Source organism: Carettochelys insculpta, chromosome 8, assembly GCF_033958435.1.
Source record: "Carettochelys insculpta isolate YL-2023 chromosome 8, ASM3395843v1, whole genome shotgun sequence".
Taxonomy (NCBI): domain Eukaryota; kingdom Metazoa; phylum Chordata; order Testudines; family Carettochelyidae; genus Carettochelys; species Carettochelys insculpta.
In genome coordinates, this window is record NC_134144.1 from 1,257,819 (window position 1) to 2,279,767 (window position 1,021,949).

A 1,021,949-nucleotide genomic window follows, 5' to 3' on the forward strand; every position below is an offset into this window, starting at 1 on the left:
GCTCCCTGCTGCCCAGCCTTGACTTGAGTGGATGAATAACAGCCCCTGGGGACGGCTGGTTCAATGCATCACTAAAGCCACTTTTCCACAGTGACTAAGTGCTCAGAAATAGAGAGGAAAGGTTTAATTGGAGCGTTAGCCGTCGGAAGGCCCGGCTGCCTGGGAAAAGAGGGGGCTGCAGCCGGCAGGGCTCAGGCAGCACACAGCACTTTCCTCTGGCTTTGGGGCTGCCACCCGCTCTGGGCCCCACTGGCACGAGTGGGGCTTTGCTGGGCCTAGTCCCAGGGCGCGTCAGGGACCGGAGCCTGAATCCCCCTTGGAGGCGCCGAGCGAGCGCTGGGAAGGGACTCGCTGGGGAAGCAGGCACCTGGAAGGACAAGGGGGAAGTCCACGGGAGCCGGTCCATTGACTTCCCTGAGCTGTGGTCAGGCCCTTAGCAGGGCAGTTCAAGGTGACGCCTGCGACTAGGCCCGCTCAGCCTTGGCAAGGGACTTAGCCAGCCTGCGGGTAAATGCACACACGCAACTACAAGGGAGCCCCGCATTTCACACAGCTGGAAGAGACCTGGACTCCAGCACCCTGCCCTCACGGCAGGGCTGAGCACCGGCCCGTTTTCTGCCCCAGACCCTACATAGCCCCCGCCAAGGGCTGAGCTCACAGCCCAGGGCGTAGCAGGCCAATGCTCACACTGCCAAGCTATCCCCCTGCCCAAGGGCTGTGCTTCTTGGTAATTGTAAATAAATAGAGACTAAGAATATTACTGTGTGAGGCTTTTTGAGTGGCAAAGATCCTGCAGACCCGCAGGGAATTACGCCCTGACCCTTAGGGATTGGGTAAGGGTGGGAGTTTAAATTAACAGAGTCACGCCTGGAGCTCTGCGGATTGGGTAAAGATGTGTATGTCCCTGAGTGTGGAAGGGATGAGAAATCTGTGCGGGTAACAGGGGAGCCAATGGAGGAAAGGCCTGTGCCCGCCACCGACCTGACATTGGTCAGGCTACACTCATTAGCTGAGCTGGGCACCCGGAGATGCGCTCGCAGCCTTGTTGCGCCCGGGGGAACGCCCCTCCCCACCTGCTCTCTAGAGCCAGCAGCTGAGTGTGCCAGTGTCAGGAGAGCCATCCCAGCACCGCCAGCCGGCATGGCCTCAAACCCTGCCCACACCTGGCTTCAGGCTGAAATGGCCGTCGCTTTCACCCACGCGTCTCCGATGCAGGAGCTGGAGCGTGCCCCAGAGGTGGGGGCTGCACTGGGAATGAATGGAGCCGCCAGGGGACACCTGAGCCCTGGATGCTGGGAGCTCTACCTGGGTACACAGCGCCATCAGCCGGACGCATGGCCGGCCCTGACGGGGCTTCATGGGCTGTGCTTTCTGGCTGAATCAGCCTGGTATCTGCCGGGCTCGCCGAGTGGCATGTGGCCGGGGAGCAGTGGTTTGGATTGTCTTGGTGACAAGCCAGGGAGCCCTGCCCGGTAGCTCTTGGGGTGTTCGCTCCCCAAGCTGCGGCACAGCACTCCCTGTCGCGGCGGTCAGTCTAACACACACCCTTCTCCCCACGAGGCACCTGCTCCCATGTGGATCTCGGGCTGCCCCTGCTGCATTTGGGCCTCGCCCTGGGCAGCAGGTGCTCGAGTTTTCTCCCCAGGGCGTTTGGAATTAAAACGAAACCTTGGCAGCACACGGCCGCCTGCTCGGCGGAGCCTGTCAAACTGGGCCAGAGAACCTGCCCTGCTGTGCACCAGCTGAGGCTGGCCTGTGCTTTTCCAAGCAGCGCCTCAGGTACATCCCTGTGCGCAAAGGAGCTGAGAGTCGCGTGTAGCACCTCTTGGGAGGCAGGAGAGCGCCCCCAGAGCAAGAGGTTGTCACTCCTTCGCCTGCGTGGGTGGATGCTGGGGCACGCAGGGCTCCGTCTGCAGGCCGGGGCAGGCAGGTTTCACCTGCAGTGCCTGGCGGACAGGCAGCGGGGTCTCAGATGGTGACAACTCAAACCATCATTCTCTCATTGGTGAAAAAATGGTCTGGCACTTCCCATGCCGCCCCAGCCTTCCCACTCCGCCGCTCAGCAGCCCCACGCAGACATGCGCACCCACCAGACTAAGAAGGAAATCCATGAAGTACCAGGGCAATTTTGCCACTTGTCCTATTGGCAGGAGTGGGGCACAGCCTGTTCAATTTGCTTTCTTAACTGGTCCAGTCAGTGGCAGATAACCCATCTTCCCGTCCCACTGTATACCCGGATTCTAGTTTTCTGCCCCAGTCATCAGAAGTGAGTCTTACCCACGAATGCTCCTGAGCTAAGTCTCTAAGGCTACGTCTACACGTGCACGCTACATCGAAATAGCTAATTTCGAAGTAGCGACATCGAAATAGGCTATTTCGATGAATAACGTCTACACGTCCTCCAGGGCTGGCAACGTCGATGTTCAACTTCGACGTTGCGCAGCCCAACATCGAAATAGGCGCAGCGAGGGAACGTCTACACGCCAAAGTAGCACACATCGAAATAAGGGAGCCAGGCACAGCTGCAGACAGGGTCACGGGGCGGACTCAACAGCAAGTCGCTCCCTTAAAGGGCCCCTCCCAGACACACTTTCATTAAACAGTGCAAGATACACAGAGCCAACAACTAGTTGCAGACCCTGTATATGCAGCACGGACCCCCAGCTGCAGCAGCAGCAGCCAGAAGCCCTGGGCTAAGGGCTGCTGCCCACGGTGACCACAGAGCCCCGCAAGGGCTGGAGAGAGAGTATCTCTCAACCCCCCAGCTGATGGCCGCCATGGAGGACCCCGCTATTTCGATGTTGCGGGACGCGGATCGTCTACACGTCCCTACTTCGATGTTGAACGTCGAAGTAGGGCGCTATTCCCATCCGCTCATGGGGTTAGCGACTTCGACGTCTCGCCGCCTAACGTCGATTTCAACTTCGAAATAGCGCCCAACATGTGTAGACGTGACGGGCGCTATTTCGAAGTTACTGCCGCTACTTCGAAGTAGCGTGCACGTGTAGACGCAGCCTAAGGGGCCAGAGGACTGCTTGTTATGGAAGTAATCTATGTACATTGTCTCATCACAGAGGCAAGGGCTGACATGCAGCCAGGAATCTGCTCCGAGACATATGCTTCCTATTCCTCAGACCTGACCTCTGCGCTTTGGTCTGAGACAGGAGTGGGAAAGATGCGTCACAATGGATTCTTCTGGGAGGCTGTGTTTGTGGGGCTGGAATGTGGGGGACCCCTCACCAGCAGGGTTCTGCAGAACTCAGACCTGCCAAGTATTGTCGATTTTGGCTAGAAAATTGAGGTTTCCAAGTCTTCTGCAGAAGTCACAAAGCTCTGCATGGAAACAGGCCAAACATTTCAAGCCTCTTTTTAAAAGAAATGGAATTGGTTACCTCCGGGCTGTGTGGAAGTGAAAGGAGCCAGGGCCACACCCCCGCCCTGCAGCCCTAAGGCTGGGCTCTGCTCCCCGCCACCCCAGCTCTGCTTTGGCCTCTGATCAAACATGAGAGGAAAGTGAGGGGCGATTTGATAGCAGCCTTCAGCTTCCCGAAGGCGAGCTCTAAAGAGGATGGAGAGAGGCTGTTCTCAGTGGCGACACGGCAGAACAAGGAGCAATGGTCGGAAGTTGCAGAGTGGGAGGGGTAGGTCGGATATTAGGAAGAACTGTTTCCCCAGGAGGGTGGTGAAGCCCTGGTCCTGCTCTGTGTGGGGGACTGGACTCTTACAGCACAGAGCTCTCACTCTTGCCTTTGGCTGGGGCCAGGCTGGCCCAGCAGCCCCTTTGTGCCATTTCCAGTACCCTCCTGGCCCTCCCCTCTCGTCCAGTGCCAGCTGCTGGCAGAGAGGGGCTTAGGCACCCCCAGAGCTGGGCTCACATTTCTGCCCACTCTCAGCTTAGTCTTTTCTGAGCTCAGGTGCGAGTCTGGCTCTGGCCCTGGCCGCGAGTCCCCGAGTGGCTGCGTGGGGTGTGAAGCAGCACTCACGGCCTTTTGCCTGCTTTAAACCTGCCGCCCGTTCACCTCACTGGGCAACCCTGAGTCCTGTGCCATGGGACTGGGTAACTCCCTGACACTTCCTTGCGCGCTTTCCCAGAGCAGCCGTGGTGTTATAGACCCTCTCCTGTTCCCCTGGGCGTCTCTTCCAAGCGGCGCAGTCCCAGGCCTTTTAATCTCTCTCAGCCGGACGCTGCTCCGCACAGTGTGCCTATAACACAAAGGGCCTGAGACGAGGACTGGCCTGAGAACACTGAGATGGCAGGTCACCCGGTTTGATTGCCCGGTCACCCACGTCTGAGGGAGGCCCTTGTCACGATGCGCTGGCCGCCGGGCACGTACCTGTCTGCAAATCTCACTCTCACCCTGTTCAGCCAGTTGTGAATGCGCTGCACAGCCCAGGCCCCGGGGCAAGCGCCCGTTTACCTGCCTCCAGCATGAGAGCACAGCAGCTGGCGCTGCCTCGGGTTTGCTCTCTTTGAGGCGTGAGCGGCCGTTGCAGGACCGGCCCTCTGCTCCCAGCTGGCGCTGCTCAGCAGGGAGAGCTGCTGTAGCTGTGTTTGGTTGGGATAGCGCCTCTCCCCAGCAGACACTGGGCCAATAGAAGCTCTTCCTTCACCCACCCTCTCTCTGCTTTGCCAAAGGACCAGCAGGCAGGGACCTGGGCAAGGCCCATGCACACGGTATCACCCTGCCCCAGGCCTGCGGCAGCCCTGGCTTCCTTCACACCGACGATGCACACAGACCAAGCCACAGGCACCCGGCGCTGGCAGCCCAAAGGACATCGCACCTTGGTGCCTGGGTGCCCTGGGCCACCCGCTCTGTGCTAGAAGGACCCTGGTGACTCTCTGTGAGCTCACCCTGGCCAGGGCGAGGGGGGGGCGTGTGCTTCCTAGCCCGCTGTTGGAAGCGTTTAACCTCCAGCCCCTCCCTCTGGGCCGGGGCCGCGCTGTGCTGCTGCCTGCCTGGCTAAGCTTTTCCAGCTGTGTGTTGGTTGGCGGGAAGACGAACGCTCCCGGCCATAAATGGAAACAGTCCCCAGGCCGCCAACTTCCTGGGAAAATGACTAACCAGCTCGATTAAAACAAGCTCCGGCCCCTTGGCGGGAGGGCTGCTGCCGCCCTACCCCACATGCTGCTACCCCTGCCTGAGGACGCTCTGTCCTGCATGCCGGGAACGTGCCTCGCCGCCTCCAGGGGAGGCTGGCAGCCCCCAGAGCCTCGCCCAAGGGGCTGCTCGAGCGTGGACCTCGCCCACGGCCTGCTTGGAATGCTGGGGAGTGAGGAGGGAGAGCGCGGCCTGTCTCCAGGGCCCAGCCTGTGCCTCGGGGGGGGGGTGAGGCGCACCCCAATTACCCCACTGGCCTCTCTCACCCCACCCCAACGCTTCTCCACGACCTCGCTGGGCAGAGGTTTGATGCTTCCCTGCAGGCTCCAGCTGGGGCGGCCGACAGCCCCCACCCTGTGCTGGGCACCGGTCCCTTGCAGCAGCTCAAGGCAGACAGCACGGTGGGTGCCTGGAATGGGGGTTCTTAGCACCAGCCTAGTTCCACGTGCAAGCACCCCCCCATCACGACAGCAAACTCCAGGGCCACTTGGCACAGGCCACGGCTAGACAGGTGTGTAGCTGCGAAGGCTGCAGGCAGCAGTGAGTGGAAGTGGCAGTTGCGCTACCCTACTGCCTGCCAGGGCGCTTGGGTGCAGCTCTGGGGGGGAACGCGGGCGGCGGCCCAGCTCTGCAGGTGACCATGGCAGGCTGGGCCTCACTCTGACCAGGAACAGGGAGCGAGGGCAATTGCTTTCACGCCGGTGTCCGAATCCCTGCAGACTGGTGAGCGCTGAGTCGCTTCAGCACCGTTGGCCTCGCAGTGGCAGGGCTGTCACAGGGACAGCTGCTCCCTGAATAAGCCGATGCAGAGGCTGTAAGTGTCCGTTTTTAAAAAGGTAACAAAGCAAAGGGACTGTGAACTCGCCTAATGGCAACGCCTGCTTCCTGTGCAAAATGTCCAGAGCATCTGCTCTGCTCGCACAACTGCAGCGCAAATGTGCCCGAGCATTCCAAGGGCGAAGGACCAAGGCTTTGCTAAAGGCGACGCCCGGGGCCAACCGTTCTTCCACTGAACCCACCCCGCCCTGGGCTCCGATTTCACAGCTCTGCAGGGAGTGCTTGCCTTTTACCGGCTTTGGCTGCCAGGAGCCAAGGAGAACAGGAAGCAGAGACACGCTTCTTCCATGCAAGCCAGGACTGGCCGAGGTGCTGCTAACCCACCCAGAAAATAGCGAGTAACGAGCCCCACGTCCCTGCATGACGGAGGAGGCCAGTCACACAGTGACCAGGGGATGGAGACCTGGGCTTTCAAACCTGCTCCCGTGAGTCCTGGAGCCTGCGTCTGCGCACTGGGGCTCCCTCTGCAGAGCTGAGACCAGCTGGGTAAGCGCCGGGGCTCACACGCAGCTGGGGCTCTGAACCCACCCTGCCCCGGGCTCCACAGCCTGAGCACCCACCCAAGCCCCACTGCAACATGGCTCTTTGGTGCTGTTTTAGTCTGTCGGCCCAGACTTGGCGACGCACTGCTGCGGGGTCTAATGCCCAGGGCAGCTGTACCCTGCGGCACTGGGGAGCCGGGCCGAGCCGGGCTGCCAGCGCGCCCAAGCCTCAGAGTCCCGGGAGCGGTTCCTTCCCCACAGAATGAATGTTCTGAGCTGCCCTCCACCCCACGGCACGGGACAGTGCTTGTGCGTGCGGGGGCAGCTCGGGGTGGGGTGGCGGCGAAGCCAATGTGCAGCAATGGGTTCAGCTCAGCAAACAGCAGGTCACTGGCCACGGGGCTCTGCTTCTACTTGGCCCTGGAGGGGCCTGTGCCCTGGCCCATGTCATGGAGCCAAGAGTTGGCTCAAAGTGTAGCCTCTCAAGGTGCCTGCTGTGTACTCGGGGCCTCTCCCGCTGGCCCCGTGCATGCAGCTGGGGGCTCTCATCCACAGCCCTTTCCGAGGCTGTGACAAACCTTCCTGTCCAAGCCCCAGGGCAGGTGTGACCTGCCAGCCAGCCCACCCGCGGGCAGCTGTCTCTCCCCATAGGGCGCGCAAGGGACGTCCTGCCAAAGTGCCCGCTGAGCCTCCGCCCTCCTGCGCACGGTCCCCAGAGCGCCGGGCACTGCCCTGGCTGGGGCACCCCTGCAGGCTGGTCTCCAGTGCGGCAGCCACCGTCGGTTGCATGGCAAGTCCCTGCAGGGGGGCGTATCAGAGAAACAGCCTGTCACGGAGTGAGGGGTCGCCAGGCCCTGCACCCCTCCGCAGTCAGCAGCCAGCACTAGCCAGCCTGGGGCGAGGGGTCCCCTGGCCAGGGCCCAGCCTCCTTCCTCCCTCTCCAGGTCCCCCTTTTGGAGGCGTTTTGCCAGACCAGCTGGCTGGCGTCTGCCATGCAACAACTGGTGGGGAGCCCCGGCCTGCTGTACCCACTGGGGTCCAGCTGGGGCCCTGCACCGAGCAGCCAACGTGCACAGTCCACCCTGGCCAGCTGTTTCCATGGGCCTCTTCCACCTAGCACCTCCGGCTGGGGGTGACCCTTCCGTCAGGGCCGGACCCCCGGTGCCAACTCCCCGACGCTCCCCAAGAGTGACCTCAGCCCGCCTGCTTGCAGCTTCTCCGGCTGGCTGGCCTGGCTCTTCCTCCAGGTCCAGCCAGGGACCCCCACTGGCCTGGCTGGCCCCATTGACCCCTCCAGGGCCATCACAGCCCCCCCGCAACACTTTGGGACAGGGTCAGGGTTTGTCCTCACGCTGCCACTGCTGAGCTAGTTGTGAGCCTGGAGCAGGCTCTGTGCAGTGTGTGCGGATGAACACACGAAAGCCCTGCACGTCCATCTTCTCCCCTGCCACGGCCCTCTGCAGTAGGGCTCCTCCAGCTAGTCGGAGAGAGGAATGCCCAGCAACGCCCACGGCAAAACTGAGACACAAGCCGCCTCTCTCTTCAAGTTAGTCCACCACAGGGGCTCTGCCCTCCCAGTGCCAGCTGGGGGAGCGATTTACAGGGGGCGAGCTTCCTAGGCCCCAGAGACAATAATTATCTTGGCTTACACCACACCAAGCCTCAGCCTGAGTTTGATTTACCACGAGAGCAATGGGGCCTTCTCCCCACTTTCATCGTGGACATGGAATTAGTGCTGCTGCAGAATTTCAGTGGCGTTTTCCAGACAGCTCACTGCATGGAAGTGGCAGCCACAAACCACGACACACATCGTTGGAGATGGCAAAACGATTGAGCTGCCTGCAGGTCTTTGTGCATTGAACGTTGTCGACTACCTGGCTTGCGTGGCCACATAAATAACCATGGCTGGGTGAAGGGTAGCCAGACCTAGCCGTCAGAGCCGGACTCTGCAGAGTGGACTGAGTCAGGTGACTTGGAGCTCAGAACCACGTCAGGCCCGGTCCGGATGCCGGAGGGGCAGAGGCCAGAGCCACGCTGGAAGCCAGAAACTACTGCACTGCTTTTCTTCAAAGGCAGCTTATGTTTTCAATGCCTCCGAAATCTAGCAAATCACAGACAGACCCAGGCCTGCAGTTCTGCATGTAGGCACCAGACTCATACTCAGCGAATACGGGAAAGAGCACTCTGTCCTGGAAGATATAATTCACAAATGGCTCAGGCAATTTAGCTCACGGTTTCGTATTTAAAAAAAAAAAAAAATTTCTGGGCTGACATCAAGTGAGGACAATTTCAGCCAAAAAGGGATTAGTTAGAAAATGCCATCAATAACTGAACGAGTGGGGAGGAGAGGGAGTTGGAATAGACATTTCAACTTCTTCATAGTTCTTGCTAATTTAAAATGTAGTTAAGTCTGATAAAAGTGTTACAGAGATCTCAATATATCAGAATATGAAGTATCAGATTAAGACACTGCTAAGGGGGAAACACATGCCATTGATTTCAGGCTAACACGCCTCACAAGAGAGCTGTGATTGTCCTAAACCAAGAGTTCCAAACCAGGGACTGTCCAGACTAGGATGAACTTAAGAGCTATCCAGACAGCACACAGTGAAGACACACACGTTGCATGAACACACAACTGAAATGGGCGAGAATTTTCCATGGCAATGACCTGACAACAGATAATAACATTTCTGCTAAAAAATTTCCACTGGGAAATTCAAAACACAACATTTTGTTTTGTTTTTGTTTTTAACCCAGCATGAAACATTTTGGTTTTAGCCATGTGCTACGAAGCTGCTTCTGCTCCCTAGGGACGAGCTGCTCGGCCAGAATACGCCGTCCGTGACACACTGCTCTCCTGTCTGAGCGAGCTGCGAGCGACCTGGGAGCGGCGCATTCTGGGTGCCGTGGTGCTGCCAGGCAGGCTCACTCAGAGGGGACAGATGGGCACCCAAATGGAAAACTCCCATGAGCTGCCCCGGCACCGTACGGAGATGCAGCCGTTGAACTGACATTTCCAGACAGACTTTGTTGAATTTCCCCCCAAAGAATGAGTGAACAAAGTTTCAGCTCAGTGCCTCAGTTTGGGACTGTCAGCCACCAACCCTTCGTCCTGGGGCTCGGGCCTGTGCTCGGCCTTGCGAGGTCCAGGCCCCGGTCTGGCAGGCAGCAAACGAACAGCAGTCTGGGGGAAAGTCCTCGCAAGGCCCAGGCGTGTGCCTTTGACGGTGAGGGGGCGCCTGCCATCTCCAGGCTAGGGGCAGCAGGGAGGCGCAGGTCCCTCCCGGCACTGCACCCGGCCCAGGGCCCTAGTAGCCGAGAGCAGTCTGCCATGGGGGTCGGTGGGGACCCACTTCAGAGCACGCTGACCCAGCGATCCCTGGGGCCCCTCCAAAACGCCCCTCTGCTCGTACCTTGCTGGGTGGCGGGTCCAGCCCCTCTGGGGTTGGGTGGAGTGGGGGCTCTCCTGGCTGGTAGCTCCTCCTCCTCCTCAGTGAGGTCTCACTGGGGGCCCAACGGTCAGGGCCAGTCTGCAGCTTCTTGCCGGGCAGGGTCAGCTCCCCAGCAGCATCTGGCTCCTCTGGTGGCTGGGACCCAACTGGGCTTCTGGCTGGGGCTTTTAAGGGGTAGTGCTGCCCCCTCCTTGCAGCCAGGTGAGGGGGCGGGGCTAGGTTCTGTCCATCGGGGTTCAGGGCAGGGTCCTGCCCCCCTTGTTCAGTGAGTGGCCACCCTGGCTCAGAAACAAACATCCACATGCTGGACTCCCCTCCGGGGGCGGGACAGGTACCAAGGGCTGGGCAGCCTAGCAGTGCAAGCACACGGCTCTTAGCTCACTGCGTGGTTGAGGAGCCCCAGCCTTTAAGGTCAGGGAATAGGGGGACCCAGGCCCTTCCTCTCCATTCCAAGGCCCTGTGGGAGTCAGTGCCTGAGCAGGGGCGCTCCCTCCCCGGTGCCCCAGCAAGGCTACGGTGTGGGGAAGTCACCTGGCCTCCCTCTTGTAGTGTCGTGGTACTGGCAGTTGTTTCTGACCTTGCCTGGGCTGCTGCTTTTCTCATTGCAGTACCGGGGTCACCCTGACTTTCAAATGGGGAAATGCTGCTTTACTGCCACTTGGGTGTGTGCTCAGCCCAGCCTGTTCTCTGCCCGTTGTTCCTCTACAACAGTTGTCACCACACGGTCGACTGCGGCCGACTCTTTGATCATGGAGCCTCTGACAGCCGACCTCAGGCTCAGTCGAGGGTCGCCTAATCTCCCAGCTTGGTCAGGAGTCTCCCAGAATCAGGCTCAATCTCCTGGAGGCTCCTGCAGCCCCCACAGGAGCTCAGCCACTAACAGTCCAGCAGTGCAGTGGGGCTAAGGGCCCTCAGGCTGCTGGGAGTGGGTCGGTGTGGGCGGGGGGGGTCTTTTGTACTTCCCACTCCTGCAGGCACCACCTCCTCATCTCCAATTGGCTGCAAACAGGGAACCAGGACCAAGGGGAATGGTGGGGGTGGTGCCTGCAGACAGGGCCAGTGCATGGAGACCCCTGCCGCTCCGCCCAGGATTTGTAGCCAGACATGCCATTGGCCCCCAGGAGCAGTGTGGGGCCAGGGAAGCGGGAAGCCTGTCTGAGCCCCACTGTGCTGCAGTGGCACCCGGCCAGAGCTCATGCCCTGAATCCCTACGGCACTACATCCCACTGCCATGGTCCTGGAACTCCCACACCACACTCTGCCCCAGAGCCTGCACCCCTCACCTTCCCTCACCCCAGCCCTCTGCTCCTGCCCAGAGCCCCACCCTGCTCCTCCTGTGTTTCCATGGTGGGCTATGCATGCATTCAGTCTTGTGCCTGAAGAGGTTGCAGAAAACTGAGCTACAGAGGTGAAGAACCGGGTCGGAACCCCCCACTCAGCTGATGGGGTGCCTCTTTGCGGTGCTGGGAAGGGGCCTTGTTTTTCTGGGTTGGCTCTGGCACTTGGGCTGTCTCCTGGGTATGCCAGTGGTCTCATCCTCAGGGCATCCCCTGGGTTCGAGCTCCAGTGACATGCCTTTCTTAACCCCTGGTTGGCCAGCTGTGTTTGGGCTGGGGTGTGAGCTGATCATACCAGGTTTCTGGGCACAGAGACCTTGAGGGACCCTAGCTCCCTGGGCCATGTCTACATAGCGACTGCTAGTTCAGGATACAAATGGGAAGACCCCAGCAAGCGGTGTGACGACCCTATTGCAAGTCTGGCTTGTGAGGGGGTAGCCGTACTTAGCAGACAAAGGGCCTACAGGTACCAGTCCACATTAGAGGAACTTGACTGTAAATTCGTTGTCCAGCAGATGGGCAACAGCCGCTTGCCTAAAGAGGACTTGAACAGGTGACCTGCTCATGGGACAGTCTCCTCCTTGGAGTACGCTCTTACGCAGGGAGCAGGGTGGAATTCCCCCCACAGGCAGGTGGGAGAAAGAGCACCTGGGTTCCTCCGTTCCTCGTCTGCAGCCTGCCTTGGGAATTTCCCGACACATTCTGTGAAAACAGGAGACGCAGGGCAGGGTCAGATCACTTCGGACTTGAAGATGTCACCTGAGATGGAGGCAGCTCTTTAGGGTAAGGATGCACAGGTAACGAGATTTTTAGGGGAACAGAACTAGCTGTGTGTGTTCTTCTCTCTTTGTTTTGTTCTTCTCTAGAACCTCTTAAATCCTACTGTTCTGCTTAGTAAAAACTCCTTTGTTTCTGACGGCATCCAGTGCACGTTGCTGTTACTTGAGGAGGGTTCCCACTGCACAGCTCCCCCTTTCGCTGGTAGAGGCGCTTACCTAATGAGTCCTCACTGTGCAAATCTTTTGCACAGAAGGGGGCAAATTTATTTGGGGTTTGATTCCTTTGGGGGGTTGATTTCCCAGGTGCTGCACCCTAGAACTGCATCCGCCCAGAGCTGTGGTTAAACAGTGTCTGTGTTGCTCTGCAGGGGGGTGGTAATTCCAACTCTGTGCTGTGGCTGGGGAGACCAGAGGACCTGGCCCAGCAGACCAGGGTGGTGGAGGAGCCCCAAAGAGTGAGAAGGTAGGTGAGAGTGGCATGATCAGCACAGGGGGGAACATCCCAAAGGGTCTCCTCTGACTGCCCCCGTCACAGCACCCCCAGAGGGCACTGCTGCCAACTGGAGCACAGCTGGAAGATGTCCAAGGCACCAGGATGGCTCCCTTGACATGTGTATGGCCTCGGGACTCACCATGGCCTAACACACAATCCGGTAGCAGGGCTGCCCATTAACCGCGTGGCACTGAGCTACCACAGCCGCGCGCGTTACCGAGAAAGTCTCCGGATCACCCTCGGGTCCCATCTTGGTAAGCCTGGTGGGGGCCTCCGTCCCAGCTGGGGTGGAGGTGGCTGGCTCTGCTAAATTGGGTGGCTGGAGTATTCTGATCTCCTGCCGGACCAGCTGTTTCTGTTTCTGCTGGGCTGCTGTCCCCCAGACCAGCTGCTACTGCGTGTGGGCCATGCGTTGAAGCAGTCGTTGTCGTTGCTGCTGGTGGTCGGCGTGTTGTTTGGCCAGCCATATTAGTAGCTGCTCCACCTCCACGCAGCAGGGTGGGGTTTTAGTACTGGTGGCTGTGACAGAGTCCTGAGCTATTCTTTATGGTCCTGCGCTTTGTGGCAGTTAAAGGGGTGCCTCAGAGGCTCGCTGCATCCCTTTTTGCTCTACCTCCCAGTTTTCCCAGGGGCGGAGCACGGCCTATTGAGCCCTTCTCAGTGGCACAGTCATAAATGGGTAGAGGTCCCCCATAGATGCTGGGTCTTCTCCTGCCCCTTCCAAACTGCCCCAGAGGGTGTAGGACATCTGGGGAGAACCTGGTTCCCCTCCCACTCGATCCAGGTTCCAGCCCAGTGACCCTGGGTAGCTGCTGCTGGAGAGGCTGTCTCCCTCAGACCGAAGTGCACCAGTCTCTTCCCTGGGCCACTTCCCCAGACACTTTCCTCAGTACCCTCTACTGGCTGCTGCCCTTCCCTCTTGCAGGCTCTCCTCTGCAGTTCTTCTCTCCTTACTACCTGCATTAACAGGGGTGTTGTGAACAAGACATGAGGAGTCATTCTTCTACTCTACTCTGCGCTGGTTAGGCCTCAGCTGGAGTATTGTCCCCCGTTCTGGGCACCGCAGTTCAAGAAAGATGTGGAGAAGTTAGAGAGGGTCCAGAAAAGAGCAACAAGAATGATTAAAGGTCTAGAGAATGTGACCTATGAAGAAAGGCTGAAAGAATTGGGCTTGTTTAGTTTGGAAAAGAGAAGATTAAAGGGGGACATCATAGCGGTATCCAGGTATCTAAAAGGATGTCATAAAGAGGAGGGAGAAAACTTGTTCTTTTTGGCCTCTGAGGATAGAACAAGAGGCAATGGACTTAAACTGCAGCAAGGGAGGTTTAGGTTGGACATTAGGAAAAAGTTCCTAACTGTCAGGGTGGTCAAACAGTGGAATAAATTGCCAGGGGAGGTTGTGGAATCTCCATTGCTGGAGATATGTAAGAACAGGTTAGATAGATGTCTATCAGGGATGGTTTAGACAGTACTGGGTCCTGCCATGAGGGCAGGGGGCTGGACTCAATGGCCTCTTGAGGTCCCTTCCAATCCTAGTGTTCTGTGATTCTGTGGTTCCTGGTCCATCCCCTTTCTTCTTCCACCTCCTTGCCTGAGGGGAGCCTTATGAAGAGGTTCCAGAGGCCTTAATGGGCTGCAGGTGCTTGATTAGCCCCAGGCGCTGGATTCGTCCCCAAGTGCTGCAGCCTGATCCTTGACAAGCCTCAGGCCCAGGGAAACCTAGAGGCACTGACCCAACAGCTCACATACTTGCCCTCCCTAAGGTGACTATAGTGTGCCGTGGGCTGTGGTCCCCCACAGGGCTTAGGAGTTTTTTCCTCTCACTTTCCTCCAGTTCCCTTTTGAAGGAATGCAGACATCCGCCTGTGTTCTCCACCAATCTGTAGTAGGTGGCTTGGAGAGCTACTCCTGGGCTAATCCCTACCTGTGCCTGTCCAGTTTGGAGCAGGGCTGCTGTAGTCCACTGGGGGTGTGCAGCGTATTTCCCACAGTGACCTCTTGTGGGTTTGCTCACCCAGTTCTCTGGTGCTGGAGGATCCTAGGTCTCCTCTGCAGTTTCCCTTGGCTGGAGAGACAGTGCTCACTCCCAGGTGGCTGCCTTGGCTGACAGGCTAGTGCCCCCAGCTGAGCCAGGCTCCCTCCTCTTCCCCCCGCAGGTCTGGCTTTGGCTCAGGTATACGGGAGTGGGACTAATTGGGCCCACCTTTTCTGTGCCGGGAAGTCAGCTTCTCTTCTTCGTCTGCTTTTTGCTCAGCTCTCCTCCATAATGATTCCAGTTGTGCTGTTCTCATGCAACATTCCAGCAGTAAGAGCTGTGGGAAACAAGCCATCACACCAGCTGAGCAGGATTCCCTATGGATTAGCTGAGATGACTCCTCATGACCACGATAACTGGTATTGGATAAATCACAATACTGGCTGGTTACAGAGGCCACGATTGTTAATGAGGCTGTACTGAAATACTTCGCAGGAACTTAATGAATTCCATTACGAGCAATAAGAAGGTTTTGGAAATTGCATAGTGTTTGCTGGGTCAGCGGAGCATTCCTTCCAGAGGGGACCAATACTGCGGGTCCCACTGTTTAACTACTGACTTCGTAGGAAAAGAGGTCCTTCCAAGTACTTGTTAGAGCACATAGGACGTGCTCCCTCCTGAGTGCAATCCAAAGCAGTGTGCCTGAAGCAGTGGGGAATGCACTTCAAACCCCGTTGCTGTCCTTCAGTGTATGCAGGAGCCAAAGCAAAGGCAAGGGTGCTAGGAAAGCTGGCTGAGCTCAGGAGGCCTCGGGTTCTTCCACTGAAATAGTCTCTTCCAAGTGACACTGGGTAACTCAGCTCTTTGTTTCAGTCAATGGCTTATCTCCTAAACCCACTGGAAAAATTGCAAACTATGGCTACGTCTACACGTGCAGCCAACATCGAAATATTCTATTTCGATGAATAACGTCTACACGTCCTCCAGGGCCGGCAACGTCGATGTTCAACTTCGACGTTGCTCAGCCCAACATCGAAATAGGCGCTGCGAGGGAACGTCTACACATCAAAGTAGCTCACATCGAAATAGGGATGCCAGGCACAGCTGCAGACAGGGTCACAGGACGGACTCAACAGCCAGCCGCTCCCTTAAAGGGCCCCTCCCAGACACACTTGCACTAAACAACACAAGATCCACAGAGCCGACAACTGGTTGCAGACCCTGTGCCTGCAGCATAGATCCCCAGCTGCCGCAAAAGCAGCCAGAAGCCCTGGGCTAAGGGCTGCTGCCCACGGTGACCATAGAGCCCCGCAGGGGCTGGAGAGAGAGCATCTCTCAACCCCCCAGCTGATGGCCGCCATGGAGGACCCAGCAATTTCGACGTTGCGGGACGCGGATCGTCTACACGGTCCCTACTTCGACGTTGAACGTCAAAGTAGGGCGCTATTCCTATCTCCTCATGAGGTTAGCGACTTCGACGTCTCGCCGCCTAACGTCGAAGTTAACTTCGAAATAGCGCCCGACGCGTGTAGACGCGATGGGCGCTATTTCGACGTTGGTGCCGCTACTTCGAAGTAGCGTGCACGTGTAGACACAGCTTAAGTGTTACAACAAACAGACAAAAATGTCCTTTGCCAGAAAAAAATCCCAAAACAAAACTCCAGAAGCCTGATGAGAAGGACCTAGTGTGGCTGAATTCTCCTGATTTCCAGTCGCCATTCCTCTCTCCCTGCTAAAGATAATGTTTGGAAAATTTTCTCCAGCTGGCTTTTTCTGGCCTCTGTAGCACAAACCCTGCTCACTTGGAAGCTGAACACAAGCATTTCAAGGGGAACATGAAAACACAGCATTTCCTGTTAGCGTTTACCACAGCAGCCGATGGGACTGGGAGTTTTGTCCAGCGGGACTGTAAGCAGGTGGAACTATTGCTTCTTGTGCATTTGTTTACTGGAATAGATTGTGACCTTACTTATTGATCCCTGGTGGAAATACAGCATAACTCTCTTGGCATGCTTTGCTCAAAGGCATGTGATTGTTCCTGAGTCATAGGGAGATGCCACTTATGGTTTGGCCATCTAAGAACTCACTGGGCCCCAATCCTGCAATCTGATCCACCCTGTAGGGCTGCTCTTGTACAGGGCTCCATGCGGGGGGCTGCCCGTGTTATAGATATGGGGCTCAAGCCACAGCTGTACACCATCAATGCCAGGCACTGCTGGGGATGGAGAAGACCACAACAGACACTGACAACTCCTGGAGCTGGGAGCTGTCCTGTCTTACTCCAGCTGACTGCCAGGGATGCATCATTTCCTTGTGACCACACCCTGACAAGCCTCTAACGCTAGAGCCTTTATGGGGTTTCTTCCTGTGGAGTCTGGTTGGAGAGGGTAGTGTCGAGTCAGAGGCAGCAGAACACCAGTGCCCCAGGATTCTCCCAAGCCAGGAAAGCTGCAGCTGATACAGTATACCAGCTTCCTGCCCTACGCACCTCCAGCACCCCCAGGGGCTGGACTGGGGCTGGCGAACTGGCGAACGCACTGTCGTTTGCACTTGCATGTGGAGTACCTGGAGTGAAAGAACAAGCCACTCACAGCAGTCCCAGTCTCCGGCGTGACACTCCAGTGTCACAGATGTAGCGAGAAGTGTAGCACTTTAGCAGGGTGAGCGCAGGGTGGAAGGATGTGGTGGAAGCACCAGACGGTCAGTCTGTGTGCACATGGCTGGAGTGCTGCTTGCCAGAGCAGCAGCCTTCTCAACAGTTTCCTTCTTTGTTGAAGAGGACAAGCTCTGGTGCAGATAAGCCTGAGAAGTGTGACTTCTTAACCAGCTCTTTCCAGAGCGCTAAGATCCATACACTGACTTGGATGGCCTTGCAATTGAGTATGCTGCTTGGGAGTGCACAGTAGGGTTGTGTGTGTGTGTGGCAATGGAGCTAGGAAGCCCTGAGATGGAGCTCCCTGAGCAACCCTCCCCCCAGCATTTCCTAATATTGTGCCCAGTATTGTGTACATATCTGGGGCTCAGATGTGACTCTGACTGTGTATTAGTACCTGGTTCTCACAGCCCAGCTGTGAAACACTATTACAAACTCTTTAACCTCTCTCCTTGAAGCTAAATAGGTTGCGCTCTTTGAGTCCATCTCACTAAGGCAGGTTTTCTAACCCCGTCATCTTCTCCGAATCCTCTATCATTGAGCAGCATCCTTCCCCTCTGCCAAGTCTCTTATAACTCAAAAGCCAATGATCAATGTCTGCACAGACAAAGCACGGGAGGGGGGCTAGCTGGCATTTGGCACAGACCCCAGATGCCACCAGGGACCAGGATAGAGATCCACAACATGTAGGAAAAATGCCATGTGATTATGAGAGATTTCCAACTGGAGGGCTCATGCTGCCCATTCTAAAACAGCCTTGGCAATAAAACCAGTGGAAGAAAGGGGAAGATGCTAGTAATGACTAGACATCAGAAGCGAGGCATTACAGAACATCGATGAGGAAAGCCCAGGGCCACAAGAAGAAATCTACAACCAGCGAGTTAAGGACAATAAGGAGATTTTAAAAAGATATTCAGGAACAAAAAGAATGCTGACAGTGTATCGATCGTTTACTGGATGGAAATGAGAGAATTATCAATAGTAACAGAAAAGGCAGAGTGGTAACCAAGAGACAGCCGTGTTAGTCTGTATTCTGTCAAAACAAACCAGCAGTCATGTAGCACTTTACAGACTAACAGAATAATTTATAAGGTGATGAGCTTTCGTGGGACAGACCCACTTCTTCAGATCTACAGCGCTACCAGAACAGGCCTGTTCTCTCCTATAGACAACGTCCTAACCTTATGAGGATTCTCAGTAGCAACCATAGGTTATACCACAATAACTAATCCTGGAACTTTTCCTTGCAACTAGCCCCCTTGCCAGCTTTGTCCACATATCTATTCTGGAGATACCATCACTGGAAATAACCACGTTAATTACAGAATCGGGCACATTCTCCTGCTCCTGAACTAATGTCATATATGCCATTGTATACCAGCAATGCCCACACACCATGTATATAGGACAGACTGCAAACAACCTTCACCAAAGAATGGATGGACACAGAGCAGACATCAAAAATCTCCAAATACACAAACCTGTCAGCCAGCACTTTGATGGAGTGGGCCATTCTGTAAAAGACCTGAGAGTCTGTGTGTTGCAGAAGAGAGTCTTTAACAGCCGCACAGAGAGAATGCTGGGAGCTAACATTCGTATTCATATTGGACATAACAACACGTGGTCTGAACGGGGACAGCTGTTACCTGACTCATTGTAAAGACTCTTTTACATACCTTGATGTTTGATCTAACACTTAACTTTCCCACCCCCAACTCCCCATTTTTGCTCTTCTATCTGATTTGCCAACCTGGATAAAAATTTGTGGCCCTTTGTGCTTCATGTATTGAGTTTGTTCTGGCATGGCTGTGATCTCAAGAAGTGGGTCTGTCCCATGAAAGCTCAGCACCTAATAAATTATTTTGTTAATCTTTAAAGTGTTACACACCTGCCGTTTTGTTTTGCAAGAAAAGGCGACGTGTTCAATAAATATTTCTATCTGTAGTCTCATCATGAGGTGATAACCTTCCTTCCCGTCTACTCAGATCTCTGGAGTATGTTAAATAGAGGCTATTGAAGTCAGACATTTTTAAATCAGCAGCTCCAGATACCTTGGCCCCCAAGAGCTTTAAAAGAGCTGGCTGAGGACCATTAGCACTGATGTTCAGTAAGTCTTGGAGCACTGGGAAAGTTCCAGAAGACAGGAAGAGAATGAATGGTGTGACAATTTTTGAAAGGGTGCCTGAGATGACATGGACAATGATATAATAAATAACTATATAATTACAGAATAAATGTGTGTGCCACATTCATTTCATAACGTGCCAGTTTTGTACTCAAAATGTCGTAGGGTACCACATCCCAGGCCTTCCAGGAGTGTTGGGCTGTTGTTAGCACATCACTCTCATCTTTCTTGACCAAACGTGCAAGTGCCTCAGAAACCCATCAGGTTAGCTTGACAGGATGCGGAGGCCAGACACCCACGTTGATTTGCATGAATTACATGAACCATCTCTGTGTTTCATTAACCGAGTTCCATGTCAGCCTGACATCAGTCCCTCCTGAGCCTGCACCCCAGCCCCCACGTGCACTCAACTCCCTCCCAGGGCTGGCTCCCAACCCACAGCCTCCTGCTCCAGTCTGGAGCCTGCGGCCAGCACCCAAGCCCTGCCAAGAGCCCAAGCCACAGCTGTCCTGCCCCAGGTGGCTCAGGGCAGCTGCCCCAAACCCTGCACTTTGGGGCCCCTGTGGCAGCTGCCTCAATCGTGCTATAGACGGGCGCCAGGGCACCCCAGGATCACTTGGGGGAAGCAGCCTGGTGCGGGGCTGAAGCAGGGTTCCATCCCCATTCACCAGTGTGGCAGAATCTGGAGAGACCCAGCAGCCCGCTCCATCTGCTGCCCAATCCCAGCCTGCTGTGCTCCACTCCCCTGCCATGCTGGGACCACAGCGCCCCAGCCCAGGGCAGCAGCGTGTGGGGGGCAACCTGCCTGCCACCCTGTGCCAGCCCCCCCGCCCCCCGGCTTGCATTGCATTGTCTGGAGAGAGTGTGGGACAAGGGCAGGGCCTGGGGAAAGGCTGGAGTCGGGGCATGGAGCTGGGGCGGGGCAGGGGGCTGCCTTGGGCCCCACACCTGGGGCACTGGCAGGGTTGCCACAGGCTTCTTGCCCCCCTAGGGGCAGCCTCTCTCCCACCCAAACTCCGCCCCAGAGCCCTAGCAGGCGAGGGGCAGGGGGAGTGCGGGCTCTCTGCGTTCTGGGCACCACCATAACTTCTGCAGCCCTGCCACTGCTGGGGCGAGGTGAGGGGTGCTGGGGCGGCTGCTCAGCGCCTGTGAACAATAACTGTGCTCAGCGATGGCTGGGGCTGAAGCCAGGCCAGGCCGGCTGGCAATCGGGCAGGTTTTGAGCAGGGGGTGGGACGAGGGGCGGGGGGCTGCGCGCTGGGCATGCGTGTGGGCAGGGCCCTGGCCTGTGCTGCACAGGAGGGTGGCCCAGGTGCTCGCGAGGCCCCTTCTGACTGGACCTCTGTGAAGCGCGGGAAGGAAGAGCAGCGGTGGCAGCAGCATCACATGAGCTGAGCTGTCACGGCGGGGCAGTCCTGGCAATTCGCTGTAACACGCCTGCACAAGTGGCCGGCGAGAGCCGGGAGGCCTGTGTTGTCAGCTTTCCCCTTGAACCTTCCCCGCTGTCTCCACAGGTGTGGGGCACCTCAGGTTGTGCCCAGCGAGTTAGTGGACACTTAGGACCTCAGCCTCTCTGTGCCTCAGTTCCCCGTCTGTAAAACAGGGCAAATAGCTTCACAGGGGAGTTGCTTTCCCTGCTGTTTGTGAAGCAGTCAGACACTGGAAAATGAGCACCACAGACAGCCCAGAGGAAACGAATAATTCTGTCTCCGGCGCAGGATTTGAACAGGGAGCCATAAATGAGCTCTGGGGCCACCCATGGAACAGTGAGGAAACAGAACACCTAGCAGCTGCTTGGTCAGCAAGCGCCGGCCCTCCTGCAGGCTGAATGAGGCAGGGAGCCTCAGCATGCAGACACAAAAGGGGCCGGATCTGAGCTGCACAGCACTTCCTTGGTGCCTGGCTTTGCGAAGGGAACGTTCCTGGAATGGACTGTGTGCGCCAGGAATTCACTGAGGAATGGATCCCTGGGACAGGCATTGAACACCCTCTCTGAAATGAGGAAATCCAGCAGAGCGCCGTTCTGCGAGCATGAACACCCATTCCTCCGCCTGCGTCTACCCACAAAGTTCCCAGGCAGCTCTGTCGAGACTCACGGATCACCACAAACTCCCGTGTGACGGCCTGAGTCAGCCACACTTTCCATCCAGCGGCTCCTTCCGCAGGTTACGGAAGTGCCAAGCCGGGCCCCTCTCCCTGGGTTACGCGCACACACAGACAGCCTGCCAACCGGACTGTGGAAAACCATTTATTTGGACAAACTCTTTAAGTGGGCACATTTCAGTAAAACAGGCGTAAAAGAAAATGAACTGGTACAATGGGTCTTGGTTACAGCGTAACATAGACTGAACCATTGATGTCATCAATGCCATTTCCTTCTGAAGCAGATGATTTCCTAGCAAGAGTACCGCTGGGAACGTGGGGCGAAACTCCAGGCCAATCTCCACCATCAGTGCAGTCTTGGCAATTACCATGTAAACATATGGGGCTGGAACCCCAGGGAGGTGTAGCACCTTTATTTGCTACCACGTCTTACAGGGCCAGATCCAAAAGCCACGGAAGCTGACGGGGATCTTTCTGCAGGAGGGCACGCCACCGTGTGCTCTGACGGGGCATCTAAAGGAGAGCCGGGGAGGTAACAGACCAGAGGGGCACTGGGGGGGTTTCCAGCTTGGTTACCTCCGTGGGAATGACATTAGTTAGGAGAACCCGTTCCCCACTCTCGGACAGGCCCGATGGGCTCTGAGTCGCTGGGTGTGGGTGGGAGAGCAGGGCCCAGAGAGGGCCGCTCTCCGTGCTGAGCAGAGTCCAGCCCCGTGGCACTGAGAATGGGCTGCATTTTGAACCCTCTTCCCACACCCAGATGCCGAGGATGATTTTAAAACCCATTTGTCGTCCCCCCCCGGCGGAGCAGGAGTGAGAAACAACCCTGCTGGCCGCGACCAGGCTCCCACAGCCCTAGCCGAGGCTGGCACTTTAACCGTAAAGACAGCCTTGGCGAGGCCCTGGAGCATGGGGTGAGCACAGAACGAAAACCAAATACCGTTAAGTAAGTTGTGCGCTCGAGCCCATGAAATCGAGTTCTTAGTGGTCATTGTCACCTCAGCCTCTGATGCCCATGGGCTCGGCATGTGCTCTGCTGGCTGGTAGCCAGGCTGCCCCGGGTTTGTCTGCTGGGGACTCAGAGGTGGGGGAGGCAATGCAAACCCACGGGGATGAAGGGGAGCTCCAAGCAGGGGCAGGGCTATGGCTTTACATAGAAACACTGGTTCATCATGTATTGCTAACTGTATAATTTTTCAGAGATGCAGAAAGCGTACACAGCCTGTCCTCGGGGCGGGGCGGGGCGCAGCCTCCCTGCCGCTCAGTCCAGGGAGAGCCTCCTGGAGACCGTCTGGTAGAAGACGCCTCGCAGCAGGGAGTTGTAGTCAGGCACACGGAAGAGGTGACGCTCCCCATAGGCCACGTCATACTCCCCTCTCTTGCCAGTGACAAGCACCCGGATGTTGCTGTCGTTGATTTGGCTGCCCACCACCACCAGGTAGATCTCAATGCCCGCCTGGCGGGCTTCCTGCACCGCCCTCTGTATGGCAGTCTCGGTGGTCCCTTGAGAGTGGCCATCGGAGAAGAGCAGCACCCTTTTCTTGGCACCGGCCCGGGAGGACTGCCGGTACAGGTTGGTGATGTACCGGAGGGCAGCGTTGACATCTGTGGCATCGTTAATGTACTCCATGTTGTCGATCACACCAGCGATCACGGTGTAGTTGTACAAAAACTGGGCCTCTAGTTTCTGCTGGTTCTTGCCACTGTACTGGACAACAGAGACGCGCACAGAGTCCTCCGAGGGCTTGCTGGCCGTCAGGAACCGCTCCGCCAGCCGCTTCACAAACTTCTTGGTGGTCTCAAAGTTGCGGCTCCCGACGCTGGTGGAGCCGTCCACCACGAGAGTGAGGTCAGCAGGCGTCGTGAAGTTGACTGCGCAGAGAAAGGGGTTTTGTTATGTGCTTTTCCTCCGTCCCCGCGCCCCATCCCCCACCAGAGGCCAGGAGCTCACTGGCTGTCTCTGGCTTCCTGCTGCAGGAGACTGAGTGAATCTGGGCTCTCTGCCCCATTGCTCTTCCCTCTACGCTGCCGGGGCTCCAGCTCACCTCTCTCCCGCTCTTTTCGAGCCGCCTCTCTGGGGTGGATTCTCGGGCCCGTGCCGAACTCAAATGACCTACAGTGCCCGGTCCTTTCAGTGTGCCTCTCCTGCTTCCTGCCTGCCCAGGAGGGTGCGTGCCCCGGGGGGCTCTGGGGAGGCTGTGCTAGCAGCCTCCCCGCTGGTTTAGGTGGAGAGAGTTTTGGATGAAACTCCGCATTAAGGCAGCCGCTTTTCTAAAGGCAGCTGGCACGGTGCTAGTTCCTGTGCCTTTCGCTCCCTGGGCATTCTGAACTGGACTCCGCCGGGGTCACTGCTAGCCCCAGTTCAATGCTGCCTGTGTTTTAACGCCGCTTCTGGGCGTCACTGAGGAATAGGTCTGGAACGCCTCCACCAGCTGCTCCGCGGCCGACTATTCAGACGTCTCTGGCCCTTACTCCGTGATCCCATTTACCCCATGCATCTCGGGAGAGCTTCGATCCCCTTACTACCGATTGTTTAGCTGCCTCTCCCCTGCACTGTGCGCTCTCGCCAGGCCAGCACTGCAGCCTGGCAAGCCAATACTCGTTGTTTGGATGGGGGATTTGATCCACACAGATCCTACGGTGTGGGCCTCTCTGCTCACAAATGGGATCTCTGGCCCCCCCTCGGCACAGCGCTGTGGCCCCTGCCCTACCCCGCCCCCCATCTGGGCTGCCTCTCGCCTGTCGGAAATACTCACTGGGGCAGGTGTAGTCAGGACATTTCTTCTCTGCAAGAGAAACGAACAAAACAGACCAGTTTAAATCACTGCCCCGCTCAGGAAGGGTCACTTCTGTCTCCACACCAGGGCAATGGCATCCTCCTGCTCCCACCCCCACCCCCACTCTGCCCCCAGATTTACCAGCCCGCAGAGCTCCACCCTGAGCTCAGGGACTTGCAAGGGAGAGCCGGGGCTCCCTGCTGCACACCCGGCAGCCGGCAGGGCCCGATGCAGCGCCTCGCTCTTCCTGCCCACTTCGCCGCACGGTGCCGGCTTGTACTTCATGGGCACAAAGGCAGCAGCTCTTGGGATGCACCACTGTGGGATGCCCAGTTCTGCTCCCTGGGGTGCCTGGCAGGGCCGGAACCTCAGAGACAGGCTGGAGCCCAGCCTGTGGGCTCTGCCCTGCCTGTGCCAGGAGTGGCCCAGGGGTCGTGCTGCAAGCTCAGGCAGCAGAGCGTGTGTGTGCCCATGCCAGGCGGCAGTGCCAGTGAACAACCTGGCTGAGCCCAGCTCTAGGGAGCAGACGTTGCTGGAGCAGGGAGCTCTCCGCTAGCCCTGCTGTAGGAGGGTGAGAGGGAGGCCAGGCAGGGCAGGGGTTAAACAAGGCCTGTTGGCCCAATCAGCCCCACCCCGGTTCACCTGCGGCCAGTGTCAGGCCTGGAGGGGTGTAAAGGGAGGAAGCCAGGCCAGCTGGAGCCTGGAAGCATGGCCGCACCAGCAGTGAGAGGACAGCCACTCACCTCGGCAGATATACGAGGTCACGTTCTGGAGGAAGGCGTCATCCAGCAGCTCCGCGTAGTTGTCCCGCTGAACGGACAGCCCCGGCTGGTAGGCGGTGCCCTCGCACGCAATGACCCCCAGCTGCTCCGAGTTGGGGGACGCTCGGAAAATGTCCCCTATGCCCAGGGAGACAACCTACAGGGCAAGCGCAGGCTCGGTACTGGGGTTGCTCTGGCGCCCGCTTGGCCAGGGGCTGCCCGGGCAGTGTGAACACCTGGTGTTTTCTGCCTGACGGCAGCCGGGCGGTGGTCCCAGCACACGTCGGCAGACGCAGGGAACAGGTCATTGCTCCTCAGCTGCACTAACCCCCCTCTCCCCGGCTGAGTGAGCAGAGCCAGTGTGCCCTGGCACCGGCACCGCAGGCGGCAGCGTCTCTGTGCTGCAGCGGGCGCCAGCCTACCTGGGTGTTGATCTCACAGAGCGAGGAGAGCGGGGTCAAATCCCGCAGCGTGTCCGACCGCCCGTCGGTGATGACGATGGCCACCCGCTTGCTGGAGGCGAAGCGCGACAGCAGCTGCTCCTTGGTGAACTGCAGGGCCTCCCCCGTGAAGGTGCCGCCCGCGATCCAGTTCAGGTTCTTCACGGCCCTGCAAGCCAGTGGCAGGGACAGGTCAGAGCCCACAGGCCAGGCTCCCCGCAGGCCTCACCGCCCCACGCTTTGCAGGCACAAGGCGGCTTTCCCACGGACTGGTGGGTTAGCTGGGCTGCTTCATCTCTCAAGCAAAGGCCTCTGTTCCCAGGGCCAGCGCTGCTCTGCTGGCGGACGGCTCTGCTGCAAACGCTGCGTTCTTAGCCCGGCAAAGCGGCGGGCACAACCCACTTGCACACCCAAGGGACCCTCCTCTGGTCTCTCCACTGCATGCAGGGAGACACCGAGTTGCACAACCTGGGGAACAAGCAGGCGGTTGGCCTCTGCCAGCCCCACGCTGAGCGCCCACCCCCAGAGAGTGCGTTCCAGACCGGCATGCCCAGCACAGGCCAGGCCAGGGCCACTCCTGGCAATACCCGGAGACCACGAACTGCTGAGCAGTGCGGGCGGGGGCCCTGCTGAGAGCTCAGGCGGGCTGTCTCCCCAGGGTGGAACTGAGCTGGCAGGCTGAGCTAAGGGCAGTGCCACTGGTGGGTGCACCTGAGCTAAGCAAATAGCCCATCGCCCCCCCACTCATCTCAGTGCATCGGACCAGGCCTTCCACGGCCCGGCTGCTGGCTCCGCGGGAGCTGGGCAGGCTTGGCCACGCCCTGGCCAGGGCACAATAAGCGTGTAGCTGCTTGTGCCATGGGCTGGACGGGGTGATACAGACACACGGCCGTGCGACGGGCTGGACGGGGAGACACAGACATGTGGCCATGCCACGGGCAGGATGGAGGGACACAGACACGCGGCCGTGCGACGGGCCGGACGGAGGGACACGGACACGCGGCCGTGCGACGGGCCGGACGGAGGGACACGGACACGCGGCCGTGCGACGGGCCGGACGGGGCGACACAGACGCGGCCGTGCGACGGGCCGGACGGGGCGACACAGACACGCGGCCGTGCGACGGGCCGGACGGGGTGACACAGACACGCGGCCGTGCGACGGGCCGGACGGAGGGACACGGACACGCGGCCGTGCGACGGGCCGGACGGAGGGACACGGACACGCGGCCGTGCGACGGGCCGGACGGGGCGACACAGACACGCGGCCGTGCAACGGGCCGGACGGGGCGACACAGACACGCGGCCGTGCGACGGGCCGGACGGGGTGACACAGACACGCGGCCGTGCGACGGGCAGGCCGGGAACGGCTCCACTGGGCCCCAGGCCTGGTGCCCGAGCAGCCGAGGGAAGCCCAGCTCCCAGCCCTGCAGACTCACTCCTTCAGGGTGCCGATGTTGTTGATGTTGGCGTCGCCCATAGCCACCAGCTCCTGGGTGTTGCTGTGGCTGTACTGTACGACGCCCACGCGGGAGTCCCCGGGTTCAAACTGCAGAGCAACGGTCAGACAGAGGTGGAAGCTGTGAGCTGGGCAGGGAGTGATCTGCACGACTCTACCTATCACTGGGCCCAGGGAAGCTGCTCAGCTGACACAGAACTGAGCAGGCCTCTGCTCGAGACGCGTGTCCCCCTGGGGTCCGAGCTCCCGTCTGTCTGGTGTTGGACGCGGGACCCTGCTCCTCTCCCCGCGCCTCCGCAAGGTGAGCTCCTACCGCTGGGCAGGAGGCCCATGCTGGTCCCAGGAGCGCCCGACAAGCTGGCTTTCCAGCCGCCCTGCTGTGGCACCAGCGTCCCTTGAGGGCAAAGAATTGGTGCTCTCCCTGCGCCACGGGAGATCAGCCTGGCACCACTAGGACTGGCTGGAAACTCCACGTGCGGCCGAGCCCCAGAGGCAGCGGGAACCCCCAGACTGACGATTAACTCCTCGCTGCAGATGCGGCTGAGCGCAGCCCAGGGACAAAAGGCATCAGCAGCTGAGCTCGCAGGGCACACGGACACAGCAAAGCAACCCGGGGCTGGGGCTCGCGCTGTGGCTTCCATTGCTGCACGGACATCTGGGGCAGGCTGGAGCTGAGCTCTGGGGCCCACCACCCGTGCCGAGTCCCAGAGCCTGGAATACATGGCAAGGAAAGGGCCTCCAGGTCTGAGCCCTGGGGCCAGGGTTAGGAGCTCACCCGCAGGGACTCATGTCTGAACATCTTGCCCACACGCGGATAGCGAGAGAGGTTCCTGGACTCAGCCAGCCAGCACACGTCTCCCCGTTCCTCTGCTCCAGCCGCCAGAGCGCTGCTCAGAACACGCGTTACCAAGGGCAGAGTCCCCCAAGAACCAGCTACTCAGGGCACATGCGTGTGAACCCAGCCCTCACCTTCACGCGCTCATCTTTGCTCAGCCGGTCAATGACTTTGATGATGAAGTCCTTGGCAATCTGGAAGTTCTGCAGGCCGATGCTCTCTGAGCTGTCCAGCACGAAAAGCACATCGATGGGGCCGCACTTGCATTCTGCAGCAAAGCACAGACCCGGAGGGGCGTGTCGGATGGGCCGGCTGCTAGGACACAGCTAGGGCAGCTTGCGTGGGCTGGGGAACCTGTTCCTGCCGCGAGCTCGCTTTGCTGCCGGAGAAGATGGCACCCAAACGAGAGCGGCAAGGGCTGGCGGTTTAGCTAGTTCTTTCTTTTGCTGCCCCGGCCCCGGCACCTCTCTTGCCCTTTACCTACTCTCCCCTGCTCAGAAAACACACACACAACATTTTGATCAGCCCGGACGGCCCTCACCAGGCCCCAGACCTCCTCCGTGCAGCAGAGACCCAGCTGGCCTTCCTCCAGGCCCTGCTCTCCACCGCACATGGACTTGGCCACCTGGTTTTGAGGGGGCAGTTCCACCGGGGGGAACAATTTTCTCAGCCCTGCAGCCTTTGGATTCCTAGCCCCCTCCATCAGGACACTGCAGAGGGGAGCCAAATGGCAGTTTTCCATCCCCACCTTCCCGGCAGAGCCAGATTTACAGTGTGAAACGGTCTCCCAGAGCCCTGCTGGCCATGGGTCATCGGGACAGTTGTCCTCTCCGGACCCAGCGCAGACGCGGGCAGGCCGACTCCTCACGACAAGTGCCAGGGGCCCTCCCGCTTTCCCTGCTACAGTCCCTGCGTGGCTCCCAGGCTGTGTTCTCAGTGCTCTCTTGGCAGGAGCGGACTGCACTGCTGGCTGGGGACTGTAGCTCTGGGTGCTGGAGCAGGGAGAAGGCAGGATGGAGCCGAGGAAAAGCAGCAGCGAACATTCCTGGAGCGTTTGGGAAGTGACACTCACCGCAGCAAGCTGGAAGAAAGTGGGGAGAGAGAGAGTTAAGCCGAGTGTACGGAACGTTCTCCTGCCCAGTCGCTCCGGCAGCGTCTCCCTGTGCGAGTGAATTACACCCAGACACAGCGAGGGTGCCCTCGCCTCTGGAGCATTTAAAACCAGCTCCTAGATCCCGGCGCGTGCCCTGGGGGGTGTGATGAAACGCCCGACAGGCCTCGGGGAGGAGTGGAGACTCTGTCGCTACCCGAGCCTCTCAGGGAGCGTCCAAACACGGGGCTGCAGCGCTGGGACTGGCCAGTCGCTTTGTACAGAGAAGGGGGGTTGAAGAGACTCTCCCCAGGGAGTCCCGCTTCCTTGGGCTGAGCACAGGCTGGGAAACGTCACTGCAAGTTACAAAAGGAGGTGCCATCGCCGGGCACCGCACACTTCCCTAAGCGCTGTAGGTCCCGGCTCAGATCACGTTCCACAGCTCTGGGGGCACTCGGCACTCGCCTTGAAACAACTGACTTTGCCAAGTTCCGTTCCTGGGCCCAGGGGTTTGGGACCTTTCAGACTATAGGCATTAAGCCCAGAGAGATTAAGCAGCTGTCAGTCGAAGTGCAGAGTCCCCAGATACTGCTGGCCAGGGTTCCTGGGCCCTGCCCACAGGGAAGCAGGTATCATCTCCCTGGTGGTCACAGGAAGAGACATTACGTCCTTTCTTCAAGGAACAGCCTTAGGGGCTTGATTTTTAAAGTCAGGGCAAGCCTGCATTCAGAAACGCACGCACCACCCTGCACAGCTTGTACGTGTAGTTCCAAGAGCACTCACAAGGGCAGTGGTTGCACAAGCAATACAGGTGTTCGCACGTCTCACTGGCCGCCACCAAACACCCGATTTGCACGTGCAGCTGCCAATCCAGGATGTGTAAAGGACACGTGCCTTTGCACAGAAGGCACTGGAAATCAGGCCCTGACACTCCGGGTGCCCCCGGCTGGCCTTGCACAGGGCGACAGATGGGTGTGAGTGCTGCATTTTGCCATGCTCCCCTTGACTGCAGAGCGCGCCTGCTGGCTCTGCAGTGTGGGGGGCGGGGGCATGGCCTCCCTGTGCTCAAGAGCAGGGCCCTGGGCAGGGCTTGTCCAACTCAGCCAGAGCGGAGCAAGGCCCGAGTGCTGCTCCAGAAGGGGCTTTGCTCAGGCTGCTGCCCGTGAAGCAGCTCGGGTGAAAAGCTGTTGAAAAAGTTTCTCCCTTCCCACAGGGCTTGCTCTGCAGTGAGACGGGCGGTCGCGTGGGCTGGGCTGGCAGGTCCGTGCCCAGTGGCCAGTCCCAGATCAAGGCCTTGCAGGTAGCTATGGGACCGTGCCCGCTGGCTGGCAGGCTGCCCGCCCCCTCCCCAGCCAGCACCAACAGGAGCGGGAATGGGCTACTCACAGCACATCTTCATTATGATGTCCAGAATTTCACATTCCTGGAAGAAAAAGGCAAAGAAAGGTTGGTGGGCCAGGCCCAGACTGACTCTCACCCTGCTGTGCAGGAGCGACCATGCTCCTGAGTGTGCGTCACAGACCTGGGCCCACGGCTCTCGCCTGGCCTGTGTCTGCTGGAGAGCAAAAAGGGGAACTGGGGGGCAGGTGGCTTTTTGGAGCGCGCAGCAGGTGACAGACACGGCATCAGTGAAAATCCATCTCAGCTGCTGCCTGGGCCAATGGCAGCGGCTACATGGCTGTTTGCATCTTACTTTAATCCCTAGAGCAATGGGTCATATACATTGCACATGGCTGCTAGCTCCTCCCCTGCTCCAGCCGTCAGCACATACAAAAGTCTTCAGTGTACTTCGAAACCATTCATCTCTGTGCTGCACCTCCTCCGCGGGAGGAAACCCAGGCCCTGGCGCCTTCGTGAGCAGCTGGGGCCCCAAAAAGCGGAGGGGTTGGAATTGGAGGGAGGGCATGTGGGGAGGGAGACACGGCTGGGCCTCGCCTGCGTGTACACAGGGGCGTGCTCCCCCCACATGCTGCTCTCGAAGAAGCTTCTAGAGGCATGTGGCCCCTGAGGGCAGCTGAAGGACAGACAGAGGAAAGCAAGCAGCGTACAAAATCGGTCACTCACATCTGGCCCAGGAGGTCCGGGGGGTCCGGGAGGCCCCTGTCAGACAGAGCATTGACAAGGCAGTTCAGTTCAGTTCAGTCAGTGCACAGGGCAGAGCCGGGAGAAGGGTGGGGGGCCAGGACTCGGCTGCTGGCGCTGAGCTTGCAGCAGGTACACCTGCCGCTCTGAGCACGAGCGATCAGACGCTCTTTCCCAAACTGCTCCCTTTGCGCAACGAGGAGCCACGGGCCGGGGCAGCTCCTGGCTTCCGTCACCAGCCTTAGCTGCAGGACGTATGTAGCCCGGCCAGCCCAGAAACGGGCGACTCCACACAGTGGAGTTTCTGCGAGCGGGGGTGGGGGTGTCCCCTCCATCTCCGCCAGAGCTGGGACCCCACCCCCAGCTCCCTCTCCTCTCCCCCGATGTCACAGCTGGCAGCCCGCTAGGCATAGTGTCCCAGCACCCTTCTGGGGCAGGTGGTAGCACACTGCCAGCAGCCTGGCTGAGTGCCGAGGGGCACCAGCAGACCTCCCTGTGCCCTGGGGCAGGAGCTGGCCACCGGGGTCCCCGATGTGCACAGCTCGCCTGTGGAGAAGACAAGGCTGTGCACTGTCACCAGGAAGGAGCCTCTGTCCGGGAGGGGCTTAGCGCTGACTGCCCCAGGCCAGAGCGAGGACAATGGGGCCATTTGTTATCTCACTACGCAAACCACCTCCGGGCCCCAGGTGTGCCGGGGCCCCAGGGCCGTCCTTATGATTTGTGGGGCCCTATGAATACTATTGAAGTGGTGCCCTTGGGCCCCATGGTGGTGGAGGGAGCAGTTTTTCAGAGCTGGGATTTTCTATCCCTCCTGTGGGCCTAACGCTCTGCGTCTCACTCAGCACCACTCGAGTGGCCGCTGCCGAGGTCACGGAGCTCTGTCACCGCCCGGGCTCCAGCAGCTGACCGCTGGGTTCTGGACTGGACACAAGAACCTGTCAGACTGGCCTCCGGCTCAGCACCCACAGGCCAGAAGAGCAGCTCAGAGTGGCCCTAGCGCCCCAGTGCTCTGCCCCTCCAGTGTGCTGGGCTTTTCCACACAAGCACTTTCCCAGAGCTGGCTTACTTACCGGGCGGCCTTCCGGGCCTCGGTGACCCTTGGCCCCTTTCAGCCCACCCGGACCAGGCGTGAGATTCTGGAAGCAAAGAACACGGGGTTACCCAGGGACCGGACTGCGGGGGCACTGGCAGCTCATGCGCGTTCGCTGGGCTTCCAGCGCCGCGGCTGACTCGGGCCCCACACCTCCTCCGCGGAATTAACACTCTATGGAACCCTCCTGTCCCGCACTCAGGGTTACACTCCAGCCACGCGCTCCGGGAGTTCTGCTCCCAGCTGAGGAGCACACCAGCAAGGACTTGCGAGACACAGGGAGATCACGGCACTGAGGCTTGGTACGCGGAGGCTGCCGGAGAGCCAGGCACACTGCTCAGTCCGACACCGTTTCCTCTGCCGCGTGCTCGTGGGAAGGGCACTGAGCTCTGTGCTCTGGGAACTCCCAGCTCTGAATGGAGTCCAACGGGAGCGCAGGGAGTGGACGCAGCCTGCGGTGCAGAATGCACACAGTAACGGCTGCCCTACCGGTCCCCTGGGAAGTCATCCGCCACATGGGAGGATGAGGCAACCAGTCTCTGCCAGCCATGTGTGCTGGCATGGGGAAAGCCAGAGGGATGGGTCCTGGTCTCGGAGCAGGCCAAGAGAAATGGTGAAGGAGAAGGAGGGTATTTCTCCGTGTGGTTCCTCCACATGAGACTGGGGCTTGCAGCAGCTCTGTGCGTGTGGCTGGGCAGGTGATGGCTGCAGGTTACGAGATGCTCCTCGTCCTGCTTCAGGTCCGGCACTCACAAGTGCTGGGAAAAGTTCCTTGAGAACTCAGACTGCACGGTGATGTTCCCAGCCATTGCCCAGCTGAGCAAGCAGGGTCCCCAGGCCTGCCAGCCACGTGCTTCTCCCGGCACATAGGGCACTGGGTACACGGCTGGGCAAGCCTGTCTCTTATCCACGTCTGCACAGGGACTGCACCACCAGCGTCTGCTCCAGGGCCCCTCTGAAGCTCTGCTTTGCTCCAGGGAAAGAGAACTAACAAGGAGCCCCTGACACGGTGGCTCCTGTCTGCATTTACAGTGTTGCTGTGGTGGAAAGCAAACCTGGCAGATGTGGAGCTATTACCTCCACGCCCCCCCACCCTCCCGCCGGCTATTACACTAGGGCAAAACGCACTCTGGACACTGGGCAGCTTCACAGGGTGGCAGCCGCCTGCACCAGAAGCTTAGAGGGGGCAAAAGCTCTGGGTTCATGTGCCAGGGGAAACGAGCCAGCTTGAGAAAGAAAACACGAGGCTTCCTCTGAACTCACGTCGTTCCCAGTGTCTCCTGCCTCTCCTTTGTCTCCCTTGGGACCAGGGTAGCCTCTCGTGCCCTGAAAAGGGACACCAATAACACTGCAGATTAAAATCCAGGCATTAGGGGAACAGGCGTTCTCGATAGCCTATGTGGGGAGTGAGACCTGCCCACGAGGTGGGCATCCCAGAGAGGTGTCACAGCCAGTCTGCACTCCTTGAGGCTGAGCTACCAGACATGCAGGTCATTAAGATGGAGACCTTCTTCCTCGACGTGTCGTCATACTGCCCAACAGAACGTGTGCTGGCAGTTCCCATCAGCTTTCGTGACCCCATTCCTGCATTATGAGCAGCAGGTCTGGGGTCACCAGGGCCACCCCAGCCTTTTGGAGGCCTGGACTTTGGCATGGGCTGGGCTGGGCAGCCATTGATGGGAAGCCCAGTTCAGAGCATGGTCAGCCAATGGGCCCTGGAGACAGCAGTCCAACTGTGAACACTTCTAGGGGCCGTCACTAGGACATGTTGCGTAGGCAGGTTTGTGCTTTACAACCCAGCAGGGGACCCGGAAGCAGACTTACATTACCACCAGGATTTCCTCGGTTGCCTGGATAGCCCTGAGAGGGAGGGAAGATCACATGTTAGACCCTAGGGATGGAAGTCCTGCTCAATTATTGTGTAACAATTTTCTCTGTACCAAATAAAACTCACCTGGAAGCCTGGCAAGCCATCTGTGCCGTTTCCTGGAATGCCATCCGCTCCCTAGCAGGAAGGCCAAAAATAAGTGAGGTGTCCAAACCCAACCAGTTAGCACGCGTCTCAGCACATCCCACTTGCCCTAGGAGGTGGCCACTCACCCGCAGTGTGGTGTCCACAATGTTCCCCTGATCACCACCCCACTAACTTCTCACTGGGATGGGACGTGGGGAGGTCAGAACCCTACAACGGTCCCCCTGGCCTGCTCCAGAGCCACAGCCTGGAGGAATGAGGTGAAGCCCTGGGTGATGGGCCAGCTGTCAATATCGATTGCCATCAGGCACACGAATCACAAGGGCTAGCTGCCACTTCTGAGTGCAAGCTCTTACGCCTTGTGCACAACAACGATGAACCCACTACAATCCTCCTGTGCACAGGCTGGGTTTGTGAAAGGGACTGATGTGGAAATCAGAGCTTTACTGGAGCCCAAAGTGGTCATGAACTCTGAACATGATGCTGCAAGAGACTGGCTCAATACAGAAACAAAGAGCTTTTCCAGGTTGCTGTCATTAAAGATGCCCTTTAGCTTCCATAGATGGACCCAAAAGTACTTCTGGTGTAACTACGATCGGAAAAGTAACACCCTGGCATCTCCGCACCGAACAGATCCACCCACTGTCCTGCCTGCAGCGGGGTTAGGCTCCAGTCGGTTCCTACATGCAGCACAGGGCTGTGAGAAGCTGAGCTGGCTTTTCCTGGGGCGTGGCCGCCTGCCTGGCTTTTCGCTGTGCCTCCATTCGCATTGGTCACGTCTCAGCTGGACTTCCAAACTCCAGCCTGGTTGTGCAGTCCTGGCAGCAGAAAACTTCCCTACCCATAAGCTGAGTGTGTTTGAGCTGGAGCCAGAGACAAGAGGCCTGGATGCTCCCAGTGCCATTCTTACAGGCTCATGATTCAGGAGCCACCCAACTCATATCTCAGCCAAGTTAGACGCCACTTTTCCTGCCTCTTCTCTCCAGAAGCAACACCTGCTTCCCCTGTGTCTCTCCTGACTCCGCTTCCCACACAAACTCAGTGCTACAGCCCCACAAAGGTGAAGAGAGCCATGGCTGGGGGTGCGGTGACTGCTCTCCCCGCTCTCCACTGCCAATGCCCGTCTGCCCGCTCAGCACCTCTCCGCGCGCAGCAGGGGCCGGGAGGCGGGAGAGACAGGAAGGCAGAAGCTGCTGTTGCAGTTTCACAGTGATGGGACATTTCAGAGCTCAGGTGTGCAGGGTTTGGCCTTCGGAAAGAGGGTGCAGCCAAGTGCCAACACACGTACGTGTCAGACACGTCCCCGGAGGGGAACCAGCTGCTCTGGCAGCCCTGCAGTGGTTTGAACCCCACGTCCTCTCCTGCAGCGGGGACTCAGGGCGAGACTCTTGAAGCCTGCGGCATTGAAGGGCATAGTGAAAGGGCTGGCCAGCAGCAGTGTCGCAGACAGGCGGTTACTCCTGCCTCCCCTGGAAAACGTGTCGGCCAGACAGGCTGTTTTTCCTCCCATGGATTGGATGGGTCATGTTACCTCAGTGAGCCTCCCCTGCAGTGCAGTGACAGAATTCCTTCAGGGACCTGCTGCGGAAGGCTGCAGTCTGCGAGCGAGAGCGAGCTGCTCTCCCACAGTAATTAACAGGCTCGCGGGTCTCAGTCATACGTACACCAGGGAAGCGGGACGGGAAAGGTTCAGCGAGAAGGGATCAGCGAAGGAAGGAAGTTTGTGGCTAAGCTACCGGAGGGGAAAGCTGCCTGTCTGCTGGTGCAGAGTAAGGTTGCCAGATGTCCTGCAATCTGCAGGAGAGTCCTGAATTTCCATGGAAAGTCCTGCGTCCTGCACTGACACAGAAATGTCCCGTCGCAACATTTTTGTGTAAATGCAGGACCTCAGGACTTGTTGTGGAAATGCCCAGCCCTGGCCGGAGTTCCCATGGCTGGGGCTGCCAAGGGGCCCTGTGCCCCAGATGGCTCCCAGCCACGGGAACCCTGGGGCGGGGGTAGGGAGGCAGAAGGACCCTGGCAGCCCTGCGGCTGGGAGCTGGTTGGGGTGTGGGGTGCCCCACGCCGGCAACAGCCTCCCAACCACAGCAGCCTTCCAGCCATGGGACTGCTGGGGTCACCCCCAACCTCCCCAGGCAGGGATCCTCTGGCTGAGGCTGCCTGTCCTGCAAACCCTCCCCAAAAATCTGGCAACCCTAGCACTGCAGAGGCTGTGCTTGGAATGGCTCATTGCTTTTCTATGCAAACTAGACCCACTGCCAGATGATCACACTGCCTCATTGAGCTCCACTGAGAAAATACTCTGAACGCCTCCATGGAGAAAAATGGATCCTTCCCACCCGCCCACAGGGCAGCACATGACTTTGTGCACAGAGCGAATCGGGCTGTGTGTGCAAAACACCAGGTGGGTGAGAACGGGAGACCCTGAGCCTGCAGATGTGAACGGAGCAACCAGCCGGCACCACGGGGGACAGACTGCAGGCCGCTGAGTGTGACGGGAGGGTTAGCGGTTCCCGGCTTCTCTCTTCCAGGGCAAAGCGAAGCCAAGTGAGTGCGCTGGCCTGCTAAAGCCTCCGCCCTCCCTGCGAGCAGACGTGATGCGTGAGGCCCTCTTCTCCGCACACCACGCAGCACAGCTGGAGGCCAGCTACCGGCATGGGCCGACCCTTTGGCGGCTGCCAGTCCCATTCTCTGGCTTCGCTCCGGCAGCGTAAGTCTGTGTCCCACTGGCGTGGAAGGACAGCCCCCGCCTGGGTGTAAGCGAGCATCTCTCCCGCTAAGCAAAGGAACGATGGTGATTTTCACTGGCTGAGGCTCAGCCTGGGCACGTGCACTCAGCAGTTCTGCCGTGAAAGCCCATGGGGAGGGGCCTTCCTCTCGCAGAGCTCCAGAGCTGACCCCCACCTTTCACAAGTCGTCTTCCACGCCGAATGCCACTCACCCGTTCACCCATCAAGCCGGGGTCACCAGGCAATCCCAGGGCTCCGGGGGATCCTTTGGGGCCCTGGTGGGAGAGAGTGAAGTGGTGAAAGGAGGCGAACGCCTGGCAAACGCCCCCTTCGAGGGCAAACCAGCACCAGCTGCATCCCTGCAGCATTGCGACCCCCCCTCAGGGTCCCCAGGCACTGAGGCTCCAGCGGGGTGCATTGCACGGCTCCCAGCCGAGGCGTGCGCTCCTGGGCAACGTGGGAGGGGACCTTTGCTATGGTTTCCCTTGGGGCACTGGGGCAGGCCTGCCCGGTGGCCCATTCCAGGCTAGCATCAGACAAAATCCCCAAGCTGTGTGGCCGGAAAGATCCAGGCCCGGCTTGTGAGGTGGGACTCGCCACTAGCAGGGCCTGACCCGCCTCTGCATGCGGTAGTGTCCTCACTGAACAAGCCGGAGAGCGCAGACCGGCGGCTGTTCGGAAGAGTCACTCACTGGCTACCGGCTCTGCTCAGGAACCTGACCCCAGAGACCTGTGGGCCCACACCGAGGACGACCTGTTTCAAATCCCACCACCCCGTCAGGGCTGTGTGTTGCTGTGTATTGTGGAAACCCAGCCTCTCTGCTCTGCTCACAAGGGCACCGCACGGTCCTCCAAGACCCATGAGACGGGCTCGGCCCCCTGCCCATCGGGAGGTGGAGAGAAAACCTTTTCTGGTTGCTGCTTTCTGGTGTATATGCCGCACAGCCAGTCCTTCCTTGAAGACACAATGATAAAGGACACTAACCTCAGGTCCCATGGGGCCTTCGTCTCCTCGGTACCCCTTGGGTCCAATGGGGCCACCCTCGCCCTGTGAAAGCACAAAGAGAACTCAGGACTGCACGTTTCCCTCTCTCGCTGGTTACGCTCCCCATGGGCACTGCCCAGAGGCACACACATCCCTCTCCCACACGCTGGGGCCTGGCCTGTGCAGAAGTGGGGGGATACAGACTATTGACTCTCCCACCCTGCTAAGGGCCCGGACCACGTCCCCTCCACATCACAACCTCACCTGGGGTTCTGAGCTTCCAGCCAGAGGGCTGAGGAGTCAGAGAGGCCGTGGCTGGCGGCCCAGGTTCTGCCAGGTGACTCATGCCCAAATTTCAGCCTCACAGACCTTCTATTCATGGCCCAATTTAGCTCTCCGGGGGCTGGGAAATATTTCTTCATTTCATGACCCACAGGGTGGAGGCTGGTGCCTGCTGAGTCCCTGGTATGCCAATGGGGCATACCCAGCTCCGTCATACTTTATCTGAAGGTTTCCATTTACAACAGCGGCTCCGCAGTCATTAACTGACTCAGCGCGGGGAAGCAAGCAAACACGAAGTAACTCGCACCGGGTCCAAGGGGCGAGAGGGGCTGCATGCCAGGCAGAGAACTCTTCCCCTCAGTTCCCGGCAGTTTTTAAACCAATACTGGATCTTTTGAAAACACACGGAAGGAACTATTGAGGCAGGTCTCTGGCCTGTGCAGGCAATGGGTCGGCCTGGGGGATCACCACGGCCCCATCTCTGACTCTGGCTGCCCACCACACACACTGCCCATAGCAATGACGCGCTTAGGAGCCCATTTCCAAACGGCGCCTTCATAGAACGTGGGGCCTCCAGCTCTTCCCGCTAGCAGCAGCCGCCCTCGAGAGCGCCCATTACTGTGACTGCTGGGTCTGACGCTCACAGACTCCCAGGGCAGACGGGACCACTGTGACCCTCTGCTCTGACCTCCTGCCCGCTCCCTCTCACCTCTGGCTGAGTTACTGCACTCTAAAGTCCTGCTTTAAAGACATTAAGTGGCAAAGAATCCTGTATTTACGCCAGTTGAAACCATGAAGGGACCTGTGGCCCAGGCCGCAGAGCAAGGTGAAAGCTCCCCAGGTCCTCTGCCATCTGGACCTGGGGGCACTTCCCCAAATGCTGAGCAGGGGGGCACGACCCCAGGCAGAGCCCTAGGGAAGAATTCTCTGCCGTAACACCCAATCAAGTGTCTCGCTCCTGGCCATGGGAGATATCTCCTGCCAGCAGTCACAGCTGGGGTACCCCATTGTGGGCAGCCCCCCCATGCATTTAGAAAGCCCAGTCTTGAAATCAATGAGGTTTTTGGGCTCCCCCTACTCCCACTGCTCCCCTTGAAAGGCTACCCCAGAGCTTCTCTCCTCCGATGGCTGTAAACCTTCACCTAACACCACCCCTCAATCCAGGGTGGACTTTCTGGTCAGGCCTGGCTCTGCCCCCAGCAGAGCCAAGAATGAGGGCACCCACCACAGAGGCAGAAGACCTGGCTGGTTCTAAGCAGGGACGTAAACCTGAGTCTCCCACGTCAGTGCATTAACCATCCGGCTGTGAATTGTTCTGGGAGGTGGGCTTGTCAGTCTTCCCCACAGGACTGTTCCACTTTCTGTGACTAATGACAGGCTCTCCATAGCTGTGGCCTGAGGGGTGCCTGGGAAATCCCACGAGCCTGGGGATGCTCCAGCCTGTCAGGCTGGGTGACAGGAGCTTGGCCGCTCGGGGGCATTAGCCTGTGGCTCAACAGCAGCCACGGTGCTCCAAGCTGGTACCGGTGATCCTCACCATAGTCCGATATCATCACAGGGCGGTGGCCAGAACCATAAACAGGGTGGGGAGCGCGGCCAGGAAGAGCTATTCACCCTCCTTCCACAAACGGGGTGGGGAGCGCGGCCAAGGAAGAGCTATTCACCCTCTTTCCACAAACGGGGTGGGGAGCGCGGCCAAGGAAGAGCTATTCACCCTCTTTCCACAAACGGGGTGGGGAGCGCGGCCAAGGAAGAGCTATTCACCCTCTTTCCACAAACGGGGTGGGGAGCGCGGCCAAGGAAGAGCTATTCACCCTCCTTCCACAAACGGGGTGGGGAGCGTGGCCAAGGAAGAGCTACTCACCCTCCTTCCATAACGGGGTGGGGAGCGCGGCCAAGGGAGAGCTATTCACCCTCCTTCCACAAACGGGGTGGGGAGCGCGGCCAAGGAAGAGCTATTCACCCTCTTTCCACAAACGGGGTGGGGAGCGCGGCCAAGGAAGAGCTATTCACCCTCCTTCCATAACGGGATGGGGAGCGCGGCCAAGGGAGAGCTATTCACCCTCTTTCCATAACGGGGTGGGGAGCGCGGCCAAGGAAGAGCTATTCACCCTCCTTCCACAAACGGGGTGGGGAGCGCGGCCAAGGGAGAGCTATTCACCCTCTTTCCATAACGGGGTGGGGAGCGCGGCCAAGGAAGAGCTATTCACCCTCCTTCCATAACAGGGTGGGGAGCGTGGCCAAGGAAGAGCTATTCACCCTCTTCCCATAAACGGGGTGGGGAGTGCGGCCAAGAAAGAGCTATTCACCCTCTTTCCACAAACGGGGTGGGGAGCGCGGCCAAGGGAGAGCTATTCACCCTCCTTCCATAACAGGGTGGGGAGCGTGGCCAAGGAAGAGCTATTCACCCTCTTTCCATAAACGGGGTGGGGAGCGCGGCCAAGAAAGAGCTATTCACCCTCTTTCCATAAACGGGGTGGGGAGTGCGGCCAAGGAAGAGCTATTCACCCTCTTTCCACAAACGGGGTGGGGAGCGCGGCCAAGGGAGAGCTATTCACCCTCCTTCCATAACAGGGTGGGGAGCGTGGCCAAGGAAGAGCTATTCACCCTCTTTCCATAAACGGGGTGGGGAGCGCGGCCAAGAAAGAGCTATTCACCCTCTTTCCATAAACGGGATGGGGAGCGCGGCCAAGGAAGAGCTATTCACCCTCTTTCCATAACGGGGTGGGGAGTGCGGCCAAGGAAGAGCTATTCACCCTCTTTCCATAACGGGGTGGGGAGCGCGGCCAAGGAAGAGCTATTCACCCTCTTTCCACAAACGGGGTGGGGAGCGCGGCCAAGGAAGAGCTATTCACCCTCTTTCCACAAACGGGGTGGGGAGCGCGGCCAAGGAAGAGCTATTCACCCTCTTCCCATAAACGGGGTGGGGAGCACGGCCAAGGAAGAGCTATTCACCCTCTTTCCATAAACGGGGTGGGGAGCGCGGCCAAGGGAGAGCTATTCACCCTCTTCCCATAAACGGGGTGGGGAGCGCGGCCAAGGAAGAGCTATTCACCCTCTTCCCATAAACGGGGTGGGGAGTGCGGCCAAGGAAGAGCTATTCACCCTCTTTCCACAAACGGGGTGGGGAGCGCGGCCAAGGGAGAGCTATTCACCCTCCTTCCATAACAGGGTGGGGAGCGTGGCCAAGGAAGAGCTATTCACCCTCTTTCCATAAACGGGGTGGGGAGCGCGGCCAAGAAAGAGCTATTCACCCTCTTTCCATAAACGGGGTGGGGAGTGCGGCCAAGGAAGAGCTATTCACCCTCTTTCCACAAACGGGGTGGGGAGCGCGGCCAAGGGAGAGCTATTCACCCTCCTTCCATAACAGGGTGGGGAGCGTGGCCAAGGAAGAGCTATTCACCCTCTTTCCATAAACGGGGTGGGGAGCGCGGCCAAGAAAGAGCTATTCACCCTCTTTCCATAAACGGGATGGGGAGCGCGGCCAAGGAAGAGCTATTCACCCTCTTTCCATAAACGGGGTGGGGAGTGCGGCCAAGGAAGAGCTATTCACCCTCTTTCCATAACGGGGTGGGGAGCGCGGCCAAGGAAGAGCTATTCACCCTCTTTCCACAAACGGGGTGGGGAGCGCGGCCAAGGAAGAGCTATTCACCCTCTTTCCACAAACGGGGTGGGGAGCGCGGCCAAGGAAGAGCTATTCACCCTCCTTCCATAATGGGACGGGGAGCGCGGCCAAGGAAGAGCTATTCACCCTCCTTCCACAAACGGGGTGGGGAGCGCGGCCAAGGGAGAGCTATTCACCCTCTTTCCATAACGGGGTGGGGAGCGCGGCCAAGGAAGAGCTATTCACCCTCCTTCCATAACAGGGTGGGGAGCGTGGCCAAGGAAGAGCTATTCACCCTCTTCCCATAAACGGGGTGGGGAGCGCGGCCAAGGAAGAGCTATTCACTCTCTTCCCATAAACGGGGTGGGGAGTGCGGCCAAGGAAGAGCTATTCACCCTCTTTCCACAAACGGGGTGGGGAGCGCGGCCAAGGGAGAGCTATTCACCCTCCTTCCATAACAGGGTGGGGAGCGTGGCCAAGGAAGAGCTATTCACCCTCTTTCCATAACAGGGTGGGGAGCGTGGCCAAGGAAGAGCTATTCACCCTCTTTCCATAAACGGGGTGGGGAGTGCGGCCAAGGAAGAGCTATTCACCCTCTTTCCACAAACGGGGTGGGGAGCGCGGCCAAGGGAGAGCTATTCACCCTCCTTCCATAACAGGGTGGGGAGCGTGGCCAAGGAAGAGCTATTCACCCTCTTTCCATAAACGGGGTGGGGAGCGCGGCCAAGAAAGAGCTATTCACCCTCTTTCCATAAACGGGATGGGGAGCGCGGCCAAGGAAGAGCTATTCACCCTCTTTCCATAACGGGGTGGGGAGTGCGGCCAAGGAAGAGCTATTCACCCTCTTTCCATAACGGGGTGGGGAGCGCGGCCAAGGAAGAGCTATTCACCCTCTTTCCACAAACGGGGTGGGGAGCGCGGCCAAGGAAGAGCTATTCACCCTCTTTCCATAAAGGGGTGGGGAGCGCGGCCAAGGAAGAGCTATTCACCCTCTTTCCACAAACGGGGTGGGGAGCGCGGCCAAGGAAGAGCTATTCACCCTCTTTCCATAAACGGGGTGGGGAGCGCGGCCAAGGGAGAACTATTCACCCTCCTTCCACAAACGGGGTGGGGAGTGCGGCCAAGGAAGAGCTACTCACCCTCTTTCCATAAACGGGGTGGGGAGCGCGGCCAAGGAAGAGCTATTCACCCTCTTCCCATAAACGGGGTGGGGAGCGCGGCCAAGGAAGAGCTATTCACCCTCTTCCCATAAACGGGGTGGGGAGCGCGGCCAAGGAAGAGCTATTCACCCTCTTTCCATAAACGGGGTGGGGAGCGCGGCCAAGGGAGAGCTATTCACCCTCTTTCCACAAACGGGGTGGGGAGCGCGGCCAAGGGAGAGCTATTCACCCTCCTTCCATAACAGGGTGGGGAGCGTGACCAAGGAAGAGCTATTCACCCTCTTTCCATAAACGGGATGGGGAGCGCGGCCAAGGAAGAGCTATTCACCCTCTTTCCATAACGGGGTGGGGAGTGCGGCCAAGGAAGAGCTATTCACCCTCTTTCCATAACGGGGTGGGGAGCGCGGCCAAGGAAGAGCTACTCACCCTCTTTCCACAAACGGGGTGGGGAGCGCGGCCAAGGAAGAACTACTCACCCTCTTTCCACAAACGGGATGGGGAGCGTGGCCAAGGACGAGCTATTCACCCTCCTTCCACAAATGGGGTGGGGAGCGCGGCCAAGGAAGAGCTATTCACCCTGTTTCCACAAACGGGGTGGGGAGCGTGGCCAAGGAAGAGCTACTCACCCTCTTCCCATAAACGGGGTGGGGAGCGCGGCCAAGGAAGAGCTACTCACCCTCTTCCCATAAACGGGGTGGGGAGCGCGGCCATGGAAGAGCTACTCACCCTCTTCCCATAAACGGGGTGGGGAGCGCGGCCAAGGAAGAGCTACTCACCCTCTTTCCACAAACGGGGTGGGGAGCGCGTCCAAGGAAGAGCTATTCACCCTCTTTCCATAAACGGGGTGGGGAGCGCGGCCAAGGAAGAGCTATTCACCCTCCTTCCACAAACGGGGTGGGGAGCGCGGCCAAGGAAGAGCTATTCACCCTCCTTCCACAAACGGGATGGGGAGCGTGGCCAAGGAAGAGCTATTCACCCTCTTTCCATAAACGGGGTGGGGAGCGTGGCCAAGGAAGAGCTACTCACCCTCTTTCCACAAACGGGGTGGGGAGCGCGGCCAAGGAAGAGCTACTCACCCTCTTCCCATAAACGGGGTGGGGAGCGCGGCCAAGGAAGAGCTACTCACCCTCTTCCCATAAACGGGGTGGGGAGCGCGGCCAAGGAAGAGCTATTCACCCTCTTTCCATAAACGGGGTGGGGAGCGCGGCCAAGGAAGAGCTATTCACCCTCTTTCCACAAACGGGGTGGGGAGCGCGGCCAAGGAAGAGCTATTCACCCTCTTCCCACAAACGGGGTGGGGAGCGCGTCCAAGGAAGAGCTATTCAGCCTCCTTCCACAAACGGGGTGGGGAGCGCGGCCAAGGAAGAGCTATTCACCCTCCTTCCACAAACGGGGTGGGGAGCGTGGCCAAGGAAGAGCTATTCACCCTCCTTCCACAAACGGGGTGGGGAGCGCGGCCAAGGAAGAGCTATTCACCCTCTTTCCACAAACGGGGTGGGGAGTGCGGCCAAGGAAGAGCTATTCACCCTCCTTCCACAAACGGGATGGGGAGCGTGGCCAAGGAAGAGCTATTCACCCTCCTTCCACAAACGGGGTGGGGAGCGCGGCCAAGGAAGAGCTATTCACCCTCTTTCCATAAACGGGGTGGGGAGCGTGGCCAAGGAAGAGCTACTCACCCTCCTTCCACAAACGGGGTGGGGAGCGCGGCCAAGGAAGAGCTATTCACCCTCCTTCCACAAACGGGGTGGGGAGCGCGGCCAAGGAAGAGCTATTCACCCTCCTTCCACAAACGGGGTGGGGAGCGCGGCCAAGGAAGAGCTACTCACCCTCTTTCCATAAACGGGGTGGGGAGCGCGGCCAAGGAAGAGCTATTCACCCTCTTTCCACAAACGGGGTGGGGAGCGTGGCCAAGGAAGAGCTATTCACCCTCCTTCCACAAACGGGGTGGGGAGCGCGGCCAAGGAAGAGCTATTCACCCTCTGTCGCAGCTAATGAACTTACCTGTGTTGTCCTTAGCCCCCGTTTGTGAAATTCTTAGGGGGTAGGGAGAAGGCGAAGCCGCACAGCTTCCTGCACCCTCAGACCCAAGTCAGTCTGAGACGCCAGCAGCGAGGAGGCCATGTTTGTAAGGGAATCCAGCATTCCTGTCCAGCAGTCGGGCAGCGCTGAACCCTCCTGCTAGGAGGCTCCGGAAGCTCCTCCAACAGGCTCCAGTTTGTAGCTACTCGCTGATCGCTCCCTTTGCTGCTGTGCAGCCGGTTTGTGCAGCTAGCTTCTCCGCAGCAGTTTGTCTTCTCTGAGTGCTCCTTGCGCACCTGTCAGCCAGTGCCCCCCCAATTGCCTGGGCCGCTTCTTGCCACCTGTTGTTTGAGTCATTTGCTAGTTGTTCTTCAATTTCTTTCTGTTCAAAATTTTGTGTGCGCGCCTGGCTGAGCTGCACTTTTCCAGGTGACGTGCTGGAGTTCACGTTCCTCTCCATTCTCCTGGGAAGGAGTTCACTTCCAAACATAAAGGATGCTTTTTGGCCTCTAGCCGTCTCTTTTCCTCTTTCGTTTAGTCGAGGTGTCATTGTTTTGGTCCTCTTCTTTTAAAAAACAAAGCAAACGACCAAACCAAACCAAACCAACACACACCAAGGAGGCAGATATGGAATTTGAGTTTTTATGGCGGTATTGGTAAAGCTTCCACTGAAGCCTGCAGGCATTTCAGTCTCGTGACTGTTCCTTTTTACTTCCACTTAAGTAGATTCCTTATTTTTGTGTTGTTCCCCTTTCTGAAGGTAAGTGCCTCTCTGGTGGGTTTCTGTGGCACCCTCCTGGCTCAGGGACGTTACCCTTAATTACATTACAGTCACTGTTACAGAACGATCCAGCTGTCCTCGCCTCTTGGAGCAGAGCTTGTGCTCATCTTAAGAGTAAGTCAAGACTGATCTCTCCCCTTGGGGGGTTCCAGGCCCAGCCGCTCCAAGAAGCAGCCAGGAATGGTGCACAGAAATGTTGCCTCCCTGTCTGGGGCTGAAGCGACTTGGGGTTAGCTGAAAACTTGCAGAGGGACCAGTCTGTGATGCAATCTCCCTGCCCCTCAAATTATCTGGGGCACCCTGAAGACTTTCTTCCACAGGAAACTGTGTGGCCACTTAATCACACAGTTCCTCACAACCCTCCCTTCTGCTATCTCACTTTAACGTGTCCTGGCCACACCTTTAATGGCATCCCCTGAGCTGCACGGCTGGCGTCTGAGTTCCAGCAGTACAGTCTGCTTCCTGCACAGTAGCAACGTTGCATCCTCTAAACAAACTCTTGCACCAGGACAGGAATAGTGTTGGTCCATACAGGGGGCCGCGTTTTGACCGAGGCCAAGAAGTTCATATCCCCTCACACGGCCCTTGTCTACTGCAATGCAGCTTGTGACATTTCTGATCCATCTACATCCAAGGTGCCCCATATGCTCCGTGGCTGCCGCATGCAAATGGGGCAGCGCAGTGTGCCGAAATGCAGCTCAGGAGAGCCGCACACATGGGTGCCCCTCCAGCTGCCCTGCGCACACGCCCCACCGTGCGCTGGGACAAGCGTGTGGTGGCAGCGCCAGAGGCGGCTCCTCCGGCCCTGTGGGCTTCAGCCCCGGGTGGCTTGTGTGGCTCCAAGTGAGTAATCTCATGGGGGAGGGGTGCCTGGCTGGGGTGGGGGGCCTGTGGCGATGGGTTAACTTTCTCTTGGACACCACCATCTACATGGAGCTGCTAGTTTGCTGGTGGAAGGCTGGAGCAGAGCCAATCAGGCACGACTGACATCCTTTCTTTTGGCAGATCATTGGCTCTCTTCAGTCTGTCTTGAAGCTCCCTTCTGACCTCTCTCAGCAGCTGCGCTGAGTGACTTGAATTCACGTCTGACTGTTTCAGCCCATTTAGAAGGAGTTTCTCCTGCAATCACGCACATCTGTCCGATCTGTGGGCTGGAGGAGTAACCTGTGTGGGTTCACTGCCCAAGGGTGGCTGGCTACTTCCTTGGGGGCAGAGAACCATGTGTCAGCTTATGTGAGTTAGTTGACAGTTTGTTTTGCCAATTCCTCTCTTTGTGTTTCAGTCCCTGGCCACCACACCAAGCTCCTGGCCAGGACGTCCACTTCTACAGCTCCCAAATGGCCTCTGTGTAATGCTCGGGGCACGCAGGGGCTGCGAGCCGAGAGAACTATCCTGGGGCTGCATCACGACGCATGCAGAACTCTCCTTTGAGCAGAGAAAGGTGGGTGCAGTTGTTTGTGTGCGGAATTCCATCGTGCCGAACATCACACGTCTCGGTCCGTGCCGGATTGGTCCCGTTTCACATTGTTCTGTGGCCTTTGTTCAATTTGTTCATCACAGAACGGACCGTCTCTGGTCCTAGTCAGTGGCCTGACCCTCCACGTTCAGCAGCCAGTGTGGCAAGCCGTCGTCATGAACACAGCGACTGGCCTTTGCAACCAGTGTTGGAGCAGCAGGCACCCAGGAGTATTATCCCATGACTGGGGCTAAAAGATGAAGCTCTGTAACCAGAGTAGAGATGGAGAGTGGTGAAATTTTAACCCCTCAGACTACAGCTCCTCCATCAATGTGGCTGCAGGTGTGTTCTGCTGCGGTAAGCAGACACTACAGATCTTTCCTGTGCCGTTCCACCGAGGGCATTACTGCTCCTATGCCACGCGGGGAAGGGTCAGGAACAAAGCTACCCGTTAGCAGGGGAGGGCCCTTTCCTGGCTTCCTCCGAAGCCTTGGCACTCCAGAGGCTGCAGCTCTGTCTCTTGTCAGGCCAGAACCTGTGGAAATCACAGCCCAGCCCTAGAAAAAACATCCTTGTGATGCATTCAGAGGCTCCAGCTTTCCCCTGTGATCCCTTTCTCAGAGGCGCAGCCTCAAAACTCACCGAGGCTCTTGTGATCAGCAGGCCAACCTCGTAACTCTGCGCCGGGAACGGCCGCTGATGCTCTCGCAACGGCTCGCTGCCGTGAAGCATGCAGCAACGCTATTCCAGACACGACCGTGTTAGAGTGAAACAAGCCCCTGTATGCGCTGTAATTGTAGATGTTTCTTGTCACTGTCTCTGATTTCCAGTGGACTTGGGCCTCACCAAGGATGGTCTTGGAGAAAAGCTACCAGCAGCAATGAGGCAAATATGCCCTCTCTTCTAGGTACAGGGTCCCGACCCACCTGCCAGGGTGGGCTAATGGAGCCTGGAGATCACCATGGAGAAGGGCAGTGCCATGGCAGCGCGCTCCTCTCACTTCCGTTCACCTTGGCTGGAATTCCAGCGCCCCACACATGCTGCTGCTCTGCCTCGGCCTTTGCGCCGATCGCCCAAGGCACTGCTGTCCTGCCCCAAGGCCCAGCTCCCTCCAGTCTGGGGCTGGAGTTCTGGTTTTTCAAACCTGCAGGTGTGTTAGGCTTTGCCAGTCCACCGCACCCTCTCCCAGCTCTTCTTTACCCAGTCGCGCAGGACCTCCTTGCTTCCCGACACAGGGCTCTGCAAGACACTGGTTCTAGTCCCGTGCTCCCTTCGCAGTAACAATGCCCAGGGATTTCCCTTGTGCTGTCTGAGCAGTACAGAGGGTGTCCGCCAAGTCACCCTGTTCAGTGGTCTCTGGTAATCCTGCAGTGAAACTAGCAAGAGCAGATGCTGTACTGCAGCTCCATGTTAAATTCACTCTTCCCACCCGAAGGGCAATGCCCATAGAATACCCTTTGCGGTCTTCCCAGTGTAACAGTTGCAGAGGTGGGCTCCATGCTGCCTTCGCTGGTTGTTGGGTCGTTTGCTCTTTGCATGAGAAAAACAACACAAAGGAGCCACAGGAGCCCAGCGGGGTCCCCCACAACCTTGTTTACTGAACGGACACAAACACGCAAGGCCTAGCTACGTCTGTGCAGCTGCTCTGGCTGGGTTCCAATGACTCGCAAAACAACGCCGTGACTGCCACAGGGGGGCTAGTCCTGGGGATGCCACCGTACTCCTGTGCACTGCGAGAAACCTGAACACAAAGAAAGCTGGGATGCTGGCAGTCATGGAGAGACACATCTGTCCGGCTCTGTGCTGCCAGGGTCCCTGACCAAGAGAGTCTTGGCTTGTGCTGTTCACGCCATTTCAACAGACTTGGTGCAGTGCCTGGCCTGCGTTTAGGTTCCTGCAAATCTCGGTCAACTCCTACCCTCTCTTTCTCTGTGTGTGTGTGTGTGTGTGTGTGCATTGTCTAACATGGGGGTATCACACACACACACACACACACACTCTTGAGGACTTCTGAAGAGATCAAGGGAAGAATACAGTGACCTCTGGACTCTCTCACAGACATAAAGAAAGAGAAATGGAGTCAAAGCTTATCAGGAGCCCTGCACTCAGCCAAGAGCAACACATTCAAGAGCCAGAATTTGCAGATAACGAGCCTTGAAAAACACTGCTTGCCAAGCCCCTTCCCAGTACCAGCCACACGTGTGTTTCCTCTTTGGCTGAGCACAAGCATCTTCTCCCGGAGCATGGAATAAACGTCCGCAAGTGCAACTGCTTTTGCAATCTCGCGGGGCCCCTGCATCCATGTTAGCAAGAGCCAAAGCAGGCACCCGAAAGGCTCCTGCCGTGGAAGGCTCAGCATGCCCGGCACTTCTGAGAGGGGACTGCTGGGCTATCCCATCTTCCGCGGAAGGAGGAGATGTGTTCCCTCCACGCCCTGCAGCACAGAGGCAGGCGGCTGCCTGGGATGCTCGCTCAGCCACGGTGGATGCATTTATGGGGGCGAGGCAGGTAAACACGCTTGTCCTGACTAGAGCCATGGCAAGGAGCCCACCCTCAAATCTTGGTCTGACAGAGGTGGCATGTTAGTCCCCGGTGGCTGTAGCTTGTCCACAGCAGCCCCCTCGCGTGGCTCGGCTAACCCTGGCTGCAGCGACTGTCTCTTTCCTGGAAGGACCCACCGTGCACACTGTGTGCCCCCCCCCCAGCTGCACGCATCGTAAAAGAGCCTGACGTCCAACCCTGCCGCCGATGCCTCCTTTCCCATCGGTTGCTGGCTCGTCCGGTGGAGGCCTGGCTCTCCCTGCTGAGTGGGAGGACAGGCCTTTGCGTGGCCCTGGAGCTCAGCTACCTGCCGCTGCTGCTCCTCCTTCGGCCAGGCTCTAAGGAAGAGCCACGGCAGCCAGCTGGCTTCCCCGGGCAGGGGCCCAGTCGCCTCCGTTCGCAGAAGGTGGCTGCTGCGCTTGCAGACGTCGGGGGCTGGACCAACGCTTTGGGCTTCGCTTGGGAAAGGTAAAGGGAGGGCAGAGCCCGGCTAGAGCAGGCCTCTGCTGCAGAGGGGACGGGGCCGGGGCCGGGAGAGGCACAGGTAAGCGCTCCGGGGCCCTTTCAAATGGCTGCTCCTGGCAGAAGCTTTTGCAAGGGACAGGTCGCTGCCAGCACAGGGCAAATGTCATGAGTGCTCAGCAAAAGGAATTGCTTTCTACAGCCACAGTCTCCCATGCACCCAGACCCTTCCAAGCCCACCGCAGCGCAGGGCCGCCTAAGGCAGAGCGGGCAGAGCCTCCTGCCCTCGGGGAGTTAAACACGCTGGCTGCAGCAGGAGCTTGGCTCTGTTCAGGGCAGCTGGCCCTGGCCCCTGCCCTGCCACGGCTAACGGGATTCAGCGCCCAGGGTCGGCACACAGCCGCTGCCTCCCAGGGCCGCTCTGGCGTCAGCACTCGCGCTTTGCTGGTCTGTGTGGGCAGCTGCCTTCATTTACGCCCTGTGTTGGCGGGGGGGAGGGGGGCACTCTGCCGTGCCTCGGGGGGGTCTCAGGCTCCCGGCACAGGCTCAGGGGGAAGGGCGGGGGGCTGTCGTGGGTGCGGCCATGTTCCTCTCCACACTGACCTATCCCTGGGGGACACCACCCCCAGAAGGCAGGGCAGAGTTGGCCCCACAAACCTGGGTTCCCAGGGGTCCCTTTGGCTGAATGCTGCCGCACAGGCGAGCCACTGAGTGGGCCCCAGGCATTCCTACCCCCGGGGACTGGGGTGATGTATCGGGCAGGGCAGCCAGGACCTGATTTAGGGTGGACCTGGCCTGCACCCGGCTGCACCAGAGCTGGGTGTTCCTGGCAGGCAGGTGTGTGTGTGGTGTCTTACTCCACCCATCGCCTCGCTGTGCCCTGGGACCCGCGCAGGCGATCAGCGTGGGGGTGCCCTGCTTGCCAACCATGCCTGGCGCATGTTGGGCCGCGGGAGCCTGCTGGCAGGGACAGGGAACGCTCTGAAAGTCAGGGGAAGCTGCACAACTCAGCTGGCAGCGCAGCACCCACACACCCCTGAGGCGCCCACCCCTCTGGGGAGACGACCAGCCCTGCCTGCCCCGGGAGCTGCTTCCTGTGGAGGGAGGGGCACGGGAAAGCTCCATGGGAGAGCCCTGGTCCCACAGCCAGCTGCTGTGAGCCCTGCCACCTCACTGCCCTGCGCACAGCTTTGGTGCTGGAGGGGCAGAACTGCTGGGAGAGCAGGCTGGAAAGCCAGGGCTGCCCCGCAGAGGGGCCCGCCAGCCTCGCATGCCTTAGAACAAACCATGCAAGGAGGCAGGACTGCTCGACAGCAGTGCAGGGGCCAAACCGCAGCCCGGCTCCCCGCACGGGCTCAGGGGCCATGAGCGGCGGGGTCCCGCCCCCAGGCTCAGCGTTCTGTGCCCTGCTGGCACCTCCTTCTACCAGCAGGACGTGGAGTTTCTCAGCCCCACACAGCTGCCAAGTCTCCACTTGCTGGGCTTCCCCAGGCCCCGGACTCGGGCTTGCCCCCTCCCATTGCCTCTTGTCTTGGGGCACGAATCCAGGCGGGGCGCACACCACCTCTGGCCCACCCCCCGTCTGCCGCTGCCCATGTTCTTACAGGGTCTCCAGGCGCCCCAAGTGGTCCTTCCCGTCCTTGGTCACCCTGTGGGCCAGGTTCACCCTGAAAAGGCAGAAAGAACAGGTAAGCCCTGGAGCCACCCTCAGAGTTCTGGGCACTGGGGAGCAGAGAGAGACTGGCGCAGCGCAGGGGGCAGCAGAGGGAGTAGCTCGGTCACAGACCATCACCCGCTCGCCAGGCACAGGGAGCACTGGCCGCCGAGCGAGACAGGGCTGCAGCGCGTGGCTCGGGGGGAGAAGCCAGTGCTCCAGGGTGCTCCAGGCCGCGGGCAGATCAGTGGGTGGCTTCCGTCCGGCAACAGCAAAACAGACCAACGGCCGAGCTTCTCCGTGGCCAGGAGAGGTCGGTTTGGGCCAACTTCTGCCTTCGCCACTCCCAGGAAGTTTCACGTATGGTCGTCAGTGTGTATGGCAATGGCCCCCTTGTCCCCAGCCAGGACAGGCCCCTGTGCTAGGGGCTGTATAACCAGCTGTGGAGATGTGGTCCCTTCCTCAGTGCTCGGACACTCAGGAGATCTTCCCGCCCCTCCTGGCTCGCTGCTGGCGGGCGCCCTGCAGTGCGCAATGGCCAGGTGCTTTTCTCTGCCTACATGCAGGACCTGTGCCTACACACAGAGCAGAGCTGGGGTCCTAGCTCCCAGACCGGGCCCTCCTGGGCGCTGCGTGGGGACGATGCACTGGGGACATACGCACCGGGCCCCCATCCCTGCTGGCTGCTTAGGGACTGTGCTAAGAAGGGGGCGGGACAGGGCTGGCCAGTTACAGACCCAGGCTCCCTGCTCGGTACTGCATCAGCGACAAAGGGCCTGGCTCAGTGAGAAGCAATTCCCAGGGCAGACTGTGAGCTGGGGGAGGGCGCCTGCAATGCCAAAGGCCGTGGCTCAGCACCTCTGCTTTTCCCCAGGCTGCTGGCTGCACAGGTGGCCAGGGCTCGCCAGCAGCACAGGAGAGCAGTGGAGTTGGCAGGTGGTGCCTGGACCCAGGGTGTGGGGAGGCTCCCGGGAGCTAAGAACGGTTAAACTCATCCCACATGGGACATGGCCGATGTGCTGAGCTGGGCGGTGTGCCTGGCTCTGCATGTCGGTGCATGGAAACCCACGGGCCCCTTGGCAGCCCTGCCTTCGGCACTGCACCCCAGCACTGCTGCTTCCAAAGCGCTCAGCGGCAGGACCAGTGTCATGCAGCTCCAGGCTGCCCGGAAAGCAGAGGCCTTGTCCAGTGGCTCTGCACGTCCGGACCCTCTCCCCACAGCACAGCGCAGAGCACTGCATGAGGGAGAAAGTCCAGAAATGGTGCTGCCCCTGCCTGCTGGCCGGCCACCCTGCAGCTCAGGATGTGCCAGACCGAGAGAGGAGAGCTGCTAAGGTGTGGCACTGAGCAGCCAGGAAGTGCCTCTTCCCAAGGTCCCCTGGGAGCCAGAGGCATGGAGGTAAGTGGCCAGTCTCTGCACAGCCCAGCCAGCTCTGCTCCCACACAACACACAATCCCCTAGCTGCATGCACTCGCCTCTGCCCTGCGGTCTGCCAGTCCGGCCAGAGGAGCGTCTGGCACTTCTTCCACCTGCTCTGCTGGCCGGCACGGAACCCGGCCGGGCCACGCTATGCTCCGGCACGCTGAGAACTAGCCAATAGGATCGGTTCTGCAGCTCTTCGTTAATGATCTGGACAAGGGGCTGGATTGCACCTCAGCAAGTTCATGGATGACACTAAGATGGGGGGAGAGGCAGATGTGCTGGAGGGGAGGGACAGGGTCCAGAGTGACCTAGATAAATTGGAGGATTGGGCCAAGAGATCTGAGGAGGTTCAACAAGGAGAAGTGCACCTAGGATGGAAGAATCCCAGGCACTGTTACAGGCTGGGGACCGACTGGCTAAGCAGCAGTGCAGCAGAGAAGGACCTGGGGATTACAGTGGATGAGAGGCTGGGTGTGAGTCAACAGTGGGCCCTTGTAGCCAAGAAGGCATATCGGGGTGCATTAGGAGGAGCATTTCCAGGAGATCTAGAGAAGTTGTTATTCCCCTCTACTTGGCTCTGGTAAGGCCACCTCTGGAGTATTGCGTCCAGTTCTGTGCTTCCCAGGATAGAAAGGATGTGGATGCATTGGAAATGATCCGTTGCAGGGCAACCAAATGATTAGAGGCTGGAGCATGTGACCTAGGAGGAGAGGCTGTGGGATTTGGGCTGATTTAGTTTGCAGAAGAGAAGACTGAGGGGAGATTTGATAGCAGCCTTCAACTTCCCAAAGGGGGCTCCAAAGAGGATGGAGAGAAACTGTTCTCAGTGGTGACACATCACAGACTGAGAGAAATGGAACTCAAGTTACAGAGGGAGAGGAGGAGGTTGGATATTAGGAAAAACTATTTCCCCAGGAGGTGGTGAAGCACTGGAATGTGTTGCCTTGAAAGATGGTGGGATCCCTCCAGGTTTTTAAATCCTGGCTTGACAAAGTCCTGGCTGGGATGATTTAGATGGGGTTGATCCTACTTTGGGCAGGGGGATGGACTCAATGACCTCCTGGTGTCTCTTCCAGCCCTCAGATTCTACGACTACATCTGCCATCACTTTTATACTTGGCTTTCCACCTTGCCTATCAGGCGGGGACTATGAAAATCAAAGCAATAAGGCCCTTGTTTGCTAGCTAGAAGCTTCCATAGGGCCAGGTCAAGCAGTAGATATAAATTGTAACAGTGCGAAGGTCCTGGCTACTGATGGAGACATTTCTGGCAGAGCGCTCATCCCTGGAGCCAGACTAGAGCCTTGGACATTCACCTCTGCCTCTTTCTTAAGTGTTTCATTCCACAGCACTGTTGTAGCTTCCTGCTTAGGCCTGTTTGCCCTGCAAGCTGCACACAGCAGAGCTGCTGTTCCCAGGATGCAGCATGTAAACAGGAAATGACAGTTCTGGCATTTTCCAGCAGTCTGGAAGTTTCCACCTGGGCATGGCTGGATGTGGGTGGGCCTGGGTATGCCTGGATGTGGGTGGGCATGGCTGGATGCAGCTGGGCGTGGGTGTACCTGGGCATGGCTGGATATGGGTGGGTGGGGTGCACCTGGGTATGCCTGGATGTGAGTGGGCATGGCTGGACGCGGCTGGGCATGGGTGCACCTGGGCATGGCTGGATATGGGTGGGTGGGGTGCACCTGGGTATGCCTGGATGTGGGTGGGCATGGCTGGACGCGGCTGGGCATGGGTGCACCTGGGCATGGCTGGATATGGGTGGGCGGGGTGCACCTGGGTATGCCTGGATGTGGGTGGGCATGGCTGGACGCGGCTGGGCATGGGTGCACCTGGTCATGGCTAGATGTGGGTGGGCATGGCTGGATGCAGCTGGGCGTGGGTGCACCTGGTCATGGCTGGATGCAGCTGGGCGTGGGGGCACCTGGTCATGGCTGGACGCGGCTGGGCGTGGGTGCACGTGGGCATGGCTGGATGTGGCTGGGCGCGGGTGCACCTGGGTACAGCGGGATGCGGCTGGGCGCGGGTGGGCGCGGGTGCAGCCTTGTGGCTCTCCCGTGAAGCCTGCAGGAGCTGGGCACGCGGCAGGGCTGGCAGGGGCAGGACGTACACTCCAGCTCCCCGCCTGCGCAGGTCTGTGCCTTTGTGCTGAGCGGGCGTGGCTAGCACAGCCAGCCAGGAGCAAGACCGAGCTGCGTACATGTGCGTACTTACCCTGTCTCCTCTGGGCCCACGCACGCCAGGGGTGCCCAGCGGCCCTCGCTCTCCATTGCCTCCCTGTTGGGAAAGGATCAGAGAGCATGGTCAGAATCGGTGCTGCACGAGGGTCTGCGGCCCACCGCATCATTCAGCAGGGGCCCCGGCTGCCCGGCCCCAGGACAGATCAGCCTCTGCCACATGAGAGAGAGGGGTGTCTCCTCCACCTCGCAGCGGCCACTGCAGCCGCAGGAGCGGGAGGGACTGCCAGGGCAGGGCACAGGGCTCCAGAGAGGCCAGCCAGGCTCCCATGAATACCTGGGCATCTCCCAGGTTCGGAGATGGGTCCAAACCCCTTCCTCTGAGGGGACAATGAAGGGGGATCTCCCGAGAGCCTGCTCCTCAAGGAGGCACAATCCTGCTGCTTGTTCAGAGATTCCCCTGGCTCCTCGGCTGTCGTCTCCGAGCGCCGTGCCGTGTCTCCCACTTCAGAGTGAGAGCGGCTTAGGGAAAAGCCGTCTGCCTGCACGCGGGCCTGCCCAGCACGGGGACTGCCGCACGGCCTGGGGCTCCTGGCGCACAGGGTTGTCACTGCACAAATGCACCCGCCCGTGCCCCCGACAACACACGCAGAGGGAGAGACAGTGCTGTGTGCAGCCAGGGGAGAGGTGATGACAAGGGCTCTCAGCCAAGCGCTGGGAATGCGTGACCAGCTCCCTGCCTGTCCCCCGCGTTACTCAGTCTGTGGGAACAGGGTCCACTCCCTGGTTTAAAGAAAGGTGCTCAGATTGCCTGTGAGCCCTGCAAGACCAGCCTGGACTCAGCTGCAGACCTCCCAGGGCTCGGGGCCGACTCACTGCAGGGAACTGCTGAGCGGGTGCAGGATGTGTCTGGAGGGGCCCCCATGGTTCTCCGCCAGTCCCCACCTGTCATGTGAACACCAGCTCCCCTCTGCTCCCGCCCCCAGCCCCTTGGAGGGCTCCCCTCCCACCATGGCTTGTGTCACTGGCGCACTTACCCTTTCTCCGGGTGGACCGCTGGGGCCTGGCGCCCCCTGCGCAGACATAAAAGCAGGGTTAGTACAGGCGGGCCTGCCAGCTGATCGGAACCACCCCCATCCAGGTGTGCACATGGGGGACTCACCTCATCCCCCTGCTCCCCTTTCTCTCCAGGGCTACCAGGACTGCCGGCTTGGCCCTGCACAGGCAAACCAGACACAAGCAAACAGGGTGAGTCACAGGTGTTGGGACAGGGCCTGGGTGCTAGTGACGCAGCTGCAGGCTACACAGTCGGTCTGTCCTTCGCGCAGGCTGGGGCAAGTCTCCTGGCTCCGGCGGACGGGGTGAGGCCACAGGGGCTCGAACCAGGGGAACTGCCACCTGATTTCCACCACGTCCAGGGGTTACAGTCTGGTCCGATGGCTCTCAGGCCAGCTCCCCACCCTGGCTGTACACACTGTTCCAGCCCCTGGGTAAGGCCCTGAGGTGGTAAACGCTATGCAGAGGCCTAACCTCACTTGCTTGTCGCGCGGCTCCTCGGGTGGGGCAGTCGCACCCCAGCACAAGCGTTCTGGGGACAAGGCCCGGGCGGCCACATATCCCCTGGAGGGGCCCACCGCTGGCCAGGGACCCAGAAAGCAGCTCCGTAAGGAACCAAACATCCCCCCACCAGTGCTACTGCCCCCGCGCGCCCTGCTTGGTCCCCGCGGGCTGGTGAAAAGGCAGCTGCTTTCTCCTTCCCGTTTGACCTTCACGAGAGACCAGCAAGCAGCAGCCAAGTGCCGTCCCTGCCCCGCCGTGGCTAGGAAGTCACATCACAGCTCTGGCCAGCAGCAACGGGGCAGCAGCCTGCAGACAGCTGGTGGGAGAGGCAGTTTACCTTGTCTCCAGGGTTCCCAGGATTCCCCAGTCTGCCAGGTCTCCCATCCTGCCCGGGTTCTCCCTGGAGAAAAGACAGGGCATTAGGAACACAAAGCACCGCTCCCAGCTCACACCCGTTCCCCTGGCTCCTGGACCCTTGGACAGCTGCCAGCCCTCACCAGAAGCCATTTTCCCCCCCCCGGTGCCAGGCCAGTTCTGGGATCGGCCCCAGAGAGCTCAGCCCAGGTGAAGCTCAGGAGGGCACTCGCTGCAATGCTGACAGGGCTTCAACCCCAGAGATTCGCCCACGCGTGCCGGCCGCCTGCCTGGGAACTGGCCGCCCGGGGAACAGGTTGCAGGCACTGTCGGCAGTCCAGGCTGCGAAGTGGACGGGTTTCTCTCTCAGAGGAGGGAGGTACGTAGCAAAGAGGAGATGGTTTTACAAAACCAAGAGGCTTCCACCCTTCCATTTGCCCTGCTCCTCAGTCTGTGCGCGTTCCCAGCTGCTCTGCACGCCCTCCTGCTATCCCAGCACTGGGAAGCTGCAAAGGGGCTGCCAGTGCTAACAGGGCAGCAGCCCACCCATTCTCACTGCCAGGCCCCAAACTATCAATCTCAGTCTGCTAAAACGCCCGTCTCCTCCTGGGAGCGGACTCCGCATTCACACAACCTTCCCTCTCTCCTCGGGCCTGGGCCCCCAGGACGAGCCTTCCCGACACAAAGGTCTGGGGAGAACTTCCAGAGAAGCCCTGCAGTATCGCACAGCTGCACCAGTGGCCCGTTTGGCACCCTGAAGGTGTTCCAGGGACGGCAGCTCTGAGACACCCCTGGCAGCAGCACAACACGCAGCCCCATGCGTTCTGGTGAGCTTGGGCTCAGACCACGCTGAGCCTGGGGACTGGGATGACGTGAGAGCTGCAGCGTTACGTCCCCTTCCCCGGGACGCAGCCCAGAAGGTGCTTGCAGCTGCCAGGAAAGGTTTCTTCCCTTTAAACCACGGGCCATGCGAGCCACAGTAAAAGCTCTGACAGGAAAGACGATGCCCTGCAAAGAGCCTTTCGGCATCTTCTTAGGCTGGGTCAGTCTGCGCCGCTCCGCAGGGAGTGGGAAACGGCACACGGAACCACGGCGCCTACCTCTAACGGCTGCCATTTTACCCCGTTCCGTTCCGGGCTCACCGGCCTCCGCCAGCCACACCCGTCTCTGTTACCTAGACTCACCAGGCCTATGGCCACAACACCCCTCGCCATTTCACAGCCCTCCGGACGCACCAGCCGCACTGTGTTCATCGCCGATCTAGGGGCAGCCCTACTACCTCGCCCAGCGACCTGCGCTCCTCCCCGCACGGGCAGACTCGCCGGTGGGAGGGCGCTGGTGAGGGATGCACAAGTGAGCAGCTCCTGCACCCCTCTCCCACGGCCCTGCCAGCATCTGAGACAGCTCACCAGGGGCTGGCAGGGCTAGTGAGCGCTGACCGCTGCTTGGCCTCTTACGGCGCAGCTCATTGCTGTGCAGGTGGGCAACGTTCTGCTCTCCGACCCAGCCCAGCGTACGCAGCAAGGGGCATTTATGTTCCTCTCTTACAGAGCGTGGCACGTAGGGCTCAGTGGAGGAAAGAGGACAGTAGCAAAACAGAGACCACTTGCTTTCCTAGCCCTGAGGAGTGAAACGTGCTGGGTACCACAGGCTGGCTCCCACGAGGCGCTGGGCACCTGCCGCTCCACTGGCTTCAGCCTGGGCTTTGTGCCAGGTCAGCCCTGCACACTGCCCATAACGAAGGAGGAGTTGGCCCATCGTTATTCGCTTTAGAGCAGGGATTTGCCTGCCCAGGGAACTAGCAACGATTAACGACGCCTCACACTCGGTGAGACAATTCAGCCCCCTTTGCAGGTGGCAGGCGGAGGACAAAGCCGGAACCTCCCCTCTACTGCTACTAGAAGAGCCAGTGGTACAGGCAGCCTCCCAGCAGCCCTCCAGCCATGCACAGAATGACATGGCTTGTTTCAGACCGCCTGTGACTCACCTTTGCGCCTTTGGTTCCATAAGGACCGGGATCTCCTTTAGGACCGGGAGGGCCTTGGGATCCCTGTTAACAAACAGCATCTTGTCAACACACGCAGCAACTCCAACATCTCAAACTCCCCGAAGAGCCTGTCGAATTCCGGGGCCTCGGAATTCGTTATTTAGCTTGTGCAGGGACTCCGAGAGGTGGGTTGGGGAAGTTTAACATAGTCTCGAGCTGGATATCACTGGGGTCATCACGGCCGCCTTCCAAAAGGCTGTAAGCTGCGACCCGCTCTGGGAATTAAGAGTAAGTTAAAGCAAAGGCACCTCTGCTCTCCATTGGTGGAGCCCAGTGACAGTGCTTATACCTGAATGCTGTATCACCACCAACGAAGAAAACGAGCTGTGCCATGAGCCAGCGGGAGGTGACTGGTCATGTAACTTCTGGCCAATGGAACAATTAAGAGACTGAATAACTTGGCATCCAGAAATGAACAGGCAAAGGTTATAATAAAGCCATTAATCACAATTAAAAAAGGGTCCTGCCCACTTCAGTCCATCCAAGGGAACAGATACCTTCCCCATGCATCTGTGATCTATTATCTCTAGATGGCCCTTCTCCAAACCAGAAGAAATGAGATCTGCCTATTTATACTGTTTCTGGTTTGGACAGTTCACAAGCATTTGTTAGTGGAACAAATTCACTCTAACTTTTAAGGTTTAATTTAATTTCTTAATCTGCCTGCAAAGCAACAGAACAGCACAATCTACAGCCTGTCTAAAGTGCAGCTAAATGGCACACGCATACAGCCAATGGTTTTGTTCCGTTTTCGGAGTGCACCTCCTGGGTGAATAACAACCCTCGTGGGGTGAATGATGGAACCTGACCATTCCAGGCACATCAGGCTATTCAGGCCTCAGGCTTTGAACATTTTGTTTTAACAAAATTACTCTTCTTGGCCAACCAGACAGACTTACACTTCACATTACATCGCTCAAGCCACACTGAGCTAGAAAGGGGGTCTGCCCGCACGGAGGAACAGAATCCCTGTAATGCCCAGCGGCTTGGGTGAGCCAGGATTTTCCGGTGTCTTGCAAAATATTTCCTGAACTTCAGACCCTGCCTTGTGCTCCAGGGAAAGCCAGAGCCTGACACTGCAGAACCAATGAACATTAGGGCTCCCTAGGCATTCCTTGCTCATGCAGAGCAGGCTGAAGACTAGCCCCGTGCCAGACTTCCCTGTTCTCTCTAGAGGACGGTTTATCCCAGATCTGCAGGAAGCTGGGCCCTGCAGCATGCCCAGGTGGCTTCAGGACTTTCACCCAGCAATCTGCACCTATCCTGTGCCTTGCAGTCTGTCTGGGTGTTCACACTGATCACAAACCACAGATACTGCTGTACATATTGTGACAAGGTCAGGCCCGAGGGCTGCTCCAGAGCAGGGAAAGGCAGCTCCGAAAGGGTGAAAGGCCTGATAATTAGAGGCAGAACACTGCAGGACAGCCAGAAGAAGCTGGCAGGGAGCTGTCCTGCTCGGAATGGGCCAGCTGCCTCCACTTCAGGCCTGTTGGAGTCCTCTAAAAGCCTCCCCAGTTAGAAGGCAGCTGAGGCCTATGAAAGTATGAACAGTTATAGACCTAGGAGCAGTGAGGGTGAGGCGAGGGGACCCCGGAAGGAGCGGCTGGGCTCTCTACCCCAGAAACCAGCTGCAAGCCCGAGCCCCTGGCAAAGGGGAGAGGCTGTCAGCCCACATGCTGGCCAGGAAAAGAGGGGCCCTGGCCCCAATACCCTCTTACATGAGCCCCTTTCGCCTGCGCCCTGAGTGCGCCGGTCTGCCTGGCTTCCCCCCTTGGCTCCACTGCCCACAGCGCCGCACTTGTGATGCAAAGCAAACCAGCCACGTACGTACATCAGGTCCCTGGGATCCCTTGCAGCCCGGCAGTCCGGGAAAGCCGCTCTCGCCCTGGCAGGGAAGGAAAAGGCGGGTGATGAGCGCTGTGCTGGGAGAGGCTGCGCCCGTGGGACCAGAAGGCAGCCGGACCACAGAGCCCCACTCCGCAGAGCAGCAGCCTCCTGCAGGGAGCCCTGAGAGACGCAGGGCTGCCCAGAGGGGTGCCGGGCAGCTGGAGGACTGGGCACAAGTCTCATGCCCGCGGCCTGGCCGCCAGCCCTCTGCGCACTGGGAGCAATGCTGGAAGGAGAGCAGGGTGGGATCTGGGACGGGGGCCAGCCGGGAGCACAGGCTGCGACACAGGGGTCTCTTTACCTCACCTGGCGTGCCCTGAGGCGGCTGGGATGGGCCCCATGTGACAGGCTCCAGCCAGGAGCGCCCGCCCCCAGGGCAACCGGAGGGGCAGAGGGACCAGGAAGAGCTGGGCCACCAGGAACCTCCCTGGTGCATGGCCCCTTCACTCTCTGTGAGCAAGGCTGGCCTCAGGCCGGGGGCCGGTGCCGTCAGGGGGAGCCCGGGCCTGGCAGCCTCCTTGGCTGTCTGCCTTCCTTGCCTGCCCCGTCCCAGGAGCTGCATGGCTCTAGCACACCCCAAAGCCAGTACCCCACCCCGACCGCTCTGTGCCAGGCCCCCTGCCGAGGGAGGGCGCCCACCGTGCGCCCAAAGCCCCATGGCCCGTCCTTCCCGCCTCAGGCTCCTGGTGTCTCTGCGGTAAGCGGTGTACGGAAGGAGCCCTCCCAGCGCGCCATGCCCGGCACAGGACTCACCTTCACGCCATCGATGCCGTCGACGCCACGCCTGCCCTTCTCCCCCTGGGACGAGAGAGACAAGAAAGGAATGCGGCAGCCCTTCCCGGCACGCTCCCCCCACGCCACGCCCAGACGACCCCAGCACCAGCTCACCTTGGCACCTTTGGATCCTCGGGAGCCCTGTGTGGGAAAGGAGAGGAGAGGCTAGTGCTGGCAGCCCGTCACGCTCCCCTCCAAGCCACGGGACAGCCGGGTGCTGGCCGGGGCAGATTAACATACGGGCACCAGGGACTGTTCCCCAGGGCCCCAAGGCTCCGTAACTCCATGTTGTCCAAACAATTCACTTCCACGGCGCAAAAGAGCTGGGGCGGGTCACGCTGATGTGCAAATGCACTTCCGGCAGCTCTGTGGCTGGCACAGGCTCTGATAGGCCTGGACGGCTTGCGAAGCACAAGTAGCGAAGTTACCCCAAAGGAAGGCTGCCTTTCTTGTGCCCGGGCCCCACCTGGTGCGCTGACTGGCGAGGACAGCAGACACGGGGTGCCAGCCCCACCCCAGGCAACGCCTGATTCTCTGCACTCCCCTCAGGTGAGCCTTCTGCGATGAGTGTCACCAGGGAAGCAGTGAGCCACCGCAGCGTGTGCGCGTCTGTGTGTGAGCGTGAGTGAGAGAGCCGCTACCAAAGCCTGGCGGAGCCGGCGAAGGAGCGCAAAGGTGGATAAACGCGGCCAAGGGATCCCCCTTCGGCATGCCACGGCGAGGGCAGTGTAAGAGGCCAGTCTCCAGGAGACAGGCGAGCGCTAAAGCGCCTTGCGGAGGGAGGTTGCGCAGGACGCTGTGGGGAAATGTAGGCACGCCGCATGCTGCACTCACCTTCTCTCCCCGGGTGCCTTTTTCTCCCTACACAGCAAAGGGAAAACAAACCAATTCACAGGAGGCCATGAAATGTGCCTGGGCAGGCAGCCCGGGAGGTCAGGGCAATACTGCCCCCGCCCAACTGCCCGCAAAGGGAGCGGTACATACCTTCATCCCCTGGTAGCCGACGGGTCCCAGGTCGCCTTGCTTGCCCTAGGGTACAAACCCCAACATATTAGACCCCTCCCTGCAGGAACCGTGCAGCCGCGTGCTGGGGGTGTGGCTGGGGTTGCCACACGCCACTTCCGACGGACTCCTCGGGTTTAAAACAAATTCAACAAAAGCCCCACACGCACCACGAACTGTCCACCTCTGGCCCCTTCACCTGAGCTGCAGACTCAGCAGCAAGCACGAAGGAAAAGGAGGCCCACTTGATTTATTTCCACTAAGTACACCTGAGTGTTTCAGTGCAAATCTTGCTGCTGCGTTTCAAACACCAGCTTTGGCTGGGAGTCACACAGGTTAATTCCTCTTCACAGGTAGATATACAGGGATTAACTCAGCATCGTTTGTGCTGCCAGCATCTAACCCTCTCAGATGCTATTTGGAAGGAAAGTTTGGTCTACAGAAAAAAACTGCCATGAGGAAAATATTGCAGTTGCAGGCTTTCCAGGGTGAAAACACAAGCTGACTGTGCTCTGATGGGCGTGGGAGAAACACACATCCCAAAATAAACGTACCTAATAAAAAAGGGAGGAGGAAAAAGGATGTTGCACACCTCCCTGTAACACTGCCCCGTCTATCCCCAGACAGGCACATCAGAGCCAAAGCCAGGCAAGCGCCCGTGGGCTGGGTGAGTCAGAGAAATACTGCAGGAAACTGGCTATTTGGGGGCTGGAGCGCCAAGGCCTGGTGGCCATTGGCTCACAGCGAGGAGATGAAGGGTTCCTCGTGTGTCTAGGCAGAGCTGTCATGGGAGTTGTCCCAGTGTGTGTGGGGGAGCCCTCCTTGGCCCATCTACTGTAAACTCTTTCATATCTAGCGGCCCCAGGAGCAGGAAGTTGCTGGATTTTCAGATATTCTGGATAACAGAGAGGTATGCCGACCAATGCTGAACACTAGAGAAACACAAGACCAGATACTAAAAACCAAACAGAAACATACCCAGAGTACTTTACGGACCAACACCAGTGGTGGTGCACCCTGTAAACTGACACTGCATTTGCTGTATTTATTTGAATTTGCTTTCTCTATATGGTGCGTATGGAAAGCGTAACTGCTGTACATATGCCAGGTGAGCCTCCTGGATGAGAGGATGCTGGATAGGAAAGAGTTTACTGTGTTATTCTGTTGTAACCACTCAGGTGTTGCTACAGGCTTCTTCCCCCTCTGCTCCGAACTCTAGCTGTGCACCCAGCATGGGAGTCAAACTCCAGCCCTTAAGAGGAGCTGAAGTGAGGCAGTTTCAGGCCAGCTACCCTTGAACCACTGCGTCATCACTGGAGCAGAGCTCTGTGCGGAATCGGGACAATCAGGGAATCAGCCAGCACATCACCTGGGCTTAGCTTGCTGACTGACCCACGAGCACTCCCAACCCATCTCCTGTCTACTGAATTGGCTCCTTTGGTTTGGTTCCTGGATGGCCCGGCCCAGGGCTGTCCTTCAGAAAGCCACAGAGAGCAGCCAGGGCACTCCAGCGGCTGGGTCCGTGCAGAGAAGACAGCGGGAGAGCCACAGCTCTGAGTGGCCTATTGGACAGCAGTAGGGAGGGTTTGTTTCCCACAACCCCTTTGCCTAGGTCCCTAGAGACATGGGGAGCAGGGGACGGAACAGAGCCCAGATGGGTCCTGATAAGGGGTATGAGCCAGCAGAGTGATGTTCCCACAAAACAGGGGCTGTCCTGTCTGCTCTCTGGAGCCCAGTGCCTCAGGCTTCCTGTGCCGCTGGCCCAGCAATGGCTAGCGCTGTGAACACCTTAGCTCAGCACTGCTGGTCACCACTACAGGGCAGAATTACATCTGGCTGCCGGGCCAGCAGCATACTGCCCTGGGCCCTTGTGAACCAGACCTGGGGCACTCCAGGCCGGTGCAGACCTCACTGGGCCTGACCTCCTGAAATGGAAAAGTACTTCTCCGAACATCTGCTGGGAATGTAACAAGCTAGCCCGGAACGGGGTGACTGTCCAGGGCCATGGCACATGCAGCCAGCGCACAGCAAGGCAGGCGTACCATAGGGCCCCATTCCAGCACAGGGCTAGTCCAAAAGGAGTGAGCGTAGAGCCAATCGTAGCATGATGGTGTTAGCCCACAACCCCGCGACTGTCTAGCGCCACCCTACAAAGGAGTTAGCCCACAACCCAGCGACTGTCTAGCGCCACCCTACAAAGGAGTTAGCCCACAACCCGGTGCCTGTCTAGCGCCACCCTACAAAGGAGTTAGCCCACAACCCAGCGACTGTCTAGCACCACCCTACAAAGGAGTTAGCCCACAACCTGGTGCCTGTCTAGAACCACCCTACAAAGGAGTTAGCCCACAACCCGGCGACTGTCTAGCACTACCCTACAAAGGAGTTAGCCCACAACCCGGCGCCTGTCTAGCGCCACCCTACAAAGGAGTTAGTCCACAACCCGGCTCCTGTCTAGAGCCACCCTACAAAGGAGTTAGCCCACAACCGGTGACTGTCTAGCACCACCCTACAAAGTAGTTTGTCCACAACCCGGCTCCTGTCTAGAGCCACCCTACAAAGGAGTTAGCCCACAACCCAGTGCTTGTCTAGAACCACCCTACAAAGGAGTTAGCCCAGAACCAGGCTGGAGCCATCTCAGTCCGGAGGGAGGTGAGTATGCCGTCCCACCCACCCCAGAGTGCTGTGCCTGAGGTGCTAGAGCATTTCACAGATAACATGGAGGGTCAGAGCCCAGCCTCCCATGCGATCTCCCCCATCGAAGCACTGTGTCCGTCGTCACTCACCGGCTCTCCAGCAGCTCCTTTCTCACCAGGAAGACCCGGCTTCCCTCTTTCCCCCTGAAACACAAAACACGCATTGATGGAGGGCCCAATCTCTGTGCAACAGTAGCTTTACACACCGCAGTGATCCGAGCACTTCCCCAGGGCCACCCCGGGAGTGACTCTCGAGGGACAGGCAGCCTTGGGCACGCTCATTTTCACTCCCTTCGTGGTCATGCTCAGCTAGACCCCATGCTAGGCTTGGGGCCTAGCGCCCAGGGGCTTCACTTGCTCTGGGTGGCTGACAAGCAGTTCAGCTGCAAGGAGCTTTCTGATTCATGAGCCAGGAGACCTCTGGCAAAGCCGCTCCCGAGCTCCCATGAGAGCAGCGCGCTGCCGCTCGCAAACGAGGAACTGCAGCAAGTGGAGTTGCGGGGTGTTGCTCCAGTCCTCACACGGCTGGTTCCACGTGCTCCGGTCTCGAGGGGAGCTGGAGGCCAGCAGACATGCTGCTGCCATTCTCAGGCAAAGGAAAGTGAACCTGGCAGCGCCAGCCCGGTGAGGCTCACTCCGGCTCCTGGTGAACTGCAGCTAAGGGACTGCACGGACCCCTGTGACCCAGCATGGCTGCAGGAGTCCCAGTGCTTCTGTGGCCCCAGGGAAGGTGCGTTCTGTCAGGGGCTCTAACAGCAGGACATGGAGTTAAAGCCACAGTGGCCGTCCCCTGCTGAGAGCTTAGGTCTGCATGTGCTTGTCCCAGGCAGCCTTGCTCTGAAAGCTGCAGGGCCAGGCAGAAACCACACGCTGAAGGTGTGACTGTGCCACAAATATCCCTGCCCAGTGGCCTCTCCACATCCCTCCAGTGGGGCCTCTGCTCCGGCATCCCCATCTCAGCCTTGCTCACGCGGCAGCTGCTGGATGCATTGGTGTACTAACCTCATAGCCCGGATCGCCAGGTGATCCCGGAGGCCCTCGAGCAGGCTGTAAGAGAAGGGCAGTGCTCAGAGCAGGGCCACGGGCGCACCCACAGAGAAAGCCGTACTCGAGAGAGCTCATGGTGGGCCCCTAGTGCCCCACTCACCTGGCACTCGAAGGAGCAGCACTGCCCAGAGAGAAGGAGAGAGCACAGTGTTAGAGACATGGCAAGGCTGGGCCGCCTCAGGTAACCCGGGCAGAAACTGAGATGCTGAATCACCACCCCACCCCTGCATCAGCCCAGGAAGCTGGCTCAATGCTCAGCCCGGGGGCGTCCCAACGGGCCACACCAGAGGGTGACTTACGCTGTTCTGAGGCTGAGAGGCGCCTTGACCCACCCGCTTTGCAGGCGAGCTGCTCTCCCTGCGCGGGGAGGCCGACGGGAGGAGACGATAACCCCTTGTCCCATCGGGATGCTGGGCCCCGGGGCCTGGCAATACCTGGGTGCACGCGTGGCTGGGCTGCAGCCCACCAGCACTTGCAGGAGAGGGCACAGTGCAGCTGTGCCAGCACGAGTCAGGAGTCCTGCCTGCGCACTCCCCTGCTTAGGGTGGGCACCTTTGGGCATGTGCACTTGGCCTGGGAGAGGTGCACAGCCTGGGGAGCAGGAAAGGCTTGGGGGTAGCTTTCCAGCCCCGGCCTGGCTTGTTCCCTGCTGCCGGGGAGAGGTGCACAGCCTGGGGAGCAGGAAAGGCTTGGGGGTAGCTTTCCAGCCCCGGCCTGGCTTGTTCCCTGCTGCCTGGGAGAGGTGCACAGCCTGGGGAGCAGGAAAGGCTTGGGGGTAGCTTTCCAGCCCTGGCCTGGCTTGTTCCCTGCTGCCGGGGAGAGGTGCACAGCCTGGGGAGCAGGAAAGGCTTGGGGGTAGCTTTCCAGCCCCGGCCTGGCTTGTTCCCTGCTGCCTGGGAGAGGTGCACAGCCTGGGGAGCAGGAAAGGCTTGGGGGTAGCTTTCCAGCCCCGGCCTGGCTTGTTCCCTGCTGCCTGGGAGAGGTGCATAGCCTGGGGAGCAGGAAAGGCTTGGGGGTAGCTTTCCAGCCCCGGCCTGGCTTGTTCCCTGCTGCCTGGGAGAGGTGCACAGCCTGGGGAGCAGGAAAGGCTTGGGGGCAGCTTTCCAGCCCCGGCCTGGCTTGTTCCCTGCTGCCGGGGAGAGGTGCATAGCCTGGGGAGCAGGAAAGGCTTGGGGGTAGCTTTCCAGCCCCGGCCTGGCTTGTTCCCTGCTGCCGGGGAGAGGTGCATAGCCTGGGGAGCAGGAAAGGCTTGGGGGTAGCTTTCCAGCCCTGGCCTGGCTTGTTCCCTGCTGCCTGGGAGAGGTGCATAGCCTGGGGAGCAGGAAAGGCTTGGGGGCAGCTTTCCAGCCCCGGCCTGGCTTGTTCCCTGCTGCCTGGGAGAGGTGCACAGCCTGGGGAGCAGGAAAGGCTTGGGGGTAGCTTTCCAGCCCCGGCCTGGCTTGTTCCCTGCTGCCTGGGAGAGGTGCATAGCCTGGGGAGCAGGAAAGGCTTGGGGGCAGCTTTCCAGCCCCGGCCTGGCTTGTTCCCTGCTGCCGGGGAGAGGTGCATAGCCTGGGGAGCAGGAAAGGCTTGGGGGCAGCTTTCCAGCCCCGGCCTGGCTTGTTCCCTGCTGCCTGGGAGAGGTGCATAGCCTGGGGAGCAGGAAAGGCTTGGGGGTAGCTTTCCAGCCCCGGCCTGGCTTGTTCCCTGCTGCCGGGGAGAGGTGCACAGCCTGGGGAGCAGGAAAGGCTTGGGGGTAGCTTTCCAGCCCCGGCCTGGCTTGTTCCCTGCTGCCTGGGAGAGGTGCATAGCCTGGGGAGCAGGAAAGGCTTGGGGGTAGCTTTCCAGCCCCGGCCTGGCTTGTTCCCTGCTGCCTGGGAGAGGTGCACAGCCTGGGGAGCAGGAAAGGCTTGGGGGTAGCTTTCCAGCCCCGGCCTGGCTTGTTCCCTGCTGCCGGGGAGAGGTGCACAGCCTGGGGAGCAGGAAAGGCTTGGGGGCAGCTTTCCAGCCCCGGCCTGGCTTGTTCCCTGCTGCCTGGGAGAGGTGCACAGCCTGGGGAGCAGGAAAGGCTTGGGGGTAGCTTTCCAGCCCCGGCCTGGCTTGTTCCCTGCTGCCGGGGAGAGGTGCATAGCCTGGGGAGCAGGAAAGGCTTGGGGGTAGCTTTCCAGCCCTGGCCTGGCTTGTTCCCTGCTGCCGGGGAGAGGTGCACAGCCTGGGGAGCAGGAAAGGCTTGGGGGTAGCTTTCCAGCCCCGGCCTGGCTTGTTCCCTGCTGCCGGGGAGAGGTGCACAGCCTGGGGAGCAGGAAAGGCTTGGGGGTAGCTTTCCAGCCCCGGCCTGGCTTGTTCCCTGCTGCCGGGGAGAGGTGCACAGCCTGGGGAGCAGGAAAGGCTTGGGGGTAGCTTTCCAGCCCCGGCCTGGCTTGTTCCCTGCTGCCGGGGAGAGGTGCATAGCCTGGGGAGCAGGAAAGGCTTGGGGGTAGCTTTCCAGCCCTGGCCTGGCTTGTTCCCTGCTGCCTGGGGAGGGGGAGTCGCGCTGTGTGCCTGGGCTGCCTGTGGGCTAGAGACACGGCCTGGCAGCTGAAGTGCCCTGGTGCTGGCTCCATGTGGTGCGGTACCCAGCGAGAGCCAGCTCGGCCTGTTGGCAGCTCCCAGGAGACCCAGCCTGGCCCCGGAAGTGAGGGGGGCGGAGGGGAGGGCCTGGGAAGGGAAGGTGTTCAGACGGAGGGGGCAGCGGTCCCAGCTGCACAAACGACCAGCCCAGAGAACACCAGACTCACCGCATGCTCCACATCCTTTTTCTGAAACAGAGAGAAGCAGACAGGTGTTGAGAGCTGCCGAATCCCCCACCACAGCGGGCTGGGCCGGGCCGGAGGGAACGGGCGCCCGGAGCACGGGCGGGGACAGCTTGGCAGTACTCACAATCATGTCTATGATGGTGTCTATTGTGCTGTCAGTGTCTACAGGAAACTGAATCAGGCTGGTTGCTGTGAAGTTGCGACGGTAGTTGTGGTCTGTGGCAATAACACTCAGCCGGGATTCCTGGGGTAAAACAACCGCAGAGCAACCAGGTTGGACTCCGAGGCAGCTGGGCACTTTGGCATCTCCAAGGTGCCCAGCGCAAAGTGAGCGCTTTCCTGCCTGCGCTGCCCTGTGGCTGGAGCAGGCCTCCCGTGTGGGGAGAGACTCCACGCGAGCACAGCGGGCTGACTGTCCCTGCAGCCACCTCCATCGTGCCCAGCTGGCACTGCATGCTTTGGGAAAGCCTCACGTCTCAATTTCACCTCAGCGGCTGGGCCTGCGGGGAGCTGACGCTTTGGCCCACCCAATGGTAGCAACAGAGTTGACCAGAACATTTGGCCGTCCCAGAGGGGAGGTGTCCGTGTCGGATCTTGGAGTTTGTTTGGGGACCATCTCTGTGGTACTTACAGGCATTGGGCCAGACTCTTTGCTGGTGTAAACTGGCTTAGCTTCACTAGTGCTCTACTTCTTATAAATCTACTTCCCTCCACTTTAAACTCTGTACTCACTGGCTGCCCTTCCTGGAATTGCTGCAGGACACGGCCCTTCCGCACCAAAGACAGGCTTAACTGGCTCCACCAAGCAATATCCTGTTTCTAGTTTCATTCCCTCCCACTCCTACTGGGACAGCCCTAATGAGGGCCACGTTTGAGCAATTCATACCAGATGGTCAGGAGAAATGGCAACAGAGAACACTTTGATCCCCAGATGTTTTGCTTCATTGGCAGCATCTTCCAGTCCTCCACAAGGCTCTTTGTATCCTTCCAAGGGGTGTCCATCAGTCACCACAATCAGGTATTTGTTCTCCTTCTGGTGGGAGCCACTGGAACAATTCAAAATGTTTAGCTGGACATGTGAGGCTTTGAGGAGCGCCCTCACTACTATCCTGACACAATCTCTGCTCACTTTCCACAGCATTACTGCCAAGTCTGTCTGGGGGCCATGGCTGTCTTTGTGATGGAAGGGCTAATGGCCCAGGGGCAGATGGCTCTGGACGAGCACAAAGGTCAAACGCTTGGCAGCTCAGTCTGACTGCATGGATGGTGACGCTTGGTGGAAGAAGGTCACAGTGTTTTTTTCTGGGGCTTTCCTTTTGAGAAAATGTTTGCTTTGTTTGTAGGACAATAATAATGTATCAGCATTTAGCATTTAAGTCATTAAATGATATCACAGACTAAACTCCTCTGAAACCCTGCATTGTCAGTGATGAAATCCCAGTACCACAGGGATCACAGCCCCACACAACCAACCATCTCCAGTGCTCTACAGATAACATGTGTGGGGCAGGGGGATGAGGCTAAGAGTTCATAAAAGTGATTCTCCCTGTGTAGGATAGTTTTACCGCTTCAACCTGAACCTTACTTATCCTGCAACATGAATGTAATACAAAGGATGTCGGAAGTGGGATTAGGCTTTCTTGGGTGATGGTTTAATACCGTATCTAAAGACACTTCTACATGGAGAACCTGGATTATTAAACCCACACCACACCCAGAGCCAGACCTTTCCCTTCTCATGTAACTACAGCAGGAAACAGAAGCAGTCAGATAAATCAGCCTTTACTGATCGTTTGCAAAGACCACATACACTGTGTTTCAAAAAGAAATACGAGGCTCGTCATTTAACCCCCAGAGCATCTGTACGCACAGCACAGTATCGCTAAGCTCAGATCTGCAGGCAGTGGCTGGTGTGTGCAGCAGCTCAGCTTCCAGAAGGACACCCTTCCCATGAATGGAGTCGGAGGAGAAAGATGAGTACCACACTTGCTGTGTCTCCTGCTTGTGTGCAGACGCTCCCAGGGTCTGTTGGGAATGCTTTGGTATGGCTCTTGGCAAACAGCTGCAACCAGCTCCCATCGGAGCCTCAGGCAGGTGCCTGTTGACGCCGGGAAGGGCTAAGCAGGGCCAGAATCGACACAGGCTTTGTGATGTGCAGTGGGGACTTTGGTCAAACTCCAGTTCGCCTCAGGAAACCCTTCCGAGGCACCAGCAGCACAGCCTGAGCCCGGGGTGCAGAAATCAGGAGCCAGCCCCCTGAAATGCTAAGACTGGCTTACAAATCACAAGGGCCTATGAAAGAGCCCTCCTCGCCTTCTGCTTCTCCCCGGCTGGCTTTGGCACCTTTGGGTGCAGGTTTCCAAGCTCTCCCCTGCCACCAGGAGGGCTGAGCACCTGACTTGTGTCCAAGCCAGAGTCTCACCTCTCCCCTGACTCCAGGAGCTGGGGCTTGCATCACCAGCCGATTTCTGACAGTTCACACCACCACGCTCTTGTCTGTGGGTAGAGGCATGTCCCCCTCTCTGCAGCTGCTCGCCGACAGGCTGGGTTAGGAATTCGTGAGCCGGGATAACTTCCCACTGGCAGTGGCTTTGGCAGCTGCCCGGACAGTGCTTATCCCGCAGCTGTCTTGCAACAGCCCTTCCTGGCCCTGAGAGCTTGGCTCCCTACCTGCCATTACCTCCATGGAAGGGCTGTGTCAGCACTTTCCTGCTGCTCCCCATGAGTGCAGGACATGTCAGGGCAGGCTGGCATGACCCCAGTGCCCTCGCACCATCCCGGCTACCTCCACGGTGACAGTGGTGTAGCTGGGATCTACCGCCTCCTCAGCCTGGTGCTGAGACGTTCGTGTGGTGCTGGGCCATGCCCTGCCCTGGGGACAGTGGGCAAATGACAGGGCTTGAGCTCCGCTAGCTCCTAGGAGACGGTGCTTTTCCTGAGTCACCCCAGGCAGAATATCGGGTTCAGCCCTCCCCTGGCCAGCTCCCAGGGACCCTGCCAGCACCACTGGAGAGATGTACCCACAACCACTCCAGCCTAGCACCCCCCCGCTAGCTAGCGACCCCAGCTCTTCTGAGCACCAGGCTGCACTGCCGCCGGGGGCTGAGACCCAGGGTCTCTCTGAACATGGCATGTTTCATCCCGCTGTCCTTCCTGACAGAAAAGCCACAAGCTGCTTTGGCCAGTACCCCGGCTGGAGCCTCCCCAAATACCTCCTCAACTTGCTCTTGTGACCGGGCATTGCTGAGGTACCGGGAAAGAGGCAGGCAGGCGAGAGAGGCCTGTGTTCTGCCTGGTGCTGGTGGGACTCTAGTCTCCTCCCGCGAAGGGCTCTGCCAGCATTGCTAACAATCTCACGGGCGGGGGCCACCTACTCGCTGCTCACTGACTGGGTCCAGTTAAAGCCCTCTGGGGAACGGCCACCGACTGCAGGGCAGGGTGTGGCAGTGAAGCCCTTCATCCACCAGCCAAGGTCAATGTTCTCCCCGCTCCCTCTCTCTGGTTTGGTTCGGTTCAGTTCAGGGAACTGGCTTCACCCACGGCCGCCTCGACACAGAACGTGCTTTCCTCATCTCACGTCAACTTGGCCAGATCTGCGAAGGCTGGGGAGAGCCTCCCGGCTTCCCCTGAGCAATCCCCAATGTCCCCACCGCATTCAGCCTCAGCCCGCCTGCCGGCAGCCCGGGAAACATCCATTTCCAGTTCTCGTCTGTGGGCGAGCAGCCTCAAAGCACCGAACACCGACCCGCTCAACCCCACCTGTCCTGACTGGGCTCGGGGCAGAGTGGGGAGCCCCGTGCTGGTGCGGGTGGCTGGGGGATTTGGTCACGCTCATGCTGAGATGCAGGTGTGGTAAGTGCTGGCCTGTCCCCATTACGTAAGGCTGTACGCTCAGTGGAGACCATCACATTGCTACAAGGTGCTCTTGAACCTGGAGCGGAGTCTGCCTCCTTAGAGAACGGGACCCAAGTGTCACAAGGTGAGCTGGTTAAAGGGGCTGGCTCCTCCTGGAGCTACATGAAGGAAGGCTCCTCTCTCATCCGTTCAAGAATCCCATGTGCTAGTGGAGAAAGTTAGCAAATATTCACAGCACTTTAGCTCCACATCGGGGCAACGCTGCTTCAGCACTAACCCGGGCTGCTGTCCCAGCCACGGGAAAGGGAGCAGCACGGATTTGAAACCAGCTTCAGGAGAAGTGTTTGCACAAAACTTTTTGGCAAAAAACACAGCGGCAGGAACATCAAAAGGGTGTAACTTTGTGTAGACTTCGCCTGATTGTTTTGTTTAACTCGTCCCACAATTCCAACTTTTCTTTTCCAAATGACCTTCAGTGTTATTCAAAACCACCCAAAACAGCTTCTGCAGAAATGTCACATTTTGTTTGACTCCCCCACACACTTTTTTTCAGTTCACTTCAAATTTCAATAACATTTCATTTGAGGTTCGACTTGAAGCAAGTTTCCCAGAGTTGCAGGCAAGTTGACTCTTCCGTTATTTGCCCACCTCTCCCTGGGAGGCTCTGACCTTTGAACTGTTTGACAATGACTTGCTCTGTAATTGTTCTATACCCTCTGTCCTTGTCCCCAATCCCGTTGCACCAGCCTCTCCCGGGACTGCAGAACAGTGGGTGGAAAGAACTGGGGAAATTTAGTTCGACTTTTCCATCACTCCAAATGTCGGTTTTAAAAATAGAAATAATTGAGCAGAGAAATGGGAAAGTTCTGCATGGACCATGCCCATGTAACTGGTTTGCGTTAGTTCTGTAGATTCAAGGTGAGTGCTCTCTTGCACTAGGGAACTCTATATTCTTCTTGGGGTACACTGGCCTCCCTTTTGCTCTGTCTTGCCCCCATGGGGGTCTTCTCCTCACCTAGGCCCTCACCCTGCAAGTGCTCCTGGACAAACTGAATGCTGCACCTGTGCAGATCCCTTTCTACAACTGGGACCTTGAATTGCAAGCAGCCTGGGGAGGAGCATGTGTCGTTTGTTGGTACCTTTCTGTAGGGTACTTAGCACAAGGGGGGAGCTACCATCATACAAGCAGTGAAGAAGGGTTTCCAGAGGAGCCATGTCCCACATGCAGATGGGAATCCCTGGGGGAAACACAGAGTTCTCTAGAGAGACAAGGAGGGATGTAATATCCGTTCCTGAACCACCACCTCCCGGTGAGAAGGGACAAGCTTCTGGGCTGACCCAGAGCCCTCCTGCAGGTCCAGGAAAGGGGCTCAGAGTGGCAGGGCTACATACAAGGTGGAAGAGATTATTTAGTAGAAGTAGTTAATGCGTATTTCAAGGGACCATTCAGGTGAAGTGACCAGTTTGTTCTCTAGTCAATACCCAAGGAGCATGCGACACTTTTCTGGCTACATTAGGGTGGCCTTATAATTGGGTACAAAAAAGAATTAGGTAAGTTCATGGAAGTTTGGTCTACCAAAGGCTATTAGCCAAGATGCTCAGGGACCCAACTGCATGCTCGGCATGACGCTAACCCTCCAGTTGCCAGCAGCTGGGAATGAACAACAGGAGGAGGGGGTATTATTATTGATCTTGGTGCAGAATGCCCTCAGGGTAGCTGATGTGTGTTTGCAAAAACAGCCTCTAGTCAGTGTTAGTGGTACAATTTTTCCACTTAATTAACAGCAGGTACAATTAATTGCACCCCTCACTATGCCCACCTAGAGCTACAGCCACCAGAGAGCAGCGGAGCCAGGGTGAGGCACAGGTAAACGCGACATGGGCAGATCCCTTGCTGGCGTCCACTGTCAGCGTTCCCTGCAGAGTTCCACCAGCTGAGGCTCACCCTGGGTTTGACAGCGTGGCTGGGGGGAGGAAGCGCCCTGGGGTGGCTGTGGTGAAGTGGGACGGTCACGCCTCTCCAGAGCGGCTCAAAGCCCCAGCATGGCACATTGCTGCCAAGCTCTGCCGAGCCAGCCGGCAGCCGAGAACGCATGTCCCGGAGCGAGGACCCGGCTCTCCCAGCCCACCTGCTGCCGTGCTCCTTGGACACCGCCCTGCAGACCCTGCCCGCTCACCTGATGAGCAGCTCCTCGATCCCTCTCTTGATGGCGCAGTCCGTGTAGGTGCCTTTCCCAATGTAGTCCACAGCAGACACTCTTCTCTTTAAATCCGCTTGCCCAGCCGGCATGCGGTTGAGCCCTTTGATCAGCACGACCTCATCGCTGTAATGCAGCGCTCCAGCGTTCCACACCAAGTTCCGGTCACAGCGGTAATACCTGGCCAGACAAGCGGGGACACCCAGCTTCAGTGTCGCTGCCCCCAGGCCTGCAGCACTCCCCTCACCCCAGCCCCGCACGTCTCTGGCTCAGCCTCGCGTGCAGCGGAGAGGTCCTGTGGAAACCTGCTTCTCTCTCAGCACCTCGCACATGCTGCCCTGACCCCGCACCCGACTGACTTGCAGGCGCTTTCTTACTACCAGCGCGGCCTCTGCCTTGGAGTCCTGCTTTACGCTCGCTCCAGGAGCACCGGCTGTGCAGCTTTGCTAGTCTGTTCAGGGACTGTCTGGCAGCCTGTAAGTATCAACGTGGTGAACCGGAGGTTGGCCAGAAAGGCCTCTTCAGTCCGGCAAAGAAACGCACGGCAAGGCCTGGAGGAACAGTGAGGGCAATTCCCCACGGCAGCAACTCACCTCCAGTGTGCGGGGCTCTCCATCATGGGAGAGCTTGAAATCAGGGGCGGGGATTTTTTTAAAGAAATCTGCTGTTGTTCAAACTGGAACGAATCAGGGAAGTCCTAGCCCTAGATGCTCAGAAAGACACCCTTCCCTTCATCGTCCTGGAATAACCCTGGGTGCGGAGTCAGCGTCTTAGGCACGTTTTTAAGGTTGTGTGTGTCTCGTGTTCCGATTCTAAATGAGAAGGAAATTCTCTGTGTGTAAATGTGTGTGAGCAGAGGAGCGTAAATGCAACGGGTGTAAAGATGGAGGAAAGCAGAGGGGTGCAAATGCCTGGGTGTGAAGATGGGAGTGAGCAGAGGGGTGTAAATGCCTGGGTGTGAAGATGGAGGAAAGCAGAGGGGTGTAAATGCCTGGGTGTGAAGGTGGAGGAAAGCAGAAGGGTGCAAATGCCTGGGTGTGAAGATGGAGGAAAGCAGAGGGGTGCAAATGCCTGGGTGTGAAGATGGAGGAAAGCAGAGGGGTGCAAATGCCTGGGTGTGAAGATGGAGGAAAGCAGAAGGGTGCAAATGCCTGGGTGTGAAGGTGGAGGAAAGCAGAAGGGTGCAAATGCCTGGGTGTGAAGATGGAGGAAAGCAGAGGGGTGCAAATGCCTGGGTGTGAAGATGGAGGAAAGCAGAAGGGTGCAAATGCCTGGGTGTGAAGGTGGAGGAAAGCAGAAGGGTGCAAATGCCTGGGTGTGAAGATGGAGGAAAGCAGAGGGGTGCAAATGCCTGGGTGTGAAGATGGAGGAAAGCAGAAGGGTGCAAATGCCTGGGTGTGAAGGTGGAGGAAAGCAGAGGGGTGCAAATGCCTGGGTGTGAAGATGGAGGAAAGCAGAAGGGTGCAAATGCCTGGGTGTGAAGGTGGAGGAAAGAAACACCTGGGTGTGAAGACAGGGATGGGTGTACCTGTAAGGAGGGGGTGTTACGACCACTTGGCCCCTGACTCATCTTTATGGCAGCAGGCACTGTCCCGCCTGACATGAGGTGCCTCCATGGAAGGGTTGCACAGACAGGAAGCTGACGTGGCCTTTCACGTTTGATTTCACTCCCACTTCTCCACCCTGCTCCATTTCTGTCTTTGTAGGACAGTCCCCTGCCCCTCCCCTCCCTTGGAAAACCCTGTCTGGACCCTGAGCGCTGCCAACCCCTCATTCACGGGGCCGTCTTTCCTTGCCACCGCCGCCCCCTGCCAGGGTGGACTGGGCTGGAGGTGCATCGGCTGACCGTGTGCATGGTGCGAGGCAGGAGCCCCCGGTGCCCTGCAAGCCACGCTGGCCCCGGAAGAAACCTCGGCTCTGGCAGAGTCCCACGAGAACTGCCAGGTCAGGCAGGGCCTGTGTTCCAAATGCAGGGGAGCTCTCCTCACTCGGGCTGGCCAAGCACAGCCCACCGCAGAGCCCGCCAGACAGGGACCCTGCCCCCCAGCAGAACTGAGATCTCCCGAGGACATGGCCAAAGGCTGGGATGATGGCAATCGGAGCCGGGAGGACCAGGGTCTCGCCGCGCAGGTCTGCTGCCCAGGGTGCACTGCAGCAGGGCAGCCGCCTGGGCGCACACAGCCTGCTGGAGCCGGAAGGGTGTGTAGGAGAGGAGAGATGAACACCACAGCCCCGTTCCTTCGATATGCCCCACCCCCAGCCAAGCTCCGTCACCGGCCGGCCAGCCTCCTCCTCTCAGCACCTGCCGTCACTCCTGCCTGCTGCTCAACCATCCTCCGCCCAGCACAAGGCCTTGATACCCGCGACTGGTGCAACTGCAGGCACCGCCTGCTTCTGTCCGTGAGCCTTCTTCCCAGCTCCGCCAAAGCCACGCTTAACGGCAGGCAAACAACCCCACGTGGCCACGGACGCCCGACTCGCCAACACACCTGCCCTGGCTGCAGACAGGGGCCATGAGCTGCGCTGGCCGGGTTCGCTCTCTTCGCCAGCACGCTAGGCCACAGGGGTAGGGGCAGGTAAGCCTTCGCCAGAGCACAGTCTGGATAAAGAGCTTCCCTGCCAAAGAAGCCAGATGGTCCCCAAGAGCCGCCCTGATCCCCATTGCTGCCAGCATGGGGCAGCCCCACACCAGACCGAGAGCACAGGCAAGTCCCAGATGGCTTTAATGGAGCCACTTCAGCACAGGAGTGAGCTCCCCACACCTGCCCACCCACCCAGCATCTGGCTGCACCCAACCCCTGCAGTGCTGTCACTATGGGGTCTGGGGCTCCAGCCTGGCCCAGCCGCAGCCATTCGCTTTGCTCCCTTGCCATGGGATCAGTAACAGAGAGGGAGCCAGGCTAGTCCATATACTGTCAAAACAAAAGAGCAGCCCAGTAGCACTTTAAAGACTAGCAAAATAATTTACTAGATGATGAGCTTTCGTGGGACAGAGCCACTTCTTCAGCCCACAGCCAGACCAGAACAGACTCAATATTTAAGGCACAGAGATCCAAAACTAGTAATCAAGGTGGACAAATCAGAAAAAAAAATTATCAAGGTGAGCAAATCAGAGAGTTGGGGCGGGGGGAGTCAAGAATTAGATTAAGCCAAGTATGCAAACGAGCCCCTATAGTGACCCAGCAAATTCGCATCCTGGTTCAAACCATGTGTTAATGTGTCGAATCGGAATATAAGAGAGAGTTCAGCAGCCTCTCTCTCCAAAGCAGTGTGAACATTCCTTATCTGTAAAACACAAACTCTTAAGTCATTAACAGAATGGCCCACTCCATTAAAGTGCCGGCTGACCGGTTTGTGGATCAGGAGTGTTTTTATGTCTGTTTTGTGCCCATTAACTCTTTGTCTAAGAGAGTTTGAAGTCTGTCCAATGTACAAAGCATCTGGGCATTGTTGGCACATGACACAAACCCATGGGAGTGTGTCAGTCCTGCAGCTTGCACAGCATGGCACTGCTCTCTGCGCCCCTCGAGTGTGGAACCCCTCCCCAATGGGCACAGGAGTGAGGGGCTGCCCAAGGGCACACCCAGGCCTCTTACGCCTCCAGGGGACACCCAGTACCACCTTGGGAATAGAGCCAGAGCTGACAGAGAGAGCCCTGCAGGGCTAACGGCTCCACGGGCAGCGATGGAGTTACCAGTGGGGGACAGGCTCCCTGGCACAGGCCCAAGCTCACAGAGGCTGCATTTCTCTCCCTTCCTCCCTGCTGCACTGTGCAGGGAGAACCTGCAGGGCACGATGGGGGAGCCCCAGGCACCCTGGGAGCTGTAATCCCTTGGCCAGCTCCCTGACTACAGAGCTGGCCCCAGAGCAAGAAAGGGACTATAACTCCCAGCACAACCATGGGCACTAGCCACAGGACAGGCAGGGGGGAGCTGTGAGCTGCGCTGTGGAAGGGGCTGGGGCTACGAACAGGGACACGTGCATGGGGAGCAGGAGGCATTGGCCCAGATCTCACCCCAGAAGCCTCTCCCAGGCTGGTGGTCTCGGCTGGCTGCCCCCCAGGAAGGAATGGGGTGCACTCGGCAGACAGTGCGCCTCTGTCTGAAGCCTGGCGAGGGAGGAGTGGTTGATATGGTAAGTAAGGGGCGTGGGGGCTCTGTCAGGGGCCTGAGCAGCTGTGGGTACCGTTCCGGGCCCAGGCGGATTTGACTCAGTGTCCACAGCCAAGGAAGCAGAAATGGGCTTTTCCTTTCCAGATGTACCCAGTACTCAGAAAGGGGATTCAGCACCTGTCTTTCAGCCTGACCAGGAGGGCTCCAGGTGAACCTGAGCGCCTGTTGCATCATTTCTCAAACCTGCCCCACTGTAATTTGGTGCAGGGCAAAGCTGAGGAACCAGGGTTGGCATCTTCCCCACGCTACCTGGGCAGGGAGTTGCTGTGTTCAGCTGCCACTGCCAGTTCTTTTTTAAGTTTTCTTCTTTGAAAAAGCAGACAGCAGCGCTGTACTGGCGCTTTCTCCACAGAAACGAAGAGTGGAGCAAAAGACCTACAAAGGCCCCACAACTTTTCTTCCTTCTGCAGGACAGTCATAAAAATACACATGTGCACAAACCCGTACGTAGCTCACAGGGCTGGAAGGGACCTCGAGAGGGATCCAGACAGCCTCCAGTGACACCAACTGGAAAGGTCCCTCCCTCCCGGGGGCTGGGAGAGGGAGCTGGCGGCTGCTGGCAGCGGAGCATTACTGAGGTGAGGCCAGGACGCAGCCAGTGACTGGTGGAATGGGGGTCCTGGGGACATAGCTACAGAACGTCTGAGTGAGGAAGGAGATAAATCCGGGGGGTGTTTTCCCTCATCACTGACATTTCTGGTAAACCCCCCTGGGTGCACAGTGCAGTGACGTACAACTGGATGGGGAGCTGTGGGTGGGGGTTTAAATTCTGGCTTGACAAGGTCCTGGCTGGGATGACTGAGCGGGGTTCATCCTGCTTTAGGCAGGGGCTGGACTAGAGGACCTTCTGAGGTCCCTTCCATCCCTCAGGAGCTGTGATTCTCGGAGTACATACCACCATGCAGAGGCGTATGGTCAAAACGAAATGCCCCGAGACTCAGTCTGGGATAGCCACTAGCACCGCCGCACCAGGCCCACACTCGGAAGGACAACGACTATGTGGGGGCTGCATGTATGGGCAGGGGGCCCACCAAATGCTAACCAGCCCTGCTGACGGGGGCGGGGGGGCTGCTGCACACCCAGACAACAGCCTTGAGGGGTTAACCCAGTGGGGAGCCTCTCGCTGTGTCTTAGTGGGGCCCTTCGCCTGGGGTGCCTTTCCAGGCGCCAGAGGGGAGACGCTCCCAGCTCCAGGAGGCAGAGGCCTGTGGTCAGGCAGAGGCATTACACCAGAGACGCAGAACGGGAGGCTGCAGGCTCAGCTCTGCATCTGACCCCAGCCACTGAGCGGCTCTGCCTCTCGCGCCCTCCGCCCACCACGCCAGGCGTGGGCAATCCCTTCTGCGTGGCAGCCACTCCACGCACTGTGACAAGAGGCCACAGGCTGCGCGTTTCAGCGTGGCTCTGGGGGGCAGTTTGGGTGCGGGAGGGAGCTGCAGGCAGGTGCAGGACGGGACACAGGCTCTGGGGGGGCAGTTTGGGTTCAGGAGGGGCTCTGCCCGGGGGCTGCGGTGCAGAAGGGGGTGCAGGCTTTGGCCTGGCTGGGAGGCGGTTGCCACAGGCAGCTCTCATCTGGCAGCACAGCACAGCACAGCACAGCGCTCAGGTCGCCTGCTTGCCATGGTGGCCCCTTGCCGCTCAGAGCTCCTGGCTGCTGCTGGCAAATATGGCTCTGCGCAGCCCTTGGGGCAGGGAGTTAGATGGCGGATCTCTGGGCAGTGCCTGCACCAGCAAGCACCACCCCTGCAGCTCTCATTGGCCGGCTTCCTGGCCTGGCTCTCAGACACGCCCCCCGGCAGGGTGTGCGATCACAGGACACTGCACTTACCCAGTGGAAGGGCTGCAGGGCACAAGCCACTGCCTGTGAAAGCTGCGTGGGGGATAGCTGAGGGCCCTGTTTTAGATCTGAGAACAGGCCTGAGTTACTCCAGGCACTCGGCTTAAGCCCTGGGCCTTGAAAATGATTCTGGAGGGTCCTTCTGCCCGGGAAACACGACAGCCACCTTCCCACCCCTGCCACAGACCCCTGAGCCAGTGCGAAACAACCCGCGGGGCAGCCAACCCCTCCGGCAGTGAGCACAGCTGAAGGAACACTGCCACCTGCAGATGGGCCCAGGGCAGCGCAGAGAGCGCCCTGGCACACGGGGGAACCCCGACTTCGCGGGGGTCCCAGAACGGGAGCACTCCCTCCCCGGTGTACTCTGCCTTGCTGCAGACACGTTCTCCTTCTTTGTCACAAAACCATGCCCCTCACATTCCTCTTACGCACACACTGCTCACCAGCGGGCAGCCTTCTTGCGAAACAAATACAAAGTCCCAAGCAGAGCCCCAGCCTTCCTGGTGTGCCTTTTTCTACTCTGGTGAATCTACTACGTGGCGGTGCCCATTGTGAAGTCAACTCAAACAACGAGTGCAGAATACTAAAAGCTTCCAATACATTTACCTGTCTGTTAGCTTGTCAATGAAGCGGTTGGTAAATTCTTTCACCTGTGACACTAAGGCTCCAAAAGGCTTCACCCTTAAAGCAACACTTTCTGATGTATCCAGAACGAAAAACAGATCTACAGGGCAATCTGTGCAAAAACAGAGACAGCATGTTTTAAACATGGTGCGCCTGCATCTTCCAGTCGTGCTACAAGATATTCCAGAGTGCATGGATCTTCCATGCATAAGGAGGAAGCATGTGTATTGAAAAGAGAGAGCTAATACCTTTTCTAGAGTACATCTGCAGCATCTTTCTCTATTGCAGTGTGACATTTTTATACAAAGTTGATGCTTACAGCTTGCACATAATAATTCACTGTGTCAGAATGACAAACATACCACACATACATATTTGCATGGCATTTGTGCTAGGTTTGACTGAAACTGAACATATATGTATTAGAGTAAAGCCAATGAAAACACAGCTCCAAAAAAAAAAAAAAGCCCCAGACCCTTTTCTTTATGTTTATTGTTGTAATTTTAAAAATCAGAGGCTGTTTTCCTAGGCTTCTCAGCTCTATAGCTATTTAGAGATGAGTGAGATGAGTTAATTCATCCCAATAAAATATCAGACAGATACTTTTAAAAAATAATATCCAGATATAGTGTTAACTTTTATCTTGTAGATATTTTGTATTTAAGGAACAATAAAGATCTTATAACAAACAGTTTTTTTCAACAGGAACACAAGGGATTGTTTCAAACGAAGGAAAATCTAGAAAATGTTTGTACAGATTTTGATAAAATTCTAATCAATTGTTTTGAAGTATACCAGAATACAATCCTCTGTGAGAGTTTTTTTGTATCCTCTTTCTTTGTTAAATACAAAGAAAAAATGAACACATATGATGTGGGACAGAGCTGAACATTGCTTCAGTGGAGTGGAGAAGGGGTGAGTGAGGATTTCCAATATGCCCTTAAGGAATAACTAATCAAGAGACATTTAAAACACATCTTGTTTTAAACGTTCAGGCAAGCCTAAAGCTACAACAGTACAAACGACCTGAGACTTCTGCTCCCCAGGCGCGCAAGGCTGAAAGCAGATCTTTCTTTTAACTTTATAGGAAACGATTAACACAGGAAAGGAAAAGAAAGTGCACCACTGAGTGACAGACTCACCTGAGTGAAAGACTTCGACTCTGCTGCCTAGTTCTGTCTGCTGAGCCAGCGCCCCTCTCCAGAGGAAACAGACTTGAAGTAGGAAAGTGAACAAAAAGTTTGCTAACTTCATCTTGCTAGTCTGAAGTTTACCATTGAATACTCAGGGAAAGGAAGGGAGGCAGAAACTGAAGGAGACAGAGGACAAGTATTGCGGCAAGGAATTTTTATCTGAGTTGGGAATTTTTTCTAATTTTCTACTCTGTCCCTGAGTTTCTTGTGGAAGGAGGCTCAGGAGAGGGAGTTAAGAGGCGGAGGAGATGTGTGTAGCTGGTTCCCAGCTCCAGTAGTGGGAGGGATCTCAGAATGCCAATTTCTGTGGAGCCTCAGCGTAACCAGTGAGTTGCTGAAACACACATGCTTGTCTTGGGGCCATTTCTTCTTTTCCACTATTGTCACACCTGCAAACATCTTGATCTGCATCAAAACGTCATTTAGTTCTATTTCAAATGTATTTGGCATCCTCCCCACACCCCGGCATGCCTTGTATTTACGTTGGCCAACGGTTAGCGGAAGAGCCACACTGCTCCCATTCTAAACGGAAGAATGGGAATGTCACAAGTCTAAAAGAACTCTCGGCATCATTTCTGAGCTGATGGCTATAACCTCACATTTGGCCAGTTCTGGCAGCACTGCTCAAAGTGGAGCTAGAATGTGGGGGAGCTTTGTCAGTGCAGGGACTGTATGACTGGGCCTTCAGCATGTTTTCTTATTGGCTCCTCTGTGGCCTTGTTTTGCTGATTGCTATGTGGCCAGCACAGCCATAGTTACAAAGCAGGTGAGAGAAGCCCATCCATAAAATGGAGACACAAATGCTGTCCACTGCAGTCTAGACACACCCTGTCCTGTCCTATCAGCAGGGAGGAGAGAGATTCCTCATGCACTCTGTGATTTGCCTCCTCCATGAGGGGAAGGACATGGGATACAAATTATGAGTGGGATGGAGGAAGGAAAACATGGCTTCCCTGAAGTGTCAGATAAGAGTTTAATCACAACAGTCAGGTGGTTAAAATATATTTCAGAGCTTCAAACTTGGGAGCCTGAAGACAGGCCCTGAAATCCCACATGTAGACACTAAAATGGTCTGATTTCCCCAGGTACTTAGCACTGCTCCTCACCCGCACATCAGTGACACTTGGAGTTCACGTCTCTTTGCTGAGTCAGACCACTTTTAGTGCTGGTGATTGCAAAAGGCATTAGGCATTTCAAGGCACGCCTCCAAGACGTGATGGCTTTGGTCACAAACAGAAGTGCCTGTGTACTAGGGTGAGATGCTGAGCACCGCAAGTGGTGACCGTAAGCCCTGTCTTGGAAGAGCCCTGTGTATAGCCAGGCTCTCACGTGGCCACTGCAGGGAGATGTCCCAGCAGGACTGAGGTCCCCAAATGTTCCCTGCACAACAAGGCTCAGGCTGGCAGAGTCCCATGCAATGTGAAAGTGAGGTGTGAATGGGCGGGCAGGGAGCTGTCTAACTCCAGCCAAGCTCTCTTGCTGAGGCAGAGCAGTAACCGTGGCTCATGGTTCTGCATGCCCTGTGCCAGCCTCACTGCTGAACAAGAGGGCCCTGAAGAAAATAAGTATTTGTAGGGTCGTGGGCCGAGCTCATGAGGTGGCTGAGAACTTACAAAGAGCAATAAAAGGTCAGGTCTCATCATAGCAAAGGTGCCCCAAATTTCCATGACAGGCCACATGGCGCTTAACCCATCTGTAACTCTTCTGCCGGGGGGGCAGTTCTCAACATTACCAACAGAGCTGGCTCAAGGCCTCATCTGGGGAATAGGAAACACTAAGCACCACCCCAGGAGATCTCTAAGGGACCATAGTTCCCTGCTCACATGCCCTGGGGCTATGTACAACAAAAGAAAGTGTTTATTACAAGGGAGACCGGACACAATCATTCTGGAAAACGTCACAACAATAACACAAAGGTGTACACACCACAAACATGCCTGTGCCCCACAAGACCCTGGACAGGGCCTCCTGCCTCAGTTTCTCACTTGGCAGTGTGAAAGTCTGACAGATGAATGTCCCTTTAACACCCTCCCGCTCCTTTTCCCATCACTGCACCCATGGGGCAGTTGGCTGTCCATGGTCAGCAAAGCCCCAGTCATGTGACTCCAGCCCCCAGCGGAGGATGGGTTGGGGGAGTACAGAGGAAACACCTCTGCTGCTTACCGCTGCCCGCCCGTGGTGCTGGTGTTTGTCTCTGCTTGCTGCCTGCTAATGCTGCCGCCTCCAGCTGGGCAGCCGTGTGCTGAGGTGCCACCACTTCTCCCAGTTCTTAGTGACCTCAGCAGCTGCTGGGGAGCTCCCTGCCACGGCTCCTCCTGCATACCCCTTCGCTGCACCACTTTCCCCACCCCAGGGCTAAAGTGCAGCCCACGAGCCCTGCTCCTGGGTTACTGCAGGACTCGTGAGGATGGAGCAGAAGCCAGGAGCCTCCACTGACTCTGATCACAGTCTAAATATTGAAAGACCAGGATTAATGTCATCTAGGACTCTGTAAGGACCGCACACCACCACACAGAGGCACCTGTCTCCCCCACCCCCTCCTTTCCCTGGGGCTTACCTGCCCCGGTCAGTGAAGGAGGCACCATTGAGAGCATCCCCCTTCAGCCAGGGCATGGTATGCAGCGCTCCACTGCCCTTTGGTCATACAGCAAAGAGAATAACAGCCCAACACGCCACACCCAAGATGAAAGCAAATGTTAAGCCTAACAGCTCAAAGCCACCACTTTGGCCATGCAGGTCCCCGGCTCAATGCCGGTGGAAGGCCAGCTGGGCATGTCTATGCAAATAAGGTCTGCTCCTGAGGTCTTCTCCCACGGTTCATCACCAGATGGCAGGGGAGAGTCCTCTCTGCCCTTGGCTTACATGTTCACCAACGACCTGGAAGAGGAAGCTGTGAGGTGGTGAAATCTGCAGATGACTCAAAAGTGTTTGGGTTATTCAAGACCAGAGGTAACAAAGCAAGGGGCCGGGCAGCACCCTGGCAGATGCAGTTGAGTGCATTGCAAAGGATACAAGGAACTACCGTCGCATCAGTCTTCAGGGCAGAGGATGTGAGGGAGGTTCCCACACCTGAGCCAGTCTTTGTAGGTGATAAATCTGAGGAATTGTCTCAGACTGAGCTGCCAGTAGAGGAGGTTTTGGAACAAACTAATCAACTAAACAGTAATAAGTCACCAAGACCAGACAAGATTCTCCCAGGATTTCTGTTCACATGTGAACTTGCAGAACTACGTACTGCGGCCTGTAACCTATCATTTCAATCACCTTCTGCACCACATAACTGGAGGACAGCTAATCTGATGCCAATTTTTTAAAAGGGCTTCAAAGGTGATCCAGGCAACTACAGGCTGGCAAGCCCGGCCTCAGTACCGGGTAAACTGGTTGAAACTACAGTGAGGAACGGAACTCTCAGAAAAAAACCATATTGCCTCTGTCTGAATCCCTGCTATGTCCACACCTTGACTACTGCGTGCAGCTGCAGTTCTTCCATCTCAGAACAGATCTGTACCGTTTTTTACCAGCAACTGCAGGCAATCTTAGTGAAACCGCGGCGAGAGGTCGGCGTGAGTCTGGGTGAGCGTAATGCCCAGGGAGCAAAGTGTAATGACAGCGGCACACACAAACTCGGGAAGTTTGGCATTGGGCTGTACAAGAGTGGGCAGAGGCTTCAGGCATCGGTGGCTGCCGGTGACCTGGTTTGCACTGAGCTGTTTGTCCATCCCCCGCGGGTGCATTGGCAGAGCTGTACATGCCAGACGGTGGTGCTAGAACAGTTATCGTCCATGGCCTCATTTACACGCATTGGCCATCAACGGTCACAGGCCTACCGGAGCACATGCCGCTGAACTTGGCATCAGCCTCTGTTGACAGCTTTGAAAGCAGCCAGTGAAGGGGCAAACAAGCAAGAGCTCCTCTTACAGCCAAGCTGCCAGGCAACTTGCCGCTCCGGCTTTGGGCTGCTGGAGCACCAGAGACTGTGCTCTTGCTCCCTTGACCCTCTGATGAGGAATGCATTGTTTCCAGTCATCAGTGCAGAGCACTGCCCGCTCAGTGCTGGGGCCTGTGCCCTTCAGACGCCACCCACAGACCAGTGCGGGGACACTCCCTGCTGTGGAGCTAAGGAGACACCAAGGCTACGGTTTGAATCTTCAGAGGCACGCTTGTTGAGCGCCAATGCAAAGCCGAATGCTGTTGCCTTCTGCCTGTCCACAAGCCCTTGTGTAAGAACAGCAAGGGACCTTGGCAGCTGAGTCCAGAGCAGCCACAGTCTCAGTCCAGCTTTGCAATGTTGTCAGCCTCCAGTAACGACTTGGGATGCCAGCAGCCGCCAAATCAGGTACACCAATGTGAAGATACACTTCAAAACATTTCCAAATTGTGTGTTCCCTGCAGCTCCCCTTCCATGTGAGGCAGGAGGAAGCCCCTTCTGACAGCCAAGAAGGGATCCAGCTCAGAGCCCACAAGCTGATGCCTGGGAAGGCACCGGGGCCTCTGAGAGCATGGTGGTACTGTGGCTGTGTCAGGCCCTCCAGACCCCTCGTCACACTAGTACCACCTCTAATGATGGGAAAAGGGAGTTATTCTGCCTCTCATTGAGCGACTCCAGAGGTATCACTATTGCTGGTCCCAGGGAAATCTTCCCTTCTGTGCTGGTGTGTCAGATCACGGATGCACTTTGTGGCAATGGCTGGGATACCTGATATGGCTCCAGACCTCGTCTGTCCCCTGTCGACCGAGTCCTCATCTGGACACAGCTTTTGAGACAGTGGCTGCACTTAATGAGCCATGCACAGCAGCTCGTACAGACTTCTGCCAGGCCTTGGAGGCAGTGCATCGGACAAGTCGTGGGGTCCGATGAGGACACCTTGGCATGCCTGGGAAGATTGAGGGAGTCATGGATAGAGCGCTGTAACAGGACAGAGAACTGGGTTTGAGTCACGGCCTGGCTCCCTCACTGCCTGGGACTTCAGAAGGCCATGCTCTGTCACTGTCCTTGTTCAGGCCTGGCCCCGAGGGGCGGGTGGAGACACTGGAGGAGGCAGCTCTCGGGGCACTAAGCCGATGGCCAGGCTGCCTGGGATCTTAACTTTGCCAGTGATGTTTGTTGGTGGACCCAGCTTGGCGACTCACGGCAGCTGATGGCCATTCCCAAGTCAGCAGTGTGCATTGCTCTGGCTATTAACCCCAATAAAACAAAGTCCCTGGCTGTTACCCTCAAACAGCACCCCCCAACCCTGATTGCACCCAGTTCAGTGTCAACCTCTCCGGCAGGACATGAAGTGGGGGGTCCAATGTTCGGGCAGCTGCACAGTAGATGCTATAGGACACGGCTCCATATCAAGTGGCAGGAAAAAGTCAGAAACAAGGAGATTTGAAGGTGATCCCTCCCAGCAACACCAGTTCTGTTTTGGTAGCTTTTGTGGTATGGACGTATTGCAGGAATGGAAGAACAACCCCAGATTCCAAAGAATGTGTCTCGATGAATGCTGCCACCTGGCCAGCACTCACATGGGTGTCAAAACCCTCAGCAGCTTGACGAGATTAGTCAGCTTATGTCCATTGCTGGCATAGGCTCAGCCCATCCAACACACCTGGCCAGGCATGGATTGGTGGCACTTAACTCACGAAGAGACCTTGCCCTGGTAGGATTTTCCATCATAATGAAGACAGACTTTGCTACCACTGTTAACCTTTAGACCAGGTATTAGAGTTGGTTCTATCAAAGCTGAAATAACAGCAACTGGCATACGTGATGGAATTCCAGAATCGTTAGATGAAAAGTGCAGGTTTTGCTGGGTAAAACACTGTGCTATCCTACGCGTTTGGTTAATTCCCTTCTCAGAAACAAATCGTACAATGCAGACCACGTGCCTTTGCTGGCAAACCTGCGTAAAGTTTGATAAAATGGGCTCACATAACACCACCATGGAGCAGTAGGCTCTTAATTGTGGGAAGAGCCTTCTCCCAAGGTTGCGTTCTTACAGTTAGAGTGTAAGTAGTCCTTCTCCTCTGACCTCCTGGATATCACAAGCGAGAGACTGTCGCCTGGAAGCCCTTACTTCCTTCGCTTCCAACAGCAGCCGGACCCCGCACAAGTGGTCTCGTGCAGAGTGGCTTTGCCAGTTGAAAAGACTGAACTGGCTTAATTCCACGTCTGAAATGAGGTGGCCCCGCTGGACCTCTGATCTCGTTCAGCGTGGGAGAAACGTTACAGGTGCTGCCATTGTACTCAAATAGTCCCACCCCTCTAGTCTGCCTTTGATCTGAGGCAATGTCCTCACTGGGGCTAACTAAAAAACGCCCCTGCTGTGGCTTTTGGAAGGAGCTGAGTGGCTGTGCTCCTCCGGGCAGTGTCTGCGAAGACAAAGACCCACTTGATAGCCCTGTGGAAGGAGGGGACCACTGACCAGATAACACTGGCGCAGGAAGTTGACACTGCCCCATCAGTCAAAACTGTATTTTTACTGTAGTGGCTGAGTGCTGGTCAGAATCATGCTCCCTAACCTTGAAGAGGCAGGAAAGAAAATAAGCTAAAGTGAGAGTCAGTCTCTAACAATCAGCAACAACACTGAGTTCCCTCAAGAGACATTAGCCCCGTGTTCAAATTCTGGGGAAAGTGGAGCTGGCAAAGAGCAGGCCAGCAAAGGAAAGCCAAGCGAGAGACTGGGAGACACTCGGGTTATTGGCAGTTTCCTTCACAGGACGGGGGTCCTGTTGGGGAGCTAGCTTCTCCCCGCAGAGGGCGCAGCGGCTGCCAGCCATCTGAGGCAGCCCTGTCCCAGGCGCCCTTGGTAGCCAAACAAGGCTCCTTCCCGTGGCTGAAGGGGAATCATGTGTGGCACCACGCAGGGAGCTTAGTAGCCAGTGGGCTCTGCACGGCAGCAGGTGGGCTGGGTGGCAGGGAAGCCTGGGGGTGCCAGGGAGCGGAGAGTCACACAAGGGCACGATGCTCCGAGACAGGACTCCTGTCTGCTCCAGGTCCATCCGCCTGAAGCCCACTGCGGAGGGAATTCCCTGTGGCTGGAGGCTCACGGTGGCAGGCAAAGGGGGAGCACAGCCGCTCCAGGGAGAGGCGCTGTGCTCACATGCACTGGGGCGTGTGCTCTCTGCGGAGCCTGTGAGTGAAGGAAAATTACTCTCCCTTCCCTGACACCACACTGGCTCAGAGCAAGGGAGCAGTGACGAGCCAACCCCTGGCTATTCCAGGAGTGATTTGTTGTCAGGAAGAACAGCCTGAGGGCCCTGTGTCCATCCTCGCTGCCTCCCCTCCGGCGGTACACTGCAAAGCCAAGCGGCCTTTGGCCGCATTGTGACGTCCCACCGGGGGAAGCAGCCAAGGACTTCCTGGTAATGGTATGGCCTGTGCCGTACAGCTGTGCCCATATATGGCCACTGCCGCACATCTGTAAGTGATCACAGGCTCAAGCCCTGCTGTGCGCTGCAAACCAGCCCTGCCCAGGAGCAGGGCAACAGCGCCATCATGGCTGTGCAGCAGAGAGCTGCAGCCGGCTCTCCCTGCCTGCAATCTCGCAGGGGCTTTGCTGCCGGGCCCCGCTCCGTCCGGAAGCGCCGCTCTCTGGAGAACTGGAGCTGCACCTCGGCTCTCCGGGGTTTCGCTGTTCCCAGGGCCAGAGGCTGCGCTTTTCCTCCGCACACCACGGCATGGCTGTGCGACACGGCAGGCCTGAGTGCCTACAAATGCGGGGGACAAGAGCCCTGGCCTGCAGGCACATAAGCCAAGGAGCAGCCTGGGCCTGGCCCTGGCTCTGACTGCCCAGCGGCATCTGCCAGCCTTGCGCTGACCTGGAGCCACAGACTGCGGTCTGCCCGCGCCCCAAGCACAAGCCCTCCTCCTCGCTGGCAGGGGAGACTGCAGGAGAGAGGGGGCAGCTCACCCACCCCAGGAGTGTGCCGGCCCCGGGGGCCACTGCCTTGTGTGCCTGGACCAAAGGTGCTGAGGGAAGCGGTGCCCTGGGGCAGTGCAGGCTGCCCATTAGGAAGAAGAGGGCAGACAGGGTCGTAGCACTCAGATCACCGAGTAGGTCCCTGCTGGGCAGTGCTCTGCCGCATTAGTGGCTGAGCGTGCTGCAGAGACCCCAGAAAAGCAGCACCCCTGCCTGGTGAATCCTGCAATCCCAGCCGGGTGCTAGAAACCCCCAGTGCAGCATCTGTCAGGGACGAAACTGGTCTCCAAGAGGGTCTTAGCCTGGGAGATCGACTAGCTGCTGCTGCAGATTCAAGGCAGGCTTCTCTCCTCAGGCCCAGCATCTGTTTATTTTAAATAAAGATTAAAAATGAGAAGCTGCCTCGCTGAGGCTCTGGGTTTCTTAACATCTTTAATTGCACAAATCCAAGCAGCATTAAATAACCAGCCCAGAGGACGAGATGAAAGTGCCAGAAAATGCCGAGAGAGCTGTACAGAGCTGCAGCTGAGGATTCTGCAGCACAGCTGGCCAGCGAGTAATGACAACCATGTGAGAGTGGGCTCGCTGGCCGGCAGGCCCGGGATGGCGCAATCCTCTGCATACCAGCGTGCTGGGAGGGACTGCCCTGAAACCCAGTTTAGCTTCCCAAAGATCTGAACCGAGCCCCCCGACTTCCCCAGGCCTCCTCCGGCGTGCAGAATTTTTTGGGAAATGAGCTTGCAGCAGGGGATGAGTTTCACTAGCCAAAGGTCATTCCCACTGCTGCTTGCCGGGGGAGGGGGAGCCAGCTGTGGGAGTAGAAAGGGCTGTGGGGTGAGGGAACCATTGCTGCCCACCCCAAGCCTGGAACAATCCTGAGACTGACCCCCCCAAAGAAGAGGATTTTGGAAAGGCTGTGTCCCTGTCTGGCTGCTGTCTGTTGAATTCCCTGACCACACCTGCCTTGTAGAGACAAACACCGGGGGGAGGGGACATTCAACCAGAGAAATCCCAGAAAAGCTGCAGCTGCGCAAATGCAGACCACAGCCCCCTCGACACCCACCCCCTTCCTCCTCTTGCTGAGATTCATGGATCCGGGAGCAGGAGCTCTGAGAAAGACACTGGTTCTCACGAGAGTCGTCATGAAATCACGAGACATGGCTTTCTTGCCTCTTGCTTGGGAGATGGCAGACGTGACACCACGAAAGGCGGCAGAAGAGTCATTGAAAAGTAACGGGCCAAAGAGGATCACACTGTAAACAAGAGGCACTGACTCCAGCCACAGGCTCTCAGGAGCAGAACCGGGGAGCTCACCAAAGTGGTGACTTCATGCTGTGAGTCAGGCGTGGGTGTTAATGGGCTGTCTGTCACTGAGTTCCAAGCAGAGACTTTTTACCGAGCCTGTGTTGGAAACGAGTGGTCCTGTGACCATGGAGATGAGGAAAAGCAGGCTGTTTGGAGAAAGGAAGGGGCCTGGGTGGGAGCATCACTTGGCTGAGGTCAGCATGGTAGAGAGCCCTTTGTGCACGGTGGTGCTGTTGTCCAGGAGACAGCCAGGGCTGGGTTCGCCCCAGGACATTAACCCAAGGGTAGAGTCACAGATCTCAAGGCCATAAGGGACAAGCGTGATCATGCTGATCTCCTGTGCAGCAAGCCCGCATGGCGGCAAGCTGTGCATGCCTAGTGCAGAGCTTCCAGAACGCTGCCCGGCTGGGGAAATTGTCCCAAGGGTTGGTGACTCCCCCTGCTCAACATCCACCCCTTCATTCCCGACGGAGTTTGACTGGCTCCCGGTTTGCGCTGGATCTGAGGGGCTGCTGTGGAGCACAGTGCTGGCTAAGCAGCCAGCGGAGCTAGCGAGCAGCAGCAGCGAACAGGGGAGTGGTGAGCGAGCTTAGAGGGGAAATGTGAGCACCAGACATCCCAAAACACGTATTCTAAACTTAGCCCAAAACCCCCATCCCAAACCAAAGAACACCCCCTGCAAGAACAAGAATCCCGCAGGCAGCAGGCCAGCAGCCAAGCCGGGCCAGCCTCTGTACCGCACTGAATGAGCACGCATTCCATGCAGGCCACCCATCGCCTGGGCTCTGGAACCAGGAATGGCTGAACTGGAGGAGCCAAGGGAGGCACACAGACCAGACTCTCAGGGATACGGACCCACTGCCTGAGGGTTGCTATGGAGGAGGAAGGAGACCATCACGCCAGAGCTAAGGGAAACAACCCCATAGCCAGGACCCTGCTTATAGACGATGTCATGGGATCCTCCAGCACTGAGAACACTTCTCGGGCAGAGGGAAGCCCAGTTAACAGGGAGACATGGGCAAGAGCAATGGGGGTGATTACAGATACACACAGCTGGGTTTGCTATGGCTGGCAGAACCGCACGGTGACTCGCCTGCTGGGTGGGAAGTTTGCAGATCTCTTGAGACATCTAGACCAGTTAGGTACCAGCACTGGGAGACAGTCGGTGCGGTCATGGTACATGTAGGGGCCAGTGACACGGGGCAGACGCCCCCTCTCCCATGCTATAAAAGCTTCACGTCCCACCCCTGCCACAACATCTGTTTTTCTGCATGTCAAGGCCAGACCCAGCATTTGGGGATAACAAGCAGGGCCACTGCCCGGGGGTCCCTGCTCTGAGGGTCAGGAGGCTAAGAGCACCCCGCCCTGCATGGAATAGCCAGATGGCCCATTCCATCGTCAAGTGCCCCGGAGGTGCAATTTATTCTGGTGTGGCCCAGCAGCCACGTCCCAACCCTCAAAGACAGAAGGTACAAGGAGCAAGAGATTGTGACTCAGGGGTGTGCGATAGGGTGTTCAACCCTGACCAGCCTTGAAACGGTTAATGAGGCTGGAAAAGAGCCAGTTAACTTGCTCGGCTGCCCCTGAGGGGAACCGGGCTGGTTGAAGGACGCCTGACGGGAATGGAGAAGGAGCAGGTGGGGTGCGCTAACGCTAGGCAGATCGCCGCAGACAGGGGCTGTAGCGTGCAGCTCAGCAGTCTCTCTCCAGGCGTGGAGGGGAGAAGCCCTGGTGACCCAGCCCGGAGGGAAGGCGTACCAGATGAGGGTGGAGAAAGAGCCTGGTGGAGGCAGAGAGCCAGCCAGAGGTGCAGCAGGAGCAGCCCAGGGAATCAGTAGGAAGGTTTGGGACCAAGCAGACCTCTGCAGCTGGTGGTAGGTACCTCGGCTGGAGCCTGGCATGGTGGGTAAGACTGTGGTCCCTCTCAGCCCCCGAGGGAAGTGGAACAGTGGGGTGGCAGACTGGACAATCACCCAGTGGGGCTTTGCTACCCCAGAAGGGCAGAATCATCATAAGCTGGCCGCAGGCCTGAGCCTTGGAGTACCCTGAGTCCCAGAGACACCAAGGGGTGCAGAAAGGGGCACCAGACCCCAGTGGAGGCAATCCCCAAGGAGGGGCCCCAGCAGTGAGAGAATGCACAGTCCTTCCTCAGCTAGCGGTGGGTACATGCTCCCAATGGTGCCACTGCTTCACTGCTCACGCCAGATTCCACAAACAGAATCACAGAATCCCAGGGCTGGAAGGGACCTCAGGAGGTCATCGAGTCCAGCCCCCGGCCTAAAGCAGGATCAGCCCCCATCGAAATCATCCCAGACATGAGTATGTCAAGCCGGGACTTAAAAACCTCTAGGGATGGAAATTTTACCACCTCTCTTGGTAACACATTCCAGTCCTTCGCAACCCTTCTGGGGAAGACGTTTTTCCTAACATCCAACTTACACCTCTCCCTCTGTAACTTCAGACCATTGCTCCTTGTTCTGCCACCTGTCACCACTGAGAACAGTTTCTCACCCTCCTCTTTAGAGCTCCCCTTCAGGAAGTTGAAGGCTGCTATTAAATCACCCCTAAGTCTTCTCTTCTGTAAACTAAACAAGCCCAGATCCCTCAGCCTGTCCTCATAGGTCTTGTGCTCCAGACCCTTAATCATTTTTGTTGCCCTTCGCTGAACCTGCTCCAGCAAGTCCACATCCTTTTCATACTGGGGGGCCCGAAACTGGACACAGTATTCCAGATGTGGCCTCACCAGTGCCAAATAGAGAGGAATAACTACTTCTCCAGATCTGCTTAAAATGCTCCTCCTAATGCACCCTAGTATGCTGTTAGCCTTCTTGGCTACAAGGGCACACTGTTTACTCATATCCAGCCTCTCATCCACCGTAACCCGTAGTTCCCTTTCCATTGTACTGCCTGTACTTGGGATTCTTCTGCCCCAGGTGCAGGACTTTACACTTCTCCTTGTTGAACCACATCAAATTTCTTTTGGCCTAATCCTCCAATTTATCCAGGTCACTCTGGATTCTCCCTCTACCCTCCAACTTATCTACCTCTCCCCCTAGTTTTGTGTCATCCACAAACTTGCTGAGGGTGCAACCCAGTCCCTCATCCGGGTCATTAATAAAGATGTTGAATAACACCGGCTCCAGAACCAAGCCTTGCGGCACTCCACTTGAAACCAACCGCCATCCAGGTATTGACCACTACCCGTTGGGCCCGGCCATCAAGCCAGCTTTCTATCCATCTTATAGTCCAAGGATCCAATCCATATTTCCTTAACTTATGGACAAGAATGTTGTGGCAGACTGTATCAAAGGCTTTGCTGAAGTTAAAGTATATCACATCCACTGACTTCCCCATGTCCAGAGAGCCTGTTACCTCATCATAGAAGCTAATCCGATTAGTCAGGCAGGACTTGCCCCTGGTGAATCCATGTTGGCTACTTTTGATCACTTTCCCCTCTTCCAAGTGCTCCAAAATGGATTCCTTGAGGATTCGCTCCATTATTTTCCCAGGGATTGAGGTAAGGCTGACGGGCTATAGTTCCCTGGATTGTCCTTCTTTCCTTTTTTAAAGACAGGCACAACATCTGCCTTTTTCCAGTCATCCAATATCTCCCCCAGTCTCCAAGAGTCTTCAAAGATAATGGCCAAAGGTTCAGCAATGACTTCTGCCAATTCCCTCCGTACCCTGGGGTGCATTAAGTCCAGACCCATGGACTTGTGCACATCTAGTTTTTCTAGATAGCTCAGAACTTGTTCCTTCTCCACAGGCGGCTGCCCTCCACCTTCCCATACTGCATCATCTAGGACCATCACGTGGAAGTTGATTTTGTCTGTGAAGACTGAGGCAAAAAATCATTGAGAACTTCAGCTTTTCCTACATCATCTGTCACTAGGTTACCTCCCTCATCCAGTAATGGCCCCACATCTTCCCTGATAACCTGTTTATTGTTCGCATGCCTGTAGAAACCCTTCTTGTTACTCTTCACATCCCTTGCCAGCTGCAGTTCCAATTGTGCTTTTGCTTTCCCGATTACTGCCCGGCATTCTCCAGCCGTATGTTTATACTCCTCCTCAGTCAACTGTCCACGTTTCCATTTCTTGTATGCATCCTTTTTGAATTTAAGCTGACTAAGGTTTTCCCCGTTAAGCCAACCAGGTTGCCTACGACGCATTTCTTACTATGCAGCAGGATAGTTTGTTCCTGTGCCTTCAGTAAGACTTCTTTAAAATACTGCCAGTTCTCTTGAACTTTTTTTCCCCTTCATCTTCGTTTCCCAAGGGATCCTGCTCGTCCGTTCTCTCAGGGAGTCAAAGTCTGCTCTTCTGAAATCAAGGGTCTGTACGTTACTGCTCACCTTTCTTCTTTTTGTCCGGATCCTGAAATCTACTATTTCATGGTCACTGCAGCCCAGGTTTCCACCCACTTCTATTTCTTCTACTAGTTCTTCCCCGTTTGTGAGCAGCAGGTCAAGTTGCACATGGCCCCGGTCAGTTCCTTCAGCACTTGTACCAAGAAATTATCCCCAACATGCTCCAAAAACTTCCTGGATTGTCTGTGTGCTGATGTATTTGTCTCCCAACAAATGTCTGGATGATTAAAGTCTCCCATGAGAACCAGGGCCTGTGATTTGGAAGCTTCACTAAGCTGCCTGGAGAAAGTCTCATCTATCTCCTCTCCCTGATCTGGCGGCCTATAACAGACACCAACTACATCATCACCTCTGTTACTTCCACCTCTGAGCTTAACCCAAAGACACTCAACTGGATTTTCTGCCTCCGTATGCTGGAGCTCTGAGCTATCACACTGCTCCCTCACACAGGGCGCAGCAACTCCTCCTCCTTTCCTCCCCTCTCTGTCCTTCCCGAACAGTTCACAACCCTCCATGACCAGGCTCCAGTTATGCGAATCGTCCCACCAAGTCTCTGTTATTCCAACCACCTCTTACTTCTTCGACTGTGCCGGGGCCTCTAGTTCTTCCTGTTTGTTCCCCAGGCTTCTGCCATTAGTGTACAAGCGTCTTAGAGAAGGGGCCGATTGACCCACTTTCTCTTCCTCGCCCCACTGAACGCAAGTGTGAGTCAGAGTGACTCAGCCTGGCCTGCTCCTCTCTCTGGAGCCGCACAGACACAGCCACAGCTTTCCACTGCTGCATGTCTGAAGCCAGTGCTGGCTGCTGCATACGTACTTTCCTTGGAGACGCTAGAATTTAGCAGGTACCTGAATTTCCCTGGTCACCCACACACAACACAGAAATAATCTGTGTCCATCCCCCAGCTTGTCTGAGTCACACTACTCTTCCTGGTGAAAGAAACCGCCACAGCTTGACGAGTGCTCAGGGTGACAAACGTGGAGGCGAAAGAAGCAGTGTAATTTCCTGGCATTCGCTGTGCTACCCCCACCTGTGCAAGGCAGGGCTGGGGACACACCCAACCCCTGCAGTTGCAGAACGATGTCCATCAGTAGAATTAATCGTGTTCTCCCAGATTTTCCTCTAATCGTACCCACTTGGCTCTTTGACTGGCTGACATTTGCTGAAGTGGTGCTACAGTTACACGCCAGCACCTATAATCTGCAGAATGGGACCAGCTGTGGTTTTTTGACTCAACATCAATTTATGGTTTCAGCTCTGCCAACCAGAAGCCCATCGAAAAGAGTATGGTTCTGTGGTCTCTGCTCAGATGGCAATTAAACTTCCCACGACATTGTCTCGGCCATGGCTCTCTCCACTGAAGGGAGTGATGGAGAAATGCGCCCATTGAGCAAAGAAGCAAACAACAGAGAGGCTTGTGTGGCCAGGGACACCTTAATGTCAAAGTAAACATTGGGAAGATGTTGGGGTGTGAGAGTGAGATTTTGCTGTTCAATGAAACCCTTCGCCCCGGGCCCCCAACGAGCATCTCCTTGGCACAAACGTACCAAAATAATAGCAAGTGGCACTGGCAAAGAAGAAAGCCCAGGTGCACTCTGTGCCTGGGCAGTACTGGCTAAAGCACAGAATGAGATGCAAAATGGATAGGGGCACAGATTTCTCAAAGCACAGTTTACATGAGTAATTCCCTGTGTCTTAGAGAGTCAGTCACCACCTCGGTGCGGACTTCCCCTCTGCTGAGACAGAGCAGTTTCTGAGAGAAAGGTGTGAGTCACATCGCAGGGCACCCTTTGGCTGGAAGGGAGATTGGGTTGGTGGTTTGAACATGAGCCCAGGCTACCTAAAATGTGGGTCCAAGGCTTAGACTAGCCCCTGGAGTCCGTGTATGTGGCTGAGTGAGTCACTCTTTCTGTATTTCCAACCTCCACCTTCGCATGGCAATGGCAAGTTGTGGACCCCCAGGCAAGAGGGGACCACTATGCTCATCTAGTTTGACTTCCTGCCGAGCACAGGCCAGAGATCTGCCCCCAAGTAATTCCTAGAGCAGAGCTGTTAGAGAAAAGCATCTTGATTTAAAAATTGCCAGTGGCAGAGAAGCCAGCACAGAATCATAGGACTGGAAGGAAATGCAAGAGGTCGTCAACTCCAGTCCCCTGTACTCTTCTCAGGACCCTTGACAAACTGCCACTGCTTAATTACTCTCTCACTTTGAACTTTACACCTTATTTCTTCTTTGCATTAACCTTGCCTCCATGCCCAGCCCTGGGCTCCTGCTATACCTTCCTAGAGTTTTGTCCTCCACAGGCAGAAGCCACAAGAATCCATGTCCCGTTAGGGTGTCCAAATCCTTCAGAGTCCCAAATTTACATTTGTGGGCATGTGTTTCAGACGCTTCCTCAATGCATTGTGCCATACCACTCTACCACCGGTTACAGGCACTCTAACAGACCTCTCGATCAGTCATTCAAAACTTTCCCATTTCTCTGCTACACATTTTCACCTTTTGTCACTGACACAACTTTCACCTGACAGTGGATCCATTTTGCACCAGGCCTCTTTCTTTCTCACCTGTAATTTGAAGGTATCATCTGTAATCCCACATGGGTTTTTTTTCTTTTCTTAAATCCCAGTTTTTCTCCAGCAAACACTGTGAGAGAATCCTAAAATAAAGTCCATTCTTCTTCCATGGTAGAAAGCTGGTGCCCCAATGTAGAATATTTGCAGACTGTATGGAATTTAAGATATTGTGGACAAACAAACAAAGCAAAGCAAAGCAAAGCACACCACCTCTAAAATGGAAATGGTGGCCTGGGAACAGTATTTTCCAACAGCAATGAACATCAAATGGGTGAATAGTTGTAGCAGTCTGGCTAGTTGGTTAACAGCAGATAGTTCTGTATGCATATGTAAGAAGTCACTCATGTGTCTGACATTTTATCAACTTCAGAGTCCTCTTTTTGGGTGGTGGGACGCCTGTGTGACAATAAGAAATAAGAAAGAAGTGTGCAGTGTGGCAGTGATGACAGTAGTGATGCAGAGAACGCCTGCTAGGATCATCAGGGGAATGGAGGGCTTAGCCAATGACTATGGCCCTACTGAAGTCAGAGTCCATTTCAAGGTGATAGGATTTTGTTACATTCTCACTTTTCTGATTTCAGCTATTTAAATCTCAAATTTCAGGGTGCTCTAGCTGTGAGAGTCCTGGCCCAACAAGGAGTTGTGGGGAGTCACAAGGTAACTGTAGGGGGATTGTACTTCTATGCTACCGCACACGGTGGTGCTGCCTTCACAGCAGGGCTGCTGGAGGGCGGCAGCTGCTGGTCAGTGTTCCAGCTCCGAAGGCGGAACTGCTACAGCTGCAGTGCAGAAGTAGGGATGGCCTGGTATTGTAGTGCCACCCTTAGCTTTGTGCTCCTGCCTGCAGCGCTGGTCCCTGAGTCAGCGGCTGCCTGCTCAGAAAGCAGCAATGCAGAAGTAAGGGCGACACGGGTATGGAATTGCCACTTGTACTTCTGTGCTGCTGCTGGCAGGGCGCCATGGTCAGAGCTGCAGGCATGGCCACTCAGCTCCCGTGGCAGTACCCAGGTCTCCCCCCTGAGATCTGTGCAGTACAGGGTAACAGCACGCACAAGGCCAGATGTCACCATACACTACGCATTCTTCATGGCTGTGAACTTGGCAGGCCCTGCTTGCCCAACGAGCTTGGCAAGGAGCACCCAGCACAGAGGGTCAGGAGAGGATACGCTTGCTCTCTCCAAGTACTTCAGGGAGGTGAGTGAATCATTTAGGCTGAAGGACAAAGTTGGCATCAGAACAAATAGCCATGCCCATCAGAGAGGCGAGGTGCTGGGACAGCCTCTCAGACAGCCCTGTGGGGCTCATCATGCTATTACTTGGCAGAGCCAGCTGGACAAAAGCAAGCATGGGACTGTGTGATGAGAGGGTTTCTGCTGGGGAGGGAAGGGGTCAGCAGCCATATGGCCCTATGCCTCAGGGTTTCAGAGCAGCGGTTGTGTCAGCATGAGCCTACGGACTGGGGGGCCTTGCTCTTTATAGGGCACTACCTGTCCTCAGGGCCTGTGGCCCCCGCGTGTGGCTGGGGGCGTAACTGAGCTGAGCTGAGCTGCAGTAATGGAGGTAACTCGGAAGGCGTGCGTCAGACAGCGGACAGCTGTTTCGATGAGCAGCCACCTCTGGGAGCTCTGGAAGATTAAATTAAGCAGTCCTCCACCAGCAACGCAAGTTCAAGGGCTTGGGGGCCTGGGGAGTTTGGATTGGCTTGAAAATCGTAGCTAAATCCCAGCCATCCTGGCTCCCCTCCTCGGGGTCCTGGGGAGCAGCCTATCAATCACGCTGCTGCAGGGGCTCCAAGGCCATCCTGCTTTGCAGATACGCTGGCCCAGCCAGTGCAGGGGTGAGAAGACACGGCCATCCCACTCCCTCCTTTCCCGTTTGGGATGGCACCGCCATGCAGCGCGGAGGCCAGGACACACCACTCAGGCAGCCCAAGCAGTGGGCTGCGGGTGAGCTGGGATCCACTGGTGGCTTTGGATGGGTTAATGTTTTCCGAGTTACTTCATGTTGGCCCCTGGGTCTATGGAAAAACAAACCATCTGGTACCAATATTTCTGTAATAGCTGTCTGAGTCTGTGGGAAAGTTTGGCTGAAGCTCTTCTAAAGCAAGCACCGAATTCATTTGCACGGCCCGCGAGAGGCAGGGCGGGAGGCTCCGAACCAGGCCTGCTGAGGCTGGGAGGGGGAGGCGGGCAGAGGAAATGGTCTTCAGAGCCCTTTTTCTGGCTCTGTTCTTAAAGGGCCAGGACCTCAAAACTCAGGCGGCTCCCCAGGGTGCAGCTCCGTGCGTGCACAGAGGGGCCTGGGCACATGCACAGGGTGTGCCAGCAGTGGGGTTCCCCCTGCGTGACTCACAGCTGCTCAAAAAGCCTTCAGACATGGAGCGAGTACCCCCAGCGCACCTGGCTGGGACCCCGGCTAGGCCACATACGGGAAGGCAGGTGGAGGTCTCTCTGCGTGATAAAGGCACTTGCCCTTTGCACGAGCACAGCAGGAGAGACGTAACGTCCGCTCCCTGGGGCACTGCCCCCCCCGCTCTGGGCGGCAGGTCTCCAGCAGGGGATTGGCCAGGACTGCCCCCTTCAGCCGTTAGACTTGACCTCAGGAAGAGAGTTTTGAGGTCCTTGCCCTGCCCCAAATCCGCTGCACCACGGCTCAGTGGCCAGCCCCTTGTCCCACACACGATGCCCCGGCCGTGAGGGGGAGCTGCTGCTTGGCCTGCTGCACGCTGCAGGGGTGTTCGGAGAGCTGCACGCACACAAGGGAGGAGAATCCGCCCCCGGTTCTAAGTGACCTAGGAGCTCAGCGTGGCACAAGGACTGCAGGAGCGCCCCTGCAGACTGCACTGGCTCTAATGGCACAGCAGACAGGCACCCCCTGCGGGGAGCCCCCAGAGGCCCTGTGCCTACCATGGGGAGGGCTGGGGTGCCCCCTTCACTGCTGGGAAAGGTGATGGTTTGGGGACCACCCAGACCTGCAGGGGCCCCCTCACCACCTACCTTGTAAGCCTGGGTGCCTTGAAGCTGCACAGTTATAGCCCCATGCCCCGAAAGCAGTAGCCAGTTTCCTAGCACAGAGGTCTCAGTGTGTGGTGGTCCATGAGCCCCACAGAGGCTTCAGTTTGTGGAATCCAGCCCAGCCTGTGTTGCAGTTAACAAGTTCTTTGATTTGCAAAATCTGTGTATTTGCCACAATCCATGTTTCTGTGCTCCTGCTGCATCCATGGCCCCCAGCACCAGTGCCCCCAGGTGCTTGACAGGAACGAATGAACGTATCCTCTTGCCTCATAAGGACAACTCAGGGGAATTACAAACCAGCCAGGAACGACAATGGAGGAAACAATTACGGAATCCATCTGCAGACATCTGAAAGATAATAAGGTGATAGGTAACAGCATGGATTTGTGAAGAACAAATCACGTCAAAGCAATCGGACAGCTCTCTTTGCTAGGACAACAAGCCTTGTGGATAAAGGGGAAGTGGTGGATGTGGTATACCTGGTCTTTAGTAATGCCGGTGATACAGTATCACATGACCTTCTTATCAGTAAACTAGAGAAATGCAGCTTCGATGGGGGCTACCATCAGATGGATGCTTAACTGGCTGGACAACCATTCACAGGGTGTAGTTCTCAATGGTTCACAGACAGGCTGGAAGGGAATGACAAGTGGGGTTCTACAGGGGTCAGTTTTGGGGCCAGTTCTGATCAATATCTGCATCAGTGATTTAGATAATAGCACAGAGAGTACACTTACTAAGTCTGTGGGTGACACCAAGCTGCGAGGGGTGGCAAGTACCTTGGAGGATAGAGTCAGAATTCAAAATGATCTGGACAAACTGGAGAAATGGTCTGCAGCAAATAGGACAAAGTTCAGTGAGGATAAATGCAAAGTGCTCCACTTAGGGAGGAGTATCAGAGAGGTAGCTGTGTCAGTCTGTATGTTCAAGACGTCCTGTGGTACCTTATAGACTAACGGATATTTTGGAGCATAAGCTTTCGTGGGCAAAGACCCGCTTCATCAGACGCATAAGGAACAATCACTTCAGTCCACTTAGGGAGGAACAATCAGTTTCACACACACAGAATGGGAGGGGAGTCCCTGGGAAGGAGCACTGGGAAGGGGGTCGAGGGCCACAGTGGATCACAAGCTGAGTGTGAGTGTGGCACAGCTGCAAAAACTCAAACGTGTTTGTAGTCTGTATTAACAGGTGTGCTGTGAGCAAGTCACGAGAAGTCATTCTTCTGCTCTGCTCTGCGCTGGTTCGGCCTCGGCTGGAGCACTGTGTCCAGTTCTGGGTGCCACGTTTTAGGAAAGAAGTGGAGATACTGGAGAGCGTCTAGAGAAGAGCAACTAGGATGACTAACGGTCTAGAAAATGACCTGAGAGAGAAGATTAAAAGAACTGGGTTTGTTTAGTTTGGAAAGGGGAAGACTGAGTGGGGACATAAGAGCAACTTTCAAGTACCTAAAAAGGGTGTTACAAGAAGAAGGGAGAAAACTTGTTCTTCTTGGCCTCTGAGGATAGAACAAGGAGCAGCAGGCTTAAACTGCAGCCAGGGAGGTTTAGGTTGGACATTAGGAGACACTTCCTGTCAGTGTGGTGAAGCACTGGAATAAATTAACCCGCGCCCCTGCCAGTGGCACGTCCACACCACGTTCCGTGACAGAGGGCCCTTCCCTTTGAGGGGACAGCGCTGGCTATGTTGGGTTGGGTGCCAGCTCTGCATGAAGGCCGCCTGATTCCGGTTGCTGTAGTGCCACTTCTCGCTGGGCGGACGAGTGCGATATTTGCATTTCTGCCCGACTTGGGCATGCCCCTGCCTGGCTGCTAGAATAGCCAACGCTCTTCTCTGTCCGTCACTCTCCTTCTCTGGCCCTGCCACACAGCGCATCCCAACCCCTGTCTGTAGGCTGGTCTCCTGGCTGCCAGGCCCACCGAGTCCGGCTGAAAACAGTCTGGCAGCCGTCATGTATATACAGCCTGTGTCTCCTGCCCTGGCTGTGTAGGAGAGCCCCACCACTTTGGCCACCCGCAGGGACTGCTTGGGCCAGAAGCGTAACTCTGAACAGTTGGCGCAGAAGGAGTCAGGCTCTGCGACAACTCACAGCTGGTGTGTCTCGAGCACAGAGGGGGGACAGCGCACGCTGACCTGTGGGTCTCACACAGTCTGTGAAAAGTGGGGCACAGTGCCTTGTCTACTAAGATCCTGGTCCATAACTTGGGCCCTTAGGTGCTACGAAGAATAACCAAGAGCCAACCCTTCTCTCTCACTTTCTGTGCCTGACATTTAGCTTTCTGGGCAGATTTTGATGTGTGTCACACCTTTCCAGTTCTGAAACTGGCTCGTGGGTGTGTTCCCAGGGACGCGCATGGTTTGCCGCTGGTCGTCTGTTCATTCTATTCTTTATCGCTTCCCTAGAACTGGTGAGAGAGCTAACACCCCTCCTTGGACATGGGACCTTCACAGCCCGTTCTGAGCCGGCGCTGGCTTTGGCTCTGGGACAGGCCCTGGAGAGCAGCTGGGTCAGTCCTTCCATGCCACTGCCTTGCTGCTGGAAGACATGACTAGGGCATGAAGACCTGTCACCCCACAGTCTCTGCTCTTCTGGAAGGGTCAGCAGCAGAGGGAGCAGGAGATAAGCAGGCAGCACATTCAGCACCAGGGATGCTACTGAGGAAGCCATGTTAGCCTGGGGCTTCCGTTGGTGGCCAGAATCCATCAGACACTTGCCAGCACGAGGGCTTTCCATGCAGGGGCACTGGAACAATTTGTACAGGGGGATGGGGACGAGGGCGGGCTGAGCGCCACCGAACCGAGCCATAAACCCTGGATGTCACAGAAATCATTTCAAGCCAGGGGATGTAGCAAGGCCCTGCCCTGCCCCCGGCCCAGCACCCTCCGTTCCAGCACTTACATCTGCATGCGGAAAGATGCCATAGTTTGCCAGTGAAGCAGGTTCGACGCCTGGCTTGCCGCCCAAGTGAGCAACAGGAACACATTCTTGCTGTTCATGCGTGCTATAAATAGCAGGGAAACGTGGAAAGAATGAAGTGTGAGCACAACTCGGGCCTGGCCCTCTCCTGTGCTGAGACAAGAGCTCCTCCCAGTGGCGGCCTGCTGGCATTCCCAGCTGCTGGAGGAACACCGCCTCAGGCAGACAGCCTCACAGAAGACAATGTGGCAGAGCGCTGGACTGGGATTAAACGTGACAGAAGATGGAAAAAGTGCTCCTCCCTGTAGCGCATCTCTCTCTGCTCCTCTGGGACAGCCGTCCTGTCCTGAGCTGCCGTCCACAGGCCTCTGCCCTCAAACCTTTCCGTACCGCCACCACTTCCAGCACTCCTTCCTGCCACCGTCCCGTCATAGCGAGCCGCCCCCGCCGCCTGTGCTTGCTTAGCTGGGCTAGCAGCTGTGTGAGGCAGGGGCTGCAGCTTTGTTCCCAGAGTTCCTCGTGTCACTCTCTGGGAGCTAGCGTATCCCGTTTACAGCCCCAGGGAGCGAGGTGGGCGGAGTACTAATACCCCTGATGATGGTAAATCAGTGGTGTGCAAGCTGTCCAGACACCCATGCTGTTCAGGGGATGAGTTTAGTGCCCCAGAACACTCCCAATGAAAATCTGCCTGCGTGATTTGTTTGTTTCCTGCAAGCAGAGGGCCGATGGGAGCTATGAGCATGATGTCGCTGAGAGCCAAGCACGCTGCTGCATTTCGCTTGCATATGTCTTGCAGCGTCAGACCTCCCTGGGCTCTCACACACAGCTCACATTGCTCTGCTCTGGTCCATAAAGTTACACAGTGCAACTGCTCGCCTGGGTGGATGAGCTGCGCAGAAGCCAGCATTTCACACCTCCTGTAGATGGAAAGTGGCTTCTTCAAAACCAGAGGCTTTTGCAGGAAGCTTTTCATGTGTTTGGGCTCTATGGGACAGAGCCTGGCGCTGCACATGTCGTAGAACTGAAAGGTCGCTTTCAGCCAGCGTGCAGTGGAATGAGTGATGTCTGGGCGGGAAGGCGGTTCTTTCATGTTTTCTTTTTCCCAATGGTTCCTTTGCTGCTCTGTAACTTTGCAACGCTTTCTCCGTGTCAGAAAAATGATGGTGTGACGAAGGGAGAGATCCCCACATGAGCAAGTGAAAACTCCAAAGCCAACCGCCCAGCCTCACTCACCCTCGTGCATTTAGCGGTGAGCGTGGTGAACCAAAACCCAATGACCTGTCAGACTGGTGAGCACTCCGCTCTGACTGGCCTTCGCTGGGTGAGCCCTTTCGCAATGAGAACGGCTCTGACAATTGTCACCAAACTCTCCTGCCTCTGCCCACTCCCTGCTTTGACCCACTGTCTCCAGCCAAGCCCTGAGAAGTCTTCGTCAGGGTTTAAGCACAGACCACTCCCGCTGGTGTCTGTCTGGGCCTGGAGCCCAGGCAAGAGGCGTCCCAGAAGCTGGCTGAGGAGGGCGGGGATGCTGCTGAGGGCCGCAGGGGTGCTACTTTCTGCCAGTGACCTCACAAGATCCACTAAGGAGCAGGGGCTCCCAAGACACAGACCTGTGTCTGTTGAGTTCTGCAATCCAGGCATTGGCTGGGGTGGGAAAGGTGGGACCCTCCCTGCACAGATCTACCCCCTGCTTCTGGGCAAACAGGCTCAGGGGCTGGAGAGGACCATTCCCCTTCCCCTCAGACCCCAGCCAGGCCATTCCCTGGCACTGCCTTTAACAAGGGCCTGGCCAGGGACAGCCCCCGGTAGTGTGGCTCCAACACAGCGGGCCTGTGGTGCCGGAGGCAGTGCCAAGAACAAGCACAAGCACACGTGGCTATGCAGACAGCCCTGGCTCCCAGCAGGCCTCACATTGCGGCCAGGCCCCACTTCCTTTGCTGCCTGGGGACAAACTCCCCCAGCTCCCCCTGTGCAGCTTGGGAAGTTCTCAGCCAGTCTCCCCGTCACACAGGAAAGAAGAGATCGACGGGCTGCCAGCCAGCCTCACTCGCCCTCTCCATCAGCAGGTGGGCAGCAGGGGAGAGGGCAGGAGGCAGTGGGGAGGGCAGCCTGCCTGGTGCAGGGTTCCAGGCACTCTGTCCTGCCCACACCTGTCACCCACACAGGGCCACTCCAGCATGGCCAGGCCACCCAGGCGCATCTCGTCAGGGCTCTGCTCGTGCCTGAGGCAGCCGGGTCTGGTGTGGGGAGCTGTGCGTGTCCTGCAGCGCTAGTGAGGCTGCCAGCTGGACGAAGTTGTCGTCGCATGGTGCCTCTGCAGCACTTGCCTTGAAGCCTCTTGCTTTTCTCTGGGAGCTCTGCAGGATCCTGGGGCCGGAGGGACACTTCTGAGGAGCTGTCACCAGGTGCGATCTCACCAGGGAGCAGCCCCAGGGGAATGGCACTGGTGTGCTGCTGGGTGCTCTACCCGCTGCATCCTTGCACGCTGGTGCACAGCCGTCAGACCTGCCGCATTCCCGTGGGAACAGCAGGATTCAATAGCTGCTCTCAGTAACTATGCAGCCTGCAGGATGCCTCACAGCACCCGGGGCTGGCCTCTGAACCGCAGCACTTCGGGAGCGCTAAAGGCGGGCTCACGGAGGGGTTCCAGCAGACCCTCCTGTGTCACTAAAAGTCCAGCTTCCACCCACAAGGGAGCGATTTGCACCACTAGTGACCCGCAGGTGTTTGTGCAAGGCTCCTCTTTCCCTGGGGGTGGAAACGGGGCTGGGACTAGCAGGGGCACATGGGGGGCTCACTAGATGGGAAGAGGAATCTGAGTGCTCACCTGGCTCACTGTTGTACTTGCCATTGTATTTCCAAGGGATATCCAGGGTGCCTCGTGCATATGACTAAAGGAGCGATTGGAAAGTCCTGTCTGCCATAGGATGCCAGGCAACCTTGATTCCACAGGCTGGCTCAGCCTATGCCTACGGGCTTGTCTGCACTGCAGACTTGTGCCAATGCAGGCTGTCGGCATAAAGCCGCCGCAGTCAGTATCCCACCTGTGCGTGTACACACACTGTGCTCACTGTTTCTAGAACTGAACAAGTGGGGCTGCCCCACGAAAGCTCATCACCTAATAAATCAGTCTCTTGGTCTTTCAAGTGCTCCAGGGCTGCTTTTTGGTGCTGTGCCTTGTGTCACCACCAGGGGCGTCACCAGGAGTGCTGGAGGCGATGCCCAGTGCAGAGCACCATGGATAGGCATCCCAGCGTGCAACCTGCTTCCTTCTGGACACTGTCTCCTGGGAAGTTTTGGCAGTGCCAGGCGGGGCAGAAATGAGTTGTGCTGGGGTGACTGGGAGCCTGGTGTGATGTTCCCACAGTGCAACATTCCCCACCGCTGGTCTGAAAATCCCTCAGTTGGTCCCTTCCAGCCCTAGGATTCTATGACGGTGCTGTCTCCCACCTGCGGCAGAAGCCAAGGGCCCACACAGCTCTGAGCTATTGTCATGAGCCTTCAGTATTCACAGAGCCGCAAAAAGAGCTGTGGGAACGTGGTCTCCTGATGCTCAGTTTGCTGTGGGGCAGAGCGTGGTCCAGGTGAAGGCGGTGAGTGTTCGTGGAGCTGGGGCTGCAGCACTTCTGGTGGCACCAGGCCACATTTCTGGCTGTGTGTACTGAGTTTGCCCCAGTCCTCCACAGCCAGGACACGAACATGAGAGCTGCACCGGCCGTGGAGAACCAAGTGGTGACCACACCCGGCTGCGACCACTCAGCGGGACGCTGTTTGGGAGTGGAAAATAGCCACTGTGTGAGGCTGTTGTCATGCACCTGTACAGGGGCACGAGTGTCTCCCGCTGTGCCAGGCTGCGACTCTCAGCCACGTGCAGGACGTAGTGTATGGCTGTGCGGCTATGGGGATCCCGAGCTGCTGTGTGGCCATAGATGGCCACACAAACACCTTTATCCCAGCCCCACAGCACACCAACAGAAAAGGCCCCTTCTGAGGGCTAGGGGTCACTGGCGATGTTCTCCCAAAATCAGCGTGGGTCATTCAGGGAGGGGGCACGATGCACCTGTCTTCAAGAACATGGGGTTGTTCTTTCCCTGCCACTGGATCACTGCGGGCGATGAAGAAATACGGGTAGTTACCCTGGGCAACTTGGCCAAGCCCTTCCTACCTGGGTCACGAAGCCACATACTGGCTACCTCACCTGCACCAGAGCGAGACTCCTCTAGTGGTGCTGCAGCGCCGAAGGGCAGGTGAATGTGCTTTTAGCAGACTGAAAGGACACTGGCTGTGTTTACTCACCAGGTTAGATCTCAGTGAAGAGAAAAAACATCACCATGGTTATAGCTGCCAGCTGTGTCCTGCAGAAGGTATGTGAAGCCACACGGGAAAGGTTTCTGCCAGGCTGGAAGTGGAGCGCCTGAATTTGAACAGCCAGACGCCAGGGTGCTGGAGTTCAGAGCAGAGCTATGCTGCTCAGGGTACCTTACAAGAGCGCTGACAGCGAGGCACAGGAATGCCCTGTGGTGGGCTGTGCTCTGCCTGGTGCTGCACTTTGGGGACCTGTCAGGAACTGTGATCCTGTTGCTGCACATATGTGACTAGAACATTGACAACACACCTCTGGCTTTTGTGGTGCTTGCGGTACATTAGTGAGCATCACCCTGTTTTCCCCTGACACTCTGAGTTGTGTCACAGTGCACCGCAACAGTACTTGGGTGTGTTCCGTGCCACCAGCCTTCTGCGGCGTAGGCTGGGAAGCAATAAAGTGGACTTGTTATTCGAACTATAGAGTTTTACTGAGTAACAAAAGCACAATAAATTCTCTGCAAGTTAAAAGCAAGTAAGTTAAAACCTTGACAAATTCCTGGACTACGGCTTAAGGAAGGGGGTGGAAGCTGGTGTCCGTTTTCGCTACACATATGTTGCCAGTGGCTCACACAGGGCATATGGATCTGTGGCTGTCCATGAGATCCCTGGGGTGGAGTCAGAGGGGAGGGATGAGCTCTGGAACGTCGAGGGGCTGAGCCGGGAGTCACTGTACTGGCGTTCTCCACGGCCTGCAAAGGGAGCTGAGCCTGGGCTTGCTGACTTTGTAGCTCCCCAGTCTGTTGCTGTGTGTACTGGTGGAGAGGCTCATTATGTCCAGATGTGTCTCCTTCTCCTTTGCCTGTGCCCATCTGCTCTTGTCTCTTCCTTCTCCGTGCTGCCTGCAATGCTCGCCCTCCGGGCTCTCTGCTCACCGTTTCACACAGCGTTGTCTTGCAGGGTCTCACTGAACACATCACCTCTTCCTCCTCCTCCTGGCCCGGCTTGGGCATTGCACGGGCATGGACAGGGAGCTCCAGGGGGCTGCAGAGGACGTGCATGGAGGTCCCAGGGCAGCATACTCACAGCAGAAAGAGGACGTTAAAATTCCAAGCTCCCCCTTCTCTTTGTCCCCGAGCGCAGAGTGGGCAAACGACGCCCTGCTGGCCAGGTCCAGCCCATCAGCCATTTTAATCTAGCCCTTGAGCTCATCTGGGGAGTGGGCGCTGGGGCTCGCTGTGCTCCGTGCTTCACGGCTCCCAAAGCAGCAGCACGTCCTGCCGCCAGCTCCTACATGCAGGGGTAGGGTAGCCAGAGGGCTCTGTGTGCAGCCCCATAGCCCCTGGGCATTGCCGCTCCCCAGCACAGGCAGAACTCCCAACCAGCGACGTGCCAGCGTGTCTTGCAGTAACGCCGTGTCGCCACTCAGCACACTGTGTTCTCTGTCCCCGTGGATGAGAAGCCGCAGCTGCGGCTGCTCTCGCCATTTCCTCTTGGCTCCCGGCTCTGCTGCTGGCCCCGAGGAGGGTCTGACTGCAGAGCAGGCAGACGGACCCCAGGCTGTGCCAGTGGGCCTCTCCCGGCCCCGGCGGTGGCCATGGCTGCACCACGCTGTTCACCAGACCAGCCAGCCGGCCCCTTCGCTCAGCGCTCAGCGCAGCTGTCCCATGCCTGACGCTGGAGACTGGCTGCCGGCAGCAAGAGCTGCTGCTTTTCCATAATGCACTTTGTGGCGGGGCCTTAAAAGTGGGGGGCCACCGGTCCCCAACCATAGCCCTGCCCCATGCTGCCCCTTCCCCTGATCCTCCTCCCCCGCCACTCACCCTTATGTCCCTTTAAAAGGGGGGGCATGGCACCCTGGCTCCCCCACCCCCATGTCAGTGCCATAGTGAGGTGCCAGTGAAAGCCCAAAGCCACAGACACCTGGGGCCAGACGCCAGCCCAGCGTGCACGGGCGCTATTTCCCTGCAGCGATGCTCACTGGCGAAGGACGCTCCATTCCGGACACCCTGCTCCCCAGGCGCAGCTCCGAAGCGGCTGTCGCAGGACGGATCCAGGCAGACAAGCGGTGCAGGCATGCTCCCTGGGGCTGGGTTCACCAGCGCTGCAGTAACTGACGCTCCACTCCCCAGCCAGTGCCCGGGTCGCTGCCAGTGCCTGCTGCAGTGTCTGCCAGGGGCTGACAGTCCTGAGTTACAGTGTGGGAGGGGTCCCCCAGCAGGGGGACCAGAGGTGCTGCATGGAATTGGCCCCGGTGTCTGGGCTACACCCTTTCCTTGCTCTGCGCTAGTGGCTGCTTTCTGCGTGGGAGCCTGCTCTCCTCGGGGCCTGTGCCAGGGCTGATCCAGGCCGACGCTGGCCCATGCACTGCGAGGAACATCTCCAGGCACCTTCGCTCTCACAGCCAAGCTGGACACTCACTCCACAGAACACTGGAGCACCTGTCTGACTGACTTGGCAAAGGGGTCCTGGTCACTGGTCTGCCCTAGAGATACAGCTTGGGAGGGGCTAAGCCAGGACCCAGGGCCACCCTGCTAATGCCTTTCACGTGGTGAGCTCCACCTTGCAGCGGGGTCATGAGTCAGTGCAGCACATTCACGGCCTGCTTTTCCTGGGACTGCCGCCAGCCGGCTCATGAGCAAAGCCCTTTGACGAGTGCATACACATGCCCCACCATAAACGCCAGGCAGAGGCTGCAAGGCTGGGGCCCCCCAGGCCCCTGCGTTCGTTTCTCCCCATCCCGCTCACGCACTCTCTCCTGCCGCACTAAATTAGCAGTCACCAGTCAAGAAAGAGATTGTGGGGTCATTGTGGGTAATTTTCTGAAAACATCCACTGAATGTGCAGAGGCAGTCACGAAAAGCAACCCGGATGTTGGGAATCATTCAGAAACGGACAGAGAATAAGACAGAAAATATCGTAGTGCTGCTCTATAAAGCCACGGTACGCCCACATCTCAAACACTGGACACGGATGCACACAGATATATCGGCCTGTGGAAAATTGGAGAAGGGCAATAAGCGATCGGGGGCTTGGTGTGGCTGCCATCTGAGGACAGGTGAAGACGGCTGGGCTTTTTCAGCTTGGAAAAGAGATGACTAAAGTGGGGAAGTGACGGAGGTCTATCAAATGATGATGGGGTGAGAAAGTGAATCAGGAATTGTTATTTACTCCTCAGAACACATGGACTAAACGAAACAATTACTTTCACCAGTCGAAACTCATAGGCAGCAGATTTAAACCAAACAAAAGGAAGTGTTTCTTCACACCAGGCACAGTCCAGCTGTGGTGCCCCTGGCCGGAGGATGTTGTAAAGACCAGGACTTCAACAGCACTCAGAAAAGAACTACAGCCGCGGTGTCCAATAGGAATTCAAAGCTCACCATGCTTGTGGTTGTCATCTTTCCATATTCACCACATTATATTATACAAAACTTAATTCACTAATACAAGAATATTGGTAGCTAAATAAATGCCCACCCCCTGCCCCGGAGCCAGGCACCCCCCTCCCCGGCTCACCGAACGCCCTGCCCCGGAGCCCGGCACCCCCCCTCCCCGGCTCACTGAACGCCCTGCCCCGGAGCCGGGCACCCCCCTCCCCGGCTCACCGAACGCCCTGCCCCGGAGCCGGGCACCCCCCTCCCCGCTCACCGAACGCCCTCCCCCAGAGTCGGGCACCCCCCTCCCCCACTCACCGAACGCCCTCCCCCGGAGCCGGGCACCCCCCTCCCCGCTCACCGAACGCCCTCCCCCGGAGCCGGGCACCCCCCTCCCCCGCTCACCGAACGCCCTCCCCCAGAGTTGGGCACCCCCCTCCCCGGCTCACCGAATGCCCTGCCCCGGAGCCGGGCACCCCCAGCCCTCCTGCTCTAATTCAACACTGGTGACTCACTAGAGCCTCTGGGGCTGCCGCCGGGGCTCCTGCTGGAGCTGCCATGGCCACTGCCAAGGCTACTGCTGGGTCCACCGCTGCGGGGGCTGCTGCCAGGGTCACTGCTGCCACGTGGTTCTCCCAGCAAGTGGTGAGGCATGTGCATGGAGCGGGCGAATGGCCGTCCCCACGTCTTCCCTTCCGGAGGAGCCACGTTTAAAGGCTCCAAGAGCTGCAAGAGGCTCGAAAGCCGTGGCCTGGCCACGCTGTCTTAGGGGGTAAGTAGGCATGCGCGCCCCACAGCACAGTGTGCTGTCTGCCACACGTGGCAAGCAGCGAACCTACTGGACGACACGGAACTAGACAAATTCATGGCGGACAGGTCCATCAAGGGCTATTGGGCAGGGCTGGCCAGAAGACAGGATACTGGGCTCGATGGGTGATCTGAACTGGTGTGGCCTTTTGTATGTTCTTATAGTCACTAAACAAACCCCACTTTTCCAGTCTTTCCTCGTACATCATGTCAACCATCTAGACCTTTAATTCTTTTTATTCCTCTTCACTGGACTTTCTCCAATCTGTCCACCTTGATCACCTTGATTGATTGGTTCCTCAGGCCCCATATAGATTACACTGATCACAACACGTCTTCCATTCTTCTCATACCCTGGCCTTCCTTCTCCACGTGTGGTCATGTCTTTTCACAATAAAATCTGCTCATCTCTTCGTAGGTCAGCCTCGGGGTCATTTCCGTGCCCGTGGGTAGCACTCAGTGACAGCTGCAGTCCATCGATTGCCAGTGAACCTGACCATATGCCTGGCCCATCGCAGTTTACTAAACCTGCTCTCAAAAACACCACCCTGCACTCCACTCCGCTGTCTGATCGCTTCACTGGGGACACAAATTTGTTCACATCTGTCCTGAAATGTGGCGCCCAGAGCTGGACACAACCCTCCAGCAGAGGCCTAATTAGTAGTAATTCAGATGACTTGATGTTTAATTCTGACCACTTCCTCCCACCTTCCCAAGCACCTTCATGTTTGCAACTAATTCATCCCTGCTGCCCCGACTTAATGACTCATCTGCTTCCTCTTCCTGATTTAACGGTCTGTAATAGATCCCCACTACATCATCACTACTTTCTCTTCCCAAGTTATCCTCACCCACAGACTCTTCGTGGGTCTGTCACTTACTTCCCCTGGGATCTCAGAGCAAATGGCTACATCACAACATCTCGTCTTTTCCACCCCAGCTGCCCTTTGGGATGAGCTGTATCCCTCAGCGATGGTCCTCCAGTCATGGGAGGCATCCCAGCAAGTCTCTGACACGCCAGTTGTCATGTTTTATTTCACACACCTTCCTCGGTGTGTGTGTTGTGCGTGCGTACGTGTGTGACAGAGCACAAAATGTTTGCCCAATAAACAGATTTCAGTTTATAATTCCCAGATCAGCGTGAAACAAATGAGCAAAATAACTTCAAACAATCACTGTCCCGACCGAGGTGGCAGGACTCACATTCTTTCACAGAGCCACTCTTGTACAAGAACCAGCTGACTGCAGCTTCTCTGAGAAGCCAGCGGCACTGCCTGCTCTTGGACAAATGCAATTCACAAGGCCACTTTTACTTTGCCCTGATTTCTACGAAAACCCAGACTAGCCACTTTATAAACCACCATTAGCAACAGCCAGAACAGGCGCCCAACTTCTCATTCACAAAAACCCCTAAAAAGTCCACTTTGGATCCGCTGGCTTTAAACCAGTTGATGCGGCTCTGCAGAGGAATTAATTAGCCAGTGCAGTCTAATTAACCTTGGGATTTATTTTAGAAATATTCAGTAACAAACTGGGACGTTGTCATGCCAGCCTGAGTGCCATCTAGCCCCGAGGAAGGCAGGACACTGACCTTTCACCTGTGAAGGGCCAAATGAAAGTTCTGCCAAGGTCCTACACTGTGGGTGTGGGGGACCTCCCTTTGCCAGCTTGGGGCATGTTGGTCAGGGGCAGCTGAGCCAACCAGGGCATGTCACAGCAGTGCTCACATCCGAGCAAGGCCTTGACACAGCGCCGGTCAGCGTGACTGTCTCCCTCTGCTGAGCGTGAGGCACTCACAAAGCGGAGAAGAAGCAGGGAAGCCCAGCAATCAGGCTCCGAGACGTGGGAGGTGGGTGAAGCGCTGGCTTGGGGAGGCTGGTCCTGCATCCCTCCCCTTGTGCCAAGGGTCCCCCCGCTCCCACCCACCAAAGCCCAGCCCTCACCAACCTCCCATTGCCACCGGCCTCTGCATCATGCTAGGGCCCCAGCCTCCTCCCAACGTCAGAGCTCTGGGCAGTGCAGCCCCAGCCCCCGCTGATCGCAGGGTGCTGAGACACAGGGAGCCACGGTAAGTAAACCAACTAGAAAACAAGGTTTTGTGCAAACAGCAAAGAGACCATCTGATCCCAACCCCCCTAGCCCCCGGGGGACAGAGGGGGAGAAGGCTCAGATAACTGCCGAAAAGGGGAATCTCTGCTCAAAAGTCCCGGTGGGAGCTACTGATACAGGGTATCCCCCGCCTTGAGACAGAGACAAGCAACAGCCCTCAGACTTTGCCTGAGCACGTTACCCCAGAAGGGTTAATATTGAAACTTGGCCCTGAAAAGCCCTGGAATAAACTGGAGCCTATAAATGGTCTGTAGGAAAATGCGCCTCAGAGTCCTGGCTCTGGTCTGTCTCAGGAAACGACAGCGCACAGGAGCGGAGCTGCCAGGAGGCGAAGAGGGCGGAGGAAAGTATGACAAAGATAATCAAGAGGTTTTCCACATGCAGCTGAACAGCAGGGCCCGGATTCGTTACCCACCAGGAGGCTGTTCGTAGCAGTGTGAGTCACAGCTGGGCCCTGGGGGCGAATACCCTCCAGCCACCCTGCAAGTGGGACCCACGTGACTCCCAGAGGCGGGCCAGAGACAAGTCACTTCAGCCCCCAACTCAGCCTGAAATGTCTAATACAACGGCAGCTCTGCAAAAGTCTCCTGCAGCTCCCACGCCCCGGAGCCGAGGGGAGACGCCAGGAGCCAGAGGCTTTTCCAGTCCAACAGCCACTCTCCTGCAGTGTGCATTGCGCCCAGGGAGCACTTTTTAACTGGACACCTTCACACACGTTCAGAGACGTGGCTTAGCGCACTCACACCACGCTGCAGAGCCAGAGGAGTGGGGAGGGAGGTCCGCCCCCGCTGCAGATGTGCCCTATTCCACGCAGTAATGGAGGTGATGGGAACTCACTTGTGAGTGATCTGAATACTGCTTACAACACTGCCACAGACCCAAACGCCTCAGAGCTGCTCAGCGCACAAACACACCTCACCATCCTGCTACACTGAATTCTTCCTGCAAAATCTCCCACAACCAAACACAGCTCACAGCTCTGCCACAGCCAACCACACCGCACATTACAGTCACACCCAGAAAAACCTCACAGCCCTGCCACAGCCACCCACTCCGGACAGTACAGTCACACCCAGACAAAACTCACAGCCCAGCTACACAGCCACCCACTCCTAACATTACAGTCACACCCAGACAACACTCACAGCCCTGCTACACAGCCACCCACTCCGGACAGTACAGTCACACCCAGACAAAACTCACAGCCCAGCTACACAGCCACCCACTCCTAACATTACAGTCACACCCAGACAACACTCACAGCCCTGCTACACAGCCACCCACTCCTAACATTACAGTCACACCCAGACAACACTCACAGCCCTGCTACACAGCCACCCACTCCGGACAGTACAGTCACACCCAGACAAAACTCACAGCCCAGCTACACAGCCACCCACTCCTAACATTACAGTCACACCCAGACAAAACTCACAGCCCTGCTACACAGCCACCCACTCTGGACAGTACAGTCACACCCAGACAACACTCACAGCCCAGCTACACAGCTACCCACTCCTAACATTACAGTCACACCCAGACAACACTCACAGCCCTGCTACACAGCCACCCACTCTGGACAGTACAGTCACACCCAGACAAAACTCACAGCCCAGCTACACAGCCACCCACTCCTAACATTACAGTCACACCCAGACAACACTCACAGCCCTGCTTCACAGCCAACCACTCTGCACATTAGTCACACCCAGACAACACTCACAGCCCTGCTTCACAGCCAACCACTCCTAACATTACAGTCACACCCAGACAACACTCACAGCCCTGCTACACAGCCACCCACTCTGGACAGTACAGTCACACCCAGACAACACTCACAGCCCTGCTACACAGCCACCCACTCCTAACATTACAGTCACACCCAGACAAAACTCACAGCCCAGCTACACAGCTACCCACTCCTAACATTACAGTCACACCCAGACAACACTCACAGCCCAGATACACAGCTACCCACTCCTAACATTACAGTCACACCCAGACAACACTCACAGCCCAGATACACAGCCAACCACTCCTAACATTACAGTCACACCCAGACAAAACTCACAGCCCTGCTACACAGCCAACCACTCAGCACAGTACAGTCACACCCAGACAACACTCACAGCCCTGCTACACAGCCACCCACTCCTAACATTACAGTCACAACTAAACAGGGCATCATCAGCTTTTGTTTGACACCTCACATGGCACCCCGACAATATTTGGGGCCAATATCCACACTAGGCATATACAATGGTTTCCAGAGCCAAAATAAACACGCGCACGCACGCACAAAGATGGGCAGTGCCCTTCTTGCGTCCAAGGTACGTAAACATTGTTCGCTTGGAGAGGTGTGAGGTTTTGGGTAAAATACTGGTAAAGAAATGCCCTGATTAACATGAAATGCGGAGACCACCTTTGGTGAAAACGCAGGGTGAGGTCTCAGACTAGCCTTGTCCTTATGAAACACTGTGTACAAGGGATCCACTGAAAGTGCTCGTAACTCTGATGCCCTTCTGGCTGAGGTTACTGCCACCAAAAATGCTATTTTGTAACTCAGAATCAGCAGGGAACAGAAAGTCGGGGGTTCGAAAGGGCCCCCCCGAGCTTGGCTAACACCAAACTGAGATTCTCATGGGGGCAAAGGTGCCCAAACCTGGGGTTTGATTCTTTCTAAACCCTTCAGAAACTTTGACTACCAGGTCTGAGACATTCCATGGCCTGGGGGGAAGACTGGAATGGCTGCCGGGGGGCACCCTGGCCAAGGGAAGGGATAGACCCTCCTGTACTAAGCCCCACAGGTAGTCTGAAATTATCGGGATGGGGGCTTGTAAGGGAGAGCACCGGCTGTGGGTCACTCACACCGAGAACCTTTTCCACTTAGCCACAAAGGTCACCCTCGTAGAGGGCTTTCTACTGCTTAACAATACTTCCATTATGGGATCTGAACAGGCCAGCTCCTGGTCCCTCAGCCACGAAGCATCCATGCCATGAGGTGCAGCGACTGGAGACTGGGGTGTGGGTGGATTGGCAATGTCATCGCTTGCAAATCGACAGGTGCAGGAGGGTTGAGTACCAGTGCTGATGGGCCCATGTCAGCGCCACCAAGTTTATCAACGCCCCGTCTGACCGAATCTGGAGGAGGACCCTGTGGACTAGTGGAATTGGAGGGAATGAATGCATCAGCAGGCCTCACCAGGGAACACTGAAGGTGTCTGCCAAGGACCCCAGGCTCTGGTTGCGGTCAGAACAAAACATCCTCCATTTCGCGTTGAGGTGGGAGGCGAACAGGTCCACCTGGGGATGACCCCACTTCTGGAAAATGGACTGAATGACCTCCGGGTGGAGTGACCACTTGTGATCCATAAAGGACCTGCTGAGCTGGTCCTCTAGCGAACTGTGCACCCCAGCAGGTAATGGGCCCACAACATGACACTGCACTCTGTGCAGAAATCCCAGTGCATCGTGGCCTTGTGATACCAGGGAGAGGCGCGTGCACCACATTTTTTATAGAATACATTGCTGTCATGTTGTCTGTACTGACTGACATGCAATGCTCCACCAGATGGACCCTGAAGGTCACACACACAAGTCTGATGGCCCTGAGCTCCCTCACATTTATGTGGGGTTGAATGTTGGAATCACTCCATAGAGCTTGTGTTCAGAGCTGACCCAAGCGTGTTCCCCACCCATGGCCCAAGGCATCCGTTACTACGGAAAGGGAGGACTGCTGAGGGGTGAAGGGACTCCTCTGAGGGTGACCTCCTCATCCAACCACCAGTGCAGGGTTGACAGAGTCTTAAGTGGCACCGTAACCATCAAGACTAACCTGTCTCTTACCGGGTGACGCACCGACGCCAGCCACAGTTGCAGCGGGAGCATTCTCAACCTGGTGTGCTGAACCATGAAGGTGCAGGCTGCTATGTGACCCAGCAGGTGCAGACAACATCTGACCGTCATGGTGGGAACTGCCAAGATGTCATCGATAATGACCCCCATGGCTTGAAACCTGTTGGCAGGCATGAAAGCCCTGGCTCACTCGGCATCCAGCTGGGCTCCTACAAACTCTGTTGTTTGAGACGGTAGCAATACGGACTTTGCCTCATCGATCAGAAGATCGAGGCTTACAAATGTTTGTCAAATCAGCTGTACATGCTGAAGCACCTGGTCTCGGGCATGACCCTTGACCAACTGGTTGTCTAGGTATGGGAACAGCTGCATCCCTTGCCTGAGTAGGTGCACTGCTACAACTGCCATGCATTTGATGAAGACTCTGGGGCTGCAGACAGACCGAATGGCAGTACTGCGAACTGGTAATGGGTTCTGCCTGCCACGAATCTCAGGAACCTCGTGTGAGGGGGTAAATGGAAATATGCATCTTATAAGTCAAGAGCGGCGAACCAATCCCCTCGTTCCAGTGTCAGCAGAATGAGATGCAGGGATATCATACGAAACCTTACCCTTTTTACAAACTTGTTCTGTCCTCTTCGATCTAAGCTAGGTCTCAAACCCGCCTTGGACTTTGGAATTAGGAAATAACATGAGTAAAACCCCTGACCCTTGGAGGGACCTCTCTGGCCCCAGAATCAAGGAGGGATTGCTCTTCCTGCCATAGCACAATCTTGTGAGAGGGGTCCCTGAAGAGGGATGAGGAAGGGGGCTGGGAAGAGGGGTATGAAGAGAACTGAATGGCATATCCCCTCTCTACCGTATGCTGGACCCACTGGTCTGTGGTGATGCTGCACCATGTATGGTAGGAAGGGACAGATGGAACAACAAAAGTGGGGATGCTGGAATGGGTGTAGTAGGCTCAGTGCTCCTGACCGAGCCATCAAAATGGTGGCTTGGGTCCCTCTGGGCCTTGTTTATGGCCCTTTGCCTGAGAATGTTGGCCAGAATGGTGGCTGCCCATCCTGTTCTGCCTTCTGTCATCGTCCCTTTGCAACTGTGGGAACTGTCTTGGCTGTGGACGGGGCTAAAGTGCCTGTGCTGAACAGCAGGTGCATGTAGACTCAGCAAGCACAGGGTGGCCCTGGAGTTGTTTGGACTACGGAGTCTTCTATCACTTTTCTCTGAGAACAGCATTGGGCCATGGAAGGGGAGGTCCTGGATTGTTTGTTGGACGCGTATGGCAGGGCCAAGACCTGCAGCCATGCCTTCCCGCGCATAGCAATTCCGGGTGCCGTAACTCGAGCGGCAGCACCCGGTGCAGCCTGTAATGCCTCCCTGGAAACAAACTTGTCTTCCTTCACCAGTGAGGTGAGTGCGTTTTGGCTTCAGGCGTCAGCAGCTCAGAGAACCTGGAGAGGGCACTAACGGAGTTACAAGCACATTGGCTAACGAAGGCCTGCTGGTTAGCAATTTTCAACTGTAACCCACCTGTCGAATAAACTTTCCTCCCACACAGATCCAAGTGCTCAGCGTCTCTCTTTTTTGGGGAGGGGCCCTGGAACCCTTGGTGCTCTCAATGATTTGCAGTGTCCACTACCAGGGGGTCGGGCATGGGGTAAGAGAACAAATGTTCGTTGCCCTGGGATGGGACAATACACCGTCTGTCATTCCTATAGGCCATGGGAAGGGCAGAAGCAGGGTCTGCCAGCCTGTTTTTGCCATGGTGGCAATTGTCTTGATAATGGGTAGAGACACGCTGGAAGGACCCACAGAGGACAAAATGTCTCTGACTGGGTCCATCTCATCATGGACCTCCTCTGCCTGGACCCCTAAGTTTTGGGCCACTCTCCTAAGAAGCTGCTGGAAGGCCCTGCCATCCTGCTACCATCTCGTCCGGGGAAGATGAAGAGGAGTGTCCTTGGACCTCTGTCTGGAACGGGAGGGTAGCTATGCCCTGTCCATGCAATTGGCTCCCAGACGACACTACTGGGAAGCTGGGTGGCGTCGTGCTTAACGGGGCCAAGGGTGGTGATTGGCTGGGAAACCCCATGGCTAGTGGCTGAGATGGTGCAGACATGGGCCCTTGCCCTTGGGCCTGATCAGGTGCCTGAGATGGTCCCTGGGTTTCCGGCACCAGTGGTATCAGCACCGTGGTTGTTGGTGTCGACAGAGTCCAGCCCTGTTGCGATGGGGCCGACAACGGCACCGAGGTCGATGCCAATGACAGGGAGGCAGGTGGCTCCGAGATACTTGCTGGGTCCTGCTGTTCCAGTGAGGGGGTACCCAGCGATGCTGATGGTGCCCAGCGTGGAATCAGCTGGGCCCCCAGCACCCTGAATGCCACTGCTGTGCCCTGGGTTTGCACTTTGTGAAAGGCCCACCAGGTCCAAAAGAGGCACTGCTGCGCACTTTGTGAAGCTGGCGGCCAGACTGTACTATCCGAGTGATGACTGTGGTGCTTGCAATGGCTGTGGCGCAACGCTCGTGTGCTCCCACTGAGACCGAGCTCGAGTTAGAGAAGTCCAACTCCTCTAATGCCGACTCAGATGCCTGAGACCACGGTGGAGCCACTGGCATCAGTGCCGACAACGCTGGTGATGATGGTGCCTGTGTTGCAGCACAGAGCACCTGAAACTGGCCCATCATCGCTCCCTGATGGAACGGCACCGCAGCACTTGGCATCGAATGAGGTGTTGGTGCCGGCGTCAATGTCAGTGCCAGAATCGGCACCATCCTTACCTCCATATGCACTGGGCATTCTTCTGCCTCGGCGCTATGGCGCCAGTCCTCCATGGACAGAGAAGGACCCGGCCCCATCATTGGGAGTAGCCCTTGGGCCGGTCGAAAAGCTTCTGGTGTTGAGGGCAAGTCCAGAGAATGGGGGGCTCCACTTCAACGTCCACGCCTGCTGCCCCTTGGCAGGGAACAGTGGAGTCACGGACCTGTGCCGCTCGTGCCTCCTTTTCTTCTTCTTCAGCGCCACAGACCGGCTCCTACGTTCCACCAGGGCAACGGTGCCGGCACCTGCGCCCGGCGCTAGGAGTCCTTAGTTGGCATGGTGGTGGATGGTGCCAGTGTGCACTCTGCACTGAAGGGGCCCCACTTCCAGCTTCCGGTAGCAACTCCTAGGGATGAAGTGCTGCTTCCATGAGGAGGACTTTGAGGTGCTGGGCCCTATCTTTCAAAGTCTTCGGCTTAAATGCCTTGCCAATTGAGCAGAGGTCACGTAAATGTCCTTCCCTTAAACAACTCGGACAAGCTGAATGGGGGTCTCTCCTGGCCATACATTTACCACACTTAAAGCAAGTCTTAAAGCCTGGAGAGACAGGCATCCCCCGGTCCTGAGAAGGACAGAAAGCCCCATCTTGGCTCTCACAAGATGGGAGAATTAATTAGCTAACAATAAAATTATTTACACGCACTTAAGAACTATTTACACTATAAAAACAGGCTAATAGCTGACGAGTGACTAGAGACTGGCAAGAGGTCCAACGCCTGACAGAAGGCTGAGAAGGACCTCACAAGGGGTGGGTTGGGTGGTGCTCATATTGGTCACCATATTGTCATCTCTCCAGGGGGCAACGCACCAACCCTATGGCTACCAGGCAGGGCAAAAAGCTTCCGATGACTGGGCTTGTGCCAGCTCATGCCCAACTTGGAATGCACGTGAGCAATCACTCGAAGAAGCTCTGCTTATTCTGGAGCTGGCCTTCCTTCCCCGAGGAGATCAAAGTCATTCACGCTAGACTCATCACGTGTGGGGAGATCAGTCTAAATCCGCAGGGTGGTAAAAAACATTAAAGTCATACTCCAGATACAATTAATTTTTCACACTAGCCACAGTCAGTTTTCCTCTTTACTAATTGCTCTTTGAGGGCTATGGATTGTTCAGTTGTTTGGTCAGCTACTTTTGCTTTCTGTTCATAGAAACAATAAAATGACAAACTCCTGAGAACCAATGTGCATCTGCGGTGAAGTTGCATAAGCTGTGGTATGGGAATTTGCAGACATGTGGGCTGTTTTGAAATAGTCAAGCAGACTATTTGTGCTGAATTTTTATTTGTTTAAGGATTATGCCTCTCTGTAGACTGCTGTTTTATATTGCAGGACCACAATGGAGGGGGAGCAGATGCTCTTAATACCATCAAGGGAATTGCACGAGGCGCAGCTTGCCATGTTACCCTGTGATCTCCCTTGAATGGGGATGTCATGCGCAAGGCGGGACACAGTGGATGAAGAAATGTGATAGCCTTTTTAGAGAGAAGAGGAAAACAGCCTGGGGCAGAGCATGTGTCCCCATTGCATGTAGTGTGAGGAACAGGGATAGATGGAGTCACTGACTTCTTTGTGCAAATGCCTCTGTCCTCAGCTCTCTGGCAGTGTCTGTGTCAACCACCAATATTCCCCAAGTGAACCAGAAAACCCCTGCCTGTTCCACAGCTGAAACACCCGAGAGCTTTGCACCCACAAACCCAGCCAGTGTTCAGAGTCTACGTCTTGCCGTTCTTCACGGTTCCCAAGCACCTGTCCAGCTGGAGCTCCCAGAGCACCCCGAGGAGAGGTCGTGACGTGTGCAGGGGTCTTTTGTGGAGTAGCATCTTGGATTGCCAACTGTGCTGAGCCACTCCCCAACCATCACTGATGCCTCCCCTCTGGCTCATCCCTCCTGCTGCTGATCCTGACCTGCAGGACAAACCCAGGAAGCGGCCATACCGGTTGTGGCCAGCACTCCCTTCTGCCCAGTAGCTCCAGGCTGGGAGACAGGAGATTGTGAGTTCTGGCGCATGGCACCCAGAGCATTGGCACTACATGAGAGGGCAGGGAGAGCATGGAAGGGTTGCACAAAGGCACTGGCCATTGCCCAATTCCATGGGACCTGTGGCTGAACCTCCTGTTCCTCCATTACCCCACCAAAACGTTGGGGGTGCCACGCACAGATGACAACAACAGTGACAGGGCTTACAACAGGACAGCTCCCAAAGCAGTGGTGGGCGACCTGCTGCCCATGGCCAGCCTGCTTCTGTGTCTGGCCCGTGAGACATTCTAGATACACAAGCGCAGTTCACAAGGCGACTCTATCCTAAGTGACCGCCTTGGTTACAGCCATCCTGTGGCCCACTGAGATGCCAGGCAGCCACTCATGCGGCCCAGTCGCTAGCCTGGGCCGCCTATTTCTGTCCGAGAGGTCACATGTCTCAGAGGAACATCTGCAGGCGCGTCCCCTCAGCTCTACCAGCAGTACTGGCGTAGCTGTCTCTGAGGAGCGTGGTCAGTTTCTACAGACACTTTGGAGGAACTGGGTTTTGTCCAGTTTCCCTGCAGCATTCTGGAAAGAATTCTCCACGGGCGTAGGAGGCAGCGTGAGACATTTTAGACAAACCGATGTCTGCAGCAGGTTGGAGGCTGAGGGTTAAAAGGAGGCGTATAATGGACGCCGTCCCCTAAGCTTCATTACAGAACCATGGCTGCAGCCCCAGGGCTCTTCAGATAGAATGAGTGTGGGTGCACAGAGCTCTGTGTCCTGGAAGGTTTTAAAGGATCTTGTGTCTATCAAACAAGCAGCACAACGTGTTCATGTGTCTTCAGATTGCCCCCACTGGAGGGAGCTGGGAGCTGACGCAAGGAGCTGTTTCAAACACAGGCAGGGCGTGCCATCTGGTGGGCAGCGAGACGCACCGCCACAGCCATAGGGAGGGAGGAGGATGAAAAGCTCCTGGCTGGGGCGGGGGGAGGAAGAGGGTTATTACAGCCCGCCCCCACCCCAGCCCAGCTGCCAGAGTCCGTATGCACATGTAGAATCCTACCAGAACAATCGCGCTTGCAGCAAAACCACCCCCAAGCTTGACGGGCCCAATTCCGTATTTACTCAGTCCCTGTGGCAGTCTCTCTGGCTTCAATACCAATCGGACAGTCAATTGAACAAGACAGGGCCCGATTCTGCTTCCCTTACTGAGTGACACCTTCTGCCAGGATTACCCTACTGGGGCCAACAACTGCATGCGTGCAGCAAAGCACGGTTCATGCCTGAGTGTGTCAGAATCTAGCACCTGCCCTGATCCAGCTCTGCCAGAGACAGGATCTTTCCCCTGACGCCAAAGGGGTGTGGCTCAGCTCCTAGGAAAGTCAGGGGTGCCCAGTGCTCCCTGGAGAGAATGCAAAGAGGTGAACGCTTCCCTCTCCCAATCTGATAATTCTCCTTAGTCCTGATCCGCTAAATCCTGTATCAGCCCAAATGCACAAGCCTTGGAAATGGGCCCACATCTCTCTTCATTGTGATATGCTGTGCTCTCAGCATTGGGCTTTGTTTCATCCAAGCCTAATTAGCACTGGCAAACTGCACACTTGTTTTGTATAAGTAGGGATAAATAGGAAGATGCAGCCCACTGATTTCCGTATGTGATACAAGCCAGGACTAAGATTCAGGTCTTAGCATGTATAAATCTAAAAAGCTAAAACACTGAGCCAGCTACCCTAGGGCTGAGTCCTGCCTTGGGAACAGAGAGGGTTATTTTTCTTTTGCAGTTCAATGGGTCCAGGGAGTAAGACTCCAGAAATAGACTCAGTGCCTATATAACTGATCAGATTTAGTAGGAGGTGGACTTCTTGGGCTTCCAATCTTGCAAATGCAATGAGAAAAGCTGTCAGAAATATTTTGTACAGAACCAAAGCCATCCTTCCACCTCTGTGACCCTGAATAAAAATGATTAAGGCTCCATTTACCCCACATCTCCCTGTACAAAGGACTCCTGCAGGCCTAATTCCAGAGGCACTGGAGGGAAGAATTACACTTTCTAATGGACTCCCTGTTTGAAAATTAGAATAAATGGAAGTGACTAGTGTGAATACACAAAAAGCTGCATCACAGCTAAAGCAGAAGCAGTTCAATGTCAAATGTCACCTTGGTGAAAGCCACTTTCCCAGAGGGAAAATCATCTCATTTTCTAAACCCTTTGCCAGTTATCGATTGCATTAGAGAGAGCATAGTGCGCGTGCAGTACAAGAGAGTATGTGCTTAACAATACATGAAATGCTTGGCCTAATTTCTGAGCTTGGACTTGACACCCATTCAGTGGAGTAGGCCACAGAGTGCTTGGATGGCTTCCACGTTCCTTCCGAGCATGAGCTAAGCAATGCCAGCAACTGTAACCGGAAAGCATAAGCAAGCGTACAGCCTGCTTGCCAAAGTGTACCACATTGTCAGCTGCTTTTGTGTAAACTAGCCGACGCCAATCCAGCGTCTCACCATTCTCGAGCTCTCTTCTCCAGTGTGATTTGACGGGAAATGTCGGAGCCTCCATTTTGCTCAGCCCAAGTGTACTAGTATGATAAAGCTCCGCCAAGTTTGCAGGCTTCCAGGACACAAAGCAGGATGTGATTTGTGGTGTGACATTTTTCTCACTGCTGTTTCTGTCATGACGCGAGACCAATTCTTCTCTCTCCTTTTTGTGTAAAGCAGGTTTCCCTTTGTCTTTCTGCATGGGCTGCAGTCTTTTTATCTTCATGCTCCTTTGTGCTGCCAGGAAAACGAGATGATTCCCCAACACTTTCCTCACATTTCCATTCTTTAGCATCAGGGAAATCTGCTAGTTCCTTAGTTACAGGACATCCATGATTTACGCTTCCCCTCTCAATTGTTCTGCCCCAGGGAAGGGCTGGAAGAATACCCCTCCACTCCCGGCCATACCTCCCCCTGCCCTTGCTCTGACCCCTCCCCTCCCTCTCTCCACCCTCGCTTTACCTCCACAGCGACCAGGAGCTGGCACCAGCAGCAGGGATCTGCCCTTCCCCCTGACTCACTGGCAGGCACCACGTCCCCCCCTCCCATGAGTTCCCTCTCCCCTACTGCCTGGCTCCTTGCCACTCCTGCTTATGGTGTTCGGGGACACGTGACCTCTTGCACCCCCCACATCACTCCAGCACACCCCTGCAGGTCCTGTGCCGTAAACGAGCCAGGACCTGATGCAAGAGAGGGCTGCTGTCGTGGGGAAGGCTGTTGACAGCAGTGCAGAAGAATTGGGTTCCATACTTGCCTCTGACATGGAGTTGCTATCGATGGGCGCTTGCCTGTTCAGTGCTGCTAGGTATACAGAACAATGCACTCGGGGGGGAACAAGCACTGAACTGGAAGGGAAAATGTTCTGATCCTAGCTCTGCCACAGGCACTTACAAGCTGAGTGGCTGACCAGTGATGCTTGCGAGCTAGCACAGTCTCTGAGGCAGCATCAAGGAGACCTGGCAAGTGTGTGCTTGTGCAGGGGCAGGGAAGGGGAGAGCAGATCCAGCCGTTCAAAGGGAAAAAATAACACGCTTCCCATGCATTCTAATACACAAATGTATTGCACAGAGCTGGTGTCAGCTCTTATGACATTTTGTACATGTGTCGTACATGAAATACAGGCCCTACGCTTTGTACAGTATGAAGCTGTTATTTATGGAAAAGACACGGGTTTCCCACCTGGAGGAGAGGGTAGTGATACCAAGACAAGACTGTGGGAGCAGAAAGAGGGGCTAGGTCTGAAGAACAGGAGGTAAGAGCACAGCCCCTCATCCCATGTCAGATTTGTGTATGGGGGGTTTCACTTCACAAGAGGTAAATTGATCTTAGGGAAAAGCGGAACCATCCTGCAACAGCAGCACCTTCCTTTTATAAAATCCTTGGGGCAGTTCCAAACTCTCCAAGAAATGCAGCAATCAATGGGGCTCTTAAAAAAACAGATCAGAAGGTTTTGCGGATGACCCCAGATTTCTTCAGACAAAATGGAAGGAGCGGAAGGGGAGGAAAAGCCCAGGGTCAGGATAGACACTCCTTTGGAGAATGCAGGGAGAAGAACAGAGGCAGGAAGTCAGAGCTCATTGGTAGCAGAGCTGCACAGATATTTATTGAATACAAACAACGGCAAACACAGCAGGCTCACAGAAATTTGAGCTTCCTGAGCTAAGTCCAAAATTCACTATTGGCTATTGTCTTACGAATGCTTTTAGAGGTACCTGTGGCTTTGGATTCCATATCACTGAATTCCCCCACTCACCTCCAGCCCCTCCCAATTACCTGCAGTTAAAGATTTTTTTTTCATTCATTCATAATAAAAATGGCTTGATCGGACCCGGCCGTGTTGGAAAGAATCTATTCTGTGTGGAGACCAATGGCACGCGTAGGTGCATTCGTTGGCTCCTGCACATCCTGCTTCCAAATTACATGGGGTAAACCATGCCACATTCTCCAGACATGGATTCCAGGTTTAAAAGGTGAGCTGGGAGAAGCAAAATGAAACCTGGGCATTGCAGTGGGATCATTGTGAGAAGAGCATTTCAAAGCAAGCGCAGCTCTAGCTGGCAACATAAATCATACGCTACAGGAAGTGCAGTTAAAATGCCAAAATAAAACGTTCAACTAGCTAAGCTAAGCCGACACCAGAGACCAAGCCTTCTTCTGAAGTCTCACCAACCGAACCCCCTCAAAAGAGCGTTAAAATAATTAACACCGTATTTCGAAAACATGGACAAGCCTGGGACCGTAAATGAATAGTTGAGGAGCAATATCAGGAGCACAGTATGGACTGTATAGAGAAGCTTTGCATGAGTTGGTGTGTGTGCGTAAATATATTTGTTAGTAAAGAAAAAAGTATCTATGGAAGTAAGGGGAAGGCAGTAAATATACAGCTTGTACAAGCTGGGTGGAGTATCCTTGGCTGGAGGGGGTCAGGTGACGCAGAGTGAAAGCTGATGGGTAGGAATTAGAGGGCACCCATTCCAGTGACCTCAGACGTCAGCCTAGAATAGACAAAGGGAAAGAGAAAGGGAAGGGGGAGAGAGAAAAGCAACAACAGGGTTAGAAAAGAAAACAAAGGTTTCGTGGCATACTCACAAGTCCTCGTTTTCGCTGTCGCCTGCTCACTCTTCCCTTTCTGCAGGAGTGCTCATTCAGCAGCCTGGGAGGGACACCAGTCATTCTAAAATGGGTCTCACTTGGGGCACCTGTGCCAGCCAGTCTTTAAGAGCATGTGGTCAGTCGGTGAAATGTCTGAGTAGCCTTTTTGGGTTCCTTCCATAAATTCCTAATGGATAATCTCTGAACTGGACCCAAATGGCGGCATCTGCACGGTGTTTCTCCCTCAGCTGCTGCACCTATACTGTCGCAAAAGTCTGCATCCCCTGAACCTACAGAAACCTCCTTCCCAATGGAGCACTACAAACCTCAGAAATGGACACGCCAAGACTCCCTTGTGAGGCAGTGAGTGTTGCTACTCAAGCATCACACTTGACATAAGCCCACAACAAGGAGATGCAAAGTTAAACTGCCTCCGTACCTCCACTGAGGCGCACACCTTACCACTTTCACATCTCCACACGGCAGATCTCAAGCCCCTGCTTAACTCTGCCCCTCAGGGATGTTAGCCTTCCAAAATTCTCTTTTGCTGGTGACCTTTGCCCACACTACCCTCGCCTATACGAAAAAAACTACCCATAACCCTGGTGTTGAATTGAAAACAATCTGGTTAAAAGTGTGTATCAAAGTGCAAAAGGAAGGGGCAGACGTAAGGTTGTGATGTACATATCTGTTAGGTGACTTAATTTTCTATTTTCTGGCTTTTGCGAGCTTGTCTCAGATAGCGCATTCTAGTCAACCATAACTGCTTCATCACAAAGGGGTTTGCTTAGTAAAGTTCCTTTTGGCCTTTTCATATTGCCACTGATCTTTAAAAAAGTGAGCGAATGATTTACAAACGAGTCAGGTGGCCCAACTGTTGTTATTAATAGCCCCACCTGCAGTGAAAGCGTAAGTTTTTAAAGAGGAAGTTAGAGTTCGGAGAGGTCTGCGACAGCCACTCTCACACACAGCTTTCAACTGCTGCTTTGCAGCTAGGGAAGACCATGCATCTCCTGGGAGATTTTCAGTAGCTTGTGAGTCTCTGCTCAAGGGAGAGGTGTGACAGATCAGAATGGAGGTGCTGCGGTACAGCAGAGTGGGAACGAGGGGTTGAGCATAGAAGGGCAGCAGTTCAGACGGGTCAGAATTGAGGTTAGTTGGCATAGGCTAGGGTAGGGCAAGAGCGCTTGCACTCTACCTGACCTAGCCAGTGCGATCAGCCCCTTGCCTGAATGAGCACCAAAGTCATGGAGTTACTAGAGGAGCATTCCTGTGGGGGCATTCTCACAGCACTTCCATCCTGACAGTGTGATGGGGCACGCGGAGGCACTCGGATCAGAAGGTCATAAATGGGCAGGCTACAAGCTAGACCCTCAGCGAGCTCTCATGATTGGCTAACCTGGGGCAGGCTCTGCCCTGTGTGGAAAGAGATGATCACCAATCTAGCTGTAGGCATCCCTTCTGCACTGGGTCCCTTTCCAGTATTACAGTGACGCATTGTTCAAGAGGTTCCTAAATAGAAAACTCTCACATTTCCTCTTGGATCTGGCCCCTGCTTCCCATCTCAGCCTCCATGTACTTGTATTCAGACACAAAAAGTCTCGCTCAATCCCCTTTTCCTCCTCAGGAATCTCAGCTTGCACTCCGGGATAAACTCAACCAACCACACCCAATCACAGGCTTTACTCACTAGCCCATACTTGCACCTTTGTGTTTGCACAACTAGGCTTTCCTCAGAGCATCCTCCCCCCAGTGAACCATAGGCACTTATTATGACACCAATTTGGGTCAGTGTTGATGCTGAGCATTCACCCCGAGTTCAGCTCCTACTTGTCCTTATAAAACCCTCTGTTTCAAATGTAGGGCGTGTGTGCTATTATCAAAAGAAAATGAAGAGGCTGGTTCATTTTGTTTAAATGTATTGGTCTAATCTTTTTGGAAAAGGAAGACATTTCTGAGTCCTGGAAACACATATCAGAGGCATCTGGGACTTTTTGTTCTTTATATTTCTGTTATGTGGACAAAGTGGCTAAACTAACTATTTGCAGACTGTGCCCTCTCACCAGAACCAATAACTTTCCATACCCTGGCTGAGAACTCACCGTGCTTTTGATGGAAAATAGAATTACAGCCGAACTATAAACTCCTGCCATCCAGGGGACAACTACAGAGGTGTTAAGAGACCCATAATTAGAGCAACGTGTAACGTGAGGCCCTGGGTTCTAACCCTGAGACAACAGCAGGTCTGTCCTTAGGAAGGGTGTCCTGAGAGAAAGGCCCAAACCAATGGTTTCATATCCCCACTCACTTTGAATATTAACAAACAATAAATAACCAGCATGCTAACTTCATGCACTGCCCTGCAACTTAATAAAGTAACTCCTGTGGAAGCAACGCTGTAGTATAGGTGACTGAGTTTGGTGTGACTTAATCAATTGTCCTCTCTCTTTGCAGGAAGGTCATGAGCCTGCACTGGATGAATGTGGCCTTGATTAGCACTTCTCACCTGGCATTGATGAGGTATTGGGCCAGGCTGATGTTAGCGGGGGTTCCTGTGATGGTAATTTGACGTTCCGATGAACCTTCTGTGGCATTGGCGATTTTGATCTGTGCTCCAGACATCTGTCGGATTTCATTGATTTTGGTCCCTTGGCGTCCAATTATGCAGCCTATTAGCTAGAAAAAAGTACGGAGGGAATTTCTTAGAGCAGGTCCTTGGACCGTAAGTTGCAGGATGCAAGAATGATCACATGACGACACTCTTGGGGTTGGCAGACAACTCATCACTTCTGCTAAAGGGTGAGTGACTTTAATGCTCATGAAGGCAAGAGACTAAAAGCACTGGTTTAAGCCACAGGTAATATAAGCAATTTCCTGTTCAAAGCTCTGCTATTGTAACTTCATCCTGACCTGCAACAGCCTGGTGCCATTTCAGGCCTTTGGTTCTCTTGAGCAGACATGCCAATTGTATTGATTTTATGCCAAGTAGGGCTGACGACTAAGATGCAGACACACAGCGTTATGTCACCAAACTGATTTTGAGTTATGTCTGTCCTCAGCTGGGTTGGAGCATACCAGACGTGAAGGGTATCTAGCCACACTGTGATTCTAATAGATGGGAGTGCTACTGAGTTTAAAGTGCTGAGCTACTGAACTGCTGCCAATAACCAAAGACATCATCTGCTTCTCTATTCTTCCTCACTGCCTTTCAATCACAGCTACACTTCTAATCGCAGTCACACTGGTGTCTTCTGCCCCTGACCCTTTCCTGGGTCAGACTGCTTCTCCACACTGGATCAGTCTCATGATAAGCAGAACCTACAGGTATCAGCTGAAGCAGGTCTGAGCTACTCTGAGCTCACAAAGGTGAGCATGGGAGAGAAGGTGGCGCTATTTTGTTTGGAGTTAGTGCTAAGTCACAGGTTGACAGCACGAGAGCCTGATGTTCTGTGGTCCCAGAGGAGAGACATTACAGACATAGGTTTCACACCTCTCCTCAGCCCTTTTCTCACCTGTAGGGATGTGAAGGCAGGTTAGGTCCCCATGCACATGCCCTTGATTACCTCTCCCATCAGACTGCCATCAAGGGCGAGGTGTCTACGAAGGAAATCCGGTCTACTTACAATGGCAGTGAGTCACAGACTGCCCTTGTGTAGGCCACCAAGGGAGAAATGCATTGGTGGTCAGAGGAAAGAAGAGACTAACCAAGTGAGGTGGGGCGGGGGGAAGCAGGAACCAGGAAAGGGAGGGAGGGTTTGTGAGTGTGGCTGGGTTATTCCTAAAGAAAATCCAAACAACGCTGCCACTGTTTGCACATGGAAGTACGGTATCTGTCTCTAGCTCTCCGGTGCTGTGCTAGAAGCACTCAAAGAGAACGAGCTCACTTGGGCCTCAGAAGTGCTGGTGAGACTCACAGTGACTTGTCCACATTAAAGATTTGATTTTTCTGCCTTGCCTCCTGGATACTCCCTTTGACACGATGAAAGGCACAAGAAACAGGCAGAGGATAATAGGAAACTCAAAGGTAACATTTTACTTCTGTTCTGCTCACAAACTACACAGTGATTCTCAACCTATTTGCCACTGTGGGTCACATATGCAGCACACGTCTTTTATAAGAGCCACATCTAATGCTACATGGTTGGCCCAAAGGATGTCACATGTGCCACAGCTGTGTGCTGATCAGGCTGGGAGTAGCACACTGAGAATCCTTGGTCTATGGTATCTGAATGTCATTGTCAACTGTTGCAGCGCTGAACATTTTAGCAGAAACAATCAATGGCCTTATTTAGGTAACGCATCATTGGGCTAAGTAGGCATTAGAGTGACTGCGATAGCCAACCCACAGATCTGACAGGATGACGCTGTATATATTCACATTTAAAAATAACTTTACAAACATGAGGGCAAAAAACCTTTTGCAGAGGAAGTGGTGGTGCGGTACTCCACAATGCCTCACCTCCTTCTCAGCTCTGACTGTGAACGCTGACACGTTCAGGGACTACACAGTTAACCCTAGCCTGGAGGAGGTTCTCTGTGCCTTCAGGAAGGGAGAGCAGTGGCTGAGGTACAGTTCTACCACTTGCACTGGGATGAAAGAGTTTTCTTTACATCCGTCAGACTAGACGGGTATAAAGAATCCATCACTGCATGCAGTTGCTAGATCAGTAACAAAGATAGGAACACAAAGTTTCGATGTGTTTTGATGCAGTGTGGAATCTGCAATCTTTAAAGAAAAATGCAAATATCTCTGGAGGGTCACCTGGCTCATTCCCAGGTGAATGGCACTAATCAATTTCTCATTAGCATAATCCACTCTTTTTTATTGGGGTCAAATTCAGAGCCAAGTGCCTTGGTTTTACAGTCCAGTAAGTTCAAAGGAAGAGAAGTCCCCTGTTACCAGGTGGCTGGAAACATGCAATGCCTCTTACTGGAATGAGGGCTCCTGCATATGCTGCTGTTCTAAATGTCATCAGTTCTCAGTCCCAAAGAATTCTCTCAAAGGACATTCAGCCCTGAGGTTCTTCGGGACCCACATAGTTGTGCTCAAAATCTCAGTAGTGCCTTCACTGCTTGGTGAACTGAGTTCTGATCAATTAGTGATGAAACAAAGTCCTGCCACCTCATTCCAGCTAGGACTCGAAACTAGAACTGAATGGTGTTTTACCTGTTCCCAGCCAAACAGAAACAGCTCTGCAGAGCCATACACTTGGAAGAAAACAGGCAGGTCACTTACCATTGGAGTCATCAGGAGCTGCAGCGACACATTTTCAGTTGTTCTCAATAATTTCTCCTACCCTGCCCCACTGATTTCCTTCCTCTCTGACTGCCTGGGCACCAGACCCAGACTAGGATAGCGAGCAGCCTGACAGACTCTCCAGTATGGTTCTCAAGAAATACAGGACTAGCTCCTCAGGTAATGTAAAGTGGCCTAGCTTCATTGACTTCAACAAGACTTAAGCAATCGCTTTCAACTAAGGTGGGTCTTATGTCCCTTGCTGACTTGGGGGTCTGAGTTGATAAAAGTCAAAATTGTTATGGGGAAACTGTGTATATTTTAAAATATGCTTCTCTTAAAAGGTAGAAAACCAGCTCTTACTTTATATCAATTCTTAAGGTGGCATTTGCATGAACCAACAGGACTTGTGTGTACAAATCAATTAGCTGGCTAACGATGAGATTTGATGTGCGTTAAGCAGATTAGTGTGTGCACGTTCTATTTGGCCAAGCAAATTTAAGTTCACTTTCAAGAAATTGGCCTTGAAATTCTGCATTTCATGCATTCAAATGGCAGCTGCGCTCACTCTGTCCCAGTCTGTATAAGTGGTGACAGCGTCCTAGCTGAATGTTAGGTCTTTTGCAACATAGAAGCCATATTAATAGATCTTAAAATGTTTTGTGCTACTTTGTAATTAGATTTAGTCTATTACTGTGCATATTTCCTCTTATTACAGACATCACGGTTAACAGAGAATGGCTGCTGAGGGCAAATGATTGAGAGAGAGACCCTGCGGTGTTAATCTATGCTGTTTTCCCTTTGTATTCAGTGGCTGCACACCACATCACAAGGTCAACGGAGTTATCCTGGTTATAAAAGGTGGAATAGAAAACATTAGGCCATTAGAATGCCTCTTTGAAACCATAATTGGAGGCGACTCCATCAATGAAATGCGTCTTAGCTCTGCAGACTAGGAGCCACCATAGAGATAATGATAACCTTACTTCATACAACAACATTAATCAAACAGGCTAAGGTGCCATATGCTGGAATTCAGAAACTCAGCAAAGAACACAAGGTCCTGGTGGTGCTGAACATGAGCTCACAGTGTCATGCTGCAGCTAAGAGGCCAAACGGGGTTCCCAATGTAATATCAGAAGAACATTGAACAGCATCATGAAGCTGAGACCATGAGTAGACTTGGTGTCCAGGTCCTGCATCCACACTCCAGAAAGGATGCTGACCCGTTAGAGAGGATTCCACGGGAGCGACCAGAATGACTGGAGGTCTGGAAATGCTGCCTTACAATGCGTGACAAAAGAAGCTCAATCTGTAGTTCATCCAAAAGGTTAAGAGGTGACTTGGATCATGGTCTGTAAGGACATGCATGAGGGAGAATCTGACCACAGAGGATCTTTAATCCGCTACCAGACAGAGGTGTAACAATGGCTGGGAACTGAAAGCAGATCAATGCAGAGTGGAGAAAAGGCAATCATTTTCAGCAGGGAGGGTAACTGCCATTGGAACAATGTACCAACGGATGTGATGCATTTCCATCAAGACTAGATATTACTAGGTCTGATGCAGGAATCACAGAGTGACTTTCTCTAGCCTGTGTTATACAGGTCTTCTGACTAGATGATCCTGCCAGCTGCTCAGGCCTTAAAAAAATTATGAATCTGATAATCTCAAGGCATTACTTGAGAATACCTTATTAGATAGCCAAAAACCCACAAACCCATAACTGAGGCGGCGAACTGTGCTGGGCAAAAGACAAAGACCTAGCTCAAACGGGAAGTGAAGGCAGCTATAACATTTTTTTTAAAAATAATATATAACAAATGCAAGAAAGGGAAACTGAGAGTAACTAACATAAACCAGCAGTTACACATTTTCTACAACTCCGAAGGGTAGCAAAAGGACACAAGGAGAAGTCTATGGCCAGCGTAATTCAAGCCAATAAGAAAGAGTTCTTTCAATAGGAACAAAAAGAATCCTACCAATGGTATTGGTCCATTGCCAGCTGGAAATGGTAGAATTGCCAAAAATAATGCAGAGTCAGCAGAGTTCAGTAAACATTTCTGTTCCTTATTTGGAGAAGAAGAAACCCAGATGATATCATCTGATCACATGGAGACAAGAACACTCTTTCCATTTCACTAGCATCCCTGAAGGATGTTCAACAGAAGCTACTAAAGCTAGACATTTTTAAAATCAGCTGATCCAGATAACTTGTATTCATAATTTTAGAAGAGCTGGCTGAGGAACTTGCTGGACCATCCATATTTTCGGTAAATCTTGGATTGCCCGTTGAGACAGGAATAAAGCTAATGTTGTGCCCATATTTAAAAAGGATAAATGGGATGATTCTGGTAATTATAGACCTGTCAATGTCGGATCAATTCTGTGTGAGATAATGGTGGGGCTGACATGGGACATGAGTAATAAGAATTAAAGGAGGAGAATGTAATTAATGCAAATCAACATGGCTTTTTAGAAAATAGATCCTGTCAAACTTGATATATTTCAATTAGATTGCAAGTTTGGTTGATAAAAGTAATAGTCTTGCTGTAAGATATTTAGACTTCTGTCCAGCATTTGACTTGATATCATATGATGTAGTGGGGGATACATGTGTGTACGTGTGTATCTCACACAGGGCGTGGGGCTCCTGCTGAGGGTAACCTGGCGACCAGGTGACACCTCTGGACTGCAGACAAAGCAGGAGATGGAGCCTGAGGGGTTTGAGTTGGAACTGGGAGTTGGGAAGCAGTTAGTCTGGGCTGGGAGAAAGAGAGACAAAGGAGGGGGCGAGGCCCCAGCTCCAGGGGCCCCTCAGGGCCTCCTCTCCCCAGCATGGATTGGACTGGCTGTCTCTGCCGGCTGCACTGACTCCTCTGTACTGAGCTGTGCCTCTGTTGACAAATAAACTTCCCATTCTACCTGCTGAGTGAGAGTCACTCCTGCCTGCAGATGGGGTGCAGCACTTGAGGACCCCAAACCCCACCACATATCATACGACATTTTGATTTAAAATTAATGTGGCATGCATTAAATGGATGCAAAGCTGGTGACCGCGAGTGAGAAATTGTCATCGAGCAGGTGCGTTTCCAACGGGATCCCACACGGGCCAGTTCTTAGCCCTATGCCATTTAACTCATTTCTCAAGAAACTGGAAAGTGAAGCTTGACGAGTTCAGCCTGTAAGTCAGGCATAAGGTTTTCAGTCTAACTAATAACAGCAATTCATCATTAATGAATCATTGGAGCAACTTACAAGGGTTGTGCTGAGTTCTCAGTCCTGAGGAATTTTTAAATCAAGATTGGCTGTTTTTCGAAGAGCTCTACAGTTGGAATTACATTGGGAAACTTCTCTGGCCTGTGCTATACAGAGGATCAGACTAGATGACCACAACAGTCCCTTCTGGCCTTGGAAACTACAAATTATGCAAATACTAACAACAGAATTAAGCCTCACAACATCCCTGCAATGCAGGGCTTGTGTCTTGCTCTGCCACATTTCCTTTGTGCTACCTGTTCTCATAAGCATGGTTTTGTTTACCAGAACCTGGCGTAAATATGTCAACAATTCCTGTGGTCATCTCTCTGCCTCTGAGCTACTGGAATAAAACTTCCCCAACTGGAAATGAAGATGTAGCTGCTTGGGATCAAGGGATGGTTTTGACGTCCCCCAGAATACCTTGAGAGCATTTTGCTCCTCCAATATATTTATCTTGAACCTCCAAGTGCCTCTCTCACTACTGATTGAGGACTGATGCTATATATCCAAAAGAAATGTTGGCTTGGCCTCATCCACATGTGCTACAGGAACAAAGAACCCTAATTTATAGACCAAGTTTCATGGCTGACTTTTAAAGCTTGAGGTGGAAGGAGTATGAGAGAGGTCTTCTGCGTATGTGACTGCAGGTGCTAGCCGCAAAGCATCAAGGACAATGATGTTTCTTTCACTCAGACCTGGTATATTAAAAGCTTTTGCTGTAGGCCCAGGCAGTGATAGGGAGTGTTTGCTGGCTGATTCTGTGCTCCCCATTCTGCCACAGCTCAAAATTTCCTGTAGTTTTTGCCTACAAAGAATCAAACAGAGATGGGAGCGTCCTGATCTGGGGATTTTGAAATACTTTAAGTTTAAAATGATGTTTTGATGAGCAGAGTGATTTTGAAATGAACCTTTTCGGTTCAAAGAAAATACTTCACTCTCTGGCACTCTCTCAACTCTCCCCAACCTGCCAAACACAATTAAGAAGGAGCACCAATGAGTGTATTAAACCATCATTAGTCACAGTGAGTTTCCAAAGCAGGGGGCCTTCATCCCTTAGCTTCTGGCAATGACTTCCTCAGTAATACAAGAAAAGCTCGTCTACATTCCCTAAAACGAGCTGTTAGGCTATTTGCCTTAAGATACAGAAGGACATGTGAGCCCTTTCTTGTTCAGCTGAAGAAATAAGAGGATTTGAAAGCTTTCAAAACAGACTTTCTTGGCCAAAATTATCCTGGTCACCCAGTGGCAAAGAAAAGAAAAGGATATTTTTGCCTATTGGTAGAGAGAGCAGCTGTAGATACCAAGCAGGAAGTCAATGTCTGACAAAAGCTGTGGGAGAACAAGTTTAGTATCTACTGCAGATAGCATGCCGGCAGCAATTTACAGAGCCTGGAGCTCCCAGCCACCACTGCTGCCACAGTAGCAGCACCTGGGAGCTCCAGACCCCTTGCAATGGCTGGGCCTGGTGCAAAAGCCGCCTTTATTCCCCACCCACCTCTATGGGCCTGACTGGATTATTGTCTTTTCCAGAGCTGTCAACCAGGCATATTTCATGAGCACTAAATTCACCGTAAAGAAAAGACACATCCACAGATTTCAAATCAGCAGAGACAAAAAAGGGGACAGCCAGACAGACCCGTTCTTGACTTTCTTTGTTTTATTTTGCACATTAAGGCTGGCACTCATACTAAATGCTTTGACAAAACACAGTCAAACCACATGGCTGAACTCGGTGAGCTGGCTGGTAGAAAGCTGTTTGTTGGATGTATACGTAGTGTTTATATTACTTCCTAGTACAGAGAGCATTCAAAGGTGCTATACTCACATCATTGGGAATGGTGAGTTCATGAGTACTGGCCGGGGGACTGGCATCCAAACCTGAGCATGTGCAAGGGAAAATGGTTATAGCTTGCAGAGAAAGCACTGTGTAGCGCCTGGTATTTTATCAAACTAGCAGACATCACAAAGGGTCCACACTCCTTCGGGGCTTGGGGGGGGTAAGCGGAAAAAACATTCTGGTGGAATGACAAGGAACAAAATGACTGACTACACTCCTGTGGCTGGTTACCACTGTTCTTCAGGTACCCTGAACCCGCCCAACTAGTTCTCATTAGGAGGTTCACAGCTTCCAGACTAACACCCAGTCACTGTAAGTACCTTCCCATCACTTTGTCTTCCTTCCAAGAAACAAGGAGGAAGAGCTTCATGTTACTGCCGGATGGTCCATGCTTCCTTTCCTTGTTTTAACACTCCCTAAATTCCTGTGAGCCATTTTGCAAAATTACAGACCCACCTGGGAAATGCTGAAACAGGTTAAGCAAGCAACATCCTTGTATTGCTTGAAGTCTGCCAATGAAAGGCAACATACACCTTTTGTGCAGGAAGTCTATAGGCAAGCACTGGATAGTGAGAAATCACAGGGCCCACGACAATTTAGAGATAGCGAATGCACTATAGGAAGCATGCTTTAGCATCATGTTAAGGATGTCAAGGGGTAAGTGGTATATGTACTACCAACCTCTCTGATCACAATAACTACAGCCAAAAACAACCATGGTGAGGATGTATAAGACAGATCAAGAATGGTCTTTGCGAGGACATGAGGAAGTGCTATGTTACATGATGTCATATTTCTGCATGTCTTTCTGGCAGCAGGCTTCAACAAAGGCTTACAAATTATAGTGAAAATGGAATTCTGTGTCACAATGCATCAGATAAAACAGGAGCCCAGTGCTGCAAAAATTCCTTATGTTTACTCGTTTGTGTTCTGCAATGCAACTCTGGGAGTCAAGCATGAATTTACATTCAGCCATGAATCAAAGACATAAAATATAAAACATGAACTGGCTAGCTGAATTCAGTACCCATCACACTCTTACTCTATCAGAAAAACAAGGCATGTAGTAAAAGAGCCTGCATTATTGCATGACCAGCGAGAAACATGCTGTGGCTCATGACCGATACGTATAGACACACGTATTTCCTTTCACCTTCCCGGAAGAGACGAAGAACACTTGCCATTAATATGGAAAGTGGAGGAATCAGGGGACAAATCTATGCAGCTTGAAACATAATCAGTCAGTATTCCAGGGCATTCTCAGTACAGGACCAAGCAAATATCACCAGTAGTTTCTCTAAACAAGATCATTACATCTTCACTCATTGCTAAAATAGTGACATTCATGCCAATATTCGCAGCATTGGGAGAGTGAAGCTGTGTGGTAAGCACATGAATTAATAGTTACTCACTCTCAAAAAATCGTAACCATTGTACCAGATAAACTACAAGGGCATTTATGTGAAAGAAGATAAATGAGTTCAAGAGACACCAAGGTTTGTGTCTGGAGAAACAAGGGAGTTAAGGGCATGGAGAAAAAGCACATGGAAAGTAGGATTAAAAGGAAACAAAAGAAAGGGCAGATAGGCCTTATGCTGTCTCTCAAATGCCTCATGTTTTATCTTCTTCCCCACTTAACAGTGATGAAGCCACTTCCTTTCAGGGTTGCTATGAAATAGCACAGCTGTATCACCGACCTCTACCATGGAAGTCACAAAACAACCTCACACCAGAACTGCTGTTGCATGCTGTGTGGTTTTGTGCAGTTGCTCCAGAAGGAATACATAAACAACACAAGTAATGACCTAGTGTTGCCATCCTTCAATCCTCTCAATGTTTCCTGCACTGCTCAAGACTATGTCCCATCTAATTTTGCTGATAACAGAGCATGTTTAGAAAATGAATGAACCAATCACAAGTGCTGCAACCAAAGGTGCTGGCTTGAAGTGGTTTCTATTGTTTACAGTTTGGTTCAATGATGCTCAGTAATGCCTCTACGGTCTACACAAATTTTTCCAGAACCCTGGAACCAATAAGACATACCCTTTGGCATCACTGTGATTTCAGAATTCAAAACAGAGCAACCATAGTTACAGTATTAAATCCATCACAATGACTGATGCCGCTGCGTTAATAACACAATGAAGAGTGAATATATGGAAAACGTCTTAAAAGAATGTGATGTATCCTTAGCATGCAAGACTTGACATGATGCAAAGTACTTCTCCCCAGGACTGAATTCTATGAACATACTGAAAAGTAAAGCTTTAACTTTAAACAGGCATTTTGGAGACTTCTCCTGGAACTAATCAGATGGTATTGCTTTACAATGCTAGGAGATAAAGCACTTCCTACACATGACTGAGTTTAGCCTTGTAGCCACCCAGGAAGCCAGGGAAGTACTGCACCCATCTCACACAAGAGGAAATTGAAGAAAAGGCAAAGTAAGGCCACAATTTTCAAACTCAAGATTGACCACTAAAGGGTCCAGATTTTCAGATGTGATGAGATCTCACTAGCCCCAGAAGCTTCCGAGGGATTTGTTGAGATCCTCAGAAAATCAGGGCACTTGCTTAAATGTCAAAATCTAGACTTAGGTGCCCAATCTTAGGTCATCCCCATCCCAAATGTGAGTCTTTTTGACATAAATGACTAGGCCAAGGACACAAAAGATGAGAGAGGAAGAGCTGGGAATCTAAGCCAGGTCTTCCATTTGCCAATCATGTGCCTTACCCATGAGAAATCCCACCCTGCTGGGAGGTTCTGGTGTGAGCATGAAGCAGTGTTAGCCCTTGACTAGGTTAACAGCACCAGGGACTGTCACCGCTGGTTTAATACTGGTTTTACTGATCAGCAGTGGCCTCCTACATGCCAAGGCTTAGTGAAAAGCACTTCTCACCAGGCAGACTTCCAGAGTGAAGGGCTCCCTAAAATAGAAACAGCCCTCTTTTATAGTACTCTGCACTGCCACTAACCCTCCCTTGCTCTCCTGTAGCACCTTTAAGACTAACAATTACATTTATTAGGGTAAGACCCATGGAAACTCATTACCTAATAAATATAATTGTTAGTGTTTAAGGTGCTACAGGACTGCTTGGTGTCTTTGTGAAGCTACAGACTAACATGGCTGCCTCTCTGAGACTATCCTCCCTCTATGCGTTAGCAAAGCCACCCCCAGAGGGGCTATGGGAAGGGCAAATTGTAGAGGCAAAATAGTAGCTGACCCGAACATGACCCCAACCCTTTGTTCAAGTCTGGGCAGATTCGCTCCTCCCCACCCATTCCCTCTCCTCCTTGCTCCCAATTTCGACTTTCCTGACTCCATGGATCTCTCTTCACTGTGCCTCTGTAGAGCCTACTCCCCATTCAGCTTGATGCTCCCATACGTACATCCTCTCCCACAGTAAGCATTGGAAGGGCCAGCAAGTCTGCCAGCTTCCTCGCTGGGTGCCACCGTATCATGTCCCACACGCTGGAGTCCGAGTTGTGTCTGTGCCTTGCTCCTGGGAGTACAACACACAGCAGTGCTGGAAAGTCCCAGGGTGCAGGGCGTGAACTCTCTACGGGGTTCTCAGACACATTCTGAGGTTCCATTTGGGAACAGTTGGAATTCCTCAGGTGACGTTTGCTGAATCTCTGTGTTACCGTTACAATATAGAACATTTCCTGAAGGATGGGAAGGAGGCTGGAGAGGGAATGCTATCTAATGAAAGGTCATGAGCCAGCCCCTCAGCTGGCGTGACTCACCCTATCTTTTGTGGGCTTCAGAAGGGTTGTGCTGGCTTACTCTGCCGAGAACTTAGCTCCTATGTCAGAGCGAGACTGACTCTACTGGGACATGAACACTGAAGAGCATACGTGAATTCTTTCCTCATTGGCTAGCACACTTCTGGCTTAATACTACACCAGGACCTCCCTAATCCTGGTGTCCCTGATCCAGGAACACCCGTGGCTTAGACCCTAGCAGGGAATGGAAGAAGCAGCTCTGTGCACTGCTGCTTGCCCACCCTGCATCTGGAGGAATGCTAGCACAGCAACTTGCTTCTCTGGAGGCTTTTCTCCTACCCTTCCCACAGCAGCGTGGGTGGTGCCCGGGAGCAGCAAGGAAAGTGGAGCCACATATGTCGCTGGGTGTGGGGTTCCAGATAAGTACCCCACATCCCTCAGACACAGTCCCTGCAGCACCTTCCATGGCCTGGAATAGTCTGTAATCTGGCATACTCTATTTCCCAGGGTTGCCGGATTAAAGGGGTTTGAGTGTATTAGTAAAAAAAGAACAGTTTCATAATTTTCATGATCAAGGTGTAAAAACATCCTAAAACTATCTTGAAAAACAGGCATTTAGTTTACTGAACAAAATTCCCCCTGGGAAACGTCCATGTAAATCCCAGTGGTTTTAATAGGAGACGTGCACAAAAAAATGGTCAACATTTGTCCAACTACTACAAAAATACTAAGCCCAGAAATGTAATTTTGTGCACATCATTGTTATACTTTGTTGGGGGGAGCAAGGTTAATTCTTGCAAAATCCATTCCAGTTCTCTAAGTTTGCCTCTTTGCCTAAGTGAGGTCATCAAAATACTTTGCAGTGTGGCTGATGTATGTTCATGATGTCACCAGGCCATATTTACATATGTGGTTTTGTGTGCTTATAAACACAGGGTCACAGACATGGTGCCACTGGCTTCATGGAAGTTAAGCTGATTTACTGAGCTGGGGCTATAACCCATCACATAGACCCATAGCGCTTTAACAAAATGTAACTCCACTCACCACCAAGAAAGATTTCAATACAAGATCTCAAAAATGCATTTCAATGGCACGAAGAATACAATATCTTTCATGAGAAAGTGCATTAACTAATTGCTCTAGCTTATGATTATTTTCCAACTGTATATATAAATTAAAAGTATTTTGAGTTATGTGAATGCCAAAAATATTTTAAAGTGGTCAATTTCTTCTATCATTTACTCTCAAATGCCAGAACATTCTGATTTGACTGCCTTTAAGATACAAACAATTTTATTAAAGAAAATCTGTACTTGCATGTGATTGCTTCTGAGCCAACTGTTAGCATAGAAAGCTTGAAATGGGACTTTATCAGGAATGACAGGTTTACTCGGACACTGAAGTGGACCGTATAGGTTAGAAAGCTGTTTTACATTGGATAGATTAAGAAAGCTACACTCAGAGTGATACTCTCTCTTGCTTCCCACTGGTGTTCTTCTGTTGTCTCATGGAGAACATTATAAAAATCAAATACAATAACATGTCATAATTCCGTAATCTTCTTAACCACGCATAATTTCCGTGAGCATGAACGGCTGTTACACGCATGTCCAGAGACTGCATTAACAGACTGCTGAAGTACAGTGCAGGCAAGCTTATTCCGCTCACTGGACACACTGTATAATGTGAATGGTAGATACTATCCTGCTCCATGTGCTCTCGCCCATTGGAAGTCAGACTGTCTTGTCCAAACAATAAGACAATTTATGTAAGATTACAACAATGACGGGGTCTTATTCAAGAAGTACTGCAATAGAGGCCTAGTGTTTCCCTATAGCTTTGATTTTACCTGATGATTGGCCCATCAGATTTTGAGCTTCTTCGGAGGAATGTAAGGGCAGCTTTTCTCCTGAAGAGCAAAGAAGAAACAGATTTAATGCTTTTGCCTTCAAGGAGATCAGCAATGTCACTTCATCTAGGAAGCTCAAAATATGATGGACAAAATGGCAGAAAAGGAATTTCCAGTTGGCATTTTGACCACCGCGTGACATGAAGGATTTTTTACGTATTTTAATTTCCTGCACTGTAGCTGCTACCCTAACTCACAATGAAAAATTTAAACTGTATTATCAATTTGAATAGCAAAGTCTGAGACACAATAGCTCAAACTAGAGTTCTGAGGGTCCTCCATTGCAGCATATTGCTTTCAAGGCCTCCCTCACCAGAGGACAGGAATTCTCCCTCGAATCATGTCCATTTCCCACCACTCGTCACAAAGCATGACACAAAGAGGCTTCACATACAGTACACTTCTCTTGATATTCCTGCCCAGTGATCGACATCAACCAGGAGAGCCAAAAGGAACTTATATAGCCTTTACGGAGTTTTGAATCTGCAGACAATGCTCAAAATATGAAGCACTGTCAACGTCCCTGAACTTCTCCCAAAGGACATACCAACCCATGGCAGTGAATACCCACTGTGCTAGAAAGGGCCCAGAACCATTAGTTTTATCACAAGGTTGATTCACTGCTAGTCAAGTAACTAGCCACACGGGGAGCAAATACACTTGGCTTCCCAAGAGCAGGCTGTACACGCACAATTACAGTGAACTGAGCCACAAGGAAAATCACTTTGAAACATTAACCTTTGTTCACGTTTCACCATTGACTTTTGCAACTTCACTTTACTTGTCCTATTTATTTCCATTAAATAAAACAAGTTTAGAAAGAGAGAGAAACTCTACAGGTCAGAAGAGAAGGAAATCTGTAAAGGGCATCTGGGTACGTACCAGGGAAAGCAGGGGTGGTCTGTCCAAGGGGAGTAAAGGGGGTTTGCTGCATAGCCAACTGGTGGAGCTTGGTCAACTGCTGAGGGGTAGGAGGGACATTAGAACTAAGAAGGTTATTGTTATAGAATACAACAAGTCACACCAAAAAAATTAAGAACAAAATTATAATTAAAAAAAGCAAAGCAGGACGCCATGTTAAGACATGGCAAACACGACATTAACGGAAGGACTTGGCCTGGGTAGATACAGTAAAGCCTGAATCTTTAGCAAACGTGCTTGATCAGGGTCTGAAGTACAATACCAGCAGCAAGCCCAGGTTTGGTCTCTGTCCCTAGCTGGAATCATTTAAATCTGTCTAGGCAGATCTCACCTCAGCCTGCTGGCTCACGGAGAGCACCCTCTGCCCTGACGGAACAGGAAGCTGCAAATGCAGGTGGAAGGGTGTCAAAGCAAAGCCATCCCAGCTCAGCTTGGCTGACCAGACTTTGTAACTCACTGCCACTGAGAGTTGCTAGCCAAGAAGAATTGTAAAAACATCTGAGCATGTAAAATATGCTGCCAGGTCTATAACAATCACGTTCCAATACTTAAAAAAGTCTGGAGAGTTCCTGGGATAGCCTAAAAAAGTACAGTAAATGGCCATTTTCTTCCATTACCCACTGGAGGTTCCCCTTGCTTGACTCGTATACTTCACATTCTAAAGGAAAATGTGTCTAGCTGCCGAACCAACTGCAGCTCTTAAAGTAATGTCTTGTTCATACTAACCACCTAGCAGGTGGCCAAACTTGGGCTTCAGCCAAAATAGGTAAGTATTTCAGATCCTGCATATCCCTTGTTGTGCTCTGAGTCTTTTCCTGGCCCCTTCAAAAGGGACCTCAGGAAGTAAAGTATCTTTAGAATACATTTTGTGCTCCATTTTATCACAAAGTTAAGGAAATGGAAGAGGTAGTGATTTACAGCCTGATAAGGACCCCTTCGAGATTTTGCTGTGTATGCCGGAGGAGTGCCCTGTAGCGCTCCCCTTCATTAATCTTTGAGGTGGCTTTGAAGGCTTAACACAATCATAGATCTCAGAAGTGGAAAAGACCTGCTAGATCAACTAGTCTAGTCCCCACACAGGTGAATGGGGAAATGTCATTTAAATCTGTGGGTAAAACAATATCCTGGCTCCTGCAGCACATGTGAGGGAGGGGGTTCAGGGGCGTCTAACAGCAGTGGTGAGGGGAGACACTGGAGGCAGAAGAAAACAGGTGGGAAAGTGAAGAGGAGTTTTGGAAACAGTCTGTTGGTCACCGGAGGGCTGGCAAATGAGGACATGAGAAGCATGTGGCATGCAAACTGCCAACTTTTAAACCATCTAGCAGTGAAGAACAAGTCAGATTCAACCAACCCGAACGGGCAAGCTTGCACCAGGCATTCTGCTGCCATGACAGTCATGGAGCATCAGCTGTTAAACTCTCACGAGCTTTTCCTGATCAAGGGGGCACAATGTCATGCCAGCGCACAGCGAGCTTTGTGTGCAAATCCCACGGAATCAGAGTGACCCTTAATGCCACATGCAGTTGGAGTCCAGCAAACCAATACACAAACCAGGAGATAAGAGGTGTTAGTCCACTGAGCATGACAACTCTCGGAGAATAAAAAGAACGGCATTTTTTAAAGAAGGAACTTATCCTGCTTTATGCTGACGTGGAGACCAAAAGAGTCTGCTTGGGTCACTCCAGAGTTAAGGATACAATGGCCACTGGTTCTAAGGTCCTTTGCTGTCCTCTTTTAAAGGTGGCATCTCCATGTCTCCTTATGCCCTCTGAAGGGCAACTGTGAAATCCGGTGCATGGCTCTGGGCACACAGGATCAGGTTCAACTATGCTCAGACAGTTTCTATGCTTGTCACACCCCAAGAACCCCCAGCATCCCAGTCCCCACTGGCTTCTCCTCCCCTCTCTTGCAAGTTCCAAATGGAGACTACCTGTCTTGAGCTGTATGGAAAAGCCCAAGGGCCCTCCTGACCTCCTTCCTGAGACAAAACTCCCATTGACTCAAGGAACCAATTTATCCACAGGAAACCTGAGAGGGGAGTTCCAGGGTTTGCCCTAGATATACTTATTCAGTCATTACAGATAGTGCCAAATCTCCAGTGTAATGATGCAGCTGTCACATCAATAAAAAGGGGAAGATCAAAGACAAATGTGTATTGCAGCAAACACAAGACATAAAACTACCTAGTAAAGTTGTTTTCATGTTTCCATTAACTCAATAATTACACGTTGTTTTAACCAATAAAGCTTTAATAGAGACGAAAACGCAAAGTCAAAATACTCAGGCATTAACTAAGAGCTCTACAAATTCTGCAGGATTTGGCCACAAGATTTTTGAACAAGTCAGAAATATTAGTTGCCTGCCCCTGACCAGAGTACAAATGCTTCCACAATACAATATATACCATGGGTTTTGTTCCTCTGTCAGACAGCAGCATCCTGACAATAAGAAATACAGCCTGAGTCAATGCATGGGTGTGCGAAGGATAATTAGGAAAATGGGCATGTTGATCCAACTAGCAAAGGATACACAGTCTATTTAAGGAGAGAAACTGAAACATACTAAAAAAAAACTTAGAAAAAAACATACAATGCTTTGTGAAAGTGGGTATGTTGAAAAGCAAATGGGTTGCACTTTGCTCTCTGTTACACGGCGCTAAGACAGTGCCACTAAACATAATTTGACCTTATCTCTGTATTATGACGCTATGTTTGGCTGCAGAGTACACATCATTTCAGTAGTTTCCATTTTCAGAAATGTACTTTTGTGACACCATAAAAGCTCCAACGTATACATTGTTATGCCAGGAGGACTCATGCACGATAGACCCTCCCACCAGAAATAGAAATGCCAAACTATATTGATTATTGAAGACCAGGAGATTTTCAATGGCTTGTTCCATAGCAGGCTGCACATCATACAGCGATGGGGGATGCACCTAAGATTCTTCGCAAGTCTGGGAGAATTAGGTGCCCACATCTAACTGGCTCTCACTGGGAGCTGGGGACCTAATTCCTGGTGGATTCTTTGCCAACAGCATCTGCCAATGGTTCACGCAGAGGGCTGTCAAGAGACTACCACTGTTTGCCCCCATGCAGAACTCAGAGGCAACTGTGGCATATTTTATCTTTAAAATTACATCTGCTGCACAAGTGACATGAAGCACTGCACATGCCCGTCACAGGTATGGGGCAATCCATTCCAGTAGGGCACATATTCAGGAGCTGCGTGAGCACGTTAGAAGAGATGCTGGTGTTGTGAAACACAGGTGAAGGGGACACAACTGAAACTGTCCATGGAATCTTAACAACCCTGACCATGCTGAGCCAGATCGCCCACTGTAGCGTTGCCAGTTTACACCAGAGGAACATCTGCCTCCTTGGCAGCTGTGCACTTTAACATCTGTCTCCACCTTGCAGCAAAGCAGTCTCTTCATCTTACTTCTCTGTTGTTTTTGTAAAAGTATAAAACATTTTTAACAAATCATGTTTTCTTTTGCTATCAGGTCAAAACAATGTCGCAATATTCATGTGCATGTATGCTTTCTCCTCGAAAACCTTCTGTATCCCTTCATCCCCATCTCCCCTCCAAACTAATCAAACTAGCCAACAAATGCAAATATTGGCAGAAATGAATAAAAGTTGCAAAAGTTGATGTGGACAGTGCAGTCTTGCACAAAATATCCACACAGCTGTCTGCCAAATGGAAAATTATCTTTATCGCTGATTGACACTTTCCAGGGAGACAGGAAAGCAAAACCAGTCTGGTTATCTAACAAACACTAGGAGAGACTTGTATCTTGTTACCAGCTTGTAAGAGCTGAGGTCAGTAAGCAGCCATCTGGTACACAAAGGATAAATGTATTCCTCCTCCCTCACCTGGCCCTGACCTCCCATCTAAGTACTAACCCCTGCATACCTGCTTAGTATTTAAATAAAAGTATCAGGACAATCAAGCATAGGGATAACAGCACAACTCCATTCTACCACACACCTAGCCACTAGCTTTTCAATTGTCACCATGCTCTACATATTTCATAAAACGATCACCAACTACAGCAAAAGCAAATCCTGCAGCCACCTCTGAGTACAAGCTGACAGCCTTCAAACTGTGCACAGCAGAAACATACAACACAGGAGGCTGGAAAGGGAAGACTGTTACAAGCAATGTAGTGCTGTGGATTTGGGAGTGTGGAATTTCACCACAGCACTCATTCTGGGGGAAGGTCCCAAGGCATTTCTCCCAAACTCTGCTTATGAGAACCTCAGTTTTTTTCTCACAGTGCAGAATCACTAGCACCATATGCAGTGCTGCCTCAGTGGGAAGAGCTCCACCACTGAACCACCGGCATTACTTCCCAAAGCACCTACGGGTATGTGTCACAGCTGGAAGCCTCCCATCCAGGTACTGATTAGAGCCCGCCTTCATAGCTGACAAGAACTGACCAAAAGCACTCCACAAGGATCTTCAGACTAAAGGTGTATGAGTGTGGTATTTTACACGTTCACCAGGATCCGTATTCGTCTCTCTCATGCGTTCATCATATCCTGGATTGTTTGCGAAACAGTGCATATAAACAGACAACATGGAGCTCATCTTTGGCAACAGCCCGACCACTGAAGGCAGAGGATTATGCCTTCATCCCAGTTGAATCAACACTTCCTGCAGCAGGGCCTTTCCACAAGGTTAATGCAGCAATGGACAGTCTCTAAGGGTCTGGGGACCTTAACTGATAGACTTTAAGGTTGTAGGGACCATTCTGACCATTAGATCCAACCTTCCGCACCTTCTGCCAGGCCCAAACTCTCACCCCCTCACTCCTGTAGCAGACCCCCAACATCTGGCTGAGTTACTGAATCCACAAATCATGATTTAAAGTCTTTAAATTACAAAGAATCCACAATGGACTCGAATGTAAATCTGCAGGTGACCCGTGCCCTCTGCTCCAGAAGAAGGCAACCCTCATTCCCACAGTCTGTGCCTATCTGACCGGTAGGGAAATGCCTTCCTGATCCCAACTATGGCCATCAGTTATACCATGTGCAGGTGGGGGAGACCCTCCAGACGGACACCTGGGAAAGAATTCTCTGCAGTAACTTTGTGCCCTCCCTGTCTTATGTCCCACCTCCATATTTTGGGGATTTTTTCATTAGCAGCTGGAGATGAGCCACATGCCATTATAGGTCATCTTCTGGCGCCATCTTCTCCATGAACTTATCAAGCTCTGTCTTGAAATGAGTTGGAGTTTTTACCCCCATTGCTCCCTTTGAGAGGTTGTTCCTGAACTTCACTCCTCCAATGCTCAGACAACCTGTTGAAGACCAGTTTATGTTCACTTGTGCACGTGCCGACACTGGCACTTAACGTCTCTCCCTCCCTGGTGTTTGTCCCACTGATGGGTGTGGAGACAGCAATCTGCTTTGATGTCTTTACAGAGAGGTCGGACATCTGCGCTGACACTACTAGGTCTGTCCATGGATTTAGGTACTAGGAACTGCCCTTGCTGCTGATCCAGCTGCTCCTAGGAAGCTCCACGTACTTTAGGGGAGTGCCTGCTGTGTTATCCCTGTCACTCCTCTCCTTCAGCATCTGCGTAAAACCACGGGGGAAGGTCATAAGGACCTCAGAGCCATAGTGTCACCAATAGGCTGATGACAGGCAGCCCTGTCTTGCCTCCTCTTTGAATCTGGGCAGGACCTTCTCCTTGCTGCCCCAGAAATGGACTGGGTCCAGGATGGAAGCCAACTAGCTTAAATGACTGTCCCAATGAGCACACTTTTTTGTAAAAGTGGCCCCCAACCTTGAGCTCTGACTGGACTCACTCTCACTCACGTGCTCCCTGAGAGCTGTAGAGCTGGAAGGTCTTCCTTCTGCCTTTCAAAGGCTAAGTCATCATCATCATCATCATCATCATCGACTGCGGGCTCAGCGCCCTTTGGTGTCTGATGCCTCTCTCACTATTTCCTTCCATCTTTCCCTCTCCACTGCGGAGTGGCTCAGTTTCTGTAGATTAGCTCCGCACCAATTGACTATATCATCTACCCATTCTCTGGGGGGTCGGCCTCTCCTATTCGAACCGTCCATTATGCCAAATACCAGGGTCTTGATTTTTCGTTCATCTTCATTCTGCAGATACGCCCAAATAGTTGTAGCTTCTGTTTTATAACCTCCTGCAGCAGGTTCTCTTTTGGCTGTATCTTTCTATATAATTCCTCACTGGTGACCTTCTGCATCCATCCTCTTCTCAGAATCTTTCTATAACAACTCCTTTCAAACACCAATATTCTTCTTTTTGAATCTTTCGTTATCACCCATGTCTCCCATCCGTACAACGTGCTGCTGAATACACACGTTTTCAAGACGCTCAGCTTCGTTCTTAAGCTAGTTGCTTTGCTTTTCCCGATCTTATCCATCGCCTTCAAACTTGCTCTTGCTTTCACTATTCTGCTTGCCTCTTTTCACGTCTGCTCAGTGCCCTGGCCTGAGTTCACGCCCACCGTTATAAAACGTACAGTATAGACTTATTCTCACCCTCTCCTCCCACTAAGGAGGGAATGCCTCAGAATGACAGAACAGCCTCGCAAAGGACAACGTGGAACAGGCCTATGCCCAGGAAAGGGTCCATTAGCTATCCCACCTTCCTTTAGAGGATCGAATGAGGAGGGTAATTTTAATGTCTGCTGAGGGCTGCATACAAGCCACTGGGATGAAAGCTACCGAGGGGATATGTTTACTCCCTGCTCATCAGCAGCCATTTTTTCTCACTAGAAACCATTATAAACCAGGAGTGAATTTGGCACAGAACCTCCTTTTCTTTCTTTCCTCTATCATCTCCCCAGACAATTAACTAAGATCGACAGACAAAAATCCTCAACCTTATCAGAAAGGAGAGAGGACCAAGGCTCTTCCTGCACTGTCCTGGCAAGAAGCCTAACTCAGCACCGAAACCTGTGCTGACGTTCGTTCCTGGGGGTCTCTTGGGTGTTGCTTGTAAGCCATGGCAAAGACAGTGGTTGCAACATTTATTCCTTTCCACCCAAACACAAGGAACGTGTGCATCTATATCTAGGCTACTGAACCCCTGGCTGCCAAATCAATCACCAGTCTAAAATAATAGCTGGAAAGTGGGGAGAGAAATCAGCAAGCCCAAACAGATTTGCTCTGTGGTAAAAGTGAGAACATACCCAATGACAGACCAACATGTGGGAGGCCAGGGCTTTTAGAAAGCAAATTCTTGGAGACAGCCCTCACCCTAATCATAAAATCCCTGGGCTGGAAGGGACCTCAGGAGTTCATCTAGTCCAGCCCGCTGCTTCAAGCAGGATCAACCCTGACTAAGTCATCCCAGCCAGGACCTTGTCAAGCTGGGACTTAGAAACCCCTAGAGATGGAGAATACACCACCACCCAAGGCAACGCATTCCAGTGCTTCACCACCCACCTGGTGAAATAGTTTTTCCTAATATCCAGCCTACTCCTCTACCTCTGTAACTTCACACCATTGCTTCTTGTTCTGCCATCTGTCACCACTGAGAACAGTTTCTCTCTATCATCTTTAGAGCTCCCCTTCAGGATGTTGAAGGCTGCTATCAAATCACCCCTAAGTCTTCTCTTCTTTAAACTAAATAAGCCCAAATCCCTCAGCCTCTCCTCACAGGTTATGTGCTCCAGCCTCTTAATCATTTTTGTTGCCCTCCATTGAACCTGCTCCAGCACGTCCACATCCTTTTTATACTGGGGATCCTGAAAGTAGACACAATACTCCACATGTGGCCTCACCAGTGCTGAACAGAGGGGAACCACCACTTGTCTAGATCTACTTGAAATGCTCCTTCTAATGCACCCTAATATGCCATTAGCCTTCTTGGCTACAAGGGCACCTTGTTTACTCATATCCAGCCTTTCCTCCACCGTAACTCCTAGGTCCCTTTCTGCTGTAATGCTTCTTAGCCAGTCAATCCCCAGCCTATAACAATGCTTGGGATTCCTCCGGCCCAAGTGCAGGACTCTGCATTTGTCCTCATTGAACCGCATCAGATTTCTTTTGGCTCAATCCTCCAATTTATTCAGGTCACATTGGACGGTAGAGATAGGAGCCAGAGTATCTACCTCTCCCACTAGCTTTGTGTCGTCCACAAACTTGCTGAGGGTGCAACCCAGTCCCTCATCCAGGTCATTAATAAAGATGTTGAACAGCACCGGCCCCAGAACAGAGCCTTGTGGCACCCCACTTGAAACCGACCGCCATCCAATTATTGATTCATTTCATTAGCAACATTGTATGGAGAGGGAGACACAGAGGGAAAAGGCTATTTTTGACCATTCTCTGAGGCACAAAATGCATATAGGGTTTATATCTTAGTAAAGGGATAGCACTGACCCATACAAATAATTTAACATCAGGCCAAGTCCTCAGTATTAATAAAGCTTAGTGCTAATAGGTTAAAAGGCTATTCAAGGTATTACAGATACAACACACAGATGATACTTTCAGATTATGGTATTAATATTATTGTCTAATATTAATATTAGTAGTAATTAATAGAATCATGCAGGTGACATACAAGAATGTAATGGGTATAAGAAAAATGAGGGTAAAACTCACATCCGGGTGTGGAATTGCATATTGTCCCTGAATGGTATAGGCCTGCAAAAGAGAAACATGTGTCATTAGACTGGGATGAAGTGTCCATTAAGCCCTGTCTCAGCTGCTAATCCCTTCCCCATTTCACAGCCAGTCTGAGAAGGGAGAGATGTCCCTTTCCATTTTTATGTATAAATGAAGACAAGGTACCCACCCCCTCCCATAAGGAACCTTATCATCACCGTTAAAACCGCTCCTGTCACATCATTGGCAACACTGGATTGTCTGGACTGGCCACTCTAAAACACACAGCGCCCCAGACTGCTATTAACTTTTGCATTATGAATAGGTTTCTGTCCTGGGGAGAAGTGCTACCCACTAAGGTGTGCCAGAGCCGACATTTAACAATACCCAATTACAGCAAACGTATAAAAGTCCCCAAGTGCCTCTCTGCGGATTACAGGATCCCCCTCTTTAGAGGTCAGCACTGGACTGTCACTGGGTCCAATGCACAAATAGCCCTGAAGCTTTCTGTACAGCTGTATAAATACACAGCAGCAGCTGGTGAACTTGGAAAATCCCTTGTCATGCGACCACTCCCAATCACTCCATTGTCAGTCTGATTAAATAACTCTAAGATTCTGAGTGGGACCCTACCATGGCCCATTTTGATCAATTCCATGGTCAGGTGGTTTTTAAATTGGTCAATTTCAATGTTTTCGTCTGTTTACATCTCAAATTTCTTGGTGTCCTAAGCCCACGCAGAGCTGCCTTATCCAGAGGCAGCGGCTGTGTGGATTGGAAAAGCCCTCCCATACCACTGTCTGCACCGGGAGTTCTGCCAGCATATCCCAGAGCTCTGAGCAATGTTGCTATTCCAACATAAGGTCGCAGGGTAGACCAGGCTGGGAGGTCACACCTACAGACACCTTTGAGTGGAAAGCAAATCCATGTATTTCCTCTGAATTTCAGGCTGGGCCACAAACACAGCTCCTGTATGGTTCATGTGGGTTATGCTACATCTTTTCCATGTGAGTGTCATAGGAGTCAATGAGTATTCCGCACTCTACGGAACTGAGACTGGTGCAGCACTGAGGCCACGTCTATGCTGCAGCTGTGGAGGGTGAAGGTGGGCATGCCGGTTCTAGCGTTAATGCAGCTAGCTCACTGAAAACAGCAGCCAGGACATGGCCACATAGGCTGGCTACACCTGCTTGGCCTCCCTGGGTATGTATGGGCATTGCTAGCCTCCACTGAAGCCCACACAACTGTGTCCTTGGTAGTACACTAGCTAGATGAAACCTGCAGCAGGTACTTCTGCCCAAGCTGTAAATCGCAGCATGCTGCAGAGACCTACCCTGAGAGCGAGTATGGCTTATGGTTCCAAATTTAGTTCTCAGAATTTTTTTCTTGTCTCTAGAGCCCTTCCTTTTACAATAGCCCAACTCTAGTTTCAAAGTTGCACAGCTGAACAGACATCACATCTATGTGCCTGAGGCACCTCTCCTGATCAGCCTGATCCCTCAGTGACTGGGCATCTGACAGGAGCCTGACAACCTCAAGTTAAAGCCTTGGGGCAAGCTTTCAGAAGGGCTGGGCCCTAGCTTTCTAACAGCTTGCTTTACATACTAGCTTTGTGCTTGGGGTATCTAAAGTCACAGCCCACAAACGTCACCATCACTTAACATGCAGCAGATATTTAGAGAGTCAGTATTAACTGGGGCTCCAAATTTGCCAGCTTGCTACTACGGTTGTGGTCTGAGCCGTGCAATGTTCGCAGAAAGTACCATCTGCAAATGGCACCAATTATTTCCTGTTTCCCCTGTGCAAGGTCTACACACCTATGCAGAATAGATCATTATGAAACCGCACCCTGACAGCACAGATATCTTTTTCTTACTCCAGACAGAGTCACTGGGAAGTGAGCTAGCAGAACTGAACCCGTTAGTTGTAGTCATCTACTCGGTAAATGTTATGGCTGGGATTTGCAAAGCCACGTAAGGGATTTGGCAATTCACTTTCTCTTATAGTTAGCAGGAACTGGACATCCAAAACCCACACAAAAGACTTCAAAAGTCTCAGCCCATAAACCTACTAACCCTACAAAGCAGGGTATTTAGTGAAAGACAAAATAAATTGGTCCACAATCTATAACTGGTGCCAAGGAAATATCTCTGCCCTTGGTGCTGATTTCAACAGACAATTTTCCCCTGGCCACTATAGGTAAATTGTCTCTATCGAATGTCCCAAAGGGACACAGCAAAAATCACTGAAACAGCAACTTTGTGCAGAGTGAATCTGACTCGCTGCTTGTGCCTGACAAAGGGTTTGATGAGCCTTGCAGCTCAAAAGAGTTTGTTTAGCAAGAAAGCCTCGAATCAGTGACAGAATGTGTAGAATTAACAATGAATGGCCTGATTCTGTTTTATACCAGCTATGGTGAGCAAGAGCAAAATCAGACCCTAAATCCTTCAATTATTCAGGTCTTTCTGATGGCTTTGTTTTTTTGCAAGGCTAATACAACATCCTGCTCTCAGGTCTTAGAAAGTGAGAGAAATATTTTGTTTAAAATTGTAAACGTCCAGTACTTACACACTTTGACTCTGTAGATACACGATGTTACTACTACATGATGGAATGTACTTTGGTGCAGAGATGAGGCAGAAGTCTATTGTGCTATTTATGTCTCACTTCTGTCCTCGAAATAGAGCATACATGGCACGTAGGCCCTGCGGTAGCTCTGCATATCGCAGTGAATTTCACCCTCTGCAGTTCAGAGTTCAGTGTTTCCCAGTTATCTTGACTCTTTACCAAAATTTTATAACAATCCTTTAACGTGCTCTTTTTATCACTTTGAAAACAAGCACTATTCTCTGTCAGCAGCTGTAAAGTAGATGTTCTCATGCTAAGGTGCTTACCGGGTAACAAAACATATCTGATTAATTAAAACATTTTTCAGATGATTCTAAAATAAATGGCATAAAGGATGGAAAACACTTTGTAAAGGGAGAGTAAAGACAGTGAAGAAGAGGAAAGTCTCAGGCCCAGACAAGTTACATCACTGTTTGCAAAGTCATTGACAGCCTCAGCTGGGCAGGGCAAAGACCAATAATTAGTGTAGACAAAAAGCCAATCCAGTGTTTTCTTGCCATCAAAAATTCTACTCTGATTCTCAGAACTGTGACAAAGATAAAGGGGATGGGATAATATCTTTTACTGACATTATACAGTCTCCAGAGGGTTCCATTCCCATTGCCAATTTGTTTGTTCCCTGGGCTGTGTTCGCACAGGGTACAGTAACAGGACAGAAAACAGACTGAGGGTGTTCGCTAAATTGTTCAATTTTTTTCCTTTAAATTTCCATTTGCTATTTTGCTTTCATTTTTTAAATGGTCAGGCTCTGACATAGGTCATTGGCATGTGTCCATGTCAGCTACTAATTACACACCAAGTCCAAAAGGATCTGTAAGGTACCTACTTATTTCTAGTGAGGACTTGGTAATGATTAATGTTTAAATGAAAAGTGATGCAATAAGCATAACATTAAATAATGTCCAATTTAACAGGCCAGCCTCTTATGGAGCTTCTGTGACATCTTTCAATGATTAAATACATCATTAGACACAGATAAGATGGTGTCTTGAACAGATTCAAATGCATTTTCTTAAAAAATAATCCAGATAGAAGAGCTGTTTTTAAAAGACAACATTTCCCAAAGGAGACCCCAGAGATACTGACAATCAAACGCACATGGGAAAACAATTGGATGTTAATTGCTAGAAAACACTGGCAAGTTAATGGGAACCACTGTAAATATATTTGCAAATACTGGAGTTTTACAAGTCAAAATGCGTCTTGAATTGATCTGCATGCAACTTTCCATCCCTCACCACTTTGCCCCAAAGCTGACCTCCCCTGCAGTTCTGCATGGCATACCAGTGACCCACAGGGGCGCAACCCTCCAGTGCTTTGGTTCTGGAAGTTGTGTGCAATCCGTCAGGTCTGAGGCTTCCCTTCCCTGGAGAGAGCGGGTGTGTGATCCAAGCTAGAGAACCCCCTAGGTCTTGTGCCATCTGTGCAGAGAGCTGTGACCCACGAGTGGCTCCTGACAGAGCTGTGCTGCTCAGAGGTGGGTGGCTCTCAGATGCTGACGGTGCAGAAGGCACTGACCGGTATTACCTCAGTGATGGGAACTGTGGGATCTGGAGTGCCCAGCCAGCCCTGGCCCTGCTCCCTGCTAACCTGCCAAGCCTTCCTCTGCACAGTCCCAGCAGAGGGGCTCCCAAAGGGTCAGAAGCAGGCTGTGGAAGCAGCACTCCCCTCTCCTCTTCTCCCCACCCAGAGGCAGAGCTACCACGTCCTCCAAGGTGCCATGTCTAACCAGGGCCAGTAACTGGCTCTCCTCGGGGTACCCCGGCCTGCGGTGGAGGCTGGTCAGACAGACGAGTGAGCAGTTGGGGAATGGGCAGCCTGAGGTGGGGGTGGGAGAGCCCCAGGGAGCTGGGGGGACTGTTGGGGAAGCAACGTACCTGTACGAGCACCATAGCTGGGGATGGGAGAACGGGAGGCTGCCAGTGGGGGTGAGGTTTTTGCAGGGGGGTGGCACCAAACACCTCACATTGCTCAGCCCTGCTGCACACATGGGGTGAGCAGAGGCAGTGGCAGGTGTGTTGGGGGTGGGGTGGGGTGTTTCTGCCGTGCATTTGTTCTTCCAGTCACAGGAAAAGGGACCTGCCCTTTCTGAGGCAGAGCCCTTGTTGCTCATGACTTCCTATGCGGGAGCTAAGCAGGGTGGCCCTGCACGCTCTCTGGGAGGTGATAGGCTGAGGGCCGGATTTTGTGTGCACATTAAACCCAGGGGACTCTGTGATGCACCTTTACACAGCCAGGGCAGATTTCCCACTTCTAGAGCCCCACTTCTTCCCTTGAAACAAGCCTCTGCTCAAGGCACCAGCCATTTAAGAGCAGGAGGAAGGTTCCCGCCATCTTACTCTCCCTTTGAGATGATACGATTCACTGTACAGCTGAACCCAGAGCTTTTTGGCAGGACTGCTTCTCAGAGGATGGTGACACACTCAAGTTACCAAGGTTTGGTGACGGGTTGAAAAGTCAGGTGCGATCTGCATTCTGCTGGGTGCCTGTGTTTGGTTTGCATTTCTGCTGGCAGTTATCAGTTGGGGGCACAACAAGCTTTCAACAGGATTGTCTTAGAAGGCACACAGATAGTGAGCTACCACAGGGATATAAATTGGCTACTAACACCCTTTTATCCACTGGCACATACTGGAGTGGTACACAATGGAGAGGCTCCATTTTTGAGCATTGAACTGAGGCCTGGCTCTCAAGATGCCTTCTGGAAATCAGGCTTGAATCCTTTAAACTAAGCACCCAAAAGGATGTTTTAGGAATTTTTGGCCACATATTATTCTGTTTACTCCTATCTGTCTGTCCTCTGTTGGGAGGAATTCCCACCCTACTTAGCTTCTTAGATACAACAAGTCCTACAGAAAACCAATTTTATTGGAGACAGCTAGATTAGACAGATGCTGTAAGTGCCATTAATGTCATTGTAAGCTGGCCCCAAAGTTGAGAGTATGGCTACCTACACCTCTGAAAATGCCCTGAGCACTTAAGCCCTCTCTCTACAAAGCCTCTTGGTTTTAATTCAAATTGGGTTTTGAGGCACATGCAAAACGATTTCAGGGTTTCCAGTCAGAGGTTTGTATCAGTTTAACTGACTCTTTAAAGTGACTTCAGTTAAACTGGGGTGACCAGCTGTACCAAGCAGCCCTCTGAAGCCAACTCCAGCCTGAATAATTGGTGTGTCATAAATATAGCAACGTAGGTCTCACAAGGGCCTTGAGGAGCGATGAGAAACCACAAGGCTACGGAGGAGAGTAGGAAGCTGCCATTTACTTCACATTTTATATCTGTGTTTAAAATTCATGTAATTCCTGATACTTGTCTGTTTTTAAGTGCATTGATTATCCTAAGCAAAATCAGTGCCAGTGACCCAGAATTCAGACTCTCTTCAACTCTCTGGCAGCCAGCATTGGGAAGTGTCAGGAACAGCACTGGTTAGTAAGAGAAAGACTGCCCTTTCGCTTGCAAAGGGTTATTTATTATAAACACATTCAAAATTCCTTCACTGTGGGCCAGACTCCACGCTGATTTCCAAGCACTAAAGCCAGCACAACACTGGCTATTATTTTTCAGTCTCTCCATTAAAAACAATGGTGATTATGTAGTGACAAACATTACGGGGCAGCGTTAGCTTCCAACAGCAGTGTAAAGAATCAGAGAGGTAGACGTGTTAGTTTGTATCTTCAAAAACAACAAGAAGTCCTGTGGCACTGTTAGTCTGTAAATATCTGCTAGTCTATAAAGTGCCACAGGATTTCTTGTTGAGTGTAAAGAACATGCAGCACCTATCTGTAGCGTGAGTTTTAAAGCAAGGGCCAACTCAGACAAATCTTTACTGAGAGGGTTGTATAAATAAGGGCTTAGGATCCAATAAGGACCCATGGGGCTGAGTTTTCTCTCAGAAGTGCTGCACCCCCTAGTGCCAAGTCCGGTCCAACTGATACTAAAATGATGTTTCACTAGAACTATGTGAAACGTTTTGATTGAAACAGAACACATTGGAAGTTAGAAATTTTTGAAATCCTCTGAGACAATATTAACAGGCCTGTCGCCAGAGGAAAGGGTAATTTTTACTTGCAAATGGGAAAATGTGAATGAAAACAGTTTCGTTTTTTGTGCATCCAAGGGTGAAATGCTATTCAGCACTGAGCAGAATAAAAGAAAACTAAATCTAGGGACAGCAAAGATGGGGCTGCAGCAACACCAAGCCAGAGGGTGAGGTTTTAAATCATGAATGGTGTTGCAACTGCATTAAGTATTCCAAACAAGAGTGAAAAGCATTCCCATTCCTCCCAGCCCTGGTCTAGCAGGACAAGGGGTCAATCCTGTAAGGTGCTCGGTACTCTGAGACAAAAGACAGAGCACCTCACCATGTGCTAATGTTCCTTCCTGGATCAGGACTAGGGGGCCCAGGCCAAAAGTGGGGGAGAGCACATGCCACGCAGAGTGCTGCCTGCCTGTTAAGAACATGCAGCCGGCCCTTAGAACCCAGACAGCACATGAGCGGATTGTAAAATTCATTCCTATTCCCAGCAATCTGGCTGGAGGGAGAATTTTTCATCTCCTCCTCCCAGGGATGGAGCAACCAGGCCAGGTACTCGGGGAAGTTAACCCAGCACAGTGTAGCAAAGAGCTTTCAGTCCAGCTGCTTTGGCATGAGATGAATGGGATGAAACCATGCAAGTGAGAAGGCGAGAAAACCTGAGTGCACTAACGGGCAGCGGCTGGTGCTGCAGTAAAAGGCTGAGGTTGGCAGTGGAGGCCGCAAGCGGGTCGGCTCTTACCTGACCACCTGCAAAAATGACAGGGGTGGAGGCGGGCTTTGGGCGGTAGGGAATGGTGGCACCTTTCGGTGGGGACTAGGAAAAGGGACAAGGAAAGGGAGAGAGAACATTAGAACAGCGGTCCTGAAACATCAGTAAAAAGAGAGTTAGAAAGCAACCAAGCCAACAAAGGTCATGAGGACACCCTGATGCACACAGATTTGAGCTGACTGTCCTTGTCCCACAGAGCTCCCTCCAAAAACATTAACACACATCAATATTGGGGCAGGACAAATATCATTTCCAAATGGGAGGAGACAAATGAAATAGTCGTATGAACGGGGGGGAAGACGTTCAATTAAAGGAGAGGAGGGGTCCCAGCAATTCCCTGTCCTACGGGTTGTACTCCAATGCTCCTTCTCAGCTTAGTCTGTTTCAGTCTCCTCCATTCAACACCACAGACCCCACACATCCTTCCAGTGGGGTGGCCATGGTAATCTGTCGCTTCACAAACAACAAGCAGTTTTGAAGCACCTTAAAGACTTTGTCTCTAAGGTGGTACAGGACTGCTTGTTCATTGTACATGCTTGTTTCTCTGTTAACCTGCATTCCTAATGCACCAGGCTTTTGAGCACACGAGAATATTGTAGCAGTGCCGCCCTCAAATCCTTACTGGAGAGCCTGTGCCCAGAGACAAAGGGAAACGGCAGGACATGTTGGCTATGGGACGTGCAGTGGAGTTGCTGGGGAGATGAAGCCTTTGGAACACATGCAGAGAAGTTTTCTTCATATCACAGCCTTTGTTACCATCATCAAGCTATGCTGTATGTACCAACAGCTGACGACAGCATCACCTCGGTGATGGCAGGCATTGCTTTGATGCCATGGCAATATCGTATAGCACACTGGGGGTGCTGGAGGGAGCTTAGCAGGAGTGAGATAATTGTACTTATAGATTGAGCATCTTTGTCTTCTCCACCTAAAAATACCTTTTAGTTCCTCCAGACGTGGTTAGGCCACCACTGCTACTGGCACTGGGTTTTATTGGTTGTGTGCCGACTTGTACAGCTAACACTGCAAGGTCTTCAGGGCAGAGACTGTCTTGCTGCTACATATCCACAAAGGATAGTGGAATGGAGCCTCTCGTGAGGTACAGTGGTAGCAATAATAACGAACTGGTGAATGTAATATACATACACGGGGCAGCGTACCAAGGATGCCCAGCAAAGGTGTGGAAATTACCCTGCCTCTCAAATGGTCTCCGTATTTTAGAAGAAAAGCATTTTATTATTAACCTGCCAATCAGCAGTGATATACAGTGTACTCAGTGGTAAGTGATTTCCCTGGAACAGTTCCCCTGGTTTACAAAGGAAATGGCATACAGCTATTGGGATCCTTTTTGATGACGCTACCGCATTTACAAAAGCATCATGCCGGGGGCACGAGAGATTCAAGTCCTTTGCTATCCACACAACAGGGACAGTACCAGTAGCAATTGTGTGAGCCGCACCCTCGCTCCCCCCGCCCCAACAATGTGCTGTGGGGAATGAGTGAACGGTGACCACAGAGCCACCACATAGCCATTGGGAGTGTTCTTCTTACACAGCCCCTCTGCCTCTTCATTCTGCCGCAAGTCAATGTCGTGCGCCAGCTCAGTCCCTGTCTCAGTCTCTGTTGTGAAGGTGATGCAAGAGCTGTATACGGAGACTGTTGCTTTTAATTGTTTTTGTGATATGCCAAGTTCTGTCTGACAACCAAATCTTTGTTAATGCATGAAAGAAATCTTGTGAAAGCCTCTTTCAATGACATTTCAGACCAAAATGTTTGATCAGAATGAACTATATACAGTAGTCACAAGTCTGCTTTCTCTCAGACTGCATTAACAACACAGGAGAAATGAGAATCTCACTGGCTAGGGAGTGGAAAGGTGACAGGATTGCAGTGAAAGGCGTTGTAAAGCATTACAATAATTACTGAGACTTCAGCTCCCGAGCTGAGCTCCCACTCGGACACAGATTTCCCCTTTGCCCCTACAGCCATAATGGGTACTGGATTTTGCATCTCCTAACAGGCATCTGGTGTTGCAAACCTGTTGCTTAGGCAGCCCTGCCTCCCTGCTGCTGGAAACTCACCCCTGCCAAAATCCTTCTCCCAGCAATTCCCTTTCCCCACATCCTCTGCGAAGAACTCCCCAGTGTGCAGATGGCTGATTCCTGCTGATTCTCACAGGAATGCAGAGACCATGTTGCTCCTGTCCTCGGAAAATACTGTTGCCCCTTTTGTTTCAAGATCCAATTCAAAGTGATCCTCCTACTTTTTCAAATGCTGGGCTGGCTCCCGCTTATGTCACAGATCTCATTTCTCTCTATGCCCTTCCCACTCCCCTTGCTTTTCTAGTCCCTAGCCTTCAGTGTCCCACTCCACAAGCTCTCCCATCCAAGGCAGAAAGCCTACAGCCTACTAATTTTGAAATCAACCTTCTTGTGACTCTACCGCTGACTGTCCCTTTTCCTCACTTCAAATCTCCACAGAAAATGTCATGTTCCACTTAGCTCTTCCATTGGGGTTCAGCCCCAGATTCCATAGCTAGTAAATTGATGGAATGCATGGCTGGGCAAGAGCACATGAGGAAGGTTTTAGAAGAATGGTACCAGGAAATGTCTCCAGTCCAGTAACGGAGGGTGAACAATAACAGCACTAGCTGTTCCAGGGTTTTCACTGCACTTTGGCTGTTGGTAGCTTTTCCTAATACTTTACCCCCATTGTTACAGACTGTACCTCCAGCATCACCACACAGATCTGTTTGACACACTGGATAATTGCATCGGGTGTCCCTGAAATTGTCACTGCCCGCTCTGTGGAATTGGGCAGCATGTCCCCTGCCACTTGAACCTGAGCACCTGTTGACTGGAGAAAGCAGGAAGGCAGGGCGGGGGCGGGGAGAGGGATGGGGAGAGAGAGAGAAGAGTAAAGTTGAATGCACAGCAGCTGTAAGGATGAAAACACCTAATCATCCCTTCCTTAGCAGTCAGCTGCAACTTCCATGTACTTGTGTTTTAGTTGATTAGACTACACCAAATACTTAACGATAAATTGCTGGCTTTGCAAGCATCCCATGACACTACTCACCCTCCCTCTTGCCACACCATGCACACAGGGATTATGGCAGGCTCTCAGCCCTGTGCAAGTCAAATGCAAAGCTGCGTCAGTACTGGCAAGAGCCCTTGTCGGTTACATGGCTGGATCCTTAGGAAATCAAAAGTCCCAGTTTAACATTTCTGAAGCAGTGTCTGGTGGCTGGGACTTTGCTGGAACTGACAGTTTTTGAAGCTGGCTGCACATGCATACCCACGGCAGAGGCTGTGAAGTCAGTTTCCATTCCCACGAGTTAAATGTGGCTTCTAAATGGTACACTTACAATGGAAGTTTAAGTAAAGGCTCTGCCTTACCTCCCTGATTTCCTTTATCTTGGAGCCTCCTTTGCCAATCAGTGACCCACACTGGCTAGCAGGCACGACCAATCTCAGGGTTACTGGTGGTTTGCTGGTAGCTGTGCTGTTACTCATTGAGTTGATTATGTCCTTGGGAAGAGGAAATATTAAAACAGGCTTTAGTATTTTGCCGTACACACCTTATCCCAACTGATGAAAGTATGAAAGGAAGGTGACAGCTTAAATTGACACAGGATCCAATCATGCAGTCAGAAACCAAAAGCACTGTCAGGCAGCTATTTCCATAGAGCACCGCTCTCTGTCCTAGGCGTCAGGCTGGGTCCAGTCACTGCTCTACACCCGTGGCTGTCCCCAGACAGTACTGCCCAGTTTGGTGGAACCATCTGATATGCTCTCGACTAATAGCTCAGGCATCTCTATTTCCGGTGGGCTGTTGTGGTGTGTGAGAGATGAGGAGAAGACAGCACTGATACCCGTCACGTAAACGCTCAGCACGAACGTCCAATACAGCCCTTACCCCACACCTCAAGCCCTGTCTGGAGCTCTCACAAAGATGCTTAGGAAATCTTGGGGCCATGTTGCTCACCCCCCATGAATGGCAGTGCTCGAAAATCCCCTGAGTTGAAGTGTGTGACCAGTCCTCGGAAGCTCTAAAATACCCCTGTTAGTGGGAGCGCAGCATTCACACAGACTGAGGAGCCACCAGCAGGATAATGCACTAAGTTATCTTGGAACAGAGTCACAGATGCCAAACACAGAAGGGACCATTGTCATCATTTGGTCTGACCTCAAGCATAACACAGACCAGAGACCTGCCTCCAAATCATCCCTTTTGTACTACAGTAGATCTGTTCACTATTTAAAATTCCCAGCCACTGCAGCCCTTGGCAAATTGTTCCAGTGGCTAACTACTGTTACTGCTAACAGTGTGCAGCTCATGTCTAGTCTCAGTTTGTCTAGCTTCAGCTTTCAGCCACTGGATTATTTTATACCTGTCTCAACTAGGCTGAAGAGCCCCTTTTTAAATATTGAGCGCTTCCCCGTATAGGTAATTATAGACCATGAGAAGGCTGCTGCTTACCCTTCTCTTTGTTAAACTAAAGAGACAGAGCTCCTCAACTCTGTCACTATCAGACATATTATACACTATCCTTTAGTCCCTCCCACAGCTCTCCAATTTATTAACATCCTTCCAGAACAGGGAACCGGCATGCCAACACCAGGCATGCCCATGCCAATACAGAGGCAAAATAATTGCTCCGCTCCTTGAGACTCCCCTGTTTACTCATCCCATAGCCCCTCATTGGAAGCTCTTGATCAGCTGATTATCTATCATGACTGCCAATCTTTTCCAGAGTCTCCATTGGCCAGGCTCGAATCTGTCACAAGTAAGACTCCTGTGATCCTGTATTATTTGTTCTTAGAAGTATTTTCTCCAAATCACCCTGTGGTTCATAAAAATAAAGTGCAAGATCTTCCAGTGGTGACACTCAGGTCCTTAGCCAAAGCTGTGAATAAGGGGCAGAAGATTTTCTGTTGAGCAGCAGAGGCGGTTTTGAACGCCATGCATGTGCGTACATGGGTGTTAAGAGCAAAGGAATATTTAGGCCTGATGAAGGTCTGTGAGAACAAGGAAAGGTAAAATCATTAACAAGCTAGAAAAGCTCGGTTTGAACTGCCACCAAACCTGTACGCATGGGGGAGTGTTCACATGGAAATCAGAGAGTAAGACATGTGCATAAGAAAAGATAACAAGCTCTAGCTAATCTGTGTGACAAAGGGAGGTTGCAGCTGCACTGTCTGGTGCTGGCAGTGACTGTGATGAGATTGCCCTAATGAAGGCTCTACTTGCAAATAACAGACTGCCACTTGCGAGTGTTGTCCCAAGATATTTGTTAGACCTGTCTGCTGAGCGAGTGACCCTCAGAGCAACAATGTGTAGCACGCGTACAGATACAGGCTGAACCTCTCTGGTCCAGCAACATCCCTGGTCTGGCAGTATCATGGATGTTGCTGGACCAGAGAGCCCTGGATGCTGGCCCCGAGGAGTGCAGAGACTGGGGGCTTGGGCCAGTAGCAGAAGCCAGTGGTTGGAGTTGGCAGCAGAGCCTGGCCAGGGGCACAGAGACAAGAGACTGGGGACAGACCAGGTAGCAGAGCCCAGCTGGGGTCAGGGCTGGCATCAGAGCCAGGCCAGGGGTGAGAACCCGGCAGCCAGGGCCAGAGATCGCACTGGAGCCTGGCAAGGGCACAGAGCCCAGTGGCTGGGGCAGGACCCCAGGATGTTGGATGAGGGAGGTCTGACCTGTATCTCTTCCCTATTTTCTCCTGCTGCACCAACAGGAGAAGGAACCTCAGAAAGCACTTTGTACCCCTCGTGCACCACATGCTCAGGCGTAGAAACTTTGTCCAGCTGCTCTTAGCCCCAGCACTGAGGCAATAGCTGGGTCCTGACATGACATCGCCAATTCTGACAATGCCAGCTAATGCTACAGCACACCACCGAGCTGTCGGCATGGCAGCACCAGACACAGGTGTGCACAGAGCCCCAATGGTCTAGGCAGCATGAGGGACAGTTCCCCAGCACTGGAATTCTGTCAGAAACCAGCTCAGTTTCCCCTTCTGCAAAAGGAGAGTGTGTGTTTCCTTACCTCCTCGAATTTGTAAGCGATCATGGCAAAAGCCTTGAAGATGGCATCAGTGGGTCCCGTGATGGTCACAATTCTTTCTGGGCAGTTTCCCTCTGAGATGTTGATTCTTGCACCACTCTAGTAAGAAAAGAAAAATCTTCTCAGCCCTTTCAAGAGCCTGTTGAACTTCACAGCCCCACCGAAGCATTAGCCGGCTACTGACCTACGCAAACAGGCTAGGGTTTCACCAGGCCCCCAGCTCTGACCCTGCAATCTGATCAGTACATGGGGGTGGCCCTCTCCGAGATAAAGGGATGCTGGCAGGGCTCTGGTTCTTATAGAAACACACACCCCTTTTAGACAGTCGTGACGGCTTCTGTGCACAAAGTGCTTGGACAATGAATTTGTAGGCATGTTACTGGTTCAGGCTGATAACCCTGGAAGCTCATGGATCTTTCCTGACTATGGCTCGAAGAAAAACAGACAAAGGGCCTCTGGACATAGCCTCCTTTTATTGTTATCCAGCTTGCTTACAGCTTTCCAGTAATGGGGTCAATAGTCTACAAGTGAGTGAATGCCTACACGCATGCTTTCTCACAGATCACAGTAAGAATCTGAGAAGCTCTAGGTTCCAACACACTGAAGCCCCCAGAAAGCGGGCAGTAGTTGCAAGGCCTTTATGTTGTTTTCATTAGAAATGATGTCAACCGCCCGGGCATCTCACCTCCTCCCGCATCTTTTTCACGGTCTCTCCTTTCTGAAATTAGATGCAGAAACACAACTATTAGAATATTGTCAATCGCATCCGCTGAACACGTCTCCTGAAACTGAAACACGGGGACGTTTCTGATGGCTTTTATAAAACACAGATTGGAGTTTGGAAAGCTGTGAGATGCACTCACGCCCTGCCCCCACCTCCTGACTTCCTCTCTGCTTCAGTTTTTAAGTGTACTTGTATTCTGGGAACAGAGTATTGGCAATTTCCTTTGCATACTCCACAGATATTGTCCCTGCATGTATTGGAATCAAGTCTACTCACTTAACTGACAAAAGAGCATTCAGTTGATTCACCATGAGTGTCGTCTTTTCTAAGTGTCCTCCTCCATGGATGAAGCTCAAAGACATTTGCAGCCATATAAAAGTTGACCTTTAACGTGTTTCTTAAACAATCCGAGTTTGATTTAAAAAGAAATAAAGACCAAAAAAAAAATAAAGGGAGGGACAGGCATCCTCCCTCTTCCCATTCATAGTTGTTACAGTCCTTCTTCTTGCAACCCCCTCCCTCCCAGCAGTAAACACACTGCAGCCTTTACCAGTAGTGGTTCTACAGAATGCTGTAACAACTTCACAAGCATTGCTCCTTGGGGCCAGTACCACAGAAAAATCATGGCACTTTTCAGAAAGGTCCAGTAGGGTAAAGGCTGCTGTATGGTCAGGGCTGTAAGTGCCATCCAGTTGTGAACTTTCACACACGAGCACCTTTCCTGGAGTCCTGCCTGTTTTCCGGGCACTGTTTACAGGTCACCATTTTCCTGTAACTGAGGACTCTGCCATGGAAGAATTGTAGGAACTTCATTGTTGCTATGCTAATCTACCAAGGCTGTGAAGACCAATGTATTTACTGACATTTTGCTGCTCTTGTGATGAGCTTAATCTTCTTCCTTAACGTAACAGTGGGGACAAAATTATCCCCACCCCAGAATGAGCATTAGCCAGAGTGATGCAGCAATAGTGACAGACTGGGAAAAATGACAGCATTTTAGATGCATTTTGTATGGTGAACATTCTAAGTGCGTCTACACGTGCATGCTACTTCGAAGTAGCGGCACCAACTTCGAAATAGCGCCCGTCGCGTCTACACGCGTCGGGCGCTATTTCGAAGTTAACTTCGACGTTAGGCGGCGAGACATCGAAGTCGCTAACCTCATGAGGAGATAGGAATAGCGCCCTACTTCGACGTTCAACGTCGAAGTAGGGACCGTGTAGACGATCCGCGTCCTGCAACGTCGAAATTGCTGGGTCCTCCATGGCGGCCATCAGCTGGGGGGTTGAGAGATGCTCTCTCTCCAGCCCCTGCGGGGCTCTATGGTCACCGTGGGCAGCAGCCCTTAGCCCAGGGCTTCTGGCTGCTTCTGCGGCAGCTGGGGATCTATGCTGCAGGCACAGGGTCTGCAACCAGTTGTCAGCTCTGTGGATCTTGTGTTGTTTAGTACAAGTGTGTCTGGGAGGGGCCCTTTAAGGGAGCGGCTTGCTGTTGAGTCCGCCCTGTGACCCTGTCTGCAGCTGTGCCTGGCATCCCTATTTCGATGTGTGCTACTTTGACGTGTAGACGTTCCCTCGCTGCGCCTATTTCGATGTTGGGCTGAGCAACGTCAAAGTTGAACATCGACGTTGCCGGCCCTGGAGGACGTGTAGACGTTATTCATCGAAATAGACTATTTCGATGTCGCAACATCGAAATAAGCTATTTCGATGTTGGCTGCACGTGTAGACGTAGCCTCTGTGATCAGATATGAGAATAATCTGATCATTCAACGGAGCAATAGCCACATAATGAAATTTGAAGAGGTGCATCATGCAATAATTAAGAGCTGTAAGAACATGGGCTGTAGCTATTGTACAGCTAATATGTTTGAGGATTACAGTGAGAGGATTTTTAAACATGGATGTGAAGAAATATTTACCTTCCCAATGATGCTGCCAACTTCCTGTAAAAGACCCAAAGACAAAGACACAAATTACAGCACTTCAGAAGCTCCAGCAAAATCTCCCGATGACATACAGCAGCTGGTGCGCTCACTGAGCTCACTAAGCCACATGGAATGATTTTCAAACAGACACCTTGGGAAGTCAGCTTCACCCCTGCCAGGCCTGGCAAAAGCAGGGTGCAGGACACCCACCCCTCTGAATCCCAGCTCCGTCCACGGCTTCCCCTGGAGCAATGCAGTGACAGGGCTGCCCCTCGCTGCGGGCTGGGGTCAATGGCTCCATCTAACACTGGCTGTGTCCCTGTGACGGGAAATGTGGCTGAAAGGAAGAGGAAGAACACACAGGCCCGCGGTACCTTTCCATGCATGAGCAGCCGGATGGTGAGAGTAACATTCAGGCCCCCTTCTGAGACTTTGGAGTCCATTTCCTGCCACTTACAGGAGACGTGAGGTCAGCAGTGGGCAGGTCCCCAGGAAGGACAAGGCAGTCCGCAAACAAGCACCTGGAAGGAGAGAGAGGCACAGCTGGTCAGGGCTCCCTACTTTCCTAATCAGAGAAGTCTGCCCATTGAGTTCACTCCTTCTACAACACCTGCCACCAACGGCTGGGGCGGGGACATGGCCCTCAGCTGAACAGGAGCAAGTTGACTGCTCACAGCTTGCTATGAGACCAGGAAGGGTTGTGAGATCGAGAGCCAGCTCAATTCTACCCCACTCCAGGGAAAGGGATGGGGCCGGGAAAGAAGGAAGCATGCTTTGGGGCTGTAGGGAGCATGTGCCAGGGAAGGAAGCATGCTCTGGGTAGCCCAAAGGTCAGACAAACACAAAGGTGCTGTCCCCGGTGGTTAAAGAGAACAATTTATCCTCCTCCTCTGTATGCACCTTTTATTAAGTAAAGACTTATCAAGTCCCCCCTCAGTCTTCTCTCCAGACTAACCAAACCCAGTTGCTTCAGTCTTCATTCCTGGGTCATGTTTTCTAGACCTTTACTCATTTTGTTGAGCTTCTCAGAACTTTCTACAATTTCTCCATATCTTTCCTGAAATGTGGCACCCAGAACTGGACACAAAAGTCAATCAGAGGCCTTATGAGCACAGATCAGAGCAGAAGAGTTACTTCTCAAGCCTGGCTTACAGCATTCCTGCTGATACATCCCAGAATGATGCTTGATTGTTTTGTGACAGTCAAAACACTATTGGCTCATAGTTAGTTTCTGATCCACTATAACCTCCAGATCCCTTGCCACAGTACTTGTCCCTGGGCGGTCATTCCAATTTTGTATGCATGCAACTGACTGCTCCTCCCTAGGAGCGCTTCTTCGCATTTCTCCCTGTGAATTTCACCCTCTCTTTAGTTGGTCGAGAACTGAATTTTCATTTTAACTCTACCCTTCAAAGCACCGACAACCCCTCCCGGCTCTGGTCATCCTCAGTCTATACAAGTGTTCTGTCTATGCCTCAATCATTGACCAAGATATTGAACAGAACCAGACCCAGGGCAGATCCTTTCAGCCTGACAGAACCACCGATAACTCTGCTCTGAGGTTCTCCAGCCAGTTCCAAGCAACCTCTGCCCTTGATCCTGCCTCCCTTCCCACTTCCAACCCACTGCCCTGTCCCACTTGGCCCTGCCTCACCCTCCTACTGCCTCCCCATCTCTAAATGCACTGGCTACTCTATCTCCTAGCATCCCCTTGCGTTGCTGACCCCCATCTCCCCTTGCATTTGCCCTTCCACTCTGGCTGCTGTCCTGTCCAGCCCACTGCACCCATCAAGATGTCTAACACTCTAAATCACCTTTGTACCTCCCCTATCATAAGAAACCATATCGCATTGCACAGAGCAGCTTTCCAATAATGCAGTCACACGTGCAGCGCTCCGGCACGCTGGGCCATACTCCCACTGCTCTCTTGGGAGGTGGGCAGCATAGAAAAGGTTGTATGAACTCTCATTGCACTCGAGTGCCGCCCCCGGCCCGGGGCTCAAGGCATGCTGGGACAAGGTGGGTGTGGCTATTGCTTTGGCCCACCTTCCTCACCCCCTCAATGCAACAGCCAGCAGAAAGGAGCTGGTGCAGGGAGCTGGTGCAGATGAACACCCCTACAACAACAGGTAAACACCAATGTGCCGACTGTAGCACAGGACCAGAGGAAAAGGACAACATAGCCCTGAACAGCTAGTTCACAACTCACGTTTAAAGGCTACATTGAATTTGCCATTGTTCAACTGCATGATATGTGCCATAACATACATACGAAATGCAAAGGCAAGGAACGGGTTAGCAAATCCTCATCAGAAACATGTGTCCAGGCTGTAACCAACTGGGGGGAATTGTCTGCTAATTGCAGTTTTTCATTCCTTCCCCCATACCCAGCAAAGGCAGAACCCTGAATCAGTCGGTTATGTAAATGTTTCCAATTGATTGAAAAAGTGGGTCATGTGCTAGCCAAATGCTCCTGGCTTTTAAGATTTATCAGTGTTATTAAATTAAACATGCTTCATGCTTCCACGGGCAGCAAAGCTACATTGGCCTTTTCTTAATCATACTGGTAAAAGGTAAGTCTTTTATCTCCAAGTTCATAAACTCCCTGAAAATGTGGGGGATAGTAGAGCTGGGGCACTGACTTGATCTGTGTGCCTTTCACCATGTGGGGAATTATCCACAGAGACAAAGGGCTTAAAATGCACCTTCCTCCTGACTCCTTGCAAAATGTTATTGTGGATTTCAGATCAATGCATTCTAGGTTGTACCCACAAAGAGCAAGAGGCCATCTCAAGCGTCTCCTCTTCAGAGGCCATCATCTTCACCTTATTTCAAAGAAACCTTGAAATTGCCTCTGTCTTTCTGCTTGAAGGTGCTGGAGACCACTATGTCCAGTCCAATGGATCAGAAAGCTCAGGAGCCAGAGCTGGACCTGGGTAAGTGGGTGCACCTCTACTAACGTCAGTGGCTTTGCGTTAGCTTGCAGAGAGGCAAAATCTGGCCCAATGACTGCAGAGCCGTAGTGACCCTCAGCTGTAGATTGGAAGCTGAGTGGGCCTGTCAGTCACAAAGGCTTCCCTGTGTTAGAGGGGCTCCTCAGCCCCTCCATTCCCCAATAAAGGGATCTAAGTGTGCAGGAGCGAGCTCCTTCCTCCAATGGCCAACTGTAGGTTGGGCGTTCCCCCTGCTGACCCAGCTCTGGGCACCAGAAAGGGCACTTACCAATGGGAACATGGGAAGAGCCCCTTGAGTACCCCTACATGGGGGGCAGGCGGGGCCCTGGCAGCACCCAGCAAGCAGGGAAAGCAGGCAGATCACCAGCCTCCTGGCCTCCCCCGCTTGTTGGTGCAGGAGTTACAGTGCAAACACCCCCTGGTGCTGCTAGCCTGGGGAACAATTGGCAATGGTGTCTGGGTGCAGTATATGCCACTGTCCATCACTGCAGTGCAAGGATGCTGAAAGCCATCTGGGGCACTGCTTTCACCCTCATGAGGTGTCCGTAGTTCCATACCAGAGCAGCGTGCGGGGGTATCACTACTAAAACTGGTCACAAGCTTCCAGCGCAGGGCTCTGCTCCACCCTCTGCCAATGACGCAGACAAGCCATAAGGAACCTCTTCCTGCACATTAAAATAAAGCCTCATCTTTTGTTTGGCATGTTCCTATCATGCAGTTCTCTGGAGAGCAGCAAGTATGGTCCCAGCTGAGAGCTAGGTGAAATTTTCTTCTTGGTGCTCAAGATCATCCGTTTTTAAAATCAATTTCTTGGATTTTCAACCAGAGAAACTGACAAAAGGAGGCGCCCTTTTGAGGACAGGTACAGACCCCCGCCACCCCCCGCAAGAAGCTGCCAGCAGAGGGTGGTAACAGCAGAAGGAAAACGGGGGAGAACAAGGAAACCCAAACAATGAAACTTTTCATTTCCCCCCTGCCACAACACACATATTTTCATCACCATTTGGGGTGAATGGATTTAATCAGAGGTGCAGTTTGGTGGGGGCATTGCGTGGGCTTTTTCATTTTTAATTTCAACATTTTTAAAAGCCCTGTTTGGAAATAAAAGAAAATATTCTGTTAAAAGAACTATAAATATCACTCAAATGAAATTAAACATTAATGAACGTGGTCAAAAAGCAAAAGCCTATCTGGATATAAAAACAAACCAAGATTCAGGAGTCCGCCACCCCCAGCCCTCCCTAGTTGAGAGGACCCAGGAGACAGAAGCAGGTGAGAAATGAAGAATTTTGATTGGTGCTCCACAAAACATATTCAGTCTGGCTCATATGTCAGGCATGCAACAAAGCTCCAGGGTCTAGAACAGAAGCCAGATCCATGTTTGAAGGGAGCTGAGGATGTATGAGCTGTACAACCCACTCCCTCCCCAAATCTGAGGGGTACTTTCTTGGAGGACACAGATGAGTCTATTTGCACTGTCAGCTGCAAGGCACTTGTGTTAGTGCTGCACCACATGAATCTGCATTTGCCTGAGCAACCTTCACTTGCATCCAAGCCCAATTTTGGAGCACAAAGGGCTGACAGCAATGTGACTTGGAACAGGTGTCACCTATTTTAAACAACAGCTGGCTGCAAATTTTTCTCGAAAAAGGCTTTTACGGTTTTTGGATTATTCATAAAAAATGACAGTAAAAAACCTGATGAATTTTTTGTTACGAAAAATGTTTGCATGTTTCAAAGATTTCAAACTTTGGATTAAATGATTCTAGGTCATTTTTGTTTGTTGGCTTCAAATCATTTAAATGAAAATTGGGAAATTCTGCAAAATTCTGTCAAAGAAATCAGATGAAATGAAACCTGTTTTGTTCCAGGTAAGTATGTCTCCACTGAAGTTATGGTGAAGATTATCACTGACTCTCTGTGGCTTCGGTCCAGGCCCCTAAACCTCACTCTGGGCGATCCCAGCTGTACGTGACAGGTCTACCGCTTGGGGCAGAATCTGGGCCTCGGGGCCAGGGATGGGCAACGGCTGACTGATTTTCTGTGATCAGAAAGCTGGCAGCCCTAGACATGGCGGAGGGCCCTGCAGGCTAGCACGTCTTGCTCTTCTGTTTGCTCTCTTGCAGACACTTATAAAGGCTCTGCATGGAAATACTGATGACCTGGCACCTTCCAGCACCCTACGTCTACAATGGCACCAGCCTGTTTCCTTCCGCACACTCATTTTCATTCCCTGGGGGCATTCGTCACGTGCCAGCAAGCGCTTGCCTCTCTCAGGCTACACAAAGGAGGTAAACCACCCAGTGCTGACCATCAGGACATCATCAAAGGCAGCTGAACCTCTGTGGAAACCTGCTGCCTTCTCATGCTAACCGTGTGGCCGTCTGCACACTGGCTAGAGTGGCGCTCGGTGGCAGGTGCTCCTGCTAGCCCCTCCCCAGAAGTGCACAGCATGCCAGCCCCACATGGCAGAAGCACACACAGGATTTCAACCTGGCGCTCCAGTAGACAGCGACGTTGTGCTACAACCCTATCCCCCAGCATCCTAACCACCCGCTCCCCTGTTTCAGCCGTGCTCCCAGCCGTGGTCTGCAGGCAGCACTACCCTGCTGGGCCCTGGGCACTCTGCTGCGTCTAGTACTGCAGCTCCAGGGCCTGGGCTCCATGCTGCCTCACAAGCCCCTGCCTCCCCCGTCCCTCCCTGTCCAGCACAGGCTCTCGACGGATGGCATCCGAGACCTGGCCCACTCACATCCTGAGGCCATGACATGTACTGATCGTCAGTCCCAGCTTTCCCTAACACCAGCTATGGCTCCAGCTCCCCGTCCCCCGTCGGCCGCACCAGCTGCTCGTCTATCTCACGATTCTTGTACTCCACCCCAGCTACACTAACTTAACTAATAATTGCCCTGACCCTGTAGTATCACTGAAGTGCAAGTGTTTTAGATCTGCTGCATTTCATCAGAACATGGAGAACCAGGATGGGTGGCTGTAAAAACACTTCATGGGACTGTGGGGAACTTGGCCACTCCCAGGATAAGTGACTACCCAGCTACCTAAAGTCATGCCGGATTATGGATGTCGCCAGACAAGACAGCCAACCCATATTGTCTGTGCCCCCTGTATCAAGAGAACCACCTCACTCTCCATCCGTGACCTGTGCTCTTCATTATTTACCACTTCCGTGATTTTTGGATCCCCTGCAAATTTCATGAGTGATTATTTTATGTTTTCTTCCAGGTCATTAATATAAACATTAATTGGCAAAGGACCAAGAACTGAACCCTAGAGAATCCCCTTTCCCCACCCTGGAAACCTCACCAGAAACACAGCCTCTCAGCAAGAACTCCACATTTCAGTTACGTTCTCAGACCTACCCCTTAGGAAGCTTTTAAGCCACTTATGGTGTTCAATGTTAATTTATATCTTTTGGGTTTTTTTAATCAGTGTCCTGAGATACCAAATGAAACGCATTACAAAAGTCTAACTGCATTCTTTTCTCAACCAAACCCGCAGCTTCCTCAGAAAGACATCAAGTTCATTGGAGGCCCAATTTTCCATAAATCCATGGGGATTTGCATTAATTACGTTACCCTTCTTTAAATCTTTATTAATCCAATCCCTTAACAGCCACTCCATTATCTCGCCTAGGACTGATTTCAGGCTGACATGCCTATACTATACTTACCTGTTCAGTCCAATTGCCCTCTTTCAATATTGGCACATTAGCTTTCTTCCAGCCTTCAGGAACTTCCCTGTTGCTCCAAGATGCCTTGAAAATCAACTTTAGCAGTCCAGGGAGTTCCTCAGCAAGTTCTTTTAAAACTCAGACACAAGTTATCTGGACCTGCTGATTTTAAAATGTCTATCTTTAGCTGCTATGTTTTAACACCCTCTTGAGACATCAGTCAAAAGGAAAAAATGTTCTCATATGATATGACTAGATCCTATGCTGTTCCCACATACAAAACAGAAATGTTTATCACATTATTATTAATAATTTTACCATTTCCGTCCAATATTTTACCAATACCATCATGGTTAGGATTCTTTTTGTTCTTAGTGTGCTAAAATACTCCTTATTGTCCTTAATGATGCTGGTCATAGATTTAGCCTTGTGCTCCTTTGCTTCCCCTGATCAATATTCTACAGTTCCTAGCTTCCACATTATATTCATTCTGATCAGCTTCCCCTTGTGTTGCACGCACAGACACGATTTTAGTTTTTGGCCGTGTTCATTTCCCCTCTAAACCACTTTGGCCTTTTTTCCTCAGTCATGACACTGTGGATTTTGAGGCAGCTAACAAAGTGTTCATAAACATGCTGACCCCAAACGAAAAATTAGGTGGAAAAGGGATTGCTTTGGGGTTTCTTCCCCTGTATTTTACATACTCCAGTTCTTCTCTGGATTGATGATTTTTATTTTTGTTTGAGTAAGAGCTTTGTCTCTTGCTCTCCCCACCTCCTCCTCTGCAGCTTGATCCTGCCATTAAAACCTAATCCAGTAATTTTCAGCATCGCACGTTAGCAGCTGGGAAGAACTAGGATGCAACAATTTCAGGATTATGACGTCAATACAGAATAACAATCAGGCCAGAGATGAAAGGAGCAGGAAAAAAGATCACTGTGACAAAAGATAAATATGGAGTTATCCTTGCAATGGGGACTCTGTACCTAGAAACAGACCCAGAGTTAAACATTGTTCTGTGCTGTGTTACAGGTGGAGCAGTAGCAAGATGCCAAACTCCTCTGATTAAAACTTTGTGTTTTCAATTTATATCTGATTTTGGCAAAGCTTATCTAGTGAGGCTGAAATGGCCTACTGCTGATCTCTGACCCAAGTTGGAAGTGTGAGCAAAAAGGTGCAGTAGTTTACAAGAGGAAGCTAGTGAAAAATTGCTTGTTTTACCAATGTTAATCTTGCTAGTTTTTAAAAGCCCTTCAACACTCTGATTTGGAGCTAGAAGATAGGAACAGCTCCCGTCCTTCTAGCTCTACCGTTCTCTCCTTCCAAAACCTTATTCTAACGTTTACCCAATTGCTTGCTTGCTTTCTTTCTTTCCCAGAAGAGGCTGCCCACTGCTCTGATTCCATCCTCCTCCACTTGGAGTCCTGAGCCTTTGGAACCCAAGGTCCTGCACACAGGTCATTCACACTTAGTTATTAATAAAACATCCTAGAGTAAAATCCAAAGACCTCAAGTCTCTGCATGTTGTTGCTGGACCCATCAGCCATTGTGGCATTCATTACAACCAACCTCTTCATTGCCTCAGCAGACATTTGGCTGGGTTCTACGTGCTTCTTGTCTGATTGATCATTTAAAGTGGCCTGCAATCAGACTCCTCCTGGCTCCACTGGATGGGCATCTTGGGGGCTCTCTTTTCAGTCACTCTTGTCTCTTTATTGTTCCCTCTCGGCACTATCTTTGCACATAAGCAATGACATAACTGGTTCATTGCTGACCAGCAATTCTGTCCCACCGATCCTCCCTGGCTCTTGTACAGCGGTAATGCTGTTTCAGCTGAACACGCCTCCAGGGCCTTCTGGATGAAATCCAATTACTTCAGTTTCGCCAGTGGTGATCTGAAATCTTCTTCAGACACTTCAGTCACTCCAAATTTATGCCGCTTGCCTAATGGTGGTTCTCCGTCACTGTTTGCTGTTCTCCCCCACAAGTGCCTTGACTGAACTTCACCAGCTTCTTGCCCATCAGCCTCTGACGTTTGATACCATCATCTGCCCCAGCCCGCCCTCCCTCCCTCCCCTTTGTACACTGCTCCCACTCGTTTTCTGCCTTTGTTCCTTGTATTAATATCTCTTTACCCACCTGTTCTTGCTCTCTAACATCATACCTGCTCCATGCTAGTCCCAGGCAATGGGAAATCTCTTTTCCCTCATTTCCTTTGGGCCAAATAAGATCTTCCTACAGATATTCAAGGTTGGAATGACTTTTTTATCCTGTCCCAGAGCTAGCATTCTCTCCATCTTATATAGCCCCACTATTACTTTGTTAGCAGTGAGTTCTGGAAATCACACTCAAAAGCCAATTCCCTTAAGGTTTTTGCTCCATCTGTCATCTGCATGCTTGGGCTTCTTTATAAACAAGGTCTCATAAACTTTTGCGCTTCACTTGTCTTTATTCCAACTACACCCTGAGAACACAATTCTGTCCTGCATAGTACAGGAGCAAGAGGAAGCCACCAGGGACAGTTATAATGCCCTTGATCTAGGGGTCACGTTTCACAGGCCCAGTGGGAGGCCACATTGGTGAGGGGGGTTTGCCTTTCCTCTTGGAGGCCAGGTCAATGAAGACTTCTCTTCCTTCTTGTGTGGTCCCAGGCTGATTATTCTGTGGGTCAGTGGCCCTGGACCCAAAACTTATACAGTAAATAATGCCACCCCAACTTATAAGGTAAATGATGTCACCAAACCTGTATCAGACAGTCACAGCTATGATAAAGCTTTGCCCCTCAATGTAGGCCACTGTCAGTTGTTTTCAGTGGGTGTTTTGTGCATACATCTCTGGACTGAATTGGACTCACTGATTTCCCTCCCCCCCGCAATCAGCCAGTTTGCATAAGTCATAAGCCTTCATTTGTGATCCTCAGCATCTTCTGCAGGGTCCTTTATTCTAAATTTCTTGTGTACCAAAGAAGCCCTCCTTGCTGTTTTAACTACAGTGTAGCCTGATGTATGCAGACTAACGTGAATGGCAGAAATACGGTGTTGTGTACCTTCAGCTAGAGAACACTCTGAGGAAATTCATGTAAATAACAAACAGATTTCATCTCTCATGAGCAGATGTGATAGGAAGCTACACACCATTACACTTGCTGTCATGAACCATGGAGATACACTTGATGAACCAAGTAGGTGAAGCAAGAATCTCAGGTCAGTTACAGAGAGCAGCACAGCTGTACAAAGCCCCAGCCAGCCCATCTGAACAGCGTGGTACCCTGCCCCATGGTGCTGCAGGCCAGTGTGTGCTAACATGTGACATGCACTGAGTACCACAGCAACTGGGACAAGAGGACACAACCTACCCATGCAGCTAGAAGAAAGTAAGCGTTTCTCGGCAGGCAGAAGGTGCTTTGTGCCATGTGCTATGCTGCTTTACTGGCTCCCATTATTCCAGATTCTTGTTGGATACTTTCTGGGATTACAGACTCTAGTCTATGGGACAATAGTCTCAAAAGTGGTGCTGAGATGTGTCAAAGTTCCCGTCACCCTTATTCGAGGAAATGCTCCCTGATGGGTATCAATGGCTTTTACTTTACTAGCGCTGAGGTCTTCCCAATACTGGGCCTGATTTTGATGAGAAATCTGGAACTGGCCCCAATGAAATCATAAGGGGGCCCATTCTGTCACCTGGCATTAGATGCACCTTTTGTCAGAAACAGACCACAGTGGGATTGGAACACCCAACAGAGCTAAAATAAGTGTCCCAGGGCAGTGAGCTCCCATGCTCACCAAGCTGAGCGGAGCTGCAAATATTCATGCTAATTACAGGGTGGATAATGTAACTAGGGCAGAACAATAACCTCATCTGACTAAAACAGTAAGCAGCAAGCGAGCATGATTAGCATTCGTTCATTTTTCCAGTTCTCATGTGCATGATAAGCTGGGGAATACTGATTATTTTACCATTGCTGGGCATATGATTTTAACAACTGAGAGAGCTCTTCGTCAGGGCGGCGTGGCTCAAATGCTTACTTTTCACACCAACAGAAGGTGGCCCAATGAAAGATATTACCTCACCCTCCTTGTCTGCCTCATACCTTGGGACTGGCATCACTACAACCACTCTGCATAGCTTAAGAACCCCCTGTGTGCTGCCAAGCATTTGGTGGACCACTGAGCACCGCTTAATCACTAAAAGCACTGCCACGTTTTAAGCACAACACAATGAGCGCACATAGACCTCCTGATTAGATGATCTACCAAAGCTGTGAAGAAATGTTCATCTACACATTAAGGTTCTGGAGCGTGACTGCAAATATCTCACTTGCAGACACCCCTAGAAACAAGATGCCAAGAGGGGAGGCAAGGGAGAGGAGGCGCTACACCCACCCTGCCAGGGACTGAGGGGTCTCCTCAGCCTGGGCCCATGGAGGAGCAAGGCAGGAAGCTTGGCTGTACTGTACTCAGGGGCGGGTGCAGGGTGAGGAGAAGGGTCTCAGCTTGGGGCCAGAGACAGAAGAACCAAACAGAAGTACAGAAAAGGGATGGAGTAGCTGGCCCCGGTGCTCCGAGAAATACAGGCAAGGAAAAGACCCACGTGCTTGCAATGGGACCTGGAGGGGCCCCTCGGAGAAGCAACTGAACAGCCAATGGTCTCAAAGGTAGAAATTAAAACAGACTAAAATCTTGCTTGTGAATGTAGCACACGGGGCCAACAGTTGTTGGTCCAGTTATCTAAGAAAGTGATCAATCCAACTGATCTACATATATTCCTTTCCCACAACCGATGCTGTGAACCCGTGGAGATATGGTATCGACCTTGACTATGATGAAGGTGTCCCGGGTTTGAATCACGTGACAGACAGCAGTTTACACACATCTGATTAGTTCCAATAAGAACGAAACCGGTCACGTGCTAATGTGATTTCATCAGAGCCTTATTCTAATAACTATAGTCAACTCCGATTGGGGCCTGCTTACAGTTCACTTGTTTGTGAACATAGCACATGTGGCCAACAGTTGTTGGTCCAATTATCTGGAAAGTGATCAATCCAACTGATCTATAGATTAAAACCTATTTGAGAAAAATAAGTTCCAGGTGTCCCTTTAAATGACGGAACTGGAAGTGGCCAAGATCTGGCCAATAGGCAGTCTGGGCTTGGCCAGGCCGACGCAGGGGACCTGCAGAGCTGTAATTACTGATGCCTTTGCCCCACTGACACAACCCCGCCACAATACGTTCCAGCATGAGTCACAACCACCCCAATTCACTCCTGCCAGGCCCACTGCTCAGCATGTTCATGGCCTGTGTTCTGTGGTTCACAACTCGGTGCTGGGTTGTGGTGCCCTGCACAAGCCCCAGCCACCAGGGACTGTAAACCCTTAAAGGGCCGGGGATGGACCCAGACTGAGTTTGGAGCATTGCCCATTCGCATTATAAAGCGGTTTTCATGAGCCAAAGCCTGGCCCCATGGAGTCAGTAACAAAGCCGACACTGATGCCAATGGGACCGAGATCTGGCCCAGTGGATGGCCACTGTCTGGCCAGCCCTAGCCCCAGCGTGACACTTCCCTTGCCTCCTTGCTCAGGCTGAAACCTCCAGCCTGGTGTTACAAGGGAGCTGCTGGCAGGGTTTCTCTAGGAGTTTGCAAGAAACCAGAGATGGGGGCAGAACACAACCACTGGTGGTCATCTGTTTGGGCAGGGCTGTGACAGGCCAGCGTGCTTACCTCATCTCCACAAGGCACACACGTTGTGCCTGATGCAGAGAGAATTCCGGCAGGTGGTGTTTGCCCTTGCAGTCCCCACAAACAGCACTGGAAACAACGTGAGGGGCAAAATCACGCCCAGCTCCAAAAGGGAGAGTGAGTTCTGCAGGGGATTGGTTTAGAGGGGAACAGTAGTCTCACCCGCAGGAGACAGGCTGCTAGGAAAGCAAGCAGCCCAAGCTGTGCACCCTGGGGCTGTCTCCTACCAGAGCACATGTCAGTCATTGTCAATATAGCACCAAAACCCTGGCCTTAGCTGTATCAACAGCAGGGGGGGACCACTTGAAGGTGGCCACTCTAATCTTGCCCCCACTCTAGAACAGCCATCTTGGTCTCCCCCTTTCCCACCTGAAGTTAGTCCACAAAGCACTACTGCGTATGGGATACACCTAGGATAATACTGTCCCCTTCTGCTGGGAAAGCCATGGGAGAAGGCAGCGAGAGGCAGGTAGGGGAAACCTTTCCAGAAGCTTGGAACTGAATTCCCTAGAACCCCCAGGCAGAAGCAGCCCTGAGTGCATGATTGCTTCCACCTGGCTCGCTTCCCTTCCCTTGGTGCTTGTAGCGCAGCTGCTGCAGAAGCTGCGCTGCCCTTGGCTGAGTTGCATGCTAGCTGGCAGCAGGAGCATGGAGGGAGCCCACAGGGAGTTCACAGATCTCCACGTGGATTTCAGTCAGGAAATCTGTTGGCTCTGCAAGAAGAGATTCCATGGAGCGTGACTAATTCACTGATGCAAACCCCATCGTAGGTGTACACCAAATCTTCCCTAGCCAACTAGCCTGAATTTCTGGAAAGCTGTTACTGCTTCTATGTCAACCAGGAGGTGAGCACAAGAACCAACCAAAGCCTGATCTGCCTGCCTGCCAAGGGACACGCCGGCACGCACAAGGAGCCCTGCTGGTACCTGTGGGGTTAGCCGGAGAGCCAGGGTTTTCCAAAGCCAACACTGGTGATGCAGTCACGCTCAGAAGACAGTGCACATGAAGCTGATTTCATCTCCCCCAGGAGAGCAAACTTGTACAGAATATTCACAACCCAAAAGGAAATTCACATGTGGAGCCAGAAGATGGGGTTATAGGGTGAGATTGCTGGGGCCATGGGGAATTCAGAACAATAAGGACATAACAGTGGCCACACTACCTCAGAGCAAAGGTCCATCCAGCCCAGTGGCCTGCCTCTCAACAGAGGCCAATGCCAGGTGCCCCAGAGGGAGTGTACAGAACGGAGAATCACCAAAGTGATGCCTCTCCTGAGGTCCATCTCCAGCCTGTGAAAGACAGAGGCTGGGGCACCATCCCTACCCATCCTGGCTACAATAAATGCAGATGACTGCCCACAACTGCCCAGCAGGCTCCAGATCAGGAAATAGATTGTGTGGAATGGGCTCACCTGGCCTTAACGGAAACAATGAAAAGCTACGCCAGGCCTGTGCCAAGACTCACTGCAGTACGGGCTTTGAAAGGGGCCAGTCTCCACGGGGAAGTCCCATGAGAGAAAATCAATTCCCACTGGATCGTCGGAGCTGCCAGACAGGCTCAGACCCATGACTGACCTCGGGCCCTTGCCTGGGAGAGGAGTTCTGAGGCGAGTGGCAGGGGAGGATGATGCACGAGAGTGGAGAAGGCCAGGCTGACCTCAGACTGCAGTGATACAAGCAGGCACCACTCACTACCAATCAGTCAGTCAGTCATTCATCGCACCCCAGGGCCACTGCCACTCCTCCACCCTCAGAGTCGCGCTCCCTTCCTCCTGGCTGTGTGGGGAGGGGAATCGCGCTACTGGCCTCCAGCCAGACATACCACCACCACACCCCTCCCAACCACCTGGAAGCAGAATGCCTTCGCCCACACCGTCGGCACACCTCTGTTTGCACTGGCCGCCTGCCCGAGGGGCTGTTCGCTGCTGGGGGTGCCCGTGGTCAGGGCTCTGTGCGATGCCGAGCACTGGGGCAGGCTGTGACTTGTTCCCATGCAGCAGGGTCTGTCTGTGGAAATGCTGACTCTGCTGCACAGGGTTTCAGGCTCCTCCCAGGACCACCCCTGAGCCGGGCGCTGGCTTGCCTTAGGTGCCGACGCACGGGCGACCCCTCCCCTCCAGCCACAGAGGGTTTTCTTGTGGAAACAGCCTCTGCTTTAAGCTTTGGGCAGATGGCTCCACAGGAGCAGATCGAGGCCAGGAAGCTGGGGCTCCCCATACGGTGTGAGTCAAGAAAGAGTCTCCCCTCATCCTTACACCATGACCTCGGGAGGCGCTGGACAGAGTGGGTCCTGAGCAGAGGCCTCAGATTCCAGCCCTGGGCTGGCAGAACGGCATCAGCCCCATTCCACCTCCCACCTCGACAAGTCCAACCTTCAGACATCCATTCAATTTCGCTTCCACGGCTCAGCTGTGTTCTGCGCACTGCAAGGTGCCCCTTCCCCCACGCTGCCCCCACCCCCATCTGCTGCCAGAGAGGGCAGGGCGCCAGCCAGTGCGAGGCTGTACACAAAACAGACCCGAGCGACCTCCCCATCTGGGACTCCCCCATTATTTCACTCAGCTGGAACTTGTTCAACAGTCTCATTTTAATCCACAGGCAGCAGCATCCTGATAATCTTCCTGGGCTTTCAATCCACTGAGCAAGCGCTGTTCCTCAAATCCGCTCATCCCGAATGCCAAGCAATCTTTGCTACCTCGTTTCATCTCGCTTGGTTTTTAATCCCTGGAAACAGGGCCCAGGCTCCGAAGACACGTGCCAATTTCACTGCGGAAACCAGGACAAGATGGACCAGATCTAAGCACTGCATCCCAGTGCTCTGGGTACAAGCCAGCAGCTCCGAGTGTGCCGGTGCCATCTCCAAAGGCTGCCCTCTCCAGCCGTCACACAGGCCGGTGTGGTCCACCTGCTTAGGAAGGGAGTGCGGTCACTGCAGATAAGTGAGATGCTGGACCTTGGACCTGCCACTCATCCAGGGCTCAGTGCCCCTGCTCCTGCATCTCTGACTGGTGTAACATTTTCTGGGGAAGGCGGGAGGGAAGGAGTAACTCTGCAGTGGGCGGAGGGCCAATCCCCTGCTCCCCTGGGTCTTTAACTGTTAAGCGCTGCTCTGAGAAGTGGAAGGTTAGAAGTGTCCTTGGCAGAGGCTGGGCAGCGTGCAGGATGCAGGGCAGAGAGCATGAAAACTCCATTTCAAACCATGGTGACATGTTCCCCACCCTGACACGAGAGCTGCCTGATGAGCAAAGAGCGACACACTGGAGGCACACTCCCATTCTGAGTTGGTGCATGTGCACACTCACGCACACGTATGTGCCCTTTCATCACCGGGGGTTTCTCAGTCTGCTTCTCTGCATGGTCGCCCCTACCACCAACCCAAGGTGGCTGGTCTATGTGGGGCAGAAGTGTGGGTTCTCCAGGGGCTCTTTGAGCCTGGCTTCTTCACAGAATCTTCCCCACCTGCAGAGCACAACCAGCGAGGCAGGACTGTGATGCAGCCCTGGGAGCTCTTCATTGCTTCTTTGTGGGAACCAGAAATGACCCTCTGACCTACCAGCACCCTGGCTGTGCTTGGAGTGATGGCTCTGCCCTCCCCCTGCACATCCCTGCAAAGCCCACTAACCCTCTTCTGGGAGCTGCAGGTGAAGGGGCTTTGGGAAGCAGGTGCTGAAGCCTCTTCCTGTACTCGAGGTGCAATGAAGGAGGGAACCAAAGTTCTCTTCTTGCCTGTTCAGCAGGCGAGCCCAATGCTGCCTGGACCCAGCAAGCCGCTCCTGCTGTGCAGTGGTGCGAGCAGCTGGCTGCAGGTCAGGTTGCCAACAGGCTGGCTCATCCCTGCAGGCTGACCGTGACCCTTTGTCTTACCACAAGGGCAGGCACAGAGGCCCTACTTTGCTTTGTAGCTCTGTTGGAAACAAGAAGGTTGGACCTCAGGAAAAATAGAGGGAGTCTACGGATATGGGCCCTGCCACAGGCCCGCCAGGTCTCTGTACCTTACACCTGCTGTCCATCTCATTTCGACTGTAAACACTCTGGGGCCAGGACTACCTCTGTGTGAGGGGATGGCACTGGCCTCCTGTGAGCACCTGCATCCAGTTCGGTGCATGCACCTACACTCACTCAGCCCTGTGGCCGAGTCACCCCGGATGTCCATCAAACCGCTCCACATGTAAGAGGTGCCCAGCCTGGTGCCTCCGCCAGTTTCCATTTCTCTCGGGTTGTTTCCCTGCTCAGAGAGCGGCGCCTCTGGGAGGCAACCCCTTGCCCTCAGCTCAGGGCTTTCCTCAGTACATTCCCCACGCTGGGCTGAGTGGTGTCTCCAGGGATTCCCTGCTGGGGGCTGCTCCTGGTCCCTCTCCCACCCCATTTCAGTCCCAGCCAGGGGGCTGGGTCACTAGCATCCAATGCGTCCCCACCCCACCCAGATGCCCAAACCCGGCAATGCCCTCCCAGTTGCTAATGGTGAGTTGGAGGGGGTGGTTCGGCCTTGACTGCAAGCCCAGTCCAGGGACCCTGTAGATAGCAGCTACCTACGGGGTCCTAGCGCTAAGCTCGGGCCCCATCGCAGTCCGGTAGTGCATATTGACAGGCATCAGCCTCTCACCAGCCTGCCACAGGGAGCTCTCCATGGTGCTGTCTCGCCTTCAGGCAACTGTCTGCCCCCTGGTCTTCACCCCCCATGTGCTCCTGAGGGACTGAGCTGGCTCTGGTCCCGCAGCTCTTCATATTGGCCTTCCCGGGCCCTGATTGGTCGCTTCCTTGGGCTGACACTCTAGCCTCACTTGGAGACTTTCTGTAGGGTTACGGGGATGGGGTGTGTCAAGGCCATAAGCCTCCAAGCAGCGGGTTTCAGAGCCCAGATCACCCCATCACACTCGCACGGTGTGGTTGTGCAGCTCCTGGCTGAAACGGACCCTGATCTCACTTGGGGTTGCAGGGCACTGCTGAAATACTAAGAACCAGCATCTTAAACAGCATTCTTCCATTTTCACATAGGGCACCCAGCATGCTGGGTGATCAGCCCTCAGTGTAGACTCTGGATGGAACCAAAATAAACACACGCCTGCTAAGCATTGCTATTAACCTGGGAGAGTGGCTCTCGCCTCCTCAGTCTGCGGAAACCTTCCTCTGTGCCTGCAAAACCCCAGATCCACCTGCCCCTGGACCTGCTCAGGTTGGGAGCCAAACTTCTCATGGATTTTACCTACATGTGAGAAAACAAAAGATGGCTGTGAAGGGCAGAGTGCGGGGATTTCTCCACGAGACTTACACTGTCTGTGAAAAGAGGGCCCTGCTTCCCCCGAGCATAAGTCACAAACTCTACCTTCATTTCAGAAGGATGCCATGGATTGAGTCTGCAGACCCTCATTCAGCAAAACTTGGAGATGTCACACAACTCATCTGCACACACTCGGCCCCGGTGGCACCTGCCACGTCCAGCCTGTGAAGCAACACTGAGCTGTGCACCTCTGCTCAGGAACGAACGCACACACCCCTGACCTCCCATCTACAGTGAAATGGGGCACGCCAGAGAGCAGGAACACACTGCACCTCGACGCCCCAGGGACACCACAGAACAGGGTATCAGGAGTCCCTACCATTGGCGGGGCACCGAGAAACTCCCAGTGGTGGGCAGAGGGGTTAACTGGGGAGCCCTGAACATGGGCCAACACAGCCACAGAGCCCTAGCATGAAAGGACATGAGGCAGTAGCCATCCATCTGCTGCCACTGCCTGACTGCCAGACAGCACAGAGACTTGTACCACACCCACACGCCTCAGCTGCCACAGCATACAGCACCCAGCATCAGATTCTTACCTGCACTGAGGTTTGCTCTGGGCAGAGGGCGAGTGTCAGGAAATTGGTTACTGCACCCTGAACTCCAACTACCCACACCCAGGCCCCAGGGTGAGTTAGGGCAGCCTGGAAGAGTGGCTTTATTTATGACAGCTAGCACCAGGTGCCAAGGGACCACAGGGCAGCTGAGAATTGCTGTGCCATGCCCCTTTCCCATGGCTCATGCCCTGTGTCTGGGGTCAGGGCAGAGAGTTACTGGAGGAAGTAGTTCCAGCTGATCATTCCCTTCCATCTAGGGAGTTCCCAATGGCTGGTTGCAGCCAGATTACACCCTTGACACACCATTCAGGTACTGCCGAGAGGACACATTTAGAGCTGTTATCTGCAGGAGAGTGGCGGAAAACACTGCCCCTGTGAAGGGTCTGTTTGCTACATTCGTCCCATTAAACATGGAACACAACTGGCTTTGTATCGATTAACCTTTGGCTGGCCCGGGATCTATCAGGTCTCTGCAATGAAACACTTGTTTACTGCCTTGTTCTGAAGGCTGGGAAACGAAATCAGATGGCCCAAACATCACTGCAGCATAATGCACCAAGAAGCCTGCCCTGCAGAAACCTCACTGTACAGAGAGATCCCACCAGAGGGCCTGGAACACTTCGTACAAAGGTGGGTGCTGAGAGCCAGGGAACCAAACTTCGTAAACACGTACATGATGAAAACCACCTCAAACCAGGGACTGCTACCACATCGCCAACACCCCTCGTTCCCACACCTATGGAAACGTGTGGGTATTGGTTTGTCCTGGCCAGTCTGTTGCCAAAGCAGAAAGCAAGGGATGCTGGCTACAACAAATGAATGCAGTCCTTCTGGGGTTGGGTGGGCAGCCCTCGAGTAGGTTGGTCAGTAACTCCTAGAGCGAGGGCTGCATTTACCAGAGACTCAGTTCAGCTCAGTGCATTTGTAAGGTGCAGGTCATACAGCAGGGCAATGCAGAGCCATCCAAGCAGTGGCAGCTCCCTGAGACATCATCATGTCTGGATATGGCTGGCAAGGGCAATGTATCTGGAAGTCATTATGCCCCCTCAGCGGCGGCGGGTGCGTGCACCAAGCGCGCTCCACGCAGGCCCTGACAGCAGGCTCTAAAACTGTCACTGCAGATCTGTTTTCACTTCAGCTAAACCTCAACTTCGATTAAAATCAAGAGAAGATTTTGTTTTCATCTTTCCTTTCTCCCGTAGTGGGCCCCGTACACCCCCGGGTCTTAACAGTGAGCAAAATGGACCACTGACTAATTAGTCTGTTTGCACAATCGGCTTCACACCCATTTAGCATCCAGAAGACGGGCCCATTCTCCCCTGCTCACCTCTTAGACCATTGGTCCCTGGGGCGGGCTAATTAGCAATGCTGGGCATACATTAAGGGGCAGCATTGGGTTCAGTCCTGTGGGAATTTGCCAGCTGAAGTGAGGGAGTATTCTCATGGGTAAGGGTTTCAGGATCCAGCTTAGCTATTAATTTGAAATGCTGTAATGTGGCCAACACCATAGCCTGTGTGCAACTTTGCTCATGCAAACAGTCCCCTGTGGCTGAAAGGGGATTACTCGCACAAGTAGTTACAGCTGTGCTGAAGCGTCTGCAGGATCATGGCCTCAGACAGTGCTTCATCCTTAGCTGATACAGAGGAAGGAAGCCCATCCGTCTAAGGTCCTTGCACAATGCAGTCCCTGCAGCCCAATGACCCAAAGAGGGAGGGGAGAAGATGAAGCTGTGTATCTGATACCATGTCCCAAATGCATCAGCACTGAGCTTACTGATCCATGTTCTCAATACAAATGGAATCTGTGTATTACCGGCTCACGCAAAGCTGAAAAAGTGGGGGAATTTTTATACTGAAGCTGCTTCAGATGAAAAAGACTGATTTGAGTCAAACATTTCACAAATAGTTACTGATTTTTGTAAGTCGTTTTAGTTGAAGAAAAAAGCCTCTAAAAACAAAATCTCCTTAAAAGTTGTGTTTTGACATTTGCAGAAGGCAGCATTTCAGCTACCTGGAAAGGAACTACTTCTCATTTTGAAATTACCTCTTTTTTTTATAAAGAGGAAAATGCTCAAAATCAAAACAAAGCTTTTTCCTACTTTTTTATTCACCAAATGTTTTTTAAAAAAAATCTGCAGGTTGCACCAAAATAATTCTTGTTCAGAGTGTTTCAAATTAAACCCAAAAAATCAATTAGTTGCATAACTATGCGTTATGGAAAAGACAGGGCAGAAGGAAACAACGGTTGTGACTTTCATGGTAGGAGCCCCAAACACATACAGCTTTTATGTGCTCACATTAATTAGATCCAACTATTTTCCCTTCTCAGCTTTTAAAAGGAGTGCAGGCGGTAATTTGTAAATTTGAGTCCTTCATGCAGCAACATGCCATTATAATCCCATTGCCTGTGTGCACGCACATCTCCAAGGTATCCTATGTTTCTTCAGCAGCTCCTTATTCCATTTTCACCCTTGCTGTTGGTGTGGCAATGTACCCATTTAGCCAGTAGGCACAATCAGAAATATTCTGTTGGAAAACAGTCCATTGTGCCATTAACGGCTAAGGAACTGGGTGGTAAAACACATCTGCAGTGTTCCAGAATTCATATCTCACACACGCAAAGCGCCCTTCTGCATTCTCCATGGCAAAAGTAAGACCGAAACCATCATCCACTAATGACATTCTACCCCCAATGGGCTTGAATATAAAACTTATGGTTTCAAGCTAATAATCCAGAAAAGAACACAGATTTTGGCTCATCGTATACTGCTTCATTTACGTACTAATGCCCTTTGACACATGAGTCACGGAAAACAAAGATCTAATAACTAGAACACCGATGAGAAAGCAACACAAGCCACATTTTAGCAATTGTCAACATTTCACCTTATTTCAGCAAGCAACTCGCACGATTTGAGGGACAGGAATCACCTGGGTGCTGTACATTTCTAGCATAAGGCAAACACTGTCTCATTCTGCTACATTCTTATTTCTAGAATAAAAGAGGGCCACATTTTTAAACTCAAAACTAAAGACCACATCAGTCTAGACCTGAAATTTAATTTCTCCACCAGGAGATATATAAACCATCCCTGATAACAGAGCAGTTCTTGTTTTTTACTTAGAAAACATTTTGCAATTGAAGAAATGTGTCTTTTTGCGCTGACATGATAGGCTTATGTAACAGTATCTCTGTAAACTCCACTTACACTTTTTCAAAATGCAATTTGTTAATGTGCCATCCATATTATAAATTATAGTGTGCTCATATTTTGTGTCACTTTGTGCTTAAAAACTAGTCTGTTGGTACAGAAAGACGGGGGAATGAGAGACTTTGCATACCCACTATAAATACAAACTTAAAAAATCTTCAAGCCATTTTAAAAAGGTTTTTTTTCTTTTTATTTTGATGAAACGAGCTCACAATGAAAATAATAGTTTGAATTATCAAATCATATTAGAAAAATGTTTATCATAACACTCTGGACAAAGAAATTAAAACTTAGACTTAAATCACAGAACATTAAAAATGTTCAGAAAAGGAAAATTCTTAAAAAGGGGAAGTCTGAGATTCAGGAGTTTAAAAAAATTATGACCCAACACAGAAATCGTGTAGCCATGAATATAACACAAAATGTCTTCCCAAGGCTACAACTTTTCAGGATTTTTCAATTTGGAAATACAAAGATACGTCCATCTAAGATTTTATCAGTCTACAAAATCATTGACCTTCATTGTTTCTTAGGTCCAGTGCTGAAGAGCGATTGTTTCTGAGCTATTTTCACATGACTTCTGAGTGTTGGAATATAATAAAATGTACTATTTCATATTAAAATTAAGTGATGTACTGTGGAAAATTTGAACTACAGCAAAAAATATTTCTTCAAACAATTGTCTAAAAATCTCCGGAATTCACAGCGACATTTTTGGATTTCTGAACAATTGAGCTAATCAACACTATCGAAAAAATAAATAGATGACTTTTTGAAATTTTAACATAAAAGTTAAATTTACTTGTCATGAGAAAATGTAATAGGAACACACTGGAATCAAACAATTTTTCTAATGTATGACTTTTAAATCAAAAGACCCTTTCATGACCTATTTTAAGCAAAATAGAATATTAACAAGAACGTGCATCTTTTTTTCAAAACCTAGTAAATATTTTCCCTCCATGTTTGAAAAAATTTATAGGGATGGAGTCACAAACAAAGATGGTTAATAACAAAACTTTTTGCATGCATTTCAGAAAGACAAAAGGTTTTTAATTTGCAAGAGATACAAGTCTCATACAGACAACATACATGTTTTGATTTGTATGTTGTCATACCAAAAGTAATTTCCTTTTTACTGTTTCCACTGTACAATATATTAATATTGTCATTTCTGTTTTCATACTATTTTTGCTCCATATATCCATATTAAAGACGGTATGAAAGGAAGTACTGTAAATTATGCCAAATAGGCATATTTAGCCTTTTCTAATTTAACAGTTAGGACAGGTCATTTTATTACCTTATTATATTATCTTTATTATACCAAAATATTGGCTAAGATTGTGGATTATGGAAATAAATTATACACCATACTAAGGTTAAACAATTACTATTTTCACTATTCAACTTGGTTATAAAAATGGTAAAAGAATAGCTATTAAGTTATCTAAATAGTTCAAGCAGCTAATTTTATATCCGTTTTGTTCTCTTTAAAACTGTGACCATTTTAAACCTACACTACTATAGTTATCTTATGAAAAACCTTCTCAAGAAGTTCACTTAAGAAGCCTCTTAAAAGATTTCAAAGCTCTTTTACCCCATTTGGTACAGAAAACTACCTCTATATTTCATGCTTCCCACTAATTTTTATTTCTAAGAGAAGTTATTTAACAGCAGTGTTTTTTCCACCAAAATGATCTTTTAAATCTTCTTACCTCCAAAACCCAGCTGCTTTAGAACGATCTAGTTTGATGTGGGTTTCCGACAGATGGCCAACCCTTTTCACATTTGGAAAAGAAGTAAAATGCTAAGAGAAAAAAATTACAGAGATATTTTGTTCCAAAGCACAGAGGGCTCTAAACCTCATTGGCCTCAGGATGGGAATCACGTGACGTTGGACAAAGAGCATGTGACCTATTTTCTCCCAAAGCCCCTGGTTTCCCTTGAAATAGGAGGCACCCAACTCTGATGTTGTCATTTCCAATTTTTTTTAAAATAAAAAAAAAAAAAAAAAGGCCACTGAGCAAATCAGGTTGCCTTGAGGCCACAGGGAAGAACCAGCCAGGGCTTTCAACAGGAAAAGGGCTCTAATATTAATCAGACAGTACGCTTCTGAGTGTCTCTCTCTTCTGCAATTAGACACCCATGGATGGTCCATGCCAGCTGACTCGGGATAAGGGGTTGTTTAATTGCACTGTACACATCTGGGCTAGCCTGAGGCTCCAGACCCAGCTCTGAGGCCCTTCCACCTCCCAGTGTCCCAAAGCCCAAGCCCCATTGCCTATACCACAGTTAAACAGTCCTTAACCCTGGTCCCTTTGTCTGAATCACCTGGTGTCTAATTACAGTGTAGACAGCCCCAAAAAGCAAGAATTTTCTACCATACGCAGCACGTGAAATTGGAACAAACTTCTCCCGTAGATCCCCTTTACAAAGCGCACACAGACTGGGCAGGCGAACCAGACAAAAGGGACAAATATCATTACAATCAAAAGCAAGGTGAACCTGTCTCACCCCATTTCACTGCATGTCCTTCCCCTTCAAGGTCCAGTCTTCCCCACCAGCACCCAAAACACACAAATCCATTGAATGCGCCAGTCCTTACCGCCGGGGCATGCTTTACTCTTACCTTAATGGTAAATGCCAGGGGGCTATGGAAGCACTTGACTTTAAATAGGGGGTTCACGACCCTGGGAACCCTGAGAAACACAGTCCTGGGTAATGGCCATGAGAAAGGCAGAGGAACTGAGGAACACTCCCAGCTGGATCAAGAGGGCATTCATGGAAGGGTGCACATGTGATTACAAGAGCACTAGGGAGTAAGGAGATCTGTCCGCTGCCACGTGGCACAATGAGGTTTGAGAATGGCCACTCCCACTGAGTCTTGTACTAAAAATAATTAGAAGGATCAAAAATCATAAGATTAAAAAATGCAATGGGGTGGGGGCAGGTTGTGAGGTGGCAGGAGGACTTCTGGCTTCAGACCCTCTAGGAGCCACTGTGCTGAGCTTTTCTCTGCACTCACCAGAGCTAGAGATGATAAGATGCTGTTTGCACAGTTCTGCTTGTTCCTCAGGACTGTCCATGGGGCTCTGCATTTTCTCCCTTGGGGCATCTGCTGTAACACAAGTAATATGGATGCCAGGATCATTCTCCTACCTTCCCTCCCAGGAGCGGGCCTCTCAGGAAAGCTGAGCTCCTTCTCTGTGTGTAACACCGCACATTTCTGACATACCCTGCCTGCTACAGTCACCGTAACTAGCGCGCAAGGTGCAAATTGATGAACATTCTTGCCAGGAAAAGAAATGAGGTCAGCGAGCTTTCTATGGGTCAGTCCCGCTCTCGCTGAGCCAGAAAACTGCCTTTGGTGGACATGGAATGGGGCCCTAACCCCTTCTCCAGCCTCTTTTTAGCATCATCACCATAGCCAAGTCGGATGCGGGTCCTTAGCATTTTCCAACCCCCCACACCGGTAGGACACGGAAGGGCTCGGCATTCCACAGGCTGGTCTAAGCCACACACTGCCTCTTGCTTCACCCGCTGTTGGGTTTCAGTCTTCCTGCCATCTTGTCACAGAAGAAGAAATCACTCAGTGAGAGGGCCATGTTGTTAGCTTTTCTGAGAGGAGCACAGTGGAGTGGAGGGCACAGCTTGCAGCCTGCAAGACTCAGTTATTCAGAATAACATACGGGACCTGATCCTGCATCATGTGGCCGTGATGCCAGTTATCACTGGGGTAGCTCTGGTGTCACAAGGGTTACAGCTTCTCAGCGTGATGGAAGAGGAGCTAGACCAGTGGCACTGGGAACCCCACAGCACCACCCCACGTGCTACAGCTATGCCCAGACTCAGGGGCACTCAACGTCAGTAGCCCCAACCTCAGCCAGTCTCACAATGGGTGGTGGAGACTCAGGACTTCTAGGCAGAAGAGCATGGAGCCCCTGATCTGGGGGGCTGCATTCTGCCACGGAGCTGGAGGGGGGGAGTGGGCAGGTCCACCAATGTAGAATGTGAGCATATGTTGAATGTCTTTGTATTGCAAAACTTGATTCCAAACAGCATTTTCGATGGGACTGAGGCAGCGCCACGCCGCTACACGGTTATCTCGAGCAGTGTTAGTTGTGGGGAGGCTGCGCCACAACTGGCTATTAGAAAAACTCCAAACCATGCAGCACAACCAAACCTGGCTCAGCTAGCGTAGCTCAGCTCTCCCCTTCCCTCTACCTGGGCCTGGCAACAGCCTCGTGCTACCAACTGCACTGAGCAGGAAGAAAAAGGGAAACTACCCCTGTTTCAAGCATCCTTCCCCTCACTCTGCCACTCCACATCAACACAATCTTTCACGTCAGCACAGGCAGTTACACCTGGCTGCCAGGAACCTTCCCGACAGTCATATATGAGACAGACACAGATGGCAGAAGGCCCTCACAGAAGGCAGGTGGGATTAAGGGTTCCCCACAGTGCTGGGATTAAAATAGTTGACTAATTTCAAGACAGATTCTCTTTCGATAAGCCCTGCAGCTGTGGGGGGCAGAAAAGGGATTTACAACATTTATTCCAGACTTTATTGGACTCAGGTTTAGAAAAATCTAGTCTAGAGAAAATCACACACACTAGAGACACTGAATCAGCTGCTGTTCATGTTTAGTCTGTTATGTTCCCTGGCTGGTCTAAGGAAATTAGTTTCTCAGACCACGTGGGCTGTCTTTACCTCTCAAGGGTCCCTTGACAGCCATGACGTGATACCTCCAGTTCCAGTACTTCACAGGTACCTGTGGAACTTAAATTAACCAAACAGCAGTTGTCTGTCAGTAAAAGGTCAGCTTTCCTGAGGCGTGATAAGCAAGTGGGGGTGAACAGAAACTGTCTCCATCACACGAAATGTCTCCCTGGGAACACAGAGTGGCCCTTCAGCTGTAATTGCCAATGTGGCAAGAAAGTTCGTCTTTACAGGAGCCCAAGAGGGAGCTGAACATCAACCCAGTGCTGCCTTCGAAATGCTCGTACACAAACCGACAAGCGGCTGCAGCACAGTGAGCAATGGCCAAGCTGACCAGAGAGGAGAAGCCTCAGTGGGTGGGAGGTGGGACCTGCCCATGGACACAACAGGCACACTAGTCTTTCCACCTCTTTGCACTGCCCTGCGTGTGAGCTCACCCATGGCCCCCAGCAAGGTTACCCATGTTTGCCCAGCGAGGGGTGCCGGGGCAGCCCAGGCTTTCTGACTAATGGCTTCAGAAGGGCGTGAAGGGGAACTAGGAAACAATGGTGAGAAAGGGAGCAAATGTTCAGGGTCTGTGGTTCCCCTCAGGGCAGGGCAATGTGCAAATAATCCACTTCCTGGATCAATGCAATTAACTTTACTGGTTCCCCTTCAAACTCAGGCGAAGCAGAAGGGTCAGATCATGGAAATGTGGTGTGGATGGCTGGCTCCCTCCGCCCTCCGCCCTGCAGAGCAGTAACATGCTCACCTCTCCAGTCCTGGCCATTTTCTCCCCTTCAGCTCACAAAGCCTTGCACTCCTCACCAGGCACATCCCCAATGGCCCTCGGCCCCAGACCAAAGCGAGACAGGCCAGAAGCAATTTGCCAGTGGACTTGCATATAAAACAACCCTCAAAAGGAGGAACCATCTACTGACCTGCCGCCTTCTCCTTCCTTTTGCCTAAAAAGACTTTACAGTTTTATTTTGAATTCATTCCCATGCCACATTCTTTTCACCCAGCCTCTAGGCTCACTCCCAGTCTCTAACAGACAAATAATGCTGGGTCTGCTTGCTTTTCAGAAAGCACTGGCTTCAAGGGGGTACAAGGCAGAGATTTTCCCTGGTGGGTGCTGGTACATACAGGTCCATAGGTTTTGAAACCACAATGCTGTAAATTTGGGTGGATTTGAGCTATATTCATCCCAATCTGACCAGACAAATGGGATATCCCTGCCCAGCTTGGCAAATTTGTCCAGTTCTTCAATTTCTCCTTTTCTTTTCCGAACCTGTTGGTATCCTGGCCTTTACAACAGCCTCTGCAAAGACTTCCACAGGTGACTGTGCACTGTGTGAAGAAATACTCCCTTCGGTTTGTTTTTAATCTGCTGCCTATTCATGTCACGTGGTGACCCCTAGTTCTCGTGGGATGGGAAGGAGGAAACACCACTTCCTTATTTACTTTCCCAACACAATTTCATAAATCTCTATCGTACCCCACACCCCCGCCATCTCTTTTCCAAGCAGCAAAGCCCCACCCTGGTAACCTCTCCTCATATGGCTGCTGGCCCAGGCCCCAATCATTTTTGTTGTCCTTTTCTGAACTTCTTTCAAATTCAACGTATCTTTTTTGACGTGGGGTGACCGCTCCTGCGTGCAGTACTCAAGTAGTGGGCGTACCGTGGATTTCCACAGGGGAAATGTATTTTGTCTTCTTATCGGTCCCTCTCCTAATGATTCCCAACGTTCTGGTAGCTTTTTGGATTGTTGACACAAGCCAGTCCCGTGTGGGCAGCATCGTTCCTAAGGCCTGGGGCATGGGGACAACGGAGAGCACCGGGGCAAGGTGGGGCTGTGACCCGTGGGCCACAACACTTGGAAACCCTCGGAGAGCAAAAGCCCAGCAGGGGCGTCAGCCGCGCAAGCTCACCACCGAGCAGAGAAGCTGTTTGAGTCTGGGGGAACAGACCACCCCCAACCACATTACAACCAGCCGCTCTTAGGAGTGTTCAGCTTTTCCCAATCCCAGCCACCTCCTCTCTGCTCCTGAGCAAACGGGCAGAATCTCACCTCTGCCCATAAGCGTTCAAGCCTTGTGCGCTAAGGCGCGGCATCACCACCAGCAGTTGGGGTTACAGCCAGCCAGATTCCGCTAGATTAGGCTCCAGTAGGAGGTGTTTGGCTGCTTTAAGGACATGGCTGTAGACCCTGCTAACATAGTACCCTTTCTGCAAAATCTCTCTTCCATTCCCACACACCCAGGGTTGATCTGTCACAGCACCGTGCGTAGCATCTACCCGAGAGCAGGGCTCCCCTGGTCCGTTCTGTCCCAGGGCCTGGCATATTGGGGCCTGGCTCACCAGCGAGGGACAGGAAGGAGAGAGAAGCTGATGTGTCTGGCTTGGTTTTCTATCTGCTTCGCAGCATGAGGCTCTCACCCTTCTGGGAATGCGAGCGGGCCGGGCCCCCGCCTTCTCCCTGCTAATGGAAAATTGTGCCCTGCTGCCCATTTCTGGCCATCAATAACTTGGATAATAGGACAGCCTGAAGCCAAATCGGATCTCTCGCTCCGGTAACAAAAGCCAACCTGCGGATTGGAACAAACCTCAGCCTGTGTGCCCCCGTGTGGGGCTTTATCATTTCACAATGCAGCCCTCCGACGGACATGGGGTAAGGCACAAAAGCCTGGAGGAGACAAGAACAGAGACGAGGGAGACGAAATCCAGGAGATGTTGCCACAGGCTGATGTTTCCAAAGAGCAAACCCATGATTAAAAGGGCCCGAAAAGCCTGAGAGCTGTGTAGCTATTTGCTGAATGCTCAGCCAGCCAGAGACAGGGTACACTCCACCCTACGCACAACAGGAAAAGAGCACACCACTATTTTCCACTGGCCACACCAACTGCTTCTTCCCCCGAGGGACAGCTCACCTCAGACTCAAGGCGCCACAGCCATTGTCTGGATTCATCCAAACCCCACTGAGCCTGGAGCTAACAAGCAGAAACAGACTAGCTCTGGAGGGCCCCTGGTGTCTCCCTGCCCTGCATGCCCCGTTTTTCAGTCTCCTCGGGTGGCCAGCAGCAGACAAGACGGTTCAGAGACACACGACTGATGCCACGGGAGTGCTAAGCTTACCTTCTGGAGCAGTTGCGTGGTGACCCTGGCACCACCGGAGGTGTTGCACTGACAGGAAACCAGCAACCTGCAGCATGACTGCACAGCGAGGGCCTGAGGAGAGAAGCCAAGGGGAGGGTTGGACATACTCAGCCTGCCCAGTGCGAGGGCAGTTCAGTAGACAGGCTGCTCATGCAGGCCTTTCGGGGAGCCCGTTTCCTTCCTAGCTCCCCCAACCGCCTTCATGACGCGGGGCAAGTCGCTTGTGGTTTCTAAAACCTGCAAAGACAACCTAGTGTGACCCAAGGCACTGAGCCCACTGGCAGGGGAGGGACACAGCTCTGCTCTGCAAATGTGGGTGAGGGGCAGCTGGCTTATCACTTGTGCTGTAGAGCACAGGCCTTTAGCGTCTAAGGTCGCAGGTTCGCTCCCTCCTGCTGATGACCAGGGCTTGTCAGCCTTACATAAGCATGTACCACTCTTGGGATCCTCCCAAGGACCCGGGCATCTAAGTCAATGAGCTTGGGCTGCTTTGGGGAAAAAACCTTCGCCATGCCTAAATGCCTTCAATCAACAGGCTCCTTAGTGCCTTGCTCCCCTGGTTGTAGGGATAACTGCAGTAACTAGTGCGAGCTGCTGCAGTGAAGGGGACAGAGAAGTTCTTCCCAAGTCAGAATGTCTGCGGATCAGACCACTGGGGCACACAATTCCAAAATGATTGCACCAAAAAAATACACGTCCAGGTGTCCTGCAAAACCCTGGGAGATAGAATGCTTAGATGGGGCCTGGCCACCCCCAGGAGACTGCCCTGATACGAGGAGAGGGATGGCTCCCACGTCTCTGAAATCTGGCACATTATGATACAACCGTATCACTGGGTATCTTGACAAGCAAGGGTCAGCGCCTAGAGGCAGCTGCAGTTGCTTCCAAGTGGCAATTCATACGGAAAGCTGGAAGGACAGGCAGAACGTCTCAGGGTGAGAGGGAAGGCTAAGGGCTTCCTGACAGTCAGTGAGCTCCAAACCAAGCGGACAAGTATTCTGAAGAGATACATTTAATGAGAAAAGCTGAGAGAGGCAATGACATGGATGCACTGCAAGGCCCTGGTAAGGGCGTTGTAGGGACCTTAACCTCAGAAAAGTGATAATGGTGCAATTTTAACATTCTTAGCTCACATTGCCTTGTGGTGCATTTCCTGCTTTCGAAAGAGTGACATCACAAAAAAAGCAAACCACAGACAGTGAGAGGCCAGTCTGCTCCGAGGTGCAGCATCCCTCTGTGACCATCCCCAACAATGCCTGGGAAAGGGTGAGGGCAAGAGGAGGCTAAGAAAAGTACACTTCAAAGGGGCACTGGGCAGAGCAGATGCCTGCTAGAAACCAAAAGAGTTTGCTTGTCTGGATTCATTGCTACTCTGGCTGAGGAAAGGACAGCTCACCTTGTCTCATCCACAGTCATGCCACAGAGCACACAGGAAGGGTGGCCTTTGCAAGCCCCCTGCTGTGGTTTCCTGTATAACTAGCCAGCAAAAATTCATTCTAGGCATAAACCTTGCTACCCACTGCCCTGATTTCTTACTGCAGGGTGAGTCCTGGTTTGATACGTTTTAAACTCTAGCAACACCAAGTGCCAGTCACGGTAACTAAACAGAACTCACAGACGAGAATTCCAGATAAAGCATTTGCCATTGGCTTCAAGGGAGTGGCTGGCCTTCTGAGGGCACTTTTCTTTGCAGCATAGTATTCATGGCTCACCCTCCACTTTTAGTAGGTTGCTCTGTTTTCTAAAGTCAGTTCCTCTGCTTGGAAATGCACAGGTTTGGGTAACTACATGGCAAAGCGTGCTCCTCTAGCACCAAGCAAAAGTCAAACCAAAAAAGCAGTCAGGTAACACTTTAAAGAGTAACAAGATAATGTAATAGGTGATGAGCTTTCATGGGACAGACCCACTTCTTCAGATCTGAAGAAGTGGGTCTGTCCCATGAAAGCTCATCACCTAATAAATTATTTTGTTGGTCTTTAAAGTGTTACTGGACTGCTTTTTGTTTTGCTAGAATACAGACTAACATGGCTACCTCTATGTCACTGTTCAAGTAAAAGTCAAGCATCATTGCTGATTAACTACTGCACCAAGAGAAAGTAAAAAAGAAAGAACGGTCTCTAGCTCTCTTCTAGCTTGCCTCTCACCGATTACAGGTAGCTTCCCGCATACAGACACTGATCAGAATTATTTAAGACTCCACTTTCCCAGTTCCTCATGCTATTTTGTTCTGTGCAACCTCTATGGAGGTCCCAACAGAATGAATAACAGATGAACACAGAGTGTCAATTAAGGTTCCAGATGTTTTTCAAAGTACGAGCAAGAAAGCCCCCGGAGGCGTGGGGGCTTTGGCTTGCACATTTTTGTTAGCTCTGTGTCGGTGGGCTGTAAGAAGGGTAGATGAGTTAGGTGTGAGAGCTGCCATGTGAAGGGTTATTACAACAGTGCTTCAGACTCAGACTTCCAGGGGTAGCAATGCTAGTCTTTCCACAAACACCCCTGTGCAAAGGGAGGGAGGTCTGTTGGGCACAGAAATCTAATTATGGAGCTGACAGAACCAGTCAAGCACGACTCAGTTATGTCAGTGTTGGGGTGGGATGATTGGTTGTTAGCTTATTTTTGCTGCTTTCTGAGTAGGTTAACTGGCACGCGCTCAGCCCCGCCATGCAATCAATAGAGCAGCCCGAGCAGCTAATAAGCTGAGGGCTAGAGGGCAGGAAAGAGTACTTATTACAAAACACAGAGGTCAGCTCTTAAGACATAGAAGGAATTCTCCAGTCCCTGCCTGTTCACCCTCGCTGGCCTGACTTGGAACTGGGAGCTACAGGTATCTAACCAGCAGTGGTGCTTGGTGTCTTACCCACTGGAACCAGCAGCTGTAGGAACTGATGTTCTGTGCAAGCCCACTGATGAGTCTGCCCCTTGACACAGCAAACTGAGGCATATGAGTCCAACCGGCACCTGTCAATAGGAGCCTGGCAGGGGCAAGAAGAAGGGGGAAAACCCCCTGCCCAATAACATGGCATGAATGGCAACATGTTTTGGGTGAATTTCCATGTGTATGTTAGTAAATTACAAAACAAAGTCCTTTTCAATGGCAGCGGGTTGGACTGAGGCAAAGAGGTACCAAGACAGTAACTCAGAACCCAGCAAAGATAACACAGGGTAGCATTGCCAACACAAGTACAGCTGGTATCACACCTCTCTACCTAAATACTGGACAAGGATAGGACTTTCTGCACCCTCACCATCTTTAAGCACTGTCCAAAAGTTTATCGCTCAGCCCAACATTTTCACAGAACAAGCACATGGACGAGGGGGAATCCCACGTACTTAGATTTCCAGAGAGCTTTTGTCAAAAGCTCTCAAGCAAGGGAAGTTGTCATGGGATAAGAGGGAAGGTCTTCTCCTGGGACATTAGCTGGTAAAAAGATAGGAAACAAAGGGGAGGAATAAATGGGCAGCTTTCAGAATGGGGCAAAGCAACTGGTGGTGTCCTCCAGGGGTCTGTACTGAGACCAATGGTATTTAACACATGGCATGTGTCAGGCTCTGCCCCTGCTCCCCTACTTTAGGCCTCCAGTAAAACACCCCTGCCTGCCACATCAGGCAGCCAGACTTCCCTCAAGCCGGGGTTCAGGCTCACCGCTTTCCCTGTGGGCAGAGCACCCAGCCTGCTGCTGTCTCCAGCTCAGCAGCTCTCTCACACACCTCCTGAGAGGGGAGAATTTAAAAGGTCTCAGGCAGTCCTAAAATGGAATCAGCTGATCCCACTTGGGCCAAGGGAGCCCTGTCACAGCTGATCCTGGTCTGCCTGGGACAACTCTCTTTTCAGCAGACCCCGATTGGCCTGCAGTGAATTCATTCCCTAGTTAATGGGAAAGTGGGCCTCTTACCCTGGGGGTGCCTTGTCTCGCTCCATTGCAGCCTTCTTGCCTGACTACCACAAACTCTCAACGACACAAAAAGAAAGCAGACAATGAAATGGCAAAATTTGAAGATGATACAAAACTAATCAGGATAGTTAAGTCCAAAGCAGACTGTGAATGAGACTTACAAAGGGATCTCACTGAACTGGGTGACGCAGCAACCAAATGGCAGATAAAATTCAGTGTTGATATGTGCAAAGTAAGGCATATTGGGCATCGTAGGCCCAGTTCTGCATATCAGATAATGAGGTCTAAATTAGCTGTTATCACTCGAGCAGGAGAGGATCGGAGTCACTGAGGACTGTTGTCTGAAAACACCCATTCAGTGTGCAGCGGCATTCAGTAAAGCTAACCGAATGCTGGGCCATCATTAGGAAAGGGATAGAGAACAAGACATAAAGTATCATATTGCTTCTCTACACACCTAGGGTGTGCCCACAAGGCGAACACGGAGTGGTCACCCCAGCTCAAAAACTAGATTTATTGAACCTGTAAAAGATGCAGAAGAGGGTAACAGAAATCATGAGGGTCTGGAACGGCACCCTCATGAGGAGAGATTACTATGACTTGCAGTGTTCAGCTTGGCAAAGAAGGATGTGATAGTGGTCTATTACATCATATGACTAAAGTAGATAAGGAAGTGGTGTTTATGCTGTCCCATAACACAAAAATTAGGGGTCGCCACATAAAATTAACAGGCAGCAGATTTTAAATGAACAAAGGACGTATTTGTCACACAGGACAGACAGAGGATGGTTGGAAGGCCACGGTACTACCAGGGTTCAAAAAGAGCTAGATAAATTCATGGAGGACAGGTCCATCAAAGGCTGTTAGCCAGGCTGAGCAGGGATGGCTGGGAATGGGTGAGAGGGGATGGCTCACGTGTTTATTCTATTCATTCCCTCTGGGGCACCAGGCCATTGGTCACTATCAGCAGAGAGGACACTGGGCTAGAGGACCTTAGGTCCTGATGTGTGTATGATCAGCCAACTCCTGCCTCATGCTTTCTTTTCAAGTATCCGTTTTTCTTTGGATCAAACCAAGCATTCGTGTGAACACCAATATGTTTTCAGGGATTTCCGTCCCTCAGTCAGTGACGCACCTGGCTTCTCTGGTGCACAAAAATAGCAGGGTTGGTCTGGGACATACTCTGATCACTGTCTAGGGTCTTAACCCTGAGACCTCCCCTCCCCTGCACCTCGTCCTTCAGCTTCTGCCTCATTCACAACACACCTTCGAACTTCTGCAACAAACAAGGCAGGGTCCTACCACACCCGCCTCCTTCACTGCACAGCCTTGACTCCTCCCCCAGCACATCCATCCTGGGCACCCAATAAGGCAGGTGTCCCACCGGAAAAGTGCGAGCTCATGTAATGAAAGACTGGGTCAGAAGGCATGTGCGCAAGGGGGCCAGTGAAGCTTGCACAGGCAGCCGGATTTCTGGCACTTCCTAACTTCAGGAAACGGCTTTGCAAGCTTAACAATGGTCATTCACTTCATTTCTTTTGTGGAGAGGCCACAGTCAGGACTGGGCCCAGTTCTGCCCAAACCTCCATGGAGTCGTTGTCCTTGCCCTAAGGTCTTGCAGTCTCTGGTTTGGTTTGAAATCTGAGCTGGCGAGCGCACAAACCTCGGCTGGGATTTTTTAGTTCTTGTTTTAAAGTAAAACAGGTGTTGTTTCGAATATCTGTCCAGAGAGAGGGCATCCCCCAGCAGTGCCGTGCAGCACACAGTGCCTGGAGGACAGGCTGTTTTTAGCCTAAGCAGGTTTACAGTGTACCTTCAAGGCCACATTGCTGCCATAGAACAAGTCCAGGTGAAATCTCTTCTATAAAATGCATGTTCTCTAATAACCATCGAGTGCCAGTGTGTGCCAGGACCGATCTCTGACAAGTCCAATGCTGTGCCCACCTGGCACTGATAAGCAGTGCTATAGCCTACAGGTGTCACTACTGGGGAGGTAAGGCAGAGGTATCAGTCAAGGCACTCATGCAAAAAGTCCACGGTCTTCAAAGCCTGTAGGCCCCTAGCTTACCCAGATTAAAGCACAAGGCCCCTAAGCCTTAGCCTCAGGAACTAACCAGGAGTAACCCTTGCCCATGAGATACCCTACGCCAGAATTCTGTAGCACACAAGTATGGCTGAACTGCTCACAGGTCTCTGCAAACGCCAGCTGGTGCCAGCTCTGTATGTTTTCAGAGAGGAACAACAGCAGCTGTTCAATCACCAGAAGGCTGTGGGAATCAACTGAGATAGAGGCTAATCAGCGCGAGGCGCATGGCAGTAATAGCTGAGGAGAGGAGAGTTCCCTCACCTTATCAGGGTGAAGACACTTACATATGGTTCACAGAGGCTCAACACCCTTCTGAATATTCATGGTTTCCACGTAACCCTATATGAAAGTTAAGCCCAGTCTATGCCACAGAGATCTGTGTGGCATACCAGAGGTGAGACTGCTCCTGGATCACCTGCCTTATCCGCCAGAGGTGCCTGCCTGGGATGGGGTGGGTATATGAATGGTAGCTGGCCACTCTGTATGAGCGCTACCTACTTCTCTTGTGATTTTGCTGAGTGTGCAAATAAATATATTACCAAGTCAAAAGGCCTTTCCTAGGTGGGAGTGTCTCCCCCATGTGCAATCGGGGGTCTCATCAGAGTAACTACGCTCATATTCTGGGTCTGGGCCAGAGCCTACGCTCCCTGTAAGCTGTGCGGCTGTGCAGCAACCGACCAAGTGTTGCACAGGCCTTCAGGCAAGGTGCCCAGCCTGGACTTGCCATCCTGCCCATGACCCCCACTGCAGCTGGAGAAGGGGCACCTGTCCTGTGGCCCAGCCCTGGAGCTGCTATGGCAGAGAAAGGGGCCTCTCCCACCAGCTCTGGTCTGCTGCAGGGAAAAAGAGTTGGGAGAGTCCTGTCTCCGTGCTGTAGCCCCAGGACAGCTTGCACCCCAAGCCTGGCCCCATGCCAGAGCCCCCACCCCACCTCTGCCCTGAGCCCTTCCCACACTCCAAATCCCTCTGCCCCGCCCCACCACAAGTATCTTATCATGTGCCCCAATGTGGAGGGGATGTGTCACCCCTCACCTCCTTATCAGTGCACACACCCACGTGCATTGTGCCTGGGGCAGGACAAATGGAGGGAATGCTGCTCAGAAGCCTGGAATGCTATACCATGCAGTGTGTGTGTGTGTGTGTGTGAGCCTGCAGTGATCTCTCAAACCATAAAGCCCCATGTGACACTGAATTGTACCCCCTACACCCTGCCATGGTCGCCCCAGTGAAGACGAGGTTTAGGAGCCATAGTTGTGTGCTAAGCGGTTTGGATGAACAATCCTGTCCTGACCTGGCTTCCCATCACTCCACTTACTGGGTGTGTTACACAGACAGAGGCAATGATTTTAATGTCCCAGTGAACAAGCCGTCAGAACAGATCAGCTTCAAAGGGCAGCCTTCAGTGATGGCGCATCCCCGCCTGGGCACAGCTCGGCCGAGAAAAACCTATTCAGCCGCTGCACACACACACACACGCGCACGCACCCGCACGCGCACACACATGCATGCACACACACTCACACATGTCACTGGCTTCCATTGTGTTTCACCCTTTTAATGACGCTTCCTCAGAGCACTCAAACACAAGCCAACGGGGCAGGTACATTTCCAGCTGTAGGAAGCAAAAAGAGGCTGCCTGCATCTGAGGTTTCTCTGCAAACACACCCACGGAAACGCAGGCAGACAGGGCGCCTCGCACTAAGCAGCAAATGACATGATAGGGAGTGAGCGGGCTGAAGCCATCACGGTCTCGGTTGAGATAAGCTGAGAAAGGCCAGGCGTCTGCCTGAGCTAAACTGACATCTCCCCCCTGGGTGGGCACCTAATGAACAGAGACATTGTCCATTTGGGGAGAGGAAAGCAAGCTAAACGAGTTCCAAGCTGACACCTGGCTGTCTCCATTGGTACTCCTGTCAGAACCAGCCCTGGGACGAGAGCGGAGGCTGGGGAATAAATCCCAGCCTCGCCAGAAAACTTTGCAGATGGTAGCTAGAGAAGCACCGGAGCGGTGAGCGAGGCAGGACAGTCACCAGGCTGGTGCGGGGAGCATTGCTACAGCCAGGCCTCACTCACAGACCCATTCCCCTCTTGGCTGTTTTCTGCCACGTACTGAGCTGGAGGATGGGCACGTTGTCATGGAATGCATTACACACCATCTGAAAAGACAGGCACTCACAACCATAACATACAAACTTGGCTTGAATTTACCTCTCAGACAGAGCTACAGCCCAAGTCAAGGGTGAAGAGATTCAATGGAAGAGTTTTAGAGGGGGATATTTTGATCCCACATCCTCTGAATCTGGGGTAACTCCAGAATAACTCAATTTAAAAGAACAAGTCCTGTGGCACCTTATAGGCTAACAGATATTTTGGAGCATGCTCGGGGGTCTCTGTTAGTCTATAAGGTGCCACAGGATGCTCTTGTTCTTGTTGTTCTCGAAGATACAGATAAACACGGCTACCTCTCTGATACTTGTCACCAGTTTAAAGCAGTCATTTCCACTGAGTTCATATGTGTGCTGCAGTAAAGTCCACAGTAATTCATAGACTCATAGGCTACGTCTACACGTGAAGCCAACATCGAAATAGGCTATTTCGATGAATAACGTCTACACGTCCTCCAGGGCTGGCAACGTCGATGTTCAACTTCGACGTTGCGCGGTACCACATCGAAATAGGTGCAGCGAGGGAACGTCTACACGCCAAAGTAGCACACATCGAAATAAGGGTGCCAGGCACAGCTGCAGACAGGGTCACAGGGCGGACTCAACAGCCAGCCGCTCCCTTAAAGGGCCCCTCCCAGACACAGTTGCACTAAACAACACAAGATACACAGAGCCTACAACTGGTTGCAGACCCTGTGCATGCAGCATAGATCCCCAGCTGCCGCAGCAGCAGCCAGAAGCCCTGGGCTAAGGGCTGCTGCCCACGGTGACCATAGAGCCCCGCAGGGGCTGGAGAGAGAGCATGTCTCAACCCCTCAGCTGATGGCCGCCATGGCGGACCCCGCTATTTCGACGTTGCGGGACGCGCAACGACTACACGGTCCCTACTAACGTCGAAGTAGGGCGCTATTCCTATCCCCTCATGGGGTTAGTGACTTCGACGTCTCGCTGCCTAACGTCGATGTTAACATCGAAATAGCGCCCGGCGCGTGTAGCCGTGACGGGCGCTATTTCGAAGTTAGTGCTGCGACTTCGAAGTAGCGTGCACGTGTAGACACGGCTCTAGACACATAAGCACAACAGTATTGCCTGGAGTCCTGTGCCCCCCAGTATAGAAAGGATAGGGATGCATTGGAGACAGTCCGGTGGAGGGCAACCAAAATGATTAAGGGGCTGGAGCACAAGACCTGTGAGGAGAGGCTGAGGGATTTGAGCTTGTTTAGTTTGCAGAAGAGAAGAATGAGGGGGGATTTAATAGCAGCCTTCAACTTCCAGAAGTGGAGCTCTAAAGAGGATGGAGAGAGGCTGTTCTCAGTGGTGACAGATGGCAGAACAAGGAGCCATGGTCTGAAGTTACACAGGGGGGAGGAGCAGGTTGGATATTAGGAAAAACTACTTCCCCAGGAGGGTGGTGAAGCACTGGAATGCGTTGCCTAGAGAGGTGGTGGAACTTCCATCCCTGGAGGTTTTTAAGTCCTGGCTTGACTGGGCCCTGGCTGGGATGAGTTAGTGGGGATTGGTCCTGCTTTGGGCAGGGGCCTGGACTTGATGACCTCCCGAGGTCCCTTCCAGCCCTGGGAGCTGGTGAGTCCCTGTGGACTTACATGACTGCAGCAGCGATCAAAACGGGGAGCACAGCCCTGCACATGTACAGGCAAACCACCACCTCTTTGCACCAGCCCTGAGTCTGAGCTGATCTCAAGGCTCACATGGTTCAGGTTTCCAGTCGGAGGCAGCTCTGTGTGCTCAGCCAACTGCTCAACCGCGCTACAAACAAGGAGCGAAATGGTTGTTATCAGCAGGCTGCAGGGCTAGACCACCCGCAGGTATAAACATCCGTTGAACTCATGTGGCAAACCCTTAGCTGATGTCAGTCCGCACTGACTCTTTGCTATGCCTGGGCCAGACCCCCAGCTGGTGTAAATGAGCAGACCTCTATCAAGTTCCGGGAGCGTGGTCAGCCCCATGTGTTGAGGGCCCATCTTTAAAACCGCTGTCCCAGGCTGTTTCTGACATGCTTGTTAGCAGGATGCAGCCTGTTCCTACCCCACCTGAACTGAGCCACCTCTTCCCCACCAACAGGACCCTGCACTGAGTGACGTTAGCCCATGGTAAGGGCCTGCCCCTGCCCTTGGCACAGGCTGTGGCAGGGCAGGGGAAGAATCAGGCCCGCGTTTGAGACTCAGAACAATTAGCTGGGCCAGGCCATTGGGAGGCAGGTCAGTACCGAAGGCCGGACTACCAGGTGCTTGGGCACTGACCACTGCAGACCGGCACCGAGGCACCTCTCAAATTCCCTAGGCACCAGCCTGCCTCTGTAAGGTCTAAACCCTCTTCCACATCTGGCCCAAAGTGCCCATTAACCCTGGGAGCCGCCAGCCCGCTCGGAGAGCCCCAGGAGCTCCTTTTCAGAGGTGCTGAGCGTTCACCAGCGCCAGCCTGGCCATAGGATGGTTCAGGGTGCCTGGCCCAGGCCCTACGCTTGGGGGGACCCCGTGGCGGCAGCCTCAACCGTCCTATGGACTGGCCTGACGTGGGGCAGCAGCTGGGGTCACCCACCTCCAGCCCCACCCCTCACCATGGCAACGGGAGCCAGAGCAACCCAGCAGCCTGCTCCGCCCTGCGGCAGGAAGCAGAGCGCCCCAGCCCCATGGTGCACCGTCTCCCGCCGCTGTGGAGCAGTGGGGTGCAGCTGGCCAGAAGAGGGCAGTGGGTTGGGGTGGAGAAGGCTGCCGGCCTCCTCCAGCTCCCCCGTTGCCATGGTGAGCGTGTGACCCCTGCCAGGCCCCCGGGTAAGCCCCCAGACTGTATTTCTCAGGGCAGGGCTTGGGGATGGACAGCATGGGGGGGATGCCCCAGGCTCTGCGGCAGGAGTAGCGGGGTGGGTTGCCTCAGGGACAGCCCTGGTATTCACCACTCCCCCCGACCCCTGCAGAGACAGGGACATCTTGGGAAAGGCAGCCCTCAGCTAGAGTCCCACAGGAAGTCCTGCCATGGCCCAGCATGAACCCAGCCCCTGCAGGTCTCAGTCCCACGCCCTAGCCACAGCGCCTCTGCTTGCCTCCCACTCTGCGTTTGTCTGAGTTCAGAGGCACCGGTCACCACAGGCGGGTGGATTGAACACTGGACCACTCCCTCCCTGCCCAGCACTGACTGACACTGAAACCCAGCTCCAGTTTGTGAAGGTGTTAAGGTAATTAAGCCTGTCTTCCCTTTCACACTAGCACACCCTCACACTGGCTCTACTTACCTGACACTCTGGTGAGCCCGCACTATTTTACACGCACATTCACGAGGGCTCACTTTCCCCGACACACCTGGGTGGGAAAGTTAGCTGGCAGACAAGTGGCTCCTTCATACCATTTGGATCATGGTCCTCTAACTGCACTGATCCATCTGACAGAGCCGCTCAGCCTGCAGCAGAAGAGAGGATGTGTTCCTGTCTCTGCGAGAGTGGTGCTCCCTGGCGATCAGCGCAGAGGCTGCAGGCAGGCAGCCAAGCTCAGGGGTCCGCCAGAGCTACAGCTCAGACAGCGTATCTGGGGGATGAGAGCTGGCATGTCTGCCAGAAGCAATCCAGAGTCTGAGCCAGAAGGGACCACGGCGCTCCTCTGGTCTGCCCTGCACAAGCATTCCCAGAGCAGGCTTTTGAGAAAAACACCCAGTCTTGATGTAAAATTGTCTGTGGCAGATGACCCGTGCTGAGCAGTTCCAATGGCTCCCTGGTAAAAATTTACCCCTTCCTTCCAGTTGGAACCGGCCTGGCTTCAGCTGCCAGCCACTGGACACTTCTAGACCTGTTTCTGCTCACTGAAGAGGCCACGTTTAGATATTGGTTTCCATGTAGTTATTTATACATCGATGGAGGCATCCCTCAGCCTTCTCTTGGGTATGCTACAGGTGGCAAAAGCTTTGTTATCCATCCTGCTGCGGGACGGGGAGTGCTGGTTGTCAAAAACCCCAATTATCTGGGCGTTACCTGAGAGTCGGGGCTCGGGCCAGGGAGTGGTGCGGGAAGGGCTTGGGGGCACAGGATCCGGGCATCGCTCACCTTGGCAACATGTCCCTGCTGCTCCGAGGCAGAGGTGCAGCCAGGCGGCACTCTGTACTGACTCCACCCCCTGGCGCCAAAGCTGCAGTTCCCATCTGCCGTGGCCCCTGGCCAATGGGAGCTGTGAAGCCAGTGCTCAGGGGTGTGAGGGCCAAGGAGACCAGCACAAAGAGCCATCTGGCCACTTGTGGGAGCCACCCAAGGTAAGCTCTGCCCAGATCCAGACACCTGATTGGCCAATGTGTATTGGGAGATATCAAAAATGCTGGTTTCTAGAGCTTTCTGGCTGGGAAAGCGCCAGCTAGCAGGGTGTTTAACGTCGGCTGAGCTCCCTGAGCTGTCACCCTGAGGCGGGCTTCCTAGTCCTTTACATATACTCAAGGCTCTTCACTGAAGCCCACTCAACTTTCTTCTTGAATTGTGGGCACCAGAAGCAGACACACAAGGTTCCGGCAGCGGTTGCAGCAGTGCCAGATCCAGAGGTGAAAGAACAGCTGGGAACGCCTGCTCAGCTGACTGTCCATCACAACTCCCAGCTCCCTTTCAGAGTCCCGGAACAGCTGACGCTTCGTTCCTAGGCGTACACATTCGCACCGAGCGTACTGAAACAAAGATTATTTGTTGGCTCCCAGCTTATTAAACAATCTTTCACTGGACCAGCTACGTGTGACGAGAGAGACAAGCTTTCAAGACACACAGAGCTCCTCTTAGGCTCTGGGAAAGATGCTGCCCAGCTCGCAGCTAAATGCCGGATGGAACAGATGTTTGGCGTGAGTAGTAAGCGCATGTTCTCAGGGATCGTTCAAGGTAGACTGTCCACCTGCAGCTGTGAGCCTCAGCGCCTGCATTCACACGTATACACATGGTCAGCACACATCCCAGGATGAGCCCTGCAGCACTGATGTCTAGCTGTGGGTTGTGAAACCTACCATTTAACCAACTCCTACTCCATTTGAAGTGTGCTGGGTGAAATGTATCACTGGCTGGTTAGTTAATCACAATGCCATGCGGTAGCAAATCCAATGCCTTACAGAAGTCTAAAGAGATCACATCAATAGTCTTTGTCAACCCAAACTTGTAACCTCATCAAAACTGATATCAAGTTCCTTTGAGAGGCTCTATTTTCCAGCAGCCCCTATCGACTGGCATTAATTGCACTTCTCTCCTTTCTTTGTTTCTCAACCAAATCACAGGCAGCTGCTCTACTACCTTGCCCAGAGTCAGTGTCAGGCTGACAGGCCTCTCATTACCCAGGCCATCTCATTTAAACATTGGCCCAACCTCCCCTTCTCTCATGGGATTCCCGGGCCCGTAGGAAGCACCAGCTAATCGTCCCTCTGGTGCTTTCCGGGTTAGACTGCGGCCCAGCAGCATTCCACAGCAGTTTCATCCAAGTCACCAGCAGCTCAGAGAGCGGTGATGATGCCATTCCTCCTCCGCTTCTGTCCTCTTGAGCCTTCCTACACAGGGCACAGCCACTGGTTTTTAGCATCCCAGGCATGGGGCTCCTGGCACCTGTCTCAGCAGTACCACGAATAGGCCTTTCCAGCTCCCCTGTTTGTCAGCCAGTGCCTAGCATCAGGGTAGATTCAACTCAAGCTTGTTTTTCTCTTCGCAGCCAGTGACGCTTATGCCCCAATAAATCTGTTAGTCTCCAAGTTGCTACGGGACTCCCTGTCATTTTCACAGAGAAAGACTAACACGGCTGCCCCTCTGGATCTTTGTTTTCAATGTTTCCCTTCTGCGCTGAGCGCCCAAAACTTGTCCTCTTCTCACCCTTTCCCTTCATGGTTAACCTAACACTCTAATAGACGAACCCTGCCAATCATAGCCCTCCCATCCCCAGGGAGACTGGCCCACTCTACTGAACTGGAGGCCAGGCGGCTCTCCAATCTTCTCTCCCCATTGAAGGTGGGCCCCTGTTCCACAAAACCAGAACCCTCCGTCTCTCACCTAACCCGCAGTACTGAATCCCCAGTAACAATTGTCTCAAAGAACAGGAAAACTCTTCTGGGGCACAGCTGATTTTCCTGCTGGTTTGGCTAACCTGCCCTCCAAAGCAACGCCCCACACACGTCTCCATTCCCTGGGGCCAGCCAGATTGAAAGAGATTTTCCATAGTTTTCACAGTGAGGACCTGGAATCATGCAGGAGCATCTAACTGTGTGGAATTGCTCCTTATGGCTGTCTCTCTGCAGGGCGCAGAAAGCCCCTCCTTGTCTATCTCCAGCTGTTCAGAATGCCACCCTGCCCTTCTGCCACTAGTGAGTATGAACCACCAGGCCTCCTCTAGGACTTCCTCTCTCCCCGACTGCTTGGTGGCCAGCTCCAGGAGGCCTTGAAGCAGGAGCCCTGACATTTCCTGCACATGGTTGTCTAGGAATGTCCCAGCAGCATCACATTGCCCTTCCAATCCCTTCTCCTCCAGCAAAGCCATCACCTTGCTCCTTGGGCACACAAGGTCCTGTCTAGCTTCAGGCAGGAAAGAGAACACGGCATATCCATTCTGCTCTCAGGCCCAGAGGGGCTGGAGTGTGGGAGAGGGCCCCAGGCTAGGGAAGGGGTTTGGGTCCAGGAAGGATTTCAGGCTCTGGAGTGGAGCCAGAAATGAGGGTTCAGAGTGTGGAGGGAGCTCCAGGCTGGGGCATGGGTTGAGATGTGTGCAGGTGGAGGGCTCTGGTGTAGGGTTGGATGAGGGATTTGGAGTGCAGCAGGGGGCTCTGGGCTAAGGCTGAAGGGTTCAGGGTGCAGAAGGGGCTCAGGGAGGTGGCACAACAAGGCTAAGGCAGGCTCCCTGCCAACCCTGCTCCACGTGGCCTCATTCCAGCTGAGGGACCCCTTGTTACTGGGACCGGCGGGGAGTGTTACTGTACCACTTTAACGCGGCTTTCTTTCCAGGTCAGTGTTTATCGCAGCAGTGTGCCTCAGACCAGGGCACTTGCTTATTCTGAACCCACCAAGAATTTATGAATTTGTTCAGAGCCACCTTAACACACAATCAACAGGCCAGCACACAAGTACAGCTGCAGCCAATGGCTGGCCCTCCACACACAGCACAGCCCGACAAGCAGCAATCACACACCAACAGTGGGAGCAGCGCAGATTGCCAAACTGCATGTTACAGTAATTATGATCAGTGAGTCTCAGGTCTTTAGTATCTAACTTGTTTGTCATGCTTCCCGGGGCATATGGCCTTTTAGCACTTTGCAAAGGATGGTTACTGCTCTTTCGTTAAACTGTTCAAAAATGACAAGTTTAGAACATTAAAAGCGATTGCTTAAAGCAATTCTTGTCCATCTCTCTTAGGCCTGTTTTCTAGGGTTTATAAAGGAGCTAACACCTTTAGAATACAGCTCCTTGAGGTCTCACTAGAGAGAGTAGGTCCAGCAAGATAACTTACAGTTACTTCTGTTGAGGCATACGAGGGAAAGTACATGCTTCGAAATGAAATCTCACCACTTCTTACCATTAAACCTTCCCATGTGGCTGGTCCAGGCGTTGGCTGCATTCAGGATTCTGCACTTTCTTGTCCTGGGTTCCATCAGCTCCCCTGACCACATGGTGACCCCAGTTTCAGAGCTCGTTGGAGGGGGCCTGGGCCAGCCTCTGTCTAATACGGGACATGTGTCAGTCAAGCAGGTGCCAGATTCCAGGTCTCTGTTTCCGTGCTGCTTCCATTGGTCTCCATTAGATGGTGCTGCAGCATAACAAAATTCCTTGATCTTTTTTCTGGAAGCTTTTTGTGCTTGAATTAATTCACAGGTTTTACTGTATTATTTGCCCCGTTGGGATTGCCCCAAATTCCCACCCCCACCTCTGCCCACCCCCCAGCTTTTTCCACCTCCCCCCCACTCTCGCCTTCCCACCAGCCCATCCTGCATCTTGCTGCCTTTGATATTTGCATATCTTCATCACGCGATGTGAACGAGACACATCCAATCTGACTTAATTTGCTTCATCAACAAGTGGCCCTACTAACGATGGGGAGCTTCTCGTTCTATTTTGCTGCTATATATATATATACCTGGATCCTGTAATTTCCACTCCAAATAATCCAAGGAAGTGGATTTTATGCACAAAAGCTCAGGACCTAATACACTTGTGGCCACAGGCCTACTTGCTGCTTTACAAGTTCCAGACTAACATCCCCTCTGAGATGGCTTCAGATAAAACAGAGCCTCATCTGTGGACAAGACTGGGAGGTGGAACCAGATGGAGTGCAAAAGAAAGTTGGAAGATACCAGCGAGGCCCTGCACAGGTTTCCCTTTCCTGCCTCGTAGAGTAGGGTTCCCTCCTTTCAGGCTGGTGCGCAGCTGGCTGGCTTCACAGGAACCAGACCCAACTGTCCTGAACCCTTCCCCTGCCGCCTCCAGCTCCACGAGATGTTTCCCTTGAGCTTACATGGAACCAGTCCTTAGTCTGTATTCACAGACAGCGCCATTCCCTGTCTGGTCTAATGTTCCCTTTTCACCCCGTGGACATTCAGCCCTTTGAGGTTGTCTCCGCTGGTTTCCATTGATGGGCTTGGGGTGGCGTAATGGGATAAGAATCAGCCCTGCCTTGCACCACTGGCTAACAAGGGCATGAATGGCCCATCACCCCAACACATCACCCCCGAGGAGCACTCCTACTCCAGGGCCCCAAAGCCTCCATCTAGTTGCGTTATTCTTTAAGCACATCCCAGATGGCTTCTGAGTCTTGCACAGTGGTGGGCTTTGCACAGACACGTCACACGTTACCCCATCTGGACACACCCTGCAGGGCGTGCAAGGGGTAATGAGTTTGTCGGGTCTGAGGTGAGAGTGGTTTCCACAGAACAGTGGATCCTTTAGCCCAGTGGGGCCCCAAGCTGGAGGACATCAGGGAAATTCTAGTCTCTGCTTTGGAGCGGGACCCTTTTGGCCCCTTCCCAGCACGCTCACCTGCCACAGCCTCAGCTGTCCCCAGCCCCGCAATTCCCCCCCGTCCCTGTCATTTCCTCCCAGGATTTATCCTTCTTGGCTGCTCACCCCCAGCCCAGGATTCCCTGCTCCTTGCTGCCCCTTTCGGACCCACTGACCTGTCCCCTCCTCACCCCAGTTCTCCCTCCTGCCCCCCAGTAACTTGTCCACACCTCACTGACCCCAGCCCCCTCCTCCAGGCCAGGGTCAGAAGCACAAGGCAGCTCTCTCGGCAGAGCCATGCCCCAAGGCAGCAGGGCACCACTAGAAGGTGCCACAGGACCTGTTTCCCCATAATTTTACAGTAAGGGCAGGTTTCCCGGCAGGCAGCCACAGTCGTTTGTTTCCGCAAACACAAGAAGGCCTCCAGTGGCACCTTAACGTGTAACACTTTCCTCGTGGCATAAGACGTCGTGAGCTGCAATTCGCTTCGTCAGACAGAGGGAGGGAAAGAAAAAGAAACAGGCCATAGACATACAGAGAGGGGAGTGTCACACGCGAGCTAAGACAGGCGGGGGGGTGAGGGTAAGACAGGGAAAGAGCCAGTCCTAGTCCTCATTCGTGTCAGGGATTTTTCATCCCTCGGGCATAATCGTCCCCATGGGCCAGGGGAAACAAGCCTTCGGCCTTTTAATATCATTACAGGGGCAGGTAGACTCAAAAAGGTACATAGGCTGCCAGTTAGCAGCCCCCTGTAACGGTCACTCTGTGTCAGTTGGTTTTACCGGTAACCTGAACTCACAGACATTTCAAAATCATGGATTTGAAATCCAGGCTCCTCATTGGACAAAGGTGAGGTAGCTTCTAGAGGAGGACCTGTTTGAAAGCAGGACCTTCAGAATGTTCATATGTAAATAGTCTCATGAATAATGTATGAGATCAGGGAATATAAGGCAGCGCCCCACAGAGTTCAGGGCACTTGGTACCAGCTGCCTCTGAGGTGAAGACTTTTCGAAGAGCTCCTGCCTTTTCGAAGAGCTCCTGAAACAATTCCACCTCCGCCCGGCAGGGTCCGCCTGCTCAGGCACTCGCTGTATCACTGACACAAAAAGAGCTGAGGCAGCAGCTCTGAGGTAAATTGGGCGGGAGGCGAACTGGCCTCACCCCTAGGGTGAGGTACTGCGCTCCTGCCTGTTAGCACCCAGAGCCTGCCATCACTGCGGCACCCTCGACCCCGCCGCCGACAAGCGGCTCAAGAGTGGATCTGGTGTGTGACGAACTGGCCTCACCATTAGGGTGAGGTACTGCGCACACGCCAGCTGAAGCTTAAGAGCCTGCCACCTTCGCGGCACCTACGCTCCCGCCGCCCGCCATCTTGATTCTTCACCGGACTGGACTTTGACCGAACTGGACTTAGACACGTAAACTTACTTTACTTTTATACGCACTCCCACCTGGGAACTTGGGACCCTCTACGAGGGAACGGAGGGTGGCTCCTCTGTTGTTCCCTTCCCTGACGAGGGGAGGGAAGTACCCGGGGACTTGGCCATCTGTGGCCGGGTCTGGACATTCCAGGCAGGGATTACCACTGCAGCCAAATACCGGCACATTTAGTTAATAATTGAGGTACGTTGTGAAGGTTTAAGTTGTTATGGTTACATTACTCTTAATAGAGCAAAGTATAAATTTTAACTAACCCTCTTCCTTTATCCTTTCCCCCTTATCCTTGCTCACCCCTACTCCATACACTGCAGAAGAAGGCACTGCCTCCCTGTCTCCCTATCTGTTTATCCTACCCAGTGACCTGGGAAGAGCACAAGCCTCCCAGGAACATGCGTTGGGCCCATTAAGAGGGTACCGGGGACCCCTACAAAATAAAGGGACAGTCCTGACTGGCTCTCAGGTACCAACCCCTTGGGTCGGGCTAGCAACTCGACCCCGCACGGAGGTGGGGTTTAGCACCCCCACCCCGGCTCTGTAAGGAAACAGCAGGGACCTTCTATAAACCTCTCCCCCTCCTCTTTTATCCCAATAATCAAATCCTTTTTTTATTTTACGGAAAAATAAAAACCAGTTCAAGACTTAAGACCAAGCTGTCAAATGAATACTGTTATGAATGTACGTATCATTAGAGTATAAGAGAGTTACATTTAGAAAGTTGTTACTTGTTATAGATTTAATCCTGTTGTGTTTTTAATAAAGCTTGTAGTTACTTTGTTTAAACCAGTCCACCCTTGTCCTAGTCTCACTGTTCCTGCTGGCCACTCCCTTCCAGGAGGCTCGGGGCGAAGCCCAGGCGCTCACCTGTGTGGGCATTATCTGGGCTGGGTTTTGTAGCAGGGTTTTGATTTGGGTCCCGGCGTCCAACGCGTAGGGAGTCCGCTCCCTTGTTCAGGGACTCATTAAAATATTCTTAATTACTTTCCCATCCAGAGAGTCCCGTCAATTCGCACCCCTGCTGATGGGGTCAGATTTGCACCTGAATCCCAGCTGAGCCGTTTCACATTGCAGTCTGGTGTTGGAGGCTTTTGTTTTGCAAATGGCAACTTTCAAGTCTGTATCCATGTGTCCAGGGAGGGGAAAATGTTCTCCTGCTGGTTGTTGTATGTCCCATTCCTGAGGCTGAAATAAAGAGCAGTGCCCTGGGTTTTTCACGTCCTCAAGAACAGTTTTCAGGCCTTATTTTGCATCTCTCCCACTTCTTCAGCACCCAGAGTTTAAGAGGCCCTTAATTTCATCCTGATGAGCAGGGTGAGAGATTTACTTGTGTCATTGCTTGCTGATATCATTACTGCATTACTATCATCATCATTTGGGGCTAAAACATTTGCCTTGGTTCAGCTTCGGTCACAGTCTTTGTCTAGTGCTAGCAGCATATTTCCCAAATTGTTTGCCAGTGACACTGCACAGAAAGAACAAAACTTGGCTTGGGAAAAAATGATTGTCTGCTGTTCTCATCATGAGTGTGAAAATATCTCCTGTGGATGCAGTGCTGTACTGGAGCCTGGGAAAGAGAAATTACAATGGACCAGAATAACCTTTCTTTCTTTCTTTCTTTTTCTTTCTTTTTCTTTCTAAAAAGGTGTAATCTAGCATCCTGTTTGTTTATTTTCCATTATTTCTTACTCCTTCATAGGAGCTCAAAAATAACATTTTCTCTCCATATGTTGGTTTCCCTTCACACTGTAAGTGAAGGAAATGGAAACAAAAGCTGCTGTTTAATCACTTTGTTTTCGATAACCTCAGTCAAGCCAAAGTGTCTCTGTTTTGTGCTGGTTCCGCTGAGCCCTGTTTGGCAGACCACTTTTGCTAGATAACTACTGTTGCAGGGGAAGCTGGGCAAGCCCAGGGCCACAGCAATCCTAGGAAATCCTTGTAAGTGACGGACCTGAACATCAAACAGATTTTTGATTACCTTTCCTGCATCAGACAGTAATGTTGGCTGGATGCGTCTCTGCACAGGAAAGGAACTGTTGAAGGGAGTCTAGTACACCACAGAGCTGCTCCCCCTGGGTGGAGCCAGCAGGTAATATAACCAGGCTTTCCTGTGCAAACTGAGCCAATTGGACCTGGAAACCCAGAGAGAAACAAACCTGGGGCCCTGGCAGGCTGTTTGAAAATAAGTCATTGCATTTTCAGGTCCCATAGGTCAGCTTAGACTCTGAAAAGCTCCTGCTGAGTCTATAAAGGAAGGCGCGAACATCTGGGCCAGCAATCAGAGAGGAAAATCTGCTCTGGGCACTAGGCCAGGACTTGCAAAAATGCTCAGGAGTGAACAGTTGCAGACTAGCCTGGCTGAGCCCTGTCGCATGTCTTCCCACACCCGGACTTGCCCATCGCTGGGTATGTTCTCCCAGGCCAGCCCATGGGAAATGCCCCTGCCGGGTCCATGGGTCTGAAGGAGCCAAGTCAAACAAGCAAAGCATTAGCTGCAGCCTTCTGAACTCCTGCTTGGTTCTCGTCTCTCAGGTGCTCATCCAAGACCTTCGGTAGGTTTTGGGGATACAGACGGCAGCGCTGCTCGGAAGGCCCCAGGGGAGACATGTTCGAGCTGCGTGGAAATGAGATAAACACATGAAAATGATGCTTCGTCTTGCTTTCTCGCACACTAGCAAAGATTGCCCCTCCTGGGCTGCCCAAACCATTGCAGGGAGATGGTTGCTGGTGGCGAGGGCTCTTTTCTGTCGTGGACAATGGCCCAGCGAGGCCCAGTGGCTGGACATTGAAGTTAGACAAATTCAAACAGGACAAAGTGGTGACTCCCTGGTGAGGGGCCTTTGGGAGGGGTTCTGACTGGTGGAGAAGCTCTGGGTTTGCCTAGGGTGGGCGTGCATGAGTAGGGCCTGGGACCTGTCAGGGAGGGCAGTTAAGGTCTGTGGGGTGATAACTTGTTCCTGCAGCCGATTCAGTTGATGGAGGAGCGGGCTGGGGAACAACGACCAGCATGGGGCCAAAGGACCGCAGCCACGCTGCCAGTTGGGAACTGGCATGTCCAGAACCTATCCACAGCCACGCTGCCAGCTGGGAACTGGCATGTCCAGGGCCTATCCGCAGCCGCGCTGCCAGCTGGGAACTGGCATGTCCAGGGCCTATCCGCAGCCGCGCTGCCAGCTGGGAACTGGCATGTCCAGGGCCTATCCGCAGCCACGCTGCCAGCTGGGAACTGGCGTGTCCGGGGCCTATCCACAGCCGCGCTGCCAGCTGGGAACTGGTATGCCCAGGGCCTATCCACAGCCACGCTGCCAGCTGGGAACTGGCATGTCCGGGGCCTATCCACAGTCGCGCTGCCAGCTGGGAACTGGTATGCCCAGGGCCTATCCGCGGCGATAAAGCTCAGCTGGGAACTGGCATACCAAGGGCCTATCCGCAGCTGTGCTGCCAGCTGGGAACTGGCATGCCCAGGGCCTATCCGCAGTGATAAAGCTCATCTGGGAACTGGCATACCTGCGGACTATCTGCAGCCATGTTGCCAGCTGGGAACCGGCATGCCCAGGGCCTATCCATGGTGATAAAGCTCTGCTGGGAACTGGCGCCTATCCACAGCTGTGCTGCCAGCTGGGAACCAGCACGTCCAGGGCCTATCCGCATCCACGCTGCCAGCTGGGAACTGGCATACCTAGGGCCTATCCACAGCTGTGCTGCCAGCTAGGAACCGGCATGCCCAGGGCCTATCCGCAGCCACGCTGCCAGCTAGGAACCGGCATGCCCAGGGCCTATCTGCGGTGATAAAGCTCAGCTGGGAACTGGCATACCTAGGGCCTATCCGAGGTGATAAAGCTCAGCTGGGAGCTGGCATACCTAGGACCTATCCGCAGCTGTGCTGCCAGCTGGGAACTGGCATGCCCAGGGCCTGTCTGCAGTGATAAAGCTCAGCTGGGAACTGGCATGCCCAGGGCCTATCCGCGGTGATAAAGCTCAGCTGGGAACTGGCATGCCCAGGGCCCATCCGCAGCTGTGCTGCCAGCTGGGAACCGGCATGTTCAGGGCCTATCCACGGTGATAAAGGTTGTGGCCAGTTGTCAGGTGCAGTTCCTGGGGAGACCCACGGACACTTCAGGAAGCAGCCGGGGCCATCCCCAGCTCCAGTGCAGCGCGGGCCTGAGGGTGAGGCCAGCCTGTGCAAGGACCACAGCGGTGTTGTACTCTAATACATAACACTGGGTGTGAAGGCGGTGACAACCGGCTCCCCCACCCAGCTGGGGCACAGCGCCCTTGACAGCTGGGGCACTGGGGGCCGAGGATCCAGAGCGGTGGGAAGAGGAACTCCGGGGAGGGCAGGGGATTGCTCTGGCTGTGCTGGGGAGGGAGGCAGCAGTGCCAGCGTTCCAAGCTGGTGCTCCTTGCAGCTCCTTGACCCACAGCCAGCCCCTCACAGCCCAGTGCTGCAGGACAGCCTCTGCAAAGGGGCAAGCCCCGATTGATTGGCCTGGTGTCCCTTGCTGGCTGGCTGCTGGCTCATGGGGAGCTGCCTGGAGGGGCAGGTAGCGGAGCTGGGGACAGCAGGGCCCAGTGGGAGGTGGCGCTGTGTCTGTTTATCTAACCCACAGCTTCATCAAAGGCACAGTGTCACTGAGGAGGCGGCAGGGCGGGTCCCAGCCACCCTGGGAGAGGAACCAGGGCAGGCCTAGAAACGAGAAGTGACACGTGAGAGCCAAGTTCTTGCCTGAGACCTGGACAGTGGTTTGAACCGGCAGTGTCCCCTGGGGTGGAGGCGGGGATACTGGCCAATGGGAGCTGCGGAGTCAGGGCGGGAGCAGAGCATGCAGACCATCTGCCTCCCGCTGGCTGCTTCCAGGAGTGGCGCTGAGTCAGGGCAGAGGAGCCCACCTTGGCCCGCCTGCTGTGGGACTGTTAGTGCTCACCGTTTCCCAGTTTGGCTGACGTCCCACCTCCCCCAGAGCACTTCCCCTGCAAGAACCGGAATCTCACACCAGCCAGACACATTGCACTTTTTGCCAGGGAAAGCAAAGACGGGACCATGACAGCTCCTGGTGAGCGCAGCCATCTCTGGCAGAGAAACTCTTCCGCTGTTGCTGGCGGCTGGATGGAGGGGCGAGGGCTGTGGAGCCAGAGAGTCTGGATCTGAAGTACATGCCTCTTTGCCCTGCTCTCTCGTGGGTGGGAGCAGCCCTGCACCAGCACTTACACCGCAAACCAGAGACGTACCACAGATAAGGAAGCAAACCAAACTGCAGCTCCAGCCTGAAGCATCGGTGCTCAGCAGTCACAGCCCCTCTGTGGCCCAGGCACCAGGGAAAGCGCTCATGAGACAAACGGGGTTCGGGTAAAGTGGAAGTCTGTCTGCTCTTGATCTCTGAGGGGTGTGTTCCAATTCAAGCTTTGCTCCTCCAGACTCAGCTCTACGGGCAAGTGTCGTGGGGCCGTCCCTGCTGGAATTCGCTGCTCAGCTTACTTGTTTTGGACCGCGCATCATTTGGTTTTGGCAACAGCACAGACACTTTTGCAAGGGCATTCTCCACAAAGTTTTAAAATCTTCTGCCCCTCCCCATTGCTGATTACAATCAATACCCCTTTGCTTGACGTTGGATTATGCTCCTTAAATTCAGATTGGGGCTGTTTGTGGTGGAGTGGGACAACAGGCAAAAGAGTCAGGGAATTGTCCTGACCGGACTGGTGGTGAAGGTTCACTCGTGTGGGTTGGGATCGTTCCACCCAGGAAGTTTGCCTTTTTGCAAAATCGAGTCTGTGGGAAAATTTTAATATTGAAAAACAATTTCAATTGCCACCAGGGAAATGCAAATGACAGCGCAGCAGCTTCCCGCCAGACAGCTCTGGTCAGTTTGACTCCTGGAGAAAGAGAAATTGACAAGGAGCTTCCAAAGGAGCACATGAAAAATTGTTTCAGGTCTCCTGAAATGGAATTGTCCTGGAAATCCCGTCCTGGAGAAATTTGGTATTTCTAACTTTTTATCCTGACTCAAGACAAAACCTTTGTCAGAACTGCAACGTTTTTTTGTGGGCAGGGATTTCTGTTTTCCCACCACACAGCCAGGCCCAAACTCTCCTCCACTGAGAACTCCACTAACATCCACATGAGACAGCAGGAGCAGCACACTAGACACCAAGGGGTGCAGTGGAAGCTGTGCACAAGAGCAGTGGTTATCAATCATGGGTATGTGCACCCCTGGGGGTGCTCCGAGCTCTGCCACAGGGTACATTATTTCAGTGTTTCTCAACCTTTTTTATTAATAACAAATTGGACTTATCTTATGTTCATCTAAATTGTGTGTGTCTGAAAATTGTAGGTAGTGGGGTACTTAAAATTTTTTGAAAAGAGGTACTTTATAAAAAAAAAAAAGGTTGAGAAACACTGCACTACCGCTCACATGAGGCAGTGAGAGTTAAGGCAGCGTGAGCATTTAGTCAGAGTCTGGCTGTCCAGCACACCTGCAGGGTTAGAGAAACTTGTCAAGTCAGCTGTCGAGAAAGAAGGTGAAAAAATGAACCAAGCATGTATATTAGAGAAAGGGGAAGTTGACAGGAGTGTATATAAATTGTAATCTGCACACTGTAGAAAATGGATAAGGGAAGCAAAAGGAAACAAAGAGAACTACATAGCCAGAAAAGTCAATCATATTAAGATTTTTCTATAGATTTTTTCTATATATTAAAAACAAAAAAAACCCCGAGAAGTATTATTGATCCACTACTAAATAGAAATGGTAGCACTGACAATAATAATGCAAATATATATATTCAATACATATTCTGTTTTGTATGTGGCATGGTGATGATGAAACACTTCCCATTCCAACTCCAGAGGATGTTAGACAGAAGCTATTAAAATTACATATTTTTAAATCATCAGGTCAGAGTGATTTGCATACAAGAGTTTTAAAAGAGCTGACCATGGAACTTGGTACATAGTTAATTTTGCATAGAACTTGGAACACCAGGGAAGTCCCAGGAGACTGAAGGAAAACTGACATGGTATGAAGGTGTAAGAAAGATAAATGGAATTACTTGGGCACTTGTAGACTTGTGTTATATGAGTCCCAGGCTTAATAATGGACCAGCTGATACAGGAGTCAGTTAATAAAGAATTAAAGGAGAGTAATACAATTTAATGCCAATCAACATGGTTTTATGGAAAAGTCTTGGCAAGCTAAAATAGCAGCTTTCTTAGATGGGATTATGTGAAAGACTGAGTTGTGGGCAGTCTGGCCTAGCAGTTGGAACAGGAATTGAGTTTCCCAGTTGGAGCTGAATCACAAGGTCCGTGATCTTATCTAGGCGTGAAGAACTAAAGCCTGTGTGGAAGGGGGAACCAGTGCTGCAGTCAGAAGACAGAGGTGAGGGTCAGAAGTTGCTGAGGGCTGGAAGAGGATTGGGCTGGAGCAAGTGTGGAGCCAGCGGCAGCAGGGAGAGGACCAAGCACCGCTGAAGGCAGCCGATGGTCTGCTGCCGTGGGAGTGTCAGCCGGCTGCCTTCCGCCACCAGCCGGAGGTGCAGTCAGTTGGAACGCTGTGTCCAGGCCAGCTGTGCTCATTGCCAGCTCTGCTGCAGGTGAGGCCCTGGCCCTGGGTGTTTTAACCGACTGGATGTAACCTGGCAGGACGCAACTCAGGGCCTTAAAGAACAAAGAATGGCGGCCATGTGTACAGGGTGTGGGACAGCACCCTGCGAAGCAGGGACGCAGGTGAAGACGTGGGAGTCCTGGTGGGTCACCAGAACTTGAGCTCCCAGTGTGACACTGGGCCAAAAGGGACACACAGCACCCTGGAAGGCACCGGGGGAAAATCCCAAGCAGGAGTATCTGTATTTGGCCCTGGTGTGACTGCTGCATCCCATTCTGGGGCCCACAGCTCCAGGAGGGGGCTGACAAATGAGTGAAAGGTCAGACACCAGCCACAAGACTGATGAAAGGATGAGAAAACCTGTGACTCATGGAGCCCTGTGTATTTAGTGTAACAATGAGAAGGCTGAGAGGTAACCAGATCACAGCTTGGAAGCACCTACATGGGGAACAATCCTTCTTACTGGGCTCGTGAATCCAGCCCCAACAGTCATGCTCCAGAAGGAACAATTTACCAAAGGGAACTCCATGGCTGGCCATCGTTACATCAGGATGGGCCGTCTCAAAGCTCTGCCCTAGGAATGGCTGCAGCAGGTCTCTGGCCTGTGTTGGACGGGTCAGATGGGGTGTTCTCAGAGCTCCCTTCTGGCCTTGGGAGCCATGAAGCTCTGGAACAGCAACCTCTTGGCTCCCTCCCTCCCTTCTCCCTGCAAACACTGGCTCTGATGGTTTCTCACAGCAGCGAAAACAGGCAAACACGGGTTGTGGCATATGAAACCTCCCCGGCAAAAGGGCAAGCGCAGAGGGGAAGTCACCAGAATGAAGCTGTATTTAATACTTTCCACAGCAGACACCATAGCCTTCCCCTGCTTTTCCATATCTTTGCGACAAGGGCCAAGGGACCTGAAGGGTGTGACTGCGTTGGAACTAAGCCCGGAGCCAGACTGAAGAGTGCTGCCCCTCTGTCGCTTACGGCCCATGTACTGCATTTCAGTAAATACCAGGGTGTCTCTGGAGGGCGGGCGTGACACCCTGGTATTTACTGCACAGGCCAGGGCAGAGGGGGTGTAAGAGTTTCCCTCATTCTAATGGTCTCTTGGAGAGCTGAGCCAGCCCCAGGACTAATACTTCTGTGTGCTGGATGCAGGACAGTGCACACAGGGAACTGGCTATCCTGCCAGCGCGCCCAGCATGGCACAGCACACCAGCCTGGGCAGGAAGGGACTGAACTCGGAGCCCTAGGCACCAGGAGATGCCAAAGCAGCGAACGCCTGTCTGCCCTGCTTCCGCTTGTACGCAGAACTGGGCTTGCGCCCGGCACGCTGGGCGAAGTGGACGCTCTCTCCCCGCGGGGGAAGGGTTGCACATGGCTGATGCCCTAAGGAGGGGACTTGGGATAGCTCAGACCAGTAGACCTCCTTGCAGGCACCCACCTGCCCCTGAAAGAAACATTCCAGGCATGGCTTCGCCATGCGGAGGAGCCGGACGACCGCATGCATGCCGGGCCGGCCCAGGAGAAGGGCCTAAGGGCAGTCCGCAGTTGCCTGTGGTTGTTCTTGGGATAGCAAAACCCTGGATTCGCTCAGCACAGGGGGTTTAGCACTGAATGCGCCTCCCGCTGGGCTCCCTCCAGGCAGGATGGCAACCTGCACTTGCTGCCTTGTCGGTGGGTCTCCCAGGCACTCCATTTCCAGAGACGCCTGGAACCAAGACAGGGCCTGGGTCGAGGAGAGCCTCTCCCTGCCCTCTGTGGTGTCACCCAGTGAGAACAAACAGCCCCCAGCAAGCCGAGTTGGAAACAGAAACAGGCTTGTCAGCACTCGTCGGAAATCTCCCTCCGACTGCCTTCCCCTAGCTGGAGAGAGCGCCTTATCCTCAGGGCCCTCCCCAGTCACAGCCACAGGCTGGGAATTGAGCCACAGAGCCATGCTGGCCATTGGACAGTTCGCAGCAAGCCAGGGGCCTGGCGCTGGCAGCATGGGTCAGGCCTGTCCCCCCTGCCCCAGCCCCAGCCTGCTCTGGGGGGCTGAGGGAGGGGTGGACCAGCCCCTGCACTCACTGGTGGTGGTGGGAATGGGAGTGACAGGGCTGGGAGCCGGGGGACAGAGCTGGGTGGGGCTGCGTCACTCCACCTCCTGCCGCTGCAGGGGAGTGCGGGGGGCCTGCCGCCCACCCAGGCCTCTTGCTGAACCCCCGGCCACATCACTCGGGAGGGGCCAGGGGATGGGAGCGGAGCAGGGCAGGGACAGGGCCCAGCACAGGTTGGGGCGGTGTTCCTGTGTCCTGCATGCCCCCAGAGACGGCCCTAATGTGGAGGGGGTCACAGTACAGCCACGCTGGCTTCCACGGCCCCTTCAGACCTGGGCGGCTGGAGCGGCCCCCGGGCCCCTACTTTGGGTTGGGATTCGCACAGGGATAGCCCCCGAAAGTTCAGAGTTCAGCACGGTGCCAGGATGAGGCCAGCGGTGTAAGGTGCAAGGGGCAGCCCCGGCAAGCACCGAGCACGGCAGCACTCAGGCGTTTCACAGGCAGGGCGGGAGCAGCTGGGAACCAGGGCCGGCTGTCCCACTCAGGCTGCCCCCGGCCCTTTAAAAGCCTTCCCCCCAGAAAGCGTGGGGCGGGGGGCGAGGGAATGGGCGGGGGCGAGGAGAGGAGAGCAGGCCAAGCCAGGCCAGGCCAGAGCAGCCAAGGAGAGTACCAGCAACATGCGAGAACAGCGGAGGTGAGCAGCTCCCGCAGGGAGCCTTTGGGGCTCCCTACCCCGGTAACCTCAGCGCTTGGCCCAGGCTGGGGGTGGTGGGGACTGGTTACTCAGCCCCATTGGACCGGGGCCTCCTACCTGCTGCCCTTGGAGCCCAGGGCCTGAAGCCCGAGCTGCTGCAGGGGCAAGCGGGCCCCGTACTGGGGGACCAGAGGTCTGGGGCCCAGGAGTGGTACTGACCCTGTCACAACAGCTAAAGGTTTGTTAAACCCTGTGCCCAAGACATTTAATGAACAGCCCAGTAATTCAGTAAGGCCCTAATTCATTATTATTATCTTCAGCTGGTGTTGTCAGCTGCAGAGTTATGGTGGAGCCCCCTTCACCCTTGGCTCCTGATCCAGGCTGGGCAGTATCAGCCACTCTGACACCCAAGAGAGGGGAACTGGAGCAACGGCGTTGGTCTCCGGGCCTGCGCTCAAGGGCCGAGGAAGTCTGAGGCCAAGCATTGCCCTGGCCTTACCCCAGTGTCAGCGGTGAGCCGGACTCTCCACCGAGCTCACTCCGTGTGGAAATGCCGGTTTGCACCCGCCGGGGATCTGGCCCCTGGGCCTTCCTCACGCTGCTCACCAATTCCTTGCGGCCTGAAGGTCTGTGTGGTTCCCATATTACCTGAGGTCTGTGGGCCTGCTGGGTCAGCTGGCTGGGCTCATTTCCCACTGACGTCTTGCAGCGGTGACTCGGAAAAGAGCGGTGCCTTGTTTAAATTACTCCCTACACGCACTCGTCAGGCAGAACAAGCCCTCCCATGCCAGCAGCCTACAACTCTGTGTGATGATGCACAGAGAAAGCATCTGTCCTCTTCGCTTTCCCATGCAACTATTTTTGTAGCTGCTCTTTTAATGTTTGCAATGATTTCTCCAATGTGTGGAATGAGTCACAGACCCTTGGTGTCCAATCACTCGTGCACAGTAACAGCTGAGTGTGCCCCAGTGAGAGGCGTGCGAGTGCACAAGCACTCGTGCGTGAGATGATGAATGTTGGGTGTGGGGGGTCATGCGTGGAGACCATGCGGAAAGAAGGGGCTGGACTCACCTCTGTGTTACACTGCTGCAGCCCCACGGGAGCCAGGGCGGTTCCCTGGCTGTTCTCTTGCCCCCATCCAACCCACAGGAAGGGGCCCGTGAGAGGCGATGTCCATGAACCCCTTGTTGCAGGAGTCCTCCCAGCTCCCATGGGGTCCCTGCCAGGTAATGGCCATCGAGGTGCTGCGCTGCTGGGCTGGGCTTGCCCCCAATGGCTCCATGGAGGCTGGAGTGCCTGGAGTTCCCACTGCTGCAGCTGGGCTGAGCAGAGGGAAGTGGGGCTGACGTGGCACTGCTCAGAGCACCACGGCCTCCTCCCTGACGGCCCCAGGCCAGCTCCGGAAAGCAGGCGGCACTGCTCCAGCCCCTCAGGCGCACTGCAGAGCCTCGCACTGCTCCCCGAGGGCCCCTACCTTCCCCCACCTACCTGTGAATTGAGCCCCATGAGGCAGCTCGGCACGACCCCCACACCCAGCACTCCCCCCATGTTTGTGACTCCAGCAAGACCCACGGCTCTCCACAAGCTGGGCCCCAGTTGGCGGCCAGGGCCACCTTGCACCCCAGGCCAACGTTTCACAGGAGGGCTCGCCTGGGCTTCCCGCTGAGCTGCCTCATGGGGCTCAATTCACAGGCGTGTTATCTCTGCAGCAGTATGGCAAACCCCCACCTCCTCCTGGGCTGAATCTGGCCCCCCTGATTTAAGTGTGAGCCAACGGTGCGAAGCTCGTGAAACACCAGGCGCAAACCTGCCTCAGGTCACTCACAACTGCTCGCTCGCCCCACGCAAGGGCGTTGCTTTTAAAGCTCTGTCTCGTGGGTTAGCTCTCTTGGAGGAGGCAGCCCGCAGCCATCACCGGTTGCACCTCTCCTCCCAAGGGCTGGTGAGCGGCTGGTGCAGGGTGGGGATGGCAGCCCCGTGAGGACATGGGTGGAGTACCAGCGTCTGTACCAGTCCCCCGCAGGGGTCACGGTACAGTGCCCTGTGCCTCGGCAAGCCCCAGGCAGCAGTGATGTGGGGCAGAAGGTGACCGCAGCCCCCAAGACTGCAGCGTGGATTCATTTTTACTCTCCCAGGGAGCGAGAGAGAGAGAGCAGAGCAAAGAGGGCTCTTCCTTCTGTCTCCAGAGACTGGGGAGAGAGAGACCAACGGGTCGCTCAGCAGGGAAGGGAACTGTGAAACCTTCCGTCCCTCCGGCTCCTCTGCTGGGAAGGAGCCACCTACGTTCTCAGCTCAGGGCAGCTGCGCAAAGGAAGTCTGCAAACCTCATAGCTGGTGTTGGCACCACTCAGGGCCGGGGGGGTCCTGTGGGAGGCTTCTCCTTGGCAGCGTCCCCCTCACTCCACAGCAAACCAGTCTGTAACTTGTAACTGGAACCTCCAGGCCTCCCACACAGCGATCAACAGTGCACCCAGACATGGAACCGAGCTCGGAGGCAGCCCAAAGGCCCACACAGGATTTTCCACCTGGATCTCAGAATGTCTAACCTGGGTTTAACCCCTGCTCTTCCCTCGCTGTCAGTGGCTCTCTTTGTAATGCAGCCGCACCACGTCGCATGGCTGGCAGCACATCTCTAGCTACTAGAGAGTCACCAAGGGATAGTTCCAGGGTTCCAAATAAAGGCCTCCTGCTGGCTCTTCGCCACTACCCGTTGGGCATTATGCTGCTTGGGATGGACATCAGGCTAATAGTGCAGAGCTGGTTTTACCTGCGTGGGATATTGGCTCTCCTACCGACGGCCAGCAGCCCTCCAGGCCTCTGGCAGTCCCGTTTCTCAAAACGAGCGAACAATGCTGGTGAGTGTTTTGAGAGCTGCTCTGTTTGTTCCGTCCAGATCCTCGGCTGTAAATTATCTGAGCCTCTTGATCTGAGAGTGTTTCACTTGAGTAGCTGCTGCTGCAGCACATTCTTCTCTTTTTTTAAACAGATGGTAAACTTCCGATGCCATCCACAGCCCCATACAGACGGAGACAACCTCCCCCTCCATTCCACACACTGACCAGAAATAGCTATGGGCCATGTCTGTCTTTTCAGCATCACTACTTACGGTTTTACTGCCTGCATCTGGTGATGGACCGGTGTCTGAGCAAGGGCTGGCTGAGTTCCTAGGATGTGTAAGGAGTGCCTTCTTAGTATCTTCAACACTACTGACCATCGACAGTTAACTCCTTTGGCTTCCCTTAGCAGATGTCTACACTTTTAACCTGTAACTTGGATTTGGGATCATTTCCTTCCCCTTTTTTCTATCCTTTACATATTGATTTTTAATGGTTTATTGACACTTCTGCATGTTCTGTTAACTAGGAAGACTGCTTGCCAAGTATAACCTTTTCTCATGTCCATGCCCAGGACTTTTAGGGCCTCTAGTAGGAGGGTTAGAGGCTGAGACTTCTCCATAAGGCAGAGAAGATGCAACCTGTTTTCTGCAGATTTTCTTGAGTCACTGAAGCACAGGGCTCAGTGCCTGTGGAGGGCCACCTTCCCTGCATGCAATGTCTGCAGCTCACCCTTCAGCCGCCCATCCGGGCAGGGGGACTGTGCCCATTTCCTCCAGCACCTCTGGCGCGTCTATGAGTACGAGAGACTGGCGCTCGCTGTGCTCAGGGAGCGGGGGAGCGCTCTCCTCTCTGAGGATGGTGGGAGGGTGTTTGTGGAGCTCGGCACAGCTCAGCCTGCCCGGGGTTCTCTGATGAGGCTGGAAGGGGTCTGCAGCGCCGAATGTGAAAGCAACTTGCTCTCTGGGCAGACGTCCCTTCCTTCCCAGGCATGTCCATCGGGAGATGGGACCAGCAGCATGAACGCTGGTCTGGGACAGAGGAGAGGGTCTTGGGGGACCTGAGAAAGAAGAAGGAGAAGGAGCCAAACAAAGTACTGAAACGTCCTCTCCTGCCCTGTCCTGGGGCAACTTCTTCCAGCTGCTCCGGTGCTGGGCCTGCAGCCGTGCCTGCAGCAGCACAGACCGCCCTGTCCGAGGAGCTGCCCAGACACGCCGTGTGGCCTCCTGGCGGACAGAGAACTCTGGATTCCGGGCGCTGAGACTGCAGAGTCCCTTCCCCCAACGCTGCTCATTCTGCAGGGCTCATCCTGGCGGACTCTGCACCCTGCAAGTCACACTGCCGGAGCCGCTTGTGCCGGGGCGAAAGGGCGTGGAGCTGGCAAGGACAGCATGCTGAATGGCACCACGCGCCACCTGCTTGGCTGCCCACCGAGCTGCTCTTCAGGCCAGCTGCAAGGGGGGCTGCGGGTTCCAGCGGAGAAACATGGAGAGAGTCCAGCCCGGGCAGGAGGGAAGTGGGACCCTGGCGGATCTGTTCAGGGCCTGCACGTGCTGAGGCAGAAAGGACAGCAAAGCCTGCAGGCAGGAGGCCCTGCTGGGCTGCGCTCAGCTCAGGACCGGGGATTGCAGAGCCCGGTTAGGCATTAACAGGAGCCCGGCATTGTCTGTCCCTGACAGAGCTGGTTCTCCGAGCACAGCCGTGCTTTGGTTCGCTCCGCACCATAGGCGACGGTCTTGACATGCGCTCTGAAACATTCAGCACGGGGTGGAGCGCTTCCCCGGGCCGTAGCTGTGCTAAGGGGCCTTGGCGGCTCCTCTGAGCGGCCGTATGGGAGTGCTGGTGCCCAGAGTGGCCTAGTGCAGTCGATGCTACAGGAAGGGGCTCAGAGAGGCCGGGGATGGCTGCTGGGGACACGCAGAGGCTTGCAGGACAGACAGTGGCTGTTCTGTGCTAGCTGTTCATCTCTGCGCCTCGGCCCTGGGCTGAGCGTTATTAGAGGAGAGCCCTGGGAGGAGGCGGACAGCAGGTTCCCAGCAGCTGCTCCCTCCCCTGGGATAGCCCTCGTTAAGGGCACGAAGGACAGTCAGGTGCAGACTGGGGGTAGGGCCCAGCCCCACTGCAAGCAAAAGGAGTGACCGTCGTGCAGGTCGTCACATCCAGGCCGCTTTGACCTAACGAGCGGGGAACACACCAGCACACTCCCTGCTAGCCAGAGTCAAGCTCGCCCGCGCTGCCCCCGCCCCCCCTGCAGGGCAATCACACGGTAACCGGCTGTGCCGGTCTGCACCCAGTCCAAAAGGGACCCCAGCCCAGAAAACATGTGGGAGTGAGCTGGGGGGCCTTGGAGAAGGACCGGGACTGTACTTAGGCAGACCGGTCCCCCACTGCCCCAGCTGGAGGGGAAGGGGCCCTCACTGAACCCTCCCCCATGCCCTGCTCAGCCTTCCCGCTCTCAGCCGGTGGGTGGGACAGGACATGGGGAATTGGGCTGACAGGCTCAGGTATGGCCCAGCAGCGGGGGGAGCTGGATGCCTCCCCTGAGCTGGGGGGCTGCGCAGACCTCTGCCAGAACCACCAGTGCCTTTGGCAGAGCCGAACCCAGAGGAGCCGCAAGCCCTGGCAGCGGCCCCCTTTCCCATTGCAGGACGGCTGGCTACCAAGCCAGGTGTGCCCAGAGCAGGTTGGGAATGGCCAAGGGGTAGCCGACCTCCTGCAAGGAATGTCAGCATTTTGCGGTCAGGACCTGCTGACCCAGGGCAGCTGGCTCTGCCACAGCTGGGGCCCTGGGCTGGGATGCAGGGCAGGGGGTAGTCCTGAGACCCCCCTCCGGGGGTGGCAGTCGGCACCTTCCCTAGGCATGAAGCCTCCGCTGGTCAGCTTTCTGCCAGGGCTGTCTGGGGCTCTGCCCCAAGCGAGGGCCAGGCCTTACCGGCTGTTTGCTGCTCTGCTGGAGCAGTGGCTACAGCCCAGTCCCTGCCTACCTGCTGTGACCAGGAGCTGGGGCTCCAGGCTGTGTCGGCTGTTTGGCTCTGACCAGTTGCCCCGTGATTGCCCACATCCCTCTGATGATGTCATGACCTGGCGGGAAACGGCCCTCTCCCCCAACGGACCGGCGACCCTCTCCTCTCCACCAGCAGCTCAGGGCGGTTGGCCAAAGGTTGTGGGGCAGACGAAGAGCCTGCAGAGTGAGCAGCCAATTGTTTCAGGCCAGCCTGGCTGCTGTGCGCACCAGTGACCGGGTGTCTGCGTGTCAGCCGCTGTGCTCCAGGGAAAGCATCCGCGGGGTCTGCGTCACAGGCCTGCCCATCTGAACATTGCGGCATCATAGCAGACGGAGCCAGCCCAAGTGGGACTCAGCTGCCCAACTGGCCACTGGCTGTGCCCCCTGCTCTCATGCCACAGAGCTCTCCAGCTGCCTCCCAGCCTGACTTCCCGGAGGGCCTGCAGCCGTGCTGGAATTCCCTGGGGTCGGCCCTTCCCCTGGAGCAGCTGGAGAGGAGCCCTGCAGACAGGAGCTGGCAGGTCTGTGCGCACGCTCTGGCGGTGGAAAACGCCAGCAGCCAGCACCTATGTTTTGACGGCACATCAATCCAATGTCAGCGCAGTAAGTAACAGAGAGGCAGCCATGTGAGTCTGCATTCAAACCAACGAACCAGCAGTCCTGTAGCACTTTAAAGACTAACAAAATAACGTATTAGGCGATGAGCTTTCATGGCACAGACCCACTTCTTTGGCTCAACAGACTGACTCAGTCTGTACTGGAAATACGACTGATCTGAAGAAGTGGGTCTGCCCCACGAAAGCTCATCACTGAATAAATCATTGTGTTAGTGTTTAAAGCGCTGCGTGGCTGCTGGTTAGCTTAGTAAGCAGGCGTTCGACGCTACTGCAGCCGAAAGCTCCAACGCAGAATTCCAAAGAGCCAGCTGAAGAAAGCCTCAGTACAGGCTGCAGCCCTGCGTGACCCGGGTGTCTGGAGCGGCCCTCATGGAAAATGCCGAGCTCAGGTTCGCTTTGTCCTCCCGCTGTGCAGGGGGCTGGACTAGATGTCGTCAGACCCTTCGAGCCCCACACATCTGTGTTCCACACAGAGGAGAAGAGGGGGACGTAGCTGGGAAGTGCCAGCCAGGCCTCATTGTCTCACTTGACTGACTAGGTTCTCGGACCCCTTTCCTGTCAGCAGTGGCCCCAGCCACACCTGTTTGTTTGGGTGGAGTACTCCAAAGTCATCGCCACCAGTGACGGACTCATTTCCTGGCTCTGAGTCGTGGTTCCAAATGTTATCTGCCTCTCCGCCTCACTGGCTCATGCCCTGCTCGCCCAGCAGCAGCATCCAGCATGGGCTTCATCCCCCCTTGCCAGCCTGGCTGTGAAACACTTCTCCTGGACCGCAGACAGGTTCACACTGCACTGGGAGGACTGTGGCAGGGGTTCGGATCAGACAAAGGGAGTTGGTGGGTGCCCAGTTCTCAGTGAAACCTGGGGGCGCAGGGGTGCCTTAGGGAGCCCCTGGAGAACCCCAGCCTGTAGGTATTGTAAATGCACAGCTCCCGCCGTGCGCGCTGCTTTCTGCATGGCGCCAGTGCCCAGGAGAGAAGGTAACCGGGAAGGAAATCCAAATGCCTGACGATGTGCCGACCTACTCCGGGTCCCGTTTGTGCGCGTGGGGTTTGATACAGTGGGGGGAGTCGGGTTGCCCAGGACCGACCACCCCACCTTTATAGCAGCCTGATATAGTGTAGCAGCAATATGTGATTCAGTGTATCTACTTTAAAACCTAGGTTTCCACAGTATTATGAGTACCAGGAACAATAACACTCCAACTGTGAACACCACAATGCCCTGTGGCTGTTCTAAGTCCCAATAATTCTCTATAGAGCCCCAGCTAGTCCAGCTAGTGGTATTTACCAATAGTGATTGATTCATTTATTCGTAACTACAATTACTTAACACTTGTTTTATTTATATATATATATATATATATATATATATATATATATTTATTTGGCATAGGCTAAACACTAGGTTACATATAGCTGTATATAATTACATGTGACTTACCAATAACATCCAATGTTCCCACATCCCACCACCAACTACGTTACAGCGGCCCTTCAAGTCAGAGATACGGCTTGGTTGGGACCTTTCGTGGCAGTGACGTCTGGGTGATCAGGCTGGGGTCTGCTGTCTGGACTGGAAGTTGCTAGCCTCCGCCTGGTGTCCAGGAGCCCACCCCCTTGTCCCTGCTGAATCACCTTTTATACTGTTTCTTACTTGGGGGTTCGATACCTGGCCAATTAGAGCGTTTGTTACCTAATTTGGGCTTTCTATCCTCCCGGCCTGTCAGAACATGTTACAAGATTTCCTCTGTCCTTGGTCTTTTTCTGAACCTCCCCCCGGGACCCTCTGATGTTGTGCAACCAAGATGTTCTCTTTGGGGGCTTCCAGCTACTTGCCCCAGCTGTTCTCTTTGGGGACTTAGTATCTGCTTGTCAGGATGTTCTCTTTGGGGAGTCTCCAAGTAATTGTCAACTTTCTGATCTCTTTCTCCTGGCCTGGCTTCAGCCCTTCCCGCCGTTGTACGATAGCGTTCCAAGATGGAGTGTGTGGTCATTCTGCCTTGCGAGTGAGGCCCGGCCACCAGGTGCTCGTGCTCCCACAATGCCAAGTCAGAGATGAGCAGTGTGCCCTCAGCAGTGCCTGGGGAACCGCTAACACAGGCGCAAGAGGAGGTTTTTGGGCCTATGTATTCCTGTTACTGGTGAGGTCCTGCTTAGCTGTTTGGCCCCGTGTCACTGGGGGTTTTACAAACAGGGGCTGATAGTCCCCAACCCAGAGTGTTTGTGCCGACCAGCCGGAAACCCTTGCACAGTCCTCTTTCAAGTGATTATTCTCGAATGGAAGCTGCATCACCGACCAAACCCCACTGCCAGCACGGGAAGAGCTATTTTCAACATGTGCCGCAGGTTCTGGGGTTTGAATGCCTGAAAGAGGGAGCCAGCGGGCGCTGAAATGCAGCAGAGCAGCACAGGGCGTGTTTCCACAGGGTTAGAGGAGGCTGGAAGCAGCAGGAAATGAAAGTGCCAGGTTGTACGAGCTGGGACCTGCCTCTGGCATTACATGAGAGGAGAGGAGGTGTGCGAGACACGTGGGCCCGTGTGCTGGTGTGGCACTATGTTAACAATGGTCTGTCCTAGAGGGCTGTGCTGTTGTGAAGGCCTCTGTGCACCGAAACCCATCCTGTTGCTGTTGTGGAGACGTGTCTCCTGGGCAGTACGGTACCTGCTAAGACAGCGGAACACAGTGCGAACCGCATGTTCCAGGTTAAGTGCAGCAACACCAGCACAGTGGTATAGGAATCGTTGCTAATTGTGCAATCAGCGCTGCACCGGAGTGCAGAGCAGGGCCTAGCAATGCAGGGGGGTGCCCAGGTCCCGCCTTCTGCGGCCCAGCTTGGCTTTAGCCAGGAGGGCTAACGAGTACTTACCAAGTCAATGTGCCACTTCACCCTTTCCTCCCGCCTCCCGGCCCACAGGTTAAATTAACTCCACACCTCACAAAACAGGGGCTCCTCCTCTGGTGCCTGGGCCCTCCCACAGAGTCAGAAACATAGAAGTGTGTATCTTAGCATGCAGGTGTGGTGTCACGGGAAGATTGTTCATGAAATTAAAGTGGAAGTCTTGGAAAATGGCCTCTCAGTTCCTCTACCAGGACAGCCAGGCTCAGTTCTGAAGTCATCTCACTTTCATATGGCAAGGGAATTTGATTCCTCTTCCTTCTGTGAGTCATACTCACCCTTTGGTGTGATAAAACTCTTTCAGACAAGAACAGGAATTCTCACAAGTTGCAGCTGATGCTCCAAACCACAGGATCACTACAAATATTTCAAGAATACATGAGAGCCTCCTTTTTTTCCTTAGCAGCATCTAGAACGTCTTCAACTTCTTTGCAATGTATCTTACCAGTGGTTCCAATACAGCCATTTCAGTCAAAGCATTCCAGTTTCCAGGAGTCTGGAGAGCTGGTGGAAATGATTGCTGAGAGGGTATTGTGCAACTTGGAATTCTTCTCAGCAAATCTCCTTTGTAATTCACGAGGCTCATTTATACCTCAGAATAGGATATTCTCAGTGACTGTGGAATCTTCAAATTCTGGGGCAAACACTTTGGCTCATTTGGTGATATATCTCCATGCTGATGCTTCATCAGCTGCATCTTTCCAGACAGAGTGGTTGGATGAAGTATCTGAGAAGAAAAATCTCCAAATGTCTGTCTCCTTTGTTAGTTTTCCACAGACAACTGCCATCCGTTCAGCTCTTTTAGCAAAGTGCATTAGTTCCTTTGGAAGGTAACTGCTCCCAGGAACAACACTTGCAAAATCACTGTCACAACTTCAATTAGGGACAGGAATTTGGGTAGTTCTGTCACTTCCAACAGTCCCCTGGCTTCAACTGACAAGTCTCCGTACGCACTCACAAAGTTTGGCTGAAGACTTTCAATCGCCTCCAAATTATGCAAGCACAATGTTTCCAAGGTTTCCAGGTGACCAGTCCATCTTGGTTTGGAGTCTTTGCAGGTGGCTTTGTACACCGCACTCATATCATTCCTGCAAAAAATTGTACAGAAACTTACAATTTGAGAACCTATCTGCCACTACTGAGCTCCTTTCTCACACACAGGTGACCACCAAAGGTAACTGGTGAGTCGAGCAGAGTGTGCAAGGGATTTGCCAATGTCGTTTCTGTCATGAGAGCCTTTGTACACCTCCTTTGCTCTCTGACACAACACTGGCACCACCAAAGCAAGATAAGAAGTTTGAGGGTCAAGACCTAAGTCCTGCAGGTCTTTCAGAACCTGTTGTGTGGTGTCTTCAGCAGTGAGGCTGTGCTGTTGAGCAGGATCAGTAAATCTCTTCTTGGCTTTGTTATCAACAGAGTGGCATGTGGCACTCCCTCACCATTTTACTGGTTATCTTCAACAAGCCGTCTTTTTCATGAAATCAGTTATTTCATTGCGACTTTCAGCAGATGTGCACTTTGCATTTTTGGAGTGGTTTTCTGAGCCTCTTTGGATTTCGGGTCTTGTCCAACTGTAAACCTGATTAGCTTGGGGAATATTCCTGAATGATTATTTAGAGAAAACTCTAAGTCCATGACGTTTATGATATCCTGATCTTCTCTCTGAGGCAACTAATATAGTACAGCAAACTGGATGTTTTTTTGCCAAAATTTTTAGTAATACCTCTTGTTTTCAAATTGTGAGGATGACATTGGGCAGCAGTTGTAGCACCTTAAAAAGGAAGTGATGATAAAATAGACATCCTACTCAATTTCATAATTTGACCACGTGACAGAGAGAGAGCCGTGTTAGTCTGTATTCTACCAAAACAACCTTGACAATAATTTTTCTGATTTGTCAACCTTAATAACAATTTTTGGACCTCTGTGCTTTATGTATTGAGTCTGTTCTGGTAGGTCTGTGGATGTGAAGAACTGGCGCTACCACTTCAAGTCTTTCCTCAAGATGAAGGACTCAAAGTTTATAGGCATGCAAGAGCCTGGTCTCAGAAAGCTCTCTCTCTCTCTCTCATTCTCTCATTGGCTCGTGCTGATTCAGGCTGCGCAAGATCCACTGTTTTCTTAGCTCTAGTCCACACTCCCAAATGTATAACTGTGTCTCGCTAGGGTGTGGAGAAACAAGCTTCTCCCCTCGTCATAGACTGAGTACCTATGCCCATGGAAGAGACTCTCCCATCAGCACATGCATCATCTTCACAAAGTGCCACAGCGCTGTCAGTGCAGACAACACCCTAAGTTCTCCATGACTCGGATTTTCTTTTCACTTTCAAGTTGTTTGAATGTTTTCCTGTTAACTTTCATCTTGTCTGACCTTTTCCTGGGTTGCACAATGCTAGGGCCTTGGCTGTGGAGGGGGTCCCCGCTGTGCCTGCTAGTATCACCTCCCTGTAGCGAGCTGGAGCAGCACCAAGTCGCATTACAGCTGTGCATACAGAAATTCGCAACCCTTGTGTGAACACAGCTGCTAACCACCATTTGGTGCACAACATGACAAGCTTATCTAAGAGACCTTACTTGATATCTGTTGTACACAACCCATTGTTTCAATTGCATATCCCTTGGGATTCAGAGCCCTGCTTCTGCCTTTGACCTGTCTGGAACCTGACTGTCACAGAAATGTAGAAACAGAAGAAGACTTGCTGGTAGTGTCTCTTTTTCTTGCTGTTTTCCAGCCAGCTATTGCATTCACCTGGGCTCCGCAGTTCTCATGTTTGGTCAGCCCTAGGCCTTGCGGGAGCCTGGTTTTCCAATTGCAAAATCCAGGTTTGATAAAACCCATATCAGTTCCCATTCCCCCAGCGGTGCCCCCCAGGAAAACGAAAGGCCGGCCAGCTTTCACAGCCAGGGGCTGTCAGTCTAGGGGTCCCCTGCATTCTGCAATAGCATCCCAGGCCCTGGACGCGCCATCTATCGCTTCTGGGCGCCTGAGGCGTGTTCCTGTTCTAGCCAGCGCACCTGCACTCTCCAAAGGGAGCCTTTGCAGCTCTCGTTTGAAAGGAGCTCTGTCCTCTCCTCTCCCCCTGCCGGCTGGGCCCACTCACAGGCGCTCCCGTACAGAACCCGGGACGTGTCGCCATCGCACTGCTGTGCACCCTCTCTGCAGAGGCCCTCTCACCAGGGTCCCACACCTGGTAGTAGAGCCTGTAGGCAAGGCAGTGCCCGCAGCACCAGGCAGTGTCTGCAGTGACCGTGGGCAGTGGTGCAGCCGCGGCAGCGGCTGTGCTGCGACCCCCGGCCTGGGGCCGAGGGCCTGGGCCCTCCACTGGCTCATCTCTGCGCCTGCCCGGAGCCCAGGCAGTGAGGGGCAAAGACACGTGGGGCAGCGATGCCCGGGGCCTCAGCTCGCGCACAGCGAAGGGCGGAGGGAGGGTCGCAGCCCGGGGCGGGGTCACACACACGGGGGCGGGGCTCTGAGGGGCGGCGCTAGGACCGCGCGGCCGCCTCCCGGCTCTGCCCAGCCCAGCCCAGCCCTGCCCTGCCCGGCCCGGCCGCCACACGCCGCGCAGCCCGGCCGGAGCCGCAGCGCCCAGCCCGCCATGCGCGCCAGGTGAGCGGCCGGGGCCGGGGCCGGGGCCGGGGCCGGGGCGGGTTACGGGTACGGGTACGGGTACGGGTACGGCTCGGCGCTAACCTCCCCCTCCCCCTCTCCCGCAGGTGCCCCCCGCGGCGGCTGCCCCGGCTGCTGCTGGGGCTCTGCGTCCTGCTGGCGGCCGCGGCCCCGGAGCCAGGTAGGGGCAGGGCAGGGCAGGGCGGGGCGGGGGTCCGCGCCGGGGCTCGGGGCTGGTGGTCCCGGGGAGCCCCTCTCGCCCAGGGACCGGCCGGCCGGGGGCCCAGCACCAGACCCGGGGGGGGGGGGGGGCGCGGCGCGCTGCGGGGGGGAGCCGGGCCGGGGGCCCAGCACCAGACCCGGGGGGGGGGGCGCGGCGCGCTGCGGGGGGGAGCCGGGCCGGGGGCCCAGCACCAGACCCGGGGGGGGGGGGCGCGGGCGGCGCTGCGGGGGGGGGGGAGCCGGGCCGGGGGCCCAGCACCAGACCCGGGGGGGGGGGGGGGCGCGGGCGGCGCTGCGGTGGGGGAGCCGGGCCGGGGGCCCAGCGCCAGACCCAGGGGGGGCGCGGCGCGCTGCGGGGGGGAGCCGGGCCGGGGGCCCAGCGCCAGACCCGGGGAGGGGCGCGGGCGGCGCTGCGGTGGGGGAGCCGGGCCGGGGGCCCAGCGCCAGACCCGGGGGGCCTTTGGGTGGGGGCCGCGTTGGGCACTGCCGCCCGCGGCTCCCGGGAGCGCTCCGGTGGCTGGCAGCGGCGGGCGGGTGCGGAGCCCGCCTGCCCCCGGGGCCTTCCCGCCGTGCGCTCTGCAGAGCCGGGGTGCAACGCCCGGTCGGGCCCGGCCCGGCTCGGCTCGGCCCGGCCCCGCCCCGGGGCTGGCGGCCGGCACGTGGCGCCGCTCAGGCAGCGGGTGCGAAGCGGCGGGGCGGAGAGGGCGGCGCGGAGCGGGGCCGCTGGCGGGAGGAGCAGCCCCGGGCCAGGCAGGCGGCGGCGGCGGCAACGCCCTGGGACTCCGGGCCGGGCAGGCGGAGCGCCCGCGGGGGGCCAGGCGCCGTGGGCGGGTCTCACCCCGAGGGGCAGCAACGCCCCAGCCAGCTGCGAAGGGGGGTCGCTCTGCGCGGAGCAGGGCACAGTGCTGGGGGGTCGGGTAGCCCCCACACCCAGCACCTCCGCGGAGCCGGGGCGCGGTGGGGTGGGGTGAAAGGTCTCTGAGCGCCAGGCTGGGCTTAGGAAAAGAAAAGGGTATTGTAGGGTGAGTGCACCGGGTGCGCCCTTCCCCCCAGTATGCCATGGGAGGAGCTGGGTGACTTTCTGTAGGGTCCGTGAACTCTCCTTTTCATCCCTTGTAGTCCAGGCTTTAATTATCTGTGTTTTGGTAGGAAGAGACCCAAACCTACCCTTGCTGGGTGCTGGGCCCCTGACTGCCGGGGCTCCGTGTGCCTCAGGCGTTGGAAAGAAAACAAGCCTCTGGAAGACGATGAGACCCAGTGCTTGAGCCAGGTGCAGGCTGGGCTCCCATGGGAATCACTCCCTCCCCTCCCTCCTAGGCCTTTCCTGTTCCTGGGGCCACCAGGTCCCCTCAGCAGGCACCTTGCTCCCCACCCTCTCTTGCCTGGTTCTCTCGCTCACTGCGTGAATGAGCAGCAGCAGCCTGCAAGGTCTGCCCCCTCTAGGGGGAAGCCTTGTCTTCTCTCCAGGCAGGGCGGAGGCCTGGTCCCCCTCCTACCATCACTGGAGCTGCCTTGTGCAGACCTGGCACGCAGGCACAGAAAGCTGCAGTTGCAAAGGGGGTGTTTGCCCTGCTCTGCACCAGCACAAACTCCCCACTTTCAGCCCTGGCTTTTCTGGTTGGCTCACAGCTGCCGTGGCAGCTGTAGTCGGGTTGCGTTGCCAGCGCAGGATAGGGCTTTGCCCCCGCAGGGAAATGCTTTCCCCTTCCAGCAGGGCCTCAGCTCCACTGCCTGCTTCGGTCCTACGTGTGGCCCTGTCTGTGGCTGGCCCTTCCCGCTGGGGCAGTTCTGGCCAGTGCAATGGGACAGAACCCCCTGTTGTGGGGTGCAGGCCTTCAGAGGCTGGCTGACCACTTGGAAAGGGTGACTGTAAGTGAGCAGAGTGCTGGTTGCTGCCGCTGCCTGTGCCTCGCACCCCTGGTGCAACTGTTGCTTACAGTCATGGGTTCCTGCATTATCGCGCAGCCTGTGAGAGACCCATGTGGGAGGTCTGGGGCAGTTGTACTCCAGCCTTGGGGATTCATAGCAGGCACGTTCCCCGAAAGCCACAGCTGTGGAACTGACCTCTGTGATTGGCTCATACCTTAGTGCGTGCGCCCCGATTGGCTCGTGCCATAGGTGGTTAATTCCATCACACAGGGCTTTGCTGTCTGATTTAAACAGCCACTTGTGCTCCTGAGCTCAGTCTGAGCCTCACTGACTGGCCTAGGGCAGACCACGAGGCTGGCTGAGGGTAAAGGGCCGAGACATGCAGTCACTGGGAGGGGGTCTGGTTCTCTGCCCTTTCTCCCTTCCACAATGGTAACCTTCAGAGCTGCATGGAATGAGTGAGAGTAAAACACTTTGGTGCCAAAGCATCAGGTGGCTTTAAGTTGGCTGCGTCCCCTTCATCAATCAAAGCCACCCAGCACCTTCTCCTGTGAACTCTACAGTGAGCCTGCGTGGTCTTGTTCTGGCAAACTGAGAGCCGGAGCAGGGAGCCCCTGGCCGGAGCCCGGCCTCATTTGGTCGCTCAGTTTTCTTCTGCAAGGGGGTTACAGAAGCAGAACACGCTGTGGGTAGAGCAGACGGTGATGCAGAAAGCACAGATTGCTTGGGGCCTGTCCCAGTGCTGAATGGAAATAACAGATGACACACCAGGGCCGGTTGCTTTCAAAGGGTTAAAAAACCATCGGTTTCTGTTGACACCCTTCATCCACAAGAAAACAGCGTCTGCTTTCAGCTTCTGTCTTCTCAGCCTGCCGGCCACACTTGTGCTTAGAGTAGCATGAGTGGGAAGCCTGTGAGCACAGGGTGTCGGGGTGAGCTAGCAGCCCCACGTTAGAGGGGGGGCGGTGGGTGGTAGTGGAAGGAGAGTAGGAAAGCAACTGTCTGCTGGAGCAAGGAGCAGCACCCCCTGTGAATGGGTGGGAAAGCCAGAGCCAGAGCTGGAATGTGGCCTTAGGGCTTCAGGAAGCACATTGCTCTGGGAATAGCTCAGCGTGCTGGGGCGGGCGCCCCATCCCGGACTGCAATCCACGCGGGTCACTGGGTTTGGGCCTTGGTGCAGCGAGACACAGGTGCAGGGATGGTGCATGAGACCACGAGCCCCTAAGGAGCTTGGCGCCTTGACTCCCAGTCCTCTCTCATCTGGCATGTTCTTCCTCTGGCTGTGGTGGCAGCCTGGCTTCCTGCCCAGAGTAGGGACGGGCCCACGGAAGGTGGGGACCCAAACAGAGCAGGGAAGGGGGCGGACAGCTTCCATGGATGCCAGTGCCTGGTAAGACTCTGTCGTTTGGCTTCTGGCATAGCACAAGCCAGCAGACCTCGGCCCATGACCTCTGCCTCAAGCCCACGAGCTCTGGGTGAGCAATGGCAGTCTTTTCTGAAAGCTGGCCGATCTGGACTTAAGGACTTGGAGTGATGGAGCAGCTGCCGTTTACCTGTTCATTGCTCAGTTGCCTCGGTTGAATCCAGGTGTACCTAATTTCAGCTGTTGGCACTTGTTTTGCCTCTCTGTGCTAGATTAGAGGGTGGCCCTCTGCTGCCAAGCATCTCCCCCGCACAGGCATTCAGTGCCCAGGACAGGTCTCAGCCGGGCTCTTTTTGTAGGAAAGGAAAGGTGTTGGAACTCAGGTGGTTCCTTGGCTTTTCTGGATGAGTTCAATAGAGTGAGATTCGTACGTTTCTCTGACAGCGGTGGCCCAGGAACCCTGCAGCACGACTGGCCGGGGGATTACAAGCAAATCCTGACTCTGCTTCGCAGGAGGTGTGACGTAAAAGCCAAGGTGGCACTGGGCGTTAATACTGTGAAGATATGATGGCTGAGAGTGGCTGTGCTGAATCAGACCAATGCTCCTTCTAGCCCAGTTTCCTGGCTTCTGACTGCAGCTTGCTCTGGGTGCTCAGAGGGAGTGCGTGGAACAGGCAGTCATCAAGTGACCCCACCCTCCATCACCCTGTCCATGCTGCTGGCAGTCGGAAGCTAGGTATGCCTAGGCCCCCGAGTTGTATCCCTGCCCAGCCATTGCTGGGCCCGTCCTCTAGGAACTTGACTGATTCTCTTTTGAACCCAGTTACGTGTGTGGCCAGCCCAACACGTCCTCTGCAGCTAGTTCCCCAGGTTGACTGAGCACTGCGTGAAGAGTTACTGCCTGTGATAGCTCTGTCAGCCTGCTGCCAGTTAGTTTCATTGGGTGACCCCTGGTTCTTGTGTTGTGGACAAATAATGAGCACTTCCATATTCACTTTCTCTGTGATTTTTTTTCTAGCCCTCTCTCCTGTCTCCCCTTAGTGTAGTCTCTTTCCCAGGCTGTACAGTCCCCATCATTTTAGCCTCTCATAGGGAAGCTGGCCCATCCCTCGTGCCTTTTCTGTTTCTGGGGCCTCTCTCCTGAAGTGGGCCGACCAGCGCGGCGTGCGGTGTTCTCGGTGTGGGCATGCCAGGGGATCTGTGCAGCGGCACCAGGGCGCTTGCCAGCTCTGCAGCTATCCGTTCCTGGAGGATTCCTAAGGTTTTCGCTGGTTAGCGGTTAGCTAACCCCCGTCCACAGTACCCAGCTGTGCATTTTACAGGCTGAGGCAGAGCTGAAAAACAGGTTTTCTGTCCGCCTCTCTTTCAGGCCTGTCAGTTAAGCATTGTAAGTGAGCACAATTGAATCGCTTGCATGCAAAGTCAGCGGGGGGTGTGACATCACTGGAATCAGCCTGGGGGTGGGAGTGTCCTGCCTCTGGGTACAGGCGGTGCGCTGTGGGGGCCAAGGCAAGGAGGCCACCTTTGCTCTGTGCTGAGACAAGACTTTGTAGGTCAGGGGAGCAAATGCTTTATGTCAGGCCCCACTTTTCATCCCTGTGATTAGCCAGGGCCCCCCACCTGTCTAACGTAATCCAAGTTGGCGGGAATTTCAGTCACATGCGTATGGGGGGGAAAAGCCCAACCCCTTTTGGCGTGTGAGGAAAGTCTGCAGAACGTATAAACTTTATTAATCGGTTTGTACATGTGACTGCACAGACGTAACAGCGCCAGATTTCAACATGTCTACTGAGCTGCACAAGCTGAGACCCAGCCGCCGGTCGTGCTGTGTCCCCGTATGTGTGGTCTCTGGGGAGCTTGTTCTGCCATCCCTTGCCAGGCACAGCAGGGTCTAGCCTAGTCTTGAGGAGAGGGCGTGGGTGGCACCCCCAGGAGCACAAGCCGGGCCCCACTCCTGGTGGCCGGGGCAGAGCGAGGCGACTCAGGCCTGGGCACCATCGCGAGGACCGGCTGCAATATCTCCCAGAACCACAGAGCTGGCAGCTGTGGGCTTCCCCCTGACACAGGCATTTCACGTGGCCTAAGTCAGTGCAGGATGAAGACGAAGGGCCATCCCCCTGAGGGCGTGGAGGGCGGAACCTGGTAAATGAGCGGAGACAGCATCCGAGACTGTCTGTGTGTAGCTGTGGGGGGTGAGGTGCAGGGCGCACCAGCCTGCTGGTGGTAAGTCCCCCAGGTGGGCGCCGTGAGTGTGAGACGAAAGGCGGCTGGTTTTCTAACTTATTTCTCGTCAAAGGGCGCTTTGTGGGTGAGAACTATGGTATCTTTCAGCTCGCGCTGCACCGTGCTAGGTGCAGGGCGCGGTAGCAGGTACAGACCCTGGGCGGCTGTTTGAACAAGGTGTACGTTACCAAAGAGACGACCAGCTTTCCTGACCTCCACAGGTAGAGCCAGGAATAGAGGCTGGCTCCCTTCCGAACACCTCTCGGCTCGGCACAGCGTGCCTCAGAGCCAGGTCTGAGCTGTGTCTCCCAGGCCTGTCGTCAGTACAAGCTGACCAAAGAGGTTCTGCCATTTCCAGCTCCTTTCTATGGGTGTGGACGTGTGTGTCCTGTTTATATCACACACGCATGTGCGTTGACTCCCTGCAGCAGTCTTTGGATGCGTGTCTGGCATCGTTTGGAAAGGGAAGCGAACATACCCTTTGGCAGGTAAGCAGAGAAACTACGCGCGAGCTGATTACAGGTTGTCTGAACGCTGTCAGGAGCCCACCTAAAATATGAGTTAGGTTGGGTGTATGATGCTCCCTTTGCTCGCTGGGTGCCTTTAGCCTTCACCCCGCCATGGAGATGAAATGCCAGCCCTAGCTCTCCAGAGACAGCCAGTTAGTCTTGTACAAGGTCCAGGATATGCTATTTAAGGAGCTGCTTCAAAATAGCACTGCTGACATCTGGGGCCAGGGACTGTTTTAATCCTGGGTATCTCAGAAACCATCCAGGCTGTGTCTGACTCTGCCACCCACAAGCTACAGACTCCTCTTCTTCCTATGGCCCTGAGCATTTGGTGTTAGCCAGGAGGGCTTGTGAGATACAGGGTACTCAGGGGTTCCTTTGTCAACAGACAGTAACTCTGCGGAACTCCTTGGTGCATGTTATTGAGGTAGATAGCTTCGGACAGGAAACAAACGGGATTAAGTGAGGTGTCTAGCAGAGCAGAGAGCCTCCTGAATTGGACCCCAGTGTGAGAGTGGTCCCCTTTCCTTTTTCAGGGCACGAGTTCGGTGGGAACCTTTCCTTCCTAGTACATCGTGCAGCTGTGCATGTCAAAGGGTTGGTAGCCTCCCGCTGGTGGCAGTTAGTCCGTGGGGTGAGTAGGACGCTGGTCTGGGCGAATCGTTGGTCTGCTCTGACTGTTCCCAGGCCCCTCCTCTCCAGCTTCCTGCACTGCTGGTGGGAGAGAATCACTCGCCATGCAAGGAGCAATGGCCCCTTTCTTTCCAAACACCTGCAAACTGCTCCCATGTCTCCACGCTGGCCCTGGAGTTGGCTGCTTAGATACTGCAGGCCCTCAGTGGCTGTCTGCCCTCATTTCCTGTGCAGTGCACCACAAAGGGTTTGGAAGCTAGTTCTTCGGCCCATGAATGCGTTCAGCTCAGCCTCAGAGGGCTGCAGGTTGCTCTGCCTGCCTTTCGTTGCTGGGCTGGGCTGTTTGTTCTGTAGCATGCCGGTGAGCTGGAAGGTTCTCTGTCCCTTGCGAATGCCACTTCCCTGTCTGGATTTTGGATGTGCTCTATTACAAGGTCTTCAGATATGTATGGGAGGTCTGAGTTCCAGTTGTGCCAAATGCACGTGCGATAGGCCATTCCTGGAGACAGGTGTAGCTGATGTCCATTGGTGGTTTGTGTTTATCTCATTTACTAGCCTAGTTTGCATTTTGGACATAGTTGTTGTGGTTGCTTGTTGCTAAATGAGGTAAATCCAGTGGTTCCTGAAGGGGTCCTGAGACATTTCAGTGGGAGCGGGTCAGCACATAGGCAGACATCTTTCCTGCGAGGCACTCTTCTCACGGTTTTACTGGAAACGAAGTCCCTCTGTTATCAGCCATAGTGCTGTTTGGCAATGGAAAGGGCTGGGCGGTCTGAGAGTTACTTCAGTCATGGCGTTCAGGCAGCACGATGCATAACTGGCACAGGGAGGTGACCAAAAGTGTGCTAAGAATACATCCTAAAGGGTGGACATGCATCAGGTCAGTATCTGAACACTCGCCCAAGTGTGTGCGTGCAGCGTATTTAATGGATGCCTCGGAAATGGGCTTCTGGTTTTTAGATTACAGGTTGAACCCCTCTCATCCAGCAACATCCATAGTCCAGTGTGATTGTTGTTTGCTGGACAGCCACTTATCATGGGTGTGACCAAGTTTTCCTTGGTCCCATAAAGTTTGTTTCCGGCCACCAGTCCTGGCTCTTGGTGTTCTGTGCTGTTATTTAGCTGTAATTTACCCTAAAGGTCTTCTTGGAGCCCAGTCAGCTGTGAAAGTGTTGGTAATGCTGCTGGACAAATTGACCTCCCATGGTCTGTGGGTCCCGAGAGTGCTGGACTGGGGAGGTCGAACCTGTAATAGATCTGCATCTCTTGTCCTTATCTTACATATTCTTTTGCTTCTGGCCACCCAAGTATGAATTGGCATGTGCTCCTGTGTGCTGGTAAAGTGTTATATTCGTGGCAGAGGAAAACCTGTTGGGTTGTTCTGAAATCTGTCAGTTGCAGCATGCTGTCAGCTTTGCTGTGCCCTCAGCATAGGGCTGGCCTGGTTAACAGCCTGTCTCCGGACGGGAGATGTCAAATTGATGTGTCCTCCTCTACTTGGTCTCTTCCTGGGGCTTGCTCTGTAATTCTGTTTACTGGTCTTGGGAGCACCCGAGGCCTCTGCTAGAGGCCCAGGCAGCTCTCAGAAGCTATTGGGCAGCTCACCTTCCTGCAGTCTGTGCGGGTCTCCCTCTCCCATGTGCCAGTGTCCGGGTTCTGCCAGGCGGGGTACAAAGAATGGTGCTTTACTTTTGGTCTGTGGCCTGTTTGATTATTGTGGCACTTTTGAGAACCTAAGAGCTCAGCGGGAGGGGGAGTGTTAGTTTCCTGTTGTAGGATTGAACTGTTTAGCACTGATTGGTTAGTAAGGGTGGTGCGGACGAGGGTGGCTCAGAATTGAAATGTGGGGTTGTGGAAGGTGATATCCCAAATGCAGAGTGGTGGGAGTGGGCCGGTTCTGGGGCTTGGCGTGGTGGTTTCAGTGTTACTCTGTACGTTGTCACAGCTGGGGCACAGGGAACTGGGCTGGAGGCGGCGTTGTGTAGGGAAACGGGCTTGTACACTATGCTTCATGGCCTCCGGTGGGAGGGGCGCAGTGTGTGATGGCTGAAGACAAGGGGGAGCAGATTGCTGAGCGTTAGGCATTCACGCAGCTTGTAATATCCCATCCAAGTTGAAGTGCCCGTGAACACTGCTGCGCTCCTGGGACGTATGGGAGAGTCGAGGTCACCGATTGTTGTAGTGACGTAAATCCAGGGCCTGTGTTCAGTGTCTAGATGCTCCCAGCTTCACCTCGTACGTGCGTTGTGCTGGTTCCCTTTGAGGCGGAGGACAGAGGGGCCAGATCCGCAGGGATTGTGTTGTGAAGTGGTGCCCCGCAGGTGAGAGGGTGTTTGTCTTTTGTCCTCTGTGTTCCTTGGAGAGCGCTGCCCTCGCCAGGTTTCTCTGGGCAGTCAGTGCTCTGGCCAGGCGTTCTGAGGACCCGTGGCTCTTGAGAGGTATGTTGCAGTGCCGGACAGCAGTCAGAGGGCTTTGCAGCTGCTGTTTCGGTTAGGCTTAGTGCTGCTTAGAGTTGCTGTGCCCAGGTCTGTGGGGAACTGCTTCTGGTGACGAGCGTGGTGCTGCTGGGGGTTGTTGGAAAGCCTCGGAATGGGGCCTGGAGCTGACAGCTTGAGTCTGGAAAGCCTCCTCTGAGCAATGTAAGCAGTAAGCTGCCTGGAGCGTGTTCTCTGTCTCCCTGAGCCCTCCCAGCCTAGCTCCCAAGTCCTGGCTGCAGGAGGTGGAATTCATCGCGGCTGACACTTGGAATCCCCAGTGGTCCGTCAGCAGGGAATGTTCGCAGCTGCAGTAGGTACCTTCCCTGGGAGACAAAATGCTTCCTGCCTGAGAGCCTCCTGCCCTGTGCAGTGCGCCCTGAGCATCTCGCAGCCCCTGTGCGAGGGCGTGCTGCTGGGATGTGTGCCCGTGCTGCTGGAAATTCCCTGTTGTGGTGCAGAGGAACATCCAGGACCTGCCTCTGTCTGTCCGGCCCAGATTGAAACAAAAACTTCCTCCCACACCGGAGAGGTGGTGCTGGGCAATGTGGCGTGTGCGTTTGGACACTGGCCCAGCAGAAGGCGTCCTTGGATATGTGCATTCCTGAGCCCAGGCCTGAATCACTGCTGTGGTTCTCATGCTCCGGAAAGGTGCCTCTTCTGACCCAGCGCGGGGAGGGAAGGCATGGAGTTGAGAAGGCAGTCGTACGTCAGTGTGTGCCAGTACCTTCCAGCTGCGGATGCTGCATGCTTCATGAGCCCTGCCCAGTGTGGTGTCAGACTCCCGGCGCAGCGCGGGGAGCAGCTGTTGTACGGATGGGGCTGGTGCTCTACAGAGCGGTTTGTTCTGCTATTGTCCGGTAGCTCTCGGCTCGCTCGCGGAGGAAAAGCACACGGTATCCCCAGTACTAAGGCTTGTGCTGCCCCAGGGAGGCAGGAGCAGGTGCGCATGTTTACAGGTGGGGAAACTGAGGCATGGAGGATTTAAGGGTCTTACCCAGATCCAACCTACAGCTTGTCTTTGGTGGTCATGAGTACAGCTCGTTTCTCCTGACTTCAGCTCTGCACCTTCATCCTGTCTCCTCCTCCGCCTCCATGGGATTGTCTGGCAGAAGTGGCAAAACTCCAGGCAGGCCAGGTGACCTTGCTGGCTTGCACCCAGCCCTCAGGAGCCAGAGCTCTAATGAGCAGTTGGGTCAGCACCTGTGAAAGTAGGAAGTCTGCGCTGTAAAGCAGCTGGGAGAACATCTTCTCCCCTGCCCCCAAAACGTTTGCACTGGGGGGTGCAGAAGGGTGGAGCCATTAAGAGCAGCGCTCTGCCCAAGTGTGTCTGTTATGTGAGTGTCGTAAGGGAAAGCCATCCCCTGAGCAGGGCAAAATGACTTAAATCAATGGCAGTTTAAATCATCCCAAATCAAGCTCCGAGGAAGCCCAGGCTGACTGTGCTCAGAGGGCCCTTCGTTTGGAGTAAGCCCCTTTGAACTCCCTGGCATTTCTGGGTTTTCAGAGAACAAGTACAGAACAGGCTTCCCTTGTAAAAGCTGAGTTGTGCTGACGTAAAATAGGGACTAGGCTTGTGGCATCACCAAAAGGGTCTGGGGCCAGGACATTCCCCAATAAGGAGGTGTATTATGTGATATTAAAATAAGACAGACAGCTCTCCATGGCAGCTGGCCACTCTGCCTAACTATACTGGATACTTGGGTGGTACCATCCAAACCTAGTTAACTAAGTAAACAAGCCAGAAGGATTAGCTAAGCTAAACTGTTTTTTCTTTTCTAGCAACATCCAACACAGCTGACAGCGTGGGAATTTACTTGTCCCATCACACTTATGCTAAAAGGCCTGGAGAGAGTCTTGAATGATGCATTGCACAGTGAATTATTTACGTTACTAGCCAGTGGATCCACTCAGCCATGCCCAGGTCTTCATCTGTGTCACATTCTTCCAATAAGCAGTTTTCCTTATGGTGGTTCATTCTTGCGATTAAGGCTGCCTCTCCTCCTTGCACTGCTTACACTGGCTGTTTTCTCCTTTCCTACCCGGGAAGAAATGTCTTCCAAATATTCCCAGGTAGGGTCTCTGTTACACCCAGAAGCCAGGGCAGATTTTCTGCATGAAAATTGCACAGGAACATAGAAGGCTGTGTGTGTGCTGAACGATGTCTTTCCTTTTTCTTTCCAGTCCGCTCCAGTGTTCCTTCCTGTGCTGCCTCCCTCCTTTCCTATATGTTCTCTTTGTCTTAGAACAGTGTCTTAACTAACTCCTCTGCTGTGCTTGGCTGAGGTCCACCACCACATAAGCACAGCACAAAACCAATCGCATCCAGCTTGTGTCTTTCTTCCCTGTTAGTCAGCCAAGAAACAGAAGCGGAAAGCCCAGCAGTTTCAAGACGGAAGAGCTAGTGGTCGGGTGTGCCTTGCAGCGCTCTGCTCTCCTGGCAGAGGCTGTGGCCAGGGCCTCCGTGGGTGTCGGTCAGCCAGCTCGGTTGACTTTGATGGAGATCGGCCAGGGGAGGATCTAGCCTGGTATTGCCAGGGCTTGAAGAATGTACCTCAGGCCTGTACGCCCAGGAACTGAGGAGGGTTCTAGGTCCAGTCACCCCGCCATGCCCTCTCTGCACGGCCTGCCCACAGCAGAGGGTCCTGTCTGTCCCAGGCAGCTGCGCCGGCAGCTGAGCCTGAGGAGTCACACGCTGGCGCCGACAGCCGTGGCCCAGGCGTTGGAACCGGGATGTGTGCATGCGTGCCGCTCTGCTTCTTTCCCGGCTGCCCCTTTGGAGTCCTGCCCAAGGAGGAGGAGCTCTGCCTCCCTTTGCCGCTGCTCTGCGCTGTCCCCGGACTGCAGCGCACGCTGCCCTTCACCTGCTCCCGGCTGGGCTTTGTGCGCTTTGCACCGTGCCGGGGGTGGGCGAGTTAGAGCAGCGGCTGAGGCGCTGGAGCAGGCTGCCTGCAGACTCAGGGAGGCCCCAGGGTGTGTGCGTGGAAGGTTTGCTTCCAGGGCTGGAAAGAGTCGATGGCCCTAGGAAAACTTTCAGCTTGATGGAGGCAAGAGGACGTCTCATCCCCTCCCCTCCAGGTGCATTTTACAGTCCTGAGCCGCGTCCCTGCTCTGTGCGGAGCTAACCAGGAGCCGCTGCTGCCTGCCCCCTTGCCGGGGTCTCTTCCTGTCTCTGGCCTGATGGGGCACAAGGCCGGACCTGGACCTGGGCTGAGGGCGTCTGGGAAGGAAATGGCCCTTTTCTTCCTCTGTCCTCCAGCCCTCTGCTTTCCAGAGCCCCGGCTGCGAGCCCGGGGCCTTGCTGGAGGCAGGTGGAAGGCGTTGCCTTTCGGCAGGGGCTGAGCAGCCGTGCTTTGCTCACGCAGCACAGCGCAGAGCGGACAGGTGGCTATGGAGGAGGGTGCTGCCGCTGGGCTGGTACTGGTGAGCCTCGGCGAAAGCCCCCTTGGTCTGCTCTGCCGGGAGCGAGAGCGGCGTCGGTCGTGTGGGCTGCTTGGAGCAGCAGGTGCCTGGCCTGGCCTGGCCTGGGAGCAGCATGCAGACAGGTCGTGTGACCCTGCTGTGCTCTGTGCATGGGGCTGCTGGCACGTAACCCTCCCGGGCGCCCCCGGCCCAGCGTCAGCGGTGCCGCGGCACTGCAGGCTGGTGGTGTGCGGCGTGGTAGGGAGCGTGGCAGGCTGCGACATGTGGAGGCACCCCAGGGCTGGTCGGTCCGGTCGGTGGGGGGAGCTCTGTGTCTGAGCCACTGCGTGTGGCCGGGTTGCCGAGGGGGGCGGCTGTGGGTGGAGGGGGTTGCCCGACTGCGGCAGTGCGGCTGGCGTGTGGGGCGGTGGTGTGTGTGTGCCAGTTGTGTCAGCAGCTCTCGGTGTGCAGAGCTGGGGGACAAAACTCCCTCGTCCTGCTGGGCAAGGAGAGGGGCTGAAGGGCCAGGCGGGGGTTACTGAGAGCCTGGAGCCGAGCTGCAGGGTGCTCCCCAGGCAGCCCTGTGCCCCAGGGAGCGGGAGCCTCCCTAGTCCGCCCTGGAGTGGCACTGGGCGGTATTCTGGCTTGGGTGCTGGGTGCAGTTTAATCAGCGGAGGTTCTTGCACCATTTAATTCCTGTTCTTCAGTGATTCCCCAGTGTGAGCTGTCACGTCATCCCACCGCTGACAGCAGCTGTCATGGGGTTCAGGGTCCCCATGTTGGGGAGAGGAAGCCCTGAGGGGGCCCCGGAGCCGGGGCCTTGCCCCCTCCTTTGTCTCTCTCTCTCCCAGCCCAGACTCACTGCTTCCAACTCCCAGTTCCAGTTCAAACCCCTCAGGCTCCACCTCCTGCTTTGTCTGCAGTCCAGAGGTGTCACCTGGGCGCCTCAGTGAGCCCCCTACCCTCTGTGAGCCATACACACACCTATCTCCCACTACATCACATCTCTCCCCAGCTTCAGACCGAACCGAGTGGGGTCACTCAGCCAGTGACCTGGGGAAGTTCGGGGCCCTCCTCTCGTGATAGGACATCGGCTGTACCCTCAGTGCTCCCCTTGAAGTGCACCACCTCCATGTCATAATCCTGCCAGGGGAGGCTCCACATCAGGAGGTTGGTATTGGCCCCTTTCATGTGATGCAGCCAGACAAGACCCGTTGGTTCTCTTGGGTTGATTGGTTGGTCTTCCTGCTTCGGCCTCTGGTCCATCAGCCACGTTCTCAAGTCGGGCAGGCAGAGCCCATACAGCTGCTGTAGCACCAGCAGATCAAACAGTTCTTCTCTGGTCTGGGCCCTGCCCTGTCTGCCCACCCACCAGCCCACACAGCTGCTCCAGCAAATGTTTGGAATTCAGTCGCTGTCCAGTAAGTGGAGGTACAAAAGCTTTCCACTCTTGGCATTTAGCCAGACCAACATGGGTTTGTGCCTCAGTTTCCCCTTCCATACCACGCAGTATGGAACCTTGTCACGTGAGAGGTTGCAAGACTGGCTATAGGGAACAACGGTGACATTTCAGAATTACAAACTCTGTCAATATACAATTCATGCTTGTACATCAGTGTCAACACATTACAGGTTCTTTCCAAATGTTCAGTATGTGGTACAATCCTACAGCTTCTGGTAGCAGCACCCATTGGTTACAGCAGTCAGCATGAGTAACAAGAACAAACCCACTGCAATTGTCAAAACAAAAAGCAGTCAAGTAGCACTTTAAAGACTAGCAAAATAGTTTATTAGGTGAGCTTTTGTGAGACAGACCCGCTTCTTCAGACCATAGCCAGACCAGAACAGACTCTGTATTTAAGGCACAGAGAACCAAAAACAGTAAGCAAGGAGGACAAATCAGAAAAAGATAATCAAGGTGAGCAAATCAGAGAGTGGAGGGGTGGGGGGGATGGTCAAGAACAGGGTGTTCCATCCCTGATGCCACCACAGCCAATCTGGTGTCTGACCTCTGTTACTTTGTCCTCACGCACAATCATTTCCGATTTGGGGACAACTTGTACCTCCAGATTAGTGGAACTGCTATGGGCACCCGCATGGCCCCACAATATGCTAATATATTTATGGCTGACCTGGAACAACGATTCCTCAGCTCTTGTCCCCTATTACGCCTCCTCTACTTAAGATACATTGATGACATCCTTATGATTTGGACCCATGGTACAGAGACTTTAACAATCTACACCCCACCATCAACTTATGCCTCGATTACAACAAGCAAGAGATACATTTCCTGGACACTACAGTGCTAATCAAGGATGGCCTGATCAGTACCACACTATGCCGAAAACCTACTGATCGCTATACTTATCTACACCCTTCTAGCTTCCATCCTGCACACGTGACTAGATCCATTGTTTACAGTCAAGCTCTCAGATACAATCGCATTTGCTCTGATCCAACTGACAGAGACCAAAAACTACAAGAACTTTACCAAATATTCATAAACCTGAATTACCCACCAGGAGAAGTGAAAAAACAAATCGACAGGGCCAGACGAATACCCAGAGACCAGCTATGCCAAGATCGGCCCAAAAAAGCCAAGAACAGAACACCACTGGTCATCACCTACAGCCCCCAACTCAGACCACTGCAACGAATTATTAAAGACCTACAACCTATCCTTAATCAGGATGCTACACTCCAGAAGGCCCTGCGTGACATGCCTGTTCTCTCCTACAGACAATCTCCCAACCTCATGAGGATCCTCACTAACAGCCACAGTCTATACCACAGGAACACCAGTCCTGGAACCTTTCCCTGCAACGAAGCCCGCTGCCAGCTTTGTCCACATATCTTCTCTGGAAATACCATCACTAGACCTAACCAGGTTACTCACAGAATCACGGGCACTTTCTCATGCTCCTCTACTAACATCATATACGACATCATGTGCCAACAGTGCCCAGATGCTTTGTATATTGGACAGACTTCTAACTCCCTTAGACAAAGGGTCAACGGGCACAAAACAGACATCAAAACACTCCAGATCCACAAACCAGGTAGTAAACATTTTAATGGAATGGGGCATTCTGTCAATGACCTCAAGGTATGTGTGTTACTGAAAAGAGATTATAGCTCCTTTGTAGAAGGGGAAGCGGACGAATTGACATTTATATTCAAATTCGGCACATTAACACATGGTTTAAATTGTGATGGGAACTTTCTGAGTCACTATAGGGGCTTGTCTGCATACTTGGCTCAATCTAATTCTTGATCTTCCCCCCCCCCCCCCACTCTCTGATTTGCTCACCTTGATTATCTTTTTCTGATTTGTCCTCCTTGCTTACTGTTTTTGGTTCTCTGTGTCTTAAATACTGAGTCTGTTCTAGTCTGGCTATGGTCTGAAGAAGTGGGTCTGTCCCAAGAAAGCTCACCTAATAAACTATTTTGTTAGTCTTTAAAGTGCTACTTGACTGCTTTTTGTTTTGATCTCTCTGGGTGTGCCCGCCCGTCTAACAAGAGCTAGGCCATCGCAGGTCCTCAGGAAGACCACCACCTCCTGCTTTCTGAAACTTGTTTTGTGAGTCCCAGATGCAGAATCCACATGAAGGAATCCCTGTTTATCCCTTACTGGCCCACCAGTCCCCCAGCTTCTTTCTCCTTCCACCTCCCACTTCTGCCTCTCCATGGAATCAGAAGTGGAGTCCATTATGAGAATACAAGTGTTCCCAGAATCTGGAGATGAGGAATTGCTGGCGCTCTCCTGCAAGCGACCTGCCTCAGGACCACGCTCCCTGTACGTACACCCAGTCACTTGGTTATCACAGGGCTGCTCACTCCCTTAAAGCTTTCACTTTACATGGACCACCTGAGACACCTTTACACTGCCTGATCCAGACTCTTGCACAGCACAGCCAGTGGTTTCGCACCCAGGCAGGTCCTGGTCAACAGGAGCTGAAAGAAACTTCTCCGCAAGCAAACTGCTGCTTTCTGCAGCCGAGCAACTTTCCTGATCACTCTTGTTTACCTTGCTCCCATTGCCTGCAGTTACCACAGACTGCTCAGTGAAACTTCCAGGGGGAGCCCCTTCCTCAGCACTTCCCTCAAAGGGTGCAGCTACCCTTGCATTCCTCTTTCGAAAGAGGTATGCAAATGAGGTGTAAATTTGCATATTTGGCACCTCACTTGTATATTCTAATTTTGAAAGAGCGTCTTTCGAAGGAAGAAAGCCGGTGTAGATGCTGCTCTTTCAAAAGTAAACCCATCTTTGAAAGTCCTTTTTCCCTTTTTATTATCTAATGGGAAGAAGCGTTCTTTCAAATCTGGGTTTCCTTTTGAAAGAGCAGCGTCTACACTGGCATTCTTTCGAAAGAAGCTCTTTTGAAATTAGAATATGCAAATGAGGTGCCAAATATACAAATTTATACCTCATTTGCATTTTGATTTACCTCATTTGCATACCTCTTTCAAAAGGAATGCAAGTGTGGATGCACCCAAACAGTTGACCTCCATCTGGCTTTACAGGGGCCCTACTCCCTTGAGCACAACCAATTCCTTCTGGGCTTCAGCCGCACTCAGATCCAACTCTGGGATCCTGTCACCATAGGCTCGGCAAAGAGCTAGCGTCCGCAGAAGCAGAAGCACCTTCCTTGCACCAAGGATCCTTACCAGGGATGCCACTGCCCATCCCAGAGCCATTCCCTGGTTCCAGCACCTGTGGCTGGATTCAGAGTCCCACCTGGAATGCTCTTTCCTGGTGGTTCCCTCTCCAGCCACCCCAGGCTGGGGGTTGTCTCCCTCAGACAATGGGCTAGTTTCCTCCTTGGCACCTTCTCCAAATGCCGGCTCTGCTCTCTCCCCAGGCCTATTGTTACAGTTCAGCACAGACAGACAATCGGAGGCACTCTCTCCTCTGTCCCAGCGCCCCGGCTGATCTCCGACACGCCCAGAAGGTGAGGCAGCTTCTCACACAGACAACGTGCCATTCCCAGTGGACAAGCTGCCTTCCTGCCCAGACACACAGGCACCTTCCTCAGCCCAGGCCTGGAAAACTCTTTGCACGCCTGTCCTGGCCGCTAGTAGACACTGGGTTGGAATCGCTCCTTCCCTCCTTGAGCTGTGGCAGAGCTCCATGCAGTCCAGGGTTCCCTGCCCCCATCTTGGCTCACCTCTGCAGGAGTCTCCTTAGCCCTCAGCTCTGCCATTGCGCGTTCATGCTGCCGCTCTCTTTCTCTGTTGTTACCATCCTTTAATCTCAATCCAGTTTCCAGACATCACAGAGCAGTTGCTGAGCGTGGTTGCAGACTCACAGTCCACTGCAGCTGCACCCCACAGTTCCTGGAAGAACTCCTTCAGTATGACAGACTCTTTGTGAGTCACTTGTTCCCGGGGGTCAGGTCCTTGGCCCCTCCACCTTCTGGGATCCATTCCAATGGACATCCAGGAGTAACCCCTCCTTGGGTGTGACACCCAACTCTCAAGGACCACGACCAGTCTCTTGGGAAGAACTCATGCAGCGTGTCAGCCTCCTCACGGGTCACTCGTTGCTGGGGGTTAGGCCCTTGGCCCGTCTGCCTTCTGGGGCCGACTCCAACAGACTCCCAGGAGTTAACCCCTCCTCGGGTGTGACACCCCCCTCTCGAGGACCACGACCACAGTTGTTCAGGTTCAGCCACAGGCCCCTCTGCTTCAGGGAACTGCACCTCACTGCCTGTCAGCACACCTGGGTCACGCTGGCCCCCCTTCTTCCTCCTGGGCCCCAGCTACTTACTGCTGGATGCTCCATCCTTAGGGTGCAGTACATCCCACTGCTGACACCAGTGTGGTGGGGTTCAGGGGTCCCCAGGCTCTGCACCCCATCCATAGGCAGGAGTGAGTCTCACTTGGCAGGAGAACAGCGGGTTTATTAGCCAACAGGGGACAGGGCCATACAGAGGAGTCAGTGCAGGAATCCAGAGACAGCAAGAAGTCCTGTGGCACCTAATAGACTAACAGATATTTTGGGGCATAAGCTTTTGTGGGCAAAGACTCACTTCATCAGATGCATGTGAGTGTTTCCAGCATCTCCAACTGGTGCATGCGTCTGACGAAGCAGGTCTCTGCCCGCGAAAGCTCATGCTCCAAAATATCTGTTAGTCTATAAGGTGCCACAGGACTTCTTGTTCTCGAAGATACAGACCAACACGGCCACCTCTCTGATACTTGTCATCAGAGACAGCCAGTCCAATCCATTCTGGGGAGAGGAGGCTTTGAGGGGACCCCCAGAGCCGGGGCCTTGCCCCTCATTTGTCTCTCTTGCCCAGCCCAGACTCACTGCTTCCAACTCCCAGTTCCAATTCAAACCTCTCAGGCTCCACCTCCCCCTTTGCCTGCAGTCCAGAGGTGTCACCTAGTCCTCTGTTACCCTCGGCAGGAGCCCCACACCCTGTGTGAGCCGCCTCCCCCCCCCCACGTATCCCCTGCTACATCACATAAACGTTGCATGTGAGCGGTCGCAGAGTGTGCGCTGTTTATTTTAGTGGTTTGATAATTTACCGAGAAGAGAATTGAAGCTGGAAGTTGAGAAAGATAAAGGAGACTTCAAAGATTAAATAGCAGACACAGAGTGGGGCCTGGGGCTATGGGATTAGCAAAGCACTGAATGAACTTGGGGCATGTCTGACACTTGGGAATGCCGCAGAGGTGAACATTTCCTAGCATATGGTTTGTGTCTATGACCCTGGACAGTCTCAGGCGAGAGGCGCTCCCCGGACAGCTTGGGAAAGTAGGTGCTGTTCAGTCTCTTGGATTTAGAGAGGAGCGTCACAAAATTGGTTCTGTCCCCCCTCATGGGTAGGTGTTGTATACTCATTGCGATGTCCAGGTGCCTTTCGTACGGTCCACGGCAAACCTGGGGCCTGGGGTTTAGAGTGAACTAAAGCCGGGGGCATGGAGGCTCTGCTTGGACAGCGTAGAGACAGTGACACAACAAGCAACCTGTGGAACTCTCTGCCACAAGCTCTTGCGACTAACAGTTCCAGATGTATTAGCAAAGGGTTAGCTATTGTATGGTAAAGAAGAACATTCACGTGTGTAAATCCCTCACAGTCTAGTCATGCTTCAGAGTGGAACTCAGCCTCTCCTTTCTGGGGTAGAAGAAGTAGTAGTTTACATCTGCATAACAAACTCTCAGTACTCGCTGCCAAAGATGTCCGAGACCAAGAGCGTAAGAGGACTCCAGAAAGGACTGGATGTTAATATGGATGGGGAGACCTTCCAGCCCCTCAGTGCAGTGGACTGGAAACACGAGGTGGAGAGCGATTGTGGGGCAGACCGAGGATGTGCTGCGCCCGGATCCAGTAGATGGCAGAAAGGACTGGGAAGAGATGGCGGGTGGTGGGCTTTCCTGGTAAGGGCTAAATCGTTTATCTGGTGCTTTTTGTGGTACCCAACCAGCCCCGAGTCGAGTAGGTAAGTATTGCTTGGCACATATGCCACACGGCTGTTGGCAGAACCCCTCAGGCACGTTCCTTTGCTCAGCCCGGTCTAGCAGCAAGCGTTCATTGAGTGAAGGTGCTGGGTGGTGTGTTGTAACTGGGTACCTGACCACTCCTGTGCGGTGCCTTTAAAGTGTTGGGGGCCTTCGGCACTGGGAGGAGATTCCCTCGGGCTCAGTGGTTGGGCTAGCAGGGGTGAGGCTGGCGTTCTGCATGTGAGATCTTACTTTTACCCACACTCATGGGAGGTGAGAGTTCTACCAACGAGTTACTAACTGTTGTGTTGTGGTAGCTGAGAGTAAATCCCATTGTGCAGTTCTTACTTCACTGTTCAGACCAGCTCGCTATTGCCCGGCTCCGTTTGATTGTGCGCGCAACTTGATACAGCCCTTTGGGCAAAGTGTGAAGCACCAAAGCTTGGCTTCCGAGCCCCCCATGGGCCGTGCCCGCAGGCAGAAGGCCCACAAGTCCTGGGCTGGGAGCCACGCTGGCGAGAGAGCATGCCAAGTGTTCCGAGCAGGGCTGCGTGTTTTGTTGCTGTTTCCTTTGTTTGCCCTGAACAGAACTCTTGTCAGCTGTTCTGCCCCCCAGACCTTTCCCTTCCCCTGGAAGGATGAGTACGTGCCTGCATGTGAATGGTCTTTGTCAGCTGGGGGTGCTGGGGAGTGAGATGACGGCTTGTGGGGTGTCACGCTCTCAGGATCAATCTGTGGCCAGAGGCTGGTCACTCTGAAGAAACATGTCTGCCTAAGGTGCTGGGAGCAGGCCTGCTCCGGGTGCAGCCTCCCCATGGCCCTCCCTGGGCAGTGGAGTTTGGGCACTGGCAGATTTGCAGGGGAATGGTGGCGTGGCCGGTGAGTCAGCCGAGCTCCTTGCCAAGGCGGACGGCAGGATGTGGCTGCATGGACAGGGCAGGGTTTCTTGTTGCTGGCGTCCAGTTCTGGCATCCCGACACACCTGATTGGAAAGGGGCCCTGGCAGCCGTTTAAAGCCCACTTGCACGTGCTGTGGGGCCCGGGCAGACTAGTCCCCACCTGTCCAGGCACCGTGCTGCGCCCCGGAAGCCACCAGCAGGTCCGGCTCCTAGGTGGGGGCCAAGGGGCTCTGCATGCTGCCGGCACCCCAAGCACTGGCTCTGCACTCCCATTGGCCGGGAATCTGCCACTGGGTGCAGGGGAGATGGCTGGCGCCTGGGGGTGAGAGCACCGCACACGGCCCCCCAGCCCGGTCACAGCGTGTGTGTGTGGGGAGGGGTTCTCCTGCGAGCAGGGCTCAGTTCTCTCTGGGCGTTGTTGTGGTTGTCTGGTGTGACGTGAGCCCTGCTCCCATTGCTTGAAGGCAGCTCTGCACAAACGGCCCCGTCTTCCCCCAGGGACCTGCCCCGGTGCGCATGGGGCTGGACCTGCTGACTCCTGACTGCCCTCCGGAGCCTGCTGTGCTCTGGGGGTGGTGGCTTCTGGGCCGCCTCGTGCATCCTGCGCGCAGAGAGCTGCTGGGGGCTGCCCGCTGTGACACCCGTGTGCTCTCTCCTGCAGGAGTGGGTGCAGGCTTGCCCTGTGGGTGGATTTGCAGTGGTTATGGTGAGCTTGTCCTTGCGCCCTCGGTTTGCAGGCCAGCTGGGCAGAGAACCCTTTCCACGCGCATTAGCTGAGCGAGTGGGGCCTGGAGTCGCCCTAAGCTTAAGAAGCCTGAACACGGAGGCCCTTGCCGGAGAGCCGCGCCCTGTGCTCTTTGTGTGGGACAGGCCGGCGGCGGGAGGGAGAGGTTCTGGCTGGGCACATCTCACTGCTCTGCCTCCGCGGCCAAGCGGGCTCCAAGGGCTGTGGAACGGATTCATGAATGGCTTGGGAGCCCGGCTGGGGGCTGGGCAGGGCAGACCGGCTGCGAAAGGCCCTGGGCTGTATGTGCTGCACTGATCCTTGTGGCCGTCCGGTCTCGGGGCCCAGCTGCTCCCCGCTCTCCAGTAGGACAGGTGCGTTCCAAATAGAAACCTCTGGCTCCACCGTCATCTGGGCCGGCTGGGACCGTCTCTGCGCCGCCTTGGGGAAGGCAGTAGTGCTGGGCTGTGCTAGTCACTGCCTGCCTGAGACACGAGCCCAGGGCCCCTCTGCAAGCACTTACACGCTGCGTGCTTTGGCTTCCCTGCGCAAAGTCGTGCTCGGGAGTGAGCCTCCAGGTGCAGTCCTGTGCAAGTCCCGCTGGCAGAATCTGGCCCCAGAGTGAGCTAGGAGGAGCAGGGTGGGAGTCAGACTGCCGGCCCCGGCTTTTCCTCTGAAAAGGGGGGAATGGGCACAAGGCTTGCGCAGGTCTGCAGACCGGGCTGAAGGAACGGGAGCCAAGGCAGCGCTTGGGAGCCAGCCGCGGCTGGCGGAGCGGCTTGTTTAACAATGGCCCCCCAGGAGTGCTGCTTTACACCGGCTTGTTTCGGCTGCGCCCTCGGGTTCGCAGGCGTGCGCTTGCCTGCTCCTGTCGAGGTTATCTGCTGGATTGCCAACCAGCTGCTCCTGAGGCAGGCAGTGAAAAGCGAGAGGCACGCAAGAGTTGTTACGGGGGCTTGGTTTCACCCCAGGCCTCGGGAGAGAAACCCGGCTGTTTGTGCAGGATCTGGTACCTGGCCAGCTGCTGGAATCGAGAGCTTGGGGTCAGCTCTGTTCCTGGGAGGTCTTTGCCTGACACCTGAGCTTTGCATGTGGGTTTCTCTGTTAGTCAGGAGGGCCCCAGAGAAGCTAAAAGGGAGCAGAGAGCCATGCTAGTCATCAGCAGAACAGCTTTGCCGGGGATCTGACCCCTTTGCCCACGAAAGGGGCCCTATCTGGCAAAAACTAATCATTTTAAAACCTATTTCCTAAAGGGCGCAGACGCCAGCCTGCCGTGCGCTGGGTGTGGCGGGCCGAACCGCGGGAAGCAAGGGATTGGAAGGGATATGCAGAGCCCTGGCCCCCCAGAGAGACTTCTGCAATTCTCTAGCTGCCAGCACCGCCCGAGCCCTGCCCAGGAGGCAAAGGTGTGTTCCAAGGTGTCTGTCCACCCCCCCCGTGCAGCTTTCCCCAGGAAAGCTGCTGCCCCTCGGACTCCGCCAGCCAGCTGCCGCGTGCCGGGCACTGGGCTCTGGAACCTGAGGCAGCTTCTGAAATACGTTCACCCAGCGAGCCACAGACTGCCCAGGGCCCTGCGCTGACTGCCGCATCGGCAAGGAAGCAGCCAGAGCCACCGACCGACGCTGGTGTCTGAGCCGCGGCCTGGCGAGTGGGGCCTGTGGGCAATGCTTGTGCCCCCGGCGTCTTCCCCACCAGGCAGCTTGTGCCGTGCCGTGCTGCCTCTGGTAAGTGCCTCTGGGCTGGAACCTGCATCTCATCCCCCTCCTGCACCCAAACTCCCTCCCAGAGCCCTCACCCAACTTCCTCCTGTGCCCCAAGGCTCTGCCCCAGCCTGAATCCCCCTCCTGCACCCAAACTCCCTCCCAGAGCCCCTATCCGACTCCTTCCTGCGCCCCAAGACTCTGCTCCAGCCTGAATCCCCCTCCTGTGCCCCAAACTCCCTCTCACAGCCCTCACCCGACTCCCTCCTGTGCCCCAAGGCTCTGCCCCAGCCTGAATCCCCCTCCTGCACCCAAACTCCCTCCCAGAGCCCCTATCCGACTCCTTCCTGCGCCCCAAGACTCTGCTCCAGCCTGAATCCCCCTCCTGCACCCAAACTCCCTCCTGGAGCCCCTACCCGACTCCTTTCTGCGCCCCAACGCTCTGCCCCAGCCTGAATCTCCCTCCTGGAGCCCTCACCCGACTCCCTCCTGCGCCCCAAGGCTCTGTCCCAGCCTGAATCTCCCTCCTGGAGCCCCTACCCGACTCCCTCCTGCGCCCCAAGGCTCTGTCCCAGCCTGAATCTCCCTCCTGGAGCCCCTACCCGACTCCTTTTTGCACCCCAACGCTCTGCCCCAGCCTGAATCCCCTGGCTGTCCCCAGACCAGACTCCCTCCTGGGGCTTGCAGGCTGTGGCCGCCCCCGCCATGGCTCCCGTCCCTGTTGACTGGTGAAGCCGGTTTGTGCCACGTCTTTCTCTCTGGTCTCGTCACAGGGCTGCAGTCCCACTTTCTGCCTTTTCCGAGTTGCTGCGTGCGCCAGTGGCTGGCACTGAGGGGAAGCCCTGGGAGGAACCAGCACTCCCTCTGCTTTTCCATCCATGGCAGAGTACATGTTGTGTGCGCCCCGGCCGCGCACCACACGCTGGAGCGGAACCCGACTCTCCTGCACGGCCCTGGAGCACTGGGTGCAGCCCCCATGGGAGCTGTGCTGTGTGCGCTGGGCAGGCGACAGCGGGGTGTGTGGCCAGAGCCGGGGCCCTGTTGTGCTGGGGGCTGTGCAAACACAGGGGGGCTTGCCCTGGAGAGCGCACACAGCCCCTCTCGAGGCTCAGCTGGCTGGGCTCCCGGGTTTCCTTTCCCCGGGGTCGGAAGGCCCTGGTGCACAGCCCCCTTTGTGGGCAGCGCCTGCGTTCCCAAGCTCCCGGCCTCCCTCCCACAGCTGGCGCGAAGAGCTAAAGGCAGGGGGCTGGCAGTAATCTTTCAGTCCCTTCCTGGCTAATTGAAGAGCTGACATTGTCCCCTTCATGAAAGGGCCCTTTGTCAGGCCCGGTTGCTGGGCAGATCCTGGGCTTGGCCGCAGCCTGCGAGGACCGACAGCGTTTCTTCTCTGCACATCACTCTGCAGAAGCAGGTAGCTTAATGGCCTTTTCACTGCAGGAATGTGTGGCCCTGCCTCCCCCTCCCCCAGTCCCAGCCCCGCACGGGGGGACTACAAATAACTTCCTTTTCTTGCAGCCCTAGCGACTCGCCAGGCCCCGAGTTTTGTCCCAATTATATCCAGCAAACCAAGGGAAAGGTCACGTAGTCTAGACACTAATCCGCAAGTATGGCATGGCTGCCTCCGCTGGTATCCCGGCAACTCGGATTAAGGCTTTGGAAGGAGGGCGGCGCTCGCGGAGGCTTGCTGGGGCATGCTGTGCCCCTCTCTGGGGCAGGCTGTTCCCTTCCCAGCAGGGGTCGGGCAAGTGGCAGGCTGGTGTGGGGTGTCGGCCTCGCTTAATGGAGGGGGATCCGGTTCCACCAGGCGGGCAAAGCACGGGTGGGTCAGAGCGCCTGTACCAGCTGTGCTGGCTTGTGGTAAGAACCCTGGAGGGTGTCCTGGGTCGGTGCTGCTGCTCAGCCAGGGCATGCAGACGTGTGCCGTACAGCCGGCTACGTGGAAAGCACCACTGGTTGCATCCCTGGTCCAGCACCCTCGGGACCTCGTTGGTCCTGGCTGCCCCACTGGCCGGCTGCAACAGGCTCCCCGGCTCTGTGCAGGGCAGCATCCCAGCCCTGGTCTCCTGCAGGGCTGCCAGGAGGGCAGTTTAGATTGCCCTCCTGCCCTGGCCCTCTGGTCCAGGAGCATCCCTCGCCCTGCTGGATGTTGCTGGCCCAGAGCGTGATGGTTTTGGAGGCACAGCCTGTAGTGGAGTCCGTACAAACAGGAGTTTCATGCAGTGAGCCGTTCGTGCTGGTCTGTGTACTAGATCAGTGTTTGGCGGCAGGCGTGGCTGTTTGTTTTGTAACTTCATGGTGAGAAGGGGAGAGGCAGCCGTACCGAGCAGTCCTGTGGCACCCTGCAGACCAGTGTGTGATGTGTTTTTAGGTCTGGTTTTTCCAAGCAAGTAGTTAAGTGAGGTGAAAAAGGGGGTATGCAGGGCAAACCGGCCTTTTAAAAGGGACCCTGTAGACTGGGGAGTCGAGGGCCACTGGGTGCCTGTCACGCAGTTCTCAGCTGCTTTGCAGAAGCTGTGCCTGCTGGGCGACTTCGCAGGGCGGCTGCTGCTCAGTGGCACAGCGGTGGGAGGCCTAGTTAAAATGCTTGAGCCAGTCCATGTTCACGCCGAGCTGTCTGGCCCTGGCCGCCCTGTGTGTGCATCTTTTCAGCCTGTGTTTCTGACGCTTTCCGAGGCCACAGGACACACACGAGAGGTTTTTATGCGGCACAACTGAAAATTTTCGTGAAAATAAAATGAAAGGCAGCCAGACCAGACCAGAACAGCGGGGGAGGGACGGGATGTGTCCAGCAAACCCAAAAGGAGGTCGTTTAATCCGGTCTCCTAAAGCGTCCGGTGCAGCGCTTGCGGAACACGCTGCCCGGCAGAGCACAGCTTAGGAACCGCTGCTCCAGACCGGGGTGAGCAGACTGCGTGTGAGGCCCCGCTTTTTGGCCCTGTAATTAGCCAGGCCCCCCACCCTGTGGAAGGCCCACAGGAAGGGATGAAAGAGTGCGAGGGGAGGACCCCAGGCGGATACGTGAGGGACTCAAGGGGATCTCTGGGGGACGTCGCAAAGGAAGGGGCTGGGGGCTCAGCTGCATCCCCCCCTCCACCTCATAGGCGCTGCTGGTCTGGAGCTTGGCGCAGCGCCGTGTACTTGTGCGGCAGTGGCCCCCGGGGAAGGCAGCCCTGCAGGCAGCACCACTCGCTCCACACCAGCCTCTTGGGTGGTCCCTGGGGCCAGCATGATACAGGCTCTGGGGACCAGTGTGGCCGCCTTGCCGAGCCAGGACCTCACTGTCTGTCCCTGCCACCTGGCTCGGCCTCTGCACATCGGATTTGCTCAGCGGCAGCGGGGCGCCCTGGTCACCGCCAGCGGCGGAGGCTGCGGTGGAGGGGCGGAGCCAATCACCCTGTGCCCCCCACTTTGCACTGCCCCAGCTAAACCACGAGCACGGTGCTCCCGTGGGCGGGGTGTGGCCCAGGCGCTCTGCTCAGCATGATCACAGCAGCGCACGCGCGCTGTTGTGGGCTACCAGCGCCACACCTGGGATCAGGTGTTACTAGGTGGGTCGACACTTACTTCCCTGTCGTCGTTACCGTTCCCCGTGTCGGTTCACAGATGCGCACGGCCCTCGTGCCTGGGAGGGCCGGGTGTAGCTCGAGCTGTGTGATGCAGTGCCCCTTCCCAGCGAGGGTGGTGGGAGGCAGTTTGCCGAGAAGGGCGCAGTGGTGTCTGTAGCGGGGTAGGCGGCAGCCTCGCACTGGCGTGTGAGCACATGCTGGGGGCCTTGCGAGGGAGGCGACTGCGTTAAAAAATGGGGGAGCAGAGAAAGTGAATCTGTACCCAGAGCACTTCAGTGATTACAAGCAGTGGGGAGGGAACAGCAGCGTGGGTCTGTTGGCACTTGCTCTGTGTTTGATCTCTGCTCCCTGGGAAGAGCCCGCAGTCGGGGAGTGCAGATTGTTCGGGGGGAAGTAATGGCCGTTCCTCCGAACGGGGAATTATTCCCTAGGCCTGCCTGGAGTGCAGGGCAGTGGAGTAGACCTGCACCTCCCTGGGGCTACCTTGCTGGCAGGTGTGGAAGGCTTTAGGAGCAGGGCAGGTTTATGGTAGTGGTGTTCAGTCTGGTGGGTGTTTTGCTTTCTGGCGCTCAGTCCATACAGCCCTCAGTCTGGGCTCTGGGCATAGAATCATAGAGCACTAGAAAGGGAAGGGACGTCGAGGTCATCAAGTCCAGTTCCCTGCCCTCTTGGCAGCACCAAGCACCATGTAGACCATCCCCGACAGGTGTCCATCTAACCTGCTCTTAAATATCTCCAGTGATGGAGGTTCCACAGTCTCCCTGGGTAATTTATTCCAGAGTTTAACCACCCTGACAGTTAGGAAATTGTTCCTAATGTCCAACCTAAACCTCCCTTTCTGCAGTTTAAGCCCATTGCTTCTTTTTCTATCCTCAGAGGCCAAGGAGAATAATTTTTTTCCCTCCTCCATGTAACCTTCTTTGAGGTACCTGAAAACCACTATCATGTCCCCTCTAAATCTTCTCTGTTATAAACTAATCAAGCCCAGTTCTTTCAGTCATCCCTCAGAGCTCATGTTCTCTAGACCTTTAATCATTCTTGTTTCTCTTCTCTGGACCTTCTCCAATTTCTCCACATCTTTCTTGAACTGCGGTGCCCAGAATTGGACACAGTACTCCCACTGAGGCCTAACCAGCGCTGAGTAGAGCAGAAGAATGACTTCCCATGTGTTGCTCACAACACTCCTGTTAAAACATCTCAGAATCATATTTGCTTTTCTTTTTTGCAACAGCATCACACTGACTCACATTTAGCTTGTGGTGCACTATGACCCCTAAGTCCCTTCCGCAGTACTCCTTCCTAGACAGTCGCTTCCCATTCTGTATGTGGGAAGCTGATTGTTCCTTCCTAAGTGGAGCACTTTGCATTTGTCCTTATTAAACTTCATCCTGTTTACCTCAGACCAGTTCTGCAGTTTGTCCAGATCATTTTGAATTCTGACCCCGTCCTCCCAAGCAGTTGCAACGTCTCCCAGCTTCGTATCCTCTGCAAACTCAGTGTGAACAGTCGAGCACTCAAGTGCGGTGACTCCCCTGTGTGGATGCTGGGGGCCTGAACTTACAGGTTCCTACTCCCCTTTAAACTCGACTGCGTTCATGTGAATTGGGAATGTTGGTTTGTGTCTGCGCCATCCGCACGGGGAAGTTACTGCACAGCCCTTTGCTGCATTTGGCTGTTGAGTCCGTAGCGCAAACCCAGGGCTGTGTGGAGAGTCCTGTGATGGTCAGGTATATTTCTGCATGGAAAGCCTGTCCAAGGCTGGGCCGTCGAGTTCCACACGGGTTGGGTACCATTTCTGTTGGTCTGGTTTTGCTTGGCACTCAACACTTCCATTACTGGTGCCCAGGAGGAGGCTTGATCTGCAGCCTCCGCTCAGGTGACTCCTCTTGTCACAGTAGCACTGCTTGCCTGGCCTGGGGCTTCAGTGCGGGGCACTGCATTTGTAACGCCCTTCGCCTGCTGCTTCTTGCTTTTCCCTCTCCTCTCTCCCGTCCAGGATGCCTGAGGATCGCGTGGCCGGTTGTGAGCGGTGTGCCTGAGGTCAGGTGCCTCTAGGCCTATGTGTTATTTCAGTACCGGGGCCTACTTGGCCAAGATAATGGAGTGGCTGAGGTGGGACACCATTACAAAGAATTAAGAGGGCAGCATGCCGCATGGTCATCACCGTGCATTTATGGAGCATGATCCTGTCAGACCAGCTTGCTGTCTCTCTGGATGAGATCATGAAATTTGGCTGGTAGAAGTAATGGTGTTGAAGTAATAGCCGTAGGCTTGTGTGGCTGGATCTTTACTAGACGTAGAAGTCGACCACCAATACGCAATTTTAGCTATGCCAGTTGTTTCTCCTGTTGACCTGCCTTATTCCTCGCCACTCACGAGCAGCACAGGGGGTTGACATCTGATGCATGCACGAAAAGAAACCCCAGAAGATGGACCCTCGGCAGGTCAGTTTTCTGCTGTAGTGCGGCTCTAGCCAAAGGCGTTTGACTAGGTATCGTGTGCCAATTTGATTAAAAAATGCAGATCTAACATGAGCGTAGCACACGCCAAGCAGATTAAAAGCTGACTAACAGCTAGTCTCCAAATGCCAGTGAGCAGGGCTCATCTCTGGGAGGCTGTGATTGTAGTGGGATCCCACAAGGGTCTGTTCTTGGCTGTGTGCTATTTAACACTGTGATAATGACCTGGAAGAAGACAGTCATTACTGATCACCTCTGCAAGGGGGACACAAATTGGGGTTGTAATTGGTAAACTGGGCGCAAGCAGTCAGGGTGTGTTTATAATATGGTTAAATGTAAGTGGAGAAAGTGGTGGATGGTCCATGCATCCCTCACTCCAGCCTGTACTTTCTTTGCTTGTATTGGCTTCAGCCTCAGTTCCTTCTTGTCCTTTCTTTTCTTTTCATCTTTATTTGTATTTCGATAACACACAGCCCCAGCTGGGGTCAGAGCCCCATTGTGTTGGGTGCTGTGTGCACACAGATGTGATGTTCCCTGAAGACTTTGCAATCTAAATGGGTGGGCAGTGAGAGCTAGACCAACGGGGAAATGCATTTTGCTGAAAGTACAGTGAACGTCCTCTAAAACCTGCTTCAGTGGTTTTTTATACTGCAAAAAGACAGAGGGAAACCTTTTAAAGTAGGAAACTGTGGTTGTAGTGCTATGCAAATTGGCAGTGTGACTGGAGGGCAGGGATTATTTGCAGTGGCTTTGGGCTTTTTTTTTTATTTGGTCACATTTGAAGTTCTCCGTGTCTGGTTACAGCCAGAGCTAAGTGGTGTGGCTTGTTCTTCTACTCACGTGGTCAGATTGGTTGTGGTACTGATGCACAGGACTGGCAGAGGAGTGTGGCTCTGTCAGGTCTGTTGGAGAAGGGGGTTTTACTGTTTGTTTACTCACCTAGTACATTTATTAGTTTCTGGGGTGCCACAAGACTGCTTTGCTGTTTGGTCTGCAAGCGTACGAGGCAGAGATGATATTCACCTTTGACATGTACCTAACGTGGTCACCTGAGTTAGGGCAGAGTCCTTTGGCATTGCCGTTGCATTTAGCTAAGTGGGAAGTGAGCTAAAAGCAGAGTACGCCACTTTCCCCATGAAAACAGATGCAGTGGCAGTTTGTTAGTGGTCTTTTCTGCTACTCGGGCTGCATGGAAATGAACAGCCGGAGAATGTGTTTCGCGGGCTGGTTTGTTTTCTTGCAAACTCTTTAAGGTGGGCGTTGTGCCAGTTTGCACCCCAGCCTGGGTTTGGCAACGTTGGGTTTGTAGTCCTGAGGGCCCTGGTTCAGCCCATGGGCTGCAGGAGTTTGAGTACTCACTTGAAAGGGAGCGTTCTGTGTGCCTTGTTTCTGAAGAAATGCTGAAGTTGGCAGTTCTCTGCTTCCCTTCTTTGAGTGCTGCCTGGGATTGCACACTGCAAGTGTCCACATGTTCTAATCAGAGTGGCTGCAGGACAACTGGCAAGCTCTCTTGGACGGTGAATGGCTGTTGTCCCGATGCACTCTGTCTGGGCCTTTGTAGGCATGCTAAGGCTGGTGTAGCATCCCATGGCAGTCTTCCTGTTTTCCTGCAGAGGTGGGTCTCTGTCCAGAATGCCAGTAGATATTTCTAGACACTTCTGTGGCCTGGGGAGTTTGCACAGTCCTGGGAGTCTAGTTGCAGAGCTCTTCATGTTTAACCCTCCCACCGGAGCATCCGTAGTGACGGCAGCGCTCCCTGCTGGTGCCTGGAGCGGGCGCGGGTGGCATATTTACTGGCAGGTCTTGAATGGAATGATCACTGTCTTTAATCAGATCTCTCCCTGGTGCTGCTGTTGGGCGTGTGCAGGCGTAGGGGTCTGCCTGCATGGAGCAAGCTGCAGGACTTTCTCTCTCCCTGGAGCATGAAGCGGATGGGAGCTCAGCTTGGTTCTGCAGAACTCTGGGTAGTACCCCTGTGTTGCCGTTGGTAAACTAAGCAGGTAGGTGACAGATGGTGGGTGAGTTAATATCTCCGATTGGACCAACTTCTGTTTCAGATGGGAAGCCACGTGCACCTCTGCGTCAGGTCTGAGAAATGCGCCATGATGTTCTGAGTTGGTCCAACGAACGATATTCTCTCCCCCCAGTCTTTAAAATCCTGGCTCTGACCCCAGCTCCCCACCGCAGCACAAACACCGAGGAGACAGACCCCTACGGAAGCGTTTTTCCTCCAGCTGTGTCGATAGCACGCTGGTGACCTTGGTTACAAAATAAAGGGCTGGAGAATTCCACAGGCGCCTGGTGATCTCGTGGGTTGGTATGAGCAATCTCCTTCCTGCTCGTTGAGAAGCGCACACAGTGGAATATAACAAATGTGTTTCAAAGGAAAACAGAGCATGGCCAGCGCCCGAGCATTTTTCTGGGACTTGCTGCTGATGTCCATGGAGTCTGTGCTGCTGCTAAACATGAATTAATTAGCTTTGAAAAGGAAACGTCCCTCACTTCTGCTTCCCAGGAACGCATTTAAGCTTTGCCGAAAACGTTGTTCCTTACTGTTGTGAATTTCAGCAGCTTGTGTGCTGATCCGATATCCGGGGAACTCGTTAGGAGCCTTTGCTTGGCTGGCCTCATTACGCACCCACACAGAGCCATCTTCTAGCGTGTGCTCCCCTTGGACTGCGTGCGCATGGCCAGACGAAAAGGTCATCAAAAAAATGTTAGTGCAGTCTTAGTAACTTCTAAAACATCCGCTTAAGGGAAAATAGCTGAGAGCTGCTTCTCTGTTTCCAGCCAACTAGAGTTCCTCACTGTCTCTGGCCCGCTACAACGGGGCTCTCAGCTAGTGGTACGTGGGGGGTTAGGGTGAGCTTTTGGATGGAGGGCTCAACTCATGGCAGCGTCTGCCTAGGTCGACCACTGGCGACATAAGAAATACTGGCGGAGTCCGTGTGAACTTGTCGTGCCCCGACTTGGCTGTGCCGCTCTGTGTATGCAAGGCACTGCGGTGTAAGTGCCACGCTTCTGTTCCACTGGGTGTGTTCTCTTGTCGGACGGTCGGGGTGAGCCAGGAAGCTGCTTGTCAGCAGCCGGGTGCAGTGACGCAGGCTTGCACTTTACATCTGGGTGTGTGAGCTTTAAGTGAGGTGAAGCTGGGGGCTGGTCAGCCTCCCGAGAGGGGTTGCAGTTGTCTGGAAGGATTAAGCACTGCTGTCCGGCCGTTCTGCAGCGGTGGGGTTACAGATGTCACCTGGGCTGAGGGCTCCAAACATCCCTGGTGTGGTCAGTCTGGGGCACGGTGCTGTCAGTCCGAGGGTGGTTGTCAGCACCTGCATTCCCCAACCTTAGCACTGGGGCCAAGTTGGCCTGAGGGTTGGGCCGTGTTCCCCACGCCTGCACCCCTTGGCGCCAGCTGCAGCAGCACAAAGCAGCACCATTCGGTAGGTGAGTTGTGCGTCCCTGTTGCGCTGGCGGAGCCAATGACATGCAGTTTACTGCAAAGGCCCATTGCCCCTTTAAATTAATCCTGGGGGCCTGCCGTGGGCTGAGGACTCCGAAAAGTGGCTTGCACCGTGCCGCAGGGGAGCGGCCCTCGTCGGCCCTTCCCCAGGAGTCACGCACAGTGCCGGGAGGAGAACTACCCTGGGTTGGCTGCTCAGCCGCTTGGGGACAAAGAGTCCCCTGGATAGAGTGCAAAGAACCACATGTTACACGGACGGGTGGATGGGTAGATAAAAATACATAACACATGGCTCAGTGCCCTCCCTGTCCCCCAGAGCCAGGCACCCCCCACGCTAACCCAGTCCCCCTAACTCCCCCAAACCAGGGGCCCCCCCAAGCTAACCCAGTTCCCCTAACTCCCCCGAACCAGGCACCCCAACCCAATCCCCCTCCCCTCCTCCAGAGCCAGCCCCATGTTCCCGCACTCTCTAACTTGACACGGGTGACTCTCTGGAGCTGCCACTGCCGCCGCCATGCGCTTCTCATGCCAAGCGGTGGGTGTGTGCTTGGGGCGGGCGGCACTCCCGGCACGCGGCTCTGAGGAGGAGCCGCATTTAATGGCTCAAAGAGCCGCACATGGCTCGGCCACCCCGGACTGGGTTATATTAACCTGCCACGTTGCATACGCAGCCGTCTGAGTGCGGCAAGGGGTACCTGTGACCCCTGGGTCCACAGAAGGCTCTCGGCCGTGCCTTCTGGCAGATGAAAACGAACCTGGCCGCTCCCTCTCGGTCCCACGCCCCTCCCGACAGGAGCAGGCCCTTTCCTTTCGATTGCAGTTCGGAGCCCTCCCCGGTGAGGGTGGGGCTGATGTCTTTTCTCTCTGTGGAGACTGTCTGAAGCCCTGAGTGTATTGTTAACTGCCAAGTGGTCTGGGGCACTTGTGATGTGTCAGTACCTACGTCACTCGGGTGTCCTGTCCGGCTCCCGCACCTTGCTGGGAACCGAGCAGGAGAGCAGTTTATCTAGGAATCTGTGGCTTTACCCTCCCACCTCCCCACACCTGCATGAGGAGGGGGACCAGGGCACCAGCAGGCAGCCAGTCCTGCTGCTGCTCCGGAAGAGGGGAGGTTTGCGTTTGCTCTGTACCCGGCAGCCATCTGAGCGCCGGCACAGAGCAGTGGGTAGTGTGGGACCGGGAGATGGGCCCTTAGGAAAGGAGGAGGGAGGAGAGCTAGCCCTGCACAGCTCCGTCCTGTGGGAGGCTGTTGCTGACTGCGCCTGCGCCCTCCCCTTGGCCCCCGCTCTGACAGATCCCTGCAGGGCAGAGGGGGTGTGAGCTGTCGAATGTCTGGGCCGCCTGGGCTTGCCCTCCGTGGAATGCCGCCCGCGAGAGGCGGGCGACGTCCCTGCTCTCGGCTTGCCTGACCGCTGAGCTGAGCTCAGCGCAGCGCCTCAGCCGAGGGGCCTCATCTCCTGTGGGCGAAACCTGGCCTGCGTTAACGCGCTGCGCTGCCCTGCCTGGCGTCGCAAACCAGGAATGTCCCTCCCCAGGAGACCCCCTGCCCCGTGGGCTGGTGACAGGCGTTCCGTGGCCATGCCGTGGGACTCCGCATGGTGCTGGAACTCCTGCACGGCAGCCCATGGTACGTGGCCGGATTCGGCTGTGAGGAGACCTGTTGTACTGGCACGCACTTGGCAGGAGAGGCCGAGGCAGCGCAGCCTAGAAATGGAGGGAGACGGTTCTCGGCAGCATCTCTCAGGCTTTGGCGTGTGAGACGCCGGCGTCTCTCGCTGGGAAAGGGGAGTCGTTGCCAGCCAGCCGTCTCTGGGCTGTAGGGCGGCTGTGTTGGTGCGTCACTGGCCCCCTGTGCTCTTGGGGACGTTCAGCTCTCGGAGTGAAGAAGCAAACCCTATCACCGCGCGTGCCCCCCGTGTACAGCCCAGGCGTGTCTGAGTCCCATGGGACAAGGCCACGTCCACTCATTGGAGGGAAGACCGGCTCAGCCAAGCCTTGGTTGTGCACACGTAAGGGTTGGGCTGGCGTGTCTGGGCAGGGCTGGGTGCCCGGTCGCTGTGCCTGCGCCGCACAGACCTGGGAATGGCTGCCTGTTTGTTCTTGTGGGGAAGAGGTGGCAGGCACAGTCAGCCCCCGCCGTGCCCACGGCTCAGTGTGTGCCCAGACTCGCTAATGGCAGAGCGACACAAAGGGCAGCTGTCTGGTAGCACCTCGGCAACTGCCAAGGTGAGCGGGTAATGAGTCTCCCTGGATAGGGCCCGCTCCTCTCCTGTTCAGGTGCTGAGGGGTTTCCAAGGCGGGGAGGGAGTGAGAAGCTGTGAGGTTTCTAGCTTTTGGGGTGTGGCCCGTGGGGCTGCTGCACAGCTTGGCGAAGGCCTGTGGGGGGAATCGGAGCCTGTCTCCCGTGAAGCACAGCCCTGTAATTAGGATGGCACGTGTGTGCTAGGCTGTATTGTGGGTAGGCCTGGGCTAGCACAGACCACAAATCAAGGCCGCAGTTGCAGCGTGGCCCTGAACACAAGGCAGACAGCCACTGCCTGTGGCCTGTCCTTGGAACAGACATCTGAGAGAAGCAAGAAGGAGCCACAGTGCGAGCCCCGTCCCTTGCTCTGCTTGCATGGGGGTGTGGTGCTGTTGGCAGGAGCTTACACTTGACTCAAGACACACGCCCACACTGCAACAAGAAAGGTCAGATCAGGCAGAAGCTGGTGGCCATTAGAGTCCCGAGCCACCTTCCCTTCCCATCTTCCGCCTGCTCACTGCCCCATCTTTGTCATCCAGGGCCCTGTAGGGAAAACGGGGTCAATGGTAATGGAATTAGAGACCAGAATTCCCTAAACCTATTTTGAGGATTACCCCCGGGGCAGCCATGAAAATCAAACCAGTGATTGTGTGGTAGAGCAGAGCACAAGGGACAGAGTTAAGGGGACACTGGCAAACTTAATCTGGGCCCTTCCTAACTTCGAAAGGTTTGGTATTGCACTTAATTCGCGCGTCGGTTAGGCGTGTAATTTCTGAGGTGATGTGCAGCGGTGTGGTACCCTGCTGCTTTCATCTTCGCCAGGGTCTGAACCTCCAGTAGGTCTCAGTACAAATGTGCTGGTGTCTGCGTGTGGCTCTCCCCTTCTCCCTGAAATACTCAATTGGCTTTGGGACAACCAGAACGAACATGCACAGCTGCACATCCAAATCGCTGCACCTGACGTGTTGCTGGCTAGTGAGTCTGCTGTGAAAAGTGGTATTAAGAGCCCTGTAGAGTCGGTGCTGAGCAAACAGCAGACTTACTGCGCTCTGGCAAGCCTGGGGGCAAACGGAGCCCCAGGTGGAGGGTCCGGGAGGCAGTGGGGGCCTGGGCAGCCGGGGGTTGGGAGCTGGAGCCTGTCACCTCACCCCTCCTAAACTGAAGCCCAAAGCCCGAGTCCCACAACCCTGGGGAGGCTGCCTGCTCCCACACTGTTGTGCCCCAAGGACCCCAGCAACTAATCGCAAGGGGGTGGGGCGGGGAGAGGGTGCTAATCCCCCTTGCCCTCTCCCTGGTCGCCGCCTCAGGCCATGCAGAGCAGTACGGCTGCAGCCGGGGGGTAACTGCAGACGCCGGCAGCCGACTGGCATTGCAGTCGAACCCGGAGTGGATGCGACTGAGCAGTCTCTCCCCCAGGCCGTGATACGAGCAGCCCATCAGGTTTCCCTCCCCAGGTTACAGATCCCTGGGCTTGGGACCAGCACTTCCCGCGGGCCAGGCCTGGGCCTCGCCCGTTTCCCGGGGTGTCCTTGCATGGCGAGTCAGACCCCGGGGCGATGTCACGCCCTGGCTCAGAGCTTTACCAGGTGGCCAAAGCCCTTTGTTCCAACCTCGGTTCCCACCCAGTGGGCAGAAGAATGCCCGTACCAAATCGTGTGGTCTGGTCACATGCCCTGGCCGAGTCCTGGTGGCCATTTCTTACAGGCCAGCTAAGCTTTTCCACAGCCGTTGGCTTTCTCAATGAGCCCCTCGTGTTGTCGAGCTCCGTCGTGGGCAACCTGTGGCCCACAGCCTCTCCCTGCCCACTGGGGTGCTTCCTGCGGGGGCCACCCCCATGTGCCTCTCATGCACTAGTGCTATACTTCCCCGGCCTCCCGCCTCCTTCCCAGCGCTGCTGGCACCACGCGGCTCACCCGATTCATGCTCCGTCCCTCCCGGCACCAGAACACCGCAAATCAGCTGCCCGGAAAGTGCAGGAGCGGGCAGGGGCAGTGATAGCAAACCGGCCCACTGGACCAGCGCCAGAGAGCACACCTAGGAAAAGGGGATTCCCTCGTGCGAAGTGCTTGGGTGAGCTGCCAGCCAGGAGGGGTGAGTTTAACTCCCCCTTTACCTGCAGGAAATGGGTGCTCCTCAGGCTCCTGTGCTCTCAGCTGGAGATGGTTCATTGCTTGGCAAACCATAATGAAGCCTCCCAGTGAGTGTTCTAATGAGGTCCATCCTCCTTGTATGTAGGGCAAATCCCAAATGCGGACTGAGGCCATGGTTGGGAAAAGTGGCTGCTATAAGGCTGCCCCATTTTCTGTGGTGCTCGTAGGCGACACCTGGGGCCCTGCATGGCCCAGACTGGAGGCCCCCCACCCTTACCTGCTGGGCTGAGCTGGAAGAGGCATTGCTGTGTCATCCCTCTGGGGTGTCCTTGGCAGAAGTTGGCGGGGGAGAGGGGTTACAGACCCTGGGCTCTCTTTCTTGGCAAAGGCGTGGCTGCTCCCCAAGTGAAAAGCAAACCCCTGATGCAGAGACAACGCCCCCCCGTGAAGGTGCCAGCATTTCCCTGGTTAAGGGTCCCGAGGAGGCAGACGTTCCAAGATGCAATTAAACCCTGACCTGCTGTTGTGGAGGAGTGGCGGGAGTGCTGACGTCGGTGACTGTAGGATTTTATTCCCATTTATCCTTTCCAGGGAACAGGTACGCTGCAGGGAACTCAGCCCTGCTGCGGTTTCCCCTCCAGGTTCGATTTAGCACACCTGGTGTGGGAGCACTAAGTGGAACTGGCAGGGTGTCCCATCAACTGCAGTACTGCCCTGCTTAGGCGTCAGGAGCTCCCATCGACCTCCCCTAGCGGAGACGGCGGGGAAGCCTGAAAGAAGGTACGTCGACTTTAGCTAGGTGACTGACGTGGCTGGAATGGCTCTTCCCGGGGGCGCAGACCTGCCCTGGCGACATCGGTGCTTGTGGAGTTCTGGGTGTGTTGTGACGAGGGACGCAGCGGGCTGGGAACGCCAGCGCCTTTCAGCCTGGAGATAATGAGCAGTTGTCCGGGGAACAAAGGCAGCATTGTAGCCCAAGGACTCCAGTCTTCTGCCTGACGTTACAGTTCCGCTTGTGCTGCTGCAGCCTCCTCCCCCGGCCCCTGGCTGAGAGGTCTGTTCCAGAACGCGAGGTGCGCCTGGCACAGTAGTGGCCCTTGGACCCTCGGTGGGCCCTGCCCACGCTGTCGAGGGGCATGCAGCCCCCTTCTCCTGGGACTTGCTGCACCTGCCACAGTTGTGGGTAACCCCGGGAGTTCAAAGGGCCAGACACGTCTCCTCCGTTCATTTCAGGTCACTGGCTCTGCCTACCACAGCATGGGGAGCACAGACGCTTTCCCGGTGGCTGCTGGGCTGCCAGCCTGTGGGAGCTCTCCTGGCTTCAGGGGAGGTAGACAGCCCAGCCTGTGTGGGTCTCCCAGCCCTGTGAGAAGGGAAAAGGAGCTGGTGAAACCACCGTCCTGCCTGGCCTTGCACTGCTCGTCTGATGAAGGGCAGTCGGAGCGTTTTCCCTGCGACCCCCTCCTCTCCTGGGGCTGTCGCCTCTCCAAAGGCACCTGTGGCCATGTGCTGCAGAGCATGACAAGCCCTCCATAAGCATCAGGGAAAGCTGCAGCTGGGCTTTGTCCCGGGGGTTCCTTTGTCACCTCTGCCCCGGGCCCAGCAGTTCAAATGTAGGACACCGAGACCCTCCTCCTAAAAACTAACCCCACCCGCTTGTTCCGCAGCCCGAAGAAGCAAGAGACGCTAGAGACGTATTTTCTTGCTCGTGGTGCAAGGGGCTTTTTCATAACCGGAAACGACCCAGGTTTCCAGAGCTTGGATTGCATTGGACGGGTGCGGGGGAGGGGCGGGTACTTGCAGGAGCCGAAGGGGGGGCCCCATATAAAACGTTTGCTCCCCTGCCTGAGAGCACTGCGTGCGGCTCCCGCGTGAGGAGCCCACGTGTCGGTCTGATTATGGGGGTCTCCACTGCTGTACTCTGCGAACGCTCTGACCTGCATCAAGTCGCCCCAAGACTTTCATTGTGTTCGGTTATTTACTAAATTACTTCCCCTTGAGGGTTTTTGCTCTTTCGTTGTTGCGACCCCAGGGTTTGATCCCCAGGTGCACGGTCTGGTTCAGCAATGGGCAGGCTAGGCTAGCGAGTGGGCCTCCATCTCAGTGGGGGGCCACGAGGTTCTCCTAGCCAAGGTGGCCTCGCAGGGCAGGCGGAGCTGGACTGCGTTGGCCGTGCCGTGCCGTGCCGTGCCGATGGAGCTGTAGCCGGGAGTCCACAGTCAGCGTTGAGCAGTCAGCACGCATCTCCCTTCACGTGGGTGTCACTTCGCTAACACCCGCAGGCCTTGTGGTTTGAGTGCCCGAGTCTCTACTGGACAAGCTTCTCCTCCGGGAAGTCCCCCTCGCGACGCGGTACTCGCTCCCCTCATCGACTCTCTGCAGGGCACGGGCACATCCCATACTGCTGCAGTGGAGGAAGTGCCAGCCTCGCAGGGCCGAGCCTGCTCCCGCCGATAAGTGCCTGATGCTGCAGGAGGGCAGGGCCTGGGAGCTCTGGTCTCTCCCCGCTCTCTCTCTCTCGTCACCCTTCTGGGAAATGCCCTTTGCAGCGGAAAGCTCCTTCGCTGGTGTGGTCGCCCCGCAAACGAGACAGGCCCTCAGGGTGCTGGGAACAGCGTGCGCTGTAGGCTGAGCACGTGGCGGCTGCCCAAGAGAGATTCAGGTGCTGCCCAGCTGATGGGCAGAGTGCCGGCTGCCAGGAGCGTGTCTGTCTGGGTGGGGCATATCCGCTCAGGCCTTGGGGCACATAACATTTATTTTGCCCTTGGGTGGCAAGATGCAGCGGGACCCTGGTCTGGAGGCGCTGTCTGGGTCGCAATTGCCCACCCTCAACACGCGCCTTTGTCGCGCTGGGTTTTCCTTCTCTCTGGCCGTTTGACCAGGCGTATTCCACGGCAGTGCACCCCAGAGGCCTGGCGGGAGCCGGGGGTGCTTGTGGCCCAGCCTGCGGCCCATTGCTTGCGTGTGCTGTGCTTTCTCCTGGCTCTCCTGAGTCCTGCTCCCCGGTGGTGCGGGCGATCACTGCTCCTTGGCTTAGCTTGTCTCTCGCAGCCCGTGCTGTGTCTGCTACAGAAGTGCCGCAGTTCTATCTAAGTGCAACAGTCACAAGCCCTCGAGCTCTGGCTTTCCTCCCGTCTAGCGCCGGCCCCTCCCTCCGTGGCAGGTGAGCGCGTGCTTCCCCGTTGCGGGTTTGACGGTGACTGTGTGCCAGTAGCAATGGGTGGGGCTCACGTGTCCTCCTCCCCCCTCATGCAGGAGAGGCTGCTTGTGCAGAAACTCCCCCTTGCCCCTGCTTGTCGCTGCTCGGCTGCTGCCTGCAGCAGCTTACGGGCGGTGGGACTCGGTGGCGGAGCGGGTTGTCGTTGAGTGCCTGGTGCTGGAACTGGCCCCGCAGGGTCCCAGCCCACCTTGCCTGCGTGTGAGCGTTTGTAGGATGCGGTGTGGGGGGGAGCTCCGGTGTCTCCCACCTGGCCGTGCAGGTGTTCGTGGGAGGTGGGTTGGCCTATCTGCTCGGCGCGCTCGGCAGCAGCGGCAGGCAGTCCACGGGGTGGGGCTGGGAGCCAGGTAAGCCGTGTGCTGACACGATGGGCCTGCCGGCACAGACCGAGCATGTGAAGGGGAGTGCACAGCCAGATCTGGCACGCGCAGCTGGAGCTTGACGAATGGAGGAAACGGTGAGTCACCCAGCGATGCCAGCGTGCCCGCCAGGCAGCTGTGGATGTGATGTTTAATTTCCTTCTGTGCCAAGCTCCGAGCTGCGCTGTGTGCGCGGGTAGGGGCGGGGTGGGCCGCACGGGAAGCGGTGCCAGGGTGTCCAGTTCTTGCTCTTGGTTTCCCAGGCTGCCCTGCCCTGCCCTGCTTCCTCTGTCAATTAGGTTTTGCCCTCCTCCTGCGGAGGACCTGGCCGATCCTTCTGCACCTGGTCTCTGGTGAGACAGAGTCCCAGGAGTCCCCTCTGCGTCGCCGCTGGGCACAGGGCCGGTTTGTGTCCTTTCTCTCTCCGGGTCGGGCCTTTGCCCCTTGGCTTCTGTGGGTCCGGCAGCCCCTGAGGCACAGGCCCCACCATGCACGGGGAGCTCTGAGACGCTGCGTACGAAGGATTGCCAGGCCAGCCAACGGACCAGCAGTCTGCCGGGGCGGGGAACGGGCAGGAGTGAGACAGCAGCACTGTCTCTTCCCTGCCACCCCGGCCTCGAACCCGCCGCTGAGCTGCACTAGCTGGGTGAGGCGGCTGCTCTGTCTGGACCCCCAGCCCCTCTCCAGGCGCGCCCCACATGCTCACCCCCGCCTCGCTGGGCCCAGAAGGTGGGTGTGTGGGTGGGACTGCCTGTGTGGGACCCGGCATCTCTGCCCAGCACGGCGCAGGCGAGGGGGGTTATCAGGGAGCCCTGGGGCTGACTCTGGAGGAGGTCACATTCCAGCCTTATCTCTGAGCTGTCGGGTAGCCTGCGAGCAGAGCAGCCCGTGAGGTAACCCAGGCCCCTGCATCCTTCCTTGGAAGCCAGGGCAGTGGAACGCTCCCCCGGCTGGCTGCAGGGGCCTGTTCACAGTGCTGAGTGCAGCCCTGCAGGAGCCGAGCGGGACCCAGGGCGTAGAGGCAAGCGTGGGACAGTGGGGGAGGTGGCGGCTGGGGGGCCGTGAGCAGGGCATGAATCCCCTGTGGCCCCACAGTGAAATAGCCGATGGGTGGGGTGGGGGGACACATCTGGGTGCCAGGAGTCCCTGTTGTCCCCTCCCAGGTTGTCGTGTGCTTATGCAGCTTCTGAGCTGCAGTCTCTGCAGACCCTGGAGAGGGCTGGGGCGTGCCCCCGGCGTGCTCTGCTGCGCACAGGCCGAAGGGTTGGCTAAGCGTGGATGCACAGAGCCTGTGTGCTACTGTCCTTGCCCTGCCTCTGGCTAGTGAGCTCTCCTGGGCACCTGGGGCTGACCCTGCCTGGTGTCGTCCATTCGGAGCTCATCGCTGACTACGGGCAGGAGCCTCCGCCCTCGGGGCAACAAAGGGACAGAGCTTTCCAGGGCTGCTGCGGGACAAAACCCTGCAGAAAAAGAACACTTGGAGGAGAAGTTTGTAGAGCTTCAGGAGCTGTAATAGCCACGGTGTCCACATCCGTGGTCGCCCCTTCTCCGAGGGGCTGCACCTGGCACGGGTAATTCCCAGCTGACCTGGGAGCGTGCCTGGAATCGGGGTCTCTGCAGCGCCAGGCACAGAATCTTGTGACTCTCTAACTGGCACGTGGGCACATGGCTGCAAATGTCCCCTGGCACTGCTCTTGTGCTCTCGCACCAGTGCCAAGCCTCACGAGTGACTTCCTGGGCACCTGCGCGTGTCCTGAGCACGCTTCCCATCCATGCAGAGTTGAGCTTGAGAATTCAGCTGAATGGAAGTTAAGAAATTAGGAGCTGGGACCCCCAGTGCTGCTCCACACGTACAGGGCAGTGTTCTGAACCCACTTATACCCAGCCCCCCCTTGGAAACATAAGTGCGCCCCAGGAGCTCCTCTGCCCCTTCCCCAAGCCCCCCCCTTCTCCTTCCACAGCCCCTCCTGCTCGCTTTCCCCACCCTTGCCCATTTCCTGGGGGGCGCTGGAGTTGGGGAGGTGGCACAGGCTCTGGGCTGTGGCAGAGGGGCTCACAGTGTGGGACGGGATTCTGGGTTGTGCCTGGTGCAGGCGTGTGTGGGGTGCAGGTTCTGGGAGGGAGTTTGGCTGCAGAAGGGGGCTGAGCTGCGGGTCAGGGATTTGGGTTCAGGCGTGCGTGGGGTGCAGGTTCTGGGAGGGAGTTTGGCTGCAGAAGGGGCCCAGCTCTGGTGCAGGAGTTTGGGGTGCAGGAGGGGGCATGGGTTGCTGGCCCTGGGAGGGGGGCTGGGGTGTGGGCTCCCATCTGGGAGGGGCTCCTGATTGGTGGCACACAAGGTTACTGTGAGGCAGGCTCCGGGCCTGTGCTGGCCCCATGCTGCTGCCCTTTGGGGAGCACATGGCCTTGTGGGCTGCCCCTGTCTGCAGGCTTCCAGCCAGTGGGAACCAGAGCTGGGGTTTGCAGGCAGGAGCAGCTCACAGAGGCCCCCGCCGCTGCGGGGTGTGCTGGCAGCTTCAGGGAGCAGCCTGGTGCCGGGGCAGGCGGAGAGTCGGCCTTAGCAGCACCCCTACCGCACCACCAGAGACGGCCATCGGCTGGGAGAGTCTCCAGTTGATGGCGGTCGCCAGGTTGGTGACCACTGGTGTGGGATCGCTGCAGGGCCAAACCGAGATTTTAACCCCGCAGAACGTTCCTTGGAATCCAATGCTGGTTTCTTGCTCCAAGGACAAAATTAACCTAAGGAGCAAGGGGGCGAGGATGTACTCGGACCGAAGCGTGTTTCGGTACGAACCAGCACCTGACGGCTTCGGTGCCTGGTGCACACAGCCACCACGGGAAGGGTGCAGAAGGTGCACGGCTCTGATAAAGGAGGCAGGATAAACAAAGGAGGTTGGCGCTCGCCTGCCTGTGTGATTAGCAGGCATCTCTTGGTGCTAGAGAGCAGCTGGCCTGCGTTTGGGGGCTGCCCAGGGAAGATTTCAGTTCCCTGCTGCAGTAGCGACGTCCTCGTGGTTTGTTTTATCCAGGGCTGTGGGGGGTGCTTCCCTCTCATGGGGGTGGCAGTGCAGTCCCACGGGGGCGCAGCTGGCTTAGCATAGTCGGGAGCAGTGCTGGACTGAATGCACTACTGGGAGTCCCTCTGACTCTGTGCAGCGAGCGGGCTGGCGTTTGTGCGTGGTGCTCATCCCGCCTTGGCTGCTAGGCTCCTGTGGCTAGTGGGGCCTGGTTTGTAAATCACTGCTCTGGGCTGGGGGCTCTTGTGTACCGGGCCTGTAGCTGCAGCGCTCGGGTGTGCCTAGAGGTCAGAGACCTTGTGCAGCAACGTTCAGAAGAAGGGTTCTTGCAGTGGCTAAGATTCCAGGTTTGGGGGTTCGTCAGCAGTCCCACGTGGGCAGGCGTTGGCTCTGCAGGCGGACAGGGCACGGAAGTGGTGGGTGGCTGTTTAAAGCCAGGTACGTGTGCGCACCGTTAGTGGGGATGGGCCAGCGTTAAACTGCTGTCGGCATTCAGGCGGTATGAAGCTAGTGCTCTTGAAAGTGGCTCCTAGGTGGCGTGGATGGAGGATGAGCGCTGGCTGTAACAAAGGGTTAATGAGTGTGTCTACCTGGCCTGCAAGCAGAGCCCAAAGGAGCACCGCGACCGCAAGCGGGATGTTCTTTGACTCATGGCGCGCTGCCTCCTCCCTGAACCGGTGCTTTGCGTCTGCGCCAGCAGTGTCCCCGTGCAGAGATGATGCTCAGTGTCTGCCAGGCTGCGCACAGCCTTCATTTCCGTACGAGTCAGGAGCCTGACCCTCACGCTGGCGGGCCTGGGACAGCTAGCGGGAGCCCGTCCGTGCTGTGAGCACAGAGCCGTTTGACGTGCAGACGTGTCCCATTCCGGCCGGGACTTGGTCGGTTCCAGCGTAGCGTTACGTGCTCTCCTTCGCCCTCTGCGTGCGACGGGGAGGGCCTGACCCGGCCTGGCCTGGCCTGGTCTGAGGAGCCGCCTCGGAGGTTAACTTGTTCGCAGGATGAAACCCTGCTGGACGGGGCACTCCAGCTAGCCGAACGCCCTGCGTAGGCTGGGCCTGCTCCAGAGAGATGTCCCACACCCTTCCCTGTGCTCTGCTGCTGCTTGGCTACAGGCTGCTGCGCTGTGGCAAGGGCTGCCCTGGTTTTGTGACTGGGATGAGACCAAGAAAATCCAACGGCCTCCCTCTGCTTCCCCCGCCCCACCAAGCAACAGACTGACTAAAACACAGTGGCAGAAGACCTGTTCCTTTCCTGCCTGTACGTAGCCTGGCCTGAAGCTGCCCGCCTCTTGTGTGCCAGACACGTCCCGCGCTTTCCCCGCTAGGGGCTAGTTCACGTGTTCGAGTCCGCGCGAGCTTCTCCCTGTCAGCCTCTGCATGAGGTCAAACGCTTCAGCTGTAGCCACTTCCTCGGGGTCGTTAGTAAATGAATGAATAAATAAATACGCTCTAATGAGTGTCTGAGCTGTTTGGGATTTTCATCCGCTCGTCAGCTGAATAACCAAACACCCCTACGTTTTAAAGATACCAGCTGTCTCTGAAATCCAGTTACTTCCTCTGTCATTCCCAGTGTGTAAACACACCTGAGCAAAACCATTTATTTTCTGGGTGGTCACTTGTGGTTGGAAGTGTTCCTGAACTGCCAGGCACAGGTCTGGTGGTGGTCGTGGGGATGGCAGGGTGTTAACTGCTGCCCTTAAAACTTCAGAGCCAAAATATCTATCTCAACCTCAGGGCATTCCTGGCAGGGGAGCAAAGCTGCCGCTCGTGTTCTGGCTCTGCAGCCCTGAGCTCTGTATTTTAGATAATCGCTGTTTGCGATTGTGGAGCCTTGTGCGTGTTGGATGGCAAACGCATGAATGGATTCTCACCCTGGTAGTATTTGCCATTTGTGTTGTTTTAACAGAATATGAATTGCTGTGGGCTATGCCCAGGTTGGGATTACAGACAACAGGCTAGCGTTAATTTGCATAATTTTTACAAGGTTGTACAGGTTCCTGCGTTACGGAGGATGATCTGGCAATTTACATTTTCCCAGGAAATGGCTTCTGGCAGTGCAATCAAATGCTACTTGCTCTGCTGAGCTAGAGACCTACTCCTCTGCCTCTCTGGGATGTGACTGTGCCTACACTGTGCAGCTGGTGGCAGGCAGGGTTGTCTAAATGTGTGTGCAGCCTCCAGGCTGAATTTTCTTCCAAATCAGCTGAGGTTAACCCCCAGGCACCCTCTCTATTGCTCTAGCCCAGTGTTTCTTAAACTGTGTTCTGTGGAGCACTGGTGTTCCACAAACAGCTCACAGGGGTGCTGCCGACGGCTGACACGGTTTTGATATCGCACACGGCTGGTCTATATTTTCTGTTCAAGCCAGATTCAATGCTACTACTTCGCTGCTACAATCCCTGATTAAATTACTTCCTTCTGGTTTTGCTGTAGATGTTGCTGTTTGTGGGTTTTTTGTCTGACAGTTGTTTTGAAAAGAAGTCACAGATGTTCCGCATAACAAACATAGTTGTTCGGTGTTCCGTGGTGTCTCAAAGTTGAAGAAACACTGCTCTGCTTGATGTCACTCTATGGGTACTGCTGGCTTGCTGTTTGGGCCCCAATCCTGCAAATGCTTCAGCATGTGCTTTGATTACTCACGTGAGTGAGGATACCTGCCTGTTTAAGAATGTGCCAGCTACAGGCCTTGATGCTGAGTTGTGTTTACTCACCGCTACTGAGCTCAACTTCAGGAGCGTGTTATGAAACACCAGATATGAATTGCACAGAGGCATGCGTTTGTGTTCGACTAGTGTGCTAGTTTCCATAAAAGCTGGTTAGTGAAGTCTGAGTTTGGCCCTGAGATGGGTTGTGCCCAGTTAATTATATCAGGTCAGAGAATCATGAAATGTGAGGATTGGAAGGGACTTTGAGAGGCCATCAAGTCCAGCCCCTGGCCCCCATGGCAGGACCAAGTACTGTCTAGACCATCCCTGACAGACACTTATCTAACCTGTTCTTAAATATCTCCAGCAATGGAGATTCCACAACATCCCTTGGCAATTTGTTCCCGTTTGACCACCCTGACAGTTAGGAACTTTTTCCTAATGTCCAACCTAAACCTCCCTTGCTGCGGTTTAAGCCCATTGCCTCTTGTTCTATCCTCAGAGGCCAAGGAGAACAAGTTTTCTCCCTCCTCTTTATGACACCCTTTTAGATACCTGAAAACTGCTATCATGTCCCCCGCCCCCCCAATCTTCTCTTTTCCAAACTGAACAAGCCCAATTTTTTTCAGCCTTTCTTCATAGGTCACATTCTCTAGCCCTTTAATCATTCTTGTCGCTCTTTTCTGGACCCTCTCTAATTTCTCCACATCTTTCTTGAACTGCGGTGCCCAGAACTGGACACAATACTCCAGCTGAGGCCTAACCAGCGCAGAGTAGAGCAGGAGAATGACTTCTCGTGTCTTGTTCACGACACACCTGTTAATGCATCCCAGAATCATGTTTGCTTTTTTTGCAACAGCATCGCACTGTTGACTCATATTTAACTTGTGGTTCACTATAACCCCTAGATCCCTTTCTGCTGTAGTCATTCCTAGACAGTCTCTCCCCATTCTGTAGGTGTGAAACTGGTTGTTCCTTCCCAAGTGGAGCCCTTTGCATTTGTCTTTATTAAACTTCATCCTGTTTACCTCAGACCATTTCTCCAATTTGTCTGGATCATTTTGAATTGTGACCCTATCCTCTAAAGCAGCTGCAACCCCTCCCAGCTTGTTGTCATCTGCAAACTTAAAAAGTGTACTTTCTATGCCAATATCTAAATGGTTGTTGAAGATATTGACCAGAACCAGTCCCGGAACAGACCCCTGTGGATCCCCACTTGTTATACTTTTCCAGCAGGATTGAGAACCATTAATAACTACTCTCTGAGTACCGTTATCCAGCCAGTTATGCACCCACACTATAGTAGCCCCATCTAAGTTGTATTGCCTAGTTTATTGGTAAGAATGTCTTGCGAGAAGAAAGGTATTTGCCCCGGATGGCTCCCTCAGGGATTGAGCTCATAACCCAGAGTTTAGCAGGCCAGTGCTCATACCACTGAGCTATCCCACCCTAAATTTGTTAAATTGGTTAAATTTGCGGGTGGTTAAATGTGTTGGAGATTTTCATCCCGAGTGGAAGGAGACCTGTTTTCTCGCTGTGCATGTTGGCGCCCATGGAAAGACACGTGTCGCTCAGCAGAACCACCGATGTCTGGGACAGCACAGCCTAGAAACAGCTCTCACACTAGTTTTCTGCTCCAGGAAGTCGTCAGCTCGGGTCGAGCTGTGACGGTACAGGCTGGGCTGTGCCGTTTGCGCCCTGCTGCCCCAAACCTGTAATGAGCCCCCCATGGGCACAGGGCAGCTCGTTGTAGGACTAGCGACTTCGTTCTCATCACACTGGAAAAACTGCGCTTAGGTGTGACCTGCACTAGCCACGTCGGTTGGCCTAGTGACCGCCTCCTAAGCGGTGCCGTCACAGCAGCCAAACTCCCGGCACCGACAGCCCTGTTGCAAGGGGAGGGCTTCTCTCGTAGGCGGAAGCCCTGCCCCAGGGAGACAGTGCACTGCGCCGAGGGGAGATGCTCTGCTGTTGGCGTGTGCCGTCTCTTCCTGAAACGCCACAGCTGTCGGCAGCTGCGGCAGTGTAAGCGTAGGCCAGGCCTCCGCCTGCCGAGCGAGATGGGCCTCAGCCGGCATTGTGTTGACACTGGCCAGAGGCCTCGGCCAACAGCCGCACTTCCACAGGGCGGCGAGAAACGTGAAGGGTCATTTCCTGAGAGGTTCTGCACCAGGCAAGAGGGAGTTGGGTGGGTTCATCTCACCCTCCTCCCCCCCGCCCCCGTCCCATGGGCTGTTAACCAGTTCTGTGTGTTTCGTGCTGGCTGTGTCTTGCATAGGGAAGTGTGTCATGTCGGCATCTCTTGTAAATTGCAAGCCCCATTGCTCCTGGCTTGCCCTTCAGTTGCTGCCCCACTGCTGCCCGAGCCCTGCATCTTTCAGGTGCTCCCTCGCCTTTCTGATGGGCGAGGCTAGCTGGTTACAGTGGCCATACCTGGCTGGAAATGGATAGGATCCCATGGGAGCAAAGCCTGCCCCTCATCTTGCACGCTCCCACCCATGGAAACCCCCGCGTGTGTGCTCTTTGGAAGAGGGGCCCTTGGGTGTCAGTGGGAATGGTCAGGTGGGTTTGTGATCTCTTGCTGCTGGCTTGTCCGGACGCAGGCTGAGCCCTCCGGGGAGCCGGCTGACAGGCAGGTGGACTTAGGAATCTGAAACTGAAATGCTGCTTTTTGTTCTTCCCCAGCCGTAGCATTCCTGAGCCCTCTCCTGGCAGCGGGGGGGTCGGACGTTTGCTCAGTGAGACTCCGCTCCCTTTTGCCCTTCACCAGGTGTTTCTTGGCTGAGGCCAGGAGGGCTCCCAGGGTCACGGGGCTTCCGCTGACCCCATCCCGTGCAGTGCTTTGGATGATCTGGCTGGGTGGGGAGGAGGCACCCAGCTCCCGCCCTTGCACAGCACTGAAAACGCTCCCCAGCCCTAGCAGTGCTTTTGCCCCAGAGGCAGGAGCATCCGCAGACGGTACTCACCCTGCTGCGGGGTGGCCGGGGCTGAGCATTGCTCAGGGAGGGGCTGGAGCCACGGCAGAGAGGCAACTGTGGCTTTGCGACCCCGGGGCTAGACGTGGGGGTGTCCGTGCAAAGGAGGAACAGCCCGGGGCTGCCAGAGCTGTGAGCGTACAGGGGAGGCCGCTGGGGATCCCTTCCTGGCTGGGGTGCACCGGCCGGCTTGACTTCAGGGTCCCTCCCCTGCTGTGGTGGCTGGGCTCCTGCTCGGCCTGTGACCCTGCCATTGCCTGTTCTCGGGGCCTGTGGCTGAGCCGCCCGCCCTCTCCTTTAGCAGCAGGTTGGGGATGTGCACGGCTGCCTTCCACACCTCTGTGCGTGGCTCCGGGTGCCACTGGTCCCTGACCCCTGTGGCTGTGGCACCAGAGAGGCAGGGACCTGGGGCTGGGAGGTGATGGTACCTTCCTGTGGCTCTGCCCCATTGGCTGCATGGGCCCTGAAGAGGTACCCCCTTGGGCTCCCTGCGAGCCCTTAACCGCCTCTTCCCAGGCCTGTGTGACCCTGTGGGCAGCCCCGTGGGGCCGTGGCAGACTGAGCTGTGCGGCGCCCTGCGCGGGGCATCCCAGGCAGTGATGACACAGGGCTGGGGCGGGTGGGAGTTTGCTGCAGACCCGTGGGTGGCTGGAGCTAAAACTCTGGGGTCCGTGTTAAATCCGGGGTGCCCAAAACCAGTGGAATTCAGCACAGATGGGAGGAGCTGCCCGGAGGAAAGGCAAACCAAACGGCACAGGTACAGCCGGGCAGCTCAGCAGGGTCTGGCAGCTGTGGGGTCTCTTCTCGGGGCTGGGCCCTTGCCTAGGGGGAGGGCAGGGCTGTCTGGGAGATGGGCTGTTCTCCTGTCCCTTGTGTCTCTGCCCATCACTGTCCCCGGGGGCTGCCAGCCTCTGCCGGGGGCTTGGTGCGTGCTTTCTCCTTCCTTTGCTGCTTCTCCCTGCTGTCGGCTGCCTCCTTGCCCCATCCCAGCTCGCGCTCTCCTCCTGGGCTCGGGCGGCTCTGCCCATTGCCCAGCACTGGGCCAGACACAGCCTTGCCCAGCCGGGACGCTGGATTTCCAGGGGTGATTTTCAGTTCTCCGCAGACGTTCAGTGAGTCGGGGTGTTAGTGGAAAACTCTTCTGTGACTGAGCGGTGTTAAGAACCGAGGCTGACTGGGAAATCATCAGCTGCCCTCGAGCTGGGAGATGGCAGCCGTGGCTGCTGTGTGTTTGCACAGGTGGGCCGTTGCTGCCCAGACCCCCGGAGTCCGGCAGGGCAGCGCACGCAGTTTGCAATGGGCTGTGCTCGGTAGGCAGGAACGGCCGTGCGGTTGTTGGAGTTGGCAGCATTTGGCCTCGCTGCTCACCCCAGTGTGGCGCTGGGCAAGGTTGGAGTCGTGCTGGCTCCTCTGGCGCACGCCACTTTGGGGGCATCTTGCCCTCCCGTGGGGAGCTGGGGACTGGCCAGAGGCTTTCGGCAGCACAGACCATTGCTGGGTCTGCTCTCGGCTGGCGACGGGCGGAGGGCAGGGCACAGACTCCCGCAGAGACGCTCGGCACGTGGCTGGCTGTGTCTCAGGCTAAACCCTCTGGGGCGCCCGTAGGTGGGCAAGTGCGTGCGGGGAGAGGTCTGGAGAGCCGTCTGGCGTCGGGTCAGACTCGGGGGTGATCTCGTCACCTTGGAGTGCCACAGGGGCTCAGAAAGACACTGCTTCTGCCCACTGGCCCTGTCTGAGTCCTCCCCGTCTCTCCGTGCCAGGCAGGAGCCACGGGCAGCCCTTGCGGCAGAGCTGAGTGCCTGGGGGCACGTGCCCACTGCTGCACTCTCCCTGCCAGTCGGGCGTAACGGCTCAAGAGCAGCGGCTACGGCCAGTACCAGTGTCTCCCCCGTGGTCTCCCGGCTTGAGTTCTGCCAGGCTGCTCTCAGCTGGGCCGTTGTGGCATGGTGGGGAGCAGGAGAGTTGGTTGCAGAGGAGCCGAGAGAGAGAAAACCCGTGAAAGTTGTGTGCGCGGTGCGTTCTGCCAGGACTCGTGTGGGGCTTTGCGGTAATGGGCTGATATTTTGAGTCTGTCAGGCTGGCACATGCCACGGGCCACAAAGGGTCAGGAAACGGCTTTTCTCCCCAACAGGGGCTGCTGCCTGGGGCTGCCGAGAGGGGCCACGGGAAGGGAGCTGGGAGCTGCCTGCATCCCATCCCTGCCAGCAGTGGCTCGCTGGACACACCAGGGCTGATTGCTCTGTTAGTGCCATGTCTCAGCTTGCCCCACCCGCTGAAAGCACCGATTGCTACACCTCCCCCCAGCCCTTCCAAAACGCCTGTTCCCCTGTGTCTCTGACCCGGGCGGTGCTGAATTCCAAAGCTCGGCTGTATGGCATGGAAAGAGAGATTTCCTTTCCACCTCCCTCTGCTGCTCTCTGACTACCGCCTTGGTCTACGCTGGCCGGGCCATCAGTCTGTTACGCACCTTCAGTTACCTGGATAACACAGTTAAATCAATGTGTTGAGGTACTTAGATCTCCTTGCTGCCGTGTCTTCTCTGCGGGAAGTCGACAGCTGCTGGTCTCCACCTGTGTTGCTGGTTGTGGGACAGTGCTCAGAGGTGGATTTATCGCTGCTAATGCTAAACCTGAGCACAGGAGCCATGCGGCAGCAGCTGTGCCATCCCAGTTCCATGGGGCAAGATCGAGCCGTTAAAAACACCCACTAACAGCGTCACTCGCATTCCTAATGTTGGAATTGTTCAATTTAACTAGGGAGCTGTGTTTTGATTAAATAGAGGTTTTCAAAACAAACCTATTTACAATTAAATGTGAAATTATAACACTCGAAACCGGGCCATAAACATTCTGTCATCATTAAAATTAAATAAAAAAATCTTAGCGGTTCATATTGTTACCAAGTTTTAAAGAAAGTCAAACTGCTGTCTTGGTGGAAGTTACAGGCAGAGCATCTGGAGCCATGGCTGAAGTGATCAACAAGTGGTCAACAATGATGTTCTCGTCACACCTGTGGTAGAGCCCATTTTTCCATTTTGGTTTGTTCAGATGCTTGCGTCAGAGACTAAATTTGTTCAAAGTTAAGGAACCGGTTTGGAACTGAGAAATCAGAAAAAGCTCCCCCCACACCCCGCCTTCCAGTTTACAGCTAGAATCTAGGGGAGAGAGGGCAAGTTCAGTTACCCAACTGTTACCTAATTTCAGCTCACGCTTCCCTTGTTTTAAAACAAAAAATCACTTCATTTTTAACCCTAGTCACTCAGCCTTTTGCACGAACTTTTTCTTATCCAGCACATCTGAGTTATTTTGATTTGGTTTAAATGCGTTTTCTCATTTGTATTTGTACCGTCATCCAGATAGTTGATGCAGATCCCAACATAAACAGTTTTTATCCACTAGTAAATAGGAAATGAATGATTCACCATTCTCTAATATAATAAAAGTGCAAGAACGAAGAAACTGAATAAATGTAAATAAACGCTCATTGTTTAAACAAACATGGGTAGATCTAACGTACCCTCCTGCTGAGCAAAAATACTGAATTCTAAAGTCTGTATTTATTTGCAAACGACCGTGCGTCAATGGCAGCAACCCGTGAGAATCAACCTTTAATAAAAGGCGCTGTTGCAAAACATGATTCAAAGCAACAGTTGTGTGTTCAGATTTGCCATTTGTTGATTCAAATCCCGTAAGATTAGTTATTTAAACTGCGTTTAAATCAGCCACCCGGCTCTTTGGGGATTACTCAGAGCTGAAGAACTCAGTGTAGCTCGAAAGCGTGTTTCTTTCAGCAGCAGTTAGTCCAGGAAGAGTTATTCCCTCCCTACCTGGTCTCTCTCTCATCCTGAGGCATGCCCACAGCAGCGCTGCAGACGATCGTTTCGCGAGTCACGCGTGCACTGTTACACTTCTGCCGTGGCGACCCCCCAGCAGGCTGCTCTGTGGGAGAGACAGTGGTGAGCCTTGTGTCCGTTCAGCACCGGCACTCGGACATGCGCCGCGTGTATTTCAGCTGAAGTAGTTATGAGGGCAGGTCTGGGTACTGCAGCCGGGGCCAGCTCCTGCTCCAGCCAGCGTTGAGGTGTGTTCCCAAAGCAGTGCCAGTGTCTGGGACCGTTTCCTTTATCTTCGTGACCGCTGCAAAGAGACTTGGTATGAGGTGACGTGGACTTCCTAGCTCCCTGTTCAGATATTTTGCGGGCGACCTACTGGCCTGCCCAGGGAAAGAAAAGTCCATATCCAAGTCAGCCCCACCCTGGATGGTGCCTGTGAAACAACGGCGGTGGGGGGGACTCTTGGGATTTAAACTGTTAACTCCTCCCAAGCTGCACTTGCGTCATTGCACAGGTAGCCGAAAGCCGACGTCGCCAAGCCCGACAAACGCAGCTTGTTCCCCGAGCTGTGCCCAGTGCCGCTGGAGCCTGCCCTGACCGGCTTGGCGTCGGGTGCCCTTTTGGGGGGCGTTGGATAGCCTTGGGCGTGGGCTGGGTCGGCAGAGCTGGAGGAGGAGTGGAGAAAATCGGTGTCCCTGCCTGTCCTGCCCATTCCGCTTTCCTTAAAACAGTAAATTTTGCCCATGAAATGACTCGTTGGGGGGCGGGGGGAGGGGAAGGGGCTGCTGTCGCCGTGAAGGAAGGTCTGAGCCTTTGCGAAAGACAAAGTTCTGCGTAGATTTGCCCTGCACTGGACAGCTGGCATCCTGCACGCTGTGGCTGGCCGCTCAGCTGGGGAGCACCTTGTGCCCTAGGGGAAGTCTGGCTATTATATTATCTTCTGACGTGCACATCCTGGGTGGTAATTCTTGTGCTCTCTGTGTGGCCAGAAACCTGTGCAGACTTTGCTGTGCGAGTGTGCAGGGCCTGCCCCGGCTGAGACGAAAGCACACCCCGGAGACTGCAGAGGTCCCCGCTCTGGAGGCTGGGGCCACATTGAAGGCCATTTCTTTTTTGACAAGCTACAGGGATTTTCAGCTTTCGGTTTCGCTCCGTGCTCTTGCTCTTACTGTTGTTGAAGGAGACTGTAAAAAATAACCCAACCAGCCCAACCCTCCCCAAAGCCTGGGCACGTGGGGCTGCTGGACCCTTCTCTCTGCTGTAGGAGAATTCTGGGGCTTTTCACCAAGGCAGGGTTTACTCGGGTCTGTGAGCACTCGATTTCCTCTGCAAAGCATGTCCCATTACTCAGCTCTGTGGCTCCCTCCCGTGGCTGGTTCTCTCTGCGTAGCGATCTGATTTTCAGTCTCTGCTAGCAGCGTTATCCGGCCGGGGCTGTTTGCTCTCCAGTTAGTGGTGACTTGGGGTCCGTCTGTGTGCTCTGCTTTTGAACTGGCAATGTTGAGCATTTCCTGTTAAAGCCGTTCAACACGGAGTTCCTTGAGTTGCGCAAATTCAGACTCCTTTGGAGTAGGCACTGCGGTCTTGTGCCAAACCCCCACCTCTACTGCAGCTCCCCAGAGTGGACATTGCAGGAATCTACTGTTACCCACTGAGGTGCGTGTCCTCGTCCATCAAGCTGAGCTTAAGCCTGGCCTGGAAGCTGGTGCATGCACCTCAGCCGCACCCCAGCCCACTCTTCTGTGCCCACGGCAGCCTCCTGCCCCTGCCTGTCCCGCGCAGGACGCCTGTCTTGCTTTCTCCAAGAGTGGCCCTTGTGTCACCCCAAGCATGGGAGCACAGCAGTGCTCATACCGCTGCAGCGAGCACGGCCTAGGCGGGGGCGAGAAGTCGCCTCCAATGTGCCAGCTCATCTACCCTCTGTGTGCGGTATAGGTTGTTACGTGTGCCACCAGGAGAGAGAGGAGACCAGCCGCGGGCGCTCTGCTCCCCAGTCCCGCCGTTGGCTGGAACTGCCCCTGCCCCGCTGTGCGCCTGCGTGCGACTGGGATCCCTGTGCCTGGACTTGGCTGCCCAGGCTGGGCCAGATGTGGCCCTGTGCACTGAGCTGCCATTGGGAGAGTGCAGAAACGGAGCTGAGACCGACCGTGGCCCTGGCAGTCGGCCGGACGGCCGCTGGGGGACAGGCGAGAGGCCGCGACCCCACAGCTGTGCTGGCCTTGGCCAGGACGGGCCTGTTTCTCCTCACTGATCCACGTGGAGGGGCAGAGGAGCCCCTGCCAGGCCTTCTCCCTGGGCACTCCCAGCCTCGCGCTTTCTGGCCAGTGACTGCATTCCCAGCCCGACTCGTCCTTCCCACCCCAGGAGCTCCGAGCTCCCCTCTCTCTGCCCGCAGAGCTGCATGGAACAGGCCGCCAGAGGGTGCCCGTGGGCCCGGGACTGCGGCCGCTGCGAGGGGAGCAGAGCCTTGCTGCATTGCAGCCAGTCTTAGCAAGGTGGCCCTGACACGTGCACTGCCCTGCAGAGCCCTGTTTGCCAGCCTGTGCCTGGGTGTCCTCCAGCCGCCCTGCATGGTGGTTCGCTCGGCTCTCGTGTGCCTCTTTCTCCCCTGCCCATCTCCAGCTGCTCTGCCAGGCCAGCCCAGCCCTTTCCCGAGGGCGAGGGGGTAGGGCTGTTCCCAGAGTGTGCAGAGACAAGGGAGGGGGCTGTTGAGGTTCCCCAGCCAAAGGCACGGGGCAGGGGAGAGGGAGCGGGAGCAGAATGTCTCTCGGCCCAGCGCCTGGGCAAGGAGAAAGCTCATTAACTGCGGCTCACATCTCCCTTGTCTGAAATCACGTGGGTTTGAACCGTAGTCGCTTGACCTCTTGGGTGAACTTTTTCTTCCGGACGTGTCCAGCGCATCTCAGGTATTTTTATTTGGATTAAATGGTGCAGCTCTGCTCCCACCCGGCGGTCCTGCCCAAAGGGCCCTCTCGTTTCCATGTGACCCTGGGCCTGCTTCTGCCTGTGTTCTTCCCCAAAGCACATACCACTGGTAGGGAGCGAGCCTGAGGCGCCTTGGCTGTCAGGAGGGCCTTGGCCTGCTACGCTGAACGCACCCAGTCATTTTGTGAATCACCACAACCCTGCATGGCCATTGCGGAACAAATGCTGGGCTACCCAGCTTGTCTCTCTTCCTGGAGCAGGAGGCACTGGCCCAGATCCCAGCTCCGGCCCAGCAGCTCATCCCACCAGGGCACCAGTCCCTAGTCAGGACACCTGCAGAGTGGTGACGTGGCCCTCCATCCGCGCCTTGGCCCCACTACTCCATCCCCCTGCTAACCTGAGGTCCAGGAAGTGCATTTGCGCCTTTGAAATTGGCTGCCAGATGCACAGGGTCCTCACCTGCTAGGGGTTAGTTCTTCTAGCATCAGTCTTTGCACCAGGCAAAGCGTGTTTAGTTTTGTTTAAATAAATACCTAGAATTTGAGGAAGAATGCACAGCAGAGCAAACTGCAGGAACAAATAAACAGCAGGCCAGGACCTTCCAGATGGGAAATGCATGGGACACTAAGTGCTTTTCAGCTTTGCCTGGAGAGACTCCAGCAGGGGAAGCCACCCTTGCTGTGCTGTCTCGGCGGATGTAGTTGCATGCCAGGGTTGCAGTATTCTCCCCATTGCCATGCAGGCATTCCTGCCGACGTGCAGACGTTAGGCTCCAAGCATCGTTTTCCTCTCAGTGCTACAGTGCGTAGAAGAGAAGGCCCAAAATCTTGCTTCTGTTTGTGGGTCTCAGCAACATCAAAGTGCAACCCAGTGTCTATGAATTGGGGGGGAAACAGTTGTCTACAGCTGGGCCACTAGAACAATTTAGCCGCTGTTCTGGGGAGCATTGGTGCCCAGGTCGCTTCCCCAGTGGCCGTTGTGGGGCATGAGGGGGTAGGGGTTTGCCCACTGCTCTGGATCCCAGGCCAAAGGCCCTAGAGAGCAGCTCTCTGCTGAGTCCCTTTAAATAACCCTGCATCACAGCTACATGCCTTGGGCCCCAGCCCCCGCGCGTTCATCACCCTAACCTCTGGGCCGTGTCCTGGTGGAGTCTCGGCTGCAGCCTAGAGCTGCTCCGTCTCCCCCCAGTTTCTGCCAGCACTGCTCTGTGTGGGTCCTGCGTGTCCCACAGCCAGCCGGGCGCACCATCCGTGTGCCTGCAGCTCCAGCCGGGAACTGGGCGCGCTCTGGCCCTGCTGCTCTTTTTGTACGAGCCAGCAGGGTCCTGATTGGCTGCTCCCTGCAGCCTCCTCTTATTGGCCGTGTCCAACACAGTCGCGCTAGGCAGCCTAGAGCGCGCGCTGTCACTGTCCTCCTCCGGGGGGGGGGGACCCACCAGGCCTCCAGCAGAGGTCCCGAGGCCCCCCGCCCCCGGGAATGACCGGAGTAGGGAGTTGTCATCTGGTGAGATGCTGGCCGTGCCCACGGCGGTGTGGGTTGGCTTGGGGGCATTAGAAAGAGCCAGGGCTGGCGAAGGGGAGAGGCCAGGGCTGGCAGTGAGGCAGTTTGGTTTGAGGGTTGCAGGGAGAGCCGGCGTGCCTGGTGGTGTGCTGGTGGTTTCTCTGCTCACCATGCCCTGCACCTGGCCAGGCGAGGTGTGCGCTAACTCAGGCCCTGGTTCTGCAGCGCAGGAGGAAATGGGTCAGGCCTGGAGCGAGAGGGCTCAGGAAAGGGGACCGCACACCTGCACGAGGGCCTCGTCACCGTGCTCAGTGACCCTGCAACAAGGCTGGGCTAGTGCTTCTGCCGTCCAAAGCACGGCTGTGGGGTTCTGCCAGTCAGCCGGGCGCCGCCTGAATCCCTCCGGGTGGTCGCCCAAGCGCTTGGCTTACAGGGAGCGCTGGTCGGTTAAGCGGGTGACTCCCTGCGTTCTAGCCAATGGCTCTGGCGGCTCTAGACGCGCTTCCTTCGGGCACAAAACACCCGTTTCTGTGGTGGGGAGAACTAACGTGTGTCCCGGGCAGAGGGTCCCCGGTGCCGTGTCCCTGGGTGCAGCCTGCAAGCCAGGGTGTGAGAGATGCTGCAGAATCAACTGGTTCCCTCGTTGGCTTACCCTTCTCAGCATGGTGCTGGGCTTGGTTCATGCTGGTGACCCCTGGAATGAAGCAGGCTGCCCTTTTAATTGATGTGCATGGGAAAGGAGTGCCTGGTGTTCATTCTCACAGAGCGGCTGCCAGGGTATCGCTGCCAATCCAGCCTTTCCAGGCCCTCTGCTGCAGGGAGCAGCTGTTCCACCGAAACGCAGCAGATTACAGAACACGTGGGGAAGCCAGAAACAGCTGCGGTACCCCTGAGAAGGCGGAGTGGAGGGTCAGGCTGCCCCTGGGAAGAATGCAAAAAGGTGCATCTATCAGACCAGGGTTAAAAGCCAGCCGGGGGTGTTTGTTGGGGCTAGCTGGTTGCTGTTTGGGCGAGCGACCCTGTGAGGGGGAGAGTTCTCTGCAGGCTCTTCTCCGGCGGGGACCTTAGCATCAGAAGCATCTGCAGAAATATTACAAATGTGTGCAGGGGCCCTGGCTGTTAGTGGCCCCTGCGAGGGCTCTAGAGTGAATTAAAGACCCAACCAAGTATTGGCCAGCCAGAAAAGGCAGAAGGGTTTGAGAAGTACAGCTGGTCTGCCTTTGGGGAAAGGGCAGATGTTGTCCAACGTACCAGTATCTATAAAGGCCAAAATGGGACAACCCAGATAGTTCAGGGAGCAACTGACCTGTCTCTCCCTTGCAGCCCCACTGATCCGGGCCTGCCAAGCCCTGGTTTCCCCCCAGAGCTCCTCTCCTGCTGGCAGCTTTCTGCACAGCATCCCTCCTTACAGGCCACTGTGGGCAGCTGCCACCTCCTACGCTTCTCCGTGTTAACCCAAAGGGCTCGAGTTGCATGAGCCCGTCGCTGCAGGTCGGGTTTCTAGGCAGGGTAGAAGTGCTGCAGCCCGCCAGGCCTGTTAGCAGAACGTGGCACCTGGGAAGGAGCCATTCCAGGGGAGTGAAACCACCTCACGGCGCGTGCCCACTCCAGGCGTAGCTGGTTGGTGTCTGAGCGACTGTCACCCGATGGGCCCTTAGTTTAAATATTTCATAGTGTGGTGCTAAAGACTGTAAAATTACATCTCTTGAAAAATTCCCCCGCATCCTGAAGCCCCAGACAGTCGTTGGGCTCTGGGCACCAGTTTAATAGTACTGCGGAGGGGTCCATAAATCCAAAGGGCGGGCACCCTTCTCCACGGTGCCACGCGGCCCCTGCGCCAAGGCATGGAACCCTTCCCGCAGGCCTGGGCCTCAACTTGCCCTCCCAGGCTGCCCCCTCTCTCACCGGGCGCCAAGCATTCCTCTCCCTCCAGTCAGATGAATGTCCATAACCCCCGGCCCGTCGCTTTCCTGTCCATGCACCACTGGGCAGCCAACGGATCCCTGGTCTGGGAGGGAAGTGAATGTGTCGGAAGAAATTAGAACTTCTCTGCGGTTAGTGAAACTAACAGGCTGGGGAAGCGACAGCTGAAGTTAGTGGAGAATTTGAAACATCAGTTGTGTAGAAGGATTCGTACTCTGCTGCTTTGCTGTCTCTAGCAAATTCAGGGCACCCGCCATGGTGCTAAGCCTCAATTATACCATAATTCCCAGCGCTGGGAGTTTGGCTCCAAGCCCTTTCATAACATCCCTTGTCCCACTCTGTCCTAGCCTGAGGCCGACTCCAAAGACTGTGCATTGTGTTTGTGAGCCGGTGTCAAGCCAGGGGTCCTCAGCCTCACTTCTTAGTGAGCAGGGGTCTGGAGGGTTAAGTGAGTTCCTGTTTCCCAGGGCGTGGCCTTGGATTCTGACCCACAGCCGATGTCTTCGGCAGAGCCGAACCCTCCTCCTGGTTCTTGAGGGCGTGTAGTTTCCATCTGAACTTTTCACTCTAAGTGGAGTAGCTTGAATGTGCAGCTCTGTGGCTCTGAAGGAGCTGCTCCTCTGCATCTACTGGCCAAAGTTTATCCCACTGGGGAGAGGGAATCTGGAAAGCTGCTCTTAGAGCTGAGGCTTGTACTGAGCTGATCTCCATCTGGGTCATGACTCAAACAGTATCGCTTCTTCCTAGTGGGAAGATAAACCAAGTACTGTCCAAGGAGACTTGACTCCCGCAGCTGGGAAACCACTTTCCCTTGCAAGGGACCTGTTGCTGGAGAAACGTACTTGGGCCAGTTGGAGAGGCTGGTGTGACTACGGCCTCGCATGGCTTCCCTGTTGGGGGAAGGCTGTTCTCACCAGTAATAGCTGTAACACAGCTCCATCGTCCGGGGGGAGGCTGCTTGGCTCAGCTTCTCGTTGGGCCCCAAGAGAATGGAGTAAGCTCCTAGACCTTGGTGAGAAGGGATCGGAGTTAGTGCCTGAAATTACTCACTGAAATCTTGAGAACACCGAACGCCCCGATGAGCTGTCAGGTCAGTAATGTCCTCTGAGATGTGCACAGTGCCTGGCTTTGGCTGGGCCGCTCTCGCCTTCCCCCTACGGGAAGCTAAGGATGGGCTGTCGGGGCAGAGCCTGGAGGGCTGTCTCAGGCCTTGCGCCGGCCGTTGGCAGACCAGGCTGGGCTGAGGCCAGGCTGCTGGGGGTGGTGCAGTGCTGTGCATAGCTGGCTAGGCTCCCTCTGTCATGGGGATGTGAGCAGCCTGGAGAAGTAGGGGCTCAACCCCCGCATTTCCCCTGTTTTCCCAGCGGGGACTGCAGCTCCCTTCTCTGCATGAGAACGTCCCCCTGGGCGGGGCACAGGTGAACCCCTGAGGGGAACCCAGGGCCGGGTCACTACCCCGTGTAGAGCACTTAGGCAGCGAAAGGAGGAGTCTCTGCCGCAGCCTTTGGCGGGAGCCAGTGGGCGTTCAGCTCCAGCAGGAGAGGCTCCTGCACTAAGCTCCAGAGGTCCTGGGTGCGAGTCTGCCTGTGGAGTACGAGCCCTTCACACGCGGCTCCTGTTCTCCAGCCCAGCCAGAATATTCCAGCTGCTGATCGGTTTGCTCAACACACCTTCTTCCCCGCTCCCAGCCCCTGGCCTGGTGAAGCACTCAATGGCAGGGCCTGCCAGAACCGTGCCGTACCTCTGCCCTGGAGCATGGGTGTTGCAGCTCAGCCTGGGCCTCTGCATGGGGGTGAGGGGCTTCCCGTGGCAGCCTGACTGTACCCTTCGGCAGGAAGGTGAGTTAGGTCAGCCCTGGCTGAATTAGGGCTGCTGCTTTGAGCGCACAGCCGTTTGTGGTGGCGTGGCTGTGTACCCGTCACCTCTGCAGGCGCTGCTAACGCACCTCCCTCTTTACCCGCTGAGGCCCAGAGCAGAGGGATGCACACACCAGCTCATGCTGGATTCTCCCGGGTCTGCAGGCAAAGACCTTTGACCAAAAGCCTGGGGTTTAAGCTGTTTCAGGGACTCAGCAGAGGGTCCGCACAAGTTGCTGGCTCGCCCATAGGACTTGGGGCTGGTTCTGAGCGGCAGCTCTGAGGCAGCAGCCGGAAGCCACTGGCATGGAGTGACGCTGGGAGAGTTCATCAGCACGTGTGGAGGTTCTGTTAGGGTGTTCGGTGTGCTGTCTGTGATGCCTTGTGTGTGAAGTGGGTGTGCTTCGCAAGAGCTGGGGGTGAGACGTCTCTGGAGCGATCCCTGCAGAGAGCACGCAGGCACTTTAGGCAGTGTCTGATTGCTGGGAAGGGTGCAGTGAGGGGGACTGGACGTGCCTCAGTCTGGAGGGAAGGAGAGGCACGTCTCCACCGTGAAAGGCCGTGGGTGAGGAGTAGATGCTGAGAGAGAGGTGCCCTGGCTGGACCACGGAGTGGAAACAGGCAGTTGTCCTGAGCTGTGGCACTTCTCCATTGTGGCAGGATTTCGTACGGCCGTGCTGTGCGTTCCTACTCTTCCTAGTGCGCCTTTTCTGTGCCCTGCGTCACGCTGCCTGGGTTAGAATAAGTATCGGAGGGGTAGCCATGTTAGTCTGGATGTGTAACAGCAACGAAGGGTCCAGTGGCACCTTATAGACTAACAGAAAAGTTTTGAGCATGAGCTTTCGTGAGCACAGACTCACTTCATCAGATGCTGGTCTTGGAAATCTGCAGGGCAAGGTATAAATAAGCCAGAGCAAGGGTGGGGATAACAAGGTTAGCTCAGTCAGCAAGGGTGAGGCTTACTACCAGCAGTTGATCTGGAGGTGTGAACACCAAGGGAGGGGAAGCTGCTTCTGTATTTATCCAGCCATTCGCAGTCTTTGTTTAAGCCAGAGCTGAGGGCATTGAATTTGCAGATGAATTGTAGCTCAGAAATTTCTCTTTGGAGTCTGGTCCTGAAATTTCTTTGCTGTAGGATAGCTACTTTTAAGTCTGCTACTGTGTGGCCTGGGAGATTGAAGTGCTCTCCTACGGGTTTTTGTATATTGCCATTTCTGATATCTGATTTGTGTGCGTTTGTTCTTTTACGTAGAGACTGTCCAGTTTGTCTGACGTATATAGCAGAGGGGCATTGCTGGCACATGATGGCATAAACTATATTGGTAGACGTGCAGCTGAATGAACCCACGGTGGTGTGGCTGATCTGGTTAGGTCCTGTAATGGTGTTGCTGGTGTAGATATGTGGGCAGAGCTGGCAACGAGGTTTGTTGCATGGATGGGTCCCTGAGTTAGAGTGACTGTGGTGCGGTGTATAGTTGCTGGTTACGATTTGCTTCAGGTTGGCAGGTTGTGGGCAAGGACTGGTCTGCCTCCCAAGGCCTGTGAAAGTGGGGGATCATTGTCCAGGATGGGTTGTAAATCCCTGATGATGCGCTGTAGAGGTTTTAGCTGAGGACTGTAGGTGATGGCTAGTGGTGTTCTGTTGGTTTCTCTCCTGGGCTTGTCCTGTCGTAAGAGGCTTCATGGCACACGTCTGGCTCTGTTGATCTGTTTTTTCACTTCCTCAGGTGGGTATTGCAGTTTCAAGAATGCTTGGTAGAGATCCTGTAGGTGTTTGTCTCTGTCGGAGGGGTTGGAGCAAATGCGGTTATATCTAAGTGCTTGGCTGTAGACAATGGATTGTGTGGTGTGTCTGGGATGGAAGCTGGAGGCGTGAAGGTAGGCGCAGCGGTCAGTTGGTTTACGGTACAGGGTGGTATTGATGTGGCCATCGTGTGTTAGCACCGTGGTGTCCAGGAAGTGGATCTCCTGTGTGGACTGTTCCAGACTGAGGTTGATGTTGGGGTGAAAGTTGTTGAAGTCCCGGTGGAATTCCTCAGAGTCTCCTTCCCATGGGTCCAGATGATGAAGATGTCATCAATGTAGCGTAAGTAGAGACGGGGTGTTAGTGGACGAGAGCTAAGGAAGCGCTGTTCCAGGTCAGCCATGAAAATATTGGCATATTGAGGGGCCGTGCGGGTACTCATATCTGTGCCGCTGATTTGAAGGTATATATCGTCGCCAAATCTGAAATAGTTGTGTGTGAGGATAAAGTTACAGGCTTAGCCATCAGATGTGCTGTAGCATCATCAGGGATACTGTTCCAGACAGCATTTATTCCATCTTCATGTGGGATGTTGGTATAAAGAGCCTCTACATCCATGATGGCGAGGATAGTGTTTTCTGGTAGGTCATCAATGTATTGCAGTATTCTCAGGAAGTCGGTGGTGTCTCGGAGATAGCTGGGAGTGCTGGTGGCATAGGGTCTGAGGAGAGAGTCCACGTAACCAGACAGTCCTTCAGTGAGAGTGCCAATGCCCGGGATGATGGGGCGTCCAGGATTTCCAGGTTTGTGGATCTTGGGTAGTAGGTAGGTAGAACGTTCGTGCGGAACGCACTGCCATCCACAGCCTCGGAAACGACCCTGAGGGTCGTCGGCCCGGAGGTTTGCTTTGCAAAGGGCTGACTCTTGAGGTGTTCCAGCATCTGGGGCGGAAGGCAGCGCTTCCCTTCTGTGGCTGGCGGACGAGAGGCCCTGTCTGGTGGGACGAGTTTTGTTTCCTTTGCCCCCTGCGTTCCCTGTTTTCTGCTCTTTTCCCTTGTCCTCCCCTGCCACCCACCAGACACCGTTTCTCAAGCGGCAGTGGGACCCCCAGCAGTGCCAGCCCCTCTCCCTTCCCCCAAGTGCTGCACTGCTAGTGCTGGAGCCAGACGGATGGAAACCCACTTCACGGAGCAGAATCGACTCACTTGCAGGGGCGGTGGCTTTAAAAGGAAACAATGACTTTGTCCCTTGCTGTTACACGGCTTCCCGTCTCTGGGAAGGCTGATTTTGTCGTCAGCCTCGTTAATTAGAGCTGCCAAGACTGGAAGTTTGAAATTCCCCCTTTTGCGTATTAAACTATTTTGACTCCTCTGAGAGAGTTTATGGCTCAGCCTCTCTGAGCTACGCTGAAAACTGTGCACCTGACCTAGAAGGAAGGGATCATTGTCATTGTCTGACCTGTGTGACGCCGGCCAGAGCCCTCCCCCAGAATAATTCCCAGAGCAGACATGATAGACACACACCCAGTCCCGAGCTGGGAATTGGCAGGGCTGGAAACTCCCCCACACCCCTTGCCGAATTGTATGAACGGCGACTTACAGTCAGTGCTAAAAATGACACCTCTTTTCCCGTCTGAGTTTGTGTACTTCCTGCTTCCAGCTGTCGGACTGTGTTGCAAAGCCCACTGTTACGTACTTGCTCCACATACTGGTACTTATAGACTGGGACCAAGTCACCCCTTAACCTTCTCTTTGTTCAGCTGAACAGATGGAGCTCTTAGAGCCGAGCACAATAAGGCAGGGTTTCCAATCCTTTAACCCTTCGCGTGGCACGTCTCTGAACCTCTCCAGCTTATCAAAGTCCTCGTTGAATTGTGGGTCCAAGACCCAGACACAGTACAGGAGCCGCGGTCGCACCAGTGCCAAATATAGAGGGAAGAATTGCCTCTCTGCTCCCAATCAAGGTTCCTGTGTTTTTGCATTCTCAGGGTCGTGTTAGGTCTTCTGGCTGTGTCTCCCTTCCTCGTGCTCTTTGTGTGTGTGTTGTGGTGTGAAACTGTGGCAGGTGATTTCAAACTGTGCACACAATTACCATGGATCTTAACTTTAAGTTAATGCTGGACGTTTTTATGTTGGAGACCCAAGTTCCACTGAAAACCAGATGTTACTTCTGGTATGTGGCCCAGTGTTAGAGACAATGAGCTCCATTGCTTAGCTCCAAGGGAGAGGAGAGATTTCCTTAGGAAGCTCAGGCCAGGGAGATAATATTTCTTACTCGCCCAACTCTCTGGGTGCAAGAGAGAAGCCTTCAAGCCTCCACTGAGATCTTCTACAGGGGCTACTAATGCACTTGCAGCTACGTGCTTCAAAGGCAGGCAATGTGTTGACCTGAATTGAAGAAGTATGTGGTCGATTTGGAGACCGGCTGCTTCAGGTGATGGACTCTCCCCTTCTGTATCACTTGGGGATGGGCTGAGCCGAGCCAGGAATTCAGGCGAGCGGCCAGGCGGGGGAGAAGCAGAGTGGTAGAAGCCCCAGAAGGCTGAACTGGTGGTACTGTGTAGTGGGAGGAGGCAGGAGTGGGGGTGTCGGGGGATTTGGGAAGAAGGCTGTCACTCTACAGGAGAGAACAGAGAACCAACACTGAGTGAGGGAGAGTGCAAGGACCTGGAGGCAGAGCTTCCAACTGGGGAAGTCTTCCTGGAGCTCAGTGACAAGGGGCCCCACTAGTGTCAGAACAGGAGTGCTGAAAGCCGACATGTGACAATTGCCTTTCTGGGTTTACTACCCTTAGAGAGGATTGTTGTTTACAACCATTTCACGTTGGATTGTCCGAGTACCAGGCGATTGTGCTCTTATTAGGAGCTGTCCGACATTGAGGTATCAATAGGGATGGTTTAGGAACATTAAACGGTAATAAATCACCAGACAGATGGGATTCACTTAAGCTTTGAGAAGAACTCAGGTAGGAAACAGGTCACCTAACAGTTATTAGTTGTGTACTCTCTTCCATCAACTTCTGCACCAGATCACTAGAGAGAGAGCTAACCTGATGCCAATTTTTAAAAAAAGCTCCAAAGGTGATCCTGGTGATTACAGGCTAATGGGTCTAACTTCAGTATCAGGTAAAGTGGCTGAAACTATAATAAAGAACTGACTTATCAGACTTCTAGATGAACATGAACGTTGGGGGAGAGTAAATATGGCTTTTGTCAAGGGAAATTGTGGCTGACCTACTTACTGAGGAAGTTTGCAAGAGTGGGACAAGGGTGATCCTCTGCATATAGTGTACTTGGACTTTTGGAAAGCTTTTGGCAAGGTACCTTACCAAAGGCTCTTTAAGCAAAGTAAGCAGTCATGGGGTAAGAGGGACCAATAACTGGTTAACAGATAGGAATAAATGGCCAGTGCTCACAGTGGAGAGGGGTAGCTGTGGTGTCCCTCGGGTGTGGACTGGGACCAGTGCTGTTCAACATATTCACAAATGATCTTGGAAAGGGGTAAGGAGCAATGTGGCAAATACTGGCAAACGATACCAAATTACTCAAGATAGTTAAGGCTGAAACAGATGGCAAAGAGTTACAGAAGCATCTTGCAAAACTGGGTGATGGGGCAACAGAGTGGGAGATGAACTTCAGTGTTGATAAATGCAAAATCACGCACATTGGAAAACACCCTGGCAACTTGATCTATAAAATAATGGGATCTAAATTATCTGTAACCACTGCAGAACGTGCTCTCGGAGGCATTGTGCATAGTTTTGTGAAAACATCCATTTCCTGCATGCCAGCAGACAAAAGAGCCAACAATGTTAGGAACTGCTAGGAAAGAGAGAGAATATGGCAATAAATCTCCTAATGCCATCACAGAAATCTGTGGTACACCCGCTCCTTGAATGCTGCATGCTGGTCTGGCCTCCCAGTCTCCAAACAAGATACCATGGAATTGGAAAAGGAGCAGGGAAGGCCAGCAAAAGAGATTAAGGGTATAGAACAACTTCCATGAGAGGAGAGATTAAGACAACCGGGGAGCTCTATAAGGTCGATTTTTTTTCCACCCCGCTGTCCATTTTATAAAATCCAGTGGTAAAAGTCAACTTCAGTACGTGCAGCGTTATTTCGTAGTGCAGCCGGAGCCTTGGGGGAGTCCCAGAATGGGGGAGGATGGCAGCACTGGGCTCATCGAGGGCAGAAACAGGCTGCCAGTTTTAACCAGAGGGAGAGACTCCTAAAAGAAAGCGGCGAGGTGGCCAAAACGCATAGAGAGATGGTACTGGCATCCCTCTGGCAGCCGAGCCCCATGTAACTACCAGTACCAAATAGCTGTGTGATCGCAACAAGCCTTTGTGCCCATCTGGCTTTGTGTGTAGGAACGTGCTAGCTCGGCTGCACTTTCAGATAACCCAGTGCACGGCTGTGACGGGGAAGGAACGCAGACACCCTGTCAGAAGGTGATTGTAACACAATTCTCTTGTCATCTGATGGAAGAAACCTGTGGGTTGAAACATCTGTCAGATTACTTCTCAAGGTGTTTTAAAAGTTTGAAGAATTCGTTTCCATGACCTTTATAGTGATTTGCCAGGATCTCAAACACATGCTGTTTTCCCACCCTCTGTTAAGTGGTCTGAGCAGCATAAATGTTGATGGGATTTCTATAAAGAAAACCATGTTCGGTATTCCATTAATTGTACCCTATTTCATGGTTTGATGTATTTGTGACAAAAAATACTCTAGATGTGACATCATTTTCAATCCCTCTTCAAACAAAGCAGAAATGCAGCATTGTTACTATGCCAGCTAGTATTTTAATCAGCAAGCCCATTCAAACTGTACATGAAAAATGCAGTGGAAAATGTCTTCATGTAAACTAGGATTTCGTGTTCTGTCTGACTGTGCCATGGGAGCGGTTTTGGAGTGTTGCCCAAGGCGTACATTAAGCTCTAGCAAGTTGTAAATTTAATGTTTAAATTGATCTCTGGTGCCTTTTCGAAGCTGAGTGAAGGACAAGTGATACTCTAGAAACAGCAGGCTGCAGCCAGGGCAAAGGGGCTGCTCAGGGTGCCTGAAGAAAGCACGTGGGTAAATCTTTTGCAGGCGTAGCTGTGGCGAGGAGGAGGGGATAAGGCGTGGCTGACCGTAGAGGACACCGGTGTGGCACAGCGTGGTTCGGTTTGAGGCTTGCATCCTTCTTTGGCTTGTTTACTTTTTTAAAAGTATGAGTGTAAAGCAGCTAATTTTAGACATGGTGAAAATAGCCTGGAAGGAAACAGGCAGAGGGCCATCTCGTGCCCTGCCAGCCGTCCCCGAGCGGCGAGTAGCTGGTGTAACTGGCCAGCACAGGGTATAGGTGCACTGCAGCTGGGAGAGGCGTCGTGGTGCTGGGTTTCTTTGCCCTGACTCACTGAGAAGAGCGGCACATCACGGCAGCCAGGGCTCGTCGCCCGTGTGTAGACCTGGATGCTGGGTGGGGCTGTGTCCTGCGGTGGGTCTCTGCAGCCGCTGTGCCGGCGACACTGCTAGGCTTAGTGAGTCTGCTGGGTCAGAGCTGGCATGGCTGTGTCTGCAGGGCTGCTCTTCGCCTCCGGCTTGCTGTGCCTGCCGGCTCGAGGGCCTGCAGGCTGGTGGTGCTCTTGCACCGCTCAGGGAGGAGTCCGGGCAGGCCTGCTGTGCTTGGTGGTAACCAGGGCTGCACGCAGGGCTCTTCCTGGCACGCGTCGGGGGAAAGGTGCTGGCCTTGGGTTGGTGGGTGTCAGCAGCGCCCCTCAAGGGGCCTGTGGTTTCCCCTCATTTGCGTGCCACGTGCACCTTCAGCCTCTTGCTGCGGCTCTGGCTGGCACTCGCCCCTGTAGAAGCTGAAACTGGATACGTGGGACGTGCGCAAGCATCTGCCATGCTGAGCTGTGCCTGGAGCCCATCACACCTGAGAGCGGAGCTCACCGTGAAGGGACTGGGTGCGCCCGTTTCCCAACACCAGTGTTGCCAGCCGTCTTGAGTCCTCAGAGCACCAGGGCAGGGTCCTTCTGGGCTGCTCAGTCAGCCCTGGCCAGGTGGGGTAAGTCGTGCCCCCGTCCTGGGCAGCAGGGCTTTGGCCGGTGCTTCGCCAGGGAACTGAGTGGGCGAGGCGGGTGGCTTAGGCTGCTGCAGCCCTGTAAAAGGACTCTCCGAGGGGACGTGGGATGAGTATTTAATGCACAGAATCCTAGAACCCCAGAACTGGAAGGGACCTTGAGGTCATCAAGTCCAGTCACTGCTCCCGCAGCAGCACCAGCATTGGCCAGATCATCTTCAACAGAGGCCTACCCAGCCTCCTCTTAAATCTCCCGTGTTGGAGATCCCACAGCATCCCTAAGCCACTTATTCCAGTGTCCAACCCCCCAGACAGGAAGTTTTCTCTCAGGACCAACCTAGACCTCGCTGGCTGCAGTTTAAGCCCATTGCTCCTTGTCCTGCCTCCAGACGCTATGGAAAAGAACTTTTCTCCTTCCTCCTTGTAACGTCCTTCTGGGTACTTGAAAGTTGCTCTTATGTCCTCTCTCAGCCTTCCCCTTTCCAAACTAAACAAACCCGGTTCTTTTAACCTTCTCTCCCAGGTCATATTTGCTACATCTCTAATCATTTTTGGTGCTGTTCTCTTCAGTTTCTCCACATCCTTCCTAAAACGTGGCACCCAGAACTGGACACAGTGCTCCAGCCGAGGCCGAACCAGCGCAGAGCAGAGCAGAAGAATGACTTCTCGTCACTTGCTCACAGCACACCTGTTAATACAGACTACAAACACGTTTGAGTTTTTGCAACTGTGCCACACTCACACTCAGCTTGTGATCCACTGTGGCCCTCGACCCCCTTCCCAGTGCTCCTTCCCAGGGACTCCCCTCCCATTCTGTGTGTGTGAAACTGATTGTTCCTCCCTAAGTGGAGCACTTTGCATTTGTCCTCACTGAACTTTATCCTATGTGCTGCAGACCATTCCCCCGGTTTGTCTCGCTCTTTTGGAATTCTGACCCTATCCTCCAAAGTACTTGCCACCCCTCCCAGCTTGGTGTCCTCTGCAGACCTACCAAGTGTACTCTCTGCCAGTACCTGACTCACTGATGCAGGCATTGAACAGAACTGACCCCTGTGGAGCCCCACTTGTCGTTCCCTTCCAGCCTGAGTGTGAACCATTGAGAGCTGCACTCTGTGGATGGTTCTCCAGTCGGTTACACATGCATCTGATGGTAGCCCTAGTCTAGGCTGTACTGCTCTAGTTTACCGGTAAGGAGGTCATGCGATGCTGTACCAAGTGCCTTCCTGTGCTTTGCCTGGCAAGTGGCCCTTTCTCACCAGCGTGGGGGTCCCCAGCGTGATGCTCCTGTTGAAAGGCAGCATGTGGAGCAAGCAATATGTGCAGCGCCGTGCACCCTGTCTCTGGGAGGCCGGGTTCATTGTGACGTGGACAGGGGACGTGACAAAGACAGGGGTGCCCCTGCGCGCACGGCTGTACAGGCGCTGTCTGAGCGACCAGCCGAGTCTTGTTTCAGTGCATTAAGGAGCCGGTCACAGAGGTGCCTGTAGCGGCAGAACACCTTGTCAGTCGCGGGTGTGGAGTGAGCAGCCTGCCAGGGCTCCATGGGGCAGAGCATCTTGCAGGCTCGTACCAACTTGCGTGGCTGCTACGTTTCACTGTGTGACTACAGGCGGTCAGGGCGCAGGTCCCACGGGCTGGCTACTTACAGGAACGAGTCCGAAGTCAGAAAAGTGCAGATTCTTTCTTTGGCCTGCTATGGGCTGGAGAACAGACCAACCCCTCGAGTCCTTTGGGTTTCACGGTAACTAGACCCAAGTAAATGGCCACTGCCCACAGCATGTTATGCCACTTTTCCTTGTGGTCTGCACTGTGAGCAGAGCTGAGCTGTGTTCCTCTGTGGCACTGTGGCTTAAAGGGCCCAGAAAGCAGCTGGCGCCCCCATGCTGGGACATCTTGTGCCCTGGGATTGAGAAATCCCCTGTGCCATGTTCCGCGGTGAAAGGCCTCGCAGCTGATGCGCGAAGGTGGATGCCAGCGGAGTTCTGTAGCCCTCGCTCCAGAATCCCTCCTGCTGCAGCCCCGGGGAGCCTCTCGACTCCATCATGTATCTGCTGCCCCCGCGAGGCCTGGAGGGCAGTGTCGGCCGGGGGGTGCGAGTGGGGGCCCAGCAGGGGCACACGCTGCTGCAGCCACTCTTGCTCTAGGAGGGCCAGGGCCAGTAGTGCAGCCCAGAAGAGTGGGGCTGGCCAGGACACCTGGGCTGTGCTAATGTGCCTTGTTGCCGGAGCAGCCTGTGCCTGCAGGGACCGTGGGGACCCGGAGCAGACTCTGCCGGGTGCCACAGAGCTGAGGGGAGAAGGAAGGCCAGGAAATGCCCCTGTCCCCCGGCCCCCCAGCCCCACAGTGCAGGACCAAAACCCCTGCGTGGAGCTCGGGGGGGCGAGAGAGTGGGAGGCTGTGTGAGGAGAGGTGGAGTCTGGAGGCTGAAGTGAGCGACTGCAGGTCCTTCCTGTTGGCTCTCTGACAGCTGCCCGTGCTTGCCGCAGGCCGGCCACCGCTCCTGGCCAGCAAGCAGCCGGCGTGCTCCGTCCGTGCACCGGAGAGGAGCTGCTGAAGGGCAGGCCTGCAGCCGGGCAGGGGCAGAGGCCTCGACAGGCTGAGCTGTGGGCAAGGAGGAGTTAAAGGTCTCTGGCTAGTGGGTGGGTGCGGGAGGGCTGGGGCGACGGAAGAGATCCAGGTGTGCTCTGAAGCCGGGGTGGCCCTCTGCCTGCCTGCCTGCTGCCCCGGAGGGAGAGGCTGGCTGGCTGGGAGCAGGCTGGCCACACCTCCCTGCATTTTGTGCAGGCTTGGGGAGCTGGAGAGCACAGACCCACGCGAGCGCTCCTGGAGGCTGGCCGGCTGCAGCGCGCTGCTCGCCCCGCTTGTACTCACCATGGCTCCGGCGGAGCGGTGTCTGGGCTGCCTGCTCTTGCTCACCTACAGCTGCTGCTCCTTGGCGGACGCACGCTTCTTTGACTGGTTGTGGGGAAGCCCCCAGGCCCCCATAGCGCCACCCCTGCCCTCCATGGAGAGCCCTGCTACGGAAGGACAGACGGTGGAACCACTGGCCTCTCCTGCAGCCACTGTGGCACAGGCGGCTGTGCCGGCAACCCCGCAGCCCAGGGACCGCGGATGGAGTACAGCCCCCGGCGCGACGCAGGGGTCTGCTCTGCTCCCGCCGGCAGGGCGCCAGGGCCAGGAGGCGAACATCGCGGGGGTGGGGGCCGAGATCCTGGACGTTGCCAAGGGCGTCAGGAGCCTGATCCAGCGGTGGGATGAGAGGACCACTCGGGGGGCCGGGAGCACAGGGGATCCCACAGCTGCTGCTGCTCAGACAACCCCTCGCACCAGCCTGGCTGCTCCTAGCTCTGCCGGGGGGCTGGCCGGCCCTGGGAACACCACTGCCAATTCGACGGGGGATGGCCCCGGGCAGCCAGAGGTGTCGCTTACAACGCCAGCAGGGCCTCCGCCTGCCCAGAACAGGACACAGGCGCCTTCACAGAAGCCTGCAGAGGCTCCTCCAGGTAGTGCTGCTTGCCCGCTGCAACTGGGTGGAGGTGCCCGCGGTGAGCTGGGGGCTTCCCGGGGATATCTCTCTGCAGAGGGTCAGGAGGGTGCTGCCCTCCCCCCGACAAGGGCTGGCGGGGCCGTGGCCTTGGAAAAGAGAGGAGGTGCTCAGCCGGCACCAAGCGTTCTGGACTGGCAGGAGCGGCAGACCGATATCGGCGTGCGTGCCAGGACTCCAGCCCCACTGGCAGCCGCCTTAGGCAACCGTCTCTCCCAGGCTATTGCCCACATCCACCAGTCGGGGTCTTACGGGGGAAGTACCCCCCACAGCAGCCAATCAGTGCAGAGCCCCGACCCCCCCGCTGTGCCCATGGGGCCAGCCGTGGCTCAGGTCGATTGGAACCACGCTGCTGGTGCATCTAATCCGAATGCAACTAACTCGGTGGAGTTCCTTCCCGCCAATAATGCTGACTCTCTCCACTTTGATTTACTAACCTACAGTATGCAGCTTCATGGCCATGGTAGCATGGGGCTCGCTTCCTTCTTCCCCGGATTGACTCCTCCGGCGGGTCGCTGCTTGCCCTTCCCGGCCGACCTGCCGTTTTGCAACAGCCTGGGCCTAAAGCATTTCCGCTTACCGAATTATCTCCGTCACGGCAGCGAGGGGGAGATTCGGGCCGCTTTGCATGAGTGGGCGGGGCTGCTTACCTCGCGGTGTCACCGCTACCTGGAGTGGTTTTTCTGCTTGCTGCTGCTCCCCGGGTGCAGCGCCTCTGTTCCCATCACCCCCCCACCGTGCTGGGGCTTCTGTGAGGCCCTGAGAGATCTGTGCTGGCTCCGTTTGAAAGAGGGGCGCCTCCCCGTCGCGTGCGACTCTCTCCCCGCAGAGGATTCTGGCTATTCTTGTGTGCTTGTTAATGTGTCCGCAGGTAATGGTTACGGGGTAACGCCTCCCCCTCGGGGGCTGAAGCTGCATGCTTGGCAGGTGCTGGGGCTGTGAGCGGGGAAAGCTGTCAAACTGCCCCGCTGCCCTCTCCCTCCCTGGTCTCCGCAGGGGCTGGAACAGGGCGGCTGGGGCAGCAGCTGGTGCCCCAGCTCCTCTCCAGGCCCAGGGAAGCTCTTGAGAGCGCTGCTGCCTGCTCTGCCTTGTGGCCAGGCCACTGGCCCTGGTGCCCAGGCTGCACCGCTGGCGAGACCGGTGCCCTGCGCCCGATGCCAACGGAGGTGACCAGCGGACGGACTGGGGAGCAAGGGCCACCTCTGCCTGGCCCACATCTTCTCTCGCTTGGGGCCGCAGGGTGGGGAGGAGCAGAGTCCCCTCGGACGACAGGTACTGGGTTAGGTGGGCCGTTGGTCTGGCCTGGTCTGGCCCTTTGTATGTCCGCAGCCATGCGTTGTCTGCAGTCCCCACCCGACGCTGCTGCTGCTGCCTAGGCTGTGCAAGGACTGACACCCTGCCGCTGTCCTGCTGCTGAGCTGAGCGCGTCCTGCCTCCCCTCCCCCAGGGTCACACTCTGATGGGCCTGGCCAAGAGAGCCCTCCAGCATTGCTCTGCCTGTGGCTCGCGGGAGAGTTCTGGGGCAGATTCCCAGCCCTAACGTGAGTTTTTGTCCTGCCGCCAGCTCTTCAAACCACTGCCTTAAAATGGCCCCGCTCTGGGGCTGGGCTCCCTCCTGCCGCACTCACTGCTTGGGGGAGCTGCAGGTCCTTAGAGCTGGTCTGCTGGGCTGGGCACAAGGGAGGGTCCCTGAACCAATCTGCTGTGGGATGTGGACGCTTTGAATGTGTGTAAAGTCTAGAGATGGGCATTTGCCTATGGGTCCATGGGCCCTTCCCTCCGCCCCACACGCAGCAGGGGGACGGCCTGGGCAGAGTCTAGAATTCAGCCCTTGCAAGAGCGGCTGAGGTGGGGCAGGCTCGCAGCCGGCCTGATGGGGAAGCCTGCAGTGACACTTACAACAAAGGAGGCCGTTCTCACCCTTTCTGGCTCGGGCTTTGGGCAGTCTTAGTCGAAGTTGGTCTGAGTTCTGCTCTCGCGCATACGTATTGCTGCAAGGCGTCCTTGCTTTCTGGGCAGTGCCAGGCGCTTCCGCTGTTCGGGCTGCGAGGGGTTCAGACGTGCGGGGATTCTTGTGGTGGGAGAATGAGTCTCGTGAGGCTTGCTGGGCTCAGCCCCTTGTCTGCTTGGCACCTGCGTTGAACACTGCACCAGCGTGCCTGCCGTTCCCACAGCCTGGGCGCGCTGGAATTGCACGAGAGATGGAAGTTTTAATGGGCATGCACGTCCCTTCCCTGTCCTGTTCAGCCACCACCCGCGGTATGTGCTGAGCTCTCCCTGGGCCTGCCATTGTTCTGCACTCTCTTAACAATTGCTGGGGCTGGGCCTACCCACCGGTCCTTGGCTGCTGGCTGCCCACGCTCCTCCAAGGGCTGCCGCATCCTTGTGAGGTGCAGGTGCCCCCCGCTGAGCAGGGCCGTGCCTGGCACTGTGTGCGCCTCCCGCAGGGTGTACGTGGCCCGGGCAGCTGTGCTGGGCGGCGCGGACAGACTGCCTCTTCAGCAGCCACTTGGAGCCCGCCAAGTTCTTTTCCTAATGATCTCGCATTCATAAGGAGCCAGTCCTCCCGCCTTCACCTGCAGTGCGAGTGCCCACGGCCTTCAGACGGAGCCCTCGCGCTTGTCCGGTCTGACCTGCTTAGCACAGGCCGGCTGGCGTCAGAGAGCTCTGGTCTCTGCAGAGGGTGCCGTGCGCTGACCTGCCTCCATTGGTGGCTTGTCCCGCCGATGAGAAGGGTGGAGAGCGCTGTGCTGTGCAGCTCAGCTCAGCTCAGCTCCCCCCGGCCAGGGCGCTGAATTACTGGCAGCTGTAGCCCAGGCTCTGCTATGTCCATGGTGTACCCGCAGCACAGGGGCCAGGACCTTCCCCGTCTGCACGGAGCTCTGCTTCCACCTCCGCTTGGACCCCCGCTGGTGTTCCGGGGACAGCTGGCTGCGCTCCATTGGTTGTGGTTCATTAGCTACACCTCCGCAAACATTGGGTTCCTGGCATTAGGGATGCACGTGTCTGTTCTCTTCCTAGCGTAAGGCGCGCCTGAGAGGAGTGTGCGGTGCCTGGCTGGAGACACGCTCCCCTCCTGTACAGTACGTGCCTGCCCGGAGAGCAGGAGCTGCACGCCGGGTTTGGAAACGGACGTGTGTTCTAGCCCCGGCTGCTCTCAGCGCTGGGTTAGAGCAGCGGAGCCGGGAGCGTGGCTCATCTTCCCTCTGTGAATGGAGCTGCTGATGTGTGCACTGGGTGTTTGCCCCAGAACACCTGGTAACTTGAACAGAGCATCGAACTGCGCCAGGCAGCCTGGCCAGCCGTCTTGGAGGCGTCTGCAGGACCCTGACATAGCAGGGCCTCTGTAGGTGCCTTGTTCCTCTGGTGTTCGTCATATCTGTGGTGCTCGTTAGGGTCCGTGGATTACAGCTCCGTTGCAGGGACTCCGAGGACCCGTTTTAAACAGCCATTCTTTATCTCTACCCATCAGCCAGTGCATCGGGCGCCAGAGCGCCTGGCAGCCGAGGGGCAGGAGGTGAGCACAGTGAGAGCCGGGACCCCTCGTGGGTGCGAGGAAGGTTCCCGGCAGGGTTTGGCCTTTCGTTACTAACTACCCTGATACCGAAGAGTTCCTGTTTCGGGCTGTCCCTCCAGGGCACACATGCAGCGTCCTCAGGGGTGCTTTGGGCTGTTCAGCGCCTGCACAGCTGAAAGTTCCCAGGCTGCGTCCCAGGACAGCCGAGCAGGCTGCAGCAGCTGCTGCTGGCGAGCTTGGGGATGTGAGGCCGTGAGCCAAGCAGCTGAGCTGCTGGCCTGTGTTTACGGCAGTGCTACCTGGGGAGCGGACTCTGGGTTGTGGGTCTCCCCAGGGATTTGTAGGGCAGCGGGGCAGTGGTGTCGCTGCTTTGTGACCGTTCAGCTGCCCCAGCTGCAGGCTTCCCACCTGGCTGGGGAATTCCCACCTGGGGAGAGCACAGGAGGAGATTGGGCTGGGCGTCTGTCTCCCGCCTGGCATGCAGCGTGCCCTGTCTCTGGCCGTTCCTGGCTGCTGCGGGACGTCTGCCCCCGTCGGTGTGTTCTGCCTCCCCTGTAACCTGGCTGTCAGGGCACTGGCAGGGGCTCGCGTCTCGTGCAGAGACCAGACTGCTTTGTTTTCTGTCTCTCGTTTGCCAGGCGCGACGCTGGGGCACCGTGCAAGGCCTGAGTCGTGGAAAGCGGCACCACCGGGGTTGGCCATAAGGCCTGGTTGGGCAGGGCCATGCGTGGACCTTTCCACCCTGAATGTGTCTGAGGACAGCCCTGCCGGGGAGTCGGTGCTCTCACGTGCTTGGGCACGGCTGCCCTCTGGGCGGGAGGGAACCTCCTGTGAGAGGCAGGCCAGCCATTACACACCCAGACCCACATCCCTGGTGCCTGCCTGGCCCCCGGTCAGCCCAGCAGGGCAGCCGGACCAGTGGCGGGGGTGACTCAGTGCATGGCTGGAGTGTTGCCCACAGCCTGGCAGGCCCTGCATCAGGAAGCCACAAATGGTATCCTCTGCCGCCATGTTCACGCAACCCAGTGCTCTGCTCGCTGCACGCTTGTCGCTAATGGCAGGCAGGCCGGCGCTGTCTGCAGAGCAGGTCCTCGGGGCCTGGCTAGCGCTGTAATGCCGTTGTGCCGCTGAGCCAGGACATGGCCCAGCACAGGACTGGGCGAGGGCTCCTGGCTGCAGGCTGCTGCCGAGTTGAGGAGCTGCGCTCCTCGTCGTGGTTCCTTTCTCTGGGTGGGATCGCGGCTTCCTTGCTTTGGCCCCGTCCCAGGGCTGGGCTCTGGAAATGGGTGCGGCTGTGGGGCAGCCCTCCTGGGGCAGTCAGTTTTCTTCCTGCCGGCGCATCGAGTTAGGGGCCACGCCTGCATTTACATCTTGCTGCTGCAGTCGTGCGCTGACTGAGGTTCTTCGGGGCACTCCAATACAGCGTGCTCATCGTCCGCGCCTGCGGATGCAGCTGCATGGCTCGTTTGCCATTCAGCGAGGGTTTGGCCAGGTCTCCCGGAGGCGTCCCTGCCGACAGAAGTCCACGGCGGGCGGGTCAGTGACAGACCGTAGCGAGGGGTCGAAATGCTCCACGTGACTCTCGTGAGCCTCGGCACTGGAGGTGGGTGTACGGGTGTTGGTGTGCTTCCGCAGAGGGCTGTGGGGTTGTACTCTCCTGCTCGTGCTGCAGCAGGATCCCGGCCTTAGGTTGGCAGGGCTAAGCAAGGGAGACGGCTGAACAGCTCTTCTAGTCGGCAGCGGCTGGATGTGCGGCAGGACCAGGAGCCAGTCAGGCGGAGCTGATTTGTGTCCCTGACCCCGCGCACGTAGCGTTGTTGAGCTGAGACCACCTGGGCGCACAGACATCGCCTGCAGAATGTCCCCAGGCAGCTGTTTCCTTTCAGAAGGTCTGTGGCCTGGCGCCCAGGGTGGGAGGCATGAGTGGGGCTCCATTGCAGACCTACAAAGGTGCTGTGCTCTGCAGTCTCTGGCTGCGCCTTTGCACCGCAGTGGGGTTCCTGCAGGGCCTGACTTACCAGCGGCTGGGTCCCAGGAGCTGCTTGTGCTGTGGGGACGAGGGGCTCAGAGCCTGAGGAGTGTACTTGAGTGGTGCCAATTCTTGGTGATGAATCTCTTCCTGAAAGCCTCAGCTCTGGGAGTGGTGTGAGTAGGTGAGGAACTGATCTGTGCTCCCGTTAAGAGACAAGCTTCTAGCCCTGGCAGAGAAGGTTGTAACGGTAGCTGGTGCCTGCCCTGGGGGCTCAGAAGCCAGGAGAGAGATGCAAAAGCCAGTGGAGCTGATTTTATAACTCTCGCGGTTTTTAAGCCAGCCTCCTGTGTTCTGAGGCCTGACTCGGGATGCTTGAAGGACTGGGGTTCCCCACGGTGCTGTTTTTGCCTCCATACATCCCATGTCAGTGCCCTGCTGTGGCATCGCCTCTTTCCGTTAGCACAGACTCACTGCTGTGGGACCTGGGCCTGCATGGAGAGCCCTGCAGCATTCCCTGCCCTGCCTACAGCACTGCTGAGCTGCTTTGCCATCGCTGATGCAGTGAGCTGTGATTCCTGGTAAGGGCGGGTGGCGTTGTCTGGGATCTCGTGTCGTTTCCTTATCCATAAAGCAGCTGTTCCCATTCCATGGGCCAAGGCTCCGAGCAAGGCCAGGAGGGCTGTGCCACTTTGCACCACCGCTCTCTGGAGGGCAGTTAGAAACGGTTTTAGGTGTATCTGAAGTGGGTTCAAACACTGCCCCACAAAGCAACGTGCGCCCGCTCTCCTTGGCGCGCTGGAGGAGGTGCAAATATTTATCTTGATTGTACAATCAATAATTTCCAAAGGTTGATGGTTCGGATGATAGTGCACCCGCTTGGCTGGCACTCGTTCCAGTCCTTGGTTGCGTGCAAGGTGAGCGTTCCCACTTCTGGTTGTGTGCTTTGAGAGGCAAGATGAGCATTTTCCATGAACGGAAAGATCCCTCTTCTTATCCTGCAGCCTGCAGCTGGCATTCCAGCCCTGCTGGCAGCTCTGGTTAAGAGAAACGACGTGCTTGGGCTTACACCTGCAGTTCTTTCCCTGGGGGTTATGGTGGCTTGTCACCCGGCCTGCTCCCGAGGTGGATGCTTAGAATTGGGCTGTTCTCCAGAAGTGAAAAAGTGACCCCCTTGCTGTGGCTTCAATCCTCCCGAGAACGACGACGCCGTGGCCGCGGCGTTCCTCATCTGTACCTTGTACAGAGGGATTCCTTAATTGGAGACCCAGTTTTAGAGCCTTCTGTAGAGCGTCGGTGAGGGAGATGTGAAGCCACAAAGCTGAGGCTGTACGTGTTCATGACAAGACCCCGCTCCTCTCCCCACTCTTCAGTTCAAGCTCCCCCTTCCCTTGTGCAGGGTGAGAAGGGCGACTAACGTGAGTGGGGGGTGGGGGCGGAACAGCTTCCACATGGGGCGAGATTAAACCCGACGGGGGCTGTTCAGCTTGGAAACCGGGCCGAGTGTGGCAGCGTGGAGGTCTGTCCTGTGTGGAGCAGCAGGTTTAAAGTGTTTCTTCACACAACACACAGTCACCCTGGGAGCTCTTGGCAGGGGATGCTGCAAAGGACAGGACCGTCACAGGGCTCAAAGAAGAGTTGGATAAGTTCACGGAGGACAGGTCCATGAGTGGCTGTTAGCCAGGCTGGGCAGGGCTGGGGTCCCTGGCCTCTGTTTGCTAGACACTGGAAGTGGGGGGCGGTATGGATCGCTTGCTGGTTCTCTGTTCTGTTCGTTCCCTGTGGGGCACCTGGCGTGGGCCCCCGTCAGAAGACAGGACGCGGCGCGAGATGGACCAGTTTGGTTCGATACCCCGTCGGATACGTTCCTTTGCGAGAACATGAGAAGTGTCATGTAAAGCCAAGTACAGGTCGACCCTCCCTAGTCCGGCAGCACCGTGGTCTGGCAGGATTTTAGTTAGCCGGACGACCACTTGTCCTGGGTGTGGTCAAGTTTCCCCTGGTTCCATAAAGTTTGATTACAGCCCCCAGTCCTGGCTCTCAGTGTTGCTATTTAGCTGTAATTTACCCTAAATGTCTTCTAAGGGCCCAGTGAGCCATGGGAATGTTGGTCATGTGGTAGAAAACATTAACCTCCTGAGTGCCGCCAGTTCTCTCTCAGCCCCGGGCAGGTGCTGAGGGTGCCGGACTAGAGAGGTTCAACCTGTATTGTCTCTGTACACACAAGTGTACCTGAGCTTTGAGTACACTTTGAGAGTTTCAGGGTTGTCTTGCACTCCAGTGACTCCATCACTACTTTACTTAATGGTCCTAGGACCTCAGTGCTGCTGACTGCCTCCGGTGCTTTGCAGGTGAGGAGGGATGTTGGTCAGTTCTGTGCAATGCGTCGCCGAAGCGATTGTCTGGTTGAGGCCAGTCGTGCTTTGAGAGAGGCAGGCAGAGCTGGCAATGCTCGCGTGGAGCCGCTCCCAGCCCTGCAGGGAGAGCTGGGTGGCCCAGTGGCTGCAGGATCTGGGCCGTAGACGGCTCTCAGGGAGCGCACCTCCTTTGAACAGTGGCCGTGCACCAAGCTGAACGAAGCAGGCCAGGTGTTGGCCTCGCTTTGAGTAAGGTTCAGTCACTGGTTAGCGTTCGGCGCAGGGTGTCGGGCCAGCAGGACGCCCCAGCATCCAGGCTCCAGAAGCAATGGGCACATTTCCCTACCGTCAGCCTGAGGTGTTTGGGAACCTGGAGTTGGCCCCCCAAACTCCTAAGTGTTTATAATGTAAAAGGTTCTTCCGCCTGGGTTCGGAGCTGGTCAGCGGCGGCGTGGGAGTTGGGGACACAAGGCGCTGGGGGGAAGTGAAGTATAACTTAATTCTGAGGCTGCTGCTGGACACCCGGCGTCCCTGCATGGCCACTCCTCAGAGGCACCTCCAGCCTGGCTCCAGGCTCCAGATGGCGTAACTGGGACCCCTCCCTGGAGCGTCGCCGGAGACAGGAGGATCAGGGCCGGTGCTGTTCAAAGGCAGAACGGCTGTCACCGTGAGCTCGTCCCTGCGCGTGCCTGCCAGAGCTTAGCTCTGCCTGCTGCTCCCTTCCTGGGCGGAAAGGGGCTGTGTTTCTCTGACTGCTGCTCTGGGGGACTTATGGGATGGGTCGTTTGGGCTCCAGTGGGCAGGGCCACGTCACACCTCAGCACCTTGTGCCACAGCCGAGGATCCGGAGGCTCAGTGAGACTGTCTCATGGATTCCGAGGCAGCACAGCCTTTTACCAGCCGCCGTAGGGTGCTGCAGGGAGTTTCAGCGCTGAGGGGATTTGGAGCAGTTGCTGTTCTGTTCATGGCACGAGCTCAGGGGCAGAATATTTGCACTGCATCCCAAGCTTCCTGGCATTCCTTCGTTGCACTATGCCCAGCTGCTGGCGGCTGAGGACAATAGGCTGCTGTGGTCAGCAGCTCTGGGGAATCTCTTGGTCAGCTCTAGCAGTGAGCACAGCTCTGTGCAGTCTTTCCTGCTGAGTGCAGCCACCCACCCTGCTGGCAAGCTCGGCTGCTCCCCCTCCCCACCCTCCAGCGCCAGCCTGCACACACCGCCGGCTTGCCCCTCTGTGCCTGCTTTGATGTGCCGGCCGGGAGGTAGGCTCCATCTCTGCTTTGGATACCTTCCCAGAGACATGGCAACTTCACTGTGAGCCAGGGGCTGGGTCACAACATTGCAGCCAAAGGAGAAGCGTTTCCATGAGTTAGTTTGCCAGAACAGCTGCCTGCACCTTTGGCTTGGGATGGCTGGTCGCCCCTTCCGACACAGGGTGTTCCAGGACCCCAAGTCTTTACAAAAGCTCTCTGAGTTACTGGTTCTCCAGAGGGTGGAGATATTTTTGTTTACCCCTATTTAGATGACTGGCTACGGAAGGCCTCTTTGCCCAAGAACCAATTTAAACTTTATCCCCTTCACAGCCAATCTCTTTTTCAGACCTCTGGCTCTTTCTCAACTCTGCAAAGTCTGTCCTCTGCTCTTCTCAAAGAGGCCCTTCAGATGCCCCCTGCTAGACTCCAGGGAATGTAGTGTTTTCTACCAGAGGGCAGATTTATCAAGGTCATCCAATACCCAGTTATGTGCAATTCATTCATTCTGTGTCTTGTGGGTCTGATGACAGCTGCTACTTATAGGGTCCTATTTGCCCATCGACGCATGAGCTGTTCCCCATGCTGGATATTTGGGGTCTACAGGCCAGGCCAGGCCAGCCACCAGGCAGCATCATCGTGCCTAAGAATCTCGTCGTGTCTCTAGCCTGGTGGTCAGTCAGAAGGATTGTGCTTGGGCGTACAGTGCAATCATCCAGGTTCATCCTGGACAGTGACTTCATACACCTGATGACAGGGTCAGCGAGAGCATCTGAATCGCTTGACAGTTCAAGGGTACTGGTCTACAGAGGTGAGATGCCGGCATCTGGGCTGTGCTGATGCCAACAGATGACACGTTGTTGGTGTGTTACATCACCAAGCGGGGCTGGGGGCACTGTCTGCAGAAGTGCTATGTCCATGGGCTGGGTGTATTTGACATGTCATTTGTCCTATGCCCAGCATCTGGCAGAGGAGCCGGCTCAACAGCGACAGCTGTCAGGTGTAGGAATGGCCCCAAAGAGCCATCTGGTCCAGACGATATTCTCCAGTTGGGCTTGGCTGGCTCTGGACCTGTTCAGAGAAGGGTCAACAGAAAGCGTCGCCTCTCTGGCTCCAGATCCCTTTCTCACGCCAGGGTACGGCTTTCTGTACACGCCTCCCCTCCCGTCATGCAGGAGTGGTAAGTGCAGTACGGCAGGAGAACGCACAGGTACTGCTCGTGGCCGCGGACTGGCCCTGTCAGCAGTGGTTTGCTGATCTCCTTCAAGCTCTGGCGAAGCTCTAATGAGCATTCTCCTGTCCCAGCAGAACCTTTCATTTGAAACCACAGTCTCGCCTGAGGGCATGGGCGGTCGGATTCTGTTGCTGCCCGTTCTTGAGCAGTCTGCGTGGAACGTGTTAATTAACTCATGAAAACATCGTTTTAGAAACTATATCCAGCTCAAGTAGTCCCAGCACCAGACTTGGATGAAGGGGTGGCCTGTTTCTCTTGTCTCTGCTCCATTCCTGGCATTCTGGAGTACCAGACATACTTCGGGCATCGGAAGTTATCCAGCTCATCGTCAAAAGGTTCCGGGGGCAGCCATCTTCACACATCACACTGTAGTTTGTGGTGGATCTCTCTTGGTTCCTTGTTCCGTTAGATGGTTTATGACCCCCAGGCTCTTCTCCTGGAATGACTGGCACTTGGGGCATTGATGCCTCACTCATGCATATTGTGCAGCACACAGCATGTGGCAGCGCAGTGTACTGAGCTCTCTGGCAGACCTGGCCCATCCCGTGGGAGCAAGCCGGGCTGCAGAAGCCCCATCGGCATCATTCTCTGCCTTCCACGGATGAACGCAGCAGGATGGGAGCAGTCAGGTTATTTTTCGTGTCTTGCTGAGCAAGGACTGACACCTGCACGCCTTCTGCAGTGTGCCATCTACATGCATCCAGCGTTCCGACCGCCCTGGGGGATCAGCCCGTGCTCAATCTTTGGGCTGGGAGGTCTTTGTGTAGTGCTGAACGTGAGTCTGACAGTCCCTCAGGGCTCAACTTCGACTCCTCTGGCAGGAGCTGGAGCGATCAAAGGAAGGTGACCATGCCAGGAGCAGCAGTGGTTGCAGGATAAAGTGATCCCTGCTTGGATTTGTTGCTCACGGTACACTGGGAGTTAAATGTCAGTGCCGTGTAGCTCCCTGGCTCCAAGCTGGCACCCCGCAAGAGCTGACCTGCTCGAGGAAGAATCTCGCGCCCCTTGCATGGGCGCTGGGGAGAGGATGCTCAGCCTTGCCAAAGCAGCAGGAATGTCCTGCCAGCTGTTGAGCTGGGGCTGGTGGGAGAGACCCTTCTGGCTAGCAAATCAGCAGGAGTAAAGGGCTTGTCTTGTAATCTGCCCATCTGGAAGCTTTCAGGCTCCAGGCAGGGCGCGTGGATCCAGGAGACATTCCCAGGCAGTGGGGGAGGGTGGATGGCACAGCTGGGTAGGGGAGGAGATTCTCCCTGAACCTTCCTCAGGCTAACGCTTCCCACAGCAGCCTTGCTGCACGCATGTTCTCACCAGCAGTGCGCTGCTCCCCGTACGGCACCAGGCTTGTGCTGTAGCCCCAGGGACGGCACGCCCACGCCCTACACCAGCCCCACGGGGCTCGGAGGCAACGCCAGTGCTGGCAGCCAGAAGTCACCCGTTTCCCACTGCCTGCACAGTGTTAAGCTCCTACGTGTGGCTACTTCTTCGCCTCTGGGGATCGCTTAGCAGCCGTAGGTCCAGGCCCGGCCTCCTCCCACATCTTCCTGCATTTCTCCCTGACTTGGCTGCCTGTGACCAATCAGTGCGGTGCTCTGTCAGCTCCCGCTGCTTCCTTGCTGCCTGAGCCCTCTGGCCAAGCTGCCTCCAGCCCTAAGCCTGACGGGGCCTTCTCGCGGAGGTGCAAAATGTGGCTTAGGCAGAGCCTGCTTTTGCAAAACGCTGCAACCGCATGCGCCTTGTTGCTGGTGCCGTCGGGCGCTGCCTGCCTGTGGATCAAGGGGCAGGTGCACACAGACCTCTCAGTCCACACCACCGGCTCTCTTGGCTCTTGTCTCATGGCTTGACTACCCACTCGCCACCGCCGCGAGCTGTTCCAGAACCCGGCCGTTGCTGCGCAGGGGCCTGGCCTGGCCCTGTCGCAGCAGAGTTCTCCCCTGACTTCCTCTCCTCCACTACACTGAGGGGCTTGCCCCACCTGAGCGGTCCTTCACAAAGCATCTGCCCAGCCAGCCTGCCCGCCAGCCCTGTGCTCCCCAGGGGATCCAAGGCGCGGGAGCCAGAAGGGACCAGGCCGGCCATCAAGAGGGACTCTCTTGTGATGAGGGCCCGGAGTCCCCAGTGCGAACCCTGTACCAGGCTCTTTGGAAGCATTTCTGTGGTCTGGAAAGGCTGGGAGAGCGGGAACGCCTCTGGGTCAGCTCGCTTCCGAACTGCATACTCTTAGCTCCAGGCTGCTGCCGACACGGCCTCCTGGGCAAGGGAGCCCTGAAGCATCAGCATCACGGACCAGTCACGTCGTACCCTCTCCCGTGACCCAGTCCCTGGAGCTGCTTTAGTCCTTCATGGCAAAGCAGCTGTTCTCTAGATCGTGCATCATTCTTGTGGCTCTTCTCCAGCTTCCTCCTGGCCTGTGGGCGTCAGGCTGGGCCAGAGTCCCCAGCACAGCTCTCCCCAGGCTGTGTGGTGAGGGACAAGCCGCTCTCCACGCCGGCTCCTCGTCCCTCCCCGGACAGGGATTGGGGCCACGTTAGCCGCCCCAGCTGCAGCACAGTGCTGAGAGCTCGGGTGCAGGCAGTTGTCCACCAGGCTCCTCTGTGCTCCTTCCCAGTGTTCCTGATGTCCTGGGTAAAGACCCCACCCTGTAAGCCCAGCCCCCAGGGCCGGCTCTTGGATTTTCCTGCTCCGAAGGTGTGCCGCACGAGGGAGCCCAGCCTGCCCAGGGACACCCGTCGGTGTCCGGGCCCTGGCCTCCTCCCGCCTGCCTTTGGGTCATGGTAAACCGCCCACCCGCGGGGAGAGCTGAGAGCCAAGGCTAGCTGGGCAGTCGGTGGTGGGGAAGGCCCACGGAGCACCATCGGCCCTCCACCCCAGTGTGGCTGGCCAGAGGGGTAGTGTGTGCTCAGCCTTCTCAGGGCCTGCGCCCCACCTGTGTGCTGGGCTCTCTGGCCAAGTGTGCAGAGGGTGGGGGCTACACATTACTTGGTGTCGCTCTGAACTGGCCTCGGGCGAGCTGGGCTTTCCATGGCTTCTCTGCCCTGGCTGGCAGAGCGCTGGTGCGTGGACCCTGCCCAAGCATCGGTCTGCTCTGCTCCTGGCGCGATCTGCTGTGCGGTGAGATTCCCCGCCGTGGGAGGGGAAGGGAAGTGCTGCTGAGTTCTCGCCGCAGGAAGAATCTCCCAGCCTGGCTCTGCCGTGGTGCCGCCAGCGGCTTGCCACAGGGAATCCCAGCTCGCTTGCTGGAGGAATTCGGCTTTCCACCCAAGAACAAATAGCACAGGCTTCACCGTGCCAGGTGCTAGTGCGAGTTGGCCCCCAGAGCGCAGCGGCGGCTGCCAGGAAACAGCAGCAGCTGCTTCACATGAGCCTTCGTAACGTGCCGTGTTCTCCCCGTGTGAGAATGGGGGGGTCTCTCGGCATGCTGGCCTGGCCTCGGGAGGGAGGGCGAGGAGGAGCTGGGATCGCCTGTGGCCGCTTTGTAAGCGCTCGCCTGCACGCTGGGGTATCAGTGGCGTGCTGCACGCGCCCCTCTGAAGGCTTGTGTAGGGACCCTGGAGAGCCCCGTGCACGGCCGCGCCCTGCAGAGAGCCGCCACCTCCTGCGCGGGGGGCAGCAGGCCGGTGCAGCAGCAGGAGGGAGAGGGCCAGGCAGAGCCAAAGGAATGCCCACCCCTGCCCTGCCATGCCTTATTCAGCAGTTGGCCTGGCACACGTTTGCTGTTAACTGCAGCGAGTTGCACCCTGAGCGGGCGCAGGTGTCTGCACCATACTGGGACTCGGCACAGGGGGCCCTGCACCCCGAGCCCTTTCCTGCTGGAGCACCCCCAGCCCTCTGTTTGCAAAGCTCTGAGGCCGGGCTCGGGCCAGGGAAACGGGTGGGTAGCTGCGAGCCCTCTTCGTTTCCTTGCTGTCGGTCGACAGAGACTCCCCAACCTCCATCATGTGCCACGTAGCAATGGTGGCCCCGCGTCTAGGCGTCACGCGGGCGCAGCTCTCTCCGGAGCTGGGAACCCTGCAGTCCATCAGCCGCAGCTGCAGCGTGGGGCCCTGGCCGGGACAGATCAGTGCTAGCAGCCGAGGGTGCTGGGCTGGGCGTTGCTTTGCACAGTGCATCTCTAACTATGGCTGTGTCCGCTGCAGGGCCGAGCGGAAGAGGCCTGTTGCACGCCTCTGCCCCATGGCGCCGTGTGCGCCTCCCCCTCTCCGACCGGCGCATGGCATGTCTAGGGCCAGGCGCTGTACGGGCTGAGCAGGCGTCTCCCTGGGGACAAGCGGGGCATGAGGCGCGGAGAGCGACTGTCTCCGTCTCTGGGTTCCCTGGGCTGACCCAGTGCGGCAAAGGAGATGAGACCCTGCAGGGGCAGGATCCAGCACGGGCAGTAAACCAGCGATCCTTCCGGTACAGCACAGACGTGAGAGACGCAGAGCGACGCTCCCATTAACCTGCCCTGTGTCCCGCAGGAGTAGGCGAAACCGCCCACAGGCGGACTCGAACCCGGCACCTCAGTGCAGGCGCCTCGCCAGTTGGAGCTAAAACTGGCTGGCTCTCAGCGAAGTCTGCAGAGGAGACTCGTTGCTCCGCTGGGAGAGCTCTCGCTGCCGCTCCAAGGGACGGTGACCCGCACGCCTCCGTGTGGGCTCACCTGCTCCCCCTCGCTGAGGAAGCTTCAGAGACCCAGCTGACGTGGCAGACAGGCCCTCGCTTGTAACTGCCCGCAGCCGGACTCGAACCTGGGACCTCTGGGGCATAGTGCAGGCGCCTCGCCAGCTGGTGCTAAAAGCCAGGAAGATGTATGTGTTGACACCCAGCTCCTGAGGTCAGGAGAGGAGAGATCCTGGAGAGCTGGGGACCCAGCGCAAACGACCGCTCCACCAATTCACAGTAACAGCCACGGTCCATAACGGGAGAGGGAACACGGGACAGGCCGAGTAAAGCCTTCGGTGCAAAGCCCGGGCGGCACCGCCTGGGGGCTGCCGGCCTGTCTGTTGCCTGACTTCTGGGCTCCATGGAATGTATTGGACCCTCCTTTGTTGGGGGAGCAAAGCCGTTAGCTGGGTTGTTTAGGTCCTGATTCAGCAGAGGGGGTGGGGTTTGAATGGGCTCTCAAAACATAACATGCTCCACGGGCCTCCCAAGGCTTTGCCTGTAAAGCCTCAAATGAGTGTGGCTCTGGTTAGCTTGTCTCTGATGCGTCACCCTTGTTAGCTTCAAGAATGTGCCGGTCCCTGGGTCCAGTCGTAGCCTAGCCAGCTGCTGCTCCTGCCCAGCAGGGGTGGGAGCATGACCCTTTCTGCTGTGTGATGCTTCAGAGGCACAGATGCGCTTTGCAAATGCTCCGGCGCGTTCGGGCCAGAGAGCTAGTAGGATGGCACGTTTCTCTGTCGCCAGCCAGCCCAGCCGTGCAGAAGGAAGGAGCAACCGGGGCCCATTGTTATGCCTGGTGTGGCCTGCTAGCGCCCTAGCCGTCGCGCTCTGCTCCAATCACCCACAACGTCCGCAGGGTGCGGGTGCCGCAGGGCTCTGTTGACATCCGCATAGAAGCGATCTCTTGCGGGTGGCGTTGGTGGGCAGCCCGCTCTGCACTGGTCTCCGCCCATGTGGCTTGGAGGGGACGGGCTCTTCTGGTGCGCGGGGCCACGATGGGCTTGGGTTTTGACCTCTCCGTTGCTTTCTCTTACAGAAAACCTGAGCGCGGAAGTCAGCCTCTTGCAGCTGATTGGCGATTCCCCGTCGGAGCACATCACCAAAGTGGATGGCCCCGACAACAGTCTGGCCTATGTTTTCGGGCCCGATGCCAACACCGGGCAGGTGGCACGGTACCATCTGCCTAGCCCCTTTTACAGGGACTTCTCGCTCCTGTTCTATGTCCAGCCCACCACTGACCAGGCTGGCGTGCTCTTTGCCATCACTGACGCCTCGCAGACCATCATCTACGTGGGCGTGAAGCTCTCCGCAGTGCAGGCCGGCAAGCAGCAGATCATCTTCTACTACACGGAGCCAGGCTCCAAGAGCTCCTATGCCGCAGCAGCCTTCTCCGTGCCGGCCCTGGCCAAGGGGTGGACACGCTTCGCCATCAGCGTGCAGGAGGAGGAGGTGGTTCTGCACTTCAACTGCGAGGAGTTTCGCCGGGTTCGCTTTGAGCGCTCGCCTGATGATATGGAACTGGAGGAAGGGGCTGGGATCTTCGTGGCACAGGCTGGAGGGGCTGACCCAGATAAGTACCAGGTGAGTCCTCCCCTGCCCCAGATGGAATCAGGAGGCTCAAAGGGATGGGGGGAGCAGGCGCTGGGGGTTGGGAGATGCTGGGGCAGGGGGCGGTAGCAGCTGGCGAGTTTATTCTCTTTTTAACACGGCTGCAGCCAAGCAGCTGAAGGTGGAGCCCTGGCGCAGTCTCCAGTGGCGGGGCTTTGCCTGGCACTGGGAGTCCAAAGAGTTTTCAGGGGGCTGGATGGAGGCTGGGGCAACCCCTAGGGGAGAGCACATCCATGCGCTGCTCAGAAGTGGTTCCCCCAGCACAGCTGGCTTGGCTTTCCCAGGAGGGGGAGCGACAGCCCCTGGAATGGAATGCAGGCAGCTGTGGGAGTCGGTTAGGGCGCAGCATGTCCACAGCACCGATGGTTGCTCCGGTCCCTTTCCGAGCCCCTGGCGGAGTGAGTGCATGCTCTTATCACGGGGAGCAGTGCGAATCTGCGCTCTTTGAAAGCACCTATCGGCTCAGCTGCCTGCTGGCTCTGCTGATAACATAGCATGTGTGAGCTGGGAGATTGGAATGGCACCAGCACCCATCTTCGTTAGGAGCTATGTGGCTGTTCGCCAAGTGGCGTGCAAGTCCGTAGAAGGCAAGGGGAGAGGGTGATTGGCAGAGCTGTGGTTTTGAAGTGGTTTGCACGTTAACAGGGTCACACGACGATGTAAGTGAAACGGCCCGAGACCTGCGTGGAACTGTTACCGAGAGAGCAGAGCGGCGTAGTTTCTAAGTCTGTAAGGCTCGCAGCTAGACTTTGTCTGTGGCTGAAGGAACTCCTTTCACCCCGCACACAAACGCACAGGAATAACGTGCCAAGGAGACCTGAGTTTGTGTCATGTGCTGGCCTCTCTGTTCTCTTGCTTGCAAGGTTAAAAATGGTCTCAGCTGGCAACTCTCTAATTGCTGCAGTTCCCAGCCAATGCACTGATGGGGGCAGGGAGGGCAGTTCCCAGGGGGACCAGAAGGTTAATAATTAGTGGTCTGGCGGGGGCTGACTTGTTTTCAGGTTGCTGGCAGCCGTGATTTAGGCACTGTGGAGCAGGCGAGTTAATCTTTCACCTTTGAGCGAGAGCCGTGAACCCCATCGCCCTGCTGGCCACCAGGCCTTTGACCTGTCGAGCAGGTCTTTTCCAATGGTTTGTTACTCGTTTGGGGGAAAATCCCGATGTGCTTGGAAAACCAAGGGGCTAGAACAGCAAAACAGCATGCAAGAGGGTACCGATGTTCGGGAATGTCTCTGAACTGACCCTGCACGCTCTGGCCTGCAGCACCATGGGGAGCAGGGTTCCCAAGGGGGAGCACACAGCCCTGTCACTGGCATTGCTGCTGGGTAGTTCCCAGCCCCTGGCCTGCAGCGCCGTGGGGAGCAGGGTTCCCAAGGGGGAGCACACAGCCCTGTCACTGGCATTGCTGCTGGGTAGTTCCCAGCCCCTGGCTTGCAGCGCCGCGGGGAGCAGGGCTCCCAAGGGGGAGCACACAGCCCTGTTGCTGGCATTGCTGCTGGGTAGTTCCCAGCCCCTGGCCTGCAGCGCCGTGGGGAGCAGGGCTCCCAAGGGGGAACACACAGCCCTGTTGCTGGCATTGCTGCTGGGTAGTTCCCAGCCCCTGGCTTGCAGCGCCGCGGGGAGCAGGGCTCCCAAGGGGGAACACACAGCCCTGTTGCTGGCATTGCTGTTGGGTAGTTCCCAGCCCCTGGCCTGCAGCGCTGTGGGGAGCAGGGTTCCCAAGGGGGAACACGCAGCCCCATCACTGGCATTGCTGCTGGTTAGTTAGTTCCCAGCCGCTGGCGGGAGATGCCAAGCGATACCATTCACTGGAAAACCTGCCCCGGTTCAGATTCGTGGTGCTGTCCCAGCTGCGCAGGGCTGGAGGGCAGGATTTCCAAGGGAACGCTGAGTCAGTGAGACTCAAAGGTGAGATGCTAACCCTGCCCCCCCCCGGTTCCCCCAGACCAGGCGAATGGGCTGGAGGGGTGGCAAGGGCCCTGAAACCCTGGTAGCTGTCAGAGGATTCCCCCAGTGCAAGCACGGCCCTGGCATAGGGGGCTGCAGGGCTCTGGCCTGCACACCTGGGGCTGCCCTGAGCAAACAGGGCTCTGGGACTGTCTGCCATGCCAGGGCTTCTCCAGCCTCGGAGCAACCCTGGATCAAGCCCAAAGCCTCTGCCCCTACACCCACCCAAGGAGTGTTTTTTACCAGCTTTTCCCAGCCTCGATTCGCAAACCCGACCGCAGTCACACAGGCAAATGTCACTTGGGGTCCTCTTCAGCCAAATGTATTTGTGGTGAACCATGGGGCCTCCTGCTGTCTGCAGCTGGGAGCCCCATCTGGCGTCCGTGGCCAGAGAACCATGGAATCCGAGGGCTGGAAGGGACCTCAGGAGGTCATCGAGTCCAGCCCCCTGCCCAAAGCAGGACCAACCCCCATGAACTCATCCCAGCCAGGGCTTTGTCACGTCAGGACTTAAAAACCTTGAGGGCTGGAGATTCCACCACCTCTCTGGGTAACACATTCCAGTGCCTCACCACCCGCCTGGTGAAGCAGTTTTCCCCAATAGTCAAACTAGACCTCCCCCACTGCAACTGAAGTTCAATTTCTCCTCATTCTGTGATCTGCCACCACTGAGAACAGCCTCTCTCCATCCTCTTTGGAGCCCCCTCCAGGAAGGTGAAGGCTGATATCAAATAGCCCCTCAGTCTTCTCTTCTGCAAACTAAAGAAGCCCAAGGTCCCTCAGGCTCTCCTCACAGGTCTGTACTCCAGACCCCTAATCATTTTGTTGCCCTCCGCTGGACCCACTCCAGTGCATCCACGTCCTTTCTATACGGGGTGACCCAGAACTGGACGCAATACTCCAGGCGTGGCCTTACCAGTGCCAAGCAGAGGGGAATAACAACTTCTCTAGGTCTGCTGGAAATGCTCCCCTAATGCACCCCGATACGCCGTTAGCCTTCTTGGCTACAAGGGCACCCTGTTGATGCATATCCAGCCTCTCATCCACTGTAATCCCCAGGTCCTTTTCTTCTTCACTGCTGCTTAGCCAGTCGGTCCCCAGCCTGTAACAGTGGTTGGGATTCTTCCATCCCAAGTGCAGGACTCTGCACGTCTCCTTGTTGAACTGCATCAGATTTCTTTTGGCCCAGTCCTCCAATTTGTCAAAGTCACTCTGGACCCTCTCTCTACCCTCCAGTGTATCTACCTCTCCCCCCAGATGGGTGTCTGCAAATTTGCTGGAGGTGCAATCCATCCCCTCATCCAGGTCACTAATAAAGGAGTTGAACAGTACCAGCTCTAGAACTGATCCTTGGGCACCCCACTTGAAACAGACGGCCAACCAGACATTGAGCCACTGACCACTACCCATCAGGCCTAGCTGTCTAGCCAGCATTCTAGCCACCTTACAGTGCATATATCCAATCAGCGTTTCCTTATCTTATGGGCAAGGTAAGTCACATCCATTGATTTCTCCATGTCCACAGAGCCAGTTACCTCACCCTAGAAGCAAATCAGATTGGTCAGGCACCGCTTGCCCTGGTGAATCCATGTTGACTGTTCTTGATCACTTTCCCCTTTTCCAAGTGCTTCAAAATGGACTCCTTGAGGATCCCCTCTGTGATTTTTCCGGAGCCTGAAGTGAGGCTGAGCAGCGTATAGTTCTCTGGATTGTCCTCCTTTCCTTTTTAAAGATGGGCACTGCATTTGCCTTTTCCCATCATCTGGGACCTCTCCCGATCGCCACGAGTTTTCAAAGAGAATAGCCAAAGGCTCTGCAATGACATCTGCCAATTCCCTCAGTGCCCTTGCGCACATTAAATCCGGAGCCATGGATGTGTACGTCTAGCTTTTCTAAATAGCCCTTAACCTGTTCTTTCCGCACCGAGGGCTGCCCACCTCCTTCCCATACTGCACTGCCTAGTGCCATAGTCTGGGAGCTGACCTTGTCTGGGAAGACTCAGGCAAAAAAAGCATTGCGTGTTTCAGCTTTTCCTATATCATCTGCCCCCCAGTTACCTGCCTCTTCCAGTAATGGCCCCACACCCTCCCTGATCACCCTTCTATTGTTAACATGCCTGTAGAAACCCTTCTTGCTGCAGTTCACATCCCTTGTCAGCTGCAGTTCAAGTTGTGCTTTCGCTTTCCTGATTTACCACCACCCCACCCCGCCCCCCCCACCCCCCAGCATTCTTCAGCCCTGTATTTATACTCTCCTTACTCATCTGTCCAAGTTTCCATTTCTCATATCCTTTTTGAGTTTAAGCTCACCAAGGATTTCCCTGGTAAGCCAAGCTGGTTGCCTACTATGTTTGATTTTCTTACTGTGCATCGGGATGGTTTGTTCCTGTGCATTCGATAAGGCTTCTTTCAAATCCTGCCCGTTCTCCTGAACTTCTTTCCCTTCATCTTCACTTCCGCAGGGGGTCCTGCCCATCCGTTCTCTCAGGGAGTCAGTCTGCTCTTCTGAAAACCAGGGTCTGTATATTACTTCTCCCCTTTCTTCCTTTTGTCCGGATTCTGAAATCTACCATCTCATGGTCGCTGCAGCCCAGGTTGGCACCCACTTCTATTTCTCATACTAGTTCTGCCCTGTTTGTGAGCAGCAGGTGTCAGTTCCATGAGCACTTGTACCAGGAGGTTATCCCCAGCATTCTCCAAAAACTGCCGGGATTGTCTGCGTGCTGCTGTATTGGTCTCCCAACAAATGTCCAGGTGGTTAAAGTCTCCCATGAGAACCAGGGCCTGTGATTTGGAAGATTCTCTTAGTTGTCTGAAGAAATCCTCACCTCCCTGATCTGGGGGTCTCTGGCAGACACCACCTACAACATCACCTCTGCTGCTTCCACCTTGGAGCTTAACTGAAAGACTCTCAACTGGATTTTCTGCCTCCGTATGCTGGAGCTCTGAGCAATCATACTGCTCCCTCACACAGAGCGCAGCAACTCCTCCTCCTTTTCTCCCCTCTCTGTCCTTCCTGAACAGTTCATAACCCTCCATGACCAGGCTCCAGTTATGCGAATCGTCCCACCAAGTCTCTGTTGTTCCAACCACCTCTTACTCCTTTGACTGTGCCGGGGCCTCTAGTTCTTTCTGTTCCCAGGCATCTTGCATTGTGTACAGACCCCTTAGATAATCAGTGGTTTGGTCTATCTTCTCCTTTCACATCAGAGTCATCCTTGTTTCTTCCTGATACCCCACTTCCCTCAGGGCTTGTCACCGTCCCCCAACGAGCCTAGTTTATAGCAACATGCAGGAGGTGCACAGATGTCCGTGGCCATGTCCGGTAACTGACCCGCTTGTGAGACTTCAGGCAGCAGAAGAACTTGGAACACCAGAGTCTGTAGCGAGGGATTCGAATCCACGCGCTCCCCCCGCCTGTGTGGTGTCCCCCGGAGCGCCGGCCCGCAGTGCAGGGGGTGTGGGGGAAGTGCAGACAGAGGCGGTGTCAAACCGCCAAGGATGTGGCTGTTGGTTTGGTGAGACCGTGCTGTGGGAGCCCTCTAACAGGCCTCCTCTCCCGCTGTGGGAGCCCTCTAACAGGCCTCCTCTCCTGCTCTGGGAGCCCTCTAACAGGCCTCCTCTCCTGCTCGGGAGGGGGGGCATCTCCGTGTCTCCCACGTTGGCAGGGAGCGAAAGCCGAGGTCCGAGGGGGAGCCCGAAGTCTGGCTCCTCGCCCCCACCCCGGGGTCTAGAGACAGGCCCAGGGCCCGAGCCGGCCCATTTCTCAAACTGCGCTCACTGTGCTCGGGTAACTCCCTGCCCCGAGGACCGGCTGGGTTTCCCAAGCCCCACGTTCAGGGCAGCAAAGGGTCTGGGTCAGAGCCTTATTCAGAACGGGGCGGGAGCTTTGCCAGCGCTTGCCGGCTGTCTGTCCTGCCCCACGTGCTCCCTCCGTGACAGCAGCAGAGCTCTGCGTTTGGCCCGGGAACCGGGTCTGCTTTGCGTGGCTGGGCCAAGCCCTGACGGTGGCAACCCTTGTGAAAACTGGAGGGACTCGGCCGTTTCTCTTCCGGAGGTGGGGACGGGGCTGGGTCACCCTGCTGGGGGAGACGGCTGCAGCCGGACGGGAAAGCTACTTCACACCAGGCAAGCAAGCCCGTGAGCCACTGGCCAGTTGCACGCACGCCACGAGCACAAGCGGGCATCGCACGTCCCCTGCTCTGGGCTGATGTCGCGCTTCAGGAGAAGCGTCTGGAGAGCCAGCCGCCTCCCAGGGCAGCCATGGCATTGCTGGGCATTCGCTCGTTGCAGGGTAGGGCAGGGCCCTCCCAGTGGGAATGAGCTTTTGAGCAGCTGCGGCCCAGGCAGTGCAGGGAAGAGGAGGAGGCGGCAGAGGGCCAAGTCCTTGCTGGGCGCCTCAGGGAGAAGTGTTGGGTTTCGGTCCCGAGACACGAGGTGACTAAACCCACAGGGCAGTGGCGGGTGCGGGAGCCGTGTGGGCCCTGGTTTAAGCAGCCGTCAGCCTCGGATCCCCTTAGCGTGGGGATCCGTCGCTTGCAGGAGAATCCCTCCGGAGCCGCAGCCGGGATCCTGAGCCAGGTGAAATGGGAGCTGAGGTGGGTTGCCTCTGCCTGACGCTCACACTGGGCAGCTTTCCCAGTGGCTGCCAGGCCCGCCGGGCGCTGCTCGCTGGGCCAACCAGTGGCTGTGTCTTGCAGGGGGTGATCGCTGATTTGAAAGTGACGGGGGATCCCCAGGCCGCTGAGCACCAGTGCGAGGAGCAGGAGGAGGATACAGATGTGGTGAGTGCTCGCTGGTTGGCGAGCGTCCCTGGAAGCCAGCTGCTAGCAGCCTGCTGGCTGGAAGTTAAGGCGCAGTTTTTCTCACGGGATCACCAACCCCAGATGTCCAGAGATCAGGAGACTGGCCCAAATACCATCAACCTTAAAAGCATTTTGGCCTGTGCTTTGGTGTTTGGGAGTCTCCCCTTCCCTGCTGGCCGCTCACCCAGGCTCCTGCCATACCAGACACATCAGCTGTGCTGAAATAGCGCAGCCCACGGGGGTGAGGAGAGCTGGCTGTGCCGTGCCCTCGCCCCCCGACAGGAGCCCCTGGGGACCCTCATCCTCTATCATCTCCCAGTCCCTTGCCTGCGCAGGCGGTCAGATGCAGGTGCCCTACTTCCAGTGCCCGGCATGTGGGTGTCCAAGCTTCCCGAGGGCCAGCTCCAGGGGTTGCTGCCCTGCCCTGCCCTGCCCTGCCCTGCCCTGCCCTGCCCTGGGAGAGGCTTTCCCAGCTGCACCCCTGGGCACCGAGGCCTACGGGGAGGAAACCGGCTGCCCAGCTATGACTGGCCAGGGACTTGTAGTTCCTAGCAGGCGCCCCTCTGTGCCCTGAGCCAGGGTGAGGTCCTGGCCCCCTTGACTTCTACAGAGGCAGGATTTCCCCTTTTGCTCTCTCCTGGGTCGCAGCGGTGAGCAGCCGGTGGGGCTGGTGACTCTCAGGGCTCATGCCCTTGTCACAGTCAGCATGGGGACCCAAAGGGAGTCCTGGAGGGGATGGAAATGTGACCCGACCCCCAGCAGCTGGGGATGGGGTGCGTCGTTAGGCGATCGGGGCGGTCTGAGATGCACGCTGCCTGCTGGAGGCAGGCCTGCTTTTCCCCGTGTTCAGGGCACCTGGTCCCCTCGGGCCGGGGCCACATCTGCTGACTGTCTCTCTCCCCTGCTTGGGAACGGCGTAGGCCTCTGGCGATTTTGGCAGTGGAGCTGAAGAAAGGCCCCCTCTGTCGGGAAGAGAGCGGGTGAGTCTGAGGCCAGGGGCCCAGGGGTGTTGTTTTCTGGCTTGGCTTTTCCTTTCCAGGGCAGCTGACGAGGGGCCGGGGAACTCTGCAAAGTGGGTAACTGGGAGCTTGCAGCCCCCAGGCCCTTCAGCTATGCCGGGCCTGCACTTCATGGGGCTCCGGTGGCAATTCAAAGGGCCTGGGGCTCTGGTTGCTGGTGCGGTCTTGGGGCAGTGCCCCCGCCACTCTTACCGCACGGTCGGCGGCCCTGCCAGGAACGTGCCCCACCCAACCTCCTTCTGGTGGCCACCGTCTCCCGCCTGCAGCCGTGAGTAGCAGGGAAATCCAGGAACGTAGCAAAGCACCGCCCAGGCAGGCAGAGCGTCGCCCCGCACTGCGCAGCAGAGGGGAGTGGGCAGCGACGGGCCTGTGCGTCTTTTCCGTGCATGTGTGGGTAAAGACGTTGTGTGCACCGACACCTGTAGAAAGGCAGAGCCCAGCTGCAGGCGCTCTGCTAATCCGCTGGGTGGCGGCAGCGTCTCTCCAGAGCAGCTGCCCAAGCACCCAGCTGACCAGGAACGCTGCTGGCTGTTGTTCTGCCGGGGGCGGCTGGTCTTCCTGGGTTAAGACCACCGGTGGCGTGGGGTCCTGCTTTCTCCCTTTCCAGCCAGCCCAGTGGTGCAGGAAGTAAACCCTTCGATGGCGCAACTGAATGTATTCGGTGAGCCGCTCTTGGGCTCCCCACTGGGTAAGGTGCAAACAGCTCTGTGGTTTACCCTGGATCCCCCAGCTGCCCTGGCCGTATCTCCCCCGCGCACGGAGCAGTCCCAGGCCTCCGAGTCAGGTTGTGTCCTGCGTTTACCGCTGGGTGTGGAAGAACAGGTGGTGGGCGATCTGAAAGCTGGCTGAGATGCTGAAGAGGTCCATAACCAAATGAGCACTTTCCTCTGCACACCCAGGCCTGCAGCATTCGCTCCCTGGGCTAGGAATCGGCAGTCTATTCCGGATAGCGTCTAACCTCTCCCCGGCGTGCCACCTGCTGCTGGGTGGCTGAAAGGGAAAGCCGAGCCCTGCCGCTCTCCTCTGCTGTTCCCCGCGCAGCGTCTCAGAAGCAGCACGCTTTAGGAGTTTGCACGGGCCGTGAGAACACACGCGTGCGCTCCGTGGTCGTCGGCTTGGCCCACTGGGTCACGAGTTGTAGTGTATGTTGTAGAGTTACCACGCTGCCCGCCTGGGATGCCCCAGTCCCGTACGTTGCTGGCACAATGCCATGGTTAGCTCTGAATTGCCGAAAAGCCCATCGCACCCTGAAGTTTCTGCTCTCGAGATGAGATTTCAGACTGTTTCCAAGACCCTGGAGGATTAAGTCTCCTCTTCCCCCAGGAAGTGCGTTAGGACCTGGAAACGTGCCATGTTATCCTGCAGAGCTCCGATTCCCAGCCAGAGGGCGTGAAGGATGGGCTGGAGGGCAGGGGGAGCAGGCAGGATGCCGATTCCTGGAGCGGCACATTAGGGAGGATTGGAAAGGACTTGGCGTTTGCTGCCTGTGATGTGTCCTGCGGCTGGGACGGCGCTTGGGTTCGTCCTTCGTCAGACCTGACCCGCAGTGCTGCCCCGACCGCACACCTGCAGCTTTCTCTTCTCCAGCGGCCCTGCTCCGGAAGGGGACTCGGAACCCTTTTCGCCACTCGTGCTCTGCAGAGTCTGGCCTGCGACTAGCCCCAGCCTGCTGCCTGCACCCGCTGACTCTGCCGCCAGCACCACGGTGTCTGCCGCCTGCGCCGACGTCCGGTCGGTTACAGCCATGCGACGCTGCGGTGGTCCTGCAGATCGGGGTGTCGGGGGCCTGCCTGCAGCATTGCCTGACCAAGGGGAAAACGAATTTTAAATGAATCCAAATGTTCCCTAGAATCGCTATGGATAGTAATTCCAAGCTCTACGAAGAATATAGCCGTAGGGATATATCATCGACCGCCTGGTCAGGACAGCGCTAGTGATGTTGAAATGCTAAGGGAGATCAGAGAGGCTACCAAAATAAAACACTCAGTAGTAATGGGAGATTTCAGTTATCTCCATATTGACTGATACATGTCACGTCAGGGCGAGATGCAGAAATAACGATGGCTCGATGCTGTTAATGACTGCTTCTTGGAGCAGCTGGTACAGGACGCCACAAGGGGAGGGGCAGTTCTTGATTTAGTTCTGAGTGGAGTGCAGGGTCTGGTCCACGAGGTCACTTCTATAGGACCGCTTGGGAATAGTGATCATAATGCAATAACTTTTAATATTCCTGTGGTGGGAAGAACGCCTCAGCAGTCCAACACTCTGGCAATTAATTTCAAAAGGGGGAGTTATGCAAATATGAGCAGGTTAGTTAAACAGAAATTAAAAACCAGTGTGACTAGAACAAAAACCCTGCAAACTGCATGGAAGCTTCTCAAAGACACTATAATAGAGGCCCAACTCAAATGTATACCCCTAATTAAAAACATACCAAGAGACTGAAGAAAGAGCTGCTATGGGTGAACACCCACGTAAAACAAGCAGGGAGGGTTAAAAAGGCATCTTTCAAAAAGTGGAAGGCTAATCCTAGTGAGATAAATAGAAAGGAACATAAACACTACCAAATTAAGTGTAAAACTAATAAGGAAAGACAAAAAAGACTTTGAGGAACAGCTAGCCAGAAGCTCACAAATTAATAGTAAAATGTTTTTTAAATACATTAGAAGCAGGAAGCCTGCTTAAAAAAAAAAAAAGCCAGTGGGTCCCCCAGACAATTCAAATACAAAGGGAGCAATCAAGGACGAGAAGGCCATTGCGGAGAGATTTCTGTGCTTCAGACTTCACGGCTGAGGATGTTGGGGAGCTTCCCAGACCTGCACCGTTTTTTGTGGGAAATGAAACTGAGGAACTCTCCCGGATTGAAGGGTCATTAGAGGAGGTTTTGGAACAAATACATAAACTTAATGTTAACAAATCAGTGGGACGGACTGGATGGCATTCATCCAAGGGTTATGGAAGAACTCAAATGGGAAATTGCAGAGCTATTAACACTAGTTTGTAACCTGTCCTTTGGATCAGCTTCCATACCTAATGACTGGAAGAGCTAATGCAACACCAATATATTTAAAAGGGGCTCTAGAGGTGACCCTGGCAATTACAGACGGGTAAGTTTAACGTCAGTTCCGGGCAAATTAGTTGAAACAATAGCAAGGAATAAAATTGTCAGGCACGTAGAAGACGACAAGTTGATGGGCAAAAGTCAACATGGTTTCTGCAGATGGAAATCATGTCTTACTAATCTGTTAGAGTTCTTTGAAGGGGTTTAACAAACGTGCGGACAGGAGATCCAGTGGATATAGTATACTTAGATTTCCAGAAAGCCTTTGACAAGGTACCTCAAAGGCTCTTATGTAAACTAAGTTGTCATGGGATAAGAGGGAAGGTCCTTTCATGGACTGAGAACTGGTTAAAAAACAGGAAACAGAGTGTAGGCATAAATGGTAAATTTTCCAAATGGAGAGGGTAACTAGTGGTGTCCCCCAAGGGTCAGTCCTAAGACCAATCCTGTTCAATATATTCATAAATGATCTGGCGAAGGGGGTGAACAGTGAGGTGGCAAAGTTTGCAGATGACACTAAACCGTTCAAGATAGTCAAGACAAAGGCAGACTGTGAAGAACTTCAAAAAGATCTCATCAAACTGAGTGATTGGGCAACAAAATGGCAAATGAAATTTAATGTGGATAAGTGTAAGGTAATGCACATTGTCAAAAATAACCCCAACTATACTATACAGTATGATGGGGGCTTATATAGCTACAACAGAGCAGGAAAGAGATCTTGGCGTTATCGTGGATAGTTCCTTGAAAACATCCACGCAGTGTGCAGAGGCCGTCAAAAAGGCAAATAGGATGTTAGGTATTATTAAAAAAGGGATAGAAAATGAGACAAGGAGCATCTTAACTGCCCCTATATAAATCTGTGGTACGCCCACATCTTGAATACTGTGTACGGATGTGGTGTCCTCCCCTAAAAAAAGATATCCTGGCACCGGAAAAAGTTCAGAAGAGGGCAACTAAAATGACTCGGGGCTTGGAACGTGCCCTGTATGAAGAGAGGCTAAAAAGATGGGGACTTTTCAGTTTAGAAAGAGGAGGCTGAGTGGGGACATGATAGAGGTGTATAAAATGATGACAGGTGTGGAGAGGGTGAATAAGGAGAAGTTATTTACTTGTGCCCATAATACCAGAACTAGAGGACACCAAATGAAGTTAATGGGTAGCAGGTTTAAAACTAAAGAAGGATTTTCTTCACTCAGCGCATAGTTAACCTGTGCAGCTCCTTGCCAGAGCAGACCGTGAAGGCTGGGGCTGTAACAGAATTTAAGAAAGAGCTGGATAAATCCATGGAGGTCAGGTCCAGAAAAGGTTATTAGCCAAGGGGATAGGAATGGTGTCCCTGGCTGCCCGGCTGGATGGACCTTTGGTCTGACCCAGTAATGGCCGTTCTTATGCCTGCAAGAAGGAACTGACGATTGCGTGGCCGTGGCTCCTTGCTGCTTAGCTCTGCGGCTGTGCCAGGGCCCGGCTGGCTGCACGGTGCACCAGGCGTGCCTTAGCACGGAGAGGGCACTCTGGGGTCTGTTAGCCACGGGCAGGTGGGAGGTAACGCTCCCCCACGCAGACCCTCAACGCGCCCTCTGACTTTTCCGGTGCGTGTGCGGAATAATTGGCTTGTGGGGCTGTGCCACACCCCCAGAGGCACAGAAGCTAGCTGTGGCGCTCGGCTGGGCAGCCAGGCAGCTGTCCAAGCACACAGCCTGCAAGGGCATCGCCCCGTGAGGCAGCGCTTCTTGCTGCCTGGTGCTGGCGCTGGCAATGCTGAAATCCCTCCGCACGTGTGTGTGCTCTCGCACACGCGCGCACACCACAGCAGCAGCAGGCCCAGTGTGGCGCAGCTCGAGGTGGGATCCCTGGTAGGGCCCGGCTCTGGAGGACGCCTTGTTTCAGACACCTCCTCGGAGAAGGGCTGCGCCCCGAGCCTGGGCGGGCTGCAGCCGGGGCACCGCGGGGGTGGGAAGCCGGACTGGGAGCTTGGGGCCCTGGCAGCCCAGCCTCCTTTGCGTGCTGGGGTGTGAGAGGCAGGAGTGGGCCAGGCTGGGGTTTGGGAGGAGCCACCACCGGGTGCTCCCCCTCCCTGGGGAGGGGCACGAAGGGGAGCTTTTCTGCAGGCAGCCGCCAGGACGAGCCGAGCCGCCACCGCTGCCCTGTAGAGCTGGGACAGGTTCCCCGGGGCGGGCCGTTCCCAGCCGGCCTGAGCTCCCCTCCACGCCCCGGCCCCACTCACAGCTCTGCAGTCCTGGCTCGGCCTGGGCTGGGCTGAGCTCCCAGGCTGCTGCGCAGGCACTGCTGGGAGGCAGCCGTGTGGGGGGCCAGGGCTTTGTCCCCTCTTTAGGGCACGGTGCACGCCCTCGCCACCTGCCCAGGGAGGGGTGTCCGTGGGTTAGCACTGGGGCTCTGCACCCTTCTTACCCAGCAGGGCCACTGCCGCAGACGCTCCCTGGCCATGCTTACGGCGGGGTGGGCTTTAGGGGCCGAGCTCTGGGCTGCACGGTGCGGGGGCTGGGGCTGGGCTGGACAGGACAGGACAGGCCTGCAGATGGGCGCAGTAACTCCCCTCTCCCCTGAGAACCGGTCCGGGGCCTGGCTGGGCTGCCTCCCCTGCCTCGGGAGCCTCGTCCTCATCCAAGTCTCCCCTTCCCCCCGGCCTTGCAGGGGACCCCGGCTGTGTCGTGGCTCCCGGAACCTCCCCCGGTCACTTCTCCCCCGACCGCCGGGGGCAGAGGGGCGACGGTGCAGCCGCCGGCCGAGCCGGTGCACGTGGAGAAACCGCAGCACGTTTCCACAGGAGGTAACGCTGCCTTTGCAGGCCCCGGGGCGGGTGGGAAGCAGAGGTGCAGGGCGGCCTGGGGGCGGGGATGGCTGTTTGGGGAGCGCCTGGGCGGTGGGCTTGGGCGTGGCCGAAGCTGAGTGTCCCTCTGTGTCACCGTACCGCTGGGCCAGGGGCTCGGTGGCCAGTCCCAGGGGGCCGCCCCCCCACAGCAGGGCCGTTCCGGTGGCCTACTGCCTTGCCCAGCGTGGGCTGGCTCGGGCGCTCACCGGCCTGGCTGGGGGTGGCGTCTTTGCGCTCCAAGGCAGCGAGGCCCGAGCGCATCAGAGCCCTTGGCAGTCGTGGGACTGCGCCTAACTCCCTTTGGAGAAGGAGGCCAAGGCTCCTAAGTCCATTGGGCCCGGGCTGGCCAGTGTTCGGCCGTTGCTGCGTGTGGCACCGCAGCACTTGGCTTAGCCTGGCAGAGGCCCCCGGGCGTTGTGCTGTCAGGCCGCTGGGGCAGCAGCTGCACGGATGCCAATGCCGAGGACGTGTCCACCGGTGCCCGCGGCCTGGCGGGGGGCGGGCTGGCCTGTCTCCTTGCCCCTCCCACGCATCTCCCCGGCTCTTCGCTCCAGCCAGGGCCGGGCCCAAGGGGCAGAAGGGCGAGCCGGGGGAGAGGGGCCAGCGCGGCCCCAAAGGGGACTCCGGAGTCAGCGGGACGGTAGCGGCCGGCGGCACCAAAGGCGACAAGGTCAGTGCTGGGCTCTGGGGCTTCTCTCGCGCCTTCGTGGCCCGGACCCACCCCCTTGTGTGCAGCATGGCCGGACCGTTCCTGCCCCGGGGGCTGCTCCAGCAGCGCCTCCCTTGTGGGGCCGCTGGCTCTGCCCAGCGCTGTTCTGTGCGGGGCAGCAGAGCAGCCAGACGGGCCCTGTCCCCGTCCCCGTCCCCGTCCTGGTCCCGTCCCAGGCTGTGCTGCAGCCGGGCGCAGGGCTGGGGAGACGCCCGCAAGCCAGGCAGTGAGGAAGAGGGGGCAGGGTCTGCCTTGGCGAGGGTTCACAGAGGGGCACCCGGAACTGCTGAGCAGCCCCTGAGGGCGTGAGGCGTCCTACCGTCTGTGCTCCCCGCTGTACTGCCAGCAGCTCCCTGTGCCGTGGGCTGGCATGTCACCTGCTGGCAGGGAGCAGCTGCAGAGGTGCCTGGGGAGGGCAAGAGCAGGGCCACCCGGCCCAGCGGCTCCCAGGGACGTGCCCTGTGCTTAGGGAGCAGTGCTGGCGCGCAGCAGCCGAACGTCGGGGCCAGCAGCCGGCAGGACCACCCCAGCCTGCTGGGCAAGGGGGCAGCCGACACTGCGTCCCTCGAGGTGGTGCAGTCCGGCCCCCGCAGAGTGAGCTGCACCGAGCTCCCCCCTGCCCTGACCGGGCTGGGGCGCACCGAGCGGCTGTCGGTGCAGTGACGCTTTGCTCTTGTTCTGCAGGGCGAGAAAGGTGACCTGGGCATGAAGGTGAGCGCGGAGCTGCAGGGTGTTGGGGGTAGCGGCTGGGTGCCCGGAGCGGTGCCAGCGGGCGCATTGCTCTCTGAGTCCCGCTGGCCCTGGGCTGCGGTGGTTCCTCGCTGTGGAGACCATCGAGACGAGGGGCAAGTGGTGCTGGGCAGCGGGACCGTCCGCGGGCTGCCCAGCCCAGGTTCACGTGGGAATCTCCCAGCACCGGGCTCCGCTGCCCCATGGCACACGCCCTGGGTTGGCCTCTTTGCTGCCTGTGGGTGCACTCGTCATGTGCCCGCAGCTGGCAGGCCAGGCTGTGCACAGGAGGGCGAAGGAGCAGGCGCTGAGGGCCGCTGCTGTCCAACGGGCCCTGGGAGAGGGAAGCCGGCAGCGGTGCCGAAGCCCTGTCTCCCCAGCGTGCGGCTGTCTCACAAGCGCCGTGCTGCCCAAGGCCTGAGAGCCGGCGGCTCGTTCCCTTCCCCAGGCTGTGGAGCTGCTGGCGTCGGCATGCGCGGCCAGTCCGAGGCAGGGCCAGGGGTTCCTGCTCCCTCTGGGACTGGCCTAGAGAAGGTGGCGGCTGTTTCTGGTCACCGTGCAGGCCCCTGTGGGCCTGGGAGCTCGGCTGGGCCAGGCGCGACGTGGCTGCACAGTGAGCCGGGGGTAGCTGAGTAGCAGGCTGAGCTTGATGGTTTCCCCTTTCGTCCCCAGGGCAGCGCTGGCTTTGGCTACCCCGGCTTGAAGGGGCAGAAGGGTGAGCCAGGTGCCCAGGGATCTCCCGGCCCCGCTGGCCCGCCTGGGACCCCCGGTGCCATGGTGCAGCGCTTGGATGGCTCTGTGGTGGAGCAGGTGATGGGGCCTAGGGGCCCCCCAGGGCCGCCCGGCAGAGACGGCCTCCCTGGCAAGGATGGCGAGCCCGTGAGTAAAGCCTCGACCATAGCTGGCAGGTCAGGGGGGCAGGCTGGGGCTCTGGGCTGTTGGCGGGAGCAGATGCCCCCCTGCCCCCGGACAGCCAGCTGCAGAGAGCTCCTCTGCCCAGCTGCTCTCCGGCCTGTTCCTGCCCAGGCTGTGCAGCCGGCTGTGGGCTGTGCCCAGCTGGTCCCTGTGCACCCAGGCTCTGCTCCCAGGCCAACCCACCTGGCCCCAGCACCCCTGTGCTGCCCGTGGGCCAAGCTTAGCGTGTCCCCTCTCCCCTGTCTGCCCCTGCCTGCCGCAGGCCTGCTCCTCCCGCTGGCCCAGAGCGGTGCAAGGTCTGGGGAGCCAGTCGCGCTCCCAGAGGTGCTGTGGGAGAGACCTTGGGCACTGCCCTGCAGGGAGGTGGCTGGGCTGCAGAGTGCAGCCGGAGCCACAGGTGCCCAGCAGGCTTCTCTAGTGTTCTGCTGAAAGGTCACCAGAGCCCCAGGGTGGCTGGCTGGCCAGCCGGGGGTGAGGGTCCGTCGCGGCCAGGGGCCAGGGCGGGCAGGGGGCCGGGGGGGCAAGGGTCTGTCGCGGGCAGGCAGGGGGCTGGGGGGTGAGGGTCCGTCGTGGCCTGGGGCCAGGGCAGGGGGCTGGGGGGTGAGGGTCTGTTGCGGCCTGGGGCCAGGGGGCGAGGGTCTGTCGCGGGCTGGGGCAGGTGGCTGGCCGGCTGGCCAACCGGGGGTGAGGGTCCGTCGCGGCCAGGGGCCAGGGCGGGCAGGGGGCCAAGGGTCTGTCGCGGGCAGGGGGCCGGGGGGTGAGGGTCTGTCGCGGCCAGGGGCCAGGGCGGGCAGGGGGCCGGGGGGGCAAGGGTCTGTCGCGGGCAGGCAGGGGGCCGGGGGGTGAGGGTCTGTTGCGGCCTGGGGCCAGGGCGGGGGGGCCGGGGGGTGAGGGTCTGTCGCGGCCAGGGCGGGCAGGGGGCCGGGGGGGCAAGGGTCTGTCGCTGGCAGGGGGCCGGGGGGTGAGGGTCTGTCGCGGCCAGGGGCCAGGGCAGGGGGCCGGGGGGTGAGGGTCTGTTGCGGCCTGGGGCCAGGGCAGGGGGCCGGGGGGTGAGGGTCTGTTGCGGCCTGGGGCCAGGGCGGGGGGCCGGGGGGCGAGGGTCTGTCGCAGCCTGGCAAAGTCTCTCATTAACACCTCCTTGTCTCTGTCTCCAGGGTGATCCGGGCGAGCACGGGAAACCTGTAAGTGCCCTGCTGCTCTGCTCTCTCCCGCTGTGGGTGGCTGGTGTCAGCGTGGGCCTTCCCCATGCTTGTGGGACTGGTGACATGGGCTTGGCAGGGTCGTCCCTCATACAGCGCATGCGCCCTGGGGGTCCGTGCCAACGCAGGGTCACGCTCAGGAGCACACGGGCACCCCCTAAGCTCGGCCGCCGGCGTGGCAGGCTAGTGTCCTGAGGCGAGTTCCTGAGACCCAGGGGTGCTTGTCCCACACGGGCCAGGCTGCAGCTGCAGCACTGGGGCCAAGTGCGGTGCCGTGCCTCGGGAAAGCCAGGCAGATCGCAGAGCACTCTGAGCAAGGCAGACGAGAGGAGGGCTGGGGAGGGAAGGTTAGCGGGCTGGGCGGGGATAGCCGTCAGGCAAGGCAACGTTTGGCCGCCTGAGAACAGTGCGTAAAGGGCTGTTGCCTGGTCAGAGAACCTGCCTGTTATCTAGGGATGGGGGTCAGAGGATCTCCACGGCCCCTGGAGGCAGAACAGACTAGGGAGGGTTTCTGCCCTGGGCATCTCAGCTCTGGAGCCGTGTCCAGGGATCGCCAAATGCCTGGCACTGCAGGTTTCAGGACAGCTGGGACAGCTGCCTGGGCGGGTCTTGGAGGTTCAGTGCAGGGGCTGGACTGAGTGGCCTTTGCCAGTCCTGTCCAGCCACGCTCTGCTCTGAGCCCACCGGCTGTCAGAGAACTGCCCCCACTGTCCTGCTGGGTGCGGTAGGCCCTGGGCTCTGGCTCCCCATCAGTCCGGTTCCCTTTGCAGGGTGATGTGGGGCCCCAAGGATTCCCTGGAACTCCCGGTGAACCTGGTGCTAAGGGGCAGAAGGTGAGTCCCTGGCCGCAGGCTGTGTGGCAGTGTGGAGGGAGTTGGGGAAGAAGGGCCGGCTGGCTCTCTGGCTGCCAGCATGGTGTCCTTGGGAGCACCCGGCTTTGTTCGGCTGACGTGCAGCTGCGTGGCAAGATCTGTCATCCCTTCTGTGTGCCTAGGGCGAGCCTGGCGTCGGCATGAGAGGTCCCCCTGGCCTGCCTGGACCACCTGGGATGCCAGGCGTCTCTTCCTCGCAGGACAGGCTGGTACGTTCCTAGGGCTGTGACTTACCTGCTGGCTGGGTCCCCGGCCAGCGTGCGCTGCCTGGTGCTGTGGGCTGCCAACTCAGGGCTGTGTTTCCCTTCCAGACGTTCATCGACATGGAGGGCTCGGGCTTTGCCAGCGATCCCGAGAGCTTGCGGGTGAGTGGAGACGCGCTGGGCGGGCAGTGGCTATGGTGGGTTAGGGCTTTGCTTGGTTGGCTGTGTGCCCAGGGACTCCTGGCCCGGCTGGCACACAGGGATGGCACCACAGGTGTGTGACGTGCTTCTGTGTCACCAACCATCCTTTGCTGTGTGTTCCAGGGGCCCCGAGGCCCGCCTGGGCCACCCGGCCCTCCTGGGGTGCCCGGCCTGCCCGGAGAGCCAGGAAGATTTGGGGTGAACAGCACTGACTTGCCAGGACCGCCCGGTCTCCCCGGCCTGCCCGGCAGAGATGGCGCCCCCGGAGCCCAGGGCCCCCCGGTAAGTGTGGAGGGGGCATGTGCTGGGTGCTCCAGGGCTGATCCTGGTGAGTGCCGGCGTTAGGGGCAGTGACCAAGCAGGGCCCTCGGGTGCTGTGGCCCTGGGTTGTGGGGAGACCCAGCCATACCCACATGGTCTCTGTGCAGGCTGGCACATGGCGGGTGGGATCCCGGCGGGGTGAGGGCCTAGACTGGACACGTGCCAGGCAGGGGTGCCAGCAGGGAGGAAATCCCGGCGGGGCGAGGGCCTGGGTCGGGTGCACAGCAGGTGGGGATCCAGGTGGGGGTGTGGTGGGCGGATGGGGATTCCGGCGGGGAAGAGGCTGGGCCGGGCAGGGATCCCAGCTGGGAGGGAATCCTGGTGGGACGAGGGCCTGGGCTGGGTTCACGGCAGGTGGGCGGACGGGGATCCCCGCGGGGTGAGGGGCTGGGCTGGGCACACAGCAGGTGGGGATCTGGGTGGGGGTGTGGCGGGGTGAGTGTCTGGCATCCCATGACCAGGGAGCCTGATCGATAGTGGCCCTGGGGGCCAGCCTGCAGCACAGTGGCCAGTTCTCACTGGGAGCAGGTGGGCCTTGTCCTCTGGCAGCCGAAGAGTTAATGCGATCCGGCAGCCCGAGGAGGGTGGCGGTTGCAGGGGGACTGACTGACGCTCTTACTTTGCAGGGGTCTCCAGGGCCTCCCGGAAGGAGCGGGGTGGTCGGCCAGCCTGGGCTTCCAGGAGAGCGGGTACGAGCCCCCTCGGTGTGGGCAGGGCTAGAACCTCCTTCTGGGCAGGAGCTGGCTGGCTGGCTGGCTGGGGCCAGCCCGAGCCTGGGGGTAGCAGGGCCCAGCCTGCAGGCAGGACGAGCACCCCTGCGCCTGGGGACGGGACAAGCGTGTGCAGGCTGGGGGTGCACAGCGCCCAGCACCGAGGCACTGGGGCGAGCCTGGCCCAAGCCGCGTCAGTGACACAGGGCTGTAGGAGCTTGCCCAGGCCTGGCGTTTTGCTGAGTGCGTTGGCCGTGTGGAGGCGCAGCTATATGGGGCTGGAAGTAAGGTAGCCCAGGCCCCCTGCAGATGGTGCCAGCCCAGCCCAGCCCAGCAATGGCCATGGCTGGTGGCCACCAACTTGGGCGCCATTGGTCCAAGCAGGCCGCCTTGTCCCTGCTCTCCACGTGCAGTCCTGGGCAGTTCCACCTTCCCCAGGCGCGGCGCAGCCAGCACAGCCGCGGGAGCCGAACACCACGTGGGCAGGCGGCCGCTGTGCGCCCCAGCTGCAGTCCTTCCGAGCGCACCGCAGCGTGGCTGTCCAAGCCGCAGCCTGTGCACGCGCCTCACGCCCTGCAGGCCCCTACCTGCTCCTCCTGCGCCCCATGCCAGGACCGAGCCCCCCCAGCGACCTGCAGCCGGGCCCAGCTTAGTGGGATCGCTCCTTTGAGTGGGGAAGGGGGCAGCTCTTGCAGCTGTCCTGGGTGGCTCTTCGTGGGGCTGCAGACATGTGCTGGCTCTGTAGCTGAGGCCGTGTGGTTACGCTGCATCCCCAGCTCTGCGAGAAGGGAGCAGGTAGCTGCAGGGTACTCGGTGCCCCCAGCTCTCCGCTGGTGCTGCTGGCTGGGCAGCTCTCCCTCTGTCCTGGGAGCAGCCCTGCAGCGTGTTGGCTGACAACCTTCCTTCTCTTGTTCCAGGGGGACCCCGGCGCCCTCGGCCCCCCCGGGACCCCTGGACCCAAGGTAAGTAACACTTGCCCACCTTGGGATTGCTGTCTGGCTCTGGGATTTTGCACTGTGGGCAGCTGCAGAACCCGGACCCAGGTTGCGCTGGGGCCAGGCAGGGAGGGATCTGTCTGCCCTCGTTGGGTCACAGGCTGTCGGTGCAAGGCTGCCGCTCCACCCAGCGCCCAGCCAGGGCATGGGGAGGAGCGCTGATGCCCATGGTGTGCACGCCTGGGCGTGCAGCTAAGTCCAGGAAGAGAATGGGGAAGCGTGACACGTGAGCGCCACCTCCCGGGGCAGCAGGGCACCGCCAGCTCTGTCACTGCATCGGTTTGTGGCGCTCATCAGGAGCCAGCGTGCTCCACCTTCCCGCCTGGGGATGGGCCCTGCTGCTGGCGAGGCTGGCTGCACGGCTTGGAGCGTGGCGAGGGCAGCAGGTGGGAGGGGCCGGCCAAGAGGGTACAAGGGTGGGCTGGAGCTCAGCAAGGTGGCAGGTCTCGCTGCCGGCGTGGCTGGGGGTTGCTTGAGCGCTCAGCGTGGTCAGTGCCGCAGGCCGTGCCCGGAGCCCCCAGGGCAGCCACTGCAGTTTTCAGCATGGGAAAGGCTGCTCCTGGTGGCAGCGGGAGCTCGCTGGGACTCACTCGCACCAGGACCATCGGGTGCTGCCAGACGGGGCCCTGGAACCTGCGGGCGGCCTGGGGCAGAGCCGCCAAGAGGGCACTGGCCGGCTGACTTGGAACGGCGGCGTTCCCGGGCCGGGGCGTTTGCGTTGGGAGTGAATCCGAAGGACCAGGACCTGCCAGTGAGACCGCTCACTCGTGGCCAGGGCAGCGGCTCTCCGTCCCCTGCTGGGTTACGTGGTCGCTCCTGGGGGCGCGTATGGCTGAGGTCATGTCTGTTACCTCCCCCGTCGCTGGGCTGGTCCTGAGGGGCTGCAGGCGTCAGCCAGACGCTGCCCAAGGCCTGCGAGTGCCTGAGGGCTTAGCGGAGTCGGGGCCTGCGTCCCAGCTGCTGGGAGTGGGGGAGATGCGGCTCTCTGCACGGCGGGCACGAGGCCTGGGCGCTGCGCCAGGCATTGGGGGGCTCGGGAGGCTCTGGTGTACTCCCCTGGCCTGGCTGCCGCATGGGAGAGCCGCAGTGATGACGCCAGCCTGGGCAGGGGCCGGCTCGGGTCCCGGCTCGGTGCTGGTTCCCGTGGGGATGCAAGTGCTCCTGCCGTGTGCCGAGCCTGTCTCCCATCGAGGGGCTGTGGGACGTCTGCTCTGCCAGCAGAGCTCCTCAGGGCCTGGCTCCTGCCCTCGCTCACTCTTCTGCCTCCCCTCTCACAGAGCAGACTGCCTCCTCTCCCCCACACCTGCTCGGGCTGCTTGCTCGCTCCTCTGCCCCGCCCCCGCCCGGCGGAGAGACCTGGGCACAGGTAGAGGCGCCCGTGCGCAGACAGCGTGGCTTGGACAGCGGAGAGTCCCGCACAGCCAGGTGCCCTGCGGGGTTCTGCATGTCGAGGATCAGGGCAAATCCGCACTCTGAGCATGCGTGTGTGGGAGGCTGCTGCCCCAGCCAGGCCTGGGGTGGGAGCGCCTCTGACCAGTGGTGCGGTGAGGGCTCTTGGAACGGTTTTCCCTCACGCGGGGGACAGGTGGAAGTGGCGGGTGGTGTCTGGCGCATGTCGCTCCCGTCGGGTGGCGGCGCCGGAATGCACTAGTGAAACGCTGAGGCAGAGCCAGTCAGAGAAGCGTGCGCCCCCCTGCCGGGTTAACGGCACGTCGCCCTAGTGCTCCGGAAGGAGAGTGCACAGTCAGTGGCCGCCGGACAGCACGAGAACTGGTCTTGTGGGGGTGCTCGACAAAGCAGTGCACGACTCCCGGCCAGCGTTGCTGCTTCGCTTTGCTCAGCGTCTGTCTCACCCTTACCGTGGGGCGGGCTAGCCAGCCTGCAGTGTCCTGCAAAGTCGGATGCCCCGGGCAGCGCCCCAGCCTGGCTGTGCCGAGCCGGGAGGAGTGCATGCAGTGGGCTGGACTGAGCGGGGGCCCGGTGCGGGGGCCCGGTGTTTGCAAAGCGGGAGCTCTGCGTGTCGCTTGCGGAGGGCTGTGGGCAGTTCCCTGGCTTTCCGGGGCGTGCGTGTGGCCGGCTTTGTGCAGCATTTCCCACGGAGCGGAGAGTTCTCATGCACACGCACATCCATCCTGGGGCGGCTCACTGGGCTTGCAATGGGGGCACGGGGCCGGCAGTTCCTGACCAGCAGAGACCAGGTGCCCCACAGAGTTGCAAGGCTGCAGGACCTGCCCTTGCCTTCCAGCCTCTTGGAAGGGGGGTGCATAGGCTGTCCTGGGCCTGGCCAGGTATGGACTTGGCTCACGCGCTGCCTGGCTGGTTTGCTGCTCAGTCTGGGCCAAGGCTGTGCTTTGTGGGGAGGGGTGCTCCCCTGGGCTCCCAGGTGTGTGTATCCGGAGCACTCCTCCGCTAGCCTGGCTGTGTGATGGGTGCCTTTTGTTCCACTTGCAGGGCAGTAAGGGGGAGATGGGGCTGGCTGGACCCCCAGGGGAATCAGGGCTGGCTGGCCTTCCCGGACCCATGGGACCACGAGGACCACCAGGCCCCGCTGGACCTCCTGGGCCTGGCTACGAGCTTGGATTTGTAAGTACAAGCTTCGCTTGTAAGGCGTCCTGTGGGTTGCGCTGCTCATGTGCGCTGGGTCTGTGCTCATCCCATGGGGAGCATGTTTTCTGCCCTCACTGGTGCCTGTATCGAACCCTGCTGGGAACCCAGCTCTGGCCTGCCGGCCAGGCACCTTCGTGGGCTGACTCGAGCGCCCGGCCCTCCTGCCCTAAGACCCTCGCCCAGTGCCTTTGAGCTGGCAGGCCCCGCAGCTGTCTGAGGGGGCAGAGCTGGGTCCCGCCTGCCCTCAGGGGGAGGGGAGGAGCCGTTCCGTGGGGGTCTGGCTGTGGACAGCAAGGCCCCGTGGCGGTTTGGCTGTCGGGGCGGGGGGGGGGGCCGTTCCGTGGGGGTCTGGCTGTGGACAGCGAGGCCCCGTGGCGGTTTGGCTGTCGGGGGGGGGGGGGCCGTTCCGTGGGGGTCTGGCTGTGGACAGCGAGGCCCCGTGGCGGTTTGGCTGTCGGAGCTCAGAGGCCTGGCCAGCAGGTTGGGTATGCGCAGAGCAGGCTCAGCTGACAGCCGGGCCTTGGGCTCCTGGCTGCCCTGCTCTGGTGGGCCTTTCTCTGCTGCTGGTCTGCTCTGGCTCCTGCCTCGGCGCGTGCAGGGCGTGAGCCGGGGTCGCTGCTCACCACGGTGTGTCCCCCCGCAGGGCGACATGGAAGGCTCCGGTGTGCCGTTCCTTTCTGCCGTTCCTGGAGAGCGCGGGCCTGAGGGGCCGCAGGTGAGGCCAAGCGCGCCCGGGGGAACCCTGGCTGTCCCACCCACAGCGTTCTGCCTCCCAGCGCTGCCCTGGTGCTGAGCAAGGCAACTAACATGCGCTGCCCAAGTCCACACGCTTCATGCCTGCGGCTGCCAGCCCCATTGCACGGCCGCCGCAGCCGCCTGGCTGGGCAGCCCCCACGCGGACCCCAGCAGGCCGCCGGAGGCCTGGGGCAGGGCGGGGGTTCTGGAAGAGCCGTCTCTGGCAGTGGGGCTGGCGTGTGTCACCCTGCAGTGGAATCGGCAAACCCCGAGGGGCTCAGCGGGCTGGGGGCTTGGGAGGGGACCTGGGCTCGTTTGTCCCGTTTGCCTGATGCCCGTCATGTGTTCCCTCTTCGTACAGGGGCCACCCGGACTCCCTGGACTCAAGGTCAGGAGCCATTGGGAATCTGGTCGTACCCTCTGCCCTACTCGGACTGGGGCTGTTCTGCCCCAGCCAAGCACTGCCCTGGGAAGGGGCTGGTCCCCCAGCAGCACTCTTCTTGGGGTGGGGGGATTTCCCCCACTAGCCTGCCTTCCCGTGTTTCTGGTCTGTTGTCCCCTGTGAGCAGAGGAGGTGGGAACGGCGCAGGCAGAGTACCAGAGGGACAGCGGAGAACAGCAGGCACGAGTTAGATGGCTCTGCGGTGACACAGAGCCCTGAGCAGTAGCCTTTCTGCGTGGTCGTTCTGGCCAGCACCTGCCTGCTCCGTTCTGAGCACCGACCGGCCCGCAGAGCGTCGTGCATGGGCTGCGGCTGAGCTGTTTGCTGGCCGAGCAGTCGCTCTGCAAGGGAGACACTGGGGAGAGGGATCCTGGCCCTGCTGAAGCGGAGGGAGTTTAGCCATTGAATTCCCTGGAGCCAGGCTGGCCGACTGGGACTTCTCCTTAGCATTTATTATGTCTCCGCCTCAGAGCGGAGCTGTGTCTGCTGAGACATCCCCTCCCAGTGAGGAGCTGCTTCTGTGGGTTCAAACCCCGCCCCAACCCCTCTCCACGAGCCTGATGGCCTGGGCTGCGGCAGGTCGAGGATTCGCCACCTGACTGCCCTCTGTGCCTTGGACCGTCTTGGACAGAGCTGGGGAGCCAGGGCAAGGACACACGGAGCTGTCGGCCCCGAGCCTTGGGGGTGGTCCCGGAAACGTGCGTCGCCAGCGTGCGTTTTCCATGCCCTGCACTCTCTGGCCTGATACGCTGCTCTTTGCCTTGCAGGGGGACGCTGGCAGCCCTGGCCTGCCGGGCTTGCCTGGAGAAAAGGTAGGATGAGTTGCAGCTGGAGGGTGGTGGGCTCTCCCTGGAGCGCAGTGGGGGTGTTGGGCAGTGCCGTGCTTCGGGGCGAGGCTGGGGGGGTTGTGCTTTGTAGAGTCTGTAGGCCAGAGACCCTACGTTCGGAGAAACGACCTGCTGCCAGCAGGCGCTGCTGAGCATTCAGACATGCGAGCGCCTGGTGCCATCCCCCTCTTCGCTCACCAGGTGCACCGCGTACGCTGGCTCTGTTACTTGCGGTGGAAACCGCAGGCTGACAGCTGGCTGTGGAGCGTGATGAGCCAGGCAGAACGTATGTGCTGGCTGGGCGGTGGTACTAGCACGCCTCCCACCCTGAGCTGAGACTTGGACGTGCGCCTGCCGGGGCGGTGCTAGGGCGACGGCCTCTCGAGGTACCTGAGAGCAGAGACAGGAGGCAGGCCACCGCCGCTAGAAGTGGAGAAGCTGGTGCTGCCTTGCTTACAAGGGCAGTGGGATGTGGGGATCTGTGGCTAGTGCAGCCACAGGCCTCGTCCTTACACGGGAAGGAAGAACATCGGAACAGCCAGGCTGGCTCAGAGCCAAGGTCCCTCCATCCCAGCGGCCTGTCCCCTGACAGCGGCCAGTGCCGGGTGCCCCCGGGGGAGAGAACCGAGCAGGGCATCACCGAGTGATCCCACCCGTTGTCCGTTCCCAGCTCGTGGCACACACGGGCGAGGGACTCCCTCCCTGCCCAGCCTGGCTCGTAGCCGTCAATGGGCCTGTCGCCCAGGAATTGATCTCACTCTGCCTTGAACCCTGTCCCAGCCCTTGGCCGCAGGCTGTGTTTGGTGAAGAGGGTCAGCCAGGCTGACTGACTGTTAGCAGTGCACAGGTCACAGGGGCACTAGCACGTCTGCCTGTGAGCAGGGAAAGCTCGTGTGCCAGGAGCACAAGGAGCTTGTGCGTTCTGTTCCCTGCGCTTTGCCGCACTGCCCTGTGCTGTGCGCCTCCTCGGCATCCTTTACCCTTTCGCCCTCCTGTCCTTGGGGCCACGGGGGTGCTGGGCCCTCGCCTGGGAATTCATTTGTCGTCACTGGAGGAGTCTGGATATTCCCTGGCCGGGAAGGCGCGTACTTGGTGAGCTAATACCTGGGGCATTGCTGTTCTGCACACGCCAGGCCTACCTTGGGTCATTCCACTGGCTGGGGTCCTGCTCCTTCTGTGAGCCAGGGACCCGGCCCTCACTCCTCCAAGTGGCAGCCTCTGCAGCTCCTTCATATGGCTCTACAGCCCTCAGATCGGCTGCTCCCTGCAGCCTTTCCCCAGATTGCTTGCCGCCTGCCTGGTCGCTCTGGGCCTCTTGGAGGGCTTCTCTAGCATCCCTACTCTGTGTAGGCTCCTGAGGCAGCTGCAGGGGACTCGGTCTGGTGCACCCTGTCAAGCCACTGCGGAGAATTGTCCCGATGGTCACTGAAAATAAGAGACGATGCAGCCGTCACATGAGGCAGCCAACAACATCCTGCTCTGGGGAGGAGGAACCGCCGGGCCTTCGGTGCTGTCGGACATCTGTGGGCCAAGACGTCGGCCGGCTGCCTGTGCCCTCTGGCTGCAATAGGAGCCGCTTGCTTTGGCCTCAGCAAAGCGACCGGGTGGAGGATCTGTGGGCTAGGTGTTCTGTCTGCTGGGGGGCCCCAGAGCTGCAGTGCCTGATATCACTGAATGGGCACCCAAATTCCTGGCCGTGTGCGGCTGACACTCAACTCGTCCTGTTCCCTGCACCCTTCAGCGCACAGCCAAAATCAGGCGGCACAAATTGGCTGAGTCTCATCGCCCCCCAGCACCCGAAGCAGGGCTGGGAAAGGGAAGAGCCCCCCTTCTCCGGGCGTGGTTTAGATCCCCGGCAGATGTGCCAAGTCCTTCTCTCCAGAGCCTATCAGTGTCGCACTCGCTCCCCAGGAGTCTTCTGAGGGTGGTGCCTCCAGCAGAGCCGAGATACGTGTGCCGCCAGGAGCCTTGGTGCATGCCTGGCCAGCGGCTGTGGTGTGCGGCAAATCCATCCGGAGGTGGAAACGTCAGTCCCACGCTGAGGCTCAGCCGCCTCGTCCTGGCTCTCCGCCGCAGTTCGACTGAGCGCGACGTGGGCAAGACATCACAAAGGTTCCAACAGGCAGGACTGGGCTGACGTTGTTCTCACCGCTGGGTGTGCGGAACGTGTCCTGTGTGAAGAGTGCAGATAATGAAAACGGGGGGCCGCCCCGACTGCCCCCCTCCTGTGCCCCTCTCTGCGTGGAGGGCTGCCCCCGGCGCTGCACAGCTTAGAGCTCTGACTGGCTGTGCTCCAAACTACGCTCCTCTGACTGAGCCGGTAGCGACGTGCAGGGGGAGCCCAATGTTTCGAGTGCCTCACTCAGTCGTCAGGCGGATGTGCAAAAGTGGGGCCCTGTGATGCAGAACCCACCCAAACCCGCGCGGGGCCCCAGAGCCAGCTTGTGCTGGGGTCTTTGGGAAGCTGGGTGGGGCCCTGTGGCATCTGGACTCTGGAGCTGTTTGTGTGAGTTGCATCCTCCAGGAGCCGATCTCAGTGTGCTGCCCTTGTGTTTCAGGGGGCCTCAGGTGCTCCAGGCGTGGATGGGCGTCCGGGACTGGAAGGTTTCCCGGGACCTCAGGTAAGCGTCCGGGTTCTGCCCCGGGTGTGGGCTCGGAGTCCTCTGTGATCTGCCACAGTGCGGCGTGGGCGGGTGGGGGGCTCGTGGCCGGGGGTAGGCTGTCCCGTGCCCTGCACCTGAAGTGCTCGCTCAGACCGATGGAACCCATGCACGGTGCACGTCCCAGCAGCACTGCTCCACGCTTTGCTCTGGGGTTGGGCCAGGCTTCCTCCCCAGGCCCGCCTGCCCTGTGTGCAGGGCTGTGCTGGCAGGACAGAAAGAAAGAGACTCCCGCTCGGAGCTAATGGGGTATCTGCTGTTCTGGAGCTGGGCCGGCCCAAGGGGCGTTCTCAGCAGCAGGCTACAGCTCCCGGTAGCCCCTGGAGACCATCTCGGCCCCTTTGGTCGCCTCGTCGGCTCAGCTCCTCCATCGCTGGTTCCGTCACGCAGCTTCCCTCGCCACAGCCACTAATGGGGAGCCCTGCTCACCAGAGGAGACATCCTGGGGCATCCTCGGGCCAGCTCCTGCCGTCCGTCCCTGGCCGTGCCCTCAGCAGCAGGGCTGGGCAGTCTGCGAAGTGAGCCTCAGTCTCTTGTAGGTGCAGAGCCTGCCTTGTCTGCCAGGCGGCTCCTGGCTCTGGGGCTGCCATGGGGGGAGAGCGTTGGGTGTGCCGCTCTGGCCTGGGTGCAAGTGGGCTGCTCTTACCTCACCTCTCTTTGCAGGGACCCAAGGGCGACAAGGGCAGCCAGGGGGAGAAGGTGAGTGCTGCGCTGGGGACAGGGAGCCCGCAGGCAAGCACACAGAGCCCCCTCTCCCAGCCCTGGGGCTGTGCTCAGGCGTGGTCGCTGGCTGGTTCCGAGCGGCGTCCTGTGGCCGTGTGGCTGGCTGGCTCCCTTCCCTCCATGCCGGCCTGGCCGAGGGCTGCTCTGAACACGGGGGAGGGAGCCACGCTCTGCAGAGCTCTGTCTCGACACCCAGCCGCTTGGGCGCTGGCAGGGGGATGGGATCAGGGTGGGCTCCGTTGTGTGGGGCCCTGGGGAGAGTCTGAGCGGAGGTGAGCCCAGTGGGAGGAAGCCTGCACTGAACTCTCTTTGTCAGGGTGAGCGCGGCCAAGACGGAGTGGGCTCCCCAGGCCTGCCCGGGCTCCCGGGACCCCCGGGGCAGGTCATCTATGCATTGGGCGAAGAGGTAAGGGCGCGTCTCCCCTTTGCCCAGCCTCTTCCCTCTCGCCAGGCGCAGCCGCAGCCGCAGCCGCAGCCGCTGCCGCGTCTCAGCTCCCTCAGCTTTGGCACCAGGCTGCAGAGCAGCTCTGCTGTGTTACTGCAGCCAGGACCCGGCGTCCCATGCCCAGTGCCCAGCTCAGGCGCGCTTCGGCCTGGGCCGAGGCGCCTGATTAACTTGGAGTAAAAGCCCTGAAGCCACAATGCTGGTGGCGGTGCCCTGCGACCCCAGGGCCTGGGCCACAGCCCACTGAGGTTAGTCGCCTGACACTGGCGGGCTTTGTGTCAGCCCCTGGTGCAGCGGTAGCTGAGCGCTGGGCAGCGCCGGGGGGGCGGTGGTGTGCTGCGGCGGTAGCTGAGCGCTGGGCAGCGCCGGGGGGGCGGTGGTGCGCTGCGGCGGTAGCTGAGCGCCGGGGGCGGTGGTGTGCTGCGGCAGTAGCTGAGCGCTGGGCAGCGCCGGGGGGGCGGTGGTGCGCTGCGGCGGTAGCTGGGCGGCGGTGCGGGGCGCCGCTGGGCGCGGCGGTGCGCTGTGGCAGTAGCTGAGCGCTGGGCAGCGCCGGGGGGGTGGTGGTGCGCTGCGGCGGTAGCTGGGCGGCGCGCTGTGGCAGTAGCTGAGCGCTGGGTAGCGCCGGGGGGGTGGTGGTGCGCTGTGGCAGTAGCTGAGCGCTGGGCAGCGCCGGGGGGGTGGTGGTGCGCTGCGGCGGTAGCTGGGCGGCGCGCTGTGGCAGTAGCTGAGCGCTGGGCAGCGCCGGGGGGGTGGTGGTGCGCTGCGGCGCTGGGCGCGGCGGTGCGCTGTGGCAGTAGCTGAGCGCTGGGCAGCGCCGGGGGGGTGGTGGTGCGCTGCGGCGCTGGGCGCGGCGGTGCGCTGTGGCAGTAGCTGAGCGCTGGGCAGCGCCGGGGGGGTGGTGGTGCGGTGCGGCGCTGGGCGCGGCGGTGCGCTGTGGCAGTAGCTGAGCGCTGGGCAGCGCCGGGGGGGCGGTGGTGCGGTGCGGCGCTGGGCGGGGCGGTGCGCTGTGGCAGTAGCTGAGCGCTGGGCGGCAACGCAGCGCAGGCCTGCGGGTTGAAGTGCATCTGTTCCTTTTCAGAGAGCGTTAGCTGCTGTGCCAGGCCCTGAGGTACGTAGCCCCAGGCGGCCCCTGCCCTGCACCGATGGCTTTAAACCGGTCTCTGTGCCAGAGAGGAGAGTTGACAGTCTGTCTCTTTCCCCAGGGCAGGCAAGGCCATGCTGGCTTCCCGGTGAGTAGCCCGAAGTCTCAGCAAGCCAGGAGAGCGGGGAAGCTGCCCAGGCCTTGTGTGGAGCAGCTCTGCACTGGTGGGAGCCGGAACCAACCTCCCAACCAGATACCCTGGCCCCAGGGCCCAGAGCCAAGTGTGGAGTTTCTGTCTAGTTCAGATCCCCAGCTGGTGTAAATCTAGTTTTCACTAGCTGGGAATCCGGCCCCCACACCGTCTGCGGTGGGGCAGGGTAGGCCTGTGGGGAGCCCTCTCCTGATACTGGCCAGAGCTGAGCTTCGTTTCAGTTCTCCCGTTTCCAGGAGATGTTGGACTTTTCAAACTACTTGGTAGGGTCCCGTCCCTTCCCCTCGTACTGCGGCACTGCTGGCCGGGCTCACGGTGCGACAGGGTCTGTCTGGGACTGCACCTCTTGTTGTTTTGGCAAGCGTGCCGGTTACACCAGCTGTGCAAGGCCACCTGGACCTGCGAGAGTGCCACGCGGGGCCTGTCTTTGCCCAGCCCAGGCAGTGCCAACTCCTCCCTGCCAAAGCAACTGGGCTGCTTGCAAAGCAAGCTGCGAACGTCTTCCATGGGCCTGAGCTGTCACAGGCCCCGGGAAGGAGCCTCCCAGCCTGCCCCACCTTTGGGGATCCGCCATCCTGAAATCCGGGAGAGTTCTGCATTGCTACACCGTCTCCATGGCTGTTCCTGCCTGCTCCTCTTTCAGGGCCCAGTGGGACCGAAAGGAAACCCAGGCAACCCAGGCTTCCCAGGTGCTCCAGGGCCAAAGGTAGGACGGCACGTCTGTTTGTCTGTCTGCCCTGCTCACGGTGTGATTCTGAGTTGTGGCGGCGACGGGTTCCCTGAGCCTGCGAAGCTCCTGCTCTCTGGTTCTCAGCCCCACTGATGGGCTCCCGGTGCCCAGCAGAAGAGACCAGATGCAATCCTGCTCGGCTTGGTTGCAGACTGCGCTCGGGGCGGGGGGTAGGAGGGGGAGAAATTCACCTGAGGCCACCGCTGCTCTGAGAGGGGTCGCCAGAGCCAGCCGCGCTCCTTCCAGTGCATGCACCATGGAGTCCTGTGGCCGCACCCTCTGCCTGGGAGCGGAGAAAGAGAAATGCAAGGTGTGAAGTCACCACCCGGCTGCTCCCGTCCACCCACCCGTCCCACTGCTGCAGGAGAGCTCCAGGCTGCCTGTTGTGCGTCCTGCCGGGCTCAGAGCGCTGCTGCCGGCTGGCTCGGCCCCTGAGGCTGACATTGAAGCCAAGCAAACTGGGCTTTGCAGTGCTGGCATGCCGAACAGGGCTCCCCAGGGGAGCAGAGGGGTGCGTGGCACGGGTGGGACCACTGAAGGGCATTGTGTCCCGCTCTGGGGCCCACGGTTCAGGAAGGGAGTTGAGGAACTGGAGGGCGGTCAGAGCAGAGCCACTGCCTTAGAGCAAAACCAGCAGAGTCCGGCGCACCTTGCTGGCAAACCGACTGAGTTGGGCTTACGCTGTTGTGGCTTTACTCCAGGAGCTCGGGGTTTATCTCCCGGAGGGGGTTGGGGGGACCAGACACGAGAACAATGTGCCATAATCCAGCAGAGGCAGGTATCACGTGGTCCAGTGACTGGCAGTCAAAGCCAGACACATTCAGGCTGGAAATGAGGGAGTGGTAAATGTTTAACCCTGACAGCCGTGAATGCTCTGAGCTGCTTGCCCCAGCGTGGTTCACGACCCCCAGCTGGCATGGGAGGGCGGCAGCTCTCTGGCTGGGCTGGTGCAGGCGCTCAGACTGGAGAGGCACAGTGGTCCTCCCTGGCCTTGGAGCGCTGAGGCACACCCTTGTGCCGTTAGGTTTCCTTAGCCCCGGGCTCTAGCAGCGACAGATAACTGCGAAGTGAGCTGTGTTCTGCCCCACTTGGAGCCCAGCGAGCTGGCGGAGAAGCAAAGGACGGGTGCAGGTCGCCGTCGGTTTGTCAGCCGTCCCTCCGTGGGGCATGGTCTGCTCTGGGCTGACCAGCAGGGCAGCGTGCCCGTCACAGCCTCGCCCTCCCTGGCTGGCAGTTGTGTTGGCTGTTGGAGGTGCTCTAGGCATCTGGGCCAGGCTGGGCTGTCTCTCTCCTGATGCCTGCTCGTTTTCCCCTCTGCTGTCCCCAGGGCGAGAAAGGAGAGCCTGGAACGATCCTCAGCCCCGATGGGATGCTCAGCTTGGCCGGACCCAAAGGAGACAAGGTCACGCAGCGACTTGGGCCGCCTGGCGTGGGATGATCACTGCGCCTCGGGAGGGCTGTGCTGGGCCAGGCTGCTGCTCCTCAGGCCCGTGGCTCTGCCTCTGTGGGGCGGGGGCTACGCTGAGCAGCTGTGGGTGCAGCGAGGCCCAGGCCAGCCAGGAGGGTTGGGGTTGCAACCACTGGCCTGCGTTGTTCTGCCCCTGTGCCCACTTCATCCACCCCCACCTCACTCTGAGACTTGGCCAGGGCACCCAACTGGCCCTACCTCTGCTGGGCCGACCCCTCTGTCCGCCCCCACCTCGGTACGCGCCTCGGCGAGGACACCTAACCGGCCCTACCGCTGCCGGGCCGACCCCTCCGTCCGCCCCCATCTCGTTCCACACCTCGGCCAGGGCACCCAACCGGCCCTACCGCTGCCGGGCCGACCCCTCCGTCCGCCCCCATCTCGTTCCACACCTCGGCCAGGGCACCCAACCGGCCCTACCGCTGCCGGGCCGACCCCTCCGTCCGCCCCCACCTCGTTCCACACCTCGGCCAGGGCACCCAACCGGCCCTACCGCTGCCGGGCCGACCCCTCCGTCCGCCCCCATCTCGTTCCACACCTCGGCCAGGGCACCCAACCGGCTCTACCGCTGCCGGGCCGACCCCTCCGTCCGCCCCCACCTCGTTCTGTGCCTTGGCGAGGACACCCAACCGGCCCTACTGCTGCCGGGCCGACCCCTCCGTCCGCCCCCACCTCGTTCCGCACCTCGGTCAGGGCACCCAACCGGCCCTACTGCTGCCGGGCCGACCCCTCCGTCCGCCCCCACCTCGTTCCGCACCTCGGCCAGGGCACCCAACCGGCCCTACCGCTGCCGGGCCGACCCCTCCGTCCGCCCCCACCTCGTTCTGCGCCTCGGCGAGGACACCCAACCGGCCCTACCGCTGCCGGGCCGACCCCTCCGTCCGCCCCCACCTCGTTCCACACCTCGGCCAGGGCACCCAACCGGCCCTACCGCTGCCGGGCCGACCCCTCCGTCCGCCCCCACCTCGTTCTGCGCCTCGGCGAGGACACCCAACCGGCCCTACCGCTGCCGGGCCGACCCCTCCGTCCGCCCCCACCTCGTTCCACACCTCGGCCAGGGCACCCAACCGGCCCTACCGCTGCCGGGCCAACCCCTCCGTCCGCCCCCATCTCGTTCCGCACCTCGGTCAGGGCACCCAACCGGCCCTACCGCTGCCGGGCCGACCCCTCCGTCCACCCCCATCTCGTTTCGCACCTCAATCAGGGCACCCAACCAGTCCTACCTCTGCCGGGCTGACCCTGTGGGAGCCAGGAGCATCTAAGCTGGTTTGTGGGTAGGGAGGTTGCAGGGAGTCAACGCGGGCAAGGTTCCCCAAATGTCCCAGGGTGGCTGGGACTGTCGGTGCGCCCTGGGAGGGGCCGCTGCCACTCACCTGCTCATTAGGCAGCGAGTGGGCTGTGCTCAGCACGGGGACCCCATGGCTGGCACAGCCTGCTACACCCGCCTTCCCTGGCATAGACCGGGCAGCAGCACCCCTGGCTGTGCAGTGACGTGCTCGGGGATGATGGAGATGTGGCCCAAACAGGGTGGGAGGCAGGGTCACATGGATGTGAAGGTCTAATCCTTTCCCTGTTCTTTGCCCACAGGGTGAGCTGGGGCCGGTGGGACCCGTGGGCCCGGCAGTAAGTTGGCACCTGCATTTTCTAGCATTCTGTCAGCAAAGGGGGCTCCTTACGCATTGTGTGGGCAGTGGACGGCCTCCTGCTGCCCGCTCAGAGCTGTGGGGCGGTACCGGAGCTGGACCAAGTGCTAGATGGGGCAGTGTGGCCTGCAGCCCTGGGGTCCGTGGCCCACTGCTGAGCAATGCCCACGACTCGTCTGTGCTGCGGGAGCAGCTGAACCTCTAACCCAGCACACGCGTCCGGCAGCATCCGTAATCCAGCCTGGCAACCGCTCGTCATGGCTGTGGCTAAGTTTCCCGTGGTCCTGCAAGGTGTTTCCAGCCCCAGCCCTGGCTCTCTGCGCTGTTATGTAGCTGTAATGCACCCTCAGTATCTTCCCAGAGCCCAGTGAGCAGCGCAAGTGCAGGAAACGAGCTAGACACCACTGACTCCTGCGGCCTGGCACTGCTCAGGCCCCGAGGTGGGAACGACTAGGAATGGCGCCCCAGGGAGGAGCTCAGCCGATGAAACGAGTGGGCAGCGGGCGACAGACGAGAGGAAATGCAGTGTCTCACTCTGCCCAGGCAGCCGGGGGGCTCTGCGTCCGGGGGTGTTCTGAAGGCTGAAGTATAGCTAGAAGTCCAGGGCTGAGTCAGCTGCGCCGTCCCCCCATTGCTGCAGGTGCGCCCTCTGAGCGGGTCTCCCTTCCTGCTTTCCCTGCAGGGCCTCCCTGGACGACTGGGACAGAAGGGGGACATTGGCCTTCCTGGCAGGCCGGTAAGAACCACCTCTCGCCCGTGTGTCCCGGGGTGAGCCAGGCCTGCGCCCCTTTCCCTAGCCAGCGCTGCACCCAGGGCCTCTCTGGAGCAGGGCCTGGAGACGTCCCCAGGCTGCCGCCAGCCGGGAACACTGCACGGCTCAGTGCAGTTGGAGATGTCTTGCTGGGCTCGTGTTTCCCGCGGTGTTCACAAGCAAGTGGAGCCACCGCGAGCCTGGGCTGCACTAAGGGGCGAGTGCCTCTGCATTAGGCCCTGCTGTGGCTGCGGCCAGCCCGTGTCCAGCTCTGGGGCCTGCGGTTCTGGAAGGGAGCTGTAGATCGGAGGCGGCCCTGAGGAGCCACCAGGAGGATTAAAGCGCAAAGAGGAGGTGCAGGGGTGACTTGGCCGCGTCCAGGAAGTTGCTGCCTGGGGCTGGCAGAGAAGGCCTCTCACACTGCCATGGAGGGAGGCTGAGGCAGGTGCGGAGTGGGGAGAGGGTGTAAATTTTCAACAGTTTAGTGTGATGGGGTGGACTAAGCCCTGACGGAGCAGACGAGCTCCTCCAGGGAGGATAGAGCGGCTGTCTCAGTGACAGCCACTCAGGGCCAATATAAAAGAAGCCACTGAGCAGTTCCCTACTGGAGCTCGACCTAGGTGGATGCTGATGCTGGTGCTGCCTGGGAACCCAACCATGCTGGACAGCCTGAGTGAGTGCTGAGCTTTGAGCTGGACAGAGCCCAGGCCTGGTAGCTGGAGAGTGGCCACAGACTTGCTAAAGGAGTTGACGGTGCTCTGGGCAGGGTGCATTGGCTCCCACCCTCAGGACTGCACGGGGTGCCCTCGGCTGCAGAGGCACGCTGGAGAGCACGCCGACCCTGTTAGAGCAGAATTAGCCTTGGGAACAATTCACCCTGGGGCACGGCACATTAACAGGAGCACCGTGAGCAGCACACCAGGAGTCATTCTTCCGCTCTACTCTGCGCTGGTTAGGCCACATCTGGAGTGCTGTGTCCAGCTCTGGGCACCGCAGTTCAAGGAAGATGTGGAGAAATGGAGAAGGTCCAGAGGAGAGCAACAAGAATGATTAACGGTGTAGAGAACACGAGCTGTGAGGGAAGACGAAGAACTGGGCTTGGTTAGTGTGGAAAGGGGAAGGCTGAGAGGGGACATGATAGCAGGTTTCAAGTGCCTCAAAGAGGGTTACAAGGAGGAGGGAGAAGAATTGTTCTCCTGGGCCTCTGAGGGCCGGACAAGGAGCAATGGGCTTAGGCTGCAGCCAGGGAGGTTTATGTTGGACATTAGGAAGATTCCTACGTGTCAGGGTGTTCAGACGCTGGGATAAGCTGCCGAGGGAGGTGGTGGGATCTCCATCACCGGAGATGTTTAAGAGCAGGTTAGACAGACACCTATCGGGGATGGTCTAGGTGGCACCTGGCCCTGCCATTGGGGCAGGGGACTGGACTCGATGGCCTCTCGAGGTCCCTTCCCGTTCTAGGACTGGACAGCGGGATCACCATCCCTGCCCGTTTGTAGCTCTGCGTCGGCTGCTTGGGCACAGCTCTGCTGCAGGAATTGGAGGTGGGGTCTGGCGCAGGAGTCACCGCGCTGGGCTGCAGAGTGTGGGGCTTGCAGACAGCTGATTGGTCAGGTGCTCGCGCCCCCCGGCCAGTGCATTCTCCCATCTGCGTGTGGGAGAGCGGTGTGCTGCAGGACGGCCCCCTCGGGTGCGGCACTGTCCGGCTCAGGTGTGCGCGCGGGGCCACCGCTGCTGTGCGTTCCTGCCCTCGGACCCCTGAGTTGCTTTGTCTGTCCGCAGGGTCGTCCCGGCATGAACGGGCTGAAGGGTGAGATGGGCGACTCCGGAGGGCCAGGTGTGCAGGTGAGACCCCCGGGCCGAGGCCACGGTGGGGCGCAGCAGCTGGCTTGGGCGGCGGCCTGTCATGCACAGGGAGCCCAGCGCGGCAGCGCCGAGGCAGTAGGCGGGGAGGGCTGGGCCGGAGGTGGGAGAAGGGCTGGATGCTGGCAGGAGCAGCCGTGTGCCCCAACCCCACAGCCAGCCAGCAGCTGCATAGTGAGGGTCTGTGGCTGGTGACAAGCCCTGGATGTGGGCAGCCAGGCACCACAGAGGGCTGGGCTGGGCTGGGCTGTGGGCATAGGAGCATGCTTGTGCCCAGGTTGCTGGCATGGAGCTCCGTGGTCAAGGGGACAGGCCGGAGGCAGTGGCTGGGCGTGCCCCAGCCTAGCTACTGCTCTGCAGGCTCCAGCCTTTGCTTCTCCCTGCTCTGCTCCTTGGCTCCAGCCTCGGCCTCGCTGGCTGCCCTGTTTGCACGTGTTTGCTCTGCTGCCCCCGCCCGCGCCGTGAGGGGAGGGGGTGCTGCGACCAGGAGTCGGTGCTGGCGTTGGTGGGCTCGGGGCTGTGGGGAGCTGACCCCGCTCAGCCCCTGGGGAAAGCAGGCGCCAGCCCGGAGCTGCTGCCATGGAGGTGGGCGTCTGCATGCGGCAGTGCTGGGCAGAGGCCCACGGAGGAGTCTTGGTTAATCTGTGCAGCAGAGCAAGCGCGGGCCGGTCCCCTGAAACGCAGGGTGGGGGGGGTTCTCTTTTCTCGGCAGGGCCCCCCTGGTCCCCCCGGGCCTCCCGGTGCCCCCGGCAGCGCAGCATCCATCTACGACAATAACGTAAGTGGCTCCTTGCCGCCGTCGCGCAGCCAGACCAGGCGCACCAGCCCGCGGTTCGCAGCCCCCTTCGCTGGGCACAGGGGCCGTTGCGCCGGCAAGGCCTGTCCCAGAGCGCTGGGCAGTGCGCTTGGCGCTCCCGAAGGGCGAGCGGCACGTGGAGGTGCTCCACCCCTGCTGGGTCAGCCACCCTGTCCGGGGCGGCCAGCCGGAGAAGCAGCCCCTCTCCCACGGCCCCGGGCAGATGGTGCGCAGCCGGCTGCCCATGGTGTGTTCTGCAGCCGGTGCCCCCGTCACTACTCTGCCTTGCCAACTCCTGGTAAACCCACCTGCAACCCAGGGCTGGCCAGGCCCCACCCACCCCTCTCCAGCAAGCCGGGCAGGAACGCGGAGCCTGCGACCCCGTGACTGGCTGAGCAAAGCCTTCCCCATGCCGGGCATCTGCCATTGGTTCAGCCTGACAGGCGCCGGCTGGCCGAGCCAATACCCGCCTGCTCCGAATCCCAGCAGCGAAGTCTAGGTTCTGCCCCCGACGTCACCGGGCCCGTGTGCGACGGTGCACGTGGCCTTCCACCTGCCCCGGGCTGGACCGCTCGTGGTGCGGCCTGTCTGCGTTGGGAGACCCAGCAGCACCAGTGAGCTCTGCTTGCTGGCAGGGCGAGTCCCAGCCACAGGGAGGTTCTGTGCAGCACAGGACATAGGGTCCACCAGCGTCAGCGGGAGCCGTGGCTGTACCACAGGCCAGGCCCTGGAGCAGCGGTGCAGAGCGCCAGACGAAAGCGCTGCTCTTTGTCGTTTCAGGCCTTCAGTGAGTTGGGCCCACCCGGCCCTCCAGGACTGCCGGGTAAGACGGCGCTCACGCTGGGGCCTTGTGCATCTCAGTGGGAGTCTGAGCTTTGCCAACGAGCCTTTTGCACGTGGCTTGGGAGGCCGAGGGGGGCTTTAGAGAGCCCCAGGCAGGGGACACGGGCCAGGGCGGGGTTTGTAAGGCCTGGATAGCCTGGTCCGGGTTCTCCAGTGCTGGGGCGACAGGACTTCCCAGCAGGGTTGGCAGCAGCGCTGCGCCTCCTTGCTGTGTTGGGCTGTGCTGCGCCCTTTGCTGTGTGGCTGGGCAGGAAACAGGCTAGTCCCGCTGACGGGCAGATCAGTCGCTCGCGGGAATCGCAATTCCCCCCAAAAGCGTCGGCCTCTCGGTGATGGAACTCCGATGATCTGGGCTGGAAGCTGGCGTGGGGGAGAGTCCCGGTGCCCTTTGTGTGTGCTGGGGCTGCTGAGCAGCTGGCGCTTGCCATGGCAAGCGGACGCTCTCTGCAGAAGCCATCAGGGCACTGGGAAGCCGCCAGGGGAACCAGCTGGGTGGAAAGCTTGTCCCAAGCTGTGCCTCCTGAGCAGCCCTTGCCTATGGCCTCTTCTCCCGGCGGAGCCAGACTAGCGCTGCTGGGTAAGCTCCTGTCCCAGCCGCCTTTCCTCCCTGCTCAGCACCGTGCTAGGCACCTGCTCTCTCCAGCTGCTGGCTCGCAGGGCAGGGCAGGGCAGGGCAGGGCAGGCTGCTGCCACTAGCTGCTGCTCAGGGTCGGGAGATGCCCACCTCCTGCGCTCGCACTTGGACTCCATGCGCCAGTGTCTCTGGCTGCCGGGGAGCTGCCGGTGCAGCCTGCTCTGGAGCTCAGGTCGGGACCCTTCTGTTCTCCTGCCCACTGCCGGCCAGCAGCTGTGTGCAGTGTGGTACCTGCAGTTCCCAGCCGAGCGGCACCACCCCGCAGGGCTGGGCTCTGCAGTCCCCCACACCTCCAGTGGGGCCGCGGGAGGGCCAGCGTTTGCCGGCAGTTCCTGAGGCCTGCTGCCTGTCGCCCTGCATGTGCAAGGGGGAGATCCGGCCTGCGGTGGGCACAGGGCTGGGAGAGCAGGGTCAGCTCTGCCTTTCTCCTCCGAGCAGCTGGTGCTTTCTTCTGACAGGCTACCCGGGACAGAAGGGTGAACAGGGTGAGCCCGGCGCCCCAGGGCCCCCAGGTAAGTGAGCAAGACCTTGGTCTTCTGTCTGCGCTGCATGGGGCCCCCCAAGAGCTGGGGTGAGCCGGGCCTGGCTCTGCATGCAGACCCTGCACCATGGGTGGGTGCCACCTGGCAAAGGGGGGTGGATGGGAGGGAAGTCCCTGGCGGCGAGGCCCTGCCTCGCTCACGGGGGTCAGGCGGTGCAGGTCTGTGGGACCCTGCCTCGCTGGCTGCGCTAGTCGGAAGGGTGCCATGAGTGAGGCAGAGCTGGCGAGGGATGGTCTTGTGGAGCAGGCACTTGAATGCTGCCCAGCAGAGCTGGATCCTGCCTCTGCCACAGAGTTCCTGCGTGATGCTGGGCAAGTCACTTGATTTTGGGAGAACAAGAAGAAGTCCTGTGGCACCTCATGGACCAACCAAGCCTACACTTTCGTGGGCAAAGACCTGCCACGTCAGCCGCATGGAGCAGAGATGGGGGGTCCTAACGGGAGACCCTGGGGTCTGATGGGCAGGCGTGCTGAGCGCCCCAGGTGTGGCTGAGGCTTTACGATGCCTCAGGGCCTGACTGGACACCCCAAAGCAGTGGGCGCTTTTGACCAGCCCCTCGTGGTGCCTCAGTGCCCCTCTGCGGGCCGGGGATCGCACAGCACAGAGCGTATGTGCCGGCCCGGCTGCATTCAGCATGGTCTGAGGCTCTCGGGGACCAGTGCGGTGAGCTGCCTGGAACGGGGCTGTCTGCATTCACTGCAGGGCTTGAGCAGCCAGCGGTATAGGGCCTGACGCCAAGAAAGCGCAGCGTGGAAGACAAGCTCAGCAGGGAGCACGGCCCGGCGCTGTCGTGTCACAATGCACACGCAGGGGCAGCCGCGTGTGGTCGGGCACCCTTAACTCTGCCCTCTCCTGCCTGCCTGCCGGGTGCTCCGCTTTGCACCGTAATAATACCGGGTGAATGTGGTTGAGGCCCCCAGGGCCAGCGCGAGTCCCTTCAGCTGGCAGCTGTCTGGGGCGAGGCGGCAGGGAGGGTTTGGCCGGGGATGCCCTGGGACCCTCCACCGTGGGACTTACCGGCCGTCTCGAGCCAGGCATGACTCCATGCTTCTCTTCGCAGGCCGGTTCCCCCATGACCTCAGTGAGTTCGGCTCCACCTTCCGGGTGAGTGCTGGCTGAGGAGGGGCGCCCTCGGCTGGCGGACGGCAGCCTGGGTGGGCGTTGGGAGCAGGATCGCCCAGAGCCGGTGTCCTGCCTTGGCAGGAGTCCCCGAGCGCCCCCGCCGTGGCTGCACGTGCAGAGCCCATGGGGCCGTGGCTGCAGGGCCCCCATGAGACATGCCCGTGCGCGGCGCCCCTGGGTGTCAGCTGCACTAAGGGCGCTTGGCCGCGTGTCCGGCCTGTGCTGGGCTGCTCCCGTTGCCACAGGCCGAGTGCCCCTCGGCTGCCCCACAGAGTGCAGGGCCAGGCGTGCACCGGAGCCAGGCTGCTGCCGGGCAGCCGCTCGCCCCGGGGCATCAGGCAGCCCAGACTAACGTCCGCCCCTTCCCACAGGGTGACAAGGGAGAGCGGGGGGAGCCCGGCCTGCGAGGCGAGAAGGGGGAGCCCGGCGGGGGAGGACTGTACGGACCCACGGGCTCTGGGCCCCCAGGACCCCCAGGCTATCCTGGCTTTCCGGTGAGGCGTGGCGGTCGGGGAGGGGCAGGGGGTGGGAGCTGGTGGGGCTGGGTGCTGTGTCCCTGGGTGGGGGGTGGGGATGGGGCCGAGGGCAGAGCCAGCCTGCTCAGTGCCCAGGGAGGGAGGCCTCACAGCAGAGGGGCGCTAAGTGCCCCCAAGCACCTAGCATGGGGGGCGGCGGGAAAGGGAGCGCTGGGGGGCTGGGCAGCTGGGCGGGGGGCATTGGTGGTTCATAACCTGAAGGAGATTTTCCCTTGTGCACCCCAGGGTCCTAAAGGGGACAGCATTAGAGGCCCTCCTGGCCCCCCAGGGCCTCAGGGACCCCCTGGCATTGGGTACGAGGGGCGGCAGGGTCCCCCTGGCCCTCCTGGGCCCCCGGGACCACCCTCCTTTCCAGGCCCCCACAGGCAACGTGAGTATGCGCCCAAGGAGTCATTTCTGGCTCTTGTCCCCTTCCCCCCAGGCCTGGGGCCAGCCTGGTAATGGAGGTTCTTCCTTTCCAGCTGTCAGCATCCCTGGGCCACCGGGGCCCCCAGGACCTCCCGGAACCAGCGGGCCGTCAGCCTCCTCTGGGGTAAGGCCGGGCGTGCAGGGAGGGGCCAGGCTGTGAGCAGGGTGCCTGGGGCTGTGTACGGCCCTGGTACAGAGGGTCCCTGTGCTCTGCTCGGTGCTGGCTGGGCTGGGGCCGTGTGTGGCCCTGGTACGGAGCGACCCCACCTGCGCTCTGCTCGGCGCTGGCTGGGCTGGGGCTGTGTATGGCGCTGGCTGGGCTGGGGCCGTGTGCGGCCCTGGTATGGAGCGACCCCACCTGCGCTCTGCTCAGCGCTGGCTGGGCTGGGGCCGTGTGCGGCCCTGGTACGGAGCGACCCCACCTGCGCTCTGCTCGGCGCTGGCTGGGCTGGGGCCGTGTGTGGCCCTGGTACGGAGCGACCCCACCTGCGCTCTGCTCGGCGCTGGCTGGGCTGGGGCCGTGTGCGGCCCTGGTACGGAGCGACCCCACCTGCGCTCTGCTCGGCGCTGGCTGGGCTGGGGCCGTGTGCGGCCCTGGTACGGAGCGACCCCACCTGCGCTCTGCTCGGCGCTGGCTGGGCTGGGGCTGTGTGTGGCCCTGGTACAGAGCGATCCCCACAGCGAGAGCTGGGCTCTGCAGCCCATGGCACCGGGTGGGAAGGCCTGGCAGGGGCCAGAGCCCCGTGCTGTAGGGCTGAGGGCAATACGCAGGTAAGGGGATCTGCCTGGACCCGCTGCCCTTCCCCAGGAGTGGGAGCAGCGACTGTCAGTACCGCTCACGAGTGCAGGGGCCTGCCTGGGAGCTGCAGCACGAAATGACTTGGCAGAGCCGGGAGGGACCCTTGGCTGAGAGTGGGCCCTTCCTGCGTGCCTCAGAGGGGTGAGGGTCCTGGGGTGCGCGAACGCTTCCTCGGCAGTGCCACTTGGCCCCGTGAAGTGAGGCCCTTCTCGGCAGCCGCCTGCACTGCCCGTTGGGAGCGGCTGGGTCTGCCTCTGCTGAGCTGTGGGGCCAGGCAAGCCCTGGGAGGCGGGAGGGGCCAGGCATGGGGCTCCCCTCGGCAGGACGAGGCAATGCCAGGGAAGGCAGGTGGCAACAGAGCTTATGCTGCCCACGCGCGGGTTCCCGGGGAGGAAGGAGAGTGCGGCCCCAGCAGTGGGAGACACTGGGCTCGCCCGCCCAGAGCAGCAGCGTGCGCCGTTACCGCGCCGGGAAGAGGTGTGCCGAGGAATTGGCCCTCCAGCTGCTGGGATGGGGCAGGGTGGGAGCCGGTGCTGGCGGGTGGGCAGGGCTGTCCTGTCCCCAAAAGCACAAGCTGGAGCCCTCGCCCCAGCGCCAGCCGGCTGCTCCGGGCCCTTTGCTCGCCGGGCTGTTCCGGGGCGGTCTCCCCCTCGGCCCTGCTGCAATCGGGAGCTGTTGCTGGAGCCCAGCCCTGGCCGAGCTGACGCCAGCTCATGTCCCCTGGCAGCTGCGCGTCTTGCCCGCGTACCAGTCCATGGTGAGCGCGGCCGAAGACGTGCCCGAGGGCTGGCTGGTCTTCGTGCAGGACAGAGAAGAGCTGTACGTCCGGGTGCGGGGCGGCTTCCGCAGAGTCCAAGTGAGTCCACGGAGCGGGGCTGGGGTCTCGCAGGGGAAGGGCTGGGCGGGCAGCTGAACAGACCGGACTGTGATGCTCCTTCCTGCGCCCTGTAGCACACTGCGGGCGTGCCAGGCCCTGCCCGGTGCAGGCCTCCGTCCTCGGGGTCAGGGAAAGACCCAGAGTGGGTCTGGCTGCTGGGTCCCACCCCACTACCACAGACCCCTCCTGGGAGCACACTGGTGTCCCTCTGAGCCCATGGCCCCATACAGACAGCACAGGCGGGGTGAGACCTGCCGGGCCCGTTTGCTGCCCAGCCGAGCAGGCGGCAGGTCCTGCAGCTCCCAGAAACCCACCCCGGCAGGTGCCACTGTCCCTGCGTGGGCCTCCCCAGCACAGCACCAACAGCCGGGCCCTGCTCCTGGTACCCTGCACCCGGGAGGAAGGCACATGCCAACAGCCCGGCCCTGCTCCTGGCACCCTGCACCCGGGGGGGGGGGGGTCACAGCGCCAACAGCCCGGCCCTGCTCCTGGCACCCTGCACCCGGGGGGGGGCACATGCCAACAGCCCGGCCCTGCTCCTGGCACCCTGCACCCGGGGGGGGGTCACAGCGCCAACAGCCCGGCCCCGTTCCTGGCACCCTGCACCCGGGGGGGGGGCACATGCCAACAGCCCGGCCCCGTTCCTGGCACCCTGCACCCGGGGGGGGGCACATGCCAACAGCCCGGCCCTGCTCCTGGCACCCTGCACCCGGGGGGGGGTCACAGCGCCAACAGCCCGGCCCTGCTCCTGGCACCCTGCACCCGGGGGGGGGCACATGCCAACAGCCCGGCCCCGCTCCTGGCACCCTGCACCCGGGGGGGGGTCACAGCGCCAACAGCCCGGCCCCGTTCCTGGCACCCTGCACCCGGGGGGGGGGCACATGCCAACAGCCCGGCCCCGTTCCTGGCACCCTGCACCCGGGGGCGGGGCACATGCCAACAGCCCGGCCCCGCTCCTGGCACCCTGCACCCGGGGGGCGGCACATGCCAACAGCCCGGCCCCGCTCCTGGCACCCTGCACCCGGGGGGTGGGCACATGCCAACAGCCTGGCCCCGTTCCTGGCACCCTGCACCCGGGGGGGGGGCACATGCCAACAGCCCGGCCCCGCTCCTGGGGGGTGAGGTGAGTGGGTGTGGAGCAGGACTGGCGATGCTACTCCCAGCCTTGGCTCGCCAGAGCTGCTGATGGGAAGGGCACCTCCGGCCCTGGCCTTGGGGGCTGCTGAGTTTCAGCTCGTGGGGGCGCCCACACAGACCGTCCACAAGCGCGGGGGTGGCGGGGGTGTGCCCTGCCCTGTGCCCACGTAGATCATCAGCAGGGCTGGGGGTGAGGGGTCGCACTGCTCCTCCCGCCACCCCGGCTCTGGCCCGAGCCCTGGCGCTGCTGGGCCTTGCCCGCCCCGGATGCAGCTTGTCATGGGCGCCTGGGCAGCCGCTTCTGCCTGGCAGCTCTGGGAGTCTGCTGCCCAGGGACCCCGCCCCACCCAATCAGAGACAGCGCCCCCCTGAAGTACCCCCCCGCCCCACCCAATCAGAGACAGCGCCCCCCTGCCCCAGAGTACCCCCGCCCCACCCAATCAGAGACAGCGCCCCCCTGAAGTACCCCCCGCCCCACCCAATCAGAGACAGCGCCCCCCTGGAGTACCCCCCACCCCACCCAATCAGAGACAGTGCTCCCCCGCCCCCCCCCCGCAGGAGTACTCCCCCCTGCCCCACCCAATCAGAGTGAGTCTCGGGTAAGTTACCATGGGCGGGGTGCGCCTGCCTGCGCTCTGGGCCCTGGCTGCGCCGGGACGGACAAGACAGGCCGCCCCAGTAACGCCTGCGCCCTTCTTGGTTTCAGCTGGAGGAACGCACTTTGCTCTCCGGCCCCGGGCTGGTAAGTGAGCCACCCCCACCCCAGCCAGCCAGGGGATCTCCCCGAGGGCTGGCCTGGCCCCCGGCCGGCTCCTGGCTGGGAGTGAGCCTGGCACTGTCCCCCGCAGGACAACGAGGTGTACGACAAGCCCCACTACCCGCACGGCGGCGCGGCCTCCTCTAGCTTCCAGCAGCTCGTGCCGCTGCACCCGCGCCGAGAGCACAGCCCACCCTCCACGGCCCGGCCCTGGCGAGCGGACGACGGCGTGGCCAGCCACCGCCACCCCCCCGAGCACGCAGCCCACAGCGCCCAGCCCCAGCAAGGGCCCCTGGCCGTCCCCGACCACCGGGCAGAGAGCGCCTCTTCCGCCCTTCACACCCACCACGACTTCCAGCCCGCCGTGAGTACGGCCCCGGGCAGGCAGTGCCCTACATAGCCCGTCTCAAGGCAGCGCCAGCTGGGCCCCAGCCCCCTGAACCTGGGGGGCTGGCAGGGTGGTGAGAGGGTGGGCGCCCACAGCCAAGGTCATGCTTGGCTCAGCTGTGCCCCAATCCCTACCTGCACCCCTGCTTCCCTCCCGTGGTGGAACCACCTGCCAGCCCCAACCCCAGGCAGCAGCACTGAAGCGGGCAGCCAGGATCAGGCAGTGAGGCTGGGGCTCTCCCTGGGGCGTGCAGTGAGGCTGTCCCTGGGACAGGCGTTGGGGGGCAGGGAGCGAGGCTGGGGCTGTCCCTGGGACGGGCATCGGGGGGCAGGGAGCGAGGCTGGGGCTGTTCCTGGGGCGTGCAGTGAGGCTGTCCCTGGGACAGGCATCGGGGGGCAGGGAGCGAGGCTGGGGCCGTCCCTGGGACGGGCGTCGGGGGGCAGGGAGCGAGGCTGGGGCTGTTCCTGGGGCGTGCAGTGAGGCTGTCCCTGGGACAGGCATCGGGGCAAGGAGCGAGGCTGGGGCCGTCCCTGGGACGGGCGTCGGGGGGCAGGGAGCGAGGCTGGGGCCGTCCCGGGAGCGGACGGCTGTGGGTGGAAGGGGAGTGAGACCGGGGCAGCCGGCTGGGCGCCCTACCACCCGTGACGACCACCCGCCTGCTGGGGGAGGGCGCAGCTCTGGGCTGGGCTGGGAACGGGCACAGCACCGAGGGTCCGTCCGGCTTGTTGCTCCAGCTGCACCTGGTGGCGCTGAACACCCCGCTGAGCGGCAGCATGCGCGGCATCCGCGGAGCCGACTTCCAGTGCTTCCAGCAGGCCCGGGCAGTCGGGCTGACGGGCACCTTCCGAGCCTTCCTGTCCTCCCGCCTGCAAGACCTGTACAGCATCGTGCGCAGGGCCGACCGGAGCAGGGTGCCCGTCGTCAACCTCCGGGTAGGTGTGCGGCTGGGCCGCGCGGTCGAGGAGGCCGCAGCCCCCAGGAGAGCCGCTGAGGTTTCCCTTCCCCGGCACGGCTGGGGCCTGTAACCCTGCTGAGCTGGAAGCAGTGGGCACGAGCCCTGGCAGAATCTGAACCCAGGCCCATGTGCAGGTCCACCCGCTGCTCTCGTGCACTGGTGGGCAGGGCCTGCTCTGCGCTGTGGCCTGGCCTAGCACCTCACCGGCGCCTGGGAACCACACGGAGCTGGGCTGCGGGCCGCCCCCTTCCGGCCAGCCGTCCCCGCGGAGCGCAGGAGCCAGGCTCCGGGGTGGGGAGGGCGGCAGGGCTGACCTGGCCTCTCCACGCCGTGCTCCTGCAGGATGAAGTGCTGTTTGACGACTGGGAAGCGCTGTTCTCCGGCGCGGAGGCGCAGTTCCGCCCAGGCGGCCGCATCCTCTCCTTCGATGGCAGAGACGTCCTGAGGGACTCGGCCTGGTAGGTGTCGCTGTCCGGTGGAGGGGCTCCTACGAATGCGGGGCACGTCTGCTTGGGACGTCCCCGGAGCTGGCTGGAGCCTGTTCCCCTTGGTGCCGGGGGCACTTGGTGAACGGGGCCCTGCAGCCATTGCCTTGTGTCACAGGCCGCAGAAGAGCGTGTGGCACGGCTCCGACGCCCAGGGCCGCCGGCTGACGGAGAGCTACTGCGAGACGTGGAGGACGGAGGAGGGCGCGGTGATGGGCCAGGCCTCCTCGCTGGCCTCAGGCAAGCTGCTGGAGCAGAAGGCGAGCAGCTGCCAGAACGCCTTCATCGTCTTGTGCATCGAGAACAGCTTCCTGACTGTGGCCAAGAAGTGACCCGCCCGCCCTGCGCCTCGGAGCGCGGACTGGGGCCCCGGGGCCGCCCCCCTCGCACAGCCATCCCCCGAGAAGCAGACGAAAAGCCAAAGAGTATTGAGCTAGCTGGACAGGCCAGCCTGGTGCTGGCTGCCACTGGAGGGCTGAGCCGGCCAGCGGTACTGGCACCTCGGCTGTAGCACAGCGGGTCACCTCCCGGTCATCAGGTCAGTCGTCACGTGGGACTCCCCTGGCTTCCCTCTCCAGCCCTTGCTGGGCAGCCGTGGCAGGGAGGGCCCCGTGCAGGACTTGCTCTGCAGAGCCGGGGAGGGCAGGACAGCGCTCTGGCCTGAGCAGTGTCGGCCTGCGGGGCTTTGCCACAGTCCATCACTGGGGCTGGCAGCATGCCCTCGGGGCGAAGGGCCCTGAATCTCACTGTCCGGCAGCCCTGGCGCGGCCTCCCCCACCTCCACCCTGCTTGGGGCAGCCCCAGGAGCCTTCCCCCGCACGGTGAGCTGCTGGAGGGCAGCCTGTCAGGGTTCGTTGCAAACAGAGGGGGAGCCCCTTCCCCCCGCTGGCCGCCGTTTGAGCAGGTGCCAGCATGTGCCTCACAGCCAGCCACGGAGGTGCTTGGGGGCGGATCGTTCGCACAACACACGGCATTGGGACCAGGTTTTGTGACCGCCGTTGGCCTTATGGGAGACGCTTCTCTGCTACCATAAAACCTGGCTTCCCACGGGAGCCCCAGCCACGGTGGGCGTCTGGCCGTGAGATGCAGGCCCTGTGCTGCGCCAGGGCGGCCGCTCTGTGCTCTGTGCTCCAGACGCCGGAAGCACCGACGGCAAAAGGGCTTAATCAGCTTGAGAACCTGAGGTGCTGAATTTTTAACTAGCTTCTTTTTATTGTACTGAGGTTGTGAGCAGAACGGCTGCGTGTCCACAACTCCTTTATCGGCCACTGTCCGTGGGTGATTAACGCAACTTAAAGCCTGTGGATTTTTATTTGTTGTCGGTTGTGTTCTTTACACTGGTTCCTCAAGGCACTAAATAAAGGAGTCTCCTCTGGCACTCCCTGGCGTTTGGCTGTGCAGACGGGCGTAGGCCTGGGAGGCAGGCCGTGGCAGCTCAGAGGAACACTGCGGGAACAGGCCCCAGCTCCGGCTTGCGCAGTGTCCACGTTTGGTCTCACTCTGACCCCAGGGGTGTGAGATGGCCTGTCCCCTGCCCATGCAGGAGGGAGCTCCTACCACATGCTGCCTGGGGGCGGGAAGTGCAGCCAGCCACTGAGGCATGGCTCTGAGGGCAGGGGGAGCTTCCTACTGCCATGGGAGGCACCTAGAGGTGGAGCTGACCTGGCCTGTGCATGGACTTGCGCCTGGAGCCCCCAGCCCTGCCCCTCCCCAACAAGGAGCCCAGTTCCTGGGGGTTTATGGGGCTGTGAACAGATGGGGGGCTGCCCCTGCCCACCGTAAGGCCAGCCCTACCCACCCAGAAGTGCTGTCTCCCCACAGCCTGGGGCCCTCTGGCCAGCCAGCTTTGAAGGCAGCGCTACCACCACCAGCAGAGTCCTGCTGCTCCCGTGACACCCCCATGTACACTGGGACGGTGAGATAGGAAACCGGGACTGCCCAGCCCGGACCAGGAGGGCAGCAGGGCAGTCCCTGGTAGCTGGGGTCCCTCCAGAGGCTCTGCATCACAGAAACCTCTGGCCATGTTTTGTGGTTGGTGGGAAGGGGGGGGAGAGGTCCCTCAGCTTGTGAGCAAGCAGCCTAGCACAGCTCCTCTGGGCTACGCAGACAGGCAGCCCAGGGCCTGTTCCCTCGCCAGCATTCCCATGCCACAGGGCTCGGCAGCTCCGGCACGCACACGGTGCAGGAACACAGAGCCCCCCTGCCCGAGGCGCCACACCACACCGTGCGCGTGGCGGGCTGGTGCACGGCAGAGGTCACGGGCAGCTATGGTGCAGTGCAATACCAGGTTATGTGGGGCGTGTACACGGAGCTGGGGCTCACAAGCCCAGCCTGCAGCCAGCGTCCCACCCAGAGGACCCAGCCCGTCACCAGCTGGCCAAGGGAGCCTGCGCACATGGGAGCTGCAGCAGAATGACCCCGGCGTGCCCGCGTCTCGGGGACACCCTGGTGAGTCAGGCCAGCACAGCACGGCTGCAGCGCCCTGGCTGAGGAGTCAGTCTGACCAAGCAGGGGTGCTGCCCTGCTGGGCCTGAGCCTGAGCCTGGAGCACGGGCGTTGGGGTGCAGCATGGGCCAGCCCCTGCCCAAGGAGGGCGCGCTCTGCTTGGGCCGGGGCCGGGCAGCAAGTGCATCCTCGGATGAACGTCTCATTCACGCAGGTTTTACTCTGCCCCGCGTTGCTTTCCGGTGCGCCTGCCCCTGGTCAGCGAGCGGCTCTGGCGGTGGCAGCCAGCCCCCCTGCACGTGCTGTCAGGCTGCTGGGGAGCTGCAAGGCAGTGGGGCATGGCCAGGAGCTGGCACAGCACGTAGCAGGGGAGAGGGGCTCCCTGGCTGGGGGCTGTTATCTCTCAACCAGTGGCTTGTCATAGGGCCTGTGCCTCCCCTTGATGCTGGCCGGGGGCGCAACAGACTTCCTCCTGCTTGAGTCAGATGTCCCTGGCCACGGGCGGGACACAGCGTGGCTGGGACATGGTGTGGCTGTGCCTTGGGCGCCGCGGGCCGGGCAGGGCGTGGCTGTGCCTTGGGTGCCGCGGGCAGGGCAGGGCAGGGCAGGGCGTGGCTGTGCCTTGGGCACCGCGTGCAGGGCAGGGCAGGGCGTGGCTGTGCCTTGGGCGCCGCGTGCAGGGCAGGGCAGGGCGTGGCTGTGCCTTGGGCGCCGCGTGCAGGGCAGGGCAGGGCGTGGCTGTGCCTTGGGTGCCGCGGGCAGGGCAGGGCAGGGCGTGGCTGTGCCTATGGCGCCATGTGCTGGGCAGGGCAGGGCGTGGCTGTGCCTATGGCGCCGTGTGCTGGGCAGGGCAGGGCAGGGTGTGGCTGTGCCTATGGCGCCGTGTGCTGGGCAGGGCAGGGCAGGGTGTGGCTGTGCCTATGGCGCCGTGTGCTGGGCAGGGCAGGGCAGGGTGTGGCTGTGCCTATGGCGCCGTGTGCTGGGCAGGGCAGGGCGTGGCTGTGCCTATGGTGCCATGGGCAGGGCAGGGCAGGGCGTGGCTGCCCGCCCCCTCCCCCCAGCAGCTATGAGTGCAGGGCTTTGTGCATGGGCACTAGTGGCTGCAGCAGCACGAGGGGAGGGGGGCACTGGGCCATGCTCCAAGCCCCAGAGCCTGGAGTCATGGGATTTCTCGAGCAGGAAGCCAGGACCTGCTGGGGCTCAGAACCAGAAGTCAAAGGCAATGCCCTCGGCATCAGCTCTTCCCTGCTTTTCAGGGAGAAGCCAGCAGGGAGTGGGGCAGGTCTGGCACGCGTCACTCAGGTCTGTAGGCAAAGCCCGGGTCAGGCGCCACCTCTGTACCAGAGCTGCGCGCTCAGAGCCGGGACCAGCCCGGGCCAGGCCTCACGCAGGCGCAGTCCTGCTGTCGAAGGCCCTGGAGCAGCGGTCCCCCGGTGTCTCCTCCCTCAGACGACCACGCTGCCCGGCTCCGAGCTCTTCCCCTTCCCTGCTACCTCCTCCAGCGGGCTGCAGAGCTCCTTGGCCAAGGCCGGCTCCTGGGACAGCTGGCGCTGGTGCTGGTGCTGCCGCATGGCCCCGCACGCCGCGGCCACGAGGTACGCCACCGTCAGCAGCGCGAAGTAGGAAGAGTACACGTAGAACTGGGGAGGGAGCGGGAAAGAGAGAGAATCTGTGAGCCCCGGCCTGGGCACCACAGGGCTATGGCAGCTGGGGGCACAGCTCACCCCACTCCTGCCCCCCAAGAACGACTGCTTGGGGGGGAGGGGGGCTTCAGTCTCAGTGAGCGCACAGCCGCCAGGAACAGCCCTAGCAGCTCCCCAGATCCTGCTGGACGCAGGGGGAGCCATGCCTGGGGCCCCCATGTCCTAGTCTAACTGTGCCCACAGTGCCCTCAGGCAGGGGCTGGCTGGACACGTCCCAGGGCTAAGACGGATGCAGTTTCCAGCCTGGGAGCAGACCAGCGACACGGAGCCAGCAGCACCACTCCTGCCCTGTCCACCCCTCACCTCCCTTCCATGGCTGCTGGGGGGTTCCCTCCCCCTGCCCAGCCAGGGCCAGCCCACCCCACTGGCTCCCCCCAGCAGGCCAGGGCTGGTGGGGCTCCCCTCACCTGCAGGTGCACTGACAAGGCCAGGCCTCGCCTATCAGATACAATGATGGTGATGATGGTCTTGAGGACGGTGGCGAAGAAGGTGTTGATGCCGAACACCAGGGCGCAGAGCTCCTTGGAGAGGGAGGTGGCGATCTGGAAACTGGTGTCAGAGAGAAGCCGTCACCCCGGCAGGCTGCGTCTTGGCAAACACCGACCTGGCGCCTGGGCCTGAGCGTCCAGCCGGCACCCTCCCTGCCCCCGTGCGGGCTTGGTGGCGGGATCAGTCCCCATAGGCATGGGGCACGTCCGTGTGCCTGCAGCTGGGCGTGCACGCTCTTGCCAGCTGGCTGGTCTCCCCTGCCTGCAGCCGAGCTGGGCCGGCACAGGGCTGCCTTGCCTCAGTCGAGGGCCAGCAGGCAGCTGGGAGGTGGCGCCCGGACCGAAATCCACAGCACACGAGTCCTGCCCGGCAGCAGGTCTCCAGCGGAGGGGTCCCACCCACCAGCCCGTTCCTAGCGCAGCACGACCCCTCCCCACTCACATGGCAATGGGCACCAGGAACTGGTGGGAGCCCCTGCACAGGATGTAGGCAACGTAGCACAGCCAGATGTTGGCGGTGGTGCTCATCAGCAGCAGCAGCCCGGTCTGGAAGGCCGTCACACAGCCAATCAACAGCTCCGACCACAGCGCCCAGGGGATCTTCACATAGCCCGCAGCAAAGGCGGTGATGGCGCCTGCGGAGAGGCAGCAGCCCTGAGTGCGCAGCCGCCACTTCCAGGTGCCGGCACCACCCAGCTGTGCCGCACGCAAGGGATGGGGATGTGCACCCAGCAGCTGGTCACCGTTGCTCCGCCGTGGGGCAGGCGGGGCTGTGCAGAGCCCGGTGGCTGACCTGGTCCCCTCTCTTCAGCCAGCCTGGGGCTGTAAGAGCTGCTCAGTCCCAAGCAGCGCAGGGCTCTTGCGGCCTGACCCACATGTCGTGCCCCACAGGCCGCACGGACGCCTGGGTCCGAAAGCTCAAGCAGCTGCCACTGTGGCGTACGGACTGACGCCAGCACAGCCCCCACTATCGGCAGGGATTAGGTGTGAGCCAGCTCTGGCTGGGGTCATGCCATCTAGGTGATTTCCCAGCCTGCAGCTGCATGCGCTGGTCCCACGCTACCTCCAGAGCCAGCTGCAGCACTGACCTGGGGTGGGAAAGGTCCCCCAGGCTGTGCACACTGCAGCCGAGTGCAACATGACAGCGGGAGGGCAGCTCAGCCTGGGGGCAGGCAGAGGTGCCCTGGGGCCTCCTGCACGCGGCCCTAGGCTACCCCGAAAGCTTCCCCATCCCTGCACCCCGGTGTGCACCAGTCTGGGGCCAGCTTACGTCCAGCAGGGAGAGGTTCCTCTCCCCCAGCCAAGCTGGAGTGTCCCCCTGGGCTCTGGTCGCCCCGGCGCTCCCACACTGCATGCCCAGGGCAGGGTGAGGCTGCAGAGCTCTGCTCCGCCAGAAGGCTGAGCCATTGGGCCCCGCCCCGGCTGGGCGCTAATCCACAGCACAGAGCAGCTTTTGTCCCAGCAGGGCTGCTCGCAGCGCACTGCACTGCTGGGGATTAGCATGTCTGGTCTTGCGCCTGGTGAACCCCGTGGCCTCGGTGCTGCCCCCGGCCGGACAGCACTCCAGAGCGGGGCATGCCCAGGCCCCCCGCAGTGCCCTGGGGCGAGGCAGCCAGGCCACATACCGAGCAGCGTGGCGGCTGCGTCCACCCCGCCGTTGTAGACCGTGCGCTTGTCCAGGGCCGGGTAAATCTTGTCCCACAGGACGGGCGCGTAGTACAGCATGAGATAGTAGCCAGCAGAGTTGAAGATCCACCAGAGGGACCAGAGGCGCAGCTGGGGCAGGCGGGCCATGGCGCCGACCTCCGCCAGCATGCGGGCCAGGGCGAAGCGGCGCCAGCGGGGCAGCGTGGGGGGCGGCTCGCCCCCGCCCGGCTGCATCCTGTCCAGCTCCGCGGGCGAGGCAGTGGGGGGGCGGTTGAAGAAGAGGCTGCGCTTGGGCTGCTGCAGGAAGAGCGTCAGCACGAGCCCGAAGAGCATGAAGCCCAGGGAGATGTAGTTGAGCGTCATGTAGGTGGCCCCGGCCAGGCTGAGGCAGAGCTGGCCCAGCACCGAGCTGGCGAAGACCCCCAGGAGCACGGCGGAGCGGGAGTAGCTGGCCGCGTGCTGGTAGCAGGCGGGCGTGACCAGGGAGAAGATGTAGGAGGAGTAGGCCACGCGGGCCGCCATGGTGATGCCGTAGAAGAACTCCATGAACTGCATGGCCAGGACGGTGGTGCCGTAGATGAGCAGCAACCAGATGGAGATGTGGCTGAGGCTCTGCAGCACCAGCACCGGCTTGTAGCGTAGATAGTCCGTCAGCAGGAAGATGGGCACCAGCACGGCCAGGTAGGAGTACGACAGGACGGGTGTGATCTCATTGGTCACCTGCAAGGCAAAGCCAAACCCTGAGTGCAGGAACCCGGCACGCTCGGAGCTGCCCCTGGGGCCAGGCTGGCTCGGCCGGGGGGCAGGCCGGGGGAGGGGCCCAGGACACACACTAACACTGTTGTCCTAATCAGGTTCCCCCCGAGTGCCATGGGAGCCCTTTCCTGCAGCAGCAAGCAAGCAGCAGGCGGAGTCGGCATCCTGGCTGTGCCAGCCGGGGGCAAGCAGTGGCTCTGGGTGACACATGCAAACCCAGGTCCTTCGGTACAGGGGGTTGTGGGGTACTAGCAACAGGCCTGGATCCCCATGGCTGTTCCCTCCCCTCTTCCATCCCTGTCTGAAATGGACTGCATGTATTCCAACGCAGGTGCAGCTCAGGGGCGCTGCTTGTCAGTGGCACAGTGCCCGAATCTCACCCAAGCGCTCAGCTTACAGGGACACTGGCCCCACCGTGCCCTAGAATAGGGACCAGAGCCACACAACGAACCAGGCCTAGCACCAGCAGCCTCAGGCGAGCCGGGCCCTCAGTGACCATGGACCCCCGCCCCCGGCGACCACGGACCCTGTGCACGGTGGCCTCGGGCGAGCCGGCCCGTCAGCGAACACAGGACTGGCCCCCTCAAGGTTCTCTCCAACCAGGCCGGAGTCGGAGAGGAGGCACTAAGCTTTGCACAGCCAGGGGCAGGCAGCAGCTGCTGTCCTGGCCCAGGGAGGGCCCTAGTAAGAGGGCCCAGCGTGTACGCTGGGGGGATGATCTCAGGCCCAGAGGCCCTGTACATGCTGTGGAGGAGAACAAGCTGGCCAAAGGGAAGAAAAGGTCAAGGAGGTGACGTGGAAAGGGCTCCGCTGTCGTACGCACAGCCTGGGCCACGATTGCCTTGGCCAAAGGCCAGCGCGGAGGCGGCCGGGGGGGTCTAGTGGGTCACAGGCTGAACGCGCGTCACTAGTTAACACCGTTAATCCAAAAGCCACCGTTGCTCTGGGCTGTATTAGCTGGAACGGTGCTTGGCGCGCCTCAGCAGGCACGTCGCGTCGCGTCGCGTCGCGTCCCGGGCTGGGCCCACCGCAGGAACCATGCGGACAGACCGGAGAAGGTTCAGAGAAGCACAGGAGCAGGGGCTGAAGGGGGCCAGGCCACCAGCCTGGGACGGGACAGCAGCAGCTTTGTGCCAGGAAGCAGGAAACAGATGGTTCTTGTGACTGGCTGGGGCTCGGAGGGGACCCCAGGGGTGCAGCTGCAGCAAGGTGGGGACACCCCAGCAGGGAGGTTTTTTTTTTAAGAGCAGCTCTGGCAAACCACTGTCAAGGTGCAGCTGTCACTCGCTCTCCCCGTTGTCACAAGCGTTCCTCCTCCCTGCAGCGCTGCCAGCGTAATGCCTGAGCGGCCGGGCAGCGTGGCCCACCCACACCTGTGCACAGGCAGCCAGGAAGGCGAGGCCTTGCCCTGCCTGCTGGTAGGGTGCTCAGCCGGGAGGCACGGAGGGGTTAGTTAAAGCCTGCGCCTTTGCAACATCGCTTCCTGGGGTGCCCACGCTGTGTTCTTGCCCCTTCCTCAGCACTTGCTCTCACACAGCCCCAGCTGCTGGAACGCACCTCCTGGGGAACCCAGGCCAATGGGCGCCCCCCTGCACTCTGCTCCAGCCCTTGGCACCCTGTGACACTGCCTGGTACACACCCACAAGCCCTGCACAGGCCAGCTGAGGCAGTCCAGAGGGGCACACACTGCTCCTTGCTAAGACAATCAGTTGGGTTAAAACGTAAGCCAGCGGGAACGCCGGGGCAGGGTTCACTTGCAGTGTGATAATTATACAGGCCAGACCACCGCCTGGCTCTGGCCGTGCAGCAAGCCCCATGAAAAGTCAGAGCCGGCCTTTGTGCAAAGCCAGTAGCGTTTCAAGGCGTGGCCAGCTGGGACACTGGGGGGAAGGAAGTCCCTGGTGGAGGCCCAGCACTGCCCATCTAACTGTTCCCTGTTAGCCGCAGGGGCTGGGGGTTCAGCACTGAATATCTCCCCTCTCCAAAGCTGCCCTGTCACAAACCTGGCCGCCAGCGCAGGACGGAGGCAGCCCCAGGCAAAATGCTGTGCATGGCTGTTCCCTGCCAGCCACCTCGCCAAAGCAGCTCAGCTGGGGGTTCTGCATGAGCCAGGCCCCATGCAGGGCAGTGGCAGGGCCGGCTATGCTTTGCTCCTCTTCCATACTCCAGTGTTTTCTAACCACCCCCGGCAGTGGAGCGGCATTTCGCCCTCGTGAGTGCTGCGCTTACTTCCCCTTTCCGGAGCTTCCTCACCTCCGAGCCCTGTCCCGCCTGACCCACAGGGGCACTTCCCCCGGCTGGGCTGGGCTGCACCGCACCATGAAGAGAGGGGCCCCATGCCACTGAGGTGAGAGAGGGCCTCCCCATGGCTGCAAACAGGCCTCTTACCCAGCCCCAGACAGCATTCCCCAAGGCGCCGGCAGCTGGGCACATAGCAAGTGCAAGGTCCAGTGTTTCAGCTCCGACTACGCCCCACTTGCTCCCACCCCTGCCCTCAGCTGCCCCGCGCCCGTCTGCAGGAGCAGCCCTGGTGAGGCTGGACAGCCCAGCCCTCCCTGGCAGGGCCAGGGCACCAGCAGGTGCACACCTTGTGGAGATGCCTGTTTGTGAGGCTACCTGGGGGTCCAGCCCTGCCCCCCCAGCCATGATGCAGGGCCAGGGAGCAGTGTGCCCTCAGCAAAGGGCAGAGACCAGCCCGTGGCCAGCCAGCTGCTAGGAACAGGTGACCCCCGGCTGGCCAGAGGGGCTGGCAGAGAAAGAGGATAGCAGCCGGCTCGGCTCGCTCTCAGCAGCGCCCTGCACATCCCCCCCCACCCGAGACATTTGTCCCACCAGCGCACAGACTTCTCTAGGGAGGGGGTTCTGCAGCTCCCCCGGTCCCCTGTTCTAGAGGTGGGCCCTTTCCCAGGGCTCTCGCCTTGCTGCAGCGCTTGCCCAGTCGGTCTCATCTCGCTCGCAGTCACCATGGAGGCCAGCTGATCACAGGCCCTGGTCCCCCCTTGGGTACCTCAGGGCCTTCTCAGGTGGAAGGGGGGACAGGACCCAAACACACCCATGCCCACCCCCGCCCCAGAGCAACTGTGCTGCCACACGGGCCAACGCCAGGTCCATGGTTTTCCAAGGGAGCCAGGGCCCACGTTGTCCCCAGACCACTGTACGGGGGCACACCCAGACCACCCCCAGTGCGGGGGGCTGTGGGCTCCACAGGCCCCAGGGGATAAAGCAGACAGAAAAGCACCCACCCTCCCCTGCCAGAGACCGAGCTGTTCTTGAGTCTGGCCAGCCTCAGCTGAGAACATGCGGGGGGGGGAGGCTGTGCCAGGCCATGGGCAGAGCTTCCTGTACCACAGCCCATGGCTGGCACTGGGCCCCGCTGCCTGGCTCCCCTGAGCATAAGGCCCGCGGCTGATCCCCTGCAGCAGCACTGGGCCCTGCTGTAGGCCCTTTTGCTAATCCCTGCGAGGGCGTTACGGCCTCTCCCTCCCCTGCCGAGGGGAGGGAGTGAAACAAGCGCCCCCAGCTGGCCCCACTCAGGGCAGCCCCCCACAAGGACAGCGAGGCGGACGCCTGCCCTAGGAACCCAGTGCCACAGCCGTCTCTCTCCTACGCCTCCACGAGGTGGGGCAGTGGCGGGCAGTGTCTCACTGCCAGGTCACTGGGCTGGGCACCCACGGCTCCGGGCCCAGCACGAGGGAGCAGCGGCTCAGCCCAGAAGCCTGGCCGGAGCCAGGCCTCTGCCCACGACGCAGAGGGTTTCCCCGGGCGTGGGGTTCCAGCTGGGGCGATACTGGAGCGCCATGTGACTCCCCCTCTCGCTAAGGGGGCTGCGAATGGCGCACACGCCGGACATGGCTCCAGCGCCCTCTTGGCCCTCACGGAGCACCTGTATGCGCAGGCAGTGCCCTCGCCCCAGGGTGCCCCTGGAGTGGACTAACTGCCTCCCCCGAGAGCCCTTGGCCCGATGCGCCAGCACCCTTCGGCACTGCTGCACAGGCACAGCAGCTTGCGACCCCCCAGCCCAGCAGGGTGAGCACCAGGGATGCGCTGAGCTGCTGAGGGCCTGCAGCCCCCTTGACGGCTGCTGAAAAGAGCGTGGGCCAGAGGTGCGACAGACAAGGGAAGGGCCTGAATGCAGAGAGCGGTGAGGCTCTGCCCCTGGCCTGCCAGCCAGGGCAGAAACGCAGTGCAAGGAGTGCCGGTGGCCCGACAGGCGAGCCAGAGCTCACCCTGCACCTTTCAGTCCGGGCTGCACGAGCAGGCAGCTCCCCTCCCCAGCTTTGGTACACCTCACCCCTCTCCGTTCCCACGTCCGGCTGCCCCGTGGCAGCCCACAGGAGAGCAGAGTTCCCTGGAGCCTCCTCCCCCTTGAGGCGCTGCTGGAAAGGGGCAAATGCTGCTACAGCCACTCTGCGGCGCCTGGGCGCGGGGCCCACTCACCTCTTCCCGGGTGAAATTCTTCTCGGTGCTCCGCAGGTAGGGGGTGATGAAGCTCTCCCCAGGCCTGAGCTGGGTCATGAAGCCATAAAAGCAGAGGTAGAAGAGGAGGAATTTCCACCGCTGGCTGGCTGCAGGTTCAGGGGGGCACTTCACAGAGCCATCTTCCTCCAGAGACATGGCTCTGCTGCCAGCCCTCTAGCCCGGCGGAGCAAAAGGGCCTCTTCCCAGGTGGCTGTCAGCGCTGCTTTCAGACGAGGGTCTCCCGGTCGCCGAGCCGCGGGCCCTTCTGTGGATAGAGCAGAGATTGGCACGAATCAGATCCCTCTGCAAAACAATCGCAAGCAAGAGCTCTGAGATTTCTCCCCCGCTTGTTTCCTTTTCCTAGCTGCAAAGCCACAACCACGAGACAGACCGTACAGAGCCCCAGCGCTGCGCTGAGGCTCCCATTGGCTATGGAACGCCCGGGGGGAGCAGAGCTGCTCCCAGCAGTGACACCATGGTTAAGTTCCTAGACTGCTCCTTTAAGACTTAGTTTCTTGTTTTCTCTTTCGGCCGGGTCTAGGCACAGACTGTTACACTAATGGCCTCCCGCTGATCGCAGTGAGACAGCGGATTCCACTGCGGAGAGCGAAAAAGAACGGCACCGACTCCAGAGTCACTTTCATTGACCCCTTGTTCCCGGTGACCGCGGCGGAGATGCAGCTGTACACATCCAGTAACTACTGGGATCTGGCCGGCCTTCGAGCAGACAATTATGGGCCTACAAAACCCTGCGTCCGGCTCAGAATCTGGTGAACTCCTCAGCATCTGCAGGAGGCTGCAGTAAGCACGCTGCTCCCCATGCCCTCAGGTGGAGTAAGACCCAGACCTATCCCCTGCCCTCCTTGACTCAAAGCCCCGGGGAGATGGAGAAGTGAAATACTGTACTGACTGCCACCACCCTTATTCACGGGCCCAGTGCCATGGGCACCTGCGTTCCCTGGGATTTGCAGCACGGGGTGGGGGATACTTCCTAGGGCAGGCAGGATGGGGCAGATGACATGCACCCAGTCACTATGGGGACTGTTGAAATGCCCCACGGTTACTGAGTTTTCTATTGCTACAGCATCTCTAATCTCCCTGAGCACTAGCAGCCCCCCTCCCCTTCCCAGGGAAGCGAGGGGCAGTACATTCTAGCTGCTGCGTTCGGCCATTCAGGGCTGGGCTCTCCATCTGTAGAGATTCTGCAGTGCAGTTCTTACGGTACGTGTAAAACCTGAGAGAGACAACTGTCGAGGGAGGGACAGAGAGGAGTTGCTAAGGCAGGTTGTTGCAGGCACGTGGATGCAGATGGAAGTGTGTGTGATGGGGTTCTGGGGTCCCCCAAGCTCTGCACCCTGTCCGCAGGCAGGAGAGTCTCTCACTCAGCAGGAAAACAGCGGGTTTATTAGCCGACAGGACACAGCATCATACAGAGGAGTCAGTACAGCAGGCAGAGACAGCCAGTCCCATCCATGTTGGGGAGAGGAGGCCCCGAGGGGCCCCCAGAGCTGGGGCCTTGCCCCCTCCTTTGTCTCTCTCCCTCTCCCAGCCCAGACTAACTGCTTCCAACTCCCAGTAATCCAATTCAAACCCCTCAGGCTCCACCTCCTCCTTTGTCTGCAGTACAAAAGGTGTTACCTGGTTGTCAGGGTTACCCTCAGCAGGAGCCCCACACCCTCTGTGAGCCACTCACACACACACAGGTATCCCCCACTCCATCACAGTGTGTCTCTGCCTCTCTCCTCATTCCTCAAGGAGCCCCCAAGACGCGCCTGGCAGGGACCTTTTAAGCCAACTCCAGAACTGGCTGGAATTGGGCATGGCAGAGTGACAGGTGATGTTCCTTCAGGGACCAACATCTCTAAAGCAGGCGCACTGCGACAGTGCAGGGACCGAACCTTGGACTCAGATGTTCGTTCTGCAACTTGCCTCTCTGTTACCAAGCACATGTGGCTCGTCAGCTGCTTCGTCACAAGGGTGACTTTCTGATGTGCCTCTTGTCCTGGAACTAACAAGAAGAGAGGCAACTCTTGATTAGACCTAACGGGAGTGCAGGATCTGGTCCAACAGGCCCACTCAATAACAGTGACCATAGCAAATTAAACGTAATGTCCTGGTGGGAGAAAACACCACAGCAGGATTAAACTTCGGAGAGAGAGGAAGCTAGTTAAATGGGCATGGACGTTACGAGGTAGTCACAAAAATGAAATCCCTGTAAGCTGCATCGAAATATTTGAAAAAGACCATAACAGAGGCTCAAATCACATATATGCCACAAATTAAAACACACTAAGCAGCCCCAATTAGTACCACCAGGGCTAGACAACAACGTAAAAGAAACAGAGGCAACAATGCATCCTTTAAAAATGGGACATTAAATCCTACTGATAAAAATGGAAGCATAAACTGTGGCAATGCAAGACCAAAAGTACAGTTAGGCAGACAAAAAAGAATCTGAAGAGCAGGTAGGAAGAGATGGAAGCCAGCCTTTTTTTTTTTTTAATTCTATCAGAAGAAGGGGAACCTGTCAGAGAATCAGCTGGGTTACCGGACATGGCACTGCTCAGTGAGAACGCCTGGAAAACAAGGCAACTGCAGAGAAGCTACATAAATTCTTCGCATCTATCTTCATAGCAGAGGATGTGAGGGAGATACCTACACCTGAGCCATTCGTTTTAGGTAACCACTCTGAGGAGCTATCACAGACTGAGGTGGCAGGAGATGTGGTTTTGGAACAAATAGATAAATGGTAATAAGTAACCAGGACCAGACTGGAGTCACCCAAGAGTTCTGGAAGAACTCAAATATGAACTTGCAAAACTACCACCTGCAGCATGTAACCTATCACTTAAATGAGATTCTGCATCAGATGACTGGTACATAGCTAATTTGACATCAGTGTTTTCAAAAGAGGCTCCAGAGGTGATCCTGGCAATTACAGGCCAATTAGCCTGACTTCAGTATGGGGTAAATTGGTTGAAACTGCAGTAAAGAAAAAAATTGTCAGACACAAGACACATACCTGAACATGACTTGTTGTGAAAGAGTCAACATAGCCTTCTTAAATGAAAATCATGCCTCACCAATCTATTAGAATTCTCTGGAGTGGGGGAGGGCAAACAGACATATGGACAAGGAAGATACAGTTGATACCGTGTAGCTGAACTTTCAGAAAGTATCTGACGAAGTCCTTCACCAAAGGCTCTTAAGTGAAGTAAACAGTCATGGAATAAGAGGTTAGGTTCTCTCATGGATCTGTAACTAGCTAAAAGATCAGAAACAAAGAGTAGGAATAAATGGTCAGTTTTCAGAAGGGTGAGAGGAAATCAGTGGTGTCCCACAGGGATCTGCACTGGGACCAGCGATGACCAACATATTCACAATAATCTAGAATAAGGGATGAAGAGCAAGGCAGCAAAGTCTACAAATGATTCCAAAAGAAATCTCACAGTCCTCTTGCAAAGTTCTCTGAAAACACACACTCCATATGCAGCTGCAGTTAAAACCTTCCAGGCTCATAGGAAAGGGAGAGAGGAAATATTGGAACACATCTATACAAACCCCTGGCATACCCACATCTTCAATACTGTGTGCGGGCCTGGTCACTCCATCTCCAGAAACACACATTAGAGTGGGAGAGGTGCGGAGAAGAGCAATGAATGTGAACAGAGATGGAACAGTGTCCACAGAAGGTGAGATTAAAGAAGAGCAGGGCATTCCCCTAGGACAAGAGGCAACCAAGGAGGGGTTATGGCAGAGGCCGATGAAATCGGGGAGGGCGTGAAGCAAGCAAGGAGGAAAGAGCTGTTTGCCCTCCACGTAACACAAGAGGCACGGGTCACCCAATGAAATTAATGGGTAGCAGCTCTTAAACAAAGAAGTGCTACATCACACAACTGGTTCACAGGTGAAATTACAAGGCTTTTAAAAGTATGTAAGGTCCATGGCCATTAGCCAATGTGGCCAAGGAGCAGTGGAAAAAAAAGTACCCGCAAAGTTACTTGAGTAAAAGCATAGCTGCTTTCAGGATGGGGGGGATAAGTACAAGTCACTGGAGCCCCTCTGGAAAACTACTTGAGCAAAAAGTATGTCTGTCACACCTTTGTTGTACTCAAGTAGCGAGAAGTGAAAGCAGCTGCACTTTTACACAAATAACTGGGTACTTTTTCCACCTCTGCCAAGGATGCAACCCTGACCTGTCTGCCAGAAGCTGGGAATCGGCAAGAGGGGATGGATGACTTGCTGAATCCTGGTTCTGTTCATTCCCTCTGGAGCACCTGGCCTGCGGCAAGAAGACAGGACACGGGCTCAGATCCTGCAGAGCCATTCTTCCGGGCTGTGAGAATCCTTCCCTCCACCTGCCCCCAACACACCCGCTCCGGGCAAGCCTGGGCAGCGCAAAGCTGAACAAACATTCCATGACCATAAAACCCCCCATCCTTCCCCCAAGCGGCAGCCTGTGGCGAGGACTGGCCTGGCCCGGTCTGCTCCAGGAAGAGAGGAATGTTTTTGCTGTTATCTCAAGGCTTTTTCCTGGGGTATAGCGCTGCTGCTATTATTTATGGAGCCCTACAGATGTCAGCGGAGCTGGCTTGTGCCCCAAGTGGATAACAGCAGGGCTGCTGCCCCACATATCTCCCACGGCTTTCTTCCTGCCTCAGCTGGTTTGTAAACCTCACCCGTTGTTTCCAGCACTGCCTTTCGCCGACTCTCAGGGCTGAGACGGGGCTGGCATCTGGCTCCCTCCCAGCATGGGGCCGCCCGTCAGAATGGTCCTGCTGGCCAAAGCAGCGCCAGTAGAAATGAAACCAGCTTCTCAGCGGCCCGTCTGCCTTGTGGTCCAGGGCGCCTTATTTCCGTTCACCTCAGACCTGCAGCAGCACGTCTGGTTTACATTGAATCCTGGGTTCCCCACAGCCCGTTTACACGTGACTCTGCTTCAATGTTACGCGGGTGCAGAGCCCTACAAGGGTGCAGCTTTACAGCCGAAAAGGCCCTTCGCTACCTCCTGCCCCCCTGCAGAACCAGCCCCCACAACCACTGCTCCTTCATGCACCGACCTGCCATTTCAGTGCCTCTCACGCAGGCACCGGGATGACAGCCTCTGCCCCAGCTGTGCAGGAGCCCACCCAGCAGGGACAGCAGAAGCAGCGAGGGCAAGTTTCCCGCTCTCACCAGCCCACCATCCCCAGAGACGGCGGGTAACTCACAGACCCCAGGCCCACCCACGCACCCCTCTGCAGGCAACGGCAGACACCCCAGCAACAACTGGCTGACCGTCACTAGAGCCGCATGAGCCAATGTGAGATGTGCACAGTCACAGCCAGGAGCTTGCGCACAGCGTGACCAACTTCCGGACCGTGCCCCTGGCTCACCAGAGCCGTTCCTATACGACACCTGAAGCACACGGAGAAGGCAGCTCAGGGGCAGCAGCTGGCGTGTCTGGGAGCATCCTCTTAGCAGGTTCTGCCTCAGGCCCCCAGCCCTGCACGCACGCACACACGGCTAACCCTGGCCAAAGTCCCTGGCTCTACAGGAGCAAGCCCAGCGGCATGCTGTGTACGCGGCTATCGGCCAGCGCCTCTAGCGCAGTGCTGACACAGCAAACCCAGGGCCAGGCCCAAAGCGGCAGGCACAGCCAGGGCTCTCCCAACAGGCTTTGGTTCATGGCACCCTGCTCCCTTTCCCAGTGCATCCTGCCTCCACGTGGCTGTGTGCACAGCCTGTACCACACGGCCCTTCCCTGGGCCAGGCTGCTCCCTGCTGTGCACCTGACACAGGTGGCACCAGAACAAACAGCGATATGCTGCCCCGGAAGGACTCCTGGCAGGAACCCAAGAGAAGGTCTCTGAGCCCGGAGCAGTGGCTGTGGGGCAAACAGCTCACCCCCGTTCTAGGGCAGAGGAGAAGTGTGTCAGTGTGACTGTAGGACAGGGATGTATGGGGTACTCAGGTGCAGGGCTCAGCAGATAGGGGGTCCATCCAGTTCCTGCCTGATGTCCCAACACCTCCTGCTCCAGGGTTACAGCCCGTCCCCAGCAGGGGACAGGAATCCTTCCCCTTTCCTTCCTCCAGAGCACCAGGGCTGGCCACTGGAGGCGGGGTGTGGAGCGGAGCGGGACAGGTCAGAACCCTGCAGCAGCAGTGAGCAGCCTACCCTGGGGGTGCCCGGCTGCCTGGCTCTGGCTCACAGGCTCAGCTGATCCCCACAGGCGGCTTTCTCTGCAGCGGGTGGGCGTGGGTCACTTGCTGGGGGTGGCTTGTGAGCATCTTGCCCGCAGGTGGGCCCTGAGCACTGCTGTCCCTTGGCCCCACGTTCGCTGCATGTGGGTGCTGACGGGCGCTCTCGGCGGCACAGCTCCTGCCCAGGGGTGGCTCTGCTCATCCGCTCTCCCCCACCTGCCCCACAGAGCAAAGCTACAGCCAAAAGGAAGCTCCCCCCAGCCAAACCGCTCAGCTCCCATCAGACGGTTTCACATGCTGCCTCTGCCCCCCAGCACAAGTTCTCAGCTCCCGTTGGCCACTTTCCAGCCACCAGGAGCTCCAGAGAGGTTTTGCTGGGAGCAGGGCAGCGTGTGTATCCCTCCCCCACCCCGAGTGCAGAGAGCGCCCTGGAGCAGCCAGCAGGCTAGGGCTGCTGGCCAGCCAGGCACTCCGGCTGAGAGCGCTGCTGGCGGTGAACCGCTGAGGTAAGCGCCTCCCAGTGAGAGCCTGCCTCCGGCACCCCACCCCAACTCCCTCCCAGGCCCTGTGCCCCTCCCCAGGCCAGGACCTCTCCTGCTCCCATTCTCCTCCATCCCTGCCCCAGGCCAGAACCCCTGCTGCAACCAAACGCCCTCTCCGAGCCCACAGCCTCCTACCCCATCTCCCTTCCGCACCCAGCCACCGGCCCAGACCCCGCACCTGCTCCATAGAAGCGTGGCCCTTGTCTGCCCGAGCCGGGCCTTACACCAATCTCACAGCCACACGGTGCTAGCCACAGGTCCCAGCAGTGGGGTACCTGCCTTTGCACAGCTCAGGGCCCCGCAAGGCAACAAGCACTCTCCCTCTGGGATGCCAGGTGTGGCTCACAGGCTCAAGGTCCAGCTGATCCCAGAGACGGGGCTGTTCCCCAGATCAGACTGGCAAGGGGCCTGGGAGGATGCCAGCCTCTGCAGCGAGCGGGCGTGGGTCACTCCCAGGGACCACTGGCAGCCATGCTCCCAACACATAACAGCTCTCCAGCTCGCTGCCCCACCCCCTCCCCCTGACAACCACACACCCCCAGGGGCCGGCCGGGGGGGCTGGACCCCACTGATGCGGCGCTAGGACGTAACCAGACTCCATGGCCCCCGGCACGCGAGTGTGGCTGGGTTAGCCTGCTCCGATTCCCCCTTCTGTCAGCCACGGGCTAGTCTGCTGCCCCTGTCCCCACCAGCTGTCACAGCAGGCAGGGGGACAGCACTGGGCACCTCACCCGCCACGCATCAAAGGGGAGCGGAGAAGTCCCCACAGAGGCCGTTATCTCCCGGCCGCCGGCACACGAAGCAGGGAGCAGCGCCGGGTGCCAGCGGATGCCAGCGACTCTGCAGGCACGCGGAGACGAGCAGGCCGCCGACCGGCCCCGTGCACACGTGTAACTTCGCTCACACTATCCCCCTGCACGGCACTGGGCCCGCCCCCACCAGTCCGGGCTCTCCCGTGCACAGGTAACCGGGGGTGCCCCAGACGGTAACGGGCTCGTAACCAGCCCGGAATTCACGCCGGTCCCAAGCGGCGCCTGGCTCAGGGCCGTACCCTGGGGCGCACGCAGGGCACCACCCTCCCTTACTCCGACGGGCGCCTGCTCCAACCGGGGGGCGCGCCAGTGGGCAGGAACAAGCGGTGTTGTGGGGGGGCCGCTGACCCGACCTACCACAGACACCCCTTCAAGTCGCAGCGCCCGTGCACAGGGGCACACGCGGGCTGCGCTGGGGCGCAGAGCGGGCATGGTGGGGGGGGCGCAGGGCAGGGACCAGCGAACAGCAGAGCGGCCTCCGGCAGGCCCGGACCGCGGACAAGTGGCTGCTGCTGCAGCCGGCAGTGGGGAAGGAAGGGGCAGGGTCCCGCCTGCCTTCGCAGCAGCGCACGTTCCCGGGGCGCCCGGAAGCACCGCGCAGCGCAGCTGCTCCGCGGGACGCCTCACTCACCGCGCCGCAGCGCCGGGCCTGTCTCCCCGCCAGCCGCTCGGTCTGCGAGAGCCCGAGCCCGAGCCCGGACACTGCTCCGCCGGGCCCCCCCCCCGCATCTGCAGCGCCGCGCCCGGGCCTCGCCACGCGCCGCCGCCGAGTGCAGCCGGCCCCGGGGAGCTGTCTGCCCGGCCGTGCACCACGCGTGTGGCCCTGTGCGCACTACAGCCCCCGTCGTGCACCACGTGCGTCTCTGTGCGCAGTTCAGCTCCCATCGTGCACCACGGGGGCGTACTCCAGCCCCCGTCGTGCACCGCGTGCGTTTCTGTGCGCACTACAGCCCCCGTCGTGCACCGCGTGCGTTTCTGTGCGCGCTACAGCCCCCGTCGTGCACTGCCGTGCGCGCGGCCCTTCCCGTACGCCAGGCACTGACTGCAGCCCCCCCTGCACACCACGGTGTGCGTGGGCGCGGGGCGGTTGTAACACAGCCCTAGCCGGGCCCCGGGGCGCTCTGCGGGAAAGGAGCCGTGGCCGGCGGGGAGGCGTTGCCCTGTGCGCCCAGGAGTGGGGGTGTCTGCTGGGCGGAGCCGGGGTGGGAAACGTGGGTGCGCCCAGGGTGGGGGAGCAGTGACCCCCCCGGCTGGCCTTGGAGCAGAAGGGGATAGACCCACTGGCGGGGAGTGCGTAAGTAGGGGGTGTCCCGGCCTTCCTCCCCCGGCGCAGGGAGCAGGGACGTGCCAGTGGGAACCGGGCTCTGGGCATGAGGCCCTGCCCCAGTCCCCCACCCAGGCAGGATGCGGGGCGCTCGGCCTGTTTGGTGCCCTCGGTGGGGTTTGGCCCTCACTGCTCCAGCCACAAAGCAGGATCGGGGCTCCTCCTGCCTGCCCGCCCAGTGCTCCTGCTGGGGAGCAGCTCAGGGAACTCACGTGTCCCCAGTGGCACTCTGGCCGGAATGCAGGGCGAGCGGGCAAGGCTAGCCCTCCAACCCCGCTCCCCAGGGCTGGCTGGAGCCTCAGGCAGGAGCAGAGCCAGGCCTGGGCTTTGGGTGGGCCTGGACCCCAAGGGGGTGGGCTGGCCCTCTTGTGGCTGTGCCCCACCATGTGCCTGCGTGAGGCCATGCCTTTCAGCCCAGTACTCAGGAACCCAAAGGTCTGCTCAGCAGCCACAGCTCCCACGCCTGAGCCAGGGGCATCAGCCCAGATAAACTAGGGTGTGGGGGACAGGGAGTCCCCCATCATCATTGGCTTTGTGCAGCAGATCAGGCAGGAGGTTTCTGGTCCAGGGTAGCTTGGCTAGTGGGAAGTCCCTGACAGGGTTGTGGGACAGCAGCGAGTGCAGCATCCCCCCTCCTGCTGAGTCCAGACACTGCTTCCCTTTCCTGTGGGCAACCAGCAGGTTGGGTGTTCTGCCTGCCAGGCTGCTGTGCGCTTCAGACTGTGAGTGAAGGGCCAGACTCAGGACTTGTACAGCCCTGGCGTTGCAGTGAGAGCACACAGCCTTGGGTCGTTAGTGGCAGCCATGGAGTAGACAGACGCTCATGGGGGTCGGGAGCTGCATGTCCCAGGTTGTGGACCTGGAAATAAACCCTCTGGCCAGAACTGGGAAAAGTTCCCGCACTCCCAGGGTTGAGCTGGATACACTGAGACACTTGGTCATTCACTGCTCCCTCAGTCGGTTGGCCATCTGCCATCTGTATCAGCGACAACCTCATCTTCTCTTCCAGGTCACTGATATTAAATAACGCAGGGCCAAGAACTGTGAGGCCACGCTAGACACACACCTCATCAACCAGAGGATCCCCACTTAGAGTTTTGAGATTTGGCAATTAGCCACCTTTAACTTGTTTCATGCGCGCAGTGTTAGTGTTGTGTTCTGGCAGTTTAGGCAAAAGATCGTTCTGTACCAAGTCACTTTCCTTGCAGAAGCCTATGTACCATTACATCGGTGTTAGCACCTGCATCAGCCAAACTGCTAAGCTCATCCAAAAAGCCATGCAGTTAGTCTGAAAGGATTTAAACCCATATTGACTGGTATTAATTGTATGGTCATCGTTAGTCTTTTATTAGTACAGTTATGCTCCATTATCTTGCTTGGTAGCAACGTCAGGTGGACAGTCCTATAATTACCTGGGTCGTCTCTTACTCACATTTTGAATACTTGCACAAGACCATCTTTTTCCCATTCTTTTGAAGTTCTTCCAGTCTGTCAACACCCACAGAAATTGACAGTAATGGTCCACCATGCTCCTGAGCCAGCTCTTTTAAAACGCATGGGTGCAAGTTCTCTCAACCTGCTGATTTGTAAAATGTCTAACTTCAGCAGCTACCAGTAACAGAGAGGTGGCTGCGTTAGTCTGCACTCCAACAAAACAAAAGAGAACAGCCAAAATGCAGCACTTTGAAGACTAACAAAATGATTGATTGGGTGATGGGCTTTTGTGGGGAGACCCACTTCTCCAGATGCACCCACCAGAGAACCCCCCCCGGGCGAGGGGCCTTTCTGCAGCCGAGTGCGGGACACTGTTCAGTTGGGGCTGCGGCCCCTCCTGTGGAAGAACTTTTCTTAGCTGTACCAACATGAAGAAGCATCCCACTTCCCCTCCATGTTTGTGGGCCTAGCAAAATTCCTTCTGCACGTGCATGGTGGGGGTGGGGACAAGAGGTTCAGAGCGGGGGCTGCGGTATGGGGGGATGAGGGCTCTGGCTGGGACTTTGAGCTCTGGGTTGGGGGGGTTCAGGTTGGGAGAGGGGCTCTGGGCTGAGGGTACGAACGGGGAGTTTCAGCTCTGAAGTGGGGCCATGGATAGTGCATGGGGCTCACAGCTGGGGCAGAGGGCTAGGGGGTATGGTGGGGAGGTCTCTAGTTACAGGTGCAGGCTCTGGTGTGGGGCCCCAGGGCTAGGTCCTAGGGGGTGAGGGGGCTGGGGATGATGGGGTCAGTGTGAGGGTGTCTCCCCAGACGCAGTTGTTCCAACTGTTGCTCTTTGCAGCTCAACCAAGTCCAAAGGAGAGGAAAGTGGCCTCGTAATTCCACCTCTGCCCCCTGCCAGAAGGGCGAGAATTGACCCTCCAGCGAGCGTGGCTGAGTCAGGCACAGGCAGGGTAATTTTGGGCTTGTTGCTGATTATTTTATTGACAGTTGTTTTCATTTCAGTGGCTTCTTCGCTTCCATTTGAGGGGCACCAGCCACAGGTCCCTGGGCTCAGTGCTGCAGAGCAGAAAGCAGGTTTAGCCCGACCTGGGGTTTCTTAAAGCGAACAACTCAAGGCCACCCATCACTAAGGCTAAATTCCGGTAAGCACCATGCAGCTCACAAAGGGTCAGCCTCGTGGTGGGCAGCCATTTTCGATGAGGGGCTACTCCAAGAATCGGGGAAGTGGTCGAGGGCTGCATTCCTCCTGACAGACACAGCACTCCCTCCATTACTGGGATGGACACTGGGTACAGAAGGCAGCCTGGGGTAGGGGACAGTGTTGCCAGAGGAGGGGTGGGTGAAGGAGGGGCTATGAGCTGGGGCAGAGGATGGGGGTGAAGAGGGAAAGAGGGTTGGACTCCAGCCAATGGGAGCTGCAAGGGTTTGGGCCGGGGGTGGGGGGACAGCACACAGCCTCTCTCCCACACCCTCCAGGCTCTCAGCTGTTCACAGACAGCCAGGGCCCTGCTGCTGGCTCTCCTGAGCGGTGTGCAGGGGAGAGACGAGCAGGGAGCAGGGCTGAGGCTCCAACTATGCCAGCGGGCCGGATGCAGCAGCTTGGTGGGCCAGCTCTGGCCTGCGGTTTCTATTTCGCCCAGTCCCAGGTTGAACATACAGCTAAGGTCAAATCAGTGAATTCACAGTGATCCTGGACTAGCATAAAGCCCCATCAGTGTGATGGGATCATCAGCAGAACACCCCCCCCAGCCCCTAATAAATTCTAAAGCAGGACGCCAGGGAAGGGGGTGTGGATTGAGTTATAAACCCCACTCCAAGGCCTTCACCGGAGGAGGGCACCCCAGAGCCAGCCAGCTGGCCAGTCCGTACTAAAACCAAAGTATTGCTTACCTTTGGGAGTCACTCACACAGCTAGCCAGAGCTTCCTCTTCGCATTGCGGCGCTAACCCTTCCCCGCGCAACACAGCCACAGCCTCCCCGAGAGGGTAAGGAGCAGCACAGCCGAACATGCTGCCAGTCATTCCCATACAGGGAGATGAGGTCTCTCCTGGCTGCTGGAGTTCTGAGAGCCAGGAAGCACATGGACATGGTGCTTGGACTCCCAAAGCCTCTGCAAGGCCCCTCAGCGAAGGCTGTTAAGCAGGCATGGGATGGGGGACAGGCCCGCTGGGGATCAGTAGTGGGTTAAAAGGCAGGACGCAAAGGGTCACTTTCCATTGTGCAGAGGTAAATGGCAGGGGCCCTCCGGTACCTGTATTGGGGCTGGAGCTGTTCAGAGTATTCTTCAATGACTGGAAAAGGGGTTCAGGAGCTCTGCTTAGTGGCGTTACTTGTCCGTGTGGATTCTCCTATGTCTGGTAAAAGTTGAGGTTCTAGTGAAACTTTTCCCACACTCAGGGCAGGTGTAGCTGGCAGCTCTGCTGTGACTTCGCTGATGGCTTACGAGGGCTGAGCGCTGGCTGAAGCTTTTCCCACACTCAGGGCAGGAGCAGAGTGGCCGGCCATCGTGGATTCGCTGGTGGGCGATCAGGTTGGAGCTGTGACTGAATCTCCTCCCGCACTGGGCGCAGGCGTAGGGGCGCTCGCCCGTGTGGGTGCGCCGGTGGGTGACGAGGTGTGAGCTCTGGCTGAAGCGTTTCCCGCACTCGGGGCAGGCGTAGGGCGTCTCCCCAGTGTGGGTTCGCTGGTGTTTGATCAGGTTGGAGCTGTGACTGAAGCTTTTCCCACACTCGGGGCAGGCATAGGGCCTCTCGCCGGTGTGGATTCGCCAATGCTTAATGAGGTCTGAACTCTCACTGAAGCTTTTCCCGCACTGGGCGCAGGCGTAGGGCGTCTCCCCGGTGTGGGTTCGCTGGTGGGAGATCAGGTTGGAGCTGTGACTGAATCTCCTCCCGCACTGGGCGCAGGCGTAGGGGCGCTCGCCCGTGTGGGTGCGCCGGTGGGTGACAAGGTGTGAGCTCTGGCTGAAGCGTTTCCCGCACTCGGGGCAGGCGTAGGGCGTCTCCCCGGTGTGGGTTCGCCGGTGTGTGATCAGGTTGGAGCTGTGACTGAAGCTTTTCCCACACTCGGGGCAGGCGTAGGGCCTCTCGCCGGTGTGCGTTACCCAGTGCCGGAGGAGGTCGGAACTCTCCCCAAAGCCCCTCCCACACTCCACGCAGGCATAGGGGCTCTGGCCCGCATGGGCTCTCCGGTGTGCGAGAAGGGCGGAGCGCCGTGAGAAGCGTCTCCCGCACTCGGGGCAGGGGTAGGGCATCTCCCCGCTGTGGAGTCTCCGATGGACGGCCAGGTGGGAGCTGTGATTGAAGCGTTTCCCACACTCGGGGCAGGCGTAGGGCGTCTCCCCGCTGTGGACTCGCTGGTGCGCGATGAGGGAGGAGCCGTGGCCGAAGCGTCTCCCGCACTGGGCGCAGGAGTAGGGCGCCTCGCCAGTGTGGGTGCGCCGGTGGGAGACCAGGTTTGAGTTCTGGCTGAAGCGTCTCCCGCACTCGGGGCAGGCGTAGGGGCGCTCCCCGGTGTGGGTTCGCTGGTGGGAGACCAGGTGTGAGCGCCGACTGAAGCGTCTCCCGCACTCGGGGCAGGCGTAGGGGCGCCCCCTGGTGTGGGTTTGCTGGTGGGCGAGGAGGGTGGAGCTCTGGCTGAACCCTTTCCCGCACTCTAGGCACTTGTGAGGTCCCGCTCCCCTGTTGATGGTTTCAGGACTAACAACCTCTGAGCCACCGCTGAAGCTTTGCTCTGGCCTGTGCCGACTCCTCCAGGCTTTTGTCTCCACACAACTCCCAGAACTTTCCTCTTTGGATCTTCCTGCTAACGTCCCACTTGCTTCGGTTTGCTCAGCATCCTCCTGCTGCAGCTTCGCCTCCTGTGTCCTGCTCCCCATCCCATCACCTGGGAGGGCAGAGAGAGAATCCAGAGGTTGGTCGCTCTGTGTGGCAGGAGACAGGAAACCTCCAGGAGAGGAATGCGAAAAGGTGGGAGCAAAGCCAAAGAAGTGTCGGGGAGATCACCCCAAACAGCCTCTGATCTGCCCCCTGCCCCCGAGGAGGGTCGTGTCTGGCCCCACCGAGGAGGGAGCTGTAGGGGTGCTGCTAATTTCCTGCATCACTGTGACTTGGGTGGGAACTCAGTGCACGGGGCAGCCACAGGGCAGGACCAGGGGGTTCGATGCGGTAGGAACTGGGGAACCGTCTGGGACAAGGGGACCCTGTGCCGCAGGGGCAGAGAACCAATGGCCCGCAGGCTGCCGGACGGGTGCCCGCGCCAAGAGGGACTTGGCACCGCTCTTGAGCTGGACGGGCAGCAGCAGAGGCGCTCACGCTGCACCCTGCTCCCGGCACGACGTCGCACCTCCCGCTGGCCGGGCGCGTCCCGCCCCGGGGCCCGGCGGAGGGCACGTGGCTGCGCAGCCAGCGCCTCTGCGCAGCGCCGGGGCGGCAGCACGTGGGGAAGCGGCCGGAGGGTCCCCCCGGGCGGCTGGCCGGGACCTGTCCGAGAACGGCCCAGCCCGAGGCTGCCAGGGGCGCACGTCGCGCCCTGGGCCTGGCGGGGCTCCGGGCACTGCTGGCCCGCGGCGCGCGCGGCCCCCCGGGAAGCCCGGGGAGGTGGAAGCCGGGATGGCCCCGCCGCACGGGGGAGGCCCGCAGCCAGCGGCCCCCGGGGCTGTGCTCCTGGGCGGGCCGGGCCGGGCCCCCCCCCAGCGACCTCGCGGAGCTGCCGGCGGCGGAGACCCCCTGCCGGGCACAGCGGGCAGCGCCGGGTCCGGGTCCCGCCCCGCAGGGCGGCGCTGCTGGCCCGGGGCCGGAAAGCCCCAGGGGTCCCGGGCGCCGGGCCGGACTCGGGAGCGGCGGGACACGCTGCGGGCGGGAGCGCAGAGCCCGGAGGGATCTCACCAGCCGCGCCCGGGCCCGGCTCCTCGGCGGCGTCCGGCCTGCACCGCGCTGGGTAAATCCACCGCCCGGCCCGGCCCGGCCCCGCTCCGCTCACCTGGGCACGGCGGCCCGGGCAGCTCCGCCCTTTGTTCTCCAGCCGCCGGCCCCTTCCCCCCTGCACCGCCCCCCGCCTCCGCCCGCCCCTTCCCCCGGCCCGGCCCCCCTGCACCGCCCCCCGCCTCCGCCCGCCCCTTCCCCCGGCCCGGCCCCCCTGCACCGCCCTCCGCCCCCGCCCCCGCCCGGCCCTCGCATGGTGCCCCAAATGCTCGTGTGACCCACATATTTCCTGTATCCGTCGGGCCGGCCAACGCAGTGCGCATTGGCGAAGAACTGGACTACAATGAAATGAATGGAGTATAGAACAGTAGGCGGGGACTCGCCCAGGCAGTGGTACCCGGGGCTGCGGGGTGACTGCGTTCTCGAGGCGCTGAGGTGTACGGGGTAAAGCTTCCTGCACAGTAAGTCTCGGAGAGGGGGCCGTGCTAGTCTATACACTGTCAAAACCAAAAGCGGGCAAGTAGCACGTTAAAGCCGAGCACAATGGTTTATTAGGTGAGCTTTCGTGGGACAGACCCGCTTCTTCAGAGCAGAGCCAGGCCGGGGTGGCAGCGTGTAGACTAGCACGGCTTCCTCTCTGTTACTAGTAAGTCTTAGGACACTACATCACCATGGGCAGAGCTCGGCGCACGCGCGGCTCACTAAAAGTACACTGCCCGCAGTTTAACCCTTTGATTCAGAAGGCACTGGAGGATTTCGCAGCGCCTCAGGGTCATTAGTGCCTCAACCCCTTGTCACTGCAGATGGAGAAGGTGCAGGAGACTGGGCTGAATCTATAACGATTCTATGGCACAGTCTGGAAGTGGCTGTTTGAATACGCCCGATGCTGGTGTGCAGATTTGTCTGCTGCCTCCTTTGTACACAAGCAGAGTGCGGGACGTGCCAGTGCATCACATGCTGGGCGGTGGACTAGTCCTAGCTCCTAGACTGACAATTGCTAGAAATGCCCGTCAAGTGAGCTTTCTGCTTAATTAGCTAAGTGCCACATAACAGAGCATTTGCTGTTCTTGCCTTTGATTTGGCTCAGAGCAGGTATAGCATGGACGGAGTACAGTGCAGTTCTCCAGAAGTCAGAATAAAAAATCTTACAGCAGATCTTACTTCTATATGGAATCTCTTACTTAGCACTCCAGGCTAGTGAGTCTTTAAACAAACACCTCATGCATCTCCTTTTCAACAGGATAATACTTAGCGTTGCGCTCGAGTGCCTAATTTCTAAAACCTAAGACCCCGGAGACCAGCAGTAAATCTTCACACCAGCCTTTGCACACAGTTAACACTCTTCCAAGCGCAAATGAATAAGCAAGGGTGCTTTGCAAGTTGCGCAGCCAGTCCTGCAGTGAATTTGGGACAATAACGCACAAAGGATCTCACACAAAGCAGGCTGCTCCTCCTGACAGTTTCTTTATTATCACTTGAGAACTGTTTAGCATGTAGGAATCCTCTTGCCAAGCAGAAGTTTAAGGCCAGGATTGATTTCTTATGATCCGTGAGTTAGCAGGCCTGGGTTTCCCATTGTGCCGTTGCTCTTTTCCAACACCAGAGAGAGCTGTTGGTATACAATACGCTGCTCTCACAGCAAAGCCAACCTGGAGTCTGTTCTGATGTAGCTGTGGTATGAAGAACTGCATCTGTCCCACGAAAGCTCAGCACCTAATACATTATTCGGTTAGTCTTTAAAGTGCTACTGGACTGCTTTTCTGTCTGAGGACGGTACAACAAAGCTGGTACAAAGGAGTAGAAGGACCTACTGAACATTTTGCCTGTCCTACCACTCAGCATAGTACTTCACATAAGCCTGAGCACTTGTCTGCATTAAACACCCGCCCCTCTAACCAGCCCGGTAGTTTTCTGTAGGGTAAGCAAGGAACTCAAGGCAGGACAGAGGGAATCGTCAGAGATTCCCGCTCACTGGATTCCCACCCACAGGTTCGTGAATGGGAAAGGGGTGTACATAGTAGGAGTCATCCCAAAAAGTCAGGCCAGGCTTCTCCTCAAGTAGGGATGGAGTTTAGACTTCTGCGTGTGTAAGTGCTCTCTGGAGATAAGACTCGGGCTTCTAAGTCAGTCAAGGGCAGTACGTACCATTGGCCAAAGCAGCACCTTCAGACCTTCCGAAGTCTGGGCCACAGTTCTTGTATTCAAGCAGTTGTGGGTCCTGCTTTGCTGCTGCGGATATTCACTTCAGAGCCTGACAGCCTGTGGCAGGAGTCATTACGAATACAAGTATCAGAGAGGCAGCCAAGTTCGGCTGTAGCTTCAAAAACAACAGGAGTCCCGTGGCACCTTATAGACTAATGTACTAGGGCATAAGCCTTTGTGGGCAAAGACCTGCTTTGTCAGATGAAGCACAGCTTCAGGGCCAAGCTAGGCTAGGAGCACAAAGCCAGGAAGGGCTCTGGGATGGAGATGTGCCATCATTCCCTAGAGAGAAGGGAGTCAGCCCAGAATGAAGGGGACATCCTGGGGCGCATGCACCCTGAGGTCCTCCTGTGGATAGAGAGTCTTACTGGAGGCCTAGACTGGTAACAAATAACCATGGGGAGCAGAGGGAGCTCTGGGGGCAACCCAGATTTAACACGTGGGCCGTAATTCTCTCTGAATAAAGCTCGACCGCTGTCCCACTTGTGACAGCCAGGAATGTGGGAGGCTGCTGCCCAGCTGCATTTCACTACAGAATTCACTGCCTTCCATCCAGTCAGCTTGTGTCTGTGCTTTCTTGGCCGAAACGGAGGAAATATAGCCTGGGAATTTCACACAAAGCACTCCCCATAGATATGCCGTTCCCTGCCCCAAGCCAAATAAAGACTGTGGGAGCTGTCATGACGCCGCCTCTGTTGGGATATGTGGTATTGTTAAGGGCGATGACTCATTTTGAAACAATTCCAACTCTCCTGCTGAGTCCCAAGCCCAGGCTGATACGCACAGCTTATTTGGGTTCTCTAATGAAGGGCTGGAAATTGCTTTTCTGAAGTACTTTACGTAAGTTGAACGTGCTCTCTGGGAACTTTGGGTCTTGTTCCGGTCCTTCCTACACAACAGGCATGTTGCAAAAGCAGTTTAGATGGAGATGAATTTATTAGTGTCAAGCCTATGGAAGCTATTTGCCAAACTTAGACACACCTGAGAAGCAGAATCTCGGCAATCTTGTTCTTTTACTCAGATGAGCCATGTCATATTAAAACTGTGAGCAAAGGTAAACCCCCCACACTGTAAAAAGGGGTGTCTGAAACTCCTAATACAGTGCTTCCACCTGTTGTGAGTGTAGTGAGTCTCACTGGTTTTTTTAAACCACCTGCCGTGGGACTGGGTGAGACTGTCACCTTTCCTGTACAGGAAGAGGCATTGTACGGCGGCAGATACGCTCTTGAAAGCATGACCCTGAATGCTCTGCACCCGGAAGGCAGAAGGCAATATAGGAACCCTTCCTACATGGTGCGGTGTAACATTTCTTAGCGTATAAGCCAACCTCAGCATTTGAGGGCTGACGTGTGATTTTTTAATGCTTGAGCTTCACTGTGCTGGGTGAGCTGGGGGGAGGGTAGGGAACTAAGGTGCACAGAGCTAACAGAACGTTGATGGACTTTGGGCACATTTCCTTAGGTGCCTTTCACACTCCCCGCAGTAATGCCCCTGGCTGCTACAAATGGCTGGTAGCTGGTGGGTTACGACCAGACGGGGCCAGAATCCGGTGAGCCTTGGTCTCGTTTCTCGTTAGCCTTGTCTCCCGTACCTTGCGTGGCTTTCGGCACCTGCTGGCGTGTTAAACAAAGCACAGTCCAGCGAGCGCTGCTGCCGGGGAGCTCACACCACTTGTACGCGCGGATGGCAGGCTGTGGAAAGCCAGGTGACCAGCCTTCTCTGGGTGCCCTGTGTGAACGCAGTGGGCTGCTGGCGTTTCCAGGGCCGGGCTGTGGAACACCACTGACCAGCTCCCTCGCGGCTAGCGGAAGCTCTGGTTCTGTGCTCCATGCACAGCGTTCGCTTGGCCGGTGCTGCCTGTTGAGAGCCCCCATCACAGCCTGACGTGTTGGGGCTCCTCAGCTGCCTCCGTGCAGAAGTTTGGCATCGGCCGCCGAGAGGCCACGAGCAGCCGGCCCGGGTGTCTGCAGGCGCCAACTGCAGCTTCCTGTCATTCGAATGGAAGCCGGGGCAGCCACTTGCTCTGCCGGCTTTGCACCTCAGGGGCCTTGGGCGGCTGAGCCCCCCAGGCACTCTGTGCACGGGACAGGGAGCCACCGTGGGGGCTGGGGGGCTGAGAGCCGGCGGCTGTGAGCGTGCCTTGCACTTCCCCAAAGGCGCGTGGCACCGCCAAGCATCAGGTCCCAGCCAAGAACAGCCAGGGGTCGAGCGGCAGGTTTTGGATCGTCTCCCTCAGGCCATTGCTTGTAAACTTCCTCTGCGCAGTGCTGCACTGCCTTTCCAGCACCGGGCTCAGCTAGCACTCGCATGGCAGCAGGGGAATGATGGGTCTGAGTCGCACCGCTCCACAGAGGTCCAAATAAGCCACCCCCAATGGCTCCACATTACTCCCCCACCCAGGGTCTGCCTGTGTGCCCGCCGGTCTGCGAGCAGAGGCTGAAGGCGTACCAAGCGCATGGCTGGCACCCCAGGAAAAGAGGGCCGTTGCCGTGGCCACACCAGGGATCTCTGAGCACGTCAGCACATGCTCATCTCTGCCTGCGGAGTATAACGTTCAGAGTGATTAGGTCAGCCACAAAGCCCGTGATCGCCTCTTTGGGTGGACGAGATGGACGCCTGCCTCTCAGCCCACGGTCACATCACGCCCCATGTTCACCTCTCAAGCTGCAGCACAGGGAGAATTGTAATGGCTAAGCTTAACAATCAGGAACATGGAGCAGGTAATACCCACTGACAGACCCTTGTGTGAGGCCCTGCAAGGGACTCCTAGACACATGGTCTCTTTGGTCCATACTTTAACATCAAGGGAAGGGAGGGAGGCCGCATCTCTCATTTTATTCCACCAGCTTCCTCTGGAGAAAGAGTCGGGCTTTGGAGCTCCACAGAACTCTCCTTCAGGTCAGTGACAGACAATGCACTTTTGACTCCTGTATGTCCACATCATTTTTGAAAATGAGACTTAGGCTCCTGTAGAGTTCGATGTTTCAACGTGGAGCACAGCATCATATAATTACCTTTCAAAACCTGGGCTTCACTTTCCCATCTGTGAAATGGGGATAATCTCTGCTTTACTGGGTGTTGGCAGGATAAATATGTTGCAGATTGTCAGGTGCACACTGGCGGTACGTATATGAACCCCAAATAGATTCTTCATTCATTGTATTTTCACTAACTAGGTCAGCAGATGCTTTCAATTATGTGCCTGCCTCCCGCAGCAGCACTTGGCAAACCATAGCTGGCATGCTACCGGATGTCCCAAAGACGTCGTGACAGGACCTGGAGTTCAATCAAACATCAGTAGCACTTAACAGCATGCTAAAGACAGCAAAGCAATTAAAGCTACATTCTGCTACTCTCACTCCCGGCAGCAAGGAACGGGTAGAGAGAGGTTCTGCTCAGAAATGTTAATACCCGACAAGAAGTCTACGTGCTAAGTAGATGGGTGAACTTGGGTGCCTGGTGTTAAATGAGCACATCTGTATAAGAGACATCACAGAAAGTTGAGTATCAGAGGGGTAGCCGTGTTAGTCTGGATCTGTAACAGCAATGAAGGGTCCTGTGGCACCTTATAGACTAACAGAAAAGTTTTGAGTATGAGCTTTCGTGAGCACAGACTCACTTCATCAGATGCTGGTCTTGGAAATCTGCAGGGCCAGGTATAAATAAGCCAGAGCAAGGGTGGGGATAACAAGGTTAGCTCAGTCAGCAAGGGTGAGGCTTACTACCAGCAGTTGATCTGGAGGTGTGAACACCAAGGGAGGGGAAGCTGCTTCTGTATTTAGCCAGCCATTCGCAGTCTTTGTTTAAGCCAGAGCTGAGGGCGTCGAATTTGCAGATGAATTGTAGCTCAGAAATTTCTCTTTGGAGTCTGGTCCTGAAACTTCTTTGCTGTGGGATAGCTACTTTTAAGTCTGCTACCGTGTGGCCTGGGAGATTGAAGTGCTCTCCTACGGGTTTTTGTATATTGCCATTTCTGATGTCTGATTTGTGTGCGTTTGTTCTTTTACGTGGAGACTGTCCAGTTTGTCTGACGTCTATAGCAGAGGGGCATTGCTGGCACATGATGGCATAAATTATATTGGTAGATGTGCAGCTGAATGAACCCACGGTGGTGTGGCTGATCTGGTTAGGTCCTGTAATGGTGTTGCTGGTGTAGATATGTGGGCAGAGCTGGCAACAAGGTTTGTTGCATGGATGGGTCCCTGAGTTAGAGTGACTGTGGTGCGGTGTATAGTTGCTGGTTAGGATTTGCTTCAGGTTGGCAGGTTGTCTGTGGGCAAGGACTGGTCTGCCTCCCAAGGCCTGTGAAAGTGGGGGGTCATTGTCCAGGATGGGTTGTAAATCCCTGATGATGTGCTGTAGATGTTTTAGCTGAGGACTGTAGGTGATGGCTAGTGGTGTTCTGTTGGTTTCTCTCTTGGGCTTGTCCTGTAGTAAGAGGCTTTGTGGCACATGTCTGGTTGCAGACACAGAAGGTTGGTGGCATGATGACGGTTAATGAGGCATTGTAATACCAAGGAAGGAAGTAGATGGGAATGACCAAATTGGTCATACTGGAGTAGAAATGGCATTAAATGTGGAAGACAGCATAAAATCAACTACAGTCAAAATCCTAACTTTGCCATAGATTCTCTCTGGATAGACCTTCCAGGCTTGAACAACAAGCATGTGGCAGGAGGATTACACTGTTGACCACCTACCCAGGCTGCCGATGGTGAATGTGAAATGCTAAGAGAGATTAGAGAGGCTGTAAAAATAGAAAACGCAATAATAATCGTGGGGGAATTTCAGCTATCACTTATTGACTGGACGTAGGTTACTTCAGCGTGGGATGCAGAGATAATGTTCCTAGACACCATTTATGGATGCTTCTTGGAGCGGCTAGTCCTGGAACAGACAAGAGGAGAGGCAAGTCTGACTGGTCTGAGAAGTGAGTATAGCTGAACTGCTCCATAATAGTGGCCACAATATGATTACATTTAGTGTCCTTGTAAGGGAAAAATACCCAAGAGAAACTCACCACAGTAGCTTCAGAAAGGCCATACGAGACACACCACAAAATATGAGGAAGCTACTTAAATGGAAATGAAAAGAGACTGTCACAAGAGTGAGTAACCTGCAAGGCACACCCAACGATTTATCCACACCATAATAGAGGCTCGGGTTAAATGCACACCTCCAAATTGAGAGAAACTCGTATGAGAACCAAAACTTCGCTTTGGATAAACCGTGTGCAGGAGGCAGCAAAGTTTGAAAATCACGGCGAGACTGCAGAGTTGGCAAGTTCACAATTTTGTCACGTATCTCACAAGGTGAGCTGCTCTTCCTGAAGCCCTCGGTCTGGGTGTCAGGCCAGGAAAGTCTCAGCATTTTTTCAAACTGTTTCTAGCCCTCATGGTTGCCAAGAAAAGGAACCCAAAACTTCACTCAAAACTGGGGCCGAAAACAAGCCAGAAGTATTATTTTTAACTCTCAGGAGTTTAATGCCACCCATGAATTTTTGAGGCCTGACTAGTGACATTGAAATGTTCATGGTTGGCTGCATTGCCACAATTTCCTTCTGAGTTCTGTGTTACTCTAAATGAATACTAATTCCAACTTGCTTTGAGTTTGGCTCAGAGCTCAGCTCAGATTTCACTTCACCTGGGCTTCTCTCTCTGTCCCTTGATCCTGCATTTGGCTGGAGGTCACCCTGAGACAAAGAGCTGGGCCTAACTGTTACAAATTCCCCAAGTATTCCAGGGGCAGCTGCTTCAATAAGAGGCAGGCTCTAGAACAGAGTGAATGGCAGAAGTGCCTGAAGGGAAATGCCCAAACATACAAACTCCTCTTAAAATGTTTTCCCTGAGCCGCCCTCCTGCCTGAATGCTTCACCTGTCCACACAGCCGACTCCGCACCTGCGCTCTGCTCTTTCAAATGCCTATTAAAATGTTCCCTCCTGCTTTGCTCATGCTTGGAGGCTTCAGAGGTTCTGGGGCTGTGCGGTGCTTAGCACAGTAAGGCTCAGGACGAACGCCAGCCTGGAACTGGAGAGGGAGGGTTGGTATGCAGAGAATGCACATGCTGAAGGGCAAGAGGTGGAGGGAGGTGCACAGACCCCTCCAAGGTGCAACGTGAGGGAAAGGCCTTTGAGGTGAATATGCAGCACTGCTGTGGCCAGGCTGATCCTAGGGTCTGAGACAGACCGGCTGTGGGAGGAAATCTCTCGTGTTACACAATGTAAATTCTAAAGCTTGTCTCTCTCGCCAACAGAAGTTGATCCAAAGGCAAAGTATTACTTGCCCCTCTGCGTCTCTGTAGGGGGCAACTCGATTTCTTCATCCACGATAGACGAATCCACACATTTTGCACCTGGGCTGCCACTTGCTCGGCTGGGGAGTCTGATGTCTGTCTACCAAGCAGCTGCAGCCTGTGATAGCTCATCACCTAATAAATTACTTGGTTGGTCTTTAAAGTGCTACAGGACTGCTGGTTTGTTCTGTGACGATACAGCCTCACACGGCATCACTTCTCCTGCAGGCCCCGCACCTGGCCTGTAGGGGGCCACCTCTGAGACAGGTGCCAGGGCCTGGCGGAGAAAGCACAAGCTGCTTTTCCACACTAGTTAGGAAGGAGAGGAGGCCAAACGCCCGGAAGCTAAGACGTGCCAGAGTTGAGGCTGTCTGTACAACCTTAATCTGGCCCTCTTGAGTGTCTGCATCATAAAACAGTTTTTGATTACAAGCAAAATTTCAGCCCAAACAGTAACCGCTTAGCAATGTTATAAACGGGCCTCATAAGGGCACGGGTCAGGCAGCCTCAACAGGTAGTGCTCCGAGTCTGACCATAACAGATGTACTGCGGTAAACGATTGCTTGGCGATGTTGTGTGGGAATGGGTGCTGCTTCTCCATGCTGTCTTTGGCCACAGCCTGAGCAGAACGCCTGTGTGCAGGGCGGTGGCAGATGGCATTTAGAGGTACACTACTGCCTGGTGGCTCCTCTTTCTTTCTGCCCTCTTCAGGGAGTGTGCATTTAAGAAGGTGGCTCCTCCCGCCTTTACCTCTCACTTCTCTCGCAGACCTGCCAGGGCAGATGCAGCCTGGCTCTTTGTCTCCTGTCTCTTGCCCTACCCAGCTTCTCACCAGCAAGAGCAGTTTTGCAAGAGTGATGTTTTGGTTCCTTGTCCATCTCCCAACATTGCAGGCAACCTCACTCTGACAGATCCCAAATCCATTGAGCCTGCCTGCTGGGCAGCCCCCACCCACCACCCAGACTTTTACCCAGAGAATCCTGCACTGAGCCCAACACCTGGTAGCTGGACTAGAGTAGGACTCCAGCGAGACATCCGATCACCTCTTCAGGTAATGGAGATCCCACCATGCCCGGAGCAGTGACAGGGGTGTTGAGAGCAAGACAGGAGAAGTCATTCTTCTGCTCTACTCTGCCCTGATCAGGCCTCATTTGGAGTAGTGTGTCCGCTGCTGGGCACCGCCTTCCAGGGAAATGTGGGGAAACTGGAGACGGTCCACAGAAGAGCAACAAAAATGATTAAAGAGCTAGAAAACGGTCTGTTAGGGAAGAATGAAGCAATTGGGCTTGTTTCGTGTGGAAAAGAGAAGCCTGAGAGGGGAGATGGTGGTGGTTTTCAAGTACCTGCAAGGGTGTTACAAGCAGGAGGGAGACAAATCATTCTCCTTAAAGTGCTTAAATTGCAGCAAGAGGGGCATAGGTTGGATATGAGTAAAAAACTTAACTGTCAGGGTGGTTAAACAGCGGAATAAATTGCCCGGGGCGGTTGTGAGATCTCCATCATTGCTGGTATTTAAAAGCAGGTTAGACAAACGTCTGTCGGGGATGATCAGATGGTGCTTGGTCCTGCCATGAGGGCAGAGCACTGGATTTGATGACCTCTCGACGTCCCTTCTGGTTCTATCAGTCTATGATTGATACAGATCGCCAGTGGGGAATTACACTCACAATTAAGTATGAATGTCGTCTCCAACTTCCAGCCGTTGGACCTTGTAACAAACTCTGCAAAGGCTGAACTCCCGTTCTGGTTGCAAAACCTCTGAATTTAAGGAAATGCAGATCCTGATCCAAATTGCTATTATCTAAGCAGCAGATGTCTCGTGCACCATTTCATCCCACCCGGCTTAGCTCCTGGAAGGTGCTGGTTGATACCTGCCTCTGAGACACACTCCATTATGCTCCAGAACCCTCAGGGAAAATAGTCTGCGTGGTTACAATAAATGAATTACACTTAGTTGAGCATTTCAGTATTTCCACCACAACGTGAGGTACTTCCTCTTTGCAAAATTAGATGTAGCAATTATTATATGAGCCATTCTTCCTGGTTTCTATACATAAAAAGGAGGAATTGTACACATTGTACTCTACCAAGCAGAGAGTATGCCCAATAATGTAGGTGAAATCTGATTCTAGCACTTATACTAATCCCAGGAGAGTGAGAAGAGACATCTTAATTCACCATCAGCTACATTCATTTCAAACTCTCTGCTACTTAGAACATTCCGATAATTAGCAAAGATGGCACCACGCACGTAGAAAAAGTGAGCCACTTTGTCAACACAACTCCCTCTCTCCTGGAAGCTGCACAAGCAAAGCAGCTGGCACGCAGTTCCTTTCCAACAGCTCATTTTCCTGTTGCTCTTCCCTGCATCCCACCGCCCAGAAATGTGATGTCTTGTGTTGGCCATTCAGCTCACGTTTCTGTTCGTGTTCTGTGGAGGTGTCAGAGTGGTGCTTGGCAGCCCCTGTATCGCCACGGCGGTACAATGATGTGTTGAGCATAGCAGTTCTTGTGAGGGACCATTCTCAAAGTCTTTGCTGGCCGCTACTGCCCTGTTACGCTGCAGGTGCTGTTGTTGCACAGGAGGCTGGGGAGTTTGGCTATGTGGGTGGCAGACCCTTGGATGGCAAGGTAGGGAGTGGGCTGCTAGCCTCTCTCCCTACCCCCAGTCCGAGCCCTGAGAGCTGCCAGGTCTGTGCTGCGCAGGGCTCCGGAGGCTCTTGAAAGGGTGTCAGGTGCCAGACACTGCTGCTACCATGGGAGAGGCAGTGGCAGCCTGCAGCCTTGGGGGCCCTTTGTGCTGCTGGGTCATGGGGCAGCTGGCCCCTTTGCGCCCACCTCCCCAGCGGCAGCAGGCCTGTGTGTGTGCCACGAGAACACATGGTGAGTCGGGAACAGCCACAAGCAGCCTGCTAGGGACAGCCACACAAAGGCCACACAATGTTGGTGGCCCATTGAGGAGAATACACACACTCACAAGGAGCACGTCAAGCTCTGGGTACAGCAACACCTCTCGGAGGTCACACGGGGTTACCCCAGGAACGGGGTACTGCAGCGACACCTCTCGGAGGTCACACGGGGTTACCCCAGGAACGGGGTACTGCAGCGACACCTCTCGGAGGTCACACGGGGTTATCCCAGGAACGGGGTACTTCAGCGACACCTCTCGGAGGTCACACGGGGTTACCCCAGGAACGGGGTACGGCAGCGACACCTCTCGGAGGTCACACGGGGTTATCCCAGGAACAGGTACTGCAGCGACACCTCTCGGAGGTCACACAGGGTTACCCCAGGAACAGGGCACTGCAGCGACACCTCTCGGAGGTCACACGGGGTTACCCCAGGAACGGGGTACGGCAGCAACACCTCTCGGAGGTCACACGGGGTTACCCCAGGAACGGGGCACGGCAGTGACACCTCTCGGAGGTCACACAGGGTTACCCCGGGAACGGGGTACTGCAGCGACACCTCTCAGCGGTCACACAGGGTTACCCCGGGAACGGGGTACGGCAGCGACACCTCTCGGAGGTCACACGGGGTTACCCCAGGAACGGGGCACTGCAGCAACACCTCTCGGAGGTCACACGGGGTTACCCCAGGAACGGGGCACTGCAGCGACACCTCTCGGAGGTCACACAGGGTTACCCCAGTGCTCTGATGTGACCGACCCAACAACTGCTGCATCTCAGCCGAGTTGCAAGTCATTGTCACCGCTTCTCAGCTGGGCCAAGGGAGCAGCCCACGTCCTTGCCAGGGGAACTATAGAGGCAGGGCTTTGTCTGGCGCTAAAAGCTATTGGATGAGTCAAACGCCACGCCAGAGCTAGAGCCACCAGTGGGGCTCTGCTTATGACGGGGTCAGGACCGGCTCCTTCCCAGAGACTGGGTGGGGTGGGACTCAGGCAGCCCTCCCTTGGGAAAGCTGCGTCCCTCCCCTGCTCACCTCTGTCTCGGTTTGTCCAGGCCACCGCCCTTAGGTTGGACTGTTCTGCTTCCCTCACACTAGGCCAATTCTGAGCATCTCCATCGGAAACCAACGGGACTTACAGGTGCCCAGCCCCGCTCGGGGCCGAGCACGCTGGCTGTATCCCATGGCTTCGGGCCGTTGGTGCCACGTGATCGGCCGATCCCTGCAGAATGTGCCGCCTGCCGGGGTGCCAGCGCTAGCTGGAGATGGGGGTACAAGCACCATCACACCACCTGTTGGCTGCTTGTGTGTTGTGGCGGCTCTGGCCAGGTCGCCAGCCCAGGTCACACTGCCCAAAAGGTTCGGTCAGAGGCCTTGGCCAAGTGGCCTGTTACAAAGCACAGTACAAGCACCCCGGGCTCTGCAGGGACTCTGCTCACAACGGACCAGCTCAGTCAGTGCAGGACTCTCCACCGCCCCCTGCCCTCAGCCAGCCAACGCCGCACATGTGGAGACCCCCCTTCGACATGCCACCAGCAATTGCCCTCCGCCTTGTGCCAGCAGGCGCAAACCAGACACCTTCGGCCCTGCGCCGTAGGAGGGCTCGGGCTCAGGCTCTCCCTCACCCTTTCTGCATGGTGCGTGTTCAGCTCATAACTGTGTCCCAGCTGGACCGCCCTGGTCCAGCACCCTCAGGACCTGACTGGTCCTGAACAAGGGCATTTGCTGGACCAGGAGAGGTCAACACTGGTTCCCTGCTCCCGGCCTGGCTGGCCCAGCTGCTGCCACACTGGCAGGGCTCTCAGCCAGCAGCACCGCTGCCCCCAGCCCAGCCGGGGCCTCCTGTCTGACAGACTCCCAGCCAGCGGGTCTACCCAGGGTCTGGTAGACCAGAGAGTCCCGGCTTAGAGTGGTTCAGCCTATCAGCACATTCGTGTTCTCCCCTGCTGGAATGGGCCCAGTGCCTGGTGTTACAGGTTGAGCCTCTCTAGCCTGGCACTCTCCAGACCTGGCCGGTGCTGGACGAGAGAATTCGCTGGACATCAATATTGTCTGGTGCATTGCGGACACGTCCACTGCGCTCTTGGGAGACTGGGCAGGGAACCTGTCAGCAGGCATCTGCTTTGCAGCTGGGCCTGAGTCTTGCTGCGTTTTTTTTTTTGGTTCCAGCCGCATGTTTCAGGCTGCCTGTCCCTGTTGCTCGGCTTGGAGTGACTGTAAGGCGTGCACCACACATGGCGAGCCCTCTGGGAGACTCTACCTTTGACCTTTGCTCCGTGTCAGTGCAAAGAAGCAACACTTGGACAAGCTCTCTCACCACTCTTTGGACACAGACCCCAAGCCACTGTGCAGCCGCTGGAGTGAGGCAGAGCCTGGGGCTGGGGGTCCCTGTAACAATGTCTGCCTCCCTGATTCTCTCTGTCTTACCTGGGCATTGCATGTATCTTCTGGAGTAGGGATGAGGGAAAGCTAATGTACCTCCTTTTTCACCACCCCTTTGATGGCAAGCCCAGGAGATATTCCAACTCCCCCTGTCTTAGTTCCAACTGGATTTGCCGGGGGCCCACAGGATAAAATTTCACCTCATAATTAGTTGGATTTGCACATTACATTGGCTTGCTTTGACCAAGAGACGGCTTTAACTCCAGAGTATTTGTTTCAGGCCCTTCTGGTTGTGGGCCCAGGCTTGTCTCCTGAATTCAGGTACAGTAGAACCCCGAGCTATGAACACCAGAATTAAAAACTGACCACTCAACCATGTGCCTCATTTGGACCTGGAAGTACACAACCAGGCAGCTAATTTTAGATTGGTCTCAGGGACTAGCTTGGCTGAAAGCTTGATTCTTTACAAGGGTGGGTGGTGTCTCACTATCCCCATTTCACAGATTGGGAAACTGAGTCACCGGAGAGGCCATGAGTTATCCAATAAACTAGTATTTGAACCCTGGTCCCCTGAGTCCAAAGGCAGAGCTCTAACCACGGTCTAACACTACCACTCTCTGTCCACCAGCCTTCTGTCTTTCAGCTTTACAGCTTCCTTCTAGTGTGCACATTCGTGCCCATGCAACTGCTTTCAGCCACCACAGGGCATCCATTTCGGGAGCAGCCATTGGCAGGAGCCTGTCTGGTTGCTGGGCAGCCAGCTGTCTGTTCTGACCAATCAGATCAGGTACCGAGATCAGGTACAGGGCAGCAGCCTGGCCCCTTGCCTGCCTGCATCGGCTGTGCCTGCAAAACGGTCGCCCAGCTGGGTGGAGAATGGCTGACCTGTGGTTCTCGCTATCCCTGCATGTGTGAGGTCTGAGCATCTGCAGCCCAGGCTGCGCTCTGCTGGCGTCACACCAAAGAACGGGTGCGTTCTCATCAGGAGAAACAAAGCGGGATGATACCTGAGAGAGGCTCTGGGTGTTCTCTGTAACTGAAACTTGCTGCCCCGGGAGCCTTCAGTGGAACTGCGCTCAGATTGCTCTTCCTGGGCAAATATTTACCAGTGGCAGGACTCTGTGTTGCTCTTTTAAAATCTGCCCTCTGCCGGGCAGCTCCGAAATGCAGAATTGGGCTTCCTGGCCCCAAAGAGATGGTGCCTCTTGTGCAAGGCACTTCGCTTACACTTCCATAATTGGAGCCTGCTGGAACAGGGGTGTTACATTCAGTTACGAAAGGCTAACAAGAAAAATGTAAGCAATTTCTCCCAGCAGCAGGGCTATATTTAGTGCTGTCGGAATTTCCAGGGCATAGACTTTAACCGTAGCAGTTCACAACCAGCCACTAGAGTGGGTCCTCACACTGACACCATCTGCTCAAGCGCCCAGTGCTCAGACTCCCAGTCCAGCAAAGTGATTAGGTTCGTGGCCAGTTTGAAGCAGAGAAGTAGCTGCAATCGCTTGCTTCATGCTGAATAAAGGTTCAAACTACTTTTTCAAGCCAAAATTTCCCCGCGACTGTGCTGGTCAGTTTGAAATGAGAGTGGAAAGTACAGCGCCGTGCAAGCGCTGTGGAATCCTGGCTGGCGTAGCGGTTGGGGGCAGGCCTCTAGCCGGGGTACAGAAAGAGCGGCTCTCTCGCAGCGATGTGCATGGAGCTTTACTCTAGCGTGTAAGTGTTATGGGACAGGTGCAGGTCACACTGCATCCAGCACACGGGGGCTCTGGTCTCAGCCGATGCTTGCAGGTGCAGCTGGCTGGGTATGCAGACTGGTGTGCCCAGCGGTGATGCTGCCTCTGGCAAAGGCTGGAATGCAATTCGTTCCCTGCAGAAGCTCACGTGGGAGGAGGGATGAAATCACCCACAGGGGTTGTGCTGTCACTCTGGAGGCACAGCCAGCCTTTGGGAGCTGGGTCTGTGAAGGGGCCCAGGGGTGTGGAGGGATTCTGCCTCTCTACAGGGAGAGCACATCCCAGCATACCTTGCCCCCTTGGGAGCTCAGCTCTACCACAGCATAGTGCTGTGTTGCATTGGCAGAGCACCAGGCCAGGGGGCAGGACAGTCACTGGATGTGCATCCAGAGCCGGCAGGGGTAACTCAAGCCCTGCTGTGACAGACAGCCTCGGCCTAGGCAAGCCGCTGGAGCTCAGGGCTTGCTTCCCAGTGGCCAGTTAGTCAGAGTGCCTTGTGAATGCAGCACAGTTGAGTTTTGGCTGACTTCTCGCAGGGCAATAGCTGGAAATGGGTTTTGTGCATTGAGCTGTACGGCTGATTTACTCGTTGATTTCATGCCTTCTGTTGAGCAGAAATAACCGTAAGTTCTGCTTGTCATCTCGAGGTTGCCTGACAGCCTGGAACTTAACAGGCACCTCAGCGTCTGACTTACCAAACCGAGATTTAATCAAGCTGAGCTAATGGGCTTGAAACTCCGCTGGGAGCCTGATCTTCGCTTCACACTCAAGGACCAGCAATTGAAAGTGATTCATTGCACCAGATGAATAAGGCCCTGGCGCGATCTGGTTCTGACCTCCTGTGATTCTGTGGGACTGTAAGTTATGAGGCACAGCTGAGCACTCGCCATGTCAGTTGCAAAATGAAGGTAACAACTCTCTTGCTTGTTTCAGCCTGCTCTTCCTATGGCTGGTCAAGGGTCTGGGATGGCGTTCCCAGTAAGCTGAGTGCATGGGTGACCACCCAGGAGAAAGTCAAATGCCATCCCGCTGATTAGCAGAGCGCCCGCAGCCAGCAGCCTGTGTTTCTGCTGGTGGTGCGCATCCACACATGCCTCAGTGCACATAACATTTATTCCACACATGGTTGGAAAAAAGAGGGAATATTGGTCTGGGAACTGAGAAGAGGAGGGACATTCAAGCTGGTTTTTGTTTTCATTGCCCATTAACTCCAATAACTAATAAACAGCGGAGATCCAGGATGTCCATTACCCACCCTTGGAACGTACCTGAGTCATCCTTCCCTGAGATGTGCCACTGCAAAAGGAAAGAAGATGAGAATTCACATTCCCCTTTTTGCTCAGGTTCTAACGAACAAGTGCCAGGAGGGATGCTCAGGCCTCTCTGTAGGAACAAAGGTGTATCTTATTGTTTCTGCTCGTGCTGTTATCGCCCAATATGACGGCCACGCTGCCTTAGTAACCCAGGCACTTTTTCAGTTTTCTCTAGCACAAGGCAATTGACTAGAGCCAGTCAGGAGTTGCCCAACAGCTTTCCCGTCAGAGCAGCTGAGCAGCTGACAGCAAAAAAGTTCTATTTGCTAGAAAAAAAGGCACCAGGCACTTAGCTGCCATTTGCCATTGCTGGGGGAAGAGGAGACCAAATGGTTTGATTTCTCGTTGCTAAGGGACTCTGCTGTGACATATTGTGTTAACTCATTTTTTTTTAAATGTCAGAAAGAAACTGGGCAGGCCCCGGGAGTCCCATGTGCGCGTGTTGGTCAGGGGCCAGTGCCACCTTTGTTTTCATTCTGGAATGGAACGAATGTTTGACTTTGTGGAATGTCTCATGAAATGGAAAACCCGGTTGGCAGCCACTTCTGTTACTGAGGTTTGGTTTCTGCTCACCAAAAGGTCTTAAATGTCCAACACCTGCATTGGAGTCCTGGGTCCTTTGTACGATTACTGGGGCCAGCCATCCTGGGGTTGCTGCCCTGACCTTCCTTCTGACTGGTCCCCTGTGGCAGCCACATCTTCACCAGCTGGCTCCCATCCCTCCTGAGCAGCCGCCATCATCTCCCCTGCTCGCGAGGAATTGCACTGTGGCGATGGTGTCCATTCTGCGACGTGCTGACAGCCTTGCCACAGGCAGCCCTGAGAGCACACGCCAGTCAGGCGGGGCAGCTCCGCACAGGGCCTGCACACAGCACAGCTCTTTCCACTTATTGCTTGGGTGGCCTCGGGCTGAAAGGCTGGTGTCTCCCCTTCCCTGGCCACTGCCGGCTTCTGTCGCTGGCCTGCGGGCTGGCTCCATACAAGCTTTCCAGCAGCTGCACGTGACTCTACCCAACAGCCCCCGGCCTTCAGGCCATTGAGCGGCAGGCCAGGTCTGCAAGTGCCAACAGAACCGTCTCCCTGAAGCCTGTTGTGTCATCAAAGGGCTTGCGACTCTTGGCTCAAAGGGAGCGGGATGAGGCCATGCCGCTCTTATCGAGTCGGGGGAACGTTTGCCATTGCGCCAATGTCCAAGCACGTTTCCCAGGAATGCCCAGTGTCTGCGACATTCCGTATCTGAGGGGAGACGTGACTTTAACCCATATTTTGCACGGTGAAATTTGCTTATTAGAAGCATTGAAGCAGCACCCAGATGAGACGGGGCCCCGTTGCATGTGGCACTGTGTACACACCCCGCCCTGCCCCGCCCCGCCCCAAAGAGCTTACCAGCTACACCCACAGGGCTAACGAGGGGGAAGGGGAAACTGAGGCATGGAGGGAGGTTGTGACTCTCCCAAGGTTGCCCAGCAGGTCAGTGGCGGAGCTGAGACTGGAAACCAGCTGGCAGCAGGGCCTCCCCAAGAACTGCCGTGGTCTCACAGCAGCTGCGTGGGACGCAGGGTCGGTGCAGGAGTGCTGGACAGTGATAATGAGCTCTCAGCCCTATCTTCATTGTTGCTCTGGGGGCAGCTCCTGGGAACGGGGCCTATTTCGCTGGTCTTTGTAGAACCAGGCCCTGCCCCAAAGCGCCTGCCCCCTGCACTTGTACAGCCCAACCTGGGTTTACAATGGCCCTGTAGCGGGTGTGCCCTTCCCCCGCCCTGGAGGCCTTGGTGGGTGGAGTCAGAGCACCCAGGCCCCACCCCCAGAGACCAGGCAGGAAGTGCCAGAGGCGGGGCCTAGGGCTCATTAAAAGGGCAGCCTTGGAGCTGAGAGGAGGTCCTGTGCCAGGCTCCTGAGAGCCGGTGTGCAGACCTGTGCTGGACCCAATGGACTGGCCTGACCCAGCTGCCCTGCCCGGACCCCAGAGCCGCCTGCCCCAGCGACATGGACCTGCCTGACCTCTGGATGACCCAGAGTGGGACCTCCCGCCAGTGCAGGTAGGAAGTAGCTCGGGGCCACCCTGCCAGAGCCCACGTCAGTGTGCTACAGCCAGCAACCCCCCTGGCTGGCGACAGCCGCTGTTAGGGCCCCGGGTGGGGACGCAGTGGAGTGGGTGGGGCTGTGCTCCCCTCGCCTCTCCAGACCCACATCAACATGTGTGTTCTGCTGCTGCCCTGCCCTGCCCCAGGCCCAGCCCCAGCCCCACTGCTAGGAGCTGAGCAGCGCACTGATTGCTGCCCTGCCCTGCCCCAGGGCCAGCCCCACTGCAAGGAGCTGAGCAGCGCACTGACTGCTGCCCTGCCCTGCCCCAGGCCCAGCCCCAGCCCCACTGCTAGGAGCTGAGCAGCGCACTGATTGCTGCCCTGCCCTGCCCCAGGCCCAGCCCCACTGCTAGGAGCTGAGCAGCGCACTGACTGCTGCCCTGCCCCAGGCCCAGCCCCACTGCTAGGAGCTGAGCAGCGCACTGACTGCTGCCCTGCCCTGCTCCAGCCCCAGGCCCAGCCCCACTGCTAGGAGCTGAGCAGCGCACTGACTGCTGCCCTGCCCTGCCCTGCCCCGCCCCAGGGCCAGGGGCTCACATACAGCCTGTTGCTCAGCCCAGGGCCAAGGGACTGAGCTGGCAGAGACTGCTGCCCTGCCCTGCCCACTGTCCGCTCGCAACCTGGGCAGCCCTGCGACTGCAGCAAGGTGCTGTGGCCGTTCCTCGCCCTGCTGGGGTCAAACCTCTAACACCCCCTGTACAGGCCCATTGCCAGTAGCATGCTCACCGCTGGTCCAAGCGGCATAAACAGGCCTTCCCAGCGCTGGCCATGTGTTTCCTGGCAGCTCATCCTAACCCGCCCACCCTACTACTACCATTGTGCGTAATTGACACGCGCTGCGTTGTGGCATAATCCCCGTTGGCTCGTGGTTCTTGCAGAGCCAAGCACGAGGGAATATTTTGCTGCACTGATTACGTCTTCGGAAACCCCAGCTCACGAGCACGACTTGTGCGAAATCCCCGGAGTGAAGGAATAGATTTGCTGCTGAACAGTTTAGGCAGACGTATGCTGCTAAGAATGGTTTCTGTAATGCACGAAAGACGACTCAATCAAGCCGACGAGCCAGCTGCAGGGCACATGGCCTTTGCATCATGCAAAACTCTTGAGTGTGGCCTTAGTGGTGAATGTTAACAGGCCGTTAATTTGGCAGGGGGTGGGATTAGATGACCTCAGAGGTCTCTTCCAGCCCCTTGTCGCCTGTGAATAAATTGCCTTGGGAGGTTGGAGAACCTCCATCGTTGGAGATATTGAAGAGCACGTTAGACAAACACTCGCGAGGGATGGTCTAGATCCTGGGTGTGCAAAGGGGGGGCAGAGGGGCATGACATCATGGGGGGGGGGGGGCTGCAGCACCATCAGCTGCTGGGTCTGTGGTTCAGCCATCTCATTAGAAACGTTGAACTACGGCACTTTGACATCTGTGTAGTCACACGTACATAGCGGTTAATAGCATTTTCATCGTCCACACGCTTTTCTCACACGTGCTGAAAGGTGGTGGGTTTTTTCATCTGAACGTACATGAAATTTCCATCTGTTTGGATGACATTAGGTTGGGGGGAGGGGTCGACACCGTGCTTGGCCCTGCCATGAGGGCAGGGACTGGACACCATGACCTCTCAAGGTCCCTTCCCGTTCTAGTGTTCTGTGAGTCTGTGATCCCATGTTGGACAAAGCTCAGCTAGCACAGTGCTTTTAAACCAGCCGGCCGGAGCTGGCCTGCCCTAAGGGAAAGGGCTCGAGGGTCAGACCGTCCCTCCTAGGCATATCGATAGGGAGACTGAAATGGAGGCGCAGCTGAACCAGCCCCAAAGTGCCCAGTGGTGTGGCTCGCGCACCTCCGAGGGCATTTCAGGTAGGCAGAACTGCTGATCAGCGGCGGCACCTGAATCTTTACTGGGCTCTGCCCAAGTGCTCAGCGTACAGGGAACGCTGACAGTCTGGGGTTGGGACTCTACTGCGCAGACACAGCTGCAGTTCAGTAGCCATCCAAGCCCAGCTACAGGTAAAAGTCCTGCCTGTGGAGTCGCTCCAGCTCTCACTAGAGGTGGACTAAGGCAAGACTGCAGAGTGTCAGACTGGCCAGAGGTAAGTGGAGGAAACTTGGTACAAACAGAATCAAATCAAAGCCAGAACAGCTTGTCAAGATAACCTTCAGTCCTCTCTAGCCTGGAACTCTCTCGTCCAGCAAACGCCGTAATCTGGCATGATTGTAGTTAGCTGGCTGACCATTTATCATGGGCGTGGCCAAATTTCCAGCAGTCCCATAAAGTTTTTTTTTTCCAGCCACCAGTCCTGTTCTCAGTGTGCTGGGCTGTTATTAGCTGTAACTGACCCCTACTTGTCTTCTAGGAGCCCAGTAAGCAGTGGGAGTGTTGGTAACGCTGCCAGACACTATTGACTTCCTGTTGTCTGCAAATTCTCTCATCTGGCACAGGTCAGGTCCCGAGAGTGCCGGACAGGAGAGGTTCAACCTGTGGTTACCACATTCCCCAAAGGATTCCATCTCGGGTTCGGAGACTCCATCCAAGTGTGGATGTGTATGGCTGCAGGGCCAGAGGAAATGGAACGCAGCCATGCTGTGGAATGCATTGCCGAGGTTGTGCTTGCTTAAAATTAGACCCGAAAGAATCTGAGAGATTTCTAAAGGAACATTCATTCACTACGGCTTCCCCCCCCCGACCCCCGTCAAACAGATAAGTTACAGCACTAACCAGTGCATGGAGAAAAGATTGTTTCACTCTAGCTCAGTATTATGATAATGTCCTGCATGATAAATGGTTTTGCTTTAATATGAGCAATTTTTTCCTGTGCATTCACAGGCAGTGCTTGAGTCAGACCCACTGTGGCATGAGCTTGTGTGGCCAACAAAACAATCAGCCTGGTGAGAGTGAAATGGTGGGAAAATTCAGCCTGCAGGAGCTGGTGCTGGAATTTTGTCCGAATCCTAGGCAGAGAGAGGGATTACAAAGCACACTCATGTTTGGGGACCGGAAACACCTACAAGGTCATCTGAGTTACAGGGGTTTTAAGATACATTCGTTTCGCTAGCTTCAATTTGCTCTGAATATGAGCTGTCTTGCTGGAGCGCAGGAAAATTCTGTGCAGGGTGCCATCGCAGGTAACGCCATGCAGGCTGTCACCCGCAAGAGAATGACTGGTTGTACCACAATCCACCAGTGTAGCTGGCTGCGTGCTCCAGCTGGACAAAGTGGGCCTCCGAGCGGTCTGGCTCCAGGCTTTAGTAGACAGGACAGAAGCAGTGGTGCTGGGGGGGAACCACTCCCCAGACTGGCTCAAGAGGCTGGAAATAAAGGTGTTTTGCTGGGTTTTTAAACCCGCCCCCCGAGTAGAAGGACTGCCGAGACGCCCATAACCCACTGTCCAGGAGCTGTGCCCACCCAGGCATTCCAGACTAGCGAACCGTTGCAGTTAGCTGGGCCTCGGTTTTTCACTGCACCTCTAAAGAGGGACTTGGTCTAAAAGAAGAGCCCCACCAGGGCTGGGGGTGTTTCCAAGCCCCCTCCTGGTAAGCCTGATAGCCGAAGTGGGGTACAACCCCTGAACCTCTCCCTCCATGCTTCCAGCCGGTGGACACCCCAGCCAGACCTTCAGTTCCACCGGGCATCGAGGGGTAGGTCAGACCTGTAGCCAAGCCAGCTTCCTCTCTCTGCCAGGGGCCAGTCCAGGAGCAGCCCTTGCATACTAGGAAGCACGAGGCTGCAGCCATGAGTTGGCCCAGGCCAGTGGGTGACTGGGCAGGAGGTTCCTGGCATGAGCACCGCTGTGGGCAGGCGAGTTGCCAGGGTTTTCACTGACATTTCCTGAGCTACAGAAAAGCCACGTGGCCCAGGCGGGAGCCACCATTTTCCTGCACAGCCTCCGCCTGGGCCCTGCCACCAGAGAGCCCAGGCTGCATTAGATGGAGTGGGGGTCCCCACTGGACACTGGCTTTTTTGGGGGCTCTGCACTGTGGCTGCTTGGAAGCTGTGTGCGTGTGCCGTGCCAGGCACCGCCCCCTTGGCCCAGCACTCGGGGGAAAGGCAGAGAAGTGCTGCTCCTGCATCTTGCTGCCCAGCCGTGTTCCCCAGCTCGGCACAGCGAGCAAAGCGCCCTGGGGCCTGCCGCGGGAGCAGGGCATTTGCATGCAGAGGCCGTGCCAGGCAATGCTCCTGCTGGCATTTAGCTCACGGGGCTGTGGCTAGCCCCCTGGAAATCCACGCTTAGCACACCTTTGAGGCCTGGCCCAGACACCAGAGTTCCCTGCTAGCTAGCAGGGACTGTCTTGCCTGACTCTGGCCATGGCTGTCTGGTCCTAAAGCAACACAGCCTTCCCCAGATCACAGCTAATGCAACTCTGCATCAGCGGGTGTAGAGTTAAGCTGCTGTCAATAGTCTTCCTGCTGCTATCCCAGGCTGCAGGGGGAACTGCGGAAATGACCTGGTTCCGCCCCTACCCTGCAATGCTCACCTGCGTGTATGATACCCTCTTGTGGCGCTGACGCAGAGAACAGACCACCTCATCACAGGGTTTGGGACAGGGCCTGCAGGCTAGTTCTGTGCATTAAAGACATTAACCCCTTACCTCCCTGGACATTAGTACCAATTCCTGCGCTGGAAAATGGAGGGGGAGGCCAGGCACTGCCTTCCTCATGGGACCTGGTGAATTACACGGCCTATTGGCGAGCAGTTACCCAAAACGTAATCCTCTCCATTGTTTAGTGCCAGCACTTCGAACCCTGATCAGCAGTACAGGGCGGGAATATGGGGAGCGCCCAGGTGAAACCCGGCACTGAAATGAACACAGCAAATGAAAGCAGGAGCTGAGCTTCCGCTCGGTTCATTGTAGCAGACAGGTCAGTAACTTGCAGGTGGAGTCACTGGCAGCAAAGCTCCGGGGGTGAGCCGAGAGGCATGCACAATCCCTGGCGTCCATCCAGCGTTCCCAGATGGAATGCAAGCAATTCTTTGGCCTCGTTTCTAACAGGATGTTAACGCTATGCAGGTGGGGCCTCCTCGCTCAACATCCAAGCTGCTGTTGGCTTGGGTCACAGTCTAACAAATGCCTGTCTTCTGCTGCAATAGACTTCAGCAGGAGCTGAGCTTTGCAGAAACACCGGGGTGGAGCTAGCCCATCTTGGGCACAGTGTGGGCCAAATGCAGAGGCTGGCGTGGGTCCGTATTCACCTCGCTTCTCTCTGCCCTCCCCAAACCGTGTCCACCAAAGTAAGTGCAGGACCATGACTGGCCAAAGAAATGCCCGAGGTCTGGGCAGGTGACACGGTGCTGACAGCAGGAGCTGGGTGTCTGGTGGTGTGTTCCACTGTCACAATAGTGCGTGTGTTTGTCCCCAGCCCGAGGCCGAGAAGACCTGGCTGGAGTGACTGGGTGTAAAAGTTCCTGGTTGCTGGGCAGTGGGGATGTGAATGGTGCCCTCTGTGTGGGGAATTGAGACCTGGTCAGTTACAGGTCAGCCCCTGGCCTGTTAATTGTGATTTTCCACCAGCGGGCCGTGCCCCGCAGACAGGGTGTGCGGCGTCCTGGCAACTACTCCCTCCGTGCCCGTGGTATGTTACTGTGTCTCCAGCTCATCCTTGTGTAGATAAACTTTCTGCCGGAGTACAGGTTGAAACACTCTCATCCTTCTGGAACAGGGATTTTGCTGGACCAGGGAGTGCCTATTCCAGAGAGCCTCAGCTGCCCAGAGCCAGTCTGGCTGGTGGGCCGGAGCGGAGCCCCACCGTGAGGAGCCTGGCACAGATCGCACTGCAGGGAGCCTAGCTGGGGTGCCCCACTGGCAACCCTGCTGCAGGGAGCCAAGCCAGGACTGGGAAGTCCTGGCAGCCCTGTGGCAGCAGGGAGTTGAGCTGGGGGTGGAGAGCCCCACCAGGAGTGGAGCCCCCAGGCAGCCTAGGGGCAGGGAGCAGGTGGTGGCCAGGAGGGGCGGCTGCCAGAGGCCTGAACTCCTCTGGTCCCTCGTTCACGACCACTCAGGTCTGGAGGGTGCTGGAGCAGGGAGGCGCAACCTGTCCCAAACTCTCTCAGCTCTGTCTGCATGGATCACTTCCACCACCCAGTTTCTTTCTCGTGTTTGGGAACGTGCCTTGAGTACATTCCTACGAAGAGGGGCTGGAGATGCAGGTTAGGCAGACAGCCAAGGTGCCGTCCTCTTGGCTAGGTCTGTTCGTCCTTTATCCCTTGAGGCCGACGGGAGAGCGATGGCATTGCTGCAGCAGCACTGGCCTGACGACAAAGCAAAGACCCTGCACGAGTGAACGACAGCCCTGAACAGCTGGGAAACCAAACGCTGCGTCCTATGGCCAGGCCTGGAAAGCACAGCTGGGAGGGAAGTCACAGCACATCTCGGCCAGTGAGAGACAAGGCACAGCTCCCCTTGAAAGGCACAAGGTTTTGAGTGCCCATCTCGCATCTGTGCCTTGGAAGAGCTCCCCTGTCACGGTGCACCGACTGGAACAGCTGTGCTTAGTGCAGTAGTGAGCGTGGGAGCCTGCTACGTCTGGCAGCTCTTGTCACCTTTGCTGTTGTGATTTCTAATGCAGGTTGGGTGGCGGCGGCTTTCTGCCAGCAATTAGCTGAACAGGCACCTGCATTATCAGCTGAATAAAAATGCAAGTCTGCATCTCATTGCGTTGCTCTGGGGAGATTCTGCTGTTTGTTGCTCAGCAGTCCGAGTGCGGCTTCCTCCTTGATGGATGAGCTTTTAATAAGGATGGGCAATTCATCCCAGCGTATCTGAACTCAGACTATGGGCTTCTCATCTGAGCCCTCTGAAATTGCAAGTGGCACCTGGAAAGCATTTCTCGTTCTCCAAGGCAGTGCATAAATGCTCACTGAATAGTTGGGATTACAGCACAACCGAAACAGGGTTGCAGAGCTGGTTCTTGCTCTGTTCGTTCCCCTCCAGGAGGCCAGTCCCAACCCAAGCTAGATTAGCTCAAACCAAAAAAGCCTCCCATGTGCACAGCTGTCCAGGGCCCCAGGGTTACTAAGCTTTCAGATAGCAGCTCCCAGGCTGTTTCTAACATTCCAGTGAACAACGGCCTTCTCTGGCTTTTGAGATGATAGTGCCATGGAATGGATGCTTACGCACTAACGCAGCCCTTGCACTCAGTCAGATGGGTCCCCCGGTTGCCCTAAGAGAAATGGAGACGCTTGTGAAGCAGACAGTTGGGCTTGGTCACTCCAATTCCAAGTCAGTGGTAGCAAAAAATGAATGGCTGAAATCCAGGGAACCATACACCGATTTTCATTGCTGTGTTTTGTGAGTTAACTCAGGCCTGCTGTGGCAGGAGCCTGTACTGTGGCCAGTGCACAAGATTGGAGGTTAACGATAAAAGCTGGAAATTAACATGGGCTGAGGTGCCAGAAATGCAAAGGTGCAGAGAGGTAGGCCGCTCCATGGCTTTGGTTTGCTGCATTATATGGGAAGCTACAGCTCACGTTACGAATTGCTAAGGTTTTATCTCACTGTATGGCAAAGCAAACCTACAGACACTCAGGTCTTTTACATCTGTGTGGACTGAACGAACTAAGCGAGGGGAACTTAGGAACTCGTTGCCAGGCTGCCTTTGGAAATCTTCTGGCCAATCTAGACCGATGTCTCCACCCTGTCGTTGGCCACTGTTGCACTTGAGACTGACCCTCTGGAGCTGAATCCTGTCTGCACCTTTGCCACTGACACTGGAGCAAATCACTGAAGGTTTGCCTACGCCTGGGCGTCTGTCACAGACGGGATTCCGGGTCATGCCTTGGACGTAAGTCCCAAAGTGGAATAAGAGTGGAGTGCCCACAAAGGGAACTCTCTGTGTGCCCTGTGGCAGTGGGGCAGGGGGCCTGGGAGCCAGAGCTGGTGGCTAGGGTTGGCAATGGAGCTGGGTTGGCAGGAGGGCTGGCAGCAAAGTCTGGTCAGTGGCCCAGAGGGGAGCCTGGCCAGGTCTGCTGATGGACCATGGAGTCCAACAGCAGAGTGGCTGGAATTGACCTCCCCTGGTCTGGCAAACTCCCACCTTTGGGACTGCTCAGGTCCCGTGTGTGCCGGATCAGGGAGGTCCAACCTGTAGAGCCTGGGTGAGATGTCGTGCCACAGAGCTGTTCTCTTTTAAACTATGGGCAAACAACGTTGGCCGCGCCACAGCAACGCATGAGTTTTGAGGCATTTGCTGCTTTCCTTAAAGACCCACCTCCAGGAGTCATGTGATGAGAGGACAATCTCAGCTGTCGTTAGAAAACCAGAACTTTCCAGCCCTGCTGGTTGTGGGATAGAGCAGGAAAACTGGCCTGATGGTACCCAACAGGCTCAAACCCCAGAAGGCAAACAGAGCACCTCTCACTCGCTGTCTTCAGACAGCTCGCAGTTGGCTAAAACGGGCTCAGCAGCTACCACGGACCTGTGAGAAAGGTCACTTTCCTCCATGCTAACAGCACAGCAGCGAAGGGAAGGAGGCAACGTCGCGTGGGTTGTGTGGACGGCGAGGCTCCCGGCAACACTGGCTTCCCCTGCCCTGCAGCACTGGGCACCGTGCTTCCAGCGAGTGGAGACTCCTGCATGCCCAGTGGTCAGCAGTCAGCCCGGCCGCCTCGGGCAGAGCGTTCTGCACAGTCTAACGGCCTCCGGGGCTGGTGGGAATCCCTGGGGGCCTCCGCGTCCCCTGCAGGTTGTGCGCTTACTGACACCTGTCCAGAGCAGAGGTAGCAGTCGGTTGCCCGCTCATGGGTGAGGAGCTCGGCTCTGGCTGCATCTCACCAGAGCTCTACTCCATGTGACGCTCGCAGTTCTTGCCCCCAGCAAGCGCCCGAGGACTGCTGGCCTGCCTGGCTGAGCGTCGCTGTGAGAAGCTGGCGGGCGGATGTGACACGTGTCGGGTTTTGCCAGACAAACCTAGGGAAAGGAACAGGCTTGGGCCATGAGAATGCCGGGAGCTGCGTCTAAGGTCTCCATCTGCCCCGAATTCCAGAGTTTCTTGCGCTCAGTTCAGCCTCGCCCCACCAGGAGGTAGGGTGTAGCTATATCCCCAAGGGGCAAAAGGCAGCTGAGGCACTGAGAGTCCAGGCCCACACCACAACAAGAACGGGGCTTCTAACGTCCTTGCATTGATTTCAGTGGCAGTTAGGAGCCGAAGTCCTTTCAGATCTGGACCTAAGTGACTTGCCCATGGTCAAAAGGGACATCGGTGGCAGTGCAGAGAACAGACATCAGGTGTCTCTGTCCCACTCCAGCGCTTTCACTGTGGGGCCCTCTTTCCTCCAGCCCTGCACTCATCAGCTCTAAGGAAAATCGTGGGCTTTAAGTAGGCTGGTGAATTAGAGTGCCTGTGACCCGTGTCTCTGCGCTGCTTGGGAAGGGTTCCTTCCCGCTTTGCATTCTGATCACACCCCAAGGAGCGTGGCTCCAGCTAATTAGCCTCGGAGGATCTCCTTTTACTTGCTGGCTTTCTAGGCTTAACGACAGCTCCTGTAATGGATTGCTGTGTGCCGTCCAGTGCTCCCTCAGTGCCCGTTAGCGCGAATTCCCTCTGTAATCCCAGCGTTAAGGGGGGGTCGTTATCCTGGCTGCCCACCTCACCAGTGAGAAGGGAAGCAGAGACCTTGACAGTGAAAGGAACTGGGCTTTAGCACTTCCTGCTCTGGGGAATTCTGGCAGGAGGATACCCAGGTAGAGCAACTCCTGCAAACTGGCTCATGCCGCTTCGCTGGAAATAGGCACAGGGGTCTCGGCATTGAGATCGGGGTCCCTCAATTCTTTCCAGCCAGGGCGTATTAAATTGTATGGGCCCCATGGCATAGGGGGTGTGCCCCACCAGTAGAAACTCTTGTTGCCAGCTATGGGCGCTCTGCTATTCAGCTGGGTGGAATCTGAATCTCACAGGCAGCAGCCCAAGAGCTCAGCTTACACGGGGCACTGGCTGGGACCGAAGCCACAGGTTCCACCCCACACCCCTGTTCATGAAAGCCCAGTCCCCTCTAGCCAGAAACTCCCCACGTGGAGTCCTCAGTGGTACCCACCTGGCGCTGTAGCACATGTCCACCCTGCGGTGCAGCTGCAGTGGTTCCAATGAAGACCTCGCCAGGGGCCTGAACCCACTCCCTGAGTCCCTGCCTCTGCAGTTAGGGACCCTTCCCTTAATTTACTTGGGCTAGTGCTTAATCAGACCTTGCCGTGCTGCCCATTTCCTTGGGGGGGGGGTGTTTTATTGCCAGCTATCTCGCTATATGAAGCGGCTTAGCTGCGCCTTCCATTTAGTCTGAAAAGGGGCTTAGCACGTCCACCAGCTTCAGCGAGATCCGTGAGTGTCATTTGAGCAGAGACTCGCTCCATGGCAGCCATTCATGCCACCCACACCACTCGCCAGGGCTCCCCTTAGAAAAAATCCGTCCCACACGTGCAAAATGGGAAGCGGCTGCCTCGGAAGGAGCACTGCGGAGAGGGACCGAGGGGTCACAGGCGACCGCAAGCTAAATATGAGTCGAGCGTGACGTGCTGCAAATAAAGCAAACACAGTTCTGGGATCCATTAACCGGAGTGTCAGAAGCAGGACATGGGAGAGAATTCTTCCGGTCTCGTCTGTGCTGATGGGGCCTCCGCTAGAGCAGTGTGTCCAGTTCTGGGCACCGCGCTTCAAGAAAGAGGTGGAGAAACTGAAGCTCCAGAGGAGAGCAACAGAAACGATTAAGGGTCTAGAGAACGTGACCCCAAGCGAAGATTGAAACAATAGTTCCTTTAGAATGGAAAAGAGAAGACTGAAGAGGACCTAACAGCTTTCAGGCACTCGAAAGAGTGTTACTAGGAGGAGGGGAGAAAATTCATTCTCCTGAGCTTCTGAGGGCAGGACAAGGAGCAATGGGCCTAAACTGCAGCCAGGGAGGTTGAGGTTGGATGTTAGGAGACACTTCCTAGCTGTCAGGGTGGTCAAACACTGCGATAATTTGCCTAGGAAGATTGTGGAATCTCCGTTGTTGGAGACTTGTCTTAGATGCATTGCTAACCTGCCCTTGTCAGGGATGACGTAGAGGGTGACAGGTCCTGCTGCGAGGCAGGGGACGGGACTTGATGACCTCTCAAGGTCCCTCCCAGTTCTAGGATTCTGTGCACACGAAGGTGCTCAGGTGGGGGGAACCGGTGGGCCATTCTGCACCCTGCTCCACACCCTGCCCGTGTGGCTGCAGGCCACTGCACACACCTCCTGCCCGGCTTCCTACTGAAGGGGAAAGGCGGAGTCGAAGGTGCTCCTGACCTCACGTCGTTCTGCAGCAGCGACCCCTCTGCTTTCAGCTTCGTCACTATGCTCCAGTAAACACCCCGGCCGTAATCCCCCTTGACAGCCTGGTGTTCCCTGGGAGTTCTCGGCATGACAGGCTGCCAGTGCTCATCGCCTCCAGCATGTCTGCTAGGCCTCCTAAGACCAGGCGCAGGAGAGCCACGAGTTCACAGGCTCAGCATCTGCAGACGGCAGATCAAGCCAAAGAAGCAGCTGAGAAACAAGCAGCAAGTTTCCAGCCTTGAGCAGTGGGGATCTGGCGCCAAGCGCTTGTCCCTTCACCTGGCACATGAGCTCTAACCTCTTCTAAATGTGATGCCCTTTCTACGTGGCATGAAATAGCACGGTCAGTCTCACGGCTGCCTGGCAGGCTGGGCAACTGGCAGGGAAATACCACGGCAATGGCAGGCAAACGACCAGCAGGTGTCAATAGTGCTGGAGCAGAGGAATCACTGGATCAACACCAACAAACTGTTGTTGCGACAGGCGGCAGCAGCAGAGCTAATGAGGTGTGTGGTCCCTGGAAGAGCCGGGAGATCACTGCGCCTCCAAGTGGCGGGGAGTCGAGCAAGTTCAGAAGGGCAAGTAACATTTGGTCTCAGCTGGGCTGTCGTTGGGAGCCCTAGAGTACTTGTAAAAGCCCAGCTGAGATCAGGGCCCTGTTGAGTAGCTGTTGGTTGTTCACACAGGAGACAGACTTCTCCCCAAAGAGCTTCACATCTTAATCAACAGGACGGGATGTGTCCAAAGTCACACCACCCTCCTGACTCCTCACCTGGCGTTTGATTGCTGGACCACACGGCTTCTCCAGGCTGCAACTCTGTACACACAGGTTAGAGGGCAGCCGAGGGTCCTCTTCTGTGTTTGGCAGATGGACCAAGGCACCTTGTGCTGACCCCCTCTTAAATCTAGCCCCAAACGCGGGCATGCATCTGCCTGAACCCCAGTGGCAGCGTTTGGAGGAACACCGAATGGGAAGATGCTCCCAGCACTAGATCTACCTTTCAGGGAGGGTGAGATTTCCCCAGCTGCACATGTGTTAGGAGAGCTCCTCCTTCATCTCCTGACCATGAGAAGTTAGCGGCTCCATCGTGTCTGTGAGCGTATGGGTGGAGCTGCTTATTACGGACGCCATACAGAATGTCTATCCCAGCCATTTCCCTTCGAGCAGTGCAAACGCAGCAGGAGAATGCTGCCCATTCTCAGGTTTCAGCACGTGTCTGCGTGTGGCCTCGTGGACGATCAGAGGGGGACACGAGGAAGCCAGAGGGGAGTGAATGAACACAGTGATTACTACTGGGGACAGGAGGAAGAATGAGTGCCAGGGGAGCAAATTAATGTATCCCGCCTTCTGTAAAAACAAATAGACGTTAGCAGTAACCATGCAACAGCAGGGCCTCCCCCCCAGGGAGCTCACCGCATTAATTCCTTGCAGTTCTGCTTGGCCCAAATGTTGGTCCCCATCCATCTCCGCATGTTCCTCATCAGAGACACTTGGGCAAATGGGACCAAAGCGAAGAGCTGATTGAATCTCCAGCAAATGGCTTTGCATTTTCCATGTCTGGGGGCTTTGCCCCTCTCCTTTCAGCACAACTTACTCGCCACCCATTTTTAATGAGCAGAAGCAAACACGGTGGGGAAATCACAAATAGAAATAAGATCGCCAGCCTGGCAGGGTGTGCAAGGATTGCAAAGCAGGAGAAGTGAGTGCTCTGTCAGATTGCACAGACCAGGAACAGAGTGATCCCCTTTTAGTTCCAGGTTTGTACAGTACCTAGCACGGAAGGGCTGCTACTAAGGCTGCTGATGACACTAGTGCTGGCTTGTTAGACAATGTGGTCTCTTCTCAGTCTTTCTGCTGGCACAGTAGCTGAGCCTCTCACGTGCACTCACCTGGGCCAGGTTGCTGTCAGGCAAGGCAGTGCTGTTATCTGGGTAAGGGAGGTGCATAAGCTAAGTAACTTGAGCAGGGTCACACAGTAGGTCTGTAGCAGAACATTTAATTGCATTCACAGGCTAGTGAACTAGCCACTGACCCAGTCTCCCTTCCTTTTGCCTTCAAACCCCTCTGGGAGGAGCACAGAGCAGCCTCCCCACTCCTGTGCTCACATTCGAAAAGGAAATTTTCATGCAACGTGTGACACGCCAGTGGAACTCGTAGCCTCTGAACTCCATTGAGGCCAGGAGAGACTGGGCAGCTACAATGAATATCAAGAATGTCCAGAACTGGAGTTAATGCTCACGTTTCGGAAGAGTTATAAAAACCACGTGCTTCAGAGTTTAACTTGCTCAGTAACCATAAGGGACAGGAAGAGGCTTTTTCTCTTGTGGGGCTAGGGACAGATTACATCTCATCTGCAGGGTTTTGTTCACCCTCTCAGAAGCCTCTGGCACTAGCTGCTACTCAGCCAGATGGACAACATGGTGGTATTGGGGAACAGAGGTGCTGCAGTTTCAGAGTCTGCCCTGCATGTCCCACAACTTCTGTGCACCCTTAGAACTATTGTCTAGGTTATTTTTAATGCGTGTGTGCCAAAAGTTCTCAGGCTGTTGGTACGATGTAACTCACGCTTAACTATCCCACTCCCACTCCCACGGTTCAGTTTCATCCCTCTGGAGGTCAAACCTGACTTCTAATAAAGCGTCAAGATTCTTTTGAAAAGTGCAGAGTGCCGTCAATCCACGTGCGAATAGGCAGGTCGTCTACTTTACCAAGGTCTACTGGGAGCTTCTATTTATTTGATTCTGTGGAATTATAGCCAAGAAGTTACGACTAACTGGTTTGACTTGAAAGTAAGGGGGAAAAGGATGTAGCTTTTTGCAACCTTTGTAGTTTTTTTTCTATAAGAGTTACATTTTCCGTTCCATTTTGTTATCCAGGACATAACTCTTTATAATCTGAAAATGCTGTTTTCATTCCAAATTAAGATTGGATTGAAATCTTGCTGTGACAGCTTTGCTGCCATCAGCGGCTACAGATGACACATCCTCTCTGTTATCAACACAGCACGGCTACCTGACTTAAACGAATCAGCCAGTCCCACCTAAAGTACTTCACTTTCTGAGAAGCTGAGATGTAAAAAAAATAAGAGATGCAGCCTGGCTGGCTGCAGGGTGAACTGGTAGCATAAACCTAAGCTTTAATTCATAAATGTCTTCTGATAGCTAACGACTGTATGCATCTCTGAGAGGAGATGGTGCTTTCCTGTTCGGAAGCAGCTTTCTTCCAGAGTAACAATGAAGCTAAACTGTACAGTTTTTCTTTGGACTAAACAAACAAAACCAAACAAACCAAGCAAAAATACAGAAATAGGAGTTGTGCATAGGTAAGGGTATTGTGGTAGAACTTCCTGCACTTCTGGTGTTTTAAACCTCTTTCTGTTCCTGTGGAACTGACAACTGCCCAAGGCTTTTGGAGTTCGGGGCTGCACATAAGCTTTTGGTTTGGGAAAAGGGAATTTTGGCTTGTCACAAATAAACCATCTCGGCTCAAGACTAACCAAGGGCCAAAATTTCCAGACCACAGTTTAAGCACCTCGGTCCATAGCTAGGTTCCCAGAAGCCATTTAGCAGCTTTGCTATGGACTTAGGAGCCAGCTCGTTAGGCGTGAGGGTTTGAAATATTTTAGCTGGTGGGAAATGCATTTTTAAAGTGCCTATGTGCCATATTTTAAAGATGCTTGAATAACTAACTCCTATTGATGAGGAGTTAGGCAGTCCCTGTATCCATGAAGAAAGCTCAGTCCTAAGGCCCTCATCGCTTTTGAAATGATACTGAGACTGGTAAGGAACATATACACTTTTGGAAAGGTTGCCTTGTTCCCCAGGTGCCAATGATTCACTTGGCTTGGGCTGAAAGATGAAGCCCCCAACAAGGAGTGGTGCAGGAAGTGGAACCTGACGTGGGATGTATCACATTGGTGCAGCTAGGCTTTTCGGGAACTGTTCCATGAACCTGTACTTAGCATGGAAACCATTCTCAGACTTAAAATCAGAGGGACACCACATTTGGATGGCCCACAGGCAATAGCAGGAGTAGAACGGACAAGGGCCCTGGAAATGGGGTATTGCATAGAGGGATGCTCAAGGTTGGAATTTAGCAACGTCCCTGAGACAACTGAACGTGTTACAAGAACCCTGAGGTTCTTTTAAATAAACCACTAGTGCAGTCTGGGATGAATGCAGCCCAGGGAAAGCCTCTGATCGCTGCACTTGATTTTGCTCTCTTGGTACAGGCACGGTCAGCTTATCTCGTCACAGATCCTGGTGGAGAAACAGCTCACGCCAGGTCCCCAAACCAAGTAAATTATACCAACAAAAAGCATTTTTGAGTGCTGTAAGTGCACCTCCACTGTGGCTCTTGCTGGCACAGCTGTGTTCGGCTGGGGGAGCCATCTTACAGGCTGGGGTTAGCTCCTGAGAAAGCTCCCTCCACCCTCTGAAGATGGACCGTGCCCCTGAAACAGAACATTCAGTGCTGCTCCGGGAGCGGAGCTGTCTCCCACAGTCCTCATTTCAGCCCTGCGCCCTGACCACAGGGCGCCTGGAGGGTCAGGACAAAAGTCTGGAGCTGGAGTTACTCTTTTGTGGGAAATGCAGAGGACACAGCCACAGGCAACAGGTGACGTGGTCCCGAGGTGCTCTGGCATGGTGAAGAAAATTGGCCGGTTGCCAGAGGCATTGAGTGGGATTTGTCCTGCCATCACTTCTGGGACACAACCATAGGGGAGGCAAGAAATCTTTTATGTAGCTGGTCCCAAACGCCCAAGGAGTCCCAAGCCACCAAGATGGTTCAACCAGGGAGGCCTCCCTCACCCCTTCAGTGACCCCAAAGGGTATTTTTGTTGGGGCCATTGCTGCTTGCAAAGCTGCCACCGAGCAGAGCTTCATGCTGGTGGTAAAACTGCGGAAGTGTATAACTCAGGCAGCAAATGGCTCGAAACAGGACCTTGTCCAATCAGTGCGGCTGTCCCTGGTGACATTAACACAGAGAGGCTAGCTCTGCAGTTACAAACGCGGTGTGTATTTGCAGATCAAGAAAATGCCAGCTTCGTGTGAGTGAATTGAGGCAATTTCTGAAACCAACCGAAGGCTTGATTGACGAGCTGCCGGACGACCCAACTCTCCTGAAATTAAGCCACACAATGCCAACTACCACCTGCACCGTGAGGCGATCATTCAGTTGCCTGCAGAGATGGAAAAATTATTTGCAAACAACAATGGGCCAAGAACATCTAACCCGTTTGGCATTTCTGCACACCTCTAAGAACTCTCACTCTGAATTGGACCTGGCAAGACTCTCGGGTGAATTCATTTCAAGAAGTGAACAGCAATGATGCGTATTTGCTGCCTTCTGAGGACCATCATGAAAGAAGGGGCTAAATTTGTTTTAGTTTTAGAAAATATTTGCTTTTGAGGGTTTCTGTATTCAAACTTGTTGTTCTGAATGAAATAGTTTTTTCCTACAGTAGTGATACTGTGCAGTATAAGGAGGTTTAGCTGCATTGTGCAGTTCATAAAAATACGCCAGTATAGCACAAAGAAATCTGCAGCCACCTCTGCCCCAGAGAACAGATGTGAATCCCAGGAGAGCTGTAGGGCAAAGGAATGGTCCAGTCTACACTGAGTCAGAAACAGGCCTGATGAGCTGAGGTTTGGACCTAGTCCTTGTGCTTGGGGGAATGCGGCGGATGAAGCGTGTTGTCCGACTGGACACTGCACAGGGCTCCAACGATGCCCTTAGTATCCCGGGTCCCCGCGCCCCGAAGCTGTTGGTTATCGTGGGAGAAGACAACAGCAGTGCCTCCTGGCGACGCAGGCAGGAGACTGTACTCTTTTGGGTAGGACCTTACCATGTGTTTGTACAGAGCTGAGTGCACCGGGCCCCTGGTCTGAGCTGGAGCCTCTGAGCTGTGCTGGGGTGGCCATGCCTAACATTCAACAAGTGCAGAGGTGCTGCAGAAATGAGGCCGAGGCATCGGCCCTAACTCAGGCCAGGGGCAGGCTAGGTGAAGAGAACAGGCGAGCTGTGAGAACAGCGCAAACAGGAGAGCGGTGAGTGGTAAATAAACCAGATTAGAGGGCAGAGTTAAGGGGAAGCGTCTGGAGGAGCAGCGTGGCAGTTCTGAACTGGAGAAGAACTTGTCTCCTGGATTATGAGGATCATCTTGTGGTTGCACTATGAATCCCCCAAGGGAGGAAGACTTTTGCAGAAGTGCTCTCTGCATTGGATGCTTTTCTGAAGCGTGGCGTTCCCATGGCCTGTGGCTGGAGGACAGGGTGTCCAGCCCTGAATAGACAGGAATAGGTTTCTTTATGCGTGATAAAGCACAAAAACCCAGTTTCTGTCAAAACCCTTTGCGGATCACCTCATTGGAGCAAGCCAAGAAGTAAGGGATGGACCCTGGGGTTGTGCCCATGAGCCAGTGATTAAGCCTTCTTCCCCTCTCCCATGATCATCCTCACCACAAGTCTTCACGTGGGGCTTCCACCACATGACCATTCAGGTCAGGTCTCATAATGCTGACCTCCCAGGTTAACCCACAGCCCCAGCTTCTCCTGGCCTGACAACAAAGAGCTTCGGGATGGAGAGTCAATGCTTCCCTGTTTGTCTGAGCTGGCAGCAGTCGGAGCTGGCTGTGAGTCTGTAACAGGCCCTCGGGAGGTGAGCTGTTTAAACTACAGAGCAGTCCAGAATGATTACAGCTCTGGCATTGATTTACACCGCTGGCCGGGGAAAGCCCAGGAGAAGAAAGATAAAAGCAAACATGTGTTGTACAGAAGCCAAGTCAGTTAATAGGGGATGCACAGCATGGAGTTGCAGCGAGGTCTCACAGCCAGTTCTTTTGGGGGATCACCTCCTCAGCGTCCTCTTTGGGGAGGGGACCATCTTTTTGGGGCACATGTGTACAGCACCTAGCACTCTGGGCCTGGCCTGTGAGTGCAGCATGTAGGCATTACGGCACACACCAGCATAATGTCCCATTACTCCATTTATATGAAAGTAAGGCTCCATCTGGCAGGGCCTACAGGTGCCGCAGAGCCCACGGCAGGGTGGGACAGGGGCCCAGCTCTGTGCATCAGGACACCTAGTCCTGTCTGTTAAGGGCTGGACACCCTGCCCTCCAGCCACATGGGCATGGGGCCAAAGGTGGAAGAGGCTCCTCCTATGCCCTGCCACACCGCACCCCACTCGTCCTGCTTGCAGATCACTCAGCAAGTCAAGTGAAGGCTGACTTGGTTCTAATGGCTGCTCCCAACACACACTGGGGGAACCTGCAGTCACCGAGCACGTTTGGTCTGAAAGCCTGGAGATCTCGGGTCTTGCCCCGTCCATTCACACGTGCTGTCCCAGCGTGTTGGGGTCGGGGAGCAGGGTTTAGAAATGTGCACCTCAAACCCTAGTGGGATTCCTGGCTTTGGTGGGCCAGCGGGGGCCGGTGGAAGAGGCCTCTAGGCTGTACATAACCCTACGGGAGGGTGACTGAATATTCGCGGGAATCTCCAGTGATTTTGCCACCGGGTCTGTCTCTCGACAATGCTGCTCAATGTTGTTTCAGAAGCCGCTGACAGGGCCCAGAGCCGTGTTATCTCGTGTAGCTGGCAACACCTCAGGAACGTAGCGGTAGCAGAGCTGCTCTGGTGCAAAACTGGGGTAACCAATCGGAACCAGGAGCCTCCCTTTTGCTTTTCAGCTGGGAGCTTATTAGTATTATTATTATAAATAATAATAATAATCTGTGTATCAGAATAGTACTCCCAGGCCCAAAGTGAGATCAGGGCTGTGTTGTACAAGGGGCTGTACAAACATGTAGTAAGACACCTCCCCCACAGACTTACAGTCTTAGCAGAGAAGACAGACAAAGGGTGGTACTGGAAATCAGCAAGAGGAAATGACAAAGCAATTTAGTAGCAAAGCCAGAAATAAGACCAAGGTCTCCTGACTTACACCCTCTGCCCTGCTACCGCCGCTAGGAATGCACCTGTCACCCAGGACATTCTGCTCTGTATTCATTAATTCTTTCTTTAACTCATTAATTCAGCCAGCACTGAAGAAGGTGTGAGGGTGACATGGCTTAGTTTGGAGTATGTAGCACCCAGGTGAAATCTCTTTATATGGGGAACTGGTAATGAATCATTCAGTGACTGGGAATGATGTAACAGATCTGAACATGAGGAAGGGGAGCAAGCGTGGTGTTTGAGGGCTGTTGTGTTCAGAGATGCTGTGGCTGATTAACTTTTCAGGACATTAATGTGTTTGCTTTAATAGAAGAGGAGGTCTGGTACGTTATTCAGGGCCTGAAAATAAATACTGGATGCTGAGGACGTGCGCATAAAGCTCAGACCAGTTGCCTTCTCACGCAGTCACTGATTGTGCCCTCTGCTGACTTTGAGATGCCGCCAGGTGCATGGGACAGATTCGTGGGGTGGTTGCTTGCCAGCTCCATTGCCTGTAGTCTCCTGTTCCCCAGGTGTGTTCCGGGCTCTTGGGGCAGGGCTGTGCCTAGCACTGGAGGAGGCAGAGAATGGAGTTCCTGCATTGTTTTCACTGACAGTGCACACTGGTTTCCAACACAAGCAAAAAGCCCGGGTGCTGGCTGTACGCTCTAAGAGCACAGAACAGTGGAGGCATTATAGCTGAGGGGTGGCCTTACTGCCGCATGCTGTTATTACAAACGTTATGTCAGTTACTGTTCACTAGACTGTCCTGCCCTTTTCGCAAGGCCTATGCCAAAACCATTGGACCAGGGCATCACTCTGATTAAATGAAAAATAATTCCTAGCCACCCTGCCACAGTGTTCGCACCGGAGCTCATTCAGACCAGCTCTCTGACCTGCCGTGCACACACGCGCACATGCGTGCACACACACACACCCGTAATTTATAGTGAGAGGACGCCAGGCTCAAGCAGTTGGGTGCTGGGACTCTGGCAATGTTTTAACCTTCAGAACTGTCGTGGCAATCCCAGAGGAGCTGCAGCAATGATTGGCCAAGCCCAGAGGTGCCAGGGCTCAGTCCTTGCAAACCCAGGTTAGACAGCAGGTCACACTAGATGATCTCCGTGGTCCCATCTGGCTGTGGTATCTACGACAGGACCACCCCAGGGGCAACATGATTTGGAGCCCAAGGCTGCAGCATTAGCTTCTTAGCCAGTTTCAGTTACCATTGCACTCTCTGGGGTCGTGCCCCATACGAGGAAAGTCGGTGAAGTCTGTAGGTGCCTACTTCAGCTACAGATTAAGCTCTTTGTTTCTGTTTGACCAAAGGAACAGGCGCAGTTCCATCAGTCGCTGTGCTCTGGACGTGTGGCATTGCAGAGGGCCCTTTCGGAAACTTTTGCATGATGGATTTCTGACTCTGTCAATCGCTTGACTGTGAAGCTGAGATACAGAGTGGGCAATGGCTAATAGACATCGGAATCTATTTAACAGCCCAAATGACATTTAAAGAGGACACCACCCAAAAGTACAGGCCCAAAACGTGTCCTTGGCTTACCTCTGTGGTAAGCAGATTGTCAAGGGCCTTTGGATTCTACAGGTAACCTCCTGGCCATATTGAATTAAAAGGAGCTCTGCCATTCTCTTCACAAAAGCCAGGGTTTCACCCTGAGGGGTTGATTCACCACCGTTCTATTCTGTTCTTACGTCACTGTCCCTCTCCTGAAGTCACTGGAAATGCACCAGGATAAAGCTGGCATAGCACAGTAGTGAATCAGTGCCTGAAGACCTGTTCTTTCTTTTATAACCAAGAACCCCACTCTTTGTGGTACCAAAATGCTTGAGTTTGAGCTGCTCCTGTTTTCCTTATAGCTGCATTTACCTATGTTAACAACTCTGGGTTAATCTCTGCTCCTATTTACATTGCTTTAAGTTAAGAACAAAACTTTTTCATTTCAGTGGAATTGCATTTGAAGTAGATTTCTATGACAGCTCAGAATTTTGCCTGGTGTTATCAGATATATACAGACATCAAAGAAGCCAAATAATCCTCTTCCTTTGGAAACCAAGGGAGATCTCTGTGTTTGGACAAAGTCATTAAGGAGAAAACATTTTATTGCTAAGCTTCCAGGAAGGCATTGCAAAGAATGGGCAGTCAGAAACCAGTCTACTAAAGAATGAAAAGCTCTTATCCTCTGCGTAACTTGTCAATCAGAAAACATAATCAAATTTGGACTTGGCACAAGCGGACATTCAAAAGATTTTTTTCCCCTCTGGTTTCTTTTTTGGAGCCGTCAGCCAAACTGCTTGATGTATTGTGACCTTGAAACACAAGGAAGCATGGCAAAGCAAACCCACTGATACTGAAAGGCAGTGTGTTTTAGCGTGCAAGCTGACCTATTCCGATCTCTGTAAGCAACAGCCAAACGGCTGTCTCCCATGGTTTAACTCTCACCCAAGTGCAGGTTTTACAAGGTGCCCTTTCTCGAGAAGGTCACCCAGGGCACAGCTTGAGGAAGTTTTCGTCTCTGCTCAGTGGACTGGCACCTGGGATTACTGTGGCACGCCTAACATTTCCCAATGTTTTAGTGACACCCTTTCGTCACAGCGCCTTCTACCCTTCCAGGTCTGCCAGTCGCTGGTTGTTGGGTTTTGGTGCCAAGCTCTGCAAGTCCTGACGTTACGCTTCTTAGCATTGCAGGGGCTCACTGGAAGGGTCCCAAGATCACCCGCAAGGAGCCATTGCTGAGTGTGCATTGTAGTACATTGCAGTGTGCAAACACTTCATGAGCTAAAGCCCAGTCTGTCTGCAGACAGCCTAACACAGCGCTTCCTGGGAGGCTAACCTGCAGCCAGAGCAGGGCTGCGTGCCCCGGGGCCATGATTCATGCCTCTAGGAAGGCCTGCAGAGACTGAGCACTGCCACCTGGTCATGCAACAGGCTCCCTCGTTCCCAGCCTGCTGTAGAGTTGGCTCCGATTCCTGCCCCAGCCTTGTTGAGCCCCCTTCCAACCCAGCCCTGATCCTGCCTCCTGCCCCTTGGACTGCAGCCGGAGTCCTGGGCCTGCAGCTGGACTCCAGCTACTATACGGATTAGGCTTGCTGGCGGACTTTGAGCCAGGATCTGACCAGCACTGCTCTGGGCCTGGTCCCAGTCCTGTGCCTAGCTTTGACGTGCACGCCAACCACCAGGCTTGACCCCCCCGAGCCAGCGCCTGACACCTCTGCTCAGTGAGGGAAGGAGAGCTCTGTGCCCTAGCGCTCGGGCTACGAACCACGCACGGCCCCTCCAAGCAGCCCAGATCGGCTGCCCCTCCCCGGCGCGCCGCACACCGGCCTCTGGGCTGTTCCTGTGTGGATTGAGGTCAATAGACACACAGTGTAAACCCGAGCCTCCGGCCCCAGCTCCGGAGCGCGTGAGAGCACGAGGCACTGGGCAAGTGATGGTGTGTGACTGACAGGGCAGTGCAGGTGGGTGCAGGAGCAGCCGTGACAGCGGGGACCATCTAACAGGGCAACTGCCTGGGGGCCCAGCAGTTCAAAGGGGCCCACGGCTGCCAGCCGCCACCGCTGCTCTTGGGTCAGTGGGAGCGACAGAGCTCTGGGCCCTTCAGATCGCCACCAGAGCCCCAGGCGGCCTGCTCCGGGCAGCACTAAAGAGGGCCTGGGCGAGTGACACAGTGCAGTCTGGGCAGCTGCCCCAGCCCTGCCCACAGCCAAGGCCCCACCACTTCTGGCAGCCTGGCTTCCCCCCACACCTGACAGCTCAGGGGACAGGTGCCCGGCCCTCAGTCTGGCTGCGATGGGCTGGGGATGTGCGCCCTGGAGGGACAATTTCCCCTTACGGTGCTCAGGTGACGCCCCCGCCCCAACCCGCGGCGAGGGGCGAGGGGCGTGTTAGGCTCTTCCCCCGTCTAGGCCTCTGAACTCATGTGGTTAGGACTCGTGCTGTGGTGCTAAAAGTTGCCGGGTCATTTCCCGCTGACAGCCCTGCTGGAGGGGGCTGCTGGGTGCGCACCCCGCGACTGCACTGGAACAGCAAAACGCTGCGAGAAGCCCCCCATTCACCGGCGGTCACTCACGCTCCATGCAAATAGGCCAGATGTGCGCCCCTCAAAATGTTACAAATGATTCCCTTGTCTTAGCTCACCAGCAACCCTTGGATGCGTTTCAGCTCTGTCATATGATGAATGACTTCACTTGCTTTTTTCCCCTAGCCTTGGAACAAGCATGAGACCTGTAGGAGTGTCTGCCCCGGCGCTTGTCCGGAGGAATTACCACCGCAAGCCTTTGGCACATTCTGTGTCTTGTCCTGCCAGAGCCCCATGGTCCGTTCCCCTGGCGGCGGCAGGGGAGGGGACGAAAGCTCTTCCACAGAGGCTTGCCAACAGCAGGCCCACTAGCACCCCAATGGATTCAGAGTACAGGGCTGAATATCCCTGCCAGACCCCAAATGATCTGCTCCATTGCCACCCTGAGCGCTGGGGCTTAGAGCAGGTCTCAGGGTGCAATTACACATGAGGTTTGATAGCAGCTAGTCAGTCGGCTTTTGACAAGACAATTTCTCATTGGAAATTGACAATTCACCCAAACTCTTAGCGTAAATGGAGTGGTTTCACCCCAGCCTGCTCCAGGAAGTTTCCTCAGGTCTGGGGTGGGATTTCTGACCCAACGCCGCACGTAGAACTCCCCCGACCAGCTAAAGGGTTAGGACATGCATCAGGGATGTCAGAGACTCACACGCATGTTCCTACTCCAGCTGATGTGGAATAGGGGCTGGAACCAGGGCCTCCCAGTGAGCTGATGGGGGATGGGGGTCTCTGTCTCAGGCAGAGCTCTGGAAGGGCTCTTTTTGCCTGATGCGGAAGAGAGGCAAACGTTAGAAGCAAAGCATTTCTCCCAGAATGGAATCTGTGCTTTCCAGCCAGACGCAGTGGTCACCTGGGTCCTTCCTGGCTTTCAAACCTATGAGCCAACACTGTGTGGCCAAATCAGCCCCAACACCAATAAAGTGAAGGGGAGTTCTGCTGTAGGGCGGCATTTCGGCCGACGAGCTCACTGGCCGCAGGATCTTGCTGTTAGTCTGGGGCGACCGGCCCTTAGCACGCACCTGGCTGGGTTGCAGCGCTCTCTCTGGAAGCACTCTGTGGCTGCACATAGCTAACGTTTGGCATGCCAGTCGACAGGCAGCAATATTAAGCTGACATGTTCTTCAATACTCACACAGCCGCCCCTGAATTAATAGAAGCTGTCAGACAGTCTTGCTCAGTTTATTAAAAATAAATCATTACATGGCATTTTGAACTTGACGTTTCCCATTCTAGGGCCTGATGCTGCTGGGTGCATACTAAGCACCCTTGAATGCCTTTAGTCACTGGGAGTGGCAGGTACTCAACACCTGGAAGTATGGGGGCCAAGCAAAGCCATCGCTGGGGTTTTAAAAGCCTTGCAGTTTTCAGTGGGGAGTTCAGCTTGAGACCCCTGACCACCTCTGCCCATTAAATATCCCGGAACATTTTCCCAGAGAATAGGATGTTCTGGCTCAAATCCAAGCACAGCCGAGGACGGGTTCTAGGAGAGCAGGGTGTATCGGGGTATACCTGAAAAGGGAAAGCTTGCAACAGCACTCAAAGCCGCTCCAGCAAACTGATCTCCGGGCGGAGCTACTGTCCTTGGAGATGCCAGCTCAGTTCTCAAACGCTCTGGGACTACGGGCCTTTAATCAGGTTGGGATTTTTCAGTATTTCCCGGTTCCCTGAACAGGCATCTCTAAAAAGAGTTATGTCCTGGGAAACTTTTGCAGCTTGTTCTTCTCGTGCCAGAAAGCTAGGGAGGGATTCCTTTGGCAGGAGGGCACCAGTTCGGGTCACTCCTGAGAAAGAACCAGTCCTTCAGAGACTTCTTGGTGGCTTTCTTTGTAGATGGAACAGTTCTGCTGGAGTGGTAAAACAGGTGGCCAAAAGAGAGGACTTGCCTTATGGCACAGACTCAGTGGGAGCCGGGGTGTCAGCTAATGGAGTTATGGCGTCTACCGCAGCAGAGTGACTGCTGACGGCGTTTGCAGCTTGCTCCCCAAGGAGTGCAGCATGCAGTCTGGAAATCTTTCCGGGGAGCTCTGCGCGGCAATAGCCCCTGGAGATGGCTCTCTGGGATCTTGGTGTTCAGCATACAGCCTGGTCCTGCGCATGTTTCTTTTCACACCACAAACAGCCGGGAGACCTTCTTCTGGGCCTCACCCCTGAGGCGTGTTCCACAACATTCTGCCCATCACAGGCTCCGAAAGCCTCTTCCCCTTTGCGCTTCCTTCCTGCATCTCTCCTACCTTCTGCCTCTCAGCCCAGCCCAGCCCAGCCCAGCCCAGGCACGGGTCTTCTCTACAGCAACTCATTAGGGTTGTGGTGATCAGTGAGCTGGAGGAGCAGCAGTTGCCCAGCCCCCTGTTACTCCACCAAATTCCCTTTCTGCACTTGTGTCATGAAGACATTCCTGTAAAGGTTTAAGCCTTAGGGGGCCTCTGTGGGGGCAGCCAGGTAAGCCAATGGGAGGAAGAGAAATTCTTTTGCTCTGAGGACAATTGCAGTCGGAGGGGTCTTTGTCTGTGTGGCTGATACAGAGAAGACAGACAAAAATGATTGATCCTAAGCAGCTGGAAGGAATCCAGTAAATCTCCTGGCCATCTCATAATCAGCGCATAGGGATGTAAGTGTACAGGAAATGGTTGGTTAAATGCAATCAGATTTGTGAGTATTTTGGAATTTGCGTGGAACATTCTTAGGCTTGGGTTTTTTTTCCCCCCTGTACTCTGTAACTTCTCAGGTGAATCCCAGAGAAGTAATTCTCTGTGCTCCAATACTAATGATCTTTATCTGCTTTAATTATATTCAGCATCCAAGCATGTTTAGTTAATTTCTTGGTATTTTTCTGTCTCTTGTTTTCCGTGTGAATTACTTTTTTTTTTTTTTTGAGGCAATGATTTAATTTCTGTGTCTAAGAGACGTGTCTGTGAAAACAAGGCCAGCTCTCAGATTGCAATTCTTTGTTTTCAAGCTGTCCCCTAAAGAAAGGGTGAAGCTTCGGAACCGCACGTCATTCAAAACACAGAGTTGTTTCTTTAGGCTGCCAGTGGAGATGGATTCTCTGATGCTGTTCCTGATTTCTGTAAGGAGACCCAGGATCTTGCTCAGAAAAGACTTCTGTGTCACTGGCCAGAAGAGGGTACAGTGGAGGGATGTGAGGGTTAACTCCTGGCAAGGAAGTGCCTTCCTCTGTAGAGTTTGTCTCCTTCCAGCTGGTCGCACGTGTTAATATAGTAGCGTAGACCTGGTGCTTAGGATGTAAAAAATGTGCTTAAAAATGTGCAGTGCTTGGTTGGCTCAAGCATGGAGGCTCCTGAAAGTAGCAGACATATTTGCAAAGTTCAGCCCTAAGCTCTCCGTGCTCCAGTCCTCTCTCTCTCTGTGAAAGGGGGCTCATGCTTCCCTGTCTCCTGGGTGGGGTGTGAGAAGCCTAGAGCCTCCATGTGATGAGTGCCATAAAAATGCCCACAGGGTGAAGGATGGTCTGTATTTGGAACAGGGTTTAGCTGGCATGTGGGAACCCAGACCTGGGGACCACAGTGGAAGAATGAGGGTGAAAAGCAACTTTGAGCATCTGGCTCTTCCTAAGCATCATCCATCCTGTGCACTTAATGAGATCTACGGAAGAAGAGATTCTGTGATCACATAACGAAGGACTGTCTCACTGCTCACGCACACAATGGGGCAGAACTGCAGTACACAAACAATTTGGGCCTTTCTGAACTTGGAGGGCTTGAATTGTGACCTGACTAATGTTTTTGCACACAGTTTGTAAAATGTCACATGAGAGAAAATGGCAAAAGAAATACCCTGGTGGAAAAGGACAACACAAGTCCATCATAGGCCAGGTGAAAGCATTCCTGTATCTATCAGCTCCCCACCTGGTGTCTGCAGGTTCCCTACCAGTGTGGGAAAACCTGAGCCTCCCTCCGGAACTGGAGAACATTCGCCATTTATGGGTTCTAAAGCCTGGGATTGTACCGCTGCTGTCGGAGACGTTCAGCAGACCCAGGCTCTGCCTGTGTGATAGATCACAGCATTGCCTGGAGCCTCCATTCCCTAGTGCTTTGTGTTTGCCTCATGAAATATCACCATAAATCAACATCATCCATCTTCTGTGATGTTATGGATTGGGCCAGGGCTCTATCAATTCTTCTTCCAGCCTTCATTATAGTGCGTGATTTATGTCTGTGATCTCCCCTGTATCCTCCCGGATTACTGAGCCAATGCCTCACTCTCCATTTGGTGTGCATCTAAGGCTTTGGGATTATTTATCTTTCAACAATCAGAGGGGTTTGTGGGAGGGACCTGGAGAGAGAGCTGCGCTTCCGGACAAAGCTGGGAAGCAGTGGATGGCGTGCAGGTAGTGAACTGTCCTGACAGGGACACAGCCAGCCAGTCCAGCCTAAGGACGACTGGTTGAGCAGCCTCAGCTGTGACAGACCTGCAGAGGGCCAGAAGCCAAAAGAAGATGGAATTATGTACGGATGTACAGATTTAGCAAACCTGCCTGCTTGTGATCTTCGCTGGACCTGTAACCTGCACCTTGCGTGCACAGGCCACTAGGAGGTTGGAGGCTTTCCATGTGCATTACTAGCAATGACAACAGGGTATCAGGTGGCTTGACTTTATCAATAATAGGGATGGATCACGGTGACCTGGCCCTCAGAGGGTTGAAGTAGTTATTTGCCACTTGCAGCTGGCCCTTTTTGGCTACGTTGCCTGCCTCCGAGAGGAGGAGAGCTCCATAGAGCGGCCTTGAGGTCTGGAGGGGGTGTGACCTGGTCTGTGATTAATCTGGGTGTATGGGATCAGTAATAATCCCGGGAAGTGCTTAGAAGCCTGGACTAAAGCTGCACCTCTGGCTATGGACACTCAGCCCACGGCTCTTGGCTGGCCCGGCGTGGTGGTGACATTTTGGGGGAGGGCTGTTTCCCTGACGTAAGTCTGGAGGAAATACCTCCTGCAGAGGCCTACTCTGCATTGGCACTAGAGGTGGGGTGCCCAGATAAGGGGGAGATGAGGTGGGGACTAATAGGGTCCTATGGAAGAGGAAGCCCCTGATATTCGCATCGCCCCTATAAAATCTGGTCAGCTGAACTTATCGACTCTGGCCCTGGGTTCAAGGCTACCAGCCTGCAGCATCGCCCCTCACGGGAACTCTGCCTGGCCTCATTCTCTGCCTCCTCCTGCCCTTTAGCTGTGGGGCTGGCAGGCTAGTTAAACACCTGGGAGGGAGAGGAGCCAGGCCTGGCACAGCCCTGAGCCAGGGCCTCCACCGGAATAAACATTTGCCCCCAGTGGCTGGAGGAGCCAGTTGTCCCCTGCACCTTCCTACAGCCGGAGGAACTGGATCTACCCCCCAGCCTGGCCCCGGGGCTGTTCTCTGCCCCCTCTCCGTGGGGGTGCCCCTGCTTGCCCCCCGACGCACACTGCTGGTAGTGAGCAGTGCACACCGGGCCCAGAAGATACATCTGACCAAGCGACTGGCTGTGCAAGGAAACCAAGGACAGGTGTGCAAGCAAGGGCCCCTCTGAGCACGGGCCGCAAGTCTGGCGAGAGCTTGGACGACGACTAGAAGCTCTAAGGCACAGAGGTTATTTCTGCTCCCTCTTGGCTGGTTATATAACAGCACTAGCGCTGCAGCTGCCGTGAGCTGAGGGCACTGGAGCCGTGCATTTTGGGAAGCGGGGTGACAGCCTTGCTCAGAAACGCTCTCTGTCAGGTCGCTTCCCAGGTGGCTGCTCTGCAGAGGGATGCTGGTGCGGAAGACACCCCAGCTGAGCTGGGCCGAGCCCCTGTTGGTGTGCGGGCACATGGCATACACACACGTATTACTCACCAGAGGCCTTGGGGTTCCAGCAGGCTGGCTGCTTTGCAGCTCCAGCCCGTCCTCTGGCGCGGGGCCGACACCCCAAGTCCAGGCGAACCTCTCCAGGGGAGCAGCTGCTCTTGGGGGCTGTGCTGGGAGCAGCAGAGGGGCAGGAAAATGCCTGTCCTAGTACTGTGTCCACACGCCTTTCCTTGCTGGGACGTAGCTTCTCGCCCGGCCCAGCTGCGAGCATCTCTTTATTTTAGCCTCCTGCATGCTGAGAACGGTCCCGAGGGGGACGCGGGGCCTTGGCCTGGACGGGTGCAGAGCAGGTGTTCCAGTGGAAGCCCAGCCGTGCTGCTGGCATGGCTGCTGAGTCCAGTGTAGCAGTGGCCTTGCTCTGCCTCGGGTCTCTCCTTTGCCCTGGTCCATGCAGCCACGTACTGCTCCTGGACTGGCCTCTCCTTCAGTGCACTGGGGGCCAAAACCCTGCTGCCAGCCCTGGGGTGCCCTGGCTCTCCATCAGTCCTTGAGCTGCACCTGTTGCAGCCTTAGAGCTGCCACCGGCTGGGATACAGCCTTGCCCACAACGCGCGAGGTGGACCTGCTCATGGGTAGCTGCAGCCCACCACGCCTCCTCTTTCACCTCAGCCACAGCAGGACAGGGAGGCCCTGGCCCCATTCTCTGCCTCCTCCCGCCCCCCAGGCGCCCCTGCCCTCTCTAGCTGTGGGGCTGGTGGGGTTAGTTAAACCCAGAAATCCTGCTCCCCGAGGGCTGAAGCTGGAAAGCTGTAACTCCTCTTGGGCCTGCCCTGTACCTCTCCACAAACCCCTTGATGTTGTTCTCCCAGGATCTGCCCTGTTCCTGTCCACCAGATCTGCCCTGTCTTGCACTGGGGTGGGCAAGAAGAGGTTCGAAGGGGGCAGTAGCTCTCCCTTTTCCAGTATCTGGGCTCCCCAACGGCTTCCTGGAAGCAGGAGCCTAGGACAGGACGTCCTGCGGGGGGAAGGAAAGAGGCCTGGGACCAAGGCAGATGTGGACAGGAGCCAATGGGGGTGAGATGCAGGGCAGTGCTGGCTGGTACTAATGGCGCCCCGCCCCACCCCGCCTCACCCTGTAATGAAGACCCAACCTCACCCGGCTGGGGCAGAGGGTCAAGGTGTGGGAACAAAGGAGGCACAGATCTGAACACAATGCTCACTGCAGCAAGGAGCTTCCCGGGCCTTGGGCTGGGAATTCAGATAATGGGCTTCACCCCAGAAGTGGTTGTAGCCAACACTTCTGAGAGAGCATCAGGTTAAGTGGCTCTAATCAGCTGTGCCTCGCCTAACATGGACACGCCTCATTAGCAGGTCAGTTAGCTGCAGGGCTACCAGCAAACTCCTAAGCGAGGCTGGCTGCCACTTCTCCGGCGAAAGGAATGGGACACACTGGGGCCAGACACGGCTAGCTAGGGCTGTGAAGGGTAACCAGGAGGGTTTCTACAGGGGTGTTAGCGGCCAGAAGCTGGTCGGGGAAGGTGTGGGATGAGGAAGGCAACACAATGACAGATGATGTGGAAAAAGCCAAAGTAATCAGTGCTTCTTTTCCTCTGTCTCCAAAGCCAAGCTCAGCTCCCCGCCTGCTACCGTGGGCAGCACAGCCTGGGGCGGAGGTGGCCGGCTCTCGGCAGTGAAAGCAGGTTTAGAAAAGCTGGGCACGCACCGGTTATCCAGGTCAGTATCACCAGTGGTGCTGGTGGGGTGGTGGGCTGACCCGTGCCCCCTCCCTCAGACCAGTTGAGATCAGTTTACCAACCATCTGGGGCCACGCTGGCTGTGGAACCCCTCTGCAGGGCCTGCAGCAGAGCAGGTGGCTGGCAGGATGCTGGCAGGGCCAGCAGGACCTGGGGTGGGCTGCCCAGAGGCCAGGACCTAGGGGCTGGTAGAGCTGGCAACCTGCGGGCACTGCAACGCGCCCCCCCCATCCTTGCACCCCAGTTCACAGGCCTAAGTCTGTCACAGTAGAGCATGGGAGATTTCGCAATTTTTCTAGTCTGTCTAATTGCAGGGTTAACGACAGTAAAATGACATGGGCCCATTACAGTCATCCTATTTCCTAGTCCTTCCACGCAGTGCACCCAGCGCCTCCGCACAGGACAGCCGTCGTCAAGCACCAGGATTGTTCCCTTTCGCTCTCTTCTGGTCGGGTGTTGGCTTTGATAAACCCCTCTCTACAGGCCTGGCAAAGCTAAGCAACTCTGACATTACCATTGCCCTGTTTAATTCAGAATCAGCCTGCCATGCTCCCAAACCTACCAATCAGCTGGGCCGAGCAGGTCCGCACATGCTACTGGAGGTGACTTGTCTCAGCGGCATGGTGTCAGGGGTAACCATTGTCTTATGTTATGCTCTGCTCCAGCCAAACACTACTGCACGCCTGCAAAACTCATAGCTGGGGCATCAGGAGTCAGCCTGAGGGACAGGAAATTAAAAATCCCAGTGAACAGGAACCAAATTAAAATCCGGGAGAAACGAGGGGGGATGGGAGGGAGGGAGGGAAAGAAGAGACGTGCTATGTGTGTTCAGCTTTAGACAAAGACCAGCCCTCCCATTGGTCAGCTTTTCCTGCTTGAACGCTCTTTGCTTTCACCAGGCAACACACAGCAGTGGGCTATTAAAAATGCAAATGCCCTCGGAGAGGTGGATTTCTCATGTGTGCCCGGGTTGCTCTGCGAGCATGTGACACCTGTGCGGTGCAATCAGACTAGCACACACACTCCATCAAAGCACCCAGACTCAGTTACATTACAGCTCCCAAAGCTTTGTGCTTCCCCGCCATGAACCAGCCTTCCCCAGGTCCCTCGGGATGGTGCTGTTCACCCCACACATTCCAGGGCAAGCTGGACAGGTCAGACCAGGTAAGAAGTGTGCCTTTGCCATAGCAGGGCCTCACTTGTGTGTTTTTACTGACCTCCCAAGGTGCTATCACTAGCTCCCTGCTACTCTCCTGCCCATTCTATGAACCCAAACCACAAAGACTCCTAACTTCTATTGATTTCAGGGCAGATCTGGGCCAAGGCACCCTTCTGCCACTGCTAAGAAATCCCTTTGCTATGTGGGGGTCAGGGATCCCATTTTACTGTACAGACCTCAGATTAGGCAGGTATGCAAATATGCAAGGGGGGGGGCAGAGGCTGGAGGAACCTATAAAAGCTTGGTCCAGTCACGCCCGACATGAGTGCTAGAACTGACCATCCAGTGGTGATGAGGTAAATCATGACCAGGACCTCCACGCTCAGGATGGGCAGCTCCTTATTCCCAAAGCATCTGTGTTAACTGCTTCAGACACTGACGTCCTGCTCAGCAGGAGGGACATGGAACCTGTCCCTTACCTGGCAAGTCTCACTTTGGGTCAGCTTCACCCACATAGCTCCAGGGCTGGGGAGGCCTTGAACAGCCAAGCATCACTAGGGCTTGCTAATTCTGGGCCATGGTTTTGGGCATCCAACTTGAGGCAGCTACTTCCTGAGGTTCAGGGGTGTTGGGGACCTGCTTGGAAAATCTGGGTCAAGGCAGAGCCTCATGTTGCACACAGAGTTAGGGTCTGATCCACTGGCGCTCATGGGAGTTTTTCCACTGACTTCAGTGGCTTTGAATCAGCTCTGAGTGAATGCTTTTGGCTCAGGTATACACCCGGCATGTGGTTGTATTTGTGATGAAACTGAGTCACAGAAGATTAGGTCTGGAAGAAACCTCAGGTGATCATCTAGTGCAACCCTCTGCTCAAAGCAGGACCATCCCAGCCAGGGCTTTGCCAAGCCAGGACTTAAAAACCTCAAGGGATGGCAATTCCACCAGCTCTCTCGGTAACCCATTCCACTGTTTCACCACCCTGCTAGTGAAATCGATTGTCTAGTACCCAGCCAAGACCTCCCCCACTGCAACTTGAGACCATTGCGCCTTGTTCTGTCATCTCCCACCCCTGAGAACAGCCTCTCTCCATCCGCTTTGGAACCCTGCTTCAAGTATTTGAAGGCTGCTCTCAATTCCTCCTCCCCTCCAATTTTTTTTGTGCAGATTAAATATGTCAGTTCGCTCAGTTTCTCCCCATAAGTCCTTTGTCCTAGCCCCTTAATGGTTTTCATTGCCCTCTACAGTAAGAGAGTATTATTTCAGTGGAGCACAGTAAACTTCCCTGATTTTCTCATTTTCTCCTCCATTTGAAAGGGGTCTATTTCCTCCAGGACAGAACTGTGATTTCGTACTACAGGGACAAACTTTTGGAGTCATGTCTGACATCTCTGAAGCTACAGCTGGTTCTCCCCTTGTCTTTGCAGTTCTGATTTCCTGCCTTACTTTGGGCAGCATCTTCCTGCTCCACTCCACAGTGTTTGTTTATTTATCATTTCCAGGTCTAAGTTCTAGGTTCCTGCTACTTTTGTTTTCCTAAGTGCTCTCCTGTCTTTTTGGTATGGAAGCTTCCCCTTTGCATTTGTCAGCGTAACAATGTTTTATTTTGCTGATATACCTATGATACCCGAAAGAAGGCTGCCATGAGTCTGGACATACTGTTTCTTTTAGATCTTCTGTCCTACAGAAGTAGCACTATTTGGTTTTCAGCATTAGTCTGGCATGGGTACATTTTCCATGCTACCCTAATGGATTTGTAAATTCTAATTTGAGTAGACTTCTCTTAGTCATTGGAAGAATCTAAGTCTCTTGAAGGAAACAAAATCACTTTGGCACTATGTAAAACACGCCTAGTATTTAATGTTTCATTTGGCTTTGTAGTTTTAACTGTGCGAGAGATTTTTCTCTCTGCTAACTGCTAAAACGCTTCTAGGAAAGGATTCTGCAAAGGACTGAACATTCTGGTCCTGATCCTTGAGCCCATGTTGGTCCCTTTATGGAGAATAAAGACTCAGGTGTTTTTTTTCACACACACATAAAATGGTCTCCTGCTCATTCATTGCCTTGGAAATTCATGTCTTGCCAGCCTTGGTCTTCCTAGATGTTATGGGTGATGAGAGAGCAGGGGGGCTGGAACAGTTGGTATAACTGGGGTACAGACCCCTATTGAGCCAAACTGCAAACCCTGTACTGGACAGAAACCCTTTTAAGCCACAGGATGCTGGAGTTCTAGGACCTGTGCTTAAGAATTAGCATGTTTATGATATCACACATAGGAACCTAACCACAGACCCAGCCCCCATTGTACCAGGTGCACTACAAACACAGGACAGAAAGACAGTCTCTGCCCCAAGGAGCTTACAATGTAAGTATTAGACAGGAGGCCCCAGAACAATACACCTCACTGGGGGTGTACAAGGAAACAAGGGGAGATTAGTGATCAACATGACAGGCAGCAGTTTCAACACACATCTTAGATGTGAAAGGTGATTAGTTTAACGGGGAAGTGATTCTTGTACTAAGTATTTGAAAGTGGTTGGGTCTGGTTCTCATTTGTACTTAGACCTTTCCACTGAGTGGCATTATATGTCATCATTCAAAATCCATGAGCCAGGTCTCACGCCAAAAATCATGGGACTGCCTTTAAGAATCCTGAGGCACAAAACCCAAACCAAACCACACGTTTAGGTTTTATCTAAATGATTATTTGCCTGCAGGTGTCGGAGCATACAGGGCTTGGGTTTTCCAGCTTTTCACGGCAGCAGCAGAAACTTTTATTTTTGAATGAAAGCAGAGATGCTCCCATAGTGACGTAGCACCAGGAGTTAAAGCTTTAAGAAAAAACCCAAGCTGGCATTGCTGCCACTGACAGTAAAAGGGGCCTTAAAGTGGGAGTTTATTACATGCACACCCACGTTTCGGCTCCGTTACCCTGCAGGCACACCATAAAGAAGCCTCAACGTAATGGAGATTATGCCACTTTATTCCTGTTGATGCCTTGAAAACATAGCTTGTGCAAATGCCTTGAAAAGCCAGCTGGGGGAAATGCTGCATCTCTGCGATCTCCCAGTTGAGTCTTTTAAATGTCCAGGTGTTAATCTTTGCCTCCCCAAACAAGTTGACCACAGAATCGGCTTTGTAAGCCTCTAGGGGGATCCCTTTTGAACATATGAACCTGGCTAAATTTGACTTCAACCTGCACAGCTTTGAAAGAACAGGAGCAAATCAGAAAGACAGGAACTCAGCTGTCAGCTCTCCTTTTTTCACCAGGAGGCTCATGACATTCGCTGGTTTCCTGTAAGCCCTGCTGGAATTAAGTGATTATGAGAAAAACTCGGCTTTCGAGGGGTTTTTAGAAAGAGGAATGCTTGAAAAGCAACCAGAGCCCGACTTGAACGGCTCAGAAAACAGAAGACAACAAACAGAAACCCAAGTTTATTATTTCGACACATTTCTTGAATTTTGAGCCTATCCCATGATTTTATCATTGTTGACAGCTTGGGTTTGGAAGTATAGTGAGGGCAGGTTCAGGGAGCTTGGCTACCAAGGTCAGGCAAAGACTTACATGAAATTTAGCCCTGGTAACAGTGAGTAAATTTCCAGTAATCAAGTGTTTCTGCATTCCTAGCAAAGAGAGACTTCAGACTCAACGGATATCCAGGGCCAGAGGGAGTAACAGGAGCATCTGTCATGTACTTTGAAGAGAAAGCTACAGGTGTTGAAGAAATGCCTGTAACTCACACCCATCATCTGGCTCTACCTGCCCCAGTGGAAAATCCACCACAGGTGCTTTCTGTACAGATTCAAAATCAGTGTGCCTAACGCTATGGGAGAGTAAATTCAAAAAAGGTTACAGCCCGCCTGGTGCTAAATGCAGCCCCAAGACGACCTCCATGCCCAAAGAGTAGCTAGACGCCCATATAACTTAAAAGACAGTTGACGGGATGCAGAGGCAACATGGCCTAGTGGACAGGTAGTCAGAGGACCTGGCCTATATAACAGTGGCTCTGTGACTTTCACTCCCATGCCTATTTAGATTGTGAGCTCCGGGTCATAGTGTGTTTCCCCAGTGCCTGGCACAGGAGAACCTGGTGGCCCTGCAACCCACAATAATAGGGTCCCAATAATAAACCCCACAGCTCGCTGCCCCCTTGGACTGGCTGTTGCATCCGTGTGAGCAGAGCCATTTCTCAGCCCTGATCACCTTCTCCCAAGCTGCGGCTGGTGGTGCAGGAAGGGCGTACGGGGTCCCTCCCACATTGGGCAGGGGAACCGGCCAAAAAGGGGCCAGCCTTTCAGTTCACTAATTCACCAGAGGCTTCTGTAAGCAAGGGGCAGCTCACAAATGGGGCTGTGCCCTCGGGCAGGTTCCTCCCTGTAGATAAAACATTTCTGCAGCTCTCCCAATGTTGTCCCACTTCCTCCTGCCATTGGAAAAAGTGAGGAAAGGTGTGTGCTTCCTGTGGCATACAGGTGGGTGCACGGTGCCCCACTCTCCCTTGCACAGATAATCGTGTGCACGGTGCCCCTCTCCCTTGCACGGGTGCTCCCGTGTGCACGGTGCCCCACTCTCTCCCTTGCACAGATGATCGTGTGCACGGTGCCCCTCTCCCTTGTACGGGCGCTCCTGTGTGCACGGTGCCCCACTCTCTCCCTTGCACAGATAATCGTGTGCACGGTGCCCCTCTCCCTTGTACGGGCGCTCCCGTGTGCACGGTGCCCCTCTCCCTTGCACGGGCACTCCCGTGTGCACGGTGCCCCACTCTCTCCCTTGCACAGATGATCGTGTGCACGGTGCCCCTCTCCCTGGCACCGGCATCCCGTGTGCACGGTGCCCCACTCTCTCCCTTGCACAGATGATCGTGTGCACGGTGCCCCTCTCCCTTGCACGGGCACTCCCGTGTGCATGGTGCCCCACTCTCTCCCTTGCACAGATGATCGTGTGCACGGTGCCCCTCTCCCTTGCACGGGCACTCCCGTGTGCACGGTGCCCCACTCTCTCCCTTGCACAGATGATCGTGTGCACGGTGCCCCTCTCCCTGGCACCGGCATCCCGTGTGCACGGTGCCCCACTCTCTCCCTTGCACAGATGATCGTGTGCACGGTGCCCCTCTCCCTTGCACGGGCACTCCCGTGTGCACGGTGCCCCACTCTCTCCCTTGCACAGATGATCGTGTGCACGGTGCCCCTCTCCCTGGCACCGGCGTCCCGTGCGCGCGGTCCGGGCCCCCCCAGCCTCCGCGTGGCCAGCCGGCGGGGCGGGGCGGGGGGGGAGACAAGCCCCCCGCCTCCCCGCGCACGTGGGCGCCGTGCTGCCCGCTCCGCCCCCGCCAGTGGCCGCCGCCGGCCCCGCCCCCGCCGGCCCCTGGCGTGACATCAGCGCGGCTCGCGGGCGGCCCGAGTCGGAGCGCGCTGCGGCCGGTGCACACGGGAGCCACGCGCTCCGGAGCGCGGTGAGTGGCGCGGGCGGGGCGGGGCGGGGCGGGGCCGTGGGGCGCCGTGCGCACGGGAGCGAGCGGGGCTGCGCTCAGGCTGGGGCAGGGGGGGCGCCGGGCCGGGCCGGGCCGGGAGCGAGCGGGGCTGGACCCAGGCTGGAGCTAGGGGGGCGCGGGGCGGGGCGGGGCGGGGCGGGGCAGCTGTGGGGCGCTGGGGGGTCCAGCCCCCTGCCCCGCCCCGCCCCGCCCCGCCCCTGCCAGCCAAGCCCGCGGAGCCGAGCGGGGTGGGGTTGGCCTGGGCGCCTGGCGCGCTGCGCGCCCCCCGGTGGAGCCGGGCCGGGCCGGGCTGCAGCCCGCATGGCGGGGGCTGCTCCCGCCCCGCTGGAGCCGGGCTGTCCCCGGGCGCCTCCCCGCGGCCGTGCGGTCACCCTGCGCCCGCGTCTGCCGGTGTCCGAGCCCTGCGCGGGTCGGCGCGTTGCAGGCGCTGCGCCCGGGGTCCCCTCGGCCCGGGAGCCGGCAGAGAAGTTGGCTTTGGGCTGGGGCCCGGCTCTCTCCCGCGCGGGACGCGCTGTGGGCCGAAGGAGCCGGTGGGGAGCAGCCCCTGGCCCGCACCCAGGGCTGTGACTGTGCCCTCTCACTCCGCAGGGCGTTAGGCCGGCCCCAGTGGGGAGCTTAATTCTGCCCGGCCGGTGCCCCTGCTGCTGCTTTTCCGACAGGCCTGGAGCCCTTCCCCGGGGCAGTCAGTTGCACCCACTGCCGCGTGTGGGGGAAAGGCGGGTTCGTGCAATAGGCAGGTGCGGAGGAATGGCAGCAGTTCTGTGCAGCGCCGTGTCCCTAAGCGTTCCCCTTCCTGGGCGCTCCCTTTGCAGCCAGCCCATGTTTTACAAATCGGGATGTGCAGGTTTTGCAGCCGTTGTCTTTCAGATACACCCCTTATCCCCCTTCGTCCCCTGCGATGGAGGGAGGAAAAAACCCTTTGGTCTCTAAGGTGCTGCTGGATGACTCGTTGTTTTTGTAGATACACCCCAACAGGGCTGCCTGACTTTCTCTAACCAGAGCGAGCGAGAGAGTGACAGCGACCGTGTTGCCCAGTAGATGGGCCACAGGCACGAGAGTCAAGAGAACTAGGTTCTGTTCCCAGGCCTGCCACTGGCTTGCTGAGTGACCTTGGGCAAGTCATCTCACCTCTGCGATTCGCTCCCCTGCCACTCTGTCTGGCTTGTCTGTTTAAGCTGAAAGGCTGTAGCAGCAGGCACTCTCTGTCCCTGTGTGTGTCTGTTGCGGTGGGGGGCCTATCTCAGTTGGGGTTTCGAGATGTGGGTACCATGCCAATAGTAATAAAAAGTTGTCATCGAGTGAAGGCTCTAAGATGATCAAGTTCTTTCTGTGCTTTGCTTTTCTGGACAGACAAAGCAAGTTGCAAGCATCTGTACAGTAGTGTCTGTCTCTTAAAACGTGGCCCAGTGCTCCCAAGTATTGTCTGCCCAGCCTGCTAAGATACATCAGGCTCTTGTCAAGACTCAGCTTCCTCTGATTACCCTGTTGGTCAGCTGGCATGTTCCGTCAGGTCCCACCATGTGGAAAGCTGCTGTGATTTTTGCCTGTTCCCTCTGGTTTCTTGCTTATCTCACAGCCATTCAGAATGGTGGCATCCCCAGACCTGCTTTCTAGGTGGTTGCAATGACAGTGTCTGAGAAGCTGCTTTTCTGTGTCTCTTGCCTGACCCAGCCCTCAGGTTGTGCAGCACTTGGGTTAGCCTGGGCAAATGGTGCCAGCTCGACAGTTTGATCTGCTAGCAAGCAGTTTTGCCCTCAGACTGGCACTCGCACTGCGGGCATTTGCTGGTGTGGGAGGGGAATAAGTCGCAGGGGTGTGGTGTGGGGGAAGTTCTCCCTCCGACCCAGAAGTTTGGGGGAGGTGCCCCTTTTCCAGTCACTTTGCAGACTTCCCTTAATCCTGAAACTTGGAAACTTTCTGAAATGGTTTGAAGCCTTTGGTTTGTTTCCCCCCTTCTTTGTTCTGCAGAACTCAATATAGATTCCCGCTCTAGCGGGGGGAGCAGAGAGGCCCCCCAAACTGTGGACAGTAGCAGAGCGATGCCCACTGCTGTGCATTTGCTTGCGTTCCCCTCTTCATCCTTTAATTCCCTTGCTGGCTGGGGGCTTTGTACGAATTGCTGGGTATTCACATGGCGAGCTGTGGGAGTTCTGTATTCAAGGCCCGAGCAATCAGTAAACAGGAGGGTGAAGTGCTGAATTCTCTCCTCCAGAGCCTGAGGTGGCTCCCAGTCAGGGTGTGTGGCGTGGCTCTTGCTGGGCGTTGGGTGTGGGGTGGTTGGGATGTACCACAGTGGAAATGCAATTGTGACTGTGTACCTAGACCCCAGACCAATGCTACTACCTGCTTTCCAGGCCTGTCTGTAGGGGAGCGGGCTGGAAATCCTAACTTCTGCCGGTGGCTCCGAACGTAGGTACAAGTGAGAACCAATGAACAGGCTGCAATAACATGGCCATGGGGCTCTGTATATTTCTATGCCTATTTCCTGATGCTCTTCTTATACCTTAAATGCGGCTCACGCACACTGCCCAGCCACCAGCTGTCTCTGTCGACCTGCGTCTGTGGAGCAGGAGTTGTTCTGCTTCTGCCTGTCCAAGAGCTCCCTTTGGGGAGTCTGCTGACCACAGCAGTGTGGTGCGGGCGGGGATGGCTCTTCCCCTAACAAAGAGGGGGTTTGTTTGAGGCCAGGCTGATTGTTTCCATGTTTCTCGATGTGTGGCTCCTGGTGCTGGCACACTGAGCCCAGCATCCTCGGTGATGCAGTAAGCCTGTCCTTGTTGGCTCAGCTGTTGGTACTTCTGTGCAGGAGGTGTTTGGAGTGTGGGAGGTGTGTGAACAATGCTCCAGGCATGGCTTGAAATATAACTAGCTTGCTAAATGCACTGGCAGAATGAGAACCCAGCCCTGCGAAGTCTGACACGCTGCCTGCTGTTCCCTCTAGAAGGACAGAACCGCCCTGAAATCCAAGCCCCAAGCCCGCGGCTGTGAGAATAGGCTGCCCCATGAAGCCAAAATGCCACTTCAGGAGACAGGCCTTGCACAACACCCTGAAGGTCGATAAAAGGTGGGTTCTGCCTGAGGCCAGCAGGGTGAGGCTCACCTGTTGTGGGTTATAATCAGCTGCTAAAATAAACCTCTCTCCAAAACACCAATCTTTAAGATGTTAGTCGGGGCTTAGCTCTTTGTTGCTTAGATTGAAGGTATATTTTCTCCTTCACCCTTTTGGTTTGTACTGTGATGGTTGGGGCCTGTTAACAGAGACCCTCGATACATGTGGGGAGAGACCGTCCGCCTGGACTAGCGCAGGCTTTGAGTTACAGTTGTGTTTCTGTAGCCCTTTGCTCAGGCCTGCCATCATGTAATCACTGTAACTTGTGCTTCTTGTGTGAATCCAGGCACATGCATGGTGCTTAGATCCAGGCAGGTGAGTAAGGCCCTTGGGTGCAATCCTGGCCATGCAGAGGTAAATGGCAGAGTGGTCGCTGGATGTGCTGGTTCATTGAGACAGTGCAACTGCTTACCTGTGTGGTGTTTGTGTGCACAGGTATCTTGCTCGTGGGTTTGCCTGGCCACGTCTTCGTTAGTGTAAGCTGCTGCGGCTCTGGTGAAGTCAGCGGAGCTCTGCTAGTTGATGGACTGGCTCCTGAGCTGGAGTTTGTGTCAAGGCTGGAATGCCAGTCTAGCATTTTCTTCCCAAAGGACTTGCCATTTAGCTAAACTGCTTAGGAGGCTGAGCAGAGTCCTTGGTAAGCTGGACGTGGTGGGTGAGATGCTGTACGGTATTTACCTCTCCCAGCTTGTCTCTGTAATAGCTCCGTAGACCAACATGGCTCCAGCAGTCCTGACAGGTTTCAATTTTTGGCCCATTGAGAGCTTTGTTTGCTCCTCGCTTTAAAATCCTGTGTTGAGCCCTGTGCTGGTCTCCAGCCTTTTTAAGCCCAAGATCGCTGTTTGAATTGAAGTAACATCCAGGCTCTCCCTCAAACCCAAATGCCCCACTCCCAATCTGAGGCCCCATCTCCGTCCCCACCCCTTCTCCGAGTAGATTTATTTACTGTCTGGTGAGGTGGGTCTTACCCACCAAAGCTCATTATCTGATCAATCCAACTGTGTGTGAGCCTTCCAGGTGCGACAGGACTGCTTGTCCATGCCATGCGTGGGGACGGCTTCAAAGCGACTGTAACCCACTGGTCGCTGGGGTCACTGGCGTGCTCTCTGTGCCTTCTCTCAAGGGTGTGCCTCCCTCACTGCTCTGAGCTTGAGAGCCCAGCTCCAGTGGTAGGGATGCTTGCTCCTGCTTGGACAGGCCCTTGCCCAGTACTGGGTGTTGGCCGAGGTGGCACTTGCTGTGCTTTCAGTGACTTTGGATCTGACTCTCGTGCTTTGCCAGGCGATGCCGGTGCGATGCACGTGCTGTGGCCCTCTTTGCTTCCAGCTTCCCAAGAGAGGCTCTTGCTGTCCCAGGTCTGTCAATTGATGTGGCTGTACAGGCAGGTCATGGCTGGGGACAGGCATGCCAGACAGAGCATCCTCTGACTCCTGACTACAGACTTACAGAGAACTAGTTGGGCTGCCTCTGGGATAGGTGCAAAGAGGCATCCTGAGCAGCTCGGGGCAAGGGTATGGCCAGGCTGCAGTGTCTGGTCAAGCAGCCGTTCTGTGCCTGGCTTCTCCGCAGACGGACCAGAGGCTGTGGCATTTCTCTCATGGCCTGTAGATGGAGGGTTTGGCTGTCCTCCCGATACTGGCTTCAGTTCGGGCTGCCTGACCTCGTGCAATCCGTTAGAGAGCAGAGACTGGCTTGTAGAAAAGCAAACTGTGATTAGAGCCCTGGCGAAGTTTATACACCGCATAGTGAGATCCCAAAATTGGGATTAATTAGCCTCCCCAGTGACCTGGTTTGAGGGAGGGGGATGTACGGAATGGCATAATGGCAAGGGCTCACTGCTCTGCTAAGACCCCGCTGATGGGGTCATGGAGCGAGACTGCAATCCCTCGCCTTTCCAGCTAGCAGGAGCCACTCTTCACGTAGGCCCAGTCATTATAACGGAGGAAGCAGTTCCCTTGGTCCGCTCCTTGGCTGTTGGGTGCAGGCATTGTCCACCTTCTGCTCTACCCCACCGGGTGTCTGGTACTATCAGACGGAAGAGTGTTGAAGAAAAGGAGAAGCCGCAGCTTGCAAACACCGACCCAACAGCCAGCGGAGCCTGGGGTGAGATTGCTGAAGTGCAGTGTACAGCTGTGAGCGCTGGATGTGGCGACACAGCTCGGCTTGGGAGAGTTTTGCTGTTCTAAACTGTTTAGGTAGTAGCTGGATGAGCAGACCTGTGAAGGGTGAGGCGAAGGGAAGGAGGAGTTTGAAAAGAGCACAGTTATTTAAGGCTCTGGGTGAAAGAACAACATCTGTCAGTGGACATGTAACTGGCCCATCGCGGAGCGACTCTATTCCAGCCCTTGTCTGATGGGCAAGATGGCAGGCAGCCGGGGAGAAGCCAGCGACTGCCGGCGACTGCCAGCTACCCCCGGTTATCTGGAATGCAAAGGAGAACGGGCGGTCTAGAATTCTGTCCCAGCAGTGGCAGATGGAAGGTCTGGTGGATGCCCTCCACGTGGGAGATGTCACGGGGTGAGCGTGTGGGGGGGCCACTGACGTAGCACTGGGAGAATTTGGTTGTGATGCACCTTTAAAACGCTGGTGTTTAACCTCTTCCATGCTAGGCTCTAGCAGTTAGGGAAGGACAGGGGAGTGGGGTGGGGACCCTTTGCTGTCAAATGTTTACAGCTGTGCAAGTGGTTAGAAAGTGACAATGCACCACAGCAGAGCTCCATGTATTCTACAAAGGAGGTCAGCATCCTTATCCCTGCTTACAATTGGGGAAACTGAGGCACGGGGGACATTGTCTCTCCTTGCATCGCTCAGCAGGCCAGTGGCAGATCTGGGAATAGACGGCCTTCTGAGTACCAGCCCGGTGGTATAGGCACGCTGCCTCTGATACAAGGGGACTTCTGTCTTTGCCATTTGTGGCATAATTTATTGCTCATGAGGTGTAGAAAACAATTTTGTTCCTGTCTTGTGGTTTTCCATAAGTGGACAGTGCACAGACTGGAAGACTCTGCTTTTGTGAAGTAGCATTGCTGTTACTTTCAATCAAATGTGGATCAGTATATTACATTACGTTGTAATTATACGCAGTCCCTGAGTCTGGGCTTGACAAGGGAATTATATTTTCACTTGATGCAGAGATGGGTTTGTAAAGCAGAAAGCATTTGTTCACCTGCTGGGATTATTCAGATGAGACTGTTTAATCTAATTCTTTAATTGCATTTCAATGGAACATGCTTTTCTTTTTTTAAACGAGAAGTCTGTCCTTAATGGAATGGTAGCTCATGAGCCGTTTTGTGCTGAGGCAGTTGGTTAACATATGTAGGAAGCTCTGCCTAAGGAGCATTAGAGGTTGGGAAAAGCACAAACAGCAACTTGTCTAGAAAAAGAACATCTCTACACTTTTTTTTTTCCCCAAGAGGGTGTCACAAGTTGTATTGCATTCCTGCGGGTGTGAGGGTGAGGAAGTCTGAAAGACGGTCGTCTTTGGAACAAACAGAAGAAATACCCCAACCTCGTGTTCTGAGAGCCTTGCTCTCTTTTGTCCATGGTCTTTTTCCCCCTCCAGTCTTGGTGCCTGAGCTTTGCAAAGATCAGGCAAGCTAGCATTGGCCTAGCTCAGGTCGGGTCCCTGGCTGAACTCCCTTGCAAAGGGGTAATGCCCAACCATGCTGGGGTAGAGAGCTCTCAGGGGGTCCTTGCCCAACATTCCGGTCTTTGAGTGCTTCAGAAACCCTGTCCTGCGCGGACGGTGGCAGCAATGGCTGTTTGCTTGGGATTCTCTGCCGACACTGGTATCGGAACAGTTTGCCTGCCTCTGCGTCCTGCTGGCGGGCAGACAGTATAGGTCCTTCTCAGAGCCCAGACTGCAGAGGCAAGGAGTCCATCACAGCTCCTGCTCTAGGGACCTTTTTCCCCCTGTGTCATTCTAACTGCAGCAGCTTCTGCTTGGAGCTCTGAAGATTCCCCGGTTCAGTCCCTGGTGTCATGGCTCAGACAGGGGCTGTCACAGTGGCACCATGGGGGAGTGTTGACTTAGGGGATAGGAAGAGTCTGGATTCAGCATCTCCCTGTTATCCCCTTTCTTAATATCGTGACCCCAGTGGGGCCTTCCTGATTTGGGCCAGTGAAGGATTTGGCCCGGAGCAATGCTGTGCTGCCCGTGTGCTTTTATGGGTGACGTGTTGCTGGTGTAGTTCTAGGCTGCTTCACTGTGCAGCGCTTCCCTTTGCAGAGTGTTTGTGTGGTTGCTGCCAGCATCTTTGTTGCATGGCAACGAGGTGACACCAGGCGGTGTGCCGGATGCTAGCTGATTAACGGGATGGGGTTGGGACAGGTGAGGGAAGGGCTATGCGCAAATCACGGTCCAGTCACTTATCTATATTGCAGTGCAGACTGAACCTCTCTAGCGCGGCACCCCCCCGTGGTCCGGCACGATTTCAGTTAGCTGGACGAGCACTTATTATAGGTGTGGCCAGGTTTCCCATAATGTTTGTTTCCAGCCCCCAGGCCTGGCTCTCGGTGTTCGGTGCTGCTGTTTAGCTGTAATTCACCCCTCAGTGTCTCCTAAGAGCCCGGTGAGCAGTGGCAGTGTTGGTAATACTGCCAGACAATACTGACCTGCTGAGGTCTGGCACGTTCTCTTGGTTGGCACCAGTCAGGTCCTGAGGGTGCTGGATGAGAGAGGTTCAACCTGTGCTACAGAGAGACTCTAGCAAAGACTGAGGCTGTGTTACGCCAGGCTGTACGTGCACCCAGAGAAAGACCCCCGCCCTGGAAAGCGGGCAGTCAGCATAACCCACGCAACCAATGGACGGGCAGCAAAACCACTGACCCTTGTGTGCAGTGTCCTGTCCAGCGTGTCTCACGAGTGCAATGGAAGAGCTGGGAACAGGATTGCTGACTGCTGGTCTCCCCACTAGGCTGTGCCATGTGTAGGAGTACCTGGTGGTTTCTGCAAGGGCTGGAGTTGCCACCTACCACTTAGTGCATGGGAGCAAAGCATGAATACGACAGCCGTAGCAACCTGGCTAACGCACCGGCATTCACGCCTTGGGTTTAGCAGCCCCTGACAAGGGAGGCGATGTAGCGTCTTTTCGTCTGTGGAGGGGATGAAGAACATGGTCATGGTGCTAACATGAGGGCCTCCCCCCATCACCCGCCAGATCCCCCACGTATGAGGTTTAGAAGACTAACGTGAGTTGGCTTTAACCAGTGTAAGTGCATCAGAGGGTGCGGCGCTGGGTGGCTGTCCACTTTTCTTTCCTTTGCTATTTTGCCCACATCTCATTTATCCATACGCGCCGTCCCCTTGCCCAAATACCCGGTTTCCTGGGTCCCAGGGGGAGTTTGGTTTGTGTTAAGCAGGTATTTTTTCCCCTTATTAAATTGTATCTTGGCAGTTTACCAGGTAATCTGACAGTGCCACAGCCTTGGGCACTCCAGCAATGGGCAAAGCCGGCTATGCCTATTAGTCTGTGTCATTGAGGGGTGACTTTGAGGATGCCAGGGTTAGCCCTGACATGTACCCCCAAAGTGTCATGAGATCTTTAGCTTCCATCTGTCGACACCAAGGAGACCTCCATTTGTCCTCTCCCCAGCTGACTAACCTGAGCAGCCTGGGACTTAAACTTGCAACTCCTTGGACAAAAGGTTGTACTTATCCAGAGCCACTCGAGCAAAGCGGCCCCTAGGAGGAGGGTTTTGGCCAATTATTTTTAGTGACTTCCCTGTTTGGGCAAAGCTCTATTGTAGAGGCAGTGTTTCTGGGATGCCTATTTTGCTCACTAAATGTAGGCTGGGAAGGTTTAATCAGTAAACATTGATGAATAGTGCTATCCCTGAGCACATGCAGACTGACAATGGAAATTGCCAGGTAGGCAATGCTAGAAAAATGCTGCTTGAGAACTTAGAATTTGCTTTAAAGTTATTCATTTTGCATCTTATGATGTGTGAGGCTGACAGTTACAATGGTTATGAAGCTTTAACTTATTGAATCTGCGTCTGCAGTCGCTGATTATTATCTGACCCGCTCCATAATTTCCAGCAACTCTGAATATTCAAACGCCTAGGAATGCAGGTGTTATGCACCGAGCTCTTATACATAAAAATTACAGTTCTGCTGAGCCAAGCTGTAGGGAAAGAAGCAGCCTCTTGTGCCCATGTATGCTGCATCCACCCTGGGCGGGTTTGCTGGGATAGCTAGGGGTATGTCTATGCAGCAGCTGTTAGGCCCAGGCTTGAGAGGTCAGTCCTTGATGAGGCCTTTCAAGGGTCTGGGGCAAATTAGATTTAAAAAAATCTGCCGGGGATGGTGATAGGCCCTGCTGTGAGGGCAGGGGACTGGACTCGGTGACCTCTCGAGGTCCCTTCCAGCTCTGAGATAAGCATGTCTCCACGTTATCTAGAACAGAAAAACTTTTGGAGAGCTCTTCTGCGGATCTGGGTCAAGTGTTATGGACTGATGTTGATTTTCCTGTGAGTCCTGCAGAGCCTGCGGATGGCTGATGAGAAAATAGCTGTATTAGCTATGCTTCCGAAGTATAGGTGTGTGGCTTAAAGTTTGTCTCGTCTATGTACACGTGTTCTAGCTTACATAGACGCTTACGTGGACTTCTGGGCCCGTGACAACTGCTCACTAGAAACCATTTTGAAGTACACCTGGAAACTTGCAGTAGGAGAATTCTCTAGGCTACGTCATTTTTCTTCAGCCTTTTAAAAATCATTCCCTTCCCCTCCTCTCTGATTTCAGACCACCTTTGCTTTGCTGAAGGGAACGCGGGGTGCGCTGCGGAGTACTGGTGTTCTTTCAGCAGGGACGCCTCCACCACAAAACTAAACCACATGTTCTAGCTGTTTGATTCCATAGCTCTTCCGATTGTAACCAGGGCTGGTTGCTGTGCTGTGCTGTGCATCCATTATGTTGGATTGGTTCCTTGAGTGACATCCTGTTGAAGCATGTGCTGGTGTGAAAGGATTGCTCTGGGCATGTTCCCCACACCATAAAATATGGCAGATCCCTGCTGGTGTAACTGCTGTGCCTCCCTGCCTAGTCAAGCTGGTCTGAATTAAAATAAGGAGGGAGAGGCCTTGATTGATAGGGAGAGGCTTGGAAGGCAGTCTGTGTGTGGCCTTATCTGAGCAGCTGTGGAAGTTTCTGAGCAGACAGGATTGCTTGGGTAATAAAATGGGCGTTGTCAGTTGAATGACATGGTGAGCATCTCTGTTCATGGCTCAGTCAGCCGAGAAACAATTCAGAAAACACTCCCCTATTTTAGACAGTCTGTGCATCGTGGTTTAGCCAAGCGAAAATGTCTTTGGTGGCGTGGTGCAGTTCTTCTGGGTCACCGGTTCACTCACTTATCTCAGCAAGTCACACAGACTTCAGCCAACTTACGAGTTTTCTTTTACTGTTACAAAGACAATGCTAACGTCATTCTCACTTGTTCATGCCACTAGAACAGTACGTCTCCAGCCAGTGCTCTGTGACCCAGCGGCAGAAACCTCCCAGGTCGACAATGCAGTGTTTCAAGAGAGCTTTGCTTCTTGACTTAGAAGACCTTTCATACGTGTTAGTGGCTTAATGTTCCAAGACCATCCTTTTGGACGCTAATGCTAAATCAAACTCCAGGTTTTGCTGCAGCATGTGTGTAAAACAAAGACAAGAAAACCCAGTGATTTTCTTTAAAGTTCTTTTTCTTAAAAAATAAGCCTGTGTAGAAAAGGAAATCTAAAAATAAGACAAAAATGTCTGTGCAAGTTCAGTCTTATGATGATCTCTGAAACTACTCTCCGTCCTTCATAGCAGAGGGATGTACCAAAGCTAGTATAAGGACCCCACTGAGTTATAATCAACTTGTTTTGGTGGCTAGATTGACCAAGGATGCACCTTTCTTTAGAGAATAACTCTAAAGTACCAATGAAAAAGTTGATTTAAAATCAGTGATTGAAACTGAGGCTTTCCACTGGGTGATTTTAAATTGTCTGGGTTTAAATCAATCCACCCTGCTTTGCTGTAGTTTACTATAAAATGGTTTAGTTGTTTCATGTTCTTGACTTAAAACTTGTTGTAATTTTTGCTGGTATATCCAAATACATGTTCAGAAATAGGATCAAGAAAATGTAGCCTGACATCTGTTGTGGTGGTTTGAATTTTTGGCAGTTTGGAGTGGCTGGTTATTACAAGCTTGGCCAAGTGAACAAAAATAATTGATTTGCAATCAGCAGCCCAAGCCCTGTGTTAATGGGGAGGGTTAAACTTTAACATTTTCACTGTTTGAACTCCCGTGGGGTGTCAGATGTTCACATCCAACCAGGAGAAAGCTACGAATCCTTGGATGGAGAATTGCAAGGGCTGTGTTTTCAAACAAAATGAAACTGCATTCCTGCCGAGAGCCTGCTTCTAAAAACCAGCAACTAGCTCCAAGCAATACAAAAGAGAAGGCAGCCTTGCCAGAAGATTTCCTCACATTCATGGCATTTCCGCGCTTTCTCTTTCGTCTCCCCACCCTCTTCCCCTGTTAGTAGAATCAGTCTGGGGCGTTTAAAAACTGCAGTCTGCTCTGTAAGATGCCACCGGGTGGAACTGACTTGAAATGAATGGCCGGGGTTCTCTGGTTGGGAGTCAGGGATGGTCCAGAGATGTGGAAGTTAGTGAGTTGTTGCCCTTTCCTCCACCCCTAAAAACTCAGTACGTTTTCTTCTCTCACAGGGTTTCCAGTTGAGAATTTTCTGTATGTGGCATTGCTGGTGGAAGTCTAACGGAAAACTAATTGGAAGTGTATATTAAAGGGTGGAAGTGAACCCAGTCTGTAAATAACTGTTTATAATCTGCCACTATTTGGGCGGGGGGATGCAGAGTTGCCATTCACTAGGCCCTGCTGGTAGGTTTATTTCTGTGTATCTGAGGGGATTCTTACGTGAGGCGTTCGCTGCCTTCAGAAGATAAGATTTTCTAGCATTGTACTCGCTGTCCTTTTAATCCACCAAGGGCTGGGTTAACTAGAGAAGGTGTGTTTCTAAAACATGTTGGCCAGCACCTTTTAGTTTAGGGTAATGGTCTGAAGTTACAGAGGGAGAGGTGTAGGTTAGATGTTAGGAAAAACTACTTCACCAGGCGGGTGGTGAAGCACTGGAATGCGTTGCCTAGAGAGGTGGTGGATTCTCCACCCCTAGAGGTTTTTAAGTCCTGGCTGGACAAGGTCTTGGCTGGGATGGCTTAGTGGGGGTTGCTCCTGCTTGAAGCAGGGGGCTGGACTAGACGACCCCCTGAGGTCCCTTCCAGCCCTGGGATTCTGTGATTGGCCTCCTCCACCAAACATGCTTAAAATGTCACTAGCCATGTCTGCATCCGTGTGGTGTTAACCCACGAATACTCTGCCAACCCTAGCCTAGGCAAGGCCAAGAAGATTTTGCCACTGTCCTCTGCACTGCAGTTAGCAGGTACGTGGAATATCTGTGTGCCGGTACTGGGCACAGTACCTGAGGCCGCTCACCTGGGGAGCGTTATACCCCCGTGGCAAAGGGGCTGTGCATCACACCTCCCTCTGGGCTGAGTGGGGAAAGTGTCCTCTCCTGAGCTACATACTGTGCAGCGTCCACCCACAAATTCTCAGGCTCTTGCTGCACCTGTCCCTGAGCCTTCCCAATGGCTGTTTTCCGGTCCCCTCTGCAGCAGGGCAAGCCTTGCGCCAGCCACGGGAACGGAGGGCACGAGGGGCTGTCAGACATGCACACGACGTCAGGCAGTTGCAGCACTGTTTGTATTCCGTCGCGCCCAGGGCTGCTGGCCGGGACTCGAATCCCATTGTTTTGCCTGTTTTCGTAATGGTGTCCTGGGCCCAGACATCTCTGTGGTCCTTGATCTCCACCTCTGGAAGCTTAATCCTCCTCTGTTTGAGCTGAGGGGCTGTGTTTGATGTCCCCGGTAAGCTGAGCGCTTGGGCGGCTGCCCAGCTGATTAGCGGAGCCCTGCGTGCTGCCCGTTGCGTTACTGTTGGTGGTGTGCATCCATACGTGGCCGTGCAGGTAGCAAAGTCTCTTCTGCCTGTGGGTCCCGGGGCTTGGAAGCAATAGCTGTCCCGAACCCCTCCCTGCAGCCCAGCCAGCTGCAAAGCATCCATGTGGGTTTGTTACTTCCTTCCTGAAGGTGGCGTTTCTCTCGTGGCAGATGTTGCATATTAGCTGAACATAATGGGTCAGGCCTGTGGTCCGCCTAGGTTAGTGTACTGTCTTCCAGCAGCGCCAGAGGGAGTGACCAGAACAGGGAGACTTTTCGAGGGACCTCTCCAGCCCTGGCTTCGGGCAGTTGCATGTTGCCATTGACGTGTCCGTGTTGGGTGTCTGTAGCAATGACAGCTGGGCAATTGCCATGTGAGGTCAGCGACTGGTGAAGTAATTGTTCCCATAGCTCCTGTTGCTGTTGAGGTGTGGCCAGGGCGGCTAAGGGACTAATTAAGTGGCTCCTTTTATTATGCCTTTTGTTCAGATCCCTAAAGACCTGGACCTGAAGGCGGGTGCTGCAAGAGACGTAATTATGTCTGTTAGGCTGACAGGGCTCTGGCGGTTCTCGGGTTAAACCCTGTGTTAGTGGGTTGGCGCTGCGCCTTTTAGCTGTCCTGGGCCACTCACTCACCCTCTAGTGTCTTCTCCTGCTGTGACCCTCTTGCAATGGAACGGGCACTGAGCATCCCAAGACTGTCCTTCGTTTGCTGTTTGCTGCAGCCTGCTTGGATGCAGAGGTGCTAGCATCCTCCCCGCTTGGCTGTGTCCAGAACGTAACCCTTCAGTGGTGCCATGGGCACTGGGTGAGGCAGAGGCGGCTGGTGTTTCTGCTACTGAGCTCCATTTCATCCCTACTTCCATGCCTTCAGAGCCTGTCTCCGTTACCCTGCCACGGGCCAGAAGAGCGCTTGTGAGCGACGTGAGAAGCATCATACCTCTCCTCCTGCAGACTGCGACTCGGCACGTGGTACAGAATCCAGCCCGAGCCCGCTGTTGGTGCGATCTGCTCCTTTAAATTGATTGCACTGTAAACATGCGCTGGCAGTTCTCCAATGGAAAAGCCGAAATGCCTCCAGGTGTAACCTGTCAGCCCCTTGAGTAGTAATTGCACATCAACAGTGGAAGCCTGGAGTAGCCACGGTTGATATGTTAACTGCGTCTGCCTGACCTGAACTTTGGCTTTGCTTGGTAGTGCTGGCATTTGTCTTGTCAGGGTACCTGTTGCTTCAGAGCCTGGCCTGCATCTGAAATCAGCCCGGTGTGCAGCTGCCCACGAGGACCTCCTCTCTGCCAGAAACCAGTCTGGCCCTGGGTTTCTCTTGGTGAGTTGGAGTGTCTCCAAGAGCTGGAGGTTAGACTCTTGGGGCTACCATAGAACGAGGAGCTTGATACCTCGCTTGAGAGGTTGCCAGTGAATCGCAGCCAGTGTTTGGTTTATGCAGCACTTCCCTCTGCCTGGGCTGGAGAGAGACACTCCTCTGCACCCATGTTTTCCTTGTCTGGCCGGGCAGAACCAGTGACCACAGGAAAGCAGCAGCAGTTACCACAGCTGTTCATAGGAGCGATGGAAAGGCTCACAGATTCCAGGAGGCGAGAGGTGGCCAGGCCTGGCGAGGGAAGGCTTTGCCCAGCGTGCAGCCTGGACAGCGGTGTGTGCCCTGCACATGAGCTGGGGGAAGCGCTGGGGGCGCATCCTTCTATAAATGCGTTTTCAGTGCGATAGATGTGAAGTGCATCTCACCTCTAGCCCTGCCTGCTGGTTTGCAGGTCAGCAGGGGGTTGGAATGCCGAGTCTCTGGGCTTGGTATCCCGTCAGTTGCTAAACTTAGCTCGGCCCTAAGAGGTCCAGCTCTTCCTCCTTAGATGAGGGTCCCTTCCCTGGCGAGGTGGCTGGGTGCAGGCAGGGCCAGGTCTGGATTAGCTGGGCTAAGTACTTACAGCCTGTCGGCTCCTTGGGGCTGGGAGTGTCTGCAGCGGGGTGACGGAGTGAGCACTGTTGTGCCGAAGCCAGAGCAAGATGCCTACATATACCGGAGGTGGGAAACCCGTCTTGCATGGACTGCCAGGAGGCTGCTCTAAGTGGAGGATGGGAGGAAGTCACTGAGGTCTTGAGCAGGGGGCTGCCCCAGAAGCGTCCCTCAGGCTGTGCTGAGTGTAGTACCAATGGGCACTTGCCTGGACCTACAAGTATCCCCTGACAGCAGTCTGGAGCTGTGCTTGCTCTGTAAATGTAGAACAGAGTCTGTCTGGGCCGGCTACCGTTAGTTAGTGCTCCTCATTACCCAGCCGTGAGAGCTATGGGCGCGTCTGTGAGCCACGGCAAACGGTCTGCTTCTGAGAAGGCTCTCATTTAGAGTTGTGGGTTGCTGAGTAGTATCAGACCTAAGTGGCATTGCCCTCTTCCTTAGCAGGGCTCAGAGCAGAAGGCTTGTCCCTCATTTCCATCACACCCAGGGAAACTGAGGCACGACAGATGCAAGCAGGGTGCCCTGTGGCCAGGGCTGGGGCGAAGTGGAGCACAGTGGCTGGAGGAAGGCAGTGGGATGGAGTGGAGCAAGCTTGCCAGACTGCCCTAGGGTGGGACTGCTCTGGGTTTTAGATTCAATAGTTCACAGAACTGAGGGTCTAATTCTGCCACCTTTTAACTGTGCTAAGCTGTGCCACCCCACCGACTGCAAGCAGCCCCAGTGAGACTGGGCCACCAAGTAAAGGTACATGTTGCTGGGAGTGAACGGGGCAGAATGCAGCTCCTTTGCAAACGGAGTGGCATCCAAACGCTTGCTTTCGGCTCGTTCGTGTTGGTAGTGAGAGCCTCTGTTAAGGAGGGGATGTGTGCTCTGGGCTGTGTAATGCTGGATTTCAAGTCATCTGCCCCTTGTTAGTCTTTCGTTTTTAGCCACTCTTACAATAGCAGGAGGAGAAAGCAGAGGAATTTTCCAGGGCACTGCTGGAATTTCTCCCCTTTGCTGTTGTCGCTTAACAACTTACTTGTGCATCTCCCTGACTCCCAGATTGGCAGAAACTCTTGGACTTTTTTTGCCTTCCTCTGAAACATGGGGCACAATTCCTCGAAGGCTTAAATGACGGTAGATCCTCCAAGTTACACACAATTCAGGATTTGGGGGTTGTTCAGAATTCCTGAATGCTCTCAGAGGGGCAGCTGTGTTAGTAGCATCATGAAAAAACAATTAGTCCTGTAACACCTTAACGACGTGCACTTGTTTTTTCTCAAATGTTTGCAACTCTGAACAAAACGTTGTGGTTGTTCTTTCAAAAGCTTACAACTGAATGTAGCCTTAGTGCAGCTTCGAAACTTTGCTAGGCAGCAGCAAAATGCTGCTTTCCCTTCAGTTTTATTAGCAGTTCACATTCAACAGGACAGTTCTCTCTCTCCTGCTGATTGTGCAGTTCTGGTTCCAAACGAGGTGTGCTGTTGACTCGGTAAATCTGTTGTTCGCAGCTCTGAGGTTCTGCTGTTGTGTAAAGGGTTTGTTCTTGGTTACGGGCAGCCTTTCAACCATGCTTGTGCACTTGTGCACCTCACCCAGAGGTTAGGGTCCATCAAAGGAGTGCCTGGGGTTGGGGGAGTGGGCAATGAGGGTCTGCGGCATTCAAGGTGCAGGAGATCAGCCTAGATGACTGTGATGGTCTCTTGGCCTTCTAAAGCCTAACCATTCTGCTCCAGGTGGGTGTTTGGGAAAGCTTTGCTCCGTGGCTGCTGGCCTAGGGGTCTGAGCAGAAAGGCCCAAATGGGGCTTGAGAACGTCACGTTAAATTAACCTGCGTTACAGCGTTCCCAGCTGCTGCAGCGAGTCGCTCAGCCGTTCCCGTCCTGACGCTCTCCGCTGCACTTCGTGAAGTGTCCTTGGGCGCAGCATTTGCCAGCCTTGTTCTTCCCGAAGGGACTCGGGGCTCGCTGCGTTGGGCAGAATTGGAGGCGTGTCTCATCGTGTGTCGGCGAGGGACCCTTATGCCACTCGGAAAACATTGGCTGTTACATCCCTTGAGCAGGGCTGCTCTTTGTGCGACAGCATCGCCTGCCAGCCCCAGGTCTGTGGGTGCGTCTCATGTGCACGTGGGACCCCACCCTTCCCCCGCCCAATGGAGGGGTGCAGGATTTCCCCCCCTCCCAGGTTTCACAGCTGACAGGTGCCCACAGGGCCCTGAGAAGCAGCAGCACCTGACACCTGCGGAGGCTCGCGTTCTGTTCCTGCTCTGATGCTCCCTTTCCATAGGACTTTGGGCGAATCCCTTCGACTCTCTGGGCTGCTGTGTGCCTCCACGCCCTCTTCCTTGTCTGTTTGGGTCATGAGTTCTCTGGGACCAGGCCAGTCTCTTTGTGCACACAGGCCTAGCATGCCAGAGACTCCAGCCTGTAGGCAGCACATCAGTAACCGCTGCATGGTTTGATCTCTTGGTGCAGCAGCTTTGATTTTGTCCCAGCGCAGGGTGGCTTGTGTTGTGGGCACGCCCCGGAGGCTCGTGGCCTGGAGCTGTGAGCTCTGTGCTCGGACCCAGTGTGGGGAAATTCACGCTGGCCAGTGCAGATGAAAAGGCCCCCGTTGGGCTTTGTAATACGCTCTGGAGGAAAACTCCAAAGCAGTCCCTTACGGGAGCTGGAGAGGGCCTGGGCGTGACAGCGCCGGCTGTTGGGTGTTTCTTGCCGTCAGAGGGACACCTCCCCAGGAACGTGGGCTCCCCGAGGTGAGCAATGTATACACAGCCTCCCAGCTGCCCCTTTCATATTTATTGTCTACCTTACCGACCAGCTGTGCCTCGGGACAAAGGCAGCTTCTGGGCTTGGCAGTGCACCAGCTCATTCTTCCCAGGGTTTGGCTACGTGTCTGTTCGCAGTTGTTCTGTTAGATAATGCTGCTCCTAGTGCCAGGCTGCCCTACCAGAGGGGAAGGGTGGGCTGGACGTCCATAACACGTAGGGCTAGAGAAATCGATTACTTTCAGCCTGTTCTGGGGGTGGGGAGTGACGAGCCCCTGGTTAAAACCCGTACGTGGAAGAGGAGAGGCCAATGTCTCAACAGCATGTCTTGGCATCCCGTGGCCCAAGTGCTAATGGCATTTAGGGACGAATTCCTAAGGATCCTTTGGAAAGTCCCTAGAGAGCCGAGGTTGTACTTGCCAGGTGGTCAACTCAGGGACCCCGCTCACTCTCCAGAGAGCAGGCGAAACCCTTCCAGAATGAGGCGGAGTGGGTAACTTCTAAAGCGGCGTTCGTGAGTTGCTTCCTCTTGGACCCTGGAGCTCCAACCCTGTAACGAGGTCACTGCAGCCGCAGCTGGGGCCACAGCTGCTTACGCTGGAGGGCAGGTGCTGGGCCAGGGGCAGGCCCACCTTCTAGTAGGTCTGTTGGCTGGAGTGGAACTGTGCGGACATGTGCCTCCCGAGGCTCTGGCCTCTCCGCTTACTCGTGGGTCCTTAGCCCTGTTGGCCGTCAGGATCTAGCATTTAGATGAAGACTTGCAAAGCTGCCTAGGGGAGGTGGGACATCCGGTTTGCTTGTTTTAATGGGCATCGAGACGTCTGAGCTGCCTTCAGTAACTTATTTGCTTTACAAGCCTCACAGCTCTCTGTCAGCTGGGCCTTGGGAAAGCCCCTAGAGACCGTTCGTACTCATCCAGCGGGTGTTTCACAGGGCTGGTGCCGAGAGAAGAGCCAGTGTGAAAATACCGCTCACCCCTAGAGCAGTGATGCCCGACAGGCTCCTCCCGTGTGTGTGTATGACACACCCCCGGCCCCCGTTCTTGGCCCCGTCATGTCCCTCGAGCACCAGTCCCAACGCCTGCAGCCCCGTTCCATAGAGGGCGCCAGGCGTATTCTACGTGTGCCAGACGAAGTGGGCGAGCCTTGCAGAGCCGGCGTGGCGCTTTGCTGCCGTTCTAGTCCTCGTGTGTCGGCAGTGCGGCTGCGGCTGGTTTGGATGCTCTAGATCAGAGGTGAAAAGGCCTCTTTGTGGGTACTCCAGAGGCTGCGCTGGGGAGAACTGAGGCTCCTAAAACTTTCTCCCGTGAAACTTTTCCTCTTGGAATTAGGTGGGAAGACAGCTCGGAGCTCGCCTCCCAAAAGTGGTGGGGTGGGGGGGACAGACCATGACACTGCCTCCCCCTCCCCTAGTTGGACTCCCGCTGACTTCAGTAGGAGTGGGACTGAGCCTGGGTTGGATCTCGTCTCACTTTGAGCTTTTTCGGCACAAGGCATCCAGAGGCCAGTGCAGCGTGTCAGCAGTGGTTGCTTGTGCCAGGTGCAGGGACAGGCCTGCTACCTTTCTGCCAGGTGACAGTGATCACTGCATGTGCATCGTGCAGCCGGCAGCAGAAGGGGGGTTGCAGGAGGGACGTGGAGTGAACCTCTTGCATCCTCGTTGCTGTGTTCGAACAAAGGCTTTGGGTTAGCGCAGTGTGAGCCAAGATTGAGGCCTCGGATGTGTTGAAACCTGATGTGTTTGAACTCTGACCCAGAACTTTGGGTTGAGACATTCCTGTGCAAAACTAGTTACTGGCATTGCATCCACAGTGGGAACGCTTGCTCCTGCTGGGATTTTTGCAGTGGCTGGAGGATCAACTCTGGAGCCAGAAACAAATGTTTACAGATCTTAGCGTGTAGCAGCCGTTGGTAAGTTATTGCAGCAGGCTTGTATGTGTCCACCCTAGTCCTCTCCTTTTACATCCAGTACCTCCTGCAGGCTCTTAGGTTGCTGAATGCACAGTGCTGTCCCTCGCCCAGGGATGCTGATCGAGATAGGAAGGTCTGGCAGACGAGCCGTGATGAAGGGGACGCTGTCAGTTCAAAGCCTGGTGCATGTATAAACCAGCATGGATGGCTTTTGTTTTAAAGCTTTGTTGCTAATGCGGTACCTGAAATAACTAAGGTTTATGTTGCAGTAAACTCTTTCCTATCTGGCAGTCTGGGACTGGGAGGAGGCTAGATATTGAAATATGCCAATTAATGGAGAGCAGCTGGAGAGGCACTGGCAGCGCTCAGGAGAGGCACCAGCAGCTGGGGAAAGACAAAGCTGTGGGATCCTCTGCTGGTGTGAGGGGAATGCCAGCAGCTCTGGAGCCAGGGCTGGGAAACCTGACGGGATTGGCCGGGACTGACTTCTGCTCAGTTTGGCATGTTTGTGCCAGGTATGTGAGCGTTCCGGTTGAAAGAATACCCGATACAAGAGAGTTAACAGTATAGGATTATTACATGTAAGGCAAAAGGTCTCCTTACCAGCAGTATTCCTCTAAATCTTTATTTTAGCAAAAATCCTACTTAGTCTCTGAACTCTAACTTTCCTACGTGTGTTTAAATTAAAATGACTCTATTTTTCTTTTTCCTGCCGAAGTGATGGCTGCTTTGAAACCAGACAAGCAGCACTGAATGTAGTGTAGCTACAAAAGGGCTTGATTCTAGAGTTGTTTTTCTCCTCAAATGAAGTCAATTTCCTGCGTTCGGGGAAATCTCAGGGGTCAGCACCCCTGCAGTACAGTGGATAAGCCTCACCATGATCACAAAGGTGGTTTTCCCTGGGTATCTCCCTAATACAAAGGAAAATGTACACAAATTTTCCAAAAATGTGTGTGTGCTTCCTGTTCTCCATTGCACCTCTTGGGCATGGTACAACTCCATCTTGTAAAACTCAGCATTTGAGCTGAAAAAAGTCGTCTCGGTATGTTCTTGGCTCTGCAAGTGCGTTAAAATTTACTATGGCAGTGCTACTTTATCGGTTAAAAACTCCAGGGTCTGCTGCGAATTCAGCCGGCGTTCAGGTTATTCCTTTGTACAGACCCTGTTGGATGCAAAGTTGGTTTTCCGATAGAATATGTGCAGAAATCCCGCTGAATTCCTTTCTCTCTGAACTTCTTTTGCATCCTCGGATCTCTCTGATATAGTCCAGCACAACAGAATCCAGCAGAGACTGTACGTTAGGAATGATCAGCCCGCTGGCGGAGGCCAGGCACCTGCTGCGACTGGTGGAAGCACACTGCGTTATTGCTTTGTACTACCTAATGAAGAACCAAGACCCTATTCTTCTAGGTGCTGTTCATACAGAACAGAAATGCCCCTCCCCCTCCAATTCAGAAACAATAGGCTTGGCGTTTGTTCCCCCTTTCCCCCCAGGGGGGTGGAGTACCACTGGTGTGGTGTTGCTGACCCAAGCAGTCAAAACCCTGGGATTTAAAACAATAATAAACACTGGGAGGTTTTTATCAGCCTGCTGACTTCGGCACTGTCAGAGGTCCTTGTCTTTCTAGCATCCCTCTGCAAGCATGAGCTCTGCAAGCGTCTTTCCGTGAAGGGAGCTGAGGTTTCCATGCAGTATGTAAAGTGCTGGGGCTTTGCGAAAGACCCTCCAGGACTGTGAGGCTTGTGGTGTTGGTCGTGTGCAGCCGCAGGGTGGGATGGCGTGTGTGTGTGTGTGTGTGTGTGTGTGTGTGTGTTTTTAAAGCAACTTAAAACTTTAATTTTTCCCCCAATGACGAGAGTCTTACTGGTTTTCCGTTCTTAGGCGTGGAACTCTCCCGTGCTCCAGGACGTTTGTAGCGAGAGAGATCCATTGACGATCATTGTAAAAAACCATGTGCATCGCTGTATCTAGGTGCTTTGTCTACAGATAAGTCCCTTTTAATTTTGGCTGCAAGAGCACGTAAGTTGTCTGACCCACTGGTTCCAGGGTCTGCCCACCCAGGATCTCTAAGGGCTTGTGTGAACAGCTGAGTTGTACTAATGGAGTGGATCCTTGCTAGATGCGGTTATGCTGGTATCAACATCTTCATATCAGTTTAGAGGCAGAGGAGTAAGCTGTAGGGATATAAAGTATCTTTTTATACCTGTCACCACGTCCACACTATGGGTTGTATTAGCGTAAGTAGATTCTCCGCATCCCTAATGGGTGTAGGTAGGGCAGTACAAAAACCACGTGCAGGCCAGGCCGTATGATCCTGCAGAAACTTACGCACCTGCATAAATAGCTTTGATGGAACTAATTGCATGAGTAAAACTCTACATAAGTGTCTCTAGGCCCAGAGCCTTTGGTGATCAGCAGTTAATGATTTTTATGGAGGAATTTGTGCCATCCGTCTTGTGCCTTGGAAGAACTCCTACAACATGGGAGACGTCGTGATTGCATTACTGTGCTAAGAAAACAAAAGTTCTCCAGGGATGGCAGTATTGTTCTGACCCATAAAGGAGTAAACCATCTGGATCGTTTGTTTGTTTGTGTATAAACTGTCCTTTCCTCTAGGAAGGTATCATCCGATTCCAGCCTGGGGTGTGCTACAGATAACTAAACAATGTTAAAATTAGAGCTGCAGTGAAAACCTGCGTAGCCATGAATAACTAATATCCTCTTCAGAGCTTTGGTGGGGGTCGTATTCAGAGCATGCTTGCCTTTCATAGAAAACGTGGCAAGATCCTTGTCATTCATGCATTCACTGCTGTGAATTGGCGATGCCCTGTAATGAAAAGTGGCAGTGGTATCAGGCCAGGCCATTGGGTACCAGGAGTGGTTATGTCCTTAGTTGTGCTGGAACAATGGTGCAAATGTTAAGGAGATTTATTCACAAGCTTAAAAACCTGTCTTTCTCTTGCATCTCCCTGCACCTGACTGGTTGTTGGTAACTGTTATGGATGAGATCTGTGTTGGCACCTGTTCTGCAACAGTCCTACTTTTATCTCTCTGTGGGATCCTCGAATTAACTCCTTCACAATCCTGTGTTTGACAGTGTACTAGTCTGTGGCTGTAGAAATCCTTGTGGTGACCAATTTAGTGTTCTTCCCCGACCTAGAAAAACAGTGTGGGCCTCCGGGCCTCGTTCTGAAGGGCTGTGCAGCTGGGGTAAGTACAGCTGTTCAAAGCAAACGTGACAGGCCCTCCACGCAGAATGCTGATGTAGGAGTTGAAAGGCAGTACATTGCTGTGCAGGTATAAATTAGCATAGAATGTGCTAGTGCAGTGAAGACTTTGTAAATAAACCTCTGGCGAATTATTAGCAGAAGAGGTAAACCCTAGGTCTGCCGCCTGTGAGGTAAATGGGTGTGTTGGATTCTTACTATTGTGAAACATTTCTCTTCAGGTGATGAATTATCGGTTGAACCTCTCTAACTCGGCACCCTCAGGTCCGGACTGGTACTGGAAGAGAGAATTTGCCAGAGCACGGGAGGTTGACGGTCTAGCAGTATTACTAACACTTCCACTGCTTACAGGGCTCATTGAAGACATTTAGGGTTAAATAAGAGCACAGAACACTGAGAGCCAGGACTGGTGGCTGGAAGCAAACTTCATGGGACCAGGGGAAACTTGGCCACACCCAGGATAAGTGGTTGTCTGGCTAACTAAAATCACGCCAGATTACGGATGTTGCTGGATGCAGGAGCTCTAGATTAGAGAGGTTCAATGTGTGGTTCAGAAACTGATGCCAGAAAGATGCGGGGGGACAGCTTGAGAGAGAGAACTCCAGGTGGCATGTGTGAGGCAATTCCTACAGCACAGCTTCTGCGATGAGCTCTTACTTGGCAGGGTGAAGGGTGGAAATTTGCACGGCTTGCCAAAGCAGGTGTAAGCTAGTTGGAGTGTAGCCTCTACTCTAGACTCGGTTGACTTCAGGGAGACTCTAGCATGTGTTTGATTGCTTGGCTCAGTTAGTGCCTGCATGTAAGACCCGCACCAAAAGTTGATGCGGTCTCATTACCATTAGCTTATCAGGTCTGGTTGAGTTCATGATTGCCCACCAGGCTTGCCCTTGACTCACTGCTCCATGGGAAGCTCACGTAGAGAGCCAAGGGCTCAGCCTTTCTCCTCAAGGCAGGCTGGGTTTGGAGTGCCTAAAAGAAGACCTGGAGCTCTGGGATGAGCACTGTGCATGACGGTTCCATTCCCCAAGCACCAGGGGACTTTAAACAAAGGGTGAAGCTCCTCTGTGTTGGCACCGGCTCCCGGAGAAACCAGCGCCCACCCCAGACGGCTCTGTCGCCCTTGCCAAGGGGGCGGGTGGAAAAAGGAGATGAAGATCCTACCACAGCAGAACAGTCCTGTGCGTGCTGTTCTTGTCCTGGGGAGAGAATGAAGCAGATGTGGTGGCTGCTGGGTGTGTCATTTAATGCAGGATGCGGTGGTGCTCGGACGCTCCCTTGAGGTGGGTTGTCAGAGAACCTAGATTGGCAAGCTGGGTAGTCCAGGAGAGTCGGACAAGGTGCGAGGCTTCTTGTGCCACCCTCACGCCCATTCAAGATGGTGGTTTAGGTCTGTTGGTCTTTATTCAGTGCAGTCGATCTGCCGGATTTAGATCCTGACTTGGTGAGGCCAGTGACGAACCTGAAGCATGTGAATGGTTCCACTAACGTCCGTGGGACCATATCTAGCTGCCCCCAGTGGAGAGCAGCCAGTGAGGTTTTTTGTGCTTTGCCCTTGTGAACCAAAGAGGGACTGAGGCCAGTGACAAAACCTTGGAGCTTGCTGACGTGGGGAGTTAAGCTGAATTAACTGGGGGTGTGAATTCACAGCGTTTCAGCCCTTTGAACCCCTATGTGGAGATTCTGCTATTGTTCCCTTTAGCCCATTCACTGTAAGCTAAAGGCAGCTAAAGCCACTTCCCTCCTGAACAAGGCAGCCCTTGGCTCTAGTGATTTTTGGTGCAATGGGAATTCACACCTTCATTTAGTTTTGCTTCACTCCTCTTGCTCCTAAAGGGATGTTTATGGGATACCCAGGCCTGTGCGGAGATGTAGAAGCCCTTGTCTTGTTTCCAGGGCTGAAGAAGTGACGCAGGTTTTGACAGCGTACTGCGCTTCTTGGTAGATAAGTGTTGCAGGAAAAACTGCATGTGTAAAAGCTTGTGTGCACTTGGGAGCTTCCTGGCCTAGCTGTTCTGGAATTCACTTCCTGTGCCAGCTCTTAGTCTGGAGTAGCTTGTCAGTATATCCCCAAAGGGAGACAAGTTCCGAGTCTACCAGGAGCAAGTGTCTAAGACCACCTGAAGGATGTAGTTGAAAGTACAGTTTTTGGGTTGGCCTTTGTCTTATGCGCACCTGCTCTCCGTTGTCTGAATGCCAAATCGCCCTGGCTCCAGCGCAGAGGCCAGCGCAGAGCAGTTCTCCAAGTGGCTGAAAGTGGAGTGTAATCCACCGAAAGATAAACTGAAATTAGCAGCTCCCCCACCCCACCCCCCGCCTGTCTAACATAAGCCAAACCGATGGAAATTTCAGTTTATGTTCCTATGAAGAAACCCCGTTTGGCATGTGTAGGGAAGTCCGTGTGTGTGTGAGAACTTCATGCATCGGTATGTGAATACACAACACACAACTGCGACGTATTTCAGCATTTGTAATGATCCGGATGAGCCCGAGACCCAGGCGCAGCTCAAGCTTCACGCTCCCCGGCTGGGACCTGCCCCCCACTGTGCATACCCCGGCTGAAGAAAAGCTGGGGGGGGCCAGAGTGGCATTGTCGAGGTGGTGGGGGGGAAAGGGGGACTGTGGAGGCCACTCCAAATGGTCTGAATTCTGAAAGGGGTTTAGAGGGTTCAGAGTTCAAGAACTTTGTTCCCTGTAAATACCTTTGCCTTCCCCGGGAGCAGGGCAGGCACCAGCTACGTGGGCTGAGCTCCTTCGGGTCTGTTCAGCAAGAGCCCGGTCAGATGCCTGCAGGCTTCATGTGTCGGAGGGGTGGCCGTGTTAGTCTGGATCTGCAGCAGCAGCGAAGGGTCCTGTGGCACCTTATAGACTAACAGAAAAGTTTAGAGCATGAGCTTTCGTGAGCACAGACTCACTTCTTCAGATGCTGGTCCCGGCTCAGCTGCGTCTTTGTACCATGACGGGGCCGGTGTACTCTGGGGCGGGGGCAGGCAGAGCTCTGCGCCTGTTACTGAAGGAGAGAAACCCGGCCTGCTCCAGAGGGGCTTAACACGTGTGGGAGAACAGGGTGCCCAAGAGCTGGTGCGGGGACTTGGGGGAGTGGGGCGTCTGTGGAGGCCTTTTGGGAGCAAGCAGAATTCCTTTGCCCTGGGCCCTGGGGAGGCTTTTATGGGGCTGTGTGCTTTTTAGCCTTCATCTGCTTAGTGCTGCTCATTACGCGCCCGGCTGCACTCTGTTTGGAGGGGTGGAAGTGTCCTGAGCCAGCTTAGGACGTGCTGGGGTCAGCTCGCCCCTGGCTGCCTTTGGGCATGGTGGGGTGGATGGGACGTCGGCATGCCCGGGCGTAGAGCCGTGTTCCTCAGGCGGGGGTGGTTTCCAGGTGGTTGTGGAGGGCTGTGAGAGAGTACAGGATCGCTGTACTTCTGCGCTGCTGCTGGAGGCGCTGAGTGGGCACCCGGTGCAGAAGGCAGCCCCAGCAGCAGCAGGGCGGAAGTAGGGGTGGCACAGTCTGGTAGTGCTGTAAACCCCACCCCACCCCACCCGCAGTGTCCTCCGTGTGAGAACTTGAATTCCATCCACCCTGCTGTGGGCATTCGACCAGAGGGGTGAGGGTTACTTCCCTCCTTCAGTGTGCTCCCGGGAACAGGCAGTAATCTACTGTCACCTTTTCTGCAGGGGGGCGGGGATGGCGCCTTAAACCCTGACATAGTTTTAAACAAGTGCCGGGGGGGGCGGGGGCGGAGGCAGGGGGCAGCAGAAAAGTTGGCGACCCCCTGCCGTAGAGTCCTGGGTTAGTCTGTATTGTCGCACAACAAACAAGCCGTCCCGCTGCGCTTTCAAGACTAACAAAATAACTGATGAGGTGATGCGCTGTGGTGGGTCTCTCCCTGCTGCAGCAGGCGTGTCGCTCTGGGTGAGCCAACCCCAGGGCTGTTGTCCTTCTCCTGGTCCCCTGCCCGGCTAGGGCAGAGGCCAGATGTGCAGGGGATGAGGTGGGTTCCAAACACCCTGGCGGCACGTGGCAGCCCTAAAGGGAAGGGCGTGCGGGGGAGAGCTGTACCAAAGGGTCTGATTTCTTCTGTAGCTAAGTGAGCCCAGGCCTGGCTCGAGGGGCGTGAAGAGGTCCGTCGGAGAGCAAACCAGACAACTGCCTAGCAAAGGTGATGTGTGCGGTGCGCTTTCCCTACCAGCCCAACGCTACACTGTCTGGAGTGCAGCCCGAGACGGGGCTTGGCTCATGCTCCCGAGCGTGTCCATGACTGAAGGGAGGGCTCTGTCGCCAGCAGCTGGGATTTTGTCAGAGCTCCTCAGCTAATCCAGCCAGGGTAGGTCAGTCGCTGGGCGGCCGACTCCCAGAGGGGTGTTCGCTTGTATTTCTCAATGTAGCTGTGTTTTAGTTTCCAGTTAGAGGCTTTTCTGCGGCCCCCATCCGTGCCGAGCTGCTCACAAGCATTGGAAAAAACTGCTTGTCCACCTTCAGGAGGGGAGGGGCTCTTTGCACCCCCTCCTCTAAAGATGCAGTGCGTCAGGCTGGCCTGTGCTGAACGTTCAGGGTGACAGTTAGTTACAGCAGTGGGTAAGGAGTGGGGGGGAGAATCTGCCCCTGCCCCCCCCCCCCCCCCGAACTCAATGGATAAATATTCGTATCGACTGACTGCCAGTCCAGGGCCATGAGAGAACCACTTGCGTTGCACAAGATGGAAAGGCGACCAGGGACTGCTGCTGCGCTCTCGCTGCCCAGAGTGGAGGAGCCAGCGTCTCTGAACAATTGGACTAATGAGGGAAGAATCAGCATTTCCCGTATGCCGTATAGCAGTAACCCCTGTGGCAGAACGGCCTCCTCTCTCCCGCCCTTGGTGTGCGCCAGTGCTGAATATCTGTGGCCCACGGACAGGGTTCCAATGGAGGCCGGGCGTGGAAGTGTGATTTACAACCACCTGTGGGTGGCTTCCCACTGAATGTCATTGTCCATCTCTCCTGGTGAGCGTGGGAAAGGAGCGAGAAGGGGACTTGCACAACCACTGCTAATTTATGCCTTGCAGCAGCAGATCCAGGCCAGACGCCTCTGCTAGCTGAGTGCAGGTTGGCAGGCATGAGGCTCAGTTTGCAGGGAGGGGCCAGAACGGGGAAATCTTATTTTAGAATCTCTCCCAGTGCCTTGGAGCAAGGAGTCTGCTCATCCTGCCTGGGCACCGGTCAGACCCAGCCACCATTTCCTGTCTCGGACCATCATTCCCGTTTCCGTAACTGTCTTCTTTCCAGCAGACCCGGTTCTGGGGTCCCACATCTTCTGGAATTTCTACTGATTCGCTTTTTCACACTCTGGCCTTTGTGGGGTCACTTACAGACAACAGCACTCGTCGGGATGGACGTCCTGCCCCCTGGCTGCTATGAATCTCTTCCCCCCCGCCCCCAGCTGTAATGAGTTCTCAGCAGCAGCAGTAGTCTGTAACCTCCTCCAGGCCTTTGCGGCCGATGCAGGAATCTCTGTCCCAGTCAAGGCCTTGCCCCTGGGTGCTCTCCCTCCCGAAAGATCAGACCAGGCCGTTGATTGGTCCTAACCAGTAACGTTGCGATTCAAGTGCCATTTGTGGGTAGAACAGCTAAGCCTGTGTGGAACTTTTTTGAGACCACAGAACACCAAATAATAATAGCTTTCATAGGTGTTCCACATACAATTTTCTTAAAGTCAGCCGGGGGGAGTGGGGAAATAGCCCAACCAAACAGCAAGGTATACAGCAAAACCAAAAGGAAGCAATTTAATCAGGTAACCTAGCAGTGAAGTGACTGCTTTATATCTGGATGTACTAACAGAGCAGAGAGCCCATCGGGGAATTTCTCCAAAGGCTCGCGGCACACCTGCCAGTTGTTCATGGAACACCAGTGTGCTGCTGAACACAGTTAAGGCAGCACTGCTCTAAGCATGCTAGGTCCCCCTGTCACCCATGGGCCAGTGATATGGGGCATGCCACTCTGAGTGCCACAGTACAATTTCAGTGGGCCTAGGAGGGATTGCGTGTGTGGCCCTGGGGCAGAGTTCATGATCTCAGAGCCCCCTTTGCATTAGGAGCTCCCTGCTCTGAGGGCTCCATCTCAGTGCCTCAATGCTCCAACTTTGCATTTGTGCCTCGAAGGAGAACTCAACCCTATAATTTGGAGGTAATTGGCTCATAAACTTTAAAGGTTCATCTGCCTTTCTAGCACAGCTGGTAAATTCCCGGCCCTACCAGGTGTGCACTTTGCTCGCTGAGGCGATGTGCCCAGTGTGGACTTGTGATGCTGCCTGCCTGTCCCATACTTCCACATGCCCAGTTGTATTCTGCAGCTAGATTATTTCAAACTTCATGCATCCCATACTGCTAATGTCACACAAATAGGCCTCACAAGCATAACACACTGTTGTGTATTGTCACAGCCAGTACTAGTCTCCATCGCCAGCCTAGGACCTGGTGCGTGTGTGTGTGTCTATATTTGAACTGGAAAGAGCGAGTTGGTCCTCCCAGAATTCCACCTGCTAAAAATACTTTACTTGACTGTCGCCCCCTCCCCCCTCCCGAAGTCGTCTTATGGCCCAAAGCCCGGCTGGGGAAAACATTGCTGCAAAGCTAATGTGGAGAGTAACCGTTCTGAGCCCATTTCACTTTGTGACTCAGCTTCCCTTCCAGTCCTTCAGTGCCCACGCGGCTGTTATCAGACCCCCTTTAACAAACAGACTCGAGGTACAGAGGACTTCAGGTGCAGTGAGGCATTGGAAAGCCTGTGGCTTCCAGTCCCCTGCTCTAGCCACTGACCTTCCTTAAAGGAGAAGTCCCCAATGGCATGCAGCGTCAAGCCAAACTTTCCATTGCATAGCGCCATGGTGGGTGGCTCTGGTCACTGTCCATTGCGTCAAGAAGAGGAAGTGAGGGCTCTGTGGGATGGATGGGAAGAAACCCAACCTGTGGGGTGGTGAGAATCCCGTACACCAACCTGAGGAAGCTTCTTTAGAGCTCAGTAGGTGCCAAGGTCTCGGCAAATTTGTAGTTCCGGCCAGGAGCAGAACCAGCTTGTCTGCTCTCTGGGCTAGAGAGAGAGCACTCTTTTCCATGAAGCGTGGGGCTCTGAGCTGCTGCATATGCATGGGCTCTCTTAGTTGGATCCTGTAAATGCCAGATGCTGTGACCTGCACCTGTGTTTCTCTAGCAGGGGTTTACAAAGCTAGTCACGTGTTTTGGGTCTAGGATGTGCAGGAATTGCTGAGCACTTGTCTCTGGCCTGTCACTGGGGAGGTCAGCATAACTGGCTGTCCTCATCCACTGCCTGTGATCCAGAGTAACTAGCGGGAAGGATTTTCATTTCACTGGTCAAGTGGCTTGTGGCTACGTGCCACAGGCTTGTGTGTGTAGAATTGCTTTATTGTTGGCCTTGTTGCTGTAAAATTACAGGACATGTGCTGGTTAGCCTGGGAGATGCATCCATTTTGTGACATTAGCACTGCAGAGGACCAAATTAATGTTGCTGCACATGGTCTGTTGCCAGAGGTTTAACTGCGTGGCCTTGATGAAACCCAGTGATTTCGTAGAACCCTAGATTAGGGTTGGAGGAGACCTCAGGGTTTGAGTCTGAGGTTCTTAGTGCAGGTCCTTGGCCACCCAGGTCTGTTAATGGCAGAATGGGGGTGTCGCAGCTCATTGCGCTGCTCAGCGCCCCGGTCAGCATTGGCTGTGAACGGAAGGCTGATCGGGATCACGGCTCTCCCTGCACCGTCTCTCCAAGATTGAACTGAATTCACAACAGGCCAGTGAAGATCGCTGTGTTAGAAACCCAGGTGTGGCGCAGAGGCTCACCTGTCTGCCTGCCTGCCTGGAGCTGGGACAGCCCAGCTGACGCATAGGGGCAGGTGTTCCATGAGTTGAGTGGGGGAGGGAGAGCTCAGTGGCTTGAGCACTGGCCTGCTAAACCCAGGGTTGTGAGTTCCAAGCCTTGAGGGAGGCCATTTAGGGACTGGGGCAAATAGATGCCAGGGAGGGCGCTTGGTCCCTGCCAAGAGAGCAGAGGACTGGACTAGATGACCTCCCAAGGTCCCTTCCAGTTCTAGGAGATGTGTATCTCCAATTACATATATATGTCTTTTTCCCAGCTCTGCCTTAGGCAACATGTGGCACCTGGGGCAAAACAAATATGAGAGGGGCAACCGTGTTCGTCGGAATCCACAAAACCAACAAGAAGTCCTGTGGCACCTTGTAGACTAACAGATTTCTTGGCGCATAAGCTGTCGTGGGCAAAGATACATCTGACAAAGCGTATGCGCCAAAAAATCTCCTAGTCTGTCAGGTGCCACTGGGACAGAACAGCTTCGCTGGGCCTTGGTTTCCCCGTCTTTTGAAACTGGGATGCTGCCGCCACCACCATCACACTGGGTTGCTTGTTTTGATGATGCCTTGACGATCCTCAACTCAGAGGGAGGGGGGTGGGGTTTCTGCTCTTAAGCTTTCTCCAGGATAATGCATTCTCCTGTGACCCTTGGCAGATGTCAGGTGTTAAGCATGATTGCTAATGATTGGTGGTCACCCTAACACTCAACATTTAGGAGATGATTTGAGCGGGCTTATTTTGGAGCCTAGGACCATCATTCCATGTACTACCCTTCCTACCCTTCTCACAGTACAGAAACTGTGATTGATATCAGGGCATTTATCTCCGTTCAGTTGGTGCCAGTCCCAGCAGGTTGCTCTTTGACTGTTGAGAAATTTCAGCTTTCTTCCCTTCTTCCAGAGCTGTGCATGTCCTTGCCCATTGCTCCTGCTGTGAGTCGCATTCCCAGAGCTGTAAAACATGCTTCTGTATGGTCCTGTGAAGGAGGTTTTGTTTTTAATTTTAGCTTTTTTTTTCCCCTACGTTAGTTGTGTCTAGTGGCGTCTGCTTCAAAGTGCCAAACCCTCAGACCTTTGTCTCCTGGCTTTCCAGCTGAAATCAGAGCAAAGGCTCAGTAACAAAGTGGCTTTTAGCGCCTGTGTTCATTGGGGCCATTAGAGAGAAGAGGATAGAGTGCGACTTTAGACTTTTTTGTTCTCTTTTCCTGCAGCTTCTGATGTGACCAACTGGAGCAGCCTTTGTGCAGTAAGGCACAGAGCAAAGCCGACAGGCCAATGTTTCCAAACCCAGGGGCCTGAAGTTAGTTCCTAGGCCCTGAGGTAGCATGTGCCTAGTTTCACCCGCATCTTGAAATTACATTGTTGGTCCACTCTGAGCCTTTTCCTCAGAGCTTTGAACCAGAGGTGGGACTACTTTGCTGCTTAAACGTAAGCAAGTGCTTAAGTGCCAGGCTGAATGAGGGCCCTCAATCCCTATTGAGATACCAACATGGATGTGGATGCAATCAGCCATTTCTATGTAGGAACCTAGCTTGGAAAACGTTGGCCCCGGTGTACAAAGAGTCGAGACCAGCCACTTCATCCAGATGGAAGGAAGCAGCAGCATTTGGGGTTTCCCCAAACTTGTTTGTTTTGAAATCTGCCGCAGAATGAGCGAAGGGGTGGTGGTTATGCAACACCTGTGAGGCTAACTGGTACAAAACAAGACACCAAACCTGAAACTGGTTGTGTTTGCTCACTCTTTTGTGTTGTGCTGGCTAGTGGGACCTGCACCTCCACAGATGCTGCTCAACACAAAACAAAGCCGGTCACTGAGGTTGGGAGAAGTTTGGGCAGGGCCTGATGGAGCTGTGTGCCTTGGGGCTTTGCAGGATCATGGTCGGAGTCTGTGACAAGTTTTATGTAACTGACATGCATGCAAACGGTGAAGTGTTTCCAGGGCTCTGGTTAGGGAGTGCAGTTCGGCTGTAGAGCCTGCCTCTTTTGCGCTTCCTGCTCTGCCCTGGTGAGAATAACGAGGTTGGACTGGCTCTGCTTAGCATCAGCCAAGGCTCTAAAACACTGTGCGGAATTGAGACCCCCTGGGGCCAGGTTTTCAGATGTGTTCAGCTGCCCCAAGAGGACTGGGAGCTGCTGGGCTCGGCCTGCGTGTTTAGATGCCTGAAGAGGAAGCATTGGTAGAGTCCTGCTCCCCATCTTTCAGAAGAGCTCCCAAGGTCCAATTTTTCCAAGTCGGTCCCACATAGAAGCAGTGCAGTGAGGGCGTGGAGCGCAGTCGCCCACCAGAGGCGTCCTCCCATAGAGAGCACTGGTGCTAGGCGGTGGTTAGCCGTCCCTGCCCTGGGGCGAGAATTTTCACAGCCGCCGCCTCCTGGAGCGTTCCAACATCCGTCCTCTGTTCTCGCAGTGACTTCTGTAGTTCAGCAAGCTGACTTCTGTGCCGCGGCTCTTGTTTCTTTGGAGCCTTTCTACTCTTATCTCCAGCCTTCAGCCTGTTTGCTTCACTTCCAACCTGCTTGCGGGGTGGGTTGCCTGGCTCAGCCACATGTAGCCTCCAGAGGCATCGGGATGCGTCCTGTTGGGACTGCTCTCTCCATGCCAGGTTGTTACAACGCCAAGCTTTTCAAAAAGAGTGAACGGAATAAAAATATCCTCCTTTGTTCTCTCATACCAGCTGTTCCAGAACGCTTATCACTAAATGCATGGGACATCGCGTTAGCGTCTTTTTATATCTACAGAGAGCCGGCATGTAACATCATAAGCTAAGAAAAGATGTTTTTTATATCCATTGAAGGTAAAAATATCTTTTTCTGCTTTATAAATTTGAGATGGGAGAGGATCAAATGTCTCGCTCTCCCTCCTTCTCAAGTCCATTGTTCTGTTGCTTGGGAGTTCCTGCTGCCCCGGGGGGAATTTATGACCTAAAACCAGCAGCTGTTGTGCCTGTGTGTTGGCCGTGGGCATGGAGACTGGTAGAAGCAGGAGACCCTGGATTCTTTGGGTGGGCTTCCCAACCCCAAACACAGGTCTTAAATCCCCAAACCTATCCTGTGAGTTAAGCTCAGAGTACCTTGAGGGTGGCTTGAAAACTGAGTTTTTACAGTTATAAAAACTGAGGTTATTGTGATTTTTGAACCTCTTGAAGGGGTGATTCAAGTGCACATGTTTAACATTTCTGTGCAGCCCTGTGGCTTCGCACGCCATGCCTTCGTGTAGCTAAGGGTATCAACTGCTCTGGGAAATCCCCAAATCCACAGTTTATTCGACACTGTCCCAGCTCCCCCTTCCACCAGCCCGGCTGTCCATCATGTGCAGTCTGTGAGAAGTGAGGTTGCATGGACGTAGCTGAGGGCAGGATATTGTCAGCAGGTTTTTGTCAGAGACCTGGGGGACAGAAATAAATCTAGCTTGGCTACCCACTCAGGTTGTGTTTATAAAGGAGATCTTTTCACAGGTGAACCACATCACTTGTTCCGGAAATCATTGCAATAAAATAAACATGGCTCCCCTGCAAAGCAATTGTTTAATCTCTTCTCTACTCAGAATTGCAGCTGAGGTTGCAACAAATAGGTGAGAAAGGGGTGGAGAATGACCCAAATCTAGTTCGTGTTACCAAAGTATCAGAAACAAATTGTTAAATTTTATAGAAACCCGTGGCCATATCCACCTGGTACTTACCAGCAAAATCACAGATGAGCTGCAAAGTTGAGAGAGAGAATGAAAAGCGCATTCTATTCACTTCCCAACTGATGCATAGGTATGACCTCATCTTAGTTGTAATCTTAGTTGTAAGGTCTGTCTACCTGGGGAAACTGACTGGCATTGCGCTTCCCCTCTAACTGTAGCTGTTGTGGAAGAACTCTTTCTGCAGAGTGTTTTGTTTTGTTAATTCCTCAGTAGTTGCAGCACTTTGAATTCACATCCTGCTCTAGTCCAGCATAATCTCCCCCTCTTGCTCTTTGCTGGAGCAGCAGTTCCTGGGTCGGCTTCTGCTCCCACCCGCTGGAGACTGTCCCAAAGCCTGACCCTGAGTGGGGAGAGGGAGGGCAGTTGCTGATGAAGACAAACTGTTTTGAATCAGTTTCGTTGTAAGGATGCCAATTACAACTCCCTCCACTCTTCCCCACCCACCCCAGAATTAAAAAGTACAGTGGAGATCTGGCCAGTGTTGCTTCTCTGTACAAACCCAGCACTCATCCATACACAGCATCATCTGAGAATCAGTATAGTCAGACCTCCGAGTTACGAACCCTTCGAGGATGTAGTTGTTCCCAGCTCGGAACCAAACAGCATGGCGGTTCTGCCAGAAGCGTACAAGTGCGGAAGTCTGTTATGCAGGTGAGAAATACAGCTTTTAACTCTCTTCATGTAAGTGAAAGAAGCACAGAAGGAGTTTCCTTACTTTGTCAGACATTTTTATTAAAACTTTCCTTTTGTCGTCCCCCCGCGCCCCACCCCCGGTTGCTGCCTGATGGCACACTTCCAGTCCCCAATGAGGGATGCAGTTGCTCAATCAGTTGGTGCAAAGTTTTAATTCAGGCAATGTGTTCTGTAACTGATACCTTTGCAAGGGCAGCAGGGCCAGTTTACAGCTGGCAGTGATCCTCAGTCAAATTACAGCTTCATTTTTGTAAGGCAGGACCGTGCATTCTTTGAAAATGGCCACTGCTGTGTTTGCTCGGCCACTGACTCACTCCGAGATTGCACCGCTCTATCCCGGCCTGATTAACGGGATTGTGGCGAGGGGGGTGCCTGTGTGCCCGTCAGAGAAGGGTTATTGTAACGGAATGCTTCCTGATGCCCAAGGAGGCCTGGTGCCGGATGCCTCGTACCCGTGCTAGCTGTGCAATCAGCCTGGGTGTGTTGCAGGGTTTGTGTTGCTCGTTAGTGGCCGACAAAGGGAAGTGTTGCTTGATGCACACTTGTGTTCCAATTTATGAAGCACCACCGAAAGGGTCCTGCATGTTGCCCTCGCTGGGAAATAGTGATCTGAGGCACTGTCTTCTCAGCTCCATCGCAGGGTCAGCAAAACTCAGGCAGGCAGCTCCCGGGTTCGCAGCTCCAAAGCATCCCCACCATTGGGGCTACGCTGGCGGCCAGCGGTAGAGCCCGCCAGCTACAGCCGGAGCAGGGGCTGTTGGAACTAATTCAGCAGCTGCAGGTTGAGAGGCCCTGGTGCCATCCAGGGCTGCTTGGCAGCTGCACCAGGCCAGGGTCCCTGCCTGCTTGCTTGGAGACAAGAGCCCACAAGTCTTTTTTTTTTTTTTTTTTCCCCCCTGTAGAAATAGGACTGCTGTGTTTTTCTGTGGTAAGCAGATTTGAGGATCTCTGATGCTGGTCGCTCCCACCCATAGGCCTAGCCTGACACACGTTTTGAGTTTTAAAACAACATTTGAAACTGTTTCTGCATGTACTGCCGGGCTTCTGTCAACTGGAAGGTTGTAGACCAGTTCCCACCCTGCATCCACAGGCTGCCCACCGCAGAAGATCCTTAAAACACTCAAGTTCTTCTGGCTTTCACCCAATAAACACTAACATTTGGGGGCCAGCTCCACAGCTGCCTCTGGTGTTTAACGTAGCGGCAAGGGCGAGATCCAAAGCCCCAGTGAAGTCAGTCCGGGACCAAGTGTGCTTTCCTTATGTAAAGCTGTCCCCTACAAACGAACACCTGCCTGGAAGTCTGACGTAGCGAGGGACGGGCTCCGCTCTTTGCTGTATTTGCTTATCGCTATCAACTGCAGTCTGGGAAACTCGCCATGAGTGATGTCCCCGAATACCTGATCACTCATGTTCAAGTGAAAGACCCACTGGATAGGCCATTTCCCACTGTTTGCTTTGAAATCTGTAGTAGCAAGATGCTGGGCCAGATGCTCACCTCATAGAAGCCAGACTTCTGCTGCGTTGATTCACACCACTAGAGGCTCTGACTCTGCCAACTCAGTGCCAATAGTAACAGAGGGGGCCGTGCTAGTCTATACACTATCAAAACAAAAAGCAGTCAAGTAGCACTTTAAAGACTAGCAAAATGGTTTATTAGGTGAGCTTTCGTGGGACAGACCCACTTCTTCAGACCAGTGCCAGACCAGAACAGACTCAGTATTTAAGGCACAGAGAACCAAAAGTGCCAATGTGGGTGTATCTCAAAGTGCAGTACAGCAGCGTACACAAGATAGCGTTGCTGTCTTAGGGCTTCCACTTCTGCAGTCTGCTTTCTCCAAAGCCCTGCATTTTGGTAACACAGATGTGCTTTGTGACAGCTGTTCTGACAGAGGGCAGCTATCCCTTGGAAAAGCTTGTCACCCTCGAGACTGGTTTTCCTGTGTGTCAGCTGTGGACAGCACAAGCTGAAACCGAACTGTAACTGCCCTGAAAGTTACTTTTAAAAATAATTGTAAGGCTAGTCTCTCCCCTGGCTGTCCCAGGACGCAGGCTCTTGGGGAAATCTAACAAATGTAAATGGCGGGGGATGAACAGAACGCTTTTGCGCGGCTCTCTTAAACCGAGGTGTAGGACTTTGAATACCGCAACAAGGTGCCTCCTCTGCAGGCTTTGCTTTTTAGCTTGTTCAGGCTGTTTAAAGTCTAGTGTTAATGCAGGCACAAAGTACTCAGTTATGAAGTAGCATTTAAAGTGTGCAAGTAGCTCTTGAGAGAGTTCACAATGCCCATTATAGTCTGATTGCTTATTGTCAGGGTGTGTGTGTGGGGGGGGGGGGTGGGGGGGGGGCTTCTGTGTAATGGTCTGTTTGTTTGCAGTTTGCTGTTCAACCGCTAGACATCTCTGTCCCAAATAGGGCACAGCCGTTGGTAAACAGACTTGACAAAGTTGAAGCTGGAATTGCTGTTGGAACCCTGTTTGCTTTATTTGTAAGAACAGGGCTGTGTTTTTTTTTTTTTTGTTTGTTTTTTTAAATTGGGTATCATATACTGCAGAAGTCCTGTGGCATCTCATAGTCGTCACTTGGTCAATGAAATGTGCCAGTCAGTCTCTTGTGTCCGTGTCCATCTCTGGCATCTCACTTCCTGGTCTTCTGCCACCTCTTGTCTCTCACCAGTGGTGAGTGGTCAGAGAGGCCCTCCGAGCAGGAGATGGAGCTTCTTGTATTGCGTCCATTGTTTTCCATGTCCATTCAGGATGTTATTCTTCACTGTGGGTAAACAAATGGGGTGTTTTTTCCTGTTCTATTTTTAACCTCTTTTGAAGGCGTGCACACACAATAGTCCTCAAGCTCACCTGTGTATCTGATTTCCCAACAGGCTTCCCACACTCCCAGGCTGCTTTTTGTTCTTGCAAGCTGACTGTTCTGGCTGGCAGCTACAGCCTGATTCCAGATAGTGGTTGGCTTTTGTTGGAGTTCAGAAGCACAGGGTTCAGGTCAGTTTCACAACAGGGCCAACCTCAGAGCTTCAAAATTAATGGTTCATGCTCCCCAAAAGAAAATGGGCTTAAAAATGGATTCTTATGTTGATTTGCCATCTTATTGTGTCTTCAGGGTGCACTTGGAACGTTTTGGGTTTCTTCCCCCACCTACAGTGTTGGAAACAACCCAGCAGATTGATAGCATAACACTTGGCTGTTTAGAATAAGCGTTCATGGAGGTCTGTGATCATAAAGCAAGGGGTTAGTTTAGTCTGGGAGAGTTATTCTGAGGTTGGAGAAGTTTGCATTGGATCCTCTTCGAATCTTGGTGTGGGGAAATTGATAGACGTGTTTTCCCCTCCCCCCCACTCCCAAGTTCAGGATCTGGTGTCTTGAGTAGCTGCGGATCCGTGAAGTGTCCATTAGGTAGAGTTCATTTGGGGTCTGTTCCTTGTCCTCTTCTTACTGTTTTCAGTGTATGTACAGTCAGCTTCCACAGCACGGGTCTCTGACTATAAAGGGCTGTGTCTTGGTGGCTAAAAGTTGCTGGTGAAAAGTGTTGGTGATTGAAGGGTCCCAACTGGCTGAACAGAAAGTAAAGGTCTCTGAGTTACTCTCTTTGGAAACTCTCTGGGGCTACAGCTACAGTACCCCTGGAAGATCAGCCTGCTTAGGGGTGGTCTTCTGGGGTTTGATTTTGCACTTCTAGTATGGACGTGTGAAATCGAGCTCTTGGGGGTCACAGCTGAGCCCTGTTTGCCTTGCGAGATGCGAGGACTAACAGAGGTCGACGGGAGAAACTCCTATCAACCCTCCCAGTAGAGACAGCCAAGTTAGCCGAGCGTAGATACGTTTATTCTAGCCATGCATTTGCTGTAGCTAGAATTGCGTATCCGTGGTCAACTTACTAAGTCTAGTGTAGTTGTAGCCTGGGTTACTGTGTAAGTGGATGCTAGTAGACCAGTCCATCTCCAACGTTTCCTGATACCCAGGATGTGGTTGGTTAGTACTGGGATGGGCAACAACAAAGCTGCTGAGCCATGCACGTCTGAGTTGGCGGAAAGGCTCTAAGCCCCCTTTCTCCTTTTGTGTGTGAGACTCGTGCATAGGAGCAAGTTCTACGGCAATTGTTTTGCTTGTTCACTGGAGCGTCTCTCTGCTGGGCTATGAATACAGCTTTCTCTAGTATTGTTTGCCATCAAACACAAGCCTCCGTTAGCGGGGGAGAGAGGAAAGGGTTACAGCTGCCTGCCTGCACCACCTCCAATAAATGAATACAAAGTCCATTTTTGGGGTAGTTGCACGTCCCAAACATTAGCAGTGTTCACGTTTTGCTTTCTAAGGAACAGCATCCCGCAGCTCTTTCCCCAAGTCCCCTCCTCTTTCCTTGCTGGTGGAGTTTCTTTCCTCTGTCTTGGTGCCTGGCGCCAACCTTTTGATCAATACAGTCTGTTATTCCAACTCGAGCTTAGTTATTTGCAAAGCGCTGAGGCCGTCTCCCTGGCTTGTTGGTGGCACGGCCTGAAACAGTCTTTAAAACAAAAGTTACACGCAACTTTGGGTAATAGTCTGTCCAGACCTAATGCCTCTGTTCCTCCCCTTTCATCAATCGCATTCCAGACATGCTGATGTGGGGAAGATAGTGAGGAGATGCATTCACACCAGTGTTCTTGTGTTTCAAGACTCCCACCGCCCCCCACGTCCGTTACCTGCCTTGCGCTCTTCCAGATCAGGTCCTTGGGGGTCTGGACTGTCCCTTTGTAGAGATTTGTACGGCACCTAGAACGGTGGGGATGCTGCCTTGGGAAAGGGCACCTGGGTGCTCCCAGGGTAATAAGGAAGAGGGCCAGTGGCAAAGGGACCACACTTAAGGGTGTAGGTCTCTAGTGAAAACACTGTGTCTAGTCGCCTTGGGCACAGGTGGTGAAATACAGCACAAGCAGAAGTGACTTGTGTTGTGCTAGGCAGGGCGGTGGGCGAGCACCGGACACGTTACGGCAGTGGCTGTTGGGCAGATGAGGAGGATCTGGTTCGTGTCCTGCAGCCTGCCGTTGATCTGGGGAGCAGTCAGTCCGAATCCACAGCCTGCCCCCAGAGCCAGCAGAGAGCTGCCGCTGCCTAGGTGGGATCACCAGAGGCTCCAGGGCTCCAGGTAGTGCTCGGTTCCATCACGCAGGAGCAGTTCTCAGGCTCTGGGGCCGTGATGGGGAGCGAACTCATGGCTGGCGGTGGCTCCCAGCAGGCTGCAGCTCCATCAATATCTCCTCTTGGCTTTGCTGTGACTTTATCCAGCTGGTTCTGGGTGCAGTGACTCAGGGGTCTGACCCTCCTGTTAGGGAGGAGCTGTGGAGGAGGCCTTTTCTGCCCCCTGGGATACTCTGTCTACACACTGCTTAGGGCTGGTTGAGGCCAGCCAGTTGTTCAGCTCTCAGCTAAGGGCTGGTCTCCTCTGGGAACTTACAGTGGTATAAGTGCAACTCTCAGGGGTGTGAAAAATCCACACCCCAGGAGATGCTGCTGTGCTGAGCTGCCCCCAGGTAGACTGTGCCAGGTGAACTCCCCCTCTGTTTGCAAAACCACCTCTGTCAGAGCAGTCCTGTGTTCCCTGCGGGTGGGAGCTGTGCTACCTATCCCAGGAGCCTGTGTTCCCTGCGGGTGGGAGCTGTCCTACCTATCCCAGGAGCCTGTGTTCCCTGCGGGTGGGAGCTGTGCTACATTTACAACATCTTGCTCAAAATCACATGCACCTATATACACACTCCCCCCGCCTCTGGGAACAGCGTCCTTTGGATGGGGTTGTGCTTGTAGCCAGCCCCATTTGCTGTCGCAGTGTCTGTACCAGGATATACGCGAGGCCAGGCATGTGTGGCAGTGCCTTCCAGGAGAGAGCAGCCTGGGAGCCCCTCAGAGCTCTGTTTCCCGTTAGGAGTGGGCCACTTCAGCTCAGGGTGTGCGCGTGTAAAGCTGTTCCTAGTGGTGCAAGGGCCCGCCTGCCATCTTCGCAAGGGCGGGCGGGGGTGGAGAGGACTAGCAGGCCTGCAGAGCTGAGAACCAAACTGAAGGGCAGTGTCTCCAAAATGACACCTCCAGTTGCCCCACCTGGGAAGAGAGGGGAGGGGAGGAAAGGCGGCTTGAGGCGACATTCGTGCAGACAAAGCGCTCCTGCTGTGCTTTTCCAGTAAATCATTTCTCTGCCTTAGCAACTCGCATCTAGATGCGAGCTCGGCGAGGCGGTTGTAAGTCTTAACTCTGCCCCTTCCTTTGTGGTTAAGTTCTGCACTGTATCACAGCGGGCATGTTAGAGCGCTCAGAATGCGGGGTCCGTTCCCTTGTACATGTTTCCTGCTTTGTGCCTACTGGCTGTAAGCACTGCTGTGAGACAGACCCCAGGGGCTGTCAAAGGGCTCAGGCTGCCTTAAGAGCCTGTCCTGATGGGCCATGGCATTGAGACAATGGGGAAAGGTGTCTGGAGATATTTTGTTCCGTGAAGCTGGGACAAAAGACGAGCCATAACAGAGACTGTGCTTGGGAGTGAGGTTTAGGGGTTCATTTCCCAGCCCTGTTGGTAACACGTTTTGTCTCTGGCAGGTAATGAAATATTTGTGCCTCAGTTTGCTCATCTATACGATGGGCGTAAAATACACGTTAGAAACCTGATCACGAGTGTGGCCTTATCCACCTGTTAGAAGGGGGACATTGCAGAGATTTCTACCTGGCGGTTGTCTCTGGACCCTGCTGGAATATGATTCTCATGGCTGTCCAAAGGGTTTGGAATGGCAGCACTGAAACTGACCAGTGTCTCACGTTAAGGTAACTCGGTAACACCGGTGAGCTTTTGCAGGAGCTCTGGCTCTGAGCAGGCAGAAGGGCAATATTGCTCCGGTTCACATTTGGGAGGAAGGTTCTTTGTAACCTCAAGGGCTAGACCTTAAGCTCTGTTGCAGTAGCACTTAAACCTTTTTTAGAAAGGACTCTGGGGCTCCGGTGCACACTAGAGAAGCCTCTTGAGCAGGTTTGGGCTTTTCAAACGAGGGAGAGTCACTGGTGCTTGGCCTAGATCATGAGGTCGGTTGTGACAAAGCTTAGAGCTCAGTCATTGCACAAGTAAGTGTTGACCATTTGCTTCAGTGTCTCTTTCTGGGGGCAGATACCGATTTTATTAAATCGAAAGACAACTGTTTTGATACTAGAAATGAAAATCTGGCCCTCGGGCCTCTTTCCCTTCCCCCCAGTTGCGCACTCCACAGTTCATAGAAACAGGCGTTTCCATGTGTCGACGTACCGCATGCCCCTTCCCGGGAAAAGGGAAAACAGGCCTGGATAGATACTTTTTGAAGCTGTCCTGGAGCCACAGTAGAAGAGGGTTTGAGGTCCTGTGTGGTGCGCGGCAGGAAGTGGGCAGGGTTATTTCTTTCCTTGTTTGCTCTGGGAACAATGCACCCTCATCTGGGAAGTCTCTGCATGGTTGGTTACGGGCACTCTGGCTGTTTTTACTGGAAGTACCTGGAAATCTTTGTTTGTTTGTCCCTGGCACTAAATACAACACTACAACTTCAGCCTCAAGTAAACTAGAAAAAGTAACAAGGCTCTGGAGTTGGTAGTCGAGAGACGAGAAACTTTTTTTCCCCTTTCTGAGCAAACCAGAAAGCAGAGATTTAGGTCCTGAGTGGCGTCCCAGTCACAGCCAGCGTGGAACTGTCACCGCTCTGTTTGAAGGAACACTTGACCATGTCTCTGCAAACCTGGCATGGCTGGATGGGGGAGACAAGCAGGAATTGAGGTAGCGACTTCTAATGGGCAGTCAGTGCCTCGAGCACCAGACTGGCGAAAAAACCTGTGACCTTCTTGTGCACCAGGTTGTCCAGCTGTAGTAGACTGAAAGCCTGGGTAACTACTAATCCCTCTTGCAACTTATCGAGCCGATGCTGTGAAATATGGGAGGATGTACTCGTGCCTGTCAGGTTTGCAGTGAGTTACTAATTGATTATAACATGAAAGTAGCGTCTTGGGCAAGTGTGGCTGCATCACTGATGGGTCGTCTCCAGGATCAGCTGTTCCCATGTCATCTTGGGAGCTGGCTGGTGGCACGTGATGCTCAGCCTCTCTTGCCTGCAGGCATGGGAGGAGATGAGCGCTCTGCCATCTGCCGTCGCGGTATCTGTGTTGAAACAGATTCTAAAGCCCTGCAACTCTCAGTAAGGAAATCGTAACAAGAAAGGTGAAGAAAATCCCAGTAGCTCAGCAGAGGCGGGAGCAGCCTGGTGTCGCTTGCAGAAAATGACCTCTGAGCACTCTGCAAGTTGGTGCTGCTAGTTTGGCATTTCAGGAGTCCGCTGCTGAAGCTCACGCAGGTACCAGTATGGGCTGTGGGACGTAACGTACCCTGTGGTGTAGCCCCTCTGAGAGGGGCCAAAGGGTAATGGACAGTGCTGGGAATAGAGCCTGAGCCAGAGCTTCGAGGAAGTAGTGTTGGGTGCATGGTACAAAAGAGAGTCCCTTGTCGACATGAGGAATGAGGCCCCACGTCAGGCTCGCCTCAGTAGGCGACTGTTAACTCCTCGGGATTGGTGGTTCTGGATGTGCAAGGAGAATTCAGCAACCAAGTTTCTGTCTGTAAATGGTCTGTGTGGTCCTGGTGAGCTGGGCCCACTCTGCTGTGTGCAGGGGTGAAGTTATCCTGCCCTGGGAGCTACCCACCCACCATGCTGTCCTTTCTACAGTCCCTGATGTGTTCCATCAGCCAGTTGCGAGCACCGCCGCTAAACAGCTTTGTTTTCTTCTCCCTTCAGGGTGGCTGGGCTGTAGACGTTGCCTGGGGACGCAGCCCTCCTGGCAGCTGGGATCTCCCCTGCTAGCAGCGAGGCCCCGGAAGGAGGCATGAGCCACTAGCCTTTCCTAGGACAGGGCGAGGTGTCGGGATGGCAGCCCAAAGGATTCGCGCTGCCAACTCCAGTGGCCTCCCGCGGTGCAAGTCGGAGGGGACGCTGATCGACCTCAGCGACGGGTTTTCTGAAACCAGCTTCAGCGACGTCAAAGGTGAGGAGGGTTCTGCGGCCGCTGGCTAGCGGGGAGCAGCCGTGCTGGAGATCACCGGCCCTTGGCATTATAGGCTTATGGAAGATGTGTGAAGGAGGATTGGTGGGAAAGTAACTCTTGGGGTGGGGCGTGAAGGGGTGAAGTGACGTGATTAAGGCCATACAGAGTGTCTGTGGCAGAACTAGAAACCGAAACTCAATCTTCTGAGTCCCAGTCTAGTACTGAAGGGTCCTGTGGCACCTTATAGACTAACAGAAAAGTTTAGAGCATGAGCTTTCGTGAGCACAGACTCACTTCTTCAGATGCTGCCAGTCTAGTACTGTAACTCTCGCGAGCCAATGCCAGAATTGTTGCACTCTTGCAAGTGGCCTGGCGATTTCCTTGCCTCCCTTGTTGGGGTGGCCGAGTCAGCGGGGGAGTGCTGGCCAGCTGCCAGCTTGGTGAGCCTGCTTCTTCCTCCCAAGGTCACCAGGCGCTGGCCTTCCTGGTTCACAGTCTGTTTTCACCCTCTTGGTCAGTCCTCTGATGTCTCTGCCTGCCTTACTCAGATGACTGTGCTGTCATGGGGGTCTCCCCCCCACCCGCATACCGCATATTCCAACTCCCACACCTCCTTACAGCTCGGACTACCAGCATAGATCTTGATGTAATAAGGTTATAAGGAGATAGGAACATGGGCGCATTGCTCCTTGGTTTGTTTTTTCCCCTAGTATTTTATTTCAGAAGTGGCAGTTCTTTAAGTTTCTTTTCCCAGAGTTACGGGCCTGAGGGTGGTGCGTCTTCTGGAATTTTCAGGAACATTCACTCCTCTTTGCCATTGGCGTATGCAGTCAAGCACCGTCCTTTGAGAATTTGAGTCCTTAAACTTCATAAAATGTCTAGGATGACTGTGGTAGAGGAGTTGCCTTTTACGTATGACCCTCCTCCTTTTATGGGAGCACCAGACAACAGCAGAAAGCAAAGGGATGCCCATGGGACCCCTAGGTTTGTTAAAGAGAACCAACATTTAACTTCCAAACTGGTTCCCATGTTACTTCAGGGGGTGTCCAATCAGCATGTAATATTGCATGCCATATTTGCTGCAATAGCTATCTCTTTGGTTTGTTACACAAGACAACAAATGTCTGAACATCGGTGACAGATCCAGGATTTACTTGAGCCTGTATAGCCGCGAACGTGGTCTTAACGGGGCGTGTAGGGAAGCTGGCACCAGGCTGGCCATCTGTGTGCAGTCTCGGATTGATCTAGGTTTGTAATCAGGAGTTAAGTTCAGCGTGGCCTGCAGCGGAGTGCTCCAGCTGGCAGTGGGTTGAGAAAAGCTGTTTAATTGCTGATAAAACAGCAGTGGTAAGGTGCAGGGTTTATTTGGGGAGCTCAAGTTACATCAGTCTCTCATTGAGCGCTGTGTTAATTTTGGTTAAATAGCCCTGAAATGCGACCGTTGGGGGAGGGGAGGGAAGGGAAGGGAGAAAACGCACAATTCAGCTGATTTTAGTTGGAATACAAAACTCTGCAGCCAGTTGACTCGTGCTTTACTTAAGGAAAGCAGGAGTCGGGCAAGCACCTGAAGACAAGTAGGATTTGTATTTCCTGGCTCGAAGGCCTAGCTGAAGAACTGATTTTTTTTCATCTGTAGGTATCTGCCCTTGTAAATAACCTTGTTACAAAGTCTCCTTCCGCAGCTCAGGGGGCCAGGAATTGGAGAAGGTTGGTGTTTTGTTGGCTCCATGTCGCCAATCATCAAGAATGCTGAAGAGCTCCGTGTAAGCTCAAAAGCTTCTCCCTCGTGCAGAAGGAAACCCTCTCTCCCCACTGAGACTTTCTCCCCTAGTAATACTATTTAATTGAGGCCAAGGAGCAATCTGTGATTACAAAGAACTATCAGCCAGAGAGTCTGTGGCTGTTGCTGAGTCTCTGCAGCAGTCCCTCACTTGCAGACTGTAAGACTGGTTTGTTCTTAGCTGTTCAGGTACCAGGTTAAGGAAGTGACTAGACAGGCCAGCGCTGCTGGTCAAAGACGTGCCCAAGTGCCCTGCTTCTTTACAACTCTGTTAAAGCCCCATTTAAGTTACCACCTAAATTTGTGCCAATTACCGGAGCCTTGTTCTTTTTGCACACTGAGAGGCTGAAGTGCCAGATAACCCCCTGGAAGAGCTTGTTGGGATCACGACTGAAAAGGGCGGTAGTATGTGCTTTAGCTGGTAAGATCCTGGACTAGGCACCAGGAGTCCCCAGGTTTTAATTCTGATTCTGCTAGTGGGTAGAGTCCTATTTTCTGTTTTCCCTGCAGTCCTGTGTCTGACTCTTCTCTTTCTAAGACCTGCAGAGCAGAAGCACTCTCGCTTCGTGTCAAAGCAGCCAAACTACTGGGTGGACGGATGCTAAACATATTAGATGAAGAAAAACAATAAGAGGATAAAAAGGAGAGAACTTGTGCTTGGCCTTCACTGGCCAAAGCAATTGGATTGCATTTCCAAGAGGGAGGTTTAGTAAATAACTTCTGACTTCTGCAGGTTGCTTGTGACACTTCTCTTCTCTTTGCAGTGCCTTCTCCTAGTGCCTTGCTGGTGGACAATCCTACGCCCTTTGGGAATGCAAAGGAAGTTGTAGCAATCAAAGACTATTGTCCAACTAATTTCACCACCTTAAAGTTCTCCAAGGGTGACCACCTCTACGTCTTGGATACCTCGGGAGGTGAGTGGTGGTACGCTCACAACACCACGGAAATGGGTTACATACCTTCCTCCTATGTCCAGCCCGTAAACTACCGCCACTCTTCCTTCACGGACAGTGGCATGATAGACCATCTGCTGGAAAGTCTGGACGAAGGCGTCCGAGAGCTAGATCTACTCGGGGAGTGGACTGATGGGAAGAGAGACTCTGCCAACACCTGCAGTAACAACCCTTTCTTCAATGGGGTCCAAACAAACCCCTTTGTGAATGGGAACGTGCAAACTGCGCCTAGCTTAGGAAAAGAGTGCCCCCCAAAAACCACGGTAGACTTACTGCTGTTTGAGATGGCAGCTCCTCCGGTGACAGAAGCCAGTTCCACCTCTAACGGCAGTGTAGGTAACCTCTTGGACGAACTTTCACCCGCAAACGGACTGGCGTTCGAACTGCCGGTGCGGCGGGACAACCCCTTTTTCCGAAGTAAGCGCTCGTACAGTTTGTCCGAGTTGTCTGTCCTTCAAGCTAAATCGGAAACGCCAGCCTCATCGGGGTTTTTTACCGGGCTAAAATCTCCTACCCCAGAGCAGTTCCAAAGCAGAGAAGATTTTAGAACAGCCTGGTTGAACCACAGGAAGCTGGCCAGGTCATGCCACGACTTGGATTTGCTTGGCCAGAACCCAGGCTGGGGTCAGACCCAACCTGTGGAGACCAACATCGTCTGCAAACTGGATAGCTCCGGTGGGGCAGTTCAGCTGCCAGATACTAACATCAGTATCCATGTGCCAGAAGGACACATCTTGCCCGGGGAGACGCAGCAGATCTCCATGAAAGCCCTGTTGGACCCGCCCCTGGAGCTCAATGGCGACAAATGCACAACTGTAAGCCCAGTGCTGGAGATCAAACTCAGCAACATGGAGGTAAAAACTTTCATCATGTTGGAGATGAAAGTGTCGGCGGAGGTCAAGAACGACCTGGCGAGCAAGAGCTTGGTGGGACTCCAGTGCTTGCGGAGCGACATGAAGGAGGGTCCCTACACACCAGTGCCACTCAGCTATTCCTATGGAGACACGATTCAGGTGCAGTTGGATAACCTGGAACCGTGCATGTACGTGGCTCTTGTAGCCCAAGGACAGAATGTCCAGTATCCTTACACGGTCTGGGACTACATCTGTAAAAAGGTCACCGTTGGTGTTTATGGCCCCAAACACATACATCCTTCTTTTAAAACCATAGTGGCTATTTTTGGACATGAGTGTGCACCAAAGACGCTCTTGGTGACTGAGGTTACGCAGCAAAGCCATGGCGTGGCGCCCGTGGCCTTACAGCTATGGGGCAAGCACCAGTTCTTTCTGGCCCAGCCGCAGGACCTGAAACTCTGCATGTTTTCCAACATGTCCAATTACGAGGTGAAGGCCAGCGAGCAAGCCAAAATCGTCAGGGGCTTCCAGATGAAGCTGGGCAAGGTGAGCCGCCTCATCTTCCCCATCACGTCCCATGACTTCAACGAACTCTCAGACTTCACTTTGAGGATACAAGTCAAGGATGACAAGGATGCCATATTGACCCAGTTCTGCGTGCAAACGCCGCAGCCACCTCCTAAGAGTGCCATCAAATCCACTGGGCAGAGGAGGTTCCTCAAGAAGAATGAGGTTGGGAAGATCATTCTGTCCTCCCTGGCAGCCACTAGCAAATATCCCGTGTTTCAGGAGCGACTGGTTACAAGCCTGAAGTATGGAAAACTGCTTAAAACCGTGGTGCGCCAAAATAAGAACCATTACTTACTGGAATATAAGAAAGGAGATGTCATAGCACTGCTCAGCGAAGAAAAGATCAAACTGAAAGGCCAGCTGTGGACGAAGGAATGGTACATTGGCTACTACCAAGGAAAAATTGGCCTTGTTCATGCCAAAAATGTGCTGGTGGTTGGGAAGGTCAGACCCAGCTATTTTTCAGGACCTGATCTCACCACCAGCACACTGCTTGAGCAAATCCTGAGGCCTTGCAAGTTTCTGACCTACATCTATGCCTCCGTTAGGACTCTGCTGATGGAGAACATCAGCAGCTGGCGTGCGTTCGCAGACAGCTTGGGATACACGAACTTGCCGTTGACTTTCTTCTGTCGAGCAGAACTAGACAGTGAGCCGGAGCGGGTTGCCTCGGTGCTGGAGAAGCTGAAGGAGGACTGCAATAATACAGAGAACAAGGAGAAGAAATCTTTCCAGAAGGAGCTCATGGCGGTGAGTACGTGACGGTCCCGTACAAAGGAAATCAAAGCTGAATGTTGAGGGGGAGGAAGTTGCAGCGTGTTCGGATGGGGAAAAAGGCCATCCTTGTCTGTCCTCCTATTACAGCCTTTCTAGAAATCCCCTCGGTGGCATTTGAGCCCAATGTGCTCTGTGCTGTACATGCACACGGCCTCCTTATCCAGAGGCGCCCCCATGCCAAGAGAGAGAGGTGAAAGTCACTCTCGGGTCAGTGGTCGACCTGGGAACCTGCTCCAGGTCTCCTGACCTTCCGTCCAGTCAAAACCTTTGCCTCTCAGTGGGCTTCAGTGCAAATATTTTAAATGTGAGAGCAATTTACAAGTCTTCTGTTCCTCAGCAGCACGGGGAATTACTGTGGTCAGTAAAGCGTAGTGCAGTGTTTCTCAACCAGGGGAATGCGTACATTGGAGGGGGTACACCGAGGTCTTCCAGGGGTACATCAACTCAGCTACATATTTGCCTAACTTTACAGCAGGCTACATAAAAACACTAGTAAAGTCAGTACAATCTAAAAGTTCATTTAGACAATGACTTGTTTCCACTGCTTCACAGGCCTTACACTGAAATGTGAGTACAATATTTCTGTTCCAGTTCAGTTCTTTGATAATAAGGTGGTAGAAAGTCAGCAGGTTTTCAGTAGTGGTCGTCTTAGATGTTTTTGCATGTTTTGTAAGTAAGGAGTTTTGAGGTGAGGGGTAACTTGGTGGTTTACAAAACAAATCTGACTCCTGAAAAGGGCACGGTGATTTGGAAAGGTTGAGTGGCGTTGGTTTCAAGGATTCAGGTTGCCTTAGGACCATGTTTCTCAACCAGAGAAGTCTGGGGGTATTTATCTTTTTTTAAATGGGCACTTTATATAACAACAACAACAAAAATAAGTTGAGAAGCACTGACATAGTGGGTGCTGCCCCAGAGCTGCAATGAAAGCATCTCAAACAGCTGCTCTGCGCCCCACTTAAAATGTTAAAGAAAATGCAAATGAAGTTGCACGTCCAGACGGAAGGGTTCTCTCCTTGCGTGGTGAAAGCGGTTGGAGCCTCTGTGGGGGTTTTAGGCAGTTGTGTGCTTATTTTAAACAGTAGCTGATCCAAAGCCCATTGAGAAATTGGCAGTTGTTCTACTAGCTTCAGTAGTTTTCTGGCTTTGAAGTGGTCATTAGTGCTAAAACGGGGAGTTTAATTATACCCTGGAGTCAGGAGTAAATATGTACTTAAAGAAACAACATGAAGAGTTCCTAGTTGTGGAGGGTAAACAATTTAAAACAAAGTTTTAAAAGCTTATTAGGCATCAGTCATGTTGGGGAGGTTTTAGGGGAAAGCCTGTAATACGGCAGCAAACTGGAGTATAGCAAGAAATGTGAAAATAACCCTACACTGGTAAGCAGCTTTCCTACCATCTGTACTTGGCGTCCTTTCCTTGGGGGGCTCCGATGGACACATCGTTAACAGAAACGAGGCTTGGGTGCTGGGGGGAGTCGCTAGATTAATTGGGGCACGGGGGGAATTTCCCTGAGTCTGCAAACCCCTTATGTGCAGCGGATAGCAGCCCGAGCCTTGTACTGAATACCTTCCACTCCCCCTCCCCCAGGCAATCCACTCCTCTTTCGCTCTGCTGCTGTTTTCCACAAGCCGGGGCTGGGAAGTGGGTTCCTCTGCCTTTCTGAGCTGTTGCTAGGAGCGCACTCAGTGTGTTTTCTTGGCGTGCCTTTGAACTAGGATTTGAATATCAAATGCAGTGCAGCGCAGTGCTGTGTGCTACCCTCTTGCAGTGGGCGCTGAAAGGCGCTCTGCGGTGAATGAATACGCTGAAGAACGCTGTCCGGAGAGCACTTGGCAGCCGTGGTGGTAACAGTGCAGCCAGGGTCAGGCCTCGGAACGAAACCCTTCCTGACGGCAGCGGAATTAGAATGGCGTGAGTGTGCGCTAAGAGATGAAGCCACATGTTTGCTGTCGTGTATTGAGGTTATGGGGAGGTGGCGAGTGTAGCGACAGAAGCCTGCTTCAGGATTAGGGGCGACTGTGACCTGGCTAATCCCTGCTGGAGTGGCAGTGGCTGGAAAGCCAGCGTCGCTGCGATGGAATTGCATGCGGGTTTGTGGCAAGGCCAGCGGCGATCCCGGGCCTGTGCTGTTTGCATTGCAGCAATGCTTGCTGTCCAAAGTCCCTGCCACATTGTGGGCCCTGGGTAGGGTGTGCATTGTTGCTCCTGGAGTCTCTGCTCTGATGCACATGGACAAAACCTCACTGGGCTGCTGTGAACGGGCCCAGCACCAACAAACCCCTTTGTACGTCTCATGTTGTTCAGCCTCGTCCCTCTCCCTCAGCTGCCTGCTGGTGTGGTTTCTGCATGCTTCTTCAAGCTCTTTGTTGCTCCCCCCTCGGTCCTGCCCCCCCCCCCCCCCCCCCGGCCCATTCAGGCCCAGTCTTGTCCGCAGAGCACCAGCCACACAGGCCCTCCCTGTCCTCCACTTGGCTCGCCATGTGCTGGAGAAGAAAAGTGAAGGCAGCTCCCTGGGATGCTGCAGCACCAGGGTTAAGCAGTGAGCCCAGCTCTGATTCTCCGCTGCTTTGCTAAGGCAAGGCCGTGAGTTCTCTCTGCTTCCCTGCCCTGGCCTGGTTTGGCTTCCAGCCGTGTTCCTGGCCCGGTGCATGTGAGATCAGGGTTTGTGACTGGCCCCTCGGCACAGCAGTGCGTTTGTGTTACGCTAAGTGTCCCGCTGTCCCCACGCTGTCGGACGTGGGGGCCTTTTGTACCTGCAACTCACCATTCCAGCTGGTGCAGGGGAAGCTGCCTCTGGGTAAGGACAGCTGGGGTGTGAGCTCCAGGACAGGCAGGCCAGGGCTGTGGGAGGAGAACCAGAGCCAGGTGTCCCTGCTTGAACCACGAGAGGCGACCGTGCAGCATGGCTAGTCCCCTCCTCGTCGTCGGGTTTCAGAGTTACTCCACCGGCCCGAATTGGGGGCCTGGGCGCCTCTCGGATGCCTGTCGCTGCAGGTGGATGTAAGACTTGCTGGCGCCCCCGGGCTCTGAGCTCAGCTGGAAACGTTTCCTGTCCTGCCGGGCCATGCTTCTGCCATGGCGGGGGTGGGGTTCCTTACGGGCGTTCGGTGGCATCGCCAAACACGAGGGCAACAACTGCCACTGTGGGGATCCGTACCAGAGGCCTTTAACTTCCATGCGTCGCCCCGCGAGGGCCCCCGGAGCGGGAGGTGTGCTGGCTATAGCTGGCTGCTGGGCCGAACTGGAGTGCGGCTTCCCAGCCTAAGGTTTAGAGACATAGATTCTACTCTGGCGGGTTGTGGCCAAGATGAGGTAGGAAGCAGGGGCAGGGGCAGGCTGTTCCTTTCAGCGTTTCATGGCGTTGGTTATTCGTGAATGCTCCTCCCCAGTGCCGTCTCTGCAAGCGAGTTCTGGGGTAATTCTCAGGCTGTGTATTTGTCCTGCTTGGCTGTGGCATGGCATTAGAGTTAACTATCCATTTCAATCCCCAAAGCATCGGGAGGCTGCCGGGTTTGCAAAGTGCTGGGCTGTTTCTGTGTCGGTTAGTAGCTAATTAACACCAATTGTCTAGGAAGCACAGCTAACCGCTTGTGTTGGGATGCAGTTAGGGACTCAGCCTTGCCAGGGCAAAGCCCGGCTTGTTTCCTAGCTGCTGCTCTGCATGAGGGACTGCTGAGGCAGAGCCTGAAAAGGTGGCATTACTGAGCCACCCCTGCTGCAAGGCACTCTGGGAAGACCTGCGCCACGCACCTGGAGCACTGAGTGCGCCCCTAGGGCTGTCACAAGGGCAGTGTGCCTGCAGAGGGGGTGGGTGGGCTGCAAGAGGGGTGTTCTCCCCGCTGCTGCTGTGTCTGACACTGCGGCCCCATGTGAGCTGCAGGCAGGCGGCTCACGCAGGGGTTGCTGCACAGCGCTGGTCAGGCAGAGAGCGTGTGCTCGCCGCTTAGACCTTAGGGGTGTATGCTAGTGAGCTCCTGGCGTTCCCGCTGGTTCAGCGTAGGGAGTTGGTGCTTGAACCATTGGCTGGCTGTTCGCAGGGAGGCAAAAACGCTGGTTCCAGTCCCCTTTGAGATGCTCTGTAAACTTCCCTGGGAAGTGATGGCCTGGACCCCATTGGCTCGATACAAGAGCCTGGCTCCAGAGTTCTGGCCGGGCCCATCCTGCAGGACACACCCATGTTTCTGTGGCTTGCCACTCTCCTCTCTGAGCCACGTACGACCCTTCTAGCGTCTTACTTCCCTTCATCTCTTACCCCGTGTGCTAAACACGGGAGTTGATTGCCTCCGTGGTTGGTACAGGACTAGCAGGAGCTCGGGGGCGGGGCTAGTGCCATTCCACAGACATCTCTTGCATTGCGGTCGTCCTTCCCTGCAAGACCGGGCCGGTGCGCTGGAGCTGCTCCCAAGAGGGTTCATTTCAAAGGGCAGGAGGAGGGACAGAGAAGTGGTAGCTGTACCCGTCTTTGGGACCCTCTGGCTGAGAGCTCGGGCAGTTTAAAGCTTAGGAGCAAGAGACTGCTTGAATTCTTTGCCCTGTTCTGTGGGTCTTTGGGTAGCTCTGAGACCACAACCTTCCCTCTGCCTGTGCTGAAACGCAAGAACACGGGGTACCTGGGGAGCCTGAAAGACGACAAACTTGAAAACCCAGCGAAGGAAATTAATGTTGACGCAACCAGAGGCATTCCTTGGTGCACACGGTCCCTGAGGCCAAGCGTGTAGGAGATGAAGAATGATTAGCTGGGGGGCATGTTCTCAGATGAAGTTATTTTATTTTAATCCTGTGCAAATAAGGGGTGTAACCGGTCTGACTTCAGAGCACACATCTGGCACTAACTGCCTGAGGCTAAGATGACGTTTTCCTGCTAGGTAGGTAGGTAGGTAGGTGCCCTTCAGTGGGTTATTGCATAATCCCTGAAACATCTGTTACTGGCCAGTGTTGCAGCCAGCATGCTGGAATAGAGGGAGCGTGGATCTGTCTTGGGCTGGCATTTCTACCTTCAGTAAGGGCAAAGGCAGAGTGCTCCGGAACAGCCAGCTGCAAACACGCAGAATGGGAAATTACGCCTAGGAAGGAGTATGGTGCAGAGGGACCTGGGGGATTAGCAGACCATGAGCAAAATGTGAGTCAACAGTGTGACACTTGGGGTGCGGGGGGAGGGGGGACAACCTTGTTCTGGGCTGTATTAGCAGGAGTGCTGTGAAACAGGCTGGAGAGGTTTGTTCCATGGAGAAGGAACAAGGAAAAATTGCTCTCCTCGGCCTGAGACCAGGACAAAAAGCAATGGGTTAAATTGCAGCAAGAGAGGTTTAGGAAGGACTTCAGGAAAAACTTCCTCACTGTCGGGGTGGAGCACTGGAATAAATTACCTGGGGCCATTGTGGACTCTCCGGCGCTGGAGGCGTTTAAGAGCAGGTTAGGCAAACGCCTGTCCAGGGTGGTCGAGATGGTGCTTGGTCCTTCTGTGAGTGCAGGGCCCTGGGTTAGCGCTCTAAGATCCCATCTAGGCCCACCATTCTGAGTTCTGATCATTGCAGCGTGAGCCCTTCATCTCCCAGGCCAGTTGGAAAGTCGCAGATAAGGGTCCTACTTGACACTGGCAAGTCTGTTACCCCTTTTTGCTCAGTGCTGTGGTTACGCGGTGCTGTCTTTTTAATTTCATGGGCATTCTGGATTCATTCGCTGCCAGGTTTCTACTGGCCAGAGAGCAGCTCAGTAGGGGAGGAAGAGAACTTCATTGAAGTACTTCCCCCCAGAGAAGGACTTGCAGAAACTGCCACTTTTAAATACATAAACTTTCCCCTTTGAGGGGCTTAAAGACCAGGTAATGAGCTGAAAGTTGGAGCATGCAGAAGGAGCACAGAATGACTGGCTGCAGCCGTGTCACCACCTCCATCTCTGCCCTGCCCGTGGAATCCCATCTAGGCCTCGCCTTCCTGTGCTGGCATGTGCCTCTCAGCTGGCAGATGTTGTGGTTATTAAGGAATACCTGGCTGTGTCCTTTTCTTTTCTCTGTATTGGAAGCCCTGGTTTGTTCTTCCCTGTCACTTTCACTTCAGGGGGTATTGACCAGGTTGAGGTAATTACCTTTCTTGCCAGGCTGCTATGTTCTTACCGGCTTCAGCGGCAGCATGGAAGTACCTGGGTGGGGGTGTGTGCCTGGAAGCACCCAGCCCTACCTCTAACACGGAGGCAGAGAGCTTTGCCTATAGACAGGGCTGTGCAGCTGGAAAGGTTTTGAGTGCAAGCCTTGCTTTGCTGGTGGGTTTTGAGTGACTGTCAGAGAAGGTGCAGCTGGGTTGGATTTGAGTAGGAAAGGTCTTTGGCTTCCTTCTCTCACAGGCTTTGTTACCTGCGCGTTGCAGAGCAAGGAGTGAAGTGCGGCTGTGCCTGTCCCTGGTCTCGGCTGTGGCAGGGCCACGCTGCCGTGGGAGTGCTGCTGGAAGGTGAGCCCCTGTGACTGTCCCCTGACCTCGGCTGGTTTGCTCTGTCATCTTTCAGGCCTTGCTGAAAATGGACTGCCAGGGGCTGGTGGTGAGGCTCATTCAGGACTTTGTGCTCCTCACCACAGCGGTGGAAGTGGCTCAGCGCTGGAGGGAGCTGGCGGAGAAGCTGGCCAAGGTCTCCAAGCAGCAGATGGAGGCCTACGAAGCGCCCCACCGAGACAAGACAGGAGTGGTGGACAGTGAGGTGAGCTGATTTAACCAGCCCTGCAGCATGAGGAGCTTTGTGCTTGGATGCCTGCTCGGGGGCTCTGGCTGAGGTGTCGGCAACCCAGAGCATTTCTTTGGAGATGGGAGCCCCAGCCGTGCTCCCTTCGAGGTCAGATGGAGGTGTCTGAGAGCGGCCCTGCAGGGGACCCTCTGTTAATCCTCCGCTCAGAGAAACTGTCACTGGGGGAGGGAGCTTCTTTTCCTTCACGATTTTCCTGCTGTCCCTTTCTGAACCGGACAAGCACAGTAGGAGTCTGCTGACAGCTTGTGGCGATTGACAACTCCTGTATGTGTGTTCCTCCCTCTGACAGCATCAGTCATCACAGGCCGTCACCTCGTGTGTGTGACTCTCGCGCTCCATGAGAGCGGAGCACAGAGCCTGCCAGCGTAGGCTCTGTACCCACATCTCCTGGCGTGGTTCGGGCCTGCTGTCTGCCGTTCTTTGACAGATACGCAGCCCCTCGGTGACTGGTGTCTGAGCCCCTCTGGGGTCGAGTGGCTGGCTGTCCCACCCTGCGGCCTGCATTCGGTTTTTCCCCAACCCAGGGGTCCTCGTGGGGTTCCTTGTTTGCAGTCCGTTGGGTAAATGGGGGTCCGTGCAGTAGGCTGAGATCTGCCCACTGCAGGGCTCTGGCAGTCATCCTCCTCTCGCCCAGTGCAGCACTGTGTACCTCAGCTGGGTGTGCTGCAGGGATGTGGCAGCGGGGTTACCTGGCTGCACAAGCATCTGGAGCTGGGGAGCCAACAGCCCGACTCTGGAGTTAGGGCCTGCTTCAGCGATATGCGAGCTTGAGCCTCGGTGGCGTTGATGACATTTAAAGCCTTGCTCCCAGCCGAACGTGCAAGCCCCTTTCTGACTAGGGCCAAACTCACGGCCATGAAAACGCATCGTGGACTTTGAGCTCTGGCCTGTGCCCGTGAAGTCTGGCCTCTCTGTGCATTTACCCTGCAGAGGATGAATTCTCTAGTCCGGCACCTTCTGGACCTGACTGGTGCCCGACGAGAGAATTTGCTGGGCCACAGGATGTCCATGTTGTCTGGCAGCATTACCAACACTGCCGCTGCTGACTGGGCTCTTAGGAGACATTTAGGGGTGAATTCCAGCTGAATAACAGCACAGAACACTGCGAGCCAGGACTGGCGGCTGGAAACAAACTTTATGGGACTGTGGGAGACTTGGCCACACCCATGAGAAGTGGTTGTCCAGCTAACTAAAATCAGGGTGGATCACACATGAGAGAGTTCCCCACTAAAGGTTCAATCTGTACTATAGATTTCACAGGGGAGACGAGCATTGTTCCAACTGAGGGGCTGATGGAAGAGGGAGTTGCAGGGCATTGGAAGGTTACTTCAGTATTGCCACCCTTATTTGCAGGTGTCTTCAGAGCTGGGCGGGCAGAGAGTGGCATCTGTTGGCCTGGTGTCCAGCTGTGTGGGCAGCGCCCCTCCAGCAGCAGTGCAGAAAGAAGAGTGACAATACCATAGCGTACATTTCACCCTTCTTTCTGCACTGCTGCTGCCACCAGTAGCTCCACCTTCCAAGCTGGGTTCCCATCCAGCAGCCGCCGCCACGCTTCAGCTGCTCAGCTTCGAAGGCAGCGCCACCACCAGCAGCAGCACAGAAGCAAGGGTGGCAGCATTCCCCATCACCATCCCCACCCCCACTCCTATAATTACAACACTGAAATTTCATATGTGAATAGCTGAAATCATGAAATTTCTACAATTTTACGAATAGTAACTATGAAACAGACCAAAATGGACCTTACGTTTGATGGGATCCTATGAATGTGGACGGATGTGAGCCCTTTGCTGAAGTAGGGCCTGAATAGGTCGTGTCATTTGCCCAATGTGGGGTGCTCTCCAGAGCATCTGGTAGGACCAGACCCTGTTCTGGGTTTGCCATTTCTGTGCCCTAGAGTGGCCCCAGCCATTCCCAGCACACTGCTGACTTTCTGTAGCGTAGACACTGCTCTTCTAAGCCAGTGTTTCTCAACTTTGTTTTAAATGAAGTACCTCTCTTTTTTTTTTTTTTAAAAGTGCCCTCACTACCTACAGTTTTCAGGTGCACACAACCTTTTTCTACTGTTGCAACGCATTTGTTTAAATAACTTAATCATAGCTGATTGGTTGGAAAAAATTGCCTGTAAGCAATAAACTTGCCATTGTACTTATTGTGCCAAAAGGATAAATACAAAAATTAGATGAATATAAAATAAGTTCCAATTTTTTTATCCATAAAAATGGTTGAGAAACAGTGAGTTACTGTGCCCTCTGGAAGAGCTCTGTGTACCCCTGTGGTATGCATGCCCCTGGTTGAGAACCACTGCTCTAAGTTATCAGAACAGATCTCACGCATCTGCTTGGTTTTGCTTTCTCTCTGTCTCTCTGGCACGGCGTGCAGGCCATGTGGAAACCCGCCTACGACTTTCTGTTAACCTGGAGCAACCAGATTGGAGACAGCTACCGGGATGTCATCCAGGAACTGCACATAGGGCTGGATAAGATGAAGAGCCCCATCACCAAGCGCTGGAAGCATCTAACAGGAACCCTCATCCTAGTCAACTCCTTGGACATACTGCGGGCAGCTGCCTTTAGTCCTCCAGACCATGAAGATTTTGCCATCTGATGGCAGGTGGTTTGGTCATGTGCAGCTCTTCCTGGTTTTAGCAGGGGGCGAAAACACGGGAGGGAGCTGACAAAGCTCTGAAAGGCCAAAGCTTGACGGTTCGTGCTGGGACTGGAATTGCGCGCTAAGGTGGCTCTCTCCTGAGTGCCCTCCCTCCCTCCCATAGATGGAGTTTGAAGAGCTGGGTTTCTCTGCTGGGCCGTTGACACTAGTTACACAACTTTCTACTGGTAAAGTTTAACAGTGGGGGGGTGGGGCGACCCAACACGTTTTTTAGGCATTCACAAATAAATATTCAGATTAAGGTTGAAACCACTCTGGTGGGAGAGTTGCAGGTTTTATGTTTGTGTAGAAACTTTTTTAAATGATCACTTCTGAACCTGACCTTGACTCGTGTGAATGTGGATTTTAAACAAAGCACATTGTGACTCTCTCTCCTTTCCCTTCCCTCAACCTCCCCTCCCCTTTCCAGGCTTTTGATTTGTCTCTAGTAAGACTCTGGGTTCCCTGTTTTATATTCGCCCTTGCGATAACTGGAAACCTCCCGCAGCCCTGAGAGTGTTACGAAGAGAAGCCGTTGTGCGGTTTTGTTCCCATAGCGCTCTGTAATCTGTTTTTTTATGTAGCAGCTTTTTCTAATGTCTGGCTCTGGAAATACACAACCTCTGTTTCTCAAACGTATCACTTGAGTTCTTCACTTGAAGAGTCAGTGCTGCCGTTAGCATCCAGGCTGGGGTGGTTCCCTTCCTGCTGCTGCGAATAGCATCCTGCAAGGAGCTGAAAAGAAGTTCGGCTTCAGTGGTGTCCCTCCCCCATTTTGTGTTTTAGGGACGTGAGCTAAGGTGTTGCCAGTCTCCTCAAAGGTAACTCTCCTGGCGGCTCTGTGCGGCAGTCAGGGCAGCCCAGGGAGCTCTGCGGGGGACCTGTGCGCTCCAGAAGTGGCTGACTGAGAGCTGTGTTAGAAGTCCATTTGCACTATGTGGTTGCTTGGTTGGGCTCCTGTTCAACTCGCTGGAGTCGGTGGGAGTTATTACACAGATGTCGGTGCCTTTGCAGTCAGGCCCTGAACTTTTCAGAATCTCTGGTCCAGAGCCCATTAAAATGCCAGTGGGTTTGAGTCAGGCCCTTGAGGCCACCGAGTTCCACTCCTCTGTGTAAATACCCCTTGGTCAGAGGAACCACTTAGCTGAACTCCTCTCCTGTCTGGGGTTCCTTCAGCTGCAACACTGCGATGCTTGCCAGGGGCACCACCCTTTGAGTGAGCCTCTCTCCCTCCCCATTTCAAAGCCTTCACCTGGCAGAAAACAGCACGAAGACGTTTAGGTTGAGTGTGCAGTCAAGTTTCCCCGTGCACAGAAAATGCGACCTCCTGGGAGAGATTTCCGCTGGGCCGGTCACAGAGATGGGAAAGATGGTCTTATTCCTTGCGCTTTATATGGGGGAGAGAGAGAAAGGGGTAGGTGTGACCCTCGCTAGAAGTATGGCCATGCTAGAGGGACTGATCCAGGCTCTCAGTGGTCAGAAGCTAGTGGCACAGTTCTGGTTTTACTCCATTGCCCTGTTCCCACCAGGCACAGGGAGCTACAGCTGGTGACAGTCCTCAGCCCAGTGGATTTGCCCAGAACAGCTTGGCTGGCTTGAATCACAGGACCATCTCAGCCGGAGTCTGAAACAGAATGGCTTGATGGAGCAAGCACTTGCGGCAGGTGGACGTTTGAAGTACTCTTGTGACCACAGGTGACTTTTGTGTATCAGTGCAGGTGCTGCCAGAATCTGGTAAGCGTAGAGGGACAACTTCAGGCCTGTAGATTGATCTCTGGAGCATCCATCTCCCAGGGCTTGAGTTAGCAGGTCTGGTAAGGACCTGCTAAATGGACCACTGACGTTACTCCACCGGGTCACATGGAGTTGGGGACGTCAACAGGAGAGTTTGACTCCTCGATCTCCCGCAGTGGGGACAGTGAAGTCTGACCTGAGGTGCACTCGCTCCAGCTATGCCTTTCTCATAGCTGGTGTTGTGTGTTGTAGGTCGACTCTCTCTGGTTGTGTAGACCTGGTTAACGCGTGTCTGGGGACGCTGCTCCTCCGAAAAGCGGAGGCCCAGTTCACTGGAGCTTGTGCCTCTAATTTCACCCTGCAAGAATCGCCCGTAGAAACTGGTCTCGCACCAATGAAAAGCAGCATCTTAGTATCGTGCTCTTGCTTCTCAGGGGCTCTGATGTGTTCCCTATGCAACCGCACGTAATGCTGACACGTGGGGCCCTTGTCTGAAGGGAACAAAGCCCCTCAAGTAGCCTGTTCCATACCCCGCCCTGAGCCCTGGTGGAAGTGGGGGAATGCCGTGCGTAACGGGAGCCAAAGTTCAGGGTGTTCCAACAGCATCTGGCCTGCTAGCCAATTCACACTGCCATATGACACCCTGTGCGCCAGCAGAGGGCTTCTTAGTGGCTGTTCAAAGCACAGACTTCGCCGTGCTCTGCACCAAGCTATTAGCTTTAGCTATTTAAAAGGTGGTAGAAGGTCCTGATCCTGCCAATGGGGGTGCAAAGGCCTGGGCACAGCCTGCAGAACAGTTTCCTTAGGGGCTTTACGTGGCCAACTAGTTGGAGAATTGGTGTCTAACGTGCTGCAGAGGGGGGCAGCAAGAGGGCTGGGGGACCTCAGTGTTTAAGCTGCAGAGCGAATGCTTGACTCCCCCGCCCCCCCCCCCCCCCCGGTGATTCTTACAATTTGGGAAATTCGTGGCTGGTTTTGTTTTCCCACCTTTTCTGACTACCTCTGGTCCTTCATGCCCAGCTGAAAAGTTTCAGCAGAAACCAACACCTGCCTTTCTGCATCAGACTCATAAGCTCTCTCCCCACCTTGCCTTGAGAGATACCGGAGCCCAGACAGCTGCCGTGGCTGGGAGTGAGGCTGCATAATCGCTAAGTGGTTTTTCCCCTGTCCTCCAATTTAAGTCAGCCTCGGTTCCCATGTTAGAATCCAGTTGGCCATTCATATGCCTTTTGCCTACCACAGCCTGGCCCAGGTGTGGAAGCTTGGAGTGGACCCTGCCTTCCTCCAGAACGTTCAGGAATTGCTGCTTGTGCTAACAGCTGATGTTTATAATAAAAAACACTATGGGGAAAAATGTCACAAATTAAAGCCATTGTTATTTGCACCCTCCCAAGAGGTCTCGATACGCTCTGTTCCCTGGGAATGCACTTCAGTTGCAGGGCTGTTTTTTTGCAGCCTGGAAACATCCCTTTGGTTTCCCCTGGATGATCTCTTCCCCCAGCAACTGGCTGACCTTTGAGCTCCCCCTCCCCACCCTGGGGTACCTTAGAGACAACATCAGGGGCTAGGAAATTGTCCTTAAAGGTTTGTGCCTCCCCCTCAGTAACAGCGCAGGGCTGTGACCATACAGGCAAATACCTGCATAGGTTTTAAATTTTTTCCATGCCATAAAATTGCTTGTGCTCTCCTGGGCCCAAGCTGATATTTGCATTTAAGTACTAGATAAGCCTAAAACATTTTACTTCTAAAAATGAAAAGCAATTTGTCTGGCTGAGAAATGACTATGTGCTGCAATATTTTGTAGCAGACATTTTTATTACTCATCTGCTTCTCTTGCATTTTTCTGGCTGGAGAGAATGCTCAGGTAATCAATCACTGGCTGGAGGTTGCTAAAAAGCCCCTGAGTAAGAGGAATGGGTGTGGGGAATTGCTTTCTCCTTGCTCATAGTTTGACAACATTCACTGTCATTAGCATTACTGATCCAATAGCTCTGTGTACGACATTGGCACCAGAACAGCTTCTGCCTCTTCCTCCTGTGTGGTGTAAGGTGGTTAATAACCCTACAGAAGAGCTAACGAGCTCAACGTGTGGCCAAATTCAGGTGTTGTGTCCACATTTGGTGCACTTTTTGGAGGTAGGGCTTGAGCTTGCACCTGGCAGAACAACTTGTGTAGTTTGGAAAACAGAGAGCCAGGGAGGGGACTTGTTAGCACTTTACAAGCACCTAAAAGAGGGTTACAAGGAGGAGGGAGAAGAATTGTTCTCCTGGGCTCCTGAGGACAGGACAAGGAGCAATGGGTTTAAACTGCAGCCAGGGAGGTTTAGGTTGGACATCAGGAAAAACTTGCTAACTGTCCAGGTGGTGCCGCACCAGAATAAATTGCCTGGGGAGGTTGTGGGATCTCCACCACTGGAGATATGAAAGGAGGTTGCTTGTTTGCAATCAGCATGGGCCCCGCTGGTGTTGGTGGGCTGCCCGACAGCTGCTGGGGGTCCGGCCCAGCAGGAAGCACTTCCTGCTCTGCACAGGAGAGCTGGCCTGGGAGAACTTGTTCCTGCCTTGGGACGGGAGTGATGCCGGGGCGTGCGAGTGAGCTGGGCGAGCGCAGTCGGCAGCAGCAAAGCGTACTTTGGTGGATGCTGTTGTGATACACGTTTGTTCTAACCCCACCCAGCGCCCTGGCGTCGAAAGGCCGTGCAGCTCCATGCAGAAGCCACCCACGGTCCCCTGTGGGTGGTGCCCCGGCGCTCTGGCAGGAAGTGGAGGGGTGGGGGTGGAGGATGCTCGGCTGATGATGGTACAGGTCAGCTTGCGGCAGCGCTCTGGCGGTGACCTCAGAGGCAGCTGGCTTGGCCCTGCTTCTCGTTTGCAGCTAGTTTGTGGCAGAGGAGCGTTGCTGTGAAAGGATCCAGATATTGTACTGGGGGAGGTGGGGACTTTGCTGGAGCTGCTTCTGCTGAACTCAACGCGTGTCTAGGGGCGGCTGGTGGAGGGCAAGCTCAGCCTTGGGGATAGCAGGGGATAAGGGGCGGCGGGGCTGAGCTTTGGGGTTAGACTGGCTACGTGTCCCTGGGACACTGGTCAATCAGCATTCCACCTACGCAGCATAGATCCAAGGCACGTGATGCAGGAGGAGCAGTAGCAGCAGCAGCTGGGGAGGGGATCGCCCAGCCTGGTCCTGCCTGGTCTGGGGGAATATCCAAGACCTCTGTTAGCAGAGAGGTAGCCGTAACACAGAGAGCTGGTCTGCAGCTTCGAGAACAACAAGAAGTCTTGTGGCACCTTATAGACTAACAGATATTTTGGAGCATAAGCTTTTGTGGGCAAAGACCCGCTTCACCAGATGCATGATGAAGCAGGTCTTTGCCCATGAAAGCTGATGCTCCAAAATATCTGTTAGTCTATAAGGTGCCACAAGACTTCTTGTTCTCCAAGATTTCTATTAACCATCTTTGGGACTTTGCATCCTCGTGAGGAGAAGGGAAATTTTTGCCTTTGTGCTGGGATCTGCCTCCTGTTCTGCCCAGAGGTGGTTGCATTTCTGTGGTGCTGAGTCTGTCATGTGTCATTGTTGTCCTCCCCTCCCCCCTGTGCGGCTGAGGAGCCAGGAGTGATTGTAAGGTGGCGTGGGAGAAGCTGCCTCTGTTGTGCAGATTTCCTTTCAGCTGTCTTCTCGTGCTGCGTTTTTATCCCACCCCCATCACCGTAGCCTCTTCCTCCGTACCGCGTGGCTGCTCTCTGTGTGGAAGGAGATGCAGGAAAACCTGAAGCCAGAGAACACAACTGATTGCTCTCGTGTTCGCATGGAACTCCTGAATTGGAAGTTCCCATAATGTGTCAGGTGCTGGCAGATAAAGGTGTGCCAGAGAGAGATGCAAAAGCAATGCAGTGTATCACCACCCCTCTCTGCAGCTAGTTGCTCAGAGAAGGACAGGTGGAGCGTCTAGTTCAGCACCCGTGGGACCTGACCACTGCTGGACTGGGGGAGGTCATTATTGTCTGGCAGCATTACCAATACTGCCACTGCTTACGGTGCTCTTAGAAGACATTTAGGGGTAACTTACAGCTAAAGGACAGCACGGAACACTGAGAGCCAGGACTGATGGCAAGAAACAAACTTTGAGGCCATGGGAAACTTGGCCACACCCGTGATAAGTGGTGGTCCAGTTAAACAAACTAAAATTGGCCTGGGTTACAGGTGCTGCTGGACAAGAGAGGCTCAGCCTGTAGTAGGTAGGGGTCGTGCACTAGTACAGTATTGCACTTGAATGCTGGTATTTATGAAATACAAATGCCACCCCTCACCCCCGAGAAGCCAGAAGCTGGCAGTGCGAACGATAGACAACTGGTGTTCTAAAGCAGATGCTTCTGGTTTCCACTGCATCCTGTGACCGATGTACATGGTCATTTTTCCGCGGCCCGTGGGATGGCTTGTGTGCCGTAACCTGCGGGGAATAGCCGGTAGCTGCTTACTGGGCCGTGCTCCTGGTACCCTGAGTGCTTGTGTGGCCCAGGAGAGATCCGGGTGCTGCCCAGCTGATTAGTATTGCTGGCAGTGTGTGTTGCTGTGGGCAGTGCACACCCACATGTGCCTTGGTGCACAAAACAAAATTTATTCCACGTGGCTGGGGAAACCAACGGGGAACCCTGCTGGGCAAGAGTTAATCAGCTTCCTTGCTGGTCTGTTTCATCACCCGCCAGTCAAACGTGGGCCCTTCCCAATGCAGTTCCATGGGCTCTGCTGGAAGCTGCCTGTGTCCTGGGGTTTCAGTGGTGGGAACTGGAGCAGCCAAATCAGTGTGGTGTACAACGCAAACAAGGGACAGGTGGTGACCTGCTCTGTCTAAAGGCATGGCCAACCGGCCGGCAGGCACACCCTGACTGCCGAGTCCCCTGCACCTTAGACAGGACTTGAACTTCCGTGCAGAAAGTCTGTCTAGCTGCTGTACCTAGTGGTTACCTGGTCAAAGCAAGCTAGCGCCCTAGCCAGCCAGAGTCCTGGCCTGCAATGCTTTCGTTGGCGCGGGGTGGAGCTTGTCTTTTAGCCACCTGCCCGCTCCTTTGGCGACGGGCTCTGTTCTCCCGGACTGCAACAAAGGGTGCAGTCTCCAAGACAGCAGGACGGCTGATTGCCCTGGGTGCTCATGCTTCGTCTCCAGAGTTTAAGCAGCAGCCGCAGCAGAGGATGTGACATGGAGGATGGGGAGGAGAAGTTGATTTGTCGGCAAAGGGGAGGATGGCAGCGTGGTCCAGATCCTGCGCTTGGAGGCTGTCTTGGCTGCACCCAATGCCTCTTGCAAAACTCTATTTTTCAGGCCTAATTGCAGCAAGGCCCATATGGCCGATAATTAATAGCCCGTCCAGCCCCCTGCTTCTCAAACACCCTGGGTGTGCTCGGGCCAGGGGCTCCCTTTTCATCCTCTTGGGCCTGAGTGACCTAACTCAACATAACCAGCCCTGACCCGTCATAAATGCGGGTTCTGTGCCTGCAGCAGTTAAGAGCCTGTCCTCCTCTCTGGACACTGCAGGTGACTGGCCACTCCCGGCTGCTTCTCTGACCAAAAGACACTGCCTGGGGGTGACAGGCTTTCCCTCATGGCCTTGAGTGGTGGTGTTTGTGCATGCCTGCTGCTTGTGGGATTTGCAGACACAAATCTGGGCTTGCCCTGCTGGGAAGGATCACCTCCTTCCCCGAGAAATGTTGCTTGAGTCACAGAAAACAAGAAGCCAGATGACGTGGCAAAGCACAAGGGGACAAAGTAACCCCAAGCAGGGAACAATGCAATAATTACCAGTATTATGGAGCCACAGTAGCATGTAACGTAGGTAATGTGACTGGTGAAGACAGTGGGGGAGAGGACAAAAGAAGAGCAGGTTGCAGGTTGGAATGGGCCTGTCCAATGGAAGGAAGGCCCAAAGAGCACGATGGGGGACAGACGCCCATGTCAGATGAGTGAACCTCTCCATATGCTGTTCACACTTCGCAAGAAAAGGAGTTTGGAGCAAGTGAATTGTCTGGTTTTGAGACTCTAACAAGTCTCTCTTGACTCTCTCTCCTTGTCTAACCTGCTCTGGCCTTTGTGTTTCTAAAGTACCCATGGCAGGGACCCAAGACAACGCAGGGGCAACTGAGCCTTTGTGACAATAGCTGGACTCTGTGCCAGAGTAGCTCTGGACTGTAATTAACCGTGGGTCCATGCCCCACTTGGGATCCCCCTGCTGAACATTAATTAAAGCTTTCAGCAATTGCTCTGTGAAGTCATGTCTGGTGCAGACTAAGTCAGCAGACACGTTCTGGTCCCCAGCTGCGGGATGGAAATGAGCCGTGAAAAGCTGCTCAGCAATGGATGCTGCTTGCTGTCCTGCTGCATGTCCCTGGGCTTTCCTTGGGTCCCTGTCTCAGTTTAGTGGGTGCCACCGAGAGCGGGAGGGTCTGGGATGGGCTCTAATTAGATGGGGAGCCCACAGTCATTTCAGCAACAAACGTTCGGTCAGTAGAAAAGCTGGGAGTCGCCTAGTGCAGCAGCTGCGTACACATGCAGCTAAGCAGGGGGCTTCCGTTGCCTGTTTCAGTTGCTTAGTCTGTGTCTTAGCTCGTTAGGAGCAGTGGGGCGATTGTGTGCCAGGCATGTAGCAGACGGGCTGGGTGAGAGATTTTCCTGCTCCCCCCGCCCTGACTTTCAGCCACGCTGCCTCCGTCCCCCTGAGCTCTGGCTGTTGTGATACCAGCATCCAGAGCCCTTTGTCTGGCAGTGGGATGTCTGCCTCAGCTGCCAGCGGCGAGAGCTGACCTTGGGCTGTTCCTCGGCCCTAGCGGCAGTCTCCGCACACCCCCGCTGGCCTCTTTCGGGAGCTCTGCCTTGAGCCCGCGGCCCCAGCCGGCACAGGGAGGAGTGTGCCGTCGACCATTCCTAGTGAGGTCGGGCAAGGGGGGATAAGAGGGGTGGCCGGGTTTGTTGGTGAAGCACGCTTCCTGCTCCTTGCACGCTGCAAACAGGAGTGCTGCCACGGGGCACCGGGCTGCGGCGGCGGCTGCTGCTCACCCCTAGCTTGTACGTTGCCCTCCTCACCCGACAGCTGTATCCTCCTTCCCATTTCCCAAGCGCACAGAGGCCAGGTGAGTCACCCATGGACACCAGCAGGCGGGTGGTAAAACACAGCTCTCCCAGGTACTAGAGCCCTCGTTTCATTCAGCTGCACGCACCCTGGGCGTTTGAAAATTGCTTCCCACCCTCTAAACAAGCAGTTCTGTAGCACCTTAAAGACGTAGCAAGTCTCTTTATTACAGACTAACACGGCTACTGACCCTCAGAGACTCTCTCCCAGCACTAGTGGGGGATGGGGCAGCTGGAAGAGGGAAGCTGGTTTCTAGTGTAGACAAAACCTTGTGTCCGGGGACCTGCCCTGAGCACCCAGAGTGGTTAGGCTGGCAAACAGCTGTGTGATAACTTGTCCCTGCAGACCTGGGTCAAGCCTCCTTCACCAGCAGGGAGGCTCCTGCTAGTCCCTGAGCTGTGTAGTCAGTCCTTTGTCACTCTTCAGCAGGGGATGCCCGGGGGTCACGTGAACCCCCAGGTCCTGGGTGGGGGCAAGGCATGGGTTAAAAGGGGGCGGAGCCAACAGATGGCGGGTGGGCAGGCCCAGAGCTCATCGCTCAAGCTGAATGGGGCCTGGTTTTGAATAACAAATAGAATCACAGGCCTGGGGGAGACCCTCAAGTCCAATCCCCTGCTCAGAGCAAGACCAACCCCAGCTAAATCAGCCCAGCCAGGACTTAAACACCTCTGGGGCTGGAGTCCCACCACCTCCCTAGCGACGCATTCCAGTGCTTCCCCACCCGCCCTCCTCGGGAACAGTTTTTTCTAATATTCAACCTACTCCCCTCCCTCTGTACCTTGAGACCACGGCTCCTCGTTCTGCCCTCTGTCACCTGCTACCACCGAGAACAGCCTCTCCCACCGCTTTCAGGGAGTTGAAGGCTGCTATCGAATCCCCACTTGTCAATACCTTTGACTGAACCTGGGTCTTGTTCACAGACTGCTCAGACCAAAGAGGTGAAATTTGCTGATTTGCCCAGAGTTAAGGATTACGCAGGCTTGGCTGTCGCCTGACCTCAGATTCTGTGGCTGCCCAGGCAGAGACTCCAGCTGTCATCTGTGCATTTTTACCAGTTAAATCGGGTTTCTTTTGTTGTGTTTGCTTGGCGTGACTCCAGAGGAACTCTGCCAGTGTATGCAGACAGGTCCTGTTCTTACCTCCGTCTACGTCTAAACTGCAGGCTTCTGTTGGGAACCCAGAGGTCTGCCACTTTGGGAGCGTTCTTCTCACACCCCTTCTTCCTTGTGGCCCGAGGAAGAGAGGGATCTCTCAGCAGATGGCTTTTACTGACATGTGGCCAGGCCAAGTGTCAGGAAAGCCTCTCCCGGCAACTGTCAGCAGGAGATACGCAAATGCATTGTGGCCCAGGAGGTTCTTATCTGGCCTTTAGGATCACCAGGCTGGCATCGCACTGGTGCTAATGCAGGGTCTGCGTCTGCTGTGGTCTGCACAGCTGCCAGCAGCAGTTGCAAGGCCCTGCAGCCCTGCGGAGGGGAGCCAGAGGGCTCCATGCGCTGCCCCCCAGCAGGCACGGCCCCGTCAGCCCGCGCTGGCCCGGAAGGGGGCCCCTGGAAGCTGTGCCTGCAGACAAGGGCAGCCTGTGCCCGTCCCCTCAGGAGCCACTGCCAGATGCTCCAGCCGCCTCTGGGAGCGGCACAGGCCCCGCGTAGAAGGAGCCAGCCTTGGCCCACTGCGCCGCTGCCTGAGGTAAGCAGTGCCTGGCCAGAGCCCAGAGCCCAGAGCCCGAACCCTCCCGCACCCCACTCTCCTGCGCGAGCCTTGCGTGGGTGGTCCGCCACGCACTTTCCCTAACCCGCTGGGAAGCTCCGGCCAAAATGGCGGCCCACCGCGATCTAACGCTTCACCTGCTGTACGTGCTGGGCCTGGGCCGTGGGCCTGTGCAGTGCATGCCCGGCGTCTCCCCGGCTACCCACGCTGTGTTCAGGTTTGGGGTCTCAGCCCCGCTCCTGCCCTCACTCTCCCCAGGCGCCCATGGGGAGCCCCCTGAACCTCAGCTGAGGCCTTGTCCACAATGGCAACTCCCCCCGTGGCTTTCCAGTCTTACGTGAAGACGCCAAAGCAGAACTGGGGGGAGCCACGAGTCTGACTCGGCGGGTGAAATGGCTGTGGCTTCTTGGCCACGGGGCTTCCTGGGGCGTCTGGGTGGGGGGACCGGGGACTCCCTCGAGAGGGCCGGGAGAGACCTTTCTCACCTGCGAATGATGAGTCCCCCCGATGCTTCTGACCTCTTTCTCTGTTGCTGTTGTGAGCTCGTTCTTGTTCGAGTCCCCACTGGAGCCGCTCCCAAGGCACGGCGCTCTGCCGGGGCTGTCTGTGTGGGAGCTGGGCACTGGCTGCTGCACAGGACCACGGGGAGAGAAGTGTCCACGAGAGGCTGCCAGGCCTGCCCCCTGCCAGGATGCAGGGTTGCTGGTCTATCCATACCAGGCAGATGGCTCCGGCATCCTGTGGAAGAGAGCTCCCCCAGCCTCCTGGGGCATCTTCCCCTTGTCCTGCTGTTCTCGCACTCGGGAAGATTTTCCTGAGATTAAATCGAAATCTGCTGTACTGTAGCTGGCACCTAGGGCCTCTTGTCCTGCCCTCTGTGGCAAGACAGAACTGTTGCGGGAGAAGCTGACCCAGGGGGAACATTCCTCACAGCTCATGTTAGTGAGTGATTGTGTTCTGTGTGCTTCCTCGCTCTTATTTAGCACTGTCATTCCCATTTTACAGGTGAGGAAACTGAGGCACAGGGACTTGCTCAAGGTCATCCAGCAGGCCAGTGGCAGGGCCAGGAGTTGAATGTAGGTCTCTTGAGTTCCAGCCAGGGCTGCAGGCCACCCTGTGCTGCTACCAGCCCTCTTGGGCTATTCAATTTGCACCCTTACTAGCCCAAATCTGGATGTCTGTTTAAAATAACCCATCAACCTTCTGAAAGGCTGGGGGGGACCAGCATGCTGAGGTGTTACATGTGCCAGGGAAGCGGTGTGAGCTTGGCAAATTGGAGGCCTAGCTGAGGGGCGAGCATCTGGCAGTGATGCATTTAGCATGGGCTGTGCTGGGATTTCGGTGGCAGAGGGGCATGTTAAGGCGCACAGAAGCGACACTCTCTCTCTATCTCTCATTCGTTCATGCTTCCTGAGGTGAGAGGAGACTGGTTGAGTCTGAGGCTCTGACCAAATTCGGTGCCAGGCCTGGAGCCTGGCTCGTGGCCGGAGCAGGCCATGCCTAGCCCTGACTTCAGATGTTGGGCTCACGTCCTGCAGCCTGCGAGGGGCCCTGGGTCTGCTCCAGCACTGAAGCTGTCCCCACACACCTTCCTGGCTAGGTGCTCGGGGAGGTGTTGGGTGCATGCTCAGTTCCTTCGTGTGGCGGGTGCCTCACCTGCGGGCAGGGGATACGTGTTTCAGAGGTAGCCAATGACCCTTACCCAGTGGCTCCCAGATGCCGTTTCGGCCCCCAGCATCAACCGGTGCTGCTGCAGCTCCCTTTGTCCTCCTTGTCCTGCCGAGGCCTGAACTCAGGGTCAGTTTCCCCAGCAACAGCCACTGCCAGCAATGCGGTGAGCAGCCAGCACCCGGCTGGGATCTTTGTCCTGCCTTTGCTGTTACCAGGAAACAGGCCGCTCAGCAAAGGGCTGGGTTGGCAGGCAGGCAAGGTCTGGAGTGGGCCCCGCAGAGCTGAGAGCCACGCACAGGAAGGGCTCCCTGGGAGCTGCCTCCTGCCTTGAAGGGGCATTGAGGGGACTGGGGGAAGCGCAGGGCTCTGCCTCGTTCCCCTGCACCCACAGGGGGTGGGGAGAGCTGTAGCTGCTACCAGGAGGTGTTAGCTACTGGAGCACAAGGCTAAGACTCAGGAGGCCTGGCTCCCCCATTGACCTGCTGGGTGCATGTGCCTTTAGCCCATGCCTCAGCTTCCCCATCTGCAAAATGGAGCTAATGAGACCATGACCTCCCTTGTGAAGCACTGGGAGAGTGGTGGGTGCCAAGACTGCACAGCCTTGGGAAAAGGAGCCTGAGCAGAACACACGATGGCTATTTCCCCACAGCTGATTCAGCACTTGCTGAGCAGTGGACACAAGTTTGCCCAGAAGCCGTGTGAACGGGCCCAAGCGGCGTCCTCGCTGGGTTCTGGAACACAGTCCTGGCCTGCCGCCAGCTGCTGTGGCTGCAGCCACGTGGCTGTGGACTTTGCATTGCAGTGACCCCGCCCCCCCATGCTGGCCCGTGCTGCAGCAGCACAGCTTAATTGTTCCCATCTCCGACTTTCTCACCTCCTGGGGCCGAGAGCCCAGGCCCCAGCCCAAGCCTGGGCATCTTTGCTGCAATTAGACACTCCCACATGGATGCCTGAGTCTGTGGGCGTGGGCCAGTCCTGGGGTTTTAACTGCACTGTGCTCAAACCCAGTGAGGCTCCTTGTTCTCCCTCACCCCGTCAGGAGACCGACTACCCAGTGGCTGCGGGCAGAGCACACCTCCTACTGGATTTAGAGCAGCGTTCGCAACAGGGAAGCTGCACTCCAAGTGGCCTGACTTTCTGCAGCCCTGAGCACCCAGCCGTGCCCATTGGCTTGGTCTCCATGCGCTGAACGTGTTGCGTAGTGAGATGGTGCCCTGGGCATGTCTGAGCCCCACCCATTCCAGCTGCAGGTACACTGATGGTTCCTTACGGTGGGGGAGCCTGGCAGAGCTCTGCCAGCATCGCTGCATCAGCTGGGCTGAGGAAGGTCTCTCCCCCATGGGCGAGTTGGCTGTGCGGTCGGAGACGACATGTCCGGCTGTGCCAGCGTAGCAGAGTGAGGTGCAGTGTTCCCTGTATGCTGAGTGCCTGGGTGGCTGCCCAGAGGAGAGGCAGATGCCGCCCAGCGGATTAGCAGAGCGCCCACAGCTGGCAGCCTGTGTTTCTATGGTGGTGCACATCCCCATGGGCCTGGGTGCACATGAGAGAACTTACTCCGCCCGTGGGATGAAGAGTTAGAGGGACCCCGGTGAGCTGGGACGACTCTGTCAGCACAGCCAGCCTTCAGCGGGTGCTGGCAGGAGGGGGCTGTGCTGGCCTGGGGCCCGTCACGTTGCTGCGTGCGGCCTAGGTCAGGTTTCCTGTAGGAGCTGTGGCAGCAGCCTGCCTGGCCAAAGCCCGTGTCAGTGCCTCCTCGCTCTCTGTGTGGGGGGCGAGGAATGCGTTGCACTGGGACGCTGACCTGGCCCCCTTGCTCCGCCACGCCCATGCAGGTGCAGGTGATTTCTGGCAGCTTCCTGGCTTGAACCTGGGTTGATTCATGTTGTGCAGTGCGCCCCCCCCCCGCACCCCCCCGGAATGCCAGGCCTGCGAATTCCTGCATGGCCGACTTCACCTAAATCTATTTCCTTAATATACGTTTGTCCTCACCTTTGCATTGTGATTAACAGTGAGCTAGTGTTTGTTCCTCCTAGACCTTCTCTTCCTGTCTGACCCAGCAAGAAGCTACAGCTGAGAACTGGGTTACAACGGAGTCATGTGGCTCAACCCTGAAGCCCACATTTGCTAGGATGTGTGCTGGTTTTGGCTGCTGCAGGGTAGGCTGTCTGGCGTGTCACAGGTTAAAAGGCCTGGTTTTCAGGCAACACTGAGCCTCTTCCTCTAAGGATCTGTCTCCAGCAGGGCCCCAAAGGATACTTCAGCTGCCTGTCCAAGCAGAGGCACAGGTTTCACAGCCACCCTGCTAGAATGTCTAATAGTGACGCAAGTAAGAGAGGGGATAAATGTTGTCTGGCTAAATCTGTTTCCTTCTGTGTGCAAGCCGCTTCCGGAGATCGCCCACAGCATGGAATTCCCTAGAGCCCCCTGCTCCAGGGGAGCACTGGGGGGCAAGGAGGCCAGGATTTCGCTTGGGCAGCCGAGGCCAGTTGTGGTCCAGGTCGTCATAAGCTGCTTTCCTGATGCTTAGGGCGACACCACAAAATCACCGTGCCCGAAGTGACGGCGGGATACAGCCCCCACGGCAAGTACATCCCTTTGCACATCTGTACTGTGCTCCTTGCAGTGGCAGTGTGGGGCCTCACCAGGCCACTCATGCTGATTTGACCTGCCCGTGTGGGGTGCTTTGGGACAGCGTCTGAAGGAAACAGATGACGTAAAGCAACAACGTGTGTGCACTGATGCTGCCTCGACCTGACTACGCCGCCTTCGGTGCCGCGCCTCCCCTGGAGGCGGAGTTACGTTGGCGGGAGCAGCGTTCTAGTGCAGACGCTTGCACAGGTAGGTCGACGTAACGTCTGTTGTGCAGACCAGGCCTTAGTTAATTATGGGTTGCGGCGTCGGGGGACAAGTGAGGTAGGTACGTGCAACTGACTCTCTAGTGACACTGTTGTACGTCCGAGAGAAAGTAACCCTGTCAAGAATGCCCCTGCAAGAGGTCACAGGACCCCTCCAGATGCCCAGCTGGGCTGAGGGCCACTGAGGGAGGGTGTTAGTTACCAGCTGCTCTGTTCCACGGATCTTTATGCTCCTCCAGCCTGTACTCACTGCCAGGGGTGGGAGCATCAGTGTTTCTCAGTTCATCAGGGTTGTGCTGTGGGACTGCATCTCCCTTGTTTGACAAGAGGCTGAGGCAGGCGCCGCCAGCACTTGTACATCGTTCGGTAACAGCCTGCTCCATGCCCGCTCCCCCACAGGGCAGGATCTCGGCGCCTTGGCAATAAATCACCAGGGAGATAAGAGCTTGGTGACTCCCACAGTCCTGGGCATCTGCTAAATCTTCTCTCAGCCAGAAGGCAACTCTCCCTGTTCCGTGGATGTAACCCGCCTGGCATACCGCGGTAGCGTGTTGGCACCTTGCATGTAGTAACCTCGGCATCCCCTGGAATCTAGCAGTGAAGTCTTTTTTTAAACCCTTGGCTGGGCAGAAGCTACGGGTTTATCTACATGGGTAGATTTACAACCGGGACTCTTCTGGAATCCTTGCATTGGGATGGGCTTGTGTGTGGCGGGGGGGGGCGGTCAGGAGCAGTTCTTTCGGTACGTTGCCACCTGTGGACAAGGCCTGAGGCAGCTCGACTTTCCCACACCCCCGTGCAATGTAAGCAACAGTCATTTAAACAGTTGCGTAGACCAGACCTGCAAGAATAAAACCCCTTCGGCTCCCCCCCTGGCTGGGGTCCAAGCTGTGCCCTCAAAACACATTCACACCAGCTCCACTATCCACCCAGGCAACCCTCCCACAGCCTCTGCCCCAATCAGTTCCTGCCCAATCCTGGCACTCGTTCTGTGTCTTCATGAGACAGTGCTCGTGAGGAAGCTTACACAGGTGCCTCCAACCAGGGATCGCTTCTTGTGAAAGAGCAGCTGGCACTGAATACCATGATCCACCACCAGCCCTGCGGCAGCTAACAGACTCCCGCTGACCTGAGTGGGCCTTGGATCGGGACCTACCTGAGCTTTCCTGGTGCAAGAGCCTTCTCCCTGCAGTAGCCCCTCTCTCTCTCTCTCTGTGTGTGTGTGTGTGTGTGTGTGTGTGTGTGTGTTCAGGCACTCGCAAGTCTCTCACAATCGAAAACCAGAGGGAGTCACTAGGTGGTTAAAGATGTGTGCGTCTCCACACAGTGGGCAGCCTCTAACCTCCATTCTTACAGTGTGGGAAACACAGGGCCGTGGGTTGGGCTCATCCCAGCAGAGAGAGACGGCCTGAGGGCACAGCCCATTCACCTCTTTCAAAGCAGCAACCTGCTCCCAACCATGCACGCCTTACCTCGGTCTCCCCAGCCCAGGCTGGGGCAGGGTGAGGAGCTTCCCTCCTCCCAGGTAAACCCACTGGCAGGCTCCTTAAGGAACAGGTGGCAGAGGTGACGCCTTCCCCATACACCAGGGAGCAGATGTAGCATTGCTAATCCCCCAAGTCAGGCCTAACCCCCGCATTGGCCGAATCACAGACCTGGCTCGTTTGCTTTGCCTTCTGATAGCTCAGCTGGGCAGCACCCCCTTTTCAGGTTTTCTCCCAGCCATGTGGGCTGTGGGTCCTCACCCCTCACCCTGGGTTTTGGACCTCTCACGCTGGACAGGCAGCCCTGGCTGGGGCTCCCACGTGTGGCGCTGCCTGTCCCACGTAAGTTTTCCAAAAATCTGGCAGCCCTAGCTGAGGGACTTAAGCTGGGGGTGGGGGAAGAAACTGAGAGGGGTTTAAGCCTGGGAGTGGAGGTGCATTTTGGGGCTGAGAGGGATTTAAACGGTGTGCATGTGCGTGCGTTTTTACCAGGAAGAACCTCCCCTGCACGGAGTTCTGAAGTGCCTTGGGTCACAGTCTTCCTGAATTATCGAACTGGGTCCCCATCTCAAAGGTTAGGCACCACTGAATGGGCTCCTGCTCTCAGCTACTTCCTTGGTGCCATTGTTAAATCCCTGCTAATGGAAAGGTGTAGTGCAGGTGTGTCCAACCTGCGGCCCGTGGGCCACATGTGGCCCTGGACAGCTAGTAATGCGGCCCCACAAGATCGTAAACTTTTAACATTATTATGTGATTTATATACATTAACTATATTATATATTTTGTACGCGGCCCAAGACTATCTTTACTCAATGCGGCCCAGGCAAGCCAAAAGGTTGGACGCCCATGGTGTAGTGTATTAGACCAGTGTTTCTGAGAAAATGAAGAGCACTTAGCCACCAGAGCAAAGAGTGCTCCGGGGGAACCTCACCTGCATGGATAGCATCAGCGATAGGCATCACGCACCTTCCAAACAACGGAAGGGAGTTCAAGGGCCAGCCAGTTACGTTTCCTGCCAGGGGGGTCATCTCCCTGCTGTCCAGGTAACTCTTGATTGCCACCACTCCTGGTTTTTTATTTTGTGGCCAAGGTCTCCCCTTTTCAGCGCACATTCGGGTTTCCCCACTGGGTGAGATGTATTTGCAGGGATGTTCTGCTCTCTGCTGGACAGAAACGAAACACTGCCTGTTTGCTAACACACCAGGGGAGCGTGGTCACTCAGGCTCCCATGATCTGTGCCGGGATCGCCTCTTCTGCTACAGATTAAAGAAAAAGTCTGCTCCCTTGTCCTTCGTGCGTGAAATGGGCTGGGTGTTTTCTGTGTGTTCATGAGTCTGGGCAGATAAACTCAGCTGCTGTTAGCTTAAAAGAAGGAGAGGGAAATGCAGGCTATAGGTGTTCACTATAGAGGACCCAGTAGTGGCCAAAGGGATCTTCCGACATGGGCCTCCAGGGCCTGCGTAGAGCCCCCTTAACCTCATGTCTGGGGCACCAGGCTCAGGATTTGGTGGCTAAAATTAACTGGTGCCTGTTGTCATATCTGCAGCACACTTGCTCTGGAAACAGGCTGACCCCAGACTCTCTGTGTTCAGCTGCCACAGGAGCTGGTGGGCTGGAAGTGCCAATAGTCAGAGGCTTTCTTTTGCTCATCACCCTCCAAATTCTCCTCCACTCCACCCCACCCCTATGCAGCAAACCGCCAAGGTGCTAGTTTCCTTCCCCAGGCTTTGCTGCACCCTCTGGAGTGCCGCTGTGCCACAAGAACAGCTCTGCTCCGGAGACCCTGCACCTTTGTGAGCCAGTCCCAGTCAGAAGAGCAGAGAAGTCAAGTGGGTTCATTGCAGCTATGCCCACAAGTCCCAGCTAGTACCTGGGAAGTTGGAAGGACCAGGGTGTTTTATGCTCCAGCATACGATGAGCGAAGTGAGTGAGAAGCTGCCCAGCACAGAGACAGATGGGCACGCTGAAGGCATCGTGGCGGGAGAACTGACTCTGCAAGAAGAAGCTGCTACTGATCTCGGTGCAGAACATGCTTCCTGAGCGAGAGTCACATCCTGCTCTGCACCAAAGCACTCAGTGCTGTGTGGCTAATGGCGCTGAGGTGACCGTTCTGCGCGAGTCGTTCCTCTCTCGCCAACGCTCGCTCCCCCACAAGAAGTCCATTCAGCTGACTTTTAAAGCTCTTCCCAGGAGTGAGGACATGCCACACTCATGGGGGTGGGGGGAAGGAAAGGAAACCTTGCCTTTTGGGTCAGGGCTTTGAGCCCATCTTTAGGGCAAGAGCTGGGTGAATTTCTTTGAACTGAAGAGGTTATTTCCTCAAACATGCAGTTTCACTCCCAGACCAACCTGTTTCCCAATTGGACACAGCGCTCTGCTGTGTGGTGTAACTGCAGGGTTGGCGACACCCTCCTGTCCTCAGGTCTAGCTGCAACCTCCTAGCGTGTGGCAATCATAGAATTCAAATGGCTAGGTGTGAAGGAGTATTACGGGAAAAGCCAAGAGAGCCTGATAGCCGCTCCAGGGGAGGGGTGCTGGAGGAGCTGTGCCCTCACAGGAGCGTGATAGGGAGCCTGCATCCAGAAGAGGTACATATTTATCTGGCGGGCAGTGTACATCGTTGGCATCAACGACTGTACAACTCGGTGTACATAGAGGTTTGCATGGGGGGCGTGTAATCCTTGCTTGTTGGTTGTCTCAGGATTGGGGGCTGACATGGGTGGAATAGAAGGGACAACGTGAAGGTTTTTCACACGTGCGTGTGTGATCCTTTGTCCTGCTTGCTGGCCAGGGACCCTATAGGGAAGTGTGCGATAAGGAGGAGGCTGCTTGGGGGACAGGTGGAGGGGTCAGTTGTACCCCTCTGCTTCCTCACTCTGTTTTTGGGTTTGTGTGTGTGATGGTCCTTGATTCTAAGGACTAGTCTTATTATGCTGAAGCCTTCCAGCAGGGTGATTTATGGCTTTTTCTGTGGTTTATCATGCATGTTTTGAAATGTAGCAAACGCTCTGAATTACATTGACTTGGGCCTTCCTGCTATTCCGTGGTGACAGCCTCAGCAGCTCTTAGCCCATCTTTTTATGTCATGATCATTTTACTGGAGGTGTAGGCCTGGCATGCTCAACCATATGGGGTCTTTCTCTCCTGCTTGTCCTCAGTGCACATTGGGAGGTGCTCAGGCCTCTGTGCTGCAAATCATGAAGACAGCCATTGCTTTCTTGTTTATTTGTACAGATTTTTGTTTGTCTAGATTTTGAACAGAATATCAATAACCAGGATCAAATGGGTTGACTGCAATGCCCCAGGGCAGTGCTCCAGCCAGGGCGAGATGTGATTGGGCAGTGGTTGCTTGGTAGTATTTTCTAACTGGGAGCTTGCTTCCATTCAGTGCATAGTACCACTCTGTTTCCAATTGCCCCGCTGCGAGGCTGACTTGCTGTGCCTGGAATGTGGCGTGCCACTGGGCACTTCTGTAACAACTTTCCTCCAACGCGCTCAGTGCTTTAGATGCTCACACACCAGTGTGATGGGCACCAGCGTTGTACCCAGGCTGAAGTTTTGTTAGCCCCATTGCACAAGTGAGAAAACTGAGACAGAGAGGAGAGCCCGGCCCAAAGTCAGCTAGTGAGTGAGCAGCACAGCCGGAAATGGACTCCAGGTGTCCTGTTAATACACTGAGCGCTGCACCAGAGCATTACGGCGTGAATGATCATTAACAATCAAACAAGCATTGAACAAAGCTTTCAAAACACTCTGAATTAATGGGAATCCAAATCAAAGCAGAGAGTGACAGAACACTGTGCGGTGATTTAAAGGGAACGGTGCTGAGCTTACTGCCAGAAATGACTTGCCTGGGACTTGCTCTAAGCAGGCCCGCATTCCCGAAGCCCTGGAGTGGAGCCTTATCTCTGGCCCCTTTGCTACTGTGCCTTTGCTTTGTTCACTTTGCTCACTCTTTCTCTTGTACCGAAACACTTCCGGCAGCAGAACAGGCAGCACTTCAGAGAGACGAAGGTGGCCCCGAGCACGACAGCCAGGAGAAAGGCAATGACGTCCAGAGAGTGGTACTGCATCCAGTTGAGATCGTGAGCTGCGGGCCGCAAGTGCGGTGCCCCCTTGTGTCTCATCACAAACTCAATCCAATGCACGGAGAGATCAAGAGGGTGGATGGGTCTGTCAAGGTGAAGGGCTGAGAGATGCATGATATTATCTTTATAGCTGCAAAGGGAAGAAATTATGTGCTTTAAATACCTTACTGAATACAACGTTTAGAGGACTTCAAAAATTCCCCAGTGTTCCATCAGCTATTGTTCTCTTCCTTCCATAAGCACTGAGTTTTTCCCCATATGCGTGCCTTGAAGTGCAGGGCGGGGGCGGGGAGGGAATGGCGTTGCTGCCACCCTTTTGAACTGCTGCCAATGGCAGCAGCTCTGCCTACAGAGCTGGGCTTCCGACTAGCATCCAGTGCTTTCTAGCTGCTCAGCTCTGAAGCCAACAACACCGTCTGCAGCAGCGCAGAAGTCAGGGGACCAGTGCTGCAACCCCCTGGCACACATGCACCCATTATAGCTTTGTGACCTCCCTCTACAACAACTATTTACGTCAGGATCCCTGCAACTACAGTACCCTGATATTTTCAGGTTTAAATGGCTGAAATCATGAAAACCTATGGCTTGTGAGATCCCACAACCATGACATTGACCAAAATGACCTGTGAATTTGGTAGGGCCCTATTTATAGGCCATCAGCTGAGAGATGGAAACTGAAGCTACACAAGCAGAAGAGGTACCCAGAGAGGTGGTGTAGAAGAGAAGGCCAAGGACCAAGTTGTGTGGAGCCTGTGGGAAAGAGGAGCAGGAAATTCCTTAAAACTCCCCTTTGCTGGGTTGCCTACAAAAAGCTGAGAATAGGGAAGTAGCTGGCCTGATCTATCGTGCTGTCCAGTAATGTTGCATTATTTCCTTGTGCATCGCACATGGCTGTGTACCTGCTGTCTTTAGTCTTAAATTTGTAACATAAGCTTGTTGGGGCAAGACCCCATCTTTCTGTTCTGGCTTTGCACAGCACCTAGTGCAGGGGGTTCCTGGTCATAATGGGTGTCTTGGCACTATGGTAACCCAAATAATAAAGAGCAGTAATACCCGAAGGGAGACCAGTCCCAAGGAAGCAGAGAAGAGCAGAAGGGACAGGTCACTAGCACTGAAACTGCTGAAGAATCGAGGAGGAGGAGGATGGAGCATTAGACCCGATCTGACCAGAAAGGGGGCACCTTGATGGGGGAGTCCTGAGTGGAGTGGAGAGGGTGGAAGCCAAACTGGCAGGGGACAGGAGGAAAGGAAATCAAGACAGTTGCTGCAAATCTCTGTTAGCTAAATGTAAAGGTGATGAGGCAGCCCCTGCAGGAGGAGGCAGCCCCTTCTAGATACCAAAAATTAGAGACCCTGATGAGCAAGGCCTAGGAGAATGGGGCAAAGACTAGCTCCCTAATGTGAACACATTGGCATATAAATCCCCATTTTTTTTTTTTTTGAGTGGTTCAGAACATCCTGAATATGACCAGGGTGGTGTGTGGTGTTCAGCTGAACGGGAAGCCAGCAGCCCAGCACTATTTTCAATAGCCCTAAAAGGAAGAGGCCACATTTATGGCTGCTGTTCCTGACCTTTTATTGTAAATCACAGTGTTCAGTGCATCCGACATGTCCTCAGCGGTGATTTCCAGCACATTCAGCGTCACTCCCGCACCCCGGGATTCTATCCGCTTGGCATTGTCCATCTGGTCTCCAAAGAGCGGCATCAGCACCATTGGCACGCCATTGCATATGCCCTCATAGATGCCATGTGAGCCTCCGTGGGTGATGAAGGCCCGGGCTTTGGGATGAGCTGCAAGAGAAAGGTAGACGTTTTACTGCTGGAGACTGCTTGGTCCGGCGTTTCAGGTGAATTCGTTAAGTTGCAGGAGGCACAGTATTAAGCTGTGTCTCCACTTGGCAGTTTTAGCAGGAAAAGTCAGGATTTTGTTTGGAAACCACAGTAGCATCTCCCCTGGAAAGCCACATTTTGCGCTGAAACTGCCAAGTTTTAGCACAAATATAAAAGCACCTCAGCATGAGCCTTTTGCACTGAAGTGCCAGTGACAATTCTTGATTTTGCTTTTGCCGGTCTAATTGCCCTCCAGAGCTGCTCCACTAGGCAGAGCAGGAGTGGTCACGCTTTGGAATGCAGCAGTCCAGCCTGCTGGTAAGCGTCCCTTCCTTTTGGCTCCGTTCTGCCGGCTCGTGCTGTCGCTGCTTCGGGACACACCAAACAAATCATTACTGTGGAATGCGCCTGCTGCATCCCGCACAGCGAACAGAGGCAGGCAGGCAGGCAGAATGTGCTGTGCTGAGATGGGGGGTTTCTCTCCCTGCCCTGCCTTGGGACCGGCTGCTTCTCGTGGCTGTCACAGACATACTCACCCCTGCCCCAGTAGTGATTTGCTTTGTGCTGCACAGCTCTGCATAGTGGGACAGATACGACAGTGCGCTCCTGTAGTCCGTGATGAAGTGCTGTATTTATAAACCTGCTCTAACGCCCATGGAAAGCAATATGAACACAAGCCAGCCCTCTCCTTTTAGTGCTGTTCTATCATCGAGAAGGCTCTCTGCAGGAAAACTTGACAAGTGCAGACACAGCCTAAGGTGCTCTATTAGTACAATGGCATTGGTGGTTATAAACATCGAATGTGAGAGCCCTGATGTGCAGTCACCTGGAAACACTCCTCAGCAATCTTTGGGATCACGATGATCTGTGACGGAGTGGATCTTCAAGGCCCCTGAGGCTCCGCGCAGTGTGAATCATCTTTGCAAAGCTTGGGTTCCGCTGCAAAGCTTCTGAGAGCTTGGAGTGAAATCCTGGCCCCACAAAAACAGTGCAGGTTTTGCCACTGACTTGTGCAGGGTCAGAATTTCACCCTTAGGCTTCAACCTCGGCTAACCTTTCTGTGGTCAGTCAGATCTGTTCCTTCCATAGGCTCATCCCTCTTTTCCCCACGTTTTGTCACTGTTTCTCCTCTCCTCAGTCTCTCACAAGCATCAGTAATCTCGCCCCTCCCCTCCCGCCATTTCTTTTCCCCAGTTCTCAGACATCTCCTGGGACTCCCAACAGGTGCTCACATCAAAGAGAACCCTTCTCGTTCTGGGGCTCAGGGAGAGCTCCGCAGCCCTGTCTCTTGCACCCAGCCATGACCTGGTTTGAATTTGGCAGGACTCGATGCTTCACCCGTTGGTCATGCTCGAGTAGGTGTTGCGGACTTCTGGGCAGCCCAAGTGAGTGCAGGAACTGCATTGAACAGGACATGCGTTCCAGTGAGGCAGTGGAGTTAATGAGATCACCCAGGAGAAGGGTGTGTTTAATGGCTTAGAGTGCCTCCAACAAAAGCATGGGTACTTGGTCTGTATGGCACCAATATGTCCACCCCAGTAGTGAGCTCACGAATTCTGCGTACAGTTGTTACAGACCAAGCTTTGTGTTTTTTCACGTGGTAAGTACCTACCTGGGGAAAATAAACGTTATCTAGCAAAGGGGTAGTGAGAGGTAACGGCTGGAATGTTAAGCTAGTCAAATTTAGAAGAGGAATAAGGCACACGCTATTCTTTGTAACAGTGACAAGAGTTAACCAGTCACCACCAGAACCAAAGGCTGTGTGCAGATGACCTGTGCCTGCTGATGGCGAGGGGGCAGAGTGAGGGCAACTGGCTTCACCAGTGTTACTGAGCATGCTCAGCCCATTTCAACATGCTCAGTATAAGCCAATGAAGGAGACATGAGATCAGCTATGCCCACCCTTCCATGCATCACCTCTACATCATCAGCAGTTTTAGAACCAGGTGGTGGTGTCTCTAAAAGATCTTCTCTGGCTTGAGACAGCAACCGATTCAAGGAAGTCCTGCATTAGACAGGAGGTTAGACGAGACGATCCCAGTTGTCACTTATTCATAGATGTGAAGGCCTGAAAGTGTCACCATGACCATTTAATCTGACCCACCTGCACATCGCAGGCACTGGAATCTCACCAGCCACTCCTGTAACAGACCCAGGACTTGTGGCTGAGTTACTGAGGGAAAGAAGACAAGTTCCAGGAAATCCACTATTGTTTAAAGCAACAAGTCAACCACATCCCTTCCTTCAGGGGAAAGTTTAAAAAAAAAAAAAAAATCCCAGACTCTCTGCCAATCTGACCTGGCCAGAAAATTTTCTTCTGGATCTCAGAGGTGGATATTGGCTGAACCTTGAGCATGTGGGCAAGAGTCACCAGCCAGACACATGAGTGAGCTTTATCGGTAGTAATTCAGGAGTTGTTCCCCTCTAGTATCCCATTCCATAATAGGGATATTTGCTTTTGGGGATATTTGCTAATAGCAGTCACCTTTTTTAGGCAATCTTACCAGACCATCCTCTCAATAAACTGATCCAACTTAGTCTTGAATCTTTAGGGTTTTTTGTCTTTGTTGCTCCCTATGGAAGGCTGTTCCAAAAGATCCCTCGGTGGTTAGAAAACTTCATCCATCTTCAACTCTTAGCTTTGTTGATGGTCAGTATATATTCATATGTTCTTGTGCCAACACTGGAGTTTAACTTGAATAACTCCATGGTATTTATCCCTCCGATGAATTATAGAATCGTAGAATACTAGGACTGGAAGGGAGCTCGAGAGGCCATCAAGTCCAGCCCCCTGCACCAATTGCAGGACCAAGTACTGTCTTAAACCATCCCTGATAGACATCTATCTAACCTGTTCTTAAATATCTCCAGCAATGGAGATTCCACAACCTCCCTTGGCAATTTATTCTACTGTTTGACCACCCTGACAGTTAGGAACTTTTTCCTAATGTCCAACTTAAACCTCCCTTGCTGCAGTTTAAGTCCATTGCCTCTTGTTCCATCCTCAGAGGCCAAAAAGAACAAGTTTTCTCCCTCCTCCTTATCACAGCCTTTTAGATACCTGAAAACCGCTATCATGTCACCCCCCCCAATCTTCTCTTTTCCAGAATAAACAAGCCCAATTCTTTCAGCCTTTCTTCATAGGTCACATTCTCTAGACCTTTGATCATTCTTGTCACTCTTTTCTGGACCCTCTCTAATTTCTCCACATCTTTCTTGAACTGCGGTGCCCGGAGCTGGACACAATACTCCAGCTGAGGCCTAACCAGCGCAGAGTAGAGCGGAAGAATGACTTCTCGTGTCTTGTTCACAACACACCTGTTAATGCATCCCAGAATCATGTTTACTTTACTTTTTTTTTTTTTTTTAGCAACAGCATCACACTGTTGACTCATATTTAGCTTGTGGTCCACTATAACCTGTAGATCCCTTTCTGCTGTAGTCATTCCTAGACAGTCTCTCCCCATTCTGTATGTGTGAAACTGGTTGTTCCTTCCCAAGTGGAGCACTTTGCATTTGTCCTTATTAAACTTCATCCTGTTTCCCTCAGACCGTTTCTCCAATTTATCCAGATCATTTTGAATTATGATCCTATCCTCCAAAGCAGTTGCAAACCCTCCCAGCTTGGTATCATATGCAAACTTAATAAGCGTACTTTCTATGCCAATATCTAAATCATTGATGAAGATATTGAACAGAACTGGTCCTAACACAGACCCCTGCGGAACCCCACTTGTTATACTTTTCCAGCAGGATTCAGAACCATTAAGAACTTACTCTCTGAGTACGGTTGTCCAGCCAGCTATGCACCCGCCTTTACAGTACCCTCATCTAAATTGTAGGGTTTTTTTTATAATACTATTGTGCAAGACCATATCAAATGCTTTACTAAAGTCTAGGTATACTACATCCACCGCTTCTCCCCTATCCACAAGGCTCGTTATCCTATCAAAGAAAGCTATCAGATTGCTTTGACATGATTTGTTCTTTACAAATCCATGCTGGCTGTTCCCTATCACCTTACCACCTGCCAAGTGCTTGCAGATGATTTCTTTAATTACCTGCTCCATTATCTTTTCTGGCACAGAAATTAAGCTAACTGGCCTGTAGTTTCCTGGGTTATTCTTATTCCCCTTTTTATAGATGCGCACTAGATTTGCCCTTTTCCAGTCTTCTAGAATCTCTCCTGTCTCCCATGCTTTTCCAAAGATGATAGATAAAGGCTCAGATACCTCCTCCATCAGCTCCTTGAGTATTCTAGGATGCATTTCATCAGGCCCTGGTGACTTGCAGACATCTAATTTTCCTAAGTGATTTTTAACTTCTAACCCTACCCCTTTCCCACTAGCATTCACTATGTTGGGCATTCCCTCATCAGACTTCTCAGTGAAGACTGAAACAAAGATGTCATTAAGCATCTCTGCCATTTCCAAGTTCCCTGTTACCGTTTCTCCCTCCTCACTGAGCAACAGCCTACCCTGTCCCTGGTCTTCCTCTTGTTTCTAATACAGTTATAAAACGCCTTCTTGTTTCTTTTTATGCCTGTAGCTAGTGTGAGCTCATATTGTGCCTTAACCTTTCTAATCTTGCTCCTGCATTCTTGTGGTGTTTGCCTATATTCACCCTTTGTAATTTGTCCTTGTTTCCATTTTTTTATGATTCCTTTTTTATTTTGAGATCATGCAAGATCTCCTGGTTAAGCCAACGTGGTCTTTTGCCATGTGTTCTATCTTTCCTATGCAGCCAGATAGCGGGATAGGTCTTTTTGGATTTGGAACCTACAAACCCATGGTATTTGTCTGATCCTTTAAGGCATTGTTTAATTAAAAGGAACATAACAAATGTGTTGTCCCCTCCTTCCCAAACTTACCAAGTAGATCATTTTGTGGTAGCCATTTGACTAGCTTTGTATTGTTTGCAAGATTGGGCGGTGTTTGTCCAGTGTACCGCCAAAAGACCTATGGGAAATGATAAATACAGCATTTAATATTGAAGAATTACCCTCTTACAGTTCTTCTGCTGTTGCTGCTTCTTGTAAACTGTGCTGTACCTCAGAGCAGATAAGCCCATGATGGACAAATTCTATTTAATCAAGGCTTGTGCTGAACAGTGGAAATGGCATTTTGTTTTGATACAAAAGGAGATGGGGCAGGTTTTTGGTTACTTGAAGACATTTTTTTTTTTTGGTTATACCACATGAGCTTAAAAAAATAATACCAAATTGCAGCCAGTGACTACATTCAACAGCTGTCCTAGACAGTCTTTTCCTCTTACCGTCTGTGGTATTGTTCCAAAGGCTTCAGCAAACATCTCAGCTTTGTTCATGGGTATCTGGGAGATCATCGAGCCCAATGAGAAGACCACAAAGCCATGTTCCCCTGAGGCATTCACAATGCTTTCAAACTCCTGCAAATACAAAGAAACCTCCAGTCAATGTTTGTTTTTCATTCTACTCCGCATCCCAGAGCAGTAATTCTGGGGCTTTGCAATCAGAGACCTCACCTCGACAAGCCTGGAAATGAAATAACTTTAACAGGTAACATAATTCCATATAGGTCTGACCCTGTAAACATTTATGCATGTAACTGTTCTGTTGAAACCTACGGGACTTCTCCCCAGGGTAAAAATTTTGTGTGCAAGTGTCTGTAGGATAGGGGCAGAACTCAAGGCTCAGTATGAAAATAGTAAGAGCTGGAGTGCCCTAAATGTACGGAAAAAAATCAGGTGCAGTAAAGGAAGTTATAAAGCAAATCAAGAAGACCTATTAAACCAGGGTCATACACTTCCTGGAACACTTAACTAGCTACATTGTTTTCTTTTGAGACCCAGAGATATCAGGGCATTCAGGTTAGGTCTGATGTCTCTCCAGATCACACAGCTGTGGACAAGTAAAGCAGTAAAAAATGTGTCCCATTTCTTACCAATATGGTTTCCTTAAAGGCAGGGGGAGGAGGGAATGCCAAAACATGAATTTTAAATACAGATCCTCTTTAAAAGTTATCCAGGAGCCACTGGTGAGCCTTTAAACAAGATGGGGTATGAAAGGCAAACTTGTTTATACAATGGTCCAATAAAAGGTCTTTGTGATTCATGCGTTTGCCCAATTAAGAACACAAGAACAGACACGTTGGGTCAGGCCAAAGGTCAGTCTAGCCCAGTACCCTGTCTTCTGACAGTGGCCAACGCCCCAGAGGGAGTGAATGCGTGATCCCTCTCCTGTCATTCCATTAATCCCTGGCGGCCTTTCTTCCCGGGTGTTCTACTGCATGATTAATCCCAAGGACTTTTGCTACCAACTGGGTACTGAAGGGGAGAGTGAAGAGCTTGCTGATGGCAACAGACTAGACACTGGGACGCAGGCAAACACAGTGCATGTGAGCTCTAGTTTCAGAGCATGACTTGGCATAAGAGGCCCATACAAAGCCACACTCCCTATTGCACATGCTTAGTGAGCTTACTGGAAGTTGCATGCTAAATCTGTACCCTTCCCAAACCTGTTGGAATCAGGCAGAGACACCCACACAAGCAGAAATGGCATTTCTGTGCATAAATAGGCTGACAGTGACAGGTTGCTGAGATGCCTTCCTAAGAGCTGATCCAGCAGAACAGCTACGTCTGAAAGCTGCTTCAGGTGTTCAGGGAGTTCCATGGATTTCACGGGGGCTGCTTATGCTCAAGTTATTACTATATTTAAGTGCTTTGCTAGGTCAAGGTCTCTTTTCCTGCTAGCAAAGACCACTCTCCTCCGGGGACTTCACCTCCCAAGCAGAGTTTCAGAACAAGGCTTTATCTCATCCTTCAGCAGGACCCAACACTCAGTTCAGGATGATTTGGCATCCATGTGAGATACCAAAAGACTGCAGTATACTGTGAATGCTGACAGTTACACAGTGCTACAGCTAATCTCCACAGTTCATTGGTTGGTACATTTAATGATGCTCATACATTTTCAGGGGTGTAGGAGATCAGATTTCATAGCAATCATAGAATCCTAGGGCTCAAAGGGGCCTCAGGAGGTCATCTAGTCCAGTCCCCTGCTTCAAGCAGGATCAATCCCCACTAACTCATCCCAGCCAGGACCTTGTCAAGCCGGGACTTAAAAACCTTGAGGCATGGAGAATCCACCACCTCTCTAGGCAACGCATTCCAGTGCTTCTCCACTCTCCTGGTGAAGTAGCTTTTTCCTAATATCCAACCTACATCTCTCCCTGTTCAACTTCAGACCATTGCTCCTTGTTCTGCCATCTGACACCACTGAGAACAGTTTCTCACCCTCCTCTTTAGAGCTTCCCTTCAGGAAGTTGAAGGCTGCTATTAAAGCACCCCTAAATCTTCTCTTCTGTAAACTAAAAAAGCCCAAATCCATCAGCCTATTCTCATAGTTTTTGTGCTCCAGCCTCTTAATCATTTTTGTTGCCCTCTGCTGAACCTGCTCCAGCAAATCCACATACTTTTTATACTGGGGGGCCCAAAACTGGACATAATATTCAAGATGTGGCCTCACCAGTGCTGAATAGAGGGGAATAACTACTTCTCTAAATCTGCTTGAAATGCTCTTCCTAGTGCACCCTAGTATGCCATTAGCATTCTTGGCTACAAGGGCACACTGTTCACTCATATCCAGCCTTTATCCACCATAACCCCTAGGTCCCTTTCCATCCTACTGCTGCTGAGCCAGTCGGTCCCAGCCTATAACAATGCTTGGGATTCTTCCGCCACTAAAGCCCATGGCATCAGTCTTCAGATTCTTCAGCAATGTTAATTTGTGCCATTATCATAAAATATCCCTCTTTCTCATTCTGCTCTCTACACTGATCACCGGAGTGGTGAGCACTGTAACAATTTGTCTATGATGCCACTATTGCAGTAGCAGGCATGTTTCTGCTATTTTCCTTTGTTTGTTCTCCATGACATTCCAACAACATTTTAGGCTACTTTTAACTGAGCCTCTTGTGTAAGTGTGTTGATCTTCCTACATATTCTCACACAAGTTTAAATTTTAGTGCCTTATTTTTGATGCCGTTCTTCTCATCTGCTAGAATAGACTCTGCAGCTAGATTGTCAACATAACTGGTGCTCCCTGTGTCACCAGTTTCAAGGACTATACAAAGAGTGCTTGAGTGGACTACTTATTCGCAAACACTGCAGTATCACAGTCCACATTACGCTGCTATGAGAATGCAGCGTTCCGGGAACTAAGTGCAAATAAAATATTTTTAATTGCAAGTATAATTAGTATAATTTTGTTTATTTAAGGGGTGAAAAGGGAAGTATCTTTTCCTTAAACGATCTGTGTCCATTACAAGCTGCCCTGAGTCAAGTACATTTTTTTTAATGTTCTCATTCCCCATCTCCCAAAAGCATTTTGAATTTCCATGCCTGAGCAAATAATTACTTTGTGAGGCTGGCTTTTCATCTCTGAATGTCAGGTTGCTCGTCTGTCAAGTGAGGCTGGTATCCGCTTACCTATAATGAATGCCGTCACTTAATTAATGTCTGTCCTACTCTTAGCAGCCACCTCCTTGAAAGGTGCCAGGCTAGCTGCAAAGATTCAGTATTGTTTAGGATGCTAGCTAACTCCACAAGAACTCTTGAAGAAATATATGACATGAGAATATTCTGGACAGTCCAAGCATATCCCCCCATGTCCGAATTTGTGGACAACTGAGGAGGTCTCATTATATAACTGACTATGGAGAGGAATAGCTGCAACATTTTTTACCAGGACTTTCCATGCTGTTGCTTCCTTGCTTTTATTGTGGTTTAACTGACAGAAGTGTCATCCAATAGTGGACACTACTAGGATGGTCCAATATTAGTTGTAAAAAAGAACTAACCTGAGATAATGGTTTCTTCTGGCCACAGTTTACGCCTCCAATTAAAACCATGTTGGGCATCAGAGGCCTCGGATACTCAAACACAAAATCGTATTTCAGCAGCCAAACAGATGCATGACTTAAAAGCTCTGCTCCTGTCACCTCTTGTTGAAGGAACTCCCTGATCTGATCTTCCTGGGGTGAGTAAAGAAGGGCACAGCTCCAGAACAGGACTGAGCTGATGATGACGTTCCACACACGCTGGGGAAACGTCATGTGGTCTGTATAGCTGGTGAAGAATCTGGGGATGTATGAAGGCAGGTTTGGACACTGGGTGGCATGAAATTCTAGCCCGCATGGAATTCCCCGTAAGTAGATGACAGACGGAAGGGACAAATACTCTGCTATTATTGGTCCACATAGAAATAGAGGATCCAGAAGGACAGCATCAAATGCACTTTCTTTGAGGTAGGCGATCAGCTCTTTGTTGGACAGAAGCTGTTTGCAGGTCCTTGATAACAGTGTTGTAATATTTCCTATTCTTGCGAATGTTTCAGCAATCCTTTCCAGGAGAGGCTGAGGTGTAAATATTTGATGGCCCAGCCTTCTAAGTTCAGCTTCCAAATATTCCTTAGTGTACGGCACAGAGTATGTTTTCAGCGTGTAATGCTCTGATGGCTGTATCTGAACACTTGCTTCTGGCGCAACCACTGCTACATGATGTCCTCTCTGATGAAGCAGACGTAGTACTGAATGCATGCTGAGCCAGTGACTGCCGTCCATGGGAATCATCAGGAGCTTTCCCCCCTCCGAAAGGCTCCAGAGGGGCATAACAAGAAGGCAGGCAAGTAGGTGACAGACCCCTTGAAATAAAGAAGCCATCTCACTAGTCAAAGATTTGTGCTAGTCAGGCAGCTTTAGATGCACATTGACTTCGCATGCAACCAGGAGAATTGTTTTCCTACTGACCTTCCAGCTCCTATGCTTTCAGTTCTTATGTCAGTGTTTAGTTATCAATGAGTTGCATGTTTACAGGTGCACAGAGTGAGGTATTTTTTAACTGAGAGCTGGTTAAAGTTTGGTTATGCAATCTGATTATGCAGCGAAGGATCACTCCCAACTGGAGCACAGTGGGTTTCCCCAGTTCATAAGTAATTTCAGCCTTAACATGCTGATGTGGGATGTTTGATTCCAAGATTTATTATATTTGAGAATGTAAGAGAATACTTTGCCAACAATTCATGTGGTTATTAACTCAGGGTTAATTGGCACAGAAGTTGTCGCATAATTGATTTTTCAGCTTTTGGGTTTTTTTTTTTTTTCAGGTGGCTTTTACTCATTTGTGTTTTTAAAAATAAATCTAGCTATAGTTAAAAATGAAACAGTATTTTGAAATGACACATTTCAACTTTTTTTTTGTTTTTTCTCCCCTCTTTTTATTTAAAATTATTCACTGCCTTCAATCTAAATTCAGCACAATGCATTTGTTGGTGAATAAACTGTTCACCTTAAAACCGTCACCCAGCGCAAATTATCCACTCTGAGGCAACTCTGTGCCTGTCACTTGGGCAACGGACACACAAAGAACCTGTACAGAGACCCAAGATGTTTGATTTTGTGCCTTCTCCTCCTACTTTTAAACAAAAAGATATTGGGAAATCCATTAAGATTCACTTGCACCGCTTGCTGTCTACCTTGTGCTATATCAAATGCAACTCTTGGTGGAGTGATTTCGCAATGATCGAACCAATGATAAAGGTGTTTTGTTGATCCTGGGAATTATGTTAACTTTATCTAATTATCAGTATCGTCATCCCTCCTCACTCGCACCTCCACTTCATGTCATTACTTGAGTCAACACAGGTGGTGTCATCAGGACTTTGTGGAATGAGTCCTAAGACCGATTTTTCTTACTTGGATCGTGTCAGATTTCTCTCTCACACATAAAAGATAGTAATCAAGCCTACAGAGAAACCCATCACATAATCCCTGGTAAACCTTGTAATATTTTCTACTTTTTCAAAATCGCTTACAAACCTTGGATAACGGTACCTCCTATGAAGACCATGTTAGGCATGACTGGTCTTGGATATTCAAACACAAAGTCATATCTTATCAGCCAGATGGATGCCTTGCTGAACAGTTCCAGGAGAGTTACCTCTCTGAAGAAACTCAGAAGCCAGTCTCTCGTAGTTTGAATAGAACATGTAACAAAGGAAATTCTCTGTAGCATAAGGCAGTAAGTTCTTCACATGCTGGGTAAATGTCATGTGGTCAGAACTGGACGTCCAGAAACTTGGGATGTAAGAAAGAGGACGGGGACACTGAGTAGCTTTGACGTCCAAGCCACATGGCAGTCCACACATAAAGTACACGGAGGGAATTGAGAGAGATTCAGCAATTATTGGTCCACATAGTAACATGGGATCCATGACGACAGCATCAAATTTGCTGTCCTCAAGGTATCTGATTAACTCTTTGTCATATAAGAAGTGCCTGCAGGCAAAGAAGAACATGGTTATATTCCGTAGTGTGGCTTCAAGGAGCTTGATAAATGGCCAGCTGACAAAAGCATTCTTTCCAATGGAATCAAAAATGTTATCCAATGTCTCCAGGGTGTAAGGCATGGGATGTGTTTTTACTACGTAATACTTGGATGTTCCCATGAGCAAGGTGGCTTCTGGGACTATGACGACAATATTGTGTCCTCTTTTCCCAAGTTTTTCACTGCTGCACGCATGCTAAGCCAGTGACTCCCATCCTGAGGCACAACCAGCAGTTTCCCACCTTCAGCAAAACTCCAAAGAGAGAGCAAAAGAGCCAGCCCAGCAGTTCCCTGGGATCCTGACATGGCTGCTGTTGTGATGAGAGGGGTAAAAACCCAACTTTCTCCTCAGCTAACTGTCTGAGCAGTGTTTAAAGGCAGACATCCCGGGGCCCATAGCTTCTCTGTGACCTTTGAGCACAATTTATTTCTCATTAGTTGCTGGAAAAGGTTTCTGTTGTTAATGCATGATGTGGTGAAAGAGGTGATGGTAAACAATACTGGACAGATGCCAGCAGTGGTGCTGGAGTTTGTCACATGCTAACACAATACCACCAGCAGCAGTCTGTATTTTACAATGAGTGACAATTAATACAGCCTCTGATGCAGAGGTTGCAGGAGTTCATAGCAGGGCTGGTACTAGAATCTCAGGGTAGGTCTACGTTGCACTTACACACCATGTCAGCTGACTGAGGCTCCAAGGGCCCAGGCTTTGGCTCCGAAATTGCCATGTAGGTGTTTTGTGTGCTGGGTGAAGTCGCTAAATGCCAATGGCTGCCCTGAACAACAAGAAGTCTTGTGGCACTTTATAGACTAACAGGTATTTTGGAACATAAGCTTTCGTGGGCAAAGACTTATCAAAATGGCTGCCCTGTGACAGCTGCAGGTGTTTAACTGCAGCTGCCTGCTCAATTCCTGGCTTAAAGCCGGACAACTCGCCCTGCTTCACTAGAAATAAGTTTGAAGTGACTGCACTCTCCCTGGCCTGTACGTTGGTCAGAGTATGTGTTTGTCGTTCCCCCCCCCCCAGCCCCCCACAGCTGACTGACAAAAGTGCTGGTGTGGACAAAGCTCCAAGGTAGCGGGTCGGATGCGCTGAGGAGAGGCACATGCCCTGCTAAGCAACCTCGGGGCTGGAGGGAGATGCCTCCCTCCACTGAGGGTTCAGACGCATGAACCCTTTCCCAGCGCTGACTGCTAGGCCAGCCATTCTCAGGAAAAGCCTCATGGCCAGAGTGACACACTCTCTAGGTTGTGGTGAGGACCCTCAGGCTGGGCATGGGAGAGTCTTATTCAAGTCCCTGACCGGAGAAACCAGGCATTGCTTATAGTTTGTGGAACAGGCCCAATGGGAGAGAGAGATGCGAGTATACCCAACAGCCTGGCGGTTGGGGCATCTACACGGCTCTCCTGTAGCCCAAGTGAGTGCTCCACTCACTGGAATTGGGACTGGGGGACACACGCATCAGCCAGCCCCCAAACTTTTGCCTTGGCTGTCTTCTGTGCAAATTAAGCATAGTCTGAGTACACCTCCTTCATGGCTCCTTCAGGCCATATAGGTGGTGGTGGTGGGGGATTGGATGTCTCATCTGAGAACCCAATTTGGAGCTGAGAAGGAGCTACAGAGCCACATAGCTCAGGAGTTTGCCCAGATCCACCCAGGGAGACTATTCCAAAGCCATAATTGCAGAAGTCAACATGGTGGAGTGATGCAGGAAGTAAGTGATAAGTAACCAAGATAAAGGTACCATGGTTTGGATAGCTTATCCCAGGTATACTACTATATACGTCCTTTTTTTTGTTATGATTTGCTCTCTGCTGTTACAATATCTTATGCCAATAAGAGTCAGACTCTTAGAATGCAACTTAGATATCATTTCACCTGTCACCCCACAGACCACAAAAGCTCTTCTTGCCGAAGCAACAATAGTGAAGAAAAGAATGGGCTTCAGATTTCACCTCCATTGGTTCCTCAGCCAGAAAGGCCTGAGCTAAAGGAGCCTTCTCCCAGAAAAAGCTGAGACAGATGGCATCTCTTGTGGTTACAGGGAAGAGATGCTGAAGGACCAGAAAGGACCCACAAGGGGATGGAGGAGCAGATAGCAATTTTTTTTTTCAATCAGAAATCAATGTAGAAATCAGATCTACAAAGGGAGTCCAGCGCTGACAGACCCTGGAGGATCTGGGCCTAGGACTCTGGTTGTCTCTCTTGGAACTCTAAGCCCAATTGACATTCAAGTTTACCTATCTGATGGAACTGGAAGGGACCCTGAGAAGTCATTGAGTCCAGTCCCCCGCACTCAAAGCAGGACCTATCACCATCCCGGACAGTTAATTATTTCTTTTTTTAATCTATTGGCCTCAGATCTCTGTTTGCTGAGAGAGACCAGGCAAACGAGGGGACATCTTTTATCAGATCAACTTCTGTCAGTGAGGGAGACAAGCTTTCAAGTTCCACAGAGTACTGCCATTCGTAGAACGATACATATGGTTAATACACAATGTTATAAACTAAAGAAGGGTGCGGGTAAGGAATGATTAACTGATCCCAGCAGTGTCAGCGGAGTTTAAGTAAAACATTGACAGGCCATCTCTAATTATTTCACTGGGGTGCAAAGATTCAGCACAGCTAGAAGAATATTTGCTCAGGAGGGGCTGAAAAGTTCAAGAAAGATAAAATTGTCAGACACAGAGCAGAACCTAGAATCCCAATAGACTAGTAATTTCTGAAGGGGTTAACAAACATGGCAGACAAGGGGGATCCAGTAGATATGCTATACTTAGATTTCCAGAAAGCCTTTGACAAAGTCCCTCACCAAATTAGCTTGTCATGGGCGAAGAGGGAAGATTCTTTCATAGATTGAGAACTGGTTAAAAGACAGGAAGCAAAGGGTAGGAATAAATGCTAAATTTTCTGAATGGAGAAGAGTAACAAGTGAAGTTCCCCAAGATTCAGTCCTAGGACCAATCCCATTCAACTTATTCATAAATGATCTAGAGAAAGGGGTAAGTAGTGAGGTGGTAAAGTTTGCGGATGATATTAAGCTGCTCAAAATAGTCAAGATGAAAGCAGACTGTGAAGAACTTCAAAAAGATTTCACCAAACTGAGTGATTGGGCAACAAATGGGCAGATGAAATTTAATGTGGTCAAGTGTAAAGTAATGCACGTTGGAAAAAATAACCCCAAGTATACATTCAATACGATGGGGGCTAATTTAGCTACAACTAGTCAGGAAAGAGACCTTGGGATTATTGTGGATAGTTCTCTGAAAACATATGTGCAATGTGCAGCAGCAGTCAAAAAAGCAAATAGGTGTAGCCAGACAAACCTGCCCTCCCCGCTTCCTACTACAAGGTACAGATGTGCTAAGTTGTTGAAACCATGAGACGCACAAGAAAATAGATAAGGGGGACAAGCAGGCTGTTTCTGGAACTGGGGGCCTTGGGCTACCCTTGAACAGTACTGATAAGTGATATGCCCACATAACGTTCTAGGAGAGGAATCCTACACCCATGAGAAAAGTATGTTCTGTCTTAATGATTCAGCTAACATTCAGCTATCTCCACCTAACAAATGCAAATTAAACTAGTAACGGCCTTTTAAGATTGGCATCACTAAAATGTACCAGCACAATTGGTGTCTTCAGATAAGGAAGGGTGTACATAACCAGTGGGGTATAAAGTAGGGCCAGGCAGCAGACACAAACTGAGCTGCAATTGCCTAACCTGCTGGTCAGGATGGGCCTTTGCCACCTGAGGTAAGGGGATGCCCTCCTTGTACTCTTCTTCCCGAGGGATTGAGTGACAGACGCTGATAACGCTGGAGTCAGACGATGCAGGGGTGAGAATTATACCTGCTAGGTGTTCTTTTGCGCACATTTAATATGTTAAGTGTACTGAATTAATGTTGTTATATCAAGTCGTTGTTGTAACCAAAGTTAAGTTTGTATTGTGGTAACTAAAGTTAAGCTTAGTAGTCCAAATCACCTGTAAGTTTACATCTCTTACATGCTAAACCTTTTATTATAATAGATCATAGTAACCATTACGCACACACCTGATTCCTCCAGTAATTGTGTCGAGCCAACCAAAAGAATCTTAGCCAGCTTTGGCTAACTGACCCCTTAGGGTTAGTGATACTAGTATGTTGGAGACTGAGCATTGAGTTTGGCCGCCTGCCAAGGGGCAAACTCCTGGGGCATCCATTAGCCACCCTGGCTGCCCGCTACGAAGGGACAGTCTGTCCTAGCAGTTGAAGACTCGGATGAAAGGGATTCCTTCTGACACTAAGCACTACCCCGACTGGCCATTCCTCAGCTGACGATAGGATGTTAGGAATTATTGGTGGTGATGGGGGACTTCAACTATCAAGATATATGTTGGGAAACTAATACAGCAGGGCACAGACTATCTTGTAAGTTCATGGATTGTATTGGAGACAATTTTTTTATTCCAAAAGGTTGAAAAAGCTACCGGGGGGAAGCTGTTCTAGATTTGATTTTAACAAATAGGGAGGAATTGGTAGAGAACTTTGAAAGTGGAAGGCAGCTTGGGTGAAAGTGATCATGAAATCATGGAGTTCACAATTCTAAGGAAGGGTAGAAGGGAAAACAGCAAAATAGAGATAATGGATTTCAGGAGGGCAGATTTTGGTAAACTTAGAGAGCTTGTAGGTAAGGTCCCATGGGAAGCCAAACTGAAGGGAAAAACAGCTGAGGAGAGTGGGCAGTTTTTCAAAGGGACACTATTAAGGGCCCAAAAGCAAGCTATCCTGCTGCGTAGGAATGATAGAAAATATGGCAAAAGACCACGTTGGCTTAATCACGAGATCTTGCGTGATCTCAAAATAAAAAAGGAATCGTATAAAAAATGGAAAAAAGAACAAATTACAAAGGATGAATACAGGCAAACAACACATGAATGCAGGAGCAAGATTAGAAGGGCTAAGGCACAAAATGAGCTCAAAATAGCTACAGGCATAAAGAGAAACAAGAAGGCTTTTTATAAATATATTAGAAACAAGAGGAAGACCAGGGACAGGGTAGGGCCATTGCTCAGTGAGGAGGGAGAAACAGTAACAGGGAACTTGGAAATGGCAGAGATGCTCAATGACTTCTTTGTTTTGGTCTTCACTGAGAAGTCTGATGAAGGAATGCCCATCGTAGTGAATGCTAGTGGGAAAGGGGTAGGGTTAGAAGTTGAAATAAACAAAGACCAAGTTAAAAATCACTTGGGAAAATTAGATGTCTGCAAGTCACCAGGGCCTGATGAAATGCATCCTAGAATACTCAAGGAGCTGATGGAGGAGGTATCTGAGCCTTTATCTACCATCTTTGGAAAAGCATGGGAGACAGGAGAGATTCCAGAAGACTGGAAAAGGGCAAATCTAGTGCCCATCTATAAAAAGGGGAATAAGAATAACCCAGGAAACTACAGGCCAGTTAGCTTAACTTCTGTGCCAGAAAAGATAATGGAGCAAGTAATTAAAGAAATCATCTGCAAGCACTTGGAAGGTGGTAAGGTGATAGGGAACAGCCAGCATGGATTTGTAAAGAACAAATCATGTCAAAGCAATCTGATAGCTTTCTTTGATAGGATAACGAGCCTTGTGGATAGGGGAGAAGTGGTAGATGAGGTATACCTAGACTTTAGTAAAGCATTTGATACGGTCTCACATGAAATTCTTATAAAAAAAAAAAAACTAGGCAAATACAATCTAGATGAGGCTACTATAAGGTGGGTGCATAAATGGCTGGATAACTGTACCCAGAGAATAGTTCTTAATGGTTCTGAATCCTGCTGGAAAAGTATAACAAGTGGGGTTCCGCAGGGGTCTGTGTTAGGACTGGTTCTGTTCAATACCTTTGCAGATGATACCAAGCTGGGAGGGGTTGCAACTGCTTTGGAGGATAGGGTCATAATTCAAAATGATCTGGATAAATTGGAGAAATGGTCTGAGGGAAACAGGATGAAGTTTAATAAGGACAAATGCAAAGTGCTCCATCTGGGAAGGAACAACCAGTTTCACACCTACAGAATGGGGAGAGACTGTCTAGGAATGACTACAGCAGAAAAGGATCTAGGGGTTATAGTGGACCACAAGCTAAATATGAGTCAACAGTGTGATGCTGTTGCAAAAAAAGCAAACATGATTCTGGGATGCATTAACAGGTGTGTTGTGAACAAGACACGAGAAGTCATTCTTCCGCTCTACTCTGCGCTGGTTAGGCCTCAGCTGGAGTATCGTGTCCAGCTCTGGGCACCGCAGTTCAAGAAAGATGTGGAGAAATTAGAGAGGGTCCAGAAAAGAGCGACAAGAATGATTAAAGGGCTAGAGAACGTGACCTATGAAGAAAAGCTGAAAGAACTGGGCTTGTTCAGTTTGGAAAAGAGAAGATTGAGGGGAGACATGATAGCGGTTTTCAGGTATCTAAAAGGGTGTCATCAGCATTGACAACTATACGTTAGAGGTTGTCCACGAGTTCGTTAACCTCGGGTCCACCATCACTGACACCCTGTCGTTGGACACTGAGCTAAATAGGAGGATCGGAAAAGCGGCCACAACTCTGTCCAGACTCAGCAAGAGAGTGTGGAATAACAACAAGCTGTACACTCACACCAAAATGCAAGTCTACAGAGCCTGCATCCTCAGCACCCTCCTTTATGGCAGCGAGACTTGGACCCTGTATGCCCGCCAGGAAAAGAGGCTGAACGTCTTCCACTTGCGCTGCCTCAGGTGCATCCTTGGAATATCATGGAAGGACAGAGTTACCAACACAGCCGTCCTTGAGCAAGCTGGAATCCCAACCATGCACACCCTCTTCAGGCAGCGTCGACTCCGCTGGCTTGGCCACGTCCACAGGATGAACGATGGAAGGATTCCAAAAGACATCCTGTATGGTGAGCTAGCCTCTGGCAAAAGACCTCCCGCACGCCCCCAGCTGCGCTACAAAGATGTCTGCAAGAGAGACCTCAGAGAGGTAGACATCGAGCTGGACAACTGGGAAGAACTAGCAGACGACCGCGGCAGATGGAGGCAGGGGTTACACAAGGGCCTTCAGAAGGGCGAGTTGAAGATCAGACAGCTAGCAGAGGAGAAGCGAGCGCACAGAAAGCACACTAAGGACTTGCCAGACACCCACTACATCTGCAAGAGATGCAGCAAGGACTGTCACTCTCGTGTGGGTCTTTATAGTCACAATAGACGCTGTAAATGAAGTCTTAAATTGAAACTTTAAAGGGCGTGATCCATAGTCTGTGCAGACTGAAGGATGCCTACTACTACTAAAAGGGTGTCATAAGGAGGAGGGAGAAAACTTGTTCTTCTTGGCCTCTGAGGATAAAACAAGAGGCAATGGACTTAAACTGCAGCAAGGGAGGTTTAAGTTGGGCATTAGGAAAAGTTCCTAACTGTCAGGGTGGTCAAACAGTAGAATAATTTGCCAAGGGAGGTTGTGGAATCTCCATCACTGGAGATATTTAAGAACAGGTTAGATAGATGTCTATCAGGGATGGTTTAGACAGTACTTGGTCCTGCCATTGGTGCAGGGGGCTGGACTCGATGGCCTCTCGAGGTCCCTTCCAGTCCTAGTGTTCTATGATTGTATGATTACAAAAAGGAATAGAAAATAAGACAAAGAATATTTTACTGCTCCTTTATAAAATTATGGTACGCCTACATCTTGACTACTGTGTGCAGAGGTGGTCTCCTCACCTCAGAAAAGATATTTTGGCATTAGAAAAGGTTCATAAAAGGTAACTAAAATGATTAGGGATTTGGAGTGGGTTCCATATGAGGAGGGGTTAAAGAGGCTTGGACTTTTCATTTTAGAAAGGAGGAGGCTGAGGGGGGATATGATAGAAGTACATAAAATCATGATTGGTGCAGAGAGGGTGAATAAAGAAAAGTTATTTACTTGTTCCCGTTATATAAGAATTAGAGGACACCAAATGAAATTAATGGGTAGTAGGTTTAAAACTAATAAAAGAAAGTTCTTTTTCACACAGGGCACAGTCAACCTGTGGAACTCCTTGCCAGATGAGGCTGTGAAGGCCAGGCCTATAAGAGAGCTCAAAAAAGAGCTAGATAAATTCATGGAGGTTAGGTCCATAAAAAGGTTATTTAGTCAAGGGGTAGGAATGGTGTCCTGGCCTCTGTTTGTCAGAGGCTGGAGATGGATGGCAGGAGACAAGTTGCTTCATTGTTGTATTCAGTCTACCCCTTCTGGGGCACCTGGCACTGGCCACTGGCAGCAGACAAGATGCTGGGCTAGGTGGACCTTTGGTCTGACCCAGTAATGGCCATTCTTATGTTCTTATTGCAGGGGCACGGAAGGTCAGAGTTGTTAGAAGAAGCTCGCAGGGCAGTTGCCTTCATTATGCCCGACTCAAGCCCCTATGACTGCAGGGGGGGAACAGTTTCCCTAGTTCCTACGTGTAGGCATTTAATTTACACTGCAATATGATTCCAGAAATGTTTCCCTGAAGCCTCAGCTGTCTGCCGGTTCAGTGGAATAGCCACAGGTGCAACTCTCCTGAAGTTCTGGGTATTAGTGTCTGCTTTTTCAAGCCCATGGCTATTAGCAGTTTTTACACACGTGACTTTCCAGATAACGACGAGTGTGCCAGCATGGCCTTTCAGTTCCCAGCCGTGGCAACCTGGCATTCCTCTAGCACACTTCCAGAGGGCTATGCCAAGCTTCAGATGCGCTTCTAAGGGCAACCTTGACACGTGTTCGGCACTGTCTTCTGCCCAGGGAGCTGGTGGGATGGGGCCCCCACAGCAGCATGGCTCATGAGAAGGGGGTGTTGCCAGAATGAAATGCTACTGGGCACCGTGAAGGAGACTCGCCTATTAGCTCAGTTCAGGAAATACTTGTAATGAGTCACAGAGAGAGATCCTGGAGGTTTTGGCCACTGTCAAGTAACACAAAACACAGACAAAAAACAACCTATAGACTGAAATAAAACAGAAATGTTTCCCAGGCAATGGGGACTCCTACAGATCTTTTACAATAGGATGTGATGCCCACTCTCTGCTTGAGGTGCTGGGAGCCAGCCCACAGCCAGGCTGAACCACTGACTCAGCTTATGCCTGGCCAACCTGCATCATGACAGAGAGGTGACTGGGACACACCAGAGTGGCACTGCAACCCCATGCTTCAGTCTGGAGTGTCTACAGCAGGGAGCCAGGCCCAGGCTCCATGGGATAGGTGCCACTGTGGTGGGCTGAGGGCGCGTAGGCTAATTCTGACACTTCTATGTACCATATATCCCACCAGAACCTAACCAACCCCCCCTCCCACTGGGCCTCCATGATAACACATTAAATGTCCCAAAACCACTATGAAATTATAAAAATAAATAAATAAATAAAATGAACGCCTGGGTCTCTGATACTGGATGCATGGATTCCATTTTGGAAAAATGTCTAGTGATTTGAGGTGCCGTGACCTGTGAAGCTGTGAACTAGGGTCTTCTTCCAAAGGCCTAGTTGACAGAGGGGCCATGATCAGCATTTTCTGAAAATCAGGCCTCTGAGGTTTCACAAATTGGGCACCCAAAAAAGGAGGTCCCCAAGGTAAGTTGTTTTTGAAAAATACAGGCCCGGTGTTTCTCCAAAAAAACCTCACAAGGTACATGCACGATTTGTAATGAGTCCAGCAACGTTTTGAACTACAAAGAAATTACCTGAGGAAACTTTTTTTCTTCTGGCCACCATTGATGCCTCTGATGTAGCCTGTATTGGGCATTGCTGGTCTTGGGATACCCAAACACAAAATCATACCTCATCTGCCAATCTGATGGCGGACTTAGAAGTTCTAGGGCTGTCCAATCTCTTTGAAAAAACTCAGGTGTTAGTTTATCAAACTGAGAATGCGTAAATTTGCAGGTGAAGGGCTCCAGTGCCCCAAATAATAAATTTATCACATGCTTAGGGTTAGCCTATTTGAACTTTCAAAAAAGAGGACACCCCAGAGAGGTAAAGTCTCTGTATCAGTAGCTACCAATTCAAGTTGTGTTAATGTGTTGTAGTGTATATAGTACATTAATACTACGTAAGTTAGTAGATACACTCCCTCAGTGGGGTGCCCTCTTTTTTGAAAGTTCAGATATGGTAACCCCACACATGCTGAGTGAATGACATATGGTCTGAGTAGGAAGTTAAAAACTTGGGGCTTATAAGAAGGAAGGTCTGGACGTCCAATATCCTTATCTAAGCTACAGGGTGGGCCATGCAAAAAGTTGACAGAAAGGAGGGCAAGATATTCAGCAACCAATGATCCACAGCTTAAGGCAGGATCTGTAAACGCAGCATCAAAACGAACCTCCTTAATGTACTTCACCAATTCTTTGTTTAGCAAAAAGTGCTGACTGATGGCCAACATCCTAGTACTAAAATGGGCAAACCCCTTTCATGTGCTGTGAAAACTTTCTTCAGACTAAGTCCATCATCAAAACTAGGATACCCAAACCATTGGAAGTGGCATTCAAATCTTCCTTTGTATGGGGCACCAGGTATGTTTTCATGGTGTAATAGGGTGATGATGTCATGCACAAATGGGCCTCTGGTGCAACAGCTACTATTTCATGTTCCTTCTGGCTGAGTTTCTCTAGCACCCGATTTATGCTAAACCAGTTACTTCCATCCTTGGATATCAACAGCTTTCTGCCTTTGGCAAGAGCATAGAAGGCCAGGAAAAGAATTAATCTAGAAACAACTAGACATTGTGACCTGGAAGAAGAAGCCACGTACTAACACCCATTTACCAAACACCAGTTTGAACAAGACAAACTTAAGTCACCAAAGCTTACTGCTTGCAAAGTAAATATTTACCTAGGTTCACCTTAAGGGCAGATCAACTAGGTATTAAGCAACAGCTGAATGCCAACAGTTTCTGCCAGGGAGAATGACTAAGTTATTTTGATGGAAAGCTACCACCAGGCTTGCTACTTGAGTCCTAAGAATTAAATTTATAACAAAGTGTTCATGTGACCTAGAAAAAGAAGGCTGGGAAATTGCAAGTGGCAGGGTGCAGAAAGAAGAGGGGAAGATTTTTAAAGAAAGCAGAGACATTGCAGAATGTTCTTATTGTTCTTTTCTTGACACGTGGACATCTGGGAGTAGGACCTTTTTTAACTCCCGTCATGAGTAAGGGCTTTCTGCTTATGAAATTTACACTAGCAAACAATATATGTGACAGAGGGAGCTGCCTTGGCCAGCATACTAACAAATTCCAGCATGTTTCCCAGTCTGTGGGTCCTGTCCCAGGGGACCAGCCCCAGACAGCTTTTGTGTCTATCTCTAGCTGGTTCGTTTAGTCTTTTTGTCAGTAACTTGTGTCTTCCTGGATGCTTTCAAAGTTAAGCTATTGGGCCAGATCCTCTCCAGGAGTAAACTGACTTCAGCAGAGCTCCACTCCTTTGAGGTAGCTCAGGATCTCACCCTTGTTTGTGATGCCAGCTAAAACTAAGGTGTCTTAGCTGAATAATAGAACATAATCATAGAATCCTAGGGCTAGAAGGGACCTCAGGAGGTCATTGAGTCCAGCCCCCCCTGCTGAAAGCAGTATCAACCCCAACTAAATCATCACAGCCAGGACTTTGTCAAGCGGGGACTTAAGAACCTCTAGGACTAGAGATTCCTCCACCTCTCTAAGAAATGCATTCCAATGCTTCACCACCCTCCTGGTGAAACAGGTTTTCCTAATATCCAACCTACACCTCCCCTTCTGGAACTTCAGATCATTGCTCCTTTTTTCTTTCATCCGTCACTAGTGAGAACAGCCTCTCTCCATCCTCTTTAGAGCCCCCTTCAGTAAATTGAAGGCTGCTATCAAATAGCCCCTCACGCTTCTCTTCTGCAAAATAAATAAGCCCAACCCCCTCAGCCTATCCTTATAGGTCATGTGCTTCAGCCCCTTAATCATTTCAGTTGCCTTTCACTGGACCTGCTCTAATGCATCCACATCCTTTCTATACTGGGGGGCCCAGAACTGGACTCAGTACTCCAGATGTGGCCTCACCAGTGCCAAATAGAGGGCAGTAATATCTTCTCTGGATCTGCTGGAAATGCTCCCCCTAATTCTCCCCAATATGCCATCAGTGTTTTTGGCTACAAGGGCAGATTGTTGACTCATATCTAGCCTCTCACCCACTGTAATCCTGAGGTCCTTTTCTGCTGCACTGCTACTTAGCCAGTTGGTCCCCAGCCTGTAACAATGCTTGGGAATGTTTGGGACCAATGCTGAAATGAGAACCAGCAGCTCTAAGTGCTTAAAAAAGGAGGGTGGTTTGAGTTGCTGAATAATCGCTTAATACATATATATGTAAAAAGGAGAAAGAGAACTGCTGAGAAGCTGTGGAAAAGTATGTAGTGAAATAAAAGCACAATCATTTTCCTCTCAACAGGATACCAGACTTGCCCAGCTGAAATCATTGGTATAATATCCCTATCTAGGATATAAAATGACTAGTGAATTCAGGATCCTGCCCTGTGTAGGACAAAAGTAAAAACTTTACCAACCTGAGATAATTCCTTGTGGGCACAGTTTATGCCTCCAATTGTAACAAGGTTTGGCATCAGTGGTTTGGGATAGTCGAGCACAAAGTCAGTTCTCATCAGCCAAACAGATCCATGACTTAAAAGCTCTGTCAATGTTATATCCCGCTGAAGAAATTCAGAGGCCAGTTTTGCATATGGTGAGTAAACAAAATCACAAAGGATAATCTCTAATAAGCTGAAAAGCAGATTCTTCACACGCTGTGGAAATGTCATGTGGTCTGTATTGGTTGTCAGTAGCCTTGGGACATAAGAAGATGGTTGTGGACACTGAGTAGCCTTATAGTCTAGACCACATGGAATTCCACGTAGGAAAAACACAGAGGGGAGAGAAAGATACTCCGCTAGGATCTGTCCACAGGGCATCATGGGATCTGTAAAGACAGCATCAAATTGGCTCCTTTCAAGGTACTGGATCAGCTCTTTGTTGTACAGTAAATGCACGCAAGTGGCAAATAATAAAGTGGAGGTGTTCTGCAGCCGTTCACGCAGTCGAAAAAATCGTTCCAGAAAAGGTTTTTCCTCAAAAACATCCTGGGTAAAAGCCGAAAAGTGGTCCTCCAGCTCTGCCTCTGTGAAAGGCACTGGGAACATTTTCACGACATAAATCTCAGATGTTTTGATGTGCATCGATACTTCAGGTGCCACAATGACTATCTCATGTCCTCTGTGCCTCAGCGAATCTACCACAGCCTGCATGCTGAGCCAGTGGCTTCCGTCCATTGGTACCACCAGCAGCCTCCCACCATCAACCAGGTTCAGCCAGGCCAGGACAACCAGCCACACTGCACCGACCTGGGAGCTAGAGCACACTTCACGAGCCATTGCTGTGGCTATGCAGTGAGGATTCTATAGACTGGAAGATTGTTAGTCATAACTCCCTCTAACAACGCCTGTCATCGGTTTGGCTGACCTTCGGCCCTGCGTGCTATTCAAGTAGATGTTTGCTTGCACAATGCTTGTAGCATACATAAAGAGATTACACGCAAAGGTCTGAAACCAGAGCTGCACTTTGGCAGCAATTGCATCAGGATAAACTTGATTAACCAAGGTCTTTTTTCACTGAAAGTTACTCTGACTCTTCTCATGCTAACCACTGAGTCAAATCTGCACCCTGGGGTGCCTAACAGTTGTACAGGCCACCTCTGCCCTGGTCAGAAGACCAGGTGCCTGACTAGTTTGGTAGGGAAGGAGGGTGGTGCAGAAGAGAAGGATGAAGGAAGAAACCAGCTGTCCCTTTGGATGGAATTTTCAAAAGCCGCCAACATGGGCTTAACTTTGAGTTGTTGCTTGACAAGGATGCAGCTCCCCTCCCTCTGCCCCTCCGTTTCATGGTGAGTGGAGTGAGACCAGAGCAGAGTGGTTGGGAAAATCTCTCTCTTTTACATATGAGCTCTGGCCCTGACAGCAGTTCCTCAGGTTTGCAAACAGCTCTCTCTAGCTCAGTGGCGGGCAACAATTTTTGCAGCAGGCCACTCCACGAATTTGGGTACAGGTCACAGGTCGGTTCTGGGCCCCTCTGAAGGGGCAGGGCCTCAGGAAGAAGGGGCGGGGCTGGGGGCTGCATAGAGAGACGGTGAGCGTGAAAGAGAAACACTGGGTGGGACAGACTTTGTGACGCAGACGGAGCGTGTGCTGCAGTGCAGCGTCACAGTGACTGTGCGTGGGGGCAGAGACTTGGCAGGCGTGACAGTAATGCAGTGTGTGCACGCACTGACTGCTGCTGGGTAAGTTCTGTCTGTCTTTCAGGGGAACCTGTCCTGCTCTGTGCCTCCCCCGTTCCTTGCTCTGCACTCCTGAGCGAGTCACTGACTTCGGACTGGAGCAGCTCCGCTGCGTGCTCCCTCTCCCCGATCCCTGTGCTGCAGAGATGGGGCACAGGGGCAGGGGAACACCCTGACCTCAGCACTGCCCTCTCCCCTTCCTGCTTCCCCTCTGCGCAGCTGGCAGGGGAATCCCAGGAGCAGCTGGGCTGCAGACGGAACAAGGTGTGGGGAGGGGCAGCTGGACACAAGCTGCTGGCTTCAGCGCGCACGCCCTGCTCTTCCGCTGTGTGGTTTGGAGAGAAATGCTTGGCAGGCTGGATCCGTTTCCGAGGACTGATTTTGCCCACTCCCACTTTAGGTCTTAGTCTTCCCTCTCCCTTACAATGGGACAGCCAAAACCTCTGTAACCAGCTGGGATGCTGCTCTCACGAGGTGGAGAGAAAGTTTAGGAAGAAACGGGTTCCTATCTGTCTGTGGGAGGAGTTCAGGGAACAGGTGTCTGATATTCTGCCCTTGGCCTTGTGGGGCATGTTAGGATTAAATAACAGTCTGGGTACTAGTTCAATGGCAATGATGGGGCAGACACTGGCCCTATTGATTTATAGGTGTGTGTTGCAGCCTCCTGGTCTGTAATTGCTGGGATCACGTCTAGAGACCTTTTTAAGTATTGGAGTTATGTTAGCTATCTTCCAGTCGCTGGGTAGAGAAGCTGATTTTAAGGATAGATTACAAACCACAGTTAGTAGTTCTGCAATTTCACATTTGAGGTCTTTTGAAACTCTTGGGTGAATGCCATCTGGTCCCAGTGACTTGTTACTCTTATGTTTATCAATTAATTCCAAAACCTCCTCTAATGACACCTCAATCTTGGACAATTGGTCAGATTTTTCACCTACAAAGGATGGCTCAGGTTTGGGAATCTCCCTAACATCCTCACCTGTGAAGACTGAAGCAGATAATTCATTTAGTTTCTCTGCAATGACTTGATTGTCTTTGAGCGCTCTTTTTGTATCTTGATCATCCAGTGGGCCCACTGGTTGTTTAGCAGGCTTTCTGCTTCTCATGTACTTAAAAAACATTTTGTTATTGCTTTTTTGAGTTTTTGGTGAGCTGGTCCTTTGGTTTTTCTTATTATACTTTTACACTTAATTTGGCAATGGTTATGGTCCTTTCTATTTTTCTCACTAGGATTTTATTTCCAGTTTTTAAAAGATGCCCTTTCATCTCTCACAGCTTGTTTTATGTGGTTGTTAAGCCATGATAACTCTTTTCTGGGTCTCTGACTGTGTTTTTTAATTTGGGGTATACATTTATGCTGGGCCTCTTATGGTGCCTTTGAAAAGCTTTCATGAAGGTTGCAGGGGATTTTAGTTTAGTCGTCATCATCATCATCATTTCCTTCGCTATTCTAGTCACTATTTCCTTCTTACAGGCTAGATCATACGTCATGTTGCTCCCCAGATATGTGAACTTCTCTAAGTTCTCTAATTCAGTCCCATCTACACCCATCTTCCTTCTTATTTTCTTATCTCCAAATACCATTGTTTTTGTTTTACTGATGTTCATAATCCATCCGTACCATTTCCCTTCCTCGTTCAGCACCTGCACCATTTTCGCTAGTTTCTCCTCATCTTCCTCAACGATAACTATATCATTGGCAAACCTCAAGTTGTTAATTCTTGTCCCACGCACAGATATCCCTTCTGCCTCGTCCTTGATCTTGTCCATCACTCTCTCTAGATGCATGATAAAGATAATCAGCGTTATCAGATCTCGTCTCGTACCTCTACTCGCTCTAAGCCAACTTCCCAGCTCTCCACGTTCTCACTGTTGTCTTAGCATTGTCATTGATATCTTTCAACAACCGTATCAGTCTGCTATCCACTCTGTACGATGCCAAGACTGCCCAAGTCATGTTCTGATCTATACTGTCAAATGCCTTCTGAAATCGATGAAGTAAGTGTAGATGTTCTTTTTCTTTTGTTGAGCTTTCTCCATTATCAATCTTAGTGCAAATTATCTGCTGTGTGGTACTTCTATCTTTCCTGAACCCCACTTGCTCATCTGCTAGATATTCTTCTATCTGTGATCTTAGTCCCTCCGTCAGTATCATCATCAGCACCTTGCCTAGATGACTTATTAGGGCAATCATTCTGTAATCACTGTACTTTTTAATTTCTGTTTAACTAACCTCCTCATTTTTGCATTGTTCCCCTTTCTGAAATTAAAAGCCACAGTGTTGGACTGTGTTGGACTGCTGAGATGTTTTTCCCACCATAGGAATGTTAAATGTTATAGTATTGTCACTATTTCCCAAGCATTCCTGTTACAGTTACCTCTTGGACCAGATCCTGGACTCCACTCAGAACTAAGTCAAGAATTGCCTCTCCTCTTATGGTTCCTGTACCAGCTGCTCCAAGAAGCAGTCATTTAGGGTAGCAAGAAATTTTATCTCCCCATCTTGTCCATATGGGTATAATTGAAATCCCCTAATATTACTGAGTTTTTATTTTGATTGCTTCTCTAATTTCCCTGAGCATTTCACAGTCACTATCAGTGCCCTGGTCAGGTGGTCAATAATATAATATATCCCTACTGCTATTTTTTTATTTGAGCATGGAATTTCTATCCATGGAGATTCTATAGAAAATGTTGATTCCTTCAAGATTTTTACTTCTTGATTCTACATTTTCTTTCAATACAGTGCCACTCCTCCACCTGCATGACCAGTTCTGTCCCTCTGATATATTTTGTACTCCAGTTTGATTGTGTCCCATTGATTGTCCTCATTCCACCACGTTTCTGTGATGTCTGTTATATCAATAACCTCCACTAGCACAAGGCACTCTAGTTCACCCATCCTATTATTCAGACATCTATCAATTGTGTATAAGCACTTTAAAAACTTGTCACTATTTATTCATCTGCCCTTTCCTGAGGTATTGGATTATTTTTTTATGTGATTGGGCTGGATCAGAAAGAAACATATTTTATCCTCTTCCATTCTCTCCTCGTGACTAAAACCTAGACAATCTCTAACAATAGATTCCATTCTAAGAGAAGTCTCTGTCTGATCCATGTGCTCCTCTGCACCAATGGGCTTTTTCCCATCTCTTAGTTTAAAAAGTACTTTACAACTTTTTTAAGGCTAAGTGCCAGATGTCTGGTTCCTCTTTGGTATAGGTTCCCCCATCCCAAAAGTTTCCTCAGTTTCTAATGAATCTAAACCCCTCCTCCCTACACCATCGTCTCACCCACACATTGAGACTCTGAAGTTCTGGCCACCTCCCTGGTCCTGCGTGTGGAACTGGAAGCGTTTCTGAGAATGCTCCCACAGAGGTCCTGGATTTTAGCCTCTTTCCTAGCAACCTAAATTTGGCCTCCAGGACATCTCTCCTACCCTTCCCTATGTCACTGGTACCAACATGTACCATGACCATCGGCTCCTCCCCAGCACTACACATAAGTCTATCTAGATGCCTCGAGATATCCACAACCTTCGCACCAGGCAACCAAATCACCATATGGTTTTCCTGGTCATCGCAAACCCAGCTGTCTATGTTTCTAAGGATCCAATCTCCCATTGCTAACACTTGCCTTTTCTTACTGACCGGAGTTCCCTCCTCCAGACAGGCATCCTCAGTGCGAGAGGATACCACAACATCATCTGGAAGGAGGGTCCAAGGATGGGATGGTTTCCCTCTGCTTCCGTTGACTGCTCTCCTTCCCTGAGCCTTTCATCCTCCTTAACACTGCAGAGGCTGTCTGACTGGAGGTGGAACAATTCTAGTGTCCCAGAAAGCCTCACCAGTATACATCTCTGCCTTCTGTAGCTCCACTGGCACCAATCAAGTTTGCGAAGATGGGCCCGGAGGATGATCCAGAGGCATTCCTGGAGACATTTGAGCAGGTGGCCACTGCAGCCCCATGGGCTGGAGGGAAGTGGGTGACCATCTTGGCACCGTACTTGACGGGTTGCCCAGACTACATACCGGGCTGTAGAAGCTTTGGCCGCTCAGGACTATGCCCAGGTCAAGGCTGTGATCCTGGATGCCCTGGACATCTCAGAAGAGACTTTCTGACAATGCTTCTGGGGGGAAGCATACCCGCTCCGGAGCTTGACACTGCCTCATCGCCCAGAAGCTGCAGGATACCTGCTGGAGATGGCTGAAGCCCAAAACAAAGACCGGGGGAGGGGGCAGGTAGCCAAGCAGATTCTGCTTGAACAGTTCACCCACATTCTGCCCTCTGGGGAAGGGAGTGGGTGATCTAGAACCACCTGGAAAACATAACCACAACCATCCAGTTGATGGAGAACAATCTAGCAGCCAAGTTCCCTGGGGTGACTCCCTCTCTAGACTCCAGGGCAGCTGGAGGCACCCTGGCTCAAGTGGCTGAGAGGAGCCAGGGGCCACAAGGCCAGAGCGGACCGTGGCACCTGCCACCCCTCCAGTGCCCTGAAAGACACAGGGCTCCAGGGCTAACCCTGGGCTCCAATCCCTGGGCCTCGGACCAGCCCACCAGCTCCTCCGTTGGGAAACCAGCCGCCCCTCAGAAAAGGCACCATGGCCTCCACTCATGCCCCAGCCCAGAGACGCTGCTCTATACCCATCCCCTTCCTGCGCACCTCGAGGAGACCCCACCTGAAGTCCACCCCGGCACAGGACGCCTGCTTTACACGTGGAGGCTGCCTGCACCAATGGGAGCAAGGGGCACAGAAGCTGCCACTGCCCGCGGCTGGTCAGTTGTGGCTCCCTGCGCAGCCAGGCTCCCCTGAGGCATGCCTGGAGCAGGTACACAGGCCACACTGCCCTACTTTGTCAACATGTTTCTTTGTAGGCAGCAAAAAAATTCGAGTGGGCCACGTGTTTGACATACTTGAGTTAAAAGACACGAAATGAAAGGTAGGAATAAATGAATAATGAAATAAAGAATAAAATAAATATATTTTAAAAACATTTGTTAAACTGGAGCATTTCAAGCCTGAAATGGTACAAATGTAGCCAGAATGACAGAAGTATGAATTCCATCTCAGTCTGCAGTGAGACTCTGCCAAAGGACAGTTAAGTGAAATAAATCTCCAAAAGCAGCCAGTGCCCCTAATTATTCATATACTATTGACTCACCTCTCATTCTGGTCACGTAAAAGCACTACATTTGTCAACCCTTGTTGTGGAGAGAGAAGAAAAAGGAGCACCATACCTCAGACAGAGATTTGCTCTCATCGCAGTTTATGCCTCCCACGAAAACCATGTTGGGCATCACGGGTCTGGGGAACTCAAAGACAAAGTCGTATCGCATCAGCCAGACAGATGCATTCAGAAGGTCCAGCATTGTCACATCTCTTTGGAGAACCTGGGAAGCGAAGCTTAGAGCTTCTGCAAAGAAGCCATTGCAATACAAGGACTCTACAGAATCAACTAAGACATTTTCCAGTCGTTGAGAAAACGTCATGTAGTCTGAGTTCCTCGTAAAAAGTCTTGGCACATAAGAGGGAGGATCTGGACATTGGTTTGCTTTGTAATGTAAATTACATGGAAATCCTCGCATGAAGAACACAGATGGGAGTGACAAATAATTTGCAACTATTGCTCCACAAGCAAAAATGGGATCTGTGAGGATAGCATCAAAGTTACTTTGTTTCAGATTGTGCATCAGCTCCCTTTGGCTAAACAAAGTCTTGCAATGACTGAATAGTGACTGGAAAACTGATACTGAAGCTTTATATAGTGACAGCACATTAAATGGAAATGGTAGTCCTTTCAGGTGAGCATAAAGATATACCTGCAAGCTTCCATCAAGGTCTTCCCTTGTGTAAGATACCGGATATGTTTTCACTGTATAGTTCACAGCTATTCCCATCTGCCAACTTACTTGCGGTGTGACAACCACCACTTCATGTCCTCTCTGACTCAGGTTTTCCACTACTGGACGCATGCTGAGCCAGTGACTCCCATCCATGGGCACAACCAACAGCTTTCCCCCTTCAGAAAAGCCAGTCAGGAGAAGCATCCATGCCGCAAGCTGATAGCAAAGGAGAAGGCCAGTCACCATCTTCCTGTTGAACTCAAGTCCTGAATAAATCTTCCTCCTCAAGGATAAAACAGACCCCAGAAGCAAGCACAGAGACTTATAACCACTGGCTTCTGCTAAGTTCTCACATTCTTCTAGTTAATGAATTATAGACCTAGTTTGTGTCCAAGTAATTATGAGTAAGGAGTTTTTAAAGTTGTGGGGGCAGTGGCGGAGCTTATCCTATGAATGATCACCAAAGTACATGCTTTAAAGCGTGTCTGGTGTTTGAATCAAATTGCCCTTAGTGTCATTTGCAGCTGGACATTGAGTTTAGTGGAGTTCAGCTGGGGAGGAAATTGATCCCTGGTGCTTGTTCAGACCATGGTTCTCTTCTTTTAGCACAGCTCCCCCCCCACACACTTACAGCAAGGCAAACTACCTCAGGACCCACCTTCAAGTGTGCTACTAATGCTATTCATACTTGTCCAGTACTAATGGCACACTCAAGTACTTACAATTATCATAGCTTTTGCTTTGACTTGTTCCGGAGTGAATGAACATATTGCTAGCTTAGACGGGTCTGGAAAGACTGACCCAAGCGGAAAGTAGAGTGACCTAACAATTGCTCCTTCCGGTGGATAGGTTCTGGAAAGAGGCATTTCAAGGGCAGGGACAAAGACACCAAGCAAAGCTCCCAGCCTGTTCCCCATGAAACCACATCCCCAAAGCCTGTTTACCTCCCATACACTTTGTATTGGCAAAGTCTTCGGAACAGAGAGTAGCTGCTGCCGCCTTTGCCTGAGCAGCTTTGGGCTGGGTGCCATGTGGAGATGGGCACAAAGGAAGAGAGAATCTCCCTGCCCTCAGCATTCCTGGCACCACAGCAAACTGCTGGATCTTGTGAGGAGTCACTTCAGCCATGACAAATGTACGAGGGAGATAGTTTAAGTAGCTGCAGCAAGTTGACAGAAAATTGAATGGAAAATCCCAGGAAGCTATTTGATTTTTCTCATCTTCAAGACTACAAATTATAAGATGAGCATTTCAGGCCCAGTGTAGGTACAGTGCAGGACCTGAACTTAAGGCCTGAAGGGGTGAATATTAAATATATAAATTCAGTCAGCATGGTTCACATTGCCATAAACCTAGCTAGTTTTCCCAAGGCCATAAGAAGAGGTTCTATAAATACACTTTCCTGTGTCTTTCTTTTCTCCCAGTGTATCTCCACTATAGGTTGCAACTCCCTGGTCTGGCATCATCAGGCTTTCAGTGGTCCCAGATGAGGGATTTTGCAGGACCAGGAGAGCTGAGTGGTCCCCAGTCCCTGGCTGCCTCCACTGACCTGCCCCAGCAGGCTCCACAAGCTCCCAGGGGATGCCAGTTCTGGACCTAGGTCCGCTACCCTCTGCAGGGCTACTGGGAGGCCAACTTGCGTACCCTCCTACCTGGCCTTTTGGTCTAGAAGCATCCTTCATCCTGCTGGACGCAGGATGTTGCCACACCACAGAGCGCCGGTTTTTGGAGGTGCAGCTTGTAACTAGTGGGGAAGGAGAACGAATACACCAGCTTTCCAACACGGTTAATATAACAAAGAGGTATAAACACAAACCAGAACAAGGCCAGAACAGATTAAAATATTTAGATTTTAGATCCATGTATGCCAGCAGCACGTGTTTACGTCCCAGAGTAATTTAAGGATTGTCAGAAGACATCTCAGAACCGCTAGGATTAGCTGCAAGAAGTCAGTGCTCAGGCGCGGCGACTCTTGCACAAGGGAGGTGCGTCCTGCACAGGACAGTTTTAATGGCTGGAACCCTCTAAAGGGGCGGCCCCCGAGGTTCTGCACCCCACGCTTGGAGGCGGGTGGGAATTTCTAGGGTTACCCTGTAAGAAAGGGGGCGCCCAGAGAGGGACGGTGTATCCCGGGCAGCAGCGACGCACGCGGGCTGCGCCCCTGTGGCGCAGCGTATACGGGACATTAACACACGGGGGGCGGGCGGAGGCTGGTGCGGACTCGCTCCCTCTCCGGGGCGTCAGACACGGCGGCCCGCTCCGAACGATCGGACGGGGGCCAGGAGAGGGAGAACCGCACCGGGGCTCCCCACTGGGGCTCCCCACACGCTGTGGATTCGCCCGTGCGCGGCAGTCGCGGAGCCTCCGCTGCAAAGTCCTTCCCCATTACAACCTCTTTGGGCCGGGGGCCACTTACAGGCCCGCAGGCAGCGCCGCCCACAGCTCCTCGCCAGACAACTACAATTCCCAGAGGGCACGGCGGGAACCGCGCCCCGTCCCCACGGCGGGCGCCGGCGGACGTGGTGGCTTGTGGGAGTTGTAGTCCACGCGGCGGGAGGCGGCCGGGCGGGCGGCTCGCGGAGAGACTCCATTTCCCATCGCGCCCCGCGGGACCCGGCTGACGGAGCCAAAACAACTATGGCGCCTGCGCGGCGGCGGCGCTGGCAGGGGCGGCGGCGTGGCGGCTCCGCGTCCCGGCTGTGAGCGGTGAGCGGGGCCGGGGCTCCCTGAATGCGTGTGGGGGAGGGGCCGCCGTCAGTCTCCGTGCGCGCGGCCCGGCGGGGTTGTGCCTGGCGGGGGGTCCCACGTACGGCCTCCCGCCCCCTCCCCCCCCCCGTGGCCTTTGGCTGAGGGCGAGTCCCCTGGCGCGCGGGGCTGCCCCAGGCTCCTGCTGCACCCAAGCGGCCGAGGGCTGGTGCGCGCCGCACTCTCTCGCTCACCCCCCTGCGCCGTGTCCCGGCGCGGCGCTGTGGAGTGGGGGCCCAGCGCTGTTGCTGCCAGTCGCCACCCACGTGGTAAACTCCGCGTGCTCGTTTGTTTGTTAATGCTGTTGTAAACAGGGCTGTGAGTGACTTGTAACGGTGTCACCCGCGCTGGGACCGCACGTGGATGTCTAAACGTCGCATTTCAGCGCTCCACATAGGAAAGGTTGCTGACCCCTGCTGCAGACACAGCTTAAATAGGTGCGGCTTTGTACCTGCTGATGTTTGCTCGCAGGTCAGCGCATGGACACTCTTGTTTTGGAGCAGGTGCGCAAATAGGGCACTTTACTCCAAAATAAGTGTCCGCATAGAAAACAAACAAACAAAAAAAGCAGCCCTGTAGCACGTTAAAGACTATTATGTATTAGGTGATGAGCTTTCGTGGGACAGACCCACTTCATCGGATCTGGAGAATACTGATAACTGAGCAAAAGAGAATTAAAGAAGAAAATGACAGGTCATCTAGATAGGGTGGAATGAAGCAGACGGAGAGGAATGGAGGAGAAGGGGAAAAAAGCCTCTGCAAGTTTCTGCTCTAGTTCCTCTCTTCAAAGGGGGCATGGTAATCAGCCTGAGCAGGGAATAGTAATGAGGTGCTGAGGTGCATATGCAGTACCTCATTAGGCTAATTCTCGGTGTGGGAGTTAGAATTAGAATTAGAATTGGGAGTAAGGGTACTTAGAAGTGGTGCAGGTACTTCGAAGTGCTCATGGCTGCACAGCTTGTTGGCACTTCAGACTAGCTAATTTGAAGTTCTCATGGTGAGAATTAGCCTAATGAGATGCTGCGTATGCATCTCAGCATCTCATTGCTATTCCCCAGTCGGGCTGATTACCATGCCCCCTTTGAAGAAGGGGGCTAGTGTAGATAAGACCTGCAAGTGTCTATTAAGTGATAGACTAACATGGCTACCTTTGTGAGACTGTCCTCATACACAGTTGCAACGCTGTCACAAAAGTAAAAATAAAAGCTGATATTTTGATGCAAGACTGTGTATAGGCAATGTTTTGTTCACCAAAGTTAGAATAATGTCTTTTAAAAAAGGTCCAGAAATGGAGATCAGTGGACATTTAAGAGTAAGAAACAATAAAAACATTACAAATATATTGATTTATAGCTAAAAGTTGGTATCTTTGTGATTTGTACTAGAGATGCTAAAATGGTTAACCAGCTAAACCACCTAACTGGTTATGTTTTTTAGACTATGCCCTGCTGCCCAGCTCTGCCGTGGCCATGGGGCCCTGACCTATCTGTGGAGCCCCACCATGGCCATGGGGTCCTGCCATCTGGCCTGTGGCTGAGACTGCTCCAGCTGGTGCAGCTGCCGTAAAAACTGTCAATGCCAGTTAGCCATTTAACATTCCTAATTTGTAGTAGATGTTATAGCAGAGTTAGGCCAAGGCTGAGTCCTTTTGAAAAAACTGTGTTCTAGGTTTAATTGTCATCAGTGGCATAACCAAGTAAGATTTCAGTTTTTGTGTTAAATGGTGATTTTTGTTTTAATTGACTCTCTGAAGGACTAAGTGGCTTCACAATGTTTGGGGACTTATTTGAAGAAGATTTTTCCTTTGTGTCAAATAATCAAAGTGGAAAAGGAAAAAATTCAAAGTCCAAAGATACTGAGCCTCCAGCTCCAAGGGAGTTCACCAACTTAAGTGGTATCAAGAATCAGGGTGGGACCTGCTACCTTAATTCCCTTCTCCAGACTTTGCATTTCACGCCAGAATTTAGAGGTACTGTATCTTAACATTTATCTTTCTGCAGTAATTTTAAAATATACCGTGTTTGTTCCAAAGATTAGGCCCCATTGTTTCATTCACTGTACAAACACAGAGAAGACGACAGTCCTGGCCCCAAAGAGCTGTTAAGCTAAATAGAGAAAAAGAGACCCTAGGTGGAGGGAAGAATTTGAATGGACCAGCAGAGTGAAAGATAAAATGGCAGCAAATGCTGCGTTTCATGTTTTCCCCTTTCTCTGGGATAGGGGAGGAGATTAATGTAAGACGAGAAATGTAGAATAAAAGAAAAGGAAAGGGCAGGAGAGAAGAGGGGCATATATTGAGTAATGCTGAGGCAGAGACACTGTGGAAGATGACGAGGGTTGGGATATATAACCAATCAGGATAGAGAAAGTCCAGTCAAAACTGTAGAAGGCTCTCTGAGTATCCATGATATATCAGTACTATTTTATTGCAAATTTTGCACTGGGAATTGTCAGTTATTTATAAAATATTATAAATGGAAAGCCCATTTTAAAAGCACTGCGACAAAGAGCAGGTGGTTAGTAAAGCTCTTCTTTCTGCAAGAGGGTATATATCGTATCTAAATATTATATTTATAAATCTTATATGTCTATAGACACACATACATTTACACCTTATATGTTTACACCAGTTTCTCTTTGGCTATTGTGTCTAATTTGCTTTTCTCATGCAGCACTCCTTCATCAGCTAATGGTTAAGACACCTAACCACTTGCACATTTCTTAATATTGGTGTTTAATGTGGATGGGGTGAAAATAAATTGATACAAAAAAGCACAAATGTCTTTCAGGAATAAACTTCTTACGGTACTTTCTGAGATGTTTGTGATTGCTATCAGGACAACAAATAAACTTTTCTTACAAAGAAACTAAAATATGATGCATGTGAGTATAAAGCTTCTTTATTTTAATGTCACGTTTCCTTTTCCATTTCAGAAGCACTGTTCTCCCTAGGCCCTGAAGAACTTGGTTCTCTGGAAGATATTAATAAACCAGATGTAAAGGTGTTAAAATCTGCTCTTATTATTTTCTGCTGTAGGTTGATTCAGAAAAATGAGGGTTTGAATCAAGACGTAATAAAATTTCTGACCACACTGAGAAATATAATTGCTTATGTGAAGCCAAGAATTTGGTTTGAAATTATATTCTATTTTGTATACTGTCAAAATCCAGAGCAGCAATTATTTTTTAAAAAAATATTATAGGTCTTGATACATCTCCTGTTGAATCCAGTGGCAAAAATCCTTTGACTTCTGTTGGAGCAAGAGCAGGTCCAAAACTTGTACAGTACTGTTCCAAATTTTCTTTGCTACTAATTAAGGCTCCAATTCTGTGACTTATTTGTGTGACTGCTTTCTCCTTCAGCAGCATCACAAATGTAGTGGTTTACCACTGCATAAGGTGTTACAGGATGGATCCTAATTTTGCAGCACACGTTTTGTTTCTGTATGCTCTGTTTAAAGAGGCAAGAAATTACTGGTGAACTGTTTTCTTCCTATATCAAAGCTGTAATTGTTAATTCTCCTAAGAGTGTGTTTCTTTATTTTTTATGGTGGTATAATTATGTACAAAATGCAAAAGAAACTCCCTGTTCATATTAAGATAGATTAAATTCAGATTAATGATCTTCTCTGTGTGTTAGTATGCCACTATTGAAATAATTAACTTAATTTCTCAGCAATACTTAACTGAGAACGACAAACAATTATGTAGATTTTGGAAAGAAATGTATCCATGTTTATAGAGTTGTGAATTAAGTAGACCAAGTTATAACTGAAACATCGGTGTTACTAGTTTGATGGCAGCTTATTATTTTTTCTGTACTAAATCCAAATTCATTTCTCTAAAGTACTGGTTTTGAAGTTGTTTCCTGAAACTTTTTTTTTAAACATGTAGGTTCGAATAATTCCATTACAGTTACAACGATTATTTGCTCAGCTTTTGCTCTTAGATCAGCAGGCTGCATCTACAACAGACCTTACTGAGAGCTTTGGATGGAACAGCCATGAGGTACAATCTTGTAAAAGTAAGGACACAGCTTGAAAGAGTTCCTTCCAGAATAGAGACTTGGCTCTTGGAGACTTGAGATATCTTGACATGTGAAAAAGTCTCTTAGAATTTTTCAAGCTGGGGAAATATATTTTTAATTTGGCAAATATTATTCTTTTCTGTCTGCATCTCCACTGATAGCACATGTTGTCTGTTTCTTATGGAGAGCAAGAACATAGGTCTCTGCTGATATCACATATATTTATAAAACATTTCTGTACTTATTCATTTTTACAGCAGTATTGTTTGCCTGATGGCTTATGGCTTCAAATAATTAGGGACATACTTCACTTTACAAAAGGGAGAAACAGCTCCACTGAGTTGCGTGGAAGTAGAGTGTTTGATCTGGATTTTTTTATGCATGCTTGTAGCAGAAATAATGGGAGGATATTAAGGCTGGAAAGCAGTTGGGAGGGGAAAACAACCCAAACTTTCAAGTAAGCACAGTATTCCTCTCTCTGGTTAGTGGGTAGCTCTCACATTGTTGCTTGCTTCCTTTTAAGGCTTTTCATATGTCTCTGATATCACTATTGTAATTATTGCTGTTAGAAAATGCTTACTCATCAAAATATGAAAAGCAGCAGATTACACTAATAAACCCTTTTTTAAAATGTGTCCTTTGTTGTCATGCAGGAGATGAGACAACATGATGTACAGGAGTTAAATCGGATTCTGTTCAGTGCTTTAGAAACTTCCCTTGTAGGGACTTCTGGCCATGACCTTATTAATCGGCTATACCATGGGACTGTTGTTAACCAGATTGTTTGCAAGGAGTGCAAGAATGTCAGTGAGAAACAGGTAAATTCATAGCATGTTATAGCATAACATATTTGCAACTTGTTAAGCAGTTTACGGTTTACTGAAGAGGTTTTGTTTTCTGTATGTGTAAATGCTTGCTTAACCCTGCAAAATATTCTGAGCTAATAAAGTATTTTGACTTTTCTAATAGTTTATTGGAAGTATGCAGCTTTTGTAAGTTAGGACTCTGCAAAATTCTAAACACGGAGAATATTCAAGGGTTATTTGTTCATACTGAGTCTTGGCTGGTATTTTCTAAGTGATACCTACAGTGAGAGTATGAGTCATCCAAAGAAAATGGTAGCACTGGTAGTTTCTAGCCAAGTTGCTGTGTATTGCCTACGGTAGATGTGATTAGAGATGTAAATAATGATGTTACTACAGTGAAATGCCATGGCTGTGTCTACAGAGGCACAAATCTTCAAAACAGCCATATTTTGAAGATTACTAATGAGGTGCTGAATTGAATATTCAGCGCCTCATTAGAATTAGGACGCTTCCGGCTGCGGCACTTCGAAAGCCCCACTTTCGAAAGTGCGCGGCTCAGTGCAGCTACACGGGTCATTTTTGAAAGGACCTGCCCCTTTTGAAATCGCCTTATTCCGATCAGTGATCGGGATAAGGAGATTTCGAAAGGGGCAGGGTCATTTCGAAAAGGACCCCCGTGTAGCTGCGCCGAGCCGCGTGCTTTTTAATGCGGGGCTTTCGAAGCGCCGCGGCTGGAAACATCCTAATGCTAATGAGGTGCTGAATATTCAATTCAGCGCCTCATTAGTAATCTTCGAAATGGCCATTAGCATGGTTATTTCGACAGTTTGTGCCCGTGTAGACACACCCCATTTGTTTCATTCACATTTTGCAATCTATTTTTGTTTTTCCTAATCTGGTTGATATGTTTTTAGAACTGCGATTTCTCACAAGGCTGATTTATGAGAGAGGAATGAAACTTTTTTTTTTTTTAAATCCAGCTAATACTAACAGTGCTGAAAGAAAGCAATTTATTTAATCCAGATGCATGACTTGCATTAGTGTGTTTTCTTTATATTTAATACATCTACTGTTATATTACAGCAAATTTGCATGCAGGCACACCACGTATCAGTATCAGGCCTTGTTTACAGAAGGTAATTCTTTTGGTTCTCTACTGTACTATTGTATAGGAGGATTTTTTAGATCTAACAGTGGCAGTCAAAGATATATCTGGCTTGGAGGAGGCTCTGTGGAACATGTATGTGGAAGACGAATATTTTGAAAATGATAACTTGTACCGATGTGGAGCATGCAATAAACTGGTTGAAGCAGCTAAGGTAATGGTTTACTTGGTCCATAGAATCCAGTTTGACACTATTTCTGGGATAAGACTGGCATTGGTACTTTACAGGAGGGAGGGCTTTGGCATTCTCTGCCAAAATGATAAAATGTGCTGGTTATTTGAGCTGGGACTGGCAGCCAGCCCCTGCTCTGCCCCCAGCTCTGGCTGGGCAATGGGCAGCCAGCCCTGCAGCAGCTAGTCCTGTCCAGGTGTGATGGTTAAGTAAATACGCTTGTTATCCGAGTGCCTGATAACTGGTCTTTTACTGTATATAAACTCTTAGTAGTCACTTTAAGTGGAGAACGTGTGAGAGCACCTCTCATTTTTTCTCCTGGTATGAGAATAGTTAGACATTTTTTAAGTATTTTAGGTTTTGTGTCAACATGTACACTGTTGCAGTTTAGTACTAGGATGGACGGGGTAATGTTTGTGCAGTTCGAAATATCAAATCATCATTAGTAATCATGTTCTAGTGCAGGGGTCAGCAACCTCCTCTCACCCCCCAGGCACAGGTGCCAAGAGTGGCATACAAGCCAATTTTCATTGCCATGTGAGGCAGGAGCTCAGCCCCACCCCTCCTCTTCCATGCAGCCAGGAGCTTGCTCAAAGCTATGCCACCTGTGGATTAACAGAAGACTGGCTAATGCCAACCAGCCACCAACTAAATGGTAAAGCTCTGCATCTTAATTAATTAATGAAATTGTAAATAGGACTATTAATGACTTTAAAAAAGTATCACCGGCACTTGGACTGTGTATAGAAGTCCAAAAGTTAAATTTCAACACTCTGCCTTGGAAAGGTTGCTGATCCCTGGGCTATTAATTAACAGCATCACTTCAACGTAATAGATTAGTCTAATTTAGCATCCAAGTGTTCATTCAGGTTTAGCAAATTATTACATTTTTTCTGAACAAAACTGTCAGTGTTGAAAAGCAGATCATTTCACACAGCTCAAAATAATCCCTGTTGTGATGGGAGGCAAGAATGAACAGGACAAGCTGCAGCTTCATAACTTGGAATACATCAGAAAGTTACATCTGGCTCATCCTAACAATTTTGCTAAAAGTAGATTGTGAAAGAATCTTACTTTCTAGTTAAGACTGATGGCTCTGGGAAGGATTTGATGCATTCTCTAATGAAAGGCTACAAAATTTCCCTGGCAAATTGGAATATTTCCTAGCACTTTCTGCAGAAATAGATAAACCAGTTGTTAAATGCCTGTGCTTGATGTACATCAGCACTTCCAGTCTTGCTGCTGTTGGTGGCTCTGCACCAATGCAGAAATACACTTGCAAGTTTTCCCGGTATAGACATACTTCCTGAACCATGAAGCTGCTTTGTTCTCCCTCCCGCCCCCAATTTTGCACCTGGAGTAGACTCTGCTTTTTTCATACTTTTGTGAAGGGTTCGCTGCAATTAAGAGATGTAAATGCATTGGATGAATGTTTTCAAGCCTCTAATGTTTCTAGCCTATGAAATGGGGGAATTCTGCACTACTGTGCAATGCAGAATTTTGCAGAAATTATTATTGTGCATACACTATTCCCTGCTTTTCGAAATGGGCTTCAAAGATGTTGGGTGCCAGTAAATAGAGGATGAAGCTGCGGTGGGTGGGGTGGGTGAGCTGAAGGGTTCCCAGAACACTCTAAAGAAAGGAAGTGGTGGTGTGCAGGAAACTCTATGTGAGCCCAGAACCCAGCATCTGTCTCTTTCTCCTTCCCTGGGCTCTAGGCGGTAGGGTCTCTAAGTGTCTGAGCTGGGAGAACGACCTGCAGCTAGTTGGTAGGGGGTATATAGATCTGTGCTGGGGGCAAGGGGGCACCCTAAGCTGAGCTCTGAGGGGGAGAGGGTATAAGTGTCCCTGCTGTGGGAAAGGGTCCCATGGCTGGGCTGTAGGGGAAGGGAGAGAGAAGCAGGAACTGGGTTGTTGTAAGGGTTTCTTTAAATCTACTCCTAGGGGAAGTTTTTGCCTGTATCTCTCTATTGATAAAGACACACTTGCTGACAGCAATAAATTACCCGAATAATTGAAACTGGTGTGTAGGGCTGCCCTGGGGGTGGGGGGGGCAGTGAGGGGAGATGCAGGACACAGGGCAATCCTCCAGCCCAAGCCCCATCTCTTCTTGTCCCTGCTCCACCCCCACCCTGCCTCCACTTCACCCCTTCTCCCAGACCTCTGCCCTGCTTCTCCTGACAGTTTGAGATAGTTGTGTTTAGAATGGAGGGCGTGCAGCTGCTTTCCTGTTATGAACTCATATGTAAACCTCTTTTGTTAATTTTGCAGTCTGCTAAACTACGTAAGTTGCCTCCCTTTCTTACTGTCTCGCTACTGAGGTTTAATTTTGACTTTGAGAAGTGTGAGCGTTACAAGGAAACAAGCTGCTATACGTTCCCTATCCGGATAAACCTCAGGCCTTTTTGTGAGCAGGTTTGAACAATTTTTTCTTAATTTGTTCTCTAGCTTCATGTGCGGGAAATTTATCTTTTTGCCTTCTTGGCCAGGTCAAAGGCTATTTCCTGGAGGAGCTCTATTGCTTTCCCTCTGTGTCAAGTATGACTTTTCAAATGAGATCTATTTTAATAGTGCTGGAAACTCTAACGTGTGATGCAAATACAAAGCTTTTGTGTGTTGTACTGACAAATGGAAAGATCAGTCATAGCCTAACATTTAATTGAACATTCCCAGGCGAAAAGCTCATTAGTTTTTGTGTCGGTATTGTCTAATAGCGTTGCATAGAAACTCATTTTTATATTGCACCACCCTTATAGTTCATACATTCTCTTAGAAATCTAAATAGATGAATAGTCATTTTAGACATTCACATAACCAGAGCATAGTTAATCACAAAACAGAGCCTTTACATAATTAACTTTACTCCTTAAGCTATCTTAATTATATACGTACTGCTGATGCACCTCTGTATGCTTTTCTAAAATTTAAATCATTGCAGTTTGGGTCTTTAAAGTTCTACAAATTGGCAGCTGAGGAAGAATTTTTAAGCATTAGTTTTGGTGGAGGGGCTCATTATTTTGCTTTTATTGAATTTTTGTAAAAGTTAGGCTACTTTTGAGTTTTTTTTGTTAAGCTCCACAAAGTTTCAAGAGTTGACAGCCTCTTAGAGGGGTAGTTAAAATCAGTGCCACCCACTTCAACATTTCTCAGGAAACTGTGTCCATATAGTAAAGTTCTCTATAGTTGTGTGAAAGATTTATAGGGTATATTATTTCCTCTCGTTTTAGACTCAGTTGGATGATTCTGAATATGTATATGAGCTGTTCTCTGTTATTATACACAAAGGTGGCTGCTATGGAGGCCACTACCATGTTTATATCAAAGATGTGGATGCATTAGGAAACTGGCAATTGCAAGTAAGTCTAGAACACTCCTTTGGTTTGGCTTTTCTCTCACTTTGCGACTTTCCATTCCTGGAGGTGTTTTAATATGAACTGAACTAAAGCATTAAGTACACTTTGTGCCAGTGAAAATAGTCTAGTGTGGCATTCACTCAGGCTTTTTTCCTGGCCTTTGTCATGCACTCATCTGAGAAGTGACCCTTTATTGAGTCTAGGAATTATTTCTTCTAATCAGAAACTGGAAAGCATCAAACATGGTGACTAGATTTTGGTAGTCTATTTGCTATCTTGCCACGTTAGGTCAGAGCATATGGTTTAAAAGAGGGACCTATCAAGTTCAGCTTGCTAAACTTTCAGTTTTGTTTCTGAGGCTGGCCATCCCATCTCAGGAATTGCCAATGACTCCAGCATCTATAGAAGTCAGTGTCTATACAGTATGAGGTTTGATAGTCCTCTTTGAAAATCGTTTGCTGTGAAAGCTCATGAAATTTGTGTTCACTGCACTGGTAGTCTTTGAATCGAACGTTTGACATTCCATCTGACAGGCTGCATAATGAAGGTGGGGGAAAGGTGAAAATTAGGAGATGTAATAATTGAGTGATATGGAGCATTTTGCTGACATCAGTAAGGGGACGAGCCTAGCACACCAAGGGCTTTGCCAGCCAGGGTGGAAATTGCATTTCGTGCCTCAGAACATCCAAGTTAATTTTAAAAAAGGTATGGGGTGTGGAACAGCCAAGCAATGTGGTGTCTGCCCATTTGGCTAATCCTGTTAGTAAGTGTCTGTGGTCTGATGTAATCTCTTCAATGGCATTTTCTCCATATTTGATTTTTATACTTAGGCATGGATACTCATAGTTCCGTAAGAGAAAAGAACCAGTGCTAGAAATCAAAAGGAAAAACACATGTTCCTTTAAAATAGTAATCTTTATTTCCATAGCTTTGTAGTAAAGATCTCATCAGTGATCTTTTTCAGGGAGAGGAAAGCAAAGTGAAGACTGAAGAGAAGGTTCAGAAAGATACTGAAAATGTCAGAGGAATGGAGAATCCACTGACAATCCTGAAAGAGATCTTATCAGAGGTATGGTATGTAAATATATCTTTACTGCTCTCAATTTTTTACTGATCTGAAGGAGGGGTGGGAAATATGCCCAGTGGGTAAATAAAAAGATGCTAAACTTTTTATCATAGTTCAGCATGGAGCGTGAGACAGAAAGTATAAACTCAATTTTTAATATAAAAGTAGTCATCCACTGCTTCTCTCTGAATATGTTTGGCTGCTCATTTAGTAGCCTTTAAGAAGTTTATCCAAGCTGCTGCAAAGGTTAGCAAAACCCATTAGTTTATTAGCATTTCTGTTTGTTGCATACTTCTTGGTCGGTGTAAGTAAGATTTTGCCCACCATTTCATCAGCTCAAAAATCTGTTAACTGTGTTCCATTAGGAGGAATCTAAACAAATTCCTGTGGATCAGTTAGGACAGAGACTATTGGAGAAAAAAGGAGTGTCTTGGAACAAAAAATACCGGAAACAATATGGACCAATACGAAAGGTAACAAGAATAATAAAAGCTCTGCATAGATATATTCATTTTAGCTGAGCCAATTATTAACAAATTGATTCACATTTTTATGTTTAAGATAACTTTTTTTAAACTTGTAAGGTGAAAACTTATAAGAGGGACACTAAATTCTCATTAAAATACATGTAAAAGTCTTTGATTCATTTCAAGTGCTCCTAATTCGGCAAAGGAGTGGCAGCAGGTGACGCTGCTTTTGAAAGGTAAGTGAACCTTGGGGTTGTGGGGAGAGTGGTGGGGTGGAGAGGTTTAAAGGATGGGGGCAGTTTGGGGCCATGAGCAGGAGGGACGGGTAAAGCCTGGTGGCGGGTTGGGCCTGTGGGGCAGGCAGTGGGGGTTAAGGCTGCAGCAGGTTGGATCTGTGGGCTGGTGGGTGGTTCAGGCTGTGGCAGGTTGGGTCTGTGGGACCGGTGGGGGGGGTTCAGGCTGTGGCAGGTTGGTTCTGCAGGGCTTGTGGGGGGTTTGGGCTGCAAAGCTGGCAGGGCATTAAGCTGTGGCTGGTTGGGGCCGCGGAGCCAGGAGGGGGTTCAGTGTGTGGCAGGTTGGGGCCGCAGAGCTGGCGGGGAGTTAGGCAGTGGCGTGTTGAGTCTGCGGGGCCAGCGGGGGGTTCAGGCTGTGGCGGGTTGGGTGTGCGTGGGGCCGGCGGGGGGTTGAGGCTGTGGCGGGTTGGGTGTGCGTGGGGCCGGCGGGTGTGTTCAGGCTGTGGCAGGTTGGGTGTGTGCAGGGCTGGCGGGTGTGTTCAGGCTGTGGCGGGTTGGGTCTTGGGGCCAGCAGGGAGTTAGGCTGTGGCGGGTTAGAGCCATGGGGAGGGGGTAAGGCTTGTGTTTTAGCTGTGGGAGTTCACTTGTTTAGTGAACAAAGGTAGGTGTATGTGTCCCTTGTTTTAGCAAGTACTTGTAAATAAAGTACTTGTTATAACAAGGAATGAGCGTAATAACAGAAACAGTGGCTCTCCTTTCCTAGGAGGTAATCTGTAATGCAACTCTAATTTAAGAATGAAAAGGCATAAAGTAATATATTTAGAAATGTCTGTACATAAAGAAATACTAATGATTTAACAATGCAGCACGCTTGAATGAGCAACTCAATAGCCATGATTGTAATGAAACTCTTACTCTGAATGCCATTCATTGTTGGTTTGCCACTTGGGCTAAATTCTCAGGCTTGGCAGCTCAGGAATTGCGTTGAAATAGTAAAGGAAAGAGCTGGATTTGAATTTTGAGTTTGAACTTGTATTTAACTTTTGAATTTTTTTCTGGACAGTTGTGACCTACAGGTCCATTGCTGGGTCATTACTCCATGTAACTTGTCAGGCCAGACAAATTCACTGCACCTATCACTTTGCTATTATAGTATTTTCTGGAAAGGGTATTGGGTTGAGGTATCAAAGAAAAGCTTATGTCATGGTAATTTTAAGAAAAGCTGAGACTCACCAGGGTTCAAGTTCTGTGACCACCACAAGTGTGTCAAGGGACCAGTCGTTTAGGGGAGATACACTTTGCGTTCCTTTTCACAGGCAGAAGCAAAGCACTTTAGAAAAATGTTCACTGTATATGGTGTCAAATTAGAAACCGGCAATCATGAGACACTTGTTTATAAATTTAGGCCCGTAACTTTAATATTCCTATTTTTAGTTTGATTTGATTATTGGTGGTGGTCTTTTTTCTTCATTTGTGGCAGTGCATGTGGTATAGCTGGCCCTTTACAGACAAAAAGGGAAGGTTCCTGCCCTGAGAAGCTTGCAGCCGGAGGATTGATGCGTGAGGGAGTGGGGAGCCACAGAAGAGTTTTTCTATACGAATTAAGATGAGTCGCTTTAGGGAGCATGGTAGACGCAGATTTTTTCAAAAGTGAGCATTACTTCAGGGAGGACAAACGTCACAAAGAAGGCAGCTTTGGACATGTAATAGAGGTTTCCTTCATTATGGCAATTCTTTTTAAAAGACATTTTTTTTCCTTCCTTTTCAGTATTTGCAGAGTCATTCACAGGTATTTCTGCTCAGTCCTGCTGAAAACAAAGTCAGGCTAAAGGAGATGTACCATCAGCTCCAATTTGAGTCAGATTCCCAGGGACAAGGTCTGCAAAGCCCTTCTCAGAACTATGATGTCCAGTGGGCTTCAGGCAGTCTGTGTACATCGTTGAAGGACACCGCCTCTGGTTCCCATTGGTTTGACTTGAATGATTCAGAAGTCCAGCCCATTAAGGAGAAGGATATTGAGAAACAATTTCAGGGGAAAGAGAGTGCCTACATGCTGTTTTATCGAAAATCCCAATTGAAGAGACCACCAGAAGGTATGAAAAGTGTTTCCTGTGACAGATTCTTCTTCCCTCCACAAAACTCCTTTTACTAAAACAAAACAACAACTCCCAAAATAAAGCAAACACCAAACTCATTTGTGGAATTTTTGTATGTATTTTCTGCGCAAAAGAAATAGAAAAATCTTCCCACTACAAAATGGGAAGGGAGCAGGAAATTTAATGGGGTGGTGTGAATGGTGGTGATAAATTAGGCAGCTAATGTCTCCAGTTGCCAAGATTTTCCTGCATCTTCCACAAACGGACAAATTAACTCACTTTTGTAATGCAAATACAGCATAAAAATTGCTGGTAATAGTCATGCCTACTATTTCATTAAGTAAAACTTGATAGGAGTATAAACAAGTAATATTTGCACGTTGTGTCTATCTGTAATTTAAGATTGCATTGTAAGAGAACCCACCACCTTCTTCCTTAAAGACTTCAAAATATTACAGTATTGGGAGGCTATTTTTCTAGTCTTGCCAGAATGGCTTTATACAACTAAATCTTAAGCTAATCATCTTTCTTTGTTCACAGCACAAGCAAATCCAAGATACCGGGTTCCTGGCCATTTGTTGAATGAAATGGATGCTGCCAACATTGAACTGCAGAAAAGAAGGTACATAATAGAGTCATCATCATAATACTTTCATTTGTAGATCTGAAAGTGCTTTACAAAGGAAGAAAAGTATTGTTATCCTAATTTTGCAGATGAGAAAAACTGAGTCTACTCTTGAGTCTACATTTAAGGCTATGTTCCATGTGAATGAAATGACTAACTCATAGTTGTAGAGCAGATGATTGGTCAATTTAGGAATTAGAACCCAGGATTCCTGACTCCAACCCACTACCTTCTGTACTATATCCATTACATTCCTTTACTGGTCTACTTTTCTCAGGCAAACTTATATAATTGTAGAACAATTTCACTTAAAAATTTCAAAAATTGTGCTAGACTTAGGTAAATTGTAGCTGTTAGAAGGAATTCTTAGCACTATATAGAGAAATGCAGGGAGAATGGAACTACCTTATTACACTTTCACATAAATTATGCTGTTGGAACTCACTCTCTGCAGAGTTTTAAAACTAACTTGAGTTCTCCAAATCGGTTCTTAAGTGACATAGGCTTTTGGTGGCCTTGCTGCACAGGGTGAATTTTACTTTTTATAAAAATCTTGGATTTTTTGGCTTTATTTCTTTGGATCGTAGAACTGGAAGGGTCTTGTAAAGGTCATCAAATCCAGTCCCCTGCACTCATGGCAGGACAAAGCACCATCTAGACCACATGACAGATGTTTATCTAACTTGCCCTTGATAATCTCTAATGATGGAGATTCCAGAAAATTTCTAGGCAGTTCATTCCAGTGCTTAATCACCCTTACAGTTACGAAGTTTTTCCTAATTCACATACTAAACCTCTCTTGCTGTAATTTAAGAAAATTGCATCTTGTCCTGTCATTGGAGGTTAAGGAGAAGAGTTTTTCTCCCTTCTCCTTATAGCAAACTTTTTAGATACTTGAAAACTGTTAGGTTCTCTCTCAGCCTTTTGATTTCCAGAGTTAACAAACCCACTTCGTTCAATCTTAGCTCATAGGTCATGTTCTCTAGATGGTTAATCATTGAATGTCTTACAGATTAAAAAAGTAAATGCAGAAATCAGTACTGAGAGACCTTCTTTTTGTCTTAGCTGTAGCTCTTAGGTCATTGAGCAGCTTCTGCATATTTGCTTCCCTTGTGCAGTTGTGTTAGAGTATTGAATTATAAGTTGGCTACAATGAAGGGTCTAGAAGAAATTAGCACTATTTAACATATTTTAGTTTGTTTTTGAAGAGCTTCTTTATTTTACACTGTACGTTACCAGATAGTGTGTTTTGCTTTTTTGAGGGACTGTGACACTTCAAGGTCAGCACAGACCAGTAGGGAGTTTGTCGTCTCCGCCTTGTAACTTTGAGTGCCTTAGATGCTGTGTGGCTGTGGCTTGCAGTCCTGGTGCTTAGCGGACAAGCATACTGGTCATATCCAGGTTACTACTGCCCAGGTTGACACTCTCCACCTCCACACAACACCCTTTTGCTCCAAATTCCCAACAAGCCATCTACCTTGCACAGTCCAGAAATTTCATTGTATCCTTAGAGAGCTAAATCTGCTGCTTTGTTAAAGAGATGGTACCCAACAGCTTTTTATCCTGCTTCAAGAGGCAGGAAGGCTTCCTGAGGGTATGTGACATCCATCCTGTGCACATGCACTGTTGCATTCCCTTAACTGTCTACTCCAGAATACTTTTTACACTGTTGGCTGGTGAATAACAGGTCGCTCCAGGTCACTCTCAGCCACAAGCCAACTCGCTCCCAGCTGAGTACGTGACTGCTTTGTGCAGCCACCCACGAACAGATACAGCGTGACACCCACATATCCCTCAGACTTAGCCTTCCCCCAACAAATGTGCCTCTTATAATCTTCAGGTATCTCAGGTGGGGGGTTCCCAAATGATTCAATCAACATACTGGTTAACACAAAACAGTAAACAAGTTTATTTACTAGAGAGAGAGATTTTAAGTGACTGGAAGTCATAAGGCGTATGTTAGAGTTGGTTACAAAAGAAATACAAAGATAAACGTGCAAGCCAATTCCTAAACATTACCCAGCTAAATCAGATTTGAAAGCCAAAAGGTTTCTCTCAACCCAAAACTCTCAGCACTCCATATGGATTGGAAAGCCTTCCAACCAGGACAGCTCTCCCCAGTTCAGGTATGTTCCTGTTGTCTTTGAAGTAACATGGCTGCTCTGAGTAGAGAGGGGGAAGTGGTGTGGTGACTGTCTCTTCTTTTTATACTCTGATCTTTGTAGAGGAAAAAATATTTGCTGCGTCATGGGGTCAGGCAGTTCCATGGCATAAATGAGATGCCAACCAATTTCTCATTTAACAATTCTCCAGTTGGTGAATCTTTGACTAGCATGTAATGGCCTTTCAGCACCTAAAAGGCTTGCCAGTGTGCCTTTGTCTTTGAGAAAATGGTTTGAGTGTGTTAGCCAGAACTACAGTATGTTTTAGTAACAAACACAGAGTCATAATTTCACATGCGGCGTTACACACATTTCAGCAGGATAATAGTATTAGGCAAATTGAATTTTCAGTTGATACATCATAAGGCATATTTTGTACGCAGTATATCATCATCATATAATGGGGTGAACATGGGGTACAGGATGTCACAATATAAGGTTTCTGTCCCTTTTTGAAATTAACTGCTCATCTTTCTCCACTTGCTCTCATGGAATTCTATTTACCTTGCATGAAAATGTGCTTCTTTTGTTGTAGGGTGATCCCTTGTTAATTTACATTAGTGATGCCTTTAAACAAATGGAACCTCATTTTCATTCTGGAACAGGCATGGCTTAGGCCCTGCTTGCCAAATAAGAGCTGTAACAACATTTTAAAATTTATCTATGAGGTCCTTTGTGGGTTTACTGCACATGCATCATGCAAAAAATACTAGCAACTGATGAGTCACTAGTTTTCCAAATAGGTATAACTTGTCACCTTTGGGTATATATCATGACACTACAGTATGCTAGTTTGATTTTGGGGTAGTCCTTGGGTCATAGGGCCTCTGGCATTTCCACCGGTGGTTCTGGTGCTGATATAGAGTTAATCTGTAAGCTCAGAGCAATAGTGTGCCAACCCCATCAGTGTGAATGCACAGAGGCAACTCTAAAATAGTCAGCAATAAAAGACCTGTCATTGTAGCCCGTTGGTGTTGATATGTATTTATGATGTGCTTTTTTAAAAGGATGGACCGTGACTCTGCAGACTGCAATATTGATTTGCATCTCCATTTGGGCTCTCACTATAAACTTTACAATGGGGCCTTACACCCATCGCTTTCTCAGAAGGAGAGTGTGCTAGACCTGACTATTGATAGGAGAAAAACCCTAGGAGATCTCCGACAATCAATATTTCAGGTATTTACTCTTTATTGGGAGTTAATCTAAACAACGTATCTTTACCTGAGTTACAGTGACAATCAAAAATTGTGGACATGACTCTGTTCTACCTTAGTAGTTCCAAGCCATTTCAGTAACACAGCAGAAGAATTGTAGAAGATTAGGTTTGGAAGAGACTTCAGGATTGTAGAAGGTTACAACTGTAGAAGATTAGGTTTGGAAGAGACCTCCGGAGTCATTTAATCTAACCCCCTCTGGAAAGCAGGACCGACCCCAACTAAATCATCCCAGCCTGGGTTTTTTTTCAAGCGTGGCCTTAAAAACCTCTAAGAATGGAGATTCCACCACCTCCCTACACAGCCATTCCAGGGCTTCAGCATCCTCCTAGTAAAACAGTTTTTCCTCATATCCAACCTAGACCACCTCCACTGCAACATGAGTGTTGCTCCTTGTTCCCTCCCCTGCCGCCAGTGAGAACAGCCTGGCTCCATCCCCTTTGGGATCCCCCCACTTCAGGCAATTGAAGACCGCTATCAAACTCTCTCCCTCCTCCCTCTCTCTCTTTTGCATACTGAAATAAGTACAGTTCCCTCAGCCTCTCCTCATAAGTCATGCATCCTGATCATTTTCAATGCCCTCTACTGGACTTCTCCAGTTTGTCCACATCCTTTGTGCGTGGAAGTCCCAAACCTAGATGCAGTACTCCAGATGTGGCCTCACGACTGCTGAATAGAGGGGAATAATTACTTCTTTTGATCTGCTGGCAAAGTTCCTTACTAATATAGCCCAATTTGCCATTATCCTTCTTTGCAACAAGAGCACATTGTTGATTCCTGTCCAGTTTGTCATCCACTGTAGTGCACTGGTCCTTTTCTGCATTGCCGCTTAGCCAGTTGATCCCCAACCTATAGCAGTGCATGGGATTCGTCTATCTTAAGTGCAAGACTCTCTGCTTGTCCTTGTTGAACCTCATGAGATTTCTTTTGGTCTAATCCTTCAGTTTTTCTAGGTCGCTCTGGACCCTATTCCTATCTTTCTTCCCAGTTTAGTGTCATCAGCAGACTGCTTAGGGTGCAATCATCTCATCAAAATCATTAATGAAGTTGTAGAGCAAAACTAGCCCCAGGGCCCATCTGTGGGGCACTCTGTTTGGTACCAGCCGCCAACTAGACATCGATTCATTGAGCACTCCCTGTTGAGCCTGATGACCTAGCCAGCTTTCTGTCCACCTTATAGTCCATTCATCCAAGCCATGTTTCTTTTAACTTGCAGGCAAGAATACGGTGGGAGAGCGTATCAAAAACTTTGGTAAAGTCAAGGTATATCATGTCCACTACTTTCCCCATATCCATGGAGCCAGTTATATCATCATAGAAGGCAATTAAATTGGCCAGGCATGGTTTGTCCTTGGGGAATCCATGTTTACTGTTCCTGATCACCTTCCTCTCCAGATGTTTCAAAATTAATTCCTTGAGAACCTGCTCAATGTTTTTTTTTTCCCCCCAGGGCAGAAGTGAGGCTGACAAGTGTGTTTTTCTCCAAACTCTACTCCTTCCCTTTTTAAAACATGGGGGCTATATTTACTCTTTTCTAGTTGTCCAGGACCTTCCCCAATCCTGAGTTTTCAGAGATAATAGCCAGTAACTCTGCAATCACATCAGCCAGCTCGCTCAGCTCCTTCAGATTCGTTACATGCAGCCTCGTAGACTTATGCATGTTCAGCTTCTCCAAACTCTTTAACCTATTCTTTGACAGCAATGTGTTGCAGAAGCCATGGAAATGATGAAATGAGCTCTTTGCCATCATAATGAAAGTGAACTCTAAAACTGACTTAGACCTGTACACTGTGAATGAGGGTTGAAGTCTTCAAAACCACTTTACTAATTCTAACACTTTGTGTTTGCAATCTGTGTATTACTGTTTCAACAACATACTAACCTGGACTGGAAAAAGAATCAAGAAAATACCCAGCAATTAGAGTTAACATATACTGAAAAGAAGTCCTGGAATTTTTTGAAACTATCAGACAGAGAAAATTTAAGTGGTTTGCTGTGGAATTAAAAAGAAATGTGACTATTCCCAGAGGCTGGTAGGGATCAGTATGACAATAGCAAAGCCATACAACTCAGATCAGTTTTATTTCTCCTTTTAAAGGGCAAACAAAGACAAAATATTTTCAAATTTTTGCAAGTGCCTGATCTAGCCTTTATTGGCTAGGTAATCATATAGAGCAGTTGGCTAAAAATATGAGTGCGAGACTAAAAAGTTCTCCAGCATATTGCTTATATGCTTTACAGAGAATATAAATATTATGCGTGAAACTCTGTCCTTACTGAAATTATTAGCAAAACTCTGCTCAACTTAACTTCAGGGTTAGGATTTCACCCTTTACAGTCAGTTGGAAACTTAGTGGAGGAGTTACAATTTTTTTGCTTTTTTCACAACCTGTTGTTTTATTTATGTCCATTAGCTGTTGGAATTTTGGGAAGGAGACATGATTCTCAGTATTGCAAAGTCTCTACCAGCTGGACTTCATCTTTACCAAACACTTGCTGGTAAGAGCTGCATAAAACAAGGCTTCATTTTTATTTGCATGCTTTATACCTTGTTTAGAGCATTTGAAGATATTCCATTTATTAGCTTATTGAAGGTATATATTACATTTTATTAACTTCAGTGATTAGCTTGACCTATTTGCAGATCCAGTGTAATTTCTTCAGTCTTGATTTTATTTATTGTAAACTTCCTTTAGGTTGTAAAGTGTGCAGGACAGGAGCTGTTTCTGTGTTTGTTCAATGTCTAGGATAGGGGAACCTGGTCCATGATTTGGATTTCTAGAAGCTATAATAATAATAATGATAAATAATAGTACCAGAATATTAAAAAACATCATAAAATTTTATGATCCTTGCAGTGGCTCTTCTGTGAAACCTTTTGAGAAACAGGATGAAAATGCAGATCTCTTTATGAGATTTAATCTGATTTATAGAGGTGTTACTATCACATATTTGAATGCTTTTGATGTCTTGTTAGCAGTTATCTAATAGGTAAAAAGATCTGAGATGCAGAAGTGGACTGGCCATTTTAAGATGAGTGTTTAGTGGAAGATTAAGATATAATCAATTTGGTTTTTATTAACCTTGACACTTACAACTTTATGTGGCTTTGTCATTTTAGGAAAGACCTTTTTCAAAGTCTGAATTCTTGTTGAGTAAAATGGAATATCTATTTTTTGACTTTTTTTAAATGGATAGGCCTTGGTCTATCTGCATCAGAAAACTGTTTTGCCAAAAATACTTACATAATATTTTTATAGTGCAAATATCAGAAAACGGAAGCTAAATGAAAAACTTTTAAATGTTTTTGCAGAGTTTAGTGTAATCCTTGTAGTTTTAAAGTAATTGCCATTTAGTCTGTATTATAGTAAGAAGGTGGAACTAGTCACATGTTAAAATTAAACAAATGCTTAGTTGTCAGATGCTAGCGCTAAGGATCCAGTATGACTATTTTAGCGTTTAGCATTATTAACTAAATACACAAATGTACTGTTAAATCTCTTATAGGAAGTCACTGATCTTTCAGATTCATCAAAAACGGTTTAACGTCAAAGTCCTGCAAAAGGATTTGCCTGGGTGGACCCTTATGTCTACTAGTAGTCCTGTTGACTTAGTGGGATTTCTCAGAGGCATTTGCGTCTGGATCACTTTACGTTACTGGCCCCTGAATTCAGCCTTCTTTGTCTGTTCTTTGGAGCAACTTTACATCTAGCGAGAGCATTCAAATATTAGTGAAATCTGTTCTGTCCAGTTTGCCAGTTAATATGAGGTACATGTTGGAAAAATCTTGATGATTTGATCTTTTCAGGAGATGAGATGACATTGGGAGGCATTGGACTTGCTGATGGGGCAGATGTATTTGTGTGGAATGGCAAAGAGGTAAGATAACAGGAAAATAAATCATATTCTACATACCTGGAGGATCTGATTTTTAATATTCCAAAAATATTCTGGTAATTTTAAATCCCTTATACTGGTTTCTTGAGGAGTACTGGTGGTATTTGGTCAGCCTCCAAATATGGTGGTTCCACTTCAGCTTCCTTCACATCTGGTTCTCTTTCTGCTGCTTGTGATATTCCCTTCATGTACTTCAGGTTACATTATTTTCCTGCTAGGATATGGGTGTGTAAACAGACTATACCACACACAGTGAGTGATAATCAGTTAGATTCCCAGACACTTAGTTTATAGATTTTTTTTAAATTCCATACCAAATAAACTATAGTAGATTCTTAAATTGTCATCTGTTTAGTCTGTTTATGATGCAGTATATTTGCTCAGCTGCCCTGCACGGCCTCCAGCAGACAGCTGATTTTGCATCAGTGGTTTGCATCCATCTGTAAAAGAATAATTCATTGAAACACAGCTCACTCTCCTTGGATTATTCTCTTCTGAACATAAAGGCTTCTGTTTTGTTTCGGAATGAAGCATCTAAAATGCAACAACTAAAAAGTAGTGGGAGATTGCTTGCCTACAGAAGTATTAATTTCCATAACCTCTAAACACTTTATATTTCTATGATAAATTAAGCTACTGGTTGAACCTCTCTAGTCTGGCATCATCAGGACCTGACTGGTGCCGAACAAGAGAATTTGCTGGACCACATGAGGTCATTATTGTCTAGCAGCATTACCAAAACTTGCTTTTGCTTACTGGGCTCTTAGCAGATATTTAGAGGTAAATTAGATATAACTAAAAGCACAGGACAGTGAGAGCCAGGATTGTTGCCTGTACGCAGACTTTATGGGACCATGGGAAACTTGTCCACATCCATGATAAGTGGTTGTCCAGTTAATGAAAATCATGCCAGATTATGGATGTTGCTAGACGAAAGAGTGCCGGACTAGAGAAGTTCAGCCTCTACTAGGGAATCTTTTAAAAGTGTTTCCGTTTCCAATTAAAATTCAATCTAAAATATTCTTGATGTGGACATTTATTTTTGTACCCTTGGTAAACTTGAGCATATGCCAACTTTTCTTTCATAGTACTTCAGTTTTCTTTGGCTGTCTTTGTTTCATACTTAAGTATTTTTGTGTTAAGTAAAACTACATAGTTCATAAATATCTTGAGAGAGGTAAATCTGTGAGGGCTGACAATTGCTTATCTATCTGACTGAAACTTTAGATCCAGTATGATAGTGTTCAGATCCAAGTAACATTGTGGCAGGTGTTCTCTGGATGGCTGTACTAAAAGATTAAAGGCTCCATTATTTTCTCATTTGTTTTCCTTTATCACTAACATTTTCACAATGGAGAATGAGTTACAGGAATCCCTGGCCTCCCAACATTATATCCTGTTCTTGGCATCTCTGATGCTCTTTAGCAACCTGTTCAGGTGGATTTCAGTCAGCGGAGACTTAATTCTTCTGAGGTGATTTTAAAAAAAAAAAAAAAAAAAAAAAGACTTCCTTTTCTTGAATGACTGAGCAGCTAGAATCATCAGTACTTTGTAAACACTTGTTATTGCTGATTATCCTTCATCTGTAGATATTGCATACTTCCTGCAGGTTGGTGGTATGGAGGTGTTACCAGGTCTTAACCATGAACCTGTGCTCCTAAATGTTCTTCGTTTGGCTGGCTATAATGAAGGAGGAAAAGGTCAGCATTTCGTAGAATCCCAGCATGTCATTCCAAGCAGTGCAGAACTGAGTACCCTGTGGGAAGCCTTGGCATCTCCAGGAGGGATCATCTTAAAGAACAGTTCTGGATCTGACAAAGAGCTGGAGAATTGGAAAGTCATTCGTGAAGAGGATATGAAGAGTACAGTCAGAAGTGCTGGCCTGACAGATGGAAGCTCGATACTAGTTTTAGATAGCCACGACCAAAGGTAATACTCATAATTGTTTCTTTCCCATTAAGTGCTCGTTTCAACGTTCAGAGGCAGTTAACAAAACAGAGTTCCTATGACTACAATTAAATTATTACACATTGAATAGTAACAGAGAGATAGCTGTGTTAGTCTATAGTCTGTCAAAACAAAAAAGCAGTCCAGTAGCACTTTAAAGACTAACAAAATTAGTCTTTAAAGTGCTACTGGATTATTACACATTCTCATTGCTATTTTTATTAGTCATTTTGCCACCGCTTTTAATGTGATGATATCAGGGTTGTGAAATGGTGCACTTAGAAGTTGGGGCAGTTCCAAAAAGTTATGATTGCTACAGCAATATTAGCTTTACCATGCTGAGCATCCTGTGTGCATTATGGTGTATGTGAAGAACAGAGAGTTACATTTTAACAAGTGAAAGAACAACAGAAATCTCTTTATGTATGCAGCATGGCTGAGTTAACACATCAGGAATGGGAGATTAACTTGCATTTGACTTCATAGGGGATCTTTCAGGGACTTGTATATGGTGGTAGGAGAGGAGAATTGTGACACAGTCGTCATGGACAGCATACTGCTGTGTTGCAGTTGCTGGTTGAGCTTTTCAGGTCTTTGAAACAGTCAAATGTACACTTAAATGGAAGGCTCTGTGCATGAAAGTGCAATTAGTTAAGTGCATCCCTGCAGACATAAGGAAATTTTCAACTGCAAGTGCTTATTATTTTAATTTTGACTTATTGGTTATGGTACAGAAAACATCAGCCAAATTAGTGTTGGTTATGGAGATGTAAGAACAAAGTTGCAAAGGAAACTGCTTTTCATACCTAGCTAGAACAGTTACAACTAGTGACACCTGGTGAATTTCTGTAAAACACTACTGCGTAACTAGCACTTACCAAAGGACAAAAAGTAAAAATTGAGTTGTAAGCACACAAAAATGGTTTTTCTGCTAGGAGGGAAGTACAATTAGTCCTACTGTATGTGTCCAAACTTAGTCATTGTACACATGTTCAAAATGGAGGGCTATGTTACTGTTTATTGGTTAATTACAAAGACTTTTTTGTAATACTGGCAGTATTTTACTCACTGTTGTCATTGTTATGGTAGTGCCAGGGAGCCTGCCCATTTGTGCTGGACATTCTGTGGACAGAATAAGAGCCCATCTTTGCGTGGAAGAACTAAAATCTTAATAGGCATGACTGGCAAAGGGTTGGAAAAAGGAATATTATCATCCTCAGACTGGGACCTGAAGCAAATAGTGAACTTGCCCATACTCATACAGGAAATCTTTGGAGAGACCTAGGAATTGAACCCAGGTATCCTGAGTCCTTTGCTAGTCCTTTAAACCACTAGACAAAACCAATTAGCAAACGACAAGATCTAGCAAAAGCTCTGTCATTAGCTGAGTAAATTTACCCTGTTAGCTTAGCTCAATAATCATCTCTCATAGATGGAATGCTACTGATATTCCAGGACTTGCCATTTTTCTGAGCAAAAAGTTCAGTTTGTGGAAAACTAGTCATGGCTGCTAGCTGGTTTGTACCCACTAATTAATGTCCTCAGTGTATAAAAGCAAGTAGAATCCTTGGCCTGTGGAGATCAATGTAGCTCTTTCGTGCTGGGGATTGGGTAGAATTTCAGAATGACTGACATAGGGTGTGTCTGCACCAGAAAGATTGCTGCTGCAGCCATGCCACTGTAGCATAGACACGTACTACAGCGATGGAAGGGGTTTTCCTTAGGTCTTCCACGCCGGCACTTAGGTCGGCTTCTCTACATCTCTCAGGCGTGTGAATTTTTTATAAACTTAAGCCGTGTGGCAAGGTTGACTTAACTTTTTGCTGTAGTCCAGCCCAGAAACACCAAAGTCCCATTTTAAAGCATAGATACTTGAGTCTAAGTGCCATTGGCTTTTGGTGAGACTTAGGCCTGGTCTGAACTGCAGAGTTAGAGCTGTGTAAGTCAGCCTACATTGACCTAACTCTGTAAACGACTACACTAAAACAGCAGTCCTGCTGATGTAACTTGCCTGCTATGCTGACTTCACTCCATCCCCCCAAGAGTCGTAGACGCAGTTGATTTAGTTAGGTCCACACCGTGTCAGTGTTGCTTTGTATCGACTTGCTGTCTCTCAAGAGCTGTTCCACAATGCTGCATAGTGACAGTTCAGTTGGTGCAGGTGGTCCTGGTCAGGATGCACAGTGCCGACTCAGGGAGCATAGTCAGCCTGTGCAAAAGCAAGTCAGTTACTGGGGTGACTATATGTCGCTGTAATTTAGGTCAATGCAGTTTTGTCGTGTTGACCTACCCCTCTATTTCATACAGTCAAGTCCCCTTAGAAAATGTAAATTAAGCCCCTTAAGTCTATAAGATAATTTTGAAAATTTTACCCTAGTACTATTTCTATGTGTTTAATATCTGCCATAGAAAGTACCCTGATGCTGACTGGGGCCATTGAGTGTCACTGTGTTATAAGCAGGAGTAGTAAGACCTAGTTCATATATGAACAATACAACACTGTGGCATTTAGCACTGTACCTCTGTATAAGTACATTTCCCCTATATGTTTTTGCTTACATGTAGTGCATAAGTCTACATTCTAACTGTGTCTTGTTTGCAGCTTGGTGAATGTGGCAAGTGGCAATTTGACTGCTTTTACGCATGATATCAGCTGGCTACGAGTTAAAAATTTCTGTGGGTTGGAAGCTGAAGAAAAGAAGCAAGTTAAAATTACTGCAACTGTTGAAACAGTGAGTAAAGGAGTTACAACTCTTCAGGAGTATAACAGAATTTTTCCTTTAGTGTGCACAGCTTCTTCAGTTCAATTAGGCTAATCACGGGGAATAAAATCCTGGCCCTGTTCAGATCAGTGGCCAAATTCCCACAGTCTGCAATGAGACAAGGATTTCACCTGGGGATTTTTCAATTGAATACACTAGCTTATGTCAGAAAACAGCCGGGGTGGCACCTGCAAGAGCCTGCATAAGTTACATTGTCTCTATAGTTAAGATAGGAACGTGCATATCTTCTTTGAAAAAACATTGAATTCTTTAATGTATTACAACCTATAGGAGGCTCAGATTCACTGAGGTAGATTGTAGTTAACTTCTACAGTCGCTTTTCTGTGAGACCATCATGAAAACTGTATGTGCATGAGACCGTCCTGGAGAACACAGCTTTAAATATCTCTATGAAGAAAATAGTTCTCGTTAAGAAATGTACAGCGGAAGAAGGTGGTGGGTGGGCTGTCTTGTGTTTTTTTGTGGGCTCTTAACAGTAAAAGAACAGAAGGAATTTGTATGGTCCATCTAACGCTATCTTAATCATTAAACTTAGATTTTGGTTTCTGTGTAATTCCTCTCTTTTTAATCTATTCACTTCCGTAGACTTTATTGCTGTTATGAATATTTTATATGCTAATTATTTTGTACAAGAGCTCAAACTTCCCTATCTTCTGAATCTTATTCCCATCCCCTTAATTTTTTTAATTTGATTTCATTGATGTTATTTATACATCTCAGTCATTATCTTAAACTCTTTCTACATTAAATACAACTTCCCTTTCCTAAACTTGTCACAAGATGCCAATTCCCTGAGTGCTCTCTTGCTCTTTCTTTTGTTGTTTTATGCTACAGAAAGGATGTTAAACATTATGTGCAGCAGATTATGTCAGTTTATAGTTATTTGGTGCATGGTCTTTTGACTGGTAATCTGTTGGCTTTTGGGGGAGCTGGTGGTTTAAATATCCCAAAATATTGCTATTTAAATTGATAATATAAAAGAGATTTTCTCAGAGTTGCAAAATTCTACAGGAAAATGAAAGTAAGTAATGCACTGTAAGTCAAATATATATATATATTAAAACCACACACAGCTTGTATTTTGTATTTGCACATATATATAATCACTAATGTTTCTCTCTTAGGTCATGTCAGATATCAAAATTAAAGCAATACAGGAGCTGCAGTTAGGGGAGGAACTCGGTAAATAAATGTTCAATGATTATGAATTGGTGATATGGTTATTTATGATTACTGGTTGGCTTTTGTATTTTATAAAAGGGAGATTACTTGATATATGGGAATTAGTCTTTAAGACTTTAATTAGTTTTCTCTGCTGCAGGATTAAGAGATTTGATACTCCTCTAGTTGTGAATAAAGTGACAAATCTTCTTGTCTGTAAATGCTCCAATGTACCAAACTGACTGCTATTGAAAAAACATATTCTAGGATTATTTAATTTGTACCCAGTTACTTCTTTTCCTAGAAGCTGTTTTTGCAGGTCTAATAATGTTGTCATCCTGGTTTTTTTGTTATGTTTTAATTGCAAATGAAAGCACTTCTGAGACCAATAACATGGCTTTCTGTCACACTTATCCTTCTATTCCTATAAGACTTACTAAATCATTTTAAAAATGATTTCTAAAAATGTGTATCTAATGTTAGAAACTTTGGCCAACCACAATAGTCAAGCTATTATTGGTAAGGCAGCTGTCTTTATCAAAGGAAAGTAATACCAACTGAGGCGCAAGGCTAGCAATGTTCTGTTAACCTCTGGGAAGTGGTCCCAAGTTGTGATGTAGGTCCTGCACCTTAGCAGTAACAATTTTTCCCCTAGGAGAGGCCTGTAATTAGCTATACTTGTTAATTTTAAGTCATACCATTCCAAATAGGTTAGCCAAATTTAATTTTATTTTAATCTATTTAGTCCGTTTTATTCTCCCTTTTCCTCTGTTGTAGGGGATGATAGCTGTCTCAGGCCTCTTAACAGAAATGGGAAGCTGCTTTCTCCAGGTAAGCCTCTCCAATAGTCCCTTTTTCAGGTAAAACGGAGGAGAATATTTACAGCTGTTATACTGAATGAGAAATAGAATGTACAATTATAGATGTGTGAATAATGCATTCATTGTTACTCATAGTTGGTTTGAAGTTCATGGTTTCCTGAGACATGGGAGACCTAAGTTTCATTTTCTGTCCTAATGAATGATTGTTGATACAAAGTGAAACAGTTTCAAGAGGAATGATAGAGAGACTCATCCCAGAATACTCCATAAGCCAGAGACTAGGACATGCACCTGCAGTGTGGGAAACCAATGTTCAAATCGCTTTTCCCCCTCAAGAAGAGAGGGACTTGAACCCTTGCTGTGGGGCTAAAAGTTAAAAGGAAGGCTGAAGAGTTGCCACTGCTGTCTCAGCTGTTTTCTAGTCCAAGTGTCTTGGCAATGTTAAAATGAAACCATTTTGTTTTTATATTGCTAAAATATTTCAGTTTTCCAGTAATATTGAATCTGTTTATGAATTCTTACTGCTTTTGCCAAATAGTTTCAGGTTGGCCAATTCTTCATTTTAACGCTCTCACCCAGCTCTACAGACAAGTCTGATGTCACATTAAAGTGATGAATCAGCATTTCATGGTGTTTTCATATTTAACCAAAACAGCAGATATTTTCCCAATAGTAATGTTTGTCTAATAACATTTTGACAATCAGACAAATAAACCATTTTAACTGCCTTTGTATTACTTGCATCATTCTAACTAAACCAGTATTAAATAACGTACTGCCAATCATTTATTGACTAGGAACTGAGTACTGGATCACTGTAGAAATTCACAAAAGGTGAACAGCTCTCCAGTAGGGAGATTTAAAAAAAAAAAAAAAGCTATTAGTTTAGCATTCCATAAGTCACATATATAAATTTATAAAGAAAATAGAGTAATTTTAAAATGCTCTGAAAATATGAGCCTCTTGCTCCTTTCATTTGCAATGCTGCTTGCTAACTCAGGAAATGTAGAGTCCCTCTTTCTGGATTTACAACATCTGTTCCTATAAACACTGCAAACTAAATGATAATATTGTGAAATAATTAAAGTTGATACAGAGTAGCAGGATTTTAGAATGGGTTGGGCAATAAAGCATGAATAATAAACACAGTTCAGTGTTTGCATCATCACTTTAATGACCAGATTGGCAGCACTGGTATTTTTTGAAACAAACTTTTATTGTGTTTTTTCCATATTTTTCTCCTCCAAAAAGTGCCTGAGGACTACACTGTCAAAGAAGCAGAGCTGAAGATGGGAAGCCTTTTAGGACTGTGCCCTGGAAAAGCTCCAACTTCCACTCAGGTAAAAGGGAAGAGATATGCAGAAGGAGAACTTAGCACAAAAGAGCTTTGGTCATGTTGACTTTTTTCACTCTTCCTTATTTGTATTTTCTTGTCAGAACCCTTTGTAGAGTGAGTAGCAGTAGAGGAGAAATACTCACTCATTTTATGAAACATGCTAATTGGTTTACTCCCTTTGAAGACTTGAAGGCAGTGTTCCTTGTAAGCTGGGAGCTTGTGTGGCTTCCCTGGAGAGCTCAAAGTGCCACTCAGCTGATTAGCAGAGTACTCAGAACTAGGTTTTTATTTCTACTGCTGGTGCACATTCTCAGATGCTTCAGTGCACATAAAAATTTTATTTTGCACACGGATGGAAAAAATTCACTCACGAAGGGAAAAGATTAGAGGGTACATTGCTTGAGGGAGCAGGAACATTGTTGTTTGTTAGGCTCAGCACCCTCACTGCCTTATTTCATTTTCACCTGTAAGGATGCTTTGCCACAAGAGGATTTCAGCGCTTTTGGTTTTGTTAGAAAGGCAGCCTTGCGGAAAGTAACAAACACGCGTATGCAGTGGATACAAAGAAAATTTAGCCATGTTTTTCTTTTAACTGTATATTCTGAGAGTTTACATAAGTAGTTATGATGGATTTTCCCGTATTTGTATTATCTGAAGTAGTCTTTTAGCCTTATTGTGGGATTAAAAATCATGTGCATCTAGTGTGTGTGTGTATATATATAAATAAAATTGTGCTGTGTGACCTGTGAACTTTAATTTGACACACTATCCTTTGCTTAGCTCTTCTTATATTTTGTTGCTGGGAGTGATCTGCAGGGAGGCACAGAGATGGAGATAGTAGTGGAAGAGACTGCATCTGTAAGAGAGGTAAGTTATCGGAGTTCTACAGAAATCTTTCATTTTTCTGGATGCTTTAGTATGCCAGTGCCAGCTCCTCTGCTCCTGTACACTCCTTCCTGCTACTGTGTATTGCACCAAAATAGCTTCTCTGCTGTAACAGGGGCCTCAGTGAAATATGTCAACCCTAAAATTTCAAGCATGTGATTTTTTGGTGAAAACTTCAAAGCTAGGAAATGGGAATGAAATTTCTTGAGTTCTTTAAAGATGGTGGGGAGAGGAGTCTGCTCATGGACTGATCAGAATCAGCTGGCTCGAACATGGCCATGTGATCGTATTTACTACAGGTTGAACCTCTCTAATCTAGAACTCGCTTGTCTGGCAACATCCATAATCCGGCATGATTTTAGTTAGCCGGGTGACCACTTATCATGGGTGTAGTCAAGTTTCCCCTGGTCACACAAAGTTTGTTTCCAGCCACCAGTCCTGGCTCTTGGTGTTCTGTGCTGTTATTTAGCTGTAACTTACCCTTAAATGTCTTCTAAGAGCCCAGTGAGCAGTGGCAGTTTGGTAATGCTGCTAACAATATTGATCTCCCATAGTCTGGCAAATTCTCTCGTCCTGGTTCTAGGGGTGCTGGATAAGAGAGGTTCAGCCTATAGCATTGTCACTTTATTAGTCATATGGGACCATGTAATATTGTGACAGAACTGATCATGCACATTATGTGGGTACAGAACCTTTTGGGAGACACTTTTTAAAAATACAATTTTTAACCACCATCCCAAGGGTATATAGAAATCAAGTTTTCTCCCACAAATTAATGTAAATGTAAGAAACATTTACCTTCCCTCATTGCAGGTGCCTTGCTGCCACCACAGCAGTTCTCATTGCCTCTAGTATCAATTCTTAGTAGCTATCGTGCATATACTTAGATTAAAAATAATTAGGGATAGTTGGGCTTTTTAAGCTTCAGGCTTTATTTTAGTAAAGGAAACCTGTGGGAGGAAGTTGTCATGTCAAACTCATATACAACAGCAGTCATCTCCTAGAAGTGATACATGAATAGTGTAAGTCTGTTTTCTGACAGGCTGTGAAAGCTACTGCTTGTAGAATCCTGAAATTTTATGTATACATTTATATAAAGTTGAAAATTTTATATTCTAAGGGCTCAGAGAGTGGTTTCTGACAAGTCTCAAGTGAGGGGTTTCGAGCAGTTCTATTCAGATATGAGCAGACTGCTGGTAACATACTGGAATATCTAGTTTTGTAAATTAAACTATTTTTCAAGTTATGTATTGGAATTAAATACCACCATGTATTTTTCTTTTTTTTTTCTTTTCAGTGTCTAAATTTAATGGTAGAGAAATCTGGGTTATCAGGTGAGTTGTACCTGGTGGTTTGTCTAATGTGTTCAGTGTTTTCCGATTCCTTTTGCATAATTATGATGTAAAGAGAGGGGTGATTTATTGAGGCTGGAGAAAATTATGTAGTGCTGCAATCTCAGCTCAGTTAAGTTTGTACTTTGTTCTTTGCCTGTCTAAACTGGGCAAAAAGCTCAACCTTGACTTCAGTGATCACAATAAATAAAAACAGATCTTCAAATCGCTTTGCCAAAACAAAGTTTTTAAAGTGAAAATGGTAAAATTGCATTTATGAGCATGTGCTTTGTACTATCCCGTGATTAAAGTTGCTAAATGAGATGAGCACACAGAAGCTGTTTAGTGATTTGTTGTATTGAAGGTTTGCCAGTACAGCACTTCTCATTGCTGCTGGCTGAAAAATGGAACCAGCTTGAAAAAAGGAGAGAGAGAGTGAGCAATGCATCTGACCAAGTGGGTCTTTGCCCATGAAAGATTTTGCTTCAAAAAATATTAGTCTGTGAGGTGCCATAGGACTTGGGGCTGCTGGATATGAAAGAGTTTACTGTAAATATTTTTGTAATACTTAACTCAGAGGAAAAATTCAAGAGCAAACATAACTGCTCTCCTGTAAGGCTTTGTATTCACTCTGCCCTTTCTGTGACAGTAATTAATGTATTGTAATCCCAGCACCAATGCAAATCAGCCCTGAAATTTTAGAGGCAGTAAAAATACCCTTTTTGATGTTTCAGCGGCCATTTATAGCTTAAAACCTACGTCTGTTTGAAAATGTACTTCTACCAATGACACTAAAACATTTTATAATTTTTCTCATTTTCTTTGTATTTGACAGCATTTTTGTGAATCCATCCATTTAGTGCCCCTGTATATATTAGTTTCCTTTGGTTATGGGAAGAGAAAGAGAGAAACATTTATAAAATAAGGAAGATATTGTTGCAAAGCAACAAATTGGTGTAAGGATTTGGGCATTTATGGTATCTATAACTACTTTATTTTAAATTTGACATCCATTTAATCTTTAACATTTTTGTCAAAGTTGAGAAATGCGTGAATTAAGAAGAATGAGTTTGTGTTCTGTTGTCATAGTGATATTTTGCTCAATGTTTTCAGTGCTCTGCTTTTTGCAGGTGACAGCTGGCATTTGAGAAGACTTGATTGGTGCTATGAAGCTGGAGAGGCATTAAGCGAGGAAGTAAGAGAGCCCTATGTTTTATTTTCCTGCTAAGACAGTGAATTTTTTTCCTTTTTTATTTTGATGTTTTACATAAAGAGCAAATATGTTAGAAGTTCCTGGATCTGTGGTATATTGCAGGCCACATTGTATTTTATGTTGTTGGTGATTTGGCAAGAGTAAGACTGTGTACACATGCAGAATATGTAACCCACAGAATATTTGTCTTGAAGTGATTTGTTGTGGCTATTGTTAAAGATTTTCCATAAAATTGTTTCCTGAAGCTTAGGGTTTGGTATGTTAGGAGCTTTGAGATCTACTTCTAGGTATTGTTATTTATTGATAAGTTAGGGAGCTGCAGAGAAAATGGGAACCGGAGAGTGATAGGTTGCCTGTTATCCTTGCAACACAGATCCATATGAAAAGACGACTTGTACATTGGTGGCGGAATTTGATCTGGTGATGGCTCAACATAGTACTCCGAATTGCTGCTCCATCTAATGCAGCAAAACAGTTACGGAGTCTCTATCAAGTAATCGGCAGCCTGATGAAGTTTAAAATATTTTTGTATGGAAAAACAAATCCTTGTGGCTTTAAGACATGCCCTGCCAGAGTGCTGTTACAAGTGAAAAATTCATTAACTTAATAAAATACAGTATGTCTTCTGGTCCCTCAGGATGCTACATTGAAGGAGCTTAATGTCTGTAGTGGAGATACTTTGGTCATAACTGAAGGGAAACTACCACCGAAGGTAAAATTCTCACTTTGTAGCAGTTTGGCAGATCCTAAGCCATTTAGAGCTTTGTAAGTCAAGACAGAGCCTTAAACTCCACCTAGTAACTGGCAGGCAACCGGAACAGATCTGTGTGCACAGTAAAGTGCACAGGGTGAGAGGCACTACTTAGCAGGCCACCACTTTGTGTACATGCTTATTCACAGATGGCTTTAAAATGTGTGGTGCACATAGCAGTAGGCTTGAAGTGAAGTGACACAGGGGGATCATAGGTCTTCCTCAGAGAGACATGTTTGCAATCTCCTGCTCAGTTGTGGACAGAGGGTGTCATCCTGGCCATTTCCACTTCCTGACCATTCAGAGGAACTGGGAATCTAACCAGAGCCTTGTCATGTGAAACGGTGTCACCAAAGGCGGACAAATGCCCCTGTCAGAGGGGAAGATGTAATCTTTGTCATATAAGGATGGCCACACTGGGTCAGACCAAAGGTCCATCTAGCCCAGTGTCCTGTCTGCCAACAGTGGCCCATGCCAAGTGCCCCAGATGGAATTAACCACTTCCCATTGCCCATTCCCAGCTTCTGGCAAACAGTAGCAAGGGACACCAAATTGACCATCTTGGTTAATAGCCGTAGATGGACCTAATCTCCATGAATTTGTCTAGCGCTTTTTTGAAACCTCTTACAGTCTTGGCCTTCACAACATCCTCTGGGCAAGGAATTCCACAGTTTGACTGGATTGTGTGAAGAAGTACTTCCTTCTGTTTGTTTTAAACCTGCTACCTATCAATTTTGCTTTGTGGACCCCCACCCCCCCGCCCCCCGTTGTTGTGTTATGGGAACGAGTAAATAACTCTGTTTACCTTCTCCGCACCAGTCATGGTTTTTATAGACCTCTATCATATCCCTCCTTAGTTGTCTCTTTTCCAGGCTGAAAAATCCCAGTGTTCCATCTCCCTATCATGTAGCTTGATCTTTCCCCAAGCTAGCAATGTCATTTAAGTCTTATGTCAGTTAAGCCTGAGTCAACTATTTTTTACCTTTCTCTCTCTTTACAGGACTGAGTAAGGGCTTTATTAGGCCTGTGGGGCCTGATGTAATGGAGACAAGACTGGGTGACATCATTATGTTGCAATCAGTTGCATCACTAACCTTCTCACTGAGTCCTGTATAGGTAGATGAAAATAGAATCTGGGCCCACTACAGGAGTCCTTTACGCAAGACAAGATTAGAAAAGGAAAAAAAGATTGAAATCTAACTTTGCAGATTAACATTTTTTTGTTGATTGATGCAAAAATCAAAGGTACCTTACTTTCTGTACCACTACGAGTAGATTATCAGGTGCTTTTCATTCACTCTGTAGGGATTCCTGAAAGTTCCCATCTGGTGCTACAAGCCTTTGATGCACTTTGGACACCAGGAGAGCATGCAGGATCAAGTGGACTGCAGGATGGGGGCACTGCAGGTTTCTCCAGCAGGAGGTGAGTTATAGGTGTTCAGAAATAAAGGTTTTCAAGAACTTCTTGAGTAGAGGGTTGGTTTTTACAAAACCAAATGACCACTCTCTGTTTACCCCCAGGAGGCAGCAGTATTTTTTGCATATCTTCTTGAAGGGCCTGATGTTTTATGGGTTACACAGTGTTCTTCAGATCCTGAGGCTGTATACACCACCCCTCAGTTTGGATTACGGGTGTGTGACTAGAGGTGTGCACCAAAGTGCTATGCTGTAATTCCTCTCCTGTGAATTCTACATTATGTCAATGTAGTCCTATTTGACGAAGATTATATTAATGCAACCTAGGAACCTTATAGGAGGCTCCCACTACGTTCACACTGGAGAGTTAAAATGCAACACTTCAGCGAACACTGCTCTTCACAGATCTGTAATCTGCACTGCAGAGTAGATGAGCTCCCATAGTATTCCTAAAGCATGTAACTTTTCATAAACTGCAAGGGTCAGTAAATAAAGCTCAGATGCTCAGGGTTCTGCGTATGTTTTCTTCTTAGACGTGCTTGCTCTTTTAAAATGGATAAAATTAAACAAAAACATTAAGGTTGGGAGATTAAATGAAGTGAGGAAGAGTGGAAAAATAGTGCAAAGTGGAAAAAAACAAAGCTGCTTTCCACCTCCCACTATGAAACAAAAGGAAAAAACTTTTCTTCAGGACAGAGCTCTGTTGCATTATCTAATCTTTTTCTTGTTACTCTTCACCCTGCTTCCAAAGTAGAATAACTGGTCAGAGATTAATATTGCCCACTCTAGCTTTGGAGAATGTGAATATGTACCAAACTTTTTGGAATCCTCTTCACTTAACAACTTTCATTTGGGGTCACCTTGTTAAATTCCTGGTACAGGTGGTGTTGAACACAATTTTAACATCTATGGGCAGAGTAGAAAGGCATGTTGTTTTACACTTTTCTGTTCTACACACATGCTTTTTTTCCTAATTAAGTTCTTAGGAGGTAATTGATTCAATATTACCTTTGAGGTTTAAGAATTTCTTCATTTGTGTTTGATAATACTGCAATTTCAGCTTATGACTAAGACCGTCTGAATTTTTTCCATCCTATGAAGGGGTATTAAAGGTTTCATTAAATTCTATAATAATGTTAGAGTATCATTAAGTAAGCAAATGAAAGTACAATCTCATTTATTGAACGCAGTTGACTGTTCCTTAATGGTTGTGCTTTTGTATAGAACGGTACATGTGGTTACACAAGGTCATTTTTTGTAACTGATCTGTTGATCTCTTTAAAGATTCCCCAACATATGTCCAATCAGACATTGGGCTTTGTTATGCAGGCGATATAGAAATCTCAGGAGAAGCTTTTCTGGAGGATCTGAAAATTCAGGTTAGATGTTATCTTTTGTCTGTCACCATGCTACTGTGCCTGTGTAAGTGAGCTATATTAATATATATTTTTTATTTCCTTTTCCTCTCATTGCCAGTATGTTCTGATATGGCATTTGCTTATATGCCATTTTCAGTGGTAAGTACCAACAGGCAATATGAGCATGTAGCTCAGACATTTTCCTAGTATCTGTTTCTGCAATTGCCATTCTACCTTTCACATATTCCCAGCTGCTAAAGTCATGCTGCACATCATCTAAAACTTTTACCTTTTATGGCTTGCAGGCCTACTATTATCTTCTTATTGTACAAATGCTAAATAAGAGAAACACACACCTCTACAAACACTATCAAAAGAGACACTTTCCATTTCCACATTATTCCTGTATGAGTTCTTTGTGCTTCATGTGTTAAATTCAACAATTCAGAAACTGCTTTTGGTGCTAAGAAGGCCTGGTTATGTCATTTTGGAAAATGTGGATTTGGTCCTGTTGGGTGGAATCTGAGGTGCATTTTAGTAATTATTCCTGATGCTTTAGCAATTGTGGCAAGCTTTGGACAAGAAAACATAATGAACTGAATAGATTTTTTTTAAATTCCATTGCAAAAGGCACTTTTTTCACCCAATTGGTTGTTCCATTTTCACTGCATGGGGACGGGTGACTGTCTTTTTAACTGTGGTCCCTAATACAGGTCACTTTTACATAAGGCTGCAATAGCTTGGTGTCAGACAGACACTTCGTATGACTAATACAAAAGGCCATGTTGGACATTTACATCCTGTGTGCGCATAAAAGAAACCAGCTCAGAATGGAAACAGCAGCATGCATTTGATGTACCTTTTACAAAGGAGCAGGGAAAGCTTAATGAGCACTTGGCTGGAGTAACCATGTCTCATCTCATTCACTTTTAAAGACAAAATATAAATATCAATTTGTATGTGTTTTCAGAGATTCTCAAACTGTATTTTAAATTGAGGAGTGTTGTGGTGGTGGGAGTTTACTCATATTTGTTAGGGGGCTGGGAAGGCAGTAAGCCCCTTGTAGTCCTCACTGGACAGTAGTTAAGTGCACAGTAGAGTAGAAGACGATCTGTGCAAATTCATTCTCTGTATTTCTCATTGATAAGTACTACACAGAGAATCAGTCAGTTGGGGTACATTGTGTGGCATTACTACATTTCTGTAATTAGGCTGGCAACTAAAGCTATTGAAGAGATGTTTGGTTTTTTCAGGCCATGACCTTGCCATCCTTTCAGAAGCTCAGTGTCCCATCCCCTGAGTTTCTCAGAGCCTGGATGTTGGAAAGCAAGCGCCCATGCAAGCTTTTACGAAACAACCAGCAGCGACTCAAGTAGGTTACTAATTGGACACTCAGCCTTCAATCTGTTGCAATACTACATAACTGGATTGTGAGATGGATTGGTGGAGAAATAAGTCAGTTCAGACAGTGTTAACAGAAAATCCATTCCTGGTAACTTCAGTGTTGTGAGTTGAGTAACTATTGTTAAAGGCTATGTTTAGTCATGATGCCAGTTTTTTTTCTCATGTTGCTTTCAGACAGGCCAGTTTTCCCACTCAATATGAAAGAGTTTTTCCAGGCATTTTAAACTGTAACTTGTCACTTTATAAAACATGAGTTTTAAAAATTAAAAAACACCAGAATGGACACATAATAAAACGTATTTGTCTTTCACTATTAGTGAATATAAACTGGGAGGCAGAACAGAAATCTGCATAGAACCTTTACAGAGGGAAGAGAATCTGGGGTGAGTACTACAAATACCTGTTTCTTTTTATTGAAGTACATTACTAGATGAGACTTCATCAAACAGTTAAAAACTTTGTGCCAAGGCTCCAGGCATTCCTCTGTTCTAATAGATTTTTTTTGGCATCCAGATTATTTTACTTTCTATTTTCCAGCAGAGCAATTCCTTAAGAGGGAAAGAAGTGATCAGGAATGTGTGTAGCTCCTGGAAGTTTGATTCACAATAACTTTGTTACCCCTTATTTTATTTTTTTCTCATCACAGCCCCTGTGACTTGCTGCTTCGAGTACAGATGGGCATACCCGGGGAGAGAGATTACTACCGCTCTGTGGATTTGGTGTGGGATATCTCCAAGGAATGCACAGCACGGGCGCTGAGGCAGAAGCTTGCTGCTCACTATTCTCTCCCTGTGGAGAAAATCAAAATTGCAAAGTATTTCCCTGAGAAGTTTGAGTGGATGACCATCTCCAGCTGGGTAAGCTCTGAAATGACAGAGAAACTAATTTGGGACTGGAATGGCAGATGCCAACACTTTCACTTTGTGCAGAGACTGTTAGGAAAATTTAAATACATGTTTTGTTCAGGTTATCCATCAGCTGGATTTGGAAGTGAATGGGATTATTCTTTAAAGCCTTGATCGAACTGTCATTGAAGTCAGTAGGACAATGAAAGTTCAGTTACATTGTAGGCCAGTAGAACAGGGTCACCATTTCATACCTGAGGTCTCCAGAGTGAATGCCCTAAACCAAGATGGAGCTCTTAACTGCATTACAGCTTCAGTGTGATAAGTGAGCAGTTCTGTGCTCATCCCATCTTCTGCTTTGGGGGCGGGGAGTTTGTCTATAAACAGAGGCAGGCTGATTAAAATAACAAAAGGCTTGTTGTAAGATTAAATTAATGGTTGTTGGATAATCCTGAAAGCATTGTGTTGCACTCCATTTCAACATTGGAACCGAAGGGTAGGAATAAACAGTGGGACTGGAGATGGATAAATAATGGTGGCCCCCAGGGGTCTGTACCGGGGCCAGTGCTGTTAGACATGTTCATAAATTATTTGGAAAAAAGGATAAAAAGTGAGGTGACAAGATTTGCAGCTGACATAAAATTACTGAAGACAGTTAAATCCAAAGCCAAACGCAAAGAATTACAAAGGGATCTCTCCAAACTGTGACTGAGCAACACAATGGCAGATGAAATTCAGTGTTAATTGCAAAATGTTGCACATGGCACAATATAATCCTAACTATACATACAAAATGGTGAGGTCTAAATTAGCTGTTAGCCCTCCACAAACATCCACTCAATATGCAGCAGCAGTCAAAAAAGCTCGTAGAATATAGGGAATCACTAAGAAAACGTGTCAGAAAATATTATATTGCTTCTATATAAATTCATGGTACACCTACATCTTGAATACCATGGTCAAATTTGGACATCCCAGCTAAAAAAAACTTACTGAATTTGGAACTGGAAAAGGTTCACATTTGGACTTGGAAAAGTTCTAGAGAAGAGCAATAAAAATGATTAGGGGTATGGAACAGCTTCTATATGAGGTGAGATTAAGTAAGAATGAGATTTTTCAGCTTGGAAATGAGATGACAGTGGGGATACTATAGAAGTCTATAAAATCATTGCTAGTATGGTGAAATTGAATAAGGAAGAGTTATTTACTCCTTCACATGACACAAAATCTAGGGGCCACCCAATGAAATGAATAGGCAGACGATTTAAAACGAGTATTTTTTCAGTAATCCTGTGGAGCTTGTTGCCAGGGGATGTTGTGAAGCTCAAAACATCCAGTACTGGGTTCCAGTAAAAACTAGATAAATTTGTGAAGGGATCTTTCCATCAATGCCTAGCAGCAAAGGTAGGCAGGGATGCAACACCACGTTCTGCATGGCTCTAGCCTCTGCCAGAAGCTGAGCAGGCCATCCGAGATGACCCACTTGATGATTGATTGTCTGTTCCATACATTCCCTCGGAAGCACCTGGCACTGGCCACACTTAGAAGTTAGGATACTGGGCTTGTATCACAATGGCCATTCTAATGTTCTTATGTAGACCCCAGATGTATCTGTCCCCACTGTGGTAACCCTGTAAACATCACACTCCTCCCAGACCTGAGACAGAGCCCAGAAGTCCTGACAGGGTGTCTCTGTCCACAGAGTTAGTAACAACAGAAGAATGTGTGTTAAAATTTTAAACCTAGCCAGTGTCCATTCAGTGACTTGTCATAAGAAGTTAGAACATGTTAGGATTATAGCCAAGTGGGTCACTATTTATGTAATTTTCGTTTAGATAGGAATTAGACACAGTGCCACTGCCAGCTGATTGCTAATTTAATTGCCAAAAATCTGAAGTTTTCAAGTGTGCAGATAGCCCCTGGAATCCCAGTTAAAGCCTCCTGTCCAGTATAAAATGGTCCCTCCTCAGAAGAACTTGCAACTTCTGCATTGTCAGTGAGGGTAAAAGTCCTTCAGAAGGGATAAGAGTGGCACTGCTCACATGAAATGACCCACTCAGCCTATTTACTGTATTTTAGTTGAAAAGTTTCCTAGGGTTACAGGCCAGAGATCGAGTATAAAATCAGATGCCATCTTAGCATGTGATTTTTGCATAGTAAATGCAGGTTTGGATTTTTATTTGTGCTTATTTGTTCCATTTGTTTCTGAGCCAGTAGCTGCCGGAATGAGGTTATGGAAACAACACTGAGTTCTGCTCAAGTAAGCAGATCCTCCTAGTAAGACCAGAGTTAACTGGATGTAAATGCAATACAATTTAGACCTCCTGTGTCAGAGGGATGTAAAAGGTTTAAAGTATGTGTCTGGAGAAGAGGAAGGATACAGTTGTGAATGGAAGTATAGGGTCCTTTGTGGAGGAAAACTTGTTCACATAGCTGCATATGCAAGTTTAAGAACAAATAAGTTTCTTGATCTGCTGAAGAGTATCTGACCAAAGGACTTTCTTACATAAGAAGATGAAGCCAACAAAAATCAGTTTGAGTCTCTGAAATCTGTAAAGTTAGAATGTGTGAACGTTTTGATACTTTGCCATTATTCAGACCCAGCAAATTTCAAAGAGGAAGCAGAAGAAAAAACAGGAGAGTTTGCAGTCAGCACCCTACCACCTGAAAGATGGAGACATTATCGGTGTAAAGGTAAACTTAAGAATTAAAAACAGTTGTGCAAATAACTGGGTTAACAGGTAGAGGTACTGGTGAACAAGCAATTACTCTCAGCAGTAATTTCTGCCTCATTCTTCTGCATTCGTTTGCATCTCTCTGACACTGACAAAAATCAGCACTTTGTGTGAAAGTGTGGCAGGGTACTGCTCCTGTTGCTGCCTCTCCTGATGGTCTGCCAGCTTAATGGAAGAGTGCAGATGGGACTTTGGGGGTCCGACTTCCCGGTTTTATTTCAGGTGTAGTAACCCCAACTAGTTTGGTGCAAACATTTTAAGGAAAATAATGTTCAGCCGAATGAATTGTATTGAACTGCTGAGTGGCTAAGGTTATACATTTTGAGTGAAATAATGCACTCAGTACTTTCTGGCAACAGAATCTTCTACTTGAGGATGGTAAAGACTTCAGTACTTTGAGAGACGACATTGGAAAGGAGAGCCAGAGGCAGCATGCAATGGAAAAAAAGAAAAGGTATTTATTACAATATTTATATTTCTTTGTGTTCTGAGATATGCGAAGGAGTTTAGTAGTTTTTCCGTATTTTTAGTGCTGTGATGCTTTGTCTAAAACAGAAGTAGTAACTATGGATACTCAAATCCAGTAACAGTCTTTAGTCTTGACAGTGCCAAAGAAGGAGCGTTGAATAAAGGTAACTGACAAACTTCTCCATGTTCTAATACTATGTCTGCACCAGAAACCAATTCAGCAAGTGGGTCTCTGTTCTTCTTCAAGTGTTGGTCCCTGTTATATTCCACTGAGGGCAATGCACACGTGCCTGAATCTTTTCAGAGTAGTAGAGTCATCAGTCTGCACATACACCCCTGCAATGCATCATGGTTTCACCGGAGGCAATAAATTGCAGGGTAGACCAACTACATCGTTAGGTCCTTTTCGCCTCTGCATGGTCCATGTTGTCACTTCATCTGTCCTTTCATCTTTGGTGATCCATTTTCCAATGTTGCTCAACAAACAAACCAAACACCTGATTCTAGTCTTTATTTAGTCAATATTTTGTTACTTTATGTAGTGGTTTTCTTGTTTCTGAAGGTCCTGCAAGACTCAGGGCCTCTAATTTGTTTCTGCTAATTTTTCCATCCATGGGTGGAATAAGTTTTGTTGTGTGCATCAAGACGTGTGGATGTGTGCTGCCAACAGAAACATATGCTGCCAGCTGTGGCTGACTGTGGGTGCTCTGCTAATCGTCTTGGGGATGTCTGAATCTTTCCTGGGTGGCTGCCCAAGTGCTCTGCTTACAGGGAACACTGCTCAGGACACCACCTTGGTGGTTCCTTGCCAAACAATCCCTGCTTTCAGCTGTCTATCTCTGCACTTTCTTCTCTTTGTCCTCCCTAACAACCAACACCAGTGTTGTCTCTAATGCTTGCTTTAAGCTCACACTGTGTCCAACTGTAGCATCCCTCTCTCCTGCCCTGCCCATATGCAGGCTGGCAGAGCCCTCTGCCTTAAGCAGCATGACATGGAGGTCACATTGGGGCCATGGATCCTGTCTGTGGAACTGACCCCACTTCTCTCCCATACATCACCATGAACGCTCACCTTCTCCCATGGAATGCCAGCCTGGTTCCATGTTGCAGCCTAGCTGTGAGCCATGGAAGCACACAGGTAGACATAGGCTTAAGTCTTTTGCACTTCGTAATAAAAATGCTGCACTGTCCATGATCTCCAGCTAAGGAGGAACATCATGGTCAAACTCCCACAAGAATGACAAAAACCTGCGCCACTTACCACATTCCCTGGCCCTGGTTACAGATCAGCATACCCAAACCAGGGTGGATTGACTGAAGTCAAGGCAATTTAAACAACTGATTTAAATCGCCCACAAAATAATTGATTTAAATCAAGTTACCAAAAAAGTTAAGCTTGACTGCGCTTAGAGTCCAGTTCTGGTTCCTTCCTTTTTCTGCATGACAGAGCATCCTATGCTCCCACTGCCTGTGTTCCCAATGTTACTTATGCAACACAGTGGCAAACTCAAACACTCCAGTCCAGCAGTGCTCCCCCTAACGGCTTGGTGTGTGGACGGATGCCTCTGCTAGCACAGCAATGTTCACTGGTAGTTTGTGATTTCCTCTCCAATAGCAGAGAGGGCTCCACAATGTCATCCTATCAGGCCAAGTGAGTTCATTTCACTGCCTGGGCCCCGCATAGAGGTTGTACCCCTGAAGCTGGGGCCATCCCTTTCCTATTAGACTGCCCTCTGTCTCTAATGGCATAAGCTCCATCAACATGCATGTAGCAGTCATTGTCTGCCATTCTCTTGTGGAAGGGGATTCTGTCTTTACAAGCCCCGAGAGGGCCCCAGTATGCAAATACCTGCTCATCCAGACTATTACTCCTCAGTGGGGATTGGAATCTGGTCCTCACCTCATTGAAGTCCCCTTCCCACTCTCAGGCTTCCGGCCTCCTGTGCTCTCTTTTCTCTGTATGGAAAGTAGCTTTGCTAGTCATAGTCACTTCTCCCAGGAGGGTTGGTGAATTGGGGGCTATGACGGCAGATCCCCTTTTCACCACATTGCATAGGGAAAGGGTCTCACTGTGCCTACGTCCCAAGTTGCTACCATAGGTAATTTCCCACTTCCATCCCATACCCTTACCCATCTTCTTTCCCAAACCGTGCACCTCAGATGAATGGTGGCTTCATTTCCTCAGTGTCCTTGGGCCCTGGCCTTCTACTTACAAAGGACAAAGCCGTTCTGGCAGTCTTCCAGGCTGTTTGGTGCTATATGAGAGAGAACTAAAGGACAGGCCATCTCCTTCCAGAGCACCTCAATTTGTGTCTCAGACATGTTACTCTCTATCATCTAGCGGAGTGGGCCCTAGCAGGTAGATCTGAGCCTATTCCACAAGAGTGCAGGCATCAGCTACACCCACACTTTGTGATATACCCCCTGCAGAAATACGTAAGGCAACCAAGTGGAATTCAATTCACACCTTCTCACTATGCTTTAGGACGTGATTCTGCAATAGACACCCTTCTCTGTGCAGCAGTCCTCCATTTCATGGTTCTCTGATGGTCCTTGCATCTTCCTCAGAATAAGTACTACTTGTCAGTCACCCTCAGTGAAGTGTAGTAGGGGCATCACTCAGAGGAGGAGGAGAGGTTACTTACCTCTAAGTGCAGGTTCTTTGAAATGTGTGGTCCCTATTTTTGTTCCAGTCCAACTCTTCTGCCTTTCTGCAGCAGCTACGGTAAATGCACAGAGAAGGGACTAAAAACACTGTTGGTCCACTGTGTCCTTTGCTGTTTTGGCCACTGTCCTTAATTTTCATGAGGCAAAGCAGGGGTGCACAGCAGACAGGCACCACCACTTTGGAGAGCTCCAGCTCCGGGTGCCTAGCACATGTACATTATCCTCAGTGGAATCTGGACAGGGACCACACATCTTGAAGATTTCCAGATACAAGTAAGTAACATTCCCCTCTCCCCAGCTTGTGTGTGTTGATCTTGTAGCATGCCATGCCCACCCTGCATGGGTGGACAACCCAAGATACAAGGCAGTGGAAAAATTTGCCATTTGTCGGCTGGGGCATATTTAAATGTGCGATTAGCAAGTGTGGGAGTGCGGTGTCATCTTTGCCAAAGTAGTAATCAGATTGCACATTGATTTACAGCTTCTTTGAAGTACACTGATTATTATCGCTATAGCTTAATGCTAATATCAGTGACTGATTGTCTTATAGCCGACAGGCTCAGCGTTTACAGAACGATGTTTTCTCAGAGGGAAAGGGAGCTAATAAGCTTCATAAACCAGAAGTGGCTCTTTCCATCAATGTGGAAGTCTTCAGATAGCATCAGACAAGTGACTTGCTGAGTGACCCTTGCCACTGATGTACTGAATTAGAATGGCTTACCTCAGCTGGACCAGCAGTGAGAGGCATGGTCTTCTCAGAAGTGTCCTGATTCTCAGAGACTCAGGAGAGCTCTGGATTCCTGTAATCTGTATTGGTGAAGTGCTTTAGCATCTCTTTTGTCAATGTGGAACTTACTCTCAGGCTAGGTAAATGCACTTTATCAATGAAAAAATGGATGACTGTATTGCATAATCTTTCAGTGACTATTTTGTAATAATCATATACGTATTGTTATCCTGTACCACCACTACAAAAGTTTCTTCATGCAGGCATGGAACTTCTAATATGAATTGTCACTTTTGACTTCTGAAATGGTTAGGTCTTAGGTTTTGTTCACGTGCCTGGGTTGATAAATCTGAGCTTTACAATAGTTTAAATCAAAATTTGGTTCATGTTCCCTTCTCTTTGCAGTTCTTTGGTTGGTATATTTTTTCTGCAATGCTAATAATTCAAGCAACAGCTAACAGCTAATAGTTTTCCATTTAAGCCATGCAGAAGGGATTAATTTAAACAGGGTGTGTGACATTTCAGAACTTGCCTCCTGTGATATTTAAATCTTTCCATTGTGTATCAAGTAAAAAGTCTTTGCCATATAATGAAGCTCTCTCTGTTAATCAGGAACATGAGTACAAACTGGTTTCAGCATTTCCTTAATCTCTGGAACCAAATACACTAAAACTGGCCAAAGGAAAGAACAAATGTGTTCAAAACCTATAAAGCTCAGGAGAACTGAATTTGTAAAATAGAAATAATTGCCACTGTGCTGCTGTTCTTCCCGAGATGGCTCATCCTTTTCCATTATCCACTAAGTTTATTAAAACAGATGAAGAGAAAAGGAGAGTTTGGCAGAATACTGTAAATTTTTTTTACTCAGGAAAAAGTTTTGTTTTTTTTTTTATTCTAAGGAGATCAGATTAAATGGACCTTTCCAGTCTTAGGAATTTTCTGTGACTGACTTGAGATCCATCAATAAGTTTCAAATACAAAAAAAAAAAAGAAAAAAGTGGGGGGTGGCAGAAGAATGTTTTGTGTGTTAGTGTTTTACAGCTAGCTGTACATCCCAATAGTAAAAGGGGTTGTATAACTGAAATGGGGTACATGGTTACTTCTGATACCAGCTAAAAGATGTGCTCTCCAAGTGTGTTATGAGTCCTAAATAAAACATTTACTGTGTTACTGAGAGACTAGTTTTTGGTCGATGATGAGATAGCACTTTCCTGTTGTTGAGTTTGGTAATTGGGCTCACTAAAACTAAATTAATTCTCAGTATATTTATGTAAAATATTTTCAGTGTTTACAGTTACTAAGCTCTTTGTATGTTCCTTGATGGTTCATGCATCATAATTTCACTTGCAGTCAGGTTTAATGGTTTCTTCAGAAAGAGTATCACTGTTGATAACAATGAATTAACCATGCATATGTCATTTACAAGACACTGTACTTTTAAAACCATATATTAGGTAATAGGATGAGAATGGGATATATAAATCAAAGATAACCACATGTCCTTGACTGAGCTGTAGTGTTCATATTACATGCCACAAGTTTACCTTTCTCTGTTAAAAAGCTGGAGAAATTAATTATCAGATATGCCACTGCACCTGGCACTCCTGGTGGGGTAGCCCCTTGTTAATTATTAAAAGCAAGTGTTCAAACACAGTTTCTGGAAAAGAAAGTTAAGGCTATGTCTGTACTGGTCTCCTTCTTTGAAGGGGGGCATGGTCATCAGCCTGATCAGAGAATACTAACTCTCTGGGCTAATTCTCCTGGTGGCAACTTCATAGTTGCAAACTTTGAAGTGCTGACATGCTGTGTAGCCGCAGGCACTTCGAAATTGCATGGTACTGTGAAGGGCCCACACTTACATGTCATGCCAACACTTTGAAGTTTGCGACTTCGAAGTTGCTGCTGGGGAGAATTAGCCTAATGAAGTGCTGCATATTCATCATAGCACTTCATTAGTGTTCTCTGATCATGCTGATAACCATGCCCCCTTCGAAGGATGGGGCAAGTGTAGACACAGCCCAAGTGTTTTCATTATAAGTCAGCTATTACTGCCAAAGTGACTGGACACCTTTCCTGTATTGATTTAGAGTATACTACTAAATCTTATATAGTTTATTCATAAGTATTGTAGTCTTAGTAGGAGACCTCCTCCTGATGGTGACTGTTAAACCTGTGAGAGGGAAGTGGGAAGAGCCTGATAGTAAGGTGAGCCAAATTCTACTGTTTTGGACACAGGTTCAGCGTAAATGAGTACCCAACCTTTTGGCCCTGATTCAGCAAAGCACTTGAGCATATGCTCAGTTTTCAGCATGTGAACAGCCCAGATTTTGCTGTGGCTGCATGTGTTTAAAATTAAGTAGATGTTTAGGTCCTCTCTTGCACTGGGGCTTTAATTGAGGGAAAAGAAGAGATAATCTTATAATCTCTAATTATTGGTCCCACTTTTACTTGAGTCAAGTGTGGTTGAATTACGAAATTCCAGATTTATGGAAGAATTCTCTTGTAGGACTTGACAGAGGCCAGCAAACTTGTGTCACTCAAACTGACTTTGTTGGACAATTCTACTATTGTTTCTCTTTCTACCTTCCTTTGATAATAGAAGTTTATGCTTTACAGAACACAGGAAGCTCAGAGAAATTTAGATATAGGTTACGTTGGTATTCTAGTATGTGCCTTTATTGATATGTAGTGTGGCAATGGCTGCACTGAACCAATGTTGAGTTTTTAATGCTGGTCTAAAAGACTGTAAGAAAAGTCACTGTGGATCAGTCCACAATGAGGAATTTTGTTAGAAGGGTGAAAAAAATCTTTTTAAAATTGAGTCTTCATGATTCCACAGTTTGTCACAGTTATGTTCTAATGTGAGAAAAAACTTTTCCCTTTACTTTCCAAGTATACTTCAGAAACAAAATAAAGAATTTTTATATATGTCTATAACAAGTGTTTCACTCACGCTTTCTTTGTATCTTAGCATGCATTCTAGACTGATTACTAACCAAGCAGAATAATACTAACATGGCGAAGGGTAGGTACGTGAACGATGATCTCAGCGTCTGAAGCAGTGACTTCCAATTTTAGAATTTCTTTTCAAGTGAATAGCTTCGATAATTAGGAGGGTCGACTGTGAAAAGAAAGATTGATTTAAGTGGATGCTTTGCTCATTGTCTTAATTCTCTAAGATGCATAGTTTCTAGGTGTGGCTGTTTCATATTCATCCCGGTATTCAAAAAGATTTGCTTTCCAGTGCAACAGTCTGTCCTACACCAGAAGATCTGTGTGGCACTCCATTTTCTTCAGTAAGTCGTATTTGGATGGTTCCATTGCATGACTTGGGTTTTGCAAATACTGGTAACGAAAACTGTATTAGATTTTCCATGTCTCCCAGAAAAGACTGCTAACTCTGTGCCCCATAAATCTAACTGCCCTAGTGTGTTTATGTTAATCTGTTCATGCTCCCTCCCTCTCTCGCTCGCTCTCTCTCTCTCTCTCTCTCTCTCTCTCGCTCTCTCTCTCTCTCTCGCCCTCTCTCTCAAAAGAATTCTGTTCTTTGCTTTAGTTTCAACCAGTTTGCCTGGTTCTGAAGTTAAGGTTACCAGTGTGTAATTGTCAGAATCACCTCTAGACATGTTTTTAAAAAATTGGCATCATATTGGCCATCCTCCAGTCATTTGGCACAGAAGCTGACGTAATGGGTAGGTTACAAAACACAGTAGTTCCTCAGTTTCCCATTGGAGTTCTTTCAGAGCTTTTGGGTAAATGCCGTTTGGTCCTGGTGACTTATTACCCTTTAGCTTATCAATTTGTTCTAAAACCTCCTCTCCTGATACCTCAGTCTGGGCCAGTTCCTCAGATTTGTCACCTAAAAGGGTTGGGGACTCACCCTCACATTCTCAGTCATGAAGACTAATGTGAAGAATTTAGTTAGCTTCTCCGCAATGATCTTTTCATCCTTAATGCTCCTTTAGCAATCTGTCTGGGAGCATTCCCCAAGTGTAACCACACTTGTAAGTGACATAATTGGTATTCCTAACTTCAGATACAGAAATTAAGCATGCATACAAATATGATAACCCTCTTGAATAAATTATAACCTTTCCAGTGATACCTCACATGACCTGTTGTGCATAAAATACATCATAAATATGCCACTCATAATAATATTACTCTGCATAAATTAGGGCATAATGCAATGTCACCCCTCCACACACACTTTCACAAGACTTGTTATCCTGTCAGAGGAAGTTGCATGGTTTGTTAATAAATCCATGCTGACCCTTATTAATCACCTAACTATCTTCCAGGTGTGTGAAAAAGTGCTTAATTATTTGCTCCATTATCTTTCAGGGTACTGAAGTTAAGTTGACTAGTCTCTAATTTCTTAGTTGTCCTTATTTCCCCTTTTATAGTTTGGTTTGATATTTGCCTTTTCCAGATTTTTTTTAAAGATAATTACTGATGGCTCTGATATCTACTCTGTCAGCTCCTTGAGTATTGTAGGGTGTATTTCAGAAGATTCCGGTGATTTTCAGACACTTGCCTAAGTAATTTTTTACATGTTCTTTCACTATTTTAACCTCTGATCCTACTTCATTTTTACTGACGTTTGCTATGCTAGATGTTCAATTGCTACCAACCATTTTGTTGTTTCAGAGAATGGCAATAGTTGGAGGCTTGTTAAAACATGTTTCTTCACTAGACACAATGGGAACCACTTTTCCTGATTGTGCACATAGGTTTGTTTCATCTGTACCCATTAGTTACAAAGTCCATTTAATCTGAGTCAATAGAAGGAAACAAACAAGATTTTCTATTAACCTTCCATGATGTGTGTGTGTGTGTTACAATAGGAAGGCTGGTTATCATTGTTTGAATCTTATTCAGAGCAACCAAATACAGATAAACTAAGCACATTAGTCAGATTAGACCCCCCTAGTCAATAGCTTGAACAGATAAAGGTAAAAGAGAAACAAAATGCTTTTTAATGTTTGCTATAGAAATTGAATGTAGGTGATCAAAAGGACCTGAAAACTGTGACTCTCATACATGAAGAATACCACATAATAGCAACTTGCTGGCTTTCTTGGTTTCCACCTAGAGCAAAACACAGGCAATAGCAGCTTTTTGATCACAGCTGGGAAAAGAAGGGAGGGAAATGTCAGCCTTGCCTGAAAGTGAAATAAGCGGTTCTGGGACATGTTTCACTATCTGCGTGTGGCAGGTAAGAAATGGTGCTGTTGTGAAGGAACTGTTAATAGCTAAAAAAGGAACAAAAGTATCAAAGTGCTGTGGATAAATCTCCAAGTTCCTTAGAGGTCTTGTGATAGATATGGATGATTGTCACTTCTGATGATGCTAGTTAAGCATTATGGGTCAGTTCCTCAGCTGGTGCATGTACCTGCATTGAATCTGCCCCTTCCTTCTTCACATACTAAAGCTAGTATTAAACTGTACTAATAACTGCTTGTTGCAGCTGTTCTCTGAAATGCTTACACCTAAATCACTTTATTCTTTCTAGCTGGCTTGCTGCAATGCCATTTACCCTAATCCATGTGGGCCGGATTCTTCCATATGCTTAGCCCATGACAGCTTGCTTTCAAACAGGTTGCTGAGAACTTCATTTGAGGTGCCCAAACTGGAGCCAAACAGCTTCTGGTATTTATGGCTATTTCTGCACTGCAGCTGGGTGCGAGCCTCCAAAGCCAGGTTGTCAGGGATCTTTCCCACCCTACACTCAGAGTGCAGAAAGTGAGGCCCCATGGAAATTTAAAAAAGAAACACCTTGCCTATTCGCACACTTTACTTCAGAACTTTCCAAGGCCACAGATTCCTGCACTCTGGGATGGTAGGCTGCCACCACCAAATGCAAAAAGACCCCCTTTTCCTACACCAAGAAGACACACTTGGGTGTCTTCCTGTGGGGGCACCCCAAGCTCCTAACTCTCCCTCAGGAGAGAGCTGGACACAGAAACCTGTAATTCAGTAGCTGACCACTTGGTCTGAGGCCCAGACTCCACTTAGAAATCAGATCAGTTGTTTGCAAAAGTTATTTATTCACAAAACAGGAGAAAAATAAATCACGGGGTTGCATGCAGACAACATTATTTTCCTGGGATTCAGCTTAAAAATTACAGGAGGGACAATCTCAAGTCAAACAAGAACACAAAAGAATAAGAACGGCAGCCACAACAAAATAAGGTAACAAGCCACAGCCCATCCAAATTTAAAATAACCAAAAAAACATGAATGCATCTTACACATTTCCCTTGTACTTATACCTCTAGGGTTGATTCTGTGATGGTTAGGGTATTTTTGATTTCGGTTGCCTCAGAGCCATCTCCCTGTCTGGGTCTTTCTCTCTGGGTCCCCAGAGACAAAAGCCCCACAAACTGCAATTGTTCTCAGTTTAAGCAGGATTATTTCACTACCATTGGCTCACCTGGGATTTAGGCCACTTTAAAAGATTAACCCCTTCCCTGCACTCATTCATGACACAGGCAGAGAGATTTAAGTCATCACAATAACAATAGCCGCATGCACACTGCAGCTCAGGCTGGGCTCCCAAGACCAAGGGCACTAGAGAAGTAGATGCAATTAACTGATAAAGAAGGCAGGAAATATATGAAAGAACATTTTGTCAACAAAAGCTTCAACTTGTCTTTGCTCATTTTCATTTAAGCTTTTAATGTCGCTTAGGATCTGGCCTCTCAGTGTCTGAAAGTTTGATAAAATAAAGCCTCAGGCACGATCTGCTAAACAATCCATTAAATTGGTGAAGAGCCACAATATATGTTGTTTAAAATAATGGACTAAAGACCAAGCTCCATGCTGAGTAGCAATTGTGTGCACCCATTTCCTATGGGCAGATTTTGACCATTACGTAGTAATTGTTTTTAAAACATTGAATACTGTGTAAGGGATGGAAAGTTCATAAGAATTCTTCAAGAAAATCTGTGCCCTAGAACATGCCAATTCTAAATTCACTTCGACGCCTTGGCTTGATTACCTCTCTTGATTTTGACTTGCAAGGCATTGTATCATTGTTTCAGGCAAATGATGTTTAGTGTGAGCTTTTTAAAAACTTCACACTGTAGCGTTTTGCTGAACTCCCACAGTGTTTTATGCAAAGGTATAATCTGCTTGCTTGGAGGTTCTCAATATATGCTGCAAACAGAATGCGCTGCTGTTAGTGTCTGGGGAATGGGGTTACCCTGGAAACTCATCTTCATCTCATTATCCACCATGACCCTCCCACCTTTTCCATAGTTTCTGCTTCCCACTATAAAGACCCCCATTATTATGCACTACATACTTCGCTCCTAGACACAGCTATTTAGCCATATTGTTTGTTTGTGTCTGACTTAGCAAAGAATCCAGATCACTCTGTATCAGTGGCCTATCTTCGTTTATTTATGGAAATATTTTGCTCAGCTTTGTACTCCACCAATAAGAGGTCTCTAGTTATCATGTTGCTCTCATTTTATCAGATCTCACTACTAACACCAAGTCAAAAGTTCCCACCTCAATATGGTGAGATTGAACAGAACTCCCCACCACAGGCCATTCTAGCCACTAAAATAAATAGAGACCAAGTCCAAGCCTTCTCTGCATCTTTATTCCAGAACTCTTCAATTCCAACTGCTTCTTTCTGGGCCCAGAGGGATTTACAACCTTTGTGGCTTGTTAGCCTCTGACTCTTCAGCTAAACCAATCCACTCTTTCTCATGGTACCAACTTGCCGTCCAAATAAACAGTAACCTTCACATTTAACAGGACCCCTGAGGACTTTTCCACCCTGTCCTTCTCATACATTGCAGACGCTCCATGGATGGAGAGTGGCAGAAGTCCAAGGGAACCAGCCAGTTCCAAAATAAACACAGTTCCTCTTCCCCGGTTTGTTCTTCCCACTCTTTTGGATTCCTAGGAGACTTCTTCCAAAGCCCTAGCCTGTAGGAAAGTGTCAGCACCTCTTAGTCTTCCCAGATTCTTCAAGTCCTCTGAGGCAGAGTTGGTCTGGGAATCTCATCAGTTTCAGACTATTTCAAACTGAGAGAAAAGAAAGTAACTACTGTACTTCCTTCCAAGCTCTTTGCACAATCATACGCTCCCAGACAAACTTTCCTGCTGTTTAGTACTGTCCCTTGCCTGAACTAATGTAAATATACTTCCTGCTTCCCCACAATGCAACACACACCGTTGCTTCTGAGACAGATTGAGAGTCCTGATCAGTCACGTTCTCACTCGCCCTCACCACGACCCTCAGAGCACTTGAAATTCAGTTTGGATGAAGGAAAGCTGAGGGGGTACCCATGAACTTGTAACAATTCCTGCTTTATTGCTGATCCGGGAGCTGGGGGTTGCGGTGATAAAGGTGTATGCAGTCATGATGTACCAGAAACCTGATTTTTCATAGGCTTATGAGAATTTTGCTTCTGAACGTGGATGGCAGCCTGCGAGAAAGGGCAGCGGCGTGTTCCTTTAGCGCGCAGGGGACAGCTGCAGCCGGGAACGATGGAGTACTTGGTGGGAGGGTGGCGATGGGCAGGTGTTACCCTTGCACAGCCAGTGGGACTGGAGTGGTACGTACGGGGGGGGCTTGTGTCTGACTTTGTGACTGTGCCGGGATTGCAGTGCCTGTTTCCCGCCCCCCCGCCGAGAGCTTTGTTCCGGCTTCTCGGGGGAGGGCAGAGGGGCTCAGGGATTGTCCAAGGACTTGTAAAGAAGCTAGAGACCTTCCTGCTCCAGGAGCTGAGCTTTTGTCTGGCCGGCGCTCAAGGGTTGAGGAGCGAGCCTGGTGTTGGGGTCGGTCTCCGGGAAGCCACGTGCCCGGGGCCAGGCTTGCCTGGAGTGGGAAATCCCCAGGCTTTACCCTTCTCTGTCACACGCTGCAGCGCTGTCCGCTTCCCGTGACTTCAGCAGCCGTGTGGGAATTGCAGGGCACCCCCAAGAAGGCTGCGGGGGGGGGGGGGGGAGGGCAGCTTGGGCCATTGTGGAGAGTGGGTGGGCGGCCTGGGGGCACAGGGGGCACAGCCAGCTTCGGTACCAGCCCCATGGGGTTTGTGCGCTGGGGGGGTGCTGCATGGTGATCCCCACCCCCGTGTGTGTCCCCCACCCTTACTGCCATTAGCTGTCTCCTTCGTCGGTGCCCCCCGCCCCACCGCTGTCCCCCTCCCTTGTCGGTGCCCCGCCGCCGCCGCCGCCCCCGCCCCGTGTCGCCAACGCCCCCGCCCCTTTGGGTTGCCGGAAGTTGCCGGCTTTCCGGAGCCGCCGCCCAATCGCTGTCCTGCGGCGGGCGCCGGGGGCGGGGCCGGCCCGAGCGGGGAGAGTCGGCGGGGGCGGGGCAGCGGTCGGGGGGCGGGGTCCCAGCGTGTCTGCTCCGGCCTGTTGCTAGGGCCGCGGCGCGGGTAGTAACAGCGGGCTGGGCTGACGCGCATGCGCAGTGATCGGGGCGCGGTGCATGCCGGTAGGGGCCGGAGCCGGCCCGCCATGGACGGGGCCGTGGTGAGGCGCACGCAGGAGTCGCTGGGGCGGGTGATCCGCAAACCGCCGCTCACCGAGCGGCTGCTCAGCAAGCCGCCCTTCCGCTACCTGCACGACGTGATCGGCGAGGTGAGGCGGCGCCGGGCCGCGGGCGGGGCCGCGCCAGTCCCACAGCCGGCTGGTGGGGGCAGGGCTTGGACCCAGCGCGTGCCCGTGGGGCGGGGGGGGTTGCCCGGGCCCCCCAGCGCGTGCCCGTGGGGCGGGGGGGGTTGCCCGGGCCCCCCAGCGCGTGCCCGTGGGGCGGGGGGGGTTGCCTGGGCCCCCCAGCGCGCGCCCCTGGGGCGGGGGGGTTGCCCGGGCCCCCCAGCGCGTGCCCAGGCCGGCTCGGGCCCCCAGCGCGTGGCCGTGGGGCGGGGGGGGTTGCCCGGGCCCCCAGCGCGTGGCCGTGGGGCGGGGGGGTTGCTCGGGCCCCCCAGCGCGTGCCCGTGGGGCGGGGGGGGCGTTGCTCGGGCCCCCAGCGTGGGGCGGGGGGGGGTTGCTCGGGCCCCCAGCGCGTGCCCGTGGGGCGGGGGGGGGTTGCTCGGGCCCCCAGCGCATGCACGTGGAGGGGGCCAGGCCTTAATCCCAGTGCTTCCCCTGGTCTCAGAGGACCCAGGGTGCAGTCACTGGGCTTAGCCTACACCTGAAGCATAGCTCAGCTTAGTTCCGCGGCTCAGGCTAAGCCTCGCTTTCTCCTTTGCGGGGTGCGGGCGCCCTACCCCCCCCACGCTGTGCACACAACCAGGTTGGTAGAAGAATTGTAGGTCTCCACCTTTCCTCCCTGCCCTCAGTATGGGTTCCACACTTTGTCTGCTATTCTCCACTGAGTTAAAGGGAGACAAGTTTTGCCTGGCTTTGTAAAACTTAATAGGTAGCAGGTGTAAAACTGATCAAAGGAAGTATTCCTTCATGCAACACCCAGTCAACCTGTGGAACTCCTTGCAGAGGATGTTGACAAGGCCAGGACTGTAACAGTCAAAAAAAATCCCCAGAACCATGGAGGATAGGTCCAGCAATGCTTATTAGCCAGTATGAGTAGGGATGGTGTCCTCAGCCTCTGTCATGAGCTGGAAATGGGAGACAGAGGAGGGGTCACTTGATGGTTCTGTTCTGTTCATTCCATCTCCAGCACATGTTATTGGCCACTGTTGGAAGACAGGACACTGGGCTAGATGGGCCTTTGTTCTGATCCAGTTTGGCCATTCTTATGTAACTCGTTAACAGCCACAGATGACAGATAATTCCACCTAGAAAGTAGCTTTGATCTTCAGAGTACCCTTTGACCTTTAGTACTGTAGTAGGTGCTTGTTTGTGGCAACATTTTGTAAGAGCAGCCACTGTTACCAGCAGAATTTTTCCTGGGGTAACTTCTTAATTGTGAATTTTCAGTGTTCCACATAACAGCAATAGCTGCTTTGAAGCAACATAGCAAAAGGCACCCCTGTGCGGATACTAATGAATGTCTACTATATTATCTTCAGACAAATGTAATAAAAGGAGGAAAGCACTCCTACAATCTGGAAGATGTTCACAGAGTTTATGCTTTTTTATCTTTTTTGAAAGAAAAACGGATTAGTTACTACAAATTTTTAAATTCTCTGCCTAAACTCATAGTTCATGTATGTGTATGAAATCAGCTGCCAATATGATAGTAAGAGAATAAATCAAGATTGTAGTTAAAAACATATGTTCTTGTGGGTATATGAATGTTAATTTCCTATTGGGAGAAAAAAGTGAATGTGTGAATCTTCTGTGCTACAGAGATGTAATGATTGAAAGAGGGAGACTTATTGAAAGACATCACAGATGATATAAAAGCAATAGAGAAGATCTTGTAGACTGCCTTCAGAATAGTTCAGCATGAAGTAGCATCTCTCTAAATGATTGCAGGAAGAACTTAAAAGGGTTTATTAAGTTGCTTTCTGGAATTTTTAGTAATTTCTTATATTTCCTTTGTTACCTTAAAGGTAATTAGAGTGACTGGTTTTATGAATGGGCTTTACACAGATTTTGAGATGAAATCTGATAATATTAAGGTGAGTATGACATTTCTTGTTGGACTTCTTTACAACTTGCTGGTAGTTACTGTCACTTTTTCATGATCACTGAATTCTATATAGTGTGACAAATCTCCACACTTCTAAAGCTAACCTCAAGAAATAGTGTCACATGCTGCCTTTTTTAAAGTGTTGTGGTCGTGTTTTTCTTGTAGTAATGCATAGGCAATGGCCAGTCACTGATCAAAACTCACTGTGCAGAAATACAAAACACAAAGGGATTTTATCCTGGATGCTGGAAATCCAGGGTGAGCTTTCCAACAGATAAGAGAGGGGATTATTATTTTGATATTTTAATATCCATACAAAACCTAAAGACAATTCTAAAACCAGTCGTAATACTGGTACGCAAGAGCTACTTCACTGTAAAGATATTGTAAGCTCAAGTTTCTGAGTTTTCAAAAGAAAAATAAATACCCATCAGCAATGTGCTCCCTCTCAGAGGACTTAAGTAACATTTTAGAGTTAGTTTGGACATTAACAATTCTTAATTTATCCTTTTATTATTGTCATTAAATTGCTTATTTGTTTAAAAAAATATTCAAACATAGAGATGTGAGATAAGAACAGCCTCTCCAGGAAAGGGTTGTGGTCTAAATGGCCATGTTTAAACACAATAAACAAGGCTGACTTTGCTCACTTCTATACTAACTAGCTTACAGAAGCACTGCTCTGCCAATGCAGCTGCACTGCTGTAAGATCGCTTGTGCAGCAGCTGTATGCCTACAGGAGAAAGGTCTCTGCTGACCCAGTAAAACCACCTCCCGATTGGCAGTAGGTACATCAGCAGGCAGAGCTTTCCGCCAACACAACATCATGCACACTACCACTTATTCCCCGGGGGACTTGCATAGCTCAGGGTATTTTTTTTCGTGCCCTTGAGTGACATATGTTTTGCTAAAACAACGAGAAGTCCCGTGGCACCTTATAAACTAACACATTTATCGGAACATAAGCTTTTGTGGGCAGTGACCCACTTCGTCAGATGCATAATGCGTATGTTTTGCTGACGTACATGGTAGCATAGGCATGATCTTAGTTTGTTTTCTTTGCCCACTATCTAGATCTCTTGTTTTACGTTATCAACTGAAGAAAAAGGCCAACTTTAGCCCAAATTGTCAAACTTAAAATTACTTCCTCTGTAGTTCTGAAATTGTTACTGCACGTGTATGCATCTGGGAACCAGATCTGGATTCATTCTACAGTTGTACTGCAAATAACTCTAACCTTTGTGTATTGTGCACTTTATACTGTAAACTGTTTAATGTCTGGCATTGCCAGGACTGGAAGGTTGACAGATATTCACATGAGCTAGATGATGGAGATGTATCTTCCCCCCAGTCCCTGACATGGCTCTGTGCCTGCCTGTAGGGGACTCTTACACCTCTCCTCAATTCGGCTTGGCTCCCCTGTAGTACCCCCCTACTGGAGCTAGGCAAAGTGCGTGCAGGGCCAAGGAACTGCGTAGAAAAGTTTCTTATAAAATTAGAATACTCAGCAGTGTACTCAGAAAAGCTTTAGTCCTGCTTTGTGCTGCTGAAGTAACACAAAAGCAGACTTAGAGTGGGCTGTGAGTACTTGCTCGGCGGTGCCTCCACCTCGTGGTGGGTGGCAGCTCCCTCACTGTCATGGCTCAGCCAGTGTGGCAGCTCCTCCCACTGCCAGCTGCACCACTGGTCTGCCTTTCCTCTTCATGGTGCCTCCTTCTCCCAGGTGGCTGTAGGCAGGGCCTTGCCATGCTGCTCCTGCTCCCGTAGTGCCTGCCCTGAATGGTGGGACTCTTCCCCCCACCTGAAGTCAGGACGCTGATTTCCAGCTGCTCCTGGCTTCAGTGCAGCTGTATGGTTGTGGGTGTTCATGTGGGCATCTGTGTCCCAGCCCGGCTGACTTGTCCCAGACCGCTGGCTTGGAGGCACCCCATCTCTGGGGGCTGCTGGGCACACTCTGCTCCCTGGGTGGTGGCTGGGTTCTGCTCCCTGTATGAGCAATGGATGGGAGAGGAGTGGGACAGGGAGGGAGATGCGAGCAGAGCACCCTCCACAGGAGGAGGCCTAGGTGCCGGGATGGCATCTGGTGCTCGTTGTTTGAGAGTTCGGGTAGGTTAAAAGAGAGTTTACTGTAGTGTATATAAAGCCAGGAGAGATTTTAAAGGTCAATCTATTGGTGTTATTTAATATCTTGAGAACTGTTTAAGTGCCTTGTGTATATATTAATACTAGGATAGATGCTTACTTATGGAATGGTAAAATGAACTTTCACTTCTAGTATTTAAGTACTAAAGTAGACCTCCAGGCCCTTTGGAAAGATTGGCATGTGCTAATGCACTGTCAGTATCATGAGCTGTATAAAAAGCTCAAAAACTTGTTTTAATGGCAAGTAGTGATATAAAATCTTTTTTCATAGTGAATCAGTTAACATTAAGTTTACTGGTTAATCAGTCAGTGGTGTGGGGGAGATGGGGACACTGGTCTGGAGCTCCCTGCCTCCGGTGAGTGAGGGGCTGCTCCAACCCCCACTGGTTAATCATAACTGGTAAGCCAGGCTTACCAGTTAACTGGTTACCCTTTAACATTCCTAGTAACAAGGAGGTATTTTATCGTTTGCAGAAGTGCACTCCTGGTTTAATTGTGCAGGGAATGACATCTGAATTAATGTGAGTTCTGTCCTGATTGGAGAAGGAAGTGAATTTCACTCCTTTGGCACCTGAAAAGATGGGAGAAAACTGTAGCAACTCTTCACTTGTCCTAACCCATGCTGTCTGAATGAGGAGTGTTATGGTTTATGTTGTAAAGATGTATACGTTATGTGAAACTACAGCATGGTAGCAATAAACAGTGCTATCCAGTGTCCTTTAAGGAAGTATTTGTCTTCTCTTTATGTTGGTAATGTTGTCAGTTGAAGGACCTCTTCAGTCAGCCTGGATGGGTGAATGTGTCATGGTATGGTGCTGCTGCCTAGTTGACCAGGCTGTCAACAGTCCCATAAGAACTTTAAGAACTCAGAGAATGACGAATTTCACAGTAAAAAATTATTTTATCACATTCACCTATGGTAACAGTTTAAAAAACATGTTTTAAATTGAGTAGTTAACTAGAAAGCAAATCAAAGTAACGTGCAGCTTGAATGGTTAATGGTCTAATTTTTATCCCAGTTTAACAGCCTAATTCGTAACCCAGTTAAGTTCATATGTACTCATAAACACATTCACACATACGCTTGCTGACGCTGGCCAGATCCCAGGTAGTGTTGGTTAGTTGATTGAGGCAAGAGTCTAAGATGCACCTCACTCCATTATGCTGAATTGATGTACTCTGACTTGTGTGGAAAATTGATTTAATATTTATCATCTTGGTAGGCGGCAGTGATGTTCAGTTCATTGGTCATACCCTTCAATCATGGGTTGCCAAGCTTGCCCATGAGCAATTTTGGAACATCCTGCTTAAATCGCCTGCTTGCCTCAGCCACAAGCGATGAACAGCAGTGTCCTTGGGGTTTGTTTCTTCCTTGTTAACTTTTTACCTTGCCTTCTTTTTTCCAATTCTGCTTTTCTCAGCATACGCTATTTTGTTTTCAAAGTGGTAAACAAGTCCATAGTCCACTGAGGCACTGGCTCAGGGTCTCTCTTCAGCCAGCTTACTGTTAACTTCACTCATGCTAATCATTTACACTGCTCATTCATGTTAACAACCCATGTTTCTTGGCATATTTGTGATCTAGAAACAATATAGTCACAATGCAGGGCCTTTTCTAGAATTAAACCCATTACTTCTCATAGTTACAGTAGCTGAATTTTAAACATTGTAAACTTATTATTGAATGTACTGCTATTTAAAGCAATTTATAAAATTCTTCTCTCAAGGGATATTTTCTGTTATCAAAAGTGGGTTAGTGAAATACAGTAAACCCTCAATTTTATGGATGCCGGTTTAGCGGAGTTTGGGAGCAACAGATCTCTGCCAGAGGGCATTGCTCCATTGCTCCTGAAGTCTGCTTAACCGATACCATAAAATCCTCAATCCCCCTCCCCCAAAGAATTAAAAAGGAATGATAGGGGACTTGTTGCCTCCTCCGCCCTGCTCCATACTCCCACAGAACTAGATTGGAGTATGGAGATGTCGAAGTGGGCTGCTGATTTCGAAGCTGTCCCCATCTTCACTGACAATCTGCGATTTGAAGTATCCACTTTGAAATCCACATCTGCTATTATGCTAATGAGGCAATGAATATGCACATAGGTGCCTCAATAGCCTGTTTCAAACTGCCTCATTAGCATGCCACCTCTAATGGGACGGGGTGGGTGTAGAAGCAGCCTCTGGTTACCTTCTGCAGACCTGAGGAAGAGCAATATGAAGCTCAAAAGCTTGTCCCTTCCACCAAGTAAAGTTGGTTGAATAAAATATATTATTTCAACCACCTTGTGTGTCTCATACAAATAATTGTAATTAAAAGTGGAACTTCAAATTTTAATTTTGATTACAATAGCTATCCATTTTAAAATATTTATTTGTTAAACTAAAATGCTTTGTAATAATAATTGATTTCCTATAAGAAACTTTCTGTAGATGTGCTACAAACCAGAGGTCAGATAGATTTTTAATTTGATGTATGTGTCTTTTTCCCAGGATAAGGATGCCAAAATCAGCTTTCTCCAGAAGGCTATTGATGTGGTCATAATGGTAACAGGGGAGCCATTGGCAGTGAAGCCAGCACGTATAGTAGCTGGACATGAACCAGAAAGAACTAATGAGTTTCTCCAAGCAATTGGAAAATGCTGCCTCAATAAGGTATGATTTTACTGTCAGTGGTTTATGTGCATGGTTCCCAACCTTCTCAGTTTTCTGGGTGTCTGTTGTCAAATATAATCAGTATGTGACCCATTGACTTCAGGACCACAGGGACCATCATTGTCCTCTAGTTCAGGGATGGCCAATCTGTGGAACTACTTGTCAGAGGAGGCTGTGAAGGCTAGGACTATAACAGGGTTTAAAATAGAGCTAGATAAATTCATGGAGGTTAGGTCCATTAACGGCTGGCTATTAGCCAGGGTGGGTAAGGAATAGTGTCCCTTGCCTGTTTGTCAGAGGCTAGAGACGCATGGTAGGAGAGAGAGTGTTGTCTGCTCGGTTCACTTCCTCTGGGGCACTTGGCATTGGCCACTTTTGGCAGACAGGATGCTGGTCTGAATAGACCCTTGGTCTGACCCAGTGTGGCCATTCTTATGTTCTTGCATGCAGCTCTTTTACAGTTAAAGTGAGACTCCAGAACATCCCACAACTCCCCTTTCTTCACCTACCAGACTGTGGGGTGGGGTGGGGTGGAGTGGGGGGGTAGCTCAAGGCTTCTGCCCTCTCATGCGCTAGTGGGACTAGCGGCTTCTGCCAGAGATGACTGGTGCCTGCTCAGAGTGGGGACAAACAATTTAAAGGTCTGCCCTCCAGCAGTTTAGTTACACACGTTCTTTTCCTCCATGGAGTAGCTCTCTTTGCAGCTCCTAGCTGTTGGCTGCTGCCTCTGCACGAGGCGCAGCTCCCAGCTTGCTGGCTCCTGCAGCTGCCGTGCAGGGAGAGGGGCTCAGTAACACTGTCTGAGCGAGGCCAGCAACCAATGGCAAAAATCAGGGGGGCTGGAGGAAAGGAAGGGTGTGTTGTCTTCTCCATGACCTCCCTCCCATGTTGTCTCTGACTTCTGTCTAGCGTGCGTGCATCTCATGACTTCAGCCTTGTGGGAGTACCCTGTTGCGTCTTCAGCCCCATGGTATACGTGCCAGAGCTTGGGGCTTCAGCAGGAGTGGGACAGGAACCTTTCACAGGGCTCAATCCCCGAGATCATCTTCCCTGAAAGGCTGAAGGCCCGAGCCTGGCCAGCACCTCCCAGGGGGCTGGAGCGAGTGCTGAGCCCCATAAGGCTTGCTCCAGCTCTGAAGATTGTCATATGTGGTTTGGAGGGTCTGTAAGTTAGGCCACCCCAATCTAGTCTGACCTCCTGCAGTGCACAGGCCTTTGAATCTCACTCACCCGCTTCTGTACAAGACCCATAAGTTCTGACTGAGTTACCAACATCCTCAAACCAGGATTTAAAGACTTACAAAACAAAAAAAAAAGCTTAAATACAAAGTAGACTTTAAAAGAATCCATTATTTTTGTGTCGTCCAAACCAGCCAGTGACTCATTCCCCATGCTACAGAGGATAGCAAAACACACTTAGGCCAGTCTGACCCAGAGGAAAATTCATGCTGAACTCTAAATATGTGATTCTTTAGACCAGGAGTGGGCAATAATTTTTGATTGGGTGGGCACTTCAAGAATTGGGTAAGTGGTCAAAGGCTGCCCTCTTCCATGACGTTAATGGAGGAGGTGCAGGGTCTAGAGTGGAGGCTGGATGTAGAAGAGAGCTCAGGATAAGGAATGAAGTGCAAGAGAGGTTGTGGGGGTCCAGGAAGGACTTTGAGTGTCGGAGGGTGTCGTGACCTGGGATAGAGGATTGTGGTGCAGGAGGTTTCTGGCCAGTGGGAGCTGTGAAATTGTGCGGAGGGTGGGGGCAGCGTACCAAGCCAGGGTGTTTGGCAAGTAGACATACACGGTCCCTGCACTAGCTGCTTTAAGTGGTATGCAGGGATGCGGCAGGCAGGGAGCCTAACCAAGGCTCCTGGACCGAAGGATTGTGGTGGGCCATATCTGGCAGTTTGGCAGGCCGTGTTTAGCCTGCCCCAAGTTACATCCTGAGCATGTTGGCAAGACCCACCAAACAAACACCAGGAAAGAATTGTCTGTAGTGACTCAGAGCCCTCCCCATCTAGTGTTCCATTTATGTCGGTAGGAAATATGTGTTAACAGGAGTTGTGGATGGCCCACGTACCATTGTAGGCATTCTTTTACTATCTACTCCATAAACTTATCAAGCTCAGTCTTGAAACAAGTTAAGTTTTTTGCCCACTACTATTTCCCTTGAAAGGCCATTCAAGAGCATCACTTTTCTGGTTAGAAACGTCTATGTAATTTCAAGCCTAAACTTGTTGGTGGCCAGTTTCTATCTGTGTGGTTGTCTCAGCATTGGCCCTTAATGTAAATAACGCCTCTCCCTTTCTGGTATTTATTTATAGAGAGTAATCATATCTCTCCTCCGCCTGATTTTGGTTAGGCTAAACAAACCTAAATCCTTAAATCTATTCTCGTAAAGGAGGTTTTCCATTTCTCGGGTCATCCTCTTAGCCTTCTCTGCACCTGTTCCAGTTTGAAGTCATCTTTCAGAAACATGGAAGACTTAAGTTATAAGAGGATAGACACTTACAAAATAATCCATTACCATTACAGATAAAAGAAAAGAGACGTAGTAAGAGAAACAGCACCATTGGAAACATGTATTTTTAATATAAAAAAATCATAGTTTATAAGCTTAGCTTTGGTGGATAAAGTGAAATTATTAAACAAGAGACACAAGAAAGCAGTTGATTTAAATCGGTGTATTGCCTTTCAATGAAAGGCATAGTATAAAACACATACTTTATTCACTGAAATCTGCATTTCTAATTCTGCAGTTCCAGTGATGGTTTTTATGAAATTGTAACAGACTACTTTTCATTGGATTTAATCAATACAGTTGTCCAGTGATGATGCTGTGGAGAGAGTCCTTGCGGGGGAGAAAGCTGATGTCAAAGGAAAGCCTCCATCTGTGTCTAAATCTCAAGATAAAGAAAACAGAGAATCCAAGGCAGAAGAACAAAAAAGCCATAAGGATAAAGAGGTGGGCTTTGCCGCATTTCTGAGATGAAAATGAGCTACAACTAGAAGTATTTTGGGATGAGAAATACTGACTAAAAGAACTGGCTTGTGCCATAGTTTAATATTTACTTTCTATTCTATTTTTAGGGTAGAGGGGACAATGAAATAAAAGATAGAAGTACAAGCCATGACAGAAAACCTAGGCAAGAGTTGAAAGAAGAAGAGATGAAGCAAAGAGAGAGGGAAAGAGACAGGCACAAAAATGAGGACAGGCACAAAGATCTTGAAGGATACAATTTTAGAGAGCATGAAAGAGAGAAAAGCAAGAACAAAACATCCAAACAAGGAAGAGAAACAGAAAAAAACAGAAACAAAGAAAAAGGAGATATAGAACGAGAAAAAGATGTGGCGCATGATAAAGGATGGGAGAAGGAAAAAAAAAACGAAGAAGGAAAAGAAAAGGAGAAATTGAAAGAAAGAGACAGAGAGAGAGGCAGGGACAAAGACCGGGAGAAAGACCGAGATAGGGGAAAAGATCGAGAGAGGGACAGACGAAGGGAACGAGGCAAAGAAAGGGAATGCTCAAAAGACCAAGGAGTGGAGAAAGCTGGAAAAAAGGTAAAACAAACACTCTTTGGGGGAAAAGTTCCCTTACTAACATCTGCTGTCAGGTCTGTGATGTTGATTTTATGCCTGTGTCTTTGTATCATGTTTACACGTCTTCCTCTGGCATTCTTGGTTGTCTGTGGCTGATTTAGCAATTCTTAAGCTTGTTTGTTTTCACTAAGCTGAAACTTGCTTGCTGTATAAAATTAAAAATAATGAAAACTTCCTGTTCTTCAAAATCCTTTTCCCTCTTTCTGCTTTTTTGTAGTGTGTAACAGAGACTATGATTGCACATACACAGACACTCTCTGCACACCTCCAGCTGAGGAGCTCCTGCAGTGTCTCTGCAGAGCAGCATAGTGTGCTCCAGGACCCTGTATATTAAAGCCTAACAAGGTTGTTAAATTCCCTAGTGGTAAAATCAGCTGAATGCTGCTAGAAGCCCTTGTTAACATCTGGTCTTTTGGAAATCCCGTCTCCCTCCATGACACCTCAGTCTGACCATTAGGTTCTGTTCTGTGCTGTACTCACTGATCATTCAGATAGCATTGGTTTTTCTGAAGGCAGTAGGCAAATTAGTGTAGAAGCTTGGCCAATTTGGCCTTTCTTGCCTGCAAATGCCTTTTATATTTTTAACATGGAGATATACATATCTCATAGATCTGGAAGGGACCTTGAGAGGTCATTGAGTCCAGTCCCCTGCCCTTACGGCAGGACCTATCACCATCCCAGGTATGTGGTTTTTTTTTTTTTTTTTAAATCTAACCTGCCCCAAATCCTTGACAAGCTCCCCTCAAGAACTGAGCTCACAATCTGTGGTTTACAAGGCCAGTGTTCAAACCACTGAACTATCCCTCCCCCGGCCAAAGGATTGTTGATGCATACTTGGGTGTGTGGTACCATCTGGGTTTATATACAGGCATTGCATTCCACCAAAACCTCTATCAGAGAGATCGATTTGCCGAAAGGGGGACCCTTATGCCATTAATTGCTAGCGTATGTCATTGAGAAGAAGACAGAGAAGAAGAAACTTGCCTTGTTATTATACTCAGAATTAGGTTTTTCCTTTAGGTGGCTTAATGTAGATCATTCATTGAAATGAAGTATCTCAGTGATTTGATCAAAACAAAATAGTCATGTAGCACTTTAAAGACGAGCAAAATAATTTATTAGGTGATGAGCTTTTGTGGGACAGACCCATTTCTTCAGTTCTACAGCCTCACCAGAACAGACTCAATATATAAAGCACAGAGGTCCAAAAATTATCAAGGTTGACAAATCAGGTAGAAGAACAAGAGAGGGGGGTGCAGGGTAGGGAAGTAAGTGTTAGATCAAACAAAGTATGCAAAAGAGCCCTTATAATGGGTCAGGTAATTGCCATCCGTGTTCAAAACACGTTCATGTGTAGAATTTGAATATGAATGTTAGTTGTGCACATTCTCTCTGTAGATGGTTGTTAGTGTCTTTTCTGCAGAACACAACCTCTGAGGTCTTTAATAGAATGACCCACTCCATTAAAGTGCTGGCTGGCTGACAGATTTGTGTATTTGGAGATTATTTATGTCTGATTTGTTGTAAAGCAACTGTCTTTCCTCAGTCAACAGGATCTGAGGAAACTTCAGCTAAGAAGAGAGAGAGGTCTTCCAAAGATGCAAAGACTGAGCTAGAGAAAGAGGTAAGTGTTGCAAAATGATCCAAAAGCTCTATTAAGGTGGCCAGGTAAAGCATCGTGTGTTAGAATATGTACGCTCATACTGGGCTCTCAGAGTCTGTTACCTAAGGATTACTGTTTGGTGAGTTTTTTTGTTGTTGTTTTAGATTAGAATAAATTGTGATTTTTTTTTTTTTAAGTCAGGCATATTAAAGTGATGCTGTCAGTATAAATCACACATTGTAAACATTTCATAGTTCATCAGTAGTCCTCATTTAGGTGTGTTACTTGCTATTTGTGTACTTAACTTGCACAGTGAAAATCAACAAGGTCAGTATCATTTAGGTTTTTAACCCTAAACTATTTGGAGCTTTAGATTTCATAAAACCTTACTTTTCTAAAAATTAAATTGTCTTCAACTTCTTTTGGATCCAAAACGTTGTTGTATTACAAATAGAACTTTGTAGATGGTCCTTTTCTAAGTGTTTTTGGTCAGATTCAAATATCTTTCTGCAACCTTTGTGTGATAGTGCATAAGCATTTGACAGCGAAATTGGCAGGTGGTTCTTCAAGTGATTGCTCATATCAATTCTGTATTAGGGGCGTGTGTGCTTGTCACATGCACCAGTGTTGGAAAATTTTCCCTAAATAATATCTCTAAGGCACTGGCTGTGGCATCCACATGGTGAGATGCAAGTGGTGCTGCTGGCTGCTCACTACCATCAGTTCCTTCTTGCGACAAGTGACAGTGCTGGAATGTTCTGCTGCCTTGTGCTAGCCATATTTGCTTCATTCAACGAACTTTTTTCTGTCTTGTATTGCAGTTGATATTTGGTCTGGTACAGGTCTCTGCATATGGCTGGGGCAGATTCCGATCCCCAGGCTTCAAGTGTCACAAGCATCCTATGCTCATCGGTGACCCTCACAATAAGGGTCTGTTAGAAGGACATATCAGTGATATATATCGCATTTGTAGATCCTTCAAAACCTGGACGAGAAGGGGGACAGAGATTCAGCTTTAGATGTTCCCAGTGGTGTTAGTGTTAATTCTGGTCCCATAGTAGAGATCCAATTTGACCCTAAGCATCATAGCATTGGTGCAGAGTGCCAAGCTAACCTCATTGTCAAACCTGCCCCGTTCTGCCACCTCCTTGTTTCCGTTGAAGAAGTCCAAGAGTCAGGTGAGAACTAGATCCCCTACCTCTCACAAGGGCCAGAGGAGAGCCAAGATCTATGCTGGGCAGCTGAACCTCTCCATCGGGGAGTTTGGCCCTAGCTCAAGCCAAGCAATCCATCCAATCCCAAACAATGCTTGCCCCACCAGACAATGCTGAGGGCCTCTGACAACGAGAAATTCCATTAACACCCACGGGCTTGCGGGCAGCACGGATTGTCTGTACTGATGCTGCCCACACTGGCCCCAGCAGTGCCCTGGCCTAACAGACAACCTGCTTTGGTACTTTTCCACAGGTTCCCATTTCAGTGGCACTGTTCCCGAGTGCTCTCTCACTAGGAGCCGTCACACCTGAGGTATAGAGAGGCAATCTTAGAAAAGCCCCTTTTGGTCCCTGGCTCCTGGGTTGTGGCAGTGGGAGCCCAAGTGCAGCTGACCAGTTACCTGGTCTGTGCCCCCTGGCAGGAGCGTCTGCCCTTTATCTCTCCCATGCCTTGGTGCCAGTTGCACAGCTGCTCTGGTGGGCGAGGCTGCTGATTGCACTCCCATCGAGAGTGATCAGCAGAACACCCATTCCCCTAGTCAGGGCGGCTCTCAGAGAGACCAGCCTCATCTAGCTGTTGGTCCTGTCCTAGGTCCTGGTACCATTTGAGCAGTGTGAGGCCTAGATTACCAGAATACTGTTGCCACTCCGGGAAGCACTGATGGTCCCAGAGAGAGGCAGAAACAGGTAATGGCAGCCCCATGCCAAGGGCTTGTCCCATTCTGACAGTTCATTTTGAGACTCGGTGGGTGGCCCCAATCACCAAGGGGGTTGCTGCTGCACCTGTTCCTGGTCACCTCAAAGCGCTAGCTCTGTGTCAGACTCCAGCACTGAACAGCAGTCGTTGATGGCAGGTCAGGCCCCCACCCTGAGGGCACCACTGGTGTTGTTGACATTGCAGTCATCCCCTTGGCTTCACGGCCAATGGGCTGATGGCTTGCTACCCATGGATCCCAGGGGAGTTTGTGCAGCTATCCGAGCCCCCCTGCTCGGTAGTGAGTGTTTCAGATAGGCCACGGCATTGTGGCCTCCTCTGGAAGTCGCTGCTCATGTCCATGTGGACCCTAGAGAACCACCAGCTGGATCCCCACAGGTCATTGTGGAACCAGCAGTACAGGCTTTATTTTTGTCATTGCCGTACGAACCCATCGCTGCTCCCCCTCATCCCATTCCACAGGACAATGCCAGAGCTCATCAGGAACTGCTCAAGCGATTCACCTCTGTGGCAGGGCTCGCCTCGTTCCTGGGCCTCTGTTTAGTCCACTATCCCATGGCCAGGATACTGTTGCCCTTCTTGAGATGGGGGGAGGAGGGGAAAGGAGATGGTGTTCTGAGGGGGAACCATGGCCCCACCCACTCGGTCAGGGTTCTGACCCAGGGATCCTGTGTGGCTGTTGGTGGGGGGGAAGGGCTCCCCTCCTTATGAACACCACAGCTGTTCCCAGGGCTACTTCCCCAGATGATTCCTCCCCCCATACCTCCTCCAGGCAGCGGCAGCAGTACGTTTTCCCTGCTGGTTTGGCTCCTCCTGTGTGATCAGCCTGCTTGGCCTTACACTGAATCTTAGGGCTTCCTGGGCAGGGCAGCTTGCAGCTGAGCACTCCTCTCCTCCTCTGGTGACTGTAGAAAACTTTTGCCGCCTTTTCTCATCTCCTCTTCCCCGTCTTACTGGGCAAAGGGTTCTTTTAAAAGCAGGCTTAAGTGGGACCAGTTGGCCCCGGGGTGGCTGCCTCCCCAGCTGCTCACACTTTGCTTGTTTGCCAGCCCTGCTTTTCTCTTTTGTTCTCACCTGCTCCCAGCCTTCCCTTGTCACACCTCCAATGTGGGCCTTCAGGTGGAAGTGCTTGAGGAGCCATCTGACTCACTTTTTAATGTTTTGTGACCCATGGCGTCTGCTAGGGAGACATTGCCATTACATAAGGGGGTACCAACGTTTATGATTATCCTTTGGCAAGCCCCCTTCTCCCTGTCCCCCCAGTTTCTAAGTAGACCAAATGTAAATACTTTGTACTGAATTAAGGCCCTAAATACCTTTAATATAATGGAGATACACATCCCCTAGAACTGGAAGGGACCTCGGGAGGTCATCTAGTTCAGTCCCCTGCCCTCTTGGCAGGACCAAGCACCCTCCCTGACATCTATTTGCACTAGTCCCTAAATGGCCTCCTCAAGGATTGAGCTCACAACCCTGGGTTTAGCAGGCCAATGCTCAAACCACTGAGCTCTCTCTCCCTGCTTTATATCCTCCTGGCCCAAACTTCCTTATTGTAGGGCCAGTTGACCAATGAGAGAGGCAAGGACAGTTCATGGCTCCCTCTAAAGAGTCCTGGACACTATTTATTTCATTGGAAGGTTTATTTGTCCTGTAGCCTTCATCTTTGGGGGGGGGGGGGGGCGGCGGGAGGAGGGATATACCACCGAGCCTTCCTGGGCCTCTGTGATTACAGCATGTGGCAGGCTATGGGTTAATTTGAGACCTTGCTACCCAAGGGTCCAGGCAAGAATTCTTGGCAAGGGGACAGCTGCAGTGAGAGCAGCCCTCCAGGTAACATCGGTTACAGCATTGGACTTTTGAGCTTGCCTTTCCGTAGGGCTGCTTTTCTCTCGCCTGTTTATGGAAACTCGGCTGCTGATGCAGGATCTCCCACTTGATGGCCAAGCAATGTTTGTGGTGCAGATGGACACTAAGTTCAACAGGCTTGAAGAGTCCCCCGTATTACTTCTCAGACAACCCTGCGGTTGTATGTCCTTGCTCCTGCCTGTAAACAGTTCAAGCTGCAAAAATTGCAGGGCCAAGAGCCTCAGTCCCAACAAAAACTGAAGAGTAGGCATTACAAGTGTCAACCAAGCCAATCACCCCCAGCAGCAGGCCAAGAGAGGATGACCCACCAGGCTGCCCATAGGAATCCCCTTCTCTGTTTTTCTCTAATTGCTTTTTTAACTCCCCAGGTGTGCAGACATAATTTCCAACTGTGGGTCCTCAGTACAGTGGCATAGGGTTATTCCCACCAATTTATTTCTACTCTTCTTGTCTATGTCCAGCCTCTGATCCTTTTCAGGGGCCTGTCGCATGGGAATCACCTCATGGAGGGCAAGGGGTTGCTGCAGTTAGGAGTGATGGAAAAGATTACTCACAAGTTCTGGAAGTGGGGGGTTCTCTCCCTGATCTTTCTGATAATAAAGGCCAAACCTGTCAGGAGGTTGATGTGGCTTTTTTTGCAGCAGTGGACAAAATGAAGGCCTTCTGATGTCTTTGCAGAGGGTCTCTAGCTAGATTACCATCTGTATCAGGCCCTGTTGTGAGCTTGTCAATTTGCTTGTGATCAGAGGTAGTAAAATTGTGGTTTGTGTGCTCTTGGTCTAGTTTCAGCGACTATCTTTGTCCTTAGGTGGACATTTCCATAGCATGACAAACTTTTTAGATCATAAAGATAACATGGAAACATAAGAGGTGACTCAGGCCTCAAAGACAGACCTTCTGAAGTGTATGGTGCTGTTCATGTGGCTACAAAAGATGGATAGGTATGCGGGGTCACCCAAAGGCAAAACATGTTAGAAAAGTCTGTCCTGTTTTACAGATGACTGTTGAAACTTCTGGCTGTAGCGTTTCCTAATATCCTGTCACTTTTGGCCACATCCAAAGGGTCTGTTGTTTGTTGCTACACAAGCTGCATGGCCCTGGAACTGTTTGTTGCAATCACCCTTTAATTCACATCTAAAGATGTTCCTTCAGAGGAGACTAGGAAACGTCCTGGAAATATATATTAAAACAGTATTACTAAATCAAAGAACACATAGCCGCTCTGAGAGAGACAAAAGGCAGCAATTCCCCAGAGCTCTGTTTGGGAACATAAGAACATAAGAATGGCCATACTGGGTCAGACCAAAGGTCCATCAAGCCCAGCATCCCATCTGCCGACGGTGGCCAATGCCAGGTGCCCCAGAGAAGGAGAACAGAAGACAAGTGATTTATCTCCTGCCATCCATCTCCTGCCCTTGTTATGAAGGCTAGGGCACCATACTTTATCCCTGGCTAATAGCCATTTATGGACCTGACCTGCAAAAATTTATCAAGCTCTTTTTTAAACCCTAATAGAGTCCTGGCCTTCACAGCCTCCTCGGGCAAGGAGTTCCACAGGTTGACTGTGCGCTGTGTGAAGAAAAATTTCCTTTTATTAGTTTTGAACCTACTACCCATCAATTTCATTTGGTGTCCCCTAGTTCTTGTATTATGGGAAAAGGTAAATAATTTTTCTATATTCACTTTCTCCACACCATTCATGATTTTATATACCTCTATCATATCGCCCCTCAATCGCCTTTTTTCCAAACTGAAAAGTCCCAGTCTCTCTAGCCTCTCCCCATATGGGACCGTTTCCAAGCCCCTAATCATCTTAGTCGCCCTTTTCTGAACCTTTTCTAATGCCAATATATCTTTTTTGAGGTGAGGAGACCACATCTGCACGCAGTACTCGAGATGTGGGCGTACCATAGTTTTATATAGGGGAAGTATGATATCTTTTGTCTTATTATCGATCCCTTTTTTAATAATTCCTAACATCCTATTTGCCTTACTAACTGCCGCTGCACACTGCGTGGATGTCTTCAGAGAACTATCCACTATAACTCCAAGATCCCTTTCCTGATCTGTCGTAGCTAAATTTGACCCCATCATGTAGTACGTGTAATTTGGGTTATTTTTTCCAACATGCATTACCTTACACTTACCCACATTAAATTTCATTTGCCATTTTGCTGCCCAATCACTCAGTTTGCTGAGATCTTTTTGTAGTTCTTCACAATCCCTTTTGCTTTTGACTGTCCTGAACAACTTGGTGTCATCTGCAAACTTTGCCACCTCACTGCTTACCTCATTTTCTAGATCATTGATGAACAAGTTGAACAGGATCGGTCCCAGGACTGAGCCCTGGGGAACACCACTAGTTACCCCCCTCCATTGTGAAAATTTACCATTTATTCCAACCCTTTGTTTTCTGTCTTTTAACCAATTCCCGATCCATGAAAGGACCTTTCCTCCTATCCCATGACCACCTAATTTACATAAAAGCCTTTGGTGTGGGACCGTGTCAAAGGCTTTCTGGAAATCTAGGTATATTATGTCCACTGGGTGCCCCTTGTCCGCATGTTTATTAACCCCTTCAAAGAATTCTAATAGATTAGACAGACACGACTTCCCTCTGCAGAAACCATGCTGACTTTTGCCCAACAATTCGTGCTCTTCTATGTGCCTTGCAATTTTACTCTTTACTAGTGTTTCTACTAATTTACCTGGTACTGATGTTAAACTTATCGGTCTATAATTGCCAGGATCTCCTCTAGAGCCTTTTTTAAATATTGGTGTTATATTGGCCGTCTTCCAGTCATTTGGTACCAAAGTGGATTTAAAGGATAGGTTACAAACCACTGTTAATAACTCCGCAATTTCACATTTGAGTTCTTTCAGAACCCTTGGGTGAATGCCATCTGGTCCTGGAGACTTGTTACTATTCAGCTTATCAATTAATTCCAAAACCTCCTCTAATGTCACTTCAATCTGAGTGAGTTCCTCAGATTTGTCGCCTAAAAAGGCTGGCTCAGATTTAGGAACCTCTGTAACATCTTCAGCCGTGAAGACTGAAGCAAAGAAATCATTTAATCGCTCCGCAATGGCACTGTCTTCCTTGATTGCTCCTTTTATTTCTTTATCATCCAAGGGCCCCACTGCTTTTTTAGCAGGCTTCCTGCTTCTAATGTATTTAAAAAACATTTTACTATTGTTTTTTGAATTTTTGGGTAGCTGGGAGTTATTTTTGGGAGTTATTTATAAATACTCAGGTTCCAAATGACCATCTCTTGATGGTGTCACTTATTATAAGCCGTATATTAAAGTAGATAATTTACCAGCCAGTACTTTTTGGCTGTGTCTACGCTAGCCAAAAACTTTAAAATTGCCATGCAAATGGCCATTTCGAAGTTTACTAATGAAGCGCTGAAATACATATTCAGCGCCTCATTAGCATGCAGGCGGCCGCGGCACTTCGAAATTGACCTGGCTCGTCCAGACTGGGTGCCTTTTCAAAAGGACCCCGGCTACTTTGAAGTCCCCTTATTCCTATGAGCAGATGTATTTGCATGGCCATTTCAAAGTTTTTGGCTAGTGTAGACGTAGCCACTGAGTGCTTGTTCGTGTCCATTCTACTCTCGGTGTATGTTTGCCGTGTGCTTCCGTGCAGAAAGATTTTCCTTCAGCAGCAATAGCCATAGGGGAGTGGCTGTAGCACCCTTTGAAGTGGCACCCATAGGGTGCAGTATAAGGGAAACTGCCAGTGAAGCCTATTGGCTAACCCGCTTGCTAACTTGTAGATATGTTCTTATAGCTTTATTATTTCCTTATGGTTTTGATTATATATTCATTGTAAGTTTATACTAAAACGATTTGGCTGTAATGCAGAGGGACTTCCAGGCCACATGCTGTACATTGCTTTAAGTCAAAGCTAGCATACACATGCCTGGGACTGTTCACCCAGATAGCAAAGTCAGTGTGCATATAGTCAGGAGCTTTCAGCTAGATAAAGCAACCTTCAATGGCATAGTGGCTTCCAAGAATACCTTCAAACGTAGCAGGTACATTATTATTTGAAAAAACCCGAAATAACTGGTTAAGACTAGATTAAATAACTGGGTAGACAGAAATAACAAATGTGATAGCTACAAAAAGGCCCATGGTATCGAATTCATATACATATGAAAATAAGCTGAGATCAATGACATACTGACCCATAGGAAGAAGACACCTCTCCATTAGTTAGGGGAGGAAATGCAAAAAAGGAAACATCCCCAGTCTGTCTAAGGTAACAATGTCAGTATAACATATTATAAAAGAAGGATTCTAGCTGAGAGGTTGCTAGGAGGAGATGTAGTCCTTGGGAGGTGACAGAATGATGGCCACTCATGATGATGGGGAAGGTGATGGTGATGAGGAACTTCAGGTTGTTTTAAAAGGAATGGTGTGAGTATTTGGAATGGAAATATAGATGTATGTTCCCTGTCTGTTATGAAGTTGGGGTATTTGTTACTGTGCTAAATGTATCACTAAACTTTATAACTGCATAAAAGAGTTCCTATAGCGTGAGTGTTGCTACATCAGGGTTCCCAAGCATAGAATAATTTAAATACTGGGCCTGATTGTGGGACACAAGACCTGTAAACCGTAAAGGTGATAACTGAATGTTCCACTAGAGCGGAAAGAGACCACCTTATACCCCATGTACAGAGACCTTCTTTGGGGGGATCAGGTATGTCTGCCACCGCAGTGGATGTGGCATACCACTAGGGCACCCACTCCTCCAGTGGCTGATTTCCTTAGGTTGCCTTAATAGGGGTGACAACCTGTGCCCCTCGCACCAGAAGACCAGCTGTGGCCTTTAACAATCTTTCTGCAGACTCTGAAGACATCTCTGAGTTGGTTATGCTTAATTCACGTTTATGAGCTCAGCTCTTGAAACTGCAAAGTCTAAAAATGTCAGTTCTAAAACAACAAAGGTAAGAAACTGCATGAATCTACTAAAGTTTCCTGCTGGCCCTGTATAGATAGATTTTGCTCGTCCTGATATTATTTGTGTGTGTGTTCAGATCTGTCTATTTGATAGAAATCTAGCTTACATTAACATTTATTTTTAAGAGTGAAAGTCCTGTAAGAATACAAAGGCAGCCTTCAACAAAGGGATCTAAGCAACGAGTCAAACCTGGAGCAGAAGGTAACTGGAAAATATTTTTCTTTAACTATTAAATATTCTTGAGAGATGAGTGGGAATATCAGTAATTTATAAAATATCTTTATTTACCATTGCCTGTGTGTGTTATAGAAACAAAACAAGTATTTGTGAATCCAAATGGGATTTTTTGGGTAGATTGTGTGAGTAAATATAGCTACCCAATTTAGCATGTAAAACAAAAGCAATCAGTGAAAAAAGCCCCCAGAAATCCACAGAAAAGCTGTGCCTGCAAAATTGCAGACACAAACTTAGAGGCTCATGTTGAAGGTTTAATACTGTGTATTAAATCATGCTTTTATAAGTATAAGTTCAATACATTCAGGAGGTGGCTGGATGAACTTCGGACTATGTGGGATTTTTGGGGTAGCTTTAGTTTACAGTCATTCCTTTTCTATAATCCAGTGGAGAAGTGCAAAAGTGTGGGTGACTGTTACACAACCTATGTCTGACAATCTGGGGCACAGTCTCTTTATTGGTCTCAACTCATCAGCATGATGTGCTAGTCTAGGATCCCTGAACTACAGACCAGCTTGATGATTAGGGAGGATTCCCTCAAGGATTGGTACAGTTCTATTCTGGTAAACTCTCTAAGTGCTTTCCTCATACTCTGCGTAAGCTCAGGCTTGTACAATTGTGTTTTGCCTAGATATTTTTCATCCTAATCTGTTTCTGCCTCGGGCTTGTCTAGGGAGTCTGAGTTAGAGATGGATAGGGAGCTAGGTGGTATCACTACATTGCTGGCTTTGTATCCCCCATCGTTTCCCCACAGTGGCTTCACTTAACTGTTGAGGAGTAAAAGGGCTGATGTTACTAAAAGCTGTGGGATCCCACATCTGTAAGCCTTTGGGTAGGAGAAACCAGTCATTCATATGACTTGTGGATCCAATCAGGAACGAGCAGAGTCAATCTGAAGCTAGTCTGTCCAGACCTGCTAAGGTCTGCAGAAGCCAGCAAGAGCTTGCAGTCACAGCACAAAAATAATGTATGCAGCATGTGCTTGGCAGTGGTCTCCTTTTCCTGAGAAGGTGGAAGAGATGACGGAGTGTGGCAGCAATGTGATGTGGTTTGGAATTGTTGCAGGATTATCGGCGGGTCCTGTTGTACCTTTGACTGAACTTTGGGCTTTCCTTGGTTAAAACATCTCTGTGTGCATTATGCTCAGATAGCAACGTACACGCTAGAGTTTCCCAGTTTTAGTGGAGTTGAGCGCTTCAGTGCATACTGTAAAGTTTTTGCCGTTTGTGTACTATTTTTGTCATTTGATTAAATACAAATACTGACAAATGGCCAGTATTTAGGTCAAATCTAATCTAATCTGAATTAGGGATTTTTCACCTTGCTGGCATGGATAGGCCAAGCTATTGTGGCATATGCATGAAGAAGCTAGAACTCTGTGCCATAGAACCTAGACCTATATTACACCACTTTAAACCAAAGTTTAGAAAGTAATGTGTGTTTTGTTTCTGTTCTTTTGCTCATTTTTGCTGATTCTCTTACCTGAAAGTTGCTGTTGCCATAGATGTCAGATATCTTCTGTCAGAACTTTTGTGCTCTGAAACCACAGTCTTCAGCAAAACCTAAGGCTGTGTCTACACTAGCTCCCAGCTTCAAAGGGTGCATGGTAAATAAGGTGTCGGAAGATTACTAATAAAGTGCTGCAGTGCATATGCAGCACTTTAAGCTAATTCTCCCCTGCAGCAACTTCGAAGCGGCAAACTTTGAAGTGTTTGGTTTCCATGTAGCCGCGGCTAACCCACAGATACTTTGAAGTGCCTGGGCTACTTTTGCAGGAATAAAGGGACTTGGAAATAGCCTGGGCATTTTGAAATACCTGTGCGTTAGCTGTGGCTACACACAAGCTGGCACTTTGAAGTTTGCCGCTTCGAAGTTGACACAGGGGAGAATTAGCTTAATTAAGTGCTGCATATGCACTGCAGCACTTCATTAGTAATCTCCTGAAACTCTACTTACCATGCTCCCTTTGAAGTTGGGAGCTAGTATAGACACAGCATAAGTGATTATCTTACTTAGCAAGTACACCATACTGTTTAATGCACTTCCCTTGCTGCAGAAGCACGGACTGGCATTAGGAAAGAGCATTAATATACAATTGGATTCTTAGCAGACCTGCTGGAGTGGTTTCATTCACATTGCCATCTTTCAGGTGTTTTATGGAAAGTCAGTGGTGTGAAGAGGAAGCCATAGCAAATAACTACCCTTATCGAGACATTTGCCGTTCCCTTACTCTCCCATTTCAAACATGATTTTTAAATTACATATAGTATCACAGTGAGTGAAAATTATCTGTATGTACCCAGGGAAATCATATGGGAAAAAAGAAAACCAGGTTCCTGTTATCAGAGATGTAACCAAGTTAGTTTGTGTCTTCAAAAACAACAAGAAGGCCTGTGTCACTTTATAGACTAACAAATATTTTGGAGTGTAAGCTTTTGTGGGCAAAGACCCGCTTTGTCAGATGCATAATGTGTGTTAGGTTCTTACTGATGTTAGAAAATGACTTCTGCATTTCCGCCAAAAACCAGAAATTCCCCATGGATAAATTAAGAAGAATATCTGTCCAAAAGACTCTCTCTTGGGTTTCCTGCATTAGTGTAATGTTGGAATCAAGTGTAGCTAGTCAAACCTTGCCACGGTTTGGCTTCATACCTAACTCTTTTTTTAACAAGAAAACAAAATGAGCACATGAGAGAAGTGCCCACTTTGAAAGCATACAGGTTGATGTATCTATGGGGCCGATATGGATGGGACAAACAGCCCTGTAAGCCTTTCCTGTGCAAGCATAACACATCTGTATTTGAACAGATCAACAAGAAGTCGTGTATAGTAAACTCTTTCATATCCAGTATCTTATTATCCAGAGCTCTCAAATAACTGGCATTTTAACCTTTTACTTGTGTTTTCTGTAAGTACAATATAGTGAAAGTAAATACAAATAAATACAGCAAATACAATACTAATGGTGTTGGTAAATAAAGTACTCTGCATACATTTCTGTTTGCTTCCTAGTATCTAATCTTGTTTTTCTTTAGTATCCTGCATTGCTAGGTGTTCCTCTCTCTTATCCAGAATATTTGAATATCTGGCAACCTCCCAGTCCCGGGGCTACTGGATATGAAAGTGTTTACAGTAGACCCCTGATTTGTGTGTGTATTATGTTCCTTGGGAACCAAATGTAATTTGAATTTCACGCAAGTGGAGGTAGAGGAGGAACCACTGCTGAAGCTAGGGAATCCCCAGGTTAGGGGGAAGGGAGCTGGCAGAGCTCACGCCACCAGTTCCCTTCCCCTGTATCTTGGGGATTCCCTGGCCCCCTCGGCAGCTTTGTGGGGCTGAAGCTGCCGCCGTGGTCCCCCTTGACTCGTGTTGAAATGAGAAACACGCAAGTTGGATTGGTGTGTCTTGGGTGTCTGCTGTGCCGTAGTTGTTTCCTAGCCCATTCAGTCCTTGGCCCCGCTACTGAGACTGTCCAAGTTATCAATTGTCGTAATGGTTCTGTGAGGGCCACACTTGACCCTTGTACTAGACTGAGACCACCAATCAATTCATGTGAATAGGCAGTTCAATAGTTACTGGACTGGTCACCTTTGATTCCTTACAGACCATAGCAGACCAGGGTCCTGATGCTGCAACCTAGCTCTTCTAAGAATTTCTCTTTTCCCTTGGAGCATATTTAAGTGAAGACTTTAATCTTTTTAGTTAGTTCTTGCTAATACTAGGAACTGCTGTCCTGTACTATGTGAAAATGTAATCTATCTTATTTATCTTTTAAGGTTCTTCATTACAGTTGATTAGGTCACCACCTGCAGTTAGTAAGTGCATTAGTATTGGTATTTGTACACCAATGGAGTCTATAACATTTCTTTTAAAATATCCTAAATGCTTATCTTATGACTTTCACGTCAGGAACAAAGGAATCTAAAAACTATGCAGCTAGTGTGTCAACTGAAAAAAAGTTTAGCCCTTCGTATATGAAAGCCAGGAAGGACACTATAGTGAAACAGCTAGGTAAGAATCAAATTTGTCTATTAACCATGGCTCATGTTTTGGTACTTTAGTTGATGTTTCCATATTCTAACCTACCTTTCCCCTTCATTCATTTTAACTGGTTAGTGTGGATTGTACTTTCCTCACCCTTTTTTGAACATGTTAAAGATTTAATAGTGTTCAGTAAGTCTGATTTTTTTAATATGAATTAGAATATTGGCATTCATTTAAAAGGTAGATTTTCACTTAGTCTATTTGGCTGTGAAAAGCTAAGAGATACTGCTGAGAGACTTTGCTTGAAATGTTTGAGTCTCCTCATCCCTTAGTCTTGGCCTGGAACCTTCCTGCTGTTCATGCTTTTGTGCAGATTGCTATCGTTGAAACCATTTTGTGTACTGGACTTTAATCCTCTGTGTTCAGAATCTGTTCCCAAGCTATTTTCATTCCAAGGTGTCCAAGGTAAAAAACTAACGTCAGACCATGGGAGCAATATTTACAAGTATGTAGGCCCCACTTTTCAAATGGTGTCTAGAGCCAGATTTTTAAAGCATGCTGCATGTTGGGAGAGGAGGAAAGCTTGTAAATTTTACATTAAAAACATTCTTGCAGTGTCAGTGGATCTACAGCCATATATGCTTGATTGTCAAGAGCATCTTCTTGCCTATCCAGAAGGCAGCAAAAGCACTCCACCTTTGTGGTTTGAAAAAGGATGCTCTTGACAACAGAAATGTATAATAGGTAGCTTGTGAGCACATTATGCAATGCAGTGACTGATTCTGCGATATTTGGGAGCATGTCCTTAATACATGTAGTGCATATCTCATTGTAAACTGTTTTATGTCAGGAAGAAAGGATGCTAGTAAAACTGACGCTAGTGTCTTGGTTGAGAAAGCAGCTAATATATTGAAAGAGAAAGCTGGGTTGATTGCTACAATGCAAGAACCAGGTAAGAACAAAAATGCTTGGTATATTGTAGCTGAATCTAGGGGTTAGGTTTTATGAAGCACTCTTGCAATATCAGGGTCTTCATTGTTTACCTTTGTAGCTAGTTCATATAATAGCGGAATTATTATGCCAGAATAGCTCAGTAGTCTTGCTTCTGACAGTTGTTACTAGCAAGTGCTTCAAAGGAAGATGCTCAAAATCCTCTAGTGGACAATTATGAAATTACCTGCAAACAAGATATATTTATTCCTAAAGTAAGTAGTGGTTGGCTTATATGCTGATGAATGAGGATTCATATCCCTTGTGTGTTTAAATATTTTTCTGGTATACCAGGATCTTTTCACCATCCATACAAATGTTCATTTTCTTTTTTTCCTGTTAAGTTCTTGGCCCTGGGATATCTTGTAGCAGAGTTACATAGATTGTGTGGTAGTCAAATTTTTAACAGCTTTAAGTGTGGTGCCTTTTATTTTCTTTGAGTGTCCTTGTGTTCTGTTCTTATGAGCAAAGCTAAATAAGAGCACCTGGCTTTCTTTCTCGGTACTATACATTACAATGTGTACCTATATCATGTGCCCTTCTTGTTTCTACTCTAAACAGTCCTAACCTTTCCAGTCTCTCCTTACACTATCCTTCCCATGCTTGTAATCTTTTTTTCATCACCTGTCTCTGGATCCGCTCTACTTATGCTGAAGTTTTTGGGGCAAGGCTGACAGGAACTGACCACTTTGTTCCAGCAAAGGCATACCATTGATTTTAGATATTTTATTCTTATTCTTTCCTCTGTAGTTCTGTTCCCTTCTTGATATGTCTTAACAGTTTGCATTTTTGACTTCTTTCACTGGGCTGGCTACAGCGATGCCTTAGGATTTTTTTCCAAGAGGTGGCAGTTAATTTAGAATCCAACAATGTGCATGAGTAGTTCGTATTATTTTTTACAATATGAATTATCTTACATTTAAATGTCCTTTCATTATGTATACACCTGGAAAATTAGTTTGATAGTGGTCATATGAAATTCTCTCATAATTTTATCATGACCTGTAGCAAAGCACTTGTACTTCTGTGTAGCATTATAAAGTTGGACAATAACCGTATAATAGGAATTTTGTTATGTGATTAATTTCAAGTTGTACAGTTCACATATTGCTTATTGTGGAAATAGTTTTTTGATAACACAACACAGTTTTATTACTGAATGCCATGTAATAGCAAGTTACTGGAACTGAATCAGACATTTGTCATATAATCCAGAAAGCATACTTTATTAAGTGCTTAGGTTTTACTAGATAAATACATAAATACATAAATGCTTACCCTGCTAGTAGATGATACTTTATATTTGTAAACTGAATAGAATAAACTTTGTTGGGTTTGTAACTTGTATAGTTCATTCTTTTGCTTCTTACAGTAAAAATTTGCTGTGGTTATTTTTTGTTTTTTTATACTTCACTATATTAAAAAGCCATTGTAGATTTACAACTTTTCTTATTTCACTAAGATACTTCATTAAACCAGAGTAACCCTTAAACAGGGAGTGAGTGGATTAAATATTTCACACAGCAATTTATTCTAAATTTCTATTATTAATTCTTCCTCTTATAAATTCTTTTATGCTAGGAATAGTGGAAACTAACAGTCCTTCAGATAATGTTTCAGATGAAAAAGCAGCTAGCATATTGCATGCAAAAACTGAACCCAAACCTGCAATAAAACAGCAAGGTAAGGAAGAAAAAAAAAACAAAAAAGCCCTTATTCAGTACCTCAGAATTCCGGTGCATGCTCCTCAATGCATGTAAAAAGTTAAGCTGTGTTCCCTTTTCTCGCAGATCTAAGTGCTCCCCTGTAATTACTCTTACCTTGTGATTATTAGTGAACTCCATAGTTCAGAAATCACACCTTTCCTACTAAGGCGTTTCAAGTAAATACTTTAGGATAACAGGTGGTACTCTAATATATGCTAATGAGTTGTAGAATTGACTCACTTCACATTTGCTATCCAGTTGTATTCATGAAGAATTTTATACTAGATTTGAAATCCTTGCTGCACATCATAAAGCTTTATTTTCTGGTCTGTTTTTATTTTATGTATACTCTCCCTCCTATGGTGACCAAAAATCCGGCTACCATTTTTCTTCCAATAAACTGTGCAGTGAAAGGGATATTAAAAATACAGTGCGTGTTCAGGGAAGGGAGAACGGGGTACAATGACAGACCACAGTGCTATTACATTTGCACTGTAATTCAGGCAGATTGGAGAAGAGGCAGTTGGCAAGATTCCATGTGTTGGGAGATACAGACCGGTTGCAACCCATCTTGATAACTATTCCCATCCAAGAATTGAGGAATTACAAGATGTCCCCAGTGTCTAGTGATTGGCTTTCCCTGGGCATATCTACAGGCTGTTGCAGTCTGCTAGTCATGTACAAGATTTCACAGCAAATTCCATTTTCTCATCCTCCCTTCACTGTTTAAGACCCCTTTAAGTTGTTTCCATGAATTACCATATAAGAATATCTAAATAACAGGGTAAATAAATTAAAATTTAGAAATCAAGAGTGCAGGCTGAAATCTGGACCAATTATTTTCTTTCCATCCAGACACATGGGTTAATGGAAAATTGATGCTACACTTGCAGGGGATGAAAGCCTGTTCCTATAAAACCTGTGGCCTTAGATAAGGCCTAGTAGCTGTTTCACTCTAATGAAATCTAGATGGCAGCTGACCATCTTTCACAGCTGTGAGAACTCCTCAGGCCATTTTCCTTGTATTTTATTGAGTGTACGAAGCCTTATATTTTGCAGTTCTGGAAAAATTAATTCAATAATTTTGTATTCCTTTACTTTCATTTGAGTAGGTATAAGACCAACTCACAGAGGTTCATTAGAGGTTTGGGGTCACATTGTAAATAAGAACATAAGAACATAAGAATCGCCATACTGGGTCAGACCAAAGGTCCATCCAGCCCAGCATCCCATCTGCTGATGGTGGCCAATGCCAGGTGCCCCAGAGAAGGAGAACAGAAGACAATGATCAAGTGATTTATCATCTGCCATCCATCTCCTGCCCTTGTTCTGAAGGCTAGGGCACCATACTTTATCCCTGGCTAATAGCCATTTATGGACCTAACCTGCAAAAATTTATCAAGCTCTTTTTTAAACCCTAATAGAGTCCTGGCCTTCACAGCCTCCTCGGGCAAGGAGTTCCACAGGTTGACTGTGCGCTGTGTGAAGAAAAATTCCCTTTTATTAGTTTTGAACCTACTACCCATCAATTTCATTTGGTGTCCCCTAGTTCTTGTATTATGGGAAAAGGTAAATAATTTTTCTATATTCACTTTCTCCACACCATTCATGATTTTATATACCTCTATCATATCGCCCCTCAATCGCCTCTTTTCCAAACTGAAAAGTCCCAGTCTCTCTAGCCTCTCCCCATGTGGGACCCGTTCCAAGCCCCTAATCATCTTAGTCGCCCTTTTCTGAACCTTTTCTAATGCCAATATATCTTTTTTGAGGTGAGGAGACCACATCTGCACGCAGTACTCAAGATGTGGGCGTACCATAGTTTTATATAGGGGAAGTATGATATCTTTTGTCTTATTATCGATCCCTTTTTTAATAATTCCTAACATCCTATTTGCCTTACTAACTGCCGCTGCACACTGCGTGGATGTCTTCAGAGAACTATCCACTATAACTCCAAGATCCCTTTCCTGATCTGTCGTAGCTAAATTTGACCCAATCATGTAGTACGTGTAATTTGGGTTATTTTTTCCAACATGCATTACATGCATGCAATAGGAACAGAGAGAAAGCTGGAGAAAGCTGGAGGAAAGCTGGAGAAACAGGAACAGAGAGAAAGCTGTGCTAGTCTATATACTATCAAAACAAAAAAGCAGTCAAGTAGCACTTCAAAGACTGACAAAATAATTTATTAGGTGAGCTTTCGTGGGACAGATCCACTTCTTCAGACCATAGCCATACCAGAATAGACTCAATATTTAAGTCACAGAGAACCAAAACTAGTAATCAAGGTGGACAAATCAGGGAAAAAAAAATCAAGGGGAGCAAATCAGAGAGTAGAGGGGCAGAAGGCGGGGACAGGGGGAGTCAAGAATTAGATTAAGCCAATTATGCAGACGAGCCCCTATAATGACCCAGAAAATTCCCATCCTGGTTCAAACCATGTGTTAATGTGTCGAATTTCAATATAAAAGAGTTCAGCAGCCTCTCTTCTCAGCCGATGGCCTAATCGGTACCACACTGTACCAGAAACCCACTAATCGCTATACTCACCTACACGCTTCTAGCTTCCATCCTGCACACGTAACTAGATCCATTGTTTACAGTCAAGCCCTTAGGTACAATTGCGTTTGCTCCGATCCTACTGACGGACTGAAAACTACAAGATCTTTACCAAATATTCATAAACCTGAATTACCCACCAGGAGAAGTAAAAAAACAAATAGACAGGGACAGACAAATACCGAGAGACCAGCAACTCCATGATAGGTCCAAAAAATCCAAGAACAGAACATCACTGGTCATTTCCTACAGCCCCCAACTCAAACCACTGCAACACGTTATTAAAAACCTACAACCTATCCTTAATCAGGATGCCACACTCCAGATGGTCCTAGGTGACAGGCCTGTTCTCTCCTACAGACAGCCTGCCAACCTTATGAGGATTCTCACCAACAGTCTGTAGCGCAGAAACACCAGTCTTGGAACTTTTCCTGGCAACAAAGCCTGCTGCCAGATTTGTCCACATATCTATTCTGGAGATACCATCACTGGACCTAACCACGTTATTCACAGAATCACGGGCACATTCTCATGTTCCTCAGCTAACATCATATATATGCCATCATGTGCCAACAATGCCCAGATGCTTTGTGTATTGGACAGACTTCAAACTCTCTTACACAAAGAGTTAATGGGCACAAAACAGACATAAAAACACTCCTGATCCACAAACCAGTCAGCCACCATTTTAATGGAGTGGGCCATTCTGTTAATGACTTAAAAGTTTGGGTTTTACTGATGAGGAATTTTCGCACTGCTTTGGAGAGAGAGGCTGCTGAACTCTCTTATATTCAAATTCGACACATTAACACGTGGTTTGAACCAGGATGGGAATTTTTTGGGTCATTATAGGGGCTCGTTTGCATACTTGGCTTAATCTAATTCTTGACTCCACTCCCCCTTCTGCCCCTTTACTCTCTGATTTGCTCATCTTGATAATTTTTTTTTCTGATTTGTCCACCTTGATCACTAGTTTTGCTTCTCTGTGCCTTAAATATCAAGTCTGTTCTGGTATGGCTATGGTCTGAAGAAGTGGGTCTGTCCCAAGAAAGGTCACCTAATAAATTATTTTGTTAGTCTTTAAAGTGCTACTTGACTGCCTTTTGTTTTGATTCTAAATAGGATGACTCCATAGACTTCAGAATCTTTCTGTTATGGTTAGATGATTGTGGGTATCTGTACACCGTGGAGACAATATTGGCATAGCTAGGTTATGAACATATACTAGCTAAAGGGATTTTTCGATTGGGGGTAGGGCCACCAGCACTCCAAGCAATGCTAGCTATGTCCAAGGAAGCATTTTTCCAGGGATGTAGTTGTCTCTTTTAGTGGTTACATCAGCATAGCTACGGCCCTGAGGGGCATGTTTTTTCCCCCACCCTTGACCAATGTACCTGTATTGACCTAACTGTTAAATATATTCCAGACCTAAGTAATCATAAATGTGCGTATAAATGCAAGCTGTCTGTAGAGCTAGGAATTTTCACAATGGGTAAAATTCAAAATTAATTAGAGTACACTTGATAAAGACTAAGGCTTTAGTAAGTTTCTTAGTAGGTTAGAGATTTATTTGGCAGTGATCGAGAAGCTCAGTTACATCAGTCTTTTCCTCGCTTTCTTGTCAGAAGTAACCAGCAGTGCCTAGTGAAAGAATAATTTAAAACTGTTTTGAAACACATTTATCATTGATATAAATCTTCTTGCCAAAAAAAAGCATAACAATTAATAGAGCTTAATTTGCATATCCCACTTTTCTTTCAGTTCTGTGGCTTTTGGCATATTTTATTATCTCTGAAGAAGGCTTTTTACAGAATATACCATTTGCTCTGTATTCCATGTGTATTTGTATTTTACTTTCACTTGTGTCAGCAGGTTTTTTTCCATTTAAAATATTAAATCTTAATTCTGACACCCACAAGTATTCTAACTGCCATTACAGGGAGTAAATAATAATAAAGATGATGATAATTACACTATCTCAGGTGGGTCATGGCATCTCTGACCCTCTCCAAGGGGAACCAATGGCAGAGAGCATTCCAGTTTATCTGGAGGTGAATGTTGAATGTCAGTTTTGCATCGAGGAATGCTTCAGGAGTTAACTGTCTTCATTAATATTGCTTCAGCCAGGAGAACTCAATTAAATTATTTGCTGTTCATGGTAATGATTTGATCCCTTTCTGAGTTGTAGTTGTCTGTAGTTGTTTCTTGATTAAAAAAAAAAAAATCTCTTTTTAGAAGACTGACTGATTTTTTTTTTTTTTTTTTTTTTCCCCCAGGAGAATCTGCCAGTGATGCAGGTATAGTTAGGATTATGTTGAAATATAAATAGCATTCATAAAGTACCTATCAGCAGCTAAAGTACATTTGTAGTAGTAGTATTAAATGTTTTTTTTTATAGCTTTAATAGTATATTTTTCCACACACTAGTATACATTAAAAACACTTAATTTATAAACAAAAAGAAATGTACATTACTCATTTTCACACTTTTTAATACATTTATTCAGGTAGTTCTGAGTCAAGAATAATAAAAAGCTACCTTCGAACTTGGTCTGTATTTAGGGGCAAGTGGTGTTTCTCTATGCTTTTTGTTCCAAATTACAACCACTTTATATGTATTGGCTGTCTCTACACGTGCCCCTTCCTTTCGAAAGGGGCATGTTAATGAGCACGTTCGAAAGATGCTAATGAGGCACTGCAATGAATATGCAGTGCCTCATTAGCATAATTGTGGCTGCGGTGATTCAAAAGTGCGGCTTTTCGAATCACGCGCCACTCGTGGAAATGGGACCTTCTGAAAGGACCCCCAGCCAGTTTTCGAAAGCCCTTCTTCCTATCTGGTGATAGGGCTATCTGGGCTTTCAAAAACTGGGAGGGTCCTTTCGGAAGGTCCCATCTCCATGGATGACATGCGAATCAAAAAGCTGCACTTTCGATTCTCCGCGGCTGCCATTATGCTAATGAGGCACTGCATATTCATTGCAGCGCCTCATTAGCATCTTTCGAACCCGCTCATTAACATGCACCTTTCGAAAGGAAGGGGGATGTGTAGACACAGGGATTGAGATTAAGCAGACATTGCATAGAACTTGCCTTGCAAAATACTATGGATAGTTATTTCATCATCTACTTCAAAGACATTTCCATGTTCCACCTTCCTAATGTTAGTACAAGTTTAGAAAGAAATTTTCCCCACTCACCAATGTGCATGTTTATGGCTTCAATTTATGGTAAAGGTTATCTGCCAAATTTACTTCCCCAAATAGCGTGGGATGGATAGTTCTGCTAGTAACTGACTGTAAATATGCCTTTAAGAAAAATCAAATAAAATGACTCCTTAAGGTCATGGGTATCTTGCTGTGATGTTGCAACTATCATTACTCCCTCTGGCACTTAAGAGCCCAGAAGAGTTTACTGAAGTGCAGTTTTATAAGTAATATGTTTTACATCTCAAGGTTAAATAATATTTTAAAAACTCTAAGTGTTTCATGTGATAGCCCTGCTATTTTCCTGGCTATTTTTAGGTCGGCTCTGTACTCCAGCAGAGTTTATTTCTTGCTGCTCTATCAAAGAGGGATGCATTTTGAGATCTCTGGTTTCTCTTCTGCTGCTGCTGTGAGTACAGCTGATTTTGTTTTAAAAGCTGAATTCCATTAGCAGCCTGCACTCCTTACTTAATTTTAAAGTCTTGCGGGGAACCTGTTAATGTGAGTTGGGTGTTCATGGAAGCCAAGAAAGACCATGCACATACTTCTAAAATTAGAAAAAACCTGTGATGCAAAGTGATAACTTTGCAGAGTGAATAGTCAGACTGTGCCATTGCTAAACCAAAGAGAATACATTCAGAAGAAAAAGGCCTGCCCTTCACACCATTCATAACAAAGCAGTATGAGTTAAAGCTAATCCTTAATCCAATCTCATTTAATGTAAATCTTCTCTAAAGCTCCATGACTGTAGTATCTAAGTTAGTATTGTACATGTGTACAGTCTCTCTAGCAGTGGTCTTTACTGCATACTATCATGTATTTTACTAAGGACTTACTTCCTTCTTTTATAAGCAGTCTGTGGTGTTCTTCACCAGAGTGTGGTTGGCTCACATCATTCATGTGGAATAGAGAAATATTATGCCTATTTTATATATGAGGACACTGAGAAACAGGAAGCCTTACATGATCTGCAAGGCATGGTCATTGGCACAGTCAGCAGTAGATTTTCTGATGCTCAGTTTGGTGACTTAATATCTAGGTTATCTGTCCTCCCTTGCCTAAAGGTGATACAGCTTGTTAATGTCTAATTTTCTTAGTGATTACTCTGTACCATCAACTTTAATGTTAAAGTAGCATTTTTGTGCATTAAATGTGTTCATGCCTGTTCTTTTACTCTTAAAGTAATTTATGTACAGTCAGTACACTGTATTCAAAATGCCTGCATGCTGCAGTAAGGTAAACTGACTTAAAAACATCTTTATAATCTCATTCATCAATTAAAAAAGAAAGGGGCTGTCCAACCGATAAAAACTAGTTGTTCTGGGCTCATAGTAAAAATAAGTAAATTGGGAAAACTGTACAAATGAGATCACAGTTAGCAAAGTGCATACAGAGATGAGCAAGCAAATTGACTGTAGTGGTGGTATCCATGCTCAAAATTAGGCACGTGCATAAGTATTTGATGATGTGGAACCTAACTTATTGTCCCCCACTTCATTATTTTTCCTAATTTTTATTTACATATAAAAAGTGTCCACAGCAACACTGGTGCAAATCCTGAGGAACTGGCTGTATCCTGCTAGCCGGCATAGTTAGCAAGTCAAACGTTCCACCTATTTGTCAGACAAAATAGTCTGTTTATGCTCATTTGGAAAAGAGAGATTCAGAAGACAATCATAGGTTTAGTATTAGGAAATGTTGAGGTTCCCTTGGGCTAGACTTTCGTATTCTATTTGGGGGAAGAGGAACAGAATTAGTTGAATGTTAAAATAATTTTTGTAAGTAATGTCAACAGCATGGAATTCATAACAATATAAATATAACTAAACAAGAATTAGAAACACCATTAAAAGGGAAACAGCGAATGTAAATACTTAATGGAATAAAATGGAGACAAGTTTGTACTTATAATAGATTTTAAAAGCTTTAATGTATGGAAGGTGTTCTTTTTATGAACTTCCTGTCCTTTCTTATATGTACCGTGTGTAATGAACAAATATGAAGATAAGAGAAAAAAGTTGCCATGTAATTTTTGAAAAACTGGAGGAGAGAGTAAAGTCTCTGTCCTTCTTCTCCATGTGGTTGCAGATGAGTAAGCATGGCTAGCATACCAAAGCTGGAGAATTTTGCCTGCCTGTAGGGATAGAGTTTGCACCCTTTCCTTCCTAACTCTTTCTGTGGCTAAATAAGGGCAGCACCACCATGACCGCTCCCCACATCTCCCAATTATTTCTCTCTGCCTGCAGCAAGAAGGGGAGGGAAGGGAAGGGACGGGGTGTTGAATTCACACTTGCCTTCACTGTTTTTTCCCTTTAGGGGGGAGTACTGTTTCTAACAGGCAGCTGAAGCCAACTCTAGCTCCCATGATCAAATTAATTTCTTTCCTCTCTTTGCCTGACTGCCACCACTGCAGCCCAGCTGGGAGATGGGATGCCTTGACTTCCCTCTCCAGTACACTGACCCCTCTTCCACTTACTCACTCACTCACTCCTCTTTATGTCTTCTCCCAGCTGGTAGGGAGGGATGTGCTTCTTCAGCTTGAGCAGGGAGCTTCTGTAGCTGGAGGAGCGGTGTCCCTCCCTCAGCCATGGAATCCCAGGGCTTATTAAGCAGCTGAGTGGCCTTTGGACACAGGTGCCTTGAGACTTAAGAGTAAAGGATCATCTTCTTGAGCAGGCCATGAGTTTTGCCTTAGCACAGCGTACTCCCCTATGGCTTTAGGACCCTCGGAGGTACTGAGGGGTGGGAACTAATACAGGAGGGATCTTCTCAACCGAGCTCAGATTCCTCACCAGAAAGAAGAGGGATTTCTCCTCATCAGGTTCCCCATGCAGATGTGGATTGCTGCCAGCATGTGGTGTTGCGTAAGTATGAGTTTGTTAACTGGGCCCCATGCCCAAATTTGTAGGTGAGTTAGCTTTGAACTCCTCCCTGAAGGATTCTGGTTGTTGTTGCAGAGTGCCATCATTGCAGTCATCTCTGGCTATAGTGGATGTTTCATCCAGGCTCACGGCCATAGTCTTAAAAATGATGTGGATCTTCTGGTTGCAAATCCTGGCATGGCTTCTGAGATCCAACAGAGCCCAGAAAACTTGCTGGTTTTGGTCACTCATTCATTACTAAGAAAATGATGAGACATTACATCCTTTAAAGACTCCAAACTCCTCTTGTGTTCCTTGAGGATTTATGTTCAGGCTCCAAGGAGACGTGGCTTTTGGAGTCATCAGTGGCAGCAGCATTAAATATCACCCTCATCAATGTTTCCATCAGTTCCCTTACTCTTAGGCAGCAGGATTTCTTCAGCAAGGGGCGCAGATTGCAAAGATGATTTTCTGTGTCTGATTCTGGCCAAACAGTCCATCCTTTCCTCTCTTTGCCTTGACAGCCTATTTAACTTGTCTCAATAGCAGTGCTTCAACTTGGAACATCACGTCCCTGTCCTTTCCGTTCTGGGATACGTTTTCCTGCTTCTGTTGGGAGGCTGTAATTGGACAGGTATTTAGCACAGTACGATTGAATTTTGTTATTCAGTTTAAATATCCAGTCTCCCTCCTATCCCCCTATCCTTGTCCCTGGATAGTCCACTATGAGTCACTCTTCATCAATCAGATACAAACAGTGAGTCCTCTGGGTGCCACAGAGGAGATTCTTCCTCATCTTCAGGGAAAAAGAGTTTACTCCTAGTACTCCCTGAATCCCCAAGTCAAAGGGAGGAGGAAGATCAAGAACAGGTCTATCTGATTACCTTGACTTCTGTTCTTCCTGTGCTAACTCTTAATGTCAGGTTTGCTGATCTCCAATATGCTTCTTCTCACATGGGGAATCTGACAGATTCTAAGTGTTCCTCTGTTTCTACCCAGAGACCATCAAGATAGATTTCAGGAGGTATTGTTGGTAGCTGTGAGATGTCCAATGCCTAGTCTCCTGCTAGGGTTCTGGCTCTCTACGAGGTTGCAGACAACAGTCTGGCCTTATTAAGGACATTCCAGGAGGTGAAATCTGCAGGGCCACTACACAGTCTTCAGTACATAGTTACACCAAATGTTATTCCATGGTTCATGCCTCAGTGCAGTTCTGTCTTCTGTACTCTTTCTGTTATGAAACTCCTTCCTCCTGCAGCACTGCTCAGAAGTCACCGGAAGTGGAGTACCTGTAGGGATGATACTTGAAGGAGAGTGGAAGGTTACTCTGTGCAGTAACTGTAGTTCTTTGAAAAGTGTGTCCTTATGGAAGATGCTGTGTTCACTCTCCTTGTCCTTTGTTTCAGAATTTTCTTGGTGGGATTTTGCACTAGCAAAGGAACAGAGGCTGGTTTACCTGTGCTGGTCTGACGTAGCTTCAGCAAGGCATAGGGATCTGTGGGGCTCTGCACATGCCCAACAGACCTCTAATGAAAATCTCTGCTCAAATGTGCATCTGCACCTAAAATGGGGCACCCCATAGTGGGGACGTGACTTGAAGAATTAGAGTTCACAGGTGAGTAATCTTTTCATCCCATCTGCATTGAAGTTTCCAGGCTGTTTTGGTGCAAAGGACCTTCAGGGAAATTGGGGTGGTGCTGCCCTTATAGATAGCCATAGTAAGGCCTACTCCCTTATACATATTACTAGGCAGAGTTCTTCAGCTTTGGGGGCTGCATGTGCCCACACCTGAGTGGAATACATTTCTGTATCCACATCTGAAAAAACAACAGTTATGATACAGGTAAGTAACCATCTTTTTCCAAACGGAAAAGGTCACAGTATTGTGAATGACTGTAACCAGAGTATAACATTATTTCCTAATGTCTGTCTGAATTTTAAGTTAATTATTTAAACAATGTTAAATATTTTAGGGAACAGCTCAATCACTTAAGTTTTTTGAGTAGATGTAAAAGGCTTTGGCTACAAATAATTTAAAAATAAACTCTGTTTAGGTTGCAGTAGATTTAGTTAACTGGTGCACATTGAGATTTTCTGACAGAATGTAAAATACTGCATTGCAAAAGCTTGGCTTGACATTTCAGACTTGTAATTATGACCAAGCTGTGTGGTGTTTCCTTGTAATAGAAGGAGATGGTGTAAGTCATACCTCTGAGAAGCCAGTGGTGTCCGAGAATGGCGAAGTATCTAATGATCTCCCACCTGCCGTCATCCAAAGGTCCGCTTCTATCCCTCTCTTTCTTTTTAACCTAACTGTAACAGGTCTGAAGAAAGTCAAATTAACTTGAGAATAGATGAGGACGCTTTTAACAATAAATTGCTGCTAATGATAGTCAGCATTAAGAAAATGTATCAGATGATCCTATCTAGTAGTGCTAGGTATGGTTGACTTCATTGTCTTAATGATCAGCTAATTCCAGTTTGTAATTTTTGTTCAATTCAGTGATGGCATTTCAGTTCATACTATGCTTTGGTGCAAATGGTGCTATTTTAAATTACAGTGCACATGTTGAGAATGAAATAATAAGATGCACATTGCATTAATGCATTTCCCAAGTTCAAAACTACAGTGGTGGTGAATTTTCCTTTTCAACTGTTTTATTGCAATCTTTTCAAATCCAAACTTATTTCCTGTATACGTTCAAGCAAGACAGCAGGAGGTAATCGTTTTGAGTAATTGTAGATGTGTGTTCCTCTCTTGGTGGGCATACAATCCAGGCATAGTTGTTAGGAAATTTTTCTTCAGTGGTACGCCTTGGGGTATCTGCTGCCCCATGCCACTGCAGGCAGGTGTAGAAGGCCAAGCTACTCCTGTGAGACCTCTATAATGTCTTTCTTCTAACTGTTCTCAATAGTTATTGTAATCTGTTGGTCTTGCTTTAGTGCTACTTAGCTCTTTAAGTATGTGTTTTGTTTGATAGCGTCAGTTTGAAGTTCCACACATTCATTTTTCAGTCTAGCATATTTTGGATAATCTTTCATACCTGAAAAAGCATGGCTTGTTCTGTTATCTGTTAAGAGGACCTTGATGGAACTATCTTGGCCTTCAACCCTGGATTGTGGCTTTGGTTTTTTGGTTTTTTTTCCTCTAATAGTTTGTCAGTAAGATGTTTGAAAGAATTGGAAAGATGTATACTCAGGAAAAAATCCTGAACCCTATGGGCTCTGAGCTTTTAACAATGGTCAAAGCTTATGGGTCCTTTTGAACCTTTAGCTACCAGCTGCACTTTATTGCATATTTCAATGAACATAGCATTTTTTTGATGCTCATCACTTCTGCTAGGCAGTGGGGAAGGTGAGCTGCAGGCCCTGCCTGATCTCTGGCCATCCTTATGCTGTTTTCTTTAAAGATAAAGTTTACTTGCATGTTCATCCAAATTTTATCTCAGCTATGGTATATATCTACTGTGTCAATCAAGTGATTTGCCTGACTTTGATTTTTTCCCCATACCACGCCTAAATAAAGATGAGGAAAGGCTCCATGCTGTAGAGGTTAGGAGAGCATTAGCAGTCTACCTTGATAGGTCCCAACAGTTCTGTCTGTATTCTGATCTCTTTGTGGTTTTCCCAGAGAGTATGGAGGGGCTGCCGATTTCATCTTGGAGAACAGCATCTTGGACAGCCTTGTGTATTCTTTGTGCTACCGTTGATCTAATGTTATCCCCCAAGCACAGTGACAACACATTTGCTAAGATTGCAAGAGGCTTCAGGAACTTTCCTGGCTATCCTAGATGTTGGTAGGTGGCATCTTGGCCTTTGCTGCACATGTGTATTTCCTGTTATGTCATCACTCAGCAATCAAGAGAAATGGTTGCAGTTGTTCAGGTAGACCCAGATAAGCCATCAAGACTGGAATGCACTTGTGCAGTTACTCAACAAAGAAAAGACAGTACTTGTTCCATACATGGTTTTCTCCAAGATGTGTTGCATATGTCCCTATCATGACCCATCTTCCTCCTTCTCTACACTGGAGCAAAGAGCTTTTGAGCTGCCTTGATGTACCGCTGAGGGAAAAACTTGTAGCAGCTGTACTTGGGGCATGCACACACCAAGAATGGAATCAACATGCACAATGCACCTTGAAGAAAAACAATTGTGGAAGAGATTAGTAATTTTCTTCTTCCAATTGGAGCCCTTTTACATTGTGATTTGGATTGTTAATGCTGAACTTAATCCTGCTCTTGCAGGTCAAAATCAAGATAAACAGTGCAACAGATCCTACCTATATTATTGAAGTGTGCCAGAAATTCAGCTGGCAGAAAAGGTTTGGGTTGTGCAAAGGATCAGTGTGTATTGTTTTATGGAATGCATTCTCTGTTGCTTCATAGTCTGATCAGAGTACTTACTAATGTTATGATACCAGGAGAATAAGTTGTTTTATAGGTACAACACGGAATATTTTTAAAATCCAGTTTGTGTTTTCCTGTAATCAGAAACTTTCATGAGCACGTATTAGGACGTGAGCGGTTAAACATATTTTTTTTATTGTAGAAGACCACCACGACCCAGTAGTGCAAGGCCAGCTCCCCCCCGAATAAAAAGGCAAGAAAGTACAGAGGTCTTACTTCCAGAGAGGTAAGGAAGGGTGTGTGTGGTGGGGGAGCGGGGAGTGTAGTGCACAAGAGAGTGATGCAGAATAATCCCATCAAAACAAAAAGCAGTCAAGTAGCACTTTAAAGACTAGCAAAATGGTTTATTAGGTGAGCTTTCGTGGGATAGACCCACTTCTTCAGACCATAGCCAGACCAGAACAGACTCAATATTTAAGACACAGAGAACCAAAAACAGTAAGCAAGGAGGACAAATCAGAAAAAGAAAATCAAGGTGAGCAAATCAGAGAGTGGAGGGGTTGGGGGGAAGGTCAAGAATTAGATTGAGCCAAGTATGCAGATGAGCCCCTATAGTGACTCAGAAAGTTCCCATCACGATTTAAATGGTTTAAATCGTGATGGGAACTTTCTGAGTCACTCTAGGGGCTTGTCTGTATACTTGGCTCTATCTAATTCTTGACCTTCCCCCCCAACCATCCACTCTCTGATTTGCTCACCTTAATTATCTTTTTCTGATTTGTCCTCCTTGCTTACTGTTTTTGGTTCTCTGTGCCTTAGCTATTGAGTCTGTTCTGGTCTGGCTATGGTCTGAAGAAGTGGGTCTGTCCCACAAAAGCTCACGTAATAAACCATTTTGCTAGTCTTTAAAGTGCTACTTGACTGCTTTTTGTTTTGATAGTGTATAGACTAGCACGACTTCCTTTCTGTCACTATTCAGAATTATCCCAGTGCATCATTATGTAATATGTCATGTCTCCCATAACAGTGACCCTAAATATACACACACAACATGGCCTCAGCATGCAAAATCTAAAGATTTGTTATGCTGGTCTTATTCTTCCTGTAGAACCAGGATATTGTCAGTGAAACTAAACTCTGGTACCAGATGCTTTGAAAGGCAGGTAGAGTGGTCAGCTGTTGCAGACTCTGGAACAGTAAATCTAATGCTAATCTAAGATAGAAAAGACCTGTAAAGTATGCTGTGAACAGACCAGGGCTCCAGAAGGTTGAAGCTGCCTTTTTAAACTCTTCCTAATTACCAAAATGATTATCAAGAAGGAAAAGGTATGAGTGACACTAATACAGACAGTTACAGTACAAATAAGACAGTTACTCGCCTTTATGGTAGCTGTTCTTTGAGATGTCACTGTGGACATTTTCTACTCAGGTGCATGTGTGTGCCCAGCACATCAAAGTGAAATATCGTCAGGCCTTTTCTTTGTAGTCCCTCCCATGGCTGTATAAGGGAAGTGCTGACCTAATCCCCCTCACTTTCTTTGCATTGAAACCCAAGCTGAGACTCCAATGCTGGGGGATCAGATGCTGGTTATGGTGTATATGTCTGCACTCACATGCTGAAGAGCAACAGTTACAATTACAGGTTATGAGACTGTTTTGTCTTCTTCAAGTGGTTGCAGACATGTATTCCATTCAGATGACTCACAAGCAGTTTGAGCAGGAGTCGAGGATTAGAGTCTATGTAAACAGTGACTGCAGAGCTGTCTTCCCAAAATTTTCATCTGCTCTCAATGCCACAGTGATATCATGATGCCTAGCAAGACCACACCATTGGCATGGAAATCTCCATAATTGATTTATCAGTAGGGAATCCAATCGTTATTGCTTGATCTCTCCATTCAATGAGCCCATAATGACTGAGGAGATGTCATCTGAGCAACTTCATGAATTCAGTTAATACAAGCAGTTGTCCATTGAACTTGTCTGAGTGGAAATTAGTTGTACTTTCACCCGCTCAGCATAGGGTACGAATAGTCATGGTGATGCATAAAACTGCTTAGTCCTTTCTAAATAGAATCCTAAGCACCAACTGATATTTAAGGTATAACAATGTTGCTCATTCCCACTTGAATGTGATATGGGAAAGTAAATAACCCAAGTAAAGTGAAATAAAGCCTCCATTCCCAAGGTGTTCATAGTTTAGAGGCTCTACTATATTAGAGTGAAGTGTATGCTCTCTTCAGGTATGGACAATATTTCGTCAATTTTTGTATGTTTTAAGTTTCCATTGTCCGTCTTTCAGGAATGGCAGCGGTAAAGGCGTCTCAAATGTGATTATAGACCAGCAGAATTCTGACGATGAGGATGATCAGTTTGTGGTGGAGGCAGCACCACAGCTACCTGAAATGCCAGAAATGGAAATGGTCTGTTACTATAACACAATACCAGCGTCTTTGCTCAAATGTCTGTTCAGAATTCCCGTAACGCTGGCTAATTTTTTTTATTGGAGTAGTTTTGCATTTGACATACGTGCATGCTTTAGATTACAGCCATGTAAGCTTTCTTATAGCTAAAAGTTTTTACCTTTTTCTTATGTAGGAACCTGTAGTGGAACTGGATGGTGATGAGAAGCATGGTAAGTTTCTGTGGCTCTTCTCTGTTCATCTGTGATTTATACTTTGTCCAGGCTGTAATAGAATCTTAAACAGGTAATGGGAGTAACATTTCTTGATCATGTTTCGACCTTGCATCTTGACTGTGTACTTCTAATTTATGCAGCAACTTAAAAAAAAAACACAGAAACAAGCTATTTAGGAAAAGCCATCTGTTCTTATAACAGAAGGTACAATCCAGGTAAGGATGCAGATCTGTTAATACATCATGCTAGCAAGAGTTTGGAAGAACCTTACCTAAAGCTGCTGAGTGAATTCTGCTGTCATATTATGATAGGTGTAGGTTGTAAACTCCTTGGAGGGCCAGCATATTATCACAACAAAGTGAATCTCAGCTGTTGTATCAGTATGTATTTGCTGCCAAGTTTTACAGGTCAGACCATTGAACTGGCAGAAGTAACTGGCTAAGCATCATGAGCTAAAGTTGGTTGAAGTGCTCAACCAGCTTTTTTTTACATCAGTTTCTCATTTCAGTTTATTTAGAGGGTTCAGTTCAATGACTTGTTCATAGACAGATGAGAAACTGAAAAGCAGGTGAGTATCAGAGGGGTAGCCGTGTTAGTCTGTATCCACAAAAACAATGAGAAGTCCTGTGGCATCTTATAGATTAACAGATGTTTTGGGGCATAAGCTTTCGTGGGCAAAGACCCAATTGGTCAGATACATCATGCAGTGTAGTGGAGATTCTAGGGGCATGTCTAATTGTACAGGTTTGTGAAAAGGAGGGTGTCCCAATCAAGAGGAAGGTCAGAATTGAAGAGGTCTATTCACTCGGGGAGGATGTGGCCTGCTCCAGCAGCTGTTACGGAGGTGTGAACACCAAGAGAGGGGAAACTGCTTTTTTGTTGGCCATTCATTCCCAGTCTCTGTTCAATCCTTTATTGATGGTGTCAAATTTGCAAATGAACTGTAGCTCTGCAGTTTCTCTTTGGAGTCCAAAACAAAAAGCGGTCAAGTAGCACTTTAAAGACTAGCAAAATAGTTTATTAGGTGAGCTTTCGTGGGACAGACCCACTTCTTCAGACCATAGCCAGACCAGAACAGACTCAATATTTAAGGCTGAGAAACCAGGCAGCTGGGTGAGCGCTACCAGTGGTGAGGGTTGATATTTGGCCACTCTAGTGTGGTAGCACTAACTTGACTTTGTGGGATGTGAGGATACTCAAAATTGAATTTATAAAACCCAAAGTTATAAAATCAAATATATCTGGTAGTGTAGACATAGCCTGAGTATCTAGGGAGATTGAAGTGTTCTCCTACAGATCTCCTACATATACCTTGGCCAAGCTGGACAGTCTCTGTGTAAAAGAAATCACACATCAGATATCAGGAATGGTAATGGTGTTGCATTAAAGGAATTTGAAAAAATTAACATTAAAACCACTTTTGATATTTTTGCAGAGGAAAGGTTTAGTTTAACCACCATCTGCTTTGGCTGGTTCAGGTTATCTTTAAGTCTTTGTTTCACAGGTGGTGGTAGTTTGGGGATGTGTCCTGTGGGCTGTTCCCATTTTATTCTTCTCCGGTTCATTATCTTCTACCCAAGCAGATCTGGATGTGGCTACCATAAAGCTTTTATCTTTGCTTTGATCACAGTCAAATGGGTTCAAGGTAGTGACCAGCACTAAGAGAAATATTGATCTTCAACAGGTGGTCTTGTAAAAAGAATCTTGGAAACAAAGAGAGATTATGAGACCTCACACCAGTCAAAGTCTACAGAGAAGGTAATGTGATGAGATCCAAAGATTTGTGAATGACGGGTGTTTCAGTAGTGACCTATCTTTTGTCCAGGCAATGTGTGGGGTTTTTTTTCCGTAGTTTTCTTTTCATTAGTTACCTAATTATTGTCCTGATTTTTTTTTTTTTTTTTTTTAAAATTGTCTTTTTGCATCTTAGTACTGTCAACATGTCCATAGCATTCTATGCTTTCCTCCCTTTTGTCATTCTGCTTTTGTATGTGATTCTGTACTCCTTTTTCAGGTCCTTGATTTTTGTCATTAGCTGGAAAATGCAAAAAAAACCCAAGCAGGACAGAGAATGAGGGAAAAAATGACTTTCAGATGATGATGACGTATCTTCCTTTTGCCGCATCTCAAATGTAACTGACCACTCGTACTCTGGTCAGAGCCCTATAATTAAAGTAGCTAGGATTTGTCAAGAAATCATCTTTGTAGCGATACCCATGAATTGTATTCATTTCAATTAAGCTGTTGTAGTTATGATACTGCTTCAGTATTAGGAACTATATATGGTGTACTCTGTGTTTACATAGCTGTAATGTTTTGATTCCAGTCTTAGTTGTCCTGAAGGTATTCCTAGAACAGCAGTATAGTGTTCCCCAGAAGAGTTTTCATCGGCTGCTAACCAAAATAGGATTTTAAGATACAATTAACCTTATACAGTATAATTAGATGTCAGTACTTTGATAATGCTTCATGTCCCCAAAACTATTTTTGTTGCAGCCAGTGCTGAAGTCTAATTATTGTAGTGTGTGTGTTTAGTTTTTATATTGAAAATCATTTACCATTTGAGCCATCTCAAGGTCTTATTGCAAATGTCCATCAGAGTGCAAGATAATGTTTTAGATCAACAAGGCATTGAGAAGGCTGATAAATTACACAGCTGACTTGGTGAGCTGGAGAAAGCCCATTGGAGGCTCTTTTTTGGCACATGCCAATGTAAGACCCTAAACAGGTAGGCATTCATGTGCTTGCAAGTAGGCACATGTAACACCCAACGCTCATTAAATCCTATCTGGAAAGTCTACAAACCTATTTTTAACTTACTGTATCCTTTATTTTTATTCGTAACTGTGTGTTTTCTCTGGGCAAGAACTACAATAGTATCTTGGATTTTGTATGCTCAAATATTGGGTGCCCAATGTGAGAGACCTTGGGCGTGCAACTTGAGAGAAGGTGCTAGATACCCACCTTCAGAAAATCTTGCCCTTATTAAGGTGCCTTAGGTTGGGCACCAAAATTACTAGTCAGTTTTTGAGAATCTCAGCTATTGTGTTTCTTTTATCGTATCAGAATTGCTAATTACACATGTTACTATTCCTAGATCTGTAACTAGATGGTGCTGTTCAATCATCAAATCTGAGAAACTAGATTTGGGGAAAACTGTCAGATCGATTAGTTCATTCCTCTGCCTGGGCAGGATTGTTCTGTAGAGTATTTTGTCCTGTCAAGATAAGCAGTAGGACTTGTGCGGCTTCCCCTAAGAAGTAAATAAACACTTAATAGACTTCACTGTCAGGATACTTGGCGGGGAGAAGGGGGGGTGGTTTTGTTTTTTTTTCCAGGCATTTTTGTAATCAGCCTAAATCTCCTTTTTGAATAATTTAATTCAATTTCTCCTAATTAAGTCTCCTTAAACCTTAGTGAACTAATCTGCTCCCTTCTGCCCACTTACATTTTTCAGACATACATGGCAGTTGTATCCATCTTTCATTATCATTTAGTCATACTTAATATCTTTATATTATACAATTGCTAAATGGGCACATGCTGTTGCACTCGGTCTTTTTTATTTCTGCTTTTCAGATTACATCAGAGACATCTTTATGATCCAGAGAAGCTATTGTTTTTCTGACAGTAGGGAAGAATTGATTGAGTGGAAGATGAAGGGGGGCTTAATAGCAGTGATGACTGAGGGATGGAGTTCGCTAACATAGCACCATGAAAAGATACTGATAGGAATTAGGGGATTTCAGTGTTTGCACGGTCCTTTCAAAAAGGACCCCCATGTAGACGAGCTATGGGTGAGCAAAATGCGGTACTTTCAAAGTGCTGTGGCTGGTGGCATGCTAATGAGGCGCTGAATATTCATTTCAGTGCCTCATTAGTATTCTTCAATTTGGCCATTAGCATGGCCATTCTGAAGTTTTTCTAAGACACAGCCTGAGAGTATAACTGAACTGTCTAGTTAACTTAATGATCGCAAAAAACATAGTTGGCAAAATGAAGGCTGCTTTTTTCCCCTGTAAAAGTACATGTATTCCTTGATGTTGCTAAAACTACGCAAGCTAAGAGAAGAATGTTTCTGCTTTTCATCTTCATTTCTTTTAGACTTTAAAGTCTAGAGCTGTTACTATCAAGGGTCAGAATATGTCTGTCTGTATTTTGAGTGCTGTTTCTTATGTGCATTAATTTATTATTAGATATTGTTTGATTTTAATAATCCAATCAGCAAAGTTGGTAAAGATGGTAAATTAATGATTAGGATTCAGCAGTGTTATGTTTTGACTGGAGAACAGTACACACGATAACTTTTACTCATGATTGCATTGTAGCATTTATTTATTCATAGCTTCATGTGAAATACTTTCCATGCCCTCCTTCACCACATACCTATGATTTCTTGAAACACTAGTGTTAGAAAAAGGTTAAATCTACAAATCCAAAAGCTATGTAGTGAAAGTACTTAAAATAATATACAAAATTTTCAGGTCAAACAAAGAGGTCACCTTGGAAATACACTAAGTTTTTGCTGTCTTGATTAGCTGCGTTCAGCCTAACAAATTCCTGAAAAGACTTCCTAAATATATTTGCTTAGAACCTGACCCCTGTATTAAGCTGTCAGAGAAAGAAACAGATGTTTTGTTTTGTATTCCACTTCATTTATTTGATGCATGGCAAAAGTAGGCAAGTTATTAAATAGTTTTTACTATGTAGGATCACTTACTAAAAATACTCCCATCTTGGTATACCAAAAGAGTTCATTGGCTCTTAAAAAGAAACAATTCTGCAAGGTTTTGTTAGAAACAAATGTATTAAGTAGTTACATAACCTGGATGAAGTTACTTATTACCAAAATGGTGTATAAACAAAAAATCTTATCACTAAGACCAAACCAGTCATGACAATTGTTATTTTGCTAAAGTTCCTCAGGACAGAACTAGTGCAGAGTCTGTGCTATCAGACACATGATATGATAGTTCCCCCAAATTAGTAATGCGTGTATCCTGTAATATAGTCATGTTAGCCCCATGATATTAGAGAGAGAGAGAGAGGAGGTAAGGTAATATTTTTTTAACTGAAGAAACGTTCTGTTCATAGCTCAAAGCTTGTCTTTCTCACCAAAGATTACCTCATTAGTAATCTATGACAGTTAAATTAACTATGTTTATTTAAACCATCCTCAGAGATCAGGATGTTACACAGTTAGTTCTTTGGGAATCCAAGCTTCTCCATGTCCTAGGAGTTTGTATCATGCGGAAATGTTTACAGTGGGATTTAACTATTTGAATGCAGCTGTCCCAGGGCCATACTGAAGAGCAACTATTTTATCAGTGCTTTGTCATCATGTAGTGATGGCTTAAAGCTGCAGGAAAATACAGTGAGAAACTTCAGATATAAGCTTAATCAGTAGGCTCCTGCATGTGAACAATTGTACTGTTTCCAGACTCCTACAGGAGCGTTTGGATAATGACTGAGTAACCTTCAAATTCACATCACTGCAGGGAAATTAGCACAGGCTAATGGAATGCTGAAATTCATCTTCTCTTTTATCCTGGTACCAAGTTCAGGTCACTGTGACCACACCTCTCAGAAATACCCTGAAGTCACCAAAGTAAATTTAAGATGAGACAACAGGTTGATATAGCAAACAACAAATGGGGGTGGGGTGCAGTGGGATGTAGGCACAAGGTCACAGTGAGACAATTACGATTATTAACAAGTGGTGCTAACCAGGGCTCCAAGGGGGAACAGGGTCCAACCAGAATCAAGTTGGAATACAGGACTCAAGCCCTGTTGCTGTGCAGACTGGATGCATGCCCATCTAACCTGGGCTCTCGGAGTCCACCAAAAATATATCACAGACTGAATTCCTCTGTTCTCTGGACAGGCAAGTTTGGTGGACAGTCAGGCTTTCCTACACTACACCATGAACAAAATGGGCCATGTGCAGGAGGGCACTAGGAATTGTGGCATATGAGTAGTTAGACTTGGGCCTGCGTAATGCAGCGTAGACCCTGGAGCCCTATGTTGAGACGCTGTGTTCAACAATTTCCAATCTCTGTCTACAAATGCGTGTAGACTCTCTAGCCCTAGGTTACAACAATTCCAGTCTCTTAACCCACGGTTTACTGACTCTGGGCTTACTCTTCTGCACAGACATATCCTTAGGCTGAAGGCTGGTACCACAGACAGAGCTATGAGGAATCAGTAGCTTGCTAACTGAGAGAAGATAGCTAGGGAGAGGTAAACCATGATTGCCCTTAAATACGATGGCAAGTTATTTGTGTTTGTTGCAATGGGTGAGCCATGTAAGTTACCAGTGAAGGGATCACGCAGGAAATGACAAGCCAAGAAAATGGTTCTTTCTTTATCGTTTTGATAGAAGATAAAAGGATGGGCAATGGAGAGGGCAAAACAAGGAGAGATTGTAGTAGGATATAAACCAGAGCTCTAGCAGAATGTACGGAAGCAAATGCTGGATATTAGAGCGATCTCTCAGAAAGAACCAATGTATGCATAGTATGCGATGTATACAGTGCATGCAATGTATTTGTAGATCACCCCGTCTACAAATCTCTGGTGATTTAATATTTTCCACTTACCTTCCTGTATGTATAATAATTGATCATTGGATTTGTTTGTGTATGAGCTTTGGGTTTCAAAACTCCTAGGATTTTGGTTAGATTTGATGCTTCTCCTAAACATTGACTGATGTTAAGTGAGATGAGCACCAGATGCTGTACTCTGTTTCAGCATTTCTATTCTTCTGTATAAATATGAGCCTCAAATTGTGTTACCCCAGCTCCTTTTGAAAACGGACGTTTTTTCTTTTTGTGAGTTTGGTTCAAAATCTGGTAACAATGACTTTCATAATTTGCACAGCAAAGAATATTGTGTTCTTGTTTCTTTGCCTTTTACTGAACTTCATGCCTAATGTAAGCAGGAAAAGCATCCTGTTCATTGAGAAATGATTGGTTTGACTGTTTTCCTATGGCTACCGTGAAAAGGTTTCTTTTGGTGCTCTTTAGTGGATAGACAGTCTATTTAAAATGTAGAAGCTATGCTATTTATGGTCACAATAAATATTAGATATTAAAAAATCCAAATTGTTACTTTGAAGTCAAACTGATTAAAAAAACAAAAATTGTCCAAAATGAGTTTTTGCTCTTTTCTGTGCTATGGAAAAGAGGGGGGAATGAATGAATGAATAAATGTGACTTTTTTTCTGCTTTGATAGCAGGACATATTACTTCAGTAAAAGTGCACCCTGAAGCTGTTAACTATTTACAGTGTCCCTGTTTAGTAATTTAATCCATATTTCACTTCCATTCATTTTAAAATAACAAGCAGTGCATGTGGTAATAAATAGAATGAAAAACTATATGAATTCATTGAAATAGTGACTTCAGAAGTACCCTTTACAAATGTTGAACAATTGCCTCTTTCCTACTTCTTTAGGATGTCTGGAGATTCAAATTTATCAAACAAAGTGAATGTTAGAAATGGGTGATGAGTAATAAGCCATCTGAAGAGCAGTGCACACCAGAACCTTCTCCTACTTGCCTAAGAAAGATAGAATAAAATGAAAGTAAATCCTGTGGGTTGGTGGTTTATCTTGGGTTCCCATCCCTCCTTGCCCTGTCACATCAAAGGTCATTTTCCCCTCACTGACTAAAAAAGTGAATGTTCCTACGTTTTCATTTGGCCAATCCCTGCGCGCAGTTCCACATTGCAGTCTGGTCTGAGCAAGGTATGGGGAAGGGTAGACTTTTTTCCCAAGCATCCAAAATAAACATTTGTCTTGGTGTCTCGTTTAAAAAAAATATGAAGAAAAGGAGGCCTACTGAGCCAGGAGATGTGATACAGTCCTTTTATATGGGAACAGTTTTTTGATTCTTAGATTTTAGTGAGAGTGGATTGTTTGAGGTGTATGACCAACTTAAATGAGTCTGGCATTTTTCTGAAAATGGACTATATCCTGTTACATACTTGTGCAAAATGAGCAAAGGTGATGTAGAATTTTACTGCCCACACTACTTGTTGTAATGCACCATCTGTCACAATTCTTAGGGATTTAAAGAGAAGTGATCCAAGCAAATTTTAACCCATAAATGTAGCTATGTAGCTACCATCTGTGATAAATCATTGTGAATTGCTTCAGTATTTCACAAAATGGGGGTAAATTCGCCCCTTTTTGTCTTTGGGGGTGGGGTGGGGTGGGAGGGATGGACATGGGTGTTAGAATCTAGTGTAAGATATCCACCACAATTTACTAGATATACAGCACATCTTCCTCTCCTCAAGAATCATGCTCCCAACCAATGAGAGCTTTCTAGATCCTGCTAAGAGCGGTTGGTAAACACTAACCTTGAACGCACCAACATTTAAAAGGGCTGATTTAAAAATAATAGTTTGTGCCCTCCAAGGATGTGAAATTCCTTTGTTTGGTTGGTTGTTTTGGATCCTTCATCTAGTTCTGTTGTTGTGCACACAGTGAATGATAACATCATATCGAGAGAGAGAGAAAGCATAGTCCTCAGCAAATGACCAAGCCTTAATGGCAAAGTATGATGACATGAACTATACTAAACTTCATGTGTTTACTGTCCACTTACCCAGAAGCACGAGAACTGTTTGGAGCAATCAGTCATACAGAAGGGTAAGTTAGTAGTGAGAACAGCACTTCAGACCACACAAGATGCCGTAGGTACAGCAGCCCCCACAGTAAGTGGTGATGACATGGCAAATCTTATGATTACACTTCTGAGAACTGCTGAAGGAGGTTGAGAGTGTGGTTGAGGACCTCCCTTTTGAGGGACATACATACTCCAGAGTTACTCACTAGGGATGGCCACACCAGGACATTCAGTACTCAGTCATCACACAGAGTCTGACCACTCCAGTACCTGCCATCACAGCATTACTATGAGACACAAGGAAAGAAGCCTAGGATTTGAAGGCTTCAGCCACTCAGTCCTCAGCAGCTTAGCCCTCAATCTCAAAATACCAGTTTTGATGCGTTGGCCAACTGGGGTGTTACTTGCCTTGGGTAAGATTATGCCCTCCACTGTGAAGGAAGAGTATCAGAGGGGTCACCATGTTAGTCTGTGTCCACAGAAACAATGAGGAGTCCTGCGGGACCTTATAGACACTCAGATTTTTTTGGAACATAAGCTTTTGTGGGCAAAGACCCACTTCGTCAGATGCATGTAGTGGAAATCCCAGAGGCAGATTTTAATCTACGAGCTCATGAAAAGAGGGTAGTGCCAACTAAGAGGAAGGCCAGAGGTGACCGGGTCAATTCAGTCAGGGAGGATGTGGTCCACTTCCAGCAGCTGATGTGGAGTTGTGACCACCAAGAAAGGAGAAACTGCTTTTATAGCTGGCTAATCATTCCCAGTCTCTGTTCAATCCTTGAATGATGGTGTCAAACTAGCAAATGCATTGTAGCTCTGCAGTTTCTCTTTGGAGTCTATTTTTGAAGTTTTTTTTGTTGCAGGATGGCTACTTTTAAATCTCCTACTGAGTGTCCAGGGAGATTGAAGTGTTCTCCGCCAGGTTTTTGTATGTTACCGTTCCTGATAACTGATTTGTGTCCATTTATTCTTTTACGTGGAGACTGTCCAGTTTAGCCAATATGTGTGGCAGAGGGGCATCGTTGGCACATGATAGTATCTATTACAATAGTAGATGTGCAGGTGAAAGAGCCCCTGATGGTGTGGTTGATGTGGTTAGATCCTGTGATGGTGTCATTGGTGTAGATATGTGGGCAGAGTTGGCACCAAGGTTTGTTGCAGAGTTGGTCCCTGAGTTAGAGTTACTGTGGTGTGGTATATAGTTGTTGGGGAAGGAAAGTTTTATTTTTGTTTGTTTTTTAAAACGTGAACTAGCATAATGTGCTCTAATACTGTGGTGGTAGGTTCAATACAAAACCCAAAAAGGTAATTGAGTCTTTGTCTCCATTGAGTTTGCCCTGATGCTTTCAGGGGATATAGTTTCATGGGTGGCAACAGGAAAAACATTGTAGCCTTCCAGGCCAAAGGATATCTTGGGATCCAAGGGGGAAATCTATGAATCTCAGGAAAGACATGGTATGTAGCCATAAATGTATGGAGAGTGGTGTGGGTTGTAGTTATGAATGGGGAATTATTACTGATATAATCAGCATTAAATTGTTTGTCTCCCCCAGAGATTGCCAAGGAGGTGAAGCATTATATAGTAGCTTTCTGTGAGACACTCCCTCTAAAAAATATTGGCGTTCTGGGAGTGGAAATGCTTATATCACAAAGGACAAAACTGGTCAAGAAAGACCTGTTAATTGATAGAGTGGTGTACAATATAGTGAAAGACCTGAGTGGGAGAAAGTAGTAATGTCCAGGTAACAGAGGAGTTAAAATGAGTATTTCTTTTAACTGTCTAATCGTGAAACCCATAACCCTCAAGAACTGACTTTGGAAGCTAAGGTGACCAAGTTCACCAGTATTCATTGACTTACCTGATTCCTAATTAAACAAATTTGAAGTTATAAAATCTCTGAAAACTCATGTCCCATATTTTTAATATTCTGTGTGTGTGTGTGTGTGGTAAAATACAAGCATGCAAAGTCCATAAACCTGCCTTAAAATCTTAAGTATTTTTCTAAAATATATATCTGAGTTCATCAGTAAGCCAAAGGCTGCTGAAATGTGGTTGGCAGTCATCCCTGCTGCCTGCAGATGCAGCTGAGCAAACAATCCACAGCTTGTGTAGGAAGAAAAGCCAATCAGGTAGGGGGGCAATATGGAACAGTAGAGTAGATTATGACCCAGTGAGGCACACCCATTCTGCCACCTCTGGATTTGTATTAGCTAGTAGGAACTGCTTTTAGTAACTGACCAGTCTGGGGGTGGGATGTTAAATAAAAAACTTTCTAATTTTTCTCCATCCATTAAATTACTGAAAGAAATGTATATAAACTTCGAAGTTTGCAGTAGACGAAAAGTCAGTTTTGGAACCCAAGCTCTTCGGCTGCTGGCTATTTTTTAAATAGAAAAATGAATCCAGAAAGGAGGGACTTGGTGGATGGGATGGGATGGAAATTTCTGTTGCAGCAAAACTTGCATGGAAGGAAAGCTCACTGAAATAGATTTGTTATAGAATGTTAATGATGTATCAGCTTGGGTTAGATGTCAGATTGGTCAGCATAAGAACAGACATACTGGGTCAGACTAAATGTCTGTCTAACCCAGTATTCCTCCTTCTGACAGCAGCCAGGGCCAGATGCCCCAGAGGGAATGAAAGGAAGAGGTAATCATCAGCTTATCCCTCTCCTGTTGCCCATTCCCAACTTTTGACAGAGTGTAGGGGCACCGTTCCTGCCCATCCTGGCTAATAGCCATTGATGGACCAAGCCTCCATTAATCTATCTAGTGATTTTTTTTGAACCTTGTTATAGTAGGCCTTTCCAACATCCTCTGGCAGGGAGTTCCACAGGTTGACTTATGTGAATAAATACTTCCTTTTATTTTTTTTACACCTGCTACCTATTCATGTCATTTGCTGGCCCCTAGTTCTTATATTATGGGAGGGAATAAATTACTTCCTTATTCGCTTTCTCCACACCAGTCATGATTTTATAGACCTTTATCATATTACCACTTGGTTGTCTGTTTGCCAAACTGAAAAGCCCCAGTCTTATTAATCTCTCGTCCTATGGAAGATGTTCCAGACTCCTCATCCTATTTGTTTCCTTTCTGAACCTTTTCCAATGACAGTATCTTTCTTTTGAGATGAGGCTACCACATCATTGTGATTAAGGCTATGTCTGCACTAGGCAAAGTAAGTTGACTGCAGATACGCAATTCTAGCTGCGTCAGTTGTGTAGCTAGAGTCGATGCGTTTGCACTCTGCTTATTTGGCTGTCCTTACTGAAGAAGGTCAACAGAAGAGTTTCTCCAATTGACCTCCCTTACTGCTCACGTCTCGCGAGGAGTACAGGGGTCGACTTTGCCTGTCCCTACCAGACACAGGAAATCGAACCCCAGAAGTCAACCCTGAGTGGGTCAATCTTCTGGTCTAGTGTAGACATAGCCATAGTCCCTTTTGGTAAATGTTGATCTATTAGCCCACAGCTTTTAATTTGGAATATCTTCAGCCTCCATGTGTCATTTACCTGCATAACGACCGATCCAACGCAACTGTGTGTTCATTAGCATTGCTTCCATGCCCATGACACCACAGAAAACCTTCATGTTTTTAATTTTGTCCCACCAGTTCACATGGAGACTCTGTTTGTGGCAGCACATGTAGAACTGATCACATTTCGAAATGTGGGAGTGATATATGGTCCATGACTCCAAACCATACAGCAGGATAGTTAGGACAACTGCCTGATAAACTGCTACCTTCATATGAAGTTTAACACCATGGTCATTCCATAAGTGTTTGGTCAATCTTCCATAGTCAATAATCAAGCAGTTACATTGTCATCAGTGTTTATGCTGAAGGACAGTGTGCTTCCAAGGTAGCAGAACTTGTCAACAGCCTTAATAGTATCAGCAGCTGTAATCACTGGAGTGTTGGGCTCCTTCTGAACAGAGGTATAATCTTGGTCTTCCTGAGGCTCACATTGCATCCAAACGGTGAGCAGAGGTAGCAAAAAGAGCAAAAGGTTTCTTTGCATTCTCAACTGAATGCACCAACAATGCAGTCATCAGCACATGAGGTGACAGGTAGTTGTAGTGAAAACTTAAGTCTTCAGAGGTTGAAAATGCTGCTGGTCAGTTTAGAATGGGTATGCCCAACTGACAATCCTTGAAAATAACTAACAGCATCATTGAAAAGTAAATGGCGAACAGGAGAGGAGGAATGATACATCCTTGCTTTGTACCATTTGGTGCTTAAAAAGGTGCTGATGTCTCTCCGTTGTCAAGGATGTGACCCAGCATACTATCATGAAAGGACAAAACTACATTGACTAACTTCTCAGGATAGCCGATTGAGCCAAGTACCTTCCAAAGTCCGTTGCTGTTGAACACCTTGACCAGGACAATGAAAATCACATAGTGATCTTGATATTGCACTCTGTCCGCCCCCCCCCTTTTTTTTTAAATATGCCTGGCTCTGAATATCATGTTGGCAGTGCCTCACCCAACACAAAATCCACATTAATTTTCAGGAACGATGCCACTGTGAACACATACAATAACAGCCAATAATAGAGGATGCGAGTCAGGATCTTACTAACTATACACAGCAGTGAGATGCCCCAGTGATCATTATAGCATGCATGGTCACCTTTTCTCTGGTAAATATGAACAGCAGTGCATTTTGGAAAGTCATTTTCCTCTTTCTCCCAAATGGTGATGAATGAACAGGTGAGATGGTGCATCATTTGGCTACCACCAGCTTTGTAAATCTCTGAGATTGAATCACCACCACATGCCTCTCCAGATTTCGTCTGCATTTCAGCTTTTTGCACCTAATATATAAGCAGCTGTGAATCATAGCCCACTGAGGAATCTCTTCAAGGCCGCGTCTACACGTGCACGCTACTTCAAAGTAGCGGCGCCAACTTCGAAATAGCGCCCGTCACGGCTACACGTGTTGGGCGCTATTTTGAAGTTGAAATCGACGTTAGGCGGTGAGACATCGAAGTCGCTAACCCCATGAGGGGATGGGAATAGCACCCTACTTTGAAGTTGAACGTCGAAGTAGGGCACGTGTAGACGATCCGTGTCCCGCAACATCGAAATAGCGGGGTCCGCCATGGCGGCCATCAGCTGAGCGGTTGAGAGACGCTCTCTCTCCAGCCCCTGCGGGGCTCTATGGTCACCATGTGCAGCAGCCCTTAGCCCAGGGCTTCTGGCTGCTGCTGCTGCAGCTGAGGATCCATGCTGCATGCACAGGGTCTGCAGCCAGTTGTCAGCTCTGTGGATCTTGTGTTGTTTAGTGCAGCTATGTCTGGGAGGGGCCCTTTAAGGGAGTGGCTTGCTGTTGAGTCCGCCCTGTGACCCTGTCTGCAGCTGTTCCTGGCACCCTTATTTCGATGTGTGCTACTTTGGCGTGTAGACGTTCCCTCGCAGCACCTATTTCGATGTGGTGCTGCCCAACGTCGAAGCTGAACGTCGACGTTGCCAGCCCTGGAGGACGTGTAGACGTTATTCATCGAAATAGACTATTTTGATGTTGCTACAATAGCTATAAGCTATTTTGATGTAGCGTGCACGTGTAGACGTAGCCCAAGAATGTTAAGAGGGACCTTCACCCATGAATGGATTTAAGTGAGGCTGGCATCTGAGTGCCAACCCCACTCACTCTTCTCATACTGAGTGGCTAAGTCGGGCACAGAAACTGCAAGATAGGCAATGGTGGGAGTGTGTACAGATTTGAAATCAGACTTTTCCTTCTCCTGGGTACTGTCAGTCCGCAGCACCTTATTCTATATTATTTGGCGCAACCCCACTGGGATCACTTTTCAGTGAAGCAGACCTCTTTTAGAGCAGATTCAGAAATGTTATTAAAGCTCATATTAAAAATTTACATAAGGTGCAGTTCTAGAAAAGTGTGTCTGTACATTTTGCTGTAGTGCTTAAGTTATCCACAAATATGAAGTTTATTTTAAAATTATAAGGTACAGGTAGCACATAATCAGCAATAACCCAAGTGAATAAATTAAGTAATACAATTTAGATATTAACATCCAATTATTTGGGTACATTACTCATAAATAATTACACAGAATTGGTTGCTGAAATCAGATATATGAATAAGTGAAGAGTAATTGAGAATTTAGGATAGGTTGTCCGTTAGAAAATAGTACTTTGCTTAATGGCTTATTTGCAATCTTTCTTAAACATTCCCTTTCCAATGTACAACTTCCTGTTTTTAAAATGATCATTTTAGTTCACCTCTTTAAAACATGCAGGATCATGACTTCATGCTTTCCCCACTTGCTGTTTTGATCAATTAAATTAGGAGAAGCCGCTGTTGTCAGAAGCAGCCGGGAGAAAGGAGAAGGACTTGGTTTCAAAAGAAATAGAGAAGTTCCGTGCATCTCTTCAGACCCTGTGTCGGAGTGCTCTTCCCCTTGGGAAAATCATGGACTACATTCAGGAAGACATGGACTCCATGAAGAATGAACTGCAAATGTGGCAGCAGGAGAGCAAGCAGCATGCAGAGGCTCTCCAGAAGGAGCAGAGGTAAGGATATCTGAGGAAGTGTGTCCTTAGGACAAGGCTGGTCTGCTGTCTTGGACAGGCTGAATTACAAATTGGTGTCTCTACAATTCTGCAGCAGAGCTTAGTTACTCTGTGTTTAGGGATGGGAAGGGGGGTTGCATGTATTCTAGATAGGTTCTGGTTTAACACAGGCTTGAAAGTCTCTTCTCAGCGGTTCTGCTATGTGAATAAATGAAGTTAAATGAGTTGCATGGCAGATAGTGGTACCCCTGAAATACCAATGATTTTTCAAGGACTTTCCAAGAGCCTTCATCGTGCACATGTGCAGTCGCTTGTGCGCCCTCTCTGTCTCTCTCTTTCTTTCTATGTGCGTATCTGTGTAATTCAAACAAATGTAAAGTGATGTAATCTGAAAAACCACTGGCAGCCTGAGAAGGTGCAAGAGCTACAGAATCTCGCAGACATCAATGACGCAAGAGGTTTCTTCAATGCTACCAAAGCGGTTTATGGACTGAGAAACTATGAAATCAATCCCCTGAGATCTAAGGATGGTACTCAGCTCTCGAAAGACAATGAAGCCATTGCTTCTCGCTGGAGGGAGCACTATAATGAATTCTTGAACTGCCCCTCTCCAGTGGTCCTAGAATCCCTTGTCCAAATCTCTCAGCAACCACCTAGAGGTGATCTTGCAACACTGCCTACCCTGAGTGAGGTCCAAGCTGCCATCAAAGTGATGAAGTGCAAAAAGCAACTGGACTAAATGGAATCCCTACCAAAGCATTCAAAAAAGGTGGGCCAGAGCTCCACAAAGAGCTCCACCTCCTGATTCTGAAGATCTGGGACAGGGAGCAGATGACACAAGATTTCAGAGAGACACTCACCATCAGCCTTCCCAAGAAGGATGACAAGGGTGACAAGTCGGACTGTGGGAACTATCATGGCATCTCTTTCCTGGCAATAGCAGGGAAAATCTTAGCTCAAATCCTTGCAGACCAACTAATGCAACTCTGAGAAGAAATTCTCCCAGAATCCCAGTGTGGCTTCCAACCATTCCAAGGAACAGCAGACGTGATCTTCACTGCCTGGCAATGGCAAGAAAAATGTCAGGAACACAGCCAAACCTTATATAAGAGTTTCATCGACCTGACCAAAGCATTGGACTCAGTTATTCTCAAAGATCGGCTGCCCCAGAAAATTCATTAGCATTTTAAGGCTGATTCATGACAACATGACTGCCACAGTATTGAGCAACAGTGGACCCCAAAGCAACCCCTTTGAGGTCAAAATGGGATTCAAGTAAGGCTGTGTCATTTTCCCCATCACTGTTCTGCATCTTCATTGCCATGCCCCTTCACCTCATTGATGGCAAGCTTCCAGAAGGTGTGTGAAGATTGCCTGTAGAATGAACGGGATGCCTTTCAATCTCAGGAGACTGAAGGCTAAAAGCAAGACCACCATGACCTCGATCATGGAGCTCCAGTATCTGAATGACAATGTGGTTGTTGCTCTTTCTCCCACAGCCCTTCAGACCATCTTAAGTGCCTTTGCTGAGCCATATGAGAGTCTCGGCCTCACACTGAACATCAAAAAGTCCCATGTGCTCCACCAACTTTCACTGATGGGACAATCTCATGCATCTTCTCTTGAAGTCATTGGAGAACTGCTGGAAAATGTGGAGCACTTCCCATACCTTGGATGTCGTCTTTCCGCTAAAGTCGACGTTGATGTGGAAATCCAACATCACCTGAGCCATGCAAGCTCTGCTTTCACCCACCTGAGACAGAGTCTTTGAGAATTGAGACATCTATCCCAAGACAAAGCTCCTTGTATACCATGCAGCAGTTGTTCCAAAACTACAATAAGCATGTGAAACCTGGACAACATACAAGCATCATTTGAAGGTACTTGAACAATATCATCAATGCTTTCTCGGGAGAATCCTAAATATCTTTTGGGAGGACAGGCGCACGAAAACTAGTGTCCTGAAAGAGTTGAACATGACCAGCATTGAAGCCATTATCATTCATCAACAACTTGGTTGGTCACGTGGTTCAGGTGTCTGATCAGCGCCTCCCAAAACAGATTCTGTTTTCCAAATTGGAGGAAGGACAGAGGAGCATCTGGGGCCAGCGGAAGCGATATAAGGACGTGCTAAAGGCGCACATGAAAGGTGTAGCATTGGTGTCAATGCTTGGGAGAACCTTACTGAAGACTGTCCCCAGTGGAGAATGGTAATCCATGAGGGGGTGGTACAGTTAGAGAGGTCCCACCACAGTGCAGATGAGGACAGGCTGAGAAAAAGAAAAGAGCATCAAAAACTGTTCTGCTCTCCAGCAACAGCTACTAACACCTGCCTCATCTGTGATAAGTTCTGCGGCTCCCGAATTGGGCTTATCAGACATCAACCGACTCACAAATAGGAGGGTAATATGAAGACCACCTACTCATTATCGAATGACCACCAAGACTAGCCTAGACAAGAAGTGGTGTAAATAAGATATTTTCAATTAGCCTAGGCAGCAGTTATTTTAATAAGTACTTTGTAGTAGTGTCTACAGTTTTTAAGACTGCAGAGCAGTTTCAGCTATAAAACCCTAATATACTAATTAATCCTGACTGATCTACTTGTATTTGAAATCTTAATGACACCTTAAAACTGGATTTTTTGTGTGTGTGCATAATAAATACAATGGGAAGAAGGGTTTACATTAAGTGAAACTTTTAAATGCATAAGGATAATTGAATAGAAAAAAAAACTCCCTTAAGAGCCTAGTTTTAAAAAAAAATTGGAAAGACAGGAGAGCGAAGCTATGCTTACAATTAACTAAAGCAAATTATGCAAATACAGAGTTAAGGAAACTGAAAATTATCTGCCTCTTGTGAGCCCTGGTAAGTGTGTTCCTGCATTAGAATTATAGAAATGTAGGGTTAGAAGGAACTTTGGAGGTCAGCACCATGCTGATTAGAATCAGCTAAACCTAGACTTCCTGACATGTTTATCCAACCTGTTCTTAAAAATCACTAGTGCTGGGTATTCCACAACTTTCTTTGAAGCCTGTTCCAGTGCTTTCGTCCCCTTTCTAGCTAGAAGTTTTTCTCTATCTAATCTAAATCTTCTTGTGGAAGATAAAGTCCTTTATTCTTGTTCTTGAATGGTTTCAATCCAGTAACACACACACATTTTACCAGTCTAAACAAAAAGCAGTCAAGTAGCACTTTAAAGACTAGCAAAATAGTTTATTAGGTGAGCTTATGGGCTGTGTCTACACGTGCCCCAAACTTCGAAATGGCCATGCAAATGGCCATTTCGAAGTTTACTAATGAAGCGCTGAAATGCATATTCAGCGCTTCATTAGCATGCGGGCGGCAGCGGCGCTTCGAAATTGACGAGCCTTGCCGCTGCGCGGCGCGGCCAGACGGGGCTCCTTTTCGAAAGGACGCCACCTTCTTCGAAGTTCCCTTATTCCCATGAGCTCACGGGAATAAGGGGACTTCGAAGTAGGTGGCGTGCTTTCGAAAAGGAGCCCCGTCTGGACGCGCCGCGCGGCGGCAAGGCTCGTCAATTTCGAAGCGCCGCTGCCGCCCGCATGCTAATGAAGCGCTGAATATGCATGTCAGCGCTTCATTAGTAAACTTCGAAATGGCCATTTGCATGGCCATTTCGAAGTTTGGGGCACGTGTAGACGTAGCCATATGGGACAGACCCACTTCTTCAGACCATAGCCATACCAGAACAGACTCAATATTTAAGGCACAGAGAACCAAAAACAGTAAGCAAGGAGGACAAATCAGAAAAAGAAAATCAAGGTGAGCAAATCAGAGAGTGGAGGGGTGGGGGTGGGGGTGGGGTCAAGAATTAGGTTAAGCCAAGTATGCAGATGAGCCCCCTATAGTGACTCAGAAGGTTCCCGTCCGGTTTAAACCATGTGTTAATCTGCCGAATTTGAATATAAAAGCCAGCTCGGCCGTTTCCCTTTGAAGAACGGTGCGAAAGTTCTTTTTCAGTAACACACATACCTTTAGGCCATTGACAGAATGCCCCACTCCATTAAAATGTTGACTAACTGGTTTGTGGATCTGGAGTGTTTTGATGTCTGTTTTGTGTCCATTAACCCTTTGTCTAAGGGAGTTAGAAGTCTGTCCAATATACAAAGCATCTGGGCATTGTTGGCACATGATGTCGTATATGATGTTAGTAGAGGAGCATGAGAAAGTGCTTGTGATTCTGTGAGTAACCTGGTTAGGTCCAGTGATGGTATTTGCAGAGAAGATATGTGGACAAAGCTGGCAGCGGGCTTCGTTGCAGGGAAAGGTTCCAGGACTGGTGTTCCTGTGGTATAGACTGTGGCTGTTAGTGAGGATCCTCATAAGGTTGGGAGATTGTCTGTAGGAGAGAACAGGCATGTCACGCAGGGCCTTCTGGAGTGTAGCATCCTGATTAAGGATAGGTTGTAGGTCTTTAATAATTCATGGCAGTGGTCTGAGTTGGGGGCTGTAGGTGATGACCAGTGGTGTTCTGTTCTTGGCTTTTTTGGGCTGATCTTGGAGTAGCTGGTCTCTGGGTATTCGTCTGGCCCTGTCAATTTGTTTTTTACTTCTCCTGGTGGGTAATTCAGGTTTATGAATATTTGATAAAGATCTTGTAGTTTTTGGTCTCTGTCAGTTGGATCAGAGCAAATGCGATTGTATCTGAGAGCTTGACTGTAAACAATGGATCTAGTCATGTGTGCAGGATGGAAGCTAGAAGGGTGTAGATAAGTATAGCGATCAGTAGGTTTTCGGCATAGTGTGGTACTGATCAGGCCATCCTTGATTAGTACTGTAGTGTCCAGGAAATGTATCTCTTGCATGTTGTAATCGAGGCATAAGTTAATGGTGGGGTGTAGATTGTTAAAGTCTCTGTGGAATTCTTCTAGAGCCTCTGTACCATGGGTCCAAATCATAAAGATGTCATCAATGTATCTTAAGTAGAGGAAGGGTAATAAGGGACGAGAGCTGAGGAATCGTTGTTCCAGGTCAGCCATAAATATATTTAGCATATTGTGGGGCCATGCGGGTGCCCATAGCAGTTCCACTAATCTGGAGGTATAAATTGTCCCCAAATCGGAAATGATTGTGTGTGAGAACAAAGTTACAGAGGTCAGACACCAGACTGGCTGTGGTGGCATCAGGGATGGTGTTCCTGATTGCTTGTAATCCGTCTCTATGTGGAATATTAGCGTACAGAGCCTCTACATCCATTGTGGCAAGGATGGCGTTATCAGGAACTTTTCTGATGTTTTGTAATTCCCTCAGGAAGTCAGTGGTATCTCGGATATAGCTGGGAGCGTTGGTGGCATAGGGTTTGAGGAGGGAGTCCACGTAACTGGATAGTCCGGTGGTAAGGGTGCCAATACCTGAAATGATAGAGTGTCCAGGTTTCCAGGTTTGTGGATTTTGGGAAGTAAATAGAATAATCCAGGCTGCGGCTCAGATGGCGTGTCTGAGTGAATGAGGTCCTGAGTAGCAGCAGGGAGTTCCTTCAATAGTTGTTGTAATTTCCTTTGGAATTCCAAAGTGAGATCAGCGGAGAGAGGTCTGTAAAATGTTGTGTTGGAGAGTTGTCTGGCTGCCTCCTGTTCATAGTCTGACTTATTTTACCAGTATCAACATGAACCTAGGTAGCGGGACACTGGTTAAACCCTTGTGCTTGTGCTGTTTTATCTACAGTTGCTGCCTTTGGGTATGCATAGTAATTTACATGGCACTGTTTATGTAGCTTAAGTGGGAGGCTTGACTGTAGGTTGTTCTGGAGTTCAAGAACCCCTGTCGCACTAAGTAGAGGGTTAAACTGTCGATTTCGAGCATCTGGCACAGGAGTTTAATGGTTGAGGTGAGAGTGAGTTAAGTCTTTGGTCTGTATGTGAAGTATAGTGATGTTAGGTTTAGTATTTACATAGTACCTTCTATCCAAGAATCTCATCCCACTTTTCAACATCCTACGACACACCTGTGTAGGGAAATGGTGTTAACTATGTGTTATGAATTGAGAAACTGAGGCCCAAAGGTTTAAGTGACTCACCCAGACTTATGTAGACTCTTAGAGCTAGCAATGGAAGTTAGGACTCAGGGCTGTGCTTAGCTAGTGAAATAACATTGTTCATGTCATCCCTCTTCTCTCCCCTCAGTACCTTTTTTGAGATTTTTTTTGTTTGTGTTTTGGTTTTTAAAAAGGTGCCAGTGCTCAGCCAGCTCCATGTCCCCTCCCCTCAGCTAATCCCATGGCTGGGGCTGCGTAGGTGCCAATACTCAGTACTGGCGAGTACCAGCACAAAAAAAGCACTGACTATCTTCAGTGTGGTCTCGTGGGACAACTGTGCACACTACATGTGTCCTGGTCTCTAATATGCCTCTTAATTTTCCAGACAAATCATACTCTGGACAAGAGTATGTTTTTGCACTTTGGGAGGACTGGTCATTATGATGGAAAGCTCATTTTCAGGATCAGTAAAAATTAATAATTAAAAATACCTTATTTTAAATATAAATTAAATACTTATATTTTAAAACGTGAACCTATTTAAGTTAGAAAATATCTACCTCTGTTACGGCCTAAATTTACTATCATCCATTAATATATTTTAAATTAAATTTTAAAAATGCTGAACAGTGCATGTTTGCTTCCAAGTTTTAAGCTCCACCAGTTTCGGTGATTTGAGTTACTGGCTAAACATCTGGAACAAGCATTTGTGTAAGTGCTCTACTAAAAGACAACGGTTGCCTCTTTTGGAGGTGAAGAGAAAATATTGCCTTCATTTGCCTTTATTCATCTAGCTCAGTTCCATAACTGGTTTATTCAAAGTTAAGAAGCCAGTTGGGCATTGAAGCAAAAGCAGGAAAGTTTGTTTTTCCCCTCATAACTACGAACAAAAATTAGGTGAGAGAGGATGAAATCTGTTAGTTCTAAACTCCCGAAGGACACAGTGACTAGAAAGAATGAGTTCACTTTGCTAACTACAGATAATACTCTTTTTGTTTAATAAAGGCAAAATATGATCTGATTAACTTTTTGATCATTTTTTAGGCGCGCAGCATATTTAAAATAGCTTTGTGTGTGTATGTGTATTAGAATACAAATAAAATTTAAAGTGCATGAAAAATACATATATACACACACGTTTGTTTTCATGTATGTTTAATTTCCATCCTAACAGTGACACACAACACAAGATGATGATAATCTAGTAAATAAGAAATGTATCGTTACCTATTTCCTAGCATAATAAAAATGTACAAATTAGGAATCTGAATAACTGTAAGTTGAGCTATATAATTGCTTTAATACAATGTATCTTCCTGGTTAACAAAAGTAACTACCAAATGTAGTGTGAAGGTTCTGTTAGTTGTAAATCAACCCATTTTACATAATTTAATCATTACCAGCTAAGGAGAATCAACTTTTTTTTAAGGAAAAATAAATTAAAAAAGCACATGCAAACACAAGTTAAAATTAATTTGTCAGGGTTTTCTGCTTGCTGATTTAAACCATGATTAAAATTGGGTATATAAGTTGCTTCTGTTTAAATCAGTCCACCCTGCAGGTTTCACCTTACTGACTGAGAGACTAACATCTCCTCATAATAGCCATTCCATTTTCACACAAAGAAGAAGTAAAAAATTGAAAACTATGCAACAGTACATTCTCTGGCAGATTCATGGTGAAATCCTAATAAGATCATCATAACTTTATGGCAGTTCACTTCTTTCAGGAAAAAAATAGTATCAGGCACCAAGGAGACGGTGTTTCCCATATGTAGTATAACTTGGACGCACAGTGTTGTTTTCTTTACATCTGTGGAAGACAATTAATGGATCCCATTGGGGGCATCCAAGTGTAACTTTCATTGATAATTTTTTTGTGATTTGTGGAAGGGACGGACAATTGAAAGGTTATGAAATGTAGACTCCTAAATGATGACCCCAGGGAGTGTGTGTGTAATTCTGAACTGCTACAGGCCTCTTGGATCCAGCACTGCCGTAACAGTAGAATCTTAGGTTAAGCATTTAGGAAGGGTGCATGTTTGTTTTACAGTAAAATTTCTCACTTCGTGTTTGGGGAAAAAACCCAAACATACATGCTTATTCATGAGTGGGCTCATTAATATAAGACTCCCTTCTCGGTGTGTGATCCCTTTCCTGGTTTGCAGCTAATAGTTCAGCTCATGGAAACTTATGGCAGCATATTCCCATTTATGGCATGTGTGACCTGGTGCTGCTGAACTTTGGGAGCTTTCTAGGAAATGAAGTCTGAAGCTATGTAAGTGGTTCTTGTAGTGCTGGACATTCAGGCCTGAGGTTATAGAGAGGCCATGTAGTCCCCAGCTGCGAGAGTTCTTTCCTTCACAAGGTTAGCTGCTGGTGGAAGGATTCTGTCTTTGCCAGGGAGAGCTCCCTTTTCCTGTCGCTAGTGTTTTTCTGGAGTTAGGCTGCTGCGCGTCTGTCTTTGCCATTATGCATTAGGAATGGCTTCAGTCACTGGCAGTGCCGTGCCTGGTTTAGCACTCCCAGGGAGGTGTCTGGTGAATTGGAACCTTCCTGTCTCAGGCCCTCTCCAGTATGCAGAAGTAGGTGCAGCCTTTTATGATCTAGGGGTACATCTACACTAGGCAAAGTAAGTCAACCACAGATACTCAGTTCTAGCTACGGCAGTTGCGTAGCTATAATCAACATACGGCACTCGGCTAACTTGGCTGTTCCTACTAGGCAAGGTTTATGGGAGAAACTCTGGGCAACCTCCCTTACTCCTCATGAGGTGTACGGGGTGGGCTGTGACCCTTGAGGGGTCGATTCTGTGTGCCCATACTAGATGTGTGAAATCAAGCCCTGGAAGATTGACCCTGAGCAGACGGATCTTCCGGGGTAGTGTAGATGTGTAGCCTAGGACTGGTGCTGGATCTTTAAGTGGTCTTACCCATGTCTCAGGTCTAAAGAGTGTCAAGCTGGGGAGCTGGCACTGGCAGGTTCAAGAAAGCAGGTACCAGCCTTTTAGCACAAGAAATTTGCAAGAGAGCAGGAGCCATGTTAGTGAGTTACAGCTCTGCTTGTCGTTGAACTATGTGTGAACCTCTGGCACAGCTCCATCCCCCTATGTGCGCAAGCCAGCTTCTTCCAAGAGAATGTCATTGTGTGGGGGGTTGGGAATCAATGTAGGTTATTTGCATTGTAGCCATGTCTAGGAACCTCTGTTGTGGATAGAAGGCATCACAATCCCAATCTGTATGTCAGACAGTGTGTAAAAGGTGGCAAAACAGAGTAGGGTGTTCTGGAAGGATGAAATAAACATAAACACGCTTTAGCAGGAAAGTAACAGAGAGAAAGTTTGCTAGTGTATATACTATCAAAACAAAAAAGCAGTCCAGTAGCACTTTAAAGACTAACAAAATAATGTATTAAGTGATGAGCTTTCGTGGGACAGACCCACTTCTTCAGGCCACAGCCATACCAGAACAGACTCTCTTAGACATAAAAACACTCCTAATCCACAAACCGGTCAGCCACCACTTTAATGGAGTGGGCCATTCTGTTAATGACCTGAAAGCCTGCATCTTACTGAAGATGAATTTTCACAACATTTTGGAAAGAGAGGCTGCTGAACTCTCTCTTATATTCAAATCGACACATTAAAATGTGGTTTGAACTGGGATGGGAATTTTTTAGGTCATTATAGGGGCTCTTTTGTGTACTTGGCTTAAGCTAATTCTTGACTCCACCCTCTCCCCCCCAAACCGTCTACTCTGATTTGCTCACCTTGATAATGTTTTTCTGATTTGTCAACCTTGATTACTATTTTTGGTTCTCTGTGCCTTAATTGAGTCTCTTCTGGTATGGCTATGGTCTGAAGAAGTGGGTCTGTCCCACAAAAGCTCATCACCTAATAAATTATTTTGTTAGTCTTTAAACTGCTACTGGACTGCTTTTTGTTTTTTACAACGGGAAAGCAATTTTAGCTATGAAGCCTTCGTTAGCCAATGAATTGTGTGGTAAAACTTGAGGGTCTCTTCAGCAATCTACTTCTGTCTGCATTTTCTCTTCAGCTGTCTTGCTAATTCTCTTTCAGGAAGGGTGGATCCGACTTAAACGCTCTTTGCAAATTCCAAGTATTTCATGTACTGTTCTCAGAGGCATAAGTAATGCAAAACTGTAATATTTCCCCAAGATGTAATGTGCTGCTTGTCTCTTTCAGCATTACAGACAGCGCTGTGGAACCCTTAAAAGCAGAACTGGCTGAGTTGGAACAGTTGATTAGAGACCAACAAGACAAGATCTGTGCTGTAAAGGCTAATATTTTAAAGAAGGAAGAAAAAATCCAGAAGATGGTTTTGAACGTTTCCTTAGCAATGCGAAGGTGAAGAGAAGGATGACGTGTGAGCTGACTTCTAGTCCTACCAAATAAAAACAGCAAAGGGAAAAGAATGAAGAGAAACTATCTACAAATAAAGCTCCTGAGAATAATGGCCTGTAAAATTTCAGATTAGTTTATACACGTTGAATTCATTGTACTTGTGAGGCTGGTATTAGCAAGCGTACAATTACATGAATCTTCTAGGGGTTTTAAAGGATCTCTTCGAAGTGTCTTTAGACACAGGCTGCTATGACGCATATGTATTTGTTATTTATAATCCATTTGCCCTTCCTGAGCCTTTATAAGGCTATCTTCTGCTCACACTTGCCCCTTTTTTCCTACTGTGTACCCATTTTGGTTCCTTTGGGGAACAAATGGGCTACCTTGATGTCATGAAAAATGGTATTCAGAGAATACTTTTCTTGCAGTAAATTCTGAGATCCCTACAGATCAGAATGGGCTGCAGTACCTTCCATAATTTACAAATCCTGAAAAGAAGTCTGTAAATTCTTTTATGGGCCCAGAAATTAAACATTGTTTATTATATGTCTCCTTATATCATCACTAGGGTGATGTCATATTTCCAGAGCTCTGAAGGAACTTTATAATGCAGCCTATAAAATTCAGTACGAGCATCGTCATGGATGGGATCTAACATATTTTATAAGCACAGGTGTTAACTCCATCTTTACTGTATACATTCATTTAGAAAGGATTCATTCAAGTACCTGTTTCCTCCCAACTGCCTGTTCATGTACATTTTTTGTACGTCAATAATCCCAATTTTAGTTAACTGCTGACATGTTTTTCTGCTGACTTCTCCAGCATACTGTGTGTAAGGCTCCAGCTTTGCATGTACGTGAATTTGAAAATTACAGTCAAATGAAAGCCTTGGAACCTGAGCAGAACCCAAGGACAAGTGGCAGGTCTGGGTTAGGTGGAAGAACAACCAGATACCTCTGGGATCAGGTTTGCTCTCCTCTGCCATTGCTGTGCGTGGATAGGGTGTTGACTATGTGCCCTCTCCTGTGGGCTCCTATCACCCTGCTGCAGTCCAGAGTGAGCATGCCTGCCAAAGAGTGGCAGGATCTCTTGCTCTACAGCATGCACACAGCAGCAGGTCCAACGGATGGTATAAGGGCTAGCCACCTCTGTTGTACTGTCCCACCAGCAGGAGGCAGCTCTGGCTCAGGTTCTGGCAACTCAGGGTCAAGTTGGGAAAACAACTTTCATGGGTGTGGGTTCTGCTTCAGGCCTAAAAGTTAGGGCTAATCAGACCTCTAGCAGATATGCATAGAGCTAAACTCGGCTCGAAATGCAGAGAACTCCAAAGTTTAGGCCGTTCTTTCAAGGTTTTATACTGTACAAGTACCTCTTCTGTTCGGTTTTTTCAGTCGTGTGTAAACTAGAAAACGTTGGTCTGCTGGCAAACCTACGTTGTGTGGCATCTTCACTTCTTTTCAGACATTTCTCAGAACTGCAAAATCTGGCATTTTAGGTATTATTTGTAGTAGAGAGATGAATGCATGAATCCCCATTTTCAACTTTGGTATGTCCTGCCTGATAGGAATTTTAAAGAAGCACTGGGGACTTAGAATAGTTCTGTGCGACATTTCAGTTAGCTCTGGACTAGCCTATGACAGAACTGATTAGTCTAAGTTGTCTATAGAACAAGGTTTATACCATGTGAGTGTGTATACTGGCTTTAAGTAATTTACTCATTTTTTTTCTAGATAGGTTCCTCCCTAATGATAATTTTCAGCTGACATCTTAGCACAGTTCAGTTTTCTGAGCAGGAGTTTAAGGAGTATTGCAAATATCACTTCAAAGGTTTGTGTGGTATAAGCAGAACATCCCTTTGAGTAAGGATGCCATGTTTTCGTGAACAGGCTTTATGAAAAATCTGCCAAGACCTCTGATACATTGGAGTTAAGGCCTTTCTTTGTCATCAGTCAAAAATGTTAAGATAACAGATTAGGTAGGTACAAGTCCATGTTTATGCTAGGACTAAGCCACCTGTGTTGATTGGCACTTGGAAGTTAGTCTTAATTATACACTCCCAACGTGATACACTGTTAGACGTTGATCTTCAGGGTCATATGTAAGCCTTGCATAAACCTGTAAATGTGACTCGGACTGTTTGTGTAGAAAAACCTAACAAATATACTGTGTGTGAGCAAAAATTTTTATAAAGTAGATTATCAAATTGTATCATAAAATTATTTCTTTTATATAAAAATCATTAAAAATGATCACCTATTTTTTTTATGAACTTGGGTGTTTGAATTGTAAAGTTCCTGTTTGAAACAGTCCGATCTGTCCAGTGAATTCTGTGGGCATCAGGAGGGAGTGTTAGTAGGGCACTGAGCCCAGTGCCTGCTGGTTGTTGGCTGGGACTCTCGGTGCTCCCGCAGTACAAATTCATAACAAAGCTAATGTAATTTCCCAGTATTTCCATTCCTTTGGTGGTGTATCAAATGTCCTCCTAAAGAAATAAAGTCAGAATTAGCTATTCTGTGCATTAAATCCTAGCACCAGTATTTTCATTCCCTTCCTTTCCATGGGGGGAAGAAAGAAAATAGGGGTTTGGAGCCAAGATTTTTTGAATTTAAAACCACAGCGAGGACACTGCCCTTCAAACACAATGCCAGAAAGGGAAAGATCACTCCCATGCAAATGAAGGGGTGTTTTTGATGTGTCATGCAGTGGTTGGTCCATGAAGCTAGCAGCCTGGATTTTAACAGGTGTGTGATTCTTTAATGAGGGATTTTCAGCAGCATGGTGGTTTAAGGCTTAAAAACCTTGAATTGGCAGGCCCCTTTGGAACTAACAGACCCTGACAGTTCTGGGAAGCATTTGTTTGGTTTTCATAAAGTGCATCAAATTCTTGTAACTTGTGAGACTAGGGAGGGTGTGCTGCCAACCCAGCCTTTAGGAGTGCTGAATATTTCCAGAACTAAAGTGTACAGCTGTTAGAAGGGCAGTGCATCAACCCTCATTAGAAGAATACTTTGTACTTAGCTCATGCCTTCCAGCTGGGGATCTCAATATGCGTGTCAGACATTTCAGCCTTACCGCGCCCAGGCCTCGAAGTATGCTGAATGCTATTCCCCATTGGCCAGAGGGGAAGGCTGAGGCGTGAAGGTCAAGTAACTTGCTCAGTGACCTTCAAGAAATAAGGAACAGCAGCCTGTGAAGAACCCAGATTTAGGAATGCAAATCTCATTGAAGAATACCATTGAGGGACTCCTCTCTTGGAGCGGAGTCCCAGGCTCTCAGGCTTTTCTTCCTTCCATTGGAGACTACCTGCTGGTGGGTTTCTTTGTTCTGCTCAATGATGACACCACAGCTTTGGGTGAGCTGGCTGCCCAGCCACACCCTCTTTAAAACCTAATCACAGAATTCTTGATCTCCCCTACTTAACAGCTCACAGGAGAGCAGAGTTGTCCCTGATACAGCATTCATGTAGGACAAAGGGTTTGGAAGTACCCAGGGAGTGTGGCTGGTAGTGTTAGCCGCTGTGAATCTATTGCCTTTAGACCAGTGGTTTCCAACTTTTTCACTAGTGCAGCGTCCCAAGCCACTCACAGATCCTCATCAAAGGCAATTCTAGCTGCTATGTACGCTTCATTTAATGAAAAAGGAAACCTCCATGTAGCTTGGCCGACAGCGATTAATAACGCTATTGACAGATATTAAATTTAATAATTGATTGTCTCTGCAATTTATTTAACACTTACTTTTATGATCATTTTTATTTATTGTTTACTTTTTTTTACAGACCCTTGCAATACTCTTATGGACCCCAGGGGTCCACGGGTCCTAGGTTGGGAACCATGGCTTTAGACAGTTCTTGCCTGTGAGATGAATGGTGGAAGTTGTATCTCTGAGCCATCATCTCAGGCTATTTCTGGGCCCAGTTAATGAACACTGTGTCTATCTGTGTGTGATGATCGTGGGTTTATTCTGGAGCACAACAGCGTGAAAGGCATAGCATATTGCCTACTGCAAAACTGTGGCATATTTGGGACCCTGCGTATGCTATATCCCTTTTAAGCTGGACAGTACCTTTGCTTTCAGGTCCTGGACTTGGTGACAATCATTAAGGCTCTTCGGTCAGCGATTGTGTATCGGAGATCTGAAACGCAGGCGGCAGCTTCAGCTTGTGCGGAACGTTTACTTGGTAAGGTGGACTTAGTGGACAGGCGCATGTTGCACCTCTATGTCAGGCTCTGCTCTGGCTTTCAGTTGGATTTTAGGCACAATTTGGGGACCTAGAGGCAGTCATTGTCCTTGGGGCCATCTACCCGAAGAAAACACCCTTGTAATGCAGAGCATGGAGAGAGGGGATGCCAGAAATTACTTCAAAATGCACTATGAATTTAGAACTGCAGTAGTATTTCACCTACTGGACACAGACAATGTCAGAAATACAAAGGTGGTGATTTTTATAGGTGCCTATGATAGCTAGGTGCCCAAATCCCAATGGGTGAAATTTTCAAAAGTGCCTAAACGATTTAGGCTCCTAAAACCAATGGGATTGGGCTCCTAAAGTATTTTGGTACCTGAACACTTTACCCAATGGCTTTTAAGGGCTGTTAAGCACCTTTCTGCTATTATCATCCCTGAGGTATCATTGATGTTAATCAGCCTAATTCTGTATCATTTTCTCCAAACCCTCCTAATGACTGACCTAGAGCCCTTGAAGTCTGCAGGAATCTTTTTACAAATGTCTACAGTCTTTGGATCAGGTGCTTTTCTGAATTTAAAGGAGGGAGGAGTAGCAGGATTGGAAGGTTCTTCCCTATTTCCTCCTTCAGTGTGCGATGTAATTAAAAATAATTAATTACAGTTTAAATGTAGTGTGGTGAAAAAAAAAACACCATGGCAGGCCAGTCAGCAATTGAATCTGACAACTGCAGAAGAAAAATGCTTTACAAAGCTCAGACAAGCCAGATTTATGACTTGCTAAGCAAAGGCAGTATGGGTTAGAATAATTTTAGGCTGGGCTGTGGTCCACAGACTTGACATTGTTGTGTGGCTGGGTCTTGGTTTAAGATTTGATTTGAGCTGGCTTCTCTAGCGACCGTTTGTATGCTCAGGTGCTTGTTTTTATAGTCCGGTTATCCCATCATTTATGAATAAATATAAAATATATAGCAAGCAGTCCTGTAGTACCTTAAAGACTCAACAGAATTTATTAGGTCATGAAGTTTCATGCACAAGACCTGGTTCTTCAGATTATTGGAGTAGACCAATAGAATCCAGAGTTTATATAGTGTGGGGGGGGGGTTAAAGGGGAAGAAGAAGGGTGAAAAAGGGGTTACCTGTGACTAGTAAGACCAGTAAATGAAGCAAATTAAGCTGAATAGGATGTGTGCCATTCATGTGAATGTTAAAGGTGGGGAAATTGCCCCTGTAATGGCTAAGATAGTTGAGATCTCTGTTAAGGCCTGAAGAATATATCAATTCAGAAATTATCTCTGAAGGCCCTGTAGTAGGGCAACTATCCCGGTCCTACTTGGAAGGGATTAAGGCAGGCTGGAGGGAAGTCTACGCAGTGCCCCATCCAATCAGGTAGAGGCTTTTGAAGAGCCAATCAGAGGGCCACTTGCTGGAGCAACCCTGTATATAAGTGGCTGGTGAGCAGAGCAGGGGGAGTTGGGTCCTGACCAGGGAGGGTACAGGACTGCTCCCCAGCTGGGGAGAAGCACCTGAAGAGAGCAGTGCTGGGCGGGCTCGAGGGAGCTAGGGAGGGATTCCACCCTGACCCATGCCAGACTGCTGGCCCTGATACTAAGGCCAGTAAGGTGCCAGAGGTCCCAGGGAAAGTGGCCCAGGGACCGAGGGTCAGTTAGTGGGGTGAGGAGGAGCGCGGGACAAAGCTGCCACCGGAGTGGACCCAAAATGGTGGACGGGCCTGGGTCTCTTCCTGCTCTGGGCGAGGCGCCTAGCTACACTAAAGAGTGCCCATTATGGACTGTGGCTGCCCCTGCGGTGAGGGGCCAGACAGGCTGCAATTGGCTGCAGTGGTGGGTGTACAGGTGAACGACGGCTGTTGCCCCCAGAAGGTGAGGAGAGACGTTTATGGGCACTGCCAGAGGGCTGTGTCCGGCAGAGGGCACCATGAAACTTGGAGCCCTGCAGGTCTGGACCAGAGTGTGGGGAGGACATGGAGCGACAATGGGCAACACACCAACCAGAAGGGGGTGCCCTGCTGATGAGCGTGCTTCCTGCCTGAGCGACCAGCGGGGGCACCACGGCAGTGAGTCACGCCCCAGGACCGCTACCATAGAGGTACCAAGAGATTGGAGCCGAGCGAATCAGAAAGGGGTGGGGAGCGGAACGTGTTCTGATTAAAGAAACAATTAAAGATGGAGGAAGAGTGATCTTGGTGAGCTCTGACGGCCACTGCTAACCCTGATTGGTGGTGAACTGTGGAAACAGAGCACCCCTAACGTTCCCCATTCACACTGGTTAGACAGAAGTCTAACTCCCCCAGGCTTCAATGACGTACGCCTCCCTATTTCATTGCATGAGTTGGCTGTGCATGGACAGCCACAAATCGTACTGGCCCATTAACTACTGAGGCACAAATTCATGTTTAACTCGCCCATTATCAATTCCAAAGTCCTCTGGGCAGGTGGGGTGAAATGGGCCTTTCTCTGAATAGCTGCTTGATGTAAATGCCTTTGCCCCTCAATTTTCCCAAGCTGAACCTCCCTGTATTGTCCTCCTTCCCACACTTGTAGCTTGCTTTGGCTTCCCACGGAGTCTTCCTCGGTCTTTATTGGTGAATTCTAGCGCCGCCATGTTTAAGGTCATCCGCATACTTCATTAGCGTGTTGCTCTTGCTCCCAGCTCAGCTCATTACCAGTGTCTTCAGTGGGACTTCATAGCCTGCATCAAGGTGAAGAGGGATGTGAGGAGGAAAAGGGCCAGAAAGGTGCAACAAGAAGGAATGGAATGGAATGAACAGGGCGGGTAAATTACTGAGCCTAAATGTTTGAGGAAAAAGTGCCTATCGGCGGCACTGTTGGGCTTTAGAATCATTATGCTGTGGAAGCTGTGGTGGTTCCATCTCTCAGGCCATGTGAAACTAAGCAGGACAAAACACAGGGCCAGCCTTTCAACTGATGTAAATCAGTGTAATACCACTAGAGTCTACGGATCAGATCCTCAATTTAAGTCCTTCGGCATCCATGGACCAGGTCCCTGAGGTATAACTCAGGATAGTGCCAGCGATTTCTGCCACCTGAGAATCTGGCTGTAGGGATGCTGTTAGGTTAACCCTTCATGTCGTGCTGCTTTGTCGCGTGAGTAAATCCGTACAAAGGGCAGCACTTTAATACAGAGCTACCTGTGAGTATGATGCAAGATATCCCAGGGAACTCATTACCCTCTGGGCTGGTTTTGTTCAGGTTTGGTGGCTGCCGAATTTTCGCTTTTCATTGCTCTTTCACAAAAGACTCGACCAAGAGCCGTTTGTCTGTGTGATTCGTAGGCAGAGGGCTGTAAATTCAGACTGTGTTAATGGGCTGTCGCCTCCAAGAGCCAGAGTCGAAGGGAAGGGTTCTGACTCCCGTAGCCACATACTGTTCTGTTGTACTGAATTTTATACCCACTGTTCCGAGTGATCCGAAGCTCTGCCGGAATGTGTGTGAAATGTGTTATTGGGTTGGACTGTCACTTTCTCAGGTATCATGTACTTTATTTGTGTGGGGCGTGTGGGCTCTCCATGCACTGCTTTGGAAAGCGACTTAAGTGTTAGACCACCCTAAAGCATCCAGCTGGTTCTAATGCACATGGCTTAGGTGGCCCAGTGCAGGCAATAATGGAGCACAATAAAAAGTACAAGAGAGCTTCCGCTGTTGGCTAGGCCCTTCTACCTGCTGCTTCACTGCTGTCTGGATTGGCTCTGTTGACTGCTAGACTTCATGTGATATGGGAAAGGCTCTTGCCTTTGGGAGAGGAGCAGGCCTGGAGCTCTGCCTGTGTGCAAGCCAGGAACGGGCGATGTGGGCTAGGAATGGCCCTGGTTCATGCAAACCAGGTTCTTTTCTGGCTGGACAGGCTGCAGCTCCATCTGTCTATTGCTTCCATGGGGAAAGTGGCAGAGGAAGGGGAGAGTTTATCTGCCCAGCTAACAGGAGCTTTGAGTTCAGTTTCCCAGTTTGAAGCAGCCTTGGTGTGCATTGCTGGACAAGTATCTTACCCCTTTGCCCCTCGTGTCTGCTTCTGTAAAACGGGAATAATAAGTTCTTTGGCCTATCTTGTCTGTCAGCTCTCTGGGGCAGGGGACTCTTACCATAGCTCCTTGTTTGGTGCTTTCAAGTGCTGCTTACACACCCAGTAGTGAAGGATCTCAAGTTACGTTTTTACGTTAACACGGGTAGCTGGAAAGGACTCCGGGGAGTGGAGATAACATACAAGGACAAGCTTAACTTTTACAGTTTCCTCATCCTTCTGAGAGCTGGATCTTGCCTTCTCCATGCTGCCCTGGTGTTCCTTCTTTGCGCTTCATTTCCTAAGGCGCCCCAAAGAACAGGGAGAGACTCTGGAGGTACTTTCCCAGTGCAGTTTAAAAGCTGCGATGGCTTCTCCAGCAGACCTCGTCAAGCCTGAGAGCCAGCAGCTGTGATCAGAGGGCCTGAGCCACCACACACCAAAGTCCATGGAAAGACTCCCAGTGACTTCAGTGGGTTTGGGCCAGGCTGAGCAGCAGCATTGCAGTGGAAGGATTTCCAAAGGCCTCCGTGGGTTTTAGACCAGGTCCGCAGAGCTCAACATCTACTCGTGCAGGGTAGCGATTTGAGTTCAGTTTCCCAGTTTGAAGGAGCCCTTGTATGCATTTTTGGACAAGTATCTTACCCCTTTGCTCCTCGTTTTTGCTTCTGTAAAATGGGAATAAGAAGTTGTTTTTGGTCTGTCTGCAGCTTGCGCAATGGGGCAGAGGGAGCCACCTTCAGGAACAGGGACCCCAAGAATTAAACGCTTTTGGGTCAGAGCCCCCCACATTATGAGATCCTCTCCTAATTGTAGAATCATGTTTGGTCACTTCAGCAGTCACAGTGCTGCCAGCTCCGCCAGAGTGGAGGATTTGGGGGCCCCCCAGAAGGAGTTGTGCTGCAAGGGCCCCATGGGGAGGGGTCACGTGCCTGAGATGGGTACAGAGAGCAGACTGGCCCATTGCTCATGGGGGATGGGCAGGGACTAGGCTCACCCTTGCTTGTGGGGCAGGTGAGGCTAAGCCCCCACCCCCCAAGTTGCTGGTCTCTCTCTGCTCCTCTTCCCCAAGTCTGTGTGCTCTGCATATGGCAGGATAGAGTTGATTGGCTGCTGTGGCCCAGAGGCAGGGAAGCAGCCAACCAATGGGGTGCTCCTGAGGGCGGACTGAACTCAGGTGTGTGGCAGGCCCTGGTTGGGTTAGCACTGCGCGAGTGGGGCTTGCATTGGAGTGATGGCCGTGTAGCACAAGCCGCCATGGCAGCACTCAGTGGTTGTCAGGTTTTTCACACTAAGCACAGCTCTGAGCCCTCAGCAAAAGCCTGACCTGAGCCACAATTCAGGTGCCCAGCATCCGCCTTCCCCTGCAGCTCTGGTCTGAAAAACGAAAAGGGGGAGGGCGTGAGGCTTTGGTTTTGAATGGGAAAAGTTTCTCACCCTTGCCAGGCTCACAAGTGGAGGAACAGATCTGCAGCAAACTCTTGCACATACCTTCAAGTAAAATAAAAAAGTGCTGCTCCAGGCAGGAGTCCAAGCACGGCAAATGTTCTCCCGAAAGGTGACTGCCTTGCGAAATGATGAGTGTGTGGAAAGATGTGATCCAAGCTGAAATGGTTTTACAGACTTAAATCCAGCGGGTACTACCACGAACCTGCTATAAATCCCAGAGTGCGCACCACTGGAAAGGCTGTGCTAATGCCATTGGCAGGAATCTGAACCAACACCAAACCCACAGGCAATTCCAGAGTCGAAAAGCAGCCAAACAAAACGAGGGTGTCACTCCAGAGGTCAGCCGGGGAACCAGACCCACTTCTCTAACACGACACCCCAGGGACTGGTCTGTGGCTGCGCAAATCCCATGGCTAGGGCCTGGTCCAGCGCCTGCTCCATTCAATGGCTTTTGTTCTGTTACTTCCAGTGGACAGTAGACAATGTCCTGAATGGGAAGCCAGAAAAAAAATGACCCTTTGCTACAGGAAAGCAGAAGAATCATAGAACTGGAAGGGACCTCGAGAGGTCATCGAGTCCAGCTCCCTGCCCTCGTGGCAGGACCAAGCACTATCCAGACCATTCCTGACTGGTGTTTATCTAACCTGCTCTTAAAAATCTGCCGGGATGGAGAATACACAACCTACCCAGGCAGTTTATCCTAGAGCTTAACCACCTGGACAGTCAGCAAGCTTTTCCTAATGTCCAACATAAGCTTCCCTCGCTGCAGCTTAAGCCCATTGCTCCTTGTCCTGTCCTCAGACGTTAAAGAGTATAACTCAGAGAATCAGTCTGCAGAGAGAGCAAGAGTCACGTGAGCGAATTGACTTTGGAAAGCAAAAATATCCTGCTGGAGAGAGCAGCGTTGTGCCTCACTGGAAATGGGCAACTGTGAAAATGAGGGAAGTTAAAGTACGAATTCACACATTGGCAGAGCCATAGATTCCAAGGCCAGGGGTTAGTGAGGCATGAGCTGAACTGGACATGTGAGTCCAGCTGTGGTCACCCCAGTGCCAAGTGCAGATTTTCAATAACCTCTGTGCTCCTACTCTAGGTTCCCTGGTAATGCAGCCCATGAGTGCACCATCCCTTTTGGCTGCAGCATCACGCAGGCATCTCAGGGTGAGTTGATCATGACCCCCAAATCTGTTTCAGGGCCCCCACTTCCCAAGACAGCGCCTCCCCTCCTGTAAGTGTGGCCAACATTCTTTGTTCCTAGGCCTGTACGTTTGCATGTAGCTGTATCCAAAGGCATAATATTTGCTTGAGCCCAGCTCACCCCACAAACCGGAAGGTTCTGAATTATTGACCCGTCCTCTCTATTATTTACAACTCCCCCAAGGTTTGTGTCACCTGCAAACTTTATCAGTGAGTTTGTCTTCTGCTGGGTATCTGATAAAAATGTTAAATAGCACAGAGCCAAAACCCAGACTCTGCAGGACCTCACTAGATACTAAATGAATGGAAAAGAGTTCACCATATGACATGACTACATCATCTGTTTTTCCCCCACCGGCATAACGGAGGTATTTATGGGACACAAATGCCTTTTCTGCATTGTTATGGATATTCTACAATTTTTATTGCATCAAGGGCTGATACCTTCATCAGAACTCTTTTTTGCTCCTAGCATATTTAAAAAAAAAACAACCTCCTCATCCTTAAGTCTTCTGGCCAGAGAGTTCTTAATTTCTACCTTCTCTTTGTGTTCATTATTACAGCCTGTCCCATTCTGCAGTGCCTCTCTGGTCCGGCACACTCTGGTCTGGCAACATCTGTGGTCCAGTATAATTCTTGTTAGTGGGATGTCCACTCGTTGTGGGTGTGGCTAAGTTTCCAGTGGTCTCATAAAATTTGTCTCTAGTCACCAGTCCTGGCTCTCTGTTCCTTGCTGTTTGTTTAGCTGTAATTCACCCCTAAATGTCTTCCAAGGGCTCACTAAGCAGTGCAATAGTAACAGATAGGAAGCCGTGCTAGTCTATATACTATCAAAACAAAAAGCAGTCAAGTAGCACTTTAAAGACTAGCAAAGTAGTTTATTAGGTGAGCTTTCGTGGGACAGACCCACTTCTTCAGACCATATCCAGACCAGAACAGACTCAATATTTAAGACACAGAGAACCAAAAACATAAGCAAGGAGGACAAATCAGAAGAAGATAATCAAGGTGAGCAAATCTGATAAACTAATAATAATAAACTAATAAACTACTTGGGTAGTCTTTAAAGTGCTACTTGACTGCTTTTTGTTTTAAGCAGTGCAAGTGTTGGTAATGTAGCTAGACAACAGTGACGTCCTGTGGTCTAGTAAGTTCGGTCATTTGGCACCAGTTTGGTCCTCTATTATAGCAGCAGTAGCCCTAGTAGTCAAGGTTGCACTGTGGGAGTCAGTGTACAAATACATCATAAGAGGCAATCTCTTTTCCCAATAGCTTACAGAACATTTAATCAACCTAAAGAAAATAAACAAGAAAAATGCATTAGTGGTTGTTATTTAGCCAGGGTAGTAAAACAAGTCCTAAGCTAAACACCATCTTCTCTGGAGGCACCTCTCGCTACTCTAAAGGGGAAAATATGGACTAACTTAAGAATCTCCTACCCTACAAACATGCTTGCGCCAGGTATGCGCAGCATTCTAAAAGAGCCAGTCAGGTGAAATTCATCCCAAATCTAATTCTAAGTGTGTGGCTCTTAGGGGGTTCTCTGTACGCATAATAGACATGGAAATGCACAAATATACAGCACTGGTGTACACCTAATCAAATCTACCCTCACGACACGGGTCCTCCGAGTCACAGCAGCAGAACGCCTGCAGTGCATGCAGCGCTGTCCAATAGGAATTCAAAGATCTCCACTCTTGTGATTGCCATCTTTCCATATTCGCCACATTCGTGTCCTCCCCTTTGCCCAGATCCAGGCACCCCCCAGCCCCTCCATTCTAATTCAATGCCGGCAACTCACCGGGGCCACCGCCACCTTGCTCTTCTGCCATCAAGCAGTGGGGTACATGCGCGGAGCAGGTGGATGGCACTCCCCACATGCGGATCTCAGGAGGAGCCACACTTAGGGCCTCTCAGAGCCGTGGGTTGGCCACCCCCATATTTGCCACAATTCAGTGTCCTATTCACAAATGTGGCGAGTGGGAAACTTATTGGACACCGTGGGTATAAAGCTAGGATGTTCCCCTCCATAGCTTCCTTTTGTCAGGCCACTAACGATACGTTCTTGGGGTGGTAAGCACCTGTTCTATTTCTCTGTAGTGTATTGCTCCAACCCCATTGTTAGACCTCATCAGAGAATGAATGATGTTCACAACTGTACAGATATGTATAAGTGGCATCCCAAGACAACATGCTCTGAGCCAATAAGAGGCCTGGTTCGATATGAGCACCTCCCCATCACTACCTCTTTGAAGTACATGGCGGCTCTGGGTGACACAACCAAAGAAGCCATATGTGTCTTCTTCGTACTGTGCTGTGCGGAGAAGGTTCTAGCATGAGCTGTGCAATGAAAGAGGAAGAATAACTGAAAGGGTTAATCCGGTGTGCTGCGTTCTGATAACTTTCTTCTTCAGTGCCGGAGGAAAGCAGTTCTTGCTATATCTTTTTAATTCACCTCTCTCTCTTGCTAACTGCCAGAGGTTACACTATCTCACTCTCGTAAGAAAGCAGTGGGTCCCTCGAGGGAGTCTGTCATTTTTCAGGAAGTGTCAGGAACCAGTCTCACCCTGTCCCTGAGCACCACAGTCCCTCTCTCCATATTCCCTGCAATTCAGGGTGTGTTCCTGGAGTTTCTGAAGAATTCTCTCTAGTCAGGGCCTGATTCTGTGCCCTGGTGTCAGGGCAGAGATGTTTCTCACATGCTAAGCCCATCTAGAAGTTACGACGCTCCTTTCCCTGGCTGGCAAATAACCCCACGTCAGTTGTAGCGTCCAGTTATGACTGTAGCCCTACAAAATGTTCCCAGAAAACTCTGAAGCTACAGCCTCTCTCCGCAGTCAGTGAGAAATACGTTATGGGAGGACTGAGCCAGGGCTGACCTGGTCCAAGAGACTGAATCGAAGGTTTCAGTTCCACTTCAGCCCTGACCTTTGCATCTCCAGCGAGTGCCTTGGCTTCATGCCTGGGTCTCCTGGTCAGATTTTCCTTCTAACAAGTGCCCTTGGGAAGAACCAATTGCCTTTCTGTTCTCCGTTGCCTTTGTACAGGGTGGTATATTCACCCTCTCTTGCTCTGAGGCATTCCTGAGGTAAACTGCTGCGCTCTGGTCTCAGCCATCCCCTCCGCACACTGGTTGGGTAAGCAAGTAAATGGGCGGCGGCTTTGAGATTTCAGTCTTGTTTTCCTTTGGCCTGGGAGAAGCGAAGGAGGTCTTATATGCTGGGCAGCTTGTCTGGGCGGCTGACTCGTACAGCACCACCGAGGTCAGGCGCAAAGTTAGCAAAATGGCTCGCTCAGGCCTCAAATTTTGCCCAAGTCCTACAGACTGAAGCAATGTAAGTACTGGCTTGAGAGGGCAGCACATTCTGGGAGTCGTGTGGTGCAGTAGATAGGGACTGAGGTTCACGAGAGCTGGGTTCCGGTCTTACCTCTCCCATTAACACACTGTATCAGCTGGTGCATGAATCTATGTCCCAGGAACTCTTTGTCTTGGCTTTTCAGCATGTAAGTACCTCAGTGCGGGGACTGGCTCTGAGTGTTTATTGCTGCCGGCACAGTGGGGCTCTGATCTCGGGTGAGTCCTCTGCATGCAGCTAGCACAAAGAACTAATAGCACTGACCTTACTGCTGATTCCATGTGGCAAAAAAACTTGCTTCCTCCTTCAGCAAAGGCCTTCACAGCTCACTTTTCTCTGCCTTTTCTTAATCAGCTCCCAGAAACTTCCAGAGATGTTTGTAAGCGTATTTCAAACTCGCTCTGCAGGAAGGAGCAGTGAAGGCAGAATAACTTGTGGTGACACCAAGGCCTTATCTAATGCTAACGCTGTGTTGCCCCGGAACAGCGTGCACAGTGAAGAACTGCACCTTTCTGTTTGTTACGTCTCATGTTTCTCCTGACTGCAGGGCAAGCCACTGAGAACCTGGGAACAACCAATTGCCTCCTCCAGGATGTCCTTTGGAGACTACAATGTGGATTGCGAACGGTCGTTATTTGCATTACAGCATCACTGAGGCTAGGGGTAGACTGCAGGCTGCCAACAGCAGTTTTTTCGACCGAGAGCACGTCCAGACTGCAGATCTCGCGGAAGAGCTCTGCCGTGCTGGAGTGTTCTGTCGACATCCCTGTGCACCTTGCTCCATGAGGAAGAAGGGCTGTCTCGCCAGAGGGGGGTTGACTGGCATTTGGCTGTCCCGACATGACTGTTGGCAAAGATATGCAAAGTGCGAGTCACAATTTTGGGTATCTTTTGCTGACAGTTTCCCGCAGTTTAGACACAGCCTTCAAGCCCCTGCTTGATATTAGGCCAACCTGATTGTTCTTGGCACTCTGCATGCACTTAGTGAGAGGCAGCCTTTGCCCCAGAGACCTGACTATCTCATCTGACAAATGAAGTATTCTTAACCCCATTCTACAGATTTGAACTAGATCCCAGGTGTCCTGACTTCCACTGATTACATGGCTGGGGCACGTGACTTACGAGAGGCAGAAGGATTTGCGCTTATTTAGTCTAAAGAAGAGAAGAGTGGGGGAGGCAGATGATAGCAGCCTTCAGCCACTTGAAGGGGGGCTCTAAAGAGGAAGGAGAGAGGCTGTTCTCAGCAGCGATGGATGACAAAACCAGGAGCAATGGTCTCAAGTTACAGTGGTCGACTATTAAGAAAAAACTATTTCACGAGGAGGCGGTGAAGCTCTGGAATGGGTTATCCAGGGAGGTGGCAGAACCTCCATTTTTATGGGTTAAGTGCCAGCCTGACAAAGCCCTGGCTGGGATAGTTGAGTTGGGATTGGTCCTGCGTTGGGTAAGGGACTGGACTCGATGACCTTCTGAGGTCGCTTCCAACCTTATGGTTTTGTGACGAGTGCCAATTGGCTCACAGCGCCTCTGACAGAATTGACTCTGTAGCCTAACTGGGGTGGGTGCTCTGGAGCACTGTCCAAAGGCTGTGGGAGAAGACTTGTGGTCAGGAGAGGATTTCAACTCTAGAGAAGAGCTTCCAGCTCTTTGGGTGGCTAAACTCCAGAGCTAAACCAAGTATCTCCCAAGAGAGAGACGCTTCCTGGGAGTGCTCTCACTTTGATAGGTCTGAAATTCATGTCACCGTACTGATGGGAGCTGGGAAGGCTGTGCAAAGCCCTTGGGGGCTGCCTTGGTTAAATAAACAACATTAAAAATAACTAGCAAGGCAAAGCTCTACCACGTGTAGGTCTGTCTGCTGGAGCATCCCTGTGTAGCTAGGCAATGGAAGAGGGCTCAGGTTTTCTCAAGGGGATGAGGGAGCCGTACAAGCAAAAGAAAAGCGTTGAGGTCCCTGCAAACGCTGTCTCACAAATCCATCAACAATTTAATTTCAGAAGAGATACTGGGGCTTTATACAGCTGTCAGCAGCATTCTTCAGGTTACATAGCTGCATAAAAGGGCGTGTTAGAACCTGGGACTTAAACTAAACAGATTTCCTATAGGAAACACACACAAAATTACATTGCGTCTAAAGTTACTTTTATAGACATTTTCCCTGAGAAATATTTCTCCCTGGAAAAATAAATTCACAGGATGCAATTAAAACAGTTATATGTGTGCGTTGGAGTGGCCCCCTCTTAAGTGCTTCACCAAATGCACCACTCAGTAAAGGAATGAAAGCCAGCTTTGTTTAAATCTGTTATTAACAATGTTTATTAATTATGAAATGGGGCATTGTTCTGTTAGTTTATGGGTACAAAAATAGCCTCTAATAAGCCTCAGGCTGGAGGTTCTGAACACTGCAATTGTCTACGGTGCTAAATGACTTTGAAAGTACACAAACAAAAGCTGTAGGTAGTGGTAGGGTGTAGACTTAGTAAGCGCAACGTGCATCGAATTCCACACACCACAGCCTCTGTTACTAGACGGGGCGCTTTACTCAGCCTTCTTGATCTTTTCCTTATACTGTAACTAGAGTGGTACTCCTCTTGACTCCACAGTGCACAGAAGCATGATAAGTTGTTTTAGGTTCGTCCCTGCTGCACTATGTAAGACCCATTCTGGTTTGTCAGTGATGCTTTAACTTTGCACGAAGGAAAAAAAAAACCATACAAAATCAGCATACATGCAGAACCTACTCACCATTTTCACCAGCAGCGGGGAAACTGGCTGGGCTAAAACAGGAACTGGGTGCTCGTAACACTTTTACTGGAGGTTTCCAAAAACTTGGTCAAAGACACTAACTTTTCATCAGTGACTGTCAGGTTTTGGGCACAGGGTAGATGAGGAGCGCTGACATAGCAAAAGAGAGAGCTCTGTGTTTACAATGCTGACAAAATATCCCTGCAGGCTACTCTCTGTTCCTTCCCATTTCTCGCCGCATAAGAACATGCAACATGATGCTTCTGACCAATAGAAGGGTGGCCACTGATCTGAACTACAGGACTGAGATACGCTTGTTAGTCAAACTGCTTTTTGCATCACTGCGTCGGATGTTTTTCAGCAGGTGCTGGACCCCAGTGGGTTTGGCAGAGTTTAGCTGAAGAAAAATACTCTGTCATCCCAGCAGGAGTCTAAGCAGAACCCTGAGAACTATGTGCGATCGTCTCATTAGAGTGGGTGATGGTATCGACCGTAAAGCACAGCCCAGCACTACCGTAGCTTGTCCCACAGCTTTGCCACTCAGATCAGCTGTCTCCCTTCTCTCCAGACGCATGCACCAAAGTCTGAATAATGCTAATCCCGTCCTCTCTATCAGGGAGGAGAACAGGGCCTTCATGCTGACAAGAGGTGGGATTTTCAAAGGTGCCTTGGGCTGGGAACGTGGAGCCGCGTGGCCGGCTCAGGTAGGGCTTCTGGAAACCCCATGTGCTGAATTGTCTAGACGCAGGAGAGACTCCAGTTACTTCCACTGAACTGGAATGTGATGCTCACCGCTGTGCTTGGGAGCCCAGTCGCGAGCCTGGACTGGAATTCTGCCTGTTTCCACCTCAACTGGTTTCCTCCCCCTCCTCCGCGAGGTGTGAAAACCGAAGTGCTGGAGCTGGACAACACTGTGGAACAGTGACTGTGACCTGGCTCACAGGCCCGGAGAAAAGAGCTCCCTGCTGTCTGACCTTATAACAGCAGCCTGCCCATACCTGTGCCGCTGGAGGGAGGGGTGCCAAGGGGCAGCCCCATTATTAGGCTTAAGGATCTTGTGGGGTAATCCAAGCCAGCTCCATTAGCTTTAGCAGGGTGGCTTGGTGGTGCAGTACAGTGATGCTCGCCTCTCTCAAGCTTTGGGAAATGATGGCTCCTGGGTGCATACTCCCGCTCAGCTGCTCTGCTTGGAGATCTGCTGGAGCAGCCAGTGCCATGGCTGCAGGTGCATAGGTGAGGGGCCACGCATAGGACATGAATTTATTTTCCCTTAAATATGTCGACTAGAATGGAGGGGCTTGGGGACAGCGTTCCCTGTAAGCTGAGTGTTTGGTGGCCACCCCAGGGAGATTCAGGTGTCACTCAGCTGGTTGGCAGAGTGCCCACAGCTGGCAGCGTGTGTTTCTACCGGTGGGGCACATTCATCTAGATCTTGGCGCACATAACAAAATTTATTCTACACATGGATGGAAGAAATTAGAGGGAATGTTGGTGTGTGTGGGGGGGGTCTTCTCACTTTTGGCAAAACTTTTCTTTGTAAATTTTCTGATGTGTATTGAAACCCCCCCCCCACCTCAAAATTTTTGCCCCCAAACCCATCAAACTTTCCCTGACAATTTCCCCTGAATTGGCTGAAGAGCCATTAGCCCTTGAAACACTGGCTTGGCTGAAAGGGTTGACTCTCTTTCACTATTGACCTGTCTTTGGAGAGATCTTTACTGTCCCGGAGAACTTATGTTCAGGGACTTCACCAGCTTGCAAGACGGCAGTCGGCTGAGCGACGGAGGGGAGAAAACACCTGCTTCTGCTTTGAGAGCTTCAGGTGTGCCAGTGGGGGAGCAGTACAGAGGCAGGGTGCTGCAGGATGGCAGTAAAAGCCCACCGAGCATTTACTTTCAGCTGGCTCTCATTGTCGGGATGTCCCCTGTGGTGCTTCTCAGGGATGATTTGTGGAACGTACATTCAGGGCAGTAAGTACCTGTAAGTGCAGTCGCTGCATTGGCAGAGGCAAGGCTCATGGACGCATGAGGCCAGGCTACAGCCTGCACCGTCTCTCCGACACGTGACGCACGCTCGTTGCTAGTGCCCGGGTTATATCCTGCCTGGTCTGTGACAGCAGGTCTGGTTAGCATCTCCAGAGGCCCTGGTACATGCCGGTGAACGCCACAGAGGTAGTGCTGACTGGCTGCCGTGCGTCAGCCCCATCTGCACCTTCTCCGCAGCTCAGCTCTTTGAAAATGTGAAGTGAGGGCAGGCTGCTTCTCTGCTGTAGGTGACGCTGTGGTGTAAACAGCAGGCATGTCTAGGCCAGGCCAGGCCACAGTCACCGTCCAGTTTGGTCAATTTCGCTGCCCTGGCATTTCAAAAGTCACAAATTTCATTATTGTGGCTGTTTAAAGGCGAAATGTCGTGGTGCTGTAAATGTGGGGGCCCTGACTCGCAGAGGAATTGTGGGGAGGGGGGTCAACAATTATTGCAGGGGGGTGTGGTACTGCTCTCATTCTGCATTACTGCAGGCGGGCAGCTTTGGCCTCAGAGCTGGGCAGCTGGAGGGCTAAAATGACTTGGCAGCGCAGCTGCAAACTCAACTGGATCTAGGACGTTTTGGGTGGCTCCGTATGGAGGGGCTGCCTGGAACGTGGGTGACAGCCGTTCCGAGAAATCGAAATAGACGAGTAAGGAAAGCGACTTTTCCACCTGGGACGTGTATGTCTACTCCTCTGCACAGCTCTCTGGCTGCCCGCCCGTTGGGCCAAGCTTGGACTGTGAATGTTCGGTGGCAGGGATTTCTGCTAACTTTTGTCAGCATCTTGTATTAAAGGCACATAGGAGTCGAAGTCAGTGGTTACGCACCCATTGATTCTTGCACTGAGCTCTCTAATTTGTCTTTGTTGAGCCTTTCGGGTCTTGGTGTTTTGTTTCCCCTGTTTCTAGACTGGCAGCTTCGGGGATTGGATATGAGTGTTTGTCTCTCGACCCGAATGGCAAAGGTACATTGAAAGAAGGCTGTAACTTTCTCATCCGGTGCAAGTGTCTATCTTTCGCTTGTTTTATGGTGTAACCACCCATTGAACTTCCGCTGCTGTTTGCGATGAATGGACACAGCTGCTCATTGAAAGTGGGGTCAAAGGGCGGCTAGTGCTTCAGCATCGTGGACTTTAATGAACCTCCTGGCTGTGTTTCAATGAAGACAACGCCATTGAAATGCATCCCAGAATTGTCCGTGCTCTGCTCTTCCGGTTCCATGGGCAGAGACTCATTCAGCGAGCTCCCTGGGTTTGAAGGATCCTATTTCTGCCTTTCTCAAGATGACCACAGAGCTTTTGAGGAGCTGGGATGTCTTAGCTGAGCATTCCTCACGTGTCCTGTCCCATTTCTCCATGCGTACGTCTGTTCTTGGACTTGTGACATTTCCACTGTAAGGTTGGTACATTCTCCCAGCTGCCAAGCAGTGCACAAAACTTCCCTTCCACCTTCGCACCCAGGCAAACTGTGTCACAGGTGGTGAAAGCTGCTCCTGTTTGTGATTTACCCGGTACTATAGAGGTTTCACGGGGGAGACCGGCGTTTCTCAAATCGGGAGCAGTAAGGGAGGTGCAAAGTTATTGCATGTGTGTATGTGGGGGGGTCACCTTATTGTAGGGGAGTGGCTGAAGTAAGACTGGCAATACTGTGCCAGGCCCCCCTCACTTCTGTCCAGCAGCTGTCTCTCTCCAGCTGCCCTGCCCTGAAGGCAACACCGCTTCAAGCAAGAGTGCAGAAGTAAGGGTAGCAGCACCACACACCCCGTGGAACAACCCCTTTTGGGGGCAGGCCCCCTACAGTTACAACATCCGGAGGTTTCAGATTCAAACCACGAAAATCATGAAACTTCTGATATTTTTAAAATCCGATAATTGAAATTGACCAAAATGGCCCAGGAATTCGGCCTGGCCCTCCTCATTAGCCACACTAAAAGGGGAGGGATTCTCTCCCCTCCCCCAGCCTTCCCATGGAGGAACTAATCCCACAGCTATTTGACTGGTTAGTGAACTCTAGCGTTAAGTCCTTGGCCAAGAGCCAGGAAGAAAAAACATTTTATAGCCTGAGCTAAGTGTGAATTGCAGTTACGGCTACAGCCTTGAGGGCTTTTTCCCCTTTTTAAAAGAGCCCTTTGCCTGGGACTCCCGCGCTGAAGCAGATTGGCTTGCTCAGTGCTCCCCAGCACAGCTCGCTTGCTACTTGGCAGGTCTTGCCGGAGCCTTTGGGGAGTTGGCGGGTGGCTGCTTCTGGAAAGGGCCTGGAAGGTGGCGGGGGATTAACCTTCATTTCAGCACCAATAGTAAATAACTGTCCTTCTAAGTCAACAACAGAGTGTCCAATCAGAGTGTGGACACAGGGTCACATGGGGCGCTCGTTAACCCAGAGAGAGGAGCTGTTCCATCCTCTCCCTTCGGCCACGCGCTCCAGCACTGCATGCAAACGCAGGCGCCATTCCAGGAAGTAAGAGCTGCGTGAGCTGCGTGTGACCCTTGTCCTTTGCGCTAGCGCTGCAGCTCGCGGGGGGCATCGAGTACCAAGTTAGCCATGTGTTTGCACCCAGTTAGCATACATCCGTGTCGCCTTTCCATGGGTGTCAGCTGGAAAGCTCCGGCGTGCCACCACCCTGGCAGCAGCATGCGAAACCACTGCCCTTGGATCCAGGCTTTCTCCACCCCAAAACTGGGTGCCCAGAACATTTCAAAGGGCTCCTGTCCCATGGGGCTGGCTGGCCGGCCTGCTCCAGGCACTGCACTTTCTGGGCCCAGCACCACTCAGGTCTGGCCCATAGGTGCTTGCCGTGGCAACGGGAGCCCGGGTAGGCCACCTGTGAGTCCGTTGCACTGCAAGCTCATGGGCCAGGTCACAGCTCCACTTTCACAGGCGGGGTTCAGTCTGGGGGGCTGGGCCAAACCTCATTGGCGGTGCAACTCCCACGGCAGAGAGCCAGTCCTCTGCAGACCCACAGCAATCCTCACTGTGGAGTGAGTGCCGGGCAGCGCCCCAACTCTCCTCCCGCAGGGGGCAGGATCTCACTGAAACCACCTCAGCGCCTCCAGGAACGCTTACACGCGGGTCGTGAGCCCACACGCTTGGGCCCCACAGCTTGCGCGCGCTCCTCTAGGCGGCTGCTATCGCCCGACAAGTGCATGCCAGCCCAACAGGGGAGTGTCTGCGGCGGCCGGCCCCACAGCCACCTGCCTTGCACCTCTGCTGAAACAGCTGAGCGGTGCTGCGGGGAAGGGGGTGGGGTTTCCCGGCCAGCAGGCCGTGCTAAGATGAGAGAAGGGTGGGTGCAATTTGATTTCTGGGGGGGCACCTGTGTTTTTAATGGGTGTTCTTGTCTGGCTGCTTTTGGAATGCCGCCTTTTTACCTCGCAGGAACCTGGGCCTTTGCCGCCTTTTCGTTGCCTGGCGGAGGGATTCCACGAGCGGCAGAAACTAGAACTTGGCCTTTGCCTGCACGACAGAGATGGACTTTCCTTAGCCTGACGCGCTCTCTTGCACAGTGCACGGGACTCCCCTGGAGAACCGTGCTTCCTTGTGCACCCTGTCCTAGTGCTCCTGGGACAGCATGCAGCCGAGCTGCCTCTCCCAGCAGGGGTGGGCTTCCAGCCTACAGAGCCGGTCAGAGCCTGTTGGGGTAGCGGCCATTCCTCAATGTGCTGCCCTGGTGGCAGCCTTTGCTGAACGGGAAGTCACACCATGCCATGGTGGTTGGCTTTCCAGCCAGGCTACACCCTGCTCCCTCCCCCGAGGCCTGCCAGGGATCTAAAGCGAGTCAGCCGGCGGCAGGTGACTGCTGGCTGCTGCAGGCCCAGATGGAGGCAAGGGGTATGTGGGTTGCCTGTGAGCTGGGGCTGCAGCCAAAAGAGCCGGCGCACTATGAGCCTTGCACTATTGTATTCTGACTGCCGCCAGGCCCCCTTGTCGCACGGCTCTTGGGATCGTTTGTACAGTGCCACGGACGGGCAGACTGTGGATGGTTATTGCAACCCTGCCCTCTCACTCGCCCTCCATCTCGCTGACTGCTGTGTTGGGGACGCTGGCCAGGAGAGAAGCCAGGCTGTTAACAGCCCTTGCAAAGGAGGAATTGCTTCCTTGCTGTGGTTCAGCACTGACAGCCCAAACCACCTTAACTGCAGGCAGGAAGCAGAGAGCCATGGCCCTCGCCAATCCGCTCCAGGGAGGGTGGGACAGCTGTGCAGCGTTCCCAGGCCAGGCCAGGGAAATGACATGCCAGCCCCAGCTGGAGTGTGCTCGCTCTGCTCGGCCTAGGGAGTGCCTGGGGGTACCAGGGGGCGACTGGGGGGCTGCTGTGTAGGAGAGAGGGGCAGATGGCTGAAGCAGGCCACCCCAACAGGCCTGCCCCCCTGCAAAGGGAAGCCGGGGCTGGCCTGGAAGCCCAGAGCAGCGACTGTCAGGGTGCCACAGAGGGAAACGCAGGTAACGTACGGAAAGCCCAGCCAGGAGCATCGCCAAGGGCCTGGCGCCACCAGGGCTGCCCGGGGGAGGCTCTGCTCCCCAGGCAATGGGCTGGGGGCCCCTGCTCTTTTCCCGGGGACAGAGCGGTGTGGTGGTGGGGAGGCTGGGGCAGGAGCTGCATGCTCTTTGTAAGCCAGGGACGTTCAGGAACGCTGCCCATTCAGGGGCCCAGGCCCGTGTAGGCTTTTCCAGAGGGGCGTGTGAGCAGCGCCACAACAGGGACTTTGCAAGCCCTGGGTTGTCGCTGGCAGTTGTCATTCTCTTAAGGAAGCCCAGGTCCATGCAGGCCTGTGCCAAGCAGGCAGAGCACGCGCCAGGCCAGGGCGTTTCTGATCTCGGCGGGTGCATGAATAGTAACCAGGGCTTAATCCATCATGCAGGAGAGGCTGGGGTTCAGGCGGGTGTTCTACAGTCGTAACTCCTGCAGCAAGCCCGGAGGTGCAGGGGGCTCTGAACCACCGGGCCTGGCACGCAAGGTCCCCCTTGTTCCTGCTGCGCCAGTCTCCTCTCAGCATGCGGCAGCTCTGTGCCCCTCCAGCCCCCTCTGCATGGTCCCTCCCCAGAAGACGGCCCCCTTGCCCCTAGCTCCTGGCTGGCTGTGGTGGCCATGTCTGTGGTGTGGAGTCTGCCTAGAGCGAAGGCAGCTGCTCTGTCACCACTGCCAGGGGACGGGTAAGCGTGACCGCCCCGTAGGGTGCACCACAGGGGACGTGAGATTCGACGGCCCCAGGCGCAGCAGGTTCTGCTTGGAGCTGCGCCGGGCGGGAGGCAGGTTTTGAATCGGGTTGCCCCCGGGCGAACACCGCGCCCCTCTCTCCAGCGCAGGTCGCAATCTGAAGGAGTGGCTGAGGGAGCAGTTCTGTGACCACCCCCTTGAGCACGGAGAAGACACCAGGCTGCACGATGCTGCCTACGTCGGGGACCTGCAGACGCTGCGCAGCTTGCTCCAGGACGAGAGCTTCCAAAGGTGAGCCTCGCCGCCCCGCCACTCTCCCGGCCGGCCCCTCGCCGTGGGACTCTGGCACCAGCTTCCCTTTGGCAGGGCCTGGGCTAGAGGGAAACGGGGCTGGGTCCTCAGCGGGTAGATCAGCACAGGCGCGTTGCCTTAGCAAGCGGGTCCCTCATGCTGCCAGCAGCACCACCCACCCGGCATGCCCTAGAAAACACCCGAGGGGCTGTCGGTGCTCACGCTGGGCTGCTAACAGAGCCCGTTGCACCTCCCAGCCAGTGTCGGGCCTTCCCCAGAGTGGGGACAGGAACCCTGCTCCCCCGTGTGCAGATCTCAGCAGTTCTCAGAGCCATCCGCTGAGGAGTTCTGCTTCCCCGTCAGCAGGTCCCTGGTCCCAGCATTAGGCGCCACTCAGTCCCTCGTTCCTTTAAGGGTGGGTATGCTTAGTTTTACAGCTCACAGGCCACTGGCAGAGCCTCCTGGGAGTGCAGGGGGTACGGGTGACTACGGCCCCTCCCTGTGTTCCCATGTAATCAGCCGTTCCCTCCAGGCAGGGTGAGCCGAGCACCCTCTCAGCATTGTCTGAGCAGCACAGCAGGACCCAGCGGCCAGCAGACAGGCCTTGCTAATTCAGAGCAGCTTTGGCTCTGGTCAGAGGCTGCTCAGGTAGGACTTGAACTTACCCTGGCTGGTCCTGTGCCAAGTAACTTTCGACTGTGTAACGTACAGTTATAAATAGCCAACTTCAGCTCAGCGTGGAGCCCAGCTCCCCGGGAAGGAGACCGCTCCATGGAGTGGCAACACCATGCACAGGGGATTACAGGCACTAGGCCCCATTGGAGACATTGGGTGCAGCTGGTATCTGTGGGCAGCGGGACATTTCAGTAATTTGCCTGTGTTGCTGCAGACTGACAGCTGGACTCGGAGTGACCCGGCCCTTGTCGGAACCAGCAGCTTTGTGCCTAGCAGCTTGTCAGGGTGTTCCTTTAGTCACCTGGCCCTGAGAGTCTGAGGGTGTGTCCAGACATCGCCGACTTTTGCCCATTGGCTGCACTTGATTATTACGTGTACTCCAGCAGGGCTTCGAGGCCCGGCTGTGCCAGACAGCATGCAGACCGGAGCCAGGGACAGGTCCCACCCCTGAAGAACTGACACTATAAACAACCAACCTGGTCGGAGGGTGGGAACTAACAAGCAGGTGTTGGGGAGGGGGTGGTGAGCGGAATGAAGAGCTGTTACCCCATTGCACAGATACAAGCACTGAGGTCTGGAGCAGGGACGTGACTTGCTTGAGCTGTAGGTGAGAGGCAGAGCTGGGACCACCCCGGTCGCCTGGTGCCTGGGCCATGAGCCCTGCCGTTGCTGTGTCAGCGCCTGGGGCATCACCGGGGCTGGAAACGTGTGCCCAGGATAGCTCTGCAGTTTGTGCCATGTGCTTTTCCTGGACCACTGGCCCCCCTCGGGTGAGCGAAAGAAGCCCTTTGATGCCAGGCGTGTCTCACCTGTGCGGGCAGTGGGGCGTTGGCTTGTTTAGAACGGTAGCTGATAAATCGCCCCAGCAGACGTGGGAGGGACGGCGTGGTTGGAGCGCACACCTGGTAGCCATAGGCACAGGCGCTCGAGCTGGTTGGCTTCGTTAAGGGGGCGATGTGATGAGGTTGGCCAGATGTCCTGTTTAGGGCTGGCCGGAAGGGGACCCTGGTGGCTCCGGGCAGCGCTTGCTGTCCAGGCCCCTAAAGGTCTGGTCGGCGGCACAGCAGGGCTAAGGGTCCCAGCCTGTCCTGCCTCCCCATGGCTGGCCCCACAGTGCTGCTCTGCTCCCAGCACCGACTCCGCAGCGCCCATTGGGGGGCAGCACGTGGCACCCCGGCCTCTCCTTTTGAGAGCCAGAGGGACACATTGCTGCTTCCAGGAGGCTCCTGAGGTAACCACGCCCCAGCCATCGCCTGCACCCCTCCCACTCTCTTGTTCCACTGCTCTCGGCCCACACCCTGAACCCCCTCCTGCACTCCAAACATTCTGCCCCCAGCCTGAAGCCCCCCCTTGCACCCAAAATCCCTCATCCCTGGCCCCATCCCAGAACCTGCACCTCTCACAAGAGCCCTTACCCCCCGTGGACCTCCTGGCCTGGCTCCTGGCCCCCTTTCACCCCACAAACCCTTTATTTGGGGCCCCACTCTGGCATCTGCACCCCCTCCTGCCACAGCCCTCATTCCTTTCTGCACCCCACCCTCCTGGCCCAGATCAGAGCCTCCGCTTGCACTCCTCACTCGTGGCCTCACCTCTGAATCTGCATCCCAAGTCAGAGCCCTCACCTCCTTCCTGCCACCCACCCCTGCCTGGCGAGAGTGAGTGAGGGCAGGGGAGAGCCAGAGGGGGGTGGGGCCTCAGGGCTGGGGACGGGGCAAGAGTGTCGGGATTAGCGTGATTAAATAGCTGGCAACCCTTGACTTGGTCCCATGCTCCACGGCCTCACGAGGGGAACAGGCGTTTGGTAGTCAGGGTTGCTGGCAGAGTATTGTCCCCAGCAGGGAGGTAAAGCTAAGACAAATTTGGACTAGCACCAAGAGGCCCTTTTTTGGTCGGCAGGGTCGCAAACCACTGGCACAGCTTACCTGGGGGACTGCTGGATACTCCATCCCAGGCAACAGGGGAGCCACACCGGACCCATGGGGGGCCCTGGCTCCATGCTCCTGAGGGCCCCTTCCAGCTGCTCGTCTGGCACAGTCCCATGGGCCTTGCAGCAGCCCCTCCCACCATGCACAGCCGCGCGTGTGCTTGGCTCACGCTCGCTTCTTGCCTGGCTGTGGGGAAAACCCCTAGTCGGGGTGATAGCGGAGCCAGGTGCATTCACCGCTAACCCTGCTCTGCTGCCTGCCTCACGCAGCCGAATCAACGAGAAGTCCGTGTGGTGCTGCGGCTGGCTGCCCTGCACCCCCCTGCGCATCGCCGCCACCGCCGGCCACGGCAACTGCGTGGATTTCCTCCTGCGGAAGGGGGCGGAGATCGACCTGGTGGACGTGAAGGGGCAGACGGCTCTCTACGTGGCCGTGGTCAACGGGCACCTGGAGTGCGCCCAAATCCTGCTGGAAGCTGGCGCAGACCCCAACGGGAGCCGTCACCATCGCAGCACCCCGGTGTACCACACCTCCCGCGTGGGCAGAGCCGACATCCTGAGAGAGCTGATACGGTGAGCACCTGAGCGGTCCCACCGTGGGTCGGACCATGGGGGCTGGGGCTCTGATACTGCGCCCACGGCCCGGGGGAACAGAAGGACAGTGTGTCCTGTATGTCTCCTAACCCCCCATGGCTGTCTTCTCAACCCCCGTATTCCCCTGACCCCTTCCCCTCACCACAGAAACACACCCTCTCTCGTCTGTCCTCACACATTCTCCCTTAGTCCCACCTGCCTGTCTCCCTCCTCGCATTTATCGTCACGCTTAAGGAGCGCACAGCCTGCACCGAGCTCCTCGCCTCATCTGCCCACGGCCAGCCCACCTTCCATCATCTCCTCTCCAGTGGAGCTGCTTCTGCTCAGTCGCTCCTTCCTGCCACTGCCCCGTCTGTCTTCACAGGAGACGTAAACCTCACTCCCCTCACTTTCGGAGCACTGCCCCTCCTGTCTGAGACTTGCCACCAGCCTCCAGCTCCACCAGGGCTCAGTGCTTTGGTCCCACACCTCAGACACAGAAGTTCCACGGACCGAGTCCCAGCTCGGTCTGCAAAGGGATTTCTGCAGGCGGTTTGAACTGAACGCTCACAGGGGGAGTCCCAGGCAGAATGCCGGTGGGACTTCTCGTCTGTAATGGAGGAGGAAGAGCTTTGATGGCTCTGCCCAGGTCTTGTTTTATGTTCCTCGATAATGTACGTGGTGCACTAGGCGCAAACTGTCCTTCAACAGGGGCCCACGTGTGGGCTCCTAACCCTGTAACTGGTTGCCTGGATCAGTGGTCTGCTTGTCCAAGTGGCCCCCAGGAGCGTCTGCTGACTTTGGTGGGATTGTAGTTGCTCAGTGCTTTGGAAAACCAGGCTGCCTGTTTAAAAAGGCTTGGGATCTGCCTGCACCACAGCAGTAAGAGATCAGCATCGGGGTGGGCCTGCTGGAATGTGGGCGGCCACACCCAGTTCACCAGGTCATCCCGGTGCCGTTCTCCATGGGAATGCAACTAGGATGGCAACCAGGGTTCAGTGCGCTGGCTCAGCTGAGCCGTTCTGATTCTTTCCCAGGGAATTGTGAGAAACTTTTCTAGTCCTTCTGGTGAGCAAAAGGGATTGTGGGAAGGTATTGGAAGACTGTCGGCCCTTACGTGACTTAGCCTGCACCTTTCCAGCAAAGCAAACCCAAGTGAACGCCAGCTTTGGGTTGGCTGGAGCCTGTAGCAGTGGGCCAAGATCCCTGGTCTGTGCTGAAGCGGTTAGCCCGAGTGGCCTGTGTGTGTCAGGAAAGAGCAGCTGGGGTAAGCCAAGAGTAAAAACACATGCTGCTATGGGAGCTCAGCCCTGTGAAGTTCCCCCTAACCCACAGTGCTCTGAGGTTGGCTTCAGCCCTCAAACAGGAGGGTTGATTGTCTCTGAGTGCCCTTTGCACTGAGCCCTGATCAGCTTGCGTTTTGGCCTCTGCTGAACATGTACACGTCAGTATAAATCCACTAGCCACATTCCTGAGAATCTCCCCCCAACCCTCCGCCTCACGGATATTTGCTAGCACAGTGCAAAACAAAGCAAATGATATTTCAGCACATGAAGTTGATGTATTGATTTATGTGTCTAACCCTACAGACGCCGTGCCAGCAATATTAAAAGCAAGATTTTGGAAAATGTTCAGGATTAAAAATTAACTGGAGTTTGTCCAATAGCATTTTATTAGGCAATGTTTCTCCCAGAGCTGCTAAGTTAATACCAAATTGTCTCATTGCCCAATGTTTTCAGATATCTTGGAACCGAGATTTCATAGAACTATTCAGAACTGCTTACTTTAAAACATAATCCCCTTTTACTGAACTCAGTAGAAGGGTAAAAACATCGACCTAAGTCTGTCCTTTCTTCGACAGAGTAAATGTAACACAATGACCTTTTTACCAAGACGTAATTATACATTTCAGTATGCTGAAAAATGCCCCAACCGTTCCCAGTTAATTATCAGTGGATGAGTCTTCCTGGTAACATCCAAACTAAGTTTGTTACCATTGATTCCGATGGATTTGGGCTAGCGGGGTCGGGGAGTGGTAAGGTTTAAGTCATACGGTAGCACAGTTACAATTCCTGAAGTCTTGCGATCTGTTACAAGTCCTGAACCAGAATACCAAGGAAAAAGCAAGCGCTGATGGGACGTTGTATGTAAAAGTTATCCACTAATAGTAAATACACACGTAACTATGGAATGGTAATCCATTTAGCAGTAAAACTCTGGTGGAAATATTTACAATTATACTGGCATCTAGATAATTTTCCTAGCAGCCTGTTACATAATCATCCTGTCATGGGATATTGCATCATACTTCTGGTCTAATAGAGGGCAGAGCCAGGCTATTAGGAGATACATGTTCTGCTTATTCCATTAAGAGCAGTGTCAAACTGACAAAGTCATGGGGAGCTGCATCAGTACTCACAAACTTTTAAAGAAGTTAGACAAACGTTGTTTTAAAAAGCATACCTTTGCCAAGCTGCTCAGACAACGGTGCTCTCGCATGGGAAACATTGACCATCTCTAAGAGTGGTGCCCTGGGGGAAATCACTGGCCCTGGTGCATCATGGGAGGTGAAATCTGGCGGGGATTTTTGTCCGTAGAAAAATACAGGGCATGGGGAAAAAATAAACTACAGCTGCAACGAGGACAGCAAACAGAAATGCTTCCAGGTTTGACCAGAAGGCCATTTGGCCTCTTGATGAGAAATCAAGCGCTTCTGTGGAATGTGGAGATTATTTAATTGAAACCCCATTTTCTGCCCAGCCACAGTCTCAAGAGAGACTTTTTGGCCAGTCCTACTAACCAGTAGAGAATACCACTCCTGCAAGCCTTACTTGTGGGAGGAGTCCCACTGCCGTGCTCTGAGCCTTTGCCACTTTCCTGGCAATCTGATTTAAAGGTAAACTTTCTAGGCCCAAGCCATTGTATGAAATAAGGCCTTGATTCAGCCAAGAACATTGAGCACCTTTTGGAGAGGTTGAAACCTCTAGAGAGCTGCTGCTCCTGGGCTGCTTTCTTTCTTCTCTCAACTTTAGCCTTAGCTAAGTCAATCCAGGCTGATATGTCTACGGAAGAGGTGGAGACGGCTTTGCAGTGTGGCTTTGGGGAAAACTAGCCCAGCATGTCCTGTCCTCACCATTCATGCCCACAGGCACCTCCCCCTCGCCCTCTGGGTTCAGTCCCTGTGCCCTGTGGAGAGGAGCACCAAAAGCTATGCATGAAAGTGCCAAATTCAGCCCTGGGATGTGCTGAAATGGCCCCTGATCTCGCAAACAGTTCTGCACTTGCTTGTCTTCAGTGGCGCTCTTCATGCCTTTAACATTAAGGCACATGGACAAGAATGTGCAGAATCCCCACTGACTTCAGAGAAGCTTCATCAAGTTCTAGGCAGAATTTGGCCCAAAACGTTTTAATAACTGGAAGGAGAAATTGTGCAGTATCCAGGAAAGCAGGAAAAGCCTCATTCGCTGGGTGCTTGGATCACAAACCCAAGAGCGTTATCACGCATTGGAGGAGTGTTTTATTACTCTGAAGGGAAAGCGCAACAATTCTGCTCCATCCAGCCTTGGATGGTGCGAAGGAACAGTTACAAGTGGCTAAAAGAGGCTGGCTCATTCTTTCTCCTAGCCTGGTTTTTTTAACATGCTCAGTAACATTGATTTGCAGCATTTCAAAAGCATTGCTGCTCACCAGCTGGGTATGAACTGTCTTACAGCACCTACCTCCCTATTGTTATTCTTCAGTCATATGCAGCATGAAAGGGTTTCAGATTACACACTTTTTAATTGGCGCAAATGTTCTAAGTGCTATTCTTACCCTCCAGCAGCCTCTTCTAAAAGGGGAATAAAAAGCCCTCATCTTTCCTCTTCGGTCAGTATTTGATCCGTTCAGCTGCACGTTACACAAGGAAAAGGTGGAGTTCTGTGCCTTCTACAAGCAAAGAAGCATCCACAGCACCCCAACATAGTTTTTAAACACTTTGGGTGAGAGTTTAAAAACCTCTGTAGTGGGTTGTCTGCTCTCTTGGAAATCCTTTGACTTCAAAGACAAAGCAGAGTGCTTCTGAGCACCAGCCTCTTGCCTTGTATCGTAATGGTGAACGCTTTTGTGCAAAACCTTCTTTTGCAGAGTTGAGACATTTTGATAAATTTGTGTTTAATTCACCTCATGTTTTGCCAAAAACGGGGAAGAAATCAGAAGTAATCAAAAGGCTTTTGCCATATCTAAACAAATCATTTAGATTCAGAGCAACTCATTTTGATCTTCACTTCTATTTTATTAAAAAAGGTATTTTAAAAAAAAAACCTCACAATAAACAAAGCATTTTGACTAGACCAAGAATTATGTTGTTTGGTTTGCTGGAAAATTGAAAACTTAAATCAAAATGATTGTTTAAAAATGGTTGGGGTCTAGCTGGTGAACCGAGCAAATCAGTTATTTGCATAGCTGGGTGAACAGTTTGCGGCAGGACCCACTCTATGTCTGATCCACCATATATCAGTCTGGCATAACCTTCTTGAGAAGGTGTTGGCTGTTTAGCTCATGCAGTAGCAGCTTGTGCCTTTAGCTCTGAAGATCCATGGTTCGTGGCCCCCCCCGCCCAGTGCATTGGCCAGGATGGCAGTGGTCAAACCGTAATAAACAAAGCCAGCTACATGACTCCATGTTAAAAGTAATCTATAATGCAATATCTCATCAAATTTAACTCTAGGTAGTACAGTGCAGATGGCTCTCAGGGGACAGCCGACTAACTGACCTAATTATTTTATATGTTCCCAGTTTGCTACAAGCTTGGAATTTGGTACATCTATTTAGCATAAACCGCTGAGTACCGGAGAAGCTCCTGCAAGTGGCAGGATCATTGGAGTGCCAGTGTTCGTGTGCCCATAGAAGGGAGAATCTCGGCATTTGTTCCCCTCCTCTCTCTAGCCCAGACTGGTGTTTCTCTCTCTTGTGTTATTTGCTAGAGTTGGAGCCAGGGCTCCAGTGCACTAACTCCTCTTCCATCCCTGTGAAAAGTGGCCCTATAATGTAAGTCACCGTTGAACACATGCCATGTGGTTTGGTTCTGCAATTCATGACCCCTTCACAGAGCAGAATCATCTCTAAGCCCCTTATGCCCACAAGCTGCTGCCTGCACAGCAAGGCGAGTCATCCTGGCCTCCCCTGTATGGCGCGTGAGGATCAATGCACAGATACTATGGGGCTGGCGGCTAGCAAAGCACCCCAGCTGTGTGCCCCAGGTGGCTAATTAATAAATAATGGGGAGGAGGGGGTTGCCTGTCTGCTCGGTGACTTCCCACGTCTCCATGCACCTGAGCAGCAGTGGTGTGGTTGCGTCCCCTCCAGAGGCCCTAGGCACCCGTGCCCGCCCGCCTCAGGGCCTAAACGGGTTTTGTTTTCTCACGCTTAGGTATGGTGCTGATGTCGACGTCAACCATCATGTCCCCTCGCGGCTCCCCAGCTCCTCTCGGCCACTCACTTCCTTGGTAGTCTGCCCTCTATACATCAGTGCTGCCTACCACAACCTCCAGTGCTTCAAGCTGCTGCTCCAGGCTGGTGCCAACCCCGACTTCAACTGCTGCGGACCTGTCAACCTCCAGGGCTTCTCCCGGGGCTCCCCGGTCTGTGTGATGGATGCAGTCTTGAGACACGGCTGTGAGCCGGCCTTCGTATGCCTCTTGGTTGACTTTGGAGCCAACTTGAACCTGGTGAAGGTGGAGGCCCTGGGTGCAGAACCAACTGGAAGGGTCAAAGTCAACCCAGAAGCCTTGCAGGTGTTCAAAGAGGCCAGAGGTAAGTGGCCAGTGAGCCCTCGGCATTGATTTGCTGGTGCTGCCAGGAGAGAAGCCCAGCAAATGGTCTCCTTTTGGCTGTAGGGCTTGTAGATAGAGCTGGGAGAAGGCAGTCCAGCCCTCTAGGCACAGCCTGCCCCGTGTCATGGCTCTGGCCTACTTGGACCGGTGGCAGGTTGCAGAGTTAGGACCAGTATGGCTGGCTGCACCACTCAGGGCTCTTATTTCAGACTGCTGCCAAACTCAAGCAGGCCTCGGTTACGACCAGGTGGTGAGTGAGTACAGCAGGGCCAGGACCCGAACTCTGGAAACACCAGAGATGAGGTTCTGATTCCATTGCCCCAGTCGCAGGGCTGGGGCCCTTGGCCAGAGCCTGGGACATGCCGCTGGCCCAGACTCTAAGGGGCTGCTGGCCCAGTGACACCAGCTGCAGCTGGGCAGCACAGCAGCAGAGGAAGAATGGTGGCAAGAAGGGGAGTGAGGGGTAGGAGGAACCTGCTGGTGGGCCTGGGGGAAGAGCTGGATATGGCTGCTTGAAAAGAACAACTAAAGTGTTCAGGAAGAAGCAAGAGGAGCCAGGGCCCCCAGGCTGGCTGCTGAACCTGCAGGAACGGGGCCTGAACCTGAAGCCTCCAGGCATCCGAGGGGGCTGGCCTGGCTAGAAGTGAGTTTTCCAGCCTAGATTCAGGCTGTGCAGCAGCTTTTCAGATCTGTACATTCCTCCCGTTGAAGCTGAGATGCCCAGAGGTGAGCGGTTAGATGAGAGATTAGCTGGCCAGGAGGGCAGGGCGCCCGGCTCGTCTCGCATGAGGACGGGCAGAGGCCAGGGAAGGGCGCCGGGAGAGTGCCCAGCTCCTAGCAGTGCCCAGCATGAAGTGTCTGGATGCACTGGAGGTGGGGGAATGTAATTCAGGAAGGAAATGTGCGTAATTAAAACCAAACGGAAGCCTTCCTGGTGCTGGGACTGTCTCCCCGCACACAGTGAGCCAGGTGCTGCCTGGAGCATCTCCATATACATCCCGGGAGTCGTGCTGCATTAGCACTGCTGAGGGGTGGCTCCGGAATAGCAATGCTGCGCACTCGCAGCCCAGCCGAGACTTAGCAGTGAAGTTCTATTATGGTGTAGGACAAGGGGAGGTGGGGAGCTGATCCCCAGGGGCGTAAGTCAGCATAGCGCCACGGAAATAGTTACCACTCTGGCAGTTTACACCGGAGGGAGATCTGGCACACTGCAATTTTCATCTGCTCTTGTATTGTTTTCTCTCTTCCCTTTGTTGTTTGATTGCAGGCTGCCCCAGGAGCTTGTTGTCTTTGTGCCGTGTGGCTGTGCGGAGGACGCTCGGCAAATACCATCTGCATTTGATACACGCTCTTCCGGTCCCAGACCCTATCAAACAATTTTTACTGCATGAACAGAGCTAGAATGTGAAAAGCTTCTTTGCGGACAGTTTGCTGTATGAAAGGAGTGAGCGGATGGAGACAGGTGCCAAGCCCCATCCACACTGTTTTGAAATATATCCCGTGGTTATTTGCATAAGGTATTCATTATGACGCTACACTACTTGTAACTTACCTTGGGTTCTGGCAACAGTACAGTATGCTGAATTTGTACATGCTCAGTTAGTGGGCTCTTATCAACCTATAACATGCAAATGATAGTCCCTGACCTCATCAGTCACGGGTGTGTTACAAAATACCGTTCCATTATCTTCTCACGCTCCGGCCTCACCCTGTGGAGGAGCTGGGTTGCTGCATTTTGCCCTGCTGTACGTCTCACCCTGGTGTGAATGCGCTGCATTTCTTGTCTGGTGCCGTGTGCTTCTCAGAGAACAGGAAATTGTCTATCTGTGCCTCGCTCTTCCAAGGGAGCAGCAAAGTCTCAAGCCTCATCACTTGGCCTTTATTATTTAGAAATCTCCAGAGAGACTATAACCCGGCTATGAAATAGCCACCCCGTTTGAGAAGGTTCAGGTGTTCTCAGAACACTCTCAGGCGTGATGAGGTGGGCTCACCTACCTGCAACCAAAAATGTATAGGTGATGCTGGGCTACCAGAAAAATAAGTCTCCAGTTGCACAAGTGCCTGGGAGTGGACCAACTGTATCAATCACTGCCATGGTATGAAGGGAGAACCCATAAGAGGACTTGGTTTCTCAAAGGGCCTGTGGAGAAAGCACATAGCAACAAGTCTGCAGTCACCATGGCTGCATGCCTCAGCAGACACCATCCTTGGCTATGCACAGCGAAGGCGTCACTTAGCGAAGGATGACTTAGCGTGACACAGCGAAGGATGATTTAGTGGGGGTTGATCCTGCTTGAAGCAGGGGGCTGGACTAGATGACCTCCTCTGAGGTCCCTTCCAGCCCCGGGATTCTGTGATTCCCACTCCTTTGCGAATGTGGTGCCGATCTGCCTTCCAGTGAGGCATGAAGCTAGTCTATTTCACTCTTTTCTCCTAAGTAGAAAAACACCTCTGTCTGTTCCATACAGTCCTACAGTAGCGACTGAATAGCACGAACAACTCGTAAACAGCACAAACACACATCTTCTGTCCCACGTCCTGAAATCATTCTACGTGGGAAATTCTACAGCCACACGCTACACATTGCCGAGCTAGCGGAATGTGTAGTCCGTATCCATTAGTGCGAGTTATGTGGCCTCACTAGAAATGCAGTTTGAGATACATTAATGGGCTTGGGAAATTGACTAATGAACCAGGAGGCAATTAGAACAATTGCAGCGATTAAAACCAGAGTATTATTTCATACTTGCTTTATTCTTTGCTTGGCTGCCTGGTTGGGATTTGGCTGTTGATAAATGCTTCTGTGGTGATGTCTCAATGTGTGCCACTCCACCACAACAGCAAGGGTGGGTTCAAGTAATTTCACCAGGGTCTAAGCTGGGTCAACTATTTCCAATTCCATTTTAAAATTTCCTTGTGCAGAAATATTTGCTCCTGGCTGAGCGTGGTGGGAATCTCTGAAAGGACTTGTAGTATCTTCTTTACTCCTACTTTTGGGTGCCTGCACTGAGGACAATGCTGTAGGACCATACAGGTGCTCTATAAAATGCCTGCAGGTGCAGCCCTGTGTTTTGCTGCTTTTTCCATGGAAAAGCTAGTGTTTCAGAAGCAAGTCAGGTTGAAATCAGGAGTGGACAGGAGGCGTCTGCCGTGAAACTGGGGATGTGGCCACCAAATAAAGATCTTTAAAAGAAAAAGGCTGTCTTGGGGTCTGCTCATTTGTGAACCAAAGGGAGACACTGCCCCTGCAGAGAAAGTGCTGGCACTGTGCTGGGTGGAGGGGGTAATTAGTGGTTTCCCCTTGGGCTCTGTGCCAGGGACAATCCTATTCAACATTTTCATAAACGATTTGGAGAAAGGGGTAAACAGTGAGGTGGCAAAATTTGCAGCCGGTACCAAACTGCTTAAGATAAGTCCAAAGCAGACTGTGACAAGCTTCAGAAGGGTCTCGCTAAACTAGGTCACCAAGCATCAAAATGGCAGGTGAAGTTTAGGGTTGATAAAAGCAAAGTAATGCACATGGGAAAATATAATCCCAAATTTACAGTATGTACAAAATTCCCTATGACCACTCGAGAGGGATCTTGGAGTTATTGTGGATACATCTTTGAAATCCCATTGGGGAGGGCTTAGTAGTTCTGCCTGCAGTAGTTGCATGATTCACAGCTTGCATGTAGGTGCCTCCTTCTGTTCAAAGGTGCCCTAGCCAGGCTGCAGGGCGTAGTTCTTCATGCCAGAAGCTAGGTGTCTCTACATCTATGGACTGCATGGGACTTCAGGGTTGAAAGGACATTGGAGGGAGGAAAGGTTTGGGAGAAGGATGTTACCTCTGAACAGAGCTTATTTAGAGCATGAGCTAAGGTTGGTACTAGCTTCCATTGAGAACACAGCATGGCTGTTTGAGCCCAGATACGTCTACGTCCTTTCAGCAGTGAAAGTTTGGGTTCTCTAACTCGGATGGTAGCACATGCTTTTAGACCCTGAACTTCGGTCCTGACACACAATCCCAGGCTGGGGTTTTCAACCATCCCCCTTAACTTCAGCTTAGAAAATTGATTTGGCTTGGCATTCGCTGGGATTGGCTGTGAAGGCAAAGGGGAGAGATCCCACGACACAGGGGACACTGTCTGACGCTGGTTATGAACTGGCTAATTTAAAAAATTGTAATGTAAAATTCTGAATTATGGCTGTTTCTCTCCTATCCCTCAGAAATGGCTTGTGACTTCCTCTTCACACTGTCCAGGCAATAAAGTCTCTGGAAAACCTTGTGCGCTGGATCTGTCGGAGGAGAGGGGATTATAAATAAACAAGATGATTAGCCATTTTCATTGTACAGTGGTTGGGGTTCAGTTCCATTCCCACTGGTGTCAGTGAAAATTGCGGGCCAGTGACTGTAGTCACAAGATGAGAGAGAATAGGAGGCTGTATGGGTGAGGGCAGTTTATTATGAGAGCAGATAAACACTCCCTACTCATGGCTACAAGAGTCCTGGTAACACAAGACTGATTCTTCTGAGCACCACTGTTGGAAACCAGGCATCGCAATGCTCTCCATTCCTCTAGGCTGGTTTCAGTACTCTCAGGAAATCTTCTGCCTTTCGGTTTCACCGTGTCCCCTCCTCCTCCTCCTCTGCTATCCTAAGACAGGACAAATAGAAATTTTTGACCAGCTTCCTCTGCACCACTCAGAATGGTGCGTGCCTTTATCATGCACCTGCTTACTCAGCTGCTCTCACACCTAAGCAGCACAGCCCTTTGGAGTCTCTCCTCACAGGGAAAGTTTTGTTCCTCTAATCTTCCTTTTCAGGGGTAACAAAACTCTCTGCCTGTCTGCCCCCTTCTGAGCTAGGCTAACAAGAGATGAACACAGTTTTAGGTGAGCAAGTACTGTGGGTTTCTGCAATGGCATTAGAACATTTTCTGTATGACCTGCAGTCCCTTTCCTTACGCACTTTGATTATTTCTGTTTTGACCAGGATGTTACTGAGGAGAGCTCGTCACTGGGCTGTCCATAGTCATGCGTAGGACTTGTTACTGAGTTGTTACAGCACACTTAAAACCCAGTAGGAGTCATTTAAATTTTTTCTTCCAGTGGGCATTGTCTTGCAGCGAGGCAGCAATTTGCCATTGCATTTTACCTGCGTCTTCACTTAACTGTATTAAATCCCTTTGAACATCTTCAAGTCTGAGCTAAGCTAAATAATTTTACTTCCCCTGCAAAGTACATCTCTGAGCAAAACAAGGAGCACAAAAACCTCAAGATTTTTAGAGTTAGATCTCAACGACAAGGGACCGTGAGCGGAAAGGTTTGAATGGGTCTGTACTTTTTGAGATTGAAAAACTTAGAAATCTGCACTTAAAAAATTGGCTCCACCTAGTCAAGTCATGCGGGGCTGTGAAAAATGTTGTGCCCCTATACAACGTAGTTAGGTTAGTTGAAACCCCACTGCCCCATGGAGACACAGCTCTTTGAGATATGGATTAAGTACATCAGTGGAAAAAGCCATCGTGTTGCTGGAGGAAGCTGCTATTGTACAGCGGTAACACTGCAGCCCTGCTGCTGGAAAGAAGTCGTGGCCTCCTCATGGGCTTCTTGCTGACACTTTTGCAACTACTTAATGAGTCGTTGGGGCCTTCGTGCTGTCCTACAAAATTGTGGCATTTTCCAAACTGTGGTGCCAAGGCACGGTGGCTTGGGCAGTTCACTCAGGAGGGAGCGAGAAAATGTTCCAGACGTTACGCTGGTTAGAAATCCACGTGTGACTCTGTCACTGGAGCACCAAGGCAAAAACTGAACTGGGTGGATCCTATGAGCCCCTGATGGGCCTGGTCACTGATGAATTAGTTGACGAGTGAACTCAGAGGTATGGGATGATGTATTACTTGTGCACAATGTTCCCCCCGTGCTTCACAAGCACACCAGGGTGAGGTAATGCCAGAGCCTTTTCTCCCCACATCTTTCCACAACAGTTTGAACACTTCCAGGGGAATACGGACATTGATTTCCAGCCATGATTCACTTGGCTGGTGCTCCACTTGCCTTCAGTTTTAATCATCTAGTGACCCCGTCACCTGTTTTTTTAAAGCAATGACAGCAACAGCCCAAGAAGCTATGAGAGAGATGCCAATGTGAGGCTATTATAAAAGGGAAATTAAAATTAAAGTCCAATTGTTTAAATGAATAGTGTCAAGCAAGGATGACCTGTGTACTGCTCACATCACTACATCTAGAGCCACACTAGGCATGTCTCCAAGGGGGGTATGGAGCCTAACAGGCCCAATTAGTCCCCTTCATAGAGCGGCTGCTCACTCTCCTGTACATGTGAGGCGGGCGTTGGCAGAGCCTTGGCTCTTTCTCTGATGTCCCAAGCAGTGCAGCTGCGCTACTGCGGTGAGGGGACATGCACACCATGCAGAGAGCTGGGGTGGGCACATCACCTTGTTCCATGGGGGCAGTCTGAGTCACAACCTTCTTCTGGGGCAGCCTCATAAAGACACAGCTGCTCGCACAGGACTCCTGGCTGCAACTGAGCAGCTAGTAATGAGATTCAGTTAGGGGATGGGGTTCTTGGTTGTGTTTCCCAAAACTTTTCCTGTATCTGCAGCCAAGGTCTCCAGAGAACGACGAACGAAAAACCAAGACCCTGGTATTCGGCATAATGGAGAGTTTGAATAGGGGAGGCAGACCCCACAGAGAATGAATAGATGACATAGTAGGTAGGTGCAGAGCTAGTCTACAGAAACTAAACCATTGTGCAATGGGCGGGGAAAGATGTAAGAAAATAGGGAGGGAGGCATCAGGCACCAACTGGCGCTGAGCATCTGGTTGTTGATGATGAGGCCGGAGTGCTATTTCGAAGTTGGCGCCACTACTTCCAAGTAGTGTGCACGTGTAGACGCGGCCATAGTGGTACAGGTTGAACCTCTCTAGTCTGGAACACTCTCATGCAGCAACCTCCATAATCTGACGTCATCTTAGTTAGCCAGATGACCACTTCTCATGGGTGTGGCCAAGTTTCCCTGTGGTCCCAGAAAGTTAATTTCCACCACCAGTCCTGGCTGTCAGTGTTCTGTGCTGTTATGTAGCTGTAATTTATCCCTAAGTGTCTTCTAAGAGCCCAGTAAGCAGTGGAAGTGGTGATCACATGCTAGACAATATTGATCTCTTGTGGTCCAGCAAATTCTCTGGTTCAGCATCAGTCAGGTCCCCAGGCTTCCAGACTAGAGTGGTTCAACCTGTCCCTTCTGCTTAAAAGACTGCGACATGGTGCTGTGGGGAGAGGTGGGAGGTTAACATGAGGTTAACAGAAGCTGAGAGGACACTGCCCAGCCATTAGGAGAAGTGTCTTAATTGAGGTTATTTTCCTGGCCATGACCATATGGCTGCAAAATGTGAATTAGTTTGCAAAGGGAAACTAGTGGGTCAGGCGCTAGGGTTGGGCTCTTTGGCTGTTACTCACTTTCCTGTGAGGTAAGGGATGCATCAAGTGGCTTTGAAGTACCGACTCGGATGTTTGAGTGTCTAGAAGGCCATTGGAGGGGGTAATTAAATCAAGGCATCTGGTGCGCCTGTCATTCTGCAGCTCCATGTTCATGGAAAATAGTTTATCTGCAGTGCATGTCCTCTGAGGGTTAGCTCACAAATCAAGCACCTCTCATGCTCCGCTGCCTTTCGTCTCTCTGTGACGTGACTTTTCTGGCAGGCGAAAGGAACCCGTGACTCAGCCCTGCCCTATTGCCACGCTCTGTTTAGCCCCAGAACGGTTATAGCGTGAATGTAAGCTGCCCCTCCCCTTGTTACAACCCTGCTCTGAAAGGTCGCTGTAACTTAGGGGCTTGTCTGTGTTTATGGAAGGGTGGTACCAGGACACCTAGATCAAGAAGTTTCTATTGCTTGAATGAGAGACCCAGACCCCACTTCCTCAGAGGGGCTTGGCCTCCTACCTTCCATTAATTTCAGTGGTCGCATCACTTCTCCTGCCTGTTCCTGTATTTCCCGCCTGCAGACGTGAATGGGATGTGATGAGCATGTGTCACAGGTGGTGTCCGTGATTCGTTGCTACCAAGGATGCAAAATATGAGGGGGTGGGTGAGTCTGTGTTGCTGATGTCAGCAGGTGGCGTGTTGGACCTCACCGACTCATCTCACAACAAAGGGTGACAGCCCATTGCTGCCAGCCAGCACTGGCTCAGCTTCATTGGCCTAGAGGTGAAAAGCTCTGGGTGCAATTAACCGAGCCTGCTAGTTGCACACAAGTGTCAGTCCATATGCTCATTGTAAACAGAGGCACACACTGACCACTGAGAAATGCAGCTCAGGTCTCAGCCGGCAGAAATTGTCAAGGTTTTCTCTGTAATGTGTTGGAATAGAAAGTTTTGAGCATGAAGTTGAGACACTCACCTAATCGTGGGCCTCCGGGGGCAGAGCCTTAGTGGGCGTCCAGGGTCAGAGCTCAATTGATTCACTGCAGCTTGGGTGAGCTGGGGCTTTAAGGAAAAAGAGAGATCACAGCCTTGGCACCACGGCCTCTGTGAAGGGCACAAATGTTAGCTCATGCAGCACCCAGCCAGCCGTGGGAGCGATAAGTTTAACCAGCTGCGGGGGCTTGTGTAGGCAGCCGGCCCTTTCAGTCTGAGCTTGGCTTTCTGTGGGTTTAGCTTAGTGGGCATGAACTGAAAGACGCACGTCCACGCATGGGCTTGCAGTGCTTTAACTCAGCTGGTTTTAAAACCCATGGCAGGGGCTAGTTACCAAGTCCTAAAGGGAAGTGTTGCCTTAGCTAGAGTGGGCCCAGTGAACTTGAGCTGTGTTTCGAGAAGCAATTGGTTATTTTGCTTCCTAGATTGGAGTTGCCTTTGAAAGTTATCAGCCCTTAAAGAGGAAGGGCAGCTTGTTTCCCATTTGCCCTACCCGAGGCAGAGCAATGTTCTATGGAGGTCCCGCTTGCCTTGTATCCTGTGCATCTGGATCAGTACAGACCCAAGGACCACAAAGGTCCAATTAGACCCTATGGTTTTCAGATTACAAATGGGAAATCCACACTGTTTGGGAGACTCATCTCTGGCCAAGCAAAGAAGGCCAATTTGGTTATTCTTTGGTTAAAGCAAAACTAGTGGAAAAAAATGATGCAGCCGAAACAGTCAGTTGCTTTCTTCCACCTGGAAACCTTGCATTTTTATGGGGATATAAACCACAAATTAGGATTCCAGGTGACAGATAAAACGGTGGTTTAAATACAATTAACATGGACCCATTGGTGACACCTGCGCCAAGAGAGGCACCGAAACTTCATATCAGCCACAACTGCAGTGATGGAAGCATTCAAGGTAGCCATTGGAGCATCTTCCCACACCCATGCACACCCAGTGACAGCTCTGAGCCCATTTGCAGCAGGAGACAAACAGCCATGCGTACAGAGCTGCAGGTCAGCAGCCTCCGTTCTCAAATCACCAGGCAATAATGAAGGGCTCTCTATCTGTTAGCGCCATCTGTTTTTATGCTCACCTTGATCTTTACGTCTTGTTCTTCCTGGGAGGACCCAGGTATGAAGTTAAAGGCAACACAACAATTTAACAGTCACACTGGGGAATGCTGCTAAATAAATTCACACACTGCAGACAAGGGACCAGGGAACTGAGACTTCTCCAGGAGACACCAGGGTCCTTTCCTCCTGGCTAGTGGGACTGACAAAGCCTACATGGATCCATACCTCACGTGTACACTTGGCAGTGGCAGCTGCTAATGGAATTCTTCATATTAACAGAAGGCCTTTGAATCTGATCAGGGCTCTTCATCTCTTCTTAGAAATGCATATTCAGAAGAGGAGAAAGCACTGTATTTTTCTCTCTCTCCCTACAGGCCAACAACAGAGACAGACTATGACTAAGTAGGGAGAGAGAAATTTCATAATCGTGGAAGATTAAAAAAAATTGGAGGTATTTCTGGCATACTTCCAGGATTTGAAAGATCACTTTGGGAGTAAATTCCACATGAGGCGCATAGTGATAAGAAAATGGTTTTTCGTCAGTTATGGATTTTTTTTCTCCATTAGCTGTTGTCATTCCAGTGATTGCACTGGAACAAAACAGAAAAATATCTTCCAGTACTAGAGCTGTTCCTGACTCTTTACTCACAGCTAATCATAGGCTAATCACCGATGTCTGGTTTCACTCTGTAAACAGTTTCAGGGTTTGGGTTTTTTTTTTACAACACTTGTGTTCCCCTTTCCCCCCTCCTTTTATTTTCTGAGGCCAGCTCTACAGTAGGAGTTAAAATCAATTTTAGACATACAAATCCAGGTACGAGAGTTGCATAGCTGGTGTCGACTTATCTAAAAATCGATTTTTGCTGCAGCCACACAGCAGGAGGTCGATGGGAGAAACCCTCCAATTGACTTCCCTTACTCCTGAGGACTGCCAGGAGTACCGGGGTCGACAGTAGCGCCCATGACAGTTCGATTGGCACATCCCCACTAGGTGTGGTTAATAAGACATAGCCAAGTCCTGTCTATACTACTGTTTTTAACTTGGGTCCCAACTTGGCTGTATTTGCACACGGAACCAAGTACAGCCACAGACCTGTGCGAAACGGTTCAGTCTACAGGGGTTCATATGCCCTGAGTTTGGCTTTATGTTCCAAAGCCCCCCAGTTCAAAGCAAACCGCAACCATGCTTTGCTAGCCTAGGGTTAAAACCAGAGGAAACAACCAGGATTCACACCCACAGCAATGAATCAGCACAGAGTCACTTGTCGATGCAGCTCAGCACCAAGGAAAGATTTGAGACCTTTTTGGTGGCCCAAATTTCAGATCAAAACACAACCACCAGCCTAGGCGAGTTCCACCTGATTTCACACACCACTTAAACTAAGCTGCGGCATTGTCTTTGTGCGTGTTTGTTTCACTTATAGCCCAGGTTTCTGGACACTCAAGGGACCCATGGTCTGAAATTTAGTGGGGTGATACTCAGTGGCTTCTTAAAAGCTTGTCAGCTGGCTTGACATAGGCAAGCGGTTCCAATGATGGAGTGCATTATTTCACCACTGACATTTTTATTGCAGTGCTCTTTGCAACGTTGCGGGAAAAGCTGCTATTGGCTGCTTTCTTGTGAAGCGTTTAGAGGGATCCATCTCAGCTACCATTTTAATAACATCCTTTTTTCTTAAACACCTTTCTCTGGCTTTAATAGCTTCTTGGGAATAACCTTTCTCTCCTGGCTGGTTTGGTGTTTTTCTCTTTGACAGGCATTTTGTTTCCCTGTCTTTGCTAGTTTTAAAACCTGTTTACTAACGTTTCATAGCAATATTTGTAGAAGAGCAAAGGTGGCTCTATCGGTCTACAGTAAAATCTTTCAGGTCCATCAGCCCTGGAAGCAGGAGGTTGCTGGCTCTTCAGATATTCTGGATAACAGAGAGGTATGCTTACCAATGCAGAACATAAACACAAGATTAGATATTAAGAACCAAACAAAAACGTATGCAGAGTACTTTATTTACCGATACCAGTAGTATTGTACACTGTAAATGTATACTGTATTTGCGGCTGCTGCCAGTTAAACCCTGTTTTGATGCAGGTAGACGAAGTAATGAAACGTGATGTGTCTTATGGTTAAAATGACGGTTATTTGAGAATTCTGGATGAAAGAATCCATTTCTCTCTCTCTTTCTCATGCTGAGGGAAAGCCATTTAATTTTTCTGTGCCTCAGTTTCCCAACCATAATATAGAGAGACTGGAACTGGTTGGAAATTTTTGGTCAGATAAGGCCACTTTGTTGAACCCAGGCTTTTTCTCAGAGAAATGTCAGATCACTTGAAATTTTCTCAGTAGCAGCCTGGAATTCCTGGTCCAAACTGGGTTTGGGAGTAAGTTTTTTCCAGCTGTGGGCAGAATAAATGTAGTTAAAGACACCTGGGCATGTGTGGATGTGCTACACCAATAGAAACACATGCCGCTGGCTGTGAGTGGCTGTGGCCACTCTGCTAATCAGCTGGGTGGCACCTGAATCTGTGCTGGGCAACCGCCAAGCACTCATAGAATCATAGAACAATAGAGCTGGGAGAGACCTAAGAAGCCATCAAGTCCAGCCCCCTGCCCAAGGCAGGACCAAACCCATCAGACCAGCCCCACCAGGGCTTTGTCGAGCCGAGACTTAAACACCTCCAGGGATGGAGACTCCACTGCTTCCCTGGGGAGACCATTTCAGTGCTTTACCACCCTCCTAGGGAAAAAGTTTTTTCTAATGTTCAACCTGGACCTTCCCAACCGCAACTTGAGACCATTGTTCTGTGTTCTGCCATCCGTGACCACTGTGAACAGCCTCTCTCCAGCCTCTTTGCAACCTCCCTTCAGTAAGTTGAAGGCTGTTATCAAGTCCCCCCCTCAGCCTTCTCTTCTGCAGACTAAACAGACCCAATTCTCTCAACCTTTCTTCATAGGTCATATGCTGCAGCCCCCTAATTATTTTGGTCACCCTCCGTTGGACCCTCTCCAGTGTGTCCACATCCTTCCTATAATTGGGGGCCCAGAACTGGACACAGTACTCCAGATGCGGCCTCACCAAAGCTGAATAAAGAGGAATAATCACTTCTCTGGATCTACTGGCAATGCTCCTCTTGATGCAACCTAATATGCCGTTGGCTTTCTTGGCTACAATGGCACACTGTTAACTCATGTCCAGCTTCTCGTCCACTACAACTCCCAGGTCCTTTTCTGCAGAACTACTACTGAGCCAGTCGGACCCCAGCCTGTAACAAAGCTTGGGATTCTTCCGTCCCAAGTGCAGGACTCTGCACTTGCCCTTACTGAACCTCATCAGATTTCTTGCAGGCCAGTCTTCCAATTTGTCTAAGTCACTCTGGACCCCATCCCTACCCTCCAGTGTATCTACCTCTCCCTCTAGCTTAGTGTCATCCGCAAACTTGCTGAGGGTGCAGTCCAGCCCCTCATTCAGGTCATTGATAAATACTTTGAACAAAACTGGACCCAGAACTGAACCTTGGGGCACTCCACTAGAAACTGACCGCCATCCTGACATCGAGCCGTTGATCACTACCCGCTGGGCCCAACCTTCTAGCCAGCTTTCTATCCACCTTACCGTCCATTTATCCAATCCACATTCCTTTAACTTGCTGACAAGAATATTGTGGGAGACCGTATCAAAAGCTTTGCTAAAGTCAAGATAAATCACATCCCTTGATTTTCTTCTATCCACGGAGCCAGTTATTTCATCATAGAAACTAATCAGATTGGTCAGGCATGATTTGCCCTTCATGAATCCATGCTGACTATTCCCGATCACTTTCCCCTCCTCCAAGTGCCTCAAAATGACTTCTTCCATGATTTTTCCAGGGACTGATGTAAGACTGACTGGCCTGTAGTTCCCTGGATCATCCTTCTTCCCTTTTTTAAAGACGGGCACTACATTTGCCTTTTTCCAATCATCCGGGATTTCTCCTGATCGCCACAACTTTTCAAAGATAACGGCCAAGGGCTTGTCAATGACATACGCCAACTCCCTCAGAACCCTCAGATGAATTAGGTCTGGCCCCATGGACTTATGTACGTTTAGCTTTTTTAGATAGCTCTTAACCTGTTTTTCCCCACCAAAGGCTGTCCACCCTCATCCCACCGTGCATCACTTATCGCATTAGTCCGGGAGCTGTCTTTGTCCATGAAGACAGAGGCTAAGAAAGCATTAAGTACTTCAGCTCTCCCTACATCATCCGTCACTGGGTTACCTCCCTCACCAAGTAGGGGCCCTACGCCCTCTCCGATCACCTTCTTCTTGGTAACATGCTTGTAGAAACTTTTCTTGTTATCCTTCACATTCCTCGCGGGTCGCAATTCCAGTTGCGCTTTCACCTTCCTGATAACTGCCCTACATTCTCGAGCTGTACGTTTGTACCCCTCCCTCGACATCTGCCCCAGTTTCCACTTTTTGCAAGCTCCCTTTTTGTACTTAAGTTTTCCAAGGATTTCCCCATTGAGCCAGTCTGGTCTCCTACCTTATTTACTTCTCTTGCTGCGCGTCAGGATGGTTTCTTTCTGTGCCTTCAGAAGGGCTTCCTTAAAATACTGCCAGTTTTCCTGGACTCCTTTTGCTTTCATGGTAGCATCCTAGGGGATTCTGTCCATCAGGTTCCTGAAGGAGTCAGTCTGCTTTTCTGAAGTCCAAGGTGTGTAATTTGCTGCTCTCTTTCCTTCCTTTGGTCAGGATCCTGAAGTCTACCGTCTCATGATCACTGCTTCCCAGGTTGTCACCCACCTCTACCTTCCCTATTAGTTCCTCCCTGTTTGTAAGCAGCAGGTTGAGCCGCGCACGACCTCTGGTCGGGTCCTTCAGCACTTGTACCAAAAAGTGATCCCCAACATTCTCCAGAAATTTCCTGGACTGCTTGTGTACCGCTGTATTGGTCTCCCAACAGATGTCAGGGTAATTAAAGTCCCCCACGATAACGAGAGCCAGGGATCTGGAAACTTCTCTCAGTTGTCCAAAAAAGCCTCATCTACCTCATCATCCTGATTTGGCAGCCTGTAGCAGACACCAACCACCACATCTCCAGTGCTGCCTACACCACAAACCTTGACCCAGAGGTTCACAACAGGCTTTTCTCCCTCTATGTACTGGAGTTCCAAGCAATCACAGTGCTCTCTTACATACAGTGCAACCCCTCCTCCTTTTCTCCCTTGCCTGCTCTTCCTGCACAGTTTATACCCTTTCATGGCAGCGCTCCAGTCATGCGAGTCACCCCACCAAGTCTCTGTTAACCCAATCAAGTCACAGTTCTTGGACTGGGCCAAGGCTTCTAATTCTTCCTGCTTGTTACCCAGGCTTCTGGCATTGGTGTACAAACACCTTAGGTAAACAGAACAACAAGAAGTCTTGTGGCACCTTATAAACTAACAGATATTTTGGAGCATAAGCTTTCGTGGGCAAAGACCTGCTTCATCAGATGCATGAGTGGTGGTGGCGGGGGGTGGTTTCAGAGGGGTATATAAAGAGCGGGGTCCCAGTAAGAGGGAGGGCCAGAGCTGACAAGGTCTGTTCAGCAAGGTGGAAATGGCCCAGTGTCAACAGTACTTATCAAAAGAGGAAAAAAACAAGTCAGATCAGACGGGGGGCGGGGGGGTGGGATGTGAGCCTTTGTCAGAGTCTAACGGGAAGCTGTTAGTACCCAGAGCAGAGAAACTGCCTTTGTAAGCTGTGAGCCACTCCCAGTCTCTGTTTAATCCATGTTTAATGGAGTCAAATTTGCAAATAAATTGCAGCTCAGAGATTTCTCTCTTCATTTGATTTTTAATTTTTTTTTTGTTTCAGAACTGTCACCCTTAAATCTGCCACTGAGTGTCCAGGGAGACTGAAGTGTTCCCCCCACAGGCTTCTGTACATTACTGTTCCTGATGTCTGATTCATGCCCATTTATTCTTTTACGGAGAGACTGTCCAGTTGGCCAATGTAAATTGCAGTGGGGCATTGCTGGCACATATTATATTAGTCGATGTGCAGGTAAAGGAGCCCCTGATGGTGTGGTTGATGTTAGGTCCTGTGATGATGCCACTAGTGTAGATATGTGAGCAGAGTTGGCAGCGAGGACCGTTGCAGGGGCTGGTTCCAGGCATAGAGTCACTGGTTTGTGATTTGTAGTGGCTGGTGAGGATTTGTTTGAGGCTGGCAGGCTGTCTGTAGGTGAGGACAGGCCTGGCTCCCAAGGTCTGTGAGAGTGAAAGCTCATTGTTCAGGATGGGTGGCAGATCACTGATGATGTGCTGGAGAAGCCTTAGGTGGGGGCTGTATGTGATGGTCAGTGGTGTTCTCTTGTTTTCCTTGTGAGGCCTGTCTTGTAGCAGGTGGCTTCTGGGTACCCGTCTGGCTCTGTCAATCTGTTTCCTCACTTCCTTAGGTGGGTACTGTAGTTTGAGGAAATCTTGGTAAAGGTCTTGTAGATGTTTGTCTCTGTCTGATGGATCAGAGCAAATACAGTTGTACCTTAGTGCCCAGCTGTAAACAATGGATTGTGTAGTGTGCCCTGGATGGAAGCTGGAGGCGTGTAGATAAGCACAGCGGTCCGTGGGTTTTCGGTATAGGGTGGTATTTATGTGACTGTCGCTTATCTGTACAATAGTGTCCAGGAAGTGAGTTTCTTGTGTGGACTGGTCCAGGCTAAGGTTGATGATGGGGTGGAAACTCTTACTGGGACCCCACTCTTTAAATACCCCTCTGAAACCACTCCCCCACTCATGCATCTGACGATGCGGGTCTTTGCCCACGAAAGCTCATGCTCCAAAATATCTGTTAGTCTGTAAGGTGCCACAAAACTTCTTGTTGTTCTCAAAGCTACAGGCTAACATGGCCACCTCTCTGACACTTAGATAACCAGTCGATATCCCTGGCCACTCTACTGGAGCCAGGGGTCCACTCAGCTTACAGGGAACACTGGCCGGAGTGGGCCCCGTGATGGAGGCACTTAGCTGGGATGTGCAAGCATAGCCCCGTAGTCCCTGCCCTGGCTCAGGCATAATAGGCACACACAAAACTCAGGGCGAACATTCTTCGTGCTTCAAGGTACCCAAGGGTTCTGTTATGTGGGGTTTTAGTTTGTGGATGGGACCTGCCTGCAGTCGCTCTCCCTCTTTCTGTTGTTTTAACAAAACTCCAAAGCTCTTGAGTTCCTTCCGCGTTGGAATGGAAGCACGCCAGCCCCTCGGAGCGGCTTGTGAAACAGCCGTTGGGTCTCTGGCCAGCCTTGGTGCTAGTCGTCCTGGGTGTGTGTCTTTTGTCTGTAAGCTCTATACCACAGGATGCACAGCACACCTGCTTGGAGCGGTCACTGTTATTGACGTGCTGCGCACTCCCCACTAGCTGGCGGGGGGGCGCTTTTATGTGGCTAATTGGAGCAGAGATCGTTGAGCAAATAGGAAGCATTCATCAGTGGGGTACTCCTCCAGCATGCCTGGGATGAGGTCTGCTGGCTGTTGTTTGTTATCCAGTGGTGTTTTGAGGCCCCCAGCGTGCTAAGCACAGTACACGCACAAAGCAAAGAGACTTTGCAGCCAGCTGTGCCCTTCCCCACCCCAGAAGCAGAGGAATCCTCCCAGAGGCCTTGGTGGGCGGAGCCAGAGCATCCAGGCCCCGCCCCACAGAGACTGACACGCCAGGTGGGAACTGCCAGAGCCGGGGCCTGGGGCTCATTAAAAGGGCAGCCTTGGAGCCAAGGAGAGGGCCCAGGCTGGGCTCCAGAGAGAAGGAGCCAAAGTCCCTGATCTACCTGGGCCCCTTGACTTGCTGTGAGCTCGTTACTTGGAAGGTCCTGACCTGCCTGAGCCTCTGTACCGGCCACCAGCCACCTACCCCCACTGCTTTGGTGATGTGCCTGCCACTCTGCCCTGCTCCAGGACAAGCCACTGTTTGTGTGCTCAGCCCTGCTACAAAGCACTGCACCCTACATTGACTGTTCTCCTGCCCTGCGCCAGGGCTCGTGCACCGTTGGCCTGTTTGCTCAGCCCTGCTACCAGGCGCAGTCTTACGCCGCCTTGCCCTGCCCTGTCCTGTCCTGTCCCAGGGCCAGGGCTGATCTACTGCCTTCTTGCTCAGCCCTGCGACAGGGAGGAGCCTTGTACCGAATGCTGCTCCATCCTGCACTGGCTGGCTCTGAGCCTACAACCACGTGCTGTGGCCTTCCCCCTCCCTGGAGGGGCGAACCCCTAACACAGACCTCTACAGTGCCCCTTCCTCAGAAGACCTCAGATCTGGCGAGTGGGGTAGGTGCAAGGGGGCAGTGAAGGCAATAAAACTGTGTGCACAGTTGTAACCCACCGGGTGCGGTTCACTGCCCACATAGTGCACTAGACTAAAATGCCCCCGTGCTCAGCCTGCTACAGACGCTGCTTCTTTCTCCTGCAGTCATCCACCAACCCCAGCCATTCTCCTGGTGGCCAAAGCAAGACAAGCTCCCCACCTCGCTCTGCTGTGGCTGTCTAAACCCCACCCCTCCTTGGTTCTGTCCTCTCCCTTAAGACCTTGTGTCCCCTTCTACTTCCTTTAGAGCACGAGCTGCTTCCAGTTACTCCTTCCTCTCCTCTCCTCCCTGTCACTGAGCCTTCCCACTGTCCGCTCCACATGCGCATCCAGCCGTGGCTTCCCAACGCTCATCCGGTTGCCAGGCAGTCACCACTTGGGAACGAGCTTGGCTCTAAGGATTAAACCTCTGGTTGTTTTCTTGACCTCTTGGGGTACTGGCCTTGTGGCTGACACTCCAGAGACGGACCAAAGGTCAGTCGAGGAGTCCCCTGAGGTGGATCAATGGAATTCCTGCTCTGCCACAAGCTAGGACCAGTCATTTGCCCTCTCTGTGCCTCAGTCCCTCTTCTGCACAATGGGGATCATTGCACAGAGTCTGGTTGGGGCACAGTCACATGTTCTGTGTCCCTAAACCCGAGAGGAGCAGACTTTACATTGGGCCCCACTTTTTGTCCGTGCAACTAGCTGGGGGCCCCAACCCGGAAGTGATGCACTGCACTGCCGTGGCAATGGTAGCTGTGGGAGGGAGGTGGGGTAGGTGAAGGCAGAGGAGGGCAGAGGAGCCTCATTACCCAATAAATAATTTAGTCAGTCTTTAAGACGCTACAGGAATGCTTGGTTTTGTGATTGCCTGTGTAAACGTTGAGAAATAAAAGAACCTAAAAGACAAGCTTGGAGCTGAACTGAGTCCTTTGGGAACGGAGTGGCTTGCTGAGAATAGGGCCTGCTCTTTAGAGAGCTTGCCCTACCACCTTCTGCAGCCCAGGTACCCCTTAAAACAAAACATTCACGCTTAAAGAGCCCACCCAACCAGTTCTCCAGCAGCTCGGAGCCGCTCTGGGCACTCCTTTAAAGCTGAACTACGGTCAACATAATTGCATCGAAAAAACAAAAGACCTAGACTGTCTCTGGGAAGCTGAAACAAAGGGCGATCCCAGTAAAAGCTTACCTCTCTCATCTGCCTCTGCAAAACATGAGTCCCAGCTTGCTCCTGCTGGGAGATGCTGACGTGGCTGGTCTATTCCAGTGCTTCCAGGGGATGATGGGCACATAGGGTCAGGATGCCTGGCAGCATAGGCCAGCGAGGTCATAGAGGAGGCAGCGGAGGGACCCCCGTGTGTGTGTGGTGGGGGGGTTGAGAAACAATTGCAGTGCACCCCCCCACTTTTGAAATTTCGTGCCCTCCAGTTTGCACAGCTCTACCCTAAACCTCTGATTGCCAGGTGCTGGGATGGGGTGAGGGGGTTGAATCACATGATAATTGCCTTCATCTCTTTGCTGCCCATGGTTTTCTGAGACCAAAGCAGTGGTAACTTAACTCTTTCACTCCAGGATAGTGTCATGAACATATGAATGGGAACATAGTGCTTCCGGCTCACGAGAGACTAATCCTAGTGCCAGCGAGCGTGCTCTTCCTGAAAACTATAACGAATTAGACTTAAACTCGCACAGGCCTCGGCGTTAGGGATAGGACATCCCAAATCATTCCCTCGAACCTGAGGTGATATTGGTAATTTACAGCAGCTCCAGTACAGTCAGTTGGGTCCCTCCCAGGAAGCCTGGTGTCAAGAAAAAGTCTCTCAGGACAGCTTCAGAATGATGTTCCTAAAACACACCCAGTTCCCCAGTCTTGTATAACTTCCACATAACAACCGCAAGGGTGAGCACCGCTTCTAATGTCAGTAAATTGTTTAGCCACAAGCCTGCCTCAAAATCTGTCATCGTGAGCATCCATGGCTTAGGCACCACAGCTCTGTGCTTCCGTTCACTTCATTTCTTTCCCCTCTTGCCAGCCCAAGTTGCAGAAACTGCAATCCTACAGAACAAAAAGCAGTCAAGTAGCACTTTAAAGACTAGCAAAATGGTTTATTAGGTGAGCTTTTGTGGGACAGACCCACTTCTTCAGACCATAGCCTGACCAGAACAGACTCAATATTTAAGGCACAGAGAACCAAAAACAGTAAGCAAGGAGGACAAATCAGAAAAAGATAATCAAGGTGAGCAAATCAGAGAGTGGAGGGGTGCGGGGGGGAAGGTCAAGAATTAGATTGAGACAAGTATGCAGACAAGCCCCTATAGTGACTCAGAAAGTTCCCATCACGATTGAAACCATGTGTTAATGTGCCGAATTTGAATATAAAAGCCAGCTCGGCTGTTTCCCTTTCTACAAAGGAGCGATAATCTCTTTTCAGTAACACACGTACCTTGAGGTCATTGACAGAATGCCCCACGCCATTAAAATGTTGACTAACTGGTTTGTGGATCTGGAGTGTTTTGATGTCAGTTGTGTGCCCATTGACCCTTTGTCTAAGGGCGTTAGAAGTCTGTCCAATATACAAAGCATCTGGGCATTGTTGGCACATGATGGCGCATATGATGTTAGTAGAGGAGCATGAGAACGTGCCCGTGATATCACAGAATCCCAGCCCTTCTCTCACCGCAGCAGCACTGGAGGGGCAGGTGAGCAGTGCTCTCCATGGTTGCTGCGGCTCCTGCAGGCGTAACCGGGGTGGGGTACGTGGTCCCCAGCTAGGGGACAGACAGCCAAGCACACAAATGCACTCTCTGAAATAGACTGTCGATAGCTGTCCCTTTCTCCACTTCTGCCCGCTGGTGGGTTTATAGCTGTCCTGGTCCCCATCTCTGGCCCCCCTGCTGCCTCCCTACAGGCATTCTATAGTATGCGTGTCCCTCATACCAGACCTCGCCCTTTCCATTTTACGAGCAACGTCTGAATTCCAGGTACACCCTAGTGCCCTGGCACGACCACACCCTGACCTTGCTTTAAGGTATGCTGAAAGGAACCTGCATGCTACATTTGGCTGTCCTAGCTCTTACTGGCTGGCAGGGGCTCTTGGACAAACATTTGGTTAGGGTGACCAACTGTCCTGATTTTATGACAGTCTCAATATCCAGGGCTTTTTCTTGTACAGGTGCCGAGTACACGCCCCCATGCCCTGTCCTGATTTTGTCCACACGTGTTATCAAATCACTCTAAGTTGGGTGCCTAACTTTAGATGCCTGTGTTTGAAACCATTGGCTTTAGCGCTCGGTGCCTCAGCTGCTGTAATGTAAAATGGGAGACCATTGCCTCTCTTTCACCCTCTCTCTTGTACATGCACACGGCAAGCTGCTGAGGCCAGGGATGGTCTCTAACCTTCAGAGGCATTCCCGTCAGGGGCTGCATTCAGAAATGGGAGAGGTGTATATATGAAGGGGTAAAGTGTTTGAAATCTAGGTCTGCTTCCAAAGTTGGTGGCGCAAACCCCTTTCTGGATTTGACACCACAACTGCTTCGTTGGCAACCGACTCTGATACAGCATTTTCAAGTGGCAACAGGCAACCAGAGCTGGAGAGTTAATGACAAACTTGACTCTCAGTTAGGGCAGTGCAAATTAACAGACCTGCTCTGTACTGATGCCAGCGGAATGGCCAGAAGAATCTGGTGGAGTGGTGTCCAACATCTGGCACTGGTGGATAAGCACGAGGGAAAAGGTGGTGTATCATGGCAGCAAAATTGTTCTGAAACAAATTATTTACCTTTGGCTAACATTCCCGCAAGCATCCATGCCTCTCCCAAAACAATGCAAGAGAAGCAAATTCTTGATTGGCCCGGGGTCTGAATGTTGCACTTTGAGCCTAAATGCTGTAACAAATGTGTTTTAATATTCCTGCAACTACTGAAGTTATAGGTGGGTTGCTAGTTAGCCTGGCTCGCTCATCTTGCGTGGGCTTTATTGTACAAACCTATGTTTGTTTTGGTTCTGCTGACGCCTACATTGGGACTCTGTGGTCACAAACATATGGCTATTGGGGACAAAAGAGTTCATTTGAAGGGAGATAAATTGCTCTCAATCCAACCTACTTACAGGCTAGAGAAGGAGCCTCAGCAGCTGGTGAGGAGCCCTCTCTGATTGCATCTGCATGTTGTATAAATCAGAGCCCTGGTTTTACGATGAGCGCCGGAGGGCAAATCTAGAAACTTTTCAGAAGAAAACAGCCAGTAGAGTCAATGCTACACCAGGGATCTATCTGTATGAAACAGGAGACCCCTCTTCAAGCGGTGCTGAACTTGACTAGCCATTGTGTGTATTTTGCAGCAATCTATCCCATTGGCTGCAAGGGATCGGAAGTGCACTGTCAAGTCAAAGCTGGTCAAACTTCTCTGTAAATGGTATCAGCTTGGAAGTATTTATCAGCAAGCAGGTACCTGGCTCCTGGCCAGGGCTGTAGCTGATTACACAGTGGAAGCAGTGTGTATGGAAAGCTCCCCAGTACTTAACAGCATAATAGCCGTGAAAGCAAGTTTCCACATTGTGGGGCACCTGGTGATTGGCTCACGGTCATGCAAAAAGGGATCAGGGCTATTCCCTCCGGGGCAAGGGAATGGCGGAGGGTTCTAACCAGCTGAATGCTTATTGCATGAGTGCTGACATCACATACACAGAGTCTGCCTGTCATCATGGGGGGGGTGTCACAATGAGCAATGGGGTGACGGAGTCCAAGAGCAGGGGTGGGAATCACCACCACAGGGAGCCGGGGCAGGAAATGGATAGGAAACAAAGGAGGCGAGGAAAATTCAACACAAATGCAAATATTTTACCTCCTAAATCACCGCACTCTTCACCGGTCCAATGCTCCTCAGAGCCTCTCGCCCCGAAGGCCTGATGCTTTCAGGAGAATCAGTTGCAAAGATAACAAGTCGTAACTAATGGTTCAGTGTAGCAATCAGCCAGCTCTCTGCAAGCTGAGCTAAAGCCCCTTAGCATCAGGATGGCCCGTTTTCTAGCAGAGTTTGGGCCACCTCTGGAGGCACCGTTTCCTGGAGCCCCACGGATGGCTGTCTCCAGCTTTTGGTACCCCAAGGTAGCCTTCTTGGCCAGATTCTGCTATGCCTACCAGGCAGCCTCACTCTGCATATGCTCCAGAAGCCCACGGGGGGCTAGTAGTGGAAGAAGGCACTAAATACAGGCATCCCTGGGGCAGAGAGGCCACTGAGCCTACTCACAAAGCAAAGCACTACTCAGCATGAGTGGGGGACAGAGTTGTGCTTTGTGGGCACTGCTGCCTGGCAGAGCTGTATGAACTAGTGGTCCCAAAATCCACCCCCCCCACCAAAGGCCTGGCTTGCCCATGCTGTCTTCTGTGGCGTTGTAGGGAGGTCACCCTTACCACAGAAGGTACGTACTATGCCACAGGACCAAGGCGGACAGACACAAGCCCTAACGCCGCAGCCTTTTGAGAAGCCTTAAGTGTAAATCCCCCTCCCCCAAACATTTGGCCGCCTACATGCGAGGAAAGAAAGGCCTCCACAGCACTGGCTTCGGCATCCCGGCACCCTGCAAATGGCCCAGCCGCCTGCAGAGAGACCAAGCCCACAGTCTCCTGAGGGTAATGGACAACTGGGTGTGAGCCTGAGTGGTCCGCTCTGCACACAAGCGTAACAACTGAATCGTCTTCGGCTGGCCTCGACGTGAGGCGGCTATCCACCCAGGGGCTGCGGTGCCCAATTCCTCCCTGAAGATTTTCCCACAGAAGCGATAGGTGCAGCTTGGGAAGGGATGTAATCGTTGGCTGGAGCGTTGTCCTGCTCTTTCCACCTTTGTTGTGTCTCTGGCGCATGAGCACAACTGTTCTCCTCCACGAGAGCTGTGCGTTCTGTTCTGCCTGTGGCGAATCCTCCCAGGTCACTGGGTGGATGCCTCCCTTCTAGGGTACTTGTAATGTGCTCGGAAATGCTTCCACTGCCCTGTGAGGCCTCCTTCCCTGACTCAACTGAGAGGGCGGTGTGCCCTGGAGACAGTAGTGAGGTGGAAGCTAGGTCTATCCTGAGTGTAACTAGCTTAGTTACATATATACACCTGTACAGCACAAATGTTGCTCAAAGGGCATACAGGGCACTCTTGTCTTTTGCAAAACTCAGCCCAGCACCAAATTCAATCCCCAGGGAACATTGCTACCTGAAGGACACACTCTTGTTAGAGACCTTCTTAGCAAACTGTCCCATTGTTCACCTAGTTCAGCCAGCGAAGTCACAGCATGTCTTAATGAGATTCAACGGTTGTTCACTCACTTGCCAATAAAAAGACCTGGCAGACTAATGGTACCAGTGCCACCGGGTGGCACCTAACTCCCGGGTTTTGCCCAATTTTCTCAGGTAAAACCAGCAATATGCGTATCAATAGGTGGTGTAGTCAGTGTTAGGCTCTCAGGCTTCTGAGATGGGTTATATAAAGTTACAGCTACTCTACAGCACAGCAACAAACACTGGCAAAAGGCAGCTATGAATTAGTCTTCCCCAAGACATTTACTAATAAGGGACTATGGCTTTGTTTGGTCCAGGAATGGATCCTGGTGCATTTTCCTGCACTGTTATGTGGAAAGGTATGATGTTTGTTTCAGATTAAAGTGTTGAGTCAATCTAAGACCTGCTGGATGCTGTGCTTAATTAAGTGCCTGCTATATTATTCCGGAGACATCTATTTGGGCATGATACAGCTTCCTTTGAAAGGGAATCCCATTTCTCCTGGGCATTCGTGGAAGTCACACACCTGGCTGGCAGCTAGTGAGTCATCAGTATTTCGAAAGCCAGTTCCAGATGATTCCCTTAGGTCTCTCCTGGTTCTGTGCACACTGGGGACAGCCTGCGGCGGAATGCCCCATCCAATGAATGGTGCCAAAGCAGGAACGATTGTTTATGGAGCCAGAGGCCCATTTGGGGAACTGGCAAAGAGCGCTTCCTTCTGGCATTTATCGTCATCAAGTTTATGGCCAAAAGGGATCACCAGGATTCTAATCCGACCACCCACCTAGCGCAACTCGCTACTATGCAGTACCTGCACACTCAACCCAACAGCCAAACTATTGCATGCCACTGGAGGGACCCGGGTTCACTAGTGCCTGAGGTCTCCCCAATGGCAGGGAAGTGGTTAAGTGAGACACACCAAGGGGGGGGGGGCGGCAAAGCTCACGCTCACTGCTGAGCTGAGCTGGGGGAAAATTACTTCCTGACCTCACATAGTGTCAGCGCCTCAGCAGTGTGAGGTTCCAGTTTGCAATCAGGCCCAGAGACAGGTCTCCTTGGAGCTCTGGATTGTGCCTTGAACCAAGAGCGAGGCTTGTGTCTGGTTCTGCAGCGCTCAGGGGCCTGGTTTCATTTGGCTGAGTTCCACTCTTGACAAAGGGGGGCATCACAGCCCAAACTGCGAAACACAGTTCAGGGTTCTCTGCCCAGGCCAAATGCAGGGCTGCACATCTCCGGGTTTGTCACCTCCATGCCATTGATGAGAAAGAATTTTTCCTGCTCATTTCTACAGCCCATGCTCCCTATTGTTCCCTGCTCTGCCGTGTCCTTGAGGTCCCAGCGAAGCTAATGGGGTGGAAGCCAGACTGGTAAAGGGTTGTCAGCTTCCAGCCAGTTACCATTAAAGGCCTTTAAAAGCTTTGTCACTGTTGCTCGCCATCTGGGATGCTCAGTCAGCAACAAACAGGCACTCCGGGTCGCTGTAGGAAGCACCCCTGGAGCCATCTCTGCTTTTGCTCTCACAGCCTGATAATCCTCCTCCAGTTTTGGGTGACAGCAGGGAAGGGGACTGACCTGAAGTGCTCCCCAGCCCCAGTTTCCCCTCCAAAATGCTGTTCCTCAGTGTGAAAACCCAACTCTTCGCTATGCGCACAGGCATTAGCAAACTGGGCCGTTCGAACCAATGCTGGAATGGTTTGGCATCACAATACGACGTGTGTCTTTAATGCCTCAGCGCTAGGTTTTAAGGCGATATACGAGCCCCCCTGACATGGGTACAAGTGAAACTAAAATGCTCTCTGGTGACTGAACAGCACCTCCTCACGAGACTGCCAAGGAGACAGCTGGCCAAACCCCTGGGCCAAATCGGTCCCCAGAGCCAAAGGCGGGTACCAGCCCAGGCCTGGTGAAGACAGGTCACTGGGGATGCTGTCTGCTAGTCCACTGAATCTAGGCACTAGGTAATTCCGCGGGTGAGCACCTGACTAAGGCTACTGCCAGCTGTGAGAGAGGTCATGTGGCATCTGTCTGGTGAGGAGCAGGGGATGCCGGTGGAAAGAGGCAACTGGTAATGGCGGGAGGGGCAGAACAGAATTCCCCTGCAGTAGGGGATAGGAAAGCTGGCCGGGGGGTGGGGGGTGGGGGGGGGGTGGGGGGGTGGTGGTGCGCAGAAAGGAATCCCCTTCCCACACAGAAGAGAATGGGGGTGGGAGGAAGCACAATCAACTCCCCTAGTATGGGGGCCGGAAGCAGGGCGGGGACATAATGGGATTCCCCCCCTCCAGCAGCAGAGAGTGGCTGGGAGAGGGGGCAGACTGGACTCCTGATAGCAGCAGGCCATGATGGAAGTGGCAGAATGGGCTCCCCTGCCCCCCCCCCCGCCCCCAAACCCAGCAGCAGGGGCTGGGTGGTGGTGGTGGTGGGGGGGTAAAATGGAATCACCCCCCCCCCCAAGCAACAGAGGAAGGGGCGGGGGGGGTGGGGGGGGGGTGTAGCATGGGGTCCCTCCAACAGCGGGGCAGGGGTAGAATGGAATCCTGCTGAACAGTTGGGGGGGGGGGGAATGGGAGGGAAAGGCAGAGTGGGTGGGGGGGGCATGAGGGATTCCTCCCCCCCCACCCCCCCCCCGAGCAGGGTGAAGGTGGGTGTTGGGGGGTGGGGGCTAGACTGGAATCAACCTGAGCAGTGGGGAGGATGGGTGGAGGGGGGGGGGGGGGGGGGAATGAAATCCCACCCTATAGTGGGGGATGGGGGGGCAGAATGGATGCCCCCCCCACCCCCCTACCCCCCAGCAGGAGGGGATAGGTGAGGGTGGGGGCAGAATGACATTACTCCTAGCAGTGGGGCATGCGGGGGGGGGGGGCGGGCCAGGGAACGGACACCCCCCCTCCCCCTCATCACTGGGGAATGGTGGTGGGGGGGGGGGGCAGGAGGAAATCCCATCTCTCCAGCAGCAGGCATGATGGGGAGCCAGCAGGGAGTCCCGCCCCCCCCCCCCCAGCAGCAGCCAGGGATGGATGGGGGGGGGCACAATGAAGGCCCCCCCCCCACAGTGGCGGGGGTGTGTGTGTGTGTGTGTGTGCTGGCCTGGGGGAGGCACATGGGGGGGTGTAAGCATTGATTTGCCCCCCCATACCTTGGCATGGACTCCCCCCACCCATGCAGCAGCGGGGGATGGGGGATGGTTGGGGGGGGGGGTCAGCCACCCTGTCGCGTGGTGGTGCATTGGGGGGGGGGGTGTGTGCGTGTGTGTGTGTGTGTGTGCGCAGCATGGAGTACCCTAGCAGTGGGGGATGGGCGGGGGGGGCGGGGGACAGTGAAACCCGCCCCAGCCTCGGCTAGCATCCCCTAGCAGAGGAGGCTGGGTGTGTCGGACAGCATGGCATCCCTCCAGCAGTTTTGGGGGGCGTGGAGGTGGGTGGGAGGTCAGCCTGGCATATGGCCCGGCCGGGTGGTGGTGGGGGGGGGGGGGGGGGGGGGGGGCTTTGTGTGTGTGTGTGTGTGTGTGTGGAGGGGGGTCGACTGCCCCCCTCCCCCGAGCAGCAGGCTAGGGTTTAGGGTGGGGCAGAAGGGAACACCTCCAGCAGCAGGCATGCTGGGGCGGTGGGGGGGGGGCGGCGGCCTGGTGTTCTACCCGCCCCCCTCCCCCAGCAGCATGGGATGGGGGGGGGGGGCATTGCATTTCTGCCACCCACCCCCACTTGGGGAGCAGTGAATACCTCCAGAGGCCGACAGTGGCTGTGTGGGGCAACTTGGCGCCCCCTTCCCCACTGGGAATAGGTGAGGGCAGGGGTCAGACTGGCATTCTGCCCAGCAGTGGGGCATTGGGTGGGGTGGGTAGGATGGAATCCCTCCCTCCCAGCAATGGGCATGATGGGGCGCAGCTTGGAGCACCCCACCACCCAGCAGGAGGGGTTGGGTGGGGAGGCAATATGGCGCCTGCAACCCCTGCAGTGTGTGTGGGGGGGGTGTCTGGACCCAGGAGACCACCTGAAATCCCCTCCAGCAGTGGGGTGGGGGCTGCTTTGAGCCCCCTCCCATACCTGTGAAAGGGTGTGGGGGAGGCAGTAAGGTCCCCTCCCTGAAGGAGGGGGCGGGGGTGGGGGGGGTGGGTGGGTGCATGGGATGGGTGAGCAGGCATCGAATGCTCCCACCCCCGCCAGTGTGGGATGATGGGCGGGGGGGGGGAATGGATGCCCACCCTGAAGCAGGGCTGGGGGTGGGGGTTGTAATGGAATCCACCCCCACAGGAGGGAGGGAGGGCAGAATGGATTTCCCCTCTCCCCAGCTGGGGGTGGGGGGGGGGGGCGCTGAGTGGGGCAGCATGGAATTACCACCACCACCATGAGCAGACTGGAACCGCCCCCAACAAGGGGGATGTGTGTGTGTGTGGGGCGGGGTAGAGCAAAGTGTTATATCTCCTAACAGTGGGGGATGGGCGTGGAGGGGGCACCTGGAATCCCGTCCAGCGTTGGGGGGGGGGTGGGGGTGGGCAGGGCATGTTGAAGTCCCAGCCACAGTACATTGGCTGGACCCCCCCCCACAAGCATCAGATGATGGACGTGTGCATTGGGGGGGGGGGGGGGGGGCGGGGCAGAATGACATCCCACCCAGCAGGGTAAGGGGCAGCAGAGTGTCCCTCCCAGCAGTCGGGCTGTGTGTGTATTGGGGCCGGGGGGTGGGGAGGTAGAATGGAATCCCACCCCAGCAGTTGGCGGGGGTCGGGGGGCAGCATAGAGGCCGTCCCAGCAAGTGTGGGGGGGGGGGGGAATGACCTTGCACAGCAGTGATGCATGGGGGAGGCAGCATGGGCCCCCCCCCCAGCAGCAGGGGACAGGGCGGTAGACTGACCCCCCCCACCCATCCCTCGGTGCCAGCAGCAGGCGATAGGTGGGGGGGGGGGGGCAGCAATGAAGACTGCCCCCCCACACACTACCTTGGCTGGAATAGCTCAGCAGCCAAGGATGGTGGGGTGTGTGTGCAGGGCAGCATGTATTGGCCCCCCCCCCCGCCCCCCACAGCAGCAGGTGATGGTGGTGGGGTGAATGCTGCTGGGTGGGGGGGGGGGCGGCGGAGGAGACTGGCTTCAACACTGGAAGAGGGACTAAAATGTTTGGGGGGGCAGCCTATAATCTCCTCAAGCTGTGGGGGGGGATGGGTGTGCGTGGGGGGCAGCCCCTGAGCATTGGTGGGAATAGGTGTTGGGGGGGGGTTAGCATGGCATCACACCCAGCAGTGGGGCATGGGGGGGGTGGGTAGAATGGAGCCCCCTCCAGCAGCAATGGGTGGGCAGGGAGTGGGGGTACTCCCTTAACAGCAGGGGACGGGGTGGGGGCAGTTTGACATTCCCCCCAGCAGTGGAGGATGGTGGGGGGCAGAATGGAGCCCCTCCAGCAGCAGGGGTTGGGAATGGGGGAGTAAGAATTGATTCACCCCCCACACCTTGGCATGGAATCCCCCCCAGCATTGGGGGAGGGGTGGGGGCAGTATGGACTCACCCCCCAGCAGCAGCAGAGGGGCAAGGGGGGCAGCATGTAATCCCCCCTAAAGCAGGGGAGGGGGTGTTTGTGTGGGGGGGCAGACTAGGGTCCCTCACCCCATCGTTGGAGTGTGGAAGGCGAGGCAGCGTACACTCAGAGAAGAGGGGAGATGGGTGCAGCATGGAATCCCACCCCCCCAGTGGGGCGTGGGAACAAGGAACAGCCTGGGTTTTCCCTCTCCAGGAGCTGGGGATGGTGGCTGCATAGACTCCTCCCTGCAGCAGGGGATGGGAGCGGTTGCATCATGGACTGCCCCCTGGGAGCTGGGGTCGGAGATAGAGGGCAGCATGGCATCCCCCCCCCGCCCGTCGTGGGCAAGTCGGGGGGAAGAATGGAGGCCCCCCTCAGGATTCTCGCAGAGATGAGGTCAGGCAGTGGTGCTGGCTGTGAATGACAAAACTTTCTGTGCCACACTTGGGAGAGATTCCCCACTTGCGTGACTGGCAGGTCAGGGCAGAGCGGGCAGGTGTCCATCAGGAGCCCATAAGGGCCGCTGCTTCCTGGTGGATAGGAGTGGCAGGAAGAGGGCTGGGAGCGGGTTCACAGTCTCATTTATTCAGGTTAAAATTCAGTCAAGTTGCACAAGAAAGTCGCAGGCACGTGGAGCCTCTGCCCGCTCCTGCCAGCAAGACGGCTGCCACCTCCCGTGGGCTGGTAGTACCAGGTGTTAGGAACATCCAACATGGGGAGATTGTCTCAGGCCTTCAGAGTGCCTGCGGAGTTGGGAGGCCGCTGTGTTTCTACGTCCCAGCAGAGCCTGGGGCTGCTCGCTGCACAAGGGCTAGGCTGACTGCGCAGCTTCCCTGAAAGGCAGGTGACTTTTTCAAAGCTGCTGAAGGGAGCTATTGGTTCAAATCCCCCTGCAATCCAAAAGCAGCTGAGGTCTACACTCTCCGATACCTCAGCAGCATTGAAGTGCTGGACCTGAGTGCCTTATTCTCTTCGGTTCCCTTGCAAATCCCATCCTAATTACTGCCCCATTAGTCATCATTTTCAAGCCAAGCTGGAGCAACTTCATTTTAATTTTTCGTAACGTGCCTGGTGGGTTTTATCCACCAGAGGTCACATTTTGAAAGTTTTCTCCAGAGGTGCTAGAACTAGGAATGTACTTTCCCCCCTGCCCCCAACCCTTCTCTCCAGAAAACTGGAAGCTGAGTTCCACTTCACCAGCTTTCCCCATGGAACAGGGGCATTGAGAAACATACCAAACACTCCCATGGGGGGTGATACGCTTGTAAGACTTGGCAACACTATAATCATCATTTGGATATTACAAGATAGGCTGACATTCATGATGCTTTAATATCTATTGCAGCATAATGAATTATATCTGAATGGTCATGGCAGGCAGGTTGCACCTGGAAATCACTGGGAACTGAGTTGACTGAGCACCTTACTGGACATGCTGAGTTCCCTAGAGGATTAGTACATCTGATGTGCATGGAAATACAGTGCAGGATAGACACACCTGTTGCAGTGATTTGCCCCCCCCCAGCAACTGGGTTATGCTAAGTCAGTAGAGAATGCAGGCAGGTAGACTAACAATGCTGAAAATTATCACATGCTAGCTAAGGAGCTGCTTTGTGCCAGTTTTGTTAGTACAGCTATTAAGTGCTTTCTAGTCTTATCATGAGTTTCAGTTGTTCGTCTATAGTACCAGGGCATCAGAGACCAAGACACTCACTCCACAAGATCTGTAAGGAAGAAGAAAAAAAATAAAAGCAAAAGCATGCATAAATAAGTAGAGTTTGCAAACACTGGTGACTGCCTGGCAGAGGAGAAAGGAAAGAGGGGAAAGATTTATCTTTGCATTCAGGTAAGAAGTGCTTTGTTTTTTTAAATGTAGCCTTAAATCAGGCTGATTAAACACCATCACACGGTATTTTGCTTCGACTGTTTGGACATGTGATGGATGAGACATGACAAACTTTCCTGCAAGTTTATCTGCCTTCCCATTTGTGCCCCTTTTCTACTAGCCAGGCCTAGCTCTGGTGACCAGATTCATTCTATGCCCCGGGGGCTGGAGAAAGAGGGGGAGGAGGATGAGACATGAGGGGCTTCCAAGCCCTATCTAATGTAAAGCACCTTTGACTGAGTGGTGCAGTGAAAAGGATGTGGGTAAAACAAACTTTAAAGAACGTGAAAGGATCAAAGTGTTTGCGCAAATTCATTCCTTGTGGCAGGAGCTTTACTCGTTTGCTTTTTCAAAAGAGGGGTGGGTCTTCTGCAGCTGACACCCCAGCATTCAGCACCTCTGGATTTCATCTTGGTTTCAGCTCTGATTGATGGCTGGGATGACACTCACAACTGTATATTCTGAACGAGATCTAAGTCGCTTCCCCTGAGTCCGCGGCACACGCATTAAAGAGTTGCATGAAACCATTCTATTTATGAGTGGTTCAAAGACACTACAAATGGTGGTGGATGTTGTTTTGAAGCACCAGACCCCGAGGAAGTCTGCAATGATCTCAAGAACCTGTCATGACACCAGAACCACATGCTTTGTCATGCTGTGGGGATGAGGGAAGTTTGCCTTATAGGCAAAGCACCCTCTGAGAATAGTGCCCACATCACAGTTAGACAATTTGATTGGCCAGGAGTTACGTTATTTAGACGTCTTACTACTAAGTTACCCAGGTCAAAACGCATTACAAGGGTCACATGAGCAGAACAATGGAATATGGCAAGCTTCATCACAAACAACTCTCTCCATCTGGAGCTATGATATGAGCAGTGTTCCCTCTAATTTTTTCCCATTGATGTGCAGAACGAATTTTATGAGCACCAAAACATGTGTAGATGATCACCATCAGTAAAAACACATGCTGTCAGCTGCAGGGTAAGGTCTAAAATAGCTTAGAGCAGACAGCAAGTACATGGTAAGAACAGTGGGTTAGATCCGCAAATGAGCTATACCAACATAACGCCATCTCCATCACGGCCTAAGTCTTCTACTTTTGGCTGGAGCCAAGAGCAGAGAAGCAAGGTGCTCCGTCTTTAGAAAGGACCTAGTTAACCTTTGCTTAATACACCTTTCTCCTCCTTATATAGCATCCTAACTTCACACCCTGACAGTTTGGCACTGTAGATTACCGGAAGATGGAGCTTCCTCCTGCAACTAGTCAGGTGATAAAATTGCCAGGGCTTTGCAGAATATTCAAAGGCAGGTTGATTAGAATACTATAGAATCATAGGGTTGGAAGAGACCTCAGGAGGTCATCCATTCCAAACCCACCCCCCCACCTAAAGCAGGACCAATCCCAATTAAATCACCCCCGCCAGGACATGAAACCTCTTGGGATGCAGATTCCACCACTTTCCTAGGTAATCCATTCCAGTGCTTTACCACTCTCCTAGTGAAATAGTTTCTTAATATATAACCTAGACCTCTTGCACTGTAACTTGAGACCATTCCTCCTTGTTCTGTCATCCATCACTACTGAGAACAGCCTCTCTCCACCCTCTTTAGAGCCCCCCTTCAGGAAGCTGAAGGCTGATATCAAATTGCCCCTCACTCACTAGGAGTAATGTGTGATCTTAAACTGTGGGAAAACAAAAAAGGTTGTTCTAATAAGTCTGATTTGCCAGTTGAGATTCCCCCCAGCCCTGACTTCAGGGAAGTGTCCCGCTGATGTTTGGGGAAAATGGATATGAATCACAGAATGGTGGAAGGCTCGAACCTTATTTAGGAAGCCACCACTCTATACATGATAGAATAAATGATAAGAAAATCTTCATAAGCACATAAAATATCTAATTACTATTATGTCTTCTAAAATAGCACCTAGAGGCCACAACTGACATCAGGACCTCCATGTACTGTACAGACACACAGCAAAAGACAAACATCGAGCAAAGATCATGTTCTGAATCATCAACTAGCACTTTAATTACAAGGCCATCTTACATGTTAAAGACTGACAGCTTATTGGAAGTACTGTTCTATTTCTGTATGTGCTGTTAAGCTTGCCTACTAGAAAATCATCTCAGGTTTATGGATTGTGTGTGTCTTAATACATCTAACAGAAAAGAATAATTCTAGAAATGAATAGACCATCTTTACAAATTCTTTGGCATTTAGTATGAACAATAAACATCCATTTGTACCTATTCAAAAATAAAATAAATCCAAACTACAAGGCCTTGTTCTTCTGTTCTAAGAATTCTGTCCATTCAGGATTGTCAAATATTACATGCCAACACCTGTGAGAATGACAACAACTTCTTTAAGTGCAATGAATCAAAGCATTTGAGTAAGTTTTACAGAACAAATTACTACTCATAGAAGTCATCCAGAATAAAAAAAATAAACAATTCACCAGAAGAAAAAAAAAAGTGTTCAAGGCACAAGGAAGACTAGACCTCATCAGAATTGAAACAAAAACTCAGCTGTGCCCTGTAGCGATTCACACACTGTTGGATAATTGCAGAGTTGTTCAAGGCCTGAGTCACGTGGCTGGAAATGCACAGAATAGCTCCCTACCTGGTATTTAAAACTGGTAGATTATTTTTCTCCTCCTTTGTTTGAGTAATTTTGCTTTGTGCAACTTGCACAAAGCATCAGAGGGACTGTGCTACATCCTGCGAAGGCCCCAATCCGAAGCGTATGAAAATTGAGCTGAGCCTTCTCATCCACTCATGCCCGTGGTTCCGAAAGGATGTTGAGGAATTGGAAAGTGGTATTAAAAGGAGCAGCAGAAGCAATCTGAGGCCTGAAAACTTTGCCTTACTGAAAAAGACTCTCGGTCAATTCAGCTTAGCCAAGGGAGCGAAGAGGGGATTTGATTATGGGGGTACCCTGGTGGGGGAACACATTTTGACAGCAGACTGATCTCTAATCTGGCAGACAAAGGCACAATGAGATTCTAGGGCTGAAAACTGAAGACTGACAAATTCAAACCTGAAAACGAGGTACAAACTTACTTGAGAAGGTCATTAACCACTGGAGCAAATTTCCAGGGAAGTGGTGGGTTCTTCTTGACAAAGTCTTCAAGTCAGGCTTCTTCTTGTTGCTAAACTGTATGTTCAGCTAAACCATACAACAGTGGCTTGATCCAGGAATTACTGCGTGGAAAGCTCTGCCCCATGGTTTGCATGACTTGAGAATCAGAAAGACTCCTTCTGCCTTAAAAAAAATCTGTGCATGAGAGATGTGCAGGCACATTTCAAATGTACTGTACTTTGAAACACAAGCCAGGCTGAAGTTTAACAACTCAGGTCTCCATTTGTGGACACCAGTTAGACGCCACTACTGCTCCACTGATTTCCTTGTTCGTAAGTCCATGTGTTCTTTGCGACATGGCTTCCAAGTGCAGCAGTCGTTACTGAACATGAGGGGACACTGAATTTTTTTGTGCTCTTAAGTAACGAAGATTTGGCTGCTTATTGTTGGAAGGGAGTGCACAGTTGCGACATGATCAAAAAGGCCCAAGGGGCCAATATGGCCTTGCTTTGGACATCAATTAATATTCTGAAGCATGTACTGAGTCTCACTGATTTCACAGATTGTTCTTTGCAGATGAATAGAGGGAGACTTCATAGTTGCCACGTAGATATGCAATAAAATATTGCCCTTAATCTCAAAGGAAGATGCTGAACAGTAGCATCATGTGTTCAAAATCTGTCATTCTAAACATTATTCTATCCAAATGGCTATTTCCATCCTAAAATAATTTTTGGGAAAATTTCGTTTTTTAGAAGAAATTCTGGGATTTCAGTCACAAATTCTGGAAAAATTCAACAAAATATTTTCAAACAAATTTAATACATCTTTGGAAACATTGCACATTTGGTTCTCAGAAGAGCCGTTTTGATGAAAGCACTTTAAATAACAGTGCACTGTAATAATAATAAGAAGAAGAAGAAGAAGAAAATGTTCATGCATTATGATCCAGGAAGTGGAAACGGACATGCAAAGGAATATGTTTGATATAAAAACCACAAGAAGGTCCTATGCACACCCGATGAACGTTCCAAGTTGCGTCATGATTCATGCTGAACTGATTCCAGGAGTGATTTGTGGCATCTGCACTTCCACCTTCCTAGTTTGCCAAAATGGCAAATAAACCAACAACCAAACCTTAAAATCTTCAAAAGCGGCTGGCTGAGCCAAGTCACATGACCATTCGGTAAACGAAAACTGTGACAGAGCTTGGAACTCCTTTTCAAGTGGGCGACTTCAGCTCATCGGTGAAAAGAAAATGGACGAATATGAGCCAGATTCTGCACAATCAGACCTTTCATTGCCAAGACAACCTTCCCAATACAAATGGAGTGCAACCAATGCTATTTGCTCAGCCCGCAGACAGCCTAAAAACAATGGCTCTGAAAAGCGTGAGCTCGCAACCACCATTAATCCAGCGGTGCCAGGAGGACAGTATGGTCTGGTACACTGTAGCAGTAACATATTCCTGTCGGCTAATGGAAAGACCCAGGAGTAGCAGCATGTGGGACCCTGCAGCCCTATGTCAGCAGCTCCTTCAGCGTGGCTCTACCACCCCCAGCCCTTCCATGTGGCTGCATCCCTGGAGGCCTGTCTGCACAGCAGCCCTGCAGGAGGACAGGGTTGGGGACAGTTCAGCTGTGCCAGAGGAGCTGTTGGCACGGAATGACCTGGTGGGTCCATGTTCTGCTCCTTTCACAACTCCAGTTCCCAGGACAACCAGGCTCTGCTTGGAACACAGCACCAAAAAGAGCAGAAGGTGTCAGGTGAAGTCTCCCAGGCACTGTACCAGGGCAGCTGTACTGCCTCCAGCCCTGTCCTCTGGGTGGGGTGGCTATAGAGACCCCAGAGAGGACTCAGCTGCATAAAAGGATTGGGCCTGTACAGCTGTAGCCAGAGGATCCACCTGTGTGGAAGCTCCTGTCTCAGCTGTGGTTCCAGAGATCCCTGCAATTCAGAAGTCTCTGGTGCAGTGGGAGAAGGCCAGAGCCTTCCTGCCTCCCAGGAATGGAAAGGGGACAGCTCAGGGCCCCTGGTGGGGAGGGGCACAGTCAGGAGTCACGCGAACAGCCATATATGGAGGTCATGCTTCCCCCTCTTCCACCGGTGCAGCATACCAGTAAGAAATGGATGCTACATTAATCATGTATAGACGGGAGCCCTAGAGTCACAGGAAATAACAGCGTTAACAGTTTTATTACTTGATCATTGACACGGCAAAAGGAGAGGCCGAGAACCCCTCAGATGGGAGGCTGGGCATGGGGCACTGACGTGGGAAGGGAAAGGAAATGGAGGAGAGGTACAAAGACAGAGGACAGGGAAGGGCGGAGGGAGCATTTGTCCCAAGAAGAACAGGTGCCCCACTGGCTGGCACAGCAGATGTGACTCCCAAGCACTGAACTCACCTTCAGTAATGATCACAACAAACAATGAAGGGTCCTGTGGCACCTTAGCTATCCTACAGCAAAAAATATTTCAGGACCAGACTCCAAAGAGAAATTGCTGAGCTACAATTCATCTGCAAATTCGACACCCTCAGCTCAGGCTTAAACAAAGACTGTGAATGTCTGGCTAAATACAAAAGCAGCTTCCCCTCCCGTGCTGTTCACACCTCCAGATCAACTGCCGGTAGTAAGCCTCACCCTTCCTGACTGAGCTAACCTTGTTATCCCCACCCTCACTCTGGCTTATTTATACCTGGCCCTGCAGATTTCCAAGACCAGCATCTGATGAAGTGAGTCTGTGGTCACGAAAGCTCATACTCAAAACTTTTCTGTTAGTCTATAAGGTGCCACAGGACCCTTCGTAGTTGTTACAGATCCAGACTAACACAGCTACCCCTCTGATACCTGATCATAACAAAGTTCAGCTGCTCCGGAGAAGTATTTTATGCTTGGTCTCTGTGCAAACCCTCTTGTGATGCTCAGAGTGTTCTGCTGTGGACTGAGGGCAATATGCAGCCTTACATTTATTGGGACCACCAGGGCTTTCCTGTGTCAGTATGGGCAGCTATGCTGTACCAGCACTCTGGCAGCTGGCATCCCGGCCTGGTGATGGGGAGACCCTGCCAGCCCCATGGCTGGGAGCCGGCTGGGGCATGGAGTCCTGCCAGCAGCTCCAGCTCAGGGGACCCGGCCAGAGGGGAGTGGTTAGCAGGCTGTGTCCTGGCTCTTTTCTCCTTTCAAGTCAAACACGCACCAAAGACCACAATTAAATTGCAATTTTCACCAGGCTCCACTTTCCATCTTCCTGGCAATCCACAGATGGATGCAGCGTGATAGACATTTACTTTAGAACCCTTTCCGCTGCCAAAGTGAGGTAAAACAGCCTTAGCATAAATAAAAATCAGGCCCAGAATTCTGCTTTTTCCATTCAAGGACAGTGACTTGCCCGTGATGGAAATAAAGTCCACACACTAGGGGTAGTGATTACACTGCATGAGTTTTGGGTTAGTTATTCTCAGCTGCTTTCTCTATCCTCTGACTCTGTCTCACTTGCTCTTAGGTGAGATTGGAAAGAGCTTCTGGCAATGGAGAGGAATCTCCCCATGAGAATACTGCAAAAACAGCAAGAGCGAATGATTTTAAATTGGCCTTAATAAATTAACGACTATTTTAGTGGTCTTTTCTTTTCAAGAAATGACCATGTTTAGTTGTATAAAACTATGCAATCTTGCTGTGATTTGCAGCTCTGCATCCTTACATCAAATTTCACCTTTCGGTAGGGAAAGGCCCGTGTAAATTATGACTAGCCATTCACTGAGACAGCAATTTCCCACTTCTAGATTTTCATGCTGTAAATGCATGAGCCTGCCAGACAGAGAGACCACAGTGGTTTCCAACCTAGAAGGTCAACTTAAATTTATGTATAAACTTGGCATGGGTCCATAAATATTTTTGGCTTTTCTGTGTCATGATCCATGCCTATATTATTTCACTAGTCTACAGCCAACATGGAGAATCCAACCTTGCATCTTGACTCAGTCTCAGTGAATTAATCAGGCTGTGCATATAATTTTGTAATTAATTTGTTGTGCCGTAATTAAAGTGAAAATCTGCTCATGGCAGCTAGTGGTGAAGGGGAGCTGAGGGAAGCCTTTTGATTTTTAAATTGATATATTCACGTGCATCTGTAAGGGGAGATAGGCAGCAGCAAAAGAGAAGATTTTAAAAAAATCTGATCTGGTGAGGAAATTTTCCATAAACCAAATTAGCATTTGTTGTAATTGTTCTTTGAAATTTCTTGGGGTTTCAATCAAAAATTCAAGATTCAGAAAGACAACCAAAATGCTTCAGGGGAAAACTGGAAAACGACAGGTTTTTGTTGCTGAGAATCAAAAGGAAGTTAGTTTTTTGGATGAAAACCAGGGCATATTTGGTAAACCTTATACTTTTTTTATATATACAGATTTTTTTTTAAAGAGAAAATACCCATTTTGTTCAAGAAACATTAATTGGTGTCACAGGCAAGTTACCTGTCCTTGTCCACCTTTGGTTACAACTACCTGGCCATCCTTCACCTCGGGGCAGTAGGACTCAGAGTCAATGTGGCCACCCTCCCCCTTTGGGTGGTGGATCCTGATGGGCAGAGTCAATATGGCAACTCTCCCTTTCAGGGTTGTGTGGTCCAATGGCTAGAGTTAATATGGATGTCAAAATAACAGGAACCCAGTAGAATAATGACCCCCCCTGCCAAAGTAGGATCATGTGGCCCAATGGCCATCTGGAAGAGTTGGCTGCCACCTAGGGGCAGGGTATCCACATCCTCCATGTTCCTCTAGGTCCCAACCCAGAGTCCTGCCAGGAGCAAGTGCAATGGCCACTGAGTCAGCAGGGATCTGACACAAACACTCTGACAACACGCCCGGAAAATGGCTAACTCCCACCCCCAACTGGCTACTCCCTGCCATGCAAGTGGAGACAGAGGTTAAGGTGTCCCTGGGGTGTCCAGTTTCCTCAGCCTGTGCAGCTCACAGTGCCCCCAACTTACCTGGGGTGTCTGCAGGTATCTGGGCATCTACTTGGGTCTCCACACCTCTGCCTCCATGGTGCATGATTTCAGCTACTTCTAGGCTGGAGCCTGTGGCACGCACCCTTCCTCAGCAGTGGTGAGCCCAGAGTGAGCCGCTCTGCTCCCTTTTATACTCCTGCTTCGGCTGGAGCATGCCCAGTAGGGGGCAAGGCTTCCACTACCCAGAGGCTGTCTTAACCCCTTCCTGTCCAGTGCAGGGCAGGTACCCCCACTCCCCTCAGACCTCTTTTTTGACCTTCCAAAGAAAATGAATTTGTTCACCAGAGACGAAGCTAGAATTCTGGTGCAGAACGTGAGGAGGATGGAGGGGGACGCTACAGCTCCTCTCGCTTCCCTGAGCATTATTACCTCCAGTCACTTTTCCAGTGGGGAAGTCTCCATGTCTGGAAGAGATGGTGCCATTCCAGGATGAGTGCACAGCACCTGGGAGGTGTAATTGCCAGCGAGAGTGGACAGATGTGTGGCTCAACTCAGCCCGGTGGGGCTGTGGTGGGCAGAGGCTCAGGGAAGTACCTACATTGGGAGTTAGGTAGGCAAGTAAATGGGGCTGCACAGCTCTGCCAAGTCTGCATGCCCCGTGGTGTGATGCTTGCAGGGAGCTGCATCTGACATCCTGGGGTCACAGTATCTGCCCTGATTCCTCTCTTGTAACTGACCAGTCAAACTGTGCTTGGGTTCTTCCCCTCTCAGCCTCCCAGTGGAGAGGAGGAAACCCCTCTGGAGAAAAGACAGCAGCTTTTTTCATAAAATCTGACTAGATCCCATTCTCTTATTTTCAATACATGTGAATCTAAATAGTAACTCACTTGCGGCATCATTGATTCAACCTTCCTCTTACGCTACACCAGCACAGGAGCGTACCTCTGCACCTGGTGTAGCCAAAACTGTCAAAATGGAAACCAGTTGTATATTGTCCAATCAAAGCAATGAGTATCTTGGCTAGGATTGTCATTTCTCACTTGTCTGACTGCAGCATCTAGCAGCTTCAAGCAGGTCAGGATGAGAGTTGGTGGGAAGTTTTTTGATGAAGAGATTAGTCTTTGGAAAATGGTGGTTTGCAAGAAACAAACTGTTTTGTGGCAATGGGTCAGTTTCGGCAAAACATTAGCAGAGAAGGATGTCTTGGGACGGAGTTCCTGGGAGAGAAATGCTGTTACTGATAGCTGGGTGACTAAGGCGCTCATTTGAGACTCCAGAGTCCCAAGTCCAGTCCTCCGTTTACCTCTGAGCATGGGCTTGAATCAGCCTCTACCACATCACAGGGGAATTCCCTGACTCCCAGGGGTAGTTCTCACCCTCGTTTTTCTTGAAGAATTCTGAAAGGCTTCAACGTTGACCTGATGCAGAATGAGAATTTTTTTGTACGCTTGAAAATTTGTGCAGATGGGAAAGTCTTTCCTGCCCAGCTGTTGTCAGGACCACATTGTGCTTGGTGCTGTACAAACAATTAGTACTTTAAAGACCAAATTTAGAGGCTAAATATGGAAGAACAAAGAAAGCGGAATTCCTATTAGTATTGTTCCATGGGGAAAAAAAAACCCAAGGGATTAAAGCATTTGTCCAACGTGAGAGAAGGAGCTTGGGGGAGAGTTGGAAGCAAACACTCATCTTCTGAGGGCTAATCCAGGGCCTGAGCTGAAAAAACATCCTTCCCTTTCTACATGGGGTGTGACCCCTCAAAAATAAAAACAATGTGTGCAAAAGTCAGTGTGAACACTGAAAATGAGAGAGCTGCTTAGCACTGTCTGGTAAGCAGCTCCCATTCAGCCTGGTGAACATCAGCCATTCAACGCACAGGCCGGGCTCAGTCAAGCACCCAAAATTCAGACGCATTTTAGGTAATGCGAAATTGGAAATATTTCACTCTCCTCCTCTCCTGGCAAGTTCTTTTCCACTGGAAAAACAATCCATTGTGGCTTTCTAAAAAGGACACCACTTTTTAAATTTGTTGAAATATTCCATTGACATTTCTGGTTTTCTCAAGAAGGTTTTCATGAAAATGGGTTTTTGGGGTGTGGGTGTGTGAACATTTCCATTTGGTCAGAAATGCTACTTTTCCAAGAAGATTTTCTGGCAGCTCTGATCTGGGGAGGGCAACGCTGACTGAGAAACCTGCAAGGACAAACTTTCCCATCACGCGATTTCCAGCCTTGGCTCAACCTGCGAAGCAAAGAGACATACAAAAGGAGAAAGAAGAAGTGGGGAAAACTTTGTCAGCTGGTTTCCGCAGGCTGCAAGGCTTTGGATCCAGGTCCATTCACACTGCAGCTGGCGGTTCAGAGGGGTTTCTTATTTCATTGGAACTCTTTGCCCGTCCCTGATTTACCCTACAGACATATGGTCTGCTTCCTTTTGAGCTTAGCAGCCGAGTGCCCCTTGGCTTCCCTCGTCATCACAACCCTGGCCAGGAAGGCATGTGGAAGAAAAAATAAATAAATAAAAAGCAACGTCAGGGATGACAGAACCTCCTGCAAAAGGAGTGCTGCCAGTTGTGTTTTATTTGAAGAAATGACTAAAGTTTATTTTCGTGCTAGGAAAGCCTGCCAGCCTTTATGATGATAAAATTGCAGCGTTTCCCAGGAGGTTTATTTACACAGGTCTTGAAAGACAGGCCCAACTTGGAGAGTCACCACAGATGATTATTTCTTCTCCTTCCCCTCCCCCGCAAGCCATCCTGCTTACAAATTAACGCTTTACTACACTGGCATTTCAGACTTTCTCCTCAGTGAACAGCCATTCCCCTCCTGTGAACACAGGTGATAGGAAAGGTGTGAGTTTGGGAGAGTCCACATGCTTCTGCAGAACGCTGGTGCCAAAGGAACAACCAGGTTAGCAGAAGACTGTGGTTACCCCCTGGGGGGGCTGTGCAGAGGAATTGCAGGTAGGCTACAGGCTCTCTTTTGGCAGCAAAGCCTCACCTTGCACCTCCCACTTCTATGGGGCTCCCATCAGTATTTCAGCACCAATTCTTCACTGGCCATCCCTGGGTTTGAACTCAAGACCTGTAGCACCAGCTTACACCACTCCACCACCTGTGCTGAAAGATGCTAACGGCTTGCCAGAATCAGTAGCAGACAATGAGCCTCAGTGGACCAATCAACAAGAGGCACCCATGTGAATATACACATCAATACAGGCATGATCTAGTTGTCTTTCCTGCTGACTATCAGCTCATGAAATCCATGGAAAAATATTCCTTTATTTCTGCGACTATGGCATTAACAACAGGGTTCAGGGGGTTACCACTAACATTCTGAAGCTACGAACAGCTGCCAGACAGCAGTCAAGAACCAGAAGCAAAACCGCTCCCATCTTCACCCCATGAAGTCACAGTGGCTAGGACAGGAAATGTTCAGTCCTTGAGCAGTGACTGATTCAAGGAAGGATATTCAGTGATGGACCTCTGACCCAGGAGCGCTAGGAAAGCCCGTTGAAAAGGCAAACACCCTGATTTTATTAAAAAAAAGATATACAGCACTGGCATTTTAGTCCCAGATGGCCATGAACCATTTGACTTTAAAATTGCCAAATTTTCTGTGAACGACTTTTCTGTAATTTTTTTTTTGAGGTTTCTAAAATGTCTTCTTTGCAAATGCTTTTCTGTTGGAGCCTGTACAGCTGTGCACATGATAACGGAGACTTCTGGCTTTCCAGGAAGTAGAGCCAAAATTATTTTGTTAAAGACTTTCTGAAGAGTTTCTGTAAGAGATTTTCAGAAACCTATGCATCATATTCAACTTGCAGGATAAAGTTTTATGAAAGCATTTGTTAGGCAGAGGACCTGTGGAAAATTTTGAAAACTTTGACAATGCGGGGGCAGGAGGGTGAAGGTAAAAGTTTCAACTACTTTTTGACCATCTTACAGACCAGTCGCAAGTTTTCAGAAATTCCAAGGGTCAACAAAATTAAAGATTGAAATCTCTCAAATCTGGAACTCTCTCATTTGGCGACATCCTTAATCCAGCCTGATTTTAGTTAGCTAGATGACCACTTATCTTGGGTATGGCCAAGTTTCCCTGCTCTCATAAAGTTTGTTTCCAGCCACCAGCCCTGGCTCAGTGTTCTGCACTGTTGTTCAGCTGTAATTTACCTCTAAATGTCTTTGAAAAGCCCAGTAAGCAGTGGCAGTGTCGGTAATGCTGCTTGACAATATTGGCCCCCCCGTGGTCTGGCACATTCTCGAGTTTGGACCAGTCAGCTCTTGAAAGCACTAGATTTGACAGGCTCTTCTTGCATTGGTAAAAAAAAAAAAATGGTATTTTTTTCCCTGCATTTGTTCTCTTGGCTTAGTTGGCAGACACTCAGCACAACCTGAAGGCTCACTTGTGTCTTCATTTCTTATGATTTTGTACCAGACTATACATTACATTTAATCTTCTGCTTTACAGGTAACTGCTTTGCCAGGTATCAGTTTCCCAGGACTAAATCCTGTGTGGTGCTGAACATCGTGGGGCTAAACTGAACCCAGTGAAACTTAAGAATACGCTTCATGCTTTGTCTGATAGGCATGGAATTAACAGAATCCTAGAACTGGAAGATACCTCAAGAGGTCATCACGTCTAGTTGCTGTTCTCACAGCAGTGCTGAGCACTGTCTAGATCATTCCTGCTAGATATTTACCCAACTCTTCTTAAATATCTCCAGTGATGGAGATTCTACAGGCACCCTGGGCAATTTATTCCCATGCTCAACCACAGTTAGGAAGTTTTTCCTAATGTCCAACCTAAAACTCCCTTGCTGCAACTTAAGCCCATTACTTTCTTGGCCTAATTGTTCGCATGCTTCAGGAGAGGAGAGCATACAGGTCTTTTGCTGAATCACAGCTGTAATGAGTGAAATCAGGATCAATTAATTTAATCATTGAGAAGACCACTTTTTTTTTTTTTTTTTTTTTTTAAAATGAGATCTGCAAAGATCGAGTGATTTTATAGTGCCCGGAGCAAGGGAGACCTCCGACTGAAAAGAGCTTTGGCAAACTGCCTACAACTTAAGAGCTTACAAACGGAGGGTTATCCCATCTCAAATATAATGTCTAGGTATTGGACTTCTAAGATACCCATTACTTTAATAGCTGGGCATCTCACACATTTACATATATTTAGGATAGCTGCCCCCCCCGTGTGGTGGAACCTAGTAGATAGAGCACTGGCTGGGGTGGTGGGGGGGGGGGGGGTTCTATGCCTGACTCTTCCACTAGCCTGCTGGTGAGCCTTGGCGAGTTATTCCACCCCACTCTGCCTCAGTTCCCACACCCTGTGAAACAGGTACAATGTGACTGTTGCAGACCTCTTTGGAACAGCGCTCTATACCAGCTAGCTATTGTTATTGTATTGTTGCAGGTGGTGACAGAGATGATGCCAGGTCAAGGCGTGCTCAAGATCACAGGAAGTTTGAGGCAGTGCAGGGAATTTTGGCCGAGCCTGGCCCAGGAGAGCCTCTGACAGGAGCTGAATTAGGTGTTGTGGATCTGATCTGAAAGCACGCTTGGCCCTGGCAGGTACCGCACACCTCCACTCCTGCCAAGGATCGCTGCCACGTCCAAGTAACATGGAATGTTTCAACAGCTGCTCCACTTGAGTCCTGGTCCAGATCATACTAACATACTATCTGTGACTCTGCTTGGAGCACCAGGTGAATCACAGTCTGCAACACAAGCAGCCTTGTGCATTCCAAGTCACACTAAGTGAAGACATGACCCTTCATGCTGCACTTTCCCAAGGCAGACCCACCCTGCGGCTGGGAGACTCGGGTGAAACTTGGCAACGCTGCTGGTTCTCATTATGGAGACAAGGTGGGTGACCTAATATCTATTAGCCAACTGCAGCCAGTGAAAGAGGCACGTTTTTGAGCTTACACAAAGCACTTCTCAAGATCTCCTTATGGTGATGCACCGCAGAGACACAGCTGCACTGAAGTTGGCCCAGGAAGTTGTAATCTATGTCTCTTTGAGCCATCTTCAGGGAATGTTTCTCCACAGCCGTTCCTCCAGAGAGCTTTGTAGCCAAAGCCAGCAAACTTCTGCCCAATTTCCTTCAGCCTACGTGAGTGGCACTAAGCCCTTCTGAAGTGAGAGCTGCAGCCCTGGAAGCGCTGAGCTGGGATGAATAGCTTTTGCAAGCGGTCCTGTATTTTGTTGTGGGGGTGGGGGGAGATTTATTTCCTGATCTTTTGCCCATCAAATCTTTTTCTGATCTTAATTGTCAATCACATCTTATGATTGCTCCAGAGAAATGAAACTAGCAGCTAGTTGTCTCGACAATCTGCCCTTTGAAGTCAGCATTCCAGGAAATAAAACACCTTTAGAGTTATGGGATCCAGACCTGTCCGACTGGGATGCGCTTTTCATCAAGAGTCGGGCGAGTTTGTTGACTCAGGGTTTAAGACGCTCTTCATGTTTTATGGTGATTCACAACGGGGTGTTCACTGCACACCAGGCTGGTAGGAAGAAAGGCATCCCCGGCTGACTGTTTCCCATATCAGGAGGAATTCATGATTCGTATTCCTGGGGAACATATTTAACCCACACAGCAAACTGTGCGCCTGCAGGTACATGGAGGCCTTGGGCAGAGTGCTCTACTATTTAGCTCAGACAGTAGGGTATAGGTTTTTAAAGGGAATCACCTCATTCCGGAGGCCCGAATTTTCTACAGACACATCACCCAGGAAGGCACCAAACGAAAGGGCCCAGATCTTCAAGCATGCGTAGGCCTCACAGAATCACAGAATCCTAGGGCTGGAAGGGACCTCAGGAGGTCATCTAGTCCAGCCCCCTGCTTCAAGCAGGATCAACCCCTACTAAGTCATCCCAGCCAGGACCTTGTCCAGCTGGGACTTAAAAACCTCAAGGGATGGAGAATCCACCACCTCTCTAGGCAACACATTCCAACGCTTCACCACCTGCCTGGTGAAGAAGTTTTTCCTAATATCTAACCTACACCTCTCCCTCTTCAACTTCTGACCATTACTCCTTGTTCTGACATCTGACGTCACTGAGAACAGTTTCTCACCCTCCTCTTCAGAGCTTCCCTTCAGGAAGTTGAAGGCTGCTATTAAATCACCCCCAAGTCTTCTCTTCTGTAAACTAAACAAGCCCAAATCCCTCAGCCTATCCTCATAGGTCTTGTGCTCCAGACCCTTAATCATTTTTGTTACCCTTCACTGAACCTGCTCCAGCAAATCCACATCCTTTTTATACTGAGGGGCCCAAAACTGGATACAATATTCCAGATGTGGCCTCACCAGTGCCGAATAAAGAGGAATAACCACTTCTCTAGATCTGCTCGAAATGCTCCTCCTAATGCACCCCAGTATGCCGTTAGCCTTCTTCGCTACAAGGGCACACTGTTTACTCATATCCAGCTGTTCATCCACCATAACCCCTAGGTCCCTTTCCATCGTACTGCTGCTGAGCCAGTCGGTCTCCAGCCTGTAACAATGTTTGGGATTCTTCCGCCCCAGGTGCAGGACTCTGCACTTCTCCATATTGAACCTCATCAGATTTCTTTTGGCCCAGTCCTCCAGTCATCAGCGCTTCCCATTGTAACACTGAGCCCAGAGTTTCTAAAGGTCTCTGCATCTACCATGCTGGTCTCTTTTAGACTCCCTGGGTGTTCATTCAGTGCTTGCATGGGAAATGAGGTCTTAAAAAAGCTGGTAAATTGTGGGTGCTGATCCCTTCTGAAAGCTCAGACCTCCCCCACTGGCCACCCTCTGGTTTCATCAGTGAAACGGAAGGCACTGGAGCCTCCCTAGGAATGAGAGTTTACTTCCCTTGGGGTCTTCACTTACCCAGAGATCAACACGCTGGAGAACAATCCCCTGGATTTGATTTAGTGGGTTTAGTAAGGACCCACTAAACTGACCACTGATGGTTCACCCATTGGTCCCAGTACTCCGCCAGGTTGCAAGGAGTAAGGAAAGGTGGCTGGAGAGTTTCTCCCATTGACCTCCTGTAGTGGAGATGCTGCAGAACTTCAGCGTAAGGTACGTCTACTGCAGCTACACTATTCGCATAGCTGGAGGCGTATAGCTTGGACCAGCACTGTCCAATCACGTAGACCTGGCCTTAGATAAAGTCCCCACAACTTCAGCCTCTGCCTTAACTGCTTGACTTTGCATCCACCTTTCCCCAAACAGATCTTCTGCCGTATTCCCTGTTGGCCTCTTTTCTGGCTAGAGCCCAGGGCTTAAGCTCTCCTGAGTCTTAGGAAAGGGTTCACTGCCCCAGGCATCTAAATTGCATCCCCCATCATGGTTTTGGATATGTTTCAGGGATCTGAACCCCTCCCTCTGTATCTCGCCCCTCGGAGCTAGCCTAGTGCCTGGGTAGCCTCGCAGTCTGCAGCCGGTTGGACTCAAAGTAGTTCTGTGTCTCTCCCAGTTCACAGGCTGATGTTGATCTTTTCTAAGGTTTTGCTCTTTCTCAGGGCTCACTCCCCCTGTTCTGGCTGCTTCCCAGCCCTTCTGTCTATCTTTCCTTCTGACATCCCTCTTTCCTTTCCAGCACAAACTTTCAGCTTTCATTTGATTCCTTGCTAAAGCTCCAGCCCTGACTTGGGTTTCTAACAGTGTTTCTTTTGGCTGTTGGCAGCACACCTAATGTGTCTTCACCCTTCTCTTGGCCTGTTGCAACTCTAGCACCTCCAGCTTAAAATCAAATTAATAAAAATACTCACAGGTCCAGTTTTATGATTTCACTGTGGAATGCCTCTCACCTTTCCCATCCTGCTTTGAATATCTCTGTCAAAACAAAAAGCAGTCAAGTAGCACTTTAAAGACTAGCAAAATAGTCTGCATACTTGGCTCAATCTAATTCTTGACCTTGCCCCCCACCCCTCCACTCTCTGATTTGCTCACCTTGATTATCTTTTTCTGATTTGTCCTCCTTACTTACTGTGTTTGGTTCTCTGTGCCTTAAATATTGAGTCTGTTCTGGTCTGGCTATGGTCTGAAGAAGTGGGTCTGTCCCACAAAAGCTCACCTAATAAACTATTTTGCTAGTCTTTAAAGTGCTACTTGCCTGCTTTTTGTTTTGATAGTGTATAGACTAGCACGGCTTCCTCTCTGAATACCTCTGGTGTCCTCTCCAACTCTTCTTCCCTCCTTCCACTGTTAGCAATCAACTCGCAACATGGGGCCGAGCCAAAAGAAGAAGCTGAAGAAGAAACCCTCCTTTGCATACTCCTGTTCTCATCAACGGACTGTCAGGAACTCAGGACTCTCCAAATGCAAAGGGCTCTGAGAAACATGACCTTTAGGAGAAAGGCATCTTGTCTTTGCCCCCTTGCAGGTAGCTGGGAGGAGGACATCCTCATTTTCAAGTAATGGTTTCCAAAGCTGAGGCTTTAAGGAACAGGAATGCGATTTGCTGGTGTTAGTCAAACCAGCAGAGTCATTAGTACGCTAGGTATTTATTTAAGCTCTGAATATATAGGGATGGTCACAAACCATTACAGATTCCTGCAGGAGACAAAACGCCCCAGCCCTGGCTTTGAAGTGACTCACGCTGAGCTCTATAGCCTGCTTGAGAAGCAGACGGAATGTAATCTTTAGCACAGAAAGTCTGAAGGTGAACCTGAAGCTTACAGCATAGATAACTGAGCCGCTTCTACCGTCATTTTCCTGGCCTGCCACTCTGGCCACAGAGCCCGTCCACCTCCTCCAGTGCATCCGAAGAAGCTTCTCCCCGTTTTGGACCTGCTCCAAATTGTCCCCTCTCTCATGGAACTGCTCTTCACTGTTCTGTTTACACCATCACTTTCTCCGGACAAGCGTTTCATTCAAGGCTGCCGTGTAATGCAGGAAGCATTGCGGTAGTTTTTCCTGACCAGATTTTAAAGCTAGCAGGGAGCATTTTGATAATCAGATCTGTCCTCCAGCTTTACACAGGCTGGACAATTCCATCTGTGAGTGCCCCAGTCTGCTCCTCTTAGGAAGATGGTTGACTTGGGCTGAAAGACTCCATCTGAGGGAGGATCCACTGTAGCTTTTGATGACCCATGCCTGTCCTTAATTAACCTTCACCATTGGGTGAGCTGCACTTACTTTACATATAGAACATGTCCAGTTTCAACCTTCAGCCCTAGGCCTTCGTCCACTAGATTCATGAGCTCTGTTTTCTTGGCAGTTTGAAAGCTGAATCCTGCTCAACCCACAGGTGACTGTTAGGTATCCCAGTATGATCTCATCCATGTATAAGGCCAACAGACCTGGGTAGCATGGACCAGGGATAGAACCTGCAAGTATAGGGTTGAAAGCCCCACACAGTACTGCATGAGCTAAAGGCCAGCCAGTGCTTAGCTGGGGCTGTAGAGCAGAGACTTCACTCACTCCAGATGAGGTCTCAGTACCTCTGGGTACTACACGTGCATGTCAAAAGGCCTCCATTCACTGTGGCCCAACAGGCCTCTCAGCAGCAGTGGCGTAAGGAGTTGGGAGTGAGGTGTGCTGACAGAACTGTGTGAGAGAAGGCTGGCCAGGCTACATGCACCCCTGTACAGAACTCAAGCAAACAGCAGGAATTCTTTCCCCTGTTCTGCAAAAACTGGTAGATTTTAACCACTTTCCCATTTTGCATCTGGACAAAAACCGGGATGTGTTGAAATTAAAAGAAAAAATACAACCAAACATCCAGAGAAATCTCCACCCCAGTGGAGCCGGCACTCTAGGGCGTTTGCCTGGGATGTGAGCAACTCAACTTCAAGTCCTTATTTGACCCTGTTCAGAGGAGGGACTAGCACCAAGGGACTGGCTTAACCTCCAGGTGATAATCTATATCAGGGAAGTAATTCCCATACTCTGAGTTTGACCAGAAATTCCATCCTGGGCATGAGAAACTTTTCCTGACCCATGTTTAGTCAAAATTGGTGTGTGTCCCTGAAAAGTTTTGCTTTTGCCAAAATCAGCATTTTCTGGTGAGAAACCATTTCATCAACACATCCCCAGTCAACTGTAATGAGCACCTTGGATTTATGAGTGTTAAATTCATAACACTGTAAAGGATTAAAGGCAGATGTGGCACAGAGTAGATGGCAAAGAAAAACCAAAGGTAGGCCCAGACTGAAAAACTGTAGTCCAGTCATTGCCTTTGAAATCTTATGCTCCAAAATGTCTGTTAGTCTATAAGATGCCACTGGACTCCTCGTTGTTTTTGTAATCCAGATTGAACCTTACAAAACTCCCACTTGTATTCAGAGCTGGGGGTTTGATTCAGTCCATTGCAAGACTAGAAGCCAGCTGCAATGGCCGTATCGGCCCTGCTTGAAGCTTGGGGCCATACAGCTCTAGGTTTTGGGCTGGGAAGATAAAGAGACACCAAAGCCAGGCCGCATAACAAGAGCCATCCCCCCTTCGCACAGAAATACTGAAGAGGTTAAATTCTATGCTTGCAGCTGCACACAGGATGGAGCCAGCATTTGGAACCTGGGAATAACCGATTTGCGTTTCCAGAATCCTTTTTATTGGGGGAAAAAACTGCAAAAATGTTATTAAAAAATTAAACCCACCAAGCCCTGAGCATCTGTTTAAGTTGGCAGCTGATGTCGGCCTCCCATGTGATGTCATCCCTTGCGCACTGCCACCAGCATGTCGCCAGGCAGCCAGGCTGCTGGCCCAGCACCAAAAGGGCCACTCCCGGCCAAGCGCGTGTACAGGGGCTGGGTGTGCAGCAGAGGAGGGCGAGGGCAGCCTTGGAAGAGGGTTTTAGAAAGCAGAGCGGGACTGATGAAAAGGCTGTTACAGAGCTCGTGCTGGGTTAAGGCTTCTCATGCACTTTGGTGAGAAATGCACCTACATTACATACAGAAAAAAAACCTCCGTAAAGACAGGAGCCAAGGCAGTGTAGCTTAGTGACCACCACACTGGCCTCAGACGCAAGTTGTTCCCCATCTCTGTCCCTGCTCTGTGTCTCCCTTTCCCCAGGGAACGACATGTGAAGTGCTGGGAGACTGGCTGGTTACGAGTGCCATAGACGGGTGAGGGATTAGCTGAGGCTGGAGGTAGACCTGGGCAGGCCTAGATTAACGGATGGAGGATTGGGCGGGGGGCGGGAAATTCCCCTCTCACAAAAACCACCACCACTCCGGGCCCAGGAGTTGTGCTGCATGTGTGTGTGGCAGGGGGGCTGCCTGCACATTGTGGTGTGAGCCAATTGGAGGGGAGTCTCTGAGGCGTGAGCTCAGGCCTCAGTTTCCTGGGATCTCCCACCCCTGGAGGCTGCACCTGGGCTCCCCCTCCCATGGACTTGCTGCTCCTTGGTGGCTGGTCAGGAAGCCCCGAAAGCAAGACTGCTGGGGCAGGTATTCCAATCTCAGCCACCCCAGCTGTCAGCCGCGGAAAGGCCACTGCCAGAAGTGGTGGCTCCGGGACCTGTATTCTGGGATGTCACATCTGCAAGTGCAAGCGGCTGGACAAGCTGGGAAAGGAGCGCTAAAGGGGTGCCTCTTAGTCCCTGCACTGGCCTGTTTCTCTAGGCTCACACAGATAGAGCAAATCCACTCAGCAAGACCTGCCTTCCACAAAGCTGGGGCCAGGAGAAGACAACTCAGGTAACCGTCCTTCTACTAGTGCTCCTCACCTTTCCTATTGCTATTCCACACAGCCCTGTAACCACTGGTAACACCTTCCCTGTGGGAGCAGCTTCACGCCTGGGTGCAGCTAGTCCCTGTTTGGTACTGGAAGCAGCAGGAGCATCCCCTGGGGTGCTGCTACTTCCCTTGATGCGTGTCTTGCATTCTACAGATGCAAAACTGGGCTGAGCCCCTGGGGACCGACCCAGAACCAAAAGCAAAGCTACTGTCATGCGCTGTAGGTACGCAAGAGGACCCCAAGCAATCTTCCCTCTAATTTTTTTCCCTCTGGGGCAGAATAAATATTATTGTGTGCACTGAGGCATGCACGGATGTGCACCATGAGTAGAACCACACGCTGCCCACTCTGAGAAGGTGCAGGCTCTCTGCTAACCCGCTGGGCAGCAGCTGACTCTCTCCTGGGAGGCTGTGCCCAAGCACTCAGCTTATTGAGACCTCTGCCCCCCGCACAACATGCCTCAGTGCAGAGCCAGAGGCAGTGCACTTACTGTTGGGGTCCTATGCAATCTGTACCTCATTCCCACCACTGCAACAGCATGTGCCTGTCTTGGGGCCAAGCCTGGCTCTCTTCTATGTTGGAGCAAGGGGGACATTAGTGCCTCACTCCTACATATTCTGGCTCCAAACAGGCCTGCTGAGTCCCAAGTGAGTGAGGCTGGCGGTGAGAACCTCCCTGCCAGCTTTCTAGCAGCTCCATGTTGCCCAGTTGAGACAAAGAAATCATAGGCACGAGCTCTTCCGTCACCCTAAGCAGCCCTCCATGTATTCGTGCCCCTACCCTTCAGCGAGGGAGCATTACTAAGCACAGATGGAACCTTTTAGCGCAACATTAGGAAAAGTCTTCTGATGCCAGCAGATAAGTGGTCAGGAACTAACTTACTGTGGGAAGTGGTGGAAGTCTGGCCTGAGACACCGAAACTGAGCGGGCCAACTTTTGGTGTGGTGAGTAATGCTGGCCCTGCTTGAGTCATCCGTGGGGCTGAACCCCGGCTCTAAAACAATGACCCTCTACTATGTGAGCAAAAGGATGGTAGCGGCCATTAAACTGCTACGTGAATTCCAGCCACTAGACGGGGCCAGTGTCACACTTGGTTGGCTGGGTCAGAGCAGAAAGATTGGCTCTTTGACCTAAAACAGTTTGTCTCAACTTTTCTTTCCTGAAGTACCTCTTTTTCAGAATATACAAGTACCCCCAGACTTCTCTCGCATCTGCGCACCACCGGTGAGAAACATGGCCATGAGGTAACCTGAGCTCTTGAAACAAGTGCCATTCACCCTTTCCAGATTAATGTACCCTCTTCAGCAGTCCGATTTGTTTTGCATAACACCAAGTTACACCTCACTTCAAAACTACTCATTTACAAAACATGCAGACGTATTGCAGAAGCCCACTACTGAAAACTTGCTGACTTTCTACCGCCTTATTATCAAATAAATGAATTGGAATAGGAATATTGTACTGTATTTACATTTCAGCATAAGGCCTGTGAAACAGTGGAAACAAGTCATTGTCCGAGTGAACTTTTAGATTGCACTGAGTTTACTAGTGTTTTCTTTTTATGTAGCCTGTTGTAAAGCTAGGCAAATATCTAGTTGATGTACCCTTGGAAGACCTCGGTGTGCTCCCAAGGGTATATGTAACCTTGGTTGAACAATACTGACATAAATGTCATGCCCAGCTCTATCTACTAAGAGTCTCAGAATCTGAACTTGACCTTTAAGCTTAGTCCTTTTCTCCCCCGCAAACTAGTGTTTATGAACTCTGGGATTTTCGCTGCCTGGTATCACAGTGTATGTCTGTACTTTGTTTATTTTCATCAGACTTCATGTCGAACATTCAGGTGAGCTGCAACTTGTTGAACCTTTCCTGTTAGTGGTTGGATTTTGGAGATCATCTACATTTAATTTAGTCTGCATATTCCTCCCATGCAGAAGTTCTGCAGGAGACATCTGGTTTGCTGAATGCCAAGTTGCTCAGTAGTTTTGTAAGAAATCTGTGGCAAATGAATTCCAGAGCTTCCTGATTGGTTCAGCATTAGAAAACTGTTTATAAAAATGGAACTAAAGCCTGTGCCGGGCAAAACCAGTTACAATTTGTTCACAAAACTTTGGCCAAAAAGTTTCTCTAATTCGTTTGGGCCTTTTCATGTCCTTGACATGAGCCTCCGCACCCAAAACCACCTTTCTCCCGTGTAGTCAGGTAAGGGAGCAGCCTGCTGGAGCACCAGGCGTGCTATGGCTGTTTCGTTAATGTATGGCAAGTAATACAGAATTTTACCAAACTCTCAACTTATTAACATCCTCGGCCACCAGTAGAGCTCTCTGGGCCTGCATTTGGGCCAGCTAACGCCCAGATGCATCTCATGAGCGAGTGGAAGAAGTCTGGCTAGAAGCTCTGAAGGAGTAAATCAGACAACAGATGCCATGTGGCACATCTCTGCAAAGAGCCAGAGAGATGACTCAGTGCATTTTCATTAATCCCATGTTGGCTTTGTCAAGCGAGCTGATCTTACGCTGTCTGTAGCACAGGACGCAAGTTGCGGTGAATACAATGCACTCAGATCACCGCTCCCATGGCCACCCTTTCAATGTCGTATCGTAGGTATCTACTTCTGCCAGATCTGCCTGAGCCACCCTTGGCAGCATGGGCTGTGGACAGGCCAGTCATTATGCAAAGCGTGCACCCAAGCCCCTTACTGGGCAGTTATCAGTCTGCAGTGGGAATGGCTGCCTTCAAGGCAAGCCATTGTTCAGTGGTGCAAGAACAAGCTTGAATGAGAATCCCCTGCCACTGGATGTGGGCCTTTGATTCCCAGAAACGAACCAGAACAGCCAAGTGAAGGAGCAAAGCCCCAGTATGGGACACAGGTGATGCTTCCCCCTTCAGAGACTAAACAGCCCCATGCAAGGCATTTAGAAGCCAGCGGACAGTAATGTGGAGCACAAGTTTTGTGCCCTTGTTGCGATCCTGAAGAGATGGACACAGAACGCTGCAGTGCCAAGCACCATCTGGCCATTAGCTAACCATCGAAGGTTTCTCTCAGGTCAGTTTGACCCATATTCCGAGTACCAGCTCTGTAGATAAGGAAATTGAAACAGGTAACTGGAGCCACCCATCCACTTTCCACCACCATATTCAAGTCAGGCACAAAAAAAAGTGCTTCCCAGACGAACTGCAGCGGCATCAGTGTTATCGACATAACTCTTTGGCCAGGTGTTGCTGGTGGCAGGAGGAATTAGGGGGTCAGTTTTCTCAGGGCTCCTTCAGAAAACTTCAGTAACATGCTGAATTTCCACCCAGAAACCTGGAGAACTACATACACCCCCTCCGCTCCCCTCTGGCACCTGTGACAGGCAGCGTGTTCCCATTCATAAGCACTGAGTGCGGAAGTTTAAGTGCGAGGAGTCTGGGTAGAAGGTTAAAAAGGTGGGACACTGGAATTAGCTGGGGGAAGCCATCAGTTAGGTAGATTTCTCCTGTCCCCATGTGTGTCCCTGTAACAGTCCTCGTCTGGCATTCGGGAAAGGCTGGGGCATCCTAGCCCCTTTCTCTGCTCCAGCTTCCCACTCATAGCTTGTTGTCCAGGTCTGGGTGAGTCCAGGATACAGAAACAGAGCTACATGGTGAGCCACCAATTTTACCTTGTGCCTCAATTCTGGCAGCAGCCTTGTCCCTGGCCCTGCCAAACACGACCGCACCCCACCCACGCCTCTTCAGCACTCTGCTGCAAAGAGCATTTCCTAGGCTGTAGCTTTGACGAATTGCCTCTCTCTTTGCACCTCTCCCCCAGTTCCCTCTTCTCCAGCACGTCACATCTAAGACACTTGCAGACCTGGGAACAGGGGGCCGAGAGGGTGTGCAGCAAAGTTCACAGGTGCCCACGGCCCAGCAATTTAAAAGGACCAGGGCCTTCCAGCTGCCACTGCAGCCCTAGTCCTCTTAAACGGCCACTGGAGCCCCACGCGTTGCGGTCTGCGCGATGCTGAAGGCCTGGCTGTGGGAGGTTAGCCCTCAATCCTGTCCATTTTGCCAGAGGCTCCACCAGAGCTGAGCCTCCCTCATGCACCTGCCCAGGGACATGGCAAGGCTGTCACCACCTTGGCTACTTGTCTTCACTTTGCTGGCCATTCGTGTCCTCGCCTCATCCAAACAACCATCTCCCACCAGCCCCCACTTGGGAGTGGCTCCTCTGAAGGATGTTGGCCTCCATCAACCACTTGTCAGACAAGATCCTTCATGACCTTTTTCCCATGCGCCCCCGCCCCACAGGGCAGGGGCTCCCTGTGACCGTCTACAAAACTAGCTCACGATCTGCCTTTAAATCCCCTCTGTGGTGAAACCTACGCAAATCTGACCCGGGTTAAGCTGCAGGCACACTGACACCCACCTTAGCATGAGGACCGATGCGGCGCCATTCTTTCCTCATACTCCTCTCTCCTGGCTGTACCCATCTGCTGATGCCTGTCTTAGCCAGGAAGCAATTTTTGTGCTCTGTTTGCACAGCACTGGGCACCGGTGCAGGCTGGTCCACGATTCAGGCAGCTACTGGGAACGAGGCTTGTACTTCAGACAGCCCCATGGAAATAGCATAGAAGGAATGGACTGTCCTCTTTACACACGACGGATGTCAATGAAGTTACATCAGGTACGAATCTGTCCTAACAGAACTCCTTTGCCAAGGCGGGTGTGACAGTGCTGGCCCTCTGCAGGAGCAGTTTTGCTGTGGACCATGCCAGTGTCTTAGCAACAAAGAACATTTTTCCTTGAAGAGGTGTCACACAGCCATGCACTTGGGCATCAGCCAGGGCTATTAGTTTTCAGTAATTGGTGGTGGAAGCCTGAGAAGGATGTTTTCTTTCCCTGCTCTGCTTTAATTTTTGGCAGCTCTGCAGCAGGTCCGAGCAGAGATGCTCAGCAGGCAGGCTGAGGCTGGAAAACGGGTCACCTGTTAACTTCCTCCCTGTTACAAAGACAATACAGTAGCACATTACATTTTTAAAGGCCCTCAGGAAGCTGTAGCAGCCCCATATAGTGAGCAGCCCTTGTTGATAGTAGCTTGTTTTCAGGTGGTATAAGGTGCCCAGAAGCAGAATAAGGCCCATGTCAGAGAAGCAGCAAATCACCGCACGGTTAATGACTAAGCATTACCAAGGACAACGGCCATCAGCAGCAGACAATGGGCCAAGCCTTTAGCTGACATAAAATCAACACGGCGGCTTGAAACAGAAGCAGCCCGCATGTCCTGGTGAGATTCACTCAGCATGCAGTGTTCTGTGAGCCCTCAGGCCCAGGGCCGCAGCGATATGTAGGTTTCTAGCTTCCACAGAAATCTGTGAGGGGTTAGGGCCCATGCTTAAGGTGCGTGCAAGAGCCTTGCGTTAGTCTCTGTCTGGTTCCCACTGGCTGTGCATGACAACTAGCCCTTCAAGACACATCCCATAGCTCCCTGGATGGGAAACTGAGCCTTAGCGTACCCGCCCCCGCACCCATACAACATGCTGTGTGTCTCTTTAGTGGAGCTTTTGGGATCATACAAGCTGGGGCTCCAGTTCATCGTCACGAGCTAGGGAGGACAAAAATGTCATGCCACGTTTCATAACCTCAGACATGTTGTCTGTATAAGGTCATGCTGGGAGAACGCTGTTGTGTAGTGCAAAATGGCAGCCACCGTGAGGTATGCCCTCACATAAAGGGTGAGTCCAAGGTGATGCTGTGATGAGAATGAGATTTTGCTCTTCAAAATGGTGTCCCCCACCCCCATATTGTCTGGGGAGCTTGGAGGAAATAACTAAAATGGGGTCATGCCAGCAAAACGTTTGGGAGCCCCCGCCCTAGGCCATTGAATCAACCAGACTGCGCAAGCAACTCACACAGTGTCCAGAGAGTGCCAAAACCCAGCCATGCTAACTGCATGGCGCTGTCTCTGCACGTGAGGGAGCAGCTGGATGGCTTATTGTCAGTTCAGGTCATCGTATTCTTCACAGACTGGGGCTTTTTTGGCCCCCACCCATCCTGCCATGAGAGAATTTCCGCCATATCACTGCAACATTGGCACTGCACTTGAAAGCAATCCATTCGGGTCATTAAAGAGAGTTGTGAAATGTGGAATAGTTATCAAGTAATTAGGACCATATTTCCCTCCTGCGCCTTCCCAACGCCCAAAAGCATTGCGGTAGAGCAAGTTTGACAGGGCCTTTGTCTTCTCACCACCATCAGCTTTTAGATCCTGACTTGCACTAAGTCAGCAGAGCTGAGCACCCCTCTCTTTTCTGAGACTTTACCATCCCTTCAGCTTATTCAAACTCACAGGGGACCCAGCTGAAAAGCTAAGGATGGACTGCTGGTTAAGGTACCAGTGCAGGGCTCAGGGTGGCTGCATTTAATTTCTGACTTGCACACCGCCTACCCATGGGACTTTGAGACCTGTAGGTTTGTGCCCCAGGTGGCTCACAGGTAATGGGGCGTGCGTCTGCCAGCTGGGACTCACACCCTGAGTTAAAGTTTGACTCCAGAGTTTTGGCTTCACAGGTTTTAAGCTCACCTAAGCAGGAGCTGTGTTTGGCAAGGGTCATGTACAGCCCCCCCACCCCCACTCCCCACTTCCCAGTCCAGGCATGCTCAGTTGGGCACTCAAGGGTCTGTGACAACGAATCAAATGCCAATGTGGGATGAAAGAAATCTCCTTTTCCAGGGCGGGGTGTGGCTGGAATAGGTGGCACGGGTTGGGCCCCCCCCCCAGAGTGGGCCTGTTCTGCCATGCCCCTGCCCAGGCTGAAAACAGCTCCAGCCTTGCAAAGCCCCTGCGCTCGGGCGAGGATGTGGATTGCTGGGCCCTGCACTGAAGCACGATGGGCGAGCGTCTGTCCGAGAGCACCATGCAAGGGCCAGCTCCCACCTGGCCGTCAGTCAGTCGGATAGTCGGAAATGGTGGGGGGAGGGGGATGCTTTTTACGGTGGAAGGGCTTGGAAAGCTGGCCAGAGTGCATGGGACTCGGAGTATTTCTGGGCAGGATTGCTGGGCTTCATTTCACTCATTTCTGGACCCCAGCGGCACGAACTGACACCTGAGCTGCAGCGACTCCCACCGTGCATCCCAGCACACTTGGAGGGGGAGGAAGCATGTCCCACACCCCGTCTGCCCAAGGCTTACATGCCTTCGCTTGGAACATGACCCAAAGCTGCTCGCACTGCTCCGATGCACCACCACTCCCCAGCCTCTCTCCATATTTTTCAAGCCCTGGCTTCCGCGCACAGATGGCCACACTGGTGCAGGAGCCAGCACAGTTGTTGTCTCTGTGTTGGCGGGATGCCTGTAGTGATAGCCTCTGCCTGTGTCAGGCGGGAAGCTGGTGTGGAGAGGCCGAGCTGGACCTGGGACCATTCTGTGGCCTCTGTGACCAGTCCTTCACACCGCTGTGTCTCTGACAGAGAACGTGGCGCTTCCCCAGACTCTGCTGACTCTAATGTCCCTTCGCTTGGCTTCCTGGGCGTATAGGGCACCCCAAGTGTGTAGAAAGGCAAGCTTCTGAGGGGCCCTGGCGCAATCCCCCACGTTGGCCAAGACAGCGGTTGTCATATAAACAACCTCAGCCCCTTCACACTACTGACATATCACCCCACCAGGCACAGCCACGCGACCCGCTGCTGCCCAGCCCCACCTGTCCACCCTCGTCATTCGTGAGGAGAAAGATGGGTAGGAAGACCAGCCCCTCCCCCAGGGAACCTCTTCAAGGTCTTTGGGACTCTGCTCCAGCACCTCTGCACAGAGGCGGCTGATGTTTGGGCCGCCTTCTCCCTGGAGGAGACACTCATTTCCCACCAGAGCTGCACTGGGGATGCCCCGCTGCCCTTACTTGGTGGCACATGTTGGCCCCAAGCAGAGGCTCATTACTGAAAACAGCATGGCTGAAGCCCCAAAATTATCAGCTGGGGAAGTGTCATATTAGTAGCCGCCACCTGGGAAACCCAACCACACCCCTGCAGGACAGATGTACTGACTCTGAGCAAGGGCCTAGTGAATAAAAAATTAAAACACCAGGGGGATGTAAGGCTTGGCATGAGGAAATGTTATAGCTGCTATTTATTAGTTGTCTGGTGTCCACAACATACTGTGTGTATTAAGCCATTGAGCGGGTCCCATGTAAACGAGGCACTTGCCAGAGCCCTGAGCAGGCTCAGTCTGAGCTTAATGCTTGTGCAGTGAATCAAGGGCTGTATCTAACAAACTAGCTGTGAAGAGGAAGTGCCAGAAGCTTTTGAGAAAGCCCCTACGTGTGAGACTGAGAGTCCCATTTTGCTGTCTCAGGAAGGTCTCGAGCTAGCAGAGAAGCACCCAAACCAATCCAAATGCTGGCTCTTTGGAGGTTGGCTACTGGTGCTTCTCGTTTGGGTGGAAACACTCCCAGGTCGGCTGCACAGAACTTCGCTGACCACATCTGCTTCCAGGCCAGCGCTAAGAATTGCTGAGATCTGCACAAGACATGTAGGCAAAATGAGACTTGGGGTGAAAATATTAGACTGGAGCATTAGACTTGACCCCGTCACAGCTACGGTGGTAGCTGCACTGATGCCACAAGAGGCAATTACAAACCGTGCTTTGCAGCAGTGCCATGAACTGTACCTTTAAAAGGCACAGTCATGGCACACACCACAAAGTGAAACCATCTGCATCTAATTGGGGTGTGGACAAGTTCTTCAGCTGGCTCATTAATGCTGAGTTGCCAAATTTTGCAACCTTACCAAAGCCCCACAACAGCTGGTACTTTGCGTAAAGCCCCAGCTTCAGGAACCATGTGATTTGATGAGAATCTCAGCTTCATTAACTTTCTAGTGCTCAGGATTGAGCGTAACACTTGCCGCTATGACCTGAGTGTAACCTAAATGTTCAGCCCTCAGCTGTCAAACATCAACAACCCCACTTTTCTCTGTGGCTGTTGATCTCATGAGTTAGAAGCCAGTCTCCCACTCTGCATGAGTCTCATAGTCACAGAATTTAAGCCAGAAGGGCCCGTCAGGTCACCGAGTCTGACCTCTTGTCTAGCACAGGGCACTAAATGCCACCTACCTACTTCCACACCAACCCACCAGAACTAGACCAAAGTGTTAGGGTCCTCAGGACACCAGACTATGATGTGTTACAGGTGTCCCCCAAAACAGCAGGAATGATACGAGATCTACCCAGATAATCCTACGCAGTGACTTGTGTCCCACCCTGCAAAGGCAGGTGAGATGCCACCAACCTTACAGCCAATTTGATGTTGGGAGTAAAACCCTTCTGGCCGCCACGTCCTTGGGGATGAGACAGTGAGCTCTTCTCCTTGGGAGGGGTGGTGTGCGTGGAGACTGGGGGGCAACACTGAATTGGGGAAATGAAGGAGAGGTCCTGCTGCAAAAGCAATGGGAGAGGAACTAATTGCCTGCGTTTTATGCCATGCAGCTGGCTTTTAAAAGGCCTATTAGGTCACTGAGAGTTTTGTACCACAAATAAACAAAAAAATCCCCCGAACAACTCCCTCAAAACCAACAATACTGGAAATAAAACTCTCCGTTTTCTGGAAATTGCTTTTTTTTATGATTATTTTAATAAGCTTCTCTTCCAACTCCTTTTCAGGCAATTGTCTTTGCTTCAAGAGCAAACAGTCATTAATATGAAATGAGTCGTCAGGGCTGTCGTACTAATGGACTTGGAAAAGGCTTGTTAGCCATGTTTTTTGCATTATAAAATCTTTGATTTTTTTTTTTTTAAATACAGCCAACAACTGCCCTGTCTTGCCGAACGGCTGGGAATCGCTGCCACAGCATCAGATGGTTCCGACCGAGCCTTTGCTTTGAAGAATAACAGGACAAAGCCTTCTTTAAGTGGCGTGCTTAGCAACTATTGTGCAACCTTATTTTGGTGCATGTGCTGTACCACGTTTTCTGTGGTGCTCGAATGGGAAGAAGTGGACAGCTAGGTCTGATGGGGTGACTGGGTTCCTCCAGGATGCTCCTGGGGTTGGAGAGACTACAGAACAGGTCACGGCAATGCAGACTTCCTTGTCTGGTCCTACGAGGCAGATCAGGATGGGGCTGGGGAGGGTGTCACTGCTGAGAGCCGGGGGGCAGCTGTTTGCCATGCAGTCCTGAGTTGCTGCGGGGAATTCTGACATGGAGCCCCAGTACTGGCCCCAACATAACAATGGTTACAGACAACCACGCTCCTTGCAAAGAGGAAGCACTAGGAGTACATGGCCTGATTCTTGCATGCCCTAAGAACTCATCAGCACAGGAAGATTCCCACCTATCACGGCACAGCTCCAATGGACATCAGAGCAGTCCACCATATGCCAGCTGGCTGTGGTCCTTAAGGGAACAGCCTCCAGCTGTGGACTGGTATAGCCCAGCTCTGCTCCTTTCCTGCCCCATCCTTCCAGCAAGCCACCTGCGATGTCAGAAGGCAGGTGGGCAGGCAGATGGTACCAGAGTGGACTCTCCTGCCTTTATGCCATGGGGGAGGTGGTGGGGGGGCGGAATTTTCACAGCTGGCAGCTTCTGACACAGTCATCCCTCTTGCTCCTTTGGGGACACAAATCCTCATCACTGCCCACTGCACCACCACAATGCCATGCATCGGCTGGACGCGCCTCCTCAGAACACCCTTAACAAGCCCCGTGCTCCAGCCCTGCTTTAATTGACCTGGATGGGACCACTGGGTCTGGGCCATAGAACATTCCATGCACTTATCCGCCACCAGCCTTAGCAGCAGGGATCCAGAAATTCAGCAGCAACTTTGGGGACTGAATTAGAGTCACTGGGGTTTGAAAGGTTTTGGGTGTATTTGGGTGGGGGTTTGTCAGTCTTGGGTCTGATATGTTCTGTTTTGGTCATGTCATGAGAGTTTATTAATAGTGGGCCAAATTCACGCTTGGTGTAATTCCACTGACTTCAAACGCCGCACAATGAGGGATGAACTTTTTCCTTTAGTCTTAAACATGAGGGGATACAGTCACGCAAGAAGATGGGAACCAGTCCTCAGATGACGTAATTTATCACAGCTGAGCATCTGGCCAGTGTTGCCACTGCAGCAACTTCATCTTAGGTCTGGTTCTAGTTTTCCTAAAAGCACCAGCTCTGGGATCGCAGTTCTCCTTTGAAAAGGGCAGGGCAAGTTTCTAGCCTGCCGGGATGAGGAGGGAAGTTTGGCAGCTTGACCCAAGTGCACTCCAGAAGCTCTGCAATGACAAGACAAAGAGAATGTAAAATAAATCAGAAATTTTAAGACAACTCATTAATTTAGAGGAGCTTTTGGGGCACATAGATTGCCAAAATACAAAGTCATTAAAGATTGCCAACAAACATACCTGACTTCAGTGGGTCAGTAACACACACTGGCTATGCACACAGTCCATTAGAGTGAACAACACACCAGTATCCCCTTCTGGATCATAAAGCCTCGATTCTACACTGCAACAAGTACTTGAGCCAATGAATTGAAAGAGATTCATTATAAGTGCATCGGTCCGCATGGATCACAGTGCTGGCCTGGGATTGCCTTACGTGGCCTGCACTTAGATGTCACTGCACTGCTTAACTTATTGGAATTAGGAAAAGCCAAATCTAAGAAACAGTTTAGCTATTAAAAGAGAAGGAAGGAGGCACACCTGCTTTGCAGGTACCTGATCATATTAGTAAGCCAGTGAGCGGAGAGACTGCAAAGGCATAAGAGGAGAGGATGGGGCTGTCATTAAAGGAACTCACATCTGAAGCACTCAGCCCTTAACCAGCAGAGCCGACAGCTGCGATGGGCCCTGGGGCAAGGGTGGGCTGGGGGCCAGGTCCGCGTTCTGGAATGGGTGGTTACATCCCAGCGACGTCACTAGAAAGAATTTGTGAACCCCCCCCCCCCACACACCTGCACTTCCCCCTTCTTTTCCAGAGCCAGCTCTCACAACGTTCCCTCACTCCCCACAGACCTCTCCCTTTGCAGCTCTTATGTCTGGAGTTGGAGTTTCAAACTCGCTTCACAAACCTGTCCAGGGAGGCGACTGGTCCGAGCGCTGGCTGCTGTCTATACCATGTCACTTCTTCCCTAAGTTTTGGCTTCAGCGTGCACTCGCTGGGACCTGCCAGCATCATTTGGAACAGCACAGCTAGTGCCTTGGCTTTAGCATTGGCAACACAGTTTGCAGTTTGGTTGAAATTTGTCCTGGGGCAGCCACAAGGAATGGCTCCATTCTGCTCCCCACTGGGACCCGAGCATGCCCAGGGGAGAAGCAGCCAGAGCAGCAGGAGGACTTAGCTCTTTCCTCCCCTGCCCACAGATAACGTGGGTCGGGGATAGCACAGGCACCCCAGTCTGGGGGGCAGGGTGGAGCAGGATGAGAGAAGTGGAATGGACATATCTCCTTTGTTTAATTTGCTCCCCTCCCAGTATGGGCAGGCACCAGTCATCTGCCCAGAGTATCAGAGGGGTGGCCATGTTAGTCTGTATCTGCAGAAACAATAAGTCCTGTGGCACCTTACAGACCAATGGATTTATTGGAACATAAGCTTTGATGGGCAAAGACCCACTTCATCAGATGCACCTTCGCCAAAGCCTGATGAAGCGGGTCTTTGCCCATGAAAGCTTATGTTCCAGTCATTGTTAGTCTATAAGGTGCCACAGGACTTCTCGCATACCCAGAGTCACCATAAATGATGACAGCAGCTTTTGCAGAGGGGGATCTGAAATGCGTGTGACGGGGCACAAGACAACCTCTAAGGGTAGACAGTGGGATGAGACCCAGGCTGAGAAGCAGACGGTCCCACATCTGCTACACCTCCCACTGAAGGGTCTAGCGCTGCCCACTCCCGGAGACAGGATACTGGGTTAGTTTGTTCTTGTCTCTGAGCCAGTCATGCCATTCCTGTATTCGTAAAAGTGGCTCTTGGGATTTGTGCTTTTGTCTTATTTTACACGTCCTAGAAGCAAAGCCCAGTAGCTGAGTTATGCTGAACAGTGCAAGATAACTGCATGTCTGCCCCCCACAGCCGGTACTCCTCTGGGCAGCCCCTCGCACTCTCCAAAGCTCTGAGTGGCAGGAGAGCTGTTTATATTTGCTATCCAGCAAAAACACACGCACCCCTGCTTCCTGCCAGGCCTGCCAAGACTTTTACAGATAGGATATTTCAACTAATTTACATACCGAAGTAATTTCCACCTGAAGTTACCGTAATTCATTACTGACGTCATACACAGTGACCCTGTGTAAGAAGCTACTGATCAACCTATGCGCCTATCCTGCTCCTAAGTCCATGGGTATAAATGTCATTACTGTGCTTCTTTATTGTCCTTTTACAACAACACAGGGCCCTGTTGTGCTAAGCCACATTACATGGCAGGATGAGCTCCTCAGTGAAGATATTTGTAGCCAAATTCAGCAAATGCCTCCATCAACACTGGTGAGGTTTCATCCTCTTATGCGGTTTGGAGGCGGTGTTAGGATAGTAGACCAGAGAATGAAGTATCAGAGGGGTGGCCACGGTAGTCTGCATCCACAAAAACAACGAGAAGTCCTGTGGCATCTTATAGACTAACAGATATTTTGGAGCATACACTTTTGTGGGCAAAGATACACTTCATCAGATGCAATGTAGTGGAGATAAAGGATGAATGAAAATGAAGAGCACATTTACTAAAAAACGCATATATATAGCTGTAACAGCAACGAAGGGTCCTGTGGCAATTTGTAGACTAACAGAAAAGTTTTGAGCACGAGCTTTCGTGAGCACAGACTCACTTCTTCAGATGCTGGTCCTTGAAGTGAGTCTGTGCTCACGAAAGCTCATGCTCAAAACTTTTCTGTTAGTCTATAAGGTGCCACAGGACCCTTCGTTGCTGTTACAGATCCAGACTAACACGGCTACCCCTCCGATACTATATATAGCTGGTGATCGCATGGATGCCAAAATCTAGCCCAGGATGAACACTGACTGCCCAAGCCTATGCCCACTGCCTTCACTATAAGACCCTCTTCCCAGCTGGTACCCTAAGACTTAGACCCATTTAACTAAGGCTACACTTGGGTTTGGTAGGCTTGATTATCTTGTCACTTGCATGCACAAACCTCCAGTTGGCATCCATGTGAATAGGGTTTAGCCATGAGACTGTGAGCCCTTGAAGGAAGAACACTCTGCTTGTCTCACCTCCTGAGGGTGTTTCAAACCAAGACACAAATAAATAAAAACATGTCTTTTTTCCTGCCTCAACAGGTATGAGTGAGTGGTTAGTAAGAGTAGCACAAAACCCTTTTTAAATGTTCTGCAGTTTTTTGACACCCTTTGTTATGGCAACAAGTCTTGTTATTACTTGTTTCCTTTTGGTATTTTACACGCATCATGGTTATCAAGGCTACAATCCAAAAACACAGCAAATTTGTGAAAACCTCAGCACTTTAAAACTCCTCTGCTGAGAAATGGAGATTGAAAAGCAAACAAACCACCCCAAAGTCTTTCCAACAGCCAGAGCTCAGAAAGAAAGCGAAGAGCTGGAATAAGAACAATAAATCTGCTCCTAGATAGAGTGGAGATAACAGTGAGCAACTCAAGAAAAACCCAGCCAAAGCCATAGAAGGCAGGTGGCTTGAGGGAAGGCGTGGGGGTGGGGGTGGGGTGAATGCGGTGTAAAATTGCTGAGCTCTGTATGATTTCTCTCCAAACCTATAAATTCTTGCCTGCAGATGTGGCTCCACACTTGGACGACGTTCACAGAAAGATTTGCCAAGGTTCTCAAACCATTTTTGGCAAATCTGGGCCAAGTGGCAGGTTTATAGCAACGACTGAAACGAGGCATGGGCCCGTGGGCTGGGCGGTTGTGACGACAGATTCCCTTGGCTGTAGTGGAGAAGGTTGTGCTAACTTTCCGTTTGCTGTACCTGTTCAGTGAGGAATTCGAGGACTTCATTTTCTAATGCCCCCTGCGTAGCAGCCCCCTCAGTGGTAAGGAAGGCCTAGAGAAAGGAAAAAGACAGATTAGCTGACAGTTCTTTAGGGCAGGCCGAGCCTTTTTGGTCTGTGTTTGCACAGCAACTTGCACAATGGGACTTGGTTTGTAAGTAAGCCTCCTACGTGTTGCAACCAGCAGCATCATTTCATTCTCCCTGTGTGGGTTATTTAGGCCCTGCTCTAGCAAATACTTAAACCCATGCTTAACTCCTGACACTGCCATCGATAGAACATGGATAATTACAAACAATAATAATGCAGGGGACCAGGAGTGATTTTGGCAATTACAAGAAAAAGTAGAAAAAGGTTTTTTTCCCCCCATCAGTGATGGCAATTACATTCTAAATGTATAAAGATCCTTATTTTCATAAGCAAGCACCAAGTACTCTCATCTTGGCCTGTTAAGTACTGGCACTAGAGTGTGTTACAACACTTATAAATGGGTTTGCTTGAGCTAGAACAAACATTTTTAAACAGCCGCATTACATATATGCATTTAATCTGATTCTGCCTAAGTTAAGAGTTCCATACAATCGCAAAAAACTCCTGCACTTCTGCCTGAAGTGTGTGTTTAAACTCCTGTTCTTAAGACATTCTTGGATTCCCACCTTTTCCTCCCTCTGGCTCATCTTTATTAGTTATAATTTATGTAACAATGGTAGCTATAGGACCAGGTAGAATTGAAGCCCCTGCTGCGCTAGGTGCTGTACATCCACACAATCTTCTCAGACGCCACCTACTTTCCACCACTGCTTTACCCAGTGAGTGAATACAGCAGCTCTTGCAAGTAGGGAAGACAAATATTTTCCCTGAAAGTTGTTTTTTTCTAAATAGGAAACTGAGGTTTTTGATTAAACAAAAGGTTTCCTAGACGGCACCATAATTTTGCATGGAAAACCGATATCTTGTTTAAAAAAAACTCCCAAAACTGAAATTTTACAGACAAAACCCAGCATAGCTCAGTTTGGAAAGGTTGTGGCAATGCCTCATGGGAGCTGTAGTTCAGTTGCCTCATGTCCCTATTCTTTCTTTATGGGCTGGGTTCCCTGGCCAAGACATCTCCCAAGAGGTACACTCAAAGAACGTCCCATAATGCACTCCCCTTCCTCTGTTCAAGTAGGGAAACAGTGGTGCATCGTGGGACTTGTAGTCCAACCACAGAACCCTTTCGATAGTACAGCTGTGCTGGGTCAGACCAAAGGTCCATCTCGCCAGGTATCCTGTCTTCTACATTGGCCACCAGCCGGTGTCCCAGAGGGAATGAACAAAACAGGTGACCCATCCCCTGATGCCCATTCCCAACGTGCAGGAGAGACTGAAGCAGCATTTCCAAACTGAAATATTTCCACTATTGGCCTAATTTTTTCTATATTAGCATTTCTGCAGAGAAAAAACTCCCAGATGTGTCTGGTACTGCCCCATTTCCACCCATTTTTCACAACCCACCCCTACACGCTCCACAATGTGGATATGCTCGGACTGACCCATTCACAATGATGGGGGGCAACACACCTGGCCAGCTACCAAACTGCAGTCATCTCTGGACTGGAACGCAACATCTGTTTTGTTTAACAATGCAGAGTAACAGTGTGAAACAGTTCCAGAAAAAAAATATAAAAGAAAATTTGATGATTTCTGTCCACACTATCTATATAGCATCTGCCACTTCATGCTCTTTTGTGCACAATACCGCTGAAAATAAGAGAACTACGTTTCTCTTTTTAAATATCTGGACCTGAAACAGGGATAAATAAGTGACTTGCCCTACCCCAAGGAGCTTATGATGGAAAAATAAGTGTTTTTCTGGTTATACTAGCTGGCCAAGAAGCTGTACAACTAGATGTCAAACCGTTTTGGATGACTGCAGAGTGTGAGCGGGCTGCAAATGTCCTGCTGGAGTGAGCTGTTTATTTCTGAACACAAGCCTCAGCAAATCCCACACTACATGAAATCAATGAAATAAAATCTTCTAGTTTCAGTCTTCCTGCAATGTTCCCTCTCTCCCATTTCACCAAAGGAGGGAGATCAAATGGTTTTAATAAGGTGCTCTCTCTCTCTCTCTCTTTTTTATATATCAAAGTTCAAATAAATCTTTACTATAATCACAAGAATGCAGAGAACTGTAAAAGTTTATAGATGGGGTCACTTCTGATTGGCCAGTACTCAATAAAGTGAAGTTTGAGGTCTGCGCTCTATAAATGCATGAAGCCAAGCTCTTGTGCTTTCAGATCGGCTGTTAATGGTGTAATGATGTTAAACTTCTGACAAATGGACTACAGGTGCAGTGCCCATGCACCATGCAAGCCAAAGATCATTTAAGGAAGAAAGAAACCTGTCATTTTTCTTTAGGTCACAGATTCCAGGGTCAGAAGAGACCATAGTGCTCACCTACTCTGACCTCCTGTGTAACACAGGCCAGAGAAGTTCCCCAAAGAAATACCTAGAACAGATCTTTTAGGAAAATAATCCAATCTGGATTCAAAAGTTGGCAGTGATGGAGGAGACGGGGCAACCCATCACACCCTGACGCTTCTCTTTGCTCAACTAAATAGAACAAACTCCTTGAGTCTACCACTACCAGGCAGTGCTTCCAGTCACGCCTGTGGCTCCTCTCACAAGTCTTGTCAATTTAGTGGCATCTTTCTTGATTTGTGGGCACTACAGCTGAGCATGCTTTTCCTGCAGTGGACATACCGCTGCTAAAGAGAGGACGAGTAGCCTTCCTCTGCCTGCTCTGTACGCACTGGCTCTGCTGCCCAGAATCATGTAAGCTCTTGAGCGCCCAGGGCAACACTGTGGCCTGCTGTGATTATCCAGCCCCCCAAGTCCTCCATCCTGTAAGTGCATCTTACCGTCTGTCTTCCTAGACTTACACATTTAGCCATCTTAAAACACCTCTGGGCTGCCGGCACCCAGCTTACCAAGCAATTCAGATACTCTGTATCAGTGACCAGTGCTGTTGATTATTTACCGCTGCCCCAAGAGTTGTGTCATCTGGAAGTGTTAGTGGTGATGAGTTCAAGTTTTTTTTTCCAGGTCATTGATACAAATGCTAACCAGCCCTGGGCCGAGAACCAGCCCCTGCAGGACCCCACAAGGACGCACACCTATTTGACAGAGAATCCCTTTTCACTCTGAGGCCTCTCAGTTGGCCAGCTTTGAACTGTTCAATGTGTGCCATGTTAACTTTAGATCTTTCTCAGTTTCTAATCAAAATTTCATAGTCAGCTACTTTTATCTATCATTTTTAAGACTCCCCCCCCCCGTGACTACATTACAGAGCATCACGGCCTGTCAACCAGCCTATGCGGTTGAAAACATCACATCTCTTTGATGTGTCTATCATATGTCACAGAGAGAGGCGGGGAGTTTCTTTCACTTGTCATGCAGCTTCTTTTTATATTTTGCCCCTAATTACGGAATTGCTAGTTAAAATAGCAAGCAGCATGGCTGGCTGGGGCTCTGGCACATGTTTTCACTTTCCAGAACCAATGGGAACCGCATGTGATTTCATTTGCCTTCCCTCGCACAGAAATGGCAGTTTAGCATCTGTACCCTAGCTCAGCTGGGAGCTACAGAGTTGTTCCAAGGGGTGACGACGGCATCTCAGGTGCAGACCCAACACCCGTTGCAGGACTAGACAGCAGAGACATTTGCAAGCTAATTTTAAACCTACACAAATCGTGTGGTTTCTCAGGGTTCTTTTATGAGCAGATTTCCTTCCCCTCCCCGGCCCCCCCCGTGAACTTCTCTCATGGCACAAGTAACTCCCACAGACCTGTAGCAGTTATTTATAAACCCTCCTTGGATGCCAGAGTGCCACGAACAGTCATTTCCCTCCTGTTTACAGGAACATTCAAAGTGCTCTGAAACATGCTTTTGACATAACTCACCACTTTGAAGACCCATCCAAGCTTTTGTTCCTGTTTACTGACAGAAAGTTGCTTTTCATTGCTCCGCTCAGGAGGGGCCAGGCCTTGCCAAGTGGCTGAGCTGTACCCTTGAAATCCCGAGGCTGCATTCTTGGCTCATGTGGGAAACTCGCCCACGCACCCCCCAAGTCCCGCCCTCCTTTCCTGTTGCCTGGGGGTGGGGGGTTAGAACAAACTTTCCCCCTCTTCCTTTAAAGTTTCTTTCGACAGAGTTTGAGAAGAGGAGATTTGTAACCTCTGCAGTCAAGTGGGTGGCAAAGGGGCGAGTGAGTCCTTCACCCTCAATCACACAGTCCAGGCGTGCTGTGTGTCCCAACCTGGAAGCCAGCTGCGTAGGGACAGCAGGTTTTACGGGGTGTATTTCCTTCCACGTGCAGGGGAGGCTGGAGAGGTGCGCGACTCATGGCTCCACCCCTGGGCTGCCTGGGCAGGAGGGAAGGCGAATAACGCAAGTGGGATTGGACCAAGGCAGTGTGATCCTCCCCTTCTACAGCACAGATGTTACAACCCAGTTCCCTGCCAGCTGTGCACTGGGGCAGCCGCTCAGGAAAGAGTCAGATGCTGCCCAGCTGATTTGCAGCAGCGCCCTCCCCCCCGCAGTAGGTTGTGCGTTTCTACTGATGGTGCACATCCACACATGCCTGGGTGCACATAAACATTTAATCCGTGCATGGACGGAGAAGACTCGAGGGAACGCTGGTGAGTCACTGTTCCTTTAGAGGCCCCCCGCTGGCATGGAGTTACTCCACCACACCACAGTGGATATGGTTGTGCTCTTCAGCCCCACCGGAGTCGCTCTCCACTCCCAAGAGGAAATGTGATTGTCCCCACAGCCTCTCCGTGCACCTCCGTCAAGTGATCCCTCTACCCCTCCTTTCCCTGTTGGGTGCCTGCTCCCTTCACTAACTAGGAAGGGCAAAGTCCTTCCGGATGGAATCAGATAACCCCAAACTTTACCTAACCCTCCCCCCCCACCAGCTCACCTTGCCCTTGTGGGAGAGCCAGGAGAGCTGGGTACAGGGAGGTTCAGCCTTGGAAGGTGGCACAGAAGGAGAAGCCTCTTTCATTTACAGGCGGGAGTTGGGTTACTTAAACCATCAGTGCTGCAGTTTTACATCCACAACCCTTCTGCCACCAGCACCAGGGCCAGAGATTGTACGGACTGTAAGCCCAGAGTGGTGCCCTGGCATTGCCCCCGAGAAACCTGAGATAGTCCAGGTGTGGCTCAGGGCAATGGCACTCCTGGGGTGGTGCTGGCAGGCCAGGAAGAAAACCCAGGTTGGCTTTTAGCCCAGCGTGCGGCAGAGCTGACCATTCAAATTTGAACAGAACAACGCAATCAGAGCAAATGGAAGACACTGCGGCCGCTTTAACAAGGGCTTCGCAGTGCTGATGGATGGACACAGAGGGTAAGCTTGTGAGGACACTGAAATCTATGGTAAACTTCCACTGACTTCACAGGGGTGGGAGAGGGGAGGGCAGGATTTAGACCCATGATTTTAAAGTCAGAAGGGATCATTACCATAACCTAATATTGTTCCCTGCATGGCACCGGCCACAGAATCCCACCCAGGGACTCTGTGTGCCTCTCAACTACCTGTGCATGAACTAGAAAGAGTTTTTAGAAAGAGACCCGGACTTGAGTTCAGGGTTCCACCCAATGGAGACTCCATCGCTCCCTTAGCTAAGTTGCTCCCATTGTTAATTGCTCTACTAGTGGTCTGCACCCTAGTTCTAGGCTGAATTGGTCTGCTCCAACTTCCCGCCACTGGCTCTGTTTTAGGGTCCCTCCCTTCGACCTCTCCCTTCCTCCCCACCATCACCTCTCACGTCACTGGCCCGCTATCCTTCCTGTGCCTTTCTGTGTGATGGGACTGGCAGCTGAGGGGCTCCAGTACGGTGAGAAGACCCATCTTCACCTTGGTTAGAGCTTGGCCAGAAGCATCCCAGCAAGCCTGTCCCTGCATAATTCCTACGCTATTCAGATAAGCACAGACTCTAGGAATGTAGAGCTGTAACCCACTGAGAGCAGCGGTTCCCACCCTTGTCAGTCACACGGCACACTTCAGCGAGACAAACAGGTCCACGGCACGCCCACTTTTTCAACTGAGTCGATTGCTCATAAACGTCACATTTACATATATTTGCTGACATCTGACTAGAGAGGCTTGCAGCACAGCAGCGCACACAACAAGCTAAACAAGGATCGAATGTATTGATGTGTCAAACCCACCACCAAGTACACCATCTTAGACTGCGAGTGGAGACACATTTTCAGAAGCTTCTCAAGGCCATGCTGGGGATGTTGAGTAAATGAGTTACCACTGGAAGCGGCTCCCCTCCCTGCCAGCCCACTGGAGCCAGGACATGATATTTAAATCACATCTGAACTCCAACAGGCTCCCACCCTCCCACTTGCCCCAGCAGGGAGTGGAGCTGGGCTTCCCGCCAGCTTGTTCAGGCCAGGAAGCAGCACCCTGGTGTGAGCAGGGTCCTACACAGTCAGCATGTCCTCTCACGGTGGCTCTGCAAACAGCCACAGCAATGGGAAACTGATGAATTTTCACAGTGCACTTCCACAGTTCTCATGGCACACTGGTTGAATAACCAGTGACCTAGACCATCCCAAAAGCCCTGAGGTAGGACCAAGCAAACCTAGACCATCCTGACACAGTTTTTCTAGCCTATTGTTAAAATGCCCAAAGACAGACAACTTCCCCGGGTAACCTATTGCAGTGCTGAATTCGCTTGTTCCTACTATCTAACCTAAAGCTCTCTTGCTGCCGATTAAGACAATTACTTTTTGTGTGACGTCCAATGGACATGGAGAACAATCCATCACCAACCTGTTCATGATATACCTTGATATTGTTACCAGGTCCCTTCAGTCTTCAGGACTAAACATGCCCATCCTTTTGCGCCCTTGTTTATAGGTCATGTTACACTAACCTTTATCAGCTGAACTCCTGGGCACTTGTCCAAACTAAACCAACTCCAAAGCCCCTGAGGCTGTTCCATCACTGGCACTAACTAGCCTTCACTTCTTCAACATACGCCGACAAGGGAGCTGATCTGTTACCTATAGTACTATAACGTTCCTCCCCATCTCAGCCGGCTCACGCCGCTGGGCACACTGAAGAGCCCATGGGAGAGCATTGCCCCAGTCTAGCTAGGGCATTGCTGACCTTGAACAGAGCAAAAGTTCAGCACCTTGGCCAGCAAAGAGGCTCTAGACTGGGGCTGGCCAGTCGGCTAGTGACAAAGAGCCAAGATAGCAGTGGATAAAGTGCGAGGAGCCACATATTATTTCTAGTTTATTTATCTATATAGATACATAAAAATAAATATACCATATATGGTTCAATGCTTCCCCCCTCCCCCAGAGCCAAGCACCCCCAGCTCCACCCACTCCAGCTCAATGCCCTCCCCGCCTCTAATTCCATGCTGGCGACACACTGGAGCTGCTACTGCCACAGCTGCCACGTGCTTCTCCCATCAAGCAGTGGGGCACCTGCATGGAGCAGGCAGGTTGCACTCCCAGTGTGCAGCGCTGAGGAGCTGCCATATTTAAAGGCCCCAAGAACCACATGCAGCTTGAGAGCTGTGGATTGGCCACCACAAAGTAGCCAGGGAAATGACCAAGAGAATTTGGTTCTTAGCTCTTTCAGAGCTTCTGAAGCTGCTGAGCAGCTCTGGCTCTCAACGCTGCTGCACTCTGTTTAATGTGGAAAAGGGAGGTTTTAAATAAGTTCATAGCTCTCTTTTTATGTAGCAGTTGGGACTGGTTATTATGCACTTCATGCCTGAGACTGACTCCAAGAAGCCTGCAATGTAGTATTAGGGGTAATTTTTGATCCTCCACTCATTTGCAATAATTTTTACCTCTTGGCTTGTTGCTACACTAGCTAGTGTAACGTTATTGCTTGGATTGGTAAGTTAACTTTGTTTTTACTGATACCATGTGTTTCCCTCTTTCATCCAGAGAATGTGTCCCCAGAAATGGCATTCTAAGGCTGGTCAAGGGAATATGAGTCTGTAACTGTGAATGACAGTTTTATAGACAGTCCTTCCCATTTGAACTGTGAGCCCAATCTTCAAACTTGTGGGTGCAAATGAGAACTTTGGAATCCCACTTTGGAACAGTCACACTGGCCAGCGAAGTAGAAGAGGCAAGGACCTGATTAAAGGGTTGTGCCAATTTGCATATTAACATGCAGGCTTCTCACCTCTCCTTAGGTCTCACCCATTTTAAAAACTGGGCTTGTAATGCACAATGTCAGGCGCTGTTGTACTCCAGCAAATACCATTTAAAGCACTCAAAGTACACCAGTCTGAGCTTCTGCTTGGCTCATGGGTTCACCGAGGAAACCTGGTTTATGTGTCCACCAGCACCATGGCCAGCCCACTAAGGACTTCTACAGCAAAGCTCACAGGCATGAGCTGAGCAGACGTAGAGGGGAAGGAACATGTGCCACATTCTCCTGTGAGTTACATTACAGTGCTGTTGCTGACAGAATTACTTATTTCTTGACTGTCATAGGGTGCACAAGCTCATCCCCCTCAGGATAGGGCGCTAGGCCTCTGAGAGTTCTCAAAGGCTGCTCCATCCCACAAGCATATCAGCTCCAATGGCCCAGAGCCAAGAACCCTACCTTGTCTCTGTGAAGCAGTCTGGCTTAATGGCCATGGTCAGTAAAACCATCCCCTTCTTGCAGGGGAGTGGGACCTAGCAGCCAGAGTCAGTAATCATGCTCCCCTCCAACCAGGGCCAGTAACAAAGTCAGTATTAATGCCCCTTCTTGCACGGTAGCCTGGCCTAACAGCTGGAGTCAATGGCAACAGTGTAGCACCCCCCTTGGTGTAAATGGGGAGGTGTAGGGAGACCCAGGCCCACCCTCTGCACCGACTCCCAGGCCACAGCCCTGCCAGTGGTGGAGTGGCCCACCACAAGCTTCGTGGGAACCCACTGGAAACATGCCGAGCTCTCTGGGAGGGTAACTCTGCACTCTGGGCTATTTCCTACTGACCTCACTGGTGCCGTCTTCACCACTCCCCTGTGGACCGGGAGCATCTCTGGCCATCCCTCGCTGACTGGCTCCTGCAGTTTGGACTGCTCACGGCTCTTCCTCTCTGGCACCAGTCAGCCCTGACTGAGCTGCTCCACAGGCTTTTATAGCTAGTCTCCAGCCGGAGCATGCCCAGCAGGGCTACGGGCAGGGCCTTCTCTGCCAGGGAACCACACTTAATCTTTGCAGGCCCAGTGCGGAGTTGATATACCTCGTCACAGTAACGAGGCAAAGACCCGGCTAATTGCCAGAGGGCAGCGTTTGGTGAGGCAAGCCCTAGGGTATGAAGGAGAAGAGAGGTGAGAGGAGCTCCCTCTACAGCCCTGCTCAGCTGAACCAGGCCTGCCCTGAAAGCAAGCAGGAAGGGAAGAGGCAAGGACTCGACGGCATATTCAGCGCACTGAACAGTGCTGCACCAGGGCTGTGAGGAATGACGAGAATGGGGCTAGCTGGCCTGCAGCCGCTCGGAGAGGTGTCTACAGAACGCAGTCCCTCCCCAGTATAGTGCAGTTTATGTGCCTTCTCTCACTAAGGGCAGAGCCCCCAGGCTAACCCTTCACGCACACTCAGGGCTTAGTTACTCCAGTTTAAGGGGCCTGCACAGAAAAGGAGCCTCTGGGGGCCACTCTGCTGCTTCCAGGAACTCTCCTGCCTCCTCCCTTCTCCCCACCAATAGCATCCCTGCATTTGGCTCCTCAGAACAACTCACGTTACATGTTACAGCTCCATACGTCTCTGGTACCGGAACAAACCAGAGGTGCGGCCGGGGAATTTCTACGCAGATGCCAACTGCAGCCTGAGCTCCCCAACCACCTAGAACTCCACAAACTCCTTCCATTGTGGCCATTCTAACACTTGGGCCACCACAGCAGTGGCAGCTGATGCCTAATTCATCATAATCTGCTTTCCTTTTTAAAAAAACAACTCTGCTTTATTTATTACAGGGGATTAAACTTGCATGGTCCTGCAACGTCTGGAAATTCCAACACCTTCGCCTCCGGCAGCGGGCGTTTCCACTCTCTGACCGTACGTTCATCGTGGTAATCGTCAAATGCGTTACAGTTAGCTAATTTCACAGGCCACCCCGTTGGACTGAAATGTGACAAACAAGGAAGCTGCAGGATTTTCTGTGAGCCATGGGGGATTCCCTTGGGCATGACATGCACCTGTTTGGAGGTGCAAGGAACAGGTCGGCAAGATGGATGTTTCATAGGGTGGCATTTAGCATAATGAAATACAGAGCTGGGGAGAGCTAGTGTATTGTTACTCTTATAACTTTAGCTCCTAGGGATTGTGGTGCAGTCTTCCAGCTGTGCAATGTGTCAGATATAGCCACGAGAGGGCAGCACGAGTAATTTTGCAAGACTTGTCCTCACTAGAGGGAATGCAGGATACAGTGTGATAGGTCTGACCGTTGGAGAGGGATAAACCAGATATTCAGAGAGTGGGTGTGGAGCAGATATGGAGCAATTTCAGTCCACCTAGGAGGTCTACCATGGAATAACCTGCTTGGACAGTGGAAGGTGTGTGCATGCTCATGGAGGACTCTTCCATCTCATGACGCCAACTCGGTGGCCTAAGGAAATATTGACCTTGTCATGCCCCAACCGCCATTTTTTCCACTTGAACCTTTGCATGAAATTAGCTTCTGTTGCCAGCACCCACACGCACCATTAACCTTCAGTAGGAAGATGTCGCCTCGTAAGGGGAAATGTTATTCTCGGGGCCTCTCTCATGACAACCACATCACTCACCCACATCGACCAAGGAAAACACTGAGTGGTTAGTGACACCATTCCTACCCATCAGACTGGTGAATGTTCTGTGCTTCTGAGAGGGAGGGAGGGAGGGAAAGGAAGAAACTAATGTTTTCTCAAAAACATCAATACATTGAAACGTAAACTGTTTGCATAAAAGTGGAAATGGGACGCTTTGACATTTGACAGCTTCCAACAAAAAGTTTAAGTTTTTTCTTTTTATTTGAAAAGTGACTTTCTGTTTAGGAATGTAACAATTTATACTAAAACTGTGTAACCAAAAAAAAAATTTAAAATCAGTAGGAAACATTTTGATTGATGCAATCTGATTTTTTTTTTCAGTTTGCTGTTTCATGAAAATTTTCTTGACTGTCTTAACTAGGGCTGGGAAAATGGTTCAACATTTTGAAAAATCTATCACGGGATGTGAAAATTGTTTCCTGCCACACCCGAGCTTGAAGATTCCAGGATGGGCCCCCATTTGAAAAACAGACTCCCTATAAAAGCACACTACAGTACAATCTAGGTCCCATATTTTCCCATCTGGAAGATGAGGAGTAGGCCCACAAATCCACATAAGATACATATGGCCTGAATTTCAAAAGTACTGGTCACTCCCAAGCCCTGCTGAAGTCAGTTAGATTTTCTGTCACTCATCATTTTTGAAAATCAGGCCAATTTTTTATCTAGGTATTCCAGTGAAGCCAGATTGTCTCCTTCTGAACTAACAGTGTCTCCCCTGGCAGAGATTCCCTCTCATTAGACTCTTGGGGATGAAGATTGCCTCCTTGAGGAGGGCCATCTCCATGGGAACCAGGAACTTCTCAGCTGACCTTGCCTCTCGGTGGCCCATACCTTTCTCTTGGGAAGTGTGGCTTCAGCTGGATTGGTGGGCTCTGCTGATGGATGTGGGATGCTATAGTCACCTGGAACATGGGGCTCTGAAGGCTACCACCTTGCTCACCTTGCCCTAAGGCCTCTGTGGCTGAGACAGAGGGTTACTCTGAAATTATAATACTCGGTCTCCTGCACCTATTCCAAATAGGCTCTGGAGGGCTGGCCTTCTCTCTACGCTCCCCAGCCCCCCACACCCCAGAGTCATCACAACCTCCCCCAGCACAGCCCCACCTCTACACAAAGAGAAGGCTTTGGTGGGTCCCTGCATTGGCAAGGGCCCAAAATTGGGCTTTGGAACTGGCTAGGGCATCCCCACCCAGACCCAGTGGGAAATATGCCAACCTCCTGGGGCTAGATGCCTAACTTAACTTGCTGGGAACAGAAGAGACAGTGAGTCCTTGTGGACAGAACAGTGAGTCCTTGTGGTGGGCTCTGCTGATGGATGTGGGATGCTATAGTGACACTGGACTCGGATGAAGACACGCTGTATTCAGTTTCCTGATGTGCTAGTGGATGATCTTCAGCAAGTGACTGCCCCTCTGTGCCTCAGTTTTTCTAACTCTGAAACGGTTGCAGTGATACTGGGCTCCTTTGTCAAGTGTATTGAAATTATGACTGGAAAGGGCTAGCTAGATATTATTTATTTAAGGCACCTGTGTGTGAAAATGTTGACCTACAGCCTTATAAGGAGCAGAAAAGATTTAGCACAATGAAGGGTTATCAGGGCCATCCTTAGGCATACGCTGACTATGCAGCTGTCTAAGGCACCACTAAATTTGGGGCACCAGTGATGCCTAGACACCTGCGTGCTGCCTATGTGGGACCCTGGTGCAGGGCCGGTGGCAGGGGCCCAGGCAGCAGCTGGGGTCTTGCTCATGGCGTTGGTGGCAGCTGGTTCCCATTCCTGTCTTCTTGCCCTGTCCAGACTTGAGTTCAGCCCCTGCTGTGGAGTAGCTGCTCCTCCCCTCCCATCCCTCACCTCTTCATAGGTAGGTATGGCCCTGAGCGGTATAGTTGTAACTCATGACTACCTTTGCTATCTTGGTGGTCACTCAGTATCGAGTAGGATGTCTTCTTCTGACCCTCCTATCTGTGAGTCCCTTGATAGCTGACCAGCCCGACTCTGGAGCTGCAGGTCTTATCACAGAAAAGGCAGGTGTTGGCAGCTGTTGGAGGGGCGTAGGGCAGTTTTTGATGATCTTTTCTTCTTCGCCACCTCTTCTCATCTGCACTGTGGTGGGGCCTCTCCAACGGCACCACCCCCTGGCAGATTGCCACCCTCCACTGGGGACAGTCCTGGGCAAGGTTCTTCCAAGTGTCAACACCGATGCTGCACTTTTTCATGCTGCATTTTTTCACTTCAGCGTGTCCGTATATCGCTTCCGCTGGCGCCCGATGCTCCTCTGTCCTTCCTCCAATTTGGAAAACAGAATCTATTTTGGGGGGGCGCTGATCAGACATCCGAACCACGTGACCAACCAACGAAGTTGTTGATGAATGATAATGGCTTCAACGCTGGTCATGTTCCACTCTCCCAGGATGCTAGTGTTCGTGCGCCTATCTTCCCAAGAGATATTTACGATTCTCCTGAGGTGGAATTGGTGATGTTGTTCAAGTGCCTTCAAATGAAGCTTGTATGTTGTCCAGGGTTCAGATGGGTACAGTAGCATCGGAACAACCATTGGGTGGTATACAAGGGTACCTTTGCTACATCTTCTTGCTTCTACCTCCGTACAAAGCCCAGCTTGGCTCTGGACTCTGCAAATGTATTCCTGTCTCTCTCACTGAGTGCACAATGCCCTTTGCTTCCTCTTGTTCCCAGGGTGGTTTTCAGTGTCAGCTGAGGATTTGGGAAGCAGTGAACACCGTCTTAGTACAGATTTATAAACCTGCTGGTGTTCCGAGAATGATTTGTCTTTAAAAACACAAAGCTGACCTGGAAAGCATCAACATCGGTTCAGCAGGAAGTGGCTGTGCTGGGTCCGACTTGCAAACCTCTGATGTCAAAATCGAAATTTCATGCGCTGAGTGCTCAGGTCGTTTTATGGGCCAAACCAGCTTCAGCTGATTTTCACCCAATTGGATGAGTACTGAGGCCTGGCACACCAGCTGGAATTAACAGAATGACGGACAATGCTCTGCTGCAGAGACAATTCATTTTTCCTTTCATTGTTGCAGTCATCTCAGTGTCCAGTTACTGGCTAGGGGTGGATCACCTGATTATTTGGCAAATGCATCATCTGTCTACAAACTGCTCCAACAAAACGGCTTACCCAGAGGAAAGGAAGGCAGCCACGTTAAAGCCATGATGAAATCTGCCTTCCTGCTCCCCAAGCCACACTTGAGATTAGACCATTGGGATGTTTAATTTGTGTCTGATTTCTTCTATGAACAAACTAACCTACAATTCTTCACTTTGGGGCTGAGGTGGCCTGAGTCTCTGTAGCTGGACAAATACACTTTTTTTGAGCTGCAAGAAGAGAGAAGAACCCAGCTGTCTGGTTTACAACTACACTGCAGCCAAAGGTATCATTTTCAGTTTGCTTAGATGGCCACTTCAGCTGTGACTGAGCTAGCATTGAAAATCAGTACAAGTCGAACCTCTCTACTCTGGCGCACTCTGGTCTGACAATATCTGTAACCTGGCACAATCTTAGTTAAATGGATAAGGACTTATCCTGGGTGTGGACAAGTTTCCCGTCGTCCCATAAAGTTTGTTTCCAGCTACCACTCCGGGTTCTCAGTGTTCTGTGCTGTTATTTAGTTCTAATTTATCCCTAATTGTTTTCCAAGAGCCCTGCAAACAGTGGCAGCGTTGGAAATGCTGTTAGACAATACTGATCTCCTGAGGTCTGGCACCAGGAAGATCTTGAGGATGTTGGACTACAGAGGTTCAACCAGCAGTGTGTTCACAGCCGCACAGGCAGCAGCATTGACTGGCTGCCCATATACAATCCCCACCTCACCCCAAAGATCCTAGCTACTCCTGTGGATACACTTGTCTTTAGACCATTAGCTTGACCCACGAGAGCATGTGTAGCACCACCCAAGGCAGAAATGACACAGACTCGTATTTGTTTACACTTTATACAGCTTTGGCAGGCCTGCAGGGTGGCATAAATTCCCCCCTTGGAGCACAGTAAAGACCCCTCAAATGTGCATCAGAATTAGACCCAGAGAGCACGGTGAGAGAACTGGGGAGACCCACCCCTGTTCGCCCATTCTCAAACCTGACCAGGGAAGGCAAAACTCAACAAACTCACCCAAGATTTATTTTCACTCTCGTCTTCCTGTGATTTATGGCACAACACAAGCTTTGAGTGGTGCAGCTTTCCCTCCCTCTCCAATCACACAGTGTAGGCGCTGTCAGGCAAAGGGGGTGGGGGAAGAGAAAACAAAGGTGGAGTGGGGAGTTGGGCCGGGAATTGCAGACATCTGCTTTCAGACTGCTTCAGTGTTGGCACACCTGTAGGACTTCCTTTTTATTGCCAACATTCCTTCTACGTTAGCAACATTTTTTCCCCTCTTCCTCGAAGCTTCATATGCCCCATAGGAATGTTTAAATTATGACGGAATCCCAGGGGAGTTTGCTGTTTCCCTTTTTAATTTACTCCATTGTTTTAAAGCAATGTCCAACTTACTCATTCATCAAGGCAAGCACAGCACTCACCAGTATACAGTAGTTCAGGCTCTGGCACAGAATTCATTGTAAGCGTGTTCCCCACCCGGAGGGAATTACTATACAATCCGCTTTCATGGTGCAATTTGGATTCACCAAAAATCGTTCTGAAGTTAAAGAACTTTGGTGTGGAAGGCCCCGATCCTGCATAGACTTAGGCATGAGCTTAAGTTTAACACATGCAAAGGCTGCACAATGGAGGTTAATGTACTGCAAAACTGAATGGCTTTTTGAAGGTGACAGCAGCACTCTGTAGCATTTCCAGTCCAGATGCCGTAAGCCACCAAGAGGGAGCTCTCCCACCAACCTAAATATTCCAGCCCCCACGAGAGGTGTCAGCTAGGTCAACAAATGAAGCTCTCCCTGCTCACACAGTGCTACCCCCACAGGTAATTTACACAAATCAGGGGGCTATTTGCGCCCTCAAGTGACATCAGTTATACCGATATAAGCTGTAGTGGGTACATGCCCAGACTCTTCTGAGGATCAAAGGCAAAATAGACCCATCAATGGCAGCTGAAGTTAAACGCCACCCCCTAAACAAATAAGAAAGCAAGAAAGGGGATAAAAGGGAGGTAGGTGGAAACTCAGATTAGCAAAGCATTGGGGCAGGAGAGTAAGTCACAAACCTTTCCGTCTTCAGCAGAACAGAACATTTAAAGACATGCTTAAAATTAAGCCCATAAGTGAGCACTGTCCCAGCTGCTGATGCTTTCCTGAACTGGAAACCAAGTCACTGGGATGGCTCCTGCTTAAAAAGTTGGGCCTGCGTTTAAATATCTTGTTGACTTGGGCTCCAAGTGCTTTGCTAGATTACAGTGGGATTACTCACACTCTCAGAGCAGGGGTGGGCAAACTATGGGCCTCAGGCCATGTCCAGGCCATCAGACCTTTCACCCTGGCCAGGAGAGGAGTTGGGGGCTTGTCCTATACGTGCTGTGGCTCCATGTAGCTCCCGGAAGCAGCAGCATATCCCTGTCAGCTCTTTTGTGTAGCAGCAGCCTGGTGGCTCTGCACACTGCCCCAGGCCCGGCTCCACAGTTCCAGTTGGCTGGGAACCACATGCGCTCGGTCTATGTATAAAGCCTCATCTTTCATAATTCAGTCTGTAACAGAGTGCCAAGAGCTAGGACACTGCAAGTGACGCAGGACATTTCTGTTGACTCTTCTCTAATGGCTCTTCAAGATGTGTCTGCCACACAGAGGCTACGGCAGGGCAGCCCCCAAGCCCTTAAGTTCCTTTCCACTGGAATATGTGACTTCAGTGCAGAGGGTTTGGAGGGAGGGTCATGGCCACGTGTGTGTGAACCCGATGTGGAAGAGCTACTGTTGCAGGGCAGGTAAGTAACTGGGTTTTTTTGGTCAAGTAGTTGCTGAGATGTATTCCACGCAGGTGACACCTGAGTAGTTCAGTAGGAGATGGGGCACTTTCCCTGCACAGCGACCGCAAATCCACCTGGAAGCAGTTGTGTTGACATAATGTTGAGTAAAGGTGTGTGTGGAGGCCCAGGTAGCACCCCTCCCATACAGCCAAAATAAAAACTTCTTGTACGAAGGCCACGGGGGTAGTTTGCGCTCGGGTGGAGCAAGTTAGGATGTGAGGTGTTTGAGCATCAGCAGCAAGGTGCTTGGGATGTGAACTTCTGCTGAGATCTGGGCGGGGCTCCTAGGGGTCTGTTGAGTGTCTGTATAACACAAGCCACATGCTGCCTCAGCGCATGTCTACACTGCAGCTTGAGAGGTGCTGTGCTGCCTAGTAAGGGTGGACAGACACTCAGCTGCTCTGCTTGAGCTGGTGCGCTGAACACAGCAGAGGCTTTGGTGCACTGTTAGTGATGGCTTGTGTTAGCTGCTCACCTATGTACCTGGGCAACTAGCTCAAGCAAGTGCTACCTCCAGAATCTCTCATGTGTGACTCTCTCAGCTCTACGAAACATGGTCCCAGCAGCCGTGTAGACATACCCTAAGAGAGCAGGATTCGCAATGAGCCATTCTCCTGACAGACTGTGCAGCCCAATCCAGGATGATTTTGTTTGGCTCGTTCAAAAATATATGCAAATCTCTTGCTGCAGCATCTCCCCTATTTCTCATTATAATATTTGCTTTAGTACCAAGTTCAGAACAATAGTGCCAAGCCCGACTTCCTCTCGCTCTTTGCCAGGATCCAGAAAAAATGAATCATTAGCTCAGGCTGCAGAAAGTCAAAGCAGAGAAAATAAACAGATGCCTCAGAGGGAACAGCGAGCTGGGATTGTTTCAATAAGTGAGGCGTATACGAAAGGCGGAAAAGCGCAGAGTTCTGAAGAAGGGCAAAGGCAAGCTGCAAATTAAGAGTCCAACGTGCAATCTCCCATACGCTGGTTTGAGGATCACACACGCAAACACTGGGTTAAAAGAACACCATCAAGATGGCAAAGTCAAGCCCTCAAGTGTTAGCAAATGCAGAAGGAAGCTGCGGATGTAACCTTCATTTGCTCCCCTCGTGTGCCTGTATTATGCTACAGTCTTTAATTACATGATTGCCAACCGGTTTTTCCCTCGTTCCATGCACAGCATGGCTGAGGGTCACTTACTGAGCAGCCATATTGTTTCCCCTCGCTGTTCAGCGCACGGCCATGGGCCGTAGGTACAGCGCCCTGCTGGAAGTCTGCTCTGACTACAAAACTACTCATTTCTTCCTAGGCTCTCCAGGGTTGCCCGTCATGACAGTATCCACATGCTCCATGACATGAATGGATCCATTTCCAGAGCATCCCCAGGAGGAGCAGGAGAGGAACTATCCCCATTATACAGGTGGGCAGCTAAGGCACAGAGTTAACGGCTCCATTGACATGAAGTTCCCAATGTGGGCGGCTGAGTAGCTGACCTCTCTGAGGACTTAGCATTGGGTGGCACTTTGTATATGCAAGCCCCAGCTCCCATTTGCTTCACTTGCAGCAGTGAATGTGCTGCACTTTTGGAAATCCAGCCCCAGGGGCTGATGTCCAGTACCTGGAAAATGAGAACACACAACTCGTGAGCAGCTATGAAAAGTGATTTGCTCAGCATCATGCAGTGGCAAAGGCAAGGGCAGAATCCGGATCAGCAGGGCAGCACTCAAGGGCCGTAACCAGGAGATCATCCTTGCTCTCTCTGCAGACTCCAGACTCCTTCACTATGCACCTTCCAGCTCAGGGTCCAGTATGCATCCACAGCCAGGTCCTTGCCGTCCACCTCCAGGGCTTCTCCCCCCAGGCTCAGTGTCACTCCCTCTTTTCATCCTAGCGTCTTTGAGTGGGCGCTCAGAGGCCTAGGCCCCGCATAGCTGTGGTTATGCTTTAAACAGGTTTCAGATGGCAGTCAGAAGGAGAAAAGAAATAATTAAACACAGATCAGCGCTAACCTGTCACAGCAAAAGTCTATTGCCGTCTCCCTTGAAGTTGTGACTTTCATGGCTGTCATGCCTTGATTTATTTCAGTGACAGCTTCAGCCACACCATCTGAGCTGGCTTTAGAGATGGACACAGAAGAACATCCCTCTTTCCCCTGTGGAGATGCCATTCACTAGCCAAGGCATGCAAGTGACTCCATTGCTGGAGTTTCTCACCACTGTTAATGTGTTTGTCTTTAAACTGCCCCTGTGAAGGAGCAACGTGCTGCTGTTCCCCTTGCCCAGGTGGGGAGCTGCGAGACACAGCAGCTTGTGCAAGGTCACACAGGCTGTCTGTGGCAAAACAGCCACTTGAAACAATGCGCTCTGAGCCCCATACTAGCTCCCTAGCTCCTGTTACAAAGCCACTACTGCTGGCCCAGCTCTTGCAATGGGTTCTCGTTGCATGGACCCAGGCCCCCGTGGCACTCACTGAGCAACCAGGTTCTCAGCATATGCTGTTGCAAAACCCAAAGTCATCTGCCTGCAAGAGGGGTCTGTGCAAGTGACCCCTCAGAAATGATCGGGGTCCCAGATGCTTTTTCCAAACTGGCCTTGAAAAAGAATAAAAAAAAAACCCACAAAAAGTTGTCTGAATAATTGTGAAGCAAAGCACATTTTAGAAAACTTATCCTTGATAGCGAGCACAGACGGGGCTGTCTGTAGAAGCATGGTCTCCTCCAAACTTTTTTCAGTGAAAAACGGCTTTCTGATGAGCAGGAAAAATTCTGCAAACAGCTTTTCTCTGTCAAGAACAATTTCTTCAAAATGTGCTCATTTTCAATGATTTTTTAAAGGGAGAACAAAAATCAACTGCTTTCCACCCAGCATTACATTCTAACATATTCAGGAAATTATCAGAGAGATTTTCAATGCTCCTGACAACTACTTCTGTGAGAACTACGGAGGTACTAGAAGACTGAAAAAAGACAAATATAGATTGTACCTTTTTAAAAAAAGCATGACGACCCTGATAATTACTGTCCCAGAAAGCTAATTTCTTCCCCCCAGTAAAAAGTTGGAACAATAATATGAGAGGAGCAAGTATCAGGAAAGGTATAATGGGAAACAAACCTGTCTAGGTAAATAGAAGGCTTAATGGCCTGATTGGTCTTTTCTGCAGGCTACTGTCCAGAAATGAAGGATGATCCTGTGGTGAGGGTGCTACTCTGGGTCTAAGGAGACCTGATTCAATTGCCTTCTTTGTCACAGTCTTTTTGTGTGACCTTGGTCAAGTCACCTAGGAACATGTACACAGCAGGAAACCAACCACCCCAGCCACTCACCCTGTAGCAGTTAGTTTGAATGCCAAAGTGGCAGGCAGACATTCAGGCTTTTTCTGCAGCAGTTTTTGGCCCCATAATACAAGCTCCACAAGCCTGAGTCAGTTGCCCCAGGCTGCAAGACTTGGTGCTGTGGGGTTTACTTTCCTCTTTAGGTACCCCCCTCCCATCTCAATTCCTCATCTCTGTAACAGAACATCCCTACCATCTGGTAGGTCTTGCTAAATGCAGGACTTTTTAATTTTTTTTAAACAAGAGAGTATTGTCTGCAAAGCTGGTTTATCATATATTATCCTGCCTCTGGTTAGCTCTGAAGAGCTTTTGAAGTCCTGCTTTGAACCACAGAGGATACAATTGTTCTCACCTGACGTGGCCATTGTTGTATTTCTCTTAGACCTGGTTATGCCTGGCATGGTAAGCACTGCACTTAGCCCACGGCAAAGAAAACTTAAGAGCCAGCTGTCCAAGCACTCACCACCTGGAACTGAGACTGGAAAAGATCTCAGCCACCACAGAGTCATCTCAATAAGGACCAGTTCTGCAGTGGTGCTGAGCACCTACTGTGACACGAATGAGTTTCAGCTCAGAACCAAGGCCCCCGCCCCACCACCTCAAAGCACCAAGTACCTTTGAAAATCTGGCCAATTCTTTTTATGGCTAATAGGAGCAGAGGTCTTTGAAAATCTGACCCTGCCAGTGGGTGTTGAGCTGTCTTGAAAACCAGCAAGGGAGATCTCATTCATTGCGCTCTCGTGTATCAGACGACATCTGTCAATGTAAAGGACAGAAAGAACTGGATTTCTCTACCCAGCTGAAACAGGGTTTAGAGATATTGTCCATCTCCTCCCCTCCGGGCAGCAGATGTCCTTGAGACATCAGTTTAAAGTAGCCTGAGACATTTTCAATTTCATCATTAAAATCAACCTAATTCAGTAGACTTCACCACTAATTAATTTTTTGAAAGGGCAAAGAACATCACAGCAGATGACTGAGTTTTTTCACCCAGCCTATAAATTTTTAAAAACTTTTCAAAGAATCTCAAACACAAAATGAGAACTTCTAGTGAGGTGGGGGGACCTGTCCAACATACAGGGGTTACCATTACAGACTGATTCATTTTAGGGTTTTTAAAGCCGTGTGATAGATGAAAGTTGCTACTGTACCTACCGTTGGGTGAAATATTTCTACCACCATCCACAACCACGTACTGGCTTTCATGTTTCATTACATATTGGAATATCTCAGGTTTAGTACGCGTACATGTTTAGATGAAATCTGCTCCAGTTGATGGCACTGAAATCACGTGGTTCCCTCTAGGTTCTTTTATGAAATGTTTCAGTTCCTTAGTAATTAGCATGCAAAGTGAAACTGAGGGGAGGGCAATGCAAGTGAAACAAAAGCCCAGTCAAAGCCTGTGAAGTTGGACTGTGCTCTTTTATGGCTAAAATTAATTTGATACTTTCCATTTCTATATGTGGTACCCATGCGGTTTCAATTTTTCTGCGACAAAAATGCATTATTGATAGGAACCAGACCTGAGGCTGCTTTAGTACTTAGATATCTAAATAGTTGCTCACAAGTACAGTCTATCACTAAAGCGAAAAACCATGTCACTCAACTGAGGAGGGGAAAAACCCACCCGATTCTTTCAAGACTTGCCAGTGACTTTACAAGTTAAGCCTGTCAGTTTAGCACTAAATCTCAGTGTTAAAATGCTCAGAAAAGAGAGCCCTTGTTTTAAAGCTGGAAAATTGAGTTTGTCTGAAATATTTTATGCTTGTGTTTTGGACTTGTGCTGATTGATTTATTGGTTTAGCAAGTGACTCTGCTGACAGCTCCCAGTGTTCTGCCTGGGCATCCCTATGGGCTGTTTGCCAAATGTGAATTATTTTTACCCGAACAGCCTCAGAGGAACAGCCTGACAGACAGATAACAATATTTTGCAATTTGATGGACCCCTTCCATTGGAGGAGTTCAGCCTGCATTACAAACCACCATGCATTAAACATCACTCGGCCCCGGGGAAGTAAAGACAATCCTGATTTTACAGCTAGGGGAACTGAGATACAGAGAAACTGAGCAACTTGCCAAGAGTGCACGAACAGCCAAGCTCATAGCTAGCAACACCACCCATGTCTCTGAGGAGCTGCGCTGTCAGTGGGATTTTGGCTCCTAAGTGTTGACATCTCTTTTGAAAACGAGACCCCGGCTCTGGGAGCGGTGAGGCATTGCAAAGGTGAGCAATGCAGTGCCCGAATACCTGTCCACACCCAGGCCTCACTTCCCACCCTTCTGCCTCAGCACCACCACGAGATGGCAGTGAGACCACAGGGGAACTGACCTGAGATCTCTCAACCTAAAACCACATCAAAATCTGAAACCTAGTGCTGGGGCAGATTCATAGAGTCTCCACAGCTGAACTACCAGTGGGGGTCAGAGAGCTGCCCCCTATAAACACGGGACGTAAACCTCTGGGAAAACTACCTTCCGGTTCATACAATGCGGGCATGAAAGTTACTTCTCAGGTTCAGCTGGGCTATCATCCCGGCACTTTAAAATCTCAGGCACCTCAGAATAAGCCAGGAGCCTTGTGTGGCAGCTGTCTGAGCTCCTGTCCCTCACTCAGCCAGCCAGAGGGCCTAAAGGACAGCAGGAAGAGAGAGGCGGAGTAGAACCTCCAGTTTACAGCCTGGGCAGGTTCTGGTTTTCAGGCACAGGGGATATGGATAACAATGAATGGGCACAGAAGGGAAACACACAGAGCCCTCCAGGTTGCGACAAGAGGTTCATACAGAAGGCAGCTAGGTGCCTAATTACTATCAAAAGTCCATGGGAGTTAGGTGCCTCACCAGGATGAAGCCAGCCAGCCATGTCCAAGAGCAGCACTCTCCACCCACATGGAATACAGTAACAGAGAGGTGCTGAACAAACCCCTATTGTTTGGCCTTTCAAAGGGCCCTTGAAGGGCAGGATTTGCTGTGTTTAAACCATCCGAGTTTTTGGCAACCAAAACCAAAGGCTCCCTCCCCACCTCGGAAAAAAATTGAAGAATGACTTGTACGAGAGCAGGGGGAAAAAATCATCGTGGCAAACATTTCCCCTAGAGAGAGAGATTATTTTCCAACTCTGCCTAAGGCCATTCTTCATCCCCAGGTTTGAAAAAGAAAATCATCTTTCGTTTAGGTTTCACAAGCTCTTCTGTCCATAACTAGGAGAAGAGCATTGGTTCTAAGAGCAGCTTTGCTTTGCAAAGCCAGGAAGAAAGCACTTTATTCTGGCTGTTGGTTGCAATCATCTGCTCTCTCTCTGTGTGCTTTTGGCTAATTTTCTTTCATCTTTGTATCGACTGGAGAGGAGAAACCCCTGTGACCCTCCTGCCATCACCACCTGTCCGCTCGAGAGCAGCTCCAGAGCCTGAATCCACAGGGCTGCTTGGGACTTGATAACCAAAGCTGTCAGAACCAGATGCAGCCGGGAAAGAGAGGTGTTGCAGCAAGAACTTCATTCTACCACCAGCTTTTTCTTGCTAGCAGTGCTGCCTGTATCATTCCACAGATGTTCCTCTTTATATTACGCCCCTCCCTAATTTACCAAAAAGCAGTGCAACACCTGAACACATTGTGCATTATGTGCAAGGAAAAAGATGATGCAAGAAGAGGTTTTGGAAAGGATGTATTCTTCCCCCAGTATGCACATAACCAAAAGCCGTGTTTTCCAAACCCCAGTTGTTCTGGGGAAGGTCCTGACTACAGCTCAGACTGTACTTTCAATTGCATGGGAGAGACCCAAGGAAAATAGGAAAAGAATTCTGTCCTGTATGTTCAACTCAGAATCAGAAGGATGGTGGCATGTGAAAGAAATACCGACATGTGGTTACTGTCCCTCACATGGAGCATGAGGTGCTACTAGGGCAGATCATTTAACAACTCTGGTTTGAATGGCCACTTTGGACCAATTCGTTCCCTGAGATTTATTTCCTGGGCCCATGCACATGCATGTCTGTGCACATACTTACGTCAGAGATTAACCCTGCTTTTATACCTCAAACATTCTTTCCCTTTTGCCAACTAGCCCAATGAAAACAATTGCCTCCCTTCTGCTGGGTGGGCCCAGCAGCAGCCAGGGCCAGGTTCAATATCTAGGGGTTCCTCCCCCTCCTTCTAACACAGAACTGGCTGGAGCCCCCAACCAGTAACCCGTGAAATTCATTTCCCACCCCTAGGCACCTCAAAGAGGCAGTGCTTTTCCATTCGTAAGCACAGAGTCAGAGTGGAGAAAAGAAAGTTAATAAAAGGAAGAGAAGTAACTTGGCATTAAACTGGAAAAACACCACAAATAGAGCTCAGACAAAAACTGTAAGTAAAAACCATATGTAAAAGTCCCATCCCAAGTAGGTTGGGAAATGTCCTCTGCTCTCAGGTTCTTAACCCCAACAATTTAAATGTTCCCTTCACATACCTATCCCCTCTCTGCTCCCCACTCACAGTCGGGGAGCACCCTTGGTCCGAGTGTAACTGCCCTCAGGGGGACTCAAACCTGGGATCTGGGGCGCTTCTTGCAGGCGCCTCTACAACTTGAGCTAAAGGACAGCTGGCTCTCTGCTTAGGCTGTAGAGGACACTTATTCTTCCTCTGTGACGTGCTCTAGGCACCACTGCAGGGGACAGTTCACCACACACAGGTGTGTGGGTTACAGGTGCAGACCCAGAGTTCAGGGGTGTATCCCCAGAGTTTACCTCCAGTCCTGAATGGAGGAGAAAAAGGCATTTTACTCACTCTGATAGCCACTCACCAGCCACCTGCTGACTGCTCATCATGTCACCACTCCTCTGCTGGCCACGTATCACATCTCTCCATTGGCTCCCCTGCCACCTGCTCTCTGCTCCTGCTTGACTGTGGTGGACTGGGCTTTGGGCAAACCCCAGTGATTTCAGCTCTTGGCCCAAAGCACAGTCCAGCCAAGAGAAACTTCGGCATCTGCTGGAGTAAATTTAAAATAATAAAAGAAACTCTTCTGGTGCCTACGTTAGCTCTACCCTTGAGACAATGGAGAAGAACAGGTTGAACGAGCCATGCGCCCTGCTGCTTGATTCTCTTTTAATCTTCACAGAGCTCTGGCACGTCTCCCTTGCCCACCCAGGGTTCTTTAGAGTGACAGTGTCTCCCTCCTTTTGAAATGCATTAAATACAGGGCGTCGTTTCTGTATTCCCACAGTCACTGCAAGCCTGGGTGATCACATTTCACAATTCCTGCAACTTGTATTAACGTAATTTCTGTCCCACCCCAAAAACAACCAAACTGATTACAATGGGCAAAACACGACTGTATCAGTTGAATATCTAGCAAATCTAAGCACACAGGAGTGAACCATATTTCCACGCACAGGCCCAGAATCTCATTCTTTAAACTGAGAGTGCCTCCCTCATTCGAGCGCAGCTAAGCACAGTCATTCTTTTTGATATTCTTGCAATGATCACAGCAATTCAATTAGTCTTAACATAATTTGTGACTCAACACCAGCCACGTTGACTAAACAAGCAAAATATCACTGCGTCCACGGAATATTGAAGAAATTTAGCAAAGCAGGAGCAAACCATATTTATATGGACACACCCAGGGTTTCTCTCCCATCCCATCTAGCTGTGCTTGTCCTGTCCTTCCTTTCCTTATTCGAAGAATTTTGTAAATTGATTTTTTTTTTGGCTAAAAGTTCTTGTGTCAGTAGTTCAGCTGTGGTCTCTTCTTTTTATGGTCTTTCCCAAACTAGTTGAGTCTTCTTCCTATTGTACCTTAAACTTAGGTTTGGCACAAGCAGTTTGATTTTGATGGTGGAGATCAGACTTCTAATAGCATACCAGAGCTCTGACATTTGCAACAAATCCAGGTTCTATGGAGGTGATGCGAGGGTTAGCTGTGTGAAGTTTCCTGGATGACACTTTCATGGTTGAAAATAAATGCAAAATGGATAGCTCATTAAATTTCCTAAACAGAAACAAGTGTAAGGGAGACAATCCCCCAAAGCAACCACGGTGGCCATTTCAAATTTACAAGGATGAACAGAACATTGTACTGCAAAGGGGGAAAGAAAAAAAAAACCTTCAGGTGCAAAGGTTCCCCTGACAACAGAAAAGGGAAGGACTGAGCTCGCTATTGGTATTCAACATGTAGATGCACATTGGAAAATGATGCTGTTAAATGGCACCAGGAGCTTTTGTATACAATCTCCATCAATTACTTTCAGATCAGATGTGCTTAGCCTAGAAATTAAAGGGTTTTTTTCCCCTCCTTTATCTGCCAAGGCTCAGCTCACTTGGGAAAATATGTCTATTCAGGAAAGGTTCATAGACACAAACTTCATTTCAAGCATGTTTGAAGTTAAGCACGTGCTTAAGTAGGTCTCTCAATATGTATTAAAACTTGTGCTAAATGCTTGTCTGAATCAGAGACTCCAGCTGCAAACTCAAAGTGAAGATGGCTTCTTTCTGGCTCAGGCATTGCCAACCAAAAAGGTGCTATAGTCAGCAGGTAACACGTATTACAGCTTATTAACAATTCTACTGATGATGCACTAGGGCAGAACACAGAATCCGCAATCACAGCAAACTCATTCCTGTTTGGCATTCTACCCTCTGGAACTCTCAAATAACCAGCATTCTAACCATAAGTACATTATAGTAACGTTTCCCATAAGCACAGTATAGTGAGAGTAAACACAAATAAATACCACAAATACAGTATAAGTTTACAGTGTACAGTACTACTGGTGTTGGTAAATAAAGTACTCTGCATACATTTTTGTTTGCTTCTTAATATCTAATCTTGTTTTTCTTTAGTGTTCTGCATTGCTAGGTACACCTCTGTTACCCAGAATATTTGAATATCTGGCAACTTCCCAGTCCTGGGGCTGCCGGATATGAAAGAATTTACTGTATGAGGATAACAGAGGATGTACCCAATGCATATTGAAAGGAAACATTTCTTGTACATTCCTTTTATAGAACATGCTATAAAATACATTGGAAGCATAATGCATATTGAATATGCTCATCCTCAAATGCACAGGTCAAAAGCATACTTATATTTAACAAGGGCTATTTTGTATCCCCCTTTCATTCAAATTGTGAGTTTGCTAACCATTGTTGAGCACTAAAATGAATTGTAACCAGGAATAGTTATGTCATGCTGTATCATTCTGAAAAATCTGCTTTCCCTGAGTTATTAGGAACAACTGGTTAGGGATTTTTTTTTCAAACTAATTAGTGAGTGTGTATGTCCAGGACTCTAAAACTAGGAAGCTCCTTACGCTGTCTTGCTTGAAAGCTTAGGCCAGTGTGCAGAGGAGGTGACTTATCCACAGCAGTTAGTACTATACATAACTGTATAGATAAAAGCTATAAAGGGCTGGAAATTTCTAGTCCTACTACACCCTGGCTTGCTACCAGACCCCTTCATTTATTTCTCAAGCAGAGAGTTTCTCAGTACTATTCCTCCTTGTGAAAGAAGGCAGGACCCAGCCATGGTGCTCAGCAGTAAATGGGCCTGCACTTGATCAACTTTAGCTCCACTAATTACCTGTTATTACAGTTAAGTGCTTTGTGGGATCATGGAGACCATCCAGGCAGCCTCTGACAAGGCATGAAGCCCCACCACAAAGGAAACTCAAACCAAGCAGCACAGCATTCTCTGGCAGAGAGCTCAGGGTTGTTAGTTTTTTTAAAGGCATCTTTGCAAATTGTATTGAAACTAAGTGGAGCATTTCCAGGCACCACAAGTAACTTTTTCCTAAGCACCTCAGTGACTTAGCAGTGTAGGTTCCTAACTCACTGAGGTGCTTTTGAAAATGTGAATTATGCCTATGCAGCTGTACAATTTTCAAAGGGTTTTCAAAGACTCCCTTAGCATCTTTTGCCTACAACTCATTTTAACTTCCATGCCACCCACACTGACCCAAGCACACAGTTCATAGAGGCCTAGGCACTGCTGGGCTGTCTCATCAGGTTCTTGTGATTACAGAGAGCTGAACCCAAACCAAACCATCTCAGTTCTGGCCTCTCTCGCCATGTGATGTTGTGTGTAGTACACCCCAGCAGTGCAGTGCAGGGCCAGGGCTATTTGTGCACCTACAAAACTGTTCTAACAATCATGCAATCGTCCAACCAATCTTGGTTTGTTAGCCACTAGGCTAATTCCCATAGGAAGATGGTTCTTCCGCCAAAGGCAGCAAAATGGGACGGGTTCATTTGGGATCCTAGCAGAAACTTAAACAACTTTGGCCATGTCTCTCTCCACCCTCATCCCCCAAAATCAGGACACTAGATCCATCAGCCTTGGTGCCCTTGCTGGGCAACACTTCCCCACTCGCAAGCACACAGTGCAGGTTTAAAACAAAGAGAACTTTATGGGGATGGGAAGCAGGAGTACAAGCAGCAGGAGAACTGAATAAACTTGGGAAGCCAGCAATTAATCAGCAAACAAATATTGTTAGCTACAACTCCCTCCCTCGGGCTGTTGAGGCAATAGTCCTGAACTCAGTCCTCAGTGGCTCTTGTTTCCTAGTTACTTCCTTCTAGCCTCCTAACCACCCACATGCACAGCTTGTTGTCCAGGATGAACACAGACCCTGGACCATGGCGGATCACTGTGGCCCAGGGCAACATTTCTTAAACTGTGTTTTGCAGAACACTTGTGTTCCATGAAGAAGTCGCAGGTGTGCCATGGGATTTGGAAAACACCCTGCTGGTAGGTATCTTCTCCATTGCTACGATACCTGATGAAATCACTTCCTTTTGTATATGTTGCTGGGTTTTGTTGTTTGTTTTTTTCTTGAAGAAAACTTTCCTAGGTGTTCTGTGTTACAAATACTATTGTTTGGTGTTCTGTGGTCTCACACAGTTTAAGAAATGCTGGCCAAGGCCGCTTCAGGGGCTCTGTCATCTGACCCAGCTCAAGAGTTCCCCGCTTTGGTTTCTCTGGGTAGGGGGGCTGCCTCAGAAGCTATCAGAGAGCACTGAGACAAGAGACAAGACTAAGGCTGTACACAGCTGCACAGAGCTCTCTCTCTCTCTCTCTCTCTCTCTCTCTCTTGTTCTGAGGGAATCAGTGGCAGAATCCTCCCCGCCAGGAAAGCACACCCAACCCCCGACAAGAACATCATCTTCCTATTAGCCCTCTGCCCAGGCTCTCTCCCCCAGCGCTGTCTGTTTGCTGTGAAGGGCATGGTGACTCCTCAGCCCTTTGGTGCATCTCTCTCATCCCTGCAGTTCCCTGCTGGGGCACCAGGCTCAAAACTTAACTGTACATTAAGCAAACTGCCCCAAACTACAGTACAAATGTGTCCCTCAGTTCCTCTTGTCCCCCACAGATGGCAGCAGGGAGTTCCCGCCCCAGCACAGCCCCAGCCCATCCCGCGTTCACCAGGAGATCTGGGCTTCTCATCGCCCTATTCACCAATAGGTGGGAACTGTGGGCTGCCTATTCTCCTGGGTTTCCAGACACAGGGCTCTCAAGAAACACGACAGACAGGACTGCTTGGGAACTGGGCATTGGATCTAAGAGCATATGATCCTTCCACGTGACATGGCATTTTGCCGCACTCACCATAGTTCTGTGCCTGTTTTTCCCAGATTTCATCCAGCAGAACCACCTTTCCCTCTGCTTCGTGCTGCAGTTTGTTGTGCTTTGCAACCCTCTCTGCCAGCTGGAAGCAGTTTGGCATGGGGTGTGGGGAAAGGGTATCTCCTGCCTTGAGTTAACTGGGACTGTTAACATGCTGAAAGTTACACACCTGCTTCAGAGCCTGCCTGGCCACGTCCAAACATGCAAGATTCAGGAGGAGGCAGATGGCACCACCCTGACTTAGCAAGATACAGAAGAACACCATGTGGTCTCCTTATAAGAACTGAGTAAAGTTTAGGGAAGGGAGCAGGCACTGAGTGTGGATGAGGGAGCCTTAAGATGAAAGCATTAGCGCAAGTCAATGGCCATTCGTGGACTTGGCCTGCTGTTTATGAATCACCAACACACACAACCCGGTTCTGGAGAAGCTCTGGTTTCCACTCTTAGCCCACGTTTGTCTTGGCCTCTTGAGAACTGCAGATTCCACACACAAGAAGGAGAAGCCTAAGACATAAGGGGGGCACCGATTTAGAGAAGGGCAAAAGATGCAGTTGAAATTATGGGAGCAGTCCAGCTTGGACCATTAAAGGAGCTTAGTGCATGGGGTCCACCCCATGAAAAAATGCAGCGAAGAGTTCCTGTAGGGAAACACACATGACAAGGAAAAGCATGCACTCTAAAACCAGTGGGAATTAATTATTAGTTGGTCCCTGGAAATCCTGAGCATGCAAAAGCCACCAGAAACTGAGGAGTCTCTCTGTTTCCTACAGAGTCAAAGAGTCACAAAGAGGGAGCTGTGTTAGTCTGCATCTTCACAAAACAAAAGAACAGTCATGTAGCATTTTAAAGACTATTAAAATAATGTATTTGGTAATGAGCTTTAGTGGGGACAGACCCACTTTTTCAGATCTGGAAATTCACAATTTCCAGATCAGAAGATGTGGGTCTGCCCCACAAAAAACTCATCACCTAATACATTATTTTGTTAGTCTTTAAAGTGCTACATGACTGCTGGTTTGTTTTCTACAGAGTCAGAGGTTTCCTACTGCAGCCCAAACAAAACAGCGCTGCACTTGTATTGCCAATCAGTAAGCAGAGCCAAGTTTCAAAGCTAAACAGCTGTGAAGTTCCAGTTGTTGAATTGGTAACATATTACTTTACCACGCAGGGCAAGGAAAATGCAGCATTCTTTATTCAAATGCTGGTGTGTGCAGAACCTTGGAAGCTGTACTGTCTCGTTCAGGGAACATCAGCACCCTGCGGACAGAGCCCTACACATGCAGCGATGGTTCTGATGATTGATAGGACGTTTAATGGGTTTGACTTTTTGTAATTTTTAAGGCACACTTGACATGACTTTTCCCATGTTTTTAAAATGAACAGCTCCTTTCTCATGATGCTGTGGGTGACTGAGCTTGTCTGCTTGCAGCTCTTGAAGAGGTAGCAAGGCATTCAAATGACCACAGGTCAAACCTTCCTTTCTCAGTGCTCAGCCAAAAGTAACCTGAATAGTCCCCCACAAAGTCTGGGGCCAATCCCACATATGCCTGTGTGCCATTGAGTGGCACATGCTCTGGGACCTAGTCACACAGACACCAACACACAGCTCTGTTGGAACACCAAGCCCTGTGCTCGTCAGGAAGGGCCTATGCTTGCTTTGGGTCCCCTCTCAGTAGAAAGGGAAAGCCAAGATGTTTTTTAATTAATAGGCTTTAATTTTACTGAGCTGTAAAGCTGGCTAATTGAAAATCATTCCACGCAGATGAAATGAAGTTTTAACAGGAACCATTGTGTCTCTCTCTCCCATTAGGCTAGTATGAGTCATGTGTGCGCCTCTGGGGATGAGAGTACATCTCAGAAGAGTTCAATTAAAGAATAACTTGGATGAAAAAAAATTCATGAGGCTCGGGTGCAAATCAGGACTGGGAGAACCCAGTTAATATAAACAAGAAGCTCTCTGTACCACCTCAGCATATTCAAGAGCTTCCCAACACTTCAGATCACAGTTGCTCTACTGATGCTCATTTTAACCACCTGCTGCATTTCTTGAGTCCTGTCAATGCCTGGTTATTGCTATTGTTTATCATTTGTGTTGTTGTAACACCTAATGGCCATGATCACAAACCTTTGTGTTAGGTGTTATGTGCAAACAAACACACAGAGTCCTTGCCCCAAGGACCTTACATACTAAATGTAAGACCTGAGACATGAAATGAATACAACAGAAAGACAGGGAAACACAATGAGGCAAAACCAGTCAGCATGCAAAGCAGAGGTCTTGGCAAAGCCATGCTCAAGTGTTTTGTAAGCATCCCTGCAAAGGAGAGTTTTGCAAAGGGGTTTGAAGACAGACCGTGAGTGTAGTACCTGAGGTCCCTGATCACACTACTTCTGACCCACAGGGAGGCAGGATAGACTGGGAGTCTCAGACAAAAGCAATACCATGTTTCCCACAGATTTCCACTCACAAGTTTCTAGAACTAAGATATTCCTGGTTATTGTCTGTAGTGTTACAGTAACAACTGGAGGCCCTCAGTGAGACTGGAGCCCAGTTGTGCCAGGGGCTGCACAGACACAAACTGTGTGCCAAAAACTGACCGTCTACTAGACACAATAGATAAAGGACATGTTTCAATGGGAACTATGGCACAGAGACATGAATAGTGGATTTTTCAAAAGCACATAGCATGTAATGCCAGTAGAACGTGCTTCTGAAAATCCCATACTAAGTGACACATCCACAACCACACAAAGTTTTCACCAGAGCCAAAAGGTGATGCCAAAACTTCCTGAGAACTAGCTCCCTGCCTAATTGCTAGATCACCCTTTGGCTCGGTGTCTGAGTAAGACTTAGGTACCTGTTTCTGAACCCGTATGGACTTCTTTGAGAGTTACCTGTCACTAGCAAAAAGGAATAGTGTCTGTGAAAGTTTGCAGACCGGCTCATGATGTTAAGACAGTCTTGTACCCATTTCCAGAGGATGCCACTTGGGCAATGTACTAGCACATAGTCAGTCTGAGCTGCCACACTCTGTCCTCCTTCTGGCACAGAAAGCACAGTTAAGGTAAATCCAATTACTAGGCGAGATTCTGATTTTGATTTCAATGGAACTCCTGACACAGCCTGAACTCAGTCATGGGAGATTGTTCTTCAAGATTATCCCCCTTATGCCTTCGACAGCAATTTCTTTAGAATTCAACAAGAGGAGCTGCATTGCCTCTGGGTTCAAGCCTTCTTTGGAAAGTCTCCCCAGAGTCCTTTTCCTGCTAGGAGAATAGCCTTTTGGAAGTCACCGAGACGGCTGAAGAGAGTCAAGTCTGCAGGAGTTGTCCCTCTTCAGCCAGAGCTCAGTTAAAGGACTGGTAATCCGGATTCCCTCCTTTGAAGGCACACACTAAAGGGATACAGGATGAGAACTCCACTGGGCCCAGAACTGGGTTTTTAGTTGGGTTACTGCACTCTAAGACCATCAAGTGTATAAGAAAAAGAAAGCAAATCGCCCCCTGGCAGTGAAAATGGAAGTCTTCACTTTCTTATCAGTTCAGTTTAATCCAATATGGTGCCGGCCTATAACACATTCAAGCTGGCTCATCCCTAACACAAAATCTCACTGTTAAAGGAAGGGAGGGCCTAGTACGCCCCACGCCACAAACATTTGCCCTGCAGAACATCCCATTTCCAAGAAGGACCACAGAACAGACCCCAACTGGAAACCGGAGATGCTGACAGCCAAATTAATTAAACCACCCCAAGAACAAATTCCTAGTAAATGCTGTAACAAGCCAGCTAAGCATGTTGTCTACAGAGGAAATCATAAAAAAGACACATTACAAAACAGACTATTGCAAAGTCCTTACTCCAGAGCTCTGACTCTGCAATGACAGCTGGCTTGTACAATGAGAGAGGTATCTCTGGATGTATCTTTCACCCGACACTTCTTTCATTGTCAAGCATTTTCAAACCTCACAGCAATATTCTTCAGATGTCTCCCAGACTCCTGATTCTTCCCCCTCCCCAACCTACAATCAGACAGGCAAAAACCTATGTTCCCCTCAGCCTGGAGCAAGACTCCATCCGACAGCTTCTCCATCTGTTCACATCTAAGAGTTCCCCAGTGGAGGAACCAGGTGTCCTATCTGAGTGCACACATGCCGTCCGCCACCACGCTTTTAAAACCAAATATAAAATAAAACCAACACCGTGCGCAGCAATCCATCAGGTGTTATGTACCTCATCCATCGCCTGTGGAAAATGGCTTCAGTATGTGCTGCAGACATGAAGCTGTCGGCTCCAAAGGCTCCCCAGCTCAAAGGCTATAAAAAGAACCGCTCCTGGCCCGTCGCATGCCGAAAAAGGGATGTACCTGTTTTTATTCACTTTAACATGCCTGACCTTTCGCTGGAGATTGCTTCGCTGGCTATCATCGTTGAAAGGGACTGGCGGAGCTGGGGCTGCAGAAAGAGAAAAGTACCAGATTCATTGGGGAATCAAACTGGAACCATATGGATGAAACGCGTTACAGACAGCATATGAAAAACTCCAATTAGTTTCACTGCTGTCGAAGGGCGAACCTTAACCTCTCTTTTCTTTTCTCCCAGTATTTTTTCCTATCACTCTAACATCACATTCCTCCTTTGACCATGAGCTCGCTTACTGCTGAACAGAATTTGCCTTTTGCCTGAGATAATCTGGGGACACCTCAAACCCCTAAGCCCAATGTCATTTTGAGGTGACAATTGCCAATCATTTCATTTCCTCACCTCTCCCTGTAACCAGCATTCCCTCTAATTTTTTCCATTCATGGGTGGAATAAATTTTGATATACGCACCAAGGCATGTGCGGATTTACACCCCCCATAGAAACACATGCTGCCCACCATGGGTGGTTGTGGGCACTCTGATAGCCAGCTGGGTGCCACGTGAATCTCTCCTGCATGGCCGCCCAAGCAGTCAGCTTACAGGGAGCGCTGCTGTAACTGATGGTTTAGATCTCAAAAAGTGGGAAAGAGAAAGCAAAATAGGAAGACCAGCTTCCCTCTGCCATATGACCCTTTCCAGTACAGCGCAGCCAAAACACAGCACCAGGAATCTGCTTCATATGTATCCTGAGCTACAAAATTAGCGCCAGATGGTCCCAGGGAGACGCTCAGGCCCAAGTGACCTTTCCTGGGAGGTATACACAGGAGAATTCTGAGGCAGAGTGGAGAGCTTATTGCACCTCGGCATTTTGCAGTGCTGTGACCACTGCCGGAATACCCAGTCCAGTTCTGGTGCCTGCTGTTCAAGGAGGTGCATAAATTGGAGAGCGTTCAGAGAAGAGTCACAGCTGAAGGATTGGAAACCAGGCCTCATCATGAGAGACTCAAATAACTCAATCTACTTAGCAAGGAGAAGGTAAAGGGATGATTTGATTACATATGTACCAATATGGGGAACAAATGCTTAATACAGGGCTCTTTCACCTACCACAGAATCACAGTGTGAGCCAATGGCTAGCTGAAGAAGCTAGCCAAATAAGAGTCAGTTTTTTAACCGTGAGAGTAACTAACCATGGAAACAACCAGCCAAGGGTCGCAACAGAGCCTCCATCACAGACAATGTATAAATCAAGACTAGATGGTATTTCTAAAAGCTCTGCTCCGGGAAGTATTGTGGGCAGGTCTCTGGCCTGTGCCTTGCAGGAGGTCAGACTAGAGGGTCACAGTGATTCCTTCTGACCTTGGAATTTATGAACCTATCAAGACAAAGGAAACTAGAATATCTGAAGTAGGAAGAGGAAAATCATTAAAAAACAAGCTGCCACCCCTGCACATTGAAGACCAACAACTAGGCGGCCTCTGAAATGCACCATCATTCAAACCTTTCATGGACTCCTAGATAGCAGTTCCGTCAGGAGCCCTGCAGAGGACAAGACAAATCAAGACGCTATGGAAACTGGAGACTAACATAAAGACACAAGAGTTAAAAGATGGGAATTACAATGAATGATCAAGATGCTTTCAGCCATTGCCACAAGAACTCTAGCGCCAGAGCCTCAGCTAGAGTTGATGGGCAGCATAGCATTGAACTCTGTGGCGCTAGATCAGGCCATGCTGACTGAGGGCCAGGCACACAAAGCATGCTGTTTGCCAGAGTTTGCTTTCACTGCACTGTGACTGAGCCTTGAAGTTTTTCTTCGGCCAATGTCTGTTATTCCAAAGGGATGGTTGACCTGCCGTACAGCGGGGCTGGGATACACAGAAGTACGCCTGAGACCCATTGAAATCAATGACCTTTAGGTGCCAGACTACTTTGGGCATCCCACTCCAGATGTCCACAGACTCTATCACAGGTCAGGATGGCCAGGTTTTTTTCCCCATTGATGTCAATAGGAAATGGCTTAATACAGCCCCTGCTGGAGGGGAAGCTGTCTCTGTCGGTGGTATCAGTCTCCCTGCTGGAGTTTGGTAACAGTCAGGACATGCCCACAGTCTGGGTGGGAAGCAATTGGATGTGCTACTATATTCAGCTTCAATCAGCATCTTGAGGTAATGCTGGAAATGGGTATATTATCCACCAGTCACACCCCAGCTCTATTATCATTGGTATTGTTGCTGTGTAGCTTTTGTAGACCACAAGCAGGTTGGGCCCCATTGTGCTAGGCACAATACAAATGCCTAGTTAATGCCAGATGCCCTAGAGGGAGTGAACAGAACAGGAAACCATCAAGGGATCCATTGCTTGTCGCCCAGCCCTGACAAACAGGCTACACCAAGGACATCGTCCCTGCCCAGACTGGCTCATAACTGGGACTATCTGCCAGGAGCTTGCCTTGTTCTGTTTTGGACCCTGCCAAGCGTTTAAGACGACGGAGTTTTCAGCGTGGAAAAGACACAACTAAGGAGGGATACGATCGAGGTCTATACAATCATGTCTGGTGTGAAGAAAGTAAACCGAGAAGAGTTACTTACTCATTCTCACTACACGAGAACTGGGGTCACCCAATGCAATTAACAGGCAGTGGATTTAAAACAAATAAAAGAAAGAGTTTCTCCATGCAGTGGTGTGGTGCTTCACGCCTGACTAGGTTGTGAAGTCCAAGACCATAGCAGGGTCCAAAAAAGAACAAGGTAAGTTTCTGGCAGGTAGTCCCGGCTATGAGCCAGTGTGGGCAGGGATGGCGTCCTTGGCTTAGCCTGTTTGTCAGGGCTGGGCGACAAGCAATGGATCCCTTGATGGTTTCCTGTTCTATTCAATCCCTCTGGGGCACCTGGAATTGACCACTGGTGGAAGATAGGATACTGGGTGACACTGACCTTTAGTCTGACTGAGTGTGGCCATTCTTATGTTCACACAGACGAAACAAACAAGCTAGTCCCTATGTGATCTGGACTGAATAAAACACCACAGAAAGCATTCCATTATTTATATTTTCATTTCTTAATTGGGGAGGCTCTTTCCATCTGCTTTTTTCCCCCCACCTCTCTTTTATTTTTTTTTCGGGCTCTTTATGGGCCTCTCCTCCCAGCTGCTGACAATTATCACCTTCATTTGTAAGCCTCTCCTAAACTGCTCACATAATCGCCCATTTATTTGGGAACCTGGGTTTGATCCCTTTGATCCATGGGTTGTCTTTGTACCTCCTGATCACCTCTTACCTACTGTAGTCAGCTCAGCTCTCTGTTGCCAGATTGCTTTTGTTTTCTTCCCTGTGCCCTTCTATACTAGATTATAGAAAGGAGCAAATGATTAGCAACAAATAGCATATTTACAATTGGTAGAACCTCACTCTGTCTTTGCAACATCTATGGGACCATCATTCGTGTATGCTCCCGAGATGCGAGAAATAATATTCTACATGGATTGATGGGGAGTATTAAAAACCTGAGCTGGGCTGCCTGCCTGTGTTTGGTCAGCTCATTCACCTGCTATTATTTCTGTTCCCTGATTGTGAGAATCTGTGAGCGCTTGGGGGTCATTTAAAATTCAGTTCTCATTTACATTAGCACAGGCTGCTTTGTGATTTGCTTTTCCTGCCTTGTAAAAGTTGGGTCTCTCAACTGCGAGCAGAAAGGAAACACAGAGATCTTGAAGATGAGCAAACACTGTGCCCCTCTAAGAAGCTGCCTCTAGCATGGCAGAGAGGCTCCAGGGTAACGGGCACTCCCAGATTCACTCACATGGAGCAATGAACCTGGTTGCTGCTCTGACTTTGGGTGGGATTAACCTATGTGCACTTAGTCGCCTGAAAAGCGTATGGGACTCGGTCTCTGCTGGTGTGATTAGAGACGGACTCACATTGCCTGGTTTGCATTAGCAAGTTGTTGTGGCTGCCCCGCCAGGAATAAAACTTAACATTACCACCGGCGCATCCCTCTCAGGGCCCTACATGCTCTCTAGGCAACACTCACTGCGTCATGGTGTTCTCAGATGACGTCCATTGGAGGTTAACCGAGGAGGCCTTTGCTCCCTCCCTCTGTGCTCTTCCTCCTTTGCTGAAATCCGGTGGAATGCGAGCCAGGGAAAAGGCTGTGTCTCCCCTCCACCAGCAAGGGAAGTCGTTTGAGAACTATCCAGGGGCTTCCTCTCGCACCATCCTTTGGAAGCCAAAAAGGACCCAATGATCATCCATTCTGACTTCCTGCACAGGACAAAAGCCCTCATGCCGTGATTCCTGGCTCAGGCCAAGAACTTCCAGCTACTACCCAGAGCCAGGCTAGTTTTAAAGACTTGAGGTGATGGTGCCAGTAAATTGTACCCTCACTGCATCTGACTTCTAACCTTGGGCGTACCTACCATCAGCCTCCAGCACCGGCTCTGTCACTAGTGCAAGTTCTTACCCTTATGAGAGGGGAGGGCACACCAGTTAAGAGGGGGGCACGTGACTTTCCCATGTGACTCTGCCCCACCCACCCAGCCTGGGTCCCCCATGCTCTTCCCCTCCCCATCCCGCATTAGCCTCATGAGAGACCTGGGATTGTGTTGGTAGCAGGAGGCACTGCCAGCGGTTCTGGTCTATTCTCCACTGCCCCTCCACAGAACTGCTGTGCCAGTGTACAGAACGGGGGCGGGAGGGGAAACGGGAGGGGCAGGGCTGGCAGTTCCACCCCCGCCCCCAAAACCCAGTCCTGTACACAGAGCTGTGTCAGCCATTGGGGGTGCTGGAGATGGCAGGCAGGGAGCTGCTAAAAATAACTGCCAGCATCGTGTGCTTGGGCAGCCACCCAGGAGAGCTTTGGGTGCTGCACAGCTGACTGTCACAGAACCCACTGCTGCTTATACTGCTGCTGTGCATCCACACATGCCTCAGGGCACATCACTAAATTTATTCCAGGAACACTGCTCCCAGCAGGGAGTACCTGGCCACACCAGCCCACTTGCACCACCGAGCTAACGAAGTCTGTGGCTGCTGAATTCAAGTGACAGCCATGGTCAGAAATCTCTGCAGGAAAGTTTTTATGAACCTACATCACCTTTTAATAGATCTTTTAGTTTTCTCTTGCAAAAGGGGCATTTTCGCTCCATATTACCCTACTTGCTCTTTTCTGCACCTTGCAGCTGAATGGGAGATCTGAGGTGGTAATATCACATAACTGGCTTAGTTAAGGGACTCATTTTAAATCAGTTTCAAAAGGATGAAGCCCACCTTCAATTTATATCTTTTTCCAAATACCAATCTTCTTCTAACTCCCTGGAAATTATTGTTCAATCACTGCCCTGAGAACATCCAAACATTTGCATGTTTGAGTTTTGTAATACACAGCTGGTTTCTGTACGGGGGGAGCAATTTAATGACCTTTCATGTTAATAAAGATTTTGTGAGATTAGGTCAGCAAGCTGGTTATTCAGCCCACTGGCTCTGAGACAGGGCCAGATTAGCTTCATCTGACCATCAGTGCAGCCTGAGTGTAATGACTGTTTCGTCAGGAATTGAGTGGTATTTTGACCACTGTGTGAATAAGTCGTGATTCATTTGACTGATTCATTCCCATGGTCCAATTCCTTACATTGCTGAAATGTGTTTCCCTGACCAGCAAATAAATGTAATTTCTCCTTTCAGAGGATATGAATCAGCCCACCTTATCACAGTTATATCTTTTACTGCAAATTACTCTAATGCTGGCATGGCACCCGGGGCTTTCGTGTAAATTCCAAAGTAGGTCAATTTGGGCTTCACTTAATTCTCACTCCAGCCCAGGGAGAATCCCAAACTAAATGATCAGTCAGGAGGGTGCTAACGGGAAAATAGCTGGATAATGAAAAATCATCCCATCTGTGCTAGCTCCCTGGCTACCATGTAGACTGGGGTTCTTGCCTCTGGATAGCAATATTCTTGCATGGGACCTTAGAAAGACAATGGATTGGAAGAAAGGGAGACCACGGCTCAGCTACACAAAGGATCTTTTATGCAAGTTTGACAGCATAAAGGGTGGTCAGAAATTATCCTGGGCATCCCATTTAGGAACCCCCCCAGGCATGCGGGTTCTCCAGGAGCCCTGCTCACAGCCCCCTGTGTAGGGAAAGTTATGGGGGGGGGGACAACAGGGTCATCATTGGAGTATGCTGTTCAATGGCAATATTCTGCTTCACAAAGCACACAGAAGCCTTGGGAAGGTGAACCTAACTTAGAGCAATCCCAAGGCTGCTCTACACATCTAATGCACACGTGGTTTCTAGCCCAGTGCTTACTGTACCCATCTTCTCTTGGGGTCTCTCATCATTGCTTGTGAGCACAAGGCTGAGATTTATGGCGGCTGTGGTGAGATGAGGGTGTTCACGTCCAGGTGGCTGAGCCACATCTGCTTTTTGTTGACCTGCAGAATGAGGGGTCTGATTTTTAAAAAGGAAGAATAAAGTACGAGAGGCATGTGCACAAATGATGGTGTCATGTGCACCGGTAACCTTAACGGTGCATGGCTTGGGAGCTCAGCATGACAGAGGTCTTCAGAAATGCAAGCCAAAGCACTAGAGCACATGCCGTCTCATCCATGAATATTTAACTGCACATGCGCTTTCTCCCAAACGGTCCCTGGAGAGCTTGTGAAGCACCAGGGTTGAGGTTCAAAAAGACAAATCTGCACCTATGGCAAATATCCGCTGACCACTGCTAGCCTTGCACATTCTCCACAGCTGAGAGGGAATCAGCTGGTTACCATTCTGGCTCCTGAATTCTTATCATTACAGCTGTTAGGGAAACACTGGTGACTGAGTCTTTATTACTGGTGGTGGCCTTTTCACTGAGCCTGAGAGGAACAGGGCTCGTTAACAAAAGAAGCAGGAGGGGGGATAGCTGGCACTCAAACACCACCCTACTGGGAGTTAGTGTGGCTTAGCCATAGCTTTGCCTTTGTGCCAGGAGCCCTAGACTGGGTACATGGATGAGCCACTGATCTTCTCTATGATTTGGGTCCCAGAGGTACAGCCAGCCCAGCTTCTGGGCCTTAATGTCCTTGTTCGGCACATCCCCGCTTTGCATCTTCTGCTCTGTCTTCCCCATTTTAGCCCAGACTTTTTCTTAATCTGTGTTCTAAGCCGTGAAGAGTCTCAGAGGGGTAAGCTGTGGTCCTCTGTAGCTTCATGAAAACAAGCAGTCCTGGAGCACCTGACAGACTAACAAATTTATTTAAGAGGTAATGAGCTTTTGTGGGTAACACCCACCTCTTCATATTCGAGTAGGATTCTTATCCACGAAAGCTCATTCCCTAACACACAAATTTGTCTTCAAGGTGTTACAGGGCTGCTTGCTTTCTGTGTAACTCAGAATGAGAGAAGTCTTCACTACAGATAGCACTCCCTAGAACACTCAGCTCTGCCCACCTTTCCACTCTTGTTGCTAAACACAGCTGTGGACCTAATAATCCTCTCTTGGGGTTTGTTCTCCTCTCTTTGCAGGCGCAGAATCACTTGCTACAACAGCAGCTAGATTTTCATCCATTCATATGCGAAGGAGCCAGACAATGTGCTACATAGAGCATAAGAACTGGCCAAGGAGACCTGGAAAACCAACAAAGAATCCAGGGCCGTAAACATGCGTGGCACCACGTTGGCTGTCTTTTCCAGATGACCATTTTTATGTGCTTCCAAAGCTTTTATTCTTCCGCTGCTCTTGTTCCCGGTGGTTTGGAAGCAGAGTGCAGTGGAGCAGTTTCACAGGGACTGGTTCTCATTTCCTACACGGGGCCAGCTGTAAATTGCCACTTCACAGCTAGGGCTGCTCCAAGCAGCTCCAGTGAGATTTGTGTAGTGACAGGAACAGCCTTTATTTTTCCCTTTTCCTCCTGAGGAAGCAGTTAGCAGAGCTGCGAGGTGAGAAACAGGGCGGAGAGCGGTTGGGTTGTTTAACGGTACTTGTGTCTGTGCAGGGATAGCCCCCCAGGGTGGTCACACCTGTTTCCTTGTGCTGATTATGCTAGTGAGCTGATTTTATGGAGCTGTGGCTGCCCTGCGACCCCTTGCTGCAATTACAAATGGACAGTTCTCCTTGTGTTTTATTATGATTTGCATCATGCTAGGATCAAGTCCCAAATGTGCTTGGTGCTGTACAAACAGTCACTGCAGAGTCATTTGTGAAAACAGCAACTGCACATGTTGGAGCCTTGGGAGCCTGGAATGCAGAGCTACATGGTCTGGCTGGGAACCAGAGTGTGGGCAGCCTCTGCTCCCCAGCCACTCAGCACTGTCCCTCTATGCAGGGGAAAGCCCGATTCCCATCAGTCACGTGGAACAGCCTCTGGCCAATAATGTACATATGCCCCAGGAAGACAGAGATCGTAACACGTAAAGGCTGTGGGGGAGAGGAGCTAATTTAGTGTGCACACGTCAAGCTCCCTGTGCCACTCCTTGGACCCTGAGCACAAAGTCCTTCGCCCCCTTGACACACACAACACTAAGATGCACCTCCTGTGGGTGCATTTCCATCCCACTCTATCACGGGCCTGGGATTTGGCCCTCTCACCTCTGCCATCCTCTACTCGTACCTTGGCCATAAGAAAGACCCGAAACAGTGTATATACCTTCCACAAAGCTTACTGACTTTGTGTAACAAGCACACCTTTCCCTCTCCTCGCATGGTGCCATAACCCCTGCTAACGTGGTGTCTTTGCAGGAGTCAGAGTCAATAGCTGTAAAGACTCCACATGAAGCATACCTAGATCCTGAGCAGATGCCCAACTGCAGGTTGGGATGAATGAATTATTGGTGCAGAAACCTCATCAGTCATAAAATGGTGAGAGTTTTTCCTGCCTTAGAAAGACCCGTCCGGTTAGCAGAAGAAGCCAGAGGCAGACAGGGCCACAGTATTAATATTTAGGAGACTTGAGTTCAAGACCCTGTTCTGCCACAAAATTCCTGTGCAAACTTGGGTGAATCACTTAGTTTCTGCATGCCTTGGTTCTGTGTCTGTACAATAGGGATCACAGCCCTGCCCCACTTTGTCAGGGGTGCTACGAGTGTAAATACATTAAAGACTGTGGGGTACTTTGAGCTCCACTGACAAAATATGCTGTTGAAAAGCTTGGTGTTATCCTGCTCGGGTTGGGATAGGTTTCAGGAAGCCAAGTGAAACCACTTTTAACTATTCTTATATAAACAGATGTAAAAAAAAAAAAAAGGCCACACCCAGACAAAGGAACTCAGTCACTGATCCACATTTATTAAATGGATAATGGTTTGCACATTTTTAAGGAACCAGATCCTCAGGTGTGAAGGGGTGTAGCTGCACTGACTTTGTTGGCGTTACAACATTTCATACCTATGGAGGATTGGGTCCTTAGTTTGTAAAATGTCAAGATCTGAAGCATATTGCTTTTTAACTCCTTCCAAAGTCGCTAACCAAGGGTCAGTATCTATATTGTTATCCAGCAGTTATTAGTGATCAACTGCTGTATTTGTAGAAAACGGGCACTGCTTACGTGCTGAACTGAGAGCTCCACAGCGCTGCGTAATGACTGAGGAGTTATCACTAGACTATTTTTTTACTTTGCTAAATTTAGTGAAAGACTTAAGTCTTCTACTGATGGTGAACTGCAAAACAAGACACATTGTGACTGTGCCTCTCTCAGCTCCTCCACGCTTTGCTTATTCTTGGTCGTGCGTTCATTGGAAATACCAGGTCTCACATTTCCTTTGTGTTGGACGACTCTAGCAAGATTTTTGGAGAGCTAGGATGAGAATGACCAAAGTGGTGGACTCCTGTTCTGACCTGCAGCTCTTCCAGGGAGGCTGGGAGCTTTATGGCAAGTAGTCAAGTTGTACATCAAGCACTGGCAATTTCTCATCCTTGGGGACCTGGGGTATGGTTGTGTGGTGCTTGGAATGTTTTTATCCAACACACTGAAGACTGAACTGTGGGCCTCTTCTCCTGCTTAAGCTAAGGGAAAGCAACTAACTCTGGACTTCAGCAGAATCACATCCTCTGTAGCTTGAGTTATCATGGATAACACTGGTAAGTGGCTTACATTTGAAACACACTATAATTCTGGCCTTAAGGTATTGCAGAAAATGTGTCAGCCACTTCCAGTATACACTCCCACTCTTTGTTACTCGACAACGTATGCTTTGTTCTTGGCACAATTCAAATTGCATGCCTACCGCAGGATAAAACAGAACTGGAAAAATTATATTTATAAATGAAAGATGGTAGAAACCACGTAGCAGAGAAACCAAATGGCTAAATTCAGAGAAAATGGGCAGCTAAAGGATCTCTCAGACTGCAAAGCAGCGACTGAATAGCAAGCCACATTTACACACCAGACAAGCCGGTGCCAAATGAGCATCTTCAGGGTGTGCTTATAAATTTAGGACCATTGTACAAGTCAGCCCACATTTGCCTCCATTATTTGTTTAAGTGTGTGTGGGGGGCGGGGGCGCCACAGACATGTCAGCAAAGCAGAATTTAACCCTCCAAGAAGACTCATGGAGTAACAGGATGAGATTAATGAGGTGGACTTCTTCACTTGCAAGGGCACTGGAGATGATAAATAGATTAGGATTGAGATTTTTCAATATGGACTATGGAATTTTAGGTGCACACAAACAGAATGGGGTTAGTATTCAGTTGTCTTTAGAAATCTCTGCTGAGAAGATCTGTAGGTGTCCTCATACAAGTTACTTCAGCCTTCTTCCATTTCTCTTTTTGCTGGCACTGCTGTTCTTTTCCCCCTTCTAAATCCCAGTAGTTCACACTGTTTCAAACAAGTTATAAGGAAATACAGGGGGGCTGTTATGTGCACAGATGCAGTTGAATGCAGTAAGCCACCAACTGGGGGTAGAGGGAGACCCAGATCTGGGGATTACCTGGACCAATTCTGATGTCACTCACAATACCCCAATGGTAATCCAGAGTGGCTGATGCCTGGTGCCAGCCAGCCTGCAGCGTCCAGTTCATACCAGCTCCCTTGCTCAGATAACAGACAGCTATATGGCTGGGATCATGAAAGAGAATGAGGTGTGCAACCTCTCTTGACTTTCATTGAGAGATGAGTTCCTAACTCCCTCATACTTTCTTACCACTCAGCCCTACAGAAGCCAAGAGCAGCTCTTCTGAGCTAGGGCCACAGCCTGGCTCTGTGCCTCCTTCTGGTTGCCATCTCTTCCTCCCCCTCTCATTCTTTCATGCTAACACTGAGCATGTCTCCATCCCAGGGCACAGCCTGAGTCCCAGGGACCCAAGCAGGGAGTCTTATGGTTTACCACACAAAGGGAAAACTCATCAGTCACCTACAGACTTATGGGGATTTCATGTGTGATGTGCAGTTAACAGCCCACAGGCATAACTCCACAAAGCTCTCACCTCTTCCTTCCCCTGCCAGGCCAGCTGCCATTTATGTCATTCTGTATGCACTCCACATGAGCCACGCTCTTGCTGCCTGTAGCGGGGGAACAAACAGAAAGACAAAGAGAGAGATCAAATAAACAAAGCAAAAGCAAGAGTCACAATGGATGTGCAACGCGCAATGGGTCATAAGCATCCCAAAAGAGAGGAATATCCCAGCTTCAGTGTTTCTTTGACTTATTTACTTTTTGGATTCACACAGGTCATCAAGGGCATTTTACAGCAAAGTTACTTGTCTGCTTCTTTGCAGCTGTACAAATATGTAGGCCAGTCTTCCCCACCAGCCCCATTATTGTGGTAGGTTAGGGTTATTTTCAGGAATCAGAAATAATCTATGCCTTCCCCAGAGGAAGGAAATAGATTCATTGATCAAGAAGCAAGTCAGTATCCCTTCTTGGCAAAATCACAGAGGATGTGCTAGGCTACTGACCTTTTAGAAGGAACTTGTCCTCTCAAGCTCTCTACTCCTCTCTGGCAGGACATCCCTATTTACTAACTGCTGTCCCTCACATCTGGAGAACCTCCCTGGTAACAGCTGCAGAACTAACTCATGAGTGTCCTCTGAAACCCTCCTTAAGCATTTCCTTTGGCATGAGGACTACAAAAAACTTGAAAGTGATTAGGCTGTTGGTGTGCTGAGACCACTGCTTTTCCCACTGACTAATATTGTTTCATTTCCTTTAATCCCATGTCAGTCTGTTTCTATCCCTCTCCTGTTTTATATTTAGCTTGTAAGTTCTTTGGGGTAGGGATTGTCTTTGTACTGCATGTCTGTATAGCCGTCCATGACTGGGGCTCCTATGTGTTGCAAGGACACTAATAATAACAACTGCTAACCTTCAGGAAAGTGCAGGATATGATTGGCAGGATCCACATTACAATGGCCCTGACTTCAGTGGGACCAGACCTAGGCCAATATTGAGTGACAATCCTATCCCAAATCTTCAAAGCTAAGTTAATGACAATATTCCCCTGCCACTCTTTCCAACACAAATGTCTACATCGTAGGTCTGATTCACTGCAGCCTTTTTCCATGGGATGCCAACGTACTCCTACCAATATGAAACTGCAGCAAGGCAGTGGTGAGTCCTGCCCTTTGTTCTCATGCAGTTATACACCTAGTTCCTGTGGTTATCCTAAGAAACGTGCCAGACGTATCTAGGACACAACAAAACTACATGTACCTTTCCAGACAAAAATACCCAGACCATACCATGCTGCAGTACCTAGGCTAGACTGGCATTAAAGTTAAGAATATATGTTAGAAATTCAAGAATAAAAACACGGTGGGGATGCTATTTGTGTCTCCAAACAAATACTATAAAACCAAGACATTCAGAATTTAGACTACATTAAAAAAATTAAAATCATTTTAAGATGAGGAGTGCTCAGGAAAAATCCCCAAGTACCCCTAACTCTGACACCATGCACTGGTATCCTGACATCCTTGCATTTTACACTAAGCAATAACCATAAGGATTTTTATGGAGATAGTTTAGTATTTCTGAACCCAGATTTTTACATGCATTTTTTTTTCAGATTTTTCTTCTTGTGACAGCCCAGTGAGAACCACTGACGTGTTGAGTCCGCATCATATCTCTAAATCATTACAACTGAAATAATTTGATAATAATAAATAATAATTAACTTGTTAATAAAATTTGTAAACAACAGCTTTACTGTTACAATTTATTTAATTAAAAAATAACATTTATAGAGCAACACTTCTTAAAGAAGTTTTTTTTTTTACATAATTTTAACTCACAAAATAATTAATAGATTTTCAACTTGTAAATTCTCAGAAAAATCACAGAATATTTGAAGAGCAAGTACTATAAGTTTGAAGAGGACATTCTCTATTTATGACATGAATTAAAGAGGTTAAATCCTTGTTTTGAGTGCAAAATGGAATTTAACTAAGAATCATGAGCAGAGCCTCTAAAATTATAGTGATGGGAGATAAATAGTGCCTTGTACAACCTAGGGAATGTCTGCACTAGCCATCAGATCAACAGGCAGCAATCAATCCAGCATGGATTGATTTATCATGGCTAGTATAGACACGATACATCAATCGCCAAGCACTCACCTGTTGACTCTGGTACTCCACCAGAACAAGAATCGTCGGTGGAGTTGAAAGGAAAATGCCTGCCACCAACTCACCACTGTGAAAACACTGTGCTGAGTAGCTCTAAATAGGTTGACTTCATGTACATTTCCTCGAGAAATTCATAGTGAAGCCTTATATCTTCTGAGGAGGGCGGAGCCATAATCTTGTTCTACACACAGTCCGCTGGAGAGCTCTGACTTTGGATAAGCATCTGAACTAACAATCCAAATATGAGGGAGATTCACATACTACTACTTGAATAAAAATACCTGATGGCACAAGAATCTGAGGATGACCAGTAGGGGCTGGGTTTTGTCACTTAAGTTACACAGAGGAGGAAAGATTTGAGATGTTAGTGAGAGAGAAAGAAAATAATTTCATAAATTAAAAGTAAACATTTGATCCATATTCAGTGCTGTGAAGCCACAGTTTGGTTGCTTGAAAGTAGGACATGTATACAAGAAAGGCAATGTGATCTCACGGAAATGTGTTAGACAAACCTCAAGAGACATGCAGTGCGTAATTTGTGCCAGGACTATGCTTGGCAGTTCAGAGCTGGGCACTTCTGAGCTTGCTGCATCTATCACGAATATGAAAAAAATATTGAAGTCCCAGCACTTCTTTTGTTACAAATTAAGTACTGGGGATGTGGATCCTGTTCTAGGCTCTTCCCTTGAATTTAGGCAAATCTTTGAATTTGGGCAAATAGCTTGTCTCTGTTTACCTTTCCATTCTTTTCCATGGCTAAACTGTAAACCCTCCAGGGCAGAGCCTGGCTCTCACTCTGTGTTTGTCTAGCATTTAGCTCAAGTCAATCTTGGCACTACCATAATCATAAATGAAAACCTATGTCTAAAAACTAAGCATTGTAACGCAAAAGGGTACCTCAGTGCTGAGCTCTAGTAGCTCAGAGAACACCCTCAAAGAATGACATCTGAACCTTTAACTAACACTGATTTGTTCCAGGGCCTCCCAATGCTAATGCACACAGGTTTTAGTAGTCCAGCTGTGGTCCAGCATGAATTCTTCCCCTTCCTTCTTCTGACAGGATATGACTATTCCATATAATCTCCCAGTCAGAGGGAGATAGAGAGAGTTCTAGATTAAGCCATCTCAGTCTCATAGTGCATGGGGATCAATCAAGGATATCTAAGTTTTTACTTAGAAGGACAATCTAACATCCATGTTTGTGGGTCCTGATCATATTGAACTCTTGAGTTTCTTCCAGCTAAAGTTAGAGTAACTCACACTCCTGCAGGGTGTGGTTCACTGTCCCATGTAGGGGCACCTAGCCGACTTAGAGTTTACAGCCTAAGCTGAGAGGCAGCTGGCATTTAGCTCAGACTGTAGATCATGGGTGTCCAACCTTTTGGCTTGCGTGGGCTGCATTGAGTGAAGAGGAATTGTCTTGGGCCGCATATAAAATATACGATATAGTTAATGTATATAAATCACATAATAATGTTAAAAGTTTACGATCTTGTGGGGCCACATTACTAGCTGTCCAGGGCCGCATGCAGCCTGTGGGCTGCGGGTTGGACATGCCTGCTGTAGAGGCTCCTACACTAAGCTTCAAAGGTTTGAGTCTGCTTGTCGGTGGTTACATGAGCAAAGTGAGTGTAGCCAATTTTGCTCAGATGCACACCCCAGTCTTCTGCAGAAGAGGCTTCAAACACTTCAATTTCCAGTAGAATAATTACAGTATTTGGTGATGCACTGGACTAGTGTTTCTTAAACTGGTGTTCCATAAACAACTTGCAGGTGTGCCGCCATCATCTGACACTTTTTTGCAATCATACGCTGGTGGTCTATATTGCCTGCGATCAAAACCAGATACAATATTACTTCTTCATTGCTATGATACCTGATTAAATTATTTGCTTTTGTTTTTACAGTATATGTTGCTAGTTGTTTTTTTGGTCTGATTACAATTTTTATTGTTTGGTGTTCCATGGTCTCAAAAAGTTTAAGAAACACTGCTCTGCACCATGCTGTTATTTCTGTCACAGTTTCATTAATAGGGCATGGTCTTGGGATTTCCAGTTACTTTTACTTGTGTCGCAGTAGCATCTCTAATAATGATCATGTCCCACTGGTTCTAGAACTTTAGATGTACGTAATAAGGACAGTCCCTGACTCCCAAATCTTATGTTCTAAATGCACACTGGGTGGAAGGGGAAAGAGTTGTAAAGTGACTTGCCTAAGGTCACACAACAGGCTCAGAGCAAAGCCAGAACTCAGAGCAAGCTCTCTTGATCCCTTGCTGCTAAATTACACTGCCCCTCAGGAAGCAAGTGCATTGAGGTCTGCTGACCCAAACTCAACTCTAGAGAGTTTAGGCAGCTAATGTTTGTCTGATGACACAGCAATGCAACATTGTCTTACACTCATGATGTTTTGTAAACAGACAATTATGTGGCATGTTGTGTGGGAGACAAACAGCCCTTTACCTTCAGTGATGGAGTGTGAACTCAGTCCAATGCAACTCAGCCATGACCCAGAGGGAGAAATAAGTTCAGTTTTCCTTCCAGAGATTTTGCTGGCATAGCACACCTTAGCGCTAATGAATTTAAGGGAGCTGCATTCGTTTTAGCAGTTGCGGATCTGGCTCTTTTAGTTCTGCTAATTCCTTGGCCTTTCCGCTAAACAGAAAATTATTTGCCACTGAGATATGAACATTTGCCAATCTGTAAGTAAATTCAGATCACTCATCAATTTTACAAAACAGCTTTTATTCATTGAGTCTGCCTGAGATTCAGAGCTGGAGAGCTCCTTAGTGTATAGATAAATCAATGGCCCATCCAGTCATTAGTTCATACATTAAAGTGTCTTCTTGTACCTACATGACAACTATTTAAGCATCTTAGAAAAATACTTTGGACCACAAACAAGTCCATAGCCTTAGCACTGATGACATCAATGATATTTTGAACTTTGCAGTTACTTAAATAAAACTATAAGTGATGGCACTGAGAAAAGCTAGCAGTTTATGTCGTCCATTCCACAAGTAAAAAGCAGTCAAGTAGCACTTTAAAGACTAGCAAAATAGTTTATTAGGTGAGCTTTCGTGGGACAGACCCACTTCTTCATGCTAGCCTTTAAAGTGCTACTTGACTGCTTTTTGTTTTGATAGTGTATAGACTATCATGGCTTCCTCTCTGTTACTATTCCACAAGTAGTTTGTGATACGTACAGAGCAAAATAATTCTTAACTATGGTCCCCCAAATTACACAAACAGGAGTGGAAAGGTCAATGAAATTCATACCAGAAGTCCAAGAAAACCCAGCCCTTGTAGGTTTTGACACAATTAATTCATGTTTTAACTTTAGTTTGCAGTGCTGCTGTTTACTGAAAGAATTCATCATGGTAACACTTTGGCTCTTTTCTCTGTTTTGCTCGAGGCTGCAAACAAACACAAATACATGCATATGAAAAAATTAATCTTTTCAACATGGAGCCAACCTACGCTGTCAGGTTCGGAGCTGAACAAAAAGGTGGTGGCATACACCCATGTCAATCCTATTAGCTAAAATACAGCCATAACAGCAGTACTGGCCTTTTTTACAGCAACGTCCCTCTGGGTCTTTGGTTTAAGAAGCAAACTCCCCATAAATCACACAATAAAAATATCCAGATTGTTGGCTTAAGGGCAAAGCTCACCAAAAGAAGTGTATTTCTTGTGACAATCTGTTTTATGAGAGAACTGGCTGCTTTCTGTTGATGTCACATTGCCACCCTCGGTATGTGAGGTGGAGAGAACTCTGTCTATTGCACATGTGTTAAAATCAGTATTTTGGCTCTGTGTTTAGCATGTCAACTTCTACCAACCTCTGCCCAGCTAATCCTTCGCATAACTATTATTCTTTGCTCTCTTTAAGAGCTTCAGTAATAACATGGCGTGTTGAACATTTCATGGCACATCTTCTTCCATAGGAGTTCAGGTACATGGGAAAAATCTGGATGACAGACACTGAATGGGTCTGGAAGGGTAGAAGATCTGAGTTCTATGCTTGGCTCTATCTCTGACTCACTCTACGATCTTAGGTTAGTAAAGAATTTTCCCTGCTTCAATTTTTCCATCTTCCAGATGTGGATTAATGGTACTAATTGTTCTTCGTTGTAGAGTTTTTGGTGTCAAGGAGAGCCATAGATGGAAGAGGGAGACTAGATAGGTGTCTTAATCTAGTTCTTAATCTTACAGAGCACATCCCTGCATATTTAGTACTGATCACCTAGACCCTGTCAAACTAAGTCACTCCCAACCACTCATAGTCAGCCTACTATGGGACCCTAAGGAAGAATCCTACAGGCATGGAAAGCCATGCCATGAGATAGTTGAAGGAGCAGACAGGAAGAAAGGTAAAGCTAAGAAATGTAAGGCAGGGTGAGATCTCAAGATGTCTTCTATTCCAGTCCCATGAGCCATAGCAGGACCAAATAAGCTTGGACCATCCCCAATAAGTGTTAAACATATAAAACCCAAAGATGGGGTTTCCACGGCCTCCCTTCAAAAGCTGTCCCAGCGCTGAACACTCTTGCTTGCCATTGTGTCTATTGAATTTAGACTTGTTGATTTCTCACTACTACCCCAATTTGAAAGGTAGTTTTGAATTCTAATCTTCTCCTCCAAAGTGCTAGCAATCCCGCCTCACTCCATAACACCCACAAATTTGATCAGAACACTCTCCACACTTTTATTGAAGTCACTAGTAGAAACACTGGTTAGTACTGGACCCAGGCCAGATTCTTGCAGCACTCTAACTAGATGCATCCTTCTAATTTGATAGCAAACTTTTGGTAACTATTTGTTGCGTATGGACTTTCAACTAGTTTTGCATGGAACTGACTAATTTCATCTAAACCGCTTTTCTGTAGTTTGCTTATGAGCCTGTCATGTGGAATTATGATTTACTAAAATCAAAATACATCATATCTACAAGTATCAGTATTAGCCTATATGTGGAAAAACAAGAAGTCCTGTGGCACCTTCTTAGACTAACAGATATTTTGGAGCATAAACTTTTGTGGGTGGCCACAAAAGCTTATGCTCCAAATCATCTGTTATCCTATCTACCGCATCCTTACCCCCATCCAGTAGACAGTAATCCTTTCAAAGAAGGAAATTAGGTTGGTTTAACATAATTTTTGACAAATCCATGCTGTTTATTACTTACAGCCATACTATTCTTTGGGTACTTAGAATGATCATTTCATAATGTTCTAGTAGCTCTCCAGTTATCCTAGTTAGTCTGTCTGGTTTATAATGGCCTGAGTCCTATTTGTTCTTCTTTTTAAAGATAGGTACATTATTTGTCCTGGTCATCTGGGACCTCTGTGACTCATCCTCTGTGACTTCTCAAAGATAATCACTACCAATTCCAAGATAGCTTCCACTCTTTCTTTAAGTATCCCAGGATGAAATTCATCAGGCCCTGCCAAGTTGAATCCATCTAATTTATCTAAATATTCTTTAACCTGTTCTCCCCTTACTTTGACTTCCTCTCCTTTCCCCGATTACTATTATTGATTATAGTATCTGGTTGCAGTCAATTTTTCCAGAGAAAACTGAAGCAAAATGGGCATTAAATCTCATTCTTCTTGATGTCATCTGTAATTCACGCAACTTTCCTGCTAAGTAGCAGACCTACACTTCCCTTTATCCTTCTCTTGCTCCTTATGTTTTATAGAACTACTACTTATTACCTTTTATGTCCCTTGCCAGGTATAACTTATTTGGTGTCTTAGCCTTTTGGATTTTGTCCTTAAGTGCTTGTGCTATAACTCAGTACTCATTCTTAGCAATTTGTCCACATTTCCAATTGTTGTAGGATTCCTTTTTGATCTTCGGGTCACTGAAAAGCTCCTGATGGAGCCATATTAATCTCTCATTATTATTCCAATCTTACCTTTGCTTTAGAATAGTTTGCATTGAGCCTTTAATACGGTCTCCTTGAGAAACTGTCAGTACTCCAAAACTCCTCTATCTTTTAGATTTTCTTTCCAGGGCACCTTACCTACCAGTTCACTGAGTTTGTTAGCGTCCGGATTTTATTGCAATCTATTGTGCTCATTCTGCTGCTCCCACTCCTTCCTTTCCATAGAATCATGAAATTGATTATTTTATGATAACTCTTATCCAAATTCCTTTCTGTCTTCAGATTCACAACCAAATTCCTCCCATTTTAGTTCAAATCAAGCTTAAAAAGTGTCTGCCTCCTAGGTTACTGCTTCCACTCTCTGAAACAAAAAGTTGTCTCAAAATATTTCAAGAACCTACTGCACATTTTGTGTTTTGCCATTTTACTTTCCCTAAAGATATTGAAGTACTTACATTCCCTGCTTTTGGGTCTTTCATTTTGGATATTTCTGTTAGTTATTCTAGAAATGCCACCTCCATCTTTTCTTCCCGATTTGGTATCTATTAGCGGGTCCCCACCATGACATCACCCCTATTTATTTTCCTCTTTTATCTTCACTCAGTTGCTGTCATCTGGGCTCCCTTCACCTGCCTTCTCTTCTCCTTCTGAGCAAGTATATCTGTTCTTGAAACATCATACAACATGTCTCATTTTTTCTGCCAGTCCTTCCTGAACAAGCTCTGCCCTTCTATGCCAATATTCCAGTCATGAGACTCATCCCACCACACCACTGTGATCTCGGTTATTTCACTATTTAGTGCAAGTCTAATACTTACAGATCTTTCTGTTGGTTCCCCATACTCTTTGTCTCTAAAATGTTGAGTAGATTCCCCTCTTAATTTATCTCCATTTCCTCCATAATATCTATCCCTCCCTTAAGGTCACCAGCCACCTTTGAACATGATTTAAAGCCCTCCTCACTAGGTTGGTGAGTTGGTATGCAAATATGCTCTTCCCCTTATTGGTCAGGTGGACCACAACTCTTCTCAGAAGTCCTCACTGTTAGCATCCCATGGCTGAAGAAGCTGAAGCCATCACCTGCACTGCCAGGTCTTCATCTCCATGCTGCATGTGTCCTTGCCTGGGGATCAGCCAGACCAATGTTTGCAAAACCCAGTTCTGAGGACTTCAGTGATAACTTATTGGTGCAGAGGTCTGCAACCTGCAGGTCCAGAATTGCATGCATCTCTTTAAGGACTTCTTTGTGGTTCCCAATGCTATAATTGCAAAGTAAAACAAAACAAAACAAAACAAAACAAAACCAAAAACAAAAAAACCCTTCAGATTATTTTCAATAAACAGTGAACATCTTAAAGCCCCCAAATGAACCATTCATATCTAAATAGCAAATGATATGAGAGCTCAAAATGCTGGATAACTCCCCACTAGCATCCTCCGAAGAGAGAGAAGGTTCACGAGTGAAAGTCAAGAAGACAGTGATACAAACACATATAAAGTGTGAGGAAATAATATATGTAAAAAGTTTGTGAATGTCCTGCAGTAAACACGTATCACATTAGCAATCATTGTGTGTGCGCTATTCTTAAAATAGGGGTTACAAAAAGTATGGTTTGATGTTATTTATTAAGGACTGTCTTGTATTCACATGCATTGCGCCTCTTGAACTACTGAGATTTTTTTTCTTTTAACCAAATTCAAAAAAAATGGCTGCTCTTGCTATTTTGGTTGCTGACCTCTGTACTGGTGACGCAAAAATTATTAGGGGTAATACACAGAAGGAAAGAAGGAATTTGGTTTATTTTTGTGCAGCCTCAGTGTATTATTTTATTGCTATTGTCTATTATTCATTATTCACTATTATTCATTTTGTCAAGAAGCACTTAAAGAGTTGCTCCAGAAAGGTGCCTCATTATTTATCTAAATAAATACAGAAGTGCAAAACACTCCTCTTTCCCAACTTGTGCCCCAAAAATCTTTTGAAATGATACTCTTATTTTCACGTTAGACCCACATTTAATTAGGACTTTTAACATGCTTACTCATTTCTGTGCCATTTCTAATGTCCTTTTATTGCTCTTTTGTTGAAAGCCATTCCCACTGCATCCTGACGTGAACGAGGCTTTCAGATGATCAGCGATCTTTGGGCCTAGAAAGGCAAAGCAATATGCGTACTCAGGCTCTCTCAACTGTGGTGGCGTTGAGAGCAGCTCCTGATTCAAATTACGATTTCCCCATTCCCAGATGCTCTGTCGGCCTCATTGCGACACCTCTTACCTCGTTTCAAACCGACCTTGCGCCTGGATTGAGCATGTTCATGAGTTTTTTAGTCCTGGGTAAGAAGGAACAAGAAACAAACATCTGGTTCGCAGAGCTGCCAGTGAACATTCTTTCATTGTTTTGCAATCTCTCAATCCCTTTGTTTTCTGACTGAAATTCTATTTGATAAATGTACAAAGCGCACCAAGGCCTTGATTAGAAGGAATGCCAGGCCTGATTCACTCCAGAACTGCACTGGGATAACTCTACTGGAATCCACAGAGTCAGTCTGGGATAAGCCTGGAGTAAAGTAGTTGTGAATCAGGCCCACTGTAATTATGCACAAGGGCTTAATCCAATTCCCACTGAGGAAAAATGGGAGTTCGTCACTCACTTCAGGGGGAACGGGATGGGGCCCTGGCTATGTTACTGCACTGTAATGGTGTTCGAGCACATCATTTGCCAAACACTGTGCTGCCTGGTTTCAATAAATCTCGTGGGTTTTCATTTAGAACAGTAACTTTATTGGTGCTCGGTTCAGAATGCCGGCACAGCCAGCGCAGGCTTGGGCAGGAGGATGGCGGGGGGAGTCCTCCAGTAAGAAGTGTTTCTAAATGGTCAAATGCAAGAGGGACAGGAGACAAAGACTTCCCTTTTGTGTCTTTACAGCACATTTCTGGCCACTTTCACTGCAGCTCTGCTTTCTTTGCACTGTGATTGTTTGGCACACTAAGTTCTAAGGGTCAGAAGTGGAACGCACAGCTGCCACGGACCCTCTTCATGCCTGGAAGAGGCAGGGTCAAGCATGGAAGGGGCGGGGCCTAAGGCATTCAGCCATCAGTGCCACCCAGTCCAGGATGCTAGGCCCCTCATCCCCTCAACCATGTGCAGCGGCACTGCCGTGGCAATTCAAAGGGGCCTGGGGCTCCGGGCCCCTTTGAAACACTAGGCCTGGGGGCAACAGCCCCCTTCTCCACCCCATCAGCAGGCCTGCCCCCCCAGGCCTTCACTACCAACGTGAGAGCAATTTGGATAATGGTGCCACAGAGCAGCACTGGTCTCCGTGTGTGGGCTTTGAAACGTGTTGAGTGAGATTTCTTAATGAGCGCTGCCATGGTAGCTGCTTGGAAAACAAGACTTTAATGCTTTGCAACAGTTTGATCCTCTTTTCTACACATGTGAGGGACTTTGTCTTTCGGAAAGTCAGAGACTAACTGCGTTAATCTGAACCAGGCGTGCTGCAGTCTGGCCTTGTGCAATGCCAGCCCATGCAGCGCTATCAACTCCCATCTGTCCTGAGCAGCAAAGCCCTGCTAGAGTAGTCCTGAAACTCGCCTGCCGGCAGTCGGCTCTTCGCCACTAGCTGCGCCAAACTTGCAGGGTGCATCTACAGCCACAGGAAATCACAGCCATGATCACCTTCACAGCGGCACTTCCACATGGCTCCACACAAGTCATGCATGTCAGTTTAAAACAGTCATCATGCGCTTGGCTGGTTACACTGAAACCCTGCTGCTCTGTGAATGGATGTACCATGTGCCCTGGAAAGCTTGCATGGCAGAAGCAGGCTGATCCCCCCCCCCAGTTCATAAGGCACTAGAAAGAGGAAAGCAGAGGCTGGAGGGTTATGAAGACTGGTTCCTACGGGGAGCGGCTAGGAGGCCAGCTGGGGTCAGGGGCCTGGGGGTGGGGCTCAGGTCTGGGGGAATGAGGCCAGGCTCTGGGAAGCTGCTAGGTCCCTGATGCTTGCTGCCATTGGTGGGCGAGGGTTGGGGGAGTAGGTGTACACTGTCCTTGGGCAACAGGGGCTTGTGGGGGCGGCTACAGCAGCTCCCCTCTATCCAAACTAGCCTCTTCTAGGGCTGATGATGTTCACTTTATGCTCAGGATCCACTCATGCTCAGGATCTGAGCAAGATCCCGGCTGCTAGTGCAAAGTGATGACATGAAGGGAATGTGTGTGTGTGTGTGTATGTGTGTGTGGCTGACAGCAGGCATGACAGCAGCACTGGCGTGGTGCTGCAGCTTTGGGGAGCCAGTCAGTGGTTTCCCAGATGCTAGAATTTGAGGCTCAGTTAGCCCATCCTCTGGAGAGAAGTCTTCTAGCTGGAACATGGGCATCTCTGAGAAGTCATTCTGCTCAACTGATTGGAGAAGACACCTGCAAAAGGCCAGAGTTAGGGCAGATTGGAAAAACAAATGAAAACCCAGATTTGCCATTGTTTTGCTAGAAAAGTGACTGCTTGCCTTAAATTTCATTTTTGTGTTGAAAAAACAAATGCTTAAAACCAGAACTTCCATTGCGATGTTAGGAGTGGTAGTTTAGTTACTGGCTCACACACAGGCTGGGCTCCTGGGTTGGCCTACATCTACCAGAATGCATAAAGCCTTGGGGTTCCTATCACGTACCCCTCTTTCACCAAGAAGGAAGAATGTAGTACATCATGGGAACTAAATTTCTGGCACCTGCAACAGTGTTTCCAAAGTGGGTTTCAGCTGAAATATGTCAGGTTGTGGTAAGGGTTGTAATGGAAAGCAGAAGTTGCTGCTGCTGCTACTTAACCCTTGTACTCCATATGGAGCATAGGTCATCTACAAGTCTCCTTCACTTCACTCTGTCTTGGGACAAAATTTCTAGCTGGCTCCAAGAGTATCCTGTTTGTCCTTCAATCTCAGTAGACCTTCTCCACATTGTCCAAGTTCTTCCTCCTTTTCCTTCTCCATGCGGGTTCCATGTGAGAGTTTGACGGACTCTGCTGGATGATGGTTTTCTGAGAGAGTGGCCCTGCCACCCCCACTTTATTCTCCTGATTTCAATGGCAATTTTTTCTTGTCCTGCTCTGCTCCAAAGCTCCTCATTTGTGACAAAGTCTTGTCATTTGTTTTATAATCTTCAGCCACTAGGTGGCAAAGTACACAAAATACCTGATTTAAGTTACCCTCAGCCACACCTGGTGGAGCAAGAAAAGATCTAAAAGTGGATGCACTTGGTATGTATCAGTCTTTAAAGAAGCTATGTGACCAATCCCTATCTAGTACAATATGCATGCTATGGTAGCATGCTATGGTATGAGAAGCAAACTAGATGTCAGAGGACAAGAAATAGAAGGAACAAAGCAACAGGGGTTGTAGCATTTCTTCAATGTCCCAGAGAAATTCATATTTGACAAACCTTTACAATGGACAGACGGGAAGCACTATTTTGCAGGACTCCAAATTTCTGCAATGTGCCAGCAGGGAACTGGAGATATTCAGGGATCTTCTTTAATTTATGCTGTGAGGAAGTGGGCAAAGCATACGGAGGATCCATTGACCTTGCAGAAGACCGTAACAAAGATGAGAATGAAAGGGCTTTGGCTGTGCTGATGTACATTTTGTGCCCCAGAGAAAGACGGGCTTATGAAAAAGCATGTTTTCAGCAGAGAATTAACAAACCTGGGTAAATACTCCATGAAAATGTCAGAGACAAACCAGTTAGTGAGTTAATAGATTAGAATCCTGGCATAGCAAATCTTACCTTATCGAGGCAGTCTGAATTAGTCAAACAGCATAAAAAATGAAGGAGCAATCTGAAATAACAGAAATTACTTTAGAACCTATACATGGACACAAGGGCTAAAATCCATCATCATAAAACTTCTGAGGCAAGGAGATAGAATTCCTAGGCTACGAGGGACTAACTCCAGCCTATGTGCAGAAGGCGTGGAAAAAGTCATATCCTGAGGGATCATGCACGTCCAGCCAGAGTCACAAGGTGTAATACATGCACAAAATAGAGACAATTTGCAGCTATTTGCCACACTAAAGCAGTCAGCAAGTTGATTCATATTACGGAAAATCCAGAGCCATTGTTTGCGGAAAGACCACTTGTGACATGCAGAAACTTCCAGGAGAGTGAAACTGAATATTCATAAGACTGTTGATTTAAAATTGACTCAGGAGCTGACATTACAACAATCTTCAACCCCTCCCAGAGCTAAGGTCACCTGATGCAGCTCTGATGAGCCTTGGAGATAGTCTGACTTGCATGGGCCAGCCCACCACAGAAACTCTTTAAAAACACGCAAACAAACCCCTTTGACTTCAGAGGGCACGTGATCAAAGGATGACAGACCAACAACCTTCTTAGCTGCAGACTGACAGCCATGATGGGCTGAGTGAGAAAGGGGGAAGAACTCAGAGGAGGATATGATTTACTGGACTTTTGAAATGAGATACAGCACAAATCAACTGGAAAGATAACGTTGAGCCATGCAGTGTGCAAACACTCCTGCCAGATAGACGTTGGAAGAGACTAGCTTCAGATTTATGCTAATTCAGAGGATGTTGTTACAGGTCATAGTTGACCATTTTTTCAGGTATATATAAATAACGTGTAGCAAACCCTCGACTTATGGGGTGCGGGGGGATGGAAGATGTTGCGTTTCTGCAACCCCTGTGTAACTCGAATTTTTGTGCAAGTCAAGGGGAGACAAGAACCAGGCCTCTCCTGTCATCCATCTCCAGCTTCTGACAAAAAGAGGCTCGGGACACCATTCCTACCTATCCTGGCTAATATCCATTGATGTACATAACCTTCAAGAATTTATCTAGTTCTTTTTGGAATCCTTTTAAAATCTTGGTCTTCACAACTTCCGCTGCCCAGGAGTTCCACAAGACTACCATGCACTGGGTGAAGAAAAACTTCCTTTTGCTTGTTTTAATCCTGCTACCCATTAATTTCATCTGGTGACCCCTAGTTCTTTTGTTATGGGAACTAGCAACTGACTTTTCCTTATTCACTTTTTCCACACCACTCGTTATTTTACAGACCCCATCACATCCCCTCTTAGTCTCCTTTTCTTCCTAAGCTGAAAATTCCCAGTCTTTTTAATTTTTCTTCAGACAGCACCCATTCCAACCCCCTAATAATTTTTGTTGCCCTTTCCCGAACCTTTTCCAATGCCAAAATATCTTTTTTGAGATGGGGCAACCACAACTACATGCAATATTCAAGATGCATACCATGGATTTATATAGAGGCATTAAGATAGTCTCTGTCTCATTCTCTATTCCTTTTTTAATTATTCCTAGCATTCTGTTTTCCTTTTTGATTTCTGAAGTACATGGAGTGGATGTTTTCAGAGAACTATCCACAGTGACTCCAAGTTCTCTCTCGAGTGGTTATAGCTAAATTAGTCCCCATCATTTTGTATGTATAGTTGGGATTTTTTCCCCCAATTTGCACTATTTTATATTTATCAACATTAAATTTCATTTGCCCTTTTGTTGCCCTGTCACCTGGTGTTGTGAGATCTTTTTGAAGCTCTTCACAGCCTACTTTGTTTTTAACTGTTTTGAACAGTTTAGTATCATCTGCAAATTTTGCCACCTCACTGCTTACTCCTTTTTCCAGATCATTTATAAAAAGGTTAAATAGAATCAGTCCTAATACAGACCCTTGAGGGGACACCATTCTGAAAACTTACCATTTATTCCTACCCTTTGTTTCCTGTCTTTTAACCAGTTTTCAGTCCATGAGAGGACCTTCCCTCTTATACCATGACAACTTATTTTTCTTAAGAGCCTTTGGTGAGGGACCTTCTCCCTTAACCCACTAGATCCCCCTTGTCCACATGCTTATTCACCACCTCAAAAAACTCTAGTAGATTAATAAGGCATGATTTCCCTTTATGGAAACCATACTGACTTTCCCCCAACCAGTTATGTTTGTCTACGTGTCTGACAATTTTATTCTTTACTATAGTTTCAACTAATTTGTCTGGTACTGATGTTATACTTACTGGTCTGTAATTGCCAGGATCACCTCTAAAGCTGTTTTAAAATATTGCCGTTATGTTAGCTATCTTCCAGTCATTTGGTACAGAAGCTGATTTAAAGGATAGGTTACAAACCACAGTTAATAGTTCCACAATTTCACATTTGAGTTCTTTCAGAAATGTACTTGAAATACATAACACGTCACACTGTTACTGAGAAACTGAAGTGCTCTTTAGCTTATTTTGGTATTCCAGAACAGCTAGTGACAGATAGACCACAACTCATTGCAGTAGAATTTGTCATTCTGAACTAAATACGATTTTGATTACTAGCAGCCCACATTACCCACAAGTGAACATAGAGGCTGAAAAAGCTGAAAAGGCAGCCAAGAAAATCCTGCTGCAGGAAGATCCACTCCTTGCTGTACTGAGTTACAGATCAGGACCAATAGTAGGTCGTGGAAAGACACCAGCACAACTCGTGATGAACTACCGTTCCAACTTCAGACAAGAATCATCTCCAAAGTGGCCAGATAGGATGAGAGGAGCCAAATCAGATAAAAAACAAAAAAGGAGCTTCTAAACACTTGTACCACGCATGATGCTCAGAGAACTGCTGAGTCAAGAACCTACTGACAGTGTTCATGTCAAATTGAGTGGAGAAGCACAGAGAATACCATCTGTTGTAAAGAAAAGGAATGCAATGTCCAGATACTACGTGATTGAGAGGGACAGTTCAATGGAAACTGTTGGCTTCTGTAGTTTTTTCTTCAGAAAGAATAAGCGAAAAAGCAAACTCTATGCCGAATGAAGAACAGACCAAGAAAACTGAAGGAATATAGACTGACCACCACAACCAGTAGTTTTGTAACCCAAGAGGTGGAGGTAGGAATGGACTGTGTCTGGGTCATTTTCCTGGGCAGATTAAGCACTCCACAGGCTTCTGGATTTTGAGTGCAGTAGCTGGGGGTCTGCTCCAGTAGGTTCCCTCTCGCTGGGGGTCAGAATCCATGAGGCCAGGCAGGACAGCTGCTTTACAAAAGGTTACGTGCCATGTGTGAGCCCCGGCATAGAAAGCAGGCTGTGGTCCCTCACTCTGCAGCACTTTGCAGTGCAGAGGGAAAAGAGGTGCAATGTCATGTGACTCCTGGGATCAGACATTCTGGATCCCCCACTCACTATTTATATACAAAAAGGCAAACAACATCCACAGATCGCGTGCCAGCATCTTCGGCATTCCCCAGAAGGGTTCTTCCTGCCAGCTACCATGACAGGGACCCACTAATTCCGTTGCATTTTCCTGCAGATCTAGTCAGCAACAGATGCAAAACTTCAGTTCCAAGCACCATTGCAAAGCCAAATGTGCATACGGCTCCCTGGGTGACGTTTTGTGCAAAGTAGCCAATGAACTCATTTACATATTTGCACTAACTGAAAAATGGCACTGATTTCGTACCGGCAAAGGCAGCAGCAGCAGCTCTCAATACTATGCATTAGCCACCAAAGTGTGAGAAGGGAGCAGACTGTGTTACCTACGCAAACTTACAATTTAGGATATTCATTCTGAAAGTCAGTGTGATGAAGATGTCAAAACTTGGGTCAGCTCTGCTCGGGACAAACTCTGCCTAACGTAACTTTTGTGCAATTTCTTCCTTAGCTATAAAATGGATGAATTAGGGTTGTCTCCCTTTAGAGGAGGGGGCTGGTGGCTTGGTTAATAATAAGGATTGTAAAGTATACAAACATAATAAGAGTAATAGACTGTAGAGCTAGAATTAAAACTCAGGAGCTCTGGGCTTACAGCTCTGTGCACATTTCAATGAAACAAAACATAACTGTCTATGTTTTACATTCAACCAAAACCACAAGAACAGATTGAGAAAAGATGAAGACCAGCATGAATTGTTGCCTATCCTGTGAATACAACCCAGAGCAAGCCTTTGTTTTAGCCAAAAAACTCACATAAAATCTATTTCTACTGGTTTGCTGATTAGACTAAAGCCAGAAAGAACCAGAAGTCACATGTAAGTCTGTATTGCAAAACTTGCTGCGTTATTCCTGAGGTAGACCCTCCTTGTCCAGTGAAATCAGAGGGAAGGGTGCGTTTAGCAGTATTGTGGTCTTAGTTTCCATCAGCACTAGTTTAAGCTTTGAAAATGGACCGATTATGTGTGTTATAAATAGAGCCTGACAAGTAAACACATCATTATCATTAGGAAGGTGGTCGAGAACCCTGACAACTTGTGCCATTGCCCTGCTGTGTGACCTTTGGCAAACTTTCTGTCTGTTCTCCTATTCTTTGTCTTGTTTATTTAGTCTGCATCTGAAACTCTATTTAGTCTGTGGTTGAGATGCCCATTCCATGGGAAATTACAACATGTTGAAATTTGTTTACATTCCAAACCAGAACAGAAACAACAATTTTCAAAATTTCCCACAAATGAAATTTAAAAGAAAAATGGTTTCAAGTCAACCAAAACATTCCATTTCGATAAAAATCACATGTCCTCATCCAGTTTAATCTTTTATTTTCCATTATAATTTAGAATATAATGCAATATGTTTTAAACACAAAAACATTTCCATCTAATGTGGTCAAAACAGAACATTCAGACATTATCTAAACACTTGTTCGATTTTTTTTGAAAATTGATATATTCCCTCAGCATTTTCTGATGAAAAAACCATTTCATTGAAATTTTTGACCAGCTCTGTTTGCAAATTCTTGGAGCATCTCTTATTGCATGTGTACTGCAACCAATACAATGTGGTCTTGATCACTACCATAATATAAACAACAGTCCTGACACATTCTACATGCTTTCCAAAATACACATAGAACGGGACCCCGGCAGACCCACGTTGTCTGACCATAATGCTCTGACTAAAGGAACATCAAGACTCCTAGAAACCATCCTCAAGCCGCTCACCACACAAAAGTTTGGCTTTTTTCAACCCATTACTGACTTCCTCCAGAAACTATGCAGCATTAACAATTTCACTCAGATCTCCATCCTTGCCATCATGGATATCACTTCCTTATAAACAATATCCCTCACCATGAAAACATTGCTGTTTCCCTCAAATACATAAAAGACAAAGCACAATCACCAGAAATCCAATGAGAACATATTGTCAGACGAATCCATTTCACTCATTCCCACAACAATTTCATGTTTAACAACAAATTATTTGTCCAAACCTTGGGAACCCCATAGGAAATAGGATGGCTCCCCAATATACCAACCTTTGCATGTGCCATCTCAAGAAAAAATTTCTTGAAAAAATGTACCATGAAACCAGTGATCTATCTGAAATACATCTATGAGATTTTCATCCTCTGGACAGAAGAGCTAAACTCCCTCATTGATTTCTACCACAATATCAAAAACGACATCACATGCAAAATCTTTCTCTAGGATGCTTTCACACCCACATCAACTTCCTGAGCACCACCAGTAACTTTGATGATGAAACACTATGCATGGCTTTCATATAGAAGAAAGCCACAGATCACCACACTTACTTTCACAGATCCAACAACTATCCCAGAGATGCCAAAAATCTATCCCAGAGATGCCAGGCACTCATGTATCGCAGAATTTTCTCCAAACACAAACCCTGGGATACATGGTTAAGACACTTACAACCACTTTCGCAATGCAAGAACACTCCCCCAGAAAAGCAGATTATGGAATGGGCCATCCAAATGCCCTGAAAGAACTCACTTCAGTACAAGGGAAAAGAAAACACCTGGCTGTCATCTACCACTCCACACTAGAATTCACACAGGGGATCACTGAAGAATTACAACCCTGTTTTTGTTGGGAACCATATCCTGAAGAAATCTTTCCCAAACCCATGCACTGACTTTCAGGAATGAGGTGATTGTATTGTCTGTGTGTACAAACAGGGCATCTTTGAAGTCCTACGGAACTTGCTTTTGTCCATTAAACTCATCATCAGAGCAAGCTTCTCTCTGACCAGGACACACCAACTCAAAGCAGTGCCAGACCATGACAGAACACCACATGCAAAACCTGCAGACATCTACATTGCTACAATGATAAATACTCCCCCAAAAATTCACTTTCAAAATCCGTGTTTTCTACACATGCATATTACACATCATGTACTTCCTTCAGTGCATGAAGTGCTCAAGGACAACTCTGTGGGTGAACCCAAACAATCACACATTCTAGAATGAACTCATGCAGAATACTGATAAAAGACAAACAAAAAAACTGAAGCATCTCTGGTTGAACACTTTTCAAAAAACAGTTACTACATATATGATCTTTCAATACTTGTTCTCAAGGGAGAGGTATACCATGCCTTCAAAACACAAGCTTAGGAACTTACATTCCAAATTCTGCAAGCCACCAAAAACCCATGGATGTGACACAGACTCTGATTTTGTGGCTCGTTACAATAACGTGTAACATGCCATACTGCATTCTACCCTTAATTGCCTGATTCATATTCATGATACGTGAATAATCTACACCCCAATTGCCAACTTCATGTGACTGCCTTCAATTTCACTCATTCTGCTTCGGAACCTGTCCCAGGTTGCATTTAGTTCATTCTGTGTCCTTCCTCATCCCCAAAGAAGAGCACTGTAGAGCTCAACAGCTTGCATCTTCCACCAACAGATGTTGGTCCAGATTGCCATTCCAGCAGAACAGAACAATATAACCTTTAGGTATAAATTATGTGGTATAAATATGTAAAATGACCCCCCTTGTAGCTGAGGTCCTCTGTTGCTCTCCGGTATATCGACTTCTGGCATTGGCTGTTCCAGTGGGAGGAGCTGTTCACGTTAAATTGATCTCCGAGGAATGAGTGAGGGCCTTCTGAGCATCAAATCAACTACGTGTTACTTTGCTCCACAGGATGACACATATCTGAACCCAAAATCTTTAATAGGAACAATGGATCATTCTACTCTTTTCCCCACCAGGGACTCACCTATCACATTACCAGTCACTGAGCTGAATGAAGCACTACCACTCCTCTGCAGCCCCGTAACATTCTGATCACATTTAAAATGCACACAAAACTTTTTAAATAAAGAAAATGCTTCAGCTGTGAACCAACCAACCAAACACTGTATTCTGACCACTGTTTATACATAATATGGTAACATTAATTACATATCATGTTCAGTATATTGGCACTGTAGCTATGTTTTGATACATATAATTTGTCTTAATTTATATGCCATAAAATTAACTACCTGATTGAAATATTTATTTTAGTTTCCTATTTAAGGCAAGTGGGATGGATTCTGACACTTATACTCACGGAGAGGAGTGGCTTACTCCACAAGGAAGCCCACTGTGGTGGAGTAAAGCACTATGCAATATGGGTAAGGGTGCCACTGTATTAATATAGGCTTTGATTCATCACCGCATTCCTCCAGTTTTATATGAGTGTAGATTTCATTGAAACCGACCAAAGTGCAACTCCACTGAAATCAGTGAAGTAATTGTGGTAAAACAGACCTTTAGAATGCAGGTACAATAGATATTGTATAATTATACCAACATCATACACCCACCCACTGCTCCACCCTGTAGCCAGATTTAGTCTAGAATGGTGTCAATTGTACCTGCCTGAAAACTGTGTGTGTAATATAGCGTAATGCTAATTTCTTTCCACAAATCTAATTTAAAAAAAAATCCTTTTGTGCATAAAATTTGCACACAGTTTTAGCTACAAGGTGCTTTTTTAAAAAAAAGTTTGAAGCTGCTTTGAGTTAAACACAGAAAACAAACACACACAGACTGCAAACACACGTTCCCTGCCCTTCACTAGACTTGCTTGCTATTCCTCTGCAAAACTAACAAGATCCTGCCTGTGTCTTATGGTGGGATGGTTGGGTTCACTTTCCCCTCCGTCAAACTGCACCTTTGCAGAACACTAGCTAGAATTTAGACTTATGCAGATCACAATCTGGCCCACTTATGTTAAGATCTATGAAGAGGAATTATTCACTATGTTAGCAAGGCTCAGGGGTTAAAGGCATGGACTGGGTTTTCTATCTAACCAGCATTTTAATTTTGTGCTACAACACTCACCTACCTCAAATTAATTCAGTTGAATATGGTTTTGTATTTTTATATCTGCCCATTGATTGGATGATAAAGTTGCCCATTGTACAGTGCCAAGCTTTCAGAAGAGTGGAAAAAAGAGAAAAGAAAAGAAAAGAAATATATTTCACACAACACACAGTCAACGTGTGGAACTCATCTCCAGAGGACGTCATGAAGGCCAGGACTTCAATGGGGATCAAAAAAGGACTAGACAGATACATTCGTGGATGATAGGTCCATCCAGGGCTATTACCCAGGATGGGTGAGGAGGATGTCCCTAACCTCTGTTTGTCAGAGGCAGGGAATGGTCACTTGATGATTACCTGTTCTGTTCACTACCTCTGGTCCACCTGGCATTGGGCACTGCCAGAAGACAGAAGACTGCACTAGATGGACTTTTCATCTAACCCAGTGTGGCTGTTCTTATGAGTTCTTGAAGCTTCACCCTGTAAGCTAAGCACAGAGCATTGCTCCTACTGCTTGAGCACCATGAGTTGATTTCCATATTGACACTGTGGTTTTCATCATTAAGTTTGCGTGCAGGCGTTCATTTTTGTTCTCTCTCTTGCATTACAGAATTTGCTTGCATTTCCACTGTAAAGCTTAAAGCAGTGCATGCTCAGTAAGAACCAGGGGTCATTCCAAATAGCTAGTACAAAAAACCCACGACATTTCCTTTTTCAACACATCTAACAGGAATTTTTACATAGTTTTAAGACTCACGAGTGACTCCTGCCCGGTACAAGCACAGTCATCCTGGAACTTCAGCTGTTCCGCGCAGTAAAGCCTATTCAAAAGAATGAAGTGTCAAATTTTATTGTATTTTATTACAGAAATGACCTTTCCTGTGTTTTATTTCACTGGTTTTCGGTGAGCTCAACTGCCTGTTACTGGATCATGGGCACTGGGTGAATTATGAGCCTGAACTTACTATTCTTTAGCACATTTGTGGGGGAAAAATGCATATTATTTTTCCACATATCTGAAGGCTACAGATGTGTGGAGAGGTATCACTCCCATTGGGAACTCTTGTATACTTTGCAGTAGTATTTTATTAAGAGCTAAAAAGTTCAAAAGTCCCACAGATGTAAGGTTTCAATTAACTTTACATTGCGTCCCAGTCTTCAAATACTCAACTAAATTTTAATCCAATCACTTGATTTGCCTCCAAACACGATTAATCTTTGACTCATCATTGGTTCAATCAGGGGTTAAAAAGCAAACTCATTTCAGGCCTGTCCTGACTCATACATGAATACACTGGAACTAGCACTGTGTTTCCCTTTGGCAGTTTCTAGCATTGACTTTCTCTTTAGTCTTTATTGTTCCTGTCCATTTCCATCTCCCCTACCCAAATGTTCCACAGCATTCAATGTCTGTCCTTTTCACCTTCTCCCTGAAAGGCATGATCCCTGAAAGATCTTGGTGTTGCATTCATCAAAGTGCCTGCAGTTTAACCTGCAATGATATCAAACGTTTTAAATAGGGGCTGTTCTACCTTTAAAGATATATCAACTTTACTGTGAGAGCTGTGCCATGGGAAGATAGCAATTGTGAGATACCCAAAACAACCAATTACCTGTGGCAGACCACTAGTAGCTTATGTTTCCTTAATTCAGGTAAGTGTGCGGCTCAGTGGTTAGACTATTCCAGGGATTCAGGATATCTATGTTCCACCCAGCTTGCTTGTTAGCTGACTGTATCTCAGTTTCCCCACTTGTAAAACAGGGAGAATGATTCAACCATTGCAAGGTGCAAGTCATTGGTCTATATTGGCATTTTTGTGTTGTCTAACACAACACCTGGGGCAGCTCATCAGTGACATCCTTGCAGAGGTGCCATCCTGTCATTTGAATCGTTACGTCATCCCATCACGCTGGCCCGTCACTGTCACACGGATGAATGATGGCATCTCATGTCAGCGTTGATGATAAGACTGCAGCAAGCAGTGTTAATGAACAACAGAGAGGTGGCCGTGTTAGTCTGTAGTTTCGAGAACAAGAAGTCTTGTGGCACCTTATAGACTAACAGATATTTTGGAGCATCAGCTTTTGTGGGCAAAGACCTGCTTCTGATGGTGCCACAAGACTACTTGTTGTTAATGAACACGTGCATAAGAGCTGAGACTGATGCAAAAACTGCAAACATGCTGACATGATGCACAGAAAGGGAGGGAGAACAGACATGAGGGTGTTATGACTACGCGTAGTGGTATCCTTCCCTTGCGCCACTCACAGTTTGCTTCAAAGTGCTTAACAGGAAAGTGGCAAAGCTCCCCCACCTTGCTCTGTCATGGAGTGCTGCTTTCCAGAGCCTGGGACTCACCTGACATGCTGTTCAGTTTGACTTCAGAGAGTATTTTTATACCATGCATACTGACCATGATGGGACCATTTCACTGACCACACAATGTTACCTTGGGTATTTTCAAGTCAGCCATATGAACGAGTTGCCCGGGCCAATGCTCTAGAGCTGTTCTGAGTATGCTTGGAGTGCTTGGCATTTGATAGTGATCAAGGATTTCTGTATTTGGAAACTTGTCTCACCATCAATCCCTGAAAACAGACCAATGACAGGACATATGGAACTAAATCAAGTTCCCTGCTATAGTGGCAGTATGTTGTCCAAATCTCATAGTCCAGAGAGAAGTACTGCCAGGACAATTGCCCAATACATACTTTGCTTAGTGCTTATGCTGTTATTGCTATTCTTTCACATGTGGTGTGATAACAGAGCTCGTCTTGGCTACATGGTGGGTAAAATCCAGTTGTGGCATTCTACACCTGTAGGCCCCCCAGGCATTAATGGATCAGAGTACTAGAACTGGAAGGGACTTCTCGAGGTTCTCAAGCACAGTCCCCTGAACCCACAGCAGGACCAAGCACCATCTAGATCACCCCTGAAAGATGTTCGTCTAACCTGCACTTAAATATCTCCAGTGATGGAGATTCCACAGCCTTCCAAGGTAATTTATTCAGTGCTTAATCACTCTGACTGTTAAGAAGTTTTTCCTCAAGTCCATCCTAAACCTCCCTGCAATTTACTCCATTGCTTCTTGTCCTAATCTCAGAGGTTAAGGAGAATAATTATTCTCCCTCCTCCTTGGAGCACCCTTTTAGACACTTGGAAGAGGTTATCACGTCCTCTCTCAGTCTTCTCTTTTCCAGACTAAAGAAACCCAAATCTTTCACTCTTCCCTCAACGGTCATGTTTTCTAAACCCTTAATTTTTGTTGCTCTTCTCTGGCCCTTCCCCAAATTGTCCACATCTTTCCTGAAATGTGATACCTAGAACTGGACACAATATTCCAGTCAAGACATAATTAGCGCAGAGTAGCGAGGAAGTAGTACTTCTTGTGTCTGTCTTAGAGCATTTATGCTAAAGCACCCCAGAATGATGGGGGTTTTGTTGTTTTTTTTCCCCCAACAGTGTCACACTGACTCATACTTAGCTTGTGGCCCACCATGGCCGCTAAATCACAGCTGATCTGTAAAGTCAGAATGCTGCATTGGGCGTACAGCAAGTCCCACACTCTTTATTTCACTCTCCGGGTCTCAGCAAAAGTCCTGTCAATTAAATTCAGTGCACTTTGGACCAGTGTAAACCAGGCCAGGGCAGAAACCTGGGGTGCCTGCGCTGGGTGAGCCTCATGACATGAAATTTTATGGGCCTGCTTCAGGTGTTCCAGGGGCTCAAAGGATGAGGGCGCCATCTCTGCCCCCCTAACTCCTAATATCTTTGTGTTGCTGTTTTGCCTCTATGTTTTCTCTTTTCTTCCATTGTCAGACCCTGTCCTCCCGCATGCACACACTGCCTCTCGCAGCTCTGCCTCACTCCTGGACTTCTCGTTTCCTTCCACTTCAGTTTTCCAAAACAACACAACCTCCAGCTAAATGTGCTGCTGGCTTCTGAACCTCATTTGGAAAGCAGGTGCAACTCTCTGCCTGAGGCCTTTCCACTGATCTCTTTGGCAGGTTTCTACAGTGCAAAACAATAAAAAAAGTCTCCTCGTTAATCACACCACATCATTGCTAACAATGTGCCAGGACCTATGTGGCCAGAAGCCACTTCCATCGCCGCATGTTAACAAAGTGTTGCATTCTCTCCGCTACATCGAGATACGCTAGTGACTCACACACCACAATGTGACAGCCATGTGGCCTAGGAGAGAAAGAGAAACAAGCTGGTACAATAAAGGATATTACCTCACCCACTTTGATGCTAGTATCCTGGGACTGATGCTGCTACAACTATACTTCACGAATACAGCAGAGACGTTTTCATGGTCGCTCCATCACAGACACACACTTCAATATGCTCTGGATGATTGTTTTGCTGTCCAGGTCGTTCCTGTGTAAGCCATTCACACTTGTTTGTTTTCAGTCACTCAGGGGTGGTGTTTGTGCTTCTTTGGCCAATAAGGGAATTGAAATAGGACAACCTCAAAGGCTAAAAGCATGCGTCTCCATAGCTTGAGCTAAAGAACAAGACTTCCTGGCTGGGAGCTGCAGCAGCATCCCTTCCTAACTGTTAGGGTGGTTAAACACTGGAATAAATCACCTAGCAAGGTTGTAGAATCTCCATCATGGGAGATTTTTAGGAGCAGGTTAAACAAACACGTGTCAGGAACGGTCTAGAAAGGTGCCTGGTCCTGTCATGAGTGGGGGCCGGGGGGGCGGCTGGACTTGATGACCACTTGAGGTTCCTTCCAGTTCTAGTGATCTGTGATTGTAAGTCTATGATTCCCCTTTGGTTCAGGCACAGATGGACCCATGTAATGGGCTTTACATTGGAGATACAGCAAGGTTCTCACACATGCTCAGCTCCCACTGAGACATTTATGGCCCATGTTTCAAAGGGCTCATCATGCCAGGCACTTTGGCAGAGGTCTGCAACCTGCAGCTCTGGAGCTGCATGCTGCTCTTTAAGGAGTTCTTTGCCGTTCCCAATGCTAGAATTGCAAAGTAAAAAAACAAAACAAAACCCTCCTGATTATTTTCAATAAACGGTGAACATCTAAAAGCCCATCAATGAGCCCAACTCATATCTAAATACCAGATTGTATATAATTCAAAATATTGGATAACTCCCCCTTTAACATGTATAGTGCAGTGAGATATTATACTATATCTTGTTTTGATCGTGTTGCTAATAAATACTTGATTTTGCAAAGGAAAATGTAGTGTGTGGCATTCCTGCTCTGATGGGCAACACACATTTTAAGAAGTAAAAATTAAACATGAAGTAAAATTGGCATAAGTAAAGTGGGTTGGGGAGTGAAAGTCAGGAAGACAGGGGCACACACACACACACACACATAAAGTGTGAGGAAATAGAATATGTAAAAACCTTTGTGAACGTCCTGCAGTAAACATGCATTGCATTACAAATCATTGTGTGTGTGTGTCCTTTCCTGAAAATAAGGGTTACCAAAAGTTTGGTTTGATGTTATTTGTTAAGGGCCATCACATACTCTCTTGCATTATTGAGTTTTTACCAAACTGAGGGTGGGAATAGTAACAGAGAGTAAGCCGTGCTAGTCTATACACTATCAAAACAAAAAGCAGTCAAGTAGCACTTTAAAGACTAGCAAAATAGTTTATTAGGTGAGGTTTCGTGGGACAGACCCACTTCTTCAGACCATAGCCAGACCAGAACAGACTCAATATTTAAGACACAGAACCAAAAACAGTAAGCAAGGAGGACAAATCAGAAAAAGATAATCAAGGTGAGCAAATCAGAGAGTGGAGGGGTGGGGGGAGGAGATCAAGAATTAGATTGAGCCAAGTATGCAGACGAGCCCCTATAGTGACTCAAAGTTCCCATCACGATTTAAACCATGTGTTAATGTGCCAAATTTGAATATAAAAGTCAGCTCGTCCACTTCTCTTTCTAAAACGGTGCGATAATGTCTCTTCAGTAACACACATACCTTGAGGTCATTGACAGAATGCCCCATTCCATTAAAATGTTGACTAACTGGTTTGTGGATCTGGAGTGTTTTGATGTCTGTTTTGTGCCCGTTGACCCTTTGTCTAAGGGCATTAGAAGTCTGTCCAATATACAAAGCATCTGGGCATTGTTGGCAGGTGATGGCATATATGATGTTAATAGAGGAGCATGAGAAAGTGCCCGTGATTCTGTGAGTAACCTGGTTAGGTCCAGTGATGGTATTTCCAGACAAGATATGTGGACAAAGCTGGCAGCGGGCTTCGTTGCAGGGAAAGGTTCCAGGACTGGTGTTCCTGGGGTATAGACTGTGGCTGTTAGTAAGGATCCTCATGAGGTTGGGAGGTTGTCTGTAGGAGAGAACAGGCATGTCACCCAGGGCCTTCTGGAGTGTAGCATCCTGATTAAGAATAGGTTGTAGGTCTTTAATAATTCGTTGCAGTGGTCTGAGTTGGGGGCTGTAGGTGATGACCAGTGGTGTTCTGTTCTTGGCTTTTTTGGGCCGATCTTGGAGTAGCTGGTCTCTGGGTATGCGTCTGGCCCTGTCGATTTGTTTTTTTACTTCTCCCGGTGGGTAATTCAGGTTTATGAATATTTGGTAAAGTTCTTGTAGTTTTTGGTCTCTGTCAGTTGGATCAGAGCAAATGCGATTGTACCTAAGAGCTTGACTGTAAACAATGGATCTAGTCACGTGTGCAGGATGGAAACTAGAAGGGTGTAGATAAGTATAGCGATCAGTAGGTTTTTGGTACAGTGTGGTACTGATCAGGCCATCCTTGATTAGTACTGTAGTGTCCAGGAAATGAATCTCATGCATGTTGTAATCGAGGCATAAGTTGATGGTGGGGTGTAGATTGTTAAAGTCTCTGTGGAATTCTTCTAGAGCCTCTGTACCATGGGTCCAAATCATAAAGATGTCATCAATGTATCTTAAGTAGAGGAGTGGTAATAGGGGACGAGAGCTGAGGAATCATTGTTCCAGGTCAGCCATAAATACATTAGCATATTGTGGGGCCATGCGGGTGCCCATAGCAGTTCCACTAATCTGGAGGTATAAATTGTCCCCAAAACGGAAATAATTGTGTGTGAGAACAAAGTTACAGAGGTCAGACACCAGATTGGCTGTGGTGGCATCAGGGATGGTGTTCCTGATTGCTTGTAATCCGTCTTTATGTGGAATATTAGTGTACAGAGCCTCTACATCCATTGTGGCAAGGATGGCGTTATCAGGAACTTTTTCGATGTTTTGTAATTTCCTCAGGAAGTCGGTGGTATCTCGGATATAGCTGGGAGCGTTGGTGGCATAGGGTTTGAGGAGGGAGTCCATGTAACTGGATAGTCCGGTGGTAAGGGTGCCAATACCTGAAATGATAGAGTGTCCAGGGTTTCCAGGTTTGTGGATTTTGGGAAGTAAATAGAATGATCCAGGGTGCGGCTCAGATGGTGTGTCTGAGTTAATGAGGTCCCGAGTAGCAGCAGGGAGTTCCTTCAGTAGTTGTTGTAATTTCCTTTGGAATTCCAAATTGGGATTAGCGGAGACAGGTCTGTAAAATGTGGTGTTGGAGAGTTGTCCGGCTGCCTCCTGTTCGTAGTTTGACTTACTCAGGATGACAACAGCACCCCCTTAAGCTTTTCTTGCTATTTTGGGTGCCGACGCCTGCACTTCAGAAACTATGAACCAGCTACGAACACTGCTCTTCTCACCATACACCATACCTGGTCCAGGCTTATCATGCATGCCGTCTATGTTCTCTTCACGCTCCTCACAGATCGGCACCTCCAACAAACCTATCTTCTAGGAAAGGGGCTGTTAGGAGAACATTATTTTTCCAGAGGCTGCTGCTGCTTATCTATTTATTAGCCCTGCAGGCTGCTGCTTGGGATAGCCATTCTGTGACCCTATCACTTTGTCTTCAACACACAACTACTGTCAACGCATGGTGTGGAATGTGTTCTGAACAATACCACATACCACCATTTCCTCAATTACTCCCCCACTGTCCTTTTCACTCTCTTTTTCAAGAATTTGCTGTTCACAGGTTTGACTCCCTTTCCCGCACCAGTTACCTTATTAGAACTCAGGTTTTCTTTCCCTCAGCCTAAAACTCAAGGCATGAAATCAAAGTCACTAAGAGTACATCTACAGTTCAGCTAAATGCCCACATCTGGCCCCTGCTAGCTTCAATGGGGTGTACAGGTGCCATGCAGACTCCTGTCTCTGGGCCTTTCCCACCTGGACAGAAATTTTACAGGCCCGTGACCCCAAGTTGGCTGACACTGGCCAGCCATGGGTGTTGCAGGATAAACAAAGTCTAAAGCACTGAACCACTTGGGTATGAGCTTGTAGCCCCCAGGAAGCCGATATGAAGCCTGTGCTTGAATGAGCTGCTGGATAGATGGGGCTGAATCATTTTAAAGTGCTAGGTAACAGTCAGGGGAGAGGGTTTCTTACCCAGAGCAGGCTAGCATGAAAAAGGTGTTCCCTGGTTTTCTCCCTCCTTGCACACAGCTATTTTTGAAGCTCTTGTTCCCTTTCATGGTGCAACCACTTGCTGGACCTGGACTCTGCCAAAAGCAGCCACAGGGGTCAGTGAAACAAATATCCCCCTGCAAATCTGCCTGGATCACGTGGCTCTCAAATCCTGGGTCTCCAGGCAGGTTTACAAGGTGCCAGCTGTATGATTAACAGTCCCAGATGAGGGCTGTGCAGGTGCAGAAGGGAGAGAGGAATGGGGAAGGGTGTAGTTTCCTGGCCTGGACACAGCCATGGCACACACTGGAAGAGCTTAGAGCTGGCACCGTGCTACCCCCTCTGGCCTGAGCCATGTGCCAAGCTCCGCATATTCCCAGTATGTTACCTTGAAAAATGTATCTTGGGCATTTTAAACCATGGATTTAAGAAGAATTGAGTTGTGAATTCTCTGCAAAAGCCTCATCAGCTGCCCTCAGTGGCTGTGGGAGGCACTTTGTTGGCGCACTGATGCAGCAGGGAGAGACAGCTATAGGGCGTCCCTCGCAGCTTGCTGGCACGTAGCTGGGCAAGGTTTTACACCAGTAGAGGAGGAGAGGATGCCCTGACACACCCACCTTTCCTCCCCTCTGAGGTCTTCCGGGGGAGCTCCTGACCTACCGAGGAGCAACAGCCTTCTCCACATCTGTAAGGGAAACAATCTGGCCCTCTTTATTATGCCTGAGTCTGCAGAGAGGCAGCTCTTACACACTGCCACCAGACAACCCGGGTGCAACCCTGATCAACACACCTCACACCCCAGGTGCTGTGGAAGTGTCCTGAGCAGTATACATGACCAGCAGCCCCTCCCATGACCTCTGGTTGGTCTAGACCTACTAGTTCAGCATCAGGGAGGTGCCAAGAAGTTGTCCGTGCAACAAGGCAGGTCCCTGACCTCCTGCCATTTACCTTGGATCAACCTTGGTCTCCAGACCTTGGCTACGGATTCTGACGTGAACCCTCAGACCTAATCTCTCACAGCTCCGGCCACTGACCTTGATTGCCCAAGCTATTGCTCCAGGCAGTGACTATCTACAGTGGGACAATGTGCTTCCCATTAAAGAGAGGGGGGCAATTAACTACATGGCCTCTGGAAGACACTCCTCACCTTGGTAGAAAGGGATTTGGGTAGATGTCTGGCTGGCTGAATTCCCACTGAACTGATTATTACAATGCCAGTGGGATTTTATGGAACTGTAAAATTAATTAACGTGGTAGCCTTGGCTAGGCGTACCGCAAAAGGAAGAACAGGGTGTTTCCATTTAATGATCTGCCTACAGTGTGTTTTGGTATCATAGGGACAGTTTAAAGTTAGTGTCACACGAACACATGCTTATTCAAGAAGGGCACTTAAGCATGTGCTTAAGCCCTATTGAAATCAAAGCTAAGCAGGTGCTTAAGTAATTTCCTGATTTAGCATCAAACTGTGGCAATCATTTATTCATATGAGCCAGCTGCCTGACTTCAATGGAATGATCTGGTTGAGTAATGGCTCGGCAAAGCATTCACAATCCAGCCCATAAAGAGCCCTGGGGAAGATAGGAAACCATTCAAGGGTATTCTGTTCAAGGCAAGCTCTTTCTTTGCTTCAAGAGACTGGAATTAATTTATGAGATGCTCCAAATATGTAGACGAAAAGTTAAAATGATGCTGCTCATTTCTAAAGATCTAACATGCTAAAAGCAAAGGCTTCTTGCAAACAATTCATACTAAACAAAAAACCAAGTTATACTATCATTCCTTCACTGGTGTCTTTCCCCCAAATGTTGGCATCTGATGTTTATAACTCTGTGAATAATAAAGGCTCTGTTACCTGTCTCGCTCAAAATCAACATTCTTGAGGCACTATGCAGGTTTCATTGAGCAATGATTCTAGGCTTTCCAAGAGTTTGTTATCCCTTTGAAATGCTCTCACCATGGAAACCCTTGCTCTGCTTTTTATTATGCTGTTACAGTTGCTATTGTTTTAGCTTAAGCAGCCACATATTCTACCCTTACATGATAATACTTTGCCCTTCTCATGTTCAAAGCACTTTGCAAACCCAGGATCTGATTGGATAGACCTCCCAAGCCATTGATTTCGGCAAGAGATCCGTGGATTGGCAGCCTTCCAGGCAGGGAACATGGCGCTGTGATGTCCAGCAAAGATGTTTTGCACATCAAAAAAACCAAAACAAAACAAAAAAAAAAACATTCTGCATCCATGGCGACGTATCCCCCAAAAGCCTTGGACAACCTGCTACCCAGTCTCCCACAATCAACTGCCAATGCACCACCTTCTCTTTTCCTCTGTGAAGGAAACTTCCAACCCCTTTGACAGCATGACCATTGCAGATCCACACAGCTGCTGAGCAAAGTGCCTTAACAGTGTTACAATTGTTGGAGCACCAGCATTTAACGTGTATGCTCAGTGCCCACTGGAGCTAGTGGGGTCACGCCTATTTTAGGCCCCTTCGATCTCTCTAACTTGTACAAGGCCAAAGGTGAATCGCTTCATCAACCCGTTAGGGCAGACCGAAAAATTCTGGACAAAACTCCCTCCCACCCACCCATCGAGGTGGCAGGCTATAGCACATGTCCATTCATGTATTTCAGATGGTGACAGGAGGCTCTACTCAGCACTAGGATGGTGCCTCCACCTGGCCATTTTGTGGAGTAGCTCTGCCATGCTAACGCCCCTTCCCACAGTCCCTCTCCATCACTCTTCCTCTCTCTACAGCCGCTCATTGGGCCTGGGCACAGTCTCCCCCGCTTCATGACTCAGCCCGCCAGCCAGCCAGGTCCCTAAGCGGTTCCCCCCTCTGGGAGTGAGACAAAGTCCCCTCTTACCAGGGCTTTCAGGCAGTCTTCCCATTCACTGCCCCAGATGCATGAGCTGAGTGGCTGGCAAGGGAACCCTCCACTCTGGGTTCCAGCTCAGGGACCCTCTGGTCAGTAGCCAACAGCAGCTCTCTCCAGAATCCACCTGTCTTCCTCTGAGCCTCCTGACTGTATTCTGGCTCTCCCTGCTTCTCTAGGCTTGCCAGACCAAATTCTCTCCTCCCAGGCTGTAACTGGCCTCTGTACTCCTCCCTTCCCCCAAGCAGAGAGTGCAGCCTACTTCTCCATAGCCCTCCTCCGTTGCCAGCTTCTGGCCTTCGTAAATCCAGGCAAGCTCCTCCCCCAGCTGGACTTCATCAGCCAATCAGTCTTTAGCATGCCCTGGCTTTCCTCCAGGTGCAACTTCGAGGTTAATTGGCCTAATTTACCCCTTTGGGTCTGCTGTGGAGTGAACCTCACGTCACACAGACCCAAGGCAAAGGAATGGAATACACCTCTGCAGATTTCTCTGACTCTGAGACTGGCCCTCTCTGTTGAAGATGAGCCAAAGCCCAATGGAGTTAGTTGCGGCAACGACAGATGGAAGGAGATTTGAGGAGAGACGACTGCTGCCTAGATCTGTTGAAATTCTGTGTGATAGCCACACCCAACTATAGCTGTAACACTGTGATCTAAGGTAGGTTTGGTCCATTACTGTTGCAGTCGGAGATTCTTACTCCCACTTATTCAAGACTCTCCAAAAGGCCCTCCAGGCAGCATATGCCATGTCTGGCTTTGAAGGACAAAATGACAGTCATTTCTGCTCTTCCTACGAAGGAGATGTCCCAGAATATGGAGTGTAAAAGGTCTGACTTTTTCTCAGATAGGTTTGGGAAGAGCTTCTGAGGCTTGAATTCTTTTGAAGCTGGTTTGGCAAAGGAGAGAGCTTTTCCCCTCTCTCTCGTTGCAGTATCATCATCTGCTGTTGCTTTGTCCAGAGTCTCACAAAAAGAGCCAACTTCCCCTGAAATGTGCTGTTGCTAAATGCTACTTTGCTGGAACATCTGCATTCCATGTGTGGAGGCAGACATATCTCCAGGCAACATGGTTAGGAGCAAAGGATCAGGAAGAGAATTTTAATGAATGGAAGCAGCATCTGCTGAGAATGACGCAGCGACAGAGTTTTTCTTCACTCAAGACTGGAGGCATTTCTGATCTAAGAAATCCATATGGTCCAGATAGTCACACAAGGCTAACGTAGCAGCAAAACAGGCTGAAGTTTGCAAAGATGCTGCTGAGCCACGGATTGTTTTCCTAGGGCAACTTCAATCAGCTGTTCACCTTAAAAGGCCCCTTTGCACCTGTCTGCATTTGATTGTAGATTGTTACACCACTAGGAAAACGGCATACATTGTTGTCAGCTAAACCACCTGCTCTCCTTAGGCTGTTATTACTGAGCAGGAATTGCATCCTTCCTAGTCTCATTCAGGGCAGTTGTTACTCCCATCTGGTTATTGAAGATGAAGGTACTTTTGCCAAGAGCCTTTGTCTTATGCAGTGAACCGAGTGCTACATTAGAGACCATATGATGATATTAATGTCCCCTGAGCTGAATTCAGACCTTATATCAGGCAGATAACGCAGGCTACAGAGGGTGCTCCACCCCCATCCCAGCACCTGAGGTTCACTGGAGTTGGAAACCCAGCAGAACATCCTCTTATGTGGTGTCTGCTGTGTGGTCCAAATGCAGCTGGGATAAAAATGAAGACGCACAGAGCTAAAAGCCAGAGTCTCTGCAGCTTAAGGTGAAGAGCCAGAGGTTACAATAGAGCCGGGGCAGTCGGGGGGAGACACAAAACATACTGACCAATGGGTTACAGATGCACTATTAACAGTAAAATGTTGGGAGCTGCACCTGGCAGCTAATAATACAGCAGAACCCTTGCAGCTCTGTGTCTCGGGGGCAGAGGGCTGAGTTGTGGAGGGGTTGGGTGGCTGTGCTTAGCTGTTCCCTACTGTAACAGGGTAGCCCAGCTCCCAAGAGTTCCCACATGGCGACAAATGTCCCCTGCTTCCTATAAGCAACCCTCACACAAGAAGGGGCCTAGAACGTTACTTATTACGGAGTGCTATAACAACATCCAAGCTCACGGGGCGTGGTTTGGCCTGCAGGTCACAACACAAACCTAAAAAAACGCCAGCTAAAAAGTCCCAAAAACAACAAAAAAAAAAGGTTCCGTCCTTCATGGGCTTCCCTTCAGCCTACCCTTTGGGCTCTGTTCTCTGTCCTGGTTCCCATGGAGTCCCCAGCCACCCACAGACCCTTCTGCAAAGGCCCACCTGCTCTCTGTGGGTTCAGCTGCCAGACTGTTCTCTCGCAGCCCTTTTGCGAGGTCCAGGTGCCCACCAATGCAGCAGCTGACCTGCTCATCAGGCTGGGAAGCAGCTAATTAATAAGGACACAGAAGGGGCTGGCCCTAGGTCACCTGAAAAGGACCAGTCGTTAAGTGACAGCACTCTGCTGAGGTGAGTTCCAGATGTGGAGAGGGCCCATTGGGTCCAGAAGATTGGCGTTTGCTTACGGATAAGCATGGAGGAAGTGTGCTCCACAGCCGCTCCCCTTGCCCAAAGCCAGCCATGGTGATGCTATTTACGACTATTAAAGGGGCTGGGGCTTACGTGTGACCCTGACAAGCTGCTTCCTTGGAGCACATGGCTTGGAATGTTCATCACGCTCAGAAATAGACTGACATGGTTTAACAGAACCTCGCTGCAGAATGAATTTCCAGACACTGCTTTTTTATAACTCATGCCAAATACCAAGGGAAAAACGGCCCTGACTTAGAAATTGCTACAATAGCTCAGCACAGCGGAGAATGTGCATTTCAGATGCTGGCGCTTGATGGGTGCGTGGGCAAAGGGTTGGGACTCTGGTAGGGGAATAAGGATAACAGAGCTATCAGTTCACTGGCCATTCCAAAAAATTAGAGGGAAGAAAGTCATTTGGTGTCAAAAATATTCAAACCTTGCCAGAAAATTGAAACACAGAAAAAAATTCTAATTTTTAAAGGATTTCTTTTAACTGAACGAAGACACCTAAACTGACAAATGTTTCATAGGTCCTGAATCTGCATTTTTGGCACATGCAAACGTTTTGGATAACATTTCACCCAATTGCACCCCACCCATCAGCACTAGTGAGCACCATTGATTTTAGTCTTAGCTCTGTCAGGGATTATCTGGGTGACCACAGAAAAGTCATGGCCTACTCTTTGCCTTAGTTTCCCCTCATACTCTGGGTCTGCCTTGTCTAATTAGATTGTAAGAACTTCAGGGCAAAAGCTGTCTTCTAGGGGTGCCTGTAAATTGCTTGGCTATATTGAAATGTCTGATTGTTTCCATAATACAAAAATTAATAATTCTCCTGGGTTTCTGTCATTTAATTCTGTTGAGGTGCAACTAACTTCTTTACAAAGGCCAGCACAAAGATTGTGCCCTTCTTAAGTGGGCTTCATCTGCATGAAGGTCTCATATTAGCCCTTGGCACAGAAGTAATTCCACCCATGATGAGTTTTCTGAGTTCACTGACAAACCCCGTTTCTCTTTATCCAGCAGGTTTCACAAATGAAACCTTTTCTGCTTCATTTGCAACAACTCAGAGTCCCTCCTTTCATTTGCACACGACAAGAGGCTGTGGATGGCTCACACAATGCCAGGTTCCCACCTCTTCTTCTCTTTACCAGGAGCCTCTTCTCACATGGTCTTTCTTCAGCGCTGAGAACAGCAGTGACCATGCAGGACAGCAGCCATATAAAGTGCTGCCAAAGCCAATGCCAGTACAAAGAGGGATTAACACGCTGTCTCCTGAGGATAAACAGGCTGACATGAAATCCTGTTTACAGATGAAAGCTTTTAGGCAAGTAGCTATGTCCAAACTTGTTGCTAAGAGACAGGGGACCCGACCCTGGCCACTCCTTCCAACTTCCTCAAGGTGAAATGCAAAGGGTCTGCGCATTAACTCTTACCCACCTCCTATCATTCATAAGCCCTGATAACAGCCTTCGCTCTGGCCTTCCTCCAGCAGTGAGATGTAAGCACATGCTGGATTGGGGCGGGGGTGGTGTCTATATATCTTTCCTAAACCTTGACTCAAGAAAACACTTAAGCCCATGTCAAAGTCCCATTGCTTAAGTGATTGACTGAATCACTTTAAGCATCTACTTAACTCCCGTCAAAGAGACTTAACTCTCTGCCTAAAGCTGCACATGTATTTAAGTGCTTTCCTGGACCAGGACTCTAGACAGCTAACATATACGTTACGATTGAACCTAAATATATTTAAATGTGGTACACAGAGCCCAGGGAAAGAAATGAAACCACCTTCTCTTGTTAGAAGGACAATACAGCATTTATTTTAAAACCAAGATCCCCTTTACAGTTAGATACATGGAGTAAAATTTTCACAGCTTTCTAAGAGATTTAGGAACTTCAGCCCCATTTTCAAATCTAAGGACTGAGCTGGGTTCTTTTCAAAACAGACCATTCAGATTGCTCAAGCCACCTTGGCCCCCATGGCACAACAGGCACAGCCTTGTCCAAAACAATTGCACCCCACCCAGTTTTGATTTATTGCAGACACACGCAGAAACCCAGACTTTCAAGGATTCCAATCTGCATGTCACAGAGCAGAAGGTACTGCTGAGCTGCTGGGACCTTGGGCAAGTCCTTTCCCCTCTTGGTGCTTCCATTCACTCCCAGCCTTTGTCTCTATAAAACCAAAGCGGGCGGGGGCAAGGATGGTCTTACCATGTGGGGACACAGTGCCTGGCACAGATGGGGCCAGATCTCAGCTGGGGTGAGGTAGAAGGGGCACTTTACTGCCAGAGTGCTTCCACATGGCTAGGCATATTGTAGTGGCTCTTTCCTCATGCATTAACTACTGCCAACAGCAGCTCTGGCCCCATGGTTTTCTGCCTTATCTTAGGACTCAGCCCTCCAGCCAGGTCACACTTTGTCCTACTCACCCTGGGGTAAACAAGAAACCCAGAGCAACACAACTCTCTGGCCCTAATTCACTCTTCCATAGGCTTTTCATCCCATCCCAAGCTCTGCAGGGCTGTTCATCGGCTCGTGTGCAGAGATGGGTATCGGGCTGGAGCAGTGGCTCCATAATAAATATTTCTTCTCCTCGTTGTGTCGGGGACTTTCTGAACCCTCTTTCCCAGGGGCTGAGAGGGACATCCCAGTGTTCCCACAGCCCTAGGTTCCAGGTCAGGAATTCTGTGGTGAGCAAGTAAGTTCTGTGCCCTCAAACTCACTGGTGCCTGAGGTGGCTTCCCATTAATTGGCCTTCCTTCAGGTCCTTTTTCAGAGCTCCTCCCTAGGCTTAGGTTACTTCTGCCTCTCTCTAAAGTTCTTCCTTTACCTGGCCACCAGAGCAACACCACCGAGCTCTGTCCCTCTCTCCACAGCACCCTTCCCCCCTTTTATGCTCAGGGCCCAGCACCTCCTTGTCTGGGTTGCAGATTCCTGTGAGACTGGCCCACCCCACAGGTGCAACAAGGTGCCTTAACTGAGCTCACTCACCCCAGTTAATGCCTTCAGTGCCAGTGTGGGATATATACCCCCTCAGAGGTCTCTAGTTGCTACTGGAATGTGAATGACAAAAAATAATGAAACCCAATCCTGCACAGGGCTAAGCACACCAGCCTCAGTTGGTCCAGTCCTCAGAGACATGCTGAGCACCTGCCACTGCCATTGCCCGCAGAACGCCTCAGGATGTGGCCCGTTAACTCGGTGGGCTTTGGAGGTGGTAACTAATGTAAAAGAGCAGCTCACTGTGCTTTAGGGTTGGGTCCCTGGTGGTTTTGTTTTCAGTGTGTCAGAGGGTTGGGAGATGGGAGTGAACAAAGCGTAGGCCGTTGTCACCTCCAGCTGCACAGGAGAGCACGCTCTAACAAAGCTGAAACACTTACTGCAAAACAAGTTCATGTTCCCATTTAACACTGCTGTCCTCCCAATTGCCTTCGCCCTCTTAAAATACAGAGGCTCCAACTGCTTCCTTGCATCAAAGAGGGCACTGTCGTCTGTTTCTGACAGTCTTATAATTGGATTGTGTCCTTCAGCCTGTGGAAGAATATGTGGCTAGTCACATTTGACTTCTGAGAGAACAAACGGCTGCTTTATGGACCTCTACCTCAGCCCCACATAATCCCATCTGTAAACATGAGGTGGAGAGACACACTGAACCTGGGGAAAACTTCCTAGTTATTTCAATGGCTTCTCAATGAGATACTCAATGGCAGATCAGTTCTTTTTGTTACATTCATTCATACCCTTTTGTGGCCAACAGCTAATAGAACAAGAACCCTGTGTTCTAATTAGTTTTGAGTTCAGAAGAATAGGAATGTTTAGCCTGCTGAGAAGCTTGGAAGTATTTAAATCATGAGAGCCACTCAGATGCACAGCCCAAAGTCACCCTCTACTAGTGTCCGTATAAGGTAGGAGCTGAATGCAGTAGGCTTTGACCTGGTTTTTATTTGTTAATTAGAACCTTTTAAAATTAGTCAAACTACCTCTTTAGTAACAGCACAGCATATAAGTTAATTTCAGCTACTGAATCCGTGACCACATCCACTGAATTGGTTCAGATATTATCGGGGTGGAAATGATGGAGGAACCATCCTATGATTTTGAACAAGACTTTCTGTTGGATTTTCCATTCTGTGACTCTGTGGATTCTAATATCCAACTCCAGCCTCAGACAGAAAATGTCCTCTCTGACTGTTCTTCTCTGACAAGCCAACTCTCTCTTTGGCCCACTTATACTTGCCAGCCCATGTTCCCTGGGGATGCTCAGCTATCACTCCCAGATTTGGATGGACAAGCTCTGCAGCTGGAGGGAAGTGCTGAACTGGACAGCTCCTTGTTGGTACAACCAGAGGCTAACAAGCCACAACAGCGTCACCAGCTAATTCCTGCTCCCCCATACAAGATACAAAGACATGCAGCTAATATTAGGGAAAGAAAAAGGATGATCTCTATCAACTCAGCCTTTGATGAACTCAGATGCCACGTGCCAACTTTTCCTTATGAAAAGCGCCTCTCCAAAATCGACACACTTAGGCTGGCTATTGCATACATTGCCCTGCTGAGCGATATCCTAATCTCGGGCTGCCATCCCACTTCCTATGTGGAACAATGTATGAAAAGTGGGTATAAAAATCACAAAAATGCAATCTGGAACACGAGCGGTAAGTATGTGGCTGCAAGGGGCAGTGTTCTTTGTGCCAGACCTTTATGATCCCAGTCTTTGTTGTGATGCTATGAATCAGTAAAAAGTCCTCTTTTAAAACATGCAAGCTCTTCAGGCATATTCGCAGGCTGTTCAGTTTACAGAGAAATTGTTTTTAACAGCTCTTGCATGTTGTAATGCAAAATCCCCCACTTTGGTTAGATATTTTTTCTAATTAGATTTGTTCCTTTAATTTCTGAGCAATCAGACTCTGAGTCATTCATTCTCATTTCCTAGGAAGGGCTCCTTTCAAAAATTTGTTAGATATTTGAATTAGTCCTGTAAGAGTTTGGTCCCTTTTAAAATTGTATACAAAATCGATGTTTGTGCACAGAGAGGAGATTTTCTGGATAAATGGCTTTGGGGTATTTAGTGATCTTCTTTATTATAGCTATTCCTGACCTGATTCAGCAAGGTACATAAATCTTAGCCTCATTCAGATCAGCATGATGACTTAAAATTAGGTACATGCTAATGTATTTCGCTAAATCAGACCCAATCTAAAGTCCAAAGAAAAGGTTGCCACCGAGAATCAGCATTTACAATCTGAAGCATAGCCAGATACAAGCAACATTTAAAGTGTCAATGCTCTTGTATCTATTTTATAATTTACAGGAACTAAACCTCTTTGCATTTTGTAGGTGATTTTTTTTCTGTTGCTGTTTCAATCAGTGCAAATGATGTTCAGATTGTGCTGACAGTTATACTGCTGCAAATCTGGAGTCACTTCACTGAAATCAGCGCTGGGGTTACATTTTCCAGTGTGTCTAAGTGGCTGAGGTACCAAATATCATTATCAGACTCTACCTAGCTATCTAAGACCAGATTTTTTAAGTTATTTAGATGACTAGAGATGCAGAGCACCGTGATTTTCAAAGGCACCTATGCATATCCTGTGAGTTAGGGACCAAGATGTTGCTGAAAATCACATGGGTGCCTATTTGCAATTTTAGGCACCCAACTACTTGTTAAAACACCTGTTCCCCAGGAGCCTACATGCCTACTTTCCCTTTTAAAATGGGGGCACTGTTGAAAAGAGGTAGAAAAATCACTGCAACCAAAGATTTCCTATTTATCCTAAGCAGCAGAAATGTCCCAAGGTCAGAAACAGCAGAGAGAAATCAGCCACTACCTTTAAGAAAAAGAGTCTTGTATGTTAATTAACTCTTCTCACCCTTTCCCATTAGTTTCACCAACTACAGGATAATGGTTGGAAAAATAAATCATGATATACCATTTAGCACCCTTCTGCCATTTGTGTACATGATAACATTCACCATTGGATCCCAGCTGCCCCTGCCTTTGGCTTTTGTGAACCGACAGTTGTTAAAACAACACAAGTGAATTTCATTGGCATCTTCTCTATGCTGGGCTTTTGGTTAACTAATATTTCTGAGCAGCTGTGCTTGTGAGGCCCTGGACAAATGGAGTTGCTTTGCAGAGAGGCTGAATTGTTGACTTGCTAAATGCTTACTGAAAAGGATTTAAATCGGTGTCTTTGGTTTTCTTTTGTTCCTTCTGCCCAATGTAGATCTGACAGCCCGCCTCTCCTGGATCAAATGGAATTAAGAGGCACTTGGAACAAAATAGCACTCCTTAAAAACAACCCATCGCAAAAACCTGATGTCCTGACTGCTGGGATACCGGCTGTTGCATTCTCACTACTGCAAGCATAAGCATTGCCTCCTGTACCTTTTATTACCAGTGCAAGCTTGTGTTCTCTTCCTTTCCTGTTACACCTCCTTTTTGATGTTGCTAACATATTAACCCCCTGTATTTTAGAAAGTATTTCTCCAGGGTGTCTGAACCTCTCCCGGGTGTCTGAACCTCTCCCGTGCACAAGGTCTGCTCTTGTTAGCAAATCAAAAGAGAACGGAGACCATAGCTTGAAATTTTCTAAGCTGCTCTGAAAACTCAGTTCCCAATATAGTGAAAAGGAATGGAAGGCAAAAGTGGCTGAAGTGCTGAATCCATTGCCGATCTGATGGCCAGCAGCATCTCATTGCTTCCTCATGGAGGTGCATCTGTCTTCTCTTTTCTTCTAACTGTAAGCTTTCTGGGGCACAGGTCAGCTTTTCATTCTTCATGAAGGAATCGTGCTCCATGATGAGAGTGCTTATGCGTTCCAGTCATACCGACAGCGCAATCAGCGTCCAAGGCCCAGAGGCAGCACTGACAGAGCTAAGTCTGACCTCTCAGACTTGCGTTCTTGTTTCAAAATGTGTTTGTTTGGACCATGGGCAGCATGTCAAAAGGAATTTTGGGGGGACTCACTTGGAATCCTGATTTCTAGGGGCCAGTGCAAGACCCAACAACAGGTCGCGGGGGGTGGGGGAGGGGGCGCAAAGGAGGTCCTTGCCCTCAAACCCAGTGATTCAAAAGGGCCCAGGGCTCCTGGCTGCCACTGCTACTATGATAGCGGCAGCTACAGGGTCCTTTAAATCGCCACTGGATTGCTGAGCAGCATGCTCCAGGCAGAACTAAGGGCTGCGGCAGAGGACATGGCGCAGTCCAGGCAGTGGTGAGGGCTGGCAGCTAACCATCCCCACCTTTTCCACCTGAATCGCCACCCCTTCCAGGAGCACAGAGCCAGGGCCCCTTCTCACATTGCCTAAAGGTCCAGCAATCCAGATAGCCACCCTGGCAGGCACAGTGCACTTCCTGAAGATTCAGCCCACTGAAGGTGTCTCAGCTGGAATACCCCAAAACCCCAGCACCAGATGTTACTATTCACTTTGGAAAAACTGATCATGTGTCTGAACTATTAAGGCTGGGACCTTCAAAAGAGCGGATTTTCAAGAGCTTCCATTTGGGCACCCCCTGAACGGCAGCCTAAGTGATGTGAACCATTGTGGTAGCTGAGCTGGCCATCAGGGATGGGAGAAGTAGCAAGGTGGCTGAGATAACGTTTTTTTGGGACCCAACTTTTGTTGGTGAAAGAGGCAAGCTTTTGAGCTACACAGAGCTCCAACTCCAGGAAGGGATTTGTGCAGCTTGTAAGCTCCTCTTGCTCGCCAGAACAGTTGGTCCCATAAAAGATATTCCCTCGACCACTTTGCCTCTCTACAAACGTAGGAAGCCATCGTTGACTTTTTTGATTAAAAATGGCTTTTTCTGAAGGTTTAACAGTGAGACTTTCACAAGCACAGCATGCTGGGTTAATTCTGTCCCCAGTGAAAATGAGGGGACTTTTACTATTCATTTCAAGTGGCGGCAGTTAGGACATGCCAGGCACTTCTGAAATTCCCACTCGAAGAGAAGATGGAGAAGGAATGCTATGAATTTAGACTTGTGTTTGCTGAATATTTACTGACGAGTCACTTCCATAGAACAGATGTCATGTAATGGGTTATTCTTAGGACATTCATAGCACCATGAAAAAGAGTTTATCTGAATAAATGTTCAACTGTTTTGGCAATGACTGCAGGACTTTTCTGCGTGCCTTTCAGTGTATTGTTGATCCAAGGGCAAGCGCACATTTTGGGAGGCGGTTTCGTTGTCGGTTATAAAACCGACAAAGGTTCTCAATTTGTCCTTTGCGGCACAAGCAGTAAATGCTTCACTCACCTGTGCGACTTCCTGCTCTGGGCTCCTAGCTAGGAAGTTGCTGTGCTTTTGTTCTGATACGCATTACAAGGGCAGCCCTTAATAAGTAGCATGCTAGGCCCCTCCTGAGGTGAGAGTGGCATCAAGGAACCATTTAAAAGTGCTGACTACTGCCAGGCGATCTCTCCCACCTCACAGGAGGAAGCAATCACCAGTGGGTAGGGTGCTGGCCTTGCAATCTGGAGATGTGGATTCTCTTCCCGGCCCTATTGCCGAGTGGCCACGGGCAAATCACTTCCCTTCTCTATGCCCCAGCTTGCCCATTATCCTGGTCTTTGCAAGCAGTCCAGCAAAACAGTAGTCTGTGTGACAGTGCCGCCTGAGTGCATTGTTTCATGTTGCTGGTGCCACTCCTTTTAGCACTTTCACTGCTATGGAAGCCCTAGGGGGACAGCTGCCTAGGTTTTCCCAGCACGCACTGGAGAGCACCCAAGAGGCATTGCAATCCCTAACTGAGCCCCTCTCTGGACTGACCACAAACTAACACGACTCCGATTAACTCATTTCTAGAGCAGGGAGCCTCCTCTATCAGACGCAAAAAACAGCCTTTCCCTGGCTTTCTGCAAACGGCCAACAGACTCTACCTGCTAGGACTCGGCAGCTGGCACTATCAGCTATTAAATCCTGGGTGGAAAAACCTTTGTTTAACATAAAGGCTGGAAACTCCCAATCTAACACCAAAAATGGGCTCCCTGTATCTCAAAGCCACGTACAAGGCCAGCAGGAGAGCTGGACACACGCCTACGTCTGAGAAATCGTCTACATTATGCTGGACGGTCCCTGTAACAAAATCTCTCGCTCTCTCAAGGCACAGTGACGGGGCAGCCTGAGCCTAGCCCTGCGCTTAGCAAGAACTCGGCTAGTCCGAGTGCTGCATCACTCTCCCTGTGGAAGGAGCATGTTTTCCTGTTTGCACTGTGCTATGGGCATTGTAATAATATTAATCACCACCATAAATATATTAAAACCACAAAACAGCGTTACAAAGGTGGGAAAGTTCAGCTACTCAGACGTTACAGGGGGCAAAGTGAGGCACAGGGCTGTGTCTTGCCTGGCATTACACAGCAGCGCAGTGGCACAGACAGAGCCCAAGTCTCCCGACTCCCAGGAACGTGCCCAGAATGAACAAGCCATCAGATGTCCAAGACCAGCATCTGAAGAAGTGAGTCTGTGCCCACGAAAGCTCATGCTCAAAACTTTTCTGCTAGTCTATAAGGTGCCACAGGACCCTTCGTTGCTGTTACAGATCCAGACTAACACGCCTACCCCTCCGATACCCATCAGCAGTAGCACTAGAACCCGTTCTAAGCATCTGGATCTACCGCACATTGGCGTGGTCAGCCTTGCAGCTAATCAAGGAGGTGAAGACAAGAGAGCTGCAGCTTTCTTTGACGGCACACAACACTGGCTTCACCGGCCCAATGGATAGATTAAGGGTTTCTTCAAATTCCCCAGAACAGTGCTGGAAAAGAACACGCCAGCCTCCAGGATGTGGGCAGTTAAGGGTACTTCTGGCTTAGCCTGAATTCCACCCATGTGTGCTCTGTGTCTTTAACAGTCCATTGTAATAGCTACCCTCCCACCTTCATCAGAGAGGGGAAGGTACAGCGATCTGGTGCCTGATTACGCAGAAGGCATCTCCCCCAAGTTCTTTCCCCGGGCCTCCCACGCCATCTTGCTGTACAGGTTGCCTGAGCAGAAGGGAGCAGGAAGGAGGATGCCCAGTCATGGAAAGCCCCCCTCTGGGCCAGGTCACTCATGACAGGGAGGTTTTGATCTCACATGTTGCATCCGTGCAGGAAGATAAGGGGCTTGGTTTGCTTCCAGTGTAGCACCCACAATGGGCTGATTAATGGATCTGCACTGAGCTTGCTGAACTCTCCCAGTAGATGCGCTGTCAAGGGTTGCACAGCAGTGAGGAGTTGGCCAGGTGCTTTGCAGATCCAATTGCTTGGGTTTGGGGGACTCACCCAGGGGGCCTTTTGCTGTGGCAAGCATCCCTCAGTGAAGTACAGGGGACCTTTGGGCTGGCTACTTCCTGGACGTTGAACCCCTGACCCTCCTGGTAGGCAAAGTCCACCAGCAAGTCAGCAGGTCTGCTATTGGAAGGTGCCACCTTCGTTTAGGAAGCAGGGGCTACATCTTTGCCCACAAAAACATCCCTTGACTCTGCCTGGCTCACTCGGTATCGCCCCGTCTCTGATTTCCTTCTGTGGGGAAGGGGCTAGAGGAAGTGGGGGTGAAGCTGCTCAGTACATATTTGAATTTCACCAATTTTTGTCCATCAACATTAGGCCTTATTGCATCACAGACATGGCTTGGTTTCCTGGGCTGCTGGCCCTGGAAGAGACACATGCATCCTCATCAGAGACCTGACAGCTGTCATTGCTTTGGGAGAAGTTCTGATACAGTGACTGTTCCTCGTCACGGTAACAGGACCTCTGCCAAGGTCCCTCTCTAGCCAGTTACCACAAGTTTTGTCTTTGGCCCATCCATTCCTCTGGGAGGCAGATGGTGGACGCAGTGAGGCAAGATGCGCAGTGATGTCTCCAATACACAGATAACAGCCTGTTCTGTTTCTCTCATGCACTGGCCCCAGACAAGCCTCAGTTGAGGTCCAACTGTAGTAAAACTGGCGGAGGAAGTGGAGCCTCCTGGTGGAACAAATTATCTCCACCCATTGAAGGGATCTGCCTCATGTTTTTATCCACATTTGCCTCAGAGGCTCCCAGCTGCACCTCACTGCAGTGTTCAGAGTAAATGTTTGTCATTCATCCTGGGCCAGGAGGCAACAGCCCTTCCTTTCAGATGCAGAACCCTCCACATCCCTGTCACTTCCTCCCTGGACCACTGTGAGGCCTCTCCAAGAGACATGGCTCTGAAAGACAACTCCGAAAGCTCAGCTGGTGCAAAACGCAGAGTCACCTGTGGGTTGAGGTGGCGCTTGTAGGGCAAGCATTACACCAACGCTTTGTGAGCTGCAGCAGCTGCCAGTTTATTTCTGTGCCCTGTGGCAGCTGTTGCTTCAAACCTCTAATGGCGAGGGAGCAGAGGTAAGGTGAGTGGGCTGGTGAGAAATCGACTCACCGTGCACAACCTTACGAGATCCTTCTGCTACAGCCGGCCCCCCTGAGCCGTGTGCAGACACCCTTTTCTCTTTGCTAGAGTCAGCAATGAAAGCTGAACCAGCAGAACTTTGATATTAGGAAATTCCTACAGTCAGGAGGGTCAGTCCAACAGCAATGCTATTTATGCCCATGAGTGATTAGAGCACAGACGCTGAGGGCGTTCAGGAGAACATTAAATGCATTGTTCCTGGAAAGATCCTTTTGGGATCCTTCTCACCTGATGCAAAAGGATGGATGAACAAGAGACCTCCCCCTCAAGAAGCTCCTCTCAATAACTTCATGACTGGAAACCATAAGTGGCCTTACGGCTGTATATTCCCAAACCACAGCCACTTCTTCCGTTAGATCATTTTACATTTGAAATAATTGTGCCTAATTTAAAAATAACCACACTCAATGCCCAATTAACTTGCTCGGGTCTCAGCGGATGCTTAAAAGAAGAAAAACAAAGATGAATGATCAAAGTCAGTGAAAGAATCTTTGAAGAAAAAAGCCAGACTGTTTTTGCACAAGGAAAGAAAACCACTCAAAGGTTAAGCTGGCTTTCTATAAATTACAGTGTTGATCCAAATCTAGTTGCAAGCATTGCCCTCTTGTGGTAAAAGGAGAAGGTGCTGTAGCATGGAAGAGAAATAGAAAGTGATTCATTGCATGGGATCAAAATTCCTCCGCTGGAGACTTTCAAATGTGTGAAAAGTGTCGTGTGTCCAAAAATAATGCATATAAATATATAGTTATTTTTCTGTAATTAGACAGAAAAAAACAGACACGCTTTTATATGTTTGCATGTCCGCACCTGTACACAAATGTAATTGCAAAGAAATAAATAACTGTTTCTATGTTTTGCTTATGCTGATCCTTGACATTTTTATATAATCTTTGTCCTTTCCTATTCCACACAGCCCTTATTATTTTATATATAATACCCCCCAACGCACTCTTAAAAGACCTCTGAGGTTACAAAGTCAAGCACTCCAAAGTTTAGAAATAAGAGTGAAGTTGCCTGTCCAGCTGTAATTCAGCCCCCTTGTGTACATGCTTTATTCTTTAACTATATGATCACATGCTATTTTTCCCACAGGACTTGCTGAGTGCCAAGAATGGATGCTCACTTAATGAATACCTGGTTAGTATTATATATTCTTCTTGTTGCTCTGCACATGGCGCTGGGCATCATTTATGCACATTTTTCAAGCCCTCCTTTGAATACCAAAATATTATTTTCCTCCTCTGCTTTTTTCAAGGGCTCGTTGTTTTGGCATTTGTGTACTTCAAAAATATTAATGAGCTTATTCTCACAGGATCCCCTTGAGAAACTGAGGCACATGGTAAACTGAGGCGCAATGATGGCCACAAGCATCCATCAACCTTTGGTTTCCTTCAGATAGCATCCTCATTCACTGCATAACTGTGATTCCCAGAACAAGTCTATCCTATACCAATGCACTTGTCCCCTATTTCATTTTCACAAATAGGTTAACCATTTTTGCTGAAACTTTCCAAAACTATTTAGCTGGTAGCAGACATCCAGTATGCAAAATTTCAGCCAAAATGGTTACAACTGAAAACCGGGCTTTTGCAAGGGGAACTGTCAGGCAACCTTACCAGCTCTTTATTGTGTGGGATTACATATCTATCTCTAATTACATATACCATATATGAGCATGTTATATATAAGGGATAAAAGGTGGGAAAAAGAAGGATGGAATTTTAAGTCATACTTATCTATGAGCTGGAGATTTATTGGACTTGGAGAATGGGTGATAATTCTGTAAAGATTTTCGTGAGCAATACTAACCTTTCACTCTTCAAATATTTCAATTCCACTTTTGAATTCTTTTCTTTCTTGCTTGGCGCTCTAGTAACCTGCATCATCAGGAGGCCAGACATAGGTTTTCAGCAAAGGATCCTTTCCAGTCTCCTTTGGAATGAAAGATTTCAGTTATGATTCCTAATTACTTTTTTTTTTTTTTTTTTTAATTTTAACAAGGCTCCTTATGATGGAATCTGACCACAATTATATAAAATAAAATAAAATAAAATAAAAAATAAACCATTTTTGGCTGCAGAAGAGACATTTTTCTAAGCTAATTCTCTGGAGAAAAACAAAACTAAATGAACTGAAGTAATTGTTCATAGGCATCCCAGCACTAGACCCAGCTCCAAGCCAACCTGAGACTTAATTGTTAACAAATACCAAATTTTCCCTTTATTTACACTAATTCCATTTTGACCCCATTTCCCCCTTTCTAATAATAGTTTTGACCTGCCTCTTCCTTATGTTTACCAGTCCTGACACTAACTGCTTTATCACGCATGCAGGAGATATTCCAAAGGGGTTGGTAATGATCAATAACGTGCTGCTGTGCCCCCTTCTCCTCTCCCCCCAACACACCCACTTTTCCCGTCCAGAAAAGAAATCCAGCCTCCTTTACCACCTTCAGGAGTCTCAGCTGATGCAGTAACACCTGTGCTTGAGTTTACAAGAGCTAGCTATGTGAACCCTAAGCCGCCTTCCACAATACATCTTTCATTCAAATTCTTTGCTTTCATACTCTCAAACGCATTGGCTGGTTTGTGGTGCCACGGCACTGATCCTGCTATTTTAAATCCTGTTGCTTTCCGCTGTGTATCCTATATTATCATTACTGTTAAAGGGGCTGATCCATACCCCACTGAAGTCAATGAGGCAACACTCATTGATTTCAATCAGCTTTAGATCTGGCCCCAAAATAATTGGGGGCTCGGATTCAGGAAAGCAATTTACTTACTTCTCATTGACTTCTGTGGGACTTAAGTGTATGTTTATTGTTAAAGAATAAGAATGTGCGCCAGTGCTTTCCAGAACTGGGGTTTCTCCAGGGAAAGCATTGTTGCCTAAAGGATGCTGACTTATTATTTGATTTTAAAATCTCATTTAAATGAGTTTCACACTTTTAATTGACCCCTCCACCCCCACCCCAGCAAATCAGTTCCAGATACTCTGCTTCTAAGATGGCCTGTCTATGCCTTTTTCTGTGGTTATTGACTGTGATTTATGCATGAAAGCAATGGTAGAGAAAACACAAGACTTAGAAACATTGTAGAAGTCTAGCAGAACAACAGTCAGCACATTCAGTCTGCTTCAGACAAAGAAACACAACAGGCCACTCAGTAAGAAAGTTTTTCCTTTTCACATTATTTGTTTTTACTGACTTCATGGCCTTGAAAGCTCAATAGATTGCACACAGGATGGCAAGGCAAAATATTAACATTTGGGAAAAATCCTTACAACATGCAGCTCTGAACTTGTTCACAAAATGAAACTAATGCTGACTTGGTATCCTCCCAACAAACTGCTTCAATAAAGTTAGACTAAAGAGTAACCCAGCAATCCTACCAAACTGGGAAATGAAATAAGTGAAAGACACGTGGCAACACTTTAATGGTATTAGTAACAGAACGACTAGGTTAGATGTCACCAGTTTGAGATGTATTTAAATGTCTGCATACACAATATGGCATTCTTTGACAAACACACACTCAAAATTATTTCTAATTCAAAACCCTCTCAGTCTGGAATTTACTGATTTCAGAATATGAGCAGTTTTGCAGCAATTTGTTTTCATTACCTTTTGATTTATATATGGTTTAAATTGTAAAAATGTTTACCACTTGGAGGGTCTAAAATTCTACTTCTGAGAACACTTAAAATATTTTTCAAAGAATGGGAGTGAGTTCATGACTTCTATTAATATTAAGATTTTCTAACTAATAAAGAATTCAGTTAAAAAACTGCATAGAAGGCTATTCAGTGAGCTCACCTGAATCCAAAACATTCTTTGCTATCATAGCAATTTTCTGTAAGTATCTTTTAAGCCACTCTCTGTCACTGCTAGAATAAATTAAACACCTTGAGTAAATAGGGAGCAAAGTGATTTTTGGCTTAATTTCATTTGGCAATTTCTGTTATTTTGCTGCTGATTGCTTGTACACGTCTTAACTATAGCTTTTTTCCTGCTTTGCGGGCAGCACTTTGCAGTGCAGCGCTTTGTGGGAAATTTAATAGTTCTAAGCCGAGCCTTTCTGCCTCAGAAGATGAGAAAGACTATAACATCCAATGTGATTTGATAAAAACAGTACCAGAGTTGATCCATGCATTTGACTCTTGAATGAAAAAAGCCTCTGCCAAATTCATAAGCTTCTCCAGATGCTTTTGATGGGCAAAGATCTAGTTCCTTTTAAAGGAAAAGGTATAGAGAATAAAACCTGGTTTTAATAAACAGCAGAACAAAATAGAACATCTTTTCAAGCTACTCCGTGGTTGAGAATTTATTTCTCATATTTTTGGAATGTGGTGAATATCAGTCTAATACTCATATGTATACAGAGAGAATTCAGTACACATTTATATTAATATATTTATCCTCTCAAAGGCACACAGAGGGCCATATTCTAGGCTGGCTTCTTTTCGTTCCATGGCGTCTTTTAAACTGCGCTGTGTTCATAAAGAAAAAGTTCACGAAAACTTACACGAGTGAGCAGCTCTCATCCACATTTAGTTTTTTCTCTGCACTCTCAAAAACATCCAGTACTTTATGACTTTTACTGCAGCATTTAATACATTTCTCAAGCTTTGTTTTTCTAACAACAGATTTCGTTCTTTTCCTTTTGCAATGGTTTTACCACCGATACAGCAGAGTCCTGTTTATAAGGCAGTCTGTTATCCCACAAAACAACTTGATTGATCCAAAAACTCCAACGAGGTTCACAGAAAGAAACCCCTCAACTTAGAATGGGCTTTGGATCAGATTATATAAGCAGTAGCCCATTTTGAACATTGCCAATTTGCATACACTGCAGTGCACTGAAATAACTCCTGGCTTACATTGTGCCATACTCAGCACACTGCAGAGTTCCCACGGATGGAGAGGCTACTCCATTCTATATCATTATGCTATATATATTAGAAGGAACATTTTTTTTTGTTAACCACCTTGCTCTTGAAGCTTGAATTCATTTGATGTGGTTAATAGATTATATGGCTGAATTTTAAAAAAAAAAAAAGTGTGCGTGAGAGAAAGAGACAGGGTGGGTGTAGCAGGAAAGCTTGTCTCTCCCCAGCAAAAGTTGGTCTAATAAAAGATGACCTCCCTTATCTTGGCTAAGGAAGATTTTACAACATTCAAAAATCAAAAATTGACACAGGAGGGTTTATGTGTTTCCTTTAATTGGCTCTAACTTCCAGTGATGTAAATTGAAAGTAAATCCTTTGGGGTCAATGGAGTCCTAGCAGTGTAAAATCAGGCCCATTATATTTAGCATTGGGAGGCTCTGTTAGTCTGCTACACTTTTATCCTCTGTGTGTACTAAACTTGGGGCTGGATGTTTCAAACAGCCAAAATGGTTTAGGAATACAAGTCTCAGTGACATTCAGACTTCTGCTCCTAAGTCACTTAGGCTCTTTAGAAACACCCACCCAGTTTCTCAAGTACCTGATATATTTGCCCACTATGTCATATGTTACATCTGCAAAGCTGTTACTGGATTTTGAGGGAAAGTGAATTTATGAACTCGTTGAGATGCATCAGGAAGGTTAAGACTCTGGGCTTGTTTCCTACAGAATGGCACCTTGGCCCAAGAACATGCCTGCTTGTAAAATGCTACAGATGTGTTTACTGTAATTATTTCAGCCAAAATGAAACTGATTGAGGGATCTGAGAGATAACTGGCAAGATTAACACTCCTGCTTTAATCACGACCTCACTGTTTAATATAATCAAGAAAGTACATAAGCAAAGTTTAAGCCTTGGAAATTCTCCCCACCCCCACCCTCTGGGAGACACATACTATTCCAGCCAATACACAAGAATTTCTTTTCATTATGCTGCCACCTGGCATCTGTTGCATTATGAATTATTTTTAATACAAATAAATATATTTGTCTTGAAATACATCTTGATCACATATTTTTCTTGCATTTATTTACACTGCTAATCAACAACATGCTAATCAAAAACCTATAAATACACCCCCCCCTTATCTTTAAAAGTTACCTAAAAAGCTCTTCAATTTACTTTTATTAAATATGGTCTTTATACACTGCATAGCAATAACACCCTATGTGGTTATAGAAATTTTCAACAGAATATTGTTAAACTCCTATAAAATTATTTCACACGTCAAATAAAAATGTTCCAAGAATTCACCCAATTTTTACTTATTTTTCAAAGTCTAAATTAAAGATGAGCATGAATTACAATATCATGCTCAAGCTCCTTCAACTTGTTTCTATGATCGGTTCAAACATCTTTGAATTTTCAGCCAGTTCAGAGACAGCTCAGAATCTGAATTTTGGAATGGAGTCCTATCCTGTCAAACACCATTCTCCACCCCTTAGGGCTATCTTTTTCTTCATTTAAAGATGAAGTTGAGCTATAACTCACCATTTATATACGGGCAACCTTGTAATCAACATATCCATTCTAATGTATCTACCTCTCGGTTTTCTTCCTCCTTCTTTGCATTTATCCCAGCAAACAGGGTCTGAGCGCTGAGTCCCCTCCCAAGTGCTCTGGTCAGCATCACCCTTTCTCCAACCATTCGTCCATATTAGGATTAATCAGATGGCTTATAAAGCTGCCCACATAAAATACTATATATATTATATATGCTGTTATATTTTTATATGGAAAACCTATGCATGTGTTAGTAGATTTATGCTGGCATAAAGTATAGTGCAAATACTTAATTTTTTCTCTTTAGCGCTACACCCACCCTCCTTAGTTCTATTGTAAAAGAAATCTCAGGAATTTCTCAAAGGTGTATTTAAGAAACTCCATTTCTTACTGAGAGGAAAAAGTCAGCTCTACCAACATGTTTATTGATACAGAATGTTAATATGACTGACAAGCCTTTGCTTATAATAAAGACACTTTTTGTGCAAATGTCAGGGAATGTGGCATGCTAGAGCTTAAAGGAACGAGAGAGATTTCCATGGTAACAGCACATGGGGGCTGTGAATTGGAGGGGTCCCTCTGGGGACTAGAATACCAACAGAATTTTAAGCATCTGCAATTTTTTTTTTAAATTGCTTCATAGCTGTGCCAAAAACATCTAGAAAAATGTAAAATGCCATGGTAGTCTTCACTGCTTTGCAAATAAACACATCCTATACAATCTAAAACAGAAAAAGAACAAAGGAGTGGGGAGAAGACATTGAAGAAAACTTTGAGGAGATCAGAAATGCTGCTTTTCCTCTGTAATGTCTGAGAAAGAATCTTAATTATATGGCATATGTCAGCCCAGGCTAAAAAGCAGCTAGACCAATAATGGCAATTAACCGAGACCCTAGCACAGCTTCCTCTCTGTTACTATTCATGATTCTGAAAAGTGTCATCCTTAGTGTCACACTGGCCCCAATCCTGCAAAGTCTTATGTGCACGTTTAACTTATGGAACATGCATTGTGAGTTATTTACCTGCATAAGCCCCTCCAGGTTAGTAAGTCAGAAGTCTATGACTTAAGAACAAGCTTGAAGTTCACCACATGCTTAAGTGCTGTCCTGCACAGGAGTCATGGTAAGTTAAATGATGAATGTGTCTTGAAAACATGGAATATTTGTGAAACTTTTTCTTACTCAAATAAAAAAGTGAAAATTCCAAAAATTCTGGTTTTGTGGTAGATTTCAGTCCTCCCCCCAAAAAAATACTGAAAACAAAACATGGTTTACTTTAAAATTCAACTTTTATTTATTTTGTTGTTGCTTAGTTTTTAATCTCTGGTTTTGGGGAGAAAATGGACCATTTCAACCACAAAGGAAATTGTCCAGGGAAATTTTCATTTTCCTCAAACATACTTATTATGCCAAAATGTTTCCATAAAAATGTTACTAGAACTCAAATTTAACTATATAGAGAAATTAATGAATTACAGAATAGGGCCCAGTTCTGTATTTCTTAAACAGTCTCCCAGCTCCCATTGAAGTTAAGGAATGCGAGAGAATCTCCCTTGTACGCTGCATAGCTGTCTTTCTAACATCTGTCCAGAAGCAGATTCCAGCAGGCACAACTCTCTTCCACAGTCACAGACTGGCACGCTGCATTCATTTTGAATGTGAACCTCTTACAGTTGAGGACAATGAAAAATTGGATAACTGGCCTGTAATTAAAATCCACTTTGAATGTGAAATGATCACACTATATTTTTTGATTAAACAGGAAGAAACCTTTTATATTAGGGGATAATCTAATTATTTCATTTTCAACAAAACAAAACATAGCAATACTCAAAGGCTAGTTTCAGTTCCTGCCCTTTGAAAATTACTCCAGGATTTGTGGACTTTTTCCATGTTCGATGTCAGTTCTGTTTGGGGTGATCTGGTTCCTCGTGACAGTTCACTTTGTCTGAAAGGCAATTTGTTTTTGTACTAAGTTATTTATTATTGTATTACAAAGGTTTCTTGCTGGGACATCCTCATAAGATACACATTTCATATTCACGAGGGGCCCAGGAGAACAGCCATCTCACAGTCCGAGTCCTTATGGCTTATTTCAGCACAGAACAACGAACATTACAATACAGGTCTCTCTGAGCCAAATGTTGAGCTAATGTACAGCAGCGTAGCTCCCATGAGGTCAATGGGACTACCTTAGTTTTCAGTAACTGAGGGTCTGAGTTTGTCTCGATCCATCTGAGGTTGTGGCACACAGCTGTGAAATACAGTATGGCTTCCATTTATCTGAAACTGTATTATCCTCTCTGCATTATTCACATCCTTTCCTTGCTCCCCAGCATGAGACGCATGAGACAAACCCCTTCAGCAGCATGTCCCTCATGCTGGGAGCAAGGAAAGGGTTTGGGCAAAGCAGAGGATCAGATCATAGAGTGGAGACCACAGGCCAGCACTGTGAGGACGACGACTCCCTAGTTGTAGAGAAGGCCACCTCGTTCCTGAATGGCTGTTGCCCTCTCAGTGATCCACACCCCAGTTTTCAGAATCGAATCAGGGTCCCCACTGTTATTTGGTAGGCTGGAGAGTGCAGGAGACTGTGTAAATTCATTTTTACTGACATGGCTTCTGAAAAATGAGAAGATTTTGCTCAGAATTGGCCTATGCTGTTCTCAGAGAGGGTTCTACCCTTTGAGTTTCCAGGCAACCAATTTTCGACTGGAACACCTGGTGGAAGAGGGACCCTGCTCACCAGGCCATTAAAAGTCTGGTTAGCAGTGCAGTGTGGGCTTGGGGATAAGGCAGACTCCCTACCTTGTGGGGAGGGAGAGCTCAGTGGTTTGAGCACTGACCTGCTAAACCCACGGTTGTGAGCTTAATCCTTGAGGGGGCCATTTAAGGATTTAAGGCAAATAGATTAAAAAAAAAATCTTCCAAGGAGGGTGATAGGTCCTGCTCTGAGCACAGGGGACTGGACTCAGTGACCTCTGAAGGTCCCTTCCAGCTCTGTGACATATAGAGAGGGGTGTGTGTGTGTGTGTGTGTGTGTGTGTGTGTAAAAAAACAAACCTGCCCCAGTTCTGTGCAGATCACAAGAGTGTCTGTCAGGCCCCTGCAACTTCCAGTCGCTGGGATGGCCTTACTCCACATGCTGGCCCCACCCCAAGTGCCAACCCTGCAGCTCCCATTGATTGGGAACTGTGACCAACTAGAGCTCTAGGGTTGGTGTCTGTGGGCACAAGGACTGAAATGACACCTCCCTGGGTATGCATCTATGGGCTTCAGAGACCTGGCAGTTGCTTCCAAAAGTCCTCCTACCCTGTGTAGCCTGACTCCCCTACTCCCGCCCAAATTCTCATCCTTAGCCAGAGCCCTCACTCCTACACTCTAACCACCCACCTCAGAATGGGGAAACTGAGTGAGGATAACAAGTATCAGAGAGGCAGGCGAGTTAGTCTGTATCTTCAAAAACAGCAAGAGGTCCTGTGGCACCTGACAGACTAACAGATATTTTTGGAGCATTCTTTTATATAAAAAAAAGAATAAATGGATGTAAATGGACGTAGAGAAAGAATAAATGGACGTAAATGACACATCAGGCATGGTAACATACAAAAACCTGTCGGAGAGCACTTCAGTCTCCCTGGTCACTCAGTGACAGGTTTAAAAGTAGCAGTCCTACAACAAAGACATTTCAAAAATAAAATGCAAAGAGAAATTTCAGAGCTGCAATTCATTTGCAAATTTGACTCCATCAACCAAGGACTGAACAGAGACGGAGTGGCTGGCTCATTACAAAAGCAGTTTCTCTTGCTCTTGATATTCACACCTCCACATTAGCAACTGACAATGGGCCACATCCCCACTGACTGAACTGACTTGATTTGTCCTCTCTTGATGTTCACAGCTCCACATTAACTGTCAATAATGGGCCATTTCCACCCTGACTGAATAGACCTTGTCTGCTCTGGCCCTCCCCTTTACTGAGACCCCCTCTTTAAATCCTCCTCTGGAACCGCTCCACTCATACATCTGATGAAGCAGGTCTTTGCCCACAAAAGCTTATGCTTCAAAATATCTGTTAGTCTATAAGGTGCCACAGGACTTCTTGTTGTTTTTGAGTGAGGATGGAGGAGATAAAGTAATGGAAGGAGGGAATGAGGCCAGTGGGGTCTCAGGGAAGGGTTGGGCCAGACATGTTCAGTTGTATGCGATTAGAAAGTTGACAGTCCTGTATACCACAACTTCCAGAGGGCCCATGGCTCAGCACTAGTGAAACCCCACACCCTGAAAATCTTACCCTACCCATTGTGCAAGATACTGACACTGCTTGGATAGGAGACTTTCCTTTTCCTGTTACTCCAGCTAGCACTGCTGCAGCTTCACAAAGAACATGACCCCTGAGAACGATTCGAGGAGGAGGTAATGTCATCTGTATTCACATCATGATTTGTTTCTGAAAAGTCACTATGCCACCTTGGAAGAGTTTAGAATTCTGCTTCACATGCAGCAGGGACCTTTGGGAGGCAGGCTGAGGATTCATCAAGTACCAGCTAGGCCTCACCGATGTCCTACTTTGTGCTTACAAGCAAGGTGCCACTGATGCCCTGACTCTGTTTGCACAGGGATGAATTGCAGCCTTGGAAATGACACACACAAATAAAAACGCAGTCAAGGAGCACTTTAAAGACAAACAACATTTATTACGTGATGAGCTTTCGTGGGACAGACCCACTTCTTCACTGAAGAACAAACAGTTAACTTTACAGGAGGAAATACGTTAACCATCCTTTCTTCAAGTTTTCAGAGAACTTCAATGAAGCCCTTACTTGAGCTGTTTTTCAGTGTTACTGACTTCGGCAATTCTTCCACAGAGGAAACAGCTCATCACTGGAAGCAAACCAGCCCTTCAAAGACTAAGGGTCTGATTCTGAGCCACACAATTCCAGCTGACTCCTCCCACCACTCCCTCCTCCCATTGTGCACGTCAGATTAAAACAGAACTCTTTCTACCATCACTGAATGTCAGGCCAAGAAAGTGAATAGGAAAACCACCTCCCTGCACGAGGGCCTCAGCCCAGCTAGTTTTAGCCCCATGGTACCAGCCAATTGACCAGGCTCTGAAAATTTGTGCTATGTGGTTCTAATTGCAGTGCGAATGTACCTAAGGGTGTAGCTAAACAGCAAAGTTATTTTGGAGTAATTGCCACTATTTTGAAATAACTGTGAGCATGTACACAGCGCAGCCTCTATTTTGAAACATTTCAAAATAGCAGGAGCATTATTTCAAATTTGGTAAACCTTACTCCATGAGGAATAGCGCCTGTTTCAAAATAAATATTTCAGAACAGGGGCTGTGCAAACACACGGCTGTTCCAAAATAAGCTATTGAGAGTCCCAGGGCTCTGTTTTGAAATAGGGTCTATTGTATCTGTTCCATTCCAAAACACCTGAGCGCTATTTCAATTCACATTGTGGCCGTGTCTACACATGCCCTCTCATTTTGGAGGGGGCATGCTAATGAGGCAGTTTGGAAGATGCTAATGAGGCACTGACATGAATATGCAGTGCCTCATTAGCATAATGGCAGCTGCACCCGACTCTAAAGTGCCACTTTCAGAACGCATGCCGCCATGTAGACGCGGGCCTTTTGAAAGGACCTCTCTGACTTCAAAAATACCCTTCTTCCTACTTGGTTTTAGGAAGCAGGGATGCTTTCGTAGTCCAGGTGGTCCTTTCAAAAGACCGTCATCTGAATGGGCGGCATGCGTTCTGAAAGCAGCACTTTTAAATTGTGTGTGACTGGCATGCTAATGAGGCACTGCATATTCATGTCAGCACCTCATTAGCATCTGCTGAACTGACTCATTAACATTAACTGACTCATTAACAGCTACAGTTTGTAGATGTGCTATTTCAGAATACAGTATTCTGGAATAGCTTATTCAGAAATAGTGCTGCTGTGTAGACATAGCCTAAGCATGCAGCCTAACAGGATTCGTCTATGCAGCCACTGGGAGAAGCCTTGTAGCCACGTGAATTTATGGCTTGGGCTGCGGCTCTGGAGCTTAAGGGATGGGTAGGCTTGAGCACCTGAACTGAAGCCTGAGCCATGACACCCACATGGTAATTGTAGGTTGCTAGCTACTTTGAATCTGTCCACCGGGATGGGGCAGGGACAGCCACAGAGATCATAAAAGCAAAAGATGAGATTCCTAAGCTGAAGTCTCACACGCACTCTTGCACAAGGCTGGCCTTATTTGTAAATGAGCACCAAATTATTATTTATGTGCTTCCGGAAAGAGCAGGATTGAAATCTTTTATCAGCACAAACTGTTCTGAAAACATTTTGACATCTCCGGAGACAGTTCCATTCAGCAGGGCGTTTTCATGAACTGTTTTCCTTTTAGCTTTTCCCACAATTTTTAATCACATTTCTCTTTCAAAATCTGAAATAGAACACTTTCCTCTTTTCCTCCTGCTCTGAAGCATCCCCATGATGTGGTTTAACTGATCAGTATCAGCAAGGGGAAAAAAACCAAGGAACAGAATATAAAAAGTGGGGAACAACAACAATAGAAAGGGACAAAAGGGTTTTCATGGAAAAACTTGGGAGAATCCAAATGGGTTTGTGAACGTTCTATTTTTAATAAAAATTGGCATATCTGATGAAGGAAATCAGGTGAAACATTTTGATCATCTCTAGTACAGCTGTCCCTTTGTTAGCTGCTCTCTCAGGGTTTAGCAGCATAGAGTCTTTTGCCATGGCTGAGCCCTTGGGCACTACCATAATGCCATGAAACACCAACTATTATGATAATAATAGCTATAGTGATACTTCTATTATGGTACTGCCTAACACAGCAATGGGTAACCTAGGCTAGTGAGTGGACCACATGAGTGACCCTCTCTCCCACTCCCCCGCATCTCAGTGGGCTGCAAGATTGTTGTGATCAAGATGACCTCCCAGAATAGGGTAGTCTGGCCATCTCCACATGCATACCTAGAATTTGTGGGAGGTGCCTGTTGAACCTTAGCAGTGCTCTGATTGGATGCAGAGGGCTCTCAGTGTCAATGTTGTGTGCGGTTAGCACACAGATCACTTCATGTGCTCTTTGATGCATGCACATCATTTCTGGAATACCGCTAGGAAACAGCTACGTAGACAGACACCAGATGAATCTGGCATCCCTGTGCCTGGGCAACACCAACACTGGCCTAGAGGTACCAACCAAGGGCTCCATTCTGCTAGACATTTTGCAAACACACAGTGAGAGTTAAATATAGTTTCACTATTGTTAGAAAACAGACACTTCTGGCTTGTGCAAAGATAGTCACTCACCAAAACCTGGAGGACGCCAAATTTGCTCCCCTGATTCAACTGCCCACTAGGTTCAGCCATCCATTTCTTTATTTCAGTAGTTTCTGGTTTTACTAGGGGTGGTAGCCAGTTAGCCAGTCCTCGTCAGTTAACTCTGCTCCAGCTGGAGTAGCCCCAACTGTGACAGGGCCAGCAGGCTCAGTGCTAACACCCCAGCCACCGCAGGTGTCCACAGCCATGATGTGGCCAGCGTTAGGACCGAGGATAAAATAGGTAACTTGGTTAAGCACTTTGTTAAACTCATTAATCATTTTAACTTCCCTAGTTTTTAGCAGTTTATACCCAAAAATTCACCAAGTTTTCCTTTCCTGCCCAGTATCAATATCAAAGAACAACATACAGAGATCCATATCACAGAAAGACTAGGATATCGGTCTTGGCTCTTCACTGGCTCTTAAACTGTGTGAGTGTGGTTGGGAAGACGGAAAAAAATATGAAACATTCAGTAACAGCATGAAGCACAGAAACGAAGAAAACCACTGTAGTCATTGACTCACAGATGGTCAAATGAACAAACATGTTCCTATTCCTGTATTTAATTAAATTTTAGTTATGCCACCAACAGGGTTCAAAACAGTATTATGAAACAGCTTGCATGACTACTGCAATATGATTGGCCAAAGAGACTTTGAACTCATGTAATTATCTTCCAAAAAGCACACCCGTTGGGTCTATAAAGTGTCTTTGCCAGCCAATCCATTATGTTACAGCGCATAATTAAAAATAAATTAATATCAAATAAAGTCAGTTAAAGAGATTGAGCAAATAAATCAAAATGCCCTTTTAAAAATTAATCGTGGGCTGCTTCCAAAGCCCACTGGAATGAAGTTCCAGAACTCTAATACGTTTTGAATCAAGTCACTATACGGCTCTGATCCCCTACCATGCTAGTTGGTGGATCATTAATACAACCAAACAGCTCATTTAATTCTTCCATCAACTGGTTGAAATTTTTCTTTGGTGAAAAATGTATTGTTATTGAAGATAAATATTTGTCAGCATTTTTTCTGATATTTTGACACCTCCCCCACCCCCGCAAAAAGACCTTTTAAATTCTTTCTGCAGTGGTTTTTTTTTTTTGTGTGTTGTTTTCTAATTCCCATTTTCAGGGCTAATTTTTTTTCTTTTTTAAAGGCTGGGAGCGAGTGAGAAGGGGCATGGAAGAGAATTAAAACAAAAAACTAAACTGAAAAACAATGTGGTGTGGGGATTGTAAAGATTTTTGAAATGGCGCCAGCTCTGGATAAAAATAAGATGGTCTCCATTGGCGAGACCTTCATATAAGTCTGCTATCTGCACCCGAGGAAGAATTAAGCAAAGGTGTTCCAACTCCAAGTGACCTCTGCATCCACCAATACATTCAGACCAAGTGGCTCCTCATCACTGTATCTGCACGTCTTCTCCAGGGAGAGTTCTGTGGCCTGTGTTATGAAAACTAGATCATCTTTGCAGTCCCTTCTGTCCTCAAAACGTTATGCATCTCAGAAGTGGGAGAGAGACTTCTTAAACCGTTCCCAGCTCCTTCTTCGGCCTGTTTATACAGTTCCAACCTGCTGCTCAGTATTGTCCAGCTGGCTACGGCACTGGGCATGGGCAGTGGGGCCGACAGCCACCTCAAGCCTAGGGGCCAGGTAACTGCTCCCAGAAAGGGTGGGGCCAAGAGCAGAAGGGGTAGGGCTCAGGGCAGTCTGGCCTGCACCCAGTCTGCCTACACGCACCTTCTGCAAAGCAGCTCCTCAGAGCACTGCAGCATTTCAAAGGGACTGAGAGCTCCAGCCGCTGCCGCTGCTACCAGCTCTGGTGGAGAGGAAGACGAGTTACCGCTGCACTTGCTACAGTAATCTTCCTGTGCCTTGCTCCCAGCAAAGCTGCAAGGTCGTCCCTACCAATATGCAAAATATTTAGCCGCATAGGGCACCACAAAATGTAGAGGACCAAACTGCCCCAGATTCGACAGTGCCCTAGGCACCTGTGTGCTGCATATGGGGCAGGGCCAGCTCCAGTGGCCATCTCAATCCCCCCGCTAGCCCCACCACAGGCTGTGTCAGCAGAGCTGTCCCTAGGGGTGGGTGGAGCCTGGGATCCCCTCATATTCCCGCTCTGCTCTGCTCCTGTCATGCCCACATGCCACCCTTTCCCCTATGCCCCCTCCCCGAGACATGCAGCCTGAGAGACTAGTGGAGATGGGGGGCTGACACAAGCAGAAGGGGTAAGGGCCCACCACACTCACCCATAGCGGTGTGGGGGAAGCAGAGCAACCCATCCCCAGTCTGCTCCAACCCTCCAGCTTCGAGGCGCTTTGTTCCATTTCCCACCACCGGAGAGTGAGGGGGCAGTTCCACCCCTTTCCTATAGCTCCTTCCCCACAGTGACACAGTGAGAGCTGTGCAAGAGGCAGGTCCTTCTGCTTCCTGCTGCTGCTGGTGGGTGGAAAGGGTAGGTCTTGACCCCAACTGCCACCCTGCCCTGCTACTCCCCAGCTCTGGGCTTGCCTGCTACAACCCTTGTCTTGACAGCAACCCCCATTTCCCCAAAGGGACAGCCTCCCGCCTCCCCAGAGGAGCACCAGCCTGCAAGAGTCTGCAGAGCCCACCAAAATCTTTCAGGATGGCCCTGCAAAGCTAGGAACCCGAAGGATGGGAAAACCCTGCCAGAGCACAGAAAAGGAATGCAGCCTGCGTGCTGCCTCAGGCCAAGCCACGGAAGCGGCCTAGGGCTTGCTCCTAAGCAGAGGGGCTACTACTTCCTCTATGCGCTCCCCTTATGGGTGCCTGTATTTGGACACTAAGGACATCATCTCTATGCTGTCTGTGATGAATTAATGAAAGTGATTTGAGAAATGGGCATCAAAGCTTTTACTCCCTTGAAATCTACACTCTGTTGAATTTGAAAAAGAAATCTGAGATGGTCAAACATTACATGTTTGGCAAACTCCCAAATCCCACAAAAGCCCACCAAGTCTCTACCTTTTCACAGCCTTTAGGAGCACATTCAGATATTTGCTCTAAATTTGATTATTGATTCATTTTAAATGAGTCAGGAGTGGGGGGTTTCCACTGCAGCCTATTCACTCGCACACTCTGAAACGTGAAAAATAGCCAGTGCTCTTTGCTTCTCCAAGAATGCATGATCTTTCCCAGCGAGTAACAAGCTGCCAAGAAATCAATCAGGAGTCTGTATTATAACAAGAGAAATTATTGAACACGATTATATCCTCCTGTGGGCAGAGTGCTCATGGAAACTACCAAGAAATGTGCATTGCCAGAGAGATTTGTCGATGGTTGCAATTTATCTAGCAAATTTCCGGCTGATAGGTAACATTCCGTAGAGCAGAACAGAGGGTTCACAACAGCGATGCAGCCAGTGTGTGTATTTTCTTGGCATCGGCCCAGGGATTTAATATCTTAATAACTTAGCCTCCTATGAGTCACTGCAGCAACAGAGCCAGAATTGCCTTTGTCACATTTGGTAAGAGAGAACTAAAATGTAGCCATGGCCAATGCAATGACTCAGAACGGGTTTGGATGAAACATCGATACTGCTGCTAAAGCACCGTCATCTGTAAGAGACCTAACTGGGATAATTAAACAAATATAGCAATCTCCACTGGCGACAGAAAAGATCGTCAACCGCAAATTTCCTTTGTGAAACAGAAGAGGCCTCTGTGGAGTCAAGTCAGAAGCTGAGTGACAATATTTTATCATGCTGATAACACTACAGGAACAGAAAACCTAGTAGAATGGTAAGATTCTGATACAGCTACAGGGTGGCCAGAGAGATGAATCCACTGCATGCAGGGAAACCGAGGCATGGCTAGTGATTCTGTGGCCCAGGATATGCTAGGAGTCACTGATACAGCTAGGAAATGCTCTTACCAGGTCTGGGAGCAGGCAAAGACTGTTGGATGCAGGGAAACACTGACAGAGCTGAGGGTCAAAACTTCAGCAGGAACAGGGAAGACTCTAGCTAGTAAAGTGTTTGATTTCACATCTCTGCACGACCATGAGGGATCATAGAACCCTAGGGCTGGCAGATTCCTCAGGAGTCCAGCACCCTGGCCAAGCACTTCTATTAAGTGAAGAAGTGCTCCTTAGCTGAATCAGACAGGCTGGTGTGTATGTACATTATCCCTTTGGAGACAGTGAACTTGGAAATTTTTGTAAGCATTCCATGACTGAGGCTGGCTGCTACAGAGGGATGCCTCTGGGAAGTTCAGGCACTGGGGTTCACCAGGTTCTAAACTGCAAGGAAGAGTGAGCCCTGATTAATTTATCTAGGCTGGCTGCTGTTGCCGGATTTAGCACCACAAATCTCTCTCTCGCCCTAAAGCAGGGGGTCATTACCAGTGACCTGTAGTTCTGGATGCCCTGAGAAAGCGCCGCACCAAGCCGTTGTTCTCTCAGTAAGCAGAGTTGTAAAGTAAAGACCACTTCACTGATTGTCCCTCAGGGCCAATGCACATTCCTCATTTTGGTGGATTGGATTTGTAGAGGGAAGAGATGAACTTGTGTAACTCTCACAGGACCCAGTTGACTAAATAAAGATCAAGAAATAACTCGATTACAGTGAAAATGGTGAGAAAACCCAAGTACTTAAGGGTCCCTTTTGTCTAGCAGAGAAAGGTAGAATAAGAGCCAGTGGTTGGAAGCCAAAGCCAGACAAATTTAAATTAGAAATATGATGCAAATTTTTAAGAGTGAGGGTGGTCAGTTACTGCAAGCAGCTACCGAGGAAACTGTTGGATTGCCTGTCTCTGGCAGTCTTCAGATCAAGACTGCATATGCTGTGGTCAGACACTGGGCAGGGTGAAAATCTCTGACCTGTGATATGCAGACAGTTGAACTACAGGATCTAATGGTGTCTTCTAGCTTTAAAATTCTCTGGACCAATGAGTGAATCAGTGGGTAACATGGGTCAACCCTCTAAAGAGCTGCTTAAATTTCTCAGTTTTCGCTGATCCCTGGAGCAGGGTTGTTAACTTCCCGGTGATTTAAAACACCAACCGACCACTGAAAATGCAACCTGAGATCTGAAGATCCAGGTGTTTCCCCCCCCCCGCTTTCCATCTTCTGAATCACCTCACTAGCACTAATGGTTCTGCAGCCCAAAACATGGTCCATTTGTTACTGCACAAGCACACAGCTGCCAATCCATTACATGGATTTATCTGAATGGAGCTTAGTAAAAAAAGAAAGAATAGAATCCATCCGGCAGCCCTCGGTCACCAGATCAGGTCTGTGTACAGAGGTCTCCTCAGCTTGTCTGACCTGACATGGCCGGGGCTTACCAAGCTGGGGCTGGGCTTCAAGTCCACTGAATAAGTCACTGTATTACAATTTTCTTTGTTGTCTTACTTGCTTGTATGTTACCTCTCTACTTCAAATCCCCTAATCCACTTTATCTTGGTCTGCTTTATATGCAGTGTCCTCTTTCTTTAGGGAAATGAAGGGGGTTAAAGAACACTGGGTTAAATCACAGATGAGAGACCCTAGATCAGAAGAACAAGGCTGTAATCTTGGGGACTCAAAAAAAAAAAATCAAATGCCTCATATCCACACATCTTATTAATACTCATACATTTTCTCTCTCAAAATCCTCTGTGCTAACAGTTTCCTACTCCCCCCTCACCCCCACCACCCGGTAAAGGAGAGTAAAGAGAAGAAACATTGAGGGAAACATGGAAAAAATTTGTTTTGCCTTTTCTTTTTCCCCCTGTTGCAGTGGAAACAATGTGGGTGTGGGTTACATTAAAGACAGGAAGTGTTTTCTTCCCTTACTTGCTTTGCACTAGCAATGTAAAAAGCAGCCCTGTAGCACCTTAAAGACTAACATTATTATTTATTAGGTGATGAGCTTTCGTGGGAACGATCCATTTCTTTCTGGAGAATCCTCCAGATCCGAAGAAGTGGGTCTTTCCCATGAAAGCTCATCACCTAATAAATAATATTGTTAGTCTTTAAGGTGTGACAGGAGTGCCTGCTTCGTCTTGTGAAGATACAGACTAACACAGCTGTCTCTCTGTGACTATCCACTAGAAACGTGTGCCTGGAAGGATTTGCTTTAAATTAATAAAAATATTGCTCATTTTTAAAACTTTTAAAAATGTATTTTCCAGTTAAAACATTTGTACAATGTGTGGTTCCATGCCCCTTCCCCCAATCCCTCTGTTTTTTATCTTTTCCCCATTTTTCCAGTGGCAACAAAAAGGAATTAAGGGGAACATGAGAGCAATTGTGCAAAATATTCTAAGCAAAACATCCAAAATATCAAGATTTCAGTATTTTTCCAGTTTCCTTGAAAAGTGAACCATTTCAAAAATGATTTTTTGCAAAAAAAAAAAAAAAAAAAAAATCAGCTAAACCCTATATTTGATTAAAATGCCTCATTCAATTTTTGTTGACCAATCTTTTCCCTCCGAAACATGGTTGTTAAGTGGGAAAGTTGTAAGTGGATCAGCTGGGAGATGACGAACGTGGATCCACCACACTGCCTGTTTACATATTTGCTTTTCAGATTAGAACTGCACCTCAAAAAAACTGAAAAACTTCTGTATGGATCTGAGACTGGGCTGAGGTTAAAGCCAATTCATATTCCAGCAGAACTGGTTTGCCCCTCCCTAGTGACAATGGCTAGAATATTAAATATAATGCAATATGGGCCAATTTTCATGATATTTAAAACATATGGTGTGACAATATACAGTCCATATTCTGGTGTGTGTTCCTGGTATGGCATTATGAAAACATAGTACATGTTGGATTTCCCCTTTTATAGGAGAGGATTTTACCATACATCTGTGCTGTAGTTATCATTAATCTGTGCTAGGTGATTAGGGTTGCCAATTTTGGTTGGACATTTTACTGGCGGTTGTATCACATGACACATCATATCTTTAATTAAAGATTAATCTTTAATTCCTGGGAACCCTAGGACAATCCTGGAAGCTTGGCAGCCCTGTGGGTGCCTGACAGCCATAGGATAGGAATTTCAATAGTGCTTAGTGTTGGCTTAACGGCTCCCACTGAATTCAGTGAGAATTTTACCATTGACCAATGGGAGCAGAGTTAGGCCAATGCTTGTGTATCTGAAAATTCCACTCTCAGCCCATTTCCTTCCAGCTCTTGTACATAGGAACCAGGTAAATGGACCTAGCTAAAGCGGCAGAAAGCTGAAGGGCATGCAATGGGAAAAGGTTTCATATGATAATTCCTACCACCTCTTGCTACTCAGCAACAGAGCATGCACAGAGCAGTGCATCCCCTCAAATCCCCAGTCGCCTCTATCCCAGACGGTGGAAATCTTGGATCCACTCAGTTGGGGAAATCCTTAACCATGGATTACCTTCCATGCAAATTTAATAGGCTATGCCCTGATAGGAAGTTTATAAGTAAGTTATCCCTACCTCCACTTCCACAAAAGACAAAAACCTGAATGCAACCAATCTTGTGCCACACTAAAGCATAAGAGTAATATATTTTATTGGGCCAACTTCTGTTGGTGAATGAGATAAGCTTTAGAAATTCTCTGTCTAATGTCCTGAGACCAACATCATTACAACAACATTGAATACAGACTGCAGAATGCGGGTGAAATGAAGCAGTTTCCCATTCATGTTGTCGTATAGTATAAATTCCCCCCACCTCATCCCAAGAAAAATTGAGAAAATGTTTCATTTTTGTTTTCATTTTCTGCCCTCCCTCCCCAGTTTTCATTAAAAACAGATTTTCTTCCTCCAAGCAAATTCTGTGTGTGTTTTGCTGAAAACTGAAAAATCTCATTGTCTTATTTGATTTAAAAAAAACATTTTGCACTGAATAAACATTTTGTTGGAAAACTCTCACCCGACTTTATATGCAATGTGTCACGTGACGCCAACTCTGCTACACTGACTTCCATTAGAACATTACCTGTAATTTTAGATGTTCAACTGTAAACTGTTATTTACATACACAGATTTGGAAATACATCACTTCCTGCCTAGTATGGTACTTAAATAGCTGAGGAACACTTGGGGTCATTTCAGTTATCAATATTGGAAATTCTGCTGTTCAATGTCAGCGTCAGGACCATCCCAAGTCTTTGTGACTTGATCTATCCATTTGTCTGAGCCTGGTTTTGGTACTCTAATGAAATGCACATTGAAGATAATGGGAGTCTCTTGACTTTAGTAGGTTTTGATGTAGTGGATTTTTTTTATTCAATCAGGGTTTTCATTTATCATATATTTGTCCCTTTCTATTCTGTTTTTTTCTTTTCTGTTGAGTTGATGTGTTGGCATTCACAAGTTTTATGTAGACCAGGATTGTACGTGAACTGAAATATAATAAGCTGATGACTCATTTGCTTTCACGTGTATAACTTGTTGTTTGTAGGCTGTGCGACATATATAGATTTTCTCCAGTCATTTTCCGCACTCCTGTAAGTGGAATTACAGGCTAGTGACAAATCCTGATCCCCCTTTCTCTCTTGAGTAGGTCCATCAAAGGATGTAGCACAAAATGTGTGATGTTTGCCCTTAACGACCTTCAAAAATTAACACTGGCATCACTTACTTGGAAAGCAGGAGGGGTTATTGAACCTTAATCTGTTTCTTGGTTTGATTCCACTGAAGTATCACGGTTGTCTGTGTGTGTTTCTGTAATTTCATAGCTGAATATTTGGGTCTGGGCACTATATTTCATGTTAAGACAAACTGGGAAAAAAAGCACTGAAGTTTGGTGAAGTGGGTGGAGCAGTTGGGAGGATGGATACACTATTTTAAAACATTTTTAAAGCCAACTGATAGGTTTGAAAAGAAAGCCTCTAATAAATAGTGAAGTCAACAAAATAAACAAACAATGAAAAGTCCTGTGGCATCTTATAGACATACATCTGATGAAGTGGGTCTTTGCCCATGAAAACTCATGCTCCAAAAAATGTGTTAATCTATAAGGTGCCACAGGACTTCACATTTGTTTTTGTGGACACAGACTAACTCGGCTACCCTCTGAAAATAAATTAGAAGTTTGTGTAGCTAGTAAGAACAAGAGATTTTGTGTTCAGGGGTCCAGTTTAAGATGCCTTAAAGCAACCTAATTTTCAGAATGGACAGAGCACCAACCCTTGGAGAATCCAGCCCCTGCAAGGTGTGGCAGCTGAGCACCCCAAAATTAAGGGACCCAAAACCATTTGTCATTTTTTAATTTCTTGGCCAGTGTTTGCCCCGATGAGATCCAGTCTATGAAAATGCTTGCTTTCCCCATTGGGATTCTGATTGAGTCCCATGCTCTCTTCCCCAAAGGTTGTCAGAGTCACAACTCATTGCTTTGTGACATTTGTGAATTGTCTTCTGCTTTGTTCTCTATCCTCACCCCCAAGAAAACAGTCAAACAAATGGTTTTCTCTTTCCCTTTCATTCAGTGGTGGAATCTCAGGCACCCCCAGTTTCTTTTCCCCGATCGTAGAATAATGACATTCCAGTGAGCATAGAACCGGAGAGCAGCTATGCTAAATTCCCACAAGGGATGTACCTGAGCTAATGGCAATTTCTGTGCCTATATCCCCCTAACCTTAATTCTTTCTACACGGAATACTGAACTTCGGAAACTCTGTTTTGTCCCTTAGATGCCAGCACGTAACTCCCACTATCCTTTATTACTTTTTCAGATATTCTCCATTGCACCAAAATCAAACATATGGTTTTGTCACAAATACAGTCAATTTCTTGCCCATATACAAAATTTAAGCCAGTTCATCCAAAGCATGTCCCATTTATATTTCCTACAAACTCTGTTTCCAGTCAAATGCGACTGGAAAAATTAAATTTAATAGATGTGGGGGTAGGATTAGGTTTGGCAGAATTCCACTTATTTAAATAATTTTAATGGATGATATCTATGTTTGTTTTGAAGCACTTTCCTAATTTTGAATTGATTTAAATGCTCACAGTGGTGGAAATGATGGGAGGAGCAGCCAATAGGTAGGTAATTAGACCAAATGTTGACATTCAAAAAAGTTAAAACTCTGTAACCCTGACACTATAATTCTGCCCCAGCACCTCCAGCTGGTAGATGAGGGAATTAGATTGACTTCCTCAGATGGCGCTTCTCTCTGGCTGGTGCGTCATTTGCTCCTGCTCTACTTTGTACTCTAGTCAGGACCTGGGTTACTTCCAAGACCCTTGGGCCTTCTTTGTGCCAGTGCCCCCCAGCAGAGCCCATTACCGTCCCTAGCCCCTTTTGGGGGATCCCAACTGTCCTAGTTTAGAGTGCTCACCAACATAGCCAGTTGCAGCCTCTATCTATTCTCCTACAACAGGGGCAAGCCACAGCCTGTAACAGCCACCGTTGGTGTGGCTAGATATGGTGTAAGGTGGGAAGGGGAGGGACTCATGCCTGCCCACTAGTTTGAATCCTGGCCTAGGGACCCTCTTTCAGCAGCCTCTCCAGCTGTCCTCTTCCACTTGACCCCCTCCTCACTGCCTTACTCCCTGTGCCACTCCCCCTGTGACCCCTTATACCTTCAAAGCCACCTTCCCCAAGCTCCCCTTACCAAGCCCAGCACTGCCCTGTCTAAGGTGCTAGCTCTCCCTGGGAACTGGTCCAGCACCTTCCCTGGACAGGACCCAACCGATTCAGCCCTGCTGCAGCAGCTTCTTATATGCAGGGCTCTCCAGCAAGCTCTTCCTCCATTGGCTGGTGTGCTGTGCAGGCTCCCTCCAGCCTGCATTAACCCCTTCCTTTCGGGGGCACTCACCCCACTACAAACCCGTTAAAACACAAAGTATCAACATCACCTCAAAATATACAAAGACCCTTACATCAAAACCAATGAGTTCTCAAGCAGCAGTTTCCTTTCCTGGACTATTCAGCTGACATTGACAGATATATTTTGTGCTGGTTTCTGAGAGTACAGTAAAAATCAGCTTTCACCAATATAAATATAATCCTTCTGAGCCTAAATATGATGCACTATTAACTCCACAAGATGACTGAAAAAAATGAGAGGGATCAAAGGTCTAAAAGCAAACTGCAAAAGCTAATTGGTCTTCTGTGCTCAGACTTGAAAAAGGCCTGTTTGAGCCTTCCTCATGTCCCTTTCCAAGGGCAAGATTAAACACACCGGTGATTGTGGAAATCAATTGAAAGATTCCAGTGAACTTCACTAGGTTTTGGATCAGTCACCTAACAGAGGAATGTAGCAGCACAAGCCACAGGCAATCCTGTCATATAATGCCATTCATAAACTTATCAACAGTGAAACTGACAGTAAAGTGATCATTCCTTTTCCCTTTCATCTAAGATAAAGTTAAGGAAATGAAACAGCAGCACAAATGCCATCCCTCCCCTCTGTAAAATCACAGTATTCAATCATGGTGAAAAAAATATACATCCCAGCTGAAGACAGCCCTTGTGCTTGAACAATTGAATGGAAAATTTAGAAGAACTCAAAATAGAAATGCACAGAAGCATAACAACACGCATCCCAAACCTTGCAGATCCATTACAGACCAGATCCAGCCACTGTTCTTAGCGTAAATGAGCACTACCTCGGTTATTCTTTGCATTAAAGTTATGAGAGCTTGTACTTAATGAGACTATTGTTTCTATTCAAGCATTGCATAATACAAAAACTATAGCCTGTGGTAAGCTCATTTGGCACTGGTCAGATCCTGAGGGTGTCTGACTAGAGAGGTTCAGCCTGCACAATTTTCCCATGGAAAGCAGCAGCAATTGTCAGCTGAAAATCCAATTTTCCATCAAAATAGAATTGATGGAAAAATTCTGATCAGCTCTAGTTCTAGGTCTTTCATCCCTAGGCTTTTTAGGAGCAAAACCTTAGTCAGGTCCTTTAAACATCACAAAGCAGCAAAAGAAGGGCACCTCCCCACAGATTTTCCTTTGCAGATTCGTCACATTGCATTATGAGGAAAAGGTAAACCCCAGATTATATGGTTTTAAAATTTTCTATGGAGATGATATATCAATAAAGGCTTGAACTAGTATCCACAGAACATATGGAAGCATTTCCACTGATTTTAATGAGCCATGTATTGATCCCCAAATATATAGACTTTAAAAAACAAGCATAAATCCTTACAAACACCAAATGATTGCACCTTAAAACAAAATACACTATCTAAAAAACCAGCTCTTCTCCCACACTTAACTCACAACATTTGAGCCTAGGATTCAACAAGAGCCAGTGACGTCAATAACATTTAGCACTGTGCAGCAAGCATGGAGAAATACTGGAAAAAAGGAAAATAGGATGGGACAGCATTTTTAAATAAAGCAAATGAGTTAGAAGCAAAGGGAAGTTTAGGTTTGATATTAAGAAAAATGTCCTACCTGTCAGGGTGGTTAAGCACTGGAATTAATTGCCTGGGGTGGTTGTAGAACCTCCATCATTGTAGATATTTAAGAACACATTAAATAAATATCTAACAGGGATGATCCAGATGGTTCTTGTCCTGCTGTGAGGGCAGAGGACTGGACCTGATCTCTTGAGCCAGACAAATGAGAATGTCCTTTTGCCGTTTAACTATGAAGCCCTGGAGAAGTTTAGGGTAACACCTGTACCTTGATTCTCTTTCAGGTTTCTTTCCTGTAGAGCTCTATGTCAATGTCTCTGAAGAGTGAGGCAAGTCATATGGGCATGTAAGCCAATCTCTTGAGTTAGTGTAGTGATCTCTCAGGTAGGTAATGCTCTTCATTTCTGTGCAGGAAATTAAGATTCCACTCATGGGCTCTTCTTACCCAGGCAATGAGAATTGGGAACACTCTGGATCAAGTGCTCTCTGCACCAGGGAAATGGGATACATCACTTGTCACTCAGTAGTGACCCATCCACCCAATGAACGAGGAACCCTAATGAGCTGTGCAGACTTTGGAAGCTAAAAGAATAATCAAACAGGATATGCGGCCTCAGGTATGGATTAAGCCATGAGAGTATTGGTCAGAGAATTAAGTTCTGTGGGAAGAGGAGATAGATGTTCTTTCTGAAGGATGGTAGACTTGAGTGTTGGCAGACTAAGATTAATTCAGGCATTGAAAGAGCCAAAGCATAATTCAGAGCTTGTCAAAGCGAGGGTTGAGGGGAGTCATGATCTTTTAAAAAATCTCTGTTTCAAAATCCAAAATTTGGAATTTCAAAAAATGTATCATTGCTGCTATAGTTGTCTGAAAATTAGGGAAAATGTTTGTCCAACATTTTGCCATTTATCATCTGAATTCTGACATCTTCAAATGAAAAAACAAAAACATCAAAACAAAAAACCATGAAACCAGCATCAGTGAAATATTGTTGAGCTCTTTTTGCTTGAGCTATTTACATGTACTGCACTGCACGCCAGATTCTACTCTCACGTTCTTCCATCTACTCCACAACCACCGTCCTCCAGAAACAAAAATGAATTACATTAAGCTGCTTCTGACCCTGTTGTTATTGGCATGACACAACAACATTTCAGGTCATTCCCCTCAGTCACAGTCTCAAGGCACTGCTAACAGCAGGAAACTGACCAGTTGTTGATGACATGCATTGCCCTGAAGCTGTGAGAAAACCAGTTTAATTGCTTGTATTGACACAATTGTGTCTGACACCATCCAAGAAAGCACCGTCACACATTTATAGCTACTGCCAACGTGAATGTACTTTTGCCTACAGTAGCTATTAAAATAGTTTGGATGCTACTTCAGGCAGATGCAGGGTTAACACGGTTTTTCTTTTCAGTGTGTAATTGTCAGGAATTCACATAACCAGAAGGCTGGTTCCAGGACTCATTTACTTACTATCCTTTTGTTGCTTTACTTACTCCTTAATACTATTAGAATTAAGTACATTTTATTCATGCTATTTATTCCCGCCAAACTTTGTAGTTACATAAAATCCCTGCTATGTAAACCCTGGATTTTCCACCTCATGAAGTGGGTTTTACCCACAAAAGCTGGTGATCAAATAACTTTGTTAGTCTCTAAGGTGCCACAGGATTCTTTGTTCTTTCTGAAGCTACAGACTGACATGGCCACCCCTCTGAGGTGTCAAAAGGAGCTACCAATACAAATGCACTGTAACTGCTCTTGTGATATTAAAGTCAGCAGAAGTTTACTCTCAAGAGCAAGTTCTCAGTTAACTGTGGAGTAGGGTGATCACCCTTCTGAAATGCACTCAAGCTACAGCCCTGGGCTACAGGGTTCCAGAAGAGTCCCATATTCTCTGCAGCATTACTCTGCTCCTGTCCAGGGCTCAGGGGCAGCATCAGCTGCTTCACACTGGTGCGTGTGTGTGTGTGTGGCAGTGGGGAGTCGGTGAGCCTTTGCCCCCAGCTCTGCACAAAGCCCTGCTCTTGGATCACCTTCCCCGCAAGGCCCTGCCCCTGGACAAGCCAGAAGCCACAGCCTGTCAGTAGTCAGAGCTGCCCAGAGAGCTTTGGCTGCTCTGAAGAGCCCGAGACCTTCCACCCGTCCTAGACAGCACACCCAGAGCTGGAGACTGCTCTCAGGCACCCTGCTCCCCCCCACCCCCACCAAGCAAGTCAAAAGCACCACACAGCGGCCCAAGCGCCCTGGGAAGCTCCTAACCAGTGCCCAGCTGAAGCACCTCAGGTGGAAGAGGACAAGGGGCAGGACACAGAGTGGGCAGAGCTTTTGCATATGTTCCACTTTTCCCTTTTGAAAACATAGTCACCCCATTGCAGAAAGATTTTCTCCTCCTTTTCGAAAAGCAAGGGTTGCCCGTGGCCAGGGTACTGCTTTGATGGCTCAGCGCTCCCCCGTGCTCCTGCTCACATGCACTTGCATTAAATAATGAGGTTTATTCATTTCAATCCAAAAGCTGATGCAAGCCAGCCTTTCCCCTCACCGTGTTCTCTCCCTATTTTAAAATCAGGAAAAAAAAAATATCAAGGAAAATGAAATACTTTGCATACGCTGCTTTCCCAGTTCATGTAATAATATTTTCATTTTTTTCAGCCAAGATTTGAGTTACTGTAGTCTCTATGTTGCAGCCACAATTAATATTCCACAGACCAGAAAGAGAGGGAAAAATGGTCTTCCCTATGGTCTTCACCAGGCTGATTGAGTTTTGATCTGCAGCTTGTGGTGGACTAAGGTAAATGATTTGTAATGGAACAGTAATTTACGGAATTGTGATCGCTTGTTTTTCATCCCCCAAGTATTGGTTATGCTTTTTGTTTTGCACAATCATTAAAAAGCACAATTCCAAAGTCAAAGGAACACTGCACATTGCCAGGTGTCAGAGAGAAACAGTCCTCCTAATGTTACTGGGACAGGGAATTCTGTGGATTTCTAACCTTGCCAGGAACAGACTGCTGGGCTTGAGCAACGGTCCTAAAGATCTAGAGGCAAATCTGCAGCTGGAGTAAATTGTGATAGCTCCAGTGAGCTGTGATAATTCATACCAACTGAAGATCTGGTCCAGTAGATTGCTAAGTTACGGCATGACCCAAAGCCCACTGAAATCATCCTGGGTCTTTCCTTCACTGAGCTTTGGATCGTGTATTTGAACCCTGATTTAGCACAGTTCTTGAGAATGTGCTTAACTTCAAAACACCTAGTTAAATCCTATTAAAGGTAATGAGACATATTTCACTACAGGCATGTGCATATGCGCTTTATTGAATCGGGGCCTCGCTTATTGAAGCCATTATACATACAACGTAGCCATTTATTTCGATTGTGCTCTTTTCAGAATGTTATTTACACTCATCACTTATTTACACTGCCAAAAGTATGTTTGGAATTCTTCGTACAAGAAAAATACATGACGGTAATCACTGCCCCAAACAGTTTATAACCAAAAAGAGGGAAACAAAGAAGGTATGTCTTAGGAATCAGCAGTAGAATGCCTTTGCAGGGTTATAACTAGGACACAGGCATAATCAGGAGTTACAGGGATAAGACTAGAGTAATGGGATGAAACCATGGAGGGGGAGCATTTAGGCTGAATATCAAATCTTCTTGATAACTAGATATACACTAAGCTCTAGAATATTCTTCCTAAGAAAGTTATAGAAACTCTTGCGCTTGGGACTTAAATTAGACTGGGCATATTGCACTAGGCCAGTGGTTTCCCATCTGTGGCCTGCATACCCCTGGGGGTCCGCAGACTATATTTACGGGGTCTGTGAAAGGCAATGATGAAAATAACATTTCAGATCCCAGAAAAGGCATTCCATTTTTTTGCTTAATCAAATATATGTGACTAGCCCCACTTACTGGTCCACACTCAGAAATGTTGCTATTACCAGAGAAGCCCACAGTTCAGTGCCCTTTCTCACCATGCACCAAATACCATGCTGTGCAAGTGCATCCTTTATAGCTGAATTCTGTACAGTCCATTTCCAGTCGAAAACTTCTATGGCCAGGGTCTGCAGACCCCAGTTTAAATTGCCAAAGGGGTTTGCACCTCCACTTAAATTTTTTAGGGGTGTGCAAATGAAAAAAATATTGAAACCCAATGCAGTAAAATGTGCATTCACAAGGAACAACCTGCATTAGCAGGTACATGGACTGGGTGATCTAATACATCTTTTCCACGTTTAATTTCTGTGATTCTCTTGTAATAATTATTTCTCAGATTTACCTTCCAGAGTCTTTGCACCCAAGGCTGGGACAACTAAAAGCAGCAATCAAGCCAGACAGACTCAACAGCTGCAGAGACTTGGCAGGGAAAACACCTGTCCTCCCTCTGGTACATCAATTTGCCATCCTGAACTTGACTGCATTACCACCAGTACACTCAACACAGCTTGTGATAGTCTCTTTTTGCTTCAGCCTTGATGTAAGATTTATTTACATGTACTAGCTTTGGGCTCTGAGGGTGTATTTTGCCAGAGTAGAAAGGAAAAGCAGGAGCCTCAGTATGGCAGAAAGAGAAATTCCAATGGAAAACTCTGAAGTTAGCAAATCAGTTTTCTGTGAATGCTCACGTGTGAGAATTGTCCTATTACTGGAGCACTGTCTACCCTACCCATTGCCTGCTATTGTGCATGACACACGGACATTTTGTCTTGGACTTTAAACTGTTTAGGGCAGGGACCTTGCTTTGATAGGTGTTTGCACAATGCCTAGTCCGAGGGAAGCCTTTAGGTACAAACGAAATTCAAATAATAATGAAATCAATAAGTTAAGACCACTGAGCATGCCAGTGTCTGAAAGTAAAAGAGTGGAAAAGTCACAAAAAAGTACTGTATTGGGGTTAGCAGTTCTTAAGCAAGCAATGGAGACCTGTCACTTCTCTCTGCAGTTCTCCCCAAGTCAAGGATACCAACTCAATACAGCACCTGGCCATCAGAGAGCAACTGAGCACCTGTGGTAGATGCGGTTTGTTCCCCAAGTGCCGTTCCCAGCACATCTATAAAATGCACAGGAGCTCGCATGCAAATGAGCACACCCAGCATGTTGTGCATCTAGTGTTGCTCCAATTTCATACTCTTCCAAAGCGAGACAGGATTTTGGTCTGTGGGTGGTCACAGTAGTAACATTAAACACGTGCATTGGTGGCAGGATTGAGGCCTTAGTCTCTTGCTGAGGCAAAAGGAAGGAGAACTGGCAGTGCAAGGCATAAAAAAAGACCTTTGTATGGGGAGTATGAGACAATAAGTTGTATATTTTAAAAACCCCTCAGTGAACAGCCACTGAGGCTGCAAACTGTTCAACAGCAAAGATGCCACTTGGCAGAGAATGTTCTAGCTGTGGTGGAGAGGTACTACCACCACATTTAAGGTTACACTCCTCTTTTTGCTTAAGCAGCAACATTAGACTTTCAGCAAAACTGCCCAGTTTTAGACCACTGGTGATGTTTCATAACTTGCTCTCATTGTGACTTAAACACTAGCAATACTTTACCATGATGCTTTACATTTACAAGGCATTTTCAGGAGCAGAGCTGCAAGGGTAGATCGTTATCAAGTGACCCAGTTACATACCCTCCCAGTTACTCTTCACTCCCATGGACATATCGTCCACTTTCCACCATGCCTGTATCTCACATGGCAAATGCTCCACCACCACCAAAGGTGCCAGATCCAACAATCTTTGTAACTGCAGAAACAAACATCTATCAATGTCCCATGCAATCATATCCCAATTGTATCTCTGCCGTCCACTCCACCTCACTAGATACAACCAAGTGGCTCGCCACCCTCAAAGACAGAATACCTTATATATACACATACCTTATTAAGAGGGATCAGATTATATTTCACCAGTACCAGGGGACCAGTTGACTGAATATTCAGTCTGTTCTAAGGGAAGGTACTCCACGTAGTTAGCTCTGGCACTAGGCACAGCAATGAGATTCTATGGCTGTATAGTGTGTGCATATACAGTCGGTCTTTACAGTGTTTCTGATCAGAACAGTATCTTTACACTCTTGGTAGTTACCATATAGCCTTGTTACACCATAAATGAAGGGTGTCATGAAAATAAAGTGCTTCAAAAGGAAATTATGTTGATAATGTGTGCTGTGCTGGTCCAAGCTTTTTAAAACAATATCCATTTAGGGCCAGATCCTGCCTGTGTTTTTAAGGCAAACAGGCCTTTGCCTGAATAAGACAAGTGGGGTTTATATTACTTTCGCGCCTTGAGGCGCCAAGCGAGACACTGGCTCCATTGTGTTAGGGACGCATCGCAAACGCACATAGCGAGAAATCCCCTGCTCTGAAGACCTCACACAGCAGGCATGCAGCAGGGCCAGAGAACAGAAATCAATCTCTCGATGCCCAGCCCAGCACCCTAGCCACTAAACAACGCTGCCTCTCAAGTCTGGCACCTGGTATAAAAACACAATCATCCGCTTCCACTGTCTGCCGTTCCTCTTTATTCCTGACAATCAGCAGTACCTTGGCACCAAGCAGTTCATTTCCATCTGAGATTAGATATTACTCTGCACCATGAAAGATGCCATAACACAGCCATCTAGCAGCAGGTGATGCAAGGAGACAGGAGAAAGTGGATTATAAACATCTACCCACTTGCCACCCCGCCACACCCCACTGTTCTGGGAGGCCAGCGAGCAAGATCACCTCTCCTCTCAGTTTTGTAGACTCCAGCCATTGTCCAAGGTGGCCACAGTCGTCCTCTCACACCTGTGCATTATTCCAAACCACAGTCACCCTTTCCTCTCTGACCAGCCCTTGTGGGACCTTCAGTGGCGCATCTGTGTACTCAACCACCACGTTTGGTCTGTAGAATCTAACCACACGAGTGACACAATTTAATTGGCTTTAGTGACCAATCCTGTACATCAGCAATAGCTCCACTGAGGTTATGTCACTGAGTATCTGGCATAAGCCAGAGAAGAACCAGGTCCAGTCATTGCTAATCAGTTTGCTCTGATCTAATCTTGTTCTTTGAGGTTAGAAAAAGGGACTTTTCCTTGGAATTTTAACTGCTGGCTTCCCTGGGCCACTCTGGGGTGATTTCCAAGTACAAAAAGAAACAGAATAATAATTCACAAACACTGAGAATAAGATTTCCAAACTCTCTATCTACAAAATGAACACAATTTATGGGAGTGTTACTGTTTTCTGTAATGCTTGTAACTCCATTGACTTTGTAGATTTAGCAGTTTAATGACCTGAAGTGACCATTATGACCATTCCTCCATTTTAGCGGGTAACTTGTGACTGAACTAGAACATACATTTTACACAAGCTTCCCTGGAGTTCCAGGATCACTGTGTTGCCATTGAAAGTAGCTATAAATGAGCACAAGAAAATTCATCACCAGTTACTTCCCAATGCATGTTCCATTTGTCCTTAATGAAGGGCAGAATTCTCCTCCTTCCCACAGATCTGCACAGTGTTAAGAGTCACCCTGCTGCTCTGCTACATGTATAGCTCTCCCATGGAATTTAGCAAGTGAGGCCAGATTTTCAAAAGAACTCAGCACAGGCGGATGGATGGGGTGCTGAGCTCTTATGAAAATCTGACCCAAGCTGCAGATGCTACATCTTTTGAGCCAGGCCCCTGAACTCTTTTGCAAACCTGGCCTGCAGTAGGAGACATCCCTCACTTTCGACTCCACAGGGTGTTCAGCTGGATTAAAACTCTATTTGCTAACTGCCTTGGCTCTCAGACTTCTGTGCTGCACCTGAAAACCTTTCCTTCGGAAAACAAACACAGGCTTTCCCTGGGGAAGTCTTTCCACTATAAACATTACCCACCACTAGACAAGTAAGTTCCAGGCATTCCTCCGCCCAGCAAAGAGTGCTCTCCAATCAAACCAGACGTTATTTTTCCATTAATAAGTGTTGATGCTCATTGGAAAATTCTGCAAAGAAATTTGTTCAGAAACAATTCTGATACAATTTTCCTAGTGTTTTTTCTCTCTCTCTTTTTTTTTAAATAAAGTTATTGCTACATGATCTTTGCTGCTCAGGAATTTATCTGTTCCTGCAATTTATTCTGACTCCAATTGAAGTCACAGGGCCAAACCCTGTTCTCATTTTACTTAGGATTATCTCCCATGAACCAGACAGCAATCATCCAGATTTATGCTGCCAGCATGGGCCCTTACTCATCCCTTTGAGGCATCATAAACATGGGGCAACTACTGTCCTTGTGAAGGCACAAACCTGGATTCAGGGTTTCAAGGGAGGAGGAAATTGGTGGAACAGATATCCATGCTCCAGTTTCCATGGCAATGCCATGGGTATTAATGACAGCAGTGGGCCACAGGGCAAAATGCCAACCTGCAAACTAGCCAGCACTGTCTCTCCAGGGAGCACTCTGCAGGGTTTTCCACAAGGCATTGCCTGCTTCTCCGGTGAGCCATCATTCAGCCTGTGAGGGGTTTGCCTTTGAAAGTCTGTCATGTCATCTCTTGCTTGCTCTTGAAGTCTTCTCTACACCCTGTCTCCATGGCCCACAACCCAGCCCCAGTGGTCTCTGCTTCCACCGTTACCTCTCTCTGTCCCCTATTCCTACCTCATCTCCCCTGTACTTAAGTCCCTTCAACCTGGCCCTGTCACCCCTCACCCGCGAGCACCCTTGACTGAAACTAGGTCCCCACATTCCCTGCCTCTTCCTGGTGCTAAAATCATCCTCTTAAGCAGCCCCTTTGTCACCCAGCCTCTGCCTCAGCTCCCTCCTCCATCCCTCTCTGCCCCACCCCGCCAGCTTCTCCTGCTATTTTCTCCCACAGCCTCTGGTCCCCTCTCCAATGTCAGCTCCCTCTGCCCTCCACTCCATCCTTTGCCCCCATGCTCCCTCCTCCATCCACTCTCCAGCCTTTGCCCCCCTCAGCTTCTCCTGCCATTTCCAACCAGTCTGTGTCCACTGTGCCAGGGAGGAGCAGGGAGGCTGCTCCTGGACTGCTTTGGTACAGCTCTGGCAGCTGGGGCCTACGCTGCTGAACCCCCACAGCCACCCCATTCCTGGTGGGTATGGGAGGAGCCAAGCAGCTGGCACCCTGGCACTGGGCACTTCCCCCTGCACTCCCAGGAGCCACAAGCCCAGTGGTGACAAATGTGCTTTGTCCCCCAGCCCAAAGGGGAAACCTGAGTCCCTGGGTTTTCCCATACCCTACAAGTACCTGGGGCCCCATTTTCCCACTGTCCCATATAAACAGCCAGCACCTGTTCCCCAGGTCTCTTCGTTATCCCTATTGCTGACCCAGTACTCCACTGCTCTTTGCACCCCCTAGATTTACCCCCATGCTGCACCCAAGGATCCCCCATTGCTCTTCTGCATCTTCCTATACGCCACATTTTCAGTCCTCAGCTAACCCTGCACCCAAAGATGGATGTGCAGCTTTTGCTTCTCTAGGTGGAGTTTCTGGGTACGGTACCAGGAAAGATGAAGGGAAACAAAATTTGTTTCCAGTCCTTCAAGCCACACTATTACTTTACTTAGAGCTCTATAACGCCACCTGACAGAAATCCTTTAGTCCAAGCTCTGCATTTTAAAATACATCCCCTTTCAGTGGTATTTCTGTTACAAACAGGAGGGGTCTCCCTAAGCCAGGTGTGAGGGAGGGCAGTGCTAATGAAATCTGCGCCCCTCCTGTTAACAAACTGTTTGCATGTTATTTTAAAAAATCTAATAGGATATCGATACACCCGTGTAAAACACACCAACCACACCTTCAGAACATTCACTGCTTCTTTCTGTTTTCAGTACTTTGGCTCCACATTGTGCTATATATTATAGCTGGCAAAGATGTATTTAGCACTTCTTGGTTCTGTAAAAATAATAGCTACTGCCAGTGTCACTTTTTTATTTAAAAAAAAGAGGAACTGGTACTCAGCTGGCTCCCTGCCTCCCCTTGCCCCACCCCCAGCTGGGGCTGCCAAGATGCCTTTACTCAGTATCGGCAAGTGCCGGCACAAAAAAAGCACTGACTGCTACTAATAATAATCCTGCTCATTTTAGATTGCTGTGCCGTAAATTGCAGAAGTTGCTCTCATTTTGCTTTAAAGTAAACTCACTGACTTTCATTCTCTCTTGATTACAGTTGATACTTTGGGACTTAGCTCAGGATTTCTTCCCATCAAACCAGCCCATATGGGTAAGCTACTTCCTTAAGCTATTACGAAAGAAGTGGCTGAATGAGTGTCCAAAAAGCTGGAAAAAAATGAGGTGGTCTATGTATTAGAAGAAAGCAGAGAAGCTATTAAATTGAGTAGAGGGGTGTAAACCTTACTAGCAAGAGTGTCATTACTTTCTGCGTTCAAACAGCTAGACTGGGAGAGGTAAGGCGGTGTCTGTCTTATCTCTCCCTCATTACGTCTGAGATCAGAGCGTTGACACAGTATTTAAGCAGAGCCCATTTGCAAGATTCAGTCCAGGTCCCAATAAAATGCTTGCATCATATTCTCTTGCAGAACCTCTAACCTTGCAATGCAGCCTGAAGTTGTGTGTTTCAGGTTGAAAATAAGCAGTGACTTTATCCTAATGCATATATAAGGGGGCTGAGCTGGATTCTTTAATGACACAGCATTGTACGCCTGTTCAGAGCCCAGGCACTTTGCAAAGCTTATGAACAAAATAAGCCACAGTGAATTAGCAAGTGAGGGCTTCCCGCAGCTGCAAACATGTATCGAAAGGGGGAAAGCAGAGCAGTGGTTGCAAACGGTCTTTTATTGGAGGTGCATTCCCAAGATTTTAGTTAAGTGTAACATAAAACTGTGAAAGTTTAGCAGGAAAGAAAGTTTTCCTCCCACTAGTCTGGCTATCCAATCAGATGGGAGCCCTGCACCTCCCTCACTTCTGACAACTATTTAGCAACCGAGCCCAGCTAAAGTTTCCAAAAAGTTAGAATAACTTCCTCTCTCCAAGACCTCAGTTTTTGCACAACCCCGTCCTTGAAATAAGAGCCCTTCAAGCAACCTGGAAAACGTTGGGTCAGCAAAAAACTCCCAGTTTTTCCAAAGGGTCTGTCTCAGGAATTTAAAACCCATTTAAGAGACACACACGCTGCATCAGGAGGGGGGAAAGGTCCCTTCCCCTCCCCTTCTTGCAGAAAGAATGGAAGAAAGTTCCAGTTCTCCTGTTTCCCCTGTGGATAGCTTGGGGACCAGTGAAGAGGAGCTGGAAAGGCAGCCAAAGCGATTCGGCAGGAAGAGGAGATACAGTAAGAAATCCAGTGAAGATGGCAGCCCCAACCCAGGCAAGAGGGGGAAAAAGTCCAGCCCCAGCTCTCAATCTTACGAAGAACTCCAAAGCCAGAGGATCTTGGCCAATGTCAGAGAGCGGCAGAGGACTCAGTCCCTCAATGAAGCCTTCGCAGCCCTGAGGAAGATCATCCCTACGTTGCCCTCTGACAAACTCAGTAAAATCCAGACTCTCAAACTGGCAGCCAGGTACATAGACTTCCTCTACCAGGTCTTACAGAGTGATGAGATGGACAATAAGATGACAAGCTGCAGCTATGTGGCCCATGAGCGGCTCAGTTATGCCTTCTCAGTGTGGAGGATGGAAGGTGCTTGGTCCATGTCTGCCTCCCACTAGCCAGCACCTGGGCAAAAGCAAATACAACTGCCAAAGGGGTAGGTACCTGGTTCTTTCTTTTTACTTCTAACTGCGTCTTGCTGAATTCTGTCAGAGAATGGTGAGGCTTCATGTCACCCTTGCTGTAAGGTAGACATTAAGCTTGTTTTAAATGAGGAGCCCAAAATGTTACAGCTCCTTAGAAAAAGCCAGCAGCAGTCCAGGAATAAAGCAGAAAGGATTCACACAATAATCTAGACAGAGCTAAAAACGTTTATCTTCATCACAATATCAGCGATTCTCTTGCATAGGGCACAAACATCTAGAGTAAAGATCAATATTACATTAGTTCTCCCTGCCACTCACTCCACTACTAACGTAAGAGAAACTTCTAGTAAGTAAAACATTTTATATGCTCAGATTTAAAATCAATATGCATACATACAGCTGCTATCTTTTACAAGGTTTGCTACCAAGCAGGGAGCTGTAACATTGAATGCTGAAGGGTGTGAAAATTGCAAGAGTACTTTTCTTGGAGAAGAATTTCAAAAGCAAGAAAAAAAAGACAACTAGACAAACACACTGACACCAGGATCTAACACAGCTGCTTGTTGGATTGGTTTGTGTCTGTGCTCTAAAAGAATCAGCATGAAGAAAAGAGGCTTCAAGTGTTTTTACAATTCTGCTGTTTTGGGAAGGACGATTAGCTGATCCTGTGAGGAATAGTTTCTGCTCTGATCTTTGTCACATTTTTGTATAATCAGCAGACGTTCTATACTTGTTTGTCTGTGCTATGCCCATTTCCTCTCCTTGCTTTACAAATAAAGGCAAAGAAAGATAGAACAAATTCCTTGTCAATTTCATATTTGATTAGTTTCCCTTCCCTTGAAGGCCAGTAAAGGTAACACTGGTGACAAATTCTTACAAACTTGAACATAGTTTCTTATTTACTCTGAGGACTGGACTTGTCCTCATCAGTTTATTACCAGAAACACACTTCCATTTATCTTCTCTTTTTAATTATGTAGAGGTTGTCTCTTGGGTCAGCAGGGGAGTAGGAGACAGAAGGCAGAGAGATGTGCTTAGACAAAACCCCTAAATTATTCTAAATGATGTTCTAAGTTTATGTTAAGAAAGACAGACCTCAGAGTTCATATATATATTCCTATTGTTTGCACGCCTGGTAGAAAATACCCAAAGATAAAACATACAACAAAAGTCAGAAAATATTTATTAATAAACACGGAAATGAAACTAAGGAGACACTCACGTTTTGTAGTATAACATGCAGCAGTGTAAATGAAATTGGCTAATTATCCTGATGACATCAACTCCTATAAAAAAATGAAAGCAAGCTCAGGTTGGTCCATTAGCCAGATTTTTTATATAAATTCATATTTGTTTTATCGATAAATAGGACACGCACAAGAAACTTGATCCAACTGGCAAGATTTAATCTGAAACAGGCACTATTACTGTAAAACAGCAGAGTATAACGTAATTTAAAATACTTTAGACAGCTTTTTAAAAAAATTCATCATTCACTTGTACTTGAAATACTTTGTATTTTAATGTCTTTCAACAGAGCTTCTGTCATCAAAGACCTAGAAAGAAGTTAGTTTCTTTATTCTAAAAAGTATATCCATTTCACACCAACAGGCAATTTATATCTTTAAAGTTAACTACTTTTATTAACGTGGCCAGGAAAAAGACAGGTTTGCCCTGATACATTTATGGCTTTGCTGTAGCTTCAGCTGTAAACAGCAGAACAAAGTAGCTTTTTCAAACAAATTCTAAGATTTGTTTTTATCAAATACATAGCCTTTTCTCCCATTAATTATGGTTTTTAAAAGGTTAAGGCAAATATATGATGGGGGGGAAAAGACCTTCTTTATGGGAATTTTCTGTTATCTTTGTCAAAAACAGATGTAAAATGTCCCAAACACATATTTCTTTAGGAGTTCAGATAGGCTGAATACTAAACCTCTATAGCAGAACAATGCATTTATTCTGTTGTTTCCTAAATTATGTGCTGTCATTAGTCAATTCATTTTAATCTGTTATCTCTGTATATCCTTCCTTGTGCATGCTACAGTGCATTAGGGACAGATAACAGCATTTCATCTTTTTTCTTTAAACACAAAACAAAATATTTCCAGTGCAGTGTCAACAGAATTAGAGTTAAGATTAGCTTGATGAAAAAGATACTGTATATGAATGCTAAGAGATAGTGAATTTCAGGATGTCATTAACAACAATGAAATAGGTAAATCTAGAGTTGAAAATTAATTGTACCCCAATAAAGAGTTTTGAAAAATATTTTTAAGCGTATATAGTACATATTCATCTGTTTCACGTGGAACCGGTATACAATCTCTTTCCCATAACTTGACCTCCTAGTAAATGTTGGAAGTTGTCTATTTGTTTCTTATTTATTTTTCCTTTCATGACTTAACAATTATGTCCTCTTCTATTAAAATCCCCCCAAAATTTTGCATTTTTAAAAAGGTGGTAGACCTGTTGAAAATGTTTTTACCAAATAGCAATTCGGCAAGCATCTGGGTTGTATCATTTTATTCCGTCCATCAAAAGCTGCATGCACCTCAAGAAATATAGTAAAATGTGCACGCGTGGCTTATCCTTTTAGCCTGGACCCCTGTATGCATTCATCCATCAGAGGAAACTGATGCACAGAAAGAAAAACAGGAAATGGCTAAACAGAATTGGACGATGTCACAGAATGAAGGATCAGCCCCTTGCTATTAATTACCCACATTTCTTTGCTTTAGCATTGGTTTAGAAAAGAAACAGGTAGGAAAGTCTCTCTCTTTTAAGCAGCTATAGAGCCGGTTTGCAGAAAAATTAGAGGCTCATTTAATTAGAAAAATCAGAGTCCTGGGTCCTGGGGAAATGCCACTTGGCATTTGTGAATGCCAGTAGGAGGGTGACTGTTACTGACTTATCCAGCAATCAGAGGTTTTCCTGTTCTCTTCTACATAATTAAAGTAAACATAGTCCTGTAATTTCAAGTCAATTAGCCACACCTTTTCATTTCAATTAGCATATCAAGCTATAGGATGTTTAAACAAACATACAAATTCAGGCAATATACTCCATCTATTTAGAACTATGCACCTGCCTACCTCACCTGATCCTATTCAATTATTTTTGTGAAAGCTGGAATGTGTAAGACATTCCAAACAGTTAAATTTCAGAAAAAAAATAATGGTCGATTAACGGTTTGGGTAAGAAGCACAGAAATATAGTACCTAACCAGAGGTATTGGTATGACGAGAATTAAAGTCAGACCTAAAGCAGTGTAACCTTGCAACACCATTCAAGTATCAATCATGGCCTACTTCTACACCAACATGTTAGTAAACCCTGTTTTTGATCATCGCTTTTTATGTTTGAGCTATCGATAAGGGCTGTGATGGGATTTTATTTTTATAAAAGGCGGTATACATTATATAAATTGATCCTTATATTAGAAAAGCATTTGCCAACTGTGTTAATTTTGAAAGACTATTTTAGTAAATGGGCATATTTTATCACCTACTTGTGATTGTTCCTTAAGATTTCAGTATGATTTTAGGAGTTTCTTCAATGGAAAAAGTGAATTGGTTAGTTGGCATCTCTATTTTACTTTGTCTTTTAAAAAACACGATTTCTTATGGAACGCACTCAAAGAATAAAGTTGGTTTAACTGTTATTAACTGGTTGTATCATGATACTTTAACTAAATTGTTTTTTTTCAAAAGCCCAATTTTTTAAAGGCACCACTAAAAATGTAAACTTACTTATTTGACAGGAAAGTTTTTAAAGTTGGTATTTACATTAATAGGTTTAGTTTCTACATACTAGTGAATTTAAAAGCCCTGCAAAATGCATTCTAGATGGTCTGTTTACGTTCGTGTCTTTTCTTGGGAAAGAATAAATCTGCTACACAATTTCAACCAACGCATAGCACTCAACCTGCCAAAGCTAATGTGAGACAAAGCACCCAAATAAAGGGCAAACACACAAAAAAATACTGACGCAAGCATGAAATGGCATAGGAAGCCAATGTACTATTATACAATCTTACCCTCATTATGGATATATATATATATATATATATATATATATATATATATATATATATATATATATATATATATTAGATACACGCATTCACACCTTCATGAAAAATCATTTTCTGTCGCCCATATTTCATGCTTCAGAATTCCTAATGTAAATTTTTGATCATATGAAGTTAGAAAATATCAAGCCTGAATATGATAGATACACATTTTGGACTGAAATTGAAGGACAGTTTAGAAGAGTGACAAACGTTTTGTTATTCAACCCACTGAAGTCAATTCTGCTTCTAAAGTCCTGTTATGAAGGGGACATAAAGGAGGATCATTAAGGAAAACTGTAAACGTATAAATTTTAGCTATATTGACCTAATTGGTGGCCATCTGCTCTGAATAGCTTCAGTTTAGAGAAAACAGATTTTGATTTGTGAAGAATACGTGTGCATACTTCAGCAAGGAATTGCGTATCGGCCTCATATCCTTTTTGTGTATCTCCCTTCTTTTAGCTTTTGTTAAACTTATTCAATATATCTATCGAGAGAGAACAATGGATGAAAGAGCAAAACATGCTTGCTGGCTGCTGCACCATCTGTTATTGCAATAGAGCAAGGATAGAGCCTCTAAACGGTGGCTGAAATCTTTTTTTGGTGACATATTGTGTCGCTTTTCTTTTAGCAATAAAGTTACATTTTTAGCTGTAGTTCTGCCAGGCATTTCCACGTGTTTTTGAAATCTCAAGTTTGTATGTCTCTGTTCAAGCAGAATGACTATTCAGATGAGTCAGGGAACAGGTCAGAAAGCTCTGCGGAACTCCGGAGTACACCCAGAGCAATGTTCAACAATTAAGTTGCCTTTTGGGGAAAAGAGTTTCTTTTGTAGCTTTCAGAGTATGTACCAACTAAAGGCAGAACTCAGTTTAATCCTAAATAATCAGCTGCTAGGAAGAAAACCCCAGAATAGCGGGCCAGATTCTTGGCTGGTGTAAATCGACACAACTGGTAAACGCCAGATGAGGATGTAGCTGAATGTCTCAATGGATTACTCAAAGTGACTGGAATGCATTCCTTGCCAACACTTATGATTTATTTCTTAAGGAAATTTAGAAATGAGGAATAATGGGATGTTCTCCAGCTGATGATCATCATCATCGTCTTTAATTACTATAACACTAGATTCAAGTAGTAAAAGTTCACCCAAAACCCCTCAAGACGGTCCAACAATTGGATTTACAGCTGAAGGTGATGACCACTCAGCAGCGAAAACTAATATTGATAAATAATGAATTAACTCAGCCAACCAGTAATTCACAGCGGCAAAACTGCCTCAAGATTCCTATACCCCCACATGCCTACCCTCAACTTTCCCCCCTACAAACTCTGTCAACCAAATTGGATAAAACGTTGACCATCAAATCAAACTGATCAGATGGTATCTTTGAAAGCTTTACCATATAAATCAGGGAGCCAGACTGAGGCAGCTGAATTTTATGACTCTTCACTGCATTAGATGCCAATGGGGCTTTTTCATTTTCACGGTGAAATTTTCTCGGCTGTTCATTTTATTCTGCAGATGGTCCTGATCCTGCAACCAGGCTTCAATTAGGTTCCACAGAGAAATCTCTGAGCAGTTATAGCAGTGGGACGGGAGACGCCTCCATTTGCAACACAGTCACTCAGCTTTCAGGCATCAGTTTATCTTCTGCATTGCACTGAACCCTGGACTTCATCTGGATTTGTGGGGAGCTTGGCTTGAATACTGCAAGGTAGAGACCATGCTGAGCCTTCTGCTTAGAAGGAAAATGTATGTGTCAGACTGTGCTCTTTATTACACACACAGAGTCTGGCAGGTATCAGTTGGCTTGCATGGATTTGAGAGAATAACCCTTTAGCCACGATCTCCTTGTGTGGGAAGGAACGATGATGGCTCTTCAACATACATCTCTCCTCCTTTATATTACAACAGGGTTTTCTTTTCAAACCACTTGAACTTCCATGCAAGTCACCATCTTAGAGAGTTTGCTAACTCCAAAATTTTGCCTTGAAAATAACGCCTATTCCTGATTACACAGAGACCGGGTAAAGCCGGATCAAGCCTTTGACTTGAGTGAGTTTGCGGCCGGGTAAGGGAGGCCAGAGCCGAAAAGAAGTGGTGTTATTTTTCTTATGTAGCAATGGATTCAAGAACGCATATGGTGCCTCCCAAACCAGAGCCATAATCCCCAAATGTGGGTTTTTGGCAATACCGCAGCGCAAATTATGAAAAACAACAACAATATTGCTGTTAAGTGTTACTTACAAATATACACCTCGGATTTCAAAGGGCTTCAAGAAACTATAGGCCTAAGTATCTCTGACTTTCTTTTAGAACTCGGAGCCTATGTTTTTAAACATTGGAGATACACTTCCGAGCGCAAACACCTTTTCCTTTCATAATTTTCATCTAGTCCAGTAAAGAGGCCAGACTGTATCTATTATAATGCTGTTGCAAATCAACTCCCAAATGGACAATGTATGTTTTTCAACACAGCAAAGTCATGGTATGTTTCTTCCTTTCGCACAGCATTCAGATCTTGCTCAGTAAAGCTTACTGGATAGAAAGAACTTGTGTTATTTGTAGAAAAGACACTAGCTCAAAACAAGTTGCAATAAGCACAGACCCTGTTATGTAGTCTGACAGTCTGTGGAAAGGAATGGGCAACAGGTAGTTTGACTACAGTTCTGTTGCTCTGAAAAGAAAAAGTTACTGGAGTTCTTCCTTTAGGGGAGTTATTTGGTAAAGATGAAAACACAAGGCTATGACTTAGAGTTGCATTCCTGCTTCTACAGGGGCTCTTCTGCATGTTCTCTTCCTTTTGTAAGTTCCAATGTCAGGATCACCCTGGCATCCAACCTGTTGAACTCAACAAGTTATGTCAAGGCAGCAGCTATGCAAATTTTGGTTCTGCAGAGCATGTAGAAATGATCAGAAAACAAGAGGAAAGTTTGCCTCTACTGCATACCTACCGCTAGAAATGAGTGACAATCCCACTCATGTTCTTCTCTTCTCTCTGCCTTTAAACTGAAGTTTGGAAAAGCAAAGGCTGAGGGGAGATAACTGCTGGTTCAGTTTGATTTATGTTTTCTGGACTAAGTTCAGTGAGCCTGTGCAAGCATTAATTGAATTCTGAATAAGATAGTTTTGTCTTGATAACCACTCCCTCTGAGAAAAAATAGTTCAGTGTTTCCTTAAGAGATACAAGGCATGCCAAACACACGCTCTAAAATGGAAAATTAAGTTTCTGATCAATCTGATCACCAAAATTCTGCAGTCGTTCTTTTGCTTTGCACTGTTTCAAAATCAGATGTTTGTGCTCAAAATGCGAACCAACCAAACTTCACAGCCGGGACAGACAGAGGGATCAAGTCTTTAGCAGCATCTCTGTTACAATTCAGGGGGCCACTCCTGGAAAATTCTGGAGAGCGAGGGAATTTCATTTAGAGAAATGGCAATTAGGAGACATTTCACGCTGCCACTAGGGTTCTCTTCACCCACATACACACCCCACCATCTTCCTGCCCTAACAGGGTGCCAATGGAAAGTTACTGCATATTTCTTTTTACACACATCAGACATCACAAAGATCCACAGCTGGCAAGCTAATCCCTGGGGCGGGATCACTGTTCCCCATGCAGAGCCATGCTGACATCAGCTGGGCTCTTCCTACAAGCACTAGCCAGCAGGATTCGAACCAAAACGTACCCAAACATTCCCAAACTGTACTAGATGGTGGGCCAGTCATTCAACACACACACACACACACACACACACACACACACACAATTTTTCCGAGTTGATCTTCAGAGCTCTGCAAATCATAGACATATCATCTCTCGCAAGGACTCTAACAGCCTCTGGGCTAAAAATGCAACGCCAGGTTCAGCAAAGTAATTTGTCTCTCCCTTTCACACCTACCTCTTTCAACCCCCTCATCTCCACCCCTCCCAAGAGTGACTTTTATTCAAGGTATAAATGGCAGCTAGTAAATGTATCACTATAGTACGGAACACAAAACTAATTGCCACACTGAAGGAATAAAAGAGAAGAACTATAATAGTTTTAGAAACATCTCTCATCAAGTTAGAAAATACCATGACTCATTAAAAATGAAAGAATGGCCTTAGCAGACTCCTGAGATAGCCTTAAGGAAAACCTTTTCCACTCTGCAGCTGTATATATAGTACTGCAAACACAAGCTTTCCTAGGGGCATGTAGATAATATGTAACATCCCTATCCTTTCTACCAACTTTCAGCAATCATGTACTAAGTCAGTAATGGCCCTGTTTCCGATGTGCCTGCTGTTTGTGTGCCAACTGAAAAGAAGCAACACTGCCTTTTGAATCTGTATAACAACTTGATTAACTGTATTGTGGCATGTACAGCGTAGCAATTGTTTAGATCCTTTCATAATCGGTGCTGTAGAAGAACTTCCACTAGATATGCTAGTAAGTATACCCATGGCTTGCCCCGTGAAACAAAACTGTTTGCCTTTTAAAAAACAAAAACATACCCTGCCTGTAGGACAAAGGTTTTTTCTGCCTCTCATTTGTAATACTAGTGATATTACCTGGTGGTCATACACGTTGGTTTGCGAGAGCATAAACGTATCCACAGCTACCAATTGTGATGTCATATAATGAGTTTTAGGGACAGAATAAGCTCTTAAAACAAAAATCTTCTTCTGATAAAAATGGCCCTCAAAATAATAAGGAAAAGAACTACAAGAAAATAGAATGATTGCTAAACAGACTACTTCCTAAACTCAGTTTTGTTCAAAGCTCACCATAAGGCACCAACTAGTCTTTAAGATCTCTAAATATTAAGAGCCACGTTCTGTCATTCTTCCTAAAAACTGGGGTGCTGGAACAATTTTTATAGTGGGGCGGGGTGCTGAGAGTTGTTGAACCAAACTGGAATCTCTGTATATAATGGATACCACTTTCTGCAGCGCCCCCACACCTATAGCTGCAGTACCTATGCTGAAAATTTCATCCTCCAGTAGCGTGACTACAAGTGGAGTCACTCAGGGTACAAGACACAACCCAACACGCATAAAAAGAGGCACATATCAGGCTGCAATAATGCACCAGATTCATGATGCTGTGAAGATCAGCACCCGGAATGCTGTTAATGGATCCCAGCTTCTCTTCTAGAACATTTATTCTGTTTTAAATGCAATACCCTAATTCAAATCATGCAATAATTACATCAGGGTTGAATCACAACAGCAAATTATGTCTCCAGGGACTCTGGTGCCCTTCAGGATCCCTTGTACTGGACTGGTAATGAAACTACTGGCAGAGGAAGTGGCAGTTTTGGTAATGAACCCTGAACACGGGTATGAACCAGAAAGAGAAATTTCGTTTCAGAAGCTAGTGCCCCTCTACTAATACGGTGGGGCCAGATTCCTAGAAGGGTTTACAAGCCTAATGGGGAAGAGAGGCAGCTGGTGAGAATGTCAACAGCACCTCAATTAGTCAGTCAAATAACACCTGTTGAGAGCCATAGCAATTAGGCACCTAACTTGCCTATGCATTTTTAAAAATTCTCATAGGTGCAGAAATACCTTCTAATATCCAGCTGCTAAACATTTTGCTGCTGGCTCTCTGTGTCATATGCAACACGCCGTTGAGAGCCCAGTGAAACACTGGGCCAGAATAGGAAAAGCATCCCAATTCAGTGCAGGCACTCACATACTGGTTACACCGGAGCACATGCTTACATGTTCTCCCGAATCAGGGCCATTATCACCACCTGATATTTATACTGCAGCAGGTCAGACAGCTCTGCTGAAATGATTTTCTCGAATAAATGCTGCCGTATGAAGAGAGACTCTGATTTGATCAGGCATGCCAGGAACAGGACTGGGGGAATCAGACTCACTTTTGTATGGTGGGGCTCCAGTCAGAGACCACATCCCCAAGGTGCTGACACATATTAGTGATTAGGGAGGCATACTTAGTGGCAGCACAGGAGGTACCTTTCGCCTGGTACACTTGGGGCTTATCTATACTTAAAACACTGTACCACTCTAATGATACAGTTAAAGCAGTGCAAAACACCCCAGTGGGGACACAGACCTCATAAAGGTGCCCTATATCTGTATGGCTTATCCATCTGTATAAGGTATGTCCCTATAGTGCAAGTTGATAATGTTATGACTGTGACACTTGTATTGTACCAGTATAACTACTGTGTTGGGCAGAAAAGAAAATTACGCTCCTAGATGGTGTTTATATCTGTACAAAAGCTGCGGGTACTCCAGGTTTCACCATGTTAAAACAACATGAGCCCTCACACACACATCCCTACTGTGACACATTCATTATGGACCTACTCTGAAACTTATGGAAGCTATTGGACATGTTTCTGTTCATTTATTTGGGCCATACGGACCTTTCAGCACGTTTTGCAAGTTCTTGTGAACTTTTCATCCTAACCCTGCTAAATGTGCTGCAGAGCCAAACTTCTTGCAATAGTTCATTAACCTAACAATTTGTTACCATGCCACATGTGCAGAAGGCTATGCAAGCAAACCACTGAGGAAGATCAGATCCATGAAATAATATTTCTATCCAGCTAACATTTTGGTACTACGCTGTAGCAGCAATCATGGTATTTATGTGCCAACATACACAACATGAAAAAAAAAGAAAATCTCACCAAGATTCCAGTAAGTAAAAAAAGTATAAAAATAAATCAAATTTGTACAAACTACATCCCCTCACACACTGTTACTGTTGATTTGAGCTGTCAGCTTTCAGAATGACCATTTATGTTGTTTTATCTCACTAGGTAATGAAACATCTGGTACAGTGACTTCGCCTTAAGCCCTCTACTCTTCCGAGTCATTGTAGGTTCAATGCTGCAGTCTGTCTGCACCCAGAGCTCCTGACTTTCTCAGTGGAGTTCTATGAATATTTTACAGTTTCCACATCCTTTCCAATGAAAAGGGCTACTAAATCTAAGGTTCTATTATTACCACTACCTCTACAAGGACTTCTATCCTGCATTGAACTGTCACAGGTCCAACAGGTTTTATCTTTCAAAGGAACTGGAGTACCTGCATGAGACTGCACTTTCTGACCCCATTTCAAGCACGGGAGAAATCAAATTACACTGACACCTTGACTGAAAGAGGGCTAGGTGATGCTGCAGTTCAAAACACCAGTCTTTGAACTGTAGTGACCTGGGTTCAAGCTCCACATTAGGTCACAAGTGAAAGAAAAGTTCAAGAGATATCTTGCTCGTGATCAGTGTTAGAATTTTCCTTAATATTAGAAAATTCCTTGCACAGGGCAGGATTTTGAAAGGAACCCAAATTCCTTCTCAGTAATGCAAGAGCCTGACATACTAGCAGGGCACCAGCATGCTGCGGCACCCACACACCATCCCGCACTAGTGCAACAGAACACTAATGTAGTGACACAGTGTTGCAAAACATTTCATCCGATTGGATAAATGAAAACAGATGTTAGGCTTACACATTTAATTAAACTATACACAGAAGATAAACAACATTGGGTAGAATTTTCAAAAGTGGCTTACGCACTGGAGATCCAGTGACTTTCAATGAGATGGCCTAAAATTTAAGAGTGCCTTAATCCCTGAGGTGTATTTGAAATATAACCCCAAGTCTCAAACTCCTTTTCAGAACATGACTGAGGCACTTCTGAAAATTTTACCTATTTACATTTCACTATAAACCATCTCAGAACTGAAATATTCCCTGAATTATTTTTTAAAATACCATGTTTTATTTATTTATTTTATTGGCATTGATTAATGGGTTTCAAATATCAGTGCTGAACAGTGTATATTATAGTTAAAACTTCAAGAATCATTTCCTCCATGTTTTAAATGAAGTAAAACAGATGGTATATTTACTAAGTAATTAGCAAGTCCCTGTTCATGCAGGTCCCCTCCCTTTGTGTGTTCTATTGCGTGTTGCGTGCCCATTTCACAGTATTTTAAACTCACTCACAGCACAACTTAGCTGTCAAAGTTGCAGCTAAACAGATTCTGTATCTGTTCAAATTCTTCCATTTTAACCTCTCCCACACAAAACACAATTTTATGTGACATAGTTTTAATTAAATTGGATTACAACCTCCCTTTTTAGATAGGAGATCTATTCCCCCTCCCTCCCTCAAGTAAACTCTTCTTCACCAGCCCTGGACAGATCACTCTATCCTTTTAGGTTTTCCTTTTACCTATGACTTCAGGGATGTCAATCAATTGTAAACACTTGAGAAAGATTTCAGAACCATTGGCTTTGCAGTTTTCTTATGTGCCTTTTCAATACATTCTGTCTGTCAACCACCAAACATAAGCCTGTAAGATCTTTTTGGCACAGATGCTATCTTCACATATGTATAGCACCCAGTATAGTACAAATAACTGCAACCTTTTATATTCTAACCCCAAATATAACATTTCTTACACTACATCTTCTTTGCATGCCCTCAAAAGTCTGTTTTTCTCTGTCTGCAGTGCTATGCAAACAATCTATTATTGTTACCAATAAAACTGGTAATTTTGAAGACCAATGTCCCTTAGTTCAGAAATGCTTTTTAAATGAAGTATTGTCGTCTAACTGCATTTTCCAGGAGTCTAGTGGTAGTCAGTAGCAAAAGAAGATCACAGCTAAGTTCCTGTTGTTTGGATTTTTCACTCTCCCGATTAAATTTCATGGCTTCCTTAGCGAAAAGGGCGGAGGGGAGATGTAAAGATTATTCTCCCTCCCCCTCTCAAGCCCACACAGCTTTGTGATCAACTAGTCTGCCCTCCTGTGAAACACAGGTCAGAGACTTGCTCACCATAATTCCTACAGCAAATATTTGGGGGGGAAAAAAGTCCAATCTTGATTTAGAAAATTGTCAGTAATGGAGAATACATCACAGCACAGGCAAGAGTTACTGCGGGCCCAGGGCCAGGAAGACGGGAGGCCGGTTCTGTGGCCTGGAAGGGGTGGGGCCAAGGGCAGAAGGGGTGGGGCTTAGGGCAGTCTGCCATCAGTAGTCCTATCGCCACCACAAGAGACAAACCCAGGCAAACTCAAGGCTTGCTTTTAAGGGATATTTGCTTTGTATAGTTTGCCATATTGACAAGTTGTGTTTTAATGGGTAGAGAAAGAGATGAGTTTTTAAATCTCGTTGTCTACTATAATCAAATATTCACTGTCTGAGATCCCCCGTTATATTCTACAAATGCAAAAATCTAATCAGTAAAAATCAGCAAATTATGCCTCAAAAGAAACATTGATATTATCTGTCAAAAATTGTAAATAAAGTGTCTGGATTCTGCCAAGCAGTTACAGTGAAGTGAGAAGTGCTGGCGTGTAATGGAGAACAGCAGGCCAAACTGTGGAGTCCCAGCCTCAGGTTTGCTGCTCAGGGTTTGCCTTCAGACAAATCATTTACCCGCTCTCTGCTGTGGAATTCCTATCTGGGGACAGTCAGAGTCTCCGGAACCAGGCGTGACACTCTGCTGCAGCACCTCCGGCTGGTCACTTAGGAATTAGCTCTTCAGCCTGGCGTGCCCTCTTCTGGCCAGTATCTCACCTGCTGTTACCACCCTGCTGTTCTCCACCCACTTACTTCAAGACCCTCTGTCCCCCCTAGATCATGGGGCCCTTCCCTCAGGGTACCGCCCTGCCACAGTGCCCCACCCTGGAGTTCTCCCCTCCCATGGAACCCTGATACCACCTGGCCTCAGTGACCCACTGCCAGTCATCATCTAGCCCCTTACCTCAGGGGCAAACTGCCATCTGAAATGGCCACTCACCATGGGCAGGGAGTTGGACTGGCTGCCCCGCTGCAGCCCTACCAACCTTAGGCCTTGTCTCAGACCCTATTGCTTGGGAGCGTGCCTCACCAGAGCTCTTCCAGCTCTGCCTGCCCTTCCGCAAGGCCCGGTCTCCTCTCCTCTCTTCAGCAGCTCTCATTTAAACAGCCCTCAGCTGGGCCCTAATTGGCAGTTAATTGCCTCAGCTGCTGACTCCTCAGCCCTCTCCCAGGGCTAGGTTTTAACCCATACCCTGCAGGAGCGGGGCCGCCAAACCACTACAGTCTCATAAAACACTGTACAGAGAATCTTATTTCACTTTAACATCCTGACATCAAGTGGTAATAGACTGTCTGCCACGCCACAGCCTGTTGATGCTTCACTGCCCTTAGTGCAGAGTTAATTCAGACCATCTGCGAGACAGCTGAGCTGTCTGATGCAACAAAGGGGTGCCCCATACAGCTCTCTCCTTTCCTAGATAGCTCACCTCTTGCATAGGTTGCACTAGCCACCTTTATCCACAGCACAATCCAAGGGACCCTAAATTATTGGGCCCTAAATTATTTAGACCTTGAATGATACCTAAGAGAACAGCACACCCAGTTGCCATTGTCATGGGAACTGAGCACTGGAAACCATAGGCAGATGCCCTTTAAACTCTCGGCCTTAATATGAGGAGAAACTCCCTCTAATCTCAACAATCAGTGCTTGTGCCAGTCAAGAAAAAAGTGTTGTGTGATGATTAGAATTCATTGCTAGGCACCTCTCCCACTCTGGGCTGAAGCTCTATCCATGAAAAGCGAATTCAGCTGCCTGGCTCCCAACAGAAATTGAATCAGGTGGGAAAGAGGGGACATGCCTAACTCCCAAAAAGAAAACACGTACAATACAAAAAAAAGGGGGAGCAGGAGAGGGGGGCTAGGTAATTGACAACAAAAAGTTTTCAGAGAGGGCCTGGACAGCTGTTCGTTCATTGGCTCCTCCTGGGACCACTCAGATACATGTTAAAATAAAGAGAAGGTGCCCTAATTGTCTCATTGTTTGTACTATTCCTCCCTCTGGGAGTTACCTGGAAGAAACGGTCACATCCTCACAGCTCTGTGAACAATGTTTTCTACAAAGATGTCAGAAGAAAGTGATGGGAGACCTTTAGACAACTACCCCCCCGCCAAACACACACTTCACACACAATCTCAGACAGTTTTGGTCTGGTTTCTGATCTGGTGGAGGGAGAGGAAAGTAATTTACACTGTGTTGCATTGTGGTGTCTTTTTTAGTGTCCAGCTATAGAAACAACAGCAGCCCCATTTGTTCGTGTAAAAAGGGCTGCCAATTATCACAATATGCCCTACCTGAGTTCCTGCTCACTTACAACCAGCCCCAGGCAAAGAGCCCATAGCATACCTTCTGGGTCCAAATTCCCTGCTGGTGTAAAAGAATGCAGGTCCAGTGATTTTGGTAACACCTCATCAATATACAGAAGGGGTGTTGGCCTGTTATTTCACTGCTTCTATTGAACCACTTTTGGTGACTTATAAAAATGTTACAGCTGTTACGGAAGAAATCAAAATTCACAACACATAGCTAAGGAGAAAAGGAGACTTGTAGACAAAAGAGCAAGAAAGAACTCATAAAACATTAGGTGATTGCAATGTTGGCAGAGCTGTATAGATCCCAGGATACTATAGAGAGAAGGTGGGTGAGGTTATATCTTTCATTGAACCAGCTTCTGCTGGTGAAAGAGAGGAGCTTTCAAGACTGAAAAGCTCTGGAGAGAGAAAATCTTGACTATTTCACCAACAGAAGTTGGTCCTATAAAAGATATAACCTCATCTACCTGGTCTCTCTCTCAAAACATTAGTGTTGGTTCCCAACAAGTGTTATTAGAGCTGGTTGAAATACACTATATAATTTCTAAAAATAATTTTGAACTTTTATTCAAATTTTCTCCTTTTTTAGACAAAAATCCCTAAAAATTAAAACATCATTTGGCGAAAAAAATCATCCATTTTCACAGTTTTTCCTCACACTTTCCTTCGATTGGAAAATTGTCCAGTTTAGTAAGAGCAAGCAGTCCTGTAGCACCTTTAAGAATAACAACCTTATCATGACCAAATAAATTTGTTAGTCTCTGCAGTGCTACAGGACTGCTTGTTATTTGAGAAGCTACAGACTAACACAGATACCCCTTGGGGACTTTTGTACACTTTAGTGTTTGTTTCTTTGAAAAGGTGGGGGGAGGGGAAATAAATTTTCAACTGGTGATTGGAAAACAAGTTTGCTGAAAATAACCCCATCAATGTGTATTTGTTGCTACTTCTAGCTAGGATGCTGTTTCAGTGTCAGAATGTTAGTGGGAACAGGTCAAGTCTATTTATGTGATAAGCGATAACGATCTCTGCACTGACAGTCTGAAAGGGGCTTTCTTGACTATTATCCCAATTATAGACAAACAGCATTTAACAGTATTCCTTCATTTCCAAGCTGGTTAATACTTTACAGGCTCAGATCCTCACCATTTAAAAGCGGACAAATATCCCTACACCCCCCACGTCCTTAAAGAGAATACAGAAAATAATAGCACAGAACATACACACACAGTCTTTGTCATTCTGCATTTTATGCCGTCTCTGTCTAGTTTATGCCACACAAAGCACTAGAGGGCAGAGTGAACCATCCTGATGCATGGCACAGACTTAACCATTGCCCAGGCAAAGGACACATTTGCTCCAAGTACATCACGAAACATTCATTGCCCCACAAAAACACATTTCTTAGTTCTCTGACTACCACTACTGTACAGCAAACTGAACCTCAGTTCTGCAGCCATGCATGTACATCCTGCAGCAAAGGCAATAAATTCAATAGTCTCTGTGGTCTTCATTCTGGATTGGTAGAATTGAGATGAAGGAAGGGCAGCTCATGCTTCTTAGAGATAGGCTTACCAGCTGCCTGTATGTTCAGGGAAGCAGCACTACAACATTTCAAGCCTGCAAGCCAGAAGGGCTAGAAAAAAATATTTAGTTATTTGCATTTTTAAATAAAACCATAGACTGTGGAGTGCAGTTCTACAGCAATGCATGAATTTCTATTGCAAATGCTCCCGCCACAAAATCTTAGAAGACACGGAGTTGGTTCTGCCTGTAAAGTCAAAAAAAACTCTCCTACTGTGCTCAGATAGCAAATAGAAATCAACCGTCCCAACACTTTGCAGGTGCTTAATTGAGACAAATTCTTACAGCCTGCCATGTATAACAGAAGTAATTCCACCAAATACCAAACCAGTAAGCCTGGCAGAAGTAAGATGAGAACTGGGCCTAAAGGACTGACAAGCACCAAAGAAAAAAAGTGTGCCTTAGTTTTGAAGCAGACCCTGTACACTAACACAGGGTTACAGGAAAAAAAAAAGAAAAGAAAAAAAACAGTTTCCAGACATGTAATGCAACTTAGGTAAAAGTGTATAAAGGATCAGGTATTAAAAATGAAATACAAGTTAACATAAAAGCAGAGATGCAAGTTGTACATAAGTAAGAGGTTTGTTCGTATACATCTGCACTTGTGATGTGCTGTAACAACCAAGCACAGCAAATAACCACAAGAAATAGCCTATGCCCTCACAGCACCTCACAAGAGCCTACACAGATCTAGGTCCCCTTTGTAGGTGTACAGTTTATTATCCACTAATAACCCGGAGCCTGGGGAAAGCATTTTAGCTCTTTCATTTGTTTCTGAGATTAGTCACATTTTCTTCCCCCCTAGCTGACAGATCCTCATGCTTTACAAGCAACCAAGCAAAAAGGCAGCAAACTCTCCACCCCATATCCCTTCATGGTACAGACCACAAAACTCACAGCATTCTTTCACAGCATCCTTTCTTACTGCAACCCTGAGACTTGTACATGTGAATGCGAAATGCTGAAATATGCCTCTGCTCTGGAAATAGAGCCCCCTTTGGTTCGTGCCATATTTTGTCTGTCTTAACATGCTCAGTTTACGTGTAAACCTTTTGTCCAGTGTGATCAGTTTTCTAGGGGTCCCTTTTAAAGGTTTAAGCATCACCAGCTTGAGCCCCCACTGAGAAACCTTTATATACTTCTCATGAACTCTTGAGAGCCAGAGTTTCCCCACTCAAAAGCAGTAAGCTCAGGGGGTTAATACAAAACTTGATTTTTGGAGTGAGTAAGAGAAGAAAATTGGGAAAACCAGAAATTAATAAGTTAACAATACTAAATAAGACGTCTTCCCCACTCCAGTCATTTCAGCCTCATGCCCTGTAGCAGGTATAAGTGGCTGATGTACTGTAGCCCCTTCACTGCTCCCTACTCACAGTTTGTAGGGTTGAAGGATGCTGGCTGGTCCTGGGACTCCATAAGACTCAGCTGAGATGATTACCGCTTTATTTCCAGGGTAGAAAGGCTTATGCGTTCTCTGCAGCAAAACACCAAGCTACCTCAAATCAGTGCCTCTGATTACTTTGAAACTACTCCAGCTCTGCACCACTGACTCTCTTACAGCAGTTGCAGCTCTGCAGAGAGCGATCAATAGTATTTAAGATTATTAAAAAGCCAACATTCTCTCTCTGACTTAACTGTGTCAGAAAGCAGTTGCGGTCAGGTTGACCCAGGATGCATTTCTGCAGCCCTCTTCTTCCTTCTTTTCCCAACAGGGTCAACAGCACTTCGGTTCCCCCAAACACAAAACTTCACTATAATATAACCAAAATGCCCCAAAGTGTTCCATAACTGAAATGCAAATAAGGCCTGGGCCAGTCAGTCATGTACAATGGCTTGCCAACAGATGGCAGCAGAGAGCCCCCTGCCCGTCTAGAGGTCTCCCGCAGCTCTGGGCTGCTTTTCTCTGTTTGCCGAGAGATGGCGATAGCAAGCCGCCCTGATGTTTTAGGGCTGGAGGCAACTCAGGGTATCGACAACCTGTCAGCAGGGTGAGTCAAATATTTTCCACCAAAACTGTTTTTAAAATAGAAAATTGGGTTTTTGACAACATTAAAATGTTCCACTGCCCTCAGAAACCTGACCTTTTGTTGAAAAACTAAGCACCTGGAAACCTAATTTTTTCTGAGAAACAAAGCTTCAATTTGGAAAGGCTGCAGCTACATCACTCCCATGATGCAATGAGGTAGGTCAGCACAAGGGGACATGACAGTGCATCAATGGAGGTGTAGTCCGGCCTGGCAGCCCTGACCATAGAAGAGAATGGGGCCAGAATGGACCCAAAATTACAATTCCCATAAAGCACTGCAGCAACATTTCAACATCAAAAGGTCTGGTTTTCTGCTGGAAATTTTTGATCTTGAATTTCTTGCCAAAATTAATTTTTATTGTGTCATAATTTTCCACGAAGAAAAATAAATGCGTTGCCCAACCCGTATTGTCAGCCCAACACATTCAACTTGGACCAAGAGTCAAGCAAGATTCTTCTCCTGTCACCTCTCACCACCCGTTGTAACAATCTAAAAGCCAAGTTCTCCTCTAGGTAAATCTCTGCAGCCCTAACTAACTTCAAATTATTTTTTAAAAAAATGTTGACTGTGCTGGCAGGGTTCTTGTGAGTCCACAGAGGTGCTCAGAACCACACAATACCCATGCAACAGGCACTGTTCAGAGCACAACTACTTTTCAATAGGCAGCTTTTCGAGACAGGCCCCTGGAACAGAAAAGGGAGGCAATGCGACAGGCATAGATTGCCAATTATGCCCCTGGCTCCGATGAACGTATGTGGCTTGCTGACCAAACTAACAGGGCAGGCATTTGCTCACATCCATTTGGCACAGGCTGCTAGACCTGGAGCACAGCATGGCTTGAAAAATGAGGGATCACCTTGGAAGAGGGAAGACAGAAAAATAGCTGTGGTGCTCACAGGCCTCTTTCAGCTATGATGCTTCAGGCGATGAGGCAATGCTGCATGTATTTGATTCCCCTGCAGACCAGTTAGGGGCTTGCGCTGGCCGTCCAGCTGTTATGGGATGTAGCCTGCAGGCTTGTGTCCAACATTCTATTGCACATAACATCCATCTTCTGCTTTTCCCATCCTGGTGGTTACTTCCTGCTGTAGTGCTGCACCCTCCCCAGTGCTACTTTCTGGTCAGGACCAGCATCCACCTCACCTCCGTAGTTGGCACACGTCTCTACGGGTGGCTAATACTGCGTGTAAGACACTGCTCCGAAAAGTCTCCAGATGTGGATGTCATATAAGACATTGCTCAAGACCCTTAACTCCTATGCCTTCCTGTGTTCCATCTTTTGTCTGTAAGATCTTTGGAGCAGGACAATCACAGAGCGACTAAGTGACAAGGTTGCACAGAACATCTGTCCAGAGTTGAACCCAGCTTCCTTAAATATGACCCAGAAGACCATCCTTCCACACTGCTAGCTATGCTTTTTAGATGCCAAACTGACCTTTGTCTAACATTTTCTGTTGCTTTTTAGAGCAGGTCAGGATTTGACCTTCTGTCTTCACATAAAGAATTGCTTTCTGCAGGTATTTCAGTCTCCAACTCATATAGCAGCATAGATGCATTTAACAGCTTCTCATTTCATAAATCTAAATTACAGACGGGCATTTAAAATTTGGAGAGAGACAAAAGCAAACAGCTGAATGTGAGTCATGCTAATAAGAGTTATTGTTGGTTTAAAAACCTACTTGGGCAGCGTATGCTGAATGAAGGTTTCAAAGTCATTTACTTTCGTAGTCTAGCTCCTCAAACAAAGGTTTGAATCTGAAAAACACGAATCTGAAAACACTGCAGAGCAGCTAGTTAAAAAACAGCACAAAAGGCATGACCTAGAGAGGAGAAAGCACAAGCAAACATGAAAGGCAAAAGACAGGCACAAATTAGCAAAGCAGATAGCAAAGTAAACGAGGCTTGCAGGCTGTGCTGATCTCTGGGAACGGATCCAAGGAGCTCTATACAACAAACAGCATGAGCAATGGTTTTCCAAACAAACAGGAAGATGGATTGCATGGAGCAAAGTGTGTGTCATTTGCAGTCTAATGACATAAGTAAATATGGGCCAAAGCCTGTTCCCACTGGTCACTAGCCAAAGTCTTACCGTCATGGGGTCCAGCTCCAGAGGTATGGTTTCCATTTAACCAACCCTGGGTCACATTACAGAGTTATACACTGAGGGGGGAATTCCTTGATGTGCAGATAGTGTCTGTTTCATGAACCACCCTATCAGACACAAACCAGATCAGGGGCTCCGACAAGTGGGGACCCAGCAGCTGCTTGCTGTGCTAGTGCATAGGCCCAAGCCTTGGCAACAACAATTACACATAGCACTTTGCATCTTCAAACCAGTAAACCTTAGCGAAGTGGCCATTCTGCACAAGCACAAAGGTGTTGCATAAAGACACCACATAAGAGCCAGATATAACTGCAGCCACTGCGTGTCAGAGCACAGAGAAGCCTTTGACTTTGCTATTAGGGAAGCGCTGCTAAACCTGAAAGGGTCAGAAGGAGACAACAGCTCTGCCCCTTTTACACACCCACTACAAAACAGCAGATTTATCTGCAGTTCCACAGTTGCTACCACCATTATGAACTGTAACCAAACAATACCATCAAGCCCCAAGTAATTTGATAAGATGCTTCATTTACATGTTTTATTCACTGGAAGCTCAAGGCTTAAAGCAATGCAGGATCAGTGGCATAGCTCAGGAAAAGCTTCTGTGTCCTTGCTAACACGTATGACATCCATGTACAGTGTTAGTGTATGAACGCACTTTGCAAGACGCTCATGTGCTAGGATCCACATGCATGTGCTGTGTATAGATGTCTCTACATTAAAGATACACAAGGGTTGGGTATTCTGCCTGTCACTCACCTTTGCTTAAAGTCACTTCAAATTACAAAGAAGGAGTGGGAGTTTATAAGAAGGTCGGCATCTGCAGAACTCAGGATACAACCAGTAGAACACTGAACAAGGATCTTGTGTCAGAGCCATCCAAGATGTCACTCTAAAGCAGAATATCACCTGTGTAATGTGGTCCAAAGAGTTAGATGGGCTTTAAATGTCTGATAATTTTACTGCGCATTGGCATTCGGATCAGTATGGTAAGAAAGCCTCTAATTCCCTTAAAATTGGCCAAATATATTCCACCATTACATTGCATAGTTTCTGCAACTGCACATATCTTTAAAACAGTTAAACTGACCAGATTTAAGACCCTAATATGTATGCTCTGTGAGAATATTTAGGTATCTCCCAAATATTTATTTTAAGTTACATTTAAGACAGGGGTCAGCAACCCCTGGCACAGGTACCAAGAGTGGCATGTGAGCCGATTTTCATCTGCACGCGAGGCAGGAGTTCAGCCCGGACCCTCCTCCCCCGTGCAGCTGGGAGCTTGCTGGAAGCCAGGCCGCTTGCAGATTAACAAAAGACCAGCTAATGCTACCCACCACAGCCTAAGTAGTAAAGCTCTGCATCTTCATTTATTTAGTCATGAAGCTGTTGCAAGTAGGGCAATTAGTGACTTTAAAAAGTGTCACTGGCACTCGGACAGTACATAGAGATCAAAAGGTCAAATTTTGGCACTCCGCCCCAGAAAGGTTGCTGACCTCTGAATGAAGATGAGACCTGTTTCATTGACAATATGTGATGGAGCCAACTGGCAGACATTTAGGCAAGATTGCTTTATTGACCATGCAGAGCAGCCAGTGTTAGGTTACATGGAAAGATGCCCATATTTCTCAGTAATGCCCTAACTCCAGTTTATGTTCCAGGCCCCTCTCCAGGGTGTCACACCAATCTAGATCCCCCCATGAAACCTGCTCCTCTTTCTCCAGCTCCACATATCATGCTACAAGCCTATTGAAATGCAGAGAACTTTTCACATTCTTGCCGTCATGCAAGCATTTCAATAACAAGCTGAATCAGGGCTGAAATTAAGAGTAACAAGTCATTGTTATGAGTGAAACCCCAATATGCAGCTTGGATCTGAGGCTGACCAGTCGCTGCAGTTGTACCCTGACCTGGAAGTTTAAATAATCATTCAGGCTTCTAGCAAAATACATCATGGGCCACATTTCCTAAATTGGCTGCCAAAATTACAGCTATTAGAGCCTCCATTTGTGCTGCCAAACAAGCACTTGAACATGCAAGAGAGACAACTGTAAGGTTTTTGCCCAAATAAATGGAGAATATACAGGTGTTCTTGAGGCAACCATTATTGCACAGGCATCTCTGAATGCAAATTGCACTGGCTGCTCATGGATTTTTTGTTTTTAGGATCAGCAGTCTCCGTCTTGTTTGGCTTCTTAAACTGTTAGCATAAGTTAACCTAACATGAGCTCTGACAGTCACATATGTGCTACCATCATAACCAAGCACTGAAAAATCGTGAGTTAGGCTCCATATTTTCAGGAGGTATTTTTTAATCATCCATCTGGGGTTCTTTCTGGTGTTGAAACCATTAGAGTTCATATTCTCAAGCTCTTCTGAGCAACTGTGAGGCATAAGAAACTTTTTCTTTAAATGAAAGCTCAAATTCTTGCGTTCTCACCTGATTCCAGGACCTGGGGCTTGCTAGTCTTTAAAGCGCTACTTGACTGCTTTTTGTTTTGATAGTGTATAGACTAGCACAGCCCCCTCTCTGTTACTGAACATGAGGCTTCTGATAAAACAGAGTGCTGACTAAACGATACAGCAGGTTATTCTCCACTGGCACAGTGTGAGGTGAGGACAAGGGAGGCTGTTCCAGAGGTCTAGTACTAAAAGTGTCTATTGGCATTGGCCCTCCGGACTGGTTGTGCTTTTAAGGTCTTTATCTGTATCTTTTCATCTCACGTTAGGTTAGGTGATGTCATGTTTTGTTCCTGGCTATCGCTCACATGCCAAATTGTTACTTCACACCTGTTATTTACAGGAACCAAAATGCACATAGTAGAACTGGGACACTGCATTTATATGCCTAGGGTGAGGGCCATTCTAATAATGTGACGGGCTCTTGGGAAAGATCTGCTTTCCTGCAATACCTACACCAGCCATTATGGTGGGGCTTTGCAAGGAAGCCTCAGGGCGTTAGACCCCTTCCTCCCATTGAAAATCATTGTAAGGCAACTGGATTTGGGCACCTTACTCCCATAGACCTTTAAAATTCCCAGTCTATATTGACTATTTTGGAGTGGTTGGTAAATAGACCAGCAGACCCCCACACTTCAGAAAACAGAGCATTCTCTGAAAAAAGCAATTAGTGTAACCATAAATGTCTTGTTGACAGTCCCAGCAAAATCCTTGCTCACATGTACCAGACCTGAGCTGAGGCATAATGTGAGGAAGAGACAGGCTGTTAAATTAGAGGAGGTTGGAAGGATCATAGAGTGCAGATCTGTCTTCATCTCTCCCAGGCGAGGATATGGAAGTTGGCTATAAATATTTTCACCAATATATTTCCCACGAATAACACTTTCAACCAAAACCAAAGCATTCAGGGCAAAATCTTCCCTTGGGTTGAAATGTTCTCTTTGTGCCATGATAAACCCCAAAATGGAAAGTTAATATGGTAATGAGAGAGGGTTGGTTAAAGATGTCAGATTTTGATTTTCAAAAATGGTGTTCGCACATTAATTCCAATGCTTTATGTGGCACAAAACGTACATCAGCATAAGCAGATATAGACAGACATGATCATATACAGTGCAATTTGGAAGTGTAATTTAAAACCCAAGATGATTCAGACTTGCTATACGCTCATGGCCATGGCTCTATTTATACTACTGGGAGAGACCCAGGTTTAGTTTCTGAACCTGGTCTCTCCTGGCCTTGGGAAAGTGGTTTGTATAGTTTCACAGTGAGTGTGCTGATCAATTCAGAGGGATCTCTCACAGTCTCCAAGCAAAGGCACTGCCAGTCCTGCTCAGCTGGAAGCCGGGGTGATGAAAGGCCCCCACCTCCTGCAGCTTCCCAGAACATACCTTGCCGCCTGTCCCACCCCAGCCCTGTACAACTCCCCCAGCACACACTTTGCCCCCACCCCTCTGCACCTCCCCTTTGTAAGTGGAGCTGCTAAGAGCCATTGAACCAAACTATAAATCCCACATATACTGTGAAGCTGGGACTTGGTGGGATCGGCAGCACCCCCATCACCCCCAGTTCCAGTATCCATGTCTGGAATATTGGAGTGTCTGCAGGGGAAAGCCTCTAAGACAGGGTGGGCTCCCCCACGGGAGTTCCTGGAGGGGTATCACACTGAGACTATAGACACATTTCTAAGGAAATCCAGTTATGCAGCCTTCCCTGTCCCTGCCAGATGGACTTCTATTAAAAAAAAAGTTTGTCCTGTGTCTGTGCCAGCAAATTGAGCATTCTGAACAGCCTCAAAGCAGGCCCTGGAGAAGGAAACTGGGCTTCCAAGAGCATCTAAAGCAACAGAGATCAAGCCCAGAAATCATACCAACTTAGCCCTACAAACACAACTGGAATTGAGAGGCCACCAAAAAACCAGCAGGAATGTGCAGCAGGAGATGCACACAAGGAGAGAGAGAGAAGGAGCGGACATGGAGATTGTGTCAAAAATTGGAGACAACATAAGGCCACAAACACGTTCAGACTCCTACCAAAGCTTTGTTGAAGCCAAGTTTCACCTGCTTCTCTCTCAAAATACCCCTAATCAAACCTGCTAGTTCAGTACGGGCTCACTACCTTTGTGGACTTCAGCCAAGTTAGTCCACGTTTTAAGTTCGATCCAGAGCACCTTAGGGCAAAATAGGGCTCTTCCCAGCTTTCAGACACTTTCTATTTCTGGTCTGGCAGAAGATGTTTGACAGCAACTTTAATTACCATATTTCAGTACTTCAGCTTCTGGTATGATCTGAAACCCTGAAAAGCAGGAACTTCTTGACTGTTGGGAGAAAATGAGAGTTGGTTTTGAACTGGTTCAGAGGTACCAAATTATTTCCTAGCAGCTGTGAAGCTTTTCTGGCTAAATCTCATTTGGTGGCTGAAATATTCGCACACCTTATTAATGCCTCTCCCTAGGCTCACAGCTGAGGTTTTATGACCATCTTGAGTTTTTCTGTCTGGGTCTCAACAAGATAAAGGCCAGTTTAGGGCATGCCTTAGGGGCTGAGATGTCAACTGCACACACGAGAAGACAAAACTCCCATAACTGTAGGATCTGAGCAACCTGTCATCTTTGATGCATTTGTTTCCACAACCCACCCTTATGGCAGAACTGTGCCATTATCCTCATGAATTGCCATTATTTATTATGTTTCTAAGTCCTCAAAATGCACTGCATACAGTTCAGGCAGAAATCAGGAGATGCCTGTCCCAGATTGCTTTTGGTCAACTGCCGTGATACTTCATTGAACAGAATTCATGGGAAAATAAAGAAAAGCAGAAAAAGGAAAGGATGGAGGGGAGGTGAAATGGATGCAACATATAAGCAAAATGGCTGAGCTCATGTTTGGCACACATCTTGTTCATGTCAGTGTCATTCCTTAACTATGCACAAGTAAGACTGTGTGTGCATGTGTGTGTGTTCCATTCTCTCTCCTACCCAGCCATCTTTCACTATCAATCTTACATGCTTTCCTGTAGCTACTCAAAATTACAATCATATTGACCACCTTCCTCACCCATGGCAATTACAAACCCTTCATTCACCCTTCCACGTAAAGCATCATAAAACCATGGCCACATTGCTGTTAGGTGGGTTTGTTTATTTGGTTTTAAAGAAACACAGATGTAAAAAAACCAAATGGAAAGAAAGACTGACTCAGTTGCTCGGAGGACTTGCAGTTGTGTATAGTGTCTGATTTGCCGTAAGTGACATTAAGCAGGGATGGCCGTCCCTTTGTCAATTCTGCACTGCTCTTAGTCTGACCTTGTGTGCACTGGGGAGTTGCTGCATTCTTGCTGTCCCTGGCCTGTAGCCTCATAAGCAGTTTCCGTCGCCAGAAGACTTGGGTGTTGTTCTCTGAGTTTCGAGTCTTAGGAATCTACTCAAGAACAAAGTGGGTGGGTAAAGCTGATGATCAAATTCAAACAGCCCTCTCGAGTTCAGAACAGCTCTGCTTTTTCCTGCTTCAGCTTCTCACTGCCAATTTCTGCCTTTTGGCAATTTCTACCTGTACTTTCAGGGATGTGCTGCCAATATTTTAATAAGTGGCTTTCACCATAACATCATCTCCTCACCCTCTACAAACCCACCTGTCCCATGTGAGCAGAGAAGGGAAGAGGCTGAAGAAACCTCTGTTCCTTTCTTTTTCAGTTTAAAGCAGAAGTCTTTCTAGCACCTGTATCCATGGGACCAGGCACTGCCTTGGAGTAAACATATCAAGGGCCCGTCTCTGGGAATGGTTGGAAAATAGATTAAGAGCTAGTGTAGGACAGCATTCAGATGGTTTAATCTGAAGTAGTGTGTGTCAAGAGATTGGGGGAAGAGAAATCCAGTGGCTTTTGCCCTGAGGATTGTTAATATTTGGTTCAGAACAGCACAAGCTAAAGGCTAAATAAATGGCTTTTCTGTATTTTTTCATGAGCCACGCAAGTGCCCTCTCCCAAGGGTATGTTTTCAGTAAGCGAAGACCTCCATCAGACCCTCACTGCAACCTTGGTGAAGATCAGTAGTGCTCTCTCATTTCTCCGTTGCATCCACTAGCATGCCATCTGTGTGTATATCTAACACTCAGAATCATAAAATACTAAAACTGGAAGGGACCTCAAGAGATCATCAAGTCCAGTGCCCTGCCCTCATGGCAGGACCAAACACCACCTAGATTCATCCTCCACAGCTGTCTATCCAACCTGCTCTGAAATATCTCCAGTGAGAGAAAATCTACAATCTCCCCAGGCAACTTACTCCAGTACTTAGTCATGCTGACAGTTAGGAAGTTTTTCCTAATGTCCCACCAAAACCTCCCTTGCTGCAGTTTCAGCCCATTGCTTCCTGTCCTATCATTACAGGTTAAAGGAGAATAATTTTTTCCCCTTCTCCTTGTAACACCCTTTTAGGTACTTGAAAGCTGCTATCAAGTCCCCTCTCAGGCGTCTCCTTTCCAAACTAAACAAGTCTAATCTCTGTACCATCTCCAATTTCTCCACATCTTTCTTGAAATGTGGTGCCCAGAACTGGACACAAAACTCCAACTGAGGCCTAATCAATCCAGAATACAGCAGACAAATTATTTCCTGTCTTGCTCACAACACTCCTAGTAATGAATCCCAGGAACCACCTTTTTTTTTTTTTGTGCAGTGTCACTCTTTTGACTTATATTTAGCTTCTGGTTCAGTATGACCCTTAGATCCCTTTCTGCAGTGTTCCTTCCTTGGGAGTCACTTCCGATTTTGCATGTGTGAAACTGATTGCACCTTCCTAAGTGGAAGGCTTCACAAGCCCTGATTCCTATAGCCACAAAGATCCCATTTGCATGGCTTCAGCCCTGTGAAGGAACCTCTGTGCTTTCTTCACAAGGCAGGAGCGGTAGCAAAGGCAAATCAGATATAACAAATTAAAGACGAAAAGAAGATAAAAGGACTTCACAGAAATCAGCTTTTTTGAAAGTGAACACGAGTGGAAGCAGATATTTGGGTGTAGGAGGAATGGGGTAAGAACCCCAGGACTTGCCTCCAGTGACCTGGGAGTACACTGTTCTCTCCCTCCTGGTAAATTACATCTGAGTCATACGTTACCCGATGCCATTAATGGGAGTGCAGCCTATGAGATAGCCTCATTACACACATGGAGATGTGCCATTGGCCCTAAATGGGGACAAATAAATCCTCCCAAATCTGAAATGCCTGAGGTAAATTAAGATGATCGATTTATTGTCTGCAAAGAATGTTTGGAGGAGTCCAAGGCAGAAGGTGGGAGCTTGTTGATGGTGCAAGGGAGGAGGCGTGTCACACTTCAGGAAGGAGTGGCTAGAAAGGAAATGCTGGTTCACAGTTTCCCAGCTGTAAGAGGCACATAATTGTGGCTTCCTTTTTTCATCTGCAAGACTTCAGTACTGGATGGTTGATAAGAGGTTGTACCAGTAAGGCAAAAAAACCATGAGCCAGGGGTATCTGTTTTGTGTCTGTCCTCACTCACAGTATTGGATCTGATGGGGTCTCTTTTTCTCTCTCATTTTTATGACTACCTGAATTCCTTTTTCCACTTGCTTCCCCATGCCTGAAGCCCTGTAGGCAAACCCTGGGCCTTTACACACGTACAGAGAAAGTGGCTTTGGTTTTGGACCTGTCATTGAGTCACTTTCTATCCTGATGGGGTCATGCTTTGAAATAAGTATAATGTGCACATGGACAAACAAGACAAAGGGCATGAAAACTGGGTAATTGTGCGTGTGTGCGCGCGCGTACACACACGCTATGTACAGGGGGGCAGTGTGACCAAGTGGAAAGCACAGGAGGACACCATTTACCAGACCTGAGGTCTATGCTCACCTCTGCCACTAGTTTGCTAGTTGATCATGGTCTACTCACTTTACCTTCTTGGGTCTCTGTAAAATGGGGATAATAATATTGACTCCCTAAAGTGCTTTGGGTTCTACTGATGAGCGCATTATATAGGGGGTGGATACTGTAATTACCTCTTTTTGGCTAGGTGAGCTACTTACAAATCAGAAAACCTAAAATTCTATTCCTGGCTTCCCTGCATGATCGCTTTTTGCCTCAGTTTCCCCTTCCGCTATGCCTGTGCACGCTATGCTTTTTAGGGCAAGGGAGTGTCTTCTCACGAAGCCTCCATAGTCTCCAGAGTGATGAGGTCTTGGGACCACTTGGTAGAAATGTAATACAAATAACAGCATTCAGGTTGCCTACACACAAAATTATCTGTTTCCCTGCAAAATATAGACATGCAAGGATACAAGTGAGACATCCATGTTTTGCTCTTCCTCATTCTCTCATTATGGCTCACGCTGCATGTAACTCAGAGCACTGCCAACAAGCAGGAGACATCCCCTTGCTGAAATGCTCCAGGTGTTTCATACATGTAGCTACCCTAAAATTGTTCCTCATCTGTTTCCACATAGTATAACAAAGCACCTCCTGTGGGTATGATATTGTGCTCTGTGAACTGGCCCACAGTGGAGTTAGAGATCTGCTGCTGCTGCAAGATAAGGGAGTTTTCTTTCAAGATCTGTGGTTTGGGAGCAGAAGGACAAATGGTTCTAAACCTGAGACGCATGTGTTATTTGTATAGCTGGTATGTCTGTTGTCTGCATGTGTGGATGTGTTATACACCGCTGACCTTGAATCTTTCACGAGACTTGAGAAACTCTGCTCTGCAAGGCTGACCGGAACAGAATCCCCGCATGACTGTTTAAATAAATGCTGAACACTTTCGCCATCCTGCAAGGAAACTCAGCATACAAAAAAAAAAACCCAGCAAGTAGCATGAGATTACAGACCAGATCTGTTTGCTTGAACACCCCAGAACACCACAGGCATGCCCTTTGGAAGGGCAAAAGGAGGGAGCGTCTGCAGCAGATTTAAGCCGTGATTCAGCAAAGCACCTAAGCATTGGCCTAATTTTAAGCACATCAGTGGGGATATGCACATGCTGAACGTTACATAGGTGCTTGACTGCCTTAAGTCGCTCTGCCGAGGAGATCCTCTTCTCCTAGGAAAGTGAGGAACTCTGCAGCTGAGGTGGGTCAGGACAGGCTCAGGGAATGCAGGAGACAGGCTCATGCTAACATGCAAGCAATAGCCATGTTCGCTGTAGATCAGGATGAAGCTTGGGTGCACAGGCCCCCCCTGACGCCCTCGGCTTAGGAGCTCAAGCTGCAGTATCCACACTGCTGGTTCAGCAGGCTCTCTTGAGCTCTCCCAGCTGTGCCCAGGCTGGGAGTTTGGCTCCCAGTTGCACAAGCAGACATACACTTCTCCCAGCCCTCTCAGAGGTCCAGGGAGGCCCCAGCTGCTTCCAGCTTTTGAGGCCCCTAGCCATAGTAAAAAAAAATAAATGATAACACATGAAAACAAAATAGGCACCAAAAAAAAAAAAAAAAAGAGAGAGAGAGCTGGGAAAGTGTGTCACATTTTTGGTCCAATAGGGATGTGCATAAAAACAAGTTGCGAAACTTATCCACAGTCATAAAATTTAACAAGGGTCTAAATTTGAGGCCCCCTTTGAGCTTGAGGCCAAGGCCAAATGGCTGCCCTCTCCCCTATCACCCCCCCACCCGCATGCCCTCTGATTGGCCCTGTGACTTCCTTAGAACAGGGCTCTCTCATCCAAACTTCCACTGCTGTCCTTCTGGACACACACTTTAGCTAATCCCATGGTAGAGAGATGAGTGCACACCTATAGTATGTCCCCAGGCAGCCTTAGCCTGTATGCCCTAAAGGGCATAGGAGCAGGTTCCACTCTTGTTCATTTTAGCAGTTGCCCACAGAAACCCTTTCCCAGCCCTGGCACACCTGACAGGGCCTCTAGGAGCCCATTCCTCAAGCCTCAGCTGGCTCTTAATTCACAGCAGCAGCGTTTGACTGACTGCGGCAGCACCCGCTCAAAATAGTGCCACATGCTGCCTTCCTCTGTTGCACCCTTCACAGTCTTCATGGCAAAAAGCTACTGGGCCTGCTCACTGGATGACTGTGGATGGTTGATAAATAGGTCAAAACACAATCAGCATCCTCCTGCACTAGGTCAGACCCTGTGCCTCGGTAGGAGCCATTTCTGTACCCAGTTGCAGCTCTCTGTTCCCAGCCCTGGCAGCACTAGTGATGTTCAAGACCTGGTTGACAGCAATGTTTGAAGATGAAGTGTGCTTTCCACTCTCCTGGTGCTCAAAAACAGCTGGACCATTTCTGCTCAGACTTTCAAAACAAAAACAAATCACCTTGAGGCACGGAAAATTTCAGCCCTAAGATAGCATGTCTCACAAAGCTATGATAAGCAGATGAAAGCAGAGACTTAGGATGGAAACTGTTACACAACCCTACAGTTGCTGTTTTTACAGCTCAGGATAACATGCCCAACTAACGCAACCATCACCACAGCAGCCGGGCTGGCTGGCTGCCATCGGGGTCACCGTACCAAAGACTGAAGCAGGGATTTCCAGAGGTAAAAGCACAATCAGCTACAGCCAAACAGCTGTGAGCTTTGAAAGATGAATAGCGTCTGGGTTAAACACGTTGTCTGGCCACAGAAAGCTCATCCTAGGGCACCCAGTCACTTGAATCACTCCCCCGCCCCCCCCCCCCCCCCGGCACGCGCACACACATGTTGTAGCCACCAGCAGGGAAGGAACTGGAGACCTCCAGAGATCAAGCAGGAGTCACTCCAGTTTGAGCAGAAGAGTCCCAGTCAACAGGTGATGACGGGAACATGCCTATGCCTTCTGTGGCTCGGGGACACGTAAGGCACACATTCACAGAGACCAGTTATCAAAAGAGGAGTTATCTCCATATAAATCTGAAGGGAGGATCTTGCCTTTAGATCTCCACTCTGACTGAGCCCTGGGCAACGAGGGTGACCAGGTGTGGGAGGAGAGCACGGCTGTGCGTTCCATACCCATTCAGGCAGCTGGAGGGAGCAGTCTCTACAGACTGGCCATGAGGTGAGCAGTATGCTAGCTCCGGGTCTGGGCCAGTGCAGCACAGAGCAGCAGCTGGGGTGCTGTGTGATGATGAGACCACCTCCCATCCAGGCATCAGCTCAGTCTGGTCCTTAGGACGGAGATGCTAGTTCTGTCATGGGCTGGGATTAACCCTGTGGGATTCAGCTCTTCTATTCCCAATGGCTCCTGGACCAGGAGCTCTCTTGTGCCATGAACTGTCCCTTTCCTCTGGCCGTCATGCTCTTCTCCACCTTACTGCAGGGTAGGGAGAGCCACTGGCCCTTCTCATACCCCCACATGGTGCTCTGGGGGACACAGCAAGGCTTAAGAGCAGGAATCAATTACAGGAGAGACTCTATAGACCTGTGCCTATGGCTCAGAGTCTAACTGGCCCATTACCCTGTCCCCATCAGTGGCCGGGGCAGAGCTGCAGTGAGGTCTGTACAGAGCATGGCAATTTAGGAGAGAGCCACCCTGTTTTTCCCTCATTGCTTGTGGCAGTCAGAGGCTTAGGGACATGGGGTTGCATCCCTGACCACCTTGACTAACAGCCACTGATGAACATATCCTCCATTAATGTATTTAGGGTTTCTTTTCTTTTTAACCCAGCTATATTTGACCTTCATGATATCCCACAGCAAGGAGTTCCACAGGTTAACTATGTGTTGTGGTGAAAAAAAGTATTTCCTCTTTTTTGTATTAAACCTGCTGCCTATTAATTTCATTAGAGTATGGTGGAAAAGTGTAAATAATGCTTCTCGGTTCACACTTGCGCACCTAAACGCCTTTGAGAATCTGGACCTAAGTGTCTAGATCGCGGCATTAAACTCAGACAATGTAACTGCAGTGTAGCTGCAGCAAGGGCTGGCTGCCTGAGTCTGCAGAGAGGAGGGAACACAACTGAGCATCTTCATTCATTTCATGAAGATGTTGCCTCCAGGACCCACTGCTCTGGAGCGTGTCTAATACAAAAGAGGGCAGCAGCGTAACCCATCCAGCGGTTCATCACAGTGATGAAGTATTGGGTAGCTCCTGGTTGCTTTTTCTGGGTGAAGAAATGAGCCTCACAGTACTACTTTTTCCTCTGGGATAGTGGAAGAGCTCCCAACAAACACCACACCAAGGACACTGCATGGCGTAGAGTACTGGGAAATCTTGGTTGTATGGCACTGAGAACAATGGGACCCACTGGGGACCAAATATGGGACAGGGAGATATTGGGGGGAGGGGCAGCTCCTCCAAGCCCCAGGGAGCCAGGAAGGAGTTGGCAGCCCCTGGCAATCCCCAGGAGCCTGGGAAAGTGGCAGCCACTGGCAATCCCTGGGAACCCCGAGAAAGCGGCAGCCACTGGTGATCCCCAGAAGCCCCGGGGAAGCGGCAGCTGCCCATACTCCCACTGCTTCCCTGAGGCTGGCGTGGGGGTGGGGGCAAATACAGGACAATTAGTCTCATTTAAAAAAAAAAGTCGGGATGCCTTTTTGGCGTCCCAAATGTGGGACCATCCCACCCAAGAGGGGACAGATGGTCACCCTATGCTCAGCTCTAGATGCCAGGGGAGAGCTCATTCAAATGCAGCTTACCCTAGTAACTGAAGTACACTATGACCACATTTCCCCCTCTTACCACTAAACACCATAGCTCCCAAAAACTCTATCATAATCAAAATATAGGCCCAGAGACTCCTTCCTTGGCCCCAAGGCCCTTCCCTCCATTCACTTCTTCCCAGCCCAGGCCTGCTGTTTACCCCCACCAGCTGATTGGCATGGTTGGGTGTCTGGTGGCTGCTCAGCACTCATTTTTTCTAGGTTGTGCCAGCCCCAGAGCACCCACAGAGTCATTTCCTATGTCTGGGACTCTCTCACTGCCCAGGGTCCTAGCCCAGCCCAAACCCAGAAGTTCACAATGCAAAGAAACAGCCCTGCAAGCCCACACCTAGGAGCTGGAGGCAGTTGACACAGGCCAGCCACAAGTTTTAATTGCACTGCAAACAAACAGGGAGGCCAAAGTGTCCACTTACTCTGGGTGCCCCTTTCAGACTCTAAGGACCTCTTCTTTTCCAGAACACTAAGTATTACAAAGCACTATGTTCAACTCACAGCTCCCATGCTCTTCCCTGGTAGCCAGGAGCGCTCAGCACATCTGCAAATAAGCCCCCAGGGTCTGAAGTCGGAGACTCGGAAAATGAGAAACACAGTTAGTGGCTAGCTGTTCAAAGTTTGGCTTAAGCAGCTTACCCAGCAACTCAGTGGCAGAGGCAGGGATAGAATCCCATTCTCCAGGGCAGCTTTCAACTGCTTTAACCACAAGCCAATTTTCCCTTTTCCTGTAATTCTCTTCCTCATTCACTGCACACCTGCTAACTACAGCAACACACGAGACTGGGATCTGATAGACTCCTGCATTACAAAACCCCAGTTCTTAGAATCATCACAGAAGATTGGGGTTACCTAGTCTACCCCTCTGCTCAAAGTAGGACCAACCCCAACTAAATTCATCCTGTGAGCAGACCACCCTGTGCACTGAAGGAGGCAGGGGTCCAGTGGAGAAAAAATATACAGCATGTGATCCTGTGACACATTCTCACAAAGTGGAGCTCATTAAGGTTTCACAAGCAAAACTTCTGGCATGTCCTAGCCTTCTGAACATTTAGTTGTGCAACCTCACACATTCTTTCCATGGATTTTTGTTTACAATTTCCTTGGTAATTTAGAAAAGCAATCTGAAAATACAGAAATTCCCTGACATGGAATCATTTGAACACCCACATGGGTCATCAGAAACGTTGGACTGGAAATCCCAGTGCAGGCCTCTGAATCTTGAGCCAATTAAGTAACTAACAGCAGTAGTAGGTTGTCATCCTCTGCATAATGAAACTAACCTCCTTTGTCAAGCAGTTTGAGGTCTATGAATGAAAAGCATTATGTAAGAGCTAGGTATAATTATTATTGTTACATGGATCAGAGGCTATAGGGACACGAGAGACAAACTTTGCCAGAGGGTTTCAGATCTCTTTATTGACAGTGGAAGAATGGTAAGACACAAAAATCTTGTTTCCATTCCAGGTCTTGAGAGCAGTGTGCTCTAGTAGCCACAAGTTCTTCTGTTCCTGTTTCCCCTAAGCCTGACTTCTACCAGTTTCCCTCAACCTGTCTTTCTTCTACTCCTGTCGGCCTCCCCATCCCTCAGCTTGGTCTCTACACACCACGTTTTCAAAATAGCTCAGCAACAAGTGGTTCCCATTTTGATATTCATGACCAGATCCTCAGAAGAATTCAGCATCCGCCATCTAACACCACCATACAATAGAAAAGAACATAAGAATGGCCATACTGGGTCAGACCAAAGGTCCATCCAGCCCAGCATCCCATCTGCCGACGGTGGCCAATGCCAGGTGCCCCAGAGAAGGAGAACAGAAGACAATGATCAAGTGATTTATCTCCTGCCATCCATCTCCTGCCCTTGTTCTGAAGGCTAGGGCACCATACTTTATCCCTGGCTAATAGCCATTTATAGACCTAACCTGCAAAAATTTATCAAGCTCTTTTTTAAACCCTAATAGAGTCCTGGCCTTCACAGCCTCCTCGGGCAAGGAGTTCCACAGGTTGACTGTGCGCTGTGTGAAGAAAAATTTCCTTTTATTAGTTTTGAACCTACTACCCATCAATTTCATTTGGTGTCCCCTAGTTCTTGTATTATGGGAAAAGGTAAATAATTTTTCTATATTTACTTTCTCCACACCATTCATGATTTTATATACCTCTATCATATCGCCCCTCAATCGCCTCTTTTCCAAACTGAAAAGTCCCAGTCTCTCTAGCCTCTCCCCATATGGGACCCGTTCCAAGCCCCTAATCATCTTAGTCGCCCTTTTCTGAACCTTTTCTAATGCCAATATATTTTTTTTGAGGTGAGGAGACCACATCTGCACGCAGTACTCAAGATGTGGGCGTACCATAGTTTTATATAGGGGAAGTATGATATCTTTTGTCTTATTATCGATCCCTTTTTTAATAATTCCTAACATCCTATTTGCCTTACTAACTGCCGCTGCACACTGCGTGGATGTCTTCAGAGAACTATCCACTATAACTCCAAGATCCCTTTCCTGATCTGTCGTAGCTAAATTTGACCCCATCATGTAGTACGTGTAATTTGGGTTATTTTTTCCAACATGCATTACCTTACACTTACCCACATTAAATTTCATTTGCCATTTTGCTGCCCAATCACTCAGTTTGCTGAGATCTTTTTGTAGTTCTTCACAATCCCTTTTGCTTTTGACTGTCCTGAACAACTTGGTGTCATCTGCAAACTTTGCCACCTCACTGCTTACCTCATTTTCTAGATCATTGATGAACAAGTTGAACAGGATCGGTCCCAGGACTGACCCCTGGGGAACACCACTAGTTACCCTCCTCCATTGTGAAAATTTACCATTTATTCCCACCCTTTGTTTTCTGTCTTTTAACCAATTCCCGATCCATGAAAGGATCTTTCCTCCTATCCCATGACCACCTAATTTACATAAAAGCCTTTGGTGTGGGACCGTGTCAAAGGCTTTCTGGAAATCTAGGTATATTATGTCCACTGGGTGCCCCTTGTCCGCATGTTTATTAACCCCTTCAAAGAATTCTAATAGATTAGTTAGACACGACTTCCCTGTGCAGAAACCATGCTGACTTTTGCCCAACAATTCGTGCTCTTCTACGTGCCTTGCAATTTTATTCTTTACTAGTGTTTCTACTAATTTGCCTGGTACTGATGTTAAACTTATCGGTCTATAATTGCCAGGGTCTCCTCTAGAGCCTTTTTTAAATATTGGTGTTATATTGGCCGTCTTCCAGTCATTTGGTACCATGAACAGCCTCTATCATGAAGATTTATCATTGCCGCTTCCTCCAGTGAGTTGGGCACTATATTATTCTCGGAAGTCCCCAGTTGGTGCTATTGCTGATGGCCTTACTGAAAATATCTTAGATATATATTTACATCCTGTAATGTCTCTTGGACAAGTGCTTTTGGTCAGTTGTGGTGCACTTTGTTTGGAAGCTGTAGTGGATTGATTCATTATCTGACATTTAGTTATTCCTAGAGTTTGTAACCAGAGATTATCACACAGTACTGTACCAAAATATGGCAGGTTCCTCTGAATAAGGAGACAGCAACTGCAGCTAAAGTATGGGTCTATTTTCGCCAGTCTTACCTGCTTTCTTGATCATTGTTTCTGGAAGCATCACCAGCCCTTTGGATAAAATGACATTTCAATCTAGGATCTCAGAAGAGAAGATACAGATACCTGTGGGTAGGACAATTGTGTCACTTTTATGTTTCAGATGAGTTAAACAATACTGGAGGCCTGGGAAAATGCACTCTATTCTGAAAGACACTCTGGTTTTGCTCTATTCCTTTGAAATTAGACCCCCAGGAAAGTTTCAAGGCAAGCATTAATAGCTACCTAATGCTGACCAGGTGCTCCTTGTGGAAAATATTTCCATCCCCACAAAAAACAAGGGGCTGGGGGAGGTCATATTTTTTAACAGTTTCCTCTTGAAATGTTAGTAAAAAGGCAAATCAGACTCCATGGGGGGTGCAGGTATTGTTTCAATTTAAAAAGCAGGTTCAAGGTGACAGTAACCACAGGTCCCTCAGTAGCAACTTTGTAATTTTACTCAGAGGGCTGAATTCCCTCCTTTTAATGTACCTTTCCACTGGGGCTCATGACTGAGGATTCACGGAGCTACAGCAGTCTTGTGAACTCAGAGGGGACCATCCTGGCCATCTCAGTCCAACCTCCTATGTGTTGCAGGCCTCAGAACCTCATCTGTCACTATTGCAAATCGGCCTCCAACCTTGGGCAGAGATATTGTAGACCTCAAATCATGGTGTAAAGCTATACTGATTATTTGAGTTCAAACCCAGCAAGGAATGAAAAGGACGGCAAAAATCCGCAGCATTTCTGCCAAACTGATCCTTCCCCACCCCACATGTGGCAATCAACCAGACCCTAATTTCAAACCTAAACTTGTGGATGGCCAGTTTCTATCCATTTGTTCTTGGGCCCACACTGGACCTTAACTAACTCCTCTCCCTCCAGGTGTTTATCCCCTTGATGTATTTACGGAGAGGAATCCTATCTCCTCTCAGCACAAGCTTGGGTTAGGCTAAAGCAGAGCTCTTTGAGCCTCCTCCCTTACAGCAGTTTCTCCATTTCTGGGCTCATCCTGGTAACCCTTCCCTGCACCTCTTCCCATTGGAACACATTGTCAAGGGAAAGACCTTGTAAATTAAAAAGTCAATACCAGGCTCATGGCAGAGGTGGTGCCTGGTACTAAGATTCAAATAATGCTAGGCTTCAGGGATCTGCTTTTTGCGATACTGTATAGTTGTGCTACCTGGTAAGAACCACTAGCTCTTAATAAGCTCTTTTCCTCCATAGCTCTCTCAGAGTTTTTGCAAGGAAGGTCATTTTCATGATCCCCATTTTACAGATGAGGAAACTGAGGCACATCGTGGGGAAATGACATTCCCCAGGTGACACAGAAGGCCAGTGCCCAGGTCCAAAATTAACCCCCTGTATCCTGGGTCTAGTGCTCTCTCACACCTTGGTCCTAACCCCTGTTCCTCTACCTCCTCACTTTCTCCCAATGCACTCCAAACACCTCCTGAAGGGAAGGCTTGGTGACCTGTGCACTCTCTTCTCCATCATCGAGGGAAGGGCTCAGTACGCCATTCCCACTGTGTGAAGGGCCAGAGAGTGAAGCACAGTGCCCCCTCAAAAACACACCTTCAGAATACCTTGTGACATGGACTATCCCCCACCCCACACACACATACCATATCCTGCGTTCCTCAGTTTCTCTAGATAGGAGACAGGGATAATGCTCACCTACCTGAGAGATGTGTCAGAGGGCTCAGTTCATTAATGTTGGATTCCAGTGCTATGAGATCTCAGATGCAGAATGCTGGAATTCTGGACAGCCAGCTGAGATCCTGGTAATCTCCACTTCCATTCCCAGTGTTTACCTAAACCTCTCAGGCCAGATTCTGTACTGCAGCCAGGAGGAGGCACAGCATAAGGTGGAAAGTGGTGGATTTATCCCCATCTAATGCTGGGCTTGCTGGGGACTTAAATCCCTGGTGTAATTTAGAGCAGCCCCTGGGCCTCTATTGCTACATTCTGCCACCCAAACTAACTGGAATGGAGGGCATTTGTGCCACACCTACAGCCTGTCTTACCCCAGGAGCTGTGCACAAGAGCAGAACTGAGCTGCTGACACCACCCTGCTGGTACCCATGCATAGGAAGAATTCACTGGGTCAGTTCCATCTGGGGTCTCAGAGCCAAGGCTGCGTCATTGCGTCTTGGCCCTCCCAGTCCTGGACAGGATTAAAAAATACCAAAAGAAGGATAATGGAAGAAAAAGGTCAGCCAAGTACCTGAAAATCTTAAATCAGATTTGTGTATAGTTGTACCCTGCCGTGAGGTTCACAGGTGACCAGGGAAGGGTACTTGTTTGATGAGATGCTCACTATATTGTTCCCATTTATCAGCCAGAATCACTTTCATCTCTACATCCTGAATATACCTGATCTTTGGCTCCCCTGCCACCTTCCCTTCCCCATGTCTTAGTTTTCCTATCTGTAAAATGAGGTTAATGATACAGACCACCTTTTGTTTAAAACAAAAATGCAGCATTTAACAATTGCTCTGACCCAAGCAAAGGACTATCCCCTTGTGTCTTTCCCTGTCCTCTGCTTTGTTATTCCCCCCCCATCCCCCCAACCATCCAGGCTGTAGCAACACAAGTGCAAAGGAAAGCCTCATCTGTCATCTGCCGGCACACTCCCACCCACCCAAGCCACTTCTGTCAATGCACACCCAACATGTAAGCTGTCCTAAGTGGCTCTGGGCAGTCAGTCAAGTGCTGAACTCTTTGGCAGAATGTGGGTGTAATTAGATAATTAATAACTTTTTTGAAAAAGGCTAAATGGAAGCTTTCCTTAGAGAGAGGAAATAATTATATATCATTTTGATATGTGAGCTGAGTCCTCAGACAGGAGATTCAGTGCCTTCCAGGAAAAGCCAAACAATTACGTGCACTGCCCCCAGGCAGTCATGGGTTACAGAGCTTGTCTCGTTAGGCTGAGAAGCTGTGGCTGGGCAAATAATGAACATGCTGCTGTTCATTCTTCTTGTGCAGGAAGCAGCCCGCTGGCACAAAAGCCTCCCCCAGCCCCCCACTTGTCCTGGTGCATGACCCAGTCATGCCTAAGCAAGATGAACTTGGTACCCCTTGGGAAGATTTAACCTGTGTAGCACCAGAGTCTAAATGGTGTGAGGCATACGGCGGCTGGCGCCGTGGAGCTAGGCTGAAGTGTTACAGCTGGACTGAAGTGATGAGCTTATATATCCACCCAGCCCTGGCACTGTGGATTTTCCCAGGGACGTCGAGCTTCAATTTGCTGACTCGGTGCAATGGTCAAGATTAAAGTATACAGCCAGCCTAGCACCTAGCAAGAGATACTGGTTGGCTTTGAAGGAGAGTAGCTGGCTGCTTTCCCAGGCTCCAGGAAAGCTATGCAGGGACCTGGGACTACACAGACTACACAATTCCACCCATGGATTTAACCCTTTCGCTGCCATCATACATCATGCCACAGAGAGGCTGTAGAGCTGCAGGCCAGGCTGAAGCTGGGCAGCCAACTCTTGCACAGAAATTAGTGGGTTTGTTTTCGTATGGACACCTGAGGCATGCACCCAGACTACTGCCAACCCCCAGTAGTTAAAACATGTAACTGCAACAGGGTGAATAGGGAGACCAGGTAATCACTGAAAGTGAGCGCGTGGCCCTGGCCTACCCCTATTCCCTGGAAGTCAAAGGCAGGTTTATTTTATTTTATTTTGCTTTGCAACGCAGCATAAAATAGGTGGCCTCACCTGAGCAGAACATCAGGTCTTCACAGGACATGTGATTAGCAGCCCCTGCATCAGGTTTCTGGCACTTGAAGTTTTCCTGGCTGGGGAGGGACCGGGGAAAAACTCCAGCTGTAACTTCACAACACAAATAGCCAACTATGAGCACAAGGTAAAGTGAAGGCATGTCACCTTTGTACTGCAAATTAAAATGTTCCTTGATGAGTCCACATAGCAAACAGACATGCCAGGCACCATTTGTGTAACAATGACACCATTAACTTAATTTTATAATGCAATATATAACATAACGCTCACTTTAAACATGTAATTGAATTATCCAATCTATCATGGGTGGGTCTTTGGTTGAGAAAGGTTTCTAAGGAACTAAAGGGCTCGGGTTGAGTTAAATGTACAGGGAATAAACCTGAACAGAGGCACATTGTTCAGTCACTGATGTTCAGGTAGCAGAAATCTGACTTCTGTGCCAGAGGCTGGGGATTCAAGTTCTGCACCACAGCTTGGGATCACACGGCAGGTGGGAGGAACTTTTGGATAATTTCTAGTTAGCTCAGTCACATGGTTGCTGTGGGTTTGTAAACTCCAGAGGGTGGCTTGGTGCTTGAGATTATCACTGACACCGTCAGCCATGGTTATTTTCAGATTTTGCTGTGAAACTTTCACATGGCCCTAGTTAGTACTAGGTCTGCTGCAAAGTGTGGTGCTGATCCAGACTACAGCAGTTATTCAGGGCATTGATGGGCCATCCCCTCTTTCCTTCTGTTAGCAGCCATCCCACTCTTCATTGGAAGCTGAGGAAATACCCCAGTGTTCTGTGAATCTAACTTGTAAGTAGCTGCATTGCCAAGGTCAGAGTCTCAGCACACAGTGTGGGTCAGAGGCAGGGTCCAAGAGTGCTCCTTGCACTGCCCAGGCTGCGTGCTAGGTAGGTCCTCTGGCATACCAAGGGGCAGATACAGCAGTCAGCAATTAGCCGGCGGTAGGGAGAGCCACTCATGCAGCCATTCCCCTCCCAGCCAGAACCTCCCAGGCCTGGTTTAAAGGGGCCGTGGAGCCAGACACCAGTAGTGATATGCTGTGAACATCCCTGGCACATCAGAACCCAGATTCTAGCTCACGACCATGGGAAGCATTTACGAAAGGCATCTGAAGCAAGTGACTCACTGCCAGGGCAACCCTTCGCTTCCAGGCACGACCTTACAGTGAGCCTCTCTCTAATCACTCAGGTAGGACACTAGTTTCAGGGCCCAAAACCCCCATCAAGAAGAAAACAAAAACCTGAGTCACATAACATCTTGCAGCACACAGGGCATGAAAAGGAGTCTGGTTATGGAGCCATCAAGAGGTCTCCATGCATCCCCTGAGTCTATGTCTTGAAGGCCCTACTCCCCCGATCTTTTTGCCCGTCTAGATTCTCATATACTGGGAGTACATTTGTAGCCTTCTGCACATGTGAGGGTTTGATCTGGGACAGGGTTCCCTCTACTTTTTCCCAATCCCTGGGCAGAATGAATTTTGTTATGTGTACCCAGGCATGTGTGGATCTGTGCCACCAGTAGAAACATCCTGCTGGCTGTAGGTGCTCTGCTAATCAGATGGGTGGCCTGTGACTGTCTCCTGGGTGACCACCCAAGGGCTCAGCTTACAGATGGCTGGCTCTGGCTGCTGTGTTACACCAGGAGCACTGACACTGATGGGTGTGCCCTGCAAGTTCGATTTAGCATGTCCTACCAGGTGCACTAAATCGAACTGTGGAAGATTAACCACAGCAGTGTGGATCTTCTCCTTAGTGAAGACATACCCTTTGTCTCAGAGCTTCTGAGTCCCTTTTCTTAAGAGGGTCTAGCAGAGTAACAATGGGCAGCGGTCCTAGGCAGGGCTGGCTCCATGGAGCTAAAAAGCATAGGTGGATTAATTTACACTGGCTGACTCCGGAGCAGGCCTGGTCTTCATAGGAGGTCCTCTTCCTGCCTGGATATGCTTTGCAGGTGCAGCAGGATGGTACTACCGGGGCCCAAAGTACCTCATGAATTCCTGCGGGGCTTGAACTCCTATCGCAGCAACCTGGAGCAAGGTGTAAAGGTGAGGGTGAAAGAACATAGAACTTGACTGACTGGACCATTCCTGAGGTCCATCTGTCCAGTGGTCTCCAATAGTGGCCAGCACCAGATGCTTCTTCATAGCCAGGTGCTAAACCCCCATGATAACATATTTAAGTAGAAAATGTCTTCCTAACTTTGGGCAGTAAGCCACAAATACTCCAAGGTACTGAGACTCCTAACCTCTATTGATTTCAATGGAAGTTAGACCCTAACTTACTTTGTAGGGCTGTGTGTTAGTGTTTCCAATTCCAAGGTTTAGATCCTGAATATTGACATAATATGCACACTAATTAACACAACTGTATACACCATGGAAGCATTTAACCTCTTTGTTATTCCTGCTAAACTCTTGGCCTTCCAAATCTCCTGTGGCAAGGAATTCCACTGATTAACACATGCCAACATTTTTCCTTTTGGCAGTTTGAAGGTGTATTACTATTTCATGTCACTGGGTAGCTCTGGCTGTTGTGTTACAAAGGAGCTTCTGAATGATGTTCTCTCTGCTGTTCATTACAAGATCTATTTCTACCATGTCAGCTCTTGTGTTTTTTACTTCCTATGCTAAATAATGCTGACAGTCCCCTTCTTGAATGTCAGGAAGTCCAACTCGTCTGGAAGGCTTTCCATGCCTTCATAGGTGCTTGTGGAGGTTTGAATCTTGATTTATGGAAACAGCCCTGTTCAGGATAGCATGTAACATGTGCTTAACTTTAAGCCTCTGTAAAAAGCAGTGGACTTGTTTTTTAGTATGCATGGAGACCTAAAAGACTGCTGGCAGGGTGGGGAGTAAATATTGTGTGCGTGCCAGCTCTGGTTTAAGTATCATCCTGGACAAGAATGTATTTAAAGCATGAGCTTTTCTGAACCATTACCTTGATTTGTTAGAGAAAAGGGCTTATCAGAGAATGTGCTTAAGAAGATGTCCAGTCTGACTTGTTTTTCCCCCTCTCTTCTACTCTAGGCTGTCCAGTGTCTGAGACTGAAGTGGAATTGGGACGTATCCAAGTTTGTAGCTTCTGAAACCTTAACAACCTCAAGTAAACTGGTCCAAAAGACCCCTCTTAGACCTCCATAGCTCTGAATGTTTGTGGAGCACTTAGACTGAGCGGAAACACAGAACCAAAGCCAATGGGCTGAAACTTTGCAGCATCTCTCCCCAGGAGACTGACCCAAAAGGAAAGGAAAAAAAGCAAGCAATGTTGAATGTTTATCATCATCGGATTTCTGTTTGTGGGTGTATTTGGTTTTTACTTTTTTTTTCTGAACATCTTAATTCAAGAAAACATTTGTGAGAAATCTTGGGGGTTGGATTGTATCTTCCCTTTGCTGTAATCTTTATGTAGATTTTTAACTCAAAATGATTTCTTGTACCATAACATCAAAACAGGACCAAGGCGCTCAGAAAAAAAACATGGTCTCCTCTAATCCTGCATGATTTGTTTCAACTAAAGTCTGGATTACAGAGCCTGCTCTCCACACACCCATCCATTTCTTCCAAGATTTGCTATAGCTAGATCCTTTTTTTTCCCCCCATTTTCTATTCCAGTGTATATGTTGCTTATTTGTTTTATTTATTAAGATATTTTTAACAAGCTAAGAGACTGCAATGTCGCCGTGTATACTGCTTCTCTTGCTACTAAAAATAAAGATGTCCTGCGCTACTGGAGGTATTTGATTGATTTTGTAATTTCACAGTTCAACACTTCAGCAAAAAGGACACCCCGTTCTTCATATGTTACTCGCAGCTTGTCTACATTTAAAATGCTGTGCCTATGAGTATCGTAATAATCTCTACAGATAGCAGGACGTCTCCAAAACTTAGCTCTTCTTATGGAGGTGTGTGTCACCAAGGCTGTTGCAAAGTGTCTGTTTTGGTATAAGCTCACAGTAGTTGTTGATGCTTGCAAAAATAATACAGGTTGAACCACTCTAGTATAGCACCCTCACGACCTGAGAGGTGCCAAACAAAAGAATTTGCTGGACCATGGGAGGTCAAGATTGTCTAGCATATTACCGACCCTTCCACTGTTTAATGGGCTCTTAGAAAACATTTAAAGGTAAATTAGAGCTAAACAACAGCACGAAACTCTGCGAGCCAGGACTGGTGGTTATAAACAAACTTCACGGGACCACGGGAAACTTGGCCACAGCCATGATAAGTGGACATCCGGCTAACTAAAATCCTGCCAGATTGAGGATGGTGCTGGACAAGAGTGTGTCGGATTAGAGAGTTTCAACCTGTAACAGATAATGAGATACTGAACAAACAATGCAGCTTTGTCTGAATGCACTATAACAACTCTCATATTTTGCGTTCATTTTTATTTATAGTTTATGGTGCTCATTGCCATAGGTCCAGCTTCAATCACAAATGTACTTATCATCACAGATTCCCCTGTGAAGTGGAAATGAAGGCACTTAGTTCCCAATGTATCAGTAAAAATTAGATGCCTAAATTCCTTTGGAGATCTTGGACTAAGTGACTTGCTCAAGACAAAACGTATGCCAGAACAGAGTCAAATCCATTTCCCATAATCCACTGCATTAGGGCTAAACTACAAACACCATCATTTTTCTCAATAGTGAGTCCTTCAAGCCAACACACACACACTCAGACTCTCTAAATATTATAGCCAAATGCAAGACTACTGAAAACATTCACCATGCACTGTAATGAGCTGCAAGTCTACAAAAATGGCAAAGTAACCTTTATTCAAAATCTGTTGTTACTCAACAATTTACTAAGTGTTTACTCAAATGCTGCTCAGCAAAAGCCAACCAAAGGCTAGTTTTCCAAAGGGAAAATAATTTTGAGATTCAAGTTCTCAGCTCCAGACCAAAACTAACCTGGCACAACAGACCTTCTATCAAAAGCAAGATCTTCGAATCCCCTTCCAGCCTAAATTTTGACAATGAGGAAGGGAGTGCTCACAGTTGCTCAGAGATATTTATAAATGCCTAGCCTTGCTCTGTTGAAACCTCCCAAGTGACATTTCTGGACAACAAAAACAGCCCCACCACATAATACGTGCCCATGAACAGAAATAGCCATTTTGTTGTTTATGACAAATGATCCGAATTATTTATACAGCACCAACAATGTACTAAGAACTTCTCAGACGCAGGGGAAGATGAAGCATCTGGTCTGAACAGCTTCCAATCTGACGCCCCCATCTGGGACCCAAGGACAGATTGGGCTGCGATTTAGTTTTGGTCATGAATTAGACAGAGTGGCTTCCTCCACTGAAATGTTGCCATTGCCTTCCGCAATTCCAGATCGAGCTCCACATGATTAGCTAGCATATGCAGAGATTCCCACCCATGCCTCTCAGTGGGGAACCATCCTTGACCATACTACTTGATCTCCTGCCTCGCAATCACAGAACACTAGGACTGGAAGGGACCTTGAGAGGCCATCGAGTCCAGCCCACTGCCCCAATGGCAGGACCAAGTACTATCTAAACCATCCCTGATAGACATCTGTCTAACCTGTTCTTAAATATCTCCAGTGATGGAGATTCCACAACCTCTCTTGGCAATTTATTCCACTGTTTGACCGCCCTGACAGCGAGCAACTTTTTCCTAATGTCCAACCTAAACCTCCCTTGCTGCAGTTTAAGTCCGTTGCCTCTTGTTCTATCCTCAGAGGCCAAGAAGAACAAGTTTTCTCCTTCTTCCTTATGACACCCTTTTAGATACCTGAAAACCGCTATCATGTCTGCCCTCAATCTTCTCTTTTCCAAACTAAACAAGCCCAATTCTTTCAACCTTTTTTCATAGGTCACATTCTCTAGACCTTTAATCATTCCTGTCGCTCTTCTCTGGACCCTCTCTAGTTTCACCACAGCTTTTTTGAACTGCGGTGCCCAGAACTGGACACCATACTCCAGCTGAGGCCTAACCAGCGCAATGTTCAGTTAACTCTACTGAAAAATAAGCCATTCTGGGTCTGAATGCGAAATTCTACCAGAAGGCACGATAAATAAGTTTAACACAGTGAGCTCTGAACACTATCAGAAGACCCTATTCCAGGCCAATACACCTTGTTATTTACACTGGCAGGCCTCACGAGGTGGTAAGACCTACATGTAATCTCACATAAGTAATAATTTCTCCCTCTTGTAGCACAGTAGGAGACAGCCATGTTGTAAGCCAAGGGAAAGGAGAAAATTGTATGCAGTACCAACTCTTTGTTCAGAAGTTTAATGCAAATATTCCAGCTTAGGTACATTTTCAGCCATGTATTTTCATTGTTTGTGGTTTCAATGCCCTTTCCACCTCAGTCTCATAGTCTCAGGATTTGTTTTGAATCTACTAAAATGCACTTAATTTGTTTTATGATTTCCTGTAGTATTTCAGAGCCTCAGAGTGAAAGTACCTTCTAAATCTTTCTCCAGAACCCCCGTCACTTTGAATATTTGCAAGTATGTTGCCAGTTTTGAGGGAAACCTTGAAAGAAAATGATGCAGTTAAATTTGAGATAGGTACCAAATTATATTTAAATACAGATCTATCCTTTCAGCTTCAATTTTGGTGTCAAAAGATTGAGAACAGACATGAGCATAAGACCCTCATTTGGGGGCCAAACTCTCTCTCTCAAAAAAAAAAACAAAACAGCATCCAGGAGCTCCTGTCATGCAACCAACATGCCGACCTGTATTGAAAACTTAAGTATTTTAGTGCTTAAATGGGAGTCAGGCTGTTTTGTCATTGAAAATTGTGCCCTTTAAGAATAAAAGTTGTGATTTCCAGAGCCTAGCTGGCTTATCTCAACTCCCATGTAAATCTCAAAGGTTTTAGGCACCAATGAAAACGTCAGACACTATAAATTCATGGGATTTCTGGGGTCATCAGAATGGAAAGATGTACCTGTGGTTGGTGCACCAAGTAGGGATTTGAGACAGAGTTTCATTCTGTTCCTGGCTCATGCACAGATTCCACACGTGACGGTGGGAAAGTGAATTAATCTCCCCTGCTCCACACTGTTCTGTCTAACATGAGGACATCACCTCCCTCCCTTGAAAGCAGTTGTGAGGCTACTGTCCAGGGCTGGAATGCTAGATGTTGACAATAAGGGAGGCAAGAGAAGTTGGCTTCCATCTCCCCGCCTGCCAAAATAGACAATAAATAACCAGGAAGCTTCAAATGGTTTTTGGACTGAAGAATTTCTGCACCCTCCAAGTCTCACTACCTGGATAAGCACAGCCAAAGAATCAATAGGTACCACAGGTCTCTTTGCTTTTACTTTATCTGGACATGCAACCCCCAAATATTGCCCCTGATGCTGTTAGAGAGGAGGTTAAAGGATCTTATGTGTATGTGTAAGAGCATGTTAAACCCTCCCAAGAAGAAGAAAATCCATTCCTCCCATTCAGGGTCTATCACGTGTGGGTGATCCCAGAGGGTTACCTCCCTTTCCCTTCATCCAATAATGAGAAGTCAAAAGTATGGTTCAAACAGAATTAAGTGTATTAAGGATTAATTTATAATATTGGGAGAGGGGAAAAGCATAGAGTTGTGGAACAGTTACCTTCCCAATAGACATGAAGCCCAGACAGAGCACAGTTACTCTGGACAACCAATGTGGTAAGTATACCTAAATATAGAGACTGGATCTTGCAGACCAATATGTGGCTTCTGTTAGGAAGGCGGGTGCTCAGGACCTACAACCTTTAGACTCCGGGGAGTCCCTCATCAGTGTATTCAATGAAGGAGGACAGCTGATGGTCAGAGCTTGCAGGTACGTAGCGGATATGTGGAATGATGGACTGATGGGATGGCGATTTCCTCCTCCTTCCTTGGCAGACCGCAGACGGACAGGTGACGTGCTGCTGCTGCGGTGGATAGCAACCGACAGCTCCCCACTCCCCAGCGTGATACAGATCACAACTTGTATAGACTCTGTGGTACCTCGTGGTCCCGTGGCAGGAAAACAGCTCTGAGATAAATGGAATGTTCAGAACAAGAAGGCAGGAAAGCCCAGTTAGTTCTGGCTCCCCGTTGTCAGAGCCTGACCATTCTGGAAGGCAGATCTCCAAACGGAACCTGAGTCAGGTGGTACAACTCCATTTCCAATATAACTACAGTGGCTGTAACTACAGAATGTATGTTTTAAACGTGTCTTAAAACTGCCTCTAACATTGAGAGGGAAGCCAGCCTACACAAGGTTCCCCTCAGAGCTACACGCTGGTCACTCCCTTGGAGATGGGAGGCCTGTGTCGTCGGAGTAATAAGCCATAGGCCATGCCTCACAATCCTGGCAGAGCCTGAGTGAACGCACTGAGGTATCTGCACGCAAGCCATCACAGCTGCTCTGTCCCTGGCAAGTTCACCCCATCCTAGGCCCCTTGCAGCATGGGTCCAACTGGATTTTCTGACCTCCAGGATTCCTGGGCAGAAAAGTTAATATGGCTGCGTTACCTCCTCTGACTTTCCCTTTTATCGACCTACTCAGTCTCTGTCTTCTCAGGGCTTCCCCCATGTACCCCGCCCTGGCTGCCAGGCTGCAGAGAATGTTGCTGGAGAGAGACAGTGTGTCCTCTTGGCAAACTGAGCAATGATCATGAGTAGTACAACTAGGTAGCAAAAGCTGACAGTCTACCACCTCTCTTGTGTAACTCTTCCTACTTTAATATGAAGCACCACCAACTTGATGGTGGCTACGTGCTAACTGCTTTTACCGCCAAAAGAAAACACATGCCCCTTGAGCAGGAAGCAAAATAAGGGGTTTAGAGGCAGAAAAACTAACATCCCAGCCAGAAGAAAAAGTAAACAAAGAAACTAGACAGAGAAGTAATATCTTCAGACCCCTATAACTGACTAGGCATCGTCAGATTTTAAAAAGCCTGGGCCAAATTCACTGCTGGGGTAAATTAGCATTATGCCATTGACATCAACTGAGCAACACTGACTGACAACAGTAGACTATTGTATTCATCTTTTTTAAACAGCACTGACTAGTGGGTAATAACCATCCCCTCTGATTATCCCAACTGAAAATATTGCTTAGACTCGAGGCTGTGTCACGAACGTTGTAGGAAAGTGGTTAAACTGAGGGAGTAACACATTCATAAGAGACTCTGGGGGACGTGTACTAATATGGGCTCTCACTTTCCAGGGCCCTTCTGGTCTCTTTCAGTGACCCTCTCATGTGTCCTCCCTGTTGCCAAAGGTGGATTCCATGATTCTGCTCCTGCTTATGGGCTGCAACACCCTGTGGATCAGCTATGCTTGTCCAGTGGGTCCCCGTGTATTCATAGATCTTCCTACTGAGAGCTTGTGACTGTTACAATAACCAGGCAGCTTTCTTAAACCTATGGATTGCTTAATCTTTGCCTTGTTCCTACTGTTAAGTTTAAGAAAAATAATTTTAACTCAAACAGCCAAAATCCCCGCATATTGCACAGGAGACTTACCAGGGCTGTGAAAGGAGCCTGGGAAAGCTGAGGTTCAACACCCCCTTGGGTGTCTGTGGGTATCAGCCTGTTTCCCCCAACAGCTCACTGATCCACATTCAGAGGAAGTCTTTTTAAACTGCCAGAAGTCCCTTGGTCTCTGAGTCAGGGCCTGTCACCTCACACCACTGTGGTGAGAACTGTAGGGGGTTGAGCCATCCTGACTGGGGCTATTTGCTCTTCCCTTTCCTAGTAGTGGCCTCCATAACTGTAGTAGATGGGCCTCTATCAGAAGCTGTTGAACTCTTTTCTGCACAAGTACTATCAGGCTCTTTGTCAATTAACCTCCTGATCTGTAAGCCTTCCACTGGGTGTTCCTGGCAGCCCAACAGGCTGGATTGAATTTGCTCTGGGTACATTTTCAAATCTTAAACAACACTGGCTTGCAGCTCCCTGCTCTTAAAACTACAGAGCCGACCATAGGTGCTGTCGACAGACAATAATTCCCCCCACTCGCAAGCACTGAGACACAGGGCTATAACAAAATGACTTTCTCTGAGGCAGGGAGCGGACAGAGCAAACTTGAGAAAGGCAGCAATTAATCCATTAGCAATAGGCAGAATGACTCCCATACTCACGGCATATCTTAGCAATAGGCCTAACCTCAGTCCTCATCCAGCTATGTGAAGTAGCTGAATCATTCTAGAGACTTCCCTACTCCCCAGGTTCCCCACTCACCGTTTGTTGCTCTGCAATGGTGAAGTCCACTGACTCTGGCAGATCAGGACTGTCCGAGCTACTCTTGGGTTCTACATCAGCTTTGATTGCATGGTAGGACTAGTCTGCACAGGCGTCCATCAGGTAAGTTACTGCTCTCTCTGCACCTTTACCCCACGCCACCTCACCTGTGTCTCACAATCACAGGAGCTCAAGCCAGTCCATTTTTTCAGAATAGTCTCAGCTCAGCCATTTAAGGATGAATGAGTAATATCCAGAACCATCAACAGAGCTTTTACTGCCAGCGAGGCACTGCTAACAAAGCAGGACACCTTCTTTCCCTCTCCTGGTTTGGGAATCCCTTGTACAATTGTACCAAGCTTCAGTAAAAGTCAAGGTGACCCCTCCCCTTGGCCATAGTTGGCATGAATCTCTCACCCCTTCATTTCCCAACAAGGACAATGGCCTTTAATTGCACCAAATGCAAATGTGTCTGTGTATTAATGAAAATGCCCCAACTGTCAAATGAGGCCTGACCCACTCAGTCAAGGCTGATGTGACTGACAGGAAAAAGCAGGCTATTGGTTGCATTTACTCTACCAAGCTCCATAAGTTGTGCTAGGGATAATACATGCTGGGGATAATTGTCCCCGAGCCACTACCCACCCCACAGTGAGCTGTTTCTGTTCTCAGCTCCACCCTGGTGTTCCTTGGCTGTGCTGCAATCAGCTCACCCTTTACCAAGCCTCATGCTTTGACATGTTGATAGGACTGCCCCATCCCCTTCATTAATACCAAGGTTGGGAGAGATCAGAGGTGAGGCCCTAGCTCGATGATTTCACTTTTAAACAAATCCAACACCTCCCCCTGTCCTTCCCCTCACAGAGGCGGTCACATAAATTTTCATTTAATACCTCCAGTTTTTCCTTTGCAGTAACAAAAGGGATATTTCATTCACTAAAGCCATCAGGTCATTCCTTCTTGATTAATCCGAGGGTATTTGTGTAGCTCTTGTCAGTGCTCAGCTCCTGCACTTAAATTTACAAAGTGTCAGCAAGGAACTCTGTAAAAATAACGGTGGCAAAGGTTTTAAATACAAATACAATCTGATCTCCCACCCTCACATACTGAAATGTTTTTAAGCTGAACCAGCTGGAACTCAGCAACCCAGAGATTCCTGACTGTCCAATTTTATATTTTCTACAACATAATTGCAGGGAGTAGCAAAATTGGTATGTTTTGGGGAGAAACAAGGTACAATGGAACAAATTTAGCTTTTTTTTTTTTTTTTGACTCATCTGAACCCAAGAGTTTGAGCTCAAACTCAGCAAGTAGAAATCCCTGAAAACCAAACCTACTAAGATTTTGTGCAGCTCCTGAGTGCCTCTGACTCTCCCTTGTAAGAAGTGATTCTGGGAGAGGGGGAAAAAAAAAAAAGCTTCCTGCCTAACATTCTCTCTGGGAAGCAGAACACAAGATTGCTGTAACTGTCTTCTCTGGCCTCTCCCAGGCCACCTTTGCAAACATGCCTGGCTAGCAATTTACAGCAGGCATATTGGCAGCAGTAGCCCCTGCTGTTTAAAAGGAAACTTCAAAGACCGTTGAGCCTGGGGGAAAGAAATTAGCCTTGGCCATTTAGGTAGGAGTAGCCAAAGTAGTTGAAGGGAATTAGGTGCCCAAATCCTACTGAGTCAAATTTCCGATGGTCTCCCTTGAAATTCCCAATCTCACCAGGTGCTCCACTGTCGCCTCATTTCAAGCCCTGCCTTAGGTCACAAATGGAAATGGACTTTGTGGCTTCAATTCAGTCCTCAGAGAACACAAGTGCCACTATCCATGACACAGTCAGAAGGTTCCATTCAAAACAGCCCTGGAGCAGGGCAGGTGAAGAATGATGACCAGACATTAAGTTGGGAGAGCGCACCACATCCCTGGACCCATTTCTGGCTGTTTTTATTAGCCTTCCATCTTCAAAAGAAAGCAACCCAAACATTATCTTTAAAAGAGCACTCCAAGACAGAGAATTTCCAGTCCGGATTGGTTCTTTAACCAAACTCTTTACGCTCTTCTGAAAAATCCTGTATTAAGTCTACAATGCTCAGATAACTAACAATAACAACTCATGAGGCAAGAAACAGAAATATACCCTGTCATGTCTAGGGTTGCCAGGTGCCCACCTTACAACAGGAAAGTCTGATTGAAAAAGACAATCCAAGGAGTAAGTGGGAAGAGATAGGGGAAAGGAACAAGCAAGAGGCTGGGAACAAACAGGGCTTGTGAGAAGAGGTGGAGCCGGGGCAGGGCCTCAGGTATCCAGTTACTAGCAACTAGAAAGTTGTCAAACCTAGTTAGGTCACTGACCAAACAAGTTCGCCTAATTTCTGTAGTCCAAGTAACATAGAATTTGGTATGCCCCGCATGGGCCTCATGTGCCACAAAATAAATCCACCTTGAAGTCAGTGAGAAGCCTCTGAAGAGCAATCAGAATTAAGTTCTCACCAGGCCTGTGCTTCTTGGAAAAAGGCCAGGGGAAAATCCTTCCACCTCATGCCTAGTTTCATCCACAACTGCTTCTTCCCCGCAACCCCCATCATAGAAGCAGCCAGCCCTTATCCGGCTTAGTGAGCCCTGATTGGCCTCTGCCTATTCCCACCCCTTCTAGCCACTGGAGGTCTAAGCCTTCCTGACCCTGAGAGCAATTTCTAAGCAAGCCCTGGAGGTCCAAACTTACTGCACTTCTTTTCTTAAAGGAATGCTTCTGAAGACAGTATGCTGAGGCAGCAGGGTCAGGCAGGGATAATGGAGTGCAAGGCACACCACAATACCACTTAAACAGACTTAGGAAGCAGTATTGTTTAGGACAAGATTTCCCTTTGATGGCAGCCTACAGGTTGTACTTTACATTGCCCTTCTTTTACTTTTTTACTCTCAGGTAAAGTATTGGCAATGTGAACCAAAATCCTCTGTGTGTAACTGTCACTAAAGTCAACTTATATGTAAATATAAATGCCACACAGGAATAAACATATTCAGATCTATCTGATGCAATGTCACTGTCATATTAGCCAGGCAGAGGCATCCCTTTTGTTCTCTGTTACACAGTTGGAATCAATGCATGCCATGGAGAGCCACAAGAGCTTTTGTGTGGCATGAATTCGACAATCATTTTCTGTTCCCTTCTCTTCTGAGAACTGCTTAGCAAATCAACCACCAAAGCTCCCACCAGTTCAGCTGCACATATCTAAAAGGAACAGTGGAGGCAAAGGAAGCAAGGCTGAGAGACACATGGAGGCAGACAGTGGTTAGAGAGAGTGTGAGTCGTTCACTGTATCCAGTTTCATCTGTTATGATGCAGGACTCCATCCTTCTTCCAATCAATTTAATTAATTCAAAACGATAGAAATGTCAGAAGCTCTCAGAGCTTTGACTACACTAGGCATCCGTTATCAGCTCTCTAGTGCGAATTTTCCCTTACAGGTACACAAAGCCTATGGAAAGAAACAGACTCAAAAACTTAGACCTTGGTGTCAGTTGAAAAAGTTAAGGCTAAAACTGAGTCGTTTTAAAAGCTTGAAAATAAATGCCCTGATTCAGAAAAACACTTCACCAAATGCTTAACTCTGTCCCTGTTCAGGGTACCAATTTAAGCACATGCCAATCTCTAGCAGATGCTGACAATTAAGGATAAGGTTGTATAACTACCCAAGATTTTTTGGGTTGGAAATCTCATAGTATTGTCGATGTTGCCTGGTTTCTGAGCAGGAAAACATTCTTTGAAAAGTTAACCAGCCTTTTTTTTTTTTTTTTTTTTTTTTTTTTTTTAAAAGCTTTAAGCTAGGTTCAAGAACAAGTTTTGGTCAATGTTTTAGGCCAGTTCTCAGCAGCCAGAGCTTTGTTCCTTCTCTGGGAGCACAGACAAACACCATCCTGCAGTGCTGTCTCCAAAAGCAACTAACACCAACGATTTACAGCACATTGTTCTAAATATAAATAGTCTGCAGGGCCCAGTCACTCCAGGGTCAGCTGGCGTGGAGGAATGGGGGGTGGGGATCAGACCCTTCTGATATTTACTATGAAATATCACATGCCTCCTCCACTCCTGTTACAGTCCAAATCTGAAACTAAGCCAAATGATGAACAGGGGAATAGTCAGAAACAAGACTAGGGTTTCCTTTGTGTGTTCAAAATCCCAATCCAAGTCAAAGTCTTACTCAGTTTGTCCCTCACTGAGAGTGGCAGTTCGGCACCAACTCCCATGAACATACCAGCCTTCAAGGGGAAAACACCCTGACTCATCATTTCTTTCTTTGAAGAGGGTGATTCGTTTGGGTCTCAGACCAGAAGAGGGATGACTAAAACCAGGCACAGTTCAAGCTCACCACGTCAAGCTCAGTCAGCTATGCTTTAATGCTGACTTCCGGTGCTTCCCACGCACACCACCTGCCCACCCCTTTTTTGTTTTCCTTCTCCCAAGCTATTTTGACAAGCTTTTTGTCCTGGCTTTGTAACAGGGCCCGCAGGATATGAGAAGAGTGACTTCCAGCTGAGAGGAGCTTCGCACAGCTCTGGCTGTGCTGGGGAGGCTGCTTCTGAGCTCTGGAAGAGCAGGCTACACAGGCCCTGGTTTGAATTAGCTGAGGTGAGGTAGGGAGGGGACACGCAGCAGAACTACAGCCACTGCCTAAGCATGCCTGTGGGCTGAGGGGAGAGTCAGACAACTAGGGATCTACTCAATGGGCAGGCCACCAGAAGGCAGACGCCACACCAGCCAACATCCTATAGGACAAAGTGAGACACCTGGTCTGCAGGCCCAGTCATGCAAACATTCACTGAGCAGCTGATGGAGATGGGAGAGAAGGTTCATAACATACGGGCGGTTGAGTCAGCCCCGAAGATTAATTGCTTCAGGGGCACCACTTTTTTCATGGGTGCTCCAAGTCAGCACTTCTGTCTGCCTGCATGTTTTTCATGGCGGCCTAGAACCCCCACTGCATGTCAGTGCAGGCCCCAGCCTAGTGCACGGAGAGAACAGCCATCTTGCACGCATGCCTCCCTGCTTTACAGCAAAGCCACATTGGTGCTGCCCACTCAGAGGGCACTTGGGTGGCTGAGCATACGCAGCACCTGAGAATATAGTCCAGCAGCCCTATGCAGTGGTGGGGACTGGATCCCACCTGCCCCTTGGGCTTTAATGGCGATTGGCTGCTGTCTACTATTATGAAGTGCGGAGAGATTAAAACAAGACTAGCCAGATTACCCTGTAGCTAGACTGGATCCAACCTGTAGGCCATATGGAGAATCCACTATAAAAAGCAAGTGGGTATAGCCCCCAGTCAGCAAAATGCAGGCGATGGGGACTAGCTCAGCACAAGGCAGTGTCTGCAGCTGGACCAAACACCCCTGTTGCGGGCTGGCCCTAAGTAGAGGGCAAAGTGCATGTTCTGGCTTTTCACATAGAGCCAGGACCTCCTGCCTTCAGCTCCCTTTTGTTTACACGCCTGCTGCCTGAGAATCACCTCCACAGGTTGCCGGGAGTGCAGTGAAAGCACAGCAAGCTGTACACAAGTCCCCACTCCTGAGCCAAGCCACAGAACAAGGGAGAGCTAGCCAGAGCCGAGTGCAGCCTCTGGAATGCAGCGCCTGGCTGGAACAGCTGTCAGCAGAGACCTGCCACGACCAAGCAAGAGAAGCGTATTTCTCTTTAAAAGTCTCAAGCTGGGGCTCATCAGGCAGCCCCGCAGAGCCCACCTCAGACTTTGGATACCTCACGCCTGAGCGAGCAGAGGCTCGCACTGAGTCACGCTGACAGCACCATTCCATCTCACCTTCCCCATATGCACAGCAGGAAGGCTCCATTTCTGCTCTGCCCCCAGCCCAGGGGGCATTTGCAAAGTTCAAGCACCACAGGCAAGAGGAACCCCATTTGTTCCTGAAGGTGTTGCCTGACTGCTTCCCCCTGGGAAGGAATCCAGAGCAGGTCCACAGTCCAGACCATGGAAAGCCAATGCTCCCCCCACTGCAGGGAACACCACGCTTTGTGAGGCTATAGATCCCTGCAGGGAAGGGCTGTCATTGCTTGGAGGAACACCACCAAGTTTATCCTTCCATTGAGGGCAGGCGCTTAATTTGATATCCATATCTATTGTCTATGGGCTGGTGTGTAACACCAAGTTGCTTGGACAGCTTTGTAAATGCTCAAAAGAAACAAGCCTCTGAAGTCAGCAGGCATTTTGTTAAAGGGAAAGACTAGCGACAGGGAAGCAGCCAGCAGAGAATCAATTTTAAAGCCAGACATGACTGTCACGATCATCACCTCCGACCTCCTGCAGGATGTAGGCCAAGGAATTGTCATAACTGGGGCCTATCCGACCTATCCCAAATGTGAACTCAGCTGTTGAAAGGTGAGTAGAAGTTTATAAAATGTTCCTGTCACCTATCACAATCAAAGCCAATGGGACAAAGTCCAAAAGGGCATCTGACAAAGCTCCCCCTCACTCCCATGCTCCTAGGCCAATTGCTTGCCTCAGAAGTGCTCTCGGTTTAGGCACTTTCTCTAGGGCACCAGCTTCCTGTTTGTTGAGCTACTCTCATCATTGGCCTGCATAGGGAAAAGAGGGAAAGCCAAATTCCATAGACTCTCTGGCTCCTCTATCTTGTAAAGGGCAGGACAAAACTCCTTTACCAAAACCATCGCTTTTCCTGTGCTGTAATCAGAAAAGGACAGTGGTTGGAACCTGGGCCTGCCCTCTTCCCCAGGTTCCAGCCCAGGGACCCTGTGAAAGCAATTGCCTGCAAATTTCTCCAGTGACAGCAGTATGAGAGCTGTGATTCCCTGGATCATTTCCACACAGTCCTCCCCAGCATCTTCCTTACCCACAGGTTCTTCTTTCTGATTCCCTATGTGCACTTGCTCCTCACAGACCCTCCACAGCACCTTCCCTCCTCAGCCCCTTGCACAACAGCTGAGGAGCCCTTTTTAACCTGTCTCAATGTGTTCCAGTTTGTCTAACTCACTTGACTCCGGAAACCTTGAGACTCTGCAGCCTCCAGAATTAAGCCCAAGAGCAAGCAGAGGCTGCTGGTAGCCCTTTGCAGCATGCTGCTCGCACTAGAACCAAGCTTTCCTCACTTTCCCCATCCCTTCCCTGCTCCCCCATTCACAGCAACCTTCTGCCCCTCCTGCCAGAGCCGCCCACCTAGCTGATATCCCAAACTGGGTCTTGTACAACAGTTGCTGTGGCAAACCTGTCTGCGCAGATCATCCATCCACGCCTGACCCGCTGCCCAGTCTCCTGAGCACATTGACCAATGCCATATTTCCGCCTCGATGACAGCCCAAACTCTCTGTTCCTCTTGTGTCTCTGTTACATCAAAAGCAGGGGAAGAACTGTCATTCACAACTCAGGGCTAGAGGGACTCAGATCGCTAGCTGTGTGAGAGCAGGAAGGGAAGTAACCTGCTCAGGCCAAGGGATGGCACATATTGGTTCTCCCTGGACCAAGGGGGAAGTAGGACCCAGAGTGTGAATCACAGTAATGATTTAGACTAGCAACTGCCTGATTGCAATGCGCCAATCCATCCCTATGCATTTGTACAGACCCTTGTACAATGGGGCCTTGGTTCAGTTGGGCTATCTAAGTACTACAGGTTGAACCTCTCTCACTCAGAACTCTCTCATCCAGCAACATCTGTAATCCAGCGTGATTTTAGTTAGCCAGATGGCTATTTATCATGGGTATGGCCAAGTTTCTCATGGTCCCATAACATTTGCTTACAGCTGCCAGTCCTGGCTCTCAGTGTTCTGCGCTGTTATTTAGCTAAATTTACTCGTAAACATCTTCTAAGAATCCAGTAAGCAGTGGAAGTGTTGGAAATGTGCTAGACAATATTGATCTCCCAAGGTCTGGCAAATTCTCCCATCTAGCACCAGTCAGGTCCTGAGGGTGCTAGATGAGAGAGGTTCAACCTATACTTTAAGACATTTAATTACAAGAATAGCACGATTCTGTGAAGGAGGCACTATACGCCTGTTCCCTACACCTCCCTCAGTTAACCTAATCTAGCAACATGCTCTGAGAGGTATAACACAAGGGAAATCATCACTGTATTATCAAGCCAACGCCACGTGACTGCACAAGAATTCATTGTCACATCTTGAGTGCCCAGACTATAGAAGTACTGAAGCAGAGTCTGGAATAGGAAGAAATTAGAAGTATTACCAGATCTTACACTGACTCTATAACATAAAGCCACAGCAAACCCAGGAGCTGACTTCTACTGACCCCCAAGTCACAGTAGCTAGCAAGAACGCTGATTTATTCAGCCTCTGATGGCAATGATTGTGGATTGAATACCCTGTCCAAATTAGCCACTGCCAATGGAGAGCAGTTTGAAACTGTGGAAAGAAATACATTGTCAGGCACTTTCTTGAACATCTTTCTTTAGAGACTGCTGGTTCCTTTCCAGTGCACAGACCAGCCACCATAGAACCATATGGTTGTAAGGGCCTGCAAGGATCATCTGGTCTAAATCCCTATGAAGATGCAGTTGCAAGATCTGTTGTGTCTGAGCCAGGGAATTTTAAACTGTGGGGCAGAAGCCCAAAGTGAATCACTTGCAACACCATTTTAATGGGGCCACCAGGACTGGTATTAGATTTGTTGGAGCCTGGGGATGAAACCTGAGGGCGGTAGGGCTCAGGTTACAAGCTTCCTACCCATGGCTGAAGCTCTGGGGCTTTGACCACCCTGCCCAGGGCAGCTGGGCTCAGGCTTTAGTCACCTGCTTCCCCATCAGGGTCATGTAGTAATTTTTGTTATCAGAAGGGGGCTGCGGTGCAATGAAGTTTGAGAACTTCAGATATAAACTACCCAAGACAGGCGGCTCTCCATCCTCCTTTTGAAAACCTCCATATCCGTGTGCACTCTGTTGCATTATCCTGCTCTTCTCGTAGTTAGGCAGTTTTTCTGAGCTTTAACCTAAATCTGCTGTACTGTAGTTTGAACCCATTGCCTCACCTCCTGTCCTTTGTGGCCAGAGCGAACAATTTTTCTCTCTCTTTTTTATGACAACCTTCCAAGTATTTGAAGGCCACTATCAGGTCACCCCTTAATCTCCTCTCTTCCCAACTAAACATATGCAGCTCCTTCAGCCTTTGCCTACAGGGCTGCATTCCATCCCTTTGAACATCTCTCTCACTCGTCTTTGGATCCTTTCCACTTCCTTGACAGAAGTGACCAAAACTGGACACAGTACTCCAGCTAAGGCCTAACCAGAACCGAGCAGAGTAGTGCTACCACCTCCTGTGGCTTGCATGCTACGCCTCTTCTAACACAACCTAAAACTGCATTGGCTTATTACACAACAGCATCGCACGGCTGACTCACGCAGAGGTTGTGGTGGACCACAACTCCCAGAACCTTCTCAGTAGTGCCGCCACTAAGCCAGTTATCCTCCATTCTGTATTTGCACATTGTTCTTCCCTCAGTGCAACATCATCCATTTGTCTTTGCTGAATTTTGTTTTGTCATCTACAGGCTAGTTGCTTGATTTGTCAAGATCCCTTTGAATTTTAGTTCTGTCCTCCAAGGTAGCGGCACCCATCCCGCAGCTTTGGGTCATCTGCACGTATGATCAGTCTGCTCTCTAGCCCAACATCTAGGTCATTAACAAAGATGTTAAACAGTGCCAGATCCGGACCAAATCCCTGTGGAACCTTACTGGAGACTGCCTCCCCCAAATCTGACGCTGTTCTATTAATAGCCACTCTTTGTGATTTGTTTAACCAAAGATGTTCCCACTTAATGGTAATCTAGTTTATCTATCTGAAGGCTATATGGGACTGTGTCAAAAGACTTGCAGAAGTCCAGGTATGTTATGCTCACCTCATTCTCCCCGTCTACCAAACCACTTACTCTGTCATCAGGACATCAAGCAGGTTTGACGTTATTTGTTCTTAGTATGGGTTGAACCTCTCTAGGGCGGAACACTCTCGTCCAGCATGATTTATCTATCTGGATGACCACTCATCATGGGTGCGGCCAAGTTTCCTGTGGTCCCATAAAGTTTGTTTACAGGCACCAGTCCTGGCTTTTCATGTTCTGTGCTGTTATTTAGCCGTAATTGACCCCTAAATGTCTTCTAAGAACCCAGTGAGCAATGGCAGTGTTAGTGATGCTGCAAAACAATATTGACCTCCCATGGTTCAGAAAATTGTTTTGTCTGGTACCAGTCTAGTCCCAAGCATGCCGGATTAGTGCAGTTCAACCTAAACGAGTTTTCACAACTTTCTGCCTCTTGAATGCTTGACATTTGGTTGTCCCTGAATAACTTTCCCAGCCACCTCACCTCCCAGCACCAGCCTACAGATAATTTGAGGGCAAAGAGACGCACAGTTGACTGGCGCTTTTCTAGCAGAATGTTTTCCCACTCTGAAAATGCTAATTTCACAAACTGTTATGCAAAAATATCTCTATTTTGACAAAAGGTTCATTTTGAAAGAAAAATTGGAAAACCCCCAACTTTTTTGGCACCGAATGTTTTGAAACAACTTTTTGTTTCAATTTTTAAACAGTATAAAATATTGTCTAAAATGAAGAAAAGTCAAACTCAGAACAAAACGTTTCCTTGTTACTGAAATGAACCAAGCAGGTTGACTGACAACAACAAATTTGTATTTTGTTTTAGAGGAAATTAAAATTTTTTTTCCTTTCATTTTGGAAGGGAAAAGATTTTCTTTTTTTTTTTTTTAAAAGAAAATCACAAATTCTCCTATAAAGTTAAAAAAAAGCAGTTCACACCCTGCAACACTGAGCAGTTAATGCAGCAAGCACATGCATACACACCACACCAAAGAGGAAGCTGCCAGCTTCAAGGGGGAGGGGGAGTTGTTTACATATGTGAGAAATAGAGCTAAGGGGGAAAAGAGTAGGCAGAGTCTAGAATTATTCTTGCACCGGTGGAGAGCGACTTGGCCGGAAGATGGTTTTTACTGCATTTAAAAGCATAAGATACATTTTGATTAATTTTCATAGACTCCACCAGCCACCCTTCCAACTCCCAGCGCACTAATTAAGGAGAAGAGGCGGACAGTGACTCATGCTGGAAGGAACCCAGCAATAAAAAGAGGAATCTCAGTACTCATACAAGTTAAGAACATCCCCAGATCAGCACAGTTGGGAAAAAGGTCAGACTGATAATGGAGGCTCTTTGATAAAGAAACGTTCCCAAGGATGGCTGGCGCAGGAACTTGGCATGGCCTACACAGGGACAAAAAGAGGCACAGGTCTGGTCACATGGCCAGAATTTTGATGGACTCAGATGGGTTTCTTATTTACTCTTTGTAGATTTCTTTCTATAAACAACTAACGGAGCTGCTTACACACAAAGACTGGGAATGTGGGTGGGACCCTTGCTTTCAGCAGGCAACTGTATCTGGCATACAGCCAAGCCATACTGGCTTTGGAGATGTGCTGATGTGTTCCCTCCTTCAGACTGCTTCCTTGCTTCAGAGAAACATGTTCTTATTTTTCCTCTTCCCCCTTTGGAGCTTTATGGGAGCTTAACCTGAGACTTTGACAGCACAGTATAGCCCTTTTTGTGGGGCGCCTAGAGAAGGCAAAGCAGAGTTGGAGCATGGGGAGAAAGCACAGCTGAAAATTTCTCCTCCCCAATACTAAGGCAAGGAAATAGGCTCAGCACTAATAGCAGGAGTTTTTTTTCTTGTCTTCACAGGAGGAACTCAAGGTGGTTAAGCACTGCAGTAAATTGCCTAGAGAGGTTGGAGCTACTTAAGGGCACGTTAGACAAACATCTCTCAGGAATGGCCTAGATCAGGGATTCCCAACCTAGGGGTTGGGACCCGAACTTGGGCACCCAGTAGATTTGGCCAGAGTCACCAGCTGGGGGGCTGTGAGCTGCATATGGCTCTTTGAGGAGCCATTTGCAGCTCCCACTGCTGCTGCTGCTGTTCATTCCTCCAGCTCCCAGTCCCCACCCTGCCGGACTGAAATGGAATGCAATTTAATTGGTTTAATAGCTGGTAGGAGGGATTTGGCCATTAAACCAAGTAAACTGAGTCCCCTTTCAGTGCGGCAGGGCAGGGAACTGAAGGTGGGGGAAGGGAGTAGAAGCTGGGGGGAGGCATGCGGCAGAAGTGGCTGTGGCAGCCTGGTGAAGGAGTTGGGGGGGCAGCAATGGTGTTCATGAGGTAGGTGGGGGGGCATTTTAGGGATTGTGAGGGGTTAAGTCTGGGGGCAGGGGGCGGTAGGTGGGGGATGCAGTCTCCAGTAAGGTTCCGCAGGGATTTGGTCCGGATCTGGCACTGTTTAACATCTTTGTTAATGACCTAGATGTTGGGCTAGAGAGCAGACTGATCATACATGCAGATGACCCAAAGCTGCGGGATGGGTGCCACTACCTTGGAGGACAGAACTAAAATTCAAAGGGATCTTGACAAATCGAACAACTGGCCTGTAGGTGACAAAACAAAATTCAGCAAAGACAAATGGATGATGTTGCACTGAGGGAAGAACAATGTGCAAATACAGAATGGGGGATAACCGGCTTAGTGGCAGCACTACTGAGAAGGTTCTGGGAGTTGTGGTCTACCACAACCTCTGCATGAGTCAGCCATGCGATGCTGTTGTGTCATAAGCCAATGCAGTTTTAGGTTGTGTTAAGAGAGGTGTAGCATGCAAGCCACAGGAGGTGGTAGCACTGCTCTGCTCGGTTCTGGTTACGCCTCAGCTGGAGTACTGTGTCCAGTTTTGGTCACTTCTGTCAAGGAAGTGGAAAGGATCCAAAGACGAGTGAGAGAGATGTTCAAAGGGCGTGGGGGGGGGGCGAATCAAGAGTTATAATTTTTTCCCCCCAATGGAGAACCTCCTCCCACCAACTGAGGTTTTGAATTGCCTTGGGTCACAAAGTCTTACTGAATTGCCAAAATGGGTCACCCTCTCAAAAGGTTGGGAACTGCTGATCTAGATAGTACATGGTCCTGCCATGAGGGCAGGGGACTGGACTTGATGAGCTCTCGAGATCCCTTCCAGTTCTAGTGTTCTGTGATCTGCAGAATAAGAAGGGAGCGCAGAGCGGAAGAGACTGTAGGGGTGGCTGTTTTGTTACACTGCAAATGGAGGTGGTGAAACAAGGCTGGAAATGACAAAGTGATCTTCTGCAGTGAAGTGCATGTCTTCACTGCGGCTGGGACCATCCTTCCTGGAACAGGGAGAGAGATGTCGACAAGCTCTCCTCAAGCTAATACATTAAAAATAGCCGCGTAGGCCGGGCTACACCAACAGCAGCTTGTCTGGTGGCTAGTCCAAGCCATTGCCTATGCTACCCCAACTAGACAGCTATGTTTAGTACGCTAGCTCAAACCGGACCAACACGTCTCTGGCTCCCTAGCCTGAGAAGCACTCAGCCAGCTGCACCGCACATGCTAGCCACATCAGTTGGCTTGGACTCATGGGTTCAAGTGCTGAAACCTGGTGGGGGTGGGATGTCTCAGAGCCCAAATTCCAGCCTGCACAGGGAATGTCTACACTTATTTTCTAACCCCACAAGCTCGAGTCAGGTGTTTAGTCAATTGACCAAGATGTGATGCTGCAGATTTTTCGTTGCAGTTCAGACATAGCCTAAGAGGAAGGAACTATCCTCGTATGCCACTGAAGCCCATTACTACATTGTAAGACAAGAACATAAAGGATCAATGGAAAAGTCACCACACACTGAAGACTAGTTTCTGGGTGTCCAATCAGGGGGTTAAGTTTATTTTTAAATATCATAAACTCTGCTAATTGAAACTTCATCAGTGGAGCTGGGCATCATTTTTTTCATAAAGCCATTTCTTCTTCTTCCAAAATGGCCTTTAAAACAGTTTCAAATTATTACAATCAAAACAAAATATTTTGTTTTAGGCAAAAGAAAGTGTTCTGTTTGATTCAAAAATCATTTATTTTTCCAGCTTTATGGTTAACTGAAACTTTTGAAAATCTTCCTTTTTGATTTGACCCAAAATAATGCTTTTTCCTCTTTTTTTGGCATTGTCAGAGAACTGGAAAAAAAAATTCTTATCCCCCCAGCTCTGACTCAAATTCTCTGGAGTGGCCCCTTCTCAACAGCTTAGTAATTCTGCACCAGATTAATTTTCAGTTCATACCACCTGCCCTATCAATGGGACAGGGTCTGTTTATCTTTAGAAGCCAACATTGACTCAAGTGTTGTGGCCCTTTGTAGGGGGGGCTGTCTCTGAATAACAAATTGAAAAAGACTCGCCTGAAAGCCTTGGAAAGTGGAACAGCTCTTAAGAGTTGTCACTGTCAATTGCTTGCCGCAGACCTCCTGTTAAACAGACTCAGTGCATAAAGTAAAAAATACTGAGGCTTTGAAAATCTGTGCCCGACTCTGGAATGTGCACACATCTGCACTGCATACAAATAGCACAGGCTAGATTCGATCCTACAGCTAACCTTACACAGCACAGCAGATTCCCAAGGAAGGCATTCAGCTCCCAGGGACAAGGAGGTGCTCATGGCTCGGGTGGGTGGGGAGAACTGGGATTTTGTTTTTCAGTCTCATTTTTCACTTTCTTCTCTTCAGTTCAAAAGGGAAATGAGTGTGGTAGGTCCTACTGTAAAGCCCAAGTGGGGATCAAAACTTTAAACCACAGTAGAGGAATCTTGGCTCAGACTGGGCTAGTGCATGGAGGTCCCACTTGAACCAGTCTGGCAATGCCATTGATAGACACTCAGGCCTTGTATGAAGTCTAGAACCAGCCAGAATCCACAGTTCCTTCCCCACCAATAGCCTACATGAGGGGCATGCAAAACAGAAGGTGGGCCCCCTTGGAGGGCCATTGGAGTAGAGCACAGTCAGCTGCTGGGTCTCTGGCTCATCCAGCTCATTAAAAATGTTGAACCACGCTGCTGTTTTTATGTCTGTGTATTCACATTTATATAGCGATTAATAAAGTTTTCACATCCTACAGACGTATTTCCTTACCCGTGCTGAAAAGGATTTTTTTTTCTTTTCTTCATATGAACATAACTGGAAGGTCCATCGGTTTGGCTTATGTTAGACAGGCAGAGGGCCCTGCGGAGCCCAACATAAGAAATTCTCACCACTGGCCTACACGGTTCTCCAAGAAGTTGAATAAGGAGGATGCTCACAAGAATGAATGATTTTTCTTTTTCAAACACAGATGTCAGCCACTTCTGAAACTTCTCCTAGGGTTACAGGAAGAAAACAAAGGAAACCTACCTGCAAGATGCTTGTTCTTCAGTGAGCAGTACAGACAGCTGTATTCTCCCGTACTCATTTTTTATTCCCTGGGGAGCTGAGAGCATTAGAAATCTGAGCTACATCATCAGATTAACAACATTAGGCTCCTCCATTCTTCCTTCTACATCCCAGAGCTATTGAACCACGCTCAGAATAACAAACATTCAGACTCAGCTAATGTGTATTGGGGGGAGAGGGGGGAGAAAGGACCTCAGCCAACTTCAATTTAATTTCTGTGGGTTCCCTCTTCAAACAAATCTAATTCTTGGCACTCTTGCTTTACCATGTAAGAAAGGAAGCTGCGGGGTGTGACTTCCCTTCTCCCCCACACCATGTCACAGGTCAAATTCAAACTTGGCAGCAGTGAAAACGCTCTGTGTGTGTCCACCTCAGAACTAGAGCCTCCAATCTGACAGCATTATACAATAGGGTATTATTTTCAGAGCATCCTCGCTGGCTTACTGAGGTAAATATCACTATCAGCTACTGCTTCATACCCACTAGGGGGCGTTAGAGGGCAACTTGTTGCCAAACCTATTAGAATTGTGAAAACGTGGGCTTGGAAGGATTGTTTTTTTTTAATTAGTCATTAATATTAATTAACATCGATTTCATGGTGCACGAACAAAAATTATTTCCATTGTTAAAACTGTACTTTTCAAATAGGCGAAGCAAGAAAAGTACTGCTGGAGAACTTTGACCTAAGGATAGTGTTACAGTTTAACACTTTGGCATGATGTTGACAATTAATGCGTAGATGCTTACAAAGCTTTAATTTTGGCATCTCATTGCCTACTGCCATTAAAGCATTACTGTCTGACTCTCTCATTATGTTCTCCCTCCAAGCTGAACATTTCCATTCATTAGTATAAATACTAATACTTAACACCCGTAACTGTATACAACTGTAAAAAATGTAATTTGATAATATTTTTAAAAATGCATAACAAACATTGAGATTAACCAAAAAGTGATTAAAAATAAAAAGACAAATTTTGTCAATCCTGTGCAAAATGCACTAGAGGTTTAAGTACGGGAAGTTAAAAAAGGATGCTAATACATGAGCATTTTCAGCATATGTTTCTGTATAGAATGAACTTAAATTGGAAATTCCACCAATACTATTATTTTGTTATAGTCCCTGATACAAGCACATGGCAGGCCAGGGATCTTATAATTTGTGGACATGATGGCTCCCTTGTACAGATTACCACTGGGTACAGACTCCACATCAATCTCATAAAACCAGTGTTCAACATGGTGGCACTGGCATTCTTTTCTCACAAGAGCAATAGCCTTTTGCTGAAGTATTCCATTCTAATGTGGACACCAACAAGTTCCAGGGGTGGGTGGCAGGAAGGGGGTGTCAGTTTCCTACCTTGAAGAAGACAAACAATGATCTGGTTTGGGCTGGAAGGGCACCTGGGTTCTTTAGAAGAAGTCAGAATAGCAAAATAAACCACAAGTTCGAGGAGATGTTGAAACAGGTTTGAAAGACAATGAGGGGCTAGCCGGGGGACGGCACAAGAAAGAGTCAAAGCCCTTGCTGATTCAAAACATGGTTTTCCCCGTTAGCTGAATTCTGCTGCCAGAGGCAGCAAGGGATATTCCAGGTCCACTCAAGCAGGCATTCCTGGGCAGAAGACTTGTGGCAGCCATCTTGGGTCGTGTGAAGATAAACATCAAGCTACTCAAGCAAGACTTGCATTCTGGAGAGATGTTGATGCTCGTTCCAGGCAAGAGAAATCACCCAGAACATTGGGCTATGATGAAATCTCGACTACTCCTGCTTGACCACTCAGTAGCTGGCCTTGATGATGCAGCTGATTCGGCCTGGGAGTCTCACACAGCCCACACAGGGCTTACACATTGATCAGCTTGTCCTGAGTCTCATACCTTCCATAGTCCCATCAGTGTTTGAAACGTCAACACAACTGCCACTTGCCCTCCCCTCAACCACCTTGTCGCTGTACTTATACTGCGAGTCTAGGCCCTAGCACGCTTGTAAAAAGAAGGTGCACATGACTGCAAACAGTGATTTGTCAGTCTTGTTTAATTGGGCAATGTGCTTGACCTTTGGGTGCCCATGAAAAATCTGCTAGCTGCGTGAGGTGGGTGAACTGCTTGCTCTGCTGTAAATGAGTTTCAGAGTAGTGCAGTACTTAGAGCCTTATGGCATGTGCATAGGCAGCAGGTGAAGCTGCTGCTTGGGGAGGGAAGCTCGCCACCCTATGGCCATGCCCATACTCCAGCCCTGCTCCTCCCAGGCCACAACCCTTCCCCACCACTCCATCCCCGCCCCACTGTCTGCGTCTTCTCTCTGCTCACCCATTCTAGCCAAATGGCCGAAGCAAAATATAGCAAATGACATTTGGGGAGAAAAAAATATCACTCTTCCAAAATTTCTTTCTAAAAGAAACGGAGCATGTTTTCCACTGCGTGCAAGATTGCGAAGCCTGGACATGCAGCAGGTCCTTAATTAAAAGCACTAAATTTGGGACAAAAAAATGTCAGTCTCAGGGGGTTTTGATATACCCTGTAGTTTGTCAGAGATTTATTTGGAGAAGCTTTGTAGTAAGGGCAAGTCAGTTGTCCTACCGAATGTTAAATGTTATGAAACATATGAAGGAACTCTTCTGTTCTGCATTTTCTTCATCAGTATTTCCAATGGTTTTATGATTTGCTGTTTTAAATGTAGTGTTAACCCTTGAAAAAGTAATCACGCCAGATTACTACATATTTAAACTCACTGAAACAAAGACATTATTTTAAATTGTTCAGTCAGAACAGTGTAGTGTTCCCTTTTTCACAAAACAATGTGCTTTGTTATGAACACACTACTGTAGTTTGTGCTTGCTGAGGCCTATCCCCTCCCACATCACTGAGGGTTTGCGGGGGTCTGAGTCAAGCCCCTAGTACACCAGCCGTTCCCGCAGCCATTCCTCCCCAGGTCAATCCCGCAGGGGATCCATTACTCATTTACTCAGCCTCCAGGCCTGCTGATGGTATGCGAGTGGGAAGGAGACAGTTGCCCTGGGGCCTAGTGATTCAAAGGCTCTGGCTGCTGCAGCAGCGCTGGTGGCGCCCAGAGTCCCAGGACCTTTCAACCTCTGCATAGCACCATGCACCAGGCAGCAATCAGGAGTGCCAAGAGAGGTGGGGGCATAGCGCAGTGTGTTCCAGGCAGTGCTGGGATGAGGTGGTGCATGGTATGGGCAGAGCGAAGGGCCAGTTGCCCTTGGTCCCGTCCCTTTCTACTAAGGTCCTGCCCTTTCCAGGAGCGCAAGGTCAACCTTCCCACCTTGGCCAGGGGCCCAGTGTGCCCATCAGCTCCCTGATAGCCTCAATGATTTCAGTAGGAGCACCCCTGCTGCTCATCGGTGTACAGGAGTCACTCTCTGGCCCTGATTTGCTATCGCACTAAGGCCGCTTTATGCCAGCCCAGGATAGCAGTGGTCTTAGAATAAATATGACCTGGGTCCTGTGAATTCACTCTCCTGCTCCCTTTAGAATTCCATTTCATTGCATATTGATGGGAACACAGTTCATTGTGCAATACAGCTTTCACATTCCAGAGGTCATGGTGCATCTACGTTGCTAAAATCATCAGCACTTATCTCGCGGTCCTTTTAGATATGTGAAAATGGTAAAAGAATAGGTAACAATACATCTGACTCATTGTGAAAACAGGATGTGAGCCACGGTTGATTGTACTGCCCCCAAGGCTGTTATGGTACAATCTAATTTCTGTAAATAAGCAAGCGTTCTGTGGTCTCTCATTAGATGCGGCATGAAAGCACCAAGTCACTTCAGTGGAGGCAGAAACACTTGCCACTTGAGGGATGTGACAGGCAGCAGTATAGCTTGTACCACTCCAGCTGCAGTTGGAATCTGGGATCGGGTTCTCCTCTCTCACACACTGGGATAAAACTATATTAACTTCAGAGTTGTTGCTCCTAATTTACACCTCCGGGAAGACTCAAGGCCTTTTTGTCTAAGCTGAGGTGGAAAAAAAAGCACCCAAGGAAAAGTCAATATGTAGTCACAGAAAAGATTTCCTAGTTTCAGCAGTGTTCCCTTTGCCCCCACTTTGTCACGTGGAAAATTCCTCCTCCTGTTTTCATCATTACCATTGCAAAATGTTTTAAAACAAACCACACGTGAGACTATACGTACACTTGATAAGACCAGCTCTAACGGTGCAACTGAAACCCTAATTTATACTGGGGGAAAAACCCTTCACTGTTGACCCTGTTGTTGTTGGAATGTCCTGTCACTCTGACAGACAAGCATTCAGCTGATGTTGACTTAAAGTTCTGGGTTTGTTTTTATGGCATCTCACATGGAAAGTGAGTCTGATCCAGGATTTGCACACGTGGTTGCATGTCCCTCATGCGCAGCTATTACTAAGAGAAGGGTTGAGTTGATGCCCATACAACATGGTCTCTTCTCCTGCACACCTTATGTACCAAGTGGGCGTGGCTTCTTGGCAAAGATCTCTTCATGTAGGGCTGTCCGGGGCAAGGGGTCCCCAGGTTCACGTCTATCTTGCATACTTTGAGGTTGGCCTTCAAAGTGTCTATCAAAGGACAGGATGAACCTCTCCAGAAAGTGGCACAGGCTGGCATGCTGCATCAGTAATGGTACAGAACACAGAGCAGACTTGCTACTTGTGTTCCAGGAGACTGGAATTTATATCAGTCATTAGTAGCACCCAAAAAGGGGCCAAGGTTCAGCCTGGACAAGCTGCTAAAAGTTATTAATAGAACTGGGTGGAATTATTAAAATGGAAGATGTTTTGGTTTCAAAATGGCCTTTTACCAGCATTGAAATGTGTCTCAAAAATATTTCTCAACTTTTCCAGGCTATTTTTGTTTAGTTGCTTTGTCATTTTCTATTTCCAAGGTAAGATGTTCAAAAATGGGTTTTGAAACAGTGTAACAGGTCTAAGATTTTGAAAAATTTTGAAAACAAAAACAGAAATGGCTTTAAAGAGTCTAAAAAAAATACTTATACCATCATCACACACAAGGGGAAGTAGTGTTTGTTTACCAACGCCAGACCTCAGTTGGACATCGCTCTCCCAACAATCCTGCAAAAAAAGTCACTCATGATGCTAACAGGATAATTTTTTGCCATGGAATCACAGTTAAAAGCAGAGTAGGAAAGATGCTATGGGATGTTGGATGAGAGGAAGGATGATTCAGTGGCTAGGATGCTATCCTGATCCATGGATTCAAATCCCTGGTTTGCCACTGGCTTCCTGTGTAACCCTAGGCAAGTCACTGAAGGAAAGATTTTCAAACATGACGTGATTCTGGAGTCTCAGCTGGAGCACCTGCAGGGGGTCAGGGCAGCAGAAATAGTGAGAGCCCAGCAAATCGGGCTTGAACAGGCTGACTTTCTCCTGATTAAAAGCAAGATTGTGCAAGGAGGCTGAATCACTTGGTTACCCCTATTAGAAGAATGCATCACCCAAGACATGAGGAAGGCTCTTTTCTCTGCCACACTGCAGGACAGGGGAAGAGACAGAGGCTCATATTTTCCCAAGGGCCTGTACCCTTGAGTGAACATTTAAACACATATGTTGTAATATATCAAGGGGTTCTGGGCCAAGCTAAGAGAACCAACCTTGGGCAAATTCCTAAAAATCAGGTCACTTACAGCACAGGCTAGAGTCTCCTTCTCAATAAGGCGAGCCAAAACAGCCACAAAAGTATCTCCGAGGCCCATCTGGCTAGCCGGAAGCTACACAAGTAAACCCACAGATTCTCCAGCTGCTCCTAATGCCCAAACCAGTAATTCTCCTTACTTGTGACATGTTATACAAACCTATTTCAACAAATCCACACATTCTTCCAGGCCCCAAAGGGTCTAGCCACATTCCCAGATCAATATATACTTAGGTCTTACCCAAAACAGCACAGTGTGGCAATCTTGTAGAATCTAAAATCTAAAGGTTTATTAATAAAGAACGCATAGGGTGAGAGAGAAAATTGTTAAAATGGTTAATTGCATACATCAATCAAAGCTATTGATGCAGGTTATAGCTGATGATACAAGCTGCTATTTTTGAGAGTAACTGATTCTACATCCTCTGAGGGACGGGCCCCTCAGTCCACACAGGCTTAATTCATGAGGACTGAAAAACAACAAAATGGTCACTGTCAGGGTCATCTTTGTAGACTTGCCAGGTGGAGGGAAAAACCCTTTCTTCTTCATGCAGGCAATGGAGGATCACCCGCTCAGGTTGCCTGTTGCATCATTCTGCCATTGGCCACTAGGCTAGACGGCATGTCTCAGTCCATATGGATTCGACATCTGGGTCTTTGTTTCTTTGTCCAGACCATGTCATTTGAAGTGATCACATTGTGAATCCTTAGCTCTCAAACATTTCTAATACAGGCACAGAGCCAATATCTGTCACTTTACATACAAAGATGGTACTAGATACACAAGCAGCACAAACAGACTCAGTGAGTTACCAGCTTCCATTCGACAGCTCACTTGGCCCTCATGGCCCAAGATTCGGTGCAAATTTAATACACTGGTTCCAGAAATGGATCTCAGATGAAATTTAAAAATTCAGTAATGTCACATATGTCTTTGAGCTTCTTGCTTCCTCAAGGGAGAATGAATCAGTAAATATCTCCCAAGGAAATACAGGTGCCTGCTTTCTATTCCAAAAGATCAGTTTAAAATGAGTGTTAGGCCAGCAGAAGTGCACACATTTCATTATAACAGATACATACAGAACATGCTTTTGCCATGTCAGGCACCTTGATGTCAGATGCAGATGTGTATGCAGATTTCTAAACCTGTTCGGACCCTAATGTGGTAGTATTTTTGCCTACACATACATATCATATTAATTTTTTCAGTGTATAACATCACAGTGCCGCACAAAGTGTACAATTAACAAGTTTGACTCTCAAAACTGAGAGAGTCTGTGTTATAGCAAAGCGGTGGATGAAGAGATTCAGGCTCTGAAACTGGCTGCTTTAGTCACTTTAAAAATCATCTGATGCATCAAAACTTCTCAGTTTCCTTTCACAAAAGCCCCTAAATCAATTTCAAGTGCTGTACTCTCAAGCTGAAGTTACTAGTGCACACCGACTTTTGGATCCTGCTCACTGCTTTGGACTAAACGCACTTGTTTTAAACTGTAATCAGCCGGAATATGGAAAATCAACTATATCACAGCAAGCATCACAAGGATCTATTTTTTCATCCATTGACAGGCTTTGAGACTTTCAATAGGCGCTTATATAGTAGACAGAAATGAAGTAGTCCAGTTAACACTGGTATCTTGCTTTAGGTATTTCTCTTCCCAATAGCTTTATCAATGGAATTCTGTAAGATCACATGTGCATGTGATTCTTGATGTGCCTTCTGTCCCGACTCTCCAAAGGCTTATGCTCCCCTTGTACACCAACTAACCTCAATAGAACTATCTCACATGGCAGGGGAGCAGTCTTTGCAGGGTGGGGGTCTCTGCAGGTCTGTGTACATGAACCCTCTGCTACACAGGTAGACAAGATATTTCCTAAAAGTGGAAGAGAACCACTGGGAGCAACAAGAGAGGTGGCAGAGATGGCAATGGCTCACCAGATTGGAGCTGGGCAGCACACACCAACGCACCATGGGGATCACATCCCAAGCAGGGGGCACGCAGTCCTGAGAAAATCTCACTTACCTCCGACGGCCGTGTTCCCAGTAGGTTGAGCACTTGGGTAGCCAGCCAGGAGAGATTCAGGTCCCACCCAGCTGATAGGCAGGGCACTCACGGCCGACAGCATGTTTCTATTGGTGGTGTACGTCTGTGCCAGCCTTAGTTCACATAAAAAAATGTATTCTGCATCTGGATGGAAAAAATTAGAGGCAATGTTGCCTGAGAGACCAGTCTCTCTCCCCTCCCCCCCCACCCCGCCACTTCTGGGCAGCTCTTGTTTAGCTACGTTTACACACACACACACACACACACACACACACACACACACACAAAATTTTGCACTATTAGCTACATGTGCACCAAGACACTCGCTGCCTTCATTGTCTGTCCCAGTCCCGCCCCCTCACACTCCTGGCAAAGGAGTCTGGGAACTACCTGCTACATCCCAAGTTCCAGCTACCCAGACAACAGCTCACACGCCAGAAGCACTGCATGTCCTAGCTCATGCTGACAAACCTTTCATGCCCCACCACCATTGCATTCCTGTCCTGTGTAAGGAGGACTATTGCCTCATCCCCCCAACACTTGCTTCTCAGCCACCACTCCAGAATCCAGCTGGGGACTTCTGCAGGTCCCAATCTAGGATGCTAAGCTTTGGATCTCTGCACATGCTGCCCGGGTGTTTGTAACTTCTGACCGTTGTTGGACTTTCAGGGCTCTAAAGGGTTGCTAGCCCATCTGCTTATTTACTGCTGTTTGAAGCTGCATCTTTGCAGGGTATTTATTACCGCCCCAAAAGTGCCTTAAGTCTTCTTGGAGCCATCAGTGAGAATTCCAGCCTAATCACACAGCTACCCTTTTATCTGTCCAAGATCTAGCCAAGGAGCCCGGGCGTCTGTTCGTCTTCTGATGTCATCCTTTGGCCCATAGTTTGCATGTTTGATTTTTGCCAATGTTAATCCAGTCAACATTTGCAAGAAATCATGGAGAATCCTTGGGGAAGCACTTCTTTTTTTGTCTCTGCTCCAGCAGAGTTTGCCCATGCTTCCCTGCTCACAGCACAAGCCTGCCAGAAAAGGCCCAGAGGAAAAGACAGGGCTGGTAGGAGTGGACACTGGCAAGAGGGGATCATGGGCGCTACCCTCTTATTGCAGCAATGGCTAAGTGATGATGGAAGATGATTTCCCCCACAATGTGCCAAAGAGGACAACTTTAATAAGTTCGGACAAAGAAACAACCCTGAGAATGAGGCAGCCAGATCTTCTCTTTGCCGGCTAGTTGAATTCAAGTTTTTCTCCGTTGGTTCATTTTATTTTTCAAACGCTCCTTTCCCTGCCTCTTCAGAAGGCTTTCAAGACAGGCAATGCCTGGCTGGGGCCTACCCACTTTCTTTGTATGCTGTGGGAGTCCCAACTGTACGGCCCAGGGGCCAGCCACAGCCCAAGCAGTCCCGAATCCGGCCAGGGACACAAGGCCCTGTAGGCCAATGTAGTGTGTCCAACCCCGTCCCTCAAACTCAGCCCCTGTTCCACACTCCCCCTCCCCATATTGCACCCTTCCCTCAACTCCCCCATCCCAAAGGATGCAGCCTTGGAGATTCTGGGCCGGGGGGGGTGAGGCGATGTGGGGCAGAGAAGGGGACAACATCCCCCCCGCCTCACAGGGGTGATAGGTCTCTGTTTCACTCCACCATCATCTGCCAGGCTAGCCCAGCTGCTGTGTGCTCTGCACACACCTCCCCCAGGCCAAAAGCGTGGAGGAAGCAGCTGTAAGCTGCCCTAGCCCTGCTGTGCTGTGGGTGGTGGCCACTGCGGGGGGGAGAGGAGGTTAAATCACCTGGAGGCAGCAGGTGGGGCCAAGAGATACCCTGGGGTGACAGAAGGAACACACACAGCCCCCCACTTGTCCTGCAGCCCTACCCAAGGGGGGTACTGGGGGCCCACTAGGCAGATTTGAGGGTTGGCACTGGTCCTAAGGTGAATTGAGTTTGAGACCCCCAGTGGGCAGCAATGCCCAGCCACCTCGCTGACCTGCAAACAGCCATCCCTGGAACTCTATGTAAGTCCTGTGGCAGGAACATACACCCTCTGGATCTAACCCCATAGACGGCCTGGAGTTGTTACAACTGTCTGTCTACATGGGGTCTCCTGATGCTCCATGGCATGTGGGGGCCCACGTGTGGCCCACATTACTAGCTGGGTGGGTCACACGTGCCTCTGCAATTTACACCCTCATGAATGGACTAGGATCCTTATCTCAACGAGACGAGGATCTGGCTTTTGCAACCAGATTTCCCAGGCTCATTTCCTGCAGACAGGCCCAGCCAGAGACCTGGTTAAAAAAAGAATACGTGGAATTAAGCCTCACCTAGGCACACCAAATGAGAAAGGACATTAGCACTTGCATTTACAAATTGGAAACTGAGGCACTGAAACTCTGGGGGGCAGAGCTGGGAATTGAATCCTGGCCTTTGGTCTCCCCCTGTTGCACCTTTCCCGCAAGGCCCTCACTCTTTCAAGAGATAATTGACTGACACCAGCACACAGAACGTGTGACCATCGCCGCGCCCTTTCTCCAGCCTGTGCGCGCGACCGCATAGGATTGTCCTGCAGGGAGGGAGGCAGAGTGAAATACTCTCAGCATTGTAAAGATTTTATTATAAACAAGCCCACCCCAGCACACTGGAATTCATGGTGATTAAAATTCTTTAAGGGGGACCGGGGGCGGGGGGAGAACACAACACCCTGTGGCTGATCCCACCTTCTTGCCTAATCCCTGGTGTTGCCATCTGGCTGATTTACAGGCCCTAATAATGTCGCTCCCACTCGATACACTCCACAATATAATGAGAAATCGCAGGCTGCACCGTATTTCCTCATTCGGTTCACATCCCTGCCAGAGGAGTTCAGGGCTGGGTCAGATTTTTTCCGCCCCCCCTTTCAGCCGATTTCCCACCCCCTGGCACAGAGCTGGGGTTCTGCTTTGTCCCAACTGAGTGTTCATTTGGCTTCCCAGGCTTCGCTGCCCAGCCTTTGAGAACCAAAGGAGCTGCACACACCAGGGAAGCCTGATTGCAAGCCGGAGGTGACAGCTCCCTTTGGGTTCTTTTCTGGGTCTCTGGCATCATTCTAGCACTCGCAGGCCTGCCAGCACACAGTGCAGCAGAACAACGGGGGCTGCAGGCTGGAGTCTGCACAGCCAGACTGCATGCTGGCCGAGGGATGTTCCCAGTCACTCCTCAAGCCCATGTTCCCCTGAGCTTAAAGCAGGGAAGGCTAATTCCACCCTGTATAGCTTCTGCTTCCTGACCTCAGAAGGCGATACAGCGGCTTTGGGCTTCGAAGTCTTTCTCCCCGCCTTCCGTACATGGCTTGCTTTGAGGGGTCAGGACTAGACAGGGACAGGCACTGGCTGGGGGCAGCTGCTCAAATCACTGCATTCTGAACCACCATCAGGCTGATTTATCTACCCCTAAGCTCCAACCACAGGCCAGGAAGAGCAGGCTGTGGCGAGCTGTAACACACGGGAGATTTTCCAGCCATGCCTTGTCATCACGGGCGTCTTTGCTCTCCGAGACGCCATCTGTTGTAATAGCAAGGGGAGGGCACCAAAACCACGAGCTGAACCATCTTTATGGAGAGACAGACAAGCCTTTCTCAGTGGAGCTATTCCCCAGGGGAACAGAAAAGGTACAAAATGACAGTCACTAGGATCATTGTTATAATTATTTGCATTACAGTAGCACCAGTTAGGATCCGCACCCTACTGCCAATGTATAGCTAAAGCCAGGCCCTGCTTTGATGCACATACGTGCTAGACAGACAAGACAGAGTGATGGCATTACTGGTTGAACCTCTAGTCTGGAACTCTCTTGTCTAGCAACATCCATAATCCGGCATGTGCTTAGCTAGCCAGATGGCCACATCCACAACAAGCAGTCACATTCCCCATGGTCTCAAAGGTTGACCTCAGCCACCAGCCCTGGCTCACAGTGTTCTGTGCTGTTATTTAGCTGTAGTTTACCCTACATGTCTTCGACAAGCCCAGTGAGCAGTGGGAGGGTTGGTAATGTACCAGACAACACTGACCTCCTGTGGGCCAGCGAACTCTCTCATCTGGCACCCATCAGGTCCCAAAGGTGCTGGGCAAGAGAGGTTCACCCTGCCTTCCCTCTCATTAAGGGTAGGGACCTGAAGTGCAGAGGGGCTAAGGCCCAGGTCCTCAAAGGAATTTAGGTGCCTAACTCCCATTGGAAGTTAGGAACCTCAAAAATACCTTTGAGGATCCGGACCTAAGTGGCTTGCCTGACACCACACTTAAAGCCTGTGGCAAGGCAGGACTTGAGCTCAGATATCCTGCACTGCCGCCCACTGCTTTAACCATAAGGTCATAGGTCAAAACAGCAGCTCCCATTCTCCCCGGTGGTCCCTTTCCCACCACTGCAGTTGTGTGTGTCTGATTGAAATGTCCTTTCCTTCCAAACAATCCCTCCTCCTGTTTTACCCTGGCAGGATGTTGCAACCAACAGGGGGTCTTGCACTGCAAGCAGCCGTCTGGTCCAGCACTCAGCACCGCGACTCCCCTGAAAACAAGGCAAGGCGACTATTCAAGGGTTTGTGTTACGGGAGGTTTTCACCTTTGGAATGTTATTGCATCAGGGTCAGAGGCTGGGCTCTGGACTTGGTGTGTCAAGAGTCTGCTCAGATATGGCCCGGCCCTATGCAAATCGTTCTTGAACTCCATCAGGAAGCTTAAGGCCCACAGATTTGCACTGGAAGGTGTCCGCTGGACAGTGTAGAATGATGAAGTCAGTGACCTTCCCCTTCTGCAGCCTGGCTTTCAGATCTCTCTAGCCACTCCTGTGGGGTTCATTGACTGCTGCTGGAAGCTTAGGTGTGGCACTTTAAGCTTCCAATTTTGACAACTTTGCCCCAATTCAGGTGATAAGGTCACATTTAGAAACACAGCCTCACCAAAAGCAGCCCAGGAAAACTCTTCAGTCCAAGTCCTATTCTGGAAGAGATCAGGAAAGCGAGTCACTAGATCTGGCCATCTCTCCAGGCTGGGGGCCCTGCGTCCCACCTCTGGGAAGGAAGAAACAACTCCCATCTCCCTACTGTGACCCCTCCAGTTATCTTAGTAACACAGGAGCCAGAGCAAGCTCTCCATTGCTATGACCTGAACAAACAATGGGTCTGAGAACGAGGCTGTGTTGAGGGAACAAATAAACTAGCAGAAACCCTCCCCCACTACAAGAGATTTGGGCACCAGGCAGACAGGACAAAAGGGGGAAAGACCAGGCATGAGTCCCAGCTCAAACAGACAACTCACATCTAAGTACATATGTCCTGTGGGGCTGAGCAATGTTCCCACTAATCTTTTCCAACTATTTGCCAAATATGTTTTGTCATGTGCACCGAGGCAGGTGCGAAACCTCGCTCTGTGTGCATGTAACCCATACACTTAGGTTCGCTGTCCAATCTAGCACCACTGAGACCATGGGAAATGTCAAATTCAATTTAAGACAAGCTTGGTCATCTGCAGTTCTTGTATCTTTCCCCCTTCAAAATCATCAGCTATATTCATTCCTCCTTCCTATTCTTTAGAACAGGGGTCAGCAACCTTTCCCAGGCGGAGTTCTGGAATTTGACCTTTTGACCTCTATCTACGATCTGAGTGGCAGTAATATTTTTAAAGTCACTAATAGTCCTACTTACAACAGCTTTGTTCATAAATAAATGATGATGCAGAGCTTTACAGTGTAGGTGGTGGGTGGTAGAATTAGCTGGTTTTTTGTTAATCCGTAGGCAGACTGGCTTTGAGCAAGGTCCTCGCTATATGGGGGGCAGGGAGAAGGGGACAGGGCTGAGCTCCAGGCTTGCATGCCACCATCGGCAGCCATGCTGGGGCCGCTGATGCTTGCTTTAGAACAACGAAGACGCTAGCAGCCGACGGGTTTCCTTCTCATTTCCCTCACCACATCCCAATTACAAATGTAAACAGGAGCTTAACAGCTTACCTACCCTTATCAGCTTGGTGTGTTTAACTCCAGAAAGAGAAGCTTCTGCATGATTTTATGGGATTTATATGCAACAGAAATTGAGCTATATGGGAGTCTATGCAGATGGGTACTATATATTAATTATCTAATGGACACAGAGTGGTACGACTATTCATTTGTAGGATCAACAAAGCTATTGATGATGTACACAGAAAACAGCATCCACTTTACACAGTTCTTAGCTGATGCGATGTGGAACGTCACGTCCAGCTGAGACAGCGAAAGGATACAGTGATACAGACATTCTTGCTCAAGGGTCCTATTATGCATAAACATCTATATTCCTTCCCCCATCTGCTCTCAAGGCAGATCAAATAGGTCAGCCTAAACCGTGCTGGCTGCCTGCTCGTTAAGGGCGTTTCCAAGAGTTTCCCCATTACAAACATTAAATGTATTGGCACTCCTAACAGTTAGTGTTTCCAAGTTTCTCTCTCTATGTGATGTCCATGCAGGTTTTTGTTTTCTTTTGCTTCTTTTTACATGAGGAACACAGCTCAAGCACTCTTAGAAGAAAAAGGTTTGTCCACCTTATCCCAGCTTTTTGGGAGAAGACGGAATGTCTTGCTGCTGAGTTTACTTACTACGTGTTAGGATAAGGCAGGGCCTGACTGAGCCAAGACACAGTAAGATTTTACGTAAGCCCTTTGGTACAGGGAATCTAACAAAGACAAGCCAGCTTGGGAGCAGGTGAGGCAACAGGTTCAAGAGATGAAGTGGGTTGCACAAGATCACACAGCAGATCCAGGACAGTGCTAATGAGAGAATATAGGGTGAAACCCTGGCTTCTTTAAAATTAACGGTGCAGCCACGACTGACTTCAGTGGGACCAAGACTCCCCACCACCACCCAGATCTCTGAACTCTCAATCTAGTGCTCTGCCTGACAAGCACACCTGTGCACTGCAGTTAAGGTGACTAATTCCGAAATCAAAGAGACATCTTTTAGGGGCATGGCTTACTCATCTACGGCTCAAAGTGAGTGTGTGTGTTTTTAAAGCCTGCTGGTATTACCCCTGCCAGCTTGTGACTCTACAAGAGCACGAGTATCTCGCACTCCCCATAATGAGGACCCCTACCCTCAAAAATATTTAGGCACCAAACTGCTACTGAAATCCACAGGAGTTTGGTATTGAAGTACCCAGGAGGAGCTGTGCCTTACTGCTTGTACGTATGCAACACAAACCAGACTGACTAACTTATTGACATTCACTCTGAGCAGTGGGGTTTTATGTACATTCAGCTTCTTTGTATGCCAAACACTGGTCATTACACTAAACTCCTCATCAGCACAGAGCTAATCCTATTCCCCTAGCTACATGTCTGGTACACACATCTCTTCATTACGTAACCAATGCCCAAAGTTCTGATGGATTAAATTAACAACTGGACCTTTTCTGAGGTGCCAAACAATGTTCCCAGGACAGACTCAGTAGAAAGGACCATGACTGGCCCTTTCAAATAGTGACATATGGTCCCTTTAATCAGGCTAGTCTTGGCAACTCTAAGGACAAACTGACTGCCCTGAAGCACATTAGAAAAGGCAGTAGTCTAGAAATGGCCCCAATACCCATTGTGGGTCGCTTGTGATAACTTTAGCCAGTGACTTTATACAGTCCTGGGATAGGAAGTACTGGTTAAGCAATGCAGACAGTAATACTATTACTGCTATTTATTTGTGTTATGTTACACACACACACACACACACACACACACCATTGCTAATGCTCAGTTGTGTTAGATGCTGCACAAAAATACAGTTCTGGAGTCACAAGAAAGCCTGGTAACTCCTCCAGCTATACCCATTCATCTACCCCGCTAGATGGGCCTCACTGCTTCTCTGCTCTCCAGGGAATGCCGCTTTTGGCACCCTGGCAACGATTTCCTGTAGCATGGCCAACGGACCGGCTTGTTCCGTCTCTCTGCAGGAATATCCTTTCCCTTCTACACGTGTGCTTTAAATCTTCTAGAGCTCCGTTCCAGTGGACCAGAATAGTCGTAAGCCAATAGCATTGAGAGCACCGAGTGGCAGAGGACTGAATGTAGGTAATGAAGATTTTGACAGAGGGAAACATCCTCAGATTTTAGGGCAGATGGTGTTTGATTACAGCTAGCCAATGGGGTATCAGGCGAGAGCAGCAAGGAGAAGAAAGTAATGGATAATACGTGGCTAATCCCACTTGGCTCTCTTGCCAAGTGACAGACATCCCATGAGCTGCTCTGAACAGGAAAGTTTGAGCTAAGGCCCAAGCCCAAGGGAGCTGGTGCTATTCATTTTCCACGGACTTCATTTTTCCATGTTTCCTTATCAAAGGCTGGGGCTTCCACGTCCATGATGGGGGTGGAGCTACAGGCTCAAGATATGCGGGAAAAAACGGATGAGAGTAGGAAATGTCACTCGCTGATTGGTTAGGATTGGTATGACCTAAGGTGGCCTACAGAAGATATTTTCTGGGATAGTTATGGCCTTGCAAATTTCCAAGGAGTTTAAACTGATGGATTTGAGCAAGGCATTGTTTGCTGAGCAGATGGGGGAGGGAGAGGGGGGAACAGAAAAAAATGGGATTGAAGAAGAAAGATGGGCCCAGTTCTCCAGTTCTGCGTGGACCAGATGGCTCCAACCAGCTATGAATTTCCCTGGTGTACCAGATGCATATAGACTGCAGCTCTCTATTCTCCCCTGGTGATTAATCCAGAGACTGAGGAAGCCTTGCAGGTGCAGAACCTGGGCACATAGAAGGAACATGACACATGTGGGTCCCAGCTCTGATTTTTAATGTGACCTTCATTCCCCGATTCTTAGTTCCCCACTGTAATTGCAATAGCTTCTGCTCATGGGAACAGTCTGGATTTGAAGTTACCCCTGAACTAGAAACCAGAATTGAATCACTTAGAAAAAGGGAGAAAATTTTTGTTGTATCCAAGAAATTCCATCTCAGTTACCTAAACGAGAGAAAGACTCTAGTGAATGATAAAGCTCTCCTTCTGAATGTACTGCTGGCCTAGGGTGCTTAGAGAATTCTGGGCTCCCCCAGGCTAACAAGTGTGTTACAGAATGAGCCTCAAACCACCTAGTCAGGCCCTGACCTCTAAGCAGCCTTTTACCACAGCTTCAGAGAATGTTTATTTTCACTCTACTTCATTTTCCATGCCATTAATCCCTACGCTGTCTGGTGCCAAGCAAATTGCAGCCAAGTCCCACCAGACAGGTTCCAAGTGAATCCAAGAATTGCTTGTCCAGAAGTCTTTAGCAAAGATTATGGAAGCATGGGAACATCGAGCTAGTCCTAAGAAAGCTCCAAATGGGGCAAGTGCAAGAAATTTGATGCTGGCTGAAATATTTTCATTTGGAACATTTTTTAGCTGGCAAGTGGCTTTTCAAACAAAATTGTTTTTCACAGGAAATTGTCACGTTGGCTTAAACTCCTGCTGTCTTTTCGAGAAAAAACAAAACCTGAACACTTTGGTGGGGAAAATTCTCAGTTTTCAATAATGTTTTAGTGTTACTAAGCTGAAACCAGAGAATTGTAACCCCAAAAATGTTTTTGAGGAACAGACAATTCCCATGAGAAATTAAGAATAATTTTAGTTTTCCACAAAAAAATCATTGGCCTTTTTTGAAGAGCTCTACCATGATACTCCATTGAGCAAATGTCCCAGTGCTCATGACTGATGTAGACTATATTTGTACCAGTGTTGCTGTACCCCGTCACATCTCAGGGTATTAGAGAAACTAGGTGGAGGAGGTAATACCTTTTATTAGACCAAGTTCCCTTGGTGACAGACTTTCAAGATCAAATGGAGCTCTGCATAAACTCAAAAGCTCATCTCTCTCTCTCTCTCTCACCAGCAGAAGTTGGTCTCAATAAAAGATATTTCCTCACTCACCCTGTAAACTGTATTTCTCTTGTAAATAAGATTGGTGAAAGCCTCTTGAGCGGGGATGGTGAACAGCTGGGCTTTTCTTGACAGGGGGATTGGAAATGCTGGTCCTTCTCTCTTCCCCACCCCGCCAAGGTTTTTCCACTTCCTCTAACATTGTAATGCTGGCACTGCCTGAAATTTCTGAAATTTCCCCTTGGCTAGGGCTAGCTCATCTCTGCTAGCAACGGTTGCATTCTGAGCTGCAGAAGCTAACGCCAGTCCCTAGCAATCTCCTTCTAGCTAGTCCCAGCTCTGTGGGTGTGTGCTTCCCTCCAATCAGTGTAAATTAGAGGAGGTTTTGTATGTGTGGCCCTTTGTCATCATGAGATCATTCATTAGCTCTGAGCTAATTCCTTTCAGACATCTCTCCTCCCTCCCACCCCCCACCCCCAATTTTTCTATCCCTTCCTTGGCTTGCTCAGCACATGCTGACATCCCTTCAAGCTCCGCTGTCATTTCAGCTGGCAGGGCTAACACCTATTTAGGGAGGGCCGAAACAGCTACCTGCTGGCTGCCCTGTTTGTGAACTTGGGAAACAAGTTACTCCAGATTCCGAGGCAGGAGACAAGATTCCATGTTTTTAGACTAGTGGGAGCCTGGGAGCCGTGAGGTTGCGTGTTTGTGTGTTAGTTTCCTCTCTCCAGAACCAAATGCCAGCAAAATTAACTAGACAAGTTTTATGGTGCAACACAAGGAATACATTGTTAAAAACAGACAAGCAGCACCAGACCCTTAAATGGGGATTCTAAGAAACAAGGGCTCTGACAGACCGGACCACAGTCCGGCTTCCTTTAAGTGGATGTGAGCTGGCATCCTAATGAACTCTGCAGAAACTTTACTGCTTTGGTTGTTTTCCCCTACCCCCCCCAGTGCAGACTTTGGCAGCAGCTTGCAATACCTAAATCCCGCCTTTCTCAACTCATAAAGGGAACCACAATAAATTGTTTTGAAATAACAGTTCAAATCAAATTACCCATTATAGATAAGGGGGAGGGCAAAGGTCAAATATGAAAAGGCTTTAGATGAAAGCAGAATTAGCCTGCAGCCCACGAGGAATAATTCAATTCAAGCTGTGTTTTCGGCAACCTCTAGAATCTGGCACAACGAAGGTCCCTAATGAAGCAAAAAGATAAACATGGCCAAAATCATCTATAATCCAGTGGGTGCAGAACCATTTCAGCAGCTACATGCTAAGCATCAACAAGTCCATAAAATGATAAAATTGTATTAACAGGTTGATACCAATCATCCCAGAAGCGATCAAAAAATACCACTTGTGTTCCTACCAGAGCTATGTAATGCCATGTTTTAGACTTGCAGGACCATCAATGACCTTTGCTTTTCCACAGCCCTCCCTCCCTGCACAGCCCACCCTCCCTCCACCTCCAGATATGCAACTCCTGAATTTGGCTCTGAGTTTGGCGTGTAAGCAAACAACATTCCAAACGATGTTGGGCAAAGACAGCCTAGTCCTGCATGGTTTCCACCTGGGACCAAATGATCCTCTTCTACTCCTTGGGTTCTTCAAAACTTGCCCAACATCACAGCTTTACCAAAAACTGGGCAATCACTTTGTAAGGACACTGATTTTCGGAACAGAGATCAGTGCTTAACTGAGAGATCAAAGTGGGTCTTTGCTTACGAAAACTTATGCTTGAAAATATCTGTTAGTCTATAAGGTGCCACAGGATTTCTCATTGTTTTTGTGGACACAAACTAATACGGCTACCCCTCTGATGCTTCTTCCTTAATGTGTAAGTGACTGCCACTGAGCCCAGTAACACGGGGATGTTAAATCTGAGTTAGCTTTTCTATTCTGTAGTAACAGAGAGGTAGCCGTGTTAGTCTGACTTCTAACCAAACAAACCAGCAGTCACGTAGCACTTTAAAGACTAGCAAAATAATTATTATTTCAATTATTTTATTTAAGTCTGCCTCTGTCACTAAGAGAACAAAACAAATTATTTTGTTAGTCTATAAAGTGCTACGTGACTGCTGGTTTGTTTTCTATTGTGTGAGGGTTGGGATGGATTTCAGAGATTGTTATACACAGTGAAGAAGGGATTTTAAAAAGCACAAATCTATTCATTTCAAGTGTCAGATTTCCAAAGCTATTATTAAGAATGTGGATGCTTGATTTCCATAGAAATTACTTGGAATTGCACCCAGAGCCCATTATAATGAATGGGAATAAGATGGGTAACTCCCATGTGCCATTTTGAAAATCTCGTCCTCTGTTAATCCATTTATTCATGGGGCTGGGATGTGAATTGTAAAATAGTCCAAAAGCCAGGCCACAGAAGTGTGTCCAAAGTTTTCAGGCCCCCAATCCTTCCTCCTATTCTTTTGTGGCTTAAAAAAAATCCCTGCCCAAGACGTTGAGGATAAAAGCTCTCCTCTCATATCCACGTGGCAGATGCACAGTGAGACTTTGCTCTGCCTTTGCTCTCAGAGCTCCTGCTGTGAGAAGAATGTTCCCTTCAGCAGAGTTATTTTAAAAAAGCCATATGCTCTGTTAAAGTCCCTGGCAGTTTTGTTAGGCCACAAGGCAGCAGTGACAAATTGCAAAATGGCTGACTCCCACCCAGCCAGAGGTCTGGTTAGCATCTATACTTTGATGAGGTGGCTGGAAGATGTATTTTATCCAATGGAAAATAAAAACATTGTTTTCACTGAGATTTTTTTTTTCAGGTTCATTTAAAAGAAAAATCAAATCCTCCCCCTATGTTCTCTAATCTTTTCCTGTGATACTGGCATTTTTAATCTGGGTGTGGATTAAATTTTTATGCTCACAGGGGTATGTGGAAATGTACACCACCAGCAGAAACACAAGCCTACCTGTGGGTGCTCTGATAATCACTTGGGCAGCATTTGAATCCCACCCAAGTGGCCACCTAAGCACTCAGCTGACAGGGAACGCTGTTCCTGCCCACACACAAAAATTACTCAATTTCCTGAAACCGCGGAGCAGGGTAGTGAGTTTTGTTTGTTGGATGAGGGGATAGGGTGTGCTGGTGTTTGACAAAAACCTACAAACCATTGACAGAAATGGATCGTTTCTCTCAGAAGTATCTACTTTGTTAGAACGGCAATTTTAATCAAACTTCTTTCAGCTCTCTCTGGTTATTATTGATTTCTATTGTGACAGAATCCAACCGTTCAGGGTTAGTCTCCTGTAGCAGTGCCGGTGTCATGCTTTGGGAAGAGAGAGCCTCAGCTCCTAACCACATACAGTGAACTATTTACTTCTTGGGCTTCTTGTCAAGCTGTTTTTACATATAATGGGTATAAATAAATGCAGCTCCATTGACCTTAACCTGATTCATTCTCACTGCTGATCTGGCCCAAGATGCGGGGAAAGGACAATACAACATATACACATTAAAATAACAAAGGTTAGATCCAGTCCAGTAGAGACAAGATGTTTGGGTCTTGAGTCCCTGGCTGCTGGGGCCCCCTTGGTTCCAGCCCACTAGAATAGTTAGCCTTGGAAGGCGTCAACGTTGTCTTGAGTGCTTCAGGTCAACAGGTGGAAGAGTTGCCTGAGACAGATGAAGATGCTCACACAATGAGTGAATAATTATAATAATAATGGAATGATTGAACAAAGTGGGGAAGAAGTTGCTTCACTATATACCAATAATACAGTGGCTTAAAACAAACAAGCCGTCCTGTACCTCTCTAACAAACAAAATTTCTTAAGGGTGAGCTTTTGTGGGATAGACCCACTTCTTCAGATCAGGAAATGGTGCTGAAAATGAACTGGCCGATTTCAGCACTGTTTCCAGATCTGAAGAAGTGCGTCTGCCCCAGGAAAGCTCATCACATAACAAATCACAGTATTTGTTCTTGCGTTAGCCTTGAAAGCGCTACAGCACTGCTCTGTGCACGTGCGTGTGAAGACGCAGACTAAGACAGCTACCTCTCTGTGACCAGAGTGAATTAAGGAGGATGGCATAGCAGCAAAAACCCGAAAAGAGCAGCTTCCGGCTGAGACAAGTGCAACAACTGCAGAACGGAGTAACAAAGAATGCTTGAGTGTCTTGCCTGTACTTGAGGTTCTGCCTCAGGAAATGGGATGCCAGTGTGTAGTGAGGTGGAGCGGCCATCCACTGACCCAGAGGGGCGGGATTCACTCTGAACCCTGGTGGGCAGAGCCAGGCCAGGCTTGCCCCTTCTTTTGCAAGTGAGCCGGCAGGACTGGGAGTGTAAAGGGCAGGTCGTGGAGCATACTGGGGATGCCACAGAGCAGGCAGACCTCTCCCTCCCACTCCTGAAGCTGGAAACTGAAGAGGGGCGCCATGGAGCTGACTGGTCAGACCTGCCAGAGCTATCAGCTAGCCAAAGAGACTACAGGACAGCTGCTGGCTGTTTTCCCACAGGAAGCGGAGACTCCTCAAACCTGGTCAGCCTGTTGCATCTGGATTCCCCGCTGACCCAGTGCCAGAGCACTCCACCCTTGTCAGAGGCCTGGGCTGGGGCCGGGCGAGTTCAGGTCCTTCTCCCTCCTGCCACCCCGCCTGAGGCCACAGCTGGTCTGCCATCCACTCCTCTGTCCCACCTGGGAGACCCACGCCCTCGCCGGAGGGCCCGAGCTCACTGGCTGCTCCTGTTCCTGAGGGCTGGAAGCTTCCAGAAGGTTTGAATCTGTGCCGAGCCAAAGGCCTGAGCTGTACGCTTTTACGGCTCTGCCTCACTGACAGGCCAGGGCTTTTGACTGCTTACCCCCTGCCAATTCCCTGATGGGGGGCAACGCCCGCCAGCTCCGGGAGGTGAAGGACTCACCGCGAGCCCAGCACACAGTGGAACAAGTCTCCGTTGCAGTAACACGCAGGACACACATGCAGCAAGAGTCTAGCTGCAGCGTGGGGCCAAAGGACAGCTCGTCTGTTCCCCGCTCACCAGGAGTCCTATGGGTCAGTACTCCACTCGCCCTTCCCGTCGCCAGCGCCGAACAGCCCCAGCTCCTCTGCAGCCGGTTCAGCCACTGAAGTGGGACCTTGTGTAGCTCCGACGCAGGCGTCGTGCTACAGCGTGGCTTTACTTCCCGTGCCCCCCCGAGGCCCATGTCATCTCCCATCGCCATCTGGTTTCCTTTCACCGATAAGATCAGTTCTGAGCTGACAGGATGCGTTCCGCACCGCCCACGACCCACTGCTCCAGGGGTGGGGGGAGAAACTTGTGACTGTGGGTGGCTGCAGCTGCAGTTGCTTTTGCTCAACTCAGTCTGCCTCCAGGCAGGGGAGGCTGATAGATGCACTTAGGGGAAGGGGGTGGTCAACTCCCCTTTACAAGGCTGGCAGCAGGGACAGTGAACACCCGGTGGCCTTCCCCATGCCCCAGCAACACGCTCCTCAAGGGTCCTCTTAGTCTCCTGCACATACCAAGGGATGGTGCTGTGTTACTGTCTGACATCAGGCAGCCAGCCACGCTCTCACCAGGGCTCCCTGCTAAAATATACCAAACTAGGCACCACGTGCCGTTCCTTGGTCCTCGCAAGGAGCCCGTGGCAACAGCTTCATTTGGGAGGCTGGCAGCCGCACTGGTCAGCACTGCAGGCGTCCCTGGCAGGAGTATGCTGAACGGGAGGAGGAGCAGTCTTCCAAGGGCCCTACGCTGCGTGTCCATTTGGGCTCCAGAACGGCTAAAGAGACGCTCACGTCCATTAGGAACACAGGGAA

The 1,021,949-nt window shown here is 50.7% G+C and overlaps 11 protein-coding genes, 4 long non-coding RNA genes and 1 pseudogene across 38 annotated transcripts; 8 read left to right on the forward strand and 8 right to left on the reverse strand.

The window, feature by feature from the left end:
• Positions 1 to 21,469: 21,469 nt before the first annotated feature.
• On the reverse strand, positions 21,470 to 83,374 carry COL6A1 (collagen type VI alpha 1 chain). Its single transcript, XM_075000806.1, has 35 exons — positions 83,085 to 83,374; positions 81,925 to 82,054; positions 75,289 to 75,489; positions 70,143 to 70,302; positions 69,381 to 69,500; positions 69,239 to 69,259; positions 66,583 to 66,603; positions 66,438 to 66,482; positions 65,526 to 65,579; positions 62,725 to 62,769; positions 62,575 to 62,601; positions 61,855 to 61,881; positions 61,720 to 61,764; positions 60,911 to 60,964; positions 59,020 to 59,082; positions 57,016 to 57,078; positions 56,281 to 56,334; positions 56,156 to 56,191; positions 55,156 to 55,218; positions 51,467 to 51,529; positions 37,558 to 37,620; positions 36,785 to 36,847; positions 33,826 to 33,876; positions 33,696 to 33,731; positions 33,135 to 33,197; positions 31,852 to 31,917; positions 30,764 to 30,799; positions 30,086 to 30,122; positions 28,682 to 28,690; positions 27,744 to 27,877; positions 26,755 to 26,864; positions 25,299 to 25,485; positions 24,859 to 25,033; positions 24,095 to 24,124; positions 21,470 to 23,210 (listed from the first exon to the last, which is right to left on the reverse strand). The coding sequence occupies exons 1-35, from the start codon at positions 83,194 to 83,196 to the stop codon at positions 22,600 to 22,602; spliced, it is 3,075 nt and encodes a 1,024-aa protein (XP_074856907.1). The 5' UTR covers positions 83,197 to 83,374; the 3' UTR covers positions 21,470 to 22,599.
• A 45,291-nt stretch (positions 83,375 to 128,665) lies between these two features.
• PCBP3 (poly(rC) binding protein 3) lies at positions 128,666 to 177,987 on the reverse strand. Of its 7 annotated transcripts, XM_075000904.1 has the most exons (14): positions 177,878 to 177,987; positions 171,610 to 171,756; positions 171,230 to 171,253; positions 169,270 to 169,302; positions 168,567 to 168,683; positions 165,913 to 166,044; positions 165,242 to 165,370; positions 162,485 to 162,559; positions 155,079 to 155,120; positions 146,436 to 146,511; positions 145,494 to 145,553; positions 139,904 to 139,956; positions 132,088 to 132,257; positions 128,666 to 129,484 (listed from the first exon to the last, which is right to left on the reverse strand). In XM_075000904.1, exons 2-14 carry the CDS (start codon positions 171,676 to 171,678, stop codon positions 129,448 to 129,450), a joined length of 1,017 nt encoding a protein of 338 aa, XP_074857005.1. In that variant the 5' UTR covers positions 171,679 to 171,756; positions 177,878 to 177,987; the 3' UTR covers positions 128,666 to 129,447. The 7 variants fall into 7 exon arrangements, with proteins under 7 accessions (XP_074857005.1, XP_074857000.1, XP_074856999.1 ...); XM_075000899.1 differs by lacking the exon at positions 145,494 to 145,553; XM_075000898.1 differs by lacking the exon at positions 145,494 to 145,553 and having other exon boundaries at positions 146,436 to 146,514.
• A 64,256-nt stretch (positions 177,988 to 242,243) lies between these two features.
• Positions 242,244 to 379,085, forward strand: COL18A1 (collagen type XVIII alpha 1 chain). 3 transcript variants are annotated; one of them, XM_075001984.1, is made up of 43 exons: positions 242,244 to 242,318; positions 242,426 to 242,499; positions 331,201 to 331,745; positions 338,419 to 338,502; positions 339,444 to 339,503; positions 345,259 to 345,394; positions 345,991 to 346,106; positions 346,830 to 346,856; positions 347,547 to 347,753; positions 348,944 to 348,970; positions 349,759 to 349,821; positions 349,983 to 350,069; positions 350,172 to 350,225; positions 350,388 to 350,546; positions 351,212 to 351,274; positions 352,213 to 352,257; positions 354,742 to 354,873; positions 355,541 to 355,612; positions 355,994 to 356,020; positions 356,842 to 356,886; positions 359,460 to 359,522; positions 360,225 to 360,260; positions 360,601 to 360,690; positions 361,808 to 361,837; positions 361,932 to 361,958; positions 362,665 to 362,727; positions 364,079 to 364,153; positions 365,804 to 365,839; positions 366,542 to 366,595; positions 368,393 to 368,455; positions 369,186 to 369,251; positions 370,050 to 370,092; positions 371,205 to 371,258; positions 372,349 to 372,392; positions 372,782 to 372,904; positions 373,172 to 373,316; positions 373,408 to 373,478; positions 374,881 to 375,009; positions 376,874 to 376,909; positions 377,016 to 377,288; positions 378,047 to 378,244; positions 378,610 to 378,725; positions 378,871 to 379,085. In XM_075001984.1, the coding sequence occupies exons 1-43, from the start codon at positions 242,308 to 242,310 to the stop codon at positions 379,082 to 379,084; spliced, it is 4,083 nt and encodes a 1,360-aa protein (XP_074858085.1). In that variant the 5' UTR covers positions 242,244 to 242,307; the 3' UTR covers position 379,085. The 3 variants fall into 3 exon arrangements, with proteins under 3 accessions (XP_074858085.1, XP_074858082.1, XP_074858083.1); XM_075001981.1 differs by lacking the exons at positions 242,244 to 242,318; positions 242,426 to 242,499 and adding an exon at positions 314,336 to 316,072; XM_075001982.1 differs by lacking the exons at positions 242,244 to 242,318; positions 242,426 to 242,499 and adding an exon at positions 314,358 to 315,160.
• On the reverse strand, positions 309,670 to 315,753 carry LOC142017219 (uncharacterized). The gene is made up of 3 exons (XR_012646486.1): positions 315,639 to 315,753; positions 314,529 to 314,674; positions 309,670 to 312,358 (listed from the first exon to the last, which is right to left on the reverse strand). It is a non-coding gene; the product is annotated as an uncharacterized LOC142017219 (long non-coding RNA).
• Positions 379,086 to 382,639: 3,554 nt separating the features above from the next.
• SLC19A1 (solute carrier family 19 member 1) lies at positions 382,640 to 402,550 on the reverse strand. Of its 2 annotated transcripts, none has more exons than XM_075001989.1 (6): positions 402,438 to 402,550; positions 390,229 to 390,514; positions 385,014 to 385,755; positions 383,831 to 384,023; positions 383,308 to 383,449; positions 382,640 to 382,837 (listed from the first exon to the last, which is right to left on the reverse strand). In XM_075001989.1, the coding sequence occupies exons 2-6, from the start codon at positions 390,403 to 390,405 to the stop codon at positions 382,643 to 382,645; spliced, it is 1,449 nt and encodes a 482-aa protein (XP_074858090.1). In that variant the 5' UTR covers positions 390,406 to 390,514; positions 402,438 to 402,550; the 3' UTR covers positions 382,640 to 382,642. The 2 variants fall into 2 exon arrangements, with proteins under 2 accessions (XP_074858090.1, XP_074858089.1); XM_075001988.1 differs by lacking the exon at positions 402,438 to 402,550 and adding an exon at positions 398,418 to 398,701.
• LOC142017218 (uncharacterized) lies at positions 401,599 to 414,062 on the forward strand. The gene is made up of 3 exons (XR_012646485.1): positions 401,599 to 401,689; positions 402,945 to 403,077; positions 413,925 to 414,062. It is a non-coding gene; the product is annotated as an uncharacterized LOC142017218 (long non-coding RNA).
• Positions 402,869 to 405,580, reverse strand: LOC142017216 (uncharacterized). 3 transcript variants are annotated; one of them, XM_075001985.1, is made up of 2 exons: positions 405,528 to 405,580; positions 402,869 to 404,432 (listed from the first exon to the last, which is right to left on the reverse strand). In XM_075001985.1, exon 2 carries the CDS (start codon positions 404,422 to 404,424, stop codon positions 402,874 to 402,876), a length of 1,551 nt encoding a protein of 516 aa, XP_074858086.1. In that variant the 5' UTR covers positions 404,425 to 404,432; positions 405,528 to 405,580; the 3' UTR covers positions 402,869 to 402,873. The 3 variants fall into 3 exon arrangements, with proteins under 3 accessions (XP_074858086.1, XP_074858087.1, XP_074858088.1); XM_075001986.1 differs by having other exon boundaries at positions 402,869 to 404,492; positions 405,528 to 405,538; XM_075001987.1 differs by lacking the exon at positions 405,528 to 405,580 and adding an exon at positions 405,434 to 405,512.
• A 7,483-nt stretch (positions 414,063 to 421,545) lies between the features above and the next one.
• Positions 421,546 to 458,393, forward strand: LOC142016965 (uncharacterized). Its single transcript, XR_012646416.1, has 3 exons — positions 421,546 to 424,337; positions 455,086 to 455,197; positions 457,691 to 458,393. It is a non-coding gene; the product is annotated as an uncharacterized LOC142016965 (long non-coding RNA).
• A 3,337-nt stretch (positions 458,394 to 461,730) lies between these two features.
• On the forward strand, positions 461,731 to 521,019 carry SH3BP4 (SH3 domain binding protein 4). 3 transcript variants are annotated; one of them, XM_075001649.1, is made up of 5 exons: positions 461,731 to 461,826; positions 505,823 to 506,069; positions 508,614 to 510,976; positions 517,502 to 517,690; positions 520,118 to 521,019. In XM_075001649.1, the coding sequence occupies exons 2-5, from the start codon at positions 505,952 to 505,954 to the stop codon at positions 520,340 to 520,342; spliced, it is 2,895 nt and encodes a 964-aa protein (XP_074857750.1). In that variant the 5' UTR covers positions 461,731 to 461,826; positions 505,823 to 505,951; the 3' UTR covers positions 520,343 to 521,019. The 3 variants fall into 3 exon arrangements, with proteins under 3 accessions (XP_074857750.1, XP_074857751.1, XP_074857752.1); XM_075001650.1 differs by lacking the exon at positions 461,731 to 461,826 and adding an exon at positions 464,878 to 464,929; XM_075001651.1 differs by lacking the exon at positions 461,731 to 461,826 and adding an exon at positions 483,596 to 483,616.
• A 19,145-nt stretch (positions 521,020 to 540,164) lies between these two features.
• Positions 540,165 to 574,672, reverse strand: LOC142017049 (UDP-glucuronosyltransferase 1A1-like). 3 transcript variants are annotated; one of them, XM_075001654.1, is made up of 5 exons: positions 573,768 to 574,672; positions 548,150 to 548,281; positions 547,746 to 547,833; positions 542,617 to 542,836; positions 540,165 to 541,174 (listed from the first exon to the last, which is right to left on the reverse strand). In XM_075001654.1, the coding sequence occupies exons 1-5, from the start codon at positions 574,617 to 574,619 to the stop codon at positions 540,877 to 540,879; spliced, it is 1,590 nt and encodes a 529-aa protein (XP_074857755.1). In that variant the 5' UTR covers positions 574,620 to 574,672; the 3' UTR covers positions 540,165 to 540,876. The 3 variants fall into 3 exon arrangements, with proteins under 3 accessions (XP_074857755.1, XP_074857754.1, XP_074857753.1); XM_075001653.1 differs by lacking the exon at positions 573,768 to 574,672 and adding an exon at positions 566,764 to 567,649; XM_075001652.1 differs by lacking the exon at positions 573,768 to 574,672 and adding an exon at positions 551,713 to 552,647.
• On the reverse strand, positions 553,721 to 554,542 carry LOC142017212 (UDP-glucuronosyltransferase 1A6-like; annotated as a pseudogene).
• Positions 574,673 to 576,971: 2,299 nt separating the features above from the next.
• USP40 (ubiquitin specific peptidase 40) lies at positions 576,972 to 623,428 on the forward strand. 6 transcript variants are annotated; one of them, XM_075000624.1, is made up of 32 exons: positions 576,972 to 577,079; positions 578,872 to 579,087; positions 580,053 to 580,120; positions 581,013 to 581,126; positions 581,799 to 581,963; positions 583,124 to 583,270; positions 585,560 to 585,703; positions 586,516 to 586,644; positions 587,606 to 587,710; positions 588,073 to 588,180; positions 590,176 to 590,500; positions 591,044 to 591,125; positions 594,298 to 594,469; positions 596,922 to 597,006; positions 598,316 to 598,386; positions 600,014 to 600,333; positions 602,954 to 603,083; positions 604,259 to 604,316; positions 605,073 to 605,126; positions 606,368 to 606,456; positions 607,233 to 607,319; positions 608,635 to 608,671; positions 609,799 to 609,863; positions 610,519 to 610,593; positions 611,938 to 612,055; positions 613,333 to 613,427; positions 614,660 to 614,778; positions 615,128 to 615,193; positions 615,457 to 615,667; positions 618,254 to 618,349; positions 618,750 to 618,844; positions 622,076 to 623,428. In XM_075000624.1, the coding sequence occupies exons 2-32, from the start codon at positions 578,889 to 578,891 to the stop codon at positions 622,182 to 622,184; spliced, it is 3,738 nt and encodes a 1,245-aa protein (XP_074856725.1). In that variant the 5' UTR covers positions 576,972 to 577,079; positions 578,872 to 578,888; the 3' UTR covers positions 622,185 to 623,428. The 6 variants fall into 6 exon arrangements, 5 of the variants coding, with proteins under 5 accessions (XP_074856725.1, XP_074856729.1, XP_074856726.1 ...); XM_075000625.1 differs by lacking the exons at positions 576,972 to 577,079; positions 580,053 to 580,120 and adding an exon at positions 579,908 to 580,001 and having other exon boundaries at positions 578,951 to 579,087; XM_075000626.1 differs by lacking the exons at positions 576,972 to 577,079; positions 578,872 to 579,087 and having other exon boundaries at positions 580,086 to 580,120; positions 581,013 to 581,142.
• Positions 623,429 to 631,726: 8,298 nt separating this feature from the next.
• TRAF3IP1 (TRAF3 interacting protein 1) lies at positions 631,727 to 702,891 on the forward strand. Of its 4 annotated transcripts, XM_075001329.1 has the most exons (16): positions 631,727 to 631,858; positions 633,736 to 633,804; positions 638,448 to 638,609; positions 641,422 to 641,565; positions 641,691 to 642,161; positions 643,747 to 643,824; positions 652,699 to 652,774; positions 659,363 to 659,464; positions 664,326 to 664,346; positions 670,304 to 670,394; positions 672,668 to 672,751; positions 674,768 to 674,888; positions 675,064 to 675,100; positions 676,788 to 676,861; positions 690,056 to 690,279; positions 700,481 to 702,891. In XM_075001329.1, the coding sequence occupies exons 1-16, from the start codon at positions 631,736 to 631,738 to the stop codon at positions 700,644 to 700,646; spliced, it is 2,043 nt and encodes a 680-aa protein (XP_074857430.1). In that variant the 5' UTR covers positions 631,727 to 631,735; the 3' UTR covers positions 700,647 to 702,891. The 4 variants fall into 4 exon arrangements, with proteins under 4 accessions (XP_074857430.1, XP_074857433.1, XP_074857431.1 ...); XM_075001332.1 differs by lacking the exon at positions 690,056 to 690,279; XM_075001330.1 differs by lacking the exon at positions 659,363 to 659,464.
• A 20,958-nt stretch (positions 702,892 to 723,849) lies between these two features.
• ASB1 (ankyrin repeat and SOCS box containing 1) lies at positions 723,850 to 737,265 on the forward strand. The gene is made up of 5 exons (XM_075001105.1): positions 723,850 to 724,077; positions 724,942 to 725,083; positions 727,953 to 728,255; positions 733,666 to 734,048; positions 735,336 to 737,265. Exons 1-5 carry the CDS (start codon positions 723,969 to 723,971, stop codon positions 735,467 to 735,469), a joined length of 1,071 nt encoding a protein of 356 aa, XP_074857206.1. The 5' UTR covers positions 723,850 to 723,968; the 3' UTR covers positions 735,470 to 737,265.
• A 58,539-nt stretch (positions 737,266 to 795,804) lies between these two features.
• On the reverse strand, positions 795,805 to 826,004 carry LOC142017144 (uncharacterized). Its single transcript, XR_012646463.1, has 3 exons — positions 825,981 to 826,004; positions 801,097 to 801,171; positions 795,805 to 797,415 (listed from the first exon to the last, which is right to left on the reverse strand). It is a non-coding gene; the product is annotated as an uncharacterized LOC142017144 (long non-coding RNA).
• Positions 826,005 to 931,100: 105,096 nt separating this feature from the next.
• On the forward strand, positions 931,101 to 976,860 carry TWIST2 (twist family bHLH transcription factor 2). The gene is made up of 2 exons (XM_075001443.1): positions 931,101 to 931,808; positions 976,184 to 976,860. Exon 1 carries the CDS (start codon positions 931,288 to 931,290, stop codon positions 931,768 to 931,770), a length of 483 nt encoding a protein of 160 aa, XP_074857544.1. The 5' UTR covers positions 931,101 to 931,287; the 3' UTR covers positions 931,771 to 931,808; positions 976,184 to 976,860.
• The last annotated feature ends 45,089 nt before the right edge of the window (positions 976,861 to 1,021,949 follow it).

What these genes read in the sequence shown, in the direction of transcription:
- COL6A1 (XM_075000806.1), bottom strand. Translation starts at nt 83,196, where the DNA reads ATGAAGTTAGCAAACTTTTTGTTCACTTTCCTACTTCAAGTCTGTTTC. An exon ending in GAGGCCCGGAAGGCCGCCCG is followed by an intron (nt 30,800 to 31,851) that starts GTAAGTAAGCCA and finishes TCTGTCTGACAG; the next exon opens with GGGCCTCCCGGACCCCCCGG. An exon ending in GCAAAGATGAGCGCGTGAAG is followed by an intron (nt 26,865 to 27,743) that starts GTGAGGGCTGGG and finishes GTTGCTCTGCAG; the next exon opens with TTTGAACCCGGGGACTCCCG.
- PCBP3 (XM_075000904.1), bottom strand. Translation starts at nt 171,678, where the DNA reads ATGGACTCCAAAGTCTCAGAAGGGGGCCTGAATGTTACTCTCACCATC. An exon ending in TGAAAAAGATGCGGGAGGAG is followed by an intron (nt 168,684 to 169,269) that starts GTGAGATGCCCG and finishes TTTTCTTACTAG; the next exon opens with AGTGGTGCAAGAATCAACAT. An exon ending in GACCACCCCTGCTTTCCCTG is followed by an intron (nt 145,554 to 146,435) that starts GTACGTACCCAG and finishes TTTGCTCTTCAG; the next exon opens with GAGAAAAGCTGCCCTTACAT.
- COL18A1 (XM_075001981.1), top strand. Translation starts at nt 314,530, where the DNA reads ATGGCTCCGGCGGAGCGGTGTCTGGGCTGCCTGCTCTTGCTCACCTAC. An exon ending in CCGGAGCCCAGGGCCCCCCG is followed by an intron (nt 350,547 to 351,211) that starts GTAAGTGTGGAG and finishes CTTACTTTGCAG; the next exon opens with GGGTCTCCAGGGCCTCCCGG. An exon ending in CCGGGACCCCTGGACCCAAG is followed by an intron (nt 352,258 to 354,741) that starts GTAAGTAACACT and finishes TTCCACTTGCAG; the next exon opens with GGCAGTAAGGGGGAGATGGG.
- SLC19A1 (XM_075001989.1), bottom strand. Translation starts at nt 390,405, where the DNA reads ATGTCTCTGGAGGAAGATGGCTCTGTGAAGTGCCCCCCTGAACCTGCA. An exon ending in AGAATTTCACCCGGGAAGAG is followed by an intron (nt 385,756 to 390,228) that starts GTGAGTGGGCCC and finishes TTTGCCTTGCAG; the next exon opens with GTGACCAATGAGATCACACC. An exon ending in CGCAGCCGCCACGCTGCTCG is followed by an intron (nt 384,024 to 385,013) that starts GTATGTGGCCTG and finishes GCCTCTCCGCAG; the next exon opens with GCGCCATCACCGCCTTTGCT.
- LOC142017216 (XM_075001985.1), bottom strand. Translation starts at nt 404,424, where the DNA reads ATGGGGAGCAGGACACAGGAGGCGAAGCTGCAGCAGGAGGATGCTGAG.
- SH3BP4 (XM_075001649.1), top strand. Translation starts at nt 505,952, where the DNA reads ATGGCAGCCCAAAGGATTCGCGCTGCCAACTCCAGTGGCCTCCCGCGG. An exon ending in CAGCTTCAGCGACGTCAAAG is followed by an intron (nt 506,070 to 508,613) that starts GTGAGGAGGGTT and finishes TTCTCTTTGCAG; the next exon opens with TGCCTTCTCCTAGTGCCTTG. An exon ending in TCCAGAAGGAGCTCATGGCG is followed by an intron (nt 510,977 to 517,501) that starts GTGAGTACGTGA and finishes GTCATCTTTCAG; the next exon opens with GCCTTGCTGAAAATGGACTG.
- LOC142017049 (XM_075001653.1), bottom strand. Translation starts at nt 567,624, where the DNA reads ATGGCTCGTGAAGTGTGCTCTAGCTCCCAGGTCGGTGCAGTGTGGCTG. An exon ending in ACCACAAAATGATCTACTTG is followed by an intron (nt 542,837 to 547,745) that starts GTAAGTTTGGGA and finishes TTTCTCTTGCAG; the next exon opens with CTCATCCCAAAGCCCGGGCC. An exon ending in ACTGTGATTTACAATAAAAG is followed by an intron (nt 541,175 to 542,616) that starts GTCAGGAACAGC and finishes TTCCCTTTGCAG; the next exon opens with CTATAAAGATAATATCATGC.
- USP40 (XM_075000624.1), top strand. Translation starts at nt 578,889, where the DNA reads ATGTTTGGGGACTTATTTGAAGAAGATTTTTCCTTTGTGTCAAATAAT. An exon ending in TAGGAAACTGGCAATTGCAA is followed by an intron (nt 586,645 to 587,605) that starts GTAAGTCTAGAA and finishes GATCTTTTTCAG; the next exon opens with GGAGAGGAAAGCAAAGTGAA. An exon ending in AGACTGCATCTGTAAGAGAG is followed by an intron (nt 607,320 to 608,634) that starts GTAAGTTATCGG and finishes TTTTCTTTTCAG; the next exon opens with TGTCTAAATTTAATGGTAGA.
- TRAF3IP1 (XM_075001329.1), top strand. Translation starts at nt 631,736, where the DNA reads ATGGACGGGGCCGTGGTGAGGCGCACGCAGGAGTCGCTGGGGCGGGTG. An exon ending in AGACTGAGCTAGAGAAAGAG is followed by an intron (nt 643,825 to 652,698) that starts GTAAGTGTTGCA and finishes TTTATTTTTAAG; the next exon opens with AGTGAAAGTCCTGTAAGAAT. An exon ending in AAATGCCAGAAATGGAAATG is followed by an intron (nt 674,889 to 675,063) that starts GTCTGTTACTAT and finishes TTTCTTATGTAG; the next exon opens with GAACCTGTAGTGGAACTGGA.
- ASB1 (XM_075001105.1), top strand. Translation starts at nt 723,969, where the DNA reads ATGGCTGAAGCAGGCCACCCCAACAGGCCTGCCCCCCTGCAAAGGGAA. An exon ending in TGCCACAGAGGGAAACGCAG is followed by an intron (nt 724,078 to 724,941) that starts GTAACGTACGGA and finishes TCTCCAGCGCAG; the next exon opens with GTCGCAATCTGAAGGAGTGG. An exon ending in CAGGACGAGAGCTTCCAAAG is followed by an intron (nt 725,084 to 727,952) that starts GTGAGCCTCGCC and finishes TGCCTCACGCAG; the next exon opens with CCGAATCAACGAGAAGTCCG.
- TWIST2 (XM_075001443.1), top strand. Translation starts at nt 931,288, where the DNA reads ATGGAAGAAAGTTCCAGTTCTCCTGTTTCCCCTGTGGATAGCTTGGGG.